Source organism: Chiroxiphia lanceolata, chromosome 7 (genome assembly GCF_009829145.1).
Source record: "Chiroxiphia lanceolata isolate bChiLan1 chromosome 7, bChiLan1.pri, whole genome shotgun sequence".
Lineage (NCBI taxonomy): Eukaryota > Metazoa > Chordata > Aves > Passeriformes > Pipridae > Chiroxiphia > Chiroxiphia lanceolata.
The window spans coordinates 34,529,392-35,620,580 of NC_045643.1; the positions used below are offsets into that span (position 1 = coordinate 34,529,392).

At 38.0% G+C, this 1,091,189-nt stretch overlaps 2 protein-coding genes and 1 long non-coding RNA gene across 21 annotated transcripts; 1 reads left to right on the plus strand and 2 right to left on the minus strand.

The window, feature by feature from the left end:
• Positions 1-1,414: 1,414 nt before the first annotated feature.
• Positions 1,415-7,425, minus strand: LOC116789820. Of its 2 annotated transcripts, XR_004358165.1 has the most exons (3): positions 7,274-7,425; positions 3,806-5,427; positions 1,415-1,841 (listed from the first exon to the last, which is right to left on the minus strand). It is a non-coding gene; the product is annotated as an uncharacterized LOC116789820 (long non-coding RNA). The 2 variants fall into 2 exon arrangements; XR_004358164.1 differs by lacking the exon at positions 1,415-1,841 and having other exon boundaries at positions 4,749-5,410; positions 7,274-7,422.
• Positions 7,426-121,626: 114,201 nt separating this feature from the next.
• LRP1B (LDL receptor related protein 1B) lies at positions 121,627-793,727 on the minus strand. Of its 10 annotated transcripts, XM_032693193.1 has the most exons (92): positions 793,557-793,727; positions 520,017-520,154; positions 438,776-438,895; positions 436,392-436,520; positions 429,691-429,948; positions 408,524-408,686; positions 372,642-372,864; positions 369,765-369,936; positions 367,566-367,709; positions 365,861-366,097; positions 358,432-358,612; positions 355,546-355,765; positions 353,799-353,988; positions 348,747-348,869; positions 347,088-347,225; positions 344,517-344,642; positions 342,525-342,641; positions 339,278-339,358; positions 337,828-337,995; positions 335,942-336,124; positions 328,891-329,091; positions 327,308-327,553; positions 320,784-320,981; positions 319,015-319,219; positions 316,552-316,716; positions 315,783-316,027; positions 308,724-308,855; positions 307,311-307,538; positions 304,407-304,581; positions 304,005-304,099; positions 299,537-299,686; positions 289,763-289,903; positions 287,731-287,856; positions 286,463-286,594; positions 282,799-282,933; positions 282,326-282,455; positions 278,754-278,880; positions 278,447-278,598; positions 278,030-278,154; positions 274,595-274,990; positions 263,271-263,460; positions 261,663-261,867; positions 251,830-252,022; positions 251,233-251,358; positions 248,957-249,085; positions 246,096-246,215; positions 244,977-245,090; positions 244,629-244,778; positions 241,460-241,582; positions 239,537-239,656; positions 238,101-238,229; positions 237,051-237,173; positions 234,673-234,813; positions 233,337-233,524; positions 232,428-232,611; positions 230,396-230,481; positions 226,774-226,896; positions 222,820-223,001; positions 220,835-221,034; positions 208,753-208,941; positions 207,811-207,959; positions 205,626-205,719; positions 204,218-204,334; positions 203,927-204,046; positions 201,105-201,224; positions 194,974-195,090; positions 191,420-191,526; positions 190,660-190,789; positions 189,558-189,664; positions 188,537-188,669; positions 185,299-185,421; positions 184,648-184,770; positions 184,247-184,384; positions 183,612-183,746; positions 182,480-182,599; positions 180,090-180,331; positions 174,068-174,291; positions 173,677-173,783; positions 170,273-170,389; positions 168,255-168,428; positions 167,593-167,718; positions 159,932-160,096; positions 150,167-150,328; positions 144,976-145,150; positions 144,282-144,386; positions 142,128-142,241; positions 131,862-131,938; positions 129,650-129,740; positions 127,136-127,280; positions 126,029-126,127; positions 124,211-124,260; positions 123,670-123,778 (listed from the first exon to the last, which is right to left on the minus strand). In XM_032693193.1, the coding sequence occupies exons 1-91, from the start codon at positions 793,636-793,638 to the stop codon at positions 124,216-124,218; spliced, it is 13,713 nt and encodes a 4,570-aa protein (XP_032549084.1). In that variant the 5' UTR covers positions 793,639-793,727; the 3' UTR covers positions 123,670-123,778; positions 124,211-124,215. The 10 variants fall into 10 exon arrangements, 9 of the variants coding, with proteins under 9 accessions (XP_032549082.1, XP_032549083.1, XP_032549081.1 ...); XM_032693191.1 differs by lacking the exon at positions 124,211-124,260 and having other exon boundaries at positions 121,627-123,778; positions 274,595-274,966; XM_032693192.1 differs by lacking the exon at positions 124,211-124,260 and having other exon boundaries at positions 121,627-123,778; positions 127,199-127,280.
• Positions 793,728-1,016,541: 222,814 nt separating this feature from the next.
• Positions 1,016,542-1,078,176, plus strand: KYNU (kynureninase). Of its 9 annotated transcripts, none has more exons than XM_032694007.1 (15): positions 1,016,542-1,016,652; positions 1,023,456-1,023,645; positions 1,027,046-1,027,081; positions 1,028,875-1,028,995; positions 1,035,720-1,035,802; positions 1,041,500-1,041,561; positions 1,042,926-1,042,997; positions 1,044,539-1,044,613; positions 1,045,953-1,046,099; positions 1,052,235-1,052,333; positions 1,053,107-1,053,180; positions 1,071,435-1,071,487; positions 1,072,972-1,073,057; positions 1,076,680-1,076,910; positions 1,077,851-1,078,176. In XM_032694007.1, the coding sequence occupies exons 2-15, from the start codon at positions 1,023,477-1,023,479 to the stop codon at positions 1,078,001-1,078,003; spliced, it is 1,461 nt and encodes a 486-aa protein (XP_032549898.1). In that variant the 5' UTR covers positions 1,016,542-1,016,652; positions 1,023,456-1,023,476; the 3' UTR covers positions 1,078,004-1,078,176. The 9 variants fall into 9 exon arrangements, with proteins under 9 accessions (XP_032549898.1, XP_032549900.1, XP_032549901.1 ...); XM_032694009.1 differs by lacking the exon at positions 1,016,542-1,016,652 and adding an exon at positions 1,018,164-1,018,222; XM_032694001.1 differs by lacking the exon at positions 1,016,542-1,016,652 and adding an exon at positions 1,018,230-1,018,306.
• Positions 1,078,177-1,091,189: the final 13,013 nt, after the last annotated feature.

Consider the following 1,091,189-nt stretch of genomic DNA (forward strand, 5'->3'; position numbering starts at 1 on the left):
CGTGAAAGCCATTTCTCTACTGAACCAACTGTTAGCAGGTCTTTGGTCATTTGGCAGGGCAGGGGAAATGCTTCATGCAATACCAGCCACATCATCCTTGTTTGTGCCTCAGGCTATAGAAGATGATGTGCCTCACCCACGTCAGCTGAGCTGGTAGGCTTGTGGCTTTCCAGCTCTTTTTTTGCAGAATACCACCTGTGTGTCACAGATACCTCTAATCATCACTGGAAAACATTTGTACCAGAAATAGGCTCGGATGGAGGCTACAGTAAGTCTAACACATCCAACAGCAAGAAATTCTGCAGCATTTATACTTGCTGCAAGAATCATTTCTGGGTCTTTGTGACATGCTGCTCTTCACATCTGGCCATGGCATGCACCTCAACCTGTCCATGGATGTTGTTATTTCTAGGTTTCTGCTTTTCAGACTTGATGGGTGCAGCTGCATGAGACCTAGCAACAGATCTGTAAGAGCAAATAATATCAATCCTAATGGGACTTAAATTAATATATCTTTTACAGGCCACAGCTGCTCTACTGGTGCTGCTCCCCACACAGAAATACTGTGAAAAATGTTCCCCATTTCCTTTCTTATGACATGCAAGACAAACATTTTTTATTCTTTATTATGTATCTATTTAGCTATGTCTTACACAGAAAGCAGCCTGGAAAAGCATCAGTCAGAAATAATAATAGAAATAATGAAGAATTACATGACGAGGGCTTACCAAGCATATTCTAGTGTGTACCAGAGAAGCAGTGGCTGGGAGTCACACACACTTTCATCTCTGAACGAGCTCTCCATTCCCTGAATTCACCAGGTGCCCAGCAGATGGTGGTGTTATTTCAACTACTTTGCTCTGCACTCCCTGGGAAGCAGCCAGGCTGCATGGAACAACTATGGGAAAGTTGTTTCAGGATTTCACAGCTCACAGAACTGCACTTACAGGTTATTTTCTGCAGCATCCTGATATTCCTTCGTGTAGAAATAAATGTTACTGATAGATATCAGCCTTCCAGTACCTAAAGGGGACTTACAAGGAGGTTGGAGAGGGACTTTTTTCAAGGGCGTGTAGCAATAGGACAAGGGGGACTGGCTTAAAAATGACAGAGGGCAGGGTTAGATCAGATATTAGGAAAAAACTCTTTATTGTGAAGAGTGGTGAAGGACCTGGCACAGGTTGCCCAGAGAAGCTGTGGCTGCCCCATCCCTGGAAGTGTTCAAGGCTAGGTCAGATGTGGTTTTGAGCAACCTGGTGCAGTGGAAGGTGTCCCTGCCCATGGTAGGGGCATTGGAATGAGATGAGCTTTAAGGTCCTTTCCAACCCAAACAATTCTATGAGATATTAAATTAAACATTCTTACAATTGTCTTGATGAAAATCCTGGTGAGAGGAGGAAGATCCTCTTCTCATAAGCAGGAAGAAATATTTCTTTGAAAGATCTCTTTTCCAGAAATTTCAATTTCCTACAAGCTGCATTCCAGCCATGATCTGGTAGTGTCATTATCTCCTTCTGGAATTTCCAGTCTTCTCCACAGATTATGTAGGATAACCTAATTACTCATGCTCTTTACCAGCAAAAAGCTGTCCCTTTCTTTTTCAGCTCTTGTAACATTTAATTTTTCTTTGTTTCTGCCCCTTCTAAGCAGATATTTCATTATATTTGCTGAATCTCTTCCATCTCTTTTCTGCAACCTATATTGTGTCCTTTTCTTTCTTCTGGCCATACCTGCAAACACCATCTCATCTCCTGGCTCTTGGGCTGTCATGAAGTAGGATCCCACAAAGGAGTAGTAAACCACATCAAAAGTTTGGTGGTGTTTCTGCCTTTGGATGGGAGCTGGAGAGTGGAAAGAGAATAGAAAGAGCATTTTTAGGAGTCTCTCTAGACATCAAGTTGTACTTGATCTTTTTGCTTACTTTAGAAACTGTTACAGCCATTGCAACATGACATAGTCAGCCACCAGCTGGAAATGATCATCCAAAGGCAGTTTGAGAAATTTGGCTGCTCAGTTAATAATATTCAATTAATTGCGGCCTGACACAATACCTGGAAACTTTCCAGACATTTGAGGAAAGACATGTTTCAGTGCAGAATTTCTGAGCTGCTCCCATGTACTGAGTTAGCTGGCATGTATCTTCATGAATACTTTATATGAACTCAAAGTCCGAAACATGATGCCAGTAATTTTTCTGATGTCAGCAGGAGCAGAAATTTGTCACACTTGCTTAAGTCTCAGTGATTCCATATTACAGTGCTAAGAAAGCAATAACTTACTATGAATATTTCATATTATCTACAAAAGTTTAGGACCAAACCTGTTTCTTGGATATTGAAACACCTTTAGCCAGATCTTGGAGTCCAAGCAACTTCTGACATGGGTGCCCTTAATGACTTAGAGTGAAACAGAGTCCAACACAGGCATGTATCTATGCCAAAATACTTTTGAGAAGACTATTTCTTCCACTGTTCCATCATGAACTGAGCTGCTGCCCTTTTCATGTCTGTGGTGGCCTCATCCCAGCCAGACTTGGTGTGGGTGGAAGGCAAGGCCAGGTTGACCACCCTCTGGGCAGTCAGTCTCTGCTGTTGCATCCTTCTTCTCCTGGCACTGCAGAGACATGAGGCACACCAGACAGGCAGTTCCCTGGTGTCACAGGCTGCAAACAGCAGCTGATCTCTCCCAGAGAGCGTGGCTGCTGCCATATGGCTGCAAACCTGCTCACCACCGAGCTGCTCCAGAGACAGGAGCCAGCATCCTCTCATCACCCTTTAGGGTCTGACAGCTTCCAGGGATGAGTGCTCCTCAAGTTGCACTGCCTCACAGAGGTCCCACAAGCTGTTATTCCTATTCCCTGCCTCTTCCCAGGGAGGACAGAGATGGCTCCATGTCAGCAGTGTTTTTCCTGAGCTCCGTGACTCCACCTCCAGCCAGGTTGCTCAAAGCTGGCAGTGCATTGCAGCCTCTGGCAGTTCTGGCCTTAGTGGGAGCTCTCCGAAATCTCAGAATTTTGGGCCACCCACTGTGCAGATACAGCTGAAATTTGTGGTCAGAACTCAAAACTCTGTTACATGTGTTTTTCCTCAAACACCACACCCCATGCCCAAGCAAGGGGGAATTACTACTGCAGAGCTGTAGCCTGGGTTGCAGTTCTCCCAAGCAGACAACACTCACATCCACTTAGCCACGCAGAGTAAGGTATCAAAATGTAAGAGACATGAGAATGAGACTGCTCAAGAAGTACAGAGTATATCTTTTGTAATATAAGGCAATTTATATGTAAAACATCTGTAATCGAAAAAAAGAGCACCTTAAATACAATATTCAAAATTCAGCAATAAAAATCCTGTATCTGGCAATGATAAATCAGCACATTAAAAACATGTCATGCAGAAAGCAGATGCTCTTTGCGGGGGAAACAAGGTTTGTAATGTGGAGGTAAAAGTGGTGACACAAACAGGATCAGTCACGCACAGTTTGTCCGTGTCCCAGCAGTGCCAGGATGGGAGCTGAGAAGGTGCACGAATACTTCACACTGCAGTGTGTTGCTATGGACACCATGACCTCTTCACTGGGGCTGCCAGGACTGTGGGTTTACAGGGTTGGACCCCATACTGTCCCTAAAATAATGGGAGCTTCTTGCTGGTCAAGTTGCAAATTCTGCCAAGTTGGCTCTAATAAGAATAGCCCAGTAATTTCTTTCTTCTTTGTGTTCCAGGACCCAAATCACTTCATTTTCAAGTGGTTGAAAATAATTCATAAACTAATCAAGCTTTACCATACACACCAGTATGAAAATTACCTTTGAATCTTACATGTCCTTGGTCTTTTGGATGACCTTTTCCTGCACTTGATCTCTACACAGGTGATCAGAAGCAGCTTTTTCTGTAACCCAAGGATAGGTAAACTAAGAAGATCTCTCAAAATAGAAAATATAAGCAGTTCTTTTAGAGAAAAAGCACCCAAATAATGCACAAAAGAGAGTGGAATAATGCACATTATACAGCCACGAGATCAGCCTGAAATGAACTTTAGGCAGCTGTGCAGGAACTGAGACATTTCAGTCATACAGTGCAAAGAACAGGGTCACAAGCAAACTTTCATGGGAATTAGACCTTCATATATCTTATCGTGTCTGTGCTTGATTAGAGCAATGGGCTGAAGCACAAGAGCTTTCCTGGTATTTTCTTCTCTCTCCTTTTGTTTGGTTTTTTTTTGTAGCTAAATCTATTTCCAGAGATTTAAGATGGAAGGTTTAGATGCTGGAAACCACCTATGCCATCAAACAGTCTCAGTCACAGAAGACTCAAACATGTAATAAATACAGTGTGCAATTTAACAGGATTATCAGAAACTAATAGTTAAGCTTTTGTTTTGCTAAATGTTCACCCATCCTTTGTTAAGTATTTCTAATTACCAGGATTTTAATGGTAATGTTTAACAGCCCCAGAACTCCAGGGTCTTTTAATATCTGCCACAACAGAGTTTTCAATTATCGTAATTCTGTCCTTAATTTCTGTCATCATAATTATCCTTCGTTACAGCAACATTCTTAGATCTGACTCATCAAAGTGAAATTTTTCGTTGTATCACTTGACTTGTAACTCAAACTGGGATTTAACCTCTCAGTCATTTCACCCTATATCTTCAATGAACAGAAAAAATTCACTTTTCTGGTTTGCCACATGTTCCAGTTGCTGTATCAGTGGAGGGGACACACCATCAAAACTAAGTGAAAGGTTGAGTATGCATTACAATTTATTACAGTTTATAGAATTCTTATAATAATAGCAGGAACAGTACAGGTTAGAAATCTCTAATATTTTCAACAGTCACTCACATCACAGCATGGCTGACCTTCATAAACCTAGCTCATAACAAAAAAAGTATTTGTAGTAGATAACAGCCATCTCTCTGATAATTCACCTATCTTAGAAGAGCAATCCATTTGATATGCTATCAATTACATTAAAAAATAGTGAGATACCAGTAAGCTACAGATCTTAATTTATTTAAATTGCTTATATGCAATTCATTTTCGAAGTGCCTCAATGTTTGCACTTGAAAAATGTGATCAGCCTACAAAAAAATTTAGATGTTCTCAGTGTCTGATCCTGTAGCCTGCATAGGCTCTGTGTGACCTCAGTTTGATGGCAAAGCAGGATGGAGTCTGTCTTCCTCGAAAATTGGCTTTCAAGCCCACTGAAACAGGTCACTGCAACCAGCGGGGTGCCACTGCATCGAGTCATTCCCCACCTCACCTTGTGCTTATTGAAGTCAGTTTTATTGCTGATTTTGTGGGAACAGACTCCAGCTCTCCATCTCTTTGTCAGAGTGCTTTCAAAGTCCCTTCTGCAGTGCTTCATCCAAGTCAAGAACTCAATTTCACAAATTCAGATCAGGAAGACTGCAAAACAAATATTGCTGTGACAAGAAAATAATGATAAAGTGTAAGGTGCTGTCTATTACTTCAAGTACTTCTGTGATATTTGCTTTCTTAAGTCTGTGTAGCAGCCTCAGCCTAGAAGGTTTCTGAATTAAAACTAGAATATAAGAAACACTACGTATAAGGTTTTGATAGAGCAAAATAACTGGCAATCTCACTATTTTTAATAGAGAAAAATGACTGGCAATCTCATTATCCTCTTCTATAATTTCCCTGTAGGATGCTGTGTGGTGTAAGGGATTAAGCAAGTCCTAGTAGCCAAATGAGCATTGGAGTAGCTGTGGAACTTTGGACCAGTCACTTGACCTTCTTCTGCTTCATTCAAGCGAGCTGGAAAATTAGAGGCAGCACAGAGCCAGAATGAAAACTGGACATTGCTTATAGCAGTATTTTCTGGAAAGGTAAATTGCAAACCATAATTTTGTAGCAGGCAGTTTTGTTCAGCGCTGTAATGTTTGTGGTACATGCAAGCAGCAGTTCTATATATACACAGAGTGCAATATAAATTTATGAAATTTATAGATGCATGCCTTCAGTTTTGGCTGTGTGCTATGCACTAAAGAGATCTTCTTGCAACTGCCTAATATCTACAGATCATAAAAGTGTAGTCCATACTCAATTGCTAATTAATCTAAGACCTTCTCTTTACACTTTTATTAATTTTAATGCAGCTGGTTGGTGGGTGAAAGATGTGATTTATATGAAGTCTGCACTTAGCTCATTGCAAGAGGCTTAAGCTCTCAGCTGCAACATAACAGGGGAGGAGGCTGGGAAACTTATTTTTTTTCTCTTGTCTGCATGCTTGCTCTTGGTAATCTCTGCACAGTCTCACCAGGAGGGGATAGAATCATCCCTGTTCTTGGTCGTTACTGGTCTTGATGATCATCCTGGTCATTTTTGTCATTTCTGCTTCTGGTCATCACCCTGTTTCAAGCAAGCTGGAGTAGATGATCTTCAGATGTTCCTTCAACTGACATTTCTAGACTCTCCTGGTCCTGCCTGCTCAGGGGTATAAAATCAGCTTAGGTGTGATGGCATCATCCCTGACCATAGGAAACAGCTGGTCCTCAGGTGCCTTATTAAAACTATTTAAAAGGTTGTCTTGGGGACCTGGAGTTCACTTCAGTTTACGTTTGCCTGGGAACTCTTTTGGGGGTTCAAGTCTGGATTTACATCTCACTCACCACCTCTCTAATTGCCTTTGATCCAAAACCTGCAACCGATGTAAGTGGGAGATGGCGAAACATATTTATACCAAAAAAATAAACTGTGGATACTATAAAATATATTTTCAATCTAAGATGATAGTTGACTTCTTAATAAAATTTTCTGTCTCAGATAACTGTTCCTGAGCTACTGACAATGCAAGAGTAGAAGTTTGAAAGCAGTTTTTTTCTTCATTTCTGATGAAACTCTTCCAGTTGTCACAAAGGCAGTAGTGGGATAATATTGGCACTGAGATCTACCTTTATCAGATCAAAAAGATTTGATTTAAAGTCTATGTGTAACTACCTCATAACTATATAAATATATATTTTAAAAAGTCAAGTACACCAAATAAATATGTCAGAGTGGGAATAACTAAGTTAGTGTATGAAAATATCAATAACACCACCTGTATGTACCCACTGTAGTGGGAAAGCAGGGCCCTTATGTTATACTGCAATCTACAGCAAGGATGAGGATCTCCATTTCCTGATGGCATTTTGAGAGCCTGTCCCTGTACAAGCTGGTGATCCTTAACTTAATCCTTTTAAGAACTGTCTAGATTAAAGTAAATTGATGTCCATGAAAAGGTAAGTAAATGTACATGCTTTAACTTACTTGCTTGTTTTCATGCAGTCCCAATGTAACTGCTCCTTACCTCCATAAGCTTAAGAAAGATCATGACTCGACTGTTGCCCATCTAAAATCTCCAGGAAATTATTAGCTAGCTTAGATAATGAAATGAGAAAATGTCATTTGCATCTAGCTGGTCTTTGGACCAGCTTTGTGCTGGAACTCTTGCAATGTAGAGGAATGTGTAATTAAAAATTATCTTACTATGCTTTAAGAATATTTACTGAAAATGCTTTTACTCACACAATGTTACCTATTCCTCTCCAGCTTGGGTTTCTAGTGAAAACATGTTGAAATCCAGGGATGATCAAAAGAAGCAGCATAAAGTAATGTCCAAACCTAAAGTAAATTTGTAAGCAAGTTATATCTGTCCTGGATGCCTTAACTCATGCTAAGCATTGCAACACAATCCTCTGGTTATAAGTCATCTTCCCAACACCTTCTGTATGATGGAAGCAAAAAACCATCATTCTTTTCTTTACCTCTACTTGAAGCAGAATCAGTGGCTTGTAAAAGCTCGAGCCCTGTATGGGGAAAGTGTCTAAGCTCGTGCTCAGAGTCAGCTGCGTTGGGAAACTGTTGAATTGCAGGAGTCCTTCACAGCTGGAATTTCTGTTTCATCTGGTGGAACCGAATCAGTGCACTTTATCCAAGCAGTAATCTAAGCCCCTAGAGGCAGGCAAATTCTACCAGAGAATCAAAATTTGGCTCTGTGTGGAGAGTTGACTCTGGCTTGAGTTACCTTTATGAACACAAGTGCATATTTCAATCTCTGCAAGCACATATGGTATTGGTCGGCAATTAGGCATCCCTTGACAAGGTTATTTGTCTTCAGAGTCAACAAATACAGCATGATCAACCTTTGGGTAGGTAAAGAACAAATATATTAAAGTTCCTTATCTAAAATTATTTACTTTTACACTCATAGAAATGTAATCACACTATAATTTAATAAAATAATATTGAAAGACCCAACCAAATATCAACAAGGCATTTTTTCCATCTTTTGACTGCAATAACTTACAGACCAAGCATAAAACCACTAAAGACAATGGAAAACATTAATCCATTTCCCTTTTTTATTACCACAAAATTGTTTTGCCTTTTGTTACCTCAGTGTCTTGTCCAGTCTAGTCTCCAGTGTTCCTGACTATGAGACTTCTGAAATAACTTAGCAATAAAATAGATACTGCTGTTAAAATTTTCTATTTGCTATATATTGACATTTGTCAGACATTTCACTCTTCTTTTTTTAATAAGATGTGCATAACTGTAAACCTTAACCAATTTCTTCTTTGCAGGGCTTTTTTATTAAATACAGTGAAAACAAAGATTTTTTTCAATGTCATACTACAATTAACATTTGGTTATGATCAAGATTGATAAAATTTAACTAGTTGCATTTACAGTCTTTGAACTAATGTCCTGTCTAATAAATCATATTTTTTGTGTCCTTTTTCTCACATTTCTGTCATTGATAAGAAGTAGCTACTCTGTAGTACTAGCAATTGAATCTGTTATTCATAGGCATGTTTTCAAATGGAGCTGTAATAAATATTTTCAAAGGAGCTTTCCTTAAAAAATATTAAATGTATTTTTGCAAATTAAACCATATATTAAGAAAATCATGATAAAGGCAAATATGCCAACAGTCACAGGCTAGCCAGTCCTGCCCTTGACTGATTGAGGGAAAGTTTTGCTGCTTTGGTAAATATTAAGAGTAGAGTTTGAAAAACACTAATTAGTGTGCACAGCCCCTATTGATGCTCAGAAAGACATGACTTTCAAGGTCACTCAGCCATTTTTAATTATTTCACCCTTAGTCTTTACCAGGATACTCATATCACTATGGTATTCAGAGGAAAAAATGATGTGTCATGTATTAAGAACTACTCTAATGACTGAAAAATCCTGATCCATCTTATTTAACTATTTTAAACCTTTCATTAGAAGAGATTTGCCTAACATTTGAACAAGGGGATCCAAATATTCCTTGGATGATGCTCCCTGCATAGATGGGGAGAAAAAACTGCGTGGTTTGCTCTGATAATTAATGCAAAACAGCTAATCTTCCTCTGTCTCCAAAACACCTTTGCCTGGGCACAAAGTGAACTGTCACTAGAAAAAAATATCATAAATAAAATATGGTTTAAGTATATGTAGCAAATAACATATATAATGCTTTAGTAGCAAGAACAGAGTGAATGACTGCTCATAGAAGAGAAGTGCTGTTGTTATGATCAAAATCAGAGTAAAAATGAGTGTCCCAGAATGGATTCCTTATTGGATGTAAAAAACACTACCTGTCCTTCCCCAGGGAACAGTAGATTACTTGTTTGTTTTTAAGGGAAAAAGCCAAAAGGCAATAAAGAGGAATCATACAAACTACCAGCAGTGCAAACAGTGAGAACTGGGCATGTACATCACATAATGCCTTGTAAGCTGACAACTGAAACTGATAAACACCATCAGACCATACCTCTGTCCTCCCACTGCTCATCCTAGTACTGCCTAAGAAAAAACAGAGTCTAGTTATAAGAACACAGAAATTACTGTGCTGAAGCAGTGGATAGTCAGTGATTGAGGGAAACACTGAGCTAAAAGTAGGATTTCACAAAGAAGAATTATTTTACTGTAATTATCGTAAGAAGAAAAATGAGCTATGTGAGTGGCAGGAGGCATGTTGTATCTGGAGATAATGAAATTTCAATTCACCTGTGTGATGGAGGCTTATAAAATCCTGAGGTGGAAGCATCTGTTGAAAAAACCTGCCCCATGTCTTGCCTTATAATCTAGACTAAAGGTCTATTTCCAGCTCTGCCACTTGCACCACCATGGCACAGGATGAGCCACCCACCTCTCCTTCACCTCTGTTTCCAGCTCTGAAAAATGGTTTAATAACACCTATCTCACAGAGAAGTTGTGAGCTTGCATTTTTCAGCCAGATTGGGGACGGCAAGAAAACACGTTGAGGTAATTGACTGATAGTTGCAAAGTGCTTTGAATGCAAATATCAATAGACCCGCTTTATTCAAGATTTCTTATCTGTAATTTCCCATTTACAAACATGTGGCGAGTTTCTTGCTTGCAGAAGACGTTTTTAAAGGAGGTTTACAAGCAGTAGCATATCAGAATGTCTGAACAGGGTGGATTTGTTTGGCTTCTTTCAGAGTAACTGTTTACAGCTTTTACCACTGAAGTCTCAAAAATGCAAGAAAACAAATATAAATGCCCAGTCAGCTTTAAAAGCATTTGGAAGACTATTGCATGATTGTCTTCTCCTCGCATTGAAGAGCCTTGTTGTCTTTGGTGATTTTTCTTCTTCCCATTTCTGTGCTTTTATCGGTTTTAGCTTTTTAACCTTATTTTTGATTTCTTCCCCTCTAAGTGCACGCACTTACCTTCTCTCAGTTCCCCACCCCCTCCCAGGGTATGAAGTGCACTGCGGATGTCCAGCACAATGGCTCGTGTATCGATCAAGGTCAAAGTCTTGCAAGTCCTGTGATTTGCCAAATGTTTTAGAATTCCTCTTCTGTCCCTGAAATGCTGCTACTGCACTGGGAGGCCTGTGGGTGTGAAAGGTTCTGATGGCAGCAGAAGTCTCCCAGGCACTCCCACGAAGAGGGCGAAAGGTGGGACACAGCAAATCCGCCGGCACCAACAGTGACTCCTACTCTGCAGAAATGTTCCCAGGGAACATCTGCTCCTTCTCATGGATTTGCAGAGATGGGTTCCTCCCTTTCCAAACAGAAAACCAAGTGACCTGGCAAATCTGGCCTTTGGAGGGTGTAAATGCACTGAGGATCTGGTGTGAACCCCATTAGCAGTAGGGTGCAGCCAGCGCTGCCCGGAGGGGTCCTGAAGTTCACCATGACTTTTGTTGCAATTGGTTTTCTAATCTGCTGAGCAATTTTCAACATGACCTGGCTGGTGCTCCTGAATGCTCACAGCCATGGTTGTCACTAAAACAAGTAGAGGCATTGTTCTCATTAGTCAAATACTGACCCACATGTTATTTCTCCTGGATAGGCTCACATAGTCATGATTATATTTACACAAAAAAAACCAAGATGTGGATCAAGTCCATTTCCTTTCTACAGGCTGTTGTGTCTTCTGAAGGATGTAACATTCCCTTTGGATAATCTAGGACAAACCTTTAGGGGTTTAAACAAAAGGCCATTATGGCTTTAGTAGGGTAAAAGACCATTTTAAATACCACACTCCTTTGTGACCCTGATTCAAACACTTAAGTAAAGACTGGTCAGCTGTAATAGAATCATAGAATCAGCTGGGTTGGAAGGGACCTCTGAGATCATCAAGTCTAACCTTTGATCCACTATCACCATGATCAGTGCTTTGTCACACTGAAGTACATTGAGTCTTCATCAAAGCTCCTGTTTTACAGTGTATTTTCAAGGTCCCAAAATCTGAAGGTCTATCAACAGGTGGCACAAGTATTTAGCCTTTGATTTCAAATTGTGATGTTGCTTCTGCTAAATGGAGGTACTTTTGAGATGACTGTGTTCCTGCTCCAATAATCTCTGCTGTTGCTTGTTTCTATCAAACCCTTTCCCTGTGATGGAGTGATTGCAGTTTCTTCCAGTCCAGGAGCATTGTTACAGAGACTGGTTAAAACTAGTTTTGACGTGCATGAATTTCTGACTCTTGTTTCCACATGTCACTAATCATCTTATTTGATCTTTGAAATGAAGGGTCATTGTGCAATGTTGTTCCAGAAGGCTTCAAAGTCATTGATCAAGAGATATGAATCCATCACTGTGTGTAATTGGGTGTGAACTGTCATCATCCCACAACTGGCACTTTGGCAACATCAGAAAGGATGCCCTTTTACTTAAATAGACATCGCAGCAGGATCTTGTGTCTTGGTAATGCACCTTTTGCTAAGTGAGAACGTAGAAGATGATCTGACAGAGCTGCTCAAAGCAGCAAGAAGCAAACTTTGGGCGTGTTGCACAGACTCTCACTCATGGTACTGCAAGTCTTCTCCATCACTAAAAAAAACTAATTTATGGTCATAGTGTTGAGCAACCAAGTACTCCCCAAATCAAAATTGCTGCACAGCAGTATCCAGAGCTGTCAACCTGAGGTTTTTCAGAAGGGTCTCAGTGAAGGCCCAGCTGTTTTGAGTTCCATCACAGCGTGTGGACAAATATTTGAACCAACCAGCTGCTGGGAGGAAGGGGGGCTGCTGCAACAGGAATATTAGGTAGGAATTTGAACTGGCTTCTTGAGCTGGAAACCATCCTGGTTTTCTGAGAAGTCCTGATACAGTGTTCCCTCTGCTATGCAGATTTTAATCCATAGTTTGACCTTCTTAAGCACACACTAGAAGTTCAGGTGCTTATCTTGCATTTAACTCCCTCTTATGTGCTCTATTCTGCTTTGCTGTCTGTAGAGAATGAAGGCAACTGGTGTGTAAACTCATATTGTTCCCTCTCTTTATTCCCTTTCTTCATCCCTCTTTGCCTGTGAGATTTGCAGAGGAGGAATTGTATTTCTGAAGTGTGAAGAAATCATAACACTTTTAGATAGTGCTACCAAAATATTAAAGAGAGTAAAAATGGAACAGAGAGTGTTTTCGAAACACCTCATTATACTTTATTGGCTCCCATTAGTCAATAGGACATGCACAAAGAAATCATGCACACAGATGACATCAGAAACAGGAACATACATTTGCCTTCTAACCCAAGAGCACTTCTCAATATTTGACATTACATTCAGCTGGCCTGTGTCAGTTTAAATGTACCTTTAGTTCTTTTGTAATGTGAATCCAGTCAAACAAGGGTAGAGACTGCTCCTTTCTCTGTATTTCTCATTATTTTTTTGGACAAAATATTTCCAAAAAGCAGTGCATGGCAGGCTTCATATAATAGAGGTTTACAATGGACTTGCTGACGGGCTCTTAGTGCAGCACTAGCCAACAGAGCTTTGATAAAGAGCTTTATCTGGGATTAAAGCTGCTGGAATTACTCATTAATTGGATTAATGAACTGTAATTCATCATGTGTGTCAATCCTACTTTAGTCTAGCTGCTTCTTCCACCCTCCTTGTAACATTCATCCAAGGAAGACCTCTGTTCTGGGAAAGTTCAAGAACAATGTTAAGACTTCCATGATTCATTTTAAATCCCCAATGTGATCAAAATTCTCTTTATTCCTTCCCTGAAAACCTTTGTAACTTTTCATTATATAATACTTAGAGTATTTCTTTTAAAACCCCTAATTTCAGAGCTCAGGTCTGAAATTAGGTGCTTTTTAGCTTTCAAGAATGTAGAAGTGTCTTCATTGTTTATTTTTTTCTTATTTTAGAAAATGAAAAGTACTTCAAGTATAGATTTTTGGTGTTGTTGTTCTTGAAATGCAATACATTTTATTAAAATATTTATTTAAATAGAGTCAGAAAGAGACAGAGCTTAAAGCTTACAGTAGACTATGGTTAAAAAATCTTCTTTGGAAAATATAGTCTAGCTTTTATTTACTTACATTCTTTCCCTATGTGCTGATAAATTATCTAAAATATTAGCGTGAGTTTTTTTAGCTCTTTGCCTCAGATAAGCTGTTTCATTTGCACCTTTAAAGGACACTTCATTGAATAAACTGAATATACCTTACACCAGAGATGACACTCTGAAACAGTAACATTAGCCCGGCTCAGCTGTCAAAAGCTGAAAAACAGATTCTGCAGATATCACTCCTCCAGAGTTGTTAATAAATTGCCTCGGAGTCTGCTTACAGAAGAATATGTGGCATGGCAGGAAGTCAGAATTTGAAATGAAAATGTTTCTGAAGTTTGGAAGTTACTCAATCACACATCTTCCCATTTGTGTGTGTCGAAGCCCCTTGGCCTGGAACTCGGAAGGGTAAGGAGATCTCTGCTTTCATATCTTGGTGGGGAGAAAGAGATGTTTCATCTGCATATCCCAGCGACTCTCAATTTTCAGCAGACAGCTGCTCCTGAGGGAAAGGAGCTATCTGCTCCCATTTATTTGCAGAGTGGAAGTCAAACATGCTCACAGAAATGGTTTAATGTACATGGACTTTCTGCACAGAGCATTTGCAGTGAAGTGGCAGGACTTGTCCTGCCTGAAAGAAGTCAGAATAGACTGAGGAGCAGAGTAAAATGGAACTGTGCTATCTCATATCAAGGAGATTTTTCTCTGCCCTTGACCCCTCTGTGTTGCTGGGAGGATGCTTTGATGGGAATGGTGAAAGCCTGCATCTTACTGAGGGGCAGTGTAAAGCCTTTCTGTAGGAGGGGAGAGTGGAGAGGAACCAACGCCTGCAAGATCTCACCAGCTCTGAATGGGACTCGCTTCATTAGAGCTGGATTAGAGCACTTCAGGAGAGGGCCAGACTTGGCAAATGGACCAGAAAACAGGTCAAGCTGGTTGCACCAAACTCTGACAAATATAGTACTCCCTGGCATCAAAGCAGGGACATAGCTTAGCCAGGGAAGAAGTAGAGAGGGGAGCAGTGATATCCAAATGACATTTTCCCATGTGCCCTTCACTTAGTCTGGGGGAATAGAGTTAATGAAATACCAACAATATCTCCCTGAGTGAGTACACTGCTTAACATTAAGAGAAATATCTTTTATAAGGAAAGGTAATATCCCTTATTAAATCAACTAATATAATTAGAAAACAGATAGACTTTCAAACCAGAGCCTCTTTGTCAGTCTGACAAGAAGAACAAAATTCAACCTAATGTAGGTCAGATCCAAGAGCTCATAATTCAACTTAATTGTGTTAATCACTTTGTGGCAGAGAAGGGAGATGGCACATTGGTGTAGGGAGGGCTGTTAACAGGGGACAAGGGACCATCACCTTACTTTGGGTAAAATATGAAGGTCTTCAGCATTGCAGAGTGGGTGACAGGAAGATTGTAATGTACTGTAAACCAGAGATTTTACAGGTTTGTATTAACCAGTTGCCTTCTAAGCTTTTAATTCCTTACTTGTCTTTTGAAGGTGTTTTCCTGTGAGGATCAATTCTCAGAAATTAAAGATGGAGAACCTGCTTGTTGAAAATGCTCTTCCACGGGAAAAATAGGATTTGTGATCCATATGGCATCTCTGTCTTCCTAACAATAGTTTTCACTCTCTTTTACCCCTAAAAGTTTCCTTTGTTTTGTAAACAGACTCAGAGTGGGATTTACATCACTGAAATTTAGCTGTCTCATATGAGATAGCCATCACCCAATCTGTTAAGGAAAAATCACTCCTCCGGAGAAAAATTCATGTTACTTGCCTTAAGGAGAGGCTGATATTGTATTAACATAACACATTTGACAGAAAACATTGACAGCTGTCACATCATCTACAGCATCCTACAAAGGGGCAATGACTCAGGGAAACCCCAGCTGGGGATGAAAACCACCAGGGTTATCCAGGCTAAGCTATTCCTGAAGTTTCAGATATACTTTTAAGACAGGTTGGATCAGTCTTTACAGTTAGTGAAAGAGAGAGCACCAAGGTAAGAAGCTTTACCCAGCTGTCTTACCTATCTAACTATCCCATGTTTAGTGCAATTATTTCACTGTCTGAAAATAGAGTTAAACAAAATATTATTAATCCCAGGAATTCACATAGGCTGCTCAAGCCAGAGATCACCTTGGTTTTTGAATCTGGCTCTTGCTTTTAACACTGTTAACAGTAAGATTTGAATGATGAAATATAAAGGCAAGTAAGCATGGAAGATGTTTGCAATAAAAGTGATGTACTTTTTTTAATTAGAACTATAAAAGCGAATTGGGTTGAGTGGCCAGCTGATCTTTCTGCTTTTAGGAAACCCTGGTTTGTTCTGATTTCTCCAAAATGTTGGGTGTTAGAAATACAGGTTTATGTCATCAGTTATGCCAACATCTTCGTGGCAAGGACCAACAGTGATTTCCTGCTAAGGGTCAGCATTGTGTGGGCTGCAGCCAGGATGTTCATGTCCAAGCTACAGGAGGCCTACAGAGATTAAAAGCAGTCTACAGCTACCAATAACAAAATCAGACATCCTCATTCACCTTTTGGAGTCTGCAGGCTCCAGGGTCTGTCTCTAACATCATCCATGCCAACAGTGACTTGGTGTATATCACTGAAGCAGCTGACTCAAAGCTTTGGTCTCTCAAGGTGAAACCATCCACCTTGACCTCAAAACTGGAGCAATTTGTATGAAGTTTAACACACAGAGTTCAGGTCATGGAACACAACAACGAGCAAGCACTGAGTAGAGATGACACTGCATAGGTTAACACACCAGAAGAGCATTATGCTGAGTGGAAATTGCATTTCTGGCTGTAATTTCCTTAGGTGAGAATCAGGGTTGCACACCTCATGGCTTGAACCACAGTGCTGGTACATCTCCATCCCACTTGCAAAACCCTCACACAGCCTAAGTACCACCCTTTCTATACTGCAATAAATCTCTATAGCTTGTCTTTTTCTTTATTCAAAGCAAACTTTGGCATCTTTTTTATACCACAATATACAAGCAATATATTGCATCTATTGCAATCAGTCCAAGCGGTTTTGCTCTCCAAACAAGTTAAGCATTGATCTCACCCTGCTCCTGGATCACCTCTACTCTGAGCTTTGCTCTGTGCTTCACAGAGCCATGATTCCCATTCCTAGGCATTGCTCCAAGCAAATGATAACACTTTATTTTAAAGATATAGATGAAGGGAAAAGATTGCTTTCCTGAAAATCCCATGTCTTCCACTCTTGTGGAGCTTTTCTTTGACAAAGCTGACACCACTTCAAATCGAACGTTTTTAGATGGCTGCCACAAAAAATATCAGACTCTTCTGTTGAGTGTAACAGTTGATACCTGAACCTCAGGAAACACTGCTCAAATTATCATTTAAAATGTCAGTACTGGCAATAATGAAAACTGAATTTTCAACCGCTCCGAGAAGCACACTTACAAAGGGATTTTTCTAGAGTTTTGATAATTCTGTGGTGTATAAGGAAGAAAACAACATTATATGTATATAAATTAATTTCCAGAAGGACAGATTATGTCGCATTATTATTTTATTAACACTTAATGACTGGGTCACGCTACAAGGAAGATGACAGTTTCTGCAAAATTGCAAAAAATATGTGAGCCTAGTAAGTAAAATCTAATACAGTACAAAATAAATTATGAAATGTAGTTTAAAAAAAAACATGAATGCCACAATATTAAAGAAAAAGTTTATTACAGATAATTGCTTGCTCTGTTTATGCTGTTTCTGTAGAACTTGGATAAGCAATTTAAGTTACAGAGATTTATAACCGTTTCCATGAAGATGTATGAAACTAAAAAAATTGCAAGCCTTTTTAATCCCCCTATAAATCATTTTATACATTTAATTTCTTCCTTATAAATTTTATGGGTTCATATACAAAATACAACAGAAAATTGCTACATGCTTTCAGATGAACCAGGTTTTGCATTTCTTTTCACCTTTTTATCATTACTTTACGTATTATATTCATGTAGAATACATTAAAATTCCCACAGGTTACTTAATATTAAATATTTAATGGCTGTTATAATTCCACATCTAAAAATATTTTGGTAGGGATGTCCGTGGTGAGTACTGCGTATGTTTCGTCTTGATAAGACTAACAATGTGTTCATTGGTTTGGAAACCAGAATAATGGTTAGTGAGCCCCAGACAGAGGCTAAGCAAGGCTGGCTATGAGGGAATTGCCAAAGTCTGGAGAAGGCTCTGGACAGAATTTAGAGACACTTTCAGTACCTAAAGGGCTACAAGAGAGCTGGAGAGGGACTTTGGACAAGGGGTGACAGGGGGAATGGCCTTAAACTGAAGAGAGGTAGGTTTAGATTAGATATTAGGAAGAAGTTCTTTACTATAGACGTGGTGAGGCTCTGGTACAGGTTGCCCAGAGAAGCTGCAGCTGCCTCATCTCTGGAAGTGCTCAAGGCCTGATTGGATGGGCGTCGGAAAAAGCTGGTCTAGTGGAAGGTGTCCCTGCCCATGGCAGGGGGCTGGAACTGGATGATCTTTAAGGTCCCTTCCAACTCAAACCATTCAGTGATTCTGTGGTTCAAGGGGAAACTCCAGCAGTGCTGGGACCCAACACTCTTGGGTCGAGTCAAAGTCTTCTACATCATCCCACATCTGATCCCAGCCTTCAAGGCAAGGCCTGTGAAGCTGGGGATGTTGAATCCTCTATTCAAAGACTCTCCTCTTCCAATCCATTATCTCTTTGTGCAGCAAAATCCCTCATTTGCTAACAAAAATCAATGGATTTAATTGAAATCAAGTGGCAGGAACCAAAGGCTCTGTCTATTCCTGCCCTTGCTAGCTCCTGCCATGATGTTTCCTCCCCTCTCCTTGTCATACCCACTCAGCATCTGGCAGAGGGCCAGACCTGTTTCTGCAAAGTTAATGCAGGTTTTGCTATAATTTCAGTGGAAAGAGAGCCTTAAACCGTGAAATCCCCTGAAGAGTTTTCTGAAACCTGTTAGTCTGCAGCACGACTGTTTCACTTCTGTGGCAACCACATGACATTGTTCACTCCTAATAGTTTTGACTGCTTATTCGTCCGAGTGGATTATTATGCACATTTGTGCCTTGTGAGAACTGACTTCTGAAAAAAAAAAAATACTGCTAAGGAAAATAGATTTAAAGTGTCCTTTAAGCATTACATTCTGCAGATAGGCTGAATACAGGTGGAAAAAAATTAGGAGGTCTATTTTATTTGCATTTTATCTAATAATAGCAGAAGAATTCTGACTTCAGAAATGTGGACATCTGATCATCAAGGCTCCTTAAGCATAATTAGAATTAAAAAGAATTACAGAGAGAGTGGAGGTGAAGTGTACATTTTCCTTAAATGTTCTGCAGAGAAAATCCAAAGAGAAAATAACAGGTAGGGCAAACTTAGAACAACTTCTACATGTGAAAACAGGTGGAGACATAGTTTTCATTATTTACTATGAGCTCATGTTTTCACTCAGCTAGGGAAAATTTAATCTTACTGTGAAAAGGTCTGGTTCTTTGACTACAGGCATGGCACTGAGGAAAAGAGCATGGGTTGTCCCTTGCCACTTGACTTTCAGTTCAAGTTCCATAAAGTGTCTGAGCACCTCCTTCATATTGTACCTTCTCTCACAGTTGTCTTGCTCCTTTTGTGGTTTTCCTTCTTTATCAACTGCATGTGTGCATCAGGTTTGGGTGGTGGTGGGGTGCATGCAGTGTACAAACCAATAATGCAAGATATTCCTTGTTTCTGTGAAAGAGCCCTCCAATTCCCCACAATTTGCCCCAGGACATCATATTCCAAACGGTCCACCAAGATTTCCATATTCTTCTACCCTCCAGTGAACTCAGAGTCCTCCTAGGCTATTTAATGATTTTTCAAAAGGCTAAACAAGGTTATTGCCACTAAAGTGTTTATATATCACAGGACTGAGAAAAAAGAATATGCAGTTTAAGCCACAGAACTTTACAAAATGATTTTGGAGAACAATCCTCCAAACTTTGTATTTAGGTATCTGGGACATATATTTTCATGATATGAAACAATCATCAGTGTGTTGCTACATATATTTTAAATACAACAGGCCTTCAGTTAGAGATTACTTACTGGTTTCTGCATCATTTTAAATGGTAGTTAAGAAATTCAAAGCCATTTCATTAATACTGAGCAATTTATCTGTGGGGACATTAGAATAAAAAGTACTTGTCTGCTTTGTGACTGAAATTGCACCACTGTGGGGTATCACTTCACATTTTAAAGCTGTAAATTCACAAAATTGCATTATGTTTATAGTTGTCATCAAAATATGAAAAGGAACATTAATCTTTTCAAATTTAGTTTTGCCTGGATTTTAATTTCATTGTTTATTACCAGAGGGATCTATAGATTTTTTTTTTCTTAATATCTCTGACTTCACAAAGTTTATGTTTGAACAAAAGAATATGCTACAGTATTAAGGCGATTTCCTAGTTGATAGCTTTAGTATTACCCTCTTATTCACTAATAATTTACATACAGGTATTACTGTACTCCATTTTTGTCCCAGTTCAATAGAAATTTTATGTCTGCAATATTTCAGCCCTCAGCTGAAACACAGTGCTGGGAATGAGGTTGGAGTTTCCAGGTTCCCTAACAACTTCTCACAGCTCTGCTCAGTTTAGAGGTGGAACCAGATGTCCTAATAAGAAAAGATGTTCTGAGACTTTCAGCTACCAAGTAGGTGTTTGTGTTTTTTTAGTATCATATTCAAGTTCCTTTTTCCAGCAGACTTTACCTTTCCATCTTTTCCTATTGCTAAATCTCTGGAGTATGAGTTGGGTGCTGGCTCAGGCTTCGTGCATCCCTCCATGATCATCCCTGTCAGCCACAGGAACTGAGTGAAGGAAGAGGATGACCTTGAACTCTTTTGGGCAAACATCTCCTGTATTATTTATTCAGAATGAACATTAACCTGCTGGTACCACTTTAATGCTTATCCTCCATGAAGAGAAATTGGAGATTATTTTTCCATTTCCTTTCATAGGCAAATATGTTATTGAGCAGATGGGACTCATACTCCAGTATCAGAGAACATATGCAAAATATAATATCCCTGGCTGCCTTGTTCACACTGGTATGAGAGGGGCCTATTTTGACCTACAGTTTTGAAGTCTTAACTGACATGCAAGATGAGAAATGGGTGTAACGTGGCATATGTACATTTATTTGTCTCATGTGGGAAGACCAGCTGAATCAAGAAGATGAGACAAGGAAATGAACTCTTGGCTGGATCTCAAAATTCTTCTATTTAATAGTTTAGGTTTGTTCTGTTTCTTAACAAAATTAAGAGAATAAACTGAGAAATAGTGAAAAATTACTTGCACTGCTTGTTGCTTGCTTTGTGCCACTGGAGAAGCCCCCATGAGATTCACTGCCTATTTAGGGTGAATTTCTCGTGGTGGAAATTACCACCAACAGCCAAGTTCAGGGAGAACTCTCTCTTTTATCTGTAAATCAGGCACTTTTCATTACTGCCTAAGCCACTCTTTGTTGTCTGAATTTTTATGGGCTGTATTTTAGCTCCGTTGAGACAACTCCTACATCGTGAAACATTTCACATACAGAGCAGCTTAGCCCTTCAGTAATTCCTTATGGATTTTGCTTCTTTCCATTTTGTTCCACAAAAGTGTGCAGCAGACCCAGTCTCCAAACAGAACAGTTCACAGTGTTTGGCAATCTGACTTGAGAGAGGGAAATAGTTAATTTGGACACACTCATTCAGATGATCTTTTTACCAGCCCTTGTGGGAAGACAGTGAGTTACTTGCAGATATTAAAATCTCAAAAGTGTGACTGAGATGCTAGTTTAATAGAAACCAGACCTTATAAATATTCCATGTGCCTGGGATTGTATATTACATTTCTGCAATTTCCATTCTGCTATTATCTATTTTTATTACAAACTTTATTCTACCACCAGCTCTGATGACTTCAGTAGAAAGTTTATTTTGGAAAACAAATCCAAAAAGGTTTTCATTGTAGACTAAGTTAGTGTACTTTTGGACTGTCAGTCATTCTTATTTCTAGTTGGGATTTATTGCCTGTTTGTCACTTGTAGTCTACAGATTATACTTATCAGTAAACAAAGACCTGCTTTATTTATTAGAGTTTATGCATGCCAAGGATGAATTTTACCTGCCTGCAATATCAGACAAGCTAATTTTTGAATATCCAGCACCTCTAGTTTGTCAGCGCATGACACCCCTGTTAACATTCTTGAGGGTTTTGCTATACTAAGTATAATGTTCTTGTCTCATTCATGGATCTGTGACTGAAGGTACAAAAGTGAAGAAACTGTGATGGGTTAGTCAGTTCTCAATATGTTCCTTAGGATTAACATGGTTTGGGATCCAATTTAAAATCAAAATGAAAAAAAAATGTGCTTGATTTCAGAGTCTCAAGAGTTCTTTTTCTATGATCAGTCTGCTAAACCCTGTGCCAGGGAGGGAAACTAAATAGAGATATAATTTACCTCCCTTATAAAAGCTGATCCAGGACCTCTCTGCTTACCTGCCTGCATAGGTTAGAGCAGTTACACAGTTGGGACGAGGCATTTGCATGGGGCCACATCCTCCATATGTGTTCCAGACATCCTAAATAAATAATACACCCGTTACTAATGTCTCAGCAGGATGATCTTCCACCCTTTTGCTCCAGTCTCCGGGAAGCCATTGTAGTTCCAGTTACAGTCATGCTCTTCTAATTTTTGAAAAGGTTAACACAGTTTTATCTTTAATAGCTGCTTGATCATTGCAGAAGCTAACAAGTCATGTTGGAAACATTAGTCAGGGAGACAGGGGAATATATCTGGATGTCTCGCACAATTATAAGGAGAGTTATTCTCCTGCTGTTATCACTGCATTACCATGGCTGGTATTGAAGTGACATATTTATTAGGGAAGAGTACATGAGGTTCAAGAAGCTTTGGGTGCTTGCCAGTAGTGGAGTGTTTGTCTCTCCTCTCCTCCATCTGGTCATCTGCTTGTCCAAACCATCTTGTGAAAACAGTCAGACTATTGTTGCTCCTCTTATGTTCAAGGATTTCACGTTGACACTTTCATTGAAGGGCATCACCACGTTCTCTGCCATAGTGATTTGATTAAATGGCAGAGTGCTGTTAAGTAGATAGTAAAATAAAAGTTTCCTTTTTAAAATGTACTCAATTAAACATAAGCAACTCTGTGTCAATTGTCTGTGAAAAATGAATTATAATACAACTTTTTTTTTCATTTAAAAAAGCAGTCTTGCTATTTTCCCCGTATCTTCTCTCTGACCAAATCCAGCAGAGCTCTCTCTTTGCCAAGGATAAGTAAAATCCCCCCATCCCTCCTGCTCTGGATGGTCTGGTCAGTCAGGACCCATGCAATGACTTGGCAAATCAGAACCTGTCACTTTTTCCCCACTTCCCCAACTCAGTGTTCAAGTGCAGGCTCCAAAACTGCACACTGATGGTGCAAGGCCAGCTTTGCTTTCTTCTCACCTCCTTCCCAATGCAGAGGAGAACACTCACCACAGTGGAGGCAATGCTTGGGCACATCTGCGTGTAGAGGCTCCCAACAGAGAATGCTTTACTGACCCTGACTATCTCCTGCGTTCAGCACCTGCTTATGCTTAAAAAAAAAGCCTGAGTTATCTCTATAAATAGAGATAAACTGAAAAATAAACCCCCAAACTGCTGTGATCAAATCTGCTCCTTACAGCCTTGTGCCTTGTTTACTGTACGTCTCTTGGTGTTACACTTCCTGATCCCACCTGCGCTGGAGCTGCCACACACATCTGGGGAAACTTGCCAAAATCAAACTCAGCAGGAAATGCTGGTACATTTTTTTGACTTGGATGTTGCATCATTTAATGGCCACACACAACTAGAAGAGCCTTTTTTTGTTTTATAAGGTTTTATATAGAAAATCAACATAATACAACTGTGAAAGTGGATTGCATTTCCAATATATTTGCACATCGAACTCCACATAGGCAGCAGGAAAGCTGGAGGACGAGCTGGGAGAAGCAGCACAGCCAATGTTGTTTTAGCTGCCCTCAGATGGATTAGGAATACATTTTTCATGGCACAGATTAGGTATCAGGAGCTGGAGTGACGTGAAAACTGGAGTTGTAGGACAGGTCAAGCAACATAAGCAAAATCAGTGGCCTCTCATGTTTTCAGGCACAAATTCACCTCTTTTCAACAATCCAGACAAAGAAATGTTATAACTCTTCCCATGGTGTATGTAACTATGTGCTCTGGGAAGGGGGTAGGTGGATGCAAATACATTTAAGTTTCTTTCCACTGGAAAATAAAAACTGTATTAACTTGGGGATCAGCACACAGATGTAATGTTATTTGACAGTAGTCCATGACTGTGGCTTATTTCTAGCATTGTGAAGTATATCTTTGTTTGCTTTGGTTCATAAAATAATTTGTAAAGAAAGACTACAAACAAAAAAATATTCATTTTTATTGCAAAATATCATATTATATACTTTTTATATATTGGATATAAATCCATATATTAAAATATCTAGTTAATATTATATATCAATATCTATATTGGTGGGCATAAATAGATATCAACATTGATATCATCATAGATATATATATCTCCATATGGAAATTCTTAAAAACATTTTGTGTTTAAGAAATTAGAAATCAAAGTTAAATATAACTAGCAGCATCTGCAGATGTTAACAAGGTTGCTCAGATAATTCTTGATATGGAAGTAACAAAAAGAGTTTCTTGTATGTAAAACTCAGCAGTTTAGTGAGAGCACATATTGCAAGTAGGGCACAAAGAAATTATTCTCAGTTCAAGAAGATCAATATTTACCCACACCGTACTACGTTTTATCTGAATACTCTTTATATTGCAAAATCTTATGTAATTTTCACTAAAAGTGGTATTTTAGTGGCAATATTTGTAGCTAATTGCACATTGAACTACTATCAGGTTGCATTTAAGTTATTTTAAATTTTAAATTTGTGGCTGCCCCATCCCTGGAAGTGTCCGAGGCCAAGCTGGATGAAGCTCTGAGCAACCTGGTCTAGTGGAAGGTGTCCCTGCCCACAGCAGGGGGATTGGAACTAGATGACCTTTAAGTTTCCTTCAACCTCAAACCATTCTATGATTCCATGATTTTAGAGGCTTAATGTTACTACCGAATGCTAATTGTATGCTGTAATTGCCTAAAGATTCCATATTACATTTAAATGAAAAAAGAAAAACTAATGAAGTTAGTCAATTAGAGTAATCATAGCTGATAGTTAAATAAGGCTCTGAATCTCAGCTTTGGAGCTTTTCTGTTTTCTTTGATGTCCTGGGTTTAAGGACAGTTAACTGAATCCTAAGAGTAGAAGCTTAAGAGATATTAAATGCTCCCCTTCTAGAGCTGATGATCAGAGATTGTGCAACAACCTAAAATAGATTAAAATTCTAGCTGAAAGCTCAGCCTACATTCATTATAATGCAGTTGGTGCAATAACATTTTGATTTTTATTGCATCATCTGAAAACATTTTACAATTAGAAATAAATTCTATAGAAGTAAAAGAGGCAGAAATACAGTCCTTTTGCTTGTACAGTTCCAGGAGAGGTTTCTCACCTGAGCTGTGGCATTTGGGGCAAACCCTGAGATCCTTCTTGTGGCCACCCTCTGGTACTCAAGATGAGAACCTGGAGTTCCTGAGAGGGTGTTTGGGACCTGGAGAGCAGCTTGAAGAGGGAAGAAATGTCCTCAACACTTGTTAGTTTAAATACCACAACTGGGAGGGAAATACTTTGGTCTGAGATTACTGAGGGCAATTCTGTAATGATTCTGGGCACTCTTTGCAGAATACTAGTCTAGCCACACCAGAGATCAGAGAAAAGAAGGTATAAATAATTTTTTTCTTTTTTTTTTTTACATTTTAAGTGAGCTCAAAATAGGAAATCTCCATCTAAAGCATAATTTTATAGTTTTTTTGGTTTTTTTTTAGCAAAAGCGCTCTCTGTTTTCTTTATTTAGGGTGTTTGCACACACATATTTTCTAGTGTTGGATTTCTCTGCTGCTTAATGTAAACACTGGGCAACATCTCAGTTATTTTATCAAGAGTGTCGTACTAAAAATGAACGTGTCAAAATGAGTAAACCTAGAAAAATTCAAAATAATTGGACAAGTAGCTTCTACTGCAGCCTCCAGTTGACTAAACTAATACTAAATGAGAATGCAGTGATGGAAATATTGAGACATACAGTGCAGAAAACACATAAAATACTAAGTGATGACTAGTTTGGGTTTTTTGTTAATTATGGAAACTGAAGGAGGTTTAGTAAGCATTACTTCTCACACAGGCCAGGGGATCTTCTTAGCTGACCAGTAACAGCTGCAGTTTTAGCTTTGAGCAGGGCTCATGGGGAGCTCCATTCCTGAGGTGGATTTGTGTCCCATGTACTTCCCTGTCACAGAAGGCTCAGCTGGTATCCAGTACCTTCAGCCTCTTTTTTTCAAGGAAAACACAGTTTCTAACAGTTTTTTTTTTCTATTTTCTTTGGGATTTTTGCCCATCACTGTAATGTTCAAAGTAAAAAATTCAAGCACATTTTTATGCTTTCTAATGTTTATAACAACACCACATCCTTACAAAAATATTATGTACAAAATTAAATTTATAACTTTAATAAACCTTTAACTACAATATCTGCAACATCTGTGGGACCATGGCTCATGATTCTGTGACTACCTGTGAAGAATCAAGGAAAATCCAACATCAAATTACAACAGTGAAGCAAAACCTGGCTCCAGGAAAATGGAACAATGCTGACTGAAACTGCTGACTGAAACTGCTATAACTTGTGACAGGCTTTGGCCATAATCCACCACCTAAACCCATGTGCATGTCCACTGAGTTAAACCTCAGTGTGACAAAATACAAACCCAGCCTGCAGAATACAGAACAACTAAGCTAAGTTAAATAAGTGCCTGCTCCTGCCTTTCCCCCCAGGGGCTGCTGGTACAAAAGCACCGGAATCACCTGGAGCTTCTACCGAAGACCAGAACCAGTGAGGAGCAGGTCACAGGTTGGGAAGAGAAACTCAAAAACTGTCTGCAACTACCAAAGCTGTCATTAAAAAAACTCCTTCAGCCTGTCAAGTTTTAAAAAAAAAACAAAAACAAACCCAAGAAGATAGGAACAAACTTCAACAGATGTAGCTGTCATTTGAGATTAAAGCAAAGAGCCGGTGGTACAAAGCCTTACGATCTGTGCAACCGTGCTTGTCTCTAGCAAAGCAAAAGTAGCAACGTCTCCTAAAATACTTCAGTTAAAAATAAAAGAACAAAGTGCACCAACAGTAAATAAATCAAGATGCTGAGTAGAAGAGCTCCACAATCTGCCCACGCACGCATCCCATAAGCACCTCAAAGCCCTGTCCTCAAGGACCAATAATCCCTCCAAGAAATCATTTGCTTCCCTTTCCACAAAGCATGCTGAAACATGAAGTCATAAATTCTCCTTCTGACAGGAGGAAAACATACCTGTTCTAAAAGTGAGAGAAATAGGGAAGAGGAATGGTTAACAAAACCCACAGCATTGTGCCCTGTCGAGCCTGGGCAGGGAAGAGCCGCCTCAGTCCTTGGCTTGGGATCAAGTGGTTGGAAAGGAAGCAGGGAAGATAGTTATTTTAGGAAAATAGCCACATTTCAAACCAAGCAGCATCCCATCTAACACAAATTAGTAGTGCTTCCAGAAACAAGCCTCCTGCTAACCTGGAAATAAAGTAATCTTCCCATATTAATCTGTGCCGTGTCCGAACACCACACGTGTCCCCTGAGCCGAGGGAGTAAATGGGACAGATAACTCCTCGTGTCGCCCTTTCCAGCTTCTCGATCAGAGAGGATTGAGGGAACAGACTATTGTGAACATAAAGTGGGGATAATTGCTTTCAAATGAAAGAAGCTTACAGTCATAGCCAAAATCCACTTTTACTCAAGCAGCAGCAAGCTGTCTACATATATAGGTAAAAACTCAAATAAACAAATAAACAAATAAAAGGGCTTCACAGAAATGACTCTTGCCTATTTTGCCTAACTAATAAATTAAAAAAATCATAACATTTTGGTTGCATTTATATTTCAGAAGTTCTCTCTTTTCTTTTTCTACATATATAGCTTTAAGCCATCCTTTTTTGTTGTTTCATCTAGTACCTTAACACTTCCATACAAAGGAATGTCATTTTCAAATTGCTGCTTCTGCCACACACATTAGAATTCCTTCCCAAGTGAGTGAAATCCTAATTTTTAAGAGCCAATCCAATCATTTGCATTTTAAAAATCATCTTGACTAATCACTGACAAGTTGCACAGTACAAGAAATCAGTCAGGTGAATATTTTTTAAAAGTACTATATAATCAAACCATTTAACCGAGCATTTTATATGTCTCAGGACAAAACAAACCTCTGTCAATAAAATTACAAGGTATATCACAATCTACAACAGATGTTTTATTGAATTATTTAAATATATTACTCTATTAGCATCGGTTCATGTCAGTGTGGCACTCCAGGTGAAACCTTCTTAAATGAACACCATATAAAGGATGGACCTGTTGCAGCAATAGATTTACTGTTATGGATTTAAGAGGTCTCCACTGTATTCACATTACTTTGTTACCATTTAGCACATTCTAATTAAAAATAAAAAGACTTCTTCCCTTTGACTTCTTCCCCTGTGCATTGAGAAGTGATTTAATTCTAAGGAGAAAGAGCAAACGACAGATCAAAAGAAAATGTTAGACTATAAATTACCTGCTTCTCTGGACATATGGACTATTCATTAAGTACAAGGTTGAATGCTAGTTACATTCCTTGCCTGTCAGATATGCTAATTCACCCAAGCCATTTTACACATCGTGTAAGACATTCCCATGCTGTGATTTAGGAAATTGCTTCTCAAATGGAAGCTCTGGTTCCCAGAGACTCCCCAGCCACCTCTGTGCTGGTACAGCAAAGACTGGCACTGCTCACTGGGACAGGGTCACATATTTTAGCTTCTAATGATGGGAAAAAGGACTTTGTGGAGGCGTCCTGCGCCCAGGTACAGGCCCAGGTATGCCAGCCTTGGTGTGGCTGTACCACCCAGCCTTTCCAGTATAGACCCACAGAGCTGCCAGCCCCAGCCCCAGCCTTGGCTGCACCAAAAAGTGAAACTAACTTTATTAACATTGGATCACGTCCTAAGAAGGTAAGCAATCTCAGTGGGAGAGGTAGCAAAAAAAAAAAAAAAAGCTAGGAATAGAAACGAGAGATGTACAGACCTGTCTTTCTCTTGGAAAGACTCAAGTCCACCTTGATGGAAGTGGCACCAATTAGATGTTGGGCTCCCATATCTTTAAAGACAGCCTGTGCACAGCAGTGCTTGTCTGTTATGTGGCAAGGCAGGGAAAGTGCACTCAAAACAGAAATGGAGTTGCAGAAAAAAACTGCTCTGCTGACAGCCTAAAAGTGTGTTAATGGGAGAGTGGGTAGCTCATGTCTTTTTCTATGTTAGGAGGGGTTTGTGCTTAAAAATAAGCACAGAACTTCCTTGGACATCAAAGCTGTAAAGTACCTGCACTAGCACTACATTTTATTATTTCGTTAAAAAAAGGCCACATAGGATTTGGGGTATTTATGAAAAATTTTCGATGCAGTAAAATTATTGTTATTAAGGATAAATGCTAATTGTTGGATTTTTTTTTTTTTTTTTAATGTTGATGATTCTTAACATTCATAAAACTAAGAAGACAATTTGCACTGGATAGGTCCTAGCAAAACCCTGTAAGAATCAGCTTAGGCTTCTCAGCACAGCTGAGTGAATGCAATTTAGTATTCTCCAACAACCCTTCACACTTCCCAGGCTTCTTTTCATCAGAGACTTGCCAAGTGTTTTGAACTGCTTGGCTATTTCTGACTTAGATAAACATCCTGTAGGAAATTAGATTAATACTAGTTCACAATGGGAAACCTTTATAACCCTGTTTCATTATTACTACTCATACCATCATTCACATCATGAATAAAGATGTGGGGTATTGCTCCTGGAAATGCATTGTGCTGCTAAAAGGCTGTGTCGTTTGAAGCTACTTTTGCCTTGATGGAAGGGAGGACATGGTGTCAAGACAGGATGCCTGGAAGAGCTTCATATTTGCCAAAGTGAGCTGCTACAGGGAACCTCCAAAAAGCAAACAACCCCTCTGAAAGGTGCACAAGCTGGTACTGGTGATGGATCAGGTCTGGTCCAAGGATGTCCTGGGCTTTGCCAGTGTGGAATTCTCTTCAGCAAGGCATGCTTCAATCCCCAGAGAGTACAGGATGAACGGACATAATTAAGGATATAAGTTCAGGGCCAAAGGCAGTGTCACTCCTTACCCTCCCTCCTGGATTGGCAGCATGGGATGGCATAGGTCAAGAAATAGCCCATATTGCCTTAGACTAGAAATATCTTTTCTTTAGGGTCATTTATAGCATACCTGTCTCAGGCTAAAAATTTTCCCAGCCATTTGTTAGGGACAGATTAAGGAAGCTGAAGTTTAATCACAGGCTGACATTGCACTTCAACATGGTTTTTGCTGGATAGGTTTCCAAAGTGAAGAACACAAGGTTAAAATTTATTTGGGACATTTCCCTACACAGTAAATTTACCAAAAGGAAATTCACTTCCATCAGAAGAGAGAAACCTTCTGCTTATGTCAAACTGTTTCAGTCATTTGGGCTATAATGAAGAACAGGTTATCCAGCTTTAACTGGATATGCACATCAGGGAGTAGATTTTAACTGCTTAGTAGGAATTTGGTTACAGAAATCAGGGTTCTCACTGTCATTTCTGAGAAAAGCATTACTGATTAATCCTGTTGCAGCAGGAGTCACCAGGCAGTTTTGTTAACGACAGCCTTGAAGTTATTTTTTTTTGAGAGAAGGCAAAGTAGAGGTTTCGTCTGGAAAAAACACAGTATTGTTCTTTGTTCTCCTAAAGAGTGGTCCTTTGAGAAAAGTTGTCAGATAGTTGAGAACTTGTTCTTTCATTTTATTCTCCATCTCTCAAGGCAGTTCCCAGGATAGAGTAGCTTTCTGGGAAGTGAACCGTGGCACATAGGCTAAAGTTTTCAGAAGTCTGGGTTATGGCTTGCCTGCATGTGACCTTTTCCTCTTACGAGATTGGTGTGGATACGTACAAAATAAGTTAAACTCAGACTATACCCAGACTCTGCTTCACTGATTTCTCCTCCCTGAGAGTTACTCTCAGAGCCTCTAAGGGCAATTCCAAGCACTTAAATGTACATAACTTATTAGAATGACATTGAAAGTCTGGCCAATTAGTAAGACCATAAATCTGAACTAAAATGTCCTATTCTGAAGATTTTTTTTGTACAAACAATGGTTGCAAATGCTCTTGCTTTATCACACTCCAAGAAGGAAATTGTGCAGCAGGTTTGCACAGGTTTATCTGTACATAATTGATATTGTGTCTCATTGGCAAAGGTACAGAAGATTTACATTGGTTGGAAAGATTTGGGGAGAAGGCAGCAGTTCCCACTTCTGTAGTCAGAGCTGCTAAACTTAAAATTCAAGCTATATTCCCATAAACATGAAATATGAGGATGAGGAAGTGATTTAAATTTATGAATAGGGAATAATGTTCACCTGCTCTAAAACTCTCTTAGCGTGTGCTGTAGCTAATGAGGGAATGGTTTGTGAATTTACTTTGTGACTAAAATATAGATTTAACCAATTCTGAGCTTTCAGAACATCAGAATGTTGACATACAGTAGTATGTAATTGTCAATTATAGCAATATATCCATAAAGAAAAAGTCATTAAACAGCAGTGAAATTTCAGATGATTTGAAAGTTATCTAAAAGTTTCTAAATTTAGCCCAATTAAAATAATAGAACAGTGTAAAAAGTAGTGCTTTAAGGAGTCGGGGGGGAGGAAATTACACTAGTGATCTAGTAGCCTATGCTCTGTATAGATAAAGTTCTAAAGATTTAGAGACAAGAGAATTTAATTGAAGTCCATTAAAATCAATAGAGGAATAAAACCCAGACAGAAATAGCGCAGGAAGGAAAACATGCCAAGGGAGTTTGAGGGTACTGATTGTGCCAGGGGAGTTTCAAAATATCGAGTGCTCACCTGCAATTTCCACAGAATTAATGAAAGCTGTTGATGATCAAGAACTGAGGAAGTCTTGGAAATCTGTCTGCTGCTAAATTTTGGCATGAAGCTCTAAGAACGTTATTCGGCTGACCTCCCTTAGCCTGTGATTTCACCCCTGTCCCTCTGTTTTTCCTTCCTACAAGGTGGAGACTATAAATAAGTCATAATGCTGAATCACACTCTTTCTGCAGTGCAAGATTCTCTGACCTGCTGCATTTGCTTCATCTGAAAGGGCAAAGACAAGTGTTTATGCCTATCCTTAGGCTTGCAGCTAAGTCCCCTGTGAGCACCCAATATCTCTAAAAATATATTTGTCATCCAGAGAATACCTGTTTCCACCCTGTCTATGAGGATCCTGAGGAGCCTCACCAAGGTATAGGAACTATATACCAGCCATGCTAACCTTCATTTCCCGAGTCCATGAGCCAGGCTTCAGCAGCAAAAGATTTTACTCCTATTTGTGTTTTCCATCTGCTTTTTCAGCTTCAAGTGTCATTTTCAAGATTCTCTTCCTATCTATGAAAAACGTCATTTTTCCCATTCAGGGAAATACAGTTTTGAAGAACGTTATTCTAAGTGTTGACACTTTAAGAAAACATTAACTAGCATGAGATTTATAAGGTATAATTAAATGAGATTTTATTGGTTTACCTTAGAGGAAATTTTCCCTTATTTTTCTGACTCCTATTTATTAAAATAACACAAAAGGAAGAAAAAATTTACAGCATCCCCACATAGTCATCATTTGAATTTACAGTACTCTGGTACCCAGTTGACCCATTAGTGATTATCACCACAAGTGCTTATTTCAGGAAGAGCATCATATTTGATTATAAACTGTGGAATACTTATGAATTTAATATGCTATATTGGCCAGATTAAGCAGTCCTTCCTCTTACACGGTAAGTAGTCTCATTTATTTCAGTATAGCACAAAATTAAGTTAAGGAACAAATAAAAGAGACAATGGGCCAGTTTAATAGTCAGGAGGTTGCACAGGCTGCACTACTCTTTCTGCTTCACTCAAGACAGGCTGCTGTGATCATTTTATCTCTGACTGGTTGATGATAATGCAAAATGCAGGCCAAATATTGTACACCTCACTCATGCCAGCAATCCCACTGAACCCTGGTGTTTATAGCAGTTTCTGCACTCCATCAACCAGATGCCATGAAATGAAGTAGGATAGTCATTTAATTTCTTTTAGTGCAGGACTGGCAAACCGATGAGTGCACCAGTTGATATGCTGAATAGGGGGCTGGGAGGTTAGAAATGTACCTGATACTGAACCTTTACATGCAGTTTAAGTAAAAATGATAATTAATCAATAGACAGCAAAATGTGTTTTTCAGAGGAATTTTTTCCAGTAAGAAATCAGCCGCTAAAATGGCTGTCACAGGGAACAAAAATAAGTTTTCCCATTTCATGTGAGATATTTGTATAAATTGGCCAATAAACAAAAGAAACAAGGTTATTTGGCAGACACCCTTTAAAGAAGTTTTAGGCCCATCAGGCAAAGAGATGATGTGTTACTGTGACCATGAGTGCATCCTTGCCTTAGAATTTCCTTTGCTTTCATTTGATACACTAATTAATCCCTGTTTATGTTTAAGTAAAGGATTCTTCTCAGCATTCACTGACTAAGTTCTTATTGGATAAACATAAACAAAATTTAGGGATAACTCTAAGCCCAAGTCCTTGAACTGCTGAGAGGACCATCTTGAGATTTCAGCTTTCAATTCCTGACTTCTTAAAAAGTAACGGTGCTCAGTATATCAGCCTCTGCACATTAACATTGGTTAGATGATGTCCATAACTCTTGAAATGCTGAAACCCACACTAAAACCAAGTACTATCATGAGGCTTTTCTCCCTCAGTAAAAATGTTTCATTAAGTGGAGACCTATAAGCCTGTATCAAAAGAACTTGCCTAACTAAATAGCCATTTGCTCAATGCATTTTGGGGAGCAGAAGGGAAAAGAAAAGTACAAGTTGCAGTGCTCTAAACTGCTCATCTGACTTTATTGCCTCTGCCATCTTACAAAACACAAGCTCAAAGGTGAGTGACATTGGACAAATTGACACAGGAACTGGTACCTATGTTTTAGTATTACTATTATTTTCTCATCCTGGAGAAGAGAATGCTGTGGGAAGAACTTATTGTGGCTTTTTAGTACTTACAGGGGGCTTATAAAAAAGGAGAAGGACTTTTTACTTGGGCAGATAGCGATAGGACAACAGGCAACAATTTTAAATTAGAAGAGAGATTTAGAATAGGTATTAGGAAGAATTATTTCCTGTGAGGGTGGTGAGGCTTTGGCACAGGTTTCCCAGAGAAGTGCTGGCTGCCTCATCCTTGGAAGTGTTCAAGTCCAGGTTGGATGGGGCTTGGAGTGGAAGGTGTCCCTGCCCATGGCAGGAGGGTTGGAGGGAGATGAACATTAAGGTTCCTTCCAACCCAAAACATTCTGTGATTCTCTGATTACCAGATTAAGTAATTCTGGCATTTCAAAGTTATCAACAGGAGTGCAGTTTACTAACATATTTGTAAGTGCTCATTTTTAGATCTTTAGGTAAGGGTACAAAAACTAATATTTATAAAATAAAAATAATGAATATTTATGTTTTCATCTGTAGTATCTGCTAATCACAGATTACCAATGCTTTTGGACAAATTTGGGCAAGAAACAGGAGTGTGGACCTGACTCATGGGCACCATGCTAGTGTAAGAAAGCTGTTTAAGAAACAAAACAAACATGTATTTAAAAGAATCAAGCAGACAAACAACACTATGTTTTCACTTAGAAAAGGAACTTTAGAAAGGCAATAGGATACAGGCACTGTAAGAATATTTGCTCTTAGCAGATAGGCAGGCATTTTTAGAGAATATCCAGACTACAATGGCATTAAAATAAAAATGGAGCAATTAAATGAAAAGAACAAAGCATTCCAAGAGCACTGGAGTACATGTTTTACATAATGAAGAATTCAAAGAAAAGGAGGAAAATAATGAATTTTAAATAGTGTTTTCAGTAGTACCTATCCTTTAAGATACAGTGCCTGTTTCTTACTCCTTTTATAAAAGCTTCATTTTAGGATTCTTTATAAAGAGCACAGCAATTACAGTTATCAAACATACTGTGTAACTTTATTTCTTTGTTTTTTCTTTCTTCCTTTTTCTTTCTTTTGTTTTTTTCTCTGTTACTTCATTCTTTCTTTTTATCTCTTCCTGTCTTTCTTCTCCCTCACATGTGCACTCTACCCCTTTTTTATAACTTTTTTCAGTGCTTCTTTTTTTTAATTTTCATTATTTCTGGAAAACTTTAACAAATATTTGAAGTGAATGACGACATCCTGAAAACACATGCAAAAAGAACTCTTGTTGATTTCTGTAATTTAACCAATTTTTAAAAGTGTGTTTGACTGTGAATAATTATATTTAAGGCCCAATTAGGTAACATGAGCCCAATGGAACAATATAGCTTCTTACCTGTTGAACTATGTTTTTTAGACTCAAGGATGTGTCACAGGGGAATCAGTTATCAACGTTCTTTAGCATCAGTATTCTGGCAACAAGATAAAATAGGAAATTATGCAGGTGAAAATCAGTTATTTGTAGCTGAGCTCCATTTGCTGACACTGCAGACTCTGAAACAGAGTTTATGTTGGTGTCACCATCAACACCACTGGCATTACACAGGAGATGTACAATAATACAAACAAGCCACACTCAACCCCTTGCCAGCAATGATCATAATAATCATTTCAACATCACACCCCAGAGCATATGGCCCTACAGCAAAAAGTCTGGGTAACTTTAAATCATTTTTCTTTAGAGTGTTTTAGTTTGTTGCTCTTTTTCTCTCTTTATAGCTCTCTTTTTTTTTATTTTTTTTTTTAGGTAATTTTTGACAGTTGGGAATGAAATTGCCCAATTTAAAAAAAAAAAAAAAGCAAATAAAGCAGAAATTGTTGGTTTATTTTATCCGCAAACTTACCAAAACTATAAAATGGAAAAGAACTTTAAAATATCTATCACTGCCCAGTTTGGTTAAGCTAAACACAAGAAAACTGTGGATGGAAGAACTAAAACTGCTGTTGAATAATTTACAGTGTAAAGAAACACATGCACATCTCGCCTTTCGTGCTTTTCCACCCAATACCATGCTTTGTGAAACAACACATCTTTCCAGACATATCTGAATGTCATCACTCCCATAACATTTTCTATAGAAGACAACCTAAAATGCTGCAGCATTTGTACATAAAGCAGTTTCTGTTTCTCCCATTATCAGGGCAGAGGAGTTTTTGATATACACACACACTAGTTCCTAACAACATTGCTGCTTTTGTTAACTTAATAAATACCTGTGAGGCAATATGACACCTCCAAATTTATTAATGCCCATTGACAAAATTTCCACTTAAGCGAAAACTTAAAGATATTTTAAGAGGCTGATACACAGAGCTTTTAAAAGGCATTGCTGATGATTAATTATCCTCTATCACGGATTGCAGCTTCAAAGTCTTCCAAGCTGTTCATTTTCATGGAGATATATATTAGAGAGAAAATTAAAGAGTATAGATTGAGCATGAAGATTGTTGGATTGCAAATAATAAACCAAATGTGAGTGCCTAAATAGACTAAATTATAGAGATTTTCAGGCTCACCTGCAAGACTGTTTCTTTTATTACTAGTTCTAGCACTTCTAATAATTCAAGATTTAACTGGAAGGAAAATAAATCCTTTCCTTGAAAACAAACTTATTGAAGAATTAACATAAAATCGAGCTTAAATGTTTGTTTTTCAGCAAGATGCTTGGTATAATATATTTTAACTTGAAAAGCATTACTCTATCTTACTCCACTGGGAAAAGACTTAAGAAAAAAGTAAAATTTTATTGCTTTAGGGGCCCTCTGGTGGTCTAGTGGTTAGGATGCGGCGCTTTCACCGCCGCGGCCCAGGTTCGGGTCCCGGTCAGAGGAGTCCCCCGGGCAGATGGAGCTCGTTAGCCCTGTAAGGCCATCCATCTAAGAGAAGGTCACTCTAAACAAACCTACGTCCTGAGGACCTCACTGCCACCGTCCAAGCTTGCTCGGCCCCGGCAGATGAATCTTAGGATTAAAGGGTGGGCTCAGCTCAGCGCAAGCTGTGTCTCACCTAAAAAATCCACTGCGCAGGCTTGAAGGGCAAAGACCCTTCCCAAATCTTCGTTCGCGAAGACTGGCCATACATAGTGATTCCTTGGGAGGCCTCCTCTTTTCTGTTTCTTTTATGATATCCAAAGTCCCCAAAAGAGAATCACTTAGAAGACAAGAAAAAAATAGAAGCCATTTTCTTCCAGGTTCTGTGGACTACAATTTCATTAGGAGTTGCCTCTCCTTTTCACCCAGGCATCATTTTCACTCGGTTATCAATACTGACAATTTTACTTATTTAGGAAAGACATGATTGTTTTTGACAGGTCGAAGCTAAGGGTGCACTGAGTTGTGTGCAGCTCTCAGGTTCTCTGCTCTGATTCCTGTCCCAGAACATTAAATCTCCGTTTTCCAGTGGGTCAGATGCTGTCGTCTTCTCCTGAGGAGATCAATTTCCTCAGCGCTGGTAAATGAACGAATGGAGACACTGCTGTGTCAAAAATCGTTGTTGGATACTCGTAGTTCACACTAACAAGAGGAAAGAAGCCAGTGAGTGATTCCCACAGTTAACCTTCACACGCACACAGATGGGCCTGAGCAAAAGAAAATGCCATGTAGAGCAAAGCCGTAAAGACGTATCAGAAAGACAAATGTTCCTGATGGAAAACGATCTTTCACCACCAGGTCATTGGTTCAAACACATTCAAAAACTGTGAGGATAAGAAAGGTTAAAGTACTGAAGCTACTGAGAGCCCAAGGCTTTAAAAGAGTTTCCTTGTCCTCTCTGTGTTCTTGAAAGGAAAAGATAAATACGTAGCAATACCTAAGAGTACCTGGTAAAAATTTCAATGAAATGCGAATGTCCTTTTAAAACTACAGCAAAATAGAGCTAATACATTTCTTGTATGCTCAAGTAACTTACTTCTAATGGTAAATACAGCCACATTGTCACAGAAATTAAGGGAGATAAAAGTTGAGTGGGGATATGAACATTGCTTGTAATAACAATAAAATGTAGAAAGTGGCGATAATGATAAATAAAAATAATATGTGATATTGATGCATGTTTCAGAAGCTCATCTGAGAAGTGAAGCAGCAGTAGATGTACATCAAATAAACATTAGTGGTATAAACATAGTGTATTTGGCAAGGTCACCCAGCCAGCACATCAATTGCACCTCACACTTGGGCACAGACTCTCCAAAACCTTCAAACCCCACCGGCACTTAGAGTGGAGCAGGGGTGGTTACTAGAGATTGTCTATCAAAAATGCTAGCCTAAGAAATATTAGACTCTTTCAGATATGCCACTGAGCATACAGATGAAAAAACCCTGCACAGGTACCCATTTAAAATGCTTTCTTTATAGGAAATCCTAGGGAATTAAAATATGGAGGTTTTTTCAGGCTCTTTCTCTTCTACCCATTCAAAGCTTACACTATCTGCAACTTTCAAAATAGCTTTAGTTGTGGAGTAGGTTATAATATTGTCTTTTCAGAAGACTGGCATTGTTTCATTTTATCTACTGCTATGACTAACTTTTAGTGAAATTATTACTGAAGCACGTTTGTTATCTCAGAGAAGTTTTCAGTGTGTCCTTGACTTGTGGGCTCCTTCCAACTCAGAATATTTTGTGATTCTGTGATTCTCACAACCTGGGCAATGCCTGTAAACTGCATTAGTGTGGGCGGTGCAGGTCATGGCACATATCTTAAAAAGGAAATAAGATGCCAGATTATAGTTAAATATCTGAGCCTACATGACTGAGAAACAAGGATCATATTGACTTTTGTTTTCCTACTTTTGGAAATTCTGCCTTTTATGGCATTTATAATTGTTGCCACTTAACTGTTTGGGAGAGGAATGAGAAAGAATAATCCTCACATACCAGGTGTTAATAAATTGATTCATGTTCTTCTGGAAGACATACAGTTGATAGAAAATTAAACTGATATAGAGACCTGTGCATAAAATACTTCTTAAGCTCTTTTCTATTCCTAAAGTTAAACAATATGTGCTCTCAACATGCAACAATTGATTCCATGTTGAAAAATTATTAATTAGTACCTCTTTTTTTTTCCATTATCATGAGGTTTACATGTTGAATCTTGAGTTTTGATGCATGGTTTATTGGATAGCTGACAAAACCCAGCATGGCAATTAGCATAGACAAGTGTGAGGGAGCAGAATCAAGCTTTCTTGGCAGCACAGTGATTGTTACACCCCAACTGATCCATTTTCTTGTTTGCTTGCAAAAACAACTGCACCATTTCCTCATGCTGAGTCTCAGTCAGAATTCAGGAGCAAATGAGGAGAAGCCATTGACAAGTTCTTTCCAGCACAGAAAGTTAACTTAATTTGCTAGTAGATTGTTTTTTGTGCAACAGCACCATGACATGGTGAGCTTTCTTCTGTGACCTAAATTGTTTTCACCAAGTCTTACACTCCCATTTGCTTCACTTTCCTTAATGGTTCAGTTACCAAATGAGATAGAGGAAAATACTCTCATATCTCTTTAAAATTCCAGGAATAATTAACCTCTAAAATAAACTTTTGCTCTACTTTTGGAGGAATCATTAAGCAATAATGGAAACAATAGACTTTTTAATTAAACTTCACTGGGAAGGCAATTCTGGTATTTTGCTGAGGTTGTCAGATGCTTTGATAGCATTCCTTAGTTTTGCTGGCATTTTACTATTTTTTCTCCCTGACCCTCACTGAACTCTAGCTTTATTTTGGGAGCCTCAACATTGATAAAGATGTTCCCAGCATACTAAATTTTCATCTCTCTTGCAGATGTTTTCTGGCTGCCAGTGTCACCTCATGCACTCCAAGCGTGTGTTGCTCACTGCCTTTCTCACCTCAAAGGATGAGGTTGCAGAGAAGGAAAGACCCATCCTTTAAATTTGGTCATTTGTTCTCTGGTTGTATTTTCTCATGAACCACCTAAAGCTCTGACTTCTCCAGGAGCAAGCCAGATTTTTGAAGGTATTTCCATTCTGTTACAAAGGGATGGCCCCTTGACATTTGAACCACCATTACTGACCACTTTAACCTCTCTCAAGGGACTGGCAGGTAAAAAATAGTGCTTTGAGGGAATCAACCTATGGAGGAGCTGCTGGAGTAAACCAGGAGAAGAAACACCAATATCAAGAAGTCTAGATTTTATCTCCTTTTGAATAGTCTGTATAAGAGCAAAGAAAAAGCAAAGAGTGAAAAATAGATGAAAGAGGTGAAGCGGTAAATTAAGATGTCAGAAGCAATGGAGCACAATGAGCTTGGGAAGTCTGTGCTAAACAAGTGTAATGCTGGAAATGCGTGAAAGAAATTTGCAAGGAGAGGACACACACACAGAAGAGTGGCCAGAGATGGGCCTATATTTAGAGGTTAGTGGGGGTGTTAAGACATCAGCGGGTTTTCAAAGTCTCAGCGAAAAATGGGTATTGGGAGCTGAAACAAGAGCAGCTCATACATACTCCCCAAAGGGAAAATAAAGAGAATTTACCTTCCATAGTGCATTTGAGTGCAGCAGAAAGAAAATCTGCTGCCAAACCATGTCATGTTCCAGCCATCTGCAAAGAAACAACGATGAAGGCACTAATATAAGCCTCTGTTGCTGGCAGAGCTCTCCTGAAAGTGCTACTGATGATTTTTTGAAGTCTTGGGTAGGCAAGTCCAGAGGCAAAGTCAGAAACAAAGGAGACAGCCCAGATACAATGCAAAAATTCGACCCTCACCCCCAGTCTGGTAAAAGAGTGTAAGAAAAAGCCTTATAAACTCCATGTGGAGAAGCTAAAACCTAGGTTATCCAGGTATATCAAAATATTATCCAAAAAGGACCTTAAGAAACTACTAAAAATTTTATTAGGAGATTATTTTGAAAAGGGAGTTATATGTAATCAGTAAATGTCTGGATGTGAAGAAAGCTTCAGCAGAGAAAAATCCAAAGGAAAAGGTTATTTACTGTATTATGAAGACTAGTCCTTTAAGATCAATGTCTATTTTGGTTGTCATATCTTTTGTGTGCAGTTATCCAAAAATTTCAGTTGCAGCTTGTCCTTTGCACCCATGATAAAAATTAAAAATAAACTTTTTTTATCCTCTTCTACCAGCTGTTTGCAGAATGGCATTCAATTCTGATATAATAAATGAAAAATACATAAATAATACGGTTGTTTTTTTTTTTTTAATTTCACTTAATTAAAAATAATTTGTTACTTGAAGATTACAGTTCTCAAGCACCAGGAGCTTAAATGTCTGACCAGGTGATTTTAATGGGAGCCACATTGGACCACTGCCAGGCATTGCATGAAAAATATCCTCCTAAGTGTCTTCATTAAAATTATGAAAACAGTGCAGTTCATCTAAATCTAAAAAACTTATCCCTAAGTAATCTTACCGTGACTTTTCATTATGGCGCATTAGTTTAAAGCACACACTGAACCTAGGCCAAATCAATAATTGATTTAAAAAGGAAGAATGGTAAGTTTTGTGAAAGTCTAGAGCTGTCAGCATCTGTACATGTCTTTTTTTCCAATAACATGCATTGCAATAATAGAATTTCTACCCTCAGCTGTGTCTCTGAGAAAACAGTTGGCATTTTTTATAGGCACAAAAACAAGCCTGATAAAGTCTGTAAATCCAGCTGAGGGCCACAACTGTATGAGGGTCATTTGAATAACATAATAAATAGGTGACCATTTTCTGACTGACCAGCTAATTTCTCAAGTCATGTCATTTGAGAAGTGCCGAGTTTTCCCTTCTAAATCTTCCATCATCAAGAGCATAACTAGCAGATCTAATCCTCCTAGGAGTTAATTACCTTTGAGTTCAGCAAAATGTTCAAGATTTCCTATTTTAATCTTTTGTCTATTATATGAGCTTTTAGAGTGGGTTTGAGGGGGTATAACAGAAGATTTTACATTGTGTGTTTTTACCTTATTTTAATATTTTATTTTTATGCCTTTTCCAGTAATAATAATAAATATCAACATTGTGTTAATGCTTAATTAAATTATTAACATTAAATACATATTAAATATCTAGAAGAGTTCTAGTCTGCACTACACCTGAAGCCTTCAGGACTATTGCTGTTTAACAGTCATTTATACTGGGGAATTCTTGAAAGAGAATTCAATTTTTCTTCCTAATTTCTCACTCTCACATTTTCTGCTTTCAAACTCACTCTGTGGCCTTTGGGGGGAATATTCTCTTTTCTGGACATACGTGTTACAGTGCTGTGGCCATGGAAACTGGAGTCCCAAAGAGGCTAGAAAAACAAAACAGGAGGTTTTGCCTCCTCCAAGACTCAGCACTTAATCCCAAATCATCTTTTGCACTTTCCTTCTCTTCCAGATAATTGTTTGTTTCAAACTATTTATTTTTCTCTTGAAATGGTTTAGGTTTCATCTTAGTTTTCAACTATTTTTAAAGGTATAAAGATTGATTACATTCTCCCCCTTTCTCTTTAGCTGCCATTTGTCACTGTTGTGAAAAACATCAGAATGAAGGCTACTTCTATTAAATGGGAAACACTATAATTCCCATGCAATTTGTCCTTGTACAAGGAATAGAAAAAAAAGCTAAAAAAAAAAACAAAAACAAGCAATAGCCTTTCCTCCATGGCTAGATTTGATTTCCCCACATAAATCCACACCTTCACACATCCCACCCACACATCATTTCATACATTTGCCAAGTTAGTGAAATGCCACAGACTGCAAACAAATATTTTAGAAACTATTGCATTTATCTTGTGAATGGCACCCTCTGATTAGCTTCCTTATAATCAATCACACTGATATCTGATTCACAAAAGCTCAGTTACGACTCTGTAGAAGCAATTAAATAGAGACCTTAAAAGAACAGATTAAAAGGTTTGAATACTTGGAGAGAGTAATTTAAAAATATTAAAAGGAAATTACTTTTTAATTTTATGTATTCATCTATTTGTAAGTTAATGAAATTAATGAGGCAAGAAATGAAATGGAAATTCCACAACTTTGCATTTCTATAGTTTGTTTGCCAGGAGCAAGCACAGAAAAGCCATATTTACTACCATTCTGCAGCTAAAAATAATAAATGGTCTAATTGCAAGAGTAATTCTATTACATATTTTGCCTCTTTTCTCTCATATAATCTACAAATATCCTAAACATCTCCCTGAAGAGGGATGAGGCTGAAACCCTACTGTAGATGTGTACAGAATGACCCTGGAAAAATCAAACCTTTCTATTAAGATTGGTTTTTTCCCTTCTGCAAACAATATCTGCTCAGGTTTCTGTGTCAACATAACTTTGAAATGAATCATTTGAGGAACTGAAAGCTGTGGCCTAAGAACTGTGAAAAAAGCAGTTTTCAGAAGATATGTGTGTACTTGAAATGTTTTCTTCCTGCTACAGATGGGGAAAGATTTGCTCGTTTCTCTCATCTTAGCTTGGAAAAATCAGCACAATCAAAATAAATATAAGAAATGGGCTGAAACTCAACCTATTCCTTTGCAATCATTGAACATCCATAAATTTTGATCAAGCACCCAAGCTAAGGATGAATTCCAGCGACTGATTAGCCCAGGTACTCTAGTGAAGTACCTGGGTAGCATCTCCTGCTGTTGACACCTTCTATGGTTTGTTCTTGGTGGGCTGCCACCCTCAGTCCTTTTCCTTAAAAAAAAAAAAAAAAATCTTAATTCCATAATTCCCTATCACAGCTCTGGGACATACTAATATATTCAAGGAATTAATATTTAGGGTCTTGGAGGTACAGATTGGGTTATGTTGCATGTAGCTGGTTTTGCTGTGGGCAGGATCACACTTGTGGGTTAGGGTGGGCTATGCTAGGAGACAGGAGGCTGCAAACAGGTAGTGGTTGAAATCTTTTGTTTGTTTAGGCCCTAAAAACCACAGGCAGAGTGAACAAAAAAAATTGACAATTCTGAGATGGAGTAAAAATGGGGACCACTGCTCGAAAATTCTCCTCACAAATTTTAGAAGGTCATTAAATAAAGTCTTACTCACATGGGTACTAATATTTGATAAAGATCTGAACCTCAAGATCTCATTTGAGGTGAAAGGTATGTAAATAAGAAATTAAAATAAGGTTTTGATAAGCAAACTATGAACATTCCTGTGAGAGCTCACCTGTATCAGAGAACTACAGAGGCTGGGCCGAAATGTTGGACTTTTTGCCTATGTCCTTAACCTCTAAGCAAGTCAATAATCCAGTCAGAGCCCTGGTGTCTGTTAGTCTCTTTAAGATCAAACATCACAGAATCACAGAATTTTTAGGATTGGAAGGGACCTCTGGAGATCATCCAGTCTAACCCTCCTGCCAAGGCAGGGTCACCTGGAGTTGGTGACACAGGAGCACCCCAGTTGTGTTTGGAATGTCTCCAGAGAGGGAGACTCCACCACTTTCCCTGCCACCCTCCCTCAATGGAAAGAAGTTCTTCCTTCATGTTGAGGTTAAACTTCTTGTGTTGTAATTTATGGCCATTGCTCCTCGTCCTGATTTTTCAAAATTCTTCAAGCTTTCAAGCTCATTTCCTGAAGAATTTGGATGGAAAGCAAGTCTGACATGATTGCTCGTGAAATCAGTGGGAGCTACTTGGAGCTACTTTGGGAACATCCTTAATCAGATCAAGAAGTGGAACAGGTAAACCATCAAAATCTGAATGATTACATCTAAAGTACAAGGGAGTCAACACAACTATTGAAGAAAGTGACACCAGCAGCCTTTAGGTCTCACAAGCAGCAAAATGGTAACTTTTCAGAAAAGTAGGAAAAAAATAGGTCATCAGGGCTGGTATCCAAACCTAATATAGCGCCAACTTAGAACATATTTTACTTTTACTGGAAGCTATGAAATACTTAATTAAAAAGATCATGTTGGCAAGAGGTCTTTTTATTAGTTATATCTAATTACAAACAATTGCTGTAATATTAAACAGGTAATATACCAAAAGTGTCATTTATTGTTATAAGATTCTATGTGGTTTAAAGCTCTGTTTAATAATAGCAACAGCGGTGATAATAACATTAATAGACAAAGCACTAGCAGGAAGCTTATGAGGTCATTCCCCCTCTTATCCTGTAAAGAAGAAGTCCTGGCAATTGTGGATCTCTGCACATATAGCACTTGGACAAATAGACAGTCACTAAGTTGCAGCATTTGGGTCTCACCCCATCAAATGTGAATGTTTTCAAGCTTCTCTGTATCTCTTGTTCTTGATCCTCATCCTTGGAAACCAGGGTGCAGTACGGGCTGCTGCAGGACTTGCATTCAAAGCACCTTTCCTAAATCCAAACCTGGGAACACTCTTTACATTGATATCTTTCTTCAAGATGATTGCTTAAACCAGTTTTTTTTGGAAGTAAAGCAACTCCTCGAAAATGAATGGCTGGACATACAGCACTTCAAAAGAAGCAGACATCTGTTTTCAGATGATCATTTGTCATTCTTTGCTTTGGCTGGAGCAACAAAGACATCAATCTGGATTTGATAATAAAATCCTGTAGGTATTTCTTTTCCTAATTTCCCCTGTTACCATTACGCATAGACCTTGACCTTAACAGTCCTTCTTGCATCCTGTTCCTCTTCTGCCAAGCAAGGATCCACTATCTCACCTCACCTATGATTTTCCTTCTTTTGCTGGTCTCATTGTTGAACAGGAGCCATCTATTATTAAAGTAGATTAAAATAAGAATTTTTTTTTTCTCTCCTATCTGAAGTTTTGGGGTTTTTTGAAAGGCCTCACATAGAGAACTGTCTATGTCTCAAATCTGATGGTGGTCCACGGGCCTGAATGGCCACCAAACTTTAACAACTTCCTATCATTGCTAGACAAAATTATGCTCATGGCAAACTTCACAGGACTCAGATATATCAAAGCACGAAATTAAGGAACAATTTTAGACCTCTACTCAGAATTCATAAATTCTGTATAAACAGATTCCTGGCACCATCCCTGTCAAGTCATCTGTGAATATATGTGGGTAGGTATAATTGCTTATGTAAGTAAAACAAACAAATAAAGTAGCAGATGACATCATATCTTTAGTACCACTAAAATAACTCCTCAAATTAAAAATTGGGTTCAGTACATATTTGTGTGAAGAGGTTGGCACAAGATGTTCGAAAACCTTCAAGCATATTGACAATGCCCAACAGTGTAATACTTCGTTTCTCTGTTTGCAGCAGCCCACTGGCCACAGTCAAAATTTCAGGCCCTGCTCTGCAATTAACTTGACTTTGAGAGGCTTTGGACCAAAATAAGTCAGTTGCAAGTCACAAAAAAAATTATTCTTGTGTATTTTATTTTAGATTTGAAGGCCATACCCTTTGGAAGTTTAAATCTCACCAAAAATTTTACTTTATGATCTTCGTATTATTTTTACAGGGAGCAATTTTGATTTCAGTGCCTGTAAACGAATACAGCACATTGATATTCTCACCTACCCAAATTGTTATACATAAAGTCATGCTGCCTTCTTTGATGCTTTCTCATTGAAATTGGCATCATTGATATTAAATATATTGTCATTTACATGATTTTAGGTGCATTAGTGCATACTTAGGTAATTTTTATTTTTGTATTTCTCATTGCCATCTTGTGTTTTTCTTGGCAGCAACTTTCTCACCTCTGCTCACAGTAGTGTCTGATACAATTAATCAGCAGGAAGTGCTGGTCTATACAGTCACTGACTCATAAATATTATAAAAGCTCTGTCATTGCACCCTGACAATATAAAAATGACGAGATCAAAGTAAGTGTATTTGTATTAGTCATGCAGTTACTTCCATGGAATCACAAATACATCTTTTTTTCCATGGGAAAAAAAAAAGGATCTTTTTTGGCAGAGTTCGATTTCCAGAGAAAGGATTCGCTGTATCTCTCCAATTTTGCTTGTTCTTCATTTGCTTCATGGATGATTATACATAGAATATGGATATTGTAATGACTGAATCTTTATTTAAATGACAGTTTGAGATGGAACTATCTGAATTTACTCAACAGAAAATAAGTTCACAGTAAATAACAAAGTACATTTGTCTTACAAAATAAAGTAAATAATGGATTCAAACTTTATTGAGAGGAAATGTGGAATGTTTTCAAAATGTTAATTTAGAAAATTGGATGTTCACATTTGTTTCATGCATTTCAGGCTGATCTGCAATTAGAATCACTTGTTAACCAAAGCAGAAAAGTAATAAATTTTTCAAAAATATTTATAGTAAGCCCAAGCAAAAATATTTATTTTTTCATAATAAAAAAAAGTATTTAATAATAGTGAGATAAACCCATATCGATTTCTGCTTTTCTGTTTCCCACTACATTATCAACTTTTGCAGTGTGATCTTAGCTCCACTGAAGTCCATAGTAAAAAATAAAAATCCCTCACTGGGTAAATTCGAGCACATTGTGAAAAATGTGGTACTCTGAAAACGAAGACCTTGAAAACAGAACACACTTTTTCTTTTGTCCTGCTTTTTATTACCTCCTATGATATTGTCCTCCATATCATTACCTCTGCGACCCCTCAGAAACCTTCAGCTTATTTTTCACAGAAATTATGAACACATTTCTGTCTCTGTTCTCTTAACCATCCACCAATGCAGAAGACAACTCTTATTTTCTTATTTGCAAAACAGAGCTTTAGAGCTATTATTTCCCCCCAAAAAAACCCCCAACATAATATAGGCATCAGCAGCCAACAACCTTTGTCACGATCTCCACATTTTGCTCTAAAATATTGCAATCTTTGGAATAAAAACATCATTGGAACTGGAAAAGTCCTACACTCACAATCCCCTCCATAAGACTACGATCTTTTTGAGGGTCCCTGCCAATAAGACAGGACATTTATTTTGGCCAGGATTCACATGTGTTGACAAGGGAATGAGAAAACTCCTAACCTACTTTACACAGGCCATGAAATATTCCTATCAAAGGGTTTCACTGCTAAACCAAGACTTGGGCTGATTTTAGGAGGTGAAGAATGCTGCATAAGCATCATTCCTTGGAGCAATTATATCCTTCAAAAGGCAACCATATAACAGGATTTAATCTAGAATAAGAAGTAAAAGACCTACATTCTTGGGTCACACATGAGATAAAGCTCAAATTCTGCATTTTTAATTTTTCTCCCAAGAAAAGATTTGAAGAATATCCACTTTATTCAACTGCCAGACCTAAAGCTTTCCAAGATAATATACTGCTTCCTTTGATCCTACTTTGGCGCAGGCACAATACGCCTCATTGTAATCTGAATCCTCTCCTTTGTTTTCTGTTTAACATCAGACACTTTGAGAGAAGAATAAAAGTCCCTGTTCCATCCAGGGCTCAAAAACCTCTTCTCTGCATCTTTTTGCTCTATTTCTGAAGCTGGCAGATCTCCCAAGCATAAGATTCCATCTACAATTTTCCTGTGATTCCTGAAAGTTTCCCTGTCCCACATCTCCTGTGTTCACAAACCTGCAGTTTGCGCCCATAAAACAGTCTTTGTCCTTACCTGGTGGAAAACACCAAATATATACAAGTATTAAATATGTTCAGTACTCCATCACATCAAGATGCTCCAGTTGAGGTTGCTGTCTTGAACTCAGGCCCTAAGGTTATTTACCCTGACAACCCAGAAGTCAGGCTTTAAATCTGGGTTCACTATCAGTGACTACAGACGGGATTTGTGGCTGAGCTTCTCTTAAATTGCTCTTCTGAGACAAGCTGCCCTTTGCAAAATCATCTGGGTGCCCTGGACTGCCACATTTTCAAAAACTTTCTGGATTTCCTTCATATAGTCATTAAATATTGCCCAGGCTCTTGCTCCAGCTGTGACACAGCAGAGTCCAGCACTGCACACAAAGCAGTGTTATGGTGCCCTGTAAGGGGTGTTCTCTGAAAACAATTTCCATAACAAACAAATCCACCACTACAACTGACCACTTCAGACAGTACAAGAAGTGTTTTGTGATTATGGATCCTTGGTGCCATCTGTCTCTTGTTGGAAGGTCTAATAAAGGGTTATATAGACTTCTAAACACCTTCATATTTTTTCTTTTATTCTCAAATATTTTTCATATTAGCCTTCATTTGTATTAGGTATAACTATATCCAAACACTTCACTTTTCCCTTGAAAAGTGGTGATTTAGTTAATTATTGTCCTAGGCTCCTTCTGGAGTTTATTCTTGTTTCTTTCTCCCAAGAAATTTGTTTCCAACCTACATGGGATAAACAGCTACAGAAGAATCATAGAATCACAGAATAGTTTGGGTTAGAAAGGACCTTAAAGATCATCTATTTCCAACCCCCCACCATGGGCAGGGTCACCTTCCACAAGACCAGGTTGCTCAAAGAGTCATTACATCTTTCATTGCATCTCATCAGAAAATCTGCTTAGGTCTCCTCAATAAGTTTTAATTACTCCTTTAGATATTATGGGCTCATGTTTTCCTGACTACCTTGAAAAAAAAGTCTCCAATTTTAAAGTTGTTTTTGTTTACATTTCGTTTTGACAGAGTTTCAGGGAAGATGGACACATTTGGATTGTAGAAGAGCCCTTGCATGATTGAGAGTTTAACAATTTGACTGTGTATAAACCAAATATTTTCTGAGTGCAAAAGCACTGCACATTCTCGCCTCACTTGTTCAGAGGAATATAAATGAGTGGGTCAGAAGGGAATCTTTATTCTTTCTTTTTAAATATCTACTAATGAAGCAATTGTCAGAAGGCTGAGTCATAATGTAAATGTGTTTCTGACCAAAGGTCTGACTATTCCAGCACACTTCAGAGTATCCAGAGTACATCTAATCTGCATCCACTCTAGTTATTCATCAGACTCATGCAATTATCTTGAGAGTGTTGGAAGGAAACAAGCAGACATGGGGAAATTGTTGGAGTAAATGTTGATCTAACTGAACTGAAGCTACTACTCCTACTTTAAGAAGAAAGATTCTTTACAGAAGCCTAAAACAACTACAGTAAAATATATTATAATTCACCTTTGGCATCACGAAAGTGTCTAATGAATATTTATTTTCAGCATAAAGACTGTCACAGAATCATAGAATAGTTTGGGTTGGAAGGAACCCTTAAAGGTCATCTAGTCCTACCCCCTGTAATGAGCAGGGACATATTCAACTACCCCAGGGTGCTCAGAGCCCTGTCTTCCTAGAGGATACTTAAGTGCATCACTTTGGATGCACAGGAGAGGGAAAAGAAACAACAAAGAAGAGGGGGAAAAAAATGAAGGAGAGAACAATGGTATGAATATAAAAAAGAACTAGGGCATTTAGTTCAAATATTTTAATATGAAGTAAACTAACACAAACCAAGCTGGAAATTATATTTGGAATTATTGATACAAAGTAAATCACAATATATGGTGAGAAGATTTAGCATTACTCACATAAGAATATACTGTCACTTCCCCTTGAGAGTATGCATAATTCATAATTACTCAAATTTAAAGACTCCTGTACACTTTTCTAACACCTTCTCTAGACGTGGATGGAAGATCAGAGGTTTAATAAGGATACAGGAAAAGAAGGAACAGAAAGCAAACAAAAGGAGCAGACAGTGAGGAAGAGATGCTAAACTAGTAAAAAGAAGGAGACTGGGATATTTGGTAGCTTCTCCTGCAAGTAGAGGAATTGTTTGTAAAGAAGTTAAAGACCTTCCATTAAAGGCTTCTTCAGAGCAAAGATATATTTGCAATTTGGTAAAATCCTGAAATCAACCTGTGTTTTCTTGTAGATCTACACATCTTCACTTCTTCCTTCCACAATTTCAAAAGATGTTACTAAAAAATGTGACCCCAGTATCTATTTTCTTAATGTTAATTGTTGTCAAAGCCCATGATCTGTTTTGACAGTCAGGGTACATTTCTATGCAGCCTCTCAGCTGGAAAGGAACTGAAGCAGAAGGAAGGATTTTTCTGAACTAGACTACTAGGACACAAGTTTTTGGCTGTACAAACAGGCTCTGACTCTCAAGTAGGTATGTGCATGTGCTTGCACAGTGTTTCAAATATTTTTAGCTTTGGATTGTAACCAACTTGTAAACTTTCTGTGTGCCTGTGCACATTAATTCTTTTCCTCACTGTAAACTTCTTCAGCTTTGGGGGGAAAAATGGCTTGAGATTATGTTAGGAGAGTAAACACACTTGGCCCTAGGTCTAGGTCAAACATTGACTCAAAGAAACAATAACTGTGTCAGTAAATTATTTCTGGCACAATATCTGTCACCTGTTTCAAAAGAGTTGAAGGCAAACATGCCCATTCCTCAGCTTAAACAAATCTGGCCTCCATGCTGCTGAGCTGGCAGGAGATGGTTACATCCCTTTTCTCCCCTTTTTTTGTTTTTAATCAAGTTTTACAAGGTCCTTGTTGCCAGGTTTCAAAAACAGCCATTTTAAGCCGACTTCTGGTTTCTTCTTTGTTTTCTGAGAGGGAATCTGAGGGCTTACTCTGCCAGAGTCAGAAAGTCACTTCGGTGTTCTCATGCCTCCCCTTCTGGAGGGTCAATATCTGGGAAGGACTTAAGACTTAGGGAGTCATTAGTGACTAGCAGTGAAAGTACAAAATTCAAGTATTTGTGTAAACATTAGGACATTAAAATCCTTTGTAATGTTAAAACTATTGCCTGGGAGAATAATAATATTGAATAGATGTATCCCCACACCTGCTCTGGAGAGCTCATTTTAAATTGATTGTTCAGGATTCACCAAATGCAGCAACTTCTGCTGATGCTTGTACTAGTTTGAAGCTTAAGTGCTATGTTATTATTAGTTGCTTCTCACTTTACCCATTTCTGAAGGCTTTTAGGCCAATCTTGTTATTTTTCATCCTAAGTGAGTAAAACCAGATGGACAAGATGGATCATAGACAGCCTTGAAATTATGCTGTGTTCTCCAAGGAAGGGATGAAATCCTGCATTTTATCATTTATGAATTGCTGTTTACTTTTACTGCCTCAAACTAGACCTTAAGATTCATTAATGACTAGAAATCAAAGACCCTGTAGCAAGCATTTATGCAAATTTTGGTGAGTAAAAAGTCATATATATCTTTCATGTTATGGTATAGGAGAATAACAATATGAAAAAACCTAAAATATGTTGCAATGTAAATGAATCAGCTGTGGGTCTGCATAAAAAAAAAAGAAGACACATAAAACTTTATAGTCAATGTCTTTTTAATATTCTAAATTAACAGATAAGTATAAAAAACTACTTTGCCTATGTCCTGTTAGCCAAAGAGGGCAGAGGTCTAATGTTTTATCTTACAAATTTCTTTTAGGAAATAAAAAAACCCTGTCTTTGAGAAGTATGTCGATGCAAAAATAATTATTACATGCAAACCCCTTAGCATAAAATGAAATTAGACAAGAAATAAGGGAAATGGACCAATACCATTTGAATGATTAAATCAATTTAGGCTGGGGTCATGCTGCATTAAGGGAAGACATTATATAAGCAGGACTATATTTTCCCTTACCTTTCAAAGAGGACTGCAGTTTCTTTCTACACCTCAGCAATACAGATGACACAGAGGAATGTTATCTTTCACTGCCATTTTAGTGGGAAATGAAAGCTGTTCCTCTTGAATGCAAACCTTGTCACTGTGACCCAGGCGTTGAGTTTGGATTATTTGAACAGGCTATGCCAGTAGTGAGCTCAGCAAAGTAAATTATCAAGGGCAATCATATCTCCCCCACTCAATATTTTAGCAGAAACAAGTCTGATTTTGTAAACAAGCCCTCCTCATCTATTGACCCATTATCCCTTCTCAGTACCTATTTTGGTCTGGATTCACCTTATCTGAAGATGGACAACAGGTAAGGCATGCAGCAGCACACTTCAGAGTCTTATTCATTAGGACACCTGAATATTTCATTATCTTCACTGGAAGGAGTCTGCAATTGCAGCCCTACAGAGCAGTTTGTATGCAGCATGCAGCTGAATACTGTATGTTATATTTTTTCATGTGTCAAACTGATGATTTCATCACCCACTTCTCTACCTGAACTAACAATTTTCCACCTCGTAACATGTCAGATGTGCTGCTAAAAGCCAAAACCCAAGATATTAATTTATTTTTAATTTTCTTTTTTTTCCAGAAACATGTCTAAAAAATCATAATGATTTAGATATAGTAAATTTATGTAGTGTTTTACTCTATTTCCTCATATGCATTTTCTTCATTCCCAGTGCAGATGGAAGTGAGCCTCACAGATGTACAGCAGGGGTTTCACATCTTGCCTCAAACCTTCTTTTCTTAATACCTCCTTCTAGAGTTATAAAGGCTACATCAAAATACCTAGACAGTGTTTGTGTGAAGTCATGTGTCAATAGATTATTTAAGATTCTGAAGACTTTAAGTTATGATTTAGTTACATGGTTGGCATCACTTTGAGCATGAAAAACACAAACTAAAATTAGGCTAATGAAAGGACTGGGGTTTAGGCCATGCATTTGCAATTTGTTGAACTCATTGTTCTCAGATATTACACAGGCAAGGAGTTCAGAAGGATTCAAATGAATGATTAGCCATTGGTATGGATGGACTGAATGTTGACTGAACATCAAATAAGGACATAATGAAGGGCTGTGAGCCCTTTGCTTCAGGCTGTAACAGCAAACTGCAGTGCTGAGGAGGAAAACACTGTTATGACTGAGTCCCTCCATCACCATCAGGATTACTGTATTTTCCTATGAAACATCAAGTAATGCCTAAAGAGTAAATGATGGGCCATAGGACAGTTGTGATATTCCAAGGAACAAACTCAGAAAATCAACACTCATCAGTTTAAACCTCCTAATCTGTTCTATCATTTATTCTGCCAATTCTGTTTGTAAACTCCATTAAAGTGCATTAACAAACTATAATACTGAAGGCAGACAAGAAATCTAATTATCTTTTGTCGCAGAGCACCATATGCTTCTTTTAACTTCAAATAATAGGATGAGGAACATTAGTATTTTAAATGAATCTTTGATGAAGTTGAACAAGAGAGAGGAAAAATAATAAGTTTACCAATATATTCCAAATGCATTGTTTTTTTACTGGATGGGTTTACCTTTTCACATGCTTATTTTGCAGCATAGCAAAGGGCAAATGAAAACAGGTGACGTGGTAAGTCACTTTTATGTCAGACATCATTTTGCTTCCAGCTGTGGCCCTGAGGAAGTTTTTGTTCATGGGTTTTTATTACTACTGTATTTTTGGCATGCTCATCTAGTTGCAAAAGCACCAGATGTCTCCATTGACTTTTTTGAATAAACAAGCAAACTAGAAAATTATAATAATTTTAAATCCCTTCATATGTTGTACACATAAAGGAGGGTCCTGTTCTTTGGGATTTATTTTTTAGTCCAAAATGTTATACTGCAAAAAATAAAAAGCAAGTAACACCCCAACCCACCAAAGCAAAACAACCCCCTGAAGCAAAACATCCTTGTAGCTGATGACAAGTGTGGATCCCCTGAACTGAAGAACACTTATTCGAAACAGTGAAACCACGTTCCTTCTCCATCCTGCTGAGTGCCTGTGTGTGCTGAAGAAAGAGAGGTTGTGTGGGTGCATAACTGGGGCCATCAGGCCACCCCAAGGCATGATCTTCATCCAGGTATATCATGTGTTCAATGCAGTGTCCATTTCTCCAGGGGTGTCTGTAAGGAGGTGAACCCTGTTGTCAAGTGGCAACCCTCCTGGTGACTAGTATGGAAAAATACTTAAAAATATTTCTATAGCTCATCTCTGAAATTGTCTTTTTCCTCTTCCTTCCTTTGTCACGGGTTTTACATGAGAGTTTCTGGGGTGGCTATACAGCTCTTTCTATCATCAGCAGCTACAGAAATTTTTAAAAATGCATTATTAGTCTTTTATAGAATAATCCACAAATTAAATAAATAATCCATAAATAAACTTAGAAGATAAAAAAATAACTGTTTATAATACCAAATAGAGAATCAAAAAAAAAATCTAGATATCAATTTAAATACTTGGCAATATTCCCTTTTGCTTTTTCTCCAGCTAGGAAAAAACAGGATGGTATGTCTGCCATGCTAATGAAGACATACACATGGACTATCACTGGAACTGCTTCATGAAGACACTGTCTGCTCTTCCAGGTGATTAATATAAGGCATTATGGTTGAGATTTAGGGAAAAGAAGAAAATTACTTTCATACATTTGCTCTGGTTTTCTTTAAAGGAGCAGTCACATCCCTTCCCAAAGAAGTTGGCAATACTTTTTCTCGGAAAGGAAATTAATTATAACAACTTCTGGTTTCCTTAAATATATTAGTACTTTAATATTTCATACTGGGTTAAGATCTGAAAAGAGAAATAAAAGTGGTTAAATCTTAAGCACATCACTTCAATTTCCTCAGAAAGTCTGGGGAAGCAATTCCATCTCTTCTATTCATTACATAAAGGAAAAGAGGATTATTTCAACTGTGTTCAGAGACCTTAACTATGCAATATCCTTGTGGAATTCTCATGTAATGAAGATTTTAGACCAAATTCTTCTTTCAGATAAAGCCACAGTAATATCCTTGATTTCAGCACTGGTCTGACTAAAATTATATCTTCATCACATTCAACTGTGCCATTTTTCGGGCAATGTCCCCTTCCTTGCTCAAAGAACTGTTCATATGGGTCAATGCTGCTCCGAATGGAGTCTCAGAAACCATCAGTATTTGCAATATGCCCTCATTCTGAGTGCAAAGTGAAGGAATTTGGAAACTACATAAAGAAATGTAATTTTGGTCAGCTAAAGAATTTTACTCAAAGTAAAAATAAAATATTTTTAACTGGTCCTAAGAATGCCCTTTTTCAGTTTCACCCACAGAAGGGGAGGCACAACTGAATACTATAAATTCCAGACTACAAAGCAATATTTTCCTAGCTAAGCATTTCATTTGGATCCTGACAGTTCTTTCATGATCCTTTGGGTTTTCATCTCTCCACTTCAAGTGCATTATTCCAGATAATAGTTACATTATTTAACTTTTTTTTCTCCTCCTCTCAGTAGTTCCATGAAAATGCTTTTTGCACGTATTGGTCTAGAATCTTTCTTGTAGAGCTCCTGAGTGGACTGAGGGGCACTCCAGCCCCTTTCAGTTGGCTAGTAGTGGGTGATTAAGACAATTCTGACCTGTTTTTTTACCCTATTATCAACTACACTTTTGTGTACTCACTCTACAATTAGTCCACCCATACCAGTCTTAATTATGTTTCTTTATAAAGTCTCTGTGCTGCATCTTCTTTGAGGTGATTTCTTTGTACCTGGCCTTGCTTTTTGGGCTGCATGCCTAATTCTCCTGGAATAACAAAGCTTATTTTACTTAGGAAGTGTGGGATACAGTCAAAGGGAGGGTTACTGGCTGCATCCTCACCTAAAACTGCTGAGTAAGAGACATAAAATTCATCTCACCCCCGACTGAGGAGGTCTTTCAGTCCCATCCCAAGACTACTAGACTAACCTCAATCTACTAACAAAAGGTGCCAAACTACCTCTCCTTTAAGAATTCTACTCCCTATTTATCCAGGGATGCTGTTCTTAAGTGAGCCTTCAACAGTTCTCCTAAAGAAAGCATGTCCATACCTCTCTTCTTTCAGTACTTTCAAGTGAGATGCTCGTGGGTGATGGCATGTCTTTGAAGTACCAAGTGACAAACCTGAGCTGCAATGGGGACAGCACGTGAGGGACTTTCCTGTTTTAAATCTTACATCCACTTCTTTTAAGTGGATGTACATCCACTTCTTTTAAGTGGATGTACATCCACTTCTTTTAAGTGGATGTGTCCTAAATTGCACAGTTGAAGACCCTAATGGTTGAGAATGTCTCATCATTGTGCAGTTTCAGGATCTCAGACCGTAGATACTCAGGAGAAAGACTAGAACACAAATAACTGAAGACTATCTTTTTAAAATTGGTTGGGTTTTTTTCTTTTTTTCAGCTGGACTACATGATTATTGTAGGTCTCTTCTAAGAGAAAATACTCTATTCTCTTCCTTTTAACGGGCTCACTCTTAAGCAATATTTGCACTAGTAGCTCCCCATCTTGTCTTTGGGAAAAAGCTTTTTTTTATGCTTCCTGTCTTCACTGCTGAGTGATACTCTGATCAGGAGGAAAGAAGAAAGAAATAGACAGTTTCCCCTAAGCCATCATAAATTTTTCCTGCCAAGACCCCCCTGGTAAGACAGAGCTGGTGATTTCTTATTGCAGCTGCATCACAGAATGGCAAAAAGGAATCATATGATGTTACTGCTTAGGGAGCTCATAAAGCCCTAGCAAAATCTCTGTCCCCACATGCCCACACTAAAGAATGGATATGATAAAGCTTGGATATCATCCAAACCCTGCTTTCTGTCTCCAGTTTTCTGTTTTCAGCAGCCGAGCTTTTCAAATTTGTACTAGAATAATGTGACCTCGGGAGATCTTTATTTAAACAAATAGAATTAGGTTGTATAGCTGTGTGGTTAATGACAGTTCCTGAAACACATTCAGCAGCAATTTGATGTTATTATTATAGCTAAGTAGTTTTCATAAGGTCTCAGTTAAATATTTCTCCACTAACTCATCAAGACAGAGAGTTGACCTCAGCTTTCTTTCAGAGTCCATCAATACAGCTCCTTGTGAAGCAGAGGGGCTGTTTAAAACAAAAACAAACCCAAGAACTTCCACCTCCTCCTGTTCCATATTAGCTAAACATACTGAGTCTGCAGGGCTGCCCATCCCCTGGTGGGTCATAATACCTGTTTTCATTCTATTTTTAAGGGTAAACTTCTTCATAAAAGTGGGCTGCCTGCTGGGATCCTGATGGATTTAAGATCTTGATATTCAGATTACGGTAGAAGGAGCTAAAGAGGAAGGAAAATATGTTCTAGTCTTGCTGTTGTGTTCAATGAAAGTTTAATCACATCAGGCTTTTCCTTTTTTCAAATTAGCATTATTTGTATTTAGCCTTCATTAGCGCAGTTTAGATTAAGCAGTTGTTTACAGTGAACCCTACAGAAATTGGGATGTGCTTAAGCTTCTCTGTAAAGAGGCCTAAGGGTTGTATATTTATAGTGATCCATGAACGGGATTTGAAAGGAAAAAACACACATGGTTTTGTGTGAATTTAATTTATATAAATAAGATCAAGTTATTTATGGGAAGAAAAAAATTCTGCCAATAAAGGAGTATCGCTGCATTTGTCAGCACGATGGAAATGTTCTGTAACTGAGTATTTTCTTCAGAATATGCATATTGTAAAGCTCACTGCACCTCAGCTCTGGGGTCAGTGTCTGTCACATTCAGGGACACATATCGTAGAATGGTTTGGGTTGGAAGGAACCTTAAAGACCACCTCATTCCAACCCCCTGCCATGGGCAGGGGCACATTCCATTCCCAGGTTGCTCCAAGCCCCATCCAACCTGGCCTTGAACACTTCCAGGGATGGGGCAGCCACAGCTTCTCTGGGCAACTTCTGCCAGGGCCTCACCACCCTCCCAGTAAAGAACTGGGAATACAGACAAATATTTCCCTCAAAGCACAGCTACATGAGGTCTGCATGAATTTTGAGGGTGGCATACTGCATATTTGCTGCTTGACCCCTCTGGTCTTGGAAAACTCTCCTGGACCCAGAGAATGGTGTGGGCTGCCAGGTAGACCTGGTGGCCCAGAGGTGCCCAGCACTCACTTAGAAGGGTTTCCGAGTTACCTGTGGTTTCTCTACTGCCTGGAAAAGTCCTTCTACACTGTGTCCTGCTGGCAACAGCTCTGACATTCATGTCAGTTTGTGAAGATGTCCTGTTCTCCTACATGTCCTTGTCCATACCTTCTACTTGTCCTCTATACTTCTGAGCCCGAACTAATGTAAATCTACAATCTCCAAAACGTCAAGGCCCATTTCCTTCAATCTTCCTTTCATGAGCATTAACTCCTAAACAGTGTGGGATACATACAGTTTCCTGATTGGCTCAGAGCTCTCTCTTCCAATTCCAGATAAATTAACAGTGTGAGCTGCTCTTTCCTTTATTCAAGGTTGTATTTTTGTACCAAGCTCTTGAAGCCTGGGGACTAAAAAAGTCATCAGACACCTCTGGATGCAGGGCCTGGATGCTGGAGGTCCAGGGACCTTGTCAGAGTCTGCCACAGCCCTGTCAGAACACAGCAAGCAGAGGTGATGCCACTGCAGGGGGAGTTAACTCAGCACTGAAGAAGCAGGACACCTCTGTGGGGTTGCTTTCCCATGATTTAAAAAAGCAACTTCAGAAAAAAACCCAACATTTTGCTTACAAATGTAAGGAGATATGATTGAAGCTCCTCTATGGAGAGTTTTAAAGCAACCAAGGCACCCTACCCTGAGTTTATAATCAGGCCACGATGCACTGCCGGAGACTGAGTCCCTTCAGCATCTGCTGCAACGACGTGCATGTGAAAGTGAAAAGGCAACTTTATGTTTTTCCCTGTGGGGGAAAAAACCACTGAAAGCCCTTTTTCCTTTTTAATATACTAAGAGGCGTAAAAGATTTCTTGCTATCTTCAGATGTCAGTGTTAGATTAGGATGTGATGACAGAGGACATAAGGTATTGCTGGACAGTAAAATGCCTCTGGCCACAAGCAAGCCTGTCCTCGTTAATTTTATCTCAACCCCATCTCCCTGATTTGTCACTGGTTCTGAATTCTTCAGTCCTTTCTCTCCATAAAAATGTCTATCTGTCTTTTAAATTCATTTATGTCATTGCCTTTTATGACCTTTCTTGATAACTTACTCTTTGTATTTTCTATCCTGAGTAAAAAGCTCTGCCTTAATGAATTCTCTCATTGGTCTTAATTCCCCAAATTTGAGAGTTTGCGGCTGTCTGTCCTGGTTATTCACTTCCTCACCAATATGAGCATTATATTTATGGATATATATACATTTTTTCACTAGGTAAAAAGCTTGTTACTTTGTTTTTGTTTGGGAGGGGTTTTTTGGTTGTTGTTTGTTTGTTTGTGGTTGGTTTTTTTCTTTGTTTTGCTTTTTTGAATGGAAGTTCATTTACTAAAACACATGTGGGCAGCCTTTTCCACATTTTATGACAGCTCTAAGTTTGGAAAAAGTTTTAAGACTATATATATATGTACCATACCTGTAGTAGGGACTCTTTACCAGGGCTGAGCATGAGCCAGATAAACACAGCTCTGAGTCTAGTTGTTTGCTTTGGCAAGTTTTTTCCAAACATATTGTTCTTCTCCCTATTCTGTGGATTGCATATTTTAAACCATCATGCTCTACTATGTCAAACATGAACTCAGTTTCTACAAAAATATTCCTCTTGGCTGTCTTGATAATTTTTGCAATGCTTAGAATATTATTAAACCTTAAGGAACAGTAATAAGAATATAGTGTTCACATGTATAGCTCTATTCTTCACACCTCAGCTTGGGTTACCTGCAAAACTCTCTCAGATGCATTTTCTATTCCAAGCCTTTGTGCTTCAGACCAGCTCAAAAAGCTTTATTATAAAACTTTATCCATTTCATTTCTGTGCAGATTTCATTGTCCGTCATGGTCAATATATCTTCCCTTAATTTTCACAGAGTCCAGCCAGGCAGGTCATGACCAGATTCTTCTATAATCTTTTTATATATTTAGACACTATAATGAGATCACCATCTAGGTCTGCTTTTTCTTTCAGGCTATATATGCTACACTTCTTGAGTCCTTTCCTTATCTATGGCATAAATTTAACTCCTTACCTTTACCTTATCACTCTGCAAACTGACTGAAGTGTCAAAGCTGTAGGTGGCTTTGCAGTCTTTTGAGTTAATATGTGATTTTAAAATTTGGTGGGTCCAGCTTTGGTACAGTCCTTACCCTTTTTTTCTCAAGCAGAAACATCTGCCTCCATGACATTGCTGAGTGTTACAGAAGCTGCCATTTTGGAGCACTGGTCAAAAAAAACCCAAGAAAAAGCTCCACACCACCACCACCAAAAATAACAAAAGAGAACAAACAAACCAACCAACCAACCCCTCCAAAAGGTGCCTGCTAATCTCTACATGTTGGCTTTTCGATCTGGGACCTGCTGGTTATTCCTTTGAGCATCCAGCCCATGGCTTAGAAAGAAGGATAAAGGCTCAAAATTTCCTTGCTCCTGTATTATAAACCACATAGGTCACACAGGGTTGAGTAAATCCTTTCAGCAAAACAACTCAAGGTCTGCTCTGGAAAATGCATAACGCTCTCTTATGAAGGCATTTTTTTGGTTTAGACTGATTAGTGAGAAGAAACTGTGAAACACTGAACCCCTGGATTGTGCTGCAGCATTAAATAATTATAGCCAGTTCTTCCAGTTCTGTCTGTGGGCTAGTAATGAAGTGGCTATGTCCTTCCTGTCAGTGTTTAGCAATATTAATTCCTATGTCCCTGAGTTATGTGGCAAACATGAGTAGAGAATCCTGGGGAAATGCTGCATTTATTTTTAGTACTGTCTACAGTCTCATGGAGCTGGCATACTCTGCACCAAGAAAAGACAATAATTTGTTCTACTTGCAAGGGAAGAAAAAAGTAATTGGGGTGGGGTGTGTTATTTACCATGGTTGTATAAATAAGAAGATTTCTATGTTGATTTTCAGAGGTAGATGTGACAGGAATTGTCAGACACAGAGTGCTAGAGCTGGTGCTCAGTATCATGATCAGGAGCAGCCACAGCAGGGACAAGGTCACACAAGTGCAAGAAAGATAGTGGGCTAATGCCTGTATTGCCATCATTTGCTGCAAGGTCAGCACCTAGAACATGCACTGTGTATCACTTAAAAGGGTTTGTTTCCAGCTGTAATTCCATGTATGTCTGAGCTGCAGCTGCTTTGCTTGGCTGCTGTACGTCCTATCTGGGTGTTTATATAAAGATGGGAAAATTTTCTCTGCAGAAAAGAATCATGCAACATATAAAATACCACAAGGAATTTTTTTTTTTTAACATTGGCGGACTGGAACTAGCAAAAAATGATAGTTATCAGGAAAAAAAAAAGCCATCATTGGCTTGATTTGCTCAAGTCTGGCTGATCCTATGAGAACAGAGCTACACTTTCTCACATCCTCCAAAGCATGTCTAAGATCTATTCCTGAAACTGCATCCAAGTGATATTCATTAACAGTTCTACCATGCATATTTATTTTGCACTGCAAATGATAATGTGTGAACAACAAAAGGGATAATGTCATTATGGAGGCACAAGTAGCAGCTCTGTACTTGTGAGCGGGTTTATGTTCTCATTCAAAGCATTTTCTGCTCCAAAGATCTGTCTGCATGATGTGTTTGGTTAAAGTAGCAGACAAACAAATATTTGTTCCAGGAAATTTAAATCCAGATTAAACACATTCCTATGCTAATTTATAAAACATCATTTAAGTATCATCTGGTGCTGTGCTTTTCATACAGATTCCCGACATCCAAGAAAATAACCAGGGCAGAAATGGACTTAAAGCCTGTCTTTGCTTCAGGAGCGAAACCGAGATGTAGTTTAGGCAACCCACCCTGGAGATGGCAGCACTGGCCAGATTTCCCGAGGTTATGTATGTTTTGTCTTCTCATGCTTTACTTGAGCAAAACTTTGGCACAAACCCCGATGCCAGGATTTATATCACGAAGTATGGAAAGCCTGCAGAGCTCCACACACATGCCTTTTGCAGCACCTGCAATAGCACCGTCCTATCCATGAGCTCCGTGGTTTTAGTGTCTCACAACTGCATGAAGAAAGATGTGGTTTTTTGAAGGAAATAAAAATCACACTCAGGAAAAGAATGTTTAAAAGGTGCTGAGAATAACGTGAGAATATGAAGAGACAGGAAAACGTTTGTATCTCACCTTAAGATGGCTCTGAAATCTATATCAAAGAAAAAAAGGTAAGCATAGAAAGTTACAGTGCAGCTTTATAAAGCTATTTTTGTGAAAAAAGCAGGCTGCTCATGTGTGTGTCTCACAATAGAAGGCTTTAGGTGACTGGTGCATGCACAGACTCAGGAGTCGCACAGCCAGAGCTGTGCTGTCCCGCCTCGAGCAGAGCCACTGCCATCACCCCACCCTGAGCACTGACTGCACAAACAAACAAGGGGCTGTGCCAGGACCTGCCACATCTGGGAATGTTTTTGACAAACTGAATTGCCGTCAGTGAAGAATCGTTCATCACAGCTGAACCACTTCTGGTAGAAAACGCTGGCTGAGCAAGGCCTTTTGGCAGGAAATACTTTTTTTGCTGCAGTTTCTGATCAGGGCGAAAAATGCCTTCCCTGAAGTAACCAGCAGACTGATAGCCTGGACAGGAAACAGGGATGCATGAGGAAAGGTCCCTTTTCCCAGGAGTACACTGTAAGGTGCAAAGAATAGAATCTAAAAGTCTCTTTTCTGCACAGTGGTCAATAATCCCATGGTGCAGGATGCTCCTAGAAGATGGAGGAATGGCAGTACAAGGACATGAACGTAGATCCTATGCTTCCAAACAAAAGGTATCAGCTCTGCCTAGGAGAGTTATATAATTCTCAGTATTTCCTAGGAAGAGAAAATTCTTCTCATGAGAGAAACGTTTCTTTTTTAGGAAGGAAGTGATCATTCTCCTAGAACAAAAGCCATCCAACATTGTATTTCCAGCTTTCAGAAGAACTCCTCAGGAGCCATTGAACCTAATTACTTATTTCTTGTGTTATGCTGTTTGCAGACTTTCCTCACTAAAGTTAGTCTGGGGTATTCTAGAAAACCTGGACACCAAGAAAAAAATGCCAATTCGGTTTTTGTTTTGAGATTTAGGAAATATTACCATCTTCCTTAATGATATAATAAACAAAGCACCTATTGAAACAAATGGGCAGCTTTCATTTTTGTCTCTTCTCTCCAGTAAATTACAGCCTATTTGTATGAAGCAGAAATTAGCTGAAAATAAATGAAACAATCATCCATGATCACCTTGACCTTTGTGACAACCGGGCAGGAAGTAGATTTCTGGTCTCACCACAGTTTTTTCAGTCTGGTACATTTGTAGCTACCAGGTGTGGGTGAGGGCTGAGATCTCACCCCATATTACAAGAGGGCTGTGAGACTGAGAGAGTTCTCACAGATCCGTCAAAATTTTCATTTTTCTCTGGTTTCATTTCAGTTTTGATTTTCTTATGTTTACACTGCAGTAAGGGATAACAAAGTACAAAAACAAAACTCATTTCCTTCCTTCAGAAAACACATAAATGGGTTTAGAAAAGGTTGCAATGAAATACTTCAACAACATGTAAGCCTTCCTCTCTGAAGAGTTTCACATCAATATCTTCATGGAAACAAACTTTTTCCTCATTTCAACAGGCCGAGTGTTTCTCTTTAAGATACATTTCAAGGCTGTTGTCTAATTCATACTATTGTACAGACCCAACTCACAGAAACCTTATGACTTTCTCTAGGTTTTTTTGAATTTTCCTAAGGTAAAGGTACCATTTTCTATTCCATTTCCTGGAACAGAAAGACCTATGGAAATTTGTAGTTGTTTAACATCCACTAGACTTTTGCAGCAGAGGCTGGAACATAAGAATTTTTTCTCAGGTTTTCCAAACCCTTCCACTTTACAGTTGGGAGTCCAGAAGAGAGCCTGAGACATTTCCTCAGTGTCCTCACCTGGCACTGGTGATAGGCACTGGCAAAAAGCTCCATGGAATTGGAATCATGCTCTTAAATCCATGAACTTTTTGCAAATCTAAACATATGTTGTTCAAGCCCCACCAGTAGAAGGAGGGCAACCTGTCTGTGAGCCAGCTGCCTCCTCATTTCCCTCCCAGTGCTCTCCTAAGAAGCCCAGAGGGTAATAGAAATCTTGCTTTATTACAGTCCCTCTATGTCTGGATTAATGCACTCACTGCAGCCTTCCAGCAAGATGCCAAGCACTCCACGGCTCAAGTAATAGACTGTAATATCCCTGACATTCAGGATGAAAAAAACAGAATACAATTAAAAACAGAATACATAATATTCACTGAAATAAAACAGATTTCCAATCAATTAAAGCAGACTCTCCTTCCAATAGCACCAGACAAATAATACATTTACAAAACTAATCGGTTCTACACAAGCTGAGCTAATGAGTGTCATTTGGGTCACATCCTCAAATTGCAAATAAATGTTATCATTTATCAACCTAACACATTACTCAATAAATCTTCTGCACCACTGTTCATACTTATCAGCTGTGTCATTTAATATTCCTTTCTGGTTTAGAAAACTATTTCCTCTGGTGCCTGACCCCTTGTAATGGAAAACTACTGAAAACAGACAGTAGCTAATTCAAGAATCATATAATTTGGAGCTAAACAGAGATGTGAACAGTGTTGAAATGCTCTAATATTAATTTTTCAATAGGTCTCCTCCCTGGTTGGAAATATTACAAGGTGTTGAGAAGAAATTTTCATTTAAGGAAAGTCAGACTGTGGTTAATGCCATAAGAGATTTTATGGTATGTAAAATCATGAAAATTATTTCCTTCTGTCCAGTTAAGGAGACCTGTTTTCTCATTTATGCAACAGAAACTTGGACACTCCTAATTCCAGGCATAAGACCTCCCTATCTCAGCCATCTGATGCATAGCACATTATTTTGTTTGCAAACTGGTGATTTTGGTGATTTCAGCATTTCCCAATCACTCCTTAGATGGGAATTAAAAATGAGGGAGCTTCCAAAAACTACCCATTTAACCAACACTCCTCTTCCCCCTGGTGACAACCAGAAGGGAAACAAGTCTTGTTACCCTCTGGGGGATACCTGATGAGTCTTTTCCTTCATCCCAGCCTGCTTTCTGAGCCAAGGCTCACTCCAGGCTCCACTGCATAGCACAGAGAGAGACCTTTTCCCAACACATCCATTCCAGAACTGAATTACTCAGATTCATCTTCTTCACTGCAGACACATAAAAGCAAAGGCATAGAGCCACTGGGACACATCTGAGAGGGACATCTTGTGACCGACCTTCTCCAGAAGTGTGCTTTCATGTCTCAAGAGCACGTTTAGAGTGACTGCCAAACACTAAAGGAGTTATGAACTGTGGTGTCCTCTTTGTGCACTTGCTTTACAACCCACTGCATAGCTGTACACAATATATAGGCACAGGACCACATATTACCAGAAGGGCTCTCACCAGCAGTGCACTGGACAGTAAATGATCTATTCAGCAAACACGGCTGAGCCAGGTGCATTGGTGGTCAGCTGGTTTATGAGGATCTAACTCACTTCTCAATTTCAATTCCCTTTCCCCTTACTCCTTCTGTTTGCTGCTGTTTTTTCTTATGTCCTGCCCCACTGCTTCTCTGACTAGAGCCCCTGCACTGATTCAAGTCCTCTCTTTAGCATCATCATCATCACTCCTGTCCCTTATTCTTATGGCTCCTAATATTCTCATTATCTCTCTTACTTTTACTTTCAGCTCATATCCCATCCATTTCCTATCATCTCATTTGATCCCACTCCTTCACTTCCCTTATTTTCACCCTTCTCAGTCCTTACCCTTTATCATTTGAGTCCAATATGTTTTCTTATCCCCTCCCTGCCTCTGGCAACAGCACAGCCAAAAGCAAGGATGAGACAGAATTTTGTTAGCAGCTTGGGCCTTGTTGTGGCAGAAACTCCACAGTGCAAGGAGATATGACTTCTCCAGCAGCTGGAAACCCAACACAGAATCACAGAATGGTTTGGGATGAAAGGGACCTTAAAGATCATCTCACTCCAACATCCCTGCAAGGGGCAGGGACACCTTCCACTAGAAACATGAGCAGGCTGAGTCCCTCTCAGTGGGAGCAGTGAGAGTAAGGACTGTGCACACCAAATGCAAAGCTCGGCAACTGTGCCAAACTGGGGACACACACTGAGGTTTGCAAAGAGTTCCCCATTAGGGAAGTTTTTATTACCAAGTCAGCAAAAAGCACCCCTGGTACAAGAGGGTCTGCTGTCAAATAACATGTTCTCATAGATATAGCAGGAGAATAAATCCAAAATAATGTGGCTTAAATTATGTAGCCAAAAGCAAACATAAGTGTGGAGAGTTATAAGCAACCGAACATTAAAGGTTGATTATGGGAACTGTCAGACAACCTTGACTTAAACATACAATTTTCACTATAGATATGGTTCCCATATTGCCTATAAACAAGTCTAGATCTAATGAAATACCTCAGCATAAGCTGTTTGGCAACCTTCAAGAGCTGGCCTTTAATACATTTAAGTTCTACTTTATCTTACTTCACTGAGAATGTATGGTAATAAGGCAAATATGCCATTCTGGATTTTTGTATCAACAGAACTCAGACAAACATGCCAACACCTCAGCTGCTCCTTTGAACTGTAGTTTTGATCTTACTGATTTCAGTGAGAGCCCTGAAAACTTAACAGCATTGGAATATCCAAACTGGTATCTGCTGTGCAGATCTGAGAGGGAACTTTACACTTGACTGTTACATTTATTTTAATGTTTGTTTATATAATTTAATAAATGCAAGAGTACTAAAGATGGAATGTAGCAATGTGTAAATACCTCAAAAATGCATGCAAAACATTTATGGCACAGCATAGTCATAACACATCAACCACTATTAAAAACCCATTTACTTGAATTTTAGGTTTGCACTTCACACTGCTAAATGTCTTAGATATGTTTATCCAGCCATTTCTAATGTAACATGCAACATTAAAGTAAATGCATTTGCAGTGCCTGTTGACCACTTTAACCAGTTTAATAAACCATGAATAATAAGGTACATACATAGAAATGTTGAATAAGTATTGGGTAGATCATCATTATTAAAATACTCATTCCTCCAACTTAAAGAAACGCCTTTTTTTTTGAATGCTAATATGCTGAACTCAGATGAGTTATAAAGTCTCTTTGTGCTTTCAGTAAATATTTTTCTTTGTGAGCCCAGTCTGTGTGAATTGTGTGTGTGGAAGTACTTCAGGTGAGTGTTTTCTGGCAGTATTTACATTTGTATATGCATGTCACCTGCAACAACAATGAACAATTGTCAAACATCTTGTAGAGCTTTGCCTTTGCTCCAAATTACTTCTTTCCTCTTGTACATAAACTGCTGTTTCCTTAACTAACTGTGTTTCAGCATTTAGAGGAAAGTTCAGCTTTATAATCTGGAAATATCTTTATTCAGTCACATTATGTACTTCAGGTAACTGTTAGGTATCCCACGTGAGGTGGACATGCAGACTGTTCCACGAGAGCATCTGTTTTCAAAAACATAGAGATGAGACTTGAGAGCATTCACAAACCACATTCTACTATTTGTTGTTTCACTCTAGTGCATGTTTTTGCACAGAAGTAGCGAGTAGATGTCCATGGGGATGTGATCTTTATGGAAATGTCTTGCTTGTTTATTTTGTGAAGATACATTCTATACCTTTATTCCTTTGCTAAACTGTTCTTTTAATTACATCTTTGTGCCACGCATTCATTACAGCCATGCACAACCAATTTCCTCTCTGCTTTGTTTTCCTTCCCCCATTCAACAGTGTGCAGAGCCCCAGCCATTCCCTGCATTTATCACTCCTCTTCCTATCACAGCTGCTGCAGAGCTTGGGCTTGCACACTGAGGAACAGCCAGGAAAAAAGCCTCCCAACCATTTAACAAGGCTTTGAACACCAGTCACCTGGATTTACTCTGTGGGTCTTGAAGCTGGTATTGATCACAAGGAATAACTCTGAAATAGTAGGTTCTGGGTAAATAAATAGGAACAGCGACAAGGTTTGGGTTTTTTTAGCCATGCTTCCAAGTATTGAATGCTCCATTAGGAAAGCCATTCTGGTCATAATTCTTCCCTTATCCTAACTTCTTTCTGCTGGTTGCTATTTTCAGTAAAACCTAATAAATAGTTTCTCTAGGGTTTTGTTTTCAAGGATACAGAATAACAGTAGTAACTTGCCTCAGGTGTCTGTTCACCATGGTTACCACATCGAGTTTCAGAGCTGCCCGTTGACCAAGCTTTGGACCTCAAGGATTTGGGCTGAAGGAATGAGCCCTGAGCAGGACAGGGAAGCAGCTTGGGGTCTCCTAAAGTAGCAGAATAAATTACAGAGTAATTGCCACTGTCTAAGCAGTGACAATCATAATTTATTTTTCAGCAAGATATAACACCAGAAGCCTTAAAAAAAAAATCCCACCCTTTTAAAAACAGGCAAATTAACACAGATTTGTAATATGTTGCATCCTGCAGTTATTTGTTATTGCAAAACCCTCTTGACCTTCCCCTCAAATTTCAAAATTTTCACTCTGAGCTCTGCCATTTCTTAGTTTTGCCCTTCTTCAACAATATGCTTGGATTTTAAAAAGATCTGTCCATAGCACTAAGCAGAAATTAGAGGACAATGAATTTTAGACTTTGATTGCATGCAAATTAGAGACATAAGGATGCATCAACATGCTGCTGTTCTGAGAAATGACTGAAGCCTATTTTCTCACCAGTTTTACGGTTGTAGAAGTCTGACTTGTATGAAGGTACTTTAGATTTATTTAGTTACGTCACAAAGCAGGTTGTGCTCTGTCTGGAGCAATGTCTGCTGACTGAGTTTTCAAGATTAGTAATTATTTTCTAACGACGAGATTCTGGAAAACATCAAAACATCACCTAACCAGTGTGTTCCCTTGCCACGGATTTTATTGCACACGTTAGTTGACATTAGCAGTCGGTTTTACTTCAGTTCTGCAGCACTTTGGACATCTTTTTGCAACTGCTTCAATAAAGTTTTGGTAGAGAGCTCAGAGTGTTAAGCACATGTTCACCATTAACAATAATGGCAGTCATGCACATACTGCTATCACAACTTCATTTACTAATTGCCTCCAAGGCTTTATATTCTAAACCAAATACGTTAACTGCAGCATTTGCCAGAATGCACTTGAGTTTCTTTCATTCATACTTCTGTTCCAGGCTCCAGACAGACCAAATATTCTGATCATGTCACTCTTTGATGCTAAATTGGATACAAATGTACTCAGATAATTAATCACACTTGGTGCTTATTGTGCATCTTTCTTATTATTATGCTAGCAGATTTCTCACAGCTTGTAGTTCGTTATCAGAGTGCATGGAAACAGCTGATTACCTCTCTTCTCATATAATCACATTAACAAAAAGGTCAACTTGCTTTCTCCTTATATCTTTGAACACACAAAATATTTTGAGAAAGACTCATTGTCAAAAAAAAAGGACGCTATTCCACATTATCCAGGTTTCCATCATCACTGTCAAACACTGTATGCTCAGAAACACCCAGTATTCCCATCTCCATGGGAAGAAGCAAAGCAGAAGTAAAAGAAAGAAATGCCTTCTGCTGTCCCTCAAGTCCAGTGCAGATAAATTCTGCTTTGAGCTGGACTCTTCTGCCTCTGCCTGGACAGGGTCATGCCCAAGGAAAGACTCTGCCATACATGAAGCATCTTTTTCTGTTACAGCTACTAGAATTCAACTTTCCTCCATTTAAAAATAATCGATAGTCTATGTTCTCTGGGTGAACTTTTTAATAAGCTCATGCTCTCATTTTTAAACAGAACTTCACTGAAAGCAGGTTTAATGTGGTTTGGGATTCACATGAGGGCCCAGGGAAAAAATATTGTAATGATATGAACAGAGAAACACACCTTGACTGACCCATTTATCCTTTACGCTGATGTCAATAAGTTTGCACATCGCCGTCTTTTCCAGGAAGAGTCATACTCTGGAAATGCCACTAGACCATCCTCTTTCCATGGCAGAATCACTCATGAAGCAAATAAGGGCTAAATATTAACAGGGTACCCTAAGAGTTACAGAACACACAAAAAAATAAGAGTAATAAGCTTACATTTAGATTGATTTGGCTGCAGAAACATGTTTTCCACAGATCTGTATTTTCATTGTTAAATTATTCAAAAAAAATCCAAAATTAACATGACCCAAGTTGCAACAAGTCACTGACTTTTCCTCATCATCACTCTGGGTCATTGGAGCTCAGATTTTTTACCTTACCCAGGTATTGCTGTACTCCATGTCTGTAGTCCCAGGAAAGATGTTTTGGGACCCTTCTTTGGAAACGGGTGCTCATCTTCCAGCCAACCCACAGCTCCCTCTGTCATTTTGGCATTCCCACCTTGGGGACTTGCCCAGACCCTTGTGCATTCCCCTTAGCCAGCTGCCTGTGTGCTCTGCACAACATGTGGACAGTTATATCTGGGGCAGTTAAAAGTGAGGTGGGTCCCATTTGAAATTATATGCTTGAGATACAGACACAGTTCAGCCCTTTAATGATGGGTAGAGCCTAAATAGCTTTATACAAATTATTTTTAAAACAAAGTAGAAATGTTAGTCGGTGAACATTATTTTTATTTCATCTTGACAGCACGTGTAATTTTTTTGGTTTCATTACATTGCAAGAAAGTGCATATATAAGATTTTAGCTTCCTTTTTGAGTTCCCATAGTAGATATTTTGCTTTGTATTGAATCTGCATTGTATTATATATTATTAATAACTACCACTTTTTATCCGACAAATTGTAGGAAAATGATGAGTGGCTTAAATTCTATAAGGAAATTAAAAAATTTGCTGGCAAAAGATTAACACTATATCGACTCACTTCAGTGTTCTTTGCAAGACTAATATTAAAGGAGAATTCATCAACTAAGCTTCCCCTAAATATCGAGCATTAGCCCATCTCTGACACAGAAGAACATTACTCTTATGAAAAGTCGTGGTAAACATAAACCAGAGAAAGCTTTGTCCAAGATGCTCTAATTGGCTCAATCCACTGAAAATAAACATAGAACTGCTGTGTCCCAGAGCAGCAGATAAAATCATCCTTGTTCTCCCTGTGCAGCTTCTGCTGAGTTGTACACACAGCTGAGCAGATAGATTTTCCTCACTCAATATTTCGATAGGAAGGGCTGCCAATCAAGCATTCATTTCCAGGAGATGGATGAATCTGTGCTAGAATGGGTTGCTTAACAGCCGCGGTTTCTTGTGTTTGTAAGAAGACTCTTCAATTCAATTCTGTCCCACAGTGCAATTACAAATCCTTGTTTCTCACCATACATCTTCTTTTGTTTGAAGAAGAGAATGCTTGAACAGTTACTGCGCTTATTTGCATCTGGGCATTTTACAACACATACCATCAACCTTATTCCCTTATATAATTATATCAGTTCTGCTTTTTCTTGGGGCTTTCTTCTCCTCATTATGCCTTCACCAGCCCTAAACTTCTCTGTGTATGCCTCTAAATTATCTTCTGGACCCAATCAATGTTTGGAGCTTTAATCAAACTGAATTCAAACTCCACATCCTTTCTCGTTAGTTTCTTTACACTTAAAAAAGTGTACAGACAAATAACATTCATTTCTATTATGCTTTGGAATCACTTCTGGAATCAAATTATCTTTCACATCTGGATGAAGCTGTTGACTTTGGGATTTTATGTGCAGATATGGAAATAAAATACAACGAGACCAATGGATGCTTAATAAATTAATGCTTTCAGAAAATCAGCTGTCCTCTTTGATGGGATAAAGCAGTGGCACAAAATGAACCATAAACATATATTTACAACACAGAGTCCTCAATTATTTTCCCAAAGGTTAGTTTTATTTGCTTGTAAATTTACTAGGAGGGTAATTCCCTCTGGTAGACCTTATGAAATTTCATAAACCTTTTATCTTTTTATTAATGACTTTCCTCTAGAATTTAAAAAAAAGAAAAAAAAATGGAAGGTACCTCATGCACTTTGTACTACTCTGGTGTGTCATATGCATGTTTAAATATTTACTGCTTACACATAAATATCCCACCACAACAGCAAGTAGGGAAGAGAAACTTTCAATTGGCTTCCACACCCCCAGGTTTTCTCTCATCACTGCTTTTAGACTTCTATGCTAGAGGGACAAAAAATGGGCTTCACTGTTGATTTCACATATTAATCACAGTAGCTTTTGAAACTCCTGTGTGATCCTTGTACCTACTTTCTATGAACATGAACTATATTTTCACTGCTAAAATACTGGAACATTTTTGGATGGCAAATTTTCCACGGGGTTTATATCCTTGCAAACAAGAGCATCGTTATTCTCTTTTTTCATTTCTTTTCAAAAATTAGTATACGAAAAAAGAGAAATGTCTGCCCTTAGATAATTATCCAAGTAAACTAGTTTCACCTTATATCAAAAACAAGCCAGTAACTACGATATAACAAAAGATATAATCTAGCATAAATAAAAGGGGGCTTAATTAGTTCTATGATTATATGAGATGAAGGTAAAACCACAGCTTCAGGTCTCTGATGGGTAGAAGGTATATCTTATCTCCTTGTTTTTGGAAATCCAGGAAATTTCTAGTTATGCGGTTTTGTTTTAGATTTCAGTCTTTTCCTTCCTTTGCCTCCTCCCATTTTTATTTCTATTTTACTGAGAGCTGGAATTTAATTTATTCCAAAGGCCAGCTTAAAGCACTCACTCCACATATGTGTTTGAGTTAATATACTCTGGGCCACTTTGAAAACATGAGATGAAATACTACTGTTCTCTTCTGATATTCCCTGGGACACAACATGCTCTGAAAAATACCTTCTCAAACCCAAATTATACTATTTGGATTAGCAGAGTTTGCTGCATCCCAGGAGGAACACTCAGTCTGGAGGCAGCACAGACCTGTCCTCCTCTTCTTGCTGCGTCAGAACTAAAGTCTGGATCAAAACCATCACCCTTGCGGAAGAAGAACAGATGGACAACCAAAATTTAGAATCTCCCTGGAATTCCACTGGAATACTTAGCAGTTTGTATTGTGTTGTTGTTGCTGCTGCTGTTTTATTAAACAGAGAAATATTAAAACGTATCATCTCACTGAAGAAACTGAAAATTGTAATGAGTTTTTTGGTCAGCTGTGATTATATTATCTTTCCCTAAAACCGGGTACATTCAAATTCTCATCTAATTACATTTTCAAAATGAAGCAGAGGAGAGAAAGGTCATAGCATTATAGCCAGCATATTTTGTTTTCCTCTGAAAAGAGTACAAGAATAGTTTCAATGGAAGTAGTTTGAGATTATGCTTGATAATTTGTAATTAACTCTCCAGGGTGCTGTGAGGCCTAATTAATTACTTATTGGAAAGCATTTGGAGATCTTTGGATGAATGTTGCTATAATAATGCCAAGAATTGTTGTTATTGTTATCATTAGGTATTTTCCATCCCCAAATGCAGTTAGGTGGAAAATGTACATTTATTACCTTATGATGTCTTACAGGCAGGACTAATCTGCTGAAAAGCAGTATTTAAAAGCAGAGAATAATTCTCTCTGCAGCAGAAAGTTGGAGATACTTCTTCTAAACCTGTGAATATAATTTATGAGTAAGCCAAATACATAAATTGCATTCAGAAGTTTCACAGTAATAACACACTTTATATTCTCCATCTGCAGATAAGCAGGTGCATCTATTTGTAGAATTTGTCTTAAGTTATGAAACTGTCTTCAGTGCTGTGAAACTAGTGCATCATGAATGCCTCTGTGGTTTTTGGCGTCCAGCATTCATTCCCAGGTCTGTCAATAGGAACATGCCACCTGTGCAATTAACTCAAATTAATATAAAAATGGAGGGTCATGTAGATATTAGGATTTCTATTCAAACCAGGATGATACCTTGCTGCATAACATCGAGAAACCAGTCCATCCAATATTGATTTTTCAAAGCACTCGGGTTTGCAGAGGAACAGACTCACATGTAAAAAAGACAACAGATGTTATCTCTTTTCCCAAAAGCCAGAGAAGAAAAGAACAGCTTAAAAAACCCACCAACTTGCAGGAGACTCCAGGAGCTGGAGGAAGGAACTGGCTTTTGCAGTACAGTGTCTGCTGTTCAGACGAGCTCTGAGTTGTGGAAGAGGGAAACTGTGAGCAATGGAATAAAAGCCATGTTCAAGGACTCAGGAGCCTTTCAGTCTCTCCAGACAGAACTCAAAAAATTGTTCAGACTTGGTACAGAAACTGAGAAATCTGTAGAGAATTTTCTCAGAATTGTAGACATTTTTCTTCCCCACACCCTGATCTTTCTGCAATTGGTTAAATTATGCTCTGTAGCCCCTAATCATATCTACTTGTTTATCTTCAGTATCAAAACCCCTTGAAAATGCCTGCAGTTGTGAAAAAGGATATGATCATGTTACACTGAAGAGTCCAAGGGATAAGAAAAATTTCTGAGGAGTCCTCACCGTGAAGAGCTAACAACCTGAGAGTCTAAAGCAGGATGCTTTGCTATACACTGTTTACACAAAGAAATGCTGAAGTTTGAAGATAGTGTGTGTCTTTCAAGTGCAGATCGACCCTGGAGGAACCCTGCCAGTGCTGTAAAAGTGTGGGTGAAAACAGACACGAATATGCATGTGATCTATGGTACTCATAACAATTATCTAGAGAAATATGGTTTACTCATAACATGTATTCGTACTTTCTTCTTCAGAAGAAAGAGCTCAAAATGTATTGCTTTCAATATTTTTTCCCATGTAGCAATGCATTTATGGATAAATCTCGAGATAACTGTATAAAACTCTTTTTCATGGTGTTGAGTGTGTAGTTCCCTCAAGCATTAGCTGTCTCTAACAAGCAGGTTGTGGTGGCTCTCTGTTTACCTTGTCAACAGTACTCATTTCTGTTATCACTCTTCTGGAAGAACAAAGTTTCTAGATATGCCTCAAAGGTGAACATAATTACGCTGTTTACATTGTTATTCCTACAGGGATCATAAAATAGTGCTTAGAATGATGTTTACAGTCATCAGCAAGGCAGAAATCACTGTGTACATACGAGGAAGGCAGAAAACAATACCCCTTCACTGACTAATTACAAATGGGACTGCGCTGTGCAAAGATCCCCCCGTCTCACATGTGATCTGGGTGCTGGGTACATCAGTAGCCTGAGGCATCCAGCAATTTCTCTGTCCATCAAAACAACATTTCTCTGAAGTGTTCTCTTTTCATTGGGGCCCTGCAGACAGCTTGACTTACCAGTTTCTTACTTGATATTCAAAACAACAAAATAAATAACCCAAATATAATGATGCATGCTTTAATGCACCGACTGAAACACACCCTTCCACAGCACCAAACTTTTCTGTGACAGTTGGCAACAAAGTGAAGCCCATAGAAAAATTTCCTTTAACTTCAGCGTGGTTTGGGTCAGAAGTTTGCAGTGGGGCTCACAAAAAAAACAGGAGTGAAATGGGAATTGTACTGCAGGGGAGTTCACACAAAGGGAGAACAGCTGCTCCTCCTGCTGTGTACCTCCTGTGTACCTAGAGAGTATTTCGGATCTCTCTGTGGTTTTGTTTGTGTCACTCATGTTGGCCTCACAGCTGCTTTTCCACGTCAGTAGTGTGTAATTTTTCTTTTTCTGATAATACCAAGCACGTTTCCCTGAAGAGCTGAATACAATAATCGATTGTTTGCAAATGTGGAAAACATGACACTGTGTGCAACAATAGTATTGAAAAACCTCCTGCAGTTATTTATTCTGTGTTACATTGTGTGACAGGACCCTGAGTTGACCTGAATTTAGAAGTGGAATTCTCAGCATGTCTTACTGTGCAGTGAGAGCACAGATACAGCAGCAATTTTAAAGTTACTTCTCTAAAATATACAAGAAATACTGATTTAAGACAGTTTAGCAAGGATAGTTTGTGTTTTGCTTTAGATGATGACTTAGAGGCAGGTGGATTTTAGCACAAAACCTGGTATTTTCCTTATTTCCTTACTGCTAATCACCAGTAAGCTAAAGTAACTCTGATGTGATCTTATATTCACAGTCTTCCTGTTGTAATATTAAGTTTTTCCTGGCTGACACTTTACATTCATCATTTGGTAACTTGGTAGTCAAATATCCTTGCTGTTTGCTGAGGAAGAGTGCAGGGGAGGCATCAGCTCCACTGCACGTCCATGGCAACGTCAGCCACAGAAGTTCAAACTAATCAGCTAACATCATCAAATATGTATCATAAAAACCCAAAAGCTATCATTTTGGAGAGAAGAAACATAATAAAAGAACTACAGCATATGAAATGCATCAAGGATACAGCAAAACCAATTTTTGTGAGAATCCTTGGACCTTGTCGACACAGCACTGTTGTTTATGGAGGTAATTATGCTGCTGTAAACATACTGCTGATATAAAAGTGCAACTTTAGGTGCTAAACAGATGGAGGATATACCTTTACCCTGGTTAACTGGGACAGTACAGGGGCCTGGGGAGCCCTGTGGGACAGTCATGCTGTACTGCTGGCTCAAAGTGGTCACCTGTGTGTCCCACTGAAACCTCAGGACTGTACTGGGGTGCCAGTACAAGAAGGACATTGGGGCACTATAGCTACACCAGAAGTACATAAACCATAAACAATGGAATGGTTTGGGTTGGAAGTGACCTTGTAAAGATCATCTAGTCCAACCCCCTACCATGCAGGGACACCTTCCACTGGACCAGACTGCTCCCATCCAGCCTGGCCTTAAATCCAATAACACATTGGAAATTACTGCCCAGAGACCTAAAAGAGTTTTGAGGGGTTCTTAGTCATTTGCTTTTTTTTTTTTTTTTTAAAAAAAAATCTAAGAGTGAGAGCTGGTAAAGTCACTGAACACATAACTATGGATGACAGTGAGGTCAGGGTTTCCACCGAGCTGTGAAGCTTGTTTGTAACACAGCACTTCCAGCTGCAAAACACAGGCCAAATTCAGGACTACTGCTGTCACTTATATTTAAGAGGTGACAATCATGAAAGGAAGGGCATAGAGTCTACCAGAGGTACAGTTCATGTTATATCAATTTCACAACCCATCTGTTAAATCCTGATCTCTTTAGACTTATTTCCAGCTTCACAAAATAAAGCTCTAAGACAGAAGAATCTTCTAATCACTCAGAAGACTGAAATAAAACATTTCCATCTCATGGTTTGCTGTATCTTTTTTCTCATTTGTACAGCATATTACAGTCTCACTACTCATTGAGACAGTATTAAACTATTTAAACTGAAACTGGAGACAATGTTGGCTGTTTTTCCCTTACAGACTTTTAAAGTAAAGAACTTATCAGGTCTCAAATACTTCAGTGTTGAATCTGTGCTCGTATTATTACAAAAAAGCAGTTTTGGTGTCCTCGTCTTTCCAGAATACTATTCATACTATACTCTGCAACTGGTTAAATATTTAGAATACTGCACTACCTCTAAAGCATTGAAAACATTTCTGAAGTGGCTAACGTATTTTTTTTTCTTAATTGTTTCTTATTTCATCATAGACAAACTCGCCAGGTTCAACAGCCATTCACATATAAAGAGTCTCATTGATATTGGTGAAATTCTTTCTTGCATCTCAGTAATAATGGATAAATGTTTCAAATTAATTATATAAAGAACTATCCTCAATACCATTATATAACTGCAATTTTTAACTCTCTACATTAACATGATTTAGGAATAAGATACTAATAATGAATACAAATATAAATATTTAAAATATTTATTAAAAAATGAGATGACCTGCTCATAAGCTTTCAGATACATGAATAAGGTATGGCTGGAAGCACAGACAGAAGTCTTCACTGTGGTGTTTTCACAACTTGCATCCCTCCTCTGGACACCTGTTCTGTTTGGAGCAACCCCTTTGTTATGGCCTCAACCATATGTTAAAATTGAATTTGCTATTTCCATTGCTGGTTTAAATTTTACCTATCTTACTTTTCTGAGTAACACCTCAAATTTCTTTATTATGAGAATCTTTTAATTTGTAGATGGATAAATTAATGCAAAGTTTCTTAGGTGGACCAGAAGGGTGAGAATACATTCAAGAAATCTGTTTCTAGGAAGCTCTAAATTACATTAGCAATATATTTTAGTAATAAAAATCAAGCCTGGCTCATTTCCTTGGGATTAATGACTAGCTGGGAGAGCTGATGGCCCCAAGTAGTAGTCATTATTTTATTAGAAATCTTTTTATTTTGTTTTGTTTTTAATTAGGGAACAATTAGGAAAAAATCTGCCTTCTCTGTGTGTAAGAGGAATGAAAGTATCACAGGAGAAAAAAATACAGTCACTCAGAGTAGGGAAAAGACCACTTTAAAACGTTTGATAACCTTTGGTAAGATAACCAGGTTAATACTGCAACACACCAGTATTTTCTGTGGGTTTTATTTGTTCTCTCAGATGCTTGTGTTTCTCTGCTCCCAGAGGGAGTTTTGTTGATTTTTGAAAAACGAAGCATGTAGATTCTGAGAAACATTTGTAAATATATTGTGCATGTTTGGAAAAGGTTTTACAACAAAATCTTTTATAATGGGTCTGTCTGTCTGACTTCAAGTCTGTCAGCTAAAATACATTGCAAATGGGTGAGGAAAAGGAACACTGGTAAATGTCAAAGATCTTTAAAACACACAAACCCAAAAACCCTCGGGGAATAAAAAACAAAACAAAACACAAAAGAAGAGCCAGAGTTTACAAACCAGTCAATTTAACCTCTCTTACCAGAAAAATATTCTAACAAATATTGAATTAGCTCATTGCAAGATATTAGGGAAATGGGTAACAACCAGAACAAGTTTATCAAGAACTGTGACACCATGGTGACAAGTTTCTTCATTGTGAGTTGTGTCAACTATTTTCCTGCATCACAATAAAAGAGACTGGTGCTATTCCATGCAGTTTTCTTACACCAACATGACAGATGAGCTTGCTAAGGTGGACAGTGAAAAACTGGCAGCAAACCCATGCTGAGAAGGAAGGCAGTAGGGGTCAGACTGTTGGAAGGTGAGGACCTGGCAAGCAGCTCCTGAGAGAGTTGCTGCTTCCTTGGATTCCTGCAAATCCTTGTTTTATTAGTGACCGGTGAAGGTCAGAGCACAGAATTATAAAATCTGCACCTAGCATGAAGCAAAAGGGAACTGCAAACATACTGGAATATGAAAATGGGTTTTAAAAAAAATAAAAATGATCTTGAACTGTGGAGCTGATCTGAAAAGAAAAATAAAGGTGCTATTCAGCAGGAACAAATGTCATGGTTAAACAGGAACAATCAGCTGCTCAAATACAGGATGATGAAAAGTGCCTAGTTATCAGTGCTGTAAATCAGAAAAAGTTGTGGAGCTCAATCAAAAGTGGCTGAGGAGAAAAAAATATGACCAGAGGTTTACAGAATGTGCATCTCACACAGGCACATACATACAGCTACCCCCTCTGATTTTGGGGAAAGAAGAGGCATGGTACTATACAACGAGGTGATACAGACATTTCATAGATAAAGACAGGGCAAAAATCTTTGAGATCAGACTGATTCTGAGGACAAGTTTTCTAACTGTACCTGACTAGGTTGCTCTTGGGTTTCTTGGCAGCTTTTGCACTTCTCAGGAAATGCTGTCAAACAAAGGAGAGGGAAGAAGCCTTCTCCATGTATCTGTGAAGCAGAATCACACCTCTTGAATAAGAAAAACTTGACCCACTGCAGAAAAATTGTTGTGCAAAGTTCAGATCGGTTTGATCTTCATTTTCCAAACAACTTATAAATTACCATCATCTTGCAGGTTTTCTCTCTCCTTAAATGTATTATTTGTAACTTTAAGCATTGTAGCTAAAGCGAACTAGTGCCCGTGATAGTGCTGTTTTCAGTTCAAGCACACTCTTGATGACTTTGTCTTTGTGAACTTATTTGTCTTTGCTTTGTGAAATTATCTGCCATTTGCTCATCATGTTCTGTAAATCCTCTGCAGTAATAGCTACATGCAACAGCCCTTCTGTCTAGTCAGTCGAGATTTGACAGCCTCTGTTTGTTAAACGAATCACTTCACTGAGACTTTGGAACACACTTTTCATCTCTCTCCATTCTCATTATCCAGCTAAGGTCCTTATAACATATGGTCCTATTTTCCTAATTGCATTCACCGTTACACGTCAAACCAAGCTAATCTTTCAACACGTCAGGCTAATCAGTACAAAATGTATGGCCACTGTTTGCACACATGCTGGTAACAAGAGGGGAACAGGACCTACACAAATCAGAAAATGCCACCGAGTCCCAGCTGGCTTGTTTATCCCTACTTCATTTTATAAGGTTGTCTGAAATGCATCTTCTCTCGCATCTATATTTTTGGAGTAATTTTGTCAGCAGAGAACTATTTGCACTGGTGACTGATGTCCTGCCAAGCCAGACTTTCACCATAAAGTACAACTTTCACCAGTGATTCCCGTGAGACAGATCTTTAGGTGAAGGAATAATATTGTATAGTATGTTCTTATTATTCACAAGAAAATATAATATATTATTTAATCACACTTAATTTAGCAAAAATGTAGAGTTAGTGTGGTAATTACCACTCAGTTTTAGGTTTCTCATTTGATTAAAAAAAAAGAAAAAAAGTAACATGTAGCTTGTAATTTACTTATCATAACTTTGACACAATCATATCAAGCCTGATCATTGCCCTAAGTCAAGTTATCTGGGAACATACAGAGAAAGGCTAGGGGAGATGTTAGTTTGTACATTTAAGTGTGCAGCTGTAGAGTAAAAGAAACAAAGCCAAACAAAAACTCTGTCCTTGCATTTTAAATATATTTTGTGTCTGGACCAACTAATATATCATAGACAATTCCATAAAAGCTATACAAATTCAGTAGACCTGACTTCTAATGCATCTTCAGTAAATGACTGAACTTTATTCTTGAGTAAATGTACCAGAAAACTGAAGTGTGAGCCATCACTACTCTATTGAAGAACCTGCATTAGCTTGATGCTTTGATGCCAAGCAAATTCCAACAGCTAAAAGCAGAATGCACACACAGAAAAAAGGAATATTCACTGGGTCAATTAGCAGTTTTCTGTCTAAAAGATCTTTTTCTTAATTCACCTTTAAAAATCTTACAATTTTCCCAATTCAGTAATCTGGTGGAGGTGAGAGGCTGCTGCAACTCCACGCACTGAGACACCACCAGCAGTGGCGCTGAGCATGTCCCACAGCCACACCACAAACACACATGTACAACACACACATGGAAAGAATCACACAGATGGTACCCTGTAGCCATTGTGAACCCCTGTCCCTTCAGCAGCCATCCCACAGATCTCCTGGTCTCCAGAGCCGGCCCTGAGTTAGGATTTTCCTCAACTTTGGTTCCATCCCTCAATATCCTACAATACACCTTGCACTGTGGAGCCCTGAGCTCCACATGTGTGTGTGGGGCCGAGCCTTTAACCACACACATGAACAAAACCCACCCATTTTCTGGGTTTGGCCTGAAAACACAGCACTTGTGCTTGTGGGCAGCATTTCTCACAACGTTGCTCCACAAACGTACCAGAGGAACAGCCTGAGAGCTTCTTCTCAGTGGGAAGTACAGGAGGTATAAACCCTCATCTAATTAAAATCTGGGTTCCAAGAGATAATTGGTTTACACGTCCAGATTCTGAACTATTTTTAGGTGTAAGTAAATGTTTCAAACATAATTAGTGCAAATCCTCAGAAGCCTACCTCAAAAATTAGTTTCCGTGAAAGCAATTTAGGCTTCATTCCCTATTCCTGCTCCATGGATATTCCTATAAGTTGCTCCTAGTTACACAGATCCAGAGTTTCCTGATCTTGTCTGTGCCTAATCCATGATAACGAGCAGTGAATGAGGGAAAAGCCTGTATTTTCTCGTATAAAGGGAAAAGATACAGAATTCAAGGGTCCTGCTCTCATTTCACTTGCACCTTGTGTGTCTTGGATTTATCTGAAACAGGAATTGTGGGACTGTCTTCTGTAAAAGAGACCTAAGTACTGCTCCATGGAAATGTATGTATTCACACTGGGGCCCTATTTAGTGCTTTGGTTTGATCTCTAGTCTAAAGTTATCTCTGAAGTAACATCAAAGCATGATTTTAGAACAGTTTTTCTTACATGTATTACACAGAGTTGACTTTACACAATTGAACTGATACGACTCACACTAGAAACCAAGTAGGTAGTTATTTAATGTGAGATACATATAAGTGCCAGGAGAGGTGTACAGGAGAGGTAAAGACTGCTGGTTATAGGGAGCAGCCTCGAGTGGGGACAGATTAAATGGGCTGGTGAGTAATATGTTTGGGAAAGAGATGGCTGAGGTGTGATGCCACAGAGGAAAGTCATGAACAACATAGAAAAATTTAATGGGGAGCAATTATTTGCTATTTCTAACCACAGAAGAGTTTGGGATGGTGCAATAAATTAATTAATGCAATTTAAGAAGAGGCAAAGGGCAGTATGTTTTTCATGCATTCAGAATTAATCTGTGGAAATGATTATTATAAGGTGCTAAAATCATAAAAAGGTTCAAAAGCAATTAAACTAATACAGGGAAGAAACACACTTCTGGGGCCAATCTACAGAGATGCAGATGTTGTGCAGGTAAGAGCAGAAGTGCCAGGCTGCAGGTGTGCTCTCATTCCTCAGGCATTTGCTGACAGCCACTGCCAGTGAGAAAACCCTGAACTGGATGACTCCACAGCCTAGTCCACCACAGCCAGTTTTCTGGTTTATATTCTGAGTTTTCCCTGGACACAGAGGCCTCTCAGCAGGTAATTTTGACCCTGGACACTCCAGAACCCTTGGCAGGAGAGGGCAGTCACATCTCACAGCGAAAACTCCAGGCTACAGTGCTGGGCAGGCAGCAAAATAATTAATACCAATCATGTAAATATAAAATGATTTTATTTTAAACACGTTATTAAAGTTCACCTAATGGCCAAAAGAAAACAACTTGCAATTAAGAAAATTATGCACTTCTCTGTATTTTTCAAGCTGTCTGAAGAAGAGGAGGAAAAGCATGCTTAGCAACATGGATTTTCAGATTCAGATAATTAAGTTCTGCATTAGAGGCTTATTAAAATATATTGCCCAAGAGACCAGACAGAATGTGAAACGGCTGGGTAAAAAACTTTCAGAGATAAAGAGAACAAAGCTGCAAGGCCTAAATGACCTTTTATTATTCCTGAATACCTTATGATGTTGGGAAATGAAGACTGTGAAACAGATGGAGCTGTTAACAAGTTTACACAACAACAAGACACAGGCTCAGAAAAGCTTGCTTAGGAAAAAGTTTGCATTTCGTATGAAGTACTCTGGGTCAGTTTAGATCAGTCAAAAGTAGAAGGGAAAAAGATAGGAAAGAGTCATAATGTTTTTATTTTTATTAAAAGCCAGAAGATATAAAGGCTTTGCTCCAAATGAGCTGCAACTTTTGTTGAGGCAGATGATACCCCAGCTGGCTCTAGTGGGCAGAATAGGCTGTGTATGTCTCAGGGACAGGGAGCTGAAGCTGGCAGGTCTATACCAGAGCTGCCTGCTGTGGTTTATGCCTAGACAAGTGAATTCAATCAAATTCAGCAAAAATCTATGGACATTGCATCTGCAGTCAATTGTTGCTTAAGAAAACAGCACTGAAAATCTAGACTTTTTCAAAAACTAAGGGCCTAGTAGGAGCTGAGGTGAGGTAGTTTAGGGTCCTAGGAAAGCCTGGGTCAATTCTACTCACATGTGTCTTAGCTACTGAACTTTGTTTTTATCTTGCTAAACCACACCTGACAGAAAGGTTAGATAAACTTTCTGTTACATTTCATACCCACCACACACAATATATAAATGTTAATGATTTATTAACATTTGTCATTAATATTGCAAAGTCAAGCATTCGTAAGCCAGGTTGTCTGGGCAACCTTCTTTTTTGCTCTTCTTTGCACTGTATTGATGCAATCTGTAATTACACTGAGACTTGCTATTATTTCTGTAGCACCCTTGACTCGTTTGGTGAACGGATCAACCTGGACTCCTTTAATGAGTACAGCCAGTCAATATTTTATATCAGCCCCACTGTTAACTGTATGGCTGTATCACATTCACCAGCACTGTTTAAACCTCGTGCTGAGGACTGACCTGCTAAACTCCTCGCCGACTTTCAAATCACATTCATTATTTCCCCAGTTTTGTGCAGAGCAACCATTTGATCTCCCCATCGACACCACAAGGACAGGGTGTAACGTGAGAATTGTACTGTGGGAAACCGCAGTACAAACAGAGGAAGGTCAAAATGGTTTGCTGATTTTGGATGTCCAGGCTAGGACCTCTGAGAAGGTGAATTTTTGAGAGTGCTCAGCATTATGTGACATGAGGTATGTGCAGTGCACCCCTCCTATTGCCGTCAGTGGATCTGCAAGCGCTTGGCATTCCTGCACATCACACATGAGGGTGTTGAGCTGCAAACCCAGCCACCAACTACTATGACTTAAAAATATTTATGGGTCATCTTCTGCTTTCGTCTGGCAAAAAGACAGAAGAGCTGCCTGAATTATTTTCTCCACTTTCTTTGCTTTAAAGCAATAAAGACCAAACGGTATAGGAAAAACACCAGGGTTACGCAGTGTCCCCACAGTTACAAATATGGAATGCCTCTAAAGAAAGCATGGGTGTAAAGAGAAGAAAAGAAACAAAAGTAGGTTTTTGTACATGTGGATTTTGGAGATTTTGAGACACAGTCACAGAGGTTAGGGTAGAAAAGTCCTCTGTGTTTCTTACTCAAATTTAATTAGCTAGGGTTTTTTTTGCTTTGCTTTGCTTTGGTTTTTGAACAAGTTTTGTTTTGTACAACATCCCATTTTTTTTTCTAATCAAAACCAATGACCGACGGGTAAAAATATCCTAACTTGAAACTGCTACAAGGCTTACCACATTAAGTTCAATTAAACAGTTTTTATTGTTCAAAGTAGGTTGTGTTTCCATCTTGTTACTAAAATATGTTGTTTAGACTTTCCTTCTCTTGCTCCCACACGGTCCTGCGCAGTTGTGTCCTGATACTGATTTCATGGAAGTACATAGCAAACCTTTCAAAGGTTTTAACAGAGCCGGCCTTGGACCACAATGAACAATATCTAATGCTCTGTTCAATGTGGTGAATAATCTTTCCTCATGATACTGCAAACAGGGGTGAACCGACCCACACTGGGACCTGTGTCCTTCTCTCATTCCCCTGCCTTCCACCATGCAGCTAAACAAATTAATACAACTTCAAGGCAACCAAGTTCAGAAATAACAGTAAACGGTGTGTTCTCTTCCAAACCCCCAAATAATCCACATTTGTTTTGGAACACGACCATGAATCACTTTAATCTTTCCTTTCTTGAAGATGTTTTTTATTTCTTTCCATATATTCCATCCTTCCTCAGCTGAACGTGTCCATTCCAGTTGCATTTGAAAACCCCTCAGATGAGGGTTTTAGTCATTTGCTTTTTGGTGAGTAATTGTACTCATTTTCAGCCAGAAGGCGGTTAACCTTTTGAGACAGTCAATTGCCCTCTCTATGTACCTATCGCTGCTCTTACGGGTAGTGTAAGACAAAAACTTAATAACCTAGAAAAGATGAGGCATTAACTTTACTCTGAGAAAAACTCATTCGAAGTTTTAAGGCCAGAAATTTTCAAGGGAACCTGAAAAATTTGGTTCTCAGAGAACTATAGTTTAGTAGAACTGGAAACCTGAATAACTTAGTACTCATTCAATAACAGTGTGCATCTATGGTACTTTTTCTATATTTGATTGTAATAACTACTTGAGTTTGAAGACTCAAAGATAATGTAAAATACAGGGAATGCATGGATGTATATATTCTTTTTATCAATTAGAAAATCTTGTTTTGCTTCAGAAAAAGAACCCTATGCACTTAAATTAAATGATAGCAATCTTTAACGAACACGCCAGGAGATTGTGATTATCTATAAGCATATTTAACTGCTACATATCTTTGTAAAAATTCCATTAAAGGAAGCATTAGATGCATTACATATGCAAAACAAATATTGGAATTCTACATGTGATAGTAACTAAATAAACTCCAAGTTATAAAAGACTGTGCAAACACAGCAAAGACATAACTCTTTTAACATTTTATATGCAAAATTCTACCCGACTTTCTGGAAAGGTTCACAGTTATTCAGGCAAAGCTCCAGGTGGCCTTTAAAGATGAGAATGAGGGGGGAGGCTCTGTGTCACTGTACTGAGAGTTGGGCTTTAAGCACCTACATTTCCTTCTTATTTCTCCCTCTTTACCCTGGAGGGCCACTAGAATTGTCCTGACCTGGGACAACTGTGACCGAAAGAGATTGGAGGACATCAGGGGGTGATTAGACCCATCGAGCATTACTGTTGGAATGAGGGAAATGAGAGGGCAATAAAAAAAGGAGAACAAATCCTGACCTGGGTAGTTACCCTCTGTCAGCCTGAGAGCTCTAACACAGCATGGGCATTGTCAGAAATCCTGGGAGGTGGTTTTGAGGGGGAGGAGGTGGGAGAAGATGAAGATGTCTCTGAGAGCTGGCAGGAGACACACAGGTAGAGCTCTCCATCTGAAAGTCAAAGACAGAAAAATAACTAGTTATGGCTTTGGGGACTGGTTTTTGTTTCGCTTTTATTTCTACTTGCTAGATGAAGAGGAAACTTGGCATTTCCATTGGGTTTGGATGTAAAATGGATCTATAAAATCATTCTTCACTTGACAGACTCGGTCTCCTGCGTGGGAAACTTTGAGAAGATGGTTTGCAAGAAAAAAAAAAACCAAAACACAAAAAACTAACAACAAAATACAAATCCAAAGCAAAACCTGCTTAATGTTCTCATGAGTATAAAATCTAAATAGCGCTGTGTGAGATATGCTGAGCTCCTACCCCTGGCTGAGTATGTTAATGATGATGTTGCTGTCTCCGAGAAGAGCAGATGTAAAGTTGCATAGTGGGGGCAGTCTCTGATTCACATCCTTCATTATTTCACTGTGCTTCATGAAAAATCAGACTCTGGGAGTCTCATCCATGCCATACAAAGCAGATGTTCTTTTGCAGCTCCTCATCTACCCCGGTCTTATCTCAGTGTCTTCTCACCCCCACAGCATGGCCACCAGGTACCCTTTTTGCTCCAACAGCAGGAGAGCAGCACATCCACAGCTTTCCTCATCCACATTTGCAGCAAAATATCTCGTTTCTAGAAGCCTTTGTGGGGGCTTGAACAATTTAAATAAAATTAATTCTTTTTATAAGCATTCTAAACTCTTAATTCCTCAAATGCTAAGAACATTTACTGCTGAGAAACGTTTTGTAGAAAGTTTCTTACTGCAAATCCATCTGCCTGCTTAAAGGTGAAAACTTCCATACATTTCTTAACAGACCTCAAATGATATGTTCTTCTGATGTGTTTGTTTTCACGTGTTTTGTGTTTTGCTGCTATCAAAATTACAGAAATTTTTTAAATGATAGCTCTGAAAATTGTATTTGTATGTCTTTCTGATCTTCCTTTAACTGACTGCAGAGTCAAAAAGCTAAAAACCAATAATATTCTTTAGGCAGTCATTATCTGGCTGTTCTTAAGCAATTTCCTTGCCAAAGCTAGAAAGAAATATCCCTACAAAGATACTTTAAAAGAGACAATACCTGCTTTGGTGATCACTCCATGCAAAGCCTTTGTGAGAACTGAATTTAAGAAGACATGCTTAGAGCTGGAAGTCTGTCTTTGTTCAAATAAGAATGAACTGACCTGAAACAGCATTTTGTCTCCTTTTCAAACCCTCAGAAACTTAAAGGTGTAGCTCAAGAAATGTCCTGCACGAAAGAATAAAATGGAATCTCTAACAATGCTCAGTAATTTCTGCCCAGACAAAGAAGGTGCAGCCATCAAGCTCCGGAAAATATCTAACCCAACTCTGCACGTGTTGCAGCATATTAACTAGGGATAACCTGATCCTGCTGGCATGGTAATTCCATGGAAACACTGTGCAAATGACATAAATGAAAGGAATGAGGATTTTTATCAGCCAGTGCCTGGTAGAAGTGGTGTCTTGTGGTGCGTGATACGTGGAGGTGCCAGGTGAGCACAAACCCCTGCGGACAAGGGAGGGGTTTGGGTCCTTCCCCAAACCCTCCTGCTGTTCCAGCTGTTTTCTTCCACTGGTTTTGAAAAAGGTTGAGTGGACCAAAGTTCTTCCAAAGAGTTAGATTCAAATGTGTATTGTAATGCTTCCATGGAATAATTAGAGGATAATGCCAGATGAAATATCATCAGCTTCTCCACCATACACTTCTCCTGTCCACTTGAAGTAGGATTACACAGTCAGAAAGGAGGTGACAATTAAGCTTGATAAATGTTAAGAAACAATGTTGTGTCATTTACAATTTAAAATTTTGAATTTTAACCTTTTTGGCAGTTCCAGAATGCTTCCTCCAAGAACTCTTGAGCAATTGTTTTCATTATTTTCATTGATCTGGCAAAATTTAATTCAAAATTCAGACCAATTCTAAAACTATTTACTTAAAATGGTTTGCTATATCAAGCTATACTATATAGTTCCTGTATCTTTGCATGAAATTATTTTATAACTTTAAAACCAAGTTCAGTTTTCTCTGTAATATCAGGATAAGACACTCTGGAACATAAGACATTTTGGCCTTATGTCTCTAAGGACAAACTCCTGGTCCAGCGCAGATCCAGGAGGAAATTTGCAATCTTTGTCAAAAGCTGTGCACTGAGATTCTTACAAAAGAGGTGGCAACTGATGTAATGTCTGCTCTGCTTCTTTAATATTTCCCATTGAAAGAAAACACTGACATGAATGAATGGTTCATGCAAAGGAACTTGAGTGACCGAGGAACATTCTCGAATTTGTGATGAAGTGAGCATCAGGATGGGATCTACCACACCACTTGTACCTTGCTCCAATGCAGTGGTGTGACCCCTCCCATGAGTTGACCAAGGTAATGAAAAGACCATGGGTATACTTTCATAATTCATATGGAAACCACTGGGAACTTCTCATGCTGTGGCCTGCTGAGCTTTCACAGCCTAGACATGGATTTCTTCTTAATGCCTTCATGTTCCAGGTGGCAAATTTAGTTGCTAATTGGCACCTCACCAGCCTTTGAAAACCAGTAAAAACACTTGTGTGATTTCTTTATAAACACTTGCTCTCTGCCTTCTTAGCTACTGTGCCAAACAATGGCCTCCTATACTGTTATTTTATTGGGAGTCTTCAGTGATGTCACATTTTTTAACATTTTTTATGTTGGGTTTTTCCAGCTACTCCTCCTAACCCAATGCCTGGAAATTCAAAACCTATGAAATATGCTGGATTCTCCCAAGAAGCTTCAAATACATCTCCAAATTTCCAGCAAATCAGGTAAGGATTATTATACAGTTTTCACAAATCATAAAATACTCCAGGAAAAGCTCCCTTTCTTAATATATTCATGATTTAAGAGAAGCAATTATCACTGCCAAGCCTTATTTTAGGGGCTGCAGCTTTAACAGACTGAGAACACTGTGATTTCATTAATAATCAATAAAAGTGGTAATAGAAGCCTTCCCTTTAAGCATCCTATTCATCATCAAGGAATCTTCCAGTTTAAAGCAAAAATGTAATGCAGATGGATGATGACAACATCACTGGAAAGATCTTAAGGCATTTACATATTTTTCTGATTCCAAAACCCATTAGAGAAGTCAGGTACATTTTGCACTCACTTTTGAGCACTGTGAACACCATGAATTTAATAATAAAAAGGTTCCAAGTCACTGCTAGAGTAGTGCTAAATGCAGCCTGTATTTCTCACGGGTTTTTTCCTAAGTGACAATCTCGACAAGTCTAGACAGGCTTTTTCTCTCACATATTCAATGAATTCCTCCCATTTTGCCACTGAAAATTTCCAGCGGGCTCTGCAGTGAAACAGTGCAGCCAAAACTAAACATAAAAAGGGTGTTACAAACCCTTGGTGGAAAGTGGTGGGGAAATTACTTTTTCTACAAAAACAGCATTCATAACGTGAGCATCTTGTTTTTATATATCCAAGTAAAAAAATCATAGTCCCTGATGGCATCAGGGAATGGTTTGCAGATTAATAGATGCCACTAACACTTTTCTGCTCATGTTATGATAGTAGTATTGGAACACCTGGGATGGTCTTACAATGTAAGACTTTTTCAGGATGGAGGGTAATACCTTCTATTAAACTATTTAACATAGCTGGAAGAATGCTAGTAAAAGTTTTGTGTCTGAAAATATCTGTTGGGAGTTGGTGATTTTTCTCCTCTACTGAGAACAATTGTTCTTCCTACAACGACTTATAATTCATTCACACTACCTGTGCTGGGGAATCCTCCAACCTTCATGGTCTCTGACACTGCCACACACAGACAGCACAAATACTACTCTAAAGAGACATTCAGAGCTTCTCCACAGCCTTTGGGGTGAAAACTGTCCAAAATGCACAGGCAGGAAAACGGGACTGCAGTTCTCTGTCCTGGCTTACCTATCTCTGGAGGTGGGTGACACATGAAGAGGAATAAACACAGAATCATAGAATATTCTGTTTTAGAAAGGACCCACAAGCATCACTGAGTCCAGCTCCTGGCCCTGCACAGGACAACCTCAAGAATCACACCATGTGCCTGCATGGTGTGGTTAGCATATGATTAGCACATGAGAGGGCTAAAATCCCCCCAGAGAGACAATGCCCTGTGCAATTTCTGTGTCAATGTGCAGACCCAGCTGAGCTGAATGCAGTCAGGTCTTTGCACAGAGGAGCCATCAACATTTCCTGGCCCCTTGCACCAGCAAGCCTGGCATGAAGCCAGTCATCCTCAGCTCAGTTCCTGCAAAAACAGTTAGAACAAGGAGGAGGTAACACCACTCAAACCAACAAAGCCTTCCCTAACAGAGAGGTCAATACAGAAAAAGACTAAGGGATTGTTTTAGTTGTCAAAAGTGCCATCTTTTAATGAAAATGGCAAGCACAAAGTCACTTTTCATGTATTACATGGCAACACTTGTCTTGCAGTCAGGTATCACAGGCAAGCTTTCAGTGCTGGGCTCTTAGTGAGGTGCTTGATCCTTACGTAAAATCAGCACCATAGCCCTCATCCAGCAGGAACTAACAAGGAACTATAAATGGCCCAATTACCAGACTGAAATGTCATTCACACATTTATCTCCCACACCAACAAGGAAAAATAACACAGAGATGCAGTAGCTGAAGGCAAACTGAAATTACTGTCGATTGAACTAGAACTTGTGAAGCTCTTCATGTAATTCAAAGCTTTAAAATTTAATGTGAACTATATTTAGTTTCAAACATCAGTTGGGTTCATTGACAGTTTGGTTTAGGCTGGCCAAAAGTCACAATATCCTTATTAATAAAATTAACAGCTCCAAGTGTTGCCTACATAATGATGCACTAAGTTCTTAACAGAAGTTTCTTCAGAGAAGTGACTTTGGGAGCAGCAGCCCTCAGGATGGAAGATTTCTGGGACGTATGGTCCTGGAGGTCATGCTCTTTCCTCACGTCACCACCACTTCAGAGTAAGGCCTGATACATGAAGAAGGGAATTTTCATGCTTGGCTTTTAACTGAATTTTTCATCTTAAATCTTAGTCCTTCTGTTCCTAAATCATATGCTGGTTAACTCTGAAAACCAGATGCCAATCCCATGTAATTTAGATCTTTATATACATTGACAGGACTGTAATACTGTCAATAAATCATATAATTACAGAATGGTTTGGGTTGGAAGGGACCTTAAAGATCATCACATTCCAGTGTTCCAGTGCCACATCAGCCTCACATTAAATAATAAATAAATAGACAAATAAATACATAAATAAATAAGTATAACCATCTTCCCTGAAAGGAAAAGAGACATATTTATAAAATCATAGTCTTTAATGTTATAATATCATAATAATGTGAGCTATGTCAGACAGTGGGTCATGGCACTGTAGCACTCAGCTCCTCCCAACTTCCCCCATTTCACAGACACATCATCTAATCCAAGAAGAGCTCTGAAATAAAGATTTCCCACTCAGAGCTAACACAGGCAGCTCCCAGCAAGTAGACACAATCTAAATCCCTCACTGCTTTCAGAAAAATAAAGTTGTTTTTCCTCTTTCCTTCCCTGTGATCTGTGTTATCACTGTTGCATACCCAGATCCATGCCAATAGGGGATGCCGAGATCCCCTACACAGCACTTTGGATGTAAAGATGAAACAAAGCTTTGCATGGAATGTCTCGTTTCTGAGGCGCTCGGGGAAGGAAGAGGACATGTTTGGATACCAGCACTGACAAGCTTAAAAAGACTGCTAAGAGAAAGAGAAGAGTGTTATATTCCCCCTCTTACCTCGAGCTGCCAGTAAATTTGCTAATTGGGGCTGTGAAATTGCTCATTGCTGGTGTTATCTGAACGGCAAACAAGGGATGGGGGTAAGGAGAGGAGCGGATCGGGAAATGGAGGATGCTGGTTTGAGATTCACTTGATTCCAGACAGATCTTTCACAGGTGTATATCAAATCTTTGCAATAGATTTCTGTTCCCAGTCGAGAAATTTCAAGCAGATTTTAATACATGTGTTTAAATTTGCTTGCAGGCGCACGCTTATATTGCACTTTATATAAAACAAATTATGGTGATGCGTGTTGCTGAATGCAGAGAGCTATAAGCACTGCAAAGAATAAACATGTCTTATCTTCTCACCTTTGCAATTGATCATAATTCAGGCTTTTAGTAGTGAAATAGCATTTTTAACCTTTGGTATAGCTTTTTCATTCATTAGATTCCACTGAATTTTGGTGCCGAGAAGGGAGGCAGCCTAATTTTCAGTAATTTCTGGTAACTTTCACTTAACCACACATCTTACAGAAACTACTGAAGTCTTATAGACACACCATATTAAGGACTGATTTGACTCCAAAGTGCATTTTTTCCAAATGAATTAAAGAAAAAAAATAGGAAAAAAAAAAAAGAAAGTCTGATTTTCATCAAGATTTTTCATGAGAATGTTGCTATAAAATATCAACAACACTTAAACAAAATAAAAAAAATGAACCTGAAATTTTTCTATTTTTGTTATTAACATTTCAAACACAAGGAGCAACTTACTGCCATTTAGTAGGTCTTTCCTTTTCCTCCTATGTTTTTACTTCTGTTTTGTTCTGATGGTTGGTTTTTTGGAGGATTTTCAGGTGGTTGGAGGGTGGTGTTGGTTTTGTTTTTTTTTCTCATTCCAACTATTAGGATGGGAGATCAAGATAAATTACTTTTTCTACCCATCATTTTTCTCCTGGAGTATCCTTTGCATCAGCATTTCCCTCAAGCTAAACTCATGTTTCACCAGTTTTTTAAACACAACAAACAGTCTCGAGGTTGCCATCTCATAGCAGAGTCAAACCAGCTTGCAGGAGAGGATATTACATTCTGCTCTCTACCCTGCACACATCACTGCCTTGGAAGTATATGCTCCTTTCTGCTGTTCAAGCTTTGGCCTTTGGATCAAATGTCACTCGTAATACCCGTTGGAACTGTGGTGCATGCTGTGGATTTGCTGCAAAATACTATGTATTATGGAAATTTTCCTTAGGAACACAGTGGGCAGTGGTTCTAAAAAAAAAAACAAACCAAAACAACACAACACAGACAGACACACACAAAACCACGGGAGTCGACAAAGCTACTTCACCATCTTGTTCTAACCCTCTGCCATGGGCAGGGACATCTTCCACTAGACCAGGTTGGTCCAAGCCCTGTCCAATCTGGCCTTGAACACTTCCAGGGATGGGGTATTTATAAATGTTGTCAGAAGTTTTGTCCATCTGTCTAGGTTGCATAATCTTACAGAGAATTTTAGTTATAAGGAAACAGGCAAGAGTCTTTAAAGCACATCCCTTCTTGAAGTCAAACTTAATCCCTGCACAGGAGCTGTCCCTACATTATAGCCTTACTTGTAGATTAAATTTGCCACAGAACAAGAAGTTTCAAAGGGAGTAGATAATCCTGTGGACACCCAAGGTATCCAGAGACATAATCAGTAACTTCCAAAGAAGCTGGAAGGAAATTCAAACATTCATATTTCAGATATTAGTGGACTGGATTGCATTTTGTGTCTTTGCATCCCGAGTTTAGGGAAAGAGATTCATTATTTTTTTTCAGGCATCTCACTACTGACAGAGACAGATTACTGAAAGTTATGGTCTTTAGGTCTCATTCAGTTCCTAATCACTGGATCCTGAGATGCAGTCAGCTAGTATTTTTCTCTCCAAGTACTTTACAATTTGTAGGCGAACTCAGTAACACTTTCTAAGCTTGTTTAATATTTCTAGTGTGGTTGTCAACTGGCTTATGAAATGTTTACCTTTACAGTGGTTTTCGTGTTCCTCTCAGTGAGCTCCTTTTTGGGAAATTAAAGCTATCCATGATCTTGTGCAAAGACATTGCCAGTGCTGCTGACCAGAAAGAGCTCTGATTTTCCCAAGGCCACTCTGTAATTGCATTTTGGAATACAAATGAGTTTACTCTCTGAAGAAGATATTTCATTTGAATTCTTTCTGACTTCATTTCTTTTATAAGCTCCATCATCCACTGTTCATGCAGTCTATCCACAAATTAAACAGTGTTTTGTGACTGTGCAAAGTAGCTCCTGTGTGGGATTCTGACACACAATTTTGGTCCTCGTTTATAACCAGCTCTCTGTGAGGATATAGGACAGATGAAGCAAAATGGGTTCGACCCAACGCCTGTGTGACATGTATCACTCTGCAGTGACACTGAAATTGCAAATTCGGAATCTCTGACTTGCACAGCTGTGAGTCAAATCAAAATAAAATAGGCAACAAATTGCAAGTGAATACTATCTGAGACCACCCAGAGTCTCTGTGATGGAGTAATGCTGGAGCAGTGCTGTCAGGTGGTGGCAGTTACTATTGGAGCTGCCCCACTGTGGGAATTTGGGTCAAAAGCCTCTGGAAATGCCAGATTGTTCCCCATTTCATATTACTATTTTGTGATTTCGAAAGCCCTATGTGCTAAACCTCCCAGCAGTTCGGAAGGGAGACCCCCACAGCTCAATATATGTCCTACCAGAAAAAATGCTGCCATAAATAAGTGGTGATTCTGTCCTTCTTTTATCTATTCTGTTTCCTAGTTCTTGGTGGCATTTTTGCCTGTGTAACTATTAAAACACACCCTTGTGTACTGGGCAAGAGCTCCTGAGATCCTTTGGTCTGTCTCCCAGCACTGTGGTGTCCCTACCAACCCCAGCTGGCCACCATAAATCTCTAAAGAGGGATTTTCTACTTTGTCCCCACATAACTCGTGTCAGTCCTTCATTATAGTTTTAACACACTGGATTATTCCACTCTCCATGTTCATATCCTTTAAGAGATTATAATCATGATTTTTCACCCAGTCTAGACATTGATAGCTCATTTTGTCTTTCCACACAGTGCTCACTTTGCCAACGCGCTAACCATTTTTATAGCTTTTCTCTAAACTCCCTCCAAATTAGTCAACATCTTCCTGCTAATGATGCAGAGTTAACATGAAGGTGAAAAAGCATCACTAAATGAGCTCCTTTCTGTGTTGACAGTGGCTTAAATGAAAGCAAGTTCAAGTGAAACAGCTGATTTTAATGGTAGCGGTGGCTGAGCAGAAGTCTGCTTAGATGTGGAACCACCAGGCAGATGAATGGCTGCATGAATTTCAGCAGAACAATATGCTAATGTGGGAATGCCAATAAACAGAACCATTTGGATGAATATTTGATGGATTCAGGAGAACTTCATAAGGATTTCAATTTTACTAAAAAGGTCTTGGAAATCAGAGTTACAGAAACGCATTCTCTTCCTGCTGCTTAAAGGGAATCGTGGTAGTTTTTTTTCAATCTGACAATATCAAATTTTTTAAGACAAGGAATACTGAGAGTCTCTATAGCTATAGACATGTCAGTCTTCAGGAAAGGCCTAAAAATTGGATTCTGACTGTAGCAGAAGCAGTAGAAGGAATGTCTGGGGCAGGGGGCTTGACGTAGAGAAGGAAGTTTTCCAAAATACCAGTAGGGAAAGCAATGAGTTGTGATGAATAGTAACTACACAGTGTTCCTCTGTATTCACAGGGTACCAGACAGTTTTTTTGGTGTTACAAGCAAGGAGTATGAATGGATTTGTGTGGAATTGTTCAGGTTATAAAATATTTTGGTTGTATAGAGAGGGGTTTTTTAAAGCTAAAATTGTACGTAGTTTGTACATGCCTTGCATGAATCCCTGTGCAGAAAGATAAGAAATTAAGTATCCTTAAAAAAGTTTTCTGACAGAAAACAAAAAAGAGAATGCTAAAAGTTAGAAAACATTTAAAATCAGCGTCTAGATCTACAAATGCTAAAACAAATACTAAATCTTTTGTACCTTAATTACATGAGTACTAATTCCATGACGAAGTGTCTCTGGCTGGGTTGAAAGAAAAATACAAATAAAGCAACTTAGGTTCAACATCAAATAATGAGAAAACTTCTGATGCTTCCCACAGTTAAGCTTGATTAGGTTCTAAACATTTATGGAAATTCATAAGAAAATGTAACTTCTAACAAAAAGGAAAATGGTTCTTGTAAATTTTTAATATGAACCATGCAGACAATTACATTAATAAGATTTAATTATGCCATGAAATATTTAGTGTTTTTCTCTACGCTAAATATTCTTTTGAACATAGTTCTAGAAAGATTTGAAAGCTTGAAAGATACCAACAAACAAAACATTAAGAAGTATTAAAAAAATAATTTTGACAATGTATTATTTTTGTAGACCAGTGTTTCTGCCTTTAATTAAAGAAAAGGGAACATTTTGGTCAGCTATTGCATTTTATTCTCTTTATAAACAGACATATAGCATAAGAAATAATTTGTGCGCTATGTTTAATTAATAGAAAAAAATGGCTCGTGTATTATAGGTCTCATTTCAACAAGTATCACATAATCTACAATTAACATCAAAGTTTTGGCAGAAATGCATAACTATTTATTAGTGTCTACATTTACTTTTTGTTATGCCAAAACTAACCAGGCATATATTTACTATCATCCACAATGTGACTCACTAATTAATCGACTTGTGAAATATATTTCCCAAACTGTGTGCTGTTGCTATTTTTGTTATATGGCTCTTTGGTCTAATACTGCTTCATAATTAATGGATGCCAAGTTTCCTGCAGGAAGTAGATTCTGTTCATCCTCAGCACTGAGCCTTCTTCAGTGTAGGCTACATCCATACTGACCCACGGGCTGGGCTCTCACTCCCACCCAAACACTTGGCCCAGTTGCCCACACACCTGCCTGTGTGTGCTGGGACTTCAAACTCTGACTTAAGCACATTACCAAAAGCAGCAGGATACCCCTAGGACAGCTAGAATTGGATAAACAAGTTGTTATTCCTTAAAATGCACATTTCTAATGCCAGGGCAGTCTCCCCCGTAGTACCTGAAGCACTCTACAACACATCTGTGCCTCAGACCCACTGATATCACTGAGATTCATAAGAATTAGGTGCCACAACAGCATCCAGTGAGGTTTTTTGCCCTAAGCATGAACAAAATGCTTTATGCATCTGGTAAGGCCAATGTTCAATACCCAGAAAGGGACTCCAAGTGTTTACTGGCTTCCAGGTGAGCATAGGGCAGGTAGGGCAGGTAGAGCAGCCAGTGCAGAGTGCTGGAAACCACTGGGGAGCCCATAAAAACATGCAGGATAAGTCCTTCCTGGGGTTGCAGTCTCCTCCTAAATGGGAATGAGTGCTGTGGAGGTGGCCCTGAAAATATAGGCATAACTTTTTGTAAATGGGATATTTGTTTTTACATTTCATAGAATCACAGAATGGTTTGGGTTGGAAGGGATCTTGAAGATCACCTAGTTCCAACCCCCATGCCATGGGCAAGGAGACTATTTTATGCAGTTAATCCATGTGCTGACTGAAATCTATACACTTTTTTAACATGTATAACATATTTTTCATATGGACACACACCTATCTATATGTGCATGCACACACAAACAATCTGTACAGAAGAAGAGCCCCCAGTCTCTGCTCTTCCATTCTCTCCAATGTCAGAAATACAGATTATTCTTATTTCTGCAGGACAGGATCACAATTTGTGGAAGAAAGAGGTGAGGACTCTGCACTGCTGCTTGGCACAGAGGGTGTCCCTGCCAGGACTATCTCTGCTTTCCACAGGTATCTCCATACTGAGGGCACTCTGTGATCTAAGGGATGGCGTTTGGAGCCTGGTCCCTGCTCTGATGGGGTTTGACATATGGAAGTGGGAAGTGGTACTCTGCATATACAGCCCCTGCACCTCTTAATGTTTTATTTAATAATTTGTCACAGGAGGAGGTGCTATGATTAATTTTTAATACAAACCCCACATGCTGTTTCACTGTGAGCTCTTTAAAAGATGTGCCTGCAGAGGACACAAATTGTGGTTTCCTGTCTACCTGGTGTCACAGCAGCTGGGGCACCACAACTGCTTCTGAACTTGTCCTTAGTAGGTGGCAACTCTGCCCATGGCAAGGGGTTAGAACTAGATGAACTTTAAGGTCCCTTCCAATCCAAACCATTCCGTGATTCTATGATATCATTCCATTCTGTTTTACGGGTTTTCTCTGCCATTTTCCACCACTTTCTCCTACATTTTGTTTGTTTGTTTTAATTCTCTCGTTTTTATCTCTTTTTCCTTTTAGCTAAAGCTTTAATACACTATTTCCTTCCACCTACTCTGACAGGCTGCAGTTTTGATTTGTCTCTCTTCCCTTTTATTTGGAGGCCCATAAAGGAGAGAGAGGAGCAAGTACCCAGAAGCAGGGAGGCAGCACAAGGGCTAGCACGGGGGAGCCACCTGCCCCACATCCTGCATGATGTAGGGGCATGAAGGAGAAAAATTACAGAGGGAGAGCATGTAGCTCGAGGAGAGAGGCTGCAGTAAAGCATGAGGAGCCAAGAGCTTGGCCTCAGAGGAGACGAGCAAATAAACCTGCCCAGAGATGAGTGCACAGTTTGCTGCAGATCAGAACTGAAACAGCAAATCCCACAAGCAGCGTGGCAGGGGAGGGGGGAGGAGGTGCTCAGAAACCCTTTTTTTCTGTTGTTCTGTCTCAGTTCAGCTCATTTCTTTCAAGACTTTTGTTTGCTTGTTTTAGATGGCAAATACTAGGCAGATTTGAACTTTAGGTTAAAAAAACATATTTTATGGTTTGTGTTTTTTTTGTTTGTGTTTTTGGGGTTTTTTTTGTTTGTTTTGTTTTTTTATTTAAAACATCCAGTTCTTCTTGAAATCTCACAATCAGGAAAAGGCAAGTGCAGAACATCTCTGACTGGGCTGGTTTGGGTCCCATCACATCTGTCCTGGGAGACCGAGAGAGGTATGGGCAGAGCTGGCTCCCCAGTTAGTGTACCGGGCAGTGGAAGACATTAAATTTTGTCAGATTGGAAAATAATTTTACATTTGTCTGGTTTTTTGGTTTGGTTTTGGTTGGTTGGTTGGGTTTTTTGTTTGTTTTGGTTTGGGGTTTTTTGGTGGGTTTTTTTTGGTTTTTTTTTTTTTTTTTAGTGCCACCGTAAGGGTTAGGAATATAAATCCCTTAAACTTTCTGCTGGGTCACTGTGTCACACCTAATGAAAGCCACTGCTTAGCTATAAAATACACTTTACGTTCCTATTTCCGCTCTTCCAAGCAGCAAACTGGGCACAATACACCTCATCTTTTCTTTACAACTTGCAGGACAATCACCCTGCATCTCTCTCTGCTGGCATATAGGAAAGTTGCCCCCTTTGGACAAACAGCCTGTGGGTAGAAAACTTTGCTTTTATCAAAGTCTCCATCAGGCTTTGCAATAAATATCACAATATTTGGCACCCCCAAATCTTGGACTTTCTCACCTTAAACACATTGCTATGCACATGGGCAGGAGGAGAGAGGGAGAAGAAATCACTGGGGCCAGTGCATTGTGGTATTCATAGAAAGCACTAGGTTAAAAATCATACTGATTTATATTGATGTGAAAATAAATATCAATTTATCTTGCCACCTTACAAGCTTTTTCTAGGACACTAGTTCATGATATAAATAAATCAATTAAATATGTTTGTGTGTTAGCTTTGCTGTTCCTTAAAGGAATTTTCCCAGCAGACAAGATCTATACCATTTTGGGAGGTTATTCTCAATGCAAATAGACCTTATCCTTAAAATATGAACTGTTCTCTCTCAGTGCCTGGAGAGTCATTATAGAGGTGACCTCAGCATTCAAGTGCTGCTTCTAAATACTAATACACATAGTTGTAGTTTTATTTATTTCACATTCTATCCTTCCAAGCCATCACTGCATCACAAGCTGGTGCCCCTCCACCTCAGCAAGTGAAGGTAATCCCACAGACAGACCTCAGCCTCCTCTTCCCCTGATATTCTTTGTCTTAATTTAAATCTTTTTAGATGTAAAAAAAAAAAAAATTAACCAAAACAAGGAAACAGCAAAGAAAAGCAAAGAGAAAATGTACCAAGTAACCTGCTGACAGCTTGGAGTGTATCCACCTAGAAAGCCACACTGGTCTGTGCTTCTGCTGTGTTTAATCAGCAGTTAGATAATTTTTGTCATCAATAGAAGCACTTGTAGCCACACCATGGCAGCAAAGGTAATAAAGGCAACGCAATCCCATGCTCCAGGCAGTTCAAAGAGCTATGGATACGTCCAAGCACCCCATGGACCTTTGTCAGGGAGGATGCCTGGAAGTGGCGGGAGGCTCTCTGGGTTAGGTGCAGGGTCATCTTTGGTGGGCCCAGGATCTAAATAAGGATAACACATCTTATGCTCTGAAAAGGGAGGAAAATAGAAGTCAGTCAAGTGCAAGGAGAAGAGTTAAAATCAGGACAATTTTGCAGCTCGCAGAAGAGAAATGAAAATAATATTTGGCTAGAGCTCAGTTTAAACTCAGAGGCAGGCCCAACAGGCACTGGTGATAGCATTTAGCTATTATCTCTACAGTGACAGAAAAAACCATCAAAATAGAGCATTTCCTTTGGATCTGAAATGAGTCTTTGTCCTCACTCCACAAACACACAGCCTGGGCTGGATAGCACCTCCAGCCTTATCACGACACCAGTCCTCTGACATGAGCCCTGTGAGTAAAGCAAGGGAAGGTTTATCCTCACAGATCTAGTTATCAGTCCCAAGAATACTTTCCATTTCAGTTAGGTCATTAAGACGGATTCACTCTTGCCTTAGTATACCGGGCTAAAAATAATCTTTCCCTTTGCCCACACCATTTCTGGTCTTCACATACACTTTTCAATACCATACAAAATAGTCTGACACACACATATATTGATATACAAAATAGCATTTTCGCACACAAAAAAAATTTAAAAATCATAGAAAGCTCAGTTCTTTACACTTATATCTGAAAAGCCTGAGATCAGACACACTGGTTGAATTTAACATTATTTCTGCTATAACAAAAAAAATATTTTCCAGATTCTCAGATAAATCTGCACAGCTTCTCTGAAGTGAACTGAGCCATTACCAGCTACAGATTTTGTCCATAGCAGACTCATCCTGATGGACACAAAGTCAGCCATCAAATCCCACGTATTTTCAGTAGGGCAGGATTGGTCCCAGTGTATAAATATAATACTTGAATTGCTGAAAAGATGAAGGAAGAAAAAGACATTGTAAAGTTCCTGGTTTGGTAAGCAGATGGGACAAAGAAGGCCAATTATAGTGTAAAGCATCATTTCACTAAGAGAAGTGTGAGTGTTGGAAGAGCTCTGAACAGAGGGGATTTTGCTTTGCCATGTGTAGTCTCTGGGAAACAAAAGGAAGGGTGTGACTGAAATGAAGACAGACAGAATGTAATATTTTCCTTTGATGTGTAAACAGATTTAATGCAACAAAAATCAATGAGGAAACTCTCCGAAGGAGAGTGTTTTAATGTGTTATCATATTTCACATAGATTTCATAAAAATTCAATTTCAATTATAACCCAGTTTACAAACAGAGGAAAGCGCTGTGCCTCCCTGGAAAACATATGGCCATCAAAACTTCAAACAAAATACTGCCAAAGTCGCTCATAAAAAATAAATAGCCATAAGCCAGTGTGTTATTGTCCTTTTAATGTTTGTTGAATGCCTATAATTCTTCTCGTGTCCGCCTCGGCTGTCAGCTCTCTGACACTCTGGTCTCCCATTCCCACACCTCCCCTTGATGATGTCTTGGAGCAGGAGCTGTGTTGTGAGCAGGGCTTAATTATTTTGGATATTATCTTACGTCTCCAGCTGTGCTGCTGCAGAAAAAGGAATCAAATAAATAACCACATGCACCCCCAAAATAGCAGTGAAGCAGCAGCAGGAAGGGGATGAGCCCAGGTACAGTTTGTGGAGGAGGAGAAACGAGCTCTACCCCAGACAGCAGCAAATGGTTTCCTGAGAGCTCTGGGCTCCATTCACCAGCTCCTGCTTTGCCAAATTAATAACCCACTCCACGGCTTGGTTTGCCCAATTCAGGCAATGAGGCTTGGCTTGGGCTACATTTGTGTGATAAACCCCTTCTCATGCAACTGGGATACCAGTGTAATTTGATGGAAAAGCTTGAATGATTTTTCCTCACTTTTAACTACAAGGGTCCCTATGCCTCTGTGCACTTTCCAAACAATGAAGAGTTGAGCTTCTTCCAATAACAACCAAACTCTGCCTTTTTTTCCATGGAGATATTTCTACTTTGACCTTTAATGGTTCCCTACTTTTGGATAAAGAGCAGCATGTACAAGTGAAAGGATGCCTGGCTGGGGGACAGCAGGGTGAAGGAAGACAGCACTGAGGGAAGAGCCACCCTCCAGGACAACACCCCCTAGCCTCCTCACATCCCAGGTGCATTTGGGAGTATGGCTATACAGGTTATACAGGTTTTGCACTGTGTTTAGGCTGGAGAAGGAAGCTGCAGGTAGAGGGAGGTGAATAAGGAGCAAGCGTTGATAAAATACCAGGAATGAAGCAGAAGAAATGAAAAATAGAAATATATGGAAGAAGGAGGACATTATTGATAGCATTAGTGAAGTGTAAGCAGGGGGGAAGAAAACATGATGTATGCTGGCAAGGGAGGACAAGCCCACAAAACCGATGTATTTTAGCTGTGAGAGAGAACAGGGTTCAGAGCTATTTCTTTTACTCAGTACACACCTGTCTAGCACAGACTGTGTGATGTGGTGGCAGTAGCAGTGCCAGCTGCACCTCCATGAGGGTGTTACAGCTGGTACCTGCAAATTTTGCTCCTCTTTCACTGGAACACAGGACAGACTCCCTACATAAATATAAAGAAGAAGAAAAATAATGTCTCCTTTCTTATGAGTAGCCTGCACCTAGGCTAGAGAATTTTTTTTCCAGAAAGGATATAAAATGTATCATCCCTGCCCTCCCATTGGCATTAATGTGTTGTCTCAAAATATACCCGATCTCGACCTTAGGATGTGTGTCCCTTGGAGTAAGGCCAAACATCCACACATCTGCTGTTAGGATTTTACAGGAAACCATTTAGTGGCAAGGTTTTCCCACAAGTAGTTCGTCTCCTCACTAAATGAGCCATTTTGACAGATTCTCGACCATCTTTCTCAGAGAGCTCTTAGGGGCAGTTTGGTATTAAGGCTCCTGAGCATAAGCAGCTGCCAGCTGTGTAGGTTTGGTCACTTCTAGAATAACAAAGATAAAAAGGAATGACTGATTTTTTTGTTGTTGTTGTTTTTCCTATTACAAGCAATAGTAACCAAGTTCACAGTAGGCATCATAGGAATATTAAAATAGATCATTCCCCATGATCATTCCCCATTTCAGATCATGCCTGAAAAAATAGCAATAATTAAATGTTAAATATAAATGCATGACCCTTTCATGGTAGTTCAAGACAGCATCATCAATAAATAACATTATGCAGAAAGATGGGTCTCACAGCATCTCCTAAAAGAAACTAAAAATTATGGGAAAACTCCAGGCACAATCACAACAGCAACAGTATCAGGGTGCATAGAAATGTGCATTCTACACACTAAATATTCTCCTTACAGCCTTCCATCTGGGTCTCTCCTGTGGGGGCAAATTTATTCCAATAATTTCCAATCCTCTATTTAGAGCTCTGTAATGTCAAGGCAGCTTGAAGCATGAATTCACACTGAGACAAAAGCCCTGGAGGACATTCATAGGTGTGTACCTTGACTCAGCCTCACAACTAAACACAAAAACCAAGAATCTGCAGCAGTTTTGGGTTAATATAATGTACTTTTTTGGCTGGTTTTGATTTTGGTTTCCTCATAACCTGTTGGCTGGGTGCCCTCCTACCTGAGAGCTGACAGTGGTGGGGTGGGATGCTCAGGAGTCAGGAAGGGAGAGGTTTGGTTCTGTGTGCTACACAAGAGAACATATATTTGGGAGTGATCTAGTGCATGTATAGGAAAGCACTGGGCTGGGATCCAAGTGCTCTTAAATATTTAACAAAGAGTCATGAAAAGGAAATTGGCCACCTTGCTTAAGCCAGGGCAGAATTAGCTGGCAAACAACAGCGAGTGTCTAAAATGCCAACAAGTAGGGAAAAAAAATTAAAAACAAGAAGGTAATGGAGGCATAAGAGCACCTTTGTTAGTGGATAAATCAGCAGCTTTGTTCTGTGTGGGAGGTGGGATTGGAACCTCCAGGGATCTCAGTGTGGGTGGGATGTTTAGGGGGCTCCTCAGAGAACAACCACTGCCTGTCCTCTGGACAAGGCTGGAGGGGAGTAGAGCAGTTCAGATATGTCACCTCCAGATTTCTAGCTGCTTCTGGTTAAAGCTATAGAGAAATATATCCTTTTCCCTTGAAAAACTCTCCAAGGATCCACAACAGTAGAATTAGAAAGCTCTAACCTAACATTTATAAAGAGGAATATAAAAAAGGAATATTAAATATTGCGCTGGTGGGTAAGCAGTTGGTTAAATCAGGCTGGAAAGCCAGGAAAATGACATCCCATGTGATGAAGTGCAGCCAGGAGGACACACCAGTGGGAGGGAGGAGTGTGGAGCTCTGAAGTAGCTGGGAGGGAAGACGGGCTGCTTGCCTGGGATGCCTCAGCAGCCTGCATGCTTGGGCAATGCATCCATACCTTGGGCATGAACAGAGGAAAGAAAGAAAGGAGTAAAGGACATGGCTATGGACCTCTAGGCAGGGAAAGGAGGAAAAACTGGCTTTGCAAGACCAAGACAGACGGAGCAATTTTCAGCCTCTCAGGCTCACCCAGGGCTGACGCTGCGTTACTACCACGGGAATCACTGCAGCGGCTACCCAGTATGAGGGAACTTTTAGGGAGCTGCAGTAACCCCAAAAGAGGGTTAGGTTGGTGCAAATCAGCCCCAGAAGTGCTCTCCAGGAGAGGAGCAAACAAGTTTGAGGCAGAGCTTCCCCACCCTGGCCGAGGAGGTGGGAGGTGTCCCTGTGTAAGAAAGTTGTGCTGGACTTTAATGAGGTGCCCATGGGCAAATGTGAAACGAATAAAAGACAGCTGATGGAAACTAATTACTACTTAAAGGAGTTCAGTACAGATGCGTTTAAGACACAGTTATGAAAGATGGGATTTAACATCTATTCCAATAAAAGCTGTGTCGAATGACAGCCAAGGCTGACGCAGTTAATTAAAGCTCATCGTTGAGACACTCATGTATAGAAAGCAATAAACAGCTTTTTGCAGTTGATTAAACAGTGAAGACTGGGGGTTTTAAACTGGCACAGGAGATATTTGCTGTAAGCACACCTCAGAGTCACAGGTATTATTACTCCAAAAAAAGAAAGTTTTGTTCATTTTACCTTTCCCAGCCCAGGAGAAGCAAGTGCATGGACACAGGCAAATGAATTGTCATCTCAGCGAGGGTGGCCGTGGTCATGAGCAATGCTGGGAAGAGTCTGGTGTGTGGAGCACAAATGAGCTGAGCCTCCGAAAGTGGGGAAAATGTTTGAAACCAGGCACTCGTTTTGTTACAGTTTATCTTTCAACAAATGCCCCTGTTGGTTTTTAGACGGACAAAAACTGTGCAAGAGCTGAAAATGACTTTCACTCTTAGAGCACCTTAGAAGCACTCCATATCTTGGAGCTTTCAGCCACCCCCCAGCAGCAGCAGCCAGCCAGGATACACACATACAGTAGCAAAGTGCCTCACCCCAACTTATTTTTGTAGACAAAGAAAGAACAATAGCAAAGCCAAGGGAGCATTATATGAGTTTCACAAAGCCCTGCCATTACCAGCAGCCTCCTGCAGCCTTTATCCCTCAGCAAACAGTTTCACTGAACAGTTTACCAGGGCCATGGAGAGGCTAAAGCTGGCAGTGGGTGAATTTTTGCTTTCTACTTCATTGGTTCATTAAGCACAATTAACCCTCTGTGTGAGAGTGCCACCAGCTGTGCCTTCCCACTGCTCTATCCTCTGCTGTGCCACAACCAGCATAGCCCAGAATTTATGAGCATGGTTCGTATTAGTCATTGAGAGTCCCAGGCTTACAGAATATTTGCATGAATAGGACATATGCAGCCCAGATGAAAAAAGGTAAAGTGGTGAGGCAAAGTATTTGTTATGCAATTTCTATCTCTGTTAAGTGACAACACCATGTTTACCAGCTGTATCTACATGATAAACAGTGTAGGAAATGAGATCATAGGAATTCTACTAAAAATATCAGTTAAGAATTGTAAATAATATAATTAATATAATATAATAATATAGTGCAATGCAATGCAAGGTGCATACTGGTGTACAGGTGTCAGAGGGTTGACAGCAAAGACAAGAGAAGATGCTGGCTAAAGGGGCTAATTGACAATGCTAATTATCCCCCATGAATGGATAACGTATATAAAACATTATTATTTGTATAGGAACGTGAATGCTGAAGGAAGATAAAACCATCTGGTTATGCCAGGAGAAGTGAAGGGACAGGATGGGTGCAAAGGGGGGGGGCACAGATTAAATGACCTTGTGCGGCTTTCAGCCCAAGCTCTCTGGGCTCAGGAATCAAGCAGGGCTCCCTGTTCAATCTGTACTGAACTTTAACGGGGCAGAGGAAAGCAGCAACTCAAAATGACTTTCCTTAGTGAAGCTGCACTTTAGTCTTCACAACAATGGGTTTTTTAAAATCTATGTCAAAGAGAATTGAAATTGGGTCCGTAATACAGCAGTAAGTGAGGTAACTCAAGTTAATTAAATTCTCTCTGTCTCCCAAGAACTACATTTTTCCTTCTTCCATTAGATATGCTCTATATATTGTAGTCTTGGTTAAAATCTAAGCATTCACTTTAGATCAGCATGTTTTCGTAGTGAAATATTCTGAATACACTTTAAATTTTAAAATAGTCTCAGAAGCAAAAACTATTGAGAATGAAGATGGGAAAGTAGAGGCCCTGTAAACAGTTTCAAACTCTTTTCTGTGAAATTTTGGTGTATGTATAGGAGTACTCCTCGCCAAGACCAGCCTCTGCTCCAGGGGGTAGGGTATTTCCAGTCTCTTCCCTTTGGGCAATACTTCATATGGGACAGGAAAAAGCTCCATCAATGCACAAAAGAGCTCATGGGATCAGCAAATGGCCAAACTGTTATTTAGAGAATTCAATCATGGAATGTCCTGAGGCGTACATTGGAAAAACAAGGTTTTCTCCAGGCTTTATGGAGAAGATGATGCTGCTCTGACAGAGTGAAGACCTAATTTCTTTTTTGACCTTTGGCCTGTGACTATCATTTCACATCCAGATGCCCATCAGCAGTGTCCAAACAACGTTCATTGCAGTGACATTATTGTTGTTGTTGAAAAATAAAAGTAAACAGGGAGCCTGTATGTATCAGCAAACCAAAGGGCAACAGGGTTTTACAAACACTTTAAAATATATAATTTTTCAAATTTTTCACTTGAGTACTCTCAATAGCAATACTGTGTGTTCTTACAAGGGTTTCAGCCTGCAGATTTATGCTTTAGTGGGAACTACATTGCTACCTTCAGCAGTAAACTTGGTTCAGAAAAAAAACCCACCAAACTCATGTGCCTTGACTGCACAGTGAACCTAAAAAAAATTTCTGTCATTGAGAAGCAGGTTTGCTACACAGAATTTTGAGCAGTCTTTAATTTCTGCTGTACATTCCCACACACACTGGATGAACTGCAAGCTCACGCATGAAACATCCAGAGACAGGATTTTAAATCCTAGAGCACAAAGAAGCTGATTTAATCATCTTAAGGCATGTTGATAATATAGTTAAATAGATTAGATTAAAATTCCACACTTGCAATGCTTTATGAGTAAAGCTGTTTAGTCCTTATGGGTGGCATTTTTCTTTGCCATAGTCTAAGGAAAACCTCACAAACAGCTGTGTAATGGGCACTGAATACATTTTACTTATATAAAAATAATGCTCAGTTCCTGGCAAACTTGGAATTCAGAGCACTCATAAGGAGCAGGTTATGTAAACATCCATTTCCTATTAGAAACTTAATTATGTGAGACCAGGCTGTGAAAATCAGATTTGTTTTTCCTGCCCATGTACCTGAACTTTAGAAGACATCCACTTGCTTCTGTAGCAGGATAATCCCCAATATTCTGAAATTCCTAAAACCAAGTGTCACCGTATCTCTTGTGACACAAGAAATACTTAAAAAAGTGATTTTGATATTCAAATACAAAGCTAAGCAGCACCACGAGCAGTATCGAGTAAAGCAATTCCATCTCTGCCAGGTTTCCCCCAGTTTAGAAAGCAGAACAGGTACTGAGAACTCTTAAAAGCTTTCAAAACTGAAATTACAGGGGAAAAAAGTAAGATAATGGAGTGCTTTGCTTTGTAAGGCTGCTCTAGGTTAGGTCAGGAAGAGTTTTCAATGAAAACAAACCATTTCTATGCAGTGACAGCAATGAAAACTGAATTACAAGATGCCCTTATTATCATAAATGTCCATTTCCCTATGTATCCTTTATAAATATAACTTTTCAGGAACTTTACTACTTTGTAAGATTGCCATGATCCCTGAGGGAAGCAAACCAGACCAGCCAGCCAAGCTGTGCGTCCTCTGGAGCTCGTGAGTGACACCCAGAGGAGGTCAGCACAAAGAGGAGGTGAGACTGAATGCAAGAACCATCAGGAGGAGAGATGCAATTTCAATTCCTGGGGGCCAGGAAACAGTGAGGGTGGTGGCAAGGGTGAAGAGTGAAAGTGAAGGGCTGCAGAAACCAGCTGGACAGAAAATGGGTGTGACCACTGCAGTTACACAGAACAGACCTAATGGCCTTATGCAGCTACAGCATTTGCACAGAAGCATTTTTCTTCTTTTCATGAAAGAAAGGTGGGATCAAGGCCTTCCTGGGCTTGCTCTGTATTCACTTCTTTGGTTGCCTTTTCTGTTTTCTGAAACCCTCTTTTTAACAGGTAGTAAGGGTGCATTACTGCTGGAGGGAAACCCAAACAACAAAAAAACCCACCTCACTAGAAGATGTGGGAACACAACAAGACACCAGCTATTTGAACCATTATCTCAGAGAAAGCCTTTTCTTTTTTTTTCTTTCTTTTTCTTTCTTTCTTTCTTTCTTTCTTTCTTTCTGTGTTTCTTTCTTTCTTTGTTTCTTTCTTTCTTTTTCTTTTTTCCCTTTCTTTCTTTCTTTCTTTCTTTTTCTTTCTTTCGTTCTTTCTTTTTTCCCTTCCTTCCTTCCTTCCTTCCTTCCTTCCTTTCTTTCTTTCTTTCTTTCTTTTTCTTTCTTTCTTTCTTTTTTCCCTTCCTTCCTTCCTTCCTTCCTTTCTTTCTTTCTTTTTCTTTCTTTCTTTCTTTCTTTTTTTCCCTTCCTTCCTTCCTTCCTTCCTTCCTTTCTTTCTTTCTTTCTTTTTTCCCTTTCTTTCCTTTCTTTCTGAAGGTTAACATTATTTGACTAATTCCTGAATTCCAGCACCAGCTACTCAGTAAATACCATGGCTTGTTCTTCCTCAGCCTTCTGAGTAAGAGGACTTGTACTTCTTAGTTAGTGCTAAACTGTTACTGGACTCACTCATCTTGGGAACTGCAAATGGAGCACATCAATGCTCTCTTGCTGATGCTATGAGTATCATCAGGCAAGTTAATCACACACGTACCTGTGGCTCTGCATTTAGAATACAGTTGTGCCCATTAAGCAAAGCTTGTTATGTGAGTAAAATAAGTGACTTGCAGCTTATCACCATAATTTTTATCCTAGAAGATGAAATGGTACTGTTCTGAAATAAAACATGAAAAAGAACATTACTGGTGTTTGGTGAGTGGGTTTTGTGGTGAATGTTGCCCCCTCTTCAGGAGGTTTTTGACCACTTCTGAACTGCTTTTGCAATAGAATCATAGTCTCTTTGACCTGAACAGTGTGAACTTTTGTATAGACCTGTTGTATAATGTAAGAACTACTTGAATTAAATCTTGGCTGAATTATAGCATTATCTGCTTAGCAAAACATTTAGTTTTAATTTAAAGATTTCCAGTGATGGAGATTGCAATAGTAAACCTTGGTAATTTGATTGTGGGGTAAATATCCTCACTGATAAAAAACAAAACCTCACAACTAAACAAAACCACATTTCTATCCTGAACATCATCAAATTTCACTCACCTGGTTCTAAATAATCCCGTAGATTCCAGAATGATCTATCCTCTATCCTGTCTCGAGGAGGGCTCTGCAGAGTCTGATCAAATGACCCCTTAAGCTGTCCTTTGTGGTAAGAAGTTTACAAAGCAATAGGTGTCATTTTATCAATGACCCGTTCCAGTCCTGCAGATTAGCTATGGCCTTCTGTCAGCAACCCTGTTCAAGATGGTCCTAAATTCCACAGAGTTAGTATTTCAATTGATTATACTTATGAGATTTGTTGTGCTATCAGCACTCCTGATCTGTGTTACTGACCTTATACTCCAATAGATCCAGCAGCAGCTGCGAAATGAGCGCGGGCAGGGGAGGCAGCACAGACCTTCTTAACTGGTAAAGTTCAGAAGTTTCTCCAGCAGAAATGATTCAGAAGGTTTTGTAGGACCAAGTCTTTTCCTTATAGGCATAGATATAACAAAATTAGATACACTGTCTATGTTGTCATAGAATCATAGAATCATCCTGAGTTTGAAGTAACTCACCAGAGTTTAACTTATTAGGTACATTATTGTCTCCATGACTCTCTGATGTCCAGAGCTTTGCAGAGGTATGGATATAGCCTTGTTTATTTGAGGGTTTTTTCTGCTGAAATATGAAGATACCTGCTCACAGTGCCAATTCAATTTGAGGGTTAGTTTCTTACAGATTGTGGCCAGAATCAGCGAGGGATCCATGCATGTCTTCACTTACAGAGCAAGGTTTACAAGCAATGAAGTGGCAGTTTAGAGCTCCGCGATCCCTTGGACTGCAGTAGGAAGGAGATAGAAAGGAAAGTCCCTCCATGAGTCCTGTGTCATCTACAGACAACACACACAAACCAGAGCTGCAGTGAAAGAGGACAACATGACACCTGTGGTCTTCAACCCACAGTCTGGTTGGAGATGACATTCCAGCAGGCTCCTCTGTGCTCGTGAGACCTGGAATAGGACCAAGATGTGCACACTCCAGTGGGGTCATCTCTGCTTTGTTTTAACTCTTCACTTTCTCAAAGGCCGTAGAAAGAAGTATGGTTTGTCCATGATGGATAAGACAAGCAGCTTTAAACTTCAGCAGTGGAAACTGAGACATAGGCATGATCAAAAAAAAAAAAAAGAAAGGACAGCAAGTGCTGAAATTGGCTGTTTAAGGACACTGCTGTCACTCTTCAAAAATTCTGGAGAAATGCCTATAGGGGCTGGCTGAGCTATAGCTGATGCTATTTGGGAAACACAAAGAGGGCAATAAGACTGCCTGAGGTACTGTCAAGCCCTGTGATTCTGTATTTGTTATTGTTAATTAAATAGTTCCCTCCCTCAGTGCTGTCCACAGGGTTTCTGTCATCTGTAATGAATATGACTCCATTTTTCTGTCATTCAAGTCTTCCAAAACATCACAAGATTTTAAACTGTAATTCTAACTCTAAAATTACAGTAAATAGAAATAACACCAACAGCTCCATACAAAGAACTCTATTTCATAATATCTGTGTCCATGGAAATCCAGTTAATTTCCCTGACTTTTTTCAATCTGCCAGGGAACCACTTCATAGATAATAGGAAGTAAAAAACCCCTAAGAACACATTTAAGAAATAGAAATGCATTTGAGTATTTGGAATATGAATAAAGAAGTGTTGAAAATAATTCAAGAAATAAGATGCTGCTGTAACAGAGTCCTACAGACTTTGGATGCTCATAGATACTCTTGAAAATCATTGAAAATGGGAATTAAAATAATCTCATCTCATATATAATGTGATTTACTGGCTAGACTCCTTTCCACGTTTAAATATTCCAAGCAACTTGAAACAGAATACCCAGATGGCCAAAACTGGTTAATTAATTGAGAAGTACTGTGTTATAAGTGTTTCCACTTTGCACTGGAATGCTGTTAGTATTTTTCATCTGCAAGCAGCAGAATCTGGGACACTGAATCCTGGACTCAGCCCTGCTTGCGTACCATGCCACTATTATTTCTGATTTTGACTCTTGCACAGAAAGCGACACATCACAAAATCATTGTAACAAGAGTCCCTGGAGATATTTAGGGTTCATGTGAGGTCCACAGTATCATTCAGCCTGCTGGTGGAACCTTCTGGATCTCCAACAGAGGGGAGAAGACTTCATCCTGTCCTGATGTGTGTGTGGAATCCCTCAACAGGGCTCGTGCATCATCAGTGGAGGTTTTTCCAGATGCCCTGTGGAGCCTCTCAAGGATGCTCTGAGAAGCCAAGGAAACTGTTAAGAGGTACTAATCATGTGATTTAGAATTTTACTACACCTTCATGTGTGAAGTGCCTGGTTGTTATCTTGTACTTTGACCTCCCTCAAAGCTTCAGCCAGCTAAGGGAAAATCTAAGCACAAGTATTTCTTCATAATATCAACATTCAAAAGAGTTGCAAATGAATAAACCCCCCAAATCATGTTTCATTTTTTTCTCCTCTTTTTTTGAATTTTTGGTAAGTTGCACGTGGTTTTCCATGCACCTTCTGGAGCCTCCATCCTTTTGCTGCACACCTCTGAAGTGGCACCTTTGGACACAGTCCCTTCTTGGTGCATAACACTTGTTCATGGAGCCAAGCAAATTTTTTGAGTTCCCCAAAGGCTCGGCCGAGATTTAATCTTGCTCTCTGAAACTTGCTGTTATAAGACTGTGTAGGTGGTTTTTCTTAATTAAGAAGCTCCTCGTTTCACTTCCTCTGAGACGCAACTGTTGCTTTATTAGGTCGAGAGGCATCTTTTTTCCTCATGGACTAATTAACTGCTCCTTGTCCCAGTGAAGGGTAACGTTTCCTACCTCCTCCCCTTTGGAGAGTCACCAAGCTCCTCTCAGGGTGAAATGTCCTTTAATATTTTACATCATGCTGTACAAATAAGCACACTTGAGACAGCATTGAAATGGAGTTTCAATGTTCACAGGTTATTGCTTGTTCCTGGCTGACATGGTAGCAATTAACACCCCAGAGTGACAACGAGCGTCGGGTGACTGACCTCAGCATTTTTCTCTTTGGTGGACTGTAACAATTGTTCTCATAATAATGATGTCCACAAAAATAGGATGTGACCTAGTAATATGTGACAGAATTTAGGCTGTCAAACCGCATTTATGGGATATGACTATTTAAAAAGACAATACAATTGCTGTTTTTTGATTACATTGCCATTATGGTAAATAACTTGCTCTTTCTTTTAGAGTTAACGCACTTGTTAACCTAAATTATTTTATTACTTCATTAAAACATTCATTTTCCCCAAAAATTTATATTTTTAAAGTCTACTTTTAAAATATATGAGAACAAAATACTATTATTTTCAAATATTAAAATATGTTATTTTAATTTTAAAATATTTATAGCAGTAGACACAAATGGTAATGGATGTATGGACTTAGTATGAAAAAAAGGGGGTTGCCCTGCTGATCATAGTCCCTTAAAAGTAATGTAATATTGTTTCTTTCAATTTTGATATTCCTTAAGGAAGGGCATTGATGTCCAGTCAGATGTGCCTAATTAGGAGTTTTCAGTGACAAGAGATGTTGCTCAGTCCTGTAAGACTTTTCCATTTGATAGTAAAATGCATGAGAGCAGTCACATAGTTTGACAGATACTCTTAAAACTGGGTAGGCAATATTTTGCTGAGGCCTATGGACAACTGTAACTGTCCAGAGTGATTCCGTTTTGGAAATAACAACTTAAGAATTTTGCTGATCCAAAGAATTTTGACAATCAAAAGAAGTGGGGTCAAAACATTGGTGGAGATTTTCTCCATCAGTCCTTCACCCAGCACAGTGGGACACGACGACATGTAGTCCATATTTCTCCAAGTCCTTCAGTGCCTGACATTACTTTCCAACTGCTGCCACCGTACTAGGGGATTACTTTCAGCTCTTCCACTTGCTGTGTCCCCGTGACCTTGCATATTTAATCATAATTGGAAGTCAAGTGACTTTTACGAGACATGAATGTTAATTACCTCTCAAATTGCTGGAGAGGATACTTTGTCTGGAGTTCCTCTGATTGTGGTAATTAATTAGCTGTGTGAGGTCAGCCTCCTGTCTTGCACAGTTCATTGAACAGCGTCTTTTCAAATATTTATAAAGATGTTTTAGCACCTATCACTGAAAGCTACATTAATGTTTTAATTTTAAGGAGAAAAAAGGACAACTTAATCCTGTCAGACACAACTGTGGTAGTATATATATAATATCAATCTCAAATTAGACATTATATTTTATTATATTCATGTTCATTAAGAACAGGAGAAAAATATATCTGACTCTGCAATGTAGGAAACAAACTAAAAAAAAAATTGAACTAAAGCTACAATTGTAGAATAATTTACTTTAAAATACAGTTCAGGGCAATGAACTACCTGGACTTCAGGAATTTCAAGATTATTAAAATAGCTAAATATATGCAGAAAATCATCACACTTATTCACAAAGGCTTAACATCTTCTGAAAAGTGTCAGATAAGACACATCAGAGCAGAACAATGTCTGAACCCAATCACGCACATGCAGACAAATCCCAAGAAGGTATTTCTCTCTTTATGACAGACCTATTTTCAGGCTGTCTATTGAACTACAAAGCCCTACAGGGTAGATGGGGTTTTTTTTGTACCTCCTTAGCTCACCACAGCCAGTGGAAAGGGCACCAAAGGTCCGTGGGATCTCCAGCCTGGGGAAGCAGGGGCTGCACACCAGCCTTGGGGAGCTCACACGCAGCACAGCCTTTACTGCCCAGTGACTGATTCTATTGTACAGAGAGACCTGGTAGAGTCTTACTGCCTAAAAGAAGTTCAAATGACTAGCAAGGATGTGTAATTAGAGTAGTATGACACCTGCAGTAAGGACAGACCTGCAGCATTGCATAATTTCATGGCTTAGAGTAGTTCAATGAATGGGCTCTGATCACTGGAGGATGCAGTGGGTACCTTAAAACTACCTGGATCCTACAATCCTCTTACCATGAAAAGCAGCAGGTAAGATCAGACTTTTAAAGTTGAGCATTTATGAGCATACACACCTGCAGGATATGCACATCATATTTTTGGATGGGATAGAAGAGAGATATTCAGATCTACAGACATGTCTGGAGAAGGGCAACCTTAACCTAACACATAAGACAGACCACTCATCACATCTCATTTTATTCTTCCTGAATAACATCTTTTCTGACATACAAAATGTGGCAGACCCCTCTCCCAGTATGTGGGAACATCAGCTAAACATTGCTTCCTTTTCCATTTAAAAAGAAAATTGGTTATGGACATCTATCACCTTAAAATAAAAACATGACTCTACCTGCTATACTGACACTTCTGTAAGTTTGAGGTTCCTGATTTATATCATGTTTCTGTGCAGAATTTCTGTTGGGCATTTCCCAAACTGATATTGAGCATCTCCCTCCAAACTTTTTCAAGGCTTCCAGAGCATCAGATTTCTGTAGGCTATGGAAGCCAGCTCCCACAGGAGAGGGTTTGCTAATTATGAGACAGCAAGTTCCGGACAAGGATGTCAGCTGTGGAAATAACACCAAAGCTCTCGACAAGATCTGGGCTTTAGAATCAACAGATAAAAGATGTGGTCCTTTTGTTTTGTTTTGGTTTTGGATTTTTTGGTGGTTTTTCATTTTTTTGTTTGTTTTGGGGGTTCGATTGAGTTTTTTGTTTTGGTGTGGGTTTTTTTGTTTGGTTGGGTTTTTTTTGTTTTGTTTTTGTTTGTTTGTGTTTTGTTTTGGTTTTTTTGGGGGGCTCACAGTGACAGTGTATCATTATCCAGGAGTGTATAATTCCAAAGGGCTATTTGCTGTGCTTCATACATGTCAACATTGGGAGGCACTGCTTGAAATTTGGGAGTCATGTGAGTCACCAAGGACAAACCCCAGTAAAAAGGGCCACCTACAACCTGTTCAATGCCATTTGCCAACCTCAGAGGACACCCAGACTGAGATATCAGCATGCTGCTGTCAGACACTGCACAACAGTGAGCACTGTGGTGTCTCAGGAAAAACTCTCTCCATTAAATTATCAAGGTCCCCTCAGACACACAGGCAGAAAACCAGTTCAGAGACTTGCAAAACCCAGTGCAGGACACACTCATTGCATCTGAACAACAGCATCATTCCCCTCTGGAAAGAAATGTCACTTACCTGGCACTGCTTCTCTTTAGGTTTGGCCTGTTTGTGCCCTCACACTGGAAGCATGTCTACAGGCAAACACTGTAGGCACAGCATCCATAAGGATATGTCTAAGTTTTCACTGTATCTTTTGAGATTTCATGAAAGGAAAGGGGGAGTAAACCTTCTTTTTCGCTCTCAAATGAAGTCACAATGTTTTCCATGCCCTATTTCTTGGCAGGGAAACACAGAAAGATGTGGCTGGGAGTTGCATACAGGCAGCACACCCCAGAGGAAAACCAGGGAGTTTATCCAATCTGTATCCATTTCTCTGGGGCAGGTGCAGGCTGCTCACCTGAGTGACGGGGACAAGCAGTCTCCTGGTGGGAGTAAGACCTGTTAGTGGTGTGAATGGAACCCCAAACAGCTGCTCTAACCACCATGGGAGCTGACGTGGTTTGCTCAAGTCTGACACACAAGCCCAGACACAGCCAATTATGCAGGGAAACCACCTCTGAGGTGACAGTGAACCCCATAACCTCAGAGGAATGGGCACCTGGCCACGCTTCCTGCACCCATGAAAGAAAAGCTTCATTCCTGCTTTTCTAATAGACCAGGGCTCCACCACCTAGGATACACCTTATTAGCCATGCAGGGGGTGTCCAAACCTTAGTCATCAATGGAATTAAAACTGTGTGTTGTCATTGTCTGCTGCTCTTTGGACAGAGCAAGACCACTGAGGCTCCTGTCCTGATTTAGGCACTGGTTACAGAGCTCGCTGTGCAGCACACACAGGTCACCAGATTTAAACATCAGCACACCCAGGTGTGTCAATGAGGTGGAAACCCCTCCCCAAAGGCTCAAGTGCAATCTAACCTCCTGAGCTATTGAGGTGCCCTAACACTCACCTATTGAGCAGGTCATCTCTTCAGTTATTGCTTTTGTGAATCTACACATGCTTATCTTCTTCTGTTTATCACTAATGAATCATCAAACACCTACTTATGTGACAAGAGATTGCTGTTTGTGCATTACCAACGTGAAACACGAGTGAGAAAGTGTTGGATGAGAAACTGTTGGACTACACAGCTTGTTTTCTGAAATCTTTAGTGGTGCCAGCTCTTGTAACACTCAAAATTGTTTATTTAAGAAATATTTTAAGAAAAATTCAGTGACCAGCTTGCATAACCCTTTTTTTCCCCCTCCAGGTTGAACACACATTTTAAAAAAGCTTTTACAGTAGTCCTAAATTAATATTTCCCTTGAGTTTCCATGTTAGTTTCAGACCTTCTTTTCTACTCACCTGTGAAAATGCGTTTTTACTTAGAGTAAAAACTTACTTACACATCAGTTCTGATACTATACACATTGTGTATAGGTACATATCTTGATATTTTCAAAACATACTTTTTTTGGAAGGGGAGTTGTTTCATTTGTTTGGTGGAGGTTTCTTTCTTTGGGTTTTTTCTTTCCTGAAAACGCATGATTATTAGGTTTCGTAGCAGGTGGGGAGGATAGTAGTATCATCTTCTTTCCAGGAAAAACTCATTTAACATCCTTTTGAGGCCAGCAGACAGTTCCCTCTACACAAGCACTTCTTTGAAGGCCACTGTCAGAGGTCATGAGAGGCACAACATGTACTAAATGATGTGCAGCTGGCATAGGGAAGCCAAAAGGTGTTTTATGCTTTTTTCCTCCTTTTTGTCACCTTACAATATGGGCATTAAATTAGAAACCATTACTTTCATGAGATCTGTATTTCATATGAGGAGATGGTAAGCACAATAAATTATTGAACCAGGTTGATAAATTATCATTTTCTCCATCAGCCATCCTTCTGCCCATCTAAGACTTGAAAAATTCCAAATGCCTCAACACTTTTGCAGAGATGCCCAGGACTAGACAGACAAGATTCACTGTTGGTCTGCTTGTTCTACATGAAAAGTGTCTTTACTCTTAAGGCCAACTACCTTGAGGACGGACCTTTTATCATCACTGACATTGCTTTCCTATATCATCTTTTCATCCTCCAAAAAGAGGGGATGCATGAGAAGGTAATTGGTTCTATTCATGCACTTTCATGTGAAACAAATGTTCTGAAATGTGTTTACACAAAATTCCATTAATACATGTGACTACACTGATCTGGTCACTAAGAGTTGATAAAAATAAAATAATTGCTGTTATATTAGGACATTCTGCACAATCTAACTGCTAGAAAGTAAACTTAGGTAGAAGTTTTAAAGGCATTCCACTACAGAGCTTTCCTTCTGCAAACATCAAACACCATGACTGTCTTGGAAATGAAAAATAAACAATTAAAAAATGCACAGCAAAATAAATATTCTCATATGAGTTTCCCAGGACTGCATTCATGATACTAATCTCAGTTGTGCAGAATGAATAATCAGAGTACCAAGAGCATCATCCATCTCGATTTGTCATTTTGAACTTTGGTTGTCATAATTTAGTGTTTATGCAAACACTTGCATAGACCAAGAGGCCTATCACAAGGCAGAGACTCCAGAGTGCTGGTATGTAAATAACTAGTATAACCTCTGTGGGAAAACAAAAAGATCCATTAGACAGAATTAATAAAAGTTTAGCTCAAAAGCTCTTTGCGTTTTTTTATAGGTTTGCATAGAGATCCTCCATTCAGCAAAGAACTTTAGAACCTGGTTTGTGATGGAGCACATCATGTCACCCTTCAAGGTTACATGTATTTTTGTTTTCTGTTCAATGAAAGTGTGGCTATTGCTTAGCCTAAGAGTAAAAGGTCAATGAACAGTGTAATTCAGGTTTAGATTTATCAGAAGTTTCATTTCTCTGAACCCACAAACTGCTTCACGCTGCTAAGAAAATCATCAGTACTGTGGAAGAAAAATTTTACCCCGATGAATACTGTGACACAGAACAGTACTAGCATTTCACATGACTGTTAGTGCTCAATGCTTTCACAGGAAAGCAACCAGAAAAACTCTTGCAACTACATCCTGAAGAGACGGATGCCTTAATCAGTGATGCAGGCATGTTTAGCCAGGTTTTTTTCCTTCTAATTTTGTGTTAAGTTAAAACACAAATAATGTGGCATTAATAACATCAAGAAGGCTGTGGAAATGTGGAAAGTTAAAAATATTGTTCTTGTTACTTGTAAAATTTTATAGAATTTCATGCTCAAAAATATTTTACTGAACTTAGGAGGATGCACATATAGGTTATTGATCAGGTCTCAGTCTTTCACCCTTCAGCTCCTTGTGTGTTCTGCACAGCACCAGAGCCTGTGGATTCTAGGACTGTTAAAGGATTGTGGAAATAATTCCCATGGAGAACCTTGTTAAAGCAAAAAAAAAAAAAACAAACAAAAAATCCATTGGGGATTATTACACTGATGTGTAAAGATCTTCAAGCACGGCAGTGGTAGAGCTCAGTATCTCCATCAAAATTCTGCTACATAGTTACAACTGTATTCTGATCTAATAACTAATATCTAATAGCTCCACTGACATCAACTGTGTATTTCTCAGGAAATTAATTTTTTTAAAATAATTTAGTCTCAAGCAAGGGTAAAGTAAATAAAAATGTCTCACTGAAAGGAAACACAAGACATCACAGAAAGTAAATTTCATCAGGCCCGTATGAGTTCATGATTTCAACCTCATGTTACTTGTACACCCACTAGTTAAAATTTAGTTCTACCTGAGTACTGAAGATAAGAGATTCTCTGCCAGAAAATAAACAGTAATAATGTTTCTGAAATGTCCAACTACTTACACCAAATAACAACTTTAATTATAGAAAAAAATGAGGGCCTAATCCATCTCTGATGATGTCAGCAGAACAAAGGCAGAACCTGTGGAATCATGGCTGTGTGGTATGAAACTATTTAATACAGTATTTTTATAGAAAAAATAATAGTTTTAAAATTCTATTGACATAATGTACAGCTATACACCTAAGTTATCCAAAGACGTGCAGAGCTGCAAAAACATTCAAACAGAATTTGTATAAAAAGCAAAAACTGTCATTAGGAAAAGGGATTTAGCCATTTGTACAAAGTAATGTTCTTCGCTTCAATTTTGCTCTTTCTTTAGCTTTCATTTTATAAGTTAAATTTAAAAATTAGTCAACACACTGAATTAAGTATGTAGATTTTCATTTAAATAAATCAGTCAACAATTTTTTTATAAAGTATTAACACTTCATTGTAGAAACATAGGCAAAATGACTATTATAACCAAAATGAAAAATACTGTTCAATTTAAAAAAATGTACTTAAACAAGAACCTGAAAAAGTTTATGATATGCATAACATTGTTCAAGCAAAATTGCACTAGTATTACATAAATCAAGAGTTTTATAAAGGCCCCAATATGGCAAAGTTTAGAAATAGGTAGTATGCATGCACAATAGTACAACAAAAATTTTTTATAAAACAGCAGTTATTTTTGTAATGCTTGTACAAAGGGAATAAAGAGCAACCACAAACATATTTAATCTGTTAGGTTAATATATTATGATAGCTAAAAGTCAGTCATGTCTAGCAGAGGAAGGAAGAATCCTCCACAGTATATGTGTGAATATGTCTTTTGTGCCTTTAAAGTTATGTATAAAATATTTCGATTCAGTTCAAACCTGAAAGCAATTGTATTCTTTATTTCCATCAAAATTAAAAAAGGTGAGTCAGATTTTGCCTCTTAGCAACAACAGAAAGCAGACCAGGTCAGAGAAGTGCTGGAAACTGATACTGATGCTTTTCACTTTTGATAATTGGATTTTGACATTTAACCCAGGCTACTGAAACTTGGGCTTTGGTAAGGTTTCACTAATATGCAGTTTGGTTCGTTTTACCTCCACAATACCAGAGTTTATCTTAATTTAAAGAAACTGCTGTGTTTTGAATTCTTTAATATCATAAACAGGCGTGAGGGGCTTTTTTTTGCGATTGTCAAAACCAAATGCTGTGATCATCTGAGTGTGCTTAAGGTTTGGGGTTTGGCTTTTTCCCTACTGCTCGGTACGTGTTGGGGAATTATTAATCCGTAAGTAATGCGTGTGATTAAGTGAAAAAACATAACACATGTGTAGGCAATGCCCTCTTGTGCTCTAGGGTGGCTACTGTCCTACAGGACTGTTGGAGTTCAGATGCTTTGTCCCACAGCAAGTAAGGTTTCAGCTTCCAAGATATATCTTTACTATGTTCTATAAGGTTTTAATAAATACAAAGCTTGTTTACATGGTATATATGTTTAGTATATCATGTACAGTCACTGAATTTCTGAAACATAATCATTGTGTTCATGCAGATCATTAGATGTCTCATTTCTATAGTCTTGTTTACTTCTTGGCAACCTAAAGCTAATTTAAAAGCAAGTTATGTATGTTTGTGAAAAGTTATCTAGCTTCATCAGGATCTGAAGAGAAATTCTAATGGGCACAAAGAAGAGAGTAGACCATTCAATCATTCTTTCACCATTTAAAATAAACAAAGTTACACACTGTACTACAGCTTCCAGACTACATAATGAAAAAGTGCAGATACCATCTTCATTGATTAAGTAGAACCAAAAAAGTTCATAGAAAATAGATTGCTCATTTTCACGCTACAAACGAATACTTTTTTTGCCATTTTAACAAATTTAAAGGTGTGTTATTTCAGCAGCATTGTTGTAAATTGTACCGTAGTGCAGTTTCTTTTTCATAAAAATACCTTACAAATGGTCAGTCAAAAGTCATCAGCAAAAGAAAAACCCAGAAAACAATCAACCAAACAAAAAACAGAGGTAATGCTGATGCCAAAACAATTATAATACTGTTGGTACATAGAAAAGTAATCCTTATATTTTATACATTTATACAGAGTATAAAAGGTAACAGCAGATTATGCCACAGTCTCCCTTATCCCAATATCTATTTTCTTTGGAAGAAGTTCTCTTCTTTCATCAACACTTGCTAAGGAGTTTCGACAGTTTTGTCCATCCACGTATAACTTTGCATATACTGGATTGGCGTAATTTGTTGGCTGCAGAGAAATTAATAAAACATTAGATCAGCCAGATTAAACCAAAATTAACATTTATGGAAATGGAAATGGTTTTGTTAAAGCAACAACAAGTACACATAAAATACAACAGGACATATTTAATAGATACCTGGACATCTGAAAACCTGATAATGAGTTAATTATTTAGTTAAAAATTAAATTCATGATGAGACATGCTATTAAAATAACAAATGACATGACATGCAGCATATTATGATATTAAAACCATAAAACAATGACAAAAACTAAACAAAAACCTTGAAAAAAAATGTCTCTGAGGTTGACTTGTCCACCTTATTACACTGGAAGATTTCAGAATAGATATGAAGGAGTTTATAGAGAAGGTGCACTGTGAGACCATGTGACAAGTTTAACAGTAGAAAACTGCAGCCAACAGTTTCCATATATTACCTGTTCTAAGACATCAGCATCCCATCAATAGCTGACCATGTTTTCGAATTCTGTGGCCCAAATACACAACATGATTTGACCAAAAAAATTCAATACTTGCGTAATGTAAATTAAACTTTAATAATAAATCATCGTAAGTGTTAATATATCATAGTAGTTACAGATTGAGAAATCTTTTCTCAACAATTTTGGTAGTTTGGACTGTAATGAAAAACATCTATTGAAATGAATGGTACTTCAGTATAGGACAAGTCCATTTTTAATGCTGCAAAACACTTCAGTGTGTGAGAAATCTCCTGAGCCTGACAGCACAGAAGGATGTAATAACATGGAGGAAAACTTTCTCTCCTGTCACTCATGCTAAGGAGAGAACATTATCCAAGGTCTGTCATGTCTCTACTACTTCCTTCACACTTTGTGCCTTTATTGTCCCTAGAAAACCTTTGCTATCCAAGTCGATGTTCAGCTTTTTGCTATAATAACTGGAAAGTGTGTCTTGTGGTCAAAATCTTCCTCTTCCTTATAACTAGTGGGACAGCACAGCTGTGCTTTCACAAATGCTCAGTCGTACTCCAGCAAGCTCCAAAACAGGGAAATTAATTTGTTTGGTGTACATAAGAAATGGCTAAACTTCAAATTACCCAAAGCAAAAATGGGTAGGTTTGCTTGACTTGCAAATAGCCTGAGTACACCCTGGGAAACAAGGAATGAAAGATGTCTAGAGTCTTAGTTCTTCTTTTCCCTGTTGATCAACACTATTTCTGAGCCCAGGATTACAGTCAGAAATTTAGGAGAACAGAAATTTAGTTCTATTTCAATCATCAGGACTTTTTATCTCATTGACAACCATTATTAAGGATGAAAAGCACAACAGAACAGACATCTGGCATCTATATAGTGCCTTATGGAGTTATTAAAGTTATATATAATACTAATCTTTGCCTCATGATACCTCTTTGAGTGGCTACTGATAGCATAATGCAGTACAGTGAGGTACAGAAAGAAACTGGAGTGACTAGAATTTACAAGAAAGAATTAACGTTACAGATGGGCAAATATTCCAGCTTTCATCATCCATGGTTCTGTGCTCCATCAGAAAAATCACACCCTATAAAAATTGTTAAGCTACCAAATACAACATATTACAATCATGCAAGAACGTAAATGGCACAAAAGATGAATATATTTTGAGGCACATGAAAATGAATGTTGACGTCTCTTTTGTAGTTTGAATTTCAGTGTTTGCAAACATAATGCTAAAATGTAGTAAAAAAATCTGATGTTTCAGAAGGAACTGGTTTATGATACAAATCCATTGAAAACTGAACAATCAAAAAAACCCCTGCAAATAATAAAGGAAATTGTTAATTTTGGTGTGCGTCAAAGTCCTCTTAAATAAAAGCACTTGTTTCCATTCTTTGGGATCATATTTCAGTTTGATAAACTTGATGAATGCCTGTAATTACATAAGAACTGCAAATACATCAAGATACATGGTTGTGAATGACATTCTAAACTTATATGATGTTACGGAAAAGCATCACAGTGTTTACTGGTTTTTCATTCCTTTGCAAAGACAGACTTGCAGTTTTAGATCATGTTACAATGATGGGTACAGGTGAAATTTTGTATGCAGGGAGGGACCCTTTATTTCAAACAGAAAAATGTATTATTTACTGTTGTTGTTCTTTCCATTAAAAGAAAAAAAAAACAAAATTAAAAACAAACATAAAATGCCTTTAATCAAAAATGACAGACAAACTTTCTTTAGAAAGGGGCTGATGTGGAATGAAATGGATTTGAATCATCATTTCTCACCCCTGTTGATAGTGGTCCTTTCAAGTCAGAGTTTAGGTAGATTGATGGAGCTGTGTGGGGAAGCTTGAATGCAGTGGGCCCTCCCCCTATGTATCTGGCCTGTATAAACAGAAAATTTTAGTTTCTGTGCTAGCAGAGCATTTTCCGTGTGTAATTATCGACACTGTTAAGTAAACAGTGCAGCAATTAAAGACAATATTTTAGACTGATCTACATTTAAGAAAAATCTTCTTGTAGGTATCCCTCAGCACGAAAAATAAAATTCAGCATTTTGCAGTTATTTTCCACTAAGGATTAGAGCCAGACTTCACAATAAGCACTGGCTCAGTCATTCTGCCTCCAGTGAGTAACTCCATTTTCAGCTTACCTCTTGTATTCAGCACCCTGACTCTGTGATTCAGCAATGACATTCCTAGAGCTACCAGTAATCCTGTTATTGCTTTGTCAGAAATGCCACAGAGGGATGGCTGCCCTTTGGTGTATGTCTGATTATGGAGCTCAAGGAAAGATATGGCAGCATTACCCCATTCATCCCGGGTCACATCACTCAGGGAGCTCAATCACTAGAGAGTGGTGCTGCAGAAGTGACAGCATCTTATACAAGGAAATGATAATACTTACTAGCTTTGTGTAAACATTTAATCTAGCTATCCTGCCAGGAATTCCAATTCTTTATGCCTTTGGAAGTTTTCAGGTGTGAAATAAGTTAGTCTCATATGTATGCATACACTCTTTGATGCTTCAAACATAGGCTGTAAAATAATGTATTTCCATTCAATATTTGCCACTAGGCTAAAAAGATAGATTGTGGTTTGGCAACTTAAGGCAGATGTGTCTATGACAAAAAACTCACTTTGTAGTTCAGTTCTAACATTATTTTGGTAAAATACAGGTACTAGGAAAAATGATCATCAGCAAGAATCAGACTACAAAACAGCTGTTAATATATACATGACATTTACTCTAATGAAATCCAACTTGCTTTAATATTCATTAACTAAATCTAAATGTCATTGTTCTGTGCTTCTATTCATTACATTTAAAGTCAAAGCCTTTGTAAGACATAAAATAAGTTGTGGTTTTGCCACTAGAAAAAGAAAAAATTACCTTTTCTGCATTTACAGTAAAATCTGAAGCTAAAAGACCACCTTCACTGTGGTCATGGCCCACCTCATACATATTATAGGATGGATTGCCGATTTCTACATTGATTCCTCCATTTATCATGGGTTGTCTTCTGATAGTTTTTGTCCTACAATGCATAAACACAGAAAAAGAGAAGCTAGAGAGTTTTCCAGTATTTTTTTTTGGACATTATGTTTAATATCTAAAAGCAACAGGATGAAAAAGTGTTTCCTGCAGAGACAATCAGCAAATCCTTCCATTTTCCAAGCAAAGTAACAATCTGAGTCTATGTACAGTCTACCTACCTCCCAGAAGCCAGAGGTAGAATGTTACTGTTTCTCTCAGTTTGACTGTAGTGGTGTGAAATCATACAAAGTGCTAACTAGTTGTCTAATAACCCTGACTTCCTCTGATTATCTATCTCCAGATTTCCTTCACTATCTCCTGACTTCCTCTGATTATCTATCTCCAGCCTTTCCTTCTAAAGGCTTTTCCAAGGAAAGCCTTTAGAACTCATTGCAGATTCCCTGCAGGAATGAAGATGGAGCGAACCTGAGTCATGTTCCCTCCCTCATCCACTTCACTTCTATCTCAAATTGGTTGCCCAAAGTCAGCTGTAAACTGAGGACAAGCAAATGGTTTCATTACAATGCATTAAAAATGTATGAACTTCTCACAGCTCCAGTTTGTATTCCCTGCCAGTGGTTATTGGAAAGCTGAAGTTCAACTTCATTTTTTTTCAAGCTTTGGTAAAATACAGTCTTATTTTTAACCTTGAACTAGGTATCAGTAAAGATAAGTGATTGAGTTTAATTGTTTCAGTTGCTGAATTCATTTCTTTTAGCTAAGGAGGTGATTTCAGTCTGAGTAATAGAAATAAACTCAAGAGGGTAATTTTTTCCAAATGCAATATGTTCTCTAGAATTACAAGGGAATAATAGGGAGGTCACAGTCAGGATGACAACAGTAGAGTCCTCTTGTTGGTTGAAAAAGCTGCAGCCAGTGTTTGAAATCCAATATACTAAATGGTCTGTATTTTTAAGAAATAGCATAGAACAAAATATTTTCTAAAATAAGCACTTTACTGTAGCTTACAAGTGCTGAACAACTACACCTACTTTAGCACTTAACAGTCTTCTTTGAGGAGATAAAATAACCCTAAAATATATTTTCAAAGATAATTTTAAGAAGAAAATTGTTTATTGAGGTTAGTTCTATTTCTCTACTGAAAATCTATTATTTAACAAGTGATTCTCAATAACTTAAATAATTTACAGGCCAGCAACTGGTTTTCAGGATTTAGCTATCACTAAAGTTTGTGTTTTAGGTACAGCAGCACATAATGACATCCATAGAGCCTGGCAGGGTCAGCATTAATACCAGTATGGACAGGGAATGTATTTATCTTGTTGGCTTTATAAAAAGGTTTTAAAAATTAATGCTTACTAGTTTACACCAGAGTTTGCAGGGGAGATGCCAGACCATAGCAACTTAAAAGATTCTTTTAGCCTGAAGGACTGAAACAGCCACGTAAATGGTCACATTTGCAGAAACGGCAGATTCATCACATATTTCTAAAGGACTTAACAACAAGACATTATCTTGGTTTCAAAGGCGGGGTAACAAGCCCCAGGAGAAAGGAAGACAGCTGCTCAAGGTCAATGAGCAGGACAGCTACAGGCCTGAAATAAATGGTTTGCTGTCTGATTCCTGCTCAGGACTTCCCTAGCGGGCCATGTCCTTATTACTAGGAATCTTTCCTTGTTAAATCTGCATCACCATCAACATCAGATTCTTGTTTCTCTGAACACGAGAAAATTAGCAGCTCTCTCAGGTGTGTTTATGCAGCAGAAACACTCCCTGCCTCCCTGGCCACCCAACATGGCCTTTGAAGAAATGGCCAAAGTCAAAAAGTCTAATTCAACTGCCCAAGTTCATCATCAGCTCTAAGGCAGCTAAATTCAAGGGAACAAAATCAATCCTGGAATTTGGCTTCCCATGCAAGATACTAAAGGAACACAGTAATGACAACAAGGTTTGGAACTCTACAGTAAACACTTTCATCATTGTTTCCATCTTCACTATAACTTGAACAATATTAATTATTGTTTCAATGAAATACATTAATTCTATTTATTAAGCTCTCTAATTCTCTGGATAAAGTTATTAACACTTGTTATTAACAGCCTTGGCAGGATGGAGCAAGGTGGATAAGAACTGCAATTTCTTTTTTCTAGTGTATGTGGAATATAAGTATAAATAACAGACGTGGTTGTTCCAGCAAGAACCAAAATATAACTAATACAATTCACTGCATCGAGAAACAGGTTTTGGATCATTTGGTGTGTGGCTTTTTTTGTGGTTTTTTGTTTGTTTCCTTGGTTCAGTTTTGTATTTTTAATATCTACTCAACACATATAAAGTGATTTTTTGTATATCAAAAGATGCATTTTTAGATTTATTTTTTACCTCATATATCAATATAAAATTACTCACCTTCGTTTTCTTTTGCAAAGAAATAGTCCAATTACCAGAGTAGTGATCAAAGTCACCAGTAAAACAAGAGGAACAATGATTGCTATGCTTCCTAAAATAGAAGGGAAATATAATTGCATACTCATGGCTTCACAGCTGTAAAACAGTTAAATTAATCAAAAAAGAATAATTTCCCGCACCAACAAATGCAATTTCATGTTATAAGCTTCACTGATTTGAGATTTTAATGCTGATCAATTAAAAAAAGCAACCTTATTACAGATAATAGTGTACACACAAGTACTCTTATAAACAAATCAGGAATTTCCTCTTTCTGGATACCAATATACTTTGAACTAATTCCCTGCTCTCATTTGCAGCAATACCCTGTGAAAATATGTGGAATTGCTGAACAGTTTGGACTGGAGTGGCCTCTGACTGCCACCATCATCTTCAGCAGTTTATGTCATAGAGCTATTAATTTAAAATATTCAGTAGACTTAGCTTTGACTGAAGAATTCATTAGCATTTATATGTATTTACTACTTTTATTTGTGGAAAACCAAAAAGTAGTGAACAATATTAATTTCTAAATGGTTGCTGCATTCCTGCAGCAATTTTACTGCATTGCACTTGAGAGCCAACAATTTTGTTATGTTGATACAGGCAATGACAAAAACTATGTGCTTATAACAATAATGTTTAATGCAGCAGAAAAACAGTGCCCAGATCAGACAGGGATGTTAAAGGCGAGGAGGGAACAGGGAAGAAGTAAATGGGCTTAACATTATTTTGGCAGATAATTTCACTGAAATGAGACTACCTGCAAAATTAGAGTCAGCAATTGTGCCCTTTAAAGAATTTCTCAGCCTTACTGTAAGTACCTGGTAGTAAAGAAATACATGCAACAAATAATTTTATGTTATAAATACTCTGGCCCTTATAAACTACAGGACTCCAGCATAAAGCCAGTGTGGAATGGCATGTTTAATATCACAACCCTTAGCTGGTGGAAAACAAAAATATTGCTGGTTGTTTCATTGGCTCCATTTACTGGTTTATTAAAAAAATAAGCTCTTGGCAGTCTCTGCTCAACATTAAACACAGTCTAAATAAAGAATTGAAAAATGCCTTGAATTCTGCCTGAAGGCTTACTGAAAGCCAAGTCACACAAAATGAAGTACTACTGAATAAAAAACTTGAAGCATCCTGAATTCACTTCAGCTTACGAAGATTCAGCATGTAAAGGACATTACAACAAGGGCATTTTAAGAAAACATTTGATAAATAGCTGGATTAAGTTCTACTTAGGAACACCCCAAAATAAAAAAACCAAACCAAACCAAAAGAAAAATAGGTTAATTTTGTCTTGGCATGTAAACTTCCAAGAAAAAAACCTCTTAAAAACAGCCCACCAGGCATGAATTGCTGTTTGGTAACCATGGTGCAGGCTGGGGTCTAAGAGAAGTCATTTCCCAAATTAGAGCAAGTATTCCCTCAGCATGAAATACTGATCTAGGTTCTGGCAGCTTTTTTGCCTATTTCCAGTTTTAAGTGTTCTTTCACTTGTCTGGATCACTGGAAAGATTTCATCTAAGCATCAAGCTGACCTGAATACTGGGTAACTCATTTTACTGCTCCACTTGGGCTAAAAGTGATGGAAGCACATACAGCAGGGTACTATCAGCATACTCAGCACTCTGCAGGGAGCTTTGTCCAGTTTAAACTGCCAATAGTGTAGCAATACCTTCCTTTTATGCTCACAGATGTGTTTAAAAAAAATACGACAGGAGCTATTCTTACTTCCAGGATGATTTTCACAGTAGGTAAAATTCAAACCTCTGCAGACAGCCAGTACAAAAGTTATGCACCACTTACAACTCTATTTTTTATGCTTTCAGTAGGACTTAAATGGTCAGAGGTCTCACACTAGTTCTCTGCACTGTGTTGATATCGCCAAATGCTTGTCACTTGATACATTTTCTTTAAGAAAAGTGCAGTTAGCCCTTGGAGCAGTGAATGTACAGCATGGCCTGCATCCAAACCACCTCATGTGACACTCAGTGGCGATAAAAAGTCAAGAAATACCTACATTTGGGGTTTTTTTAAAAGAAAAAGATGCAGGTAACCAGCACATTTCACAACACGAAATCACATTCTATAATATCACCAGCTTTAGATTTCTAAACAGAGGCAAATTTGACAAGTAATAGCAGTTAACTGAAGGACTTACTTGTACTGATATTGTCAGACTTGCTGCTTTTGGGAGCTGGCCTCTCACACTGTGTGCCTGACCAGTTGGCTGAACATCTAAAAGGATCCAATTAAGATGGTATAAAGTTAGTAGATGTCATCTATTAACACAGTAACCTTAACACAGTAACCTTTTAAAGTGACCACCAGCATCTTCTCAAGAGCTACACGAATGACAACAGTGATTCTACAAAATCAACAAGAAGCCTCATGGAAGGAGCCAGCACAACTCTGCCATGGCTCTTACAACATTCTGAGTGCATTTTTAGTTTAAAACTAGAGCTTTGTGTCTTCAGTTCCTGTTTTTACCACTGTAATCTTCATTCCAGAGTCCTTTTCAAAAATGCTTGAATAATAAAACAAAAGGCTTAATCAAAAGAATATAACATCCTATAATTTTAAATTTTGAACTTTATAACTAGATATGTATTTGCAGAAATATAAATACGTGTGTGTCTGTGTGTGTGTGTAAGCAGGCATGGGAGTGAAAGCATCAAGAGTTGTCCTAAAGGGACAGGAGCCCTAAATACTGTTTATATTCAGAATATGTGCACCAGGAGGCAGGTGCCTGGATAAGCACACAGCTTATTCTGCTATAATTTCCTTGTGTGAATATCAATAGGCAAATATTTCTTCCATTAGGATTCAGAACACTCTGTGCATACAAGCAAACACAAGGAGTCCATGGATGCAGACTCAGCAAATCCATCAAAACCAGAAACAAATACCTGAATGAAATTCGATTGCTTATTCATCCTGCTGTAAATATGATTAAGTTTACTACAGAACCTCAAATTCTCTGTGTGGAAACGGCAGCAAGTAGTCACTTTTCATCTGCCTCTGTTGCATATTGTGCAATGAATCATGTTTTTTCTAAGTATTTTTGAATTATTTATGAATTTCAATGTAAGTTATCTTTAGGGAGGTACAATAGAGTGTTACCCTCACACAGTTCTAAGAACTCCTGCTACCTGATGCCTTTCTAAGGATTCAACAAATTGCAAAGTTTAGAGAGCAAGTTTAGAGTTTAGGATGCTTAGTGACTGACACTGTTCTATACTAAAAGAAAGTCTGGAAAGATACAAAATATTCCAGACAAAACCAGTGCTGTTCTTACAGGAGACACCCAGTCAGCTTTGCTGGGGATGCTTTTGATTCTTTTACCTTTGCAGGTCACTGCAAAAGAATGGTTTTTTTCTCTCTTTGCTCCTAGGTCTATTCCAGCACAACCCAACACTCAGATAAATCTCTTTACTGGGTTTCATATTAAGCTTGAACTTTTTTCTGGACACTAATTTCGTTTTTGGTATGATGGGTTACGAAGGTGCTTAACTCAAACTCTACAGAAGGGAAGGCACAGAGAGTCTTTAAAAACATTACGATTTATTTGTATATATTGATTATTATTGCTAGTTAATTCAAAAACTGTCACACAATAGCTAAATTGCATTATAACTTAGAATTTTGCATGTTTATTGAAATAAGTTTGCTTTCTTAAATAAATATGGCAAATACACAGTTAAGTTTCCTCACTGCAAAGGAACCCCCAATTACCAATTAATTATACACGTTATAGTTCACAACAACATACTTTATAGCGGAACTCAACTGACTTTTCCACCTGCTTACCACCACTTGAGCACATTCTAAGTCACAGGGAACACATGACTTTAATCTTTCAAAAGATATATCTGTTACTTTTTTTTTTCAGATCTCTTTTTAGCAATTATATAAGATAAAAATACTTGCACTGACAGCCTACCTTACTAAGATACTACTTCGGGAATTTGTTTTTTTAAAATATCAGTTTTCAACCTACAGCTGCAAAATAAGTATATCCACTCTTGTAGAGAAACACTATATATCTTTATATTTAGAATATTCTACTGGACTCCAAGCTGATGGCATATGACAACCATGAATTTTGCATCATTGTTGCTTGGGATTCAGCCCATGTGATTAAAACTTGTTATGAGAGGCAATATGCATTTAATGCTACACTTTTGAAAGGGAAAGATTTATTTGAGACTTGGACAAATCTGAACTCTGTACTTAAATCCTTATATTCAAGATTTCAAATGCTTCCACTGTATATAAGAATCATGATAAATCTGTCTTAAAACAGTTTAAAAAATATAAGATAGTGAGACTAGAAAAAGAATCACCATAAGCTCATGAGAAAATTGTGTATAATGTGCAATTATGTTCTCCAAAATCTTATAGCAGGTATGACATCACAAGAGCTGGTAAAGAAACAAATCCTACAGGTTTATATGCAATAACCAGAGGGAATAAACTAAGGCAAAAATATTGCAGTTCTTTCCCTATCTTGGCATTTTAATTGTAAAAATCAGCAATACTGAAATACATTTGAGGCATTTGATAGAAGTCTCATAAAAACATCATTGGTTGCCACTTCATTTTGATATTTTCCAAATGCTTGCTGTCTCCAATAAACTTCAAAGAGGCTGAAGCTGGCAGGATGGCTGTCATTTCCTTCTAAACTTTGAGGTAAAACAATTGCCCAGCAAACTACTACAGACTTGTCTTGGGCAGACAGAATAAGAAAAGAAATAAAGCCCAGGGGAAAGTTATGTTTTCTGCACAGAAGTTTGACATACAAAATTGGCCATGAGCAGGCACATGAATAATGATGGGGTTGGGACATGGACAACAGTTCATGTAGGAACATGGGAAATGAGCAGGTCTTAACCAGTTTCAATTGTCTTCACACAGAAATTGTTCTTAATAACATAATATGTTATTATATAACATAATATTAAAGAACATAAAATGTTCTTAATAAGCATTTTCTGGTATTAGGACACTGAAAATCAGACTGCTCAGTACCTGGCATGGGAACTGACTCCTGGTTCAACTTGATGCACAGTAGTTTGTACCTTTACAAATAATTTGGTACCAGGAGCTTTTGTTCTGTACCACTGCCAATAGCTGTATGGTCAGACAGGGCATTTGCAGTATGGCCAAAGGCACTGACAAAGCTAAACTACATAAAGCCACTGGTTTCACATTTATATTATCACAAACTGGGAATAAATAACACTGAAAATGCCTAATCTGAGCTACCCAAACAAATACAGATGGAAACAGATGGGGAACTTGACAGTGAAGGACAGGTTGGAGTCAGTTGAGTGCTACAAGGTGCTACAGTGAACATCTTAAGGTGCAAATCCCCAGTTCCCAACAGAATCAGTGAAGGATCAAAGAGCAGCAATATCACAGAGAATGAGAGTGTGAAAACTGAATGTGAAATGGGATAAATAAAGGCTGTACACAGGCTGTTGCCAAGGTCATTAATAAAACTATGCTACAGTTCTCTCTGTTACAATTGAGTTCTGTGTTCAGAAAGAGATGCCTGCTTGGGAAATGCCTTCTGAGATACAGGATGCCTATGCAACTGGAATTATTTATGTTGAGGAAATAAAATAATATTACAAAGAGAGATGTTTTAAAAACTTTAAATCGAGATGATAAAGGTGTCCCACTTGTAGTGAGGAATATTTAGAGTGAAGATATTTACATTTCAGAGATTGATCATGCTGTTGTTACAGAATCTATTCATGAGAGAAAATGCCTCTCTCTGTTTCTGTATAATCATTATAGGTCAGTGTGCTCAAACACTCTAAACTCAATTATATGGGCACTTGACCAAAAGAAACCACTTGACTATGAAATGTCTGAATAAATAGAAAAAAACTAGTAAAAAGGGTAATTTGGTGGCAGTGTGTGGGGTGTTTTTAATTTTGTTTCTCTTTTTTCCTCCCTTTTTTTGTGCTGTGGGCACTGTCATAAAAATATAATACAGCAGGCATAATATGCAGTTAAAAGTGCTTTTGTAGACAAGTGCTTTCCAACTCAATATACCAGTGTGTATCCAAAAAATGACAGAAAGCAGTACTGAAAGATTATTCTAGAAGTATAGCAGAATCTGTGAGACATTTCTTACAAAATAGAGGTGGAAAGGGAATTGAAAATATTTCTTATTTAAAAATGATATTTCTTCATTATACAAAATAATTTTCTAACTTTTCTTCTTAGACAAAGATAGTAATATACAGCAAAACATCCTAATAAAAGTGTCCAGCCTCATTATTTTAAGAACACTTCATTAAAATTTCACTGGAATATGTCTTATCATTAATATCAAAAGTATTTGTAAGATAAGAGAACATCTGGTTTACAGTTATTACTATCTGTATTAAATTACATTGAAAGACAGAAATCAAAATAATCCCTTTTTTCACCCAAGCTATAGCATGACATAGGATGAGAGAAGCCTTAAACAAAACCAAACCACTGAACTATTATAATGAATTTAGCAACATTTTGTTGGTATGCTGTGCTCATGGAGGGAGCTGATATTATAGAGTTAAACCCACAGATAAACCCTCAAAGGTACAAAGAACTTTCATAACAATGAAAGACCAAACAACCCAAGACTGATCAATAATGGCACATTCTGTACCTTCTGCTATATTGTAAAGTATCATAATTTTCAAAAAATAACTTTTCCATAATTATTTTATAAATTAAGAGACCACATATTAATAGTCTAATTAGTTTTGTCTAATGAGCATCACTTAGCATCTTTATAAGGAAAACACTGTAGAAGCTAAGGGGTAGATACTTTAAACATTACCTGAAATAAATACAGATTACCTCACAACCCAATAAACTGAGAATAGGAAAATTGCATCATCCAGAAGCAAGTAAAACAATAAAACCTTCACTTTTGAGGAACTCAAAAACATCTTAAATTTAGTCACAATATACATGAAAAAATCAAATGGGACCTTAAACATGACTTTTAATTTGTGTATGACGTTAGTATGTACAAATCATCATTCACAGTTGTTGCATGGTGATCACTGCAAAGGAACAAGCATTCAAGTACAACTCAGCCTCCTTCATCCCAAGGTAAGAAAAAGAAGTTATTAAACACCATGCTATTAGCAATGTGCACAGTACAGATGCTATAAAAGTAGTAATAATGAAATAAATATATAAAAAGTATGCATGTCTAGATGACTACTACTGAAGCTGAAATTACAATAAGCAACAAAGAAATGCAAAAGAAGAGACTGAAATGGCAAAATAAGAAAGGAATGAGAAATGACTGGATCAATATGAGACAAACCATGTTTTTCTCTCCTCACAGAGGCAAAGGAAGCAGTAATGTACAGCAGCAAATACTATATAAATTTTATCTGAATCATGGGCAAAGGATATCTGCATTACAGCCTAGTTAGTAAATGTTCAATGAAAAATATACAAACTCCTCTTTTCCAAGATCATCTCATTTCTTCCTTTGACAACCACTCTTCAAATATCTTTTTGCTTTTAATACTTGAACTAATACTAGTTTGTTATACAAAGTGAATGAAAGATCTTCTATAATACAAAGTTATAACCTGCTGATTATGTTCAAATCCAAGACATTTTTAACAAAGATACTTTCAGCTGAAAAAGAAAGCTCTCAAAGAATAATCCTGTGAAATTCCTGTTGCAATTGTAATTGGGGAGCTCATTAAATATACCCCAGGAAATCACATGGAAAACATTTATTGCAAGAGACTCCATAAAATTTTCTGTTCTGAGTTGTACTGCCTCTCAGGGTTACCACTGCCTTTCCCTCTTAGGCAGCCTGCTCAATCCTGACATTGTTCTACACCACAGTGGTTTTTTCTACTCAGCCTTCAGAAAGTACCAGTCAGGAGATTGCATAGTATGGGTCCTTTCTTGTCCACAACTGGATTATGTATGTACCTGAACCTCTTTTTGAACAGAGGTTTGCCATGATGATGAGTTACATTTAGTTACAAACTTGGGTGTAATTGCAGCACTCGTAAAAGTTGCACATGTACTTACATAGAAACTGTTCATATTTGAAGATTTTTCAACATGAAAGGAACGTCAGGAGGAAGATACAGCATCACAGGTACGCAAGATGGGGAGGAATTCCTCTGTCAAGAGGAATGCACTCTTTTCCTTCCGACTTCTGTCACCTAAACACATGCACATGCACACTGCCCCCCTACACCCACATTACCCCCAAACACAGTGTCCCTCCAACCCACTGGATGTAAAGCTGGCCAGAACAAGTTGGAACACTGGACCAGGTTGCCCAGAAAAGCTGTGAATGCCCAATCCCTGGAAGTGTTCAAGGACAGGCTCGATGGGGCTCTGAGCAACCTGTTCTAGTGGAAGGTGTCCCTGCTCATGGCACGGGGTGGAACAAGATGAGATTTAAGATTCCCTCCAACCCAAGCCACTCCATTATTCTATAAGAACATCTCTCTTGCTTATTTCACTCCAGCAGGAGTTATTTTTTCTAATTTAGCCATATACACTTCCAAATTCAAGCCTTATCACTTTTAAGCAATCCCACAACTTGTTCTCTCCCCATTTGATCACTATTCTCTTTAATCTATTACTCCACCAAAATTCTTTATTTAGAAATGAAGTAGTTTATCTCTACAGTTTTCAATTTCCTCAGTTTTCTTTCAACCTCCTGTATGGTATGTACCTTCTCATTACCTGTCCAGGATGACTCACTCTTCATTACAGAAGAACTGATGTTTGTTCTAATACTGAAATACAGCACACACAACCTGAAGCCCTCTGAAAAGCCAACACATCTATCCACAGGCAACTATGGTAATGCTGTTTTTTGTCCTCTGATTTTCTCTCTCTGATTCTGATGACACCTAGGAAACAGACTCCACATTCTAGACACACAGAACAGAACACTCCTCTACACAGAGAGTAACCTAAGTAGGAATAAGTCACTATCCTATTAATTAGCCACTCAGTATAATCTTACTTGTTTCACCTAAAAGTCCTCAGTCACAGTCATGTAGCATTGCTCAAAAGTTCATTAGAGTGTTTAAAATCTCTTTTTTAAATTTAGTTGGGTTTAGGTAAGGATCAGCGTTATTTATATTGTCTAGGAGTTTTGATTGTAAGCTTAGAAAATACCCTTTGTTATATTTCTATAATGTCCAGTGTTAGGAGTTATGATTTAATCCCATTTATGTGCAGATAATAATAATAATAGACCACATCTATGTGAAGATGCAAATAATATTAGTAATACAAATAAAAAGATGAGATTAGAGCAACCTATAGTTATGGCAAAGGTATAAAAGAAACAAAGGTGAGAGAGGGTAATATTTTGTACTGAAGAAATTTATACAGCATTGTCTATGTAACAACCAGTGATGATTGTGTGTACTTGGAAGTTTTATTTTTTTCCAGCTCTTTCATTGGTATCACACTGGGTATAATCTCTCTCTAAACCTCGTTTTTCTTGCAGGAATGTATATACAGCTAGATAATTACTGAGAAGGAAACAGAGAGGTAAATAAAGGTAATTATTAAAAGACAGACTGTCTGATATAACAGATGGAACTGACAGTTTGTGAAATACATAGAAAAAACATTTCTTGCTTATTTCCCATCTGAATCTCATCTCCTGTTCATTCTTTTTGTCAATTCATTTGTGAACTTACTGGACCAAATCAGACATATCTCTATGCTTTTAGTGTTATTCACATCACACTCCCCCAACGCATTAGTGAGTAGCTCTAAAGAGATCCTTAAAAAATGTGCAACTGATATTGAGAGAGGAAGATAAAATAAAAATGTACGCTAACAGCACAGGTTGGTGAAAAGAGAGTCTGTTCTTACAGGTTTGTGGTTACTCTGAATAATTAAGGCTTTAGGACTGCCCTTTAGAACAGATAAATCTTATTATCTATTGTCTTTACTGAATGATAATAAGGGTTTGATTATGTATAAAGGTTGCAATCTCAACTGATGCTGGCTGTTCCTGCGGAATGACAATAAACCCAGGCATGTCCTTTTTCTTCTAAAAATCACCCACCCATGAATTAGACACTGGTTAAGGAAAATGTTAACCATTAGATAAGTGTCTCTCAGATCAGAGCCAGACGCCATACATCATACACACCCACATGGCCACAGGTGAAGGTTGGAGGGATAAATAATTTTCCTTGCAATGGAGCAGAATTTAACGGGAATAATCTTTGAGATTCCTGTTCCCTGACACAATGATTCTTGGGAAGCCTGGGATTCCTTCCCTCCTTCCATATGCCTTCTACTCGCCAGTGTCAGGTTGATAAAATTATAAAAGAGTTCCAGGTAAGAAGCAATTTGGGACCAGAAAAAAAGCAAAGGCGCTAGGAACAATGGGAGCTTGAACTGAGTTTGGCAAGGAGAACTGAGGCACGTGGAGGTACATTTCTTTCTCTATCATGGTTAACTCTCTTCAACTCCATCAAACTACTATTTGCTTCACTCTGTTCTCTAAGGCACCTTGGCTTTGTAAAGAAAGCAACAACTTAGAAGTGGTGGTCGTACTAACCCAACAATGAGCCTATAGAGACAACAGGAATGTGATCTCTATCTAAGCTTGCATTCAGAATGTGAATTATCTAATAAAGTTTCAATTAAACTTAAACTTCTGATTACCAGTTCACCTGAAACTATTCCTCACACTGAAAAGAAACTTGAATTAAACCTTTTCCACTTTTTTTTATTCCATGTTTCTTCTTTCCCATCTTAACAATAACTTTAATTAAAAACAAAAAAATCCAAAACTATGTCAAATAATCGTGAGAAGATGAAAGTGAAAGGACTGCTCAGTCCTTTCATCATATTACTGATGTGCTTTACTGCTTTTCTTTTTACTTGAGCTTAGATTATTCAGTCTATTATACAAGTATCTAATAAAAACAGCCTTGGGAATATCGTCACAGTCAGAATATATAATAAGTAAACCAAATAAGTTAATCACTATGTTCAAAATGTTGCAATTCCTTCCTGATATTTTCTGTGGAAGAGTACATTCTCAAAGGGAGAAATGACAGCTTTCATCAATAAAACAGTCCTTTGGGTACCAACATTACACTTTTTGAAAGAAAGAAAACCAAGACTAACACCACTTTTGTACAAGTCCAGGTTGCCTTTTTGTTTTGTTTGTTTGTTCTGTGTTCTTTAAGCATTTTTTTCCATTTTCCCACAAGTTTATATTATATGTGCAATATAAAACTTTAAAGTCAGCAACATGTTCTTCTTAGGGCTGCATGATTCTGAAAACCCAAGTATGATGCACAGATACAAACAATTCCAAGCACCCGTGTCCCATACAATGCTGATCAACAGACCCACTCCATATCTTCCAAGTGTCAAAAGTAGTAATCAAGACATTATCTCATTGCCAGTGGATTTATGATACCTCAAATCAGAGAATTTCATTGCATGAGAACATTGACAAAGGAATTGTGACCGTATTTTTTTTTAAAAAAATAGATCATTCACCCTACCTAGTCACTGTCATTGTTACCCACCAGACACCCACATCACATCCCTGCAGCATTTTATGTTTTCATAAGCCATGCATTTAGATGAGAAGTTTAAAGCTGTTTGAGCTTCATATTCTAATACAAGTCTAGGTCTTTGGTTCATGGTTTCACTTCTGACTTCTGCTTCACAGCTGTTGAGCAAAGCAAAGACAGGTATTTCATATCTCTCTGTACTACTGCCTTACAGGATTTTCAAAGACTAAGGTGGTTTCTTTCCCTGATGAAGACTGAAATTTTCTCTTTAAGAAACAGACCTAACATCTCTTAGAGAAATAGAGAATACAAATGTGAGAACTTTTTTTTAAATCAGAGAACTCAAAGTTATGATGCAGCACACATATTTTTGTTCAACAGTTTCTATTTTACAGCATTATTTCTATAAATTTAACAACAAGACTTATGAATACAAGCTTAACTCCTGAAGTGGTACCTAAATAGCTCTTCTGCTACTTTCCCTGTACGGATAAGAAATAGGAAATCAGGTTTGAACTATAGAACACATGCAATGTCACTGCTAAACTTTATGCTATGTAGGATTAACTTGGTAAAATATCTCAAAATATGAGCAATAAAAGCCAAGCGGCATTTTTAGTGTTTTCAATTCACTTAGTAAAAATAAAGCTTTTTATTTCTTCCTCTAATGATACAGACACTCCAGATGTATGTTTAAATATACTCATCAGTGCAACTATCAAAGGGTAAGTGTGTATTATAGAAATGGGCCCCCAGATTAAGTATATATTGTGAAATGTATGTGAATGTGCATGACTTGAACCAATGAACTGTGGCCTGGAATGATGTCACAGAATGTGCAGCATTAAGTGGAAGGTTAAACCTACTTGCATCTCGGTTCATTAAACGTGGTTAAAGTGCAAATTCCCTCATTCTGACAGTAGTAATCACAAGGGTTCACTTTCTGGTCACAGCGCTGACTTTTAAACCCCACAGAGCATCTGCAGAATTTCAGTAAAATAGACCTATATAAATATTCTACCTTTGCTGAACATATTTTAAACGCATTATATATAGTGATGGCAAGACACGCACATATACACACACACAGATTCACAGAAAACAAAATTAATACTCCTCTTTTCATGGAAGGTCCACCTGACAATACTGAAGAGTTTGCTCATCAGTGCTGATCAAACAGTTTTAAAACAATGGGCCTATACTAATTGATGGGTTCTCAAAGTATTATTGTCAGATATACTATACATTTCTATTGATTGATCCAGACTACAAGGACCTTAAACATTTTCATTACCATTTTTTTAACATTGTTTATGGTGTTGGTATATGCTACAGCACTTATGTATTGTAAACTCACACACAAATTAAGGTATGAAACCTTTTTCCCTTGAGATGCTATGGTGTTCCACATGAATTAGAAAAATACTAGGTCAGTCTTACAAGGGAAAAGAAAGGAAAAATCACAAGCTTCCAAAATAGCCATTCTAGGTGTTTAAGTAAATGAATCACCAGCGTTAGTGATCATATTTGAGTCTTACATATTACAGCTGTGATATTCTCCTTTTGCTATCATTTATCAGTCTCTAGTCTTCAACTGAAGACATTTAAGGAGGTACAAATAACAGGTAAAATGATCTCAATGAAAATAATAATTAAAAGACAAATAGGTACTTAAAGTATTTTCAACTGAATAAGGGCTACCATGCAGAACTAAATTACATTGTCTTTAGCCCCACACCTACAAACATCTATTGATAACTTTTCAGTGGTACTGAAACTACAGTTGTGTCCCTTTGCACATGTGAGTGCTTCAGCTCTCACAGGGAGGAACCACTGACCCATCTCTTACCCTTATCAGGTTACAAAATCTAGGCATTCCTCTATGAAACTTCCTTGAGAGTCTGAACAAAACAGGTAATCTCTTTTAAGGTCACCTACTACACACACATCAACAAAATGAAGGATTGGCTGTAGCTGTATTTACAAATTTGTAATGCCAGATCTCTTTGGGCAACAACTTACTTATGTCACCCAGGAAATGAGACACTCGAGTTCGATTTTCCCTTCCAACAACTCTCTCTTCCAACCTGGAGGATGCTCTGACCTTCAGGTTGTTTGGAGAAGTGGAAGACCATTCCATGCTGAAGCTTTTCAGCAGTGCAAAAGAAATTGGATCATTTAGTAGTCAAAAGCAAAAAAAACCCCAAGGAGTATGACTACATAGCTCAGTGTAACTGAGAGCAGGAAAGAAATTAATTTCTTGCTACAGTGACTACTTCAGCATTTTTATATTGAGCAGCTGAAAAAGAAGATACACCACAGCTCTCAAGAAAGGACTAGAATGTAGGCTTTTCTACCTGTTACAACAGTACTTTACCAGACTACAGAATCACATTTTCTTTGGTATTTTATGTCTGGGCTTAAGAAAACATCCTGAATTATTCTCTCAACCATGGTGCAGGAGGGAGAGCACAACCTCACCTCAGAACAGCCACACTACTGTGGGCAGGGTGAAGGTTAGGGCACAAATCAGAGACACACGAGTATTTCCTCAGACCCATAAGGGAAATTAACACTGGCATTATTTTTTATACTCTCCAGCCATCAGGAGGAGTGTTTTGCCCTCAGATCTGACAATCTTTACAGGAGAAAAGACTTTAATCCACCTTTGAGAAACAGGGCAGGCAATCATCCTATGCTTCCAGACTCCATTCCAGAACAAATGCCTAAACAGGCTTTAGATCTGACCTGAAACTATTAGAAGTCTCAAAAGACATATCTTTCTACCTTATATGCATTCACAATATATTCCTTAGTTATGTCTTTCAATACACATTTTGCAGAAAGGTAGGCAAAGTCTCAGGTTACAGAAAAAGCTAGAAAACTGTACTGTAAGTTACAACTGCAACCAGCACATTGTACATCCTAGAGGGACCAAAAACAGAGACACGTGCACAATAACTTTATTATTTGTTGGAACACAGGTATTATTATTTATCCACACAATGCAGGATACTCACAGACAGACAGGAATGTTTGTCTCTGGGTCCAGCTGACATGTACCACCATTGTAACAGTAGCCATCACACAGTTGGCAGGTAGAGGCAATCTTTCCATTAGTGCAACTGGTATGGTTAAAAAAAAAAAATACAAAAAAGCAATCAGTATTTAGTAAATCTGTGAATTCCCTTACAGTTGTCTACCTATTATGTGATATGTATGACATCTACTGATTGCAAGAATTCTTGGTTCCCACTTTGAAAAGCTAGCACAGGCAGAGAGTTTATTGCACAAAATATCTTTAATCTTTCCCTTTATGAAAATAAGCTATTATTACACAAAATAATTCCTCAAGAATAAACCAGCACATGTGACTACATATGCCTCCAATAGTATGCAGTGTGTCACAGATAATGCAGAATGAACAGCTTTCAACAGTATGGTAAAACTCAATTGTTAACTTGATTAATTTTTTTTCAAGTGAAAACCTAATTAGTCTGGTCTTATGCTTCCCCCAGTGAAGAGTGCTCCAAAAGACGGTTTAAAAAAACAGGGGCCAGTGGGTTTTGTATGAGCAGGAACCACACAAAGGAGTTGATCTGATGTGACCAGATCAGGGACTGTGTAAGAGATTCAAAGGATATAATTGCAATTCATCATAATTGCAATTAAATATATGATTTTGAACACAATCACGCCCCTCTACACACTTACTTGCATACTATGTCACTGCTGCCCTTGTTTATTATGCAGTGTCCCCCGTGGCACCTGATGCACTTGTCCACTTCACATTTTGGACCTTCAAACCGTACTGGACAGACACATTCTACACTTCCATCATCAGAAATAGTACAGGATTCAGAATTCACACAGTAATGATGGCAAACATCTGAAAGTAACAGGAAAGCTAGTTACTGAAAGACATTAGGGACTATTATAGAAAACAATAATGCATTACTTTTATGTTTTAAAAGTTACTATAATAGAAACAAGATGACAACTGAAGCTGGTGACTCACTGGCAACTGCAAGAATCAAGAATACCCCATAAACGGATATATAATATATTAACGATGTAATCTTGAGAAGTGAAATAGAAAGATAAATTCATAAGAGATTTTTTTTTTCCCCTTCTAGTTGTCTAACATTTATGGCATCATCCCACAGAATATAAAGACTACTGATGAGAAAAGGAGTAATGTTAATGTATTTAATGGGACATTGACTAAATAAAAATCTTCCGATACATTCACATTCCCATTAAGAGCATTATGCTAAACTGAAATTGAAACAATATTTTGAAATAATTAAGTTTTATTTTCATTTATCTGCATATTAAAATTTCATGAAGTTCTAATAATTATATATAAAGACATAATCCATAAGTTCCACGAAATGCCACATACTTGCTTATCTTTATAGACCGTGCAAGACCCCATTATATTATTTAACTGCTTAAATACCAGCAGGACTGAGATTTCAAGCAGTAAATTCTTTAACTCTTCAGAAGCACCAGTAACAGTCTCATTTTCCATACCTCTACAAAAACCAAATTGCCTAACTGAAGAAACTTCCAGAGCTACAAAATACTGGTGTCCACATTTTGGTTCAATTTTATTTGTGTGGTAGTGAATTTTTTTATTCCCCTGTTTTTTAGGGGGGGGGGTGTTGTTGTTTTGTTTGTTTATTTGTTTTTTCTTTGTGTGTGCTTTGATTTTGTTGGGGGGGGTTTTTTGTTGTTTTTTTGGTTTTTGGTTTATTTAAGTCATCATTTAAGCTCCTTAGTGGGGCCTGTATTGAGCTTTCAGTGGTGTTAGTGATGGAGAAATGAAGTAATTGATATTTAAGATTTAGCAACTTTGAACTAAGCATCTGTATTACCTTAGAATTAAGCTCCATATTAGAGCTTAATATGCACAAATTAATATGGACCTTAGAATTAAGGTCCATATTAATAAAATATGACTTTTCTGACAAAACCAAAAAATTCAAGCCCTTTGAGCTCAGTACCTGTCTAAGAGTGAGTCAGTAGCTGCTACAAGTAGAGAATGAAACCTTTGCACTGGCACAGGCTGCCCAGAGAAGCTGTAGCTGCCCCATCCCTGGAAGTGTTCAAGGCCAGGTTGGATGGAGCTTGAAGCAACCTGTCCCTTCCAACCCAGGCCATTCTATGATTTTGATTCTGTGAAACAGCAACCTCAGCCTTGAGTATGGAAGTCTAAATTCTCCAGCTGCCGTTTGACCAGGGCTGTGTTTTAAGCCCTAAATTAGAGACTACTAAAATTTATACATTTTACTGCATATGTTCAGGATGGATGATCATAGAATCACAGAATGGTTTAAATTGGAAGGGACCTTAGAGATTATCCAGCTCCAACCCTCCTGCCATGGGCAGGGACACCTTCACACTAAACCAGGCTGCTCAAATCCCCACTCAATCTGGCCCTGAACACTTCCCAGGGATGGGGCAGCCACGGCTTCTCTGGGCATCATTTGTGACAGTATCTTATTAAAACATATTTTGCTTATGCTACTCCGTGCTCAGTTTTTCCCCCTCTCCAAGGAGTACGTACTGCTGGAAGAGTTCTGCTAAAGGACTGACCGTGACTGTTGGAGGAATTACTTCTCTTTGATTACTCAATATATAACTCCACTGATCTGCAGAGGCTGTAGGTCCATCTGGTTAAGGAATCACTACTCAGCAACCAGAGAGGCTTAAAAGACACTAAATGAAGTTGTTCATTGTTTGTCATTCCCTGATTCAAGGTATAGAATGGCAATTTGCAGCAGGGGGGCTGTTTTTGGAACAAAATTTATTGTAGTTTGAAAGCTAATATTGAGAGTCAATAAAGAAAGAGCAGTGCAAGGGGGAAATGTTTGCATGTACATTAGGACAAAAAAACCAAAAACCCAACCCAAAACCTAGAAATAGGAAGGTCATACTCTAAAACAATTATTAGGTTTAGTATTGATTGCAGTCACAAACACCTTTAATCTTCTGCTGTTTCTAAAATGTTTATGCTGTATTTGGGCTGAAATGACACAAATTTAATTTTTTTTTCCCCTAAAGAAAAGAATTTCAATTTCAGGGCAAGTCACAGCTTGCAAGATCCCTATATCCACTTTGAATGATTGTAACTGCATGAAAACGTTTTCTATTTTTTAGGTTGTTTGGGCCTTAAATGATACAAGAAATGAACTTTAACTACTCTGTATGTCTTATTTCTGGAATTTGAAACAGGGAGTTATATTCAAATACATCAAATTCATGTGTATTTAACAACATGCACAGTGTTAGTAGAATTCTATGTAAATTCATTCACTTGAATTTATTTCAGCAGTGCCAGTGTCTTGACACGGAGCACACATTTTGGTTATTAGCCCTTATGTGAACTAATCACAGGCGAAACTCTGCACTGGGTAATTGGAGACGATAAGTGTGAGGAAAATAAGGTCTTTGCAAGCTGGTAATACTGTAAGCAAATGTCTTCTCCCTGCTATAAAAAACACTAATAATATTTTCAGCTTGGGAGCAGGAATAAAATACCTATGCACATTCATGTATCGTCTTTTGCATATGAACTAGTTTCAATCACAGCAAAGAAAGACTGGAAAAGATATCTTGGAGGCAACCAATCTTTGCAATAATGCTACATTAATGTATTCCAACATGCATACAAAGTGAATGTGATTAATAAAGCAAAAAATCATCTATATGCACGAATAAAGCAAAAAAATAAGACGTGACTTTATATACACCTTATTAACTGCAAACCTGTAAAACTTCACAAAACTGTTATTGGCCACCAAAAAATACTCTAAAAGACTTTTTTTCCCTAAAAGTATTAAGTTTTAAACAAACAAAAGCTTGATTTTATTTTGTATTTTATGAAGTGTTTGAGTCTTTGTATTGTGTCAGTTTCCCAAAGTGTCAGTAGACAATCCAAACCTGATAATAAGCACTGCTTAAAAAATACCCATAAATTTACATTTAAATCAATTCTTAAAAAAAAAAAAAATGTTTGCAGAAGCATTCAACTAGAAACAATTTGTTTGGTTTTGGGTAAGCCTCAAGTAAATATTTTTTCTTAATCTGTGTGTCTGTCTGTGCATGATTTATGTACTATAGTATTTTCAAATACCCAATTGTGTTTGCAGATAGTTGTTTATGGATCCATGCAGTTTGTTTAATACCAAGGGGGAGAGAATCACAATTACTGCTGGTTTTCCATTCAAAGGTTTCAATTTATTTCATAGTCCCCCACCTGGAAATACATTCAGTTTTTTTCAGTACAAATCCTATTTAAGATAAAAACTAACACTTTCCTTGTTTGACAGACCTTTGTCTAAAACTAAATACTTTTTGTATATTGTAGATAATTCTGAACCAGACCTTTATAAAAGCTAATTTCCTTTTCCTTTTGTTTAAATCTAGCCTTCTTTAGCAAATTCACTGAATGTACAAAAGAGATGATGGCTTTCACATTTAATGTTCTATGACAAACACTATGACAGTCTAGTAAGACTATGACAGTCCTCTCTTTAGACTGCTACAGTCAAAGCAAAGCAGGAGTAGAAAAAAAAGCAGATGACTAAAAAAACATCATTCTGATCTCAGAAAAATAATCTGGTTTTAGCAGCTTAGGGTTACTTGTGAGTCATCATGTTGAAGAGACATGAGGAAGACAAACTAATTTTTAAATGAGTGACCAAAAGAAGAAATTCAATATTCTGTTCAAATGTCTTGAGTTACTGAAAAGAAATAACGGTGAAAGAAAGAGAAAGCACTGGGAGAAAAGAAATACATATGGGCTAAGAGCAGAATCCCTATTGATTGATAATCTTCTCTCCCCTCTCCCCTGTAAAAGAAGTGAAAAATTAGAGAAATATGTAGAAAGTGAGAAGAGCCTTTCTAAAGGCATGGAAAACTTTGGAAAACAGTAACTCAATGAGAAGAGACTGATGGGTCAGTGGAATGAAAAACTGGGGAGAACTTCTGATGCAAAGGGTAAAATCTAAAACCTGAGAATTAAACAAGAGTAATACTTAGAAATCCTTTAGAATTTCAATACAAGCATGGGGCAGAAACCACACTCAAGGTGATCTTAGACTGAGCAAGATGAAGGAATATTGCAGTGTGAAGCTTAAAGCCATTGTCAGTACACTACTTTCTGGGGTTAGAAATGAAAACCAAAGGTAAAGGAGCAGTTTGAGAATTGTACTGGTCTGCAAAGATAAGGGACACCAGAAAGTTCTTTAACCAACGAAGTCAACATTATGTTTAGGTATTATATCAGCATAAGATAACAAATTTTAACACACTTGTCTCATGTCTACTGGCCAAGTCATCTGTCTTGTAAAGCTCCACTCTATGGATTCATTCATGAAAATAATAAATAAATCACAAAATCAACGAGGTTGAAAAAGGCCTCTGAGATCATCAAGTCCAACCTTCGACCTAACATCACCTTGTCTACTAGACTATGGCACGAAGTGCTATATCCAGTCTCTTCTTAAATACCTCCAGGGATGAGATAATTAGAGGAGTCACCTCCAGTGACTCCACCACCTCCCTAGACAGCCCATTGCAATGTCTGATCACTCTCCCTGTAAAGAACTTCTTCCTAATCTCTGACCTAAATCTCCCCTGGGGCAGTTTAAGACTGTGCCCTCTTGTCCTAAATAATCATTCCTAATAAAGCTCTTTCTTCACCTATTTCAGAAATATGTTCCAAGATCACCTGAATACATCAGATTCCATTCCCTCAGCAGTACAAGTTACTTGGGGCTGAATTTACCAATGCAGTAAAAAAAAAAAAAAAAAAATCACTCAAGCGGGTTTTAAACTTCCATTCTGTCAAACTTTTATTATACACCCGGATTGAAATTTCGTGGAGATTACTTACAATACTGGCACCTGTCTCCTGTATACTCAGGCAAGCAGGTGCAGAAGGGCTGGTTCCCAGTGGTGACACTGCAGGTCCCCCCGTTTTGGCAGAAGCGCTCACAGACCGTCTGGTTGCAGTTTGGCCCCGTAAAACCCAGCGCGCAGTTGCAGGTCGGCCGACCTATTCAAAACAAAGAAAACTATTTTATGATAAAAATATATAAAAATCAAAACAGCAGTCGGCACTTTAAAGACAGATTTATCATAAAGTAGCAAGTTTTAAGGTTCGAGCCCAACTGCGTTTCTCTAGACGCTAACGGAACGCGGCTTTACAGACATCGCTCGAATGCAGAACTTTTAAAAAAAATAAAGTGAGATACGGACTCCTCAAAAGCTGCATTTTTACACTTGTGCATGTATCATCATTGACTGTTTTATGAGAAGAAATAAGCTATTTTAAAATAATTGAAATTATTTTAAATGACGGTCTTAAGTACGAATTTCAGATGTGAATAAACTCTCCAAATCATCCTGCCATGCTGGGTTCCTCCAGTTGCAAGGATAAATGTTTGTATAAAGCATCATTGGTGTCTCTTTAGAATGCACTCCATTATTCCCAAATCTACAAACCTTTATATATAATCAAATGAATATACAAATATTTACTAATGCACTAATAGCTACAATTTTTACTAGAACACAAGTATCTGTGCCTGTTTTGTTATCCCACCCCTCTCAGATAATGAATACTGTTACATAAAAGTGCTGTCTGGCATCAGACCAAAGATGCCTGTAACATCAATATTCAATGTCTGAAAAGCAGTGAACACTTTGGGACGAATGTTTGCACACAATGAACTTTGAATCTACAGCTTCTTTTCAAAGGGTTTTAAAATAATGTTTAAAACCCAGTGCATTTGCCTCCTATGATTACTCCCTATTGTAATTTTCCCACTTTTTTCCTTATCTAAATCTCATGTCTAAAGGATTTATAGCTTTGTTACAATTCCACTGTTTTATTAAACCCTTCCACTTTTCCCTGACTTATTTTCTTAAAGCTTATCTTCTTTAAAACAAACTTCTAGATCCCACTAATGTTTTTCCATCTCCTGACTTTGCTTTCATATCTGATTTGTAATCTCCTCTTCAAGTAAATGACCTGATGTGTCCAACTAACCCTTCTCAAATCCTAATAATCTATTCTCATTCTTGATTATCTCTTACAAGACATTATTTTTCCCCCATCCTCCTTCTCTTTGCTTTCATTCAGCCTTAAGGGTTTTCTTAAATTTAGGGAGAACAGATCAAGTGTAACACTTCTAGTTTTCCTGGTTTCCCAGGAAGGAAAGAGATGGAGATTAATCGTGACCTGAGGACACTTCTGAAATGAAATGGCAGACAGGATAGTCTTCATTTGAATTATGAAGAACCCAATCTGCTGGCAAGCACAACCAAGTGCTTAACAGGGTCACTGCAGAGGAAAGGATATCTGACAGGTAAAGACTCATCCCTTTGAGTGAAGCTGTGGATACACTGTATGTCCAAGTAAAGGATCATTTGTAGGCCAGTGATAGTCAAATAGTAATTAGTATCAGGCAGAACACAAGGAATGGAGAGTAACAAGACTATGGAAAACCAAACCAGTCACACTTGTGCTTTACAGAAGTGGCAAAAGTCTAAGAACCAAACTTGAGTCCTGAATGGGAACAGCAATATCGTATCATTAGCTAAAGCAAATTTGGAAAGTGAAGGTGCCTGTTGTAGAACTGATACACAATTCTTTGATATCTAGTCTTTGCCAGTGACAGAATAGGATGACATAAGAGCTAAAGTCAATCAGATTATCTACAAGAGCATGTTGTAGGACAAGGGGGAACGGATTCAAACTGAGAGTAGGTTTACATCAGATATTTGAAAAACATTCTTGACTATGAGGATGGGGAAGCACTGGCACAGGTTGCAGATCTGTGGATTCCTCATCCCTGGCAGTAATCAAGACCAGGTTGGACGGAGTTCTGACAACATTGTCTTGAGAAAGGTGTCCCTGCACACAGCAGGAAGTTGGAATGAGATGATCTTTATGGTCCCATCTAACCCAAAACCTTTTATGATCCCATGATTATCAAGGTAACTACATAATGTACTGCATGTGTGAGGCAGAATCCTTTGGATTGAAATTGCAGGCATAAATAGGAAAAATAACCTATCAAATTTTATTATTGACAGCCCAATAAGAGTAGCGATGTGACTGCAGAATCTAAAAGAGATCAGAGAAAGTCAGGGAATGTGCTATATATGAGAGATCCCAGCTATCCTTGGATTTACATTTGAAAAACTTCATGCCAAGCCATAAGGCAGGAATGAGCTTCTTACATATACACAATCCTACTGCATGGAGGGGTTGGTGAGCACACGAGAGAAGCTCTGCTTGGCTTGGGCCTGGCTTGGTTTAAAAAGCATAGAAGAGTCAAAATCCAAAGTAGTCAAATGAAATAACATTAAGGGTTACTTTTCCATAATAATTCTCTCTGATTTTCTTGCTGATCTAATAGTAATTCCTTACTGCTGCTTGATTTTTAAAAATGCTTCATTATGAATAGGTCAGTTCTTTTTTGTCTCATTAATCATTTCCTCAGCTTAACATGATGTTTGCTGTAGGTATCCACAAATACTTTCCCATTTGCCTCCTGAGGCTGTTCACCACAGCTGTATCCAAAACTCTGAAATGTGCAACCCTGCAACAATAAGCTTGTTGTTTTTTCTTCTCCATTTAGTTGTCTGGGTTGTTGAAGTAATTAAGATTAAACTGAATATTCCACAAACCCCACAATTCAAACTTTCTTCTGGTCTGCCTTTGTTTTAATACTATGCAATCATTTAATATCATATTCATTAGAGAATTTCTCAACACAAGTGAAGCACCCTAATTTTGTCTACTCTCTCTGATTCATGCAGAATAATTTATTTATTCCTTTTCCTTCACTTACTTCTTACCCTTCTTATGTGACACACTTCATGTAATTCTTTTCTACATTTTCTATTTTAAGTTATGCTAATTTAAAGTGTTTTGCAAATCATCTTAAAGGCCATGAGATCAGTTACTCTCTTCCTCTAATGAGTACAGCAGGAACAAAACCATTGACCTAAAAATAGCTCCAGCTAGTTTAATATGCATCAGCCTGGTTATTCATATCTGTCCCCTGTGATCTAAACATTAAATCAAAGATGTTGAACTCAGATGTTAGCACAGATTCTTCTGGTTTTTCTCCCTGTACACACTTGTATTTAAATTTCTGCCCCCAAGCCAGGGCATTTCACATAATCCTTCATCTGAATCATTGTTTCAATAAAAAAGATAAAATAGTAATAGAACATAGATCTGCAGGTCTGAAACCAGTTTTTATTATTAATACTCCTCTATTTGTTAAAATGATGGGACAATGATATTTTCCTAGGTTGTGGAAAAGATTATTCTATTCTTTGCTAATGTAGGCTTATAAATATGCCAAACTACTGACAGTTATATGAAAATTTAATACAGTATAGCCTAAACCCCCTTTTTGTCACTCAATTTAACATGACTTTAGTAATGTTAATAGTTCATTGCCTATTTATACACAGACTGTTGACATCAAAAATAATACTAATACTGACATTTTCATCTGCCTTATTCTCATAAATTATTTCTGATACAAAATGGTTCCTGGAAGAGTTTAACAAAACTGCAGCACTGAACAATGACAAACAGTGCCATCAGGTTTTGTATCACAGAATCAGAGTATAGATTTACAGTTGCAAAGATTTACGTTTGCAAAGAAACAGTCATGTTAACCAAGATGTCACATATTCCCCCCTAGCAACAGAATTCCAAGATGAGCTCATGCACAGAGAGCTTCAGCATCTTCACTCGTCATGAACTCTCAGGATTGGAGCTCTACAGACACAGAGTTAAAACTCCCTCTCAATTCTTATCCTCACCACCACAGAAATGTGCACGACTCATTAGAATATAGAAGAATAATAATATGGGAAGTGGTTTATGGAATGCTAAACTGCTTCAAATTCAGAAGAGAAATTAATAAATTAAAGGAGAATATGTTATGGTGACCCTAAGACATATGAAGTTATTTTTGGCAGGAGGGCATGAAATGATATGCAAAATTTTTGACATGAAAATGAAACCTAGTTTCCCCCTTTCTTACAAAAATAAAAGATACCAGGGATCTAAATCACACAATGTTCAATTAGGCTTTGATTACAGATGCTGTAGTTACTCCTGGTTTGTCAGTTTAGTTTGCTATATAATAACAATTGCCTATATAGTAACTTCTTAAATAATCTTCAAAAATTGCCAATAAATACCTTGGTTCACTGTTCCTGTAGTATCTGGGTGATTTCTTTTGGGAATCCACTCAGATATCTTAAAGCCATATTTATATTTATTTTGAAAGGATTATAATTCTAGGGAGATCAACTTTCATTTGTGCTATTGCCTAAACAACATATAAAGATTATGTATTTTGTATAATCACATAAAGGTGCTTTGCAATTAAAAAATAATTAAAAACTAGGCCAATAGCACTACTTTTGTAGCTTTCTACAACTTTTGAAAAAATAGATAATTCAGATTAATATCTGTATCAAAATTTACATTATTTATTTCTTCCATTCAATGGTAAATTCACTACATGCAATTTGTGTTTTTAAGTTTTTATAGGTGAATATGCACATTTAGTTTCAATATTTAACTTGCTGTCAGTGTTAAAGAAAATAAGGTGGCACTACATGAGCTTTCTGCAAGCAATATCTTTTCTTTTGGAGTCCTTATCAGAAGTCTGTGGGAATCAGAAAAATTCATTTCTGTGTGGCTGATGAACTGTAATTAACTTTACTGAGACAATAGTAGTGGAGAGAAGCTGTATTATTAAATGTAATTAGTAGGTGAGCTGATTGGGATCTATCCCAACAGATATACAGTCTCTCTGTGTTGTGGGAAAAAAAAAAAAAGGGAGAAAAAACCAATTTCTAAATAGATTAAGAGTACTTTCAAAGGCTTTTTTTTCCAAGGCTGGTGGTGGTGGTTCTGTTGAGACCCTGTGCCAGAATAGAGAGCCTCAACATCCAGTGAAATACCATTTCATCCCTCCCCACAGTCCCTGTCCTGCTGACAACATGATGTAGGAACACCCTTGGAGACTGGCAAGGATGTTACATTAGCAAAGTAAACAGGTTCTTCACTGACTGTTTTCAGTGTGCACCAAATCACCTTGTTTTGCTTATAAAATATAATACAAAATAATACTACCTACTTTATATTTAATAATTTTTTGAGAATATTTCTGTTTAGAGGAAGCACATTTTTTCAGTCATTTTTATACAAAAATAATGATCTTATATGATTAGACACTCTTTGTACTGTAAGTATAATACAAATGGATTTATCTGGTTTTGTAAACGAGCTAACCTAGTTAATGTGTTTGAGACATTCAGTGAACTGTTCTGTCAATATTTTTACTTTAAACTATAAGGAGAAAGAAATTGCATTTTTATGGTAAGATTTCCATTTTTTTTCCAAATTCACATTAATTTGGCTTACTGGAAAGTGTTCATTATTATGCCCAAACTTTTAATTACATGTCTCAGATGTGTACTTTTAATTAACTGATGACATTTTCTTTGTTCAATTATTGTAGTTCAATACAACTGTTGTAAACTTATAAATTTTAATTAAAGCTGCTCCAATCTCCAGCTATATAACGTTCACATAGGAATTTGCCAAAAGGCTTAGCAGTAAGTAAGCCAACAATGAATAATCCCTGAATTGCCAGTGGGATTTGTTTAACAAATTAACATTTGTGTGCAGATAATGAGGTTCTACAACTTAACACATCCAGCAAAGATTTAGCACAATCATGTTTTAAAAAATTAGTAATACTCTGCAATTTACTTAATTAGTTATCACATTACTATTCTGTATTAGGTGGTGAAAGAGAAGAGGATTTACACATTCACTAGAACACACACATTCACCAGAAGAGTATTTCATATGCTGCACAAATTTATTTGTATCAGAGTATGATGCAAAGTTTGTTCTCAGGTTCTTTCTTCCTTCCTCAGTTTTTGAGCCAGAATCCAAAGGAAATTCCCTGACTCCTAGGGAAGCCTCCAGCTGTGGGGACCCTGCAGAAGGATCTCCACTGAAGCTGAAATGACTGACAGTCCCTAAGCTTTCCAAAGGGAATGTGTGTAAAATGACACTTGTGAGATTGATTCAAAGCTGCTTGAGTTGTATAATATGCAAAAATTGACAAGGGCAATCAAAGCCTCTAAGAAAAAAATGATCACTAGTCATTTATATTTTGCAGATGAGTTTGGATTGGCACTCACCTATGGCTTCTGCAACTTTCAGAGGAAAAGGCTTTATAGTTTTGAACAAAAAAAAAAAAGCATAAAAAATATAAAATTAGGAAAATATATGAAACTTGATTTTAGCAGGTCAGTTTGATGAGTCAGTTGTATAATGGATCAGAAGTATAAGTGCTACTTTTTGAGGAACTGTTTGTGAGCACCATTGTACAGGAGGAAGAATGCACAGGCAGCAATAGCACAGCAGAACGAGGTAAAATGATATTGAGCTGACTTTATTTTAAAATAGTAATTTTATACTTCACAGAAATGTGAGGGAATTCTTTAACAAAATCAGTTTGCAATGTACCTATTGGAACATGGGGATTTAAAAGACGTGTAGATGTGTCGCCTGGGGACATGGTTTTGTTGTGGACCTGGCACTGCTGGGTTAAGGGTTGGACATGATCTTAGAGGTCTTTTGCAAACTTAATGATTCTATTATTCCTTTGCTAGATGACAGGTCAGCCTGGTACAACAAAATATTTCAAATCTAGACACAATATAATGTTGAAGCTCTAAAACCATTACGGAAAAATTGAGCAATTCCTGGTAATAAAGAATGTTTTTATTTCTACATGTAGGAATATGCAAGAATAAAGCAACATATAGGCGAATTACTCTCATATGAACTTGACATAGCAGATCAACTCTGCCTTGAAGGTTGAGACAAGGAGAAGAAACATTGTTCTGGTCTGGATTTCACACTCAGTCCACCTGCAAATGTCTTGTGCAGCTACACGTGTGCTCACTGAACACATGGACTGAAGGACTGAAGAGTGTATTCGACTGGAAAGAGGAAATGGTTCTTGCAAAAACACTTGAGGAATTAAGCTTTGTTGACTTAATTACAGTTTCTAATGCTTTTGGGGAGTCCAGTTTAGCCTCCCTCTGTGAGATACATAATGGCCTTAGTATATTATGGATTAGATTACACTAGGATAAAGGGACATCTCCCTGGCATGCTAGTTTGTTTCTGTAACACACGATTTATGGTCTGATGTATATAAGAAATACAGTCTGATAAGAAATAGAGATTTCTTCTTAATAGAATATTTACAGCGAACAGGGGCTAGGCATGCAAGGAAGATGAGATGCAGAGCAACTTGAAAATTTCTTGGAAATTATCAGGAATACTAGATGGTGGCAGTGTCATTTGGAAAGATATATGGTCTCTTTTCCACATTTCCAGCACGGGAAAGTTATGGTGTGGGCTTCAAGGCATGGCTACCCTCATGAATTGGAAATGGCAGATAAGACATCTGGTTAACTTGAAATATGATTCTTAAAAATTTGATGAAACTGTTAAGGGGACAGAGCACTGCAGAAGAAAACTCCTATCAACAGGCATGCCTAGAGTCATTAGAACCAGCTCTGTGTTGGTCTCAGCTCACAAAGGCACTCTTTGGTCATGTGTGGTTCAATAAACATTAGCTGCTGTTAGATGTTCAGATTTCCCCAAATCAGGCAATTGAACAATGAAATGTGGACTGTGGTGATGTCCATGCTGATGCATTTTAGTGCAGGCACATCATTCCATCTGGGACACAAAGCACCAGGTTGATGCTGCATCCCCAGGCCTGCTGCAGCAGCTGGGCCATGGTGAAAAATTTAGCAGAAGTATATTGTGGAACCTGCTCATATCCCACCTTTACCCACTGGTGACAAAACCTACTGCAATAATTATTTCAGCAAGGCTGGGAGATTTCAGAAGCTGGATTTAACAGGAAAATATAAATTTAAAATACCCATGCAATGGCATAGCTGTGTGAGCACAGCAAATGTTGCTGCCTGGGAAAGGGAAAACAAACTGCTGGAGGTGAGCAAGCCCTATAGTTACTGCCAAAAGAAAAGGATTAAATAAAGCCCTGGGAGCTCTGCAGGACTCAAAATGGAGCTGAGTTCCAGGAGCCAAGTTATTAATTTTATTAAGCCTTTTAACCCCACAAAAGAATCAATTAAATGGCAGACATGTAAAGATGTGGGAATAAACATCCTCTCTTCAGATGAGGAGAAAGTTCTGCATGTCATTTAAATCACCCATAAGTTACTTCCATTCACCTGTGTGTCCTCACTTAGCACGTATTGATCTCACTACATTGATAAAAATCACCACTTATCATTTGTGCCAGTTCCATCAGCTGTTAGAAGCAGTTTAAAGTATAATTAATCAACTTCCAGCACAAGTAATTCTCATTTTCTAATATTTAGTCATTATTATGGATATAACTATGAACAACATTATTAACCCTCAACTACTCATAACTGAAAGAAAAGATTACTAGATTTGCATTCACCTGGAATTTTGCCACCACACCTCAGTCAATAAGAGGAGGCTCCACAGAAGCCACCAAGTGAGGCTAAATTACTAAACTACATATGCTAGAGTTAATTAGTAAGAAGTGCTGAGGAAAACATTATGATCTAAGTCCCTGCCACAGAGACTCAGATACACAATTTTGCATTTCAGAGAGCCCTCTCTGCGCTGAACAGTCACGAACGTCTCAGGATCAGGTGCTTGTACTTTTCTTTCAGAGATCAGGGTGTTGGTCTTTTCATCACAGGAGAAAATGATTCACATCTTCAGCAGCTAATAGCTTCTGAGGAGAAGAAGGGACTAGACAACAAACTCTTCTCCAGCTGTTCTACTTTGAATCAAATATTTAATTATTCCTTGAAGCAGAAAATAGAATTCGACTTCTCTCTTCTTACAGAATTGCTAAGAGTACTTTTTATCACACTTTCCCTCTCTAGCCCAAACACTAATTGCAAGTTACAAAAGCTTATGTGTTAGGGACAGAGATCAACTGTCAAATCATCACTTTTTAACAGGATTATATCCCTGAAGATAAGAGAGATAATTTCAAATTCCTTCAGGAAAATGAAGGATCTGAGTTCTCATCAACCAAGTCTTCCTGAGAATTAGATGACTAAAATTCCTGTTTGGTGAACTCCAGGAAGACAAAGACAAAAGACTGAGGTCACCAAATTTAAGCAAATTCTGTGTATGTACATAAAAATTTAGAGGGAGAACTGAGACAAAGAGAGAACAAGTTGTATAGGCTTGTTCCAGGTGTACTTTGACTGGACCTTATGCTTTACAATTCCATTTGTCCACCTCAACACCTGAGTCTTTATACTGAACACTTATTTACACGCTCCCTTTTCTGGGATGCAGTTTAATTCACTGAGACATGTAAGTGAAAAGCACTATTGATTATAAAGCATAAATATGTATGACATGTTCTGATGTTTTGCACACCATTTAAGTACAAACAAAGCAAATAAGTTACAAAGAGAAAAATATCACAAGAAGGGAATAAATCCAAACATTTAAGGCAGGTATAATAGTAATATAGAGCTGTTCAGAAATATTTACCAAGGAGAGAGGCTCCACAGGTTCCTCCATTCTGGCAGTAGTTGTAGCAATGGTTTGTTTCACACCTTTCACCAGAGTAACTTGGCCAGCAGTGACATCGGGGATCCCCCTTCTCGTTTATAATGCACTTTCCTCCATTCTCACAGGTTAATTTACAGGTGCCATCTGCAGCAAGAGCACACACAGAGTGGTTCCACAACCCCATTTCATGGAACTGGCAAAACAGAACCCTGTCTCTCAAACAGAGCTAGAGATCTCTGTCAGTGGTGGTGGTGGGAAATATTACTTTACAAAACTGAGAAAAAGTAAACTATCAGTTCTGTTTCCACAGTGCTGAAAAAAACCCAACACACTTAGGAGATCTTAAGTTCCATAAAGGCTGCCAGGAGCTGCAGAGTTGGTGGGAGCTTGCACCCTAATGAGTTGGGGGCCTGTGCATGGCACACCCAAATGATGTCACAGGGAAGTTGACCACTCTAGGACCTAAATTACTAATGATAGTATGAGTTCTTGTTTGAAACTATACTTCCTAGTTAGTTTAAGAACCAGAAAATTGAATGATGGTTTCATCTGGGAGACCTCAGGAAACTTCCCAGTCATTTTCTGGTGACCTCAGCCTTTTTCTATTAGTTGTTTTTGGATCTCTCGTCCACTCTCTCTATTAACTAACAGCCTTCTTAACTAAGCTTTATCCAAAATATTTAAAAAAGAAATTACTCAGCTTTTAAAATCATCCTCAAAAATTGATGTTTGCATATGAACTTGTTGCTCCTAAATCATATTTCCTGATAAATTCTTTTTCTCGTCTGCTCAGACTGTAAAATCCCTGAGAAGTGGTACTGCCTGCTGCTCTGCATTCACTGACTGCTGATGGCACATCTTAGAGGTGACACAAATTCTGATTAGGCCAGATTCAATCTTCCTATAAAGCTGTTTTGTAATTAGAGTTGTGCCTCTCTTGGAAACATGTTGAAAAGTAAACCTCTATTCACTTCAGTGAACAGGATATAAAGTTATTCAATGATACCAACAAGAAATTAATTATAGACTAGCATATAATGCTCAAACATCCAAATACCTGTAATTCTAAAGAAAGAGACAAGCACCTTTCCAGCCCAAACATGTTTGCAGCAATTAAACCTGTAATTTCTCAAATAGCAAAACAAATCCTGTGCAGCCAGACTACTTTCTAACTAATCCAGTATTTTAGCTTACACGGCTTTAAACAAGAGGGATATCACAAGCACTGAAAACTCTCCAGTAGCAGATCCACCAGCTGCTGGTGTTTTGCTGAGTTCATCTGGTTTACTCAAACAACTGATGAGGAGGAGTCAAGGTTCCCATTTGTTCCATACCTGTTGAGGTCTAACACTGACTGATGTGACACAGGCACAGCAACTCCTTTGATGTTCAAACACATTGTGTTGCAAAAGTGCAGAATTTAGAAATGTCACACATCCTCTACCTGAACAGTTCTCTCCAGCACAGATTCTGCAGAGCCCAGTAATATACCTGTGCTTGTGCACAGCCCTTTCTTTGAATGCACCCAACTCTCTCTTTCCTGCCTGTGTCCACCCCTCCTCTGCAGGGTCTGCTGCCTCCTTTCACAACCAGTGCTGAGATGGTGCAGACATGTAACCTGGGATCAAATCTATTTAAACAGAACTTCTGGAAACTCTCACCTTTCAGGTAATTGTACACCTTTCTCAAACTAAGCTGAAAGTAGATAGCAAATCTAAAAGTTTCTGTGGTGGACTGACTGGCACATCGTTACTTCATGGCATGTGTTTACAATAAAAATATGAAATCCTGTTTGCACTTAAGTTTTTGGTATCCGCTCTGGATACACCTGCTGTAACAAAGCTACTTTGTATTTGGGAGTTTGAGGATGCTTCAGTGTTTTATTTATTTGGGTGGTTCGTTAAATCCTTTGATGTTCCATGAACCAGTTACTCATTATACAAGTTGTTTGAATGGATAATGTAGCATATCTTATCAGAGAGGTCTATTTTTGTTTTGCTTATCTTATCTGTTTTGCTTATCATTAGTCATGAGTTTATGGAGCAGAACTTGGTAAAACAGAATAAATAACACTGAAGTACAGACAACTGCTCATTTTTATGAACCTTTCTGATAGTGCATTACAAACATGCTCTTCTAGAGCAATTCCACAGAATTGAGACATGACATCTGAAAAAAAAAAATTACAATTACTACTGATTTTGTTCTCTATGAAACATTTTAAATTCAAGAGTTCCAACACATATCTAATATGAAACAGAGAAAAGTTACTTCAACAATTTTGGACTTTAAATAAACCAAGAAATAGGATTGAAAGATGCAATGGATAAGCCAGTTGTAAAATACTACATTAGGCTTTAACAATATAGGGGTTTTAATGCTGCTGCTTTGTTGTCTGAAAGTAAATACAAGAAACAAATTACGCTTGCAGATTCACATCAACTGAATACAAAAGGAGATCAGATGCTTTTTTGTGGGAGACAAGAGCAGAATGGTCCCACAGGAGAAGACGGAAAGAAAAAGAATACAGGAGAGAAACAGAAGAATTTGTCTATAAAGCTGAATACGGTTATTTTGAATTACTGAATAAAGACCTCTGAAAGATGAGCTAAGAACAGCTCTAGCATGTACTTGGAACAAGATTTAAAAAAAAAAAAAAAAAAAAAAAAGTTAAAATCAGAGAAGCTTCTGTCTGGAGTCAATTCTGTGCTGCTCTGTGCTTGCTGGAACTTGGACTCAAAGACCTCCCAGCTGCTCTTTTCACTTCTGAACTGTCAGAAGTAAATCATTTCACTTGTTACACAACCCCTAGTTTAAGTTACTGGACCTCTAACATGAAAGAAAGGAAAGGATTATGGGTCATCTAATTTTATATATTCTCTCCTAATCCAGTTATTTAGTCTCCTGCCGCCTTGATTTGCCCATTTCAATCTTAATATACTGCTAATAAAGAATCAAATAATTTTAATTTGCAGGTTTTCTTATGTTTTTTAATGGACTTTGGCTTATCTGCTCCATCTCTGACTCTTTTCTTTTCCTGAAAGTAAAAGGAAAATCTTACACAGAAGAAATACTGATACAATAGCAAATCAAAGCCTCATGAACTCTACCGGTATTTTCACTCATTCAATTTTTTGATATTCCATCCCTCTCCCCCAAATATATAGACACACACATTTTTTTTGACATTTCTATAACAACCCTCTCTTTTCTGAGAAAAATGCATCTTACTTTTTGCTATTTTCTCCCTTTTGAAATATCCACCAATTTCTGGATTAGAAAAGTTCAATGGAGAGATGATGCTACAGAGCACAAGGTTCATGACCTACATGCTTTGGGACAAGAACAGTTTCCCTCCCTACAAAGGAAAATACTCATCTCATGGGGCAGAAAATTTGGTCTTGCCTACCCTTTGGTCAAAGGTGTAGCTCATCCTTTATAGAGATGAATGTACCTACTAAAGACAGAGTGCAGAGTTCTAATATTATGGTAAGGTTTTACAAATATTCCTGTCCTTACAGAAAGTCGTAGTACCCGCCAGTTTTCCACATGTTTAAATGTATCAGAACATTGTTATCCCCGAACTTTGTCTGAATGCTGTAAGAGAGATGCTACTCTCTGTTTTCTCTTCACATTTTTTTTTCCTTTTAAAAATATTTGCTTTACAATTTTAGAAGGAAGAGAAGGTTTAAGAAAAGGATGCAGAGTAAGAAAAAAATAACTGATGCCCATTTTCTTCTGTTCTGGGAAACACCAATCCCAACACTAACCCCTTTGTAAACACAGGAGATGTGCTGTAAAGAGTTTTTTTTTTCCAAATCAGGAGCAGACTTCTGTGTGACCCTGGTTCTATTTGATACCTAGGAAGGCTGAAAGCAGGACAAACCCCAGAAAGATAGCATGGATTGAACTGCCATAGCTTTTGCTCCCTGAGGCAGACATTGGGTGAAAAAGAAGGTCCATGGGGATTAATCCCTCCATCCCCAGCCAAAGCACTTGCTCTGCCTGAAATCCACATGTGCAGTTGGCAAGTCCCCACAGAAGTGCGCAGAAGGAAACAATGTGATGAATTAAACGTTTCATCCCTGTTCAGAAGCAACACCAGATATGAGTTTCTGTAATTTTTCCTCAGGCTTTTCATTCAGCGAAGACAGCAGAAATATTCCCCTCTTAACAGGAAAGTGATAAACGTGAAGCTCCAGATCAGGGAACTCTTGGAAGTGTTCATTACTCTTGCTCACTCAGCTGTACTACACACTGTCTTCCTCCAGTGCAACTCTCTCTGTTTTCATCCTCTTGGTACATTTTTAGCTTCATTGTGCTACAGACAATTAGATAGAAGAAACCTAATGGATGCAAATCCAGGGGTCTCTTTTAGGAAAATGAAGTTGTATTCCGCCCACTGGAAAACTAAAGGGTAGTTTTCAGTTCTAAACTGAAAGTCAGGCCTGCTATAGTCAATAACCCTCAAAAAACACTGTACTCTGTCAGTCATTATCATCTAGGGAGAAATGAGATGGAAGCTTATCTAAGAACGCACCGGAACTTGTTTTGATTTTGTTATTAAAACATTCTGAATGATGCAACTCCAACTTGAAAACCCCAAATCAAACCCAAAAGCTGTTTCTCATGCGTTGCGTGAGACGCTGGTGAAACAGCTGTGTGAGGCAATCTGGATTCAGTCTTAAAGACAGCCACTGAGTATTCAGTATTTAGTATTCCTCACATAGGCCTTATGAAGAAAAATGAGCTCAATGGGTCAAGCTAGTAGTAATATCATGCAGAATTTTAGGACAGCTAATTTTCTTCTATTAAAAAACAAACAAACAAACAAACAAACAACAACCCAGTTTTTGGGATATAGCCGTAAGAAACAGATCAAGACTGAGATTACCTTGCAGTCACCAACCTTTACAGTAGGCAGACTGAGAAGAAACTGTACAAATGCATCTGTACAATAATAATGCTAAAACCTACCAAAAAGAAGAATGACATAAAAATGTTGACAATGATCATTATTTGCTGGAAGGCATTTTCCACAAGGATAGTGAAATATGTATTGTCAAAACAGAATCTTCAGCCACAAGCTCTCCTGGGGTCACTATTTAAGACGGATGGGAAGCGGAGATGGCTGTGACATTTTGACGCTGTCAGTTATGTATTATTCAGAAAGTACAATTTAGTCACATTAGTTCTTGATATCCACAACTAGTACTAATATTTGAAAGTAAGAAACTTCTTACATAACATGAAATAGCCACTATTCAAGTACAAAACAATCAGAACCTTTCCCTTCTATTGCTGTATGAATGACATCCACTACAGGAAATCAAAAACCTGAGTTTTCAGATCTGTAAATGAGTGGTAGTTTATTGCTGAACAGATAAGACATGATGTATATAAATCACTGTAAGCTATCTACTACACATCTATTGCAATGTGATCAAACTAGTAGCAAAACCAAAAGAATACATCAGCGAAAAAGTGTTTTACAGATACATCTCAAATTAAAATCCTTTGGGATTTTGTTCTTTTAGGGACAAACCAGAAGACTACCAAAATCAATGGAAATATTTGGACTGACTTGCAACAAGAAAATATGATTATACAACCTCCCTTTGGATTTCTAGGTCACTCTTCTGCAATATACAGCCAAGTAAAGAAGGAATTTCTGATTTGAGTTACTGACATCCATAACTGTGCCAAAAATGCTCTGAGACAACAAAGACAATATAATGGTAGATTTAAATAAGGCAAATGTTTGTGGAATATTTAATATATGTTTTCTATATCTTCATCAGAAACTGAACAAAATACTACAGCTCATAATTTTTTATTCCATACTGGATAAGTACCTAAAGTAAAAGAACCTGGTTTATAAATTGACTTGTCTTTTGCTTGCAGGCTATTAGCGACCTATTAATGGCAAGTGGACTGTAAATCAGCCTTTAATTATAAACCTGCATTAATTCAAGATGCTGATCTTGAGGTCAGCTCTGATCTTTCCAGGAATCTCTGCTGACCCTTGGAAGCCTAAGTGGAGTGTCAGCATTATACAGCTGTTTAACATCCACTGAATACTCTCAAAAAAAAATTTACATAGTGCAAAAACATACACTTGTTAGATTGCTATGATACAGAGGTTTTTTCAATTCATAATTTATAATCTGTGAGGCTACAAAACCTGCAATCTATATTACATAAATAACATGCTGGAAAAAAATGTACAAAAAAGCCTATGGTACACATTACCTGAAATATAATTGTAAACAAAAAAACCTAAGAAACACTTATTCAGCAGCCCTTTAAAAAGTCATAACAGATATTGAAGCTGTGGGAAGGTACTGAAAATTATCAATATATTAAAAATGCTTCTCTAGGCATTTTCTGCCTATCCATAAAAATTTATAACCAGTAGTGAAGTAATTTAAAAGCCTCTTCACTTCTTTCTCAAATAAAAACACACCTTCCTAAAAACATTACCATGGCTTAATCCTTTGCCTCATTAGTAAAACTGTAGCATTGCTGAAATTATGGGCTCAAATTACTGCAATTTAGCAGTGAAAAACAATATTCTTTTATTTGCCCATTCTTCAACACCTGAATAGTAACTATAGGTAATTTGAAATAATTTTTTTGGTGGTGCTGTATCAGCATAAAATCTTGACAAGACACGTGGAGAGGCAGGGAGGGTGTTTAGAGTTGGGAGCTTTACTAACACCACATTATAAACTACTAAAACACAGTTTTGTTAATTCAATATTTGAAGAGTAGGTAGTATACATCGGTGAGATTTTCTCCACACCATTATGACATTTCAGGTAAATTAATTTAATTGCTAAATTAAGCACTTTAAGTACTGAGGATCTCGCCCAAATATCTACCACTTACACTTCTGAGCCTGAAATTAGGCATCAGAAAAACATCCTAATATGTGTGATACACATAAGAAATACTATCCTGTGACTTCTAGAACATTTTAAAATTCAAGCTGGCTAAGAATTCATTCCAGTAGTCTGACCACCTTAGGTTCAGCCTAAATTAGGGTGAAAACAGTTTTAAAGTACTTAATACTCTTCTATAAGAATATTTTCTCCACAGCAAGATCTTAGAAGCTCTTTTCCCATGAAGTCTGGTTTCCTGTGACTTGATATTAGTCATTACAGATGTTACCAAAAGATGTAATTTTAGATAAAAATATTTCAGTTTTTTTCTTTCTTTGTCTGTTACTTCACAGTCATTTATGTCCTATGCTGCTCTCACTGCCCTTTGACTGTTGCTGCAGTGTAAGCAGAGGTGTTTCTTGATGGTCTTTAAGGTTATTTTTCTGCTCCTAAATGGCTAATGTTTAATTTGGGATCCAAAACACTTCAGAGCCTTGCAAGCTTCTTTTGGTCAATATGTATATACACTCACTTTTAAATATCATCTTGTATCACTTCAGTTGAAAGCTCAATTTTTTTGTGTGTTTTTTTTGAATCTGGGATTTTGCTTCTCCATATTTTCTTTCCATTTCAGCTCAGTAACATGTATATTGAACAATATTACAAAGCTGGACTCTCAGACAACTCAGCCTTTTGCAATGACAAAAAGTGACCAGCTGTTTATGTTCTAGTTCTCATGCAGTTTTCAGTACATACCTAAGAGGCTTTGATCAATGCATGTTCCATTCATCAATGATTTTCCTTCTGGACAAGCACATGTTGCACCAGAAGGGTTGAGTAAACAAATGAATTCACAAGTCAGGTCCAAGCATGGATTAGGCACTGTTTAAAAAGACAAAATAATAAAGATATTGATTTTATTTATTTATTTATTTTTAGAACTTACAATTTTGTTCTAAAGCTGGAACGAGATAAATAATCAGATACAAAAATTCTGATACACTTCCAGTTTCCAGGATGTCAACAGCCTAAAGTTCATTAACACCTTCACTCAAACAGCAGTGCAAGACTCACTGAAGGACAGAATTTACTCCAGTAACAAAAAACATATTGGTAATATGGAGCAAAAAACTTCATCTGCTTTTAGTTAGAGCTATTTGTATTCAGCCCTCTTCTAATTCTTTTATATCTCATTTACATTGCAGGTACAAAAGGCATTTGTGTACACATTTGCCCAATGTCCTTTCAAATGAGTGAAAATGATCAAACGATCTAAATCAAACTTATATAAAAATATATATAACTAAATCTATTTTCAGTCTGGGCAATCAGCTTCTGGTTTATATTTGTACAACTTGGTTACTTCCCCCCACGTGAATGTGCTCAATATTGAGTTTACAGTAATTATGCTTACTCACAGTCCATCTGTTTGTAGCGGTGAAAAATCAAGGCACTTTTTGCTTTATCAACATCCACACTTAGATATTCCACAAGGCTCCTGCCAAATTTGTGTACTCTAAATGCACCATTTTTAGGACCTGCTCCATATATGTAATCCTCAAAAATGTCAATTCTATGTGGATGCAGCAAACCTTGAATAAAAATGGATAATAAATAAAAAATCAGATTCAAATAATAAATAACTTTGTCTTCATAATAACTTCAATTGCATTTCTACAGTTACCACCTAAAGACATTACTACTATTCAGACTACTGGTTTTGCACCCACAAAGGCTGTCTAGAAAAAGCCAATCTGCTTAAAAGGAATTCTTCCACACTGCAAGCAACTAAAATCTCAAGCTTTCTATTAGTTTTCCACACAATTCAGCCTCAGAAACTGGGTGATTATTGAAAAGTGGGGAAACTCTACAGTAGCAGCTTGTTAATTAGAACATACTCAGGTACAACACTTTAACTAGAAGTATGAGACAAGGAAGAAACAGATAATTTTGCTTTAAATCAAAGAAACTACTTCAGCTCCTTCTTCACATATTTTAAATGCTAGTTCTTCTACTACATGTATTTTAATTCATAATTATAGCAAATTAATGTAAAATAAATTGTTAACTTTACTAATTCCTCATTTTTAAGAGCTATGAGGGCCTATTAGACCCCATGGCTTTATTTCCTATGCACAGCTGGCTGTGGAATTTCACACATTTACCCAGGTAACAAGGCAATGGCTTCTGATTAAAACTTCTTTGCCAGAGATCCATCTCTTCTTGGAGCCATAAAGACCCAGAATCTATCATTCCTTGTGATACTTTGTCCCTGCTATTATCTCCATTTACACTAAAACTGGTTTTGTATTTCAGTTGCATTTATCTAATTTCAACTATCAGCCTTTATTTCTTCCTACTGTTCTTTCATGCTATCGATACTTTGTACTCAGTATTTTATTTCAATAAAAAAAAAATCTCTAAATTCCAATTCATTATTTTATGTTTATTTAATTAAATTGGTTGAAGTTTTTAGTCTCATGGCAAAGCAATTTCTAAACTCCTTCAAATTTCCTTTGGTTCAATGTTAGAGGAGGCTGCTGTCAGATTCCTACACTCAAAGGATCTTTATTCAGATGACTACCTTCGAGTTATGGAAGAATATGCTTTAAAACCAAAATAGGATGAGTTAAATCTGGTCCTGCCCAATCTGGATTTTGGGAGTATTCTCCCAGTATATTCCAGAACACCCTGGCGAATTCTGGACAATTAGTGAAAAAATTCAAGAGCACTAGATGTGACATCACCCCGATGAAACCCCAGCACCAACTGCCCACTAAGCAATTCTCCCCAAAAGCCTGCTATCAAATGTTCTTTTTTTTAAATGTGTTCTCTCTCTTTTCTACTCATAAATTGTCGCCTAACAAATTGTTAAAAAACCAACATGCAGTTCCATAGAAACAAAGTTTGCTTAACCAGAATCTCTTTTCTTACCAAGGGAACTTTCCTCATTCACATTCAGTTAGGAGAATTCTGTGATTACTTGCTGACCTGAAAGCCAAGCCCATTATTTCTCCCAGAACTGATTCAGATCAACTGTTCTACAAACTCCACAGCTCCTGTTCAATGCAGACAGTTCTAATTTCTTAGTCAAGGTTCTCCTGTTGCTACATAAGTCCAAGCGAGACCAAGCCTAAATATCAACCACAATGTTATTCCATACTACCTAAGCTAATGATTAGATTAAAAACTTGGAGTTTGGCATATACCATTGAATCATTGTTCCCTGAAAGTAATTTTATTAGATTATCTTAAAGCTAAAATTATCTTATTTTAAACATCTATTTTTTTCAGATAATATCTGAAGTATTGTCTAATAAAACCAATAAATATCACTTAATAATAACTGCTTTTTGTTTACACACTTTGTCTGAATAGTGGAACTTCAGCCAAACAAAAGAAAATAGGAATCAGGTTACAGAAAAGCTCTCCATACCTTGTTTAGTGCTCACAGACACAACTGAGTCAGAACCATCAAAAAGGACACTCCCAATAACAGATAATTCAAAATCAGCCCAGAACAGGCGCTGACTGAACTGATCAACTACGAGGCCTATAAAGAAGATAAAGTTCAAATAGGTATATAAAACCTAGAAAGAAAATGTTATTTTTACATAATGGTACATTTTTATATCACGCATATGTTTGTGTACAAAAAATACGGTGACAATGGAAAAAACTCGCCTGAAAACCAAGGACAATAAAATGTAACACCTTCTACTGAAACCTTCCTCTTGGGGCAACTGTGGTTTTTTACTTTCTTTAACTTACTGTGCCAAGGTCAGTACCTTTCCTAACCCATTATCCTCAGCAGGTAGGGATATATACCAGATGGGAATTAAACATGGAATCTAATCCTCTAACTTGCTTTACCAACAGAAATCTGTTATTCCAATAGATTTCTAAGCAGCAGCACTGGTGTCACTGAATGTCAAAAACAAGGCAATAAAAATTCACAGAATTTTCCTAACTTACCCGGTTTCCACAGGTATATAACTGTGTTCTTGTTCTTATCAGCCATACTTCACACGCAATAATTATTATAGAATTAAAAATCAGATTATTTTAACTACATTAGTGCTGCAGGACTTACCCAGCAATATTGACAAATGTGTATATATCAAAAGAAAGCACAAGTTATATATGAAAAGAAAGCACAAGAGTGAGTGACTGAGAGCACAAATGAGAATAAAAGGCAGATAACATTGTGACTACCCAGCCTTTAGGCAATAGCTAAATAGTTAAATCAAGTAGCCCGTGTTTCATAGGGGATGATTAAATGATTAATATGCCATTTTAGGTCATGTCAAAAGCTTCAGCCGGAAAAAATATTTGAACCATAAAATAATTTCACTCTGAGCTTTTGAAGTTGTAGTGTGTTTTTAATAAGAATAGGAGAAAAAGTATTTTTCTTCCTGTTTATGTATGTAGGTAAGTCAGAAAAAATACATCAAAAGAAATTATACATAACAGCAAAAATACTCCCTTTTAAGGTCATAAATTAATCAGCGAGAGATAGATGAGAGGAAGCGGAGAAAGTGACTCATAAACTAGTGAAATATGTTTACACTTGAAATTCCATTAAAAAAAAAAAAAAGCCCCTGTAAAAGAAACACTGGTCTTCAGGGATACAGCTAAAGAGAATAATTTCTGGTAAAAGGCAATCACCATGTGTCCGTTCTCTGTGATACATGGTACCTGTAAGGGAAAATGTTTTAGGAGCAGTCCCCATGCTCCAGCTTTAAATTATTCTTTGCATTTTAATAAGAATATACAAATACTATAATAATAAATAAATAATATTCTCAATGTATCTTTCACAGTATTGGAGATAAGACACTGCAAAAAAAGTGTTTATTTTTGTTTTATACATATAGAACTCTTGTGTAAGTAATTTCTATGGAAATCCTATGAAGTTGAGCCCAAATGCTCAAATTTTCCCTTCCTTTTACATGAAATAGGAAAGGCATATGCAGTAATAAATTTATGAGCAGTAAATTTATGAGTAGTAAAGTCTTATTTGGGAGAAAACATTAAAGGTTTGGATTCTTTCTTTGCATTCCCTCTACAAAGACATGGATCTGTGTGAAATATCTGACAAAAAATTAAAAGACTCCATAAACATCTACTTTCCACCACAAAGTAAAGGAAGAAAAAAGCACAGAAGGATGTCATAGAAATGTTTTCGGGCAGTAAGCACAGGAAAATGCAATACTCTGGCAAGCCACTTGTGAAATTCCCTCTTTGCAAAGACTGCTCATATTTTTGTAATTCTGCTGATTTTCTTAATTTTCATTTTATTCACCTTTGTAAGGAGACAGAGGTCTGGTTAAATATTTGCAGGAATCTTTCCTATATAGAATATACCATGGGAAACTTAAGAAGAGAAGTTCTTGTAGTTCTGCTTCTGGTCAGGGAATAAGTCATTGCTTGCATTTTCAGGTAAGTTTGATATTGTTACTACCTACAAAATTTAGTAAATTCACTAATCCAAAAGGGATGGCCAAAAAAAGGGGTTAAATGCCCTTTTGACCAAGGAAGTGGTGACTTGTTCTGTAGGACATTGCCTTGGTGATTAACCCTGATAACAAGAGATAAAAAAAGCACAGTTACAGCAATTAGGTCTAAATCTAATGAATTGTGTATCTGATATGCTCACAATATGTTATAAAAGTTTTGTAAAGAATATGTAACAACTTTGATAAATATAAAATTCTGTTGTACTTCAGTCTGAATAATCAGGAGCTTTTTACTGAATTTATTTTTTTACTACATATGGTATTACCATTACCATTGTGCTTCCTTCTCCACAAAGCTTTCCTTATCACATACGTAATTTTTTAAGTGGCTATATTATAATCTAATCATGTCAACAGAGTGTTTCCTTTAAGGGCTGAGCATAATTTGCATAAACAACACCATAAACCCATCTTAGCACATGATTTAACAAGAGGTTAAAATATTATTATTTGTTACTGTGATAGTGGCAGCTCCTGAAGTGCTTAGATATTCAGATGGCTCTCCTTGAAAGAAGCATGTTTCAATAGAAATGCTTACTAAGGTTGGACAACCCCTAATTTGCAATGCAATAACAACAAATTATCATTGTAAGCCTGGAGAAACAACAAATATTGCATGAGAAAATGGGTTATGAAAAAAATCATCTGTAGATTCAAGACAGGATTCTGCTATTTAAGAGACACATTTCATTCTGGATTTATGATTTCCTTTGTTGTAAAAATCACTTTTATGCTGCCAATGGAGTCTTTAATGCAATTCACAAGATCTCAACAAGTACTGTCAAACTTCACAACAGTTCTATAAAATACGGAAATAATTAAGTTGTTGCTTCTTTGAGCACCTAGATCTTGTTTTGTACTATTTTGCAGCGTATTCAGGAAAGTAACTAGAACAGGCTGTGAGAGTGCAAATGTATTCTTAAAAAAAACGTGTTTCACCACTAACTGGTGTTCCCTTAATTGCTTTTGCTTGTTCAGTGTTATTGAAGAACTAACATTTTAACTGGTTATATACAGTACTTTGTACTGATTTGTTAAACCATGTTAAGCTTTGTTACAAAAGTTAGTCTTTTCAAGATGCATCATTTGAAAACAGAACTAAGAGTCTGAATAGTAACTGCGTATGAATAACCAGAACACATGTTTTCAAAAGTTTTGGTCTTTTTGGTTTGGCTTTTTGTTTTATTTTAAGGGGAGGGGTGGTGTTTGTTTGTTGGTTTTGGTTTGGTTTTTTCTTTTTGCTTGTTTGTTTGTTTTTAATCTGAGAAACTGAAATCTGTGAATTACCAAGTGTATTTAGGAAAAATGATAAGCCATATACCTGTAGGTCTTTGTAAGTTCTTTTGAACCAATATCCTTCTCAGAGTGCCATCCATAGATGATTCCTCTATGTGAGAGCGATCCCCAATAACTGTCCAGTACATCATCCTAAAAGTATGAAGCAAAAATTAAGCTTGATGCCAACACAGAACCCCAAAACACTTCACTAAATTATAAACTATTATGAGCCATACTAAATTATTATGAGCCTTTCAACCTTCCTGACAGATGGGAGGTAACTGAGCCTGGCTTACATACAGGTAAACTGAGCAGGAAAATGAAGTAAATTACTTGGAAAAGATTAGACATTTGAAGCATCGTAACTTTCTCTTATTCTACTTTGCAATTTTTGTCTGAATCACCGAAACAGAGCAATGTTGCAACACACATACCCCCTTTTAGGATTTACAGCAATTGCATATGGTTCTCCTGCCATGCTGGTGAGGAGCCTGGTGCAGTTGGGCCCGTTCAGTTGACCCACATTGATGGAGTATCTCAGGCTGGTCCAGTGAGTGGTGTAGTAGCTGAACCAATGCATCCGGGAGTGATCAGTCCAGTAAATATTTCCAGTCACCCAGTCAACAGCAATGCCCCTGGGCCTTTTGAATTCTGGGCACTAAAAGGAACAGATGTTACTGTCATAATTATGGAAATGATCTTTCTCAGCAGCTGCACAGTCAAAGATCCATGTAACATTTTACAGTTAAGTAACTTTTACCTTTAATATAATGAAATATTTAAAAATACAGAAATGGAAAGACCTAAACTCCACCTGCAGGAGATCAGCTCTAAAGGATCTGCTGACAGTTCTAGTCAATGCAGAAGAACAAGTCAATGGTTCAAAATTGTTTTTTCAAGGCTACCTACACTAAGGAAAACACACTTTGGCAGCAACTACTTGAACTATTGATACTGAAGCAAAGAAATATTACAGACTGCAATCCAAAATGAAAGGAAAAGGAAGTACTAAGATTATACAGCTATTATACTCCATGCAGAGCTATGGTATGATTCTCATCCCAAAGCCCTCAGTGAAAAACACTGTGGAAGCCCATCCCAAGGTGTGGCTGCTCAGCAGTGTGCCAAGGGTAAAGAAAATCACTGCATTTAGAGGTCCCTCTGTATTCAGCAATATTCAGCTTCACATGTAAAAGAGGCTTGACTGATTATAACATTAAATTTATAAACTATAGTACCTCTGTCACAATTTCACAGTTATCATTAAGACCTAGATCTAAAAAAAGGTCCTTAGGATAGAAGTTCATATTGTAAATAGGAGATTTATATGAACAAGTTACTGGAATTCCTGCAGAAAGGAGTAAAACCTGTAAAACAGAATTACTCAATTATTTCTAACATGAATGCAGCATATCATAAAAAATTCAAGACCAGCATGAGCTAAATACATATAAAATTGTTTGCCCATTTACCTATTTAACATCAAGTTAAATTATGAACAAAAAACATCTATTCCTTGACAAATGAAGCAATGGAAGGCTATTAAGCTACATAACTGAAAACCAGGAAAGAAAATCCTAAAATAAGTTGTTTTCCTCAGGTGTCAGAGTTCCTAACACCACAAGACATTTGTAGACTATTTTCATCATAAAATAAAGGTCATTTCATTCTCTAGGTGAAATAGGACTGCAAGGGTGAATTTAGATAGTTCATTGTTCATAAACTTTTAATTCTGCAAAGATGTAATAGAATGCATGCTCCATAGATATATAGAACCTTGATTTTCTATTTAGATGAATATTAAATCAGTAAAATCAATCACTGCATGTACAAAACAGTATCTCTTTAAAACCAGGGTCACTATTGGTTTTTCAAGTTAAAAAAAATACTGTATCACAATTCTTTGGTAAGAAACCATGATACTGGCAGCAGATGCTTCCAGAAATACTACAAAATTTTTTCCAAGAAATGAAGCATTTGCATGCAACAACCATTGTTTTTTCTTTGTTACTATCCAGGTAACATTCATATAAAGGACAAGATATCCAGAAATGTGAGTATTTTCAGGTAAGGGTAATTGTATTTCCAATCCAAACTCCTTTTAATTCTGGATAATATTCAGGCACCTATGTCAAGAAGCCTCTCATACCTGGACCTCTCCAGTTACTAATTTGGCTACTGCAAGGGTCAATGGCACTGGTTTACAAGGCTGGAACCAAAAACCCTTTTAAAAAGAAGAGCAGCTATCATGGCCAGCACAGTTCCTTGCCTTTTTCTAGACTGTTCAAGACCCACAGTTTACAGTAAGACTGGCTCTTTTTGGAACCTGGTAAAGCAGATGACGAGAGTTAGCAAGCAGAGTAAGAAACAGTTCCCAAATTGCTGGTAGTAGAAGCAGAGGAGACAAGGGGACATCCTAAAAAGATCCTGGAACAAGGATAGGGTTGCTTAGTAACACTGACCCTTTCTCCTCAGCTACACAGGAGAAGTAAAATCCCAGGAATGCTGGGGTGCATCAAACAAACAAAGAGATAACCAGAAGAAATGAAAAGGGGGCATCTGATGTGAGGGATTTAAAAAAGATAACAAAAACTACTAGTTGATGCTATGGCTGTGTAATTCTCAGTTGTGTTCATTAAGTTTCAGCCTCACCATATCACATTCCTGAGGTCTTGTGCATCTTCTCATACTGTCTAGGAAAATTACTTACTGTAAATGAGCTCTTACCTAATAGCTTATTTGGATTATGCTAATTTTTGAAGAATGATTTTGCATACAGAACAAGGAGGAAAATACAGGAAGAAAATCACATTAATATTTTCCACAGTGATTTTAGCCCACTTTGATGCTAAATATAATGTACTCCAACTTATTAGAGAAATTGGAGTTTGAAGCCTAATCACCTTTTATAGTTTGCACATGTTGTCTGAAGAACTACAGACTATGTCAGCTTGATAACTTTTGATCAGAACTGCTGTCTGTTGTAAAATCTGCTTTCAAGGCAAAGAATTAATAACAAAAAATCACCCCAAAACCAACCACAACAGCAACAAAAAACCAAACAAAAACCCAAGAAACCCCACAACCTCCCCCCAAACAAACAAACAAACAAAAAAGAAAAATAGAAGCTACTGTAACAGCTTGGATCTGGAAACCACTTGGATATAATACTGGATTACAGAAAAATTTTCAGTCCCTAAAGCTGAGTTTGACTGGAGAAAATATGCTACACATGCAGCAGGAATCCATCACTTTGCAATGCTTAACAGGAAGACAAACTGATAAATGTAATTTCCAACATAAAACATATGTGAAGCAATATTTTATCTTATTTCCTTTACAGATCTTCTTAGTATGGAATTGCTATGGAACAATGTATATAAATGTTTTATTTTTGCTTAAAATAACTTCAAAAAAATAGTAGAACAGTAAAAAAAAAAAATTAAAAAAAAGAAAAACAATAATACTAGAAAACTTTTAGAGTTCTTCTCACCCAAACATAAAGTTTTCTTTGCCAGATGATCACCCCAGTAGGTGCAGTGGTTTAGCAAATCACCATTTGTATTATGTAAGTAGGATTATTTAAAAATCCCAACCAGCTGATTCCAGATAGAAGAGGTCTCCTAAGTACACAACCATCATCCACATCCTTAGAGTTATAGCTCTAAGTAAAACTATAAATTAGTGCTGTTTAGAGAGAACAGTTTAGGAATAGTTTGCATTCCCAGGGATGCCCTGCATTCCACTGGGCCCAGGGGTAGCCCTTGGGAGAATATATGTGGATTAATCTGAAGAGTGGTTAAGGGTCCTTGTTAAATTCCCAGAGCTCTGGGACTGGAGCAAGCTGCTATATACTGACTGAACACACTACAAAACTTGTTTCCTTCCCTGTTATATGGTGCAATTATTTTAATGTTCAGCTTTCTGTCCTCTTCCATAAGAAACAGCACTTGAGTTAAGGTGTGAGGTGTTGAGTATTCACCTCAGATAACTTGTACATCTCTCTCCAAGGATTATGCCAGTAAACAGCTGCACCAGTTATCACCAATTCACTTAGACTGTCTGAACTCCATTGGAATTAAATCCTCTTCTCCATCTGTCAATAAACTCTGAAGAGTTGATATTTACTATTTCCTTTAATGCTTCAATTTGTACCAAGTTTAAACCCCTTTTCACAGGAAAACAGGAGAGCTACTTAAAGCTATTCTCTGAGGAAGGCTCTTGATATGCTAATTCCATGGAGCAATTTTGGTTGAGATGGATTTTTGCATTAATGTAATTACCTGAAAATGCAGGTGACTTTGTTCAAGTTTACTGTCCTGATTTACACATCAAAGTCTAGATATAAAAGTTATAATGTAACCTTTGAAAACTTATCCATTAAAAAACTTGGGTTAAAATTAAGAAATGCTCAAGCTTTTTAAAACTGAATTTCAGTGACAATTTTAAAGCAACACTATAAAACCAATTAACCTACTGATCAGTTGTATATAAGGCAAAAATATTTGAGTATTTATGAGATAATGCTAGGAAAATAACTGAAAAGTTTAGTACAATGAGAAGTGAATGTTTCACAAATATAAATGACAAGTTTCCAAGATATATTCAGATACAATCTGTGCATTTTCCACAAACAGATTTGTGAACGGCTTTGTAAGGTTTGGATCAACATCATCACGAGGATCTACCCACACTGAAGAGACAGAAGAAGGTGGTATATAAAGAAATATATCATTTTTTCAATAATTTTGAATTGAAAAGGAAGTGACTGACTAAAAAGTATTCTCATGTAATGGTGAAACAGAGATACAAAAAGGAAAAGCTATTTCAGTACATTAGAAAAATAGTAATTCTAAGAATACTTTATTTTTATTAGTTTAAACAGGGAGACAGTGACAAATCAGCTCTGAAAATTTCAAACCCCTGACTACAAAGAAGTGTCAAGGAAGCTTATGTTAAATTTTAAAGACCCTTAAGAAAATGTAAATCCATTAGAAAGGTGGTGGGTCAGCAGGCTACTCTTATAATTGCAGAATGCACCTGCATATTACCAAAAAAAAACCAAAACAGAAAAATAAAATAAATAAATAACAATAACACCCCCTCAACACTAATTTCACAAGACTTTACAAGTTCATTACTTTTTCATCATGAACTCAATACAGAGATCTGTCTGTCAAGATTTCTGCCACATTTAAATAAGACAAACACCACAGTAGAATTATTCCACATCTTCAATACAAGTATCCTTCTGCAAAACTCCAATGACAGAGCTGACCTACTGGAAATGCTAGGAATTATTTTCCACTTCAGATCTACTTTACATACACTTTCCATCAACAAAATATAGACTCCTCTGCTGGGCAGGTGGAAATGTTGGTTTTAAACCACTCTTCTCATATAGGTGTTATCACAGACACAAACTACCTTCAGTGTCTATTGGTGTTTACATCCTCAGGCTTTTTGCTCTGCTGGTATCAAAGGTCAGGAATGTCATTCATTTGGAAAGGAAATATCCTTGGATGGAATGTACTTAGAAGTGGTTACAGATGTGTATGAATTATAGATGAAAGATTAGCCTACTCTTGCTACTACTGTTTATTCAGCTGGGTATATAAAAGTATTCATGTGATGGAAGGTCATCGCTGTCACCTCTCCTAAGCTTAAGGAAACATGCCAGACAGGTGTTACTTTTAACTGGATTTATTACTGGCCAAGAAAAAACTAAAAACTCTATTGTACTCTATCAATTTAAGAGCAAAAAACCCAACATCTAAATTTACAGCATTATAGAAACATCAAAGCAAAGATAGCATTGTTATCTTCAGTTCAATGCTATCATATATTGTAGAAATATATTTGGCAAAATGAGTATCAATCTGCATTTATTTTACTTTCAGGTAAAGCTCATTTGAAATCACCCTAGCTTAGAAAAATTCACATTTCTGCTGTAAAATGCAAACTTACATTTATGGTTATTCAAAAGAAGATGCTATGCAGTTCAACATACAAAGGACTAAATACTCACTGTTCTCATTTCTAAATGTATGTCATAGCTTTGCCTATTATTGTTTGCATGGTCACTATAGAAATCAAGGTTGTCTTTAACCTATCTACATTTTCTGTCTTCCAAGGATTTGAAATTCATGCCTTTCTTCTTAAATAACTCTATTACATTTTCTCTTTTCTCTGTTAAAATAAAAGATTTCTAAGCTTCTAATATACTGGTTATTTCTCTGTAGAAAAGCTTTTCAAATACTACAGTTGTGTTCTCCTAGAGACTCTACCAAGTCTGTCAGAGTCTTGCATGGAAAGGCATTAGTACCCATAAATACAGTTGAAATAAAATCATTCTCAGGTAGGCATTTTAATTTACTAAATTAGCACATATTATTAAAATGGAAAAATAAATCAAAAAAAATTTGTGTCATTTAATCTTTGATTTTGATCACTTACTATCAAGCCACTGTTACTTTGCCTTCTCTCCCTGTCGTGAAGTTTTCTGTAGAAAATCCCTCCTGGATTAAACTGAGTACTCCAAACAATCATATCCCCTCGAAAATATGCATCCATTCCAGTTATCCTTGAATTATGTTCAATATGTGATATTTGCTGATGAGCATCACTGTAGTTGAATGGATATGCAAAACCCAGGATGTCAGTGTCATTAGCAACATAGAGAACTTGATCTTCAGAGCCTAGGGATTATTATAATGAAACAAAAATAAGGTAAATGTCAACTAATGCAAAAATCAGTGGGTTTCACTCAAGTAGCTTTCTGGTGTTTATCTGATATAATTTCTTGCATTAAAATTATTTTCTGGTTTTTGAAGACTGCAAAAACACTCACAGTCTGATATGCAACTCTTGATACTCTGATATCAATATACATCACTTCAGAGCTCTCCAAACTCATAGTGTGACACCTAAGACTATATTTTAAGGAGTATTCGCTACAAGAATTTGAACACTTTCAAGCAGTATACAAAAATAAAGGATATTATGCATTAAGCCCATACGAAACCCATATTTTTATATGCATGCTCTCTTTAGGGGGTCCTAAATGTATATACTAAAGGAACACAGAGTTGTCAATAAACATTATTTCGCATTGCTTAACTGGAAATTAGAAATGGAATGATTTTATCTTTAGGGAAGGCAGTGAAGTTTTGAAATCAACTGCAACAGAACCTGTGCAGTTTTGTCTTACCCCTCCTCATTTCAGAAAGTAAACACAGATACCTCTGAAAGGGTGATACTAATGGATACCCAGTTACCATCTTGATTCAGATCTTGTAAAGTTTATTATTCATAAAGAAATGCTATTTAGTATCCATTTATTAAGTTTTGAGAAAGTTTAAAATCTGCTGGATACATTAGAATGCATTTGTATTGTTCTTTTTATTTCCCAGTTCATACCACATTTATCCATAGAGAATCAAATTATAATAATGTCTGTCCAACACGCTTCCTCCTTGTGAGAATGAAATACCAAATATCATTTGTTCCCTTCCTCTTGATAAATGCAACAACAAAGAGGAGTTTTATTAAAGCAAGTATCAATGAGGGAAAGAGAGAAAAATTAACTTTATTACAATGGAAATTAAGCTTGTGAAAAATTCAGATTTAGGATAACGATTCCCAGATTTTAAAATAACGAATTTATGAATTATATCACAGAATTAAGTCTGTGTTCCTATAATAACAAACCATTATCCTCAGTTAGTAACCTTGTTTTTTCCCATGTCATAATCTGACTTCTTCAGCAATAGGCAATGATGATAAACCCTGATAGAGTCCATGTTGTATAGGAATTACTAATGATTCATTAATATGATCTTCCCATGGTAAATTTGCATCAAAAAATGTGGATAATGCATGTAAGAAAGCTGACTATCACCACCTAACTGTGGGTGTACCTATGTTACTGACTGGTGTGCTGCAAAGAAGGAAGAACTGGAATTACCATGATACAGCCTGCCATGGTTCTAGGATGTATGGACACAAGATGTGCTCCCTGGCCATAAAGTTCAGACCAGGTGCTGCTCAGGTTTGTGCACAAGGGTGTAGAAGGAGCCACACCTTGTAACTTCAACACTCATTCTGCACTAAAGACTCCAAGTCACAGCAAAATCTCACTAAATTGCAGGTGAGATGCTGTGATCACACTTTGAATTATCCAGATACAGACCCATAAAGATCATGTGAGCTGTATTATTGCTTGTTTCATGATTTATAAGTTAAATAACAGCCAGACTTCACAATTACCTCCATTTTGTGCAATACCTCTGCCTTATGAACAACAGAAATAACATCTCTGTGTACTTATTTCTTTTCCTTCATTGGACCATGATCTAGGCAGCTGATTTATATAAGGAGTACATAATTAGCTCATTATACTTAGAAAAATTCCACTTAAACAATTTCTGTAGAATTTCTCAACACAAAGCAAAAAATATTAACTCCAAATGCCACTTAATTCACTCCTAAAATTCTAAAATACATTTCTATCATGGAGTTGATTCTTCCCTCAAGTTTCTAAAGCTTCACATGCTTACGTGCTTGCTAATGTTTTTCTTATTTGTGTATATATTGTTGTAAATAGAGAAAGCTGGAGTTGGAAATGGGCTTTCAAATTAAGTAAGTTCATTTACATAGAAGTTATAAGAATTTATTGCATACTGAAATGAAAAGTAAGGCTGGGTGGTTTTGAGAGTTATTTCTGTGAACTATTCAAGAAATATTTATCTAAAAATAAATAGTATCTGCAACACATTAGTGTTACCAACGAGGTACATAACCAGTGATTTAGTACTGTTTCTCTAGTTTGATTTTTATAGCCTTACCTTTTGCTATGCAACTGTTATTCCTCTCCTTATAATTTTTCTCACATGCACATCTGTATGACCCCTTAATATTATTGCAGTGTTGGGAGCAGGCACCAAATACCATACACTCATTGATATCTATGGAGAAAAGAATTGTCATTTATATACCTATAGTTTAAAACACTATTATTCAACATGTTCAGAAGAGCATGGAACAAAGCAGGTGAACAAAAGGAACTTGTAAGCACTGGTATATCTTGCAAAAGTAAAAGGAAAACCTTTGCAATTATCACTAATGTTATTTCCACTGCAATCAACATATCTCAGAAAGATTTCTTTTTTTAATATTATTTCTCCATCCTTCATATATCAATCTTTTCATTATTAGAACTTGAAATCAACTTTGACAATAAAAACACCTGCTACAATTATGTCCAGCATACCTACCTCTGGTACAGTCAAAACTACATGATCCTCCTCTACTGGAAAAGCTCCTCTTAATACTGTTTCCTTAAGAGTCAAACAATGAATTATATATTCACTTTGATAGTTCCACTGGAGTGATCTGAAATTCTGTAAATTACTGCTCACCAGTAAGAAAATGAATTCACAACCTATTCTCTGGGAAGGCAGATTTATCTTATCTTTCCAATCAACCCTGCCATTATAACAACTATGTCTTCTTGCTGACCAGTATGGCATCATATATATCAAGACAACATTTTCTAAGGGATTTTACTTACTATCTGTTTATTTTAATTTCAATTTTTTTTAATGCATCTTCATTATTTTAAGCCCCTTAATTATTTTCATATGTCAATTTAAACGCTAATCCCAAATGCTCAGTTAAATAATCTACTAGACCTCAAATCACGCATTTACCCTTTGAATTATTTAATTGTCTGATTTGAACCTTTTGACATTCATAATGAATGTTAACCTTTGATAACCTCTCCAGGTAAAGAGTGTGAATCTACATCCTATAAATCTTTTTTTTTTTTTTTTTTATTTCTTAATCCCATAGCTATGGAACAACTTTTACTCTGTGGAAAAAAGTATGTGATATGTATCTCCTTCTCTGGCACAGAAAATTGACTACACAGTTGACTTTTAATATTTTAAAGCAAGGGATGATGGAATATATCTGTACCTTCACATTGTCTATTCCTCCTGTTTCTCTGAAAGCCAGGTTTACACTGACACAAAAGGGATGTTTTTGTCTGATTACAGTATGCATCATCTCCACAAGGATTCACATTATCTTCACATGTATATTCAGCAACACCTAAACATAAACAAAGTGTCTAAATAATCCCTGATAGATTTGTTTTAGCTCTTAAAAATGAAACCTAAAGTAATAACAACAAATAAAAAATTTGACTTTCTGTTAAGAGTATCAGGTAAATTTTTAACAAATAAATGTCATCACAGTTTTTATCTAAATATGCATACAAATTGACAATATGTAATTGAAATTCTACATTTCATATCAAGAATTTAATATTAAAATTTTTCATGTTGCAAATATGAAGCAAAATACAATCAACTTATACTCAAATTTCATCAAGAACTTTTAACTACTCTAAAAACTACTACAGCTTGAATTGCTATAAAACTTGCCTTTCTCTTGTGGCACAGAACTACCTCCTTTTTTTAACTAAAAGAAACAACTTTACATTAAACCAACTTCTGCATTGTTGAGTAGGATTTGCACAGATGAATGTCTCGGTTAATTGTCTCTTTTCTGCTACAATCACAAAAACAGATCTTGTCAGCCAAACTCACTTATTTTGCAGTCTTGCTCATCTGAACCATCTCCACAGTCATCAAACCAGTCGCACTGCAGCTCCATCGGAATACATTTCTTATCATTACAAGCAAACTCATCTTTTTTACATGGTCTTGGTTTGTATGTGATTTTATCTATATAATTACAAATTAATAAGAGAAAAATAAATCAGTATTTAAGAGTCTTAGATTTTTTTTTTTTAGACACACACAAATGGGAACGACCACAAAGCATTAAGCAACTGGAAATAACTTCAAGCTTAATTTCTTTCAGTTTCAAATTCTGATCTACTAACCTCCAGTTAAGCTTTACTGAAGGACAAGCAGATCTCTGTAACAAAGTTTGCCTTCAAGTTGTTTTCTCTGATCTGAATGCCTTGAAAGGTAATATCACCTACCACAGTGATCTTCATCCGAGTTATCACCACAGTCATCGACCTCATTGCAAATCTGCTCAGGTCGCAGACAAACCCTGTTGTTTCTACATCTGAACGGTCTTGTTGGAGGGCATGGAAACTTTACTGCATATTAAAGAAAAGAATCAGCTATTACCCAGCTGGCATTCACAAACCTTCTTTTAATGTCTCCTTATCAAAAGCAATAAGCAGGCACAGGAACACAGTTGTACTTGACATACGAATTGCGCTTGATTTTAACTTCTGGTACCTCACGGGAGAGCACTTCAACAGTGTTGACAGTGTAAGTTCTTCATTTAGGGAATGAAATTATTTTTTGTGATAAGGGTAATTTATACCTTTTTTGAGGATCAATAAAGACAGAAGAATTAAAACAAGTGTACTCATGATCAAATATCACACTGTAGATGTAACTTTTACCCTTCTGTGGACTTCCTACAAAAAAAGATTAATTTTTCACAAATATCATATCTAAAATTACATGGAAAGCAATAACAGAAAACTATATCCTACATTTCAAGCTAATCTTCTAAAAGCAAAATAAACAAAACTTAGACAAGTGTCCCTATATATTTATGTATATGTTATTATTGCTTTGTTACATGGAAAGTACTGAAAAATGTAATGTCATACCACACATTTCAGCAACTTCATCAGAGTTATCTCCACAGTCATCCTCACCATCACAAACCCAAAAATGTAGTTTGCAGAGGGAATTATTGCACAAAAACTCATCAGCTCTACATATATTTCCCCCTGGGAAGATGAAAAGAGGACAGAAAAAAAAATTCAGGAAAACAGAAAGACAAAAGAAAATGTCAGCTTTTGAGCAAACCGGTACAACCACTTATCACACACCATTTGCAGAGAATGACACATGTAGCATAGCTAAATTTACAGATCCCAAATGAATGAGTTAGAGAGGCAGAGAGAAACACGCATTTAAAAAATCTCTTCCTTGACCATTCCTTCTCAGGACTGTTGGCTAGGAATTACCTGTTTGGCCTGAGTAGAAAGGGCAGTTATCAAAGACACCAACAACTCACCAGCTAGACATGTTCCCCTTGCATTCAGCCAGATGTCTAAACTACCTGTCTGTAACTCCCCTTGGTGGTGCTGCCTCTCAGCAAGGGCACATCAGTAATTTGTGCCATCAGAGAATGGTATAAAACAGAAGACAGAAATTCGGTCAAATGTGTCAAAGGCCACTTAAGTCCAGGTTTGTTTCATGTGAATGTCTGATCCTCCATCTATTGTTACTCCCACACTCTGAGCTACACACAGAGAACAAAGTGATTGCAGTCCATTAGCTGTGAGGTAGCACCTTTTTCTTCTGAGGAGCAAAAGGCTTGGCCAGGCTTGTAATATCCCCATCACCTAAAAATGCTGTAATTAGGAAAGATCTAGCCAAGGAGGCACTGAGCAGACAAGACTAGGTGACCTCTAACAGTATCTTCATTTTTGTAACTCTGAAATTTCTCATTAGGATATTTACTGAACACAGAAAGCAGCAAGAATAAATTCTTCCACGTAACTTCAGTATTGAGTGAACTATGAATCATCTAACAAAAGGGAACACAGGGTGAGGGAAAGTCTTTTAAAGTGGAGTGCTCAAACTTTCAAGTTGGATTCAGTTTTAATATATGGAGCAGTAAGAAGGAATTTGTTTCACAATTATGACTAAATTTTATCACCACCAATCAACAAAGTTATGAAAAGTTCTTGCAATTAATTTCCCATATAACACATTTTTATGGTAACTGTTTCTCAGTTTCCTGAGAGTGTAAAAGAAATAAAGCTGTGTACCTGCAGAAGAGGAAACAATGACATTTTATATGATAATGCCAAAACTCTCGCTGTGGCTTTGCTCAACACATTACACCCACTCTAAGAGCTAGATCAGGCTCCAGTGTCTTTTTACTTATTCATTCAGTGCCCTGTTCACACCCCATTAACACCAACAGAAGGCTTTCTTTTGCTATAAAGGTTCAGAATGGTTTAATTTTTTTTTTTCCCCAGAAAATTAATTTCCATGAAACACCTGTAGTGCAAGAGGATGTTGGGAACTCTCACACTATGTTACCAATCACTCCCATTGCAAATATAACTTATGAACATAAACAGAAATATCCTGTATTATTATCCAAGGAAAATATATAAAATTAAAGTACTTTTCAGGATGAAAGAGATGAATATAAATAATTCTGTGTGTAATCTCAGTATAACCATCATTCTAGTTGTATAATAAGACTGAAGTGAGTTATTTTTATAAATATGCACAGTGGGCTACAGATAAATATTACGGATATTATTTTAGAATGTTGTAGAATAAAACTCCATTTGTGTTTGCTGTATTTCCAAAGATGAAAAAATTAGTTATCAGTAAGATAAACTGGCATTTGTTTCATGTGATTGCTCGGGCTGTCATAATTCCTTTATAAAATAGATTTCTGCAACAGAATCATAATTGTGACATAAATACAAAGTATTATAGCAATAACCAACCAGGCAAGAGGGTTCTTATTGCATTATAAGCAATATGCAGTTCACAGAAGCTCTATTATACTACCCAAAGAATAATGTGGCTTCAGAGAAAATAAGAATATTACTGTTTACCTACACTTCATTGGTTTTTAAAGAGATACAGTCCAGATATTTTAAAAGCAGCTTTAAAATGCACTAGAAGGGTTTTTTAAACTTTGTTATCTGTCTTCTTGCACCTAAACATCTCTGGAACATTCTTCCCATTTACTGAATTTTCTGGTCTCTCTTTCAAGCTCAATCACACCCATAAGATATCTTCCCCCCCTCCAGTGGAAAGTATTGCTCAATAGACTTAGAACAAAATAAGGAAAGGATATCTTACTCTGTTTGCTTCCTATATGGTTATTATCACTTATGCTTTTAAATTTACACACATAACATGCGACTAACACACAGAACTACTCAACTGCAAGAAAAGGAAAGAAGAAAAATCTGGAAAAAAAAACAACAGGAAAGAAAAATGCTGAGTAAAATTGAGTAAAAATAGTGAGTCCAGCTCACTGCTCTGGACTTCAGTAGAGAAGACTTTGTCCACTTCAGGAATCAGCTTGGTAGAGTGTCATGGGATAAAGCCCTGGACGAAAGAGGGGCCCAAGAAAGCTGGTTGATATCAAGGATCACCTTCTCCAAACTCAGGAGTGATGAATCCCAAAAAAGAAGAAGTCAGTCAAAAATGCCAGGAGGACTGAGTGCATGAAAAAGAAGCTCCTGGACAAACACAAACAGGAAGGTGAAGCACTGGCACAGGTTGCCCAGAGAAGCTGTGACTGCCCCATCCCTGGAAGTGTCCAAGGCCAGGTTGGATAGAGCTTGGAGCAACCTGGGCTAGTGGAAGGTGTCCCTGCCCATGGCAGGGGGTTGGAGCAAGATGAACTTTAAGGTCTCTTCCAATTCAAAGCATTCTATGATTCTATGAAATAAATAGAAACCCAGGGTCTTAAGATTACTTATTTAGCAACTGTTCATTATATTGCATGGCTTTGTAATTTATTGTGCATGGCTTTGTAATTTATTGTTGCCTATATAACTGTAACTTAACTTGATTTATTACTAATTTCCCTGATGAAAATGAATATGTTTCCAGTAACAACCCAACCTTTTGATCACTGGGCAAGGAAACACAAAGGAGGAACATGATGTGAGTCATAAACAACCTAAGTTTTGCTTCTTCCTGCAAATCACTTGTGAAGCTGCTGTACTGTCCTTGTTGAAAGAGGTCACAGAGCTTTCCTTTGATCACTCGGAACGGTCAGGGTACCACTAACTTGCAATATGTGTTAATAAAAAGTCCAATAAGCTAAGCCTTTTAAAGAGAAGTGTCTCTTGCCTTGGTCACAGTTTTCTTCATCACTGCCATCCACACAGTCATGGATCCCATCACAAAGCCATCTGACAGGGATACAGTAGGCCTTATTTTTACATCGAAACTGATCTTCTTTACATTCTGTTACACAATCCATCTGTGTGAAAACAGGTGTGAACTACGTATTAATGAATGAGAACAACACACTTAAGGCAAACCCAACAAAATTTCCCAACTTTCATTGCCTGGCATATTTAGTACAAGGAAGTTGTCCCTGACAATACAATGTGCAATTTAAATAGCTACTGAAGTTCAAGTGAAATGGTATCCACGTTTCACATGTTGTGATATTTCTTCTTTATGTTGCTTGTATGAGCAATGGAAATAATTTACATCTCTGAAGTCAACTGCCCTACAAGAAACAACCCTGGGTGTGAGGTCAATTAGCGTGAACTGGCTCATAGCCCCATTGACCAGGACTAGGAACCTCCAGAGTGGACTGTCTTCACCTGCACTGTGCAGCACTTGGCTCAAGCATCCTTCATATTATATTCTTATATTCATATTAAATTATACTTAACTGGTACCTTTATGGTTATGAGAAATAACTACTATTTCTGGTTGGTTTTTTTTTAGCTTGAAGTTGTTTATGAAGGTGATGATTTCTTAAACAGATAACAACAGTGCATGATGTAGGAAGAGCAAGGCCTGAAGGTCCCTGGAGTTTGAGATGCCTGTTAGGGTTGTATTAGAAGAATCTAGAGGACAGAGGGAGCCAAATTTGTCACAAATTTGTCCACGTTGCCAGTACAGAGTAGTCCCTGACACAAACTCTTGCAGAACCATGCTCAAGTTTTGACTTAGGAAGAACAAATTTGTCTACTCCAAGAGGTGGCCACAGAGCAAACAAACATAACGCAGCGTAAAGTCATGAGGTTAAGTTATCTGACAGTGTTTAATGGATGCAATAAAACAATATTTGCCCTTTCAATTAACTTGAGACTTAAAACTGTTAAAAAAAATCAACAGAAATTTGTTCAAGTACCTCATCAGATTCATCAGCACAGTCGTACTCTCCATTGCACTTCAAAGATGCTGAAACGCAGCCTCCACTTGCACACACATACTCACTTGAAGAGCAGGTTGGAGATGCTGGTTACAAACACATATTTTAGCATTAAGAAAAAGACAATTTATAAATAATTTGGTTTATAAATAATTTAAAGTTTTCCTCTGGCTAATACAGTGAGCAAACCCGTGTCTGTAGCTGAGCAGAGCTTTTCCAACCTTTTTTTTTAAACTACAGTGAAGGATTTGACAAAACTGAACTGTATAACGATAATGAAAGGATATTTTGTGTTTTATCACTGAGAAGTTTCTTTTTATGTTTTCCTTACACTTGGTAATAAAAGTAACTACACACACAGACATATTCATAGAATGTCTATAGTTTTTTAAAAAGGGCTTTAGCTAAAATTATATGAGTGTTTATAATTAAATAAGCCAAAATTTACAATAAAACATGGGTTTAGCAAGTATACATTATTCCAGTTAAAATTAATAAATAGTAATCAATTTTATTTAAAATATAGGTGGATATTCTTGTCACATTTTAAACCAGGGGAGTTTTGTCAGAGACTTCTATTTTGTTGTACCCATCTAGATGCAGATTACAACAAATTTAGGAAAAATCTTGCAAAAATAAAGAGCTATATTTTCCAAGAGAGTAAAAAGGAAATAAAATAATAACAACAAAAATAATAATTTGGTAGAGAAAATAATTTTTCATAAGGACTAGTAATCTTTGAATGAACACCAGAAAGTGAAAAACATCCCACAGACACTTCAGTAACATGCCAAGACTTACTAGTGTTTACAGAGCAGAATTTTACATGCTGAGTATATATTATCAAATTACTTTTCAACATAGTTAAATACCATTCCCCCAAAAAGATACATATTGCATAGCTGTACACAAGTAGGAAGACGCAGTGATACACACTCAAATGGTAAAGTATTTCAGATTTCTTTGCACTTCTCTTTACTTCTAGTGCCCAAGAAATATTTATTTGCCGATTTATTTTCTTCTTTTACTCTTGATTTATTCCCTCCTTCATTTTGTTTCTCAGCATTACTTAAATCAATACCTGGTACACAATTTTTCTCGTCATCCCCAAGTTTGCAGTCTTCGTGACCATCACATTTCCACTTCGCTGATATGCACTGACCATTGGAGCACTGGAACTGATCCCTTGAACAGCCTGTTTCACAATACCTCTGGTACAAAAGAAACAACCAATATACAAGATCAAGAGTTTAATATAAACATTGAGGAATACACAGCTGGTCACAGAAGTTACAGCCTATATTCCTACACACTATGAAATACAATAATGTCTTGTGAAATTCAATATATTTGTGGATATGATTCATGAAAGGTGGCTTGCACCCTCTAAGTAGCTGGGAAGCAACTGAGTTCCAGTACTGGCAAGAAAGAAGAGAAAAGAAAGAACAGAAAACCAGTCAAGTATTATCCAGTGAGCTTCTGCTACAAACCATCAACTTTGTTGTCACAAAAAAACCCCACAAACCAAACCACTCCTGAGTGTAGGAAGTATGGTTTGCCAACCAGGACACAAAGTATTTCCAGGATGGGAAGAGGTCCAGATCATTGTTGGGACAAAAAGTTGTAGACTACTCTTAAACTTGATTTTACTTGTATGTTCACTCTTTAAAATAACTACTTCAAAAGGTTTGGTTTTAATTTAGTAATGATATTTGTATATATAGATTCATGTGTGGACTTCCCATTGCTGCTTTTTAAAATATTTGCGTGCAGGAATTCATTCTCCAACAATATAAAACTACTAATTTTCCAAGAAAATACGTTTCCTGGAAGATGCCTACCTCATCTGAGCCATCTGCACAGTCATAGTCTCCATCACACCAGAATCTCGCTGAAACACAGTCTCCATTCGCACACAGAAAGTCTTTCAAAGTGCATGTTTGAGGCTCTGAATAAAGAAAAGAAACAACCCTATGTTTATTAGCGTTTCCATAAAATATACATAAACCCCCCAGCAATTAATGAACAAATAACAAAGGTAAACCCCCTAACTTGCAAAATTTAAGAATTTTTTTTTTCCTGTGGGATTTTCCTCCATAACATTTTTAGGCTAAATTTCATTTACATATAGTAAGAGAGAACTGCAAATACTTTCTGATCTACTAAAATTCTTTGGAGAATTATTGTGATACTGAGAAAAAACTAAACATCATTAAAAACCCGCTAAAGCACTAACATGTAGCATACTGCAGAATGAATGCTTCTAAACACAAGATAATTGAAGTGGTATTAGGGGGAGTTTTCTCATATATATATTATGGCATTAAATGCAGATTTTCTTTACTTATCCTTTTAATAACTTAGCATCATCTAAAACAAAGACAAGACTTGTTCTTTGTTAATCTAAACCTGAGACTGGTAGGTGCCTGCAAAACAAAAAACCTTTGGTACACATCACCTTATCATACTAAACTAGCACATGTGCCTGTGGCATTGACACCCAGCTGCTTTTAGAGAATTCACACAAGCCATCATCTCTTGTATCAAGTCAGCTGAGCCCTAAGCAATGTGAAGAACCTGAATTTACAGCACTATCCATTCAAAATGTACTCAATATGATGAGATGCTCCAGCTTATCTTACTTCAATGTGCTCATTTAAGACATTTTCAGTAAAGATTAAATAATTGCTACTTCTCATTGCATTTTGGATACAAACCCATCCCAGGACAAAATTAACTAATTTGTTTTCCTGACAACTTGTAGAAGCAACAAAACAGCATTAGGGAGATTTTCTAGCAACAGTAATATTTTTACACTGATTGAATTAATATCTTTCTACAGCATTATTATCTTTGCTTTGCTTCAATGTTTACAGTATATTATATTTTCTTTAATTACATTAAATAAAAAATTACTGGTGCTGCCTTAGCAGGAATGATAGTCATTACTGCGGAATTTTCCTTTTGAAGCTTCCTGAAAGACAAAACACTGTTTTTGCTCTAATTTGCTTATTTTGATTTTTAAAAACCTCTAAAAGAACCCCCCCCAAAAAGATATTACCTCAGAAGAATTAATAGTGTATGCTACTTTTCCTATTGCAAACTCATTATGGACCTATATCCTTCCTAATAACTCTTATTTATTTCAGAAGGTTCAAATATAGTTAAAGAACAATAGACTGTAAGAGAAGTGAAGTTATATAACAAAGTCATAGTGGGCACAATGATTTGCATGATATCACTAATAACTTTTCAAACCCATATATGACATTTTTTAATATGCATTCTGTTACACCTCTGATAACTTCACCAGGATAATGAATTTCTTGCATGTGAACAAACTACACAGAAAAATGTAAATACTTGAGCTGAGCTTCTATAATTCAGTGAATTCTTTCTGCATTCTTGAGAAACAACTCATTTTCTGATATAATTGCCTGACAGCCCTTTGTATATTCATGTATGCTATGAACAATTTATCGCAATGTGTAATGTAATATATTCTGCCAAATGCTTTTGAAGTTCTAATTTCATATATATTTGTTTCATTACACTTTATTCTATAAGTGACTTGATAGTCTATAAAAATTTCATACATCTATTTGAAACAACTGAACAGTATTATGTACTTTTCCAATGCTTCCAAGATTTTGAATTTTAAAACTGTGTCAGCCTACTGTTCTTAATTTAAACAGTAGAATATGGAATTCAATAGTTAGAATTTAAGTATGCATTTGACAATCAAACCCATCATTTATTTTGATGCCCTGCCTGTGTCTGGGTACTCTCAACTCACTAATTCCATACATTATAACTAATTACAGATTTCTTTATCAGCAAACAGCCAAGAACTGAACATAGAACTTGGTTATTGATATGAAGACAAAGTTGGAAAACCTAATAAATATTAAAAAAATCCAAATAGATGACTGCTCCCTCATTACTTGAACTTCTTTTAATCACTTTGTACTATGATGATCTGATCTTCAAGGAAGAAGATCATTACTACTGGGCGATACACATGGTAAATTCCAAATAAGATCCTCAACACTTATTTTGCAAACAGCAATAATATTTTGTAGAAGTTTCCGCTTTTCTTTTTTCTTTTTTTTTTTTTAATTTTCAAAAGATTGTTCAGTCACGCAGATTAACACCACGATAGCAAAACTATGACTCTTTATTTGATTTTTACGTGAGAAAAAAAGAACATAAAATAATTTCTTGCTATTTATAGTATAGGAAACTGACACTAATAATCAATTCCTAAGTAAAATCTCCCACAGAGCTAAGAAAGCTTTTGTGCATCAACCCCTCCCAGGGTATAACAACAAAAGGCTCTGAGTGATTACTGAGCTACATGACACTTTCATTTTTATATGAAACACTTGTATATGGAAACTACAGCACTACTGCTTGCAGTAACTCACAGCATTTTCAAATGCAGGGAGTAATTACAAGGAAGACAAATCCACTGTAATATCTTGAGCAGAATGAGACACTCCACGTCTCACACTGGAGAAAGGGGCAGACAGCAGGTACTCAGCACTACAATGCCTAATTTACTAAGCTTTCTAAATCATTACCTTGAAGGTACTAAATATACATTCATGATAGGTCATCAGGAATGTGAGTTCAAGATTATCTACAAACCAAGATATTAATTTCTTGGATTTCTAAGTAAATGAACAAAAAGAGCAGAAACTATCAACTGAAGGCATTTCATAACTATTTTTGGAATTTCTCTTCTGAAATATTTCATAAAGGCAATGATTATGATCTAGAACCAGTAAGGATTTGACATTTCTTCCTGAGAACTAAATCTAAATTAATTCACTAAGAGTGAGAGATTTATTAGGCCTTCAAGTTCCTTGTAGGTAGGGGAGAACTGGGCTAACTGCGCTACTTTGAATAACCACATCTACTTCTTCATGTGATTAAATAGACAGAAACAGACTTCTCATGATAGAAAACAAAGGAATCATCTCAGGAATATGATGTGCAGGTAGTGTTTGATCCAACTTCATCGTTAACAAAGTTTATCATTTGATCACTGAGCAGCTTTTCTGATTCTTATCTACAGCTAAGAAATGTGATATGCAATTAAATGCCAAAGGTAAAGCAATTGAAATATTTATTTTGAATTAATGAGTTTATTAAGAAGCCATAGATCGGGCATTTTTGCATAGGTGGCACAGAATTACAGCTCTTTATAAGAATACAATTGGAGAATTTCACCAAGGGACATTTTCAATTGTGGTCAACAGATTTTCAACAGCTCAGAAAGTGTTGAGTAAAAACATACACGTGTATTTTATCAAAATTCAAAAGTTTCCTCTTACATGTTGCTAAACTAACTCTATTTCTCATAACATGGACTAAGGTAAAAGTTACTTACTACAGTTTTCTTCATCAGAATTATCTCCACAATCATTCTGGCTGTCACATCTCCAATGGTCTGGAATGCAGTTGTTGTTTTTGCACTGGAACTCATGAGGTCCACAAGTTTTTTTATCTGTAATTATGGTGAATAACATTTACAGCATTGTAAACAAAGAGTCAAAATGGGAAAGCCTTCTATCAAAGGCATGACAATATTGCTGGATACATTTAAGAAGGAGTGACCATAACATTTGAAAAGTTACTTTCAGGAATAATTTATTTCTCATGACACATTCTTTAAGCTTCTATTTATTTATACCAGAATACATATACTCTTAAATTTGATAAAATTAAAACATGTACTGTATAAACTGTTATTTAAAGTTAAAAATACAAACTTCAGAAGGGATGACAAATTAGTTCGAAGAGAGGTCACTATTGCACTGAATCTCAAAAATTCCATTAACTTTTCCTTGAATTTCTCTGTAAGATTGCTTTACAAAAGATCAGATCACAGTAAACCACAAGAATATTGATTTGAAAAAAAACATACAAAACATGTATTCCTCAAAAGTTAATTCTTGCATACAATAATTTAAGACTAATCATATCTGATAGAAGACTTTCCACTTTGCTTTATACATTCACCCTGCTGATGTATTGGATTGAAAGTCTACTTGTACAAGGTAAAACATTACAAAGCCTATAGTGCTAAACTGAGCATAATTTTCTTCATGATGTAAATTTTCAATGAGCTTTTCTATTTACAGCATTGGAGGCAAAGCCTCTTGAAGATACAGGAACATCCTGAACTCCTCCAGCAGGAAGGAGTTGCCTCTGTTCTTTCTGTGAGTAATTCTTGAATAATTCTTTCAGCTTCTAAGGACTGAGATGAAATGAAGCAAATTAAAAAGTTATCAGTGACATTTTTGTTGGAAAAAACCCCCACAGTTTGCTTTGTAAAAGCCTCAATGACATATTTAAAATTACATGTCACTGCAATATTTCAATAGGAATTTTTTAAATTTCCGTTAGGCTGTGTCACAGCACGTCAGTTCAGCTCCATACTGCTCTCATGGCAACTCAGTGAGTTTCAAAAACTGACAGAATTAAAGGGGACTGAAACAGCAGCTTAAATCAACCTGCTTTTTCTGCTTGTGAAATGGAAAGGATGACAAACTAGAAGGATTAGACTTGATGCCATGGTCCAAACTGCTGTTTTTATTCTGTTCTTCTAGGTGTGATTCTGGAATTACAGTGATAAATCAAAACTTCATTTGAATATCAAGAAGGTGGAGGTAAATGGTGCTGCAGCTCAGTTGAGTACAGTCAAAAATCTGGTAATTACAATACTGCCTTTTGTGTTTGTTCCTTATTCTCTGCCAATATGACAATTGTAAGACTTTTTCTCCCAAAATATTTTTTCCTATGATGTTTCTCAAGATTACAGCCTATAATATTTTGATCACAGTATTTCAAAAACACTTGTGTTGGCAAGCAATTAAAATATTTAACATCACAAAACAAAAATATTGCCCCCAAACATATGACAGACTTGTATTTTGTCTCTGTAGCTTTGCAAAAGGTAACGTTTCAAACCCACAATCCATCCAGTATTTATTAAAGTACTTCTAGTAAAGCCTACAATCTCCCAATAACATATTTGCCCACAAAATGTGTTCTAAATACTAATGACAGGTATCATCACAGTGACATATAAATATTCTATTTATCCTTCCACATTCAATAGAAATACCAAGATCTAATCAGTAATACACAGAATAGAGAGATGACATCCCTTCATTTCAGTTACCTGCTAGAATGAAGAGAACATGCAATATATATTTTCTTACTCTTCAAAAAGAATCATCTAGTTCTCAGGGATGCTAAACCCAGTTTCTGGCATTGCCTCTTTACACATGTGAAGAATGGATGGAATTTTTTTTTAAATTTATCCAACTGTAGCTTAACCCTACGATTAGTATTTGAATGTTAATCTTTCTCTTCTTATTCTATTTCTACCAAACACAAAGGAATATTTAATTATATTTTTAATACAAAATATTTTTCATGTCTATAAGGCTCTCTCCTCTTCACAAATCTGAAAGCTTTATTCTTTCTCTGATCTCTCATAGCAGCTTACAATTGACAATGTATTACAAATCAGATTTCCTCCACATTAATGAGAACTGAAGAAAATAATGGGATAGCAGAGATAGTATATAATTAAAAGAAAGAGAAAGATTTGGGAAAGTTGTGTAACAATTACCTGATCTTTGAGAATGATGGATTTACTTAACTCAGGGGAAACATTGCAAGACTTTGTTTTTTTTTAATTGTGGAACAATTCAAAGCACACGTGGGCCCACATACATTTTGTCACTGCTGTCTTCAACTCTAAATCACTTTCTCATTTTTCATAAAATGTGAAAGTTCAGACAGGAATGGTACAAAGACAAAGAATTAAGTACTGATTACTCAATTTTCATATTTCTCTCTTCAAATTATTATTAAGAGATTCACTGATGTACTGTAACAGGCAAAGGCCCTTTTTCAGAAATTTGTGTGATCACCTGACGTAGCTGCTGGTTGGTTGGGGTTCATCTTTTGTGCACACTGAACTAGGATTTTACTTTAGAAATACTTCTAAATAAGTATGAAGAAAACGGGATGAAGGTTTAAATAGGAAAAACAAAGTAAGTCTGAAAGAAAACCTTGAAAGCATTTTGATTCAAATATCAATCCCTACAAATGAAATCCCTACTCTTTTGCCACTAATTGCACTACACTGCCATTTGGGGATTTTAATTCCACATATTTTCATGTTTGTGCATTTGTGCATGTGTGCCTGAGAGGGATAAAATCCAAAATGAAAATTCACTTTGGATCAAGGCTCTAGAGCATGGTGGGCTGTCACCGGTGCTGGATACAGGAAATTATAAGCCTGTCAAAGGAAGTTTAAGTTTATATAATGCATCCTTCAAATTTCTCAAGGAACACATTCTTTATCAGCAGGAAAAAAGCCTGACTCCTAAGGCTAAAAATAAAATTAATATAAAATTAATATTAAAAAAGTGAGGAAGTAGAAAGCAGTCATATTAATGTTGACACATCATGCTAATAAAGACCTGAAATACACATAACCTTTAAAGCAAATCATAATCACTTTTCAAGACCACACACAGCTTTTTTCAGATTCTACCTCAAATGGCCCATATTTGATGCAAAATATTAAAGTTGAGAGCAAGGATTAGCACAATTAAATGGCTTTCTCTAATTGCCTGGACAGTAAGCACAAATTAACTCTATCTACTCTTTACCAAAAAACACAATACACTCATTAATAAACATATATTTCCTAATTCTATTTCAACTATCTCAGTTAGAAAGTAACCACAGAAGACTAAATACCTTTACACCACTTCTAGTAAATTTACTCAGCATAATATCTCCAATAACACACAGCAGCAGATGTTGACTAAGCAAAATACACATGGCTATGCAGCACTTTAGCAAAAAAAAACTACCCTTTATACAAGCTGTGCACTGTAAGCATTTTAAAAGTGAACTCAAAACAATAACAAGTTAGCATTACATCAACATATGGAGATCTTTTTTTATACTCAGCTTGCAGCTTTAGAATTTAATTCTATCAAATTTTGTTCACAGAAATAATAATCTTTAACTCGAAAAAAAAAATGCGGAAGACCAAACTGTTGAAACTACTGCCATAATAAGGTCACTTAAGCATATTTCAAATACTAAAAATATGGAAAACTTAAAAATGTGATTAAACCACCCTATTCTTCTTAAGGTTTAGCTGTTCTATGTGTACACAACTGTGTGTGGCACAAAAATTGTGAATATAAATAAATTCTTCTGTCTCCTTCAAGACAAAAACTAAGAGCAGTATACGCAGTTGGGAGATTAAAAATAAAAATGTAGGTGTTTTTTTCAGGGAGGTGTGGGATTAAGCTGTGGAACACTTTGCTACAGTATGTTGTGAAAGCTTTACAAAGGTAAAAAGATAATTAAATCCATGAAGGGTTATTGCATACAGAGACATATTTGACTCACAATATCTCTGATTCTCAAATTATTAGAGCCCGGAAGAGTATCCCAGGGAAGCTGCACTACTGGCCTGCTTTACTCACACATTCTTCCCTAGATAATCATTTTCAGTCACTGCCAGAGATGGGATAACAGGCAAGATGAGTCTTAGATTTGAACCAACACATCCAGTTATATGTTATCACTGGAAAAACCTATTGAACTTGGGATTGCACACAATGCTCCTCTATATTATTTAATTGTTTCAGTAATTTGGAAATTTGGACATTGTTCATTTGATTGTAAAATGATGACTGTGAAACACCTATTATAAATACAAATTTTCCTGTTCAGTATTAGTTTTATTTTTTTCTCCTTGCTTTTAAGTTTCGTGTCTTAAGGATATTATTAGATGAATTATTTTGAAACTGTGTTGTACGAGCTGGTCTTGTATGGGTAAGTCAGAATATGAATCCACAGTCTGGAAGCTTGGAAAGTTGCCAATAGTGGAAAAAACCAGCTTGTTGGAGATCAAGGTGATGTGGAACAGTGCAGGAAAAAGCAGTTGTGAAGTGGCTCAGAAACTGAACAGTGCAGGCTTGGTTCTATGATATCCCAGAAGAGGATATAAAGCGTCTCTGTGGCAAAGGTTCATCTCCTTTGCATTCACTGTTTCTTCAAGCCCTATTTGATAGGATTTAGTTTCCCCAGGCTTGACAATTCAAATGATGGTCTTGGATTTTCAGCGTTGAGGAAGAGTTCCATTTCCCAGGCATATTGGTCACCTCCAACATTTTGATACGTGTGCTGGTGTCAATTGCTTGAAAGATATCCATGGAAAATCGGATGATCCTCAGTGCTTTGTCCTTGACTACGGCCTGTAGTTTTGTTACTCTGTTTTTCCAGAGACAGCATAAACCTGTCCAGATTCATGGGTTTCATCAAACCATTTACTGATGCATGGATGAATAACGAGGAGAGATTTGTATGATCCACACTATTTGTCTTGTTCTGTTCTATCTCAGAAAATTTTTCTATATTTTCCTTTGTAGAACTGTCTTGAAAATTTCATAAGTTTTTCTGTTCATGATTAGTGTGTGTTTTGCGTGGACATCCACATTCAGTGATTTTCTGACAATACTGATCCACTCATTCTGCCTCTGATTATCTGTAATCCATTTCCCAGGTAGAGTATTAAAATTTATTATTTTCTCTCATTTACAACAAAAAGAGCTGACTCAGTACTTTCAAACAATGCAAGCAACGAGTGAGAACAACTACTACTACTGTGAATATAAAGTGTGATCTTTTTTTTTCCCAAGTGATAGTTAATTGTTACTGGGTCTAAAATAACCCACCTCAGTGGGTTAGAACACTGTGGTTCTGGATGCTGTGTAAAATCTGACATAAATTGGGGCCTGGTTTGGTTATGGTGCAATCCTATCCTCAATCTTCTCTGTAGAGGATCTGCTTCCTCAAACTATCACATTTAAGTACAGAAGTTCCATAAGTTTCACAGGTTCTTGGAGAAGTCCTATGGGAATTCAAAGTTTGTGGAGTGGTTTGTTAGGGCACCTAATGCCCTGGAGCTCCCACAACAAAGCAAAAGTTGGTCATGTCAAGTTGGATTCTGTTCCGGACCCTTCTATACTGCCAGTCTTAACTAACAGGATTTTCAAATTATATTCAAATTATATTTTCACTACCTATGATATTCAGCATCAACAAAGTATGCAGACTGAACTGACAGAAACTGGATAACACTGTGAGAAATAAAAAGAATGTCATTATATCCTATGAAAGTCACAATATTCTATGCCATTATGCTTCAAAATTCCAAATGAGATACTCGTTTGCAGCTCCTGCCAATAAAACAGTAGCACAATGTGAATTTTATAAACTACTTATATAAACTTTATAAACTACTAGCATTCAGCAAGAACTGGATGATCCAGGTACACCTACAATATCAAACAGGTATAATCATACACTGAAAGAGGACAAAAACAGTGGAATAATTTTAATAATTATTGCCTTTTGCTACCTTTTAAAAAAATTTCAAGCTAGAGTAACATTCAAAACCACTGGTATACTCACCACAGTTGGCTTCATCTGATCCATCAGCACAATCTGGGTCTTCATCACATACCCACAGTTTGGAAATGCAGTGCTTTGTTGTTTTACACTGGAAATGGTCTGGAGAACAACTGTTTTCAGCTTTAAATGAAAGAATTCCAAATCAAAACTAGAAATATCCACTAATATTCAAGATACTTGTTTTAAAGAAAAAATATTAAGGATTTAAAATTCAGAAATTAGATACCTCTGGCATAATTTATTCAACATCTATAAGAAAACAGCATTCAGGTTCATACTGTTTATCATTTTGTCATTTTTTATGTATTATTTTATCTATAAGAGTAAAGTAAGGATAATATAATAAAGGATCTCTTGTGATATTCTTTAAACAACAAATATACTTAACATTGATGCAATCAAACCACTTCAGTAAAAATCAGATAAGATTTTTTTTTTCAACTTCATAAAAGACCAGCTATCAATTCTGAAAGTCAATTTGAAAGGCTCAGGCAGCTCTCAAAGCCTTGATCGAAAAAGGAATCAAAATTATGTACAATTTTGGTGAAATTATGTGCTCTCTGTTAAATTGGGTAAATGGTGAGAAAAGTGTGACAAATATTTCACTTAGTTTAGTAGAACGATTTTTTGAATGAATCCTATAGCAAGATAAAGATGCAAAGACGCAGCTGACTTTTCAGCTGGTTTTTAAGGATGCTCTAAGTTAAAGGTGCATTAACCTTAGAACAGATATTTGACAACAGAAAAGATCCTGGGTGCAGTCAGGGACTGTAGATGGACTCTTTCACAAGCACATACATCAGATCTTACTATTTCTCAAACTTTTATAACTGAGAGGAGAGAGGCAAGATGAATAAAGGACCTCTAGCCAGACTGGACTGTGAGTAAGTTATTTGTGACCAGATGCATAAGGACTTCTTTAGAAACAAGCATAAGTACACGAATCCCTAAATCATTTTAAACTGAACAGAATGTAGATAGAAAGCAGTAGGATCTAAATCTTGATAATGTCTTCCCACATAAATGTTTGTCCCATTTTAACCTAAGGAACTCTGTAAGTTCTTTAACAAACATTCCTATTCCTGTTGAAAAGCAATTTGCTCCCTGATGATATTCTTTTTTTCTTGGGTTTGGCAAGATAAAAAATTTTAAGGTATGCTAAAAGTTGGTGTATTATTTCCTCCAGTGTAACATTTCCACAAACCTGGATAAGTTCCTAACTATACTTTCAACAAATAATTCTAATTCTCATCTAGTACACCTTAGCAGGGCATTTCAAATTGCTTTACAAGGAAGACCAGTATAATTACCTCTGTTTTATATATGGGAAGCCTTCAGTATGAAATGACTCCTTCAAAGTCAACTGATAAATAAAACAAAACAGTGGCAGAGCTGAAAAAAGGTGCGCATTTTATGGATCCTAGTCTGGTGAAATCAGAACAAACAAGATAATCTCATCTGTTACTTGTTTTCTGACAGGAGCCCAAGTAATATGAACCCTGTGGTAAACCTGCTTAAAATCTCCCTTTTTGTAATCTCCCCAAAGTCAGTAGGAGAATCTTCAGAAGCCACAAGCAGGGTTTTATTAAAAGAAAATGAGTACACTTAACTTTCTTAAAAGAGAAGATAAAGTCAAGGTAAGACACAATGAAAATAGAAAAATGTATATGATTAACCTCTCCTGCTCCCCACTGGGTCTTGGTAGGTGGGTTGATGGCTGAGTTTCAGACACTCAAAAGTGTCACAGCAGACTGTTCTGTTCTTACTAATCCCCAGGATGCTGCCAACTCCATCACTGCTGATTCTGGCCCTGACCATCCCACAGTTCCTGAGCACTGCTGTGCTGCAGACTCTGCTGCTCTGATTTAACTTGTGCCAGCTACACCTCGAGGTTCTGGGAACCTTCCATATACCACGTGCTGTTCTTTCCAAGATAAAAAGCAATCTCTCCAACGTTTCACAGGAGTTTACCTGACACCACTTAATCAGTTTTTAAAGAAACCTAAAATGCAAACCAACATATAATATTATCTGTCAGAGGCTACACCTCTCCTGAGCTGTTTGGAAGACAGACGTTAAATGCAACCATCAACAAAGCCTTTGTATCCTCAGCAACCTGTCCCTTGGATAAGGGGATGTTCTTTGCAGAAATGCAGCCCATGTAAACCTTGAGAAAGCTAATTCAGAATAAGCAGCTTAGATCAGCAGTAGATCTGAGTAATGAACTGAGTGAAAGAAGGAGCTATATTTCAAGACAGCCCCATCATCTTAATTACCAAATGATCAAAGACACAAGCTATTCAATAGATTCCATTTTAAATCTGAAAGTATTTTCTCTACCTATATGCAAAAAATACGGAGTGAAAATGAACTTATGAAAAGTAAGTTGCATTAAAAGCTGAGCAAGTGCAAATCCAGTTACGTAGCCAAATTAATGAAGAGGTTCCCAGGGGATAGGGAATAGAAAAGGTAAAAAAACTTAATTAAAGAAAAAGGATGTAGAAGGAGTTTTGGATATAGAGTTTTTCCAACAAAAGATGCCGAAAATTATCTTCTTCCACGGAAATGCATTGCTGCAAGGCACAGCAGATGAAAGGTTCAAAAGGATGAGTCATTTGTGAGGTGGTTAAGAGTAAAACAGATGTTTCAGCCTAAGTCAAAACCCCAATTAAATGCCTGAAATTGTTTATACCTCCCTCCTCTTTGCAATGACTTTAAAAAACTGAGGTTTGTTTGCATGTTCTAAAATTATTTTCTATAGAGGATATTTACAGGATTTTATATCTTTTACTCCAGTTCCTTGTTTAAAACTAGATACTTACGACAGTCTCTTTCATCTTCTTCATCACCACAGTCATCCTGTCCATTGCATCTCAGGTTTATTGGAATGCACTTCTGAGTTTTTGTGCACTTGAACTGACCTGACAGACACACATGTGTGTCTGTAAATTAAAAGAATAACAAGTTAAAAAAATTAAAAGTTAAAGATTAAAAGGTTCAAAACTTAAAAGGTAAATGAAAAAAAAACAACCAGTTTCTTGACAGAGTGGAAAGCATGGCATTTAAACCAGTTTAGCATGTTTCTGAAATCTACAATCTATATAATCACCTACCACAGTTCAGTTCATCAGAATTGTCCCCACAATCATTCTCTCCATCACAGATAAAGGCTGGAAGAGCACAAAGTCCAGTTCCACACTGAAAACGTCCTGGTTGACATCTGAATTCAGCTGAGAAAAAAAAAACACCTGCTTATGAATACTATCAGAGGGATGGGTAAAGTATCAATAGTGCTGTTCTTCCTCTATGAACTAATCAAAAGAACCTATAAACTTTCATATGTGCCCATATAATCTCAATCTGAGTATATATTAGTAACTCAAACGTACACATATTATTGCAAAACTAATTTCAAAGCCTGACATTTTAAATTTGCCTAACTGTAGTTACAGTATTAATGGTACAGAGTGAAAGCTCCTGCAGGTCGCTGCTTACTGCAAAGCTCAACAGAGACTTGCAATTTAGGATCTAAACACTTGACTTCAAGTCTGTGTGTAAGAAACTCGCTATCCCTACTGTAATTCTATTTCCCAAGAAAGGTTTAACACTGTTCCTTCTCCTGGCCACTGTCATTTGAGTCAATGAGCAATTATGTACCTCTGTAGCAATATTTTATATGCACAAAGTGTAGTTTAAAATGGAATCTTATGTAGAATGTTAGTATGTTGAAGTTTGCTTCAGAGGCCTCTGTAGCAGGAAAAGAGAACTAATTATAAAACTGTAAAAACAGAGGTGAGGGATTTCAGTACAAAAAAACCCAAATTAACTGTTAATTAACTGGAAGATTGTAGAATACATAGTAGAGCATGTTTATATATAAGCTTAAGGGAACAAGGGAAAATGTTGTTGCTCAGAAAACTGCAGTAAATAATAATAACAATGTGCATCTAAACTTCTACAATTGCAGTGAAACACAAGCAAATGAGGTTAGAATTCCACATTTTTATTACATGCAAAAATAAACCCGGCAGAATTTTGTACTTATATAAAAAATTCTGCAACCTCAGAACAGAGCTAGGAAATAAAAATCTTTAGCAAAACCATAACTGAGAGTAGCTCAGTTGGTTAGAACATGGTGATAATGCCAAGGTTGTGGGTTTGATCCCAGTATAGGTCATTAACTTTCAAGTTGGACTTGATGCTTCTTGTGAGTCCCTTCCCACTCAGAATATTCTGTCACTTGCTTTTAACTGGGATGAAGTAAAGGTTTAGAAGATGAAAAACAATGCATGATTTTTCAAAGAACTTAGACCTTGAATAGACACGAGTCAATGATAATCTTTTACAGGCTGACAAAGAAGAGCCTGCACCCTTTTTATATTTGACAGAAACCAAGGAACATAAAACACTGCTGGCAAACAGAAGCATTCAAAAACAATCCTCTTCCTAACATCTGTAATGCATTATATTTGATTCGGACTCTACTGATACAACTGGGCTCCAAATTCAGGATGCACTTACGGCATTCTGGAGGCTCATCAGAGCCATCCCCACAGTCATCCACAGTGTCACACTTCCACCAGAACGGGATACACTTGTCAGTTTTGCAACGGAACTGTAAGAGGAAGGAGAGAAGGAGAAAAGGCTTTCGTATGAATATTTATTCATTCACTTATAAATAGAAATAGTAGTTTATGAAAATTAGATTCATTGCTTAAGTCACCATTCCAGTAATGAATTCTGGCTGTTAACTTTACAAAACTTGTATTTTAAATATTGGTTTTTCCGGAGATGTTTTGCGCTGAGGTTTTCACTGATAAAAGTAACTGTAGTTTCAGTGATATTTCCACACTGCTTTACAGTGCCCCAATACAAACCCCTCACTGCATTTTATGTTTTCATCCTTTAAGATCTTATTCAAAACAAGCACTTCAATTCTCAGTTGTTGTAGATTGCTGAAGCAGACAGTATAATTTTTCCTGATAAACCCAAACACCCACAGTTACAAAAAAAGGCCTTAACGTGCAGTGTAGTGTATGATATTGCTTATATTGTTTGAATTAAATGAGCAAACCAGATATCAGGCCTTCCAGCCTTTCAAAAGGATAGAATACCTGTAGAAAAAAAAAAAAAAAAGAAAAATCCTTTGTAAGACTCTGGCAGTGCCTTTACTCTGTACTCAGGTGACAATGTACCTTTGTTGTGACTGAAATAGGAATGCAAACAAAACAAAGTAGAAATTACTTGATGAAACTTCTAAGGCTAAACCTAAAATCTGAGTAAATGTGGCTAATGCTTGGGAGAAAAACCTGAACAGATTATCAGAAAATCAGAATTATCAAACAGTAAAAAGATTTCAAAAGAGGAAGAAAACGACAAATAATGTACAATGTAAACTGTCTGTCTGCAGCTGCTTCTTCTCTCTAACTCTACTCTCCATCACGTGGAATCCACAAGTGATAAAATATTGCTCCTGAAGGATCCAAGATGTGATGCAATCCTTCAATTTAGATGATCAATGAATTATCTAGACTGGAATAGAGCCATTCAATCAAATGTTAGCATATAAATTCACTGTGGAATAAGCTTCCAGTGTCATTTAAAGAAAACATTAAAAAAAAAAAAAGGAAAAGAGTGACTTTACTTTTAACCAAACAAATTTGGGAAGCTAAATACAAGGGAAAAATAGGTAAGAAATTCCTCATTTTACAAATGTTTTACACCTTTCCCCCCCCCCTCATTTCTTAATAGGAAGTAACAACAAGCCAATAAAAACACGAAAGATAAAATGAACATCATAAAATCACACCACCTTAAGGCAACAGAGGAAGACAGCGGGAAGGTTTCTTAAATAACAATATTACTTGAATTAAACATTGTATCATTCAAGATGAACACTGTTTCCTAAAAAATACAAGTAAAACCTTTTCCTTAGTGATGGAAATCATTATCATACATCATGATATAGAATCGTGTAAGAGGTCATTAGCTTACATCTAAGAAAAGTGAACTGCTAGAAAAGCAGATTACTAAAAATATTTTAAAGGCCATATGTACTATAACAGTCAACCAATTAATTGTCTGGGTAGAACAGTCCAAAGACTTTTATGAAAGTGGTTCTTTTATAAGAAATCAGTATGTTTTACTTATCTACTTTATATTTTAAGAAAAAAGGCATAAATGTTTATTTCAAGTACTAGGGAATACACTGCATGCAGTTGATGCATTTGTTAATTAATTACATATTACACCATTTCCATTTTAACTACTAGATTGTTTTAAATGCAAATCTATAATTTACCTGTGTAGCTATGTTACCCATTTAACTGGACTGAGCTTGTTATCTTTTATTAATGTAAAGTTCACTCATGCATGAATCCTCCCAAATCATTGTTATATACACTTTGTATTATTTTTATATTTCATACAGGGCTTTTTCAAGGCAATTTTTATGGGTTTAGCAGCTGTATTTGTTCTAGTGACTGGCAGAAACATCGATGTTTGAAAGCGAACAAGTTCTGCCTTCTCCGGAAAAAAAGGCATTTGTTAAGTCTATTTTCCACTAACAGCCTTGAAGACAAAACTCTTTAAGTGCACCCAGCCTTCAGCTGCTTTGAGTGATACTTCCACATTTCATGGGCACCAGCATTGATTATTTAAAAGCAGGGGTAATGACATTAAAATATAATCCCTGCCCCCCACCCACCTGACTGGCCGTGCAGTTCGACAGACACGTCTTGTTATCAGCAGCCAGGTAGAAGTTGGTGGGACAGGCACACGTGTACATCTTGTCAGGGGCCAGAAGGCACAAGTGACTGCAACCACCATTGTTTAGTGTACACACGTGTTTAGACACTGTGGACAGAGTAGGAAAATAACATCAGAGCCCATTATTTCAGTGCACCCCAGGGTATCTGCTTTACAGAGGAAGAAAGATGTGTTACATGTGCTATCTTTACAATGGAATGTCTGAAATCAAAAACCTGCAGAGGGAAACTTTTCCTTTTGCCTTTAAGCTATTCTCTGTTGTATGCAAAAATTATTACTATGGGTGTAGGTTCAATACTGAAAGAATGAGAGGAAGAACAAAACACCATTCTTTTTTTTTTAATAATGAGAGAAAAAATTAGCTTATCTGGGTAAAGTGCCAAATTGTATTCAGTTACAATTCAAATACAGGAACATCAGGAGGTCAGACATACCACTCACATTGTCTGACATTCCCTCAGTCCAACAAGTTTCTAAATAGCAGTATTCTTCAGCATTATTAACATGAAGAATCTTGCTTTTCAAAGAATAAGGTTAAAAGTTCTTATCACACATTCTTCCCCTCTTAAAATCTGGTAACTTGTACTATAATGCAACTAAACAGTTCTGTACTTCCAGTCAGTATCTGGGTCAACTTTTAAGCACCCAAATTGCTATCTCACCACTGAACAAGATATATCACTTGTATTTAATATCAGATATGCTTACAACATTAATCACAGATTTAATTTTAAAAATGCTAATTTGAGAACTTCCACAAATTGAAACAAAAGAGAAATAAAACAATCACTGCATGTAAACAAGCTTCCATTACTCAGCACCTGGCTCCTGAGTTAAATACATCAATGTGCTGTTTGGAAAGCAAGGACAGAATAATTACCATCAGGTTGCCTGTAAGAATGATACACCTGGATGTCTGTTATGGTGTGCCATGAGTTAATCAGTGACAGTCTGTCTGATCCAGAGGTTTTGTGGGCACGGCTGAGCGATTTGGTTTTCCCGTCTGTCCAGTAGATGTAGTCTTCAAACAACGTTAGTGCAATCACCCCTGGAATGTCCTGATTAGGGACTGGAAGAAGAGATGCTAAAATTAATGTTCACTCTTGGAAGGCTGCCAGTTAAAACATTCCATACTGCACGGGCTGACAGATACAACTGCTGTATAATGTCCTGAGAATAACTGTCATGACAATACACCAAGCCCAGAGGGTTCTTTATTGCCAGTTACAATAAAGATGGATGGAGCACAAACTCTGCTTGCTTAGAATTCCTTGGCCCAATCAGCGTTAAGGAAATGAAAGAATTTCAGGTAACAAAAATCACCTCCAGATCTGAAACTAAAGACATGTTAAAGTAATATACAACATAATCTTTGCATAAGCCAATATCAATTTGCACTTCTAGTGGAGTAAAAGTTACTAGAAAACATCCAAAATGTAACATATACATCTCCTGATGCTCTAACACTCCTTAAGACAATTCACAGTGTTTTATTTCATCAAAATATACTGACAAGATTGACAGGAAAAATAAGGTTTCCATTAAAATAAACATAGTAGTAAGAGGGCTTAAAAAATTACGGAAGGACAAAAGGTAGGAACAGCTTTGGAGCATCCTTTATCCTGTTGTATAATCTTGAACTATTTATTCTTGGTAAACAGCAACTGAGTTCTACTTTTTTTTTTCTTTTAACATACATAGCTGTAATCATAAATGCCACAGAAGAATACCTGATCACAACAATTAATTTTTAAATTCTAATCTTTTGTTGCTGAGTCACTCTAATTACTGATAGACATGAAAAGAGCAGCTGACTGTTACTTTTAAGCAGCATATGCTTTACACCTTTACCTTGTTTTCTTCATCTTTTTGTCTGGAAAGTGATTAAATAGAGTTGGCCAATCTCAAATTACAGTTAAAATATTTCATAACTCACTGAGACCTAATGACTGATACTGAGGATATGGAATGACAACTAAGCAAATTCAATCTCATATCCAATAATGCTCCCAGTACTGAACTCCAGCGCAGGGCATGTTGCCTTCTGGCCAAGCAGACCTTGCCTCTTAGACCTGAAATTATCTTCCCTTCTTGATTGTCTCCATGTACCACAGCTATCACACTGAAATTACAATATGATATTCTTTGAAAGAGCTTCACAACATTTCTGAGGAATCAGTCAAAGAGCAATGAAATTATTTTTGGCACTCAATACATAGCTAACTTTGCTGTGGTTCCTTACACATCACGGTACCCTCCAAAAAAGCTCTTATAATTTGTTATCTGTAGAATCCCATTGTGAAAAGTTTTCAATGAGAAATACAAACCAGGTTGATAGGGAGGCAGGAAAGAACAGCCGAAAGAGAAACTGTTACTCTGAGTGAAACCCTGAACTAATTATTTTATTTTTGCTTGAGTTCTGGAAAAACATTTGTTTTGATAAATTATGAGCCTTGCTTCTACTTCTGACATCAAATTAAAGATGTTGAAGGTACCGCTCCAGTTTCTCTAAGTGTAACAAATGTGCTTTTTTTCTTTGCCTGTTTTCTCTTATTCTGATCAAAGTTAAGATTAAAATCAGAATAAAAGTGCATGTAAAAGCCTTAAAGCACATGAACAGGATTTACCTAGAAAGATTATTTGGATTTCATCGTCTTTATTATTCCTTTTCAATGAAAAATACATCCTTGCTTTGGCCATCCTGGAATCACAAGTAACCACCATGTCCTGAGCACAGACAGTATAAGTAAATGTTTACTTTTGTTTCTGTATGTTCTGTATTTTTGTGGGTTCCTATGCAGTTTATCCTGGCTTCAATGGATATGCATTCATCAGAATCCAGATGAAACTTTATATTCATGAACTAGAGAAGATTCAGAAGAGTAACATGTACTGCCTGAATTGCCTCATCACACCTTGCTAATAGAGAAGCTAAGTTAAGTGTGTGGCATAAAATATTAAATACTGCAGTTAGAGTACTGCATTAAAAACAATTGTTCATTGAATCAAGTACATTTTTCTTTCTTTTTTTTTTTTAGAAAAGCCAATGCTGTAAAAACCAGGTTTAAAAGCTCAAATCTTTTAGTTATCTTAAAAACAAAACTACCATATCAGAAACAATGCAAGAAATATTATACTCTATGCTTTTTAAGTATGTTGAAAGAAGTATAGCAGAGTATATTTGTTTCTAAAAACTGCATTTCCCATTACTACCAGATAGAGGCAAAAAGCTGAAACCATCAATGGTTTAAACGCAGATTCAGGTTGCAGTTTGTCCTGTCACTATTTCTTAGTTCTGAGAAACTTTGAAAGTTTAATGGGTTTCTGCATTAACTCTTCATTAGGTCACCATCAGCACAAACTTGATCAAAATTCTTTCAGAAGCTTGCACCATTTAAAGCTGTAAAAGCTCTTTATATCCTCTTGTGACTATGAAACTTAGAGAAAGTTATTAAAAAAAAATCAATTAAGAAAGCAATGAATAGACTAGGTTAAAAACACAGTACAAATAAATAAATGCAAATAAAATCTACTTGAAGTAAAAGACACAGAAAATAATCCAGTATAACTGGACATAAATATATCTTATAAAAATTCAAAGATGACCATAAAAATAAATTTTTATAAAATAAGAATTAATAATAACTACATATTATGAAAACTTAAAAAATTTCTTCTAAGCTGACCATAAAACTCGATGCATTTTCTTGCAGTAGATACACCTGTAAATATTGAGAGGAATTTCTGAAAACAGCCATTCAATGGCAGCCAATTCGGATTTATTACACTGTTTAAGGAATAGTTTTGTCATAGCTGAATATGATTTTTCTTTTACTTTTAGTACATTATAACCAAGGGAATATAAGAACCATTGACATGTAATAGGTTACAGAATCTACAGTTCCCGTCAACTCTGAATGACCAAAAAAAAAACCAAAAACACAAAACAGAGGTAATTTTACATCTTATTTTCTGATGGAACAGTAAAATAGTCTCATGCCTTTGAGGATCTGAGTGTCTCAAGCTTTCCAATTTTTCATAAATGTATGTAGCAGGAAAAAAACCCAATCACCCAATTTCTTCCTTCAGTCTTTCCTTTAACTTCAAGAGAGCCTCAACTGCATTACTGATCTACCTCTTCATATATAACATACAGTGGTTATATGTTGCAGTACTAATTACTAACCCTACATCACACTTTATGGTGTGAATCACAGTTTTAAACAGAAAAGCAAGACTAATTGCTCCTCTTTCTTTGGCAAGCACTGTGAAAACAGACTGCTCTGTGCAAATTTAAAGTAAAGACAGGTTAGCCATAACTGCTAAGTACCTCTGCTTCCCCTGCATCACCTATTTGAAAACATTTAATCAAGATGTCTGCTTGAAAATCCATTAGTAAGAAAGCAATATATTCTGTTAAAGACAAAAATTACATTACACCAACATAAGGGTCAGATCTCCACCAGCAAATTCATAAAGAACTGAAATAGTCATATTATAACCAGAGCCATGAGAATGGCACTCACTTCATATTAATTAATTTCTAGAATTACCTAAGGATTCAATAGTTTATTTTTTTCTTTTAGTGTTCTCATGACAATGTCACTCTATGGGCCTCTATGAAAGTGATACAAAATAGTGCATCTCAGAACACAGTTTTCATACACTGCAACACACATTATGTATCATGTGTGCGGAAAAAAAATGCTATATTTTGTGCCACCAATGCAACCTTATTAACTGAAACTGATACTTAAATTTTCAAGACCCTGTATTACTTATTTGTTTAAAAAAAATCACCAAACAATCACAATATTCAGCAACTTAGTCAACAATTATGAAGGACAAAAAACATGGAATGCAAGATCAGCATCCTACGTAATTTATGACAAAAAAATTGCACCTGAAGTTTACTTTTGTGATTCCCTTCCACACCACAGACTCCTCCTACCAGACATGAGCAAGTCCTTTGCAATCCCTTCTTTTCTAACAGACCTTCTTTTGCCATCTAAGTCTCTAATGGTGTTTCATTTTATCCATAAATCATGGATTCTCTTACACTGAATGTTAATCCCAAACAGTGCTTGACCAAACAAGTAGGTGAAAAATGGGATAAGAAAGAGGAGGTAAAAAGAGGAAGGAATGCACAGGCCTTTCAGAAAGCTGTAAAAAATAAGAGGGAGGAATGCAGGCAGGAAATAAAAGGGAAAAAAAAATACAAGGCTTGAACAGATCAGAAGCAGTGGGAAATAAAAATTATTAGATACTTGAAGAGAAATAAAAATGACAATAGATAACATAATAAAGGAAGATAAAGTGCTGCGTGAACTTAAGAGAAAAGCAGCCCCAAGAGGCAACATGATTGTGTAGACACATGAGAAACATGACAGACTTAAAATATGTTTGTCTCTCTCTCCTGCATTTTGTATGAATTTTGATCCAAGAATATAAATTCATAGGCTGTAAGTCATATTTGTGATACAAATGTTTACTTTTCTCTTGTGTGAACTCTGTTTCCCTTATATTTTCTGAGCATAAGCATAATCTTCACTTAACATAAAAAAATGTTACTTTGATTTCAGGAGTGAAAATCATTCCAGCTGTGATTTCTTAGCAACAAAATATGCTTACTGAAGAAGCCATACAGAAGTGAAGCCCAGCTTTCCTCAGCTCTTACTGAAACACAAGTATTTCCAAAAGTAAAAATAAATACCCTAACATGGATAATAAGAAAAAAAGGGTCTCGTTGTCAGGTGGTAAAACCAACGTACCAAGAAAAATGGCCTTAGAAAGGACAAAGGTTGACTTCTTCTAAAAAAAAAAAAAACCAACCAAAAAAACAACCAAACAACAACAACAAAAACCCCACAAAAAAAATCTGAGCTCTGCCAAGTCCATCAAGGTTGGATTTTCTTTGGGTGGTCAGCTCCTGCCCAAGCTGAAGATGGCTGATCACTTCCAAGCTAGAAAGAGATGTGTCCCTTCCCCTTCCAACAAAACAAGGGACTGCAACCTTGCTATACCCTCTTGCCAAATCCACAAGAACAGAAGGGGTGAAAGATTCCTGGTATGATCCTCCCCAAATTGCATTCACCCAGCTAGAGTTCCAGGGCTGGTAAGCAATTGCTAAAGGCAATTAATTGTTGTTAAACAGCATTTTAAATGAGCTTCTACCTTCCTGTGGCATTAGAGAAGTTTCTCTTTAAGAATTCTGGCACCCAAAGGCAGAAAATTCAACCTGATTAAACCTGAAAAACCAGGTTATATTGTTTTGAATTCCACTCTCTGAAACTTGATTTTCTGAACGCCAACAAAACAGAGATTAAAAAGCCTACTGACATCTTGATCTAAATGGAACCAGTGGTAAAGTCTTAGGAAGCATTAAGACGAAATGCATGAAGGAAGAACAACACTTAATAAGAAAATAGCAATTAAATCTACAAAACCAAATGAACTTGGAAGTGGCTGATCTTCTCTGCTGCAATCACTGGTCCCTGCAGTCCTCTTTGCCTGTGAACTCCCCTGTTAACTTTTTGTCTCATTTTATATTCAACTTGTAACCTCTCTGAGACACAGTCAATACTTTTTTATTTTCCTTTTAGTACTTTCTCCTGATGCTTGTTCCTTCTGATAAAGAATTTGAAGTGCTTAGTCCATAAAATTAATAATGAAGAATGACAATAAGATTATCTCTATTAAGCTTGTGACAAAGTACATAATTTTGATGGATGTAATTAAATTTAAGTATGTTACATTAAAACACTAATTTTTGAAGATGAAGTATTTTATAATCACTATTACTTTTATGAAATTGATACTTTTTAAAAAAAAAACACAAACCTGTCAAACTCAATGAGCAGGATAAAAATATTCATAGAACATACAGATGAAGTCCAGTAATTAAAGCTATGTTTCACATTAAAAAATAAATTAAAAATACACTTTTAGGATGGTATTACTCATATCTTCAATAACAAGATGTGCATTTATTTCTGTAAATTTCAATTTACATTTATGTCTGCCAATTTAATATATACGTATCACATATCCATATTGGGTAAACTATGGTAGATACAAGTCCTAGGATTAAATGGTAGGACATTTTGCCAGTCAAAAATGTAACTGGAGCAGTGAAAACAGAATATTTCAGTACAATAAACTCATACAAAAAATTGTTGTAAGTCCCAAAACTATCACAAAAGAAACAGGAAATTTAGGCTTAAATCTAAACATCTTAAGGCACTAATGTATCTGAGGTATTAAACTTGACTACTACATATAGTGACACCACGAGAAGAGATACATAAATTTTCCAAAATCTGCATATAAAACCAGTTGATCAAAGCTAGGACTGAAATATTTTATTGTCCCACTTTAACACGTTTTATTACCTTTTTAAATTCACTGTGAGCAGTTGTTTATATTCCAGTAACTCCATGGCAGTACAGAGCAGTGATTAAATTATTCTCAAACATATACAAGTCACAATTCGAGTAAAACAACTCAGTGTGTTAATGAGATTCAAAGGTTCTTTAATTATTTTTCAGATTTATAGAGAACATTTACATGCCTCCCAGTCCCTCACTTTAGACTTGTGTCTTGCTGCTGGTTTCAATATTCATCCTCACTCACATCCAAGCTCTTCCTTCCTTTATTTTTCCCTCTCCTGCCATCATCCAACTATGATATGTAAACTGCTAAGCCCCTTTGGTTTATCTCATTTATCTGTAACTACAGGAGCTGTTCAACACTGCAACCTCCTTCATCAAAACCCTCTCATTTTTGATTGTGTTGATATTAACAGAGAGAAAACAGGAAATCTGTGGTTTATGTTCTCTGTTCCCCTTTGACAGGAACAACTGCATGGAAACTAATGCCCATCCTTTAAAATTTGTGATGGCACATGGGGAAAATCATATGGAAATTTAAAGTGACCTCTGCTAGGTTTCTAAAGAGCATGTAGAAAACCTGTTTTCAGAAGTTTATCATCTAATCCAATTTGGGCATATTGGCACAAGAACAGTGGAACATAGAGAAACCAAGCTGGTTGCAATCTTCATAAACTGGGCTGCAGAAACTGGAGACTGTGGAACCTTAGAGTAATGTAACTATGTGAACTGCCCTTAATATAGGTGAATCTGAGTATTTTTTCCTGCATATTATCCTTTAAAGGAGAAGGAACACAATAAAACAAAATAATCAGATGTAGGAATACATATGGATTGGAGAATTTTATTGGAACAATTATGAAAACTGAATCTAGGAAGCAATAGTGGAGGTGTAGCAATTATCAGTTTGTGCTGTCACATGTGGCTACAATGACTAATTTCCATACATTCCTCAAAGGTTGGGAAAAAATTGTTGCCATATCAGAACTAGTTCTTATCTGCTATGAGAAACCCTCTTTTCAAACTGGACTTCTTCCAGTATAAATGTAGAAGGAATTGGTTTCTATAATCTTTTAGATTACTTCACCATTAGGACAATTTATAAATAACTGGATTTATTCTTTTATAAAACTGTGGTGGCAGAGTTCAGAATTAAACACTTTTTACTTACAAAGTCCTTACAATTAGCACTTTTTCAAATTACAGGTGCTAAAACTGAAAGAGGTTTTAATCTCCAAAACCCTCGTAACTTGATTCTTCAAAACTTGCATATATACCTACTAATTCTAAAATTTGCAAATACTCAGGCAGAATGTAATTTTGAAGAAATTTTTTTTTTTAAAATTGAGATACTGTAGGAAAGTTGCTCTCTTAACTACATCACAGTTAAAGAAGTAATTTATGAATATTTGATTTATTTAAAGTTCAACATTTTTTCATTACTTCATTTTCATGCCCCTGTCAGATGAAGCAATGAAGTGCTCAACTTTTGTTTTTACAGTATAAAGCAGTAAAGAAGTTGACACAGTTCAAGGACTAATCTCAGCTCAGAGAAGCTTCTGTACTTCTTAAACCGGACTATCAGATTTCCCTTCTGCAGTTTCATTATACTGAAATTCTCATCTTCAAAGTGAAATGTGGAAATGGTAGGCAGCTCTGAGGTTTAAGAGCTCTGAAGGATAGGAAAACCTGCACGAACCATCCAGATACCTGGGGAATTGTGAAGCCTGCATCTCCTCTGGGCAGTGAGAACCAAAAGCAGCTAAGTCTGACAAATTCTTAAATGTAGTTTTTTTAAAGAAAAAAAGCCCACATAAGTAAACCAGCTTAGTGCTTAACCAGATTAGTGCTTCAATACCTGCTTAATCATTTACAGTGCATAACATTTGTGAATGCTGCAGTGCTGAATTGGCTAAGCTCTAAAGACAGTTTACATAACCAAGCATTAAACTTCAAATAGCCAAGCAAGGTCATTGCTGCCCCCAGCACCAAGAAGAGCTCCCAAGTACTGTAAGATTTCTGGCCTAGTTAGCATGTTTTCAAAGTTCTTACCAGGACTCTCTTGGTAATTATAAAAGCCCATTTCTCTATTGAAATGCAGAGGAACTTTAGAGGAGAAAAGCAGCAGATGTTCTTTTCTCCTGAACAAGCTTTAAGGTTTGTAAGAAAAAAAAATTAAAAAACTAGTGGAAAAAAAGTGTTAACACTAAGATCTAAATACATATAAACTCCCACTGTATGGAATAAACACTCCTTGGTTTAATACACAGCATGTCAGTAATTAGCCTAAAATTGTTGGGTCTGTCCTCAAGTATCTAATGTGGAGCAAAGAACACTGCGCTCTATCTCATACCATAACATCTCTTAATAATACAAAATCCAACCATCCTACATAAGTAGGGTCATGAGACCCTACTTATTTGCTGTGGCAGTTTCTAATACATTTTGCAGCAGGTAATTTAAGATGCAGAAATCATATTCTCAGAAAAAAACCCCACCACCTTATAGCAAGCTAGCCTTATCCTCAAAGGTCACAGAAAAAGGGGAAAAAAATACTTAGTTTGCCATCAATAGCAGTTCAGATTACATCATTCACAGGAGTCTCATTCAGACTTTTTTCTCTGATCCATGAGCATGTTTTTTATGGTCCCAATATCTGTGCCTTTACACTTTTCTACTTGAAAACACAAAGGTTAGAATAAACTCAACCATGCTTTATTAACTTTGATAATGCAAAGAGTCTCAAAATGACGAAGAAAAATAGACCATGAAATCCATGTTAACCATATATCTTCAAGAAACACAGTTATCATAAGATATAAACCTAATCTCTCTCATTTAAGTGCTTATCAACATGGATTACAGCAATCAGAAAGCTAGAGGGGATCACAGTTTTACTTCCTCTATATACCCACCACTGAACTTCCCTGAGTTTCCCTTATTAAGAGAATTAATTTATAATGGTTAAATTTCATCTTCCAAAATATTTCTAGTCTTGTGCTGAAACATGAAGACATTAAACATCTATTTGGTTATTGGTCCAGGAGAAGAAAGAAAGAAGGGACAAGAATCTGATTAAAGACAAATTGATCATTACATAGGAGCTTTGCAAATTTCCCAAAGCTCCATTTGGACAACCCACAGGAATGCTGTTCAGACACCAAGAATTCTATCACTTATTTGTTAAATCCACAGAAACTTTTGTACAACTTGATTTTGGTTTGTTAATCACATTTTGAGTGAAACTCCTGACAACAGAAATTAAAAAATGGCATTAGATGTAGGCAGGATGGAAAGGATCCAGAGAAAGGCCACAGAAATGATCCAAGCCCTGGGAAGCTGCCATGTGATGAAAGGCTGAGAGAACTTGGTTTGTTCATCCTTGAGAACAGAAGGCTGAGAGGAGACCTCATCACCATATTCCTGCATTTAAAAAGTGGCTACAAAAAGAGGAAACTCCCTTTCTACAAGGAGTCACATGGAAAAGGCAAAGGGTGATAGGAATAAGTTACACCTGGGGCACAATGGGAAAATTTTTCACAGTGAGAACGATCAGACATTGGAATAGTCTCTCCAGGGAAATGATGGATTACCCAACACTGGACACTTTTAAGATGCAGCTGGACAGGGTGCTGGGCCATCTTATCTGGACTGTGCTTTTGCCAAAAAGACGTTGGATCAAATGATCCAAATGGTCCCTTCCAACCTCATAGTGATTAGCTAAGGAGAATATCTTGCTCCTACATCATTTAAATACCTCAGGATGTTTTTCCCAAAGTGTGTTTCTTATTGCTTGAATATTTATATACCATCTGGACTTAAAACAGACATGTCCTCAAAAGTAGTGTGATACCAGGTTTCCACAAAGTCACTATCACTTTTGGAACTTGCCTCACATATTTCACTGATACCAAACTTGGATAAATTTGCTGTGGCATTGTGACAAATTTCCTTCTTCTCTAGGGTCACATATCCTCAGGGTAAGACATTAACTCTGGGAATATAAAGCAGTTGAAACTGATTTTTACCACCTGGGCAAGAGAAACCCACAGGTTGGAGAGTGAGGCAATGGACACCAAAGACAGCATGACTAGAATTTTCCAGATAATCTGAATTTAGTGATAGGATGTCATTTTCTGAGAAAGGAAAATTCTGAAGGAATTGAAAAGGTTGAAAAGGAAGATTGAGAAAAGTTTGACCACTGCAGTCAGTTTAGGGCTGAGAGACACAGTGGTTATTATTTACTTCTTTCCTTTGAAAGATCCAGGAGTAAGACTAAGGATAATTGTATGAGGAAAAAAATAGCAGGATAGCAGCACAGGGAATAACATCAAGAGGAGTATGGAGCTTTGCTTCATCTGTCAGGAAAAGACAGTCAGCAGGAATCCAACTGGCATCTGGGGATATGTCTGAGCCAGTGCTGCTCAGGTGAGCAGGTTATGACTGACCAGTGTTTGCCACAAAAAACACAGAAGTTAATGGTGAGATTAACGGGAATGTTTACAGCTCTCATAGCTACTGCTATAGTCTCTCCAATCTACCATCTCAAATAACTCATTGAATTATTCATGATGTATTTATCACTTACTATTCACGAGTATTAGGGCTATAAAACTGGTTGGTTTGCTTTTTTCATTTCACAGCTAAGCATCAATCTGAAAATAAAGTAGTTATTTCATATACTCTGGTTTGGAGAAAACCTGGAGGCACCCAGTAGGAGATAAAAGCCTAAAAAAGCGCAAATCCACGAAATTTTACCAGCATAGCAGCAGTTCTGAGGTTTGGGCAAACCTTGTGGAAGGGAGCTCAGGTAACAGTTTCTTCTCAAAAAGAAACCCCAAGAAAAACTCAGTAGGTCGATATTATTTCATATATTTGAATTAAAAGGAAAGATCTTTAATTATACAATTTGGAATATGAGAACTATTCATCACAGTGTAAAACTTTTTATTTTTTTTTTAGAATACTTCATAGATAAATGACAAGAGCTTTTTAATTATCTGTCAGGTGAGAGACAAAACATAAGGATAGAGATTACTTAATTACATAAGTATTTCAAAAGTTATTATTTCACCCATCTACCAGGAAAGCCCCAAATTAGATTTGCAATACTGGTCTCATGCTGAACAGAATAATGGACATGTCCAGCCTTTCTGAGGCTGGAGAAAAGGCTGATTTTAGCCATATTCTGACATTTGGCACACAGGATATATCCCTTCCAGTCTTAACAGCCAAGTTTCACTCTGTATCTTGATAGAGAACACGTGATTATTTATACCAGGGTATAATATTGACAGGGTTGCCTCAGATTGCTGAGTCTGTTCCTAGAGTTTCCGTTCGACATTTTTTCCACAGGCATGTTATTACTGCATGTTTAAAAACTATTCATATTTATAACAGAGAGGAAAAATAAACAGAGACTTTTAAAATACTGATAAAAGGAACATAATGTCCCCAAAAATGTTGCAAAAATATTTTAAAGGACAGTTTTTATGTAATTACGCACAACACAGAAAGCACCTTCGATTTGAAAATTATCAAAAATAAAAAAAAATCCAATGAACTGTGACCAACCTTTATGCCTGTGAGATCCATCCATGTCAGAAAACTCAATGTGATTTTCATCAGCCCAATACAGCCTGTGGTTGACATAGTCTATTGTAAGAGCCATAGGTCTGGATATCTGTGTCTCTATGATAACGGTTTGTCTGGATCCATCCATCCCAACACGGCCAATGTGAGGGTACTCACAGCAATCAATCCAGTATAAGTATCTGCAAAACAAAGCAAAACAGCTGAATAATAACAATAAATATTTGACCAGAGAGGCTGTGGATGCCCCACCCCTGAAAGTGTTCAGTGGGTTGAATGGGGGGCCTGAGCAACTTGACCTAGTGAATGGCATCCCTGCCCATGGCAGAGGGCTTGGAACCAGATGATCTCTAAGGTCCCTTCCAACCCAAACCACTCTGTGATTCCATGATTAATATATTTATTCAATCTCAGGAATAAATCGGTAATTATTCAATCATATTTTGACTTTCCAGATATTTTTTTTTATTTTTCTAGATCTGCCCGTAAATAAGTGTGTTAAATGTAAAGGGTTTGAATAGGAGAGTCCTCATGTTAGGTGTGAGGACTAATTATGGACTAATAAAAGGTGCATTTAAATTGCTCAGTCTTGATACCTTAGAATTTTAAATACTACTCAAATTGGACTTTGTGAATCTCAAATCTTGCATAAATGGCATCACTACTAAATTTATCACAAATATGGCGTTACACTTTCTTTTTTTGGACACATATTACAAAAGGTTATTTGTTATATAATAAAATTATACTGCTTTAAGAAGTACTAGTGCCAGAACATTAGAACAGTTTCTCACACAGAGGGTTTAAAAATGGGTGAAACACGGAGAGAGGCTGTTGGAATGCTGAGGAGCAATTTTTTCCTCAATATGCCATTTAACCACAATGCAGAGCACAATTGTCATAAAGAAAGAAAAAAGTCCTATTATTCAGTACATGGATGCATGTTGCTACTGTTGTGTGCCATTACTCAGCACCTCAGGACAGATCTTTCCAGCTGGGAAGCTGATACGATTCTACTCTACAGGCTTTGGACAGGCTTTCCAAAACCCAGATGCAGCTCATACTCTTAATAACCACCTGGAATTGTATTTGTGTGCAGGAGGAAATAGTGGTCCTCAGAGCAGCTACAGGTGCAATATGTTGGCACCATACTCCACATAAACAGCAGAGAAAGGGATCTTTCTCCACTGACTCCAACAGGACACATTTTGTTTGGAAATATATCATTACTCTTGCACAGCATCAGTAATGTAATTGATTATGCATTTCTCCTTTGTTAGAAAAAAATAAGATAAAATTAATATTTTTTCAAATAATAACTCTGAATTTGAAATAAAAACAAATATTTTTCAGCAGTTTGCCATATAATAAACAAATACATAAATTTATTTATTTTAAGAAAGATATTAAAACAGCTTGGCCTCAGATCTAAATCTGTACACACTGAAAAGGAGCCAAGTAAGTTTATTATGCCTATATATATATATACACATATATATACATATAAACTTTCCTGAAAAACTGTGAGTCTCTGTACAAACTTTGTAGGTTGATTTCTGCATACACAGGGAACATATCCTGGATGCCCAGACAACCAAAGGGAGAACCCATGTTTTGGTATATTGAGTATATTTAACAAAGATCTGTATGCTCCCTGCCAAATTTGACAGGAAAAAAAGGGTACAGTTACAAGAAAATTAAATTCTAGTTCTAAGAATCAGTAGAAAATGCCTTTTATCTTAAAAATAGTAAAGTAGATAGTTTATACCAGTTATTATCACACCAATTTTATAAGTAGTGATGATATAGTAAGCATTGGTAATACACATTCAGGCTACTGATATCCAATGTAGCTGAAAATTAGATAATAAATATTAATTAGTATTTTCTGCCTACTTTTTACAAAGAAATATTTTAACATCAAGTTAGGATTAAATTTAAATTACTGCAAATTGGCTTCTTCATACCCAGCTTGAGGATCTAAGGAGAGATCTCTGGGAAACTTCACCCTCTTGCTCACAAGGACAGTTGGGTATAAACCATTGAGTTTAGACACCTCAATAATTCTCTTTTCAGTGTCAGACCAATAGAGATTCTTCCCAATCCAATCGACAGCCAGTGCATTGGGAACAGCTGTATTGTGGATTACCTAGAAAAGCAAAAATTACATAAATTATTCATCTAAATACTGGGGAAAGGAACAACAACTCAAGAGTTACTGATACCAGAATATTGAGAGGCTGGATATTCAATACAGCTGCATACATACCCTGTGAAAAATGGGTATTACTCACTGTTAAATATTGACACTTCCCAAGTAATGACACTTCCTAAGGAACTAAGACAGTGTGATACTTTCCTTATAGTAAGGGAGAAGGGAGAATACCTCGATGAATTAAATAGCAAATTCCCAGCTTCTCTGCATTATGCACTAACTTCTACAAATTTTGGACCTTTCGTTTTTCATCTTAGGCTTCTAGTTTTCTCTTCATGTAAAAACAAACAAACAAACAAACAAACAAGCAAACAAACAACTTTTTTCCCTGTTACTAGTTTACTTTTTCTTTCCAGAGAGCAGAACGGAGATGAGGCTTCTCTCCCCACAGTGTGCCCTCAAACACATCTGCTTCTCAGCTCCCCACTTCTCTCACTGGTCTACATCAGCATATCTTCCATTTTAATATCACAGTGGTACCATATGTCATTGTGACAGACAGACCATAAGAGCACTCAGCTGAGTTCCAGGAAGAGGTTACTAGTTGGAAAGTAAACAGTGTGCTCTTATTTCCAACACTCATGTGGCAGAAGAAAGAGGAGCTTTCCAAGAATTAGTTAAATTTCAAAAGGACGACATGATTCAGGAGACAGGAGCAATTTAGTTACCTACTGGAAAGCCCACGCTCTGCCGACAGGGATATGTTATTCTTGAGGTTTTGGAAGACTTGAACAATTCTGAGACTTGAACAATTCTGAGACTTGAACAATTCTGAGACTTGAACAATTCTGAGACTTGAACAATTCTGAGACTTGAACAATTCTGAGACTTGAACAAATTCCTCTGGATATATGTGATCATGAATCTCATCATGATTGTCTGACTCCGTCTTGCTTGGCTGGGAGTATTTCATGTCAAGTGTTGAGTAATATTTGGAAATTCATAAACATTTGAGGCCAGCTTATTCTAGGCTTGAAAATTCTATTCCTGAGAAGGTCTATTCTGACTTATTCTGTTCCTGGTTAGGGCTTGATTGGGTCTGTGCAACTAGAACTTCAGAAAACCACAAAACAGAAAGCAGTTCTTGAAAATATTTGAGATTTCTTAAGTACTAATAATGGGTTTACTACTGTGCTGTACATTATTTATTGTCATCTTCAGCACTAAAAGCATGTGCTTTTAGTCTATCAGCCATAAACCTGATTATGTACAATTGAATGTGTTAGCTTTAATTTTATTTACCATCTGAAGATACTGAAAAGTCTTCAAGATAAGAATGGATATGGTGAGATACTTTAAATCCATTTTATAGTTATGAATATTCAAACCCACCTTTTCAGGTTGTTACATTATTTATCATGTTATCAAATCTAGTTTAAAAATTAAATTCAGGCATGCACAGATTTTTTTTTATATTAATAAAATATTTTGTTTTCTAATACCTTCCCGGTACCAGCTTCACTGGTTTATAAATGTGTAATTGCAGCAACTGCTGCACTGTAACATGGGACATTTCCTGTAGAAATGGATAACTGCAAATTCAGTGGTTTATCTACAACACCTAAACACTGCACAACACCATCAACCAGAGTAATTAGTCTGTTTTCTGATGACTTTTCCTTCGGAGAGTCACTTCAAGCTTATTCCAGTCGCTGAGATCACCAGTATGACATTTAATGTGCACAATCCAGCTTCCTGCAGCATTTTCCAATAACATTTGCATCTACAACACTATACATAAAATACTGTTTTAATGTCTGAACACATCTATGTGAAAACATTGTCATTTCAATTCTATAAATATCTCCTCCACGATCAGATGAAGAAGAAAAATGAGGTGCCATCAGGTTGCCCAGGGCAAGAAAGCCAGAGTTGGTGTGCTGAAAAGATGTCATCTCCTAAAAGGGAAATCCTAGACAATATATCAAACAGGATCATTTACACTGATACTAGATCTATTTATAGTAAAGAGTAACACAGGAAGTATGAAGGTAGTAAAATAAGAAATTCATACTTCAAGGAAAAAGTCTATCAACCATAAAAACTCTCATGACAAAAAAAAAATAAAATATGTAAACAGGTTTTCTGGATAACAAACCCCATAAATCTTTAAATAATTAAGCAAATAATTATAATAATTTAATTTGAAATAATTTAATTTTAATAACATCAATTACTAAATATATCCTTTGGTGAGCTATTAGAAAGTCAGAGAGATATAAAATTATCATTTTGGATAAAAGATGACTGATAGAATATTAGACAGCTACAACATATAATTCTTCATAATTTCTTGCATGTATTTTTTTGCTTTCAGAGGTCAAATCTGGTACAGGTTTTACAGAGAAAAAACCAAATTTTTGTATAAAATTAACTGCATTTATTTTCATAATTTTTGCTTTTACATTAGCATATTTGAGCAAAATCTCCATCAATATGACACTTGTCCTGTAAACTGAAAAATTATAATGAAGGAAAAAAGAAATATCCTATATGTTCCCATCCTAATTGTTTCTTATACTGTTCAAATTTCTGAAATCTTTCCTTAAAAAATAAAACAGTTATTAAATCATAGCAATAGCAGGTTTGGTCCATTGTTGTTTTTTTTTTTCTCCCTCCTGGTTATTACAACTTCTTGACTGGGAAAAATTCTTACTGGAATAGTTAAGATTAGAAATAAAAAAATCTGAGGTCATCCCCAGTCCTAAAACAGCATAACACAATTTCATCCAGAATGGAGAGATGCTTTGTAAATTGTTTAAAGGCATTAAATATGATTCAAGAATTTAATGGATTTTGAACCCTACACTCACTTGCCTGACCCTATTTTTTTCAGCAAACCTCTTTGCAGGGACTCACTAGAACTTCTGAGTAGATGCAGGATTTTAGTTTTACCCCCAGGGCATCAGAGTGCCATAAATTATGTTCTTAAGCTTCACTGGTACCTGTGAGCTTCAAACCTAACCTTCAAAAAATGTGCTCTGAGGATGTTCCAGCCCATGCACTAAGCTGCAAATGAAAAACAGAAGAAATCTTTTCTATCTGCATATTTATTGGTGCACAATGAGGGAGCAAAATTTACAAGGTATGTTACTGCTCATCTACTCCATGTTTCAGAAGGTCAGACATAATAGAATAAATGAAGGATTCCTTACTGCTTATCACCAATACTGGAAAAAACGTTCACATAAGTCAACAAATGTGCTTAATAGTGGATTTGTGAACTTAATCCACTACAGAGGCAGAACAGACAGGATGTGCAGAAAGGGGGGTGCAGTTTTAGCCCAGATTATTCACAGCAAAGACATGGAGTTGTTTTCACTGTCAGGGTAGTGGAGGTGAGACAAAGAAACCCTGAAGACCATGAAAACATTTAGAAGTAATACACCAATGTATTTCCACAGCTTAACACCCATTTATAGCTCTTTTTAATTTGGCATCCAGTAAACCACATGGAACTGCCAATTCAGTCAACTGTCAAATAAGTTATAAGGAATTTAGTTCCTAAATACACTTCTCTTAGCCCCTATCGCTACTTCAAATAAGATATAAATGCAATTAAATTTTACTAGGACTTGCTAACTCCTGCTGTGTTTGTATTCATATACCAAAGCCTCACAATCTGGGTTAAAAACATGCAGGAGCATTTCCCAAAATACTCAAAAAAAATTTAATTCTAGTAGTGACATTATTAATCCCCAATTACCTTGATGTCACTTCCATCTAAAGACATTCTGTTTATGCGACTGCCATTTGGTCTGCTGGAATCAATCCAATAGATGAACTCTTCTCTATAGTCAAAGTCTACTGCAATCACATTGTTCAGCCCCTAAAAATAGAAAAAAAAAAGCCTATTTATTCAAATGTTTGAATATAAACCGCTGGATAACATTCAGAATAAAATATACGTTGCATTTAATATTCAAAAAGCATTATTTTACTGACTGTATATTTGTGAAGCAATTACCTCATTTTTCTATATATTACTTGTGAAAAATCAGCATAAAATAAAGATTGTAACATAAATAAATGGTGACAAAGAACTGTCTCACTTCAAAAATGCAGATGATGTATGAGGCTAAGGGAAGCTTCTGTTTTTTTCTTTACTATGATTAAAATGAAGTTTAGCACTAAACACTTTGACTTTTGCTCAATTTCTCTGTTCATTACTACCTTTGGCATTTCTTTGGCAAATTAGATGAGAGAAACAGAAATAGTATAATATCTATGATATTTAAGTAGCAAAAAAAAATCCTTAGAAATATAAATTAATCAGGAATTCAAAATAGCGGTGTTCAAGAAGTTTTGATTTTAATTCCTGAATAAAGAGATTTTGACTATTTACACATTATGTTATAGGTACTGTGTATATATACCCACAGACACAGAGGTAATATATACATGAAGTGTGAAAGCCAGAGATCCAGCAGGTATCTGGGAGTCTCCTATGGCTCCAATTACAACACCAATACATTTTAAGAAAGAGTAGTGATCATATCTGAGCTACTCCTTACTCCACTAGGTTGGAAAGAGCAATCATATAATAATGGCTTTTCATCCCAAATGGCAGATAAGAAGGAAGGGGGTTGCATTCAGACGAGGGCTCTTATTTCCTTATCTGCCCCATAACCTGCTTAACGTCCTGAGATGTAGTGAAATTACAATTATTCTTAATACACCAAGATGTTGTTATCAATGAAACATGGAGCAGCAGTGGTAAAAAGAACGGAAGTTGTTTGTACTCCTTTTAAAACTGCAATATCAGTTAATCAATCCCCTTATCAGCCCCCTGACATTCTACTCTCAGGTGGATCAGCAACCTCCCTCGTGGATGTAATTCATCCCTGTAAAGGGGATGTGCTGGACCAGCCAGCTCTAAAATAAACAACTAAGAACAACAATATTTAATTGCACAGAAACTTGATACAGGGCTTATCTGCCATCTACCACAGTGTAATTACTGTAAATCTATCTCTTGATCAAAATGTAGAGAAAAAGAGCAATTAGGCTGCACAAATCATCATTAGAGTAAGCCTGAAACAATACAGGGTTGGAGGACCGCTCATTTTCAAAAATCCCATACCTATGTATGCAGTGTTTTATCAAAACCAGCTGCAGCTCTGTCAGTCATAAGTGTGCTGCAAAACACTTGTCCTGTCTCTTTTACTATTAGTATAATTGTATCTATAGAGAAATCCCAACCCCAAATTCTTAAACAAGGAGACAACAGGTGAATGAATACAAAATACCATTGAATACAAAATACTATTTAATACAATTCTATGACATTCTAGGAATTGAAGTCAGCAATTTTTGAAAAACTGGCCTTATATCTATATGTTCTATGACACTGTAAAAGTTTCCTAAAGATCCAGACTAATAAAAAGAATTGACTGCTGGCATGTCTTTGGTTTCAAGTGTTTTATTTTGGGTCAGTTAGTTTCAGTATTTATCAGAACATCAAATGCAGGTAAAATATTTCTGTACATTTGTAATAGAGTTCTCTGTCCAGACATCATTTCCTCTTTCTGAGATGTCATTTAAGTCCTTCTAACATAATTCTTCGTCACGTCATGTGCAATCTGCTTTTTAGAAGGAATAGGGAAGATTTCAAAGGGCATCAGCTGCATTAGTCTCTCATCTTAAACCTGTGTATTTGTTTCTTTTACATATAGCACAGGCTGTGATTTGTGTTCCCTTGGTGCCCCAATTAAAAAAACAGATAAAAATCCCAAATAATGAGGAAGATTATCTACTCTGCTTATGGAAACCCTAATGATTTTGATGACTAGGAGTGAAGGAAATGGAAAGCAAAGAACATACATGAGACACAATTCAAACAGTTGTACTGTTTATGTATACTTGAAAAAAAAAAAAAGAAAATAGAGGGAAAAAGCTGGCACATAACTCAGAGAAGACTGAATGAGCTCCTGCTTTCAGCTTCTTTACTCTGAGTTTATATGAACAACTGTTAGAATGGCAAAGCACAGACCAAATACACGAAAAGAAGGGTGGGTTTGCTCCTCTGCCAGAGCCACTCTGGTATTTGCCATTGTCTGGTAGATGTCCAGGAAAGAGCCAATCCATCCTAACATCAAAAGGACACAAAGATGTCCTGCTGAGGGAGACAACTCCATGTGTGGTTCTGTTGGTATAGCTCCTCTTCGGCTTTCAAATCAAATGCTGTATTTGTAGGAGCAAAGGCCAGTAGGTTCAATAGCAGAGGTATTTATCAGACCAGTGAATTAATGGGATATGGAAAACATAGATTTTCTTCAGTGGCTGGAGCTATGTGGTCTCTAATGCACTGAAGAGGAGTCCATTAAATTGAAGACTGATGATGCCCTGAGACAATCTGTCAGCACCGGCCATCAAGAAAATTTACTGTTTGTTCCCCTCTTTCCACAGGCTTCCATTAACAGATACATCAGCAAAAGAGGGGAGAGGCAGTGAGATGGAAATGAGAGGGAGTCAGAAGGATTTCAAAAGAACAGACTTTAACATAACATTTTCTATGCTTAAATAAAGCCAATGTTTAATGCAAGATGGTAATTTTGTAATTACTGTTATGAAGACCTAAGCATGCCTCTTGTGACATTAGGGTGCTCAGCTTACTGACATAAGAAGTCACAAAGAGCCTAATTATATTAACAGGTACTAAATAATTTCCTAGTCTTACTACAATGACTGAATATTATTCAAGGAAATAGACATTTTTATTAAAAATATTTTGGAAATCTAATCTGTGGTAAGTAACTACACTTAGGTGAAGCACAGAAGAAGAGCAGAAACTGCTAAAAATGTCAGCTCTGTATTTACTGGGTGAGATTCTATTTTTGCCTTTTTTTTTCCACATTTTTTTGCCTGTTATAATAATTTAGAGTAAATTCTTAAAAAATAGATTTAGCTAAAGATATAAGTTCATGTATTGCTATAACATAAATCTTGGGATTGTCTGTCTAAAAAATAGATTTAGATTGTGACAGTAAGCAGCCCAAATAACACATGGCCAAATGGTTTTTTGTTGTTTTGCTTGGGTTTTTTACTGGAATTTACAAATTGAGCAAAACATATTGGGATGAAAGAGGATCACAAATAACATAATTTTTTAGTACATCAGAATGACTGACGAAACAACTGCCTGAGCTTTAATGTTGTCAAATTCAGACAAAATAGTCAATTTAAAGGATTACAACAACTCTGAAGATACTGCAGTTGTTCTGTGGTGCTCACAACGCCAATTGTAGGATGATGTTTCTGTCAGTTGCACACTTTAGAAAAGAATAAAAGTATTGAGTTAAACTTAGAGCATGGTACTATGATTATACCTGTTTCAACAAAGTGTAGTTGGATCCATCAGTGCTAATTTTTCTTATTTCATGATGATCAGCCAGAATTAAGAAAGGTTCCTCATCTAAACCCCGGGAGAAAGAATATATTAGACTAGCTTTACGTTAATTTATGGAAAATCAGGAATACAATGCTGAAATACAGATGGTTTGAAAAATAAATGTTACATGCTCTGATCAATGTTATGGATGAAAGAAATATTTAAAACATTCAAATGTTCCAAGAAAGATCAATGATGCAGTATAAAAATGAACAAAGCAATCAATTAGTATATCTTTCAATGTAATTTAATTCTTTTGCCTTTGCAATGTGGGAACCATACTGTATTTTATCCTAATTTAATGTCAGAGATTAAATTTGAAATATATTTCATTCCATATGTTTTAATTTCAACATTTACTTTTAAATTATCACTGAGACTATTAATTGTTATGGTTGCAAACTGAGCATGTTTTGACCATTGTTTTTTGAGATTTCAATACTCTGAACAGTCTGGTGATAAAGAAACAGTTCTTTGTAAAAACCGTGATTCTCTAATTCTGAACTGAAGCAAGATTTGACTTTTTTAACCCCGGATTTCTAATTTATAAAAAAAATTATCTTCAGATACTCATTCCTGCCGTCACTTACTTTGACATATCTCTCACACTGGCATACATAATAGTAAAAATAATTTTTTTTTTTTAAAGCTGTCTTTATTTTAGCTCTATTAAGAGAGACCTCAACTAAAATGAAAAAAAAAATATTACCAATGATATTTTAAAATGTATTAATAATTTAAATATTACCAATGATAATTTAAAATGTATTACTGCTCATACATTCTAGAATGTAATGTGCTGCCCAGCCTACTCCGCTCTTGTACTGAACATATTTGCATTTTATGCTCAACTTTTAAGACATAAATGACCTGATGCATCATCCTCAGCCCTGACTGCTGGTGGTATGTGGAGAATGGCTGCAATGCTCTGCTCTGGTGTAAAGGCTTCAAGGCAATTTATGCAAAAAAATCAGCATTAGGCCAAACGTGCCCATGTTGGCATCTCCTCGCAGCAGAGCCATCCTTGCACAGCACTCACAGCTTTGTCATGGCCACTTCTCAAGTTTGATGTATTAACCACTCCAAAAAACCACTTCTATGATGTGCCATAGCTTCCCTTCTCATCTGAGTGATCTATAGCTTCTAAATGTACAGGTGGCTTGCAAGGTGGGAGACAGGAATAGAACAAAAAAAAACAGCTGTGGAATTTCTGCCCTCTCTTGTGTTTCCTCTGCTTACTCAGGGAAGCACCTGAAACTGGATTATGAGGCAGACAGAGGTTCCAGCCTTCTTGTCATTTAGAAAGAAAACTGGAAGATTGCCTGGGCTGTGAAGGAAACCCAGCAGAATCCAGCAATGGGTTTCTGTTCCTTTCCTGTTGATATTTTGCTTTTCCTTTCACTGATCCAGCCAATCCCACTCACTGAGGTACATAAAAATAACATCAGAGGGGTGAGGAAATAACCAATGCTCTTACATATCTTGAGTTTCTCTGTGTAACACATATAAGACTGAAGGATTTCATATGCTATAAGAATAATTGAGCTTGCATTTTCTATTACTTTTCCTGTTCCTTCTTTTCACATGAAGTTTGATGTACATTCTAATATTCTTAAGAAACCAGAAATCTTTTAAACACTTATCATAATCATACTGTTATCATGTGACTAAGAAGTAGAACTAAGTGATGCATTTTAACTTTCTTAATACTTTTTCTAATAAAGTTATTAATTCAAACTTTCATGATCCACTGTATCTACCACAAATGATCTGAGAACAATACATACTAAAAATATAACTTATTACATTCAGATATTGAATCATGTTCCTATTTTATATTGAAGAGGTAGGAGAGTCAAAGTAGCTTTGTTTATCTTCCATAGAAAGGTAACACAGACCTTGGGGCTAAGGTTTTTCACAAATTATTTTGGATAAAGCTGTGGATTATAAAAAAAATTAAATAGTAATACCTGAAAGGGATTTGCAGCCATTGAGGTTATCAGGTTGTATTTCATACCCTTCTGCACACAAGCATTTGTAGGTTCCATATGTATTGATGCATTGCTGGCTACAGGGAAATCCAGATGAACACTCATCAATATCTACACATGTTTTGCCATCATCCTTCAGGAGGAATCCAGGCCAGCATTTGCACTGGGAAAGAAAACCAAACACATTCAAGTTTAATTTCTCATTGATTCTGTGTACTTTCTACTGAATATCTTAGCATCACAAACTTTTTATGGATCTCATTTTTTCAAGTAACATTTTAATTCCATTGTTGTTTATGTGGTTTACAGGGAATTTACATGTTCCCTCCTGTAATCTCTGTATCTCCAGCTCTCTAGCCTATGGCCTCCTGCCTAGGACACAGTTTCAGAGGTTTAAATATTTTTAGAGTTAAGCCATGCTGGACAGATTTTATTTAGTTTTCAGTGGGCAAAGATCCCAGAAAACACCCTCACACACAGACAACTAACAAGTTTATTCTGTTTCTAAGGTGATTTTACTTTGTTTAAATATTTAACTACCTGTAAAAAAGTGGAGAAAACCACTATTCCTGCTATTCACTGCTATGTATTTTCCTTTTTTAAAAATGATTTTCAGTGCTTTGTATATATATCAGTATGAATTGTTGTATTTAAAGCATTGTATGATCTTTTCCAAAGGTTTAAATTATATATTCCACCATTTCTTAAATATCATTGACAATTGTTTCCTTACAGGAAATAAAAATCTGAATGTTCTTATTATGATAGGTAAGCTACTTTATTACAAGGAATTACCACATAGTGGAGTTTTATTATAATCACACAGTAGTTAAACATTTAAGAACTAAAAACTTGCATTATATTACACCACATTTTGTAATTATTCACCTTGTATCCAACAGGAAGATCCTGACAATCCTGTGAACAGCCACTAACTTTCTTACTGAGGCATTCATTAGTGTGGCAGCTTTTCTCATCAGACCCATCACTACAATCCTCTTTGTTATCACAAACATCACTTTGAGGAATGCACTTGCCATTTTTGCACATAAAAAAAGAGCTGTTACATGACTGCTCTGGAAAACAAACAAAAAAAAAAGAGAGCAACAACTTGGTGTCATCTATTAGTATTTGGAATTAATTTTCTCATGGATCCGCTGCTGTGTGCACATGTGAGATGAAATAATTGTGTAAAAATTGAATATTTATTCCGTATTGATAGCATATAAAATCTTTTCATTTTCCATTGTCTATAAAGGTTATTCCTCTTCTGGAAAATGTGTGAAGACTTTAACTTACTACTCCCTCCTACATATTTGTTTTCACATAATGGAGAATCCTCTACATTATCTTGGTACAAAATACAGTTCTACAGTTTACAAAAGTTAAAAGGCATGGTTGCTCTCCCCCGTGGATGCTGAGGTGTTTAGTAACATGACTGACTGAATTCTGATTCATCTCTTGTCTAATGATACGTACATATGTTTTTCCCTCTTTGGTAAAACTTGAATTCATCATTTCAGCTACATTCAGACCCATCGAATCACAATAAGAATGCTTGCATATAAGGCAGGTATGTTGCCTCACCTCAAACCAAATTAGTGTTTTCCATCAAAATTGATGTAAAGGACCTGGCTAAAGTGCAATAAAATCCTAAGGCATAGACAGAAGAATTGGTCTTTGAAAAAGCCACCAAATAGAATAACATGTGCAGACCAGGACTAATTTCCCTCTCAAAAACCAGTCAGACCTCGGCCAACTTATTAATGTGAGTAGAAAATATCTATAAAACCAATTGCATTTGGTCAATAATTTGCTGATAAAATTGAACCAGTGTTTATTATTTATAGTGAGAGAAACTTACATCCCCTTTCATATGATCTGCTTCTGTGCGATAAATATCTTAAACACAGTAAACATTTTCAGAGCAAGAGAGAAAATCTGGCAATTATTACATTAGGATAACCTTATTTTAGTATTAGCAGGATTTATATATCAAGGAACTATCTGCCATCTTATGCCATAGGAAACTGTGGCTTGAATTTTGTTGACTGAGGTTTTGGATGCTCAGAACACGTTCTCCTTGCAAGATATAAGGAATATCACCACGAAAACACTGGAGATTTAAGCTACTAGGTCTTACATTTGCTGAACTACAACCCTTAAACCAGTGACTCTCCAAAAGGAAAGGTCGCACGTGTCATTCAAAAAATTAAATACAAACCTGAACTTTTGCATTTGATGTTGAGAGGTGCTTCATCAGAATGGTCTGGGCAGTCAAAATCCCCATCACATTGCCACTGGGAATTTAACAGGCATCTTCCATCAGCACAGGTGAACTCTCCAGGACGACAGTGACGATATCCTGGAAATACACCAACCACTGACTTCATATTTTCTTTCATAGCGTCAACATAAAGTTTTGCATATGTTGAGGCAAGGTAAATAAAAGTATCTTTCGCTCCATAAAGACATATAAAACGCTACAAGCTTATTCAAAAGTGCCTACCAACAAAGAGGGAAATCAAATGTCTCTCATGCACTGTATAGTCATGATACCACACACAGAGAAACATATGAATAGTAAGATTGAGTTATTGCTATTTTTTTGTTAGTCATTAAAAAGACAGGTTTATACAATGGAGTCAAAAGAAATTTTCAAGGATTAGAATGATTTTAAACTTAAAATAAATAAAAGAACTGATTGCTTCAATCACCAGTCCCATTTTTATATTATTTCTGAATAATACTCTAGAAAAGAAAAACAAGAAATATGCCTTTCAATGATACAAATGAGAAAAAACCCAACCAAACAGTAACAAAACTTAGATTTTTAAATATATGCCATTAATTCAGCTTTTAGGAATACCTTTCAAACTAAATTTCACGCTGACTAAGTAGACTGGCTGCTGCAGAGTACCTGGGTTGTTTAGCTATCAAGATGGAAAAGGTCTAGCTCTACAATCTAACAGAGCTGTGATCAGGCTACCTAGTTTGCAGTCAAATCAGAAATCACAAGTTTAAAATCTCGATGAATTAGGTGGTTCATTTTTATATCCGACAACAGGTTGAAAAGCGTGTTTGAGAATTTGACTCCCACTCTATACAGTAGTTCCCTTTCTCATAAAAGAATGGAACCCTTTCCTAAAATTAGAGTATAATGAGTTTACCACACTAGTCCCACACTAAAGTGTGTATTTGATTACCAGCTAACAGAAAATTGCATTGAAGCAGTGCAGTACGTAACAAACAGCGCTGGAGATTTCAGTTTGCCCAGTAGAAATTAAATAGAGCCAGTGCCTGAAGGCAGGTCCATACTACAATTAGATCAGGAATTTGTACATCTTCTGCTTCTGTTGCTGTTTTCTCCTTCTGTCTCTTTCCAAAGAGACAAAATAACACTATTTATTTGTCAGTATGTTAAGTGGTATGTATACTTTTCGTGCATGTATGTGATGCTATAGCAAATAAATTAAATACACCAGCAAGTGATTATTAAAAAAAAACCCAAAATGTAGGTTGGATATTAGAAAGAGATTCTTCCCCCAGAGGGTGGTTGGGCACTGAACAGGCTCCCCAGGGCAGTGGGCACAGCACCAAGGCTCACAGAGCTCAAGGAGTGTTTGGATGATACTCTCAGGCACAGGGTGTGACTCTTGGGGTTGTCCTGTGCAGGGTCAAGAGTTGGACTCAATGATCCCTGTGGGTCCCTTCCAACACAGCATATTCTGGAATTTTGTAATTTTTATATGACCAACAAATAAAACAGTATTTGCTACACTATATTTTGTTCCCAAAACTACATGTTCAACTCATGACAAATTTTACTAAATGCAAACATCGAGAATGCTTTTTCTTACAATCTTTGGTTGTCTACTCTCATCATTCATGCACACACACTCTACAGGTGGTGTGTACAACAGAAACATCTAAAACATGTACCCAACTATTTTCTGCTGTGGTTCTCATTCTTGGAGCACATCTAAGAGCAAATAATCAACACAGATTTTATGGCACAAAATCACTCATGATAAAAAAAAAAATCAATAATGTATCTTTTTTGAGGGAATATTGCTCTGTATTTTCCATAAATATTATTTCTATAGATTCATATTTCTGAGTATGGTGCAGATATACTGTATAGATAACTATATAGTATAAGAAACCCTAAATTCATGTGAATAATGAAAATTAAACATTCATCTATGGTTTTAGTTGATATCATTTAACTGCAGTGATAATCATGACAGAGATGTTTTATTATTTAATAGAAAAAACACACATAGAGACAAAGTTAAAAATATATATAAAAAAGATATACATACTAAGCAAGAAATTCTAGAAAGTATATTTTTAAATTCTGTTAAATGTTATTAACAATCAACTGTAAGACACTATAGGAAATAATTTGTCACTGTAGCTCCAGATCCAAGTAAATATTAACCTCTATTAATTAATGCACAACTTAAAAGTTAGAATTAAAATAATTAAAAAAAGAAGAGCTTTCTTTTTCAATAGTGACTTAAAACAACAGACCCTGAAAAATGCCTTACAGTTAAAAGTCTGAAATTTTCGTATTTACTCTAATTTTGTTATACTTGCCACATTCCAGAGATTCATCTGATCCATCTCCACAGTCATCATCATGGTCACAAACAAACTGTTTGGGAATGCAGACTTTGTTATGGCACATGAAAGCATTCTCGTCACAAGTGTTATTAGGAGCTAAGGAAAATACAGTACACAAAAATAAATGAAATTGAGAACAATAAGATATACAGCCAATTTTCTTACACAGAGATGAAATGAGAAGTAGTTAGTTTGAGTGGATTCAATGGAAATAACTGTAGCTGTTTAGTCATAAAAAAGCACCAAACAATTCAATAGCAGAAAAAGCTACTCATTACCACAGAGAGCTGGAATAATGATGGCTAAAATCTCCTGTAATCCAAAACAGAAAGGTTTCAGAAGCTGATGCTCTCTACAACTAGCCTAAGGTCTGCTTCTGAGGAAAAGAATATTTGGGAAGTAGAGATGTCCTTCCTATGTTACTCTGCTCCTGAACAAATGCTCTTTAAAGTCTGTAAACACTCAAAATATATAGAGCATATTTCTATACCTTTTTATAAGTTAATTTAAAAAAAAAAAAAAAAAAAAGCTCAATGAAACTATTACTGAACTCCTGACACTTTTAATAGACACATATCTCAGAAGACTGGAAGTAACAGTTTGTAGGGCAGGAGTTGTCAAGACCTGAACAATTAGCCAGAATAAATTGAAGACAGTACTGCATCTCCCTTCTTGATGCACAACCTCCCTGACAGGAGCAGCAGCACTTTCTTCAGGAAGAGCAACAAAACTGCATAGTCAATAATGTGCTAATTTTCATTAGGAAACATGCTGCATAATGTCTACGACGTGACACACATACTGATCTTCAGCTGGTGTGCCTCAGTGTATATTAAGAGAGCCTGAAGATGTCAGGCTGATTAAAACATTAAAGGATTCTGGTATGTGTGCTCACATGTGGGCCATCAATCTTTAGCAGCAATCTTGGCAGTAAAAGGGTACAAACAGAAACAAACAGCATCTGGATATTATAAAGGCAAAAGGACCAAGGAAATAAATACATCTTTTAACATGCAAACATACCACAGCCTGCTGTGGACAGCTCATCACTTCCATTGGGACAGTCTCTCTCACCATCACAAAGCCAGTGCCGAGGAACACAGGCATGGGAGCCCAAGCAGCTGAAGGTGTCTGCTGCACAGGTCACTGAGCCTGGAAAAACATGGTGTGGGAGTCTTAAACACAGACTCATGGAATATCCTAGGCTGGAATGTCCTAACCGAGGTTTTTATGGTGATGGGTAATGACTAAATACAGGGGTTTACTTTAAAGTAAAATTCAGAGATGATTTTGTTCTGCACATTATGACAAACATACTGACTAAGACAGCAACATTTTGACAACCTCCTATTTCTTCCATTCTTTCCATTTATTCAGTCTCTTAATAATCTGCAAGGAAATTTAATTTCCCACACTTTATGAAAACTATCGAGCAGAGTAACTTTTCAAACCAGTTTTGGTCTGTGTGTCTGACTGCATGTTTGGACTGACTGAACAAAGGAACTAACCTTGTAAACCACATAATCCTTGAATCACCAGACTATTCCAGGAGGCTAAATGCTTTCAAATTTTTCATGAGTCAGTCCCACATAGAAGAGTACAATGTGGACCAAGCACAAAAGTAGTGGGAGTAAAAAATATCTGACAGTTCTAATTCAAATAACTCTACATATTTTTTCCTTGACTTTTTTTTTTAATGGGCTATTCTCCTGATAATATTATATCCTAGGATTAATTTTACTGTGTTTGGAAGTAAATTTTTGCACAATCACTTAATGTATTCTCTCAGATAAGCTAAATATGTTTCATTAAAAAATCTGAAAAGGAACAAATATTTAAAAGTTAAATCTTAAAATACAGCGTAGCTGACAATGGAACCAATGTATAAATATTATTAAATTGTGACAGTATGATGATACAATGTGATTTTCTTTTGAGAAGAATTCACTAACACTTTTCCAGTCCATCGAGCCCCAGAATGAAAACAAAATTTTCAAATCCTTATGCACCTTGAAGGCTTTGGGAATTTGAGAGGAATATTATGCAATAATGCTTACGACTGCATATAGAAAAATTTAAAGGGAATAGGAGAAAGAGCTGGAGGAAAAAATACACACATTTTTAGTCTTTAAGCACCTACCACTGAAATGTGAAACTCAAACAGGGGTTTTACCTCAAGGGTGGGAATTGGAGAAAAGTTTTATTGTCCTTTTGCCCACACTGGTCTGCTATTCATATCTTTACTGACAGAGCACACACAGATCATACAGTCCCCATAAAAAGGACTCTCTCAGCTAATTGGAGGGGGCTGAGGGAGGAGATCATCTCATACTCTATCCTTAAAGCAAACACTCTCTGGAGATGCTGTTCTTGTCCTCTTTCCACCATCTTCTTGAAACACATCATCTCTTTCATTATGCATGACCTGACACAATGCAGAACTAAAATTATCTACTTACCACAAATAGCATCACTCTCATCTAAACCATCTCCACAGTCATCCTCACCATCACAAATCCACTGCTTAGAGATGCATTTGTTTGCAGAGCAAGCAAATTGATTCCATGAGCAGGACGAATCTAGGAATGACACAACATCACTGCATTCCCTGCATTTTCTAGCACAGTTTAGGAATTTTCACACTGCTCCTTTCTGTCCCCCTAGTTTCCCAGGTATTAAAACACTCAAACACAGTACAATCCTAATCTTGCTATTCAGCGTGTTACCAGTTTGTCTCAGAGTTTCCATCACCAAAACATTTATAAAAATAAATAAACACTGAAACATTCCAAACACATTCTAATATTTTCAAACATTTTGCTAGTGGCATGATGGTAAATACTTTAAAAGCTAAGTCTAGTTTGTGCATTTAACATAAATACTAGGACTACAGTGAACTGCTTTATTTGGGTAGTAGGGCAGAGAGGGCGCTGCTCAAATTTTTCGACACAGACTTCATCCTGCTATTTCAGTATCTATCTCCATCTTTAAGAGATTTCATGTTATTTTCTCTCACAAGAAAACTGCTGTGTGTTTGCATTCTGTTGTCTCATTTACACTTTTCTATACATTTAAAATAACAACATTTTTCTGCCTTTAGAATCAGACTGCACAACTCTTATAAATCAATGCTGTTCTTGTGACATTTTCTGAAAAATTTGGATCTTGCACATTTCCCAGACTTCTTTAAGAATTTTTTTTTTTTAACTGATGAGAAAAAATTTTAATGCTAACAATGAAAAGGATTTTAGGTAATGCAATCAGAATTTACAATAAAAAAATAAGTAACGCAATCTGAATTTACAAGTAGACTATTGTAACAAGTACCTCAAAATGGGTAAGAGTGATCAGTAGAGAAAGCAGAATTGACTTAATCCCCTTCTCTCTCACCCACAAAAAATCAGCTAATACATTTTACAATATGTATGTGTAATAAAACCTGGAAACGTAAACAGCGAGTTACACTTGATAAATGTGATCAACACAAAACTTTCTGATTGTCACAGTGCACAGTAGATCCTAATTTTGAAGTTATAAAATGTATATATATACAATGTAAACTGCAAACCAAATATGGAAGCATGTTAATGGGAACTGGGTCATGAGGAGAATAAAGTATAATGTTTGGTCATGTCAAGAAGTAAAGTAAAAAGTAAAAAAAATAATAAAAAAAAATTTGGGTTTTATTTAAATAGGGAATAGGAAAATTTCATACTGCTTTTTGCTGTTCTGCTACAATTTCATTACAGAAATACTCTGTTAAGTTAATCCATACAAATTGAAGATAAAAGATCAGCTCTTACTGTCAGTGAAACCAACCTGCATTGCTCCTCAATTAGGCAGAATTTAAGAATCTGAAAAATCTGAGATACAACAGACCCTTAACCCAGTTCACAGTTCATGCTTTATTTTATTCACATTACTTTTATTATTTTAAACAATTATACCTGTATGGCCCCTGATGCAAAGGCATGTCCACTTTTATGTTTGGCTGTTTTCTGTTGGGGTCTAGATACTGATTCAAACTGATTATATCTAAAACTGTTCCAAAAGGAGAACTTGTCCAAAACAGAAAAGAAGGAAATTTTTTGAAGTAAAACTCCTTCAAAACTAGGAGTTTTGAAGAATTAGTGGAATTGTTAAATATTAAATAGAAAAATCTGTATATAAACATATCCTTAAGAAAAAGAAATTAAAAGGCTTTCATTCTGGTATGAGATGGAATTTAAGGTATCGACAACATAAAGTATTAGAGTTGAAACTAAAAATATATAGATATTCTTATATAGGTCTATAATCAATGTCTGAGATAAAAACGCACACTTGTTTGTTTTCAAAGTGCATTAATGATTACAGAAACACAAGAAAGATAAAATGCTCACCACAGTGCAATTCATCTACTCCGTCCTCACAGTCTTTCTGCCCATCACAAAGCCAGGTGGTCAGAATACATCTTCCACTAGGACAACCAAAATAATTTTCTTCACATGTGGGTTTGTTTTGAACTGTGATAAAATAAAGAATGTAATGTAAAATGGTCTCTACTTGTATGATTAGGAGCCTAATACATTTCTGCTAAATTTCTGAATACTAATGGACAAAGTGTTTATGTCTAAAAATGAAAAAAATACTCTTTATATAATTTGTGTTCATACAAATTAAAAAAAAATATAGTGACAGCTAAGTAGTTTAGGGAGCTGAAATACTTCATTTTTTTTCTAGAGAAGAATCAGAGCACAGCTTCAAACTAAATCAAAAGGCCTATAGAGGCAAGTAGTTCAGTTTACAGGTTTTGAGGTCAGACAGGTCAACATTGTTTCATGTTTTACACCAGCTGACAGAATTACCTTTCTGATCTAGCTACCATAATTTACAAGATAACCTAATGGGGGTAGTATTTTTATCACTGGGTAAGCTACAAATCTGATTCATGTGCTGACTAACAGGAGCTATACCAGTGACATTGGAGTCAGAGATTTAGACTTTGTCAGAAATTCCAAAGTTGTTGTCTTTGTTGTTCGTAGAGTGTGGAGGTAATTTAAAATTTTATTTTTACGAATGCTTAGAAAACAGATGTGAGGAAAGGAAACATGCTATATATTTATTTCCGTTATTTAAGCACAAATATTAGTCTAACAACAGGTTATTTTTAAAATCTTAGGCAAGGTCCTGGGAAAACCCAGGAGATAGAGTTCCGAGCACTGGAGACCACTGAAACTCTGCCGTGGTTTATATTATTCCCTCAGTGTACTGAGGCAATCAACACTGGGTTGGTTTTCAGCCTCCTTTCTTTTAAAAAGAAAGATAAAGTTATCATATTTATGGCTTCTACAGCTCTATGAGTAGCAAGAAAAGAACAAAGAAAGAAGTGGGACGTCTATGATGGTTTGGTAGATATTAAAGATTGTCTAAGTATAGCTACTCCTAAATGAGTATTTTTGCTGTAATTTTCTGTAAGAACAATGACACTGAACAAAACTGCTAATGGGAGTTATAATATTCATAACAGAAACAACACTCAAAAATTTAATGTGCCAAAGTCAGTCAAAGTTTTGAATGAAATGTCAAGGGAAATCACATGTAGGTTGAATGTGAATGGTGTTGCTCCCAAGTAAAGGGAGGAATGATGCAGGCAATCAGTCACACATTAAAATGATGGAACATTCTGGCACACGTTTGAAAGACAGAAAAAAAGTGATACAAATAAATGGAGGATGGAATAAAATGCACATTAGTGTACTTATGCAACATTAGTTTACTGGAGCTGCAGCACACTGCCCTCAAAATCCTCTTTGGTATGGAAAAAAAGCTTTCTTTTTGTGGAAATACAGTAAATATAAGCTATTCTGAGCTCAATGAAGTGTTATATACATTAATTCTATGGAACTAAGAGAATGTAGAGAATATGAAGATTAGAATGGAAACTATAATTTTAATATGAATCTCTTTTATAGAAAGGAGGAATGTTTTTAACATCAGGTTGACTGACAGTAGTGCTAAAGTTCTAGATTTCTCTGGATCCTGGTAACATTTTCATCATTAAATTTGGCACAACATATGGGAATTCTAATAGAAACTTCAGGTGGCACAGTGTGATTATCACACAGAAAACTAGAATATTAAATGGAAATAATCAGATTATGTTCATTACTAGGCAAAAACTGGAGAGTATTTACCAACATAAAATTAAAAGTTGTATTTCTACAAATTAATAAAATTTATTATTTAGTAAATATTATTAATAAATACTAATTCTTGGAAGAAAGAGAGTTACAGGTCACAGGAGGACAATTATACTGTAGCATAAGCCAATTATGAAAACCAATAGAAACAAAAAATTACATTGTATTTGCACTGATACAAGGTAAAAGTAAGATTTCATTTGCTATACAGGATACCGGTCTAGTATAACCAAGAGAGATGCAGGTTGAGATGACCAAAATATTCTTATGTTGAAAGCAGGAATTTTAAAATATCCTGGCTTATTTGCCATGGCAAGTAAAGAGTAAGGATATTACTGAAGGACTACAAGATCAGGTGTAAAGTGGAATACAGGTAGATTAGAGATTAAAAGACTGAATGTGGCTCTGGAAGACAAAAGTAACAGGAATACTATAAGCAAAAAGCACTATCAATTTTTTGGTTTTATATATATATATATATATATATATATATGTATAAGCTTGAGGTACAGGAGAGGAGATACAGGTTTGATGTTCCCAGAGTTTCTTTATTAATGCACTCTATTCAATTTGATGAGAATTTCCTAGGATGGGCCTAATCCTACAAACAGGATACAATAAATCTCTATTGATTAAAGTATTCTCATTCTAAATATAGTTTATCACTTCTTTATTTATAGGTATGTTTAGACTTTGGACTTAATATTTTCAAACTCAAATGAGGGGTTCTGGATAAAAACAGAGCAAACACATAAATGCCATCCTTCATTAGGTAAGAATTTAATATTGTGAATAATTCATTGGATAACATTAAATAAACAGCAATAAACCCAGTCCTGTGTCTGGGACTCAAGTGTGTCATGATCCCTCTTTACTGGCTGAGGACCAGAACAATCACAAAAGCAACAACCATGGATTCTACCCTGGCAGCCTATCCCAGGGACCTCAACCAAATAAAAGGGAAAGTAAAAAATAGCCAGGAAGAAAAGAAATGCCACTCACTAAAGCAGTAGCTAATAAAAGTTCCTGAGTAATTATGCTGATGCTAGATGAGCATGACATTTTAATGACTCATGTTTTACTTAAATAAAAAATGATAAATGACAGACCTAACCTGGAGGAAATAGAAAGCTAGACATTGCAGTTTTCTTCAGAAAACTGTAGTATTAATTTGTAATAATTTGCATAATTTGATGAAGCACAAAATAAAGGTGAATAAACTGCATTCAGTATTATATTATTCTCCATATTAAATAAATCAGTATTGACTGAATAAACATTTTGCGACACAATTAGAAACACTGCCCCCCCCCCAAAAAAATAAGATTAAAAAAATAAAATTAATGTTCTTTTTTTTTTTTGCAGTTACCTGGGCATTTTAGTTCATCTGTATAATCTCCACAGTCATTAGATCCATCACATATCCACTCTGGCAGTATACAAAGGGAAGTTGAATTACAGCTAATAAATCCTGAAGATTTTATTCCAAGTTTATAGAAGTAAGCACAGTTTGTATTATCTGGAAAGAGACATCAAATTAGTGCATCACACCTATCACAGACTGAGAGCCTTATAGTTTAATTTTCGGGTTTATCTTGAGCTTGCACAGACCATGCAGGTGTTGGTCTCCCAACCAGTAATGACTATGAATTAACTGCCACATAACAAGGAATAATCATGGAGCAGATGCTCCAGCGAAGCACAAACACAAACTTACTGCAGTTCTTTTCATCTGAAGCATCTGCACAATCAATGATCTGGTTGCACTGCGCTGATTTTCCAATGCAAGTCCCATCTGCACAACGGAATTCTGTCGAAGCACACGTTGAATCTATAACACATGGTCATAAAAGATGTAAATTTGTGTACTAAGCAGACTCTTAAGATGCACATCATATGTATTATGTTTAAACATTTTCTACCTCTTAGAATGAGGCAGTCAGAACATGCTGTACCTTCCATAGCTAAAAATTCAGCAGACATATGCTTTTGAGTTTATAGGACCTCGTAAGTTTCTAATTTTTCAATTTATGTTTTAGCCTAAAAGTATCTCTGTATAATTCAACTCAATTTGAGATAATCACCGCGTAAGGAAGGAAGAAGCATTTTCAGGACCATCTGTGAATCTCTCAGGTTTCTTTTTTGTAACACCAGGTTCATTTTTTCCCCTGTATGCTTTTCTCCCTACTCATATTTAACTAAACGATTAAAAACCATTCAGTGTTTTCAAAAAAATGCTAGTTACTACAGCTATATAGCTTTTTACCTATATAGTGTGGGATAATATCCCCTCCAGTCTTCCTGAATTGTAACTAAGGATTTGTGTTGTCTGTTAGCTAGTCTTTATTCACTGGTTGGTACACAAACATAAATATTCATGTTTTAAGACACTAAGCAAAAAAAAAAAATTCTGATATAAAAGAGAGAACAATTCTAGTAAGCTTTGCAAAGGACACAGATGTTGCCATGCATCTGACAAGCAAAGAAACAGAACACTTGCTACTTCAAAGAAAAAGCAGACTCAGAGAAGAAAACACCCATCTTTCAACCCTTCTGTCTGTAGTAAAGATACTCTCATTTATTATATTATAGAAGTAGCACCTGTATTCTATATTTTATATATCTATAATAAAAAATGTTATATATAATATATATTCATATTTATATTTTATTTTATAGCATAGTCCTAGAGGACTGTAGGTGTAAACCAAAATCAGTCTTTATATCAATCCCAAAATATGATTAAATTACACATATTTTCTAGCAACTTCTATTTACATGCTGAATATTTATAAAGCAATATTCCAAAATCACCTTGGAAATAACTGCCATTTACCTTTACAGTCAAATTCATCAGAGTTGTCACCACAGTCATTTACACCATCACACACTTTATTACTTGAAATGCAGCGACGATTAGAACATGGTTTGAAACCCTTCCGACAGCCTCTATTTTCTGGAAAGTTAAGCACATATTTTCATTTAGACACTTTGTGTCTAATACAAACAGGTTTACATGAAAACCAAACAAACATTCCAGAAAAAAAAAAATCAACTGATAAAGCATTTGAAGCTACAGGAAAAACTTCAGAAACTATTCGTTTGTTGTCCAGCAGAAAAACTTGGACTGATAAACAAATAAAGAATAATGAATGAAAGCATGATAAGAAAGAATGAATGACCCAAAAAAAATTAAAAAGGAAAGCCTAATTTCCTCCTTTTCACTATCTTGTGGTATAAAAAAAAACACGTGCCTGAAATGCATTTGTTTTGACACAGTTTTTTGTGATAATGTTTGCATGTGGCATCAGTAATTCCATCAGGTAGAATGAGCTACACACCAAATTTGCCCTGAACCAAATTAGGAATAAATGGAGAGTAAAATAACAACAAATATTAGCAGTGAAGTTTCTGGATTTCTGAACCCAAATACTTCCAGCATTCTGCTCAAGAACCCTATTGAAGAATGTACAAACTTTACACATATTGATATGTTTGAAAATTCAGGGCTGATTTACTAAAGCCCTAATCATTGCAGAAGTCATGCCACAATAATAAATAATGTTCGCTTCATTAGTTAATCAACAATAATGATTCCAATATCCCGTACTTTATCAGATTCAGAAAGCAATGACCTAGTTCATGACAGAACCCCAGTTCTTCCTTCTCTTTTTCCAAGATGTAGCAAAATAAGTCAAGAGGTACACTGTCACACCACAAACTAACATAATGTCCTTCATAAAATTATGTTGTAAATCCATGGACAGACAAATTGTTGGATGTTAGAATCATGGAATGTGTTGGGTGGGAAGGGACCTTAAAGGTCATCTTGTTTCACTCCCCTGCCTTGGGCAGGGACACCTTCCACTACACCAGGTTGCTCCAAGCCCTGACCAACCTGGCCTTGAACACTTCCAGGGATGGACCATACATAAATTCTCTGGGCAAAAAATATTTCATTTATAAATCTATTTCTAAATTTTTAATCTTGAATTTATATATTTTTAAGTATTGTAGAATAAAGTATAGAACAGTTTTTTGCAGCTCAGAAAATCTCAAAAAGACTACTGACATATAAGACAGCTTCTCTGGAATGACAAGAAAGAGTGTTTTGAAGATTCCTCAGCAGCTACAACTTTCTTATTTGTTCCCAAATGACTGTTTCTCTAGTCCTTCAACCTACTCTCCTCTCCTAACAAAGAAAAAGAAACTATATGAAAACTTAATCTTTTTTCCATGAACTGTGAACAAAACAAATGACTGAAAATAATACTAGAGACAAAGAGGATTAATCTGTTTAAAAATAGACCTACCTGGTTTTTTTTGGAGGTGGTGTCAGGTTTTGTGGTTTGCCTTTGTTTGTCATTTGTTTTAAATTAATTCTTATCTCTAAGCATTATGCTTACATAAATACAAATAATGCTTACATAAATACAAATAATGCTTACATAAATACAAATATATCAACACATACAATACTTTGAAGCTGTCACTTGTAATTCAAGGGCCTTTTCCCCTGGTAACTAACACTGTTTTGCATATTCCTGATTCTTATTTCCTCATCTGATGTCTTATCTTTTTCAGATTCAAATAACTAAACCTTCTAAGTTATCTACATGTAGATGTTCTGATGAAACACCACTGTTAGCTTTACATGACATGATCAAAGCAGTTACACAGAAGTCTGAATGCTAAAGAGACACAAATTGAAGATGAAAGAAGAAAAAAAAAATCAGTTAATTTTTTCAAGGGGAAAAAAAAAGGAAAAAAAGAAACTGTTCTGTTTATTATTAAAATGGCTGAGGTGAACTGCAGGAATTAAATGAGACATTTTCATAAAACTACAGAGGTGACTGGTGTAAACACAAACAGTGGGTTTGAAATGACATGAAATTGTTCATATGGGAAACAAGAGATTCCAAGTCTGTGATATGGACACACAGAACTGAAAAAGGTCAAGAGTTACAGGCACACAAGTAACAAGGAGGTTTAATTTCATGTGCAGGACACGTGAATTCACTAACATGACTCAGTGCTGAAGGAAAATTATTTGAACAGTAGTGTTTTAGACACTACAGCAGGCAAACTCAGTTGGCCACAAAAAACCCTGGAAATTATTCAGTTAGTGGTTATTAGGGGAAAAAAATACATGTAAGGATAGAAGCCTTTGGGGAAAATATGGAAGTTGACATCCATGCATCTCAATTGTTGCAGGATGTAGATGGGCTGTTGTGAAGAATAACAACATTATAAACTTAAATAGAAAACTGTGAGGAAAGATATCTATTACACAGCCATTTCTGTTTAGGAATTTTCTATTCACAATCAGAAAAAATCTTATTAACTATTAAAAACTAAATCAAAATCGCTAAATTAAATCTGAGAGTACTCAATTTTTCATCTTTAAAAAAGCAGCTAGCTGTGCTTTTCCTTATTTTTCTTTACAGATAGAAATATCAGAACATCTGAGATGCTTTTTATTAAAGACAAGTCAGTTAATACATGAAGTTTGCAAGGAAAAACATTTTCAAATATTAAGTAATTCTATCCATATAATGTCAGGGCTTTCTTAATGTGAGTTGGCATTTTCTCAGCAAGCAGCTGGTATGAGTAAGTAGAAAAAAGTCACAGAAGAAAGAATCTAAGTACATATAACCAAAATAACAATGTGAAGGTGAAAGACCTAGAAATACTCACCACAGTAGAAAAGTTTCTCATCGGACTTGTCCTTACACTGAGCAATGCCATCACAAGTCAGCTGATAATCAATGCATTCACCATTTCCACATTCAAACTCTGAATAGATGTTGCAAGTAGAATTTTTAGCTGAAAATAAAACACATTAACACATAATTTTTTAAAAGCTTTCACAATTAGTGAGAATGAGAAAAATGTTGGCTGCATTTGAAGTATGTGTTATGTGGTTTCTGAAAACCTCAGTGCAAAATATAAATAAATAAACAAATAAACCTACTGTGGCATCAGAACTTAAAAGCTTCTACAGAAGGAATCCAGAAAGAAAAATAGAGAGTCAAATATCCAAGAAGGAACAGGCAGTGAAGTGACTTCAAGGCACAACTTCTGATAAGAACAACTTCGGAACTACTGTGCTCAGAGACCCTCTACTCACACACACCTCTCCACAACTCCCAGTTTGCATGCAACCATTTCTTAACAGATGTTTTAAAATCATTCCTTCAACACAGCCCATCCAAAAGGAAGAATTAAACATTTACCATTGCCAAGTAGTTAATCTGAACTCTCAACTCTGTCTCGTGGCACTGTAATACACAGCTACCAGCATCAGTGCACTACATCAAATGGTGAAGATACAGCCAATTACGAAAACCTCCTGTATCTACTTTACCTATTCCTTTTTATTCATAAAAAACTCCCAGTGATATACATTTAAAAGCTATCACAAAGTTGACACAGAACAATTTGTTCATGAACTTCGTGATAGGTCATACATCTGCTTCATGTGCACGGTTCTAAACAAAATATCCAAATTGAGAGAAACAAGAAGTATCCAGAATAGACCCAGAAGAATAATTATGTTTCCTTCTTGTAGTCACTATAATTACTTCAGCACAAACTCAGGAAGAACCAGTGTCTGATATATTAAAAAGTCAAGCCAATATAAATTAAAATAATTTCTTGATTTGATTCAAACATGAAGAAAAATATAAAAGAAGTGCTGAAAATACAGATTTTGGACAAGGTGAGATATGATCTTAAATATAATTTATACAGTCGTCTACATCTTAATCAAATTCATCACAGTAATTACTTTTCTCTCTTTTCCTCCCATGTTTTAGAATAGTAAGAACTTAGATCTAAGAAATTATAGTTCATCTAGTTCAGCACCTTAAACTGCAGTTTTTATGAAAATATGAAAAAAAAAAAAGTATGTATGGCATAATCTGCAATCAATTAAAGTCTAACTGGACACCCTTGCAGAGATTGCTTCAAACTCCATCTTGCAGAAACAAAGCATTTTAATGTCTTTCAAAGTGTTGCTTTGATGAGAAGTGAGTAGTCAGGGTAGTCATTACCCATATAAGCATCCAATCCCTCTTTGAATTTTACTGAAGCTTTGTCTCAAGAATCTTGACTGGCAGTAAACTATATAGATTAATTGCACTATGGAAGGACAGGTAATTTCTTCTATCAGCTGGAATTGTTAACTTTCAATTTTATTGAGTATCCATTTCAACTGTGTTACGAAGAAAGCAACTTTTCATCTGACAGCTAAACTGTAGTCTGTTTTATTTCCATCCTTCCTGGGCTACTCAACCCCAATGTTTAATGTCTAAGTCTTTCTTCTACTTTTTGTTTTTTCTTTTACTAATAGCTCAGAGGAACATTTCCTGCAAACATTCCAAAAAAACTAATTTAGAAGACAGAATCTTGCATCATGGTCTAGATGAAGATTTAAACATGGCTTTACCTAAGAGCAATTTTTAGAGTTGCAATGCTTTTGGAAAATATAAATGCAATATAATAATTTTATAACACATCATCCAATGTATGAATTTATCTGCTGAACCTCTTTCACGCCCATTGCTGACCACAGCCTTGACCTTAAATAAGTGAGAAAAAGGGCCTCAATTAAGGTTCAGCTTCAATAATTCATCTGATATAGTCCTAGAGAGATCCAACAGATGCACACAGACACTTCTATCTCAGCAGTAATCATGACAGAGATGCAAAAATCCTAACTATGAATAAGAAAGCAGTATCTCACCAGTATCTCACTACCATAATAAGGATTTAAGGGGAATATTAATGCTTTTTAACCCTCAAAAAGCCTTATCAGACAAAATAGTTTAAAAAGCCAGATACGTGCTGAATTGCCAGACCAATTTTTACAGTTTATAAAAGAAATAAAATTAATGGCTTGAGCCAACTGTCTTATGATAGGCAACTGCATCACAGCATAGAAAAGCATCGTGTCAGCCAGTATTACTTACTCACACATCTGTTATCATCTATCAGAATTCTGTCCCCTCTACACGAGCAGTTCACTCGCCCGTCAGGTGTCAGAAGGCACAAATCATGACAACCTCCATTCATTTGTGCACAAGGAGATAACTCACCTGAAAAAAACAAATGATAAAAGAGGAATTCTGTTTTATTAAATTTGCTTCAACGGCCAATGTCTTTGAGAGAGCAAAGATCACCATATCTCAGATTCACGGGCAATTGATTCAGGTTTTATCAGTCAGATGAAAATGTCAGCATGCCTCAGATGCTGGCACACTAAAGATAAACAAACACAGTTACCTTGAAAATAATAATTTAAAAAACCTAAAACATTCAAACCTGCCAAAATCTGACAGGAAAATATTTAACTGCACCCACTGAGCATAACATCCACAGTAGAAAATGGTCATTCAATAATATTTATTTGCTTGGAAAGAGGTTACATCCCATCCTAAGTTAACAGCTACTACAACAAGAATTTCTGAAACACCATGAAATGTTTTAACTCCGTTAAAACTAAATAAAATATCTGAAATGAATGATTCTGGAATTCAGAAAACAGGGTATCTTGCTTTGCAACTTACAACTGTTGGTGTCATTGGCAACAGCAATAATACCCATTGGCTGATGTGGGATATCAGAACGAAGAACTTTTGTGTCTCCTCCTGTGTATTTACTGGAACGCAGGATAGCTCTCCTCACCCCATCTGACCAGAAGATGTATTCATCATACACAGCCAGGCTGAGAAACGTGCCTGGTCCAGACTTCACAATTACCTAAAATACAGAAGTACAGAAGAGAAACACGAGAAGAATTGTTGTCACTGAATAAGTTTTTAAAGTGCAAACTGGGACTCACATCACTTGATAGTTTTAGACAAAACACTTAATACTTCTATACTTACAGAACCTGGAAAAATGGGATAACAGCACTTAAAGTGTGTTAGAAGGATGCTGCAAGCAGAAAACCAGGCATCTGTTCCTTAATTAAAAAAATCACAGTTTATCTAAAGGTGCCTGTAAAGATACCTACTCAACACACTACCTGCTTAATAGTTTGAAGAGAAAAGAGAACAAGAGGTTCTTTCAACATGGCTGAAAGTCTAAAAATTGGGAGTTTTTATGAATCAAAGTGAGAAGCATGTTTCAGATCTGAAGAGTAGTCACTGTATGATCACATCAGAAACTTGAACCCAAGACAATAAATGTTTTGTGTTTTCCACTTAAAAAAAAAATATAAAAATCTCACCATGGAATTAATCAGTTTAAAACCTTGACAGAAAACATGAATTGTACTTCACTGTATAGTAACATTTGAAAGAAAACTGTAGAAATGCAATGAATTTGATCTCAGTCTAAATCACAACTCTTATAAAATATTTTCATATATTTTCTTTCTTTTCATGTATCAGAATTAAAAATTTCACATGTACAATTTCTGTTCTGAAGAATATTACACATTTTTAATCAGTTTTCTAGTTGAAAATTTAATTTTGGCTGAAAAGAGTTATTTAGAAGGGGGGTTAATACTTCTCCATTAGCTAATGGAGATAAATAATACTCTTAAAATTTTTATCAAATTGTATTCTTCCAGGTTTCTCTGGGAAAAAATAGTAACTCATGTACATTCATAAAGTAGCATCAGTTCTGACCCAGGTTAGCAAAAAAAAAAAAAAAAAAAAAATTCCCATGTCTATGTATGACTTAACATAGCGAAACTGGGATAAAACCAGAAAAATAACATCTTTTAACAACACAGTAGAAATCACTCTTTTTTAAGCATAAATTCTCAACCCAGATCTCTACTTAGATCACCGCGGTTTTCCATCTGCTTTGTGTCCTTTATCCTCCTTCCAAAGGGCTTTATAAAAACAATGAGATTTCATGGAAATCTCCATGAGCCAGCACACTGTGATGAATCTGAGCTATTCCTGCTGACTGCACACCTGCCCAGGGGGCTGGTGCTCTGCTCACTGCTCAGCCTACTTGAAAGTGGGTGCTATTTTAAAAATGCTGTAATGAGGCAGAAGTAACAATGGTCAATCCCATACTCAATAATTAAATAAGTAATTGCAAGGGGAGGAAGTCTTACTCTTCAGATAAAAAAAATACACCTAATAAACAGGACCAGGACCAAAATTTAATTCTGTGAAATAAAAGCCTCCATTTTTGCTGCTACAGCTATGCCCTGGAGATTAAGAAGGTGCCCTAACTCTGCAGAATTCAATACCAAGGAATGCTCCAGGGACATTTTGTTCACACCTATGCCAAGTTCGCTGCCCAGAGCATTACAACAATTTGCCAACATAGATATTTCTAGTCCAGTGCACAGGAGCATTCCTGGTCATGCTTGAACTCACTTATACAGACAGAATATCAAAATTACTTATATTAATCAGATAATTATAACAAATTCTACATTACTATGCACATCATATATTTCTGCATATTTTAAAGAACGTTTGACTAGAAAACCCTTTTTTCCAGGAAAGATTTTTCTTACTGATAAATATCCCAAGACGATAACTTTTCTCTAACCAACCTTTTTCCAAAATTAAAAGCATTAAAAGATAAATGGGAATGTATTAATGGCAAAAGATTTCTTCTGTAATTGTGCACATTTACTGTAAGACACTTTTCATAATACACTCTTAAAATCCTATGCTATTCATATTCAGACATTCCATGAAAAAAAAAATAAAAATCATGTGTTTCTGAAAGATCTGTATGAAACCCGGCCAGGAAGAGTTTGCAACCCCATATTTTTTCTCCACGAAAATGTGAAACTTTCCCAGTTGGAAGAATTTTGTTGTCACAATCACTGCTAAAGAAGGCACTACCCTGTTCAGCTTTCTATGCTCAGCAGCACTGTCATAATTTTTCTCAGATCGTAATAACAACACAATGTAAATTCATTACAGACTGATCACTGCTGTTCAACCTTGGGAGAGCTGAGATCCAAATGAAGTGTCACAAAAACAAACATCCAAAACATTTGTTCACTAGTGCTCATAGCATTTCCTCTCCTCCATTATGACACATCTCTATCCAAGGACACTGGTTTTATTCCAGCATCCAAAATAAGGAGTTCATATTTCTATGAGGTCTTGGCCAAAACTTTACAGCCCTTTTAAAATCCTTAACTTTCTAGTTTATAGAATAACACTGAAAATTGTAACAATTTTTATTTTTATTTTTTTAAGTCTAAGTACAATTTTAAAAAATTACGAAAACTTGAACAAGACCTCCCTACCACCCCTTCCACCTGAATTAGACATGTCCAGTAGTACATCACATGTTTTAATTCTAAATGATACCAACATTCAGGTGGAATACTTCAAGTTCTGAGTAACAGATGTAAAGTTTTCTCTGGTTCCTCTAAAGAGATGAGGAGACAGGAGGGGTGGGATGGATGAGGGGAATTCAGAAGTTGGAGGACAATTTAATTTTAACTGTAATTCTTTATTTTTTAAGTTGTCCAGAGAGCTTTTGTTTTAACATATAGCTGCTCTAATTTGAGATATGTGTGGTAGTTTCTCAAGAAAAATTGAAAAAGGGGAGGAGCCAGCCAGGTAGACATGTCAGGTAGACAAGAATTTCTGCCAGAATATTGTAATTTGGATGATTTATATAGAACTCTTATTAGATTGTCAGTAAGAACTAGACTCATGATGATTCTTCTCATGACTACACTCAACTTTTAGAGAAACATTGTTGGGGTTTTTTTTAAAGAGGAGTGCATAAAGTTAATACACCAGCTTGAAATATGAGTTGCTTTTAAGTATTTTAACTCTAGTGAATGGCTTATTGATAATATTTCTCTTTCAAAATGCTTAATAAATGGGCAGTACTATCTAATAAAGCTTTTAAATGGTTCTTAAGGGCTCTTCACTTTTCAAAAGATACCCAAACCTCTGTAGAGGTCTATAACAAAGTAATTCTAGTACAGAGAATGGCACTTAAAAATGTTAAAATATTATGACAGTTTAAAGTCAATTACATTATAAAATTATTTTACAAGAATAAAGCAATACCATTAATTAAAAAATAAATAACATTTTACATCAATATCAGAAAGCTCACTTTAACAGAACTGACTTATACATAACACTACATTAGTCAAAATTATCTAATGTATTTTATTGTTTAAAATTAAAGCTGTAAACTAGTATTGCATATTTATTATTAAGCTATGAATACTGTTCTTAAAAGATTATAGAAAGAGAATCTACGAAAAAAATTATGAGACTGTAATACAAGGAAATCAGTTGCACAGCCAGGGTAAAACATAAAATAATCTAATTCATAATTTTTATGTATTTGATTAAGACACCAAAAAAAAGATATACATTTAGATCAGACTCCTTGTTTTGCTTGCTATTGATGTGATTGCTTCAGTAAAAAGCAAAAATGCTATATCTTGCTGGATAAACAAATCTAAAAGCCTTGATCTGGAGGGTCCAAATTCTGCCCTTTCAACACTGTGATGTTATTGGACAAAAACGTTAACCAGAAGTGGAAGTGGATGTTAAAGACAAAAGAAAGAAATTTGGTACTGAAGATTCTTGTTACCACAAAAGAAATTAGAAGAATTTTTTAGTGTAGGTTTATGTTGGGCTTTGTGGAAGAACAGTGCAAATCACTGCCACAAACTACTAAAAATAATCATGCTTTTTGTGGATTGGTCTGAATGAAGACTCTATTTGCATCATTGCCATATCTTTAATGCACAGATTTTGGTTTCAATTATTTTACCTTTCAAAAATGCCTTCTAAATAACTTGAATAATAGTCACACAGCAAAAGATACAAAAGACAGACTAGAACACCACATTTACCAAGAACAACAAGATCCTCTTTCCGTAGAATCACCCAAGAAAAATGAAACAAAATCAGAAGTGCTTCCTCTTCAGCAATTAATTTCTGTTCCTCCATGCTGGCAATGAACATCTAAGGCACTGAAGACCAGACTGCAGTGCTAAATTTGCAGTGTTCCAGCTGCTCCTTGATTTGCAGTTCAGCTGAATGACAGATTAAGCAACTGTAACAGGTCTGTACTTTTCTGTTCCTTTGGAATGGCAAGTACATAGCTCTGGAAATTACATGGTATTAACCATGTTCTTTGAAACTACACACATTATTGTCACAATACTTATTTTCAACCTCATAAATTACAAACTTCATCTAATATTACATTTAGTTCAATCTCCTAGAATTTTTTGGGAGCCTGAGGTATTATAAATAATCTTATTCTCCATAGCTTTAGAGATTACTTTTATCTTTTCACTAATTCCTCTTTAAGTTAATTTTACTGGGCTATCAACACTGGACATTCAAGGTATTTCAGCAAACAGTCCCAAACTAAAAGTGCTGGATCTCTGTCAACCAGCTCTCTACCTCTCAGGGATTAGAGGATTTTATTGCCTTTGGCTAGAGAATAACTTTCATTAGGTTTGAGCTTAGCAATACTTTACAGAACTACTGAAAAGAAAGCAACTCATCAATGTCAATGGAGTGAACTCCCTAGAAAAACAACTCACTAAACAGGGGTGGGTATTTCACTCACTGTATTGGTTTGGGGTTTCTTCAGATGAATGTTAAAGGCAAATGTGGACATTTAAAAAGCTGAGAAACAATATATTTGTATTCATATTTGCAAGAGAAAGGGATCAAGAACAGAACATTCCCACTAGAACTTCTGTATTTGTATTACTGGATAGAGAACATTAAAATAATCCACTTCACTTCTAGTACCGTTAACTGCCAAGAATATCTATACTAGTCCAGAAACAGGAATTGATTTAAAAGCCCAGAACATAACTCTCGCTCCCCTAACTATTATAATAGTTGGAAATAGGAAAGGCAAGCCACAGTGAACTTAAATGTCTAGGTTGTAAATTGTGCATGTGCTAACAACATCAATTTTTATTGGCATTTCTTGTTTCTCTGCTATTACTGCTTCTAATGCCATGTAAAAAAATCACAGGGAAGCAGAAGAAACTGAGTGATTTCCACATGGAAAGCAGGCTCAATTTTACTTTTCTTTTCCAGGCAACCATCCAAGTTTATTAAAATATCTGCCTTCTAGTTGACATGATTTTCCTTCAGGTTAGTTTTCACATCTGACTGTTTATTAGCACACAGAGAATACAGCAATGTGATTCTTCAACCCAGAATCACATTCAGGACCTGAATCTTTCTGTAATCCTCATGTTTAGACCTTAGTGAAAATCTTTTTTAAGACTTTTAGCATATTCTGATTTTAATGGAGTTGGACATTTTGCATTTAAAATTGCTAGCAGTTTCCATGATTTCTCTTGTTCTAGCTACCTTGGCTGATGTCACTTTTATCCTGCCTTAGCGAGTTACTCAGCCACTTCTCAAGGTAACATTGATGTTATCATGAAGACCTTTCCAGAACTGATCAAAATTACTTGAATTTCCCCAATAATATTTCTACCACAAAGAAATATAATGCTTGAAAAGTCATTTTAGCTGTCAATTATAAATTCAAGTATTTCAGAAATGCACAGCCAAACTTACAGCTTCCATTTCTGCATTTAGTATTTTGAAGAGCAGATCTGGTAAAATGTTTCTGAACATAACAGAAATTGAACACCACTATGGAAATTGTTTAATTGCTTTAATACAGAAATACAACCAAAGAAAAACATATATTCTAGAAACAGAAAGTTACAGCTCCTGGTAGGTTGCAATTACATGAAGGTTATAATTACCAGAAACTCCTCTAAACCCTTACTGATTCTAACAATCACACTTGTAGGCCTACAAAACTATAACTGAGATCAAAACATTCCAACCTGAATGTTAGAAAACAACCAGGCAGGTTGTTACAGGAGTTTAACTATCTTTCTAGTTTTTCCACATGTAAAATGTTAGAGAACACTAAACAGGGAAGAAGAAAAAAAAAAAATCGAAGTAGCTCACAATTTATTGGAAAAATAACTCTAAAACATGAAATCAGCTTTATTTGCTGTTGGCTCAGTCTCTGTGTTCAGGAACAAAATGATAATTAAAGCACTAAGCAGCTAAAAACAGCTGTGGCCACAATATTAAATCCAATGAGGGCAGGAGCAAAAATGGAAGAAAATGGGGGAGGGAGAAATCCAACTGAGGGCAGGAGCAAAAATGGAAGAAAATGGGGGAGTGATTGTGAAAAAAAATAATTGCCACTTTTGCTTTTCAATCAGGAAGATCTGACAGAGCAGAATGAGAAATGTTTCAAAAAACCCACAACAACCTTTATTTATTTTAAGTAATAAAAAGGAAAAAAAAAGTAACAAAGAAATTTCCAAAATTGAAAGAGTATTCCAGCAACCACTACTAGTTTTTTAATACTAGTATTAACATATCAGCTCAACACAAAATCAATAAACTCTTACAATCCACTTAAAAGAGTCAATTCAATACTGCTAAATGATTTTCTACTCATTCATTGTACTACATTATTGTGGTGAGTGGAATGAAGAGAGAAGTTGTTGTCTGGAAGAAAATTCATTACATTACCATTAGCCTTTCATGTTCTACTATCCAATTTCTACCTTTGTTAACCTAACTGAAACTGGAGAGCAATGAAGCAGAGATAGTGAGGACAAGGGTAATCTGTTTAAACTATTTTTGACAGGTGGTTGATGGCAGGACCACGCTGAAACACCCTAAAGAAGCTCAGATCACCAGAACAGTGAAATGGTCATTACTTGTATTCTCCTAATGTCACAGACACCAGAGATCTTGTCAGGCTGGACAGTGTGTGAAAGAAGTAAAACAACTGCCCTGGAAATATTATTTCATGAAATCAATAATGCAATTACCAGCTTGGGTTCTGGTATTACTTGTATCAGTAAGAATTCATCTAAAGGGTGATCAGCAACATTGCTGAAGCGCTGCTGGTGAGACAAGCACTACCAGCCTGCTGGGTGTTTTTTGGTATGACAATCCTCAATGCAGGAAAAGTGAGTACCCAGATCAGTGTTTTTGGCAATAGAATTGGCTGATTCTCCCAAAACAAGTATCAGTGTAGGACAATTAACAGTAGCATATCCTTGTACAGGTAACACAATAGATCTCCCAAGAAGCCCTCAGAAGATCATGATGGACTCAGCTTTTTGCTGTCAGGAACTTTCCTGTTTATGTAATTGGGAAGAAGACTTAAAATGACAGAAAGCCAAACCAAAAGGTCATATAGTAGGAAAATTGAGCGTTTCAATGTCCAGTGGCTGAGAAAACAGTTTGTCTTGCTGATGCAAATTGAAAGCCAGAGACCTCATTAAAAAGTGGATTTTAGTAATGGTTCCTGCAGCTAAGTTGCATCATGTCCCATCTCCTGTTTTGTTATACCCTGTGCAAAGATGAAGTAAACTATTTAAATATCTACTAATTACCTTGTACTTAACTAATAAAAACCTTAAGTAAAACAGGATCAGTAAAGTAAAACTAAAAGCGATTGCAAAATGAAAAAAAGAACCAGCAGTACAAGACAGAGGTATACATCAAAAAGCAGAAATACAGCCAAAACAAATGGGAAAAAATAATTCTAACTGAAAAAAAGCATAAGAAAATACTTTAGGAATTCCTCTCAAGCTGTAAGAGGAAGAAGAGAATATCCAATCTAGGAAGAGTTATTTTCAGAGAAAATTACTGAAGAAAGCATAGAAGATGAAATTACTTTAAAAATTACTTACTATTTGTGATCTAAATGAGATACTTTTCTCTTTTCCCTCATAAACGTGACAAAAATAGTAGTGATGTAGACAAATAACTTCATACATAGAGATGACAATGTACTTAAGCAAAGCAAATCCCCAGAACAAAATGTATATAACTACTTCAGTACATCCTTAAGCTCCAGGAACTTAAGAATAAATGCCTGAATTAGAAATAAGCTTGCAGGCACACACGAAGAAGTATTAGCAAAACTTCCTACTTGTCAAAGAGATAAAAGTGGCTTGTGTCTTCTAAATACACATTTTTAATTGACCAATGAACCTGACTTCAAGACAGTTTGCCGTTTACAATTATAATAATGTGGATTAATACATGTGATGGAGTAACATCCAAAAAATCCTCTAATTTACTGTCAGTCTTCAAATCTGATAACAAAATAGAAATAAAGGACAGGAAGTCAAGGGAAGGATAATGTAATATATTACAACTTTCAAATTGTGATCCAAGTCCTACAAAGGAAATAGTTGACAAAGCTGACAAGTATCAGAAAAAATGGGTAATTTCCTCTCCCTATACTCATTCCTATATGTACTCCTTATATCTGTATTTTAAGATGGTGACAAGTCCCTCAAGACACCATTTGAAAATTACTTTTATGTGGTAGACAGAAAACTGAGGGACTTTCCAAATACATAATTATTCAAAATGGTCAGGAATAAGAACAGAGAAGACTGGATATATTTGAGCAGAACTGTTGAATGGAAGCAGAATTTAAGAAAAACATCCTGTTTTTATCTCCCAAATGAAAATGCAGAACAAAATTCTGAAGAAAACCCCCAATCTGCCTTCTGTCTGTTAACCAAGAAAGTTAATCAATTTTCACACTAGATATATAAACAAAGACTTTAAAATTTAGGATCCTTCTAGCTTTGGTTTGTCCAGTTTCTGATATATTTACTGCTTCTGAAAACATTAGTGAGCTGTGGTTAATTTATACAAATGAGAGCAAAAGGAAAAAGGAAATTATGCAAAACTACATGCTGTTAACAAGCTTGGTTCTCTTATTTTGTTCTGATAAGAAAATTTTGTCTAAACAAAGTGTGTGGAACTTCTGGATAAGATTGCAGAAAAACATAGAATTTTCATTTAGGATGCAAAAATATTTCTTAAGCTTTTATACTGCATATGAAGGACATTTTTAAAGTTAACAGAGATCAAAGTGAGATGATGTACACTAACTTTTATGTCTAGAAATGGAATACAAGCCAGAACATGTCCTTCATTCATTTTATCCTGAACTTTGGGAGGTACAAAATCCCTGAAAGGAAGATTTCATGAAATATGAGAAGTGTAATACTAAACATGCAACAGAATCTCAAGCACAGACAAACTACCTTCAGCATCTTCCTGGTAAAAGGTCTACTTGAGCTGAAACTAATAGGGCACTCAAGGACCAAAAGTATTATGATGAAAAAGTAAAGGAAAATGTACAGTTAGAAAAGAAAAAAGAAATGTCCAGTAACACTCAAGCATTACAGAAAAAAAATTCTGAGCAAACAGAGCATTATTCGTAGCTCAATAAAGTTTTAAGTTTTAAATCTAATACACAACTAATACTGGGAGAAACATTAGGCAACTAATGATGTTTCTGTAACGTTTTCACTTTAAAGATGCTAAAAAATGCAAACAAACAGATTTACAATGAGTATATTCAGGATTTTTGTTTTACTTACATATCTTTGTGATCCATCATATTCACACCTCTCAATTTTTCCCAAGCTGCCATCTGAAAAGTAAAGTTTCTCCGCCCTGTGATCAATGGTCAGTCCATTTGGTGTCAGAATATCTGTACTAATGATAACCTGTGCATTTTTGCCTGAGAGGGTAGATCTCATGATGCTTGGGAGCTGCTCATTCCAGTTAGTCCAAAACATTAAGCTGTATTAAAATCAAAATAACAAATAAAACCATAAGATACATTTTATAATTTAGTTCTCTATGAAATGAGCAACAGAAAAAAACCACATATGCTTTCACAGACAATTCTGAATGTCATCTAGGAGTAATTGTGATAATCAGTGGTGAATAAGAAAATCTAATAGCCAATATCCTATAAATTACAGCAGTTTCCTAGTTCATTAATTTGTATACAAGTACAGGTTTTTTTCCTCTTACAGATCTGTTCAATTCTGATCATGTCTGCATGCTAATAAACCATCACAGAGAGACAGAAGCTGTGGAGTGATATAAACTTAATTCTGCTAATGTGTATATTTGTAATTTCTAACAGTGAAATTAACCTGTAGCTTTTCCCATTTTAGAAATGTGATACAGACCAAAGGGATGGGATGCAGAAGGTTGATTGTGGGAAGAAAGTCACATTAATGTGCTCTACAGGAGGCTCATTCAGCTCCTTGTTGTGGTTAAAAATGGCGGACAAATGTTATGGAATTAGCTGTGGATGTAATTCACAGACTGATCAGAACCTGCCCATTCTCTTATTACAATCTCCGTCAGTATTTAGCTGGTTTATTTCTGATATCTGGGAAAACATATTTTACAATTTAATTTGTATAAACAGGACATGAAGTCACACATGGAAATAACCTTGAGTACTCATGCAAGCTTGTAAATTCAGCTACCAACTTAAAAATGGGATTTAATACAAAATTAATGGAGCGTCTCCTCGTCAAAGGGAGGACAGTTACAAGAAGCAGAAAAGGTTGGTTGCCTTTTTTCCAGAATTAACAGAGAAGATTAAAGTACCTCAAATTTTTAAGAATTTATTAACAGGAGTAGAAATATAAACTTTCCTACTATTTTACTAAGAAATACAGCCTTGCTTAGAGTGGCCAAAAGGGAACTAAGACTTCTTTGCAGGATGTTGTCCTTAAGTACTGTAAACGTTCATCTCTTGTTATATACTTTTATACTACACTGGTTTCTGAGATAAACATGTGGGCCCGTAAGTTGCACACAAGAAACTCAGATTCCTTTCTGTAAATACTTTTTTTTTTTTTTTAAATTTAAGCAATAAGAGTAACGCGTCTGATGAAATCACTAAAACAACCACTCATTAATTTGCATTTAGCTCACTTTTAAGAAAAGCAGCTTGAACTTTTCAACATTCCATGAAAACGTAATGACTATTTGAAACACGAAAACATACAAAACGTTGTACCTTAATTCTGCAATATATTTATAAAATATATTAACAATTTTTTTCCTAAACGAAGAAAGCTACTTAACCTTCGTAGGTATCAGTATTTCACAGCATTATCTGACTGTGAAGTAAAGGAGTGCCAGAAATTAAACTCTGGTAAGAAAGATGTAATACATACTTTTGGCATTCATCCAGAGCCAGCACGTGTGGATGATCATCCTCTGACATGGTTATTACGGCTTCCCGGTTGAAAGCCCCTCGACGCCTCTGGTCAACGGTGTGTCTCGTGATGGAGGATGTGGTGGAACTGGTCCAATACAGGGTGTCCCAAGCTCTGTGATAAGCAAGTCCCTCCACTGACCCAACATCTGGAAGAAGACGGTTACAGACAGAGCAAATCAAACACCTGCTAAGAAGATGCTTGTTTTTATTTTTCTTCTCAGAGCTGATCCTGCAGACTTGCAGAGTTCAGCTGTTTCAGCCCGAGTCTGTCAATTCTTTTATCATTTCTGCTGATTATTTTTTTTGTTGGAATCAAAATCTTAATTTTTTTTCGTAAATTTAAATAAAAAAAGAAAGCTAGAGAGCAAGACCACCTGTTAACAACCCTGTAATATACTGGCCCATTCTAACAATCATTAAATTAAATTTTTAGTACAGTGTCCCCAGACGATATATTAGAAATAACAAGCATTTATTCAAGACAGCAATAATTAAGTCACATCTTCAAATATTATTTAAACCAAGTCTTGGGATGTTTTCACTAGTTACTTTTATTGTTTAGCATGATCTTTCAATGTATTTTCTGACACTGATACACATTACATTAATAGGGATCAAAGTGTCCCGTTGTTATTAACTGTGTGAGCTTTTGTTAAACACCTGAAAAGTGCTGAAGAAATACCAACTCTGAAGGTCTCAACATCAATATATTATTTTAATAAGCCACAATACCACACTCTTTCATTCAACATAAAAAACTGTGAGCTAGAAAGAAAAGAAAACATTAATAAGAAACTAGACCATACATTTAATGTCCAGAAAAGATAAACTCTATCTGGTCCCAATATACAAAAATGACAGACTGTGAGGAATAGGAGCAATTATTTCCTACCATTATCTTATAATTACTACAGAAATGTATGCTGATAACTTCACTTATTATCTTGTTAGAAACAAATATTTTTAGACCAGAAGGTTCACGCAGCTTATTAATGAGCTACAGAAGACAAAAATCTAGAAGTATAATTAGGATTACATTATGCTGGTTATTACAATTTATTCAGCTTGCTGAAAGATGTAATATTTACTGTGTAATTCATACAGACAGAACAGAAAGTCCCAAAATAAGTTTATCACACTGAAACAGCAAACACTAAATCAAAACTTTGAGGCAAATAACTCAAAACCATGAGGCAAATAATTAGGTATCAGGTTTCTGTATTTCTCTTTCTATAGCACCTGGAGATGACCTGACTACATTTGTGACATAGCTGGGGAGAAGTTTCAGTGACCTGTCTTAAAAGAAGACATTCTTGAGGAGGTGAATACGTGTAAAAATAGGTTATCTACTTATGAAATAGAATTCAGGAAAACAAAGATATCTTCAGCTCACTTACAAGTAATTCAAAATTAGACAGAGTTTACCTGGCATTGAAAGCAACTTGAAAATTACAAAAACCTCTCTAGAAGAGGTTATACAAAATGACCCTTTTGATATTAATTCTGATTTTCAAAAAGATGAGTGGGTTACACACATTCTTTATCTGCCTTAGAAATTTTATTTTTAATTTAAGCATTAAAACATATTGAAATATAGTGAAGGTTTTAGAAATCAAGAACTGAAAAATATTCAGTTCTCTTCAAATACATGACAGAGATGGCAAACACCTACTGAAGTATTCTACGCCAACTGGTACAGGTCTGCATGCATGGTCATTATTAACTGTGGTTTAGGCAGGTTCTAGAGGGGTTTGTTCCTGCTATGAATTGAACCCAGTTGTTTGATTCTTCAGTCTTCCACCCCTGAGCACCCACACCACGTGCATTTATTTTTCCCAGGGCAATCTTCCTGAATGAACAACTAATTCCTTCTGAGATGTAACTCATGCACTCTGCCAGCAAAAATTTGTTACTTTTTCTGAAAAAACAAACACAAAAAAAAAAAAACCCAAGAGCCCAAAACCCAAACCCAAGTCTCTTTGGGGAGTGTAAACAAGACCACATCAGGTTTTGGGTCCTTTTGCCTACAGAGACCTCCCAACCCCGAAATCTCCACACCTCAAACACAGCTTAGAACTTGCCCAAACCAAGTTTGTAACATACAAAAAATACCTTTGACATCATAGCATCAAAATATCAGCCTTAGGAGCCAAAAAACCAACACAGACACACAATTGTTGGTAGCCTGAGTCAGAAGAAATCCTGAAAGTAATGACAATTTCTCAGAGCCAGAGAACACACACAGGATTCAAAGGACACTTGGACTTGCCCAAATTATCCCAGAGCCACAGGCCAAGCACTGCACATATGAACCACTCTGCTCCCGGATCTGGGAACATGGATCACTCCCAGGGCAGAGGTCTGTACCACCTATGGGTTCTGATAAACTTCTTGGCCACTTCCTGCAAATCTCCACTAACTCTGAAATTAAAAGAAGCTTAGTAAGTCTGATAACTGTTAAAATAAAGGGTCAGGAATACAATTTTAACTTAATCTACTAATTTCCATTAAAATTATATGCTGAACCCCATTTGCAACTACATAAAATTCTCTAAACTAACCCAATGCTCTTAGATATCAACTCACTATCTATTAGATTTCCCTGTGTGGAATCACAAGTTGGTCTCAATGGTCCCCTGGGTCCCTTCCAACTTTCTGCAATTCGTATTAAAAAATGACAAAGGTATTGACATTTTCTGACCAGTTCTTTACTTTATCTGTAATGAACAAAACATGAGAGCATTTAATGTCTTCATTGTAAGATGTCTATCAAAAAAAAAAAAAAAAAAGAAATTCCATCATGTAACCTCTTGAATTTCTAACAACTTTCAGTTGTGTTTCTTGTCTGAATCTGTCAAGAAATTTGAGAGCAAACTGGTTACATAACATGCTTCAGTAGAGTTTTAGGCTGACAAAAGATAATGATGTTGCTCCTGCCACAGCTAGATGTGATGAATACAACTAGATGATGAAGTGCTCTTCAATACCAGATGTGCTGGTTTACTTTAATTTCTATACTAAAGAGAAGAGTCAATTTTTCCACAGGTACTACTAGAAAGTACAGCTTCACATTCTGACACGGCCGGACACATCATTCTGTAATTACATGTTAAGGTCGGTAAATCATGACAGAAGAATGTTCATTCCATGTTACTATTTATAAAATGGTAATAACTAATTTTTAGAAAACAGATACATGGAAGGTTATGGCATATTTAGCAAACATTTAGCATGCAGATGAAAAATGTTTAGAAAATAACTAAAGTATGCAGTTTACAAAAAAACTTTGCCATATATACATATGTTCTCAGTGGAGCAGAACTAAAACAAAACAATCTATAAAACACTTTATTTCAAAGAGAACAACTTATTAAAAGAAAATAAAGAAGCTAATATTCAAAGACTCGAGAAATCTACATCTTACAGGAATGCCAATGATTAATACTTGACTGAAAAGGAAAAAAACACTCAACACTTTAAAATAGCCTGACAACAGAATCAGGCTGTGAAAAACTGTCTCTAATCAAATATCCAGTATCCAATTAAGGATTAAAAAGCCTTTAATCAGAGGGTGGTGAGGCACTGGCCCAGAGAATCTGTGGCTGCCCCATCCCTGGAAGTGTCCAAGGCCGGTTTGAGGGGGTTGGAGCAACCTGGGATAGTGGAAGGTTGTCCCTGCCCATGGCAGGGGGTTGGAACTGGATGAATCTTTGAAGTCCCTTCCAACCCAAACCAGTCTGTGTTTCTATGCAATAAAATTCAGAAACTTCCTGATGTATATATAACGAAGAGAGGGTTGCTTTATTAGATGATCACGTCTTCAAGTAAATTAAATCTGAAACTATCAAAAGGTTCAGGAGACAAACCGTGGTTCATAAATACCCTCAACAGAAAAATTCAGACTAAAAAAAAAAAAAAACGTTCCTCATAAAAATAATCAGGGGAATTAAATTGCTTTGATGTAAGACAAGAAAAACACATTAAATTGAAAACTATGCTGCAAACACATACTAAGTGCATTTGCTCAGCTCCACCAAAAGATTAATTCTGAAGGATTTACACCAAGCACATCTTTATTTGCCATTAAACTTTTAGTATTATCATGTTCTGTGTACTTATGGAAGTGAGAACTCCACCAATACAGAAGAGAAGCATTTAATACTTTTAGAAATCTATAAATAAGGTAGCTTTCAAGTCAATGACATAAGACTTGGAGAGTAGGTGCTAAAACAATACAAGATTTAAATCAATTCTTACAATGGATAATACAACTTTGTTCCTGTTAACATGTAATGTGAGCTGGATGAAGTGTCATCAGTACACTGGTCAGGCAAATCTCAGTATAGTTATGTTATCACTGATAATACAATTTTTTGTTAGTTTATATGTTTCTAGGTTAAAATAATTTTTTTAAAGAGGTTATTGATGAATCTCCAAATTCCTGTAAATCTTTTTAACAATGACAAACTAAGGACCAACTGAGGACAGAAGGGATCCTACAAATGCAACTTACAGAACAGTAGAGAAGATGCCAAAGCACATGCATTTCGGTATTATATCTATACAAACCAGCAATGATATTATTTTATATTTACTTATATAAGTACTTCATTAAAGCATATTCTAGAACACTTTTTAAAATATATTTTTATATAAATTATATATATATATTTATATTTAAGATATATATATATTAAAATATATTTATGTTAGAAGTATGGCCTTATCCTCTCTGGTGCTACAATTGAAGGACTTAGTCCCAAAACCTATAACAGGATGAAAATTAGCAATTTGTTTACTCTCAGCTTCATATTTTTGTAGCATCATATAATATTCTGAATTGGTAAAGCATAAAGGAACTGGAAATGAAAAGAAACACATTTGTTTTACTGACATATTGAATTAAAACACTGATGGCATTAGATGCCTACAGCACTGATTAGATTTATTCTAGCCATGAAGCAACAGTTTATGATTTTCACATGAATTGCATACTTAAATGAAAGGAACATTAATACAATACGATATTAATATACAAATACTCACATTATTCACCTGCCACTGACATTCTGAATTAAATCAGTAATGGGGTGTGTAACTGATTAAATATCTACACAAGAGAATGCAACAGCTTATGATTTACAAAGGCAATGGTAGAGTGATCACATCATTACGTTGCCAAACACTATCTATCACTTTTACTGAACTTAACGAAGACAGATTGCGTCCCACAGATGAGATGCAGCCTATAAATATTGTCATGCTGATCTTCATCTGACTTTCTCAGGGAACAGACAAGCAACAAATCAATAACTGAAGAACTCAGAATAAGCTCCCTTATTATTGCAACCAGGAAATAAAAATACTAAAGGACATGAAGTTTAAATTAACCAATAGTTGTTGCCACTGGTTTTTGGTAATATATATATTAGTTCTCAATTTCCTAGATTTTTATCTCTTATCCTATACTTTTAAAATTATCTAGGAAGTTTACAGTAAAAACCTTTCCAGTTGTACCACTTCAATTACCTTTTCCTTTTAATTTCATATTTTTACCTGCTCCTTTTCTTTAGCAATGCTGTAAAGCAAGAACAACTCTCAACATCATATTTTTTTTTAATACTCAAAAGCCACCTAAGTAATGAAATTGATCATGAGCAGCACTTTGATATCAGAACTTTGGAGAAGGCTTTCATGATCAGTACTGAAAAACCTGCTTGATCTTATTCATTCTGTGACTTGGCTTTGGTAATTTACCTTTCAGGATTCAGCCTGGCGATTGTTACACCAGACTGGTCACAGGAGGGGACCCTGCTTTCTGTCACTCTTTTGTGTAAGATTATGGGGATGGGTTACAGGTGGTCACTGTTTTGATCTGGGGTGAAAGAAATGTCTCAGAAGCACTAAAGCACCTGAAGAGAAGGGTTTAGATTCACATTTCTCACTGGCTGCACAACTAGAACGTTAAATAATTCTCTGCCTTCTACATTGCTCTTCAAGTATCAGAAAGCAAGAAGCCTTTTGCTAAACAAAAATTCTATGACATTAATAAGTTTATAATAAACTGTAATACCCAATTGTGTCCTTGCTCTATTTACCCTAAGAAAATAGTTTTCTCTCAAAGCAGATATAAAGTTTGCTGAAATTATCCATAATCAGCCAACAACCTCTATTAATTTTTCTGCATCTTCAAAATATAAACCCATGCTATAATCTATTCCACATTAAAGATTATTAAATGATAAGATAGTATAAACAAAAGGCTTTGGGTTCTTCAAAGCAACAACTACCCTAGGTTCAAGGCACTACAAACATCTCCATGGATGTAACCTTATTATTCCTTCTAACTTACTGAGGCAATACAAGTTAACAAGTGTTATATATCATAACTTCAATATAGTTAAGTATCCATGTAACTATAGAGTCTTTAAAAGCAGGAGGACTTCCAGAATGGAGACCTAACCTATGGAGATGGAAATGTTTTATTAGATTATTTAAAATCTCAACCATTGTCATGGAAGAAATGTTTTGCTAATTACAAGAGCCCATATTATCTTTTCGTGCATTACATGTGGACTCTAAAAAGAAACAACCTACTATTCACCCTTAGCACCTTTAAATCAATACTATTAGACTAACAAGCCTTCTAATAAATATATATAACACACATTTTATTCTTAAATGTTGAAGTAAAACCAAACACTAGAGAGATATTGAGGTGTTAATGGTAGAATAGCCTAATAACCTAATAATAGTTGCTGGATCACATTACTCTTAGAATAAAACAATGAATTCAGATATGTTCTTCTGTGTAGCTTTTCCTGAAAATTCACCAAACAGTTTTATACATTTAAGGCACTAAATCAGAGTTGCTAAGGTAAAAATTTAGTAATATTTGCATCAATAAAAAAATCTAAGGGCAATTTTTTTACAGTTGAATTCAGCCACAAATAGTATTTATTCCTCATGAATAATCTCAAGTCAATAGGCAAAAAACACCTTTCTCAATACTGAGGTTGGGAATGCTCACACACACCATACTAAAAGATCAGTGTAAGTCAGCTCCTGTCATAAATACATTTAGAGTTCACAACCAGGGACACCTAACAACACATGAAATGGCAGGACTACATCACTCTAAAATAACAATGCTTGGATATAAAATCAGGTTACTTTATTCACCTATAGCAACAACTCATAGATTTTACCCACTAATCATTGTCTAGTGGAAGGTGTCCCTGCCACAGGCTTGGAAGGATGGTGATTTTAAGGTCCCTTCCAACCCAAATATTCTGTGATTCTCTAATATGCAGCCACAATACAGAACCAAAAAGATAGTGTTAACTAGACAACTTGTTTTCCACATGGAATAATAAATTTTTACTATTTAAGTATCTAGACTTAACAACAGCCTCTCACTTTCCCTCCTTAAGACTGAAAATCACTGGACCTATAGGCATTTATAATGAATATAAAAAATACAAATAGCATATACAGGTAATATACCATATACAGCTATAATGACTCCATTTATGAAATGCAAAGCAACAATATTCAGTATTTATTTTTAAACAGATTAAAATTCCTCTCCTGGAGAAGAAAGCTCCAAAACTAAGGGATCTCACAATGCACCAAAAGTAAGCTCTGTAAGAGAAATGGGAACATAAATGCCTTTTTGACAGTTAAATTGGACCCATTTAGTTAGGAAGAATAGTAGCACAACATTGGAACACCTTTAAAAGATTCAGACTGTAAAAAGCCTACAATACATCACAGGATCTGGCACTTATGTTAGCAGTGAAAAGATTTTTGTGCTCTACAGACACGAGTGCCTCAGGTTCAAAACAGGAGCGTTTTCTCACATAACACTTCCTTTTGTGCTGTGAGAGACATTACACTGGCAAAATATCTCAGTGCCTTTGTTTACACAGTTAGGAGAAAAATCAGCTCATTGAGTGCATCTCATCTTATTACTTTTTCCTGTTTCTCATTTACTTTTTTTTTTTTGCCTTGCCTCCACCTTTTTTCTTTAGTTTAACTTCATTGGTCTTCTGTCTACTGTGCACTGCTGTATTAAAGTTATTTTAATATTGCACTGTCTTTCTACAGATAAACTGAAGCAGGCTTTGGTTAATTCGTGTATTGCTTCAAGCTTCTACCTATGACAAATAATAATTAAAAAAAAAAGAACTATTAGCTTAGAAACTGAAACTTAGCTTTTTAAAAAAAAGGCTTCTTTGTATAAACATACGCTCTGAACAACTTAGGTCAGCCAAAAGAATATTTGTGCGAAATCACAGGCAAGAACAAGGTAAAATTTTAAAAACTGGCAATAAGAAAGATTAACCTGATAAAGTTACTTAGGAAACAAGAAAGAACAAGTCCCTGCTGAGCGACCAAATGAAATATTGCTCCTTTCATCAGCAGAGTTCAGAGCTAAGAAAAAAAATCCCCTCCAAAACCTAATTCTGTACAAAACCCAAAGGTGCATGGCGTGGCATACTATGCACATGCTGGGCTGGTTTTTTGTTGTTGTTATTGTTTCTTGCTGCTGAAGACAGAACCCTATCAGGTACAGGGTTCTTGGTGAGTTTTGAATCTGTTTTTAGTGAACTGGAACAAGTTAGATAAAGTGGTTTATATGCCGTAAATCTACTTTCCATGAGCCGAAAATGTGTTAGCTAATGGTTGTTTATGAGTTGCAAATCTGTTCAGTGAGGTGAAAATTTGTCAGATAATGGGTTGTTTATGAATTCTAAATCAATTTTCAGTGAGTCGGAACTATGTTAGATAATGGCTCGCGTATGGGTTGTAAATCTGTTTTCAGTGAACTGGAAACATGTTAGATAATGGGTTGTTTCTGGGTAGTAATCTGTTCTCAGTGAGCTAAAAACATGTTAGATAATGGGTTGCTCGTGAGTTGTAAATCTGGTTTTAGTGAACTGGAAACCTGTTTAACAAAGAGCTCTATATGTCTTAACTGTTTTTAGCAGGAAAGTTCACTAATCTATTAGATTTGAGCAGCATGTCTGATTTCAGGGAGGTAGAAATCCATGAGGTAGGAGATTCCTTACGAGCAGATTTACATTCAGTGAACTAAAAATCTGGGACAACAGTATGTCCTATGTAACATATCCTAATTTCTCTACTGAAGTCAAATACTGAATAAAGGTTTATGCGATTTTTAGACTTCAACTTAATGAGGTAGAACAATGTTGTAGAACTGATAGAACCACACTAGATATTTCCATTGCGGTTTTATATCTCTCCCTAATAAAGTAAAACTTGCTACAGATATGTACTAATAATTCTGGAGGAAAAAGAAAGCAAAATTAATGTAACAGGTGTTATTTTTTCAATCCTGAAATGAAACATTATTACTAACATCTCTCGGCTGGATTCCATTTAATAAATTCTATGTGACCACAGATTCTTAATGCAGAAATCAGAAAAATTTTAGAATTTGCTGTCTTCCAGTGAATGGAATAACTGGTGTCAACCAATCCTATCACTGCTTTTTTCCTTCATAGGTGTGGTTGGTTAAATACTTCCACTACATCAAGCAGCCCCATGAACTGTCTCTTGTTTACAGTGAGAGAAAAATCACATGCAGACTGTGGAATGGAGAGCTATACAATACAAAAATACCAGCTGAAAATGAATGACTCAACATAAACTAAAGGGCTCTTGAAGAAGAGCAATAAACTGACATATACTGGGATGTTATAACCCTTCTCATTTACAAAGTATTTCTACAGAATAATACAGAAGCCTTTCTACAAAATGCCATAGTTTACATATACATCCCAAGCATGTACAGTAAATTTCTTTGCAAGGATACAAAACTTCATCTGACATTCAATTATTCAGAGTGCTGACTCTGCTAATGAAAAATGAAATTGGGCATATTAAGTTAGAAGTAGAAACACTTCCTAATAATTTCTTAAAACTATAATTCTCAACTATGCTTTACGGAATGTCTTTTGCTCTTGTAGAACAGCCTATTATAAAGTAATGAGGAACACTTTATTGTTCTTTTAAAACCCAATTTCTATCTGCATTGGTGCTTCACAAGTATTTATTTTTCCTCTTTGTTTTAAATGCTGAAAATTCCAGTGGCTTTTCATGCAATACTTTTAATGTCTTCCTATAACACCAGGGTTAAAATAGTGCTTGTGTGTCACCACCGCACATTTCTGTGAGCTGTCTGTGTCTCTCATACAGCTAAAGTCAACTCCAAATGCCAACATTTAATGCTTTCCTGGGAGTAATGAGAACATCCCGACAACATTGTTTAGTTTATCTTTACCATATTTGAATACAGATGCCATTGATTGCTCTAGAATATGCACACATAAAAACTCAAAGGAAAAAAAAAAAAGAAAGGTCTTGTATCACACAGAATCACGGAACGATTTGGGTCGGAAGAAACCTTAAAGATCATCTCATTCCACCCCCTGCCACGGGCAGGGACACCTTCCACTAGCCCAGGTTTCTCCAAGCCTCGTCCAATTTGACCTTGAACACTTCCAGGGATGGGGCAGCCACAGCTTCTCTGGGCAATCTGTGCCAGGGCCTCACCAGCCTCACAGGGAAGAATTTCTTCCTTACATTTCATCTAAATCTACACTTTTTCAGTTTAAAAATATTTTAAAAATGCTTTTCCATTCACTAGTGCCAACAGTTTTCATAAGCACAAATGGCTTCCCAGAACCACTGTGCAGAGGTAATAATGCAACAATTATCCAATATAAGTTGTAAAATAATACTTATGTCAGTTTGCAGCTGTTTAAGTTTTTTTCTTTACTAGAAGTATCCCCATTAACATGCAACAGCAAAAGATGATACACCAAACATACTTCCATTTTTCCTCACGCTTTCTTTGGTCTTGTTATTAAACCCACCCAAACAAATAGATAAATGTAGAAATGCCACAGGCAACATAAAATAAAACAGTAGAAATTCATATGAGGTTTTGTTTCAACAGTAAAGCCCCTTAAAATCACAGTCATATAAATTAAGTATTGCCATTATCACTTCTGTTTTCAAGTAATATGCTTCACACATCATAAACCTGTTATAAAATAAATTATTTTGAAGTTATTCATGTTTAAATGCATCTTATAGGGATAAAATACAATAATTAAATATGATAAAACTTCATTGATATTTTTTACTCTGTAAAGCCAAGTGATCATCAGTGTTTCACTTAACAAAGTTTATTGAAATAAAATACACATTTTGGGAATTTTTTTTTATTTTTTTTTTTTTTTTACTTACTTTCAATTAGCACTTTTCTGCCAGCCCAGTTGTCTTTAATCACTTGAATATTTCCATAGTGTGCATCACTGAAGAATATGCGGTTTGTGCCCCTTCCCTTCAGGCTGTAGTCAAAAGCCAGAGCTATGACGTTTTTGAAGTACTCTGGATTTTCATATGGCCTTATTGGTGAATTCAAGTTGGTCTCATCAGAAAGGTGAATGCTTTTTAATATGGTCCTTCCTGAGTACAACAGGTAGCCTTCATGTCTCAGGCAACTAATTCCATCTTCTGCAAGATATCCATGTGCACAAGCACATGTTCTCCGTGCGTTTCCACGATAAAGGCAAAGCTGATGACACCCACCGTTATTCTTGGCACACACATTGGTGCCTGTAAAAGAAAAAAAAATAAAATCTACCTTTTATAAACATAAATATAATTAGCTAACTTAAATAAAAATGAAACCTTATGCACTCTTAAGAATTCCTCCCTTACAAATCGTTTGTGCAATATTCACAAGTAAACCAAAGCCTAACACAGTAAAGAATGTGACTTTAACCACAACCTGAAAATAATTTTAGACAATACAATTAATGAGCAAATATAATTAATGTCCTTTTCAAATCACAACAGTACATATTTTATTAAGAGAAAAAAGATAAAATGGGTTATTCCTCCATAATAATCCTAAGTCTTCTTCCAGCTGAAGACTTAGAAACTGTTTCAAGTGCTTTGAAAGATTTTCAAAATTTTTTTTAAAACACCTGTTACTGGTAAAAAGTCAAATTTAGGTACCATCAGAATACAGTACTGCTTTTAGACAATTTCTATCAAAATGAATAATATGTATTGACAGGTACAAAACTGTGTCAATCCAGTTCTCTGTTTCTGATGAAGAAAATTCCTAACATTTTGTTCTAATTTCCTTTAAAACCTGACTTTAAAAATTTACTCCCTGACAATTGCACACCATTAAGAAATCATTGTCAAATTAGTAACTACACTTGTGGTAAGTAATATTTAAAATTACAGTAATAGTCAATAATTAGGAGCTATTTTTCTTTGTCTTTTCCTTTCTGGTTTTTTTTTTTTTTTTCTTTACTAGATATGAATTACTCTTATAGTTAGTTCGGATAATTTAGTTTCTGTTTCTGACAGCACTTTCCATGTAACAACTCAGCTCTTTCGGTAGAGTCATTTTCCCATTTCTGAAAGTTTTCCACATAATGAAGGAGAATAAAACATTTTAAATAGACTCTTTTCAGGTACAAAACCATAATAATTGTTGGGGAATACGTAGTGTCTGAAAGTGCTGTTGATTGTATTTTTTAACTGCTACATTTCAACCTGAAAATACTTTTAAGAAACAATAATGGGGAATGAGAGCTAGCTTGCTCTTAAAACTACAAAGATTGAATTTTGTGTTCCTATGCAAAATTCCATGAGACATAGTCCTCTGGAGTCATGTAAAACACATGGAGATTTAGCTGTATACATTTTCTCATTCAGTTTGCTTTAAAGATGCTTTAAAAGTTTTATTAGGCTAGAAAGGTTAATATCTGTTTGGAAGGATGAAAGGTTGAGAAGAGAAAGGAAAATATATCGACAAGATCCTCAAGCTTCTGAAGTCTCTCTGAAAACTTCAATGCTTCCACTGTTCACCAGCTGTAAATATCTTTAAAAATGGCCAGTTCTGGAACCAGTGTAATTAAGGCATGTCCTTGCACACATGTAAAATAGCACTGAGGGATAGGAATCACTTTTCAAGTAGCACTTCAGGACTGGCTCATCAGAAAGGGTAAAACAGGTGTTTGAAAAAAAAAAGCATTAATCACAATCAGCACAGGTGGTTGGGGTTTTTGTTTGGGCTCCTTCTCTGTTTGTTTGTGTCTTTGTTTTAATAACAGAAGGTCAGGAAGCTCACTTATCCCATTTTTTTAAACAGTCTTAACTACTAGTTCAATAAACTTAAAAACTATATGTAATAGTGTGATACAGAGAAACATTCCAAAAATATTTTTCACCTGTTTTTTTCCCTTTTGTCCTTCTGGCTCACTGACATTCCCTCCCAATGACATTAACCATTTGTACCCTAGTAAAATTTGAAAAATGTATTAAAAATCATTCAGTTATGTTTTTCAAACTAACAGCAGTAGATTTTTAGCCTCAATAACTGTTTTTCCCATCCAAGTGATCACGTCTATAAAGCTATCAATAAAAATCAATCAACATTATCCCACTGTTCTATTTTCCTAATTCTATATATAGAATATATAGAGAATATATTCTATAATATAAAGCCCTTCCAAGCAAGCAGACATTAACTATTTCTAGCCTAGTTAAAAGAAATGGGGACTTTTTGTGTGTATTTTATTTTTATCCATAAAATATGATGCCCAGTACATACAGAAATTCTTAGTAAAATTATTATGCATATGTTTGCAAATTAATTTTTCTCAAAGAAAAATTAAAAAAATATAGTTTTTCTTATTGTTAAATCTGTTTTCTTTCAAAATGTACATTTATTTTACATGCCATATTTGATGCCATTATTTAGGAAAGACTTACGTAAAAGAAACAGAATCTTTGGGTATATAATGCTGTGACTGAAGCAAATTTTGAACACTACCAACACCAGAGATACATTTGTATTAAAAAAATTATTTTGTATTGCAGTAACCCTTTTTCTCTCTTTTTAAAAATATATTTATAGAAAATTTTGTCTGGGTGGCCTTGTAGCAGTTTGTTCTGAGTAAATAATCATCTAACCACCTTTTCTCAATGAGACAAGTTTTTCAAGGTCTCATCAAAACCAGAATTTTAGAAGTAAAAAGACATTTAAAGCAAGATGATTCTTAGTGAGGTAGTGGAAAATAAAATTTAACCATAGGTTTCATAAATCATAGAAAATATATAGTAACTTTTGTCACTTGAGTTCGCTAAACTAATTGAATATAAAGGAAATCTGATTATTTACAAGGTCTCTTCCTACAGGAAGAAAAAAAAAAAAAAAAAAAGACTTAAGCCCAAGAAACTTTAGCAAATAAACACTGGAGACAGAGAGGCTGGGAATTTCTAGCAAGAAAAAATTTTGATTTGCTTTCCAACAGAAATCTGAAACTGCCTGAAATTACTGCTCTGTAAAGCACAGTTCAAGGTCCCTCATTTCCAAGACTGTCTTTTGCTATTTAAAAAAACAAAACAAAAATCATCAAACCTGGAATGGTAGGAAGTGTTTTGGTTTTAGATTTTCTCTTTAAAACACTCGGAAGAATTTTAGTAGAATTTGTACTCTATATTTTCTTTAGTACAATAATTTTAGTTAAAAAAACACTTCAAGGGGAAAAAGTGGAGATAAAATAATTGATTACTTTTTTTTTTGTATGCTTCAATATACATAAAAAGTAGCAGGTGATATCAAAACAATTAATAGCATCCTTAAGAACAGCCAACCTTTCTCTCGTGCTCTATTAAAGACTTTCACTTCCTTCAGGTTTATTCCAAGGCCAGTCCTCATGGTCACAGCATCCGTGGCCTCATTCTTGTGGCCTCTTCTAATAGAGCCATTTGCATGTGCTCTGCCAAAAAAGTTGAAGATGTCTCATCAACAATCCTCAACTAATTCACACCGAACAAATGACTGAAGAGCAGTGGAGAGTTCACCTAACAGGAGGTGTAGAAACCTGTTTTCAACTCTGACGCTCATGAGCTTGAGCTTTCAGCATCACAACAGTCCTTCCTTTGGAAATTTCACAGGTTTCTGGGATCTGTTCTGTGACCTTGTTAAGGAATGGCTAATCCTACAAAGGTGAAGCACCTGGCACCGAAATAACATTTTGAGACTTAAAATACTTATGAAAAATAAATTACCTGTCAGACCAGTAGATGTAAGCTCCAAACACCGCAACTGAAAACATATCCACATTGCTCCCTGACAGCACAATCTCCCGATTCCCTCCACTCTCAAGGTCAATTCTTTCTATCTTGTCGGTACGAGCATCACACCAATATAATTTATTTTCCTGAAGATTAATTTTAAAGGAAACATCAACAGTCTTGTCCAAGTACTTAATTAAGAGTTATTTAGATTACATCAAAAGTGGAACACCAGCTGGCTTTAATGAAATGTAACAAATACTGTACATTTTAACACGCACTGGAAGAGAGAGGAACTGACCTCGTAGTCGATGGAAATCCCATTAGGCCACGCAATCCCCAGGCTCACAAGGACAACCTTCTCAGACCCATCTAAGCGTGCCCTGCCTATGCAAGGAGTCTGTCCCCACTCTGTCCAAAACAAATACCTAAAACGTGGCAGAAATCACCAGTTAACATTTAGCATCAAAACAGGAACCGCAAATATGTAATACCGTACTTCAGTTGCAAGCTAAATACACTATTACCATTAAATGGGTACTTAGAAACATGGTAAGTACTTAAAAAACATGATAAGGCTCATGTCTCTAAATAATATTAAGAAATTAAATGCATCGTAATACTTGTTTAATAGAACATTTAGGGTTTTTTGCAAATGATGTATATGAAGAAAATCTTAAAATTACTCGATCAATCAATATGAACTTCTATTCCTTAAAGAATTTAGCTGTGTGCTTGGAAAAATAAAGGCAAAGTAAAAAAAAAAAATAAAATACTGGAACAGAAGCTCTTGCATTTAATTATCACTAACAAATGTGATAACACAAGAGATGTATGTTTAACTTTAAAACGTTTTAAATATGAAGCAGTGAGCAGCACTGTGGGAAATGGCAGAGTAAAGGGACTTTACTTGAGAAGAAAATATTTTTCAAATTCTGCCAAATGCTCATGGGAAGAATTTTCATCTTGCTTACCTAATTTTGTGTTTCCATACACTTACTGGCACACTAACATCACTAGTTTGGAATAGGGTGCTGGCTCAAACTTCTGCTTTGACCCCCTACTTCTCATTCAGGTATAACAAAATGAGGCCAGTTAATCTACACAGAACACTTTCTTTACTGAACAGTAATCTATCGAATAGTTTTACTGGAATATCTATGTGTCTACAAATACACACGTACGTATATCTGTGTTAAAATATATTATAAACACAAAAAAATAACAGTTTTCTGAGGAAGAAATCTCTTTCTAAGACAATATAATTGAGGCCTTGCATAATATTAATTGCATAAAGAGAAGGATTTTCATAGCAAATATTCACAGAACCCACTAAAACTTTGTTTAGTAATATGCTGTAAACAAAGTGAACAGAACATACAAAACCATTCTCCATTGCTTTCCTCTGTGTATGCATTACTTGGTTTTTAAAGATTACAAAAATCTTCTGGACACTACTAAACAGTTCTCTCCCTGTGTCTGGTGTCATCATTATGCCAACCTCTTGTTAAGTAGGTGTATTTGACTGGATGACTGTAGATATGTGAAATAATCAGGAATAAAAATGTGATAAGGGAGAAATAATATGGATCCCATAATTTCCTTATCAAATTTAGCTTCTGAAACATTGTTCATTTTACTTTAGCTCTCACTGTAGGGCTTTCTGGCTCTAAGAAAAATGAATCTGCTCTCATACTTCTTGACAGAACAAACAATAATATTTATACTAACTACAAAACATACTACTTTAGGAAATTGAACTGCAACTTTAGCTAAATTAAAAATATGTTTGAGAAATGGTAAAATAGACAGTACTAACCAGCTAGATATCAACAATCGCTGCTTAAGTTATTAATATAACTTTAACTAGATTAGTAACAGGACCTCTAAATAGAATTGAACTTGATTTCAGGCATCTAATTAGAGGAACTTTCTAAACACATGGGCACGAAATAAATGCTGAATACAGAAAGGCAGACATTCAACATACTTGAATTAAACTTTCCATACTCTTTCCTTAAACTAGTTACTCTAAGGAGGAAAAAAAATGATACCCCATAATTAGTGGGTTAAATCTAAAATCCTCCGAAGAAAATCCTGAATAGCTGCCAAAAATATAAGGCAAGTTATTAATTACTCCCTTACAGCATTAATGATTATAAATATATTAATATTTCGACTTACACAAACCATTAACTAATATTGAAAAACTTTCCACATCTTCCCAAAAGTTCTGGGAAGTACCAACTAAAATACTTGTTTCATAGACCTATGTAGGCAGCAATATGCTATGGATATAATTGATGTATATACTGTGATTATAGAATAACTATGACTCTATTTCAGAACTGTCCCTCATATAAATTACACAGCTGACATGAAGATGCAAGGGGTGGAAATTTGATGCTGGAATAGAATCTTCGAAAATTCTTCTTTGGAAAAAATGCAATCAGTTTAAGCTCCTCCCACCCCCAACCTCAAGCCCTAAACACAAATTAATATCCCTAAATGTTTGTTAAAGGAGGCAGCTTAAAAGTTTCCACTATGAGCTTAATTTCCTATTTCAATCTCAATTCTGAGCTTGATCAGAAAACCATTATTAAATTAGGAAAAAGTCAGGCATGTGCATGTTATATGAATAAATAAACCTGATGAGGGACAAAGACACCCTTTTGTAGGGCTACACCTTCTTCACTTCTTTCTCAGTGACAATAAATAATGTCACCAACCAGCTGAACGCTGCCTGCTTCATATCTTGGTATAACTGGCAGATTCAACGAGATTTAATAACTGCTATTTTCCTCTCTATTCTTATAGCTGTCAACTCTAACTTCAAGAGAAATGCAGAATGTGAAGTCAGGGCAAGGGGAGGGAAGAATACCTTTGAAAGTTTTGCCTCATAAAGGGAAAGAGACATGACAATAACACGAAGAGTAAAAAGGCCTTAATCTTCCCACAGAAAGGGGAAGATTCCCTAGAAAACATTGCTATCCTTCTCCTGAAGAAACTTTGACTGGAGATATCTCTAGTTATTGTTTTGTGGAACAATATTATAAAATAGATGAAGCTTACCCTCTTTCACAGAAGATATACAGATTTGTAAAACAGTTATTAATCTGTGGTCCTTTTCTCCTCCTGAAGTATTATAAACAACCCCCCTGCCGTGGGCAGGGACACCTTCCACTAGACCAGGTTATTTAGTCCCCCATCCAGCCCGGCCTTTAACAATTACAGGGACAGGGAGTTTTGGCAGTTTTGGAGCTGGAAGGGAACAGTACATCCCCTACTTCTGTCAGAGCTGCAGTGCAGTCCCTGCCCTCAACAATCAGCTGGATGAGTTTTTGCCTAGCACTTCAGTTTTGCCAATTCTTACTCTCCTACCCACATGCTTCATCTCACATGACTTTCAACTACCCTGGGCAATCTCTCTGTTGCTATAATGGGATGTTACATGATACTGGAGTTTAGAGATACCAAGGATTACACTGTTCTGCTATTTCATCATGACACTGAGGTCCTTCACAAGCTCATGTGGCTTCCTTGGATTTCCTGAAAACTTCAGAACAGATTTAAGCATGCTTCCAAGCAACATCCAGACTTCAGGTGAAATGATTTCCTTGGAAAATCAAAACTATTTTGCAAAGAAATTGCAGTATGTCATGAATACAGAGAGCAACGAAAAAAGTCTTCGTGTGTCAAGAGTAACACTTCCTTCCACCTGTGCTTATTTACAATACAATAGTTTCCAATATAATCCTTTGGGTTTTAATAAATATTTATCTATTAGATCAAAGGACTCCATTTGCTTGTCTAAAAGGTTTGGTGCTGGCATGCAAACTTTAAAGGAGATGCAAGTAGCCATGGTCATGTTACCCTTTTTCTGGGTGTACTGCGATGGATCTTGGCTGGTCCAAGCCCTGGGATATAATCACATATCGGAACGAGCCGTTGAGCCTGGCAACTTCAATTAAGTTGAAGCCATGATCCGTCCAATATATGTTACCTGGGAAAAGCACAAGGAAGTTACTGCAGGAAGAAAAGACTATATGAAAAGTGTAATTGAGGACCAGAAACTAACTCCTGTATTTTCATTTACATGTATCTTATACTTGTAATTTATAGTCCTATTCAGCCTTCCACTGAAGAGTATAAACTCGTATTTGTGGTTGTCACCGTTGAAACTGTCCATCTAAGAAGTGTCATCCAAGATACATAAATAATGTCCAGACATGTGCAATACTAGAAATTAGGACTAAAAGCAAAACTAATTTAAGTAGTCTTGAGCTGAAGATGCAAGGGCATATTGTCGGAAATAATGACATGTCCTGAAGCAGGTTCAGACCTACCTGCTATCCAGTCCACTGCAATGCCTTCAACTCTTCCCAAACCATTTGTAATAATGTCTTCTTTCCATGTTTGGTCTCGCTTAGATCTGCTAATTTTGTTGAAACCCATGTCTGTCCAATAGATTGTATCATTTCCTATAAAATATGTGGCAATGATTCTTAGGTTAATTCAGGTACTTTAGTCCAAATATCAACATCAGTTACTGTGAGAACTGCTAATTATAACTTTATTAATATGATTCAGAGTAAGCAGAAAAATGGTATCAAAACTATCAGCTTTAATTTCTCATTCCTTTTCTTAAATTTTTTTTTTTAAAATTCTGTCAAAATTACAGGTTTTCTACTGTTTGTTTAGTATTACTCTTATAGCACAATTAGGGCCATGAAAACAGATGGAAGCTACTACCTCTGCTAAAAATCACAATAAATATGCTGTATTTATTTTTTTTCCTAATGGAATAGATGTTAAAAAAACCCATAGTATTCCATGTATTAATCATCATTCCAAAATATTTAGGGGTCTGAAAAACTACAGTGTAAATCTGCCTATACAGTTTTCCCCTTCAGTAATCATACAGGTTAAATGACCAGGAAAATAAAGTGATATTTCAGAGTGATAAACTGTTAAAAGAATAAAACATTTGATCTACAATTCAGCTTTTATTTTAAATGTCCTGGAAAGGTTTCATTAGTATTCTTTTTTTTTTTTTTTCTTTTTTCTGTGTTTCAGGGCATCTCATGTGTCTTCCCTGCCATTCTGCTGCAATGGTTGTCCATAAGGTAGAAGAGAGAGACCACTACGGCCATTTAAACTCATCAGAAAGACTGAGAATCTGGAGTGGCCCAAGCACAGACAGGCACTCCTCTCTGTTGCACACAGTACCCTCAATAAAGAGATGGGGCAAACAAAGTGAGAAGCACAACTGTCTCTATTTCCACTGACAAAGCTCTGAGTTCACAATGTAAATATGCTGCAACCCACATTCTGCTTTCAAAGTCATCAGCTTGGGACCTCCTGAGTGAGCTACTTTGTCTGGGAAAGACATTCTCCAGAGATATCAAATAATACTTATTCCTTCTTTATTTTTTCATACTTCATATATCTGCTTTTAATTCCATAACAGAATGTGAGTGTATTTATAGAAGTATTACTTATATCAACACATATAAATATTTTATATCTACTAATAAATAAATATAAAATATTTTATGTCTACTAACCCTACATATACATCCATGTACATATGTGTATGTATGTGTAAATATGCATATACATACAGATATAGATAGAGAGATAGATAGACAGACAGAGTTAGAGAAGAGAAAAACAAAACTTACTCAAATAACTAGATTTATTTGACACCAAACCAGACTGGTATCCTCAAGAATTTTAGCCACACTACCAATAAAACAAACGACAAATTCTGACTTCAAGCAGCCCAAACAAATATGGGAGTCATGTATTTTGCTGCTTATTTCAAGTGAGTATGAAAATTACATACATCTTAATACTAGCTGCATATATATTCAACAATAAGATAGAGATCTACTGTTGCATGCAAGTGTATGCAAAGTTCCCTGCAGTGCAATACAAGATACAAAATTACAACAGCGTCTTATCTGACAACACATAGTTAATTTAAAAAAAAAATGCCCAAAACTATTATGTTTATCAACTAGATAAGACACCGTGCAAACTAATTTTATGTATTTCTTATTCCAGTTTAATTCATCTCCATAAAAATAAACCCCTTTGTATTCAGACCATGACTACTGAAGTCAGTCATGCGAGCAAGGATCCACATAACAGCTTTGAAACTGTTACAAGAACACAGATCTCTGTGGTTTCACTTCCATGACTAAATCTTAACAAATATAGCACAACATTGTAGTGTATTTTTCTCAATAAACGCTTTTCAGCAAACACTGAAAATTAATTTCATTTAATGCATTGGTATTTTGCCAATAAAATCGTGTAACCCAAAATTCAACATACAAACTATTGTTGAATATTGCTGAACATTCAGCAATATTTCAGCAATATTTCTCCTCCAACCAACCAAGTACAGAGTACCCTCCCAGTATGTGAAATAATTATTTCAACAAATGCACATCTATTAGTGAAGTATTTTTATGTTGAGCTTCCTGGAACAACATCAACAGGAAGAAACAATGAGCATTTGCCGGACATACTATGGAAAAGTCTTCAGTAGCAGGGAAGAATCAGTGCCATGATCTTTAACAACACAGAAATGAAAGGCTACTAGGATCACACTCAGTTTTACAAACCTGTGTCTTAAAAAACACTGGCAACCTTACTCCTCAATAGCCTCTAAAAAAGTCCAAAGGTCAAAACTACTCTTAGTTCTTTAATTAGAATTTAGAAGTATCAAAACACAGGGAGAAAAAAGGTGCATGTATCTTCTTGCTCATTCATGTCTGCAAAAAACGTTGCCATAAGTCTTTTAATTCTGATATGTTATACTACTTGCACATGTTAATCTATTTTAGCCACTTTGCATATCTAAACATTACTGAGAGTAGATCAAAATTTGGGAATGCTTCCTGAGTAAGAAAGAAATGAAGAAACATTCACTAAGTGGAAAAAAAAACCCCCAACCTCAAGATGAAATCTGAAAGTACCTCCACTTGCCTTCCGAATCATATTTGAGGTTTTAGGAATGAATTTACAAAATTCAAGGTAATATATCAAAATGAGAAAAACAATTGGGTTTAAGCTGAAATGCAGTTGAAAGCTGTATTGTAACTTTTTATAACACACTATCCCCTTGTGATTTCACTGCTGCACACTATTTACATCCATGTTTCCCAATGCATTTGTCACTGTGAATTGTGCTCATGTTCCCTGTGCTGTAACTGATTATCAGGCTGGTTGGAGAACCTCACTCAACTTCATCCTTCCTCAAATCTCGTTTTTCTCAAAAGCCAAAATGCCTATTCTTGCAAAATATTAGTTTGATATTGATTAGTGAAGCTCAAATAAAACTCTTTAAAGTAGGATAGCATATCCTATAAGCAGACTATGCTAAAAGAAAATCCCAACCCAAAAAAGTACGAGATGTAAAATCCCCAATAAAATCCTCATGTGGGTGGAATGGCAGAAATGCCTGTTCCTCAGGCTGTCAGAGCACCTGCTTCTAGAATGAAGAAACAGATACAGAGTTGGCTTGTACCCTGCAGGGAAGTGGTTGAGCTGTGCTGGACAGGAAGGAAACTATTCCAACTCAGCCGTCAAAGCCACCTGCTGGGTACAACACATAGGACAAAGAAAATACCAAGGAAAAAGAGTCATAACAGGAACAAGCCTTTCCCTGTGAAAAAAAGAACTAATGAAACGTGCTTTCCTACAGACTGATGATCACTTTGTGCAAAAACACCAGTCTCCTACTCGAGTTCTCAGTGATGACTCCACTGAAAAACAGCATCTAGTGCTGCCAGAACAAGCTACATATGCATAATACATGATTTTGTATTTAGTGCAAAATGTAAAATCTCTTTGGTTAACACTATAACGTAATCAACTTCCAATTCCTTTAAATGCAGTTGCAATTACTTGGAAGGTTTGAAAACAAAGGGTTATTTAATTCATGAGAACAATATACAATTTTTACCATCCATACAACAAATTGCACATCATATTTACCTGCATGGAAGTCTATGCCCACAGCAAATGAAGTCCCAGATATAGGCATTAAAGCATCCATTTTATCATTTGGATCAAGAGGAATTCCTCTTATTCCTTCATGAACAGAATACATGAGAAATGATTCGATACCTATGGGAAAGATAAAGTAGCCAGTGAGAGCAAAGTCAAGACTTTCCCAACCAGCAAGATTTGAGGAGCTAACATGCACTAGACATAGTTTTCCAATACTGCTCCATTGTTTTCCAAATAGATAACTCCATCTCTTTGAAAGAAACATCCATGAGTTATTATGGTGCATTTCTAATTAAATGATAAATGTTGTCTCATAAAGAGAAAGGAATCACTGTCCATTTCAAATACCACCTTATAATCAGGTAATTAGCAGTAATGAAAACTAAAACTTTAAAAATGTTTTCTAATTATAAGACATTAAAGAATATTTTCAGTGCACATCTATACTTTCTATACATATTCAGCAAGAGACAATTTAAAAAACTTGTGGAAAGCAGGACTGTAAATTATTTTTGAGGCATGCAATTCACCTCCCCTCCTTCAGTAATGCACATTTCCTTTACAGACGAGAGAAAAACATCATTTTAGTGACTAGGGCAGTTGATGTCTTTTAAATGTCTACTTTCATGTTAGATTAATCACACTCCATATGCACCTATTTCTATTAGGCAGGAATAAATGCTACTGTGTAGAGTTCTTGTTATGTAGCAATTCTCAGAAATTATTTAGCCCTACCAAATAGGAGCAAATAATATTCTGTTTTTAAAACTATAAGGCATCTTGACCATGAGGCTGTTTTGTATTATTCAGGAACAAAGTAAGGCTTTGTCTGTAAGCTATGTTCTGATTTTTTGCCAGTTCAAGTGGACCAAAGTTCGATTAAAAAAAAACTTTAAAAAAATCAAGCTTTACTTTATATTAAGAGCAATACAATGAGACACCCAACAATTCAGATACTGTAGCCTGTAATTTAGTTTAAAGATAAGGTATATGACCTTGAACAAATATTTACTGCCATTAATAAAGGCTCAAATGATCTGAGTATCCACAAAAATCTATGCAGTACTGAATAATGAAACTAAAAGCTAAATTTAATTCTGTCCTCACCACAAGAGACATTCCTCTGTTACTGCTTCAATCAGGCATATTAAGTATAGTTATTTAACTTGAAATGAATAAATTAAGTATATTTACTCATGACAATGTTCCCATAAAACTTAAGTTAGTTAAAAGAAATACTGAAGGCATTTCACCTTTGCAAGCCATGCGGTTTTTTTGAAGGTTGTAGCCCACTGTACACACACAAGTCCTGGTGGTTTCTGATGTTGGTAGGCAAAGCTGGGAACATCCACCGTTGTTTAACTGACAGGAATTACTGCCTACAATGTGATGGGAGAAGAGACAAGAGGAAGCCAAACTTGAACAGTGCAGTCCTGACTAAAAATGAGTGTTGTCATCGATATATTAAGATTACCAAACCCAAATTTTGTTCAGCTAACTTCTTCAAAAAATTGAGATATGCATAAAATATTTCATATATTCATATACTTTCCATGCTTCCTTCTGAAGTATTTCATCCACACGTTTTCCTTCAGATCATAAATAACTCAGTTTTCTAAAAAACCTGCCTATTTTAAAGTAAAAGCCTATGAGAAATCTGAAAATACTACATTAAGTTTGGACTGGCAATGATGAAATCTCACTGACATTAGTCTAGAAAGTGTATCTTATTTTAGATCATGAGCAAATCATCGATCATATGCCAACTATAACATTTGATTATATGCAAACTATAACATTTGATTCATTCATCAAATGTTATATTAACCTTGTTATCTTCATGAACCAGCATTTTTTTAGTATATTTAAGATACATTATGAAGTGATCTCACAAATCCATGCTCCTACTAAATACAACATTTACTTTTCAGTAATAGATGAACATTTTCAAAAAAGATTTAATAAGATTTATAACAAACATAATACAGAACACACTAAACACAGCTCAGAAATTTGAAGAGTCATGAAGAAACATTGAAATCCACTAAGACATTCAAGTTGATTACAAGTTACCAAGTCCACAAAAATCAGAGAGCTATACTTGTTACATTTATTTTTGCATTCCTGATTTTGAAGTAAAAGCATTTCTTCACCTAAAACCTTAGAAGTTTTCTTCTATGCAGCAGATATCCAGCACTGGTAACGTCTGGGCGCTCATGAGCTGTCTGTGTGTCTCCACAGTTGGGATTTAAAGCATTTTTAAATGACAGAAACATTACTGAATGCCTAAATTTGTATTTCTTATTGTTCCACCACACTTAAAACTAAGGGTCAGGCTGGCAAAGCACTTTTGGTGTTTCCCAGATTAGGTAAAAGAGCAAATGTTCCCAGAAGTGCTCAGTATGGAACTGAATGTGTTCCATTTATAGACTACTTATTGCGGAAACTATCCTGTGTTATTCTGGAAGCTTCTCCACAAAATCATAGAATCCCAGAATGGTTTGGGTCTGAATGGTCCTAAAGCTCATCTCCTCCCAGCTCTCCTGACATGGATCTGGACACCTTCCACTAGACCAGGTTGCTCAGAGCCCTGTCCAACCTGTCCTTGAACACCTCCATGGATGGGGAGCCCACAACAAAATGAAATAATTTGTTTCACAGATTCCACCCTCATCACTTTTAGTAACTGGAATCAGAAATAACCTCCTTCTAAAGTAACTTCCAAATGTTTTCATCACCAATCTCCAAGTTCATAAAACTGTGTGCATAACCCCAAATTACACTGTTTTATATTATCCTAGCTTCCATTTTGCCAATTAAGTTTCAGCAATATCCCCCCATTTTTATGCTGCCTCACTTTTGATTTATATTACTGCCACTTCTGTCAACTTAGATGAATTAAACCACGTTTCAAAACAGATAATGAAGAATATTAATTAATTCTCTTATAATACTTCACTAAAAATTTCAATAATTTGAGATGAGGTACACATGCTATGCCTTTTTTCTGACTAAAAATTTAAAACTCTCTAAAAGAACTTCAAACTTCACTATAGTGTGAACATCTGATAAGTTAAAATACATCAGGCAGATATGTTAATTCAATTATCCTATTATATTCAATAATTTATTTTAAAACAAAGTATTTTTATCAATACACTATATTTTATCACTGAATTATAATGAAATAAGCATTATTTTCTTCTAGATAGATCTGGAGAATAACATGAGAAAAGATACTATGCACTCTAAAGGTTGGTTAAACATATTTCAAATGTAACTTACCTTGTTGTGCTGCTTTATCATACACTTTCATATGTACAACACCTGAAGTTTTGTTTCTCAGGACAGTTGGGTTTCTTCCATCCTTTTTATTGCAGGTTCCGATCTGAGCTAAGTTCTGGTCTGCCCACCAAAGCTTTTTATCTGTAAAATTTTCAAGTTTTAGAAAGGATCACTTTCAAATTACATATGGTTGAAATCTAAGGTGAGAAAAAGCTTTTCAGGTTGATTATCAGATCAATTTTAAGGAAAATTGGTTAAAGAGGTTATAGAGAGAATCTGAAGGTTGTGTGTTACTAAGATTCTGCAAACATGAAAACAGTCCTCACCAGTTCCACTTTTGCTGTGACAACTGCTGATTTAAGTCTACTGATATAGAAAATCCTAAATTAAAATGCCTCATTTTCCATATATATATATGGAAATTCTAGAAAACTTTAGAGAAGAAATTCATTTTCACAAGTGAACAAAATTGCTTGTAATGCTAAAACACATTTTTCATTAAAAACAAATTACAATCAGTAACTAAGAAATCATGAAAAAAATTATATCAGTCTCTGCCTCTCAATGATTCAGAATTAAAGTTTTCAGAGCTTTGATATCAAACTCAAACTTCAGCAAAACTCTGATTGTTCTTGTCACATGAGTCCTCACTTCTAGAGTCCACACAGGCGTATGATGAGATGATCTTGGCCTTCCAGCTTGACAAGGAGATGTGGTGCCTGGGGCCAGGGTTTAGTGGTGGACTTGGCAGTGCTGGGTTAATAGTCTAACTCGATGACCTTAAAGGTCTTTTCCAACATTAATGATTCTATGTCATATCCCATAACAAGTTTCACAGTGTCTGTTTCTCATTTTCTTTGAATGCCAGAAACCCCTACCCGAGTCCTTACACTCTTCACAAGACTTAAACACTACGATGACCTCCTTCCAACTCATTGTGGGTTATCAGCTTCTCTTGGCTTAGTCAAGTCTCCTCAGGGACTGGATAACACTCTACAGCTTCCCATTTCAGAAAAAAAGTAATCAATTTTTACGTCATGAATTTAAAATAATACTTCTGAGGATCCACTACTGATATTTTTCCATATTCTCATATTAAAGAAAATTAAGCTATTTTGCTAAATATAATCAGTCAAATAAAACATTACTCTAGCACTACCTTTCTAGGAAATCTCAGTGAAGAAACAAGGTTTCACTGGCCCATCTCTATTATATTCTCTGAGTTAATATAGTGGTATAAAACTGAGTGCAAGCAGCTCCCCTCTGCTCTCAGCCTTTTGGAAAAGTAACTATTTTAAATAAACTGAACTAGGTAACGTTTTACCACCATATTACCTCGGACCAGTTTGACCAATAGTCTTAAGGGCAACACGACATAATTCTTGTGTGTATATTCAATTTAACTACATTTAGGAAAACAGAAAAAGGAAAAGAAATTATAGTAGCAATTTGATTTCAACTCTATCTTGGGTTTGTTACACGTATTTTTAAACTGGAACGATGTGATGGCAGTACATGAGCAGGACACTTGCTTGGGTTACTAACAAAATACTGCTCTGCAGTAAATTAACGTTTTATTCTTGATTACATTATAAACATTAACTACTGTGAGATACAATCTCAGAGCTATGTCCTGTACAAAAAGTATGAATATTATTTTTTTTCCTTAAAATAGCTACATATCTTTAAAACATCTAAATGAAATAATTAAATGTGGCAAGTCTGTATAATTGCAAGTTAAACATCATCAGCATTTTCATTTCAGACAGAAAAAGTTATTACAGAAGATGAACCAAAAGTAAAACCCTAGACTGAAAACTTTTAAGTTCCAGGAACACTGTGTTCCCATCAAATATTGTTCATTAATTTCACTTTTAGTTCATTTTATTTTCAGTTAAATGAATTATTTGCCTATGCTGCAGTTTTAATATTTCAGTAACTAATTTATAGGGCCACACAGCTGAGTGTTTCATGACAGAAACTGCAGGTCTAAAAAATAATTTCCACTGCAGTAACTGTAAAAAGTTACAGCAGAAAAGAAAAACTCTTGAAAATATCAAGGAAAAAGAAAAGCAAACTCTTCACAGGTATATGACAAGACCACAATCTACAGAATTAAAATATTAAGATTTGGAGACACAAACGGAACTCTCGATTTAAATTTGGGTAAAATTTAAAGAAAATCTATCACCCTGTCCATGAAAAGGTACTAGAATTGACTGAGTCAAAACATCAACCTTGTGATATCAATCAATTAATAGTAGATTGCATCTGATGATTGCTTTATCAGAAACTCCTTAGAACAAAAAGTTCCTGTGCTCAATTTTGATGGTGTCAATTATAAAAAAAGGCACAGGCAAGATAAGATTAGAAAAATGACTATTTGCTATAACCCATACATGAAATAATGACAATTGGACTTTTTCCTTTTTTTTTTCTTTTCTGTGACATGATAACCTACAATCCTAAAAGTTTACACTTTTTAAATTAAATATTTGTATGTGAAGAAGAGTTTTCATTCTTCACAACCTCTGTTTGACCATGAATCAGAACAGCCCATTAAATAATTTTGGTAATGGCTGCAGTCTTGTGCACAGTAACTAGAGTCTATTATTTTACATATCCATACGTATTCTTTTGCAAGACTTTAGTACAGAAAGGAAGCAAATCAGAATTTTGGTGCTTTCATCATTTATTTCGAAGAAGGGATTAAACTCTTTCGGGCACTTGAAAGAAGTCATTAAACTCTTTTGGGCACTTCTTTAATATTTTGTGTAAAACCTCAACTTTGGTCATGGTTTAAACAGCCTCTCAAAACCTGACATTGGCTGACTTGCCTGTCTCCTTTGAGAAAGGAAAGAAACAAAACCCCCCAAATAACCAATTCGGTGTATTATTTTACCAAGAGATGAAAGCATGGCATGTGCTTAATCAAGAAGTTCAATAACCAATACTTATGTACACCACAAATAGTTTAATTTCTTCCTTTTGGTGTTAGTACAGAGCCAAAACCACTTCTGCATGAGAAGTTGAATGTTCCACCAGGTTCCTCTGTTGTTTACTGAGCTACTCAATGAGAACACATCTGCTTTCATGTACAGTTAATAGAATCTAAAGAATTTCCATCAATGTTGTCAGACATTTCACATCATAGAGTTATTCTTTCATGACAGAAGAAACAGCACTGGATAAACTCTTTACTAATCCTTGAGGTACTTAACTGTGCCTACAGAGGTGGAGTAGTCTCCTACATCACCTACACCCTTAAAAAGGACAAATCACAACAATTCATAAGTGAATACACCTCAAAATTATTCTTTCATCCTCCTCTTCCATCCTTGGCAATACCACACCTGGATAAAGATTTAAATAAAAATGTGGCTTACAAAATCTTACTGAACTAATTGTTTATTCTTCTTTTGCACAGCGGTGGTATATGGTGCACTATGAGTTTTAGGAGACAAGGGTAGAGGAGGGGAGTTAAATGAGAAAGCTCGTGCAAATCCTGACATTTTAGGTACACTAAAAAAAAAAAAAAAAGGAGCACAAAACCCCCTCAAAAAACCCCAAACAAAAAACCCCACAAAAACAAATCCAAAAAGTAAAAAAACTATCACAAAACCAAAGAAAATACTAAACTAAAAAAACCAAATCAACCAAAAAAAACTCCAAAACCACAAAAAACAATGCGCAAATTCTGACGTACAGACATTGAGGTCAATTCTCTTCCAACTATCTGCCAAAAGACTGGTCAGTTATGCCTAAAGCCTAAAAAAATACATTTCCTAGTTTTTCAGAAACTGCTGAGTGGTCAACATACACAACAGTCTCACACCAAAAAGACCCCAACACGTTACACTGAGATTTTTGACAATAATTCTAAGCAAAATTTGGCTTTCTCTCTCCATTATTGATATATTCTGTCAGTTGATAACTCATCTATGATTTCTGGTATGAATTTCTACATTTCTACATTAATTTTAAAATATCGTAGATGATTAAAAAAAACCATTTGGCTTTAGCATAAAGACAACTTGCTTTACAAACTAGGGAAGAAACAACACTATTTTGAACCTTTAAATATCAAACATTTATTTGCTTGATTATGCTAATAAGAGTGTTGTTTGATCACTAATTACAATCCTGTTGCTGAAACTGGGTTATAATATATATTAAAATCATTGTATTTATCCGTTCTGTTGGTTAATTAGCATTAAGCACAGCAACATATTGGGAAACAGCAATTTCAAATGCCAAAAACTGCTACACCAGCATTGTGGACAGTCCTTTGGAGATTTCAAGCACTACTCTGAATGCAAAGTTTGATGGGCCATTAGTTTTCATTAATGGTGGTTTGAGTATTTATGGAAGACAACTATGTACTGCACTTAAAACTGGGCAAATTGCCTAGATATATTTCACATATTAATGGTAATGTAATGAATGGTGTTATGGCAATTAGATGACTGATGACTTGGAAAATTAAGGTGTGTGTATTTGAAGTTTCCTGATCTAAGTAGCCCCTTTCACTTTGCAATTACATCCAGCAAAGTCACAGCTCCCACCCTTTGAGTTACTAGAAAAGCTTTCTGGTATTATTTTTGAGACATTATTTAAGATAAAACAGAAGTCAAACAACCAGTGTATCAGCTAACTACACGACAAAAGTAAATGTCAGCATGAATATATTTTGGTAATATGAACCCACATTTTCTGTCTAAAATGAAATACTGTAATTGTTACTTTCTATTTTGATTGCTTGATAATACACCTTGATGGTTATATTATATACAGTTTGTGTTCAAAAGGCATTGTTCTAATACCTGAACACCCATTGAAAAGCTATTATGTACATCTGATTTTGTTGTATTGCTGATGGAATTGTTTATACATGAATTTTAACAGAAATAGCACTTACACATAAAATCATTCACTACGTGAAGTTATTCTAGTTCGTACTAAAAACCTCAACCAATTCACAACAAATTATATCCTCATTATACAGTCTACACAATCTACATCATATTCCTATTTTGTTGAGATATGATCTGAATTTTGTGGGTTTATGTAAATTGAACTTCTGTGAGGACCTGATACAAAATCCAATCAAATGCCTTCACCAAAACTGCTGACAGAAGTCTTCAACATCCACTTCTTCTCAGCTAAAAACTTACAGTACCTAATCAATATTTTTCTAGCAATGCTCAGCTTATGATTCAGAGCCATATATCATTCAAGAAAGAACACACCAGTTTGGAAACACATCAGATATTGCTGCGAGTTCCTTTGCAATTCAAATCCTGTAATATAATGACACTGCTCACCAATCCAGAAACACAGTTCTCATCACAAAGGTAAATTTCCAACCAGTTTCAGTTACAGTCCAGGAACCATTTTCATTGAGTAACTTGGAGGGCAGGAGAAGAGACTCCATGTAGAATGCCAAATACATCTTTATAATTTGATCACGCTCAAGACGTTTGCTACCAGGAAAATTGCTAAAACCATTTCCTGAATGATATATTAAACTCAAACCTTAAGACAAGTTTAGGAAGCATTTTTGTATTGTCGAAAAGAGCTTTGCTCTACTGTATAAGAAAATCAGAGGATCTCTCACATGGAACATCTTGAATTTCAAAGTAGTAGATATATTTAATATCAATTTGTAAATGGTGTCAGCAGCAGGTGTTGAAAACGATGCAGGGCACAGGGTGCTGTGAATCAGACAAGCTTCTAAAAGACCAGAATAAACTTCAGAGGTTTTTGAAGAAAATAAAATGGAAAGCTAACATAGTAGCAGAAGAAAATTACCATTGACCAAATGCAAGACATTAAACAGTGGGAGGTACTAGACAAAGCATTCACATGTGTTTTTTTAATGATAGATTGACTAAAAATGCCTGATGTGGCATGCATTGACACCTCACACAGTGAATGCGTATTTGAAGAAAAAGTGGGAAGAGCAGGAAAGCAAATATGGCTTCATGGATTTACAGCAACTGCTTTGTAATACAAAATGGCAACAGCAAAAGCATTTTTTTGTATGACTGAGTGCATGGAAGAATGGTAATTTTGTATATATTCAAATGCCTTACTTTCAAGTAGAATATAATTTTCATCCCATCTATATCATGCTCTAAACAATGTAGCAAAAGCAGGCACCAAAAAACTAGAAATTTTGCTCAGCATATGGAAAAAGAAAGATGACTGACACTACTGAGTAGAAAACCAATAAAAGAAAGAACCAAAATACATAAGGATGTGAATTATATATCTTGTTTCCATTTCCCTTAAGGATAAACCTGACAGTTACTTTGGTACCAGCTTGTTTGCTAACATTATTTTTTCATGTCTTACCATTACTTCTATAAGCTCCCACCAAAGAATATAATAGTAGGAAAATGTTAAACAGAGTCTGGAAAGGACTAAACAGCAGCAAACATCTGAAAAAGTAGTGGTAACTTCCAAATGGTTTACAACAGCTAAACTGCAACACTAAACCAGAGGAATTGAAAACAATAAAAACGATGAGGAGATTGAGGGGTAGAACTAAAGGAGAATCATTGTTGCCTGTTGAAGCTCTGAACTTCTCCATAAGTTATATTAAAAAGCAAACCAAAACTGTACAGACTCAGCTGCAGTATCTATTGAGTTCATGCCACAGAACACAACCACAAAGTGCCTGCTTCTCCCTTCCTTTCCCATTTTAAAATTAACAGAATCTAAGATCAAGAAACTCAAGATATCAGAACAGCACAGAAATTACCAAGGCAAACAAGAAAATCTTGGCCCAAGTCTCATCACTTTTTTTATAGTTCTGAAAAATCTTCTGGAACGTAAATTATAAGATACAGCAAAACCTACTGGAGACTGGCAGAAGATCTGTTAGTTTTTTGTGCAAAAGTCTGTCCAGACAATGAACAGAAGGCACCAGTTTTTGACACAGACTGTAGGATTCTCCTTGGGTGTCTCTGGGAGCTCGTGCTTTCTGACAAGGACACTGATGGTTGGGGAAGATGCTTCACAAACACTTAAAAAGTTTGCAGAAGTAATAATTGAGGTCCTTGAAGAGATCACTGGTATAGTAAATTTATTAGAAATTCAACAGTTTTTCTAACAATTCTTCTGACAAATTTCAGATCACACTATCCATCCCCTAAAACCACCGAGGTTTGCTCCATCATTTCCTTGATTTAACTCTTTAGTCCAACAAAGATTCTGATGATCAACAACTGACCTGGTGACAAACTGAACTCTACCTTCTCTTTCTGCCCCCATGGAAACATAACCCAAGATTATGACAAGATCATACAACAAAATAAAGAAACAAAAAATATAAGCTGTCCAAAATATTGCTTTTAGCTGGGGAGACAACAAATGCAAAAGACAGAAAAATGGAAAAGACAGGAGAAGACTACAGAACTCTCTGGCAATGAGTGGAACCTAAATTCTACAAAATTTGGGCACAGGCATTATATCTGTTTTCAGTCACTGATGAATTCAAATAGTAAAAAAAAAGTTAGCTTAGTATATTCACAGAGAAGAAATATTCATTCCATTCATGTTGTTTAGTTGTGTTTACTGTATTTGTAGACAAAAGCAGTCAAGAAAATTTAGGAAATGGAGCAAAAATGATGCAATAAACATTGCAATTACTGTGATTTACCTGCTGCAGCCTCCTATTAAACTTGTAAGCAAAGAGATCAGCAGGGGTACTAAATTTTCACACACTATCATGTTAAATCTTACATTAGAACAAATTAGTCATTCTTCTTTATTTATACATTATTAGTTATGACCATTTATCCATTACAGATCTGTTAACTTGCTTCATATAGCAATGAATTTTCTGTTCTGATCCATTTTACATGCACAGAAGCTGCCTATGAGAAATATATGTAAAGCCACCAGCACTTCAGGAAAATAAATGGCATTTACGTTGCCACAGTGTTTTCCACAACATAAAAACATGTGGGACAGATGAATACAGAAACTTTTCATGTTTTTCAATCAGCACATAGAGTACTGTTGATGAAACTGTATTTCTTTGCACTTTTTTCCAGCAGATTTATGTATGGAATCATATTGCAATGTCATACTGCAGTTTGGCACACCTATGGCTCCAAAACAAAGTCAAAACTCAAAAGCAAAAGTTTTGTTTGCCATTTTTGAGTAGGAAGAATTGTCATTACCCATAAAAACAAACTATGAATAGTAGAGGTACAGATATGCAAAAACTACACAGCAGAAATTTTTCCACCTCCACACCCGCAAAAGTTCAACTACTTCTGTGCAAACAATCATGAAACACTCTTATTTACATGATTGCTATAATCTCTTTGTTCCATATCCCAAATGGATCATCACTGTTATAGGTTCTGTGAATCAGAGATGAAGACTTGATAACCACAGACATCTCAGTGACAGGATGAACAAACACTCTTTACATCTCCTATTAAAGACTTCCAACAGCTCCCCAGAGTAAAGGTCATTCATTCAATCCATTTCCAGTCACAATCCAATCAATGAAAGACAATCTGTGTATAGTAACATTCGTGACTCCTTCTGACACCAACCTTGCTTGTGTTTATGAATGCAGGTATAAAAATACCCCCTCTCCAAGAGACACTGACAGCAGTTGAAGTTCAATACTGGTCAAATGTGTGTATAATAAATCTAATTCAGCAATTACCACTTTACACTATGATGTAATTTACACCATGTGCATAAAAGTCTTTGGATTTTATTTAGCATAAATTTCACTAACACACCATCTATAAGTACATAATTATTATGTAATTAATCAATCAAATAAAACACTTCATAAAAAGATTCTGGCAGTTGATGAGACACCTATCCCAACTTACACATTTGCTTATCAACTGAACTTTTTTTTTTTTTGGAACATCCAAGAGAAATATAAATAATTTTTGAACCAGAAAACAGGGGTCAACAAAGCATTTGGGGGAAATATAGAAAGCTCTAAAGTTATCTCCAGAATAACAGAAATATGAATTCTGAGTCAGACTGGAATTTCCTACCACACTTTGTCCCAGCTACAGCAAGGGCCAAGAGCTGAAGACATGTATGAGAACTAGTCAACATGAAGCAATATTTTTATAATATTCGGCAACCTGTAACTAGTTAATTTTTTAGGAATTTTTCCTTATGCTACTGTTCTTTTGATTTTTTTTTGATAGGTGTTTTTGAACATTCTAAACCCTTCTAATGTGCAAATGGAGGATTAATAACAAACGGAATATTTTATTCAACATATTTAATACATGGAATATTAGCAGATATCTGAAAATCCAAATCATCAATCATTAATTCAGAACCCAAAGAAGTCTTCACAAAGTGCCAGCTAATTCAACAAACTAGGGCTGTTCTGAACTAGGTAGGAAGATTTGAGCAGCAGAGGAAACGAGTCATGGATAATTCTGAGTAACAAAGATCACAAAAGAGCTCCCTCTCCTTCCAACATACTTCATAAGTGACTATGGCAAATATAAGCCATCAATCTGTTACCTTCATACTGTGTGTGTATACATATATATGCAAGACTATATTTAGAAACACATACTTGCAATACAGATTGCAAACTGTCTGTTCAATCAAATATAAAGAACTTTTTCACAGACAATACGGTCTCGCTAGTGAATGCACTGTATGTATTATTTACATGAAACCAACACAATCTTCTCTAAGCTTTTTATATTTCATTATTAAATGGTTTTGAATAATTAAAAAAAAAGTGATTATCACTAGACTTACCCATAATGGTTAAAGCTGTGGCTTTTGTTAAGTCTTCTTTCATTGATTCTATTATTTCAAGATTACCACCATCCAAATTGCATCTATTTATGGTTCCATTTCCTGAACTGATCCAGTAAAGCTTGTTCTCCCCATAATCTATTGACAGACCTGTAATTAATGAATACAACTTTAACTATGGCTTGAATAGATAACACACATTTAGCATTGAGTTGTTTTCATAATAAAAGTGTATTTACAAAATATATACATATACACAACATACAGTTATTTTCTACTCATACTTTAAAAAACAAAAATGAGAAAACAAAACTTGGCCATTTATAGCAAAAAACCCCACACTTTTAGAAAGATTTGTGCTTTGTATTTCTCCCAGCATCTACATAAATCAGTAACTGACTGATGAAAGAGAATTATTTGGTAATGAATACTTGAATAAGCTGACGTCCAAAGCGAGGTCATTAAAAACTAGTAAATGTAAAACAGGAACCATCATTTATATTTGAAAATCACGAATACACAAAGACTTAGAAAACAATCTACTTTTTGTGATACTGAACTAAAAAAAAAAAAGAAAAATCTTTTCTCGCCCTGCATGCACAGCCCTCTGCTTAGAATGCTGAAATACCAAATTCTAACCCAAATTTTTAATAAATGTACAGTACTAATTTTCATTTTGCTTCATAGTGAAGCATAATCAGTTCTTTTGACTTAGAAGCAAGAGAACTGTAGAAATAAAAATACTTGCAAAATAACCTGCTAAATGAACAAACATAATTTTCTGGAAGTAAGAGCAAAGAACTAAGATGATGTATTTCAGACTTCTATAATAATTTTAAAATGTTTTTAAAATGTTCAAGAACTGGTAGCAGGAGATTTCCTGTAGTGAAATACTGTTGGCATGGTGACAATATATGCCATAATAATTTGCTTTGGTACCAGACCTTTCCCAGAATTCATGTTATGTATCCAGCAGCGAGTTGCCAAAAAATACTGTAATTCACTGCATAGGTCAACCTTTAGACATTGTACTGTAGTCTTCTTCTACCCTGTAAAGGGGAAAGCTATTTTGAAAACCCTGACAGGAGGGAAGCAGTGCCCTGTGCTGCAGCACTTACAGCTGCCATCATGTCGCTACGTCTTTACGCAGATTTGACATGACAGGCCAAAAGGTTTCAGCTTTCTGAGCCTCTGAAAAACAGCTTTCCAGTTCCTTTACAGTTACTGACGTTCTTCTCCCCCCCCTGCAATTTTATCACCCAGAAGAAAACAAAACACACTCAAGAGAGGATAAGGATTCGGAGTTGTGCCTTCAGGAGAGACTGATCTCGCAGCGTCTCTGCGCACACGTTTTCATACTTGTACAACAAGCATCGCTCAAAGCAGAAATACAGTGCCACGGATCCTGGAGACAAGCAGGACGTGCAGTACATAGGCCTAGCACAGGGAATTTTCCTGGGAATATCTATCAACTTCCCTATGGGTTAAAAGGGAATACACGCGGATGAAGTTTTCCTTACTCCCAGAGGGACAGCTTTGTTATTCGCTGCAACTCCCGACTGCTCCCAGTCCGCTGCTCACTGATGTCACCCAGATGACATCTCTTTATGGAGTTGCTGTCAATACAAGCTACACAGAATCACAGAATATGCTGAGTTGGAAGGGACCCACAAGGACCATCGAGTCCAACTCTTATCCCTGCAAAGGACCAGCCCCAACAATCACATCATGTGCCTGAGAGCATTGTCCAAATGCTTCTGGAACTCTGTCAGGCTTGCTGCTTACTCAGGATTATGTGCAGAGTATCTCCAGGAAAGGAGACTCCATCACCTCTCTGGGCAGCCTGTTCCAATGCTCATTCACCCACATAGTAAAGTCCTTCCTCATTATTAGTGGAATGTTCAGTGTCCATTTTCTGCCCATCCTGTTGCACCCCAGGAATTACCATCCAATCTTGTCTGGTTTTACTTCAGATATTAAACTGGTGTGTCTCCACATGGGTATTGCAATTACACAGAAGTAAATGACAAAACAAGAACATTCCTAACTCCTTCTTATCAAGTCTATCACATTATTCTTCCCAAAATGCTTTCCATCTATTACTAACCCTTGTTATTTCTAATGCAGGCAAAGCATGTTTAGATTTTTTTCAGGAATTGCCCTGGTTTTGCTACTGAAAACAGGTGACTTTTTAGCCATAAGCATCACAGATACTCAAGATGAATTCTACTGTGGGTGACTGGCTTAAACCTTATGACCCAGTTGCTAAAGTCCACCTAAACATAAGGTCTGTGCAATATTGGTCTCAGGGAATTCCAGTGACCAAATGACCTGCCCAAGAAAGTATGAAATTAGCATTAATTCTGAATTCCTAAGAATACAGTTTAATAGAACTCCAGTTGTTTTGTCAACCAATACATGTGTGTTGTTAGCATTTGAGCCTTTTAGAGCTGCAGAATGGACCAGCAAGTCATATCTAGTATGTACTAGTTAAGATAAAAATAAAAGACACCATCTGTCATCCTAAGAGTAACAGTTCCAAAATTTTCCAAACTATACACACTCTTGGTGATAACACAAAATGCTGTAATTGAAAAATTGTCTCCTCTTTTGATAGAACTCAAACAGAAAAAATTAATCAGCTTACTTCATGTCACAGACAGGAAAACTCTTCCTCATTCTCCAAATTCCAAATTATGTATCAAGACAACAAAATCCCCAACTCTAATAAGCCAGATATTTGTCTCTTTCATCTACCTTGTGAGCTCCCCAAACATTCAAAATTAGCACTTCATGAACTAGAATTTCACTTATGGAGAAAGACAGTTTGTCATCTAAAAATTAAATATTAAATTAAGGATTTAACACTGCTGCTTTCTGGTTCTTTAGCAGTGTTTTCTTGTTCTTAGCATGGGAATGTCTTATACTAATGGTAAGGATAATTTAAACCACTGAAACAGGTATTTTACACATATTCAAATATAGAGTTTGATACTGGACACTTAATACTTATTTGATCTATAGTATAACTGATCATTTTTCATCAGACATGCAACTGCATGTATTTTCATGTCCATCCTAACTGACAAAAAACTGAGCCAAGATGGTACCAATTAAAAAGTTTTCCAGCAAGAGACAGGTACAAGCTTTGTTTTCCCTTTACACACATATATACACATACACCCTTTACAAACTACATATTCTACACTTCACATATACATCATATCTCATGTCAATGCAATAAGAAGCTTCAACTTAGAATATGATCTATTTAAAATATTTATCATCAGATCTCAAAAGTGTTAAAAATTAATCCAATGCTACAGAAAGAAAACAAGTTTTTTCCCTTGTCCAGATACGGATTTGAACAAGTATTCTTTGTATTTGGTTCAGTCACTTCACTGCCATTCAACAAACCCAATGAGAGAAACCATAAGGATTGCAAATTTAGGACCTTGTGACCTGTGATCACAGAATATTCAGTGCAAAATGCTGCATATTCCCCATACTTCTTAATATTGTCCCAATATTATTTAATGTGCTTATGCTTCACCCTAAAATTTGTGAGTTTACCACTCTTTTTTCTCCAGATAAAAAGGTAAATGTCTCTTCAAGTGGATAGACAGCAAATCAAAATAACAGTAAAACAGTCATCAAGTAATTTCTACAAAATTCATAGAATTTAGGGTCTTAAAAGCATGTTGTGTTGCTCTTATGTCAAATTTATTGAATTCTTTAAAACATTTTCTCTTCTGCTTGCTTTATGTATTCAGTTATGAAAAAAAATGCTTTAAAATATAATCACTTTATTGATGGGTCATTAATAAGTCATCAACAATTGACATAACCACTTTAGCTCTCTAAAAAATGAAATTATCTAAAGTAAGAGATCTGAACAAAAAAAAAAGTACACAGAGAGAGAGTTTGGTTTTTTTCCAAACAATGTCATCATTTATCATCAACTGTATGAATTATCAAATACTAAAATCGTGGTTAAGTTGTTATAGGAAATGTTTGCTTTAACCACTGCTTTTTTCTTTATGTGAAAAGTTAAGAGCCAATTTATCTTTTGATCATGCAACTGAGATTCTGGTGAGGAAGGATCTACATTTGCAGTCAAAGCACCCTCTCACATATATCCACAACTTATTAAAAACTTGATCTCTACTTTTTTTTTTGACCATGATATAAAGATTGAGAAATACAGATGGGTTCTCCTTCAGCCCACTGTAATCCTGGAAGTTAATAATAATCCACTACTAGTACAGTAGATTTCAGTTAGAATGGGGCAAAAATATCTGAAATTGTGAAACACAAAATCACATGAGTGTTCTTCATGGCTTTATGCCTGCTCTTGTGACTGTTATACATTAAATTAAAAACATCACGGTACACTTAAATAGCAGTTCAAGATAATGCCCATAATAAATCACTCAAATAAAAAAGAAACAGGAAAACAGGTATTTACCAACAGGATCTTTTTGATTCTGGAAGAGTATTTTGCTGTTGCTGCCATCCATGTTTGCCATGTTAATTGTGTTACCGTCGGTCCAGTAGAGTTTACTGAAGAAGAAAATTAACATATTTAAAATGTTGCTTTGTGTACACAGCATTTTTAATGCATCATTAGAGAAAACATTCATCAGTTTAGGAGGCGGCAAAATGTACAACCAGTGATTACATGATTTAATCAACAGCTTTGGTAAGGAACCAGCATTCAGGTAAGAAATTTTCAGCAAAAATCTTTCAAATGCATGCTTTTACTTTAAGTTTGAAAGAAAACAGAATGGGCAAACTCAAAATATGAATGAAGAAGAATCTTCTGACTAGCTTTACTGTAGTTTATTTACTAAAACCGCAGATCCCTTACCCTTTCACTGGGTGAACTGCAAGACACTGAGGTTTATCGATTCCATGGATGATTGAGGTTTTCAAGGAACCATCTAAATGTGCCACGTTAATTTGTGTTTCATCAAATTCCGAGCTAATCCAATATAAATTACGTGATATCCAATCCACTGCAAGACCTCTGATACTCTGAATATCTGCAAAAAGGGAAAGCAGTTGTTATTTTGATTTTCTTTTGGGATTATTTTCAGTCTTATTTTTCAGGGGAAAAAGAAAGAATATTTTCTTCTAGAGTTTGTTAACAATACTGTGCAATATTCTCTTCAGATGTATTTATTCACTAGTTGCCAAGAATTAACAACCTTTATTTTTCTTCTTGGGCCTGATAACGCTTGAAATAAAAGCATGAACATGAAAATCACACTGAATATTCATAGCATAAAATCTATTGTCCAAATATAATAATCAGACAGATGCTGAACTTTTGCATTGTATTTTTCTACTTAAGAAAGCATTTATTACTTGGTGGTTTTCTAAAAAAATGTTATGTTGAAGTTTAAAAATCTAATTCCTTCATCAGCACCAGGAAGGCTCAGTACAGAAGATCTGAACTAAAACCACTGGCCTAGAGAACAGTTCTATGGCACAGAAGTAGCTACATCACCGAAGTAGTTTTCTGGGTTTATTTCTGAAGTCCCTGAAGGTTCCAAGTTACTCCTCTGCTTTCCTGACTACAGTTAAACATCTGTCAGGCAATGGGAAGACGAGTGAATTCTTTATTTTGCTTTGCTTGTGCTCATATCTTTTATTTTTCCTATTAAATTGCTTTTATCTCAACCCATGAGTTCTCTCACTTTTACCTTTCTGATTCATCCCACTTTGGGCTTTGATTGAGCAGCTGAGGCAGCAAAACATAAGATGATCAATTTGGTTGCTTCACAGTGTCTTTGTATGTGATGGTCTTCATTAGCCAGGTATTAAAAGAAATGTTAATATATGTTAGTATCTGCCTTAAATACTGAGTATGAAGTCTCTGTTCAAGCTCTAGATATCAATGTCTCTGCCTTGAGACAGAGTTGGTTCATACTGATTCTCATCTTTGTAGGCAAGGAGCAGGCCAAGGGTGATTTAAAGATTTCATTATAGTTCATTGTTTATACACATCTTTTGTCAACTTAGTGTGGTAATTTCCACTGACAGAATTATTATAGTTGACAAACTAACATGGATGTGGCTGTGGACTGGTTGAATGGACATAAGGTTGAGCTGTGATTGGGCATTAGGAAGTTTGCCAACTCCAGAGAACACCAAATACATAGTCCTTGACCCACTTAAAACTGACACCCTGCCCTTCTGGGTTTTTTGGTTGGAGAAACTAGAAAATAAGCATTTCATACTCTTAAAAAGATTAAAGTATGACTTTGGCATCTTTGTGACATTGGCATAAGACTCCATCCAGTGAGAATCCCACTTGTATGTGCTTATAAAGCTTCTTATGTTCTTATAAGAAGTATAAAAATATAACTGTAAGCAAATGAGATTGTTTACACATAATAAATAGTATTTACAATATTTTGACGTGCCACAAAATTGTAATTTTGCAAACTTTTATATAATAAGTTACATCTGGAACAAAAAAACCCACAAAAACTCCACCACAGAAGCTACCATAATAAAAGGAATATGAAAGAATGCTGATAAACAAACACACATAGTATGTTTCATTAAGTTCCTTGATGAGTTTTGTGACTTTTTACTATATATTTTCTATAATAAACAATGTTTTTATTTTACTACAATTTAAAATGCAAGTAACAAGTCTCTCTGTTTGGTATTGGAATACCTGATGTAAAGAGCTCTAGAAGGCACTGTAAACCTTGTTCTCATTATTGGGACTGAAAACATGTCTAATTGTTAATAAAGTTGTCTCTGAGACAGCAGGGTAAAAAAAAAAGTTAGCCACACAAAATAAATGAATTCATCAATCTGCATAGCCAAATGGGGATATTACCATATTGGTCCAATCATTTCCCAAAATGTGCTAATACAGAACTAATTTCTTCTAAAGTGACACAAGGGGCAGAGCTTTAATTAACTTTCTGAAGTCCCCCAGATAATAATCTATTTGATTTATTTGTTCACAAAATCAGAAAAGGTCTGATCTTGCACAATTGAGTTATTTCTTTTCTCCTCTTCCCCTTCAAACATACATTTAACAACTGGGGAACCAGAGTGAGTAAAATTTCCCTTCAGATAGAATGAACAATCAAACACTACCAAGGACAGTGAATTGTATCAATTTAATACCAGAGCTATTGACATAGGGTTGAAGCAATCAGGTGTAGACTTTATATTTCATTAAATTTCTGCACTTCTGAACACATTCTGTACAGAAAAAAAAAATCTGTATCACCAGTATCACCAAAATTACAATGCTACCATATTGTGTGTTTCCCCAATGGTGCCAAAGCTGAAAGATCTACATGGACTGGAAAGGAAAAACAGCTCTGACAGAGATAATTTCTTTGCTAGGTCAGCACAGGTAGCCAAAGGACATAGAAAATCCATAGGACATAGGAAATACTTCAGTGAAAAGCTATGACAGGACATTATGCTTCTCCTGCTTTTTATCTCTATTCTACCTTCTCCTGAAAATATTACTTCCCCTTTTTACTACACATTTCAATCTTGTATAAAATCAATGTTAAAATTACATCCCAATTTGTTTACATAAAATTGAATTATGAATCAATAAAATGAACTAGAATCCTAAAGAAAATAATTCTGCTGGTTTATTGTTTAGATCAATTATCCAATACCAGTGCAAGGTACACCGATTGAGAACTTGCATGCCCGTATTTTAGCATGCTCACAACTCACATTTACCTAGAATTAATTATTTTTACTTCAATGCTATGCCATTTACCTCTTGAAATAATGGTTTCTAAGCCAGTCCCATTGATGAAGGCACGTTTGATGGTCTGTGTTTTCACATCAGTCCAGTATAAGCGTTCCTCAACAGCATCGAAATCTATGACTGTCACATCATCAATGTCAGGAACAGTGAAGGCTGTGATGAAGTTGAAATATGGGTTTTCTATGTCCACCCCTCTTATTTCTGAACGTCTTGCATAGAGAAGAAATTTCTTTCTTTCTGTTGGAAAAAAAGGAAAACATTATTCCTCATCCTCTTTACATCTCTAACAGGAATCCAAGTCATTAGTTTGAGATCACTTTACAAATGTGTAAATAGTGTTTATATGAGTGATTAAACATCTCCAGAAAATCTGCCTAGTGACACTTGAGAAATAACGTGTAAAGAGCACAAAAATCACAGGAAAAATACAATAATTCTGGAAGCTGGACGTGGTGTTACCAACTCTGCTAAATGAATCTTATGAATGTGTAAGAAAAAAACGCTGAAATGTTTTTTATAGAAAGTTTGCCCTGCCTAGTCCACTCAAAAAAATAGTTTTACCTACACATCAGATCAGACACTAACATTTGGTATCTCAGGGGAACAGGGATTCAGTGTAACAGGGAAGTTTTGCAAACGACGAATGTGTGTGGAAGCAGTGGAAGGCAAACACGTGGAACAAAAAGAGCAAATTGATTCTTCTAATTTTCACCCTCACTGAAGAAAAAGGATGAAACATTAAAGGCAAAACAAAGCTCTCTTTTTAATCTCAAAAGTCTAAATTATTGGAGCAAATGCCTGTGAAGGAACAGTAAAAGTAACTTTTTTTTCCCCCTGCAATATCCTTGAAACAACAACATATTATTTTTTTATTTCCTAAACATTATTAATCAACACTGAAAAGAGTAATTTAGTATAAGGTTTTACAGATAATACACACAATTATTTGACATTTTGAGGGCTTTTATAGCTTAAAAGTGTTTATTGTAATTGTTTTTTTTTAACTCCCCTGCAAGGCTGCACATCTAACATTTACTCTTTGTTTTTTAATCCCTGAAAATGAAACCAAGGCAACTCTAGAACAGGTAGAGATTTAAGCTATTAAGCATCTTTTTGTTATTCAGCTTACCTGACTCATAATTTTCGGATGACGCACATGAGAGTACAAAGCTTTCTGGTTTGCAGAGATAAGTTTTACCAACATATCACACACATAAGCAGCACAAAGAAATGGCTGCGGTAACAAATATCAAAGCACCACAGACCTCAATTATGAGAGCAAGTTATTGATTCTCAAAAAAGTAGATGCCCCTTTGAAACATACCATTAAAAAGCACTGCAGAGATTGTGTTTAAGATTAATTTGTCCAGTCCAAAATTCTAAAAATCCATACAATTGTCAGGCTTTGGGGGGAAAACTTACCGTAACATGTTTTCTTGTCTAAAGACAGTTTCATCAGGTGTGGACAGGCACAGGCAGCACTTCTGTTGTGATTGATCAAACACATGTGAGAACATGGACCTCTGCCCTCATTAGCAGCACATGGATTGGAAGCTAAAATTGAATAATGAAACACAAAAAGTAAAAACACCTTTTTGAATTAAGGTTTGTCACACTGGCATAAACTACACTGGTGAAAAATTGGTAAATATTCTATTGAAAGACAAACCCAACCTCAGTGATAAACTGGGCTTGTGCTCTAATCACTTTTTCTGGTTAATATTCAACTCTTGTCCAAGAGTTTTATATTTTAATTTTTTTGCTGTTGTCGTTGTTAATATAGCCACAAAATTTATCATTGTAACTTCATGAAGACACTGGATAAAATTTTCCAAGGGAGATATTAATTTTGCAGCCTATTCATACGATTTAAATGTATAGAATTTTACAATCCTAACAAGGACATATGGGATTAAAAAAAATTTTAACATGATAGGGACCTGAAAAATGATTTAATTTTGTGAAAGCTTAGTCAAAGCTTAGATATGAACTTTGGCAAACCCAATGTTTCCTCTCAATTTGATCTCTCTGCCAGAATATTAGATGGAAATCTAACATGCAAAGATAACTTGAAAAAAAGACATAGCAAAGTATTTCTACTTTTCTTAAAGAAAAACCTTTCCTAAGTGTAGCTTTCCACAAGTAGTTTACTATAGTTCACTGACTGAATGAAGTGTGCTAAAATTGCTTTAAAGAGGAGAAAGAAAGTTGACTGGAGAAGACCTGTTAGTCTTACAAAACCTGGAAATCATTCTTATTATCTTTATTAATTACTATAAACACACAGTTGCAGAGCACTGCTGAAGAGACATTTCAGGCATAAACAGAAAGCAATGTTGATTTTTCCTTTTACTAAAAAAAAAGCTTTGAAAATTAACATTGATGGAAAGTCGGAATGACTGACTCATAAAGACAAATTTAAAATTATCAAAACCAATTAGTTTAGAATATAGTCCTCCAGCACCGTGCTGGCCTGAAATACAAGTAATTAGACAACTAGAGAAATCTGATGTATGAATTTCTTTGCAAAAATAATTTAGTTCAAGCACTAAAATTTGAAGACAAAAATCAAAGTTTGCTTCATGGAACCATTTTTTTCCCCTCAGTGCTTCCTTAAATTTATTCAGCAACTCCTGGAGCCTTTAACTACTTACTTCTCTAACCAGTACTACAGGAAGGATGAAACTTTCAAAACCCTTGTTAAACAGGTTAATGAAATTCTTTCCATCATGATTCTATCAAAAAAAAAATAAAAATCACAGGGCTTCACTGTTTTTTGTAAAGTCACCCCATTTGCCCCTTTTAAGCACTGGCAGCACAGGAGACCACTCAGCACTCTCCCAGCCTTTAGTTTACCCTGCTATTCCAAAAGTTTATTGAAAGCAGCATTCCATATCCTCTCTGTCAGGTCTCCTAAACCTCTGACAAAACATCATCTGGGCCAACAAGCCTAAAACTATTTATTGCTGCTTAATGATTTAATATCTTCTTTGACAGCTAATAGACTGTAAATACCTCATCATCCTCATGGGATGACTGTACTTGATTCTGCCTTTCTCAAAAACTACAATACAAGAGATGTTTATTTAATATCACTTTTCTTGTATCTATAGTATCAATTTTGAGAAAATCGGGGGTGATCTCTTTTAATAAGTTCACAAGTTTGTGTGGAAGACAAAAAACACGAAGTTAAGGAAATAACACTGAAGAAGGTTCAAAGAGCCTTCACAGATAATAATTATTAATGCACTATTAGTAAATATAAGTCATCTATCTCTATGAATTATACATCAGAAAGGAAACATAACTCAGACTTCTGACAATATTGTGAAGGAGATCATAGAATCATTTAAGTTGTAAGGGACCTAAGAAAACCACCTAGTGATTCAACGTCCTGCAATTTTTTGACATTTTTAACATTGCTACTGCAAGATTTAAAATTTAGTTGATGTTTTGTAAAACAGAATTTCCTTTAATTTATTTGCCAACACCACAAAACAGTGTTTCCTGTGGAACCTCAACTTCTCTATATGCATATAAACATCCGGGACAATGATTTATTTAGGGCCTAAAAATAATAAATACAACTTGTCTTTCAGTGCAAGTAGTGCATTTTGTTCTTCTCCACTGAAGTTGTGGTTCCAGTCTGCTCCAAGTACCCACAAAGAGGAGTCAGTACAGTTCATGTACTGTCTGTTCACATCACAATTCCCATCACAATTCCCTTCATATAGCATGGAATACAAAACTAGTGGAAAAAGAAGTGTTCTAAAGCAGATGTGTTTGTTTCCACACGAGTGAGCAACTCTGGGAGCAAACTATCATAACCTAAAAATTACTTCTAGCAGCACATATTTACATATTCCTTTCATATTCATACTGCTTTCACTGAATAACAGCTAAGCCCATTCTCTATTTTCTAATAAAAACTAATTCTCCCGAAGGCACATAGATATGTTATTGTTTTGACTCTCAAAAATTTGGCTTTTATTTCCTTGTGCTGATTCTAATATTTTCTTCTATTTCTATTGTGAATAACCACATAACCATTCCTTATTCACCTTTTCCATGCCATTTATGATTTCACAGACTGCCATCATACTGAAGCCTGTCTATAAGTTGTATTTCAAGCAGTATCAGCCTACCTGTCCTCAGACCAAAACCTTTCCCATACTCTTGATCAGCCCGTCAAGCTTTCTCAACAGTTTTTGTACCATCTGTATACAGTATTCAAGATGTGGGAGTAATATGGATTTATACAGTACCACAGTTTGCTGTCTATACTTCTTTATTCCTTTCCTAATAATTTCCAGCAATATATTCCTTTTGATCATAGTAACCCACAGAACTGGTATTTTTACCAATATGCCAGCCTTTTGCATTATTTAATTGATTTCCACTGCTGATTGCTTGTCAATCTATGTCTCTTACAGTGCTGAGCACAGACACGCATACATCACTCTGTCATCATGTTACTTCTTGACTGCTCTCCAATTTTATTTAAACAAAACATTTATTTTTCTTGACCAGTAACCCTTAAAAAACCCCTCAGACATCCCATCACCAGCTGACAAATGAACAGTTACTCTGACAACCTCTCAATATGCTCATTCACTGTGGACCAACTTACCCTCCTCATTAACTTCATATTGAACCTGTCCCTTCATGGCATCAGATTAGCGAGACATAGTTTGATCTTATACTTTAATGGTGCACAACATGATTAAATTCTGCCCACACCTTCAAATATATCCACTACAGTTACATCAAAAGGGTCCTTTTAAATTGCTGACAATCAATTCCCACTCATATTTAAAACCAGCTATAGATCTAATCCTCTGCTCACTTTCAATAATTTTAGCATTGCTTTTCATAAGGCCAAACATCCTCCTGCTGCAGTCAGCCAAGTTAAAATCTTTATACCACCTGATTACATCTGATTATTTTAGCACTGATCTTGGGAATTCACAGGTTAGGACAGATCAGATAATGCGGGTTCATAAATAAATATTTCCTCCAATCACTATTTCTATTCCAGTTTGTAATCATTCACTTCAAGAATTAGTTAACATACTACCTAATAAAAAATCTAAGTATCACCATGAAGCTAAATAAACAAGAACACTATTAGGGCAAAGTTAGCACAATTCTTCATGATATGCCATAATATTGAGGATGATAACTTTATGGTAATTCTGAAGCTCTTGTTATCAACTATTGGGGTCAAAACAAGCAAGATGAGCTCCTCCATCACATAGTGAACAGTTACACACTTGAACCACCTGCCCCAAAAGTTGCAGACAATATGTCAACTAGAAGAATTCATACAAGAAGAATAAGTCAAAGTCTTTAAAGAACAAAAAGATCGTTTTAGGTTGAAAAATCACTGAGTTACAGGCTAGTGGAAGCCTGTATGAGAGGAGAATGGTTGCTGTCTTTCCCCAGGTCCACACCTGCCTTTAGGCCCTGATCAGCCACTGTCAAAGACAGGATGCTGAGTTAAGACAATGGGAGGAGAGGTTGCATTTATAACTCCAAAAACAAAAATGGAACTTTCACAAGGCACTAAGGAACCCAGTTTAAAGCTCAGAAAAATTGTATGTATTTTGCATGATTTATAATATATATAGTACTTTGTTCAGGTTTTGACATAAAAAAGGATGTACACAAGGCTGAGATAAAATCTTAAACTAATATTTTTTTTTTAAAGCTACCCATCTTAAGCTACATTTCTGTAAAAAGTTATTTCAAACAGCTGGCAATCTGGGCCTCAACAGAATATTGTAACAAAGGAGCACTATGGAGTTCAATGTTTTTCATTTTTTAATTACAGAAGAGTCCAGTGGTACCAATATACTTTATATTCAACAGTTGTTATACTGTTTGTTATGATTTTTAAATAAAAATTTCATTTGCAGAAAGGAAACTAATTCCACATCCATGTTTGGTTTTTTGTTTTTCCCTTTATTCCAAAGTAATACCCTTGAGAAATGGAGAAAAAAAAAAAAGGGGGGGGGAATGTGTGAGAAATTCACAGCTTTCTGTTTTCAAGTTATGATCCTTCCAATGCATTATATTTACCCCTCTTATCACTATCCTTAGTACATCTCCTGGTACAACTTCTTGTGACTAAAATAGAAGACCTTGTTCTTGGCAGCAAGTGGATTTCTAATATAATGGAGCAAGTTGAAAGAAAATGTTCTTCTTAGAAACCCTGTGTTTGCTTCGTTAACAGCATTCCTGACACACAGCTTCGGTTCTGTGAAGATGAGTGGCTCTCAAGCTCATATTCCTGAGAACATTCTGCATTAGGTAAGAAGGCTTCCATAATCCCCTGTGTTTTCCTGACAGATGAACTCATCATCCATACAAATATCTCACTGCAACTTCACTACCTTAAATTAGCATCTGTCCTAGATTGACTGTTGCTTGAGGCTACAGGAATTTATTTAGCTCTGCTCTACTTTATTTCAATCAAAATAACTTGCATGATATATATTGAAAGCTAATAAACTTTCACCTACATAGGTGACCCAGATGTAGATCTGTGGAGATTAAACTAAAAAATGTTCATCCTTCAGTACCATATTTATACTGACGGTTTGGAATGTAAATCTACTGTTAATTTTATTTTGAGATTCTAACCTACATGATATCTTGTTCATTTATTGAAAAATAGCTACAAATTCAAAAGAAAAATAAGTTACAGCATAGTATCACCGCTTTTCTCTAGCTCCAATAAAGCGAGGTACTGGAGATTCAGGAAAAAACAAATTTCTTCCACTGAAAGAGAACAATTTAGAGCAAACCCAAAAGGTCAATCATAAAATCAGAATCCAGTGTTTTCTACATCATAAAAAAAAAATAAATAAAAAAGCTGCAATTACACAACTTGATATTTGAACTGGAAAATAACAGCTGAAAACTCTTCTACAGCTTTTACTTGCCTTGAGGCCAAGATATCTGTGACTGTGGAATACTGACTGATGTCTCCCTAGGCTATAGACTCTCTCCAAAGACGCTGCCTGGCCCCAGTCCAAACAGAAAATAGTTGTTCTTTTTCTGACAGCAAGAAAAGGCTAATGGGAACTCCACTGTTACTCTGAAAACACCAAATATGGAACAGAGATCCTCAAATCCCAAAACTCGGGAAGTGACTAATTACAAAGAAAAAACCTAAATCCCCTCCCCGCTAAAAAAACCCCAAAAAACAAACAAAAAAACCCACAAAAACCAACCAACCAACTAAGACCCCAAAACACCAAACCAAACAAAATCACAAAACCCCCTCAAACCTGAAAAAACAAGCCCAAAAGACACATTATTTGAAAGGGGTGTGCAGAGGTGCATATTTACGCCACCCGTTATTTTCACATTCTGGGTAAACATCTTCTTCTGTCTAGAAGTCAGACAGCTTTGTTAGAGCAGTATACTGCCCTAAAAAGTAAACTCTTAAAAATTAGAGAAATAAGAGGCTTATTTCAAAAAGTAATAAAGTCCAAGGAACTTGGCATCCACTGTAAACCAGTAACACTCTTCTTTAATATACATTCATTATTATTTTAAAATAAAGCCATCAGAAAAATGCATCCTGACATTCTATGTCACCTGCTGTGAGGTAGATGAGGAGGTCACTGTGAGTCTTTATCACAGTTACCACAAGGCTTTACGAACTAGCAAATGAGTTGTATCATTGCTCTCCTTTTTTCCACATGTGCTATTAGAGAACATCCTTCATATCTTTTGACTACTAGTGTGCAGGGAGAATTTTACTTGCTGGTACTCATTTACATTAGAGCTTTATCCATAGTTTTCTATGTATAACTCATGCAGAACTAGATTTTAAGACATTCACAAAGCCATACAAAATTGTCAGGATTTAATGCTTTCAAATCAAGAGTGCTCAGAACCTACTAACATAAAAGTCTAAGTGGCTTACTGAGCGCTACAAACCCTGGGTGAGAAGAAAAACAAAATATCATTTCTCAATATTAAAAAAAAAAAAGGTGTATATGAGATGAATTTTAAAGTATTTTCTATTAACATCAAATTTTTGACAGAAGAGTTGAAATTTATCCAGTGAACCTGGGAAATTCTATAACTGATTGGTGGTCATCCTTCAGTGGTATTTTTTATTTCCTACATTTATGGACAAAATAGTGACTCTTTTTGTTATATCTCACAATAAAAATATATATTCAATTCTTTTTTCAGCATTGGTATTTCTCAGGGTACATATATATATATATATATGAACTCCATACAACCTTCTGCCACATGTGTTGCATGCACCTGCCTTCATCTAGTGCTGAATACAAGGCAAATTCACATACAGATAATTATACATAAAAAACATCTATTTTCCCCCCTTATAGGAACAATAATAAATTATTCTACAAACAATACAGATATTTATATATAAAAAGAATATTTATTCCCCCTCTCATAGGAGCAATAATTAATTATGTCATAAAGAGTCACCTTGTGGTTGACGACTTGGATGGTAGATCTGAAGATCAAATGGTTGAGCACTTGTTTTTTGTATTACACTGACATTCTGGCCAGTCCACTTATTGGCTTTTGCCAGTGTATTGGTTCTCCAATCTGTCCAATAAACTTCACTCCCATACAAAGAAACAGCAAAAGGGTGAGAAAGATATTCGTGACCCCGTATGATCTCTATCATGCCAGTTCCATCATACAGTGCAGAATAAATGGCATCCGACCTACAAGATACCCCCAAATTTAAGATTACATAAAAATAAAATAAACATCACACAACCATGATGAAATTGGGCAAAATATATAAAAACTTAACTCTTACATACTGGTAAGACCAAAGGATGTTCACAGTGCAACAATTAATTTCAGAGATTCTTTAGTTCATATTAATAATTTAACTGGAGATACGAAACACTGGTTTGCTTGTATAATGTTTACATTTACCTCTCTGCTGTGAAAAATACAATAGGAAAATCTGTTTCAGATGAACTTACAGGAAAAAAAATAGTTAACTATCTTGGGCCTTCCATGGATAAGTGTCAGGGAGGACATGTGGGAACCGTTCTCTGGGAACAGGGAGCCAGGAGTCATGGATGATACCAGAGCTGTCAGGGCAGAAGCTTCACCCCTGCCCCTGATTTATCTCCATGATGTAAATAACTACATTCCACTTACAATGCATTTCACATTTCTTCATGCAAGAATAAGAGTTTATAAACGGATAATAAGAAAGCTGTTATCACTTTACCTGGCATCTGTCCACACTATTCTTTTTTCAAAGTGATCTACAGTAAGGCCATTAGGCCAGGCTCCAGTATCCATATCTTTATATATGATTTTTCTTTCTGCTCCGCTCATGGAAGCAGATTCAATGCGAGGAAAATTTGCATCCCAGTCTGTCCAAAACAGAATCCTTGTAAGACGAAGGGGAAAAGAAAAGAGATAGAAGAAAATATTAAAGCACCGAGAATAATCTGAAATGGTTTAATAAGACAATTGTTGGAAAAAAGGTTCAAATGTTTACATGCTTTACCCTAAAGGAAAAAACATAGATCAATTTGGGTAACTATATAAATTCCTTGAAGTAAAAGGGTAATATTTCATCATTAGTTTTAGAGCAATCATGAAATTAAGAAAGTTTTTTAAAAGCTAGGAGTTTAATTCTCTTTTTCATTTCCATTTATACAAGTAACAGCTTGTCTTTCTTCCCTCTATAATTAGAAACCCAGTCCATTAACTGAAATTATAATGAAAGCCTCTGAAAGCAATTCACAAATGAGAAGGATGGGGAGGGGAGAATGGGAAGAAAGGTGATTTGAGGTAGAAAGGACGAAGGAACAGGCTAAACCGGAGATTTTTTTATCCATTATTAAGAGTGTTCCAATGAAGACCCCTAGATTTTGGTATGTAATCAAAACATTGTATACAGATCAGTCCCAAGAAAACTGAAAAACTGTGTTGTATGGTTGGCTCCCTCAGTTATGTGCTATCTCCAGTGTTTTTCCAATAAGGAGAGCTTTCACCTGTATTACCAAAGTAGTATCTTGTTAAAGATGAGAAGCAGTGTCACCAAAAGGCCCAAAATACACTCTAACTGTTCTTAGCTTATTGACTTTTAAACACCACACAAACTTTTTTACTTGTCAAAGGAAAATAATACCTTTGACAGGAAAATTTCTCATTAGCTGTAAAGAGCTAATGGCAGAGAGTGAGACTGTAACCAAACTTGTGACAAGTTTTCATATTTCCCACTAAAAGACCTTCAGCCTTAACAGAGAGGTTAAACAGGATAAGACCACATGATTCTGCTTGTCTCAGTGCTGAGTTTCTGCCTGTGTAGACCCATGTGGACACACATGTTTATGTGTAAAAGTTTATTTTAAATAGATCTGTGCATGTGCAGACTGAGAATACATGCTCGGCCTCACCGCAGGTTGGAATGGAGCTATGGAGTCACACCTTTGCTGGGACACAGGATTTGTGCAGTCCTAACACAACCCTTTGCTTTGAATCATCAGTGTTTGTTTATTCACATTTATTTGTGAAAAGATTGCGGAGCTATTCCTATCTGTGTTCAAAGATTTTATTCTTTCCTTACTTTTAACATAATGTAGCATCAATTGCTTCCAGTTTTTCAAGAGGCAGATTAAGCCTTCAGTTTCAGCAAGAGTGGTGATTTTATTTTTTTTTTTGCCTTCCAACCACTTAATTTGAACAACTTCTCTGCCAATTTTTCTGCCAACAAGATGGCTCTTTTTAAAGACCTGTATAGATAAGCAATGCACTCTGTAAATAAGCTTTCTACCACCTCAGTTGAGAGGGCAATATCCTTACTCATTTAAAGCACGTACATCCTAATTCACAATTTAGGTCCCAGAGAGACCTCAGGTGTCAGAATATGGGACCTTTATCTATTTTTATGTTCACAGCTCTGATTCTGAAAGAAATATTCAGTGAAGACATGACAGACCCCAGCAAATCCTAAAATTAAATATTCCCAAAATTAAATATCATGACTGCAAACTCACAATTTGTATTATTTTTTGCCACATTTAATTTGTGCTTGGTGATTTGTTGCTTTTGTTGTTTAGTTGTTTATTTCTTTTTCTTCTCTGAAAGAATAATAATTATAAGAAGAGGATGTAGCTATTGACTATCACCTAATATTCTGGTTTTTAGGATATTCCTAATAAACAGGTAGAAAAAATACTGACAGAAGCTGTCAAAAATTATCTCTAAAGATGGAGAACCAAATACAAAAGGTGGGATTTACCTCACTCAACTGTTAGTCTTCCAGTAACATCTAAACTACATTTTTATAGCCATGCCAAAAAAAATCAGACTCTAAGTGAGATGAATCACCTGGACAACACTTAAATCTGTCCATTAACCACACAGGAAGGTTAGACCAAAGGCTCCAGTTACTATCATTCACATAAAAAAAAAAATAAATGAAACAACCATGTGGCAAGGAAGTAATTTGCCAACAAACAGATATCTGTATCTCCTGATGTATGTTTTTTTTAACCCTATTTTAACTGGGACAAGACCCACCAATAATGGATTGTTTATCAGTCAAAATATACTTTCAGGAACTACTAAAGATAAGTTAGAAACTATAACTCACAGCACAAAAGGAAATCAATCTCACATTTAAACCTCTAACTTTGAAATACTTTGCAACAAGAAAAAGCAATGTTTTTATAATTACCCATATCTGGGATCCAAAGCAATAGCCCTTGGATGTTCCATAGCTCCAGCTATTAATGTTGTTCTCAGAGTGCCATCTAGTTTTGCTACTTCAATCTGGTCCAAATTGCTGTCTATCCAGTATATGTTTCCTGCAATCCAATCTACAGTGAGACCTTCAGGTGTGGCCAGGCCATGTTGTACCACAACCTCAATGGCACTAACACCTTAAAAAAAAAAAAAAAGGGGGGGGGAAGAAAAAAAAAGAGAAAACAAAAAAGAGTCTTAAAGAACTAATACAGAATCTGAATATATAATATAGTGAACATGGACATACAAGTCTATCATATGTTCTTGGAGTGAATTCTTGATTAATCTGTATCTGATGGATGGTAACATTTTGTTCCACGTGACATTTTTTCTTTACAAATGCAACAGGATGCTGAAAATAAGTTCAGTTTTGGAAGTCACACAAATAATATTCATTCCACAGTAATAAAAAATTTTAGGTCTCTGATGTTGTAGTCAGTAAAGCCCTGAAACTTTCCATAAAGGTCAGAGACTACATGCAGAGTAACACAGGAGAGGTACCGGACTCATGCAGCTCTACTTCCCTTGTTTCTCAGTCAGAAAAAGAGAAAACTGGGATTGTGACAAAGTCAGAAATGGCAGGGAGAACTCTGTTTGGAATACATATTTTGAGAAGCTCCACAATAAGTAGCCTTACTTTATTCCTTTGAATTCACATGCACAATTCACACTGTTGCTGTCAACTAACAGCTCTTCTCTACCAAATACGTCTTCCAGAGAATCACAAAGTGTTTCACACAAATTGCAACAAGAGAACCACTCCCTTAGTCCTCAGGACTTCCAGGAAGGCACAGTGCTCTTGCAGGTGCAAGTCAGTTCTTGACAGCTGCAAGACTGAAGGATTAAATTAACTTTTTTTTTAATTGTTATGCCACAGAAGTCACTTGGTTTCTGGTATAGTGGGATTAAAACACAGTGTGACAACAGCCTTTTATTGGTGTCATACAAGCACCAAAACCATGACTGGAAAGTAGCAACTCTTTTGGTGTTTTTACGTACTTAACAGTGTAGGACACTTCTTTCCTCATCTGGATCTGTGGATACAAAATACCCACAAATACAGCCTACTAATGAGCAGAAAAAACCCCCAGGAAACTAAAATCAAGCATTTCAGAGAACATATGTGTGAATGCATAAGTGAACTTTGATAGAAGCAAGTCAGATATTCTTATGCCTCTTAGCTCATGCAGGAATGAAAGCACTGGAACATACACTGCAACAAAGAACATTTTGTAGAAACCCTTTCGTATATGTTATGAGATTATATTGAGTTACAGGCCATCATTAAGTCACCAGGGCAAAGAACAAGTCTTTCTGGATGCTATAAAATTTTGAAGTAGGATCTGTCACCTAGTGAGAGGAGGCATTTTATCAGACATCTGACAAATTCTTATACTTTGTTAATAAGATTAAAAAAAAAATGAAAGAAATCAATATTGCACTCATTGGACCAGAAAGAGATATCAGCCTTTTGCATTTGCCATTTTCTTCCCCCTATAGCCTCTTGCAAAAAGAAGCTTTGATAATAGAAGTCTTGTCTAGCTCGACATCAAGTACAATCTAGATAAACACCTTTTCAAAGGCAGAATAGCATCATAAATTCTGTTTCTGTGAATGGCAGCTCAGTTATGACTGAACAGGTTCAACATTCTGTAACTGCAGTTGTTCTTACTGTTAAGAAAATAAAAATTAAATCCATACCTCCAGTGTCAGAGAGCTTGCCTCTGTAAATTTTGTCCTCTACCACATCTGTCCAGTACAGTAAACTCTGACTGAAATGGAAGTCAAGGGCTATTGTATTTCTTAGCCCAGGAACTAAGAGGCTGTAGTCACGCTTGTGAAGATCAATTTTTCTGATCTCATGTCGAATGGAAAAAATTATGAAAGCTTCAAATGGATCTGGAAGCAGAACATTATACATTTCAAAAGGATAATAAAGAAGATATTGTTACATATTGGTATAAATGACAAGTAGAGGGTGAACGGCAGAACACTTAATCAGGAGGAAAAGATGATTAAAACAATTCATCTTCTGATAAGGAGTCTTTCAAATACTTTTTCAGTCCCACAAACTTTTCACTTCTCCCTTTGAACACTACCTTTGATCCCAATGATAGATATTAAACATTAAATTTGGAAATATCAAACTCAGCTATTGAACTGTGTTTTGTAGCCTATAATTTGAGCTATAATCAAAAGCTGATTTCTCCAAAGTTTCAGAAAATATTAATCTATTAAATTATATATTGTTTCAAATACCAGTCAGTTGAAACATTTTACTAAAATATAGATAATGTACCTTTTCAATATAATATGTACCCTGGTTTTCAACTGAAGTGCTTAAAAAACCCCTCACCCCAAACTAACAAGCCAGAAAATTAACATTTGTACATGCTTATTGATACACTTCATCACAAATCCAGTTACCATTACAGTTCTCCTTTTTTATTCAATTAGTGTTACAAGATTTGTGCCAATGAGTTTAAATCAAATTGCATCAAACTGCATATAAATATCTGTAAACACACTCTGCATAGGTCAACCATACTATGAAATTGATTTTTTTTTTTATTATAGTTCTTACATATTTTAAATTAGGAAAGGTTTTGCAAACAAGTAGCTACGTTAATAAAACAAAAAAGGAAGACAAAAATTGGATTCTGTAAATTGTTGAATCAACTTGGCATATCCACTTTACTAAAGATTTCACAGCAACTCTTTCCTGTGGGGAAGCAATTGGGTTTCTTTCCCCCCAGTTCTTTCTCCTGGGGTAAAATACAAATTATACTGTGGATCTTGTTTCCCATACAATTAAACCCCCATTTATATAAAATATTATTGGCTGTTTATGGCAATAGGCAGTATTGTATTGTTCTTCTAAAATATTCAAAGAAAAAGTCGCACAAATTTTACTCTCTACTTTCAAGAAGAGACATGTGTTAATACTACTTTTTGAAAACATCAACTTCATTATGTTCTTCTCTTGATACCCATTGCACACAGAATAAATCATGATGTTTTAAGCTAATCAGGTACCTCAGCAGAGCTGTTTCTGCTCTTGCATTACTTGTTCAAATCTGGCTTGAACTTTCCAAATGATCCTCCTGTTTGTGAAAGCAATGAATGACTTCCTGCAAAGTCATTTTCAAAGCTCTGCAGTAGTTAAATAATTTAATAAAGAGCAGAATCACTGACATTAGCAGCTATTTCACAAGTACCAGTTATTTGAACTTGAGAAATACTTTAGTGGCACTTCCCAATTTCTCATCAATTCACAGCTATTATGCAGATTTTTTTGCAATTCCCATGCATAAGATCACACATCATGATCATGAACAGTGGTTTCTTTTATATTTCTCATTAATTGACACCACAATGGAAAAAAAAAAAAAAGAAACCTAATAAACATGTGCTATGTTGGATGGTTTTTTTTCATTCAAAGCAGAGGAAGTATAGCTTAAGATAAATAACCTATAGTGAAAATTATCAAGAACACTGATGAAAAGGATTAAAGTTCAATGGGATCTTGACCCTTGAAATAAATATGACATAACCCTTCCACTCCCTTCACCAAAGCTTTGTTGACAACAGCCAAGATACTGTACCCTCTCCTGAACATATCTCTTAAAAAAAAAAGAATGTCAATCAACTACATAAGTGCAAGGAGAAAAGAGTAAGTGTTGTAAGAGGTCTAGAAAGCACAGCCTGTAAGGAAAAAATGAACAATCTGGAACTCCTTATTCTAAAAAAAAAAAAAAAAAAACAAAACCAAAAAAACAGAATAACATGATGACAGGAAGCACATAAAATTCTCCAAAGACATAAAAAGCCTATGAATTGAAAATGGGAAAAATCCTGTTTTCTGTATAAATAACAAGTAGGTCAAGGATTAAAGGCTTAAACTGGACCAGGAAGACACAGAAAGACTAGAAAAACAAAAATCTTAGGAGAGTGAGGCACTGAAACATTTCACCCCAGGGAAACTTGGAGTTTACCACTGAGGGTGTCTTGAAGGTCTTGGAAAGCAGATAAACAAGAGCAGTATTAAAATTAGCCTTTGATCTTCCTTCCAACCTTATCATTCAATGGTTCTATAAAATGAGCTGTATTTTAGTGAATTAGAATTTTCGGGCTCAATCAAATCAATGTTATTTGAAGTTATACTGCCATCACTCTCTAAAACCAAAATCTGATGTTATTTTCCCATTTGATTCCTCTTCTAGAAATTGAAAGCAAATACTTTTTATTCTACAAGTTGACTAAGAGCTTTTTTGCAAAATCTCAAATCAATGTAATGGTTATTGATTACATTCTTTAAAACTTTAATGAAAATCAACTGGTAACAATTTATTAGAGAAAAACCATACATTTCTGTACCTTCTTATTTCATAACTGCACCAAAGTTTTTATTACCATACATATAAGTGTATAAAATATATGATAAAAACATAAAGCATAAACTACATTTACAGCTGTAAGAAAAAATTCTGATAGAACTGCCTATACAGTACAATCAAAAAAGACTGTATATAAAGAATAATGTTTTGCTTTTTCCAATGGTTTAAATTTAAAATTCTGTCTTGAGAAAAATTCTAACTGAAGATAACTGTTTCACTGAAGCTTATTGTAACAGTGGCAGCACAGCAAGCGATCTACACTATGATTTTATGGCAATCACCTCAAAGGAAAACATTTCATAAGGATTCTGCAAAAACCACTTCATTAAAAGTTGGATATTGCTCAGAGAGGATTGGACTACTCTCTCTCTCACCCTCCCTCCATTTTAGTATTGAAAGCAATCTGGAAACTACAAGAAATTTGAATTTCAAACCTGCTAAAACAGACAAAACAGAGATATATCATACAAATATATCTGTATATACAGTGATATAACAGAGTTTCCCCAAAGCTTAGAAAACCCAATTCTAAAAGGTTGAAAGTAAACACGAAATTTAAGTATCTTTCAAGAACAGTGTTTTTTTTCTGTATGCTTATTATCAACTAAAAGAGCAAGTACAATATAACAGCACAACTTATTTTGAAATGTATTCCAAGAGGAACTAGGGACAAGAGTATGAACACATGTAATTTGTACTGACTTTCTATCTGAATAATGGAGCTCTGCAACACACTCTTATATCAATACAAATTTAAATATAAGCAAAACAATTAGGCTTTGGGAAGTCAGTAATGTAACAATGCCAGAACAGCAAACTAGACAGAAATGAGATGAAAAGTAAAGAAACCCTGAAGGAGAAGAAAACAACATTTAAAACGCTCAAGAAACAAAGACAACCTAAGCAGAAATAGGAGAAAATGGGAAACTAAGAAAAAGTCTGAAAGAGGAACTTCCATAGAAAAGAACTGCTCAATTTTAAGCATTTTAGTTCCTATATACTTATTATCCTATAACTCATTATATTTCTCTGGCAATTCATTAGATTCCTCTTACAAATACAGTATTTGATTCTGGTATGCAATCAGGAAAAAAAAGTTCAAATCACATACATTACTGCATTTTCAGCGTTCATATTCCCATTAAATTTGTGACAGACTCACAAAAAATGTTTTTACAATATTCTGAAAATGTGCTGCACACTGGCTTTACATGTTATTGCTGTGGACTACTATGATGTTTGCCTGTATATAAGGAAAGGGTTATTTTAGAGAGAAAAAAAAGAAAGTAGCCAAGGGCAATGTAATAATTTTCCTCTGAGTAATTTTTTTCTCCTGGAAAACAGTGCTCTAATATAATACACCTACTCCTGGTTCAAGGCATTTTAAATCACTATGGCTATTCTAAGAATTACTTCATACCAACTGGAACTATTGAAATAGTAGTTTGGCATTTGGGGGACCGCTTATCTTTGCAAGATCATGATGAACTTTACTTATAATAGTACTATATAAAAGTTTTTTTGCTATTTTAAGTTCATTCGAGATTTCTTGCCTAGAGACATAAATGGTATGGGCATTGTGAGGCTCACAGATTCACAAATGGGACCAAAATTGTTCTCACTTTACTAAAATGTCATTCGCACAGTAAAAAATTGAAGTATCAGAGGATCTTTCCTTCAGAGTATTTCTTGCGCCTCTTGAATTAAATAAACTGAAATTTATATTATCAGTGACTATAAAAGCATATGCCATATTCAGTATGGAATAATTTTGTTGCAGCTTTGATGCCATTAGCACAAGTCTTTCCAGTTTGTAAAGAAAGGTATAATTTTTCTTTATATCAGCTGACATCTCAGCTCTCAGATCATATATTTAGTATTAAACTCTTTGAGAAAATCTGGAAAAATCTATCTGTAACTTCAGATTCTCACCAATATCAGTAAACTTTAAGCAGAAGCATCTCACGGGCTTAAGGAAAACTGAGAAACTTGTAGCCTTACTTTAGCACAAATGAGCTCATTTCACCTTGGGGTTTTTTTTTCCTCTTAGTTTCCAAATACTGGTCATTTCTACCTGCTTTAATTTAAAGTTTGTTTGAAGTTTTCCTCAAGTGAGTTACTAACTCTCCCTGAAATGCTTTTATCCCTTTCACGTCTGTAATCCAGTAAGAATGGACTTTTTTGAATTACTGGAAATATCCATAAAAAACCAAATCAGCCTGATCAAAAAAAAAAAAAGTGAGAATAAGACTAAGATACTGTCATAAAATAACAACTTTGACATGAATAAAACAAATTTCCGATACACAGAACCACATTAATATACCAGTGAAGCCTGATTTGAGGGTCTACTATCAGCACAGCTCAGTAAAGTCTGAACATGCAAACCCGATCCCATACCATGGTAGCAACTATTTTAGAGTTACAAACACTGAACTTGGAGATCATTCTAGAAATTATAACAGCTATTCCAGCCTGATGAATGTAAACCACATTCTTAACAAATTAAAAATAAAGCTCAAAGGTAAGACGTGCAATTCATGAGCGTTTGCTAAAAGCTCCTCAAGAGAATATCGATGATATAAAACTAAATTTTAACTATTCATTGTTTTGAAAAGAGAAACATTATTTTTATTACACCCAATAAATATTTTGGCCCTAAGTTGTTTGCTTTGTTACTACTGTAACAGTTTTAAAATGTTGTGTAAATTATCTAAAATGTTGTCAAAGTAGAAAGATCAGAATTTGCCTTTCCTAAAATACAAACCATTACATTGGTTGCTAATTACTAAATAATTTCAGATGACCTGCAATAAGGAAATTAGGCTTTTATTTCTAACTTGCTGACTCTGAAGTTTTTCACGTCAATCACCTGAGGAAATGAAGGGTATGTGGAATAAGAATTTCTTAATCATGATATCAACTGAATTCTGAAATATCCAAATAAGCAATAGACAGTCTGGGAGTTATTTCTATTCTGAATTGATACGACACTATCAAAGAAGAAAATAATACAGAATAAAAATATCAAAAAGAACCCCAACTGAAATTTTGAAAATCTAGACAGCAAAATCAATACTGTTTTAACTCCCTACAGGGCAGGTAAAGATGTGATGACAGTTTATATTGCACATACCTGTTCGTATTTTACACACAGCACTACACTTGGAAAAAGACACCCCTAACAGAGTTTCTAAATCCTGCTTCAATACCCATCAGTAGTGAACAACCAGGGGAATGCACTCCCCCCCTCCTCTCTTTTGACTCATGTTGGTTTTCATCTCGATTACTGAGCTGAAAAGTGTCTAACTGATGTCAAAAAACAAGTACTAGAATATCTTAGGGGAGAAAAATTACTGAAATCATGAATGCTAACAGGCAGCACATAACTGCACATTCCAAATTAACCTTCAGAACCCTCAGCTAATACTGGTCAATATCATGATGTCACAGAGGGATCTGTTTCTTAAAAATATATAGTAAATTCTCCATATTCCATATATATATATATATATATATACACAAACACATATTTATCTCCCACGCATACTAAATATACATGAAAAAGGTATCAAACTTCCAACAATTTAGGAATTATTTGTTATTAACATCCTCAGAAAATCTTACAAGCAACAACCTAGTATTTCAATACCCCTTTGTCCATCAAGAATAGGGACAGCTTTAAGGAGTCCTTAGACTGCCATCAGCCCCACATGTGGATAATCCAAGGCTATATTTTCATACAGAAAAATGAAATAACGTCTCAGTAAATATCCACATCAACTATTAACATCCTGAATATTGAAAACACACTGAATTTCAACTTACCAGTACTAACACAATTTTCTCCATCCTTACTGAGCTTCCAGCCTTCATAACATGAGCACTTGACAGTGTTTTTATGCTGTTCACACACTTGGCTGCACTTCAGGTGCTTGGTACAGTAATCCATAACCTCACAAGTTTTGTTGTCTATACCAAGACTGAATCCTGCAGGGCAGGAGCACACAATTCTTCCTCCAGGAACCACAGAACATTGATGGCTACATCCACCATTGTTAAGTGAACATTCATCTGAAATAACGTGGAGAAAAAATAAAAATGAAGGGCTACAAGGGCTCTCAGTTATATTGTATATTCTTAAAGTCACCAGGGCAACTAAAACACATAAAAGGCCTCTAAGCAAACCAAATCTTACATTTCTAAACCAGATTTCTATATTTATTTTTAACATTATCTAGTGTGTAAATATTCATCATGGAAAGGATGCCATCCAGAAGGACCCTGACAAGGTTGAGAGGCTGGCCTGTGAAAAACACATGAAGTTCAACAGGGCCAAGTGCAACAACCTGGGTCAGGGCAGCCCCAAGCACAAACACAGGTTGGGTGGAGGATGGGTTGAGAGCAGCTCTGAGAGGCACATGGGGCTGTTGGTAGATGAGAAGCTTGACATGACCTGGAAATGTTCTCTTGCAGCCCAGAAAGCCAACTGTGCCCTGGGCTGCATCAAATAAAGGGTGACGTCAAGGGAAGGAGATTTTTCCTCTGAATTCTTGTGAGACCCCACCTGAAGCACTACAAACAGCTCTGGGGCCCCCAACATAAGGAGAACATGGACCTGTTGGAACAAGTCCAGAGGAAGCCATGAAGATGCTCAGAGAGGTGGAGCACCTCTGCTATGGCAATAGGTTGAGAGTTGGGATTGTTCAGCCCGGAGCAGAGAAGGCTCCAGGGAGACCTTAGAGCACCTTTCAGTACCTAAAGGGGTTCCAAGAGAGCTAAAGATGGACTTTGGCCAAGGGCCTGGAGTGACAGGACAAGGGGGAATGGCTTCAAAGGGAGGGTTATGGCTTCAGAGGGCAGGGTTAGATTAGATATTGAGAATAAATTTTTGACCGTGAGGGCAGTGAGGCCCTGGCACAGTTGCCAGAAAAGCTGTGACTGCCCCATCCCTGGAAGTGTTTAAGCCCAGGCTGGATGTGGCTTTGGGCAACCTGGCCTAGTGGAAGGTGCCCCTGCTCATGGCAAGGGAGTTAGAACTGGATGATTTTTAAAGTGCCTTCTAACCCAAACCATTCTCTGATATGAACTCAAGATCTTGTACTTGGAGAGAACTGTAAATGAGCTTAAGTCCTTTCCTATATACCAATGCCTTTTAAATTGTTTACCTCCAAGAGTATTTTAAGGGGGTTGAAAATGAAAGACTGAACTAAGGAACTAGGTTTTCTCTTATTTGAAGAAAACGGATATGTCAAGCATAAACTCGGTATGATTTTAATGAAACAAAAATCCTCACATAGGCTATGGTGATAAAATTTCAGTAAGATTAACATGACAACATTTTTTCCAACAGGAAGCATTGAGACAGACAATACCAAGAGTAATCAGAAAAATGTGTCTAAAAGAAGTACCACAAAGATCGCCTTCATCAGATCCATCAGGACAATCTCTTCTCCCATTGCAGAGCTTCTCAGGCTGTAGGCAGATGGAGGTATCATTAGCACAAGGGTATTTTGGTGGTCCACACATATAGCCCTCGCAATTATCCTCATCAGACTGATCCTCACAATCAATATCGCCATCACAAAGCCACGCTTTGCTAATGCATCTCCCTTGGAGAAAAGAGACAATAAACACAGGAAATCAGACTGGAGGCAAACTTTGGTGAAAAAAGCTTCAGTAACAACATATAGATTTTTTTTTTTAATTATGCTTTTCTATTAATAGCACTTTCCTCTAATGAACAGAAAGAAACAAACTTATATTCTGAAGCACCATCCGCGACACTGTTGACAGACTAATTTTCCAGACACCACCAATCTTAGTTATTTCTATGTTGAACAGAACTGCATACAGGCAGGACACATACTCATATTCTGTTAAATATATCAAGTTATAGTGATATGTTTAATTTTTTTTTTTAATTTCTGCTTTTCTTCATGTTTTTTCAAACAGCCCTCCATGTGAGCAATGTTTCAGTTTAAGAGTTTCTACGACCACGGGTTTGAGAAGCAAAAATCCTTCTAGGAAGTATACACAATACATTCCCAGATGATGTCAGATAAATGATCAGCTTTTAGACAAAATAACTACAGCAGAGGAAATTTCTTACATGATTTCTGTTTTGTCAAACCAGTGCTCAGATCAGTGCCTTCACTTCTCAAAAGGGGAAAAAGATTTCCACCTTTGTGCTGACCATCAACGTTTAGAGATGAAATACAGTTTCTTGATTAAAAAAGGGGTTTTAATCTTTAAAAAAATGAATACAGGTATTAAATTAGAATCAACAAAGCCAGGGATTTTAATAGGTGAAAAAGAGCCAAGATTGGAAATGCTGCCACTTACAGGTGTGTGTGTGTGTGCTCCTGTACCAAGCTGTTTTTCAGCTCTGAGGAATAACTTGTTACTTGCTAAATACAACCAGGAGAGACTAATTGTAAATTTTGGTAATACCTACGCTGAACAAAAATGCCACATACTTTATTTTCCACTTAATAAAGAGAGAACAGATAGAACCATCAGTTATGATGATCTCGAACCATTTTTTAATTTTATTTTTTTTTTCTCCTATAAGCCACTCAGACAAAATCAAGTTGTAATGGGAAAGAAGGCCCTGGAAACATTTGGATCCACTGAGAGCAATGCTGGTGGATGCCCAGGGGCTCACTGGCAATGCCTGAGACTGATAACTTCAAACCTGCACAGCGTGAACCCACATGACTTTCTGCCCAGCCTTCCCAGTTTAGCAGCATTCCTCCCAGTAGGAAACTGAGATTGATTATGAGTTGGAGGGGGTAAGCAAGTGAGTGAGCGTGTAAAAAAATCAGCCAGGGTAAAACTAACATTGTTCCTCCTTTAATACACCTCGGTGATAACTCTGCTATGGGTTGTCTTTTGCACTGCAACTACTGTGACAGTTCAATATCAAATCACCTCAAAAGAGATTCTGTGCTCTCTCCACACAACGTAGCAACTGTCCCCAGCTCCACTGTCTGCTAGGATACAGAATCAGATTTCAATTTCTTTGGAAGGAAACATTTGCTTAAGATTAATGCAATGATTTTCCCTTGATTGTGTAGGGTGTTGATGTTCTCACAATGTCAATGGGATAAAAGACAGGGACAGAAGAATGAAAAAATAAGTTTCTGCAGCACTCACAAGGCAAATGTGAGACTCTTTGCACTTTTGGTGAAGAAAAGCAAGAAAAACTTCAGGACCATACTACACTCAGTAGTACATACATACAGGACCATACTACACTGAGTGTGGTTTCAAACAACAGAACATTGTTTTACCAGTGCAAAATCACCTGGAAAATGTAAACAGGGAGGGGTGTCAATTAGAATGAAAAGCTTCCACTATTTCTATAGTGGCCAAAGTCCCAAATATGCTATACTGAACAGACAGAATTGCACAAACACAAGGAATCAAAATTGCATGCATGTTATGTATGCAGTTTATCATTACCTGCAATCACAAATGTTTCAAAAAATTATCCCTATTTTTTATCTTGAATGATCATTGATTTTTATATAAGATTATAAAACAGCAGTAGAATGAAAGCTAATGGAAAATACCAACATCAACTAAACTAACCAGAACCCAAAATAAATCAAAGTTGCTTCCAGTAGAGCTCCTAATCTGTTATTTTAATCTTTTATACATTCAAATATTTACAGGGCAAAACAGTTTTCCTGCCTCTCTCATACCTTAGTGAAGATACGTTTTATAATGAAAGATTCATCTTTCATCATGATATATATGACAGGTTCTTAAGTAGAATATACTTTCAAAGAATTAATCTTTGCCAAAATCCTAAAGAGATGGACTTAACGAAATATTATGACTGTCTTGAAATCATTACTTAAAATTCACTGAAGTATTTTTGCTTTATTGCTCCTTAGGGAAACTCATATTTCTGGTTTCTAGGAACCTTTTTAGTTAAATTCCATCATAAATTAGTTGCCTCAATGGATATATCTGGTTTTTTTCCATTGCTCTTTTGTGTAACACTGAAGAAATACATGTAACACAGTGAAACAGAAGGTCTGAAGCAACAAGTATGTGGGAAAGCCTGATCCAAATGCTTCTCCAACTTTTTTTACTTCCTACAAATATTAGCAAATACAACAGAATTAACTGTTTTTGTACCATTCAGTGTGTGTTGGGATACCGAGCCCATGAGGTTTTTGGATTGATTACATTTTCAACCTTACGAAAACTACTTTGATGGAGCATTAATTGCATTCCTCTTATAGCTAAGTCTTGCTGCCTAAAGCTGTAGATACCTTCCTAACCTGTAGAATGAAAGAATGTTCCAATGTGACATATTAAATAAAATGTTGTGATGGTCAATGATCTTGCTCATAGAACACTTCTGAGACTTAGACTGAACCACATTATTTCAAGAACATGAACATTTCTTGTGTTTAAAGCTTTTAGCAGAACTTAGATCTTTACAAATGCCTCCTGTATGAGACAGAACAAAAAAAAAAAAAAAAGAGGACCTAAAGAAGATATTTGTTACCACAGAAAACAATGAACTGAGGATAAAAATACAGGATTGGAACAGCATACATAATTTTCTAGTTTACTTGCTGTAGTTGTTTCTTTTTATTCACATTTATAATGTCAACTGAATCCACCCCTTCAGTCAGAAATTTAATTATTCTGAAAGATCATTATGTCAAAGAGGTTATCAAAGTAGTTGTACAAGAGGTAAAGCTCTCAAGATCTGAAAGTATGAGAGGAGACAGGGAAGGCAGGAAACAACTGGAAGGAACACTGGCAAACCCACCTTATGACTGATATCCTTTCCACCCACCCTTTGAGTTCCTCCATGTGTCCCACTGTTACATTCTTATTAAATCTTCACCTCTTCCAAAATTCCTCCCATTCTATAACTCCACAGTAGCTCTTTCCTCCTCATAAACCCTCAGAGAATCTGTAGGGCAGCCCTACCAATTTCTTCATCATATTTCTGGACAACCTTTCCTTCCCAGGCTTCCTCAGTACCAGCTTCTCTCCACTCTCCTCTACTTGTCACATACCCACACCTGGATTCTCACACTGCCCCATCCAGAGGGTACCAGTGCTGCTGGTCTCTTCTTCCAGTATCCCTGTGATGATCACCTATTGACTTTATTTCCTCTATGTACATTCCTTAATTTCCATTCCAAAGGAATCCTACTTCTTCCCTCATCTTTATTTCACCCTCTGATATATTATTAAAATGTGAGGGAAAAAAGTATAAAATAATAGCCCACAGGGTAGCATTAAAATGGTAAGATACAAAATTAACTGCTGCTTGAAAAATTGTAAAGAACTGTATGACAAATACACATTAAAGTTCAGATCTACTGCTTACTAAACTGAAGTATTCATGGCTCTTTTGCATTTGCCTTCATAGAAGTACTTTATTATGATCATCAGAGTAATTAGATGACTTTTTAAGTAAGATTGCAGAGATTCAGCTCTTGCTCCAGTACTACTAACTGAAAAGTAGGGAGATGGAATAAAAAGGACAGATTTATGTAGTACATAAAACTGAGCTGAAGTACATGCCTGCAATAATTTTTGGAATCAGAATTTAAAATAGAAAGTTGAGTCTTATTCTAATTTAAATTAATCTAGTCTAATTTAAAAGAAGTCTAATCTAATTTAAAACCAGAAAATAATTGGCTAGAAGCAGCCCAACAGTAGTCAATCTTAATCAGGTAGTTATTGCATTTCATATCCTACTGCTACACAACCTTTAGTATAGTTTTCATCACACATCACCACAAACAACCATGTGATGCTCTTGAAAAAATTAGAAAAGCAATTCTGAAATCTGGAAACTCAAGTACCCTGAAGCATTTTGGCTGACTTTGGATACCACAGCTCAAGAACTGTCCAGGCTGAAAGTTCCAGCAGGACCAACAAAAATACTAAAGGTTTAAAAATATAAAACAAAAATAGAAGACACGCAAGGGGAAAGAGAAAAGTGTCTGTTTATTCAACAAATAATGTGGCTAAAGAAAAATATGACATAAGTCTTTTGATATTCAAACAGCCAGATAACTTATTGGGAAAAAAAGTTGAGACCACCACTACCCTAAGCAGAAAAAAAAAAAATCACATTTTTCACTCAATGCTGACAAATGGTGTATTTGTAACGTGGCACTCACACCTGTGGCACTGTGACAGAATAACCAGAGCCAACAAAAACTACAGTAAGGGAAGACCCTGCGCCTCTTATGTATGGAAAAGAATAAAATGAAAAAGAAATAACCAAAAGCGGGCAGTAACAGCTCACTGTTATTGTTCTCACCAACTGTCATTTCTCTTCAGAAGTATTGGGTGTTTCAGCTCCACACACACACATGTTCCTACCCAGACCCATCACATGCTGTGTTAGGAATCCTGATGCCACCACCTAACAATCTATAAGGGGAAAATTAGCCAATACCACCTCATCTGTACAATTCTCATAAATGTGGAAGCCAGGCAGCGTTATTTCTTTAGAATAATCCACAGAAAAAATTGCATTTCTCCTGAAACATGACTATTTCTCATAAACCCATTATTGCTCCTTTGTCCTACCACAAGGAATTAAACTGAAAAGTAGCTAAACAAAAAACTGCCTTTGCTGTTTTCTGTTCCAGTGCACTGCCAACAAGCTTCCTCCAGAGCAGCAGTTTTGCTCCTTCCAGGACTGATGGAAGGAAAATTGTGAAAGAAAAAAATAATGGATGAAACTGTCACAGCCGATACCTAAAGTGGTGTGTTTCCCCACAACTAACAGGCATAACTCCATTTTCTTCTAAATCAAAGCCATAAACTCTTGAATTTAACCCAAATGTTTGATGAAAATTTTTTTTTTTTTTTTTTGCTGTATTTCTATGTGGCAACCAGAGATGTCATCCTTCATCCTGTGAAAAAAGATGTTGCCCTCCTTACACACGACTGCAAACTTAGAGGAGTGTATAATGAGGTAATGCAGTTTGGAAGTGAAACTGTGGACTTTAAAAAGCTGCTCTAGTTCTTTGCTGCAAAGACAACTCATTCAAAGGGTTATGCTGAAATTAAATATTTGTTATTTCCTTTTGTTACTGTAGCTGTACTTGGGAAAATTTCAGCTTACCACCAGAATGGGTTTTTCACTCTCCGTATCTAAAATCATTCAGGTTAAGCAAGAAAAAGTTCAGCCTAGGAAGCAAGTTTTTCCAAAACATAGTCAAGACTAATAACTAAAATCTACACTTCATCTTGTATTCCACACTGCCTCTAACCTTGTTCTTTGCTTTCTATTAACTACAGTAGTAACATCTCATTAGTTTTCCAAATGCAACTGCTGAAAATAAACCTCATCTAATGAGATTTCACCTTTCTTCTCTCTCATAATTCAGCTTTAGTCACTTGGGTTGGTATTACCTTTTCCCCATCTAAGCACTAGGAAAAAGCATCAGCAAGGAGTGGATTTCCTGGGTCAGGGTTTCCATCAGTCTATTTCAGGAAACAGGCCATTCTATTAGAAGGCAATAATCCATTTTTAGTTATGGAAACTATTTAATTTAACAACTGCTTAATCTACAGATCTTTATGGAACTGGTAAGAACACAAAAGGAAACGTTTGATTTAGAAAAAATTCAGTATTCCATGTTTTTTAATCTGGACATTATGATTTCTATAACTTTAAAATTCAAACAGCAGCAAACTACTTTCAGACAGCTCACTTAACTAGTCTGCCACTTTTATCATGCTTAGCTGTAACAGAGGCATTAGAATGGGTTCTCCTTTCCTGTAATAATTACAGCTGCCTAATAAAAATAATATTAGTACTTATTATAATCTGAATTAAATTTGGTTTTGAAAGTTATATTAGCCTTAATATCCCATTAAGCTTTGAAAGAAATTACAAAAATATTAATACAATGTTGACATATATTAATTTCTTATTTAAACGAACTTTTCCTTAAAAAAATATTCCATCTAAACATCATGTAATGATTGTCACATTCTTTTTACATCTTTTAATGAAGTATACTTAGGGAAAAATTATTTTAAACATTCTCAAAGAATATATTTTTCTTCCAGTGTTGCAGTTCTAATTCTTTGAAGTCTTCTAGCTAATTACATGGTATCACTTTACTCAACTTAATTCTAAGGCCAAAGACAAAAAATAGAAGAAAATATCTGGACTTTGGAGTACTATTAAATGCTATATTTAAACATTTGGTTTGATGTACTATCATAGAGAATAATTTCAGCTTTAAGTAAGCTCAGAACCCATCCATTTCATATTGTAAATCAGAAAACAGGTTAGGGGATGTATTTTCCTGGTATGAGCACAATAAGCAACCTCACCTCAAGAGTATTAATCATTAAAAGCAGTAGTCAAACAGGAGGTATGTGATCAAACAACACACACACATACACACACTGAGCAAATGAGAGCAGAACATATCTGCAAGCACATACCTGTACTCTGGCAGGAGAACTTTGTTTTTTCATCACACAGTCGGATAGTTCCATTACAGCCCTTTTCATCACTCCCATCTTCACAGTCCTTTTCTCCGTCACAGCGCCACAACTCAGGCACACAGTTCCCATCAGGACTGCACTGAAATTCCCTCCCATTGCACCTTCCAGGAGAGGGAGTTTCTTAGAAAAATAAGAATTACATTGAAGAATTTTGCTCATGTGATTTTTATTTTTTTCCATTCCAAGTCTACATTGACTTAGAATCCAGCTTCCTAACAAAAGCCAAAATCAGAGTCCCCAGGTATAACACTCAAAACTCACTATTCCATCCTAACTCATCACTCCAACACAAGCTTCAGAAAAGCTCTTTCTTATCCTGCTCACGCCCTTCACTCCTCTCCTCTACTACAGGTTTAAGGAAAATACCAATTTTTAGTTCTTTTTTTCACAGAGGTCAGACAGGAATGAGTTTGGAGACGCAAAGATGACCAAGGCCGAGCAAGCTTTCCTGGTGCTTCACACGCTCTGCCTTTCATTCTCAAGCTACATTCCCTCCTCCTCCCTCAGTCTCTTTTATCTAACAGAGTCCATCTCCTAGTTCACAAAACATGAAAGGTCACACCTGTGCTCTAACAAGGCCCCAACACCTGCCTGGTTTGTGTTATTACAGCACTGGCAAAGCAGCTGCAGCCACTCCAAATTCCACAGCAAGGAACTTGAGTTCAGCGCAGCTATGGAATCACTGTTGACTGCTTCAAAGCATAATTACCATGTGAGTTTAATTATTCACCACATACATAATTCTCTAAGTATTTTCTAGATTATGGCCTTTTCAATCTTATCCTTGCTTTCCTTTTCCCAAACTATTACCACTGTATTTCTATTATTAAATAACATACTAACAACAATAACGTGCACTTTACAGTAATGACATACTTATACATTCCTGTTTGTACCAATAAACACTATTTGAATAAATTCTTGTAGCACTGTTTGTAAATATACATTTTATAGTATTTAAGGTTGCCTTGGACTTTTTTTCTAACTAATTTACAATCTTGCATTCTATTGCAACGGAGTGAAGCTTTAAGCTTCAAGATGGACATGAACAAGGGTATAAGTGGGTTGCTCAGTTCCAGATGAATTACAATAAAAATAATTTTTGTAAGTGTATAAAAATTAAGGACCTCAGTTATGATGCATTCTGCTAATTCATCTATTTGTATGAGGTTTGCAACTAGATTTAGAATATAAACTCATAAAAAGAGACCAATAATATTGTGTACAATTACTTTGTTGTGGAAAAATCATTATGAGAAATATATGAAAGATATTCCTTCATTCTGGTCTGATTATTATTTATTCTCTGTTACAAACGTCCTTCCCTTCTCTGCCCACCCAAATAAATACGTGTGGCATTTAAATACACTGTAGTTTGTTAAAATGCTTTGATTAAAAAAAAAAAAAAAAATCCTTACAAACTCAGAAACTTGGATCACACAAAAATGAGAGTACTACTGTTCCACTGCATGAAAAAATACACGGAAAATATCAATAACTACTTAAGGAATGCTTCTTACTGTCTCTTTACCTAGACAGCATGCACCTCTGTAATAAGACAAACCTCACAAATAGCATAATTCAGTAAACTATAAAATTTATCTCACTGTAATATCCATTTTACTTTCAAATGCATTCTTCTTCTATTATACACTTCTGTGTTATCATATTGCACTTGACATGTTTCCCATCCCAACTTTTACTAAAGTTAAAAGCACCATCTCTTTTTCCATTGACTGAAGACAAGTCCTCGGTATTTCTAACAAAGTATTCTCTGTGTTTATAAGTATTAAAATGTGGGAAGAAAAAAAAATAAATCTGACCTTCCTTGCTGCAGTTTGCTTTGGTTTCATCACTGAAATCTCCACAGTCATTGTCACCATCACAAGCCCAGTGACTCGGGATACATCGACCATTATGACACCTGAACTGGTCAGCAGAACAGGAGTGAATGCAGCCCAGCTCATCACTTCCATCACCACAGTCATCATCTGCAAATATTAATATTTTAAAATACAAAAAAAATCTGAATAAAAGATGTGAGGAGGGAAAAATATTTCCAAAAAGGAGGGGGAAAAAAAAGTGTAGCATAAATACAGTAAATACCGTAGTATGCTTACTGCCCATAGGCACATAGTGAAATTATTTCTAATACCAATAACACCTTAAATCTTATTTACCAACAGCACTCAACTCTGTCACTTTGGATCATCTTACCCTTTACAACTGTTCAGTCACAGGCACCAGCAAGCATAAGAAGGTTGTAGATTTTCTTAATTTCTTTCATTGTGTGTAAGTACCCAGACTTGCAGATACAGTTGGTTTACTTTACTCTCTGTGATAACTTAAGACAGTTAATCACAGACACAAAGGGCTTTATATAAACCAAGTGAAACCTTGATGGCAGAATTTCCTTTTAATAGTATTAAACCTGTTTTTGCCGTGTATTTGCAACAGTGCAAGGTTGCATGAAATAATAACAAGCGTGGAATGAAGTTTCTTTTTACTCTAATGTTGTAGTCATTACAACAACCTAAAGGCAATTTCTGTAATTTGATTGTGGTCATGAAGGGAGCAAAAAGATAAATATGTTAGATAAACTCTAAAGGGTCTCCTTGCACAGAATTTCAGTCAGCACAGAGTGATAATTTGGGGAATTTGTCCATTTACAGCTACGAATTCCTGCTGGACTCATAAAATTATAGTAACATTAAATGCTTTGATGGATGAAGAACCAAGCCAATGTTATTAGGACTGGCATGACATCACTGCCACACCAACAGTTCTAAGATTCATTTGAACAGCTGCCATTCAAATATGTACTTCTTTTAGACAAAAAAACCCAAATACATTGTAAAGTCTTCCTGTCCTTCATTCTTGTGGGATGCTATTTCTTTAATTGAACTTGTCCACAAACAATAAAAAAAATCAGATATATTGGTCACTGGAACTATTTTGTTTTCTAAAAGCAGAAGATACTTTCATAAGCAATAGCTTGACATGTTTTTTTTTTAATAATGAAGTAACATACTTGATTCTACATAATATACTGTTTGTAACTATTACTACATCCAGTGCCTCATTCCTTATATGAAGCTTCAATACTGCTGCTGTCTAGGTCAGGTCAGTAATTTAAAAATGGTTTATTTATTCTCTGACCACTTAACAAGTCAAACTGGCAATATCAGACTCAGAAAAGAAGCGTGTGCATCAAAGCAATATTTATGTAATATCCATCATATTCATTTCACATATGGAGCACTTGATACTTGCCTGAATCACAGAGCCATTTGCTGCTAATGCATCTTCCATTTCTGCATATAAACTGAGTTAGTGGCTCACATGTTGGGAATTCTGTGAAAGTGTTCAAAAAGAAATAAAAACTATTTAATGTATATCCTCTTCAGTAATGTTCTTCCACCCTCCTATGCGCCATCTGCACCTGCCAGCTACTTAATCTGGAGAAGAAAAAAGGGTGAGACACCAAAAAGGGAGGGTGAAAAAAGCTTTAGAACTGTAAATACTAGTCCAAACCCCATCCTTCCTCCACAGAGGAATTATTTTGTGCCATTATTTTGTGCCATATAACATGATCCTACATTCCCATCAGACCAGGGCTGGTTTTGCCACTAAGCATGATAATATTTATGAATAATAATAGCTTGATATGAATAACTGATATGAACCATATTCTATGTGTTTATTTATATAAAAGAGTTCTCCAATTGCAATAGCACTGCCAGTAAAAAACAGGAAATGGAAGACTATAAAATGAGAAGGTTAACCAAAAGAAAAGAAATAAAGTTACCCTACATTGGCATAATAAAATCCAAAATTAAAACGTCAGTGTTTACAAGCAGTTCCTCCAAGCATTGCAGTAAAGTAGCAGAAATCTGAAACAATGTATTTAATAAAGAATCATCTATATTACACAGATATTTGTTTTTATAATTGTCTAATATGCCTCTGCATAGAATTACTCAAATATAGTCTGAATTTTTTCCAGAGTTCTTTTTCTTCTAAAACCCATGACGTAGCCAGATATGTGCATTCATACCATTAATCTGTTCAACAGTTTGGAAAATACAAGATCTAGTTTACAAAACCTGGCAATTCATAGAAAACAATCTGAAAGTCTCACTTCAGTCTTCACTGCTACTTATGTGGCCTAATTCTCAAAAAAACCCAAAGTACGGATGAGATTTTCTAAATCTTTAAAACATGTCATTAAATGTAAAAGTTCCTGAGGACAAGAAATGAAATTGCTTGTCTTAAAAAGACTTGGCTTAAAAAGAGTCACACAAGAGAGCACTAAGCCAAAGCAGCTGCATCAAACAGCAAATTTAGAGATCCCCAAGAACTTCACTGGACCTGATTATCCTGCTTCAAAACAGAAAAGGGTGGGGGAAAAAAGCTAATATTGATGACAACACTCCTAGAAAACTGGGAAGTTTTGGAGTTTGCCTTGGGGATTTTTATGATTTTTTTGTTCATTTTGTTTTGCTTCATTGGTTGTTTGGTTTTTTGTTATATAAAAAAACTCCACCTTTTTTCTTTCTTGGGGAAGACATTACAGTGACAACAAAAATCTCTTCTGAGACAAATAATGGAAATTATGGAAATGTTTAACTGCAATAGTACTTAGCTACAGTACTTGCCTTATGTGCTTCAAGCAAAGCTGAAAGCAATTTTTAATTTTGATTTTTAGCTGTTCAATATTTTTTCCAGAAATTTAACTAATATATTAAATGTATTTTTTCCCTTTCCACATCAATGCCTCCATGACTTCATTTTCACGTTCATCTGTCTACCCAAGACCTGTAAAAAGGGACAGAAGCTAACTAAAATGACTTATGCTTATCCTCACCAACACCATCTCATGATTTCCAGCCCCCCCCAGCCTTTCCAAGGATGTTTTACAGCCCTTCCAGTGTTTGCTTCTCATGGACCCAGCCTCCACCATCATCCACAGCTCCTCCTCGAATCCTGGAGGACAGACACAACACTCCCCCTCATTGTCCCTGTGGTCTCTCTACTCCTTTCCTTTCCTATTTCCCAGCAAAGAGATGCACATCCTGTAGCTGATTCATATCCAGCCCTGTCCTGGCTGTCCTGAAGAGAGAGAAAGCAAAAATGGTGCTTCTTGAGCTTACAGTGAAGTCTCTCCACAGCGGAGACACCGATCTCATTTCTCTCTGCTATCTTTATGCATGCAAGAATTTTAAAATGTTTCAAAGAAGAAAATATATGACACTAAACAGAATAGCTAAATAAATGCTATTAGTGATCAAAATATAAGGCAGAACGAAAAATATTTGACATATTTGCACAACCACAGTGCTCGAGGATAAAGAAACAAGATTCTAAACCATGAAACATATGTAAAGTTTGGCTAAACAGAGAAACAGCTGGTAAAATAAATCCCGATTAAATGATCTGAAGAAATATTCCAGATCAGGTGAGAGGACACTAAACAAAACACATGGGAAGGAATTACAAAGATGACATTAAACTCTGCATGTTCCTAATGTGTTTGAGAACAAGGCACAGCCAATCAGATAAACTGTTCTAGCAGTGACTGCCAATGCTGTACCATTACCCAGAGTGTTATAATTTAGAGATTGCAAAATGCAACGGGATGACTTATTCTACCTCTGTACACAAGTGAACTTATTTGATTTGAAGCATGGCATTAGAAATCTACCTTAATAATATTATAGTTTTTACTCATATAATGACTTTATGCTCCATCCTGAAAGTGTTCAAGGCCAGGCTGGACGGGGCTCTGAGCAACCTGGTCTAGCAGAAGGTGTTCCTGCCCATGGCAGGGGAGTTGGAACAAAATGGTCTTTAAGGTCCTTTCCAACTCGAACCATTCCATGATTCTGTATTTGCAGACAGCTCATTGACCCTTGTGCTCTTAGACTCACAGCAGTTACCTGTGCCCTGCCAAACAGATGACTATTAAAAACCTTAATTGTTTGGGAGCAGCTGATTAGAGAGAGCACACCTCCCTGCAATATCTCTGCAAAGCAGCAATCAGCACAGCTGCTGAAATTCTCATAATATAATCAAGAAATGCTATTTTTTTTCTGCAAAATACAACATCAAAGTATCCTTCTGTTCAGACTTGAAACAGGCTGATTATATTGACATCTAGATTATGCTGAGGGAGCCCATGTGAAGAGGTATGTGGCAGAGATAAAGAATAATTTTTGAGGGTGAGAGTATTTGATAATGGGCTGTAAATTAGAAAAAGTGTTAAGTTGATTGATCTGCATATTTGGTATTGTAGTTAAGAGCTCCTTAATAGAAAATTCTGCCTCTGTTTTGGGTTTATTTATCAATCAAATTCTATCTGCCATTTCAGAAATACCATCATCAGTTCATATAAGAACAAGATGGCCCCTCATACTTATTCTACCCATCAGTTTCACATGAACAGAAATCCTTATACGTTCTACTGTTTTACAGTATAATTTTACTTTTTTTTTTTCTTCCTGAGAGAGAATTCACTTACCACAGGATGTCATTTCATCTGTCCCATCCCCGCAGTCATCCTCCCTGTCACACAGCCATGATGTCGGAATGCAGCGTCCGTTCCCACAGGAAAATTGGTCAACCTGACACGTTCTTGCTGTCAAGACAAAACACTCCAAAAATGCGAGGAAATGGACTAAATCCATCAGGTCTCCCGGTGCACGTCTGTGTGTAGAAGTGGTAAGTCTGGAGGGCACCTCCTTGGCCTGCTGAACATTTCACCCGATCCAACTAAACATCATTCACCTCCTCTGGCGTCAGAGAAAACTGAGGTCACCTGTTCTACCTCTGTTATGGGGAATTCTTAGTGGTTTCTTCACCATATAAGACCATGAGGTTTTACATGTAATGATACAAAACTAGATGGTAGAAGAGCATTAGTGCCAGATGAAATAACGCTTATGCCAGAGGTGAAGCAAGCAAAAATCAGGGCATGAAAATGTCTACTGATCAGAATATTAACAAATTGCATTCCATAACGTAAATAATGATATTGTGAAATTCATATTTACAGCGAAAAATGGCACAGCATGTGTGCAATGTGCCTGGCCTCGCTGTTCTTAGAATCATAGCCTTTGCAAATACATAATTGTAATCATCCATTAAAGAAATCAATGCATGTCTTCTTCCTGAAGAAATAAAGATCACTAAAAGAAACCATGCTATGTAACTACATAAATTACTTCGAAAGCTGATGAATAAGACATCACTAACAAAATCTAACATGTAAACCTGTCATTACTTAGAATTTTGTTTATTCAAATGTGAACCCATAACAATGCCAGTGATAGTGACACAGATTTTGATTCCAAATTTAAGGTTTTTTCAATAGAGTTCTGTATGTCATTCTACACTTTAAAAAAATGGCTGATATGTCAAACCCCTCAATAATCAAAATAATATTTCTTCATTTGGTATTCTCAACTACCATTTTACTTTTTCTTCATAGAAATAGCCCGAAATACAAGAGAAGAATATAAGTTTAAAGTATTTCAAAGAAGTAATATTTTAAACATTAATAGTGTTTGTCACTGCAGGAATAAATGGAAAAACAAGAATAGAAAATTCAATCCATATCCAACTGACACAGGGATACAAAACATGGTCTTCAAATAAGGCTCTCATCCTACAAGCAAACAGTTGAATATCAAAGGATATCAAGATGTATTACAATCCACAATAACACAGTAGAGGTGATATGGACACTGCATTTGTGCTACAGTGCTTTTAGCCAAACCACAAAAGTAACAATCAAAACTGGTTATTATACATAAGAAAATTCAGATCAAGTAAAATGAGTTCAGGGAATATCTTAACACACAGTGTGTGCTGTCTTTCACTGCATTTCAGTTTAAAATAATCATCAGCTTATTGATGCCTGATATTTTGTATTCTGATATTTAATGCTTATTTACTGTACTCTGACAACAAGCACTAAACATCATTTCCACAAAGGCAAAAGTCAGATTGGGAACTCCATGATTTACTGCAGTGGAATCAGTAAACAATCTTCATCTGGGTATTTCCTTAAAAATCCACTGTAGAGTTAATAACTTACAAATGAAAACAATTTCAAGGCACTGAGTGGAAACTGAATAACTAATTATGCATAAAGTAAATCAACATAAAATTTACTAGTGACATGGTTCTTATCATGGTATGTTGACAAACAAAATTCTAACTGCCAAAAAGAATTTGTACCTGAAGTTTGTACCTAAGCACTGCATTGACAGTCAACCCACATGGATAGATTAAGTGCTGAAGTACTTTGGAAAGCATAGCTGAGCATATGGATTAAGTAAAAGATAATTTTTATTCCAGCCTTAATGGCATCAAAATCTGAATTAATTTTAAATGCCAATAATCAGATTATACTAGTAGCAGACTGGTTCAGTTCAGTTCATATTAGTCCTGAACTATTGATGGAACTGATGTTAGACAACTCGTATGCATAATCAAGTGTAATTTTTACCTGCACAAGTTTTATTTGATTCATCTTCATTATTACCACAATCATTGGCTCCATCACAAAGCCACCTCTTGGGAATGCAGCGATTATTTTGGCACTTAAACTGATCATCAGGACAACTATGATTGACTGTGGAGGAAAAAAAAAAAAGAGAGGTTTTTCCTAAGAAAATAATCTGAAAAAAGCAGCTGAAAAGAGCACATTAAGTGGTATTTCCTGGTAATGCAGTTAGTGGAGTTATCCTGTATATATAACTACCACAACATAAAAATTGTTTGACAAACCAGTCAATTAAAAAATATTGCAGTGCTCCAATCATAAATTAAACAATACATAGTAAAGATTCTTCTGTCATACTACTGTCAATAGGGAGATCCTCTTCTATTAAGTGATAAAAGATAGCAGCATTTTATACTGTTGCTATCTCCTTAAAGAAACACATCCTTGGTCACATTTTAGCAGTGTGATGAGGTTTGCTAACTGAAATGCATATAAACAAAGGAAAACACCAAAGGGAACAGATGCAAACTGCTAAGTGTATATCCAAAATACTATACCACAGTGAGGAGGGATTTGGGCAGGCCATAAAATGCTTCTAAAATGATGCACATTACTGTCAATGGCCACATATAGATCTGCTGTTTACTTACCATGAAATTGTAGGTGTCAAAAAGTGAAATATGCAACAAAGTGTAAAACTAACAAAAAACCCCTCGGTATTCAAGAGTGCACAAGGTATCTCTCAAACATTTTTTTGCTGGCTCTACCAAGTATCATGGAAAGGATGAAGACTGAACACACAGAAATTATGTCAAAACTACTGGCCTGTTGTTGCACCTGTAGCAAGTGTATACGTTGTGTTTCTTTTATGCTAATAACATCTGTTATTACCACATCTTGTTAATCTTCATCTAGACAAGAGCAGTAAATACACACAGTTTCAAACACTGGGTTAAAAATAATCTCGAGCTATTTTTCACCTACTCAGCCAACCACAGTCTTTTCTGAAGTTTAACATACATCTGGAAACAAACGGTGTTTAAAATGAAAGGATGTCTTGCAGGCTTATCCTTGACATTTCAGGAGCTTTTATCTTTGACCTTTCTACCTATTCTTCCTATTTAAGACGACACAGAGCGAGGGTGATATCAATAGCACATGACCCTCATGAGTGTTTTGGGTGCAGGGTACAGAAACACTGCAAGTAGAGAATAATTAATAACATGAGCAGAAAGGTGTTCCAAATCTAATACTCCTGAAGAAATCTAGTTTGCAATGTGACTGGAGAAAAAAAACTCTTAGCATCCACCTAATAAAATTACAAACTGAAGACTTTTTTTTTTTTAATTTGACTTTATTACTGGATACAGATACTGTTTTAAGTGGTAGTTAAGCTTTTGCACACAGATATTTAGTAATATATGTGTGTATTCTATTCATAATTGTAAATATTTCAAACTCATAAAGAACTATTAAAGTTACTATAGCAACTGCTGAAGAGAGATCAATGTTATCATACTGGCCACATGAGCTATAGATCATGTATGGATTTAAGATCAGATTATGATTTCATTTGTATCTGCATAAATCCTCAGAGAATTACAAGCTTTGATCCATGAATTGGTCTCATTAGACTGATATAATACAGAATCAAGTCCAATCTACCAAAAGATTTTCCTTCTCTCTGTCTTTATTAGTTGAGCTCCCTAATTTAAGTGCAAGAAACCCAGTATTAAAAATGCTAGCAAGCACTACAATTCAAAACCCGAAAAATATTTTGAAAATAACTAGGATAGAATCAGTAATGACTTCTAGACAGAACTATCAAAATACATAAATGCTTTGAGAAAACCCCAAAACTGACTATTTAAAGACATATTGTTGTTGGTTGGTTTGTTTGTTGGTTTGAGTATTCTTTTGGTGGTTTTTTTTTGTTATTGTTTTTGTTTGTTTTGGTTTGTTTTTTTTTTTAAATAAATGCATTACAGTATCACAAAAATGTTCATGCTTGAAAGGGAACTGCTGAGATCACTTAGTCTAATCTCCTGCTCAAGCAGAGCAGGTTTCCCAGGACCACGTGCATATAAGTGTAGAGCATCTCCACAGACAGAAACTCCACAACCTTTCCAGACAATCTTTTCCAGTGTTTGACTACACTCACAGAAGTGTTTTCTTTCAGATGTTCAGATCTGTGCTCAGATAAAATTCATGCTTTTCAGTTTCTGTCCATTACCTCTTGTCCTGCAAGTGGGCACTAAGGAGAAAAGCCTGGCCTCCTGTTCCCTGTCATTGGGTATTATACTGTGACACATATAAAAAATAGGCAATAGTGGGAAACAAAGCAAAAAATACCAACATTTAAAAAATCAGATATGATGACGTCGAAACCAAAAGATGATTGGCCTTCTATGCTACGAAATGAGTACGAGTGTCATTTGAAAAAAAAGAATATGAAAGATTTACATGAGTGACTTAAGGATTAGCTCTTTTGATTCCCTTCAGACTTACACTATTTTGTGTCCAATTTTTAAAAGAAACTATGGATTGTGGGTTAAAATGTAAATGCATACATACAGCAGATTTCAGAGTGTTCATCACTGCCATCCAGACAGTCGTCGTCCCCGTCGCAGCGCCAGCGATCCTGGATACACCGTTTATTGCTGCACTGGAACTGCTCAGCTTTGCACAACTGGGGTGGCACTTCATCTTTAACTAGGAAAAATATCAAAGAAGCACATCTACTTTATCTGCTTGATACATACACAGTGCAATACTACCTCTATATAATTCTTGTTCTTGGTCTTCAGAACATTTCTAAGTAAACTTGGCATATTTGAGGTAATTCCACCTGAAGCTTGTAGCATCTCACATATCTGAGTGCATGGTTGAAGTAATATATTTTTAATAAATGGAAAGAACTCAGAATAGAATGGCACTCAAACTGTTTTTTAAATTGGTGCTTAGAAGATAACGTAAAAATACCAGTTTAAAATATTACAATACCTCATCAACAGCAGAAAGAATATATTCTTACAGACACTGACCAAATTCTGGTGCATATTTGGGGCTAGAAAATGATTACTGAAAAGCTGAATCTTGTATCCAAGCAACAACTCAAACACCTGCATTATGCACTGGTACAGGCTCAGAAAAGAAGAAAGGATAAAATTCTGCTGGGGTAGAATTAAGTAGCAAGCTACAGGCTTATTGATAAATCTAGGCAGTTATATTTCTCAACATCAGGTTCAGAATGCTTAATGTGCAAATACCACATATCAGTCTATGACCCTGTGAGGAACACCAAAGTCCTTGGAAAGAGCCAGGCAGTGAAGTGTATTGGGGAAAAAACAGGAAACCTGAGTCATTCTCATTTCAAAGTCTCTCTTCCTAAAGCTTACATTCCATCTTAACAGTGAGAAGTCTAACTTCCAGTATTTTCTGCTAAAAAGAAAAGTAGTTTTCTTTAGCAACAGTGATGGCTCTGCCAGCCATGAATTTGGGTCAAATTCAAGGTCACTGCCAGCTCAATAATGCTCATCATGGTATGAAATAATCCTTATGCTTTATTCATCTCTACTGCACTTCTTGCTGGAGACTTATGTAAGACTTTACACACTACACTTCAAGAAATAGATCAGTGTGATTTAGGGAAAAAAAAAAGAGAGTATCAGGTCTAAACATTAAGAAAAACCACCTGTAGTACCTGACAAGTTATTTTTTTTACTTAAAAAAATCCAACCTTTTATTATAACACTTTTTTTAATGTTTGTTTCAATGAATATATCCAAGGAAGAGATGAAAAAAGACACCAATATTTGCACATGTTTTATGAACAGTTTCAGCATGAACATTGTAATGCCAGACTTCTGTTTAAGAAACTTAGTTCATAGAATAATCTGAAAACTTTATATAGATTCAATATAATAATTATATGGATTAATTTTGGACATTTTTAAAACCAGTTCAGTGAAATATTTAAGTGCTTTATCATATTAGACATTCCGAAACATATTCCAGTGCATTTTATCCTCACATATTGTGTACTTAATATTCTGTCTTCTTTGAAAAATCTTTATTATATTTAATAAACTGTCTTCAACTAGAATCTTTATCCAAGGAATATTTCTTTATCTTACAGAACCTCTAGGAGGCCACACTTCCTTGTTTTACTTTTTAGGTCTGACTTGATCCCTTAACATCAGCATCAACTCAGATGTTCTTTAGGAATCTTACTCATGCAGGTTGTACTGTTTTCCTCCAAAAGCTGATTATCAGCACAGGCACAAACTCTGCCTCCAGGAATGGCCAAACACAGAGTGCTGCAGCCTCCATTATTAACACGACATGCATTGTCACCTGGGAGAAGAAAAAAAAAAGGCAACTTTAAAACCAACAGCCATGCTAGAACTAGATGATTTTTTATTATTTTTTTTTTAACAACAAAAGCACAGGAAGAATTTTTTACAATTATTTTCTTCTCATTTTAGGGACATATTATTCTCATAGTTTGGTTACTGCAGGTTATAATACTTAAACATATTTTGTTACAGGTTGTAATACTCTGTAATAATAAAAACCACATTAAAAAAGCCCTGTACCATTAGCCCATAACATTCTATCACCGTTTTTTAGGAGGGGAAAAAATACTGCAAAATATTTGATACAGCTACATGCACATAAGTGCTTTCAAGAAATCAAACTATGTAAAGGAATGTTCTGAAGTTAACTGGCACGTGCACATGTTACTGTGACTGCAAGAACAGACCAAGTGAAAAATGAAAAAAAGAAAGGAAGCAAATGAAAAGCTTAAAATGAGATCTAGAGCAGAGAGAACACAGGCAAAACCGCCACTACTCTTTTCTGAGCACACCTGCTATTTCTTTGCTTTCTTTTTCCCTGTTAATGTTTCTTCCCAAGAGCTGTGCACTGTTCACACGAAGATGCTGACAGCTGTCAGGTGTTTTAACCATCTACCAGGGGCTGCTGCATTCCCACCACCTCACTCCTTAGGCGGGCAGACTCAAAACCACTGAAAGCCCACTGAAGCAAATGTTACAATTTCTGTTTGTGTCACTTTGGTCATGACCTAATTGCTTAGATATGCACTGCTGAGGACATCCAACTTGTCACCATCAAAGCTCTGCTGGTGATAAGTGACTGTGATCAAGTAAGTTATAAAATTTCATGTCTGCTGAACCTTTAAATTAAAACAACTTTTTTTCATCTTTCTGTTCTGGTAAAAAGGAGGTGCTCCTCTCCCTGCTCCTCCTCTTCTGGTGCACAAAACACTCATCAGCTTCCTGAGTTAAAACAGACTCCACACAATTCCCTCTCCTCAGAGCGCCATCACTTCACTTTTCATGGAAAATATAATATTACGTTCACATAGATGTAGCTGTGAACATGAATATTAAACTGTCCTGTCAGAGCCATAGCTGTATGTGCAGGGAAATCTTTTCAAATTACCAAACGAACATCAGATAACCAGCAAATATTTTAAGAATTTGAAAATTTTCAAATTTTAAAATGAACCCTAGTATGTCTTACCATACAGTAATACTTACTAACCTTTTCTTATACCTTTTTCTGACCCCTCATACATCCTTTCTTAGATGAAAATGTGTCTACGGCCTATTAAAAACCCACTGAACTTCCAAATAAATCTGTGCAAAATGATTAATAGAGAACACTGTGAAAAGCCACTGTGGCCATTGGGAGAGAGGGAGAAGGCAAGAACACAGTTGTATAAACAGGAAAAATGGGAATTCTCTATGAAGTGTGAGGGCTGGATCACAGTTTTAGATAGAGCAGTTCCAAATTAGACTGGGTATTTTATATACATTATTGGATCTTGACTTCATGTCTTAGACTATGGCCTAAATCACTACAAAAATCAACTCCTTCATTACATATGTGCTCACCAAAGCCTAAATAATTGAAAATACATCAGAAGAGTAAGAGATGTATTTGATTCTGAATTTTGGAAAAGCTCAGGTAAAACACAGTCTCAGAAAAAGTAGCCTTGAAACTCTCTACATCTTTACAGAGCCACCCACTGTACAAATCAAATGACGTCAGTAACACAAAGATTTAAAAAGTTATCAGAAGTTGCCAAAAGAAACAACTCAAAATATAATCTTCAGAAGTTAATCCAAAATTATATAGCACAAATCAAGGAAATTTGAAGTGATTTAATTAAAGAATGCACATGTGTTTGTCATTTCACTCAAAAAGAATAAGCCTAAAGAATAAAAGACTAAATCAGACAAATACAGAAAATGCATTGAATAGTCATGATGATTCTGAAGCCCAATGAAAGCTTAAAATAAATAACATAAAAATTAAAACACCTGATCAAAGTCAGTTGCTCCTTTTTGAAGATAAAAGTTCCTACTTAACCTCATAATTGGGATGACAAACTCCAGCTCAGTAGGTTACTTGCAAAGTAAGTGATAAAAGAGAGGATGATGACAAGGAAAATGGAACTACCAAAAGTTAAAGCAAAGAGATCCTAGATAAAAAGGTTTATAAAGTGAAGTCTTCAACCTGAAGGTGCAATGAGATCTTCAGTCCAATCAGTCTTGCTGAAGAGACTCCTAGGCTAAAACGCCTCCCAAAATGCAGTTCAAATAGGTTAAGCCTCCTTATTGAACAAGCTGTGGAACTTTTAAAGCTACCAAGTGCTTAGGAAATTAAATTTCCTCAACTACTGTTCATAACAGCTACTTTATATGGGTGTTCTTAAAATAGTCCCAAAAATTTTAAAATACTTTCAAAGCTATTATCACGTTTTTCATATTTTGACAGCTTTTAAAACAGCTGTTGCCCTGACATTTACATGTGACTAAAATTAGGCTGATTTCATTTTAATTAGCTAAAAATTAGGCCAGAGCTAAAAAAAAAAACCAATGTAATTGTATCTCAGTCATCGTTCTCAGAAAAAAAAAAAAAAAGTATGGCAACCGTACACATTTGTTTAATCTTCTCATTTAAAAGATACACTGAAGTATTTATTGCATTTGTACCTGCCTATAAAAATAAGCTCAAGTGCCGTTGAAGTTGTGTAAGCACACTTAGGATCATACCAGAAACGTGAAGAGCAGCAGACTGGGGCTCAAGCAGCTCTTTGCAATCTGAGGAGTTAAAATATGAACTGATTTCAAAAGAGGCTATTTTAACTGCTGTGAATGCACTTACACAAGAATTATTTACATATAAGTAGCAATCTCCCCTTTCACTGCAGTGGAAATATCCACAGGCTTGGCAGACTCATATGCTGACTGTAAATCTAACTCCTATGACCCTTTGGGTCTCTCATAGAGACCCAAAGACTAAGCCTAAGAAAGCAAGATGAATTCTAATCTCCAAAAGCAAGGAAAAAAAAAAACATTCCTCCACAAGAGGATCACGTCTCAAGAGATACAGAGACAGTGAAAAACAACTCTCCTCAAGGATGTACCAAAAGCTTTATCTCACCATACAAAGTGCAAAGCAAAACAGGATTGGCACAGTCAAGTATCCTGTAAAAGACCCCCTAATAAAAATGCCAGTCTCAATTCAACTATGCCAAAATAAATTGACATGGTTTTTGCTTGTGTAGACAGTGACAATACCAGCAACATCAAAACAGTAACCTCAAAACATGAGAGTTAAATATTTCTAAGGTACGTGCATGTAAGCTATAAAATATAATTCACAACATAAAATTTACTATGGTTTTCTCTGTACCACGTGATCCAGCCTTGATCTTGCTCTTTCAGAAGAAACACACAAACAACAACAAAAAAAAAAGGGGGAGGGGCAAGTCTTGACTTTTTTTAAAATAAATGTTTATGCTCCTTTGGGAATAATTCAATATCAGCCTCACTGAATATGACAAAAAAGGAAGATCCTAAAGGCTGCTGTTAGCTAACGAAATTCCAATTGCAATTTCAAATAAAGAATGTATTAATGGGCCAAATTCTCTCCCCTAAGACTTAAGTTCATTCAGCAAAAATGTCTAAGAGGTAGTACTTTCTCTCCCTGGTGCCAGCTTATTTGGAAGCTAATAGCAATTGTATTAATTTTTAAATGTCCCTTTTTTCTAAAAAGAAAGGGATCTTCCTGAGTATTGGCTAAAGCAGCAGAAATACCAAGTATTTAAAGCAAATAGTGCATCTTCTATTAGCAGATACAATTCAAGGCATTCTGAAATTTGGTCAACTTGAGGGTAGATTTCAGGGCAGATTTTGCACAAAAAACCCAAACCCCAAAACCAACCAACCAAACAGACACCAAAAAACCAAACCAAACCAAAAAAGACGAGGAAAAAACCCCCACAACAAATCCAACAACACCCCTAAATAAACTATACTTCTATATGGCTTTGAAAGTAAGAGAGAGTCCCTGAAAAGCATTTGTGATAAGGGGAATGCTGTTATGATGACCTTGACATAGTCCATAACAGGACTACACATACTAGTTTGGTTTAGGTATCCAAAATTTAGATATTATGGTATTAAAAAGGAGAAACTTTTAAGCACTAAATAAATAATGATCTTTTAAACAGTATTTTATTTGTACTGATTGCTGATGTTCATTTTTATGCTTGGTAGCAGACTAGAAATATTAACTAGAAATATACTTTAACTAAAGACAGCAAATATTCAGCAACTCTTCTGAACCCTGTATGCAGTATATTGATTTCAAAGTTTTCTTCTATAAAATATGTTAGCAAGTTTACATGTATAGTAGTAATTTCATTTTCTAAGTTCCATCCATGCAAACTTATGGACTTTACCTCATTTTTCCACTGATACAAGTAGCTACAACTATGGATTTTTCTCCTACTCTCGAAGAACTACTTACTCTTATTCTGTGCAACACACAGTGTTGCTGTAGACAGGATGTGGGAGAAAATTTAAAAAGGAAAAGACAGATGAGATCACAGATCCTGTCTAAGAAAAGGTAAATCCAATCAATATTTTATGCCTATGAGCCAATGTACATATGCTACCCATTTTATTTGATACTTTCACAGTATCTCTTGGACATACAAGAAAAATGGCAATAAAAGCAATGTAAATACCTAGAAGAAACTCAGCTATAATGTTATGATTCACTTTCCAGTAATTATGAGATGATCAGCTTCAACATCAGTGGATTGAAACATTGGAAAGTATCTTTGTCATGCCACAAGTCATATTTGGTTTTCTATTCTTGTTCACCTAGTCACCTCAAAATACTAAGAGATTGTAAGGAAGAAGATCCTTTTATAACAGACCTTCAGAGAAATTGTGTAAGTACCTTGCTGTTTACGTGGATCATAAATCTGGAGCCCAAACAAAGGTGGTCTTTCACTTCTCAACAATGTCACATTCCTGGTAAGCAGATCCAACTGGAAAATTGACCCATTCATATAATCTGTCCAGTAAATATAATTTCCATGGTGTGATAGCCCAAAAGGATGATTCAAATCTTTTCCACTGTAGACTACCTGCAAGTAATTAGTGGTAGGTGAGCATCATTAATTATTAATTTTTCAGACAACTTAAACCGGGAAATAGGAAAGCTGAGGTAAGTACTGTGCCCAAACATAACTTAATGCAATAAAATCAAGTAAAGAGTGCAAAGCCCTTCTGTTCACCAGCATCAACATCTAACTTCAAAAAATTTTGTAAAAAATGGCCACTGTCAGATAACACAGGAAGAGGCTGCCCAGGGAAGTGGTGGAGTCCCCTGAAGGGATTTAAAAGACATGTAGATGTGGTGAACTTGGCAGCTGCAGTTTGGAATGATGAGTTTCCTTCTGGCTGGGATCCTTGCTTGAACTAATTCCCAAAAGTCTATTTCTATCTTGCCTCTAGAGAGAAGAAAGCAGTTCATCAGATGCCCTACCTTGTCTCTATTTATAGACACAAACCCAAGGGAACAGGGAGATAAAGCCAACTAAAAATACAACTACTTTGAGGTGACAAACATAGTTCCCTTTAGTCCTTCAAATTTTCTTTTTGGGCTTGGAATCCTTTTGGTCAGAACTCCCCATCTCAGTGAAATGCTTTTGATTAAAATGCATCAATCAGTCAAAAATCCACCAGCTATTGGTGGAATTAAGGACCTCCCATCCCCCCAGATCTTCACTATACTGACAGAGAATAAAAGATGTGGTTGATCCAGTTAATTGTAGGATATTTTGGTTAAAATTTAACAATTAATGATTCAGCATCAAAAGCAAGTATCTTCCAGTTATTCTAGCTACATAGATTTTATTCAAGTAGTTATGCATTTTTTATTTATATCCCAGAATTACAGAAAAACACTTTTCAAAAGAAACCAGAATCATTCTGTGACACACTTAAAAATAAAACCTGTAAAGACAGGTGCTTCTTATTATTCACCAGTCATCAGTTTCATGAAGCAGATGGTAAACCTTTCTTAAATTATCAGACTCCAGTCTAAGCTTTAACCATTTTTGAGATGTTTTGTTCTGTGCTTGTTACTTCCACAGAGCAACACAGAACCTCTACACAGACTTGTATCTAGCTAGAATAGGCAAAAAAATAGGCAAAATAGGCAAAAACTAAAGCAATCTCTTTCCCTCTTACCTCCATTTGTTGACTGCTGCCATTCTGCATATTACCACAAATGCTCAAACAGGGTATTAAGATTCATCAAAACCAGCTTATTAAGTTAAATAAAAGCCTCTCTCTGACAGAGCCAAAAAAAGGGGTTTTTTCCTACTAAAAAGCTCTTTGTACCTTGGTTTGAGTTCCTTACGGCCTAATCAAAACACAAATCATTGTCACACAAGAAAAATAGATTTTTAAAAAAATAATAATCAAGTTTAGCACCACTTACTAGAGATGAAAATTTTAAACTGCATTACAGCCTCTCACAGGAGAATGCCAACATCACCTGCTTCAGCAGAGATGATGCTGGACGTGCCTCAGGGTTATGGAGACTTTAAAAACCTTGAGAAGTATTTTTAACATAGCACAATAAAATCCGGGGAAAGAGCCTGCCTGTGGCAAAAACAGCAGTATTTTTCTTTTACCTTCCTGTCAGTTCCATTCAAAAATATCCTTTCAATGTGATCATAATAGGCATCACACCAGTACAACACATTGGCACGGTAGTCCAGAGTTAAACCATTTGGCCACAACATCTTTGATGTTACAAAAATCTGCCGACTGTAGCCGTCCATCCAGGCCTTCTCAATCCTTCCCACACTGGCATCTATTTCATCTTCTTCCCAGTCTGTCCAATACATCCACCTATTAAGTTATGAAAACACGAACACTCAGATACCATTTTAATCATGTGAATTACATTGTAGACTTTTAGCAACAGTTCATCCCCCAGCCAGAGTGATTTTGACTTTGGCATGTTTCTCTCCATTGCTGTTTCTACAACTGTATTTACTCTCCCTGTGTAGTGGATGTTGCTGAAGTGACACTTGTGTAGTTTGCTTATATTGTGATGAATTACACAAATATCAAATGGGCCAACAGCCAAAAAAGTGAAAGAATTCCTGAAGACCTTATTCAATCCCACCAGGATTATGATTTTTTTTTCCTTAAACAAAAACTTGTATTGACTTTCCCACAAAGTTCAGCCTTTTGCAGGGAGGGTTTTTTTGGCCTAGTCTAACTTGCTTTTATGATGCAAATCTGATTTTTATTATGCTTCATACCATGAAAAAAGTTGCAATACATTAATTAATTGCACTCTAGTTTAAGAGCTACCTGGCAAGGGATAACCTTGACATTCTGTGAACTTCAGATCCCACATGAAAGCAGCCAAATTGCTCAGAAAACTATTATGAGCACTCTGTCCATCACAAAAGTGTTTAGAAATATTTGCTGTAAAAAGTAGTTGGAAAATAGCTAGTAGGCAATTTTAACATAGTTTCATGGTTTATAGTGCAGCAATGTAGATTAAAAAAAAAAACCTCTGACAAATAGGCACCTTTCCTACTTTGGAGAAGTTAAGCAAGATTCTATTAAGGAATCTACAATATTGGCTCAGATGAGTTCTATGAGCTATTCTCTACTGGACACTACAGAATACATCCTAAATATTTTTTCATTATTGAATTAATCTGAATATTATATTTTATTACAGAATTTGCTGGTGAAAACTGTGATTTCAACAATTTAAAATACACAACTTGAACTTTTAAAAGGATTGTACAGGATTTCAGTTATTAAGTATTAAACAGAGGAAAGACATCACACCAATCCTAAATGGATCCTATTTGTTCAAGTTGAATTATTTAATTGGGATTGATGTGCCTCACCTTTTATTTTCCCAGGTTTATGTTTCTGAAATAACTTCTGTGATCCTAACACACTTAATGGCTCTGTACTTTGAAGAATGGAATTTAAATTCTGAATTTACAAAGGAATGAACCACTGAAGTGAAAAATTATTTTGTTATCACATCTGTGTATATGATATCAACTGGTAAAAAATTTTAATCAAATACTCTTCTGTATAATCATAATTTGATTTTTATTTTACATAAGGAACCGGGAAAAATAAAGAAAAATCACACCATCGTTACACAGGTTTGCAGATATGCAAATGTAGTTTTTGGTTGTTCTTTTTTCCCCCTCATCTTTTTCGAGTCATCCACCGGAAGGTTATTTTGGGTTCCTTTAATGTTTTGGTAAATATATGCTAAGAACATCAGTCAATTTTTGATCCATGAGCCTCATAAACTTTGTTGCATATTTGACTGAAACAACTAGGTTTAATCACAGAATTATAAAACCTGCATATGTCCTGAAGCTCAGGTAGATGCAGGTCAATATGGTACTTATTTTACTGGAAGACAAAACACGTTTTACAAATATTTACATGAATGCTCAACAGCAATTACTGAGCTTTTCTCCATTAACTTTTTGTCTGTACTTATTCTAGTTATCTTGTCATAAGCTAAGACACGCTTACAGTAACAGACATTTACATCAATGTGCTTTAATTGTATCTGAAAATGCAGTTAATGCTTCTACACTGGTTGAATCAAGACTAAAATAGTTGAAACGTAATTAAAATGCCGTAATAAATGCTATCCCTCAGGAAGAGCTTCCACGAGAAATATAATCATGAAGGACATGCTATTTTATTAGGAAAGTGTTTTATATAATAGCTCTTTTCAGACAATATATCTTCATACACTATTTCATGTGCCATGTAGCTACTGAGCTGGAAAATTTAACAAAGTAATTGTAGGTGTGGTTATGGTTAGTGGTCTGATTTTATACCCTTACTATCTGACCTTAATGAATTGTAGCCTTTCCACAGTCACTTCCACTCAAAGACATGCTCAAAACAGAAAACCTGGTAGTGTAAATATTTTCTAGTAATAGGAAAGCAGCAATGAATCCAGCCACGCAAAAACTACCCACCTACATTGTTCTCTAGTAACAATTCCCTGAATAAATCTAACAGTGAATTCCTAAGTAAACCACAACTATACCACATTAATTTAATGTTCTTTTTATTATGCAGCCTATCAAAACTAATTATGCTAATAAGTAATGAAAAGTACCTGTCTCATTTAGTTTTGTAAAACAACGTGTACAAGGATATGGGCATAATTATCTTCAGAAGCTGAGACTTACAAGGAGAGAAATAAAGAAGAGCCTCATAAAGTTCACTTAATATTAAAAATTCATACAGGTCTTACACACTCAATTTGTTTGAGAAAAAGGTGAATCACACTGAGCTTAACAGGACAGACATTTAGTGGTGACTGAGCAGATATGTTCTTCTGATGGCTTCGGGCAAGAATACTGGACAGGAATTACAGATATTATAGAGTCCTGGAGAGGTCCAGATTATGACACCACTCTACAAACCTCATCCTAAGCAAATTCACTTCTGTATTTATACTATAAAGACAATCATTAAACAAAAAGCAGTTTGCTTCATACCCATTGACAGGATCAACAACAATTCCTCTAGGGTGGGACATGTCTCCCTCCAACAAAGTTTTTCTACTCTGAGCAGCTTTTTCTAGTCTGGCGACAGCAATTGTTTTCCTGTGGCCATCATTTGTCCAATAAAGATTATTTCCAATCCAGTCCACTGCTATGCCTTCTACATTATCAAGATCTGTTGAGAAAGAGAAGACAGCAGTAAGAGATTAATATTATTTATGTTCTAACGTTATTCATTAATATAAACAATGGACATGATACAGTCCACACAGGTAAATTAGATTATTGCTTTGAATCTGAATCACATCTGATGTGTCTGTCAATATTAGTCTCTGCTAAAGGTACTCCACAAAAAAGACTAGTCATACAACTTGTGTATTAAACTGTAAGTCTTCATATGTTAACCACAGGTAGCCCTGGGAAAATCACTATTTAATAAAATCCTACTTAATTTTAACCTTAAATAGAATTAACACTCAAATCAAGCACAGCTTCCAGGATCAGCTCTAGTACTCTAAATTACCTTGCTTTTACCTAAATCACAAGTTTCATTCTTATTTAAAAAAAAAAAACAGGCAAAATGGGCATTCAATGAGCATTTGTTCCATTGTCTCTTGACCGTACACAACACCACAGCCCGAGTTGCTCCCCACAGCTTCGTGCATGAGCAAACTGCTCCCAGGCTGAGCGATACACGAGTAAAGAGCAAGTGGATGTACTGATGGGCTCAGGAGTTTGACAGTGGCAGGGCTCCATCCACAACAAAAATGAGTTAACAGCACTCCTTGTAGACCCGTGGAGGTTCCCCCATTTGAGAAGTAGTAAAACAGTGCCCCGAGGAACAAGATTTCTCTCAGACTTACCCAAGGCTTTGCCGCTTCCCACGTTATCCCAAATTCCTTAACTGACAGCATAGGGTCTCTAAAAAGTTTTCCAGCTCTATTCTGTCATGCCTTTTGCCTTTTCTTTCAGGAAGATCTCAAAGTCCAGGTGTGTGGGGTGAGATATGGAGAATTTTAGTCATTCTCTCCTGTCCTTGGCAGTGCTGTGAAGGCTGAGGCACAGCCCAGCTTTAGGCAGCACCTCTGCCAGGCAGCTGATCCCTAACCAGCCCTCTGGACACTGCACAAGGCTGTTGCAGTAAAAATAACTGATAACAACTTGAAGTGTCCAAAACCAGCTCCTTCTGGTGTGGTCACTCCCCTTCCACAGGTTGATCCTGCCGTTTTCCAGGAACTATCAGAGGCACAGTGACACTGGGGGGAGTGACAGAGCTCAAGCACCACACCAGTGACACCACATGTCCCAGCCCCTCTCTCTAACCTGTACACAAGCTCCAACAACCCAGCACAGGCTGGGGACACTCATTTAACTATTATCATCTGGGTTAAACAGGATAATGGGGTAACAGCCAACAGCTGTGGCTGAAGGGCTGCCCCCAAGCCTGAGAGCTCACAGCACCCAACTGGTGCCTCCCTTTGTGGTGATAAAAAAGGAGGTCAGTAGGACTGAAAAGGTAAAAAAACTCCACCAACCAACCACACACTAAAACTCCTACTCCCTACTACGCTGTTTCTCAACAATGCACACTGTATTACTTTTTTGTCATCCTCAGATGCACAATCCTACAGCACAATTTCAGTGACAGGAATCATCAAGACTTAAAAAAAAAAAAGAATGTAAACTGCTTTCTCTGTTCATGTCTACACCAGTAAGGACATCTAGATGCAAACTTTCATCAGACTGGTTCTTTCTCACGGGTGCTGGTGTCGCTTTCTGATCAACACTATAATCTTTTTGAAAGATTTCTCAGAACAAATGTGCTGCGGAGAGATTTTCTTCCCAATGCACATAAAAAATCATTATATTACTACTTTTCAGGAAATTTTTATATGACCAAATCACTGATCCTACTTGAACCTCATTTACACCAGATGCACCTGTGAAAATTTGTTAAACTGAACACACCTGTTAACAATCTGAGCTGAGCTGCCAGACATATAATTTAGCTGTCAGCTTTCCAGACAAGAACTTCATATAACGTCCTAGAGTGCTAGTTTGGGACATTTCAAGTTTTTATCAGTTATTTTTACTGTAGAAGCATTATGCTGTCACCCTCAGCTTTCTCCACCAAAATTCTTCCCCACAATGCAGTCAGTAAGTACTAACAGAAAGGTCTTGCTAACATTAGCAACTTCAGCACACCTACAAATTTTCCTTTGTGAGATCTCAGATGTATTTTCCTCGAGACAAACTCCTCACCCAGAATATTTTTTAGACCCCAAACACCTTTACTGACCATGTCTCCAATAAACTATCTCATTCCTTACAATAAATTGGTAAAATTATTTCTGATGCACTGGAATGCAAAGCTCTTTGACCAAGTCATAGTCTACTTAGTATAGCACAGAAAACCTTTGGCTTACTACAGCCCACAGATAACCTATGGTATGTCAGCAACACACTAAGATAAAATATGACAGTTTTACTCATACAATGAAATATTGTGCTTTTTATGCACTTGGATGCATTAACAGCGTCTATAAAAGGTGCTGTTTCAATCTCAATAGCACTGCAACATGATAAATTACTTTGGTGTTTTTGTTGAACAATGTTTTTTAGTGATTGTAATACCATCATATTATAGCCCCTCTTAGGTTAGGAGAGCTGTAATGTTTTCAAATACCTTGTCATTGCAAAACTTTTCATTTTTTATTTTTATAACAATTTCCCTTTAAAAAGAAGCGAAACGCATTTCAGCGTAATGTTGAAGTCTATTAAAATTATGATATAACTCGCACTGTATACTAAAATTTAAAAATAACAAGCATAACCCTTATTGAGAGAGATAAAAATAACCATTATGAAGAGAGATAATTCAGACAGCATGCTTTCAATTTTTTAAGACAGAAAACTAAAGAAGCTGAGGGCTACTGGAATTCATAGGGTGATAGCCGTGTCATATTTTTAAAATTGCCTTTTTCCCTCAGTGGTACACTCTGTCTGGGCACATGGCAGTGAAAAACAGCAGAGATGAATAAAGACAAATATGAAGATTATATATATATATATTTTGTACATTAAATGAAGGAAATTCTTGACAACAACATAGAAAATAACTAAAAAATCAGTTTAGTTGTACTGAAAAGTCAACAAGGCCTAGAATAGTTCAGGATTCTTTCGAGCTTTAATGATGTCTGTAACTCCAAATGTGCAATCATCCTACTCCAGGCATATTGCTTATGTTAAATTAAACATCATGGAGATGTATGTATATATGTATATTTATAAAACTGTGATGTATTTTACAATTGCTAGGTTTTGTTTGCTGCTTTCTTTACTTTACTCCAAAGTACAATCTACCACCTGCAGGATTTTAATTGTAATTGGACCTCCCTTTCTTTATATCAAATTAACCTGAAATCATTGTGAAAGTCCAAAAAATATTACAGATATTTGGTACCCAGCAAAGTTATCAACTAAACCTTGTTCACTTAAGAAACTGTTTTACTAAATTTAGTAAATCAGTCGTGGGTGTAGAGATGACAGTACATCCTGTGAGACACAATGTAAGAAAGTTATGGGGGAAAAAAGGAGAGGTTTTCAAAACGTGTTTTAACATTATTATCCATATTTCTGATACACCTAAACATCACTGTACTTTTGAGGAACTATTTTAGCTTGTGATCTAAGGAGCTTGAGGGAAGCAACAGTGTCAAAATGCACCCTGCAGGATATGAAACAACAGTATGATGACATAATCTAACCCAGCAACCACCCAGTCTGACAAGAATCACCCCAAGTTCAGAACAGCCGAGGGTCAGTCCGTGTCCGAGATCAGTGCCAGCAGCTCAGCCACGTTTCCCAGGCTGATGGACACTGCCAGTTTTATTTTCAGTCTCTCAGTGTCTTTGCTACATTCTTTTGAAAAGAAAATGTCAGAGCCAGCTGGAACTTTCTGGGAGTGGAGAGTGGCCTTTGGTCTTGGAGTGAACAAGTATGTTGAGAAAAGTGCAAAACAGGAAAGGGAAAAGAACAGAGTGTTTCACCAAGGACCTGGAGCCCAAGGCTCATGGAGAAAATCTGAGCAGACCAGGCAGCAGAGACAAACCTCAGCTGTGAAAGAGGGGTCTCAGCAGGTTTTTTCCAACTCAAGAAAACACCAACATGACTAAAATCAAACTTGAGGACAAGGAGTTCAAAACTCATTTTATTTTTATTCTGTCTCACCCTGTCATTTTGGGCTAAATACAGTTTTTATACTAATAAGATCAGCTTTTTAATGCAAGTGTTTTGCTTTCTTTCCTTCTTTGGGAGACAAAACAGTACAAACATGGACTCCACTGATATCAACAGCAAAACTAAGTTTAGATTAGAATGTTAGATACCTCCTAAAATTTACAAGCCTATTGCTCCAAACCTATTCAGTTTCACACAGTAGCTACTGCATTTGAGCTACCACGCCTTCTGTGGGATTTATGGAGCATATGTGTTTCTAAACTAAATACAATCCAAGTCAAAAAAACTCACGTTAACTAGATTCTAAATATATCAGGAAGTTTAAAAATAAAGGAGATTTTTACAGCACAATCTTATAGAGGTAAATTTCATTATTTTTGTGAAGCTGTTGTTTAAAGTTCACTTTTATTTCACTATCTAAAAGCTTTAAATGCATTCCTTACTTTTTAGATGGGTTTCACAACAAGTAGTAAACAGGAACAAAACAATGGCCATTGTGGTTAAACAAAATTGATTTGACTACAGTAAACCAGTGAAGCCCTTTCAACATAAAAAGAATGAGAGAGTAAAATACCATTGTGATCATTCTCCACTTGCTAATTGAAAAGTTAACATTTGTAATTCTGGAAATACTACCAGAATTTCACTATCAACAGTAGTATGTGGGCTACAAATACGCTGAATATAGGTACAAGATTTTTAAAAACTCATAGTTCTAGCAGCAACAATTTGCCACACTGCTTTTAAATGTGAAACACATTATAAGCACAGCATGTAATTTGGTATAGAATAGCTCAGCTCATCAATGTCAGTTAGATCATGTACCTTAATAGTGCCTAAAATACTAGATAAACATAAAAACTGAGGAAAAAATAATTCTGCTCTATACCAACCAGCTAAACAGCATCCAAAGATCTCTACAGGCTTACTTTGGCCTTGTTTAAGCAACAGGCACCCCCTGACCATCTTTATTAGCATTTACAGTAAATAACATGTGAAGGCTCACACCAACCCCAAAAAAACCAAAGGGGGACAAAGACAAGTAGAAAACCCAAGATTTTGTATTTATGTTACATCAACTAAACAATATTTAGATCCCTTTAAAAATGTCTGGTTTGTTCCCTTTTTTAATGTGAAAAACTGATTTTATATGCAAGTTTGAAAGCTTAATTACAACCATTTCTGTTGCTGGTGGAAGTACACGGCTCTGGTAGTTGTGCTGCCAACTCTGGCCTAGGCTGTGCTTTGGGCTGTCAAACAGTTATCAATACTACCCAGCAGTTTGTTTTCCAAAGTGAAGAATATGAAATCACAGCTGAAACTATATGGGAAATCAAATTCCAGCAGTGTTAGGTGCTCAGTGATCGCAATTCCCAGTCAACAGGTGGTAGGATCAGGCTCTTGTGTAGGCAAACTGTAATTATCTGAGTTACAGTGTTGTTTGAGTGAGCGTATCTGTTCTTGAAAAACCTGATAGCCACAAAAAATGAGAACTTCTACTCTGAGAAGTGGCACCTACCACAGGTAGAAGACCTTAGCAACATGCTGTTCAGAGCAACTATTAAACCACCTCCTGACACACCTGATTTTCTGTAGTAACCTTCCACCAAGGAATGATTTAATCTGTCCCTGCTGAGTTCTTCAGACTTGACAAGAATAAAAGCTGAGGTGTTACAGCTGGAGGCCATATTAATTTTTTAAGTCATGAAAAATAAAGTAACAAATGTTCCTTAAACATACTTTAAAGTTATGAAACTACACCAAGTTCAAACTAACAATGTAAGCTCCTGGGGCAGGAGGGGGGGGGAGGAGGGAATGACAGTGACATTTTTTCAGCCTTTGCAAATAGCACCACCAATAATATATCATCAGAAAATCCATAACTGTTTTGGTATGGCATTAGTGATTTTGCTATGTTCTGTGTATGTTCCTTGCTGCTATTCCAATGTTTAAATTTACATATTGCCTGCTCCTTCCTCTACTCCACATTTGAATTACTTTGTTGTAAAGTGAAATATGTGTTCAGTAAGAGAAAGTGAGCAGTGGAAGTTCTGTGATGTACATTATCCATTCCCATACTCGCAGTGAAATGAAGAATTACCAAACTGACAGCTGAGTATTCCTTATTTACCCAGACAGCTGCCTTTTATTAAGCAATCACGTATGCAGGGTAAAGAGCCTGTCACTGTTCCTTGCAACTGCTGCTGAAGGATCTTTGTGAAGACTCCGAGGAGAGACCTTACACCAAAAGAGCACCATATCACTGCACAGGGCAGATAACTTCTGGGAGACTGATGGATTAACACACGGGTTAAGAATGACAGGGAATGAAAAATCCCTGTGCTAAAACAATGGTCTTTTAGTTACTCTCCCTGTCTTGAGCTTCAATATACAAGCAAAGATATTAAGGTCTCTGAAGGCTAAGATGAATATTCATACAGTTTATTTTCTTGAGGACCAGAAAATAATTACTTTAGATTTCAGCTGAGGCAGTTGCTACCTTCTGCTGAAGCAGTCCTTCAGAAAAAGGTCCATAAAGGAAGGAGAAGTACAGATTGACAAACTGGAGGTTTTACCACTGCAACAGCACTTAGTACGACAAGATATGATTCCAGACCAGTGTAGTGGGAGAGGTGGAAACTGGAGAACTGCCAGTGTTTTCTCTCATTGCTATAATAAATGGTATAAATATCTTAATTAAGGTTCTATAAGATATTTAGGTGTTCCTGTCGCTTCCACATATACAATAGAAAATGCATCAGGAAAGTCAATGTTTTTTCTTCCCTAGTGACTTTTCAAGAACTATGGACTGTCTCACTCTGCCAAATTACTTGAATAAGCTCCAGAATCAACACTGTGATACAGGTTGGAGTGAAGAAGTCTTATAAAGTCCACAAGGATGTGGCATGGCTCAATAAATATCTATCTATGACACAGGAATTACTCACTGGTGGGTACAAGCTTAACTGGACAAAGTAAGAATTCACGGCAGAGTGACTTCATCAAACTTCACATTTCTGCCCACAGGAAGCTGTAAAAAGAGTATCTCCAACTCTGCTCAAGGCCTACTTTGGGTCTGTTTTCCATGGGAGATTTAAATAAAACTTTAAATTATCTGTAAACATCAGTTCAGCTTCTCCTGAGTGGGAATCTCTGAATGTCACTATCACTTAGCATTGCCTACCATCTTTGAGGATCGTTTCTCGCTCCGTGCCATCAATTTTCTGTCGTCCAATTAGGAAACTGGTGGTATCAGCAAAGTAAATGTAATTGGTTTCGGCGTGGAAGTCCAGAGCACGAGGATTGACCAAGTTCTCTATAGGAATCATGTACTCATCAGATACTTTGGTATTCAGGTCCATTCCCCGGATTATTCCTGGGCGTCCCTTCCCATAAAAAAGAAACAATTCATTCTTTGGTCCTGCAAAAGAAAGATTACAAACATAAACAACTGATGCTGCCTAATCTTCTTTACAGTGCATAAAGTCCCTGTTTAATTAACTGGCACAATTAGTGGGGAGCAGGAACATTATTCGATACTAAAAATTAAACTTTCATATATTCTGGAGGTATCTAAACTCAAAAAATCCAGATAATTACATTACCTTATTTAAAATACAAATTACTTCAGTGAGCTGCTTACATCTATTTTTTTTTTTTTGTGTAAAAGTTTGCACTGAAAAACAGTGCTAGATCACAGAATAACTCTGCATCTGCTGTGAAGTGGACATATATAGCTCCGTAGACATTTAATTTTACAATTAATTAGGATTTATCAGGGTAATGTAGACCATGACTGAAAAATCGTTAAATCCAACAATACAACTCCAGCAAATACAAAATACCATTTTTTTCACCTGAAGTTTTTAAACAACACCACCACTAAATAACACAAAAAACCAAACAACACAAAAGATTACAGTAAATTTCTTTCAAATTGAAAGGAATACAATAAACCAACACAGATTGTTCTTCCATACTGAGACACAAAACATGGATACCAATATTTCCTATTTCTCAGGAGATTGCTTACAATTTAATGAATTAAGTTAATTACAAAAACTGAAGCCTAGTAAAGTTACTTTCTTTCTTTAAATATACTTATAAATATCCTTAGAGGCTTAATGCTACCAATATACCTCTTAAAATTCTCTGCTTTCTCTCAGGTTTGTTTTTCTGGTTTTTGTTTGTTTTGGTTTTTTTTTTTATGAAATTGCTAATGAAAACTGTATCAGGTTTGACTGAGGGCAAGTATATCCATCTACCAGCATCCATTAGAGTACCTAACTGCATGCATGTCTTTCACCTGAACTAAATCAATACCATTTGATTGAGAAATGAGATAAAAACCAGTCGTTCCCCAAAATTTTCAGTGCCCTCCTATTGGCTGTAGGTGACCAAGAGGTTGTGTATATGTAATGTTAGGTATAATCACAGTTGCACAAATCAGATTTGCTTTTCAAAGGATTATGTGAAAAACCTTGCTTGACTTATTGACATGAACAGTTTGCTTCTGCCTTACCAGTTGATTGCACGGGTGGAAATTGGATGTGACAAACTATTTAACAGCATTCCAGTACCTGTGAGCTGTGAAAATGGATGACATATAAATAAAGACTAAGATTAATTTAAAACTTGTGATAATTTTTAGTGTTCTTTCAGCAGCATCCCGGGTTTAATCTGTCACTTCTGTGAACTAAGCCAAATCAAATCATTTTAAGGGAATGAAAGGAGTATGTGAACAAAGTGTCAGGTACATGTTGAAAATAAATTTTACCCCAAAGTAGCCCATGTGATTTCTGTTGTTATTGATAAGCACGCTAAGGAACACCCAGAACTACACCCTGGAATATTCACGGCTGGCAGACTCTTTGATTTAAATAACATACTTTTGCATGACCTGCCATCACTCCCCAGGATGAAGCCAGTCCTGCAGCGACAAGTCCGTGCTTTGTAGCTGCTGCTGAGCAGACAGATGTGTGAACATCCCCCCGGCATTCCATATGGGTCCACTTCACATGCGTGGCTTTTGACTATGGTAAGGGAAAAACAGCATTATTCACATCCATTTAAAGCAAGATAATTATATGCATCAGCACGTAGAAAGTTTAGAAAGAAAGAGAAAGGGAATTTGTGTCACAATACATCTTTCCCCAGAATATAACTACAAAGGAAGGTGTTTTTTTAAGATGGTACCCAAGTCAGACAAGTATTCCCCAGGGCCATCTCGTGGCTATCTAACCAGACCCAATGTTGTGTGTTATCACCCCTCCCTGAATAAGCTACTGCACAGCATTTTCTGGGCAGGGCTTCCCTGGGGGAGCTGACATTTCTCCCCTTTTTTATGTGTTGCTTTGCTTCATTTGGTTGGTTAGGGTTTTTTGAGGACAGAATGCACCCCATGCCAACACAGTTTGCTATTCACTCAGTTCCATTAAACAGCACTTTTCTGGGGCAATTACCTGGCCAAAACTCAAGAACAGAACAAGCCTTGTAGTGTTTCCCCATATATACAGAATCATAGAATTGCTTGGGTTGGAAGGGACCTTAAACACCATCTCATTCCAACCCCCTGTCAAGGGCAGGGACATGTTTCACTAGGTCAGGTTGCTCAGAGCCCCATCCAATCCGGCCTTGAACACTTCTAGGGATGAGGTGCAGATGTGCACACTTGGGACACAAATCCAGCTGAAGAAGCCAAATAATTGCTTTCTCTTGATTTCATATTTTCAAATGCACGGTTCTAAATTAGCAGACTAATATATCAAAATTAATTTTAAAAACTCTTTAAGGCAAATCTGACAAGAAATCAAAATCTACCTTGCTATCCTACTAAGCTGGCCTAAAACAGGCCAAGACTATTTTATCTCAATTTTTTTTTTCTGTTCTTTCTCCTTTCCCTCAAGCTTTTGAATTGTTTTTTTAAAAGAAGCAATCGAGTGATTTAAGGTCGATATGGTTAAAGGTAGACAGAAACTCCACCAAGCTGAGCCAGCCTTTACAGCGAATCTTGACAAGCAACAAACATGTCCATTCAAAACAAAAGAAGTAGCAGAGTGAACAAAGGGCAAGAGGAGCCGAGTAATCACAGGATGTAATAAAAGATTACACTGCGCTCGCATCTCTCCTCTACTCAACCTCTCTGACTCCCTCAGGAGCACAAGAGATGGGCCTACAGCAAGGAAAGAGTCTTTGCAGCCTCCTTCAGACACTGACATCTGCAAATCAATGCCCTCAGCAACAGGGTGAAAATTAGTTCACCCACTCTAAAGCAATTTAGAGTTTGTTCCCACTTCAAAAACTTCTCTAAAAGCAGTCATTCTGTTTAGTAACATTGATGTTGAGCACCAGAATTGATGTGTTGGCTTTTCTGTCTAAGCAGCCATGGCAACGATTTATTGCTATCAGTCACATCAAAAAAATTCTCATAAAGCATTGCTGTAAACAGCTTGGATCTTGCTATCTCTGCACAAAGTTCCCCCAAATCACACTGCTGTTTTGCTTGCAGAACAGAGCCATGATTACAGTCATACAGGACTGTGGCCCTCAAAAATTCTGAGATTATAAAAAGGTTTTAATTCTAGATGAAACTGAAGATTTCTTTCACAGATGGAAAAGCTGATATTTATCCAAACCAAGGAAACCTTGACAGCATTTTCCTGGGCTGGATGTCAGGCAGTCTAATTGACCACATCTCCATGCTTTTTTGTCAACCCCAAAGACAGGAGCTCACTGGAGGTTTGTAGTCTGTCTGAAAAGGAGGCCCAGATTTACCAAGAATCTCTCAGATCTGAGACCCAAGTCTGTGGACAGCTTTGGATATCTAACAATTCTGAAGGTGTTCAATTCTTAAGGTGTTGTGAGTGTGGAGCCACACAACATGCAAACCATGGCAGTTCTCTGTGTTGAGAGACAGGTAAACTGGCAGCAAGTACATAAAAAACTGGGCAGATGAAGTAAGAGAGAGTTTTGCCACAATGACAAATTTTCACTCCATCTTTTAAAACATTTTTCTGGGAGAACTTCAACCACACAACCCCTTAATATCTGGTCTTATGTTGTTCTAGAAAGAGTAATTCTGAGCTTACCTGCAGTTTGAGTTCTTTTCTGGTACACACGGATCTCTTTAGCATTGTCAAGTCTAGCAAGAGCCTGAACATCACTGCCATTGTATCTGTTTATTCGTAAAATGCTGAGGTTATCTGAATTAACTGTATATAAATAGTTTTCAAATACTGCCAAACCACACAAATGCCTAATCTGGAAAAGAAAAAAAAAACAGTTTCGTTATTTTAGCTCAGTATTTTAGGCATATCTAAGATTTATAAACATCAAACATTACTGTGGATTGCACAGGATAAACTGTACAAAAGGTTTTCTGAATATGTCAGGAAATATTTGTAGATTATAAACACAAACTACACTACAAGTACAATTCACATTCATGTAGATTGAAGTTTATAATTAGAAAATCTTTGTACAAGAAAGGCAGAAATTTCAAATTATTTAGCAATCCCAAATAATTTACTCTTACAATTCCCCAGTTTCTGTCTTCTAAATTAAAAACTCCTGTATCTTTTAAGTTCAACAGTTTCTTTTAGTATTGACTAAGTTCATTAACTAACTAAGGTAAATTATCTACTATTAACTAGCATTAACTAATAAATATTATAAAGTTAGATATTTTTAAAACACAGTTTATAGGCGTAATTGATCCATTTTTGAAATTATAATCAAATCAAGGCAAATAATGCAAGATATACCTGCTGAATATTTTCTTAAGTGAATACATAAGAAATTAACAAATTCCCTCAGCTATTTTTCTGTTCCTTTTGTGTTGGTATCTTTGAATAAGCTTGTTCCTCAAAAAGTGAATTCTAAAATTGTATTTATCTGTGATGTGTCTGGGCACATTGATTAAAAATTAGCTAATATTAGTTAGGTAGACAATCACAGCTCAGACATGAGTTGTTCAATAATCTAGAGGTTGTGCTTGATTTATAGATTTAGAAAAAGTAAAATGTCTCACTGGCAATTTTGAAAGCTGAACAAATTAAAGAGAATTTGTTGGCAGATGTTCAGATATTCATAGGCTGAATATATTATTAATTAATAAATTGCTCACCATAAAGTATTCACTTAGCTCATTCACTCACAGAGATACATCACCAAAAAACAACTCAAACCCCCCCTCCCCATCGTGCACCAAGTATTTCAATCCATTCTAGAGATTACCACTCCAGTTGGTCAAATCTTGCCATTGTTTTCTGTCCTTACCCAGAAAAAGAAATAATAATTGAGATCAATGAAAGTGTTTGATTAAGATCCAACAGAAATTCAACCCAATTACAGTTAGATGGAAAACAGCCTTGAAAATAACGACACATCTGTACCAAATTGTAGAATTCTCCTCTGAATTATAATCCTTTCTTCCCTATTTCCATTTGTACTCAGTTTAAGTCTTTCTAATTTAACTCCCATGGGAGCTTCTATATATTAATACTATTAAAACTATGTGACTCTTCTTCCAATGCATTTTATAATGACCTAATTATTTGTATTTGATTTATGCATTTGTTGTTTTTTACATCTCAGGAAGCTTTCCAGATATCTCCAGCATGAGTAGAAATGCTGCTTGTTACAAAGAATCATCCTTTGAAAGCCACCCAGGCTATCATAGAAGCCAGTATCATTTGGAAAGCACATCTTTTGGTGTACAATTGCTTGTACTTGTGCAATAAACTTTATTCCCTGAAATTTCTTGCAAGTAGTTTTCTCGTCTGCTGTTTCCTTGGACTAATGAGGAGTAACTTGGAGAAAGAGTCATTCTAAATCATGTATAAGCAGCACAAAATCTCATCAAATCACCAATGTTTCATTGGAGTAGAAAGTCAACCCATACCTTTTGTGACAGCAGTGACCAACTGAGAGGCCAAGCTTTTTAACACCAGCCTTATTAAAAGACACAGATCTCATTCTCTTAGCTAGCTTAGCGGAGAAACAATCCCTCTGAACTTAATAAAGTGTCCTTATTTGAAAAAAAACCACCTGTTATTCCAGAACTGTCTAAGGACTGGGAGTAAGTTGGTAAAAAGTAAGAAAGTGTTTGGTGTTTAGTCAGGTGACCTAGACTGCTTTTTGTCTCATTTTCTGCCTATTTTTAGAGGACAGCTATTCTAATCAGTTGTCACTTGGCAAACAGTGATTACTTGGAAGCAAAGAATGACAGTAGAAAAGGCAAAGTGTTTATTCTGTTTGCATGTTTTTACATACCCTGATTAACCTCAGGAAGAAGCAGATGTAAACATGATGCCCACTCCAGCTCTGGGAGTCCAAGCAGGAACTAGAACAGTTTGGTCTTTGTTAATTTTCCCTGGATTTACATAAATCTCACAACTGCCAGGGAATTCTTCCTTTCTTTGCGACCTTGCTTGCTACCCCACTCCAAACTGAAATACTCCCGCTCAAAAACTCATACAGTCTCAGCAATTGTGTATATGACTCTGAACATCTGGATCAGCTGGAAAAAACCACCATTGTCATCAACAAAATAAGATTTAAGGGCATTCAGATTAGTCTGAATGGGTGAGTGGCTTTTGCTATTCTATTTCTTTTATGTTATTGTGCCTGTTAATCTCTCCTTCCTGAAGAGGTAAGGACATCTTGTCATTAATGATTTATTTCCCAGCACCTTTCCATCACCCCATATTTTCCCTCCTGAAGTCTTTTACAATGGCAAGTGTGACCTATATTGTGCATAGTTAATGAGACACTGCATGGAAGCAAGTCCACAGGTTGCAAAATGGGCTACAGTGCAAATAAAACAAAATATGGAGATGGATCTTTTGACACCTAACATATCTGAACTAAAGGGAAAAAAAATCTGAAATTCCTGTAGCTGTTAGCATTACATATGTTTATTTATTGATATTGTTACTTTTACTAATTTGCAAATTAATACCTACTTGTCTGCCTTTAATTATCGTGTGCCTCCTTCTCCCTTGATAGTCAACAACTTCCACGCTATCCAGATATATGTCAACCCAGTACACATATTTATTGATGAGGTCTAGTGCAAGAGCAGTAGGCTGTTCAATTTTAGAGTCTACTATCCACGTCCTGTTCATTCCATCCATGTCACATCTCTCCACCTTGGCAGCATTCCCGTAGTCTGTAAAGAAAAGCTTTCTGTTGAAAGAAAATAAGATGTTGTAAGTTTTAAAGAGTGTGAGCAGAGTGCAAAGCTCCTCGTGGCTCTGGAAAAAGAAAGTTTTTCTTCTTTGTCATTTCAATGTCCCATATACCCCATACTGATAATCATAAAATTACTAAAAAAATTCACCGTGTCTTCCAACAAATTCATAATTACACAGAATTTCCTTTCAAATGGAATGTACAGAGGTTCTAAATGCATTTTCTTACACCACAGATACACCATGTAATACTTTCAATTACAATCTGAAATATATTTTTAACCATTATTTGTAAAAAATGGCAAAGAAGTTACAAATAACAGAGTGGCAAAACCACAAAGCACTTACATGGTTTGGAAAACAATTCATTGCATATGAGGTATAACAAATACAGTGATCCACACTCTCAGGTTTTTGAAAACGTATTTCTAAAGGAGATGCTTTAGTCTGTGGTGCATTTGTATCCAGCCTTGGAATGGTGTTCAGGCTTTAAAATGTTTCCACAAATCCAGTGAGTCATTCCATGCAAGAAGAATGGGAAACTATCAAAGACTTAAAATTGCTACTAAAGCTTCCTAACCCGATACTTGATTAGCATTCAGTGGGTTTAGTACACGCAAATCAATTTTGATTAACCTGACAATATTTTAACAAGATTACCTATTTGTGAGAACAAATTACACTTGCAAGCTGAGGACCACCTTGCCATGACTTTAACATGCTGTAAAGAATAATCTGATTCCAGGCTGAATGTCACTAAAACTACTTCAAGAATCAGGATTTCATTTTCTGAATGAAGTGAATTATCTCCCAGTTATTAACACTAATGGGAATAACATTGGATCAACTGCATATAAACCTTGAGATATCTTTATGGTAAAGAGCATTAACTTATAGCCTTGTAACCTCTCATAAAAATTCAGCATTGTAACACGTTTTAGGCTGGAAAGAATACCTTTCTAAACAGCCAAATGAAACCCACATCCTTTATTTTTGTCATCTTAAAATAAGTAAGAATACATTTTATATGCAACTAAAATGTCTCAAGTGTAAAATCTGTGAATTAAAAAAACCTATTAAAAATATTAAAGGCAGGGAATCATCTATAGTCTATGTACAGCAGCTGTCAAATGCCAAAATGAATTGATCTCGAATCATAAAATAGGGCTGGAGGAGAATCTGAAAGGTCATGCAGTCCATCACCAGGCCATAAGGCAGAATAAATTTTACCTATAAGATGCCTGAGGGATAACTCCCTTCCTGACAGGGGTTTCTATTTATCAAAATAATCCCAAATTCCTGTCTTGTCCTTCATTGTCATTCTGCATCCCAGCTGTACTTTAAGAATACTTTTAAAAACACACACTTAACATTCAGGTCTATATAAATCAAAATGTGCATAGTACAGAATATGTGCAAAGTAAAAATCATTCCTGCAAAGTAAATGCTTAATTTGGAATGAAAATAGCCAAAAACCCTGTGTGTATACAGAAGCATACACACTTATTTATGTATATATGCATTTCATCAGCAGGGACAAGGCCAACACCAAATACATTGAAAATAAGTTGCTAAAATATTGGATGCACTCTAGTCTACAATCTGTACTTCTGGGGATTTAATTTAGGTTATTTAATGTAACTTTGTATCTCAAGGTTCAATAATTCAAATAAAGCTTATTTTGCAGTGATAGAACCAAATGGGTTTGCTCTGATCAGGCACAGACACACACAGACACACACAGACACACACACACAGACACACAGACACACACACAGACACACAGACACACGGATATATAAATACACACACACATGGACATACAAATACACATCCATAAACACAGCAGTTACAAAGGCCTGAGGTCTGACTTGAGACTGACTCATTGCTTAGTGCTCAGAGTTTCTTATTAAAGACTTAACATTTCTACAGACTAAAATACACATTAGAATTAATAATCATCTGCCTTTTACAACAAGATTATCTTTTCAGGTCAGACAAGAAATAAAAATAGATCCAGTTAAGAATATCTAATTTAAGAGACTCCTCCACCTTTCTGGGATGGGGACCATGTCTTTGTTTTCTAAATACCTGTTTTATATTAGCATCATTTGTGCTTAGGAAGTAGCATGACTTCATGTGTGAATGACATTCCTTTTATTCTAAAAATCGTTACTCTTTTCCTGGAGAGTGACAACAATAAAACTTTTTAATTAAACAAAGAGGTAAAAGACAGAACAAGAAAGTAGTTGCCTCTCCGCTGCTGTACGATCAAAGAGTTCTGAAAATTAAATTAAGAAAATTAAAAGCTTTACTGTGTAATCTTGAAAAGTAATTCTGCGTTTAAAGACTAATGCAGATTTTTAGAATGAGGTTTAAATCAGAAATGTATTTCTAACACATGAAGAGGACCCACAATTACACTGTATTTCCTTTGCCTCGGGAGCTCTCAAGGATGCACTGTACCAGTATTTATGTCAGCTCAAGGCTAATTGTTCTGCTCACAAATGATGCTGGATTTTCCTCTCCATTTTCAGCAGAGGGCAATGAAATCTTTCATCCATTCACAGAGGAATTTCAGCAGGAACTGACCATGTGCATGTCCCTGTACAGCCCAAGTACCATGCACTAATATTGACCTTGAGGGATGGGCTTTGACAGGGTCAGGGAGAGCTGTGTTCATTACACCCTTAATTTTCTGATACTGCCAGTGAGGATGCTAATTGAGGCTGCTATAACAGTAAAAATTTTGGCTATAAATTGAATTTTATTAAGGTATGTTATCTTTTGAAAGCTATAGGCTCCGTCATGCGTGGAAACTCTGAATATTCTCCAAGCTCTTTGACACTGCACAGACCCCATATTCTGCCTGGAGTTAATCAACATCTTTTTCACCAAGTCCTGGTGTTTTCCAGGCATCTTATGCTACTCCTTTTTCAAACTTTTTAAATTCATAAAAGCATTTAGCTGTTTGGACTCTTCCAGAATGGTTTCATTGTTGTTCCAACAGTTAGGAATCTAAATTTATTAACTAATGATGATACCTTCTAGGCTAAATTACACCTACTGGTTTCTGCAGCACACTTATTTGGCTTAAACAGTTATTTTCACCTGTCTTCCCCTCCAGAGATATTTCTAGATGGCAATCAAATTCTTTCACTCTCTACCTTGCAGCTGGAGAAAAGCAAGGAAAGGCAGCCTTTCTCATCTCGTAAGATGTTCTCTTTACGTTGCCCTTCTGTGCAGTTATCCCAATTTTAGGTCAGTTATTGAACAAGAGTGGTAAGCACTGGGTGCACTGTTCCAGATCTGACTTCACCTGTGTCTGCACAATGGAACAGCAACTTCCCTGCCTCAGCTGGAGATTCAGCCATCACTGGATGATATTTGCTATTTTCACAGCTCTATTACACTGCTGATTTATCCTCTCACCAGCTATTACACACACCCTCCTCCTTCTGCTGATTTCCCAGAGTCCAGTTGACTTTCTCCAGTCTGTGAAATACAACCTATTTCATATCTTAACAACTCAGTCATAAAAAGTCATGGATGGAGGTTTTCCAAAAATTTTGGTTTCAACTAGGAATATGCAGGGACTATTCCTCCACGTCTGAGCAATGATAATTCTCTAACATTTTAAAATATCTTCACTGACAAACCCACTGACAAAAAATAGCAATAAAATCATGTTGCCAAATAAAACTAATTCCAGAGGAGAAGAATGTTTTCATGAGACAAAAGTGACTCTGAACTTCCCATTCCTGCTCTCATACCACTGGTCACAGATTCATCTTTTCTTCATTATCAAGCCCCAAAAACATGTAAGGAGACCCTCAAAAGGCCTGCTGCACTTTCCTGACAGAGAAATCCGTCCTTAATAGAAAATTCCTTTCAGACCCAACAGTTACTGTCTTAGTTCAGCTGCCAACCCCCTTACCACCACTGGCTTTGTTCAGAAATGTCTCTCTTGTCACTCCCTTTTGTTTTCCAAACTTTCAGTCACCACATTCATAACCCACCTATTTCATTAGCTGAGAAAGAAATATTTTCACTGTAAAGGTACATTTGGGCACTTGCATGAATGAAAACTCTTAATTTCTAATGCACTCTAGATGCCAAACACTGCATAGCACAATCAGAGTTTAGGGGGAAAAAAATCCCAATTCTCCAGCTCTTTGCCAAAAAAAAATCCATCACCCTTGTATGGAACAAAAAGGTATCATGAGGTAGTTTTTGATTTCTTCCTGACACACAACTGTGCTTCACAGTTGAGTGTATTTGTGTGCCATTATTACTATTTTTATGCTTATTTCCCTCCTCAGTCTCTCATAACTCTTTATAAGAGGGAAGAGACACACAGGCTGGGAGTTGCTGGGGCAGATTTTGAAGGGAAGAATGACAGAGAGCTTGGTAGTTCACAGGGCAGAGTGAACAGTAGGGCAATATTACAGGAGGTAAATTAGTAAAGTACTTATAGAAAAAAGGATCTTTATTAGGCAAAGTTACTGCTGTGGAGCAGACCTATCTAGAATAAAGTAAAATAATTGCTACCATACCAAAACAGGAGCTGAGAGTAGAAAAGGACAATATTTAAATTTCAAAAATTACACTGAAAGGATAATTTTCAAGACAGAAGGCTGCTAGAGGTAATTTGCTGATCTTGCAAATGAGTAAGTGACAAAAAGTAAGAAGCTTTTTTCTAATTTAGGAGGGGGATTATGTTGTGGGAAAAAACTCTGAATTGGAATTAAGATAAATAATGTGCAATTTTATCTGTTTAAAACATCATTGGCATTGAGTGGCACCAGACAGATATACTGTAGGACAAATAGGATAACTAAACTTAGGGGCACTGTGGTGAACAAGGAGACTTCTTCAGAGGAGGTGATCAAAACACCTGATTAAAAGGACTGTGTGAAAACATCTGTGGGGCTCTCTGCTTGTAAATTCCAACTTGTGGTATCAGGTGATCTACCTAACTGGATTCTCAGAAGGGAACTGCCTGTATCTGATTTCTACCGCATTTAATCAAAATAAATGTGATTTGATTTGATTTACATCAAATTCAATTAATAATATGCTCTATAGCAGGGTCCAGGAACATTTTACCCTCTGTTGATATTTAGGTTGACTTCTGGGTTCAGTAATTTTCTTTTTCATCCACATCTAAAGCAGAAGATATCAGCTGCTCTCAGACTTAGTCCATTTTTGGTAGTAAATGAGCCCTGCTCTTTAGTGTCCCAGACAGATCTTAGGTACTTGAAGAGTACTACTTGCTAACACACACACATTGAAAGCAATTCTCAGATTTGAGGCAAAGGATATTTTTTCCTCAGGGCAGGAACACAAATACCATTGGATCTGGGCATTTGGGTTACTCCTTCCCCCAGCCTCTTTCCAACAAAAGGAAGCATCCGTCCATCACCTTGAGGGTATTTTCCCCTGGTAAACCCACACTATATTAGGGGGGTTAGAAACCAGAAGGCTCTCCAGCAACGTGCATTAATTTTTTGTAACTGAAATTGGAAACAAACATTGGGTGGATGTTTTTGTGCTCCATAGGAGTGAACTTCTACTAAAGTAGTGATTTCTGCAGAGTAAAGCAGGACATATGTTCCAAATGTTCCTGGCATTTTGGAAATCTAGCAGTGAGTAAAATAATAACGGTTTCTTCTCATAGAGAGTTGCAGATGTAGTGCCACGCTGGAAGCAGCAGAGGGTTGAGCTGCAGACAGAAGTAAAACCCAGTCAGACAAGTCATTCTTACCACACAGAGCCAAGCTCCACTCACTGCTTGTGGCACAACAGGCACAATCAGCAAAAGCTCAACCCCAAGTGCCTTAGGGGGGACATTTGTACTGAAATACCCTTCTCTTTACAGGGAAATCACCAGTTCAAACAAAGGTTTTCTTATTTGCAGCAAAGGGGATGGCAGTGTGAGCAGAAAATGGGGAAAGCAGTTGTGAATTTGGGGACGGATTGTAAAAAGAGCCAATCTGGTTCACTGCTAAAGTAGCTACAAATTGTCATAATGTTGTTTTTCCTCCAAACACTGTCCATCTATAGAAGTATGCCTTGTATATAAGGCTAAATCGGTTTCCCATCAATAGGACCCCCACAATACAATTTCCTTACCAACACAGTAATATGAATTTTCAGAGATGTTATAAAGTGACTGTAATTTGATAATTCAGGACTGTGATTTATTACAGTGTTATGACTACACCCTGTTGTTTTTTACTTTCAAAAAAACCCCAAATAACAAAACCCCTGCCTATTATTTTTCAAGTTTGATTCTTTCCACTATTGAGGGAATAAAAGCCTTCACTTTCTTTTGTCTTAGAGATGTCAATCAAATATACATAAAGTTTTAAATTTCACAGTAATCTTAAAAGATTTTGCCTCCTCCCTTTTCCACCCACAAATGGTTTCTCTGCAGGGAGAGAACTGCAGATGCCTCCCCAGTGCACCCATCTACCACCTCTGGATGCTGCAGAAATAATGTAGGATGGTAAGATATATGGCAATTTTCTTACACAAGCTATACTTCTTCATGAGTAAACATTTGGTAAACCGATATCAACCCTACCACATTCTCTTTCTTGTTCCTCTTATAAATAGGTGTGACTGTCTGGACATGCTGAAAAAATGCACACCTGGAATATAACAGCAATAAATCAAACACACAGAGAAATGAAAATTCAATTCATAGGTTTTGCTGGAGGACAGAAACGTAAAAAAAATTTTGTCTTACACTTGTTCTCATCACAGTAGTTGCCTCTGTTTTTCTCTCATCAACAGCAAGACTAAAGTAACTTGTAAAACTTCCTCCCTTAGCATGTATCAAATTTGTACTTGCTTAACCTGCTTTCTGTCTAAATACAATTCAATTTCTTTTCATTAAAATCATGCAATTATCTTGAGTAATTTTGTGCACAAAGTAATTTTCTCAAAAAAAGGATGTTGCCTGAATTTTGCAAATTTATTCCCAATATAAAATTTTAGTAAGTAAATCAAATATTAACTTTTCAGTCACTTTTTTTTTTGTTTCCATAACTATAGGCAAAGTTTTAATAACTGTCAGTTTGAAATGAAAGACACATTGCAGATGTATTCCTGGATTCATTAAGGGCCCTGAGCATTAGTATTTCATTTGTCAGATTATTGCTATTCATCTGAAAATGTAAGGATTCAGATTTGAATCAGATGCAGAAATCTGGAAGTAGATTCCTTTCAGACTGCAACTGTATTTCCCTATTTGTTACTGCAAGCTCATCAGTTAGAATAAGAATGAAGAAACATTGATTATTCCCATTTTATCACAAACCAGCTGTGCCAAATTGATGTGTTGATCCACTGGGAAAACTCATTTTTAAAAACAAAGTGCCATGTAACATGGTTTTATATCACCATTTAGGCAGACTTTTAGTGTGACATCCAAATAGTACCCATAAGTCTCTAAAATATTTCAAAGATAGTAGATACGAACCCAAAATTATTTAAGAGACTTTTAGATAGTTATAAAATGTGTGTTTCCATCCAAACCATGTTGGCTATACTTAAATCTGTAATTCTGAGTCTGGAGTCATCAGTCATGATGATGAATATAGCTCTTGGATTATCTTGAATATTTATTTCTGAGAATTTGATGGTTAATTTCAACTGCTATGTATTTAATCAGATATACAAAATGCATTAAAATAATTTTGCTCCAGAGAACTAAAATTCTGTTTCTTCCTTGGTAACTCAGGGTCTGACATATACATTATCCTCCAAACTCAACTAGAGATATGTGTTTCTAATGTCATTTTTTTTTTTTATTATTCTGCTTTGAATGATTTCTGGAGCAGTAAAATGGTTCCACTTGACCTCTTATAATTTTTATATGAACCCAAGTACATAGCAGAGTACACATACTCTTAGACTTATTTTCAAAGACTTCCTTAGTATTGTACCAAAGCCCTTTCACAGAAAAAAATAAATGCATCACTTTTCCTGAAGCTATTTAATTTTCACAAGACATTATATGCAGTCAGACTCTATTGCTTCTTCCACTTAATAAATTACCTTTTCCTGTAGTTGAAAAGCAACAATATTAAAAATTACTTTTTAAAATAGGATTTTTTTTTTTTTTTCAGGGGAGGAAGAGGGAAGTTTTCATTAATTGTTCAGTTATTGTAGGTGTGTGACTTGCAGCCTGAGGAAGCTCAGGCTAACAGGAAAGCAGTCTGGAGCTTTAGTAGGTTTAACTTTAGTCCTAGAGCTAAGTTCAGCCATGGAGCAAATCAGGACAGCAGTAGTGATAACTCGTCGTTTAAAAATGACTGTCTAGACACAGGAGGCCATTATTTCCCAAACACAATCCCCACTTCTCCAGAGGCTTTTCTTTCCCAGAGTTTGAGATACGGCCCTTTCAACCCAGTTTGAGAAATGACTGTTATATGGACCGTTTGGCACCATGAAATGTGAAAAATGTACCCACTCAGTTTATCACAGATTTAAAATCACGTTTTCTACATCGCCAGCATCGATCACAACACAGAATGCTTTGTCTTCAACTATGTGATTTCTGTCAACCAACTTTTTCTATTAGTGATGGGGAATGAAAAAAGACAGCATTTTTGCAACATTCATCTATTTTAAATTTATTATTAATGTGAAAAATAAATTAAAACAGTTCTTGCACCTTGGTATTTGATGACCTATATCAGATTAAATGTCAGTAAGAGCTGGCATTTGAGAACCTGTCTCATCCATCTTATACAGAAAATGCTACAATAATCATCATTATATAAGATTACATTAAATTAAGCAAAAATCCACACTTTGAACGTTTCAGGAATCTCAGGGCTCCTTCACAGGCAGGCCTGCAGAAAGGCTAGGATTACATTTAGACTTTAGATCTCAAAGGCTTCAAACCCTCAAAACTGAAGACTTGAATTCATGATGAGTTAGCAGTCAACAGCAAGGATGCAGATTTTTTCTTTCCAGCAAATTCACAGAAGAATATATCAGTGGTTATTAAATGCAATGATGGTTCAAACTCTAGAAATCACAACACTGTACACTGATGGAAGCTGACAGGTTTGCTGTGGGAACCACTACTGTATGCTGGTTTATTCTTGCTTTCTCATCTGAGCATTTCTTTTTGCTGCAGTTAAGAAAAGTCACATTGAGGATTCTGTGAGAAGGGACTGTGCTGGTATGTTCCTCAATGTTCCTGCTCTCAAAGCTCTTGGATTAGATTTAAGTCATTAATTATAATCAATGACATCAAAGATGAAGATGATGTTTGATGTTTGACAAAATATTACACTTGAATTTTATATTTAAATATATATTTATTCTAATTTATATAAAAATATACTTTAAAGCAAATCTATATGTGCTAATAATCTCACCTTAACCCAAAAGGGAGTAAAACTATTTAATATTTGATCTACACCAGCAAACACTACTAAATCAATAAATCTTTAAGCTGATTTAAATGGTGCAAATGGCTTTTTATCACAGTGCAGAACAGAAAATAGGCAGCCTGTACTTGACAGCAACAGACAGAGCTGATCCGTACCTCAGCTTCTTTTTGGGATGAAGCAGTAAACTTTGTAGGTTAAGGAATTATTCCAATCTAATTGATGATTCCAGTTGTGAACAGCAACAAGAAGGTATTCAGGGCTCACCTAGAAAAATGTATCTACCCAAACTCTAACAACCACACAAAATGAAATAAATACAATATTCGCATCCAGCACTGCCACAGTCCTGTTTAGAAACCTTCGTTCTTTAATGTTTTTGGGTTTGCTTTTTGGTTTTTATGTTGGGGTTTTTTGGTTGTTGTTGGTTTTTTTTTTTTTTTGGTAAGGTAATAAATTCTGAAGTGAATATTAGAACTTGTCCTACATCTTGAGTTTCTGATTAAACATTTTCTGCTAGAGAGATTGGTTTGGATGCTGCCAGTCCATGCCAGGCTCAGTAATGGCCCACCTTTATGCAGGACTGAGAGCCTCTAATCTCCCTGCTACAAATTCCTAAATGGAGCATTATTTCACGTCAGCAACAAGTGAATTTTGTGATGCCATGACTCACCTTGGCATTTGACAGTAAGTGAGCAAAAACAGGCAGTTCTGCTTTCCCATTCTGACAACTTAACAAGTAATTTTCTCCCCAAAATCATACTTACAAATTAAATAAAATAAAAAAACAAAACTGAAACAAAAGTCTTGTCTGAAACAAAGATCATAAAAAACAAATTACCAAGTTAATAGAAAGAAAAAGCAAAGCATGATTTATACAGAATTGTAATATTTGAAATTGGTTTGGAAGTATTGTATTTGCATTAGTATATCTCTTCTGAGATCAGACTCTTTAAATCTTCACGATATTTTTTCTTAAGGCCTTACAAAAAAGAACTCAATTTCAGTTAAGTGACAACAAAATTGGTTGCATTCCACCACAGAGAAAGCTCTTGTGTTTTTGCTGTCGTTACTCTATTCTTGATCTCTTAACCTTTAATTTGCAGCAGCTAGTCCTAGTGGGAAGGCAGAATAATTCATAATACCACTACTAATTAGTAAATAATCACTAGAACTAATATGGAGCTGCTAGAAAATTGTATATATGCAGGATTTAAACTCAATGAATGATGATCTGAAGCACAATTACATAAACAACAGAAGGATTTAAATTTGACTTCCGAAGGTTCCACAGCTGAGAGCCCATCAATGACCTGCCACATGACTTAATATATTTCTACTGTGGCAGAGAAGTTATACAAATAATTGTCAAAAAAAAAAATCCTGCTTTCTGCTCTAGTTAGCAACTGTTTTCATAAACTTTTCCTCAAAGTTTTACTGAATGCCATGAAGAATACAAAGACAACAGCTTCCATATACATGGCAGTATATAATAATAAGCAGACACTGACAGGAGTGTAACAGTAAATTATTGGGGGTTTTGTATTTCGATGCTCAGAGTGATAAATATGCATCTATTTATTTATGTCAGTTATTGGTTTGAAATTTCCCATTTCATTTGAGTGGATCATTCCAATAATCCTTATTTACTGGATTATCTGCTGCTGCTTTCCTTATGAAGTTTGTGTCATTTTAAGAACAGTGAAAACCTGGCATGACAAAGTACTTTATAGAAAAGCCATAATACACTCGCCGTTACAGAACTGTGAACGTAAGCAATGAATTAAATAAGAGACTGCAGGAAGCAACCTGGGAACTGTGGGATTAAAGAGGCTGCCAGCTGATCCAGAGACACAGCATCCACTTCTGCTTCAAACACACTGTTTATGTAATTTTTTTAAAGTAGCTGTAAAATGCACGAGCACAAAATTATGCAATGTCTTTGTTTACAGAAATAATGAAAGGATTAGCTGAAAGAAAACAATCAAAAAAATAAAATAAAAACTGGACCTCCCTGTCTCCCCCAAACAACCCCATAAAACAACCAGTCATGGTTATGCAATAACAAAATAAATAATATTTCGGGGGGGAGGGATAGTGGGCAAGATTCTATCTATCTATCTATCTATCTATCTATCTATCTATCTATCTATCTATCTATCTATCTATCTATCTAATCTATCTATCTAATCTGTCAGACACTTTCAGAGCTATGAGACTGTGACTCCTGCTCCACTCCTGTTTGTTCTCTGGGGATAAAAGCATGGTGTTGACAGCACGTTCAGCATGGAAAGAACTCCAGAAAGTCACAAACCATTAATGACTTAGTAAAACAAAAAATAAAAAGCAACTTCAGTACTTCCCTTCTCCTCCTGCCCCACTCACAGGCCTGCACTGGGCTGTGCATGTTGCTGAGAAATGGAGACAACCGGTACCACCTCACCCCTTTGCAGTCTGAAAGGATCCCATTCCTGGTTTATCAACAGTAAAAACCCCACTATTAACGCTGGGTACATTATATCTGATGTGCTGAGTGACAGCAGAACAGGAGGTAAACCTCAGCAGGATATGGAGCTGTACGTACCAGCCCGAGACATATCGATGGAGATAGGTTTTATTAAAGCAGCTGATACAGTTCGAGGAGAAGAATCCCTTTCCTAAAGTCAACCCTTCAAGTCTGAAAGTATATCATGGTGTATCTACCTGTCAGGAAGGTTTAACTTCTTCATTTTAAAACAAAATTGATACATACTGACATGAGCAGAGAGTGGATCAGCAAACAGCCTTGTGGGATTTGGAGGGGGCTGACTGTTAGCTTGCTGGCTTGCTTTACAGAATGAAAGCAATAGTCCACAGGCATAATTAGCAAAACACATTTCAGGACTATTTTTGTTATACATTATTTTATTTGACGTCAGAAAAATAATTAATATCTACTTTGCATATCACTTTCGATAGCAGTTAATTTACGCTAATCAGCCTGAGGTGAAGGCAGAACAGATTAACTTGTGGCTTTCTTCCCCTCACTTTGTTCCAGCATAATTGTCCTCCTCTGACATAACCCCAGTGAATAATCTTACAATCTTCAGCACTATTTTAATCACTCCCATTCCTCGCTGCTCCCTGTGATGAGGTAGAAGACAACCAGGGTTGAGGTGCACAAAACACCACCTGCTGCAGAACAGTTATTTCCTTTCTTACCTCATTAAAAGATCTGTTCCTGGGCTTTTCACTTTTTATTCCAAAAGAGGGAAAATTGAAGAGCGGTAAAGACATTACTTTATATTCTTTAAAGCTGTTCCTGTGTTCAGCAACCAATAATTGCTTGACATAACCTGCTTCTTGATGGTACCTGGCAAGGGATGTGCTTACTTGTCAAAGCATAATGGAGAGACAGCAGTGGTGACAATCAGCACAGCAGATCAGATGGTGCCCAAATCCCAGCGAAACCCACAGTAATATAAAGGATAAACCCCAGGGAATCAGTTGTGCAGACGCTTTTGAAAATCCTGATTGCTTGCTTCCCAAGTCTCAACATCTCTGAGATCTAGTCCTCACCCCTGGAAAGTCAGATTCAAACAAGATCTCGCCACACAAGTTGCATCCCACCAAGCCCCTACACAGCAGCCAGAGGGAATGAAGCACTGTGAACTAGGACTCACAGCAGCACTACTCAATTATAATGCAAAACTCCATCCTTTCTGCTATTATTTGGTTTATTTTTTTTCTTTTTAATTAAACTAGTAATTGAGGCAGGCCTATGTGATGAACTCAATTAAATAAGTCAGGCTATGTTCAAAACATGCTCACAAAACTCTGCCACTCAAAGTCCAGGCTGGAACATCTAATCTGCAAGTATCAGACAGCTGTAAACATGAAATAAATTACCATCTGAGCATCATGCTATCAAACATGTCTTGGAAAAGGCAGCACTCATTGCAGTATCTACATAACAACTGAAAATCTGGACAGTTCCCAAGGTGAGGAAAACTTCAATCAAAAGGAAGTGTGGACTGGGGAGAGCAGAGCATTTATTTTCTTTATTAGTTACATTACTCTGCATTAGGAATTTTGGTTCAACGTTTTATCAAGCAGTGATTTTGGCAACACATGAAATTTTGTGGTAAGAGGGCAGCAGAGTGGAACAGATGAGTTTAACCCAATGGCCGGGTTAAATTTGTTGCAGACTAGATGAGTTCTTCAAATCTGCATGTACCTATCTCAACATCAGAGAACCTGCCCAAGCATTTCCTTTGGAAGATTTTTAGCTTTCTATTACTAATTAAACAGAAGAGAGAACAAAAGAAATAAAAGCAGTTACGAGAGAGACAAAAAATCTCCCATTTCTGCTTGATGAAAATTATTTATTTATACATTGATAAAAAGCTTCAATAAGGTAATATTTGATGGCTAAACACTTATCTGGTGTGTCAGAGGAGTGGTGATACTTGAACCTGGAAATATCAAACAATGTATGAGGATCTCCTGGGGCCATAGCTTCCCCAAGATGTTTCTTCTTCCATGGGAACTGTGCAAGTTCCCAGGTCCACCTCAAAATAGAACAGAAAATCTTTTGAAGGACAGAAAAAGTTCTCCCCCCTTGAGTCACACTTAGGTATGGCCCAGACTCAAAGAAGCAGCTTGGAAGGGCACTAGGTGTGCTGTTTTACTTGTGTGTTTCCCTAATTTGTTAGGGATATCCAGCTATTCTCATATTCATAGAAAGAGAAGATGTTTCAAATCAATGCTCAGTAATTTTTAAACTGCACACTGCCATCACACATTTATGAAAACACTAGCTATTTATAGAAATAAATAATTGGGCATAAAGCTGTTTGTTGCTCATAACAGATCACTGGACATCAGTAAGATGTTCATTATCTTTGTTTCAATTTGAATGGGAACACATTCTGTTTGAAGTACAGAAATGGAAACAATAAGAGCTGAATCCACGTGTGTTTCATTAGCAGTTGTTTTTCAAATGTCTTCTCTAATGTCACATAACAAGGTCAGTGATCCAAGAAAGCTAAGAAAATCACAGGGTAAAAGGAATGAAAAGGATGATATTTATTAAGCCTCTTTTCAAATTTTCATAATAAAAATCCCATCACCAATCAGTCATTCGTAACAAATACTCACTAATTGTCATCCTTCTCAAAGCACTCAGCAGCAGCAGGGTATTTTTAGAGGTGGGGAGGTTGAAGTGTAGAGCAATGAGCTCAGAAAACTGACAAGTATAAAAACAGGAAAAAAAGTCAGGTTTTTTTGTAGCTCTTACATCTGTGCTTTATCCATCTGTTTATAGTTGGGTCTGTAGTAAACACCGAGCAGGCAGCCTGCCTAGAGATTAAACACATCATCAAGTGACAGAGATGTATTGGCATTACCTTGTGTGCTAGGTACAGCAAATATTTGCTTTCATTTCCCAAGCCATGCATTGACATCAAATAATTTATAACTCTATTGAGTATAAAACCTCAAAATGGCATTACTTGGCTCACGTAAAATTAATCTGACGTGTTACAGAAGAAGAGGAGGACTCTGCTAGGCCGTGACACACACCAAAAATTTACAAACACAAAATAAATACTCAGTTCTGCCTTCTGAAAACACAACTACAAAACTTGGTAACAAATCAGTTTTGGTAACATTTCATTGAGACTTTCTCTCCCTTTCTGGTAGAGGTATTAGGCCTCTGCCACAGGCAGTACTGCAGAGCCACAATGGGAGCTGCTGTAATTAAGGCAAGATGCTTCATTTTATCAACACAGTGATGCGTGTTCTTTGATTTCCTCTGTTTCTATGACAAATTTCCCAGACCTATTTCTGTACAAAGAGTTATCTTCAAGGGATTTAGATTTTGCTGCTAAACAGCCTTATACTCATAGGTCCTTATGTTCATTTTTGCTGAGATCCCATTGCTTTTTGCATGCAGGACACACAGTTCAGTTGTCAGTGATGAAAAAACAGAAAGATGTACTTGCTAAAAGAAAAAGATGCACATACTCTGTAGGTTCTCCTACCAAATCACTTTCACATCACTGGCTACAATATTCCAGTCAAAATACTCAAGTCTCCCATGAACACTGAACACTTGTAGGATTAAATCAAAGACTGAGACTGTTCTACCTACACAAGGATTCTTTTTGAAACACTGAAACTTCTTTATATTCTTTCTTTATATCTACGATCAGGGTAAAACAAGAACCATTCTATTTTTAGTTTGGCCTAAATTCCTGCCTTTTTCCAAGTCTGTCTGTCTATCCATCCAGTTTTCACTCTAATACTAAGTTCCTTAACCAGATGTTTATCCTCACCTCACTGTTTTTAAGCTCTGCCCCTTGACTGGAAGCCATGAAGGTTGAGCAGTCTCAGCTGTCTCCATTTCAGATGTAAAAGACTTAATTGATTCAGCTTGTTTTTGAGATCTTGAGTTTGGCATTCAACATAGAGTAACTGCCTATTCTTTAAAAGAGCTCTTGTTGCACATAGATAAATTCACTGTATTTTAAACACAAAATGAATTTTAAAATGCATATAATGATTTGAAATATTTCTTCATTGCTGTCACAAAGCAGTTTAATTTTTTTTTCTTTCATCTATCATGACTGTAGCTATAAATCCAGCAATGGAAATAAGCATTTTCATGTGATTAAGCATTTTGAAGCAGCGCTGAGCTTGAAGCACAAAATGAGAAATAAAATGACACAATGAAAGGTAAATGTCACCAATCTTATGATTTAAAATACAATTAGAGAAGACTTAAATCTTATAACAAATTCCATGTATGATTTTTTTTTTAATTTAAACTGTACCACATATGCAAATATCCTACAGCTTCACCTACAGAGGCCAGGGCATGGTCAGCCAGAGCCCTGCAAAACTGTCCTGGTGCCAACAGAGCTGCAGTCTGACCTTTACTTTGTATACTATTTGGGAGAATGGTGCTAGAAACAGAAAATGGGAGTCACAGAAACCAGAACTGGATCAACATTCTTAGCCATGTCTAATGAAGTAATTTACAGATGCTTAAATTTTCATGAGACCTTCTAATCTGGAAAATAATTCATAGCCACTGACAAGACAATATATGTGTCTACAGGTAATCAGAATGGTTCATAAGATCTCAGAACTTCAGCACCTTTCCTTTTCTTCCCTGCTTTTATAGCATAATTCCCATCAAAGTAGCCTCCAAGAACACCTGATTCTACAGAGAACCTGAAATTTGAAGTGAAGTTTGCCTGTCAATTAGATTAGGGAAATGGAGGAGGCAGAAAATACGGGCCATCGATATCCCTCAAAGCACCAGGGTTAGCTCTGACACACACATGTGAGCCTGTTCAGCACTTCAAGAGATTGGACTTGATGGTACTGGGTTTAAAATGATCCTATTTGCTTTCACAGAGAGGTGAACAAAATATGGAAGCTCTCAGGCTGAGTTCAGTGATGCACACATAACACCATTAGAGCTCGACTAAGTGCCAGTACTACCCAGGCTAAAGGGGCTGCTGAATGCTGAAAGAGCCAATTTCCCTTCCCTTCTCTTCCATAACTCACAGTGGCTGATGTTATCCTGCATGCAGCTTCCCAGAAAAATATCTGTTCCATGATGGTACCAGTTTCAGGAGTCAGGTAAAGTGTTTCATTGATGTAAAAAAGGGTTGAAGCAGCTCTCATTTTATTCATTTTGGTTGCAAACAAGCAGTGACTGAGAAGTGCTAAGTACACTTTCTTTTCTCCCCGGTCTTTCCCAGACTAAATCGAAACATCTTTCCCCAGAGATCTGGCACTGACAGTGACAGTTATTACTCCTAATACTCAAAAAACCAGTATCATCTGTAAAACCTGTAAGATCTCTACTTAGAAAAGGAGGCCTCTGCAATCGTCATCTCAGGTTTTTCTTACAATTTGTAGAAATCCATACTACACTGCAGTGGCAAAAGCTTCCTCTCAACACCTGTGGATTTCAAATTGCAAATTAGGAGCTCTATTTCTCTGCAGTATCACAACAGTAAAATAAAATACCAGCAGGACACCAGATGTGAAAAGGTAGGATTTGGCTCACCACAAAAAGTTTGGGTACCATCCAAGAGTAAGGGAAAATTGAAGCTTCTACAATTTGTTTAACTCTGTTTTACATGAAGTGGCCCATTCATTGCTCCTATTTTCTCTTTACCTAAACAGAAGTAGGTTACTTAAATTGAAATGTAGTTCAATCACAGACAATTAACAACTGGAGATTTGTGTCACAGCACTCGAGAAGTTATTTTCCCACCACAGAAACATACTCCTTTCATATTCAGATAGACAGGCACTTAGGAACATTTAAACTGTCTGTGTGACTGCACCTAGGAAGACATTGAGTAAAAATGTGATTTACATAGGATCAGAATTGCTTTCTAGCTGCTTGGAATACTGAAAATATTACCTAGGATTATACAATACATGCACATCTTCTAACTACACATAATTACTTACATGACAGTAAGACAGAACCTACGACTTCATAAACATAAGAAAGCTACTGTCACAGCTCTACTATCTACACTACTGCTCTATCAGTAGATAGAAAATAGCTAAATTACCTTTCTCATCCATGGCAAACCTAATACAAGCTCTCAAACCCACCACATGCTGAGGAGAAAATACAGCCCAGGTGTCCCTGGTTATTACTTGCTGTCATATTTTTTATTCTAAGAGGCCTGTAAAACTTCATTATCTGATTTTACAGTGGTGTAACGAGTAAAATCCAAGTAAAAAAGCACAAGGAAATGAAACTGTGCTCCGGGAGGTGGCTGGCTGGCCATCCCTAGTGAGGATTCTCCCCAGCAGACAGCCTGGGTTTGAACTGTGGCCAACTTACCTTAACACCTGTAAATCAAAACTAAACCTGTGCCCTGGGAACAATCCACAAATTGCATGAATTTTTATGAATGTGCAGGATCACGTCTTTCTTTTTTCCTAACAGACACCTCCCCGTGTCTGTAACAACCCAGTATGGGCCTTCATCCTGAAGTTTTCTTTACTTTCTGCCTTCTTTCTTTTTCCTGTTCTCATTTTTTCCCCAAAGAAGTTTGTTCACTCTTCATATACTTGTGTCCCACCTCACCCAATTTGCTCCTTTTGCATTTCCACTTGTATCTGCTTGTCTGATCTGAGCTTAATTTTACTGCCCTGACTACAACCTGGCATTTCATATTGTCTTTTCCGTATCTGTCCATACTCACTTTAAGCACTAAATTGCACTTTCTTTTCTACAGCTTCCCAATGTGATGTTTCAAAATTGAAGAAAGAAGCAATGGCCTCAAGACACTAAACCCGATCCATTTAAACTTGATCATAGAGAAGACTGTAATTGTGAGTCTATCTACTTGTCTTTTCCCCTGAAACACCTATGCAAAGAAATATCATGGTAGAATAAATTACACATACCCCTGTATGTGTGAATATGGAGGCAGGCCAGAACAGAAACAGATAGTTTATTTGGCTTTTGGCAAGATAGTATTTGGCATTTAACATATCAAATGGTAATCTTCATTGTATTTATTCAGTTGAGCATTTAGGGTGCATTTAAATGTGAGAATGATAAACACAAAAGAGTTATACGAACTGCAATCAAAATAAATGCCATTCTAGGCCTAGGAAGTATTCAAATGAAAATACAAAGAGAATTGGGGGTTGTTTTTTATGAAGGATACCAACTAATACCTCTAGAGGTTTATTTGTAGATGCAATTTTTTTTTCCTCCCAGGGGAAAACTGGACCTCTAAGGCAATTGTCTTATGAAGTCTCATCTGTGTGTGGTATGATAGTCTATGTATGGGCTTGATTTTCTCATTCACCTTTTATTAATTCTCAGATGCAATCAAAGAATTTCTGCAGATGGCTGATCAAAAGCCACTGCAAAAACCAAGAAACTCACAGATCAGGCACTGACTCAGGAAAAATTCTTGTGACTGTACCACATTTATAGTTTTGGAGTCATTTTTTGAGTGTATACTGTCACATATCTGTGGTCCAGCTGCAGTAACTGCAGGGTTTGTATTTCTGCCTGGGATTTCAATCCTTATCTTTCTGCAATATAGCATTTGCCATTTAATATATTAGAGGATAATCCATGTTGTATTTGTTTAGTTGTGCTACACAGAACACTAAATCCAGGAACATTTTTTCTGCAATCTCCTCAATCACTTGCAGGGGCTGATAGCAGAATTTTATGGATATTTTTTACTGTAGCTGTTTCCCTGTTTTGCTTTCTGTAGCTTATTATGCATTATAGTCAGTCTCCTACACCCCCTTTATCCATATGTTTACTCGAATGCAAATACCCAAACTTGTTTGTGTGCAATTCTTTTTAACCAGCAGCGGCTAAAGCCAACTGAGGCAAACAGAAAAGAAGTGTCACTATACACATCAGTATTGTATTTCTCTAATGAGAAAGAAGGGAACCTGTCAGCTAACCGAAATCCCAGTTTGTCCTTGTTTGTGCTAAGGGTACCTAGATTTCAGGAGTTCAGAGCTTTACTTTGCAGGAGCCTAAAGGTCAGACCTGTTGATGCAGAAATGAAGCAGACTGCTCACTGAGGTGTGATATATGTACAAATTCAGGCAGCCAAACCACAACACTGTTTGTCCACAGGACATGTCCGTGGTCTCCATGACAATGTTTGGCCCCCAAGACCACTGCCCTGACGTCAGTGACTTGAATACAGCTGTGGCACTTTAGGCCCTGACTTCTTACATCCTCCCGCAACCCTATTAACTAATGAGTTTGGGCTAAACAATGTCTGAAAGGGAACATCACAACATGTATCCAGTCCATATTTAAAGTGATGTTAAGAACTGTGCATAGTTTTACAGTTAAATGAAGAAAAGACCCCATTTAAGAGCAGTACACTGTGAGAAATGACTGGAGCTTGCCTGTGAGTGCCTGCAGTAAGGACACCGGCACTTTGCTGTTGCCATTTTTAACTGTATTCTTGCTATCCTAGAATGCAATAAAAACTTTACAGTACAATATTAACATCACATATGCAGTATCACCTTCTGATGCCTCCAAGGTGATATAGCTCTTTGGTCTTTGGGCAATATGAAACCCCAAAACATTTAGTAAGAACGATCTCACAGAAAGCAAAAGTACCATCTGACAGAGCACAGAAAGCACCGTGGGGCACAGGAGGTACCGAGGGCCCCATCTGGTGTAAGCTGCACTGTCAGCAAGCACAGAACACTCACTGGTGGATGTGTTACTGCTTATGCCTTGTAACTGGTCAATGATGTTAATTACAATTAAATGTTCACCGCAGAACTTTATGACTTGTATGGACAGATGAACACAGACTTGATTAACAAGCTGCAGGCTAAATGGAAGTATTTCTGAAGCTAATGTTTCTGAAAACTATTAACAGAATTTAGTCAAGTAATATTTCCTGTTCCTAACTGGCGACAGGGAAACAGATCATACAACCATATCTCCAAGGAGTACAGGAGATGAAAGAGATGAATATCCTTATCCAGTCCTCTGGTCTGTGTGTGGTTATTCACAGTAATAAATCTCTTGTCAGAAAGCTTTTGCATTCTATCTCTCAGCATCTGTACTCCTACTAAAACAGTCTTATCCTGTATATGTTTTGTTTGGTTGGGTTTTTTTTCCTTTTTTGCAGAAGGGTTAAAGGCCAGTTCACACATTATCGTGCTGATAGGCAATTGCTGCCAGCTTCACTCTCCTGAAAGCTGTGTAACAATAAGGTGATGACAGGCACTCCCAACACTCTGGCAGCTGTGCCTCTCTGAACTTCCCAGTCCCACTTTAAAAAATGGAAGTGGAAAGACTGTAGAAACAATTTTCTGAAGTTCTGCCAGACTTCAGAAAACCATTATTAAGAATAATGAACAACATAGAAGACATTTTGCTTGAAAAACAGCACCAAAAAGTAAGGGATGGCAATTATGGAGAAGAGAATTAGACATCCCACTGTTCCAGCTGAAATAGGATGCAGCTGAGTAAGGATGTATAGGAAAAAAGCTGTTGGTATAGTTAATTTTAACACAAACTGAACCAACCCAATGGCTCTGCCCTGACTCTCAAGGGTAGGTGTGTATCACCTGTGTATCACCTACACAGGTACAAGTTAGGGGGCACCTGGATGAGCAAGAGGACTTCAGGAAAGGATATAAAAGGTGAGAGGTTATCTCAAAGCAAATACAAAGGTTCCAGTCCTGTTAGTCCTGACAGCAGCATAAGTACCTTGACTTGGTCTTACTATCACACAGTCCATGACATCTTCTCTGGAAGGTGCTCAGTCACTTCCTGCCATGACCATGTTCAAGCACTGTTTAAAAACTGCTTTCTGTTTGCCTTGGATTCTTGTATAGGTCTGGTTTAGTGAGTGGTAACACAAACTGTTCTCTGTTGACTTCCCTCCGTTGAGGGAGTGAAGCGGGAAGGGCTCAGAAAGAGCAGGTGCAGAAAAAGGGAGGAGAAAATCAAAATTCCTAAATCACTTTTACCAAGGTAACACCTAACCCACAATCTAGACCCAAATTAGTTATATCAAAGCACTAAGGAAAAGCTGCAGAAAAATAGTAAATACTATATTGAAGTTTTTAAAACAGGAAACAGACAAACAAACTTTCCTACTTCCCTTAACTTCCCAGGAAAATGGAGACCAAATTGAGACTATAAAAAGCACAGCCATTAAATAATCAGAAGTTTGAGGTGTTGGTGGTGGGGAATATATGAAAAGAGGTGTTGGTGGTGGGGAATATATGAAAAAAAGTTGCAATGAGTGAGTTTTCCTTGTCTAGATTAAAGGAAGTCTCTTAGTCGTCCTGAAGTAGCTAAAAAGTCACTACAAGAAGGAAATAAACTCATTTTTGTATCAGCTCACAGTATGATTAAAGGCAATAATCTTATTTTGTAAGAGGTGAGGAATATACAGGTCCATGTAATCTCCTCTCTGAATATTATGAATTAAATTGTTAGACAAAACCTCCGTGAGGAAGGCTCAAGGCAGTTTGTTCTGCCTTCAAATAATGTGATAAAATAGGTGACCCCTCAACCTCTAACTCTAATCCCTATTCTTCTTCAACATAAAGAGGAAAAGGTAGAGCCGGTGTGGATTTATGTAACTTATCTTTATGCTTTAAGTAAGAACAAAATAAAATGTGCATCAAAAACGTTACATGCACAAATTCAAGCATTCAAATGTTGGCAAATATTATAATTCCTGCGTTGTCTTAAATTATCCCAGGATATGAGCAATCAAAATTATTTGATTACATCCACGCTTATTCTTATTTCCAAACACCCTGCCTTGTGCCCTGAAGAGTGATCACTGCTTTTTTACATAATGTGATGCCCTTTGACAGAGATGTATTTTGTTCAAATCCTGCTCTGAATGCAAAACTGCTCATTTCTGAACAGGCACTTACCAGTGTTCACACCTCTGTCTCCCACCACTTCCCAGATATTAATGAATTCTTCCTCACAAAATCCTCTCAAGCTTAAATGAAGGGATCTCCCACAGAATTTAAACCCAGAATTTCAAGCCTACCCAGTAATTATGATTGCTCAACTTAAGCCTGATACTGCACAGCCTCATTCTGCCTTTGACAGAGATATTACTTTTTAAAAGCCTCATTCCAAGTCATAGATAGTTGAACACAAACAAAACTTCTGTGTGAGGCCACAGGTGGCTCATGCTGGCTATTCAAATATTATAAAACACATTAGCAGCAGTGTCTTGCAGAACATTTGGCTAAAACAATTCACCAGCAATGAACAGGAATCCTCTCCAAAAATCTTGGACAAAATAATAAGTAGAATTCAGTTTTCTTTCCCAGAAAAAAAATCCTCATTCACGTCCTTCCTAACAAAGGGAGGTAAGCAAAATTAGGAAAGAGTCATTAAGCCTGAGAGTCACTGTGGTGACGTGACAACGTGCCAGCCAGCTGTGATAAGAGAAGTGAATGTCTGTGCATGTGTATTCAATGTGTACATCACACACAGACACACACATGGACTATATAAGTAGCCTCACTTGAACAACTGACCAATCTCAGCTGTTACCTGAATTGAATATGACCTGTGGGCACTCAAAACTTTTGAAATAAATCTGCCATGCATTTAAATCCCAGTAGTAGAATATATGTGTATATATATATATATATAAATTTTTAAAATGAGAGCTTCATAGGCTAAAGTATTATGATCTACTAAAATACTACATTCAGAAAATTCTACATGACAAAAAACCAGTAATTTAACAGGGAGATTTATATATAAAAAACAAACAAACAAACTAATCCTTGAATTTTCAGAAGATGTAAGACTTTCACATCAGTAAACTATGTCAAACACTCAGGAATCCAAACAAGAGCTTGGCTTGGTGTAGTCAACCAGTTTTTGTTCCAATTTAAATATTTTGGTTAGAGGTCTGATTTTCTGTTGAAGTCAGTGTAATCCCTGTTGGGAATGTAGTTTGCTTATTCTCCTCTCCTTATGCTCAGCCAGAGGAGCTGTGCCAGCAGAAAGTACCCAGTGTTTCCATTCTGCTGGATGAGATCAGCCAAGAGGTGGTGCTGTGCAATTCCTGTGCCTGGAGAAGTCTGTGAGAAAAACTGTTATGTTTGTAAAACGTACAAAGCTGAAAGACTGTGAGTGGTTATTTCTCAGAGGGTAAAAAAGGCAGTGAGTTTCAAATATCCTACTATTAATACAGTGTTCTCATTTGAAATCTGTTATATACAAATCCCTGAGTATTTTGGTTTGGGGTTTGTAGATTTGCTGTCAAATCCTAATGAATAAAAATTATCTAAACCAAGCTGAAGCAGAGTCAACGAGGCCATTTTTTTCCTTCATGACCTTTTTTTAGACTTCTCTATGCTAAAAGTTTGCATCTTCAGTGAGCTAATTGCCCATTAATTGAAGGTAAACATGTTTTCAAGTGCCAGTCTGGACACTGTCCAAACTCCTAAATTCTGTTCCTTAGAAACATTAAGACTGAGGCCAACTGCAATCTTGGACCAAGTTTTTTTTGTGTGTGTGTATGTGCATGTGTTTGTGTGTGTTATCTCTGAAAATTAATCAACCAGTTCCAGTTAATTGGTAATGAGCAAACTTAAAGTTTAAAAGTTTCTAGCATAGAACATATTATTTCAAAAACTAAAGAAAGTCAGTGCTCCCCCATTTTGAGTACTTTTGCTACAGTTTTCAATGTGGTAAAGCAGAAATTGATTCTCCTTCCACTGTGGGTTGACATAGTTATGTATTTCAGTAGATAACTTCAGACAGCTTATTTAACAGCTACATGACTGAGCAAACAGAAGAAAGAAATGTTGTCACTTGTCTTTAAAGAAAGGCTGCTCATCACTCCCAATGTCCACAGCCTTCTACCCAAGGCAGTAATTTGCCTTCTCAGCCACCACATGAGAGAGCTGCTCTTGCTGCTTTATGGGTGCAAAACTAAATACGACTTGTAAACTTACAATTCAATCACAATCTCTGTAAAAATGGAGGCAATTCCTCAAAGGCAAGGATGCAGCCCCTGGAACTTTTGAAGATGTTCCACTGTAATTTTTTTTTTTTTTTTTAATCAAAATCCCTTTAAAACTCGGTTTTCAGTTTCATTTGCAGCAAATTCTATCATCTCTAAAAGAAAGAAAATAAACCCCTAAAATTTATTTTTTGGCCCATTTTCCTTAAAATCCTTCAAATTCCGTCAAGTGCAAAACCCAAATTGTTACTCTGGCAATGTTTCAGCCACACTTTTTAAAGAGCAACGCTGAAATTTTACTGAATAGATTTATTCATATTTATTCTTCTAGTATCCCATTCTTTGACATTATTAACTTATAGGCCCATACACATACCCAGCTTCCCTTACTGAGGATGTGTAACACAAGGCTAGAACATCCCTGCCAGACAGACATTGTCCTAAGTGTCCCTAATGACAGAGAAGCCAACTTTTAAATGATTTATCTTCTAATATCTCCTCAGCCTTGTACATTTTTCCTGTACTCATCAGTCTCTGCTAATGCAAATTATTTTTTCCTGTTTTTTCTTTAAATAATAAGGATAATGGACCACCTTTCTATTTTTATCAGTCTTTTAGAGAAAACAGTGTGAGTTTTCTCAACCTGCTCTCTTCTCTGTCCTGCAAGTTTTGCACAGGCCATGGGGCAGTTTTTTAGATCTTTCATTTTCAGATCTTTCATTTAATCTTAACTCCAGATTTCCTCCAAATTTTATCTGTCTTCCACCAAAAGGGTTCACATTGCAGCTGAACTCCAGCAAGGCATGTTTACACTACTGAGCATAGCAACAAGGGCACTGATGTGCAAGAAACCTCAGAAAAACAAAATTTTTCTGGAAAATCAATATTAAAAACGAACTATCCATGTAACCAGCCCAGAGAGAACAGCAGTTTCCATCAGGATGATATCATCATCCTGATGAGGTAACTGAATGGTTCTCATCATTTTTGTTAGTCTGCATGGTTCTGGTTAATCCAGAACAAGAGTAGTGGACTCAGTGATCCTTGTGGGTCCCTTCCAAATCAGGATATGCCACGATTTTATGATTCAATGCTTTTATACTTCAAACATGGAATATACATGGGTGATGATTTATTTTCAGAGAAGAAGAAAATTATAAAGAAAGAGAAGAATGGTATGAAAACAGCTTATTAGAAAATCTGTGGTTTAAACAATTTTGTACTGCTACAGTACAAAGACACAAGAAATATGTGGGCATCACCAAAAAAAAAAGATTTGGGAAACTTAATAACATCAAAATACTCTATCTGTGTTAAACTTTTAGTTACTATTTGCATTTTGTTCATTTTAGAGAAAATTAAAAGTTTCTCTCATTATCTATATATACATACACATACTTTTAGTGCAGAATAATACAAGTACATCTTAAAAAAAGATGGGTCCAAAACAGCTATAATTTCAGTTCTAGTCTTCCACTCATGCAGTGCTCTAATTCATATCAGAATGGGAATGACCTTACAGAAGCTTGTTAGATAATAAGACCATCAGGTAATAAAAGGAAAAAAAAAAAGGAGACTTCAAATGGACATGAACATAATGTCCCTGCATTATGGAGCCTTAAACTCCCATTTATATTCTCATTCAGAACCAAAGCGGCCTCAATTCTCTCTAGCTTAATTGCTTTCAACTTGAAGAAAATCACTGGTAGGGTGATTTAAATCATGTAGCTTTTGCCTGGACATCTCAGTTATTTTTTAAAAAAAGCAAATAAAGAGAAGTACTTCAAGACTTCCATACCAGGCAGAATAACATGCCCATCTCCTTCACAAATAAGAATTTCTAATTCATAGATTCACAGTAATTTCTGTAAAAGATGAGCATTTTGATCAGAAGTTTAATTAGCTAAGGACTTAAGGAGAGGGATCTGAGGACAGGCAGAAGAGTAACTACACCAATTACACAGAGAGAGAGTAAAACTCAAGTGGGAGGACATGTTGCATCAGCTGTGAATTGCCCCAGGCAATCCAGCTCATGGAGCTTTATTAGTGTCCTTGCTGCTCATGTGTTCAGCCTGGTTTGTTGAGACAGTTCAGATGATCAGGGACCAAAAGCACCAGGGACACCCCATTAAAAGCTGCTTTGGGTAATGAAGATGCTGTTAGATGACAGCTGAGTTCTGGTGTGTTCAGAACCCGAGCTCATGAGAGAGGCACAACACTGGTCCTCCGGATCAAACTTTCAAAAAGTGAAAAAAAGTTTTACTGGCTTACAAGTTGGTTTAATTTTATTTTTTTTTTACAAGCTACAGCTATTTTGTGATTTCATTGATGTTTTTGTATTCTCACTGATTTTTTTTCCCATACTTATTGACACCACTCAAATGCTGTTCCTACAAGTAGCAGCACATGAAATCCATTTCTGGGCACATGCTGCATCAGAAAAACAGCTTACTTAAGTTCATGCTTCATTACTTTAGTTAGTTTTTTTTTTCTCCACACAGTAGCACTGATTATGAGGTAATACCATCACTCAGAACATCAGTAAACTCTTTTAATGGTAGTGTTCAGTTTGCCAACTCTTTCCAAAAGGCTTATGATCACTGGAAAGACACATCCTTTCTCATTCACAGTTTGTCGTTGCTTAGTTGGATGCAGCTTGTTTTGGGCACCAAATACAGTCCACCTTCACACATACACAGAAGATTGGATGTTAATTTTAGTCACCAATTATTAATTTCAGTGATATTTGATTAATAAAAAGGCATGCACGATAGCAAATGCACTCACATAGTTACTTGGGAACATGCACGTACCAAACCTGTTCAAGTTTATTCTATTTTTATTGTTTTGATTATAATTGTCACTTTGATCCAAACCAATAACCTGACCTAGTTAATGAGTTCCCTTTTAATGCAATTATGTCACGTGCTTGATATTTTGATTCTTGCAGTTTTATCAGTGACTCTGAATACTTTTCAGATGAATTAACTGACTTTTTCATACAAGCTCCTATCTTTCCATGTTCATAAATCAAAATTTATTTATTTATTTTTCAGTTCACTGAAGAAAAGGACCATTATTTCGTCTATTTTCTGTTTGCACATAAATGCAAAGTCATACCATCTTATTTTGGGAGAGAGTAGATGACATTACCCTTGTTCCTTTTTCTTATCTTGAGCAGCAGCCACAAGGTTTCCTAGTGAGCAAACCTGTGCTGCTGCACTAGAAGTTCCAAAGGAGATAAAATCCAGGGGGAAATGTAAAGGTGACAGAGTTTTATGCCTCAGCTTAGTTACAACAATTAAAATTAAAAGCTGGAACAGCACAGAACTGGAAGCAGCTTTCTAAAACTTGAGATCAGTCAAAACATCTTTTTCCATAAATGTTTCTCAAGCATTTGACCTAAAAGGGATAATAACAAAGGGAAATGTAATTTTAATTTTTTCTTTTTTTTTGGTCTGATTGAGTATTTTTTCTTCTCTCATCTCATTTTGGCTCCACTGTTATACCATCTCCAACTGTTCACAACCTGAAAGAGGTTGTGGAGGGGAAGGATGAGCAAGTAAATCTGAATTCTTAATGAAAACTTTCATATTATGATTAGTTACTACAAAGTTTTTAGGGGTTTTTTGGTGGTTTTTTCTTTGTGTGGTTTTTTTTTTTTTTAATGAAGAAGATTCTTTTTCAGGTCATTTTTAAAACTTTCTAGAAGCGAGTGGGTCTTATATGTATCTTAGAGCTCTTTGAAAATCTTTGTGACAAGAAAAGGAGCTGAGTTCTTTTAATAATGGCATGTTATTAAAATACTAATGATTTTGCTGTTTAAAAGTGAGCTTTAATGATTATAACTCTCCTCTTTGATCAGCAGAAAATGGTGACTAATCTAAGAGGGAAAAAAAAAAAAAGAAGAACTTTTAAGACTCAGAGATCTCTCCCAAGCCTGGTGGCTGCTATAAAAGCTCAGAGACAAGAGAGTAAAAAGAGAATAAAACAGGTAGCAGACAATAAGTGCACATGTTTTATTTTTATCCTGAAAGACTCCCCTGTCCAAATAACAATGAAGTAAATAAAGAAAAATATATACTGGTTTGACCTCACCTGCTTTTTGAATTTCTACTCTTCCTCCCCTGTAAGAACTTCATCTCCTCATTGATATCAAGTTCTTTGACTTTTTCTCCCTTTTCCTTGTCCAAGAAATCACTCAAAATCCAATTGCCAGTTATCACACTGTCAGGCCATTCTGTCAGGTCAGGCTAAAGACTTTTTTCTTTCTCTCTGCCTACCAGAGCAAACCCTGGGGCATCATGAGCCCTCTCCAGTTCCTGTCTCAGAAAAGGAATGAAGCAAAAGGCCACGTCCTTCCAAAGCCCAGACATGGGGACCCCTTCATTAATCAGGCTAAATCAGACACTGGGAGACCCTGCTTTACTCTGCAAGTGTGTTTTCTTACCCCCCCATTCAACTTATAGCATGCTTAACTCAAGGCAAATAAGGTGAATGCAAACTCTACTCAGGGTGTCTAAAATACAGTGCATTTATGATTTGATTTTTTGAAAGACACAGATACAGAAAACAAGAAAAATACGATTATTTTCAACGACGCTGATTTGGAAAGGTCTCTCTCCACTCTCTCACCAGCTGACTTGCCCTTTCCTGGCTATTGTGGGATTTGTAATACAGGTTTTCAGGTTTGGCCGTGGGTTCTGCCCCATCAAACATTCCATCAGAGACTTCACTCATGCATTTGTCTAAAAGCCCACCAAGTAGGATAGCTCTTACTGGCTCACATGTCTTCTCATGATACCAAACATGGAATTGTCAGCCCAGAACTCCTATTTATACCTTCCATCTTTTTGACCTGTTAAGGACTGTTTTCCAACCTCTGGGAGGGCTTTTCATGTCCTGGGCACTACCATACATGGCTCTCTGGTAAGGAAAACTTTTCATTCAACAAAATATAAAACTTTTCCCATTCCCTTGGACTTTTAGTGCAAACTGCTCAGTGGACCTTACATTGCATTTTGATCTGTCCAATAAATGCAAACATCCCATGAGGGCAATCACACACAGCTTGAGTGTGAACATTTGCAATAGCAGCTAATTGCTCTGGATGACACAACCAACCCCCAACTTCTTCCTTTTACCTCTACCAGAATTGTTTCAGAAGTAGAATTAATTTAAAGCTAAAAAGAAGATCTTTAAAGGCCAGAAACAACTGGTTTTTATAATTTTTTTTTTCCTAGATCTCTGCTGTATGATATTTTAAAGCTGCTGCTCTGTTGTTATAGGAAAGGTTGCACTTCAAAACATTGTCTTACCCCTTCCTTCCTCCTATTTTCTGAAATTTTAGACTGAGGCAAATTTCCCCACTGCGTTTCAAAAATATAGTTATGTATTTTTAATTATCATTATTATTTTCATACTGTGGCTTTCATTCGAGCCACAGAACAATCTATGCTTAGAATCCTTAGAATCCATGAGGAGTTAACGGCATAATACTTTCATATTTTTTCCTCAGAACAAATTCTTGAGATGATGAAGTGGAAAACTTAAGCTGTTAATTCTCCTCCCATTTCCCTTGTTCCTCTTTGTGAATCACAAAGGTATCAACTGATTGCTATTACAGACTTAAAATGCAACAGAATAAATTTTTTCACTGTTGTGTAGTTGTTTTTTTCTTCCTGACTTATTAACATTACCAAGAAATGCTACATAACACCATGACACATTAATAGCTGTTGTTCTTCAAACATCATCATATCACAGTCTCTTCTTGTGTGCATTTACAAATGTTTTGTGAAAGAAATAAGTAGAGCTTGTGGGTTTTTTTTTTATTTCTACACCACAGCAGAAGGAAAAGCCGATTAAAAGATTTATTCAAATATTTACATGACACACACTGTTGCAGTATTAAAATGTGAGCTTGCTCCTTTTACACATCTCCTTTGTAAAGCAGCAAATCTCTTCTCCCTTTTGTTACTAATGTAACTTTTAAATGGTAGTTACAAGTTTCAATGACTTCAGGCTCTAATTAGACATCCCCTCCAATTCTTCTCTTCCTCATCCTCTTCTCCCCCCCCACCGGATACACCTTGTTTTTATACTGACCTGGCAACGTGTGCTGACAGCCCAGAAAGAAAAATGTGTCCTGGGCTGAGTTAAAAGGAGCATGGCCAGAAGGTCAAGGGAGGTGATTCTGCCCCACTGCTCTGCTCTGGTGAGACCCCACCTGCAGTGCTGTGTCCAGCTCTGGGGTCCTCAGCACAAGACAGACATGGAGCTGCTGGATATAAGAAACAAATTCTTCCCTGTGAAGGTGGAGAGGCCCTGGCAGAGAAACTGTGGCTGCCCCATCCCTGAAAGTGTTCAAGGCCAGGTTGGACAGGGCTTGGAGCAACCTGGGATAGTGGAAGGTGTCCCTGCCCATGGCAGGGGGGTGGAATGAGATGATCTTTAAAGTCTCTTCCAACCCAAACCATTCTGGGATTCTCTGATGATTCTACAGAGGTTCATGTAGGAGGTGTATAACCCGTTTCCTGTACTGTTTCCAGTACTGCTCCACACTGCTCCACATATCTTTCCACATGCTAGCTTTGATCTGCACATCCTCATAATCTCACCCTATGTGCCCTTTATCCACACATCTCCTTGTGTTTGGAAAGTTTTGTAAGTGGGCGACAGATCAATACCCTCTGCATTTCAAACATTATCCTTAAAGTTCATCTCTTTCCATAAGCCTGTGAAAATATAGTAAAAATTATGATCAGCATCCCAAATAGCATCAGAGCCATCAGTAAAGTTGCTGGTTTCTGGAACCAGCAGTAGCCCTGAGGTTGCAGCCCTATCCTCTATTCCTGCCTTTTCCCATTTTCTGGCATTCCTAAAGAAAAGAGAAAATGGATATGAGGAGAAATTAAGAGACTCTGGTATTTATATTACTACATGTATGTTGAATGTCTAAGGAGTTCAATCAGGACTCAACATTTCAAGTGCTCCTGTTGGGAAGGGACTAAAGTATTGCCTTACTCCAAGGCATTTTTCCCTTGTAAAATGTTGCTATACATTCTACATTGCCATTGTAGTCCAGTGGAAGGCAACAATTTACCTTGAGCAGTGAAGGTAATTAAGTAGACATATTTACAGCATAAATATGTAGATGTATACAGTTAGAACTGCATTCTACAATATTAATTCCTAATGTTCCTGAATGCATTCAAATATCAGATAGCTTGAGCTGTTTTATGCTTCCTATTAAATACAAGGAGATGCAGAGTCATAAAAAAAATAAAATGCTTTGTGTATAGACATTTAGCTGGTTGTGGCAGAGCTGGGAGAGAACCTAAATCTGATCTATCCTCTTGTGAGTTTTAAATGTGTTACCTTCCCTATCATCGATGTGCGGTGATCAAAGTCTCATGAATATGCACACCGGTTGCCAAACTAGCTGGAATCCTTTAAAAAGCCTTTCCCCACGAGTACAGCAGACCTACTGAAGACCTTAGCTAGAGATAAACTCATTCTAACTCAGCTCATATTTGTTTCATGTGACAGTCATAAGCACCGTCATCAATTTTACACCGATTTCAAGGACCAGCAAAAGTAATCGCTTCTGTTTCTTGACCACTGAAGAAAAGAAGTCCCATATTAAAACTTATCAAAACTATCAACTGCAGACATATGGAGCCAAACATCTTACTTCAAAGGCATTTGATAGATAAAATATTATTGCAAAACTATTTATTCTCCCTCTCTGTTTCTGGTTGCCACTTTATTTCCTACTAACCTTGTCCTAGCTTTTTCTTCCATCCATGTTTCACTGCCAAGTCTGGGCTCTGAAGAACTCACAGTAATCAGTGGAAACACATACTTGGTCCCTGCTTATGGTCTCCTTAACACAGGTCTGATGTGCTACTCTGAACTTAAAATTAGATGATGTAACAGATAATCAGTACTGCAAAACCTCTAACTGGGTAAGTTCATTGGTAGAGGGGGGGATTTTTCTGGAATAGTCAAAACATCAAACACAGTTCAGACTGATAAAAGTGCTGAAATCCTACCAAAGTAACATACTCAGATTAGACACATAACAAACTTGCTTCTGCAAGAGCTGTGTGAATAGCAGAATGTTTCTTTTCTCAATTTCAAGTTCGGTTTTGGAAGAATAGCAAAAGTTCTTTCATTCACTGTAGTGAATGAAGTGAATGTAAGCTTAGTAGCTCGAGTTCCATTGTAAGCTCATAGAAGAATATATAAAACCATCAGCACCAAACATCTATCAAAACTTGAAGGCACAGAGATGTAAAATTAACCACATTCAAAAAATATATTCCTGAGTGCTGCAAGGGGAACTATTTGGAATGAAGACATTTTCCACCAGTGCTTTAGTTGTTTTATGAATAAAATCAGAATTTCTGATTCATAAAACAATTAAACACAGCACAGACATGAGCGTGCAAGAATAGCAGAGCTTGACCCTGTGCTACTACAGGAAGTTTATCATAGACATAAGGGCTTGTGATAACATTCTGAATTTCTTAATATAGGAAATGGTCTTCTCTGTGCGAGCACACCTTCAGTTTGTAGAAGAACATCAGGGACACTGAACATACTAGGACAGCATTACATGTGACAGGAGCAAATACCTTACATTTAATACCTTAATATTTAATTCTTGCAGGAGATAAAACCTCCCAGAACAACCTGGGCTTCATATTTAAACACAACCACCCTTCCAAAAAAATGGGTATATAATCATATGCTTACAGTGTATAAACACAACTTCCTTAAGAAGCTGCTGCACACACATTTTCATGCAACTCATTCAGTGCTCAGCTTGCAATATTTTTTTAGTATGGATGCTTTTGTGATTTTTTTAAATGAAATAAAACCAGTGAGTTACCCAAACAGCAATGCCACACTAATACTTTATTATGCCACACTTTTAGTTAAGACACCAAAATTAGTCTTAACTGCTATCAATGTGAAATAATAACAAGACCAAAGACCAAAAGAAGAAAAAAAAAACAAAGTAGGAAAAAAAAAAGCAAGAAGACAAAGAACAAAAAAAAGGGATCAAAACATTTTTAAATAGCCAGAATGTTTTTTGATTTTCTGTCTGCATTCTGTATCAAAATCCAGACAAAAACCAGCAGAACTAATATATAAGTTGGAACTTATCAGTACGTTAGATATTCGATTAAAAGAACAACACATCAGATAATTAATAAAACTACCAATAAAAACAGTAATGAAATAACTGCTGCAATACATGTAAACCATGTATTCTGAGAAAATTTTCCACCAAGTGTTTCCACCATGAAATAAATGGATATTCCTTCTGAATCATCCCACTGTAAAATAACATAATCACTCCTGGCCTTTCCTAGAGGCCAGCACTTACATCTACCTAAAATAGCCACTATTCCTCTCACATATGGCAATGAAAAAGGCAACTCTCTGAGTAAGAATGGTTTGTAGCCAGCAGGTAACAATTGAAGGAAAACAGTCTCTCATTTTCTGTTCCATCCCTCCTCACCAAAGGCTTGGATATAATTCGTCCATCCCTGACAGATAAGATTAGATAACGACAAGCTTTGGATTCATGTAGTAAATCCAGCCAAGAATGTACAAGCAAACGTATAGAAAAAAGGCTGCTGTCGGCAAATTTGAAAGCTTCAAGTTCTTTAAGACCAGAACTTGCAGAAAATCAATTTCTACGTGAATTTTTATTTTTCTTTTAAAACAACTCTGCAGTCAGATCGAGTCAAACTTACCATCTGCTGCAGAGAGAAATACAGCTCTACTCAGGAACTGCATTACCAAACTTCTTTGTAAACTTTACAGGCAAGCTGTTCCTGTCAGAATTTAAGTCATTGTGATAATACATCTTAATATTCGGTCAGGCTTTAAATAAAGAGTGACAAAAGTCCACATATGGATGACAAGCTGTTCTACAGTAAATATTTTTGTATTTATTGAGAAGGGACTTATGGCAGCTTAGGACATATTCCACCAGGCATTTCAGTCTAAAGTACTTACTGACTAATAAAACCAAGATAAAAATCCCAGTTTGAAAATCCTCACAAAAATTTAGTTTTTAAATTAGCTTGATCCTATTCTTATTACTATTCCTATTTAGTTATGCTTTCACTTGAAAACCTTTCCCAGCTGGTGGATGTTATAGAATAGAGAACTTTTAGTACCCTGAATTTTAAGCAAAGTTTTATTCCTAAGTGATGTGGAATGTTTCTATGGAAGAGAAACAGCAAATACAATGTAATTTTACCATTATAGCTGACCTCTAAAAAGGAGTAAAAATTCTTCCACTTTTTTTTGCAAATAAACTTGTTAAACCCATTTTCAATATTCATGCAACTGAGGGAATACAGCATAAAAATCCTTTTAAAGTTCCTTTTCCACACACTCTAGTTAGAAATACACTTTACTGAAAAGCAAAGGCAAAACAAATCTTATGATAAGTAGGGAGAAAATTGTTTTTTTCAGTTTCAATTCCATTTTGTTTAGTTACAAGGCACATATTGCAATTAATATTGCAACTATAGTAGTTAACTATTTGCTCCAAGTTCACTACACGTTACTGTTTTATTATAGCAACTATGCAAGTAACTCAATACAGCAGAAAAAAAATAGGTTTTTAAACACCTGAACGAAACAGAAAGTATATTCAGTCACAGGCAAGCATGCAGCACGTAAAATAAATGCTAATGCAGGTAAGTAACCTTACCCTGCTGATGGATCAACAGCTATGGCCTTGGGGTTATTGAGATCCAGCTCGATGAGGGTGACACACACTGACCCGTTCTGGCTGCAAACAAAGATCCTGTCACTGACGTGATCCACAAAGTAAAAATTCCCCGTGATCCAGTCGATTGCTATTTGCTGTACATCTGCCAAAAAAAAAAAAAAACAAAAAAAGGAAAGAAAGAAAAAAGAAGCTCAGGAGTGCAATTGCAATACAAATAACTGGCTGCCAGCTGCTTCACTGAGCAGATGCTCTACTCACTTAAAGAGCTCCAGCTGTTTTACATGCATTAGATGGCATATTATAAGGAATCCAATCCTTAATACACAAATAGTGGTTGGAGAGAATTCTTCCTTTTTAAGCACAGAAGTCTGATTTCAACTTCGGTGGTGCGATACACATTTGTTTGGAGTTCTCTTAAATATTTTAAAGTTTGCCATTGTGATTTTTTTTTTTTTAGGGCATATTTAGAAGCAACATCACTGAACGATGGCGCACCCGTGAAACAGGAGTCTGAAATGGTGATGGTAGAAGATTGCAGGGGGGAGGCAGCTCTGAAGCCACACGAGTTCTGAAGCTGGTGTTCTAGGATGCCTGTTACACCATGGGGATGCTACATTGCTAAAGCCTGTGAGAGTTTATTGGTTATATTTTAAGGGGACTAAAAGCAGATCATAAATACTTCACAGAAATAAAAAAAAAAAATCTGTACGTAGATATGCATGCCTAAAACCACTGTATGTACTAGCAGATGCATGTGTATTCATTCATTTTCATTTAAGTCACTATTTTTTTGTAGTTCTGAGGTATCTGGATGCCACCAGAGTACTGATTTAACCACCACAATAAGTAGCATTGAGGTAAATGTCTGCAGGATACTTATATAGAGATATTTATTAACAGCTATGCAATCTTTCCTTCCCTGGCTGCTGTGGCAGCTTCTCAGCCACCAAAACAGCTGTTTCAAACAGTTAGTTCTTTGCCTTGTGGGATCCTGGAGACACTTTTTGTAAATGCCTTAAAAATTCCATGTTTTTCTTATAAGTCAACTGACCTGTCCGTACACAGCTGTACTGTTACAGTAAGCAAAAGCATAAAGAAGTGCAAAGAACATAACTTTACCAATTTCATTTAACTAAGATTCCTTTTCTTCCTATTCTTGTTGACAGGATTCTTGTTTCAAGATTCTATCACGATGAGAGAAGCCAGATGTGATAAACTATCATTTCACACAGTAGGGTTTTTTTTTTTACTTTCAGTTTCTGTATTTCTATCAGCCCTCAGATGTGGAATTTTTACGTTTGTTTTCCACAATCCAACACAAAACTGTTGCTCCTATCACGTCAATGCTGCACTGGAAAATATAAAGTAAATTCGACTGAACAATAATGTAATCATTAAGTTTTTGACAATAACTAAGGGCTTATGAGTCATGTACCTGCTAAATACTTAAAGCAGACATGGAGACTCATCCTGTCCTTCAAAGTGCAGGTAAACAAGATTTACTCAATGAAATACCAGGAATACCAGGTGTATTCCACCACAGCCACCCCATTACACAGGTCACTGGTGCCCCTTCTCTCTTCGATTCCTGCCCTTCCACTATTCATTTCCTTTTCAATTCAAAGTGAATATTGTGCCTTTTCCCTTTCTGATAGCTCTTATTACAAAGATCTGCTGAGCCAGAATAAAGAAATGCTCCATTTATTCCAGTATCCAACCTCAAGAAGGAGGCCAATGTCAGGTGCACTGAGAGACGTGTGAGCACTGATAGATTTTGGACAATAGTGAGGAAAACCTGGATTTTTTTCCTTGTCCAAGCAAAACATAGGATGTGCTTTTAAAAATATCGTGAAAAATACCCCAAAACTCTGCATCTCTAGAAATCAATAACAGTTTAAGAATTTTCAATGTGTCTTCTTACCATTTTCTGAAGTTTTAGTCATGGAACGAAAAGTTTATGGCTCACTGATTCAGTGAGGCTTTTGAAAATTGCAGATAAGCTTCCATGTAATAGAAACATTTCCGAAAACATCACTTATAAAGAATGAAAGGTGCAAAAGGGATTCAATTTTAAACATTTGTAGAAATAAAACTAGTAATTAAATTTCTGCAAAGAGAGCTCTAGAAGATTGCTGTACATTGGGAAGTGGATGAAAAGGAGCAAGGTTAAGTAGCAGCCTGCTGGAGGAGGATGCTGTTTTCTTCTTACTGTGCAGGAAAAGTACCTATTTTTAGATAAATGTGATAGAGACATGAAAGGCATATCACACACAGATTGTTGTATCTGTTAACAATATTCACAGTTATAAGATGTTTGCTCTATCCTTTCCTTAGTTATTCATTAACATATCGCAAGAAATTGCACTAAACAGGGGGTTTTTTTATGGAAAACAAGAATAATTAGGTGGTTTTTTTAATGGAAAACGAGAATGATTAATTCAAGATCATATTAGGAATTTGCATCCAATAGTCAAAACTGAGCTTGCTCAGCAGTCCAGGAAAAGTGAGACATTCTAAAGCAATACCACACCACAACCTTTGTGTCAAAAAGCATTGGTAGCTCTTAACACTTATTTACCCAATTTCCCTTCCCCAGCAAGATGTCTTTGGGAAGGGCACAGAGGTCCCAGCAGCACAGGTTATTTAAGACACTTGGGGTTATTACAACTCCATTCCTTGTAAAGCTGCTCATTCCAAAGCATGCCATGTTTCAAGACTTAAGCACAGAGCTTCCAGAAAAAAACCAATACATTAATTCACATTACTTTTCTTCAGAGGAAGAATAGACCTATTCAGAGAGATGTCCTACCATGCAAAGAACACTTCTCTAAAAAATAGACCTTCTGGGGCAGTACATCACTGTCATCTAGTAATTAACCTGGACACTGAACACACAGTACCATTTGTGTGTTGTAGATACCATTGATCTGGTTTGGGTTTTGTCTTCTTCGTACCATGCCCTCTGCAGTGCATTGGGCACATCCACTTTATCACAGGGGAAGTTCATAAAGAATTGTCCAAGTCCACTCCCCCATCAAATTATATTCTGCATGAAAAATCCACTCAGCAGATAACAAGTGCTATGAATCACATTCTAATCTCCATGGGTTTGCTGGCAGCTGTGCCTTAAGCTGCTGTGAATGGCTCCCCAGTTATCACACAAGTTGCATGTGCTGTATACCATGGAGATAAGGGTTTGGTTGCACTGGGGACTTTTAATATATATATATATATATATATATATAAAAAACTTCTTGCACTCAAGAAGTTACTGAATTAATTTCATGCCTATTTCTGAATTCATATATAAATCCCACTATGTGCAGATGTCTAGTCTACTCATATCTTTGAAGTAATTAATCTTTTTTCCTTTCATTCACATGGTTTCAGAAGTTCCTAAAAAGAAATGTTTCCCCACACATATTTATTCTGAGCAATCTTCTATAAATTTTTGAGGGTTCTTTCCTATATTAATAACAGTTTCCTTGGAGCATTTCTGTCAAATGTGATCATCCTTCCTTTATTACTTTCTAAAAACTAGGATTTCCTCTAAAGGACTTCATAAAGAATAGTTAAGACATCATATAGTTTAAATTCTACTCCAGTTAATGACATTATGTAGACCGTGGGCAGTAGCAAAATTATGGCTGGAAGTAAACTTTTCCTATTTCTTTTATACACACAAATATTACTAGACCTTTAGAGAAAAGAGTAATTTCATATGAGGATGGCTAAATCTTCAAAGGGTACTGGAAATATATGTCTTATGGCCAAACCATATTTTATACAAACCAGAGCCATGGAGAATGACTGTCTTCTTTCACTTTGATTTTCCAACATACATCTTGTACTGTAGGAATTGCTACATTTATTTCCATTTCAAATCAAGACTTGCATAAGACTTCAGAGAGCAGAGGAGAGGGAAAAGCAGTGACATGTTCTTGTATTATATTAGTGTTGTAACTGAGGATTCTGCACATGTACCATCTATTAAAATCAGTCTTATGTTAACAGATTTCATTTTTCCCAAATGTTGAAGAAAGACTAGAAACAAAAATTAATAGGTTTTTTCCAGTTATACACTTCAGTATAAACATTCCTTGTTTTTTAACTGATCTAAGCAAACTACTCAGTGGAGTTCATAGGAGTTGTTGAAGTCTTTTTGAGAAACTTCTGAGTGAACTGGGAAATGATTTTGGATTAAATACAATCAGAATTAAAAATGCTCATTGCACTCTCCATACGCTTCTTGTTAATAATGAAAGAGATAGACAATATCTCACTATTTGAAAGGAAAGAACTTAACTTCTACTGCCTTATACATTAAAACTGTCCTTGTTCTGAACATGACTGAAATGGAAATTTACTCAAGACTCAAGGTGTGTGTGACCATTTCTTTGCAAGTTAGTATAGAAGATCAGAACCATGTATCATCCTTTCTCTTTCAGCACAGTTTTGGACCTTTCTTTATATTATACTGATTATATAATATCTGTATTATATTATATTACATTATATTATATTATAATATTTATTATCATAGAATCACAGAGTGGTTTGGGTTGGAAAGGACCTTAAAAATCACCTTGTTCCATCCTCCTGCCAAGGGCAGGGACACCTTCCACTATCCCAGGTTGCTCCAAGCCCGGTCCAACCTGGCCTTGGACACTTCCAGGGATGGGGAGTCCACAACCTTTCTGGGCAACCTGTCCCAGGGCCTCACCACCCTCACAGGGTATAATTTCTTCCTGAAATCTAATCTAAACCTAATCTAAGGCCATTCGCCCTTGTCCTATCAATACATGTCTTTTATTTATACATTTTTTTTTTTGCTTGCATTTTCCCGAAATAACTGTATATTTGTAACATATATTAGAAAATGCTTACAAATAATATTTATTTTTTCACAAAAAATGCTTGCTTTTTTTTTCTTTTGAAAAAATTTATCTTAAAGGAAGAATTATTTTTATTATTTTGATTGACTGCTTTTTCTCCAATAACCCTTACATATCTCTTCTGAATCAATGTAACATTCCAAATTTCCACAGACAAATTTCATTCTGGGCTTGCTTAAGAGAAGTGAGAGAAGGGGCAGTGCTTTAAAAAGTGGCAGGTGTATCTTTCCACTTTGCAAAGAGCAGCTCAGTGCTGTCACAGATAGTTCTACAAAGAGCCACTTGTTAATTTATTTTCTAGAAAGTGGGTGGTTTTGAGGAGGGTGAAACAGTTGTTTGGAATGCTGACCGTATGCTTGGGGAATAAATGCTTTGGAGAAGTTGTAAGAAAACTTTCAGGAGCTTAACATTTCTGCAATGAGCATCCTCACACATGGAAGGTCAGCACAGGCCCCAGTGGGGGTGCAATACAGAGGAGTGCTGTTCAAGTGCTTCCTAATGAGTCAAAAGAGGTGAGACTGAAACAAAGGTTAAAATATATATATATATGTATATATATATATATGTGTGTGTAGATATGTAGAGATTTATGTCTGGAAGCCAAAACGATAAAAAATGAGATAAAAAAAATAGGCCAAGATATTCAAGACATCTTTCCTTTCCCTGTATTTTCTCAGTCTTCAGGGTTTCTCTTTTTTTTCCACATATATCCATTTTACCTCTCCATGACTAGGAAGCTGCTTTAATTTTTTGACTGAAAGCTGGGATTTTGGCAGATGAGTCTTTGTGACCTGTATAGGGTAGATAAGTAAAATTAGTGCCAGGCATAACCAGACTTAGTTTAATTTACCACTTATTTAGAAAAAAAAAGGAGATAAAACTATGTATTTATAAAGGAATAATCAAATTTTATTACAAAGAACAACAGCAAAGGAAATAGACTTTTTGCCTCCACATGAGCAAAAAGCCAAGTTATGAACAAGACCAGTAGCAGCAAGCCTTTCTTTTTCTCCAGTATCCAATGAGACCAGGTAAATAGTAGTTAAAACACACAAAAATGACAGGCTGTGAAATCTTCTTGCAGCACTGCCTTTGCTGCGCCTCTTCTGAGAGTAATGCTCCTAATTAGCAGCCCAGACAACCTTATACTGACACTGTGGCTTGGGAAACTTAAGCTGGCATAGATTTCTCTGTGTCCCTTCTGCTGACAGCAATTTGCCATAATTATGTCTGCAACGCCATTTACAAACTATGATTTTTATTAAAGATGTCACCATTCAATAAGTTAGATACACTGGTGTCTAAACTTTTAACAGCCATGTCCAGAGTGATTATTGCACGTGTTGAAAAATGAAAAATCAAATGAAAAATATCCATCCATCTTTTTTCAAGTGACTCATCCTCGAATATCTGATTCCTCTGAATTAAATTAGCCTTCTCAGATACGGTTTCTTAAAAGTATAGTGCAGAACCTAAAACATACTAAATTTAAAGAAGCAATTTAAAGCATCCAGACTTCATGTTCCTCAAAAGAAAAGAAAGCTTTTCCTCTTTTTTGCTGAGTAACATAATTTAAATTTCAACAAACTGGGTTACTGACAAAAATATCGTTGGCTTTCTTCCAACCCTACAGCACATTAGGAGATACCGTGCTAAAAAACTATGAATGTGAACACAGTAGTCTCCCCAAGCTGAAGAATCTTCAAAAATATGAACCTAATCTAAACATTATGAACACTCAACAAAAGCATCCTGATAGCTCTAAAAGACACCGAGTCTCTCAGAGACCCAGAGTCTATTCCATCACTCAGAGACCCAGGACTTTTGACTTCCAACCCGGTACAGAAGAGAACAGCTTTGGGTTATGGTGAGACCCTGGCACAGGTTGCCCAGAGAAGCTGTGGCTGCCCCTGGATCCCTGGAAGTGTCCAAGGCCAGGTTGGACGGGGCTTGGAGCAACCTGGGACAGTGGAAGGTGTCCCTGCCCATGGCAGGGGGCTGGAATGAGATGAGCTTTAAGGTCCCTTCCAACCCAAATCATTCTGTGATTCTCTGATTTATTCTATACGAACACTTCTCACTCTGTTTAAAATCAGACTTTTATCCTTCCACTGGGTGCAGCCCCACTCATCGAGAAGATCCAAGGCCTGAAGCTTCCCACAACTGAGGAGTTTTTAAAATTAGCAGTTCTGCATCTTTCAAAGGCCACCATGCAGACCATGACACTGTCTGTCCTACAAACTCCCTGTCAGTCCTCAGAGCTGTGAACTATTATCTGAGCACTAATCAAAAGGTAAGGCCACAGACATCAGTTTTGGGGCCTCTTTAGCAGTGCAGTAGATCACTATGAAAATTTACTGCTCAGGTCAAAATATAGATATAAGTAATAAGTTTTTTAAAATGAGGGTGGCAAAACACAGGCATAGGTTGCCCAGAGGACCTGTGGATACCCCATCCCTGGAAGTGTTCAAGGCTGGGTTGGATGAAGCTCTGAGGAACCTGGTCTAGTAGAAGGTGTCCCTGTCCATAGCAGGAGGTTGGAATGAGATGGACTTTAAGGTCTCTTTCTACCCAAACCATTCTGTGATTCTACGAGTCTGCACTGGCTAATGTTCAATATGAGTCTGCATATTGAGCAGATAATGAGAGAGAAATGTGGATTTAACGATAAACTTCCTCCTCCCATTGGGAATCCTGGGATTTATAGAACAACAAAAATGACAGAAAACCCCTCACATTTTCCTCTTCTAACAAACCCCTCTGCTTACAGAGCACTCAGAGGAAATGTGACAATGGTGGACCTTAGGTCTGCTTGTGTCTTTCCCTGGAATTTTACAGCAGGGTGGCAAATTCTGCTCCTAGATCCTTTTTCATATTTCTTGTTTTACTTGTGTTATAGAATGATTCTATCACAAAACTCATCAAGTTTCTGGAATGAGTAAGATGAATGAAGTTTTCTGTTACCGGGTCTTGTGTCACAGAGCTGGTTGTGATGCCAACAGTTTAAATGAGCAAGGAAAAAGTCTGACATAATGAAATAAGGTCCTTATGAATGGCCTTATCTTTCAATCCTGACTGTTAAGAGTTTTATAGAGAGTGAATTTTCTTACATCACTCTCATGTCAAAAACAAGTAAGAAGAGTTGAAAACCATAACACCCCTAATTTCTGCATTACTGAGCTTCAAGCACATTGCCCAGTGATTGTAAACTCATAATGGGGTCCCAGTAGCCATGCACATGCTGAACAATAAAGACAGATTTATAGAGGTACATAGCTATAACACTACTATTTTTTTTTTTAGCTGCACATTCAAAAGCTTCTTATAAATCTGCAGAGACTGTAAATCAAACCCAGTTATTTACTTCAAAGCAGTTAAGTCACCCACTGTTAAAATTAAAGCATAATTCAGGTACAATAGGCATCCCATCAAGCACGTGGCCTAAGAGAGCTGCACGTGGCAGCATTAGGCTGTGACACTTGCCTCATTTAACCACCTTCCACAGCAAATCCAAAAGTGTGCAACCTCCCACCTCTCTAGGACTGCCCCCTGCATGGATTAGAACTCCACAAACCATCATCTCACAAAAATAAGGTTGCTTAAATGCCTTCCTGTCAAGATGCTAAGCAGTAGATTATTACAGTTTTAAAGATATGTCAATAAATAGAGTTACCTTCACAATATAAAGTACTTAAGGAAAATGACTTCCAGAGAAAGTTTGAACAGTGTAATGGCAGAGCTAAGCAATGGTGCTTTAATGGTGCTTTTGGGGGGATAATGTAGATGTGAATTATCTTTGACAACTCCTAAAGAATGGGTTGGGGAACAAAGGAAACTCATACTGCACATCTTTTGTAGAAGGTAACATTTGTCATTCATGGGATCCAGAGTATGCTGTAGCTTCTTGCGGGTAAAATGCAGGTAATAATGTTGTAGGATAATTTCATTTGGAGCCCACTGTAGTTGCTATTAGGAATATATGGTCTAGACAATAGGAATATGCAGGACATGACAGGATCTAGTGCTATAAATCAATCTGTTTCTTTTCCCCAGAGGGCATTATTACATTCAGTTTTAATCAGAAGATAATACTGGCCACAGAGTATTTCATTCTATTATAGAGACATATTCATATTGGGCACAAAAGTGTTTGTCTTCATCTCAAACATATTAGGGGAAAAGGAGAAGACATTAACGAACAAACTACCCTCCCAAAAAACAACCCACACTGCTAAATAAATTGAACTTGCTTACAATGTAATTAAAATCTGCATAAGAAGTCCAATTTAAATACAGCTTGAGAATGACAATTTAGAGAATACTAGAAAAGTTAAAAATATCTTCAATAATAAAAAACACAACCTGCACAGTTAGCAAACATATACTTCATTGTTCCACATAATATCTCAGAAACAAAACCACATCATGTACCTTACTAGATGAGATAGCCTCTTTTTTAGTGTTGCTAAGGAGAGAAAAAGAAATTGCTTCTTATATTAGAGACATTAAGCTGTTTTCTTGATTTTTTTCCCTTCCCTCTAACAGAGGAATCATTGCCTCCACCTGATGCCATCAGCATGCTGCAACTTCTGCAAGGCACTTAAACAACTGTACAGCCCCTACAAAAGTCATTTGCTTCATATTATAGTTTGAGCAAAACAAACAAATAAACTCCTCCCCTTCTACAAACATTGCCAAGTGACTACAACAAGTACACACCATGTAATCACTGCCTCATCTGACCTTTCATCCTCTCTGTCCTTTTCTTTTTTTTCATCCATTTATTACATCTTTTCAATATCAAAATAGTAAACTTTGAGGAGAAGGCTGTTATTTTTTTTATGTGACCCAACAAACAAAGCAGACAACTGCCCAGATTTTAAATATTGGCACTGTTGATGCACTTAAAAAAAAAAAAAATATTTTTTCTTTCCTTTTTTCCAATAATGAAAGAAATAAAAATAAAACATGGCTTTAGATTTATGTATAAATTATTTTTCTATCCATTTTCAACCAGACATCTGAACACTGCTTTTTTTTGTCGTTGTTTATTTTTTTCTATCATCACCACTATGCTGCTGCCATTGGTCTACCCAAGCACTACCTTAAAACAGAATAGCATCATAGATTCCATTACAAGCCTCATAAATCACTCAAATAGCTCTTGCTTCCAGAAATATGGCTCACACTCAATGAGCTTATATTTGCAGAACCTGACCTTTGCTTTCAGAAACCTTCCAGCCCTTTCCAAAACTGACCACTTCAGGAAGATATGAGGCCATAATCCCACCTCTTCTCAACCACAGAATACCTGGGTACCTTGTGCTGGCCACTCTTACATTGTGTACCCCCCATCATTTTAGCATTTCAGGTTTTAAACCTCACAGCATCCCTATGCCATGTGGAAATACTGCTATTCTTTTCTACATTTAGAAGGGAAAAGACAAGATTACTTCCTAAAATGACATCCTGTAAATCTCAGGGAAACCTGACTACGACCATATTACCTTTATTCCTAAATGACTGCTCCTTTCATGTAAATGGTAAAAATTCCCAACACTTTCAAAGAAGTTCAGAGGAAATACATGAATATGCATTGCACCCTCCTCCAGGTCCCCTCTGCAAAACTTGCTCTTGTCTTCCTTACACCAATAATTTCTGCCTATATTTTTTTTTCCTTATGAAAAACTAATTGTCTCTCCAAGTATATGTTTCCAAAAGGAAAAAAAAAAAAAAAACCAAACAACCAAAAACTCATCTGTGCATATTTTTTTAGGACACAGAAGATGGATTACAGTGCTTTCACAGACTGTTATAAAATGTTTTCTCATTGCTTCATCTTTTGAGTTTCCTTTTCCCAATGGGTTTGTTTCCGAAGCTAATGCAGTGGTTATGACTGTTTAAAACAAACCTGAATTGTGCAACCAGTTGTACAGACTCAATGACTAGCAATATATTCTCCAAGAGTCATAAAAGGAAAATAAGTATTTTCAGTATATTCATAACTAGAAGAGAAATGGTAGTAGTATCTTAAAACACGTTATACTTATCTCCTTATATATAAATATAAAAATAATATAAATAAAAAAATGGAATCGTGTACTTAAGCAAAATAGCAACAACGTGCAAACAAATCCAAAAGTGCCAAAAAGAGCAAAAGTCCCTGGAACTGCAAACTGTGGCACGCATCCCCACACACTCCTCAGTCAGCTCATTATTTTTGCTCACACAGTGTGACAGAAATGTTATGTGATTACACATGCAAAGACCATCCAAACTTTACCATCAGCTCCGAATTGCCACGGTGAATGTCAAAGCCAGCACATCAAATGGGAGCTGTTTGGTCACGTGCTGGTAAAACACAGGGTGTCAGCTTTGCACAGCAGATAAACCCTTCTGCATATCCTGTCCTTCTCATTTAGTTACTTACAATGATTCAAACACTTTTTTTCCACAACGAAGAAATTTATATAGCTTAAGTCTGGCTTTAACAAAAGTTATTCTCCCAGGTTAAAACATTGGTTACCTGCAATTTTTCAGTTTTTGAGTAAGTGCTTCACTCAAATCAAACTTAAAAATTTGAAAGCAAACCTAAGGTTTTCTTTTTTTCAACTCAACTGACAAATACTGAAAAGGATTTTATTTATTTCTTAATTCTGACATGATCCATAAGGTTTCCAGCATTTCAAGTTCTACTCCAAAGCTTCAATTAAAAGAACATTCTAAATCAAATTTGCTTCATTCTAAGTAGAAATCCACAATTATGTAGACTGAGAACACAATAATATTGCCATGAACTAAGAGATAATTCTTGTTGAGCCAGTCATTGCTTCTGTCAATCAAAGAAGTTAAAAACTGAAGAAATTGATCCTATATTAAACCCCCCAAATCAGATGGTAGTTTTAATTTGTCATATCCACCACAGTGTAAATAATAATCACAGTTTTATCAACTTTTGCAAAACATGCAATTCATCTTTTTGTAGGGGCTCTCGATAAAGTACCAAGTTAAGAACAAGCCCTTTGTTTTATTCTGACACACACAAAGTTTTTGGTGTGTCTCTGTCACAGACTCCAGTCCAGCACAGGAATACCCAGGCTATGGTGAGTGCAGGAAGCAAATCAGCCAAGAGCTTCAGGTTTTCACTTTATCAGAGACACAGTGTCTGATTTCAGAGTCACTCTGATAAGAGCAATTACTTACTCATTTCTGAAAAGCATGATATTTATTTACCCTTTTCCCTGCAGTAGTACAAAGCACTAGATCAAAATATGAGTTGCAAAACACAGCAATTAGTAGAGAGCACAAGTCTGATCACAACTCGCAATATCTGTGTTTATACTCTATTACTCTTTTCGTTGCATAAGATATGTTAAGCAGATTTTTTTTTCTTCCTGCTGCTTCCCCCAAAACATACAGCAGCCAGAATGTGTGATTCAGTCCCTGCAAATACTGCAAATTCCCGATGGGTCACTTCACAGATGCCCTGGAGACTCAGATGTGGAGCAGAGACAGCTCAGTGCATCCCTAAGACAGTTCAGGCTCATTGCTGAAAACACACTGTTCCCTTATGGCTTTAGCCACTGACAAATCTCTGTCTGGGATGGACTTTGGTCTGTAATTGCTCAAGTGCTTCATTTTTTATATCTGAACATGGCACCAGTTATGATGCTGGGTGTAAACAAACCGTATTTTGGATTTTATAGTTTTTATGTCCCCTTCATTCCAAAAGTAATTTCAAAGAAGACACAGACTTTTTAAAGTTTTCTGCAATGTTGACCTGTGTCTCAGGGAAAGTCTTTAGGAGGCAGAACACACAATCCAAAGTACATTATGTAAAAAACAAACAAACAAACAAAAAAAGTTTTCTTCTTCATAGTGTTTTAGTGGAAGGTTTTTTATGAAGTCTGAATGAAATATTTGCATTAATAAATTAATAATTGGAAGCATGTGGCAAATTGTCTGTCAATTAGTCTAAATGAAGCAAACTTGGTTAACATCCTATGTGCCATGCATTTACAGAGATATATCTCCACTTAAGAAGATAACCACTACCTAAACCATAAAAAGTGTGAAATTTATAAAGACAATAATTTATTACCATTGAAGACAGTTTCTAAGAGTGTTCACCTGAAGCCTCAAGTTTATAAACAACTTTACTGACAGGGGCAGATTACTATCATATATCTTCTATATACCTCTTATATACCTCTTTCTTGGAAGAAAGGCAGAAAACAAGCTCCTGTGATTACTGAGGACCTCTCAGGAGCCCAAAAACTTCAGCAAACCCATTAGAGGACTGTTAATAATTGCTGTAGCTCAACAGTTGGTTAGATCCTGCATGGGATCAGAAAGGGGCAGAAGTTTTGGTTGTAAAAGGCAACACGATTCTGTTGTTGTTTCACTTGCAGCATGCTACAAAGAAAAGAACTTTCTGGTTTCAGCAGCCAACAAAAAAACTACTCAACCAGTGCTGGAATCAGAGGATTGAGGGAGCATCTCTCCTGATCTCCGAGAAGGCTGTGCTATGCAAATGTTTGTGTCTCCCTGGACATTTGCCTCTTACTGAAGTCCACAGTGGATTTACAGAAGCAGAACAAGTTCAGTTTTTGTGAAAATCCTATTACAAAGAATAGTTGCAGTGACTGCCAAGCAAAAACCAAAATGAAGCCAACACAGTGCATATGGATGTCAAAGGTTTATGGGAAAATGTGTGTCTAATCCCATAAAATATGCAATACTTAAGTCCACACTTCATTAAAAAAATTACTTGTGCAGTTTTTTTGTTTGGTTTGGTTTGGCTTCATTTTTACTGCTATTTCATTATTGTTGTATCCAGGGATAAAAATACTTTTGTAAAATATTCACTACAAAACTGTGTGGTTTGTATTTGCAGCAACCTAGTTATCTATACATTACATCTTTATAGCCCCCACGATTATTTCATTCTATCTTCAAAACCTTGTTAATAAAATACAAATGCTACTGCTTTACAAGCAGCATAATAATTCAATTTGACAGAGAGGAAGAGTCCCTCAGCATTCCGCCTGATAAAGATAAATTTACATGGCTACTGACACCATGACAGAAAGTCCTGCTCTTATTTGCAAAACCCTTCTGCTTCTGTGGGAGTTTTCTTCCTTGCTCTTGGATTTCCTCCCTGGTGCACGAGCTTTTCTACCAAGGAGGGGTTGGGATGTGAGGGAGACATAAAAAGATACAGTCATGTCCCACTTTAGGACAATAACGAAGCTAATTAAAAAGGAAGTCCAAAAATGGTCAGTTAGGAAGTCGACAAACCAGGGAAAAGGGAATATGACAATTCAGCACTGAGAATTTTTGTCTCTTTGCAGATACAACATTCAGGAGACTGTCCCAGGCAGAGCTTAGGAGTTCAGAGAAGGGGGGAAAAACACCTTCCCCCTCCCAAAAAAAAAAACAACAAAAAAACCCCAAAAAGCCACAAACAAACAAACGAACAAACAAAACCGAACCAAATCAACCAACCAACCAACCAACTAGAAAAAATAAAGAATTTGCTCTGAGAAATACCATTGAGATAAGGCTTTTTATTTTCTGTACTCAGTCTGAGAATTAGCTATCCAGGGCACAACCACTGAAAAGCAGATATAAAGAAAACAGACAGCTTTGCTAAGAACAGAAGACAGAGGCAGGGCTTTGACCAATGTCAATGCAAGATCAATTGTGGAAGCTGGAAGAGTAACAAAGCTTGAAAAATAGTGGTATTACATCTTTGAACGACTGAAAAAAATCCATTTGTGGCAATTAGCAAGCAGTTAATAAATAGCTCTTGTGTCAAAAGGGATTAAATGCAGGCAACCTAACTTTGGAGGGAAATGCCACAAATTCAGAGTATCTGTCGTGGCAGCTTGTGTCTCACAGTGACATAATGAAATGTTACAGCAACGCTATTAAGCCAGTAGCACAAATCCTCAAGTCAAATGGAACAGTCTGTACCCAAAAGGTGCACCAAGAGCAGACAGATACTTCCCAACTAATATTTAGAACGAACTAGTAGATGGAAGGTCCTCTTAGGATTTCTGATATACAGATTATATCTTAACTTTTGTGCAAACACCATCAAGCATTGAGATACAGACCTGATTATATGAATTTTATTCAATAAAAAAAGATAATAGGTTTGCAATATGCACCATGGTCAAAGAATGAGATCCAACTGATCGTGCTTGTTGGAACAGGAAGGTTGAATGAAGAGATGTGAGCTACCCTTGCCCTTCTAGTAAACCTGATAATCATCAAAAAGGTTGTGTATAGCCAATAATCAGAATAAACTAGCCAGGAGCTAAAGAGAGAAGCACCTGATAAAAGGAAGCTTCTGTGCAGCCTGGGACTCCAAAGGAGTTTTGTCATTACAGGGGGAAGAAAGACTGTACCTAAAGGGACAATTATCAGACAATGCTATTTCCTGCACTAAATAAAAGCCCATACTGCACTAGGAAAGCACCTCATCGAGTCTGTGTCAAATACTGGATCAAAAGTTCTGTAAATTCAGGTACACCAGAATGAAGAATAAAAGTATGGACAGATGCAAGGAAAGCATTTCCCATATCATAGAGTATGAACATCCAACTAAAGATTTGGACTTGTGGATAAAATACACAAAAGCACATGAAAATTAAAATAAAATATAAACAGTACATGTGCAAATCCCAACAGACACTGAGGCAGACATGAGGGAGGACTCAGGAAAGATGTAGCCTGGCATATATGACAGGGATGGACCCCTGGAACTACCTAAGACGTGGGTCAAACCTGGTTCCCTGTTAAGCATCACCAAGTTCTACAACAGTGGTCTGTGCTGGGATCTGCGTGAGATCACATTCACAAGTCACCTGGAAGATGACATGAATAACAGGGTGACAAGGTCGACTAATAAAAAAAAGAATAGCAATGAGAAGGGTCACTTTTGAAGAACTTCAGGACCTCAGGAGACTGAGTGACTAGACAGTAAAAGAGGATGGGAAATTCAAGCTGAATAAATTAATGAGAAAAGTATCCTAGTTTTGTATATTTTGTATATCTCACTTAAGAGTGAGATATTGATACCCAAAAAAAACACCGAAAAGCAAAAAAAACCAGACAAGCAAATAACCCCCCCAAAAAAGCCCCCAAAAATCCAAAAAGCCCACCTTTTGACAAAGAAAGAACGGTCACTATTCCAAAAACAGCACTTGTGCAGTCTTCCTAGAAGTTCAAGAACATCAATATGAGATCATCCATGGCTAATTAGCCAAGTGGATGCCACATACAGGACAAGTATGATGTGATATTTCCTTATGATACTCTTCCCACCTCCTGTTTGCCCCCCTTACTGTATGAGATGCTCTGAACACTACTAAAGTGCCTTGTTAGGTGTAAATGACCTTTGACACAAAGCCTTCTCATTCCTGTGCATCCTCCGGGCTCATTGGTGCCTCTTACTGAAGAAAAAAGCAAAATCACATCCTACAACTGTATGACAGCTTTTAGTGCCTGTCTGGAGACAAGCTGGGGCAGACTGTATGTAGGAATAAACACTTTCCCCCAGATCTTCACAGTTTTTCTCCTCCTGAATAAGCCAAGCTTTGCTTTGATTGCCATGAATATTCATGGCAATTCACAGGAATGCTGAAAGGAGCACCAGGTCCAGGGAATAGTGTTTCCTTCAATGACTGAGCCTCATCAATGCCAAGGGAAATGGGTGCAGCTATTCTGAACACAGCACTAGTAGTTGTGGATAACCATTACTAAGAAGTGGCTTAGGTCAGGGGGTGAAGGAGCAATCAGTGGGACCAAAACCAGAGAAAAAACCCAATAATGTAACCAAACAGACACTGTGGGATACTGGTCAAATCCTCTGGGCTCCCTGTCTTCACAGCAATCATATCCAAAAAGTGGGAGAGCCAAAAAGCCAGCTTTGGATTGTGACCAGGAGGTCAAGTAGAAGGTGTTGGGTTCCACAAGCAGAGAGGCAAATAGCTCTAACATTGGAATCTGCCACCTTTCCATGTCCATCACCTGTTCCCAGCTTTGGCAGGTTAAAACTGAATTACTACAGAAGAAGCAAAATGTTTCTTTTCATCCAGATCAGTCCTGTCTAAACACACCTGCCAAGAGAAAAGCCTGTGTGCCTTCCCAGGTGAGGTATGACTGTCTGTGGGTAGAAAACACAGGTGGCAAAACTAAACACAAGCCCTGCAGGATTGGTACTGGTGCACTGAGATAACTGAGTGCCAAGGGAATCTGAAACTAATACCAGTCAAGCAGAAAATATCATGCTCTGAAGCATCATCCCAGAAGAGATTTTGTTATATTCTGTAGAAGAACAGCAGCTAAAACCCAGGCTGTGCTACCCAGTGCTTGTTTGGAGAGAGCATGTGAGGTGCTTGGTACTTGGAATGATGAAGACACAAAATGCCTTTTAAAATGAGGGAAAAGAAGATTCTGTCATCCAGAAGATGCTGTTCTTGCCAGTCCTCAGCTCCAACACACGGAAGTGTTAATATAAAATTTCATATCATGGCTTTGGCAGGGCAGAAAATTGAGAGAGATTTTCCACATTCATGCCACTAAAAAGATTTTTTGCTAGTCTGGATGAAGAGATATTCCTTTAAATAAATGATTGTTCCTGAAAGTCTCTCTGTACTAACTGGAAATGGACTGTGAGCTAGCTGTGAAGTGTCAAGGAGCATGTCCCTTACTATGGGCAGTGGTTGCACCAGCCCCCTTATAGGAGAAACTTCCCTGAAAGCCTATTTGGCTCTGACATTGTCTGCATAAATCCTTCCAAGAGGAAGTTTTCCCGCTTCTCTTCCAAAAACTTCTAGGTCTTAAAAAGACAACGATGAAACAACATGCCAATGCCTGGTCTTGGCTAAGACACAAATGCCTGTGCTGATACTACTGTGCCTACAGAAACTTACCCTTATTTAAAAGAGTAAACCTATCAAACAAACCCTATGCATGGGAGAATAAATCTTATAAGCCTGAAACTAGCTTAATAAAAGAACACAAGGAATGCCATCACCGGAGTTGCACCCCATTTTCCCACAGGAAGCACCACACGAGCGCAGGATCAGCCTCTCCACAGCCTCTGCAGAATAACATCCAGACACAGAGCAAGTTACATCGTGCTTCAAAGGAATCTGATTCTACCCATCCGGGACACACACACCCCCACAAAAATGAAGTCAGATTGGACTGTCTTTTGAGGGAGAATGCGATAAACTAAAGGACTGTAACTCCCTTTCTTCTGTAGATCCAAAGCTTACACTCACTACCTGGAGCTAGTGCTGTATGACCTGGCATAAAAATGAAGTCATTTTCATAGTCCCCGCTTTCCTAAATGTAGTCTTTCATCTTAAAAGATGATCTATATTCTTTGTTCCTAACTACAAGTCTTACTTGCCTTCACTGAAGAAAACACTTCGAATAAACCCACTTCAAGCAGTTCCAATCACTTTGTATAACTGACTTTTCTACCATTTTTTCTGTCATATGTAGATAAAATGGGGATTTTTTCACACTAACAGATTAGAACAGATTAGAAAAGTAGGATAAAAAAATAGTGAAAATTCCACAAACCCTGCTAAGAAAACTATTTCTATTATTTTCCCCCTAATAGTTTTAGGAATATCCTTTTTCTGGTCACACAAACACAAACACAAAAAAGCTTCCTATTAAGAACAGAATGTACAATTTTATGTGAATAACCCCACGGCACGACCATTTATTTGGCTTGAGCTGTGGGGGAGTGCAATTACACTTGAAAACACTCAGGCATTGAAATCCTTGACAAAGAGTTAAAGTGAATTAATTTGCCTCACCAGAGGTAGTGCTATATGTTGAAGAGAAATGGCAGAAATGACCTGATGGGTAATAGAAGGTGGAGGGAAGAAAAGGAAGAATTTAAAATTAAAACTCAGTTGTGCAGTAGCCACAAAAGGACCTATAAAACACGTGCAGGCAAATAGAACAGATGCAGCAACACAAGGCTCCTGCCATGTCCTGGCAGGCATAACTCCAGGTGTAGGTCTGCAAGGGAAGGCATCAATCAGGTGGATAATTTCTGCAGCGAGTACTGGGGATGGAAACAAGCAACAGCTCTGCACCAGATGAGTTCTGATTGAACTTTCAGAAGGTATTATTCCCATAAGGAGCAGCCTGTTGTCCCTGCTGTCTCCTGTGCCCCACCAACCCTGCAGAGACCATGCAGTGCAGAGCTGTGGGTCAGAGCAGGCCAAAGGCAGGTTTCATGCTGCCTTTCCCTCTGAGCAGACATGCCCAGACCATGGGAGTTGATGTTACTCCGCTGCAGCAACACAAGAAAAGTGTCTGGGGATGTGTGTGTTTGGGAAATACACCCCCACAGCTAAATCTGCTGGATTTTGTCAGTCAGAGCTCAAAACCTGTCTCCAAGTAGAGTTTTTTAAGTCTCCAAACACTATTTCCCAAATCAAAATCAAAGAAGAAATCAGACCAAGTCTCTGCAGTTGGTTCACGTCCCTGGGAATTATTATTCTTTATCTAAATAAGACTGAACTATTACCATGAAGTTTCAGAAAAAAATATTAGAGACCACAGGCTGGTGTGTGCTAGCACTATGAAAAATGAGCAGCTCATTAATTCCAGGCACTGTATTAATTTCAAACCCATCATACAGCCCCGATTTTACAAACAGGTGCACTAATGCAGATCTGAACAGCACAGAGATTATCAATTCTCTTCATACACAGAGAACAGAAAGACAGGAACAGAAGACACAACTGGTGAAGGACTGCAAAACATAGTGCTCAGGTCCACTCTGATGATGAAGACAAGTGACAGAACAAACACAAATTCAGTTCAATACAAAACACATTTTGCCAAGGACTGCACTTAATTTGATTGTTCTGACTAAAAGGAAAACAAAATATCAATAGCAGAGCGAATTGAAAAAGCGTAATCAAATACTACTACCATGATCTTTAAGGTACTTAGATATCTAAAGTATGAAAAGCCCTCTAAAATACAACATTAAAAAAGAAACCTCAATAACATAGGAAGAATGAAAAAAAAACCAAACAAAACCTCAAACAAACATACTTTATGCCTCGGATGAGAGTGTTCTCTAAAAGCAGAACGGTCACAATGAGTGGTGAATGAAAAAAAAAACAACCAAAACCCAAACACTATTTTTGGAGAGCTTTTTAAATTTAATTTCTTGTTCTAGTAAATATAAAAATAGGAAACTATAAAAAACCCTTACTCTGCAGAAATTACCATATTTTAAAAAAGCTATCCTGATAGTCCAAAGCACAACCTCTATGAAGAACTTATTGCTTTGAAATGCACTTCTAAGAGTTGTAATCAAATCTGGGATTTGAATATTCCTGAACTGGGTGGTCAGAGGGTTTGAGATCCGTTGAGAGGTATTCTTTGATGCACGTCTCTCCTTAAAAGGATTTTTCAAAAGCTTAGGTCCAATCTTAGGCTCTGGTCTTGAGTTTTTAGGAGTCTGTTACTAGCACCACCATTAAACTCCTCAGTGCTGTGGTTTCTAAGCTGATCTAGGGACATCTCTTCTGTGAAAGATGAAGAAAATTGCAATTTTTTTGACTGCACACTGTTTAGCAGTCTGTTCACACTAATGTGTCTATGGATGAACACCTCCTTCAGAAGATAACAACATTCCACAAATTGAAAAGCTGACTGAGGAATAACGTTGTAATGCAAAGTCTAATTCAGTGTGATGGGTTAATGCATTTTTAAATGTATTTTCTTAACTAAAAAAAAAAAAAGGGCAGAAATTGTTTCCACTAAGTCAGGAAATATTTTGATATTTTCAGGAACTAACATATCCGTGGTAGTTGTGCTAAAGATGTGCCTATTTCATTGTTAATATTGTCCCAGTGGCAAAGAATCACTCCCAAGTGTTGTGCAGCACTATTTTGCCAGACAAAAGGAAGCATTTCACATTTCTTCTTCCACTGCACTGCTGGTTTTGTAACTTCCACACGTTTTAGCCAGTCTACAAAAATGAACATCTTAAAAACCTTTTGCATAGGTATAAATGCTGCAACCCATACTGAATATATGAGTGAGGAACATAAAAGTGCTTTGCTGTGAGTTGCAATATTTAATGTGTTAAGATTGTTTTCAACAGCAAACCCCAAAATTCTTCTGAAGGTTCCTGCAGCAGTTTGCCAAGACAGACACAACTGTTTTGCTAAAATATTGTCAAATACTTACTGTGAAGGTACTGAGCAATGTTTATTATCCACTCCTCTGTTAACTTCCCAGCTTTGGTTATCTTGGAACACTTCAGCTGACTTGAGAGATCCCTTGATTCAATCCAACAAACTGTGTCCTCTCTGTAGCTGTAGTCCAATGTCAGTACTGCAGATCCTTTTACAGGGGTTCGTGCAGACAATTTGCTTCCATTAAGATATAAAACCTCAATTGTTTCAGAGCTTGCAACCAGAAGAAGAGGAGGTCTATCAGCAGGCTCTAAAAACAAAGTGAAGAGAGCTGAAAGGATTAACAGGCTGTCTGCACCATATTCATCTTTTGAGTTTTAATGTAGTTTTTAATGTTCTTACCTGCTTGTTGTAAGACATGCAATAAATTGGTTTTGTTTTTATTTTCATAACTATCATATATTCTAAATTACTAGTCCATTTTATCCTGCTGTTCTAATGGTTCACATCATTAAATAAAATTAATTACCCTAGGCCCACAGCTTCTGTTTAATTCCAAGTATCATTATTGCAACATTTTTCATGCCTAAATCATAAAATGAAATACAATTTATGCAAATTATTTCTATCCAGATTACTGAAATTTTTAAAAGAATGAAGACCAGGAAAACCTGCAGAACTCAAGAGTACACAGGAAATTGTAAGGTGCTTTTCATATTAGAGTCTGTAAAATAAGACATAAACTGAGGAGTGGATGCTGCTAAAAGATCTTAAAACCACCACCAACAAAAAAAATACTAATGCAGTGAAACCTGGCTACAGCATAGAGATGATGGGCCTACAACCATCCTTTATAAAGGAGAAAAAATTACGCAGTGGAGATTCCTGACAGGGAAAAGAGAGTGTCTCATTTCCACTGGGTTACCATTACTGTTGTGATAAACAAAGACAAAATATGAAGCAGCGATTCAAATTAGGATATTGCATGCAACTGAAAGTGCTGTCACAATCATCTGAATCATTCTGCCTAGAAACCATGCCAGTAATTTATCAAAATACTTGAGCTATGTGTGAAAAATGAAGGAAATAATAATACTCTAATAGTGAAGATTATATATCTTAAATACACAATGTTCCAGTTCAAGTTAAAACTTTAAAAAGTTACGTTATCCACAGAGAGGAACAAATAACTCTCATTGAGATACACCATATTTAGCATTATCTTGAGTGCTACTGGGCACAAAACCAGTTGTTCTTGCTTTATTCCATTGATTATTCAGGGCTGGTTTTAAAATTTTCATCTGATTTACTCAACTGCAAATAAATATAAGTCTCTGAACGATGGGGAGTCTGCTACACGTGGTGCCACTGCTGATATGCAATAACATCTTGTTCTAGACTTGAACTAGTACTTTAAACTGAAACAAAGTCCCAGTTAATCCAGAACTGTCAGGGGGGCATCTATGTCAAAAACCTGTCCCAGCAGTTTCCCTTTTTTTTTTTTTTCCCCTGGGAAGAATCCCTTTGTTTACAATAGTGGGGTAACATTGCTTTGCTTTAATTTATAATGAAGAACTGCTGTTGACCATGTGAATTGGCTGGAAAAAACTCCATCCAACAGATGTATATATTTAAGATAGAGGAGAGGGAAACTGCTTTCTAAAAAATCCCGTTCCTATGAGATGTTGCTCAGCGTCCAGAGTCCTTCTCCAACTGAGATTGAGCTGACGCAGGACATTATGAGAATATTCTCTGAGAGAGGAAGATACAACAATCCTAAAAATCATCTTAGGTTTACTTGGAATAACAGTGATATCTAATTTTGCAATGATTTACGTTCATGAGAATTGCTTAATTGTCCTTTGCAACGTGTGCAACACCACAACAATGTGTCTATTAACCCCGTTCTTCTGCCACAGTAAATAATGTCGTCAAGTGGGCAAACTTTTGGATGCTGGATTTAAAAACAACTACCTTAAAACAGATATTCTCACTGCAGTTTCAAGCACATTTGAAAAATATTGGTGTTGCCAAGTCAAGAGCTCTCACCCCAGTGTAATCTGCTTGTATTCAGAGGGACGTTTGAACACTGCATTGACGTGGAGCACTTTCAATCAACATTCTGCCTAAATCAAAATTTCAGTATGCCATTCCAGCTGTCTAAATGATGAAAAAAAATGTATAAATAAAAGGTTTCAACAAATAATACTTCATCAGGAGGTCTGATTAAAGAGAAAAAATGCTTCAGTGAATGCAGTGCTCAGTGGTCTCGCTCAAACCCACAGCAGTAGGTGTTAAATTCTGTTCTTTGGTACTATCAGCTTTTATTTAAAAATCTTGCTTGCTCATAATATTTTCTTTTTATTTTTTTCACATAAAAAAACTTCTTTTGTATAAGGGATCAACATGTATTCTTTCTAAAGTTAATTACATTTGGTCTTTTCTTATTCCTTCCCATTTCATAGTGCATATTCTAACTTGTAACACATTTAGTCCCCCTCCAGTAAATCCCACACTGACACCTGCAAAACCACACTTCTGTGTCATTCCTTTTGGGACTTTCTAGATGTCCTCATCATCCTCACAGTCACCCAACAACCCATGAGTCAGATCCACACGAGACTGATTTTTTTTTTTTTTTTTAAATTTCAGAAGATATCAAACAACATCAAGGATTGAACTGCTTTGTGAAACAATCCCTTGTGGTCTAAGCCAGGAGTGAAGCCCCCTAGTCTTGTTTTTTTTTGTTTGTTTTTTTGTTTGTTTCCAAAAGAGAAGGCAGTGTGCTTTTGTTAAGCAATTTTCTTTGAAATCTGCCAGATAGGTACATTTGCAGTCAGTCCAAATCTCTCTTCCCCCCTTTTCTTATCAACTTTTGCTACCCATCAGAAGAGAGCCAGACTTAAGAGCTTCTGTTCCTGTCACCCACACACCCCAACTTTCCAGACTGATACAAAAGGTGTTTTTCCATCTACATCCTGCTGAGTTAGGGGCTTTATTTTTACATCTGACAGCTCTGTGCTCAGCTTCTCTCTTCTCACAAAATAATACCATTGCTTAATTCTGGATTGAATCACTCTTTTCCCAAATACCAACAGTGTGAAAAAACCTTTATTATTATTTTTGCTCTTATATTTTGTGCTAAGTCGGATATTTCCACTCTGCAATCTATAAAAGCCTCAAAGAAAAGGCAGCTCAGGGGATGTTTGCAGTTCCAAAGCCACCACAGTGGTTTGAGGCTGAAGGAGAGAACCATATCTTTTCTTGCACTGTTTTGAACTGACCTGTTGAAAACTGTTAACGAGGATTTAATACCTTACTAAACTCCAGAGAAAGGTTGTATTTTAATATTAATGTCTAAGACATAAGAGAATTCTTAATAAGAATTAGCTTCAAATCTCTCAAGCAACTATTGTAATCAAACCTGGCTGCAAACAAAGGCATGGTAAGGACTCGTGGCACTGCCAAGAGGTTCTGCTTAGCAGGCACTATTACACATTAAAAATCCAGAAACTAGGTTACTGAGTTTGAAATCATAATTTTAAAGCAGAACTACATGAAATAATTCAGTGGATTTTATCAGATAATTATGGTTTTTCACAGTAGAGTAAGTAATCTGCTTCTTTCAGTGTTGCTCAGGTAAGGGTTGATTTCATAGTTATTTTTATATATATACACAAAAAAATATTTAAAGTTCCTGCAGAAATTTTTAAATTAATTTACTGCATAGCATAGTGCTGATGAAAAACAAAAAAGGAGATAATAAAGAAATCATGTATTCTCCCTCACAAAAGCTGCTTGTTTGTTCCTCAAGAACAGAAGCTGAAAAGTTGAATGGACAGATCTAGGGTGAGTTACAGTGAGCTGGCAGCAGCTTTTCAAATAAGTGGACTTCATGTGTGTTATTTTTTCACAAGTTTTTTCTTTTTTTTTTTTTTTTTTTCATTTTATGGGAAAGATAAGAAGTGAGTGGCTCTTTAATCCAGGGAAGTTTTATGATTCATCCTTCTTGATTAAAATGAAAGCATTTTCCTTTGAATTATGTTTAAGATAGAGTAGTGGAAAAGATGAAAGACTTGCATTTCCCTCCTCCCTGATCTTGTCTAAAATACAGATCAATAAGTGATGCCACAACAAATCAGAAATGAAGGTGTTTTGCACTGCCAACAGACCTACTTCTCTGGAAGAAAAGCCTCAGAAATGCCAGCAAGTTGGGTTTTTTTCACACCACAATGATAGGAAAAGGATAAAATCCAGAATTCAGTGTTGACAAGCAGCTTAAACGCCCTTCTGCTGGGGTGTGCACTGTAAATCGTAAGTACTTTGCTCCCACCAACACATGTATGGTATTAAAATCTGAAATGATATTGAGCAGTGTTGAATTAAATGCAGGTCAATTTTGTTTTGACATTATTTTTGATGTTTAGCCATAATGTGCCCCACAAATGGACTGTTCTATTTCTAAAGCTTCAAGACTTAATTCTGTGAGATCATACAAGAAAACTGTGTTGTCAAATCAGTTTAAAAGCACTGAATTTTTTCTAAATACCCTGAAAAAAAGTTTCATTTAGTCATTTTCAGTTCATCCTGCTGTATCTCCATGACAAACATTTCTCACCACATGGCATTTTTCTCTACATAGGTTTTGGAGACATAAAGCATACCACGAACTTTTGGAAAACAGATGAATTTTATTTCCTCAGCTAAAGCTTCCCAATTCTGTCATTTGCTTTCCTTAAATACTCTTCTCATCACATGCAGACCTTGCAATATAGGCATAAAAACTTGGTAAACACAGAAGTTCTAAAACTCTGTTCAGCAAAGCTGCATTTTGTTTCATTTACACCTTAGAAGAAGTCATTAACTGCTTCTTTATTCATAAAAGAAAACATGGTTAAAAAGTCTGTAAAAAACCACAGTGTGCTCCCAGCTGTTTTGATACCTATTTTACATCCTTCCCCAAAGGGACTGTGCAGCTAAAAGCTTCTGGCTCCAAAGGTATTTAATTGTGCTGAGGAAAAAAATGCAGAATTTAATGAGGGAGAAACCTCACCACCCTCAGAGGCGAGCGTGTGTCTGCCTGAAGGGCAGGAAAAAGCAGTTTTTGAGAACTTTGCTAATTGTACCGTAGCACATGTGGAGAGCTGGTTGGGTGGGGATGGGCTCTGAGGCCATGCAAGGGCTGATGGAGACCTACAGGGTCACCACACTATCCCCTGACCCAGAACAGGGCTCCTCCAGACCCAAACAAGTGTCACCTGCTCAGCACCTTCTCTGACTGGGGCCTCCAGCACCTCCTCCACCTCACTGCTCATAAATATTCTCCATCTGCAGAGGCAAAGGGTTGATGGTTTGGTGTTTGGGATTCTGTCGTGTGTAGGATCTCCATGAGGATGGCAATTTTCATTCTTAGCAGATCTGCTGTCATTAACAGTGAAAATTTTCCACACCTACACCTCTAGTGCTGCTTCTTGTCTTTCACAGCTTTTACACACAGTGGAATATTCCTTGGCTCATTTTCTTCATTTGTTTGACAACTACTTTTGCCAAAAGTAGACAAAGCAGGGAACTTGCTCTTTCCATCCTTATTTTCTTTAGGCTGTTTAAGGAAAAAAGTTGATAATTTTTCTAAGTGCTGGGTTGTTGGTTTTTTTTCCTTAGACACCTTTTTTTTCCTGGATTCTGTTCCATTGATCCAAAGTCGCCCAGCTTTATGGGTCTAAGAAGGGAAACTCCATGGCTCATCTCAAGCATCATGAGGTTTTCCTGATCTAAAATTACATTATGAATATTCATGTAGTGGAGAAAGACGAATATTAAAGTATTTTTACATTGTAAAAGTACTTTGTAAGAGGACTTTCTTATCTCGCTTATCCACTTCACTGTGGACTTTTTGTAAAAAATGCTCAGCTATATTGTGTGGATCAAAACAGTACAAACAGTAAAATACTCTGTAACTCTCAGTGGAACTCAGCCCAAACATATTTAGTAATGCTTTTTAGGTGAGCGAGCCTTAAAAAATCCCAGTAGTCCTTCCTGTTTTCTGGTGACAAAATAACCACAAAAATGAAGACTCAAAAATGTATAAAAAACATGGCTTAAACTTGGGGCCTGAAGCATTGTGGATGTTGAATAATTCCTTAAGGAACTTTTTGGGGTTTTTAATATAAAAGCATTGTTAATTCAATATGCTGAATAAGAAAACACTGTGTAAAATATTGCCTCATTAAACACAATTGACTAATTTCCTCGGATTCCCAATTCGCTATAACTAATGAAAACATGCACTAAGCAACAAAAAGCCTTGTGTGAATATGTATATCATGAAATTCACCTCTTGGGATAATGCAAGGACAAAGCAATCTCATGTCTTTTTTTTTATCCTAAGGGTACAATTACCTCATGATCATTTCCCCTGTCTCCATTGTCTTCCCAGAGTAAACAACCTTTATTGTTTGTGTGAGGAAAATCTTTGATTTATTTATGAACAGGGAAACTGGGAACTCTTCTAATCTTGGCTGAATTGAGTATTTCACTTTAATTAATAATAAACAGATAATAACTTCTAATATTGCCCTTGGAGTATTGTCTTAATAGGCGAAAAGTTTTTCCAAGGTTGTTGTGTGGCTCTTTTGTAGCAGAGTGAAGGAAAGTCCATCTCACCTGTGTTCATTTTGTCTTTTCACATGAATCCTCCAGACTGGATCAAACCACAAAATATCTTCAGTAAGGTAAAAAGATGTTAAAACTTACTATTTTTGGCCTTGCAGGACTTGTTATCAGGCTGAAGCACATAACCCTCCACACAGCTGCAAGTGTATGATCCTTCAGTATTTACACACGTCTGGCTACAGCTTCCATACGTGTTACATTCATTCATATCTAAAAGGACATTAACAACATCTTGTTAAGGGATTAGGAAAAAAAGGAAATTCAATAAAATTCAGAATTCTAAGAGAGACATTTAAGTCATCAAGTAATTATGGTGTGATGCTTCATGTTTTCCCGTTTTCAAAATATGATTTTATCATGGATGTTGGCTGTTGAAATTACTCCAGTAACCAAACAAAAGGGTAGGAGTTTTCCAGTTTAATAGCTCTTAATTTTGAAAGATAAAACCTTCATTATTTCAAATAGTATCCAAAGTCTCCATCACGTTAGGGAGACATTTGGGTCCTTGTTAGTACTAGAGACCACTGCTTATCAGGGTTGATGAATGAAGCAACATTTCAAGAGAGGAAATAATTGATTATCATTTTCAATCTGTTTTTGCTGGCAATGTCTTATAGTTCCCTAAATGAACTGTCACCACTTCTACATTACGTTATCAACCAATACATCAAAAACCATATATTTCTCTCATAAATATAAAGAACAATTTTCTCAACTAGGGTATACAGGCATAATACCATAAAATCAAGATATGCTATTTAACAGTGGTTGAGAATTTAAGTAATAAATTGACATTCTAAAAAAACTGCAGCTGAAATTATTTCCCGAGATATATTTTTAATCACAAAACATGACAACCATAGAGTGCAAGAACTTATAATAAATTACATTTATGAAGAATCTGGCTTAGTACTGTTAGTTGGAGAGAGGTGTGATTGGTAGTGAGCACATACATAAGGCAATAGAACTTTTAATAATATGATTATTAAAAGAGAAAAAAATAAAACAGGAAACAAATACCTGGATGGAGAATTAACAAGCCATATAGTCCAAAAATCGAAAAGAACACCAGTTTCAGTCTACAATTAATTACACCAAAGTAACGTTCCCAGCTAAGTTGTGTGACCTTGGGAGTGTTCATTTATCAAATTCTAATCTAGGTGTGACTTTATGGGCGTGCGGTGAAACATGTTTTACAAGTTTTACAGACTCTCCTGGTAGTGAGGTCTGGAGAGAGAGCGGCTCACACTGAGGAGCTGTAGCTTGTCAGCCAGGGGAATTCTCCCCACCTCCTGCAGCCTGGCTGGGGATGCTTCCTTACAGTAACTTCAGAAGAGCTGGGGCACAGAAGCATCAAAGAGCCAGGAGGGAGGCTCTGACTCCCGTTTTGGGGGCACTCTTTCCCAATCCCTGCCCCACAAGCCCACACTCATTCATGACGAACACCTCTGAAGAAGAGTGAGGAAGCAGCTGTGCTGCCCTTGGGCAGAGCTTTGTGGCAGGAGGGCCTACCCCAATAAGACCTAAAATCTGATCAGGGAATGCAACCAGTGCAAGCCATCACACAGATCAGGGAATGCAACCAGTGCAAGCCATCACACAGGCTCTCCGTGCTGAGTTACCACTGGCGCCACGGTGCTGGTTTTGATGTTGAATTATGCTAAAAACAGCCTGGTTCATCAAACTTCAAACACACATCCTGCTTTTTGAAGATGGATGTGACAGATAAGGTGGTAGCTGGGCTGTAAATCTGTGACTAGCAGTCAATCACTTTTTACTACAGAAGTCCAGTCCCCACTCATACAGGCAGGTTCTTCTGACATAACCCTGTTAGGGCTGTATGTGTGGAGACTCCTGCCTTGGGTGGGGATGCCCTCCAGGGACACTCCCCAAGGCTGAGAGAAAGAGAGATCCCCACAAGCATTGGCATGAGTGACTTACATCAAATCTCTGCTTAATAATTATTCCTTTTTTGCTAGCTTTAATATAATTGCTTCAATAATTGCTTCAATATAGTGCAGTGTCCTATCTTATACTATACTACTAGCAGTTTTAGCTTTCATATTGTGTAAATAATTTTGATTAAGATCTTTTGTCTGATCATTTGTAATAATAAATGATTCATTTTATATAAATATTCTCATTTTTTCAATCATTAAAACCTGCAGTACAAAAGTGGTTGAATCACACGTCTGCAATTCCTTAAATTTAAACTGTTGACATAATCCAAGGTTAAGATTGGATTCAGCCACACCTGGACTCCTCTCTGAGAAGGAGTTTAGAAAGCAAGAGTCCTTTCTGCACCTTGTGACTCAGTGGCAGGACTTTTTTAATAAATTTTGTCTAAGCCTGCCATTCCCTCCTGTAACAAGCTGGCAGCCCACCACCAGCTCCCTGCCCCTGACAGCCATCAGGGAACCATCAGGATACCTGGGTGTTAACGTTATAGGGAATTTCTTGTTTACCTGTGCAGCTTCTTCCATCACTGCTTGTTTCATATCCCTCCCCACAGTAACACCTGGTGCCGTTCCTGGTAATGGCACATTTGTATTGGCAATTCATCTGTTGGCATCTGGGGAGCAGTTCTGTAAACAATAACAGAGCGAAATGTTACTAAATATTTTGATTATTCCTACATTGCAAACTTCAGAAACTTTTATATATATATATAAGTGCACCACCACTATTTACATTAGATGGAAATATAACACACACATACTGTAAAATGCTCGTTATGAAAATTGCATTTCAGCAAGTTAATAAATAAAAATCAGCATTTTATTTCTATCAAAAAGTTGCTCACAAGCTTATTATCGAGGTGTAGTGCTGCTCTGCTTAAACATCCATATTTGCACATTAGTCATTTTCAGACAAAGCAATGATTTGGAATTAAAAAAACCCCAAACATACCAATGCTGAAATGGTCAGATTTTAATTATAAAAAACCGCCAAGGTTATGAGAAAGGTTTCAACATCTCTGTATTTCCTATTCCTCATATCAACTGATTTTCTAACTTTTTAAAGCTTGTTTTGATTTACTGATATACACATAACCTTCACAGTGATCAGTGGGAATACATTCTGCCTCAATAACGTAACGTTGGACATGTAATGCTGGATAAACTGTGGACATTATATATGTCATTACTGCTGATGTCCCTCATAGAACCTATTGCTTAAACACACATCATCAGCACAAGGCATGATGCTAACAAACTGAAGAAATATTGTAGAACTATAGATTGTAATGTTTTCCAGCATGAAAGAGCACAAACCAAACAAAATCCCCTCCAACACTTCTCAGCCCCAAGCTTTCTCACCCATTTCAATAATTTTGCTGATAAAAAAGCCAGTATTTTAATGAAAATTATTTTCCCTCCAAGAAAATGAGAAAAGGATTGAGAAAAACAGCTCAAGGAGTTGCTCTGAGGATATTTTTCAAACCTGTATGCAGATGGATCAGAAAATAACCTGCAAATGGACAGAGAAAGTTTCTGCTACAGGGTTGGCTTTAAGTAACTGGGTATGACCTAAGGAAAAAGAGGAATCTGTATTTTAACATGTGGGCAGTTTTAATCTGTCTGATCATTATTCATCAAGTTCTGCTTGGAAGTGGAATGAACATGAATATGAAGAAGAGCTTTTATAAGCGTCTGAGCCCTGGAGCTTCCATTCTGGAACAACTGCTGTCAAAATAAAGCTGAAACTTCAGGAGAAAAGTGGATGTGGCTGGCACCCAAAGTTACTACTTACTATAATGTAAATATTCTAAAAAGAATGTGGTTTCATACAATATCTCAGGGTATTTCTCAGGATTCCATGCACCACACAACCTACAGACTGCCTAGAGGTTGATAAACCACACACTGTCTAAACATTCCCATTTTCCCAGTGGTTTGTGGTATATTTCTGAGCCTTTTTGCCCCTGTGCACAGAAAGATAATGTATTTTCTGGCTGTAGCTGCCTTTGTTATTTTCCTGCCCCTAGTCCAGTCCTTAGATCTGCTATGCCTTTCCAAGAACAAGTCCCACACAGAAAGTAAACCAAGGAACTTCCCTAAAGGCACCCTGAAATGGGGCTGCATGCTGAGATGCGGAGCTGGAGCCAGATGAGGTTTACTTTATTTTATTTTATCTGTTTATTTAATGTCTATCTGAACAAAATCAACATGTATGTTTCATTTTAAAAGCAAATGTGGATCAACAATCCTTTACAACCTATAATTTTCTTCCTCAAATATTTGTCTGATGCTGTACAGCCAGGAGCTCTTACTGGGTGAGAACTGTTTGACTCACAAACAGGACTTGGCTTGTTTGCACTCTTTCCATAATGGATGCAGACAGCCCACAGCTTAAACCAGGATAGTAGGACCTGCACACAGCCAGTAAAGCTGGAGGACAGCAACAATAAATTGGCAAGTGAGATCCACTGAGGGAAAATTAATAAATAACAGTTATTTGCTCATATTTTTCACAAAAACTATTGCATTTCATTGATTTAAAATTATTGCAGCATCATGTGAGTGGCTTTTAACAACAAAGTGGTTTCATTTTCCTTACGGTAAGTATTAAAAAATACTTTGACAAGGGCATTTAGTGATGGGACAAGGGGAATGGCTTTAAACTGAAAGAAGACAGGTTTAGATTAGATGTTGGGAAGAAATTCTTCCCTGTGAGGGTGGTGAGGCCCTGGCACAGGTTGCCCAGAGAAGCTGTGGCTGCCCCATCCCTGCAAGTGTTCAAACCAGGTTGGACAGGGCTTGGAGCAACTTGGGGTGGTAGAAGGTGTCCCTGCCCATGGCAGGGAGTGGAATGAGATAATCTTTAAGGTCATTTCCAACCCAAAACATTCTAGGACTCTATGACAGCTGAAGTGCTGTGGATAGAACAGGGCTTGTCTGAGGAGGTCTATTATTCATACTTCCTTTTCTTACACAAGTCCTTAAATTCAGTTTTTTGTGAATACTGTCTGATCCTGTTGATTAATTAATGAAATCATTACAAATTTGTTATCTCAAAAGATGTTTCATGGCCCACTATCAAGAACAGAGAGAAAACCAAAATATCTTCTCTCATTTTAGCCATCTGAGAAAAGAATCAAGCTATCACTTGCCTGTAACATTGATTCTAACTGGAGGTTAACAGCAGCCAGCCAGGAATTCTTCAAATCCACCAGACATACCCACAAAACCATTTAAGAAGCCCTGTTGGCTGCCATATGCTTCTGACTTCAAAATAACAACTACCCCCCGCCCCCTGCATTTTTCATCAGATTATTTCAACTGTATTTTGCTTTTTAATTGCCTGTGTGACAGTCACCTTCGGGCCCCAGAATATTTTTGATCTTTTACTAATCTGCAGGGGAATCCTCAAGTGGAAAATCAAAAAATACAATGTAGAGGGTAAAAAAATAGAATAGAGTAGAATAGAATAGGACTATTTCATTTGGAAGGGACCTACAATGATCATCTAGTCCAACTGCCTGACACTTCAGGGCTGACCAAAATTTAGAGCATGTTATTAAGCAGCCGCCAAGTGCCTTTAATAAATAGAAAATTAAATAGTAAAATAGCAAATCTATTTTCTATTTTACTAGCTGTAATACAGATCCTGAAAACCTTTGGAAGAAAACAGGAGTTTGCTTGCCTCTGGCAATGTTTGAAATATTGAAGGACACGCTGTGGAAGAACAGTGTGTACGTTTGTGGATTGGTTAGATTTGTAACAGGTTTCTTGGGAAGTAAGGAGGCAAAGAAAAATCATCAAGCAGAACACTGATATTTTTAAACCTCCAGATAGGACATTTAAAGAGATAAAAGACAGGGACTGTCATTTCTTGTCCTTTCTAAAATTCCACACCCACTTTGGTCTCCCTTTCTCGACGACAAATGGTTTACAAAGTACACAGGCAGTGAGGAATGAGCATCACTGAGCTTTTATCACAGCCACAGAAACCTCTGAATTTGTCAAAGCAAGGTATTTCTGCTGCAAGATTTAAAGGAAGAAGCTGCACTGAAGGAAACAACAGGAGGGAGCTTTATAGCTCTCAAGCAGCCCCACAGTTCAAGACAAGGAGCTGCAGAACAAGCCGTGAGGTTTGCAGAAATACAGGGTACCAGAAGTAGCTGTGAGTGCCTTTAGAATGATCTATTTTCTCCAAGCCCAGGGCGTAGTGACAATTCATCCAGCTCTGATTTAGGTCAGTTTGTTCTGTGTTTTCTTTCTTCCACAGGAGACATGAAGGGCAGCATTTTTTACTTCCCCATGAATGAGCCTCTCTAAAGTTGTGCTCCACATCTACCACAAAAGCCACCCGGCTTTCTCAAAGGTACCCATGTCAATCTTATATTTCCTGACTTTCATATTCCTCTAATTCCCAAGCATCCAGTCCCATGGGAGAGTAGTCAGTCAGGCAAAGATGCTGCTGATCTCATCCCCCTAAAGTGATGCACCTTTGACAATGACTCAGAGGAGCTGTAAGCTTCCTGGACAAACTGCTCCCACAGGAATTCACAGCAATAAAATCCTGGTTTCGTTATTCCTTCTGTGTGCAATGAAATACACTGCTTATCATAGTTCATTCAAGATGAATGATGTAAGGAACTACCTTCTCTTGAATGGTTTTTTAATGAAAGGTTTTAAGCAATTGATCTCACTGTCCTTTTTGTCAGTTCCTCCTGAGCTGACATGAGGTTCACAATAGGTTCACACCAGGTTCCCATGCTCAGATGTTTTGGCTGTTTCTATTAAGAGGGAAAGCAGTTCAGCTCGCAGTTTCTTAATACTGAAATTTTTTTTTTTTTTGGCTCTTGGGCACTGTCGAACAATAGAACAGATTTACCAATATACCTGAGAGGAAAGACAACCAAGGCCAGGTTGTCTGGGGGCCCTCCTGCTCAGGGTTCCTGAGCAAACTCATCTAGTGGAAGGTGTCCCTGCCCATGGAGGGGTGGGGTGGGTTGGAACAACGTGATCTTTAAGGTTTCTTCCAACCCAAACCCTTCTGAGACTCTATGATTCTGTATGATTATATGAAAGCACATGCAGCAAAATGTCATTATTTCTGAGCCACTTGCATGATAATAAAAACTTTTGGCTGTAGTGGGTTCCCAATTATGTTTCCTAAGTACATCTGTAATGTATAAGTCCCTCCTACTCTTTTTGTAATGACAACATATACTGGAGGGAGACTACCAACAATATTTACTCTGAATTAAAATTTACTGATTAGGTAATGTTCATAACCTGACATAACACAGAGCTGTTGTAAATAAAAGAAATTGGCTGAAGTTTACTAGTTGGAAGTGCAAGATAATATACCACGGGAATAACGTCAGAGCTTCTGTTGTCACTTCAGGGCTTTACAATTTGAAACAACAAAGGATCCTTGTCAAATAGTTCATCAGAGAGTGACTGTGAGCTACCAGTGCAGTGTTGTCTGGGAAAAAGGGAAACGCATCACTGAGAGCACTGGGGTAAGTATTTCCCATAGAGAAAGTGTGGATGTCAAGGCTCACAGGATGCTGGTGAGTGCTTCCCTTCCAGGAGGCAGCTGCTTGGAGCTCTGCACACCCTGATGGATATCTGGGGGATAAACTCAGATTTGAGCAGACTCAGAGAACAGCCTCAGGGATTAGCAGGGGAATGGAGAGCTGCAATCTGAGAGGAGACTGCAAGTTTTTGTGTTGATTAGTGCCAGGAGACGAAAATGAAGAGGAATTATGAGTGCTGTCTATGAATATATCAGAGGATCAACAGCGGGGAAAGAGACAATTTAAGCTAAAGGGCTATTGGCAGAAGTACAAATGAGTATAAATTGCCCATTAATAAATTCTGGCTGAAAATGAGAAGGTTCTTAGCTATTACTGTAATCAGGTTCTGGAACTCCTCTTTGAATGGGAACAACAGGGACAGAAAATAAGTGCATGCTTTTGACACGGATCATGATAGTTCTACAAAAAAAGGCCTCTGGAATACCAGAAATCATTTTCATGACCCAGGAGGTTCCTTCTACTGTATTTCTCAAGCAACATACTACTTTGTGCTAAAACATGGTTTTTGATTATGGAACTAAGATTAATCTTTTTTTTTCCTTGTCTCTGAAACACTCCCAAAAGATAACTTAGGGGAGCTTGTTACTGAACTAATCTTCTAATTTTACTCTATGCATACTCTTTTTTTTTTCCTCTTAAATATTCGTATTCTTTCTGGCAGCTTTGTGTTTCATAAATTTGCTTGATCTTATCACTGTGTTATTCAGTTTTTGCAATTCAATATTCATACACTGATGTCTAGACTATTCTTATCACACATATGCTGTAAGCCTTCTTTTTCTTTTCTGGTTCATGTTCTGAGTTTTTGAAGCGCAATCCTTTTACAGATTAGACTCTTTAATGTAATCTACACTTAGTTTTTTTGTTTGTTGTTATTGTTGATGTTACACACAATATAAAGCTCTGTGGTTTGCTTCTCTGGCAGAAAAGGGTGGCTTGATTGATAGAATTCAATTGCTGTGTTGAAATAACGCAGCACGGCTTTATCTTACATTTGATGGTCATTTTATTAGTTTTGACTATCATACCATAAAAAAAGAAAGACAAAACTGAAATGAACTTTGTCAGACACCTCAGCTCACAACTTTGTCATGGTAGATACACCCCTGAAAAAGAGAAATGGAAATCAGAGTGTTCATGACATTATAGTTCTGCTATGGGTCACCTCAGTCCAATTCAGCAGAGAAGCAGTAGGAGTCAAATTTTAAAAAAAAACTATGCAATATATGGCAGATGTTCACCATTTTACTTAAATCAGTGAGAAAGGAGGGAAACAATACCAAGGCAAGAAAAATAGATTGCTTTTTGCCCTTAGACAAGTGCTTAGATGAATGTCCTCCACCTATTTTGTGTTTGCCATGGCTGGCCCAGGTCAAGCTGCCGCCTCTGCCTCCTCACACCATCCAAGTCACTGCTGCTTCCCAACTTATGGCCAAGAGTCCTTAGAAAACACATGCCAAATGTTTTTTACTAGCTCCTAAAATAAACCATCCACTCAGAAAAATAAGCTAAAACTGAGATATGTTAAAGACTCAGACATTTACAGATAGGGTCTGCACCCCAACTGCCCAGCCCCAGGATCTGACAGCCAGTACAGGATTTCTGTATAATTCAGAGACTGGCTAACCAGAACCCAGAATGACAACTTAAAACTCTGCATCCTGAACTCCCACAGCAAGCCAAAGCACATTTTAAGTCCTGGGTATAACCACAATTGTCCTAAGCAATTGCTATGAGAACAACACTGTCAGGTAAAAGCTGAGCACCAGCTTTTTGTCATATTATAATTTATAAAGAAAAAGTGGCCTTAACCATACAGTGTCAGAGCTCATCCCCATCAGTAGGTGTTTCCACAGTGGGAAACCTTGGTCCACAGCTCCAAGCCATGGAGAAGGTTTTATTTGGAATAGAACAGGTGCCTGCATGAGGGGAACACTTCTGAGCATGCTGGCATGTGGACTGTACTTCACAAATTCTGTCTGATGTATCCCAACCCTTTATTGCATCTTTCTACCCATCACTGTCTATGTGTTGGCAATTAGCTGCTGAACAACTTAATTTATTATTTTAAATAGACATTACAATGTATTTGTCCATTTTATGAATACAAGAAAATTACATATCTTGTTTAATCTGCCTGTCAGTCTACTCAAAACCAGAAATGTCTTACTGTGATTACTGTTCAGGGAAAATGGGCACACCTTGCTGAGTAAAGTTCAGGCTGCTTGTGAATAACAAGATATTATTTTGAAAAGAGATTTTTTTTTTCTATTATTTCTAACCTTATGAAGTAAGAGAGAAGAAGGAATGTTGCAGGAAAAAAAAAGCGTAAATAAGCAAATAGAATCTTCCAAAACCATACCCCATTCAGCTCTTCCTTTCAGATGTGAGCATATCTATCTTCAAAATATTACCTAACAGTATCTCCCTACCCAGTTCATGGATAAATTTATTTTTCAAGGATGTACTACTGAAATTTCTTCCTGCCTAAATCTTGACCTACAATATTTGGCTGAGCTTCAAAACAGTTTGTGTTATGTGGTGTTCTTCAACCATAGCATCACAAAACACTTTAAAAGATGAGATCAGCAGGTAGGAGTCATGTAGTGAAATATTAGCTTCACCTGTGGAAATGGCTCATTATTCTGACCTTTTGCTGTTTCAGTTACACCTTGGCTGCCATACAGAAGCATAAGCTAAAGAAAAGCTCACATGGGAAAATACAAACTGGATAAGTGATTTTATGACTGAAGAGAGTAATTTATCTAGGGTTTAACCTGGATACAAGATACATATCTAAAAGAATAGTTATCCTTCATATGAGAAGAATACACATTTATTTTATACAAAGCAGTTTATAGTTTTAGGTATTTTCACGGTATTGAACATCTGCTTACTGAGGTACAGAGAATAATCACTAAATTAAGTGTGTCTAATGAGATACAAAACCTGATAATATTGCACATGTCTGTTAATAACCCAGAAATGAAAGCAGGGGCAAATAAAGTGTGTGAATGGTGATAATAACTGGCAGAATGGATAAACTACAGAGAAGTCCAGAAGTCAACCAGAGCAGATCACCTGGGCTTCTCAGTAGTCTGGACCTTGTTGTATAAAATGTATTTCCAGAATTAGCTCACAATTTCTAAGCCTTATAAGTAAATGTGCCTGAGGAATGCCTGGAGAACAAAGCAGTAATTTGGTGGCAGGAGCAGAGCAAAGTCTGGGGTGAAAAAGGTTCAGTAATGTTTTGTGCAGGTAAAGGATGTGAGGAAGCCTCTCAAGGGAAGCTCTGAAAATCTAAATGTTTGAGAAGTCTGTCCCTGATGAGACAGGTCCCCTCTCCTACGTTATCCCCTCACTAAGACTTGCACTTTATTAGAGCTATGAACCCCAACTCCCTCACATCAACAAATCTTTCTGGGATTCCCATCTGAGCTTAAGAAAACACTTGTTCACTGAGGGGGTGCCTGAACACTGGAACAGGTTGCCCAGACAGGTTGTCTATCCTTGGAGATACTCAAAACGTGACTGGACATGGCTCTGGGAAACTTGTTAAGGTGACCCTCATTTCAGCAGAGTGTTCTTCACTTAGATGGTCTTCAGAGGTCCCTGCCAACCTCAGGGACTTTTTGGACCCTACAGGCTGTCCCTTTCTTGCCAAGATCTGCTACCCATCTCTCCATCCTGAAAGGTACAGCAGGGAAGAGGCAGAACTAAATATCATCTCCAGAGGGCAGGTGGCAATGGAAGGAGAGTAAGGTCAAATGGAGAGCTGGGGTAGAGCTGTCCCTTCCTCTCCTTTCCCCTGGGAAGGGAGATTGGGCAGTGACTGCCCCCAGTAAAAGCTATCACTGCCTCCCTCTCCCACCTCTCTTCTAACTCCTAACTTCCCTTCAGCAGTCACACAGCAGGCAGGACACAGGGTGCTGTTTACCCTTGTACAGTAAATCTCCACTTCTTCAGGCAAAGCATTCAGCATGTCACCTTCGAGACTATTGCACTAGTCAGCTATATACCTAGGCCATAAATACAGCCAGCTCTTGTATCTTAATTCAACAAAAAGCAAAGTCACGCACCAGGGATGGGAAATGAAGGAAACCAAATGTTCACCAAATGAAGGAAAAAAAGGGACTGAAATTTCATAATCAACAGGCACGCAAATGTAAACTCCCATATGGTGACGTTCTGTGCTATCCTGCACATGCTGTTGTTAGACTGTACAGTTAACTTTTGGATGTGAAAAGCAGCAAGAGGAGGAGAAATAGCACACAGACAGGACTGACATGCCACACTCATCTAGTTCTTGCACTGGTTATTGCTTAAAACTGAAAGCAACGGGAAGGTCTGGACATTGTAATGGGCTGTACAAGTGCTCCTCATGAGCTTTGGTGTGAGGTCAAGCAAATTAAGTAACAGAGACTTCTGTCTGAAAGAGTAATTTTAGAAGAGGGAATACATAAACCTTCTCTCTGATGAAACAATATCTTCCACTTCAACTTCTTAAATATCACTTTGACCATCAAGTAGTTCAATGATCTTGTTGATTCTCTTATTTATATACTCAGCCTTATTTCACATTGTGCTTATGTTATTTTTTAATATGCTCAAACACATTGCTGTTGAATCTTTGCAACATTATTTTTTTTAATAATGCTTTGTACTCTTTTTGTAAAAACGTACATGTATGTGCACACATACCTAATTGTCAGTCTTTAAACACTTACTGAAGGCATTTTAAGTAGTCATCACAGAAGTAATAATTTTAATCATTTTTTTAAAATACAACAACCTCTAACTAAAAACTACTGAGGGAGTCTCAGAGTGCTCTGGAAACATTAATTAATAATTGACGTCCTGCAGTGTTCTGTTGTAATAGTTACCCGCTCTGTAAGTAGTGTAAGTTCACCAGTGACGCACATTTATACACACGATTCACTCAGTTCACCTGGTCACTGGATAACAAGGACTTCTAAGTGGAAAAATTCGTACTTACTGTAGTATTATACACGTTTTCCAGTTCTACTTATGGGAAGCCAGCTCATAGTATGGCATCATCACTGTTCACAGTCTCTCTTAAAACAGTCTCTTGTCAAGGACACGTAATTTCCTCCTGAAGATCATCTCATTCAAAACCAACTGTTTTAAAGTCTGTCTACATTAGGCAATACAAAGTTCATATGAATTTACTGTATAGAATCATGTAACCTATGAACTCAGAAAAAACCCATCCAGCCCCCCAGACTTGTGTATGTCCAACTGGATTTCCCCGTGGATTATGGGGGGTTCATTCTGCAACCCAGCCCTGTCTGTCAGCTGAGGGGGATGGACACCCCAAGGACAACTGTTCTTCTTATTAAAGACAGAGGCAAAGAAAGAACTAAGTACCTCACCCTTTTCCTCATCCCTTGTCACTGTTTTTCCCAGCATGGCCACAAGTGCTCTGTGGAGTTTCAGAGCTGACATGTGTAGAAGCCCCTGGACAATCAGACAATGTAAAGCAAGGAATTTGTGTGTTTTCACACATGGATTTACACCAAGTGTCCAGTCCAATGGCCTAGTAATTGTGCCTTAATTGGATATAGCCTGGCAGTGGGAATGCCATGTTTCCTGTATGTGGCACACCAAGATGTCTTAGTCCTCTTCTGGAATGACAGTTTGCAGAGATAAATGACAAGTGTAGACTCTCTCTTCATTCTGTTACCTCAACTAGTGCTGTAGACATAATGGTGCAATAGAGCCAGGAAGGGTGTGGAAGTTTTAAAACATTCCAGAGAGGCCAAAAGATTATTAATTTTCTTTTCCTGATGCCAGGGGGAAAAAAAAAAAAAGGAAAAAAAAAAAAGGAAAATTAAAGAAAAAAATAAAAAAGCTGGCATCTTTATTTACTTTGCTCACTTCTCAGTTATGTGGAAAAACATAATTAAATCATTCTGAAATCACAAAAGACACCTATAATAGCTTTTCCCAAGGCCCAATTTCATGCTTCTTCATGGAAGTAGTACCTCAGAAATTGCTTCTCTTCATGATTACAACTTCACTTGACAGATAAAATCCTCAAAAAATTGCCAAGCAGAAACCTCCAGCTCATGAGGCAGTGCCTTCCTGGAAACTCAGCCAAGGACTTGGAATCAATTACATAAAGGGATTGAATAACAACAGATCCCAGAGAACCTAACTTGCAATTCAGTAACTGAACTTTGTTCATGTGCAAACTAAACCCAGTGAAGGATAAGAGAGAAGACTTAAGGCTAGAAATGAAATAAAAACTGGTAGCAAGGGAAAATTATACTGGAAAAATAAAATTCTTATTCAATTCTTGATTCTTTTTTCCTGAGAGACAAACATACATACTTCTGAAGCATGGCAGGGGCTAGAATAAGTGATACGCTTCCTCACAAACAAATGTTCAGTCAGCTAAAGAGGCTGAACATTTAATTTTTTCTCTGCAGCAAGCAGGGTTAGATTGCAAATTGGTTTCTGGAGTGTGTTGGCCCCATTGGAAGTGCACAATTCTTGACAAATTCCAGTTGGAGTTGTACTTTGCTGCTGGTGTTTGGAAAGACTCACAACTGCCAACTCTCAAAGTAGTGTTGAAGTGGTTTCCTTAACAGCTCATCCATCAGGGTGTTACAGAGAAGCCACGAAATAAGAACCCTTGAATCCTAAACTGTGATTCAGACCTACTCCCCCGATGTCTGGGATGACACACATTATTTTATGCTTGGGGATTTGATGCCATCTCACCTTGCATCCAGCCAGGATTGCTCAGCAGCAGCTTTTCTGGAAGAACCAAATACACTTGGAGCACCAGCTGAAAACACAGACAGCAAGAACACTGCAAACTATGGGAACATTTGCTGCCATTTTGCCATGACTCATCTTTCCTCTTTGCTTTTCTTATCTTTTACCCAACTAAGGAGACTTTAGCCTTTGGCAACGTATAATTGATTCAGTGGCTGAGTTTGAAAACAACAGAAGCCCAAGAATTGCTTTTCATTCATTGCTTCATTTAGCTCAAAGTCAGTGATCTACACAGTGCAGCAGCTCAAAGCTGTGCATCCTTATTGCTAGTATCATAAGCACACAAAATATATTTAGGAAAGCTGAATTTTACTGAATATTTTACATAGGATGATGTAATTAGTTATTTTTTTTTAATTGTAAATTCCACAACTGTGGTTTCAGGACTTTTTTGCAAAGCCCTTGAAGCCTCTAGAGCCCAAAATAAAACCCTTCCCTTTAGCCCATCCTGTACATTGAACAACTGGTGAGCAAAAAACTCCAGTGATGAATCTTGGAGTTTATATGGTCAGGTAACAGTTACTTATATTTTTGTGTAGCTGTGGGTACCTTTGCACGTATGGGAAAAGAGAAATGCATTTTTTTTTTACAGGAGATGTCACTGACACATTTTACTAGAGGGAATAACATAAATAAATGTCATTCTCATATCCTGCCCCTTTACCTTCATTGTGCAGGGCACAAGAAGAAAAGCTTGATAAATAAATTAATAAAACATGATGTAAAAATTCTCAATGCCAATTCCAGCATTCCAGAGCCTGAGATTGTTAGAGGCACAGCTGCAAGGGTAACACCAAAATGAGTGACTCAGGTGATGTGCTTCAGAGGTTAAACTGTACCAAAAAGATCAGCCCTATTTCTAGCTTCTGTGAATAAATAAAGAATTATCATGGTATTTACACAAAGGCTTCAGGTATTGCTTCAACATTTGGCTACTACATTCTGGCACTCTAAAAGTTAACCTGGCTCTTCCCTCGTTTCTCAAGGGAGAAAAAAGGAAAAGGAGAGGGATAAAAAAAAAAAAAAGCATCTGTTTCCTTTTTCTCCAGTATCCTGTTCTAAAGCTTCTGATTATTTCAGAGAACAGTCCAACTGTGCTGAGGGCTTGGCTTAAGACAATGAATACTGCACAGATTTGGTAAGGATCACTGCTTCTCTCAAACTCTGCTTTGATATATTCTCTCCACAAAGTATGGCAAATTTCTAGTATCTCTCAGTGTAGTTTTTCACAACTTCTTCAAGTAGAAACTCAGGAGATGGATGTAACTCTAGCTGTTCTTGGCTCATTCCAAGTTTGGCAGAGAACCTCATTGTTTTCTTCTTAAGGAACTATTATGCTCCACCTTTGTAAGACTTAGGAAGCAGAGCCACCTACATTCAACTTATGAAGGTAATAAAGAAATGCATCACCTTACTTTATATTTGTAGGTATTTTTTACATCTCAGAATGGATTTTTGTGAGATTAAGATTACTTGGAAATAACATTATTCAGTATAACAGTGTAGCATTGACATTATTGCAGTACTGTTATCTCTGTGTCCTATATAAGTAAAATTTATAGTTAACAGCTCTAAATAACTATTTGTAACATTTTTTTCATTCAAAAATATTGTTAAAATGCCTTTAATTATGTATATATCCTTATTATATTCTATGTATGAAATACAGAATAAATACTGTAGAAAATAAAGTATTTTCAAAAGATCTAAGTTACAGGTTTCTCATCAGAATATCAGAAGTTACTCATCAGAAGATAAAACATTCATCAGGAAAAATTAAGAACAGGTTCATTTACTTCTCTGTAAAGGCTTCTTACAAGAGACTGCTGTCAGCATGCTGTAAGTTTTGTGTGTCATTTGAAGACTTTCATAAAGAGTTGTGTTTTTCCCTCATAAAAAATGGTTTTGAAATTGGACAAATGTCTCACTATCATTTTCTCTTGTGTAGTCTTGACCAGATCAAAGAACAAGAAGCAAACCTTCCTCCTGAATCACATTTGTTTGTTGGTAGGTTACTGGTTATGAAGTCAAAGAAATCTATAGCAGCTTTTATCACTGAGTAACAGAAATCTTTCAGTGGAAGAGCTCTGAAGGCAGGAAGCCTTTTAGAACTGTGGAACACCTTTAGTTGGGATTAGATGTTCTTTTTGCTTGACTTAGTAGCAGAACTTCTTAGAGGATGCTCAGACTTCAAAGAGACTCTTTCTCCATAGAGATAAGTACTCCCACCATTTCTAGAAAATTCATTCAGGAGTCTGAAGAGCAATTACAAGAAATACACTGTTATAGAATTAGCTTTTTTTCCTTGAAAATTAATATAAAAATAAAAAGAGGATACAAGCATCTTTCCTACAGTATATTTGTTTTATTACTACTGGACTTGTGCCTGGAAAATGATAGTGTTTACACAGAGGTGATAGCTACTCTTTATGGACTCATGGGAAGAGACACATTCAAATGTGTTTATAAAACATCACTGAAACAAACTTAGGTCTTAATTATCTTCTTGTTACTCCCTGTTACTAAGCCTAGTAAAAGCTTATGTATACCCAAAGTTAAAGATGAGACTGGAGGAGCCAAGAAAAAGAAAATAAAAAGGAAAGAAAAAAGGCTTTTTTTTTTTTCATTTATTTAGTGACTTTTAATAAAGGCCATTAAGTACATGAATATCAGAATGATCTGTAAAGAAAAAAATCTGAACAGATGATTACTTTGAAAATAAAAAGGCAATTAAAGAGGGAATGATTTAGAATAGTTGCAGTATAATTAAATTCTCCATGAAGAAAAGAGAAGTTGAAAATTAAATTGGGAAAGCATTTGCAGCAACAGCTCAATTTAAATATGTATACTTCACTTCCTAATTCTACTTAAATTTAGAAAATTTGGCTTTGATTTACAAAGTCTATCAGCACAGACTAATTCCCCCTCCCTTTTCCAAAGTACTGGACTGCCTTGAGACTACACAGAAGGCGCCAGAATTGATCAGTCCATCACAGCTGCCAGGTAAATGAAGGCGACTGTCCATGTCAACAGCAAAGAAGCCCAAAAACCACAATTTTGGAGGGATTAAGTGATGTTTATTATTTCTAGGCAACTTAACTCTCAGATACTGCTTCTGAGCACAAGATTGAGTCTTAAGCAGTTTGAGTTTCAACTCTGCGCCTTGAACTAATTGCTGCTGCTGCACCTTTGTATCTCCTGCTTTCTTTTGCTCACAGTTTCTTTTGGCTGAGGGTCATATTTTTCTTCAGCTACCCATGGCAGCTGCTGAAGCCAGACTAGTAAGTGAATTATTTTGGGTTGGTTATATTTATATAAAGTCACAGAACATTCTGAGTTGGAAGGGACCAACAAGGAGCATCAGAGCCCAACTCCTGCCCCTGCACAAGACAACCCTGAGAATCATACCATGGGTCTGAGAGCATTTTTCAAACTCCCTAATTATATATATATATATATACACACACACATACTTATAATGTATATATTTTCATTACAGAACACAGTAATACAATATTATAAGATCATTATAATATTATAAATAACATATAACACTATATGTAATATGTTACATGTTGCACATTATACATTATATGTCTATATTGGTCCTCAAGGACATTACCTGGACCTCTGTTTTCTGCATGTGTGTCAATAGACAGGCCTTGATTTCAGCCCAGGATTGGTGTCTAAAAACTTATAAATTCAACTTCTGATACAGAGTCAGCTACTACTTGTTTTCAGCAACAATCTGTTAGTTGCCAAACCAGATATAAAACAATACTGACAGACCTGAGGGGGTTGAGTTTTTTTTTTAAGGAAATAGTTTGTTTCTAATGAAATATTTCATGTGACCTAGTTCCTAAATTAAGTAGTTGAATTTCAGGAGCACTGACCATTTTTCAGGTCCAGCTGCTGGAAGGAATTGACTCAAGGGGAGTTATAGCTGTTCACCATAGCTCATGAAAAATTTCATTTTTGCATCTAAATCTGAATTTAAGTGATTAATTTAGCTACTACATCCACGAACAAAAAATTATGGCCTGCTGAAACAAGCAAAGTTCATGTTTATTCAGGGTTCTTTTGCAGCCCCATCAACCTTCAATTGTGTTTAGGCTGAAGAAATTCTAATATCCCTGTCTAGGGGAGGTTCTTACTTTTCCTTTTAACTTCCTGGGTCTTGTCCTTGCAGTAAGAAAGTTTTTTCCTCTTCTTGATATCTCCAAGTTTTTAATTTTGCTGGATGCTCCTCATTTTCTCTCCATTCTGAATATGCTCAATTATTCTTCAAAAAGCACCATATTCTACTTCTTCCAAACTTTTTCACTACTCTCAGCCCAACATACAGAATAAAGGATATTAGAAACAAAGGGCTTTTCTTTCAACTGCCTCTAACAGATATGGTTTCTTCAACTAAAAAAAATAATACCCTTACTTGCATAACTGTGAAAAACAATTCCACTATAACATTTAAAAGAAGAGAAGTTTCAGAAGGCATAAAAATATTATTTTGCAGCATTTTTCCTTTCTCATTTTTGTTGATGACATTGCAGGGCAAGTCAAAATAGAAAATTCATTATTGAAAACTCCTCACTGTTACCTGACTACACCTGTACAGTTAATTGAAGCAATTCAATATACATTAAGTCTATAATGTATTTTTTTGTTCCATGCTTTATTGACTACTATGATTGAACTCCAGCCATACCTGCTGCTGGCCTCCCTTGAGCAGCTGTGGGACCTCATCCCTTCAAGACAAATGGAACCACCAAATAGTTCCATCCTGCCCTCATCTGAGGCTTTGCAAATGCCAGAGTTTTCTCAGAATGTGACAGTGACATTTCAGAGCAATGAGGAGGTATTAACTACCATCTCCTGCAGCAGCTCTTTCACAGTCCTTCCACACATCTCTCCCCAGCTCCCACCAAACTCAGGAGGAGAAGGCAAATCCAGCAGCCTGCAGGGGGTTAAACTTCAGTTCACAAGCAGCTTTGGTTGTTTCTTTGGTGTAGCATTACTACTTGTTGTATGTATCTTTCTTTTAACATGAGAAAATTTATTCTATGAATGGCAAGAAAAAATTGCTGGTTTCCTACTCCAATTCAGGTGCTAACTTGCTTTTTCATCTCTGTCATGTTTCACTTTCCTGAACTGATCCCTCCATCCTGTTGTTTTGTGTTTGGTTTTTTTCCCCCACAGTTAGTTATATATTCTATCCATCCATCTATGTATCTATCTATCTATCTATCTACCTATCTATCTATCTAAATATAGATATATATATGTAGTATCCTATAATCCAGGCATGCACCATATTCAGGAATAGGTGACAGGAATCACCCAAATTTTAAGTGAATACAGTAGATCACAGGATTAATCCACATGAGGAAGACAGAAACAGGGTTGTTTGGGTTTTGCTTTTGGAGAGTTGGGTTTTTGTTTGTTTGTTTGTTGTTTTCCTGAATTAACTTGTGGCATAAAATATCTGGAGGAAATCCTCATCTCTGTATACCACAAAGCTATACTCTAATGACCTCAATTACAAAGGAATGTCATTTGCATAGTCCTACACTACACAGTGTAACTTCAGACCTATGATACAACATATGGTGTGGTTGTACTGTGTGAAAGCAGCAGTTTCAACACAGTTTAATTAGATGAACATTTGAATATACATAAATTCACCCATACATATTTAACACACAGCTGCAGAACTCCTTCCCAAGCTTTACTTGCAACCTGCAACATCCAAGGAATCCTAAGCCAGAACACAACCCAGCAAATAGTGTGCATCCTAACAGTCACATCCAGTTTCAAGTGATGTCCTTTAAGTAGCTGATGAATGGACATTATTATAAAGATGTCTATAAGACAAGTCTATAGGAGAAGCCTGAATAACATAAAGACTTCAAATACCATTAAAATTAATGAATTAGGTCAAGTCAGGTAATTTATCACCTGTCTGAATTGGAATCCAATCTGCAGCATCCTTTAAAAAAAGACACATTCAGATGAGGCAGTGTGTGAACAGGGAAGTTCATAGTGAAGATAATAATAATTTAAATGAGAAAATGTCTGCATAGTTTTAGCAAAGTCTGACAAGTGACTCTGTGCAAAAGCAGCATGGTAAGCAAAAGCAAATTTCCACAAATTAATTTGACCTTGATGAAAGGCACATATTTTTATCAATCAGACTTAACAAATATTGACTTTAGGCATTAACCAAAGACATACATAAACATTCAGGTTGTTGAAACAGTTGTCAAGTTCATTTTCCTTCTGAAATCACAGTTTGCTGATAAAGATCAAGCTGAACTTAACCTCTTTAAAAAAAACAACCCTATGTTGCTTTATAAAGCAAGAGTCGGCTGGATTAGTCTTCTCTGCCTATCAGCTGCTAAAAAAAGATGTGTCACACAGACAGACTGAAATCTAGAGCCAGAGTGCTGACTAGGATGCACATATAAATGAAACTTGGTATAACTATAACCACAATTGGCCCTGTGCCCATGGCCCATCCTCCTACAGCAGCACCAGCCGGAGGCTGGGGGGGACTGGGAAGGGCACTTTTGCTTGTAACTGCCCTTTATCATGGAGGTTTTACTTCAACAGGAAGGCCAGAAGGTATCGTGCTTCAAGGGCCGTGTTATGGGGCACCAAGTAGAGACTTGCTTAGGAAAAGAGTAATACATAGTAACTGTTTAATTTTCCAAAATGAGAGCTGAGAAGATTCTTTAATGGTACTTTCTACTTCCATTCTTTGTGGAGGAGGGAGGGAAGGAGATGAGCTGCTCTACAATTGTGCTGCCTTCTTTCAAGTCACTCCACTAGCAGCTGAATGAAGAATCAACCCTCACTCTGAGAAAAACAAGATTCCCAATACATTTCCCAAGCAAAGCTTGCCCACAGAACTCGCTGAGGAGATACAAGACTTGTAGTGCCAAGTGGGGCAGGAGCTCCAGGCTAACGCTGGGTGTCCCTGCAGGAAACACTCCGTGCTTGACAGCACCAAGAGCTGTTGAACTTCTCTCTCCTCTGAGCCCAAAACCTTCTCTGAACTGTCAGATTCCCTGAGAGAAGGGAAGCAGGGACCAGCCAAGCATTTGTAAACATTCCGTAAGGTGAGCATGAGATTAGATTTGAGTGCACAAAGGATTCTCTGTACCAAAGGATTCAGGCATCTATTCTCTGTCATATCAAGCCTTCACCAAAGAAACACCTTGAGGCACTTCATGACTATGCTGACATTTCAGTTATGCTGCATTTAAATAGATTTGGTTGTGCTGAGTCTTACTCCTTCCTAAAATACTTCCCCTTCTAAATATAGATTTACAAAGTTATTTACTGAATCAAATTCTGACAGGGAATGTACCAAGAAAGCAGCAAACCAGAAAGTCACAGTATCTGCCTCCCCTATTTAAAAATTCTTTCTGTCTCTCCATCCTTTTTCATCTGCTCCATGACTGTAGTCTGTGCAGAGAGAGCACTGCAAAGACTGAAGCAGAGCTCTCTAAGGAATCTTCAGAATGGATTTGGCATGAGGAATGGCAAAAGATTTCTTTTCTCTGCAGCCTCCTAGAACTGGCTGTAAAACAAGCTGGAGATCAGCCTACCTGCTGGAGTGGCCAAAAGGGTCCTAGCCAACATAAGAAATCCTTGAACAGCCTAGGAGTGAAGGGCTGTAAGTAACTCAGGGAGCCACTCAGCCAACCAAGTGCATCAATATTTTTTCCTCAAATATTCTCAAAGCTTACAGGAAGCAATAGAAGCAAAGAACTGGCAGATAAAAATTGCCTCCATAATTTAGCAGCCTGTCTGTAATGACTGACTTCTCCACAATCCTGGGAAACGTCAAAGCCTCTGCCAGCAGAGTTTGCAGAGCTCCCTTAAACAGCTCGTGCACAGCCAGCCCTCAGGAACCTGCAGGTTCCTAAAACATGTAACAGCTTCATTCTCTTTGAAAGAAGAAATGAAACTAAGAGTCACTTAAGTTTTATAAATGTCTCCATCCCACCTATTCCTGCTTAAAGAAAGTGACAGTTGGCTAATTCCTGACTCTCTGGGTATAAAGGTTTTTCCTAGCACAGTCTATGCCTCTCTGCTGCTTTAGCTGTTCTGCAAGTGACAAATGTTACAGAGCCTGAATACTTCCCTACTTGTATATTTAAGATTTGTACTAACTGCTGTTTATCCAAAGAAAGTAATGGCTTTGAATCCTGATGGAAATTATACCATGATTCTGGCCAAGTTTTTACTGAATCTGGTTTTATGAGGAAGAATAAAACAAGTGTGCAGAGCCATTCAGCAACTTATACTGCTCACTTTTTAATACACCTGGAAATATTTGAGGGACTGTGAAGGCGATCTCTTGAGAATATATCCAATACTCACTGTTACCCTTAAAATCCCATGCTGAAACATCATTGCCAAAAATAGCCTCCTAAAGGTGACACTTCCATAAAACATGTCACAAGTTGCAGCAAGAGCTGCAGGAGTATATAAGCCATCTTTACAGTGCTACTGCAAATTCATTTCATGTATTCCTTTTCCTACTTGGTACTCCTTTTCCTATTTTACAGGAAGTTTTTCTATTTGGAGAATATTTTTTAACATATGGTTATGCATGGAGCTTGCTTGAAAAACCTCATTATTACATGAATGTGAAAGATATCTACAAAACAGTCAGTTTGGTCCTAAAAAGGAATCTGGAAATCAAAGAGAGGGAGACCAGTATTGTACACCATGATGTTATCTCATAAGAAAAAAAGTGTCCAAGTCCAAGAAAGCAAATATTCCAACCAAAAATATCGTTTAATAAAAGAAGCAAAAATGTCACCATTTCCCACACAGCTTCACATGAAGCAGGTAATAAACACATGTTAGCACAACTACTCATGAAAGAGCTTTCATCTGTGTGTTTATTTTTAGAGGTCAACAATATCTAAAGCTATTTACATACAACCTTATGCCCACATGTCTTTGGGTGGTCAGTATTGAAGTGCTTCCTCACCAGCTGCCTTTCCCAAAACCATTCCTACACTGACGGAAAGAGGAGAGACAATGAAAGCAAACTCAGAGAAATCCTGTGTAAAACTCCCTGGAGGCAGGCTGTGCCCAGCCTGGGCTGGTTATTTCTAAACAGGCAATATTCATCTCTCACCTGCTCGTCCAGAGTGCGGCAGCTCCTCACAGCACCGAAACCTGCTCAAAATACTCAGGAGTGACAGGCCCCATCTTCTGAGACCTTCTCCCAGCACAGGTACAAAGATATCAGCATGTTAGCGAGCTAACCTGAAGCCACCTTAGGCCCATTTTCAAACTCTCAACACCATCAGCAGATTATATTGCAGCATCTCTTGAAAACCAGCTTTTCAGGACAGTGATCATACCGTGCTGCACTGAATTGTGCTTCTTCACAAAGCTGAGGCTCCAGACCTCACTCACATTTTGAGAAATACCTGGCTATCAGTAAAAAAGTAAAATCCTATGGAATATTTACATGAAAATTATTAATAATAATATTATTATTATTCAGGTGACATAAAAGTTGTTGTGGGACCTAGAAGTGATGCTAATTTTAGGTCATACTGTCAACTGCAGTGAAAAGCTTCTTTCATTTTATATTTTATTTGACTTCCACTTGCTCTACGTGTCACTGCAGTAGTTGATTCAGCTACAGGATGCAGATGAGCTGCAGGGTGTTAGCTATTGGTATAAGAAATATTTCCACGCTTTTACTACAATGCTTCGGATTCCTTTCACATACACGACCATTATGATAAAACATGAGTAAAAAAAACCCCTCTGCGTTGTTAAATTAATAAGAAAGGAGTTGTGTAAATTAAGTAGTATCAGCATATCCCACCGCCTACCATTTTTGCAGGGAGAGAAATAGCATTTTTTAATAGCTTTTAGTGCAACTAAGGAAAATTTACATTTTAAAAAGCAGCTTGAAAAAATACTCAGGAAACAGAAGCTCTGGCTTTCCTTCAAAAACAGTCTTCTGTATTAACAAAACAGAACCATGATCCTACTACAAGTCTCCCCCAATACAAAGTTGCAATGTTCTTCTGAGATAATGGCAATGCTTATTAAAATGTCAAACCTACCAGTTTTTTTGTTTCTCACTGATTTAAGATTAGGGCAGTTAGTAATGGTTTTCTTTGGGGGGTGGGGTGGAAATCTTCACAATCTATGACTGAAGCAGGAATCACACATATCCTCCTGACTCTGATGTTAAAGATGATTACAATTACAGATGACCAAGTTCTTTGATTCTGACATGCTGGTATAAAACCAAAATGTACAGATTGTTCTGAGGGGATCCAAACACCACAGTGATGAAGGGAAAACATCCCACTGATTGTGCAAATGAATATATCTTTATGTTCTGCTGATACAATATGGTATTAAAATTATGTGTGTTCACTCTGAGGTCAGATTGCAACAGCTTATGTGTTTTATAGACCTGGGAATATGATATTTTTAGTGAAAAAACACATATTCCTACATAATAAAGGTTCTTATCTCTTGGTAGAGCAATTCTTGTCTCTGATAAGCATAGCAAGTTTCATGATAGCTACACATGCATGGAAAAGGATTGTAAAGAATTACATCTACTTTACTACTACATCAACTACTAATAATGCATCTACATTACATTGCTACTACCATCTGTGCCTGCACTATTCTGATCCACTCAGTTGTAAGGAAGGAGACCTTGGTTGGCCTCTAGGATTCATCATAATACATTTAAACAAATTTTTAATAATTATAATAATATTAGCTCCTTGGAGTAAGGATAAAATGGAAAGTAAAGCTAATTTCCTTGTGAGAATAAGGCACAGTATCAAGCAGCGATGTGCCAAAATTCTGACTTTATATTTTAAAAGCAAAATCAGATCTCTATTTCAATACAAATGAGAACAAAACTGCGATTATACTTGGATGTAAGGACTAGTAACAAGACTCCCAATTAAAATTATGCCAGCAAAATCCAGCAATGTGTCAACCAGTAAGAAGTCCAATTGTTCTGCAGACCCAGGCTGCCTACCAGGCTTAACTATCAAAAAAATACAACTACATCCAAAACTATTTCCAAAAATTCGTATGGAGAACTTCTAAGGCACCAGTATTATTGTTACTAACTTTTTGCAATGTATAATGTCCTCTGAAGTGTCTTTATTGGTTCATTCAGGGTTTTAATAAATTGAGAGACCATCCAAGATCAGAGATTTACGTTCTTTCAAGCAGCACCTCCAAAAACCCTTCCACCGTTCTGAAGTTCAAACCAAATGCTGACTATCACAGTGTGCTCTCCCTGACCTGAATATTTCAAATTCAGCTTCCTAATGAAAATCTCCCATCAAACACTTTTTTTATTGACAATGGTCCGCTCTTCAGAACAAAGGGAACGACACCTTGAGAATAAGAAATGTGTATCTGCAACCCTCCATATTTCATTGGCGACAAAAGTTCTCTGACTTCATGCTTTCTCCATACAAAAAAAATGACAGGGAAAGCTGTGCCATTAAAATCATAGGAGAATCAAGAGTGCACTAAGAGCCCATTATTGCTGCTAATGAGGCTGATACCGCTGCGTCGAGTTGCTCTTTGGCGACTGCTGCTCCACAATTGAGGCAGCCTGATGAACTCAGATCTGCATTGTCAAACATCAAGAAGGCAGTGCTGGAAGGTCATGAGTCTGTGTAGAATTAGGTACACCAGTAAATTCAGAAGAAGAAAGAGTGTTTGGAAAATAGCGAGTATGCAAATGCCCTGTCTTTATAGTTAGTGTCTAACATAGGAAAGCTCTGCTATTAAAACCCAGGAATGCTCCTGTGCTCCACCCAGGAAGCTGCAGCATATTCCAACCTCCCTCAGCCACTGCAGTGTAGCAGGAGGATGATGTAAAGGAGCTTTCAGAGCAAAGTGTCACCACTTTCCATGGACAACCTGAGGTACGGCGCACACACCCATCCACATCCACCCAATTTGTGCAGCTCCCAACTCAGCACAAAATCGTGCAGTTTAAAATACGACAATCATAACTTCCCATTTTCAAATGGCACCGTCTCTTACAGGATGGGTGTCTGCTGTGTATTTTATCTTCTACAGATGAAAAATTTATAGTCGCTCTTGAAAACGTTTCTGAAAAATTCAAGGGACTCGCTATCAACTTTCAGCATAAAACAGCTCACATAAAAAATTTCTTCCCAGTGACACTAACACATTAGTGCTCGATGTGGGAAAGCGGGGCTCTCAGAAACACCAAATCACTGACTTAACTCATAAACAGCATGCACAAAGTAAATTAAGCAACAGAGGAATAATCATAAGGGAAAGGCTGCCCCGAACTCAGTATTCCTGTTTTCCCTGAGGAGGAACAACAGTCCAAGTACTGCTGTGTCAGGTAGGTCAATTAATATAATATAATACATTGGATTATTGAACAATAGAGACTATAAAAATATGGCTATTTATACCCAAAACATAATTCAAGCTGGAAAAAAATGATCCAGAAATGCCTAGTTCCATATTAAAGATACTGATGTCTCTCAGAGTTCCAGCAATCATTTCCCCATTGTTTGTATTTTCCACAATTAATGGACACGTACTGTGTACACTGATAAGCAAGTACTTATTAGCTACATTTAACCTTTAATTCCATATTTAACTGACTTAAGTTTAGATTAAATTATTTAATTTCATTCTTCAAAGATGGAGATAGCAAATATAAGAGGTGGGTATTGTTAAAAATCTGTGGAAAAACAACTGAAAACTGGGAAAAAAACAACTAGCAGAACAGGAAAAATCCCAAGTTAAGAGACATGATAAGATGACAATTACAGCTGAAAAATCAAAAGCTAATGTATTTTCATGATCTCCCATCTCTGGTAAGAATGACTATATCCGCAGATACAATCCCTTTTTGATTTCTTTAATGAAATGACATTCAAAAGCCCTTCAAGAAGAACAACTTGGTACCGGCTGCAATATTCTTTAGATTTTTAAAAAGGGATGAGATGACCTGATTGAAAAATGCTGGTCACCAAGAATAGCTTTGTCCCATCTCCTTTTTTTTTCCAAAGGAAAGAAGTGCTCCCTGACTGAGAAAAGAGTGGGCACAAAACATATTCTCCTAATCACTCTCAGGTAACAGGTCCCAGCTGAGCTCTACCAGGCAACAAGCTTTCCATTTTCCTTCACAGAAAGGGAGGTAGACCTCGTTTAGAGAATTTAGAAGTTGGATGCTTTTTTATTTCCCCTTGTGAATAGGAAAGGCTGCAAAATAGGCTGACTAATGCTGCAGAAGCTTTTCATAGTCATATTGGGTTTATTGTGCAGAAGAAGAACTCAGTATCTTTTCTGCAGGAAACAAATACGTGTGGTTGTCCATGGGCTCTTCTCAAACTGGCCAGTTCTCCTAATTCTACTGTATTAATAAACCTGTATTTTTATCTGTTTAAAGTTGTTTCTAATGAGCCATCAAAGTATTTCAGAATAGATGAGATATACAGTTCAATATCTGTTCCAAATACTATAATCTTCAAGAAAAACAACAAAAAAAAAAGTGGATAATTTGGACTCATTTCCCTTGACTCTGACAAGGAATGGCACAGAACACAGAGCCTGGGGTTAATTTGGGTTTTGTAATTTAATGACTGGAGCCTGTCAGTCAGAAAGGAAATGTGTTAATAAAATCAACTCAGGTGCAAGGGGGGGATTAATATTCCTTTTTCTGTGTGGGACTGCGGTGGCCAAGGGCTATCATTCAGAACATTAAAAGATGCTGATAAAACAGCTTAGCATGTTTAGTAGCTGCTGCACAAACACAATAATCATTTCCACACTGAGCACAGAATCAATACAGTGAATTACTTCCAAATGCCTCCCAGAGTGTTCTCAATGTCACCAAGGAAAGTTCTGTCTTGAGTCTGTATCTCCTGCCAGAACAGCCCCCACTTACTTCCCTCAGGGACAACTTTTTCTAGCTCTGAGCATCTCCTGCCTTGTCTTTTGACATCCTGCTCTTCTTCAGCTGCCCTTCTTCATCTGCACTGTTCTATCCTCTCCATCCAATACTTTGAATACAAGAAGGATCAGCAGAATTATTTAGTTCTTAGGCTGCTCCATTAAAAACAAAAAAAAACCAAAAAAAAAAACAACCAAAAAAACCAAAACCCACCAAAACAAACAAACAAAAACAACAACAACAAAAAAATTAAAAAAAAAAAATAAAAAAAGAGACAAATTTCATCCAGAAGACTATATAATTACAATTAGTCAAACATCTTGGAGGTTTTTATTTTCCCACCTCCAACTTTATTAAAAAAAAAAAAATCTTTGACCAATTTCTCTCTCCTCTCTCCCCAGCTTTGCAAATCAGTAATTTTTTCTTAGTTTTATTTTTCTTCTTAGTTTTATTTTTTTGTTCACTTTTTAAGCTTCAGTGCTTCATAGTTACTACATAATTTCTAGGTCCTCTCATTATTTTGACTTTCTATGAGTATTTTATTACCATATCTTCTGAGTTTTGAAAATAAATCTATTATGCATTTTTATAAAACTTTTTTAAAGTGAATATGTCGCACTCAAAAAATCTACAGGTCAGTGTTCTCTGCATCCCAAAGCACAACAATAAAAGTCAACATGTCAAGCAAATAAGAACTGTAATAATTACAGAATTAATCTACTTTTACTTTGGACTTGAACTAAACTAAAGAACAATTAATGTTGTAAAGAATTTCACAAAAGTGTTGCATGAGCAAAATCCACATAAGAAAGAACAAGAAAAGAAAATGAGCTATTAAAGCAGAAGGAGTGACTGAGTGGAAAACTACTGCATATCTACAAAAAGAAAAGCAAATTAAGATAATTATAGTACCTGGGCACGGATAAGGTGTAGACACCTGTTACTCAGTTCTAACACTGGCAGCAGAACTACTATGATCCATATTTCATCCTTATAGGAAAAAAACCCATATCCCTCACCCTTTCTAGGCTATGATACAATATTTATTTGTCAACTCTAAACTGTTTGTAACAACTTATTCCTTAAGTACAGGAGGAAAAAATGCCCCCTCCCAAAACAAAAAAAACCAAAACCCAAAAAACCCAGCAAACCAAAACCCCCATATACTATAAGGTTTCAGGATAAAAATTTATTTTTAGAAATTAGTTATTATCTCCGGTAAGAATCTTTAAGACTGCTGAATAACTTTAAGCAGGTCTCTTCATATAATCATATCTTTTTGCTTTTAATGATTTTTGCTCTCTTACGTCTGAATCACGCTGCAAACAACACACATACAATTTTCTGTGAGCAGAAAAGAAAATCAGGAAATATTACACAGAAAACCAAAGTGAAGAACAAAAGTAGTTGCAGAAATAATGTAAGTTCTGATAGCTATGTTTCAAAGGTTCTATACTTTATAGATGGAGAATATGTCTGCATCTGGTAAAAAGCTTCTAAATCAGAGAAAACTTCTAAGCAAATTGAATATATTTGTCAAGCTCAGTTATCAAAGTCAGACTAGGACCAATAATGGCCAAGTGTCCTTCAGCTAACATGTAAGGCTCTGCAGAAGGAGAACTCTGAAGCCTTTGGAGTGTAAAGGCACATTAACCCAGCAAATAAGTAGCAGAGAAAATTCTAGATGGCTATTATTACTTCATTTATTTGTTACTGATCTCTGTGGGGTCAATCAAATGCTCATCTGCTGGTAGAGAGTGACAGCATCTTACCCCACCAGAGCTGTTTCACCTCTGTGTACCTTCCTGTGACTGTGTATTCGAAAACCGTTTGCTGCCAAAATTAAAATCACTCCCCACATATAACAACCCCTGTGTGTATCCTGCTTCATGTGCTCACCACCCTTCACACCCTTCAGTCTTCCACATGCACCTTCAGATTGTCCCTCACTTGCTTAAACATCATTTCTTGAACTCCAAGACCACATTAGAAGTGCTATCAACTACCACAGAATAGTAATTATTGTTGAAGATACAGTAGAGGCCTTGGAAGAGGAATAGAAATAAGGAAAGAAAGAGACTGGTCTCTGGGAAGATCTAACACATAATTTGAGTTCTAGGGGGAACATTACTGTTTTGGTGACTCTTCAGCCCCTTCCCATGCAAACTTATTGTTAAAGCAGTGTTTATTGTTGGTGTAAATCTGCTTTTTTACACCTCTGTACAATTGAGTTTCTAAATCAGAGGAATAAAAAGTACAATTTCACAGCCAGCAGCTTCCCTCTGTTAGGAGGTGTGTTGGCTCCTGAGCTTTTCCTGTAACAGAGACTTTGAAGACTGCATTGCACTCATTGTCATGAGCCAAGACATGTGATTTCAGTATTACATTATAAGATTAAGATTAAGACTGGAATGTGGGTTTTGATCTCTAACAGAACACCCTGTCCTTTGTGGATGGAATGGCAAAATGGTGTCAGCTGGAATATTGTTAAAATCCTAAAAAAAGCTGGACAAACCTTTGGAGAATACATGGATGTAAGAGGTTGAGATAGAGGTGGATTAGGACTAAGAAGGAAAGAGTTTTGGATGATAGAATGGACAGCCTGAATAGTCAGACAAAATGCATCTGGCAAAGGACTCAGTTTATATATATACATGGAATATCTGTGTACTCTACAGTGCCTCTGGATAACACAAAAACATCATCAAGACTCCTCATAGGACTCTCCATTCTTAGGATTTTCAGGTTTGGGACAGTAGCAATGTTGTGTATGAGAGCTTTGATCCTCTGGGAGCTGTGCAAAAGGCAAACCCTTGGCAGGGACAGGAGGTTGCTGGGCCCACCTGCAAAGCCACACAGGCTCCATAAGGCAAATTACACTCAAAACCACCTTCCTGCAGAGTGGATCTTTTCTGTATCTCTGTGATGATTGTCACTCATCTTGATGAGAACTATTATGCTCCTCATTCCAAGCTGTTATTGTTTTTTCCCTGTGTATTTCGGGCATTCTGAATGCCAAGTCTTTCCCTGTCTTGCTGCTGTTCTAGGGATTGCATCCTAATATTACATCTTTCTGCACATTTCATTGTTTCTTCATTTGGCTCCTGTTGCATTTGGCTCCAGCCTGGACCCAGGCCCTGTTTTCTAAGAACTTCCTTAGTTCTGATTTCTTCTATGCAGGGTAAGATTTCTTTAAATAGGAACATTTACATTTCATGCTTGACATGTGAAATCCTGGAACAAACAAACACACCTGCCCTGTAAAGAAGCAGCAGATAGCCATGTAATCTGTAATTTAAGATGTTCTAAACGTATGTTTTGATTCAGGAAAGTAGGAAAACAGTTTCTTACAAGTCTAATTTTGAAACACTATAGAAAATTAAAGATGAATAAAGCTAGGAAATATATTCCCTGATTATTTAATTTTGTTTCTACAATTTGAAGGATCGAGAAATTAGGTTGTAGTATTTAAGAGCATTAAATCAAAACGTTGTGTGCAGCAAAGTTGGGCCTATATTAGTTCTATCAGCAATCCTGGAGGGAGTGGATCGGGATGTGCTGCCGACTTGTCCACAGGAATGAGACTATGAGAGTTTGCAAGGTCACGCTCAAAGTCATGTTCTGAGCAAAAAGGACCAGACCATACGCATGGAAAAAAAGAATTTGTTGTTAGTTCAATTCTTGTTTATAGAATAAAAGTCCACTAGTTCAAATTAAGTAATTAACACAGAAAAGCCAAGGTTAAGCCAGGTCAAGCATTATTTGCTCACTCACTGTGCAAAAAGGGGCACAACCAGCTCAAGCACAGGCAAGCTGAGATGGGTGCTGAGACTCAGCTTTTACCAGGAAAAGCTGCTGCCTCTACAGGTGGCTCTTTGTCAGTAGATTCCAAACCCAGAAGCCTAAATCACTAAATGCCATTAATAATAATTTTACTTTTTATTTAAAATTTGCTTTTGATTTATTTATTATAAAGCTCTGTCTTTAACTGGTATTTAAGCTTAAAAACTACACAGAAATATTCTTGGACTCGATAGTCTTGGAGTTCTTTTCCAACCTTAGTTTTTTCATGATTCTACACTACATCATGTTAGAATTCTTTTTACAGTATAATATTCTGCTTATATTTTTCCTTCTGGTAAAATATTTTCCCTGCTGGTGTCACTAGAATAATTATCTTCTAATTAGACGACTGTCCTTTGTTATGAGATGGTATTTTGTCTTGAGATTCAATAATTAATGAACTGTGAATATGCAGGTTACATAGTTTAAGGACCTTGCATTAAGGACTCAGGTACTGTGGTGGTTAGTGCAGGAACCTCACCAGCACAAAATACATTTTCCTGTATAAGAATATTATATCCCATTATCTACACTTCTCTAAATTTTAGCTTCTACTTCAGCAATGAACACTTTGAAAAAAAAATTAATTCCATAGAGTAAATATTTTAAAGTATTTAATGTGTGTTACCCTGTGGCTACTCAATATAGATATAAGCTTATTATACAAATTATTTTTTTTTTTGCCAGTAACTCAGGGCAGAATTCCCTACAACTGTAATTTATCCATTTTCTTGGTGATGCATGAATAACTCCATTTCTCTTACTGACTCATACCTAAAAAATAGTAGAGATGCACCTCTATTAAAAAAGCAGCAGGTATTTTTTTCTTGACTGTATTGAATGTAGGTAGGGGGCAGATTTAACATATAAACTGAATCCTCTTTTACAGACTTCACTTCTAGAAGAAATTCTCTTTTTAAGTTGGTACTCTCTGACGATGCATATTGGATGCACCAAAAATGGAAGTGCAAAGTGTTAATTAATAGAGGTGATGTTAATAAAATATAAATATTCTAGCAGCTTAATGATAAAGAAATTACTTTCAGCAAGTTTTTTGATCATGCTTGACAATATTACATAAATTTTTGCTATACTTTAAAATTGCACTTCTGCTTGCCTGAATATCTGAGACCAGCTTAATTCGTACCTTATATCAAGTGAGAAAACACCATTTCTTATCCTTTTCTTACCTTTTTTTTTTTTTTTAATGTGATTTAAATTAGAAGTTCCTTTCTAGTTTGGTGTTTGCACCCTGGAAACTGAGAAGCTTGGCCAAAGCTCAAAATGGTTGGGACTAAAGATGAACAAGTAAAACAGGAAGAAGCACAACCAGAGGAAATCCTACCAGAAAGGACACAAGGTGCACATTTTCCCTCTTCTTTCCTCCCATTCACAAAATCCCATTGTGACATAAAAAGAAATCATTACAATAAAGGGTCCTTGTTACTTCTGAGGAATGAGACTGTCTAAATTTGGGACAAATGAGCAAATGTAAAGCATTTCAGTTTCATTTCATTGTACTAGAAGAGGACTGTCTGAGGACACTCTTTAGAAAGGTCTTGTATTATACCTGAGAAAGTCCCCAAACTTTGCTAAAGATTGTAGAGATTCATGTATCATCTTGATTTTTATTTGGTCCATAAGAAGCAGTGGAAAGTGAAACCACTTCAGCAAGCTCCCTTTTCCATCTGCTAAAATTTCTGCCCGTATCTTTACAATCCAAAGGAAATTTTTAACATACCATTAATGGTTATTTCATTTTCAAATGGAAATTGTGAAAGGCTCATCAAAATTATACTCCCGGGAGCAATCCTGAACTAAAACAGGGATGACCAGAAGATATAACATAAATATTTCATCTCTAATTTCTTAGATTAATTGATAAGTGTGTCCATGAGTTGATCATAGTAATTGTTAAAAGTGTGCTTTAAAAATGAGAAATAGGAGGTTCAGCACCACTGTGACCATGATATCCTAGTAAAAAATTCTCTACCTTTAGATCAAGACCCAGAAATTAAGCTTTATGCTTAATAGTAATTAGTGGGGAACTACAGGATCCTACCCTCTTTGTTCAAAAATGGTCACTATCATTTTGAGCAAATAAATGTTTACCTCTGTACTGGTTCCAGTAGATTACTGGATGAAAAAAAATTAATATTTGATCAATTTCAGTTTTTAATTGAATATTCATTTTGCATTTTGTCCAACTCTTTGGCAGATATATTAAATCAAAATTCCTACTGGAGTTCTACTGAGTGTGCCTAATTGATAACACCAGCTAATTAAATTTACAACTTCTATGCATATTAATTCTCCATTTTTATTTTGGCACTCTGAAATTCCATCAAGCTCCTACTAACAAAGGATGTAAACATGAATATATAGCCAGTTCTGTTGCTCAGTACACATCTGGAGGTTCAAAGCACAAGGCCTACAACTTCTAATAAAGACACTTTTTGAACTCACTAGGAATATGAAAGACAAGCTCAAAAAGCCAGACTTTTCTGAACCTAAAACAATCAAAGTTGTGGTTTACTTAGGAAAGGCAGTTTGAATTTTTTTAGATCAAGATACATATTATCATAAATTAAAAGCCATAAAAATAATTTTTAATATACAAAATCAGCTTACAGTTTCCTTCCACCACATAATTCACAAGAGAATATAAAGCCCAGTTTTCACTATCAGTGAATGATGGATGCTCTTTGGACTGACCTATCAAAAACCAAACCAGTTTTTAAATTAGCCCTCCAAAGTTTGTCCCCATGTGGTTTTTTTTTATCTAACTTTGCATATGATGCAATGTGGAAAAACCTCCCAAACTGTGGATTTGTCCTTAGAACGCATTCACAGGTGGTAGAATTAAATTTTTCCTTATTGATAAGAGGCTCCTTATGCATAGAAGAATTCAGTGAAGAGGGCCACATCTGTATTGCTATAATTGCCACAATCACTCTCATTTTGCAGCCACTTTCACAGCTTTGATTGCACAGATTTCTATTGGATAAAAATAAAACATTTATTCTTTCAATAGCTCATGTTCATTCGATATCAGCATCATCTCACACCATTTTGAAGGAAAGTGAAATAACAGAAAACAGAAGAGAAAATGAACTCTTGGGCTCAGAGCAGTAGCAGGACTCTCTCCCACTGGTGCTGTGCACAAGGCCACCCATCAGCATATTGCAAATCTGGGATTATATTACTCATACCAGTGTGTGACATATCTGACAGCAGTTGGGGGGGGGGGGGGAAAGGCAAACCAAAGCCGCAGGGTGAGTGGGAGACTGAATTTTAGACTGAATTTTCCTTAGAATATATTGTTCTTTGATTTATCATCCTATTTGAAAAGATATTTTCTGTGTATTTTGAAATATAAAGAAAGAAAATATAAGTACTACAGCACTGCAAAGCAAAGAGATATTTTCAAGATTGACTTAGACCATTTAATTCAATAAACTACTTTATCTGAAGTCAGAGAAAAGTGGCTTTGACAACCAATAACAAAACTTGGATCTTTTAGAACGTTGTGTTAATAAGACTTGAATTTGATGGATGATTTTCGCTGACCTCACCGTAAACCTTTTCATTACAGAGATGCCATAAACAGCAATCAGCAAATGTGCTTGCTGAGGAAAGGAACAAATGTGGATACATTGGCATTAAATGGCACATCATTGCTTTGTTAGATTTCACTTTTATGTTTGAAATCCTAATAGAATTCAGGTCACTGATAATAACCACCAGTCATTCCTAAAGGGTTTTTTACAGTGTAACCCCAGGGAACTTGTGCTGCTCTCTCTTATACGCTCTAGAGGTGTGACACTAAATAAGCTCAAATTTACAGCCTTCAGGAGTAATTAGTAAATAAACTATATTTTTCTATATGATAAACTATAGCTAATTGTAGACTTACTGCTAGAAATCTCAAAGAATACGGCAAAATATATGGCTGTTTGTCAAAACAGTTTGTTTCCCTTATTGGAAAGAGTCAAACACACCCTGTGTCAGCCCCTGAATTAGGCAGCAATAATAAGCTTTGGAACCCTTCTAAGGGCTGCTAAAATCCACTCCTTCACAGGGGACACCAAGTAAGGACAATGCAAATGGAGGAGGAGGAGGATTTTCCCTCTGGCTCAGAGTGAGCTACTGCCATCTCCTCTGGGACCTTCCATAAATCCTCCCTGACCTAAGGGATGACACCAGGGCAGAGCATGAGGCTTGATCTCACTCATCAAACTCCTTCTGTCAGGTTGAACAGTCTCATGTCATGAAACACAAAGTCTGATGGAGGTTTTAGATGCCCCAGCTGTGAAATAAGACATTTAGTGTGGATCCCTTCTGTGCCTGTTCTGGTTGTAATCACAGATTGTATTAGTAGGAGCTAAAAGACAAGATCATGGCCACACTGTTATGGAGGAAAAAGCATAAAATGTTTCAAAATGGATGAATCAAGTTCATAAAAATTAGGCAGAAAAGAGAGATCCAGGTGCAACACTGTGAGAGATGCTAATCTCCCCAAAATAAAGGGCACACGCTCCTAATCCCCCCACCAGCCCTATTTCTAATCTTTTTCCCAAGCACTGGTGCCTGGCTCCTGGCAGACACAGAATCCTTGGCCAGATGGACCAGAGAAGTTCTTTTGGGGTCAGAATGAGAAGAAAAAGTTTCTCCAGTTGCCTTATAATCCCCCTTACATTTACCTTTCTTGGTTACAGTACATAAAGCTATTGAATTAGCCAATAAAGGACAAGTATTAAAGCTACTATTTCTGCACTTCTGGAGTTACACTTGAGAATAGAAGGCTTGGAAGAAGTTCTGCTTGATCCTTAGGGGGGGAAAAGGCTTATTTATAAAAAGTAACAGATGTAGCTAGATGAAAAGAAGCCAACCATACCAGCTTAAAAAAAAAAAGAGTAATCCTTCATTCAGCAAAAAACGGATACTTGCAATATATGAACATGCTATTAAAACTCTTCCGAAATTTTCTTAATTTATTTAACTTAAAAAATGCTTTACTCATAAGGAAATTGAACTATTTGAAAAAAAAAAGTCCTAAAATCACTGAATCATTTGTGCAGGATTTCTCAAGGAATCACAAACATGGAAGACTTCGCTAGTTTTATTGATGAATGTGTCTTTCTCTTTTTTTTTTCTATTATAGTTCTTCTACTCATTAAAGGAGCTACAGTTGTCACAATTTATATGTGAAAATGGTTATTCTGCGCCAGATAATTTACACTAGCAGGCCAAGTTAGGGTATGAAATTCCCTAATGTGCCCCTACGATATATGCACAAGAAGAATTTAGGCTGAATTCAAACGATGGGGGAGACAACAGAATGACACACAGATGACAAATGGTTGCTACTCCTGTTCTCTGAGCAAGTTTACAGCCTGATTTGGAAACACAGCTCTTTTTGCACAGGGTTGTACAACCACCATTGCATGGCAGTATGTTTTCTGACAAGAGCCCTGTGGCTTATAAATGCTAACATATGAGGTTATCTTAATTCTTTCATCTAAAAACAATTCTCCTAGGTGTCTTATAAAGACCAAGATAACTTATATTTCTGTGACAGAGAAGCAGAGGGAAAGTGCAGTATTTTATTGATGATTTGCAAAAGTCATCAGCAAGCTGCAATTTGTATTCTAACAATCATGATATCCTAACTGTGCTGCTGCCACTCCTTAAAATAATTATCAACCAGCCAAAATTATCCTAACTTTGGTTTCTTGAATTCTACCACACATTCATACTGTGTAGAGCCCAATGGGCCTAATCTAACACTATTTTTGCTGGCAATTTGGTGAGTAATACAGACTTAATTCACAGCAGTATCACTACAGACTGTGCTGGGGGAAATTCATGGTATTAAGGATTAAAACTGAATGACAATGATTACCATAGGTATGTGGCTTGTATCTGTAAATGTTTTTTTATGTTTATCTCCTTATAGGAATAATTAAGCTTGTTCTTAGAAGGACTGAATAAGAGCCAAAAGGGACATAAGCATAAACACATAAATAGCTGTGGGTTGAAATTAGTAGGAACATAACAGCTATGTCACTTGATTTTTAATAAACAAAGTATGTTGTATAGCAATAGAAGAAAGTAGAAGAAAATAGAACAGCAGGACCAAAGGGTTGAGAAAAAAGCCTCTTCTATTACTTATTCCAAGATGCTCAACTGCAGCAAATGCTACCTGTGTTGTCTTCAGTTAAAATCCATTTCCCTACATTTAACACCAATATGACTTTCAGTAGTTGGGTGGTATTTTTTGGTAATGTAACAGAAGAACATCCAGGACACTTGAAAAACAAAGATCCTTAAAACTTCACAGAATAGCAATGTCACTGTAAGTCTCCAGTTTCCTGCTCTTTGTCCTATGTGAGCTTTGGTCCTACGTGAGCACTAATGATAATGCTCTTCAAAAGTAAAGAAACAACCTAAACTTGAGCTGAAGCCATTACCACTCTGAACCTTTTTGATCAGATGGCTCCCAAGGATATCCTTAGCACAGACTTGCATGTTTTTGTACAACAGTTATTCAGAATTCAATATTTTCCTTCTGCATATTTACAATTTAGAATTGATCTGGGTGCTGGAGGTTATTTTATTTTCATACAAACAAGTACAGTATCAACAGCTACACCCAAGGGAATAATACCTTCAGGAGGGAACCCCAGGCCCATCCATTTTCTGTAAGAGCTGAATGAGAATGACTGCTTAAAGTAATAGGTTTTAAAATGTTTTCTGAGATAAAGCAGCAGTACTCCAACTTTTTTTTTTTCATTGTGATTCTGTTAGGAAACAGGTAGGCAGCAATAATTCAAGATGTAATTCCATTTACACATAGATCTGAATATAGACTTGAGACTCCTTTGTACAGTTCAGGGCTTTGGAATTGTTACATTCTGTGGATCTCACTAAAGTCTTATTATGGATTGCAAATGCAGAACAGTTGTTAAGTTTCCCATCCCTGGGGAAAGTGCAGGCACTGCAGATTTGGAGTGCTCTGTCTGCAGGCGAGAGGGAGCCAGCCAGGGGCTCCGTGCATCAGCTTTTCTCCTGGCCAAGGGAAAAGTGACCTTGTTCCTGTCCTTCCTAGCAGGTTTGAAAGACATGGAAGAAACTGCATGAGAAGAAAGCAGCACTGGAGGAGAGGAAGTGGATACATTATCTTTTTGAGTCACAATGCAAATAAGCTCCATAGGCTGTAAATATATGTGTGGCTATCTTTTTCTGTGATTTTTTTTTCCCATATTTCTTTCATATTCACCTTCTCTCTTCTGCCTTTCCTCCTAGGCAGGCTGTTACTGTCTATCACCCTGCCATGGGACCAGGTGGCACTGACACGTAGGAGAAAGCAGGAGCAGCAGCACTGATAAAGGATGCGGGAGCCACATGGATAATTATGTGGAGCTTAAGAGGAGGAGCAGCAAAACAACTGGCATCCAGCTCCTCTGTGCCCCTTAGCAGGTGCAGTGAGTATCCATGAAACTAAACAGCACTCTGGGAATACAGGAGGTGGGTTAAAAATAATCTGTCAATAGGCAGAATGTCTATGCAGACTTCAATTTGCTTATCTGCTCTGGTTGTGCTGTTCTGCTGGGCAGGCTTTTATGTGGGATTGAGCTAATACATATTCATACATACATAAAAATACCCATAGGTGTATGTATAAGGTTATGCCATATATCTTGCACCAATCTCTATTGGATGGAAAGTCAGCTTTGTCTGCAGCCACGTGTTCAGGTCAACCTCCTGTTCCTGAGTCCTGCAGAGATGCTCTTGTCCTCTCTAATAATACAGCAAATTTTGTGTGTCTCATGAGCTCCAAAATCAGGAGGCACGGAGAAAAATATGCAAGGGAAATGCTAGGACTTGACATGATAATCTCTGCATGGCAAAGCCACTGGACATTCATTTTTGGTCACGTATAATTCAGAGTGGGAACTTGTCTGTGCAGTTAGGCACTCACAATAATGAAGAATTTAGGAATAATGTTTAAAAAAAAAAAAAAAAGGAAGAGCATTCCTCTGAAAAACATAGCCACATTTTTCAAGTGTGTTTTTCCACTTGAACAGACAGTTTACAATCCTCGAAGTTGTTGGACTATTTCAATCTAACTGAAGGCTGGAAGTTTTTAAAGATATGAAATCCAGACAAGATTTGTGCAAATCAAGAGCTTGGTATGTGAGAAACATTTCCTGCCTCATTACAGGGAAACTGTGAGAAACTTTTCTCCCTGCCACTGAAGCTCGGGGCAGCACTGTTAGGGTGCCCCACACAGGGGTGAACAGCAGAGGGACAAGGAGGGGTTTGGGGAGCACTGCAGGGAGGCAGGTAGGGAGCTGGAGGGCAAGGATGGGAAAAGGAAGACTGTGGAGAGAAGGATGGTGGCAGAGTCAGGTCTGAAAGGAAGGCCTGGATTAGCACAGGAAAGGGAAAGGGAGACTTGTGGGTTTCAAGGAAGATTACAGTAACCTGTTTTCTTGGGGGGGATGAAAGAAGACAAAATATACTATTACATTATTTAATATAATTTATGCTTACGAAACAAGTCCTTTTTTCTCTTGGTCTTTGGTGAATAAGGATTTTTTCACTTTCTGACTCACTACTTCCTTGGTCTTTGCACTGTTTCCAGTAGCTGAATCTCTAATTTTCCCCTTTCCAGGAGGCTTCTGCATTCTTGCCTTGTATTGAGAATTCAACAGCAGCAGTTCTTGCTGACTCCTGCCTTTAATCCCTTCAATCCTCCTACAGTGCTTTGATTCACATCCTGCATTCCCCTCTCGGTTTCCAAAGTCCTAGCCCCACATCCTCCTCCAATTCCTATCCAAGGTGTCTTCCTACCTTCTCAAAACACCAGGCATACAGTTTTTCTGCCTCTTCCACTCTGTCTTATTCCTATTTCTGTCCTTCTGCTCTGCAGCATGAAAGGAGAGATGGGACCAATGGTGCCCAGTTCTCTTTGTCTAACTGCAGTTTAGAGCCACCTCTAGGACTCTGCCTGTCATCAAACTTCTTGAATAGCCTGCAGCAGTTTTTCGACTGATTTTACAAACGTCTTGAGGTGTTAAAGAGAATACAATTCCCTTCAGCCTGAATGGCTTGGAATCAGATATTTCTCTGCTATACCAAAAGGCAAATGGGTATTTGATGTCTCTGACAGCTGTCTGTGTTCAGGGATCTATATGTCTCTGCTTGTAGACTGTTGTGGTATGATAAAAACCTGAGAAGCACTAAAAATATTAGCCGTGTTTCAACTGACAGCACATATATATCTCAGTATTAACTATGAGTATATAAAGAATATCAGCTTGCTTTATGAACAGGCTCTGCTGCAATAGCAGTAATAGACCTGGTGCTATTAAGGAGTGACAGTTTGTTGTGTTTGCATTACAACTGTCAGGTTCCAGAATTGTACAGACCTTACTCGATTGCCTCTGGTACGATGAGCATGAGAAGCAGAGCGGAAAGATTAACTGCAAATCAAACTGAAGGAACTGCACAGGTGAGGCAAAGTTTGTAGAAGGGTAATGGCTCTGTGCTTCTCAGGAAGAGACAAGCTGTGAAGGGGTAAGTCTGATTTCCAAGTCCAAGATGAGATCAGGAACGTCAGAGATTTAACACGCAAGCTATTAACTTGCAGATACTCCAGCAGGATGTTGTGAAGCTCAGCTGATATTTGTAAAGTGTCTGAAAATGAAATACTAAGAATCAACCTATCTATCATAAAAATCAGTGGGAATAATGGTAAAATCCTGGTTTTCAGCTATTGATAATTTCTCCCATATATTCTCTTTTGAAAAAGAGTTATAATCATGTCTTGTTTGTGATAGCCTATTATCCAGCTACCAGCTTCCTTATAACAAAATCTTCTTAGTAAACTATTCTGGTTTTCCCTATTTAAAACTGTTAATTCTTATATCTCTCTTATGTCGTATTGCAAAAATCCAAACCTCAATTAAAAGAAGCAAAAAAAAAAAAAGTGTTGACATATTATTATCAATATTTTCAAGGAAAAAAGACTTAGAAATTACTACAAAGCACAAATATTCCTTACAATTAAGATGCAAATTAATTGCATCTTAAACTGATGCTGAAACTTTAAGCTGAAACTCAGAACATTAATTCTGTGCAACATAAGCTGGTCAAAAAGATATTACATTTTGTTTATCACTTTACATAAACAGACAAGAAGAAATCTGGTAGTCAAGTCTTTCTCTCTCAGATGTATGAAGCATTCTGCCGAGATCTGACACCCATCAGGACGCCCCATGAAAACTTATTGTACTGCTAAGAATGATTTATAGTGTGCTGTGAACATTGTTGTTTCGTGCGGTGAGATCTTGTTAGAATGCTGATTTATTAACAAAAGGTATCATCACCTCCTAAACTTGGCTGTGATAATATATCAAACCTGTCTCTCTGACCATCCAGATTCAGCACTGCCATCTGTAAGAACCTGGATCTTTCATCTCCGAGGAGCTTTGCAAAATGCAGCACCTTCCCTCAGAGGTGACAGTTTCTGATCAATCCTGAGCATCCAAAACCACATAAGGAAAGACACCTCATACTTTCCTTGCCAAACAGAATCATCCTCTTGCCCCACCACTAAAACAGTTACTGTTAGTCCCATTCTTATTTAAACACTTCTGCTTTTACGGTTGATGGTATTCCAGGGGCTTAAGCAATGAAGAACACATAGTTTTAGTGTTGTGGCTCTGCAGCAGTTTCTGACTTGATAATTAATCTTTCATTGACTCACACAGCCTTAAATGTAGGAAATTCCTAGCTCTTATGACAGCTAAAACTGAACAATATAGCATTTTGTTGGCCAAACTGTCCTTCTGCATTGTATTTCCATGATGATTTAAACACCATCCAGCAAGATGATGTAACAGAGCAACAAACTCTAACATATATTACAGACATACTGCCCAGCCAAATTTCCCTTCCCCAATTACACGCATCTCTGATATTTCATAAACAACTACAAACCAACATAAATCTCTCTCTGATGCACACAGGACAATTACAGATTTCAGCCTCATTGCATGAGAATGTAGATCAGCAGAAACCCACTGAACTGAAACAAGTAAGTTTTATCCCCAGGAGAGTTGTTATATAGATGCTGAGTGTAGGCCTGAATCTGTGTCTAGCTGATGCACAGGCTTAAATCCTAGTCATGGAAACTGTCTGAAAAAGCCTGTAGGAAAGAGAGAAACAGGGAAACAGTCAAGGTGCTGCTTACTCCCATTAGTATGTTAATCAAGGAATGGGATAAAAAGCTTTTTGGTTTGTTTGAATTTAGCAATCAGACTGCTGCAGCTTATGTAGGAGTATATATTTAGCAAAATTAGCAAACAAAGTCAGCAATCAAGTAGCTGAAAGAGATCCTCCCATGCATCCAAGGAGGCACAGAGATCAACCTGAACGAGATCAAGGCAGAGCCTGTGGGTTTCCCTGCATTGCAGTGGAAAAGCTGCTGCAGGGAGAGGTGCCCCATGTCTGCAGTGGCCAGCTGATCAAAAGAGTGGCTAATTGATGGGGAAGGAGTTTAGGTAATTATGATTTGGTTGCTCAGATCTCACACATTTTTAGTTAAATAAGCCTCTGCCTTGACAGATGGACAGCAGCCTGGTATCTCTTGAAGCTGAAAGAGTTGTATCTGAACTTCTAATGGGGGTTATAGGAGTGAGGAGATAATGTTCCCATCTGTAGTCCCCAGTTACAGAAGGCAAGCATTAAGTATCCAGTACCTGATACAGAGCAGGGTTAAGCTTCATTTTTCATAAGGATGAACTATTATTGGATGCACTACTGAGCAGTATTTCCAAAATCCCATAATTTGATGAAAATTAGTTTGACTCTACTATTAAAGTAGCTGATGAAAATGCCTTGCTGCCAAAGTAAAGGAGGGAATAAAGATATCCATATAGGATTGGCTGGAACAAAGAAGAAAAAGTTACAGGCAGTGGATCTTGCAGTCACAGGATAAAATCAGACATAGCTGAATATTTTTACTACTACTTTAAAAACTGGTGTCTTGCATACTGATTATTAAAACTGTACAGTCATCTGGGGGGAAAAAAAGCCATTAGCACAGTTAGGTGAAGTTTTACAGAAATAAAAGGAAGTTCTGACTAACAGGGATCTTCCATCTGATTTTTTACTAGATTGTCAGCAGTTAAAGATGGAAAGACTGGAGTGATATTTTTTCTGCACTGGTTGGTAGAATGAAGGGATTTCTCTTGAATATAGGGGAAAAAAGTGTACCTTTCACTGGCTTTCCCAGAAGAGAATGAGCTATGTTGGAACTATTTCCCTTTCTTTTTAAAGATCACCTCACCAAGGCAGCTTTAGTCTATCAGAGTTCCTCTGAAAGGCCTTGGCAGCAGCACATCCACAAAATTCACCAAAGTACCCTTTGCCCTTCCAGTTACTTTCAGTGGAAATTACAACTCCTGTTGTGCAGGATTTGACCCACTCTGACATGCAGTACTTGGGGAAGTCACCATACATTCCTTTGAGGTTTTGAAGCCTAAATTTCCATCACTTTTGATGCTACAATAAATAATGCAATAACAGGCAACATCAGGAAAGGATGCTATGAAACAGGAAGTTGCAATGGGATTTCAATCCACAAGTATTCAGATTTTAATTGAAGGTGTTAAAAAACTCCGAGGTACAATTGATTTTCCAGCCAAAAGCAAAGTCATCCGAACTGCACAAAACTGAAGGAACTGTTTAATTTTTGTGTTCAACAAACAGGTAAGAAAACAGGTAAGAAAAAGGCCTTGTTCTAGGAAAAGCTACAGTGGGGAACATGATTATTTGCTCTCTCTATTCTTACCTTGAGTAGACAACTGTTTGTATTAAAGAATAAAATTTAATGACAAGTGCTCCACACATACATATCCAAGTATATCATTCTCTGAGGTCTGTTGTTTACAAATGTGTTAAAAGAAATGTGTGAGGTGAACTGATCTTTCTCAGATGCAGCAGGTCTGATTGCTGTGTTTCTACAAGGCCACGTACCTAACACAGCTTTAATTTAAGGCCACAGAAAACTAAATAAATCTCATTATTATCAGTCAACTCTAATCTTTTATTTATTTGGATTTGACAGTAATTAAAGTAGAGCTTTCATAGTGAGAAACATCTTCAGATACATTTATCAAGGACAAAATAACAAATACTGTAATAAGACAGTGACTTGAGGTCAAATTCTATTAATTTAGATTGTTATAAATCAAGATTATTTCTTTCGATTTATACCATAATATAGAAAACATTGTTTTTCTGCTTTATATTTTGATGTTGTGCTTCCAAAATGAAGTTAATTTAGACTCCATTGTACATGTCAAAGTCTTCTATGTGTCATTTGTATTTTTCAATAAGTACTAAGCATTTCCACATACACCTAAAAAAACCCCTGACCAAAACATTTCCGTGGTACAATAAAGAAATCAAGGTCCTCATTGTTTGTTCTCAATGCTTCAAAATGCCTTTTGAAAATGCAATTAAGTTAACCACAGCTTATAGATGTGCAACAAAAATACCTTATGCAATTGTATGTAACACTCAGATTTTTAGCTGAATGTGCTCATAACAACCTGGCTTGGCCCAACCCTCTGCCAGAGCTCTCCTCATCACATGTCCACCAGCTCTGTTGAGATACAGCATTTGGGGCAGATGCCTTCCATAGTGAACAGTCTGACTCTTGACTGTGGCATAAGAGGTCTCTTAATTTCTTACATCTGGCAGTTCCCAACACAAACAACATCTAAACCACTGTAGTGACATTTGAAGGCACCCTTGAAACACTTGGTCTGGATTTTTGGACTCAGGAATTCGAAGTAGGACAGCCTGTTTGCACTAAAATCTAAATAATCACGTTAAAAATACAGAGATTTTATTATTATTGCCATCAGTATTTTCAAGGTTTGCTGATGACAGCTATAAAGGGGGAAAGAAGAGATGTGCTGTTCCCACTGAGGCTGTACTTTCAACGCAGCTCAAGGGGAAGGAAGTCACTATTCCCTGCTCCAAAACCAGGACTTTTAAAAAGGTGGTTGTGTCTGAACCACCTTGGAGGTGCATTCCCAGCAGGTGCAAAGGATGGGTGGGAGCAGGCAGGCAGCAGATGGGCAGGTCAGTGGGAAGGTAACCCCAGGCTATCAGCAGACAGCCAGGGCATGGAGGCAGCACACAATAATCAGCAAAGGGATCAAACAGCAGAAAGACCTCTCCTCTTGGTTCCCCACAAGCCATTAATCACACCTCTTGGGTTTTGTGAGTCTGTCTCTAAGATGTTTTGAGGGCATGGGCAGCCCTTCCTCCTCACTTCTGTCTGTGGTATTAAACCGACATAGCACAAGCCAAATATGTACATTTCAGCAATGCCTTTTCGGAATTATATATCTGATTTTAATCCCTGTTTTGAAATGAAGATGTGTTCATTGTCAAACTTGAAACTGGAAAGTATTGCTAAAGACTATGTATTCACTGTGGTTGTAATGACCACTGAATAATGAGCTGTAAAAGCTAAAGACAAGGAAAGTAATGAAAGAAGGTAAAGAAAACACGTGGGTAACACTCCCCTATCAACTATCACTTGTGAGGCATACAGAGCAAAATCTTAAGGACATGAGATCCCTAAAGTTTAGGTTTTTAAAATTCATTAAAACAGCACTGTTTTTTTACAATGAAAATCGTAGTAATGCGATAGAAAAGTAAGTTTATCTGAGGCACTTCAAATCCTAATTGCTGGTTGGTTTTGTTTTTGGTTTTTTCCTATAGCACAGCACGCAGAGAACTGGCACTGGCTCAAAGCACAGTGACACAAGGAAAAGGATGCCTCAATATAACCCTGAATTCGTATATGTGGCTTTTTTTTGTATTCACTATTTCCCAGATTATTTAATCTAGTTTTATTTCAGTTTCCTTTCTTAGTGATCCTTCAGAAAACTGGATAGCACAAGTCACTGGCACTTTGTCTGTTTGGAGAGGAGACATTAATTCACATGGTAAGTGGCCAATTTGCATTTCTATCAAGAGGAAAAGACAAGAACACTGACACCAATTTAGCACCTCCTCTTGCTCCCATCTTTCTTTTCCTCTCCCTTACAGACCTTTCCCCAGCACTGCTGGAATTAGCCTGTCTGCACACACACCACTGACAGACATACTACGACGTTCTCCTAATTTGATTTTTATCAACTCAACAGGAAAAATGTGAGTCTTCACCACATCTCGTTAGGGACCAACCAATTATACTCACTTGAACTCCCAAGCAGAGACAGATAAATAATTAACAATTTACTAGATGATTTAAGGTCTAATTTTTACTCATAGCAAGATTTTTTTTCCAAATATTTTTATTATTGCCTTTGGAAACACCCTGTGAATTATTTCTGTAAATAATTCTTGGTCTGTAGTTTCTAGTTGTGTTAGAGATTCTCTGGAGGATTTGTTACTCAGCACTTACAGGCTGAGATAATTGTCTGAAACCACAGATCCCATATTATGTTTCTGTCATGTATTTGGATGGCTGAAGTAACTATAATTATTTCCTGATGTGAATATTAAATTGGTGCATCTAAAGCAAAATTTTCTATGTTTCCATAAGCCTTTTTGTCACTAAAAACACCAGATGGTTTGACTGAAACCCACGATCACTTGAACGACTAAAATTACGTGTGTGACAGTGGTTTGCAATCTTTCTGCAATGTCATTGGAGAGTAAGATATGAAACAGATACATCATTGCATTTGCTGAGGGCTTCTTCTATTCTGGTACTCTTCCAGCCTCAGGGGCAAGAGAGTCAAAGACCAGGCTCAGATCTGGAGTCTGAATGAAAGAAAAAAGGAAAAAATCTCAATAGGCAGGTAACCAGAGCTGGGATCGGTAGGGAGGAACAAGGAACTATGTTAAGAACAGAAAAAGATATGGAACAGACAAGGAATGAAAGCAAACATCCTCTGATAACAATGTATAGAATATTTAATGGTTTGGTTCCAGGACCTAAACAGCTCTCTCTATGAATAAAACATTCCCCTCTCTTTTTCAGACATTATTCTTCTTGTTTCTCATATTTTCCACAAGTCTTTAGTCTGTTCAGAAGCCGAGGAAAACAAGAGAGAAATAAAGATATGGGTATTCAAGCATATATAGCTTTAGGAAAAAAATGTACATATAAAAATTCAGAGAGCTTTCAACTTGTAAAGTGTGAACCACCAATGAATGGATTTAACCCATATTTAATTTACTCTATATTTAATTATTAAATCAACACAACTATAACAGTATAAAAAAACAGCTGCCTGGAGACCATCCTTCTTTCGAAACTGTATAATTATGAATTCCACAACACTGAACTCATGCTAATACTACTGAAAAATAGTATATTTATCTACTAACAGAACACGGAGTGAATATTGCTAAATGACTGAAATTGTGCAAAAATATTCACTCATCAAAAGAATTAGGAAAATATTCACGTTCCTGTTAAAGAAATGTGGAGGCATACTTTTTTTTTTTCATGGGGAAAAATACCAAGAAATAAAAAGACATACTAACACATCAAAGAAAAAAACAGTGGAATCTTTCTGGAGAATAAACAGTGTTAAGAAAGGAAACCTCAGCAAGACTGAAACCTCAGTCTTTTTTTTAAGACAAACGTTTTTTTAAGAAAAATTTTTTTTTCCCTAGAGCTAAAATTAGAAGAGAAAAAAATCTGTTGTAAATATACATCAAGAATGAAACTCATTCCAACATTCCAAAATAACAATCTCTTTTTTTTTTTAAATTTTTTCTCTAATGTCTTTGAAGAATTCTTTTGTCTGTAGCCTATTTATAATAGAGTTAAATGCCCAACAATCCAAAAGTGAGCTGCTTTGGTTAAAAACTTGCCATGTTCTGCTCCTTGAGTGCACGACAGTTCTTAGAATTAGCTGTCTGTGAATTCATTGCAGTTACTGGTAAGAAGCTCCTTTGTGGAACCAGGTAGCTGAAACAACTTGAGACTTCCTTAAAACTCTGGCAACCATCACTATTCAGCCTGTTAGGACATGCACAGGACATTTGGGAACAGGAGTTTCACCGAGTATTATTTTGTGACCATTTTTCTTCAGAAGAGAAAGAAGTAGAAAGAGCGTTGGAGCAGAGGAAAAAAGCTTCAAGTATGCCTGGGGCACAGCCAAGGAGGTTCTGGAAGCTCTGTCCTTAAAAAGCAAAAACAAAGCTAAGCAGGAAAGCTGTTGGGCTGAATGCTGGAGAGGGAGAGACATCATCTCTGTTACAATTCCTGGCTGAGGGAAAAGAGCTTTGGATGTTCTCTGTGACTAAGCAGGATTGTGTGAAAACAAAAAAAAAAATACTTACAGCATCATATTTGTCTTCCTACCTCAAACAAACTTCAAGAGCTTGAATCCAGTAAACAGCTTCAAAGAAAAAGGTGTAACATGTAAATGTTACATTTGGAATTCAGATTCCTAGGGAAGTAGCTAGGAATTGGTCCTGATGATGATCCATGATGGAACAAACAGTGTAGGTACTTTCATAGCTCACAGATGTCTCAGAAAAATGAAAAATATGATTTAAAACAAAGGCTGGACACATAAAAATGAATTAAAGCTGTGTCTGAAAGGTTTCTATAAAACAGCTGAGGGAATGTCTTGCCTTTGGAGATCAAACATCTGTTAAAGTAACAACCAGACTGTCTAGACAGATTATGAAGTCCATTTGTCTCTCAATGATAAGACAAATCAGAACAAAGTGACTAGTAATGCAATTACTACTGACAAAAATATTTTTCATTGTAAAAAAAGGTAGAGAAGTTAAAAGATACTCGCAATTTCTTAATAGAAAAGAACTGCAGCAAAGAGTTCAGCACCTGAGAGGGGGCTGGAAAGGCTGCAGAGTGATTATTTGGTGATATTTGGAATACTGACAGAAAGAAAAAGCCCAATGCTAATTCCAGCAAAGAACAAAAACTGCTAAAGAACTTAGAACTTCTACCAGTAATGTGACTCAGTTATCCCAGTTTACTGTCTGATCTTTTCACAAGGGTTCATTCCAGTCATTTGCTAGGGAGAGGTAAGGCACTGTTGAAAGCTGAAAAAAGATATAAAGAAGAAACTCTATGCAGGCTGATGGAGGATCTTGGGAGAGTTGGCATAACAGATTAATTGCTTCTAGGATAAACCAGAAATGACCTGTTTTATACATCTTATGAAATTTGTCGTGGAATTTGTAGTGATAACCAGGAGAGGAAGACATCTTCAAGGGCAGGGAAAGAAAGCTGTTTGCAATAGTTCCTCATACATCCTGATGTCCAAGATGTCCATGGGACAGGGCGTTCTCATCTGCTCCGTGACATTCCTGAACAAATATCAACAGTTCATGAAATAAGAAAAACAAAAAGTAGTGAAAAAATGGAGGAAAGTAGCTCAGGGAGATGTATGTAATACCATATTGGCACAGGCACAAAATCCATCAGTGCAGTGTCCTTTTCCTGAAAATTGCCAGGAGCAAATGCTTAGGAAAATATACTACCAGCAAGACATGTGCAGAGTCATCTTTCCTCTGGTTTATCTTCCCAGGAACTGACAGCCAGGGGCCAGTGAACATCTCAAACTGATGGCTGGATCGGGTGTAATAGCTACTGATCAATAGCACTACCAGGAACATGACCTAATCCCTCTCCTGAACCTACTTGTATTTTTTTTTTTTTTTGGTGAATTGGAGGGATAATTTAACTACATCCTGAATAAAAAAGTATTAAGAGAATGGCCACAAAACCCAATGTACCAGAGCTATTCCGAATAGCTACACTGCAGATCGAGAACCAAACATAAAACAAACATTAGTTGAAAGTCACTTTCCTGTTGTGAGGAAAAGAGGCAACACAACTTGGAGGCAGGCACCAGCCTGTAAGTGCTGTTTACCTCTGCACCTCTGTTTTCTTTGCTTACTGCAAAGTAATAATAATGTTAGTAATGCAATTATGTACAGGAATGGTAGATATTTGCTGAAACATAATAGTTATCAGATCCGACATGCTGAGACAGCCCAGGGGAGTATTAGCTGCTAAAGTTCCTGTGGATCTGGGGGAGAAATGTTGTACCTACCTATCAGTGCCTGCTGAACCTTTTAACTGTCAGAAAATGGTACGGAAGGAAACGGCGCAAATCTGAAGCAGAAATCTTAGAAGTTTTAAGATAGAAGAAATCACGAGAATTTTTCACTTCCCTATAAATCAGCAAGTCTATTTTTAAGACACTTTCCAGTTTGGGACAGTACTTACAGTATATCTTTACTGGTCCAGCCAGAAACTGAAATTGGAAAAAAAACCAAAAAAAATATTTCTATGAGAATCTACAGAGTTTAGCAAAGAAGGAAGAAATTTTCCAGGCTGTATCCTAAACTAGCAAAGGTGTAACTAAGCCTTGGGCTTTGTAAGTTTTCCCCAGCTCCAAAAGAAAACCCAAACTTCACTCAGGATTCACTCCAAAGGAGCAGGAATTGCATGTTGATCTCAGTAATTTTATGTAGCCAATACTTCTTGCCTATCCTTGCTGATATATAATTGTGTCTGACTTTTATTTGGTATATGGGTGGTTCATTTCTATATAGGCTACTCACTGTCAGTGCCTCTCGCATTACCAACTTGCATAATTTCTTACACTTGTTTTATTTCCTGATCAACAATTTAAATAACCTTTCTGGCTTATAACAGTATCTTGTTTATATCAGCATTCCCACAGTTCGATCCACTTAGGTCAGGCAGGAAAAACTTCTAATTAACTGCGTTTCTCAAGCATCTAAATTGCTCTGCTTGAATTTCTGCAAAGTTAAAAATCTCAATAGGGTCAGCAGCCTTTTAAAGGATTCTTATTCGCCAACATCCTGGATGCAATAGCAAGTTCAATCGTCTATTCCACACCACATTAAAGGATAGTATTGGCAACTGGAAATGGATTTGAAGGAGAGGGAGGGATTGCTTGCAGAGCAAGCCAAGGCCTGTTGTAATTTAAAGTCGTGCCTTTTGAACCTGGCCACACTTAACAGGTTAATGGTGGTGACAGTGCGTGACCTGCCTCATCAGTTTGTTTGTTATATTAGCCAATAGATTATTTCCTTTTGCATGCTAAAACCTTGGAAATGTCTGAAAGATAAGTGAGTAATTTGGCAAAACCCTAACCTACACTGTGAACCCAAGCTGTGGGTGAGAATTTCCTCTAAATAAATGAAAATGCAGACAGTGTAGAACTGTGGCCAGAGATCAGCTGTAGAGTGTTGACTCCACTCTTAACAACAACAACGAGAGCTGCTAATTTATAGCTTTCTTAGTTAAGATAAAATATATATTATATAAATTGAAAATAACTGTATTTTGAAGTATGCAAAGTTTTGGCATTATGACAAATTTTGACATAAAAATTTAAAATCTATTTTTGAAACCAGAATTCCCCATGGAGCAAAGCACAACAGTAAATGCAACTTTTTAAAACTGCACATGTTAAGACAGATTCTCTAGATGTGCTTAAGTGAAACGTGAAGTCATCTGAACTCACTCTGTTGTCTGAGACCTGGTTGTCATCTAAATCTCATGCACTTGAATATATACAGCAGACTTGCATTGGGAAGCTCTGCTGCTGTCTGATCTGGTCAGGAGGCTCTTCCCTCTGATGTGGTGGCTCCTGTACAGGTCAGGAAACACTGCTGAGACCCTGGGTCACTTCAAAACACTTCATGTGGGAACAGCTGACAACATCAGCAGAGAAGCTGGAGGAGCTGTATAGATTCCGATTTCTAGGAAAGCACAGCCTTACAAATTTCGCATGTCTTTAAGTAATACACAACATTTATAACAATTATTTTCATGAGTTACTCAGCAAAGTTATAAATTCCCAACTTTTTCTTCCAAAAAGACCATATCTGACAATTTTAAGAACTATACAGCAATGGTTGAATGCCCTGAAATTCCCAGTACTGCTAGAAGGATGAGTGGTGAAAGCCTGCCAAATCCAAACACGGTGAAAAGGTCAATTAAGAAAGGCTGGGATCTTAAAAATAAGTAGGCAAAGGTGTTATATATTTGAAATGCAAATAAAAGAGACAAGAAAAATTGATACAAAATAATGCTGGAATTTTTTTACTGGTAAACACAGTAATTTTTTTCTCCTGGAGGACACAGTGGACCCTGTTAGAATTAGAAATCAGTGAGCACTTGCAATGCATATATAATTCAGGAGGTAAAGTGCTAACTGTTGAAAGCCTTCAAATCAGATGTGTAAGTTCCATTGGAATAAAGGAAACAAAATTCTTAACCACATACACACATTCACTCCCAGAGTTTAACTGTATTTGCCCTATAATATGTATTTAATATAGCAAAGCTCTCAAGAGAGTTCTGGTGACTAAATACTATTTCGTAAAGAAGGTCACATTTCATTTGTATTGTGCACTCATGAAAAATTATGGGCTTCTCTTACACAACATAAAGGTCAAATCATTAGCCTGGAAAATTTCTGCATTCAGAGTTAGAGAGAAGAGCTGTCTGAGAGTTTCTTATTCACTGTTCAAAGGTTTGGCTGGGTACTTCACCGGATACCTCAGATATCTTCAGACTGCCAATATGTACTGCTCAACTTCATAATACAGGGCTCTCTAGAATACAACACATTTCATTCTCATTTTGTTTGCCCTGAGAAGTTTCAGGTTTAGCACAGTTCCTCTGTTCCAGCACTATGAACAGGTCTTTTCGTATTGCTTCTACTGCCAGATTATGTCATGCAATGATTTTAATGTCAAGATCAATAACCTGCATTAATGACTTGCACCTTTTTCTTCTCTTAAGAAACATAAAATTTTGACCTACCAACAATCTTTACACTCTCATTTTCACTGAGTCACCTCAGCAACATAAAAGAAAAAGAAACAATTCTGGATGAACTGGTTCTGTCAATTCTTTAAAATATTATATCACTATCTGAAGTGATTTATGTGGCACAGCAGATGGATGGGACCAGATATCAACTGGATGATCTATGATGCATGTGAGTCATGCATTGTGACAAAAAGAAATGATGGAACAATAAAATGTAATAAGGGTGGCCACAACAGACTAGTATTTTTGTTAAATATTTTAAGGAATACCACAGAGCAAAATATTTACTCTTCATTCTTTTATCTGCCAAAATCAGAAGCCAGCCAAGGCACATATGTTCAAGTCATTCAAATAGCTTGTGCCAGCACCTGGTATTCAATTTTTTCAGGATCATTCCCTTTTAGGAAAAGAAATAGCAAGTATATATTTAAATGGGGATGTTTAACCCGGGATAAATCATGCAATATCACAAATATTCATCAGCACATCATTATCTCACGTCATACACATCAGTATCTCATAGAGACTGGCTACAGAGATAAAGCACTTCAGGTCCTTACAGTAAATTATTACTGTAATAACAACATATCACCTGACACAGGATCTGTGGGAGACTTATACCTATGTGGAAGAAGAGCTCAAGAGTGGGTATCCTCCTGCAGTCAAAGCTATCAGACACTTCTCCTTAGTCCTTGTACCTCTTTCTTAATGGTGTGTATGTTCTCTGTCAGCCTACACAATGTGTACAGTGTAGACACATAAATTAGACAGTTTTGTGTTTAATAAAGTGGTCTAAAACTCTACGCTTGCATAACTTAATAGAGGTAGCCCCATATATACAAATCTACGTTGCAAAAATAGTAATTATTTTTTCACTGCAATTTAGACAAATCCACAGGCACATTATTTTAGAGGTATTTGTTTTAACGTGATAACTGAATTCCAGTAAAATAAAAAAAGAAATATATCTGACTTAAGAATTATGAACGATCAAAAGGAAAGTAAATAAAAGGGAACAAAACTACCTTAGCAGAGCTCTCATCAATTCTCTGTGTACTATAGACTGTGCATTCCTTGCCACTTTTTTTAATGCTTTAAAAATCTTATTCTAGAATTCTCACAGTCATCCATAGGGATAAAAAAATAGGTTATACAAAAAAAATGGTCTGTGATCTCCATTCCTCCCTAGCTTGTGCTTTAACATGGAGTTTTTACTTTTATTTAGCTTCCTTAGCACTGATGACTCAGCTCCTATATTATCATTTCCAGTTGATACCTGGGGTTGATACTCAATCTGGGCTGATATTCAAGCTGAGGCTGAAACACTGCAGCAGTAGCTTAAAAGAGTGAAGGCAACACTCTTGGATCAAAGGAACACTTTTAGACCAAATCTTTCAGAGATGCAGCGGTGGCAAGGTGCCAGTCTTTGGTCTCTCTCAGTATTTTAAATATCTAGGATTTTTCAGTTTCAGAAGGAGCATGGGGAAGAAGAAAGAAGACAAATGATCACTCAGGCTCACCAATCTGATGCTGCAGAATGCAGATATCTACAGGATGACTTTACACCCTCGCTATAGCTCGACCCTTCTTTTATTTTCAGAATTAAGTTATCCCGTATCTTGATTACAGCTCTGTGTATTCCCTTAATCTTGCTGTGTAATTTGGAGCATTGTAATTTCCTTTGAACTGGCTTCTCCCAACAGCCTAACATCATTAGCAAACTTCAGCATCTCGCTGCATTGTTCTCTTTAGAAATAAAATGCAGAAAAGAAAACTGCATTGTCTGAAGACACCCCTTCAGTCAGTGTCTCACTTCAGAAGACCCATCTGTCATCAATGACTTTATCCACTGAAGTCCCTCCTGGTTCTACCCTTGATACATTCACCAATTAGTGTTTTGCATTACATTTTATCAAAGGTTTCCAAAGCTTTTTTAGCATTTACATAAATGTTACTGCCTGGAAAAGACACTTCATGATGACCAGCCCATCAACCTTTTTCATATGTTCTGTTTTCTAATTTATTAACAAGGAGACCCATGTAACCTACTACACACTCAGCAGAGATGGACTCCTCCTTTACTAAATAAGAAAGTAGAATATATAATTCTTAAAATCACAGTCCCAGGGCTCTAGGTTGGGATAACAATATTATAACAAGAAAATTTGAAACAACTTTCAAGTTCAGCACTAATTTTGCAAATACCACTGCAATTGCAAAAAATACAGAAAAAGAGAGGCATAAATTGCTGTACAAAACTACTACTGTGTATCATGTCTTGATACAGGTCTAAGAGCTTCCCTAATGGAGATCAGAATGATGGCACAAGCAGTGGGAGCTGAGCAACTGCATAGGTGGGAGTGGACAAATCCATGGAGACATGAGCCCACCACGGCTGGTTCTAAACCACATCTCCTGAGCATGTTGAGGAGATCACATGTCTGTGTGCAAATAAATCCATCCTCACCATGGGAGCAGAGTGACCCTTGAAAGGTACACGTGGAGGATCCTGCTCTTTGCCCTCTCTTTCCCACCCTTGCAGAGCAACTCTGTAGGTAAATAATGTGCAGTTTCCACTGCTACTCCTCCCTGGCTTAAATCGAACTGACTGAATTCCCAGGTTTGCTTTTATGTTTGAATGCCACTTACTACACAATATAAAGCAGTGTCACCATTTAAAATCATTGATCTGGTGGCCCAGCACATTCAAAATTTGTCATTATCCCATTTAAAGGAAAGCTTGACCAACATGAAGTATTTTATTGTAATAGATTTTTATTTTTTTTATTTTTTCTTTTTTAATAAGCTAGCAAACACTAGTGTTTTATCTACTAGAATTTTTAACAGCTCAGATTTTAAATGCCAAGGCTTGTATTTGTAATAGAAATATTCACACACATTTAATTGTTGTCTTGTTAGTTGTGCTGATATGATAAAAGCAACTTCATATATCCTGTGATTTTGACCTGATTGTTTGTGTCAGCAAGTCTTGTAAGAGCAAGGGGGGGGCACAGCATGCTCTCCTGGTCTCTAAATGGCAACATGAATTGTGGTCATTAGTGCATTCATGACCTGTGTACAAAACAAGGCATCAGTGTGAGCACAGAGTGAAGGATCCTCTGGGACACACATAATTGCTCCTACCGGTCTGTATCAAACTCTGCCTCTGCTGCATCGGTTTATGGGCTGCAAACATGAGAGATCTCTTTGCTGTGAGGTTTAGGAATGATATATGGCAGAGTCGAGTCTATTTTCTTCCTAGAAATGTGATTTATTGCTAATCCAAGGATAAAATAAGGATGATACTAAAAATGAAAAAAAAAACCAACAAAAAACAACAGCAAACAGAATTACAGTGGCTGGGATGAGGCCTAAATCTGACCACTCTTAAAAAGAAACACATCTCAAATTAGGTCTCTTTCTTGTGATCAATATGCCTTATTTATTCATGAATACACATCTGCATGTGAAACCAATATGCTTGTGGATACATTTAAATGAAGCAACTGTGACTACATCACATTAATTCTATTTCCCTCACCAAATACCTGAAGCAAACTGGGGGAAAAAAAGAAAAAATTACAAAAAATGTCTGGCTCAGCCAAAAATGTGTATTCTCAAGTATTGATTTATTTATATTTGTCAGTACCGCATTTTCTCCAGCTCTTTTCTAATTCTGAATTAATAAGGCATTTGTTGAGTGGTGGATCCAGCCTGGCTGCTGACAATGACTGTCTGACGTCCACAGGAGATCAAGGACAGAGAATGCACACGACACTTCCCCCTTAGCAGTCTCTCGGACTCTAAATATGTTCATGTCAGTGATTTTTCTAAGAAAGTTATAATTTCTATATAGCTCTATATTTTCTATATTCCATAACCCCCAGAGGATCCTTCTCCCATACACTTATCCAGTTTGCCCTTGCTGTTTAAACTCCTGCATTTACAACACTCTTTGGTGAGAAATTTCCGAGGCTTCCTATCCAGTGTGTTACATATATATTTTCACTAATTGTTCTGGAATATCTCACCTATCAGTTTTGTCTGATGCCCTGTAATTTTTGTTATAGAAGAGATACAGGACAACAATCCCTATCCCTATCACTCATGCTTTTATAGACTTCTAAAATATTCCAACACGGACAATCATTTGCTCCACTATTCCTAAAAACATGTAACTTCATCATCCTTGTTCAATAAAACTTGTCGTCCTTCCTTAATTTCTCCTCAGTTTTACAAAGTGTTTTATTTGCACCATAGGCATTTTTAACGAGGTTATTTAATTATTTCAAGGACAAATTTAGACACTTATTATCAAAACAGACAGGGAGAAGCCATCTTTCATTCCCCAACTAGTGTCATTGATACTTGCTTTGTGGGAGATGAAAACAGAGATCCCACTGGCCTGACTTGAAATTAAGTCTCACCAGGAGAGGTCCTGGTTAGGCTTTTCTAATTTAACAAGTGAAATACAAGTTTTACCAAAAATATAAAAAGGTAATTACTTTAACACTCGATACTCATCCTCCAGAGATATAAACCTAGGCTCCAATTTTTCACTAAAGGATATTTCAGTAGTGTAATGAGAAATCAGTGTCAACAGAGGTTGAGAGCTGCCCACCCAAAATACTCCCATCTAGTAAACTGTGTTAAGTGAGGCAGGGAGAAGTTCACGTTGACCCAAGCAGACAGAGTTTGAAACAGTGTCTCGTGCTTCCTGATGAAATTATTTAAACACTGACATTTTAGTTAAATCAAGGGTCCTTCTCCTAAAATTCTGTGCATCTCGGGATAACAAGTTCTGAAAATGTGAATAAAATTCACCATCACTTTCATACTGTTCAGTAAAATCTGAAATTTCAATTAAAAACCACCAAAGGCATTGAGTCCTACTTGGTTATCAACCTCTGTTTTCCAGAAAAGAAAGTACTATTTTTAAAAATTCTAATCTACACAGTAAGTGTATTCCCTACAACTTTAGGACTTGGCTTAGCATTCTTCCCAACATGCAGGAACATACTGTTTTCACACCCGGCACTTTGCAAGGCAGAAGCCAAGTGCAGTAAACAAACAAATCCACTCCCACAATCTCTACACCCGAACAACACATTACATCTGAAATTCAGAAAAGGAATAACTTGTCAAAGTTGAGTTTGGAATAATGTGGGACAAAGAACTGAGTGAGCAGGACATGCAATCATTACTTAGTGACGAGTCCACTGTGATAAGAAAATGAAGAAATACTATCACCAGAAGAGATGTGATAAAATGGGTTTGCATGGAGACAAACACTCCCCTTGCATGGGGCTGGTTGCTGGTTTTTCACTTTTCCCCTAGTTAGGTTGAAAGCACACCAACAGGTGCATCTTTGTGAGGCAGAAGACACGTGCCTGAGTTTTAAGCTGTTTGTGGGTGTTCTATTTCTGTTCTATTTACCTGTGTCTATTCCACATGCCAAAGCAGGCTGTGTGCAAATGAGTGCCGAGCGTCTCAGAGCTCAGCAGGTGTTCCATATATGTCTGAGAAAGGTATTCCCACCATCCCTGTAGTCGAGGAACAGCTTCCTCACATCACATGTACAAGATGCTTGAGGACAAACCCCTGAACTGCATAAAGTACTTAATTTTCTTCTTCCCTGTTACGCAGGGTTGAGTATTCTTACGCTAATTTTGTCGCCATGAAGGAAAAATAACACTCAATAACATTTTAAATTACTGCTCTTCCTGAAACTTTTTCAAAATTCAAAATCAAATGCAAATTTATTTAAAAAATTATATATAGTTCTAACAGCTTGTCCTACTGCTAATCTTTAATCTCCAGAGATCAATAGTGAGATTTCCACAACTCATACTCAGAGAATCCCTGCTCTGCAATGTTTCAAATATCAATGCACAAAAAAGGGAAGGATTAAGAACGTACATTGTGTCTGTCTTGTCACTGAGGGGAAATGGCATTAAAATTTTAGGAGTTATACAACAAATAATAATACCAAACATGAATTTGGATGAGAAAAGAAGGGAAACTGTCATAGTTAAGGTCCATCACTGGATATGGGCTCCTTATCAGTGATTTAAGGGATTTGTCTTTAGATTCTGACTGCAAGTTCAATGGAATCTTTCAGTAAGGGATTATTAATTGTGTCAATGTCTGGTTACCCAGAAATAATCACATGTGCCTTTCTACAGGTCGATTTATAACCATAAAATATCACATAGTTATTATTCAATCATGTTATTATTAAGAAGAAAATATGAGTGGATGAATCAGCTAAGTTCAGTTTTGGAAGCTGCAGAGTAAAGGAAGACAAGTAGAAATACTAATGTCCCATGTTTTCCCTAAGCAGAGTTTGGGAATGCACAGTTGCTTGTGCAGTCCTCTCAGATCCTCAAAAGCAAGACGCTCTGAATGAACGACACCGCTGCCGTTATGGCAAAGGTCACCAGATGGCACTGTTAAACATTCCAAGATTTCACTGATAAAAATTTACCTTTTTTTTTTTTTTTTTTTTTAAAAGAGCAAGGTTTTAGTCTTAAAACAAAAAGCTATTGTGCTGCTTCTTGTGTAGAGAATCTTCGAGGCAGATCTCTGACAATTAATTAGGAAGTTTTCTTCACCGTCCTGATGTCTCTAACTGGAATCAATAGCAGAGGAGTGATCTCCTGAGACCTCCTGCTCTAACTTCTCCAGTGAGAAGTGACTGCCCATCTGCCATGCTTCTGGCTTCTTTGTTTCCAAGACCAAGATATGTAGTGTAAAATATACTAATTACACAAAGAGTATAAAGCTCTGTTTATGTAGCACTCCTTTTCTTTTTTTCTCGTTTGGAAACAAGCCACAAAGTTTTGATATTTGGTAGGACTTGTCAAGGCAGGGACAATTATTATTTACCTTGGAAAGTTCTCCTATTTTCCTTACTGAAGATTTCCTTCTATTTTTGTCCATACTCATAAGTCCACATAATTTTTCTGGACTGTTCATGGAATCTTTTGCAATAAGAGGAGAACACACTTTGACAGAAACTTCTTGGCAATGCTTTATACTAATTGACTCTTTATCCTCCAGGAAAAAAAAAACACCATACTGATAATCTCCAAATATTACTCTATTCTCTTGGGAAATTCACAATCTACCCAACAATGAAGATTTCTTTCGAAAGTTCGATGGAGTTCCATCAATTTGTTAACCTGAAATCTTTATTTTCAAGCCTGGGAAGATATATTGATCAGAACTCTTTCACAGGATACATCGATCATACTTGTCTACTTAGATCTAATAATAGTGGGAAGGAGTGGGAATGTGTACAAACTTGCTCATGAAATGATAAACAGCATAGTCGTGTTTGACATGAATTTTATCACCTGGCTGGATGTTGAAGAGATTTATGAAGACAAGTTGTCTACCTGGACCTGAAACAACACATACAATCTCACAAGCTCGTCACTTAGGCTGGGAAAGCTCTGAGGAATTTTAGACCACGCTTTTATATTTAGTGAATTTTCTTGTCACTTAACACATTAGTATAAATAATACCTCATTTTTAAAACTTCAACCTCAGGAGTATAAAACTGTCAGCATGTATAAATTGTTGTAATAATATATGACAGCATGGTTTGGGCGAGTCAGCAAAACTGTATTTAGAATTAACCCAGTGATTAATTCCATTGGCACCAATTGAAAAGAAAGTCAGCAAATACACTGCTTTTACAGTGCTATAATAATACAGAGAGGACCTATAACTACATGCTTTAGGTGCTTTGAAATTTCAGTTTATTTCCTGGTGAGGCAGCAGACTTCAAAATAAATCATGTAAACGTTTTTGGTTTTCCCCCTTCTCTGTAAGATGGAAATAACAATATTGTCTGACACCTTGTCAGATGTCTTTTGAAACTGTGGTGTGACTGTCACCTCATTCTACCCAAGGATGACACCAATGAGAATGATTAATTCAGCATTTGGGTATTTTAAGGTATCACTACTTTTTGTTGTTTTGTTGAGAGGAAAAACTCTAACACAAAGCAGAAACCTTTCTGAAATCTCCAAAAGCATCATCAGAACTTTAACATGACCTTTTGCACTGTCGATGTCTCCAGACTATACAATTAGTAAATAAATAACATTATCTTAATACCTTCCGTATTGTGGAAGCTGCTGTCTCCTTTTATATTAAATACAGACGTGCTTTAGGAAAAAAAAAGTGTATTTCCTTAATCATAAACTTAAATCTACTGCAACAATTACTCTAATTACATTTGGAATTCTATCAAGAATCTAAAGAAAAATGGCAAATACAATCAACTGAATATTACAGTAATAAATAGAGACCAGGTAATGAAACTGCAACTCTAATAATCTCACTGAAATCTATTAAATTACACTGATTTCCAAAAATTTTAATTTAAGTTCTGATAAAATTTAGGAATAATTGAGATAATTACAGATTTAATTTTATCCCATGGAGTCTTCCTGTGTATAATGTTTTTTAATCAATATATGTCTAAACTATAAAACTTAAGGAAAGAAGGAAGACAAAATGCTATTTTAATCTATTAATTCAAAGGAGATGTTTATATTATTTTTCCTTGCATCCTTAATAAGATAAATGACATTAAAATAACTACAATGTACAGAATTTTGGCTGGGGTTACTTATCAAAAGTGTAACATCTGTTAAAGCTGGGAAAACAAACTAAATTTAGTTTATATACCTGTAAATAGCATTTAGGGAAGAATAAAAACCAAAAAACCCCACCAAAGAAAACCCCAAAAATTACACACCCCCTAATCCATAAACTGAGGGGCTAAAATAGAGAATTTTTATTCAGGATATTTTTTGTTGTTGTTGTTGTTACTCTTTTGTCCTGTGTGGTATTTATTTCTTCCACACTAACAGGAATGAAAATAGAATTTAAGTGGAGATTTTTGAAGGTGTCTCAGCTTTGTTCTACAACCAAAGTGTACAAACTCAATCTGATTTTTAACATTAAATCTGTTTTTGCTGGCTCCCTTAAAGGAATTTACTGCTATTGCTGGGTCTTATCAGCTTCCGTTGTCAGAAAGTGATTGGCATGGACAAGAAAAAATCTGGAACACGAAGGAAAGTTGGTCAAACCAAAATTGTAAATATATAAGGGAAAAGAGAAAAAAGAACTAAATGGCATTGGAATGGAAGGGGAAAGGCAAATCTGCAAGCAAAATTCTTAAAAGGCACTATCCCAGAATGAGTTCGATTTGGAGTAACAGTAGAAAAAGTCTCCCGAGTGGCAGTTACGAATCAAGGCATCATTACACAGACATTTATATACATAAACATAAAACCACCAGCAAAAATAACTTCTGCTTTTAAAATTTTGTGCCAAATTTGAAATTGTAACTTAACCCACGTGGAAAATTAAGCCCCACGTCTGCCCCCTGCCCCTCAAGTGAAGGCAGCACAGTTCAGCAATAGCTCAGCAGCTTTTTCAGACTATTTTGCTGTGACACACCATGGCCCCAGAGACTTTTTACTCAGGTCCATTGGATCCACCCAACAGAAAGACTGGAAATTGTTTGGATTCACTGCACAAGAAGCTATAGAAACTGGTGGTGGTGACATAAGCCAGCAGATCTATCTCGCTGACTGGGACAGTCTGCAGGGAAGATAAAATAGGAGAAGATTCCTACTGCTGTCTTTACACCATCACTCAGCAAGTCCTGAGTATGGCTGAAAATCTGTTCATCATTACTGGCAACTTTAGGCAATGGAGCAGAACAGACAAAGGCAAAAGACTTAGAAACTGCCTTGAAGTGAAAGGGCAGTTTATAAGAAGAATTTTGCTGTTATCAGTAGTAGTTAATGAGAGACTACTGGGAATGATCTAAGAAGTGGTGAGACTGAGAAGATGATTAAATGAAGAGAGATGCATATAAATGAGCCTTTGATGGACTACAATGTGGAAGCTTCTGAGCCATGAAACATTAGAGTTCACCAGGAAACAGAAAGGACAACTCCAAATGTGGTAAGAGAAGAGGATGAGCCGCTTAAAAGAGGAGAACGTACACGAAACAGGTTTGAATATATTTAAGTTGGGCACTTCTCTAGAAAACATGACAACTCATGCAATTCCAGTGCTAGCTTGAGCAAACTGCTAGGATATACTTCCTTTTTAAAATATATAGCAAAGAATTCCACTACAAACAACGGGGAGAGGTGAAGTAGTTGTGATGGGACTGAGTAAAGAAGCTGTAATTGTGTGGGTGATGCGCTGGATAAATGAACTGACTCATCTATGTAGGCTTTTGGAAAAGGTCAAAGAAACATTCAGGGTGTTAGGACATTGCAGGGGGGGTGAAAATAAAAAAGAGGGGGGAGGGAGGAGAAAATGAAAGAAAAACTTAGAAACTGGAACTCTCCCAGGAGGTAAAGCAGATATCAAAGGAAATGCAGTAATAAGATAAAAAAAGCAGTTCCATGCATAGATTCCCATATATACTTCTGACCAGGCATATATACTACCTGGCTAAAACAAGTCACTTCTGAACATGACAAGACACACAGATCAAATGCATGGTCAGGAGACAGGCTGGCACTTGCTTGTGATTTAAAGAAGACAAATCTGCTTTGCAAGCAACTGGAAAATCCAGAAACTATAATGTATTATGAGGTATTTTTCCTTGTGAAGAAACATTTTATTCACCATGGTTTGGCAGGATGGCCAAGCAACTTCAAATCAGAGTGACTGGACAGTTGGTACCCAGTAGGAACAGCCTGGAAGTGTGAAAGCAACACCTGGAGCATGTCCAGCTCAAGACTAGAGGTCATGGACTGGAAAAATCTCCTCTTTTTGGAAAATGAACCCAGCATATATACTCTAGTAACAGAACAGTTCTATCTTCAAGACGACAGGCATCTTCCAACGAGTCCTTTTGACAGTGTACTTCATCCTGTGCCCTTGCTCCCATGAGTTTCCCTTAGCATGAGTAGCAGATTGCAAATTTTCCCATGTAGGAGGAAAATCAGTAGTGAAACTGTTTTGATTTTCCTTCTAGAGTCCCAGCTTTGTAGGAAAAAAAAAAAAGCCACAAAACTGTTAGAATTTGTAACAGAAAAAAGACCCTGCAGCTCAGCCTTGAAGAAAGTACATCTGATATGAGTAAGCGTTGGGGTGGACATGAGAAAAATGGAACATCGTTAAAATAGATTCTAATTTTGTGCTGTATGGAATATTAGAGCAGCACAGGCCCCATTTGTTCTCTCCCTCGTGCTGGAGGGGTCACCCCCAAGGTTAACACTCCTGAGCAGGACAGACGGTGGCTCCCTGCTGGTTTCACTGAGCTGGAGTGAACGGCACAATTATGTTGGTCACTCAGGGGCAAAGAGGGGAAATACATCGGTGTGAAATACTCAGTTGTGAAGCCCTTCTTGGAAGCAGACAGTAAGGATGACTGACAAAATCAGCATCGAGATTCTCAGTTGTTTAACTGCTTTTCTTATGTGTCTCTGGGAGACTGAAATGCTTTTACGGGTTGTCATGTTGCCTTAAATTTTGGTGACTCAAGCATCCTAAATGACTTCCCTGAAGTATATAAAAAAACCCAGTAGGAACAGTAGAAGTAGCTAGTGAATATCTCTGGATATTCAGCACAATTTAAACGCCGTGAAATATAGATTTTTCAGTACAACTTATCCACGACAATAATACGCTGATATTTACAACAGTACATTTGATTATTTCTGAGTATTGCCATAAAAAAAGAAATAAAAAAGTCCGGAATTTGACAGCAGAGCGGATGGTGGCTGCTTTTGATGGCTTGGCTGCTCTCCACTACCTTTATTATGCAGCTTAACAGGTTGCAAGACCAAGAAAATCTGCTTCCACTTCAAGGCCAGGGTGACATGACTCTAGAAGGGCAAAGTGCTCTTAAGGAAGCATGTGAACTGTAATCACTAACTACAAACCCCTCTTCTGTAGAATATTATTATTATTATTCCCCAAATCAATACCAAGGAGGAGGTGGAGAATGCAGAAGAAGGGACAAAAGCACAGACAGTGTAGTAATAAATAGCAATTTTGTTCAAAAACTGTGTAAAAATGGCCTACTTTCATTTATCGTCTTCTTAATATGCACAGCTGGGCTTCTCTCAAATTTATAAACTTCTGCTGATATCAGCTTCTTTCCATTGAAACTGTACATACCTTTGCTGTGCTGCTTCTAATGTGTAATTTACTTTGGCTAGAATAATCCTGCGCATTAGACTAAGTCAGAAAACAAACAAAACCAGCATAATGAAAGTAATTTATTTTCTACTTGATTTCTATGCAGAAGATTTAAATATGTTTTGGGAAAAAGTGAGAGGACTGTTGAGAAATCAGCAAAGGAAAGGTGCAGCAACCTGAGAGTCCTGTGTGCTGAGCCTTCCTCCCTCCTATGGCTGGGCACAGAAGCAATGTGCAAGTCTCCCAAAACCCAAAAGTTATGAGCAGGACATTATGATTTCACAGCAGTTTCTTATAACCTCTTCATACTACAGCTCTTTGGTGTGGCAGGTTATGCTTTTATTCCTCAATTTTGCTTCAAAGTGCAAAGCAGTTGTACTAACACACAAGAAAAATATTCATGTCAGTGCTGAACAGTAATAGTCTTCCACGCAAAAGCATCATAAAGTAATTGTGAGCTATCCAAGAGTCATCCTCAAACTGAAATGCATCCATGTCCTGAATGAAGGGCAGGGAATTTGTTACAGCAGCCCCTAGTGCTGTAACAAATAGTTAACAATAGTGGTAACTCAAGATAAAATAATATAGAGCATCTAATGAAAGTTAAATCTTAATAGACCTCACAGAACAACTACAGTCAAGATAACAAATGCAGCAAGCCTGGATTTTGGAATAAAACATCGCAGGAACCGAGTGTTTTCCTAACCTGAGACACAGAGGTCTAGTTCTCTTATGACACATCCAGAGTCCTTGTGAAGAAGAGGCCAGTCACTTGGTTACTCCTGAGGCCTTTGGCATGACCATTCCTCTCCATTTTCACTCACCCACCTGGCATCTCACATGCTTCCCTTTAGCCCAATTGCCATTTAGGAACAGGCACATTTTGGTGCCCTTTCAACAACCAAGGACATTGATAAAAGCGACCCAAGGCTAAAACTGGAAAAATCGTGATCCTGCTCAAACCAAACTGCTCTCTGTGCTACACAGAACACCCTGTAGACAGCTTTTAGGAAATAAATGCTGTAAAATGAACTGATTCAGACTCAAGCTTCCACTGTATGAATAAGTAAAGGGTTCCTAGACTACATACTTCAGGATCTGCACTGGCTCATCAACATTCATACTTCTGCCATAACATGAAGGAGACAAAGCACAAACAAGCTCTGAAAGGAAGATAAAAGAAGAACTGTTAAAAGCAAATATTCAGTGCTGTTAATTTTCTCTTTAACAGATCACATTCCCAATGCTCCCTGAGCCAGGCACTGGTCTCAGTGGTGGTGTATTCCACAGATCACTCAGCAGTAGCACACATAAAGCCCTACCTATATAGGACACAGCTGCTTGAAATTCCCGGGCAGCCGCCAGATTTGTTTTCGTCTGGGAGGATATCCCAGCAGTTGATGCACAGATGGAGAAGGCAGTTAACTAACCACAATAATAATCATCCTCCAAGGCAGGGTTAGAGCTGAATCCAGATATAAGGCGAGGAGCTGCAGATTTAAGGCATAGAGTGGGTGCCCTGGCCATTAGTGAGAACACAGCACACAGTGTAAGGGAGGCACAAACTCGCTGTTTGAGCTGGGGATGGACTCTCTGTTTAAGCCTTTAAGCCCAGATAGAGCCATCAGACAGAACCACTTATTAACAGGCCTGCTGCAGTACAGGATACACACCAAAGAAAAGCCACTGTTTCAAACCACTATTAACCTTGGTGAACAGGTGAGTTCTGTAATCATAAAAATGTGTCACCTTGGAGGCTATCAGAGTACAGAGGGACAGAGTTTCTCATCTCCTCATCTCCCATGTGATTCCAATTTAAATGATACAAAATCCCTCGGAGGTGAAAGGTTTTGTTCTTTATTTCTTTCTTTTTTTTTTCTACACAGTCCCGTTATCCCAAAGAAAAGTTTATCGCACTAGTGTTAGATCCTTTATCTTACTAATTATCATTATTGTCATATTACTTACAGGTAGAAAGATTGATCAGCTTGGTCTGGGTTTAGATACACATGCGGATATAGGAATGCTCAGGATATTTAATTTGCAGCTGAAGTTGAAGCCCTCCAAGGTAGACTTTTCAGTACATCTGGCTCCATGCTACCATAAAATATAAACTGTGGGTGAAAATTATATCCATGCACCAGAGTAACCTTGAACTATGGGGAAGATTGGAATTCAAACATTTTGAAGTTCACTAAATTCTTGTTTTCAAAACGTTACATCAGTTTTTCCCTGTGTACTGGAAACTAGGGCATAAAAAGTGCCCTCTACCCCCATGAATAACTATTCTATTAGTTTTAAAGTGTATGGAATATTCTAAAATTAAAGTAAGCTTGAACTTTCAATCTACAGCACTAAATTAGAAGAGGAAAGGTGTTGCAGATGTTTTGCAGTCAAACAAAAGCCAATTCATTTTGCTGTGAATAACTTCTGAAGCAGTAATAGAAATATAAAAATATGCATATATACAACATATCTGGCTCATTAGTTTTAAAACAATTCAAACTACTATTTCAATAGCCCCCAAACTGCAGTTTAAGCAAATTTATGACAAAGGAGATGTCTGGCTCACCATGCTCCTTGCCTACCCAGGTACCCTCCAGGCTGGACTGTCTCATTGTGTTTGGTCCCTTGCCAGCACTCATGGCTGCAACCACAGCAGAAAATCAGCTCAACCTAACTAAGATTTATGCTCCATACAGTTACAATGGAAAACAAAAGTTTGGATTGTTCTTTATTTTATCCAAATGGCATCAACCACCCTTACATGGCAACTGCATGAGCAAAGGACGAAGAAGGTCAGAGCATAATGAAATCATAATTCAGTGACAAAATAACAAGCAACAAATGAATGCATTGGCAAATCAAGCCCAACAATAGAACATAAGTCAAACAACAACAAAATGATTAATAGATTTAAGCATTCCTGTCAATGACTGAAATACCTAATCCTGTACTTATGAACTTGATCATTTCCTTGCTGTGAGGAACAAGAGCCATGTGGTAATTGCTGCCTTCTTTAAGTCACCAAAGCAGATTTAATGTGCTCAAAGTGAAGCTCTCGCTGCTTTAAAGCCATGCAAAATGACTGCAACCTTTTTTGGTACCTATCAATAAAAAAATGGGGGTTTGTGATATTAAAAGATGAAAATCACTTTCTTTTACTTACTGACATCTCGTTTTTGAAGTTAACTTTATGATTAAAAAGAGAACAGCAACTTTTTGTCACTTTTGAAAGATGGATGGATTAAAAGCACATATCACTGCTGCAAACAGGCTGCAGATCTTCATCAATATAAATCCACAAAGCATTTGACTGTGTCAGGGAAACACATTCTCAAATTTTCATTCCATGAAGAGATTATGGGAACTTAAAAGGTAAATAGCCATTGATTGTTATTACACAAACTGCTAAGGGAAGGAGAAAAAGCAGACACTTAAACTATTCCTTTAAAAACCTCTTCCTTAACTTGTGATCCTTCTTACTGAAATTCTGAGCACTGTTAAAAATTTTATGGAGTCTGTGCTATGTTTTCCCCCTTGAACTTTCTTTTATTTTGCAGATCAATCAAACTTCATAGAAACTATTTTGTTTTTCATTCAGCACAGCAAGCAGCATTTTCTGTACTCTTTGCTGGCATATTTTGTCACTGAAGGGCCTGTTGAGTGTACTGAATACAGCAGGTACATTGTTTGTATTCCATACTACAGTACCCTACGGGCTCATTGATCCACCCCTTGTAATAACCAACAGGTTTTCCCTTACATACATACTTAAGTCTGTGATAACTGTCTCTGGAGTGAGTAGCTACAATTATTATAAGGTAATCATTATTACCTCGGTACCCAGGAATTCAAGTCACAGACCAGATCCCCTCTATCAAGTCAGAGCTTTCTCTGTCACAGAAAACTTCCAATCCTTGAGCAACCAACTATGCAGGGAAACAGGAAGGAAAAAAATGAAATTTCAGCTAATACCATGGCCATTATGAGAGGCAATTGCCTCATGTGCCAAGGACTCCATTTCACACAGACTAACTAGACCTTTTCATGCCTTTCAGAACATCAATAAATCTCCTGATTTTTTTAAAAGTATCAAGCACCCACAATTTTTAACATAAACTTATTTTCAAAACGGTTTTTTTACAAGAAATATGAATGAATACTATGAATTCTAATTAACTTCAAAACAGTAATAAAAGCTTTATCCTGCAGTGTTTTGGAATGAGTATCTTTTTTTCCATGAAAACATCTGTCTTTAGATGACTCTCTCAGGAGATAAGAGAAGTCTTAGCATGATATTCTAACAGTAAATTGTACTGCAGCTGCTGACACACATCTCTTTTAAATAAAAGCTTAAGAGGTAAAAAGAATTAGTAAGCTTCTTTACCATGCCATGGCTATTTATTCCAGGTAACATTAGATGTGCTTTCAAAGGTTGTGACCAGTCATACTCATGTATCAGCACCAGGGGTTATTTCCTGCCCACTGGACAGTCTGTCCAGAGCAAAGGATGGGACAACACCTCAGGAAGAATAACGAGGATCTCTGAAGAAGATTCCCCATTTGAACTCCGTGATTTCAGGAAGCACAGCGCTCTCCTTCTCCCTTGGGCATTTTCCTGCCTGGACCCACAGGTCTCCTGCATCTCAGCACCACCTTCCCCCCCTCCACAGTCAGAAGGTACTTGATCAACTGTTGTTTTTTCCCGGGTTCATCAACCATCTGTGCTTTGCAGGTAGCACAGGATGGTTACCATGAGAATATCATGGTATGATATTCTCATGATACCATCAGATACCTCTCATCCAAATGCAGGGATTCTTCAAATTTTATTTTATTTTTTTTTAAAATCATGTTTTGTTTGCTCTTAATTTCCGCTGATTATTTTAAATCTATATCACAATAAAATCAATTTTTTCAAAATCCTCTGCTCAAATTCTATAACATTGTCTGACCTTTCTCTCCACACAGCATGGATTTAGTAGAGGTTTCTGCAACTCTCTTCTTAAAATACATGAGCACTGGAAAAACAGCAAAGCCTACATTCATACTTAAAAAGCAGAATCTCTGTGATGTCTTGCTAAAGGGCTAATATCAAATTGTTTTTAAAATTTCAACTTTTTAATTTACAAATATTCTAGTCTTCTGTATACAGCAAAATTTAAAACCATTAAGATTAGTCTTTATTAAAAACTCCCCAAGTTGTTGGCTAATGCCTATTAAGAAAGAACAAAATCCATCATCATGTTATAGTTTTCCCACACACTTTTTCCCCCCAGGAATGTAATTTTTAACATCCAGATGCAAGTACCTTCCTTACCAAATTTAAGTAGAAAATTCCACTAATAAAAAAATATCTCTATTGGCTTTGCTCAAGAAAACCACTAATTGTGCCAAAAATACCTGTGTAATAGTCTTGCTCACTGGTAGCTCACCTGAGAAAAACCAAAGTACAAACTGAGTAAGTACTCAGGCTGTGCTGCAGACTGACAGCTGAACCCCAGCATCTACTTGCACTAAGGTCTTTAGAAATACATACGTATAACTGCAGTAGAATCTATAAAATCCTAATTATCAGCTTGTTACTAATGCTAAACTTTGTTCTGATTATAGTTTTCCCCCATACTGGAATTAAAGATATGCAAGCCTCAGTTATGGTCACACTTCCAGGTATGATGGGACTGCCCAAAGAGAGGCAATGAGTAGTGGCTTTTTAAAATTAAAACTACATTTTTTCTAGCACAGGTCAGCTTAACACAACAAACAGTCCCTGTTACACCTAAGGCACAAAACGCATCTTTGATGTATGTTTAACACTACAATCAACATTTCCAAGCTACTTGCCAGCAGAACTCACAGTGCTGAACATCAGCACTGTCAGCTCCTTGGAAACCTCTGACATGTTTTACATAGTCCAAACAGATTATTGTCTCCATTAATAACCCTTTCATGCAGGGAGACAAGCTCTTGAGCAGAAATTCAGGACAGAACATGTATTACAGCTGAAGGAGATCAGTGCACAGCGGGTTCTTGCACAGTCAGCATGGGATGGCTGAGCTGAGTCCACCTCTCCTTGAGGCAGCACCACCACCAGCGACGAGACGAGAAATGACAAAACAACTCCAACCAAACCTGAAGAACCCCCCCGGAATTTCTATTTGAATTAAATGGTTTTAGATATTATGGAGTCTGTGACTTGCTCATCCAGACCTCAAAATCACATGAAACACCAAATAAATTCTGGATAATGCAACGATTTACTAAACTGCTACTAATCTTTTCTGTGCTTCTACCACCAAAAATGCCCTCTACAAGAGACAATAATGAATCTCACCAAGAATTAGTTGCTAACAACAACTCTTTTTGAAGGCAGATAAATTATTTTGGAAGTCTAGAATTCCTAATCACACTCTTTGTCAAGCCCCTAAATGCACAGCTGTGTCTTCATTAGGGAAAAAGAGTGATGTGAGCAGCACTTTCACAGCTGAAGTCAGAAGCAAAGGCCTGCAGATGCACCAGTTAACAAGAATTGTATTTCACACACATTACTTTTGGTTGGGAGATGATTGTAACTCGTGCTAATGTGAGCCAACAGTAATTTTTACTTTAATTTCCAGCCCATATATTGAAGAGAGCTTCCTGGGTTCTTTGGTGAACACCGACAGCGGCTCTATAAGATGAACAGGCTGACTTTCCACATGCAAGTACTGGAGAGACAAATACTTTGAAAGCATTTATGGCTTCTTTTATTTCAGGATGGACACAGATGTCTACAGAGCTGGTGTTCAAAACCACCCAGCTGCTGGGCAGCTCTGTGTGACTTTACTTCAGACCCAGCTTCTCTCTCTGGCTGCCTTCTGGGAACTGGTATATGATTTTATGTCCATCCTTAGGGAGGTATCACATGTACAATGTATATCCTTTGATGCACAGCAAGGGTTCTTTCTGACTTTGTGATGAGTCTTGGAAAACCTGAGGCATTTTCCAAATGGTTCCTCCCAGCTGTCAACCATTTTGGCACCAGAAAGGAAAAACTTCCCAGAGCGGCAGAACAATTTTTTTATTACAAGTAATGTATGGACTTTTCAAGGGATGTAAATCACGAGATTGTAAATTTCTGCATTTGATATGAAATCTGTATCCCAGAAATTTAATAGTCTTAGCACTGGAATGATTCATGTCTTTGCTATAGTTTTAAGACATCAAGATATCTGGCACACATTGGTGGACTTCAAAAAGTTTTCAAGCAGTAGAAAGGCTGATTCTTTGTGGGGATCATGTAAGGGCATTTTTTTTGTCTTCCATCTAGTTCTCCTTTGTAAAACCAGACAAGACACATGTGTAGGAGCCAGTAACCTTTTCAGTGTGAGAGGAAGCATCCAATATCCTCTTTACCTCATCTGAACAGTAACTCACATCATGTCACTAAAAGCCATGTTGCTATTTAAAGTTTGTTTTTTTTTTTCATTAAGCTCAAGAGGGGGAAATTACAGTTTAAAGAGCACAGTGTTTTAACAGACATTGTGACTAACATCAGATTTAGGGTTTGGAGTTTTTTCTCTTCACTAAAAATCAAAACATCCAGCTCCCACGTGAAGGGCAGGAAGTCAACCCAGGCTTTCCTGAAGGTCTAGTATAGCACTTTACTTTTTTTTTTTTTTTTTTGCCATCACAGCACATCCAAGTTTACCAAAAAGCAGAAGTATGGGCCCCAAACTGTGTCCACCTAAATTTATGAGCAATTCACTGATTTATTTTTAACATAAATTATAAGTGTCAGCTCATGGCAGAAAGCAGAACAGTTGTGCTTCACAGAAGTATTTTTAGTTACCACACACCTTAAATGCGAGTCCTCAGGATGTCTGAACAATTTTGTTTTAATGTAACTGTGCTCATTTTATGCAACAATTTGCAGAACAGAACTTACTCCCATCCTTTCTTATCCTCTTGGTGTCAGTGCATGCCATTAGTTTGAGAATTTAAAACTATATTCATGTCTTTCTTGTAGAAACCTAAAAATTACCTGCACATAAATGTTTCATGAAATTCTGCTTCATTGTCTTCAATGGATTAAAAAAGCTCAATTTGCTAAAAGACAACTAAATGTTCTGCTACTTCAGAATTGTGAACTATTCTCTTTTTTTTTTTTTATCTGTAAGCCTGTGTTGCTTTCTACAATACCTTGAATCCAAGTGGAACTTTTCTACATAAATATTGTAAAGTGGAACAAAAAATGTGACTTCATATTGGTTTTGTTCAAGAAATTACTTTAGCAAGTAAATAAGATCTGAATGCTCATTAAATGGAGATGTTTATTTTTAAGAAATAAATTATAAGTCAATAACAAAGACTGTAACTAAACAAATTATTATAAAAATGATGACACAACCAGTTCAGGGCACAAGGTATTATTTTGGGATAGTTTCTTTTAGTTTGAAACCATCCCCCCTTGTCCTATCACTATCTGCCTGTGTAAAATACCACTAAAAGCAGGAGAAAAAAATATGCAAGGAGCATTTCTGAATAGGCAGTGTGTGTTCCAGATTCCCAGAAAAATGGGGCAGAGCAACTAACAGCTCCTGTCCTTCAGCAAAAGGCAGTTCATCTCTTACATGTCCACTTTTCTCAGAGTCAATAGGTCACAGCTCCTGTGTCCCTACTCCAAAAAGATCCCCTGGGGGTCAGCAGGCTTTGGCTGGGACCACATTGCCTTTGTAGTTGTGTGAGAAGTGCACAGAACTGATATAAAGAGTTGCAGCTGGACTCACCTCTGCTAAAATTCTAGGAGATGCACGTCATTAAGAGAGGGAAAAAGTCAATTAACCAAGCAGCATGTCTTCAATCTGATGCATGATTTTGAAAGAGGCTATCAAATATGCAAGACCATTAGAAAATATAAAGTACCTTAGACAGCAACAAATTGTGCTGGATTGCCTGCTGGTAATTAAACAGGACATTTGTTTAAAAGACCACATTTAGTTCTTAATGAGTGAGGATTTTTGACCTTCCGTGATTCAGATAGGCCCAGTCCAGAAACCTAAAATCAAGAAAATGTTGCCTAACATTCCAGTAGGATTCAGGTCTCATTGTAACCAATTTATTTTTTTCTCAACTTGCACACTGCTTACAGGTTGTTGCTCGTGCACAGCAACGATGCTTTCAATACATCCATTTTTACAAAAGACAAAATATTCTCAGGTTATGGGATCTACTGGCAAATTCTTTCCTTATATGAGTCAGTGCAGTGGGAACGCATTCCTACTCTTTCATGCACTTACTCCCAGAGAATACTGACTTAAAACAGGTCTGCTTTACTATCCCTCATATAAAGGCTTATTCTGAACCTTGTTACTGACTGGTCTCTTTGTTTTCCCAGTTTCTCTTCTTACTTGATTGCTTCCAGTGATTCTTTTTACTTGCCATTTACTGTCTGTACTTTCCCATGGTACAACTTCTTCTTATTTCTTTTCCCCTCTCTCCCACAATTTTTAACTCTTTCCATTTCATCTCATAGTATTTTAATCTGTACATTCAACAGGTAAATTATAGGCATTGCTCCTGTGAGTTAAAGATTAAGTCACACTTTCTCAGCACAGATTTTTGTGGAGAACTGAACTGACTGAAATCTGAGAGGATATAATGAATTCTGAAAACCAGTTTTTGTACTGTAACATGCTCTGTGCATGTTCTTGCTTCTGAGAGGAAGAGCAAGAGTTATTTCTCAATGTGTCAAAGCAAACTTCTTCACACCACTGAATAGTATCAATCTCACTTAAAATTGCTGGTGACATCTTGACTTGTTCATCATAGTCTCAGAAATGATGGCAACTTTTAATTTTTAAACTATGTTACGTAATTTGAAAATGACTTAGACTTTTTGATTATACAGCTTCATGAGTTTAAAACTGAAAAATGCAAGAAGTGGGAAGTGGTAAGAAATTGAAGTCCTTGCCTAGAAGAAAAAAAATATGATTTTCTTCTTTTCAGCTATAAATTCCATTTTGTGAAAAGTCAGAATATGCTATATTCCCTATACAGGTGATCAGGCAGGTGGATGTTGTGTAGAGGCATTACATATTCCAGGTGGGAATACATCTACTCCAGCTCCCAGGATTTACCACTTCGGTTACCAACACACAACTAATTGCTGAGATGGGAACAAGCAAGAGACTGGAATTGACTCTTTGCCACAAGAATGCAAATGAAAAATCTCCTGGAGCTTCAAGTGTTTGCTACAATAAATGTTTAACTGTTTAGTGCACGGGGGGGGGGGAAAAGTCCCCCAGGAGCAAACGAACCCCCCCACGAAGAACAGCTTGTAGTTTGCTCATTTGTTTATTCACCTTGGGAAGATAAGGAGCTGGGAAGTCAAATCCCCTCAGGCAAGGAGTGTAAGAACTTGAAACCAAGTCTTCTAACCTAAGCTTGGCTGAGGGCTCCCGAGGCAGAAAACTGACAACTGCACTTCTGACAAATTATGTGATGTTAGCCCCAGAATTTGCTCTTTTCTTGCTTCTTTTCTGTCTTCAATTTGATACCATTCGGCAAATTTAAATTGACATTATAAATTGCTCTAGGAGGACCCAAATCACGTTTTTCAGCACATGTGCCTGTCAATTTTTTATTCCTCACTTCAAACACCAGGTTGCCCAATTATTTTAAAACTGTTGTTTGAAGCAATGAATAGGCAAATAATGTCACTGGAAAAAGAGGCCATGGAAATTTAATGACATGTTTTATTGATGGACAGACACCTCAGATGTGGTTTTATTCAGCAGATATAATTTTACTATTAGTTAATGTAAGAAATATTAATTAAATTATTTTGCTATAGGTCTAAATTTAATAGTTTCTGTATATCTCAAAAAAGAAAAAAAATGCCCAAAAGGAAACTGAAAAAAGCATCATTCCTTCTAAATAAGAATTCAGTATGTCTAAGCTATCTCTGCTCCCTGAATATTGGAGGTGATAGTGAAGACAGACCTAGTGCTTCCTTCTCCCTATGCCACAAGGTTACCAGTGTCTTGCAAGCATTTGGTGCCTGGCCTCAAGTCTCTCCTCAGTGAAAAGCTGACTCTGATGCCTAAATATTGAAAGTGCAGTTAAGATTTACCCTGTGATGAGAACTAATGGGAGCCAGGCAGCAGTTGCAATTCCTGCTCACAGGCTGAGTTTGTGAGTGTCGGGGGTTTCGCCGTGTGAATATATCTGGAACTCCTGATACAGAGATTATGGCCAGAGTATTTATCTTCACAGAAGTATTTTGAGATTTATTCTTACAAAAAGTATCTCACAATTCTTACATAAGATAATTCCTTAAAGAGTTTTATTAGTTAATTGGTTTATTAACAGGGAAAAACAATCAGGTAACTCTACACAGTTAATCGACAGAAAGATAAAAAAAAGTGTGGAATAAAACTGAAAAGGGGATGCTTACAGTAAGAGTTTCAATGTTTGTTTACTCAACAGAGGGCAGCCTCAAAACAGTAACAGCAGGCAACAATAAATACCATTCAACCTAAATCCCTGGAAAGTAGAACAAAGCTTTCTCTGATCATTCCATCACATCCCCTATGTCACTCTGTAGCTGTTTTCATCACATTTGTGCAGCCCTGAAGATGAGCCCGACTACCATCATGACTAACTGGACCTCTTAACTACCATCATCTTGTCTCAAACATGACAGAGAAACGTCTGCTACATCTGTGCATTTTATTAGGCAACAGGGTCATAGAAAAACTGAAATATTTGAGTTAAAATTTTTACTCCTCTCTCTCATAACAAAGAACTCCATGGTGCAACCATCCAACACTGCATTTCCTTTTCTAAGTGTGGTTTCTGTGACCTGAAGAAATTTTATGTATTTAAATATGTGTTCAAAATAGGAAAACTAACCAGTGTTTGTATTCAGGGAGGCCATGACTGACCAACACTTGATTTTGCCAGTAAGGAACAGTATTCAACATTTTCTCACAGGAAAATGGATACTGCAACTGAAATGGAAATATTGGTTGGGAGCAAACAAGATATACATTTTGCCCTCAATGGACAGGATCACAACACTCTCCACAAACCAGGCACTACATAATGATCTGCTATCATATATTATTATCATATATGGCCAGACATTTAAATCCTACACCTAATTTGCCACATAGTCAATGCTGGTACCTTAACAAGAGTGTTCATTTGTGAATTCTAGCCTAAAAAACCTCTTTAGCAACAGCCCATAAAGGTAGGATGAAATCACATCACTCAAATATCTTCCACTGCTCTATCCCCCCACCAGCCTCCTTTAATTTGCTTTTCTGCAATAGGATTTTGTGATGGAAAGTTATTAAATCACCAAGCCCGTCACTTCTTTGTCTTGACAGCAGAATAGACTAAATGACCTTGGCTAATTTCAACGAGCCACATCATGCTCTATTAAGGCAAAAGGATGGGAAAGACAGTAATGTACAAGAAATTGGATATTTGGATGGTGAAATGAGGAGATACCAAAGAACACAAAATAAGCTTTCACCCAGATAAATACAGCTCCTTAGTAGCAGCCCTGGTGCAAAGCAAAAACACCTATGATTGTTTTATTTTAGTGCCTACACTTTCTTCTCTTTTCTGTCTCAGCCACAAGTAAAAATCTTGATGCTGAAAACAGAGCAGTTGCAGTGGGAATCATTCCCGACGTTACCTGATGGTTTTAGCAGCCCCACTGGTACATCAGGAGCACTGGGAGATTTCCTGGGGCCCCAAGGATTCAGTAACCTCATGTGACACTTTGTACATCACATTCTTAAAGGATGAGTGATTTAAAGCTTGTCAGAGTAAACCAAAAGAGTTCACAGGGAATTATTTTGCCGGTGTGCATTCCTTCCAGAAACAGTCACATGAGAAAATGGAGCAACATTTACAATTCTTGACTATTTTACGTTTTCTTCGTTTCCTTGTTACACAATTTCATGAGAAACAAACAAACAAAAAAAAAAGCTTTTTTTTTTTTTTTTTTTTTTTAAAGTAAGACTAGGATCTAAATAAAGGTCCCTAACTTTCAGTTCTAGAATTTTTCCTTATTCTTGAAAGGCCTGAAGTCTCCATGAAATTCTGAAATTTGTATTTTCCCCTCTGGTAAATCCTACTTAAAATTTCCCAGTGTTCCAGCTGTAGAAGACCAGAACAAAAACATGATTCAGTAATAGCAGCATTTATCTTCATCTTATGATAACAATTCATTCAAAAAGCCTAAACAGGTAAGTAATACTCTGATTATAGGCTGCTACAAACAGAATAATTTTCGGCCAAATCTTCTCTATGCGTTCCGCAGGTTTTTAACACTAAATGATGCAGAGTTTGTTTTTTAATATTTTATTGATTATAGATTTTAGAGATTATGGTTCAGATCACAAATAAAGATCCAAATAATCTGAGGACTTGGACTTGGAAGGATTCTATTTGTGCTGGTATTTTTTTCAGTATTCTTTTAGCATTTTCTGGCTGGAATATCTACAATTTTAGCACAGCTATTCCAGTAGCTATTAATAATAATAACAACTTTTTCCATAATTTAGTTAATTAAAAAAGGACATCTCCACGTTCTGTAAAAGTTTAAATTTCCTACAGCTCTGAGACAGATCAAACCCCAATTTTGGCATACCACTTTCAAATATTTTGCCATATACATATATATCAAAAGCACTGATTTTTAAAACTGTACAGATCACCTCTGCAGCCCTGTAAAACACCTTTCCTAAGATTCATGGGAATGTGATTGTAGTTCTCTAGAAATTATCTTAAGGATGTATCTAACCCTTTACCTACTCAAGGCCAGGTTACCACAACTAATCCATGACGGATATTTGCCTAAGCTCTTCCTAAAACTTTAAAAAAAAAAAAGAAAAAAAGGAAGAAGAAGAGGTATTTTAACCTTCAAAAAGACCTCAGAATGAGAGACTGGCACGAGCTGCAGCCACATGACATGACCCCAGCCAGCCCCAGCCTCCTGCAGGGATGCCCCTGGTGAGCTCATCCAGGGTTTACAGAGGCAGGACTGGGATGAACCACGGGAAGGAAAGACTCTGAGCTAAACAGTTACGTTTGCAACAATTTGGCAGCTCCCCCGTGGAAGAAGAGTTCTCAGCTCATTGCATGGCTGAGCTTTAAAAGTGGCTGCAAATGCAACTGAAATAAAGGCCTGGCTCTCAAAAGAAAAACAAACAAACAAACAAACAAACAAAACAAACCTGGAGAATTGTGCCAAAGAAAGAAGCTTAATTGTCAAGAGTAACTCTGGATCTGTCTTCTACTAGAACTACTCGAGCTTGGCTTTAGTTTTGGCATGGGTAAATTTTACCTGAGCCTTATCAACCCTCCAAAGAGCTGATGGGAAGAACTCCCCCATTGAGCAGGACTGGATCTGATAACTCACAGAAAGATTAACAGTCCCATCCCAGCCTAAGCTTTATAGAAAGGGTTAGTAGATACTTTGATCCCTTGTTTATTCAGCCTCTTGAAAGGATTTTTAATGAGTCAAAAAATAACAAGGAATCCAAATACAGATGTCTTATCACTATGATATGCTCTGAGTTTCAAATTCAGTGAACTACTCGCCCCCTTCTCCTCAGAAGGACACTGAATCACATAATCTGAAACAACCATACATAATAAAACATTTTTTATTTCACGTTGCCACAACCCCTCCTGAATTTATGCATTACATTCACCAGCAAAAACATATATGTGTCTGAAATAAGAGATGATGAGACAGGAATGTCATTGTATTTACTACTATTTCCTTGAAATTTCCCATACATTACCATTTCACACTGCAGATATGACCATATTTTCGCTTGCCAGGGAAAGGTGCATGCCTCAGTATATCCCTAAAATTTGCAATGTAACGAATTAACATAAGAATGTTAAATTTAGAGAAAGAAATTAGGATAGTTCCAGCTACTGAATGCTTAATCTCCATTAGTTCTTAAGCATTACTAGAAGCTTTCACCCCTTTAGAGTGACCTGTGCACTGAAATGGTCTTTACCCTGGTCACAGCCCCCATATTTCACCATAACTTATTTTCCTGGTGCTTGGAGTGTGACTTTACAGAGCACTATCAGTGTCACCAGCAATAGATTATTTTAAAATCGTCAGCTCTGTGACCAGCTGAGTTGTTTGCAATTGAATATTGAAAATTGCTATCTTCTTCAATATCAAATTTCACATGAAAGATGTTAATTAAAGTGGAACATATTGAGGATGTCACTTCTGTGATTAATATAAGGAAAAAGCTATTTGGCTGGATATCTGAAGTCACTTTGCAGCTTTTGGCCACACAGATGAGCTAAATATATGATTCGTGTGTTCAAAGACTCAGAAGGTACAGCAGAATGACTCAATGGTTATCCAAGCATTGTTCTGATATATGTAGAGAGAACAATTACAACTACAAAGTATTCATACCAAATATTTAAAATACATAGGAATGTAATGACACATTAGTAGCAGTTGTTTGTATCAAACCACGTGATCAAACCATGTAAAATTACTGTTCTCTGTATTTATTTTCTGTGTTGACAGAAACGTTTCCACTGATAATTTCCAGTACTGCCTCTAATAAGCAAATCAAAATATGTAATTTCCACAAAAACCAGTATTAATGAGTTGTTAACCATTTCCTAGATGAGGTACTGTGAGACTTCATTACCTACGTGCTCTGAGTGGCAGAGACTAAATGTTTGTTTAGAATGTTTAACTAAACTCTGTGGTGATTTATTAGAGCAGACATTAATTTTTCCATTGGGCGGTTTTCATATTCATGTATGATAATAAAGAAAGGAATGGGAATCAACATCAACCTTACAAGGTGCATGAGAGCTTAAATTAAAAGGACATGAATAAAGATATCCCATTCCAAAGTACAGGCTACATGTACAAAATGTTACAATGAAAAGTAAACATATTTCATTTCCACTAACACAGGATTTTATTTTTAGCCTATTTATATCTAATTACTTCAATGTCCTGATTTAAAGAGTTAAAACACAATAAAAATACAAGACAGTTATAATGCAATAATTTTTCAGCACTGGAAGTTTTTAATCCTCTGCCATTTAACCCAGAGTAATTTATACAAATACATGAATTTTTGAAGACTATACATTTAAACAGTGCTTAATGGATTAATACTGTCCTCTGAAAAACACTCACCTGCATCATCAGAAGGTTTCAGTATGGGCCAAACACTGCTTTGGCCAGTTTAATTTCTGGGGTTTTTTTGGATTCTGGGACCAGTGCTAAAACCAATATGCTGACACAAATTTTAATTTTGTATAATGCCCATTGAAGAAGGACTAATCAAAAGCTGAGCCTTCAAGAAGAGAAATGATTCCTATCACTGTGAATAAGAACTGTCATATATCTTATGACAGCCTGTATCCTTACCTGGTTATATAAAAATAACCATTTGTAGTTTTGTGAAGTCAGCAGTATTACACTGATTAATTCCAGATGGCATTTGGTTTTTCTTCTTATTTTAATTTGTTTTTTCCACGTGGTTTATTTTTGGTGCCGACTTATACTCTGACAGCTCCAAAAATACGCCCACATAAAATCTTAAATTCTAATTTAACTTTCTGAACTATACCATTAATTGTATCTTTTACTGTATATTGTCATGTTGGATTGTGGCAAAAGTCCCAGGACCTGTCTCTGAGTTTCTGGTTTTGAACATGAGATCTGTTGAGGATCATCAACAATCATTCATCTAGAAATCTACTGATGGAAAAGAACTGACTCATGGTATCCAAGATTTGGACTTATAACTATCCCCAAGGCAGACCTCACTAAGTCACCTGAGTAGTAGAGCTATTAAAAGAGTTGACCTCCACCAACTTCTGCTCAAGATTTGTCATTGTCAGAATTTGGTAACTGCACTCTTAAACAGTAGATTATCAGAGTAAAATCTTCCCAAAAGCAGGTCTTCAACCCAAAATAATGCTCTTAGTAAATTTAATGTATTTTTCAGGGGTTTTCTTTTGCTTTTTTGTTTAAAAAAAAGTTATAAGGAAAAAAAATATCCTGGCAAACAGTGTGCTGCTCAAATGCTGCTCACTACAAAAGAGCTTCCTCATCCTTCTTTTGATATAACTATCTCCATCACACAAGCTTAGTAACCCATGAAGTCTGAAAACTTGTGCTTTTACTTGCATTTTCTTCACGCAAAATATTTATAAAATTTAAAAAAAAATTAAAATAATAATATTAAAATATGTCTCTGTGAGTTTTGCTTTTGGTTGTTACGTGCATACTCACACACACACACACATCTATATATACGTATATGTGTTTCAAAGAAGTAAGTTCTGGTTCTCTTTGAATTCAAAATTAAAACACAATAGAAGATTCCAGCTTAAAGGAATTTTTCCTGAGCACATTTACTCACCCCTGCAATGAACTCCCTCGTCATACCCATCAGAGCAGTCATAGACACCATTGCAGAGCTGGGACAAGTGAATGCATTTGTTGGTACCAATGCAGCTGACAAAATTCGGGGTGCACTTGAAATCTGCTTCCTCAGGACCTAAAAAAAACAGAGAGAGAACTTCTTATACATGTTTTTACATCCACAACAAGACAAAGAAGGTTCTACACTTCATTCCCTTTTTAAAGCTAAGGGCATCACTCCATGTATTAGTTAATTTTGCAGATTTTACTGCATTGTCATGAGTGTATTTAGGAGAATTAAAGTCATCAAGAAATGACTCCTGTAATTAAAAGGAAATCAGTGGGTCAGAGGATTATTTCCCAAAATACAGGTGTTTTACATTTGCTGAAATAAGCTTTGCAGACACTAAAACGTATCTTAAGATTTTTCAATTGTCCTGTGAACAGCCTATCAAGAATCACATCAAGAGTAATAGGTACCAGTATTTACCTTCACTGTCGTGCTACGCAGATAATTGTAGATATTTATGAAATTACATATAAATGTCACATATTTATGGCTGCATTAGATCAAGAGAAACTGTTGCTCCATCCCAGGAGTCTGCCTCTGGAACTGCACAGCCCGGGATGGCAGGGAGAGAATAAGGATGCTGTGATTGCTCCCTTCGGGAAACCTCCCCCGCTGCAATCACTTATCTCTGTCCCCTTAACACTTAACACTCTGAAGTGTTAAGTATAGGGATTTTTGAGGGAGTTCAGGGATCTCCTTCGTTTATCTCTTAGAAAGGGTTCTGACTGATTTAAAAAAAAAATAAAAAACAAACAAACAAACAAAAAAACCCCAAACACCCCCTCCCCCCCAAACATTTAACAAAACCAAAATAATTTTCTGATTTGCCAGTACTAACTTGCTTATTTATCATGTTAGAGTAACTGTGATAGGGGGTCAGGAGTGGAAAAAATCTTTTTTCTTCTAAAATTGAGAACGTACTTTAAAAAAAATTAGGTCTGTGATCATGTCAACCATGGTACTTGCATTACTTACATATAAACCCAAGACTGCTGAAGGGCTATCAAACAGAAAGCTTGAGATCTGTGACCAAAACTATATAAATAAATATATATATATCTTCTAAATTTTATGAGTGAAAAGAATGAATCTCTTAATTAGCATTTAAAATCTTAATAGCCTAGTCTGATATGCTCCTGTCTATCAAGATTTTGGGATTTAATTTTAATTTGATGCTTCTTGCTTTTAAAATACAATATTCCTTCAGGACACAAACATCCTGCAATTTTAAATATATTCTCTAACTCAAAGTACTAGTAGGGGAGCTTCCTAATTAGATTTCTTTGATTGGAAACATAGGAGGGGAAACTGAAATATGCTTCAGGAAGTATTACTCATAATGTTTTTTTTCCAAGAGAAATTTTGTGCACCACTTGTGAAAGCAGAAGATTAGAAGCCATTAACTTATTCATATGATTAAGATAAATTCATATGTACTTTGTGTTTGTTTACAAGCACGATGCTCTGGAAGTCAATTTGACTTAAAAATGAAGATGAACTTCAGACCCAAAAAGCCTAGTTTTATAGAAGTTTTGTGACTTATTTTGTTCTCAAAATGATTCTAAAAGTTAACAGGTCTCAATCATCAATGTCAGTGGAAGAAGACAGAAGGTTCCAAGCGCACTCTGCTCACAATTCCTACCACCCTCACTGAATAAAAAAAAAAAAATAAGCCAAAGCAAGCTGCATGTTGTGATACTTTGAAGCAGCACTTGCTTTTCCCACTGAATCCTTCCCAGCTGCTGCACTTTTTGAAATGTCTAATGCAAATAAAGATGAGTAGCTTTTTATCTTGTTTATTCCTCTTCCCTCTCCCTTTAACAGACATCCACTTCTGGCAGTGTTATCAAGTGAACTTCAGGAAAAGGAATTTAAAAGTGTTCTTCTTCAAAATAATCTCAGTGTATTTTACATCAGTGCAAGAATACAAAGAATATAAAAGACGGATGGTGTCTTTTCTTCCCTTCAAGAGACATAATAATTCCTAGCCTTGCCAGTTGGTGGAAAAATAGTCAAAACTACTGGCTGCAATTATGGTAATACACCATCTCGATGCTTCAAACACTCCTACTGGGATGCTGCTTGGAGGACAAAGAGGATGGAAGCAGCGTTGCTCACGCAGGGCTGCACAGCTCAGAGACTGGGTCAGGCAGCAGAAAATCCAGCTGTCTCCTTGAGTCATTGTCTCTCTACAGATGGTTGAGAAATGGGAAAAGAGTAGAGTGGCAGGAGCTGAGCCAGGGACACAGGGTTTTTTACCCCTGGGCTGCAGGCCCAGCCCAAGTGGAGGGTGACTGGAGCACTGGGCACCTCCCCAGAGACGAGGCACTGTGTTCACCCATGGGTGGGGGTCAGGATTGCGCCCAGTGAGGGTACCAAGGTTAGGCAGAGCCCTGGAATAGCCAGAAAGCAGCCTGTGCCCAGGGGTAGATAGGCTAAACAAAGGAAGGAGATTCATTCTGGATCTGGGTTTCTTTGGCTGTTGAATCAGCCAGGACACCATTTCTGGTCTAGTCACACCATGACACACTCACTGTTTGTTCACAGCATGTGAGAAAGCACAGAAGAAAATTGCATCATGTTTTGGCAATACCTGTGCAGTTCACAGGCTGAAGTCCCTTCAGAGAAGGTGCTCTTACGTCAGGAAAGATGGAAAGAGAGTCCTTGTGAATCCTCCAGCAGGAGACAATGGGATTAACCAAACATGAGCTCTTGTTTCACGCTAAAGAACCATCACCAGAACTATCATTTTATCATTCACTTCTGACATGGTATCTGTCTTCAGCTTATGTTTAATGAAAACCAAAATTCCCTCACTTCAGGCAGTGTTATACTAAATCTCAAACTAGAGAATACAGCCAAGAATCTACAAGCTGATTACTTCCACTAACTTTTTTTATGATAAACAATATACAAGTGTTTATTAGCAAAAATTATGGAGGAACACTATTTCATGATGTATGTTTCCTTCTTCTAGAAACACACTAATTCAATGCAAGTAAAGGTACAACTTTTTATGTTAAGTTTACTAAGGGGTTACAAATATGAAAAAAAAAAGATATTTGCAAAAGGAGACATACTAAGGAGCCCAGCACAAATTCAAAGTCCACAAAATGTTATTACAGTAAAACACATTCCCCACTTCTTGCCAACTCATTTAGAGATGTTCCTATTTGACAACTGTGACCAAAAAAAGCATAAAATCTGCTACTTCTCTGTTTATTTTTTCACCTTTGTCTTTCTCAGCTGAGCTTTTAGGAAGTGTTTTTTCCTTCAACATCTTAGGCCACTAGTTAGAATTTTAACTAAAAGACAAGGCAGCCAAATGTGGTACATCCCTTTTACATCACTGCATCCAATTTACTTCAAGACCAGCATCTTCTGAGCAGCTCTAATCCTGAGCTGTCCTCAGCCATAAGAACTAATTATACCAAACTGTGTGATGTCTTCAAATTTCCCATTTCTGCTGTACATCAGTGACTTACAGATCCTTCCTGCTCTCCTAAGTGTCTTTATGGAGTGAATCTTCTCCACAGTGAGCAGTTATCCTGAACAAAACCTTATTCCACAGCCCTTGAATTCAATTCTATTCTTAAGAAGAAGAATAATCCACACAAATTTTGGGATCTCTCTGGGTAAATATGGGCTTAAATAAAAGCACTATGGTACAATACAGTATGTGGCTTGTCAAACATATATGTAAGATTGTGAGGATTTTTCTCTCTGTTAACTAAGTTATGGCCATCAGAAGTTACTTTGTGGGAAAATTAGAGATTAATGGGAAAAAGAGACTATACTTCCATGATTTTTTTTTTTTTAGTGAAATGTTTGAAATCTTCCTACTTCTCTTTTGAAATCTTCCAAAAGGCTGAATACTACATGTTAATGTCTATAGATACACACATAGTCTCATAACTGCTTTAAAAAAGTAATTTTTCACACAGACGAGATGCACACTTTCAATATCTTTGAAACACTGGGATAAATGTATGGAAATTACTTAAAATCTTTACTCTTTGGTATCATATATATGCAAAGAAAGGATTTAATATTTAACAAGGATTTAGATATCATAAGTAACCCCTTATTCATTGCTACTTTCATCCATGAGCTTTATTCAACCATGTAGACTGATAATTAATATAAATTTGAAGTCACCTTCAATTAATTAATTCAGGTATTCAGCAGTCCATGAAAGAAGGAGAATATTAAACATAGTAAGATGTGGACAATTGAAGAGGAAAGTAGGAGAAGTATTGTGTTGTTTGCAGCCTCTGACCTCGCAGACAGAGCATACTGACTCCAAAATAATACTTCACAGGAAAGAATAAAACCAGTGACAAATGAATTAATATATCTATAGCACACCCTCACAACTTATGGCCAAAGGAGAGGAAATAAGGCTGTAGAAAGCACTACTGAAACAAACAGAAACAAAGAGGAAACTAAGAACTCCAGAAATCAAAAGATGGCTTTGAGTTGCCACAGTTTGAAAACCAGTCATCTGTGCTGACTCACAGCCCTGATATGCCCAGCAACAAGTGTCTCATCTCTGCCCTCTCTTTATAAAAGCAGGAGTGTCAACAGGCCTTGACTCATTGTGCTTTATACAGGGACAGCAAAACCAGCTATCCAAGGCAAAGTTTCCCAAATCCAATCAAAGATTTGCATTGGTCGTGCCTGGTGAGGCCACATCTTGAATCCTGTGCTCAGTTTTGGGCCCTTCATTACAAGAAAGACTTTGGGGGGCTGGAGCAGGTCCAGAGAAGGGCAACAGAGCCGGGGAAGGAGTTCTGGGGTACCCAGCTCTGAGGGAGCTGGGGGGGCTCTGCCTGGAGAAAAAGAGGTTCAAGGGGGAACCTTATCACTCTCTACAATTCTCTTGACAGGAGGTTGTAGTGAGATGGGGGTCAGTCTCTTCTCCTGAGTAACAAGGGACAGGGCAATAGGAAATGGCCTAAGTTGCACCAGGAGAGGTTTAGATTGGATATTGGGAAAAATTTCTTTCGCAAAAGGTTGATCAGGCATTGGAACAAGTTGCCCAAGGAAGTGGTGGAGTCATTGTCCCTGGAGATATCTAAAGGGTGTGTGGATGTGGTACTTGGGGACATGGTTCAGCAGTGAACTCAGTGGTAGTGGGTTAACAGTTACACTCGATGATCTTAGAGGAGTTTTCCAACCTAAAGGATTCTGTGATTCTATGATATAAAATTTGGTCAGTCAAAAACTCGTAATTAAAAAAAAGAAAAAAAGAAAAAGAAAACCACATTAGAATCCCGTTCCAAAGGATGGTTTCCAATTTTGTGTGTTACGGTAGACAAAATAGTTCAAAAGGTTATCTAATTATAAAGCTTAACAAGCCTCATATGGCACACAAAACTCCAATTTCTATACTCCTGTGACAGGCTTTTAGCACCAGTATTATGTACAAATGTACTCAGAGGTGCAAAACACAGCATATGGATGGGTGTATGATGCTCTACACTTGCTTGCCTCTACCTCTTCCTCTCAGTGGTTACACAAAATCAAACAGCAGACAGTCAAGATCTAAGATTATGCAACTTTAATTGTTTAAATCCTTCTTTTGGTTTCAAACCATGAACATTGTTTGCATACTGCCACAATAACAGCTCTGTCAGGAGCTCTGTTTAAGTTGGCCCTCAGCAAACACCTTCCCTCTGGCCATCTTTTTCCTGATCACTGCTTTCTGTGTGTCAGATGCTTGCTCATCTTCACTACACAGATGTAAATAATTAAGAGAGCCACAGGACTCATCCTTTCTACTGTAATGGAGCTGATAGTCACCAGAGAGAGGAGAAAAGCTACGCTGAAGGTTGCACAAAGGCTGATGAAGAGGAAAAAAGAGGTAGAGGAAATCCTTCTGAAACAACTCAGTTTTGGATCATTATCCCAAAATCCCTTGGGCACACAGGCTGGGATGGAGCTGGAGCCAGAATAATGCTCTCTGGGTGGTCAGGCCAAGAGCAGCCACCAAAATCAGGACCTGAATTAAAAGTGGTTTTCACCTAACATTAATGTTCCTAATAAAGCTATAAAAGCCATGGAGGTATTCAGACTGATAACAGTAAAATCAGCTCATAGAAGCAAGTCCACCTGTATTTCTAAATTAAGTTGGACATTTTGCATCCCAAAATTATCTAAAATGGAAAATTCACCTGGAAAAGGGAGGAAAAAAACACCTCCTCAGCCAAAAAACATCTAATATAACAATTCTACAAGACTGGAGTAATTTTCCACTGAACAGTGCTAAGTTTAACCATTTCTGGATTGAATACTATGGCAGTGTGATTTTTTTGTTTGTTTTATTATTTTTTTTAAACAAGTTTAAGGCTGATCAGTGAAATCCATGTCCACAAAGGCAACATCAAACCTTACTTCTCTCTGACTGTTCTGCAGCCTCTTTAGTTACAGAAACACCAAAGAACAAATGATGGCAAAAAGAAGTGGAGAGGAAATGAGATTTAAGTAGCCTGGGGAGTTCCAATATTCTTTCCCTCTGTGTCAGAAGATTAATATAATAAATCAATTAATAAATATATAGTGCTTTAACACTGCCACACTGTACCAGAATGAAAATTAGGTTTAGAAGAAAGGGTAATGCAAACACCTAACTTTACTTTACAGAGGAACAGACAAGGACCAAAAGTTACATATTTTTATGATTTAAATACCCGGCCTTTACTAAAGTTAAGGTAAATATCTTAATTTTTGCCCTTTTGCTTAAATCAAAACATTCTATTCTCTCTGCTGGTTCATATACACATATGACCTACTAGCATGCTAATACCATACATCACTTTCTCCATTCCCCATCCTATAATACCCTGGAATTGTGAATTTAAATATTAGAAATGGGTCTCATACAATTTTTAAACCTCTGGTATTTCTTAAATGTTCCTAAATTTCACCCTTCACCTTAAAATTTTCATTTAAAATTGTCATAAGTGCAATAATATAACCATTATATAGTATGGAAGATAAAGTATTATCTCACACAAGCTATCAAAAAACACCAAGCTCTTTGCAGTCAGAAAATACTAATAAAAATATCAGGTTGTTGTTTGGAAGCAAGAAGAATGAAGAACCCACAAGAGGACACATCTAGCATGAATTTTTCTTAAAAACCAAGTCTCTATCTTGCCTGCCAAGGCTCAGCATGGCAGTGATTTTTGATTAAAAACAAAAAACAATTCTCACTATGATAATCTTACATCACAACTGCCCAACATAATACAGTTACAGATCAATGAGTTTTAGTATTTTTATATACTCTCTCAATGACCACATCTTCAAGTTGAGCAGTAAAACTTACTATATAGGTGAGAGAATTTATGCTCTTTGCTACAGTCTCTAAAAATTAAAAACCCAAACCACACTTTTATTAAGCTCTTGCATATAGGATGTATCAGAATACAAAGGAATGTCCTCATATGTACCTACATAAGTAAAGCCATTGCAAATTTATAATCCCTGGTTATTTCTGGAGAATTGCTTTGCAAACATTTGTCAATGAAGACTGAAGGAAGAGGAAGAAAAAAAAGTGTGTTTTCAGGCAGCAAAAATAATTAATATTCTTTGTACTTGCAGGGACAGAAAAGCTTTGCTAATGGATTTTTTAGGTGATTTACTACAACCCACTAAAAATAATTTATGATCAATGAAGTAAAAAATGAATATTGTCTCATGTAGATGGTCACTCCTCATTAGTTATAAGGAACCTATTTTTAATTTGGAGATTTTGATTTAATTAGTGTCACACATCTCAAGGCTTTCTTGTGTCAACTGTTGTAATGACTTGATGTCTGCACACAATACAGAACAGGCTAATGGAGTCTCAGTTTGAGAAAAATTATATGAGGTGAACAAAAGAAGTGTTAATTACTTAAACAATTAATGTACCTCATACTAGCAATATTGTAGCACTTCAACACTTATGTTATATTTACATAGCCCAAGTGTATAAATGTCCGCGGAAAAATGCATGTAGATGTTCTTTATAAAACAAGATAATTGTGCAGTGGAAGGGCTGGATACAACAACAACATGGGACCTGAACCTCTGCAGCACAGCAGCTCTTTTAGACATAAAAATCTATTTGACTATATTTACATCATTCATCTCTCTTTATATTCCATTCCGTCATGTTCCAGCTTGACTCTTCATTAGAATGCAGAAATTCTATTAAAATAGAGGGATAGAAGGAGACTTTTCCTGGATCACATCTGTAACAAGCTCTCGAAATTCTGATGGAAATCCATGGCCTACATCTTATGAACATTTATGCACCCCCACACAACCTCAGAAAAGTCTATGGATTGAGAAAGAATTTACCAAGCTCATGTTTGCATCAGCAGAGATGGAATTCAAACCCAGAAATAGTTCTCAAGTCCCAAATAATGTGAAATTTCACAGGGTTTGATGAGATTTATAACATAAGATACTGTTTTAAAAACAAGAAAGGACTAGAACATACACTGATACCTTAACTTCTTACTTTAGGCAGCAAAACATGAAGTTTTCATCTCGTTTGCAATGCATTAAGACTTTTCAGCAGATGATGTTAGTATCAACATGCATGTTTTATTTATGATTTTGGGATAGAAATTTACCATTAAAATGCATAACTGTTTTCTGTAACCATATGAAAATTTAGCTTAGAGGGCCAACATTTTCCAGGTATTTGAGGGTGGTTTTTTTTTTAAGAAAAAAGTTATTAAATCTGTATTACTTATTCATTTTAAAGATTATCTTATATGTTTAATTCAGCTTGAATGCAGAAACTTAGGAATAGATCTCATGCATTTTTAAACTGAGCTAGGCAGTTTGCAATCACAAATTTATTCGTTTTTATTTTGTACACAGACGTATAAATTACATCTAATTAAAATAAATTGTATAACTTGTTTCTTTTTATGCAGTCATGCACTGAAATGATGAGAACCAATTTTAATTGCTCTAAGTACAAAATATAACACTATAAAAGATTGAATCGGGTTTGTTGGAGTTTAGACTGTGTCAAAAAGATAAAAATTACAGGGCTTCATGTTGTGTAGACACTGGGGGTCCTATTTGACTGGGTATTAGCCTATAAATGTAAAATTACCTGGAATGTCTTTAATTTCGAACAAAAAATAACATATCTTGTAGTGTATATCACAGCACAGTTTCCATCTCTCACAACGTATCCATGTAATGAAAAGAGGTGAACAAAACCTCAGATGGGCAAAACATTAGAACAACTGGTAAAAAACTCCTGTATTACTTTCAGGAAGTGTTAAATTAGTAGTTCTTAGAGACTTCTAAAGTTCTTTGCAGTGTTATAAGTACTACAATTGGGAGAGAAAATTAGTTTCACATGTTTACCAGCTACAAAATAAAATAGCCTTCCCTCCACATTTTGGTACTCTTAGAATAATTCTGAAGAGGCATTATTTAACATGATTCAGCCTTGCTTGTATCTGTTTCCCAACACAAAACCCAAAATGCCTCCTGCTAACAGTGGGGTGGAGGCTGACAAAGAGCCCACGTCAGACACCCCCCCAGTAAATCTTAGCCCTTTCAAGCAGGATCATCCCCCATTATTGGACATGTACTAATGAAATTAATGGGAGGCTTCCAGCTCATTCAGCTCCAGTCTCTTTGAAAGAAGATTTTACTGAACTCAAGGCCAGGCCGCCTCCGCTGTGATTCGATACAAATACCTGGAGATGTGATCCTTATCCACCCGCTCAGCAGCTCCTGGAGGTTTCTGCAGGGGCAGCCTGCAAAGAGCTGAAGTGTTCATGGTGTATCTGAAGCAATGCTTTAAAATGTCGTTTTCAGTGTAATTCTGTGTGATAATGTTGTTCGAAGCAAAAACTGGTATTTCACCACTAATATAATAGTCCAGCAGAGTGGAATTTCCAGGAAACTGTGCCTGCCTTGTAACAGAATCCTCGCCAAGTGAAGGGGATGGGGGCATTAAAGTCTGGCCAGTCTGAAGAAGCAAGAACAATTTCATGTGAAATACAGAGGACATACAGTGGGGTTAAAAGTATTATTTGCCTGCTGAATTCTGCTCACTCAGCAGAACTATGGAGATGTTTTCTCCCACATCAGCACAGCTTCTCAGAGCTGAGTATTTAGACTTTCAGTGCTTATAGCGTATTTTAAGTCTTCCACCATGCCCTAGAACAGCTGAACACTTCAGAGGATTCAAGAGAAAAGGGAGTCCAGAAGCACAGAGACTTTGGCTGAGACACAGGCTAACACCTCAGTGCTGGTATCTACTGGAGGCTGAAGACAATATCCCAAAATACATTCAACTTTTCATCTTTTACCATATCTGGCAGCATTTCTTCTAAAAGGAACAGTGCTATAAACCTGAGAAAAAGATACAGTTGAGATGTAAAAACTCTGACCAACACCTGCTATGCTCAAGCGTGATTCATCACTACGATGTAAGAGCAATTTGTGCAAATCTCAGGTGTGACTCAAGGTATGTTGTGAGGAGGTACTGGAGAGAGACAAGAAAGCCACTAGTCTCGAGAAAGAGCTTAAATGAGAAAAGAGAAGCAGTTGTTTTTTTATTTCATGTCATGCTTCATAATGGTAGATATGCCATTTTTGGAAACATTCAAATTCAGGAGGGACAGAGCTCTGACCAACCTGATCTAGTTGAAAATGTCCCTGCTCGCTGCAGGGGGTTGAACTTAGATGAGCTTTAAAGGTCCCTTCAAACACAAACTATTCTGTGATCTCAATCTGCCTTGTCTCCTCTCTTCAATACAGTAGTGCTGTTAAGCCACAAGATTCATGGAATGACTTCCATCATGGGGAGCTTGAGATAGTGCTTACTAAGTAATCCAGCCTTTATTGGTGCTCATCAAGGTCTGGCAAAGAGGTGTGTTATGTCATAGAACAGTCTTTAAAAACCATACTCCAAAATGAGAAAAAAACCAAACCCTTTTGTTTTATATAACAATATTTAAAGGGATCCAAGCCATTATTAAAATCTTAGGTATGTAACCTAATCAGAATGACAAAAAAACCCCAAAAATTAACTTATTGTTATGAAATATGAACTAAAATTAAACCTCTTCCACGTAAGTCTATATGAAAAGATAAAACATTATAAATTAAAATGGACATAGAACACAACTTGTCTTGACACATGTACACACCATTTTTAGAAAGATTTTATGCATCCATACTAGAATTTTATGGTGATAAACTAATTAGGCAAAATTAGCATGTTGATGATAGAAATGGAGATATGCTTGTATTTTTAACAGTCAGAAAAAAACAGTTTATTGAAAGTATTTCATCTCTTTCACAATAGGTGGTGAAGAGATTTCCAGATAATCACAACAGAGTGTGCTGAGCTGGACTGATGATTGCTATCAAGACTATTTGCTCCAATATTGGGCTTTAACTGTCAAGAATCAAGATTTAAAACTGTATTCAGGTGAATAGTTGTAATGTTTTCAAACATCAAACCCAAGAAAGTGTCAAAATGGTTTATAAAGAAGATGTATTGTATGCTGGTTTTATATATAATATTCTAAACTTTAGAACATGGTACTCTGTCAAAATAAAAGTGGAGTTTCTGTCTGGAACTTTTTCTACTGTCTTGTGCTAACATTGTGACTCAACATTTATAGGAAATTTCAACACGGAAAAAACACTTTTTAACCCTGGACTTGGATTTATAAAAACAATCTAAAGCTCTTATACAGATCTGTAACAAAAATAGTTTCAGATTTAGGCAGGAAAAACATACAGTCGTCCTTGCAATTTCTGGATGATTAAAAAAAATATAAACCTTTATCATGTGATGGAGAAATAGTGTCCTCCCCACTGATTTACCTGTAGAAATGGAGACCTCGGACATGTTGATATGGAAGAATTTTCTGGTATGAGCTTGGTATCTTCAACTCCAATTCTATAATCCTACCCTTCCAGAACAGGGATGGTACAAATTACATCAAACTGATTATTTTTCTATTATGTTTGTATTAAAAAAAAAAAACAAAAAACAACAAAACAAAACAAAAAAAAAATCCTACAAAATTTTTTAAGATGTCATTCCTAAATACTGCTGAACACTTACAGTGTTAAGGAATTCTTGCTGAGAATGAGCAGTACCTAAAGAAGGGGTAGGCTTACTGAAGCTCAGAGTAAGTGCTGAAATTTAAGTATCTTCAGAGTAGGGACATTTATGGTTCACTTTAAACAGAAAGCAGAAATTTTCCAGGAAAGTGACAGACACTGGTGATTTTTTCTAAAGAAAGTCTACAATGGTCGACTAAATAACGACACAAAGTATATATCTGATATCTCAGAAAGATGCATGGGTGAGTTTGAATGCTGTCAGAATTATTTACACCCTTTACAGTCAGCTTATAGGAGGAGTAGTTCATCTATTTAAATATAATTTCAAGAAATTCCTTTTGTGGTTAGTGAACCTATCTGCTGTGCTCTGGCATTTAGTGAAGCACAAAAGTCACTTTATTCTGATGAAAGCAGCTCAGAAAGAAAAGATTGTAATATTCATATTTTACCTGAATACATTCCTAAGGACTTTTAGGACATATATATTAAAGGATTCCATTTAGAGACTGCTGCATTGACAATGTTATCTTATTAATCTCCATAGTTTGCCTTTGTGCCATATATTTCTGGGTTAGAGCGTAAAAGGTAACATAATTGTGTTCTCTTTCTTAGCAGGGCTTAGCTCAACTCCTATTAACCTTTAGCAAATCCACAAGAGCAGGATGTGATTTTAGTTATCAAAGGTTCACATATTTTTAACATTCAGCTTCTTAGAGCTAAACATCTCTTATTTCCTTCCTATGTAAAGTAACCAATGGTGTTGTAGATATTTTCCTTTAAAAACATTTTGCAAATACTTAATTTTGTTTCTGTTTACTACCTCCCACACCTTCAAAAAGTCCTGGGTCTAGATCCAGAGCATGAAAGGCATGTGGAGTGAAATTAGATGAAATTTGGACAAACAAAATTCAATAATAGGATTTAAAAGGTCTTCTAAACTCAGTGAGAGACATTCATTTTCATTTCCAAACACTGCTATGTAGAAACACCTGAGTTAGCTCAAAAGAGAGGTGATTGAATAGCATGAGGAATCATTATGGTAACTGCCACAAACCATCAGTTGCCACAAACAAACTTTAAAATAATTTAAATTCATTTATCTTGACCATTGACTCCAGCTGGGATCAACCTTGGCTTTGAGGGCTGTAACTACAGAAATGCTGGCTCTTACTGCTCTAAGGCAAAGAGGAAACTGAATATTGCTTCTTATTTCCTGGCCAATAAACTGAATTGCAGGTTAAGAAGTTTGGAATAGACTGAAGAATTTGTATTGTATTTTTGTGTTTTACTGGAAAAAGACAGAGGTAGGTACATTATCACAGCTTTCTTTTTGAGAGCTGTTCATGTGCTGCAAAAACACTCCACAGTGGTTTGCTCTTTGAAAATGCATAATATTTAAGAACAAAGCCTGTAGGGATCCAATGTTGTGCCCAAGTATCCATTTTTACTTTGTTACTCTTGCTTAAAAAAAGGAAAAAAATTGTCAGAACCTCTCCATGGAGAAACTTGCATTTGTCCTCTGACTAAAAACAGAGACCAAAATCAATTGTGTTGGTTTTACTGCTCATTTGTGGCGTCGATTCTCCTGTTTTGTGTGACAATTTTTTTTATGCCCAAGTCCAAGAAGATCAGTTAAGAAGATCAGTAGCTGAGATGATTTTTTAATCCCCGTTTTGCTGGTTCAAAAATGATGTTTCATTCCTGCGCTATTGAAATTTGTTTCCATTTTAGAAGGATGTAAGAAATTTCTTTTTTTTCTGATCTTTGACCTGTACATCTCAATTTTAAAGAATAAAAGTAAACAATGGAGTTGAAGGGAAGTATTTTAAATGTTACTGTTATTCATGTTCTTTCTCACAGAAGCTTCTTCCTTTTTCACATGCTAAAAATGATTAAAAAGGAGAAGTCCACACCATGAAGAATGGCCTCAGCCTCTGGACCTCTTAACTACAACAAGTATTTCAAGGTGGTTTCCTTTTCTCTCTGTTATTATCCCATGGATGCTTTAATGGGAAAAAAAAATGCTGTTCGGAGGACCTTCCTCCCATCTTCTGTTATCTCTGCCTCCTGGTGGTCTATGTTTTTGAGGTTTTATTCAAAAAAATACCACTTTTCAGTGCTTCTTTACTCCTGACTCATTTTCTGCTATCCACATGCCTTTCTCTTATCATCACTAGTTTTACCCTGGTGCATTTATTGTACACATTAAAAGAAAGGTATTGAAGCTGAGATCACAGCATGAAAGTATTGGCCCCATTTTTCCTTGCAAACACATCTCCTGATTTTCAGAACCGTTCCTTGGAATGTTATTCCTCAATTTTGCTTGTACTAGGTTTGATCCAAAGTATTCTCTTAGAGCAGAACAGTAACCAGTAAACCTCTCAGTCTATGAACCAGTACCCAAATACATTTCAAGGACTTTAATTTTTTGTTAAAAGGAAGTGTTTTTCCCATTTACTTTCATAAAACAACAGTTGTGAGGCTCCTTGCTCCAGGAAGTGGCTCATGTGAATATCAGATTAAAAAGTTTCTCCCCCTCACACTGTCTGCAGTGTAGCTACAGAATCCACCAGTGAGTATAGATATCAGGGATTATTAAAAAAAAAATAAATTAATAATAACAATAAAGAAATTTATTAGTACAAACATATCTGCATAGTCAAAGTATTACCAGAATGTATATGGAAGTATAACCCAGAATGAGAGACAAAACATAGAATGGTCTGGAAGTTCCAACCCTCCTGCCCTGGGTAGGGATGCCACCAGGAGAGAAATTAGGCAACAGACAAATGCAGCAAATGGAGGAAGGAAAACAAAGGGGGGGGGGGGAGGAAGCCAAACCCCTCAAGATCTACATCTGCTACAACATTTTTGTGCACTTCTTTTCTCTAAGACGTACAAAGCTTGCTGAAAGGCTTTGACTGATGAGTAAGAAAATAGCTTCTTTCTTAATTTGATTGAAAAAATAAGGCCTGGCATATCTATATATTCAATGAATGTATTTGTATGTCTACAAATAGATAAATGGATCCTTTATTCACTTCCATGAAGGCACCTTTATATGTTGAAAGATAAACAAGAGGAAGATTTGTAGAGCTCCATAAAAGTTCCAAAACCTTTTCAGTGCTCTCATTGTTTTGCTGGTGTATTTACTGGTGTGCAGACACAAACAGCTATTACCTGAAAGATTTTCAATCTGAGGTCTAATTTAACTTCTTTAGCTCCCAGATGAGGTTTTAAAGAACCTGCCATGGCTTCTGAGAAAGGAAGTCCTAGACTTAAGTGCCTCAAAGCAGAACCCTATTTTTTAGCTACTTGAAGTCTGAGACACTCCGAGTTTCCAAAAATCCTCTGTTCTCAACAAATTATTCAAAGTTCAAGTTTTACATGTTTGAATTCAGTTTATCACACTATTGAAATTCTGCACGTCCACTGCCTGGATTTTAACTGGTGTAACAAGTGGATTTCAAGACAGGTAGAGCGTTTTATTCATCATTCAGGGGCGTCTCATTATTGGGTGACTAATTGCCGTACTGAACATCCTCTTCCCTGTTCCACAGCTTGACTTTTCCCCAGTTTTGGGCAGTGTACAGAGAGCTTTGCTTTCTGAGAGGCCGTGCCACGGGGGTAATGGAATTCATGCTTGGCCTATTGTGCTGAACTGCCGGTTTCGCTCCTGCCCGGCCGCTTCATAGCATGACTTTTAGTTCACAGCAAATCTCTTCCCTTTCTGAACACGAACTGTGAATTATACAATTAGTGTCCTTTTATATCTGAAGAAAGAAATCTAAATGTTAACTAAATACAATTTTCCTCTTGATGTGTGTTCACAATGGTGCCTCAGTCTTCTTAGCCCACCAACCACGCACTATTAATAGTTCTTTTTCTTCCTTCAGACCTACTATTTTATCTCACTTCTAAAACTCTGTTTACCACCAAGATTTCATGTTTCTGAACATTTTTGCAGCTTTGTTTTCATCAGCTGCAGTTAGTCCCTGTGCCACAGCAATTCCAGGGAGACTGTGCATCTTAACATCTTTCCCTCACTTTCTAGAAAAGTAGATTTCCCAGCCAATCTCAAGAAAAGCAAAGATTTTTGTAACAAAATGCAAGCAGACTTTTTAGTGACCCCTTCTTCCAATTTATAGAGCTTTATGGCTTTTTAATTTGTCCTTTTTTAACTGAGAATTTCCCTAGGTTTTCTATTGCTAATATTCATTAGCTGTTTCGCTACAGCTTACTTTTTTATTTCCAAATAGAAATGCAACAGAAAGAAGAAAATTGTTTTTTGTTTTTTTGAAAATGGTCCCCAGAATGCTGCTGTAAATGAGAGTTGAGATTTCTTAACCGAGCAGAAGAAACATGTGAACTTGAATTTTCTACATCTTTGATGACTAGCCACTGGATTATTCTGTGCTTTCTGATATCATAATTTTCTCAATAGCATTTAATTAAAACTAACACTGTCCATGCACTGTGTCTATTGCAACATCCAGCATCTCCGAAGTCCATATATTCCAACATACAGCTCCTAACATAGCAACTTAACTCTCTGTCTTGTACCAGTTCATCTTTGTGAGACTATACCCAAAGTATCTGCACTGCCCATTACTGCAGCTCTTGGACAGCATTGGTAAGATCAGTAAGTAAAATAATTTTGTTTTGCTTTGTTTTTAATGAGCAAGCTGAGACTTCTTCCTCCTGTAGCTTAAACTGTTCACCATTTCAGATACCATCTGGTTTGTGCTGGACAAATGCCACAGACAGATAAATACTCTCAGAAAGCGTCTTGGTGGTTATTACCCAATTCATCCTTTAGCTCTGGTTTATTTACACTGAGAGTCTTTCCTGCTTTATAACCATATTTTCTGCCACTTGCAGGAAATCATCCTCTTTTATTAAACTATTCTCCTTTTTATTTATTTATTTATTTTGTTTAATACAGCATCTAGGGAACTTAAGAAAACAAATAAGCAATTACCATAAAGTCTTGGAACCTTCTGCTCCCTCTCATAATTTCTGATATGAACAGTGGGTAGTGTCATCAGGCAGGCAACTTTTAGAGCAAGAACAAGTGATGCAACAAGAGTTATTTCAGCCTTGACAGACAACTCCACCTCCTGGCCCCCCATGGACACGTTACTGAAAAGCGGTTTTCAATGGGGAGAAATTGATTTTACGCCTGCAGTGAACTTGGCAAAACTGCCTTGCAAAGAAAAGAGTATTGTTTTTTCTTCCAAGTTTTGAAAATGACTTAAAAGAAATTTTTCTGCTCTCTCTCTCTCTCTGGTTTTTATGGAAGGATAGTTCTCCCAATCAAAGCCTGTTTGAAAGTCAAAGCACAGTCACATGCACTCACAGTGCTGGCAGTCAAGTACCTTAATGCTTGTTATGTCTTCTAAGAGCTTCCCAGTAAAAGCTATAAGTAATTAACACCCTTCTCCCTGCCATACCCAATTTTGCAGGTACCATGCCTACTGTTTTTTGCAGGATATGACTGAAATCCAGTGGTGTGGTGATGCCGGGAAGTCAGTGCAATCTCAGACATCCCTCGATGTCTGAGTTGCATGGCAAGGTTTGATCACATTCATCCTGGAACACAGCAGTGCCCCACATGTCATAGAAATGGATTATCACTTTTCATTCATGCAAGTGTCCCCTATTCAGGCAAGCATCCTTCAAACCCATAGCATTTGTGGTGGCAATGCTGTAACCTCTAGTTCCATCCCTTAGATGAAAACTTCTAAAGCCAGACTACTTGTTTGAAGGCTGCATTGTCGCAAGCAGCTGCATTAATTACAGTAGAAAATCCAAATTCCATTATACTTATTGATGCTGTGAAGGAACTGAATCCTTTACAATCTGCTTTTCCAGCTGTTATCTCACTTTTTCACCTATCTCTCCTTGTGTGTTTTTTTTTTTTTTTCCCCTTGACCTGAAGTGATTTATAACTTACCTGTGTTCAACAACTGGGAAGACTGCTTGAGTGGCTTGACATCTGTTTCTGTACAGGTAGAGATCTCCCTGTCACCCTTGATCTGAGGACAGGTGTTGACATGCACAGAGATCCAAGTGATTGTCAGATCTGACCATAATCGGTCTATTGTAGAGCTTCAGTGAGCTGCTGAACACAGTCTCAGGAGAACAAGTCCCTCAGTGCACAGGAGCTCATATTAATTCTTTAGGCCAGCATAACAACTGGGCTTTGACCCTGTTTTGGGGCTTGATACAAAAAGAATCTTGGGAAAAAAAAAAAAGTCAAGACACCTTATCCTTCTCTGATCTAAAACCTACACCTTCACCAATAAACAAACAAAATATAGATAAAAGTAAACTAAAAACAAAAACCCAAAAGAAACAAATAAACTCTATAGATACATTGCATTTGATCAAAGTGTGTAGTAAGTAAAAATTATCCCAAATTATCGCAGAACTTTGAGATTTGATTCTTATTGAGTTCATTAACCTATTTTTTTTAAAACCCCTCTCCATCTCATACAAAACAAGCAAGCCATATGTTAGTCCTTGCAAACTACAAGGTGTAAGTGAAAGCCAGGATATCACAGTAGTCTTCAGGACACGGAATGAATCCTGTCCATTCTGGGATGTAGGAAGGCAAACAGGTGGGCAGATTGGTGGGCAGGTAGGTAGACAGGTGGGATATTTTATTTATTTGTTCCATTAGCTGAGTTTATGTCAAAAGAAATGACATTATGAAAGGAAGGGAGAGCACAGAGTGGGTAGAGAAGCATTTCCATCATTGATTATTCTCTTTCTGTATTAGATGAGGCATGAAGACAGCATGTGAAAACACCATTTTACAGTGACAGAGACTTCAAAAAGAAAAAAGGCAAATGTCAGCAAAAACGTACAAAATAATGTATGTGAAATCATTTAAAGAAGATGATGAACAGAAAGAAGAGGAAGGATGAAGAACAGTAATTACATTTAGAACAGAAAAAAAGCTTTGAGAGCACTGGGTTTGTTAAGTCTTTCAGTGGGCACATATTCAAGAGCAACAGCTGCTTTTATGTTGCTGACCCTTTAATGAAAGGCCAACAACTTTTGGCCAGAGAAATCTTTTCTGAAAACTGTTACGAAGTCACTCAGCAGAAGCTGCTCCTCGTGTATTTGTAAGTGAAATCTTGTCATCCTTCTATATGGACACTTGGTACTAGGCAAAACTCTTAATCTGAGCAAGGAGACAATGTAATCAAAGGACAAGAGTCACCAGATTGGAATAACAACGACTAAAACAAAATCAGATGTCCAAAAAAAGCCAGAGTGAAGTAGCAAGTAGAAGACGCTGCAAGAAATTAGAGAAAAAACACCTGCACTGACTCTGATGCAGGTCTGATGGCAGCACCAAGGGTTTTACAAACTGGGTGATGATGTGCTTGGCAAAAACACCATTTCTGAAACAGATAATTATTCTCTAAAATTTAAAAGCACGAAACCTCACATGCAGTTTTCAGCAATAATATTATGCTAAGAAGAGCACACAGCTTAGGTATGACACTGATTGCACACTCCAGCTTTCCCATCCGAGCTCAGGTGTAATAAAGGGAGACAGCCCGGATGGCCATCAGAAAGAAAAGTCCAGGCTGGGAATCCTGCACACACCACCTCTGTGGTGGCCTGATTAATTATTCTATCCATTCAGAACTATTTAAAAGAAGTTTAAAACGACAAATTTCCAGTTTGAAACAACATACACAATTACCAAATAGTTCACCTACATGTGGAACACACAGACTAGAACTGAAAACCTGCAGAATCACAGCACCCTTGCCTTTAAATTAAATGTTGCTACTAAATATATAGTATGTAAGGTGCAACTAACAGGTACTGTGTTGTAATCTTTATGCAACAGATCCCCTCTACATTAACCTCACACATGAAGTAAGAACAATGTGGCTTCATACATTTATGATCTTCACAGTCACCATCTGCTTCAAATAAAGAGTTTACTGTACTGTGGCACCCTGTAATTCTCCCCAGAAATGCATATACTTATACAAATCATTAAGAAATAGTAATAGAGAAAACATAAAAGTTCGATTTAGAAATAAAATCTTCCAGCGAGGTGCAGATCAAGATTTCAACGTGATTTTGACTCCAGTCCCTGAATTCCAGGAAGAGATGTCAATATTGGTATGTCCTTCTCATTTCTCTGAAACACATATTTAGCTGCGTTTAACATAACCAATGAAGCTTTATATTGGAAAACATCAGATGAGGGTTCTCAAGGGTATGTTGATGGAGAGTACGTAAATTATTAAATTCAAGTAATTGAATGTACAGGAAAACCAACAAATGCCTGCTAGAACATGCATAATTGACTACATACTAAGGGCATGCACAACACATTTTTGAGTAATTTGTTTATTACACTGATAATTGAAATTTTTCTTCTATTTGGAGCTATTAATATTCTCTAACCTCTCTGTAAAGCTCTTGATGTTCTTTATTCCAAACTCCCAAGCCTGATGCTGAGAGGCTAATTCAGCTAACATCTATATAATTACATGGAGATTGTGTGGCTCTATTAGTTAATATTTGTTCTTTATTTATTTATAGCAACATAAATCAAGAGTAAGTTCACAGAAATCAAGGCAATTACAGGGCTATAAAGTAGATTCAGGTAAAGATGACCTACACCATTAGAATAAAGGCTCATTATGGCTGCCTTTCAAGTAGGAAAAAATGATTGATGATGGGGGGAGTATTTCCCAGGAGCAAAGTATCCAAGAAATATAGAACTTTTTCCCTGACAGGAATGATTATATTTAGTCATTATTCAAAATCAAACTAATCATTAATGCAATGCACTTGCCAGCATAAGTTTCTTACAAGCCATTTGACTATTTATGTATCCCATGGTGCTACACAATTAGTTCCTGCATTCCAGTGACATTCCTTCCCCGCTTTGATCTCTCCTCAATCAAACCAGCTGTGAACATCAGGTAATAAACGTATACATAACATTTCCTTTGCACAATTCTGTGAATAAAAGTAAGTTTTTATTATGCTGGCAGGGAGAAAATAAAAGGCCCCATGAATTAAAAAAAAAACAACAAAATAATTCCTTGATTTTCTTGCAACTTGGGCTGGAAAATAACTTTTTGCAATATTTGCTTTGCTCTAATTGCTGATATATAATGACTTTTTAACTTTTAACTAAAGAGCAAATCAAGGTTACTTGCAGTTCTAATTAAAGCTGCAGCCTCTCAGAACTGACTGGGTGAAAGAAGGATTGTACTGCTGTAGGAACTGCCTTTTAAACTTTCATATTGCTCTTTGCTATTTATTCTGTAGTTCCATAACAGGATTAAGCAGCCCAACATCAACCTCATGTTTGAGACATTCTGTATGCTGTTATTCAGATTAACAAGACGAGAGGAGAGAAACAAAATTCTCTATCTTTCTTGAACCTCTGCTTCCATTCCTTCATCCCAAATGTTGCAAAATCTATTACATATGATAATCACAAAATAACAGTAACAAGGACCTAAGAAAATATGCACCACTTCCACATAGTCTCTATTTAAACAGATGCATGCTATAAGACAGAATAGACAGAAGTAATTTTGAAAAAAAAAAAAGCTAGTATTTAATCAATGATCTTCCAGAACACTGAAAGGTTCCTTTATTTACTTTAGAAGTGCACATAGAATCACAGAATTGTTAAGGTTGGGAAGACCTTTAAATCATCAAGTCCAGCTGTCAAATCCAGCACCACCACCATGCTCACCATTAAACCATGTCCTCAGGTGCCATATCCACATGTTTTCTGGACACTTCCAGGGATGGTGACCAAGCCACTTTGCTGTTCTAACACCTTACAACCCTTTCCACAATTTTTCCTAATATCTAACCTAAACCTCCCCTAGAATACTTGACTTGAACTAAATTAATGTAGACACAGCCTGGCAGTGAGGCAGAATCATTGCTGTCCCTGTGTGAGCTCCCAGAGAGGGCAGGTGGGAGCACAAGGATGGAGACAGTGGGGCACTGGAGGGGAATCCCTTTGGTACCATATTGGATAAACCAAAATCTTAATTGAACTTATTCATGTGACACATCCCACTGTTCCTCACAATTTCAATGGCAGAACAGTTTGCAGTCAGAGCAACCCCTGCAGAATACTTTAGGACTGTGAAAATTGAAAGCTTGGGAGAAGAAACTCTGGGATTCAGTTGGATGGTTTTTGGGGGCAATTTGGTGAACGCTTTCAAATTGAGGTACCAATGAATTATGTAGAAATCAAATATAAACCATTTTATTTTCATTTAGTAAAATTTTAAGCACAGTTGTTTAATGTGACACTAAGTAAAAGTAGCGAGGTGAGGTTTCTTAATGATATGTTCAGATTCATGTTGATTTTAAATCTGTACTCACATATTTAATTTTTTTAACCACCTTTAGTTTAAATAAAATTCATACCACTGAAATCTAAGTAACTGCTCTGTAGATTATTCACAAATAATAGATAATTCAAATCTATATCCATGTACACACTGACACAAAGTTCATCAAAGTCTTACAACTCGCTTATTTTTGTTAATCCAAATTACAGACTCTAAGGTAGGAAGCTTTTTCTGGCATTGGTAGCTGTCAAAAAAACTTACCTAAAAAAAGAACCTGCGAGACAGTGCTGCATTTTAATTTCCATGTGATTTCAAAACAAGATATTTTTCTGTCCTACGGGCAAATTACTTCAGAACATGATGGTGTGATTGTGGCATTGTTTCAGTCTGATAAATGCATTGCTTTCAGCTACTTTTTCCACTCCTTCACTCTGGCTTTAGTCTTTACTTCCTGCTGCTTTTGCTAATACTCCTTCACCCACTATCTTATTTATTTTTCAGATACTCCTGGTTTGGTTATCTACTCTTAGATTCAATGGGGGTTTTTTCTCACCCACATTATTAGCTATCTGCTTTTTTTCTTTAATATACAAGCACACAGGTTTTCTCCCCATATATCTCTTTGATTCTTAATTTCTTTCTCTTAGTTTCCACAATAGAATTTTTAATCCAAGTCATTGCTGTAGCTTGACAACTCAAATGTCAGGAAGGAATATATTTCAAGTATGAGACTATTACTGCCCAATTACAAAGTCCTTTTTGAAGATGTTCCATCTCAAAGATCCTCAATTTCTGCTTTCTTCTGAGCTGGCAAAGCAGTGAGTTGGTGGCATGAACACAGACTGTTAATCTAATATTGACATAAACTGTTTGATTATTTGTTATGCAGGCACAGAAGAAATGTGCTGTCTATAGTATTTGATTATTGAATAATATTTCATTTAGCTAAAACATAGCAAGAGTTAAATGGAAAATTCTTCACAGAGCAGGTAGGCCCTTAAATGTCTTGACTTCTACAGTTAATCTTTCACTATATGATTCTGTGTGAATAAATTCAAAAAAGATTCAAAAACCTTGTCTGAACAAACTCTAAAAATTTGATATGTCAGTATTCATCTCTCATTTTATAGCTTTTTTCCCTCAAGCATCAATCTGAATAGCATTAGGTTTCCATAAGTGTTTGCAGAAACTTTTCAGTGTTTTCAAAAGAAGTTATTTTTTCAACAACTTTAAGATGCCTTTTATCTTCCCTCCATTCGTAAAAATGTGGGATTTCACAGGAATTAAAACTCTATTCACAGTTCATTACTCTGCAGACTAACAGCGTTAATTGGTCAAATAATTATTTGCTAAGAACATTTCAGCCAATTATCTTGAAGTATGCTGCTGGGGGAGAGGGAGGGTTATTTGTCAAGAGGATGCAGCTGCAGAACACATTTCATGTTATCAGAAAATAATCTGACTGTGTCTGGATAGGATGAGGAACATTTTTTTAATTACCTTTTTTTTCTCAAAAAGACACGGAAGAATCCCTATGCCAGCTGTTCCTTTTATTCAAACTCCTCCATAACTTTTAATCTTAAAAAAAATGATAAGCCAAAAAGTTCCCTGTGTGGGAATCTGTCCCTTTTTGCAAAAAAGCATCAGAAATTCCATTAGGGCACTTGTAGCTCTGGGTGAGAGGCAGCTGCCCATCATGGTAAGAGAAAGGTAAGAGAAAAAATCTGTTTGATCCCTGTGTCCTGCAGCACCAACACAGTAATTACAGCACAGCTCTGGTCACTGTACACAAGGCAACAAAGAAATTCTCAGCAGTTGGTTACAAGCAGAATTTAATTTCTTTAGAACAGTATTTCTCTATAGCTGAGAACACAACCTTATCTCTGCAGCTTTGTTTACTTCACCCATTGATTTAGATCCAGAAGATAGAATTTATTTCAGTGATAAACTCCTGAACAATGTAGATGCAGCATTTATCCTCTTTTGTGCCATCTTTTTAAAAAACTCATAAAGCTTTTTTATTACAAGCACACCGTCCAAATATTACTGATTTCCTGAGATGTGCCCCTCACAGTGAATGTGCCTCATTTCATGAGACACACAGAATAGAAAAGTTCAGTTTGAAAGAAAGATACTCAAGCCTCTCAACTCTGAAAATATTAAGATCTTGTCAAGGAATAATGGGGGAAAACCAACCAGAACAGTATATACCAATTTCAAAAGACAATTTGCCAATCACTCGCTCTACTCTGAGCTTCTGTGGGGAAGTTCTCCTAAATAACAACAATTTGACTGGCAAATTGTAGAGCTGCAAAAGCTCATCTTTGGCATCTCCATTAAAAGGCTTTCAGCTACTCCTTAGCTTGCTGAATGTAGTTTTATTTTGTTTACTTGTTTGGCTGTAATTGCATGCAATTTGTAATTGTGCCTTCCCCTATAATTACATATACCACTTTTCCTAGTGAAAAAATGATGCAGCAACCACCAAAGCATGGCAGCATAAAGATATAGGTTGTGAAAACTGATAGGTTTTCACTAATACATATGTTTTTAATGTGTATAGATACAGAAAATAATGAGGACCTGGCTGTGCATGCTGTTCAAAGCTGCACAGTTTGGCAATGGAAATCTAAACATGTATTAAAATTCTTTTCATCTTAATGATCACAGTGCAATAAATAATTTGCTAAAGTAAAATACTTCCATTGTTTCAAATCTTTTTTCAGATAACTATGTAGACTCGCAACACTGTAATTAACTGAGAGATATTTTACAAACTTTTGTATGGTATCCAGTGATTCATGAGTCTTATATAATGCAGATTTTCATATGCTGTATTTCATTAATTTCTAAAAATAGGTCTAAAACATCTAAGTCTTTCAGACACCAAATGGATGCTTTTGATAATCCCTTCAGATATGAACTGAAGAAAACTTTGTTTATACAGAAATGGGGACAAGTTATGTTGCAGAATTGTACAGTAATGGAAACAGATGTTAATACAGCTCACTGAAATGAAAACATAATCCAGAGTTTAATTCAGAATCCAACCATGAACTGAGGAAGATTACTGCAACTGTAGATGAGAAATTATGAGAAACTAGAGAGGAAATTCTCATTGTCCTTCCCCCCATTCATGAGGAGACAACAGACACCCTGAGAACCCAGCTCACATTAGCTGTTTTTCTCTTATTAAAGCTGTTCTCAACCATTGATTTAGTTTTTTTCCCCACTTAGCTTCCTTTTTCTTCTAGGAAATCATAGATCTAACAGCAGTGTAGAATCCACAATCAAGAATTAAACCCTGTAGTCTCTCCATCATGCAAAATGTGACACTCCCAAAGGACCTTCTGAGCACATGGAACAAAGGGGCACAGAGAAACATTGGCTACATATTAGTTTCCAGTTTAAAGACGTCTAAGACTGAAACAAAACTGAGTCCACTAGTCCTTTGGGGTAAGCATGGACATGAATCCTTCAAAAAGAAAAGGAACTGAGTGCTAAGCCATCATAGCTAAGTGGGATGGCAGGAACACCACAAGTCCTTATACCTCAACACCAAGCTAATAAAAGCATCCCTGAAGTTTTGATTATCACTACATCTAACTTGTGGACTAGATCTGCCAAGCTTAGATAAGTGTTTATCCCTAATTTCTCTAGCTAAGGTGGGTTTTGGATGCACAGAAAAGCAAAGCCTGGTACATCTGCCCATCAAAAAGAGTTCTCCAAAAGTTTGGAGAACCTGAGGTCATCCACCCAGAGTTAAGCTACTGATGGAATGAGGAACTTTGCCTTAGTTTGGAGAAAGGCAACTTTTCTCCTAGTGCTTCGAATGCATGCTACTCAAACTTCTGCCCCACGGATATGAATTTACTCTCCAAAAGTATGGAAAAGCACATTGCACCAGTTAACCGAAATATTTCTGTAGTATTGACAAAACGCTACCAAAATATTTGGATTCCTTTAGGATCACGGTTAACAAAAGCAAAGTGAAGAAATAAAACAGCTCAAGCAACTGGCCACAAGGAAAACATTTCAGTCATTTAGATAAAATAGCTGCAATTTTAACAACAGCATTACTAACACTGCATAAAAAAGCACGTGCATAAAACCTGCTAACTACCAACAGCGTATGTGCACTGGAGCCTAAATGTTCTCCTCTGGCATAAGAATATCCACATATGGTGTGTGTCTGGATATTTAGAAAACATGAATTACAAAGCTGGCTCTGCATCCAAATCACCGGTCACGTTCACGTGGTGACAGTTAAATTATAGTTTATCTGTCAAGTCACAGTCATTAACTCTGTGTGTGTGGATGTCTGTGTGGATGTGAAATACCCCTCATTTCCCAAGGATAACACACATGGGTTAAGCTCTCACATTTTACTTTCCAACATGATGGAATATCCATACAGTTTTTGCTGCTCGTTTGACAAGAAGTAAATTCCTGAACTATTGCAATTTGTGTACGTGGCCATATTGTGACCGTGCCACCCAAGAGACATCCTACTGTCCTCATTTTACAGATAAAGTAAGCGAGATAGTACACTAAAATGGTGACAGATAAACTTCTGATTCTTCATTTCAAATCTGCTTTTGCTGTTTTCACACTGCCTCCAAGTTATAGCCAGTACTCGATAGTCTTCCATACTTTGCCTTTCTCAAGCTGGTTTTATGATCTTTTTAGTACTTGTAATATATTTATGTGTGGATCCTTTGTAGGAAATAAAATTATTAAGAAATTTTACTAAAATAAAGCATGACAGCTACTAGTGAAGCTTCACTGATGTGACTTTTAGTGTTTTCCAGTTTTATTTATACATTTTACCTCTCCCAACCCCAACTTACTCAGAGCAGATTTCTGTAATGATATGCACAACCTTTTACTATCTTCATGACTAGCTGGAAACACTCAGAATGGGTAAATATAAAAATACAGATGAATTTTTAGGTGGTGCAAGTCTAGCAGTTTCTCTACAATTTCCAACAGCCAGTTATTTCTGGCAACTACAGAAGTGGAGGGAAAGAATGAAAAAATAAAGACACATTCAAATGCCTTATCATATTTCCTCCAAAACACAACCTCAGTTTATTTCTCCATTAGCATTACAACTGACCTCATGGAACAGTCCTGTTTCTTATTCCTCCCTCATCAAATGGGAATGAAAACAATAGATGTGATACCCTTTTCACTGGATCTGGCTCAAGCTCCCCAACAGTAGGTACCACTCCTGGTGCTGCTACTGCCAAGTGGAGAGTCTTTGATGAGGTGCTGTGGTGGGGTTGGGATAAGGGACTACACCTTTGTGCACATATATTACTTATGGCTGCTCTCTGTACAAACTTTTGCTTCCCACTAATTAAAATCAAAAAAACAGAAAATAAGGAGTAGGGAATAGTTATGAAAGGGGGGAAAGAGCAGGGAAATTCTCACCCCAGCAGCAGCTGCTTCCCGTGAGAAGCTTCCCATTTTGGCTCCACAGAGGCCTCTTCACCAGGGTACATACACAGTAGAAATCCTCCACCAGCCCCTTTAAGTTTGTATTTTCTCACCTTAAATCCTTTTAAGTCACACTTGTGCTTACACTTCATTGTATCCTTCTTCCTCTAACTGAATAACTACTCACCTACATTCTAAAAACTGACATTATAACAAAAAGGTCAAATATGAAGCTACTGTTGCAATACAGCCAAGATTTTATGCCATGCACTAGAAGATAATCTAGTGAATCTATAAGCAAAACCTTTTCTACATCAAATAATAGGTATTTGGCATTCTAACCTCAACCACATTGACTGTGGTGTCGTTCTCAAGACCATTCCTTGGTAACTGTGGGTTTGCAGCTGTCAGATTCTGCAGATCAGCAGAGAATGATCATCTTATAATGCTTTGGTTTGGAAGGGAACTTAAAGATCATCTCATTCCAACCCTCTGCCATGGGAAGGACACCTTCCACCAGCCCAGGTTGCTCCAAGCCCCATCCAACCTGTCCTTGGACACTTCCAGGGATGGAGCAGCCACAGCTTCTCTGGGCAACCTGTGCCAGGGTCTCACCATTCTCACAGGGATGAATTTCTTCCTGATATCTAATCTGGAAACTGGATAATCAAGAAAAGATTTATGTGTCACTTATCTTCCACACCAACTAACCCACTCTGGGATGAGCTAGCACTTCTCCAAGATGTTCTACTCTTGCAGATTCCGATAATCTATTAAAGATACCTAATAAAAAAGTAATTTTGCAAGAACAGTAGCTCATAGTTTAATCCGTGAGTTTCCTCCAAGTACAGATATATGCAATAGATGCAAGTGTAACAGTGGAAAGCAGAAGTTGCTGGTACTGTATGTATTTTTCATTTAAACTCAGTAATTCTTTAGAAGGCTTATTATGTCAAAATAAAAGTGTTAGTATCATTTATATCCTTCTGAGAAATATATTACCTTATATATCAAGAAAACTAATTAGAGCCAAGAACATTGTTTTCTGGTCCTTTCTAAATTGTGCACAACCTTTTTATTGGCACAGTGAATTGTCCCTGGTTGAAAATGATGATTTCTTCAGAGCCAAACACTTAAATCTTTATTTAATAGTGGAGCAAGCCCTGAAGAAACAATATTCCCATGTGTCAAAGTAGTGTGTTTTTGAAAATACAGCCTTCTGCAAAAACAGGTTTCAATTACACTTCTTTAATGCTTAAAACACAGTGACCTCATAGACTAATTTTCCAACTACTACATACCTATAGAATATATAACAATTTCAATATAAATGCAGCTGGCCATAACAAAAAAACCCCAATATTTACTTGAGAAAACAAACACTACATTGCAAATCATTGCTTAATTGACTCACAAGTGTCACTAGCTCCAACCATGTCACAGCAATAACAAGTTACTATGGAAACTAATGCATAAATTATGTTTTAGAATAAAGTGTGCATTTACTTCAGCATTTATTAGAGCTATGTAGAAAACAAAACAACCTTGCACAGAGGCATCCACCATCCCAGAAGTGACTCCTGAACCCCATGGAATTGAAAAAGAATACATTTTTTTGTCAATGAATACTTGAGATTTGAGCTGGCTACACTCGTCCTCTGTGAGAGAAGCCATCATCTGTGTTTTGTATCTCATCAGGCGCTAAACTAAATGTAGAACTCACAAGCTGTGTACTCAGTAATTATTTCTCAGGAAGACAAGGGCAGAGCAGACTGGAAGAAGAGACAATCACGTTGGATGCTCTGAACAGTAGTGATGGAAAACAATTCTGCAGTGGATGTAGATCTAGAAACATCCTCCTGACCTATGTCTCCACAAACTGCAGCAATGTAACTAATCATATTCCCTCATGTGTTAACACAGTGATAAGCAAACAAACAAACAAAAAAAAACAACCTCCCTAAAAAAAACCCCAAAAACCCCCCAATAATAATAATAATAATAATTAAAAAAACCTAAACAAAACACAGCAGCATCTTTTCCCCAAAGATCAAATCCTTTGTTCTGCAGAGCATGTCAGTGTATCTGCAGAGGGATCTGTGAAAGGGAGGGAGTTAATTGCCTTGTGAGTCCCATGCACTGTTAATAGAAATTTCTTCTGAATAAATAATGTCGAAATAGAAGTATTAAATATTTCATGATTTTCTAATTTACCTTAATTTGCACTCATTTGGAATTGCCAGAGCTCAATGTGTTCTGCTTCTCATCTAAGGAGTGTAGGAAACCTTCCCTCCCCCTGGAGACACAAGGGAGGTGAGGGCCAGAAGAGGTGAGTTCCCAGAATCCCATCAGAATTACACCCTGACGTGGCTCTGTGTGTGTGTGTGAGTGCCACATCCCTTGGTGTTCCACAGCCTGGGATACACCTGAGATCAAGTATTCATGCAGATGTGAGCAAGAGGTTCTCACAGCTCAGAGGTGTAAAACCCTCCAAGCCTGATGGATTCCAAGATCCCTGTCATGGGACTAAGAGGGAACTGGCTGACTTCTCACCTCACACCTTGGTCTGGGAGAAAAACAGTAAAATGCAAACTTTTGTCTCATTGACTTTCATAAAAACACCTTTAATTGAATGGTTTGAGGTGAAGGGGACTTTAAAGACCATCTCATTCCAACCCTCTGCCATGGGCAGGGACACATTCCACTATTCCAGGTTGCTCCACGACCCATCCAATCTGGCCTTGGACACTTCCAGGGATCCAGGGGCAGCCACAGCTTTTCTGGGCAACATGTGGCAGTGTTTTACCACCTTCACAGTAAAGAGCTTCTTCTTATTATATAAGCTAAACCTATCCTCCATCAGCCTAAAGAACCCATCACTGCATGCCCTTGTAAAAAGTTTCTCTCCTTTTGCGGGACTTGATTCTCCATTATTTTGAACAGTTCCATATCTCTTCTTCAAAAAGACAAATTTCTTTCATGCCTGTTCCTCCTTCTCTCCATGTCTACTAAAAGAAGTAATTACAAATATTGTATAATTCATATTTATTTTTGCTTTTGGGAAGGACCATGCAGGTTGTGACATGTACATCTCTATTTTTTCCTGTTTTAGTAACTAAAATCCTATTCACCAACAAAGCTTTTAAGAAATCAGAATAAAATAAAATAATGATATTTGAGTGGTACCTTCACCTTCTGCTGGCACTTAAATGTGTTTTGCTGCTTACTCTCCTTGTGTCCATCATCCACACCTCGATACAGTACTGAAGGGATATTCTGACAGAAGTATCTGCCTCCCCCAAAGTTTTACTCACATTTACTCACTTCTCCAACCCCCCCATTTAGCTAATTGAAGTTAGCTAAAGAAGAGAAATTTCAGTATAGAGTTACCAATTTTTCATTTTTAATGTGGTATGGTTTGGTTTTAATATAGCATTTGTGCTCAGTGATTCAGACAGGGCCTGAAACTTAGACTGGTTGGTTCTGCCCCATCTCCATCTTCCCAGCTCACAGTGTGAAAAAAATTGAGAACATTTCCTTTTCCTTAATATTATTTATATGCTTGTAATAGTTATCTTCTACATCACAATTAATTATGAGTATATAACATTTGAACTCCCCCACTGAAAAGTGCAATAAAAGTGTTATTTAACCTTGAGTTCATTATTGTTATTAAGTCCTATAATCAGAAGAACCGAATAATCTTGTACTAAGTCATCATCTAAATTTTGATAATTCAGAAGGTTAGAAATACTATTAATACCAAATCTCTCTTTTTTTTTCTTTTTTTTTTTTTTACTTTTTCATGGAACTTACAATGGAAAAAAATTAGGAAGGGAAAAGAAAAAAGAGAAAAAATAGACCTTTTTGAAGAGCAGTGTAGGTTATTAATTCTTACACGTGCCCAGAAACAACTCAAGAAAACAGTCTTTGAGGCAGTACATAATACCACTCCAGACAGCTTTGTGTTGGGAGAGCTGCTGGTTTAGAACATATTTCATTGACAGAGAATCATCATTTGACACTAATCTGTAATTTCTCACTGCTGGGAATTTATTTCAGAAAGACAATGTATCAAAACATCTTTTTTTTAGCTTAAACTGAGCAAGTTTTGTAGTAGTAATAAAAAAAATCCATCAAATTTTGCCATTCAAAAACAGTGCTACTCCACTGGCGAAAATGAACTTGGAAAATTGGCTTCTAGAAAGAAATGGGAAATGGTCTTTAAAGGGAAGCCTAGCAGGACTTTGTTCTTCTTAGTGTCTTGGGGTCTGCACAGTGTCACATTTGAACCGTTAAATATTGAATTTTCTTAATTTTCTTTTCCTCCATATAAGTTGATTATGGAAACTTCATTAAGAGATGGATTGAGATTTTCTAAATGAGTTAAAATTCTGTTTCACCATGTTGCTAAATTTAATCACGAAGGCCAAATCTGTATAGAACAATTCTTCAGAGGCAAGTCATTTTCATAATGTGAGCTCAATAAAAATCCAGATTTAAAAAAAAAATTGCTAAGGGAACTTTTTTTCCTCTCCATGCAAATAAACAATCACAGTCATCAAATATTCCAAACATCCCCCAAAGTAAAACCAATGCAGTGCACCACAGTAAAGTATTTCTCTCCATTTCTTTTGGTTTTGAGGACTGATGAACAATCTACATGTGACAGATCATACTCACATCCCTTGAAGTACTATTAGTAGGTAGAGTATCACAGCAATTAGTATCTTATTAGCACCTACAGGAAACAGAAGTTGGTATGGAGACAAAATGAGACTTCTAATCTTAGAAAACAGATGGAAATTGTATTAAAAAAAAAAGAACTAACAGACAGATAATTAATAGGATACATTGAGAAGTGTCTCTCAAGTTTATAAAAGCCTATTAGGAAGGCGAGAAGCTTTTGGAATAGAATAATTAATGTAAGTTATGTCTATATTATAACCTTTTTTACTAGTGTCCCTTACCTAAACATCTTAAAATAACTGTATCATCGTAAGATAAGAGAGAGGGTCATTTTGTGAATTAAATAGTCCCTAAAAGACTAAAGGGATGTGGCAGAATTACTTTTGTTTTTTTTTCCATAATAGATGTCGGTTATTTCAAGGATCAGAGCCCTGATATTCAACATTTAAGTAAATCATGTGGCAAGTCTGAAAGTTTGTACATAAGTTTGATTGAAAGGGCACAGACAACACAGACTGTCTGGTGATAAAATGGTAGATACAGCTCAATGGCAGCACACAAGCAAAAATAACCCTACCTACTGCAATAATAAGCCCCAGATAATACATTGCCGTGCACACAAGACATCTGGTGTCATGTCAGACAGTTCTTTAAAAGTGTCAGCTTAATGCTCAGTAGCTCTGAAAAAGGCAAATAGAAAACTATTAAGAATATCTCAAATCCATCATTATGCCATTGTATAAATTCATGATGCACGTCTGGAATTTTCCGTGCAATCCCAGGCATCTTAACCTCAAGAAAGACTTAGAGTAGAACTATGGAAAAATAAAAAATGAAAAAAAAAATATACACTGCACGGTTTCTAAATAGGAAAAAAATATATATAATAAAAAAATAAAAAACAAACAAACAAACAAACAAAAAAAACCCAAACAAACCACAAGTAGAGCAAAATTTTTCAGACCAGTAAAGAAACAGGAATAAAAGCAGACTACATAAAATAATGAAATGTATGATGACATCGGAAAAACATAATTATTTCACATGTTTCATGCAAACAAAGGAGGATAAATTTAAACAGAGTATTGTAAAACTAGCATTTAAAATCATAGTTTTGCAACACTGTGGTAGGATTAGATGAAAGTCAAAAGGTTTAAAAACAGGTCAAGGGCAAAGTTTGTCATTGCCTACCAGTTATGATGTTGCAAATATGAATTCCAGTAAGTAGTGCTTTTTATTTTGTCCTTAGGTTATCAATTAAAACCTCTGAAGTATCCCAAGGCTGGATAAGTCCCCATGTATCCTGGATCTTTCATGTTCCTCTACTGGCCACTTTCCAAAAGAATTTATTAAATTAGTTGGACTCTTGGTATCACCATCACAGAGGTTTTTATGCTTCTGGTCTATGCTTCCAAATCCTATTTCTTACTAATGTGTACCTGATCCAACTGATCATTGATTTAGCTACTATTTTATTTTATTTATTATTGGATAAGTTATCTAGTCGAAATAGTTAGAAGGCAAGAGTTCATTACAAAGCTATTTCCTAATATCATTTTTCCCCCCTTTCTCATTTTCCCATTTATTTTTTTTATTTTGCATTCTCACACCTTTCCAAAAAAAAGTTATTTAAACTCCTTTTTCCATGATGTGACAGACAGAAGCAATGTATTCCTTGCTTCTCTCAAAAATTTGTATCTGTGCAAAGGGGGTGTTGAGAGCACCCTGCCCACAGGTCAGCAGTGAGGTAACATTTAATTCAGTGTGAATCTCCTCAGGCAGCACAATTACCTAGCCCAGAGCTGCAAATTGGTTGGAAATTTGCTGTACTGCAGAAAGTGAGAGACAACTTCATGGCAAAGGTCAAGGACTGAAATCAACAGGCAGAGTTTCTGAGTCACTGGACAGTATTATCCAGTATATTCCTCTAAAACAACAACTTACCAAGCAAATGGCTAAATCACTCCCATTCAAGACACACTGCACTCAGACAATGCACTGGGATTTCAGTTTAAAATACCTGCTCCTGATCTTTCTCTGCAAGCCAGGCTTGGCTGTGCTCCTCCTGGGTGCCAACACTGGCACTTGTACAATCCCAGACTGCACAGAAAGCTTGAACGTGCCAAAACCAACTCTACTGATGGAAAAACACAGTCTGCAGACAGATCAGCTCCCAGCACAGCTCACTGTGCACACAGAGAGATTTTAAGTGACAGCAAGGAAGGAAACAACAGCAACTGCTGCTGGAGGAACCATATGCAAATAGTCTGATTCACTCTATTCTTATCATCATCATTATTTAGGATAAAACAAGAGCCTATACTTCCATATCATCTTATTGCCACTAAGAAGTCCTTAGTAAAGAGGAAAAAGTGGGAGTTTTCCTCACCTTTTCACAGGACTAGTCACGTCTGTCTAGAATGATATTTTTCCTGAAGAGATTTAAAATGCTTTCAGTCCCATGGATAAATAAAGACCTGCCAGCAGTACAAGAAGATCCTAATGGATTAGCATTAGCAACATGTCCAACTACATAAAAATAACTGAATTAGTCAGTGAGCAGTTGTCTCTGCCACTTGTGATGGCATTAAGAGGGTGCAGGAGAACCAAAAGAACACGCTGTTGTCAGGTTTTGTACTCTTTTATTACCAGACTAGATCCTGTAAAGGCACATCCCCATTGTTTGGCAACTAAATATGATGTAACACTGGTGGTCACCATGCATAGCATGTTTGGAATGGTTTTGTGTGGGGTGGGATGCAGACTCAGCAATTTGAGCTCCATCCTGACATGGGATAAATGACTCCTCCACCAAAACTCATGACAAGCCGTGGGATACCACAGTTAACAATAACATCCTAAATCCATTTGTTAATAGTTTCTGTTAGACAGAAACCACAAACACAGGCAGGCAATTAAACCCTTGCAAGGCTTTAGCAATACTCTATCACAGCATTTTAGTATTTCAAAACCTATGATTGTTCTAAACTGAGAAACACTAAGCGTCCTGAGCTGTTACCCAGTACTGGCAGTTTGAACTGTCTTGTTTCAAAGTTATTCTTGCACTCCTTGGTTTTAGCAACTGTCATGTGTTTAACAAGGTATTTGGGAGGAATATAAAGCACATCAGAGCCCACATCCAAGGTTCTGCTCTCCATCTCTCCCAGCACCTGATTCAGGACACTCAAACACAGCTGGTTTAGATTATTTCAGCGCAGTTCTTACACAGTATTTTGGAAAGTCCTTTTTCCTCTTCCCCTCTTCACCCAAAATATCAAACTGACAGATCCCTGCAAAATATTTTGGCTTTACAAAGCCAACAATCCCTACACATAATATTTGCTGTTCACCAGCACCTTGTCATGTCAGAGAAACAGATGTTTCCCTGCTTCTCTTCTGACAAGTTTGTACACTGTGCAGCACCGAGGCAGCAAACCTACATGCTCCCCTCTTTCACACCAACTAGACTGTCAGCCATAAGAACAATGTATTTAATCAAATCCAAACAAACCTCCCTGACACAAGCTAGGTCGAGAAAAAACAAGAATGCCTCAAAAGGGGACACAATTCTTTCAAAAATAATCATCTCTCAGCCCATCACATTTCAATAGCTTAGATTTGGGATTTCTCTGCCAGTTCACCAGGCTTCCAGATTTCCTTTCACATCTGCTCAGAGCTGGAAATCCTACATGTAGTGAATTTTATTCAGCCTCTCCAAAGGGAATTTATGTAATCATTTAATTAAGGCTTCCTTTTGTTCAGCTAGCCAGCCTGGGGCAGGGGACTGCTGGGATCCCAGGCCCAGGCAGGATGAATATGTGTTCATGTTTAAGTCACGCTGATGAATTACACCAGATTTTTAATTCACTTTAAGTAAGAGTGTAAAAAAAAAAAAGAAAAATACTTTTGTTTTCAGTTAAATATTTGTTCAATACCAGTAAGAAATGCAGTTATTTGAGCCTGAGGCTCATTTATGGGAAGGTCTTTGGTGCTTCAGGCATTCAGAAGAATCTTCCATTAAGAGAAAAAATTTGGAAACTCTGAAGGCTGCTTCCAAGGAAAGATTTAAAGCCTTCCTCATACTTCTAAGCATAGAACAAGCCTTAGATTATTTTCAACCATTTCCCCCTTATCCCAAAAATCCAAAAGTATATAATTCTGTAAAAACAAAATATATTATCACTATGTCAAGCATACAGGTATTTAGGAACCTTGAACCATATTTGCTTCAAGTTTACCTGAAACTGTAGTCTAGGGTTTACTAATGTTCTTGTTTTATTATCCTGACTACCCTCAAGACAATCAGAATTTATCTAGCTTGATAATGTACACTAAACAATAAGATAATTAAAAAAATATATAACAGCACGACTACCTTGAGGATGAGCTCTACACACAGGGACACACACCTGAGCACTGATTTATAACACTTATTATTTAACCACATGAACACTGAGTGAACTCTATTCATTTTTATGTGCTCACAAAGCAGTAGAAAAGAAAAGCAATTTTAGGTGTGCTGAAAATCTAGACTGAGATTATTGTCTAGGATCCTGTTTCAGAGGCATATCTTAGTAAATTTAGCCCTTAAAACAAAAATGAATTTGGCATAGAAATTCTAAGTCAACTCTATATTCAAAACTAGCACTTACTTTCCTAACGCCAGTTTCTCCACTCTTCCTGACAGGATCATCTGCTGCTTTCTTTCCCCTTTCCCAAAAAGCACTTCTTTTAACTCTACACCAGAACTTAACACAAGATAATAGCAATTAAAAACCAAAACAAGAATCAATCTCAAATTCATCTCTTCTAGTTGTAGAACTCTAAATGTAGTTATATCAGGATACTTACAAAAACTGATGTAGAAAATTCAAACATTTTACTGAAGCATTAAATCTCTTTTTTTTGATTTAAGAAATGAATATATGTAGACCACTTCCTCAAAGAAGATCAACTGTAATGTCTTTTTTCATTTGCATTATGGAATGCTGACACAATTTCAGCCTCCTCTGTCCTATTTCATTATCCTTAGTTTTTAACAACATATGCTTTGTCAGCACTCTTCATTTATAGCATATTGCTCTGTTCTCTACGACTGCTCTATCTTGCTAAAAATAAAATTGGGAATTTGTCTTGCTTAACTCGGCTATGGGGCTTGTTCTGTCTATCTCCCTTTCTTTCTCACCTTCTAAAAATCCACTTACTGTCATTTCTGTCTTGAAGCTTCACAAATAATACATACACCAGTAAGGTATATATTGCTTTTCTTGACAGCTGCTGATTCCTCAGCTTGATAGAGATTTTCCCTGATCTTACAGACAATACTAGCACAGTCAAAATTTATCCACCCTTCTGTTTGTGCATGGAATTTTATAAGACGTCTTTAGCTATCAGAAATTCCCACTTCATTACCATTAAGACAGAAATGTGATGAGAGAGAGTTGCATATTTACCCAAAGTGCACCCTGTGGAAACTTTTGCTGGAATAAACTTTGATTTCCTCACCAGCAAAGCTCTGGAAGTTCAAGCTAAAAAACATCTTGAATTTTCCACTATTTAGAAATTCAGCCAAACATACATCCATGGTTTTAGCCTTTAGCTATTTTCTATCAAATAACTGCTCCCCATGAAAAAAGCAAAGTCAAGCTGTGACTTTCACTTCTATAATTTGGACAAATGATGATCTTTCAGTTTGTTCCAGTTTTCCATTAAAGAGAAGTCACACAGACTTTTCATCTTTCATGGAAAGAAGTATTTTATGAATATTGTTTCAATTGTCAAGACATGCTCTGGCCTGTGGACAGAGTTGGGAGACTTTCTGACAGTATTTATACATGAACAAAATTCAGAGGTATTATTTTTCCATTCCTACCTGACACATCTTGTGTACACATACAAGGGGATAGCACTAAGAACTCATATTTAATTCATTTCCATCAAAATAACAGCCTGAAAGATTCATAAATTCCTAGGTAGGATCTTCCTTTCTGAAAGTGTGACTTTATTCAAGGCAGGGGCTTTTTTCCATGCTGCTTCCTTCCACACAAGAAATTCTCGCTGCTCTGAATCTGATCCATCATTATCATCATTCACCACATCCCCAAACCCTGTGACATCTGAAAATTTCATGAATACTTACTTTATATTTATTATGTCTGATAAAAATTGTTATTAAATAGCACAGAAAAAAGAACCTCAAAACATAACTACTCTGTGGTGCCAAAATTGTTTTACAGAATTGTTTTAAAATATTACCAGCTGGTTTTTTGTAAATCTACTGCACTGTGTTGTTTTGCTGCTGTTCTTGAGGCATCACATGCTACAGATACTTTTTCCAAGGCATATGACTAATGTCAGCATCTTTGTTTTATCAATCAAACTCGTAATCTCATAAAAAACAATATCAAGGTAGCTTGGTAGGATCTATTTTCCCTCAGCCAATGTTGTTAGGCATTAATTACATTACATTCCTTAAATTTTTATTAAGTAAGCCTTGCATCAACCACTGCATTATTTTGCTCTGGATCAATACCAGGCTAACAGGCCAGCAATCACCAGGACCAGCACTTACTCTTTTTAAATATCATCACAATGTTGTCCCTCTGTCTGGCATCTGTACCTTCCCCAGATGAATTATTTTAGTTATTACAAAGAAGAGTCCTATACAAACAACAAAAATACCATTGCTGGAGTAACTTTCATATAAAAACTCTAGAATATGTTTTCAAGAAGCCTCAGGCACCAAAATCCATAAAAATGGATACACCCAATATCCATACATTATGGGTACCCAGAGCTCTTCTTACAGAGCAGGCACAAAAATGAGGTCCAAAAATGTTCAGGCTATGGCCAAGACCCACCAGGGCAAGATGACATTCAGCTCTTTCACTTGTCAGGCTCTTTGTGTAGATGAGCTCTGATTATTTCAGGAAAAAGAGGAAAAAAGGTGTCCCCCTGCCCTCTACTGTCTACCTTGCTGACAAAACATTCCCGTGGGACATCCCAGTCCCAGTCCATACCCTCCTCCAGCTGAGGAGACTTTAATCTCTATTTTACACTTCCTTGGAGGGTTCTCAGCTGTTCTGTTGTTGGGTATCGTGCAACTCCACCTGTTTTTGTCATCACATTTTCTGTGGATTACGTAGGTAGAAACTATTGATTAAACACAGTACATAGAAGTTTATTGATTTAAAACATCCAGAAGGAAATTCTCCTTAAATTTCTTCAACTATGTTTGCATAGCTACACTGATATATATTTTTTTCATGTATTTTTATATTTGTACACAAACACACATATATTTATATATTTAAAAATAAAGACCACAGTAAAATAAAAATTGACATCTCCATAGAACACGAGGTGCATTGGAAGATCTGAAACAAATGAAATGACACTTCACTTTCCTTTTGTTTCTTCTGGATGTTATACTGCACTGCGCCATGTAGAATAAGCACCCATTTATCATCTTAAAATACAGATTTAGTATGACAGCATAGATTTAGCTTAGTTTATACTTCTAGATAAAAGAATCAAAATTATGAAGCAAAAATGAAATGTTGTGGATGTCAAGATGAAAAGTTTTGACACTATCAAAAAAAAAATGAGGAGCTTATGTAAACTGACTGTAAGTGAAGACAGCACTGATGCAGCTGGGAGCTAACAAAAAGTCTAGACCTTGTAAAAGTTCATATTCTGGTCAAAAATGGATAGAAAATTAGTGTAAGTGTATTAGTATATCTTCTAATTTTTTAAATCCCAAAATACTAATTTCTGAGAAGTAAACTGTCTTCCAGAAACTACAGAGTATTTTGAATCAGTGTAAATTATTTACCCGGTTTTCCCTAAAATGTTCATATCAGAGACATAACTACAATAGTTATTAGCCAATTTTTCAAAATATGGAATATTTTGCTTAAGACATTCAACTTTATAGTGCCCAGCAGATTTCCTTTCTTTTTACAAAGCTTTTGAAGCAGCAATACTAGAAAACCAAAGTACACAATACTCAGAGGGGCAGTTTCTCTTCGCTGCCTTTCACCACTGAAAGCAACCATTTTCTTAGGCACTGCTAATCTGTGCCTAAATTTTTTATTATTTCTTTTATTCACTGAAAACAGCAGCAAAATTGCATAATAACTCTCAACCACATCAAATAATGTTCTGCCCTGACACAAAGAACGCAGCATCTTTGAAACTTGTACTTGTTTTCCAACTCTGCCTCAGAAAAATCTCAAAGAAACATCAGATGAGGTGGCAGTCTCTCTGACGTGTCCCAAAGTAAGAGAACTCTGTTCATTTCCTAAGAAATGCTCTGTAGTCTATCAAAAGGGAAAAATCTGTATTGTTTCCAAACCTTTTAATCCATCACAATACAACAAAGACAACGAGCTGTTTGCGTTTAAGTGAATATGTGGCACAGGAGTAATTTCAACAGGTGTCAAATCTCTCCTACCTTAGTGTGCTCAACGCAGTGTTAAAAAGCTAAATGCTTCTCCATTTCACTCACCACCATAACAAATATAAATAAATAATGCAGAACAAAAGATCACAACATCAGGATTCTCCACGGAAACCCAATGTTTAATAGTTTTTTCTATTAATTCTTAATGCATAATAAAATGGTTCCAGTACTTTGCTGGAGCACAGCAGCTCACCTAAATAAACTTAAAGTCATGTGCAGTATGGAATCATAGAATGGTTTAGGTTGGAAGGGACCTTAAAACTCATCTCTTTCAAAACCCCTGCCATGGGCAGGAACACCTCCCACTAGCCCAGGTTGCTCCAAGACCCGTCCAACTTGGCCTTGGACTTCCAGGGATCCAGGGGCAGTCACAGCTTCTCTGGGGAACCTGTGCCAGGGCCTCCCCACCCTCACTATGAAGAAATAGAACAATGTTCAAAAACCACATAAGGATGACTGGTTATTTTTGACTTATATCAAGCCACAGACAATGGTTACTAAATATTCAAGAAACTCCATCCTTCCTTCAAACCAACATACCAGTTGAAGCACTGTCTAGACCATATCACTCTAATATATTTTTTTTTGAAAGTAGATAATTAGAATATTAGAAAGTAGGGCTGTGGAACACAGAAGAAAACCCCAAAACCAAAAAAATAAAAGAAGTCTTCTAGTCAAGTTGTCTTTAGCCACAAAGAAATCCAGACTAGGAAAAGGGGAGAAAAAAAAAGAAAACTACTTATTCCAGAAATCCTTGGGAATCTCTTATCATAGCCACATAAAGCCAAAAGAGGTAAAAACAATTCTTCCAAAACATTGGTGTAGCTAAAGTTAGTCAAGCCTACTTGTCCTATATATCATTTAAATACAAAGTCTTGTAGCTTCTAAAAGGAAACTACTCCATTACTACAACAATAGCTTAAAAGCTTGCTGCTAATTACCAGTTACAACTTTAACAAGCTTAAGGAATCGATATGGCTTAAGAAAAACAGCTCAAACACAGATTAGATATGCTGCAAAACCCTCAGACTGGTTGTGTTCTGATACAACCGTTTTGTACCCTGTTCATATCAGGTGGGTAGTTCCCCCTGCCAACCCTCGATATTCTACTGTGTTTCTAATATCCATGTTTGAACATTTTCATCAGGTGGAGCCTGGTCAGGAAATTGCTGTATTCTGTTATGCCTCAAAGCAAACAGCTACTTGTGGATTCATTATTGCCTGGCTTTAACCAATCTAACGAGTTTTTAACAGATTTTCAGAGCGCAGGCTATTAAAAGGCAAGCAGTGCCAGACATGAGGTTTGAAGTTCCTGCTGTGAACACCAGATCTCTTTGAGTCCTCATCTTCATTTTTAAAGGCTGGCTCATACCCTCACATTCTGAAAGCAAGATGCTTCCCTATCCCACAGCAGATAATGTGCAGGAACAGCTAATTGCTGCCTCTGCCTGACCAACCCCTTAACCTTTGTAAAAAGTGTGGTCTGCCTTGGTCAAATTCCTCTTGGGTAAGTAAAATAACCTCTTTAAATGCTTCTTCACTGTCAGTTAGCAAAAATAAATATCTTCTTTGTATTGCAACAACCCTCATGGCCTGTCCCAGGTAGGTTCTGCACCTTGGGAAGAGCCACACTTGGGTCCTTTTCCCTTTTCTGGTGACCTGTTGTCATTGTCTATACAACTTCCTCATGAGGGGAAGAGGAGGGGCAGGCACTGATCTCTGCTCTGTGGGGACCAGGGAAAGAACCCAAGGGAATAGGCTGAAGTTGTGTCAGGACAGGGTTAGGTCTTTTATAAGAAACAGGTCCTTCCCCCAGAGGGTGGCTGGGCACTGAACAGGCTCCCCAGGGCAGTGGGCACAGCACCAAGGGTGACAGAGGTCAAGGAGCGTTTGGATGATCCTCTCAGGCACAGGGTGTGACTCTTGGGGTGGTCCTGTGCAGGGCTAAGGGCTGGACTCGATGAGCCTTGTGGGTCCCTTCCAACTCAGCACAGTCTGGGATTCTGTGATTGTAAACAGAGCAGGGCAAAACCGAACCCAGGGATGGTTAATCTGAAAGATTAACTTTTCTTAGTTGCTGCAAATTTTGGAAACAGAGTGTAGAATTTAAGAAAAGTTTTTCTTTTACCTCCCATGTGAGAAAGTGCTCTGGGAAATATATTCCCACTGCAAACAAGGCAAGTCTCCAAGGATTGCTGTAATTTCCTACCTCCAAGGTGACCCTGTCCCCTCAAGCACTTCCCCTGTCAACCAGTTGCCTTTGTAAGCGTATGTTCTCACCATATTCTGATTATTTGAAAGTTTGGTTTTGTGAAACTGTTCAATAAAAGAATGTTATAATTTTGACTATGCTGACTAGCCTTCCTTGAACAGGCTGAGAGGAGGCAGAGATTTAAAGAAAATCTCTGCAGGGTCTGCCATTGGAGATCTGCAGAGGCAAACCTTATCTTTGTGCTTGACAGAAACACATCAGTGGTGACAATATCTCAACCGGGCATTCTGTTTTCTCAGTCTGTCCATTAAAGCCTCTATTTATTTAAAAATATTTCTATTTGCTTCCTGTCAAATAAATTGCTGCTGAGCTACGGGAATTCCAGATATTTGTAGCTACTCAGACTGATTCATTAGTTCTCAGAATAGTTTGGTGGAGAGCTCTAAAAATCACGTTTTCATCACACTGAGGACATCTGAGCTGTCTGAAGTAAACTATGTTCTGAGGAACAGTTCCTGAAACTACAGCAGAGAACTAGTTGAAAATTGCTGAAAACTACAAATTAAATAGCTCTTTTGGTAACATGATTTTAGAAATCAGATCGCATTATAGGAAACATTTCACAGCTTGATTTTGTGTGGTTTTGATAACTCCAAAAAAAAGTTTTTAGAAGATTACATTTCTTAAATACTGCTTTGCAAATCAGAAAGTGGAGGGGCTTACATCCATCTATCTACCTATCTATAAAACTCATGTGAACTTTGATACAGGTTCTGGATTTTGCAGCATTCCAAGCTGGAGGAGAGAGGGCAAAGAGTAGACAGAGAGGACAAAAAATCCCCAAATAATATTAAACACTAAGTATACTTCAGTGAAAGAAAACCACAGAAAATTAATATGCCATTTTTTTTCTAAATAAGCTCTGTATAGAGGAAAAGGCTGTAATTTAAACTCCTTGCCTACTAATTATGAACAATTATAACCAGAAACATGACTGAGATCAAGTTTTCTGCTTCCTTGTCTCAGTCACTTTTTCCTTCAGTGAAAAATTTGGAGAGTCCCACTTGCAGGCTTAGTGGCAGCTCCATGTGCTGCCATTTCACCTACAATGGAGCACCAAACAACCCAAAAGAAAGTACATGCAAATTTTTGCCAGCAATTAGCGGGGTTTATGAGCTCACTCAGAATGTTATTCTGTGAATTGATGGGAAAAAAACCTGTTATTTCTTTCACGAGCAGTTGACATTTGTGAACAACAAGGCACCAGACCATCAGGTGGCTAATTTAAGCATTAACAGTCCTTGGCAGGAAAGTAAGCCAGACTGCATGCAGGCATTTATGACAGCATTTCTAAATGTAGGTTTTGGTCTGTAATCCTAAAAATGAACATTCTTTTGTGCAATATTTTGACAAATCAAAGGAAAAAATGCCAGGAAAAATCCAGCAGATAGCATGAGTCACACCTTTCCTAAGCCATTTCAGGCATCTGTTACTATGGGACCATATGGATAAAACAGAAGATGCAGGTACCTTTTCCAGTCACAAGTATTCTAAAGATAAACATATGGGTAAAAAAATGGTAAAAAAACCCCCAGAACCAAAATGAGACCCTGATTTCATTGTCTCTTAATACTACGTACTGTGCTTACAACAGCTTTTCTCTTATCACTCTTACAGTTAATTGTGATTCACTGTTGCTCTTGACACTGTGACATGCAAGTGCCAAAAACAAAAGTAAAACACTTCACTTCTAAAGTTGTGGGATTTGCTTTTGGGGGTTTTTGAGGTTGTTTTTTTGGGTTTTGCTTGTTTGTTTGGAGTTTTTTGTTTTTTTGTGGTTTGGGGTTTTTTTTGTTGTTGGTGGTTGGTTGGTTTGCTTTTTAATTGGGGGTGTTGTGCGTCCAACACTAAGCTGCTCATTCCTCACCCATCATTTAAAATTTGATTATTCTACCACAAGCTAATTATTAAACTGTTAGAAAATGGACTAGTTGGATAAATAGGCCAGAATAGTATTTATTTTGCCCATATCAGAAGGTCACCGAATGATGAATTTGCAAACACCTCTGACACCATGGGTTAATGGATCATTACCTACATTTGCATAAAAAAGATGTAATCATCTCTGTTCTTTGGTTTTACAGCAGAAGATGATTTTAAGAGTTATAACCACCAAAAAAGTAATAAAAAAACCTCACACATATTAAAAGTTATAAATAACATTTGCTTACCTCATGTGTTTCTATATATGGGTTCCAAAGTGTTGGCAGACATCTAAAGAATCAAAACCCTGGAGGCAGAATAGCCCCTGCTGGTACTACATATGTCCAGCTGCACTTAGGAGACAGATTCCACAACCAAAATCCCAATTTTTCAGACAGATATGTGAATCAAGGCACAAATCTTGTGAGGGTTGTTTATCTTCCTCATACTGATCATATCATTAAAATTAAAAAAAATACAGTGCAGGAACTGCTTAATATTATGATTTTTTGCACTTAATTCATAGCATGATGCATCAGCCTAAGATTTGTAAAAGTACAGGCTAGTTTTATTGTGTTTTCCCATTTCAGGTACCAGAAACATTTCAGGAACAGACTGGTAGGTATTTTTCAAGCTGTTCTCAAGGTGTGAATGAACTTGATCAATTTACAAAACCATGAAAATTAAAAAAATGGAGACAGGTGCAATTTTCAGGCACCTGCAGAGCTACCAAAACTAAAAAGCAAAGCCACCAAAACTAGAAAGCATAAAATAATCTGTCTTTTCAAATGAAAAATCACATACAAATACATATATATACATATATATGTGTATATATACATGTATATACACACTCCCCATAGAATCAGAATGATTTAGGTTGGAAGGGACCTTGAAGACCATCTCATTCCAACCTCAGTGCCATGGACAGAGACACCTTCCACTAGACCAGACTGCTCAGAGCTCCACAGATACAGATATTATGGATATAGGTAAAAATCTGTAGGTCAGAATTTCAGTGCAATTCAGCTGGGCTAAACTGACTGCAGGAGGTAAACTGGAATACAACAGCAGAAGATTTTATCACAAAATTTAGAGGAACATTCAAGTTCAAGATATTATTTTTTTCTTTAAAAAGTGCTGCTGTTTCGAAAACTTCTTTTTTCTTTGTTGTGGCTTCCAGCTCTTTGTCTTCTATGCGTTTTTTTGGCAGAAATTCTGTGCTGGTTTGGATCCAGCAGAAACATTAACAGTGTCAGAGCCTTTACCTTCCCTCTCTCTTCTCTTCCTTCCCTCCTGAAGGTTTTTAAATACAGTATTTCCTCTCCAACTTCCTTATCAGCAAACCATATGCAGTGCTAATCATGAAAGCTGTGTTATCACCTCCACTCTTCCAATGACAGCTATAACAGAAATCAGCTTTAAATCAATTACAGCATCAATCAACCTCCCTGCACTCCAAATTCAACAGGACCTTGTGTTTGAAAATATCCACTGGAAAGAAGGGCTGACAATATGCAGAGCTGACTATCTTCTTTCTCTCAGTGGCAATGTCTTTTTATCATAATGATAAGCCATGACACTTGAAATAAAAGTGTTGGAAATCTGAATATCACAGCCTGAACAATGTTAGTGTCTCAGGACATTTAAAATGAAAAAAACCTCAAATCAAAGCCTAATGCTGCCTGTTTTATCTTCTGTGCTTCTTCCTGTCAGGTGAAATAAAAGCACAAATCCATAGGAATACACAAGGAGTACGAAATGCTCTTGCTTTCCCTGGGCACCTCTCGCTGCCCTGCACTGAAGGTAATTGCTGTTGAGTCAGAAATTGCTGAGAAATAAGAGAAGCAGCTCCAAAAACTAAGTGCAATTGTAGGCATAACACAGAGGTGACAGGGTCTGTCTGAATGTGCCCTACTGCAAGCCAGCGTCCTCTCACTTGTCCTTTCAAATCTGGCTACAAAAAGGGGTTATTTTCCGTTAGAATTTTTTTTTTTCTATTTCCAGTACATAAATAACACTTTCTACATTGAAGTGTATATTTACTATTTGCCTCTTAAGTTCATATTTCACTGAAATTCTGGCTCTGTATTTTTTCATTAGTAAGATGTATGTATCAGCAAAGAATTTTGACTTGCACACCCCCTACGTGTGCCACCACACCAGCGCTAGCACCATGCTGGCTGCACTTGCAATCCAGGGAGTGCTAAGCAAGTTATTAGGGTTGATCATACTTCACATGACCAGAGGAATCTTTCAGTCAACCTTCAAAAATAGATTTAATGATCTACTACCTAGAGATTTTCATGTATGCAGCCCAATGCTAAATTTTAAGCACATGTGAAAACAAATACAGTATTTAAAAATACCCTGACATATGCAGAGAGGACTACTGTCAGCTACTTTGGTTAAGGTAGACCCAAGATGTACGTGAATATAAATGCAAATGAGTTGGCTTTTTGATCAAAATAAATCAAGAAAGATTATGCTTCTTCCTCTTTTTGTTTACTCCAGAAGAAGTAACCAAGTTTTGGTTTGAAAAATAAAGGATATTACAGAAAAATTATTTTACTACGTACAATTAAAAAATAGCCTTATTTCCAATTGTCAGTGAGAAATATGTGTTCTCACTAAAACAATAATTACAGATAATTTAATTATTACTTAGAATTAGTAGGGGGTTTGCCTTTGTTTCTATTTAAGGCAGTGCATGAACCTATTCTTACGGTGGTTAGAAACACTCTTTTTAGAAATAAGAATTAAAATAGTATTAGAAGAGAATTCAATGTGACCAAATCTAATTCCCAAACTGAACTGAAGGTTTTGTAAATGTTCTCCAACATTTCATTAGAGCTATTTACACATCTTTGATCTTTTTTCTTTCTGGGCTGAGTTTTAAGTGTGAAAGTAGAAAGAATAGAATAGTCGAATTAGGCAAATAGTTCAGCTGAAAGGAGTCTACAACGATCATCAAGTCCAACTGCCCGACAAATTGAGGGGTGACCAAAAATTCAAGCCTATTAGGACATTGTCTGAATGCCTCAAACACTGTCAGGCATGGGGAAAACCCTCAGCAAATACTCCAGTGATGCTTCCAAAGAAGGATAACCCTCCTTCCCATAGGAATATCCAATCACGTGAATTTTCTGCTTTTGAGGAAATAATAAGAAATGGTTACTTTTCTTGTTAAAGCTCATAATCTGATGGTTAGTGTGAGATTTTTCACATGGGATAAGAAATCATATTTTGTTATATGAAATAACTTTTTTTTTCTTACTTTATATATTACTTTATAAGAGTCCACAAACTTGACCAGTCATTTTTTTATTCATTTAACAATCCACACTATTTCTTGAGAAGACTTTCTCTGTTATTTTACCTCTGTGTACCTGCACTGCATCTTTAGGCACAAGTTCCATTTAAGTCAGAGGCAAAGGTAAATGTCCTGTAATAAGCAGAAAGTTAATGTACCTCTAAAGAGATGCACTAGAAGATCTTATAAGGGGCATTATACCCTTGGGAAAGACATCATTTATGGTTTGTTATCCTGCCAATCTTTCCTTAGGAATAAGTAATATTTATCAATGTAGTGAATTTAGGGCAAATCAGCAAAGCACATATCTGTGTGCTTACATTTAAGGATGTGCCCAAGTCCTTTTCTACTCAGCACCAGCCACTGACCCTCATCCAGCAAAGCACTCAGATATCTCTGCATAAACCTGAAAGCACACACACATTTGAGGAACTGCATCACATATTACCACCAGTTTTGCTTAAAAGCAAGTAAATTGCCTACAAAATACTTAAATCACTGCCATGCTCGTAAAAGACTCCTCTGGCTGTTCAATGTGATAAACTCTTCTCTCAGGAGTTAAGAGTTTTGCTATATTTATTCAGAGCTCTAAAGATAGGGAAGTGCACAGAAGAAAGTACAGTATGAGTTATTCTGTACTGATAGCAAATGTTGCAATTTCCCTCAATTTCTACAGTCCATTCCACAATGCAATCCTCACTGGAATATGGTTAAACATTTAGCAGTTCAATGCATTTGTCACTCACTCTCTTGGCTCTGCAAAACCTGTAGAGAAACAGATAGGCTACGTGTAGGATTCATTCAATTTTGTGTGTGTGTCTGTTAGAGAGACAGTTAGTTTGGACTAGGAAAGAAGACGTGCTGCCCTCCACCAAAGTCACTGACATTGATTTGGTGTTATCCTATTAGTCTTAATCCTCCCAATAAGTACCAAGCTTTAAGAGAAAATACACAGAGGGGAGGAAAATAGGCACAACATGACCAGGTTGGATGAGGGGCTGAGCAACTTGGTCTACTGGAAGATGCCTCTGCCCATGGCAGGGTGGCTGGAATGAGATAATCTTTAAGGTCCCTTCCAACCCAAAGCATTCCAGCTCATAGTTCTGAATGACAGCACAAAAATATCAGAATGACAGTTTTATAGAAAGAAATATTCAAACATTAATTGTATACACATAAATTAGATTATGCTTGTCTCAAAGATCCTTAGTTTGCAAGTGTTGCTGTTAATTCAAAGTACATTTACTTCCAAAGACGTTTTCTTCCATCCCTACCTAGTTTTTAATACTTGAGACCATGTTTGATTTCTTTTTCTGAAGTTGTTTTTTGGTAAACCAATGAATCCTGAAAATTAAAACGGTCTAAGGAATTTGCTTTGAAAAATTACATCAGTAGGTTAAATAAAACAAATAAAACTGACTGCAACCACAGAATTTCCCACAGACACGATTGGGAATACAAAACTGTATTTAGTATCTGAGGTTATTGTATAGAAAGCCCTGGAGAATTCCACATTTGCAGATCAGACAGCATTTGAATGCCACTTTCTGAAAGGCAGTTGTCACCCAGAGGTTCTCTGATATTAACAGCAAATCTCTCCTGATAGTGTGTTTTGAATCAGAAGCAAGAACATGGTTATAGCATTTTGATCTTATGTTAAATATTCATGTATAGCCACAGGGGTGAATAGTAACTATTCTCCAATGAAATTCCTTTTTGTATATAGGTGTCAATGCGACAGGAGCCAAAGATTAATCCCTCCCTTTGGTTGCTACAGAAGCACATGGACAGGAGAGATGAGTTCTTAAAGCTCCCAAAACAGACAGTTCAGGTTGATGGTTTCTGTTGTGCTGCCATGAACCAGAGCTAAGGTCTCAGTGCTACTGGGTGTTAAAATGCTGCATTGCTATTCCACTCCTGTCTGTTTCAGCAACTACAGTGATCTAACACCATCTACTTTTGGAACCCTTTATTGGTTTTTTTTGAGTATTGAATTAACATGATGTTAGGTAGCTCCTTAAATCTCTGCCTCCTAAGTCAAATAATTCAATCATGAAATAGTTTTTTTTCCTCCCCTTCACTGTTTCATGTTATGTTTACACCAAATAGACCAGACTTTGCTGATCAACCACTAGAACCAAACTGTCTTCACCCTGTTTATCTTGTATAAACTTGATGAGTTAAAGGTTGATACTATGGAAAATATTATACTATGTTTATTCTAATCCTGCATAGAGATATCTTTGCAATGAGATTATCACAAAGTATAACAATCTGAATTCTAATTAAACCCAATATTTAAGGGGTTGTTCAATAGTGACTTGCTAATCATGGCTCTGCTACCACTAGAGAGAAAGCACACTGTAACCTAAAATTCTTTATCTCTCTGTAATTAGAATATATCCTCTCCTTTGATGCCCTGGAAGAGGTGTAGCCATTATGACTGTGGTTTGAGTCAAAACCCTGTAAAAAGACTAAGGAGAAGAGCTGATCTATAGAGCCTGTTCTCATAATCTCTTTGCACTGTTTATTCTCCTCAATAAGCATTTTGGCCACAACCAGTGTCACTGCAACACTCAACATACCTAGAGCTCAGAAAAGAAAAAAGGTGAATGACAGTGGGCTGGTGTATGGATTAAACTTAATTTTACCCTGAGCCTTTTGGCAGGCCCTGTCACCATGTAGTGGTGAGCAGAGATCAGACACCACTGGCCAAACCACGGAGCAGGGCTGGAGATGCACAGTGTGTGCAGGAGAAAAGGGATGTCCCCAGGATGGCTGATCTTGGAGCTGTCACCTAACAACTTCTGAAGAGAACAACAACCAAAGTCCCTAAAAATACCTGAGCAAGACTAAAAGGAATCTTTAAATATCTTCTGAGGTGATTTTAAACAGAATTAAATACGAGATTCTGTTCTTGGAACAGCTCATGCCTCAAAGCCAACTCACTTCTATTTCATGCCAAATAAAAGCTGTATGAATCACATAATAAAATGTTATGGCTGCTGGCACAATTAATTAGAGATGGAGGACAGCACAACTTTCACCTCAAGCAGAAGTGTCATTTTACAAGAAAAAAGCTGTTAAAACACTGTGCCCATTTCTAACTGATTCAGTACAAAAATTAGGAGATGCTAAGAAAATATTAATTTACAGGAAATTAGGAGAGAATGTATCACTGTAATATTCCCACTACCTGGTAATGTTGGTAAAACACCTGGAGATCATACTGTGATGAAGGTGGGTCAGCACTTAGATGGCAAATCTCTTAATTTCTCTGCTGCTACTTATGGCAACAAAAAAAGTGTAGCAGCATCTTCATGGACCAATTAATTCCATATACACATTTGGGGAAAAGAAACTTCCACACTTAATGCAGCAAGGACTGAAGTCCACCTTCATACTCTTAATTCTGAATGTTCCTTTTACACTTAGAAAATTATACTCCTCCTAACATTTCAGGAATAAAAATGAATTCAAGAGTTATTCAGGACTGCTCAAAACTGATAACCCAACTGAAAAAGGACACGAGTGCTTCTGCAATGGAAACCTCACTGTGTATTTTATTTGTGGCTGTGTTCATGAAGGACAGTCTTGAGGTAACTTGAGCACATGAAGTCCATACAGTACATTCTACACTGACCTGCACTGCACAAAAAAAGCCAGGAACCCCCCTGATAATACAGCAAAGCAACAGTTTTGAAGCAGTGAGAATAAATGTAACACTTTTCAGAGAATATTTCTAGCACAGGTAGTACCATGACTGTCTATTGAGTACACCTACACTTCCATTTACACTGAGAGTATGACTGCATAACCTGAATGGGAATCTTGCAGTTCTTGCCCTAAGTTCTGTTTCTCTGAAGTCCTATGGATGGTTGGTTTAGGAGAAATGTGTGAATAAGGGTACTCAGTCACAAAAAAAACCAGTTAACAGTGGTCAAAACATCCCTCCTGTTCACCAAATATGATCAGTCACTGCCATCAGAGGAGGCATGGATTTAGGATCCAAGTTTTGGTAAGTGAGGATTACCCTAATCACATCCCACCCACTCTAAACAAAATGAACAGTCACTCCAAGCAATAAATCATTGTGTGACTGCCTGGGTGACAGCCAAGATGTCAGTTCTAACCTCTGATGCCTGATTATGTCAATTAACACAAATACTCTTTTAGAAATACTTACACACACAATGCAGTTCAGCAGTTTGGGGATCCAGTTTTGACAAAAGCAGACAATGATGACACAAGGGTTCATTTATAATCTCTCTGCACGTGCCAGTTCTAATTTCCAAAAATGTCCATTTAGAAAACCTAGAGGTTATAAATATCTATTTCAATTATATTTAATTACTAAACATGCCCTCAAAGTTTGTTTTGGTTTGGTCCTTTTAAGGTTTCTCTAAAGACGAGCAAACCATGGAATCCAGGAAACTTTCTGCAAAACAAGCTGTTAGTAAATAAGACTTGTCCTAGTCTTATTTTTTTTTGTTGTTGTTGTTATTATGGTTTGTATGGTTTGTTAGGCGAGAGTTACGCTCCACTGACTCGATGCAAATTGCAACAGTCGGCAGATACAGAGTGACACACTTCTGTCTCCACCAAACCTTATTAACAACTGCAATCGACAAGGAGCTCTGTGTCTTAGAAATGAACCTTAACTAGCTTTCCTTCTGTGATGTTTACCCACAGGGAACGAGGAAAAATTTGTATTCCTGGCTAGAATTTTTCCTCCTTGCGTGCAAGAGGAACCAAAGTTTCCCCTAGGTATACATCCCTCTACTTTTATGAACAGATGTAGGAAGGAAGCATGGTTTATGGTATACTAGTTTTAAATTGACTCATTTGTGATTTCATTAAAATGCAGAATAAATTTCATATCCCCAGGCAATATTTTCCACAGAATTCTTTAGGTTAAGATTTTCTATTTCTCAGAAAAGCAAAAGAGATTTTCTGAAGGCTTGCTGATTTTATATACTATTAAAACTGCTGTTCAAAGAGAAAAGGAGAAAAGAACAGATTTTATTCTTCAATATTCTTCATTATTTCTTAAAACAGCATACATTTCATGAACCTGAGAAACCTAATCAGAAAGTCAGAGAGCCTCCCCTTGCTGAGCACCTATGCAAAATTCACACAGAGTAAATGTCTTTGCTTATGTTCCACTTTGGACTTCTCTGCCTTTTTCTCTCTTTTTGTTAAAAGTATTTATTCTGGATTAGATTAACCTGATTTTTATGCAATAAAAACTGACAGACAGAGCCGTTGCTATGAAGGTATACAGAGCAAAAAACTACAACATTGCCTCCTTCATCTCAGGAGTCTGTAAAATAATACGAAAATGAGTAACAGTCCTTGAAAAGGTGATTTCATTAAGATGATGGAAATTATGTTATCAGTGGCCACCATGGAACTATCACTTTATTTTTAAAAATATGGAACACCAACATCTTCTCATTACCATTACCTTTAATTAGGCAAATACCTGCATTCTGGATAGTGGTAGGAACTTGTAGGGAAACACTGCTCTGAACTGATCACCACTTTCATACCTAAGAAGGTGCCACAGGACATTTTGGTTGCACACAGGTGCAGGATCACTGACCAACAGCCACACCTTGTTTCTGAAGGAAGCAGCTTCTCCTGAAATCAAACCCATGCCTTGCTTTACTTTCCTCCATGACCTTAAAATCCTGAGTGGCAGGCTGAGGGCACACATCAATGATGTTTAGCTAAGGCAGTATGGAAATGAAGAAAAGTAGCGTATGAGATGATAAACCCTTTCCCTTACACTCAAAACCTAGAAATTCAGGTCAAAAGTGACTGTAAATAATTATAAAGCACAGCAAATCTCCTACAGAGGAACCTGTGAACATCTCCTAAATTCTATGATTGACCAAAAAAAAGGCTCTATAGTTTAGCATTCTACATTCTATATAAAATTTAATCTTACAAACTACTTTGATGATCAGCAATAAACTTTGATGAATGATAAAAAGTATCAATATGCTTCTGGTTAAATATTCATTAGGGACAGATAATTTTTATCTTTAATGACATTTCTAACAATGCCATTCAGGTACATTAGTGACCCTATATGCCATCCTCAGACAATTTTAGAACTGAGGCTTGAGAATCTGGCATGGTCTGCATCTGAGATGCCAAGATGAAAAATCATTTCAAAATTTTGTCATGGGAGATTTAGTCACAACCAATTATAGTGAGGTTTTTACACAGGCAGTAAAAGATAACCCCAGACCTGTACTGCAGGTGATCAAGGGATATTATTATTTGAAAAAATTTCCTTTTCTACAGTTGCAACCAGAGTAATTAACTGAGGTAGTGACAGGCAGATATTCTTGATGGAGCAACCAAGTCTCACAGCAGAGGGTTTGGATTCCTTCAGCTGCCAGCTTATATTGGACTCCTGGTATTAACTATTTCTGTCTTAACTCTTCCTGACTGTAGTATTCCTTTATAAACTACAAAGTACCAAACTGTTGAATATATGGGAAATGTGAACTCAGTCTAATTCAAACATCTTATTAATAGCTGGACTTTTAGTTCAGGAATTGCTCACCAAGTGTATAAATTGTCTCTCAGGCAGGAGACTTTGTATAAAAGTTACCTGAATTTTCTTCTGGTCATTAAAGCCATAGGGCAAAAATGCAATACAGTATTTATTCTACTACACTTACAGTGAAGATGTAATAGAAACGTAGGAGAAAAACAATTAAGAGAAAAGTTCCTTTATTTTTCCATAGAGTTTCCACCTTACAGATCCATCATTACAGCTATTATTCTGTGAACAAAGAATGAAATCTAGTTTTGAAAGCTTAATTGAAGTTTTTTTGGCTTTGTGACAGAACCAGTTCAGATCTGTTTGCTTCAAATAATCTTACTGTTCCTTCAGCAGCCCTTGTATTTGAACAACAGCCATGTAAATGATGTAACAGATTCTACCACTAAAACTTACTCAGAGATTAAAGGTTTTAACACGAATGACACACTTCTTGGACTCACATACTCTTACAAAAAGTGAAGTAATTTCTGTGTAGCATTTTTCAGTAGCACAGGGTGTTTATTTATAAACTGGCTATTCGAAAATCCTGACACTTAGATTGCTGCAAACTATTCAGTAAGGACAAGAGAAACAAAGACTAAAGGATTAGGTAGGTCATGAAACTGGTTCAGAGTTCTCTCTCCAATTAATGTGATCTGCTGGGAGTCTTGAACTTCTCTAAAAATTGGAATTCAGGAAGAAACATGTAGCATGACCTAAGTACCTGTGACTGGCCTGATTTAAACTGCAAGAGCTATGGGGACAGCCAGACAAATACTTTTCTCTCCTGCATAATACAGAAAAGAAGTAATGTAAAAGAAGGCAGCATTTCCCAAGTGGCCACCAGAAGGTAAGTGCTGCAACTGAGGTTTTTATTAATTCTGTCTTAACTGCTTATCCTCTGAAAAGCCATTTCTCTCAGAAAGAGATGAACACCTCATTGCAAAGTTAGCCAGAGAGGCAAATGTAGGGACCCACTGGGAACCTGAGGCTGGAAATAGAAAGCAATGTCACTAAGCAGTAAGTCCTATTTACTACATTAGGAGATTTTCTATCATTTTGGTTTTGTGCTGAAAAACTGTAAGTGCAGGAAAAAGCCAGTCTCCAAAAACCTTAATTTACAAATAGCAGGGGTGGGGGGAAATAGATGTGTTCCACTTGATTAGGTTAGAACTGCTCTGAGAACAATATAAATGGAGTAGGAAACAACTATGGGGTACAGAGAGATGCAGGGAGGGCAATATCACTCCTTGGATATCAGCTTCCAGTTTCAGCTCAAGTCCATATATTTCTTCTCGTGAATAAGTACATATCTCTACTAATTTGTCTCCTTAACAAATTCAGAATGGATGTTATACCAGGTATTTCAAGAGTATATAAGACTAAATTTGGCCAAAGACATCCTCTGGAGCACATTCAGGGATCTCAGTTTCTCTCTGTTCTTGTAAACATGGAAATTCTTGTGCAATTAATTTTTATGTATTAGCACACTGTTCACTTACAGATCGCAAAGGGCTGATTAAAGATTTGTTGCTTGCACCAGGTTTCAGCTCTGATTAGTTACACTGAAAGTATGTGAAGACTAAATATCTATAGGCAGAATCTGCCTGTCTAATAAGGAGATTAATGCACATCGACTTTGATGAAGGACCTTCCCTGGGATGAGACCTCAGACTGTTCTTTATATAAATGCTTTAGAGGAGGGCAGATATGGGAGAATCTGTTTGGCCTCAATCAACCTCAACTTTTGTGCTGCACTTGCATGCAAGACAAGAAAGAGCTGGCTCAGTCTTTTCAGTCCAGAGACATCTGTCTGGTGCTGGTGGAAGAATGGGGAACAAAAAGCAAAGAGGGGGGAAAATAACACTGCATCATTTGCATGGGTGTATGGAAAATGCTGTGTGGAAAAAGCAAAGGACCTTTAAAGAAAGTAAGGTCTAAAGTATAGCAAAATATTTAGTAAATATGTGTGAATTTTTGGATGTCTAAACCTTGGCCAAATATGGATAGGAAGAATGAACATATTACTGTGTATCATGGGCAGTAGCAAGAATAGAATATGTGTACTCTCAAAAAATTTTTTTAATATTTGAATTAAGAAGGTCATGGGTCACTTCTTAAAGAGATGGAGGCATAAAGGAACTTGGGAAATGCTTCTTTGATTCACTGAAGCCTTTAGAGCACATCCCATGAAAGGCTGTATCATTTATATGAAATAATGAGGCTAAAAGTATATTTTTTCTTAATCTCTCTTTCTCCTAAATATTGGACACACTTCATAGACTGAATATCCTAGTATGTGGTTTAGCTCACATAACTGACACAAAAATTCCTGCAATATATTTAAATCTTAGCAGAAAGAGAAACAACTGAAAGCACGATTTGGTCTGGGAAGGTAGTAAAAACAATCTCAACAGTAACTGCTGCTGAGTCCTTCCAGTAACAGATATGAGGCAGAGTTTTTCCCATAACTCTCCAAAGATATTATGTTAGAATCTTTTCAACTCAAATCAATACAAGTAGTAATCTCCCACCAAATTATGAAGCTGCCTGTGACTGAACTTATCTGCCACTTGCTACATCTTACGCAGTAGAGCAGACATCTCTCCAGGAGCTGTGACTTCTGACATCTTTTGCTTAGAAGAGTAACAGGAAAATTGGTCTGTCTGCACAGTATTCAATCCAAAAAGCAATTTACATAACAACAACGTAAATCACTGAATGTACTTTTAAAACAGAAAGGGCACTTCCAAACAAAGTATTCAGCAGCATTTCTATTTCAGTTATAAACAAAAAAAAATATAATAGACATGGAAATGGATGGCAATTCTCTGTCGTTCTCCATCCTCGGCCTATTTTGAAACATTAGATAAGATATCAGGAAACCATTTTGAGTGATGGTGAACATTTCCACCTCAGGACTTATATAATACTATTTTCTTAAATATTTCATCTGCCTTGTCTTATGCCATCTTAGTTGGAATGTTCTTTATTAGCCTTCACATAACAAGACTGAGTGCCAAAAATACAAGCACTCTAAATGCTCAGGATATTTCTCTTTTGAAAATGGTAAGTATAATTGAATACTACTTGCCTGAGGAGATTAGAGTTGCAATATGTCTTATATATCCTAGTTGATTGGATAATATACTTAATGGAACATACCTGGGAAGATGAACTGCTTATCTGGTCGTAGCATATGTCTGCAGGAAAATTAAGACACTTGACATTTTTTCCTCCCCAACTGATAGTTCTTGATAATTCACTTGTTTGTTCTTTTGCATATAGTAACTGTTTTATGGAGCCTTTTACACCCACTCGTCAAGAGGAAAACGTGGAAAGTAGTTGCGAGCAAGCAGTAGCTCCCTGACATCTCTGAGCTCCCCCAACCCCTTCACCAGGAGATTTTCATGGATAAAGTAGCAAATCAGACCCTGTTCTGCACAGGCCATGCTCTGTGAAAGGGCTGTGTCACAAAAAGCCAGAGGCCAGTGAGAGCAGTCAGCTTTGCAAGGGGTCTGGCCTGAAATTTTAGCTCTTAACAAAACAATCAAGCACCCTGGGATGAATTAAAATCAGATACCTCCTTCACCCCACAGCCCTCTTCTGTTTGTCAGTCATTGCCAGAGAGACACCTCATACATACTCCAACTAAGACTTCTTAATCCACCAACAATACCTGAGTTCATGGTTACAGGAACGTGCTTCACAGGGAGAAACAGAAAGCTAGACATTTTCCCAACCCTGGACTCAGACTGGTGTTTATAATCTCTCTCTCCTCGTTTCAACTGGGTATAAGGACATTCAAGTGGGAAATTCACTCATTTCTGCCACACTTGTGCTCTAGCAAACAACTGTGTCCATAACTGAAAATCTCAGCTACAGATCAGAACATATCCTACCAAAAATATCTTCTCTGTACAGAAAGCCTCGCAATTTATTCATCACTGTGCCACTTGAGAAGTGCTATCCAGGTACCATGGCAGTATTTTTATTTGGTGGCATATCCCAAACATGTCACAGATCAGGTGATGAAGGGACCATGGCCATGTGGCCCTTTAATGAGTGACTATCCACACATTCATTTCCACCTTAGCTGATTTCAGCAGCACCCACAAATCACCAACTGGAGGCTGGTCCTCAGCACCATTTAATCAAGGAAAGTGGGATAACTCTACCTAACACATCAAATCAGAATCACACAGCAGTGGGGCTGGTCACATGGGCAAGGGAAGCCTCTGATGGGGATAAGAGAAGGGGAAGACATTCCCTCACAGGAGGCCATAAAACACCCAACAAACCAGCCTCCTTCTGCCTATGGCCAGCAGACAAAGTGCAGGTAAAAACCATTGAGATAGCCACCATTTTCTTTTCCCTTGCAGGCTCTCCTTTGCTGATCTTTGCCTGTCTCAGCAAGAACATTGGCAAAGAGTTCCAGGCACTGAAACATTTTATTTTGTGATCCTTCTTTTCAGCAAATGCTTTACTGTTCCATGAAGGGGTGTAATCAACCTCTGCATCTACTTTGAGTCATTACATACCAGAGCTTTACTGAAAAACTAGGAACAAATTCAGCCATTGGGAATGGCCCAGAAGGTGGAAATGGTCCTGGGTAGGCCAATATTTGCTTTGAGAAGGGATTTTAGTCCCAAGTAATCAGAGTGGGGTCCAGCTTGGAATTAAAGCTTCAGTCTGGTGGATTTATGTGGAAGCTCATGGAGCTGCAGAGTAAAGGCTGTCCCCTGTTTGGCTCTGAAAAGTCAGCAGGTGGGTACTCATTAATAGCATGGCTCTCTCCCAGGCTATAAAGGCAGCACTTGTCCTGAACTGAGGTAAGAAACTTGCAGGCACAATAAACATCATTTTTGAAGCCATTTGGCTCAGTCATGGCCAAAGTCAAGAAAATGGTAATGTGAAAAGAGGGTCTACAAATCTTCGAAAATCCTGAACATTCTTTGGTGCATTTTGCTGTACCACACGTAAATCCTAAACTGCCTATGCCTCTAAGGGTCAGAGAGGAAGGCAGAATTCCAGTCTCTCACTTTCAGTACTCTACAGAAAGATTTCCTTTGGGAAGGCAAAAAGGCTCCAGAGAAAATGGTTGTCAAAGGATGGAGAAAGAAAATGGTTTTTGGCAAACTCCTTTTTACTTACATTACTAAAGCAAGGGAATAGACACTTTTTACTGCCAACAACCTTGCTAGCCAGTAGCCCACAAAGAAATGACTTAATAGATGTAATAGGTGAATCATTTCCTATATTAAGTTACCAATAACTATAAATACAGTTATGACTGCTGAAGTTCCATAGTCTCGGAAGCAGGTCACCCCAGGGCCACATTCTCTTATACAAGCTGGTTCCTGATTTAAAGGTCAGTTTTAAGAACTCAACTTGAAAAATGCACTGAGTCACCACTAGCAAGGCAGGAACAAGCAGTTCATGGATACTGCATTACCTAAAATTTCTCATACTGCTTACAACTGAAAACCAGCCAACCAAATAAGCAAATCCAGACTGAAAAGAAGTGGCATAAGCTTACCTGCAGCACTTTATTTAGTCAGTGTACATGTAACCAAAATATTGGTGTAAATCACCATAATCCCACATTAAATCCAATTATATTCCTTTTAGGTTTGGTGTAGGAATTGGATTTATACCACATAAAAACATTCACATACTGAAAACATTCACAGAATCATTGAATGATTTGGGGTGGAAAGGACCTTAAAGATCTAGTTTCAAATCCCCTGCCATAGACCAGGCTACTCAAAGTTCCCTATGTGATCAGGAAATGCCCTCCTGATACTTAAAATGCTCTCACTTTTAAACGTATTTTCTTTCTATTTGTTGCAAGCTATCCAATGTTGTGAAAAAATAGTTGTGGTAAGCAGAGTACAAGATCTAAAATGTCTTTCTACTTTTAATACAGGTCAGTCTTTTAGAACAGGACAGAGCTGATGAAAAAAACCTCTCTGCTCCTTTTCTTACTGTCTGCCGTTGCTTTCCTTTTCTTTGTTATGGTTTTCTATATCAATATCTAACAAAAGAATTGTTAAGTTTTACTATCTACATCTAAAAATGCCTTTCAATAAAATGAACCCGCAGGTGCAGTGCTTTGAAGGGAGGAACTATTCCAGCTTGGACAAAATAATACAATTTTATTGACAATAAACAACAAAACCAAGGAGAATGGTGAAAAGAAATAAAAACACATATATGGCCATACCTTAAATCAGATAATTGTGGCAGTAAAGATGGGACAATAAAAGGCAGCAAAACCAGTATTTGATAAAACTATGATGTTTGGGCTGTTATTTGAGAAATTATTCCAGGCATTCTGCAAATGGACAATTTGACTGGACTTCTTTCCTGGAAGACTGCTCTTAAAGACATGTAATACATTTTTATTTATTTTTTTAGTGTCTAATAACAGTATAAAAAATGGAAACACTGATTCACTAAATCATATAAACATATTTCTCAGAGTCCAGGTAATAAGTAGTCTAACATTAATTGCATTTGTGAACAGAAAATGAAAATGCTTCAAAACCAGTCAAATTGACACGCAACCCTGTTATTCTTGAACAATTAATGCATAAAATGGACACCACCACACAAATCCATTTTAAAACCTACAACGAAATTTCACCGTGCCAGTGTGGCCCCTTCTCCATCTAAATATAAAGCCTAATTGAAACATAAATTTTAAATGAAACATCCATGTGACACTATAAATAATAAAATAATTATAAAGTGGTTTAAAGTAATTTTGATCTGTGTGTTTATATAGAATGGTCAGCTGCATAAGAAACACAAGTCAGTGCCTGCCAATAAAACAGTCAGACTATTAAGTGCAATACCAGTGAATGCCTTCAGCCTTGATGTATATATTTCCCTGGGACTAAACTGCATAACTGATTTATACTTTCATTCCTTTGTTTTCCGCAATAAATCCTCAAAAATGTCTAAAGGATAAAAGTTCAAGGTCCAGCTGCTCTCACAATCAACTTTATCTTTCAAAACAGTTGAAACAAATTAGGGTAAATTGATTATCTTGAGTTTTTACTGTCGTTGGGGAACATGCTGTTTCCAAGCATTCAGATTAATTATATCCCTTTGAACTTTCCTAGGCCATGCTGTGGTACAAGGAAACCATAAGTTCTAAGTTTATTTTTATAAGGCAAAATATGTCAAGATGGGGGAATAAAATTACAATAGAAGGGTGAAAGGAAAATAAGTATAAATAAGCAAAAAGCTTCTGTTCCTTTGACTGTGAAGCATGTTACCTGTTTGGCTTCACATCCTTCAGTGACCACAGGGAGAAATGTAAGTTTCTGTTCTGATCTTTAAGAGAAGGATTAACCAGACTTAGGAGCTGTAGTTTTTATTTTCATCTAGACTCCCTGTTCCTGGTTAAAAACAGTGAGATCACGTGGATTTATTGTCTTGACAGAGCTTCTCAAGTAAATTAAACTAATTTGGATGAGCTTAGTTGATTAATAAAATCCTAAAGCCTCAGAATGTTTCACTTTGATCGACAGAAAAGATAACACATAAAGCTATGCAAGAGAAAAAATGTGAGCATGTTATTGAGCTGGCAAAAAGCTTTCCATTACCTCTCTTTTTTGATAAATGTGCTCAGGATGTAACCTCTGTGTTTGCCTGTATGGGAATTAGTATATCTTGCCTCTCCCTAACTCAGTGGCATGTAATAGAAATAAAACACTTTCCAAAGAGTTGCCATCAATTAATTTTTCGAGGTCTACTTTTAGTTACACAGTAAAATCTAAGGATTTTTTATCAACTCTCACTATTGGCCTGAGCTCAACAAGAACATTTATTAACAAGTTCAGATGAAAGAGCAGTAGGCCAGACTTTGAAATCCCATATGAGGATGCTCTATTAGGGTATGGTACATGACAGCTCCCATATACTGACAGTGAATAAAAACATAACTTATCTTAATAACAATATTTTTAAATTGGTTTTGAAGTATTGATGCAAGTTATTACCTAATCTGAAACTCAAAAAAATGAGAACTGAGTAATGTTATATGCGAACACGTTGCATATTTCAGGATCTTCCATCAGTTTAGCATGCACATTCATACATCACTGACATTCATATATAATTCATGAAACATTCCTCCACATCATCAGATTCAAAAACGTGTTTCTGCTTTTGTTTTGAAAACACTACAATGGGAAACATGGAAGAATTTGAGAAGCTGCAAAGGTGGAAATCACAGAGCAGAATTTGCTACAGTAACCAAATCCTCCCTGCAAAATCAGTCTGACTGAGCAGAGTATTTGTTCTTTTGCTGCTCCCTTGACAAGATAAACCACACAGTAATAGATCACAACTCCAGAAACCTTCTCATCACTTGTCAGCTTGTGCAGCGATCAAAGCTGCACAGCAACACACAGATTTGAGGGAAATGATAAGGGGCTATCTGAAGTTACAGCAGCTTATACAGCAATGCCCACAGGAGCACCAGAATGATTTAGGTGCCTGCACCTTGGCTCTTTAATGATGCAAGTGGTTAAGTCTTCAGTGCTGAGGTGCTCTGGGAACACCTTCCCCATAACGGTGCACTCACAGTCTTGCAGCAGTGCTATAATCATCATGTGGTTTAAATTTGCTTACCAGACTTTAAATAATTCGCACATCTTTCTCACTTACAGCCTGATTCAAAACCTGTTTTGGCACATGACAAACTTCTAAGCACATCTGCATTCCCTAAATAACCTCCAAGGGATTCACTCTTATGGTAAGTATCAACCATCATTTGTAGTAACAGAGATGTAAAGGGGCAGGTAAAAACTAGGTATCCTCACACTGTCCATAGGAAAGCTTTCTGCATTTTGAGAACAGAAAATTAGAAGTTTTGGCTTTTGAAGGAAACGTAGTATATTTGTTGTAATTTTAGCTGTTGGAGTTACTAAGGTTGCACTTGGTCTTGTTTGTAAATAAAGCACAAGAACGAGAATAAACAGAATGAGAATATTTACAGAAGTGTGCTCATTAGAATAAAGTCACTGTGCCTTGCAAAATTTTACCCTTCTGTGTGATAATTATGACTCACACCCCAAGGTTAACCTGATTATACACAGTACAACAAACACAACATTCTAAGGATCAGCAAGACATTGCTCCCAGTGAGCAGCTCCACACAGAGTATGGAAAAGGTCTAGACCATTCCCTGTCAAAGAAAGGAAGAAATGTAAATAAAAACAAGGAATGAACTAAACCTACAGTGAAAGACTGGGGTGGCCCTGATATGGGACTTAATCCGAAAGACCTACCACTGCTTTGCTTTTGTGTGACTGTGCAGAAAGGTACAGTCTGTGCTTGTTCTAACATGTGCAACACTGGTTTGTGTTCACTCTTCTTTGCTTTTGAAGACAATTAAATGAGGATTGCTCCCTCATTTCACCACAGCACCTCTAAATACGTCATAAAATCATAAAATAACATAATGTTTTGGGCTGAAAGGGACCTTCAAGGTCGTCTCATTCCAACACCCTTCCACTAGACCAGTTTGCTCAAAGCCCCCACTCACCCTGGTCTTCATATCAACCTGCTGGACAGACAGACCACATACCCCTTGGGAACAACTCCTACCAAACCATTTTTCACACAAGCCTTTTGGATTATGGGCAATTTTGGGACATCTATTTCTTGCAAAGTGTCTATCTGACCTCTCATTGCTGTAAGAGACACCTGCACAGGAACCTCATCAATAAACAGTCACACACCGCTGTTATTTCTGTTTTGAATTTTACACAGCAAATTACTCCTGTAAGATGTAAACTGTTTTCACAGTAATGTGATTTTAACCTGCCTTTTGAGGTTTTTTTTTTCCTTGATTAATGGTAAATTACTGTGAATATTCAATGTCTTTCAGTAGTCTACTTCTACATATTAACAACAAGATAATTGTAGGTAATTCATTTTAACAAAATTAAAAGCTTTCACATGTGCAACTTGCAGCCCAAAGATGATTTGCACTTATTCCAATAAGACTACAGAACATGGAAAAGTGCCAGTACTTTTCTAATTAGCAGTTTAGTCCTGGAGTTTTACAGGGATTTTACTTCTTAATTCTGAAGTCCTGTTATTCAACTTCCACACCAGAACAACTCAAGTTTTTGAAGTGAAGCCCAAAATCATCAAAATCAACCCAAATAATTTCTGTTCCATAGAGGCAGTCTGCGCCTAGCCTTTAGCAAATACCCTGGGTAGGCTCAGGAGGGGGTGGAGGGGCTTATAAATTGTTCCAACCTGCCCTGCTGACTTGCACCTGAGCTGGCACCGACGTCAGTGACTACTCGGCCTCCTGTAAGACCTTCTGCAGTAAGATGTCCTCTGCAGTAAAGCCATACTCTGCTTTTCCACCTCTATAAAGTTCTTTTTCACACTCACCGCTCAGTGTGAAGACCGAACCTCGCCATTAATTTTTTGCACAGCACTTCCCTGTTGATTCCAGGCGGATCAATAAAGCAGGATGCTGATCAGAAACAGGGCTGAAGGCTGAGCAGAGGACAGGGAAGCATCTGCCCCCCTGGGAAGCGGCCAACAATTTCAGGGTACACAAAGAGTCCCCCCTATTTCCAACAACATTTTAATTGGCTTGCCAAGAGTCTCCACCACCCTCAATTTCTCTCTCTGTGAAAGAAATACATCGCAGAAGTCGCTCATATAAATCATGTGCTGAATAAAAGTTGTTTCTACGGATACTTGGCAGAAAAACAATCCTTTAAGGCCCACAGCTATTTTTATTTTTACTGTGTCATCAAGACTCACATATTCCTGTCCTGGATTACCTAAACAGAAACACGTACCCACCTGCAGACCTCAATCAGTGTCTCTGACTTGTTTGGGCTTACTGTGGAGCACAAGTGCTGATCTGTTGACCTGCTGGGGCTCAAGAGCAGACCTGGATTTTTCCAGTCTAACCAAAGCACTGGCTATGGTAACACTACAGGATGTCTGGTCTGAAGTTTTCCAGTTCAGCCAGAAAAGCCATTCATCAAGAAGGTAAACACATCCAGGAAATACATACATACAGCAGTCCTATTTACCCAGTTCTGCTAAACTAGAATGCAGAAAAAATAATAAAAAAATCTGCCTTCAGATGTATTTCTATGGAGTAATGTCAAATTGTACTATAAAGTTTTCAGGAAGAAAGCTAAATAATTAAGACCAAAACTAAAAAATAAAAAAAAGCTGAGGAGTATGAACTGGAAGAGATTCAAATCCAAGCAATGGAAAAAAATTATATATGAAATAATTCTCTGCCATAAAATATAATTGAGACAGGCTGCTCAGTAACATACAGTGCAAGTTTTGGCATCTGTGAATCTCTAAAAGATTTCAAAGTTGTCATCCCTAAGGATGGTAAATTTGACATAATTATACAAAAAAACCCCACCTATAAACAGTAAATGATTTAATTATTTGTACATATTGTTAGCAATAAAATAGTTGAGACTTCATTTCAATGCTCCTCAAGTATCAATTAGAAAATTATTTATTTCATCAACGAACAGTTGTCAAGAGACGACATTTTCTTAGAAGTTTCCAATTCAGATGCACTGAATCCCAGGTCACTTACTGGCTTTTCCACGCATTTTCTGTGTGATGTGTATTTTAGTTGTCTCCAGATGCAGTGATTATTTTTAATTCTCATAGAATCAAAAAGGTTGGAAAAGACCTTTAAGATCACAACCTTTAAGATCACCGAGTCCAACTGCTAACCCTGCACTGCCAAGGCCACCACTGACCTATGCTTCCAAGAATCTACACATCTTTTAAATCCCTCCAGGGATGGTGACTCCACTGCTGCCCTGGGCAGCCTGTGCCAGGGCTTGACAAGCTTTTTGGTGAAGATTTTTTTTTCTCTAATATGCAGTATAAACCTCCTGTGGTATACCTTGAAGCCATTTCCTCCTGTCCTGTCACTTGTCACCTGGGAGCAGAGCCTGACCCCCATCAGGCTCCAAATTCCTGTCAGGGATTTGCAGGGAATGAGAAGGTCCCCCCATAGCCTCCTTTTCTCCAGACTGAGCTCCCTCAGCTGCTTCTCATCAGGTTTGTGCTCCAGACCCATCCCCAGCTCCCTTCCCTTCTCTGGACATGCTCCAACCCCTTAATTTCTCTGTTCTCGTGAGGGTCCCAAAACTGAACCCAGGATTTGAGGTGTGGCCTCACCAGTGCCAAATACAGAGGGACAGCCCTGTTCCTGCTGGACACACTATTCCTGACACAATCCATGCTTCAGTACAACAGCCTAAGGAGTCAATACCATCCTCTCATACCATGACCACCTCTGATTACACATCTTTCCGTTGCAACACCAAGTTTGACCTTGCTAATCAATCCTAATTGATGCTATTGATTCATTCGGGAAGAAAGGACACAAGGAAAGTCTAAACCTTGCTAAATAGGCCATTTGTGAAAGAATATCCTGAGGAAAAAAAAAAAAAAGGTGAAAACCCATTGTTTGGAAGCATTAAAACACAATGTGACAAAATCCATTGTAAGTATATCACCTGGAACATTATTGCCCTGGAGGGAAGATTAACTTCTCTGTCTTCCCTCCGCTGAGCCTGAGCTGATTTGCCGTGTATTGAGCTTTGCGTCATCTGTTATTCAGAGCAACTTTGAGGTAAATCACTTATCACTAATTGCTATCTGTTCACCGTGGTGGTACCAAAATGTACACATCAGTTTTTAGGGCGCTTTCTCTGTATTTCATTTGTAATTTAAATTGCCTCTTAAGTCAATAGGAAACATCCCTCTTTAGTTCCGTGAAACGCTCTTAATTATTTTTGTAGTTATAAGAGCTATAAAAATCAATGTCATTATAAAGACAAATACATTTTATGTAAGCCACACAAAATACTGTTGCAGGCTAGTTCCCTTTTCAACATCTATTTTATTTTCTTTGTAATAAAAAAAATCCCTGAAATTAAAAGCACAATTCAGTCTATTCATAAATCACAAGCTCCCTAGAAAGTTTTCTAAGTGAAACAACTAGACCTTGCAAAACTCCACAGATTTAGGCAGTGGAAAAGCTGATTTTTCAAGTGGACAAAGGCCATGCTTTTATGCTAAAGCAAAATTTGACTGTACAAGTTTGACTAACACACGAGTTGTTTAAAGAATCAAGAGAAGACTCATCCTCACAAAGCACTTCTGAGTCAAATCCCTGCTCATCGAGGAACTGTCTAAGCAAAAGTTAATTCAAAACAAACCTCCACTGATACTTCTGAATACTTACTCTATGTCACAGAGATGGGCTGGAGAAAATCACTGTCACTCCATTCACTCTTAGTTGAGTTAATCCACTGTGGGTCTATGGACCAGAAGAAAAGACAGAAATATTCTGCCCCTTATTCTCAAGAACCAGTTGTTTACATGCCACTTATGCAATAATGCACCCACAATCTCAAGGAGCCAGGCTACAATGAGATTATTCATAAAATCTGAAAAAAATAATATTCTGGGAGAGAGAACAATAAAGAGAAATTGTGTGAAGGCCATAGATGAAAAAAAAAAATTCAGTAAAGGGAGAGAGGAAAAACTATACAACCACAGACTAAAAATAAAAATTAACAATTTTCAATTTAATAATAGGAAACTTCAAAAATTGAAGAATCTGAACCATGTGGAGAGAGAGACAAGAGAAGAGCTTCAGGAGACAGGGGCTGCTGCTGCAGTGAGCCACCAGGATCTGTCCTAACCCCTCACCCTGGTCTCTGCTATCATTGAAGAGGGTTTCTCCCTGAGGCTGAAGAGCTTCAGAGGAACAATTTAAGGTATTTATTTCTCGTCAAGATGCGACTCAAAATTCAAAAGTTCCTAACTTCTCAACGAACTGGAGACTGAAATAAGGAGCTGACATATATTGCGATTTGCTTTCTCATTCTGTTGCCTCATTGTGAGGCATTATCTTCCACGTTCTGTTACAATTTAAATGTAAATCTATTTGGTGTGTTTTATACTAGTGACTCTACAATTTAGTATTGTAATACAGAGAGTCCATTTAAAGCACTAAGTGCTCCCAAAAGGTATCTGTCACACTGCCACTTTTTATTATTCTCAAACATCAGCGAGAGAAGGGAGACAAGGAAATGTTCACAAATTATGATGCTTTTCACTGAGGTTTTTCCCCTGGTTCTGCAGGGAACTGCAGAGCTGTGCACTTCTGGATATGCTCTCAATTATATTGATATAAATGCTCATAAAAAAAGAAGTAATTTTACTTTTAGGGTCATTAATACTGAAATGTAAGGAATTTGATCCAAGCTACTTCCTATTAAAGGAACTCAAGTTATTTAAATAGTTTTCTTTAAGTATCACTTTCATCTCACAAAAATCTTCACAACAACAGACACAGCATCATTCTACAGAGAGCTGGTACACAGAGGCAGTGGCTCCCCTAAAAGGGTCAGGTAAATCCCCATCAGCCAAGAACCCCTATCATCACAACCAGCCTTTTGTTAGTGATTTTAAAATATCCTCAGCCATCAGGGTCAGCAGATAATGTTCAGAGAATCCATTTCAACGACAGGATGTACAGGGTGATTTTAACATCTCCTTTGACTAAGGTCCAAGGGTTCTTTGGGTAGAGATGACTTCCCTCTTCCACACAGCCTCACTGCAATAGCTGGCTAATCTAAAATAACAGTAATAATTACATGATCAGCCACACCATTGTGACAGAATTTGTAAGATGCAGCTTTTCTGATTTAACACCAAGTATCACATAAATATTAACATGCAAATAGCAGAGCATTTATCCTGCTTGATACAAACACAATCTTGGGAATAAAAGAGTCAGGGTAGAAATTTATAGTTAACAGAAAGCAGAGTTCTGAAATTTCTCCCCGTGACTGAGAACTCAAGAGCTATTCCCTTTGCTCCACATTAAACATGCATTGTTGAAAAAATGTTTCTGTAATCGATACACGATCACAAAGCAAGTTTTCGAGAAAAGCTTTTGAGAACACTGAATATAAACCACAAACTGGTAGACAGTAGGAAATCTTGGGACATTAATGCATCTCCTTTACAAAGAGAAAAAAGAAAGTAAATTAAGAGTAGGAAAACAGTTCAGTGTATGGTCCTTATACAGTGTGTTAGTCCTATATATAAGTTATAAACCCTTGAAGCCAAGTTAATTTCGTAATATAAAATGCCTGTGATCACACAATGCTCTGAATTGTCTGGGATAACCAAAACCTGAAGCACTACTAATACAAATCAGTTCAGTTTGCATGTTTTTTATCATCTAGAGGATGGCAGATCAACTGATATTTTTCTCCTGTACAAATATTGTCTGAGAGATTATTATTAAAATAAATTTGGCATTCTGAATTCTTCCTCTCCAGCCCAGAGCTTTGTGATTTCAATAAATGCTCAACAAAACATACACAGATTTTGCAGCCCCCAAGTCCATGTCTCAAAGGCTGGGTTGAGTTTTCAGCTCACTCTTGTTTAAGCTGGATTTAGGTGTTTCAGTGCTCATGCAGCTCTAAGCAATATCTTCTCATTTGTATGTGTCTGACCTAATTTGATTCCATTTTTTTCTAAACCTCAGAGGTAAGATATAAATGTCAATACAAATTAAACTCTGGCCAACGCAAATCTCTTTAGTCTTTTATTTCTTTTTAAAAGCAAACAATAAGAAAGAAAAGAAAGAAACAAAGAGAGAAGCAGGCTGAAATCTCCCATGACTTCAGTTTGAAAATAACCATTCAACCTAAAATAAGTATTATCCTGAGTTTAAACAGCCATATTGCCTTCCACTAATTGGTAAATGTGAAAATTATCACTAATGGTCTAATGTGCACAACTGAAATTTCCCTTTTCTATGAAAATTCCACCTATGTCTTATAAACACTCAGCCCAGCTTCTCATTTAATGTCTACTGCAATATCTTTAAATTCCATGAATCTGTGGAAGAGATTTGTAAAATGGAAAGTTTACAATAACAGTAGATTCAGATTCTTTAATTTTATTGACAGTTACTTAAAATAAAGCAACTAGATTTTCTATGCTGCTAAGAGAGCAATTTATGGCATTTTCTGAAGTGCCTGTGTAGCATTTCAGCCTTCTCATGATTTAATGAAATCAGAACAATTAGGTATAAACAGAGTAGCAGACAGAGTTTATGACCTCCTAATTTTGAGCAACAAAAAGCCTGTCCATGTCTTTTTTACCACAGCAGTCCACAGCTCCAGTTCATAAATATGTGGGATGTATTTCATGCACACTGAAGACAGAGAGGTTTTCACACCACTTCTTCAAATTTTTGTCCAACTTCCAAAAAACCCTTGCAAAACAGCCAGACCATGACAGTGAGAAATTTGAGACTAGCTTTATTTTCTTCTTCCATCCTCCCTCTTCCTCTCAGATCTGCTGCACCACCTCCCACCTCACTCTCCTTCCCACAACATAAACCAGACACATCCAGTCTCCACCATTTATTTCTAATGCTTTTCAGCAGCTCCTTGAAGGAACTTGTCTTTCTTTTCCCAAGAATTTAATCCCACTTCAGCAGACATTCAGCAAGTGTCAGCTGCCGTACTACAAGTGAAGGATATATTATGGGGGTTTTATCTTTATAAAGTCCTATAAAAGCTACATGCAAGATTGCTGCCTGCCTTTTCGATCAGTGCTGATAAATGAAGAGGTAAAAAGCAACTGCTTTCTGCTGTAGAGTTTACAGTTTGAATTCCTTAATGAATGAAAATGAAATGGCTGCTCTGGCAAAGGGCAAGACCTTCATTCCTGGCTCCCCTTGGTTTCAACTACGAGCTGAAACCTCTTTAAACTCAGCCCAGGGGTGCACACCCTGCTCTGAGCTACAGAAATCCCCGCTCCTGAAAACTCCTAATCCTCCTACTCCCCCTCTCCTCACAGCTACCTCCCTACCTGGTGTTATTTTCAGAAATAGTTGTATTTTAACAATACCCACTACTGCACATCCAGAATCCCACATAGTTAAATATCAGGGCTGTTCTTAGTCCTGGATTAAGTCATTACTTTAATTTTTTTTTTTTTTTTTGGCATTGGGGAAAGAGGAAAGAAAGGAAGGGGATGAAAATACACTCTTAGCAGCAGATTTTTCAAAAATACATAAATAACATTCACTGCTCAGAAAACATTAAAGAAATTACATTCTACAGCAAACTGCTAGTAGGAGCTTGAAACAAATTCTGCTAATTGTACTTTTCAGAAAAAACCCTGCGGTTAAGATAACTAATCAGCTGGGAATATTGTAATCTGGCAAAGAAAGCTGTCAATTGAAGGAGGAATTTTTAGCATGGCTTATGAGCCAGAATTAGGACAGCTACAAATGTTTCACAGCATTTGGCAATATCTGAGGAAAGTCTAAGTTTTAAGTAGGTTAAAAAAAAAAAAAAAAAAAAAGAAAACAAATCAACTTAAACCTATGACCAGCAAAACAGGACAGTTGGGGAAAATAATATATATAACATATATTTTTAGTGCTACACACATATATATAAGCACTATATATATATATAGATGCATACATACACTATACATATATTTAGTGCTAAAATCCAGGATTCTAATATCCCATTATTCTCATTTTCACTGGAGAAACTACATTACCCCTTTGTGCCTCAGTGTATCGCTTGGAAAAGCAAGGATAATAACTGCTTATAAAACTTAGAAGTCTGCTTGTAGATTTCAGCACCCAGAAATTCTCAGAAAACTAAAGAAAAAGCAACTGGTTGACAGGTAGAATGAACAGGTCAAAAAATAGCACTGACGTGACCTCACACTCAAACCTTTTCATAAAATCCCTACTGCTATTTTCTTGTCACAGGTCCCAGCTCCTCCATTCTGTCCTACATTCCATTAGAAGCAAACTGGTCATAGGTTTAGTGATTTTTCTGCTCTGTTATAGAGCAATAAAAACCCGAAAACAACGTTTACCCTGACGATGAAAACTTGGAATAACCTTGCCTATGACTGGAATACCTGTCACTGTACTTAGTTATGTTCAAGTCAACCTTACCTTTACTTGTGAACTAGAACACCAGGGTCTCTAATTGGGCTGGGGGGACCCAGAAGAAAACCCAAACCTATCAAACAAAACCACCTCAAAACCCACAAACCAAAACCAAACCAAAAAAAATACTAACATACTATCATGAATGGTTTGGGTTGGAAAGGACCTTAAAGACCATCTCATTCAAACTCCCCCTGCCATGTGCAGGGACACCTTCCACTAGACCAGGTTGCTCCAAACCCTGTCCAGCCTGGCCTCGAACACTTCTAGGATTGAGGAATACAGAGATTTTCTGGGTGCCAGGGCCTCATCACCCTCACAAGGAAGACTTTCCTTCTAATCTCTAACTTAAATCTCTCCTCTTTTCTTTTTAAGCCATTCCCCCTTGTTCTATCACTCCATACACTTGTGCAAAATCCCTCTCCAGCTCTCTTGGGGCCGCTCCAGGCACTGGAAGTTGCTCTAAGTTCTCCCTGATGCCTTCTGTTCTCCAAGCTCAACAACCCAGCTCTCCCAACCTGTCCCCATAGCAGGGGTGTTCCAGCCCTCTGAGCATCTTCATGGCCTCCTCTGGACTTGCTCCAAAAGGTCCATGTCTTCCTTACATTGGGGGCCCCAGGGCTGGATGCAGCACTGAAGGTGGGGGTCTCACAAATCTCCATCATCAGCAACACGAAACCAAAGCCAGAAAAGCATTCAGTCTGTACAGGCTGGCACAAGCAGTCAGGGTCAGGAGCTGTTCTTGAGTTTATAAACACCTGAAAATGAAATCCTAATTCCAGAAAAGAAAAAAAAAAAAAAAAAGGCCAAAGAAATTTCAACTTTCCTCTTAAACTCAAAGGAAAGGAAATGTTTGTAATTACCATCATGATACTAGTGATTCACTAGTCTGCCTGCAAACACAGTCTAGGATAACAGGATTAAAAACCTGCAAGGAAACATCACTGAGGAGGATGAAGTCATTGTCAAACACAGATTACACAAGACAGAACCAAGTGATGAATATGTGAGAACAAAAAGAAAAACATAGAAAGGTGCTATCAAAGCTTCAGCTATTCACCTCGGTTTTCAAGTGACAGTCTCAAGTATGACCACCAAAATAATCCCTGTACATTCTAATTTATTGTTTTTATATCTTATGTAGTTATGTATTACTATATGACATCACAGATCGATAAAGAAAAAGTGCCCTTGGGTTACACTCATCCCTTGCTGAAAACACGCTGAACAAAGTACAGTACACATTACAGTCTAAAGAATTCAGAAATGAAAGTTGTAGAGAAATGAGGGGTTTTTTTTACTGGAGGAAACCCCTCCAACAAACAGAAGATGTGGAGTTTTTTCAGATGTTTGTACAAGCCTTACTTGTATTTTCCACCTATATTAATCAAACCATAGGCATTGCCCATCCCTACAAAATATGAGAGTCTTCAGCCTTATCACAGTAGAAGTAGTGAAGATGATGTTATACAGTGACAGTGTCACTTCATTTTACTTCCTGTGGAAAAAAGAAAAAAAGACTGAGGTATCTTTGGATATCCATGCAAATTTAAGGAGTTCCACAGAATTTTAATTCTTCAGTGGGAGAGATGAAGTATTTGTACTCCAGGCTAATAAGCTCATCAGGGGAATAACCACTAATGACTAAAAGTCAGAAAACAAAATTTACAACACTGACTGGCACTCAGGCTGAAGTGATCCAGCCCATTTAGGAAAGATCACATCCCAATTAACTAGCATATTTAAGGTGTCCATGGAAATGTGCAGTTCTGTTTCTCAAGAGGTAATAAATAAATTTCATGTGATTAACAACTGGTGTATTTGCCTGTGTACATTTTATATTACATCTTTCATTTTAAAAAAAAGAATTATTAAAGGATCTATACATAAACTGAAAGACTATTGAAGCAAATCTAGAGCCTCTAAATTAAAGTAATAAAATAATGGATAATAGACGAGAGAGTAATAAGACTAATGGGTTGCATTACGTAAAAGATGTGCATTGGTACAGGCATAAAGCAAAGGAAGAAATTCAGTTGACTTTACTTCAATCTAAAAGAAGTAAAGCAGCTCACAGAAACAAATATCTCTCAGACTGGAGCTAGGACAGAGCCAAGCAGCACTCACGTAACAGGGAAATGCTGATTAGAGAAAGAGTATGAAGGTCATGTTCTAATTGAAGACTAATTGATCCCATTCCACTGGAATCAACGAACCCTTTACCACCAACTTCAGTGACAGCAAACTACCAAACAAATCCACGGCAGCCTCAGCTCTAAGGGCACACACCCAACCTGGCCAGCCAGCAGTGGGTGCTCCTGAAGCTCAGGCATCAAGTGATGGTACAAAGCCAAGAATAAAGAACTCACTCATCAGGTATCACACCAGGTGGTCCTTTGTGCTTGGTAATTTGACTTAGTCAAAGATCATAAAATTGTGAGCTGCAAACTTCCCGTAAAACCTGGGATATGGCATTCATGCTGGAGTTTTAAATGAAGAATCTACAGAATATAAAAGGAAAATATCTTTATGTGCTACAGTAAACAAAAAGAAAATGAAGTGATACAGTAAATAAGGAACAATTCATTGGTCTTATGCACTCGATGATTCACAAGTTGCCTTTGATGAAAGATGGGCTCTTACAAGAAGTATTTTTAAAATGGTATATTTTTGTTCTGGATATTCCATATATTGGACAGCTCATAAAAAAAATTAGTCACTTCTACTCTTATTACCAGAACTGTTACTCCCTTTTCCGGAGTGTAATTACCATATTATCCATCTCCCGCTTCTCCAGTTATTAGTTGATTTAACTGTGACTCAAAGTCAGGTATTTTCTGACCACACAATTGCCAGTGAAATGAAGTCCCATTGTAGGGATGAGTTTGTTGCTTTTGTTGCCTCTCTCAGTGAGGCCACTTTATTCTCTTACTGGTGATCATTTGTGGTGCAGCTGGAGGTGTATTGAGCCATCACTGCAGGACTATCAGGTACTACACTTTCTAAAGAACACCTCCAGCTTCCAGACTCCCAAGGGAGACAGACTTTAGGAACTGCCGACTGACAATGAAGTTAAGTTAACACTGCACTGGATGAGAACTGTTATTTCATGTTGCACACAGTGACACAGGGAGTATTTTGGTAGTTAAAGGAATATTCTATGTCCATTAATGCTCCATCTATGGATGGGGATTATTTTTACTGCATCAGTTGTGCAGGGCTTCAACTTCAGTTGTGTTGGATTCAATGACCCTTGTGGGTCCTTTCCAACTCAGCATATTCTGTGATTCTCTGATTGTGTTTTATCTGTTTCTGATTTTCTGTCACTGCAAAAAGAAGCTGCAATAAAGGCTACTTCACATGCAAACTCAGGATAGGGAAAAGTGCAATATCAGAAGGAAAACCAAACAATAAAGCCCCAGCCCTGCACAGCAGCCCAAGAACAACCATTCTCACCCATACAGTGTCTTCAGCCTCTTTCCAAAAGTGCAAACCTCTGCAAGGAATTCTAAGCTACCCAAAATTCTTCTGGTAAAGCCAGAGCAAGTGGACCACCATGCAGAGACCTGTCAACTCAAACCATGCACATACCAGAAGAGCTGTGTCCACAGTGCTGTGCCCCCATGGCAGACTGTGCACACTGCGGGAGCTGACTCCCCTGCAGAAAGCACAAACCTTTCCCCAGTCACACTCCCATCCCTTTCCCAACCATGATAAAGGAGATTAAATCAGTTTGTGGTCAGTTTGTGGCAGCCTCACACCACTCACCTCCTCCTCCCTCTGCTGCTCTGGCCTCAGGGTTCTACCTCCTCCCTGCCTCCCCCACTTGCCAGACCTTCCACTGAATCAGTTAACTTGCAGATCTCATAGGGAAATAAATATTCATTGAAAAAAAAAAATTCTGTTTCACCAAGTTAAATTTGCTCATTGTGCAGTTTTTGGGAACTGGGATGAGCTCAAAATAACTGGTGGGTGCACAGCCATGTCCTGATAACAGAGGAGGGACAGGATGGGACAGCAGGGGAGGTACACAGTCACAGGCTCTGATATCTTGTCCTACATTCCTACACAAGCCAAACAAAACTTTGGCACAAAGAGGAGTATTTCCCTGCATTTCGTTAGGTATCAGCAATAAGATTCAGTTTTCCCATGGAAACATTGAATCCACATCTCAGAACCACAGCTGGAAGTTAAAGGGAGTCCATAAAAAAGCATTTTTTTGGCAAGTGTAAACATATCCCAAACCAACTGCTGAATACAGATCCTGCATGTCTTACTTATTTAACCACTTCATCAAATTAAAAAAAAAAAAAAAATTTAAAAATATTGTTAAATATTTTGAAATAAAATACTACATGCACATGTGCTACATATAAATTTCAGTGATTCCATTCAGTGCATTCAATAATGTTGTTTAAGCTCCAAAGAATGAGATTTTTTCTGTATTTACTTCTTTTTTCTGTCTCTGTTGGACAATTACAATTGTTTCTACTCCCATCTTCCAGTTACTATCCTTAATGGTGACACTGACATAATGAAATCACCTCCAAAATGTATTCATATTTTACTACTATTCAACATGAAAATGAGAATGTAAATTCTAAGTCTTTTTGACAGAAACATCTCAATTCCATCAGAATTAGTAGCTTTGGAGCTCAGTATATAGAAGATGAAAACTTCCATGTTTCAGGACAGCTCCATATAGCACAGTCCTTGGTATCTTGGGTTTGCATGGAAAAGGTCCCAGTACCCCATGTTCTGAGGAAACAGAACTTTGAAAAAACAATAAGAAATTTATGAAGGGATTGGAAAACAGCAAAATCAAAATAACCAAAGTCAGGGACAATTAAATAGAAAAATTTTTAGCAAACTTAAAATTAACATGCTCCTAAATGATTTCAAAGTATCTTTTTTTCTGGGCTGTTGAGAAGCAATTGAAAGATGTGCTACTATGAACCATGGATGTAGTGTTTATACAGAGGCCACTGTTCACCCTCCAAGAGTGTAATCATTTCTGGAGGGACCAGGGCATGCAAATGTATGAGCTCTGAGTCCAAAACCACAGCCAGATGTTGTAGGCTTATCATTAAAATCACATGAAGAGGCACTGTTTGCAAAACAGTTTCACTCCAGAATCTCTTGACTGATGCTTGAACACCAGCCCGGTTTGCCAACTGGCACCAGGCTGGGGAGGCTCCTGAGCAAATTGTCCTGTTGCTAACAATTGCAGCACACTCCATTTTCCATTCCCCAACCCCAGCGAAATGGGACAAACATTCCAAGTTTTTCTGGAAACAACAAAATCACTTAAAATTTCACCCCCAGCTTCATATTTCCACCGTCTCCAAGGTCACCCTGCCCAGTGAATCACAAGTTCCAAATATTTTACAACATGAGGAAGACTGTTCCTAACGTGCAATTTACCAAATCTCTGTGCTTGAAAGCAGCCTCAGCCTTCCTCCTGCTATTCCACAGCTTCCCCTGGTTTACTCTGCCTTTTAGCAGCCAGGATTTTCAAGCAGCATTAAAGCTTTCCCAGGCCTCTGTGGACAGCGGCTAAGAAGGATCAGGGAGTGGAACCTGCTTTACTTTATTTCCATCCTATTCACCTTTGGAGGATAAGCTTTTATGATTCCATACACCAGATGGACTGCTGAGACTTGTTTCTGCAGGAGTTCATAATTTATTTTACACAACAGTGTCTATGTTCAAGTCCCATAGGTGAAAGGAAATTACTGTGTGCCCTTTCTAGTGTAGTGGGTAACTTTATTTCTGGTTTTTTTCCACAACCTTCAAGCATTAGTAATACATAAGTAGAAGCAGTTTGTTTCAGAAAAATTACTGTCTTGGATAAAGTCACTAGACTTTACTCCTTTGGGACAAACTATGGGATCTAGTCCCACCCAGGAATTTCTTTTTTTAAATCAATGTCCTTTCCCTTTTACTAAATAACAGCTGTGACATGAGTATGGCAAATCCACTAGGAGTATAGTTATCCCACAGATAAAACATTCAAACTACGACTTGAAACATGAAAGATATTAGTTGCATTGGAATAGTAAGTTTTCTCTGAATCTAATACAATTCCCACTGAAACAGATTTCCTGAACTGAAAAATACGCAGTCGAGTACTATTCCACTTGAAAAATTTTTGAAAGCAATTCTATAAAAGGAATTCCTCCATAAACCCCATTCCTGCTCCATTAAGCTTCATATAGTTACAAAAAATTAGAATGTAATTATTAACTTGAGCAAAGATTAAAGGGTCTCTACAGAGATCCTATGGTATTAAGAAGTGTAGTACAATTCTTAATATTTTTTTCATTTATTAATTTCAATTCCTTTTCAAAGATTTAATCTCTGTGACACATCCCATATTACAGGAAACAAATACACTAAAGGGACATATGAAGGGAAAATCCAGAAGCTGAAAATACTACAGTTAACCTTGCAGTTTACAAGCAAATTTTTCTTGTTCCCACATTACATCGATAAAAGTTGTTTTTTACTGAATCAACAAGGATCCTTCTTTTTCTGCCCACACACTCCACAGGCAGATTGAATCACCCACAGTCATTAGAGGAGTGGGAATTGGGCTTTCAGTCTCAAGAGGCTGCAGGCACAGCAGCCCCTGGGAAGTGGTGCCCATCAGTACCAGTCCCAGCAGAGATGCTCTCTGGGTCTGCAGAAACACAGCAGCCCCACTGGCACAAGGAGAGGCTTGGCTGCCCAAGGTATTCTGCAGAAACTGAATTCCAAACCTCCCTTTGGCCTGCTCCCATCCTCTCACCCTGGCAGGGTAGGATGAAGGGGAAGGTAGGATGAAGAGATACCATAGTTTAAGTTAAAAGAGGTTAAATCTGTCGTAGCCTAAAAGAAGAATAGTAGAAAGTGAACTGGAATGTTGAAGCAGGTGAAAGGCCATTTATGATTAATAAGATCTTTTATTTTTCATCTTTCCATAACTTTAATTAAAATACAAAAAAGCAGGTATGAAATCCCCTTCCTTTGTGGGATTAACATGAAAGCGTGCTACTGCTTTCCTTCACAATTCAGTCCCCCAACCCCACACCTCTGCGATAAACTTGTCTTTCAAAAACTGTCCCAGACCACATCAGAAGGGTCTAAAGAGTGCTTCTCCTGTTCCTCCTACTCCACAGGCTGCCCCACAGTGTCTCTGAGCAAGACTGGAACTGCCCCATGTTACGTTGATAATATTCACTGGGTCAGCATCAAAAGGGCATTTTGAGTCAAAATTCACATTCAAGAACCAGTCAGTCAGGGCAGTCAGCTGATGACAACTGCCTCACTTCTGGTCCAGCTCCAGTCAATGCCAAACACTTAATCTACAGCTGCCACCAGTATTTCCTACACAACCCAATCCGTCACGCACACTCTGCATAGCAGAGCACGATTCCTGGGAAAGTGTAAGTGGTTGGTGGAAGCTGCCAGTTTGAGTGGCAGCTGAGCTGCCTGTTGAAGATCTAAAGCCTGGACTTACACTTCTGAAGTGACAGGCATCTGTCTTAGCCCTGTGGGTGTCGCCTTTAATTGTTCTGGTGTCTGGCAGCTCCAGCGGACAAGAAGATGTCCATGTAAATGTCCTGCTCCCATCACGGCACGTTCCCCCCGAACATGGAGCTGTACATGAGGAGTCTGTGCTCAGGATGGTGTGGGGAAGCACAGCATGCCAAGCATGAAACAAGTCAGGGAATTTCACTGCCAGTTTGAATGGACGACCTGGACACAACACGGAAAGTGAATCCTGGGCAAGTGCCTCCACCTGAAGCAGAGGAAAGGCTCCAGTTGTAATTCCGTAGGGAGAAAAAGCAAACAAGTATTCTCTGGAGGTAGGGCTCTCCCCACTGCTCCCCTTTTGTAACTAGAGGGATAAGGGGCTTACTAATATAGAATAAGAGATGTGCTAAAAACAGGAAGGTAAAGTTCCAGAATGCAAATTTGTAAAACCCCTCGGATCCTGTGACCCATTAGGGCCTGGTGCTGCAAGTTAAACTTCAGTTTTCCCAGTGCTATCTGCTGTTACTTCTGGAGCCACCAGTTTGTGAAAGAAAGCAGTTTTTGCACTAACTTTCTTTTCAATTAGATTAGCCTTTGCATTTCTTCAGCATAAAAACAATGAGCACCTTGCTGATACAGGAGGATTCCTTTTGAGAACCTGAGGTTCCTGCATTGTGCTTTGAACAAGGACACCTGGGAGATCTGCATGGAAAGGGTAGGAAAAACACAGTCCCTCAAGGGAATTTGGATTGCAAATTACTGATGTGCTAATAAGATTCTTTATGTACAAACAGGAATAAAGAAAGAAGGAATTCAGGCAATTTCAGTAGGATACATACAGACAAAATTAAATAACGCTGTGGGAGTAATCCTCTGTAAAAGACGTACTTCAGGGCATTTTATTTCCCTCTGCTTAGTTAAATAAATGAATTGACTAATAGAAAATCAGAATTATGGCCTTTTTTTTTAATTTAACGAATACTTCATTTTTTTAATTGCTTAAAGAGACTACTTATTCCAGTAGTACCTATGCAACCACATAAGCTAGAGCCACAAAAATTCATAAGATAAATTTGAAAGCTAAAAATATGATAAATAAGGGAGGTTTTAATTCCACTGAAACATCCTTTATGTGTAGAGTTATTAAATGTACCTAAACCAGAAAAAAAGCCCCAAAAGCACATTCCTGCCCTTTTTTTTCACTCTGGTTTCTCTGCTCCATTTTTTCATTTTAGCATATTGAACCTGCTTATAGTAAGTTTTGGCTTTATGTTAAGAATAACCACTCCTGTAAGAGCACATGGGCTCAGGATATGGAACACACAAACTCATTTTTAATTTTTGTGGCACAGGGCAGGAACCTATTTTTGATCTCCAGCAGCACAAACCCTGCAAAAACTTAGTCTTTTGAAGAGTATATTACTCCTACAGAAATAATGAAAAAGAAACTGAGAGAAGTTTCAGACAAAAAAAAAATTGTACTTGGAAAAAAGGATAAAGAAAAATCACAGCCTTGGGTTAGTTAACAGCAGATAGAATCTGATGCACAAGTTCAAGTTCACCCAAGATTCTAAAAACCTGAGATGTTTCATCTTGCTCTGTCCCAAGTGTTGTGTCTTTCTAATTTTAAGTAACATTAAGCATTTTCCTGCATTAAATGTTAAAAAAAAGGAAGAAAAACAGAAGTCTGACAATGTTTGGTTTTTTTTTAATCAACACAAGTGATTTAGGTCATCCGTTTGCATCAGAGAGATAAATAAAAATAAAATTATTTACAGTGCCCTTCTTGTGATATTTTTTTCTTTTAATTTCTTTCTGGAAACACAAGAGCATTAAACCAGAAGTGATGGGGAAGTTTATGACACATTTCAAAACTACAGAGGAGTTTTAATTTCTGAACTGATGTTTCAGTCATTGGCTGTTACATAAAATCCGTCTTGTCAATTCTAAGAGCAGTAAGAAGCCTCTCTTTTAAAAAAGGCTTTCTTCTTTTTCCACATGATTTCAATTTTTTCCTCCTTGGAACAGAGTAACAATGAGTGAGAATCTCTTATTTAATTGGAAGTTTAAAAAGAATGGATACATTTTATATGTTACATAAATCATAGTGTGAGATTAAAGTTCTTCTCTACAAGATTTTTTTCCAATTTCCAAAGGCTTGAAAAGATGGAGTTTTCTAATATATAAAGTTCTGAGAAACCATCTCACTTTGACAAAAGATTTTTTTTTTTAATCCTAGGATATTTTAGAAGACAAATAACTTTTAATATTGTAAGAAATTCAGTATAACAGGGCACACTAAACCATGGGCAGATGGTTTTTCATAGCATGAAGAAAATGATCAAAAACCCAACCTTCCAACGCTTAGAATTTGTAAATATTGGGACTGTAAGTACCACTGCAATTCCAGTGCATAGAGTTAAATGTACATTTACATTTTTGTGGTTTATTTATGTATCTTAATCTATCAGGTATTATGATTACAACAAAATTACAACCAAGTGGTAAATGTTCCCAACCAGTCACAGCAACATGAAGGCTCAGCCACAGCAACCACAAAGAAAGAGTTCATAGCATATACGGAATATATTCCCATGTATTTTGTTAAATTCTTCTAACAGGACTACTGAAAGTGCACTGTGATCAAAGGAATAGACCTCAAAATCCAAATTTTCTGATGACAACCTCTCTCCTTTCCCAGCCCTCCCTTTTCACATACTGGATTAATTTTGGTGCTTTACATGAAGATGCTCTACCAGACTCTGTTCTCACAAGCATGCTGCACAATGCTGGTGTCTATATACTTAGGGCTGATGTCTGAGCACCTTCCTCCAATTTATTGCCAAAAAAAAAAAAAAGTTTTACGCCTTCCTTTTTAAATCAAAACACAATATTAGAAAAACTCCTGCTACTTACAGTTCAGTACCTGGTATTATTTTCCTCATTATTATCCAAAAGTCTTCAGCAATTTTTAGCTTCATATCATTGCTATTAATGAGTCTTAATATAGTTTTTAAGTTGGTATTGTAAGTTTTTTTCTTTAGATATCAGAGCTTCTGTCCATGTGGATGGTTATTTGGTTATTCCATGTGGATAACCAAATCCACAGCATTTCCTGCAAAACTATATTTTTAGTCCCTCAACCAACTACTGCAAATCCTGCTTGTGCTTTTTCTCTCTAATAAAGAGCAATTATCTTGGCAGAAAAAAGGCATCTTTGGCAGGAAAGAGACTTAAAAGGCTTGGAAATATCAGTTTTCTGAATTCACAGCCCTGACTTAATGCTGGACTGAAGATTTTTTTCTTTCAACTCCTTCCCATAGCCAGGTTCCTTTTTTCTCTTTTCTAGTCTCAGGAGTATCCTCTCATTCCAGCATCCTGTTCCCTTTACATCTCCCTTTTATTCTTTTTGAGAAAAAATAAAAGAAATAAAAGAAAGTAGCTAAGCAGCAGTGGAATTTCAACAGCCACCAAGTACATGAAAGTAAAGAAACAGCAAGGAAGCAACAAGCCAAAAGTGAAAGAGGTTTAGTATCTGGCTCCCCAGATGCTCAGAACCAGCTGTTGTCACCTTCAGTTGGAAGAGCAAGAATTTCCTGGGATGGTCAGGGGAGGCAGGGAGCAGGAGCTGCCCATTCCCTTCGGGATGCTCAGCAGCCACAGGGAGCTCGTTGACATGAAATCTTGGCAGAAGCTGCAGAGGCAGCTCAGGAGTCCCATACAAGAGACACAATTGCTCATTTGCCTCCCTTGTCTGAGCTCAATATCCCTCTCCCAGTGCAGCATCACTCCTCTCCACGGGAATGCTGAGAACTGCCACATTTCAAAGGCAGTGATCAACACCAGGGTCAGCTGCCTCTCTAACACTCCCTTGTTCTTACAATGAAACTTCGTGTTCACTTTCCTCGGGATGGACAGGGACTTTATACATTATTTATTAGAATGAAGCAGTAACTCCCCAAGGCTCTTCCAAAAAGTACAGGAGATTAAGGAAACAGGAGACTAAAGCTGGAGGTGCTAAAAGTGCCTTTCAGGAAAACCAGCAGGATTTATATCTGTCTGCACAGTTGTTCAGAGGAACAAAACTCCTGATGCATTTTTCCCTTCTATTACATAGCTTTAGGATGCAATTCGCTACATAATTAAGAGATCCAACAGCACCATGCCATTGTTTCTTATAGAATTTGGTTTAAAACCATTCTTGGATAAAACACCCATTGTACCAACTAACAATGCTCTGCCTCCTATGCTACAACACAGTGTAAGCAGTGAGTACCTGTAACAAGCAGCAGAATGTCTAGACACGAGTTTAAATCATTGTTTGGTTAACATGGCACTGTAGCTGTAGGTGATGTATTATAGAGACTATTGTTACAAAAATTCTGTACCGATCAATTTAAAATAACCTTGTAAAGTTTAATTGCTATCCTACAAGAGTAATGAATTGAGCAAATGTCAGAGCCTAGTAAATGTGTCTTTTGTCATAAATCAGTATTTCACATGCAATAATTATCCCATTAATGCTGAATGAAATGCTTACTGCATTTGTCTAGCATGCACTGTAAGTGGTTGAAATGACCAGGTATATGCAATAATTTCCTGACAGACATATTTAGGAAAAAAAAAAAAATCACTTTGAAAGGGAAATTAGAATCATTAAAAAGGTACTATACTGAAGATAATTTTAAATAGAAGCAAAAGTATAGTGCCCTAAATTCTCTTTAAGAGTTTCTGAGCTAAATAAATAAAAAATATAGTACCCTGCAGCATCTTCCTAAAGCAAGAAGGCTCTATGCTTCATTTTGGTTTAGTTCTGTCTTACGAGATGAAAAATGGAGCAGTTGCCAATTTATCTAACTTAACAAGTCCCAGACTTGCCAAGTATGCTGTGATAAATAGCTTTAACTACCTTCTGCTCATATGTTATTATAGGACATGACAAAGGGATTTGTAGATTAAGTCTTAAACTTTATTTGTGACACTTTACAGAAGAAAGATGAAAAGGGCACTTAAGAGGTTTAGCGTGAAGAAATACAGCTAAAAAGGTAAACAAACAGCAAAACTGTATTTTACATTGAAAATACCTAAGGTTTTAGAGAAGTCTTTAAAGAAGGCTCAATGTTGTTGAGACCATGGAGCAACGCCATAAATAACCATGATCTTCTTGCTTGCTCTCTGAAATACATTTTTACAGATTCTGTCTACCTGAGAAGCCCCTGTGCACTACTGTCTCAGTCTGGGACACTGAGGGATGATATCCTTTGCTATCACATGTAAAAGGAAACTAAGATAAATACACAAGTGTACCAATAATCCAATTCAATACGCTCTGCTCAACACTGCTGTAACAATCCTAAGGCTCAGACACAAAGACTCCCACAGACAGATTAAAGGGACACCATCAAAGCTGAGCTCTCCTCTTCTCTTTCCGTTCCCAAGCTCAACTCCACCACGTACTTTTCTTGTGCAGGTTTCAAAGTCAGAACTCCCTTTTCACATTTTTCTCTTTTTGTAGATCACTGTGGCATGAGTCTTGCATCTTTTTGAACCAGTTTGCCTGCAGGCCACCACAAACACTGCAACAGCCTCTTTTCATAATTTCACGCTGCTGTGATCATTGAAAAAAATCCACGCATCTCTATTTGCTACCTTGTAAATTAATGACTTTCTAAAAAGCTTAGGAAAGCTTACAAGTGTGCCTGCTGGTTTGCTAGCAATTTATGTGCACCAGTGATAACCATTACCATTAAATCATTAACATAAATCATTACCATTAAATGATCTTTACCCTCATCCTCTACAGCATGTTAACTGATGGTGCATCATGACAAGAAAGTTTTTTAACTATTTCAGTATATTTTGCATACTATATCACATTGTTCACATCATGCTGTGAAGAACCTTTTGCCTGACACAAAGAGTATGGATTTGTCCAAGTTTTCCAGATTAATCTACTCCTTGCCTGTTACAAACTGCAACTGTTTTCCCACCATGTCGAGCAGTGGTTCTTACCTGCCAGTTTTATCAACCCTGCATCCCAAAATGATGAGTCTTGAAGGACATAATGATTGCAAGACAGGGAGAACGATCAATAGTTTAATTATCATATTATTCTGTCATCAACATGACAGAAACCTGGCAGTTGTTACAAAACCATCATCTAACAACCTGCTGTTCCAGAATTAACCCAGATTTGAAATCCGGTGGGAAAAAAACCTCAACAGGTTTTATGTAAAGCTAAAAGGAAACAGAGATGGGACAGATACCTGCCAAATATGAAGTTCAACTTCTGCCCACTATTTCTGATATTCATTGCCTTGCTCTTCTTCTGTATATGTTTAGATCACTTTGAATACTGTTTTACTTTACAAGGTAAGTATCACTGTAGTCTTATAATACAAAGTATGAAATAAAAATTCTTACTGGCTGTTTTCCTGATTCAGTTCATTCATTTTTGAGGAAAACAAACAGAGAAATGCCTTAAGGAGTAGTACTGCTTACAGCAACAGTATAGGAGAAAGATCTGTTTGTACAAGGGCCTTGTGCAGGGGATGGAAACAGCACAAACACCCTGTTTGTCTCACCAGCACACATTTTCATTGCTGCTTTTCCCTGTCTTGGTTCATAGACTTCAGTGCTCTCTTGATAGTTCTGCTGCTGACTCAGGTTATGGGTACGGGCAATCAAATATTGTCTTTTCAAAATCCCCAAATAGTGATTTTATTCAAACAATTAAGTGATTGTGACCTACTTGCAAAATAACTGGTCACCAAGAGATACAGCCATTCTCAAAGCTGATTCAAGCTCAGAAACTGCTCTAACCTCAGTGGTAGCTCAGCTTCTCTAACTCCCTCGTGCAGCCAAATAAAGCAAACTTCACATTTCTTATTTCCTACTCATGTTACATTTCTTGTTTTTTACTCATGTTTCTTATTTTCTAATTCATGGTTTTTATTTTCTGCTCATGTTACCACATACTTCACAGACTGAAGCTGAAAATCCTTATTAAATGTGGGGCTAAAATATTTTTTATTCTGCCACAATTCCTGAAACTTCTCAGAGCAGCCTTAGTTTGTGGGAATCTGTGTAAAAAGTCTCTGGGAAGAGTGTGAAAGTGCTGATTATTTTACCCCAAAGCTAATATTGCAATATTCTGGCCACATTTGTATGGTCACACCTAACCAACCTTTCTTCAGGCCATTCCCGGCTGAGTGATTAAAGAATAACATTTGTAACTGTATAACCTTTTTTTAATGACATGGTTGAAATTGAGCCCATTATAGGCCATGCTGTTTCTCAAAATATGGGGTGAAAATTCTATTAAAACAGCAAAGATTTTCCAGTTGACTCACATTAGAAAAACAAACTATGAAACTCAAGGACCACAGAACCAATTAGGTTGGAAAAGACTTCTGAGATCATCGAGTCCAACCTATGACCAAACACCACCTTGTCAACCAGACCATGGCACTGAGTGCCACATCCTGTCTTTCCTTGATGTTCAAGGAAACATCTCCAGGGACAGCAACTCCACCACCTCCCTGAGCAGCCCATTCCAACATCTATTCTCCCTTTCTGTGAAGAAATTCTTCCGAAAGTCCAACCTAAACCTTCCCACAGCAATCTACTTAAAATAGAAATAAACAGTGACCTATACTTCTCCTGTGTTACAGGTTATACAAAAGAAAACAGAAACATAGAAGAGATCCAAGGTAATGCAAGACTGAAATGAAAAGGTGCACTACTCATGAATTAATTAGCCCTGAAAGCTAATAGAAAAATAAATATGAACAAAAAAGCATCAAACTTAAGGACCACAGTTCACATGGATAGACAAAGCTGATCAACATGTTGGAGGTAATGTAACCTTAAATGAAGCTATGCTGAGTGTAAGACGAAGGCTGTGGACCCCCAGATATATCCTAAGGATACAGTCACCCTGCACCTCAAGACAACCTCCACTTGAGCGGGGTCCAGGAAGAACCAGCACCATCTCCTCCAGAGCCAGAGTCAGCTTTTATCACGTTTCCACCACTCAAAGCACAGCCCAGGGGTAAGTGGTTGCCCTGGCATGCAAAGGCACTCTGGGGCCAATAGGCCAAACCCACAGAAAGACCAGAGACTGTGTCTGGAATTTGCCAAAAAAGCAATGAAAGAACCAACACAACTTTGCAAGAGTTTACACGGCATAGCAAACCACCTCCTGAGAAAACAAATACTTCACAGAAGTAACTGGTGATATTACAGCATGAAATGAATTGACTATTAGCCTTCAGCAAATGGGGTATTTATTGTTTTTAAATTGTACATTAGTGCTCAAGCAACAATGATATTTATACTGTACATCAAACCACAAGAATAAGGAAGTAGTGAGCTAAAACTGAGGACTTAGATTAGTGATCTTGTATGCCCTGGGGGAGCATGAGATGTAAATAGATGCACACATAAAGTAAATAAGACACAATGATACTGGGGGAATAGTGACAACTGAGTCAGCAATATGAAAAAGCTACTGTTCTGAAACGTCCAATGGATATCAGACTCCAATCTGAAAAGACACTTTGGAAACTGAAGAGATTTTATTAAAAGAGGGAACAATCTTGAAACAAGAGTAAGCACATAGCTAAGAACACCTCCAGGAAAAGCTTGGCCTTGATATTTTACACTACCATGGGTAGAAAGCAGCATATAAACCTCCATACAGAGCACTCAAAATGAGCTGGCACACACCATAATGCTATACCATCATGTTATATTTTTGTCTTTAGAAGTTTTCCTCAGAGAGCAAGCTGCAACATCAACATATCACCATTAAAAATTCCTGTTATCCTCCTACAGCTTTTAAGTTGTAGATATTAACAAAGATGAAATGCTTATCTATTCAAATAGAAAGGCAATTTTGACCTTAGTGCATTAGTATAAAAACAAAATGTGTTGTTTTGATATTTACAAGATGCCAGAATTAGCCGCACTTCACAATCAGCCTCATGGCATCCATACTAAAACAGCCTTCCAAAAGTCCCTCTGGAGGAGGAGAGAAGGCAAAAAGTAAGAAAAAAAACCCCTCAGTTACCAGCAGAGGATTTACAAACCAAACTTTAAAAAGACTGAACTGAGCACTTGAGCTCTGTAGACATAAGATTCATGAAGCTCAAACTAAGAGCAGGCTCTGCATTTACATCAAATCTTTTCCAAGACCAGGTAAAAGCCCATTATTGCCAGAGCTGGTGCAGAGGATGAATTCTGCTATCCAGGGGGCACTGGAGGTGCCATGTAGTTAGTCTGCACAAGCCACATTCCTCTGATTTATCTGTACACCCTCATGTTTCTCTGGCAAAATATGAGACAGAGGACTATTATTTGGAGATATTTTGGCCACATGCCACTGCTGCTGTACAGTTTGTGAGTGAGCTACACCAAGCACTCGGAGCTTAGGCACTGAGCAAAGCAGGCATGCAGACAAGACCAGTTTTAACTAATGTCTGAGTAGCAATAATAACAACTAGCAGCAACACAGCGAGTACTGCAATGGCATCAGTGACAGACTGTGCTGTGAGTGGCTGGAGGAGGCCCTAAAACCTACCAGGACCATCCAAACCACTCCCAAGCTTTTTATTGAACGTCTCTCAGCAATACATCAGCATAAGGTCCTGTAGAGCTTTCAGAGATTTCTAATTTTTATTTTATTCACTTCTTATTTCAACAGCAAAGATCCTGCACGCCTTTAGAGGAATATTAATGATGCAGAAGACCCAACCCTCAACCCTGTGAAAGCCACTAGTGTTCTCTCAGAGTAACTGGTCCGGTGCCAGCTCAGTTTATTATATTGCCTTTGTTTGTTTCCCTGAAAACACAATGCTACAGTGAACCAGGGGATGTTAATGCACTTCCATGCCATGCTGCATTTGTTTTTATTGCCAGAACTCTGTACTTAATATAGCTGATACCTTCTTCGAGGCTGAGACATCTTAATGAGCTCAGCACCACCATGTGCAGGGGCTCCACCAAAGATCAGTGAGTGCCTCATGAGCAGTTTGCTGGGGCGGGCATGGATCACTGTCCAAATGCCACTGCTGGCTGCAGACTAACTAATGCAGCTTTAACAAGCTAAAAACACCCTCCTAAAACAAATCTGTCATTACAAATAAGTAACAATAAAGTGGGCACACGGGGTAACAGGTTTACCAAGGGCATCGTGTGGTGATAAGAATTATCTTTTGTACTTGCTGTCTGTGCTGATAATGGGGGGGGGGGGGTGTTGCATATACTTTTTATTCTGGAAATTGCAGTTGCTAAAATGAGATCTTACTGTCAACTTGATGCATAAATTTGACAAAATCCCTCCAGCATCCCAGGTTTGTTAAATCATACCACTAATAAGGCTGTGCCTGAGAAGGAGTCCTGCTTACCCCCGTGCACTGAAACAGCAGTACCCCGGGCAAACCCTCTGATCTCAGCCTTTCAAAGAAAAAAGAGTACCATCTGAGAGTAATACCAGGTCAGCACTGCTCTCCTGACCTGCAGGGCTACAAATAGCTTTTATCAAGACAGAAAGATGCTCTTCCCAAGAAATGGGGTCCAGTCTCAGTCCACAATTGCACCAGAGCATTGCAAGATCTGCTTTCAGGCTTAAACTAAACCCGTGCACTTACCTCTGCAGTTACAAGAGTGGAGCTCCCCATGTGCCATACAGGTAAAAGTAGGATTGTTATAGAAACATGAGAAAGTTCTCTTGCATTGCTCTAAGAGCAGAAAGAAATCTTTACACTCAAACATAAATAAAAGTACCTCTGATGGAGGTCTCCCCTGAACAGCCACAAAAATATAAAGACGGCTCAAAATTGAAACAGAGCTCCCCAGTAGGCCCCCTTATTAAATCCATCTTAAATCCAACACCTTCTGCTCTGAGTAACTTTTCACATTGATTTTCCAAGCACTAGGAATTTTTTAGGTTACCAACCCCTTCCAATGAGGGTCATACATGCAAGGAGTCCAAATCTGCTGGTGTTCAAGACCAGGTTGGAAGGGGCTTCCAGCAAGCTGGTCTAATGGAAGGTGCCCCTGCCCATGGCAAGGGGTTGGAACGAGATGATCTTTAAGGTCCCTTCCAGCACAAACCATTCTAGGACTCTTTATTTAAAATAAATGAAAGTTTTAAGGTAATTAGGAGCCCTGCATCACTGCTTTTTCCTCACAATGCACTCCTCAGTTGCATTTTACGTCTCAGCTTTCCACAATGGAAAAGGAACATTTCCCTTCATTGTGCACAAAGTTTGTCAGCTATTTACAGTCACACAAAAATCAAACCGGAAAAAAGGTAAAATCTTCTTAAAGCATCTCACAGTATTTTTTTTTGTACATTCAAAATTGTAAGCCTGTTGGCAGCTAAAATATGGCCAAGAATACAGCTGAGTCACAGAAAAACAGAATAAACATACCATGATTTATGGCTTTATGATTTACCACAGAAAAGCCACTGAGCTGTCTGGATGACTGTAATTTTCTCTTCCTTCCTAGACTTGGACTGCTCCCAATTAGAGCAAAGTATTTCAATCCCTTTGAAAACTAATTCCTTTTTTAAAAAAAAAAACAACAAAAAACACACACTGCAGACAGAACCACAAGATAAAGCTGTTTGACTGTAAGAAAAGGAGCTGTAAAGAGCTCAGCAACACTCAGTGAGTGTCTGGCAGCTCAGGTAGGGGCAGTGACTCACGGGGGCCAGGGTGGATGTGTCACTTTTTGGCAGCAGCCGTTTGTAATCTGGGCTGAAGTGCAGAGGTTGCGCAGTTTGCATTGACCTGTGGAGGCTGTGAGAAGACTTAGGGACTGATTAGATCCTGCTGCTCCTTCATCTACAGCTTCTCCTCCATGAGGCCAAGGGCTCTTCCTCAGCCATTTGTCCCACACAGCCTTCCAAGGGTTTTCCCACTGGCAGCTGCAGCATCAGCTGTGCTTCCTTCACTGCCAGCCCGTGGCTGCATTATGGATGCTGGCTGTGGAACTACTGCCTGCTCTCATCTTTCTGGGTACTCCTTCCGACAGCAGCAAGCCAAAACCAGAGAGACCAGGTCTTAAAGGTCAAGGGATATTATATGCATCATTACAGCTTATCATCAGCTCAAATAAAGAAAAAAAAAAAAGCCAACCACCAAGCCTCTTTTTCTTTAAGCTTGGCTTAGTCAAGGTTGACTTTCTAGCTTATTAAGAAACATTTATCTATTTCACACTTCCAGTTCTTGTAGGGAAATACAAAAGAATGTTAAATAAAACATTTTAATCCATATACATACTTGAACCAAGTATCACCATGCTTCATAAAAAGAGTAAATTAGACAAGTCCTTCTTGCAGTATCCTTTGCTGTGGCAGACTAAAGAACAGTGCTTATAAAGTGGCTTATTTTAATGTTCTTGATCATCTGTAGCATTACTGTGTGCAACACTCATAAACAACAGAAGAGGTACTTGGAAGGCAGTCCAAGAAGCCCAGCACCAGAATTGTGCTCTCTCCTTCACAAGCCAAATGGATGGTACCAATGGCCTTGCTTTGGTGACTTGACCCTGATAATCCAAGCTGAAAACTGGAGGATGAATTCTCATTCATGTTAAAAAAAAAAAAAAAAAAAAAAAAAGTGTCACTGGCAGCTTTCCGATTTAGGGCTCAATGTTCAGCAGTGTAGAAAGTGCACTGCATAATCCTTCCTGTCAACAATACCAGATGTGTTTCTAATGGAAATAATTTGTTGGATATTTATTTATTGACATTTCAGATGAGCATCGTTACATCTTGATCTTAATCATCATTTGTGCAATACACTATCTGAGCAAAGATTAAGGACTGTATCTGACTCCTTTATAGAGATGTCAGCAGCATTTCCTCATAAGTTAGAATCCTAAGGTGAAATATGAAACTTGAGATAAAATAATATGGCACAACTACAACTAAACAGTAGCAAAAGACTCTGGTTTAGGTCAGTATAAAACGACTGCAGAAAGGAAAAAAGCACATAGCTAAATTTATACCAAATTAGCAATTTCTGATAACTCAAACCCTAAATACATCAATTAATCATGAAGACTGTCTTCCTAAATTTCAGTTCCAGTCTCTAACAAATGCTTCCAGTGAATGCAGAATTTTTCTCTGTCGTACAACCTTGGGCCAGTTTTGGACAGGTAATTCACAACCACCTGTTCCTCTGGCCCGGACAAAGCAAGCACGGATGAATGGCCAGAGAAAACAACTTCAAGGACCAAAATTTAATGCACATGGACAGAGAAGCAACCCTTCATCACCTAAATTGTTTCAAAGCCAATCCTGTTTCTTAGGCTGGAGACAGTGTCTTGCCCACAGAGAGCAAATTTAAAGATCAGAGTTCTTGACATGGTAGATTAGGCTCTCCTTCCACGCATTTTGCTTGCTGTGTAATTTGATCATTAACAATCTTTGTGCCAGTTCCAGATAAAAATGCCCTTAATGTCTTTTAAAGGCAGCACTTTTTTTGTCCTGAAATAAAAACCTTTTAAGGTTATTTTTTAAGCACAAAAAATTTTCTTGCTGCCAGTATTAGTAATATATTAATTATTTAACTGAAATAAATGCATCTGTTAATGTGTTTAATTAAGCATACAAAGCTTTTCATTTGATGTTATTTGTATTTAAGATTTCCTGTTTTCCCTGAAGTATTTATTATCCAAGGCATGATTCTTCTAATCTTAGACATACTCTGGGACTGAAGTACTATTTTATATCAGCATTTCTCAGCTGCTTTTATCATGAACAGATATATTACAAACCATGTTAATGAGCTGTTTAGTATTCATATATTAGACTTTTCCTCATTTTATATGGAAATACTACTATAAAAATTCTAAGAATACTAGTTTTATGTGCATGATAATGATGAGATTCAAAGCAAATAAGAAGTAGAAAATCTGTGGTGGCAGTGAATATGAAATGGATTAGTACATCGTCAATGTGCTTTACATTGGTATAAAATTATTAGGCATGTAATTAAGTAGGATCAATGGCACTGTTTGTTTTGGAGGTAATGTTTGAGCTATTTTAGATGTGTCATCTTTAAGAATTTAATTTCACACTTTAATGATCTTCTTGTAATTTCCTCCTCCTGCTACGAAGTCACATAGTCATGATACATGTGAATCCACTACAGATCAAGAAGTGACGAGGGTGGAAGGCCAGGCCAAAGTCACCGTGAAGGAAGATGAGAACAAGGCGAATTAAATAATTCTGTCAATACAAAATTAGTTCATTTCAACTGACCTTTTTCATCAGGCACATTCAAATCCCTAGAACTGTTAGCAGGAAAGAAATTATACAGTTACTTACAGCGACGGCAGCTTTGACCTGGCTGACCTCGGAGACATCTCCAGTGCAGCCAAAGTGAAATGAGATTTGGCTTTATAGGAGCCTAATGAGTAAAAGTCAGCCTTCAGTACGCTAACATCTGCATGCAGGTCACAAAAACAAATAAAAATTTAAAAACTCAGCTTTGGGTAAAAAGGAGAGAAAGGGAGAGAAGACTCTTCTCTGTCTTGGATAGAGAACTTACTACTGGTTACTGAATAAAACCCCAGCTGTGAAAAGTCAGTCTGCTACTAAATTGTCTCATTTTGAACTGGGAATTACAAATCAATGAAACAAAGAATTTGTTATTATGGGAAACCCAATGTCTGAGGAAGTTCCCTTATTAATTTTACATTCTGGACACAGCACATGCTTCCCCTGCAGTCCCAGTTCACTGCATGTTCTCCCAGTGACTGAAAGCAGAGCCATGGACACCAGCAACATTCAGCATTCAAAGGGGTGAGGAGGCTCGAGACACACTGATTGAAAAACAAGACAACAACAGGTATTTTTTTCTACTGAAAAAGACAGAGAAGACAGATTTTTGTAAGAATAATGTACCTTTACCTTGCTATTGAAGCAAACAGGTGTTACAGTATATAACTGCTCTCTTAATGGTAGATCAGATATCCTCTACTTATACTATTCATTATTTGTATCTGGTTTTTTACACTTGAACTCATTGGCTTTAGGTTATGCAGCAGGACACTTGTAAACAAAGTTACTTCTTGCTCAGAGTCGTTTGGCACTTTAGAGATCTACTCCAGGTAACTTTAGATTAAATAGTTTAAAAATTTGCCTCAAAGATCAACAGCCTGGTACAGAAGTAGAGGAGAAAAAACTTCAAAATGAGGTAGAAAATACCATCTCAGTATTCTCCACAGCCAGAGCAAAAAGACAGCAAGAGACAGTGTTTGTAGCCTTGGCATATTTATGAATGTTTAACAAGTGAAGCAAAGAGAAGAAACACTTCAGTATAATCCCATTATACTATGAAAAAATAGGTTTCTTTCCCCACATAGATTTTGTTTCAGCACTTAAATAGTGAAAAATAAGTTTACCACATCTTTACTCTAAAGTGACTTGTGCTATTGCAAATCCACCATTAACAGCTATACCTGTGCACTTAATGAGTTTACAAATGGCAGATGGTAAAAATTAATTTAGCATTCTCTGTGAGGAAATATATACACAAACTTGGGTCCAATCCTATAAATGTCTGCTCTCATGAGTAGAACTAACTTGAAATTACTTCATATCCCAAGTTTTACACACAATTTAAGACCTGTTTGTGAGGGCACAGCTCACAGTTCTCCTAAGTGGTTGTACATGGATGTTAATGCATCTTTGAGTAATGGAAGAGGAAGGTGTTTAGCACTGCAGACTTTAAAAAGTTTCATTCAGAAGTACTGGGGCATGAGTAAGAGCTGCTAAAACATGGACTTTCTGGATTACATCTGTAAGTTAACATAAGGAATTAAATTCTTATTAAATTTCAGTTCATGTGAAATTATTTTTTCCTATTTTTCCTTTTCTGCTTTATTAAGTTCCATTCCTTTGTCGTAGTTATGCATTTCTCTTTGTGAGCAGAGGATTTTGTCTTGCATTACCTATTTCTTCATCCACAGCAAAATGCCCTCTGCTGACTAAAACTACTGTGCATTTTATAGCTAATAACACATCTAAATTCTTATTTTAAATCACAGTCCTATTTCCAAAAAGAGCAATTTTACCTTTCTTCCAGTTCATCTGCTTGCTAATAAGAGTTGTTTTCACCCATAATTTTGAGAAGAAAAATGGTTATTACACTTTGGCAATTTTAAGTGACAAATAAAGAATTCCATCCAGCCCTCTATTTAAATACAGGACATTTCTCCTGGTACAGGATCTACAGGCCAGATGTATCATTATAATTATAAACATTTGTAATGAGCCTCAGTGCAATTGGGGCCCACAGTGAAGTAGCCTCACCTCAGATAAAAAATCTTCCAACAAGCAGTTTCATACCTAAGATTGCCATAATTTATAAATCCCTGCATTATCAAATATTATCTTTTGATACCAGCAGAGCCAAGAAAGCTTTTGATGATGCTATAGTTACGTTTTTTTTCCTAAATATGTTTCCAGTTTTTATCAGTGCCTAATCAATAGACAATGCTGTGATACAGTAATTTCTCTACCTCTCTCATACCAAAGCTATTCCTGGCAGAGAAACCAATGACAGCCTAAAAATCAACGCCCTCACAATCAGCTTTGGGATTTGGCTGAATTATCCTGCAACAGGTGCATTCCTCATTTCTCCTCTCTTTTCCTGATGCTGACTATTGAACAGCACAAGGCAGCAAGACACAAAGGGCTGCTAATGGGAAGATAAAAGCTGAGACAGAAAATGGGGGAGTAAAGAGTTAGGGTATCAGTGAAAAGGATGAGACCTATGAGAGGGGCAAGGGAATTTGTTAAGGATGATGAGAGGGGGGAAAAAAAAAAAAGGAACACGGAAGGTGAAATATAGTTTTCATAGCAGTTTTAGTAGTTTGTCAGCAGAATTAAGAAAAGTGTGAAAATAATGAATAAAGTAACAGCAAGGATTATGGAGAAACAAAATAGTATGTGAAAATGCAGCGCTGGAGTGAAAGGGCTCAACTGATGCACAGAGGCCCTGAGAGAGTCACAAGGACATAAGTATGAAAGGAAAGAGGAGAAAATAAGTAATAAAGCTGTTGCTAAAGAGAATATAAATTAAATAGATAAACATGCATGGAAATAGGGACAAAAACATCATAAAGAGCTTCTAATAAAACCCCAAACAAACCCCCCATGCTGCAAACACACATTCCCCCCCTTCCCTCACTTGCCCAGTGACCATTCCTGTCCCCTTTTTGGGCAGACAGGCATTTTCTGCCCCAGTGTATCTCAGAGATTCGCTGGTGCAGTTTCCTTCATCCACTGGGCTACTGTTTAATTCCTCACTGAGATCTCCTGCCTTGCCAGGGCAGGAGACACATCCTGCCTGTGAAACCAAGGAACACTACATCTGCACCTGAAAGACAGCCCACGCTCAAACTGTGATTAACACTGAAACGTGTGTCTTATTTGTGGCCAAATACTGTCAAGAAGGTCAATGCTGAAAAAGAAAAAAGCCATTAGGCTTGGCTTAACAGTCAACCCAACCTCACGAAAGAGAAACTGTGCCAAGACTTTCCATCTCTTCTTGCCACATGTGCACTCCTTTTTTGGGAGGTGTGATTTATAGCTTAGCTAGGAAACTGTTTTAGGTTACAAACTTAAAAACAAAGTCTTTGTCAAAGTATGAATTACTTGTATAGGTTTTTCAGAAGATTGGTCTTTTCATTTTCTTGTCTTATGAGTGTATATCCCATTAGATCTGCTCCTGTGTAGGAATTGCAATTTTAGCAAGCAATTAATCCATAAATGAGCTGTTTCAGAGTTTTAGGTATTGGGCATCATCCTTCAAAGGCTCTGTCCTGGCCTCGTATTACATCTCCATGTTTCCACAGACCTTAAAAGAGGCTCATTTTGTCGGCAATCATTTAATTGAATTCCCTGTGAATCACTTTTGGAAAATCGTGCTCAGGATAATCAGGCATAGACAAAAAAAAAAAAAAAAAAAAAGGTAGTATTTCTAATGACCGTGTCACTGAGAGATACAATGACCTTTATGTTCTTCAACACTGAACTTCTTGTTGCATACTTTATTCCAATGGAAAATATGCAGCCAGAGAGTCATTGAAATTATATCTATTTTATCCTGGACCTTCTGCCAGGGATGCTGAGTTTCTGTGCAATAACAATACCATGACTTCCCATGTAGTTCTCATCTTTCCCATACACCAGAAAGTTTGTGGTTTTGAAACCACCACCACAATCTCCAAGTTCACAAATAAAAATTTTGAAAAATTTTCCCCATGTGTAAAGGCAAAATGAAATCCAGTTTAATGCATTATGCTGCACTTCATGTACTCAGATGACAAACTCTAGCACTTTACTGAGTACAAGGCAAACTCTTGTTTAAAGATATTCTTATATTATGAGCTCAAAGCAATTAGAAAATGAAGGAATTCTTCTTTCTTAAACATTTTGTGCACATTTGCAGGGTGTGAATCATTACTAATGCACCAAAAACCTGTTTGCCTACAATAAAAGTGAATGTAACTGTTTATACTGGTAAGTTGTAAATAAATGTTTAAACATCTGCATATGTTTCACTAAACAATAACTTCAAAATGATAATAAAAACCTATTGCAAAGTCTTCAACTACCTTTTAAGGCAATTATGTTTGGCTGGAACAGGACTGGGTGCATGGACTATATAATGGACAATGTTCAAGAACATTCAGACAGCAAACCAGAGTGGAAATCAATACACAGAATAGAAAATAAAGCAGAAATAAATAAGTAAATAAATAAAGATAATTGAATATTTTTAGTCTTGAAAACACTTTAAAGAAAACTAGCAGAAGCGAGTAATTCTATTCTCTGCCAAATTCTGACATTTACCTGAGTGTAGCATGGCACTTTCAAAACCATTATCTAAGAAAAAATACTTTTTATTCACAAAGCTGAAACTGCAGCCCCCTACTAAATGAATCTGCTGGAGGCCAAACTCCTGTTGCCAACCCTTTACAGCTCAGGCAGCAGTTCCTGAGAGGTCACCAGGAACAAGACTCACTGCACTTCTGATACCAGTCCGATAGACTTACACCTTGCTCTTGCAAGATCCTTGCGTTCAGTGCAGTGTAAATTTTAGTTCCCATAGTGTCACCTGGTTGACAGGGCATCTTATACATACAAGTGTTCAGTGTACCATGGCTTTCCTTGAGTGCTTTGTTATCTATCCTCTCAAACATTCCCTGTTGTGTATCTGATCTTCCCAACCTATTCCCATAGTTATCATGGACACATAGAGCCGCAGTTTATTATTTAAAAAACAATACATATATTAAAGAAAAATTAAAAGCAGGCCCAAGCTTAGCCATTCCATCCTTCAGCTGGCAGAATGCAGCTCCAGCCAAAAGCCACACAGTCTCCTTCTGGTGGGACTCACCAGCCCGTGTTCAGCACTGCACCAGGACTCAGCGTCACACCAGCACATCTGCCTGGCTTTCACCTGCTGCGAGTTTAGATCTGCACAAGGGCTGTATGGGCTGTGTCTATACAGCCCATACAATACTGGGATCACACAGAGAGTCCTGTGGTGGACTGGCTGTGCCCATTTTCCCCGAGGTGTTGCTGTGGAACCGCTGGGAACTGCCTGTGTCCATCACGGGTCAGCCCTGGCCTCCCCTCACAGAGCACTCACGGCCCCGTCTGCCAACACCCAGACACACACTCCCAGCACAAGTACAAACAATGATGATCAGAATGAGAATAATCATTTTTTGTTATTATTATTATTCCCAAACTAGGGCAGCAGCTGTCTGTTTAATCCCACAAAGTATTCAAAGTCGCTCCCCTTTGCACAGAATGGACACACTAGTTTTATGCAGAGAAGGAAAGTGTGTGTATCCCTGTAATGTAACAGTGTGCTTATGCCTCAGAAGTAGTACATTCATCTGTAGGGAAATCATAAAAAGGAATTGCCTCTAGAAGTTCTCTGGGCCTCAATACCACAGCCTATATGCTGGCTGTGACAGAGTGTAAATGCAGGAGCATCGGATTTATTGCCTGGCCATGGACAAGTGCTCCCCAGCACCCACAGATTGGGCAGCCCAGAGGGAAAAGGAGCAAAATTAGTGGAACGAAATGCAGGAACATCCTGAAGTCCAACTCCCCTCAGGAAGACAGCTGAGCATCATCAAACCAACAGCAGCCCCAAACACCACAGTGGAACAAGCTGAGCTCCTCCACACTGTTGGAGGAGATTTGTCTCAATGGGGTGCTTCTCTGTAACCTTTCCAAAAGGCTTAGAGAGTACAAGCACCATCAACATTCATCCTTCCCAGACTGTTTGCTCTAATATTCTGTTAACTATTGGAGCATCAGTAATCCCATCACACCAGAAAAATGACCTTTTCTGGAGGGGCTGAGCACTTCCCAAAAAATGGAGTAAGGAGAAAACACAGGTCAGAAACTGAAGCCCAGGTCACAATCACCCAGATATTTTCCCGCAGGAAAAGCTGGCAGACAACAGTAAACTACCTGAATGGGATCAAGCACTGATAGGCTACATAACAGAAAGTAGGATGGCAAAAGCACCAGCCATAACAATCTTTTATGTCTTTTCTTTACCAATGGGTACTAATCACAGTAGCTTTGCCAGTGCAAAACTGCAAGGAGAACTTCACTGGGAAATGCAATTTCTTCCAGGTCTGCAAAAATAGTATCAGGAAAGTTAATTCTCCTTCAAAACATTAATCTTTCTCTGTCAGAAGCACTTCTTCTTACCAGTTAACATAAAAGCATGGCAATATTTTATTGCTGCATTAAGCATTTAACTTAATTTTATGTAAACTAGCAGCAGTTTCATAAAATTTGTTGACATTTGTCATTTTGTTTTTCATTTCCTACAAGTTTTACACTACTGATATGATCCTGACTCAGAGGGAAAAAGTGAGTATACATTCATCATCTCAAAGCAGATTAAATTAATATCTGGTCAGTAACGAGGTCAAGTATCTTGCTGAAGAATAGGTATAAGCAGCTATTTTATGTAGCAGGTTCTTTGTTCAATATCACTACATACAGAATAATTACAAAGAGTGAAAACAAAGACTACATTTTCCCCCTCATGTCCAGCATTTTCTTCATTTACCTTCAACAGCTTCATGGCAGTTTGTCTTCAATATATGCACATTATTTATTGATCTGGGATTTTCCAAAGCTACTAAAGAGTGGTTTGGGATCCCAGCTTCTATTGAATTTCAATGAATCTACTCATAAAAGAATTAGGAGCTTTCAGAAATTTTATCTTTTTTTATTGCATACCACAAGAGCAACATTGCATCCAATTATCTTATCCTTTGCTGGTAAAAGAACTACAACAGAGGTACCCAATTAACAATTTTTAAGCTTGTAAAACTAGTCTCACATAATTAGCATCCAGAGAATGAAAGACACTATTTTAGCAAACGAAGTGAGACTCAAGCTTTTAAACAAGGTACTTCTGGTTGCTGCCTTTCTTTTGCTCCTCCAAGTTCAGTTTAATCATGATTATAAAAGATTGTATTCCCTCAAAATCCCAGAGAAAGATTATTATCAGAAATAATTTCAACATCTTATGATTAAGCTGCATCTACTCAAACTTCTAGAGGCAAGGGCCATTCAAATTTGATGATGTATTAATGGAACTAGGCTTGTTTCGACTCAGGAGCAGTCAGCCACAAATAAATTGTGTGGGTAGCAGCTCTGCAAACAGTCACTTGCATAACATTTAAGAAAGCTCAATTACCAGAACAACAGCACCAGGATCACAAACAAAGGGCAGTTGAGGACACTAAGAGAGACAAGAGTTGCAGTCTGGTGGTCCAGAGTGAATTGCTTTCAGGATTTTCTTGCTGCTAAAATAACTAAGTGTCAAGGACCTTCGTGTCTTGGCAGTAGGAGATCTCATATTGTAGGTTTGGGGGTTTTTTCCCTCTCATAAGTTATTCATGATACTCAAGCAATACTTGGTTGTAATGGGTAGTCGTGCTGTTGCAAAGCTCTGCTGCCTGCAAGGTGTCACAGAAGGGAATGAGACGAGCTCAGGGTAACCTTGTGCCAGACTCGAGTCTCTCTTCATAGAGCAAGTTATCAGGCAATGTTATAGCACCTTCCTCTGCCTCGTGGCTAAGAGACAACAGAGCAGCCTTTGCTGGAACTGCTGCTGCACCCAGCATTACGAAATCCAAACACAATCAATGGGTACAGTTCCAGAAAGAAGCTACAGAAAACAAGCAATTTCTCTTCCTGCTACTCTGTTTCACCTTGCCCTGGTACAATGCATTCTGATACAGAGGAGCTGGTGAACTGAGATTTGAAAACAACATGCAAGCCAGACCAACTCTAAAGCTGCAAACACACAGAAGAATCCCTCAGCACTAAATAGAAAGAGTAGTTTGCCAATGTACCTTTTAGATCTCAACTCTGTTAATAGGAAGCTGAGGAAAAAAAGAGGTAATAGTACATCAAATCAAATATTTGACTAGATTTCAGAAACCATTGATATTCCTTGGGCATGGCTTACTTACAGATGTGTTATTCATAGGTACAAGTGTGGAATGCTACAAACAAGGATGCCCCAAAATAGCAATGTTGTAAACTTTTTTTTTTTTTAAGATGCAACCAATTATTGAACTTCTCTACTTATGCCACTATAAAAATTGCTGAGATAGGCAAATGCTTACAGCTTAAGACCAGCACTAGTAGCAAGAATGGTAAAATAAGAAAAAAAAAATCCAATCCTAACACCAAAAACCAACCAACCCACCAACAATTGAAAAAACAACAAATCAAACAAAACAAAGGGAAAAAAAAAACACTAAAACCACCCACAAGAAAACCAGCATGACACTGATGTTTCAAACTAATGAGTGCCTACAACAGGCAGCAGTGAACAGACAGTAGGGGATATATTTGAGTTTTGTAATTGTCTCACCAAAAATGTCTGTCAGGTGAGTCTGCAGGCAGAAATTTTTTTTATTCTTTTTACTTTAAGGAAGTCCTCTAAACATTTGCATGAACCTCCAGACCAGCAGCTATCTTTAAAAAAGTCAAACTGTCTGGCCAGATTCTGGGCTGTCTGATCTAGTTATATTGATTTCAAGTGAGCTTGCTGATTTAGCCTACTGAAGAACCCAGCATCATCTGATTAGGTTAAGTAAATTGATTTTTGAATCCTGACTATTTGCAAAAATCTTGTGAACAACCTAGAGACCACCCAGGAAAGGGTAAAAATTACTCGGTCAAGAGTTTTATTAATACATTTTATTTCTAAAAATCATTTTTTTTCCACCAACAACTCAGGAACAGAAAAGCAACAAAATTTGTTCACTAAATTATTCATTATGAGTTACTGAACTGGGTTCCTATACTATAAAAAGCAGCAGCTCCACGGAGAGCAGAAAGAATTACAGCTGCTAAGAAACAGTGGAGAACATAAGTGTAGGTGCTGTAAGAATTCACTTCTGGTGCTACAAAGCTATTTGAAAGATCATTAAGTGGAAGATGGGCAGTAGAAGGGGAACAGACTGGTGCTGGAAGCTGCCTATTGACTCAAAAGAACACAAGGATCGCCAGGAAACCCCCCAACACAGTTGTAGAAACTCAAGGAAGCTGTGCCTGCATAAAGCCCTGCCCCAGCCTTTGCAAAAACACAGGGGATGAATTCAATAATAAATAAGTATGCCACCTTTTTTGTCCTTTCTGTCCCATCCTAGATCTCTTGACAACACTAATAAAGGGACTAGATTTGGGGATTTCAGGTGGATTCCTTAGGAAATTATCTGATAGAGTCATATCATATATGTTTGTACAGCCTAATAACTTTCGAGTTCTATTGCAAAATTTGGTTTAAATGCTGCCAGAAGAGAGGCCACAAAGGTATTTAGTTCCTAGAAGTTTTCTGCAAATAGATGGTTGAGTGATGAGGCTAATAAAACTTTTCATATGCTTACCATGGGAAAAGCTACAGCTTGAGAATTTCTCTCCTTTCCTACACTTTGAAATCCCCACAGGAGAGAAGTTAAGAACTTCCACTTGCAGGAAAAGCTTTGATCAATGCTTGCACATTATAAGAACCCAGAAAACCCTATTACTAGGCACAAATCCACTCAAAATCAATCAAACTCCATTTGTTTATGGCTATAGGAACAACTAGCAATATCTGTCAGGACACACCACATAACTCATCGTACATAAGTCAGAAAAGAGCTGACAAATAGAGACTGAATTCATCTATAAACAAACAGATACATGACCTGGTGCACGAAATCTGGAAGGTGCTGTGTCCCTGGCATTAGCAGCACAGAGTCCTCAAATATAAAATAAGAATATTTTAACGCAATTTTGAAATCCCTACAGATACCCTGATGCAAAGCATCAGCAGGAAGATTCAGGACTGTTATATTCATCTTTACTGAGAAACAAGTTCCCTGATGCAACCACAGTATGCACACATATTTCAATACTTTGACAGCAAATTATGCTGACTAAAAAAAAAATACAGAATCTTCAAGAGCAAAACATAATTGTGAGCAATTATGTTTTTACATATCTTTACATATTTTTCTTATGTTTCACCCAGAGTCCCAGTGCTGTCACTTGGCTCTCACACAGAGTCCTGGGCTGACTGCACCTTTGACTTAGGACAGCCCAAGTAATATAACCTACAGAAATTGTTCACATTTGCAAAGGGGAAGGTGTTTCCAAGAGGACCAGGCTGGCTGATGTCAGGAAAAGTGTAGACTTGCTTTTCTACCCGTCCCCCTTTCTTCAAGGCATCAATAAACTTCTAACGCTGTGTTTTTAATATGCCATGACTTTAAATGGCATTGCTGAACACAGATCTTATGGACCAGTACAATAACCATGCAAAGCTCTCGAGAAGAAACTATCTGGGGATCCAGCAAGTTGCTGGATTTGGAACTACAGGAATATCAGGAGGCAAATTAAAAACTGTGTATGTGATCATTTTTGTGCTAGTATCACAATATTCATTAGTGGGCAGAAAAAAATACCAATCCTATGCTTGAAAATATATCAGGGAAGATGGTAATCAATCAACAGTGCAGTGATAAAATCTTAACTGTACCTTCTGCTTCCCACTACAGGATGTTATTTTTGAGAATCCCAAAGTGCTCCAAAGGTGGTTAATCAGAGCACCCTCACCACAGCCCCGGAGGCAATTTTCTGATCTGTTCCAGAGAATGAGCAGTGGAGCAGGAAGGCTGCAATCAACAGGGCAAGGTTTGCCCAGACAGAAACGGCTCCCAGATATCTTGAGTTTCTGTCCCTCACTTTAAAGATTACACTCCTGAATATCATCTGATGTCTGATATTTTCTTGTCTTTCAGCAGCAAACCACGTTTCTAGCCTTCCTGATTGTCAGTGTTGCTTTGATACAAAATACATGGTTCTTCTCTTATATTAAGTGATTATCCTGGGGATAAAATCAGGAAATTCCCTCATTTTCCTCAGAACGCAGGAAACAAGGGAACATTAAGATTTAATAACACCCCATCAGTCGTCTACAAAGCTGATAAGAAGAAAGGTTGCTACTCCGGTGTTCAGAAGCTCTTAGCCACATTAAAAAAAAAAAAAAAAAAAAGGTCTTCACTGTAATTAAACATGTTTTATTAAAGCTTTCCCTCATTTTCCTTTCTTTGCTTCTTTCCCCTTCATAGCTCTTACATGTTCTTTCATTCTTCCCTTTGATGTTTGTATGCTTTTCATACTTGTATTGAAAATATTTTGCACTACTCATTTCCACCCCACCTCCCCTTTAAATGTATTGAGAGGAACACATTTTCACTGAGTTTGACTTGGACTCTGTCCTCTCAGTTCATCCACAGCTCAGTGAGAGCATAGAGAACACACTCTCTAGTGACAGAGTTCATTACAAAGTGGCACAAGAACAAAACACCTTCCATCTCTTCCATTTCTTTTGTCTCTCACCTACAAAGTGAATGTAACCTGCTCACCTTGACCGGAAGACTCGCACAGGATTTATAAGACACAACTGAATAGCTATAAATGCTACAGTTAAAAGGAAAATAAAATAAGAGTGGTTCCTTCTTTACTTACATGTGTCTAAAGACTCATCTGAATCATCAGGACAGTCAGGCTCTCCATCACACAGCCAGTGCTGGGAGACACAAGTCGCGCGATCGTGACACAGGAACTCTCCTACGTCACACAAGTGATGCTCTTCTGAAAACGAGAATGGGTTAGGATGAAACGGTTAAAGATGAAGGAAAAAAAAAAAAAGGCAAAATGAAAGTGAAAAAATGGAAATAAAATGATTCTGCAACCGAAGATCAAAGCAAGCAATAGAAATAATAGGAAGTAATAATTTAATGGTATGTAATGCCCTTGCTTAGGCTGTAGAGCCCTGACATTCAGCTGCAGGAGTTCACTGGGAGCTGCTCATAACCCTTCTGATCAGACATCAACAGCATTAGCATAAAATACTTTTATGAAGTACAATTATAAGAAATTCTGGGGTTTTTTCTAAATATTTCACAATTAAGTAAATCAACAAGCTTTTAAGCTGTCATATTACCAGCAGGGAGGTACCTCATTTGCCTCTCCTGTCACAGAACATATTTTTTAATTGTTTCAAGTTATCAAATTTTCAAGGATACATTTTTGTGACTAAAGGTGTGCTTAAATAAACATATATATAAACTATTTTTAAGTATGCATTTAATGACCAAATCCTTCCTTGGTTTTATATAAAGACTACTTTATATTTCCTGCAACAAATTCGCAAACAGAGGATTTAGTTATTTAAAGTCAACACTGTGACACCTTGAAAACAATGGCTTTTAAAAGAGGGCAGTTCTGGAAGTCTGGCACACCCACACTATCTGCTGCATTCAACCACCAAAGTCTGATGTCCTTGAGATCTAGAGTTAATTAACTCAAGACTATTCCATTATTATTTAATGTAAAACTATTCTAACATTAATTAGAGCTCACAAAACCTCTGTGTGATATATTATATTTATTTTATCAATATATAAATTACAGGGCCTTCCACAAGGTTACACTGCAGATTACTGGGAAAAGGTTTCTTGATTATTCTTACACTGACACAAGAGAGAAATAACTTCACTGGAGTCAATACTGTCACAAAGATATAAAGCCAGGTATAAAGAAGGAGACAATTAATACCAAATACACTTGTAGATCTATCCATTGGTTTAGCTCACTCCAAAAGCCAATGGGTGTATTATTGCTATGGGAAACAACAACAGGAACTTTTTGTTAAAGTTACCATTGGATCATTTCATATGTGCAAACCTCATTTCCCAGGTCAGGCTCTGAACTGTTGATGGCAATCAGTTTCAAATAAGCCAAATTTGCAACTACTATGTAAACATGTATAATATTGTTTAAACTAACTACATCACAGCTTCTAGAACCCTGTAAGAATTAAGGCATTTTTGTTATATCTTAATTTCTTCCCTTTACTTAAACAGCAAACAGTGCTCAGGCATTTAAGTTGTTTATTTTCTCTGAGAAAAATGAGCGACTGTATAATTAAGAGTGTAAGTTTACATGAACATGGAAGTGGTTTTGCTTAAAGCTTTCAGGGAGATGATTAAAGGTCCTGCTTTGATAGCATGTCTTGGCAAATTTTAGCATTTCAAAGATACACAGTAGTATGGGCAACACATGCGTGAATAACTCTTTAATATTTGTTTTTATAGTATTCTTGAAATCCACAATAAATTTCTGTTTCTTTATAGAAACCTTGTACTACAGTGTATTACATGTCTCTGAAAATGCTGTTTTGAACTATTTTCTTTTGCATAATGATAGCATTATCTTCGTTTTCAGCTGCTATCTTTAAAGAATGAATTGGACCAGTTAATCACAAACATGCACTAATTAGTGGTGTTTTAAAAAAAAGGAGAAACTATTCCTAAAAAAGTCATCCAGGATGGCCTTAGAAGCGAGGAAAACAGTTCTTTTCAGCGACACCTCTCCTCACACTTTTTCCTTCTGTATTACATGAACTGCACAGGCAGGTTCCCAGTGGATAAGAAAAATCACGTTTTTAACATCCCAGTTCTTTGAGATACGGAGCAGATGGTTAGAAATCATTCCTCTATGGGTAAATGAAAGCTTTGCCTCCCTAAGGATAGTAATCCTATACTTCTATCCTGTGCTGCGAACACCTGGCAGTGCCTCTTAGAAGGAAAGTTTGGGGGGGGGGGGGGAAAAAAAAAAAAAAGGTTGGTGCCTTTGTTTTAAAGTCAACATTTCCAGAGTCAAAACTGTGTTTGTGGTGGTTTTGTTTTTTAAAGATGAACATATTTTTAAGAGGACAAAGCTCAAAACCTCCATTAGAAAAGCAATTACAAATATAATTCATGCAATTACACCAGTGTTGGAAAACCAAAATTCCATTATGCTGATAAGAGAAAAGGGGAAAAAATAAGGCACACAAGGCAGTGACCAATGTCTGCCTACACCAGGAATGCTCCTGGCTTAACAAGGCAGTTGCCTCTGCAAACATACATTCAGTTCCTAAATAACAAGGGATAAAGAACACTGTCTGTGAGCACATGGACTGGTAGAGGTCAAAGGGATCTGAATCCTTCTTATTTGAGGGAATGCAATAATGAAAAGCAGGTCAACAGGGCTCTTGAACTATACAGGAGATAACATTTATATAATTGAGTGCTTCCTCAGTCTACCATGAGAGTCTCAATGATTCGCCGTGAATCTAATTAATGACTGCCTTTGTCAAGGAACCAGGCATGCAGAGAAGCTGCCCATTTCCAGAACTGTGCTTCCCTGCAGGGCTCAGCACTGTCCCTTCCCACTTTCTTTCAGCAGCCCCTTGCTTGGGTGCTCTGTGGATCTGCCAGGCTTCTGCTCTAGGTGACCCCACCACCACCCTCCGATGGCAGTTCTTGGCGTGCTGTCTTCAGAGCACTTCCATCCCCATCTGCTGAGAGCACCTGAGAGCCTGAAAAAACAACCCTCCCATATGGCAGCACTCTTCAAAGTGAACAAAACTCAGCCTGCTAAAGTCTTGATCCGTTACAACAGGGAGTCTGCTCATTAGGCTTCCTCTAAACGTTCGGAAAAACCACATGTGCAAACTAAGCACAAACAGAAGCTTTTGAGTGATATGATATAGCACAATGTGAATGAGTGTTTAGGGATGAGTTCATCATAACATAATTTTTTAAAGCTTTTATAACAGTAGCTTAAGATAAACACGTTTCGTGAATTCAATTTCGTTAAATTTTGCGCTTAAAGAACGATATTTTCACCACATTTCAAGGGAAACAAAAAACTTGGAAATTTTCAATTCCCTCTCCTTTTACAAAAAAGGAAAAGGGCAAGAAAAAGTGCACATAAACTAAGGGTTGTGTCTGTAAGTGTGCTCTCCTTTTCCATTTGAGAACGGCAAGATCAAGGAAAGAGTCGTGAAATCCATGAAACAAAAGATAAACACATACAAGTTATCAGCTGGTTTATCCCCAGCTGTGGACTCAGACAAAACTTCCAGGAGAGAAGAGGAATTGGTTGCCAAAATAGCAATTTTTTTTTTTTTCCAGAAGCAAAAGATCAGGATGACTAAGAAAGAGCAGAAAGACCAACAGGAGTAGTCAGAGAAGTACAATCTGTACATTTTCATTTGGATCCACTGGTGACTGCATCACCTGTCTGCATGACTAGGAACTTCTCCCAGTGATAGTAAACCCATTCTGCCATGTTTTCAGCTATTATGCAACTAAAAACTTGCACTTTTAAGTTCTTAATTAGTTTTGCTTTGATTTTAATTAAGTTATCTTCATTACAAGAGCTTAAGAACTCAGAACTCTTTTTTTTCCCCCTCTCAAAAGCATGTTTTCCATTTGGGATTTTCTTTGATCTCTCACTGAAACATGGGAGAATTTGCAGATTAATTCCAGCAAAATTTACTCCAAAGCTGAAAAGTATATTCCAGTAGCAATTTATGACAGAATTCATCATATACTAAAACCTAAATTACTGTAACTGAAAGGGAGATGGGAAGAAAGAGTGTGCACAGCACTTCCTACGTATGACTTTCAGACTTTATATAATACTTTTCAAATCTTTTATACCTTTTGAGTTAAATCTACATTTTTAGAGTCCAGCACACAGTAAAACATTTACATTTTGGCTGCACTAAACTACAGACAAAATCCTTGGAATGCGTCTTGCAAAGCAGTAAATAGTTTTATATTCGTGGTCTAAAAATTTGAGATCAGCTATTTCTGTCCTACCCAAGTTCAGTACAATGTTGTGTTCAAAGTCAAAGTTTTATTCACAGAACCCAAAAATCTCCCTCAAGATCTACCAGACCCTGATTTTTGCTTCCACAGTGCAAACAGGCTTAAAGAGCTCTGGTTATGTTAATATATATATATATATATATATATATAACTTCTAAACAAGAATATGGATGTTTTATGTGTATTTATTCAGTTCCTGACATATTAGTTATCACTTACTCAGCATTTACTAATCAACTAATTGCTTTATCCATAGGCAAAGCACACGCACAGGTACCAGTCAGTAAAAGCACCATATGTTCAGTTTAAGCCACATACGTTTAAATTCCATGTGTCAGCTTCCCTCAGTCTGCACATCTTCCTCCCAACAAGGTCACAGGCATCTTGTTTGGAGTCTGGTCCGTCTTTTGATTGACATCAGACATCCTAATTCTGAGCCCATAACATAATCTGTAATGTTCATGCTCAAATTCCTTATTTACATCTCACACATCTACAAGAATTCCTCATATTTTTCAGATTTGCTCTGTGCTAGTATGGATCAGACTAAGCAAATATTGATAGAGATCAGTATTAACAAGAAGACTAGAAATATCCACTATTTCATGCAAATCCTGAAGTATTTTTGGAAGTAGGCAGGTGATAAGTCTAGGGGCAACCTTGTTCCTTGTTCATTTTTGTTCTGCCTTTGCCAGAAACCTATTTCCATTAAGGAGGCTGACCCTGAGTCCCCTCCTGTGGATTTGAACCAGAGAAGGTGATTATTCAGACTTAATTTGGCACACTTTATGGACAGAGAAATCTAAGAACTACTCAGATAATGACAAACACCCAAATATACCTGAGCCAATTTTTACCTAATTAGCAAAGAGTCACACAATAATACATATCTCAGCAAACTACAAAATTACATGACAGTGATGGTCTGTAATGGCACAAAAATACTACAGAATAGCCAGGTGCCTCCTTTAATACAACAGAGACACTAATAGAAAAATATTACCTGTAATCCTGTCATTTGCCAATCCCTGCCCCAAGGAGCCCAATGTAGAAAGGAGGCTGAAGGCCCAACAAGGTCCCTATGAACCAGCTCTTCACAATTATCTTTGACCTCCTTTAAATCTGGAGGAAACACACAAACACATTCCCCAGGGTGAAGTTGTCCTTCTTTCCAAACAGCCAGAATTAGACTGAATGTTAATGTCAGGTTGGAGGGTCAAAGTGACCATCACTTATCCCTCCATGTATAAAGAATGACAAGCCCCATAACAGAGTCAACAACGTGCCCTTTCAGCTGCTGACAGCCAGTGCCGGGTGAACATGAGGGAAAACGCTCTCAACTTCTGCAAAGTCCTCAAAGGCTTCCACTGAAACAAATCTTTCATGTGGTACAGGACAAAATGCCTTTGAAAAAAACACTCATATGGAATGTGAAAACATCTGAGCTCCTCTACCTTGGTCTGTATTATCATACAGAGTTCATAATATTATCATTTCATTTCCTCCTTGATAGGAGGAAATGGCTGTAACAGACTTAAAAAAAATTAATAAATTTAGAGAAAAAAAAAAAGTCTTTATAAGGAACTGTGAGCATCTTGACAAGAACCTTCACAGGACAACCAAGAGCTCATATATAAGGATGCTGTGCACTTCCTAGTCCAACTGGATAAGCAACAGAAACTTTTTACATGCAAAAGAAATTGTAGGAGAGATGAGTTGAATAATACATTTCTTGTACACAGACACGCTCACTGCTTCCTAAGGAAACTCAATGGAGAACAGACTCAGGCTTTCAGCTACTCCCAGGATCAAATCTCCAAAAGGTCTGACAGACAAACTCCTGAAGAGCAGAAGAAATGAGCAGACGGATGGGGACTGAGAACAAGTCACCCGGAGCCGATTTCAAACCCGGCCCGACGCAGAGCGCCACTCACTGTGCCTCCAAGCAGGACTTCAAATGAATCTTTTTCATCTCCTATCCGTGTTAGCTGCTGTAACTTAGATATTTCCAAGTTAGGCTTTTAACTTCGCTGGTTGTAAAGCTTCCAAATTTAATTGTAATGTTTTCACGGCAAAATTGCTTCTCTTTCTTAAAGTGGGGTGGAAATCCTGACCTGAGACAAATTATTTAAATAAATGCCACACACAATATTTTCTCTTTTGAAAGCCAAAACATTCATTACATAGCTTATTACAATACCTTTGATAAGGCCTCTGCTGAGCAGATGTTCTATCATTGTGAATTTTCACATATGAACATTTTTAGCAAATAATGAAAGATAATTAATTTAGATAAATTTCATCTAGCAAAGGGTAATCAATGATGTCATTGTTTTAATTTGGTAGTTTTATAACCATGTAAAACATAAAGCCATTTCATTTGAATATTTCAAGCTCTAATAGGATGACATCTGTCCACACAGGGAAGGAAAAGCACATACTGAACTCTTGCAATATTTTAAGATACTGGGAACATTGTGAGAATAACAAGACAAAAATACCCTGTTTATCATCACTTTGAAGAAAAGTAAAATTTTAAGTTTTCTTTCAGAGAGCAGGTAACTTCATGAAGGAAAGATACAGTTAGGTAAGATGTAGGTAACTCAGACAATTGTATAATGGGAATAATTCACAACAGCCTATTCCTCTGGCCTGGACAAAGCAATCACGGCTGAAAGGCCGGAGACAACAACTTCAAGGACCAAAATTTAATGCACATGGACAGAGAAGCAACCCTTCATCACTTAAATTGTTTCAAAGCCAATCCTGTTTCTTAGGCTGAGACAGAGGTTTGCCCATAGAGACCAAATCTAAAGATGAAGGTTCTTGACATGGTAGATTAGGTTCTCCTTCCACACACTTTGCTTGCTGTGTAATTTGATCATTAACAATCTTTGTGCCAGTTCCACATAAAAACGTCCTTAATGTCTTTTAAAAGCAGCATTTTTTCTCCTGAAATAAAAACCTTTTCAGATTAAAAAAACCAGAAAAAATAAGTATAAGCAAGAATTTGTCATAATGGATGAAAAAACCCAAAGCACTATGGAAGGAACTATGAAGTATCTGGACTGAATTGAACCATCTTCTTTGCTTTCTCTTTTATTTCCCTGGAGGAGGATGTTAAGGCCGTGTTAGCATTGGTACTTGGTTTGCTTCTTTGCTTCACTTTAGGACTCAGGGACAAATTTTATTCCTTTTGCCAATGGAATATGATACCAAACAGTTCTTTGCTTCACTTTAGGACTCAGGGACAAATTTTATTCCTTTTGCCAATGGAATATGATACCAAACAGTTAAATCCTGAAATCATAGAGTCTTCCAGCAGCTAAATGGTTTGTTCAAGAAAAATCCCAAGATACTCTATTACTTCTTTTGTGTTCGGTGGGAGTTTCTCCCTTCCCTCTCATCTTCAGGAGCAACTGGGAGCCAACAACAACTTCAAAGAACCTCAAAACATGCAGGGCCAGCAGTGACCTCATGAGGTTTCCCAATCCAGCTCCTTCAAAGGTTGCCAATGCGGTTCTTAAGCCCAGCAGTGAAATTCCTGCCTTCCTTGGCTCACCTATTCCAGCAGAGCCCACACTGGCCCCAGCAGGCACGGAGCTGTCAGCAATCAACTCCTGTTTACCCAGCTCCGAGCGGCCGTTCACGGTTCACACTTCGCACACGGCAACTCGGGGCCATCCATCTTCCCTGCCCACTCCTCTGTCGCTCCGTTGCCAATCATTTAACACTAACTGCTCTGCTAACCACCATCAGCATCACCCAGATAGTGGCCAGGTTTGATGGATAGCAAGGCTGGATTTATCCCACGGCGATTATCGGAACAGGCTGGGCAGGAGGGAAGCGCGGGGAGGAATTTGCGAATTGCACACAGTTTAAGTGCACTACCAAAATACATAATTCTGCAGGAGATGGCCAGGCAGGAGAAGTGGAGAAGTGAGAATCGAACTCTTGGAGAAAAGCTCATCAGAAGACAACAAACATATTTTTGCAGCTCGGAAAGAAGCCCCGTCCTACCATACCCTCGTAGCTGGGAGAGCCAAGCCTGCTGTCACTAAGCATATCTCAGAATGATCCCACTTAAAATGACACGAAATAATGATGAACAGGTTTCAATAGCAGATGGAAGCCTATTTCATAATTCAGTTTTAATGACCAGAGAAATCTTGTTTTGTGCAACAAGAGATTTATATTAAATGAAACAGCCAAATCTGCTTCTGTAAGCAACTACATATGTTTAATACACATTTGTTTTACATTGGGATAATTAATCTACAGGGAAATGGGGTTAAACACTAAGATATCCTTAAATTCAGTTATCAGAAGGATGAGAGAATTAGGAGAAAACCAAGCTAAAATTCTTTTCTTAATACTGTCTGTATAAACAGCTAAAAGGAGAATCTTATTACCAGAGTTGACTATTTGATTCAAATTAGATACCACATAACTTAAATAACAAAAAAATCTCAGCACAAATAGTAAAAATGTGGTAGTAACATTAGAAATTTGCAACAGCAACAACAACAAAAAAATCCATCAATTTTTCATATAAAACTGACTGTAATCCTACAAACGGCTCCATATTTATGCTGAGCCCTACTGAAGTAACATCCAGTATTTTAAATAACTTCAGTCAACAGTTCTAAGTTAAATTGTAAGAATTAAGTCAATCGCACACCAAAGGGTTGCCTAGTACAGGTTTAATTGCAATTTAACAGTTGGGAAAGTAGTTAAAATTGTGATCTTCTAGCAGTTTCAGGTCTGACTTTTCTGATGGCATGATCCAAGACTGATAATTTAAGGTGTAATTTAGAAATTTATTCAGCGAATAATAATTTTAACACCACTAGAGAGCAATGTATTGTGATTTTAGCTGCTGCTGTCAGTATGTCTTCAATGTGATTTTCTGAGTAGGCAAACATATTATTCACATGTAGCAAGATGCAATATTTAGCCAAAAAGTTGCTGCTGGAAAATTTTAAATGGTATTTAAGGAGGGCAGGTTGCATTCTGCTTAAAAAGGGTATGTTAAAAATAAGGATCCCATCAAAGTAATGGATGGATTTCATATCAGCACAGTGTCACCTAGCTACCTACAAACAAGTTTTGGAACTACCCCTGCTTGGATTTATTATCCCCCCAGGACAGTGGGAATGGCACTGGGTGAGCTATGTGAGCCCTGAGTACTACAGGCAGGATTAATGAGCCCATGTGCTCCTTGGAAACAAGAAGGAAATGGTCAAAGCTTTGACACTAAGGAGAAGAGTTGGACTGATAAAAGGATGAGATCATCATCTCAGGCTTCAAGTTCAGACTGATAACAGAACCCTTTATTTTTAAAGGAAGGTAAGAGTCATCCTTTCCTGATAAGAGCTTTCTTGCAGGAATGAGCTCTTGTCTTAGGTTGCATTCTAGGATCACCATTGGTTCATCATGCAAGGAAAACCAAGTGCTATCACTCTGAATTATTTAATTCTATTATAAAAAAAATTACTGATGCTTTGAAACATTAACATATTTTTTTAAAAACAATCATATATATACATTAAGTACTGAACTATTCAAAGGCAAACCAAACTCAAAGAACTACTGGCTTAGATAATTATTCCTTTGGCTTATTAAGGTGACATTTTAATATCGTTCATAAACGTTAATCGGCATTTTTAAAAAATACTGTGAAAGATCAGGTATCAGAACAGATATAAGGAAAAATAAAAACAATTTTGGATACAATATTATCAAGCAACTTTGTAGAAATACTTCTAAAAGTTTATTGCTAAGACATTTGGACACTTGACAAACCAGAAAAGCCCCACATCCTTATGGAGGAAACATTTAATTCAAAGGCAGCATTCCTGTGGGAAGCTCGCCTCAGCTATTGCTTTTTCAAATCCCTGCTGTCCCTGAGGCTATTTGTGTCACACAGGATGGTCAAGAGAAACAGGCAATTAGGAAACTAAAGACAGCATCAGGAAAAGAATCGATAGGATGGTATGCAGGAGTCCACACACACACTGAAGGTTTTAGTCGTACAAAAGGAAGGAAGAAATAATTTAATTTTTAACATAATTGCTTTCTCCAAACTGTCCTGGTGTCTGATGACTGAAGGGTGGCCAATACAATCCTAACTTTTAAGAAGTTCCACTGCAGTCATGGAAATCAGGCTTGTAAGCCTGATGTGCTGAACAAGGAGTGGACACCTGTATAAATATGACACCCCAGGTTTCACAGGGGAAGGTCTCACCACAGAAGAGGCTGGAGGAAATCCATCACAAATATAAACTCAGGCTCCTCTTTGTCCCCTCTCTCCTCTGTCCAAAAATCTTTAAGTTATTTTTGAGACTTTTCACATGTGGGGAAAAGGTAATTACAATTCAATTGGTGGCTGAGGAGGCAGCAGAGGAAATCAAGAGATTCATATCCAGGAAAAATTGGCAATCTGTAAATAGAAACCAAAAGACACCATGAGGTAGTAAGCTCAGGATCAAACCTGCAGATATAATCCTTTTAGCAGGCCAAAAGGATGATGAATATTTAACCTTTGTCAGCAATAGCAGACCTCACTTCTTCAGGAGGGGTGCTGAGGATTTTACTCCCAGCTTTGCAAGCTGCTGAGATTGTGCAAACAAAATTATGCCTCGGCTTTACCACACATTAAGGGAACAAAGACTCTCTTTGCATTGAGCTACTTTGCCTCTAAATGCTTATTACTGTTCACCTTTAAGCGATTTCATGTGTATCAAAGGTGAGCCACGTTTTATACTGTAAAATATGTAAAACCTTGTCAACTGTCACTTCCCTGACAGTGTTGCCAGTCATTCCCAGCTACATCCAGGTGAAGCAAAAACATATGCTCAAACTATCTCTGCTAGGATTATTAAACAAACAGTATGTTCTGCAGATTAAACCATAATTAGGTAAGATGTCAGTATTGTAAAAGCACAGTAATTATGGCCCCGTTTGTTCTACTAATTTCCTTAGCACTAAAAATGTAAATTCACACAGGGTAGCAGGAAACTGGTAGTTCACAGTTCAGAAGTCTCTCTTCTGATGGGTAAAAATACCTCTGGAAAACTAAGAAAGTCAGCAGGTTCCTCTGAATATAAATATATATATAATTTTAAGGCTTCATGGGACTTTGGATCAGGCCAGAAATAAGCAGTTTTCATATCCCTATGCAGTATGGACCACTTAACAGAGTTAAGTGACATTCATCTTTATACCATCTCCTCCCATGAGAACTCAGGAACAGCAGACGCCTACACAGAAAAAAACAATATTAGAAAGCATGTATTTTTAGCAACTTTAATTATATTCTAGCAGCAGGAAAGAAAGAGATGCAGAACTGTACGACCAGGCAATTCTCCCCAGAAGACAGACACAGCTTCGGAGCTCTACAGCAGAGTGATTTCAGTTGTGAGGGGTTTAGAGTCAGAGAATTACCAAGAAGGCTGTTTTGTTGGTGCTGCGCTAGTTATTCCTTGCAGCTGCTCTGCACAGTCTCAGCAACTGAGCTAAATCACTGAAGCAGACGCAATCCTTAACAATTCCTGGGAAACATATGGATACGTACGTGAGAAAGAGGTGTTTTGGCCAGATCTATGACCACAGTAATAACAACACTTCTAAGGTGTTTGTTTTTTTGGTTTTTGTTTTGTTTTGTTTTTTTTTAAATGGCATCATAGTTCTAAGTTTCCCCCAGCTGGGGATTCATTAAGAACAGTCCACTGTACTTTAAGACACAGGAAAAAGCAGTTTTACCTCTCCAATCCACTGCTGTTGAAAAGCTGCAGATCTGAATGCCAGCCTAGACCATGTAATACTTTTAATATTTAATATTTTTAATACAAATCCTAAGTAACTGATATTCCAGCCACATAATGGTCTAAATAACAAATGGAGATCCAGACAAATGGGGTTCTGAACTAACTCAGTTATTGAGCTCAAGTAACTACTTTCAATACACTAAAGAAGTAGTTTTTTTCTGGGCAGTAGGTTGAGGAAAGATACAGGACAAAACATTCAAATCACTGCTACCGCTAATTAAACACAATCAGTCTTTTGTTATACCTGCTTTTGCTGTGTGCAGGGTATGATGGGTGATTTAGATTTCATTTAAGATGCAAGTGGAAAAAAAAGCTTCATCCCATTCATAAACAACATATTTTCCTGCTGCAAAATCCGTGTCTGTCACAACCACAAATAACTGCAGGATTTGATAGAAATTCAGGTTAGGAAATATTTACATTACAAAGGTAAATGTTTAGTTTGGTGGTTTAGTGCCATATTAGTTTAGGGGAAATAAAGGCTCATCTCTTGACTATGAAGGAGGTTTGTGGAGCTGCTGGAGGGTACGTGCTTTGCTCAGCCCCAGCCTCTGCACCCAGCCCAACCTGAGGCAGCTCCCTGCTTTCAGGACATCACTGATTTAAAACCTGCAATAGGAAATTACTGTTGTAGCAAGCAACAGAGCATCCCATGCACGTTAGATTTTCAAGGAGGGTGTTACCAGCACAGACAAAACGATACCTATTTTGTATTGTAGCAGTAAATAACTGGTGGGAGAAAAACCCTTGCTCAGAACGCCATCGCTTTATAGAACCACATTTAAATGCAGGAGTTTTACAAGCACTGTTAAAATAAGTGTTAATAAAAACCACACACTTAAAGCATATGAATATACCTTCTTGTGGGTGGATCTATTACAGCTTCAAGAACCAGGACCAGAAGTAAATAATCCCCAGGTGCTCAGCCCACTCACAACTTCGAAAGGGGACGTACCCATGAACATTCCTTCCCACTCCGAGCAATGTTTTAAGGAAAATGTAAAGAATTTAAAGCCTGGCAATCAATAAACCAAGCAAAGGCTTCTTACACAATGGGTCTTACCTTACAGAGCCATTAATACTCCCTTGAGCACTGCAAGACTGAATCTAGACATATTCTTTAATAATTCAGGAGTATTATAATCTAAATTCTTAACAAATGAAGTTGTGCTCACTTGAAAATACTTTTTGTCTAGAACTCTGGCAGGAACACATGCTCTGTTATATTTAATATGATACCACTTGCCCATTACCACTGGAGACAGGTCAAGTGCCAGTTCCTATAAACCAATTTTTAAAAAAGAAATTACAAAAAAAAAAATCAAATTATTACTTATTTAATCTCAGAAAATCATATGCAGCATTAATTGTTTAAGTCATCAGTGGAAGGCTTGTGTAATAACTATTTAAAGTACTTTATTTCTCAAAAATAATTGCAATAGCTCAAATCATGGTGTGACAGTCAAAAAAATATTAACTTTAGTTTCACTTGCTGTATTTGCAGAACAAATACAAGCCTGAATTAGGGCTCAGGGAATGGAATATTTAGTTTGTACAATCTAAATATATCTCCCAGGGAAAAACAATTAATTATCTTTGTTACTGCCACTACTGCTGAGAACAGCTGCAATTTCTGGCTTGCCAAGTTCACGTCATTGAGGGTTATTCCTATTAATATCAATTAAGATCTAAACCATTTGAGTCTCTTCAATAATGACACTCAAGTAGATTTAAAGTGTCATTTCACAGAAAGTACACCTGTAGCAGAATGGTGACACTATTATCTTTTACCTTAAAAAAAAAAAATAAATAAAAAATGTAGATATGACTCACTGAAATGTGTTTGAGCAGCAGTAACTGAGGTACATGAACTCCTAAGGTAGCTCCAAAGACCTGTGTATTTACTTCCAATTAAGAAGTGTGGTAAAAATTTAATTCCTGAATTGAATGGGAAGTACCATTACACCACATAACTAAATCACACTGGAATTAAACACCTTGCGTGACTTCACTGCTGAGAGCACTTAGAGACAACCACAGCTGGAGGAAACTCCTCCCTGCCCACCTCAGCCTTGCCTTGTATCCACCTAAACTCTGAGATCAGCAGTGAAACTTATCTTCTCATCTTAAGACAAGTCCATTCTCTCCCTCACAGCTTTTGACTTTTGCTCTGATGACTATTTTAAGTCATTCAAATCTATTTCTCATTAAGCCATTGTGGGCTGATTAGTATAAAGAGCAATTATCACATTCCAGCAAATTTCTTTAAACTACAAGCAAACAAGTTCATACACCAGAAGATTAACGTTGATTGAACCAAGTCTAACTAAACTCATGTTTAGGAATTAATAAATTAACAACTTTTATCATTTACCTCCTCCTTGACTGATAACAATACAGGATGTTTTTTCCCCACACAATCCTACTCAACACTTCAAGGACACATTTTTAAACAACTTTTTCTTAGATTCATTTTCCAGAAATGGCATTAAAGGAAGGAAAAAAAAACTTTAAAAAAACCCCAAACAAACAACAACAAAAAAACCACAGTAACGGTTTTGAAGATATTTCCAAAGATCCCATTGTGAGACTAAATTTATGATAGGTGAGGAGGAAATGTTAGGTAACATCCAGCAACGTACCAAGGATGTTTGAAAGCTGCTTTGTGTATCTGCACAAATAAAATATTTTTTTTCCTGTTATTTGCTACCTAGTAACGTTTACTAACGTAAATATTTAGAAAGTTTAAGCAAAAATAAGTCTTCAAATCCTGGCAGATACAATGACCAGAAAAAAAAAAAACCCAAGAGATTTTAAGGGCAATTTGACGAGAAGAATAAACCATATGCTTCATTTTGAAGAAAATCACATGTTATCACAGAGGACAAAACCAGTATTCCAGGTAGAAGACATGAATATTGAAGATGACCTAAGGTGATGAATGCAGCTGGATACACAGGGGAAGACTCTTTTTAACTCACACCACCTGTTTAAAGATATTTCTATGATCCCTTGAGACATGCATTGAAATGGCTGGATATTTGAAAGCATTCTGGAAATGTGGGAACAGAAAGATGACATTGTAATATTGTAAACAGGCTTCAGAAATGTGAAAGTTTCAGTCAATGAAAATTGGAATAAAAATAAGATAAGATGCTCCAGTCAAACAGTATTTTATTAATTGCTTTGCTAAATGGGCTGAGGACAGTTTTTATCATAATTATTAGAATTTGACAGAGATGGTGGTAAGTCAAATATAGGTGACCATGACTTTCCCAGAATCTCCAGCTGGGAACACTGATGTGTTTTAAGCAGCCACTGGAGGGGCAGAGTGAGGTCTCCCGAGGACACTCCAGGTGAGCTCTGTCTCATGGCCCCAGCAGGATCCAGGGCTCTGTCGAGATCTCTGCACACCATTTCCACCATCCCCATGGACTGAGGCACAAACAAAGAAACTTCCCATTCTGTGCTTCACAAAAATAAATAATTTGTGAACTGTCTTGGCCGCTGGTTTACATTTGGCAGTCAGATCACTTTTTCCTCTTTCCATCTCCCACCGTGTTGATGGAGATCCACGTGGGAAAAGTGTTTTACCCCAGCCCAGACCTGGAGCAGCACTTTCCTTTGCTTTTGTTCAATCAGAAATATCCCACTGGGAATGATTTTAGCTTAAAAGGGGCATGACAGAAAGCAGTCTGAAGGGCCAGGAGGTAGAGCTGGGTCCATAATTTTGCTCTTTTGCTGCACATGTGACTAGTTTAACTTCCCACAGAGATTAATCTGCTGTGCCAAATAAACTTTACCTTCTGCAGAAGAAAGATTTGTGGATTTTTGAGCACTAAGGAGGAACAGTACAAGCTCTGACACTTGACAAATATGAATGAGTTACAAATCCATGTTTCCAGAGCTCTTACAAACTCCACTGATTTTAACTCTGAAAAATGAGGTCTTTAAGGCCTTTCATTGGACACCTGCACGAAAACCACTTTTGATGGTTTCATTGGACACCTGCATGAAAACCACTTTTGATGGTTTCACCCCTACAGTACCTGACCTCAGCAAGAATGGTTTTTGGTCCTCATGGATTTCTATGTTGATTCAGATGCCGCTGGACACCATCTCCCTTATTTCTACCAAGTGACATTATTTGTGGTCCATAAGTGGTCCAGAGGAGGCCAAAAAAGATGATCAATGACTGAAGCATCTCTCCTAGGCAGAAAGACTTGAGAGAGTCGGGGTTGTTCAGCCTGGAGAAGAGAAGGCTCTGGGGAGACCTAAATAGGCTACAGGAGAGCTGGAAAAGGACTTTTAACAGAGGCATGGAGTGACAGAACAAGGTAGAATGGCTTCACAGTGACAGAAGGCAAGGTTAGATAAGATATTAGGAAGAAAATCCTAACTGTAAGGGTAGTGAGGCACGGACCCAGGTTGTCCAGAGAAGCTGTGGATGCCCCATCCCTGGAAACTTTCAAGGCCAGGTTGGACAGGGCTCTGAGCAACCTGACGTAGTTGAAGATGTCCCTGCCCATGGCAGCAGGGTTGGACTAGATGGCCTTTAAAAATCCCTTCCCCAAGCTATTCTGTGCTTCAATGATGCCCCAGAAAAACTGATGGGGGAAAAAAGAGGTCTCTCTCATTTGAAAAGGGAAAAGGCCAACAGTACCAGGGGCTGCTGTTAAGGAAGTAAAAATGAGATGAAATGATGTTAATACAGACAAGAAAGAGATGAAAATAGAGACAACTACAAATATTAAAAATTATCAGGATGAAGGCAAAACAAAAAGCAGCCTGAGGAGTTACCAGCTTTTATACACTTAGAAACTGGACCTCTGCACATCCAAATCCATAGAGGAACCAGGTGAGTCAGGAGGAACCTTTTATCAGTGCTACACTGAGTTTACATCAAGTAGACAGAGAAAACAACCTTTGAAACTTAAACCCTATTCATCATTCAAAACCAAATGCAGTATCGCTCCTGTTTAACTCAATGCTGCTCCTAATAAAGTGGGGTAGACTCACTTTACTGGTTTACAAGTTCATTTTTATTCTGATCAGATTCCCTGACAGACACTGTTGTGCTTCCTCGTCCTGTCAAAAGAACACAGGACCACGACAATCTCAAGGCTGACATTTCAGGACACGATGCTACATTTATCATTCAAAAGCAAACACTTCATTTTAAAAAATATCCCAACCAGCTTCCTGTGGTAGGTAAAAATTGTTCTAAGTTTTTCTAGTCATGGTAAGGTCAACATAAAAGAGACCAATTCACGAAAAATTAGGATTTTTTCCCCAGCCCTCAAGGTAACAGCTTTAAGCAGTGCATAAATTACAATTCAGCAAATTTAACCTAGATAGTTACCTTACATAACTTACAAGTGATAAATAACAAATCTGCAGAACTACACAAATTACAGGAAAATCATTTTATGAGCCACTTAGAAATAACAACCTCTTTGAAGAGCTGCATTTTTTCCCCCTTACCAAACCCAAGCCAACATTTCCCACTGTCTCCCTTTTCTGTCCTTTTTCCAATATCCCATGAGAAATTCTGTTGTCATTTTCTGTAAATTTCTGGTCGGGCTTTTCCTCCTCTAGACATGCAAATATATCATTAATCCAGGCAGGACAACTTCCCTGAATTTTCTGGTGTGCTTCCCACAGAAGGGCACAAGAGCACTCACCTCTATTTTTACTTGCAGCAATGCTACATTGGTATCACACAACTATATTTGTACACACAAAACTAATTCATGCAGCAACACGAAGTATAACTTCTTCCTTGAGTATTAGTACACCCACATAAATAATTTAGAATTCCAGCTTGCTGAAACAGTATCTGGGGAGTAAAGATCACCAAGAGAAGAGATCAAGTGAAATTTATTTATTTAGCAAAATGAAACAAAGCCTGACGGGGATATCTTCACTATCTCTGAAGATGTTGGAAGAGACACAGGAAAAAGCAATGTTTATACAGGTGTCCTTGTGCATTAGTATCTAGACTGGCCATGACTTAATGTAAAGAAGGTTAGAAAACCTGAATTTTGAGAGATTTTCCCTAGTGAGCAGAAAAGACATACAGTTATAATAATTAAAAAAAAAAATACAGTTGAGCTTAAAGAAAATGATGATTGGGATATAAAGCTATTGTGTGTAATACATTCCCAACATTCTTGAATCACAGACAGTACAACCAAAAAACTTTCCTAACGATCACATTTGTATTTTATTTTCACATGTTTACTCAAAGCTATTACCAAAGCACTTTTTCACTGTGATGCCAAGACCAGAAGCTGGCATCTGCCAACTTGAACTTAAACCAGCAGCCAAAATGAAAAGTGTAAATGGTACCATGCTGCACCCCCTGAAAAATCTCTGTCCTCCACTTAATTGCAATGACCCCAAAGTAATGAGCATTTCCTGGAACATACAAAGTATTCTTTTTTGACGAGGACAGAATATATTTGTTTCCCAAATTAGGTGGAACCCTACAGATGTTGGCATTAAGTGTACTGATGGGAATCATGATCATCTGTCAGAAAAATGCATAAATCCTCTGGGCTCTATAACAAGTTGACGGCATTCCTGTGAAATATTAACTAGGCACAATGCAGGCATTGACATTTAACTCTGTATTTCCACCGGATTTTTTTCCAACTCATCATTGCTCTCTCCAGTTTTCTCAGGCTCTGCATTTTATAGAAATGACCATATGTTTAGATTTGTGTTTGATGACATAATTGCAGAACTGCAGTGAGAGAGCAGCTCGAGCCCTGCATGGGAGCTCTGCTGTGGCCGCAGAGCTCAAGAAACTTCTGCAATGCAGTGAAAGACACATTAACAACTTCCAAACCTCGGCAATGAAATGGATATTTATGTTGCCAGTTATAGCAGAAGCAGGAAAACAGGCAGCCTGTAACGTAAGCCAGGTTACTTTTACAAAAGTAGCAGAGAAAACAGTAAAGTTGAATCTAAGTTATTGGTTTCTGTTCAGAAGAGGAGTTGGCCTTTCTGTAGAGCCATCATCGTTTACAAGACAGCAATATGGTAAGACAGAGTCCTAATGAATGTTTTATGAAGTCGTAGGTGGCAGAAAACAGCTTCTTGCTCAAAAGAGCAAAATTAGAGTTACGCTTTTTCTCATCAAGAATTCCTTCATGAACCCAAGGACCTTCTCCTTCATTAAGAGTTTCACCGGAAGGGATTTGCTTTCCACATACGGGCACAACATGATTCACTTCTTGACAGGCTTTTTTCTGATTCATCTGCCTAATGAAAAGATTTTCAACCAGCAACTTCTGAAACTCCCAAAAGAGAACACGCTCCAGGGACAGCAGCATGAGGTGGGCAGGGGGTAATTAACAACAGCTGCAAGTATCTCTTGTGTTCTCTCAATCTTGCCTGTGAGGGTGGTGAGGCCGTGGCACAGGTTGCCCAGAGAAGCTGTGGCTGCCCCATCCCTGGATGTGTTCAAGGACAGGTTGGATGGGGCTTGGAGCAACCTGGTCTAGTGGAAGGGGTCCCTGCCCATGGCAGGGGGTGGAATGAGATGAGCTTTAAGGTTCCTTCCAACCCAAACGACTCTAGGATTCTATGACTATGCACAACATACAGGGTCACTCCTTCAGAAAGGCTCCATATAATACCACGTCATCAGACACAAGACAGTGTTTCACTCACAAATCACACACAGCTTTTTAAGGCCTTCCAGTTTTGACAGTCTCAGCTGTGGGGGTAAATGGAATATTTTAAAGTCACTGAAGAAGCCCTGAGCACTGTTGCTCTTTTCAGCTCGTTCTCCAAGCTACAAAAGCAGAAGAAAGTAACTGGAACTGAGGCATTAACTGAAACACTGATGTGCAGCTGCACGTTGCCATCCTGCCAGCCCTTTGGAGTTGGGAACCCTTGAGCATCTCCAAGCTGTGCTGGACACAGTGTTGTGCACACCGAGTTCCCCCATACAGGAGATCGTTCCATGCAGTGCTCAAAGCACTCGCAAACTTTCGCTTGAATTGCTTCTCTTCTTTCTGTACTTTTAATTTCTAAAATTGTTAATAGACTTTACGATTACAGCTAAACCAAAGTAAGCATTTAACCTTATATGGTTATAAAATATCTTTAAACACTATGCCAGGAAATGCCTGATTTTCTTCCAATGCTACAGAAAGCCAAACTCCCAAAATCTGACCTGGAACAAAACTTTTGTCCTCTGCGTTCTTCTAATCAGAATATTAAAGTAAATAAAATTCATCCAATGGAGCTAATTACCATTTCAACAGAAATAGAGACAAGATTCAAGAAGGGAAGAGGTATTAAAAAACCCAAATACACAATCAACAAAATCTTGTACTCTCTAGCAAAACATAATTGGTCTAACTTGATACAGACATACATTAGTTCTTGGATTCAAAAAGCAAAGCTTGATTACAGCAGTAGAGAAAGCTACCATGATTATCCTAATTAAAAATTTGCCAAGTTATTTATAGTATAATACAAGGAAATGACATTCATTATCCTATAAACTATTCAACAAACCATTAAGCACTGTAATAAAATCAATTGGCAAAAAGAGGTGCAATTATATTTATACTCATGTAAACTCCTTAGCCAACTAAAACCAAATCATCCTTCAGTCTCAGCATTCCTTATAAAAGCAGTGCAAAGGTGTTTGAGAGATTTAGAAATACAAAAGTAGCTCTTGATTAGCATGTGAACAGTTGTTTAACTTCTAATTCAGTAGCCAATTGCAATTACACTACAGGTTTGCAGAGCACAGATTTCAGAAGAAAAAAATTTCAAAAGGCAGGTACAACTCAAGAAAATAGGAATAAAAGTCTAAAACTATTTTACCACCCTTTAGAATGTGTTGATTTAATTATCTGATGAAGCAGCATTCTGAAGTCTTTCTATCACTACACACACAATTAACTCATAAGCAATCAAGGAAATTAGAGGAAAATTAGAAACAGGATTGTCATAAAGCACTGATCACCTACACGTGCAATACACATCTGCTGGAATTTAACTTCCATCTTGAAACAACTGGACCCCTTTATTCATGTTAAATTTTTCAATATACTTTAAGTACAACATTTTCCATAACCTGGACTGTTTAGGATAATGAAAATAATTGCCCTTTCTGATTCATGGTAACAGCAAGAACCAACTGCAGGGAACATTTCACAAAGGTAGAAGTGAACATGCCATAGGTTGCCAACACCTTTTCAGTGCCAATCCCATTTAAGCCCATTTAGAAAGGCATTACACTACATTTCTATCAGTTCTGCTGCCCTATCAATTTCTCAAGCTAGAAAATAAAAGTTCATCACCCTTATCTCCATCAGCATGTCCTACATCAGACCCAACACCCAGCCCACGACTGACCTTTGGCAACACTCACAAAGAGCTTCTACCTGCCAGGGTTTGCTTTCACATCAGCTGAGCTGCAGAGTAATCCCCTCATGGATTCATTTGGCATAAAGTGCAATAGAATAAATCATGTATTTTTTCAAGCTCAAAGGTTGGTTAAACACCTGCAATAACAAAACGAAGCTCTGTGGCTTTGCCAACATATATATTTTTTGGAGAAGCAATTAATGTCTTTGAGGTAGCACGTTAGTGGAAGGGGAACTCTGTGCTTTGATCTCATTAGTGAGAATGAATCACGACTGCAATTCACCCAGCATGAATAAAACCAGGAGACTGAGCTCACGTCCATCTCTCCTGCTGTGGAAAAACAGGAGACTAACTAGAACTTCCTTACAATAATGTAGATTATACTGCAGAGTCATCCCTTCATCTCTTAAAATTACAAATAAGATACAAACTTAGTTATATTTTATTATATTTAAGTAGCCTATCTTTTCTTCCTTATATCTAAGAAACCTTTGACAACTTCCACATATAGGAAATGTTTGCACCATGTGTTTAGTCCTCTGAATAAGAGAAGCAAATTAGTTGCACATTTTATTAATCTCTCCCCAACACATATATATTGGAAACTTTGAAATCATCATTACCTCCAGTGTAACTTCAATTCATAAAACCCATTATTTACACAAATACATCCAATACTCTGCACTGAGGGTATAAGGTCCCCTCAAAAACCAGCTCTCTCCACCCTCTGCACAAACTGCTGGTGTTTGCTGGCAGCAAGACATTTCAATGCAGTGCTAAGCAGAAACATGACTGGAAGTCTGGAGCTGGAGCTCACAGAAACAGCTGTTTTCTCTCTGGTAATGTAGAAACTACGTTTCACATCACTCGCTCTCTCATGAGAAATATGAGCAGTGAAAAATCCAGTTTTTCCCCTCTGCTGTTGGACTCCAGTTGAGAACAGGAACATCTGTTTGGGCTGAGCACCCCCCACCAGCTGACAACCTGAACTGAAAAACACTCCAATGACCTAACACCAAATAGCAATTTCTGATGCTTTCTTTCTCTGTCATTAATATTTCTTCCCTTACATAAGGCTTTTGTTTGTTTTATACTCAGTATAAGCGAGTCAACATGAAGAATATTGGAGGGCAAAAAAAAAACCCCAAAATCTAAGAGCAACATATCTTCCAACTTAGTTGTGATGTCCTTCAAGTTTATAACAAAAGCAGTGATGCATAGCCATGCTAGCAGAGCAATAATTAGAGGGGGGAACCATTCAGCATACGAAATTGAGGCACCAGATTCAGAAACAGGGCTACACGTAAATCCAGGAGAGAGCTTCAAACCCCCTGGCACCCCCTCAGTGAAGTACCTGCTACTCAGCTCCAACAGCAGTCCCCCCCTTCCCCTGTGCCCTGGTAGATGACTTGGGCACAGAGACCCAATTATAAATGTTTTCTGTCCGCAAAAGTTATGGATTTTCCACTAGGAATTACTGAGCAAGTCCTTATATTTATGTGCGTACACATATTTATATTGCAGTCAGGGCAGGTGACACAGAAGAGTTCAGCTGGAAGGGACCTACAGTGCTCATCTAGTCCATCTGCAGCAAACACAGCCACGACCACCTGGCCTTAAATCCCCACAGTGCACAGCCAGGGATGGACCTGGAGGAGCAGGATTCAGCCCCTCAGAGTGATCAGTGAGGTTTATATTTCTTGTCATGCATTTTCCTGCGGCATTTCAGCTTCATGCCATTTCCTGCACTGACAGTACTATTAATTTCAGCTGGAGAAATACAAGGCAATTAAAATATTACCTTCTTCCCTAAGCCTTCTGAAAATTCTGAGCAGATGCCATTTCAGAAAGGAGAGGAGAAAAGATCAACCTCACTTGCTTTTCCTCTCACCAGCTTCAAAACTTACGTGTTTAATATCCACAGTGAAATTATAAGCGAATTTAATGGCTTTATTGGACTACATTTACAGGGCAGATACTGTGCAAGGCAACGTGGGAAAATAACAAGGACACAAATGAAACTCAAACAAACATAATTAAATCTGTTTATGATGCCTCTTTTCTGAATTTACACAGCTTGGGACTTGCAGAATCATTTGACCAGTTCCATGGCTGGAGAGCAGCCAGGGTTCAGCAGGGATGGATGCCATCAACACAAAGCTGGGAGCAGCTAAGAAGATGAATTTGGGGGAAAGAGCCATGAGAAGTCATACTGCCTTTTTATTTAAGTCTACTTAATTTTTATTAGTTTTTTGGTAATGGAGGAAAATTTCAGGAGCCATATGCAAGGAAACAAGTCCTCTAGCTAAGAAAAATAAACCCTTTTCTAGTTTAAGTAAAGTGCCAGAGTGGCAGCAAACATTTTTGTTTGCTGAAATGTTGATGCTGTTTATTTGGTATCATTGAGAGAAAAGATGAAGGAGAGGATGAAGAGGAGGAAGTTGGCATGTGATAAATTCAGTGTGAGAACACATGTGGAGTGAAAAACCTCACTTTCCTCCAAATTCAACTTTCACAGTCCTGCAGACACCCACTATTTTTGCCCCACACAAACTTCACATCCTGTGTTTAAACAACTGATGACCTGTTTGTGATTGCATCTATTTGTCATGACCAAAGGGATCACGTAATATTTTCCTCAAACTAGACTCAGGAAAGAAATGAACTCTCAAAATAGGATTAAGCTGCCCCTTCCCCCAGTGCTGCTAGCACATATTCCTCCTGCTTCCAAACCCAAGCCTGCCACCTCTTATTAATTGCTCATGTAGACAAGCACAAAGCCAGGCAAAAACATGTTTTCCTTTCTCTTTTATAATCCTACCAGAGGGGCTACTTCTTTTTTCATTTATATTTTGCTTTTCCTCTTTTTAGTGATTTCAGTTTTTATTTAAATAGAAACTAAAGATGAACAGCTGCCTTTTTTTTTTTTCCCCCCTTCAAAGAAACCAGCTCTTGTCAGACATGTTATGAAGTGACCACGTTTTTCTGAGGGCTTGGTTTGGTAATGGGAACAGCTAGGGGGCTGAAGCTCTTCAAAAATTTGGGCCTCAAATTACCTGCTGCTGTCCCTAAGCCTTCTAAAGAGATAAAGAAAATGAAGACAGGGAAAATATTTGATCTTTCATAGTATCTCCTGGTAGAAATTCCTTCCTATCTTTTAAACACATTTAAGGCAAGTCCTGGAAGTAAAAGCATATACGCAGGTGAAAGTAATTGTATGATACTGCAGAAGATCTGGCTTTGAAGAAAATTGGAATTCTTCAATGTATAAATAGTACATGTGCTGCATTCTGCCTGGTTTTAATGTTCTGCAAAACTTGCGCGTGTGTACTGAGGTTTTGTCAAAGTCACAGAAAAAGTTTATTTACTTCCACTGTCAGGTTGATACACAGAAGATTTAAAGGCTGAAACAGTCAATGGCATTTTGCCACCAACTTCAAACGGGTTGGGATCTTCCCTTTAGCAAAATTACACACACGAGACACAGAGTTGCTACTTTTATAAAACTTTCACAAGATTAGCATTAAATAAGCAAAGAGCTTTGCTCAAAATGACATGAAAATTTGCCAGCTTTCAGTGCAAGAGAAACAGTGCCCTGTTTCTAGAGGAAGAAAAGAGATCTGGCCACTCAGACTACTTGGTACAAGCTTTATGAAACCAAGGATGTGAGTAGGGCACACACATTCATGTTCAGTCAAGTGTAGTAGCTTCTGATTCACACTGCCAGCTCTGCTCATGCTCTTGAAGAGAAACAAAACCATGCTGAACTGGTAAAAACACTGTGCCTTGAACCAGAGGATGCTGCATCATGCTCAGTGCTAGTGATATCAGGGTGTCACAAGAAGGGTCCAGGCAGTGGAGACTGAAATCCCCAGCTAAGGGAGCAAGTCTCTGTTCAGGGACACTTGAACAACCTCAACACTGGTGCCCCAAAGGGGATACACTGTAGGAAGACTGTCCTCGGATTAAAGTTTGGGAAAAATGATGCCCATGTGGGTTTGAAGCCTTGCTCCTTCTGGAGGTCCCTCTGATTTAATACATTGGTCTTTATCTCCATCCACAAAACAGTCACAGACTGGAGCCTTCTCCTCGAGGTCGGTATCGCCATCCATTAGATAAATAACAAGAAATGTCTCACTGTTTCCCTTTCAAACCATGCTGAAGGGTGATTTTGTTAGTAGCCTAATGGTCAAGAGCATGTATGTCAAAGCAGCTGACCCACTGCTCAAACTCCTCAGCTACGGCAGACATTTCACCCAAACTTCCCACTAACAAACTGGCTTTTGCCTATGGACTCCACACTCCCCCCCCAAAACCACATCACCAGACAGCCACTAACATCTGCCTCCCCAAATATGAGGCTGCATTTGCACCAAGGAGCCCATGAGACCGTGTGCCAGGACTGGCTCCAGTCTCTGCTTCTAGGAGGCCTCAGACAATTTTGCATTGAACAATTACTGAACAGCAGTAAAACCAATTCAACAGTCACCTTGAAAAGTCTAACTTGTTTTCCAGTTACACCTCTTTATCATCTCTCCAGGAGGATGCTCAAACCTCCCTGAAAAAAGTTAATGGAAAAGTTTAATAAACCTGTGAAATCTATCCTGAGAAATCAACCAGAATTAATTGCCAACAAAAATCATCTTCTGTTCAAGATGGAAGGGAACAAACCACTTGGGCATGGCATTTATGGACTGTTTGCAAAAAAAAAGATACCTGATTAATCCTTTCAGAAATTAAAATGAGTAATACACTAGCAATAGCTGATGGTAAGGAAGTAAAAGTCAACAAATACAGCACACTCGTGGTTGGGGGTTTTTTGTTTGTTTTGTCATTAAATCTTTCACTCATATCATAAACTTAGGTTTTCTTTATAAGTTTTCTTCTTAAATTTATAATACAAACAAGCTACCTAGGCTTAAAAATAGCTGGTGCTAAGACACCACCAAGTCCATGACTCTATGAAGTTACTCTGTGCCTTACTAAAACTCACTTTCTTTCATAACTAAGCCCTCAGAAAACAAAGTTTGTAAGCAAGTGATCTCTCACACATTATAGCAGCACACAGCTGTCCTGTCTTTTACAGCTCATGATGATGGAGAACCAAGAACAACACGTGGCACTTCAGAACAACATCCAGATGATGCAGGAACATCAGGACTGCTGCAATCAGCAAACAGAAACATGGTCCCTCACACTACTCTGTGTTCCCAAAGGACTAGATGATGAGAAATGCTGGCAGCTGCTGAAAGGAGTAAAGCTCAGTGAATTATATGAGCTGCATTAAAGCAGCTCTCACATTAGCTCTGCAACCAAGGGACAAAGGTTTGAGGTGGGGACGAGAATCTTAAAACACAGGAGGTCTGGACTATTCTCCATGGCCAGTCTCTTGTTACATTAACCTTCAGCTGAAGACTCAGCATTTAAAACCTTGATATTACTCACTTGCCAGTTGGTTCTTACCCAACTCAAATGTGAGTTGTGCACAAGGAAAACACAGCTCCAAGAGAAGCAGAGACCAAGGAAAAACTGCTACATTGCCACATTGACCTGAAGCCATTTCATCCATTCAGTTTTTTTAAAACACATCTCACCTGCCCTTTTCATACCTATCTCCCAGAAAAGAGAAAAATTTAAATTGTTTTAGCAGTTTAACTGTGTGGCAACGCGGAAATCTAGTTAAAGGGTTCTAGAATAACTGAACTACTCTAAGGGACCACATTATCATCTTGTTTGGAATTGCCACTGCATACAGGCCAGATAGTAGGATTTTAATTAACAGCTAATTAGAGACACAGGCCTTATCTTGGAGACTCCCAATAATCTCTAGATCTCTCAGTGGTGGTTATCACATCTTTTACAACTGTTTTGCACAAATTGGAGGGATCCTTCTTCACATATAATGTCCCACCTTGGCATTTGTAAGCACACCACTGGCATTAGTTCCAACAGGTAAGTAAGGTCAGAAACGGAAAAAAAAAAAAAATAAAATCAAGTTTCTTCAAATTAAAATCTCTTGAAAAGTCTTGGTGTTTTTTTCATAAAAATTAAGTAATAGTTATGCTTTCATTTACTGAAAAATGGGGTTTGAAAATTTGATAAACTTCCATTTTTTAAATAAACACAGATATTTCATTTGAAGGATGTTCCTTTGTGAACAGTGTGCAAAACAGGAACTTCTCACAGATTTCAGATATTTTGGTGAAGGGATTCCTCCATTGCTATATATCTAAAAAATTTAAACAGAATCAATCAGTTGAACCTCTTTAAAAAGAAGGAAGTGCTTGATAGAAAACTCACCATCTCCCTCGGGCAAACACATTTCCCATGAGCCCCAGCCTACAAACCTCAGTTCTGAATGGCCCAGGTAGAAAGAGAGAAGAGCAATTTAGATTGTTCTGGGAGTTGAGGGAACACTACAACATCCTAAGATGTAACTCTGGCATTTTAAATTGCACAGCAGCACTGCTGCTGCCAGTCAGCCTCCAGCACCAGATAGTGCTTCTCAATTCATATTAAGAAGGGATCCACTGTGTGATGCTGATTAGACAGATACATTTTGCTGACATTGCCAGAAACATTTATTTTAATACAATAGAGTAAGTAGCTGAGGCAAATTTAAGTTTGACCTTGAAAATAAGATATTATGCAACAGATAGAATACAGAGTCTATGATACATAGAGAAGTACAGAAAAACTAAACCAGTTTAGTGGCAAATCAAAAAATTCAGGTATGGGAGTCAACATGATTTAGCTTATCTAACTAAATTCAGGATCAGGCTCCATTGTTTGTTCCAGATTGACTAAATGATGCCATTTCAGCATCCTCTTTGCCTCTTCTCTAAAATAAAAGGAAATACAAGGGAGATCTTTGCTGAACATTGCATAAATTGCAGAATATCCTGAGCTGGAACATTTGTACAGTTTTTATCCAGGCCTGTGGATACAGCCTCCTATGACTGAAGCAAAGAAATACGCTCTCTTTGCTTTCCAAAGTGGCTGCATCAAGCTTCAGGAAACAGAACTGATAAAACCCAGACACACAAATCACTTTCAAACAGACAGTCAAACCCATTTCTCTATCCATTTATATCCAAGAAGCTAAATGATTCTCCTCTGCTTTCACCAGTGATACAGTCTGGCTTGGGAAAAGCACTCTGACACAGCAGAACAATGTATGAGGATATTTTTCAATCCAAGCTGCTCTAAGAGATATGCATGTTTGATATGGTTTATTCCAAATGATATAGACAAAGCACTGTTTTCCATAAGGAGATTTGTCAATACACAAGTAAACTTCCGAGCCAGCTCATGCTGTACAAAACCCACCACGCTTTCACAGGCAACTTCAGAGAAACTATGAAGAAGCATTTCTGAGGTTACAAACCTCAGCTCTGCCAGGGTCAACACCAACTCCAGTCCAGGTTTCCCCAGTGGTACCTGTGTAGGTTTTTTTCTTTTTCCTTTTGCACACCCATGTGTCTTAGCTGTTACAGCCCATGTCTGTGCAGCAATAAGCAGTCCCACATCAACTATGGCTAAAAATGGACCACTTGGATGTTTCTCTGCCTTGTATTAGAACTTACTTGCACAGGTCTTCCATAAAAATAAATCATCTCCTTTTACCCCCATCCTCACACACATTCTCTCTTGCACAGACCCTGAGTGAGCAAACAGCAAATTTCTCCTACCAACAGACCTTAACAACAAATTACTGTTCCTGAACACTGAAAACAATCTTTGCTCTTCCCCCAAGTGCAACCTGAGACCTAGTTTCAAGAATAATTTATAATACAGGCAGTATCAGTGCATTAAATTCTCAGCAGAACAGCTCTCACACCTGAGATCTCCGAAGCCCACACGGTCTTCGGGCAGGAATGCTGGAGACCCACCCCAGAGACAACATCCCCTGCCTTGCCTTTCTTATCCTCACACAGTTTGCTATTCTTGCAAAGGTTTCTGCCTCAAGGTTTCTGTAAGGAAGTGTCCTTTCCCATTTCACTTCCTAGCCCCTCACCAGCCTCACCCACACTAATAAAAAACCCCAATTTTTCCAGACCCGAAAACCATCTTAGTTAAGATGACTCTCTCCTTTCACCCCCAAACTGTATATTTTTTATAAATATCATTATCACTCACCTTGTTCATTCTGCATAGCTCCATATTCCTGATTATTCACTCTTCCCACATTAAATTACAGAATCTGCTTTCTCTCACAGAACCATGAAGCTGCTGCTTTCCTTTGTCCATCTCTGCCTCCTGAAACCTTACTGGGTCCAGGTGCTTTCCACCAAGTCTAATGAGGAGGCAAGTGATTAACCACAGCTGACCTCAATTCTTCTCTTTACTCACACCTGACCTGAACTTTTACCATCTTAAAGTAATCTGAAATCCTGCAGGATGTTCTGTAGCTTTATTTAAGGTCTTGTAAAAGCTGTATGATAGAACATAAATACACATGAAATAAAAAATATGTAACGAGCTTGCTCTATTGCAGTGATGTGTGTTTCAAGAATATGGGGCTGTTAGAGGAAATCACTACTTTTTGTAGTGTTTTGCTCAGAATAGGCAGTGTCCCCTCACTCCAGCACCACAGCCAGGTTTTGGGGCTTTCTGGCAGGACAATAAACCAGTTGCTGGCATGGTCCCAGTACCCACGTGTTTTATAATGGTGTGGTGCCAGTACCTGCATGCTCTGTAATGCTGGGAAGGCTTATATCCCCTTTTATATACCTCCTGCAAGAATAACAAGGGGTTTAGAATTTAGATGTCTGGGTAACCTTTAGTCAAAAACTCAGCAGCTGAAGGGTGGTTGTTGGATCTCAGTTGTAGAGCAAGTACTCAAGTACTTCATAAATCTCACATTAGTGTCTGGGTCTCGCAGGGAGGACCCAGTGATGGAATTTATAAAGTTATAATCACTGCCATCAGATGAAGCTTGGAAGGAAATGACAGATATGTTCAGGCTCACCTGCCAGTGGGGCTATTAAAGAACAAAACAAACAGGATTGGAAATTATAATAATATATGGTGATAGAAAAAAATTCATTCTAAGTTCACCCAATTTTCCAGTAGCATTACCTAATGCACTGCCTTTCTTGCTTTGTTTTTCTTACCCCAAGAAAAGCCCTCTCAAGTAACATGTCACACATCATCAGAATGGGGTATTGTGGGCCTGAACATTTAAAGAGCAGCAGGTTGCCAGAACCTTGGTTAATGGCTGGTTTCGCACTATATTTTTTGACATCACTTTTTATAACTGCCTATTGATATTTCCAACAAATTACTTTTACACCACAGCCTGTGGATTCACAGAGACCAAGGATGGACAACTCAAATTAGCAGTTGGAAACACTGTTTTCTTCTTTTCATGTTTTTCTGGGGTTTTTTTTACACACGTTAATTCTGTGCCATCTGCACTCATTCTGTGCACACCCTGTACAGTTGGCTTGAAGTTTCTTTTCACTGATTAAAGATGGATACTAAATGAGAATTTATCTGAATACCTTAAAGGTTTCATGCATATCAAGAAGTTAAAGGTTAAAAATAAATACAAATAACGTATCAGTCTGTTTATGTGCTACTGCTTCAGCCAAACAGGGGTATTATTTTAAAAACAATTTTATTTAAATATATTGCAAAATAGTCCAGCAAATGAGGCAAAATGTCTCAGACCAAATGAGACAAAATCACAAATCTGAGGGTCAATATGATCTTCTGATTCAACTAATAGAAAACTAATATATAATAAACTGTTGCTTTCCAGGGACATCACTGATACATTTTGGTTGTCTAAAAAGGATATCTGCCAGTAGCTGACCCAAAAGACTAATTCTTTTTTCCAATATTCATTTTTCCATTTCTCCTTGTTTTTTGTCATTGTTTTGGTGAATGACTACTAGGATCATTATTATTACTTTTTTTAATATATTTTGCATTTTTCTAGAATAACAGCAAATATAACTCACAAAGTACAATATACTGATTAGGTCTATAATATGACATCATAATTTTGCATGGTATTTGCATATTAATGTACTGATGGGAAGAACAAATTGAAAGCAGTTATTAGAACATGTAAGCTGAATTTTCTTGCATAAGCCATTTTCATATCATGTCGCCATAAAAAAAAAAATTGTGATGAATGTTCCCCCTGAAGCTGACAAGTTACAAGGGCTCATACTGAGGGAATAATAACTCCAAGATTCATAAAAACGGTAATTACTTTATCAACCTTCTAGTCACATTGCAGACACACATACTGAATCACTCCAAAATAACACTGACATAAAAATTAGACTTTGTGTTAATATTACAACTCTTACCTGAGGTTTCCTTTAAAAACCATATAGGTCTAATATATTACTAAATTACCCCAAAACCAAAAAAAATCAGGTTTATGTCATATATCTTTAATTACTGAGGTAAGGCTGGATGGGACAGGGAGAAAAAGGAGCAGATATCAGGAAGCAAGAAGTATTCAAGTTCAAGGATGACATTGCCAAGGTGTAAGTTACCATATATTTTGTCGAGGAATAGCAAAGCTTAAGCTGACAGCTCCTTATAAGACACCCTCTTCTTGGACAGTGTCCCAGGAAGGACACAGAGATAAAAGTACTCCATAAACCCAATCAGCTTAAAATGGAGTTCGATTAATTAATAAAAGAGATTATGTGGTCATGTCACTACCAAGGAAGATCCACATCCCTCTTGCCTTCATCCACTACCACACCAGCAGTGAACAAGATCCACAAACAGGTCCAACAAACTCATAAAAACCTTTTAGTTCTCCTATGAAACTGCCCAAAATATCAACAGTGCAGGCACAGCAACAATCAGAAACAGCTACATGCACTAAAAACCACTTATTTTTGTGTCCAGAGGCACACCTGACACGCCTTTTCATAGCACAGCTGGGTCCTACAGAACAGCTGAGAGAAGTGGTGCTATCTGCAATAAAGAAGACAAAATGCTAATTGTGGTCATGGAGTTCGTTACTGAGCAAGGTGGGGATCCCTGTGAAGGGTTTGTCTGTATATAACACCTGCAAAGTGGCAGGTCCTGCTGTCACCTTTGCCTCCAATTTACTCCTGGGCCAGGAGAGCATTGCGGTCCCTGCCAGGGCAGGAGTGCTGCCACTCCATTCCAGCACTTAACTCCCCTCAGGCAATCAATCAGGAAAGTGAGCATTTCCCTGGGTCTGTGGATACTAAAGGATGATGGGGTGCTTTGCTACTCCCATGCTGAGCTGAGCAGCACTCAGGTCCTTCCCAAAGACCTAATAGTTAATCCTTTGCAGCGTTCAATATCTTTATCGGCATCCCTGTGAGATAAATAACATTACCATCGAGGTTTGGAGGTAAAAGCATTTAATTTGCTTGCTCAGAGTTGAGTGGATAAGAAGCACTTGTTCTGTGTTCCAGTAAGAGGGTGCAACTCGAAAAAGAAAGCTCATTACTTCATACTTACTCTTTACTCACTTTGTGCCCTTGGAACAACCTGGAGGGCTGATACCATCATTAGGATGGAAATTAAAAGGATGGTGCTCCCTACATTTTTTTTTATTTCAAAATTTTAAAACAAAACTTGTCTCATCCAGCCAACCAGGGTTTACCTTTTCCTACATTATTAGGTTTGTGTTCCATTAAAACACAGCTGTAGAGACTGGAAGATCCATGGTGGTTCTCACTTTAAAAAGTGTAGTCCAGTTCTTCATCAGGGAATCACTGGTCCCTAAAGGAGAGATTCTGTTTGAGGAGGAGAGAATGGGATTAAATGTGTTTCAGTGCATAATGTCCACAGAAATGCATGGGATTAGAAATGGATGGAATTCAAAATGTATAAAATTAGAAATGTAAATACTATTATGATTTTTAAAGGCTACTTACAAGGCTGAGGCAGAGAACCATCCTCAAAATAATGCTACAATTTTTTTTTTTTAGGTATAAATTTGCATTGCTTATTCTCTCTTTAAGAGCCTGAACTATTGATTTTCAAACTATTAATCACATTCTTTTAATTTCTAATGAATTCTTATGTATAGTTAAACATTTGAGCCCTTTAAGAAGAGTCTCTTGTAGATGGACTGTATCCTCCCTGTGAGCTCCCAGGCTCTGTGTAGCCTGAAAGGAGGCAATAGCTCAGTCTTTGTTCCAGCTGGGTCCTTGACCTCATTGTTTACAGTGCTAATGGGGACAGCAGTTACTCAGAGTCAAGATGGCATTGCTGAGATGTGAATAATCACACAAGAAAACAGACTGAAACAGTCACTACATTCACATCACTACCCTAACCCAGCCACTGGCTCCTTGTGATGTTCAGCCACCACTACTGATCTGTGCAGGAACAGAGACAGTGACCTATAGGAAATATAATCTATATCCTATTACCAACTCCATGAGACATTTTTTCCTTCTAAAGCCCAAGATTCTCAAAGCCATCCTTCTCAAAAGACCCTCTTTCATGTCGCTTTTATCATCCTGACCTTGTTCTAGTGGGAATTTCCATTCTGTCCTCTGAGACACGCAAATGATGCAAAATTTCACTCTTGTCTTGCTGCACAAAGATCCAAAGAGTAAAACCCCAGTTTGGGATGGGGACTGTCACCCCCAGCCTGTGTGACCAGCACACAATGTGTGCTCCTGGTCGTGATGCACAGCCTGCCCATTCCCATCACAGAGGCACAGCTGGCCTGGCCCTGAAGCACCAGTTGTGCTGCCAAGACAGTGCTGTATAGGGAGATTCGACATATTAAATAGTTATTATTTACAAACTTCTTTTACAGAACTTGTTTTTGCACAAGAGTGAATTATCCTGTTTGACAATAGTCTTTACAAGTGGAACAATGTGACATTCAAGACATCAAATAACTGTCTCAGTGTTTTGCTTGGCAATCAAAGTCCCAGATTACAATCCTTGAGAATTTAATATACCTCTTCAACAGTCCCCTGTAATGCTACTTGAGTGAGCATAAAACACTCTACATTAAACCACTGTGGCCTGGATTTCCTTAATTCTAACGGAATAAGATGAAGATTTCCCCAAAGCACAGCTGTGACTCAAATGCACTCAGGTCTGCCCAGCTAATGGGGTCAAAGCCTGTGCAGACATCAGGTTCATAGGTACCATGGCTCAAGGGCTGTGGCCTTAAGCTCAATATACTCAGCAGAGTTGTAATTATAACACTAAAAACTATTCTGAAGGCTAAACCCACACATCATGTAAAAATGTCAAGTATTGGCAAGTATAAAATACTGTATGGAGAGTATTGTTTGCAAGAGCTCATGGTTTTAAGCTTCCCAATTCATAACATCCAGCCTTATCACTTTGCATGTGACTTTTATAAAGAAAACTGTGCTATTCTGTATCTTGGTGCCAATAATACACAGGAAAAGACAGAAGGGTGTCTGTGGAGATGACCAAGGCTGTGCTAATCTGAATTTCTGATGTCACAAAACTATTCTGCCATGTCTTTGAGGAGAGAAGCATCCAGGGAGATTTTAAAGCCCCTTCCAGTACCTAAAAGGGTTCCAAGAACTGGACAAGGACTTTGGACAAGGGCCTGCAGTGACAGGACAAGAGGGAATGGCTGCAAAGGTACAGAGGGCGGGGTTAGATGGGATATTGGGAAGGAATTCTTGGCTGTGAGGGTGAGGAGGCCCTGGCACAGGTTGCCCAGAGAAGCTGTGGCTGCCCCATCCCTGAAAGTGTTCAAGGCTAGACTGGATGAGGCTCAGAGCAACATGGTCTAGTGGAAGATGTCCCTGCCCATGGCAGGGGGTGGAACAAGATGACCTTAAGGTCTCTCCCAAACCATGGTATGATTCTGGGATCTTTGATGAGTGAAGGATCTTCACCACCAGTGTTGGGGACCAACACAATGACAAGAATAACAATTGTGGAATAAAGAGTCCCGATCCTTGCTTTGATCAATAAGTACTAATCTTTGCCAGAAACCTCAGAAACCACTTCCCTGTATGTTGGTGGAATCACAGCCCCTTCTGACTTGATTCATAGCCTTAATAAGTCCTGTCATCTGTTCTTCTGAGTCTCTAGTGTGAAAAAGAGCCTTATTTTGATTTATCAATGTAGGAAATACCGGAGTGGTAACTTCTACAGCACATACACCAATCACTTCCTTACAGCAACACCAAGATTACACAAATAGGAGCTACCATTTCCCGAATTTCACAGATGAAGAGAGGAACACCATTCTGTCTTTCAATTTGTGAGATGTATATAAAAATCTAAAATCATTCCTACAAGAAAAAAGAGCTCTTGCTTCACCCTCACTTTTCCTGTGATTTCAGTGCATTCAATTTTTAGATTAGGTTGATATAAAGAAAAGGGACATGAGTGAAGTGCTATTACCCATCTGCCTTTCTAAGCAGAGCTACAGCCGTGAAAGATTACTGGAAATTATGTGGTTAAAGCACTGCAGTACGTGTAGAAAATGTAGCAAGTGTAGCAAGTAAGGTCAAACTTGCAAGCAAATTCACATGATAAGAAAGAATTGCTTTGATGATTTTTAAAACATCATAGTCATACTATATTGGGTCATCCACACTAGCTTGAATCTTTTTTAAAGTTATAATAAATTGAAAAAATCCAATTTCTTGGATGAAATATTTTTATTTTTCAGTCAAATTCAAGCTTGATTGAAATGTATTTGCAGGATTTGCAAAGTAAGCCAAGTCTGTAAAGCAATCAAGAAATTTTGATGTAGGTAGTTGGAATAGTGTCATCCGTGATCTCCGAGTTCCCAGCACAAAGTTTCCCAGCGATGTACAAGGGAGGGGAGCTCAAGGGTTCAGCATATCTGGTAGGTATATTCTCTTCTGGTGGAACTAATGTATTTAGTTGCTAAAACTTAATGGGAAAGACTTAAAGGTGTATTTGAAAATGCATTAACAAATCCCCTACAAGCTCTGTTTCTACTCAGGTGATGCAAATAATATTACAAATTTTCAAGTAATTTTTGGTGTTTCACCTATTTCTCCTATCAATTAATAATGTTATGTTAGATGCTATGGCAACTCTCATTTAAGCAGAGAACAGTGATTACACCAGTAATTTGGATGGGTCTGATCAAACAAATTCTTGCATCTGTTTTGCTGAGCCAGCTCCAGAAGTGGATCTGCATCCATGATCTCACACCTCGTACTGTTCTCTGTATTAAAAGATAATACACACAAAGTATTTCCTGCAGAATATACTTTGGGAAGCCTGTCAGTACATTGCACTGTGCATATAATTTCATATCACTATTTGTTTTAAATCCAGCTATCTGTAAACTAAATGGGCTATCCAACATTTTGCCCTCTAGTGTCTGTTGGCTGTTCCTTGAGGATTTCTGGATGTCAGCATATAACCAGCACAGTCAGACTTTTATTTTTTTTTTTTCCCTGGGAAATAAAAGTATTTTTCCTCTGTTGCCTTCTGGTTGCAACGTGATTATCAGGTCAGGGATTCAGTGTTATTTTATTGTCTGACAGCTTTAAAATACAACTGAGATATTACATATCTGTTTCCTTGAAAGCCTTTGCAAGACTTTGTCATTGAGAGTGTACGAAGCTGCATTTCCCCTGGATCTTCTGCCACAGAGTGCTCTGACCTCTCTCTGCAGCAGCCTCTGTGCCCTGTGCCTTGAAGGGAGGCCGTGGCACAGCATCCTTCAACCCAGCTCGCAGGGTGCTCCAGGCCAGGCCTGCAGGAAAAAACACCTGGCAGGTTCAGGATCCTCCCCACAGAATTGGGGTGGGACATTAAAATAGAGAGCAGAGAGCTGGGTTGGGAGGGTATTTAGACAGCAGGTTATTTCTGGGGGAAGTGAGCTGGAAAGAGCTTTTGTTTCCGTAGCAGTTGGCAGAGTCACAGCTCGCTGGCACAGAAACCCCAGGGCAGGGGATGAGATTTCGGACACAGGCAAAGCTCATGCAGAATTCCTGTTTTCCACAACCTCCTTGTAGAGAGAGAGGTAAAGGAAATCATCCTCCAAAGCAACCCTAGGGCACTCCCTCTTGCATGTCTGCCATGTGCTGCTACTCTTAAATTATATTGTCCAGTTTTCTGTATTATTTTAGGAGGGTGTAAAGAATAGTTGAGAAGTTGGAGTACTTACTCCTGGACTACACCCTGGTTGCCATCATCTCTTCTGCCTTTAATGTTGCTGAGGCCCAGCACATACATCACATCACAGCACTGTGGCTTCACTCACACACTCTGCAATGGCACTTTAGGAGGTAAAAATCCCCAGCTTCAAATTCAACACACAGATGCCAGTATTGTCACTTTAGGAGGCAAAAAAGCCCCAGCTTCAAACGCAATATACAGTTACCAGTATTGTTTCTTTAGATTGGCAACCAAAGGGTAAAGCAATATTAAATAAATCTTTCATGGCATCAAAGAAATCCTCACATCATAACTCATTTGCTGGGACAAAAATTTCTACATATTGCTTGAGGGGAGCTTTTCTGCTCTTTCACTGTGCCTGTAATAACAATTACTTCCAGAAGTTCAGAGAAATGAAAACGTGGAAGAGCTGATGGTAGGTACGACATACACGCATTTTACAACAGGACCAACCCAGGCTCTTCACTGCTTTTTACTCTTAAAATTATTTCAAATTGTCTTGTTGGGACTAAACTGATTTTCCCCACACTATGTCTCCAGTTCTGCTGTAGCTTTGGAATTGAGATAGTTGGGAAACACCAGAAAATACCTGCGGTGCCCAAGGCTTTCCAGAAGGCTGGGAGCCAACTCCAGTGGCGGAATCCCAGCTCACAAAGGCTTCCTTAGGGACCACATTTGGATTAGTGCAGAATCACTCCTGTGCTGTGCACATGCTCAGCACAGGCAATTGCTGGTGCATTGAGGGGCACGGGGGGGAACAGAAAGGTCATTACAACTCCCTACACCTCCCTGTGCCTGATTGCTGCCAAGGGGGAGAGTCCTTCAGGGAAGAGGCTGGGATATTTTTCACATCTCCATCACTCCCCGAGGTACCAAGGCAGGGAAGCTCACATTCAAAGGCCATCTATGTGGGCTTAGCTTTTAATTGCCTGTCACTCCATGCTGGTAGTGGTGCAATTACTGGCATCTCTCAACCCTAAACTCTGTTGTGTGCTGATGCACAACACTGCAAAAAGACTTCCTCAAGTTTTCCCTAAGGCAGAATATTATACTTTCCCTTTAAACACCCTGATTCTAGATGCCTCATGCAAGCACTATTATTATTTTATTTTTTTTTAAAAATCCATCTACAGCCTCTCTTTTCAATCATACAACCACTCCCAACCTCTGTCATCTTTTGCACTGGGACACTTGCACCAATAATAAGTGCAGAATGAGCTCTGCACTGGTCCAAAACTGCTATGAACCCACAAAAGCATATTTTCATACTGAACAGCAGCTTATTTCAGGACCTGGAGGTTACAGCAGCACCCAACTAAATTTCCTACAGCCACACCTTCTAGCACACAGGGAAAGGGTGATTGCTCTCCTCCCGGAAAACTCACTGAGAGTCAGGAAAGAGAAGTACAAGGAATTGTGTCAGATGGAAATTAAACTACTGGCTGCCTCATCCCTGGAAGTGTCCAAGGACAGGGCTTGGAGCAACCTGATCTAGTGGAAGGCGTCCCTGCCCATGGGAGGGAGGTGGAATGAGATGATCTTCAAGGTCCCTTCCAACTCAAACCATTGTATGATAGCTAAGGAGCTACGGAATCAAGACGTATGAGATCGCTCAGCGTAGAAAAAGTAGATAACATGACTTTTTTGTTGCTGTAAAACAACAAAAAAGAGTTAAGTATTGAATAGCCTACTAAAGACATCACAGTAAATAAATGTAAGATTCCAGTGAGCATTTATGTTGCCCTTAGATATTCCACATAAGAAAGAAAAGTCTACTGAAAGAGGTGACTGATGTCTGTAACCCTTGAAAAGCCAACTTAGAAACAAGTGGAAGTAATAAGTAATACTTTAAAAAGAAATCAAGTCCTGGATAAGTCTTCTAAGCTTTGACTTAGAGTGAAAATAATTAACTCTCATATATATAATTAAACAGAAGGGTGGAACTTTTTTAAAATACAGGGTTTTAAAGACGTGACTTCGATACAGTTTTATTATACTGCCAGTAACTAATTACAAATACAAGACTCTCTAAACACAAATCCCCATCACTAATATGGGCAATGCTTAAGGAGAATTTATGATCTGGATGTTCTGTTTGTTTAATATTTCCAAGTAAGACCATGGGAACATGTAAGAAATGGACCCTTGCTGGAAGCACAGGGCACCTGAACAGATCCTCCCTATTTAGGGGTGGCTCCTGAAAAAAGTAAGTACTTATATTTTTTTAATTATTGCAACTTTCTACCATGATCCCACCTGGTATTGAGATTATCTTGTAACGAAGGACTACAAAGCTTCTACACTAAACAGGAGGTAACACATTTAGATACTTCTTGTAAAAATTCGTCAAAATGAAAGCTCCATCATCACCTGTAGTGAAAAACTCTATTCTGTGATTACATGTTCTCTGTCTAGGTAAAGAATAAGAGAGATATGATTCACCAGGGCAGTAAAAAGACACTCCAGCTGTTGATCCCTCAAGGAAACTCTATAAAAATGGTCTTGAGACATTTCAAGCAGAGGGACTTAATCTGAGAATGCTGCTCTTGAATTTTGCTGGAAACAAACATGTCTGGGAGGCAGGGTAGGTACATTTGTTCTGACAGCCTTTTAATTGAATCTCTTCTCTGGCAGAGAGGTAGTTCTTGTGTGTGACAGTAATGTAGATTTATGGAAAATAATAAGGTGATCAGCTGCCCTGCAGAGTTATTATTTTGTTTCATTCAAAAAAATAAGACACTAAGACTAAAGTGATGCGTTGATGTATGCAGTGACATGCAGTGCCTGTTTCATAGTTCAGTGGAGTTAATGGAAAAACTCCCATTGCCTTCACTTAGGAATCAACCAGCAAGTGTATAAACAAGACAAAACAAAAACTGAGAAAGAAGAACGCCTAATATTAGGTAACTGCCAGAACAGGAACTGTTTTATACATACCCAGATCATTAAAAGAATTTCTTTCGACTTCATTCTTGTCCCTTTGTGTTCCCCCAGTTTCATATTCTGGCAGATTTGTTTAAGGCAAGATTAATCACCAAAGCAGTGAACTTAAAATTAATATCCCAGAATATGAACAGAATATCATTAGGAAATTAATTTTAATTTATAACCATGTTTATGCATAAATAATTATTAATTCTTTCACTCATCTACCTCCTGATAATAATCTCATCCTAATAATAAACTCTGTCAGATCAATGGAAGTTCTTTCTTGGGCATGGGAGCAGACACCTAACCAGAGATAAAACATCCCCCATGATCCAATGCATCTGAGGAAAGCTGTTTGTGTTTCAAATATCAATCTACAAAACTCCTCTGCAAAAAAAAATCGCTGGGAAAAGACATTAGAGCAATGCATACTAATGAGGAAATGCACAGGGCATAAATTAGAGACAATGCAGTTACATATATATATTCTCATCTTTTCTGCTAAAATCACAACTAGACACAGCACTTTTTGTCCTTTCTCTTTTTGGGTTATCAGGCCAGAGACATTTTCAAGAAAGCCAGCATTTTCCATTTTTTAATTTTTAGTTCCAAAACTTCCTTTCACGGACACAAAATTATGCTGAAACAGCTGGAAGAACCAGAAGAATCCATCTGGCTTCACAAATATAAAAGTGTGGTTTTCACCACAAAGAGTATCAGCTAAAAAATACCCTTTGTTTAACCACAAGCAAAATATCACGGTCACAGGCAGGTCAAGTTGAAAAGAATATACTTTTCCACCAAGATACAGACTAACCAGAAAAAAAAAGATGCATCCCAGAGTGTAACTATCACCACCAAGCAAGCCCCCTCAGCTGAGCCCATCTCCAACCAGAGGAAGCATTTCCATCACTCCTTTTCAAATGCAGTAGCTGAATCCTGAACCTTTGCAACAACTGCAAAAGAATTACTCTCTGGTAAAGTAAATGCTACAGTAGCTGCTTTTCCTACTGAACCTCTTTTTTTTTTTTTTTCCTGTGCTGAATGGTGACGTCAAGTTCTTTTAAACCAAAAAGTCTAAACTGGGTAAGAAAGTTTCTAACTCAGAGCAATCTTAGCAGTTATCCATCTGTTCCTTTAGCTTGCTTGCATAGTTTTTTGTGTTTTTTTGCCTTCAGAAAACACATACAGCACAGTTACTGTGAGTTCCAACGTGGGTTTTGCCAAGACATTGGTTAATCTTTGTATACCTTGTTAGGGTAGATAAAACAAAGCAAAGATAAGCAAATGAGACAGAAGGGCACTGGGATGGCTAATGGTGCTCATGATCTGGTAGAGTTGTACCAATTTGTGTCCTGAGATTTTGTCCCAGGTCTCATCCAACAGCCCTATTTGATGATCAGTGAGGGGAACAGTGAGACAGCACTGGGGTTGAAGAGCTGTCCTTTTTTTATTCACCCTTCCCCTCAACATCAGCGCGTACCTGCGGAAAAATCCGCTTGAAAACGTGTAAAATTGCTCCCTGCTCCTTTTAACTGATTGTGCAGCTGGAATTTCTTAAGGGGCTGCAGGAACTGCTGATGGAGAAAGCCAGGGATGAGCAGTTCCTTTGAGAGCACTGTGACATGAGATATTTTCCTCCTTTTCTTTTCCTGTGTACATGGCAGTAAATATTTGTGACTGACATAAGCCACCTTAACTTTTTCTCTGTAGCTTTCCCACAGTCTTCAGCACCAGCAAAGATTGGAGGATGACACTTAAACACTTTGTGCAGGAAGTCATACCCCACAAGCATAAAGTTTCTCGTATTCCTCGTGGTAGTGTTACTTGTAGCAGAGGAATAATTTTTCTCCCTCTTCATTAGGCTTTTGAGTCCAACCCTGCCATTGATCAGCTCACCAAACTCCAAGTGACTTCAACAGGAGTTCATATACAGCTCACTGGAAAAGTGGGATTTATTAACACTCTGCTGGAGCTCACAGACCGCTGCTGCCGTCTTATTGATCGGATCCTGTGAAATGGCACGTCCACCCAGGGAGATTATGGATATAATCAAGTAAGGGGCATCAGCCTGACTGAGATTTTTACAAATTTTATATTGCTTGTTACTTTCCTGGTGTTGCGTGTGGGGAAACAGAGGTACTAACAATGCAGGAGGGAAATAATCTCTAAAAAGGGAATATCAAATGGACTTAGAAAACGAAGTGGCATTTACTGTAGGCAAGAAAAGATTTTATCTGGGTCTTATCAACTTTTCAAGGTATGAAGTCCTCACAGTAGATCTACTGTGGTTTGAGTTCTTTTTTTTCCCCTCACTCAGCTTTAACCTTTCGAGCCAATCGAGCCCTAAATTTTTTTTTTTTTTCTAATAAAAAAATCCCAGCTGACACTTGCCCAGGGTCTACCTAACCATTTTGGGATTTAGAAACCAGGTCTTTTTTTCCCATTCAGTAGTCCTGGGCTCAAGACTTCGGGTGGACTTTAATCAAATGCACGTTGCCCTTTGCTTGATCCGAACAATCAGCTCAGAAAATTTCTCATTATGGCTTTTGTAAGAAGAAATAATAGCCTGTCTTCTCGCGAGCAAACACAATTTGAATGAACAAAATTAATGGCTGTTTCTCTTAATTTTTTCCTCCTACTGATGTGATAGGTTATATATGAGGTGTAATTACAATAATGTCAAAGTCGCTGCTGAAAGAGTTAATGCACAAGGAAAAATTCCCACCAGGAAAAAATAAAATAATCTCCGGTATGCAGATGAACTGTTTACTATGTAGCTCTTCTGTGATCAAAATCAAACTAAGCCGAACCGCTGAAACAATAAAAGTAAATTGTTACTTGGGGTTTGCAAACCTCAATTAAATAAATATTGTGCAGTAAACAACATTCTGGATTTTAATTAGGATAAAACAACTGAAAAAGGAGTTACCAACCAGTTGTGTTTATCTCACAGTAACCTTCAAATACTTCTTACAGGAGAGTCTATAATAAGGAGGTTTAGCTTAAAAAAAAAACCACACAAAAACACACACAAAAACCCAAACCAGCTTTACTTTTATCAACATCAAAACATCATCTTAATATATATTTTCCCACCTAAAAAAGTTTCTGTAAAACTTTAAATTAGATAAATATGGGTATTGATGGTGGTTTTCTGGCCCCAGCTTTTCAATTACTTTTAAGAAAGCAAAGCATTTTGAAAATACTGTGATCAATTTGTTGTACTTACTCTAACAAGATGAAATCACCATCTAATTATCCAGTCAAACAAAAAACGAGTGCTAACCGGGGGGTAACTAATTTTAAATGGCAGGTACCAGAATGGAAAATCATGCCTCATTTTGCATTTTTTCTGGTAGGTAGAATGCAATGCAATGCAGTATTTTTATTACTCATTTGTTGGTTTTTTTTTTGTAATGTGGTGCAGCCCGTAACAGCCGAATTCCATGCTGAGTTACCAGATCCTAGGATTACTCTGGCAATGGAGTTAAGGCACATTTGTACAGGACCTGAAGGCACAATTCACACTCTTACTGCTCACCAGTCTGTCCCAGCTCTGAAACTGGGTTCCTACAGCAACCTGTGAATTTTTCATCCTAGAGCACGGTATGGAGCAGAGAGGCGCAAACCATAACACACGCATCACTATGGCTTAAAGGGGAATAAAATGTGTTGCTAATTCCTCAAGTGGTGCAGCCAGCACACCCACAGACGTGCCCTTTGGGTGATCTAATTGTTCCCATGGAGCAGCAGAACAGTGGCACATTCATCACACACATCCACAGGCCCCGTGAGCACCGCTGGACGGGCAGCGCGGGGCACTGACAGCGCCGAGCGCCACATCACTCACGGGTGCCACAACATCTGTGCTCCTGCAGCCCCACTGTTAACGGTTAAGGGGCTGTCAGAGGACAGCTAAAGGGAAAATCATATTGCCAGTGTGTAACAAATGGGTGGGCCCTTGTCACCTCGGGGAACACGCTGTGTTTGAGAGCCCTGAACAAAGCCTGCACGCTGCTGCTCTTGATGCAGCCCCAGCCGTGGCTGGTGGCCACAAGGTCTCTCCACAAGGTGCCAGATCCCAAGGAGGGCTGAAGCATCAAAGCCTCCAGGATCTTCTGTTTCATCTGTGGCAGTAAAGGATAGAACACAAAACTCTCCCCTGCCTCCAGCTGAAGAACATCACCTTTGCAAAAAAAAAATGCATTTATGCACATGGACTGTTCAAGTGTCAAGTAATGTCACTAAGCTGACTTCCAAACACTGGAATTTCAGCCTTCTTATAAATATTGTTCTGTTGTTCAGCAGCAAAACAGCACTTTCTCAGTGGAGACAAAATTACTGGTTTAAAAATGAAAAGTTAAGCTTGTGAAGAAATAGCAATGACATTTGTAGGGGCTGACATTTCTGCACAATGTGGTGAGCTATTAATTTGCTAATTACTAATGTAACACTATTTCAGTGCATACTTTAAGCAACAACCTAAATTGAACCTGAAGATTAAAAAACTTACCCTAAAGGCTTGGATTTCTCTCTTCGTTTTACACTACGATCTCTGAAGTAAATTAACAGGCTCCATTTTTGTGTGGCTTGCTCAGGAGGGAGAGTGAGAACCTCGAGGGTCAGTCCCTGCACTGCCCTGGGGCAACAGTCACTGCTGACATGTCTCCCCTATACCAGCAGATTTTGTATATTTGTTTAACCTTTGTGTTTCCAAGTATACCAGCTGTGTCCAGAAATACAACTGGGTTTTCCCATTTCTCTCTCTCTCTCCTTTTCACCGCGCAGTTGGAACACTTGTATTCATACCTGCAGCCAGGCAACTGCTCAGGTGCTCTCAGATCTCCTCTGTAAGCAGGAGCCTGGGGAGGGATCACATGTGTAGGTGTCAATACCTTCTGCTGCTTCTTCCTAAGGTGATGATTCCCTTAATCAGCTCCTAATTCCACTTTATTAAAGAGCCAATGCCTTACAAAATGTCATTACCCCAGACCTTTGCTGCCAGGAAATTTTCACCAACCCAACATCTTGATAGGTAGGGTTTGTGTAGAAGAAAACTTGTTTATTTTTCCACTAGCAATCTGGAAGTGAAGGAATTTTTTTTCCCAAGAAAATCACAGAATGACCTGTGCACAGCAGGCCAAAGCATCAAGTCAGATTTCCAATGCCATCTTCACATCTTCAGCCAAAAATCACAGCCCAGCTGAGTCAACCTTCATCTGACAACAATCCTCTTGGCTCTCCTTTCCTTCTCTACCTCTTATCTGCTCCCCTTAACCTCCCAGTTTCCTTGCCAGCTTTTTGCCCCTGCTAAGGGAAACACAGGTACCCAAAACAGGGTTCTGCTCCCTATTTTAGAGATCCCAGCAGAGACTTTGGTCACTCCCAAGACCTCAGCAATTTTTTTCTGTGTTACTCAAAGGACAACCGCCGAAGGTCAGAAAGAAAAATTTCCACCACTCTTATTTATAAGGCCTTCACTTCCATGTGATCGACAGCTTCCAGGTTCACAAAAGGAAGATTGGCAGTTCTGTGATGTGGAACATCAAACTAAATACAACCTAATTATTTTAAAAGAAAATTCATCTTTTAACACTTCAGTTGGTTGATTGTTTTATCAACAGAATACAAAACTCGGAGAGTAGCCAAATTCACAAGTGACACTGAGCCTGTTTCTCTCCTCATTCCCAGTTTCTCAATATCCAAACAGGGATAATATGTGTAAAAAAGAATTGAAAAAACATTAAGGGGAAATTAGGCAACTCCAAGTTACCTGGCAGTGCACTACATTCCCTGATGATACTCAGCATTAGAAGAAGAAAATCCATATTTGGATGATTCAGAGTGCTTCAATTATTACTTTTTTATTCCTGTCTCTCTCTTGAGGAATGCTGTTTCCTGTGAAAATTATTTTCTCCACCAGCAGCCACCTCCCATGCCTCAGGCAGCTCCAGCCCTGTGTTCAGGCAGCCACAGGATCCTCCAAGTCTCCATGAGAGAATGGGATGAGCATGACCAAAACCTCCTCTATCCAAGCTATATTCACCTGATCTAGGGGACCTCCACAGCTGTAAATTCCAGTCTAAAGAGAATTCTTACCAGAAATCCAGGATGTAGCAAGTTGAGACTGGATGGCTGATGTCTTTTCCCCAGACTTCTTTGTTGTAGCCAAGCAAAAGCTCACAAAAAGACATGTCAGCCAAAATCTCCTTGTTGAGAGGCCTGGAAGGCTGAGAGTAACAGCCTCTGCAGAGCAGGGGGCACAAACCTTGTTTATGGAGATGAATAGGAAAGTAGGTGGGTTTCACATCCAATAAACCACTTGGTAGACAAAACAAGGTATTTACAAAACCTAACCTATGAAAAATTAATGTTTAAGACAAATACTGTGACTTTGTATGTGAAACAGGAAGGTTGCGTGCCTATGGATCTGGAGAACCAGGAAAGATGAGGAGGTGAATTTAGAAGAGGTTCAGTACCAATTTATAGGGAATCACTGGAAGCTCACAAGGCTGCACTTAAAAATTGACTTTCCTCCTCAGTCTCTCAGTAGATCTTGCAGTGACATGTTATTGCTGCTAAGTGAACAAAGAAGCCCTAATATATGGTTGAAACACACACAACAGCAAACATTAATTAATTGATATTTGAATAGCGTGCAGAGAGCATAACAGTTGTACAAGTGGGATACGGGGAGCATTCACTCAAATTTGACATCTCTGGTATTCTCAGTTCTCTTTGCAGCTCCCTGGTGTGGTGAGAGCTGTGATTTTAGTGATGCACAATGCCTGATGGACTCGTTCCCTGGCTGGGAGGTTACAGTGATGCTTGTGGTGGCTTTGCTTTCCATGTCACTGCTAAAGGTACTTCTGCCCTCTGTGCACAATTAGAGGATGCAGGTGATCTTTCAGTTCTGAAAGTCCCAAGGCATGTATATTTTCATTCAATTTTTCTGAAAGGTCAGTGTCCTACAGATCACTTATCAATGATCCGTCCTTGCCTAGGTATCATTTGTACACTGTAGCATCAGTTTTCCTGGTTCAACAGTCAGCTCCTAATAAAAGAGGATGACATGTATTAGAAGTAAAGAAAAATAGCTGTAATAATAGCACTCCAGTCCTACTTACTTGTCTCTTAACCTCTTTCTTTCAAAGGCTCCCACGCTGCAGCGCTCAGAAGAAAGTTACCATTGAATTATCCACCGGAAATCTATTGGCATCTATTGCTGCTCTGGTGCAGCAGCGTACAGGGCAACAATAACTGATAACTCTTCTCACATCCCTGCCCCTCCCCTGTCTCAAAAGTACGGCTCTAGAAATAAAACCTGATGCAGACATCAAATATTTCTTAAATTAAGCTCCGAGCTGCAGACAGATCTCAGCTCCGACTGACAGCTCGGCCCCGCAGGACCGCAGCGCTCGCCCACTGCCCCCCTGCTCCTCACAGGCATTGTTCTGGGGAAGCAGCTCTACAAAATTCTCACTGATCATGAAAGGCAAATAAACTAAATCCCAGAAGCAAAGGCAAAAAGCATCAATACAGTTTTCTCTAGCAGCCTCCTGCTATTTATACAGGTGACTGTGAACATTCGCACATCAAAAAAAGTGGTATTTTGGCATATCTTCCAGGAGCGATCGTCTCCCTGATGGATAGCACAGTAAATATGCTGTCCCTGATGAGGAAAAGATGCTTGAATCATTACAGCAGCAGTCTGTAATGAAAAGGATGCAGATTCAGTTCCCTGTCAGATTTCCTGATATGAGATTTTTTAGAAATCTCACAGGTACCTTTGGATTTCAGTACAAGGATCTAGGTGGCTTTTAATGCCACAATTAAAATTTCTGTGCTTTTCCTAACTTCACAGAGGAATTATCAAGATTGATACATTAAAGAACAAGGGATTCATTAGGGAGCTGGCAGCACACAGCTTTGGTATCTAAAGTGTATGGAAATTGGGACTGGGTGAGCAAAGTCTCCAACCTAAAACTGAGCTGTTTTCACAAATGATTGGTTCAAGGGGGCAGAGGAACAGCTGTGGTCTGCTCCCTTGGTAGGGCACAGCAGCCATATAATTGCTGAACTTCCAGGGATGGGGGATCCTTGCTGCCTTCACAGCAGAAGTGGAACAAATACATTCATCCAGTGTTTTTCATGGGCTGGCAAGACAATTTCACATATATATTTTTTAAAAGCACCTCTTGTGCTGATCTTGCAGCCCAGGCATTCACAGTGCAATCTGTGCTATCTCATTTCTAAGATTAAGCAGTAAAATACTCTTGGCCTGGATCTTCTTAATCACACTAACACCATTTTTACAATTATCTGGGCTGAAAGGTTTAGTATGAAGGACAATCACCCTCTTCCTTTATTACCAGCCAATGCTGAGCCAGTGCATTTAATAGAAAAGTCATTGTGGGCTTCAGAAAAAGATCAGGGTTAGACTCCTGTTGACATGGAAATACTCTGAAAAGTCTGTTAAGAAGTGTCCCAGGCACTGAAGTTCTCTGTATTCCTCATTCATGTCTTAATAAAGTTGCTGCTACAAGTCTGAATTTGGAGCTTTTCTTCCTGTTGAATGTTAGTGAAAAGAATAAATAAGATCGATTAGAGTCATTCTGGCACTAAAAAAAGCCAGTGTACTCCATGTCCTTGCCAGTGGTCCCCAGTGTATCTGACAGGAATAGCTGTAAGGAGTGGAGAAGCAGTAACTTCTGGAAAAGGACTATATCTGCTACAGAAGCACCACATTAAGTAGACCATTTCCAATGAATCCCAAATGCTCATGTTCATTAGCTTTTTGTGAAAGCAGAATACCATGTAAAATGTACATTGCACAGTGTGACTTGTACTAGTGCCCTAAATGGTGAAAGGAGTCAAATCACATCCTCTGATTAAACATTCACAGGGAAAAGAATTATCTGTGCAGAAGAAACATTGCTCTGTAGAACAGAGCAACCAAATAGAACTGGGAAGACTATGATTTCCTTACACCAGAGCATAAAGTACACGTATTTTAAGATCAGCTGATATCTGCTTTCTAGACCTTTAAACCTGAAAAAAATGTATTTTGCTACTTAGATAAACAGCACAATATCTCTTTGGGCACTTTGTTCGGCATGAAATGAGATATTAAACAGCAATTCAGTCAGTTATATTATTAAATCAAAATCACATCATTTATATTTCTTTTTTTTTTTAACTTGAGATACAGTGCTTTATATAAACAATGTTCTCCATAAATAAGGGACTATGGGAGCTTATGGGAGCTGATGCAGAAGGAAGCAGGAATAATCTCTAAGGCTTTGTTTAGATGTGGGTACTTGGTAGCAGTTCCCAGTTCCTGAGATGGATGTGGCAGGGTGAGGCTTCCCCTATCGCCCTCCATGCATCCTCTGGGTTGCAGCTGAAGAAACTCTCACCATGAGACCCAGAAGGACCTGTGGCTTGGACACCCGCTGGGAAACTTTGTTCTGTGGTAACTGTTAGGTATTTCTGCTTTTTGCACAGACAAATCAATGTGTCAGACATCAAGGATTTCACAAGCAACACTTTGAACAAGTAAAGAGATTGAGTTCACTAAATGGGATATGACAAATGTCATCGTTGACTGGAACAATTACTGGGTTTCCTCATATCTTTATAAAAGGTGACATCTATCTCATAGCTAGAAGAAATATTGTTTGCCATGTAGGTGAGCCGGATCAAAGTATAGAGTGGATTTAAACTGGAATACTCCCTTGTTTTTACTACTGCAATCACTGTATAAATTTCACACGTGATGAGCATCAGGATGCTCTTGCCTGCCATGTGCTTATTGCCAGTTCTTTTTTGTTCATTTATATAAAAGTAAAAAATGAACAAAAACATTATCTAACCCACCGGGGAGTTATGAACTGTCACCGTTATTGATAACAACAGGAAATGAGATCTGCGCCCGTTCCCCTTGCTCAGCATCGACGTGGTAAAATCATAAAGCAACTGGAAAATGCAGTGCCTGTGTTTCCAAGCACAAGGATCTGTTTCAGCACCGTGTCACCCCAGTGTGACATCTCTTTGGCCCCAGTCATTTCAGCTGATTCACAGTGGAACAGTGAATCAGACCCCTGAGGCAACTCCTGCTTCTTCTTCATTTTCCAGCTCTCCAAAGAGCTTTGTCTACAGCAGTTCAGCAATACATTTTTACGTGTCTCTGACTCTTACAAAACACTTCAGTGTCTGCTGAGCTGGTGTCCAGATGTATCACTGTATAGTAAAGAAGATGTAAGCAACCTACTTAATCAAATCTGAGGCCACAGCCAGGATGCTCCACTGGATGGACCACGGCCAAGGACAAATGCTTCAATAGAAGGCAGACTTTGCAAAAGCACATTTAGATGTGATTTTAGATAAAAAGTCATGCTTTTAGTGTGGAAATCGGTGGCAAATTTACCCACAAAAATATTTTTTGCTAGTGCTTTTGAAAGAGTTATGGATCTTTCCTAGCAGAAGTGCTAGCAGTGGGATTCTCTGTGGAGGGAGACAGTGCTGACTACCAACATGGCCCATTGGCTTCTCCCATCTGGACATCTCACCTGTCCTCCCAACAGCCACCAGCATGGCAGATCTGGAGCACATCCTGCACATTCCTGCTGTGATCCTCCAGGCATTTGTTGGCAACATCTCCTCGGCCCCTGGAGAGCCCTGCAGGCCCATCCTGAACTCCAGAGGGTACACATCAGGGACACAGCAAGAGGAGAAACACAGGGAAAGGACAGTGGGAAGGAGCAGTATGATTTTGGGAACAGAAGGAAGCCAGCACAGCTGAAGAGAGAAAGTCCCTGTTGAGTCATCAGGTGGCACAACACGCCAACAAGAAGAGCAAAAGTCAATGGCTGCTGCCCAGGACTAAACACTCCACCCACACAGAGTACCGGTCAAAGGAAGTCCTCAAAACAGCCTTTAAAATCAGCAATTTCAGGGTCTTGATGACCTCTTGTTCTCCAGAAGTTACAGAGAGAAAAGACCTGAAGTAACTCTAACTTGCCTGGACTACTGAAAATACCTGACAACAAGAGATATATAACCTTAAGAGAGAATTTAATATTTTGTCCCTTTAAGTCTCCCATGATCTTGCAGCAAATCCTCTTGCCCTTAAAAACATCAGAGAAAGGCACTTTCCCTTGATTCTTCGGGGCTGATCACCTAAACAATATTTAAGTCAGGCCAGGAAGTCAGACTGATAGAATTGTCCTGTTCTGGAAGGAAGTGCTGCCAGGACAATCTGCTGACCAGGGCAAAGGTCTAAAGAGGTGCACAAAATCTTCCCTAAAATGCTAGTCCTTTCCCTCATATCCTTGATTCATTTGCCTTATGACCCTCCCTCAAGCTGAAAGCCCAGCAAAAGAGGACACTTTGCTTCCAGGTAGAGTTACAACTGTTCCTATCGAGCTTACATCTTGATCATGGAAAAAAAATTACATTCATCCTGAATCCTGCCAGAGAACTCCAGCCTTCAGCTTCCACTTGAGAAGGTTCCTCATGGATCTCTCAAACTGTCCTGACACCCACTGCCTGGATACCTCTACAAGGATGATACAGCACTGGCACGAGCCCAGGTGTATGTGGATGCTGCCACTCTGCTACAGAGGCACCAGTTCTGCACGGCAGGAAAGGAATCACTTTGCTTCAAGTAACATTAAAAAAAAAACAAACCAAGCTTGGAAAGCTGTGCTGCCAGACAGCTCTACGAACTCAGCTTTTACCCTAATGTTAGTACAGCTGAAGAAATGAATCAAGAAACATGGATAAAATGAAACAATCACAAGAGGCTGAAGATGTTCTCAAGTGCCGCCTGGTTCTCAAGCACAGCCACTCCAGCAGGCGCACAGGTACTGAGCTGGGTTGGCTTCAATTAGCAGCGTCCTCACACCACAATTACCAGTGTCATCTTGAACTAATTGCTAAAAATGCTGTAACATGGACTAAGTGCAGTGGTCCCACCCTCCTGTAAACATTCGGGACTCGCAAATCACTTTGGATCTGTGTGAGTGAGGGCAGAGCTGCAGGTGCAGCACGTGCTGGTGCTGCCCCGATGCCAGAGTTGCAGCTCATCCTCTGCCACATCCCTGACAGCCTCAGCCTCACATGAGAGGGTTTCGGGCTGTGCTGCTGTGTCCTCTGACAACTCCGGCAGCAGGAGGCTCTTGGAGGACGATGTGCTGTTGCTTAACAATTTGCTGTTCCACAGACTGTTCGGTTTCGTTGTTGGCATGGAAGAAAATCACTGCTGTTGCTTCTATCTGTACTTCAGCTTTTGAAATCCAATATTGCCTTTTTTCTTTCAAATCCAAGTCCCCTCAACGAGCCCTCAGCTTTACATTTCCCATCAAACCCACAATATGCCCAGTGATTCACGCATAAAAGTTTGGGAGCAAACTCATGCAGTGTTTGTGTAGGTACACCTGATGAATGAGGCTAGAGATTTCCAATTTGTAAACTTATTATTCCATAAGCACAGCTTGCCAGGTAGTAACTGTAAAATTCAGAAATATTTATTCAGATAAGATCTGATACTGATCTTCATCACATTTCCATTCCAGTAGAGATTTTTAAGGACCCTACCAGTTATCCTCCCCCAGTGACAGCACCAGGGCTCCACCTACAACAGAGCAAATCCCTACCATCTTTGCAAAAGCACAAGTGAATCTGATTTCCACAATAATCCTTGAAAAATGGATACAGTCTATGCAGTGTTAATAAGGCAATTATCACGCAAGAGACACATTTTTTTGTGATTTCCTAATTAACGTGATATCAACTGCTCATTAATAAAGCAGTTTCCTATCCTTTGACTTGCAGCATATTGTAAACAAATTTAAGATGCCATTTCCTGCTCTGTCATTTACATCACACTGTTAATTCACACTTGTATTTGCTTTTCCTATTTATTAGTGCATTTTGGAGAAAACTGTACATTGTGATAGGGGAGAAAAACATTATTAGAAACAAAGCCACAAAAAGCAGATTGGTGCATTATTTCCTAATAAATTATGCACCCAGGGAATTCTTTCATGTATGTGAAACTACCTCTCAGTAATCTGGACAAACTACCTCCTTCTGCATCAGTATTTTATCTGCGTTTCTCCAACAGATGCTACTGACAGTTTACTAAATGGTGCACTGCTTAATAAAATTTAGTGGAGGAAATAGAACATTTCTTTTCACACAAATCCTGCACAAACCTAAGTTAACTGCAGTATTTGGGGAAAAAAGACTTTGGTTCAGTAAATGAGTGGGAAAAGAGAATTCCTACTCTTCCTGAAGTTAACACCAAGCAATTTCCAACACAACACATTCTTCTGGTTTGCTGTTTCCTGTAAATGCCATCCCGTGGCTAAATTTTCCAGAACCAGCAATTTAAATATCCAGCTTTTTGAAATTACATCTCCGTGGTGGTGCAGCTGTCTGCGACCGAGCACAGTGTGACTTTGATATACGCAATGTTCTACTAAGTGGTGTCTTTTAAAGAAAAACAACACACCTTTGCACATTCCTTTCTGACTGTTCAATGTGAGAAAGCATTTCTGACTGAACTTGTGTTGAAGGTTGTGTGAGCATTTTAAAGGCCGGGAAATCGTTTCCTGTAGTATATAACCTGCACCACCACAGGCTGACTAATGAGTCAGAGAGTGCTGAAACCCTCAGGTCCCATAAACATCCACTAATGAGATGAAACAAGATCTAAAGTGCTCAAATGTTGATAAGTACAGAATGTAGCTCACGATGTACTCTTCACAAATTAGTGAGGGGTTGCTATGACTCCTTAATGAAATGTTATTATGTTTTAAAACTGAAACCAGACATCTGGGGAGGGGGGAGGAAATGGGAGCGAGTGTTTGAACACCGTTGTCTAGGCTTCCTTTCATCAGCCAGCTGAATTTGCTTACTTGTCCTGAATGAGTGGATCCAATTCTTCAGCTGGTGCAGTGCCTTGCAATAAAGCCGAGCAGTGTGTGCTGTCTTCCGCTCCCTGGGAAGTAGGAATCACTGGTATGGGAGAGGAGGCTTCTGTAGGAAAGGCTATACGAGCTGCTCTTTCCCGGCTGTAAAAGTTTCTTGCCATCCTGCAGCATCCAAAGGATTTGACGAATGCAAACATGCCAATATACTCAGCACGTTCTCAAAACAACCAGTAAAAAAATTCAGGCACTAAAGTGGTGAGAATTGCTTGTTTTGTGGTAAACTCAGATGGGAAAACACTTATTTTAAAGTTCTCTATATGAGACCATATCAATTCCTTTCCTTACTAACCTTGACATACATGTCGAAGTAGATAGATAGATAGATGGACAGAGAGATGGACAGATATACTAGAATACATATATACACACACATGAACACAAACATATATATACAAAATTTGAGTGACAGACAAGGATGAATATGGCTCCAGCTGCAGCAATCCCTATAGGATGGATATCCTACCTCCTGGTAAACACCGACTTTTTAAACAGTGCCCAGCACGCACACACAGCTATCTCCCTCCTGAGTTACAGAGCAATCACTGTATTACCAGCTTCAGTAAGAACTAAATGATCCAGCTCTGGCAGTGGAGGTGACTGTGAAATCACCTGCCTGGAGAGTCACGGGTTAAACTAAAGCCAGGAGATACCCAGGAGCACAGTTCCTCCAGTGAATCTTGAAAACATTTCTCTAAATGCATCCTTTTAAACTTTCTTTTCAGAGGATGAAGTGAGGGAGGACCATGCTGACAAAGATTAAACGAGCTGACATTCACTCCCCAGCACTCTGGGATGCAGGAGCCTGCTGCTGGCACTGCATATCAACACCACACGTGGGCGGCTGGCGCAGCCCCCACGGGGGGCTTTGGGAACTGATTCCATCTCTCCTAACAAAAAAGCACAAAAAATATATATCCATTTCAAATTGGATTCAACCTAAATCGGTTCCATTGAATCAGTTTAACTCTCCTGCTCGTCTTGTCTGCCTCACCTGTGGCAACACCTCCAGCCTGCGCTCCCCCCCCTCCATGCCTCTCCACAGGGATGTGACTTGAGATCCTGCATCTCTATTGCCTCCCCAGGGTCCCTATTTTCCAAACTAAGGATAGCTTTAATATTTCACAATACCTTCTGCTGGCAATTCTGGTAATAGCTCTCAAGGGGAAAATTTTAAAAATGGAGAATAGAGATGTGCAGTTCAGACGCTCGACAGCTACTCCCGGGCCCTGGCAGACCTACAAATGGCACGGGGGCACATGCCACAGCCAGCAGTGACAGCCCAATCTGCAGGGAGGGGTTCAAACACCTCTGTGTCAATCACTCCAGCTGCTGGATCAATTGAACCAATACATCAGAGCAAAGGCCTGACCTGCTTCTTATTAGAGATATTTCTTACATTAATTACTGAACACAGAACCACAGAAGCTTTCAGGTTGGAAAAGCCATCTAAGACCATCAAGTCCAACCATTCCCCCAGCACTGCCAAGCCCACCACTAAACCATGTCCCCATGTGCCACATCTACATGTCTTTTACATACCTCCAGGGACACCAGTTCCCTGGGAAGCCCATTCCAGCACTTGAAAGCCTTTCAGTGAAGAAATTTTCCCTAATATCCAATCTGAACCTCCCCTGGCACAACTTGAGGACATTTCCTCCCATCCTATCACTTGTTACCTGGTAGAAGAGACCAACCCCAGCTGCCTCCAATCTCCTTTCAGGTATTTGTAAAGAGAAGGTCCCTCCTGAGCCTCCTCTGCTCCAGGCTGAGCCCCCCCAGCTTCCCTCAGCTGCTCCTCATCAGACTTGTGCTCCAGACCCTTTTCCCCAGCTCTGTTGCTCTTCTCTGGACATGCTCAGCTTCTCAATGTCTTTTGTGTAGCGAGGGGCCCAGAACTCAACAAAGGATTCCAGCTGTGACCTCACCAGTGCCCAATACAGAGGGACAATCCCTTCCCTGGTCCTGCTGGCCACACTATTGCTGATACAGGCCAGGACACCATCGGCCCTCTTGGCCACCTGGGCACACACTCAGGCTCATGTCCAGCTGCTGTCAACCACAACTTACCCCACAAGCACTTGAGCTGGACATAAAACAAGCAGATGACTTTCGGTGGACCTTGAAAACTTGAGTATGTCTTCGTCATTTAAATATACATTTAAAATTGTAGACCACCATTCAACCTACTCAACAGGCCCCAGCTTTCAATTCCTGGGCAGGTGCCCATCACCCCCAGCATCTGTGAGAACACATTTGCAGGATGAATAACACATCAACATCGCACCGACAGTGCAACTGATGAGACTTGAACACAGAGCTTCCTGGGGGAAAAGCTCTGCATGAAGACAAGCACTTCAGTATGCAGAGGGACAAATAAATCTTCCCACTTAAAACTCATGGTAAAAATAATAGATTGAATTAAAATCAGCTTTACTGTTTACTAATTATACTATTTCCTCCCCTAATTGCAGTGTTCACATCATATAGTGCCATGCATGCATTTTCAGCATTTTAAAAGAAGGATAAAGAAAAATGAAGGAGAATTTATGTATGTGCACACAGACACACACACACACACATATATATATACATTTATGTATGGTCTAATTATCTTTACATCATTCAAACACTATTCTCAACAATTTAGTATTGGAAAACCCAGGGTGATACTACAGTTCTGTAATCAATAGTCCCAGAGTAAGTACTTTACATTTCTACAAGAAAAAAAAAAATTAAAAGACTCAGAGTGATTTCAAGGAAGTGATTCAGATGATATATTATGTGATTTCTGTTTATTACTACCTACTCTTTCTGATTTTTAATACCAACGTAGAGGTCTCAGGACAAGATTTCCAACCAATTTGGTCTTCTTCCATTTGGCAAACACTGTGTCTAATGGAGCTTGAAATTAAACCAGCTTTTTTTTGGTACTTCCTGCTCTGCAAAATCCCAGCAGTGATGAGGGATGAACTCTCCTGTTCATGGGCTGCAGCAGAGGATGCCCAAAAGAAAGTGCATATTATGGTCACTCTCACACAAACAGCTGAGCTATTTTGTAAGGTTCAAGTCCATGAATGAGGTCAATAGGAGCTACCACCTTAAAAATGGATAAAATGTGATAGTACACAGTACTGTGAGTTCTGCTGTAAGTAGAAATGATTGTGAATTATGTGTGCGACTGCCTACGCTGGAAAAAATGTGAGTGATAAACAGCCACTATAAATGACAAAGTAGTGGATTTTGTTACTACCTCACCTGGAATCTGACAATATCATCTTGGAAATCCCTGTCTCACTAGATTAGGAGTGCATGCAACTTAATGAAGGAGACTTCTTCAACTCTCTTTGAACATCTCAATGAGTCAAATATATGCACTCACAGGTCTGTTTAAGTTTGCCTTTTTCTTGTTAAGGGTACTTGATCTTTTCCTGAATCTCAGAATCCATTTGGACAAGCTTTGAAATGTCTAAGAAACACCTGACAGCCACAACTTGGACTTTTCCTTGTCCATTTGGGAAATGATATGTGTTTAAGCTGGAAGTTCCTCATGCTTATCCCTTAATAGATTAGTCTTCATCCAGTCTCTTACTTTCCACCTCAAAAGTAACAGTAATATCTCCATATCTGCACCAGCAACAGCTACACAGGATATTTCAATTTGATTTACAGTCTGGCACTAGGAAAAGTATTTTGCTAATTTTTCCATTTGTTTACTCTGTGCCATCTGTTAATTCTGCATGAATACTTCATTCCACTGCTTCCAACATTGCAAATGTCTCCCCTTTTCCAGTATATCCAGTGCTTCAGGGTTCAGAAAGGGCTGGGTTTTGCCGGAGCCATCCCTCATAGAAAACAATCAGTGTCACCAAACTGACCAGCTGTGTTCTTTCAAACCATACAAATCTGCTGTAGGGCAATGACAGATTGACATTGTCCAAGATTTATGCTCTATTTTCCAAATATTTCCTGGGAGATCATGACCTTGTTAGGATTTCCTTGGAGGAAAAACTTAGGATTATTACCCTCGCATGATATGTAAATATATGGATCAATGCTCCTCTCAGCAGATGATTGCCAGACTATTCAATGACTGCTTTTTTTGGTACAAAAGACACCATCAACTCTCTCCTTCCCTGAAAACCTCCTCGTAAATGTCTCTGATGGCAGATCGTTAAATGCTGAGCTGTGGCATTTCCCTGAAGATATAATTATAAAGCTGTGGGAGGAAAAGAGACAACTCTTTAGACCACAGTCTTCTCTTTTTTTTATGGCTGTGTAGTTCAGTGGCTAATGTGTATACTGAATTTAATTTAATCACTTCTGTTATTTCTACTAGTTAGATAGCAGCCATTTCATTCAGACATATTATTAAATTATTTATACAGGACTTTCTACCAGCTCAACTTCATTAAGATGGAGTTAAAAGTTTATAAGCTCCAGAATAGCTTGGCTGGCTGAGGTCATGGCGAGAGAGCTGCAGTACAAGAACATTCCATTTCCATGTCAGTATGCATATGCCTGCAGATGAGCCAGATGCCTAAAATCCACCTCCACTGGAGATCCAGTGTGTGGAGGCAGAGGAATTTGCAGAGTAACACGATGGGAGCAAGACCCAGCCACTCCCCAGAGCTCCTTGGCTTCATCGATCACATCTCCATGGGCACAGCAGACGAGACACATGGGCTGCATGTAGATACTGACATTTAGGTTACTCTTATATTGAGTCCTACTGAAACAGCCTGGACTTGAAACATTACTTAAGAAGTTTTGAAAAGTTTGGGGTTTATGTTGTTTTTTGGTTTTGGGTTTTTTGTTTTTTTTTTCCCCTGGAAAAGAGTCACATTTTTCACTATTTTTTCCTGAAATTCTTTTTCCTCAGTATTTATTTGAATAGTGTTTGAATCCAGGAGGAAAGTCGGGGTACTACTAGTGTAATCATTTTTGCCAGGGGAATCACAGTCTGGTTTTAGAAGCTTAAAAAGAATACAGGGCTGCTAATCCAAGGATGCTGATCACTGATACCACACAATTAATGTAAGGCAGGATTCCCAGTCTTACCTATACAGACTTCCATGACAAGTTTCTCCCACTTTCCCTACATAATCCATGCTATTGCCTACTTTCACTCACCCATACCCACATACTGTACAGCCCCTCTCATCTCAAACCCATGAAGCACCTCTCAGGTATCTCCTGTAATGAGAGCCCAGCTGAAGGCAGAGCCCATCCTTGGCACTTCTGGCTGAACGAAATGAAAGCCTCTTTTCTCAGCACTTTTGAATTTAAAGATGCCCTTTATCTATCCTGTGAGGCCACTTTTGGCCTTCTGCTCCACCCTGGCCTCCAGAGGTGGGAAAGCAGCATGATTAAAGGCCAAGCCAGGCCAAAGAAGCAGGACTTGCACAGAATGGAATGGAAGCTGGTGCACTCAGCTCTCTTCAGCACTGACATCACTATATGCAACTATTTCTTCCAAAATTACCTCTTTTTAATCTGTTTCACTAGAAATTGGCCAAGTTTGATAGACAACGATTTCATATCCCTCAGTTTATTTTCACAATAGGAGGAATTCAATAATTTTCTGCCCCACAGCCACATTCTTCCCATCACACATGCACCAGCCAGATAAACTATATGTGCAAATATCCCCAGAAGTGTGAACTTTGTATATCAAGTTTCCATCCGCAGATCATGGGAGTCTTGCGGAAATATTATTATAGAGCCAACCTATTTTCCTTCCCAAATGCTGTATTACTGAAGTCAGTCAGGCTTCTGCCAGGTACCAAAATACAAACAAAAATTAAATCACTGTGTTTTGGATTTCAAAGACTGAGACATTTCCCAGCCATTTAGCTGACTGGGCATGTGGTTAGTTTCCATGAGCTTTAGGTACTATAATAAGCACTATTTTTACAACAGTGAGCTGTAACTATCTTCTTTCAAAAACCTGGCCATCTCCTGCAGCTGCAGGGGAAAGAGCTCAGAAGTTCTTGTTGCTAAATTATACTAAAATATGTCCTGCAATATACATAGTCATAAGAGATTATAAGAACAAGGGACATGTGAAAGAGAAAGATAGGGAAAGAATAACACCAAGTTGTTATTTGACTTAGCATGATTTTAAATTAATCAGGCTAAACTAGTGGAAAGACTTTGTAAACTCATAAATCATTTTTACTGTGATTTAAATCCATTTTTTAAAAAACAGATTAAAAACGTGGACACAGGAACTTGCTACCATTAGTAACAGATTTGTGCACTACAAGCAATCTGTGTAAGGTGGAATATGCCATATAAACTGAAATAACTCTGTCTGTAGAGATGCTTATTTTATCTGAATCACCTAAGCCTGTATGAAATGGAGACCACCTGTTAAAAAAAAAAAAAAAAAAAAACAAAGACCCTGAGAGGCAAAGCAAAGGACGTGCAAGAAATGAGCATGGATAGTGTTTCAAATTATACACTACATGCATAGAGGTCTGGAGATAAACATTCGTGTGACACTAATGTAAAGCTCTGCTGAGGGCTCTTCATAACATCATAACACCAAAGAACAAAGCTAGACTGTTTTCTTGCCAGAATAGGATTTTCTAGCACTTTACTGATTGCTTGTTTTTACAGAACAATCGGTTTATTTGACTTGTTTCAGTGTTTCTGCATTGCACCTTCTGAACCCAACCTGCAGGAACAGCAGCGTGTGAAGACTTAGTTAAATATTGCCAAGCACATCAAAGATCACTGTAGTCAGCTGAAAAATCACTATTAACCTCTGTGATCTTTGGTGTATGTGCTTACCATGCTGTAGTGTCTGACATGGAAAGATGCTGCTTTACAAAACACTTTGGAAGCCTGGAAAAAAGAGGCATGAAAATTGAGTTTCTCTCCATCCCAAGGAGAGCGTCGTCACATATAAGATAATCGTATTTACCACCAGACATGTACAAAAGTAATCAAAGGGAGTTGCTTATTTAAGAATCAAAAGTCTTCTGTAATTCCGTGTCACTAAGAATGTATTAAAATCATACTACTAATAGTCTTAAGAACCGAGCAATTCAGTTCAGAAGAAACTCCACATGCACAAATACGACTGCTGGATGTTTGCCATTCATTTCCTCTGCAATTTACACTCTTAATTTATAAATAATATTGATTTACAAAATATTTTATCCCAGGTGTCTGGTTTTCTTCCTGCTTTCCAATTGCACAATGAGTTGGAAGAATTAGAAACAATTTCTATGACAGTGCAGGGCAGTGTCAACACGCGCCACTCCAAGTTTTTCTGAACAACTTCTTTCTCCCTGTTGACATAAAACGGCTTTGAAAAAAATAATCACCAGGAATGCCATCAGAGCAGGTTATGTCATTAAAAAAAAATAATTTTTGCATACATTTTTTTCTAACATCCCCCAAACTACACCTCCAGCCTGACTCCAACTCTCCAGGGAGTTCAACTGGACTCCTCTGAAAAAAGCATTGAACATAATTTTTCTAAAAGCAAGTGAAATGTTAAGGTCTGGCTCCCTGCCACAAAAGCAGGGACATTCAAAATTAAAAATGACATTCCTGGCTTTTATTCACACTACAAGTTTCTTTCTCGATCTTATGCAGCAGACTTGTTTTGCCAGTGACCTTTGTGGTGCTGCAAGAAGAAAGAAAAGGTTTGACACAATAAATCATAATGTCACTTTTGCTGTAATTGTATAATACCTGACTTTTTTTTCTTTAATCAAGGTGAAATATAGGGCTACCCTCTCCTTAGTGGGTTCAAATCAACTCTAAATCCCAGTAACAATTAATTTTCTTGTCCTAATCAAATCCCCAGTTGATCTGGGCCTGTTCATGGCCAAATTTAGTTTGGCATGATAGTACATGGAAAATTGGGTGCTGGGTACATCAGAAAACAAGCTAAATTCATGCACTGCTCAAGCCAAGCAGTTATTTTTATGTAAACTCCTTATTTAGAGGTTTAGCCCTGGGGGCTAAACTACAAACAACACTTTTGAAACTAATTACCTTATTTCTGACTCACAACTCCATGGCAGAATTCCAGCAGAATTCCACCCTTGCAGGGTTAAATGAAACTGGACAGGTTGGGACCAGGACTAAATGCTCTATGTCCTTTAACATCTTTGTAAGTGTTTTTATTCCATGAATATTTCATATTGAAGAAAAGCCTTGTTTGTGCATGCCAGAAAAGAAAGGTTTCAAAGATCTGCCATCTAGCCTAGAAAATAAGAAAATCCATCAGAAATCCTTGCTAGGGAGAAACGAGGAAAACGCAGCTCCAGGAAAAAGAATCAGAGACTTAAAAATGTTTCATCCTCCCAGATTTACATCCTACCCAGCAGAATAATGTGCTGCTGCTCTGCTGCACCATCACTGAAGCCTGAGAAGATCAATAGTAAGTGGGTAATTAAAAACCTAGTTGTGTTTAAGGGACTTTTGTTGCTTGTTTGGTAAGTTCAAAATTGTGCCTCTGTGTTTAAATCTCCTGTGTTTATTTAATTATGAAAAGATGAGCTGTAGGAGGCAAACTTCCCCTATCAGCTGCCCAGGGAACTCCTGTAGATACTGGGATCAAAGCCTTAGAAAAAAAGGGTAAGAAGGCAAACCCAAAAAACCCCCCCAAAAAACAGGAGCAGCTAGAGAAGAGGAGCAGGACTAACAGCTGACCTGCACCACAGGCACAGGGGGGTTTTCACAAAGTCAATCCAAGGGGTCAGATTATAACCTCTTTTGCACAGATTATTTTTGCCTTTACTTTCTCAAATTTATTGCAGTGGCTTGGTTTATTTTCCAACCTGTGAACAGACTGGAGGTTGTGTGAAATCCAGACTGGCTTGTGTGGTGAAGTAATTAATAGTGAAAAGATAGAGATGCCAGATTGCCTTGATCCTAGGTTAGAAATTATATTTTAATGTATCTTTTTACACACAGGACTGAATTCAACTGTGTGCATGGGGAAGGCTTGTTTAGTACTGAGCAGTGATTCCAGGTCTCATTAATTTGATCCTGCTGCAATACGTGAATACTACTGCAGTATTCTCACATCCCCTTCCTAATAAACATAAAATAAATATATTTGTACTTATTAGAAAGGGGAGGTGAACATTTATGACATGTTTTTGAAAAGCTATTTATATATTTGCAAAACCAACAACCCCCATCATTTTTTAATTAATAATGTGTGTCACGGCCTTGATATTTATAGGTACAGGTTTTTTGCAAGAAAATGTTAATTATGTTCACCAGCCATGAGCAGAATACATAAGAAGCAATTTATAAATTAAACACAGTAGTTTGTGGTTTGAGGAAATCAGAGCTAAACTGAAATTATGTTTAGATTCAAGGATCAAAAATAGGTACTGATTCACTACAGCTCAGCAAAACATAATCAACAGATGGCAGAACCGTACTGGGGTTTAGGATTTTTTTTAATGTGGTTTTTTTTTATCTTAGCACACAATTATCTGCATTATAAGACAACAGTTGTAAGACAACAGTTTCAGTGCTGAATAAGGATTTCAGAATAAATGTGTGCATTTTAAATGTGGTAACTAGAACACCTAAGAAAGAAGAGGGTAACCCATGCAACTGGTGATTGGAAAAAGAAAGTTCTAACTTAGATATCGGGTAACTCAGTCCTAGAAGGCAGAGGGATCCAGAAAAGGGTAAGATGCCATATGAGATTGACTTTTAAATTAAAACCACTGGCACGTGAGCAGAGAAAAAAACATGGGCAGGGACAGCTTTCACTAGACCAGGTTGCTCAAAGCCCCATCCAACCTTTCCTTGAACTCTTCCAAGCATGGAAGAGTCAGGTGCTGTTTGCTCCAGCGGCTGTTTGCTCCAGGTCACTTCAGCTTTCTATCCACCTCCTGGGGTGGGTGACAGTGACCCTGCTGTACTCCAAAGTATTCTGGAGCAAGACCTCAGGGGCAGAAGGTTTCCCTCGTCTTGAGGAGTTGCTGTAGGTCCTAGGGTTTGCAAAGTAGATGTCCTGATGTTTAGCAAGATGGCAATTGCCATACTTGAAGTTCAGAAAGCGTCTGTATGAGGCTAAAAAGAATTGAAGTAAACCTGAAGTCCTGAACTCCAAAAGTTGTTTCAAAGCATCATGAGCTCAGGGAAAACAAACAATGGTGCCTGAGAAAGCATCAGCAGAGCTAAATCCCTCATCTGATAATAGTCATTGTGGGGGAAAAAAAACCCTAAAAAATTAAACAAATGAAAAAACAAAACAAAACAAACAAACAAACAAAAAAAAACCCAAAACAAAACAAAAACCCAAACAAAACCACCACAACTGCAAAAAAATAAATACACCCACCTGTGTTGAATAAACTCACTACCATAGAAGGTACTGCAGGCAAACTGACCTTCTCAGTAGGAACAAACCAGGTTAATGAAGAAAAACACTTTTTGTCTCCATCTATTGGTGAAAAGTCAATTTAGCTGCTGTTTGGGCATGTATTTTGCAATACTATTGCAGAAAGGACATCTGTGTAGCGAATACCCCAATACCCCCATCTTTTCTACCTCGTGATGAGCCTTTTTGATGCCCTGGAGTATATTCCCCATCTGCCTGATAAAAGCCTTTTTGTACAGAATGCAGGTGTCCAACTTCATTATTTGCTTGTAAGGCTGCAGTAATGCAGCAGCCTCTGTCAAACTGCTTTCCTCCCAGAGAAATAAAGTATGTGCCTTTACAAAAGGAGAATATTACAGGCAGGATCATAAACCGAAGAGGTAATTCGGGTTTCTAACTAAGCACAGGAGTGAGAATAGCATATTGACAGTTATCATCTTGATTTCTGGTGACCTGGAAACCAGAATGGTTTTTTTGGTATAATAAATATAAGTGTAAAAGCCTGAACCAAAAAGAATTAATGTTTTAGGAATTCTACAGTCAGGAAAGTGCATTAGCACTTCAGGAGATAAGGTGCAAAGGGAATGAGTAGCTATTTAAATGGGAGCAGCATCCCTTTCTTCTTTTCCCTTATTTTTTAGCATTAGCATCCACAACAGAACAACCTGTATGTAAGTTAATATTGGCATACTGTCCCTGCTCAGAGAGCATTCCTGCTGCATTACAGAAGGCAGCTGGGTGGCACAGTAAATGTGTCATTTGCTATTTAACATCTCTGTGACCTGGATTTAAATTGAGAGTTGCACAAAATGAGACTTCAGTTCCCTCGGAAGGCTATTAAGGCACACACAGAAAGACTTGTGAGGCATCCAAAGCCAGCGGGAACGCGCTCCCCGCACTCGGCCCTGCGGACACACACCCTCAGAGCCCACGGGGAAAGGGGGAACTGGATAATTTTTATTAAAAGGATGCCTTCAGTTTGGAAGAAAGGCACCCAACTACTCTGAATAAATCTTCTGTTTATTTAAAAGTTTACCCACCAGGCTTTAACCTCCCCGTGAGAAAAGGCATTTGATATGTCACTTCATCCCAGAGCCTCATCGCAGAGCTTTGCAGGTCTAATTGTTTTCCTGTCCACAAAGAACAAAAAGGAGAGCTGTGAAAAATTCAAGAATGTTATATTTGCTCCCTTAAAGCATCATTACCCACCATCTACTGCATAATACTCCCAGCCTTGCTGGTGCATCTGCGTATGAGAATGAATCACCTGCCTTATCTTTACAAGGCAGGACAAGTGCTTATGATGAGGCTTGTCTTTAAATTAAGCTAAAAACTCATATTTTTTATTAGTTTTACATCCAGCAACTCAAAAAGATTAAAACTTCAGCTTTAACATGAGTCAGTTTTTATTCTTTCCTTTTCTAGGCCCAGATATTGTCTTTCTGAGAGCTGGCTCAGCAAGACCTGGGCACCAACACACAGTTGAGATGGCATCTCTGTACCATCACATGTCACAGGTGATGTGAACCTAGAACCTCTCAGCACACTCCTGTGTCCTCCATCCCATTCCCAGCTGATGACACAGTTTAAATGTGATCCCACACCAATCCAGATCCTTGTAGCCATCCTGCTCTGCCCCTGCCTTCAGCTCCAGACTCCCATTCTCTGCAACCAGCCAGATCCAGCAGCTCTCCAAGCTGAAATATTTTTTAATTATTTTTCTTTTTTTTTTGATAGATTGGATTTGGATAGATAAACATATCAATTCTTGGTTCCCTGACTGTTACGCAGAAGCCCATGGTGGTGCTGGCACAGAAACTGAGGTGCAAAGGTATCTTCTACATACAGACTTAGATTAAACCTGACCAAACCATAGACATGAACCCCTAAAACTCATGAAAGCACAGCTATTTGTAAAGTTTCCAGGTACAGAAAACTTCCATAGACTTTGATTTTTGCCATTGTTTCCTTAAAACATGTAAACAAATAATTTTGAGACAGCTGACATTTAACTGAAGCATCTCAAATTGTCACTCTAAATCAAATCATTCAATACTAATGTACACCTGTCTGAACCACAACAGGGTCCTTTCACTCTCCTTTAAAAACAAAATATTGTGAAGCATTTCTGAATATAATGAAGAGGATGAACTGAGTCATAAGTAATGCTGAGAGGTTCTTGAGAAGGGAGCAATCAAAAACACAGCTATATCTTTCAGCACACTTTTATCAGTCCTTTTACTCTTCTATGTGGACGATAAGCCTCAAAGAGAAATTTAAGTGGTATTTGGATACCTGTCTGACACGTGACAAGACAAAATTAAGTCTTTAAAATCCCCTTGGACCCCCTGATGTCTCTATCTCACAAAGTATCAAAGGAGCCTGCCAGCCTTTGCTCTCTGCCTCATTGCTGCCCTGCCCTGCTGCAGGGCAAGGACATTGTCCATTTTTAGCATGAACCGCTTTCCCAAAAACATATTATTATTATTTTTCGTATTATATGAAGCATCTCCTACAGCTCAGGCAGGTCCCAGAGCAATTTAAGGCCTGAGAGCACCAGCCCAGGCTGTATCCCAGCTGTCCTTGTTCCCCACTTCCAGATATGAAGGTGCTACTTGCACCATCCATCTCACTCCTGCTCTACCACATTCCTTTCCTATTTTATTTTACTAACTATTTCACCAGGAGACCCTGTCTTCAACCCTTGGCCATGCCAGGTATTTTCTACTGGCAGCAAAGATCCCACAGACTTCATGTGAACCCAACAGAGGCATCTCTCCACAGTTTTTCACACACCAAAAAGTCAAACCCGAATACTTTTCTATTTACATCCTCAGTTTTATCTGTATTTTGCCACTGTCACCAAGAGTTACATGTGTTATAACACCTACGATCCCCAGGTTTCATTAAGCATCTCTTTTTTTGGCAGAGTTTCCTTTATTTATTTTAGTTCCCTGTAGAAAACTCTAATTGGGATGTTATCCGCCGCTTTATTCAATTCCAACAGGACTCTTCGGGGCTGGGGGAAATTATAAATCGAATGCTTCAGAATAAATCAAACCATAAAATTACATTGTCTCTGGCAAGAAAAAGATTTGATTACCTGCATTTCCATACAAAGAAATTACAGGAGAAGTTGCACTGGAGTTTAAAGCCCTGACTTTGTTCTCAGTTGAAATGTAGCGAGCAAACAGGCTTGTCCCTCCAATCTTATCCTGACAGGAATCAGTTTGAGCTGATTTGTCCCCTCCCTGGTGACAGGGGGGAATGCAGAGCATTTGCCATTGCAGATGTAGGCTATTTCGGTCCGCCGAGCAAATCGGCGGGGATTTTGTGTACAGCAGGAATTGAATTGTGCATCTCTCCCAAACGATGGGAAAATCACTCCCCATGAAGGTGAGGCTGTGGAAGGAATCAAAGAACAGCACAAAGCACACCATAAATAAAGGTCAGCCTCTCGCTGTATTTCCTCCAGAGAAAGACTAAACTTGGAGACATGTTGAAAACAGGTAATTGCATTGTCTGATGCATCGTTGTGGTCTATAAAATCTTGCATTTCAAAAATATCTTCAGAGCTAAAAATGGGCTATATAAGGATTAGCTATAAAAGCCAGTAGTTAATGATTCACCATAATACATGATTTTGCTGTAAGCTAGAAAAAACCCATAAAAATAGCTCAAGAAACTAATTTCTTATGCTGTTTCAGGCATACAGATGATTTAAACTCAGGCATTTCCATATTTTTCAGATCCCTGAGCAATGGCATTTGATGAGAAACCGATCTGTTCAGACATTCTCTTTCTAGGGTAAATAACGGCACTTTATGGCATCCTGGAAAAGATTGTGTAGTTCCATAATTGGTAATTTTGTACAGCTTGCATGAGGTCTGTGTCATCTCACAAATTTCCCAAAGCAACTGCTCTGACTGGGGTGCTATAATTGATTACATGGAATTGCCGGGAGAGGGAAGCGGGCACACGATCAATTACATTGATAGAAAATTGGTGGGGCCGAGGAGCGATTTATAGGAAGCACAAGTGAACTCCTAATGGCAGGGACAGGTGTAATGCTCATGTTTTGGGCTCACTGTTAAATTGCAGAGCACCTAAGAAGTGACTCGGGATAGGCTGTGCCAGTGGACCAGCCTGGAGTAATTTCCAGCGGGACGGCACAGCTTTCCAGCGCGGATCACACGGGAAAGCCAGAGTTCAGCACTTAAACATGCTTGTTTCCTTCCATGAAGCTGAATCCCAAGTTGTCTCCCTGGCTCTCCACAGGTGATGCTGGCCTGATTCCAGCTTAGCTACTGGTGTCTTTACTCTCCTGTTCCGCTTGTCCAGGGTTGCAGCCCTCAGTCACCAGAAAAACTTCTGCAAACACAAGATCTGCTTTTACATTCCCTAACATTTCTCTTTGAGGGTGAAGAGATTTTCAGCCTTTGAGTTCTGCTCGTGTCAGATTTATCTCGGAGTGAGCAGAGTGTTGTGATTTCATGGGCTCAGGTGATGAGGCTCAAATGAGCTCAAATGATTTTCCATATGCTACCGTGAAAGGTTCTATCTTGGCCTCGCTTCACCACAGCAGCTCAAATCCTGTAAGGAGTCATTCTGCTTCCCAGCTACAGCAAAGAGAAGACTGGACAGATGATGTAACAACAAACTTTCAGTCTTTCTCATGTATTTTGGATGAAATCTACATCTAGATCCAGTATTTTCCTGGCTTTTTTCATGGTTTCTGAAATTTCACCACTTATTACCATTAGTGGTACAAAAATGAAAAATTTCCTACACAAATAATAATGTACAGCTGAATTCATGTCTGGTCCTTCAGGCAGAGACACAACTACGTGTGCCAGAGCACAGCCCCAGACTCCTTCCCTTGACATTGCTGGGAGCCCCATGTATTAATTGAAGCCCTGCTATTGCAGAAGCCATAAGACAATTAACGAGCAAAACTAATGAAGAAAAATCCTAATGAAGAAAATCTTACATTTTTTTAACATAGAAAGTGCATATATATATATATATATATATATATATACACACATACAGAGTTCACATGTATATATTTGTATACTTTATACTGGTGCGCCTCAGATTGATTCAGTAGTAGATGTGCCAGTTCTTGAACTCAGACCCCAGTGTTTTTTGTAAACACCACAAAAAATCTGAAAGTGCTTGTAATATCAAATTCCTTACACCAAAACCTTTTATGTCACTTCAGAGCTTCCCATAAAGACATTAAGTACAGTTATAAAAAACAACAGTATTCCAGGAACTACACTACAATGACTCTTTTCTGACACCAGTCATCAGAAAAACTCTTTAAGATGTTCAATGTGGTAAAATATGTAAATGGCATACAGTTTCTAGGAGATAAAAAACTATGTGATCTTGTGAAAACATTGCAATCTGCTGCCTTTGAATCTGCAAGGTCAGCTGTATTTTTCATGATGATAACTTATTTATATTGTCTTGTTGCTAAAAAAATGAGTCTCTATGCAGATTACCTTTTCACTTAATACCAGCTGACCTACTATACCTATAAATTGGTATTTATTACGAGGCTGGTTAACTTTCTCATAGAGTTTACAGCCCTTTAATTACATTTTGCCAGACTAATTAATAAATACACTGTACACTTCTCCTTTCCGCTGAAACAAGCAAAGGGTCTATATTCAACACTTCTGTACCCATTTATTTAAGCATTTCATTAAATGTTAGATATGTCTCTTTTTAATGAAAAATGCTGGAGCAGGAGAATGGAAGTGTGGTTTATTGTCCAATTAACAAATCTAGTAGCTTACTCTGTCACTCAATGAATGATAATGCCTGGCTCATAAATCAGGAAGAGAACTACTTAGGCATAGACCTCGTAATCAATGCTACAAGTATTGGCTGCTCTCCACATAATCCAGCCCTAAATGTGCAGCACGATTTTATTCCAGTAACACATTAACAGAATGTACAACCATTCCGACTCTTGAAAATGGGCTAACGGTGTTGAAGCAAAAAGCATTTGTCCATTTTTTAAAATAAATGTGTCCAGATGATGAATGTGTTTAGTAATTTTAGTGATGGACCAGCAACATGAACTAACTGTGGCCTCATAGTGCTTTTTCATCCCTAATTTTCAGATGGGATCTCCACCAACCAAGGTGTGCTGGCCGGGAATCAATTTTCCTATGGACCTTAATGGTTCTGTGTTTCCATGTATGTTCTTGGGATTCCTTTACTTCTGTATCTGCAGAGGAAGACTCTGCTTCTGTGGGCAGCATCAATTACTCTGTTTGAACATACCAGTGCCAAAGCACTGCAGGTTATTGGGGCAGTGGCCAGAGGCTTTATAATATCATTGTGCCAGAAAGCTTGGAATAAAAGCGGCAGTTTTCCCGCTTCCATCCCCACTAATGACTTCCAGGCATTGTCCTGCTCCAAGGATTTGCCACTCTGCTGTGGAAAGATGGCAACGTTTCACTACTTGTACTTAGCTATAAACCTTTTCTGATGTGAAGCTGCCGTCTTTTGAATGCTCAGAGGGTATTAAACTGGGTAAGTGCTGAAAGCGTCTCGCGGGAGAGAAAACAGAAACACGCTAAAAGACTTTACAAACACATGGATGGAAAGCAAAGGGCAGGATCCTTGGCTTATGTCACTTTTTGGTTGACAACCCATTTTTGCTGACGCAGATGCTGCGAGGAAGTGGAGGAACTGGAGACCCCAGCAAAATGACGGGTGGTGCTGATATGTCAAACACGAAAGCCTGGTGAATCCAGCAATTCTTTATTTCTAAAGTGAGCTCACTTATTTGTTAAGCAGCTTTGCCTGAGCTTTCACAGCTAGAGCTGTGGAGGAACAGTAACTGAATTATGAAAGATCCCCCTGGGATGTTTGAAAGGGTGAGAAGGTTCCAGAGTAGTTGGAGAATAAATCCTAATTCTCATCCAAAAGAGAGAGAATGGGATAATCATGAAAATATTAGCAGAATAAGCGTGTTGAATAACAGCCAGAGGATCTTTTACCAAAGTCATCCTAAGCAGGATTGAGAAAACACTTAAATTAATAATATGTGGATTAGTACAGTTTCAGGATGAAATGGTGTTTATGTACCAAATCTTTCTGATCACACAAAATGGAGAAATAGAAGGATTCTGGGTGACGTTTTCTGCAGAAGTTTCTTCACTTATAGAAATGATCAAGATGCACAGTAATGGAAAATCTCTAAAACAAGAGAAAACAGGTTTGACTCTGTTCTGCTGTATTGTCTGCACATGTACTGAAGCAGATAATTTAGATTGTTTTAGAAATATAATGGAAATATAATATTTTTTTTTCCTATTTTCTTCTCTTCCTGGAAGAAGTAATGTATTTCCTAAGGGAAACAGTTGATCTACTGCCAGGGTGATCTTGGCACTACCAGAACAGAACAATCAATGCATGTTATTGTGAGAACTAATGGGAAATAGGAGGGCACAGGAAAAGAGATGGATCTGAAATGTATCTGAAAAAAATACTGACAAATAAGGTAGATATTCTGTTAAAAAAAATCAGATTATTTTTTGGGACCATGTGAAAACGAATCAGAGAAAATTCTCAACAGACAAAGGCTCTACCACTGATGAAGGACAGAATCTTCCTTCTGCAGCAGAGGAGCTGACACACAGAAGTAGAACTATTACTTATCATCAGTGGCCAAACACATATAGATGAAATACAACCTTTCCAACAGCTCCAAAATTGTTTGACTGTTGAGGAATGATCTTATGCATGTGTTTGACCTCATCTAATCTCAGACCCCATTATAAACTCTGGTTCAGAGAGTAATGCCATGGATTGCAGTGGAACAGCCCAACCACTGCATTATTTCAAAGAACTAAAGAGTACTCAGGAATGAGATGAGATTTTTCTTCTCCAGACTGTCTTTACCACCCTCCCTTCTCTTAGCCCTATGAAGGTATCACCTCACTGCCTTTTAAAGTATCTTTACTCTCCAGGTGTCACATTTGATGGACATGGCTATAGGATGAAAGTATGGCATTACCTTTCTTGTTCAGACTGTTTTCTTATTAATCAAGGTATGGAAACAATATAACCCAAGGGTAGATGGTTTATTCAGGCACTGGTGTTAATCACCTGCAGTTCTCAGACTGCATCCCTGTGAGAGGATTATGCTGGAGCTGCACATGTTTGGAACTAGTCTGCTTGTTTTAATGGGATAGCCAAGATAAGACAGAACTCGGCAGAATGGTAAAACCGGAGCAAACAAAATCTGCCAAATCCATTTTAATGCTTCCCATTGAGAATATCACAAACATCAAAACCAGTGGTCCTGCACGGGTAACATCTGTGCCAATGGCTTTCAGCAAGTTCTAACTGGGAACGTCTTTTCCAGCACACAATCACAGGACTCCAACTCACAAACGCCACAGTTCGCAACGCTCACAACTGATCACACCGAGGGCATGGACGCAAATTAAAATGATAAACAAGAAAGACTCCTTAGACTTTCTGACCTTATCTACCTCAGTGATCACTAAAATGACTGTAAGTTTCAGGACCTCACCCAATTTCACAAAACCATCTTCGTCTTCGTCTGCAACAGTCTGCAAAATATAAAGATGTCGCTTTTGTTTGCCCCCATTTTTTCCGTTTAATAATTTAACTTTTGAGATTGAAATAGTATGTTTAGAACTACAAAGCCTTGCAAAGTTTTATGTAATTACTGTACTTCTCTAATCAGGTCATTCACACCAGTGAAGTTGTTTCCTTACTGCACTTACCCTGTAGAGCAGGTTTGTTTTTCTTTTTCCTATTTTTAAACAAAAGGTAGATTTAATACTTTACCTAAACAGATTAATTAGTTGGTTAGATATTTGTAGGCTGACTGACTGCTGAAGGAATAAGTAGATTGCATTTCATTAATCAAAATCAGCTCTAAAATCCTATTGCTCATAAAACATTTACATTTTACAAATCAGCTGATACATTCACAGACGACCCATTAGAGATTTGCTTCTGCTTATCTAGGATCCAGCTTCTTACTAAGGTTGCTGTGTTTCTAGTAAGTGTGATGTTTTCCAGTGACCTCCAGGATGTAAAAATGCTCCCCTTGTTTAGACACAAATCATTTCCCTCTATTTTACTTCGTGAACATGAAAGTGGTTAACACAGCATCATGCCATGTATAATTTAATACTATATTTATTATTCTTCTGTTTTGCTTATGTGGACTTGGGGTTGAGAACTTCAATATTTATGTACTGAACTCAAAGATAAAACTAGAATAAAAACCATAATACAGGCATTTTAAGTAAGAGAAGGTTGTCTTTGAACAGAGGTTATGGGCTAATATATATGGAACTTTGCAAACATGAGAAAAAAGTTGTCAAAGGACTTAAACAGCTTTTCATTAACTGAACTGTAACACCAAATACTTCCAAAAAAGCTAAGGTAGAAAAGGCATGACAAAATAGTTCAAATGCTGTCAACAAAGCATCAACAACATTTCCTCTTTTCTTACTAACAGCAGTGCAGTGATCTCCCTTCGACTGCCCGGGAGCCATTTCCCAAATTGCTCCATCTCTCTAAATCTCTAAAATGAGAATAATAACAATTCTTATCTCCTGCTCTAAAATGCTGTGAAGGTCTCTTGTCAGGTCTTTGTGCAGAGACTTCCACAGTGGCTCTGAGCTCAATTGAAGTCTCTGGACACTGCTGAAATTTAAATAAAATTATTACTAGCGACTATTACCAGTGATCACCATCTCGCAAAACTTAACCATCAGCTGCCATTTGAATGGTAGGTTTGAACATGGCAACTGTAATTCACTTTATTCCAGAAGTGATTTCTATCTATAATTTATATGGCTATAAAATTTAAATGGCTCAGCCTCTCCTCCTCTGAGTTTGCGATTCACCTGATCGAAAAGATGTGGTGAAAGGATGCTGTTTCACCAACATAATGGACTTCTGTCCTTCTTTCCTTTCTTCCAGGGCACAGTCTTACAAGGAAGGATTTGATCCTACTCTCAAGGAGCTGTGCTGCTGCTTTCAAAGAGTGAAGGAGGAAGCAGCAGAGGCTTAATCCACAATAGCAGAGGCCAGAATAAGCAGTTGAATATTATATCCAATTGCTACCTGATATATGCACAATTTCTCCTTCAAAGCCAAGTAAACCCTGAATTCATTACGATATCATGAGCTTTAAATAAATTAACACCCAGCTTGTGTCAGGACTCTGTGTGCTGAGCAATTTGTATTTCCATGGATGTTTTGTCTACTTTGTAACTCTCCTGTTGGCAAAAATCAAATCAGGACACGAAAGATTGCACCTAATTCTAATTCTTTACATCTTTTCCTTGAACTTTGCTTAAAGCTGGTATGAAAATTGTAAATTAAAGTTTTGGTAAAAGTTTATATTAAGGGAGAAATTAAATTAAGCAAGTGTGACAGAACACCCATCATGCTTGGCCGTCCTAATGGCCTGGGTTAATGATCAGTCCCCCTCTCCCCAGGCAGGCTGGATCATGCTCTGAGAATCACAAAGAGTTTGTGACTCGCCAACAGCATGGAAATCACAAAAACTCAGTGTGGTGCTGAATGCTGGAGCATCAACACCACTTTGGACTCTCAAGCATTCCTGCAGCACATCTTGGTGCAGCCTCAGTACATCATCCTCTTTCAACCAGCACTGTTTTCTCACAAAGTAGCCCTGGAATACTCCAGATGTGACTTAGAGCTGAGCATGTCCTGCTGCAGAATTTTTATATTTATTACACTTGGATTTTGCCCACTTCAAATGCTTTTTACTTGCTGCACTAACTCAGTGCAGTGTTGCAGAGAGGAAGGAAAAATGCATGAAAGGTTTTTACCTCAGGTACCTGGATGTATCCCACACGTTGCAGACGTGCACAAACATATTGATCCTGCCTGTCTTCCATTTCTTAACTTGACACACCTCTTGTGAACTTCCTGAATTATGTTACTAAATAATTTTTTCCTAAATATGAAGAAAGAAAAATAACAAGGAAACAAGTAAAATAAAGTAATGGTTATTCTTTCTGTTAAATTAGGGCCTAGCCTGCATGTAACAAAATCTCAAAATAAATAAAATAATTCTTCATTTTAAAAACAAATACAGCTCTCCTAGCAGACAACCAAATGACCAAAGTACAAAATCATGCAGGTCAGTCTCAATTTTCTTCTGATAACTTACTGTGGATATCATACCCAGCACTTTCGTGATGAAAGAACCACAACTTTCCAAGAAGAAACAGTTATTACTAATTTCTGGGATAAAAATTTTAAGAGCACAAATCTTCCTTGCACATTAAAATAACAAAGGTATTTAGTGTGAAGACTTGTTTCACAGCTAGCCCTAAGTCTCCTATTGCATCATGATCCCTGTGTGCTGCATGCTTCTCCTGCCCCTCCAGCTTCCACCTGTCAGTGGTAAATTTGGGAAGGAAGGTGCATTTTTATGCCCCCACTCTTCCCTCCCACCTCCAAAAAAAACCAAAACCAAAACCAAAAATAAACAAAAAAAAAGGCGGAAAAAAAAAAGGCAAAAAAAATCCAAACAAAAACCCCCACACCATCCCATAATAGTTACAGAACCATAGAATATCCTGCTTTGGAAGGGATCCACAAGGATCATTAAGTCCAACTCCTGAATAGTCACTGAATAGAAGAACTGCCAACTTTTGTAAAATGCTGCTACTATCAACAAGGTTTTCCCATGGCACTAAGATGCCTCCTTGATCATTAAGTCTTGAGGTTTTGGAGACATATTTTCTGATTTATCTCAGTTTGAATTTAATTGAATTCAGTTATTTATAAACTCTGTTACCCTCCACCCTACTCACACTACTGTACCACAGGTCTGTTGATTAAACATCCATCTATTCCATAGCAAGGTCATCTCACCCATGAAAGCTGTTTATGTATGGGATGCAAGCTCAGGGCATATTGATCCATAGGATGGAAAGAGATCATAGGGCAAAATGCCCTGACTATTTTTAGTTGGGTTAATTTTTTTAACCCTATCAGATAAAAGGAAATGTCTGCTTTAAGACATTGTGCTGGCTCCCTTACTTTTCAAAGGAAAAGCCATATATGTTTGTATGTGCTGCAGTTTTACTGTCAGTTTTATTCTACTACAGGCTTTACATTAGTGACATCAGAGAGGATCGGAATGCTGGCCAGCAGGTCAGACTGATGGTCCCTGCTCAGGAGCTCTGAAATCTCCAGGGTGCCAACACGATCTCCGGACACTTAACACCAATACGCAAAATACCTGACCCATCCAGCACCACTCTTCTTCACAGACTCATAGAATGGCCTGGCTTGGAAGGGAACTTAAAGATCATCTCTTTGAAACATCCCTGCCATGGACAGAAACACCTTCCATTAGACCAAGTTGCTCCAAGCCCCATCCAGCCTGCCTTTAAACACTTCCAGGGATGGGGCAGCCAAAACTTCTCTGGGCAACCTGTGCCAGGGCCTCACCACCCTTACAGTCAATAATTTTTCCCCAATACCTAATCTAAACCTGCACTCTTTCAATTTGAAGTCATTCCGCCTCGTTCTGTCACTACGTGCTCTTGTAAAAAGTCCCTTTCCATCTTTCCTGTAGGCTCCCTTCCTGTGAAGCCCTGGAAATGGGGTTTTGTGGCTTCAAAGTCCAGTTCTGCAGTAAAACAACAGAGAGCATTTCTAGCCCCTAACACTTTCAGTCCTGGACATTCAGCGATTGGCTCCTGATGTTTAAATGGATGTTTAAAAACTATTTGCAAAAGCTACTCAACCGTAGGCTGATGTCATCTAATAGAAAAAGTATATTTAGAAAAAAAGCTTCAGTTCTCCCATTTACCGTCTGTTTGCAAATAAAACCCACTTCAATTTATTTGCTGAAGTATTTCCATAAAATATTAAAAGAACCACTGGCATCAATTTTTCTCCTATTGCATAAAATATTGCAACTCTATACAGCTCCAGTTAGAAAGCTTTTATTGCATTTATTTCCATAAGATAAAATCAGAATCTGCTCTCTTTTACAAATCTGATTGCTTTTGCCTTCTGGTCTGCTTTATCTCTTTAATGTTTATTCTTCCAGTCAGCACTTTGAAGCACTGATTGCTTCAGCTTTTTTTCTCCATTAGACAAAAGTTTTTCACAAGTCACAAGCTCTGAGCTGGGCTTGGTGCTAATACCAGCTCTTACCTGCATCTGCAGGGCTGCACCGCATTCTGCTCACAAGTAATCTATTTCTTAAATATCTCAGCATTCATGCTGATAACGGTATTCCCACTTCTCTCTCTCATGTGCCTGAATATCACTTAGCTTTCATGGGAAACAGAGAGACCAATTCCACATCCAGCCAGATCAGGGGCAGGAGCAAGTCCCACATGCCAGGACACAAAGTGCAGGGTTCGGGATGGGGTGGACTGTCAGACAAGGTGAGACTGAAGGCTTTGTCATTGTCTCCTGTTTTTCTAACTCTGGTTACCTGCCTGCTTGGGGTTACAGTCTTTGCTCCCTCAAGGCCTGTCGTTCTTCTTATGAAGCCGCCAGCTGACATGAGCCAAAAAATAGCCTGAAAAAACAATCCTTGGGAGCAGGTCTGCCACGGATCACTCAGGGGAAGAGATGCAGAGAAACTTCCAGGCGTGAGGAATGCAGAGAGATTGCCTTGTTAGCCCTGGGGTCGACTTGTTTCCAGGCTTTCACGCAGGTAACACTGAAGAAGTTTGTTGCAGATATTGTTTTATGCTCTGAAGAAAGCACAGCAAAGGTTTAGATTTCCTACAAGCACCTCGGTTTAGAAAAGCAGTAAATACCGTTTGAACCAGAACAAAGAAAGAAGGAAAAAGAGATATGACTTATCAACAACTCTGCAGCTCAGTGTTTCAGTCTGGGCAGGGGTGATACAGAGCTGAAGATGATATAGCCTTCCTACTAGAGGCTGCTTGCAGATGCTCTATGCCTTGGAAAAAGGAAAACCCCACCACTTTCCCACAACCTACGTCCACCTAGAGGCCTGAGGACATGAAAACACACTCAAATTGTGTTCAGCAGAAACATGCACATTTTTTTGGCTGGAAATAGGTGAAGCAGAACTCTTCTTCCTATTTGCCCTAAACTTTATCTGCAGTGCAGCCATTTAGGGAAACCTTTTCCATGATGAAAAGTTGTCTTTTCTGTTACTAGCCCAAATGAAATTATAAAGTAAAAGTTCTCAGGATGTTAAGAACTAAACCGTCTGTGATCTTCATGGCAAACCACTGTTCTCCCTGCTCAGGGGGGGGATATGGGAGCTGCTGTGTGATTTTCCATAAAGTTTGTAGGAAAAAGGATGTTGATGGATGGAGTGGCTGTGGTGTCCATTTACCAGACACAGAGGGGACTGGTGGTACTCAAAGGAAATCAGAGAGGTCCCCAAGTTGTTGTAACTGCTCTAGGAAGGGGCTAAGACAAAAGTAAGAAATAAGAAACCTTCTGTCAAGCTGCAAGTCTCTGAAACACCAAAATAAGAGGCACTACAGAAGAGCTTGCTTTTTTTTGTGAATACAAAAATACCTGACATTAAGCAGCTGATGATCCACAAAGGGAAAACCAAAGAGCATTTCAAATGCTCTGCTAAGTTATGCATGGCAGAGCCTTCTACATTCATTACAGGGCACCTTTGCATCCATTTTACTTAGTAATAATCCCTAATTTATTAAAAAAACCCACAGAACAATGCAATGGCTTCCTTTGCACTTACAGTGTTAAAATCACATAGCCCGTGTACATTTGGTATCAAAGCTCTTGCTGTTCTCTGTGAATATCTCAGAAATCACCCCTTGCATCACACAGCCAGTGATCCTGATGCAGAAGAAACGCTGTCTCTGAAGGATGTTTTCATTTGTTTCCATTTTCCCCTTTGTGTGTGCAAGAGCTGCTGCTTCCACATGGAACTCAACGAGTCATGTTTGACTTTCTGTACGCTTGACTTTGAAGCTCCCATTCATACAGCCTTACAGAGGGAAAAAAAAAATCACTTTGACAAGATTATACATAAGCAAATTGAAACAAATACAGGAACGTGGCGAATTGCACCTGACAGCCCTCAACCCTTTGCCAGGATCAAACTTACGTATATCCTCTTGTTTAGAAAAGCTTCATTACCATTATTCGCTGTATTTATGCCTTCCAGCCCAATTTTGAGCCACAAGGGATGAAATGATTGCATAAGTCCTGCTGCACAGTGTTTCAGTCTGCAGCTGGATTAGGCTGCAGCACGTGTAGGAGGCAGGTGAATTCAGTGGCAGAGGTAGAGAGGGGTCCAGGACTTGTGAAGGAACTTTGAGTGAGCCACATAAATTCTCTGAGCTACACTTTGCTGGTCCTTCTTGGTGGGAAGGACTGTCATGGTGAATCTGGATGAGGCTGCTCACTGAACAAAGGGCTGTCACTGCTCAATGTGTGTATATGCACGTGATTCATAAAACACTCAGGGATAAGCTTCTGAGCAACTTAGCCAAATTCCCTCAGTAAAATCTACAAAAATAGGAGCCTCTGATCTCTCTGATAATTGCAAAATGAAAAATAGATATGTTTTCTGCTACAACTTGTGCCAGAACTCACAATCTGCTCATAGGCATCATAAAGTCATAGGATGGAAAGTTCTTCTGTTATTGTCTCTGCATTGCCCTCTTTCTGTCATAACATTTCCGAACCACTATGAATTTACTAAACTAAATTCTTACTCTTCTATTACTAGTCACAAAGAGCTTAGCTTCATTATGCAACTGTAATTTCGCCTAATTTTTGGAGACTTCAACATAATTTTCTTCATGCAAAATAAGAAGAGTTATTGAAAACGAAAACATTTTAGTTGGGTTGACTGAGCTTATGTCCATTGCTCTGCTAGAGTTATGATTTTTGTTGCCTAGAGTGGAAACCTACCTGGGTTCTGTCTAAATATAAAAGGAAGGAATATTTACTCTTGGTTTCACATACATATGAAACATCCCAGATATGCTCAAATCCTTTCGAAGTTAATTTGTGTATGAGCTTACGTGCTGAATAGTATATAAAAATAACCTTTCCGACATCTTCCAGCAAATTTTAGGAAACCCTAAGTGTTTTTTGGAAATAAACCCAAATCTTCACTGTTAAAAAAAAAAAAAAATTGTAATCAGATTCTGTTCTTCATGGGGACACTTACATTTTACATGAGCCTAGCCCAGCTTGGGGCAATGATCTGAGTAAATAGAAAAGAACAAGACTCTCTTGATCCATCTTTTGGCCAGTTCTGCAGGAGCCACAATTCACTCTGCCTTGGTCTGCAGGATATTTTTAAGGTTTTTTATGAATGCTGCATGCCACAAGCAGAGACAGCTCCTCTGTCACAGCACAGGGGTGCAGACTGGCCACAAAAATGACTGTGGTGTATGTTCTGACAGAAGCCTTGCCTGGAATCCTGAGCCTGCTGTTATGTCAAGCATTGGTCACAAAGATGAGCACGAGCCGATTAACACGGACACCTCTCAGTGCCACTGGAGTGATGTTTATGGAGAGTTCCTGCCATGAGCAATCCTGCACAAGCTCCCTGCAAGCCTGTACATCATCCCAAAATCTCGGTGCAGTGTTATTAAACAGCCTCATTCCCCAGAGCAATTCGGCAGCAGAGGACATTTATCAAAAGGGGATCGGCTTCAGCCAAACAAGTTGCCTCTCAAACTGGAAAACTTTCTCTGAGCAGTGCTGGGCACACCACAGTTAATCTCCCAAAAAGTCACAGTGGTGACGCTTCAAGTCCCACAGCTGGCACCCAAAACCACAGCAAGCCTATTTAGTGACTAACCCATCCAGTTATGGGGGGCTGAGCCCTAAGAGAGAAGCAAGACTTTAATGTCATGTGGTGTAGGATAAATTCCTCCTTTATTATCCATTGCTAACAGGTTAAGGAAAACGGAGTTCCTTTTCTTAAAACCTCACTGTTCCTTGTACTTTCCCCCACTTCTTTTAATTAGAAGCTACCACTGCTCATTCATTAGCATCCTCACAGCACAGGATTACAAGTAAATATCAACTTCTTGGAACACATACTTGTGCAATGTCCTAAGGATTCCCAGTGAATAAAGGGAAATGCTGATAACATGTTTTATAAACAGAACACTCCTCAAAGTCTTAATGGTTGCTGTTTTAGTTTTAACTTGTTCATTAGCAGCTCTTAAAAACTCCTAAGGCTTCATATGCAAAACCCCTGCAAACATGGCTCTACAGACAAAATGTTAAAACATTTTGAGCTGGGAAGTCAGGAAGGCAAAGGAGGTACAAGATAAAGTGCCACCCTTTCCCTTTCTGCCTATTCACTTTGTTTATAGGAGAACATGAATATCAGGCTAAAAGGAAAGAGCCAGAAAGGCTAAAAGTAGGCTGTGATGTACAAAGCAAGATAAACCACCTCAGTCTAATGAAGCCTGTTGAAAACTTGGAAACTGTCTCACAAAAAGAAGGCAAGTGAAGCCAAACTGTTGGTCTCAGAATCCCTGTACTTGGCATGCCCTTCCGTGCCTTGTCTCCCAATGGTTTTACATCTATAAGACTAGATAAGCAGTGCGTCCCAATCTTTAATATATCTTTATTTTTTCTCCTGAAAAAGACAGACAATATATTTTGAGTAAGTGAAGTCTAGAATTTTAACTCCATTCATCTGCTCTGGTTTTTAAACTAATGTATTTTGTCTGAGTATCATCTATGACTACGCTGCTAAATTGAGACAAATGACTCTAAGAGCCAACAGAAGGGATGGAATATTGGACCTTCTTTTTCTGTAACTTTCATCTCTGCAGAGTTCATCTGAAAATGTGGTTAAGAGCTAATTTAAGTGTATGCGACATACTAGGTTATGTACAATTTATACAATTTTAGTTGCAATTATCTTATTATTATTACATCAAAAGCATTTGTTGGGTTTTTTTGGGTTTAGATCTGATAATGTATCATTTGTGTGATCTTGTGTTTGTACAAATGTTACACAGGTTTTAATTTTAATGGAATAAAAGTGTTCATAATATGAACCCTCTAAACCTCCCAAAAATGTAAAACATGGACTGTATTTGTTTTACCCACTAGAATTATTTTGTCATATGAAAATAAGGATGAATGTTCACTTTTAAGTCTCAAAATAATAAGTCAATACCCTAACAGCTGGATCTGCCCTTTCTTAGTTCATCAGTCTGGCAAAAACCACCTTTTTCTCCTTCACCTGAACTTTGGCAGCTTGGGATTTCAAATACTAAAACCTTCCCAAGAATTTAATGCTCTTTCACCCTCCCCTATGCTGACATGGGAATTCACACTTTCCAAACCTGCAGGGGTAGATGTGAATGACCCCAAGGACCGGGTGCCTGATGTGGTGGGGTTTTGTGTCTGAAAAACACCCACTGCAACGTGAAGACTGCAGGTAAACGAAGCCTCTGACCTTGTGCACAACCAGTCCTTTCTCCAGTAGCCTGTTGCTGGTTTTCCAGACCACCCAAGGACACCTGCAGCTCCTCCCCTGCTCTTCCTCTCTCGCTTGGGCATGAAGGCTGCTCTCCTGCAGACCTCCCAAACTACGGCAGGTGGGCAGAGATGCTTCAAAGTCCTCTGCAGTTACTGTGACTGCATTATACAAAACTGCTACACTGCAGGAAAGCAAGTTTGGCCTCTCAAGTCCATTATGCTTTGACTGTGGAAGAGCTGCCAGCAGTCAGCATTTGCAAGCAATTAATATAAAGCACTGCGAGGTTCGAGATACCATTACTCTTCCTTCATTAGCCTTTATACTTGCCTCTGACAAGTCTGTGGTTGGCAAAATCTGACTTTTAAGAACTTCTACGGTCTGCAATTTTACCTTCTAGTATGTTGAAATCTCCAAAGTGCATATTGAAAAGACAGTACATCAATAACAAGGAGCATGCTAGGATCCTGAAAGGATTACTGAGTGAGCATGGAGGGGCTCAGAGGCTGCATGGCAAAACCTGACACATGCAATTAGGACAGTCCTGCAATATATGCTGATAGGACACACAAAAATGCCATCCCTCAGAGAGATGGATCGTTCTGAAGAGAGCAGATGAAACCTTTAAAGGTAAAAACTCAAATAAAGATGCATTGGTAATATTTCCCATATATATTTTATATATATATATATATTCCTATAGAGAGAGTAGAAATTCACTTACATGATTCCATCATTAGTGACATAGAAAAATGTCTTTGCAAGGAAAAGCAGGAAAGCACAGAGAATAAACATTATTCATCCCCATCCCAAGCAGTGGCTGCAACAGATAAAACCAGCAAAAGATGCCAACATTTCATGACATGTTCACCCAAAGCTTGTAACTATGGGAGTATTATACTTGCTGTGTTCTTGTTAACCTCCTAGAACTAGTATGTCATGATTAATTATTAATGAAAATTGGTTGAAATATGTCCTTTGGGGAGTTCATATACTATAAAAACTATATTCCAATCAGCACATTCCTTCTTTGAAGTACATGGTTATTTATGATAAGAATTTATGGTACAATTTATAGGTCACCTTGCAAATGGATATAGTAGATTTCATTAGTTTATTTTTATTAACTAACGAAGGCATAGGTTCCAGCAGATAACACAAGTGGCACTGTAGCAGTGGTCAGTCATTATTCATCAAGTCTCAGGTCTCACAAGGTGCTGCAGAGCCACAAGGAAAACAAACATAAAACAGCTAGTTTAGGAATTGCATTTATTCCCCAGTCTTTAACTTAAAGGAAGTTCTCTCTCAAAAGGAAAGCACAATACTCAAAGATTTGCAAATCAGAAGAATTCGAAGTCCTACTTATTCTTTGAACCACCAAGTAAAAGGCACCAAGGCTGCAAAGGCTGACTCTGTGCACAGGGATGCAGAATGGAGTATGAGGCAGAAAGAGTGAGGAGGAGTGAGAGAGATGCTGCTTATTTGACTGACATCAAGGGTGACAGTGATGTGTGACCTTGAAATAATGTCCAGAAAGCTCAAATTGCTGAAAGAGCAAAGCAGAGCCTCTGAATGTTACAGTGAGTCTCTGTGCTGCTTCAGAAAACAGTTATTGACAGACAACAGCATTTTTACATGCAAAATTACTCCCTCCTGGTCTTCCTCAAAGACTTGATGAGAATCTGTGCTACTCCTCGAAATTTTCCTACATCCACCCTGCTACTTTCTGACTCCATAGCCAATTACGTCCCATGTTTTTCTCTGCAACAAGCTTTTCCCTGTATACCTGGCTTTATTTGCTTTTTTTAAATTAACCCAGAGATGGTCCAGCGGTGTTTATCATTACCAAGTGACAGCTTATCATAATTCTTCATTACCTTTTTGAAAGGTGCTTAAGTGCTTTACAAGTTTTGCAAACAGGGATCACATCTCTGGAATACGGCGCCCACCGTGAGCTGCTTGGCAGCCTCTTAACTGGCACAGCAACACCACGCAAGGCTGACAACAACAACAACAACAACTGCCTGAGCACATTCCTGATGGCTTTATGCAGTCAGAACAACAGTAGGAGTTATTTTTGGATTACCTCTGCAAATATATTTGTGTTATTATGTTCTCCTTTGAGGCACAGATAGATTATGATCAAAGACAGTCTTGGATGATTTCTGCCTTTATCCAGGTTTCCATTTCATCACTTATAATAGAGATGTCCATTTGTCCACAGTTGAACAGGGTTTTGTTGAATCACACTAAGGCTGATCAAACCTAGTCTGAAGAGAAGCATTATGGATAATAGATCACTGCCTCCTTCCCCATCCCCGAAGAACTTGATGTTTAAGATAAGAGATTCTCCTCATCTTGTCTTAATAATACTTAGCACTTTACAAGCTCTGCTTCAAAGCATTATACAGGCATGAATTGCCACAAAGCCCCAGTGAGATGGTAAGGTATTATCTTCATGTAAAAGATTTAAAAAAAAAATAAAATAACCCAGACCCAGTGAGCTTTAGTGGCATCTCACGATGGACAGAAACTCTGGGTCAGAGCTAGAATTAGATCGCAGTGGTTCTTTGCTTTATCTTTAATCTCTAAATATATTTTACCCCATCTGCCTCCTCTGGATATTAAGTATTTATAGAAGTATTGTCTCCTCCTCCTTCTACCCAGATTCTTCATTTTCAACGTTACTAGCATGATAATTACACAAAATTGAACTATTAGCACCAATTTCTATACAAATCTATAAACTGTGAAGCATATCCTCAGTGTCACATTGTCTAGAAGAGAAAAAGGGCATGATTTAATTGAATATGACTTTTCTTCTTTATCTAATTCATTTTGTAACAACCTCGTGGCACTGGCAATATTTCTTCTCTCTAAAAGGTGGATAAAGTGCTGATTCCTCTGATCCCATCCCTGTTGTGCTCTCCTCTTACAGCGGCAACTTCGTGTACTATTGAGATTACCAGTCAAAGCAGAAAGGCATTTCCCAGGGACCAGCAGCAGCCCAGAGGAGCTCCAGGCTCTCACTCCCACACCTGGCCCAGTCGGCAGCATCTTGCATCTGGTGCCCTGCCTTGGCCACCAAATTTATTGGCAGTAGGGAAGACAACAACAGGATGGCACAATTCCCCAGCCATCTGCCTCTGGTGCTGATTTTCTTAACTTTGTATATGCAAAATAGTGCGATAAATTCTGAAATAAGACTTCGAGAAGGCTCAGGGGATCCTTTGTGATGACAGGATGATTTTGTTATGAACAAACACGACCAGCCATGTCTCACATATCTTTGTGTACCTGCACCCTGTTATTTTAACTTTAGGTTTATTATGTAAGTATCTTCCTGTAAACTTTTGTTGTTGTTGTTGTTGTTGTTGTGTAACCCTGCTCTGTGCACTCAGAGCTGCAGCTGTAAAATAAACACATCAGTTTGGGAGCTGTAACCACATCATATACAGAGAGCAGCCTTCTTGGGGAGTCAGGAAACTTGAAAGTAATTTTTGCTTTCCCCACTGATCTGACCCTATTACTTCAGCAGATGAGAAAACAAGTGAAGTGAATTCTCCTGCACAGTGAGACTCTTGTTTCAAGCCAAGGTAAGGGGGGAGACCCTGCCCCGAATGCCTCCAACTCATCAGTGCCAGAGTCTGCTCACCACAGGCTCTGCAGCATCCCTGGAGGTGTCACAGCACCACTGTACTCCTGGCCATGCATTTTCAAGCCACCAGGTAGGTGCTTTCAGGTGAACCACCAGCTTAGACATTGAGATCATGGCAGGCAAGAGGCAGAGGGAGATGAGAGGGAAGGAACAGCACACCAATACAGAGGGAGAGGGTTCTGGGTTTTTTTCTTAACTCTGCCACTGATTTTGGTCTTGAAAAAAATCACTTAATCTTCCACTTAACTCCATTCTGTATCTCATACACTGGTGACTGGTCTGGGCTAGAAACTGACTCCTAAAATTTGCCCACAACAGTTCGAGTTGGAGCTTCTTGGCACTACCTCAATGCTCACAAACAAGAGTCTCTTCAGAGCATTGAACTGGAAAAGAGAAGAAGATGGAAGAAGTGGTCCCACTCCCTCCCAGTGACTATCCCAGCTCTGTGTCTGTACTCCACGACACACATCCTTCTGGGAGACTGCCCAAACCAGACAGCTCATTTTCTGAGAAGATTCTTCTAGGGTAACTGAAGGCAAAAAAAGAGCCTTCCATTCTTTTTACTATTGATTCAATATCTACTTTAGTCTAAAGAGAAAAGACCATAAATCAGGGGCCAATCTCATTTACAGTCACCCTCTTTTTGTGAAGTGCATGGGTACAGTCTTGCTCACTGTGTCCTTTATAGAATTGCTGGTCTCAACTCTCCTAATGAAAACATTTTGTTCTTTCCACCACACCGCACAGCCCCTAAATTAATTCTTGGCTGTAATTATATTTGTAAATTGTCTGAGTTACGTTTGCAAACTGAACCTACCAAGAAGGGAGGAAAAAAACCACATCTGCAAGCCCAGGATTGTTCCATATGGGTTTTTCCTTGTTTCTTTCTTTCTGTCTTCCTTTTTCTTCTTTTTAGGTTTTCATTATCAAATTCAAAGCTACTGTTCAATGCTGCAGTGCTTCACAGTTAATTGCAATTAATTAACCTTTGAGAAAACCTGTAAGTTGCTGTTATACGCTCCTTTTTTTACTGGTCTGCTTTTCTCATAAGGCTGTTTTGGGGAGATGTTAGGCTAAGGAAGGATTAAGAAATCATGGATACTAAGGCTGAATACTAATTCATTTGATGTTTCATCTGAATTTCCCAGCTCTTTCTGAAAGCATTTTACCTCCAGAAAGCACAATCACGAAGAAAAATAAGGGAAATAATTTCTTTTTGTTGCTTTCTTTATCTTTCCATAACTCACAGACCTTATGGGTTCACAGTATTTCTGTAACTGCTCTTTTCTAGTGAAAGAGCCTAATCAACAAATACAGACTTGATGGAAACCTAGCCAGGAGCAGAGATTGGAGAGAATTGGTGCCATTTACAGATAACAGAGTCCATGGGGAGAAATCCTGCTCAACGCAGAGCCCAAGAGCCCCTCCGAAAGTGGGACACGATGACCTTTCACCGCATCTGTGCTGGTACCTACCAGGCTGCTCTTCAGCAGAGCTGCTGCAGATCCCCAAAACCAACACTCTTCTAAAAATCTACTGTCCTGATGATCTCCCCCAGGCTCACCTGTGTGCACAGCCCTATTACAGGGCTCCCACCCCAGGCACACTCGGAGTGAAAACACATCAAGTGTGAGGCAGGCAGAGCCTCTCACGGCACGGAGGAGAAGCGTGATTAATCCCATAACGGGTGCTCTCCTACAAACCCTAATCATGATTGGCATTAGCTGGCATCATTACTTACTTCTGCTGCCTGTGATATTCCCCCAGGGAAAAGAGTTTCTCATTCTTTTCTCTAAAGGCTCAAACCTGCATGTGAGGTCCCTGCCAGCGACCACACATGTCAAAAGGTGCACAGGACTTTCCATGGTACTGCGGGGAACTATACAGTATTCCAAGACTCCAGTATTCCCAAGCATCCTCTGCATTGGTCTGTCAACAGACTAAGCTTAGGAAAACAATTTCATCAGAACAGAGGACATAGGAAAATGATCAGTTTTTTAAGATTGCAAATGGAGACACTTCTCGTTTGTCTCTCTGAAAGAGATCCTGGCTTACTGCAGGACATTGAGAGCCTAAGTGCTCCCAGACATGTTTTTATGTAAATCAGACTTCATGTTCTTTGTGAAGACACATTTTGGAATGTAATTTATTAGTGGGTCATCTTTTCCTTAAAGTTGAGATTCTATTTCATGGAAGACTGGCTTTTGTCAAAGCCTTTCTGTGTATCTCAACTTCCACTACTGTTTTACCTCCCTAATATGAACGGAAGGAGATGAAGGCTCATTAACAAGCACAAAGAAATTACAGGAGACAATGCTATCAGTTTTAAATTCACCAGCCATTTCACCTAACCTTTTCAATTATGGTAGCCTGCAAAGGATGCTTCAAAACCCAGGGGAAAACAGTTGCTAGGCACTTACAGATGCACGAAGGGGAAGGAATCCTTTACCCGTGATTGCTGGCATGAGGATTATCCATCATCACAGCTCTGCCTGTCCATGGCATCTCCATGGGGCTTGCCAAAGGTTTTGAAGTGACAGGACAAGGACCATAAATGGTACCCAAACGACCTCCCAAGCCATGAGGGAAGCACCCCACACCTCAGCTGTGCTCCCCGGCCTGGAGCCATCATTGGGTAGGGTACCAGAAATAAACTACAGAAATAACCTAACTGGGAAAGAAGTTGCTAAAAGCTCACAGAGCTGAAGCACTGGAGATAAAAAGAATCACAAAATGGTTTGGATTGTAAGGGACCATAAAGATCATTTCATTCCAACTTCCTACCACGGGCAGTGACACCTTTCATTAGACCAGGTTGCTCCAAGCCCTGTCCAACCTGGCCTTGCCTTAAACACTTCCAAGGGTGGGACATCCCCAGCTTCTCTGGCAAACCTGTGCTGGTGCCTCACCACCCTCACAGTGAAGAACTTTTTCCAGCTGAGGGCACATAAACAGCATTCCTCTCTGTAGTGAAGGGCACTGGCATAGAGAAAGACAGAAAAAAGGTGGCTGTAATTTTTATAACAGCTGGCCTGACCTTGTCAATGTATTTGCACTGCAGCAACAATTAAAAGCTCTGGTTTGGGATTAGGATTGGAGTAGGCTAAGTGCTGCACTAACAGTGATCTCAGACACATGATCCCCCACAACAACAATTTCATAACCAAAGCATAAGGTGAGGCAGAGACAACAGATGGGTAAAACAAAAGGTTAAAGATGCACACCAGGACAGTGAAATGATGATGATCAGTGCCACAGTCAGCACCTACAGCATGCAAATGCATGGCTGTTATTCAGGATGCTGTAAATGCCCCACCAGAGACAAGTGGGAGGAAAGGACCTGAGTGTGAATCTCTAATTGTGGCAGGAGCCGTACAGAGCGGCTGAGAAAAAAGTGGAGAATTGCTTTAAGAAAAATTGAGCCTTGAGGACAATGATATATAACTAAAGACATAGGAGGTGGCAAAAGGGAGACAATAACAGCACATGGGTAGTAGGAGAACCCCTTAAAGATGAATAGTTGGTATTTTGTGACCCCATTTTCCTCTGCTGTCAGTGTGTCTTCTTCCAGGCACACCAGCCCCTGCTATCTGATGTCTTTTATCCAGGAGTTTTTCAGTGGAAAATGCACCCTTCTTTCAATATTCAGGACAAAGTTATCACTAATAATAGAAAAGAAAATCTAACTGCTCTAGTATATTGGTTGTCATTCTTTGAGACTCACATAACACCTGACTAAAAATCCATCTAATAGCAGTGTACTTTAGTCCAAAGGAGACTATAGTGCCATATAATCAGTGTAACTGTGCTTAGAACTCAGTCTGTCAATATGGGCTTTCAAAAAAGTGTTTCCAAGGGCTGCTTTCAGCCTGAAGGCTTTGGCACTTAACGCACAGATGCTTTTCTGCAGAATTTTTCCAATTGTAGCTCCACAAAGCAGCGTTCAGATGTACAAAGCACAAGATCATCCACATGGATCTGTGGGGAGCTGCTTCCAGCTTACCTTTTGCAAGGGACTGCAGTCATGACCTGGGGGGGAAATCCACATTTTACTGTTTTTTAAATAAATGACATCATCTTTACCTACAATAGCCATTCTTTTATCCTGTACACATCAAAATGTCACAAATAAAGCAAAAAACAGAACCAAGTGAATCGTGCTGGGTAGCCTTTGGGGCTAGTTTGGAAGAAGGTGGTTTCCATGTCTCACATCCCACCCTCAGATATGTGTTTACAGGGGACTTTGCAACTGCCTTTGCTCAACCAACACCTAATCCCCTGCATGTTTCTCTAACACCCTTCTACCCTGCATTTATAACAAATGGGATGACATCTGATGTCTTCAAAGGTCCAATTTTCTGCATATTACACTAAAGCAGGTACCCCTGTACAGGTAACTTCTCACAAACCCCGGGGAAGTGCAATATGTGGTGTGATAAAAGGTAGGAAAACCATACTGGCATCCACAGATATCCACAGCCCCTCCAGCAGCACGTCCTTAGGAGCACAAGGCACATCCCAGAGCAGAACTGCTCCATCAACACCTGGGTGATGGCAGAGCAAACACTATTTCCTTTCTTAAAAATCCACCAGCTCTTTTCAGGTGTGATTCCACCGAGGTGTGCATTCCCAAGTTAGTTTGACTATCCTATGTCAAATTCACACTCCTGAAATGTCTGGTTTGGGGATTTTTAAGGCATGTACTGCATGATTAACTTTATCAAAACAGAAATCTGCTGTTGTAGAAAGCACCTTCCCTTGTACCTTCTAGTCAGCTAATGAATTGTGAATAAGGGGTGGATTTCATAATCAAGGGTGGTTTCAATTTCTTCAGAACACCTACGACAAACAAATTACAGTCAAGTGGCTGCATTCAGATCATTTAAGACAAGAGCTGAAGCCTACTGAAATTAGTGAGCATCCTTCCACCGACTCTGGGCACAGCAGAGATGATAGGGGAAGGCACAGAAGTAGCCTCCTACTGTAATCATAGAATCATAGAATCATAGAATCAGCTGGGTTGGAAGGGACCTCCGAGATCATCAAGTCCAACCCTTGATCCAACACTGCTGTGGTTGCTAGACCATGGCACTGATGCCACATCCAGTCTCATCTTAAAAACCTCCAGGGACGGAGAATCCACCACTTCCCTGGGCAGCCCATTCCAATGCCTGATTACTCCCTCTGTAAAAAATTGTTCCTAATATCCAACCTAAACCTCCCCTGGCAGAACTTAAGACCATGCCCCCTTGTCTTACTGACAGCTGCTGGGAAAAGAGACCAACCCCCACCTGGCTCCCCCCTCCTGTCAGGGAGTTGCAGAGAGTGATGAGGTCTCCCCTGAGCCTCCTCTTCTCCAGGTTGAACAGCCCCAGCTTTCTCAGCCTCTCCTCACAGCACTTGTGCTCAAGTCCCTTCCCCAGCCTTGTTGCTCTCCTCTGGACCTGCTCCAGCCCCTCCATGTCCTTCCTGAACTGAGGGGCCCAGAACTGGACACAGCACTCGATGTGTGGCCTCACCAGCGCTGAGTACAGGGGAAGAGTCACTTCCCTGGACTCGCTGCCACACTGTTCCTGATCCAGGCCAGGATGCCATTGGCCTTCTTGGCCACCTGGGCACACTGCTGGCTCATGTTCAGCTTCCTGTCAATCCAAACTCCAGGTCCCTTTCTGCGTGGTTGCTCTCCAGCCACTCTGTCCCCAGCCCGTGGGGCTGCAGGGGGTTGTTGTGGCCAAAGTGCAGGACCCGGCACTTGGCCTTGTTGAACCTCATCCCGCTGGAACCAGCCCAACTCTCCAGCCTGTCCAGGTCCCTCTGCAGAGCCCTCCTGTCTTCCAGCAGATTGACACTCTCCCCAAGCTTGGTGTCATCTGCAAATTTGCTAATGGTGGACTCAATCCCCTCATCAGTAATGGTGGCATCCAAGCCAAGCAGAGGCAATCCTGTCTTGATGTTGAAAATGTCTCTGCTCTCAGCAGCTGACAGTCCAGGAGTAAAATCTGTAGCCTCTCACTGGTACAGTGCTGTATTGATACTAATTGGTCCAATATGAAATGTTAAGGGCTTGGAGTTTATTTCTGGCAAAGCAGTATTTTAGCTTTTGAAAACACAGATATAATTTCATGCATCCTTTCTATCTGTCAGAGCGAGAATACAAAGGAGAGCTTCATTTAGTGCCCACCTCTAACAGAGAAAAAGCAGAAGAATCTGATTCAGCTCATTCCTCATTCAGCTCATTCCTCATTCAGCAGGAAAATGCCATGTTTCTGAACCCCCTACTCATCCTGTATCTGTACCTTTCTGTACCTGTACTCAGCCACTCACTATCACCACCAGCCTGTGGGTGGCCTTCTGGTTGTCCACAGCCAGGTTCCCTTCCATCCCATGCTCCAACATGCCCCCAGCCCAATGCACAGGGGCAGAAATTCCATCACACCTCCCTGCCCCAGGGAAGGATCCAACACACTCTCTTCATCCCAAAGGTCACTCCTCCAATCCCTCCCCTTAGCCAGAAGGGAGCCCTGAGAAGATGAACAGCCAGAGGTTAAAGCACAGGGCTGGGAGTTTGAAAACACTTATACAGAGACCTGCCATGTGTCTTGGGAGAGTGTCATGAGTTTTGCACCTCTGCAGTGTGCTGCTGCAAAAACTGATAAAATGCCCCACATTTGCTGCAAGAGCCACTCGCCACAACATGCTTGACTCCAGCACAAAGAGGTCCAGGTGAAGAGACCAAAAGTTATCACCTCAGCTCTCCCACTGACTGCACCTGTAGCATTTCTCTGCTCTTTCTAATTCTTAATAACCAAGGTCCCCAGCCCCTGCCAGGGCAGAGATAACTGTAATTTACCAAATGTGCAGCTGCAGTGATGGAAGGTCAGGCAGGTCATGGAAGGCAGACCTGGGAACAGAGCCCATACTGCTGCTGGACAGACTCACCCCTTACCCACTTGGTCTTTAAGGAGCAGGCAGAAAATGATAAGATCACTGACTGGCCATAGAGCTGCCTGGCAGGTCACCTAATCACCACCAAATGAGGTCACAGAAGGAGATTCATGAGTGCCTTTCTTTACCTTTCTGACATTACGTACTGTACTCGACATATGAGATTTTAAGACTCATTCATGAGTATTTATGCAATCTGGAACAACACAAACGATGTTTCCTTGCACTGGGTGAAAATCCCAGAGGACAAAAGAAGGACCAGAGCGAATGCTGTCTAATTTGATTTAAATTAATTTGATGAACGAAGCGAGGTGTCAAAGGGAGAAATAAGCTGCAAAACGAGCAACACGTAGGTGAAACTGGAAGTTTATGGATCTTAGCACACGCTGAAGAACTTGTCTTATGCCACAGTTGATGAAATTAAGGAGGACAGCACAGGAGTTGTTATTCTGTTTATAGCAAGTCTAAGCCTGTTTAGGGTGGCTTTAGTGCAGCCACAATTCGACATAAAAATTGCACCTCTACAGTGAAGACACCACTTTTTTGAACAGCCAGCAATAAAACTAGTTAGAGAAGTCAGGGTTCTCAGAAGCTTTTGCATATTTGAATGCAAAGACTCGAGTCCAACCCAAGCAATTAGGCAATAACAGGCATTGCAATCAAACGGATAATTCCTGAATCTTATAAGAATTAAGTTTTTAAAATTAACTTGTGAGTACCTTCTCTTATTTGCAGAATTTGGCAACAGAAAACTCATGAAGGTAAACTTAAAGCCGAGACAAGACCTCCACACAAAGCATTAGCAGGATGCAATGCAGAAAACTGTGAACCATTTTACATACCTTGGTTTGCAAAAATACAGCCAAGTCCTGGTAGGATGATTAAGGAGGAGGAAATTAAAAAGAGCTTGGTCTGTTTAGCCTAGCAAAATGAAGTCTGTGAGGGGATACAATTATTCTTTATAGGTACATTTGGAAGTAAACAGCAGGGAGGGAGAAGAATTATTTAACTTTGAAGGCTGATACTCGTATAAGACTGAGGGGCTATAAATTGTTCATGAATAAATTTAGACTGGAATTTAGGAGATTTCTGACAATTTGCAGACCGCCCAAAGAAACTGGTATAGGCAAATTGATTTGAAAGGAAGCTTGATACATCCCTGGAAAAAATAAAATATAGCAGAGATGATCTTGGAGGCAGAAATTAGAGTTTTTGATAGCGGATTCAGGAGTTTGATTTGCTGCCATTGTTCAAACTTAACTAGAGCAGACTGGAAAGCTTTGTGTGACCCTTTACATGGAAGTCCCTGAGAGTTTGATCTTCTTGACCACACAAGACAGCTGGACTGAGCATCAAATGCTCAAGATGGCAAAACAGTTTTCAAGGTGAAATGCTGCTTCTGGGACAAAAGTGGCAGGTTAGTTTTGGAAGTGGTGTTTGCAGGGATTTAGTAACTGTATCTCCTATCTTTGCAAAGACATGTTTTCCTCTACTGTGTAAGAAATTTTCCTGATTTTAGTGATAAATAAAAGCAAACTGGACAGTTGTGTACTGGCCCTTTGTGGACCAAGAGTAGATTTTTATTTCTTTTTTTATGGTTACATGCACATTTTCCATAAACTTGTTAATTAACATATAGAGCCAAATAATAGTGGTGAATGCTACACTTGTCCCCAACATACTGTATGACCTAAAAGCTCATTTACTTTGATCCTGTGCTTTGTTCCTCTCTCATTTATAGATAAAAATGATATATGAAAACTAATTTTTCTTCTACAAAAACGTGTGCACATAGGATGATCACTGTAAGTACTTCTAAGCAACCCCATGTTTTACATTTACTGACAAGCCCTTTAAAGGCTTGTGTGTAGAGGCTTTTGTGTGTCAGACAACCACTAAGGTTCTTCTAAAGACTGTCCACAACACAGTACGTTTTTTATTACAAAATATAAAAATTACATTAAGAAGGGATACATTTGCAAAAATGCAAATTTTTTTGCAAGCCCAGTATGGATTTTGATGTCATGATTTACACATTTGTTCAAACATATCCTTTTTCCTAATGTTCCCTTATCCCTTCTAAACTCAGCACATTTCACCAAAACATCTTTAAATATTCTTGCAACCCCCTGCACTAAATCTGTTTTCTTTTCCAACATGTCTCAAAATGGGCCATTGCCACAGTGAGGATTTTAGTGCAATCCATCAATCTCACTACATTATCAACATCAGTAATGACAGAAAGACCTTCCTGGAATTTTTCTTGCTTATTTGTAGAGGGGAATTGATGAATATCATGATATGTTTGAGCACAGTGTTCAGGAATTGATTAAGGCAACTAGACAAGGCTGACTCAGGTATGTGATACCCCCTGCCAACCTCCGGAAGGGCTCAAGGACTGATCCTCAGCTGGTGGAAATTCTGGTACCGATGCTGAAATTGATGGGTTTCTAATTTATATGACACCAGATCCTTCCATGATTAACTCTGAATGGAGAAAAAAAAAGTCAAGACAAAGCTTAGGAAGAGAGGGAGTGACACTGACTTTGTGCTGTTGTCTCCTCCAGCAAGAATGTGGGTCACATTGGCCTGAAGGAGTCTCCTACGCGAGCGTGTGCACTGGATGTAACACCCATCCGTCTTCCCAGGTTTACACAACCACCCTCCAGAAACCTTGTTCTTGCATTTCTCCCCTCTTTCATTCCTTCAGCTTATTTAGAAAGCACGGAGGCACATAATGATGGAGATAACTCCCCTGAACCCTCGGCAGCACGTTCGGCAGATATCAATGTCAGCCCGTGCATGTTCAAGGACTGCAGCACAGAGACTGAGTAATGTGTCTGGTGGCAGGATCTAAATATAAAATTATCTATCCATCTAAAAAGTGTTCACACCTCGATAGCAGAATCTGACTTCTGCACCTATTAGTATATGATAAGATTATATGATGCGACTTAGAAATGTAGGCATGGCTGCAAGTTTTATTTACAGGAGACTGGTAAATACACAGATTTCTATTATTTTTAGCACTGTAGCCTAGAAATTTAGAATAGAGTAGAAAAAAAAGGGGAAAAAAAAGCATGGTTCTAACTTTTGTTTCAAATGAGGTATAAATGGATGTTGGTCTCTCATTTGGGATACAGAAGAAAATAAATTCAACATCATTTACTACCCACTGTAGAAGGAGAAGCAAACTAAAGGCAGCAGCAGCACCATTAAAACTGCAACATTTTGCAAGACCTTATCATTAGAGAAAGTGCATCTCTTTCAAGTGTCAGCCCTCCAGCACTCCAGGTCCTTACATCACGTTGTTATTACTAACCTCTGATCCTCCTGGATTCAGCAGCACAATAAAGAAAGCCAATTAAGTAACGACGGATCCATAGATTTTTTTTCCTGCCATCATGGTAAAGGCGTGACATCACACCATCACTGTCTAAATATGTACGATGAGGAGCCTCATCTCCACGGCTCTGTGTGCTTAATGGAGAGCAGAGATGCACCTCCAAAGGGCAGTCACCCCAAATTCTCTAGAGAGGATGACAAGGCATAAAAACAAGCGGGTTTTGTGCCTCCCTAAATAGGAGTAGAAACAGCAGGTTTTATATTTTTTACTCAATTCTACTGCATCTTTTTAGTTCCATAAATATTAAAGACCTTATAAGCCAAAAGGTAGGAGTTGAGACTCATTTACTTTAAAAGCAGCCACTTAAATAGTTTTTCTCATTCTACATAGCTATTAATTACTCTGTTGTGATTATCAAGTTTACAGAAAGCCCTAGGTATAGAACATAGAATCATAGACTGGTTTGAGTTGGGAGGGACCTTAAACATTATCTCATTCCAACCCCTCTGTCATGGGCAGGGACACCTTCCACTAGGCTGGGTTGCTCCAAGCCCCATCCAACCCGGACTTGAACATTTCCAGGGATGGGGCAGCCACAGCTTTTCTGGGCAACCTGTGCCAGTGCCTCGCTGAATTTCTTCTTAATAACTAATCTAAATCTTCTCTTTCAGTTTAAAACCATTCCCCCTTGTCCTGTCACTACATGTTCTTGTAAATGCAGCAGGATGCGTGGCCTTTCCACAGCCCTTAAGTTCAAGATCTCCCTGCTAATGGGAGGCAGATAAACCCACACAGCTCTGGCCAGGACAGTCACTGCCAGGGCACAGCTGCTCACTGAGGAGAGGACATTCCTATAGAGGAAGAAGGAGAATCAGAAAACAGGTGCAGAAAAAAAGTAAAGTACCAACATTGATTTTCTAAATTGTCATCCTTTATTTACAAGTAACACCCTGGAAGGAAACTCAGCCATATTTTCCAGAGCTGGGAAATGAACCTCTGGCATCGGAATGCAAGGCCCTCATTGTGCTTTTATCCTTAAAGCACATCCCCACACATCATGCAGGGATCATGTCTATGTCACTAGCTGTGAAAACACCTACTCAGAGCAAGCACATTTCTCTGCATTTTGAGAGAGGAACAGGTAGAAAACAGCAGCTAAATTCTTAAAGCAGGATCAGGATTCCTCGACAAGACACAGTTCATGTTAATGAGAGTTCCACAGCTAACGGCTGCAAACCGCTGATGGCATTTAATACAGGGTGTTCAGAGAATAACTGGAAAAAAACCTAATTGAACTGAACAGGAAAATGACTGGTTAAATGTACAGTTACTGTACAGAAAAAATATCCACCTGTGTAATGGGTTCTCTTTTTTGTAGATGTAAGAGCAGGTCTCTAAATGACGCCTCCTCCACAAAACTGAGAATTCATGATCTGATTTATTCAATGACGAAGAAAGCATATCTCAGCATTTCTTTGCTGTGGCATGTACAGAAAGTCCTGGCTCTGGTCAGAAGAGAATGGCTCCATACTGGAGAGGGTACAGAAGCAAAACACAAGGGCCCTCTGCAGCCACCCCAACCCCCCCACATCCCATAACCCACCATCACCCACCCATCAGGTACAGGCCAGATGCCATTGTGCTGGTGTTGAATTTGCTGTGACCTGTCCCTAAATTCAAGAAGGAGAGGAAAAACAGACTGTACAATAACTGAACTGAACAGTGAAACATCGTGTGCTGATTCCTACTGGATTGCTATTTAAAGAAGCCCTTTTGGGGTATAAAATCTGAGGGAGGTTTGATCAGAATCACAGAATGGTTTGGGTTGGAAGGGACCTTAAAGATCATCTCATTCTGACCCCTTGACATGGGCAGGAACACCTTCCACTAGACTAGGTGGCTCAAATCTGGCCTTGAACAATTGCAGAGATGGGGTAGCCACAGCTTCTCTGACAACCTGGGCCAGGGCCTCAACACCCTCAAAGGCGAGAATTTTTTCCTAATATCCAATCTAACCCTGCCCTCTGTCAGTTTAAATCCATTTCCCCTTGTCCTGTCACTCCAGGACCTTGTCCAAATTCCCTCTCCAGCTCTCTTGAAGCCCCTTTAGGCACTGAAAGGGGCTCTAAGGTTTCCCCAGATCCTTCTCCTCTCCAGGGTGAAGAACCTCACCTCCCTGAGCCTGTCTCCATAGCAGTGGAGCTCCAGCCCTTTGAGCATCTCCACAGCCTCCTCTGGACCCACTCCCAACAGCTCCACATCCTTCTTATATTGATGGCCCCAGAGCTGGAGACAGAAGTGTAAGCGGGGTCCCATGAGAGCAGAATAATCATCCAAACAAAACTACTCAGCAGCAGGTAATTCATGCTCAGAATTTGGATCCTCTCACAGGGAACTAGCTCTCAGGAGACAGTCTCTTGGAAAAAATGCTGGCTATTCAAATCCCAGCAATTAATCAGTGATTTCAATACTACAAACTCCCTTCCATCACTAATATGTTTCTGTGACACACTGACAGAAACTGCATGCTTTTCAGCTGAGTATTAATATCATATCACAGACAAAAAAGCATTAATCTAGAAATGGTTTCAAATGGGTAGGACTATAGGATCTGAACTAATGATTCATAAAATCATTTGCAGCTATTAGTCTACAAGGATAAGTGCTGCTAGTGCTTTTATTTCAGTGCTTGGTGTGGTACCATCAATTTAAAATCTATCTTGTATGCTGTGATGGATTTATGTATGCAGTGGAACCCAGAGCAGCCTTGTCAGGATTTTAAAATCTAGATTGCTATATACAATTACAGGTGTCACAATACGAAATAACAATCGAAGACACTTAAGAGGAAAGCTCCAAAAATTCCCATGCATGCCATGCGGGAAGGCAGTTGTTTAATATTCCTGTATCATCCTGAAATTATTTCACTTGATGGAAGTGATGTATTTTTACATAACTTGATCTAAGGTTACGTCTCTCATGAAAATGATTTGCAGTCCTGAAATCCCCGAGGATGAGGAAAAGTAAGAGGGATATTTTTAATGGGCAGGTGTCATTCCTGTGAGCGTTCTACCAGCTGTCAACACAAAATCTGTCGGCTGGACTCTATCTTGCAAAAAACGTTTGAAAAGACCTTAGTTGGCAGATACTTTCATTCTTAACCTTTTTACTGAGTAGCAGAAAGGCAGAAATATGCAGTGCTAGGCACAACTAGGAGCGAGCGTATTATGTAGGTGAAAACAGTCACCGAGCGGAAAGGAATGAGCTGGTTTAAGGACAAACCTCTCCTAGGATGTGCAGTGGTCCCTCTGGGCAGAGGTTTGGTCTCCAAGACATCTCAGCACACAGGAGCTCATTTGCCCCCTCTCCCCAGTGCAACCTGACAGCAGCACTTCATTTCTATAAGCATAATAAATTAGATTAAATGGTTGAAGTGTTGGGAGACTCGTGAGCCCAAGGGACTGCCAACTTGATGAAGACCTTATTTTTAAGTCACTAAATGACATCCAATCGAATAATGAAGAAATCATAGTTGTCTGGAGACCATACGGGGCTGACAGACACGTTCAATCCATTTTCTGTAGGACAGATGTGTGAAACACAAGGCAACAACGCAATACACAGTTATTCGGGTCAAGGGCAACCTGCCCAGGAGAAGACTGAAGGGGCAGAAAAGGACACAAATCATTTTAGCCTTTTCAAAGCCATGGCCATCCAACAGCTAAGGGAATCATTTGTCTTACAGGAAGAGCACTCAACTCCCTTCTTAAAAGTGCAAAGGGCTTTCACCAGGGTTCAGGGTTTTTTGGGCTGTTTCTATTCCCTGGAGCTTCTTTGCACTGAGTGTGCTGAAAAAAATAACCTCCAGAGAAGACAGGGAGCGTATGTCTGGCCATATGAAAACAGTAAATATGCTTTCTGAGGACTTTAATTCAGCAATGTTTAAACTTAATTAAATTATTTTTATTGTACAATTAATTATGCTAAACTGCCTAAGCCTTGAATGAATGTACTTTGCCTTTTAATCTAAATAAAACACGTTCATAGAAAACCAGCAACAGCAGAGCAGTCTGCAGCTGCTGCCAAGACCAGCAGAATTTGAGACTCATGTGACCTTTCAGGAGCAATGCTGAAGAAAACAAACCAACCAGGAGGAAAAAAAACCCCAAACTGCTAAGAAAGGAGAAAGTGCATATGACATTTTCTCAGGATGTAAATACCTTGTTATTCAGTCACCAGGAGAAGTAAATCATCTCTACCAGATCTTTTCCACTGTCAGTGAAAGAAGTAGTAAGAAAACCAAAACTCCTTTTGAGGTTCATCATCTTTGTCCCTTACAACTTGGAAATCCTAAAGGTCAGAGCCACTGAGCTGCCTCCTTTAAGCTGGTTTGCTGGGAAGGACCCATCAGTGATTTAGAGTTTGTCTGGATTATAAAGAAAGACTCAGTGCTTACTTTGGGGCGCACAAAAGATTTGGAAAGTCTCCTCTTTTTCTGAGTGGGAGAAATGAATCAGTATGTCCAGGTCTTCATCTGATTTGAAATTACAGAAGAGCTCATTAGCCCTTTACAAGAGCAACTGTCATTTTTATTCTAATATTATGACTAATGCTGTGGCTGGTTACCGCTTCTGATATTTAATCAGAGAGTACAAACCATAATTGTTCTATTTCTAATGTGTCTATGACCTCTGTCCTCCAAATGATAAACTAGGCAACTGGTTTTCAAAATACATAAATGTGTGTAGATTTTCACATACACTTACTTGCCAAAAATATCTTAAAATATTTTAAGAACTTGCATTAAGCATTTCTATCAAGACAAAAATATTGCAAGATTCTGAGCTATACATGAAGACATTCTTTCAAAAGTTTTAAGCCTATTGGTAAAGCAATAGAAATGACATTTGCATAGTGAACTGGCCATTTCTATATAGGCAGTTAAGGAATTATATTAAAATGCCCTCTGGTTGCTCTAAAAGAGACACCAGTAGGTTTAATCCACAATATTAAGGTCCAGTCAAGTCTTTCACTTTCTTAGGCACACTTGGATCTTGCAACCAGTACTGAATCAATGTTTGTGTAAAAAGCCTCTCTAACATCTCATTCACTTGATAGGTCCTTTGGGGCGTAATATTGTTCCTTCTACTATTATGGACCATTGCCTTCAAATACTGTAACATCTGGGGTACATGATTACCAGCTTCTTGGGCCAAATTACCCCCTGGTGTAACTTCACCAAATCTGATCGAATTATTTCAGGGTGAGTCTGACTCTTTGCTTTTCCACATTTCTTCTCAAAAGTTATAGTGCAAATGGTACAATCCTTTACCTAATCTTTTTTTTTTTTTTCTCTAAATAAATAAGCCAAGAAAATTTAAGAGGCCTGGAAAGAATTGTTCAAGTAAAACCCAAACTACTGTTGTTTTTGTCCTTATAATTATTTCGTATTTAATTGCCAGTTTTTTATATGGAAGCAATCATTATTCATTTTCTCTATCTCAGAACCTAAAGCAGAAAAAATGAAGTTTCAGAGTAATTGGAACATGATATTTCTTTAACTCTTTTGGAAAGAAGCCTAATACCCCAGCTGTGCTTTCAAGTGTGGATTCTTTGGGAGACAAAATGAAGCACAGAAATCCAGATGGGAAAGAAGAGGACGAGCTTCATGCATCCTTAGGGAGTCTTACACGTCTCTTCAAAGAATACTTCGTGAAAAAAAAAAAAGGTTATATTTGAAACCATATAAGAATTTGGGTTGTAGGTCCTCAGGATGTCCAACCCCCTGCCCCTACAAGGGCCGACTTCACGTTAGATCAGGTTGTAAACCTTTGTTCCCATCGTTCCACCCCACCCTGGGGTCAGCACTGCAGAGAGCCAACATGCAGGAGGGATCCTAAATGGGGCTGCAGTTGTCATTAATTGCAACAGCTGGCTCATCAAGAGGGGTATTTTCCACAGCTGGAAAAGTGGCAGAAAATGGGATTTATCGCAGAGCTGTGCCACAGCTGCAATGGGAACAGACCACAGTGAAGAGCAGGATAAAAGAAATACTGCCCGGGGTCGAGCACAGCCTTGAGCACTACACAACCAGAGAAAATATGAGAGGCTGAAGAAGGCAGCATTTATCCAGAGGAGGAAGAAAATATGAGAGAAATAAAGCATGGTAGAGTGGAGAAATTTGTCAGAAATGGCAAAGAAGGATCACAGAGGAAGAAGAAAAACCTGGATGTAATGGTGGGTGACAGATTCTCTGTCACAAAGCATGTGCTGATGGCAAGTGTCTCATCAGTTCTGTTTTCCACCTATTTACAACATCAAAGAAGAACAGAGGAAGAGGAAAACCCAGAACATAATTAATATGATTAATCTAAATATACATAAGTGTAGAGCAGAATATGCCAGACTTAAGTGACAGCACAGGCAATCATAAATCTACCCAACTCAAAGAGATCCAGCTGAATCTTCTGAAATTCTCATTAGTGTGGACATGTACCACCAAACAGATATCCTAGCTTCTGGATAGGAAGAGTGTGAAGGTGAGTAAATAGCAAGTAGGGAACCAGGCTGAGATGGGCCAGGACTTTGCACAGAAGTCACTGAGCTGCTGCCACCAGAACACTGTGAGTCAGAGAGGAGATTTCTGTCTGGAGATAAATGGTCTCGATTGCCACAGGCACTGAGAAACTGTCCCTTCTCCTGCTACCAAATGATTTTGAATGGAATTACAAATGAGCAGCACTGATGAAAAAATCAGACTGATAATCGATAAGGCTCTTCTGTAGTGGGCACATGAGAAAGGCTTAAAAAATTCACCCATACCGCAGTTTATTGCACCATAAATTGCCATAATGATTTTTTCCCAAATAAATACATACTAAACGTTTTAAAACACGCCATATTTGAGAACTACATTTTCCCAGAAAATATCTCCCACCTTATTTCCAGTAGATACAATTTGTAGTCCCTATTGTTGTTGTAAGATTCAGGGGTCTCTCTTCCGGCTACCGTGATATTTTAAGTGTTACTAACATAAATGATGGTTTCTCACAATCACTGACAAGACACCATCTCCTTGTTGTTTCATAAGACTGTCATACTATTCTGTAAATTATTTGATGCTGTCAGATACTTTCAAAGAGGACTAATAATTATTGCACCCTTGTAATGATGGATAAAAGTGAACTATGATTGATTAGGAATTACAGAGTTATTGATTAAATCAGGCTACTGAAATCTCATGATTCTTTTCTTTTTTTCATGGTATGCAGAAAATAATTTATCAGTCACACAATCCTGTCTTTTTAATACCTGCAGCGTAATTTAACTTTCATTGTTAGCAGGAATCTTCAAGAGCAGTTTATGACCTTGGCTAGCTATAGCTAGAAATAAAACCACTTAATAAATTCTTAGAATTTACATACTTTTTCTAAAAATAGAATACATGCTTTATAATATGCAGATAATATATGCTGAAAAAGATTAAGTAACTTCGGGAGAATAAAGGGGAATAAATGAGAAGAGACTTTCTTTTTTTATTGAAAAAATGGAGAAATTAGCTTCTTAAAGATATGGGACGTAGAACAGAGATTCATAACTTCCTCGTGGCTTTTTTTAACTGATGCTTCCATTAATAAGGCATATGGAAAGGCACAAGGACATGGAGGAAATGAGACAGAACTGGTCTGCTGAAAATTCAAAATTCTTCTAAACGGCAACATCACTTCCACTTGCGTCTGTGGATGCTCCTGATTTTTCTTGACTACTCTGAAATGATCATACCTTTAATAACATTTTTTTAAATGTGATTTCTTTGGCAGCAAGTAAGACTTAACAAAATAATTTTTTATAAAAACATTATACACTTCCTTAAAATACAAAACCTTTTCACGACAAGCAGTTCGTTGTACTCTTGGCAAGGTTATCCATGATTGCCTTTTTAGTTTTGGCTATTACAGAGGCTAATGGCATACTAAAAAATCTTCTTTCATGTACAAATTAATTGTGTCCTTTTGCAATTCATATTAGCCTGCCTTACTTTTCATTCCGAGGCTTTTAAAAGGTTTATATGGAACCAATGGATGTTCTCCTTTATTGTGCACACCACTTCAATTACCCACTTTCCACAAGTTGAAAGCAAAAAGATTCTAAATGCTGGATACAGCCCATTGTCAACATGTGGTAATTTGGCAGAAACATTAAAAAAAAAATTCTCTTCAAAAATAATAAAAAAAAAAAATTTAAACTCTCAGAAGGCTTTGGAGACTGCTGGCAAATTATTTTTATATTTAGCAACTACAAAGAAGCGTGTGCTCCTCCTTCATGAGGGAACAAGGTGCTAGCAATTTGCCAAGGTCTGAGTTTCACTCTTGTTTCTGAGGAAAAATATCCGCTCTTCCCTCGCCATCAGTGGAACTTCAGCTTTCTCCTTTCTGCACAACAGCTCTTTGCAAAAGGGAAAGAGGTTTTCTTTCACATGTTAAAAAGCCTTCTCAGCACACCGTTGGGTGCAAGCACTGTGTTGGGTGCACCACGAGGAGCCGGGGGAGTTGACAGACACGCTGAGCTCCTATCACCCCATCTGGGCTTGGGGTACAGAGACATTTCCTATGAGCTTGAGATTCCTGGAAGGGCTGATGGTATTCCAGCAAGCAGGCAGCAAACATGGGGGATGTATGAAAGAGGACAAGGAACGAGTTTGCCACCACAAGCCATTGTGAAATTTTGATGATACACCTCAACTTAGCCCGTCTAAAACACCTGCAGACACACGGAATCTTAAACCCCATCCTCAGGCTTGGTGTCTTTGCAGGTTCATCTCTGTCACTGCCAGGCATTAACTTGTTATCAGAGTGAAATCATCCTTTAATTTATGCTGGTCACTGAAATACTGCATTCTTGTAAACACTGCCAGAAAAGCTAATGAGAAAAAAAATACACTTAAAAGGCATTTATTCTCCTTGGATGCAAAACACAAATTCCTCAGGCATATACTAACTACAGGCTATGCAGTAAAAAGAAAATAAAATACAGTAAAACACAGTAAAAGAAAACTCAGTCTTTTTTTTTCCTTTCCTTTATTCCTAAATACTACTCTCTAAGCTACAAAGGATATTATTAATTTTTCAGCAATTGGTTAAAACTTTTTCCCATGTTCCATAACACCAGGCAGATGAAGTTACAGAGATGGAGAGAGCTGCCTTCCATGCAGCCACTATTGCTACAGATGCATCAGCAGGAAATTTGGGAAATTAGATTCATATGGGTAGAAGGAGGCATTGCCTATCAACTCTGGCAATTATGTGTCAGGGTATGAGATCCTGAGTAATAGATATGTGTGACTCAAGTACTGCTACGTTATTATCAGCTAGCACTGGGCTGCCTCATTTTCTATACCCTGGAAATTAAAAAGAAAAAAAAAAGTAATCAAAATGTGCATACATACACATTACCTGTTTCTTATTTTCATCTTCACCAAAAAAAAATGTAGAGTTTCGTATAAAAATGTTGACATTTTTAAGGAAGGAAAAAAAATAATTTTCTGTTTCTTTCCCTCTTAGGATTTCATGCTTTGTGTCATTTGATAATATACATGACTAGGTTTAATACTCAATCGTTTCCCAAATCCAATTTGACTACCTAACAGGGTTTAATTTACATGATGATACAATTTCTCACACCAGAAAGCATAGTAACCCTTCTTCTTTGGAGGTTAATGGTGATCTAGCTTAAAGCCCAAAAGATAATTACAAGGAATGTGCTTCAGGTGACAAAGTACTTTTGACAATCCCAGACTGTTGATAGCTTTTTAATTATTCTTCTTCCCACCATAGGAAGCACTATGCTTACTCCTAAATAGTTTGCAGGCATCTAGGGTTTATTTATTTATTTTCCAGTAAACTGCTATGCACTGTAATCAATATTTTAACTGACTGCTACCACAGGCTCTGCTCTCTTTCTTTCTTCTATTCAAAGGAGGGATTAAACTTTGGGTTAATATTTTTTCCATATAAAATTAAATATAAAAGAGCATCACAAGAAGAATACAAACATTTATTGACTCAATTCTTATCTTCTGCACTCATTTGATATTTTGTGACATTTAGAAATTGAAACTTTGCAGGATTTTTAGGTGCGAGCTTTGCTAACAGAGAAGGTCAGGCTCTTAAGCAACAAGGAAGTTTATGATTATTAAATATGACCAACCAAGAAGGAAAAAAAAAAAAAGGAAAACCCCGTGGCTGTTTTTGCTTATTCCGAATATTTTCTGCCCTTGCAGTACACTGTGGGTAATAAAAAAAAAGGCTGGTTTGGTCAAGAGCAGAAAGTAATTGTTGTAAATGGATGCGGTGCTCGGCAGGAGCAATAACGTGCAGGGGCACCCGTTTTCCATTTACTTTATATGCAAGTGTTGATTGTTTTTTATGCCACTGAAATTAGTTTCCCACTAGTATTTATGTGTTTTACAACAAATTGTTTGTCACTTTCCCTGATTAAATGTGCTCTTAATAACACCCAACTTTAAAAGTCTTTCCAATTTGTAGCCCACAGTTCAATCATGATGCCTGCCCCTCCCAGCACCTCTCACTTGTCCTTAAATAAACACGTCTATTACTTAAAGAGAATGGCAGAAAAAAAATGAGACCTGGATGTAAGTGCTTCTAGAAAAAAAAAAAAAAAAGGTCTTGGAATAGAACCAAAAATGCAGGAAAACAATAATTGCTGTAGAAATTAATTAAAAGAGTAATACTACCTGTTCCCCCCAAACATTCCCTGCATATTATTAGTCTCCCTGCAGGTTGTTATAAACAGGCACAGAGAAAACAAATTTCTCTGTTGGGGCACATAGGAAATGAAAGAAATCCAGCACAAAGTAAATCTTTGAACGTCCAAGGATTTTCTTAGTTTGGTTTATACTTTTCTTAGTTCCATCTCTTGTTTAGCTCAGGCTCAGAACACCTTCTGAGCCTTTGAGGAGGCCAGGTTGGATGGAGCTCTGAGCAACCAAGTGGAAGGTGTCCCTGCTCATGGCAGGGGGGTTGGAATGAGATGAGTTCTAAGATCCCTTCCAACCCAAACCGTTCTGTGATGCTGTGAAATACATCATTTTAAGGTAATGCCCAGGAATTCTGAAAGCTGGAATAGTACAGCTCAGTCTAGTTTTATCCTATTAGTTGTCAGTCCATGTAATTAATCCCAGGGGCACCTGAGCACCTGAGACCAGCAGGGAGGTACCTTTAGGCTGAGTTTTGGGGCTTTCCAGGGAAGCTGTGCAGTTTGAGTGCCCTCATTCCCGTGCTGGACCAGCTTTACACTGCCCAGTCTTGTCAGCAGCAATTATGGCAGTGCAACCTCCAAACATCAATTTAAGTTACCCTTGCTCTTCTGTTCTACTTCCCCCCCCCCCCATATAGCTCATATTGGCTCCTGAAAAAAAGTTAAAAAAAAAAAAAAATTAAAAACCTCAACTTCCCCCAAGAAACCCAATATCCATCTGGGCCAGCTCCCCCGATGCTAAGGATTGCACAGGATCAGCTTGAAGCAGCCACAGACAGCTTGTGTCTCTGCAGACAAACAAACAGGGAAGAAAGACTAAAGCATAGTAGGAAATTTATGAAGAGTAACATTTGTTGACAAACAAGTCGCATAAGCTACTCTACCCTTACAATAGCTAGACTGGAATGAACTTCCCCAACTAACTCCAAGGCATATCTTTGCTATGGATTTACCATATATATACATTCTTGTCATAAATGACCTTTTATTTTATTGTGTGATGTTTGCTCTTATTAAAGCCTAGTAACGGTGGAGGGTAGATTTTAAAAGCGTGTCATAGAGAATATTCAGCATTTCTATTTCTAAAAAAAAAAAGGAACTTTATATGCAGCATTGATCATACTTCAAAAGATGTGTTATTGCCTAGAGTGTGGATACAAGGGAGTGCATTATCACCAATGCTACATTTTAATCTGAAAATAATAAAAAAACCCTTTTTGTTAATACATTGCAGCTACACTGAGTTACTGCAGTGAGAATCCTGCTACTTATACCCTGTGAAACCCAGCTGTGTGTGGTGCTGGTGGAAATCAGATTGGTCTTATTCTGTCTGATTTATTTGAAGTTTCAAGGACAGACTGAAATAGCAAATGGCATCTTAGATTTGCACTCTTTTCCCCAGTATAGACGTATGTAGGTTAATAGATAGATAGAGCAATTGGGACTGAGACACATTATGTAAGTTAAAAAAGCACTGAGTGTGGGGGGTTTTCAGGGCCACAACAAAAAGCTCTGAAAATAATACTGGCTGATAACGGGAGTTCACGTTTCCCTCCTGACTCTGTAGATCAGAGCAGCACCTCTGCAGTAAGGAAGACTTAAATTAGTCACCACTAAATTGCAATACGTAGAGTAAATGAGATCCAGCTTAGGCCAGGACACTGAATCACATTTTTTCACTTCTCATGTGGTCCTTGACTCCTCCAGCAAGTTTTTTAATCACCAGTGAATCCCAAATGGACTAAATGCCTTATCAGCATTGCAGGAGTCAGGAGTTTGGATTTGGTTTTGCTTTTTTCCCTAATCAGTCTAATAAAAAAGTGGGAAGTCAGAATTATATGTATTTTCTAAAATACTTCCAGTTCTTCTTTTTCTCTGCCCTTCCTCTAGTTATCCTTTCCTCTTCATATATCACATTGTAAACACTTTCATGTGGTCATCAGAAGAATAACATCTGATTTACTTTCCTTCAACAGCTGATTTTCTATACAGGCCAACATTTTCACATTTATTTTTTCTGTCACATTATCATCATGTTTTCAAATAACTTAATGACAGTATACTCCATGTATGATTTTGCTGCAACAAACCCCCGTGCTAAAACAGACTTCAAATAGCTTTCAATGTCACTTCTGCTGACACCAGGCAGCTGTGAAATCTGCACGGGATGTTTTTGCTCTCTCTAGACAGCTGTACAGTTACAGAGCTACATAAATCAAAGGAGTGCATAGTGAATTGAAAGAATAATACAGATTTCTAAACCACATCAGGAATTTTAATATCAGGTATGTGTGTAGCTCTTTTGTATCATTTACACACACAAAAAAATTGCATTATCTGAGCTGTGCTTATTAAGAGATTCTTATGATTCAGCCGTTCACTCAAGGTCCTGCTGCAAGCTCTGCATTCAGCTCCAGCACAGCCTTCCCCTTTGAGACCAAGTGTTCCTCTGACCATCACTAACTTAGAGATTTACTTCCCAAAGGTTCAGACAGGCAACAAGCTCCTCAGTAAATTCCTTACTAGGTATTCTCTCTCCTTTCGTTCGTGTAAGTTAGCACTAGGAGATGTATCGATTATTACAAACACTGTAAGACACAGCTGTGGTCTTTTTAAAAATAAATAAGTTTGTTTTATGTGTGACCAAACAGTAAATGGCATCAGCAGCACGTGTTCCACATGCAGGAAAGCTGCAGAAAATGAACCCCTTGCACCCAACACAAGTCATACAAGGCAGCTGGGCAAACTTCAATAACGTCTGAGTCCTATTTTCATCCCTATTTAAACGTAAGGATCACACCTGTTGAGTCACGATCCTTATGTCTGCACAAGTCCAGGTTTCAATCAAATCTCATCTTTTTTGGTGTGGTTTTTTTTTTTTTTCCCTCTCTGCCATATGCATAATGATGGGGTGACAGCTGAGAAGAGGCTGACATGTTCATTGCTATGAAGGATGGCCTCCTGTCACCTCAGCTGTGACAGAACGGTCACTGCCTGAAAGGGCCTAATGAATAAGGAAGGCTGGATTTTGTCCTTCCTCAGTGAAAAGATGCAATAATGCCTTTTTTCCACCTAATGTAGCAAGGCAATATTACAGATCTGTTGCTTGGATCTGTTTCTGCAAGACATTCAGTCTCTATTTTTTATGAAATTGAGGAGTTTAGTTAAACAAAAGCAGTAAATTTCAGGCTGTCCCTTAGCAGAAGAGGAATGTCCAGCATACATATGTTAAAAGGCAGTTTTCACTCACACTACCCAAAGAGGCCAGAAAAAATGTACAGTGCTCCCCCACTCAAATGGCAACTGTAAACACCCACTCACTTCCAAGGATACCCCTCCTGGAGCTATTAAAGCCTGGAAAAGGTCATTTGTCAGGGTACCACCCAGTAGTACATCTTGTCCTTCTAATAAGAAGGATTTCTTTCCTCCCCTGACAGTGAAAGAGAAACAGGAGAACCGAGCTAAAATGTCTCAAATTGGCAGTAACTGTGACTTTTATGGGTGCTCTAAGAACATGATCCTAACACACAAGTAGTTAGGAAAGATTTTTTAATTCAGTTGGTACTGTAGAAGGTCATCCTTTTGCAGATGGAGTATTTCCTTATGTACATAGGATTATAACAGTGCATTTGTATGCATATGTATGAACTCTGGTTTATGTGTTTTGTATGTACATATTATCCATTCCTGGGTACACTGACACTGTTAGTGACTCATCATGATTAATTTGTGGCAGTAGGATGGTAGGACTGAAACCCTACATTGCCTGATAAAGCAGACAACTGATTCTCTCTTTAAATATATGAAAGTTCTGAAATATTGTTAGAGGTGAAATCTCTTATACTTTTGCTTTTTTAATTAAGTAGCAATTCCGTCTCAATGCTACAATGAGTCTAGATGCAAGTCAGACACGACCAATCAGTTTTCTTCTTCCTGTTCTGAAATTTCAATTTACAAATACAGCACATTCAGTAAAATGTTACAAATATATAAAGCTCAGAGTGTTTTATTAACTTACTTGGTTGGCGGGGAGTCATCTGGACTCAGCACAGTATAACTTATTGAAATCAGATATGAAGCACAGAACTAATACCCCATATAACACAGATACTTGAACTCTCTTTTTTTTCCCAATTTTGGACCAACCCTAAATCTTCAAGATGTGGATAAATGAATATTCTAAAAAAAAAAAAAATAAAAACATTAAGTGGTTCCAAATAAGTTATTTTAAATCAAGCCTCTCCTTGTTGTGTTATATCCTCTTTTAAGTGCAAAATAAACCACTTAATGAGAAAAACTTTGAACTGAAAATGAGAAACAGATTTTTAAAAAACTATCAAATGGGATGTTTCAGCACTGCCTCACTGGAAAAACTTTCCTATGAAATAGTGTCCCAGCATGGGATAAATCCACACAGCCCAACTGAGCAAGCAGAGATGGGGGGAACTGGAGGCAGCATCACAAAGTCCTGGTGGGTTGGGACGTGGAGGTGCCCTTGGCATTTCTGTTTTCCCTGTGCAGTCTGACACCTCCTGACCTGGAGCCCTCCAATCCTCCTTTTTGGAGCTGTAGCCCCAGGTCTCAGCAGAGAAGTTTGGTTTATTTTTCCTTGGGCATCACAAACCCAGTTCAAGCACAGCTCGTCCTACCTGCTGCCACCCCATGATCTCCAGCTGTTATTTCTAAAAGAAGGATGCGTTAGCTTTTTATGTGGAACACAGGACAACTCCTCCGGGCTGCAAAACAGCCTCTCTGTGGCAACCAGCCTGTTAAGGATGTACAAGCATCCTTCCTAAAGCCTTGAGAGGCCACCCAAGAGGACTGAGTTGAGCTCCGCGAGAATCCGCAAATCCAGCTCGTAACCCCTCGCACGGCGTCTGCCAAACACACCAACGCTAACAGGCTCTTATTCAAAATCAACTGAGGAAAAAAACTGCAGCTGGGGAACTGAACTCCCAGTCTTTGCTTGTGAAATTGTGAAAGTCTGCAGGTGTCCAGGTTGAGAAGGGATATATTGAACTTAAAGGCAGAGGAGCCAGGACTGAGTGCAACTTGCAAGTCTCCAAAACGTGAGCCCTCAGCTGCTTCAGTGCATGATGCAATGGGCATTCTGGAAATAATTTCAGTGATTCCACTCTTAGCATCTATAAAACCTGCTTTGATGTAGCTTTCAGCACTGGCTTGTAGTTAAATACAGATAATTATACCAATTATTTGGGATACAATGAGTTGAATATTTTTACAGTTCTTATGTTCGCTAGTTTTCCTTATTTCACATATTGCGGTGCATTCAGTGTGAAGGGCAAGTTCCTTACCACGCAAACAGTACTATAAATATACATCATGCTTTAAAACACAACTTTCATGAGATTATTAATAATACTTTAATAATTTTACTAATATTAGATAGCATAAGAGTCTGGTATGTACCAGAATGAAGTTCTGGGATTTTTAAAGTCACAGGTTTAACACTCAGAACTGGTGGTGTTCCACACAGCTTTGTGGGTGGCAAGGCAGGTGAGACAGGGGCTTTTTGAAAACTGGATTAAGAGCAAAAAGTGCTGAAGCCAAGAACAGATATACTGGAGACAGTGGTACAAAAGCAGCAGTAGCCATTCCTGTTAAGGGCTTGGTAGGAACAATATGGAATCATCTCCCCACACGCCAAACACAGCCTTGCAAAGAACCTTTGGCACAGCACAGCAAATTAAGCCTGCTAACAAGTATGTATCTTAGCTTTTCTGTCTAATTAAATGGAAAAAGATTTCCTCAGGAAGCAAAGAGCACAGAAATGCAAATGGAAAGAACAGACAAATAAAGCTAATGTGCTGTTTCCACAAACATCAAAGAGTTTCCTAAGTGACATTTTGTACACTATGGAGATTTTGTGCCAGTTATAGCAGAGTTTTACTACTATTTTTTGGTCTGTTTTAGGTACAAATCTGACACTACCGATAATGAAGAGCAGAAAGTCAACAGACCTAATTTGTAACCAACAGGCCTCAGCCATTTATCAGAACTCAGATAAAGCAAGTACAAGTTTTCAAATAGTAAAATAATCTTATACTTGGGCTTTTCTACAGAGCAAATCATCCCCTATTTACAGTAAGGCTTGTTCTTACAGGTATTTAATTGTTATTTTTTCACCACTGGAAAAACAATTCTGTCCATTTCAGGTTTAAACTCTTTAATTTTCCAACTTCTGATTTGTATCTGAAAGAACAAACTCTTAAAATTGTGTGTCCCCATCTCTGGAAGTGTTCAGGTTGGAAAGGGCTTGGAGCAAACTGGTCTAGTGGAAGGTGTCCCTGCCCATGACCTGGGGTTGGAATGAGCTTTAAGGTCCCTTCCAACCCAAACCATTGTGTGATTCTATGAAAAGCTGATGACATCATGTCAGTGTTACCTAGTCTTTAAAGAGTACTTTATGGTTAAAACATTAAATAATGGATTTTTAAAACTCCAGCTACAAAGTTCTGTTTAAAAGACATTGAGAGCTTTGAGAAATTCTTCATCAGCTTAACAGCCACTGTCATATTTGATCTCCACCCTGTACACAGCACAATGGACTAAACCATTTCAGCCTTCACTGAATTCTGCATATCACAACTCCTGCATACCAATAATCAGCTCTGATTGAGAGTTCTTTAAGTTAATGGCATTTGCACAACAGTAGTGAAGATGATCAAGTTAAAAAACAACATAAAAATTAACTGCCAGGAAGCTCAGCCTGCTGTAAAAGCCTCTAAGTGCCCCATAATGGTCAATACAGGCGTCTTTGCTTCTGCTGGTGTTTGAGTTAACTCACATGTTATTTTACAGCCCATTTTGCAGTGGCATTTTGGTCAAGATCTCTCTCTTTATGGCTTTCCTTCCGCAGCATCTCTTATTTACCATCTAACAAAGCGTCTGTAATGTTTGACAATCGGAGGCCACTGGGAACTTTGCTGCTGCCACCAAAAATTTCCGCAGGAGCATCACCTTTGACACAAAGGTAGAGAAGAAAGAGTAGAGTGAGACCTTTCTCAGCACAGCTGACCACCCCCAGCGGAGACAAGACAACAACCCCATTACTACTAACAGTGTAGAGTCTGCAATATGTGGGAGAGCAGGTGTTTAACATCACCTCGGCTCTGCTGGGAGAGCCCAGTGTGCAGGATGTGGCATTCAGCATCCCCTCTTTTATCTACATTTGAATTCTATACAGAAAACACCTCAATGGCAGCACCTCTCCAGTGCTCAACTGTAGCCGTAAAACTTCTTTTATATAAGTTTTAGTAAAGCTTGGTAGTACCTTTAGCTTGTTACAAAATTCCTAAAAGGCAGTATTATCATTCTTTATTAAGAGCTTCAACAGAAGGAGGTAAGGCATTTTCTATATGCAAAAATGTACAGAGAAAGAGACATAACCCTTGATATAAGTAGTCAAAGCTACTCAGGAGCCTTGAAACCATTCTAGAAGGCGTAATACTGTGCCAAAGGAGATGAGGAAGAGGAAGAGAAGAGGAAGAGATGGTCTTTTGGGGACCTCCAACTCAAATTCGGGAGGCGTGTCAGGGGTGTGGCGAGGACAGTATTATGGGAGGGACAGTTTTACAAGTCAGTGTAACAGATGAGGTAATGCCCAAATATTGTAATTAGAACCTGAATATTGTAATTAGATGATAGCATAAAGCTGTAAAAGCCTATGCATTTCAAGGTGCACAAAATATCCCTGTGTACCCTCGCTGCCGTAATAAAGCAGCGCTTTTTGCCTTTTGACACTCAAAGATAGCCCAGAGAATTATTTCTCCGATTTTAAAGTATCAAAACAGGAGGGATTCTGTAACTCAGTTTCCACCTGTGGTTCTCAAGGAATGCTTCTATTGTGCAAGAGCCATTTGTCATCCATCCCTCCCCACCGCGGTCCGTCCCGCCGGCAGCATCGATCGCCGTCGCTGGAGATCCTCGTTCCATGACTCCAAGCTGAGCTGCCGTGAGAGTCGTTTGCTAAAGCTGCTGGGGTCTGATCACAAATACGATAAGAACTAAACTAGAACAAAACAGCACACACAGACAGTTCAGTCAGGAGTCAGGCTTTCCTTCCAGCCCTTTGGACAGATGCAGAAGAAAAGCTTGCACTTTTTTTTTTTTTTTTAAACTTATTTTTCATCTAGTTCATCACTCTCCCTAACTAATTCAGCCTTCAGAATTTTATAAGCAATTTAAGCTCTGCAAGGTCACTGCTTCCTAAAGGGATTTTAATTTTTAAAATTTGCAGATGGTTATTCAGTTCAGACCTGTGAGTTCATAAACAATTTTCGAACTAAGTGGTTTACAGTTGTATTTTAATTATAGAAAGATGAAAAAGGTCTGACTTCTTTTTTTTCCTAGCCTCAGGCAGAACATTCTTCCTTTCAGCAATACATTTCAGCCTTTCTAAAAGCACCTGAGAGGTAAGAGAAGCAATATAAAGAAGATTTTCCTCCTACAACTCAAGTAGCAAGTCTTTCTGCCTGCTGCGAAAAGTGTCATGTTAGAGTTTATAGATATTTTGAAAATATAACATCTTTTTCTCTGTTCCCTGACACCAGCAGGCACCTGGATTCATGGTTTAATTGCAAGTGCTTTCAGTTAAAGTGTCAGTGTGTAGGTGTGAGTGGGGATCAAGAGCATTAACATTAGAAGAAGTTCACAGCCATCCTTATTCCAGTTACACTCCCCATCACTTCCATTTTTAGTGTATTTAAAAGAAATGCTGACCAGGAGACAAATGATCAAAGAATGAATCCATTAAAACATGCTAATTGTATCTATATTAATTCAGTCTTTTAAATGTTTTTATTATTTTTGCTGAACTGGTAATATCTTAATTAACTGGGAACATTTACAAAATTCTCCTTGGGTTCAATTTGTCCTAACAGGAATGCCATTACTCAGTTACTGTTCACCAGGGGTGACATCTAACCAACTGAGGCACTATTCCCCTCTAAAAAGATCCAACCACAGTGATTTACGGGCTGTAATGATAAATAATTTTTACTTCTACTTTTCTTGGCCAAGTGCACCCAGGTTTTTACATGTGACACCATTTAATTTCCATTAAATGGAAATGTGTGATCCTTTTGCCAGCAGGCCTCACAGGTCTATCTCCTCTTTGGCATGGGGGCTGATAACACAGAATTGAGTATTTTCATTGCAAAATGTACTCATTTATGAGCATAACTTCTCTTTTCTGTCATAAACTCCACAAAGAATGTATCTTCTAACAGAACACTTGAAATAAGGCTTCCCATAAAATGATTTTCCCTTATCCCAACTTCCCTTGATCTTGTACTCAAAATGACCAATCTGTTCTGATTCTAAGCACTGATTAAAATCTCTCCCTTTAAATCACCTCCAAAATTTCTCACCTTTTCACCTTTTTGCAGACATTTCAACCCCAGAATCTCCACAGTTTGAACAAAAATTAGGGATGCAACCTATTTAATTTATCTTCTGAGACTTCTAAGAACTAGAATTTTTCCTAAAGAAATTTTGTGCTCTGTAATTATGGCACTTTCTTTTTTTTCAATGGTAATTCGATACTCTTTATTTTTAACTGTATTGTATATATGTATTACTGTGTATGTTAAAAATACATGCAGAGCAGGATACTGTCAGCACTTTTTGCAGTGAGTCATCAGCTTCACAGCTGCTGTTCTGAAATAATATATTTAATCCCCAGTTTTTCCAGCTGTGTCCTAACAGACCACTGTTCCTATGCTGAAATCCCTTCACTTTAATGGGTACTATGCACGTATTCCCAACAGAGGCAGACTGCAAAATTTAGTCTCAGTCTGGCTGCCTTTCGTACGTGTCAGGCTCTTGTGTAGCTGTAGAAGTGAAAATTGAGAAAAGCTGAAAAAATGACACTGTTAACACCCAGGGCACAGTTATAACACCTGAAAGTATGTGTGGTGTTCTGGAAAAATATAATTAATTAATTAATTGGATTTCAGGCTGATGATGTCTCCTGAAATAGTCAGAGCATAGTATCGTAGAATGGTTTGGGTTGGAAGGGGCATTAAAGATCATCTCCTTCCATCCCTTGCCATCAGCCCAGACCAGGTTGCTCAGAGCTCCATCCAGCCTGGCCTTGAACACTTCCAGGGACAGGGCAGTCACAGATTCTCTGGGCAACCTGTGCCAGGACCTCACTGCCCTCACAGTCTAAAATCTCCTCCTAATATCGAATCTAAACGCACCCTCTGTCACTTTGAATCCATTCCCCCTTGTCCTGTCACTACATGCTCTTGCAAAAAGTCTCTGTTCATCTCCTCCTCAGCCAAGAGCAAGTGGGTCTCTTGATTTCCTCTCCAACAAACTCAATCTCTTGAAACTAAGAACGAGCTGCATGCAAAGACTGAGTTTGCCTCACTGTTTCCTTCCTGCAGAGGATGAAATACAACACACAATTAAAGTCAATGAGCCTGAGCTATACAAGGTCAGTTCTGGCACTGTCTCGGGGGGTTATGATTGACAGAGGCAATCCAAGACACTGATGGTACAAGCTTATACAGCCCACTAGGAATATTTACTCTCCATTTCATATCTGCCACAAAAGCCTTAAAACCTGTTTGCTGAATGTCACTGTTTCAGTTCATCAACACCAAACACAATGATCAAACTGTCTTCACTGAATATTTCCTCAGCCTTTCCTCTGCTGAGCAGCACAGGTTACTAAACTGTGAAACAATTCATGACATCCTTTCTATGAAAAAAATCTCTTTGCCTTTTAAAAATTTAAGTTTCAAAACTGAGCATAATTATTTAAATAAATCAATATTCACTTGGAGGAGTAGTGAAATATTGCTTATTTCTCAGTTTCCTTCTAAGTCATCAGACTTCTTAGAAACTATCTAAAGGAGACTGTTTTAATAGTTGCAGCCCTAAAAATAGGCATTCTCTATTTCTAAGATAAAAAAAAATATATATATTGACTCTAAATAATATCTCTTGGTCTTCAGGATGTTCTAAGATACTATTGATTAAAAATAAAAAGAATTTAGAAGATCAGGTATTGCTGGTTTTTACAGTTTCCCTTCTTATTTACAGTGATTGCTTAGGGAAATGTGGAATTAAAAATCAAGTATTCTTGAATGCCTACTGAAAATAAGATTGACGTGGCCAAGAAGGCTGGGTTTTATTCCCCCCAGCCTCGGTGTCAGTCCCTTATGTGCTGTATCAAAACAATGTTATTAATAGCACGTCTCACTTGTGCTGTCACTGCTATTTGTTTTTAATTTGGGATTCAGCAGCTACAAGCACGTGTTGCTGCCAACAGCCCCAAGCTCCAATAGGATCCTGGTGCCTCCCGGTGCTGATTCCACATATGAATGCCAGAAGAAAATGTGGGTTTCACTGCCCATCACCACTTTGTGCTCCTCTGGACTAGAAGGGTTCCTGTCAATAAGCATATGCAGCCAGATAAATGGGAATGCCATTGACTTTCCATGAAAGAAACAAGATTTATCTCAGTGTGACAAGCGTATACAGATCACTTTGTGAATCTGGGCCAATCCAGGCATAGCCACCAGTGCAAAAAATGCTGAAGGCTTCAACAAAGACTCCTGAGAGGATATGTGGCTGCTTCAGGGCAGGGACAGAATGGTCCAGCAAACAGCTTGGAGGCACTGGCACTGGACTCTCCTGCTCCATACCTGGAACCACCACAGCCCAGAACCAGCTGAACTGGTAGTAAATGAGAGTTTGCCTCCATCCCCCCATGTATACGGTGCTATTCCAGCACACTCCTCCCCAGGACACACACGACTTTGTGTCCTTAAGAAAAGCCACTTCTTAAAAAAAGGAGGAAAAAGTGGAAGGAAAAAAACCCTTATAAAACCAGTTGCAGGTGCTCATACAGAGCAGGCTGGAACTAAGCCTTTTGGAGCCACTAATTATTCAAATGAAACAAGGATGCTTTCCTTCCCATTAACATGATCTTCCCCATCAATACCCAAGGCTGGTATTTATCAATGCTGGCCTTAAGATCAAGTTTAAAGGCTTTGAAGTCTCACTCCCCAGTTCCTACCCTGCTCTGATGCATTGACTTGGCAGATCCCTGCACCACAGGAGCCCCCTGTGAACTGTGGAACTTGGTGGATGCCAAAAGCACACTGTGCCAGTGCTGCTCCTGGGGAGAATCCTTGAAGAGAAAAGGTTAGGAAACCCCAGGAGCTGCACTAATTGATTTTCCATATAAACAAATAAGTCATTAAATATGAAACTCAATGGCTTTACTTGCATGAAGTTAACAGCTAAATGCTCAAAAGGAATTACACTTAAGTCCTGGTTAACTCTTAAATCTATATATGTTGCCTATGCTTCAAACTTAACATATGCTAGTCAGGAATAACCACATTAAATAAAAATATTTATTTCCTGTATTTATGTAAACAAAAGCAAACTGAGCTATTTGTCCTAACAAAACTATGTTTCAGAATAAACAAAGCCAACTGCTTATATTTTAGATTTATTGAGGGAGTCATTTCAATAAAAGACACTCTTCTTTTACATACACTACAAGTGAAAAAATTTATAAATTAACGTAAATGTTGTCTAACAGAAAGAAGCCCAGTGGCAGCCTGAGCCAGGGGTCCCTGATGCCCATGAGATCTCTGGAGTACAGAGATATTCTGCATTTACTCCCCCAGGCAAACCTCAAGCACAGGGGAGTCTTCACCAATGCACTGGCTTGATCAATTTACTGCAAGCACAGCCACAATAAAATTCTTTTCCTCCTAACCCCTCTTTCCAGTCTTTTTCATCCCCATAACTTTCTAGACTTGCAGTATCCATAATTCTGATTTTCTATTCTCTAAGATTCTCTTGGACAAACCACAAACTTCCAAGCTACCAATCACACTGCTCAGCACAGTGTTTTCCCACTAAATGCTGTTCTTCTCCAATTCTTTGGTTACCTTCCAGTTGCCAATCTCCATTTGCAATGCCATCTATTTTAGTTTGCAATGGCCCTTTCTATCCCCCAACTAGTCCCTTCCTGCAGCTACAGTTCCTGCTCTCATCACTATGGGCCTCAGCATACATGACCAACTTTCCCACATGACTTCCCCCTAAGTATTTTCTTTAACTCCACAACATCCCAGCATTTTGCCTCTGCCAAGATCTCAGTAATGACTCTTTGGAACGAGCAACAGATTATTGCAGATTTTGGTAGCCAATATTCTACCGAATTTTCGGATTCAGTCTTGTAACTCTTACCAACAAGGAGGCAAACCACAAAAGCACAGAAGCTCACAAACATACCTATTTAATACACATGTAATTTTAAGGAATCAGAAACTCACAAACATATATATGTAATTAATACACATGTAATTTTAAGGCATAGCTCCGACCTCCTGATATGTGTTATAGTTTCAAGCTCAGTCTGTGCTGCCACTGGGAAATAGCGGGATGCCACAGACCTGAACTAAAACCTACCACAGGCACAGCCCAAATGAGGGCCAGCCCTGTCCTGAAACACTGGAAAAATCCTACCTTTTCCATTTTAGAAGCAATAAAGGAACAAGCAGAAGTCAAATATGGGAATGCTAATAATTCACATAAGTAACGCTTGGCTGAGATTCCATAATTCATCACCACTAAACTTCCCAACTATTGTTCCTGCATTGTCACAGTTTGTAAGACCAACATATTTCAAAACTGCAAAAGACATGCACAAAAAATGACTAGGGAAAGCAAAATGTTTCTTCATTTCAATACTAATAATGTTTCTAATAACTGTTTTCACTCTAAGTATGTTGAGATAGTAACTTTGATACAAAACTCATTAATTTTATGAATTGTAAATTAATGCAATAGCTTCCAAACATCTACCTTTGCTAATTTCTACTGTATTAACAGTTCTGCATTACTTGAACATATTTTTTTCATTGACTGCAACAGGCTAAGGTTATAAATTTTTTTAAATACTGGGGTATTGGATTTTGAAGAATTAAAACCAAATGAAGCATCTTGGGAATGCTGATGAGATTTGTTTCTTGGGCACTTTCTACAGATATTCTGTTTGCATAGCAGGCAGATGGAGAATGCTGTTCAATCCATTCAAGTTCAGTAAAGTGCAAGGTGGAATTAGACTACAACGTGTCTGTCTTCAAAATTCAACATAAATTCCTGCAGCTCCAAAGACCGAGTAAAGCATGAGAACTCCAACTCCTTGTAGCTTGGGCTGCGTTATCTTGATGCTCAAACCTAACTCAGGATCTAACAGATGACAAAAAATAATGGCAGTAGTCAAAAGCCATAAGGTAATAGATACAGAAGATATTAAAAATAAATGGTATTGAAGCCCTAGAGGACTTCCCTTTGCTGTAAAGTTCTTCCAGGACTGGCTTGGCAGCAGAGCACCAACCATTCCCAGCTGGGAACAGCACAGAATCCCAACAACCTGTACTCACTGCTGCTCACAGAAGTGACCCTCAAGGGCACTTGGTTGATCCAATCTCAGAAGACAGCTGGTTATTGCAGGATTTCTTAGAGGTTCTTTACCCTGCAGAAATTTTCACTGGACCCAATGCATTCATTTAAGAACACTTATTTAAGCAGAATGTGAATTTAAGGTACCTACAGAGGTTTACCCACCATTGCTCTCCACACTTTTCAAGGATGATGCTATTAAGCAATCACTCTAATTTGACAGGTATGGTCTTTCTTGTATTTTCTAGTAAACACTGTAATTTACAGGTCTTCACATCCCTGGCAAAGAAATGTTGCACAAACCTTGAGTAGACCTTTCCCCTTTTCAGTCCTTAGTGCAAAAATGGGGAGAAATACATATTTTCTATTTGAAAACTTGTATTACAGAACCAGCACTAAAGCAAAAATGGTGATAATATGTCAACTTTAGTATGTCAACAATAAAATCCAAGTTCTGTTCTCCTTTGAAATTCTGCAGTGCCTAATTGAGTGGAATGGAAGAATAAGATCCATGAAGAGAAGCATAAAAAATAGGGGTTCAAATTACAGTTTAATTTATTACAAATTCTGTTTTATTTAACAGTCTATAAACTCCGGCAAAAATTCCAGAACTTTGGTTTTATACATTTTTTTGAATTAGTTTCTAGAACGATTGTGTTACATAGAAATTCTAATGAATTATTTTTTGGTTGAGCTCCTCCTCTGTTGCCTACCTCAGATTTTCTGATCATTAGGTATTTCTCATGCATGTCGGACCTTTCATTTTTAATGCTCAGAACGATCAAGGAGCCTGATGTTTTGTCATTTATTTTAAAATTAGGATGACCCTGAAAACTAGCTCGGTTAGTCATTTCTGTACAGCAGTCCCTTATCATTAAAGCAGCAACATTTTCCCAACCTCCATAATTAACCTTTTTGTACAAGCGAAAGCAATAGCAATCTATCCTTTGAAAGCCCTTCTGGGTCTACTTAGCACACTTCTCTCACAACTGAACAGAAATAAGCCAGTAAAGATGAAAAAAAAAAAAACACCAACAAACCCTGAACCACTCTGCTTAGAATAAAATTAGATACTCTGCTCTATATCGGTCATAAAAATATCACAAATCAGAATTAAAACCTCATTTAACTTCTTTTTTTTCCCCCAGGTCATAAATGTCCTGTTTTATTTTTCATCTCTACGCTCTCATCAGTTGCTGGTAAAATGTATATTATCCAATTGCTCTCAGCATAAGATTATTTCCGCTTTTATGCAATTGTTTGCTTCTACTCTCTATTCAAAAATCAATTTTTATTGATCCAGTCAGTGGCTGGCACATTGTTTCCCACAAAAAGGAAAACTATGTCATGCAAATTCATACAAGTTCCAGGGCCAAATCTGCCTTTCTTTTTCAAAAAGGATATCTTGGATTTTTCTGCATCAAACAGGGAGGGGAGATGATGATAAACACAGGCTTATTTCCTAGAACTGGATGCAATACTAAAGGAAAAATTGCAGCAACAGAACTTCGGGTTATGTCGACAGGCATTAAAGCAGCAGGGCTGATTTACCCCCAGGGTTTGCCTCTCATGTACAGAGTACAGGACAATAATGCTGGCAAAGTTTTATTTATCACTTTAGAGCTACTTGGTGTCTGGGATTGCAGAGCTGCTCATAAATGACAGAGCTGAGATGGACGCGGGGCCGCCCAGTGCACGTTGATAATGTGCTCCAGTTCCACCACAAACGCTATGGAAAACCTCTTTCCAGAGACTGCAATCCTGTTCAAATTACCAGGATAATATTAAACTTTCCTCTTGGAAAACAAGCCATAAATACAGGAAATTATATCTGTTACATAAAAATACCACTATTTTAAAGTTAGTATTCAAAGCCCTATTTCTCATAGTTTGGCTGTGAGCCTCTATTTCTGTTGCTACAGAGAATGGAAACATCCAATGTATAAATTTGCCACAGTGGCAGAGATGAAACCCATATTTGTAGGAGGAAAAGGAATCAAGGTCTTGGCAGAAGGTTATTTGTTTGTTTGTTGTTTTCATTTTTCTGGCAACCACCTGAAGCAGTTGAGGAGTTTTGAACGCTGGAATAAATCTCAGAAGAGATACAGTGAGGAAAAGCAGGTGAAGTGAACAAAGCTGAAGTTTAATCACATTTCTATTATAATCAAATATGCATTCACAGTTGTGTGCAACATATTATAAAACCACACAACGAGCTTAACTGCAATTTCAGTAGTGTAAATAGCAGAGAAAATGCACTGATCTCAGGAGAGTAGTTCTGGCTTCTCACTGGTATAACCACGAAGAATTCTGAACAACGAATGATAATTATACACAATATAATCTGGCAATCTGTACAGCCAGCACTGAAACTCAGCCCTGGTCATCCTGCCAGAAGACTCACTGGTCTGAAACTTTGCTGCAGAAAGAAATATAACTGCCTGATTTTTGTCAGGCAGCAAGTCAAACTTTGAGTCACATTAAAATACAAAACATCAATACACATACAACAAAATATCTACATACTAGTTTGCTTTCCCAACTCAGTTTGTGGATAAAGTATGATTTGGTAACATAATGACTCACCAGAACTGCAAATAAAAATATCCTGCAAATTTATTTTTCCATCCTCAAATTTACATAATTTGCTGTTCGATTAGTAGAAGCACGTAATTAGAAACAAAGCCCAGGTAATTAAATTAGGAACTGATTTATTTCTAAATTGCATTCCTCATGGTTAGAAAATTAGCAACAAAACTCAGCTCACATTTAGAGATAATACCCATAAGAAAAAACACCCATAAGAACATCCATTTTTAAAAAAGAAAAAAAAAGGTAAGAAAAAGCAGGTCAGCAAAGGCAGGCAATACCTCCAGCTTTTGGGGATTTTTACTTTTCCTGTACAATTTGTAGGGTTTATCTGAGCTATAATATGCCTTTAGTCACAGCGTTCTTGTTATCAAGTGCTTTTGTTTAACAGGCACAAATAGCCCAAAAGATTAAGACTGTACCAGTCATCCTTATCACCTCAGTCCCCAACTGGGTTTTATCAAATTCAGTAAAAATTAGTATCCTGCCTCGTTTTCTCTAACTGGAATCACTGTGGTTTCACTGATACATGAAGTACTTTATAACCTAATTCCTCTTACGCCCAGTAAGGAGAAGAGATGCTCCAGCCTTGGTGTGGGGACTGCTGCTCAAGTCCATGGAAAGCCTCTCCCTGCTCCACAGGTACGTAGCTGGTGCCTGGCTAAGGGCCCAGCAAACATGGAAAAGTGCTTTTTAAGCACACTGGACTGGGGTTTTCAGGTTTAACTGAAACCTGATAATTAGCTCTAGTTTGCATATTCCCAGATGTTCTCCAAGACGAGCGTGGAAAACCATCCTGCAAACATTTTGATTCAACACCTGCTGACTCTGATGAGCATCAGTACCTCCCCTACAGTTGCTATGCAAAAGAATAACTCCTTCCCTCAAAGCATTTTAACATCTACCCAATGAACTCTTCCTCAAAATCATCTGGTTTGAACCTGAGGTTACAAGTAAACCACAGTACATGTGATCATTTGTTGCTCCTGACACCTTCCCTTTTTTCCTCACTTGAAAAATTGATCATCTTAATACCAAAGAAAGTTTGTATTAACATAAATCTATTCCACTTAGGCACTGGCTTGGACAACGAATTATTAAATCTTGACAAAAAGAATATTTATGAGATACAGAAGAGCCTTTTGACATAGAGAAATCAATATTTTTTTTCCTCAGAATTCTCGGAATCATCAAAAAGATGATATTTATAGAGAAAAAAGACCCAAAGGCAATGACAAGCATGGTATTGTATATTTCTTAAGTCAGGGCAATAAAACAAACAACAGAAGAAATTAAATCTAATGAAAATGCCTATAATATGTCACAAGGCCATATTATTTCATACACTAGGAAAAAAAGGGAAGAGTTCACACAGTTGCAGAGGAAATGCTTGTACAGGCATGTGGAGTTACACCCACATCCACAATTTCAAAAAACACATTGCAATGGGGCACACAAAGCTTCTCTCACAAGATTTGTATCACCATGTTTCCCACTGGACACCCCACAAATCCATACTGTTAACATATACACAAAATGACCTAAAACCTCTCTCATTACCAGCAAAACTTTCTGTAAAACCACTGGAGTTGCCGTGTTGGGTGAGGGTGGGGAAGCTGGATGCCTTTAGAGATTACTTAGTTCTCTAGGATGTCTGACACACAAAACTGCACCTCAAGGATTGGAGGACTTGCCCTTCCTTCATCTCCGACGGGACCCTTGCAATTTTTGAAATATCCAGACGAGCTCATCCTCCCACATTCCAGTTACAACAAGCTCTGCAACAGGAACAGTATTACTTTCTTCATACTTATTTTTAAAGGTTAATTAATGTTCATACACTACCTCGCAACATCCTTTGATGACTAAATTCCATTATTATTGATTTGCTCATAGATCAGTGCACAAGACAGCAGATTGGCATTTTTTGCTTCAAACTGATGCACTACAGGAATCACAGGGCATTGATGGTCATGGTTGAGATGCTGCAGAAGACCATGCTGAGAACTGCATATATTACCTTCCTAAAGTAAAGTTGACCCTTGCCAGCACTATTGATCTTCTATTAAATTCACCCCTTAAAAATCAGAGGTGAAAAAACCACCTAGTTTCCTCACTTCTAATTCATTTTGCTCTTATTTCCTTTTGCCTATTATATGGTTTAATGATTTTAAAAGGTAGCAGGTACCCACATTACGGCCGTTTTTCAAACTTTATATATTGATTTATATATACTCAGGTGAATTTATGCACAACTTCTCTTTGGGAGATTTTGGTTTCTGTGAAATTCAGAGCCCTCCCAGGCAGGAAAGGGCAGAAGAGCAGCCCACTACAAGCACTCGCCCACCAGGAAGGGAAACAGTCCTTTTGGGAGATGACAAGATAAATCTTAGATCAGACAGCCTGTGACATTTGTAGTGTTTGAACTTGAAGGGAAAGAAAATTAATTTCTCTTGTTTTCACATACCGGAGTGACTGGAGACACCTTGACTTTATTCCTAGATTTACCATTTGCCATATTTCTAACGTGGGATAAATAAGGGAAAAAAAAAAGGCAAACACTTATAAAAGGGCATAATCAAGTCACTCTTAATGGGATATTAAAATTAATTATAATGCATAATTATTATTTAAAGAAAAACAGTTGGAGATCTTCCAGTGGAAGGCATTAAATACTAGAAAGCATTATTACTTTTACAGAATCTGAGTGCATTCATCTCCCATTGCCTTTCCTTTAGCCAAGAAAAGCTCACAGGAACTCAGCTGACCCAAGTGTTCCCTATTTTTCTCTTATGTTCCATGATTCTGTTCAGGTCCATTATGTAATTTAAATGCTAGTTTTCATTGTTCAAAAGAAACTGTACTTCTGAGATGCTTCTGATAGGAGATTATTTTCATTTCATTTTGTGGTAGTTTGAATTCTGGTCAATCTTTTGTGTCCTTTCTGTTCAGTGCCAGCTGCTTTGTACCTTAGCTGGCAGTGAGTTTTACATTCCAGTGTTATGGGAAGGGACTGTAGGAAAAAGATCATCGTCCTTTTGTACTGCAAAATGAACAGTATTGCATTTGAGACAAAAAGAGCACACTTCAAAGCCAAATATCAGTTAATAGTGTAGCAGAAGATCCAATCTTTTTAGACATATAAAACCCAAGCCTCTGGGAACATGCAGTACTTTGCATAAGAGGGCAGTAAATAATTTGGCATTGATTTATCCTAGGCCAACTTAATGCCACACTATTAATATAAAAAATATTGCTAATACATTCACCAAGAGATTGAAGAAGTAACAGAAGTATACATGGTCTAAAAGCTATTATAAAAAATTAATAATAAAATATAAGGAAATGGTTAAAATAGATTCCTTTTAACTCGATGTGGAGCTGGATGAAGAACAGCACCATGACATTGCACCTGTAAGGGATGTCAGAGCAAAGAAGGGTTGGGTTTTTTTAACTGTCCCTTTGGAGAAGGTGGATTTTCCTTTCTCTCACAAGATTAAATGTTTACAGTGATCATATGCCTGTAATTTCAAACATGCTCAAAGCAGAGTGTCACTAACTTCAAAGGCATTATTCTGGCCATGATACTGAAGAACACTTTAGGTGACAGCCAGGCCCCTGCCCAGGGCAGCAGGTCACCTGGGCAGAGTTGTTCCCATTCAGTAATGAACTTTCCCAAAGTTGCTAAAGGGTACAGCTGCTCTCTGCCCATTTGGGCCTTTAAAAACCTTCCCCTTCAGTTCACAGTCGCAAGGTACTAAACTGTTTTCAAACTCCAGCCATCATTCTTTGAATCAAAAAACCCATATACACAGAAGGGGTCCATGGAGAGAACAGTCTGCAAAATCTTGACCTTCTGATTTCATCTTCAAACAAGGACTTGGATCATAGCAACGACTCCAAAATAAGCATTTGATTGATAATATCATGAAAGCCAACTTTACGTTCTTTAAACACTTTGATGGAGCCACAAAATAATCCCCTTTGCCTCCTTTTGCAGAATTTCATACAATACCTTGTAAAGAAATCCTGGTTTATCACAACTGTATGCAAAGAGGGAATTAAAAAAACACATAAACACATTTGGGTCTGTGATTTTGAGTCTAGGATTAAACAGTAAGATGTATCTTCTCGAGGTTGTAAAATGCTGTCTTTCATACATCACCACCTTTACTCTTTACATGTCAATACTTTCAAATATTATTCACACAGAGCTTGACAGTGAAGCAAACACAGTTCTGAGGAAGAGGTAAAAGAGTCTCTGTAGTCCTGGCAAATCCAAAGATGCTTCGTGTCATCTGAACCAGCCATGACCCCTTTCTCTGCCCACTGCCCCATGGGTGAGAGGAGAATCAGCTTCATTGGAAAGACAATTTTGATTTGTTTGCCAAATTCCAAAAGCATAAGGTTTAAAAAAAACTATTTAGAAATTGCCTTTTCCCATCTAATTTGCTTTGCCTTAAGCCACTGTTGTTTTGGTAATGGGATTTAACCGTGTTGGCCTCTAAATTCCATTTAGAACAGCATTAGTATGTTGGGATGTTTTTATTGTCAAGCATTTTTTGCTTGGGCCACAGATGCTGTAGGTGAAGCAAATATCCAAAGAATAAAACCCCACCATTCACCTGCATATGCTAAATCAGACTTGTCTTATTTAGGCTAAAAGCAAGATGCAAGGACAAAAGGAGAAAGCTGTGCAACTTTTTTTTCTGAGTTTGCTTTACTTTGCATGACAAATCACGGAAATCATGCCTGTCCAGCACAGGTTCTGCCTGGCAGGGTGGAGATCTGCACACTGCAGATACAGAAGCCTCCCAGATGTTCAGAGGGTGCAGCTACTCTTGCTATCACCCAGCACCCCTTCTTGGATCCATCTGATATCAAACAATATCCAAGATTACACAGTACAGGCACTTGAAAGAATTCAGTTTTCTTGAAAGGCTGTCTAAAAATGGTAAGAAAAAATGGTTTTTTTCTCTTCTCTCCTGAAATGCATCCTTCCCATGGTGATTAACATAACCACTCTGAGCACAGAGCAGAGCTGGTCTGAGGGCACCAGCCTGTGATCATTTCTATTTCTGGAATCTGAAGAGGAGTGCAGACATGAAAAATTTTACTAAAGTTGTGAACTCTGAAGGTTTCAGGGAAAGAAGCACTTGGTTTGCATCAGTGAAACCCTGTAGCTTCCTTGAGCTACCCCTAATTTACACACAGGGAACTGAAGGAAGAAGCAGGATTCAATCTGTGGAAACTGCCCTGAAACGCAAGAACATTCGAGAGTTACGTTACCCCAGCACTAACACTCCACCCCACAGAAAGGCACAGGTCAAACCCTGCCCCCTCTGTTTTCCAGATTAAGTTAGAGCTCACATCTTTATTCAGGGCCTGGAAATAACAGCTAAAGGAGAATTTTTATAAAGATCAACCCCCCACAATTGCCCTAAAGCAAATCCTCTTATGCTGGTCACAAACTACTGATGGATTTTGCATCCAAATATGACCCTCACTGTTAAATAGAATCATCACATTTCTATATGTCATTTTGTAAGTTATATGCTAATAGGCAGATGTACACGTAAGTGTGTCTGTTTTGATGGTAAAACAATAAACATTTCAATAATGTGAAATAAACATCCTATATTCACACAAAATGGACTGCAGAAAAGCTGTAAGGCTTCCTAATACTAAGCAACCCTTCTTCAGGAATGTTTTTAAAAGACTGGCATAATGATAATGAAATAAGAAATAAAAATATTCCTCATTCATCCCACAACAAGCCTGCAGATGTTGTAGCTTCTGGTCTTCCTAGTTATGACACATCACACAAATCCTCTTTCTTTAGTTATTACAATCCGAGTACAGTTGCCACACTACGGGATCCCATTTTCTCCCATTCTCTTCCAAATGCTGATGGCAAGGCTGTATTTTATAAACACTTCCCAATTATTTCCCTTGGGCTGGATGAGACACACACTGGTGAGCACTTAGAAGTTGTGTTTTCTCCGCGATCTGCAGCAAGCGCCTACATGAATGCTCTCTCTGCAGGGTACAGGGTATTTGAAACATAGATTTCCTTGGCTCCCTGCAGGATCTCACAAATACATCTGGCCAAGGAACTCGGCTCTCCACAAACTGAGAAGGTTTCCATGTGCCTACGAGGTCCCCCAGGTGCCCCAGTGCTGGTGGTAGGTCACATAAAGAAGAAACCTTCAACTACCTAATTACAGCACTGAAGTGTTTGTGTGCCTAAAGGCTCTATATTCCTTGAATATTTTAATAGCATCATCATCTGGTGCAATGAATAATAATATCATGTTATGCTTAAATAGTCCTTTTGCTCCACACATATTAGAGGAGGAAATTATAAGCCCACCCCAGGTATTTCAGCAATGCCACTCCAACTGAGCTTGGCACGCCTAAAAGAAAATTTGGATCTGGAACGACACTGAATACCGGAAGAAAAAAAAATTGCTGACACCAGTTTCATTTTGCACCAGTAATTCACATTCTGGTTTTGCACCGCAAGGTGATTTAATGAGCCAAAATAAAGTATTTTAATAAGTCCTCTTGTGAAAGCTAAAGCTGGTGGAATCATTTCTTTCTTTCACAACTCAAGAACTACAAGAGCAGCCACAGACCAAACTGAGAGCTAAGTGTCCTTGATGCTTTATTCAGACATCTCTGATTAACTGAAGTAAGTGCTAAAACTCATATATCATCAAACTTAAAATGAAAATGTCTGTGAATCTAAGGAAATGCTTACATACACCCAGTCCCATACTCCCACTGTTTTGAAAGGTAACATACATCTTGTGAAAAGAAGTGATCTGCAACAAAACAAAATTGTTTTCAGAAAAAAAAAAAGACAAATCCTTGAAAAATACCAGCAGATTGTAATGTGTATCCTTATCTCTAGAAAAATCATGTGCCAGATGGAAAAGGGTTTCTAAATGTGGAGATCTCTGTTAGAGCACCTGAGCTTGCTACAACAAAGAGACCAGAAGTATTACTAAATCTCATTTTGAGATTCATTTTTTGGGCTTGCTAATTATCCTGGAGCATTCAGTAGCCAGAGTTCAGACCTTGCCTTTGATTCTCGTGGAAATGAGTAGCAATTGTACATTCAGAACAAGTACAGCATATGCACAAATTTATCTTCATTATCAGTCTCTTTTCAATGACTAGAACAGTTGAAACATGCCAGCTTTTGGTCTTATTTATGATACTCATGAGAGTGCAGATATGCAACTAAATATTCACATCCGTATCACTGAGACATCGCTAAATGCATTTCTTCAATTGTGAAATGGGAATAATAATGCTTAGCAGTCCACATTGCTCATTTAATGAAATAATTAACTAGGGACAATTTATGTTCCAATTTAGATACTCCTTATAACTACAGCAGAAATAAGAGACATAAGTCATGGCACGGTGTCTCTGAGGCTATTAAGTGCCACCAGCACCTGCTGAGGCACAAGTGCCACGACAGAGGGGCCACTGCTCAGGTTGTGACTTTGAATCTGAGCAGAAAAAAATCAAAAAAGGCAAGGCCACTTGAGCTAGCACAGAAAGCTCTTTCATCAATGTGAGCATTTTAATGTGTTAAATCAGCAGAGGCTAAAGTTATTGACTGGTCGACCTTTATGCAGATTAGAAAGTTTCATGCAGACTGGACTCATTAGGCTACAAAGCTCAGCCTGAACAGCCAAGTTATCGGACACTGGAATGTTTCACATCAATCAAAAAGTTAACTGTAATCAGTTATATTCCAAAAGTTTTCATGGAGTTAATTACACACCTCTACAGAGCTGTGGCTGCCCCATCCCTGGCATAGTCCAAGGCCAGGCTGCACGGGGCTTGGAGCAACCCGGTCTAGTGGAAGAAGTCCCTGCCCATGGTAGGGGTTGGAACAGGTTGATCTTTAAGGTCCCTTCCAATCCAAACCATTCTATGGTTCTATGAAATGTAGCTTTTTCCTTGAGAGACTTTGTTTTTAATGTTTAGTTTGTAAGGAGAGGAGTGTCAGCTTTAGGAGAGGCTGCAGAGCCCACAGAGGTGGGCTACCACAAAACCAGAGTCAGGGCTCACTGACCCTCATGGCAACATATGAAAACAGAGCACTTACTGGATAAAGGTTACTGTCCCTTCAGCTTTGGCTTCCAAATTCTCCCTGACACACTTTAAAGAACATGTCCACACACATTTTCTTTGTGCTAACCATCAGTAAAGCACTTTGCTGATGGTAACAGGGAACTCAGTCATTTAACGATTTCGGCTTCAGATTCTTTGTGAGCCATTTACAGCTATGAACTTTAACACAGGGATTTAGCGATATTTCTGGAGCCATTAGCATAACATCCCTGTTAGGATCCTCAAATGCTACAATTCTCAAATGGCCTTTTTCAATTGTAAGGTCAGAACAAACATGTAATCAAACTGCTAAATCTGCCATGCACAGGAGCCACACATCTGTGTTCCTATGGAAACTGCTTTGATTATGATGGGGTTGACATTTACTCATTTTTCTAGAGTTTTACCAGCTCTCAAAACTTACCTGTTCATCCACAACTTTCAGATTCCAAGGGGTGATCTCAGTACTGGGAACACTTTTTTTGAAGCAGACTCAAGAAAAAAAATTGCTTTTCACTCATGAGCATTGAACACACAGTGGGGTTTGGTTGGGATTTGTGTGTGTCAGAATCTGAGAAGGAACCAAATGCCCGAAGTTTGTGATTTATAAAGTCTCACCTGAATCACTCTTGTCCTTCACACTTCTCCTCTGCACCTTCAAAAAGGACACTGTGCTACTAAAGCAATTAATTTACACAGCCTTTACTTTTTGTATTTTTATTGCAAGCTAACTGCTTAGCCAGGATTTTCCCCCTTACTGGACCCTACTCGCCTGATTTTCTTTGCTACAGTTACAGAAAAGTCTGTGGACATGTTATGCTTCACAAGCTTTTTCATACATGCAGCAATTTGTATTAGTGTAGCTTGGGAAGACGGATCCAATTTACCTAAATCCAGGAATTGACCCAAAGTGCCGTCAAAAACCTAAAACTTGAACTACTTTAATCTTCTAGATGAACAAATTCAGTGACAAGTGGCATTCTTCTGAACTTCCATACTGCCCAAAAGAAAACAAAACCTCTTCATAGGAGATTACAGGGCCAAAATGAGGAAATCACAGAACAGTCGTTTCCATATGGGTGGGATAAGGCCATCACTCATTAAACAGCACCATTTTATACAATTGTTTTTGATTTCCAATATTTGGATTCATAAAATATTTTAATATTTTCCCATGACTATTAGAATAATAATTATGATAGGGATGTCTAAACAAGGGAACAAACACTATCAAACAGATGAATTCTGTAATTAGACTTATTAATTATGAGATAAATTATTTTCCAGTTTTTTCACTTAAAATAGGAAGAAAACAAGAAATCAAAACAAGGTCTCTGCTATTCCAGGCTATATGTACTATATACAGACTATGCCAGAAGAACTCAAAGCCACTATTTCTTAGCCTCTACTGGCTTTCAGAGAAACATTTATTAAAATTTGCCCCTCTCACTAGCTCTCTTGCCCTGAGAGGATTGTTATCATTCATAGACGTTTTCCCACATTCTGTCTGTTCCCAGAGAAGCATTTCCTCTGTCTATACATTGTGGTCCCTAAAGCAGCCCCTGCAACTGAACAAAATTGTCATCCATCACCTTTTGAGTACCTTACAGCCATTTGCTGACCCTGCCAAGCACTGTTTCAGAACTGTTTGTTTCTATTCTCCAATTTCGCTTTTTATTTCTCCCTCCCCGACCCCCCTCCATTAAACTTCAAGTTAATTACTACCACTGGGCCAATTAGAAAGTTCTTGTTGTCCAAGTGCAACAGGATAAACATTTCTATAGTCTTTAACAAACAGCCAGCACACCTTGCCCTCTGCTTCACATTCAGAGCCTTGACAAGTGAAAGTCAAGGCTTCCTATACCTGAGGATCAACACCACTTCAGGCTAACCCAGGTTGAAAATACCTTTTTGAAGCTGAAGTTTTCCTGCCAGTCGTTTTTTTTTTCCCAGCTGTTTTTGTGTTGGCAAGGTTCAGATGTTTTTGTAAAATTTCCTAGAAGGATCAGTGTCACTGTGCAAAGTAAACGCTGTCTTTCTCCACCTCATTGAGCCACTTATCCATCTTAACCAGTTTTGCAATCCAAAAGTTTTGGGTTTCAGTGAAAACCCACCTCTGAGGTTGACATTACAGTGTCATCACTGCATTATCACCTACCCTACATGTGTCTTGTAGAAATTACTGCACTGGTTAGAAACACTTTAACAGACAAAACAGCTTTTCTAAAGAAAAGCCTTTTGTATTCTGAAAATTTCCTTTGCAAATTTACACAGTGGCTCTTTCTTGAACTTTTGATATTTTGTGCTATGTAACAATAATGGCTTGCTCAGACACCATAGCTTTCACAAATCTTTCCCAAATAAACCACGAGTTAGGATAACTGCATATATGTGTATATCTGGCCTTAGCTATGAGACTGCCTCTTCAAGGAGCCCACTATTTTGGTGCAATTTTAGGCAAGTTTTAAAGGCTTCTTTCACAGCTCCTGCATTTCTCAGTAGCTGACAATCATTCTTGCTTTTATTTTTTAAGTACTTCACAGGGAAGGCAGTTCAAAATCTTCTAAGACTGTAATACTGTTTGGACCCTCCTGTTTTGGAAATTATACACTACTGTAAGTTGGGATAGACCACCAAAGGTCCTGGTCCAACTCCCTTACTCAAAGTGGAATTAAATTCAGAGTTAGAGCTGTTTGCACCAGAGCTCGTCAAGGGTACTGCTGAATATCGCTCAGGATGGAGGTATCACAGCCCCTCCGGGCACCAATACAACCACTGAGCATTCTCTCATGGTAAAATTTTGTTTTTCTAGTTGAAATTTCCATGTCACCAAAAGCAGACCAAGTCTTCTCCCAAACACAGGAAACACAGGAAACGCTACTTCTCTCTATCCAACCCCTCACTGCCCAGGGGCAGCGTTCCAACAACTGAACTTCATTTTTCATTTAAACATGCACATTCCATATGGGAGGATTAACACAGTTCTACTGCCTTTTGCTGGGTATTTATTTGTTTGTTTGATTTTTTTTTAATGAGACCAGGTACATGTTACCAACCACACCATGGTGATACCAGCTTTGGGATGAACCATCTCTGCTCTGCTGCGAGTTCAATTAAATTATTTTTTAATGGGCATTTGCTAATTATTACACTGATGATTCAGAACTTTCAAGAAAATTTCAGAAGTGTTGACAGGCAGTGGTAGAATGACTGTTAATACTGCTAAAATAGAGCAAGAACAGATTCTGCAGGATTTTTAGGACATAGTGCCAGCAGTTGGTTCCACGATACACTGAATATTTGTCACCAAACACTGTAACATCATCTGATACTGAAGGTACCTTTTGAGACAGACAGGCAGACTGCCTAAGTCTACTGGTCTCCAAAAGTGAGAACCTGGAAAACTAGAACCCACCCACCCTACCTTCCAACCCTAAATAATGCACAGCTCTTGCCTGACATTGTGGGAACTGCAGAGAACTTTGCAATACTGATGATCAAATTACTTATTGTGTTAGCTATGCATGAATTTATACGCTAGGCTTTCGAGTAGATTTCTAAAAATCCAGGCTCCAGATCAAGTGAATCTGGTAGTAAATCAAGTGATCGAGGTTAATGCAGCAAAAGTCAACTGGTTTGGGGTGTAAAGACAGAGCACTCTAATGCCTAGGGGCGAAAAAGAGAAGAAGAAAGGAACAGGTTGAGATGTAAAACTCCATGAGCCGTGCTGTAGAACAGCAAAGGGGTGACTTTGCAAACAGCATAAAGGATAACAATGGCTCTGGAAGCCGCTTGACATGAAAACAGAAGCACAAACAACATTAAAAATATGTGTTGATACGCTCAAAGCAACATAACAAATTTCCGGAGTAACATACATATGGATATGTGTTTCCTTAGGATTTAAAATTAACTGCTTGATAGATGGAGGGGAATAACAATCTGTCGTAAAGAGATCTTTTAAACAAGGCACATATGCACTGTAATACTTTAATTGTACATCTCTGTATTTTAGAAAAACATCTGACCTTCTGCACACTAAAAATTCATTGATTTTCAATAATTCTTAGTGCTCAGCAGGATCCTTGATTCTCAGAGCAAGCCAACAGCAAGTATTTGTAAATCTGTCTTTTAAATTATAAGTGCCTTAACAAAAGGTGTCTCAGCTCTCTTTTAGTAAATTTATCTTTTGAAAATTTAACAAAATTACGTGTACATCTGTCACTGTCACTCTCAATCCTTGTGACTACAGCTTTACGAAAATAGCAGCCAGGCAGTCACCCAATCTCTTCCTTAAGTATGGTGGCAGGGGAGTGGTGGTGCATGCAATGGAGGGGCTGGAATGTACAGAGCTGGCAATGGCACAGTTGACAATCTCTGGGTAAGGATTAAGGGACAAACAAATAATGTGGATGTCATTGTGGAAGTCCACTACAGATCACTTAGTCCAGGATGATGACACTGATGATTTATGACACCTCCAAACCAAATGCCCTTGTCCTTATGGGAGGCTTCAACTTGCCAGATGTTAACTGGGAATATCACACAGCTGGTACTAATAGGTCCAGGAGATGCTTAAAAAATCTGGATGATAAATTCATGGTACAGGTACTGAGGGAGCTGACTAGGAAAGATGCCCTCCTTGATTTGTCACTTGCTAGAAGGGAGGGACTCGTGAGTGAAGTGTAGAGTGGTGGCCACTGTGCCCACTGTGACCATGAAGCAATCGAGTTTAAAATCTGGTGACAGGAGGAAAACTGCCAGCAAAACTTGGACATGAGGAGAGCAGACTTCAGGCTGCTCAGGGAATTAGTTGGTAAGGACCCCTGGGAAAACACTTTTGATGGGGTCCATGAGTACTGGCCACTTTTTAAGCAACACATCCCTAAGGGCACCGGCAATTCCAAAATCTCAGAAGACAAGCAGACAAGGCAGAAGGCCAAAATTGGTTGAGCAGGGATCTTCTCTAATAATAAGGCAAAAAAGGGAAGTGTATAGCCACTGAAAGCAAGGTCAGGTGACCCAGGAGGAATAGAGAGATGCTGCTTGCCCTGGTAGGGAGAAAATTCATGTGGCCAAAGCTCAACTAGAGTTGAAGCTGGCTGGGACTGTGGGGAGCAATAAAATGAGATTATTTAAATACATTAATAGCAAAAGAAATAACATTGGCTGTAAGAATGATAAACTCCCAGTCAACCCTGAACTTGTGCTGGGAAGTCACCAACAGCATGAAGTTTAACAGTGACAAGTGCTGGATTCTGCACCTGGGACAGGGCAACCCTGGATGTAAAAAACAGGGAACAAGAGGCTGGGGAGAAGCACTGAGGAGAAGGACCCGGGGGACCTGGTCAGAGGCAAATGAAATGCAAGTCCACAGTGTGACCTGGCAGCCAAAAGGGTCAACTGTGTCATGGCCAGCCAGTCAAAGGAAGTGATTCTTAACAAAGCAATCATGGAGTCAATAAACTAAATAAATTCAGCCACACGCATGGGTTTCTTGAATTACACTGAAATACTGCTCTGTCTTTGGGCTGGGCATCACGTTACCGTGCACATGGCAAAGAAAAATGACACCTCAAAAAGTTCTCCTTTTTGTCCTTGACAGCAATGATCTGGCAAGTGGACAAGTGTATCAGCAGGATCAGCTCTTGCCTTTAAGTTCAAGACAACAGGATGACTAGGAAGAGATTTCCCTAAGATCAAGATGTCAAAATACTCCCCTTACTTTTCTTATTTTGCTTACTGTTCCTTTGATTGCTTTTGTCAATCTATTGTTTGTCTTCCCCAGGGTTTGATTCACCTCCCATCATGAATCTCCTTAGATTTTAGTCTTCTAAAGAAGGTATTTTGCACCAGAGGGAACATCCTTTCAGAAAAATTTTGTTGGATTTAAAGACTGCCTATTTTGATTTTTGAATGATGCTCAGCTCATGCTTTACCTATTCTCTTTGAAGTGCTACATCGTTTTGTTCATTTTTTTTTTCTTATTTTCATTTTAATCTGCAGGTTTTTTAAAGGTACCCAGCAATCTTCTTCTGTAATCATACATTCAGCGTCCTGGAGCAAACACTCTGCAGTGAACATCACAGTATACATTCCCAAGCAAAATGAAAAGAAATGAGATAAAAATTGCCAGGACTGGGTTGAAAGCTAAAGGACAGCTACATGCTTTAACATATAATTTTCCAGTGGGCCACAGCACATGCTGCCATCTCATCAGTAAACACATCCTGGCAGTCAACTTTACTTCATTAGTAAAATATCACATTTTTCCACCAATTAAGGAAATTGTTACACATTTCTTTTTTAAACACTCTTTACCTACTAGGACAAAGCATGAACATTCTGACACTGAAAAAAAACATAATATTAAAAAAACGGTAACAACACTACTGAAATTGTCTTTTTTTTTCCTCATTCTCCGCTTAACATCAGCATGAATTATTCTTCAGCAGACAGCAAATAACATCAATTAGCAACAGAAGTAAGATGTGCTACTATAAAAGGATGTTATCTCCCCTTGGCTAAAATGACCTTTCTAAAACCAAGGTAAAACTTTTAATTAAAATCTGAGTTGCTTCTAGGACTGCCTTAAAACTAGGAATTTTTCATTAAATTGAGGTAATTATGAAGTACCAAACACATCAGATTTAAAAATAAATTCTGTATATCACATATTGACTCATGTAGGCTACATAAATTTGTATAAGAAGAAGACTGATGCAAACATATTTTATTTAAGAAGTAAGACATTAAATCTATGTCCATTTGCTTTGCTGCATATCGGTTTATGAATAAAATATGTTGTGGCCTGTCTGTTTTATTTGCTTGTATACAAAATAGGGGTTCATTTATGACAAATTGATTAATGTATATAATAAATTGACTTGCAGTTGCAGAATATTAAATGTGGCAGAATTGCTTTTGGTTTGTAAGTCATTAATTTGTTGATAGCTGCCCTAGTTGGATTTAAACACGTAAAAGTCTATTTGCCTTTCTTTACTTCAAGTAACAACCATTAGAGTTGACAGGACTTCCATATGTAGCTAGATTCTTAAAAAATATTCTTAGACTTATATGAATTAAAGGGAGAATAAACAGGATTTGAATATTAACCTACTACTTGCATGAGATTTAAGGGCAGCTGAACAGTGAAATGTGGAAAAAATAGTTACATTCATAAGACAGACACACATACACAATACAACATTTCCATAACAGGTATGTGTTGCACATCTTCTCCAGGTATTCCATCTTAATATTAGGCACATTCCTTCCTAAAAATGTTGTGGTTGGCTTAATGATGCACATTTTAATCTATCTTTGAATCTCATGTCATTCTCCTCACGCTCTGGGCACAGATTTATCAGGGGGAAGGGTATTTGGCAGGAGGAAGGGAACAAGAGGAGGGCTCCTCCGCCCTCCCCAACACGGCCAAACAGCAGAGACCGCAGCAGTTTACAGCCACCTCACAGGTACAGTTCTATTGCAGAAGCACTGGCTTTATAAGCTGTTTCCACCATATCCTGCTTGCTCCATCTGTGCTAGAGCTGGTCACATCCACTGTGGAACAGGAACAACACGAAAAACACAAATAATGCATTTTATTTATGAGCCCAGGGCCAGACTGCCAGACATCGAGCAGCAGCCGCGCTGCCTCGCCAGGGAGGCAATTTCAGTGCTGGCAATGGAGCCAGGGTCCATCAGAGCTCCATCTGCTGACATGGACAACAAACCCAGCCAGAGCCCATCCAGCATTATCACATCCATAATTTCCACAGGTCTTTCATCTCTGTCAAAACTCTGAGGTAGGGAGCAGTCATAAGGAAGGGAGTAAGACCGACTTTTCCGATGGGAGATGACTAGTGGAGAACTAAAAGGAAGAAAAACAAGTAGGGAAGAGGCATTCCCCACAAAACAACTGCAGATGATCTCTGTCACAGGCTTTTCCATGGATTTAACATGGGAAAATATCAGTCTATGTATGTTTTTAATATATAGATATATTTGCTAAGGATCATAGCAAAGAGTCTGAATAATTGTACACAAGGAGGAGTAGCTGTTGGGAAAAAAATATCATTGGTTTCAGCTTCACTACTGGAGCTTGATGCTGGTTCAAAGCTGGTTGTTTCTTATGTAAGTGTTATAGGTTGCAAGTAATGGAACCAGTGAAATTCAGTATGTAATAGTAACATTTCAGACTCAAAGTGCCAGAAGGCTCTAGAACTTCAGAATGCTTTTAACACATTACTACTTATTCTTCATCATCCAAGGTAAAATGGGAATACTTTCATAAATGCAGAAAACAAGGCAGAGAAAACAATAACTTTAGAGCAGCAGAATCTTTGGAGGCATTACAGAACCCATGGTAGGAGTGATGGAAGCCTGTGCCAAATCAATAGGTGCAACTAAATACCTGCTACCCCATATGCTGTTGATAGCACTGCTTCTGAGCAGAAATTTGAAGGCTCTTGTTTGATGGTAAGTTAAAGACCTTGTATTCACATCTCACTTCAATCACATCACAGAGGTAAGAGACATTAAACAGGCATTAGTCAGTCAAACTTATTATCTCTGAGTTAAGACAGAATTCACTAATATAAACACGTATTTCAGTAAGGCAAACACCACATTACACAGCAGATTTGCAATTACATACATTAAAAATATGATTAACAGAGTAAGACTAGAGAGGATTCTTTACATGTCAAAACATTTCACATGTTAGAAAGAACGGTAGGTTTGAAAATATGCTGCCTGACCAATTAATATCCATTTAATCTTTTCAAATGTTACATTTGCTTTTAAATAGAAATGCATTTGCTGAAACACAAGAGCTCTACTGACTCCAGTGCACTCCTAACCAGAACAAATCTATCTACCCCAAAGCCCAAATATTTCAGGCAAAAAAATCAATGCGTTTTAACACAAGCCAATAAAATTACATCTGAGACAAAATATTCTTATTATAACCAATACATTTCCCCTGGAATGTATGTAACATTACTGAAACCAGCCTGGAGTCATTGAAAGTGAGTTAAAATTGGTTAAAAGACTAAAGAGGAGGAAAAAAACCCCAAAAACAGGCAATAAAAATCTTATCAGTGCTCCAATCCTTACTATGTATCAGAAAACATGGAATATTTCTATTTTCTTCATAATCACTCTTAACATCATTCATCTTCTACAATTTAATGCAGTGTCAACAACTCCATGTCCCTAAAAGATATTTTAGATTGTAGCAATTTCATTTTAATCAGGCAACACACATCCTTAAAAATACAGCAAGCAGGATGACACATAGAGGGCACTGCACTACTATTACTTTTTTTTTTTAATTTCTCTTTTTATTTGCCTGTGGATTTTAGAAATTTCATGAAAAATAATCTTCCAATTCATATTTCTATTGCCTGGGTGCCACGGTTTGTGTGTGGTTTTCCGTGTTGGGGCAAGGAAAACACTGAGCCCAGTGGAAAACAAAACCTCAGCAGCAGAGCAGGCAGATCTCCCTCTCCTATCCAACCTCACAGCAATATTGACTAAAACCAGCATAAGTCTGAGGTCTGCCTACACTGCCTGGCCACTTTGTGCCTGATTTGTATTTTAAGCTATGCTGGAGAACACAAGGTGCCACTCTTGCAGTCTAGAAAATATGAAATATATCTTAGTTCATTATTTTAGAGGGTTTTTTAAAAAAACACTGTCATTTATCTTTTTCATATTTTTCCCTTGATAACTGACCTGAGGTATACAAACTTGACTACTAATATCATAAATACACACCCACAAACACATACACACACACACACACACACATATATATACACACAGACATACACATATATATATATATATATATGCACACACACTGCCTGATTAGATCATCCTGGTTTCACCGGACTAAAGCTTCCAAGTTCCTAAAGCAATATGTACTCCCTCTAGTGTCCACAAAAATCCTCTCCAAATGGTGACTAAAATGCATGGAATCAGAGCTAAGCCAAATCCAGTGTTAAAATAAAGGCAGACAAAAAACGATTGATGGCTTGAGAATTAATAGATGCTGAATTAAATCTCATCCATTTACAATTCAAACAGGAGCTAAAAATTGATGAAGACTTAAGGTTGAATACAGAGCTGGTCTGGAAAAGACCCATGTAACTGGGAAGAGTGTTTCACTGTTTGGCCAAAAATGTATCTAAATTTCTCTTTGGTCACAATTCAGTACATTTAGCTTGATACACCAGTCAAGCAATTTGCCTCTGAGAAAACCACTTACACTATAAATTCACAATTAGATTAAAATCAATTATTTAAATCAAAGTTTTCTGCTTGTTGGTTTAAACCGGAGCTAAATCACTTTGATTTATGTCAATTCACCTTTACTGAACCCTTTAATCTTTAAGTCGATGACAAAGCTGCCACCGACTTGGAGTAGATGGTTTAGGAGGATTCCCTTGGGCTGCACAAACCAAACTCTCGCCTGGTTCACCAGAATCACTTTCAAACAATTATTAGCCACGATTGATGAATTTGTTTTAGAGACTGACACAGAACCACATCAAGAATTACACACCCTCACGCTGTAAGACTGAAGCAGCAAGCGCTCAAAAAGCTCTCCCCGTGTCACCCCCTGAGTGTTTGTCTTTTCATCAGCCCCGGGTTCAAAGCTAACTTTGTTTTTTTTTCTTGGCATGAAAATTACAGATCCAGCCCCCATGTTCATCGTGCTGGTGGAACCAGTGCAAAACTCTGTTCACATCAGATCAGGCCCCATCTGTCCGCTCGCCCCGAACACGCTGCTGGGTCAGGGCCTAAGAGTTTTCTGAACTTGAACTGTTCTTTTCCAAGGCGTAATTACAAATGCAGCATTTTTAATAAAATGCTGGAAAATGTTTTACTGCCATTGCAGTGAAAGAGAAAGATCCTGCATTCATTATTCACAACTCTCTCTGAAGTCATGGCTGGATTTTGCCAACATATTAATTCTCACTATTTTTTTTTTTTTTTTCCGAGGGAAAAGAAAAGATCTTTGGAAGAGACTCAAAGTAGTGAGCATACACAACAAGCACACATGCAAACCCAAGTCAGAAAATGTTTTCAGCTAAAAAATGGTTGCAAATAAAAACAGAAAGGCAATTTAAACAATCAAATTAAATAATCCAATTAAAACAAGCTAATTCATATATTCCCATGGGTGTCTTGATGAGCTCTAAATGGAGGCCTGAATTAACTGAAATAGAACCATTAATTTAACAAAACATAATGATTCCTGCGCCCCCACCTCTCCAAAATAGCTGTTTTGCTAGATATCTTGTCTTTATATATTTGAACTATTCAATTTTTAATAGCCACTTCTGAGCATCCAAAGGGCTTTTGTGACCGGTTACATCTTTCTGGGAACTGCATACAGTTCTGATTAACACTGATATAATAAAATCAGAATCTACCACCCATAATGAGGCAATTATCTTGCAAGCTAAAAATAAAAATGAAAAATCCAATTAAATTACTTCATTCTCACTAATACTGACCAGTTGTTTTCTCCTGGAAACTTTGACTCAGAAAACACGCACAAGTTATCATGTAATTTGCACACAGAAATGTTGTTATGCTGCAGTATGTATATAAATATATATATATTTGGAATCTAATGTCATACTTTATGGATAGACCTTTAAGAAAAATGAAGCTCTACTTCAATAGACGTAATTTTTTTTTTATTTTCTCCACCTCTTCTGGGAAGCATCAACAACAACAGCATTACCATATCACCAAGGTGGTCAGGAAATCAGTAGCTTATTACCTATGATCATACCAAGCTGCAGATGAATTATATAATTTGTCTTTAGAGGTCACATTATGGTGACTATGCTGGCATTGTCCCCATGGTTACACCTTGATTAATTCCCAAATTATGGGTAGATCTTTAGCACAAGCAGCTGCTGGGCAGAAACCCAATGTAAACACAGTACCCTGCTTAACTGAGATATCCTATTGAATTATCCCTTATTGTACCACCAGAAGGCCATTAATAGTGACACTTCCAACAAGCTGCATTTTTGAAAGTGAACTAGAAATCACCACAGTGGTAAAGCACTTAGAAGTTATTGCTATACCACTGAAGAAATACAAACACAGTTATTAGATGTATTTTTAAAGGAAGAATTTTTTCCTATATGTTTTTTTTTCACAACTGCACTCACAGTTTTAAGCCTTTAGGCCTGAACCAAAAGAAGGCTGTGCTTACTTGGTAAGGACATTCTCAGTTGTTGATGCCAATCATAGCATACTAAAGAGAAAGCTCTTAGGATTTTAAAGACTATAGTGGGAAATAAACAGTTAAGCATAAAGACAACAACATAGGATAGAAGAAGTGCATCAACCCAGGCTGATGGCACACTGGTCCACGAGCAACTGCACACCAGTAAATAAGGAATGGGGTTTTGTTAACACAGGGCATTCCATCATAAAATGATGGGTGCCATATTAAAAAGGGATCCTTTTTAAAGCTAGTTTAAAATATATGCCAAGAAGATGTGAGGATAAGGTTCACACAGACACGCCAATACCGCCTCAGAAACTTCTGCTGCACCAAAAGCATAAAAAGCAGGGGGGAAATACCGGCAGAGAGAGATAAAAGAAGAAAAGAAAACAAAGACTAAGTTCATCTGGTGGATGCCCTCCTAGTTTTCCAGCAGGTTTTGCCCTGCATCTATGCAGAATCAGATACATGGATTGGGGCCAAGACATACACAGTTATGATTTTATTGAACAATCTTTATTGGTGGAGAGGGGTTGTTAAACTTTCACTTACAGCTTTTTTTTAAAGGTAGTTTAGTAAAAGAGGTTGAAGCTCCAGGGATGGTTATTCCAGGATGAATGTGAGAGCTTTCCAGAGTCAGAGTGACGCTGCTTATGTAGAACAAGAAAGGAAAAAGAAAACATTCTCGAGAACTTAAGGCCACCTCCCACCTTTCATTTGTCCTTTTCTTCCCTAAAACTACCTGTTTCACCCTAATACTTTTCAGATTCTAAACTTAAGGACTCTTCTGGTCACTTTAGCCACTAAGAGCTGAGTCAGACCTCCCACTCTTTCCTGTTATCATGCTAACAGAAGCCTGCCTTTTTTTGTTTTCTTTTTTTTTAAACACCTACTCAAACTGTTTTCCAATCCATTCACCTTTGTATCCCCCTTCATCACCAGTTAAGAGGCGGCATTTGAAGTCTGGCAGTTCCTCGTGTTCAGAGTGGGTGTCCTGATCTCATCTGAGGAGAAACTTTGACTTCTCTGCATGCTTTCTTCCTAAAAGCACCCTTTCTTCCTACACCACATAACCCCTGACTCAACACACATCCAATATGGATTTCATAATTTTTTGGTAACTGATCCTCTACGTAGGAAGGAATTCAATTTTGCAGGTTCAAGAAAAATCAGCTCGCAAAGGCAAATTAAGTGAAAAACGTATTATTCTTGAGAATGTAACCGTTAAGTAACCCCCTCGTTTTTAAGATTATTCACTGAATAATGACTTTGGGAGTATCTTGGGAAGATGAGTTTTATGTGTCTATTAGTCACTGATCCTGAACCTTATCACTCACTCTGCTCCCCCATAGATGAGAGCTGTAGTAGTAGATTTATCGTTAGCTTTTGTTAGTCCTAGCCTACAATGTGAGATTCTTAATCCACTCTGTCTAAGGACAAAAGGAAATAATACAATTGAGGCACAAGTGAGCTTGGTTTGGAGCCCCAGATACCCGCCCACACTCAGCAGACCAGACACCAGAAGACCACGGGGAAGAAAATCCATTTCCAAGCAGGTTGCAGAAATAAGGATACTAGGTGGTAGGATGGCACATATTCACCATATTTGTTCTCACATTTGTTACTAAACGTGGTTTAAGCACTTGGCATAGGAAAGACGAGAGCTCCCCCAGGAGCCTGGCTTTGGGCTCACCTCGATGGGTCAGCCGGCATAGGGTATTTTGGAGACAGTTCTGCCTGGCCAAGTAACAGCTCAAAAACACCACCTCACCTTGAGAAGGGGTGGAGCTTGGACTTTTTTTAGCAAGGAACGTAATTTCCATGCAGGCAGACTGCTTCTCCTGGTGGCCAGGGCCAGTTTCCTTGCCTGAAAACAAGTTATAAATAGCAGGATTATTCATGCATCGATAGCAGATATTCAAACGCATCTCAAAGACAGAGTGACTGCAAACCAAGCCAAAGTGATACATACAAATCCATACCATTCCTAAAATAACCTCTCTTTTGTAGCTCTTGGCCGAGGAGCGGCTGCGTCCTCCCGGTACAGCAGAAATGTCAAAGGCATCTTCCTCTTTATCCGTCTGGATGAACTTGCTAAGAGAAGCCGTGCTGCTGGAGCAAATCAGGTACAGTTTCAAACAGAGATTAAGTGACTTTCACAAGACGGAAAGAACACTGGAATAAGGGGAATGAAAGGGAGGAAAGATTAAAAGAAAGGTGAAGAGGTGACCTCCTTTGATGAAAAAATGAACAGGTTAAAAGATATGAAGAAAGCACATCCTAAACCCAAAAGCTCAAGCCTTTCCAATAGCATTCAGACAAATCCCAAATAAGAACAGATTGTCAGGGCTTCTGGAAATCAAGAGACGTGATTTTTCTTAAATACTATTTAGCGATAGTTAATATTTCACATGTATTTCAGGGAATGTTTTTCCTCTCAGATTTTAGGGGGAAAAAACCAAGAATATTTTTAAAAGCCTAGTTATTAGTATACATGTTGTATAAGAGAGACAGATTTATGAAAATTATTTTCTAATTAAATAAAAATCAACAGATGGCACTCTATAGGCAAGTTTTTATTTTCCTCATTTAATATATGGTTTTGACTGAAAACTCTTCTGGGATTTAAAGAGCTTGTGATCTGAACAGGACTCTGAAAAAGTTGCATGAAATGTGTAAATTGGATTGTCCCTAACAATACCATAAATGACAAATGAAAAATTCACGTACAAGGCAAAAAAACCAAATGAACTGTGTTTTCTAATTCTTACATGTATAACAATTTTTTCAGCCCCTGAGATTTTTATTATCTTCTGTTAACAAGATCTTTTGATTCACACACACCTCCCCAAGATCTACCGGTCACAGTCACATGTGCGGCTTCGCACGGGGAATCACAGGATTATTATTTGGCACATGAGAAATGCTTTAACTCTCCATATGGAGTATTATAAATAAAAATATAATCAGTAAACTCGGCTGCACACAGGCTGGATCTCGGAAAGGAAAAGCAAGAGCGAGTCTTCCTCACCACAGCCCTCCAGAGCAAGCTAACAGCACAACTTCCATCTAGCTAACTTTACCTTCTGTAACCCTTGGCTGATGGCAGGGGCCTGACTTCTGAAATACAAAATACACTGCTCAGACACAGAGGGAGTTTTGTTCTGGGCTACATAGGAGACATGATTTCAGCAGCGCTTTCTATCCGAGGAGCTGTCAGAGGCAACTTTGGCCACAGCAGCACTGGCAGAACCCATTCTGGGGAAAAAAAAAAAAATAAATCCCTTAATAGGGTATTTCAGGCCCTACTTTGACCCAGTTGGGAATTTTTAACAAGCACTAAAGTAACTCCACACTCTCCCTCCCCCTACATCATATCTGGGAGTAAACAATTAGTACAATAACTCAACAATATGCTTTTAGTTCGTTTTCACAGATGAAAGATGTCTACACTGCAACTCCAAAGAGCAGATTGCCATGTAATTGCACGGGTTTTGTCCTTGTGCAAATAAGGCACAGTTTACTGTAGGCTGATTTTTCTATGTGTAATATCTGGATTAGCAATTAACATTTTAATTAAAGATGGATTAACAAATATTAGGAAAATTATGTCTGGAACTGTTCAATTTAAAATCCACCATATATACACAGATAAACATATCATTAAGTGCAAGTCATTTTCTGGTCTGTGTAAAAATGATACGATTTACGACTTTGAGCGACAGCATAATAATTTGATATTATTATACATGGAGATAACTACTGAACAAATATAATACATGGGGAAATTTTTTCTTTTTTTTTTTTTTTGAGAAGCTGTATAATTACCATTAAGTGTTAGATGTTCATTTAGTGAAACTTCTGACTGCAGTTCAGGCAGCTCTGCCTATAGACTAGTTGCATTTAGCTGTGTTTAAAGAGAGCATAATGGTGAAGGAGGACACGCTGTTCTAAATGTAAATTGTATTAGCAACAACATATTGAGATTTCTGTACTTCTTGTTCCATTTGCAGGGTTTTTTTGCCATGAGAATAAATCACAGTGTGTTTTCTGTTCTTGTAGCAATCTTTGTAGGGGTAAGCCAGAACCAGTACCATGTGCCTTTCACTCTGCATCTGGTCTCCTTTTGTCGATGCTTCCTGGGTGCTGGCACTACTTTTTCTGTTGTGTTTGTCTGTGGGGGTGAAACCTGTGAATCTCCATCTCACCTTCTTGCCAAAGAGGAAAAAATTGTGATTAGAGAGTAAGCGGCACTAATGGCCAAGCAAGCCAAACAGAGAATAGGAAAAATAATAAAATGTGTGGAATATCTGAACCTATTTACCAGTCATTAAAATTACAGAGAAATTGCACTTTCATTTCAGTCATAGGAAGAAAATGGGACAAGCACACTTATGGTAAACAGTATTATCAGAACCTGCAAAAAACTTAAATGTCCTCATCAGCATCTTTTGAACCAACTTGGATACAGCTGAATGATTTTGCACTTATAAAAATTTAGTATACTTGGATGAGTAGTAAATAGCATAATAAATACAATGAAACATTGATTTATATAGCCAGCCTTTTTACTCTTTAGTACCAAGGTGTTTTAGCTTTCAATAAAACACTTAAAAAATAAATCCAGATCTTTATAGTGCACTGTTTCTAAAGCAGCAGCAAACAAAAAAAAAATAAATCTTTTAAACCAAATAACTTCAAAAAGGCAATGCTTTCTAGCGTTGAATACATAGTTGCTGAGCATCTACTTGGGTTTAATTTTACCAACATGAGTAGTGATAAAGAAGTTTGTTTCCAACAGGTAGTGAGGTGGCAGAGCACCCACTGGTGGATACAGACACACGTCAGATGAGAAGCAACTTCAACAATTCACAGTTAAGTAAACAAGAAAAGCACCTACAGGAAGGAAATAAGTCTCTTCCCTCAGGCCAATGTTTAAGACAATATTTATATAGGTCATGTCAGATTTGACTATGATTCCTTTCTGTATGTCAAAGTCATACATTTAAAAACTCACATTCAAAGCCTGGAAGGAAGAGAAGACTCAGCAATGAAGTCACAAAGCAACCAGCAGAAGTGTCTACACTTCATAGAAGTGTCTACAGAGCAACTAGAAAACACTGAGGCAGCCGAAATGCATTTTAGAGCTGCTCATTTGAGTTCAAACATGACACTTTGCTATTTCGTAGGCGAGCAACAACAGAGCAACATTCACAATGCTGAGAAGCTTACTCTGACACCATCCTTCCTAAAGACTGTCCCAACATTTTCATGGAATAGCATTGTTAAGAAGTGGTTAGGACTTTTGCTACTCCTTTTTTAAAAGATACTAGTATCAATGTCAGCCTAGACCATACTGATGTTCAAAGCCTGGGGCTTGGAACTATTTTACCCATATTTAATGGTGCAAAAGTTGATATTGGACAAGAGCAAAGTCAGAGGAGAAAGGTAGGCATGAGATTAATTCATTTCTGAGAGGAAAGGCTTCTTTCTCTCCTGTCCAGGGACCCCCCTGACTCGGGTAGGCAGCAGTGGTAAAGCAAATACAACCTCAGAGCTTGTCCAGGCACCCCAAGAGCTGACACCTTTTGCATAGTGGGCAGCAGAAGCAGCCCCTTACTGCTGGGTTCTACACTCACATTTGCCTCTCCAGTAACCTCTGAGGCTCACACTGAGAGTCTTTCTGAAAAATATAACTGCATGATTTAACACCTTTGAGGTATTGAGAGCCATTACACAAAGCAGGGACATAGATCACAGCCAGCTCCTCCGCAGAGGCAAATCCTTGCACCCACCTACAAGGTTGCCTCTCAAGGGGAATGCCTGCTGTATTCCTACCAGCTGCCATAGTATATAATAAACAATTTCTATCCATTGAGGAGGATGTGAATTAAGAAGTGTAAACCCCATACATTTCCACTGTAAACATTGTAGTGCTTGCACCTGTTCTTTCTCTAAATCTTTTGACTCAGTCCTCAGAGCATCCTTTGAAATTGCCAAAGAACCAACACCTCATCGTTTCTTTAACTTGTCAAGTCATGCACTGCTATTAGCATTGCTGGAACAAAAGCAGAAATAAACAGTACACACTGTCAAAACCTCAGCTGCATTACTGGGAGAATCGAAATACAAACTGCTGACCATTAGTTCCACTGAAAGGGAAGTTTTAAAACGCACTCACAGAAGTTGCTGTAACGTTTGAGGGGAGGGAGGGAGGGTATATGGAAGTGGCATGTGTGCTGCCTGAAGCTGAGCTGTCATAGAAACAACCTCATTAAGGCCCCCTTCTCAGGAGCACTAACCTGTATTCCGACTGTTGGAAAGATGTCATCTATAATGCAATCTAATTCAGTTAAGAGTCAAAGTACAGTAGACTTCCAGAAAAGTGAAACTGCTAATTTAAGGAATCCATAAAAGAACACGAAAACCATATCAAACAGCTGCGAAAAAATTTGGCTTTTGCCCTCATCATCTTCCATTCCCTGAAACCACTGCCAGTATTTCAGTGTTTAAGCCTATGATTTGCAAGTTACTGTCAATTCCTCTTTCCCCCCCATAACCCACCTAACCCCAGCTCAGGATGTGGCTCCTCTTTTCTTATCTTTTATTAGTCCTACATAGAAGGCATCACCATCTCAACTGTTCACCCTAATTGTCTCCAGCTCTCACACTGAGCTCTTGCCCCAGCACCTCACAACTCACAGCCAACCCTAGAGCAGGATCTGCTCTGCTCCTCTACTCCACCATCCTTCAGTGTCCATCTTTCCCCCAGAATCCCCATAAAATGAGAATCAAATGAACATTATGGTCCTTAAAAAGAAACATCTGCTGATATCCAGAGTTGCCTTGATTGGACACTCATCACTTCTCTGACAGAGCGGCTGTGCAGCAACAGGATGAATTCAGTCCTATGTGGAGCTCACTTTTAAAGATCTACGATTTAATAACTTTAATTGACAGCAGCAGCGCATCAGTACAATGCGTTTTGGAAGGGTCTTTCAGCTTTTTAAAGGAGTAGAGATAATTGTAAATGAAAAATGAAAGAAAACTGCACTGCTTAGTAAATGAGTCGTTAACCTTTCAACCCAAGAGCTCCCACTGGAAGCCTGACCAGAGGGACTGAGCAAGAGCTCTGACAGCTGCAAGAGAGAGAATAAAGTTAATTCAGCAGCTTTAGATTTCTTTAAGTTGTCTTTTAAACACTTCCAAACTTGGTCTCCATGTCCCCAAAACAGTTGTTTGCCACGGCATTTTATGTGTCACCAGGCAGGTTTAGATGTTTTTCCCCTTTGGTAGATCTTACAGAAAAGGTGAGCTTTACATATTCCATGCCCATAATATGCTGTCTGCAGCATTTTAAGCTAAAACACGAACTAGTCATTTGATCTCAGTGCTTTGACCTTGAGTGACAAAATCACAATTTTCCCTTTATACCAGCAGCTCTCCAAATAGCAGGCACAATCTCCACAAGGTCAGGGAGCTGCAGAAGCCTGGGAGCACTTCATGGCAGTACTTCCATGTTTAAACTTCTATGGATTTCAGAAAGAGTCAGAACTCACAATCCATAGTGCTCTCTCTCTCTCAAGATTGCTTGGACAAATTATATGAAAGTTTAAATAAATCGGTTCTCCAAAAATACCTTTTTTTTTCCCCCTTTTTTTTTCCATTAAATCTTGTAAAGTATTAATCCACAAACCTGATTCAAACTTTTGTAGAAATATTAAGACTTGTATTTTGATCACAGCTTACAGTGTCACTTAGAACAACAACATAATACAGAGACTAAGCAATAAAAGTAAGTTAAAGTAAATAGGTTATTTACATCAGGCTACTGGTATGATTTCAGTTAAAAAGAAAGCACTGCTCATATTTACAGTAATCTCAGTTAACCTGCACAGCCACACTTACCCAGAGATATACAAACTGCAAATATTATATTCTGGTTTGCTTGTTTGTTATAACAAACCATCTCTGCAGCTCAAGGTATGATTTTATCCAATACACATGGAGCTGTACAAGGCTTTCCATATTTTAATGTGTTTATTTGCTAACTTTGGCAGAGTTGTACAAGAGTGCATTTGAAGCCAGTTGCAACTTACAGATTTTTCAATAAAAATGCAGAAATATTGGCTAGATAGTTAATTAAATGGCATCGAAACATTTTTTTTCCCCTTTCACAAATTCCAGTTAGTATTCCAAACCTGTATTAGGTGCCCCAACGACACAAAAACCAATAAATCTTCATTTATGGTCAGTAGATTTCTAACCTGGCTGTTTTAAACAGCACGATGAACACATTTTAGCAGAATATATTAGTTGTGCCAATTTAATAAGAGGAAGATTGATGGAGCCTTTCCTTTCTTCCTCTGTACAGAGCGCAGCACTCAGGGAAGAAAAGATTCACCTTCTTCAGCAACACCTTTGCCTTTCCTGGGACACCATTTCTCCTCCCTGGACTATTTACTAGCCAGTCTTCTCCAAATCTCTGCCACAGAAACCTCAGAGGGATGTCAAGGTTTAGCATCACCCACCCTGTTAGACTGTGGGAAGAGCAGCAGCCTCAGCTTCAAGGGCTATATTGCCATGCCCAAGCTCGGCACAGGTTTCCCCTCCCCGTTTTCCTCCTTGTTGGGTTCCAAGACAACACAAACTGAATGTGGTCACCAGGCCCTGACAGGGAAAGAGGTCAGAGGAGTGGGCCAGACTGAGGAAGAGCCAGGACACAACCCAGGCAGTCAAGTCACGGAGCTCCATCCCTGACCCCTTACTCCAGATACAGCACCACCAGCGCCTCCAGCACAGGAGGCATTTCTGTCTCTCAAATTAGATTCTCTGGCAATCAAACGGTTACTAAGGCCAAAGAGGGAAGAAAAAAGGAGAGTTTCTTCCCCACTCCATAACCCTTAGGATTACTCATAAAAATACAAATGCTCCCTTTTTTTTTTTTTTTAAAAGGAGAATGAATTTAATACATAACTCACGTTTAAATGCATACATACCTTTGCTCCAAGTATTAAGCCTATTCCTGATGCCTGAAGAACACACCATGAGCAACTCTGCTCCACCACCAGCATGGGAAAAGCAGGAGCACAATTCAACCCTTCCTGAGGTGCTTTACCTAGTCCCAACTGTTCAGGTATTTTCCTTTCAAAATTAAATATAATTTACCAGTTATGCAAAACCTTGCCCCAGCCACTTCCATAGAAATGCCTGTAAAGAGATGTAGAAGGTCTGACCTTTGCCAAGTATATGAGCCCCAGTGGTCTGGCAAAAAGCAAGTGTTTAAAGTGGTGTTTCTCCCCCAGGTATGGGCATGCATATTGTTACTGGCTAGTGAAATTCATACATATACATCCTACTCACTCCTTCTGAAGGATATCCTCTTGGATGTTTTGTGGTCCAATAGTCTTTGACATCTAAAACCCTATTAGTCTGCTTTTTATTCCTCTTGTAACCAGAACAAATGTTCAGGTTATTGAGAGAATTAAGAAGATCAATATTAATGAGCTTTTGGACTATGTTATTAGACAGTTTCAGCCCACAACTGCAAAGTACTCTGGCTTACTTTGCCAGGGTTTGTGTTCCGTCTGTTGGTTTTAAACACTAACAGATTTCTCAGAAATAATATGGTAAGTCTATCTATACATCTGAACTGGCCAATTTCGAAAACTCAGTTTGTACCAATAATTATACACTCCTGCTTCTAAAACCAAAGGAGCTCTAAAGATCAGACCACTCCACCAAATACAGTTTTGAGGTATCTACTTATGTTAAATACAACCAATTGCTTTAAAGGGCAACGATTTCCACAGCACAAAGTTCACATAAATTTTCCCACAAGTCCCAAATGCAAACACTGTCTGCAAAGTCCACAAGCTTTGTATTCCACCAAAGCTTTGCAAGAATACATTTAACATAAGAGAAAACAGAGTTAGATTTTACTTTTCACTTCATCTTTTTTGACAGAAAGGTGTCAATAGGAAGGTGCCAACAGGAAAGCTGACTGCAGCCCACATAGCTTTATTATTGAAGTATGGGGGGATTACTTTGTGTTATTAAAACATCACTGCACTACTGCTGACTTCCTTTTTTTTCCTCCTTACAGTGGCAGCGATTTCTGTTGGGATGAGTTACTTTAAACCTTCACTTATTTATCAGTGGAGGAAAAGCAAAAAAGAATTCTTTAAGTCTAGAGTAAGGGAGGTGAATATAAAACACCCATGCAGACCTGAACTCCCACTGTGGGCTACCATTCATTTCTATAAAAATTAGGTCCGGATCATCCATGAACTCTTCCCTAATGCACTGATTCCCAAAAGCAAGTGCTTCAAGAAGGCTCCTGTATTTTCAGGAAAGAAAGAAAGAAGAGTTGTTGATTTCCCCATGGCTTATAAAAGACAATACTTGCACATAGCAAATGTTGCTGCTTATCTATTCACATGTTCAGAAATAGAAACTCTTTTTGGTTCAGCATCACTTTGGAAGCTGTCAGGGTTTTTTGGTACTGGACACGGCCTTTCTTGCTCCCTATCAAATGAAATAATCCTGTCATTTAACAAGTAACCCTTCCCCATTCACTCCTAGTTTGTTTGTTTCCCTGCAGCTGCATTTCCCTCCATTCAACAGGCACCTGTATCATCAAAAGCTCTGTGATGAGCTCTGCAGCACCCGGTCACCTGAAGCAGTAAAGGATTTTCCCAGGCATGAGATTTTGTAGATTTGACACAGAAATAAAAAAAAAAAAAAAAAAAAAAAGTAAAAATTGAGAGAGACATCCTACTTGAGGCAAAATAAGAATTCACAATGAGAAATCAGATGCAAACCAGCAGAGTTACTACTCTGCCTGTCCATGAACACAAAGCCCATGACCAGCTTACACTTCTGAGGTTGTCCCGTGACATACAAGCATTCAAAGATTTCCACTCTGCTGGGGCAACTTTTCCACTCAACATAGAACAGGATAGCAAATGGAATGAAACACAGAGATTTTTTTTAAACTAGTAGTATGCATTCACAACCGGGCAGTGGTAACCATTTAGAGATGATCACACTCAGCAAACAGGTATTTCCTCCCCAAAATCAGCAGTAGAGTCATCAGAGCAAGCACTGTGCTATGTTAATTTACTCCTAGGACCACACCAAGGACATGCTGTGCTATCTTTAGAAAAAACTGGCTACCGTGGGGTGAAGCAGACTGTTGATGTATTGCGCTCTGACATTTCTCATTAAGATATATAAACTTGTGGAAGACACACTCTTAAATCTGCATATTTGCATCACGCTTTTCATAGACACATAAACAGCCTTTAATGCACTTAAATTACTTTGAGTTGCTGGATTAGCAGAAGCAGGATCCGAGTTGTGCCCCACCTACCAGCTCCTCAGCGCTCATTTTATGCAAATGCTTTTAGTTACGCTCCCAAGACTCACAGCCACTTATTAAGTTCTCCTGAATTTTGAAGCTTTTTACTGATAGTCTTTGGAGCACCAGTTAACAGCAGAATGGCAATCACTGTGAGTTTAGTTATCTTACATCTTTCCGTGAGGCACTTTTGACACAGTGTGACACCACCGGGAGAAGACAGGCCACCAATTAATGTAAATCAGCGTGGTTTCATCGAGGAGCATTTAACAATTCTGACATAAAATCATAACATGGTTCATATACTCATTACTGAACACCACTAATTGGTATACGGAGTTCTGCTGTTTTCAAAAAAAAAAAAAAAAAAAAGAAAAGAAACATATGAATTGTTCCAAAAATGTAAAAATATTCCACAGCTAAGGTAGTAATGGTATTAGAAATACAAGCAGGTTTTATACACTTGAATGTGCTTTAAATACTGAGCCTCACAGTTTGTATCAGAGCAGTATTTCAGAATTTTGTCATCATCTGTTGACAACCATCTGCTTCAAACTTCTTACCACCCTAAGAGTCACCAAAATTGGATACTGTCAGAGAGAATTTCTGCACAGAAAGGAAACTATTCACAGGACAAAGTATGTGGCAAAGGCTAGAGACCTGGACATGCATGCCTGGAAATCTGAGGGAAATAAATAAGAAAATTATAGAAACCTCGGTCTGGCACTCTCCTGCGATATTACTGGAGATGTAGTTCACAGGTCTCTGAAAACGTAGAAGTGGCAGATTAGCTGACACCAATTCTCCAGAGGAGTATAATCTACGGAGTAAATAGGTAATATTGTATACTGTCAACTCTGTTCAAGTCACAGCCATGGGAAACTCAGAGAAAGAAATGTAACACAGCAAGTGCAAGCCAAGGAATTCATTCAGAAGGGTCTGTACATACACGCTGACCTGAACAGCTTGCTCCAATTTGCAGAAGTGTGATAATGGGCCACTTGGGTCAGGGCATAAGATTTTGTCTGCTCAAAAAAGCCCTGGTACTCGTGGCTTTGCTGTGCTTAGCAATATACCTTTCATGGCTCTCCCTGTATACCCAAGGTTTTATATAGATATGTATACACACACAACATATTCCCACAGAAGTGGCTTACAGCAGCCCTAGAGCATCACCTGCTGCAGCTCTGGTAAGGCTCCAAGACACTGCCTGCAAAACTCCTTTCTTGGTCCCACACAGCCTTGCTTTGTTTCTGCCAAAGGTATAACAGCAATTCAACCCAACAAGCTGCAGGCCTGGGACGGTGGTGCTTTGGTTTTCATGCTTCCACAGTCTCGACTTGCTTCATCTCCCTTGCACGTGATTTAATGCTACAGTCTCAAGTGCTCTGCCTAAGACTACTTACTATAAGACACTACTACGAAGGAACCATTCTGTCTGTAATCTAAATGTAAAAATAAAACACTTGGCTTAGAATGTGGCCCCCAGAGGAACAAATTCCATTTTGCAGCCTTCCTCCACTGCTTCCAGTCCTTAACTCCCACTGCCTGCAAACATTCCTCAAAAAAACCAACTTCAATACAGTCACACAAAATAAGCCTTGGTTTTAAATTGAGCGTTCCTGATGATCCTGGAGGTCAGGACAGTTTCCCTCCAGGAGGTACATGAGTACCAGCAATGGAGAACACACAGGCTTGACCCACCCCTAAGTTATACTTTATTATATACTGCTGGAAAACCAGCTATTTTAAGATAGGTTTCAAAAGAAAGTCAAGCCTGCCCATCCCTGAATAAGTCTGCAAACATTCATAGAGAACCAATGTGCTGCATGAAAAGGTACCACCTTTATAATCCTTCCACATCTCCAAAACCAAGATACATTTTTCATCATGAAAAGTGTAGCGCTTTATCCAGAAGACCTGCAGTGTATTACTTCATCTGTATTACACAGAACCAGGTTTAACTAACCTAATGACTTCCAGGCAATAAAACATACACATCTTGCCATATTGAGCTGTCTGGAATTTCCTCTGGTTCTCTGACTTCATGGGAAGGTGGTCTCTTTGCAAAAACCAAAATTTTACATGAGAAATTATCAATTTAACTTCACTAGAAATAACTTACGTAATAACTCCTCTTCTAGAAGATTACTACAAACTCAGAAGGGAGAAGTAATCCCGCATTTGATCCACATGTTTTAAAATTAGACATGAGAAATACAAAAGTGGGTTCAGTTTAAGAAACCCAGGCAAAATTGAATGAAATATTGACATAAAAACATTGCAAGAAATAGATATTTCTTGCACAAAAGTCATGGGACAATACAGAAAATATAATTTAATTAACGGTCCTCTAATTAAGAGTTACCGTTGACATTTTAATAAAATGGTCTAAAGTTCTCTTACATTTACATGCAACCTGATTCTATAACCAGCAAGGACAAAACAAAGAATCCATTGAGTTCAGCGGTCTACATTCAGACCTGAAGTCTATTTGTTTATCACAGCAAAACATAAATAAAAACTGTTCTCCTCCAGAGAAGAAAGAGTCTCATTGGCAAATGACACACCTTCATTTCATAAGCACACAATTTTACACAAATATCAATATACTTTGAGCAAATCAGTGTGTGTTTGCAGATGCAAAAGAGCATCCAACTGGCAATGAACTTACTTTGCTCTCTCCTCTTTTATCTTCACAGTATTTGCAAGCAAAAAGAGGCAGGTGTTTTGTGGAAACCTAACTATCACCTAGAAAATTACTGCTTTACTGCTATTTTTCATTATATTCTTGTATTACTGTAACTTTTTTACACTTGTATTTTTATGATTAAACAACACTACAGCATTTCTCAAAAAAAAAAAAAAAAATACACTGAAAATGGACATATCAGAAATGGTAGGTTTTTGGTACTTCCAGTGCCTTAGAATTATTCAGAAGAACCGTGTTTGACCAAAAAGACCTTCTTGAACATTAAGGGAGGTGGAAACCCAAGTGTTCTACACCATATCACAGCCTCTGAGAACCTCATAAGCAGCCCAAACTATTTGACAATATCAGAATTGTATTTTAAAAATGGCTGACAAGATATTTTCACTAGTTTGCAGGTAAGTAAATTAAAATCATAAAGCATTATATGAAAGCCACATGGGTATTTCTGTGGGGTGTGTGTACGTGTTCACAGAACAGCCTCCTAGACAGAACACCTCACATAAAAATACTGCCTTTGCAGAGCATTGCATCAGCATTTGTCTTGTACATGGGTCTATTCCCATTCCAATATATCCCTGGAAAAATCCCAACTGCACCTTTTCGTTCTCTTTGCTCATCCGAGGGAAGACAGTAGTGAATCTTATTAACTGCTATTAAAAACAGAGCTCTGTGGTAGTGAAAACTTTGAGGAATTACAGATATTATTCTGAAAGCTTAACTTTTATCTTCTAGCACTTATCCTACTGCACTGGAAGCACATTTGTTCAATAGTGCCATGCCCAAAAGTTAGCAAGGGACGTCCTACCGACAATCAGGCAATAGATAGTCCAAAACACACTAATATTACCAAGGAAAGGAAATAGGTACATTCTTGTTCCTGAAGCGAAGCTGAGTTCCAACAGTTTGGCTCCTCTGGAAGGCCCCATCACTCAGCAGGAAGCAGCAGGAGAGGTGTTTAGGGACATCCGGCGCGCTTGGAAAGCGCATTTCGGGATTCAACGTACCATGCCTAGAACTCGTAACACTCTCATCTGTTTTTCCGCCTCAGAGAATGAGACTGTATTTCTGACATGAATGGAAATAAAAATCTCCAGGTGTGCCTCACTTCCACACTGGCATTACATCATCTTTAAAAAGCCCTATTACTTAGCAGCACACTCTACATATTTCAGTGTTTTGTTATTAATACACCACTGCAATTTATTGCAAAATGGTCAATAAAAACGTGGTTGCTAAAGAGACATACAGCCTTCTCCCCAGCATCCAGCTCCACCCTCGGATCGGCAGGGTTCATAAACACCACACACAGAGCCCAATTTCAATTCTATACTTACATACTGCTTGGGAAGCAATGACATAGATAATAACAAAATAGAATAGTCCCATATAACACTTTCCAGGTACAGAGAAAAATCTGATTCCTGCTACGAGGATCTTGCAAATTAAATCAGATTAATAATATAGTGAACATATTACTGGTAAAACCATGTGTTTGTCTCTAATGATCCTTCCCAGTTCCCATTAAATCTAATTAAAAGGCACTGACTGAATTTTATTGGAATTCCATTAGTGAGGTCCAATCCTGCTCTCACACAGCCTGGCACCCACGGGAAACAGCCCTTCCTCAGCCTGCAGAGGCTCTGGAGCATCCTCTCACACACGAGGGGAAGGTGCCCTGTCAGCAGGACCAGGGCTGGGCTGGGCAGCTGACTTTACAGGGACGAGTCCTGGCTATTTCACTTCACCAACTGCCTAAAAAGGAAGTTTTTTACCATTTTACAGCACTATGTTTTGATACATCTTGGGAAGTTTTCCCATTATGGTCAAGAACTGACTAGTTAGCCGGAATAAATTTACAAATATTTTCATCTCTTCAATAGATATAATTTAAGAGGGGAAAAAAATCAACTTGTTCAATTAAAAAACAAACTAGTGGGTTGGACAGAAGGTGCAAAGTCATTATTTGAGTAATTATATTTAAAAAAAACACCAATTAGCTCCTAATTGCACTTACAAATATAAGACCTAGTTCTGCAATGTCTACACTTAGCCCAAACTGACATTAAATACAGACTCAATAGTCTGGATGACTTGCATAAAAGTAGCCAAGTTATGCTATTTTCATCTTCACTGTTCATCATTAAGAATGTTTTGAGTAAGTGCAATTAAAATGAGTTCTCTAAGCAAAAATTTTTAATTGCATTTGAAGAACAAGACTATTAAACAACAGATTAATACATAAAAACTAGGAAGAAGCAACAACATGCTGGGATTCCAAATATGCTACTGTAACAAAAACAATGTTCTATTATCTAAACTACCAGCATTTCTAGAGAAAGTCATAATTCTAAATTTATGAGCTAAAATGACATACGTCCTTAGAGCCAATGCAGTGAAGAGAAGCCTGTTTTCTTCAACTGCAAATAAAAAGACCTGTAAGAAGGTGCTAGAGGAACACACGTGTTTCCAATCTGCAGACTGAAGTCAATGTGAGTTTTGCCACTTCAAATGCAGAAAGATCGGGGTCCATATGAACCTCAAAGGTACGGCATATGCTCAGATTTACATAGCAGCAGTCACGGAACACTTCAAAAGCAGCACTGTGTGAAGTAAGAGCTGCTCTCCCAGTCTTTGGAGGACAGCTACTTCAACATGCCAGAGCATCAGCAGAAGCTCTATGATAAATTAGTAAAAGGCTTGCTTCAGAACAAGTTTACATATAGTCTTTTCACATCAAACACCTACTTTTGAACTTTGAAACGCATCTTACCCTTTAAATACTTTGTGTGTCTCTACCGCTTTCTTTTTTATTAAACTACAGCTCTTCAATACCTCTGAACTTGAGAGAACAACCCAGGTAAGAGAAAACATGCATGTCTGTTCACAGAAACCCACACAAAGAGTTTCCTAAGGCTCCAGAAGTGTCAGGGGTTTGTGTGAGGACATAGACACACCACTGAGTGCCTACAAAACCAACCAGCCACTGAAACTGCACTTGTGGACATCTCCCACAATTTCTGTCTCTCATTAACTCTTATCACACATCCTTCCATGTAGTGTCTCAAATCCCTCTACATATATTTTCACCCACCTCTGTAATTTTACCTGTCCAATGACAGGCAAGTTCTTACGTAATATTGTTCTTTAGGGTAAATAAATAAACAGCAAAGTCACTGTGACCCTGGAGGCATCTCTTCTGCATGTAAGACACTAATACTTATTATCCTGGGTTCAGGACATAACCAGCTTAGCTATGGGAACACACACCTCTGTTGTACAGCAGAGAAACAGCTTTTTTAGGGTTTTTAAGAATACTTTCCAACAGATGGCCAAGCTAGATCTCAGTCTGGTGAAGTACAGCAGTGCTGGTACACCCGGGTTCCAGAATAAAGCTACTAATAACAAGGTAGTTGTAAAGCCTCCTGATGTAGTCAAGTGTCACCTGCTGTGACACCTCACCAGGGAATGAAGGCCATCAGCAGTTATCCCAAGGAGACAAATTTATTTTACCTGTTTTGTGTTTCTGCTACAGGGGTGAGTAAGCCAAACTCACGTCAGCCTAACCTTAAGCCTGAAAATTCCACTTCAAAGAAATTTGCTTCCAGCTTTCACTTAAATATGGTCAAAGGACACTGCAAAGACAGTAAATTCCCTGCTAAGTGGAATGAAGACAGAAGTTTTGGAAGCGTTTGTGACTCTGAAGAGGAGTAGCATTCACAAAGATTTGTCTTTCCTTCTTTAAAACAGCTTTTAAATTATAAAAAAACCCAGTTATATCACCCAGGGAACTTCAGTTTTAAGTTATACGGCAACATTTTCCCATCCTGTGTAAAGTCTCCCTTTGCAGGAGCATCTCTTGCAAGACTTTGCTGACGAGCTGTTTCACCACACCAGCACCTGCAGGGCTTTTTAGCTCCAAAACACTAAAACCTCACGTGAAAGACTCCACAGCGAGAGGGCAGCTCAGTGCTGCTGACAGGGATGATGTGACACCAAAACCAGACACAAACAAGGCAGCAGTCCCACCACAGACAGTAAGTCGATTCATAACGAGCAATGCCACCCATTAATACTGGTGTGGATACACATCTCACTGACAACACCACCCGCTGGTGGAGATTATCCAATCAAGCTCCTATTAGCTGGGACATCTATGTAATTTGGATCTCCTCTAGGTAATCATGCCAATTAGTACAGTGGATCCACGTAAGGCTGTTCACAGCAGCAGAGACACAGAAACCAAACAAGGATGAGAGAAAAGGGGTGCAGGAGCCTAGGCACGGAGCCAGGGTGAAGCTCCAAGGCTGGGGAGAGCTGTGGGAGGGAAACACGCCCACCACAACCACAGAGCACCGCCGGGACCTGTGAAGTTTCCCTGCACGTCTGTTGGGAGAGCAGGTAACAAATGTGTTCTCAGCTTCCTGAGCTGTTAGCAAGGTTTCTCCCAGACTTCTGAAATCCATTTTTTGCAGTTATCCTGTGATGGAGTTGCAACTGTTGCAAGGAATCTGGGTCCATCAGTCTCCTCAGGAAAAGAAGGACTGAAGCACAAGGAGAGGAAATCATATCTCTTTATGGCTTAAAGTGGCACAACCTCAGCTGCAGGACTTATCCCTTATCCTATCACACTCCTCACTTCCTTTTCCCATCTCATTTCCAGCTCCCTATCTCCATGTCATTTTCTCTTCACAATGTTTTGTATACATAAAATTAGAGGAGCTGTAACCTGGCTGAGGACAGACCTGATAAGACTGGAAGAATTTAATTGTATTTCAAATGCAGAGAAAAGGTTTAGATAATTCAAACTTCGGTGGGGTTCCCCCCCCATCTCTTCTTTTCCCCCCTGATGTTATCCATTGGTCTAACAGAAGGTGTTACCTCTCCCTACAGCACCTCACTAGTATTTTATATTACCATGGCTACCACAACACTGCTATTAACACAACCCATGACATTTTCCCAATTCTCTTATTACCAATGGCGAGCCTCAGTGCATTCCAAATTTCAATGCCTTTCACATATATTAAGCTGAGCATGCTCCAGTGACTCAGAATTTCCTCCTGTAAAGGAAAATCAGCTTGGTATGGTCAATAATTTTTGCACTGTATCATAAAGTTTATCTGATGTGCAAATGTAATTCCCTTTCTGGATGCTTCATCTTGAATCCCTTTTAGGTTGAGACCACTTGACATTTTTTTTAAACAAAATGCCTTTTAAGTCTTAATTTGTGCTGCACTCGGTTTTGATAAGACATGACATTATGATATGATGAGTTAGTTGATTCTAAGTAAATTTGATTTATCCCACTTTTTGGGCTGGTATGATTTACAAGGATGCTGCCTTTTAAGACAGGATTGATTTTAATATAGGCTGACAGCACTTTTTTTTTTTTTTTTCTTGTGAAACACTAAATCAGAGCAAGGTAACTATGGGGAAAAAAAAAAAAAGGACACCAAAGGGAAAATTAAGCAAAATTTAAATACCAGAAATTAATATTCATGTATAATTGGCACTTACTTATCTCTATCAAGGAAGACAGAGCAACAAATCAGTTTCCAGAACAATTCCACAAAATGTTTGGAAGTTTGATTTTTATTCATAAGATCAGATGCACACTAGAGCTGCTGAAATCTAATCTGACCATTTTGCAAATACCATGGAAAGTTCTTGAAATATTTTCCATCAAACAAGCACCACCACGACCACGAATCTTTGTGAACCAAAGCAAAAGCGTATGTACCCTTCAGAAAACTGAAAAGATTTCCTAAGAGCCTTTCCATGGAATACTATCCTCATTTCCTTGCAGTATCCTTGCACCTTGCAGCGTTTTAAACAGACAAGTTTGTGATGCAGCAGCAAGACTTTTCTCTTTGATAGGTAGTTATTTCTCATTTTTACAGCATGAATCACCTGTGTAATTCTGACAGATACACGAGAAAGGGACCGGAGAGGTTTGGTATTTCGGCTGAAGCAGAAATCTATACCCCAGACCGACTATCCAGACACACCCGAACGAGTTGTAAGCAGTTAGTAAACAATTTAGGAGGTAGCGTGTACGTGATGGAGAGGAGCTGAATGTCTAACAGTGAGAATTCAAGGCTTTACAGAGTTACATTTCTACTGAAATCCAGCTAAATCCTCAAAGACGGGGTACAACACCACCCAGGGCATCTCATTCATGAGAACATGCAGTTTTGAAGCTGAAGGGCTACAGTAAGCCGACAGACAGTTTTCTGACAGGCAGTGTTTTCTACAGCGGTAAGAAAACCTGAGTCAGAGCAGCACGCTGCTGTTCCCGCACCTGAGCCGCACAGAAGGAGGACTTGGGCTGTACTTAGAAAATACCCAATTCAAACATCTCCCAGGAAAATAAGAGAGGTCTGGTGACTGTATAATAAGCGACACGAACCCCCGAGCCCCGCTCCGGCGGGAGGACCACCACCCTCCTGGATCAGAGACTTCTGAGGAGCAGAGCAGAGCTGGAAGTTCTGCGATCGCCCATCCCGCGGCTGCGGGACCCCCGAGCCCCCGCGCCGGCTCCCCTGAGCCCCGCTGCCCAAATCCAAGTTCAGGGACCGAGCGAGCGGCAACTCGGGGAAAACTGAGGAGGGAACTTTTGGAAGGCTCGGGGAAGCGCAGGGCGCTCGCCGCTCCTGCGGCACCATCGCCGCCTGGCCACGGGACCGGCTCGGGGAGCCCCGACCGGGACCGGGACGCTCCGCAGCAGCGGCGGCGGTTCCCAGGAACGCACCCCGCGGGAAGTGCGTGGTGAGGCAACCCGGATCACTGCGGGACATCATCCCGCTCCTCGCCTCCAAACACTCGTCGCCGCCGAGAGCTCGCCCCGCAGCCCAGTCGTGCGGGAGCGCGGAGAGGGAGCACGAACAGGGACCGCGGCAAGGGGAGCGCGGTGAGGGCAGCGCGGAAAGAGGGGATGGGAAAAGGGGAGCGCTCCGCAGCCGCGGCCGCCCCGCGCAAGGCTCCGAGGAGCAAAACTTATTCCCCGGGAGAAGCCGGCACCGCGGGACTCCGCGGACGCGCCCTTACCTCCGCGGGCTGCCGCTGTCAGCGCCTCCGCGACGGGCGGTAATCCCCAGAGCATCGCCAGCGCCAGGAGCAGCGCGGACATCGCGGCGGGAGCAAGGCAGGAGAGGCAGGAGCCGAGCCTGTCGGCCGCGGGTGCGGAGCGGCGGAGCCTGTGCGGGAGGAGCCGCGGGCACCGCCGGCACTTTGGAGCGCGGAGCGCGGCTGGGCTCGCCGCACGCAGCGAGCGGGCAGCGCGGGGCGCCGGCGGCCGGCAGAGCCGCGCTCCGCCCCGCGCACCGCCCCGCACCGCCCCGCGCACCGCCCCGCACGGCCCTGCGTACCGCCCTGCACTGCCCCCGGGCAGCCACGCACCGCCCCGCGCACTGCCCCGCACAGTCACGCACCGCCCTGCACTGCCCCGCATAGCCACGCACCGCGCCGCTCACCGCCCTGCACTGCCCAGCACTGTCCCGCACAGCTGCGCACACCGCCCCCTGTACCGCCCCGCACACTGTCTTGCACTGCCCCGCACAGCCACGCACTGCTCCGCACAACCACGCACTACCCTGCACAGCCCCGCATCGCCTCGCACCGCCCCGCGCATCTCCCTGCACCGCCCCGCACAGCCCCGCACGCTGTCCCGCACTGCCCTGACCGCCCCGCAGCCCCGCACCGCCCAGTGTGCTGAGCGCCAGGCGCGAAGCCACCTCACGGGATGCGCCCATCAACCCCTGTCCCTGTCCCCTCTGCCTCGCTTGGGGCTGTGGGTTTTCTCTTAAAAATCTGAGGTGATTCTTTTGGTTTTGAGTTCGCAAAGGCCAACTCGCGGGCGGCTGGGGTGGGTGAGTCAGCAAAAAGAAAAAAAAAAAGATTAAAAAAAAGGCCATGTGCCATGTAAAGCTGCAGGAATGGTGGTGCTGGGGGAAGGGGATACATGTCTTTGGGCTGTGGATGAAGAGCTAATGTCCAAAGCTGCTCTGCCAAACTTGACTTTAACCAAAGTCAACCAGTGATGCTTCATAGAATCATGGAAAGGTTTGATTTGGAAGGGACCTTAAAGACCATTTCGTTCCACTTCTCTGCCATGGGCAGGGACACTTTCCACTAGACCAGGCTGCTCCAAGACCCATCCAACCTGGCCTTGAATGGGGCTTTTTTTTACTGATTCACAGTATTCATACTACTTTAATAACATAGTGCCATCTCACACCACCAACGATTACTCAATGTACTATAAGTGCTTTTAGTTGTCTTGAGGTAGGTCTGAGCTCCCAGCCAATACTTGTTCACTGCTTTGGCTTTTGTGACTTTACATAAGAGTATTAGCTTGAAATCATCTCATAACATAAATACAGTTTGCTTATCACATCTTCCCACATTTATTTTTTTTTTAAACCAGGCCCTTTAACAGGAGAAAGGTGCTAAAGCTTTTGCATCGTCCTGAGATATTAGTTTTCTCCAAAGACAACCAGGCACTAAAATTGACTGCTGAGACCTTCACATTCCGAGGGTAAAGCCTCAGCTCTTTCACCCCCATGTTTATACCCACAGCACAGAACCTAAATATCTTTTATATGAAGCAGCACAGCCAAGAGGCTTCCAGGGCCAGAAAGATGAAGTGATGCTAAAGGACAGAACAATACACAACCTAGGATAAATGTCAAATATTTCATTAATTCTGTTGAGCTGCGGGAAGGGCCCTGTTTGCCCAAGAACCAAAGAGCCCAGCCTGGGTCTCAGGGTCACCTCTGAGGTCGGGGACTGGTGGGACTCATAGAAGGGTGCAGGTCACTTTATTACTGCAAACAATTTACAGCCGAAGGGAAAAAATCCAGTTGGATCAAATTCTGCATTTAGCTACTGCCTTTAAAGCCTGTGTAATTCCCCTTCAGTCAATCAGTATTTATACAGTCATAACTGAGCAAAATTATGGATCCCAGAGTAGAAAACCTTTGCTAATACAGAAACAGATCTGAATTAAGGCTAAAAAATCTGGCAGTGTCTTGGAAATCAGTTGTTTTTATAACCAAAATGAAGTCATGCTGAATGTCACATTGGAACATCATTCCACCATTGTTTATGGATGAGGTTGCTCTGTGTCCTCCCGCAACCCCTTCAAGCTACCTACACGGCTCTTAAGCATTAACTGTGATTTTATTTGAGCAACCTTTTGCATTTCAAGTGGGAAAATATGTAGATGGTAGAGCCAAGTGAGAAAATGTGTGAAGGAAAACAAGGGAATTCCAAGTTTTAAGGAACTCCTGCTTAAATCAGTGACATTTCCCACATGCCAGGACTGTCACATGGTATAAAGGCACATATTCACAGCGAACATGCTGTCCCAGAATTCTCGGGATGCAGAACTGACTTTACAGAGCAGCCTTCTTTCATCTTGACTTCTTCCATCTTCTGCAAAAGTCTCAAAGTCTGCAAGGTTACAAGTGGTCATGCTTTTCCCCCAAACATTATCTGTTAATTGGCGTGCTGCCCTTTCGTGCCTCCTCACAAAAGCTCCTCAACTAAAATCTTGCTTTTCAACCATCTAATTTGCTCCTTTTCATTCTTATTCCATACTTATTTAACCACAGTCCTCACTACTCTCCTTGAATAATTTCCTTTAATGATACAGTGCCATTTAGTGCCCATTTTAAACATGAACATTTATGGGAGGCTTTGAAGAATTGATTGGTCTTGCTTTCAATACTGCTGATCACATATGCACATAAACTCATTAAAATATTTAAATAATATTCATAATAAAAGTCAATGGCCTCCTTGTTTACAGGACATAAAGTGTCGATACAGAGTATGCAGCCAGAATTATGACTAAAATCCCAATTACCTGTAAGTAATCATTTGTCAAATTGCTGCCTAAAAATGTAGCTGGCTTTAAGATAATGCCATGAAGTGATAATTCTCATAGAAGCCTGGTTTTCAAATACAGGCTGCTGAACAAATAAAAGTTGACCTTTGATAAATCATTCCCCTCAGCATCATTTCCTTTAAACATTGCTCGCTATGAAGTGATGGAAGGATGGGACATCTCTATATGATGGGATGGGACAACCTCAAAAATACGGTGAAAATACATGGAAGTAACTGGCACTCTCATATCTCCTTTCCACATCAAAAAAAGGCTGCACCAAGACCTGTATGTAAGTTTCAATGTATAGCTTCTATGAATAAACCTAAAAACATTTACTGAAGTGACTGGAGTCCAAGCAGCGTCTATATCCGTATTATAATTCAGATGCCTTAAGCAACCACCTGCTGTATGACATGCTTTTCCTAAACCTCAGACTTGAGAAAAAAAAAAAGGAATGGCGATTTTTGCTGGTAGCAGTTTCTTCATTTCCAGCCTCCCTGCTGTTGTTTGCAGGCACACAACTGTGTTCAGGTTTCTGCGTGGTGGCCGAACGCTGAGAAACGCAGGACGTGTGGCAGATACACAGAGCAGGAACCAGAGTAGTTTGTCAAATGTTTATTGAAGTCTCCAGTCAGTCCCATTTGACAGAACCAAACCAGAAGCACTGGGGAGTTGAACAGAGAGCAGACAGAGAGGAGAGAGACAGAAAGGAATTGAGGGAATCTCTTTTCCTTGTTACAGCTAGAAAAAAAACTTAATTATATAGGAGACTGGAGTGAAGTTCTTGTTGGAAGTAAATTCAAAATTAAAACTGCTGCTAGAGATCTGTTTGCACCTACAGTACTTTATAACTTCTTCCTTCCAATCAGTTATTAACTCTGACAAGTTAAATAAATTAATTCATCAAGCTATAGAATATTATGAAATCTCTTATTGAGATAAATTAAACAAAGTAGAACCAATCATTTGTACTCGCTGGTATAACACAACACAGGAATATTAATTATCAGCAAAAGGTGATTCTAGCATTAGTCACTATGAAACTACCTTGATTGCATCACTAAAAATTGGGTTGTGCTGTTATTTATTGTGTATCAGCCATGGCCTTCAAGTAGGTGTGTGGGTAGGGATGGTCACCTTGATGATTCCCCCACTGCCTGATGTGACAGGGGCAGTAGGTGTGAAGGTTGCTGGCGATGTGTGCGGCCCTTTGGGGAGCATCACGAGTGCCCCACTGGGTTGCTAGGGAATGGTGTTGGCAGCCAGTCCAAAGGCAGTCGGGTGCCCTGCCCTGTCCCACCAGACAGAGAAAAGTTGCCAGGCAGCAGCTGACACAGGAGCAGAAAGAAGGGAGAAAGTGTTTGAGAGAATCGAGAAGGGAAGAAAGACCAAAGATTAAAAAAAGAACAAAAACACCCACCCTTTCTGAATGCAGGGGTTTGCATTACACTCTGTCCCTGCCGGGGAAAACATCCCTGAAGGAATTTTTCATTACTGCAGTGCAACAGTGGTTTCGTTATTAAACACTTTCTGAATGTGCATCTTCAACAGCTGCAGGAAAAGTTCTCCATGACTTGTAATGTGTATATTTGCATACCAAGTGTCACGGGTGGAAATTGCTGCCTGGCATTCGAGGTGGTTTGGCGAGGCTTTAATACATAAATTGGGAGGTATTAAAAACCACATAAAAACAGGTCAGTGTGAAGACCTGCCTCACAAGTGCAACAATAAATGGGACAAGAAACCCCCGAAATCCTAAACCTGGAATCCTTAACCTTGATCTGTTCTAATCTCCCTCTTCCTAAAGAAATTCTGTTATATTACTTTTCTTGCGAAATGCTTGAGGGGTGGTGCTGGACCATACTCTGGTTCAGGTGAAATGCAGTGAACTGATGCAAGTCTGCTAAAGGGCAGCTCAACACCAGCTTGTGATACCCAAACATCTGCTCAGGACAAGTGACATTTTGTAGTTATCTGAATATGCTTTAGCGAAGGCATAAATGGGAAATCTTAATGCTGATTGCAAGGTTTGTTTCTCATAAAAATAGGCTCATAAAAGTTATTAGAACAGAAAAGAAAAAAACTCATCACCTTCTGAAGTCTGTTTAAAGGACAGTTTTGAGGGGGGAAAAAAAAAGGCATCTCTTTCAAAAGAAATTTCCAAATTATTTTATTACTTCATAAATTAAGGTACTTTTATAAGATAGGCCAACTTATTTACCTGCCATCCTGTTGTACTCAGTCATGCTACACCCACATGCAAGGAGAGATCAAATTCATTTCCAATGAGTGGCCAGTGCTCAGAAAAAGTATGAAAAGTAGAAAAAAGAGAGAAAAATATTGGATTCAATCTATTTCAAACTCCCATGGTAAAATTTTTGTCCAGACCATGGTGCATATCAGTCAGTTCAAAGTACTTCTTTCTCCAGTTTATTCCAAAATGAATATACCCCATAATTTCAAGAACCATAAGAAAATTACCTTTGCTTAATAAATCTGATTTTCCAAGACAGTGGACACCTTGAGTTCATCTGACAAATACCCATGAGCACATCCTTATAGGTAATTATGAATTTATTCTACATCATTAGTCCTGAAAGTCCAGTTACTGAAATGATTGAGATTTGGATGCCTAAGTGCCTGTACAGTACTACCAAGGGGTGGCAGAGGGAACCAGTCCTACCATTAGTAGCTTTGGATTAATTCCATAGTTTATAGCATTCACACAGCACCTATTCAGAAACCTACATGAAAATTGCCTAAGGAGAGAACTCGTCTCTTTTTTTTATTAGATCTCAATGCAATCTATTTATGAAATTTTCAATTTCATCTTGTAAGTGTTGTGAAGTAAAGTGTACAGCTTTAGCTGCCTCTTTTATTTCCTAAACACGGTATCAGGAATAACCTAGTGGGATCTTTCTCAGTGATAGCAAATGATTAAAATAATAATAATGCATAATGCATAATGTCATTCCACAGAAGTCATTATCCATTTCCACAATCTCCTATTAGGTTTCCATATTTTACTGCTCTCGAGGAGCATATATTTGCCATTTGCCAGAAGCACAGAGGTAATATCTAAAAAACAAAGGTTTTTTAAGACTTACACCTGGTGGTGCTGAAATCAGAGATCCTTAATAAGTATTGCAAATGGATCCTGTTATGATATTTATCAATGGTGTATTCACAGTTGTGCAGCAGATCATGAAGAAAAGATGGTATGCCATGCAAATAGGTGTGCCTGCACTGACAAACCTGGGAAGCTGGTGGTTATTTGACATGCCCTGGAAATACATAAATCATTTGTCCTTACAACAATAAAATCAATTGTAATAGATCCATTTATTATTAATAAAGTGCTGTTGCCACCCTCTGTTGTATTTCAGCTCCACCTGCCAAAAATATCTTGATTTGGAGCAAAGCGGTGATACCACTTCACATTTATATTTTAGTTGCTTTTCCCAAGGGAAGTGCTTCCTTTCCATCCCAAACATACCTCCACATTGCTTGACTCATCAGTCTTATAAAAGCCTAAAATTTCCCCCTCTTGATAAACTTTAGACACATACCTGTACAAACATTTTCCTTCTGGCACATTTTGATTCTACAGAGAAATGGAATTTTATTACTTGGATGGGGTTTAGCTGGGATTACTGGGATGGTGGTGCATCATCCCAGACTCCATCCCAGCCCTATTGGAGTGGCATCAGTGCCTCCTGGCCAGGTGTGAGAGCTTGTGTGCAGAACTGTTTACTATCCAAACTTCCTTTAGCAGTTCCTTTAGGAGAAATTAGTAGTATTTACCAGTTTGAGATGTTTGGAAAATTATCCTGCCAACAGCTATTATATTCACTTTTACAGTCCCTTCCTCCAAAATATATCAGAATGAAAACTTATGGGTCTGCACCACAGCATTTCAAAGACTAAATGAGCCTTCCCCTCCACTTCAAAGCAGATTGTTATGCGGTGGCAGCCAGGTGCCATAGCGGGATTTTCATTCTGGTTTTGAGCTAAATCTGATTAATCATAAAACAGATCAAATAAAGGAACATCTGGTACAAGATTTTTGCCATCAGATAAAGGCTTTACGGTAGCTGTCCAAATGACTGCTGTGGCAAACAGCCACCACTACAACAGTAGGCAAAATTTTCCTTTGAGGCAGGAAAAAGAAAAAAAAAAATCGTAACAAATTGCATAAATAATTGTTTCGCTCCATAAAGCCAAGAACACGTGAATGTCATTAAAGTTTAAAACAATCCCAAAAACTCAATAGGTGAATAATAACTGTCTCTACCATTGAAACATCGTGGACAAGGTACCTTGTTTAGAATTTAAAAATGCAGACAAGCCCCACAGTCTGCGAGGTGCTTTTACACTTTTAGCATAATCAGCCTCTGAATGTCATTTAAATGCACCTTTTACTATCACTTTGTCTTTCGTTGGGGAATAGTGAAACTGCCACCAAAAAAAAAAAAAAAAAAAAAAAGGAAGATTTAGTTTGTTTTACTCGCTTTTGTTCTTTATATAAAAGGTAATGTGAAAATGTGCCCCAGGGTCTGCCCCATCCCAGCGCAGCACAGTCTGACAACTTCGGGAGGAGAGGGATCTTTTTGCAGTCCTTGAGTGCCCCCCATAGGCTACTGCTCAAATCATCGTTTGAAACTAGGCATAAACCCAAAAATCTTTCAGTCTTAGGGAAAAGGAGCCTAAAACCTTAAAAAACAAACAATGTTCCCCTCCTCCAAATCAAGGTATATATCACAAAGGTACATTACAGGGGTTGACATAACTGTAATACCAGTCGGTATTTAAATTAAATTTTATTTTTTGAAAGCTGTCTGTGTTTAGTAGGGTTAAGGCTGCAGTTAATTCTAAATGTAACTTATTTAAATGTGGCTACTTAAATTGACAATTTTTTTTCTCTCATAGATAAAGCATATTTAAAAAAGCAGAATACTTACCTTTCCAACAGAATTAGCAAAGTATTCAAATTTTTATAAGAATAGAAACTGAAAAAAGCATATTGTAACTTGAAATTACGTAATTCTCAAAATAAAAGAATTTATATTAATTCATAAATTCTGTTATAAATAAAAAATCAGCAAGTTAATTATGAGGCATACTTAAAAAGTAAGAATTTTAAACTTCTGATAATATCCCTTTTTATAACTGCCTTCCACTCCTCTTTGTGAGGGCGCTAAAATATGGTTCTTTTATCTGCTGGTTGATGTTAGAGTAAACATTGTGCTTTGTAGGTAATGAAACTTCCCACATGTGACCTTAGGAGGGGTCAAATACCTCCTCGTCATGTACCCACCTACCTTTGGAGCATCTTATGTTGCATGAAGAAGGAAGGTGACAAAAAGAGCAAAGTACTGAGAAAAAATATCAACTGTGATGTAAATAAAAAGTCCAAGAGGCGCAGTCATCAAGAAATATGTTAGATCTGCTTCAATATGGAACAGAAACCCTCTGAGGGGTTAATTCTCCCAGGATTATTTGGCTAATGCTGTTAGGGAATCACAGCATTTACTCTTCCATGTAAGTAGATGGAATAACAATGAAACTCAGAAATTGCTACATGGAGGAGAAGGAGAGCTGGAAATGAGAAAATGCAGTGAATGATGCTGTGGGAAAAGCCAAAATCAACCTCAAAACAAAGCTCACATTCATCTTTATATGTCTTCCTTATAGCAGAAGTAGACAGGTCTGCTATCAGTGCAAGTACACCAATGAGAATAACATGGCTTTGTACATTAAATTTAGTCCCTGATCTAAGACTGAAAAGTGACTATTCCCACAGAATGACTTCGACTCTCCTTGGTTTGAAGTCCAGCTCATTTGCTCTTTGCCTTCCCTCACAGGAAAGACTTTTGCTCACTTGGAGGTGGCTGAGCTAGTGGGACACTCAGAAGACTATTTCTCTTCCCAAGCTCTGAGTAGATCTAGGAGAAGTTTCCTTGAGCAAGTTGCTCCGTAAGTCTTCGGTGATAATAGTTTTAGAATCACTGCTTGGGGCTTTAGATTATTCTTCTTGAAAAATGTGATTCTGATTTGAAACATTGATTTGATCCTCTTCCCTTCTTTCTCCCTGCTCTAAAGGGTGGGTATCCTCCTCCTCTGAGCAGTACAGATTCTGCCATGTTCTTTACCTGGAATGAAAATACAGATAGTGCTGGTGGGGGAAAAGAAGAGTAGAGAGACAAAAGGCCTTTATGTTAAACCAATCCCTTGTTCTGGTGTTCCTGGTTCAGCTGGGTACTCACTTCAATAACCTTAGCAGCTCATCTAAAGAGAGAGCAGCAGCAAGCTGTGCACTCACACAGAAATCAAAGGGCACTTGATATTAGGTAATATCCAATGCCAGTTACGTGTGCAAAATAGCTTCAAGGGTTTCAAAATTTTTATTCAATACCAGAACAGCAGCAAAGGAGACCAGATGATGTCAAAACATACGTGTGTGTCTGTGCCTGTGAGGGGCTGAGGTACTGGAACTTCACTTTCAGCTCTAATCACGAGAATGTGAATATGAACCTGTTGTTTTCCAGTCCTTTTCCTTGATGACAACATGACAGATTTTCTCTGCTCATGTAGAAAAATGGAGCTCAGCTCCTCTTCTCCATGCAAGAGGGACACAGTTCAACATCTGCTCGTTCCTTTTCCAAATGGCTTTCAAGGATTCTGTCTTAGAAGTCTTAAAAGAAAATTGAAGCAGTATGAGGGAGGAAATTCTTTTGTGGATAAATAACTAAGTGATTAGAAACAAAGGGTAGCAGTAAATTATTATTATTTTCTCAGCAGAGGAAGTGGAAGTCACTACAGGAGTCCCCAAGGAGTAGTTCTGCAGTATCACACGTGAGCCAAGAAGACATCGCTTGCATTGCAGTTTACACCTTGTCTATCTTAAAACATGCAGAAGCCTTATGTAAACCAGTAACCTGGTGCCCTTCCTCTGAATGAGAATGCAGGGGATTGAAGAGAGAGTAAATGAAACAGAGAGCAAGGAAAGACAGAAATGGAAAACGAAGAAATGAACAGAAGGGGAAGTCACTGCTGGCTGGACTGGTTGGGAATGCTGGTCCTGGAGGAAGCCTTCTCCAGCTGATCTTAAAAGCTTATTCAAATTAACAAAAAAAGGAAAGGAGAGGCAGGAGTGGGAGTGGAAATTACTTTTCTGATGGAAAGAGGCATTAAATAGCCCTTGGCCCACCAGAAGATTATTGAATGAAAGGCTCCTACAACTTTTGAAATCAGACCTTATTTACTTCTTTATCAGTCAGGCTTTGTCTTGGTAGCAGTGTACATCCTTAAACTGGCACTTGGCCAATACTTTTAGACTACGAAAATAAACTAACAGATTCTCACCATTAACTTGTGCTGAGCACTATTTCTTAGGGGTACAAGTGTATGCAAAACTAAATAAAAAAAAATTAAAAGACAAAAGCTAAGAATGTAATTTATGTAATTTCTCAAAGTAAACAAACATATCTCTGCAAACCCATAAACTAGGAAGGAGAAAAAACCCTTTAACAAACACTCATATTAAATACATTTTGATAGAAAGCTTAATTCCTTTCTTTTGAAAAGAAAAATCTACAAGGATGACACTATAGCAGGACAATTGTCCCAAATAATAATATCCCAAATAAGCAGGCTGGGTTTATTTGAAATGAAGGCAGGAAGATCTTGTAGTACCCTATGACAATCCATCTGGGGAAGATTTCAAAAATATCCAACACTTACTTTAATATAGTCTGTCCCAAAGGCAAAACTATTTGCTTTTCACAGGCATTTTTATGAGATATATCTTAAAAGTAATCACTGGCAGAGATAATTTATTGTTAGCCAGAGAGGATATTGAAAGGCAGGGGAGCTATTAATCATCTATGCAGATATGGGTGAGATGCTGGCCCTATGGAAGTCAATAGTAAAATTCCCATTGACATCTGTGGAGCTGGGCTATTACTCTCTGTGCTGGAGGTTTAAGTGTTTGCTCTATCTATTAGGTCAAGTTTCTCGTTCGCATAATTTCCTGGTTTACACAGAGTTACATCACGGTTTGACCGAGGGAATATCTTGAGTTTGCTGGAATTAATGTTTTTCTGCAGGAGTTAGTACTTGAACATAAATAATAGGAATTGTTACTGTATTACAAGATGCAGGTATGCTGTAAAAGTCCAGGTGTAGAGGAATGGTCACTCTTTGTTTGTGGAGAATTGCGAGGAGGCTACGGTTGAGATCTTGCTGAGTGAGACAATGTCACGCTCTCTTCCTGGCAAGTCTGTCTGTATTAAACTTTTCTTTCCCTGGTAGAAGTTCAGAATAGAGCTCTCAACTGCAGCAAAGCAGCATCAAGTCTAATAAACAATTCCAGAAATACCCACACTTGAAAAGCTTTCACACAATTACCTGTGTCCTTCAGGATAATCCATGCCTTTCATAGAGAAAGTGGGGACATGAGCACCAAGAGTTAACTCCGCAGCAGAAAAAGGAAACCAGAAAAAATATACAGCTTTAAGCAACGCTATTCCCTTTTCTGTTGGAGAGGGTGATATGTTTCATAGCAGATCACTTATGCCACTTAGATGTCATGATCAACACACTCTCACTTCTGCTCAATATTTAGGTTCTTTGTGAAACATGTTACTGATACTTCATACGGCTCCATCTCCGCTGCAGCCATAAAGGATGTGATCAAATTATTTCTACCTGCTCATAGACAGGAGGCATCATTTTTAGTCTCAGCCCAGGGGAACAGAAGTGATTAAACAATTGCTGCTTAGCATCACACATCACCAACAGTCCATCGCAGAGTCAGCTGCAAACTAGCAGCAGCAAAGATGTTTGTTTTTACACTCTTCTGGGCTGCCATGGCAGCCCAAATATTCCCTTTCTCTGAATTGATTTGTCCTGAAAGCCCAAGTATATTTGTTTTCCTGAGGAAATCCTTATGATTAATAATAACAGGTGAGAGTTATTTTGTGTGCTTTATTTTAATGAATAAAACCCAGAGCATGGGGAAGTTTGTGTTCAAACAAGGCTTGAAAAAAATTTAGCGGGAGATTTTTTGCTTTTCATGTATCTTTTGTTTGGTGTTCAGGATTCAAACCTGTAACACTGCGCTCTAAATCCCTATATGGGAAAAGAAGGGTCAGGCCCCAGTGATGGATTAAATCACTCTATCTAGAATATTTGAAATTGCTGTTTTGTTCAGAAGCACAGGGTTGATAAAAGGAATGATAGCCTTATCTATATATTTGTTTTCATGTATATTCAAAACAGGCTGAGAAGTCTGGTCTCTCTTAATTAAATCATGAATAAATATGAGATTTCCTCCCTTTAAAGCCCAGCCTGTTGCCTGAGCTCAGACTTTACATACGAGGCAGAGTTTGATCCTGCAGGTTCAGCTCGCTGAACCCTGTTGTCAGCAGCTTGAGTGATACGTTCAAAGTGCGCGATCTGGTCTGGCGCATAGAGAATGAGATCTATTTAACAAAATCCTGGCACCCTAGAGCCTGAAATTCAGATTCAAAAGACACACTGACCTCCTTCCCAGGGTTATGGGATGTCAGCCCTGGCATTCGGCACCACGATCCCACTTCCCGGGACCTGCGTTCCTCATTACCACCTCAGGAAGAGGCGGGTGCTCCTCTCCAAGGACTTGGGCAAAACAAGGTGAAACCCCCAGGTTCAGGGCTCATCTAAGCTTCCTAAAGATGCAGTCCCATCATATTATTCTCTGGGGGAATGAGTGCATGGAGCAGCCAAGAAGCTGGGGCAGCAGTTCTGGCCCGGCAACAAAACCCACTAGGAGCACACCCGGATCCAGGAGGTTTTGGCATGTGTTGTTCTCCCCACCCTCACGTCCCACACATGAGCTGCATTTCTGTCTGCAATCTTCTGAACTGCAGCTGGCCACCCAAACATCCTGAATTTTGGAGGGGAGATGCTTCTGATTATGAAGCATATGCTGCCCTTCCCTGCTCAGTGCAGAAGGCAGCCAGCGTGGGCAGAGGTGCGTGGTGTGTGGCAGGGGAAGGAGCAGGAGGATGATCCAGGACACGTGATCCGTGTTCGGCACACAGAGAGGCATCAGATGCAAAGAGCATCTTAATTATGGCAATTCAAGGCAGAAGTAAAATTGCCTTCCTAATTTTTGGAAACACCCACCCCGCTAAGGCTGGAGTACAGATGGAGCCAAGCTGCCAGGGATAAGGTCATTCAAGGGAGAATGTGGAAATGGCAATACCTTTGGGGCAAGGTCCTGATCTTCTCCTGGATGCTGCTTTTGTGCTTAAACTCTCAGGTAACTGCCTTTGGTTGCCCCACTCATTTACCAGTTCCTCCAGGAGAGGAGCTAGTGAACAGCATGCATTGCTGTTCATCAAATATTCCCCATTTGTCCAAGGTTTTTCCAAAGAGCAGCTGATTTCAGTGCCTGCATAGCTCTGTAAAATAGCTGTGGAGGGAAAGGGCTGTGACAGTTTGTTCCTCTGTCTTTTCCATGCAATGCACAAAAGCCTTTCCCACTTAAGCCAAATATCTATATCCCCAGAAGGGCATTATAAACCAATACTCATGGACACTTCCAGAGCACAGCAATTTCCTTGGAGGGGAGTGAGGTCTCCCAAGTGAAATGACTAATCCTGATTTTTTAATCAAACAGCAGAGAGTTGTAATGCCAACAGGGAATCAGATGCCAGCTTCACATCCCAATCCTTGGTGTGTTAACCCTCAGTAACACCTGATGTGTCCACAGGCTGCAGAAAGAAGGGCTGTGCTGTTCCCTGCCTGCCGTGCCTTCAGCTGTTGAAGACAATGCTTATCCTGCTGAGTGGCATGGAAAGGATCTGTGAGCCTGCCAGGAGCCCATAAGTGCCAGCACCTGAGCGAGAGCACCAGGACAGACTGAAGGAGACATGATAACACAGGAAGAAAAGGACTGAATCAGCGTAGGAGCTCCCGTTTTGGAGCAGGGAAATCACAAAATGCATGAAGAATAGTTATAATTCTAAAGCCAGACCATAAAAGCCATGCTCTGCCACTTGCTATACCAATTTCAAGTACCTTAAAAGACACTGGGGAATCGGTGGTGAAGTGTGAGAGTCCATCTGTACAAATGCAATGTTTGGTAGAAATGGAGGCAGGGAGTGGAGAACCAGCTGAACACAGTTTTATGCTACAGTGAAATACTCAACATGAGAAAATCAGGATCATATTATTTTGTGTGCATTTGTCAAGTCCAAGCCGGCTTTAATGGCTGAATTTTGAGTTATTTTCTCCCTTGCTGTTCCATTGTTAGAAATCTCACAAACATGTTATAACTGATTATGCAATGGCTTTATTTTCATGTGGACAAAACCACTTTGAACCCACTCCAACCCCCCCATCTCACTATCAGGTGAATCTACACGCTCTCATCGTGTTTTCTACATTAAGTTGTGTCTCTTGGGCCAATTCAGGACACTCACTGTCAGCAGCACAGCACACAAATTTCAAATTAGCTTTCAAAGTAATCAACAACTTATCATTTATTTTTGTGTCTTTTTTGTATCTAGCTTAACATTTAAGCATTAAGATAAAAGAAATTCTTTGGGTTTACTATTGCATTTCACTCTGCATAATTAAGAGCATGAATCTTTTTTTGTTTGATATATAAAACTCTTGTGATGGGGTGTAATTCAGCTAACATTTCTGCTTTTAATACATTTTTCTTCCCATATTTCACTAAAGGGAGTGAGGAAAAAAGTAGATGTGTGTCATACAGGGCTTCTTACATTTTGGAATCCATAACCCTGACAGGACAATAACATAAATGATGCATTATCAAGTTCTGCACAGTCTGAGGCACGTACCTGACACTGGTACTTGTCAGCTACAGCAGAAACCAGGACCTGTTCAACTTCACAAGAGAGCAAAAGTGAAACAAGAGTGGGTTATTGTGTATCTTGGTGGCTGTTGCTTGACAGTGGAGGAATTATATTAAATTCAGAAACTTTGAAGTTAGAAGGTGTCTGGAGAGAAAATAAAACCTTGACCCTTTTACAGGATAAAAAAAAAAAAAGGAAGAAGAAAGAGATCATGGAGAACAATATCTAAAACAAACACCTTGGAATACTGGGTATTAGGGGCTTATTTTGTGATGGAGAAGAAAACTTATTAGATATGAGTTCCAGTAATAGCTTTCTATAGCAGCCACAGAAATATGAGATCTGAGCAAAGGGAGAAAGAGAAAAAGATTTCTTTTGCCTCTGTTGATGAAGACAACAATTTTTCCTTGAATATGGCTGGAGAAATATATCAAAAGCTGTTATTCACAACATGCTCAACAGGGGAATATGAGAATATCTTACAATGTAACATGCAGGTGTCTTATTCTTGCCCAGTATTCTTACATCTCTCATACAATAATGGTGAGAAAAAAAAAATGTGGTTTAATTACTGGTTTTACTTCTTTGAATAAAAATTGGCTTACTGAGGGGGATTTGCATTTTGGATCTTGTTAGGCATCCAGTGCACACCTGTACAATCATATCCTGAAGGCCTCAGATGAGAAGATTAAAATATTCAATAATTTCAAGATAGAATTTACGTATTTTGATCCTTAAATTGCAAAGATATAGACAGACCTATGGAACTTATATGCCTTTTATTTTCCAAACTAATACATTAAGGATGTAAAAAAGTGGATCTGGAGGAACAAAAATTGATCTCCAACCTCACCCAAATTAAATAGGAAAAGTGTTTTGGCTTTAAGTCAAAAATTGTTTAAATTATAACTCTGGTTTGAAATTTCTTTTATATTCAGAGATGAACTTGGTTTATTTTTGTGCTCCTTACAGACAAAACCAATTTAGTTTGGGCCTAATGATTGTTAGTTAATTTATGATTCCCTTCAACCAAATGTTAAATTTCAGTGAAATTACTGTAAGTTATGAACTGAAAGACGAGAAAAGGAAATCCTGAGTTCCAAACTTGAGCCTGACACTTGCTAAATGCTTTGCATTGATTAGTTATAACTCAGACAAACAAAATTTCTGTTGATCTTCTCCTGCCGTGTAAGGATCCTGCCAGATTCTGTCAGTCTCTTCACCTTAGCACCTATTTTCATACTTTCCTACTGCTTAGAGCAACCCTTACTCAAGACTAGAGGAAGAAATATTTGCAGCCCTTACAGATTTGCTGCCACCTCACTCAGCCCTGTCTGCCACAACCCTGTGTAAGTCTTGTACTTCATATTTATGCCACGGTTCCCGTCTTGCTCAGGTCTTGAGATGCCACTAAGAATAGATATGGATCTCAACAGCAATAACAAACAACAGGAAAGAATAAGACTTTCTCTTCCCCCCCCCCCCATTTGAATCTCTGCTGTAGCCAGAAGCACTAAAGACTTTGGTTTCCCATTGCAAATGTACCTGTCTTGGCTGAAAGGCAGTGTTAGGTAAGATTTATATGTTGTAGGTGTAAAGTGTTATTTTTAGACATTTCTCCAGCATTACAACTTTTCAGCCAAAATCTGGAGTTGCGTGAAAGAGCACTCAAAGTGTAAACCTTGAAATGCAGTTTTAATAGTGTCCTGAGCTTGGCAGCAACCCAGCAGAGCGTTGCTCCACTTCCATACCAGTAAAAACAACAAGCTGTGTAAAGACTCTGGGTGGGGAACACAGTCAGGAAGCACCTACACATTAATACTAGTCTCTGTTCTTTCCATCAGAAATGCCAAGAATATTCCATTCACAGCTTCTACAGCCAAAGCTCTGATCCTGCAAATAAGGCTTTAATCCACACTCCAGTACTGGGGTGCATCTGGATATATGTCCAAACTGGATTGATAGGTTTCTTTGGACCTGATGAGCCAAGAATTACTAGATCTAAATCTGGGTTGTGATCAAGATAAACATAATTAATTAGGAACATATTGGTAAAAGCAGCTTTATTTGAAGAAAACTAGTAACCTCGGTGCAGGAGTTCTCATTAATTCCCAGCACCTGCCTCTCACCTGAGGAATTCTAGGAGAAAAACTGGAGTTACCATAGCCCTATATCACTTTTTCCCTAAACACACCCTGTTCCTACAAAAAAGTCATTGAGAAAGAGGAGGGAGAAAAAAATCACTGTAAGTTCAAACCTGAATTCCTAAGACTTCCATCCAGTTTATTTTGTGCTGCAGAATGTGCTCAGGTATCAGTTATCCCATTCGTGCAGAAGTAACAGACTTACCTTGTGGTACCCATCTCTTTGTGAAGAAAACAAGCCTCTTAGACATCTCAAAATGCTCTTTTTTTCTTTTTTCTCTCATGATTATGTCCTTCCCTGTTATGTCTGATAATGCTCTGTTAATCAGAGTTATCTTCATGTGTCTTATAACTATTTATAAAGATGTATGGGAGCAACAAATGGAGCCAGAGCTCTTTTATGCTAACCAAGAGCCCTAAATGTTAAACTCAGAAAATCCTGTTCCTCCCCACTTCTGGTGCTCTGGGAAGTTGAAACAGGACACATGGAGGGTGTTCCTCCAACCAGGCATCCCTCGGCACAGGAGGACAGGAGCTCACATCTCCTTAGGGTGAGTCTAGAAATAGATCTTTTCTACAGAAAAGGTGTTGTGTTTGGGTCAGTAGTACCTGTTCATCCACCTGGGTTTTGAAAGGAGAAAGCCCTACCTGGAAGAGCAGTGATGGGTTGCTACTTTTGCAAGATGCTTCTGGGCTTTCTTGCTGGCAATATAAGTACTGTGCTGTCCCCTCAGCTCAGGCAGCTGAGCCCAGGACACTTCTATCATCAGGACTTCTGGTTTCACATCAGAGCACATCCCCCTCAGTGCATTGGGTTTTTTGGTTCATACTTCTGAGGCACTCAACTTTTAGTCCAAGATCCTAATACCTACACCTTTAGGTCTTGCTATTTCTGACCATTTTTAGTTCTAGACTGACATGGTTTGTGGCTGTTTGGAGACATGTATTTGTATTTCTGCAGATTGTAGTGTCCTATTGCTGAGTCACCTTCCCTCCCCATCTCAGGCAGACAGGCCTTGGCATTGTAGCAGCACTTGAGCATTTACAGGTCTTGTGTATTTGCATGTGAAACTAGTTTCTCTGAATTTCACTCTGCCACTACATAATGGCTGCTCTGCCCACTGCAGTATAAAATTAACTCCAAGGTGAGAGATTAAACTGTGTGCATCAGCACAGAAAGAACCCACCCTAAAGTTATCAGCAAGAATGTATTGTGAGAGATCATGCTGCAGAAAAATAGCTGCTGCTGCTCCTTCCATCCCATTTCTGATCCAATCTCAACTTGACTCCTGTAGTTCAAATTTGTTTAAAGGAATAAGATGAGATTGTATTGCAATAGTGATATGCTGTCATGGTTCAGCTTTGATTCATCTTTGTCTTCTGCTTGTTAAGAGAACCTGAAAATGCTAGCAAATTATTACTTCATTAGCATGGATTCAATTTTATTGACATATTTCAAATTTATGTAAGGTCTTGCTACTATGGACCTTATAGATGTCATTCATTCATAGTAACATGAAATTCATGTCATTCATTTCAGGGGCAGGACCAAAACTATAGGATCCTATTGATAGAACAATGCTAAATTTAGAAGTAGGAAAACGGGACCCACAATCATTGCACATATTTTTGGTACTTTTCTGAACAGGATGAGTATATGCAAATAGAGAAAATAGGTTTGGTACTGGAGATTTTGAAAAAACTCCACAACTTTAGATTTATAGAATTATCAAAGTCTATACTGAGTGATATCAAATATAGCTCCCTACAGAAAATGTTGCTAGTTTGTCTTGTCAGTCAGGTGATGCATGTACACTACTCCCTTTGGCGTGGAGGGAAGCTGTGGGTGTCTTGCTGGAGTCATAGAGCCACAAGTGAATCTGTTTGCAGTTTTAAAATGATAATTTTTATTCCCTTTCTCCTCAAAGCTCTCAGTAGAAAGACTTTATGTTTCTTTGAACTTTTTCAAAGTTGACTGTTAGGACAATAGGGGTTTTTAATCTACCATCGACTCCATCCTTTTCTCTCCCCCATTTCCTCTCTTGTTTATCCTGCCTGTTGAGCAGAGATTTCAAGATATTTTCTTCTACCTCTCCTTCTGTTTGTAGTGATTTTAGAAGAAACTCCAAATCTGAATAATCTTATTAGATAAGCTAACAACTTGCTAGTAATTAATAACTAATTTAATCCACACTGCAATGGATATTTAGAATTACATCAAATTTATTCATGATAACTAGTGATCTCCTGTAAAACTCACCAGATTTGAAATGGAATACTGGGTTATTTTACGTATTTTATGTCAAGATTTTAACAGTAATGAAACCCAAGCCATAATTTGATTTAACAGTGATTATGAATATACAGAGATGGTTGCCTTAGTTTTGAATTTAAAAGTCTTTCTATTTTTACCCAAAAATACAACTCACATAATTTCAGAGTTATTATAAAATCAGTGCTTAAGAGATTTTTATTTTCCCTTCATTTAGTATGAGATAGAGAGCTGTGGGCTAAGTCCATTAAGCCATGATACGTGAAAACTACAAATATTCCGAAGTTTCTAAAACAAACATTCCCAAAATTAAAAATTAACTTCAAAACTCAGAAACCAGCCTGAGGGAAGCTCAAGGAAATGAATAAAAATATCCAGAAAGAATTAGAATCCACACTGCAGAGACAGTAATTGGGTTGACTTTAGGCTGACTAATTCACACACTGAAAGTCGATGATTTGGGGGATTGGATTTTTTTTTTTCAGTGTGCTTAGACTTGTCTTCAGTCTCGTTCTTGACCTTACTAGAAGAACCCACTTATGTGTGTATCCACTTGTGTATTTTCTACCTGCTTTTTCTCATTGCCAGAATATATACGCATGCATCTATGTATGTATATGTAATATATATATCCAAATTTATGTGGAAAAGACCTTCTTTTAAATGAAACACACCACAAGGAACCTATTGCAAGTCAGAAAAGCAATTACTGCCCAAGGTAGGCAGGCTGCAGTCCTGTGCTCATATGTGCTATTTCCCTGGCAATTGTGTGACATGGGAGCTCAAGCTTCCATTCAAATATGCCTCCTTCTTCACCATAAAAAGTGTGATATTCTGCCATTTTAGCAGGGAAAAATGCACAGTGGTGTAATGTGACTGAATTCTGAACATTTAGCCCAAGGTAACACAAAAATAAATTGCTTACTTCCATAAAGTGACTTCAAATCTACATGGGAGTAACTGAAAATAGGCATTTTTCATTTGAACTCAAAATTCCTTCCTAACTGCATTGTTCAAGGAGATCCCATATTTTCATCCAGCACCACACAGAGAGAGCTTTTTTTTTTTCCCCTTTGAAAAAATAAAACCTTCCCTTGTTGTATTAACCACCTAGATATTCATCCAGTCAGCACAAATGACAGGGATGACTCTGCCAAAGAGAGATATATTTGCAGTCAGCAATCTCTGCTCCTCAGATGTCAGTGGTCATATCAAGAAAGTAAACAAAATTAGGAATTAGACTGAGAAGAAAAATAACAGAAAATACCTCTAGTTTGGTACTTTCAGTAAACTAAAAACTCACCTTCCTTAAAAACTTTCTGGGCTATTTGTGTGCTTCATGACCAGAGGAGCTGACACTATATATATAGATAGATATAAATATACACACCTATGTACAGCTTATGGGTCCTCAGGCAGTCAGTGCTTTGCAGGAAAACATATTGACACAGCCTTAAATAAGACACAAGATCAAAATTTGGATCGACTTGGACAAAGTAATGCGAGAATTTGGAGGCAGAAACAGGATTTGTATCTTGATTTTGTTAGTGTTGCACTGCACTTCCAGAAAGAAATGAGGGGGCACTGGAACATCTGGACATCAGGACAGCTGGAAACCTGTAAGGAGGGAAGGAAAAGGCAGTGTTAAGAAAACTGAGCTGGAATTTATTCTTTGCAATTAAAGAGGATATTTCTTTCTCGGACAGGCTCATGGAGTCACGACTTACAGTTTGCACTCCTGGATTTTCTGGATGAAATAGATTCAGTGGAAGCCTCCGTGTGAACTCCCATCCATTCAAATTACTACAGTCCTTCAGGTTCTCCCGTGAAGCAATATTGTACCAATGCAAGGTAATATAGTTTGGCCTCTGGATTGCTCCAGGCACTCCCAGAATGATTACAAACCAGTGTTTCTAATCCTAGGTTCTGTGAGAGCCAGGATGCTTATCAGCTTAGGTGATGCTCTGATTGCAAAAGAACAAAAAGAACCACCCTATCTGCACCTTTTAACCAGAAAGCACCTCTTAAAAGCATTACAGCTGCTGGTAAAAGTAAACATATCTATTTTAATTCACTCTCACAGATTTTTTTGAGTTCTGAAGTGGAATATACAATACTATCTCTTGCCATTATGGTAGAATGAAAGGCAAACAAAATACTTGAATACTTTTCTGCTACATTTTTTACTACTGCAGAGGTTATGGTATCAGCAAATCATCTCAGTGTTATGGCCTCAACTGTAATTATGTCTTTAATTTTGTTTATTTCATAGAATGCATAACACTAATAAAGGGATGTACTGAGCAAAAATGTAAACTTTAGAAAGAAGAGAAACCTTGAGATAATTTTGGTTTTATATTTCAGGCAATAATAAGGGTGTTTAACTTGCGCAGAAATGATAAAAAATAAAGTAGTAAATAAAATACTAAGTGGTGTATATTACTTACCAGGAGGTAAACTCTGAGATCATATAACCTTTCCTAATGTAAGAGGGATAAAACATTCCATAAAACTGAAAGCTCTCTCCTTTCAAACATGTAAGAAAACATAAAATTATACATCTTCTCTCTCACCTTCTTCTCACACCATTAAACTCTGGAACTCAAGGTTTAAGTCACTGTTTGTAAGGATAGTAAGAGCATCCACCATCAAATGTATAGTGATGACTTCCTAAGGTGCTCATGCTTCATGGAATTAGCCAGGAACATACTGGAGTGAGGAAAACACACTCTATGCAACTTTGTTGTCCTTTCTAAGGTGTCCTTGTGTCTCTCTTGCAAATGCTAGAGAGAAAAAAATTCCTGGGTTTTGACTGTGCCAAGGTCCATAATAATATTACAACATCTCCTGAAACATAACAAAAATGATTTTGACTGTTTGTTTTTGCATTCAAATGAATTAGCAACATTGCAGAGGGTCCCTGAACCCCTATGAATATGAATAGTTTCGTATATCATGGAATTCAGGTCTTCTGCTCCAAAAATATTTCCTCCCAACTTTTTCCTCTAGCACTATTTCTCCCTGGAGGTAGCCAGGACGTTATCTTTGGAGATGGGAGGAAAACCATAAATAAAGAGGTGATGAGATGTAGTTTTTGTTTGAGTGAGGTCTTGGCCCTGCACTGATACAAACTCTTTGGCTTCCATGTGGATGGTTGGATCACTCACTACTCTTCAAAATACATCCTGCTCTATTCCCTGCAAATAATCCCATGTGAAAACATCCCCAGGTGAAATTATTGGCCATCTACCTGCTGGCTTTGCTGTCAAGCCTAATATGTGTTGTGAGCAGGGGTCTGGGGAATGAAAATCCTACAAATGCATCTGAGAGGCAGTGCAGGGAGGAGGAGGACAGTTTGTTTTGTAGTTAAACAGAACTTGCTGTTGAACCATTTAAAGATTTCCCAGTTTTCCAAAGCTGTAATTTGCTGTGGTTCAATGAGATGTGATCTAGACACTGACACACACCAGGTCACCTCACCCTCAGAAATGTCATCTCAGTACTTGCAACATCTGAACGGAGAATAATTTGCTGATGTCATGTAATGAGTTCTTGGGTCACTGGTGCATCCTGGGGAGGCTGGTGTTATGGTGATATCAGCACTGCCTTTTCCTGACAGAGAGGGAAGAAGAACAGTAGAGGGAAGAAGAACAATGGCAGCAACTGGGTTGCAGGTTTCCCCTCCATCCTCCTGCCAGCCCTGTGTGGCTCCTGCCCAACAGGAGCAGCTGCTGGAGTTCTTGGAGCAGCTGCCTGCTGTGCACCAGGGAGGGGGCAGATGCAGGAATGTCTGCAGGAATGCATAAATCTCCCAGAGTGAGCACCCAGGGGCAGTCCTCTTCACTGGAGAGGGCTGCACATAATTTATTTTCATTCATGGTCTTTTACTTTTGTGCTAGCAGATAAGTAATCTTCCTCTCCTCAACTGTGTCCTTAATTATAGTAGATGGAAGATTATTTACCACATTGCAACTTCTTTCAGATCCATTAGTTTGCTCAACGTGCAGCTAACCAGGGCATTCCTTTCCTTTGACAGTGCTATTGCAAAAGGGTTTGCTAATACACAAAAGCATCAGTCTAATAATGTTCAAAGCATGGCATCTTTGCTGGCCATGTTTTAAAGGGTTGGGGAGGCACTGTAACAACATTTCTTGAATTTGCACAGTCCACCCCCCAGGATCATCTGAAGACTTTAATAAGAGTAATTGATACAATAATCTTGGAAAGCACTCTTGAAATGGGAGTATATTAGGTTTATTAGCATAGAACAGAACTATATAATAGATCAAGTCATTAACTGGAATATTGTTATAGACTGAAGAGAGAATATGATTTAAATTTAAAAAAAAAATCCATTATTTTTTACTCTTACTATTATTTCGGTAGTCAAATGTCTGTTATAAAATGTGCCTTGAAATATTTGAAGATGGATTTAATAATCCATCCAAAGCAGACACCTTCAGCACCAATTATCTGGTTTTATGTATTCCTTGCTCTTATCCAAGCCTTGATGGTTACCAAAAAAATATTTAATTCCCTTTTTCCATTTTAAAAGAAATGCTTTTCACATCATTCCCCAACATGGAGCTTTTAAGTCAGTGACTATTGGAGTTCACATCACTCTGTATGAAGCAACAAAAGATGGATATAGTGGACAAGGAGTACCCAGGCAGTGCACAGAGGCAAATGGACTATTTCAAAGGGCTGGGGCAGAGTGGAGGGAGAGGAAGAGAAGCGTGAGAGGAGTGTCGAGCACTTGGCCTTTTCAGGGTCAGGTCATGAGGTGAATAAAGGAGTGAGAAGGATGGTGGTTCCTTGGCTTCTGATTGTGCTGTGCCACGCTGAAAACAGCAATTCCCAGCCAAACTTGGCAATCAGATTGTTGAAGGGTTTTATCCCATTTATATTTTCAAGACAACCTCTTCAGAGGTGACCTTGTTGCTCTCTACAACCACATAAAAGGAGGTTGCAGTGAGATGGGGGTCGGGATCCTCTGCCCTGTCTCAAGTGAAAGGATGAGAGAAAATGGCCTTAAGATGTAGCAGGGGAGGTTCAATATATAAAAATTTCAGTGAAAGAGTGGTCAGGCCTTGGAATAAGTTGCCCAGGAAGGTGGTGGAGCCACCATCTCTGTAAGTGGTTGAGAGGCATCTGGATGTGGCACTTCGGGATATTGTTTAGGGGTAATTATGATTGTGCTGGGCTCATGTGGGACTGGATTATCTTGAAGGTCTCTTCTAAACTTGATGACTCTGTGATTCTGTGTGTGTTAAAAAATGAAAACTGTTAAAAAAATTTAAAAAAATCCTATGAAAAATTAAAAAAAAATCCTGTTACAAACTCAAAAAATCCTGTTACAAACTCAAAAAATCCCTGGACACAGCAAAAAGACCCACTCAGGTTATACCCTTTAAATTGAGAAAAAGAAAGCTGAAACAATTTTTGCAGTCCTGGGAGCCTGTTCTCTGAGCAAGACTCCTTTCCGGTGCCCCCAGACATCTCATAAGATTATTCAAGAGATCACCCAGTTCCTTCCACAAAACCGCTCATGAGGGCTTAGTTCTTCCCTCAGGAGAAGCTGTACAAGAGGTTTATCTGTTTCCCTTCCCAGTTGAGCTGCAGGAGCACTCCCTTGCGTTCCTCCACCCCACAGCAAACCCCTCCATCCCATATCCTTACTGTCAGCAGAGGTCTTGCTGCCTGGGAAAGGAGGTTGAGTCTCTCTGGGAAGCTCACACACGGGCATCCTTAGAAGGAGAGCACATCCCTGCCGGCGTGTGACAGTGTGCTGCAATGCAAGGCACATCCTCAGGCTTTTCCCAATATCAGCACTGACTGTCCCTCATTACTTGTTGGCATTTTTTCCCTTTGCAATGCTGCATTTGCCTGAATAAATTAGAATATATTTTTTCTTTTTAAACCTGGTAATAAGCACCTATTTTTCAACACCGCTTTTGATCTCATATGTGGCAGTAGTTCAGGTTACAGATTAGTTACTAGGGCAGTGAAATTAATAAAGTCTCTGCTTTTTAGTCTCATAATAACAGGAATATGGCCAAAGGGAAAGTGGAGTTTGAATGGAAAAACAGAACAGCATTCAGTTACAGGAACAGTTGTGTTATATATTCTTATATTGATTTGGAATTCACTGTTTCTTTAGTTCCCCCCACACAGAATTGTCTGCCTGCTGTTACTCCAGGGTCTGGGATTTAACAAGCCTTTCAGATGAATGCTGCATTCCTACTTCTCACAAACACTATTTCAGACTTTGAAAACTCAGGGATATGTTATTGCAGTGTCTTACCTTCAGCTACATTTTTCAAGCTCTTCTTTGTAACCATCACAACTGGTGGCAGAGCATTTAAAAACCACAACCTGAGACTCCAGAAGATGATTTCAGAGTGAGGAACAGTTTTCCGTGCAAATTCTGGTGCATGGCATAGTCAGGCTGTGCATTATTCTATTTAATATTTTTGTTTGCAGCTTGCTGAAGTCAATAAGGAGGCTTAGGTGACTTCTGCAGACTGTGTTTCAGGCCTGTATATATTAGCTGTCTGTATGAATGGCAAAACTCATGTTCATCCTAGATACCCTGATCATCTGCAGTGTTTTATAGTTATTGACTCATTGGTAAAGATAAATCTAAGTCTATACTTAGTTCTTTTAACATCTTAATTGAAGAATTAAAAAAAAAAATCTATTTGAAGCAACAGCTTCTGTTAAAGCTCAAGGATAATTTTCAGCCACAAAAAAAATACCCTTGTGTTTTATTTGACTTCTGATTTTTTTTCTTTTTTAAAATATAGCTTCCTTTTCAAACACTCCTCCCCTTGATAATCCTCAGAGCACTACTGTTAGCTGACATCCTGAATCAACATATCTGTCACTGATTTTTTTTTTTTTTTTTTCCCACATGAAGCAAATAAATTAAAGATCAAAACGAGTACTGGAATAATACAACACACTTCTTCACATGAGGGAGTGACCTCGTTTGCCACTGTGCTTTACAGGAGCGATGTGCCGGCAATGCTAATAAAGTGCTATCAATTCATGTGCTTTCTCGGTTAAATACTGTTGACTTTGAGAAGTGACATGTCCTAAATTGTGTAGTTCTGTGTGATGCACGACACACAGACACACAAAACCCCGTGTGATGTAGTGCCTTGCCTGCTCAATACAGCATTGACCCGGGAGCGGGGTGGAGCTGTGACTCTCTGCTGAGTGATGCTTCAGCTTCCTCCAGGACTCGGTTCCTACTGCAGAAATGCAAGGATCGAAAATACTCTATTGTGGTTCATGAAAAGAAAGCTCCTGCCCATCATCACTCAGGCAAAATAACATGTGCCTGCAAAATGTACAGGAACATGAGTTTGACATTGCAGGGGAGCAGAGGCAGATGACAGGGTGGGTTTTAGTGGGAGCTGGAAGATTTGGGCTCCTGGATACTAATCCACACTAGATTGATTGCCTTTGCTCATGCCAGTGACTGCTGAATTAGAGTTAACCTGGACACCTCTTCTTTCCTGAAGTTCTAATTTAGCTTTTCTGCCTAAATGCCCATTTAGTATCAGTATCTTGCTCCCACCTTTGTAAAGTAAAATAATAATATTCTCCTGCCTGAGATGGTGTAATAAAGTTTAATACATTAAAGACAGTGAGGCACTAGTTGCTATAGTAATGTACTATTTAAATAACTAAGAAAAAAAACCTCAGAAGGGTTTCAACAAACACAGTTTATCGAGGGCTACTTGTTCTGCATGAAACATCCTTGGGATGGTGAACACTGGTGGAAAGTCTCCGCTAGTGTGTTCAGGAAAGGAGCTGGTAAGGGCAATGTGGAGAGTGATGGTAACCAGTGCTGAGCATGGACAGGGCTCTTTCCCATCCTGCCCATATCCAGGCTTAACTGTCTGCTGGAAAAATGATGGCTGAGATGGGTGAATTGTCCACCTGATACCCTCAGCCCGAGAGAGGTTCCTCTGATCACCCTTCACAGACCCACAGGGGTTCATGGTTTGTTTAAGGAAGGGCCAGCAGCCAGTTCAAGCTCCTGTGAAGCAGCCAACTGTTTGCTCATTTGCACAGACACAGAAGCCTGGAGTGCAGCTCCCTTCCCGGTTGGAAGCAATTAAACTCTCTGCTGCTACGTTAAACTGTCTTTGGAAAATACCTCTTGTCCTGGGATCAGAAACCACCAGCAGCTTGCAGTGCACTGGTTAAGGAAATACACTGAGGGGCTGGAAATGTGGCCTTGAACTTTCCCTGGCAGAAGGTGAAATTAAATATATATTCTCCATTTCTTGGGCAAACACAGTAAGAAATAGCAAGTGTATATAACACATAAGCACCACTACCAATCATGCTCTCAAGGGCCAAGTTTTAAAAATAAAGTGACTTCATCTGTATTCTTCACATGTTTGTTGGCTGTGATCTCCGAACAGCTATTAGAGCAAATTCCTCAAGAGATTTAGGGGGGAAAAAAAGGCTGATTTCTGAATCCTGATCAGCCTGATGGGTGAAGGAGGCATGACCTTGCTGAGAGAGGGGAAGCTGTGGACAGCAGAGGAGGTCAAACCTGACGTGTCCAGGGGGGTACCTCACAGCCAGAAGGACATTTTGAGAAACATGTTTGACTTAGATGCTTCAGTTTCATCTAAGTCACCCTTTAGGCACCTGCATCGTTTTCCACAATCACATTGAATAATTTCCTAAGTCAGGAAGACAAAAATTAGAAGCCTACCCCATTCTGTAAAGATGCTCCTCGGTTAGAAAAGCAAAGATAATTATTTTCATTCTGTTTCTGATCATGATACAGAAACTATGAATATAATAAACAAAATTATGGGTCTTCATGAACATTTTAAAAGTTGCATATTTTCTGGCTTGACTTTGAAAAAGAAAGATTGTTTTTTAAATTTTATATAATTAGGTGCTCTATTCCTTTATAAAAATTTGTTTGGATTAAAAGACATGGATAGAAATGGAAAATATGGGTAATAGGTCAAATGCAAAATGTACAACTTGCAAATCAAACCTTAAAGCAAGTGAATCTCTAGTGAAATCAATAGCAGCTGAGATGGCTGACTGAGCAGAAGGTGGGAAAAATAATAGTTTGTTGCTTCTCTGCAGCAAATATAAGTCAAGTCAGCCCACCATGACCTCAGTGTATAGCAGATTTTATGTTTAAATGGCTTATTTTACATATGGGCAATGGTCTTCTTACCTTGGGACACCAACATGCATCCAATTCATAACAGCTTTACTGGTGGAAGAAAAAAAAATTTAGTGTAATCAGATGGGACATTTTTATTTTTTAAACAGAATGTTCAACTGGAAAATTCTGACTCACTGTAATTAAACAGGGGTTTCATGGGAAAGTACCGGTTTTGAGAAGACTTTTGCCTCAAATGTTTTACAAATTGAGAGTGAAGATTCTGATTCTGGTAATATAAAGAGAAATCTACATCTAGAAATAAGTGTCTGTTTTAGCCTGATCAAATTAGCTGAACACAGGCTTCCCCAAGTATCATATGTGCATGTATCCCCACTGAGGTGTAGAATCATGGAGTCATTAAGGTTGGAAAAGATCTCCAAGATTCCCTTTCCAAAACAGCAAGGAGGAACCACTCTCTGAGCAAATCGTCATGGTCCCTACCTGGGAATAGGATCATGCCACTGTTTTGAGTCAAGAAGTTAATCAACCTCTTTTCCTCACCCTGACACCTCTACTTGTTCAAAAACTATTTATTTATCTGTGGAAAGTGGCCTTGGCTAGGAGAACATCAGCAGAGGAACATATCATAGGCTGACAGGAGGACCCCCAGCCTAAAGTCCCTGAAGCAGGCATGGGGAGAGCTGAGCTTGGCTCAGGCACAGCTTAGGTGAACACCTCCAAGAGTGAGTTTTCATAATTGTGCTTTATGGTGAAAATTTCTGAAACCTCTTGGTTCTCCCTCACCTCCGAATAGGACTTTTGTAATCTGAAAATGTTTTATGGGATGAGGAAATTGCTTCCTGTCTTGGGCTACTTTTCAAATTGGACCCAGAATACCATTATTGAATAGTTTTCAGGTTGTCCTGGCTGGTAAGTGCAGTGACTCCATCATGATGAAGCTTTTAGACCTTTTAAAAAAAAATGTTTGGCAGTAATTACCTGAATTAACTGAATGGAACTTCAGGCCTTGTATACTCCTATATTCAGTGAACTGTAGGACCTTTTTCTCTGCATTCTGCAGGTATTAATTAGTTAAGAAAAAAACATTAGCACTTTATTCACATTCTCAAATATCTGCTCATGCAAACCAATATCTACTCACACAAATCAACATATTGATCTCCTTTTAGCATTTCAAATCAGCAGTTAACAAAACATCTTTAATTATTTTACGGTCCCTCATGTCAAGCAAGTGTTCTCCTTGTCTCAGAGGAAAGCGTTTGAAACGTCGTGGGGTAAAATTAAATTATTTGACCGAAACCACAGAGAGGCACTTTGAAAGCCCAAATCATAAAGCAGTAGACCTTACTTAAATCACCTCCACAGAGGTTTAAGCTAAAGTGTTGTGCTTGTCGTTGTAAAAAAAGGCCCAAACTATGTACAAAGTCAGCTGCAGTCACTCGGCTAATAAGTGTAATCTGTTAAACTGCTCTACCTCAGCCTGGTCTGATTATGTGCCCAGCAGTGGTGACTCTAATGCTTTTTAGCTGGGGGTGGGGGTGGTTCTCAGCAAAATAACCTCCAGTGAACGTGTGTGAGGAGGAGAAGTTTGAGAGAACAGAATTGTACTAACAAAACCACGGTAAATGAATAATTTTCAAGACATTTTGAGCAAGAGAAGAAAATCTTAGTTATATCTGGGAAAATAGAAGACATTTACCAGTAAATACCCTTGCAACATCCTCTTCTGCAGCAGTTTTTGGGGGATAGCTGGAGTTGGCACAAGCCCATCTCTGCAAGGTTGGGGCAGCCCATGAAACCCCTCCGAGAGTGGTGCCTGGTGCATGAAGGACCCAGAACCCACTAATGCACTCACAGGTCTTGTTTTGCAACAACACTTCATCATAAAAATGCAAGTTCAGAATTGCACAATTATTTCGTAAAAGTGACCACACAATTAAAAGCAGGATGTGGAGGGGAGGATCCAGCTCTCTCCCAGGTAAGAGCTCAGGTGGGTTCAACACCCACCTCACTAATTCCTACTCTCAGAAATCCCATCAAGCTCTGGTTTTTCATGAAAAAAGGAACAAGGAGGGAGACGGGGGGGAGAGCAGGAGACATAAGAATGTTTGTGTCTGCCCCACTTTTGTCAGGAGTGAAGTGACTCATTGCTGATAGTCTCAGAAAATTAAGGTGTGAAAGGTCGTATTTTTCCGAATTTCAGAAATGTCTGAGACCTCATTTTAGGTGCAATTGGTAACTTTGAGCCATAGAAATCACTATATATAGAAAAAAGATGGATTTTTTTTTTTTTTAAATTGGCCCTTATAGGTCCACGTGTCAAAGGCAGGAATTTGCAACTACTGATTCTTGGGCTTGGTGGGCAGCTCTGTGAATGGGTGTTGGTCTGGCTATAAACTGAGAAAACCCCTAAAGATCTTCAGGATTTAATTATATATCGTTCTTATGCAAAATGTGTGAGTATTGAGAATATATGAAATTCCTTATTATTTTGGGTGGTGCATGTCTGTTTTTGAAAGGTACTCAGAAAGACATGGGAAATACACATCTACTGTCATCCCTCAAGCCTCCCACCTACAAGGAGAGGAAGAAAAGAGCTGGCATGATAACACAAAAGAGAGTAGTTTGGGTACTTTTATGATATAAATGCAAACTTCTTCCTTCTGGGATATTGTGGATCAATTTTATGCTGAATTTAAATATGTGCAAAATCATAGGTTTAATCTAGATAATGTATTTTGTAAGTTTTCCTGATTTAATTTCCTGGCATTCTTTCTCTGTTGTGCACTATAGGCTTTGTTACATCCAGCCTCTAGATAATAGATAAAAATAATTTTATAATGAAATGTGAATTAACACTAATTCAATTTGGTGGGGTTTGGAGATGACAACTATTGATATATGGATTTCCTTGTTCCACAGAAATATACAGTCAATAGCACTGAAATTGGGATTGATCAAATGAATTGTCTTATTCGTGTATGTATCTCCTTTTACAATTCCTAATTTTCCAAAAGATTCATAAATTTTAAGGATAACAGTTGTCACCATAACTTTGACTCAGTCTACATGTTGCCCAGAGAAATTGTGGCTGCCCTACCCCTGGAAGTGTTCAAGGCCAGGTTGGACAGGGCTCAGAACAACCTGGTCGAGTGGAAGGTGTCCCTGCCCGTGGAAGGGGGGTTGGAACAAGATGATCTTTTAGTTCCATTCCAACCCAAACCATTGTGTGATTCTATGATTCCATAATTATACATGATTGTGGTTGCAATTATAGTCAGCAAGTTAGTTCAGGACTTATCATGGTTTCCTGTTAACACCGGGAGACATCTGAGGAAACACAAGGTAAATAGGGAACTGCAACTTTTGGTAGGTGATTTTGTGAATAGCTTTATCAGTTTTGGTGTCATTAACACTGGAAAAGAAATGTTATTTTTAGGATAGTGGGCACATGAAAGCAAAATTTGCAAAAGAAGAAAAAAGAATTCAGGTTTAATTAACCAGTTGTCATAATGAATTGTATGGTACATTCAGACTTTAAAAGGGTTCAAAGCCATTTAAAGAATGCATTTATCTACGAAGAAAAAACAGAGTTAAATCAAACTGCATCAGCTGCAACAGTAGATTATGAATAAAAGATCATATATGCCGTTTATGGTATCTTCAAACAGGAGTACCAAAATGTGTTTCTATAATGGCGGAATGTTATATTTCAAATTCAGGATCCTTTCCAAGGTCCTCTAAAGTCAGATTTAAAATAATTACTCTAGAATCTGACTCTCCCTTTAGTCACTGAGGTAAAAAGCAATAAAGAAAAGAAAAATATATTAGCACTTAATGCCCTAGTTAAGAACAACAACATGCAAAACAAGAGAAGTATGTTATGATCAAGGGAACTGAAACATAAGAAAACTCTGCCTCCAACATCTCCTGGTACGGCGAATGCAGGAGGTAGAGGAAGAAGAGAAAACCCCACCTGGTTTATTTGATTTTTTTTTCAATGGAACCCAAATAACTTTTGCAGCACAGTGCTGCAACAAAAATCTTTCATTTTCAGAGCTCCATATGGTGAGAGACTCCAGAAAAGGAGAAGCTTTCCACCCCCATCAGCAATCTATGTGCATAGTGTTATTTACCTGAACCTTCACCCTCAGATAACTTTGGCAATTACTTGGAAGTCGCTAAAAATGTAAGTAAACTCCAAATTGATTGAACGATGACATTAAAGGCATCTGAGAAATGATTGATTGTGTCCAATCAATGCTCCGTGTCGTGTTCCGCTCCTGAGGTGCAGTGATGTGCTGTCAGCAGCGGTGCTGTCCTGGCTCAGGGATTTCTGGCTGGATGTCCCTCTTGGCTTGCCCTTTTTGACTGATGAGAGTTGGGGAATGGCTACTGGGAAAAGGATGGACGATGAGCTGAACTCAGCTCCCCATACCTGCTGTGGCTCGTCACTCAGCGGTGAGCTGCAGATGTTCCAACATCTGGCCCGGGAGTGGGGGTGTCCAGCAGACCTGACTCTGGGCAGAAAGTCTGTGCAAGTGATATTCTCCACATAGCCCTTGATATTCTCCACTTAGCCCTTCTCTTCCTCTCTCCCAAAGGATGGGGCCAGAGAGCTCAGTGGCTTTTGAATAGGAGGCAGTTCTGCTGCCGGATTCCCAGCATAAAGTTGGAAAAGAGGAGGAACGTGGGGCTCACATACCCTTTTTCTCCCTAAAGATACACTTTTTTGTGCCTCTCGTCATCCAAATAATTTCCAGTTTTTGGATGATTTCCCAAAGTTGTCACGACAGAGGAAAAGCTTGAAGGGGGTTTAAATTAGGAGATTTTTTAATTGCCAGATCAATACAGGGTTGTCATTCAGTGTGTAAGGGGGAAAATGCAAGTATGAGACATTCATGAAGGCACTGGGCAGGCTGATAATAGTTGAGAGGATAGGTAACAGGATTAGAAGGATTTAATCTTGTAACAGATGTGCCCATCTTTTTATTTACAATGGACTATAACCCAAAATGTAAGAAATCTGCCAAATTTACAACTAAGAATAAGGCTTTAGGTAATTTCACCTTAAATGGCAAGGAGAAAGGTAAAGTGGTTATTCCAACGCTTGTGGGGTTTTTTTTCTTGTTTTTTTTTTTTTCCCTTCATGTAAATTAATAACAGCCCAGGATGGATATCCATGTTCAATCCTGTATAGGGACGATTCACTTGAGGTCTTGCTGCAATCTGGTCACCTCAGCTGCTGAGAGGAGGCTGTTATTACCCCATCACAGATGATCCTCCATGCTCCTGATGTTCACAGCCTGTGTTATGATGGAGAGGTGTTTACACCATATAATCACTGGTGGCCAGCCTTGCAGAAAGGGAAAAGGCAAGAATTTCATAGCTAAAATTACTTTCCCTCTCTCTTTGAAATGGATCCCATCAAATCAATGTTGTGAGAGGTAGAAGAGTGTGGGTGGCCTTTCAGTGTCACTGAGCAAATTATTGCTATTCTTTGTGGCAAAATGACAATGCCATTTCCAGAGATCTCAGTCAAGGCAGCATTGTTCCCAGACACTGAATCCTAATTGTTAGATTTCTTTATTTTATTTTGAGGCAATGTGATGACAGTGAATAGATGAGAGACAAAATATGGTAATTTCATTAGTTAAAAATGTACATTAGAACTGTAACATTTCCGTAAGCAGGGAAAAAAATATATTAGGCATTTGTCAGACTACCACGATCTCTTACGAGCTGGCTACAGGAAAAGACCATCTACTTCATCCTACTCTCAGTGGATGAAAAGGAACAGCCTGCAGAGCTGGTGCTGGGCACAGCATCCCAGCTGTAAATACAACCCCCCTGGATTTATGCACACACAGTGGCTGTATCTGCACCAGCCTGCAGTGATGGCCAGGAACAGATCCCTGTAGTGGAGTAAATTGACCTCTGTTGAGGGAGAGGGTTTGATGCACAATGAGGCTGGACCAGAGTCGGTTGACTCTTCCTGCTGCCAGAGCCTCCATGTCCAGCCCTGGCCGGGCAGCGCATCCAGAGTCCCAAGGCTGCTCACTCATTTTGGGTCCTGCTTGAACATGCTGCTGGAGACACTCTTGAGACCAATTTTTAGATTAGCTGAATACTTACTCACTGAAGCTGATTTTGAGTAGAGGCTGATTATAGTAATTTTGACATCTCTGAACAAGTTTTGGATGCCTCTGATGAGCGAATACCCCTTCGTCCCCAAAATGGAGGCACTAGAAATCAGTAAGCACTCAGCAGTGTTGAAGATCTTCTCTTCTGTAGTCTGTTTTTTGACAAAGGCTTTAATGCATTTTTATGTCACACAGATACTGAAAGGATTAAACACCAGTAAGACCCAGACCAAAGCAATACACTACATGAGGCTGCAGAGATATCACCCTGATATCACCCTATAGCATATTTTCTTCTTGTGTGGGTCAAAATCACGTACAGCCACTGAGATTTTAGGAGGACATTTACGATTCTGAAGGCCTTCAGCTTCATAAATAGCTGTATTCTGTGTCTCCCAGGAAATATTTCTTCCTAAGTATAGACATTTTGTTATACCAAAAGAAATATTTGACAACAAAAAAAGCAAACAACACAAACAAACAAAAAACCCCAACAAAACATCTTTCAAAGCATTGATCCAGTTCCATCACAATCCTGAATCTACCAAAATAATAATATGCCATTAGAAAACTAATTGACATTGTTTCCTTGTAGATTTTTATGTCCACTAGACTTCGATAAGGCCGACAAATCGCAGTATCCTTTACACTGTGCAAAAGTATTCTGTCGGGAAATAAATAATGTATTCTTACCCCTAAAACATCTATACAAGTTACTATAACTCAAAAACTAGTTTTCAGTTAAACTCACCTCTTAGCTCCTCATAGGCACAGAAGCTTCTCCAAAGCCTTCCTGTCTGCAATTGGTTATGGCAAGTTGGGGAAAAAGTATAAACAGTTGTTCAGCTGAGGATAAGGCATGAATCCACTACTTAAATCAAAGGTTTACTAAGTAAATTTAGGAAATCAGGGAGAAGTTCAAGATTTAGAATCACTTTAAAATTTTGAACTGGTTCAATTTTTTGTGCTGGATTATTGGAGCAAGTTACGGCACAGGATGACAGGTTTCAGAAAGAGACAACCTGCTTATTCATCTAGGCCTCCCTAAGTCCAAATATTGACTACTGGTTTGCCTTGCTCCCTGGAAAGATCTCTGGAGACTGAAAATATAAAGATGTACTACAACGTTTTTAATCATGTTGGACTGGACATACCCCTGATTAATGAGAAGATGACATGATGACTCCTAAGCGCAAGAAATCAATGTTCTCTGTTTCCCATCTCCTCTGCTCCAAAAGGAAGGAAAAGTTATGGAGATGACAATACTTAACTCTAACAGGTTTTGGAGACATATAATATATGAACAATGGAAGTAAATATCCAGAGATTCCAAATATATCCACCTGTAAACTTGGCCAACTGCACCAAACAAACAGAAAGAGGGTTTTCATGCACAGGTTTCTATAGTTTCTTTTATTTTGTTTTTGTCTGTATATCTTTTGGCAAAAATTCTTAAGGCTTTCTATTATGTACTTCTTTCACTTGTATTTAGACCAGGTATAATATTTGACATATCATATATGGTGATTAAATTCACTCTTTTAATATTTTGGGTATAACAAGTGAACATTAATTTCAGAAATACAAAACTAACCTTTTTTTCCTTTAGGTTGCTGTGTTTCTTTTAGGTAATTTCATTACATCTACAGTATTAACAAAAACAAGCTCTTTACCTTTCCTTTTTCCATAAAATCTGCTCATATGGAATTGTGAACCACATTTCACAGAAATGATCACAACATTTCAAATACCTGGGTTTGCTTCTTTCACTTTAATTAAATTTTTAAGGTTTTTTTTTTTGGTTTTTTGGGGTTTTTTGGGGTTTTTTTTGTTTTTTGGTTTTTTTTTACTATTCTTGTACTATGTTCTGCTCTGGAGATTATTATAGTTTATCTTGCTTATCAAAAGCTCACTGACATTTATTGAGCTGGAAATATTGTTTGCAATTCGCTGTCAATCAAAATCTTGACTCCTACGTGTAGCTATCCATTCTGCTTTATGTTCTAATTGATATTGGGAAAAAATCATTACTGGATGTAACTTAACACAGAAGTAACTGGTGGGCATGGTGGTGTGTTGAAGAGGCAGCATATGTAGTAACTACTGTCAGAGATTGGAAAAGTCACCGAAAAGGAAATTGGCTGTGTTACTTAAACTCAGCTGCTTTCAATTAAAATAACTTAATGAAAACTTAGTGCTGGGAGAGAGTCAGTACAAAAAAAATCTACATATAATTGGCCCCCTTACAGCTGATTTTTATGGTGTCAGTGAGGCATCCTTTGGCTTCAGTATGAAGAGCATCAAACCTTCTGTTTGTTAACATTTCAGATATGAGAATGACAGGATAGATAAGGAATAGTTCAAAAGTGTTGTAAAGAGACAACAGTGGGTGAGAAGGCACAGTCCTTCTTCCCAAAATTAGAAAAACTGGATGGAATGAGTAGCCTATACCATTGATATCCTGTAGGTCTAATAGGGGATATCATATGAATGCTCCATCCTTGACAACATGGGCAGTTCCTCAGGGATGATAGATTTAACCATATGAAAATGTTTTAATGCTCTAAGGTGGCCAAGGAATGCACTGAGCGAAGCAACTTTGGAGAGTAAAGGTATTGCAGACCTGCTGGAGAGAGGGCTGAGAGTGCCCACACCTCCAGGGAAACAGGAATCACAATTCCAGCTCCCCATTCCTTGCTTGGGAACTTTGAATTCTCTCCTGTTACTAAAGGATTGTCCCATGGAGACTCACTAAGTGCTTGAGCTGAGTATTTTCTCACTCCTATGCCTTGTGATCTTACACAGGGAACGACACAGATGATGCCTCAATATTATTGCCTGAGAGGCAGAATTGAAAAGGAGCTGTGACACTTCCCTGCCAAAAATACACCCACCTTACCAAGACCATCGTTCTGCATAAACCTTATGCCCAGAACCGCTGAGTGACTTTTTACCTGGGCAAATAATGATTGGACAAGGGGGAAGGGTTTTAAAGTAAAGAGGAGAAATTAGATTAGATGTTGGGACCAAATTCTTTACTCAGAGGGTGGTGAGGCCCTGGCACAGGTTGTCCAGACAAGCTGTCCAAGGCCAGGTTGGACAGGGCTTGGAGCAACCTGGGCTAGTGGGAGGTGTCCCTGCCCATGGCAGGGGATTGGAATGAGATGATCTTTAATGTCCCTTCAAACCCAAACCATTCTATGATTCTATGATTATGTATATAAAAATCAATTAATATTCCTTACAGCTGTTGGCAGATTGAAATCCTCCTAACGCCTCCTTTAAGGCTCATGGACAGGGGGAATAGGAGCAGCCCTGACTTGGCTGGCTGGGAGGATGAGGGGGAGTGGTGAAGTTAGAAAGCAGATATTAAGTTAACTAAACATGGTAGATCAAGACATATTTCTCTCTTCTGTACCCACTAATCAAGAAAACAGTAGTGCTTTTTGTGATAAAGGCATATATTCAGCTGGAGATGGTCAATTTAAAACAAACTGTCAGTCTGTGAAGGGCTCCTTACCTATGAAAAACTTGGACCTTAATTTTTTTTTCAAATCAGACAGCTTTTTTTTTATGCAGCTCGATTTCATTACTACTGAGGTGACTTTCAGGGTCACTCAGAGAAAAAACTCTAGCAATTATATTAAATAGGAGAAGAAAATAAGAAAACCCTGCCTGTTCTGTTTACTTGAATCCTGCCATTCTGTCATTCCAACATGAAAACTGTCCTTGAAGTAGTGTACAACCTACAAAGGCAAACAGTGGAGGGAGTTTATATAAATCAAATTGGTGTCATATGATCCCCAAGCCCTGATGTGTTTCTATAAAGTTAGAAGCAAACTCTATTTCAAGCACCAAAGGACTGTGTGGCACCTCTTCCTTTTGTTTTGTCACTTGCCAGGGGCATGTCTCTAAATAAAAAGAATATCTTTATCAATAAAGGCGAGGTACAGCCCAGGCTAAACTGTAATAAATGACCTGCTCTTATGGAGTGAGTGCAAAGCCTGAGTTGTTCAGTTGTATCACCTGCCTCTTACACTGAGAGGAAAGCAATTCGTGCATAGTCTTACAAAATGCAAATCCTGAGAGGCAAAACTCACAGTGTTATCACTGGAAATGGGCTTCTACCACTTCTTCTATCATTCCTGCTTGTATGCAAAAAAAACCTTAACAAGCAACCAGAAATGGGTACTTTTTTTAATTACTTTTTTTATCCAGAGGGAAAGCACTCAATGAGAACGGGGCAGCAGCAGGTTCCTTTGGAAGGGAGAGACATCTATTCTGAGGTGAATATTTCTTCCAGTATTTCAGGGGGCTAAGTTTCCTGTGGGAGAATTAATAATATGGTGAGCTCTGGTTTTCTCTCGTTCTCTCTTGTGCTCTCTTTCACTCTTCCCACTTCCCTTTAGACCTTCTTTTTAGACAGAAAAATATATATTTTTTTTTTTAAAGTGAAATTAAAATAAAAAGAAAATCACTAAGAAGCCTAAGTCCCTATTGTTTCTGAATCAAGTTATATCCTTAGATATGGATTGGGAAGAAAGCCTTCCTATGGAAAAAAAAAAAAAGAAAACAGAAAAAAGTGCCTTTTTCTGTCAAAATTTTTCAAATGAAACAACCAGTTTCCTGGCAAGAGAAGTGGAACCACCATACTTGAATTTTTTATGAAAAACAAACATTTTGAGCCCAGCAGCCCATTATCTTCCTGGCACTGGTTTCATTATCTATAAAATTATGTGACCTTGGCTATAAACCCCCTGTAAGCTGGACTGCATATAAACCCCCCCCCCCTTAAACTGGTTTTGGGTATTGTTCTTGTACCTTGTGCATTTGTACTTTCTGCTTCAGCATCGCTCCTCTCCCTTGTATGTTGAGTGCACAGCCTAATATTCACATTTATTTCAGGAGTACTTAGAATTAAAATACACAAATAAATTCTTTTTTTTTAATTTTATTTTTTTTTTACCTGCCGGTAGCATCAGATTCATTCTCAGCTTCAGTATAAATAGTCTTTGCTGGTAACCTTTCAGTTACAAAGAATTCAGCATTCAGACCTATCAATCTTTTACAGCAGAACTGCCAAATCTTGTAACAAAGGAGTGTTTTGTTTGAAGGGCAAACTAAATTGACTTGTGTTTCCAATAACTGTAATGTCCGGCTTCTTATCAGTATTAATAAGAAAATGCAAATTGCATTCCTGTCAAAAAAGCTGAAAAAGGAAAAAAAAAGAGTTGAAATGAGCAGTACAAGCAGTAAATTGCTTGCAATATGCTATTATATTCAGATTCTCATTTTCAGCTATACAGTAGTTTAGTTGAGGTGAGCAAAAAGAGCAATCAATGCAAAAAAGGAAGAAATGTTCCAAGCCTGACTTTTAAGTATAAGCAAACAGAAGAGCATAATGGATAATTGTACCAGAAATAATAGCACAGACCAATATGCAAATCATAAGCAGGTTAACTGTTAATCTCTTTTTTGAGATTTTTATTTAAAATAAAAACAAAATTCCTATTAAATATGCAGGAGTTAAGAAATTCTGAACTACCCTTGGACAATGATCACCATTTAATGAATCAATTTTCTGTCTGCTTTGTGAAAACAACTTCTGCTTTATTGCTTTTTGGAAACAAAATTAAAGTGGAGCTTTATAAAAACCATTATACAAGAGAACTTGTGGCTTACAAAGCGTTGCCCCCTCTGACTAAATTATATAATTTCTGTTTCTTGTTTGATTGCCTAATATCAGTCAGACAGCAATGGGTTTACTAATTTTTTTTTTTTGCTTGTTCACATTCAATATCTGGTAGATTAAAATTCAGCTTTTTATCTCACGTGTTTGAAATTACACGAAATCTGAGTGCATCAGTATTGGACATAGGGGTCACATACAGTCCAAATGTAGACGTGTGACAGGAACCTGGAGCTGTGTAATAGAGGGACAGGTCAGAGGTTAGTTTTAAAAACTCATAGAATAGGTGATGTTAAATAAAATGTTAATTGTATTAGCTGTTTACCTCCTTTTCAGGGTAACTTGAAATTTAATTTGCGTTACGCACGACGATCCTGGTTTGCACAGTAAGTGTGGAGTGAAACATCACTGAAATATCTCTCTCGTATCAACATTACTTACTTTGGCAAATATTAACTCACCCAGGGTATCACTGTCAGACCATGTTTTCTGTTTCCTGTGAGGAATAATATCTGGGTACATTAAATGTTCACAAACATGGAAATTATCAGATAAAATGGCATTTGAAGGGGTTACTAACCTCTGAAAGATGCTGCTCAGGAGGACCTACAGCCCTTACTAGAGGACAGATCATGTGGCATTCAGGAATTACTGGATGACAAAACTCCATCTCAGATCCAAGTCAGAAGCCATTAGGAAAACCTGTACAAGACTCATTTCATTTAGGAGCACGTGTGCCTTCTGCCATCAAGTTTCCAAGGAGACTGAAGGTCCATTTTCATGGGCAACGCTTTGTGGGAATCTAATCTCAGAGAAGCTGGAAACCCACATCTTCCTCTTTACTAGTGAGATGCAGGTGTGGAAAAAAACATAAATTCAAACCACAGAGGCCACCTGATAATGTAAAGGCTCTTTAAATCATGACTCAGACAAACTGGCTGTTTAAATTCTGCTCCAGCTGTGGCACAAACTATTCAAAATTCCCTTTTTTCACCCCTGATTTATATGTTACCAGTGTTTTGCCATCACAAAATGTCAACACTCCAAATGAGACTGGCCACTTGTTGTCAGCCTTTGTCATGAGTAGGAGAATAGAATAAAAGGAATTTTTGGGCAGACTACAGGTAGTACTCCATTTTGTTGATCTTCATAAAAAAGCCATCCTATCTTTTAATCTCTAGTAATCTTCTTCAGACTCTTCTATTCTGAGATGCCTTTCCTGTCTTTGTTCAGGATGTGAGTGTTCTGTGGGTTTGTGCAGTGGCATAACTCTGCATGACTTTGTTTTTTTTACTTTCTGTGCCTTTCTTATCACATCCTGGGATTTTGTTGGCTTTCCTGACTCTGAGTGAGTGTTGACTTTCCATACCACTTCTACACCTGTCATTTCTTTAGCTATTTTATTGTTTTGTTACTCAGCACTGTGAAATCCTTTCCCTGCTCCTTGTAGAAGGTTTTCATATTGCATAGGTCTGTCTGACCATGCTTTCACATTTAAATTGATGGAGCTTATACTGTTTTCTATTATTTCTTTTACTTGGATTTGACTTTTTTTTAAGGATGTCTTATTGTTTCTAATTATCTCCTGTTAAGGTAGTGTTCTTTAACTAAGCCTCATGATTATGTTTTTTCTTGACCTTTCCGAAGATGTTTTTCCTGAGAGTTTGCTTAAAGTTAAAAACAAGTTTTGTTTTTTAAAAAAATTAAAAACATTCTCAGCCTACTGCAAATTTTTCTCCCTTTTGCCTTGCCCTTGTAGCAACTTTTTAAAAGATTTTCTCAACTTTCTATACTTTTACTTATATATTAATTTGAGAACTACTATATAAAATGTAGGATTAATTATTAATTCAAAAAGGTTGTTACTACATTAGTACAGCTAGACATCCTATTACACAGTGGGCTTTAGAACAGTCAGGAGTTGCTTCTTCTTAACTATTTAATGTATTAAATTTTATTTTTGTGCTTGTTTTGTAGAGATCTGTTCATTGCTTTTTATTCTTTACTTCTCAGTTGATATATTTAGTGTCTTTTTTGCTTTTTTTGTCTCAGGAAGAAAGAGGACTGATTCCTCCATCTGAAACATCTGACATATGTTTGAACTCATGAGGCCAAAAGTACCTTGACTGTGTATGAACAGATTATGTGTTAGTAACAAATCTGCATTTTCCTTCCTTGAATAAAATGCTATGTGTTGTCAAAAACACAGCTTTGAAATGTGGCTCTCCTAACTTGTTTGAATTACACTCTAGATAAAGTTGTTTTTACTATTTGGTTGGTTGGTTTTTTTCTGAAATACATTAATGAGGATTAAACCAGAAATTAACATTGACTCAAAACCAAAAAACTTAATTCTTACCTTAATTTTATCTGTAAGTACAGGTGAAAAACACTGTCAGAATTTTGTAAACATATGAGCCCCAATCCTTACTTCACTCAGCCACTGGACAATTTTTAGGTGTGTCTAATTTACTGAAGTTAGAGACCTCAGAAATCCATCCTGACAGAGACAAGTAAAATGAAAATTGATTTAATCTCAGAAAATGAACCCAGATGGAAAGCTTGTGAAACTGAAACCAAATGATTATTTGTGTAATTGAATAGCTGAACCTGAATTGATTATTTTATCCTTCACTCAATTTTTATTCCTTGAAAATATCAGAGCATAATTGAAAACTTGATGCTTTTAAAGTCAGTGAATTTAAATATTTTGAGGGTTTTATTTCATGTCTTTGTCAAAATAGCCTAATGTTAACTAAAGTGATTGAAAGAGTATCAGGTAGGTATAAATAGTTTAGCTAGATTGGCTTTTTAATTCCCTATGTCCTGTGCCTTAAAGCCTATTTTAATGAAGAAGATATTGTCACATTTCCTCATCTCCTGTATATTCATGACTCTAAAATGTTCAGATAATTCATTTCTCAGTAATCAGAAAGGCCATGAAAATATCAATGGAACTATTCAAATCTCCTGCAAAATTTCAAAAGTATTTCCATAGTAAATGCCAAAATTAACGGCAGCCCTTCTCAAGAAGAGGTTAATCACAGCTCGTTGCTTTGCTGTTCACTGACACGACAACACTCATTATGAATTCATTTGGTATCCATGTAGATTTAATATGCAATTTTCAGGTATTACAGCAAGACGTGTGCAATTCTTGCTGTTGACTTCTGTTTGCAGAGGAACCAGGTAGAAACCATAGCTACAGCTCCAATGGATCCCTGCACCCACAGAAATAATTTCTGAAGGCTAAATCCTGCCAAGCCAGGCAGGCTGGAGAGTTAAGCATGACTCAGAAAGGGACACAGCCTCTCAATTCTGTTTGAAAATTGAACTTCCTACCTTGGAGAAGTGGTGATAGCCTTTGAGAACTACACGGACCATTGTGGGGTCTTTAATTTGTGAACTTGTCAACGGACTGAGTGCTTGGATGCTTGAACTTATCTGCATGTCTGGCATTAAGGGGGAATTTATCTTGTTCTTTAAAGGTAAAATTCTCTCTATTATGGCCCACACAAAATATTTGCATTAATTTACATCATTTACCATGTGAGTAATAAGCCCTGTGCTTCTTTCAACATTGTGAAAAAAGTTCTCCCTAGCAAACCTAAAAGAAATAATTCTCTCTAAACTCATAAAATGCACCAAAATCCTCACCCCATGATGATTAACTCTGCCCATAACACATTGCAGAGCCCAGTCCACTGGGACTATTTACTGTGCTTGTTCACACATCAAAAAATCTGGTTCTCTGCAAGCTGAATTTTAATTGAATTTTAATTTCAGTTTTGATGTCTGGTCCCCTAATTCTTGTTTTTGGTGAATCTGGATTATACGGGTCAAAATATTTTCTGCATCCCATTAATTCCATTGATGAGACCTCATAATATATACTGCAGTCACTGCTTCCAGAAAGAAAAGATGAAAATATTTGTTGTCTTACAAGAAGCTAATGCACAATCATGTGAAATTTTCTAGTAGGACCTATTTTCACAGGGTGTATAAACTTAGCCCAAGCTGGTGAGTCAGGCTGTGTGACATTACTGCACATCACAGGTGCAAAATGATTCTTCTATAAAATCTTTCTTATAAAAATCTCATAAAAATACTACAGCTAAGCACTGCTTTGACCATTGGGGATGTTTGCAAAGGAGACCCAATGTCTTACAGGGAAACGGCACAGATGTTAAGAAAAACCTAAATACTTCCAGTGGAGCTCTCCACAACTTCCATTCTGCTCATGTGCTGTGCTAAAGGACATCTCACCTTCTTCAGTGTCTTTCCCACTTCTGCCAAAATGCCCCTGTCAGCACAAATGGCAGCGGGCAACCTGCCCTGACTATCCTGGTGACCAAGGGGAAGTCATTGATTACCCAGAGAGAGCACAACATTTGGCATTGGCCACAAATATTTGTGTCCCTGCACACCGAGTGGCACGGGAGAGAGAAGGTGCTTTTGCCAGGAGGGAGCTTCTCAAAAAAAAAAAAAAAAAAAAAAACCCAAAAAACAAAAACCAAACGACAAAAAACCAGAAGGAATAATGCTCCTTGGTACTGCTAAATTTTTTATGCAGTTGTCTTCCAGAATAAGTCTCACATGTCCTCAAATATTAATGCTTGTAATGAAATGCCCAGATTAGCAATTGTGTAAATCCTTTCCCTCAGACGGAAGTTTCAGCCCGTGGGCTCGCAGCCGATAAAAAAGATTGTTCCAGCCACAGTCACCTTTACTTAAGCTCGTGCCAGGTGCCAAGTTAGAAGTCAACACTGTAAGTGAAATATGCTTCTCTGGGGGGCAAAATCTGACTCATATCATTCTCAGTGTACCAGCGAGGTGGATGTGAATGAGACACTGCGGGACGGGGAGAACGAGGGCAGATTGCGGCGGGGCGGAAAAAACTGCTCCGTGAAACCTTTTGATACATTTTAACTGAGAGACTTGGGGCTGTGTCTTGTTCTCGATTTTGTATTGACCTTTATAGGGTTTTAAAAGAGAGCGGATTTTCCCTGTTCTTAATTTATGCCACTTGCCGAAGATCCCTGGAGTCAAATCTGTGCTAATTTACGCAATGTGCAAATCCTCTCAAGGCAACGTGTTGCAGTGTAAATTAGAGCATAAATCAGGTCAGAATTTGGCCCCTGATGAAGAGCCAATGAAAAGAAGTTGTCTTAAATGATTCAAAAGAAGTAGCTAAGCCTATTGATTTTTATTTAAGTGAATCACGCTTGGAATAGATCTCAAAATGTTATTAAAAATTGAAAGAGAATAGTCTTTATTCTACAAGATGGAAATATTTAGCATATCTACTCTCTTGTGACCTGAAGGGAGAAACCATAACTGATAGCAAGAACCAATTCCTAAACAGCCCCGAAAATTAATATATTCCATGAATAACAGAATCAAAATTTGGTGCTAAATACGTAGATAACTTGGAAATAGCTAAGCTTAGGAGGGATAAAGAGCACCTGTATTTTCTTTTTTTAGTGCTAGGATCTTCATGATTTACTGCAGTATTTGTTCCAAGGCCTTGGATATCTTTGCTATCTCCACATATTCATAATATATCATTTTGGATCAAATTCATGGCTAGTTTTCACAGGTGCAGTCACATCAATTTCACACCTCTGAATTTAGCTCTTTGTTGTGTATCTGGAGACCATTCATCAATATTCTCTGGAAACTGGCTTTCTCCCTTCTCAACAAATAACCATATCAGCCTTTGATATTTTCAGCCAGAACAAATTCCACTTGGTGGCTTTCATTTTTATGTGTATATTATTCTAAATATAGGAATTATTCTAGCAGATGGAAGGCAGGGTGTATAGGAGCTTCTATGGCAAACTTTAAATAAATTGGTTTTGTGAGGAGACCTTCTCAGCTGGTTATTACATCCATAAATCAAGAAGTATCAAAGGTGGATACATTAATCAGATTTTGATAACGTCTTCTGGAGTCATTCAGAACAGCTGACATAAAATAGCTATAATTACATATTGTGGTATTGTATCATGTGTTTCATATTTCATAACATTTATTCTTAGGGAATGTCTCAACAGTCTCCTATTAGTGAAAGACCATTATCCTTTGACAATGGCCTATTTTTCTATTCTACTGACATTAACTCTTAATTATCTTTTTTTTTTCTTTTTAACAATAATAAATTAAAGTCAATGAGGATTATGGAAATCTCTCTGACTAATACCCTGTGACTGTTACCTTAAATGCTTAGGGCTACAGAATGAAATTTAGTGTGTATGAGCTCAAAGACGCTATTTACTACTTTAACATTTTACAAGTCATACATTAACATTTAGCAAGTCATAAAAAATTTACATCTTTAAGCGATTTGTACTTAATAGGTTAGTGATATGCATTTCATTCAGGATGCCTGGGAAAGAACCTATAAAATAAAGGTATTTTGCATTGTCTGCAAATAGTTTATACTGCTGGTGGCTGTACCATCAAACCCATAGGAAGAGTCTGGCATGTTGCTCCTGTTTAGTTGGAAGATATTCTCCATGGGAATAACAACACTCCCCTGGTAGCAGACTGGTACAAACTCTCATAAAGTTATTCAGCTTTTATTAAATCAGTTGCAATTTAAAGAAAAAGGCTTAAAATAATACTGTGACCAGTATAACAAAGTGATGGACGTGGGTTATTGTGATGCCATTGGAATAAATATTGCTACATAAGACTGTGAATATCTGCCCTATTTCTTTTCAGTAGATTCCTGCAGTTATTTTTGATCACATTTGATATCCACCGATATCCACAGTAACCAAACTGTGTAAATTAGTTACATCCATCATTAACCAAGTTGGTGCCACTAGGTGGTACCCAAGAATATGAAGCATAAACAGTCACTTTCCCAGGATTTCCCTAGTTTTGAAAGGAAAGGAGCTTCCTTTGGGTTTCAGAAAAAGACTGTGATAGTCTCATCATCTCTCAGGTGGATATTAGAGGCACAGAGAAATTAAGGCCAAATCCCTGCCAGATGTGATCCTGTTCACTCAGTTCCCAGGCAGCAGCACCGAGTGCTGTGACAGCACGTGAACTATTAAAACCTACTAAAGAGGTACTCTAAATGAGACTGCAAGCTGAAAAGTCTCCATACAAAACCAGAATGTGAATTAATTCATGTAAATTCTGAACTTCTTTCAGATGTACTCTTGATTAGAAAAACATAAAGGTAGGTATTACAGATACATAGTTCCTATTAAATTATTTACTCTGCTCTAGTCATGATTATATAAGCTAATTTAGACATGCTGCTGTTTTACTCTCTGAATGTCTTTGGCACTGACAATTGAAAAATGAACATGATGACAATACAGAATAGGGTCTTTAGACAGCAAAACACTGCAACAATAACTGGTAAAATGTTTCATTAAAATATCCTTATTAAATATTGTAATTTATTTTAAAAGAATAAATTTCAGACATGACTCTTGCTTCAGTAAAGTTTCTCTTTTTTATGATACAACTGTGTATTACTTATCCTTTAAATAAAACAAATCCTAAACTCATGGAAAGCCCAAAAATTTGGGCTCTGAAGGATAGCTTCACTTTTCCATTGGGAGATCTCCTGGGAAGCAGGCTGGTGTTGCAAAAGCTCTATACCATTTACCCTATGGAGTTTCTGTCACATTGCACTGTTGTGGAGGGATCTGCACAGCATACGTGGCATGGGAGGGAACAGGCAAAAGTGTAAAATTACTGTGAAATCAGGGAATATGTGCTCCAATCCCAATGTTGTCCCTGAGGGAGGCATTAAAATAAGGGGTTCATGAAATAAATATAAACATCTTCATGTCATAGACTTTAAGAAATGTTTTGCTGTTTGCTTAGTAATATTAGTGCCTTTGAAAACTAATTTTTTCAGTCAATCTTTGGAACAAAAGTATCGGTTAGCTCATCTCGCATCTCCTCCGAAATAAGACACTTTTTGAGGCAATTTGGTCAAATCTGATCTTGTCCCTCAGAACTTATTATTTTTCATATATGTAGCTCTCTTCTGTCCTGTTCATCTTCAGAGAGGAAAGGAAAAAGATTTTATAAACACTGTCAAATTTTTCTGGTATCTCTGTCTCCTTCTAGATTAAAAAGTGTTCCATGAATAGACAAACACAGAGGAGTTTCTAAGATTTTGAATGCAAAGAATTCTGTGGATGCTTCTGTATCAATTTGACAAAGTATTGGGTGCCTCCTGTGTCCTCTCCAATTTTCTCCATCTTTGATGGAATAGAATCGTGGAATCACTTGGCTTGGAAATGATCTTTAAGTTCATTGAGCTCAGCCATTAACCCAGCACTGCCAAGGCCACCAGTAATCATGTCCCCAGTGCCACATCCACATGTCTTTTAAATCCCTCCGGGGATGGGGACTCCACCACTGTCCTGGACAGCATGTGTCGGGGCTTGACAACCCTTTTGATGAAGAAATTTTCCCTAACATCCAACCTAAACCTGCTCTGGCACAACTTGAGGCTGTTTCCTCTCATCCTGTCACTTGTTCTGTGGGAGCAGAGCCCGACCCCCCCGGCTCCACCCTCCTGTCAGGGAGTTGGAAAGAGTGAGAAGGTCCCCCCTGAGCCTCCTTTTCTCCAGGCTGAGCCCCCCCAGCTCCCTCAGCTGCTCCTGGTGCTCCATATCCTTCCCCAGCTCTGTTTCCCTTTGTTGGACATGTTTGCCAGGGAGCAGGAATTCCAGCCTTTTTAAAACTTTTCCTTTTATTATAGGGGTAGTACTGCTATTTCACTGCTTATAAACACTGAAACAAATACTGTTCTAAAATGGTTTTAAACAACTTTGCCCATCCCCCCAACAGTCAGACAGTAAATAAACATTCTGCTGTTTTGATCCTGTTTTGAGCTAGCTTTCCAACTGCTGAGTTAATATAGATATATATATATATATATATGCATAAAAAGTTGCGATTCCCTTTGGGATTTGAAAAACTGTTTGCTCAGCTCATCCTTTGGAGCACAGTCCTGAGCACAGACAAAACCCAGGACAAAAAACCCTGGAACATCCCGTTGTGAACAGCAGACGGTGACATCTGCAGTGCCTCTGCTGCTCCAGGTTGCTCTTTTCCCGGGGGTGCCGTGCTCTGCCTCCCGAGCGGATCACAGAGTTCAGACCCATCGCTCTTTCATCCCACGTGGGCAATTCAGCACCTATAACTCCCAGTTTAAAAGACCGTGGGGATTTTGAGCAGCCCACAGAGGAGGGAGAAGTACCACAGTTAATGTTCCTGCTGATATCAAAGCTCGGGAGGTTAAACCTGCTCATTTGAAATATCGGAATAGTTCCTCTGGTTCTGGGTGCTAGCGAAGTTTTTTTATGCCTTTGTGCAAAATAATGGGGGAAAAGACAGCACAGGAATATTATATTTTGCTTATTTTTATCAGGATATCCTGATTGTTTAGCCTGAGAAGTTCTTACCTGGCGGGAGTTTCTGTAAAAATCAGGCCTGAGGAAATAGATGTAACTACCCTGCATATCTGTTTCAATTTACTGACTGTGGTGTTGGAGACAGGAAAGAAACAGAATTATTTTCAATAAATTTTACACATAACTTGACATCCAATCAAGCGCATCAACATTAGCAATCAATTAGTAGCTCGGTGCATGGTTCTGGGTAGCTGTAAATTACTGCTGCACTAATGGCTCTTAAGCAAACCTCTAGAGCAGGTTCAGGCTTTTTCACCAATAAAGCAGCGAACATCATAAAGCCACAGCAGGGGAAAATGTTCGAATTAACGTAATCTATTTTAATTTTTGAATACACAAATCTTACTTAGAGTGCAAATAGCTGCAACAAAAGCAAACAATACTTTCTGAAATATCTCTGGACAATTTATAATATTTTTCATTCATATTATTGCACAGGAAATACTTTTCTCCCTCTCTTTCTCTTTAATCTGAAAAGTCTGCCACTCCAGCTGTGCTTGGTGACCTCTGTGGATTTTTTTCTGTTTGATTCTGTTTTCCCTTTGCACTAAAACTATACTATATTTAGTGATAGCAACTCTTTTACTTCCCCATCCCCATAAGCTTGTCTCGTCTTCACTGAAGTCCCTAAGAAAATATATAATGAAAAAATAGTATCAAGCTTTTCCTTTTATTATTACCTTTCAGCAGCTCTGAGGCACATATGTTTTGGAGTCAAACATATATCTGACAGACTCCCAGTAATGATCAGGATCAGATCTGCTAAGTAAGAGAATGCCACTTTTTAGCCTTTTCTCTTAGCTTTATCATCATTAATGGTACATACTTCACTGGAAGTTTCTTTAGAAGCATTATGTCAAATGCTGACTTCACTGCACATATGTCACACACTGATATAATTATTATTACTCAAGTCTTACTGGAAAGAAGTTGGGGCCAAAGTACTTAATTTAGTTAATTAATTGTTAACTGTTTGACCAAGTATGTCTTCCATAGAGAAGATTGGAGTACAATGAAGTGAGTAAAATTTCACAGGGCTTTAGATCAGGCATTAAGTACAGGAGTTATATCTTTTGGAAAAATGAATGTCAGCTAATACAGAACTTCTTTCCTTTATTCAGAAGATTCATTAATATTCTTGCTTATGCTGTAATATGAGCAAAAGTCCTTCACATAGACATTCAGTCTTCCTTTTCCCTGAAATTCCAGTATGCATAATTCACCTTTAAAATCAGATCTTTCAGAAAAGCGTCATGATATTGATAAAAAGTCTCCTGTCTTTTGCACTGGGATAGTGAAATTTGAATGAGTGTCCCATGTGCTGGTCCTGAAGAGATATATCAGGTGGCTGATAACTCTATTCTGCAGGTATTTACAGAGAAAGGAATTCTATTTAGAAGAGGAGTCCCATGGAATGTTTGCATGTACTCAGACAGTTTTACTGACATATAGTGAACTGTGATTGTGAATGGGACCTTAAAACATTTACATGCTTGTATCTATTTCTCTCTCATGTTTCTCTAAACAGCCATTAATCCATCTGTCTATGAGAGTCAATATTAGTTTATTCATATCTTCTTTAGTTAAATTAGGAGGTGGAAGAGGACATGAGTCTTCATTATTTTAACTTACAATGCTTAAAAAACTGTAGAAAGACAAAACCATAGAATAAGAGAATGCTTTGGGTTGGAAGGGACCTTAAAGACCATCTCACTCAAACTCCCCCTGCCATGGACAGGGACACCTCCCACTATCCCAGGTTGCTCCAAGTCCTGTCCAACCTGGCCTTGGACACTTCCAGGGATGGGGCAGCCACAGCTTCTCTGGGCAAACTGTGCCAGGGCCTCACCACCCTCACACTCAAGAATTTCTTTCTAATACCGAAATCTAACCCTGCTCTCTGGCAGTGTGAAGCCATTCCCCCTTGTCCTGTCATGTGTCCAAAGTCCCTCTCCAGCTCTCTTGGAGTCCCTTTAGGCACTGAAAGGGGCTCTAAGGTCTCCCCAGAGCCTTCTCTTCTCCAGGCTGAACACCCCTAACTCTTTCAGCCTGTCTCCATAGCAGAGGTGCTTCAGCCCTTGGAGCACCTTTGTGGCCTCCTCTGGAATTGGTCCATAGTCCATGGAATAGGTCCATGTCCTTCCTATGTTGGGGGCCCCAGAGCTGGAGGCAGCACTGCAGGTGAGGTCTCACAAGTGCAGAATAGAGGGGCAGAATCACTTCCCTCTGCCTGCTGGCATTCAGAACATCATAGAAAGACAAGAAAATAACAAAATGCTCCTTTCCCCCCTTTTGCTAAATACACATTTTACAGATAAGGAGCACAGTGATATGTACAATGATAGATAGACTTAATTCCAAAAATGCAACTGCTGAGACACATCACTTTGCTTGCTTAGAACCTGCAAAGGATCGAGTGGGGACAACGGGGCTTTATGTAGGTAGTGTACACAACATTTAAAATGCATTGGGAGACAGTTCTGCCTCTCAAGGCAGCCACTTTATGCTGCCTTGAGAAGTATGTGTGCCCTTTAGTATGCAAAAATATGGAGATGAGCCGTTGAATGAGTTTATCCTGGGAGTTTCTTTCGGCTTCTCCTGTGGCTGCTTCTCTCCGTGCTGCCTGGGAAGCCTGAGGCACCGGTGCTGTGGGGTGCTCCTCGACTGCCTGCCAGTGTCTCCTCAGCATTTCCTGCCTCTTCCTTCCAGTTATTCTGCCAGAGATAAAGCTGTGTGAAAGCTAACTTCACTAAAATCTCCCGTGGCTTTGCAGTTAAAGGATAGGAAGTTCACTTACATTGTGCGGCTTCATTCAAGTCCTCTAATCTGAACTGTGAAGAGGAAATCGAATTAAAAGCTGAGTCAGTCAGAATCACAAATTAGGTTCGCAAAAAATAAAACATTCAAAATCTCTCTATTACACTAAAAAAATACATTAAAAGAAGGTTAAGTTACGAAAATCAAACACTTAGAAGCATGAAAATTCCATAAAAAGCATTGCTACTTCATACCACTTCAGACTAAGCCTCCTTCTGCATATAAAATATAATACTGTCTTTAACAGCAGCTTTTCATGCCTTTGTCACAAAACTTCTCCTTTACTCCTTCACGGTATTAGTCTCCCTTTGCCTTATCTCACATCTCCTTAAATCTACCGAGATTAGCTCAGTTGGTTAGAGCACAGTGGAAATACTTCATCATTTACCCCTGATTTTCTCTCTTTATTTCTTCCACATCCCTGAAATAATTGAAATCTCCTCCTCCAGCACTGGTCAGTGCTTGGAAGAATTAATTCTTGGTAAGTACCAGAAGATGTGGAGTTGCTGATGAAGGGCAGGGTTCAAGCCACAGGGACCCAGAGGGGATGTGGTGTCCCACAAGGGGTTCAATATTGAAGTGAAAACTTCATCTTTTTCTCGTCTTTTAAGATGACACTATTGGAAGTTTGCTTTATAGTTTATCCTGTATTTGAACTAAGAGTATCACCTGGCCAGGCAGTCACTTAGGTAAAAAAAAAAATAAATCTAATTAAAGCAAGAGCAATTACACTTCAACCTGAGACCCTGTGGGGACATCAGAGCATGTCATTGGCCCAGGCAAGTTGGGAAGAAAACCAGTGAAAGGGATGATACCCAAAATACCCAAAGGAGTTATTTTCTCCTTAATGCTTTTCAAGTATCCAACCCCAGTGCTCACTCGTGACAACAGAAGGTAAGAGATTTTTAAACAGACGTGCAGTTTTAAAATTGACAGTGTCCCTTTAACAACTTCAACAGTTGGAGGGTTTTATGTAGGTGGGTGAATCTGATGCTAAATAGTTAAACCTGTTTTAACTAAGAACTTGTGACTTCCAAAATAAAATCTTGTCTGTAGGAGAAAGTAACAGCAATTGGGAACAAAGCACAAAGGAACGAGCCAGCTCTAATTTATGCGGGTTCAAGGAGGCTCATCTATGTGCTTGATTTTATTTTTTTTTAATATGAATAATTTAGTCAAGTTTCTGATAACTGTCTCTGACGGAACAAAATGCTCCCACTACTGTTACACAGTGAGTTCAGTCTCTCACAGGTCAGAAATGTTGGGGAACATCTACTGAGAACCATCTGGGCCCTCAAGCACTGGGTACCTGCCACGTTCTGCATTGACCAGTGTGTCCTGTGCTGCCCCAGCACATCTGTGTGCACCGTGGAAAACCACTGTAGGCTGTTTCTTGGCTTGCAAAAGCTGCTAGATCTGCAAATGCAAATGTATTCCTATTAATTAGAATAAATGACCACGTGGTCGCATGGTTAACTAAGTTCCCAAACTCCCAGGGAAGGCAGTTTCTGCACTGTCAAACACTGCAGAATTTGCATCTAAGGGAAGAATTTTAGGTTTCTGTATTTTACCAGTGATTAAAGAACTGAGCTGGCTCTTTCCTTGCACATTTGCAATTTAAATCTAAAATTTTGGGCCCCCACAACAACATGTTTTAGTTCCCATCTTGTCAGTTGATTCACAGGGATGGAGAGAGTGACCTTGTGTGTGATGATGATGGAATTTAGAACAAGAATTGTTTGGCTAGCAAGGATAATTTTTTGGGCAGCCTCTGCCACTGTACAGCATAAGGAGATATTAGATGTATCTCTGTGTGTAACAAAACATAGATGGGAGAGCAGCAAAGGAGCCAGGCCAGCAAAACCGGGTGAGGAAGCCATAAGGCTTGGATTAAACAGTCTGCAATCATCTCCTCCAAAGGAGACTGCAATTAAAACCTGGCCTGCATTTTCATGTATCACCCTGCAACTGATCAGCCAAGGAGGGCTGGTAACACAAACAGCCCTCTCTGCAGGGCAGTACTGCCAGAGAGATGCTGATCCTTCTGGGTTGAAAGCGAACCACAGTATAAAATTTCAAAAATATTTTCAGCAATCATCATAATCCAAAATTACAACAGTCAATTCTACATCTTGTGTCCAAAAAAAGACCCCCAGTTACTGTTCATCCTTGCAGTGTGTACTTGGGTAATTACCACTGGCCATGGGGGAAAGCCAAGAGAATAATCAGCCACTGAGTTCAGTCACCTTCATAAAACAGAAGAATGATCATCCCCAGAAAGGGATTTGGAATAACCTTCTCTAAATGATTCTCTCCTTATGCTCTCCTTAGAGGCCAGTGTGCTGCAGGAGGGTTGGTTCCCTGTGTACATACTGCCATGTGCTCATGGGATACTCTCATATGAAGCATTTAGCTCTTTGAAATGAACTGTGTTTCATATATTTAGCAGTTTATATGAACTTTATGTTTATATTCAATTTTTTAATTTGTTTCACCTCTGTGAAAGTGCTCTCACTTCCATGCTATCATCACTATACCTGTAGTACTCTCCTTACTGCATAATTTAAAAACTTTTGACTAGACTACATACAATAATACATATTAGAAATAGTTTGCACTTGAGAACATTAAAGATAGTAATGATTTCTGTGTTTTGATCAAGATTATAGGTTGTATAAACTTTTGCTATGTCTTGGTAGAGCCCATGAACAGTATGAGGCAGATCTGTGGAAATACCTAACTAAAAATACGAAGGAAATAAATTGTGTGAATTGAAATATTATGGGTTTCTGCTTGAAAGCTGCAACATACCGGTGGTTTTAATGTAGCTGAAATGATATGATTTTTGACTTTCCTCTCTGACTAAATTTACTTTCTGTATTTCTCAAGTTTCTTTCAGATTAAATTGGCTACCAAATGCTCCCCCTTTCTTGGAAGTCTCTGAACAACAAAAGTCATTGCTACACTTTAAAAAAGCAGATATGTAGAATTATAGACTTATTGGAAGGTGTGGTAAAAGTTACATTTCTTGTTAGTAACATTTTGGAATACCGAATTACTCTTTCAACGTAATGAAATCATTTTAACTTGCTGAGTATAGTTTGCTACTTAAAATTTTGGTGAGAAATAATAGGAGATATCTGTCTGAAGAAGGGAAATGCTGCTGTTGGTTTAGCTTTGTTGCTATTAGAATAATTTAATAAAAATACTAGGATATACACCCGGTTGTGGGGATTCTTGTGGGTAGATATCAGAATGACAGATGTAATTCTTGCAGCCTGTTGGTTCAGAGGGACAGGACCTGTGCTGTACCATTTCCACGGACATATTCCACTCCAGCCCAGGACAAATCCGCACAGAGCAGCTTGGCAGGATCAGGCTTAAAGTTTTAAACACACAGATGCATGACAGTTAATAGAAAACTCAATTATAAATCACATCACATTAAAAAAACATGACAGGAAAAGAAAACAACTCATGAGACACCTATTATCCAAAGATGTTTCCAATTACAAATCGCAGCACAGCTTGAGAACTGGGCTATTCATGTACAGGGTCCTGAAAGCTGATTACAACATCATGATATGAGTGATACAATGACTAATACAATATCAGCGCCACCATCTCCCACTCTATTCTTTCAGTATCATGTCAGTGGAAAGTGTTTAATTAGAAAGCTTTCAGCATTCATTTTCTGACTTAATAGGCTTTTCTGGTTGATAACAACCTTATTATGGGTTGGCAATAGATGTTTAGCCAACCCAAAAATATCTTTCCCTCTCCCCTCCTTGTATTTTAAGAAAAACAAGCAGGTACCTTTCCTGTCCATTGAAATGCTGTTATTAGATTTTACTCATTTTAATAGAGATGTGCTAGTTCAATTAGTGTGAGGGCAAGAAATGTTAAATTATATTCTAGTTTTGTGAGTGAAATATCATGGGTAAACAGGGTTATTTCAGGCCATAGATACAATTTTGGTGGTGCTTTATGGTAATTCTGGGCAAATATACAAGCCAGGAAATCTATCTTTAAAATTCCATCTTGTCTACAAAGATGCTTGACCAAACTATTAACATTTCATCTAAATTAAATATTATCTATATTTCTGTTCAATATTGTACTCATTTCTTCGAGTTCCAGCAAAGTCACTGGTTGCCAACCAGGTACCTTTTGAATAAGTTACAAGTGTTACAGTGAATTACTGGAGGATTTTATGCCAGAATTCCTCATTTTTGTTGTTTGACAATGAGAGTTAAAACAAATTACACCACATAGAATCAAAGATTCTCATGCTCATTAAACATAAGCTTTTCATTTTCCTTCCAAGGAAACTTGTAGTGTAAGTGATAGGGTTTGTATCCTTTACATTCTAAAAGCTTCCTACCCTTCTTAATAGCTACTGGAAAGAAAGTGAATTTACCTAAAAGGGAATCCTTTTCTTTTTAAGTATTAATTAACGTTTTCTTTTTCTTTTTAACTATTAATTAACATTTTACTTAGAGTTTCCATTCAAGACATGGGCTTATTTTCGAAAGCAAAAATCTGGGACTTGCTTAAGGTTATCCTTGTAAGTAGACAGACAAAAAATATTATCCCCTTTGTTTTAAAATAAAATTTACATAGTACATTTTCTAGTATTTTAGCAGAGGTTTACAGAATTTTAGGAGGGGTTTTGGCATAATACCTGAATCAGTTTTGTTAGATTTAGTTTTATATGGTTCTAGCAAGCTCTGGAATGTGTAACTTCAAGTGGAAATCTGATCCCTGCCAAGTATCATCACTGCTATGTTGAACATCTATTGTGTAAAATACTTTAGAGTGGCCACTCATCAACTGTGATCCCACAGTTGACTCCTGGGAGTTTATCTTAAACCTGAAAACAAAAGAACAGATTTGAGTTTCGCCTCTACTTTACGTGAGGATAATTATCCTCAAATTTTGCACTGAAATAGTAAAAATGGAAAAAAAACCCATCATAACAAAACCAAAAAATAAGAAGAAACAATAAAAACCTTTCATTTTGTCAAAGCAACAAAGAGTCTTAAAAGTGTGGGGAACAGATGGGTGCAGGCACAACTCTGGCTATTACAGTTGGAAGCAGTGGAGTTGTGGGACAAGTGAGGCAGATTGATTCCTGACACCAGAAGTAGGGAAAAAGTGCCTTTTTAAGGATGAGATTGATATTCAGTTAATGACTGAGATGTAGCAGAGACATTGTTTTGTTGGTTATAACTCCATAGTTTCAAATTTCATGTTTTTCTCCAAGTTTAGTCATGATTCTGACTTTTTTTTAATTGGGAAGCTCAGTCGTGCTCAGTTTCACTGGGATCTCAAACAGATTGTCGTAATTTTTCTATGTGGATTTTAGGTGCAATTTTCTTGTATTGAACCAAAATTATTATCCTTTTGTCCATATGGTCCTGGAGGAGCATAGTTATTGGAGGAGGGTTGTTTTTTGTCTGCTCTCCTGCATCGCCTCCTCCTCCCTCATCCTCAGCCTTTCCTCCCTCTCCAGTTTTTCCTGCCACTGTGAGTGACACCCACACCTTTGCAACTCCTCTTTCAGAGCTGCTAGTGCACAAAATATAGAATTATCCTCATTATTATCTACCACTCTGTGTTTTCCAGGGAAGCTTTGTGCTGTGTCTAAAATATTAAACCATGACTTTATGCTGTGGTGGGGTATGTTCAGTCATAACTCTGCAAGGTAAAAAAAATCCCTGACAAAATCTGAGAGTGTTCCCAGTGCAGTGGGAGCAAGTTACAGTCACTGGGTTTCTGTGGGCAGTTTAACTCATAGCAGTGCTTTGCTTATAAGAAATCAAGGACAGTGATGAAATGCTCAATACCTAATCTCCAGTAGAACTAGAATGCATAAGGATATTTCTTAGAGTTTTTTGCTGGAACTGTTTTCAAGTCCTGTTTTCATCATCATTATGGAGAAGGTAAAAACATAAATAACATCCAGTGCTTTTATGTTGCTGATAGCTGACATGAGGAAAACTACTCTTTGAATGTTTGGAGGGCTGTTTGATCCTTTATTTTCAATATAAACTGCCAGCAGGTCAAAGTCCTAATGCCTTTCCTAATAAACATATTTATATTTTTATATCCTCTGAAGCAGGCAGCAGTAGATGTAATTAACTGTGATTTAAGGTGTTCTGTTTGTGATGCACACTGAGATACTGAGTACATGCAAGGACTGAAATCATCTCAATTCTGCTGGTTTGCTTGTCAAGTAAATTTTCTTTGTGAGCAGGACATAATGTAACCGTATGGATATGACTTACTGAGGTTTAAGTTCAATTTGTACTATTATGAAAAGATATAATATTGTTATTTGTGCAGTACTGAACAGTTTGTGTCTCCTTAAGACAGTACTCAGTAAATGAAGATACCTCTTGCAAACACCATGTTGCAGATTCTTGTCTCTTTATGTCTTGTCTCACTTGATATTCTTCTTAAATCTCCCTTATGATCTATCAAAACCGAGCTTATCAAAAAGAAAAAAAAAATGAGAAAGGAAAAGGGGAAAAAAAATAACCCAAATTTTAAGTTTAGGTGGAGAAAAGCCTGAGAAAATTGATTCCAAGGTTTAACATCAGACGTCAGTTATGAGAACTCACATTTTTAAGTCACTGTTTTCAAGCTAATGTAATGATCAGACCTGGCTTAGCATTTTAACAGCTGCATCTTTCCTGACACCCATGGAATTATTCATGAGGCTGACATCAGACTATGCCAAGGTAAGGAACATCAGTGGGATTAGGCCATTATGAGCCAATCTTATGCCTACTGGAAGCATAATTTTGCTATTAGTACAAAAGTGTACAGACAGGCCTTTAGATTGCATGGAAAACATTCTGGTTTATGTTTAAATTTGGTGTGTGTATGTTCTACTTTGTGTAAATCAGATCGTTTTGTAGTGTCTCCCTGTGACTATGACATGTGCCTTTATAAATGAAACATAATATGTTGTTTTGAGTGTGTAGTGGCAGTTTGCATATTGCTCTATAAGTTTTAGGGTTTTGCAAGTCAACATTGACTTTTCTTGTGAATTCTTTTGAATACGTTTAACACATTATTTTGTATAAGAATCCTACTTTTTTTTATTTTTTTTTTTTTTGTTCTTTTTTTTTTTATTTTAATCCGTTACTTTCATTTCCCACATACTTTTAAATTTTTTTTTCTTATTTTCATCTGCGTTGCTCCCCATTTCTCTCTGCTGTTTGCCTGTTATCTGCATGCAGGCTCCCTCTGAAGGCAAACAGCCCTGGCACCCAACACCAGAAGGTTTCAGAGGTATACCAAGAGACATATATAAGGCATAGGTAGCATTACAATAGAGAAAAAAACTGTGATGCATTATTATTGCCTGCATGACCTCCCTCTGAAGCAATGCTCAGCCCCAACTTTGATATAATTATTCCTGAATGTGCCAAAGCAGTACTTTCTGAAATAGCCCCGGTGTCAAAGATGATGAATGACCAATTCTGTAATGTCAGTCCCAGTGGCAATTCCAACAATGGCACAGCCCACCAAGCCCTGGGTTGTCTGCAAACCTGGATGGGGGGACTGGGAGGGACTGTGGGCATCAGCTCGTCCTGTCTGCACGGCACAGGATGCTGGAGTTCCTCAGCTCCAGTCCTGCTCCACTCCAAAGCTGGAGCAAATAATCCCTGTGGAGTGGCTTACACCTGCTGTCAAGGGATCCTTGTGTTTGTCAGACTCATCAGAAGGCAAAATAAGTAACCAGTGAAGTAGCTAATATATATATACACAAACTATAAGCACCAAAATATGAACAGACCAAATTTCCAAATTGCCAAAATTCCATTTCTGTTGCTTATATCTTTTCATCGTATTTTTAAAAGAGGCCTATGAGGATTTTAAAAGAGGTTCATTTTTCATGAAGAAGTTTACATAAAGTTAAAAATCCTGCATGTCTGAGGGCAGTGCTCAGTAGTTTGTCAGGGCTATAAAGGAACACTTTACTTATCCAGTGACAGCTTCCTCTCCTGCTGCTGAACACCTGCTTCTGCAGGGTCCCACCACCAGACTTGCTGCTTCCCAGGAGCAAAATCCCACAACATCACATCAGTTCTGCAGTGGAAATTTCTGACAGAGCGAATCAGTGCAAAGCAGAACTTTGCCTGTCAAAATGCACCTACTTGCAGTGACTCTGCTGCTGCTCATCAAAGAGGAGTCCCATAGGGCTTAAAAAATAAGGAGTTTATCTCGTGTTGATGACTCACCTTCATCTTTTTAAGTGTATATGTTGCCACGAAATTTCTTTTTTTTTAATCTACTCTGAGCTCCTGTTTACACTACTTTGCATTCCAGCAATACCACATTTCCTTTCACTTCCAAATAAACTTTGTGCTTCCAGAAAAGCACATAAGACATGTCAAATGTATGGTGCCTAGCAGGCTTTTTTTAAAACAAAACTACTCTCTCGGTCCTGTCTTACTGTTTACTTTGAAAATCGTTCTCTTTTTGTTGTGCTTTTTTTAAAGAAATCAAGCCCAGTCATAGAAATCATGCATCTTTATATGCTGAATTCTTTTAGCTTCAGATTTCACATGAATTGCCACATAAAGCATACAATCAATAATAAATTAGGTGATTTATACAGACACATTTTTGGAAAGTTATTTTTCTTTCACTAATTAACTCTTCCAAAGCCCCAACTTAAGATATTTACAGAAAGGCATTCACATCGGAGGACAGTTTGTATAATAAAGCTTTATTTGCGTTTTAGAAGCTAAAACCTTTCTGCTCCTTGGGTCCTAGTTAAAAGTTATTTCTTTTCTTTTGCTTGCATTGGTTCCTGTTTATAAATCTCAGCCTGAAAAGTGGCTGTTTCTTCTGCTCTTCTCCTCCCACTCATAACCAATGTTTGAGGACCGTTTTAAAACTTGTACATTCTTATTTAAAGGTTTTATTTGAAGAGTGAAAACCTTTCCAGGATTACTTTTTCCGTAACCAGTGGTAAATACCACATTTGAAGCCTGCCAGTCAGATACAAGTTTTAATATAATATTTCAATCTTAAGCCGTCATTGTTTCAAAGAATAATGTAATTTATTAGAGTAACAAACTGGGCTATAATGGACTCAAATCAATATAATACAATTAAAGCACATGAAATATGCAGAGCACAGTGGCATTTTGGCTCTTCTAACTACTTTATTCTCATGCTCATGTGCACTGCTGTCTCAAAGTGTGGGCCCATGGGGACCATCTCATGGTCCCCTAATTTGAAAGGGATCCTGCAAGCAGAGCACAATGTCTAATGTACATGCATCAGTGTCCATCTCACTTCTCCTGGTATTCAATAAGATGTGGAGTCTCTACAAAAACTCAAGATGCTTAAGAGAGCCACACTTGCTCACACAAACAGATGATGATAACACTACATTGTTCTTTAGACTAAACAGATTAAAAGTGGTTTGGTAGGTGGATGGGAGGAGAAACAATGGGAAAAAAAAGACAAAACCCATTTGCAAATGGTACAAAAGCAGTTTTAAAAGCTTTAACAAGTTAAAGTTAATTATTTAAAATAATGCATAACACTTCCCACTATCAAAATCATGCATAAAGCAAATGGTTCATGCACAATAGTGAAATACGAAATACTCTTCTCTGATCACAAAAAGCATTTCTGGCATCTAATGCTTTCAGCCTCTGGTCTGGAAAGGTGCATAGGACCCACATTTGCTCATAACACACCAACACTGAGGATCAGTCCTTTAATGAGTTTTTCCTCAACCTTTTTTCTTTAATTCCCTTCTGATCATAAGACTTCTTTCATTATGCATATTATTCCTGGAGTCTGATAACTACACTGTGGGATTTTCCAGTGTGAATAGCTTTAATTCTGTCAGTTTAGCTTTATACATATGAGATGCTAAAGCCAAAGATATGATGTTCTCTTATAAACCTACTTAAAATATCTGACAGATTTCAACTCTTGGAAATCCTTTAAAGTTTCTGGATATAAAAGAGCCTTACACCAACTTAATTTTGCTGCAGATGTTTGTAATTAGTGGTAAGTGCTTCACAAATATATTTCTTTGTTTTGATACGATGCACACTAAATACAAAGCACACAAAGAACATTTTTTTCTGGGAGTCAAGATTGGCATGTAGATTGTTCATGGCAGCTTCTAGTGGTGATCCGAAGGTCAGAGAGCAGTATTATGTGTAACGACAGCCACACAATGGAAGTATTAAGGCCATTAAATATGAAGGGCCAGAAAGTACACCCTACCTAAATAACTTTTGCAGATTTGAAAAGCCAGAGCTGTTTCTCCAGAGCAGTGTCTCAATCCAAGGATCATGTTCTCACAAGTTTCTAAAGGAATACATAAACCTCTCTTGAACTGAGCCTTCTCTTCAGCTGGCCTGAAGGCTCACTCCTGTGGTACAGCAGGGTTGAGTCACTGTGCCTGAACCTGCAGTCATGAATACAATTTCCAATGTACCCAGTGCCACAATGGAGGAGGGGACAAGGGCCCCAGAGCATTACATTTATTTTTTTTCACTATGTTTGAAATGCTTTTTGAAAGCTGTACTCTTTTCTAAAATAGATGGTTCTCAGAAACGTTAAGAATGCCTTCAGCTTGCTTTGCTTCTGTTTGTGTGTTTGGTTTGCTTACAACAGAGTTTTCTTACTTAGTTTACTTGAGATAGAACTTTCTCATTTCACCTTTTCCGTTAATTGGAGGCAGGAGATGTGGTCTGGCTTTGGTTCAGGGCTGTCTGACAGGTTCAGACAGTGGAAAAATTAGGAAATAGGCTACTGATGAGAAATCTTTAAAACCAAATTAAAAATTGAAAAATCATGAACTGAAATGAATACCTATCATTTTCCTAGCTATGCAATATATTAGTTCCTTGCTGTGAAAACCCCAACCTGATGGTTCAGACATTCAAAATAGGCTTTTACCTGAAACTCTGACACTTTCTCTCAGCACTTGATGGGGATTTGGTGCTTAGCAGTTCAGAGCCTTCTGCCAGCACACCTTATTTTAATATTTGCTGCTGTATTAGGTTTGCTGGAAGGCAGCTTTGAAAAGAATGTGTCTACATTGCATAAAGCCCAATGCTACAATGCTTGGGCCAGAGAATGGAGTCCACGAGATCACATTAAACTCAGATCTCATTAATCTCAGACTTGATATGATCCAATGCATCAAGGATCTGACTGACACCCATGTAAAGCCACACTGGTGCATCATTTGATAGATTCATCAAAGCCCAGTAGCAGCATGAAAGATGACAATGTTTTTGCAGCCACAGGTTGCTTCAGAACTTCTGCAGATCTGAGGGTCTTTTGCGGTGTTTATGTGTTATTTGTTTATTCATTGGATTTCCTGTCCCATATTTATGCAAAGTCTCTTTTACTGCAGGCTCAAATATTTGTTCCCTTACGGTGACTGTTTTTGTGGGATCCCTCAGCACTCTGAGACCTCTGGCTGAAGTGTCTTTACCTTGGATGGAGGTAGCTAAGCCTTCCCTGATACCTTCCTTTTGTTGCTGAACTGAATCACGGAATGTGTGCTTTGTACCAACTATGTAAGATAAATTTCAATCCCTGAAGTAATTTTTTTATTTTCATTTGTTCTATTTGGTTTGTGAGGTTTTTTTGTTTGTGCATAGGTCCCTTTTCAGCTTTTCCAAGAGTGGAGAGAACAAACATAGGGACTAGGGAAAGAGAAAAGGATTTAGGGAGTTTTCCAGATATTTGAAAAGTAAGACCTTTCCATGAAGTTATACATTTTCAGAAGTCTCATTTTTTGTGCCACTAAGTGTAGGGATGCATGATTTTTAATCTTCTCACATATTTAATTGTGGGGTTATTGCATCTGTTTATCATTGTATTACCTGTTGTCTTGCTAGCACTTTTCTGACTTAATCCATACTGCATCTGACACCCCAGGGTGGGGAAAATCCCAACAGTTGATTAGCCAATTGTTCATGATCCCATTAACATGACTGGAACTACTTGATTTCACTTTGTGCCTTATGTTCTAAGGAAAAAAATAAAAACCAACACAAAAAAACCCCTAATCAAACAAAGCCCACATAAACATATCCTACTTTAATAAGTTTGCAATTTGTATGACATTCTGCTTATGCTACAATGGTAACATCTGTTGGCTAAAATGTGAAAATTAACATCTTCATAGCTGGGGTCTGGTTGTCAGACGTCTTTTAAATAGCAGAGGGTTTTCACACCCGATGGTGTTGCTGCCATTGCCCACCAGAAGTGGTCACCTGCTGCTCCCTGTATGAAGCTCACACTGCCTTGCAGATCAGCTTCTGAGCAGACTTGCTCAACAGCTCCACTGGATGTGATTCCCATGGAAATGAGAACAAAATTCAATATTAATGGACAAAAGAATATCAACTCTGCAGAGAAATACTCTGCGTGCTAACAGTGCTCATCTCTGTGTACCCTGAGTATTCAGTGAAAATGAATCAGACTGGACACACATACGAGGAAGCTAAAGCAAATTATGCCTAGTTTATGGATCTGAAAGTTGAGACAAAGTAAAAACTAAGGAATGTGCACCATGGCACAACAATAAATCTGGGAAATGAGAGTGAAGAAAATGTGGCCCTGGCCTTTTGCTTTACCCATATTAAGTTATTTCTTTCCAGCACTTAAGTTATGCTTGAGCCACACCAGATGCTGCCTGAGCCAGCCCTCCCCTTTATTTTGCTAAGAAAGGTTGATTTTCAGAAACAAAGTCCTGGTGAACTGTGTTGGCTTTGCTTTAAGCAGTGCTGTAAACACAGTTTACTTCAAGGTGACAAGACAATAATTTTTCTCGCTTCTCTTAAATAAAATAATGAAAAATATTATTGACAAAACTTTATAAAATAATTATTTCTATTTTTCTTCTTCTAGTTTGCCGTATTGTAGGGCATAGAATTTCAAATCTCACTTCTCTTTCCACAGAGAAAACTAAAGGCAGCAGTATTGAGGTAAACATCATGGTTTCATGTTGTGCTGCAGCCAGGTAGCACTCAGACTTCATTAAACAGTCTCTCCCAGGTTTAACTTATAACTTTTGGGCAATACAGGAACCTGCCTGATCTGTCCCACCATAATTATCAGATTTGGAGTTATGACATGCTCAAAAAGATTCCTCTTCTTTCTTTCTTTTTTCCCTATATTGGAATGGCTTTGTGAAATATGGGATCCACTGGACTTGGGCCAAAAGCACTTTGAGGCCATATATTTATAATGGTTTTGTTACGAGGAGTGACATTTGGCTAATGGACCCACACAACTGCTAGAAAAATATTGATATACATTCAAATCACAGATCATATACAAGGGAATAAAGCAGTGAAGAATCTTGCAGAGGTTAGTTCATTGTGTTTGAGTGTCTTCTTGCCATTTGTCTGTTTATTCTATTTGCTTTTTTAAACTCTGTTTGGTAACAGAGCAGGTAGGTACTGTATTTTTTTGGCATCTTTTCCGTTCCCTCTTTTGGTGCAGGATAAACTTCTTACAGCTCTGTCATCCAATTCAGGCTTTCATTAAAATGTTTTAAACCTTCTTGCTGAATTCACTTCTTCTGCCAAGGATGCTTCTGTGAAGTACATTTTTCACACTCCTTCCACTATGGCTCTTTGCAAAGATTAGGTCATTTGTGTCAACTTGTAAACAGTCTTTTGGCTTATGATTTTTTTTTCTGTTATTATTATGGATTAAAGTGGGCTTGGTAGCACAGTAGTGTAATGTTGAAAGATAATTAGAATGTCCCAGTTTCAGGAGCAGAGAAATACTTATTGAGCCAAAGCAATGCTCAAAGTAGAGTTTTGACAATAACCCACACCAGATGCTTCAGAGGAAAACCCTATACAGCACAACAATATAACACAAAATGGGAAGTTCCTCATTATACCTATTGGCCAGAAGCTTGAATGCCTTCAAGCAGAATACATGAAATGTTTGAATCCTTATTTTACCTGCAGTTGTTCTTATATATATTTAAAAACATGCATTAATCTTTATCTTGCCTGTGCATTACAGTATACCAGCTTTTCCTGAGGGGCTCTTAGTGCTTTCCCTGAGTTAGAAACAACTGAAATACTAAGGAGGCACAAATCTCCTTTGACTATTTAGGAGATTCTTCCTTCTCTGCGATTAGGAAAAATTACCTGCTTTTGGTTTGTACACAGAGAGGATATAGGACATCCCACTAATGCATGTTTTGGAAAAGTGTCCTACAAGGTAGGTTTAGTGTTGTTGGAGATGAAACTTTAATGTTATATTCTAAATTTCCCAATGTGTGTCATGGCTCTGCTTGCAAAATCACCTTGTTTGTGTACATGAAAGTGCTGCTCATCATTAGTACATAAGAAATACCACATAACTCATTGCACTTGCCGATAAAAATTGTTACCTGAAGGAACTAATTCAAAATCTCCCTGCTTTATCTGCTTTATTAGGGCTTGTTCTCTGCCTGGGAACATAACTTAAGCCCCAACAGACTGATACGAATGTCTCCAAACACAGATTTTTTTCCTTCAACTGCATTTGCTCCTGATAGATTTTCACTTCTTTCTAATTTTTCGTGAGCGGTACTCCAGGAAAAAAGCAGAAAGAGTCTGTTTAGAAAATAACAAGCTGGTTTTGTGCTCATGGCCAGAATATCTGTTGAAGAGCCAGACACTCTGACAGACCTCATGTTAATATACATTCCATAAAGTAATATGAGAAGCAAAAAGTATGTAATGACAGACAAAACCAATTTAATAAGTGATACAAGTAATAAGTAAAATGCAGGAAAAAAGTTGGCCAGACATTTGGAGACATTGTTTGCAACTATTTTTTCTCAAATCATATAATTCCAGTTGTGCTGGACATCAAGAAACAATAATCCCAGAAGTAACATGAAGAAATATGGCCAAGTAGTCCTGAGTTATAGTAAAAAATTCTGAGACCAGCGAGAAAATTGAGGCTACCTGAGAAAATCCAACAAGTGTAATATATACTGCTTATCTGAATGTGTGCTGGACTGAAGGAGGTGCAGAAGAGAAGAATCTACTCAAGGATATGGCAATGGGGCAATCTAAGGAGTCGGGTTTATTGACTACACCTGCAGTTCTCCGTGTGAGAGAGCAGCAAACAACCCTCCACTGAAAACGTGAGTCTACCTCAGGGATTCCTGGTGAGCAAGCAAGACTTGGAAACAGCAAACTTCCCTCCCCAGTGACTCAAAAGAGCAACTCAAAATGCAACTGAAATATAGACTTCTACCAATTCTACTAAAATCCAACAGAAGGGGAGCTGGAAATCTACAAGGAAAGGGAAAATATGTCTACTGAAGGTATGAAAAGCAGATAGATTTGTGAGTAGGCTGGTTGTGAATTTATCCAGTCTCACCGAACAAAGACCAAACAAAAACCAGCTATTTGTTTTTAGTTTTGGTGGACAGACTGTTTGATCTATGCAGAAGAAAATTACAAAACAAAGTCCTTTGATTCCTAGAGAGGTCTCCTAAGCAGGACATCTCCTGGCTTCTCAAGGGCTGTACCAAGAGCCGAGAAAATACACAGGAAAGCATGAAAAGAGTCCTGTTCCTTCCCACTCTCCAGATGGATTTGGTACAAATACAATTGTACACACATAATGATGTAACCTGAAAAGGGTTCAAGATTCAGAAATGAATTTTCAAGAGTGAGGAAACCAATAATTTTAGGCACAAGTGTCCCTTCTGTCCCCTAGGAGGTCAGTGGCTTTAGAAAATGAATCTTGATTGAGTTACACAGCTTTTGTCCCTGGCAGACATTTGTGTCAAATACAATCAGCAATCATTAAAAAGCATTTTGTATCAGCCAACAAGGAGCTTAAACAAGAGCATAGGTTAGAAAAGAAAGGAGGTTCAGGGGAATGAGAACATCAGTGTATTGTATGTGGAGTGCACAACTTCTCTGCAAATAGTTATCAAAATACAAAAAACTGTTTAGTTTTAGAAACATGGAGTCCTTTCAGGTTGTTATTCAATGTGTAGCATGTGAAAGAGAATTTTCAGAGGGAATTACAGCATAATGTTTGAGTTTGGTTTTGAAATACCATTCATATGGAGATATTCTTGCTTTCGAAACTCCATGAATCTGTATAAACTCATCTAAATGTAACATCTTCTTATTCTTTTTAAGATTATGGAAGCATGATAAAAAAAGGAATAAAGATTTTTTTATTTTATTATTTCTATATGGCTTTCACAAGAAAACAAACTATAAATAATAAAAAAAAATCCCTCTGCAGTGGTATAAATCTGGGTTTACTGTGAGACTTAGGCTAAAAATTCACTGGGAGAGCTTAGAATGATTTCTAAATATGAAGGATCATGGTTATATAATTTCCAGCAAGTTTCTGATTCATAATCCTTTCTTTTTGATTCTGCTTCTTTTTCTCAAAGCTTTAAGAACGTAAGAAAATCTATTGGTAGTTTAATTTGTAATTGTCAAGTCCCTCGACTAATTAGGCATGCAATATAAATGAGTGCAACACAAAAGTAAATGTGTAGGAGGCTGATGAGATCATAGTTCTACCACAGTTAGTTTATTTAATTCTCGGAGAGTCTGAAGTTTGTGGAGCTGTCAAATACATTTTTTTTAATCAGGTCAAGTAGAAAAAATAAATAGTTGGGATTCACACAGAAGAAAGCACATAACTGAAGTCTATCAGTGAAACTTTATACTTCCCTTATACACTATTAATAATAACCAAGTTGATATTAAAGCTGTAGGGAATTGTAGGCTTATATTTCAGAGAAGAAATGGATTGTGGCCACTGGATGTGAGAACTCGCTTCAGCTTCCAGGCTGTCTCCAGCTGGGAAGGAAACAAAATGACTATTATGGACACACAGCACTCCCACATCCAACCTGTCTGATATCTCTATAGACTAAACATCGGTGTCCTGGGATAAGGGATGGAGCCCATCAGCAAGATGGAAGTACCCTGAGAAGGAAACATCCTGGCCATCTTTCAGCTCTAAGATGAAACTCTGCTCAGTTGTTTACTTGGGTGGCACCCAATGCAAACCTCAACAGTAATCTCAACAAAATCAATAGACTAATTGCAGACAAAGTGTTACCCGATGGGAATAATGATTGGCAGAATTTTGCCCTTAGAATTCAATTAAAGTTATTTACCAGATTGCTGTTTTCAGCATCTTTCTTATGAACTAATTTCGAGAAACAATAGCAATTACAAGTCTGTCAAAAAGTGTGATTTTCAGAGTGGTAAATAGCAACAGTTCATGTGCACTCCTTTACACGCCTGTAGGAATTAATTCAGTGATTTACATGGGGAGGATGGGATACAAAAAACTGCCCTGCCATGACTGCTAGAGGTGTGTTACTCTCACCTGTGTGCTCCCTAATACTTTGGAAGATTTTGATAATTTGCGACCTACCTTATAAGAGCTGTTTCTACTTGCTTCAGCTGAATAACACCTACCTTTGCAGCAAAGACCTCTCCTAGCTAATTAAACTGGTTTCTCCAAAAGAATTTCCTGGCCATTTGATCACATCAATTTAATACAACACACAAGTGTAAAACTCATTTAAGCAAGCTGTGATCAGGGAATCTGGGTGAAATTTTTTAAATGAACATGTGTTTAAAGAAGTGATTAAATAATGAAATTATTCAATGAAAATTCCATATACCAAATGGTGAGATATGAGCTATGTGATCTGTTAAAAGGAAAAACCTTTTAAACTAATCGATCTTCCATGCAACAATTTATGTCAGTGCCTTTTAAGATGATCCCTTCTTAAATGGGTAGCTGACAAAGAAATATGTCTGATATAACTGCTAAATGAATAGATTTGCAATGGGCTGAGGCAATACATTTAAGAGGTCTTTCATGTATTTTGAGAAGAGGTTAAAAATCCTGGCAGCTCTTAAAACCAAAGTTCTTAAGTAGCGTATTTTTTGTGCTGTAATAATATGGCTGAAGAGCACAACACCATTACAGCAGAACGTGGTTTCTCTCATTCTTCTCCTCAATACTTTGTTTTCGAATGAGCCAAGTAAAAAATGTCGGGCTTTGTTTTCACTCTGGAAAAAAAAAAAATTAAGCACATTTTAAAAAGGGACAGACTGCATACAGCCATTTTACAATTCCTCATTCCCACTCCTTCATCCGGCCCATCCTGGCCTTGTCCAAATCATCTAGTCTCTGGGCTGGCCTCCAGGGCTGACTGATGAAGGTTTTGTTTGCAGGATTTTTCTGGCATTCCACTACCTTTACATGTAAAGAAATATCAAAAAATATTGGAGCATACCACTTTTTGTCCTTAAGAGGTAAAAAAAGAGTGGTATCATCACGAATTTAACAAGAGCATTTTAGTCAATAACATAGTGTGGAGTTTTGTCTCTAAAATGTATTACAGTGATGCATCCCCTGCCTCCTGCCATACCTATCCTGTCTTAGTTATTATGCAGAGCAGTGTAAGATGGGAAAACATCTATAATTTTTCATCCTAATGGTTGCAGACAGTGACTGGTAAAAGGTGGGGAGCCTTGTATTACTTACTCTTCCGTATTCAAGTACATATGCTGCATTATATGCAGTATTCAACCAGGAAACATTTGTCCTGAAGAAGAAGAAAAGCATTTTTGTAATTTGCTTCCTTGTCTACTTCCAAAAATAAATTCTAAAGTATGATCCCCTGTTGGGCAAAATTTTGGGCTCACAGGGACAGGAATATTTACCTGGAGATGAATCCTGTCGAGGATCTATACTCTTCTCCTGTAAAACATGAGTCAAGTCATGACCATAACTCAAAGTATATCTCTGTACTTAATGAAAAACCACATGCTGCTCACCAGTACATCTCCATTCCAGTCTAGGTATACCATCTTTCTAAAATCAAAGAATAGTTGAGATTTAATGTTCACCAGTAAATTTCCACTCTACTCCCTTTAGGAGAGTGCTTCCAGTTCGCAGACGTCTTTACATCCCTATAACTCTTTATTTTTAGTGTCACTATATTGCCTATGAGACCTCATCATAGGGGTGGGCAACTGCCTAAATAAGGTGAACATGCAGGACGTAAAGATGATTTTCTAATCTCAGAGTAAGACAGGCAACGATGTAGAAATAAATAAAAAAGAATGGGGAATATGAGGAAGCAATGAGATGATATTGATTAACACGATGTGTAGTACATCTCAGCGTGGCCATAGCCAATGAAAAACAGTCACTTCACCAAAAGAGAGGTTTGAGGGACATTCTGGAGGAGGAGTAGTTATTTTTTCTTATGTTTATGGGAAACTCCTGCAAAGAGGGAGTGATAGTATGGGAGAAAGCATCAAAGTGCCAACTTGAAAAATGAATCCTTTAAAAATGGAGTTCAGCAGTATGATCTTGTTGGAGGTGGGGATGCAACATGGCTTTGGAGGACACAAGAAGTTTATGTTTGACATAGCAGAGAAAGTAGGAGGTAATATGAGCAATATAGCAGATTAAACAGCATTCTACTTGAGGCAGGCATGTACTGATAATGCCAAGGAGAATAGGACTGAAGAAGGTGAAATTCATGATGAAAAAGGTCTAGGTTAACTTCTATCTGTTTTGATATTTATAAACCTGTGAACTGGATGTGCTGGGATGAAAATATCTGCAAGATTTTATCAGAAGTGCTAGAAACTGATGAAATGATGGTGTTGTCCGCAGTGCTCCTGGACAAGAAAGCTTTTAACTGAAATGAAATGTGTATCCAGGTTAGGTCATCTGAGGCCAGAAGGTGTTATGAGTTAATAGAGAATTAGTGATGGAACATAATGTGTGGCTAATGCGGTTAATGCCAAAGGAAATTGCCAGCAGCCAAACTGAGAAGAGCCTGTTTTTCCCCAGGTACAACTTAATGACGTTGTATTTGTCAGATGCCGAGTGGGTTAGCATGTAAAGTGGTATTTAGAAACCCAGCTTTTGCTGCTCATCAGCTGGTTTGTTGTAAGATCACTGCAGAGGTTAATGCTTTTCCCAAGCTGGTCCCACTGGCACGGGATAGAGGAGGAGGCACCAACTCTGTGGAAGCAGTCAGAGAGGCTGAAGCTGAGGGGCAGGGGCTCATCGCTGTCCTCAGCCTGGCTGTGGTCCCCAGGAATCTGGGTGTGACCTTGGCCCAGCATCACTGTCCTTATGCCTCATCCTCAGTGCTGGTCTTGGCCAAGAATAGCAATGCAGATGGCTTTATTAAAATCCGCAGATAGGACAGATGATGCAGCACTTTCAAGTCCTAGAAACACCTTACCAAGGTTGTGGGGACTTACAGGCTGAGGGACAAGTGTGTAGATATCCAACATAGTATGGATCATGCATGAAATTCAGATACTCTGATAGACAGAGTTGTGAGTGTGCAGAGGACACTACTGAGGAGCAAATTAATAGAGAGCTTAAAGATGGCAACCCTGGTTACTGTATATTTCCAACATGCTAGAGAGAGGCATTATAGAAATTGTCATGGAAGACAGACTGTCCTCAAGTGAAGAGGACAGAAAAAAATAAATAAAGGGTGATAAAATTTCTCACTTTCCATTATGCATCCCATTTTTAAAATAAACTAGTGTGCACAGGTTACCTGTGCAAAGGATTTTCCAAGTAAAGAACATGAAATAGGATACTTCCTTAGAAGGAAACCAAGATTTAATTAGCCATTTGCATTTTTCACCTTTTTTTTTTTTTTTTTTTAAATGTATATGAAGTGTTCCAAGACCTTGATCAGGACTTAAGGCCCAGCTTTGACAGATATAGAAGAAAGCTACTTAAGGGCTCCCCAGGGCAGTGGTCACAGCCTGCCAGAGCTCAAAAAGCATCTGGACAATGCTTTCAGGCACATGGTGGAAGTCAGGGAGTTTTCTTGTGCAGGGCAAGGAGTTGGACTTGATTATCCTTGTGGGTCCCTTCCAGCATGAGATATTCCATGATTCTGTGGTTCAGTGATCTGCCATCTAGTTTAACCTTTCACACTGTGATAAGTCATGTAATCTACAGGATGAAGTAATTTCATTGGTGTAACTTTTATTATGTAATTGGCATCTTCCTGCACTGATTAGGAGGTGAGGTGACACCCTAAGTAGCTCCACATGTGTTACATGAATGAGTTGGATATGAAAAGACCCTACTGGGTCAGATCCTGAAAAGAGTGACACACACACAGAGCTAAAAGGCTGAGCTAAAAAAAAGGCAGGGACAACTCTGTTCATGCAAACCTTTGAAAAGCAAGAGATCTGTGCAGAGCACGTGAATTACACCTTGGATGATCAAAAGGGATATTGAATGGAGGACAGTAATAGATATGCATGAATAGTCACCTCTGTGTGTGTGAGTGTGTCCACCTAATGAACCACATTTCTCACAAAGATCACTTCAAGATTATATGGCATGTCACTTATTTCTTTGCTTTAAAGAATTCAGCTCGTACTAGCTAACAAATGGCAATGCTCTGCAGTGAGGTTATGAGACAGAGGCAAAGCAATACATATTTCTAGTGGTCTAACCTTGATATTTGTCTTGAATGGAAAAGGGAACACATTGAAAGCTCAGTAGTTTCTGATTTACGTAGAGTGGCTTCATAGAATGACTTGGATTGGAAAGGACCTTAAAGAGTCACCTAATTCCAATCCCCAATGCCAAGTAGAGAGGTAGGACATCCTGGTTCTGAAATTTTTGTTTTTCATTTTTAAATACCTCATCACACTAGACAGATCAAATATGGAAACCAAGTATCGTCTAGGTTGTATCTTTTACCTTCTACCAAATTCTATTGTAGATGTGTGTCTTCACTAAATATAGCCTTTTCTACCGACAGAACGTCTGATACCGTGTTTAACATATTATTACACAGGCAGGCTCATTATGTAAGCTAATAGTTGTATTCATGCCAATAAAAATTGATGAAAAGCCACACTTGTTTCTATGGGAGCGTTTCCATCTTGCCTCCACATGGAGATGTTATTTTTGTGTTGCACTGGGCAAGGGAAGGTCTCTATCCCTGACCCCACAACATGCCACTGCTGCAACCAGTCCTCTGCTGCTATCTTTGGAAGCTGAAATGCAGAAATGTGGTTACTGAATATGGGAAGGGGATCGTTCCCAATATTTGGTCTGCAAATTTTAGTATGGGCCAACCTCCTAAATAGCCTGTTGGTAAATATATGTGTAGATGTGGTGCAGGTGGGTATGTTCAAATGAGAGGAGTACCAGGATGCCAAGGGAAGGAAGAGAGCACATCCACCTGTGCCTGTCACCCCGTGGATCACATCTCGGAGCTGCTCCAGCAGGAGGTCCCAGGCTCTGTCTCTCTTCGCAGGAGTCAGACTCAGAAGCCCACATATGAATATTTAAACAAAAGGCATTAACAAACCTGCCTGGGAAATGTAATAAGAATGTCTTTCTGACGAAAATGTTACCAAAATGACAGATAGCCGCATTTTTCACCCCTTCCGTTCTAAGTGCTCTTAGTGTTAATTTGTGAGTTATGATTCCTAATGAAAATAGTACTTTATGCAGTAAGGGTGGTATTATATTTTCTTAATCTATTTTACAGAAGCCTTTTTTTGTTCAGGTTGTTCTTATTTGAAAGCTAAGGCTTGTTTTGTATTTCACTGCCTGTCGCCAGCTTGCTGACAAAACTAAAGGCTATGAATTTGTTAGACCCTACTTTATAATATATTCTGTTTATCATCATTTCTTTTCATTATGGTGGTGTTGTTTTCACTGCTGTACTGAAGGTGCTGTCAAAATTTCCATTATAAATGCTGTTTCTGAGGGGTTTGTGAGTCTAAATTCTTGTATTAAAATTCTCCCTGGCTGAAATTTGGCATGCAAGTCTTGGTAAAGGACTGTTTTCTTTACATTCAGTTTAAATTGGCTAAGTCATCTTTTTAAAAGAAATTTGTGTGTAAGTATCAGGAGCCACACATTTAGTACAGTCTCATTTATTTAAATAACAGCAAGATAAACATATATTTATAGAAAATGTTTCTGAATTTCAATAAGTATCAGTCTACTGCCACTAAAAGACCTGGAAGAAAAACCCTGATAAAATACACCTACTCCATAAATGCACATTGACAATTTCATGACTTGTAGGTTACTACAGCAGATTTATACAGTAATGAGGGAAGATGCTGTGTTCAATGTTCGGCAGAGATGCAAAGCAAAAATGTGGAAGTTAAATGGAAGAATAGATATATCATCACACCAGCACGAGGCAGGTGTTTGGTTTTGAAAGGATTCTATTGACACCAGCAAGAACAATCTTTTAGTGACCTCTTATTTCACGAGACATTCTAGATGCTTAGTCGAGTTTTTCTATATTTTAATTTATAGATCCTAATTTGGTCTGTCATTTCTCTGCTTTCACTGACTTCTCAGGGATGATACACCTGTCTGATGCTTATCCCCACTGTAATACCCTGTTACAGGGGTTTTTGTGGTTTAACTTCATCCACTCACCTCAAAATTTCATTGTTACTGCTTTTTCCTCTAAATTTCAGTAACCTTACAATGCAGGAAAAGTAAACAGCATTTGAAAATGACAGAAGAAATATTTTTAATTAAAAAGGTGCAAAATATGAAAAAAATAAGCGTGGGATGTGCATCAGACGGTACTCAAAGGATAACTGTTCTATAAAAACGAGAAAACACAGATGTTTCTCATGCTTTGATTTCTGGCAGTGTGTAGTTTTCTTAAAATAAAATAAAGGCATGGTAAGAGGATTGAAAAGGGGCATTTTTTTTTTCCTGGTTTGTTCTATGCCTCCCCTGTTCCCCCACTGAGTCCCAAAATGCAGCACCGTGGGCACCTGTAAAGCTCTGCCTTCTTTCACTCTCAGATACTAAATGCAGCTAGAGAGGATCCACCTGGAGCTTTGCTGTGCTAAAACCTTCTGAGAAAATACTGCAGGAAAGATTCCTAAACATATGTTCACAGCCTTTGTTTTAAAGCAAAAAAAGTAGCTGAAATTCCATGGAATATTGGTTTATGAGCGTGGTGAAGGGTAACCTGCTTGGTGGAGCACTGTGGGTTTCCTCTGAGGAACACGCTGAGGAAACGATGCTCCCCATTTTCTTCCAGAGACCTCCAGAAATCTTCATAAAACTCTTTCTGAAGGTTTGACAGTTTGAGGTCCTTGTTTTCTTTTTTCTTTCTTTCTTTAATAATGATCACAACTTCTGTAACTGCCTTTGGAGACTAAGAAGTTTCCATGGCTCGGAGCATATGCAATATCTTGCCTGATTAATATCAGTATATATCTCTGTGTACGTGTGTGAGTCCAATTTCTTTAAAAAAATATGGTTCATTAAAGAAAAAGTCTCCAGTGATTAAAGCATGTAAGAGATATTAGGTTTGTTGTCAGAGGCAGAGAAGAATATTATGGCAACATATGTGAGGGCTGAGACTACTGCCCATCTCTGTGGTCCATCCCCTTGAGTTCCTCTGACCCCCAGAGATGCCCGAAGGAGGACAGCCCTAAGGAATTCAACAGCACCCAGTGGGGTGGCAGATCCTGTTTTTGGCTTGTGTGCTCACTGAAACAGTTCCAGAAAGCAGTGACAAGACACCAGCCTCCTTTTCATATTCCCAGCTGAAACACCTACACAAGCTCCCAGGTCCTTCAGTCAAGTGATAATTCACTGGGTATGAAGGAGAATAATTAAGATAATACCTCAAGGGAAAAAATAACCAAACAAACAAACCCAAAAACGAAAACAAAAAAACAAAACCCAAAAAAACCCAAAAACCAAAAAAACCAAACCAAAACCCAAAAAGCTCAGAACAGCAAAGGTGTAAAAATGCCCATTTGCTGAGTATTTATTTAGTGGAAAACAGTTCTATATAATGATCCAGGATTATAAAGGTGCATTTTGCTCCATGTATATACACAAATGTCTGTGCTTCAGGGAAATTCATAGGTGAAGCTTAATCTTTCTCCAGAACCATTTTGTGAAATGACTGATCGTGTAATTCATTTTTCCCTATATGTCCTAAAGTTAAAAAAAAAAAAAAGTAGTCACATGCACTGTCAGCAAGGTATGTGCTGCTGTGGTACTCTTTTTATGAACTAGGTAATAATAGAGCATTACAGAGTCTTTCAAGTTTCTTCTCCTTCAAAAGCCTTTCTGTATTAACATATTGTATAAAAAAAAAAAGCAAATTCTTTCACTTTCAGAAACTACATTGTAGTATTGAGTTTTGGTGAAGAACCTGGGAGTATAAATAGATTTGTAGTGTTGCCTTTTGAATAGCAATTTGTTTAATCTTTGAAAGGTATTGCATGCAGAAATTTAAGTAAAGGAAATAAAAAAAAAGAAAGACAGAGCAAGTGTGAAAATCTAAGAGTAAAATCGAGGTGGATAACTGTGGAGATGTAGTTATTTCTCAGCAGAGTACAGCAGGTTTGTGGGACTGACACCACATCAACAGAGCATTTCTGAGTAATTTTTTCATTTTAAAGAAAGGAATGAAAGAACTCAGATAAATACTGTGGGGCTACCTCTAGGAATGAGATTCTGCTGAGAGGTGGACCTAAACCTAAAGATGTTTCCATAACTTTACTCCTGCTATAGTTAAAACCCTTCCAATTTCCAGTGCCATTTATTAATGAACATTTATTCTTTTTGGTTTACTCTGGTGCCAATATTGTGATTAAGTGAAGCAGCTCTTCTTCCTTCCCAGTGTTAAGCTCTGTGCTGTATCTGGGGATAAGATCACGTCCCCTCTCAGCCTGTCAGCAGAGGTAAATTGTTCCCCTCTATTACCCATGGTCACTCTTTGAACAGGACTACAATGAGCTCGTCCCTTCTTTCCAAACACAGGCTTAAAAGTTGGCTTCCTGCCACTTGTCACTCAGAACAGCAAAGGCAGGAGTGGTTGAAATTGCACAAATGTCTCTATTATTTTTCAGCTTGTTTTGCCTATCCCTCTGGTGACCAGAGCTGAGCACTAACTCCTGATACAGCTGACAAAACTCTGCAGCACACAGGAAAACATTGACCAAAGTTAACATTCGGGTACACTTGTACCAACCTTAGCAACCCTCTGGACTATTATAAAAAAATATTTTCACTATTTCTACTATTAATCATAGTAGAATGGTACCCAAAGACTGATCCTTTTTTTATTACCTATAGTTTCTTGTAGCAGGCCAAGGTTTCCATTTGGATGTTCCTCCAAGGAAATAACTCAGTGATGTGCAACAGTTCTGGAGGACCCAGTGGAGGGTGTAGTGAGTATTATTTTATCTTACTGCTGGACAGACATCAATAACACTGTTGCTCTGTCCAGATTGCTGTTTCCTTCATGTGACACCTGGTGGAGGTTGCATTACTCATCCCCACAAAGACACAGGTGCAGTGGGTTCAGTGCCAGTGAGTTTAATAAGGAGCTATAAAGTCAAGGCAAAGCAACTAATCAATTTTGGATGAAAGACATGAGATCCTCCAAGAAAAATAAACCCCAGAGTTCATTTACTCAGCCATCTTCACTATCAATTATATATACAGAATGTTTAATATTAATTGCTGCTGTGAAAATATTAGACTTCTCTTTCTTTACAAATCATGGAATGGCCTGGATTGGAAGGGACCTTAAAGAGAATCTCATTCCAAGCCCCCTGTTATGGACAGGGACACCTTCCACTAGACCAGGCTGCTCAGAGACCCATCCAACCTGGCCTTGAAATCCAAGATAAACACAAGAATAAAACAATCTGTGCTCCCCCACATACCAAAAAAGGTGCAAACCAAAATTATTCTCCCGTGTACAGATACTGTACATCTTTAGTGGACCAAAAATCAAGGATCCAGATCTTTCAGCTGGAAGTTTGAAATTCAAACCCAAACAGAAATATTTCCATGTTCCACTGCCCTTGCCCGTCAGAAGGATGCTTTGATAGCGCAAACCTGGATCCAAAGCTTGAGTTCACATCCAGGCATTTGGCTTGAGACCATATACTAAAAGTAAAAATGAAGCAACTCCAAAATATACAACCTCTGTTTCTGCCACGTGAGTTACAGCAGGAGAGAATCCTTCCCTAATGACCCTGACCCAGAATAAGTGCGAGCCTGCTTAAACACCACTTTCCAATTTAGGAAAATTTATGGCACCGTAAGTACTGAACATTTGGTCACAGCACTTTCACTACAGGTTGGCCTAATGAGTCTGTAATCATCATCTTTTTGTTGAGGTTTTTCATCCTGGCAGGGCTGGTCTGACATTCACCAAGGTGCTCACATTTGTTAGGAGGAGAAACCCCGCAGCAAAGAGGTGCTGGGGGCAGGAATTCGGCAATGACAGCAGGAGCAGTGGTGGGTGGGATAGAGGATGCACCTGAGAGTCAGCCCAGCACTGGGACCCCCTGAAAGGGACAGGTGGGCTGGTGTGAAGTGTCCTTACACCCCTACCTACTGCTCACACTGTAATGTGAAACTGGGCCTAATGTCTAATTGTGAAGAACACCAAAACTTAGCGGAAAATATATCCCATTTAAAGCGCACCTACATACACATTTGGGTAGGAAAAAGGATATTTAAACTCTGGTGTTCAAATATGATATGGGTGTCTTGTTTGCTTTTTCATAGTCCTGAAACCCCTGAAATATATCCCAAATATTTGGAAAACAGTAGAGAGTTGTTGAAAGTACATTTCGTAGGAAGGTGACCTCAAAACTAAACCACAGGCAAAAGCACATTGCTGGGAACTCCTCAGTGATAGGAATTCTTTCCTTCCTTAGGCTGCTTTCACACCAAAACATCTTTGTGTTTCCTACTGGAGTTGTGATTTGCACCAGTGCAGGATGGTAGAGACAGTATCCCTCAAAAAAAGGTATTTATAAAATAGGAAATGGCACTGAGTGTCATTTTGAGCAGTGAGCAAAAAACACAGACAGGGAAAGGACATGTTTGTCAAATAGGAAGAAAAGATCCACTGATGTCCCTTCTCTCACTAATTTTTAAAGACAAATGATTGTCTTCAATCTGAACTGTAGTTCATTCTAGTCCTTGATGGTGGAGAGTATTTCAAAATTAAAATTTGGTTATGAAATCATTCTTCTTTGAGTGATGAAGGAGACAAAGTTTGGGATTTTTTAAAATTTAGGTTTAGTGTCTTTAAAACATTTTTTATTAAACATCTTTTAACCACATGCACTTCCATTACACAATAGAGGTGCTCACTAAGATGTCGTGATATTATTTTTAAGTTACAAAGTCAACACAAATCTAACTGCTTCTTATAAAATTTGTTCAGCACCAGCTTCTCAGACAGACCGAAGCAAATTTGTTAAATGTTTCACGTCACCAAATTTGATTCCTCTCCCCTGAAAAAAAAAACCTTCCTGTCAAAGAATTCTCACCCAGCTGTCAACAGATGCGTATTTCATGTAGGAAAGGAAGAACACATCCTGAAAAGAAAAAAAAAATAAATCCAAATTCACATCAGCTTGAAGGAAGTAGAAGAAAAAGAAAAAAAAAAATCTGTTTCAAATAACTTCCGTAAAGTTGCGCAGAGAGTGGCCATGTTATGAATTCAGTATGCAGAGAGCACCACATGTAGGGCATAGGCTGGGTGTGGGTCCTTCAGCTGAAGGAAGGCAGTTTGCACTCCTTGGACAGCCCTGGGTATTACCTAACAGCACCCAAAGGCTGCACAAGATCATAATCACAGAGTTATGATTTTTTATGAATTTTAGACCATATTACTACAAAAAGTCCTTCAGTGATCATCCAACACATATGATATTTTGCTGGGTTCTTCTGAAGTCTGTATCAGAGTAAAACTTAGGATCTACAGGGTTGGAGACTAGAAGTTTGGAAGATAAACAGGAGCTTTAAGCACCAATTTTAAAAGAAATCAAGGCACCTAAAGGAGCTGCTGAGGATCAGCTCCTGTGTGAACACACAGGGAAACACGAGTGCTGAGGAAGCCACATGGAGAGAAAGAAGATGCCTCAGAGAGTGTCAAACCCTTAACTGAGATGAACAACACCCCTGTGAAGATGACATTATTATCCCCATTTTTGCAGATGGGTAATTATTTTAGGTGTGACTTTTTTTCATTTGCTCACAACGTTAACTTGAAGAAGAAGAAAAGCAGAATGAGCTTCTCTGGCTGCCCTTCCAGAAAGGAAAACAAATAAATACCTCTGAGAAAACAACTTGAAAGAAGAACACAGAACTTGCCATTTCTCCATTTCGGGTTTGGAGGTGACTTCCTCAATGGCAGCAATATATCCTGAGAGCCCCAGTGGTGAAGGTAAAGAAGGTAGTCAGCATGTTAGGAATTTACAGCTTCTTCTTTCTATTTGTGTCCTGTAATATCCTGCCCCAGTCCAGCCTGTGCCCCTAATGGTTTGTCTTCTGGGGGCATTTTGTCATATGGTGTTGAAGGATTTTAAAAAAACAAGCAAACCAACAAACCAAACCAAAAAACAATTAAAAATCCAGAGCCTATATGAAGAGCAATCCAGGAGTGTACTGGGCTGATGTAAGCTGAAAATTAAAGTAATCCCGTTTCTATAAAAAGTATAGGGTTTGGATTAGCTGTTAATAAACAACTAAGCTGATAGTTATGAGCTTTTGAGACAACCCCATGTAATGAGAATTTGCCACCAGGGTGTGTCCTGACCCCCTGCCAGGACCAGAACAGACTTCAAGATTAAAATGTGAAATCCCATAATAGTATGAGATTTGGGTCAAAAACCTTCCACCTAGATTTTCTCAGCGGTCCATCCCATTTCAAAGGATCACCACCCAAAACATCCTCAAAGGGAGGCATCCACATCAGCTACAGGCTGCCTCATGGTTTGTGCAGAAAAGGAAATCTAGTGCTTTTCTACACCTTATCAGATTTTCTTTATTTTATATATTTGCTTATTCTTTTACTTGTCATCAAAAATGCTTCCTGATGGTACCAGTCTTTCTAAGGAGAATCATTTGTTCACAATTCTTTGAGGCTCTGTTATTTAAGATCATACCAGACAACTCAACTTTTATTTGTTTGTTATTCCAATTTTCTCTCTTTCCCGATATCGAACAGAAAGATGCTGTGATTGTCGATACGTGTTGGTGTTTTCAATCTTTGCTTTTTTTTTTTTTCCCTTCAATACAATTATCTGTGTCAACTTCCCTTTGTTTCAGAACTTTGACTGCAAGATTGACACAATTACCACTTTTGTGCTCTCATAGTGAGTGGAGCAAAATATTTCTGGATAGCCAGGGAATTATCATATGATGAATTGCTCTGTGTCCTTTCCCTTGAAATCTAATTGCGTCCTACCAGCAAGATCCTCCTTCCTCATTGATTATCTCCCTCCCTTTATTTCTCACTGATCTGTTTCTTGCATTCTCAACTTTAATTAGCAGGGATTACTCTTCTTTTCACAGACATCCAGAAACTCCTCAACCAGCAATGAGACAAGTACAACACATTCCTGGTCATGTGAAGACATCACAGCTCTGCTGGTATAATTTCTTGCAACTGAACTTTTTTAGCTTCCTCTTAGCCTTGCGGGGGTGTGTGTGTGTGTATACGTATTTTTAAAACGCTTCTAAAGAAAGTCCTTTATCTTTTCAAACCAACAACAGGTCAATGAAATTCTTTTGCATTCTGCAGCTGCAATCTTATCTCTCATGGAGTGGCAATCATTTGCTCTCATGATCGACTCTTCTTCTTTAGTTTGTTGGAAAAAAAATACATACAGCTTTGCCCTTTTTCTTTTGTTTTGGCTCTTGGCAGTCAGATGGTGCCAAGTGATGTGCTCTGTCTGGGTGAATTTACAGACACAGGAGCATGTGGAGTGTAAAGATGCTGCAAGGAGAATGACATTACCCAGCTCTCACAGATTATATAAAGGTTACTGTAGACATAACTTGGAAAAAAAATAAATCTAATTAAAGACTTAGATCTGAAAAGAGTTTTGATTGTATCAGCTAAACCTGAAAGCAAGTACTTGTGCTTGACACAGGCTTAAATCTTCCTGAATGCATACCTAAACCTATTGACTGTAGCCAGTATTTCTTTTCATATTGGTGTGAGGTCTGGAAATATCAAGGCTGGATAAGTTGACTTTGAGGCTGATGACTTGACTCTGTTATTTAGGCACCTTGAGGATGTCAAAGAAAAGTTAAAAGGTTCTTTTAAAAGCAAAACTTCCTTTCTTGGGGTGTGTGGGAGAAGGTCATGGTGATCTGTATCACACAAAGCCACAAGAAGCAGAGTCAGAGACACATGATGCCTACAGAAATTGTTTTTGCTGTATTTCTGGATAGAGCCCCAACTCTTACTTTGCTGGGTTTACAAGCTTTTCTTTAAATGCATGAGAACTACATGGGAGCTAAATGAAATTCACAGTGTGCAGACAGCAAACACTAGAGACACTTACATTCTCCTTCAGACCTACTCGAAATTAGGAGGAATAGAAATAAACCTTTTTACGGTGCTGGTAACAGCATTGCCCATCTTGATTGTCAGCTCCTACAAGATCCCTGTGTTTTGTGCCGTAGCCTCTGGATTCTATCATCTCCCAGTTTCAAGTAACTTGCAGTAATTTATGCCCAATTATTCACCTTTCTCGTTCATCCTCTCATTCTCTGTTTACCCACCAGCCATACACCACCAGGGTAGCAGTCTGGAACAAAGGCTGAGTGTGCTAGAAAACATCTCACCACCATGCAGACAATCTGAAAGCAGATTTAGAAAGCCCATTCAAATATATCATACGAGCAATGCTGTTGCATGGATACTAATATTTGGATAATAATTAGGTACATTTCTTTCTGACTACATTGGCATTGAAATTCTGTGTCTTCATTAGCAACCTTATCTGTGGAGGGCTGCCAAGCCTGTGAGAGAAAAGCCGAACAAGGTAAGTAAGCGGTTCAGGGAATGGCAAATCCATCTTAAAATGGGGCCCATAACAGTGAGAGAAGGAACAGGAAGGGCATTTCAGCAGACTCAGGAGTGAATAGTCATGACAAAGAGCTTGTGGAGTTTGCATTCTGCACAGGATGCACAGGCAGACAGCTGGGTTAGTCTGCATTTGTTTCCAAGCTCAAGCATAATTTCCCAATGTAACCACACCGTGCAGATCATTGAACAAAAACTGCAGAGCATCATTTAGTCTCTAACTTTGCAAGCCCTTACTGGGCTAATTAACCACACCAAAAGCAAACTCTTGGACTGTTCCTATGTAACAAATGTGTTGCTATGTTCAGGTGCACTGTTCCTGGATTATTCAGGTGATGTATATATGACAATTTTTTGTTCCTGTGTGAAGGACCTCCTGGGGGAACAGTTTCCCCAGTCAGTCACCATCCCATTAACTCCTCATAAGATCAAAACCTTGGTTTCAAACACATCCTTGCTATTTAGGTAATGGCATCAAAGTAGAAAAAATAGAATATGTTTTCACCCTTAGTTCTCCCAAATGTTTTCCAGAGGTATCTTTACTAGCTAAACTAGTGTTTAGCTGCCCTTTTGTTCTCTGGGCAATGCTTACTCCTTTGATCTTTCAGGACTGTGGGCACTATATACCTTATTGGACAACACTGAGAATGTCAAGGAGCTTTGAGTTTTGTCCCCTCACTGTGCATTCAGATCTGAAACAACACCCAGCTGTCACATGTGTACAGTCAGAAAGGAAAGGGCCTATTTCATGATGTATAAATACTCACTAAGAAGTAAAACAGAAAAGTGAAGACTGAGCTCAGTCTCCCAGTGTAGTGGTCAGAGGAAGCCTGAGAGAAAAAATGCCCTTCCATTTTTAAAATGCCTGATTTTAGAAAATAGCCTTAAGTTGATAAAAATCTTATCAATATACATCTTCCTTTCAATTTGGAGAAGTCAGGCAGGCAAAATCCTTTCCTGTTGATAAACCTTTCTCTTTGTCTGCTTTCCAAGACAATGAGTACGTACATTATCTACAATTTGACAGCTTTACAGGTGTGAGATTCCCAATATTGCTGCCAATCTTTTTATGATCTGCACTGTGGGCTCTCAAATGTTGTCCATGACAACAGTCCATACAGCTGATCTACCTACACTAAATTAACTGTGCAATACCAGCAGTCAGAAGTGATGGACTTTAATTAAAGGTCTGGTAATGATGTGGGGATTTGCCACAGGCTTCTCCAAGGTTTGGCCAGGTAGGTAGATTGTCTATAAAACAACTGAGTAATCCTCTGTTGAGCTCTTCCCCTGCCTGCTCTGCTGCTGCCATGGCAGAGCAGCACAGCAGCACACGCCACCCTCAGCTCTGCTCTGCCATTGTGAGTCCTGACTGCAATCCAAATATTTCCTCTTTGCAGTAGAGGAAGCTGCTGTAAGCCACGTGTTCCAGGTGCTCGGCGCAGTGTGCACGAGGCGTTTGGCAGGGGAGGCTGATGAGCTGAGATTTTCATTCAGTGAGCAGAGCAATGCTCTGATACTTCTGACTAAAGACATTTTAATTACGAGACAAAAGTTGGGATAATAGGCAACCTGGCACTGTCAGACTGTGGAAAAAAAACCACAGCCAGCCTACAGGGCAACCGAAGTTCCCACAGTTTTACACATCTGATATCAAATCCATCTTCTCTTTCTCATCACTATCTTTCCCCTGCTAAAGAAAAGGAGGAAGAGAAGTGCAGCGTTTTTACAATTCTGCCTCTTTGTGCCTCCGTGTATGACAGGAAATGGATTCTAAAAAGCTGCCAATAAAACTGTAAAAATGACATTCAGAAGTACTTCTGAAAAATTCTGATTACACTTTACATCTGGTGAAAAGACATGAAGGATTCACTGATATCAGAACAATCCATCAGCTTCACTCTGCATAAGTATTCCTTGCCAAAGTGGTGCTCAGGGAAGAGTCTGGAAAATGCCCTTAAGTTCTCATGACCTCCAGCTGTGGCAAGTGTTACTATAACATAATATTGCCAGCAACTATTTGCATGAAATCCTAGTTAAAATGAGATTAATTGAGAGAACTAATGGACTTAATTAAGGAAAAGAATATATATTTGTTTTTAAATGAGATTATTTAGATTAGGCTTTCTTCTACTCTTACAATGTGCTGTTTGCTAACAATGAAGTCAGGCACCAACAGTGAATTTTCGTATGTAATTCTTCAATGTTCACATCCATGTTCCAGTTCACCATTATTTGTTAAGATACACTGTCAGAGAGGGAAAATGAGATCTTTCCAGAAACTGGACGTTCAGAATGAGCCAAATGCTCAGCTGGTTACCAGCAGCTCATATTCTGGACAGGTCAGTGGCTGCTGAAGTGTGAAAAGCTGTACCCTCAATGTCAGCTAACAGCTCTGCTGCAGAAGGAGAGAGAAGCTCTGTTAAAACACCACCACGGTGCTCCACGGTCATTGTCAGAGAGTGGTTGGTGCCATGGCACCAGCTCCCTCTGCTTTTTGGCACTCCCCTGGCAAGGGTACCTCAGCTCAAATCAAAGTGCGGGGTTATGAAGTGCATTTCAGCTCAGCACCAAGGCAAGGACAGTTCCCATCTCTTTGGGGTGGGAGCAGAGCCTGGTGTCATCTTGGAGCTGTGACCCACTTGGACATGCATGGCCATTTGTGTACTGAGTGCACCTGAATGCAAGGATGCTCATTCTAAATTTCAGGTCACTCAAGTGAACTGCAGGAGGGATTTTTGTTTTTTATTAACATTCTTCAGTGTTTTCAGACCAGCATGCTCTTCATTTCATGTTCTAGAAGGCGTGATTTTATCTCAGTGTGATCAAGAGACATTTAATGCATCATCCCACTGAGGGGCCTATTCCACTGTGTAGCATTGCTCTGATTGTGAGTTTCTACTAGGAAGGAAAACTCCCTGCAGTCATAATTTTGGAGCCTACTTGCATATTATAGACAGAGGTGGGTGAGAAAGAAGTTTCCTTTCAGAGTATAGTTTCCATATTCAAGCTGTATTCACCCACACATTTATACACACACACAGAGATAAGTGTTTATATACACTTAAGTGTAGCTACAGCACTTGGCACTGACCATCAGCTAACACTGAGCAACTTTACACTGCTCCACAAACTAAAGATAGAGCATTATAGCATCCCTTACCAAACTACAGGTAATGACAAAACACCAAACCCTTAGCAAGTTAAACCTAAACATTTACTTATTTTGATATGCAACCGTACAAGTATACTTAAAATCCTGTTATGGTGTTTATTTGATGTGATGAAATTTTCTTCTTATATAAGCTCCTGCACACGAACCATCACATCCCAGGCTCTGGTACTTCTTGCAGTGCTCCCTGAACTCAATCAGAGTGTTCACACCCTGCTGGTAACACAAACTTGTACAATGAGTATATATTGAAAGCTTTTTTGAAGCTCAGTTCATTGCATAAGAAATCACACATTCCTAAGGCAATAGATCTTTCTTCATTTAACATTTCTACTCTAATTATTGCTATCTGGTTATTTGACCATGAACATGTTACTATTGAGTATTCAGAAAAAAAACAGAGTATCTTGCCCTTATTATAAGGATCTTTTCTCTTCCAAGACATCTCAGATGCTTTGTAGGGATTTCAAGCAGAATCCATTCACACTGTTATATTATTATTCTCTTTTTTTGTTGTGGGAGTATAGACAGCTATCAGCAAATGCCATACCTACACATTATGCAATGTATAGAATGGGGAAGGGAGCCATGGCAGTTTTAGACCAAACTACAATGTTTTTGATGATTCTAAATCTGCACAGTTTGCTGAAACTGTTGCTATGCTACACGAAGGACATTTTGGTGGCGCCAGAAATATTGAAGACATTGAAGAGCTGTGCCAGATTAAACACAATGCGTTGTAATTCTAATACATCCTTTCCTGTTCCTTCAAAATTTTGAAAGGTTACTACAGAAGTTTCCTAGAAAGTAGAGAAAAATCCCTTGCTTGGAGCTTAATTGTGAGAAATGTAAGTGCCAGGATACTCTCTGAGGGTTATTTTCAGGTTGTTTGCTTGTTTGTTGTTTTTTTTTTTTTAAACCCTGACATGTTCTTCTTTTAAATGCTTCTCTTTAAGAGCCATGCTAACACAGTTTGTTGTATACTTAAGAATCCTCTAAAGCTCACAGAAATGATGCTACTTACAGAGATTTTCCAGTTTCCCATTTCGTATGTTATGTATGTAAAAGTGTAAAAGGCAGATTCCTGCTTTGTTCCTCAAGTTGGGATGTCTCAGAAAGCAGATGATGCTATTAAATTCAGGCTGTTTTTTATCAGGGAATAAAAATCTCAAAGACTCGAAAGGTAAATTTCCATAGCAGAAATAGCTATATCAACTCAAAACCCATACAAAAATAGCAGTGACACTGCATCCCTTCTGTCTGCTAATGGAGCTGAGCTTGCAAAGTCCATTTGAACACGGTGTTGTCTTCAGGGTAAATGGAAGAACAAACACTGTTTCCTTCTCAGTTGCAGAGACTGAATGAAAGTTCCTCTTCTGCAAGGTCCCTCAGAAGTGATAGAAATAGCTAAATGATAATTCCTTTACTGTTGGTTGTTGGGTTTGGCTTCTGTGAAAACCAGAAAAGAACAAAGTTGCTCTTGTCCAGAGGACAAGAAGTAAAGTTTTTCTGTCTAGTAATAGTGAAATTATTGTCCAAAAATCCTCATAATGAGAACAGCAATGCAGAGTTATTTCCCTATAGATTTACCAAAGTGGCTCCAGTGAGCCTGTCAAAAATCCTTTGTATAGTTACTTTCATGTTTTCAATGAGACTGAAGCTTTGCTGGTATAACAGATTTATCAAATAATTTTAGTAATTATTTGGATTAGGCTGTTATTTGTAAACCATGCTAAGTAAAGAGTGCTCTCAAAACAGACTAGATATCATAACAGAAAATAGGAAATCACAGTTCCTGCTTCATTCTCTTTGGAGGTACCAGTGTATGAGTTTGTGCTGTCTCACAGGGCACCATGATGACTGCCTGGTCTTGGAAATCATTCTGACCAGTTACCTTGAGCCTTCTACCCTCATCCTCCTCCTGCAACATTGCTCTCTCCTTCTTTCCCCTGCCTCACTCTTCCTACCTAAGCACAGTCTCCTAAACATAAATGAGAGCTGTGACAGTGCCTTGCAGAGAACACTCAGTGATTAAAAGGAAAAGGATGTACATCACAGGACCTGATTTAAAGCAGTTATCACAGTATTAATAATTTGGTGCATGCCAGTCACCAAATGCTGCAGGCACCAGACACATTGAGCTTCTCCCTGTTTTGCCAGTGAAATGGCTGCTGCACTCCCCTGTAGCAAATTGGCCTCAGGTAAATACAAGAGGGGGTTAAAATGCTAAACACAAGGAAACTCTGTTCTTGCCAGACTCCCAGGAGAAATTTGAAACCATCTAGCAGTGCATTTCAATTTTCACATGAATTTCAAATTACACGAGGAAGGGATGAAATTTGAACAATGCAAATTGTCAAATAATTGGGACAGATCTACATAAAATGTTCTCGTCTCCAGAAGATATCCACAAATTATATGTCTTGATTTAGAAGGAACATGTGAGTGTCCCAGCAGTACTGATGAAAGGCTCTGAGCCTCATAATGATGTCAGTAAGTTTTGGAGGTGCCCATGAAACCACAGTATTTAGCCATGGCTTTGTGGATTTAAGGGATTGGCAGAGTACCAAATAGAGCAATCCAATTGTGGGGTCTTGTAAGAGGGCTCCAAGAGAGCTGGAGAAGGACTTTGGACAAGGGCTTGGAGTGACAGGACAAGAGGGAATGGCTTCACACTAATAGAGGGCAGAGTTAGATGGGATATTGGGAAGGAAGTCTTGGCTATGAGGGTGGTAAGGCCCTTGCAGAGGTTGCCCAGAGAAGCTGTGGCTGCCCCATCCCTGGAAGTGTCCAAGGCCAGGTTGGGCAGGGTTTGGAGCAATCTGGGCTAGTGAAGGTGTCCTTGCCCATGGCAGGGGGTTAGACTAGATATTTTTAGGGTCATTTCCATCCAAACCATTCTACAATTCTATGATTCAATGGACTGTGAGCAAAGAAAACATTTTCTCCTCTATTGCCATCACCAACGATTGACCGTTTCCAAATATAGAATAAGCATCCTTTTCTTTTTCTCCTTTGCAGCGTCATAGGAACATAAAGAATTCACTTCAGTTTCCTGTGTTAGTGGTAATAAAGGCTTTTCCCTCACAGAAAACAAATAACTGCAATTCACAGGCAACAGAGATAGGGTGAGGAGAAGAGTGATGTTGGCCTGTATAGATTCCTATATAACCACTCCATGGAGAAAGTGTAAAACAAAAGTTGTATATATGTATTAAAAAACCCTTTGCGGACCAGAAATTCTGGTTTTGATGTAGTTTAGATTTACAGTGCTTTTGTGAGTTTTGTTTGTTGTGTTGTATTTCTTAATGATCGACTTGCTGCAGTAAATAATTCAGGAAATCATCCTGTACTCTATTGTTCTTTTGGGCATATGGATTTTTTGTTTCTCTTCAAAGCTCAAGTTTCTACTGTATGTTGAAATTTCAAAGCTCTCTGAGGAACTGAATACAGGTTTTGTAATTATAACAATTTCTAGCCTAGCACCTGTACATCTGCTGTGCCCTTTGGGGAATGGAGCAGAACAAAATGTATCAATTCCCTCTGGAGAAAATGTGACAGCATTTCTATTTTCTAGCTTTCCAGACCACCTAGGCTTATTATTTTAGAACATTATGGATTGTTATTAAGCAGTAGTGGATTGTTGTGAAAACACAGACAGACAAGATGCATAGCAAAGCCCTTCTGAGGGAAACTACAAGTACAACTCCTCCTTCTGCAGCGCTGCTACTACATTTTCATAGTCTATAACAGAACCAGATATAAGGGCTTTACAGCCTCAGTCTTTTATAGGAAGATAGCTGGAGGTCTTCAGCAAGAAACTACTATTAACAGCTTTTGGTCACATAGAAACATCTTTCAACAGAAACCGTTTAAAGGTGTTCAAGTCTGATAAGTGTAACAAATACTGCAAATTTCCACTTCTTTTTTTTTTTTTTTCCCCCTGAAATAAGCCTTACCTTGTGCATGCACATGTGCATAGGCAATATAAGCCATTATGTGCAATTGAACTTTGGGAAACGTTTTTTATCACACTGTTCTGTATCACCTCACTGCATACATATTATTTCATGTAAAAGGAAAGGCTGAAATAATATGTTGAGCTATCAAATAAATATTATGCTCTGAAATGGAAATATTATTTTTCTAGCAGACAACTTTATTGCAGGTTTTTGAAAGTATCACACGATGACAATGATCTACTTGATTTTACCTGTAGAACTGCTAAGAAAGCCAAAAATTAGGACACCTGGCAAGGTGTTAGATTAGTAGGGCAGTCCCAGCTTTAGTTAAGTTAATGGCAAAAATCCCATTTCACTTGGTGCTTTCTCAAATAATCTTTGAAGACTGGTTACCTTTTTGCCTCTGTTATCATTTTAATTATGCTTCTTCTTTTTTAGCTATATCACACACCGGGTTGTGTCTCTTCTGCTGTGTCTGCATATTTCTCCATTAAGGATTTGGAAGGTAGAGAGAAACATCTGACTAAAAAAGATATCTGAGTGTTGCCTTCACTGATCCCACTCTGGTTTCTTGAACATTTCAGTGTGAGGGTGCAATGGGAGCATCAAGTCTTGCTCTAATCTGAGCTGTGCTGTTGCTTAAGCAAGAATAGCAGGACCATGGGCATCACACTGGCCCTTCTATACCTGTGCCAAACATGTCCTCTTTGACCCAAGACAGCCCAAGATAAGACCAGATCAAACTTGATATATTCATTATATTGTTTGGGGACAAAATTATGTGGGTTTTTTTTTTTTGTTGTTTGTTTTGTTTTGTTGGGGTTTTTTGTTTGTTTGTTGGGTTTTTTTTGTTTGTTTGTTTTGTTTGGTTTTTTTTTAATTACATGTTATTATTTCAGAGTTAATGGAGAGGTCATGGAGGTGGTGAAGTGTATGCAGGTATGGGGTGTGACCAGCACAACAGTGAGCACCAGCCTGACCCACTGACAGGAGCACACTCCAAATCTAAAAATACAAATCTAAATTTGAGGCCGAACGTATGCAAAATATTATTAATTCTGTTTCAGATAGACCCACGATGTTGTAGTTTTTTCTTAAAGATGACTGTGTGATGTTTAATTTGTATAAAAATGAGTGGACAGCCAAAAGGTAGAAGGACAAATGTCAATCTAATTCTTATAATCATTACCAAGAGCTGCTAGTAATTTTCACCATAACACCATACTACTCACAGCTGCTGTCCCTCTCCAGGAGCTCCTCTGTCTGCCTTTGACCAAACAGATGGCATTTTTCAACCCTGCCAGGCTCAGACCTCACCTGCCCATGTGGAGGCCCAGGAGGAAGAAGAGCAGCTGCAGTTACATCCAGCTGTACCACCGCTCTTTCAAGGTCCTGCTCCTCCCTTGCTGCCAAGTCCCCTGGTCCTACCTTCAGATATTCTCTGTTCTTTAGGCATCATATTTTTTCCTTGAAAAAAACCAAGGGAAACAGCCTGAGTTGTTCCTGAGCAAGATGCAGCTTGGATGGTGGATTGAATGACAGAGTCATAAAGAAACAAGGAGATAAGAATAAATAAAAGCTAAGAGGTGTCAAGGACAGCTTTTTAAAGCTTTCCTCATCTGTAGCTGGTATGACTGTAAACTGGTATAACCTAATTCACTCAGGTTTGGTTTAAATGACTGCTGAAGGGCGGTTAAACTGCTCTGCTCACCTTTGCACTGAGCTGGACTCATATCACTTGCACAGTCAATCATTGCCTTGCAGCCAGCAGTGCCAGGGGTTCAGGGCACAGCCCAAACTGAGACAACTCTCAGAGCTGCCTTTAGTGTCTTTATGGAAGAACATACGGTGCAGCTGCATTACCTGTCTCCTGATAATCCAGTTCAAAGTCCTCATTTTCACCCAAGTTACAGCTCAGAAATGGTTTGCTCTAGGATGATGTTTGGATACGATGATCTAGAGGTGTTTTTCAACCTTAATGGTTCTGTGATTCTAACCCACTGCAAAGCCCTGGGATTCCCTTGATTGCCCACCCTGCACATATGCTTCTCTGCTCCCAGGATCTCTTCTGGAGCTTAGTTATTTTTGAACTGTGTAGACATGCACACAGTGAGCTCAGGTGTGACTAGAACACAATAAAGCCTGGTAGCAACGTTTGTATGGATATGCCTTGGCTAAATTTGCCATCTGAATGCAACCTTTCTGGTTATTTTAGTCATTCCCTGCAGTGAACAAGCATCAAAGATGCCAAGTCCTCCTGGAACACATGACATAACTTCCTTTTAAGGTCAGTGAAAGCTATTTGTAACAAAATTTGGCAAGCAACACCTCTAAAAGGGAAGAAATCAATATCATTTGGTGTTCCCAAGCGAGCTGATAAGTTTGCTGCAAAATCTAGTTCTGAGACAGTGAAAAACTGCTTGGTTGTTTTATATGTATTTAAAATACGTCATATAACTATGCAAAGTATAATTTTTAATGTTTTCTCAAAAAAGTCCCACCAATTTGTAGAAGCTTTTTTTTTTCATTCCAAAGTAGCATAAAATTTTGCAGCTCAAGAGCCAAGCACCCATTTCTTTGCACAAATAATGATCCCATATACCACCAGAACCTGTTTAACACTGGCCCATGGTGTAAAGGTGGGTTTGGCAATCTGGAAGACTTATGGAAATACTAATTTACCCTCCTCCCAAAAGCATCCAAGTCTACACTGGATTGTTTCCCATTTTACTCCAGAGCCCTACTCTCTCATTACTCCATGCTGTGTGCATCCTAGTTTCTTCCAATGATCCCTCCTTGGCCACAGCAGTCATATGCAACCCATGGGAATGCAAACCAAATGTTCTACCATTTAGACCTTGTCAGTTGGCTCCAAGGAGCAACAGGTCTGCAAACTATGGGAGTGAGGTTATCCACCTCCATCGACCTGAAGGTCAAGGGTCTCTTCTTGACATGGTTTACCAAGACAGACAGAAGCAATTTTCCCTTTTCTCCATTGAGACAACTCCAGGAACTAGCACAGTTGGTGTAGTACAGGCAGCAATTGCTGATTAGCACAAGCAGGGTAGAGAGATCCTCTATTTTATCAGTGCTGTTGTAGTCAGCTGGTTTCCAATCTGGAGAATAAAAGGACTACCATGTTCCCTCTGTCCAAGGCTTCATAAAGAAACTCTCCTCTCTACCTCAGAGGACATTGCACTCGAGCAATTGCTTTCTAATCTGTGTTTTTCATATCATTCCTATCCCACTGACATTTGGAATAAAAACCCAGGACAGTGTAAACAAACCTTTTAGCTAAAAGAAGATGGCTAAAAGGGATTGATAGTATCAAAAATGAGTCTTGCAGCTCTTTATCATTTCCCTTCCTATGGCTTGTAGTCCTTTATCTCTTCCCTACTTAGAGCACAGAACTTCTCAGTTCCTGCTATCTAAAATTACAGGTCTTTCAGCAGTTTGTTACATGTGATCAAACATGGATCTTTTGTGTGGTGCAGTAAAGCTGTAGTTCTGTTAGTTACCAAGTCAGCACTCATGATACCCTGTGATTTACGGTTTTTTCTTGGTATCTCAATGTCTGAAGGCACAGAAACCACAGCACCGCTGTCAGAATGAAAAACACAACTTCAGTCAGTCAGCTGGGGAAAGGAGAGGCTTGAGAATGTGCAGAATGTTTGTATTCAAACTCAGAGGAGATGTTTTTAACCTTATCACTCATTTTGAAATGTTTGTCATAGATGTGTGGTCCCTGACAACAGACAGAAAGGTAGTGCTTTGGAGAAATGCATCAGATCAAGAGTACGGCTAATTGCGTTGACAAGTTAGTGATGAAAGCTTGTGTTCTTTTCAGAAATGAAAGATGCCTTAGACACCCTTTGCCGTGTTCTACTAATTGAAAGTATTTCAGAAATTGAATGCTTTCTGAAAATCAAAGTGAAAAACAATACTGTTATCTTCTGTCTGAATATGTTCAGCCTGAATAATTTGCTTGGAAGAACAAAGGGGGGAGATGGACCTTTAACTCAAGGTTAGAGAGAGACAGCAGAAGTGTAATTTAATAGAAGATACAAGGGGTTAGGTAATAGCACTCCAGCCAGAAATGATGCGCAGATTAAATGTTGACATAATTTTAAGGTTTTCTTAATTTGTATTCCTCTTCCTGTTTTGTCAGTGGGCACAAAATAAACAGTTACAGGTAACAGAGGAAAACTGTGTTCAGCTCCAAGGACCCTGGACAGAAGGACATGGACCTGCTCGAGTGAGTCCAGAGGAGGCCACAAAGCTGCTGGAACACCTCTGCTATGGAGACAGTCTGAGAGAGTTGGGATTGTTCAGCCTGGAAAAGGCTCTTGGGGGACCTTAGAGACCATCTAGGGACTCTAAGAGAGCTGTAGAGGAACTTTAGACAAGGACCTGGAGTGATAGGACAAGGAAGAATGGCCTCAAACTGAAAGTGAGTAGGGTTAGTTTAGAGATTTTCAAGAAATTCTTGGCTATGAGAGTCCTGAGGCCCTGGCACAGGTTGCCCAGAGAAGCTGTGGCTACCCCATCCCTAGAAGTGTTACAGGCCAGGTTGGATGGGGTTTGGAGCAGCCTGGGATAGTGGAAGGTGTCCCTGCTCATGGCAGGGGGTCGGAACAAGATGATTTTTATGGTCCCTTCCACCTCAAACCATTCTATGATTTGGTGAAAACAGCCTTAGGTTCTTCAACAGGAAACAATTTGCTTTTCAATGCCATTTTTCTGTATATAAAGAAAAAAGTGCAAATAATTTCTTTCCTGGATTGTATTGGCAGCAAGTGGATGGCAATTGCTCTACCTTTCTGTAAAGGATGATGGAATTTAATCTGCAGTTCAAAAGTTCTTGGATAGTTTTAAACTGATTATCTCATTCTGAATGCACACAATGCTCTGAGTATAAAGCACATCTCACACAGACTGGCTTAGTGGTTGAACATATACACTAATGTTCAATCAGTGCCAGTGTTCCATTTTTTATTAATAATTTTCGCTGTATTTTTTCAAAATGGTACCCTTTTTAAAAAATAGAAAAGTCTATAATTTTCCTATTGGAGTTTTAAAGTGAAAAGGACTGCATTGATAGTGTTTTTAAAAGGTAATAGAGAAAGAAAAAGCACAGTATTATGCTGAACTCCTATTTCTTTGGGTTTAAGAGTTTAGGATAAAAAAAATATTACGACCTGGAAAGAACAGGAAAAGTCTCTGTTTTAACTCTACCTAAACCAGAAAAGAAAAGTGTCTCCAGTTTAACAATCTCATTTAGTTTTAGTTTGATCATGGTAAATGTGATTCCAATTAATTTTACTTGGCAAGTGCAGATGGAGCCAAAATCACATTGATACATCTAAAGATAAAACTCAAATTTTATACTAGGAGAAATAATAGTGAAATTGCTTTGGCATGTTTGATAAAGTAATAGTGAATAATTTAGAGTACAAAGAATAACTTCAGACTGTTTGGATTTAGGTGATCAACAGATACATCTGGTGCCATTAAACATTGTTTTTCTTACACACCAGATTATGAAGATGAGCTCTTCATGAATAAATTCTCTGCATTTACAATTCCTTTTCAAAGCTCAGTGGAATAGATTAATTGAAAATTTTAACAGAAGTCAAGTAACTGAATTAGTTAGGAATTATGTAGGTCCCATTAGTACTTATGTATATATTTTAGGCTGTTGAATAACTCTACAAACCTGACCCTAGGTCATTTCAAAAATTTGTGTTGGGGCCAAGGGTATGTGGAAATATCCATGTGCTTTTAGAAATCCACTTTGATCCTTTTGTGCACGTTTAGTCACTTGAAAAAATTCATAGATTTGATTCATAGATTTGGTCACCAGGTCCTTTTGAAGAATTTAGACTGGTTTGTTTTTTCCCTGTGTATGAAATCATCTGTCTCAAACCCACTAATGCCTCCAAATTGAGTTACAAACCCATTTAATCATACCTGAGTTTAAGATTGTTAGACTCCTTTCTTGAGATCGCCCTCAAAATTTGTTGTGCTGTTTTCCTCTGTTGCTCATTGGCTGTTTGCTGAACTGTGCTAATGTATCTTTTCTAGTAATGGATACTTATTTTTCACTGCCTTCTTAGAGCAAATAGTCCCATGTGTTTGTTATCCTTTTTTCCGCTCCCTGATCTAAAGATTTTTTTCTTACTTAAACAACCTGTATTGCTCTGAACCTTTTGACCGGGAGATAAAAACTCCCATACCAATGACTCTCCTGATTTCCCTTCTGGTTTTTAGGGGCACACTTCTCTCCTCACTCATAGAAGTTGTTAAGGATTTTTTTTTCCCTTCTGTAGCTCCTGTCTCTATGAACGAGAACTTTACAGGCAGCAGCAGGGCTTAATTCTTGTCTGTAAAGGACCTGCCAAGTCTCACTCACTTGGAATGAGAGATGTCCTCACTTTGATTTTTAAATTGCCTTAAAATTAAATCACTCCACTTTTGTGGCAGATGATTGTGTAGTGTGTTTCAATAAGACATTCAGAATAATGTTCCTAATCCTCTGAAATTTCATATATTTAAATTGTCATATTTTGAGTCATGTGTCAGGCTCCTAAGATTTGGAGCTCTCGCCAGTAATAAACCATCATCCTCTCATTTCTCCATCTTCCTCTGTGTTTGCTGTTGTTTGTGAAGAAGAGCTGTGAGCAAAACTGTGCTGGCACTGACTCCTTTTTGCTGCAGCATGGAGAATTCTTGGTATTCCATGCCTCATCCTTCATGGTTTCAGGTGTACTCGGAATTACACAGTAAAATCTGAAGTGAAAACCATGGACTTTTCATTATCTTTTCCTAATATGAAGAAAAAAAAAGAAAACCCCCACCTTGGAGTAGAAGTTTGCTATATTTTTTTTATCTTTTTTATATAGCACTTACTATGTTGCAATAATCTACCAAATTAATATTTTTTTCAGTGAAGTCCTAACACTGTAATTGAATTAAGAGCTGGTATGTTACTGCTAAAATATCCTCTGCTCCTCCCATACTCTACTGTATCCCCTGAAGATGGAGCTCCACTGTTCTGCCAAGATCTGAAAAAGATTAAGCAGAATCCAGAAAAATTTAAACCTCATGTGTTGATTCCAAAAAATGTTGTCATTACAAGAGCTCCCTTCTGCCTACCTTGCCAATGTCTTTTAAAGACAAGAGTCTTTCAAACTTCAGCTGACTCCCAGGCTTTCATCATTATATTAACAAATCTCGGTGAAACAAAATGCAGATTTGCACTAAAAGGCAGTAGACCTAAAAATAAAGGAAATTGATGGCACAGAAGGCAGAAGATCACCAGAATGCTTCAGATTTCTTGACTTCCTTTTGGCAGAACAATGATGATAATCACCACAGTCAACTTTTGATGTTACCAGCCTCTTTCTTTCCTTCTTCAAAGTTCAAACTATGAAAAACTTCCATAAGACTCCAGGAAGACATAAGACAGCTGTGAGATTCCTGTCCTTTTTTTAAAAAAAATTAAATTACTATAATTATTTTGAGATAGTTTGAATCAGGAGAGACTGAGTTCTAATTTGGGTGGCAAAGCTGATAACTTTGACTATCTCATGCTACCAGGATAAGCCACTGCAATGCTAATTACAGGATTAAAAACTAGACATCATAAACCCAGAGATAGTGCTCTCCTTTTTATATTTTCTTTTTTCCCCAAGGAAACTAATTAGATTAGGTGCTAACTTCTCTAGAATATTGCTGCTGTGGACAACTAGACAGTGATCTGCAGAGTTCCTGCTGGTTATCTATGGGCTTAAATTATTCCAGCCTTTGGATCACATTAAAAGTCCAAATGGTCAGTAGCTTCCTTAGATAGTTGTTATATGAATGAGATTAGTGCTCATATTGGTGATAACAGTTCTCATATAACAAAAAACCCCAAGTATATTATCATAAAGTGACATTCTGAAAAGCTTTTTATTAGTTTTAAAAGTAACTTTTCAATGGAAGTCTAAATAAAAAAAAAAACCAACAGGTATAAGAGTAGAACAGCAGCAAATATAGAGACATATGGATCTTGGATGAGTTTTGTTCATGTCTGAAAGATCACGAAGGATACAAAAGAGAATTGTGACATATGGAGGAAGCAGATTAATTAATTTGAAAACAACCTTTGTACAAGGAACAGTTTCAGCTCAAGTAATTAAATGTAAAATGTTGTATAGTTGTCAAGGTTTGTGTAACGAGAGGGAGTCGGAGCTGTTATCAGGTTCTGAGAGAGCGCTGTAAAACCTTGTAATCTAATAAGGTAAGAAACACTGATGTGAGATACTTAACAGCCCATTTTACCTGCAGAATTATTCCACGTAGCCAAGAACAAACACATCATCCTGCCTGTAACATATGCACTGATTACTATTTACTGTTCCCTCTCTCTGCCCTGCTCTAAGTTCAGCTTTGGGGAAACTTTCATCACATTCTCCTTCACTGTAATAATTTTCTCTCTTCGTGTCTGACAGCACATTTAAAATCTTGTTTTCCTTTGCTGATAGACTCAAACTATATTCTTCCTACTCACTGGCACATCTGTCACAGCTGGGGATGTACTTGCCCAGCTAAGTCCTGTCAGACACTTTGCTGGACACTGACAATGTTATAATCACCTCCTTACATAGTCTGCAGTTTCATGACTTAATCACGGGACTGTAAATAACTGCAGAACAGAAAGCCATTATTTTAGATCTTCTTGACCGTTATTTATTTTGAGGAAAGCATCCACAAGCTGCCTAGTGAGGAGATAGCCCAATAAAATATTAAGAACAATTTTGTCAATGTAAACTCTGAAATATTGAAAGGGTTATGGTGCAGGGTTATTTTTTCCCTTTATAAATCTCGGATGCCAAGTAACCCTGGACTCCAGCTAAGAAAAATTGTTGTCTGAGCAGAATGGTAGCTTGGGCATGGCTCTCACTGTATTAATGGTGTTTTAACTCCATCTCACTCCTCTTCGGTAAAGTAAGATTTGGATTTTTTCCTAGGATTTCAGAGAAAACCAAGCAACTCATTATGGAAATACTGATAGATCCTCCTTGAACACATCTTGGAAAGAAATGAGTCTGCCTGTGAGAGAAGGTAAAGGGAGAACAATTTGCAACACCTACATTGCTCAGCAAAAGCAATGTTTAAGACATAAGGCTTACAAACCTCTTGGGTTTTGTTTAGCATGTATTTGGGACTTCTTGAAACTAGTTAACCAATCCAAATGAAAAAAGAAAAATTCCAAAACTCAAGTATCTGAATACATAAGTTGTATTTCCTCTGAATTCCCTGTCAAAGTCGCTTCAGTCATCAAACTGACAAAAAAAGGATGTACATGCATTCTTACAAGCAATTGCTTCTTCCTTTCAAATATTTCTGAAGAAAAAAGTTTAATTATGAAGAGATAACCAGAGGTGTTACCTCAGAATTTAATTATTATTTGATTAAATTTTAAAAAAACCCCCACAAGTAATGTATGACAGGGGCAGAAAGTACAGTAAAATGGTAATTATGAAATAAGAGATATGAATTAAGATAAGTTAGAAAACATATTTTAAAGTGTATGCTTGTGGGAAGGGGAATAAAATAAGTGAATGTTTTCTCAGTCTCATAAAATATTAACATTTTGAGTTAGAAGATGGATTAATTGATGCCATCTGGTGAAAGGACATGGAAACCACACTACTCTTCTGAAACACCTCTCGATGAGATAAGTGGGGTGTTGCTGTTGTAGGGCGGGCTGTGTGTTGGAACCACGCAAAGTTTGAGAATAAAAATCTAGCATGTATGGTGGGATGTATGGTGGGATGCTCCAGTACTGAACCCATGATAAAGGATGGAGAAGACAAAACTCAGCCCTGCAGAAGCAGCAGATGTATAAATCAACGTGGCTCCCACCATTTACTCTCAGAGCCCTGCAGTTGCAGCCGCCGCTGACACATTTGGAGCAGCTGGAATCTTACTCAGCTGGTTTCCCGAAGACAGCAAAATTAAACATGCTTTCAAGTGTTCATATTAATGATGGATGGTCTTATGCACTCCTTTAAATTGTCAAGCTGTTCCTCAGCACAGAGAGCTGCCTGCTTGCAGCACCAGGAGTGGAGAGCTCAGAAGTGGAAATAGGGGAGCTGAGGGTTTGTACTTATGCGGGCGTCTGCCCTGGGAGGCAGAAAAGTGGAGGATGAGCTGAGTTGGATGTCTTGCTGAGCTCTGGGTGCAGGATGGAGCAGCAGGAACCACAGCCCTCACTATCTTCTCCCCTCTCCCCAGCACAGGGGAACCCAAACCTTCCTCTCATCCCATCTGCCCATCTCTCCCTCTGACTTGTGCAAATACTCACCGTGGGGTCTTCAGAAATGACAGCAGCTCAATACTTAACTTTCAAGACTTGGTTTAAAGGTAATGACCCGGCAATGTGTGCTGAGAGCTCAGTCTTGCAAATCTTTACCCAAGCGATAATCCACACACACAGAATATTCACTCTAAAGGTGAGATTAATTTCACACAAAGTCCTGCTTCCCTAGTTATAATTCTTAGGAAAACAAACCCCTTTTGTTAGATTTCAATGCCTAAAGAGGACTAAGCACTTTCCTTATTTCTCAGTTCTTTAGTGTTCAACTCCTTTTTCACTTCAGAACCTACATTCTTGCTGTTGTGTTGATTCTACTCCCAGATCATGGAGACACATCTGAGGAAAGCATCTAATCCTGAAGTCAATTAATAAATCCATCTAAACACCAATTTTATTAAAACTGAGGAGAGGACAAATGCCTTGCATGTGTGTCTGCTGAGATACCTTTGTACTGTCCTTTAATTAGGGATTTAACAGCTTACAATTATCCAGCTGTATTTTCCCTGGGTTAACTAGTTGTTTTACTACCCTTAGAAAAATACCAGCTTTTTCCTCCTAGCACTCCCACTGGGACGTTTTCTTGAGTGCAAAGACAAACTTGGCATGGAGGCTCCACCTTTATTTTTGCAGAAGGATGCACAAGTCCTGCAGTCTTCTGGTATGATTTTAATTCCAATCACAGATGAGTTCTACTGATACTTTGTGTTGCAGTGGAAACATGCAGCTTTTTTGCTAATGACACTTTTTTTTGTAGGCACTGTGCCTAATTTTTAAAAGAATAGGCTTTTATGAGCTGGAAGGTAGGAAGAAATGATAGAAATGGCGCATTTATTCTATTTCATCTTATTTCAGTTTCACATATAAAAAATGTATAAGGGCCACATTGTAATGTCAGATTTTCTGGTCATATCAGACTGGATCTCAAATATATATTTACATATAGTTTCTGTAACGGTGGAAATTAATTGCAAATGCAACTGTTCTGCATGTAGAAATATAAAAAAAGGTCTAGTCTTATTTTTCTCACTCTTTTCCTCTGATTTACCTAGAAGGTCACAGAACATCTCCTAAAAACCACTAAAATTCTACCTGTCATTCTTTAAGAAATATTTTAACCAAGTAGTTACTGTGAATTTCAAATCCAGTTGCTGAAATTTTAAGAAATTATTTACTTTCCTTATTTCCATCATGCCCACAGAAGCTTCCCTAGCCCAGTTATGTATCTCAGGAATGTATATGCAGAGAAGTGACTGTATACCAGGGACCTCTGTGCACACTTATAAATGGAAAAGTAAAAATCCTACTACTTGACGCCACACGAAAATACAAAGAAGTTTCTCCTATGGCAAAGTACTTTTGGTCTCCTTTCGTCTGTTGCTAGGAAACCTGTTTAAGAATTAATCAGGGAAACATCACAAATGCTGCTAAATCATGCACCACACTACAGATTGAGCTGCTCCAAAGAGATGAGAAAACTTGCTTTTTCTGTTAACCCGGCACAGGCTGGTATGCAGCACCATTTCCTATAGTGAGTGCACTGCTGTACAAGTGCAAAATATTTACACTGTGTCTCCAGCAAAGTTGACAGTCATGTCTAGCCAAGAACAACTTGTACAACCAGGACAAACACAGGCATATTAGAAACTGGGGATGAAACAAGATGCTCAGTCAGCTTCAGGGTTCAAGGCTGGACTAGAGATTTAATTTCTTTTAAAGAAACTTATACAGATTATAATAGAGGATGGATGGGCTCTGTCCACCCTAGAGTGGGGATGGGAGATGCTAAAGATGACAAAAGCAGAGGTTGAGCTGTCATGGCAAGGAGTGATGCTGCAAAGTGGAGAAAAGCACTGCAAGCAATAGCAGGTTGCACCACTTTGCCTGTGTTGGCATAGATCCAGCTATTACAGTGTAAATGTGCTTTTTAAGAGCACAGCTCCTGTATGAAAAGGCAAATAAGCCATTCCTGTATCAGACACTCAAATAAGTCTGGCATGTTCCTGTAAAGGAATCGTGGAGAAAAAGCATTCTGGTTAAAACACACACAGGCTTCAACCAAATGCTTAAACCATTGCCAAACCCATATTTAGAACAGAGATGTGATTGGGGCTGGCACAGAAAGGAGGGAAAAACTGGCTCTCTCTGCACAGATTGGGACCTGAGGGCTCAGAAAAGGATGCCGGGGAGCAGGAGGCTGGGAAGTGCTGGAGTGGAGGGTCAGAAACTCTGTTCTGCATTTCACAACATATGCTCCATAGCTGCTCAGCCTCAAATTGCAGAGATTAGATCTGAGATCCTGCCATCAAAAGCCAAAGTCTTACAAAAATGGCGCTTTTTTTGTGTAAATGCAACTGAGGAATACACCCATTGTGTGTTTGGACTCAAAGGTGGGTGTGTGTTCTGATCCAAGGGATTTACACTACAGCCCTGGGTTCCAGTTTCAGGAATAATTAGCTGGGATTTAATTTTATTCAGATAAATGTTAATTTCAGTTTTACTCAGGCTGTGACTTTGACAAGGGCTGAAATCTGTCCCACTCTCTTTTGGAAAACGAGAATGAGGCCTTGGAGAGAAGCCTGTGCATAGACTCCATGGCAAGAAGCGCAGGCTATTTTGCTTTTAAAGCTTTGTGCTGCATTCTGGGGCATTTCTTATGCCAAGTGCAAAATAAAGAGCATTTTTTAGAAACAGACGGGGAATTTCAGAACAGTGGTAACAGAACTGAGAAATTCTCCACTTCTCATTTTGATCCATGGAGGTTCCCAGCTTGATGTCAGCACGTGGGACTGCGACTGCTCCTCTGCCGTCGGTCTTGGTCAAGCTGCCGTCGGACAGATGTCTCTCCTGGAAACCCACCACAGTACCTGGCAACCTGGTCGGAGATTGTTTGCTGCTATTCATAAAGCTGGTTTTCTTTTGCTAGTTGGAGACGCCATTAAATACAAAGGAGGGGAATTAATCTCAGTGAAGGAGTCAAAAAAATGAATCAGTGTGGAAAGGGAATTACTTTCACTTCTCAGTATGTGGCCTGTCCTCGTCAGGACGGGGACACATCGGCAGAATGAACAAGCAGAGCCTGCTGCTGCTGTTCATACTCTCGACCTGCAGACAGAATTGTTTTCTGGGTCTTGCAGCCTGATCTCTGAAAGCACTAAATACATTTTCAACTGAACAGAAAAAAAGCCATTCTAGACCAATCTTCCTCTCAGCCCCCAAGTGCACCACTCTGTATGTTAGCAGGTACCTTCTGTCAGATCGCTCTTTTGAGGGTGTTGGGTGAATGTAATGGAATGAAATGGAATAGAATAGAAAGAATATAATATTTTCAGTTGGAACGGACCTCCAGTGATAGTCTAGTTCATTTTCATTAAAATTTACCCTGACTTCATGACACAGATAAAATCACCAGAGAACAAGAAAACGAAGTTCCCTTTTCCCTCCATGTGCTTCGGAGGCTTCCTTCTGTGGACTGAGCAGGGCGTCTCACTTCTCCTTAGCCAGCAGGTCAGTGGGAAGATGAGCATGTCACAAGCAGGTAGGAGAAGCAACTGGTTCTTTAAAGGGTATTTGGAGCTGCTGCAAACCCTCTCCTCATCTGTGCCCACCGTGCGTCAGCTCCGTGTCTCAGGGAGGCTGCAGCAGGCGCTCAGATCTCGCTCGCAGGCGCCGCACACACCTCAGACTACACGGCTTTGATCACGACTTCATTGCACCCAGCACAGAGCTGTAAAAACCCACACCTGCAGGATGTCCTCCTCTTCCCACGTACAACACCGGCAGAAGCCTCCCTGATGTCAATGGGACCGGGACCAGATGTCTGTGCTCCGGATTTTTGGAGTGGGGTGTCTCTGGCTTTACAAGCATCTTTCTTAATGCACCCCTTTAAGTAAACACATTGAGCTGCACTGGCACCAGCTCAGCCTTATAGCTTGTGATAGGGAAGCGCAATGAGGTTCAAAGGTTATCAGAAAATACCTTTGAAAATAAAAGAAAAATACCCCAATAAAATATCTGCAGTTACACGGAGAGAATATAAACATATGAGAGTTGTAAATCCCTGAACATCAGGAGAGAAGTTATCTGGCTGCTCAGGGTCAGGGTGAGCAGTTGTTATAGACACATACAAGAAGTATTTGACAGTATCAGACATCAGTATTGACCACCATTGACACACAGGTCCTGGGTTGGATTAATCTGATCCAGCAAGGTGAATCCTATGTTCCTAATACCTAAAACGAACAATAGCTGTTCATGTAAAAACCCTTTAAAAATAAAGTTAACTGTCCTGGGCTTCGGTATGAAATCCATTCATTTACATTGGTTACACCTTAAATCACTATTGAAAACAGAGTGCTAAAACTGGAAAAAAATGGCTCTGGCCATATGTAGAGGAGGAAATCCTCATCCTTCTATCAGGAAATCCAGTCACTCTGCTCCCCCAGCATCCCATCCCTCTCCATCACATTGTTTTCTGCAGTGGGTTTTGCTATGTGCCTATGAGCAGGATTACCTGATAATTTTGGGGTTTTTTTTAATTTTTCTCTTGCACGCTGATCCAGGCAAACAGCTGTCTTGAACACCTTGGAGTGCCTGTTCTCACTCCTGATCCTCCTTCTTTCCAAGCAGTAATTGTCCCAGCATCCAAAGAAATAAAAAGGCATTAAAGGTAATGACCCTTTTTCTGATTTCACATACGGCTGGGCCTTATCCAACAAAATCCTAATCCCTGTTTTACAGATAATTATGTATCAAAAGTGATAAATGTTCTGTGACAATATATTACCCGGAGAGCACTAAAAGGCTGCTGCTGCTGGGAGTCACCAGACGTGTGTTCTGAATGTGGTGCTGTGACAAACACACATCTAAAGCAATGTTTTTCTCTTTTTGGAAACTGGATAATAATTTTGTGTAAGCCTCAGCTGAAATTTTGAGGCAATTCTGTGTGTATTCAGCACTCTTGCATTTCCACAGTTAAATTTTATAATGGCACGTTACCCTTGGATATCTATTTAAAAGAATTTTTAATTGGTTTGACAATAGATGCCCACAAAGAGGGTGCAATGCTGCTTCAAAATTATTGATTATATCAGTAAAAAGACATTAAAATAAGCATGAATAGTGAGCTTATTAAAAGATATTGCCACGTCTCCTTCAGCACTAGCTCCTGAAGTAACTTTTAAGCACTGTAAAGCATATTATCACAATACTAATTTAAAAGAGGAGAACAGAGCACAATTACAATTCAGAATGAAAGCTGATCAAAATTAAAAAGGTTCTGGGGGTCAGAAACCAAGGGATTTTAAATGTGAAAGCAGAGAAAAACAAGAAAAATAATGGCAGTCACTTCATTATTTTAGCCTTTAAAGCCCTTTAACAAAGCATAGTTCAATCTGAGAAATTATTATTGTTCCAGAAAAATAATTGACAGCTATAACTTCAGCATATTTAAAACAGTTTGAAACCAATTAGCTTCTCACCTAGACTTGAAGGAAGGCCAGTGTTACTTCTGTAACATAATGTAATCAAAATCACATTGAAGTATAACAGGAACTATCCTGATACAAGTTGGGGTTTTTTTCCACATTTAGGAACAAAATTAATTGGACAACTGTAGAGAGAGAGTCACCATCTTCTAGGTTCATCAGTGGAAAAATCCTTTGTACAGCAATTCAAACTCAGCCACACAAAGCAACTTTTTAATAGATTTAACTTATTATTCAATAATGCACTGGTGTGGGAACAGAGTGACAAGTATCCAAAGAAACCCTAAGGGCTGAATTAAAACACATTGAAAGTTACTAAGATTTTATGTGCAATTCTATATCTGGGCATGTGACTTTTGAGCTTTGGGAAAAGTTTTGCTCTTAAATTCTCTGGTTGGGTTTGCAGACAATGGTTTCACCTCCATGACAGACACACCCTTGTGTCATTATGCTTTGGTCTTCAGAGGATTTGTGCTTCTGAAAATCATGTCAGCTCTTATTCTTGGCTTTTGGACATTTGATCTCCCTTGTGAGCTTGCAAGGTCCAGGGTGAGTATTGCCCCAGTGCATTCAATTTGGGCAAGAACAGGGGTGAGGTTGCAGTCTAGGAAAAGGCTGAGCCATGGATACAGCAGATTACAGGCTACCCAAGATCCCCACTCACCCATCATCTGTTGGGGCTTCTGCTACCCAGTTAGAGCTGCTGTGACTCCATGATACAGAACTCTAACCTGGTCTGAACCCATGCACCTGATTCAGAGCTTTTCAGGAGTTTTTAGATGGGTTAAATCTACATGAGAGGATGTTGTGCTCATCATAATCATTGGATGATGAAACTTCCTGTATTTGTCTTCCTTCAGTGTCTTAACACAGATAAAAAATCCGTGCTGTGTGCCCTGGTGACTTGGAGTAATCATGTCCAATCTGGGGCAAAGATCTGGCATTAACAGTGATGGTCTGTGCCTGGCAGGACTCAGAGTCCTTCACCATTTGAGGTATGTATGTGTCCCTTGCCACCCAGTGCCAAACCTTTGGGACCGTCTCAGGTTATGGAATTCTCCTGGGCACTGCACAGGCTGCAGTATTTAATATTAATTTCTTTTCTGGAACATTTGCAACTCTTTTCCATGCAGTACAATCTTAGCTCGTTACATCTGCGTCTTCACTCTGCTCAGACTACCTTTCCCTGCACAATGACATCTGTGATATGTCTTGAGACCGTTGATGGGACTGGAAGGGAGCACCTGCTTCCTACAGGCCAGGCCCCCACTTCTACAAGTGTATCGTGTCTTCCACACAGCGACGAAAACCATGTTAAAGAAAGTTACTCGTCTGAAAAATTAACTTTTTCTGCCGAGTCCATCGAAGAGCAGTTCTTTGCATAGAGCTCACATTGCAGCTCCCAACACACTTATGAAAAGCACTAAAATTTATGCAAAAATAGTAAAGACATGGTGGATTTGGGACTGCTGGTGCAGACAGGCAGGTACTTTCTGTCCACACCACAGCAGCTTTAACCAGTGTTACCCCAGATTTTGTGCCAGCGGGTGTGAGGACATGAGATGCTTCCACTGGGCTGTGAAACATTGTTCCAGCTGGAGCTGGAAACTTGTATCCTTACAGTCATTTGGGCAGACAGGGAAGTGAGGTAGAGCTAGATCTGGTCCAAAAACAATCCAGAAAAAACCAATATATAGAAAAAGAACAGCTGCAATTCTTCCTAGGTGGTGGGGATGCACACAAGGGCTGCAGGGGCAATTCCAACATAGGGCTGGCATTTCCTACTCCCTGGAACAGAAAGAATTTACCAGCAGGGATAAGGATGATGGGAACGGACCTCACTATCCCAAGGAAAAATCTGTCTCTGCTACAGATCATATTTAATTTAAATGCTGTTAGTAATGTGTATATTACATTCGTATACTATGTCATAACTTGGTGCTATGAATAAATATGAAGACATAAACAAGGTCATTTATGTGAAGCCAACAGCAATATTCCTGCTGGAGAAAGACATGCAAAAACAGAAAGCAGAACTTTTAAGTGGCTAGAGGATGTTGCTAATGAAGAAATAAAACATATTTTCTTTTCCAGTATTGTCAGTGATGCTCTAACTTCTGATATCTTAAACATATCTTCCTTTGAATAATATTTTCGCTTCCTGAAAACAATTTTTTATCCAGAGAACATTAAACACCAGCAAAACCAGGCTGTGCTGACTTTGATGCATTATCTACAGAGTTACAAGAAGCATGGATACTCAAAGACGTCAGTAAACAAAAAGCTGAACCTTCATATCAAAGAAAAAAGCTATTTTTTAAAAAAAATAAATGTGACATTGGATTGATAAAAATAGAAAAACAAAGAAGACCAACCAGAATGAGACATGGAGCTTCCTGCTAGGAGTTGTGTGCCAGTTTGACAATTAATTGATTCAGACTGATTGGTGACTTGGCAGGTACCATCAACACAGTTTCCTGCAATCTGCCAGTCCAACCATCCAAAGGATGTTACTGGATTCTGCCCCACTCTGTTCTCTCTCCCATCTGCTGTGTTATACAAGATGAGATACAGCAGTCCTAGAGAACTCAGAAACTATTGCAGAGAAGAGAAAAAGCGTCTTCCACCTTACACTCAACACAACATTGTAGGATCACTATACACTGAAAATGAAGACACTCTAAGGGAAACTCCTGATGATATTTTGAAAACTTGAGGAGCTTTTACTGCATAGAAATTGGAGGGGAACAGCTGCACTTTTTCAATGCAATAATCAGACAGAAATGAAGTAATCAATTTTATCAGATTCCCTACAAATTAATTGTGGCTTCTTAGTAGAAACTGCTTTTCATTTTTAAAGTACATTAAAACACTGTTTTTTCCTAAGGAGAATAAGTATTCTGTCCTAAACAACCACAGATTTTTTAACACACTTAAGATGAGGTGTATATGTAGGTCACAAGCTCTTCGTGGTTCCAAGAGGTCCTGTGCAGCAGAAAGGCAGAAGGGTCTAAAAGAGCCTGTCCCAATCTGTTGCATCATCCTGCAGCATCATGCACTGTCTCAGTGCAGTGCAAAGAGAGACAGGACACCAGAAATGCCCTCAGCCCCTGATGTATGGGGGTGTTTGATACTGCAGCCTGTCCTGCTGGATGATGGATAGCACTTGGGGGTGCCATTAAGGAGCAGAGTCATCTTAGCCAGGAAGATTTTCCATCACATTTTATAGATTGGTACTATTCAAATATTTTTAATATTTACATTGGAAGATTTCCTAAGAGTCTAGAAAAGACACTGCAACCATCAGCTGCAGACTGATATTCCAGTGCTACAGATAATGGAGCTGAGGAAGAAAGAAATGAATCTGGCATTTGATTTTGGCTAAAGTTTCATTCAGCATAGAACAAAGATCCATTTAGAGAAAAATGCAACCTCCTGATCTTTATTATTTCTTTTCTGTCCTTGTTGATACTTTTCTGGAAAGTATTTTGCTTGGACAACGTGTGAAACACTAGTGTATAAAACTCTCTATGAAACAGCTGAAAATGGAAAAAGGGAAAAAAATTTTTTCTTGGTGCAAAGGACGGCTTGACTGAAAACAAAAACCCCTACAGACACTTGCAGGAGATGTGTGGATGGGCAGCACTTGAATCACTGGTGGAGGACAGCACAAAGATCTGAGATCATGTCCACTGAAGGGAGAAGAGACGGCTCCTCTTAGAAGTCCTTCTCTTATCCACTCATTCCTTGTTTTCAGTAGATTTTTTATCATCTTCAAGAAGTTTACTGAAGCAGAACGGAAGCCCTGTGGCTACCTGGGTGCCACTATCCCAGCCCTCTCAGCCTCACAAGAGGTGCAACTGTCGAGACACACATTTACTTAGCAGGACATGCTGAAGATCTGGGCAACTCTTACCATTGTTGCCCTCCTGATGAGCAGTTCCCTCACTCAGAAGGTTGCTGTGTCTGCACGATCAAGGATCAGGATGCCCCATCCCAGGAAAACCAGATTGGATGAGCAACCTGGGCTGGTGGAAGGCGTCCCTGCCCATGGCAGGGGGTTGGAATGAGATGGTCTTTAAGGTCCCTTCCAACCCAAACCATTGCAGGATTCTATGATCACAGGCTAACTTTAGAGAGCTACTTATTCCGATTTCTAGCTTGTAATTCTGTACTTCTGCCTCCTCCTGCACAGTTTCACACGTGGGTGATCCTTGTTAGTTATTCAGTTCCTTAACTTGTTTGCTGATTTTGCTAAGTACATAATGAGCATAAAAAGATGCAGCAATCTTCCTGCTGAAAAAAATGGGACACACAAAAATATGTGTTGTTCTACATTGTACATCCCAGTGAACAAACACAGCATTTAAGGGCCTGCTTGTTTTACAATACTTGTAAATTTTGTACAGAATTTTCAATGTCCCCAGGGAAAAGAGACAAACATTTCAGCCTCTTCAGTCATGTAGGCCCAAAGCTTAATTCAATATTTTACTAGATAACTGAGCAACTTTTTAGCTCATCCATTTATCCAAAGAGCTTCTGGGCCAATAGCAAAGATGAAAAGTAAGTATCTCTTCAGCTACAAAACTTTATACACATGGGATAACATTAAAGGTTCAACCTAATTGAAAGTTTTCCAAATGTTCCTTCGCTAGTCTGGGCATGAGGTTGTCTGGTGATGTTAATATTTTTTCCATAAAGTATTTTATTTCCCAGTGAAAGTTAACACCAGACTTAAATGCCATTGAATCATTATTTTTTAAAAAATTATTATCTTTGTGGTGTTCATTCATTCTAATTGGAATTAGATTAAATCACCAGTTTGCTTCATTGAGGAAGATTTTCTCACATAGATCAAATCCATAATCTTTCTACTCCTTGAGCAGCTGAAAAACTACCAAGGGAAGGGAAATCATCATGCCAGAAATTAAATCAAGCAACACATTGCATAAAAAAATTCAATGTCAATTCCAAAAAGCCAAGAGAATTGTTCCTGAAGAAGTAATTCACCCTATTCAAAGACAGGTGCTTTTTTTATCCCCTTACCTAACAAGATCAGAGATTGATTCAACAGGACGTATGGAAAATGCAACTATATTTTCATTATTTTTCACTTTTTGCGGCATTAGAAAATTAGTTTTAAAATTTTCTTTCCAAATGAGGGTCTAGTGCTGTACCATCCACGTTCATTGCACTGAAATCAGTGCCTTGGACTTGTGTAGCTCCAAGAGCTGTCACAAGAATTGCAACACACAATAGAGCTACATTTTCTGCTGGAAAAATCTGCGTCATTGATAACAGAAATTACCTGAAGAATAGTTGTTCTCTCACAATTTTATATAGTTGTTCTCTCGTAATTTTAACGTGCTACCACCAGAAATTTACCTTAAAATGGTCTGAATTTTAGGCTTTACCTAAGGAATTCAAGGAAAAAAAAATGACTTACATTCATATCCAATAAAAATCCCAGTTCTTCAAAGATGTTTTTATCCCCAGACTGTCACTCAAGAGGAAACAAATAAAATTGTTATGAATACATGAAATTGAACCTCAGTAAAAATTTCGAAGGACAGTTGAAAACAAGCTTCCAGCCAAACCTTCAGTTTTTGTGACAAATCTTCAAAGCTCCACAGCTGAGTTCTGAAACTCTTCCCTTTCAAAAGAGATAGCAAGTGCCACATAGTTAAATAAGACATACTAAAGTTAAATTAAAAAAGAGGGAAAAGGAAAAAAAAAAAAGTGAAAAAACCCACAAAACCTTCATGCTTTTATATAATATATAGATCAAAATACCTCACACATCCCTGTATTTTTTTTCCTTGTAGAATGAAGTGCAACATAAAAGGTTTGCTTGTGCCAAGGAATACATTTTGTTCATCAGGAAAGGACTGTGATCCCAGGTGAGCCACTCAAGACTCCTTTGAGCTGGGTTACTGTGACCTGCTGACTGCAGCTCACCTGGGTACAATCCCTTCCTCAGCTGTAACACATCCCAGAAGACAAAATTCACATCTCAAACATGTCTTATGTCTGCAAGTCCAACCTGGAAAGGAATCTATAGGCTGATCTGGGTTAAAGCACCCTCTTGCTCCAAGTCCAGGTTCCCACAGCTGGAAACATGATGCACGGCCTGAAAGGATGTTCAGAGGCTGAAAGGCTCAGTGGAAATGATGAGTCCTGTCCTCCAAACCCCACCATTATTTTATTTCTACATCCAATTATCATAATGAAGAGCGATGCACAAAGTGCTAAGCATGCAGTTGAACCCAGGATTTCTGCTTCTTGATGGGTAGACTATCTGCTACAGCTTGAGTTTTATATCCCACCTCACTAATTCTGTCTGACTCCTGAACTCCTGCATCCTGTTCCGTACTGCGACCCCACAGCTGTGCAAGCACTGCCCATCTGTGATGTTTTCTGATGGGAAAAATGCGTCTTTTATCATCTTACCCAGAGCAGGTTGTTTTGATGGGCTTTGCCACTGAAGTTGGGAGTTTTGCAGAGTTAAACTTTTTAAACTTTTGATTTAAACTCTCGGGAATATACTGCAGACTGGGGAGCCTGGAGGGAATGGGAATACCTTTTTTCCAACCTGATTCAGCCTGGCATTTAATCTCCAGAGAGGACTGAGGGTTCCAATACAGTTATGTGTTTAGCATTTCCTAATAGCTCGTTGCTAGTAATGCCCCCACAATGTGAAAGGCTCTACATTACTCTGAGGGGATTTAGTACCTGAACTCCTAGTTTTGATTCTGAGTTTTAAATTCTGTTCTCAGGCTACACTTTTTTTTTCCTTTCTTTTTTACTTAGATGTTATGGTATCTAATTTAGATCTGAATGTTTACTTGGAAACAGAACCTGGCCTGTTCTAATAAGAAAACAACTCTCAAACTGAAATAATGCGTTTTCAGAGAGGTTAACCTATGGCTTAGTCCAGGCCAGTCTTATTGACTGATGGATTACTCTTCCTACTTGTATATGTGTACAAAACCAGCCTTTTTTAACATTTCTGGGCAAAATCAGTGATCCAATTCAGCTAACTTCCACTGATACTGCTTGTGTGTTTAGAAAAAAAAGTATCTAAGTAAAAGCTGTTGGATTTCAGGCTACCGGGTTTTTTATAAACACACTATTCCCAGTTTGCACCTCTGGAATTCTGAGTCTAATGTCTGCTAAAAAAAAAATCATCTCCTTCCCTGCAATCTCCACAGAGACAGTTAAAGAGATGTTATGTGGTGTAAGAAAGATACTCTTCCCACGTCTCAGAGGATCAGATATCACTGAGAGCAATATACTCTTAATTCCTTAACGATCACTTCATTTTTAGAGGCTTAAACAGTGATTTACGGCTTCAAATTACTGAGCAGAAAACATATCAAGCAACCAAAGCTGGAGTTGTTAATAAAGCATCTGAACACAATTGCTTTAACACAACAGCTTTCCAGAAACTGCTGTAGCCATTTCAGCGAGATATCTGCCCCTGAACACCACGTGGGAATGTGCAGCCTTTACAGCCTTTTCCCTTTCTCCTTTTGCACCAGGACTGGCTGCAGAAAGTGGGACTCGATGACCTTAGAGGTCTTTTCCAACCTGAATGATTCTATGACTCTTTAATCTCAGTTGAGCTGTAATGCCATTCCATGCCCATTGTGACCTCACATTGCCGGCAATGATCCCCGGCAAAGTGAGCTTCATACAAAATATGACTACATTCTCTGTTTTCTTTCAGAACAGGTGGTATCATATCCCTTCTTATTCATAGCTTATGGAGAACACTTGCCTGAAGAGAAAGCAACATGCTGAATTCTCAACTTTGCCTGGCACAAAACAGGCTGAAGGCACCCTCTCCTTTTCTCCTCACTTGGCATCAAATACTCAAAATATACTGGGAGAAGGATAAAAAATGTGAAAGAAGCTTTTGTAAGCTTATGGCTGGGATGTAAGGAGCAATGGACCTTGGACTGCAGTCCTTGCCTCAAAGACCAGCTATTTATGCAGTTGAGTTTTCATGTAAACTGTATAATCATCCCCCTGAAGCAGAGATTCACATTCAGGACTAAAACAGGATGCAGAGCTGTACCAGCCAAGGGGAGGCCAGGCTATCTGCTGCCATGCAGGTGATTAAAGTGATGGAACAGCATCAGGACTGGGATGTGCTTTCTGGATTTTGGGGAAGAGCTGCGGCCACATCTCTCAGCAGGAAGATGTGTCATTCTAGTCTCAGTCTGTGATTTTAATGAAAATAATAATAATAATGTGAGCCTTTGCTGCGTTCCCCAGGGAACCCAGCTGAGGTACCAGCAGAGGAGTGTGTGACGTTAATGACACCAGACTGAGGAGCTCTGGTTGGATGCAGCTCTGAGCAGCTCCGTTTGGGATGTGCTGCGTCTCCCGCTTGGCACCTTTAGACTAAGCACATCAATTTTAGGCCGCTCTCTTGTGCAGGTTGTTTCCAATCCTAACAAAACACTGCTTTAGAGAGGAGTAGACTGAAAGATATCACAGCACCCATTCAATGCCTGTGGGTGCATTTCCAAGAGGCAGTGAGCTGACAGAAGAGCTTATTGCTGCTGGAAAGGGGAGACCCTCGCCTTCCCATTCTCTACCCCCTGTTACATCCCCCTGTGCTTTTTACTTCAGCTTTGTTGCCCATCAGACACCTTTGTGGGATACTGGTGTGATTCTAATTCAACTGCATAAAGTGGTGGAAAATACACTCAGCAAAAAGAGTTGTTCCTGCAAGGTGATACAGAGGAAGCTCACAGAGAATTCCAGAGAGCAGAACTGGCAGGAGGGATGAGGGATCACAGAGGTGGGAAAGGCAGAGACCAGACAACCCACCTGGGAGCAGCAAAGTATCACAGTACATTACCCTGTATGCAGCCACAGCCCTTAACTACTTTTTAAAGTAACTCACGATCTCATAAACAGAGATTCAAAGCATTGGGCTAAAACTCTGCTAAGCAGGAGAGAGCAAAACCTTAGATCCCAGCACCAGCCTGGCACACAACTGCTTAAAGCAAGCAACAGAAAGGGGAGGGGAGTGATAAAGCAATTGCCAGGAATCAAACAGCCACTGGAACTCCTTTTGTTGGGGATCTGATTGGGATTCACTGAAACACTTATGGTTTGGGAGGGATCAGCTCGGGTTTGGGCAGGCTGGACTTGCTTGTCTGTATGAAAGCAGCACTTCAGAGCTTACAGGAATGTGAGTATTAGAAGGGATTTTGTTCAGAAAGTGAATACCAAAAACATTATCCTCTTTGGATGTTCAGGAGACTCCTTTTAAAAGGCCTAGGTTTTTTCCCTTTTCTTTCAAAGGTTATTTAGCTTCATCAGTTGTCCTGAAGCTGCCTGGTTTATCTCATATTGCAATTCGATACCCTATATTTGTAAACTAAAAGTTCTTTCTGTGGAAAAAGCAAAGCTTGAGCAAATAGTACAAAATTAGACCAGTACAAAATTCTTGACAGATTGTATTTAAGGATGATCTTATCCTATAGGAATCTCTAAAGGCAAGCCATCAGCTCAGTTTTAGCTCATTTCTTCTTTTAACAGCAACCCAGTGTATGATTTCTCTCATACCACTTTCAGACCCTTATTAAACATTTTCTAAAGTCTGTTGTAGTGAATAGGAAGATGGACACAAGCAGTTGCTGGATCAGACCTTACAATGAAACAGTTGTGGCTTTCCAAACTAATCCAAGGAGCTAAACCCTGGTTTGGCAATTCGTTAACTATCCTATTGCTAAAGAAGCATCAGGCCAAATCCAGGTCCTTTCAGGACATCAGGTTGACTGGAATGTGACTGAAAAATTTGACCCCATAAGTTGTAATTCCTTCTTCAAATGTACCTCTAAGTATAATCCAGAGACAGGTGACTTGCAAGCAACTCCACGGTTTAGTGCAAAAAGAAAAGGTAAACTTAGGTTGATCACAACTGTTTTGTCATTGCATTGTGTTAAAATATACTCATTTTCATACTTAAACTGTAAAATTCCTATTTCCTCTGCACTTGAGCTCAGTTCTGGGTTTTCATGTGGTATTTGTGGAGTGGCAAAATAAGAAGTGCTGATTTCTGTAAAATTGCCCACAGAAGCTGAATCTCCTAGATGTGAGTCACACCAACACAGTAGGGCGCAGGTAGCATTAAATTTACAGATACACACTTTTTTTTCTTCCAAAGACAATCCAAAGATTGAAGACGCCAGAGAGTCCTTCTCAGAAACTCTGCTGTCCCACTATTTTTATTCCTTCTTTTCTGGAAGTAGTGTTAAAAGGCAGATTAGACAGGATACTATTTGGAACTGAAATTACTGATAAGGCTTGGATACTGGATGTACCGACACACGGTCGGCACTGAGGTGGAGTATTTTATTTGCTGATTGCATGGATGTTATTAATGCTTTAGTGTGTACTGACAATTGCCAACAGCAAAGATAACAAAACCTTATTTGTGAATTCATGTTAATATAAAGCTCATCTGAGTAAGTACCTCAACAGAAATGCTGTTCTTAGAGATACCAGGGGCATATCAGCATATGCTGTAATCACAGAATTTGATAATATTTCTACAGTATTTTTGGAGGAGAGGAGGGGATAAAAAGACTCTTAATGAACATCTATAAAACCACTCTCATAAATCACCTACATAATGTTTTAAATAGCTCCTTTGGAGTTTGATCCTCTACCACTAAAGTCAACGGAATCTTTTCCTGCTCATTTAGGTAAGATCAAATTCAAAGTCTTAATGTCCCACTGTGTCACTTTGGGGAAAATCTCTCCTTATTATAAGAGAGCCTTGTAATTTTGTTTCCAGCTGTAGAAGATTACTTCTTTCCTTTTGCCTTTGTATGAACTTTATGACAGAAATAAAACACTTCACAATCACAGTGCAAAACAGAAGCCCCAAGGGCATCTTACAGACACCAGTGGCTCCTTAAGAAATCTTTAAAATCTCCAAAACCACTGTGACTGCTTTGTACTACTTACTAAAGAACACTTTCCCACAACTGGTAAATAATGTGAAACTTTGAATTGTATTGAAAATGCTTACAGAAGGTCAGCTACATGCACTCGCTCAGAGTCAGCTGTTATACTGCGACTGAGATATAGTGGAAATATTACATATTTAATAGCCAATACTTCAAGGAGGGATGAGAAGTGCACGTGCTGTCTGGCTCAAAGAGCAGTTTTTAGATTGTATTTTCCTTGGTTTACTTGGAAATCTTTAGTAGAAGCTCATCTGGAGAAAAAAGGGAGATGGGGAGGAAAAAAAAAAAGGTCTTCAAATATTCAGAGCCATACAGAAAAGCTCAAGAAAAAAAAGCTTAAAACAAAGCAGATCAAAATCCTGGAGGCCCTATACTCCCTATTCCGGGGCAGCAGAGGGCTGAATGGATGCTCTGTGCAGCCCTGGCAGTGCCATGGCTGCGGGCACCACGGCTTTCCAACCTGGGAGTTGGCAGTGCAGGAGCAAGAGCTGCATCAAGCCAGGTAAATCATGCATAAAACTGGCATCTGCAGGAACAGATTGGCTAAATCCTATGGATCTCACAGAGCCTGCACAGAGCCACTACATCCTGACAATGGTTCCTCCCTCCTCTTAGCACTGGCACCAGGGCTGCCGTGTATTTCCCAAGCCTGCCACGCAGGTCAACAAAAAAAAGGACAAACCCAACATTGTATAGAAAAACCTGGCAGTCTCTACTCCTCCCTTTCCCTCAGACCCTTCTTGTTACCCGTGTTTAGTCCTGATAACAGAATAGACTCTGTAGTACTTCCATTTTTCCTCTTATAGATGGAGATTTCACATGCAAAACTCATTTTCGGCACATTCCAGCCTTTAAAGTTGGAATGTTTGTTGAACATTGTTCTAACAAGCAGTGTACATACAGCATATGCATTTGACAGGAAAAATAATCTCTTCTTTCCAATCAGAGACAATTTGCATATCTTATGTTACATGACATCTCAGAAAAAAAGCATTCTGCTCTTTTACTGCATTCGCTCTGGCGAGATGGAAGGCTTGGATTCCATATGGTATTAGCAAGTCAAGATGAGCCCATAATGATGTATATGTATATGCTGAACTTTGTAATGTGTATAAAAAGCAAATTCTGGGACAAAGAGAAAATAAAAGAGAAATTAAAAAAAAAATAAAGAGGAAGAGAGATGATGCAAGGAATTAATTTCTCGTTGAGAGAGTTCTGGGGATAATCCTCATCTTGTGGGATAAAAATGCAGAACCAAGGGGTTCAAGCTGCTTCCAGTAAGGACACAATTCAAGTTCAGTCTCTAAACTTTGTACAAATTTTATTGGGAGCGGTAAAACATACTCAAGTGGAACTGTGAATATTGTGTCCCTGGATAACACCTGCAATAACTTGGGAGTTTTACTGAAGGAAGGAGAATAAAAAAGAGGATTAACTGATCAGTCAGTGGCCAAGAAATACATTCTTGGAAGGAAATAGGTTATATTGATATTTAGGTACAATCTCTCTGGTGTTCACACTCAGCTTAGCCACATAAACTCTTTCCCTTTCTGCTCTTGCTACTGCTTTTTGTCAAACCTAAGTTGTGCCGTTCTGCTCTGCAGAGCCAGGTGTCCAGAAATTGGGTGATGGGGTGCCTGAGCCCCCTGCAGAGGTTTGGGCTCCCTGTCTCTGGAAACAGTGGCCAGAAGTGGGGACTTCCCATGCCTGTGATCTGCAAGATGCTCTCATAGGTGACTACTGGCAAAACCCGAACTCCTATTTCACCTCCAGGAGCACACTGGATGTCCCAGAGTCACCCAGGACTCTTACCAGGTTTTGATGATGTAAAATAGCATTGATGACTTGCAACTGACTTTAAAATTGTCCTGGATGAGCATGGAGGTGATGCCCTGAGGACCTTCATTGTTAGAAGCCCAAATTTCTTGTAGCACTGAGATTTCCCTTACTATGTGGATCTTGTTTTCAAAGCTACACAAACTGAGGCATTACACTGGGAAGCAGCAGGGAACTATGTTGTTTGGGTGAATACTCAGTGTGTTGGATGGACATCACAATGTGACTGCTGGGATAAATCCAGTTAATCCAGATAATCCAGTTGCTCTCTGGTAACCAGGTCCCATGTATAAATGGAGTTTTTATACCTACCGCGGCTCTAGAAATGTCCGAGGTAGAAAGCTCATCTTCACCTGGATGGATTTACAGAGCTTCTGTAACACAGTTAAGAAATTTCCAGTATTTGGTTTCTTTTCCCATGAATCTTATTCTTAGAAGAGATCCAAGGCTCTACTGATTACTTGATACTCATGACAGAATATATCTGATCTGTCTCACCTTTCCGGCCCATACTCGGTGTGCAGGCAGTGGCAGCCTGAGACAGATTCCATGCTGCTGCAACACACCATATATTAAAGTCTTGGGCCTCTGGAGACAAGGGTGGGACAGGCTACCCTGTGGGACAGGCGAGAGGAATCACATATCTGATGGCAACAAACCACATTTAAAAGCAAAGGAGAAGAGCTGGGGTAGGTTACTGGGAAGAGGGATAACAGCAAACCTGGGGCTGGCAGGGAGGCAGGTATGTGGTTGGTGTGGGTTGGGGGTGGTTTGGCTCCTTTGGAAGAGCTGTGTGTTTTTTGTTTTAACTGAGGAGAACCGGCAGGACAGATCTCCTGATGGCTTTTGCCCTCCTCCAAACTGTGATTGCCCAAGGGCACAACAGCCAAGGTTGTGTTCACCTTCATCCTCTCCTTGGCTCCTGGGGGTGCAACAGGGGCTCAGTGGGCACAAAGGCATCAGTTGCATGTACATCCTGAGTTACTTGGCTCTGCTGTGCCTTCATCCTCTGCTTTTTGCCAGAGGTGCTTTTAAGAAAGAGACTTATGAAAAAACTGCATCAACTAAGTATGTTTAAATCAAAAACTCCAAAGGACAAAAATTTTCCTGAGGAAAGTGCACAGTTTGCCAAGTGATAATGAATTCACCAAAGCAAACCTCTGCAGACACTGCTTTGCTGGTGCTCTGTGTTGCCTCCCACTGATCTTGACACTACCATTAAAGATGCTTAAAAAAACCCCCAAAAAACAAACAGTTTTCAAAATGTACACCTATATGTTCTATTTTGGTTTTATTTAGGAGAGAAACTGGTTATGGCTGCTTGTTTGTTTTAAAACTCAGTTTAGTTAGATTAATGTAATAAGGGCATGTAATAATTGCTCCGACGTTAAAAATTACTTAGTTGCTCTGTATATCTCAGTTAATTCTCCCCAGATGAGTGCCTACACCTTTCTTAACATTACTAGAAATCTACAGCCACCTGCAGCCTGGCCAGCTGAGTTTGGCTCACAATGATGAGGATAAGTTTTGTGGAGGTAGGTTTATGGAACTTACTTCATTATTCTCCAGTGCTCAAAACTACAGGTTGGCCGAGAAAAGCTAATTATTGGTTTCCCTGTGGTGCTGGAAGAATTCTTAAACCCTTTAATAGCCCTTTGAAATTCCCAGCCAATCCTTAAAAAAAAAGGCATTTTTGTCCTTTAAATAGTTTCAAATTTATTAATGTACGGACAAGAACCTGCCAAGTGAAACGTGAACATTTCTAGTTCTCTTCTTTGCTGGTCCACTTAGTCACAGATCCCTCACTTAGAAAGACCTGCTGCATCTTAGAGCATTTGGCACAGGATTTCTTCCCAGTTCTCTGCCTGGTTCTTGTAAGCTGTGACTCTCCAGATGGGGCAGGGGGAAGAAGAAATGGAAAGTCTCCAGGACAAGTGTGAGCTCCCCGGTCTTACTGGCAGGTCTTCTGCAGGTGTTGGTGGCCTGGCTGCTCACATTATTTGCATTAGTTTCTTTTTAGATGCAATAATGGTTAAATCATGAGTCTGAGGAGACTGTATCTTCAGAGATGCTAGCTAATAACTTCATCAAGTGAAGCTGTGATGTATTAGCTGCTTTTAAAGATCTGTTCCCTTCAGGTAGACACCTGGCTCAGACAAAGGAGGCTGAGCAACATAGGAAATATGCAACAGAACAGGCATAATTACTAAGTGATGTTTTCCAAGGACACACTATTAAAAAAAAAAAAAGACAAATATTATAAGCTTTCCCTATTTTTCAGAAAGTTGTATTTTACTGTGGCTGTTGCTGGCAGAACCAATGTCTCATCACTTAAAAAAAAAATCAGTTAAAAGCACAGAAGTTTTATGCTGGGAATTTAAAAATGGTATTCAAAATGCTTTGGTGTCTTTTTAGGATTGGTGCCACTGTTTTTCATACTCTCCCTGGGATGTTATTCTTGATTTATTTTTTTTTTTAGTGTTAAATATAATGATGAGTGATAATTTGCTTTGCCAAACACTATTGGCAGATTTGGAGTCTTGTTGTATACTTTATTTATAGCCACAGAATGGTTGCTAGGTCTGGGACGTGTGTGAGGGGAGTCAGCTCCCCTAGAAGCACAAGGGGGAACAGAGGCTGCTCCAGATCATACAGATTTTTGGGACAGAGCCAGAATTACAAGCCACCTTTTCCCAGTCCAACATGTTCATATTCTCCTCATCACTTGTCAGATGAGTTAGAACTGAGTCTTTCTTTTCCTTTTTATAAAAGAGAAAACCTTGAATAAGACAAAGGTGAAATAATCTAATTTAAGAGTGAGGAGAACTTCCTTTATGCAATTCTGCTTCTATTATCACAATTCAGTGTCAGCTATCGACAGTCAAACTGCAACCTTGACACCTGGTGAACTGTTTATGAAGAGGTAGAAGCTCTTTCCTCCAACGTTTGTGGCCTAGGACCATGAAAATCTCCCCCTGTAAATGCACACATAGATACAGCATAACCTAAACAAGTGGGAAAACAGGCTGGTTAGGCTTGGGAAGAGTACATGTAATTTCCTCCAGCGTGAGGAGAAAATTCTCCAGCTCTGATTAAGTGAGTCGGGTCATATGTCTTTCTCTTGTAGCATCATTGCAATGGCTGCTTTAGAATTAAATTAATTAATTCCAGCTCTTCTGGCTCTTCAATACCTTGCCAGACACTGGTCACCATAAAGGGGATAAAACCAGCTGCTGAAATTGTACCTTTCTTTATCCAGCCGATATTTCCATAACAGTAACTACTTGCATTTTTTAAAATCCACATTGATTCCCCCCCCCATAATTTCATTTCTTTACCTTGACATGCTTAAAGTACAGTTTCCCCCCCTCCATCTGCTTGAATTGCTTTCACCACTGCCAAGGTTCTTGTGCTTGTGCCCCCACTTGCTGTGTTTCTGAGGTCATAGCACAGCATGACAGTGCATTACTTGTTTTTATTATATTTATTGGAGCCACTGTAAACACAGCATAGTATTAGAGATGCCCGACAGCAACTTGATATTAAAGGTAAGTAGTTTTACCTGGTGTGAACATCTTTTGTATGAGAAGTAATCAACTCCAGGCTTAAACAGAACATCCGAGGTCTCCTCCCATGGCAGAGTGAGCTTGGTGTGTTTTGTGAAGTAGTTTCTCTGTTTCTTTAGGTTTGCTTTCAAGACATCTATTAAAAGGCAGTGCAGACTCTTTTACATGGAGGAATTGTAAACCTAAGGAATTTTAAGTGAGATGTTAATCTATTTCTTCAGGAATGCACAGAAGGGGTGGGGTGGTGTATCATGAGTGAGGTTCCTGCTAATGTGATGACAGGAACAATTGCTGATATAAGGTCAATTTTGCCAAGTGTCAGAACATGTATTATTTAGCGTTGGTTTCAAAATATCATCGTGTGAACTTGCAGGCTGCAAGAGGTGATTCTTCCTGTCTTGGTTTTCAGTGGGCTGACAACAACAACAACAACAAAAAAAATCTTTGTTCATTTCCACTTTGCACAATAGTTTTGCCAGTTTTTACCAGGATGTGGCCTCTTGAGGAACTGGGGTTAACTTTTAAGGGTTAAATCCCCTGAAAGGATCAAGAATTCTCTGCAGGCCCCCTCTCCACTTTTTCCATTTTCTTCTCTTGTACCTGCTCTAGGCTAGTTTGGGTCACTGATACAAAGAAATATTACTTGGCTTTTGTGGGATTGGTTTTTGGCTTATTTATCTAGTCTGCCTTGCTGTGTAGCAACCCAGAATCAGGAAAGCACAGAATGTATCTGGTGGGAAGGGTTGGATGAGCATGCACAGCCATGAAATGGAATGGTCAGAAATTAATTTTTTGCCGTGTGTCTGAGTTTCTCGGACTTAATTACTCTAATTATTGGCATTGGTCTAAACTTCAAAGATTCATAAGCTACTCTTGCTGAAAAACCCAAATCTGAGATAGAATTCAACTCCTTGATGTGTTTTGTTTCTTTTATTGGGGCATTTGGAGTAGTTATCAAGTTTTCTGCTTCTCTTAGACTTAATGAAGGATCCCTTTCTTAAAAGCAAAAGAAAAAAAATCCATAAAGTAGAATTCTGCTTCAGAGATATGTTATACGGACAACTCCTAATGTCATCAGAAAAGAGAATTGATTGCAGCTTTAATTTTTTAAAGTGTAAGAAAAAAGAAAAAATATTATAAAGGGTTAAGAATTGCTCCTTATATTTTAATAGTGTGGTGAGATGGTTTGAAAGCAGTGTTTGGCAGGGACATTCTCATATCCCATAACACTTCATGGTAAATGTGAGTGAAGAGCTTGGTCCTGAACCTTTACAGGTAGTTCTAGTTTCTTCATGTTTTTTTATATTTAAGGAGCTCATATTGAGCCAAAAACTATGCAATATCTGTTGAAATATTGCACAGTCCTTGTGCATAAAAGCAGGTAAAACCATGGAGAGGGAAGGGGTGACAAAACACAGGAGAGTTCCTATTCAGTATCAATAAATCCTCCAAAAAAATGTTTTCCTGGAAATATCCACAAGAAGAGAGGTGAGACCTCTGAAGGGTCAGACAGGAACATCAGGAATGGTGTTATCTAGTTTGATTCTAAGAAAATACAATAAGGATTAATTGGCAGAAGAAACCACAGAGAAAACCATTCCTTGACTTCGTAATCAGCCTCTGACTAACTAAAGCACCACCTTTTCAGAAGGGCAAAGCTCTCTGAGCATGCTGGTAACATAAGCTGATGGGTAAGGATTTATTTGCCTCTTCTTGGCATAATTTCAGGGGCAATGAGCCCTTGTATAAATGTTTGCAGCACAGCAACTGGAAAAGAAAGCATAGACCTGACTTGGTGACACAGATGTTTATTTCCAATACTCTACTTGTTCTTTGTGGAGAATAGTTTATTGATTATGTCAAGATAGGCTTGAAAGGCCCCTGCAAGGCTGGGATTATGTGGCACTAGAGTGCTCAGTCAACCAAGCCTGGATGTTTGACTGGTAGCTTGGATATGAGCATTAAGTGTTTGTCTTGAGAAAGTTTTGATAGACAAACCAACTTTCTGTGGTTCAGAAAATGCTGACTTAAAACAAGTCTGTTTGCACACCCAATTACTGAGTTGTGACAACTACAGGACCTGAGCAGAAAGAGCAAGTTAATTAGACCAGCCAGTTGATAAACCAACTTTTCCAGCAGAAACTTGTGTGTCTGGAAAAGCAGTGTGGACCTGTATAGCTCACAATAACTATCAGCCAATGGAAATGCACACACCTCCCTGGAATTAATAAAACATGTTTAATGTTAGAGCTGTGAGATGAAATGGCTTGTTTAAAATCTGAGCCACCTATTGTTCTGCTTTTGATAACTCGAGTCTTTGGAAATGAGCTCAATTTCCTACATAAATCCATTCTGTATCAAGAATGATATCTTTTATGCAGCCTGAAAGCTGTGTTAGTGCACATACATCTAGGACATTAATATCCAAATGCATGAAGACAGGGGGTTTTGGTTTGTATAAAACAGCCAAGTTACACTTCAGAGTTTGCTTAAGGATTTCTTGTTCTTCTCCCCCGTAATTTTATTCTTGATGTGTTTACTACAGTTACTAGATTATGATCCACATATATATATGTTTATCTGGAATTCCATTTTGGTTTACTCTAAGTCCTATTAGAATAAAAAGATCCCCAGAGCTTGCTAGTGTAGCTCATGGCATGTAAATTAGCAAACATTTCCATTCTGTCAAAACTCCTAATGTCTTGCCACTATGAACTTTATTGCACATGTTTGGTTTCTTACGGCATTTAAATTCTTTGCCTTGGTTACATCCAAGACAAGGGTTATGCATCAGCCATTTTTCCCAAAGTGATTAATCAAGGATCATTAACTATATAAATGGGTTTAAAGTTTATAGATTTCCAAAGTATGATTGTCTGTTTGCATATAAAAATGTTCTGTGTCCCTGGCTGACTGGAACCATTCAGCACTTCGGTTTGTTCGTGGCTTTAACAGGTGAGAAAGAGCATTTTCTGGCTCAAATGGTTTCCAGTTTTCCAGCCACTTAAATGTAACAAACAATGGGCTGCCGAAGTGAAATTTATATTTTCCAATAAGTGAAATTTTGAAGGAAAAATACCTTTCTGAACAAATCCAAGAGTAGAATAGATGAGATGAGTCCCCAAGCAAATGGCAAATCTGTCTTGAGGATGATACCCCCCCCAACACAAAATTCTTGCCTCTGAAAACAATCCAGGGGATAAGGATGTGGATTAAAACTAGGTTTCTGCCTACTTTATACTAAATAAAGTCTTGGCTGCTAGGTTCAGATCAAAAAAGAATATTTTTTTTTATACTTACATTGGACTAAGTATATTAAATAACTCTGGTTTTATCTCCCATTTACATCCTTCTAAGCTTTTGCTTTTGTTTGGACTCTGAAGTGTGTCTTCATTTAACCAAGCCCTCATTAAGGTAGAAAAAAATAAATTTTAAAGTGTTCAGGTATTCTGATATTAAGGAACAAAATATTTGAGGCTATGGGACTTGTGAAGAATCCTCCTTGATGTGTTGATGTTTCAGGAGCTGGTATCACAAACATGGAAGGGGAAGAAGCTCTTTCCAGTGTGTGGTGTGTAACCATCTACACCCAACAGCATCAGGGTGGTAGGGAAGATGATTGAGCTCTGAGATTCCCTAGAGGCTTCAGAAAACCTTCAATTCCTGAACTAATTGCTGGCAAACTTTCCCCACAGCCACAAATAATTTACATAATCTACTTAGAGGAAGTGTTTTGAGTTATTGGGGCTGGCTGTAGAGCTTTGTTTTCAGCCATAGCATTCTCAGTTGCTGCAGGCATTTCTTATTGCTGCAAAGAAACTTAGGGTGAAATGATTTTCATGTCTGTTCTGGCTCAGGTAACACAGCCAAGGTGCACCTCTAAGGCTGGACTAGTCATCTCCTGAGCTGCTCAAGATGCTTATGCTGGAACCTATCAATATATTTAATTATTGTAAAATACAGTGTGTTGACTAGTGTTACCTCAGTTTTCAGCATCTCAGAGATAAGAGTAGGAACAGAGAATGCTTGGGAGAGAAGAATTCTTGTAATATTAGTAATAAAATATATTGGGAAATTGAAGGTAAAGCATAGATAACTTGAGCTTGAACCCTGCAATAGCAGCTTTCACTACATGACTATAACTTGTGGAGGAAGCACGTGACTCTCACTATTCAGTCTGAAATTATCTTATTTCTTAGTGTTTTGTTGCTCAACACTCAAAATTGAGTTGGTGTAACAGCAAGCAATATCTATGTATTTTATATATTGCGTTTCATGCAAGAGCAGAGGAAAACAACACTGGACAGGGTATGAAGCAGGCAAATGGAACTGAAGAAATATGAAATAGCTTTGATAGCTGCTCTCCTAACAGATGTAAACTGAGGGCTGGTATCTGAACAATCATATGATTTATGCATCGTGGAATACCTTATGAGTTAAAGTTTTCACAAGCCTGTCCTAAAATCTTTTCTATCTTTCTCTCCCTTGGTGTAGCTTGAAGAAAACATCCTGACAGCACATGATATACCTTTTGACATATGACCAGGTAAACAATCCAGCCATCAAAGAAAAAGATGGTAAATGAACGATGCGAAGAATGATCCTGGAGCCTTGCAATATGTTGGTATAAATTGGGTCAGCCCATCATGACTTGTAAATTCAAAGCAACCCACAAGTTTTGACTTTTTAGGAAACAAAAACTTGAACTGAAATAAATTATTCAGGATGCATCCTATGCTTATCTCTATGTACATAATTTTCCCTGTCCAAATAATTTAACAATTTAAAGGCCACGCTAGTATTGCTGTTTTTAGGACTTCATCAGATTTTTTCCCTTGATGCACCAGTTAACCTGCTGTGCTTTTGATGAGTTTATCCCAATAATTTATATACATGTCTATAAAAATAGATTTAGCCCTGTTTACTGCTGTGTGTTTCCCACTCAGGTTGCTGTCATAACATTGGAGGCAGTTCAATATTTTTGTGAACCTACCAAATATTTCCATTATTATCAAGTTGTTTGTATTTTCTGTGACCTTATAGCACACATTATACAAATACAGGGCAAACTCCCTCCAAAATCTAGTTACTGTTCCAAAGTGCTTCACAGCAGAAGAATTTTGATGATTTTTGAAGGGGAATGATGAAGTACTTTGACAGGAGTTTCTAAAGTGTTACTCCCAAGAGAAATGGAGGGTATGAATGTACTTACTTGAACAACTGATGGAAGCCAGTGTTGAGGGGTGGATGGGGAAAGTCTGAGCTCTTGATATGGCAAGGGGGGATGCTGGAGTTGATGTTATTTTCCTAAGGGCTGTGAAAATAGATAAACAACTTGTTTGATGCTTTTAGGAAGGAATACATAAAGGGGAGCAGTGTAGTGAGCATGATGGGTTAGTAAAATGCCTTTACATCAGCACTGTGGCTGTAGATCAGTGGAGCAGGGAGGCTCTGGGGGCTCCAGGAGGGTGGTGCTGTACCTGGGAGCGTGGCCCTAAGGCAGGAGGAAGAGTCACATCCCCAAAATATCCTGTGGGTTATTTCTGCATAACTTAAATTTAAGGTTGTTTGTAGCTGTCTTGCTTTCTCATCCTGAACATCTCTGGAGAATTAAACTCTTTTCAGAGTCCTTCCAATATGTGGAGTGGTCCCTCAGCCTCGGTGTAAGTCACCTACAATGCTGTTGCTCAGCAGTTCCCATTTCTGCCAGGCATCCCTGCCACTTGCAATGGGCAGGAAAACATTTCATAAATTGCCCTTTTTATATTTTAAAACTGTTTTTTAACCATTTGTCTGATACTGTTAGTGAGCAAAAACTACAGTCAGCAGAGTAAATCAAATGCAAAGTGGTACCTTGACACACTCTCTACTTTCTGTTGAGAATGCTATGAAGTCACCTCTTATTATGCAAGATAAATAGGAACTGAGATATTCAGATTTATCATCTATCTTATGTGTTTACAATAACTATACCATTATTAATAGGTAATGGCTTGTACTGCGTGTACTCAGGATTTCTTAAAAATTAGAAAACTGCTGCAAGTAAGAGATGTGCTTAAAATGAGGAGTTGGAAATAGCACTGGCAGCTGGGATAAGAGAAAGGGCTGTGGCTACAGGCCAATTTGGGTAAAACTCACTGTTTTTCAAAAGGACTTAGAAGATCAAGATAAAAATATCTTAGACCAAGGGGAGAGTTGTTGGGGTAATTCAATACTAATTTAGTTTAACAGCTGACAGAAACTCCAGAAAATATTCAGTGCTGGTTCTATATGGGAAGAATCACTATAGCACAACACAATTTTTTCCTTGTGTTTTCTAAATATGGTATCACTACAGAAATAATGTGGGTGTAGCAATCAAAGGATGACTCTTTCCTTGTGCAAATAGGATGGCTTGATATCTTAGCTAATTCTAGATGTTTTCAAACAGTATTTAACATTTAGTTTTCTAAACCTACTGCAATAGATCAAAGGAAACACTTAACATGTAAAAAAAATGCTTACAAAACAACAACAATAATAATTCCAGCAGTAAATGAATCCAAGGCACTGTCTTTCTGCTTTAGAGAGAAATTAGGGAAATATCAGTTTAATGAAATACCACAACTAGAGTGCTCAAAAGTACCCTCACTTAGAATCAATGTTGTCTGTCTGTAACCCCCACTGACACTTCCTCAGCTGCAAACATTTTCCAGGGTGGGTAAGGAGCTGATTAACAGTGCAGGTTTATAGAGACAAGATCTTGTCAATTAAGCCCCAGGAGGGACCATCAATTAGTGTCAGTCAGGAAACCCTTTTACCACTTAAATTAACATAATGAAAAATGGTGCTCAGTCATTCAAGGTTCAAGAAACTTTTGCCATCTAAAAAGACATTCTTTTTCAGTAAAATCTTGCAGGCACAAAACTACCTATAATTGCAAAATAGTCATATGAAGAGTTGGCTTTATTTTTTCTTGAATTATTGTTTTCCTATGTTATTTTTCTTTTTTTTTTTGTGACTTAAAATGGTGTTCAAGAAACCTTGGAGGTGTTCTTTTAGTTTTTAATTTGGTTCTACAAGGTAATGAGGTGGTGGAAGTCACTGGGGTGACAGGACTAAAGCAAATAACCTGGCAAGATGAAAAAGCAATTAGACCAAGGCCTTAGCACCTGCATTTAACTAAACTAAAATTCAGTGTTTCATAAACAAAAATTAAACAGCAAAAAACCCCCAGTGCTTTCTTAATTCATCATCCTCCTGTTTTCTGGCTCTTATCAATTGGCTGGAATAATGATGATCGGTTTGGGGTAGGAAAACACTTGATAAGGAGTTGGCTGGACTTGTTGCATCAGAACAGAGTAAGTGTTTCAATATTTTGTTTAGGAAGTCCACAATACATTTTTAATTTATGTGCAATATTGAGAGACGGGCTGTCAAATTTGGATCCTCCCCTACAAATCACAGGCACCGGGGGCATTGCTTTAAAAATCAGATGATCCTCAAACAGACAGTGAGGATTGATTTGTGTTTCCTTTCCTTGGATAAAACCTTGGCAATGTTGTATGAAATTAGTCCCAAGGTGCCAGTGAAGAGAGGTGAGAAGTGCAGGAGGAACGAGGCCCTTTGAAAGTTCTTGGAAGTGGAAATTCTACTTTTTAAAGTGTTAATTTTGGCTTTACACTCGCACTGTTTACTCTTGGAAGATCCTGTGCTCTGAGGAGGACACTGTTCCACTTTGAAAGCTCCTTGTCACAGTGCAGGAGCCCGAAGGGCTCTGTTCAGATCTCTCCTCTCCTCTCCTCTCCAGGATGGCTGTGGGAGGTTATGGAACACTTTGGCTCACACAGCCCTGGATGCAGCCCCTCTTCAAAAGTCCATCTCCATGTAAGAACCGCTGATCACCACCCTCTTGTGAGCACCTCTAGGGTGCCTGGGCTTTCTGCAGGACTGCAATATGAGAAATTTTACTCTTTTTTTTCTTTTTTTCAAAAGGCTTTTTTTGTTCCAAAGTTCGCCTTCAAGGCATATATTATTGTATACTCATTGCTGAGGCTACATGGATTTTCTCTTTTTTTTTCTGGGGCAGATATTATGTTTTCTATTTCTTTGGGACACTTTATTTTTAGAATATCTATCATTTTATTGAACTGTGTTGCATTGAAGATGTTTAACTTATGTATATTGCATCCCATGCTGCAGCCTGTGGCTCAGGCACATATTAGTAAGCATATTGCTATTGATTTTTCTTTGTCCCCTTTTTCCTATGTGCATACGAAGTTGAAATATTTGTTTGCAATCTGTCCCTTACGGTGATCTGTTTGTGACTTCTGTGGTTTGTGAAAACTGGTTGTGCTGCTGAGGCTTGGAAAAAGAGTGATTTTTTTTTTTTTTTTATTATGAGACCATTCATGGCTTCAGTGAGGTACAGGGTCCCAGGAACTGTTGGTGGTGAGGATTTAGTGTAAAAGAAAATGTCTAAATCTGGGATATGGGAGCAAGTTCAGAAATGGTCCCTATATATAGTGCTATATCCTCGGACTCTTAGTTCATGGAATTATAGTGGCCTGCAATGGAAGGGACCTTAAAGACCATCTAGTTCCAACCCCTTGCAACCTTTCACTAAACCAGGTTGCTCAGAGCTCCTGCCATCAGAATGGGATCCAAACATCCTTAATTTGTGTTGGGATTCCCTACAGAGCAAAAGGGAGAGAGACTCTGTGTGTGTATACATTTAAAATAGTACCTGTGCTTACATTAGGCAGTGATGCAGAGTAAGGTTCCCCTGGGGACAAGTAAGGTGATTTCCAGCCCCTCTGAATAGCCCAAAAACCATCCAAGCTAATGCCTGTCTCCACTGCCTCTTAATGCCTGCAGTCATGTAAACATGGTATTCGTGTAACACTCTGAAAAATGCTGACAAATTTAGCATTTTCTGCACAGCTGTTCCACCACGAAGGTTATTAAGTATTACACAGCCACCATCAAAACATTTTTTTTAATTAGTTTCTTCAGCACTGTGTTTAATTACAAGCACTTAGCCGCAGGGAATGTATGTGCCTCATAACCTCTGATTGAGGGAATACACGAGCTATGACAGGACATGGAAATCTGCATATGTGAAGTCCCAGGGAAGGCTAAAAGTTCTTCCACACTGCAAGTTTCTGTTGATGTTTTATATCACAGGGCAAGACCTGAAAAAACACCCCTGAAGAACTTCTAATGCGAGGTGCCCGAGTTCTGTATGTAATTGATTTGCAGTGTATATTTGTCTCAGATTATTTTCAGGAAATCCTAGGCAAGAGCAAACCATAACATTCCTATTCATTGCTTGGTAAAACTTGTTTTAATGTTAAAGTGCAAAATTAATGTCTTTCATTTCATTAAACACTTTTTTGTCCCAGTACTGTGGGGTGGATGATGAGCCTTTAACTTGAGTGGTACAAAACCCAAACAGTTCTTTGACAGCCTGTTGAGGCTTCAATGGAAAGTCAATATTAAAATCTGGCAGGTATTATCTCAATAAAAGAGAGATGGATAATGTTCACTGTATGGTGCTAGCCATACAACAGAAAGGAAATTTTTTTCCTTCCAAGGAAAAAAAAGTGGGAGAATCTATTGTCTTTTAGATGATGTGAATGACTCTCCCTGCTCCAGTGTGGCTTTGAGATCTGTAAGAGACAGAACTGAGTATATAGATACGTGTTCCAATGATTGAGGTATATAATACTTTTCCCCTCTTATATGAGGAAGAATGTAGAAATGACTTCTTACCTCTTATACTTCTTAACTCTTATCCTTTTGCTAAGTGTTTCTCTCCTTGACTTTTGCAAGACTCCTGAAAGCTTAAGAGCAATGTTGCCCATAATTTGAGTCTATTTTTACCGAGATATTATCTGTTTAATGGCAGGAGGTAAATATGCTTTTTTAAAAAAAAAAAAATCATAAAACCCACACCGACAATTTCTCAGCTCGAAACTTCCCTTTTTAACTGGTGGTTGTGTAGGAGATTTGGGAAATGTATGGCCTTTCTGAGAGGGCTCCTGGGCAACAGCCAGGTACAGCAGTGATTATACACGAGTCTGAAATACATTGGCTAAGCAAGTAGAGTGAGGGTTTTCTCATTTTGTTCATGGCTTAAGATCTGCAGCGTTGGGTTGGAGTCATTAGTCACAATTTAGTGAGCTCAGGTAAAAAAAAAAAGTGAATGTGGAAAGTGCTCACTCCAGGGTGTGTTTCCCAAAGCCAGCATTCAGGAGGCTGCAGGTCTTCCATGGAGGTGGCAGGAGGAGGAAAAGCACTTAAACAAAGTGATTTCTCATGCCCAGAAGGCATTTTCACCTTCACTGACAACCAACAGGCAGAGTGTCTCTGAAGTTGCAGAAACAAGTAATATTCTCACTAGTCCTATTTGTCTGTGAAAAACTGTGAGGTGTCTGCTTCTCCAGAGCACCACGTCTGGAAGCTGTGTTGTGGTGGACGTGATATCCATGTTCTTCTAGACCCAATGAGGTTTGTTTTTTTTTTCCCCTGATGTGTTTTTTTTTGTTTGTTTTTTGGTTTTATTTTGGGTTTTTTGGTTGCTTTTTTGTGGGTTTTTTTTGTGGTTTTGTTGAGGGTTTTGTTGGTTTTTTTTTTGTTTTGTTTTGTTTCTTTTTTTTTGGTTTCGTTTTTTTTTTTGGTTTTGTTCTGGTTTTTTTTTGTTTTGTTTCTTTGTTTTGGGGTTTTTTTGTGGTTTTTTTTTGGTTTTTTTTTTTTTTTTGTTTTTTTTTTTTGTTTTTTTTTGTTTTTTTTTTTTTGATTTTTTTGTTTTTTTGTTTTTTTTTTTATTGTTTTGTTTTTTTGTTTGTTTGTTTTGGGTTTTTTTGTGTTTTTTTTGGTTTTTTTTTGTTTGTTTTGATTTTTGTTTTGTGGGTTTTTTTGTTTGTTTCTTTTTTTGGTTTTATTTTTTTAGTTTTTTTTTTAATTTTTGTTTTTTTTTTGTCTTGTTTTTATTGCTTTTTTGTGTGGTTTTTTTATTTGTTTTGTTTTTTGTTTTGGTTTTTTTGGTTTTTGTTTTGGTTTTGGTTTGGTTTTGTTTTGTTTATTTTTTTTTGTTTAGTTTTTTGTTTTGTTTGTTTTGGGGTTTTTGTGGTTTTTTGGGGTTTTTTTTGTGAGAGATCTGTAGTTTTGGACGTGAGAAAGGCCACCACAAAAAGCTCTCAAGCACAGCCCTGAGTCTATGAAAAGCTACTAGTGAGAGCTATCTGCCTCCTGGGCAGGTGGAGGGGAGGAATAAGTAGCTGTTATCTGATTTTCTAATTTCCTGTTTTCCAAAGTATGATTCATTATGACTATTTATAATGGAAAGCAAGAAAACAAATGACAAATACCAAAATAGCCTGGAAACCTGCTGAATGTCTCTGGTGCTTGAATAAATGAATGTCTACATGGCTTTTCTGTGGGAAGATATCAGAGTACTGAGACAGATTCTCAGCCAAATAAACAGATACAGATGGAGAGGGAGATGCAGAAAGGGCTGATTTGGAAATGGATTTTAAATATTAGCAATTCTTAACTTTGACCATAAGAAGTATATCTGCATCGTGATGGCAGCAGAGGTGAGCACGGCACATGGTACTGTAACACTGCTGGAGTGAGAGGAGGAGCAGATGCATCTCCATTAGAAATATAGATTTTCAAGGTTTTCTTTTAGGTGTTAGACCTCTGTAGCTGCTCTTAGTTTGTAATTCAAGGCTATGCTCAGGAGGGAAGTATATTCATCTCTTTCTTAATGGGTTCGCACAGCTCCCCATGTGTTGGTGGGAATTATAAACGGACTTTGAAGGAAAAATATACCTTTTAATGCTGTATTGTAGTTTGAAGTCTCGGTGCACAGTGGGATCTCTGCATGTGGCTGTGTGTACAATGCCTGGGGGACATGGCTTTGAAACACTTTATTACTTGGACAAAAAGGAATGGTGACCTGTCTTGATGCTTTGTATTAGAGTTGCAATATTTGTGCAGAAGTGGGGGAGAACTCTGCTCCTGTCTTACATTAGAAGTCTGATCTCCATTAAAGCTGAACTATCCTGTAGTGACTGAATTGTTGGTGAAGGGAGTAACACTGATGACAAAACCAGAGCATTTTAGGTAATAACTTAATGGTTTTTCTGTGGAGTCATAGGTTCAATGAGTTTGTAGAAAATACATCTTGCTAAAGTGCAACCTCTCAACCTGCCAATCTTTTTAAGGCCAGAGCATTCCTGCTAAATATCCTTATCAGTCAGACAAACTTGGGAAGAATAATCTTAAATCCACATCAAAAGAACTTGCAGAAAACATTTCAGAGAAGGAAAAAGAAGAACAAGCCTCTTTTCTCCCTTGCTGTTTTCTTTCCAGATGTCATGTGCTTGTACCCACAATGGCTTGCTGAGATATCTGCAGAGGGAAAAGCAATAGCCTAAATCTTATCCATTTTTCTTTTTTTTTTGGTTGGTTGTGCTGCTGTTTTACTCTTGGTCCTCAGGCTTAGAGCCAAAGCATGAGGAAGAGCTTTGGTGAGGAAGAACTCCTTTCACACTGTTCTTTGTGTCCCTCCCTCTGTATGAATCTAATTTAGCTCAATATGCAAGACCTCAGCAACTCTTTATTTTGATGAATATGCAACTATCATATCAACAATTTAAATTTACTGTATTGTGCTTAGTTTATCTTCAGTTCTGCTGTCAAGGCATATATTCCTTGAATTAATATTCTTTTGGATCAAGCCATATTAAATATAAAAATATCTGTGAGCCCCTTGGAAGGGGGAAGAGTTGTACAGTTTGTTTTTAACACTAGAGGTACAAGAAAAACTTTCTTTAGATCACATCAGGAACTATATTGATAGGACAAGGAGCAATGGGTACCAATTGAGAGAGAGGAAATTTAGGTTAGATATTTGGAAGAAATTCTTTCCTGTGGGGATGCTGGGACACAGGAACAGGTTGCCCAGGGAGGCTGTGGATGCCTCAACCCTGGCAGTGTTCAAGGACAGGTTGGATAAGGCTTTGAACAACCTGACCTAGTGGAAGGTGTCCCTGACTGAGGCAGGAGGTTGGGATTGGTGATTTTTAAGGTCCATTCCAACCCCTTAACATTTTGTGATTCTACGATATCTAATACTGGGCTCTTCAAGGTTAATTGATGAGTTTTATTTCCTTTTACAAAAGGGCCAATCTCATAGAGGTTTTTTCCCCCAAGAAAAGATAGTTGTAGAGCTTATCTGCTGTGCTTTATTCTGTTACTGTGACTGGTTGGTCCTTTGTGACTTCTTGTGACTTTCAAACTTGTTTAAGATTTTGAAGAGGCACCCTGAAGATGTATTTTGATTTTGTGAGGGAAAGCATGTTCCTTACCTGTTTCTACAGGAGGTGGTGAAGAAAATCTAACACAAAGGATAAAATATTTTCTGATTCAGCAGGCTTGAGCAAAATGTGCTTTGAGTACCAAGAGCAATACTGCTGCATTAGACAAGCACATCCCCTACATAAAATTGCCTGCTTCTCACCTGGGCTACCTTGTCCTCATGATTGGTTGATTTTCAAGAAAAATATTCCTGTATGATAGTGTTACACTGATTTTTCAATGATGGTGGGGACTATAAGCTTCTTGCATTCCCAAAGTCTGAAACAGGACTTGATCAAACTGCCTCAAAATGGCTCTTCCTCTGTTATGGCTATTAATTCTATTTTTCCCCCCATTCAAATGTGTTATAAATACAACTGCATTGCAATTGCTCACATTGGGAGTGAATTGGAGCTGATGATAAATGCAGCATTCCCAGCAATTTGTAGTTAGCCTTGTCCCCCCTGGTGTGGAGGAGGAGGCGGCTGTGCAGTTGCTCAACCACAGTGACTGCAACTAATGAGGAAACCAAAGCCCCTTGTCTCAGCTGGTAAATCCTCATCTCCTTACATCTGTCTTCAGCACTGTCACAAGTGCTGGGCTCTGCTGCAGGATTCCTTTCAGAAGCAGGAGGTAACCTTAGGTTTGCTGAGCACAGTAACTCCACACAGCATTTCATGGAAGACAACCTTTGCTGAAATGTCTCCAACCTAAAATAACTGTTCCCAATCCTCTAGCAAAATACTACTCTATTATTTGTTTACTACTTTGGGACCACACAAACAGCTGTATTTGTCAAAACATGCATCTCCTGCTAAAGAACTGTTGTGGTTTAAACCCCAGCTGGCAGCTGAGCCCTGCACAGCCACTTGCTCACTCTCCCCACAGTGGGATGGGCAGAGAATTGGAAAAGTGAGAAACTTGTGGGTTGAGTTAAAGAAAGTTTAACAGGAAAAGCAAAAGCTGTTCATGCAAGCAAAGCAAACCAAGGAATTCATTCATCACTTCTCATGGACAGGCTGGTGTTCAACCATTCCCAGGAAAGCAGGTCTCCATCACATGTTGTGGCAGCTTGGGAAGACACTCACCATCACTCTGAATGTTCTCCAATTCCTTCTTCCCCTTAGTTTATATGCTGAGCATGGCACCATATGCTATGGAATAACCCTTGGGTCAGTCAGGGTTTGCTGTACCAGCTGTGTCCCTTTCCAGCTTCTAGTGCACTTCCAGCCTCCTTGCTGGTGGGGTGAGGAGCAGAAAAGCCCATGACTCGGTGTAATCACTGCTCAGCAACAGCAGAAACATCCCTGGGTCACCCACACTCTTCCTAACAGTCTCATACCAGCTACTGTGAAGAAAATCAACTCTACCCCAGCCAAAACCAGCACAAGAATGCATTATCTCTTGGACCTATGAGAAAGTGCAGGCAATTCCACGCCACCCCCTTCCCCAGGTGAAAATACGAAGCAGAACAAAGTCCAGGAAAGGCCTCCTCTGGAAGCATCTTTCCATTTCAGTGGATGGGCAAAGGTAGCTGTATAAACACTTCTTAGTAGGTTTTCAGACCTTTTCTGGGTTTACTTATGAACCCAATGAGAGTTAATCCTGATATCAAAAGCCTTACTGGATTGGGTTTGCAGCTTTCCATGTGTTCATCAGTGTCAGAAATAAGACTTTTTGGTGACAGGATAAATTTACTCTCAGGACATTCACCTCCTAAATGTTCACATTTTTTTTCCTGTCCCTTTAAGCACAGTTCTAATACACTCCCAAGTATAAAAGCAAGGTTGAATGATCCTTAAGTCTTTGGACCTTCCCTCTGTCTTCTCTTTGAAGAGTCGTGCTGTCTTTGCCCTTCCCAGTCCTCCAGGATTTTCCTGCCTTCTGAATTCTCAAAGATAATAGCTAATGGTTCTTAGGTGGCTCAAGTTCATTCCTTGAGTACTTGAAAGTGCATTTCATTTGTCCCTAAAACTTGTATTTGTCTAACTTAAATGTTCTTCAACCTGCCCTTTTCATATTCCTGTCCTGTGCTTTTAGTTCCCAGTTAAAATTAATTGTTTAAATATCTGTCTGTAATTACTGAAAACTGAAGAAAGGCAGGGTTTGGATACCTGAGGTTTCCTGCATTTGCCATTATTTGTTTGATTAAAACAAGGGATCTTGATGTTTCTTTGTCTTCTGTTATGAATGCTGCATTTCTAAAACTGCTTTCCTGATTTCATTTATATTAATAGCTGGTTATAACTTGTTTTGTGCCTCTGTTTTCAATTCTATGCCTACATTCTTGTGCTATTAATTTATACTTGTCTTTAATTATATTTCCACTTTCAGCACAATTTGACTTAAAATACAATTTGTTTTTTATTACCTGGGTTGTGAAAGAGGTTCTGGGTCTCTATTTCTTCCATTTTCCCTGTATCAGGATTACTTGATATTGTGCCCTTAATAAGTTGTCCTTTAGCACCAGCTTTCCTGAACTTTCAGAGGTTTTTTGCTTTGTTTTAACCCCAGGTACTATCTTGACAATTTTTCCATATTTCCTGATGTTTCCTTTTAATGTACATCTTCGTTTTTCTGTTCCTTTGGAATTATGAACATAATTATTCTGTGAATGTTTACATCTGCCTTCAGGTTTGAAGCCAACAATTCTTATTCTCATTTCTTTGTTTTCCTGTTCCTGTGAAAAAAATAAAACCAAAAGAGCATAGGGTTGCCAATTTAAATTGTATAAACTGAGAGTTCTAATGGTGTCCTTCAAGGTCTGTTTTGATGGGCAAGTCCATCTACAGGTTGATAGAAGCATTGAAGCATCATTAATACAATCAAAGAAGCATCATTCTAGATATTTAAACTGTCTGTATGAGAAACACAACCGATGTGTGGGTCAGCAAACACCAAGTATGAAAAGCTGTCCTAGGAGTTCAGCAAGGATGACACCTTTTCAGTGTCATAAAACTATAAGATATCTTAATTGATTAAAGTATGAAACAGGAACACAACGAAATAAAGTCTGTGCTGATCACCCTGACTTCTCTTGGATGCTCCTCCTGACGCCTCCTTGTCCCCCCCTGCCTGTCCTGTGTCTGTCCCCAACCAGCTCCTCTATGATGCAGCTGTTCCTCTCCCATTCCTTCTCCAGCCTCACAGCCCTCTGCCAGCACAGCCAGAGCTATTTCAATAACTGCACCTGTGCCACTACATTGCAACTTTCAGATTTTTATTAGAAAACTAAACTGAGATATGCCCAACAACCCCAGGAGAAGGATTGCCCAATACAGCATAACCTACCAGAAACTTAGGCTGGCATTCTGGTGGAGTCAGCAAAGGAAGCAGTGCTGGGAATGCACAGCCACAACAACAGCTCAGGTTTAAAACATTTCTGGCTTCCTGTACCTGCATTTCTCACAGCTATCAGTATTGGCTTGTTCTGTAAGCTTAGCTGTCTCTTCTTAATCTTTTAAATCCCTCCTGGAAGCTCCTTGTTGCAGCCCTGTTTCCCAGTTAGCCTCGTGTTCCTGTTTTGTGCGGTGACATCATTTTAGGAAAAGTCAACACTTTTTGTTCCGTCTCTGTGAATGAGCTGCCCTGCTTGTCATGCCCAAGCAGGGTCTATACCTGCCAGCACCACAGTTCTGCTGCCTCCCATCCATATCTGCACTGTGGGCAGCCTGGCACAGGCAAAGCAGTCGTTTCATCATCGGCCATTCAGTCTTTCCTTTTATCCCACCAAAACAGGACTCTCTGCCCCTGAGGATCTGGGAGAGACCTGGAGGCACAGCTGCATCCAGATGTGGATGATCAGACCCTTGTGGATCCATCAGAGCCTTGGCTGAGTGTGTCTCTGCTCCACTAAAGCCATGATGCTGCCTCATTCCTTTCTCTCCCTCCAGAAAAAACAATGCCAGCAAAACATTGTCAGGACCCAGCTGTGGACCCAGAAGTTGGGCTGAGTCACACATTTCCCTTTGGTCATTTTGGGCTATAACCATTTCTGAGGGCTTGCAGAAGAGAAGGTGCTGCAGATGAAACTTCCCCAAGTGATTTTTTTCACAAAAGCTTTCTGCAAGGCCACCTTCATGTGTGTAGGTGAGACAGTATGGTCCAAGCAATACAAAATCAATACCATTGGTGTGCAGGGAGAAAATCACTGTGCACAAGTTGGATTGGTTCTTGCAGACAAAATAAATGCACTTGTATCTCTCCACAGCTTTATGGTGTCACCAGCAGGAAAGAGTTGGACCAGATGGATGGGAAGAGGGAACATTGTAAATAAAAACGTTTCATTTCTATAGACTTGGCATAGAAATAAGAAAAAAGGCACTTTTTAATCCTCTAGAAGGTGAAAAATCTTGTCCATTCCCAAATTATAGTAAACTGTAGAGCTAACCAGATATTTTCCTATATTATGCATTCTTCTTTACTTCTCTTTCAAATTCTTCAATCCAGTGTCCATTAGATCACCTTCCCAGCTGGGTTTACTGATAGGTAAATTTGTAGTTGCAATCACTTGATGTTAAAATTATCTTTTTTGCTTGCACCTGCATGGCATACAGCCACATTTTTGAGTGGGCTGCTACCAGTAGGCCTGCATCTATAATTTCCATATTGAAAGATGAAATAGCAATATGTTTAATGTGCCCTGTTATTTTTTTTAATTAAGAAATAAATATGACAAGCTAAGGTTCGAATACGGTGTCTGTGCTAAATACAGACACAACTTTTGTGTTAACTGTGAGCTCCATCTCCTTCCCATTGCTGTCAAACAGGCAGTCCTGGAAACACTAGTGCACCTGCATGATTTTACTTAGGTGAGTGGGTTAGATGGGTTGGGATTGACACTGAATTAATTTAGTGAGTCTGGACGACCCAGGCAGGACTTCTTAGAACAAATTTTAGGTTCTATTTGGTTTGTGCTTTGGCAAACTGATGTTTGCCAGAGGGGAGATGCCTTCCTTACCACCTTTCTGAAACTAAGTGTTAATTTTTATTTGTTTGTTTTCTTGTGGGTTATGGGGGTTTTTTGTTATTTTTTTCCTCCCAGTCACGGTCAATACTTTTAAATTATAAGGCAATATGATTTAGTATTCTTTGCATCTTTTGTAGGTTTTTATCATATTTACACTGCAAGGTCTATTTTTAAAATCTAAATTTATTAAATTTTTCTTCTGTTATCTCTGTGTGGATGTAAAAATGTGGGAAAGGAGAAACTTCTGAAATTTTACTTAGTTTCATTGGGAGGTCAACTGGCCTGGGCTATACTGAGTCAAGGTAAATCTATTCAACCTTCTTCCAATTATCTGGTTTATGATAGAAATCAAGCTGCATGTATTCACTACACTTGAGAAACAAAACTGTTGGTCTTGGTGTCTGCAGGTGGGACTATATGACACAGATTTTAGAGTATGAGCACATAGATGGGAGAACTCTGTGCATGTGCTGTGACTGAGTTTTCTAAGGAGAGTTTCTAACATAGGTGGCAATTGTCATTATAGGTGACAAATAGAACCACTTAAGCCCAGAAGTTGGTATTTTTAGCATATTTAAATTATTCAAATCTAGTTACTTCTAACTTTAACCTGCTACCATGGCAATAGTGCTATGTATTAATAGACTTAAGTGTATGGCTGACTAATCAGCTCCAAACTCTGCCTACAGAGTGAAGGGGTTTTGTTCAACCACCTCCTTCCACATGGAAAGAAAGAAGTGATGTGGAGACATCCAGGTCAGTTTAACAAACCACATGGTCACTTCAGCCATCACACAAGTCTCTGTTTCCCAATATTTGCAGGGAACAATTTCCAAATATAGATGACACAACTCTGAAGATTTAAAAACAGATAAAAGTTCCTCAGCTATGTACTTGAAGTCATTATTAATGCTTTTCATCTAAATGGGAATTACTTTTACATGTTCATGAGCAAAGGGTATCTGATAGAAAATCAGACCTCTTCCTGGAAAAGTCTATTTTTCATAGGCTTTATATCTTAGAATGTAGTATTTTTGATTACTACATGGAAATACTGTCTTTGTGCTTAGATATTGCACATTTGACACCATGCTGTAAAGTTCTGCAGTCCATGTTTGTACGACTGTTGATAAAGAACTATGTGGGAATTAAAAAAGGCTTAGAGATGAAATCCCTGCCCATGGCAGTGGGGTGGATCTCAGGATTCTATGAAGTTGAGTTGCCCTTTGCAGTGCTTTAGAGAAGGAATTAGGTACCCAAAAGACTTTTTCTGGGGGAACCTCTTGCAGATTTGATGTTCACCCCCATCCTGGGTCAGGACTTTGAGAAGTCACTTGGTACTGCTTGTTTTATTTGAGTGATGACTTGTATCATGGGTAACATATATGATTGTGTGCTTCATTGCTGGCTTGCAGGATCCTCAATTTCAGCTCTTAGTACCTGGAAATTCAGTACTGTGTACCTCATCCCATAACCTTGGAGAAAATTCCAATGGGTCGTGATTTTTTTTTCATTCAGGTGATAAACAGTCCTCTTCCATTTTCTGCTTATGTCTCTTCTCTTCCTATTTTATTGTGGTCATAAAATATTTAAATAATCACTGAGACTATAATCTGTATTGAAGAAATTAATCACATCCCTGACTTGCTTAGTTTTGGAGCAAAGACCTGGAAATCCATGTTGCAATTCTGCCTCTTTTCTGCCAATTTACTTTCATGGATTTCTGATATATTAATTATTACAAGCACTGTTATATTTAATGGATCTGTCCACTAAGTAAGTGTCAGTCCTCTTGGCTATCTCTCTTTCTATTCTAGTAATACCTGTAAGAATAATCCCTGGTGTAGAGCCAATTAGTGTTAACATCCTGTCACCAACTAAATAGCTCTCAATTTCTTCTTCATCAGAAACATGCCATACATTCAGGAAAATCATAATCAAGGCACTCATCAATGAAAACCTGAGAAAATAGCTAAAACTAACAATGTTTTTCTAAAATGAAAAAAACCTCCTTATTTTCTTTAAAAACAATTCCCAAAAATGAAACCACAAGTCAGTTGGAGTCAAGAGATTAATAATAAACCCATGAAAGAGTTGACCCTGAAGTCTTAGGTCATTAGTTGAAAATTATTTATGCCGTACGCTCCTCTGACCTTTCTTCCCTCTTGTCAAAAGTAACAGATCTAAAGGAGTGAACTGCAGTCCTTAAAACAAAAATCTTCCAACAATTTACCTCGTCCTATAAAAGCTTCTTATTCACAATACTCAATAAAATCATTTGTCAAGTAGGTGAAATCAAGAACTTTTCTTTCCAAAATATATGAATAAAAATTAATTAGCCCCCCCAAAAAGTGTCAGTTTAAAAGGTCTTTGGAACATTTCCAGTTGTGATCAATATTTATGTGCTCCTTACCAAAACTAAGGCACCAAGCAATCTCATTAGTTCAGGTCGTCCAGGGTAGGTAAAACAGGGACAATCTGTATGAAGCAAAAAAGTAAAGGGCTGTTTTCCAAGCAACATCCCTGCCCTTTTCCCCAAGGAGCTTTCAAACAACCTGCTTGACTTCTTACCTGCTCTAGTCCTTCAGTTTGAGACTGAGACTCTCACCCTATTTACTTTAATAGGACATTCATAGCAGCACGGATAAAAGTTTATGAATCAAGGCATTAGCTGATATTTGTGGCTTCTCTGTGGATTGATTTCTTGCAGACCTCAGCCAGATCCAGTTATGCTGGGAAATGTCAAGCCAGCTCTGATATTAAGACATTTCCCCTCTCTTGTTTGTTCCAGTGAACAGCTGCATGATTTTTTTGACAGCCTCTGACTCCTGACTGCATATTCATATGTTCAAACAGCCAACTCCACACCTCAGATGGAAACCTGAAGGCAGTGATGAGGATGTTCCCCTCTGCCCAGCTGAGGGACGAGGGGATCTAGGCATTCACAAGCACCAGGTTAAGCAAACCTGAAGGTGTTTCAGCAATGAAAATACAAGTTCTGCCACTTGATGAGAAGGATCCCTTTGAGTACATGATAGCAGCAGACTGTGTGTCAGAAGAGACAATCATGATGCTGAGTCACAGTCATAAGTGACTGTGTTGTTTTTCCACCAGTCTGCCTTCACAGCCAGCACTTCCCATAGCTGCTCCAGGGCCACACTAGTGCCACATGTTCCAAGGCTTATGCAAAACAAATCCGGTCTTTCTAACATTTATCTCAGTTTTCAGATGAAAATGTTGATGTTTCTCTTCCACCTGTCTCTGAATCTTCTATAACATGTAGATTTATTGATGATAATATTCACCAGAATAAACCCCCTGTCATTATTTAGCAATATATGTATGAGCTGCTCTGTGGGATTTCCATTCGGTATTTAGTATAGGAACCCTAACTCTGAACATCATTCAAACAAAGCAAGGGAACAGACACCTTTCATGCTTTCTGCCTAAAGAAAAGGGCAGAACTCTGCCAAGTGAGTCAAGAACTCTAAAATTTACTGTATGAAAAATAATTTAAGGAATTCTTTAAGGCTCTTTACTGTACAATATCAGCAATGTTTTGTCTGTGTGGGTGGGAGCAGTAGCCCTTGATTAAAAGCTGTGTAGCCTTCGGATATACGCAGCCCAGAGAAATTGGCTGTTCTCTTTGCTGGCAAACACAGACCCATGGCTTGTGTTCCTCAGTGAGCATTTGCTCTGCTGTTCTGCAAGACTGTACACCAATACACTGGCCTTTATTTTTGTCTCTTCTGCTGTCTTGTTTCTGTGGAGTTTGTTTTTTTTTCTTTGACCTTCATCTTAAGGCACTGATGCTGAATGCAGATGAACCATTGCTTTGCTCCTCTCAATGGTTATTTTCAGATAATTAGCTGAAATCCCAAATAAGCATTCTGGAATTTTGTGAAATTTTTCTGCAATGGGTCTATCTCTGAATCAGTTCCTGACCACGAGGAAATATTAAGAAGCTTCCATGCAGTTGATTCAGAATCAGTATCTTAGCTGCTTTTGACTAGAAAAAAAAAATATCCCCAGCTAAGGACTTTGGATTCATATTATTCAAGCATGTGAAGTTTGGTGCAGTACAAGGGTTTGGTGTAATTATTACTTGTGAAGTGTTAGTAGCAAGTATAGGAGCAGAAGCAAATTCTGCTGAGGGATGTTTGACTCCCTATACAAAACACAGGTGAAAAAATGTTGCTAATTAATGCCTGTGAAGTGTTTACTTATAATTATATCTGTCTTCAAAGACTGTATTTTCATTGTGCTTTGCAGCTCTGGCTCTGACTCTAGAAAGGAAGGGAAAATGTGCTCTTTATGGCTAAAAGTGCTTTTCTAAAGTGGATATTTAGTGCTGCTCTTGACAGGAAGTTATTCATTCAGAGAAAGTCAATAGGACAACTGCAACAGACCCAGCAGGATCCTTACACTCAATGCTAATGGCAATGAGACTTGGTTTGGAAAAGCAAAAACACAGAGAAGGCTCTACAATATTAGAAGTAGTTTGCTCTTTAGCTCTGAATTTTACCTTTTGTCTCTTCTACATCCCATTGTCCAAAGGTGAATGCGATAAACATTAAAAACCGTGTGGGAGGAAGAGTAATGAGTGTAAAAAAAGGGGAAATGTGTCAAAATTCCCATCACTGACAATCACAGTGGATAGTCAAAGGGGCCCTTCCATTACAGAGTTGTGTGAACAAATTTCCTTTTCCCTAAAAAAATCTACGAAATAAAAGTTGAAATGTCATTCAAATGCCATTTTATCAATTCTCCTAGAAGAAAGTACTCTAATTTTGTTCACTTCCTTTCCTTACTGTGCCTTTTTCAGTTAACATCTTGGCTTCTAGTTCTACCTTCTGGTTCTGGGCATACAGCAGGGATGTGGCAAAAGCTGAATTCTCCATTCTTTATTATTTGCTTGCATTTGTGGTGATGGAACTATGCTCTGCATGCACCACTCACAGCTCCAAGAACATAACCCTAAACACGAGCTGCTCCTGTGGTCTGCATGATTTAAACATCAGGAGCCTGGAAGGAAGCAAAGGGTCAGAAATCAATTCTGCAGTCAAATGTCTCAGGGGACTTTATTTCTCTGAAAGAGGTAAACAAGTCTTCCTGTAGTGGGGCTGGCATGGTGAGAGGGCTCTGTGGAGGAGAGTAAATGGGTCTGGAACTTTATTCCTTGGGAAAAAAAAACTCAAGAACTTCCATATCCAGTCCCTGTATTCTGTTCCATATATTTCTTCCGTCTCCTGCAAGAAGAGCCCAGAGCTGAGTTTTTGCCTTTTTTTCCACAGTGGGTTAGAGCTTCTCCTCACTGTCTCAGCCCACTGGGATCAGCTTATCTCTTGCTCCACAGGGACTAATTAAACATAATGGGCCTGTGCAGGGATGGTCATACTTTAAATACCACAAATTCTGGTTGCAGTGACTTCTCATGTCCTTCAAGTGAGTTTTCACCCCGAGGGAAGAAGGGGTAAATGGCTCAGTGCTCATAACATGGTGCCAGAGTTGTCCCTTGGAGCCAAGGAAAAAATGGGAGAAGGAAAGTGAGGAGAGAGGGAGGGAAGGAGGCAGTGGAGCCGAGTGTGAGGATAACGGGAAGTGGTTTCCTTAGCAACAACAGCACTCTGGATGGTTTCAGACAAGAGTACAACAGGGCACAAAGTATCTGATTAAAATTTATTGCAGGGGATAGAAACAGTGCAAGCCATAGCAGATCCAATGTGTGTGTGGGAGAGTGTGTGCTGGAGATGTGATTTGAATGATTTCTGTATTGTCTGGACCATCTCCTCTGTGCAGGAGGAGAAGGAAAGAGGTTTGGGAAGTGGCATGTGGGTGAAGGTGGTATGACCAACTTTGAAGGCACAAAAAAATCAAAATTAAATGCATGCCCTGGGCTTACAGTTTAGGGAAAACATAAAGCTGCCTCATATCTAAAAAATTATTGAAGAATGTCCTGCTAGAAAAAATTACAAAAACTGCATTTAGCTATTTTTCGTCTATTGAGATGGACCAACTTTTGGCAATAGCAGTTGCTAGTTGTCCTACTGTGCTTCTATTTATGAATTGATTTTTTTTTCAGTAACTAGGTGATAAATAAACTTCCCAACCAAACACTCTTTAAGCCAAAAATAATTGCTTCTCTTTATACTAATAGTAGGTCCAGTGGCAAAACCCCTGCTATTAATATTTAGACCTCTGCTTTCCCCTGAGGGTTCCTGTTTGGAAAGCTACCAGGTAGAAGTTATAAGTCTTTTAATTAACTTAAGATGTTAACTAGGTTATTTTTAGCGGTTTATGTATTTTTATATTTGACAACTCCTACTTGAATTGGGGAAAAATGCTCATTTATGAATGTGAATGCTTAAGCCATCATTTAGATGCCTGAGAGTCTATTTTAGATTGAAAGTAAATGTCAATTTGTTAGTCATTTACTTTTCTCTGTGCTTAAGTTTCCTCATCTGTAAAACGCCTGTATTAAGTTTCTATCTCACAGGGATATTTCAAGATTTATTTCTATTAAAAACATAAAAACTTATGAGTTGCTTGTGTGGCTGGGTAAATATAAATTACTAACTACAAGGAGGACTTCAAAACTTTGGGGTTTTGTCTGAAGTCTTGAGACTTCAATACTGGTCTCAAAATCTGATGACAACACCCTTTAATGCAGTATTCCCATCAGATTTGCCTTTTGTGAGTGTGCTGTGGTTCACAGAAAATGTCTGCAGTGAAATGCAACTCAGTCAAAGACTTAGCTCATTTTTGGGTTTAGATCTCTCAAACGTTGCAGCTCAGGGCATACATGATGGGTAGATAAAGAACTCAGTTGACCTGTGAAGCACAGACTATAAAATAAAGATCTTCTGAGTATTCGTTGGACCAAACTCCCCAGGATTTGCAGAACTGTAGAAAAATTCATTTGGTCTTTTCAAGCTCTCAACATTCGGCATGAAGGGAAGGGAGGGTTGCAATGATGCCATTGTCTTAATGCAAAACTGTGTGTGTTAGATAAATATAAACTGTTGGGAAGCCCCCACGAGCTACTGCAGGTCAGTGGTGTGTAAAGGCCCAAGAGACCTCAATCCTGATGAGCACACGCTGGAAGTTCCACCCAGAGGCATGAGGGGAAGGTTGCACAGCCTGAGGCACTTGGACAGGGCCATCCATGTAGCCCCTCATACTGTCCCACTTCAGGCACTTCCTTGGATGCTTTATTCATCTTTCCTTTGTGTTAGTGAAATAGAGAAACAGCCCAAAGTAATAAAGACCCAGCTTAGCAGATTAAAGCCAACACCACATTTTACCAGCTGATGGTGGAATAAGCACCTGAATCCAGAAGTACCAGTAAGAAATGTATAATCATAATAAAATGGCAGGTTTTAAGCTGGACAAAAAATATATCTGAATGTTTTTTGTGGTATATTTCTTGGATTAGAATAGCTTTGTTTAAAAATAAGTAAAGAAATAATGTCTCTTAGAGTTACCACTTCCTCCTTTTGCAAATTCCAAGAGTTTTGAAAAAAGCCATTACTTTGTTTTTTCGTCATTTAAAAAATATCCGTTAGCATTCTCCAAGAAGACTTGACTATTGCCATTTTCTAAATTAATATGATAATCACAAGCGAGCAGAGTTCAAAATAACTCCCATGTCAGCAGCAGACTAATGGGTTTCTGTGCTTCTCAGTCTTGTTAATAACAATACCATAGGGATGGCTAACAGCTGTAAATATTCCCTGCATTTGAGGAAGTATCCTGTTCCTTGTGTTCCTCGAAGTAACCAGAATGGACCGGTCTTTTCTATGACACTGTCAACCTTTGTGAGTGTCACTTTTCCCAGCAGAATTCCAGCACTGGGTCCTTCCCCCTTGTACAGTTGTGACCCAACATTCCTGTGTCCTCTGCTGTAACTCCTCTCCCACCCCCAGCCACCGCTGAGCTCTGAGTGAAGACGACTTTCATAACGCTTTTAGTGCTGCTGCTCGTCGCGTTGCAGTGCCACCTATGATAGATTGATACAGCAGGATTAAGAAATAATTTATTGTAATCTTCATCAATTTAAAGTCGCCATTTGATTTAATGGATTGAGACCTTATCGGAAAAGCTTTTACCCGCTGTCATCGTCCCGCATTCCCTTGGCCTGGCTGCTGAAGGAGATACACTCCGGTGACTGGTTTGAGATCAGAAGTGGTACAAGTCAGTTCTTGTTTGCCTTTCTAACGAGGCAGGGCTGCTGTCTCACATGTCTGTTTATCTCCTGGGAATCCTTTTTAACTGATATGATATAGGAGATAAGATCTGTTGGGAAGGCACTGGTGTTGGAAGAGCTGGAAGATGCATATTCAATCTCTTTATCTCTGAGTTCCTAGATAACCATCTAGATAATCTCAGGCAGTTGAATTTCCTGTTAACCTATTTCCCATCTGTACAATGATAAAGAGAAATAAAAGAGCATTTTGAAGTAATTTCCTTGTCAAGGGTAAACTGATTTTTGAGGGCATGTCAGTAAAATCGACCTGGTACAGGAGACACACATCGGAAGACGCTTCGTCTATATGTTTTATAGGTCATCTTAAATTACAACATCTATTATACTGAAGGTCTATTTTAAATAAGACCGGCTCTAAAATTCAATATAAGTGAAGCTTTTAAATTAAAATTTAATAGCTTTAAATTTTATAGAGTGGCATAAAGTATCTGAGAAAAAAATTAAAGTTAAAATGCAAAATGAATGTTTTATGTTTTAGTCTTCTATATATGTAAATGCTTTAATTTTGGGCAGCCACACAAGCAAAATAGAAAAAAATGAGCAGCAGAAATTGAGAAATATTAAGATGTACCATATAAGTTGATTTACTGTGTGTGTCTATATAAGTACAGAAAAAATAGAGAGTTAGAAGAAAGTAAAAGTTACTCAGTATGAGTGTTGCTTGCATGCTACATTGTTTAAGTTTCATTTTGGATATAAGACCCAAGATACTGCAAAAATAACAATGGAGGTTTTTTAAAATACACTTCAGTCTTTACAATAACTCTTTAATAAATTCGATTAAGTGAGATCTGAGGTGTATTATACAGTTAAAATGTAAACTAACTCCACGAGTTCAGCACCTTAAAAATTGTGGAGGTATTCCTGCTACATAGGGAATGTCACACAAATGTAATCAACTATTAGAACCAATCTTTCACTTTTTTTTTTTTTTCATTACTGAACTTTTTTGTTTGGGTTAGCAGCACTCTCCATTCCAAAGGTGTACCATGGAACTCCCTTTTCCTGCCTTTGCAGTCCAAGGAGATTAGATGAGAGAAACGTATTTTCCCTCCATCAAAGCAGGAGTAAACACACATCCTCCAGTTTGCACCACCAGTCTGTGTTGCATATTTTATACATCTCTCTAACAAAACCCAGTAGAGAACAGCAGAAGTGTGGAACATGCAGTGGAGTTCTAAACTACACCTGAATGCGGATGAGAAGGAAGATTTATCCTTGTCTGAGGCACTGTTAGTGATGCCAAATTTAACAATGATTTCAGGATGGGTGAGGCTGATGCCTCCCTCTCTCTAAGTAAAAATGGTATTGAGTATTAGCATTCTTTACCACTTCTGATTATTGCTATTTAACGTATGAAGCAAATTTGAACAGGTTTTTTTTTGCTTTGTTTTTTTTTTTTTTTAATGTGTAGGAGGGAGAGTCTTAAATTTGAACAAGGTCTCTCATTCTTTAATAGGTCGAGTGAAAATGTTTAACACAGACTGGTTTGTGTCATGGAAAAACAATTTAAAGCTAAAACATAACATGCCTGAGGGTGTAGCAGAGAGGGGTTCTGGGGACCGGGGTTTTTTTGGATGGCTCACACAGGAATTGCTCTATGTGAGCATTATGAGAGTGAAATGGAGAAAAAGTGATTCAAGGAAGGTGTGTTTTGGCAGGAGAGGAGGGGGATGAGGGTGAGAAGGGATAGGTAGGGGGAAATGGAACCTGCCAAAGTAGCAAAAGAAAAAGTTTTTCAACCAAGCAGAAGAAATGCCTCGTTAGCAGAGGAAGAGCAGAGCACCTGGCAGCACAAACAGTGATTGGGGCTGGCAGCCACAGGAAAAATCCCTGAGCCAGAGAGCAGGAGGTGCCCAGAGCGCAGGAGGAGGGTGATCTGGCAGGGAAAGCCAGAGGGCAGCTTGGGTTGCTTAAGTCCTGCACACTCCATGTGCCTGGAGAGACTGGTTATGCTGAGGCTCCTATTTGAATTTTTATCTTTGCTTTCATTAATGCAATACAATCTCTCCTCTCAAATAACATTTTCATATGTCTGTGTGATTATGCATTAGATATATGCATATATATTGCCTCCTTACTAATTTCCAAAGGGGAAAAAAAAGTATTTTCTCAATTTACAGGGAGGATTTATAATATTTAAGTGAGAACTTGCAAAATAAGTTTGAAACCAAAGCATCTTCAGGCCCTCTGCCTTCTGAATAAAATAGAGGAGATCCTCCCTGTACAGCTCCTGATCTTGTGCAATACTGTAAAGTTACTGTGCAGAGAGGGAATTCAACTTTCAGGGTGTCACTTACCACCATCAATAGTCCTAAATATTGAGTGGTTTATTTATAATTCCAACATTAATCCTGATATGAAGGCAACAGGGCACTGTACGTCAAAATCCTAAGGGATGGAAATCAAAGAAATTTTTCATGGAACTACGAAGCATTTGATATGACAAATACTTCATAAAATTAGAGAAGCCTTATCATTTAAAAGATGAATGGCACTGAGTTGTAACTACCCTGCTGTGCTTTGCATTCTGGCTGCTGCTATCTACTATTGCAAGTGTATATATCACCGACCTCCTTATCTGTACTTCGCAATTTTTTTTTTTTTGGTGTTACAAAATTTTTGCTGATCCCTCATCTTTAAATTTAGTTTTGGAAGTGTTCAGTGGTTAATTTAAAGTATGCTTAAGGTAACATTTAAGCTCAAACTGCTGTACTGGGATTTCTGGGGAGGGGGGAGAAAACTTTATTTTATATACTGTCTCTTCCTCCAAGAACACCAGGGAAAACAGAACTCTGGTACAAGCCACACACAACAAGAAAAGATACTGTGGTTTTTCTCAGTAATTTATCACTTTCTCTATGATGGAAAGCCTAGTTTTCCAAAAGAAATATCATGGAGAAAAAAAAGCACCCTGAAACAAACTCATATTCAATACAGGTGAGAAACTCAATGACTCAAAAACGAGCTCGTTTCCTGTATTTCTGATGGACCTTGGTCTACTAGTTACAAATTCTAATGGGGATGCTAAGGTATGATCCTGCTGTGTAATTACTGCCTAGTTTGTGGTGGGTTTGGGGAAAAAGTTGTTATTCCATGAAAAATCTGTTTAGACATTTCATAACACATCTCAAATGAACACCATTTTATAGCGTGTTTTCAACCAAGCAAAATGTGATATGTCATCGTGACTGTAACAGAGAACCATATTTTTAAACAGATGTCATTTTTCTTATGATTACTGTATTCCATTATGAATCACCTCTGTTGGAGGGGGAAAGAAAAATTCACCTCTAAATGTACAAAACCTTATACCTGAAATACATTGTGTTCTGGAAACAGTAATAATATAGGATATGGGAGTTCTCCTCCTGTGTCAGCCTCAAATGCCAGGAGCTCTTCAAGGAAGAAAAGCTGAGGTCTTAGAAGATATCACGAGGTATTATAGATATGAATTTTTATATGAAAACCAGCATATTACAATGCCAACAAAGCTTCTCAGTATAAACAAACATCAAAACAAGCATATTACAATACCAACAAAGCCTTTCAGTATAAACAAACATAATTGATAACACTGGGTATCAAATGATCTAGAAAGTATTTTATTTCATATAAGATGGCTGTGGAGGTTTAATATCCAGGAGAAAGTTGCTATAAAATGCCATAATGTTGCACATAAGAGGGCTGCTAATTAGAATTGTCAATCAGAGATTGATCACTGCCTCATAAACTGCATAAGATGTTGCGCATCCAAGCAATTGTGTTATCTTAAGGGGACAAGAAACTGCAGCTTTCAGCTCTGAGCTGTCAGCAGGATTTCATGGAGTGAAGGTCTGTTCTATCCCTGCACTGTTGAGCAGCCTTGCAAAGAACACCTAGAGCATCCTGAGCTTCACAGCCTGCTGGTAGAAAGGAATGCTGTGCTCTAATGCAATATATATATATATATATATATATATATATATATATATATATATATATATATATATATATATGATCTCATACTTTTTTTAATATAGAAAAATAAAGTGTAGTGTCATGTTCACTCACCCATTTTCTTCTTTTGTATATCAACACATAAAAGGAAGACATTAATGGACAGGTTCTTCCCTAAAGTGAGACTCCCACCTGGAGTGCTGCATCCAGCTCTGGGCCCCCCAACACAAGATGTGGACCTGCTAAAGTGGGTCCAAAGAACCAGGAAGATACTCCAAGGGCTGGAGTCCCTCTGCCCTGGAGTCAGGCAGAGAGAGATGGTTGTGTTCAGCCTGGAGAAGAGAAGGCTCTGGGGAGTCCTTAGAGCCCTTTCCGATACTTAAAGGGGCTCCAAGAGAGCCGGAGAGGGCCTTTGGACAAGGGCCTGGAGTAACAGGACAAGGGGGAAACGGCTTCAAACTGACAGAGAGCAGGGCTAGATAAGATGTTGGGAAGAAATTGTTTGCTGTGAGGGTGGTGAGACACTGGCCCAGGTTGCCCAGAGAAGCTGTGGCTGCTCCGTACCTGGAAATATCTAAGACCAGGTTGGACGAGGCTTGGAGCAACCTGGTCTAATGGAAGGTGTCCCTGCCCGTGGCAGGGGCTGGAATGAGATGATCTTTAAGGTTCCTTCTAACCAAAGCATTTCTAGGATTCTGTGATATTGCTTTCTCTTAGAATTGTTTTGGCCTTCACATATTTTTGGTGCTGTGTGTTGGGAAAGAATTGATCCTTCTGCAGCTGCACACCAAGAGGTGACTGTAGAGCATTCCAAAATCACGAAGAATAAAAAGAATATGTTGGAGAGGCTATATATGTATGAACATTTTTGATAAAGATCTATAGGAAATACAGTGTAAAGAAAGTTGGTAGATGCTACTGTCAGGATAAACTGAAGACCAACCTCTTTGCAGATTAACAAAAGCCTGATATTAAAATGCTCTTTCTTCTTGAATTCTCAGTGTTATCTGGTTATAGCTATATAAATTGTGTCATTAGAATAGGAAAGTGTCTTGTCAAGACAGACAATTCAGATTCCAAAAACAGACTGGTTACAGTTTGCTATGAGAATTTTGGGATGACAATGACATGTAGTTAGTCAAGAGCAAAAAATTTTCAAAATAACCATGTCCAAAATATTTGTATTTCTTCCCATGATAATCTGTTATCAATCAAAATATCTTTAGAGCATCTGAAAGGAAAAATTCTAGGACAATAAAATTTTATCTCTTGGGAAAAGCCTGGTGTGGTTAAGTCAGTGTCAGCTCTGCTAAAGGGGGCAAAACAGAGATCAGTTGTGGAGTTTGGTGCGAAATAAATCAATATAATGACTCTACTTTGTGAAGGATCAGCATTGGTGTATCTAAGGCAAGGCAGAAGCAGCCTCATGTCTATGAATTGTAATGGTGGTACACAGGGTATTTTGGAATCTGAGGGTTGTAGAGTAATTTAGTTGGGAAGGGGCCCCAGGAGGTCTTCCTGTTCCAGGAACGTCTGACCCACTTGCCCTGGGCTTGGTACACTTGGATCCTTCAAGCCTATGAGGTTGGAGGTGAGCAAGCTGCTTTCCTGCTTGACTGCTATCATGGGGGAAAAGGTTTTCTTAATAACTGCTCTGAATCACTCTTCCTTAGTTTTGAAAGATTAGGGTGGTAAATGAAAAGATGATGGTGATAGTGAGTCATTCATGGCTAAAAATAAAGTTACCTTAGAATACTGTTTTGCAGAAAGACAACAAAGCTCATCCAGTTTCCAGATTTATTTTATGGCTGTTGTGAATAGCCATGGGAAATGATGTCTTGTACTTAAGGTTCATATGCAACGTTTTCCAAAGCAATTCTCAAACTGTAAATGCTAGGAAGGTTAATTTAATACAGAATTAACGAAGAGACTCTATAACTCATCCTCCCTAATGTTAATCATTCAAAACATCTTTGCTTGTTAACTGACTACTGTCAATTATCATTTCTTAGAGATGCTGAATAGGTAATTTCTTGTATACTGATTCTTGTCAGTATTTTATAAAACAGTCAGCATCTCATTCAGAAAGCTCAAGTTTGGAAAGAACAAAAAGCCCTGTTAGAACAGATGGTTTCTGTGATTGACGCCCTAATGCACAGTTTCAACTCTGTCTAGTCACTTTAACAGGAAAGTGTTTTAAGGATTCACCAGTTGGCTTGTCAAATTAGCATCAGAGACCAGTTTGGCTGTAAAATCAAAAGCATAAATCATTTGGTGACCTGAGGGTGGATGAAGTATTAACTAAAAGGAAACTTTTAACTTGCAGAAAAGCCTTTTCTGTGTTCTGATAACATCATTGAGTGGAGAGGTTGAATAGTTGGAGCTGATCTCCTCTGTGGGGTCTTTGTCCTCCTAAGCTGAAGCTGTGGTGGTGCCTCCTGATTTACCCTGAAATAGTGGCAGGGCCAGGAAAGGGTATTTGTGAGTCCTTAATGTCACAGTCTGATGCCCCCATGATTTAACTACTGCTGAGATTTTGAGTCCAGACCATCCTTAATGGAGGGAGGTTCAGAAAACCAAGTTTACAGGAATTGACAGTGGTGGGGTAACATCTTATAGACAAGTATGCATAGTTCATTAAATCTAACAATCTTTTGTGCTGCCTCCATCACTTTGTTCTCAGGAAATTTGACTTCCATGTAATTTGTACTTAGTTTAGGTCAAATTCTATTTGTGTCTTTCTGTTGTTTAGAAAGTCTTTAGCTGGGGGGAGGCAGGGTGGGAAGATATGGCAACCCAACTCCTCCAGTTCACTGAAAAAAGTATTTAGGTATTTACTCAATGCAACTCTGCATTATGAATAGGGCCAGAAGATTTCTCTGAATAGAATAAGGTCTGTAAGACATCCTGCCTCTTGGGCAATGTGACTTTCCAGTTCCTCCTTAATTTTGCAGACGATATTTTTATGCCAATAATACATGCCTGAAATGAGAAAGGGAGCACTAGAAACTGGAGAGAAAAATAAATGCAGGGGAGAAGAACAGGGAAATTAGGGTAGAGTGAAAAAGTAAATAGCAAGAGAAGGGGAGAAGGGCAAAACAAAAAGTATTTCAACTGATGGAAGATCGAGGGGTGAGTAGGAGGTGGCAAGTTCAAAACAAACAAGCTATGAAGTGTTGGGGTAAGCTCTGAAACTCCTACCACAGAATGCTGGGAAAATTTGTACTCTCTCCATTGCTTTTTCACAGTCAGTATTACTTCCATATGCTGTACATGTTCAGCTTAGATGTCTTTAGCAGAGAGGAGAAAATAAAAAGGCATAGTAAAGAGACTTTAAGTTCAGGTAGAAGCTTGACACTTTCATTGAAAACAAACCCCCCGTGGGTAACTTACTACTTGGAAAGCACATTTGGTGGGGGTTGGGTCTTCAGGGTGGGCTGGGCAGGGACTTTGGCTTTTCCCTGCTGTTGGAGTAGGGATGTGGGATCTGGCACTTCTGTTCTGTGGCTGCTCCTATTTCAGGAAAGAAAACCAGGCTGGCAGAAAAACGTGCTCAGCGCATGTTGCAAAGGAAACATAGACCCTGAAAAGCAGGATGCAAGCAGAGCCAGATTTCCAAAGGTTTAATGTCCATTTCCCTTTGCCCTTCTTGTGGCAGTTGACTTCCCTGGCTGTCAGCCCTTCCCCTTCATCCCCATAAGGTGGTTTCCACTCGCTGGCTTCTTTATGACGTTTCTGAAACCCATCACTCTCTGTAAGCCTGTCCTTATGGCTCCCCAGGCAGGTATTATCCCTCACCACTCACTATTTAGGATTATTCTGTGCTCAAGTACAGGTTTTGCTAATCTCCTTCACCCTGAGGAATTCCTAGTATTTATCTAGAGCATATGCAAGGATTTCTTTGGAAACATGAGCATGAGGTGTGTCTCTGAATCACATGTTTTTCAAATGTGCTGTTTCAAATGGTCATTTGACATGAGAGGAACTCGTAAAATTGCTGTTTGCTTGATGCCATAAGGTTGTGCTGGTGGGATTTGCCAGCAGCACCTCAGTACAGGAAACTGCATCCTTCATCATTCCCTTACAAATTGTGTTTGATTGACCCACAGAGGTGTGAGATGGTACAGGGGAGTGGGTGGCACAGCCCTGGTTTAGGGTGAGAAGAACTCAGTCTGTGACTTTCTGAAGCATGATTTTGTTTTTTCCCCTGTAAGTAGACCACTTTCCTTTTTATGTATCCTTTATTAAGGAAAACACTGTGATCTTAGAGCTTTTTTTTTGTCCCTTTTTAGGCTTTCACAGGTGTGCAAGGTGTTGCTTTGCAAGTGATGGCCAAGCCTTCTTTTGATCTGATTTTTTGTTTGGTGAACTACTGAATATTAATAAACATATTACATATAATTTTTAAAAGTACTCTTGCTTTACAAAACATTATCTTTACTTAGACTGACAATAATTTTGCATTTGTGTTAGAATTACAGTGCTCCAAATACAATGAAATGTATTCCAAAGTTCCGTATCTAAAATGCAATCAAGATGGAGAGATTATATATACCTATAAAACAGAAATACTTTAATCTACTTCTCAAAGATAATTTTTCATAATTTAATATATATGGAATATAATGATTAACTGGATGTTTAATTTCAAATCCAAAGTGATAAAATCCCACACAGTTTTAAATTGAATAATTTGTGTAAGTTTGCAGTTTGTAATCCTTTCTAACCATTTCTTGGAACCAGCATTGCATCACAGACACAGCTTTATCACCCATTGCATAAGGGAATTAAGTCTGTTTTATTGAGAGTATAGGGGACTATTTACATCTGACAAAATTACCAGGTAATAAATACAAGTAATGTCAAAGTTTAACTACCCAAACCATTGTTAATTACCCATTTCTGGATGATTATTAGGAAAAAAAAGGAAATAAAAAGAAATTACTGTTTCCCTGCATAAAATGCTTCTAAGAAACTTCAAGTCAGAATAGTATAAGAGTGCCTCCAAGTGGCATCTATCTAAATTACACTTCAAAAAAAGAGTTGAAAGAGGCTTTAGGAATTAGTTCACAAAACCAAGCTAAACAATTCCTGCACTTTTTTTCTTTTTTTTCCCCCTCTTAGTTAATTTCATTCTTTTCAGCCTTACGGATGTTTATGTGTAATAGTTAGTGGGATTAGTATGTGTACTTAAGAAACCACATGAGAAGGGTATTTATTCTAAATCAGCATCCTTAGAGACACATCTTTACAACCTACGTTTGCAAAGGTCATTCTTAGATTAATTTTAATGGTTAAATTAAGTTTGTTTACACAGCATGTCACAGCATTGGTGTTTCCTGGGAGCTGTTGCTTAGCAAAAATTTTGTTTTCCTTTGGTTTTGTGGTGCTTGCTGCTAAGGAGTCCCCAGGATCCACACCCTGCCTGGCTTTGTGGAGCTCTGCTGCATGTTCAGGTTTCCTCACTGTCCACGAAGGGAACAAGGGCAGGTTATGCACTGAGGAGGCTTTTTGCTTTACAGCTTAAGGCAAATGAAGCGGAGTGACTCACAGAAAAACAAGATGTATGGATTCAACAAGCTGTGATCTGATAGTGCTGAAAAGCCTGGAAGAGCCCATGTACTCCCTCAAACAGGATGGTGAATTTTGCAGGCAGAGTCATGTGCCAGAAAACCACAGGAACAGAGGCAAGTGCCTCATCCTGTGTCCTAAGAGTTCTGGGCTTTGGAAGGACCAAAGGAGCATTATAATACAAACCCCTCTTGGTTCTGAAGCTCAGTAGAATTAGAAGAAAATCTGTTCAAAACATACAGAAGGAAAGTACTTTTTTTTCTTGCGCTGTGCAAGAGGTCTGGAACTGACTGTCTCGGGAGGAAGTGGAGACAGAGAGAATCAGACTGCTCTGAAAACAATTAGAAAAATCCATGGATAGCAAGTCCATAAAAACATACTGATGGAGGGGAACAGGCAGAGATGTCTACACTAATTCCCTAATCCAGGAAATGTGGATGTTGGCAAAGACTGTGAACCACGGCAAGTCATGCAGCCTCTCCCAGCTCGATCAGATGGATCAAGGGTCTCACCTAGTAGGGATATTTTTTGCCATTAGAAGAGGTTAAACCCCACATGTTGAAGGGAATTGATTACAGAGTGGTTCACTATTTTTTTCCCTCTGTACTAGCAAATTTGTAACTGTAGTCCTCAAGTTTTAATTACCAAAGATGAAAATAACTCATATAAAGGAGACTTTACATGGAATTTAAGAATAACACCAAATTATACATTGGAACAAATCTACAAGTTTCATGAGCTTCATGTGTTTTTTTTCATACAGGTGTCTGAAGTTATTGTATCCTTTTTAAGAAGGAGATAACTTGATATCTGGGAGAAAATCACTGTCTAAGAAACCTGCTAATTTAAATAATCCTGCATGATTGACAGGGTATAACACCCACAACTAATATGGAGCTATTTGATGGCAGACTTCACAGTTTACAGATAGAGAAAAAGGAAGCAGAATTCTGCTTCTTACTTTGCAGTGAGACAGTATAGAATATATCCATCCTTCCTTTGAATAAGCAATCTGTTTTTTAGGAGAGAAAAGCAGCTGATACATGTTTAGGAAAAATAGAAAATAAAAGTCTATGTTGCACTCATTTGTTTGAGGTTTTGTAGAGGTCTTTATAAAGACTGTAGCGTTTAGCAATATCTATTTTTACAACTGTGTCTAGACAATAAAGAGTTGGGACTTGAGTTTAGACATGAAATTAATGACACCAGCAATCCAGCCTGGGAAAACACAAGAGCAAATATCTAGTGTTTCCAACCTGCATTGAGATTTCCCTTTGCTCTAAATGAATGCTTACACTTTTTTTTTTGCTGAATATTTTCTGTGTCAGTCTGAAGACTGTTGTTGTTTTGCTTTTTAAAGATAAATCATGTTCAGCTCACTTCAAGGTTTAAGAGTGAGATACTTTCAATCGTGATTTGCAGTTTAGCAATCCTTGGAATGGCTTTGTTGGAGGAAAAAGCTTTGTCAGAGATCACTCTGCAGGAAATAGAGATTTAAGAGACTAGCTAAAATAGTGGCAAGTTTGGGAAAGCATATCTGAGCAACCAATCTGAGAAGAAAATGGTAAATGAGAAAAACTACTGACAGAATTTTCTCAGATTATAATAGGTAGTTTATGCAGCTGGCACATAATTAGGGAATGGTTTGGGTTGGAAGGGACCTTAAATAGCATCTAGTTCCAATCCTGTTGCACGGGCAGGGACACCTTCCACTAGAATAATACTCCAGACTTTGAGCCACGGGGAGAACAAAGCAAGTTAAAAATACGTAGGCAGAACTGAGCTAGCAGGAGCTGAAGTGTGTTGGAAAGAATGTGTATTATTTACAACTGACATGGAGGGCATTGCCCCAAATGACAAGCATTTTAAAATTATTTTCACAGAAAAATTGTTGGTAGCCTCCGATTTTTGCCCATTTCTCTGGGTATTGAACTGCTCTCGGTTCTTTTAAAGACTCAGAAGTAGTTTTCCTGTCTTTAGACTTCCCTATTAGTTGGTTTTTTCCTGCTTTGTCTAATGAGGGCCCTTTTAATTCTCCCTGACTAGTGGAATAAGAATAAATTATATCATCTTATCAATAGGTAATGTATTCTGCAAGAGAATTTAAGTACATGTAAGTGGTATACTGACTGCTTTATCTTCAAGGAAGTGCTCAGTTTAACAAAAAAAAAGGAAAGAATAAGCTCCATACCTGGTGAGCTAAATCGGCTTTCCAAAATTCACCCACTGGAAGCACAGCCACGTATCAACAAATGGGTGCATAGAGGAGAACTCAAATTATGTGCAGGCACAAGCAGACATGCAGGGAAGCAGATATGAAACATCTGCAGCTCAGGTGTGATGCAGTAGATGTTTTGCAAGGACAGCACTATTTCTCTTGCAAATTGTGAAATAATTTTTTCACTTTACTGCTTCTTCCTCTCAAGTCCTCTTCAAGAAGGGTCTGGTGATGGCATCCTGTGCTCGCCATGCAGTGACAAGGTAGGGGATACACCAGAGCCAGGATGGTGACATAGCTGATGGCAGTGGCAGCAATGGTTTGACATTTTAGTTAAAAACATTTAAGAACAATGAATCATAAGAGCTTTGGGCCAGATCCAGCACAGCTGATTTAAGATGATAGGATTTATGGCCCTCTCAGCTCTTGTCTCAGTACGCCTTGGAGGATAAGAGTCTTCTGCTGGATTACTGTCTAATTAAAATTACTGCAGAAAGTGAGAGAATCTGTTTCCCAGTGGTTAGAACACAGAGGGAAGGCAGGCCACCCATGCTCAAGCATCTGGTTTGAAGCTATCAGATTGTGCCCTCCAACCAGGTCTCGTGGAAGAGGGAAGCTCCTGCTGCTTTGCTGCCCATCAGTCCTGGAGCTGTGAAGTAGCCACAGCCCCCTTATTCTGCTCCCTCCCAGCATCTCTGCATTGCATCAATTTCATCCAGAGTTTGCTTATTTTTATCATCTCTCAAAGAACAAAAAGCAAAGAGATTTTTGTGGTGGTTGCACTCCATCTCCAGGCACTGAGAAGATTACTCCTCTGACTTTTAAATCTCCTTATTTCAAAGGATTATCTGCTAACTACCCGTATCTCTATAATCTTATAAAAAAGTAATTGTTCAGAAATGCTTTAGAAGGTAATAATTCAGAATTAGGTAACTCTTTAGAGGACATGTCGAATTCAGAAGTATATAATGAATTTAATTTTATTTTGTAGAAAATCTTAGGTCATGGTTTTATGAAGGTGTTGCTTGTGGCTTTTCTGCTAGAAAATTATGAAATAGCATTGCCAGCATGATTCAGCATTAGTCAGGAATGTCACCATTGCCAAAAAAAGTGACTCAGGCTCTACCATGCATTACAGGGTTCTGGAATACCATTTATAAGTACAATAACTGAACAAGTCATTGCAGAGAGAAATGCGTTTTTTCCCCCTAGGTAAATAGAAATTTAAAAATTATTTAAAAGTATAAAGATATAGTTAAAAGTATCCTTATAAAAATAGTGGTCCCCTAATATTTGATGTTTTAAGACATTGTTTTCACAGCCAGGATAAAGACAAATCTCTAAGTGCAGGAAATAACTGCAGGAGATTGCCCTTCCTCCTGATTTTCTTTGGTTAGCTGTTCTCTCAGACAAAGGGAGAATTCCCTTTTTTTCTCCCAAAGAAATCAGTCCAGTGACTTGGGTCTGTCCCTCTCTGGATTTTCCCTGCTTTTCAGGGAGAGTGAAAGTCTCAGGTATGAGGTTTCTCTCCAGCAGTATCTTCGATAAAGCTTGACTTTGTCGTTCCTTTTCTGTTCAGCCCTTCTGTATGTTTTACTCTCAGAAACATCACAGGTTGGATATTTCCCCTGCAATGGCAGAACTAGGGCTCTGGCAAGGTCGGCTGCAGCTTGTGTGACGTTTTGGAGGCAGCACTGAGAGCCAGACTAATCAGTCACTTTCTTTTTAATAGGAATTACTGATATTTTAAGGAGTGCCCAAACCACCTTTCCAGGTTTTGTCTCAGGTTTCCAGGTCTGTAGAAGGTGAAAGATTCATAGAGTAGAATCACAGAATTACTTTTGTACGCCTTTTGAACACTTCCAGGGATGATGATTTCATTGCTTCCTTGGCTAGCTTATTCTTATTCAGCCTGCTCAGAAGACATCTTCCCAAAGGGAAGTCCACTCTTGCAGTTCAGTTAGAGAGTCCCACTCATTCCATGCCTTCCCATATTATCTCTGGTCTACTAGTTTGTGGCCATCTGCTCGTGCTATTTGTGTCTATATTTATATGTGTGTGTGTATACTGATGAATATATCTCACAGAGGCACCTTCTCGTCAAGTGGCGTCCACAAAACACAGCAGCAGGAGCTTCAGTTGTTGAGATAATTCTCACCCACCGGTGTGGAGGAAGAACCGGTCCTAGCTTGTTGCTACAGCAATTTTTAGAGGTGTGAATGCGGCTTAATAGTGTCATCCTGGAGCACTATAAATCTAAAGTAATGCCTGCCAAACTATTACATTCTGAAAATTCCATACTAAGGGAGTTAATAAAATTGATATGTGTGCAAATGGCATTTATAAGTTGCACATTACCAATAGTGTGCTCGGTCCCATTCCAATAAAAATCAGTGGCAAAACTCTGTTGACTTTGCGGTGTTAAAGATGAGGCCCAACATGCAGATGTGATTAGGTATGCAGTCTTGACAATTCAAAGAAGAAAAGATAAAAAGCAGTGTTCCTATGGAAAACAAAGCTCCTTGTCTGTTTACCAACATGCATGTTCAAAATATTCCGTCGTTAAATTATACATCAATAATATTATAAAACGGAAAGGAAGAAAGCAAGCATCAAACTGAAACCTTTGATGCAAAAACTTGTGCAAGATGATGAAAAGCAAAGCCCAATATAGCTGTCTAATAAAATCTGCTAGGTGTATAAAACATAGGTACCTCTTCTCTACTATATGACTTTGTAATTAATGCTAAATCATTTATTGTTATAATTAGCAGTGGTTAAATAATGGTCTTCAGCAAAATTGTGAAATACACGCTGACAACAGTTCTGCAGTTTTTATATATTAGCGTAGTGAGATCAAAAGGTCAGGAAGGGATTTAAAAACATGTTCAGCCCATGTCAGTTTTAAGGTTAAAGCAAATCACTTCTATTGTTTAGAAATTATGGGCTATTGTTGTGGAAGAGGGACAATACTAAGGGCACAATGCATTAGACTGCCATGTCTCCAGGGTCTGTTTATAAATAGAGAGCCCAACCAAGCAGAAAATATGGGATGGGAATGACTTGTTTTTCTCCTTTTTTTTGTGCATAGTTTTTAAGTAGAAGAGAACTCTGTTGTATTTTTTTCATAGCTAAGGATTACTCCTCGTTATTCTCTTTAGAGTAACAACTTTATGTGTGTGGGACTCAGAAGTTAACACTCTGTAACTAAGACGCTCCAATGTCGGTTTTCCTTCTTTGTGAAGTTTCTGGCACTCACCAATCTGCTCCCAGCAGCGGTGGGAAGGTGCACCAGGCTATGCCAAGGCACTGTAGGTACATGGGGATGGGGATTAGCTTGAATTAATGACTAATTTCTAAACTGTAGCTTTACTGGTAGAAAAAGTTATTTGTGTTCTTGCACGACACACTCAGTCACATGTTTCCGTGCAGCAAATTTTGGTATGTCCCCAGCCAAATTTTGCAGATCATAGAACCCTCAAATGATTTGGGTTGGAAGAGACCTTAAAAATCATCTAGTTCTAATCCTCTGCCATGGGTAGGGGCATCGTCAGCTCGAAAATGCAAGATTAGTTATTTAATTTCAAGAATCCAACCAAAACCAATTTTATCCCTTTCTGTAAATCAGTCTATCCCACACTGCAACTTTATGTTAAACTATCAGAAAACCAACATATTTATTATGTATCAAGGTCATTCTTTATTACAGCAATCAAAGACTTTAAATAAAAAGGGAAATTGAAAGACTGAAATATTCTGAACTGATACTTTTTAATTATAGGAACTTGATCCTGTCTTTTAAAATTATATATCAATGCGTCATGGTTACTTTGCAGTGTTTACTTTTCAGGGGATAGAAATTGAGGACATGATTCTTGTTGCAGTGGAAAATGAATTCAGAAAAGAACAGAACAAGGGAAGGGACAGAAATACTGTGACCACCAGTCCTTCACCAGGGAGGTCCAGGGTCACTCAATGGTTTCTGCAGCAGGGAGGGAGTAACTTTGTCTCAGAAAACCTTGAAAGACTTTGCAGCAATTTCAGGAGGAATTACCTGCCAGGTTGTATGGTTTAGTTCACTCTCTGAAGTTCATATAAATAATGAAGATTTGCTTTCACTTTGTTTTCATCCCTTCTCATCCTCTTTCTTCCCTGCTAAGCCTCCCTTTGTTTCTCCAGAAAGGGTTTGAGCTGGTTTCCAGCAATTATTCAGAAGCAAAGCAGTTCAACATAGCAAAGTTAAAGCTATAAAAATAACAGTACAGACAGGAAAAATATTGCATGATGGATTCTGATCTCCTGTGTTTTAGCATTAATCACAGTATTGATTTTAACAAGGATGACTTCTCAGCATAGTGACTGGTTTTTTCCTCTTTGTTTTACTGTGGCTGATGAGTTTCTGTCTGATGTCCAGTGTAGAACCATCCTCTGGAGAGAGCACTTTCAGAAATACTTTTATTTTTTGTCTTAGTAAAATAATTACTTGAAGAGATTAGACCTAATTACTGCAGTTGAGTTTTTTCGTGTTCTTATTGGATTATTATGCAAAGTTAAAAGATAACAAATTCAGGATATATATATCTAAGAGGCCTGTTGCAATGCATACCTGTAAACTGTAGATGATTTCACTTCAAATAATTTTGGAGAAAGTCTTGAAGGAAAATATCAGGTTGTGGAGTAGGTCCTCCACAAAATTAAGAAAGCTGCACAAGAAAAGCAATGTACCAACAGGGCTGAAGGTGGAACTGGTATCTGGGGTCAATGGCCTGAATAAATAATTCTTTGTGATTAACAGTCACAAATTTGGTTGGGGGTTTTTTTGTTCAATTGGGTTTTTTGGTGGAATGAATTAAATCTTGTCTTCCTAACACATGTAAATATGTAAATGTACAATCACAACATTTCTCCTCTTTGGTGTCTTTTCCATCTGCCCCTCTAAAGTACATGTTTGCCCAGGCCATTTCCCATGAAGTAAAAACACTTTTCTCCCTCTCAATAGCAAAGTCACTTTTCTGTTTATTCACGATCCTTGTTAAAAATCTCTCTTTTTCAAATTTTCTTTGGAAACTCTTTCTAGGAAATGTCACAGTCTCAATTACTATTGACTTCAGTGGTGCTGCTCAGAAATTAGATTGCTCAGATTCTTTATACTTGAGCCGGAGTTGAATAATCAAGATACTGCTGTCTGATGGTTTAGTTGCATCTTCACCTCTAGCCCTTGATATTTCTTCATTCCCTGCACCCTGTTGTTTTAGGATAATACAGATATTTTGCTGTTCAGTAAATCCCTTGTGGATGGGTGTCACAAATCTGATGCCAAAGGCTGGGAGATGCAGGACACAGTCCTTTCAATGGCAGTGCCATTTTAAACTGGGTGCAAGGTATGGTGTTGCAGGCATGAGAGGTTTCTGTGAAAGTGTGATTAGCTGAAGTGCTTCAGGGTAAGTTTGGGCCAAAAAACTCTTAAACCCCCCAAAAAATAACAGGGAACAGGCCGGGAACTGGGAGAGCTGGGAGGGTACACACAGCCATGCTGTGTCTAACAGTGAGTTCTGGGACAGCTGCCTCATATTTAAATGTTTACATCTCTGTGTTTACAATGGAAGATAACTATGAAAGTGATGATTCTTCATATATAAACTACTAAACTTTCAAGTCCTTTACTGTAAGAGCGACTCCAACTGACTTCAGCGTGATGTATTTTATCATTATTAAGGCTGCCCATCTTTGTTAGTTCTTCTGCTGCCTAATCACCATTCTAAATATTTCTGCAAATGTGTCTTGGCTTCCCTGAACTGGCACTTTAACCTCTGGAAAACTATTTTTCTTGAACTAATGTGCAATTCTCATTCAATCAGGGGTGGCTGGGCTTGACTTTGTAACCTCTTGAATGCAGTAAAATTGTTAGAGTAATGCTTAATGACACACAGGGCTGAAAATATATTTTAAGATTTGCAGGGCTGTTACTTTCTCAATTTCAAATTTATCAGACAATTAAAATAATTAAATATTCGGTCTCCATTTAACTTAACAGAGAGGTTGGGCCTACTTAACAGACTTTATTAGGCTCATGGGTCAAAATTAATTTGTTAAAACTACTTAATGCAAGAGATATTGCCCTGTAATACATCTATTTAATGCTGGTCTACAAAGAAGCCACATACCGGATTTCTAATTCAATGCCTACCAGTCTTTAGAACATTGTTTCAATCCATTTTACTGAGTAAATTTGACTGTGGCAAAATCAAATAACAAAGACAAATTAGTTGCATCTTCTGTTAATCATCGATTATAAATTAGACATGCTAGCTCAACTGAAATGTCTCCGAGGATGTGAATATTAGAGTTAATTGTTTAATTTGGAAAAGAGCTAGAAAGTTTGTTTCCATTTGCACTGGTTGTAATCCTTTGAGATTAACGTGTTTGGACTGTCTCTTTACTCCTTAAGTGACACTGTCTTCCAGATACTCACTGATTTGGATGGACCACTGTTTAGAGAGGAACTGGTACCTGAACAGCCAACAGATTAGTTTCACTCTCATGTTGACTCTCATTTATTGGTGTTTTCCATGCTCACACTTCTTGCATAGAAAGATTACACAGTTTATCAATATCTGTAGAGCTACTTAATAGGCCCTGATTCAAGTGATTAAGTGCAAGCTTGAGTCCAATCAAGTCAAACATATTAAAATTAAGCTTTTGCTTAAGTAGTTTCCTAAGAAAGCAGAATGAGTAACAAACCATCAACCCACAGAAAAATGCTTAATCTTTAAATACTGCTTCAAGATATTCCAGTCGTTTATTTCAACCATCTTAAAAGTTCTGCATAGGAAAATGATCTTTTAATTTTTTGTCAGTATACTGCTGAGCACAATGGAAATCAGGTTCTTGGCTGATAGCTCTGGGTGCTCCTGTGTTATAAATTTAAACATATACTTTATATATAGATGAGACTCCATATATAATATAGAATTTATTTATAATTTATATAAATGTTGTAATTAATAATTCTTGTCATAAGGTATAAACAAACTTATAATTTTATAATTGCTTATAATATTTAACTTTTATAGTATATTATTTGTATGTAATATATATAATTTATATTTTTTATAATTGTTATAACAATTTTAAACATTTAGGTATGATTTGCTATAGTTGCTCCTTCAAAGAATTAGTCAGTCTTCCTCCAATCTGTTCATTAAAAATGTAAGGCAATAGGGTGTTTAGAAACACTACTGGATGATGCTGAGCATTCATCCATAATATTTTAATGACAGGAGTGATAGCTGTGGGAAAAAAAAAAACCTGAATAAGTTTTAATGCAAAGATCTGTTGGTGACTTTGTTGACTCAAGAGCTCAGTCGGGGAAAGCAGAGAGAGACGTGCATTAAAATGAGGGCCATCACCAATTCAGTGGTGAACTCATGGGACAGACCTTTTCCTTAGCACTTTATAGGAGAAAACTCTCTGAGGGATTTTGTGAAGAGCAGTTTGCTCTGTGAATCCCAGAGGAACAGTGAAAAAATGAAAAGAATAATGGTAGAGCTCAGAAAGGGGAACAGGCAGCAGTGAGAATCAAGAATATTATCTAAATGAACTTTGCCCTTTGGTAAATAGCAAAGTTTTCCTCTTTCCCTCTGCTATTTATGGCAGTGTTTAGTTGAGTGTGTGCTGTAGGTTGACATGTCATCTGAGTGTGTCCTCCTTTTGACAAGGCTCATCTCTATAAATGCCACACATTCTCTAAACCACTGTACAATTAGGACAAAGAACATTTGGAGCACCATTTATTCCAATGAATAGCTGGAGGCAACATGCCACCCTTTAGACCTGGGGAAGGGGCTTTGTTCCTTTTGTGAAATGCAACAAACGAGCAGATTTCACTAAAACAACAAATTTTGTTTATTTGATTGACATAACATTTAAGGTTTTTCCAATGATTTTTCTGTTCTGCAAAATGCAGCTTCAGTTTTACAAGTGCATCTTACACTCAGCCTGTAATATCAAGAAAATTGTTGAAGTTAATGTATTTTTGATGAGTTATCCATGTTTTCACAATGCAAGGGGGAACACAACACCAGTGAGGGCAGACTGTGGCTGGAGCAGGTGAGCCAGAGAACCAGGAGCTGCAGGTGACACCAGGGCCAGCTGCAATCAATAGCCTTCTCCAAAAATTGCTGATATTGAGGTTTCCTTGCAGAAGGCATTTAAAGGAATTATTTAAATGCTTTACTGCTTTCAGTAGATGCTTAAACTCAAGAGTAAAGTGAGTACACGTTTAACTCTGTGCACAGATGCTTTCCTGGGCCAGTGCCTAAACCTGAGGGGAAAAGAAATGAAACAATGCTTCAAATGGCAAGAAATACTGTCTTAGTGAAATCAATATAAGCTTTGGAATAATCTCTCCAGGGAATTAGTGGATTCCCCAAAGCTGGACACTTTTAAGACTTGTCTGGACAGGATGCTGGGCCATGTCTAGACCACGTCTTTGCCAGGAAAGGTTGCACCAGATGATCCTTGAGGTCCCTTCCAACCTGGTATTCTATGATTTATCTTGCCATTTCAAATTAGTATAATGATCAGAATGAACAAGCAAGTTTAGAAAGTGTAACCTATCAATGCAATGATAAATTGGACAGGCTTCAGAATATCTGGTCAGCCTTCCTGGTGATTTATGAATGTCAGAGGCCTAATAACTGAAAGAAATTGGTTGAGTCTTTCTATCTCACTGATTATGTTTGCTGTGCTTTGTGGTTTCAAAAAACCCGTGTGAGTATTTGTATCAGTATTATAAAACGTTGAACTAAACACAGAGATAAGTTTATGATGATGTAATTTGCCTCTATCTCTGGCTACTTTCCACGTGAGCTCCTCCAACTCAAAATCCCATAAGACTTTCTACTAGAATAAATATATATGTTTTCTTCTGTATCACATTAGTTTTTTCTTAATTTTGTCCTTCTTGAAGTGTACATTTCCCTTTGATACTCCAATCCCCTCTAACAGCAGCGGAAATATATCCATAAAACAAATATATATGATATTGAAAAAAAAAAATAATGTAAAGGAGGAATGACAGTGCAGTTACCTGCATCTCCTCCGGTGTATGTGTTACCAACCTAAAACACAAAATTGGATAAGCTGGATTTTACCGAACCTATGAATGATACAGAATGAGTGAAAGATTTTGCTGCATTTCTGATACTGAATATCATGATTCCTGATAATTAGACAAGATTTAGCCAAAGGACCCAAAGCTTTGATACTGCTGTTTCTTCGCACACTGTTCTCCTGACTTCTGGAGGAATCTTTTACTAGTATTCAATCTTAATATTTTTTGCATATAAATTTTAATACGATGTTAAGCAACATGTAAATTATATTAAACCTACCATGCTATATACTGTGATGGAGTGTAAAATATATGATCCAGCACTTAAACTAAATTATCTCTTTTTAAACCTTGAGAAGGTAGGAAACTTTTTTTTTTTTAAATTTAAATTTGCCATCAAGAAGGATTAGTTGGGGTCACTTTGCCAACTGGACTGGTTAACAGTCCTCTGTCTAGATTGGAGAATGTCACTACAGTAATGCTGAACTCTGGAATGAAGATGACAATTGCAGCTGTGAGATGTTTTAGACTTTGTAATATAAATGTTGCAAAATCAAACCAAAATGGGAGTTGAATCTGATGGCATTGTGTCTTCCTTCTCACTTCTTAAATTTTGAGGATTTTACATAGTTTGTACTCATTTTTAAATATTTCTAATAATATTATATGCTCTGTCACATTGGTACTTACCATGAACTGAGATTATTTCTATGGCCTCATTAAAAAACCGGCCTCATATAATTGTGCCACATCATGACAGGTCTCCATAAGATATGTTATTTTCATTTTTCTGCACAAAGTTTGGGCTGATCTCCTCCCTCCTCAGTAAATTAGACACAAAGCCTTCAGGAAATCAAACTGAATAATCAAACACTTAATAAAAAATGCATCGTGGTACGTCAGCCTGTGTTATCAACTTGGAAGAAAAAGCAGCATAAAAATGCTCAGACAATAATGATTTTCATGAATATAAACACAAATGCTAACTTCAACCTCATTGTACTTTTGAGATGTTTAAACCCTTTTACCAGATTAAGTTTTCTTCAAACCTTTTTGACAAACAGTACTTTGTAAAAAAAACACACGAGTTGATGAACGATTATGAACGAGCAGATTATGAATATGGAGTGAAATTAGATCATGCCAAAGATATCTGTTCCATGCACACTTGTAAATATTTATCACAAGGTGACTCAAGATATTCCTGCCCCCACTTCTAATTCTTTGTTTTAAAACAGATGAAAGAGCAAGACATAATCTTGCAAAAGGTTTTTTACTTTACTTTTCGGTAAAGTCTTTCTGTATTTCTTCCAAAAAGGAAGGACAAAGCATTTAGAGTTTTATGTGGTGATTTATGAAAAAAAAAAAACAAACAAGAAAACCACTACCATAACAAATGTAAAACAAATAAACAAACAAGCAAAAATCCAAACAAACAAAAAGCAAAACCAAACCCAACCCCCTCAAAACATTCAAATTACTTTGGCAATGAAACAGAGAACATGAATCATTGAAGAAGTCATTGCTGTATTCAATCATAGGAATTTCACATGAGATTGTTATATATATGTGTGTATGTACATAGATATATATGTATAAAAAGTCTTGTTAAGTATCTCTCTTTAGTATTAGTTTATTTAAAGATTTTGACTTTAATTCCCATTATTTTTGACTCTTTCTGAAAGGACTGCAACCTTATCCAACACACGGCACATATTTTTATGTATAATTTAGATATACATTTATAGCAATACATTTACAAAACAGAGTCACATAAGCAACAAAAAATTTATCTTTATATTTGCAAAGAAAATATTGTGGTTTTATAATATTTGCCTTCTATGTAATAATTTATTGATGCACAAACTGTTTACTGTTCTTATCAGAAAATGTCTAAAAATGATTCTAACACGAGAAACTGTGATGATGCTTTGGGACAGTGTGAGAAATCGTTACGGAATTACTACATTTTTATATTCTGTGCATGACATTTACATCCAGCCCATCCCATGGTGGCCCTTAGCCTTTGCTGACCAGTGGATAACAACTGTAACAAGGAACAAGGCATTTTAATTTGACTTTTCATTTCTGATATTGAATGATCATGGTCAGCCTTAAAACAAAAAAAAAATATGTATGACCCATGTGCTAGAAGGTCATTTTCCTCCTTAATATAAGCTTTAATTTTCCCATGTTTAGTCAAGCCAATTTCTCATGGAAGCTTGCTCCTAGTGAGGATCTAAGTTGCAGTGAATATGCCCATGTATAATATTCAGTCTTGCATTAACTTTAATGCAGTGTTTTATGGCAGTTTTTTTACAGGATATAGTTTAGTTAATGTGATAAAACATTAAGTTAATGCTCTGCTCCTCAGAATTTATTTTACAACTGTTTTTTGTTAAAAAAAAAAAAAAGTCACTTTAGTGGGACAAAGTCATGTGAAACTTGAAGCGCCTGGCTTGGCAAATACATTTAAGATGGCCATATATCAGTGGCCATCAAATGAGGGTGGTAAATGTTGCTTGGAAAATACTTGTTCTACAAGGAAAAAAGAACAGTACAACCATAAAAGTTGCTTTCTAATAAGTTGTTTGTTGTACCTGGCAGCACTTTGATGTCTGTCAAGCATCCCATTATAACAATAACAGCAAAGAAAACGTTGAAGCGAACAGGTTCATGTTAAAGCACTAATAAAGTTCCACTATATTCATTAATGTACCTTGTAATAGACCAGTTAGAAGACAATTTGTTCTTTCTTTCATGCAAATAGTTCTATTAATGGAGCAAAGAGAATGGTGACAATTTAAAAGGTACACTAAAACACTCTGATGAATATATGGGCTGAGTGGTGTTCCTTTGGCTGGAATATTGAGGAAAATAGAACACTAATGGAACACTAATGTTCTTGCTATTGTCATTGCCGTTCAGCTCTTGATCTGGATTGGTCTTACTGTACAGGTAAACAAATAATTTTAGGATTAATACAGAATCAAATACATAGTGCAAATGTGCCTTAATTCCATTTGGTTCAATAAATTTGTACTGATATGGAAGAGGAGGGTTCGGCACATCTTTCGTTGTTGGCTGAGGATGGGTTCACCACATATTTCATATTCTCCAGGCATTTAACTTGGATATTTTAGCTATCCCAAAGCCAGGAGGCTGAATAGGCTGTATAGGAGAGACAGGTGTCTGCAGACAGTGATCAAAACACCTCCACGAGATACCAGAAGTTAAACAGAGTGAGAAAGAGCCCGTGGTTACAGGTTTCAGAAGTACTAAAATTGACAGGGAATATTCCAGTCTCCAACCCAGCAGATCATTGAAGCTTTTACTTATCTTTGAATATAATTTTGAAATAGTCATTCTGAGTCTCCCCATTGTGAATTTATTAGTTGTGAAAAGGAAGCTTATTGGAGAAGTTCTATCTGTGTTTTACAGATTAACATATACCCTAATCTGGAAAGGGATTTGTATGCATAATGTTAAACTCATCAGATTTAATAGAACTATTTGTACACTTAAAATTCAGCACTGGCTTTATTATCTAGCTAAATCAGGATTAAATAAATCAAAGTCTAAGTTCTCACTGACTGTAGGTAAGTTTGGATCAGGACCTACATTGTCTTTGCCTCTCAAACTTCTTGAAAGGTTTTAAGAATATCACTGAACACAGAAATTAAATGAGAATAACTTTGTGGTGCTCTCAGTGTTACTCTTAGATCTTTTATGAGTCATCGGCTCATAAGAATAGGCCATTACAGGAAGGAACCTTTCACAGCTAAAGCTCTCAGACTGTGATAGAGTGTGCAGGCTGCTAACAAAAACTTACAAAAAGAGTTGTGCAAAAACCTAAAGCACTTTCCTCTGGGATTTCCTTCCAAGGGATAAGTAGAGAAGCACTGGTGGCTCTGTGGAGGAGCTGATTCACCTTTTTGTTCTCTGAATGGCCTTGATGCAGCCCAGTATCTCAGGAATTGCTTTGGAAATTTATCACCCAGTGATCTCAAACTGCCTGGAGAAATAAACCCCTCAACATTCCAGTATCTCCCACCATTTTTATATCATTTTCCCTTTCAAAACACAGTGGACATTCTGGAAGAATCTTCTTCTATGAGTCCTTTGGGAAGCAAGTCCTCCATTGAGGGCTGAGCTTTTCCTCTGCATTTACCCTTCAGGGATATGTTCAGAGTTACAGTCATACCTTTCCTTCCTCAGCCCATGTTGGAATATGAGACAACGTACTAAATAAAAGAAAACAAGCTTTTTACCTTTTTTATAATTATTAGCCTCTTTGTCCTAGAAAGAAAAGCCCTATGGAGATATTATCGCTTTCTATTATATTTGATGGTTCTTAGAGTGATTTTTGTAGACTCCTATTACAATTTCATAGTGTCCTATTGATTTTGTTTCTCTTAAGGGCTTTCCCACCAAAAGATTGTGTATAATATAAAGGACAATAAAAGAAATTGCTAAGCAGTAAGGATGTTATTCTCTATGTTTACTGCTGTACCAACCAAATGAAAAAAAAATGAAAAAAAAAAAACACCAGAAAAAAAGGCTGAGGCAGTGCACTTACAACTACTGGGATTTGTAGGATTTCCTGTGTAAATGTGTGATGACCTCCAACTGCCTGAGATGGTAAAATCAATAATAAGAAATCCACCCACCACTTTTCAGCAGTGAAATTGTTATACAGGATATATATTAAGAGAATGTTTCATCTGCAGTGTACTGCATCATGTTACATATCTGGACTTTTTTGAAAGCACCTATCATATCTGTGTGGATATTATATTACTCTGGCATAATAGCATTGCACTGGCAATCCAAATTCAGTATTTTTTCTTCTTACAGGCTATATTTATGGCCAAAATAGCCACAATTTTCTTCACATAAAATATGAAGTGTAATCTAATCTTTCTCTTCCTGACAGAAGGGTATTGTAATTCTGATCTTTCTCTTCCTGACAGAAGGGCATCATAATTCTACTCAGGCTTCAGCCATTCTTTAAAAAGATTAACAATGGAATTTTGGAAACAAGACAATAATTTCTTTTTAAAATAAAACTGATAAATGTTTTCTCAGTTATGAAAGTAATTGCACCATTGTAACAACTATTACTGCCACTCCTTCAAACTTTTTTTAATTGAATGAGTAATTCTTACGCCAGTAAAGTATCTCATTGGATGTGGATTAGCACCAGTCTTGGATGTAATGAAGATGATTTTGTGTTTCTTTTACAACAAATTCTTGTTGGATAAGAAATCCTTGAAAACTCTTTGTTATTCATCAGTTCATGATTGATGACATTGATGAAACTTAAACTTGTCAATGCCACCTGAATTTATAGACTTGGACATGGTTCCATTGACTCAACAATAGAACTCAAGTTGACATTGGGGAAAAAAGGAATTTGGATTCTGAAAACTGATGAACACCTACAATTTTAAATAAGACCAGTGAATGTCTTCCACAGATCCAACATCCATAGTAAACATGCAGTGATCAAATAAACAAAAAAATAAGTACATACTTCTGAAAATATTGTTCCTAGTTTGACAATATTCCCTTCAGTATCATATGAAAAAAAATCATATTTTTTTAATGATTTATAGGGCTTTTCAACTTTTACACAGACAAGAAATGGAATGCACAATGCAATTAAATAACACAGTGAAATGCTAGAGAAAGAATAATCTATTCTTTTAACTAAAAGAAAACGCTGCATTTACCTACAAGCTACAAGATTTGAAACCTCTGTGGTTGTTAAAAATTATGATGTATACAAAATTTACCTTTTTAGTTCCTCAGAAAATGAAGTAGGGATAATTTAGTTTCAGGCTTTAGTATCCAGGGAAAGAAAGAATAAAGTAGAGTGGAGAAATAACAAAATGACCTCATTTACTGAGATAGAAATGTGCTGTTTACTCTTTGATGTAAGGAATCTCCTCCTCCTTTCAAATAAGGATGTATTTTTTTATTTCCAGGTTTCTGAAGACAAGAAAGTAAGAAGTGGGCAGAAAACCCAGGTATTATATAACAGGAAAAATGTGACAGGTTCATAAAAAGAGCTGTTGATCAAAAAACTTTAAATCAATTTAGAATATTTTCTCAAAAAATATTATGGTCCTTGAATTTTTAGCTTTTGAGGCCCTCATTTTAGCCTGTTAGTAAGGCATAACTCAGTTCAAGAATCAGAGGCATCAAGATGATATTGCTGTGGATTATATGTGTTTTCTTCATCTCTCTATCTCTTTCTTCTTTTAATTGGGTAGCTGAATACACACTATAACCAAACTGATATAAAAGGTCAGAGCATGAGTTAGTCCCCTCTTGGGACACTTTACTGTGTGTCCTTGCAGCATTTAAGAACATTTCCACTATGTTTAAAGAAATACATCACTAACCTGGGCATTGACCATTTATTTTCATTGGATCTGCCTCCTTGGTTTGTCCTCCACAACACAACAGGAAACCCAGGCAGTTGTTTGCCTACAAAGGAACTCTGATAAATAATGTTTGCTGAATTTGCTTGCTGTAAGAAGGCAATGCCTAATGAATAAACTGTGCAAAAAGGGAAACCTTTAGAAATGAAGATTAAAATATGGCCTAAGGTTAATGATATATGATCTAAAGTTTCTTTTCTTCCACTAAGACATATCTTAGCTTGCATGAGCTGTAGTTATTGAAATTATAATAGAAGAAAATATTTCGGTGGTGGACTTATTACCAATATTCAAATTTGGAGAGAATGTGAAGTATAACATGCAATTTAAAACTCATTAAAATTATCTTGCTAGTTATTTCTTTTACAAAAGGATTTGGACTCGATTAATTATGTCATGACCAAATATGGAAAGACAAATGCAATGTTTTGCTGATGTTGTCCTTTATAGTTACATTGTAAGTCTTGACTTCCTAATGCTCTGTATCCATCCTCTTTTGAAATTTTTACTTTGAATTATTGTTTTAGTTTGCGTATGTAAAAATGTCTGTAAGGAAGAACATGTTCATCATTTCTGTGCTTCTTTGTGGGAAGGAGTTCTCAGAAAGACAATACATTTTTATTTATTAATGCGTTGCTCATGACAGGAGTCCTTCTTCCCATATAATGACCTGCAAGGCTTGATGAAATTTGGCCTATGACCGGCATCTGAGTCCCTTCCTGTGGATTGGGGTAACATGGGGAATTTTGTGAGTATCACGAGGACTTCATATCCTTGTTAATAGGTTTTATTGTATCACCTCAGTTAAACAGAGACATGAAAGAGAAGGAAAACATGCAGTCTGTGGTGTTGCTGTAAACGTTGGTTCTTTGGTGAAAGGAATACAAATATGGGTTCAGCTTGATGCCAGCACAAAATTTTGGAGCAGCTGAGGGGGAGGGTGAAGCCAATAAGTCAGTTGGGTTCGTCTGCCTGCTCTTGGTACAGAAACTTAGAGCTGAAGAGCTTAAAAATTTTAACATGTCAAAATCTTGTCACATTGTGATCCATCTTGTTATTCAAAAAGTATCCAAATCTTCAGCCTAAGAATAAATCAGATTAGAAGCAAGTGGCAAAAAGTTGAGCTGTGTGTTTGCTTTCACGTCCAACCCAACCAGCAAAGATGAGTCACTATGGAAGTCTTGTAATTTTCTGCTAAGCAATAAATTATTACCTTTACCTTCATTGGAAATGGGGGAAAAGTTAGCTAAAAGTGTTTGAGAAAAGCAAAACCTCCTACTTTTTGCTGTATAATAATAGACATGGTTCTCTTCCACGAGTCATGTTATGGGAGGTCATGGTGGGAACTGCAGAGGCAGCATCAATTTGGCATTAAGTTTAAAATAAAACAATTTGAATTGTTCCAAATAAATATGCCTTTTTTTTTTTTTCCACATTTGGGAATATTTTCAGACATTCTTTTAAAAGTAAGTGTTTTACAGGAGATTCGAACTGCACGAATAAGTAATACATCATAATAAAATGTCATTACCTTTATAGTTGAAATCTGAATAAAAAAGAGAAAATAACACTGTTATTATTCAAATTTACATTTAGAAAAATAGACTAAGTAAGTGAAATAATCTACCACTAGAAGTGATAATGTGTGATTGGTTCAGAAACCTATGAAAAAAAAAATACATAGTAGTTTTAAATATTAAGAAATTACTTATTTGCTATAAAAAGAAATATTTTTATATTATTATATTATTATGACCATTGCTGTCATTTAGAGTTTAAAAAAAAAATTGGCAAAGTTTTACCACGATGGCTGAAATTTTTTGATCAAATTCTCCTTTCCTTAGTTTGGTTTAGTTTGGTTTCTTTCCTCTTTACATATATATATATTAAAAAAAAATCAACAGAAAATGGAAGAACCAATATCTCAAACTTCTAACTTTCTAAAAGTAGTAATCTGAGTTTTCTGTTAAATTTAAAAGTAATTCAACTCTTTTTGGAATACCAGTTTCCCTGCAAAGTATCATTTTGCCAGCTCAAATCATGGTACATTTAATAGATATACATCTTCATCACCAATCTCAAGCTCTCAAACTGGGCAGACACCTTTTACAGGAGCAGTTATTCTGGAATTCTTATTTGCTTCTTTGTTTTTCCAAGTGGATGGACCATTCATTTCCCATTTCTTCCCACCTGCATTCCTTGGCACCTGGTACTGATCTGTGCCTGGGACTAAGGCAGCCTGATGTCTCTGCACTTGCAGACCCAGGCACAGGAAGAGGTGAATCACTGATGTAATTAAATTAAAAAGCCAATGCCTTGCAAGACAAAAATCCATTTCTTCAGGTGTTCATGAACTTCTTGCATTCCAAGAGATGTCCCAGAGGTATCAGAAACTTTGAGAGGCCTGTGTTGCAGAGGGGCTCTGTGGTACAGATGGATGGACAGAGAGGAAAGGATTGTCTGGTTCTGAAAGTATCCTCATCCAGTTTGCAAAAAGTTAAGCAAAAAAAAAAAAAAAAAGAGTATTTTCTTAACAGAGCTGAAATCATCAACAATAAAAGTGATATGAGAAAAAGAAGGGAAAGAAGAAAAAACAATTGCTGTAATGATGGAAAAATTAATCCCTTGATCTTAACTTTCATAGTCCTGAATGGCTGAAGAAAATCCAGTGTCAGATGCAGACAGTGCCCCATCCCAACACTGAAACCTGTTGAGAGTCTGGACTTCTGAGCATAACTAAAGGAAAAGGCATTGGACTGTGACACTGAAAAAGTTTAAAGGTGTTTAAAGAAGTTGTCAAAGTGTTTACTGCAGACTTTAAATAACTTTTAATGTTGTTGGGTACATTCAATTGAACAACAAAAAGTATCGAAGCTCAAAAATATCTTGGTTTGTAGTTTTGTGCAAGTGTATCAGAAAAGCAATATATGTGCTGTCCTCTATTATTAGGAAAATTGATGATTACAAGGTAACTTCTATGTGATACAAAAATTGTGTAAAGAGGGAGTTCAATTATTATTCACCACATTGACCAAGCATTAAAAAAAAAAATGCTAAGCAAACCGTATTGAACATCTGTCTCAAAAATGTTTAAATCAATAGGAAAGGCAAACTTTATTTGACTTGTAGTCACAGTCTAATTCCATTCCCAAATTTTCCACAGGCTAAGTAATTACAATTAACTAATGATTAATGTTTTTAACTAGTAAGAATTTTGTTGAGGAGCTGAATATATCATACTTTCAAAAAATCATGGGAAAAAGCAGTTTAAGGGGGTATTCCAATGACAAATCCATAGCAGAAAATGGGTTGTTATTTGATCATTTCTGAAATTGGTTTTATATTTGATTTATGACTTTATAGTTTACACTTTAAGTTTATCAGTTTTGTTATGCTCATAGACAAAATTATTTTCTCATTTTCTGGGAGTAAAACCAGTAAAACCAATTCTATCTTGAGCTGATGGGAGAAGAAAATTTATTTTTCTTCACAAGTATTTCTTGTATTACTAATATCCCCTAAATTTTGATTATGCAATTTTATTTCACTTTGTACAGTGTTTGTTCTATAAAGCTACAGTTTCTTGAGGTTTTTTTCCTAAAAGTGACCTGATGAAACATTTGTATCATCTGAATAACACAATATTTCATTTAAAATGAGGCCAAGAGCCTCTCATCTGATTCAGATAAAAGCAGAATATAAAATATTTCTAATTTTTTACTTCTTGGCCATCCAATTTGTAATGTTATCATAAAACCAGAAAAAGTAATTTAAAATACTGAACAGAGATATGCCAGTGCATTTGACCTTATGAAAATCGTTGGGGTTTGATTATTTTCTTTCTATTTTATTTGTACCGTTTCATCAGAGTCAGGGCATTCTGACAGAACGTATCAGTTCCCAGAATTTAATATTTTTTCCCAATGGAAAGCATTTCCATCAAAAATCTCAAATGATTTTCCTGCCTTCTTGGAGGATATCTGCTGTAGTAACTGGCTTTATTGTGTTCCCCCTATAGAGAATGCTTTGGATGTTAAATAAATGTCCAGCTTGGACTTTAATTATTTGGGGAATCCAGACATGATGAACATCCAGAGGATGAGGGACTTGCTCACCCGTTACCTGGGGAATTAGGACTTTAGATCTGTGGCCATGCCTTGTTTGGATATGATCAGCTCCAAAACACTTTACAGTCACAGCTCTGTGCTGAAGGACTTTGGTCCTGCTGACCTCTTCCCTGATTATTTTCCCTGCCAGACATTCCCTGCCAGGCTTGCAAGCGACCAAGAAGATCCATCACATGCACAGACTCAGGGAGACGTGTGGAAAGAGCAATGGAGGTGAGATATTCTGACACTGGTGACTGAAGTCTGCCTTCTACAATCCTTAGGAAATTTCCCTGTAAAACTCGTGGATTTAATACGACTTGGTCCAGTCCACCGTCTCTGGGACTCCTCAAGATAACCTGGAAGTTCATCAGGCACATATAACAGAGCTAAAAGGAAAAATATATGGATTAAAAGTTCTGTGGCCTTTGTTACACAGGATGTCAGACAAAATTAGACCCCGCCTATGGTACATTGTACATTTGGACAGGTATTTTATGTGGTAACAAAATAACAGCAATTTCCAGTGGAAAGTTTTCCCTCTACACATACCAAACCTGTTGGGATGTTATTAATTTAGAGCCTACTGCTAATTCTGAAACAGTTAAAATATTTTACCTTTTTAACTTCAGTAACTGCTTAATATTTACAATAATTTTTATTACTTTTTTTTTTTTGTTTAATTCTGTGCATGCTTTGAAAGCTTAATCAGTTTTCTAACGAGCTTCCAGGTTGCTGATTCCTCTGTTGCAGAATAACTTGCACTGGAGAACTTAAAAGGCATCTCTAATTTCTGTCGCTGTCAGAGACTGGGTAGGTCCAACATTTTACTTTGAAATTATGTTCTTCTTATGAACTGCTTATTAGGCAATTAAATGTGCTGTTTAAGCTAGAACCAGCTAGAAATTGAAATAAAATTATTTTTAAAAGACTCAGTGGTAGCTGTTGTTGAAAGACAGTTATGACTGTGCTGCAGTCAGATAGGGTTTAGAATAATGAGACACACAGGTAATCAGCATGAACTGGCAGGAACAGTTTTTCCATGATTTCTTTCCAAGGGGACCTGATTAGAAAAAATATTGCTCTTATTACTCCTGAGCGAGCATTTTAAGTAGGCTTGCCTAGAAAGAGAATTACATATGGCATTACTATTTCAGGCATCTAAAAACTGTAAAACATGCGTAAAAAGAGGAAAATTACTATTTCAAGGATTAGCATTTTAGCAGGCCAGGTAGCCAAGTGTTTTCAGTAGTTACAACTTTAAAGTGCTCCCCTCCAGTTGTGGAAAAGATTCCAGTCGTGACAGGCTCCAATATCTGTGAAACAAGAATCATACAAATTAAATATGGGAATTAATATAATGTTGTGATTTCCATCTTTCCTGTGCAGGCTGGTGTTTTCTTGTGTATTCTAAAATCTTCATCTACTCTTTCGTTATAATTTCTCATTTATAAGACTCCCTTTTTTTTAAGTGGCCCCCAAAACACTCCACAACCTTCTTTGTGCAATGAGCTCTGATTCTCTGATGTATTAAAAAGTTCTTGTTAACTTTGAGAATACATAAAACAGATTAACATAATATATAGAATTAGGTAACAGCAGATACATCTGTTTTTGCTATACTTTAGTACAGAATAGGGAAGATGGAGTAATGCCTCTGCAAAGTTTTTTTCCTCTCCCCACTTGAGTTGCCGCAGAGTTCAGAAGTCCTAAAAGAAATGTGCAGTATAAACAGAGGGTGAGACAGAACTACCACAAAAATACACAATGATTTCAGCAAGAGAAAACAGAAGATCATTAGCAGAACTGGAGGAATAGCTGGAATCTCTTGATTCAGCATCCCTTGCCCTGAACACTGTGTCAGGCCCCTTTGGTCATGGATATTATGATGACTCAACTTGTGCTGCTGCAGGAATGCAGAGCTATTGCTCTTTTGATACTGAATGCTTCAGAACTTGCTTTCACTGTCTTTTTATGTGAGTGAAAGCGAAACGAAAAGGTAAACAAGAATGAAATATTACGGTTAATTCTTAAGCCAATGGTTAAGACTGTCTTAGAAGATGAAATTTTTACACCTTTATAAAACTCATTTTAGACTCTTCACCCATTTTACATTACTGAAACCTGATGAAGCTTTTACAAGTAGCTACCAGATAGTGCTTTATCACCACAGTAGGTCCAGTTCTCAGGCAAAGATAATTCGCACTGATGTAGGTAAGAATAAAGTCTGAACACTCCCTTTTGAGTTTTCAAAGAAAAAAAAGTATGATGTAAGGAACCATCAGAGCTCCCACAGATTCTCTTGGAGGAGTCTGTGACATGCTTGGAAACATAAAGCTGAACTACAAAGCCCTATCCTTCTTAAAATCTATCGATGTGACTCAACAATGCTTTTAAAACTGAAATTGCAATTATAAGCTAAATAAACTGCTCACAAAGGGGAAAAAATGGGTGGCTCAAAATTAGCTGGTTACCTGGAGTTATGGAAAGGAATTCCATCATTCATTTTAAGACATAATGAGATGCCAAATTTGAAGGCACAATGAGATGTTGATGTTGAAGAATTTTTATTTCATAGTCATCTCCTATCTACTTCCCTATTAGTTTAAGCTGAATAAACTTAACAGACCAGCATCAGTAATAAGCCAGCAGAGCTCTAGTTGCCTGGAGCATCATATGGGTAGTGGATTATAAAATTCATCTCAATAGGTAAATCTGTTGCCATTCCACATTTTATCTGAGAAACTTGGTAATGTTGTTGTTAAGACAGAGCTGTTCTTTAAAAGAAAATTAAAAAATATCAAGAATTGGTCAGGCTTTGGAATAGGCTGCTCAGGACAGTGATGAAGTCACCATACCTGGATATGGTGCTTGGGGACATGGGTTAGTGATGAGCTTGGCAGTGCTGGGTTAACAGTTGGACTCGGTGATCTTAGAGTGGTTTTCCAACCTCAATGATTCTTCAACTGCAAAATTGCTGGAGCAGAGCACTGGGGAAGGAAGGACTGACCTCTCCACAGTATCAGCGACATGTTTTACCCAGTGGATTATATGTAAGAACATTTTCAAACCCCAGCTCCCCGACACACCAACTGAACTGCTTGCCCTCTGCTTGTGTGAATGAACAAGACTGAAATCAAACACAAGAAGAAACCCTGTGGCAGCTGGAGACACAAATCCCACAAAACGGGAGCTGTGTCCCCAGACAGGAGCAGATGGATTAGCTAAACCCCGTGTTCTTGAGCGGGGAGTGCCCTTCACAGAGTGAGGAGAGCTGCTGACATCTAGTGTTTCCTACTCAAACAAATCTCCTGCTTGTGCTCTCCGGCGGCAGAAGTGCCTGTGTGTGGTCGCAGCCCCTGGGCTGCTCGGGGAGCACAAGATGTGAGGCTCCATGACATCAGTTTCATGAGGGGCTCGCAGAGGATGCTGTTATGAAATTCCCTGTCCTTGGTGCCTGTCCCTATTCCCTGTGTTTCCAGTATCCTGATCCATTTGGACACTGAGACAGAGGGACTGTAGTGGGAGCTCCTTTTGAAGATTTACTTTCTTTTACCCTCCTAATCTTATTTTCTGGAACCAAGAAGTAATTTCTAAAATCAAGATCATCAGTTAATTCAAACAAAAGCCAGGAAAGGAAACTAAGAAGAGGAATTTTTCCTGCCTCACTTCCTAAACCAAACAACAATCAACTTTTACGCTGTTTGCTTTACATACAAAGCAAAACAAACAAAAAAGCTGAAAAATAAGGCTCTCACAGATATCGTAGATGCAGTCAGAGCACATAAATATTGCATGTCCTCACTGTGATTGTCACTGTGCTTCCTTTTAACCAAACATAATTCTTCTATAATAGTTTCATTGGAGAATATGTTTTTCCTCCCTACACAAGTTCATTCTCTTTACTCTGTCTATTTACAGTTTGTGCACACTGTCTGATTATGTTAGGACTGTCATTCTGTGCTGTCATTATTATCTGGATTGTTTTGTTAGCTCTGTTGCTGTTAGACTCATTATTTTCAGCCTGCTAAGTGTCCTGACCTAGATTTGATTGCCTACCAGGTGACTCATTATTTAAATTAACTGGTAGATCTACATCAGGCATTACAATCTAATTCCTTGAATTAGATTGCCTGCTGATTCTTCCTCTCCAGATGATTGATAGTTGGAATGATTGCCATTTATGGGGGAAAAAAACCCACAAACTAACCTTTTATATATGAATCTGTATTTAAGTATTCCTTTTCTTTTATGCTTTAGCCTCGAACTTGTCCTTGAGGCCTCAAATAGAATGGTTTAGGTTGGAAAAGAGCTCTAAGATCATTCAGATGTAGGAATGTAGATTACAATGATTTTACAGGGGGAAATATTAAGAATTTAGTATTTTGCATGTAATAGCCTTTACTTAAATATTCTAAAAAGATTTTTTTGGCTACAGTTGCAACTGTCTTTACTTACACTGCATATCCTTTGACACACCAGCTGCAGGGAGACCTTTGTGCTAAATGCAGGAGGAGATAGTAACTTCCCTGCACATCTCATTCAATCTAAAGGTTACATTGAGAATGGCTTTTTTGCAGTGATGGATGACTGCCTGCACGAGCTGTATCATTATTTTGGATGGGACAACCAGTGTAAGTGCTACTCATCAATGAGAATAACTGGTTCACAATCTGTCTCTCAAAGATAAGACACGAAAAGGACACAGACCTCAAGAATGACTCCCAATCTGTTACCTCAACCACAGGATCATTCTGATGAGGATATCAGTTTTTCTTAATGTGTTTGTCTAGAGAGGGCACTTTGCATAAAGAAATGAACTATTTAAAAAACTTTGTAAGCATTATCCTCTGTAAAATGAATTTTAAATGCATCATTTTGTACCATTATAATTAATATTGTTTCCAGCTGACGGTGGTTTTTGACTCTGCAAGGTCACTGTTAAATTGCTGCAGTCACACTAAGCTCTAAGCCTGTTAGTGTTGAACAGGACAGGAGTTTCTTCCCTTGAGTTTCTGCTTTTACAGTGGAAGGGGTGAGATCTTATTGCTCTGCTAAAAGTTGCTCTTACCTCTTCTTTTTCCCTAGAGCATTTATTCACTTGTTTTTAGTTTGACAGTTTTGACTGAGGTTAGAAGAGTTCATCTTGTTTACAGCTTCCCTGGATGAAGGCAATGCATGTGTATATTCATGTACCAAAGATGTAAAAGGTTTGTGTTTCGGGGATGGTTTGCTAACCCTCTCACTGGGAGGGCTCTGTCTCTGTAAGTGGTCACAAGGCACTGAGAAAAGGGCTAATGGTATTTTTATTTTCAAATCCATCATTACCACATGGCAAATAGAAACCCCTCAGCACTGCCAGTGTAGCAACTTCTGTTAGTCAAAATGAGAGGAGGTGGGGAGTAGGACAGCACTCAGGCTCAGTGCTGAATGGTCTCAGCTCAGTGAACATGCAATCACAGGCCTAATTGTAGTCAAATAAGTAATCCAGCCACCAATCCATAAACCACATAAGGGTGTAATTAACATTAAACAGGTGCCGAGTCCTGTTAGGTTTAATGGAAGATAAGCATGGTAATGTTAAGCATACACTGACCTACCCAATCACCATGTGCTTCAGAGTAGCAACCTTAAAACAGGCTCAAAACCCCTTCAAAGGGGGGTGCTCTGGTGTGGATTCTAGCAGATAGCAAAACCTGGGGTGTATAAGAAATGCAGATGCTTAAATGTACAAATGGAGACAGAAAATATGAAAAATTAAGAGAAGTAGTGCACTTAAGCCAGCCTAAATTCCCCTGGGGAGTGTGTGTCAGAGCATAAGGCACCCCATGAGTTATATTGTCCTTTATAAAGTGTGAGAGAGGGTTAATGCATTGTTTCTGCTTGCTAAAGAAAGAATAATCCTGAAGATCTTGTTCCTATAAATTGATCCTATCCTGGGATAGGTTCTATTTACACAGCACCCTGAAGCCCAGGGTGGCAAATGGATGACCCAAGGCCAAGCTGGATGGCCTTTGGAGCAACCTGGTCTAGTGGAATGTGTTCCTGCCCATGGCAAGATGCTGAAAGTGGATAATCTTAAAGTTCCCTTCAAACCCAAACTATTGTAGGATTCTGTGACCCACAGAAGTAAATCAGTCTACGGGTGCTCAGACAATCTGATTCAAAAACATCTTGTGAACTGCAGCATCCAAAGAGGGCCAAAGAGCCCATGTCTTTCAGAATTTTAATTGTTGGCTTTCAAAATTACCTGTTATTGAAAAATCATGTGTCTCAAACCGGGTAGAAATTACAGGGGAAAAACCACAGGGAAAATAGAGTGGGAGAGAATGGCGACTTACTATCACTACAGTCAAGAACACAGGAAATTTTTTAGGTACTGATTGCAAAAGACGTGAACTATCAAACTGTTCTGCACAGCCAGGGTAAAGACTGCAGAATTAAACATTAATGCTAAGCTGCTTAAGATGAATGCTGTGACTCCAGATTGTGTACATTAGAAAGGTTGACAGAAGACTAATTTCTAAAGGAGAAAATGTTTTAAAAATTAAGCACAGCCATCAATAAATCAGCCAAGCTTAAAATAAAAATAGGGGTTTGGATATATTCTGACATTTGAATATAATATAGCTGTAAGAATAAAGGTTTTAGAGAACTATGTTCTAAAGTAGTCAACTATTTCTTACACTTAATATCTTTATGCTGGAGATTGTGTTTAAAGAATTGTAACCAATGGTATAGCTCATGGATTTGTATCAAACTTCATATGGTACTAACGCTACAATAATGATTTCTCTTGGAATATATATACCAGTGCAAGATCTTCAGAGTGCTTTACCAGCATTATTTAATGACAGGCACAATGGCCCTTTGAGGAACGTATTGTAGAGGTGGAAAAGCTGAGGCATGGCAAGATATTTGTTAAAGCTATTTTGTGAATAAGCAGAAGGGTAAGAATTAGAATTTAAGAGGACTTAGTTCCTCAAAATGACTGGGGATCGTCTCTGCACAATGCTTTTCAAAAGTGATTAAATTATTAAAATGTTCTCGTTCCAAATGCAAATAACACATGTGGGCTCTAGCCCAGTCTGATGTCTTTGGCCTAAACTGCTTCTTTTCACTGCTGAGGGCTAGATCCTCAAAGAGGCTTTGTAATCTGGGCCCTTTTAACGATGTGCTTACATCTATAAGACTCCACACGCACAAAGTTTAAGTACTTGCATTAATGTCTCCGGGGATTAAAGCCACGCAGTTCAGCACCTTAAAAGAGTGAGCTGTAAATTTAAGTTTTAATGTCATATACTAAGACAATTAATTTTTAATAGCAAAGGCATTGTTTTTTACACACTTCCTCCTGCATAAAAGTAAAGATTTCAGTGGCCCAATCCTTTTGCTCGTGGGCCCACTCAGTACCACCAAGCCTGTTCTGTGTGGGGCTGCCAGTTAACAGGTTGGGTAATTCACAGGTATTTTGGGGCATCACACAAACAAAAACCACCCGAAGGTCTTTTTCCAGCTGGACTGAGCCATATTCCAGGGAGCTGGGGAAATTCCTGAAGGCTCCTTTTGTTGGGCAGTTACACCCAAGCTGATGCAATTATTCACGCAAAGCTTTAAGGTGAGTGTTGGGGCTCTTTTCCTCACAGAGAGCAGCAAAAGAGCAGCAAGGGTGGGGTGATGGGTTTTCAGACACAACACAACTTGCCATTTATCTTATTTAATTTAGGGACCTTGACTCCAGGTCACACTTCATTGTAATAATGAAAATTGTGTACATCTATACATATACATATAAGCAAAAATTTCATCAACTTATCTGTTTTCTCAAGTAAAGGTTTTTGTTGCTATTTTACAGTTAGTCCACCAGTATTTCAACTGAATATGTCTGTCAGCATTTCTTGAACAGTTATCAACACAGTACCTAAGCAAACATATGGGTTCTAGCAGACAATGAGAGCTGCCTCAAAGGCCCTCAGTCCTGTGCCTTAAGTTTTAATTAAAGGAAGCAGACATTATTTGTGATGTTTTGATCCAATTGTGGTTTTAATCATGAACTGTTGCATTTGATTATGATTTTTCTGCTTGTTTTTCTTCTCTCTGAAAATGAGACAGCAAAGAAGTGTGCCTTTTTATCTGACTTGTAACTTGGGGAATTAATTTCTTATTTTCTCTCTTGGTGAGATTTTTTCAGAGTTCATCTTGCATTTGAGAAGACTGTACTTAAAAACTCAATACTCTTAGGGTCCCAATGCGAGATGTCCCAAGTGTGACAGACCTGGCATACAAGATGACAGTCGCTGTTTTCAGCTCTCTGTGGAAATAAAACTCAGATAACACAGAGTCATTCTGCTCTTCAAAATCAGAGATGAAAAATGTGATTCAACAGTACACGAATCAGAACACTTCAGGGATGATTTTATTCATCTAGGGAATGATCAGCTGTGTTGGAATTTGCAAGTTTCTTGTTTAATATTCAGCAATCTTAATATTCAGTAAACTCTAGTCTAATTTAGGGTTATTAGCATGGCTGCTTAGGTCCTCAGTTCAGTGGGCTCCTCCAGCCCTCATGCAGCTGGTATTTACAGTGATGCTTACAATAATCACTAATATTTGATTTTTGAAAAACAATGAAATTTCTCTTTTGATCAGGGATTCGTGCTGTTCTGAGGAGCTGTGTTTCCATGTTAGATGCAAAGTGTTTTATTTTGACCGATGAGCAACTATTTTTTTTTTTCCTGTTCTGTGGTAAATTCTTTGTACTTGAAATAAGTCCAAAATCAAAGAGAGAAAACAAAATGCAGAAGTTGAAGAGAAACAACACAAGAATATTCAATTGGAGACCATCAAACAGTATTACTGCTGTATTTCAAGATCCATTGATAATATTATTCCAATGTATTCTATTTTATTCATGTTTCAATATTGTACTGAATTTCCTACATGCAGAACATGTTAGTTCTTTTCTAGACCTCTGGCTAAGCCTGATGGGGCCCTCTGCATTTTGCCTGTTGCAGTCTGGAGGACAGTGATTAGCAGTAATATTCTGAAGGTGGAAACTCCTCTCCTGGGAGCTTCACCTGGCACGTACGACCTGCCATATGGTCATGTGTCCAGATGATCACTGTGCTGTTCTTGGGCACAGCCAGGATTTCAGGATACCAGTTTCTCAGTACAAAGAGCCTCTCCCATGTCTTTTCCAGTGCAGGAATGTCAGAAGACAAAGTGACCGGCAAGGCTCCCACTTTTCCTGTCCATTACACTCATTTATAGTAAGCTGTGGACCACATCTGCTTGTGGAGCTGGAGCTCTCTTGAATGATTCTCTGCGAGTTTCCCAGGTGCAGTCCCTAATTAGGTTAGGTATAGCTATAGCTGAACCTTCCTCTAGTTACATATAAATTACTGGAAATATTTCCAAGGTTTCCATGCCCTACTTGTGTACTGCAAATGACAGGAGAAGGTTGAGACACTTCTGCAGTTTTCCTTCTCCTGACCTGGTTTCCATGAGGGGAAACCTGCACACACACACTTTGGAGTGGAGTAAAAGGGTATCCCGTTTTCTAGTTTAAATGATGAGGAAAGCCAGATCCTTGTGCCTGGGCACAGCAGCACTATCAGCTTGTTAGTGACCTTCTGTTAGATCTGGCTTCCCACGAGGCAATCCTAAAGTTCTCTGTGCTCCATTATGGGGTGATCTGCTGGGACCATCCTCCTAAAGCAGCGTGGTGAGCTTTGTCCTAGGTCAGATCCAAAACAGAGGCTTATTGGTGTGCTAAGAATTCAAGGAAACCCAGAGGTTAGCCCTTATCTTGGCTATATCTGGTCAATTCCTGCTATGCTAATCTGCTCGGGAATGATGGTGCAGTGCCAGACCTGAATCCAGCAAGTGAGATGTTGTCCCAGTATGTAGCATTTTCTTTACAAGCCTCAGCCACCACAAAGCAGAAGCAGTTTCACAACACATGTAGAACACAGAAGGATTTAGAAGGAGGGCAAATAGGAATATTTCAAAGGAATTTTCATAATTTTTTTTCATGTCTAAATCTTTCTGTAGGATCCTCACCTGGCAGTGTAATTAGCCAAAGTCTGCAGCAGTAGCCACTTAAGCTACAGGGTTTCAGAGGACTGAATATTTCTCAGCCTCCTCAATCCATTTTTGCAAATGTGCAAAAATGGGATTACTGGGAGGTTTTGTATGACTTGCTTTAGCTATAATTCCCGAAGAGTTTTTAGAGCTGCTAATCTAAGAGCTCATCTCCGGAGGCTGATGACTCTTAAATCTATCTTGCAGATTTAAATACCTCACCCTTAATATCCAGCGTTGGGGTTAGAAATGCCACTTACCCTTTCCATCCCCTCTCTGCTCTCTGAGAAGGATGATAAAATTACCAGGAGAGACAGATAAAGACGAGTAGAAGCGTTAGGAAGAAGGAGAGAGCCATTTTTCCTGGCTCAGCCCAGCTTGCACTCTAACAGGTATTTACAGTCTCTGGCTCGTGGTGCTTGTACTCAACTGTGTCAATCTGCTTCTATCCACAGGCTGACTGTAGCTAGGAGCAAGATAATTTATCTTTCTTGCTCTTACCCTTGTCTGTGTCCCCGCACATTAAGGATGTTTCTCAGGCAGCACAAATATGTGTGAAATCTCTTGATTGCCTTTGCCCCTTGTGAAAAGACATTGTATGCTCTGTCCTTGACCAGCTATTGTTATGCCATCAGAGCTGGCTGATGGATTCGCAGAGCACAAGCACAAATTCTGATGGTCTGGAAAAAAAAAAGTATATAAATATATATAAAAATATATATGCTCTGTGGTGGAAGGGCATAGCTCTTGTGACATTGCCTGCCAGAGAGCTGCCCCGCACTCCGTGAGCTGGATTTTCATATTCATGGGCTACTTTCTCAGCAAATAGTTCCAGGTGTTTAATGGACTCTGTGCATCCCTCCTCTGTCTTTCCACATTAGTGTTTTTGGGTAGGGAAGAAGGGTGCTGTGTGCCGCTGATCTTCGTAAAGGTCATTGTTCCCAAAAGGATCAGCACCATTACCCTTGCACAAGGTATTCCCAATTCTGCAAAACGTAATGGCTCACAGTAATTTCTTCCTTGTCAGCTGCAAGGATAAAAATCCGTGATTTTTTTTCCTTTTCCTTTTAATGTGCAGAACTTCTGTGAGCATTTTTCACAATAGCTGAATATTTCTTAGGAAAGGACTAAGACTAAGTGGAAGCTGGGAGGGAGACACAAATTATTTTCAAGTGGTCATGTTCCTCATTCTCTATTTAATGCCTGATACAAATGGAGCCTTCCAAAGATATTTATCAGGCTAAAGAGGGAATTTTTGGTGCTGGTAGACTTCTCACAAAGCCTAATCATTCAGCTTGCAGTTTTATATTCAACATCTCTCAAGCGATAAAATATAACATCATCAGTTTTAGAGAACAGTATCAGAACAATATCTAGAGATTATAGAGGAATAATCCGTAAATGAAACTGTGACTGTAAACCACCTCTGGGAGACCAATACATCATTCTGGAATTGCCTCAATATATTTAGTTTTAAGATCACTGGGATAGTTTGTGCAGTGGAGACTCCCTTTCTTCTGGCCCACATGCATAACAAATAGATTTGGCAAAAAAATGTCAGGCGCCTGATTCATCTGAAGAGCATACTGAAAATCAGCTTCAATTTACTATTATTTTAGCTCTTGAAAGTAGTTATTTAAACCAAAATGGGTCAAGTACAACCAAGGATTACTGATTCAAAATCCAAGGTTTGACTAAATTAATAATTTCATTTTGGGAAAAACGTCTGTGAAGTATCACATAACACAGACATTAGTATGCTTTATGTCTCTGAATTCCTCACTTCGGTCTTTTTCAAGTGTATTGAGAAGAGCTTTATAGATTTAGTCCTAACACTGTCTTCAAGAGAATTGTGAGCCAATCTGTATTTTACAACTATAATCAACAGATATATAGAAATACTGGAGAAATATTGGGAAACAGCAAAGAAATACCTTTGCAGATTGACAAAATGTACAGGAAAATAATATTCTGAGCCTGCATAAATTCACCTCATATTTCAAATGCTTAATACAAATATTAACGTTTCAATAAGGAGAAAGTCTTATAAGTTCTGTGCAGCTTTTCTGAACTTTACAGATTTTTTTTCTGGCATAGGGGTTTCTTCAGGAGGCAAGTTTGGAGAGCAGATGCTGACAAATGATGCTACAATGCATTCCCAGGAAAGTATTTTTGCAAATGTACAGCCATAATCCAAGTTAAAGATGAAAACTGGGCATAATTAATTCCAAAGTGAAATCAGAGGCAACATGAATATTTGGAGTGCCTTTTTCAGTTAAGTAGGGAGAAAATCAAACATGTGGCAGCTGAAGCCAAAGAAAAAAAACTGGGATAAGATCCTAATGTGTATATAGCAACATAGCAAAGAGCTAACAGGTGTGGGGTAAGGTCAAAGAGAAGTAGCCGAAGAGCTCAGGTCAGCTCTGAGACCTCTGTATCAAGAAAATCAAAGCTCACAGCATGAAGAAATTCTGTGAAATCTTGTTTTTGACTCTATCTACTGCTATGATGTTACAAGCACAAACATGGCCCCACCAGACTGACTGTTTTCCTCTAAATCTCTGAGGAGCTGCTATAAGCCCCATGGTGCCTGTGACACATCACTGTGCTGGGTTCATTACAGATAAATGGATAATCAAGGCCTTCAGAGACCATCAAGACTTGATCTGGCATTTGCTCACATGCCATAAGATGATGTCAAGGCAGCAAAAATGGACCTACAACACTGGCTGGATTTGCAAACAGCTGGAAGGTGATCATTGTGTGTCTGCCAGTGTGTGCCTGAGGTGTGCATTCCAGCAACCCCTTTAGCCAGGTTATGACGTGAATTCTCTCATTTCTCTGTGGCATGAAAGCCCTTTACAGACCTCATTTATTGGTCTGAGGGGTGTCAAAACTCTTGAAAAAGTATTATTATCTTGATGTAGGAGCAGTTTTCTTACTCTTTGTATATGAGTGAAGTTAAGGACCCAAAGGACACTGAATTTGAATCCAAATTCTTTATGAGTGAGTATATGTAAACACATATATATCTTTTCCTCACCACAAGTGGTAGAAGGCAAAGGACTACAACTCCCTCATCTGGTGAAACATCCCAGTGCTTTGTTTTTCCCCAGACCAGACCTGAGGGAAGGGAGACTTGGTCTCTTTATGAAGCAGCATCAAAGGGAGTGAGTCAAAAATTTCCACCCAAGCTTTCCATTACTTTGGGGAAAGTTTGTCCATGCTAAAAATATTTTAGCCTCAATTTGTTTTCAATTTAGTTTTTTTTTTCATTTATTTATTTTTTATCATAAACTAGAGGTCTTTTTCCCCTGTTGCTCAGAAATGTTCTGCTCCCCCATCGTGTTGGCTTCAGATGTATGTGCAGCTCCTATTGAATTCAATGGCACTTCTTAACCACAAGTATTCAATTATCTGCTGTTAATGGCCCATCCATTTTGAAAACACCTATTGCTTTCTCTAAATATTCTCTTAACTCATGCTGGTATTGACCAGGTTTGGCTGGAAAAGACATCTGCTAAGCGTGCTGTCAGAACACCACTTACCAGTGCAGCCTTTTCTTCATGGGATGCTCTCTCAGTCCTATTTTAGCAAAATTCTTTTCTTTTCTACAGTGCTGTTTCCGTTTGTGCATGAATCTTAGAAGAACGTGCAAAACATGAACTTCAATGACAACCCATAGAAAACAGTGTCAGAATTTGAAGTAACATCTCTGTAAGAAGCCAGGTAGACTGGTAAACTCCAGCTTGTGACCAAAGTGCCACCAGCTCTTAAATACCCAGGTAGAACAGATATGGTTCCCTTTTTTAACACTTCATTTCAAAGGATGTCATCACCTATAGTACACAGCATTAAAGGAATTTCTGCTGCAGAAAGATTAAAAATAGGCAGTGCTCCTGGGATTGGAATCTTTTGGTTCAGGTGGTCCGACGTGGGTACCTGAGCCTCAGCTAAAGAAAACCTGCAGGGTATGAAAAATCCTGGCTTTTCCTCCAACCCTACGAAGCAAGCCATGATTTTTTCCCATGTCTTGCCTTACCAGCAGCCCCTCCCTGTGGGTGCCTGATGGCTGCATCCTCACACTGCACAGAAAGTTGTGTAAGTTATGCATTCAGACCCCGGTGAGCGTTGCTGAAAGCTTCACAACTCCCTGACGGCAGCAGCTTAGCACGGACAGCACAGACTTTTCCTCCTCCAGCCAGCCTACGGAAAATTGAAGTCTTTCACATGTTCACCTTGACAGATCTGGGTTAGCAGCATCCCTGACAGCCCAGCTGTCTTGTGTCCCGGCGTCTCTATTTGGACACAGACAGTATATTTTAGGAGGGGCAGAAAGAAGAACAAGAACAGCTAATTTGCCCTTCTGAAGGAGCTGTGGTTTGATGAAATCCTGCCAGCTGAGCTGTGCCAGCCTTTCCGCTGTGCCTTGTCACTGTCACACAGGTGCTCACTCCTGATCCGTGGCTGACAGTCTGAGACACAGAACAGAAGATGACACTTTTTCTCTGTTTACGTGTTTCATGTACTTTCTAATTACTTCAGAGGATGGTTAAATTTTACTTTGAAAACACTATTATGCAAGGTATTGTTTTTGTCTTTGTTCCTGGCCAATGTAGTGTGTTGTTTCTTTGGCACATCACATCAACAGTATTCTCAGTGCTAGTTAATATTATTTATTTATCAGTTCAGTGACTCCACTGTGCTAAGGCAAATACAAGGTATTGTCTTTGGCCATGGAGGACAACATTGCATTTGAATGCTTTTATTTACTGATTGATCCTTATTAATATAAATTTCTAGGTTTTAGTCAGGACATTTTCACGTTCATTAAAAATGAATGGTTAAAAAAAACCAACCCGATTGCACATGGTACTTCAAATCAGAGTCTTTCCAGATACAGGACAGCCAAAAGTTTTCATGGAATATTGGATCATTTTGTGGATGGGTCATGTTGGAGGTCTAAGAAGGCTTAGACCTTAGGTCACAGTACTCCTGTGTGACACATGGAGCCTCCTTCTGGGCATGTACTGGACATGCAGACATGCAAATTGCTGTTTCAGTGGTTTATCAGGTCAAGCAATGGAAGCAGGACACTCTCCATCCCACTTCAGTGTTATCCACCTGCACACTCTGTGAGCAGTGGACAATGTTAACTAAATCTAATTTTGGCCTGCACAAAGTTTTCATAGCCAGATTAACCAGGGATGTGAAAATCTCCTTCCTTGGTACTGCTGGTGTGATCCCACGGCATTACCCTTGTATGGATATAAAAGTCCCTCAGTGACTGTAGTGCTTCCCACACAGGAATAAGCTCTTCCAGAACACATATGTGGCATATTCTCTTTGTTTGCTCTTCCTCCACAGTTGTTTTACATTCCTTTGAGAAGGTGTGACAGAGCCAAGTGAAACCTTCTGGAGAGAGAAGAGATTCACTTGTGCCTGCAGGGATGGAGCAGGGAGGGCACTGGGGGCTTGGCATGGCAGGGCCCCCACTGGGAAGGTCTAGGAAGTGCTGAGGGTGAATTTTGGGCTGAAACCACAGACACTAAGGATTTATATAGATGTATCTTTAGCTTAACCTCCACAAAAATATTATACAGTCTTTCCTCTTTTTTTCTGTCTCTAATTGCTGTAATATATGGAACTGAGTAAGTCTCCTTTGTTATTCTAGCATGAAGTATCTTTCCCATTAATCATCGTTTCCCTGTGGCCCACTAAAGTCCCTATGCTAATTTGAATTAATCACTCTCTTCTGGGCAGGTATCTCACGGTATAGTCTTTCATTATCCCTATAATTTGTTTTGGTTTGTTGTTTGGGTGTTTTTTTCTTCAAATGGATGGGAGATGCCAAACAGAAGCTGGGGGTAAACAGGCAGCCATAGAGCAGACAGGCATTAGTTTCCCAGCTATGTTTATAAATTGCCAAATGATGCAGAAGATGCAGCGGTTGCACCAGGAGCTCAGTGATCATCATGCAAGTGAGATGGTGCACAGGTGTTTGGGCTCAAACAAGGAGATGAATTTCTGTCTGCTATTCCAGCAGGATGCTCGAGCTCTGTATCCATTGGAGGAGGAGGAGGAATGGCAATGGGTTGAAATAAAGATGTTATTTATATTCTTGACAGTGCTGATCTGAAGCACCTTACTGGGTGAGGCGAAATGGCTGAGCTCACAGGCATTGACTGGTGAGAAAGAATGATGGTACAAACTGTTCACTGGTGGATGAAATGAGGTCCAAGAAGGTCTGTTTTTTTAAAGACCTTTGCTGAGCTCATCTGTGTTTTGCAGCAGCAAAATGCTGACCTAAGGCTTCACCTCAGCATAAAGCAGGGAGATGCTCTTGTCATCGGAAAATGGGTTCCTGGTTGTGGTAGTAGGAAAACTCTTTTGTTTAGAGATCCCAAATGGGCATAAATAGGTGGAGAACCAGGTGGTATGCATTGCAAAGTAAGAGAGCCTGGTGGGAACATCAACTCAGCTCTTCAAGGAGGTCTTGTGATTGCATCCATCCTCTGGAGTGAAGCCACATGGAAATACAGACAGGCTCTGTTTGCAAGGCAAACCACTCTTTGCCCAGGTAGCATTCCCCAGGTGGAGCAGGAGGATGGATAGGTGTCTGTCATCCAGAGCTCTGCCAAGCATCTTCCAAGCCCTGAGGGAAGCAGCCACCACTTTGTACACCCTGACTCTCCAGAAGTATTCAGTGGGTTAGAAAACTACCAGACTTTTACAGCCAAATTGCAAAGCATTCTCCTTGAGATGAACCTTAATGTCTGTTCTGAAAAGCCTTCTTAGCACAATCTGAGCTATTTGCCTTGTAAATTTTTAAGCATTATGCTGAGTAAATTATAAGCATTTCCCAGTGCTTCTTTTCTACCTCTTTATTCTCTTCACCTAAGGAAAGGTGTCTCTCCCATGATGTGTTTTATTTGTAGATTGCTGTAGCTGACAACTTGCATGAAGCCTTAGGGCACCACGCTGAGGATAGGAATTGGAGCAGGAGCAGCTGGGGAAAGGGGAGGTAGCCCCATATCTGTGAGGGAACAAGGTAACCACATGGCAAATAAGGGTATTTCATGGATGTATTTAATTAATACTCTGGAAAAGGAGGAAATCAGATGTCACATGTCTGCAAATGAGTGTCCACATGGATATTTTTGTCTAGCATTTAAATTTGGTGAATCACACAGTTAATGACTGTGTAGGATGTTTCTGGTTGGTGTGGGTTTTGAAGGCCCATGATTCTACAAAATCTTACAGGAACAAACTCTTCAGGTGAATTAACTCCTGCTATTTATGGCATGGGAGGAAGCAGTCTGTCAGGAAGCATCCAGACAAGGGGATTTTCATACATTTGCTCACCTCTCCTTGTAGAGGTGGAACTTGACTGGGACTGAGGATACTTTCCATGCCCTTCAGTGAAACATAATGGGAAATGCAGAAATCATGGCTGAATAAAGCTGGTTTTGAGGATTTGAACCTTGACTTGTTGAGCTCAGCCCCCTGTACACAAAACCAGTGAGAGGGTCTTTGGTGAACTGGATGCAAGAACACTTTTACACCTGTATGTTCTAAACCTTGCCCAGAAAAAAGGTCTGGTAGCTGTGATTAGGAAGACCACTTTGTAAAGACTTTCAAGTGACAAACTCCACACTTTCCATCAGGAACTCTTTAAAAAGGTTTGTTAAATAGGGCATTGCACTTGCAAAGTCTTTGTTGTTCTGACACTTCTGAGTAACTCAGATTGAATTTCAGTCTACTGGACTTACTGATTTGCACTTCAAAGACCCAGAAAGTGAGCTGCAGAGCCAAACATTTCTTGAGTTTGGGGCTTAAAAAAAAAATAAAAATTTTGGCAATTGTTAGCTGAAATGCTGACTCATCAGTGACTTTTTTAACCTGCCTCAGTGGCTAATTAAGGATTTCTAAAATGAAACATGGTGCAAAATGGAGAAGAGCAAAGAGTATTTGGCTGACAGGAGATTAGCAAAGGACAAGGTTTGATCTAACGGGAACATTATTCTCTGCACATCCCTGAATTGAGCTGCAGGAGTGTACCTGCTTGCTGGGACCACTGATGAGTGCACAGGATTTATAATAAACTGCCAGGTCTACTGTATCTTTCATTAGCTGACTGAATGTTTTTTTGGTCTCAAGTGAAGACGACACAGAGCTAATACCCTGCTAACCCGTATCCTGCCTCAGAGCTGGAGATAAGCTGCCAAGACTTGAAGGGCTACAAAAAAAAACCTCTATAAGCCTATGTTCCAGTAACAACAAAGGAAAATGAGGGCAAAAGACTGAAAAAACCCTGTTAATTTGCTTCTTTCTTCTTTTAATTTGCGAAACTGAACACAACCCATCTCTGAGGGTGGGTCCATTTAGGTCTCTGGTTCCCTGTCTGACCCTTGGATTGTACCAGCTTTATAGGAATTCACATAACTGTAGTGAAATAAGTCACCTTCAGATATTCTGAATGATGGAATGGTAAACACACTCTTATTTATGCATTTTATTATTTCAGATTATTATTCCACTGGCAAAGGAAATCAACCATACTTGAATTTGCCTGTTTGGAAATCTGACTATTGGATTTCAGTGCAGTGTTGAGGAGCACTCATCCATTTGTCCAGGGTATCAGTTGCTATAGGGTGATGGTGGATTGTTTTAGTTAAACCCTCAATTTTGGTCTCATTAAAGAAGTACATTGAGCCTGTAACCAAAGGCTAGGGAATATGATTACCTAGATGTTCCTGTGCACTCTGTTTAAATATTGACAAAGTGGGTTTTTTTCAGGTATCTTCTGATAATTTGGAATATCCCTGGATTATTCTAATACTGTATCATACTAATATAATAATGAATACTTACCAATATAAACTATATTAATGGTTATGATAGCTGCTTTGCCAGAGATTTAGAAATTCCTCTGTGGAACTAATAACCCCCTCCTTTTCCTAATTATCTTGATTGCTACAGGAATTAAATAGTTGATAAATAATTGTCAGAAAATCAAAAGACATCTTAATCTTAACAGTAGTAGACAAAATTATAGCACTCAAAAAAAGCTCTTCTAATACTTTACAGAAAATGGGATGATTAATTTTGGAAAAACAATGTTTACTAAAATTCACATTATACAACATGACTATCAATGAAAGTTGTTCTTTCTTGCTGAACTATACTTTTTTTATACTTTTGTTAGGAATGTAAATTAAAAATAATGAATGTCCCAAGAACACTTACTTTATATTAAACTAAACTTCTTACTTCCATGTTTTCAGTATAGCTGTTTGGAGTTTTTTGTTTTCTTTTGTTCTTCTTGTTTGCTTTTCACTTTTAGTCTCCTTTGTTACAACATAAATTTTGAAAAGGTATTTTGAAAGAGAAAGCTGATAAAAAAGTAAAAAATATATCTTTTACCTTATTTCAAGTTTAAAACCAATGTTATGTTATTAATAAAAAAAGGCTCCTTTCAAAAGAAGTTTACATTTTTGATAGCAGAGAACAATTTAAAATATTTTAAAATTCCAATGATCTGTGAAGAAAAACTCGACGAACATTTATGTATGAATTATCCTAAGTCATATTCTATATCTTCTTCCTTTTTGATCGTTTTGTTTTGAGTTTTTTTTTGTTTGTTTGTGGGTTTTTTGTTTGTTTTGCCACCTCCATGGCATCTGCTAATGAGTGTGCAGGCCCAGCACTGCGGCAGGACAACTGGGAACTGGTTGAGATATCCCGAGAGGAGACAGGCACAAAACTGCTGGGGGACTCTTTAAAGTTTAATTAAAGAAGAAAACTGGAACCAGTGCTAAAATTTTAAAGCAGTTTTTAGAGTTCACTAATTCAGGAAGTTTAACTAAATACTTGCAAAAAGCAAAATAACCCAGTAATCAGTAAAAACACCTCTCTTCTTGAAAATTAGAACAACTGAGATAGAGACTCAGATAATCAAAACTTCACTATTCTAGTGTAAAAATGTCTTTATAAGAGTAAAAAGTATTCCTTTATGGCTCTGAACATTATACATTTGTTATTTCACAGTCTCATGTCCTTTATTATTTCACAGTCTCTTGTGACTCTCTAAGCAGGAGCAGGAGGAAACTGAACAGGAATCAAAGACAAAATCATTAATATTTAAGATTTGAGAGGTCTGACTAGGAAGTTTATCCTAACTAAGAGAAGACTCCATGCAACTAAACTCTGTGATTGTTTCCAACTCTCCAGTTCTGGAGCTGGACCATACAGGCTGTGCCAACTCCTCTAGGCTCCCCCAAGAGCCATCTCTCTGTATTGTCACATTACTTTCTGTCTGGTTCCTTAGAATTGTGGCAGTTAATAAGATATTTTAGGAGTCCAGCTTTATTATTATTAAAAATTATTGTTTTCTCTCTCTGTTTTGTTTCCTGAAACAACAGTAAAATGTATTTCCAGTTCCACTGATGTCTTCCATTTCCCCTGAACTACCTGGAGAAACCCAGCTTAATTATTTCTGTCTGCACATTTCTGATCTAAACCATGCAAAATTTCATGGAAGGTCTCACTAGTTTAGAAGATACTTACCAGGGGACACCAACTTGCAGAATACAGCTGATTTTATACAGCTACTTCTATTTGGCTGTTTAACTTCTGAAATACTTTAAAAAACCTTTTTTCGAGTACAAACGTATTATTAATATTAAAGGAAAAAAACATCATCATTATGTTGACATAGGAAAGATGAGTATTATGAGGAAAGTATTCATGAATTTGCTTAATGGTCTTGCTGCTCCGGCTTTTGGATTAGGTTGTTCTCATGGTGGGATTAAGAGGCACACACTGAAACAAAGGGCAGGAGCACCTGATGAATATTAACAAAACTCAGACAGCTCCAGGTGTAAGCAATGATTAACCTGCTTGCTTTACCTATGCCAAAGCCCAAGAAAGCTGAGCTTACTGCTTCTGCCACCCGGGTGTCAAGGTTTATGCAGTATAAATTACCAATGAATTCATAGCCAGACTGCATAAAATACACCAACAAACGAAACACATTAAGAGCCCCTGAAGCAAAATATGTAGGATGATAGAAATGTTCTATTTATAAGTCTCAATTATTAACCAAGTTTTTTTTTTTAACTATAGGTTAAATAAAAATTTGGAGAACAGCACCATTGGTTCATCTGTATGTAAGTTCTTTCAAAGGAACTCTCACCTTGGTCAAGGCTATCTTTTTCCACCAATTTATCTTTCATAATTTATTTGAGACACTTTTTTTTGGCTAATAAAATTAATTTCTTAGTGTCCCATAAACACAGGTCTTTCTGCATGGGACAACTGGCTTCTCTGTTTTATGCACTGCGTTAAAAATTCAGCATAATTTTTTTTTACAATGGTTCTCTGAGAAAAATTAGAATTTTGCCCATTTTCTCAAAGAAGCAAAGAGCTGAAAAAGGACTATTTTCTGAAATTGTCTGAAAATATCCCCAGTGCCACTGACAACTTGGCTTTGATCTTTTGAGATATTTAGAATGAAGCTCTGACTTGCCCAAGGGAGTTTTACCATGGAATTTGAGTCTCCCCATACACCCCTGCAAAAGGATGAAAGAGCTGGGAGTGTTCAGCCTGCAGAAGAGAAGGCTCCAGGGAGACCTTAGAGACTCTTCCAGTGCCTGAAGGAGCTCCAAAAGAGCTGGAGAGAGACTTTGGACAAGGGCTTGGAGTGACAGGACAAGGGGGAATGGCTTCCTACTACCAGTGGGCGGGGTTAGATGGGATTTTGGGAAGTGATTCTTGGCTGTCAGGGTGGTGAGGCCCTGGCAGGGGTTGTCCAGAGAAGCTGTGGCTGCCCCATCCCTGGAAGTGTCCAAGGGCAGGTTGAATGGGGCTTGGAGTAATCTGGGCTAGTGGAAAGTGTCCCTGCAGGGGATTGGAACAAGATGATCAGGTCCCTTCTAACCCAAACCACTCTGTGATTCTGTGATACATGTACTAAGATATAATAAACAATAAACTCTTAGGCCACCCTTGTAGGGTGCTGAACTGGCCCATCCCCCCTGCAGAGCAGCTGAGAAGGGGTGAAATGATGCAAAACAGCCACATCCCTGGCTATACCTTCCAGAAGTACCTGCTTGACTTTTGCTTTGTGCCTTTACCTCAGTTTGGTTAAGACACAGGGATCAGAGGGGGCCTTCCTGCCCTGAGCCCCTTAATGCACCTCATCCATCCACGTAACCATGGAAAAGCAGCCCTTGCTCCTGCACGGGGAGTCAGGCAAAGTTTCAACTGTACTTGAAATTCATAACAGAGCTTGTTCTGTGCTGACCTCCCCGTGTAGACAAGTCCTTTATGAGATCATCTGCAGTTTTGATGATAATGGTGGCTTTATTTTCTTCTATTAGGCCTTGGGGTGCAAGAGCTATTGTAAATCCTCTTGCACTTGTGCCTGCTATTGCTCCTTATTTCTCTCCTAATTCACAATTCCTATCCCCTAGACCAAAATACTGATGTAAATAAGCTTTTTATTTTCATTTTTCAAAGTTATAGCTCCACACAGTATGACACAAAAAAATCCACACACTTTCTTTTTTTTCAAGAAAAGTGTTTCTTTCGAAGAGGAGAGTTTTACATAAGAAAGGTCAAATGCTCTCTCTCACATTTGATTCATTTAATAGCAGGATGCTCTTTCTGGCCATCTGCTTATTGTTGAATTAATTGTCAATTAATTGTCTCTTAATTGAAGCATTTGTTTCCAATTTTCAAAGATTAGCAGGGTATTAAACAAGAGAGGTCAACACAATTTAGGAGAATGTTTTAAATTTTGCATCTAGAAGCTGGGAATTGTAGCTTTCATTAAACATCACTCTGGTATAATTTGTGTCATTAAAAGTGGCAATTTCAGCCGATTACCACAGCTGTTTTCAGTTTACTTGCTTGAATGATTCCTGATTCCAGGAGTTAAGAAGTGCTGAACTCTCACTATTCTTGCTGCTGCTATGTCTGTTAAAAAATAGAATTAGTCCTATGAAGAAACATGAAAAAAGTTATTATTGTTTTTCTGGAAAAAAAATGTAACTCTTTATTAATTAAAAACTGTCATATAAAAATACCTGTTAATAAAGGAAGACACTAAACCTTAATTAAATGGGTTTTATACTAAGCCAGACTGTAAAAGTGAAAGGCTGATGATGGTAGAAGCAGGACCAAGGCCCTGACTCTGCAGGAGGACTGGTAAAATGGTCCCACATGCTTTAGGGCGATGTGTGGAGGGCAGGAGAGAGCACAGGGAGCACGGAGACAGCCTGAGTTATATCAAATGTAATTACACCGGGCAGATTATAAAAACATACAGGAACTGAGCCCTGAAGTCTGAGTGGGACCATTAGACCTGGAGCTCGGCACTGCACCAGCCATTGACTTTACCATCAGCTATTCAGGTGTGGAGCCCTGCAAGGCGGCTTTGACTGATGAATGTTGTCCAGAAAGGAGTCGATTAAGCCCGTGGCAGCTCAGGACTGCCGATAGCCATCACTTTAAAGTTTTGCTTCTGTTTTACATTCCATTAAGTAATTTAAATGCTTAGATTGAATAAGGCCTTGGTCCCTTAATGCGTCTGCTTTATTAAATGGAAATACGAGCCTAGGAAGATATATTTTTGAAAAAAAACTATTGTGTTTTATTCCCTAGAAAGTTACATACTGAGGAAAAAAAGTCATGCTTTAGTTTAATTCAGTCTATAACTTTATTAATCAGTGATTCAGCAGGTTCTGGGGAGAACCTTTTCTTTCACGTCTGGGATTTGATATTGTATATCTTTTTGTACTGAGTAATTTTAGGTAAACTTCAGTAAATTTAGAGCTGGGAAAACAAAGTCTGTCCCCCCTAACTTGATGTTACTTTATTTAACAGACCACTACCTTCTCCCCAGATTTTGGGCTGCAGACTTGGAGGGGTCTTGTTTTCCCGGTATCAATGCCTAGGCAGTTGTGTATGTGCACCGATACAACCATTCCTTTGACCACATTATACCCACTATCTAGTCATAGAGAAAGATCTTCTAAAGGCCAAGCTAACAGAGTTTAGGAGATCAAATATATCAGTGCTTGAGTAGATAACACTGATTACTTGAAGAATACAGCATGCTCTGTCTTATTTGATAGAGAAGGAAATAAATTTGATTTTGATGTTTGCATGCACTCAGGCTGTACAAAGTTGGGTGTACATTCATCTGTCACTGTGTGGGGAGACTCTATAAACTCTAAGCTTACCCAGCCCAGTCTTGTTTACCTTTTCTCAGAAGTAGAAAATCTTTAGAATCGCCACAAAAATATATATATATTAGATAAATAAGACATCAAGAAATGTAAAGTGTTTTTTGATGCTGCCCTTCAACCCTGTGGCACGATGTCTTGTGGCTCTTCTCCAAGCTCTGCCAATTCCTGAGACAGCCTGCAAGTCAGTTCTGAGACAGATGGTAGGACAACTGCAGTGGAAAAAAGGACCAGGTATCTGAAGCTGCTCGGGGTTGGGAATTTCAGCTTAAACCCGGAGGAAATGAATCCAAAAGAATGGTAAGATGAGGATACATTATTTCTCTCCCTGGCTCTGCAGTTTGTCAGTAAATTGCCACTATTGTGTGTGATAAGGGTAAAGAAGAGGATGCTCAGGTAACAGCAGGATACCAGGGAGAACCGAGGTCTGAATTTGAATGGGATCACAACTCCTACTTACTTACAGTAATTAGCTCACTTAGTACATTCAGGGAAGAACAAAGTGATAAAGCCTGTTACAAAGCCCCAAATTCCAGGCGTTTTCTATAAACCAGGAGCGAAGATAAATCTGCTCTTTACTTGCATTTAGCGTAAACCACAGAATCCAACAAATCTTTCCTGACTAAGCCCGTGCTTAACAGCTGGGAACCTGTTCTCGCTGGGTCACGCCTGCTGGCTGCAAATGATTTATTTGTGATTTACATAAGCATGAGTGGAAAATATGGCCTGATTGCTCCTACTGAAGAGTGTTGTAGAGGTGCACACAGTAAAGATAATTTAGTAGTTCTACACCAAAGTCTTTCCGAAAAAAAAAAAAAAAAAGGCATATTTTTAAAAGTACTTCCACAAATTCACCAGGACAAAAGCACTGAACCGGAGGATATTTATTTATTTTTAAACAATGTGCATTGTGGATGCCCTCACCAAATGCTGTGCAGAATAATCTTGTAGAGAAAGAGGAATATTTAAAGGAAAATTTTAAAGGAATTGGACTATGCAGCTGAAAAATAAGTATTATTTAAACTGGAAAAGTATATATACTTTTTATTTGGTTCAATAGTCCTAACAGTCTGTGTTCATTTATATATTTATTTAACACAAAACCAATTTAATATAATATGCTTCAAGGTTCAGGATAAAATTTCCACTGCAGAAAATTTGGTTAATTCAATTCTTCAATAACTTAATTACCAATGTTGTGTATTTTCCTCTGGAATTTTTTCTCCTTGAATCCTTTTATAGCTCAGAATGGCCTTTTTTTTTTAAAACACTAAGTAATATTTTGGTACATTTAAGAATTAAAGTAGATTTAATCTTTAACCACAAAACCTGACATTGTCCCCAAAATATTGGGTTCACTGTCAAGATTAGTTCAGATGAGATAGACAGGCTTAACTGCGTGAATTTCATCGACTAATTACAAAAAATAATAGGTTTACTATGAAAAAATCTGAAGAATTGGTTTGAAACCCATGTACTGAAACTACAGAGTTGTCTATGGCAAGCCATTGAAGGTAGCAAACAATACCAATTTCACCTCTTCTATTTTTTTTTTTTAACTTTTATATCGTTTTAATGTGGTCTGGTACATTGAGATGCTGTTGAGTCACTACACAACCCAGGAAAGCTCCGAATAACTACTCTCAGATACCTTCACTAACTATGCATTCTTGCAAGCACGTCCTTGCCCAAATTACTCTTATATTTTCCTCAATCTGATATCAGCAATTTTCATCTTATTAGTGGAGTTTTAGTCTGAACATAGTTTCTAACAAAGGCAATTCCTGCAGGTACTCTAAATGCTCTAAATGTTTTAAAATGTCATTGTTTTCCTTTATAACTATCAGGCAAGGTTATTAATAAAGTCCTTGTAGACTTTGATTAATGAATCTCCACCACTCATTCCCTTATGTCAAGCAAATTTCTGAAGCCTAAATTTTTCTTCTTGCATTTTTGTAATACTTAATCTTTCATAAAATCAATGCACAGCACTGCTAGTTTAATGTTGCTTCTTCCTGATATGGCAAACTGTTCAGCAAGACACAGAGTCACATGGGGTGCATTTACTTTAAATGTTTAGGACCTCATTTCATTTCTTGGTAAATTGAACACAAAAAAATTTGTGAGTTTTACCCTGGCTGATATTAAATAGGTGTCTTGTTCCTGCTGTGAGTAAAACTCTTGCAGAGGAGAAAAATGTGGGATGTGCGATGTGCTGCCACGGTGTAAAAATTGTCTGGCTTGTGCTACAAATGGCTTTATCTGTTTCAAAGCCACTGAAGAGAGAAATCATTTTAAATTATTGTGGAGTAATGTTCTAGCATATAAAATCAGAAAAGTGTCAGCTACCGACCATTGAATGTAACAGGTGACTCGCTCTTGAGACATCTGTCAGTAATACTGGGGGGAAATGCTGGGTTGTCAGAAAGGGCTTCAGCTTGAGTGACATAATACTGGCGGCCTCATGCTGACAAGCCTGAAATGCCCTTGAAATTTATAAATATTATCAATGGCAAATTCCTATTAAAAAAAATGTTACACTTGGAGGCATTCTATGAGAAATCTCATCTCGAAAAAGAAATCGATATTCATCACAGAAATAAAAGTAGTTCTCGAGTTGCTGAAAATAATCCTAATTTAATTGCCTTGGATACATGCAAAAAACTTCAAATCCTTATTAATGTTAATATTCTCAAACACATAGAGTCAGTCCATCTCATCACAGGCACTTTGCAAAGGAGGGTCTTCATGATTTGGAATCAGTCATGAAACTGATCAAAGCAGGACAAAGAAATAAAAAATAACCAAGGGGGATCATTAAAATGAGATTAATAGCTATACGCATAGATATTAGCAGATCAACTGGCTTCATTTAATAAAAAGAAGGAAAGAAAAGTGTTTTTGAGATATTTTCATTGATTTTAGTACCTCAGCTCCATATATATTCCTTAAGCATATGTTACATACAGAATAAGTCCATTGGCAAAGCAGTATTTTAATGGTGAAGGTAAACACTTCAGAATTAAGAAATGCTAACTGTGTAATTCTCTGTAATTTTATTTTTGTCCTTTTGCATACCTGTCCTATAGTAGCTCCCCTGGGTGTTGCTGTGGGGCAGCAGCAGCGGTCAGAGTGTTTAAATTTCAAATTTGAAACTTTTCCTTTATTCAAACGTCTCAAGTGTTGGTGATAATTGTTCTTTAGAAGAAGTTCTTTAGAAGTTCTTTAAACCCTTAGGTCTGATTTTTCAGCTTTCTGCATTTGTGTTCCTCCTGTTCAGGATATGCTCAGCCTGGGAAGGAGGTGGTGATGTGATGCTGAGATCTACAGCTCTTCTGTGGATGCTCAGGTTCTGCTCTGTGAAGAACACTAACCTAGACAAAGTTACCAGGGTTTTTATCTTTTTTACCACAGTTTCTTGAAGAGTTGTACACCCAGTAAAGCTACTGTGAGCCAGCTGCTCTTCTCACTCAGTGTGTTAGAACCATAGAATCACAGAATTGTTTAGGTTGGATAAGACCTCTAAGACTGTGAAGTCCAACCATTAACCCAACACTGCCAAGGTCACCATAAACCATGTTCCCAAGTGCCATATCCACACATCTATTAAATCCTTCCAGGGAAGGGGACTCCACCACTGTCCTGGGCAGCTTTTTCCAGTGCTTGAAAACCCTTTTGGTGAAGAAATTTTTCCTAATATCCAATCTAAAGCTCCCCTGGTGCAACTTAGGGTTTAGGTGGATATGTTTAGGAGCATATGAGATTTAGATTGAAGTCGTTTTATAATTCCTCACATCAGCTCATCTTGGAAAGGGAAGAGTGTTACTGCTGGTTTAAGAAAGGGAGCAGAAGCGTGTGAGATGTCAGCTCACAGCACTTTAAATCCTCGTGACACTCTGATGGAGCAGTGCTGTCACTGTGACTTGTAGATGTGATTCAGCTGTAGGCTATGTTATATGTGGTGGCCAGGGACAAGGAAAACATGCTCAACATAACATGTACTGTATAGAAATTATATTTTTTCAGAGAAAAAGGTGCTATCGGAAGCCTCCAACCACTTCCCAATGGAGTTCTGACTTTATGATGGGGTTTTCAACAAAGATTTCAAAAATATATGTTTCTGATGTTTTATTTAATTAATTAGAAATGTTACTGTAATTAAGAGTGTAACAGCAATAAAAGAACTGCATTGTAAAAAAACTCACCATCAGGAAATACCAGCTATGAAATAAAGGCCACATTAACAGTACAGATCCTGCCCTGTGTCCTACGTTGTACCACTCAAATTATGTAGAAGGTTCAGATTTAAATGTATGGATATGTGTTTCTTTAGTCTCATTATAAAATTTAAGAAAGAATACTGTCAAATTCTTTTGGGTAGAGCCAGAGAAGGCCAAATCTGAGAAGTGGATTCCTTTGTAGCTCTTGTGATTGATCTCAAATTATGCTGAAGGAAGCACCTCTGTTTCCTCTGTTCAGAAGTAAAGGCCCACGTTTCCATCACAGACTCACCCCTGTGCTACAGCACCAACCTCATTTTTAAAGTCCACAGCCAGAGAAGGTAACAGGGAAGAGGAGGCATGAGATTTTTAGTCAAAATCCTTTTTATCTCTACTGAGTACCAGGCAAAGCAATTTTTTGGAAAGATCCAGAGACTCTGAGAGGAGTGTAGTTGTTAGACGTGTTCAATAGCTGCTTTTGAAACCCTACAAAAAGTTTCCACCGAGAAGAGTGTGAGTCTCTCAGACTCACCATCCAAACTGAGAAGAAGTGGAGGTGGGTGGAGAGTTACAGTAAGTGCAGTAAAGCTGTTGCACGTGTACAAGCCCTTCCTTTTTCAGTTATCCACCCTAAAAATGTCTGTGGGAAGGCTGCATCTGAATATGTGCATCTCTTTGGTTATGAATAACAGTGACCTGGGTGAGCATGAATTTCAGCAATTCTCCTCTCAGGAACCAAGGGCACAGCTGAGAATGAAGGATCTGACAGCAGCATCTTTTGAATACTACTTTGCCAATGAATTTCTGACTGAGAGAAAAAAAGGAAGAGCTTCTGGCCTTTGGATAATCCAGTTAACAAACACAGGATCTTTTAAGGTCATGTTGAAGCTCAATTCTATGGGATGGTCTTAATATACAACTATGAATATACTCCATGTAAATTGTGTATAATGCTTTGGAAAATAACAATATAGTCCTGTCAGCCAAGGGTTTTTAAATATAGAACAGCAAAGGTTTACAACCTCACAGCCTTATTTAACAAATTTTAAAAAATGAATCCTAAAACATTTGAAAGTATTTAAAGATAAAATAAACTGTTTCTCCCTGCAGTAAATAATGAGGCATTTTCCCTGAGGCTGCCTGGCAGCTGGTACTATTGTTTTCTATATTTTTGGTTAATGTTAAGTCCAGTGAGTTCCCTTGTGTCAGTAAGATGGAGAGCAGGGAAACGTGGCTAGAGGCTCCATCCCACAATCTGTGTTATCCCTTGCCCAGCTGTCTGGTGCTTTGGAATTCTTTCTGCCTGTTTCGGGTGATTAAACCCAGATTTCTTGGTGCCAGTCAACATTCACTTAATTTCACGCACGGAGAGCAACATAAAACACAGAAAATGCTTCAAGAAACAACAGAGGACTGACATGCAGAAGTAGCATTAAATATTTTGGATATTTGAACCTTGTCTCCTGCAGGTTTGGCAGACCAAGAGTCTCAGAATATGTTTGGTGAGACTCAACCCGTTTTACTGGCCTTGTGAATTTAGAAATCTGAGTTGTTTTCTCTGAGCTCAGTGAATCCCAGTGGTGAGCTGGAGCTGTGGGTTGTCCTCTGCATCATGGTTTTGCATGGTTTTGAGGGTATGGTTTGGTGGTTTAGTGGTGAACATGGTGGTGGTACTGGGTGTGATGGTTGGACTTGATGATTTTAAAGGTATTTTCCAACCTCAACAGTTCTATGATTCTATTTCTTCTCTGCCTCCTGTCAGCAGCTGATGAAATTTCTTGGATGCTGGACCTACTCAGTGTTTTTTCTTCTTTTTCAATCATTGTATCATGACAGAAATCCTCAGTGTCCTTGTGTGAGGTATTTTATACTCACTAACAAAGAGCTTTGGGCTTCTCTAAGAGTCCTTGGTGTCTTTCTCTGTGCTGTTGTGTCCTGTCTTTGGGCTGGGAAGCATCACCCCGGTGAACCCCAGCGACTGTGGTATTAATAAAGCAGGACTGACCTGGTCCTGCAATTTGGTAAAAAATGCATTGGTTAAAAGAAGTTTTTATGTATAAAAAGTGATATAAAAAGTAATTGATCTCATAAGTTAGTAAGGAAAGGACATAGTTACTGTGATCTGCATCTCACTTTTCTCCCACTTGTTGGAGGTTTTCTGTTGTATCCTCATAATGCCAGAGTAGCCTCTATACTCCTCATTTTATACTTTTGTAACTAATGTCTTTTGTTCAATAAAATCACTTCAGCAGAATATGTTACTTCTGAGAAAAATTAAATAACATTTTTGATGCATCTTGAAAAAACTCTCAGCATGTGTCTCTTTTAAATCTATTTCATTTACCTCTTCAACAACAAACCTAAAAGAAACGTGTGACTAAACTATGTTGCAGATATATTCCTATTGTTCCTGCAGGGTAGGTGATTGTAATCTTTTATGGTAAATTCAAAAAAAATGAACTGCTACAATAAATTTTGTGTTTCACAATGAACACACTCAACATGTTAATCTTTTATATGGTCATTGTCTAAAAGAAATATCTGTAGTGGATAGTTAAGACACCCCTGCAAGGCACTAGAGCAATGTGCTTTCTATTTCAAATTAGGATAGCCAAGCAGTTTTATTCTTTAAGGCTGCTGTAAAACCTAAAAAAAAAAAAAAAAAAAGATCTAAATGAAAGGTATTAGATGGTGAAGTTGCATAAAGGTGTGCTTCATTAAAATCTTACTGGAAGGTGATTCTGTTTTTTAACTCTTGCTGTATTTCTGAAGGTACAGTATAAAGCTGAGGAATCTATACTGGCACTGAACAAGCCTTGCACATTTATTGCTTAATTGTAGATAATTGGCCTGGCCACAGAAGTGTAGGCCCTGCCATTCCAAGATCATGACATATAAAGGTTAAGTATCACTTCCAGGAAAATCTTCTCAGGAAATTTAAAAGTTGCAATGCAGTTTGGTAAGATATCTAATTTTCTTGCTGACTGTGATTTTTCTGGTTTTTAATTTCAGGTGAATACAGCATTTGAATTTATTTATAACATGTGTGCCCTGACCAAAAATGATTAAAGCACTTAATGTTACTTTAATAACTGCATACATTTGGGGCATTTTTTAAAAACTGCTAGAGAAAAGTTAAAGTTATCTCGCTATAGGATAATTACTTGAAATGGAGTAGGACAACAAGGATATTCTCCTATGAAACAGAAATACTAGGAAAAAATTTAATATTTCTGTCTGCAAATTAATCTCATTATTGGACAAAACAAATTGTGAAATAACCGCCATTCAAGATCACTGTACTAAGAAATTAATAAACATTTATTTAACATTGCCACTTCAAAACTATAAACCGTAATTTAATGGCAATATTGGCATGATATAATTTATTTTGAGGGCTGCTGTAATAAACACTGTGAGTTAACTCTCAGCTGGGGCTGGATTGAGTTTGATTCCTGAGTAGGTAAAACTGTATCAAAACCCAAACATTTCATCTTACAGTTGTAGGTTTGCCAGGGGGACACATTGGATATGCTACTGCTCCACATGTCACCTAGAAATGAAATATATTAACTTGTATCACAGTTCTATTAGAAAACAAGATTTTTAGGTATTTATGACTAAGCTGTAAAGCTTGTTTCTGAGTGAAATGCAGAGACTTTCATCTTCTCTAACAAGTTTTTCTCTCCCAATTTCAGACAGAGCCAATTTGTTTTATTATATTGTGTGGTTTTGCACTGCAGTTAACAGGTACAAACACACCATGAAAGATTGCATGGGGCTTTGTGTAATATGGACATCTATGTTTCCTCAGATGAGGATAAATCAGACTGCAAGTTTGCAACTGGTTTGAAAGGTCCAAGTTAACACTGAGTATATCATTCCTTCATCCTTCTTCTATCTGTGCAAACATCCAGATGCCTCCCACATAAGCCATCAGTCCTTCTTTTGAGTGACCTTACAGTGAGCTGGGTAATAATCTGAAAATTAATGTAGATTAAAGAAGAAAAAAAGGGAGAAATTAGTTTCTAAACTTGATTATTGGTACTGGCACAAGAAAGGTGCTGGAAGTATGTGGCCAAGACAAGAGAGGATCTTAAAGCTTTGTAAAACTTGTGTGTTTAATTTTATTTCTTTTCCATAGCAAGGCCAAAAATTTAATTTCAAGGGAAATGGGGAAGGATTTGCTCCCTTTTCCCAATGGCACGTACAGTTCATCTTCAGTTTTCATCGTGTTATGAGCTGCCAGACATCATTTATAGCCACATGAATAATTAGGAAATGTTCTTATGCAGGTGTATGTGTTCTCTGCTAATCACATTTGTCCTTCTACAGTCAGGAGAAACAGTGGGTTAGAGAATATGATTTTGACAGCACACTGTTAATTACTCCAGCATCTGATATCAGAAAAAAACAACCCCTTGCTTGTTACTGACATGGCATTAAAACACCGATTTTTAAAAAAAAGCCTTCCATTTTTTTGCACATATATGTTACTGTTGTCATCATGACTACTCTCCCGGAATTCTTTCATTTCCTTACTTATTACTAGGATTCTAATTCAGGACTCATTTTCCCACGTACCCCGTGACGCAAGTGGTTTGTGGATGGTGTCACTGCTGATTCCTGAGGGGAACCTGCTCCTCTGCAGGGCAATGTCTCCCACAGCAGCAGGAAACCTGGTTTTGTACCTCTGCTGTGCTCTGTGATGAGCAGCCACTTCACCCCCAGCACAATCATGAACGGTGTCACTGCAGCTCTCAGTAGTGTCTGACTGATTTCATGAGTAGTGCTTGCTGTGGCACCGAGGTTTTTTAGCTGAATACACATATATATATATATATTTATTTTTTTTTCTCATAAAAAAAACCTTCTGGAGGAGGCAGGGTATTACTCCAGCAGCGAAATCCCCAAGACTTATACTTGGAAGACATGTAAGAGGTGTTATTGGTGGTATTTATAGATCTTTTGCACTAGAAGAACTGCAGAAAAAGCCTGTGGTGAAGATGAGAGCTTGGCTGGGAGGCCTGGCCCTTACCTGGTGGATGCTGAATCTTATCTATGCTCTGAGAGGCTTGAAAATAGTAATACTTATGTGTGATACAGAACAAAATTAGGTATTGGCTAATAACAGTTCGGGATAACCTGCAGTGAGGTGTTTTTCTGATCACTCCTGAGACATCAAAATTATGGTGCTGCTTTTAGTAAAACTGTAATAAACTCTGTTTTCAGGCTTTTGTAATGGAGTGCGGAGGAATATCTGAGGACATTTTTGGGTTAAGCCTGGCATACTGTAGAAATACATTGTCATGTATGCAACCAATTTTGAAGTAGTTTTACTGGTTTGTTTTGTTGTTTTGGTGGTTGTTTTGTTCTGTTTTTTGTTTTTGTTGTTTTTTTTTTTGTTTTGTTTTTTGTCTTTGTGTGTTTTTTGTCTTTGTGTGTTTTTTGGTTTTGGTTTTGGTTTTTTTTTTAATGGGAAATTCATTGAGAATTGCACCAGGCAGGTATTTTATTTTCAAAGGCAGGTTAGTAGATTTACCAGACTAGAGCAATTTGAAATGCTGACAGAGCTCCAGTACCTGTATTAATGCAATCATTACCTCCTTATCTTTTACTTTTTGGCAAAGCTCAAGGTGGGATCCTTTTACAGCAGGCTCTGAATTTTTATAATGAAAAGATGCAGCACCCTGCTGCAAAAAGTTTATCTTAAACCTAGTTTTGCAACTGATTATGATTATGATTATGATATTTAAAAGACATATAGATGTGGCTCTTGGGGACATGGTTTAGTGATGGACTTGGCAGTGCTGGGTCAACTGTTGGACTCAATGATTTTAAGTCTTTTTCAACCTAAATGATTCAGTGAATCTGAAATTCTAGTTTAAATGAGTTTGATCCTGACCTAGCCAACAAAGATGGGACCTTGCAAGGAGAGAAGGTATTCTAGGAGAAGGAGAAAGTCTATATCCACTCTCAGGATACACCTTGCAGAGGAATGAAGACATAAAATAGATGTATTGTGGCTTGAGTATCGGGTTGGCCAGGAGGAAAAACATATTCATATAAGGAAAGCATCTCATAAATAGACAGCTTGGTTCTCCAGACTGCCTCTGTATTTGTGTCTGGCTGTCACTGAAGAATAACTGCCCAGGCATTTTGCTGGGACACGCTTCCTAAGAAGATCCATGAGGAGGTATCAGGTGGCCACAGCCCCATGGACAGCATGTTGTTGTCACCGAGCATTTATCTCCCTCCAGGAGATAAATGGTGAGTGTGCCAAGCACAGGTTGAACACTTTACATCATGAACAGCCAGTGGATGGCATTCCCACAGGGTGTGGGAACTGAGCTCTGGGATGGCTGAGGATGTGCTCCTTGGAGATGGGAGCTTTTAGGGCTGCTTTAAAGGGGAACTGCTCTGCTCCATCTCATACAACGATGAGGAGCAGTTATTGTGCCTCCTGAGCCACGTACTTTGCTCCTACCTAAACTGCAACCTGAGCTCAGCAAAGCTCTCTTTCCCCTGTGTGAGTCCAAATTCCTTGTTTGAAAAAGGCCTTTCTTGCACTCCAGGTGTATCTCCTCCCACCTCTCATCTGAACTGTCAGAATATACAAATCCACGTGGTGATTTGGTCAGTGGTGGCTCCTGGCCCAGAGAAAGCAACGCTGAGCAAACCTCCAGCACGTTTTGCAGCTCCCATTTGGAGCACTGCCTCCCACATGGAGCCCAGAATTTTCTATCCACCAGCTGGTCTAATTACCCTTTCTGTGCCTGTTCATGTTACCTCTCTCTCTAAATTTTGGATATGCTCACTTTGGGAATCTAAAACTCAGATGCCTATAGGTTTGATCTAAGTTTAATATCAGGACCCTGCCCCAGGTCATTACATTGCATAGGAAGCTCACATCTTTTCCTTTCTTACTTTTGGTATTAAAACATTTTTTCCATGTATACTTTTGGTATTAAAACATTTTTTCCATGTATCTGGGCATTCAAGTAGTTAACAATACCTACCAGATTTAGCATACTAAAAATCAGCAGTTTTGCATCTTCAATGTAATTTTCTGAGTTATGCTGCTTTAACACTGTTACATATTCTTTAAAATATTTCATATTTCAGCTTTAAAACCATGTTAAAATGAAATGTTGAGAACCAAGCAGCTTTCAAAAAGCCCCTGGCTTTTTTTTTTTTTTTTTTTAGTGCTGATGAATATATAAACCGTGGCAAATAATTAAACATTCTAATTTGAGATAATCTTTGATTAATGAAGAAGCTGCTTTTGAATGCTCTTCTTTGGCTCTAATAATTGATCTTTAATTGTCCCATCTAAAGGTTGTATATTGCCTTTCCTCCTGATTGTGTCCTCCTAATGCCTTGTAACTCGGATCCAGCTATTAGCAATGTTCATTAATTCCTCTGGAAAATGCTGTGAACTTTCCAAATTGAAATAGTGCTTTATGAAACCAAGATCGGTTTTGTACCAGTTTGGAGTCTCTTGAGAAAACCACACCAAGAGTTGTTACAAATGCAATGTTTAATTATTCAGACTGAAATTATTTTAGAATTTACATTTAAACTGTTTGAGGACGTTGGACAGAGGAGGTGTAGGAGGGTAACCTAATTAAAAATAATGGCACAGATGCTTTTTATTCTTTTACTGCAAGTAAACAGGTGATGGATTTGCAATCAAGTGAAGTCTAAGTGGTAAGTGCATTTATGCAAAAATTGGACAACAATGGAATTTAGGATCTGCTGAAATGTTTGTGATGGTAGAAAAACTCTGGGTTGTTACAAAGGAATTTTACTTGGATCTCTAGGGACAGCTAAACATATTTCATTGTACCTGAGAGATGAGTCTTCTTCATAAGTTGTTCAATTCTGAAATAAGCTGCGTTTTAATCTTATTCTACTTTAGTTAGACAAACTGTTTTAACCTGTTGCTCAGCAGGCTTCTTTTTGTAAGCTCAAGGAAAAATGGCTAAACTGCTTTGTTTTTCCTACTAGATGCTAAATTATGTGCCCCAAATGTTGGTGTGTGCCTGGTGCTTGACCACAGCACGACAGCACCAAAGGCTTGTGATTACACAGCACATTTTCTTCATAGTTTGATATTAAAATATGCATAAGGTACTTGCATGAGCACAGGTTTTTACAAATATGTCTAATTAATACAATTTGAAAATGTTTTTGCTTCCTTTGCTCCTGAATTTTTCAGTCTAATTTCATTAAAAGTGAAATATTTATTCATGTGCTGCTTTCCCCAATTTTGGCTTAATTGTTTCCAGTCTGTACAGCCCGGCTGTCTGGAGATGTTTATTACAGAGCAAATGTATTCTGAAAGGAGAGAGCCTGGCTAAATTGCTGGAAAGAAAAATTCTACAGTCTGACCTTATCAAGACAGGTTCCAGAAGGTTCTTGTTTTTCATTTTGACTGTGGGACCGTTAGCAAGGCAAAAAACAATCCAAAGAAGTTAACTAAAGTCTGTCACAACAGTCAGTGGTGCTGGGGAAAGGAAAAAAAAAAGAAGAAGCAAAAAACCCAGCGCTGTCAAACTTATAATCCATTCTGCAGAATTGCAGAAAAAGCATTACATATCCTGGAATTATACAAAGCTATTTTCTCCTGGCTTTGGAAAACACAATTCTCTTCCACGTAAATGCTCTTGGTATTTAGGGAATCTTTTAATACACTTTAAATATGTGATAACACAGAATGAGAGTACAGCATCAAAGTATTCAATAATCTATTTTGAGTGATCTTTAGCAACTCTCCTGAGCACTTATGGCTTGCTGGAGGGAAATGCACTTTTCAAAGATCATGAGCAGTCCCTATGGAGACCTGTAACCTTCCTCAGAGCAATTCACCACAACCTGATGGGTCTGATCACTGCACAAGGGAGACAGTCAGTGGAAGATGCTCAGGAAACACTCTGGGAATACTAAACAGAACCCTGCAACTGCTGAGTCACCTCCTGCAATCAGGGAGGGGGCAAACAAAGGGTTATTTGGGGATTATAAATGTCATTAGGAAGTTAAGTATTGGCAAAAGCTTCATTTAGACCTTGGCCACTGTGTGGTCTGATTTGCTGCATAATCAGTTTATCAGTAAATCAAACAAAGATAAAATCTGTGGTTAGGAAGGTCTGAGAGGTTCAACTCTGCGGCTGAGGAAGGCAGGAGTGACTGTGTGGATAGCAGAAGCCTCCTCTGAGCGGCACAAAACCTGTATTTGTTCTTCTGGACAGAGTTTGGAACTGATGTGTCATTCTCGTGTAACCTGCTGGGGTTGTGAGTAAAGGACAAGGTTTTCCCCTCACCTCTGTCCCCTTGCAAGAGCCATGCTTTGCCCTGGTGGCCCTAATGCACTTTCTGATTTTCCTATGGGTTTTGGCGTTTAAGTGTTTCCCAAGAATTTCATCTTTGCCGAGAGTCTACCACTGTTTGTGAGTATGTGTACTGTTAAACCCCCTTGGATGGAAAGGTGCAGAATGAGTTTCTTATCATGGGACCTGTATGACTATATCCTCTTCCTAAGCCACTGCTGGCCTCCCTCAGGTGTCACATGCCATTTTCTGCCTGTCACCATCCTTATGTACTATTGCTTTCTCTGTTGATTCAAGGCCACCCAGAACAGTAGCACACGATTTAAATCAGGCAGAGCCCATCCCTGCAATTTCAGCTTTTAGAGGGTCCAGATCTACGTGATTCTTCGTTAATCTGTAATGTGCTTTGTGTGGCATTTGTTTGGGGTTTTTTTATTATTTTTTTTTTTAATGCAGCACACGTAGTACGAGCTCAGTTTGTTATTTTCTGACCCGTCTTTTCTTTCCTGCCTGAGTCTTGCTCCATATGGTAACTGCTGTAAGAGCTTAAAAATAACAGGGAAAGTGTGAAGTGCATTCACTTTTATGGACCTGCAAACAAGGGGCAGGGGAAGGAGGGAGAAGGCACCGTGATCGTTTGTCTACCTCAGTTCAGTTCATGCCCTCAGCTATTAGTCAGCCTGCAATGGTGTGAAGGGCATCATAAAAGACATGGTACGAAATATTTAAGACAAAAAGAAAGCTCTGGTGTTGTGGGGAGCCTCTCAGTGAGGTCTTATTGTTATTATCCCATTGTATCTGGCCTGTTACTGGCTTCTGATTTCCCCTTTCCCAGAAGCTCTTTGACCACAGGCAGGAAATGTGCTGCAAGTAGATGAAGAGGTTGGCAGTTGTGTTGTACTCTCAGTCTGGACACGCAGCTGGTCATTTGGAGGGTGAAGAAACAGTGGCTAGATAGAGGCTATATCTGAAACACAAACACTTTACCTGTCTTTGAGAGGACCTGGGAGAAAGAGGTTTGCTGTAAATCCATCCCCAAAGAACTCATGTTGATTTTTTAGAAGATTTTGTAAAATATAATAAGCAGCTGCCATGAGAAAAAGGAGTGCCATGTTCCCCATTTTCCTTTCAGTCCCCAAAATGCCCCCTTGGCCATCACGCTGCTGCTCCACCAGGAAAAGACAGATACATCCCCTCTCCTGTCCCTACATTGGGAAAGAACTGCTTCAAATGTCCTTGCAGTCCAAAGCAAACATTGAGGCCAAATATTTGACCAGAGGCAGGGGAAATCTCTTTTTCTTTGCAAAACATTAAGATAAACAACAGTGATCACCCATTCCCTATAGCAAGAGACTTTAAAAACACATGTGTGTGTGCATCCAGCCTGGAAGTGTGGGTAAGGGCATCAGAGGTACAGTTGTCTTTTATTAGCAGCAGCTCACTCAGAGGGATACAAGGAAATTTCATCTATTCAAAATATGTTCTCCTGCTGTTGCAGCTACCACGGAGTTATCAAAGCCAGGGGGAGTTACTGCTCTTGTTTTCTTTACATGGAAACCCCTTGACTCTGATTCCCTCATTGTCCCTCTCTGGGTATTACGATTATTAGTGCAGCGGTGCAATATTTCTCTCTAAATGTTACTGCAGAAAAGTAAATAATTTCTTATTTCTGTGATTATTTTTTTTCATAGAGACACTATTTTAGGAATAAATTTAAAGGACAAATACTGTGTTTATTGACTCAGAAAGTGAAAATGATAACTGATACAGAGGCTGGAGAAAAACAATATTAGGAGCAGGTCACATTACAGAAAAATCCATATGTATTTAGGGAGGTGTGCCTAACACTCTGACTGAAAAGAAAATAGGGAAAATTGATTCAGACAAGCAATAAGATTTGATGACCTCACTTTGGCCACCCAAAGGGTAATTATTTAACAGCAGCTACTAATAACTGCTTTATAAGTAAATAAAAAAAATAAACTCTGGATTGTTATTATAGTGAGTTAACTCCCTATGTGGTAAAGCTAAATGGACTGAGTGAGGGTTTTTCAGTCTTAACCAGAAGAACAGTAGAATCATACAATCAGAGCAATCCACTGCTGCAAATAGGCCAAATATGCACAATTCCCTTCAAATCACTTTAGAAGGAATAGGCGACTCCCTGGAATCTGGGAGAGAGGGAAGACAACAAGGTAAGTGAGGGCAGGTGTAGGGCAGCCTCATCACAGAGGGTTTAAATGTGACCTGAGATAACAGAGGAGCTTTTCAGGCAGAGTAGATCTGTTGATGGGGTAGAGAGAAAACAAAAGTGATAAGAAAGTTGTTGTAGCAAGCTCAGCAGGAAGGAGACCAAAGGTTCTACGCTGTTGTTTATTGAGTGATTGCTGCGAGGCCCGAGGTGAGTTGCATCCTGCCATCATAAGGTGCAGATGGTGTGCTTTAAAAATAGCTGTGGGGCTTGCCTTGTAAATACAGACAGTCTTGGTTTTTCTAAGCATCTGTGTGCTGAGCAGAGCTCTATGCTGCAGGTGCACTGTGTGCTGCTTGGACACATCACTGCTTTGCTACTCCTTTTCTGGCCGTAAGAACCACAGGGTTTTCCTGCCTGAGGGTCTTCCAGGCCACCTCATTCTGGGTAAGACCTGCCTATTCCTGTTAAAGAGAATCTTTTTTTGCTAGATCATTTTACTCTCTTGATAGCAGGAAGGCTCTGGGCTAGCACTGCCAAGGCAAGCTTTCATGACCTGATAGACCCAGTGTCCTGGCATCCCATCTGGCAAGGGTTGAGTTTGCTTCAGGGTGCCCTTGGTTGTTTGTTGTTGTCACATGTCTTGAGAAGAAGGCTCTTCTGCTTTGTCAAATTAATTAATTACAACTTTTATTGGCATTCCTGTGGAAAAAACTCACATAGTTTCTTTCAGTCAAGGGACAAGACTCCCATGACAGGGGCTTGAACAGGCTCTGGTGAGTCTGGGGCTGGTGGTGACGGATGGGTACAGGATGAAGGATGAGATGAAACGGTGTCAGCACATTGGTGGGTGTGGCTGGCAGTGTGTGACTTAGTGTGGTTAAGCTCCTCCAAACAAGGCAGGAAAGCTGTTGGTATGAGAAATGTGTTTTTCTGCCCACCCCTTAATCCCTTCTCCGCCCTGTGTACCCCACACAGACCTCAGTTACAGACATGCAGAGCTCCTTTTTTTTTCTTCTCTAAACTGTCTGTCAAATGTCACTACCTTCCCATCACTCTCCTAACAGCTCCTTTGAGAGGATGATAGCAGGGTTGCCCTCCATTACATTTGCTGCCCGCTCTCTGTCCCTTGTGCTTGCTGGGACTTTGCCCATCTCGTGTGGCCTCACTCCCCTGTACATTGGTCTTGCTGTAACGTGCAGCAGCTCCTTCTTCTCTTCCTGTCCTCTGGCTACTTCACAGCAACACAGGAAAAAAACCTCAACAGATTATTATACTAGTTCTGCAGCTAAAATAAGGTATCTAGGCTACATGTTTGCTGATTGTTTTGTTTTTGTTTTTTTTTTTTTTTTGGTTTTGAGTCTGAAATTGAAGGGCATAGGTTTTTGTCTCTCTTTTTCTTTCATTCCATCAGAAGAGTTGAGAAGAATAGCTGGGAAGAAGGGGTCAATATTCATATTCTCATGAAACTCTACAAACATATGGCCTTTGCCAGCACAGCTGCTTTCCTGCCACCACTGACAATCAAGGTTAAAACACATGATGCTTATTCAAAAGGAAATGCAGTGGGAAAAATTTTCACTCCACTGTTTGTGTAGTTTTATTTCCAAGGGCAAATTGAAAAGTTGCAGTGTATTTAAGCTTGGTTTGACCTAAATGGTCAACCAAACAAGAAACAAATACCCTTTTGGGTTGAGTTTGACATTGGATCCCTCTTACTTTGGTAGCCAAAGTGCCTCAATGTACTTCTTCCTTGGACAAGATTCCTGGTGGGACCAAGTTTCTCTAGGAGCAGTCTCATTATCTGGCTGGTGGAGTAAAGAGCAAGTTAGTGGGAAGTCCAAAAAATCATTTGGCAGTGCAGAACAGGGCAATGATACTGCAGGAACTGATGGATAGAGGTCAGCTCTATTTTGGGTCAATATTAAATGCTCTGTGTGGTTGTTTTGTTGGTTTTTTTCCTAGCAAAGAAGATGAAATGTTACAGTTCAAGAGTGTCAAGAGTGGTGCTTACTGAAAATGGAAATCCAGATAATAAACAAGCATTACTGCAGGGGTCTGGGCAGGCAGAACACCAGGATGGAGATGTGTCTCTGAATTACATTGTTAGTCCAAAACTCTGACCCATTTGCCCCTATATCTCTCCACAATGTTTCAGTTTGTTGTTGTGTGTTGGTTTGGGGCTTTTTTGTGTGTGTTTATGTGTTTGGGGTTTGGGGTTTTTTTCCCCTTCTCAGAGGCTTCAGGGACTGAATAGGGAGAAAGTATTTTTCTTTTTCCAGATGACTGTGTTCTAGCTATGTGTGGGAAGGGTGTCATTCAAGCTTGAATGGAGGGAATTGGGCTTGCATGTGGCTGGTTTGAGATAATGTTTAGAGAGAGAAAGGAGAGATATCAACTCTGTTCTTCCCTAATTTCACCCCTAATTCTTCTGTTTTCCACCCTGGCAAATCTATATTCCATGTCCCACGACTTCCTCTGCCACCTGGTTGCAAACGCTGCTGACTTCTTGCTATTATACTATCAATTGCCTCCATCATGAAAGGGAAAGAATTTGGTTTAAAACTATTTTCATAATAACTGTGTGTGTATTCTTTTGCCTGTGTTGGAAAAAAAAAGTGCCTTCTTAATTTAATTAGAGCTTCAAAATGGTGACAAAGGGAAAGAAAACAACAATAAAGGACATAATTACATATAAGCACACCTGGTTTTTAGTTAACTCTCTGAGGTCACGTGCCTGGTTGGTGTGGGGTCAGAGCCTGGAGAACCAGGCACGTGATTGTGGTTGTTTCTTCACGTAGTGACAAGTATTTGCACACGAGTTTCATCATCCTCCATCCTCCCTCAGGAGCGGCTGCCGACCGCAGGGTAACATGGTTTCACTGTGGAGGGGAAAAGATGAGTTTTCTATGTAAAATTACTTCTAACACCATAACGCTTCTTGACATGAAGGTCAATAAGTGCCTAAATTACTCTAAGTAACTGAGTTTATTATAATTCCTCTCTGTCACATTCCCTTGCTGCAGCTGTGACACTGTGCATGTAACTTATTTAATTATACAGTGGTGGCTGCCGCTGTGTGTCTGTTGTTGGGAAAGTTATGAATATTTAGATTTTTCTCCAGTTCTGTAATTTAAACATATTCACTGAAGTGTATTTAACCTGAAGTAATCTACATTGCGTGCTGCTTTGGGCTGTGCTTTTTTAGAAACTTCCTTCTGTGAAATCATATTCACCAAAGCAATTTTTTTTTGGTGTAAAGACGGGAAGAGAAACAGTCCTTAGACACTGTGCAGTTCTGTAATTTCTCTTTTGTTTGTTTTGTAAAACAACTTCAATTACAGTGCTATTGGTGCTTTCAGTGGGTGTGTTTTGACAGCCTGGACCTATACTGCAAACTTTCACACTCACACATGTGCACACCCCCAGTTTTCCTTCCCAAGAATTCATTTGGACTCCAGCCTCAAAATATCAAAGGTCTGTGGGCTGAGCTGTGTTTGGCAACCTGGTGAACAGCTATTGGAGGGCAGAAAGTGCAGGACAGGCTATTTCCATGACAAACGCTTTTCCTCTGAGGATATTGGTACAGCTTAAAGTAGAGATTCATTGTATATCTGTCAGCACTGTACAGGGTAGACTGTGAGTAACATCTTGCAATATTTAAAGAAAATGTTTAAGGGGGGGCAAGGGAACTTTACTTTTTTGTTTTTAATAAATATCTCAAGACAGAGGGTAGGTCCATAAAAATATAAGAGGATCTAAAAAGAGAACAAATTATCATTTTATAATTAAGCCTAATGGACCTTCCTGAGTAAATTTAGTAAGATGACTTGCTAATATTCACACTTTTTTTTCTATTTAGCAGCAAATTATGCATAAAGGACAAAACAGAAATAATCACCCAGACATTCACGTCACTTGTGTCTGACTAATTCTCATCCATTGTCTTTTATAGTTTTAAAATGGGAGATGGGCAATGTCTGTGCTGATAAAGTATGGAATAATGACTGTTTTCTTAATTTAAATTGCCTATGCTCTTTTTGAATATGAAAGTTTGCCTACAGTCATTGCTGAGTTCTTTGCTCTAAATCAGGATGTAGTACAGGCAAGTCCCATGGAAGAGTCCAAAGAGCAAAGAACTAGGAAAAAAATAAAAATGTACTGACTTCTTGTCATCTGTTGAGTCAAAAAATGTTGTAAAAGTTTCAAGGAAAAGACGTAAACCTTTTCTAGTGAAAGATCTCCCTGCCCATGGCAGGAGGGTTGGAATGAGATGGTCTTTAAGGTCTCTTCAAACCCAAACCATTCTGGGATTCTATGAAAACACCTGAATGCTTTTTTTTCAGAGTAGGTGGTGGAGGAAAATGGTTTCTTTTAATATACTGATTATTTTTACTCTAAGGTGTCTGGAAAAAAAAAAATCCTGGTAAAGAACCATGTTTATCAAGGTGGGAAATGCATTTTGCACTAATGGGTCTGAATTTTAATTTGAAGAGGTTACAGAATATTGTTTAAAGTTAAATGAAGATAATTGGAATAAAGCTGCACTGTTCTTATAAAAATGTGTTTGCTCTACCTGTAGAAAACAACAAATGACTCATGAATGATTGTAAAATAATTACACAGACCTCTATTCTGTGATTAAAAAAAATGAAATTATGCCAGTTAGAGTAAAGGATAAAAAAACCCCCAAAACCTAAATAAATTCTGCTATTCTGCTCTATGAAGCCTAATTCCCATTCAAAGGACAAATGTACTTTCTTATTCTGGTTTTAGAACTGGATCTCTGGAATTTCTTTCCTCAATAGGATTTTGATTGATTTTATTTCAGTAGTTTTACCTCATTTCATAAGGTTTGTATTAAATCAGATACCACTGAGCACTTAATAATTTTTAACTTCTAGGCCTTGGTATTTATATTATATTTGCTGTCAAAATTAAATATCAATGAGAATAAAAATAAATGTAAGTCATTGATCAGATGCAACAAACTACAGCAATGACAGGGAACAAAAAGCCTGATCCAGAAATCATCTATAATATTGACTTCAGTGAGTTTTGGATCGGGCCTCAAATGGAAACCAAACCCATCTATGCTTGCCAGACAGGTCAGAGGATGGCCTGGAATATGATAGTCATTAATCCACTGCAATAACTGGGTGTCCTTACATGGAAATGATGACTAGTAATTTAAAGTGTAGGACGCTGGGCTGTGTTTCACGTGGTGTAAAGCAGAGCATCTACAGGCCAGATAATACCAAACTGTCCTTCAAGCACCCTTATCATCTATCTCCTGGCCATAAACTACAGGGGAATTAGCTGGCAGTGCCTCAGTGGGCCCGGGAGATAAATGCTGGCGACTCCCAAACCTCCTTCGTTGGCTGTATTCAGGAGAGGACGTAGGTGATGGCAATGTTAGTACTTCGTGGTCTCCCCTGTGTGGGACTGTGGGAGCTGAGCATCACTGAGCAAATCTCCTTAACTCAAATGAGTGATGTGTTTAGAAAGCTCAAAAGGCTCCTTCCCTTACTTCAGGAGCTACGACACTGAGGAGCAAAAAAATCCAGGCATCAACTTGAGATTGCATAGAAAATACTACACAGGCTACTGTGTGGTTATTTACCTAGAAGGAGACAGACAGGGAAGCATGGTTTCAAGCTTGTTCTACAAGGATCTTTTTATATAATTTGCATTGAATACCCATTATTAAAAATAGAGGGCTATATCTTGCTTATTTGTGTATGTGCTGGACATGCCTTGATAATGGGATCAGGACGTTCATGCTCGTGGGGTAAATCAAATACATAAACCTTTGGAAACAAAAACTAGTCTTGCTTTCCAAGTGCTGATCCAAATATTGCTTGCCCTCATTTATTGATTAATACTGTGGGTTCTTAAAACTTATAAGTTGGAGAAGTGAAAATGAAGTTACCTTACAGTGCCTGTAGGTTATAATGAGGTGCCTGTATTAGTGATGGCCACAGTGTTCATGAATCAAGCTTGCTTTTCTCATTTCACATCTCCCGGAGGAAATAAAGATCCCTAAGTATCCTCCCTGATGTCTGCCAAGTGAGGTCCAGAAGGTCAGTGTTCTTCTGACCTTCAGAAAAGCACACATGTTACTGAGATCTCAGCAGAGAAGCTGTTGGAAGCAAGGTCTTGAATCTGCTGCTCAGCTGTGGAGGAACTGAGGAGCAGTTCCCTGCTGAATAGGGAGCCTGGTCACATCTCTTTCAAGGTTTTCAGTAGGGTGGCAGCTCTCTGGGGGGTGGCTAGTGGGGTGTATTGGTCCAAACCAGCTTGGCCTCTTGAGCATCACACCCAGTGACTAGTCTAGGTGCAGCCCTCTGCCTCCTAGAAACCTTAAAAGGCACTCCAAGAACCAGGATGCTGAAATACCTTTTTTTTTTTTTTTTAATGCAACCACTTTTGTTATTTTATTTTTCTTTTTACCACCTAGGAGATGATTAGGACAAACGAGTGGGAATGATAAATTTGGCAACAATGAGGAGGTGTGAAAAACCTGTATGGAGACAGCACAAAAATAGGATATCTCCAGTAACTCCCAGGAGTTTTCATTTCATTAGCTAAGGGAAAACTGCTGTCTTAAAGAACTCTGCTGATTTTTTATTTTTTTTAACTCTGCATGCTGGCAGGAGGGGAAAAATTGTTACTGTGTAAGATATTAAGGCTGGAGGGGGGAAAAGAATATGTTTGCATCATAAACCAAATGATAGCAGATTAAAGCAGGTAAGCAGCATCATGCTGGCCATTTGGCTACACAGGTTTGGATCAATTGGCACTACTGAGTCTGTGCTGTTTAGGGGTTTATATTTAAATACCAACCGTTGTCCTTCCCATATGTGTTGACAAAGCTCTTCTCAATAGTCATCTGCTGTTCTATCCACAGCTTGTTTCTGGATAACTATCCACAGAATACTTTTAGCTTTAAGAAATGAAAGCTGGTTCTTATGGAAGATAAGTGCTTAAAGGGCTTTCTTTCTTAAACAGAGAGAAAAAAGTCATATTCTCCAGTGGCTTGTGCTGCATGTTATGTGCTAATCTGCCCTATTTCAGCCTATCCCCTTGAGTGCTCCTTTGCACCAAGACTCTTGGGGATGTTAAAAAGGCAGAAAATATTTTGTGGTGTATATTTTGTGGTGTAACTATACAGTTCCCTAGACTGGGGCAACCACCAAACACCTCAATGAGCCTCTTGACTGCCTACTGCCACAGAACACAGCAGGCTGCGCTATTGAAGCCTTGCCCTAAAGTGCAGGGTATGTGTCATAAATTTTCTTTGCCACAGATCTGTAAAGCCAAGTGCACAAGTGCTATCTTGAACACAATGGTGTCTCTGAGCAGTGCAGTTACAGGACTGTTTTTCTTATCAAGATCAATGGGCTTGTAAATTTTGCAGTTAGCTTTGGATGTTCTCAGAATCTATGGTCTGTCACGTTTGCGGTTTGACTCGGGCTTCTTGCTTTTCCCAGGACAAACAGAGCTAAACCCACCAGGATATTCGGTGCAGCTGAAAGGAAATAATAATTCAAGGTCCTGGTCTTGAAAGTGACGTTTCTAACAATGCCTTTGCCTGTATCCTGCCTGCTCTGCCCTTGAACATGAGCACGACTGCACAAACTCACCCTCCCATTTTTGAGGCCGAAAAGCTGAAAGAGGCTGAACGTTGCACAGCCTGGAATCAACTCCAGTGTAGCTGTGCACCTGCTATTCTTAGGAGCTCAGACTGCAGAAACAACAATGCTGCCTCTGGCTTTGACATCTCAAAATTGTGAATGACACTTCAGCATTTGGAACTGCTGTCAGTCTGGTGGGAGAACTTAGAAGTGGCTGATACAACTTAAAAAGGGAAGAGCATTGTATCTATAGAAGGGAAAGAAAAAAGCCTTTGGGGGGGTTGCAGAAATATGTTGCCTTGGAAATATTTGATCGGTTTTACCATTCTATTCAGACACTTCACTTTTTAAAACCTTTAAATCAAGTAAGTTTGGGTCTTGAATGATGCAGCTTTAGTGGCTGCTTATCAGCCACTCATGAATATGCAAACTGCAGGAGCTAAACTGGCATTTTTGATTTTTAGGTGAAATTGAATGACCTGAAAATGGATCCTTCTTCTCCTGTGGTACCAGCAACCATTTTGGAACAAACTGCCTCGCGGCTCGGATGCAGTCCCACAGACAAAAAACTCGCTGTTCACTTAGATGAGAAGGATGAGTTAAAACACCTTCGTGAATGTTTCTGTATCCCCAAAGTCAAGGATCTGCCTCCAAGTGAGAATTATAATAGCTCTGAGGGAGCAGGGAGGGGGGAAAGGGCTGGGCTTCATATCTTGTGCATGTGTTTATCACGAATCTTTGGAAATCATCATCATCACTTATGAGATAATTGAGCAATTGTAGTCATATCTGAGCACAGAATGTCCCTGCTGTTGCTAAATCAATCCGTCAGCTTATTCTAGCACCAGAAGCTTTATGCTCTCATTCCCATCCTGAATAAAATGTGAGGATGCAGTACTTACATGGTGCTTATGCTGTCAGTCAGCAGCTTTGAACAATATAGTGACTGATTGAAAATTATAGGCAGAAGCATTTCTGTCTAATGGTTCGAAACGGCAAAGTCGCTTGTGATAGTTCAGAGCAGTTGCTTCCTTGGTGTAATACACTTTGGTATTATCTATCTGGTTACAATTATTTTAGTTAATGAAAGAGACAGCACATGTATTATATTAACATTCATGTCTTATTGCTGGTAGTAGAGATATTTTCTTCCCGAGGCCAAATGGAGCACTGTACCTTAGAACAAATAATTGATCTGAGCAAATAATTCATAGTGAAACCTTTTATCAGAGGATGTTTCCCGCTTTCCTTATGAATTGCCTGCAAATAGATAACTGCACATGGCTTCAATGTAGATGTGCAAAATGGTTCTGGAAGTTTTTCTACTTCTTTTCTGGTCTGTAGATTGTTTTGAGGAGCCTGTGGCATGCCCTGAGCGTGGAGGGGGCCTGGTGTGGAGGCAGGAGGGTTGTGCAGGAGGGCTGGCAAGTTGAAAGCCTTTGCTTCAGGTTATCACTCCAAGCCCACCAAAAAGCAAAAAAAAAAATCTCTATGGGAGTGTTTCGTACCCACAATTTCTGCTGTGTTCAGCCAAAATCACGCAGGGAAACCTGGTAGAAGCACCCACCTTGTGGAGGCAGCAGGGTCCAGGGCTTCTCTCCTGCTTTCCAAGATCTGTCTGGGTTTATTTTCAGCTCAGATACATGGGAAGCAAAAGTTGTGTTGCTTCTGCAGCCCCTGTTCATTGCACACTGGAAACTGAAGAAATGGCATATTGTTTCCTTAGATGGTAAACAAGTATAGGCATAGTCACTCTCTTCCTTTCCTGCTGTGGCAAAATACACCCGTTGAAAATTGAAGGAAAAAAATATGACAGAACTTTCTTGCAATTTTTTTTTTTCATTTTCCAGTAAATGCAGATGTAATTTTCTGCAGATTTTCTTTTTCTGAAAAGAACAGTTCTGATGTTAAATGAGAAACTACCAGTGCATTCCCCAAATTGTGTACAGTAAGGAACTGTGATAGAGAAAGGTACCCATAGTTTCAAAAGATGTCCAGGAATTCAGACTATCTCTGTCTTCAGTATCTTCCCGCTAAACAGTGATGAGCGTTGAGAATGCTGTCTGCTCCTTCCCTTAGGACACAGGGATGATAAATCCCAGTTCTTTATTATTCAGAACAGAACTGGGCACTTTACAAATATCTAAACTAGGTGCTTCTTCCACATGGAGGAGATTTTCTCAGCTGGTCTTCCAAGAATTAATTTTTTTTTTTTTTTTTTTTTTTTTTACCCTGGTTGCTTAAAAGAGTTTCCTAAACCCCATCTGTTTGTTTGAGTATGACTATTCTGTGCTCAAAGCTCCTTCAGCTGCCACAGTGATGTTGCAAAATGTGCCTCTAAAGCTGGAAAGGTGCTGGCAGACAGCTCCCATGGCCGTGGTGCTGCTGCCCTTCACTGGGCTGTGCTGTTGAAATCCAGCTCCAGTAGGACACCTGAACAGCAGCCTGATCTTCAACTGCAGCATGTAAAATGTCCCTCCAGAATATCAAAGGTCACTTTTCAGTGTAGTGTTGTAGCAGCTTCATGTTAAAGAATCTTCTGAGAAATATGTGGAGGATTTGATACCCCTGTGACAATTTTGATTTCTTCCCTTCCAACCTTTATTATTGTTTATTTTTCAACCACCATCATATTTAAACCCAAAGACTGCTGATGTGGATGCTTTCCCCTGCAGTTATGATAATATTTAGTCCTGAGACTGTGGAGATATATATGTTTTATTGAAGATAAGCAATGTACAAAGTAGTACTAGTTGTACAGCACAGAGAACTCATCATTCCTGTGTTCCCAAATTAAGGGATTTTTTTCCCTTTCTCTTTTTCCCCTGTCCCTCTTTTCTGTACTTCAGCTGTCATCAGGAACAGCTTCCCTGCTGAAAAACAGCAGGGGTGTAAATATATATATATTTACATTGTGTGTCTATACCACAGAGACAGATCTCCCTTGACATTTATCTGTGCCCAGGAGCGGATCCTAGATAACATATTCCTAAAGATAAATGTCATTACAGATATTAGCCATCAAATATTCTTTATATATTTACATAAAACATTACAATGAGGTTTTAAAATTAAACCTTACAAGAAGCAGATGAGAACATCCATAGGAGACAACCGTAAGATGATGTGCAGAAAAAATATTTAGGAAGTCATTAGAATAGTTTAATTTAGTTATCAAGTTATGAACTGTCACAGCTGTTTGTTTGTTATATCAATCAAGGGGAAACCAACAGCAGCCCAACTCCCTGCATATCTCTGAGGTTTTATGTGCAAGCATGAGGGACGGGGCTCAGGTGAGCAAATAGGGAAAGACGACAGGGGGAGATTTAGAGAAATGTTTGGATCTCCCCGCTCTTCCCCGAGTGACAACCAAGTCCCTGAACGCTTTTCCGTGCACCACAGGGAGGAGGCAGGAATGCCTGGATTGCAGTTGGCAGTCGGGCACCAAATCACCCGTCTGATTAAGGCTGTGGCTTGTGCTTTGTCATCTTGTAAAGGAATAGAGCATCATTTGGGTTTCTTGGGAATAAAAAGATGCCCAAGAGTGAAAGTGTTGAGCTGTATTTCCCAGAAGAAATTGTTAAAGGCAGTGGTTAATCATATAAATGTGGTTCTTTTTTTGGAGGGTTTGTGAGGGGGGTCCAGGCAGGTGTGAAGGGGTAATCTTTTATCCTTCAACAAGGGACAGATCTCAGATATGTATATGCAGGTTTAGTCCTTCCTCTCTAGTTGATAAAGACATTGAAATTTTCCCTTTTGCTTGGACTGAATTTTTCTGACAATAAACTTGCTTTTTCTTTTAGGTTTAAAAGGTATAGAATTGCATTTTTAACGTGGACAAATGGGTATAATTACCATGCAAAATAATTTTTGCACGAATCTGAGTAGGTGTGCAAGTATGTATTTAATTAATTTTAATGTAAGTGTGTTTTTTGATTCAGGCTTCTCTAAGAACACACTTTAATAATTATTTCTTGTTTGCTTTGCCTTTATTTCCTCAACTGTGTTTATATGCTGTTTGAATATTTCAATCTATATTGCATATCAACTGCAGCTCTTCCAGAAATAAAAAGGGTGAATACTTTGAGAAGTAAGGGTAGAGTAATTTGGGAAAAGTCAAGTGCTAATTTTAAGAAAACAAATGTATTATTGTAAAGAATATTACTGTGACTGTGGAAGTGTACAAGTGTGTGCTGGTCAGAAGAGGGGGAAATAAACAGCTTTTTGTCAAAAGGAAAGAAGTATAGCCAGATAAAGTATTGATAAAATGCCAAAAAAACTATATCCAAAGTAACAGGTAGAAAAATACTTTTTTTCCCCTGAAAGTAGAGAAAATAAACTTTATGAAAAAGGTAATGTCATCTCTCTTCAACAGTGAACAAGAGATGTTTTTATTTAAAAAGGACTGTGGTGCAAGGAAAGCTGGTTTGCTTGTAATCCCTTACCTGTTTTACTGCTTGGTCAGAGCATAAGGAGCATTGGTGAGACTGAGCTCCAAATTCTTGAGCAAAAATCCTCCTCTCTAATCCCGATGGGACAGTGTTACTGTGTTTCTTGATAGGAAAAGAACTGTTAATAGAATCAATTTGGGAGCATGGATAATGTTTGTGCCTCTCTGTTTTCATTCATATTAGAATGGAGATGAAAAACAGACATAGTATCTGTAAAACAGATTAGGATGAAACTGCTCTCTGACTTATGCTGTTTAAAAGCTTCTAAAGCTTTAATTAAGAAATTACCTAAGTTGTCTATACTCCTGAAAAATGTGTTTCTGGTGAAGTTCAATGAAGTTGGGAACTGTTAGTGCAAAAGGTAGTGAGAGACCTTTTCCAGACTATTTTTCTACAGCCCTTTGAAAATTTTCCATGACTAAATTGCAATTTTATGCTCATTTTTAGCATGTATCTTAATAAATTCATATCTTTATTCTGAGATCTAATATAATCTATTTTGGTAAATATCATTCTAATTATTATATTTGCCAAAATTACATGTAATATTAGCTTTTGGGGAATTGTAAGTATAGGTATAGACAAATGTAAATTACTACTAGAAGGTCACCATCACTTGTCCCTCCAAGAATCTCTACCATGAGAAATAATAGAAAAAGGCTTGTGTTTGGATTGATAGATGATGACACAGGGTAATTAGATTGTTCAGAACCTCACTACAGCTGTTATTTATAAATTTCTACCGCCTTGCTTTTCTCCTAATCATTGAAAGGATTTGTCAACATAGATTTCCTCCTCCTCCTCAGACGATGACATGAAGTGCAGCCCACAGTATATGCTGACAAGACAAGAACTTTTGAGAGGGCCTTAAAATATTCTGTGCAATGACTACATTTTTCTAAATAGAGATTTCATCGTACAGGGAGAACTTACATGAAAGACACAGATTTACCTACTCTTAACTGTTATTAAATGCATGATTCAAGTAGCTTCATGACTCAGAGAAGGCATATACTGATGGTGGAAGAAAAGTGGATAGCCTGGCTGGGAAAATGCTCCCTCTTTGCTCACCTGTGGTTACAGACTTGATAAAATTAGTGCCAGTGGTTGCTTCTAGAGAAGCCCTCTTCAGAGAGCTGGGGATTTAGCGATGCTTGAACTCACATTAGCTCCAAGAATTGTAGAAGGACAAGGTGAATAACTGCTTGCAAATTGCCCACTGTCCCCCTCCTTGGAGGCTTTGCAGGGTCACCTGAGCGATGCTCTGGGAGGGAGGTCAGGAGGTGGCACCTCTATCTGAGTGTGGGGACCAGGATGTCCCAGGGAGACAAAGAAGGGACAGAGCTCTGGGTTGTGGCACATGTGTGCTTGGGGGTGTTTGTACACGTGCTGACCCCCATGTACCTGTTGTTTCTGTGGTTTCCCTCCACAGCTGATCTGAGCCTGGTGAATGGAGAAGAGAGCTGCGTGTACTTTGCTGGGAATTCTCTTGGGCTCCAGCCGAGAAAGGTTAAAACTTACTTGGATGAAGAACTGGACAAGTGGGCTCGAACGTGAGTACACTGTGGGATATGTGAGTTGCTAACCTGTGCTCCAGGTGAGCAATTTATTTTGGGATCTTCCCTGGAAATGCTTGAATTGCAGAATAGTGCGTTAAAAGCACTACAGTCCAGGAGTAAAACACGCTCAGTGTTTCCCTGGCACTATTTACGTCTCTTTTAAAGGTATGAGCAGTAAAACAGGCCAAGAGACCCTTCCAGCTGTGATGACCCATGCTGTGCATTGTAGTTCTGATTTGGCTCATCCAACAGCTTTTATAAAGTGTTTATACACAAGGCACACAAACTCATTTGGTTTTTGTTCCTTGCTGGTGAATGTGGTTGGGTTCCAGGCCCTGTGATTTTCTAATTAGTGTTTTTAACTGTGTGTGATTCACCCTGTAGGCCTTGCAATGGGCAGTTCCCCTTGAAATAGCACTGAACACAGGTGATACTGCTGCCAGTGCTGGCAGGTTTTTGGCTCTTCTTAAACCAGGTCTCTACTTGACAAGTTCATTTTATTTAGAAGGAAACATTCCTGTCTTCTCAACAGCATCTCAGCAAGGAGCTGAGAGTGGATTGCCACAAGCTCTGCTGAATGAACCTGATGTAAGAGAGGCAGGAGGACAAAAGAAGGACACATTGCAGGAAAGGAATATTATCATCATAAAAAATGGGAAAATTTTAATATATATAGGGGAAAGAAAAAGGGTTTTTATTATTATTTATTTTACTTTTATTAATATTATGCTCTGTTTCCACTGAGACACTGTGCTTTGAGGTATCCGGCTCCTGCCTGAGCAGCTGGACCAGGGATAAGTAAGGAAAAAGATAAGTAAAAACCAGGGAACTGAAGGTGGGAAAGGAAAATAACATCCAGACGAGTAAGTGAGCTGGGAGAGACATGAACTCTTTTATAGGGTGCAGGATATCAGTGGAACAGATGTGATTTCATGGTGAGAGAGCAGAGGAAGTATGGAGAGGCAGAAGAGGAAAAATGAATGCTGCTAATTGGGCAGCCCTGTTTCAGTAGGAACGGTCTAGATGGAGGCTTCACAATGGAAATGGGAAAACTCTGTAGCTGCTCTTTCACTTGCTAATATATGAATGCTGTGAGTTCATACATATGGTTTACTGTTTCCTATTTATCACTTGTATTCTTATAAGTAAGAAGCTGAGAATGAATGGGAATGACTGTGAACTTTGGGAAGTGTTTGTTCCTGCTGGTTATTCAGTCAGCACAGTGATGCAGTTTCTCCAGTGGTTTAGAAAAATTGCAAACCTGTCCATTTCTGTAGTGTTCATCCTACTTTATCAGGGAAACAGCTGAGCTCCTTCAAAAGGTAGAAGTCAGATAGCACTCTTATCTGTTAGAGTGATGCACTGGGAGTGCAAACACATTTCAGCTCCTCCACTGTATCTTTTCACTGGCTCACTTCTATTCTTATGTTTGTCTTTGCTGCAGTGAAGGATGGGTTTTTCCTCAATAACTATAAAAAAAACACAAGAAAAAGGTAGGCAGCATGTTCAGATCAAAAGTGCCTTCAGTAACTGTATCCAAGGGGGAAATATGGCTGAACATGATTTTGAGCCATTGGAAGTGAGTGAGCAAAACTAGAAAGACTTTTTACCAAAAATACAGCTTGGCTACAAAAAACCTTACCCAGAATAAATCAGAAAGTTTAAAACCAAATAAATAAACCCCTAAAGAATAAAACAAAACCAACAAAAATAAAAAACAAACCCAAACTAAGATCAGTCAAAAAAACCCTAGAATAAAATCCTGCTGGTTGCAGATGCACCTAAAGCAACTGAGAAAGTCAGAGTAGAGGTTAAGATAACTTTGAAGAGAGCAATGTATTCTTAAAGAAGCTGGTGGGTAGGATGGTGTTCTGGGGGCTGCAAAGGAACAGGTGGTTGGAGGTACAGAAATGGGTAGTTTTATTCCAGCCACCAAGGACAGCTTAGCAAAATCCAGTCTAAGGTGGAAGCTGTTTCCATCTGGATCCTGTTCTATGGCTGGTGTGCTGGTAGTGTGGAATTTAGTGGCTGTGGCTTGGATAAATAAGTAGAGAGAATCTAAGCAATGGCATGCAAATTAGGCACATCCATCAAGTCAGCAATGGTATAGATTCTGGCTTTCTTATAAATTGTTTTATTGCATTTTCTGTTTGTTGTGTCTTGGGACCCATCTCAAATAGCTACGAGTCTATTTAAATGGTTTTCACTGCTTATAGGTAATGGCAAGAGTGAAAGGGAAGATTTACCCAGCAGTGGTGGTCAAGGGCAGGGAAACTCAGAGCTTTATCTCCTTGTGGTGATGGTAACTCTTTAGAGCAAAGCTGGGGGAGAAAGAGGCTCTTTCATGCTTTTCTTGTTGTGTTCCCTCTCAGTGCTGAGTCCCTTTCATGCACCTCCAAGTTAAGTGGTGAGTTATGGATTTTTTCCCTTAGACTGCCTCCCACACACCTTCTCTGGTTTTGTGTTCTTCCTCTCTGTGTTCCTCAGTCCTTTTTTCTTTTTAATGCTAACATGTAAACACTACAAATCCAAGCCACTGGCATTCTTAGTATGCATTTAAAAAGAGCCTTTTAGACTTCATCTTTCTGTTATGATTTCAGCTAAATCCAAGACTTATTGAATAAGGGGCAAAAAGGGATGAGGAGTTAATGTGCTTAGCCTAGAGTAGCCAATAACCCAATATTTTGAAATCTAAAAGTCCAAACTTAAAGGGACTTGTTTGGTTACAGAAAGACCAAGGGGTGCTTTTCAGTATTTTCCCTTTGCCCTACCAGAACTGGTTAAGTAACTAACATATTCTATAGAATCATTATTGCACGTGAATATACTCAGTGCAGCGGGAAATGTCTCTCACGTCTGAGTAACTCATTACAGTTGAACTATTAAAAGAGAAGGGAGCTTGCTGTAGCCAGTTGTTATGCTCTTGTGAAGGGCTGGCAGGACAACTGGGGAGTGGAGAACCTGCTGTATGGAAGCCTCGAGGATTAGAGTTGTTAAGTTGAGCAAAATTAAGACTGAAAGGAAAAAATTATTGTTCTCCATGGGTGTATCAATGGGCAACTGTAGGGGCAAAATGGAGCCACTTATGTGAAATAGCATTCTGGCACAGCAAATGTAAGCTAGGAATTAATAAATTGAGGCTAGAAATAAAACATGTTTATATACACACACTTCTAAGCACTGAAACAGGCTGGCAACAGGCTTCTGACTTGAATATAGTAGATTAACAGCCTCCTAGTCTGTGGAAGGTTTTGTAATATAACACCTGCAGTAGCAAAGATTATTTTCAGTGAGTCAAAAGGTATCTTTGGTTCTATGTGGTGAACTAATCCTGCAAGAGGCAACAGCCCTGCAAAGAGCAGTGCAGCTCGGAGAGGCTTGGCCATGTCCTGTGTGACAGACCCACCTCTCCTGCCATTCTCAGGAGTCATCCCAGCCCTGTGCCTTTCAGCAGGTTGTTTGTTAGACCTGCCTGTTATAATGCCCTGGGTTTTTAGCTTTGCCTTTTATTTACTGATCAATACAGTTCTTTTTCTTTTTGTCTATTTCTTTGCTTGAAACCATGGTCCAACTTCTGAGTCTGTACTGGCTCATTAAATACCTTGCATCACTTTTGGCAAAGAAGCAAGAAAGAAATTTGCACTTGAACAAGATTTGGATGAGCACAGAAGATTCCTGAAGCTGGCAATTAATTTAAATCCCTTTTCTCACTGCCTTTGAAACCCTGGGATCATCTCGGAAAATGTGTTTCCAACTCCCCTAGTGAGCTTTAAATCAACCAGACCTCAGCGAATAAAACGTGGCATTGTGATTTCCTGCCAAATTGAAAATAAAATAGTAACCAACTAAAAATTAATTTGGACTACGAGAAACTCTCACAGCAGTTGAAGAAATAGGCTGTTTGTGTGATGCTTTATGAATTGATGGGCAACATTTTTTATTCATTAATTTGGGTACCTTGATTTAAATCTCTCTTCCAACCAAGGGTGCAGTGGGAAAAAGAAAAGGGATAAAGGCTCTCCATGTCTGAGGGGAATGCCAGAAACACAGCACTTGTGTCCTTAAAGATTATTACCCCCAGTGCCTACCAGAGCTGAGAGAGGGGTGGCATAATATACAGAGATATAAATTCTCTGAGGCAGAGCATAGAATTTTACAACCTAGGTGTAATAGGATGTATTGTGCCATCAGCAAAGTCTACAGAGTTTCATGTGATTAAAATAAAAAAAGGGTCCAAGAATATGCCTTTAACTACCATTTTAATGGCAATAATTTTTATCTCTTGTCATTTATATTGGCCATCAAGAGGGAGGCAAGCTGTAAGCTATGCAGTAATAATAATAATAATATGAATAATAATAAATGCTACCTCTCCCCTCTTTCAATATAGTTAAATGTCCATGTTTTCCTCTCAAAATAAAATATTCTCATGCCCAAAATCTCATATCTGTTCTCATGATCACTTGGAAATTTATTCTGAAGTTTTGTTAGTCCTGTGTGCTGATGGAGAGAACTTTCATCAGTAAATTCCCATTAGGAGGACACTAATGGCTATAAAATCAGAGAAAGCTAATGAAAGAGAATCCCATAGGTAGTTAGGACTTATTTTTCCCGTCTTATTAAGTTCACTATCCTCTTTCAAAAATACAGATTCCCCTTGGGCTAGGAGCCACTGAAAATCTTTGGGGGTTTTACTTTAACAGTCTCTATTATCCTAAAGTCCCTTGATCACTATATTACGGTGAAGAATAAGAAGGGAAATTACCAATAAATGTCTTGCTGTTTGTGAAACACATAACACTGTCTTCAGGGAAGGCAGCTGCATTATGGTCTGATAGAAGGGAGGGAATTTTAGCACTGGTCCTGCCCCTTACAGCATTTTCTCCTCTACCCACCCACTGCCTTTATTCCTCATCTATGAAATGTTCTTGTAAATGAGAGCTGTTTCACACTGCCCGCTCTCTGCTGTCAAGGTCTCATCAGAGAGCAATTCTAAAATGGAGAAAAGCAGTGAGCTGGTGTACCATGACGTTATCCAAATTGGGGATCAGGGTGCTCCTTGGCATCTGTGGAGGACTAGTCTTGTCAAACCTAGGGATGTTATTTTATCTCTAAGAGGTCTTCCATTGTACCTGTGCCCTTTTTCATCTGTTGACCTAATCTAGTCTGAAAGTAGATGGTAGTTTGCAAGGATGACAGTCTTGAAATGGTTAATACAACTGTGCTTTTGCAGCAGTTCTATTCTTTAGGATTGTAGGGTTTTTTTGAAATATCCCTAGGAGGTGTGAATTAGACCCAAGTCAATCAGAAGGGGTCTCTGACTGTAAAACGCCCAGGTAATTTGTGTGGGAGACAGAATTAAATTCTCCCTGAGAAGGGACAGTATGAGGTGGATAGCAAAAAGCAATCTTTTAAATAGCCTTGAGGGTGGGGTAGTGTCTCATGTCTTTCTCATGTCTTAATCTTCCAGCTGTCCTCTCATGATTTTATGTGAACATTGTGGGCCTGTTCTTCTTTAAAAGGTTCATTTTTTTTTTTCTTTTTTTTCCCCACATCAAAGCTTTTAGGGCCTTTTTTTCCTCTCTACCCAGCTTCCTACTGGCTTTGTCCCTATTTTGAAACAGCTTTATAGTCAGCCTCATGCAGCCTGGTGTTTCTGACTCCACAAGTACCCCGTGGTGCTCAGCAAATATGAAAATCATCCAGTGTGAGATGGGAGCCCAGAGCAATGTTCCCCTGGATTAGCACCATTATTACTTTCCTCAATCTGCCTCCATTTGCATTTAAATCTCTACTCTACACCCTGTTTAAGAAACTTGGCAACTTTTTATTTATATATGCATGGTAGCTACCTTAGAAGTTTTCTTCTCTGTCATAATTGAGGGAAAAATTAGTTCAGAGCACATAATCCAGGACTGAATGTACATATCTGTCACTCCAGGGTAGTGGGGCACTTGGGTTTAAGGTGACCATGTGATCCACTGTAGACAACAGCAGTTTGCAATACAAAATTTTTAAATACACTTTGTCAACCCAAAAAGCTTTATGCCCTCTCAGATCTAGAACAATTTGTCAGGGAGAAGAGAAGCAGTAAAAATTAGCAAGCAGCTCAGCTGGGACAGGTGCTGCCCTGCACAAACACGAAGTACCTGCTGGTTTATGCAGGAGGGTGAGCTCAGACAGGAGACGCAGGAGGATGGAAATTGTTTCTGACAAGAAATATTTCTGTCTGGGAGCAAGGCAGTATTCAAGTCTATCATCCTCTGCACCATACAATGTTCAGCTAGAAATGCAGGTGGGGTAACTCTGTGGGTGATCTCTTCTCCCTGTGCAGTTGATGTGAGCCTGGGTTAACAGGTGCCATCCCACACTGAGATGCCCTTTCCCAGCGTGCCTGCTTCCAGAGGCTTCTGGTACCCATGCAGCCACTTCCAGAGGGCTTGTGAAAAAGCTACCGTCTTTAATGCTGGGGAATTTTTAAAGGAACTTCTTGGGTCAAAATAAATAGTTGTGAAGCAACTGAGAACCTGTCAGAAATCAACAAATGAATTGCATTTGCTACAAACTTTTACGGCATGAGAAAAGTTATCAGATTAGGCAAGTCTCCTCCTTCTCCTCTTCCATCCTCCAAGTGTGGGGTCTCCAAGTTAGATATGTTTCTCAGGGCTGATCCAAAGGGAACAGCTCCTGTTTTCATCATTTCTCTCTTCCTTTTCAGAGGTGTTCATGGCCATTTCAATGGCCGGCGCCCGTGGGCTTTGGCAGACGACTGCATCGTGGACCTGATGGCTCAGCTGGTTGGTAGGTGTGAACTGCAGGGGAAAGTCTTTCTCCAGAAATAATAATTAAAAAAAAAAAATGGTTTCTTTGGGGACTGAAAATCCTGAAACTCTGTAAGCAGAATTGAGTTCCTTTAATTCTTTTGTTTTAAAGTAGTTTTTCTGAGTATGGACTAGGACTTTCTTAAGGCTGGAGTGATTTAATAGATGAATGTATGTGATAATATATGAGCATATGCATATCATGAAACTAATTGCAGCAAAGGGTTTCTTGGAGCATCATAAACCACTTGGACTAACACGTGAAGCCCTTTTAAAGGGCACTTGATTCTCAGTCACTCTCCTAAAAGTAAAATGATGAACTTTCCCCTTTGAAAAATTATTTCTATCTGACATTTTCTGCTTTTTTCTCCTCTTCCCACCACTAAGTCCAGCCTCATATTTGAGAGCTGCTTATGTCAATGAAGCAGATAATTGAGGCAGGACCTGTATTGATGAGTTCCCATTACCCTGCTGTACCCCTGGATGGGCCTGCAGTGCTGTAGGGCCTTGGCAGTGAGTGCTTCTGGTTATTGAGAGGTTGAGAAGGAGCTCTGGAGACTTCTCCTGGTGAATTTGCCAGCCATGAAAGCAGTTGGCTGAGTCTGAATGCAAATTTCCTCTATTGTGTCAAACTCTGTGTACTCAAAATGATTTTTCATTGGGATTTCCTTCAGAGTTGTTGCTGTCACAAGGGGAAAGAGAAATTATCTTGGTATGGTCTTTTTCTCCCCCACTCTCACAGCTGTTGTCAAGGCCAGGTTAGTAGATTTCAGAGAGATTTGGCCCGTATTTCAGTTTAGGTGTTGAAGGCAACTGTCAATAGTGACTGTCAGAACTGAATTGTCAGGCATTCATTTGTGCCATCACTAAGGAAAAATATTACAATTAAGTTGACCTACTCTGTGCTGGATATTGTATCGTAATTTCTCCTTGTAGACAAGTGTTCAATGAGGAAATTATGGTTTTTCTCCTTCAAGAAAAGCAAATGGAGTCGGAACAACTGAAAACAGAGACATTAAAGAATGTTTCATGACAAGTTTATTTCTATATTCATAAATAAAATCACTTTCTGAATTCTTTATGAAGTTTCCAAATAGCTAAAATACTGGGTATTATTACTGGAGCAGAACAAATGCAATAAATTATTGTTGTAGTCAGTCTATCCATGATGTAAGCACTAAGATAACATAAATATGAGTGTGTTTACACTGGCCATCACTGGGCTATGCAGAAAAATCCCTTTTGTAGAATGAAATAAAAAAACCCAAAATGCAGATTGGGGTCTGATTTTGTGGGTTGCTACTGTTGTACCTGGTATTGCTCAGGAGGTTAATAAATTACTTTTCTTCCTTTCATTACATTAAGGACAAGCTCTGCACCTTCATCCATTAAGTATCATAGAACAGAAATATGTGAGGATATAAAGGGGTGGAGTACATTGAAATGTGGGGATTTCTCTAGTATGACCCATTCCCCTTGGTCCCTGGATATTCTTGTTCTGGTATGGTGTAACTGGGAAGTTGTGGGCAGGTGGGGAAATGTGACTTGGAATTTGTAATTGGAAACCTTGAATTTCTGAAGCTGAAGGGTGGAGAATTTCTCTTATGTCCTGTGAAAGTGGCAGAGTAGTCACACTGCATACTTCCATGCACCTAAATTAGTAAAGCAACAAGGTAAGACCATTGATACTCTTCAGATAACCACGGGAGAGACAGATAAGATCCCCTAAAGGGCAGCTGGAGACACCTGAATTATTGTCTCTCTCTGCATCACCTTCTGTGAACGTTTTCCACTGCTTTGTTTGCAAAACTTGGACCCCTGTGTGGTCCCAGCAGGGTATTGGGGCAGACTGAGCCCTGACCTCCTGCCACTGCTGGTGCCAGGGTCCATTTGGCCTCAGCTTTAGGTTAAGAGTCACTGCAGAAAGCAGAGAGTCAGGCTGAGACCCTTTTTCCCTCAACCATCTGTCTTGCAGAGGCTGCCAGCTGTGTTTCTATTTTAATATTTGTTTAACTAAAAGATGTGTTCTAGGTCTAAGGAGAGGAAAATGAGAGCTTTACTTAAATTTCCTCTAATTGCTTGTCCATCTCCTTACTTTCCTTTTCTTTTCCAAGCTCCATATGACATTGATGTTTTATTTCACGGTGGCCAAACCACACTGAACTTATTACAATTTTCTTCATTGTAAACGAATATTTTAAAATTTTCTATAAAAATTTTGACTGAGGTCACACAACCACTAACCTACTTTTTGTTTTTAAATTTCTTTCCTAGGAAGTGTTTCGTTGTTTTGTTGTTTTCCTCAGAAGTACATGGAATGTTAACATTATCAGCTTGGATTTTGTTCTCCAGGATTTTTGGGGCTTTGTTAAATTGAACTATAAAATATGTTTTGGGCTTAAATCTGGCCCTCAAATTTATGTTCAGGGTTTTATTTAGATAATATCCTCACAACTTTTTTAAAGATTTAGGCGAGTGATTCTTGGAATGCAAATGAATTAATAATTCCCGAATAATGGATGCATTGTAATAAATTCTGATATTTAAAATTGTAGGTAATAGTGAAGTGGCTGAGACAATAAATGTAGGAAAAAATGTTAAGGTAAAATACTCTCTTCCAACATGGTATTTTGTAGAATCACAGAACAGTTTGGGTTGGAGGGGATCTTAATGATCATCTAGTTCCAATCCCCCAATTTTTGTTTAAGTGCTCTTTTCCTACAAGGTGTAATCTTGATTATGTATGAGTTGAGTGAACTCTGAATTTCTTTTTTTAGTGAATTTAATTTAAGAATAATAACAGAATTTTACCGTGTTTTTTACTCAGTATTGAATGTATTATGGAGGAGGGGGAAGAATTGTCATTTCTCACTCTAAGCAGCAGTAAGAAGTAAAACCATTTGGTGAGATTTATTCAGGAATGGACCAAAGACTGTAAAACACCTTTGCCTGTTTAATGGTTTATAGTGCTCGAACACCTTGCTTATTAAATGCAGTCACATTTTCTTGTTCAATGAAAGTTACAGTAGTAAATACATTGTGAAATGAAGAGTCAAGGTCAATGGAGGCCAAAGCTCTTTTTCTGTGCTCACACCGAGTGGCACAACGCAGTGAAGGCAATCTCTGCTTCTCCTACTAGACTTTATTAAAACATTACAACCTTGGCAGGATCACCTTCTGATGGAACAAGATTAACTGTATGGCTGCTGCTGCACGATGTGCTCGGGCAGGTCTCTGTTGAGGGAAGACTGAATGCTGAGCAGATTTGCAGTGACTTTGAGTGATAAGAATTATTCGAAATAACCAAAATGTTTTCTAAATTGGGGCCCTTAGCCTTTTTCCAATCATTTTACAAAATGCTTTCTACTTACTCCATTGAGGATCAGCCTTCCACAGCAGTCAGAGAGGAGAAGGATGGCAGTGTCTTCCTAACACAATCATAATTGTCTCTGAAGCTGTACTTTGCAAATGCTGCTTCCTTTTATTAAAGAGGAGATTTATCATGCAGAACATACAGGTTTTAGCCTGTCTTGGAGATATGGTATAAAGTTAGGAAATAAGGAAAGCAAACATAATTTTGTCTCCCGTGTGCCGGGTCTTTGAATATTCTAATAGGTTAATTGGATCATAGGAAGGTTGTTTTCTGAAATGCAGTACAGGTTATAAAGGATAACAGTTTTCCAATGACACGGATGAGGTTTGTTTTGTGGGCATGAAATTCAATAATGGAAAGCTTTTAATAAATATATAATTTACGGAAGACCAAGACTTACATGACAAATGTAGTGTCATATTTAATTTGGGATGGTAGCATGCAGCTAAAAGGGATCTACACATTAACCATTTGTTTTATAGGGAAGCAGTACAGCAGGCAGAGGATTGCTCGTGCAGAATTTGCTGGGAAAGCCACAGATTTCATGGAAGGAGCAGAGGGAGAAATAAGAACAGTACAATTTCCTGATGCTGTCCCTTTTTTCAGCCTCAAGAGTTCCATAGAAATATTAAGACTGCAAATAATACTGTTTTGAGCTGCAATCACTCTGTCTAGCTGTCTTCTATATCTGCAAGAGAAGAGCCACAAGGTGACCTCTTCCAGCAGCATGGGTCCTGCAGATGCAGTGCTATCAGAGGGAAAAAAAGAAAGCAAAGGAGAGGAGTTTAAGTGAGGAAAAGAGCTTATTTTTGCCTATGAAGAACTAGTCCTTTATATATTTCTTTACACAAATTTGATGATGTTTGTGGTGTCTGAAGGAGGGAACTTATTCACGACATCTCTTTTTCCTCGTGGCTCATCCCTGGACAGGTCTTCCAGAGTCCCTGCCAGCTATTGCCAAAGCTTTCTGTCCAAAACTTGGAGATTTTAGCAACACATAGAAAGGCCCTTGAACACCTCAATGAGGATGGTTCTTGGCTGCTCCTGTGCTGGCAGAAGCTGAGGCCTGCTTGGGAAGGATTTATTAACACTTCTTAACTATAGATTTCCATGTTCTTTGACTGTATTTGCTTGTATCGAGGTCAGCCCATGGTTATGCCTTTTTGCTATATTGGCAAAGTGTGAACCTAAACGCTGTGGGATATGGTGAGAGTGTCCCTCTGCTTCTGCTGCCTTTTCCCTGTGTTATTTGGGACCTTGCGTACCCTCAACAGCAGGGACAGGAGAAACCCAGGACTCACCTCTCCATTTTTTGTGGAGCTCTCCTTACCCTTTTAACCCCAATATCATGTTTTATCTCCCCTTCATTGATCTCCAGTGTGGCTGCTGCCCTTCCTGCCTGCTTACACTTGTCTTCATCCCTCTCTGCCCACAACCTCTCCCCACCTCTGGTGAACTCCACATCTGGGTGATGTTTAGAGCAAGGTGCAAGGAACCTGTCCCAGCTGAAGCAAATTCAAAACGCAGATTTGTCTCAAGGGTGAATTACTTCTTTTCAACAAAAGACATGAGGTGAACCAGAAAGAAACAGGAATTAATTTTCTCCATATCTGAGTGGCTCCCTAACCAACATACAGTCTCTTGACTCGCCTGAAGTTTTTCACCAGGGCTTGATAAGCACTGGAGAACTTTTTACTAAATACTTTGTAATAACAATTAGTTGTTACTCTATTAGTTCTGGCTGTTATTAGTCTCCTGGGAGTGATGTAGATATGGCTTGTAGTGAAGCTGTTACATTAATAATGGTCTGTTATATTCAATGGGTCAATTTTGCTTGGTTTTTTTTATTGGGAATGAGATTTAGCTTGACATTACAGTAACCACTTACCATAGGTGATTATCTCAATATGTTTTCTCACTTGTGTTACGTATGAACTTCTGACAAAAATAAACCTTCAAGTCTTGCTTTACGTACAGACTTCTGACCTGATTTGTCTGAGGTATTCATGATAATAAATCCAGCAGTGGTTTGCTGGGAAATGGAAATACTTCATTGTTTGTTGTTTTCTGTGGCTGACCTGAAAAAATAAATATTTTCCTGCCAGTGTAGTGTAGTGAGTCAGACAAGAAATCTTTTTACTTCACTCCGATGACACCTCAAACATTCATTTCCTTTCTAGTCTTTAGAGAGACTTCGACTGAACACATACTTTTGCTTTCTCACCACCTGTACTAGATTTTTCTGAAATTTTCAAGAAAACCTCCAAGCAGTATTTTTTATGTTTTATCTTCTTATTATTTCAGGGGCCGAAAGACACGAAGTAGCCTTAATGAATGGGCTGACTGTTAACTTGCACCTCCTGATGGTATGTCTTTATGATGTATATTTGATGGTGTGTTGACAAGTACTTTTCTCCTTTCTTTGTGTATGTAAGCAAAGTGCTTTCTGAAGACCTCACAGAGACAGACCTGGGTGACAGACTAACTTCTTTTAAGCCTTAGGAGTTGTATCTTGAATAATGTATGTGCAAGACCTGGCCTCACTCAATACGAAGCAGAAAAGCTGGACAGAGAAATATTTTCAAGGACTTAGGATGGGAAGTTTGAGCTGTTCTCGCATGTGTTGTATGTCAGTCACCAAATGAGACCTTATTATTTAAGGAACATTTACAAGTAATTTTTCAGATTTCAATTTCACACCAAATTTCAAAGTTCAGGAAACAGGAGCTCAACTTTGAGCAAGACAAAGCTGTAATTTCAGTCAAACTTTTAAACAAAAGATAGTAGAGTTAAGCTGTTTTATATATACCTAAATTGTGGTAGAGTATTTTGATTTGTATTACATAGTAGCCATAAGTGTGTCTTATTTATGCTCAGGTGCCTCTGTGGCTACAAAAAGCCTGTCTCTGGTTCTCTAGTATTTCCAAAGATTTGGTTCAACTGAGTGTGGATGTGAAGCTTTGTTTTGAGTGATTCACACAAAAAGGTTCATTCCTTGAATCTGCTCCTCTGTGAAATGCCTCTGACTTTTGTTAAGTTAAGATGGCAGGATGGGGGTAAGTACAAACCAACTCACTTGGCTACTCTGCCCTGAATCAGGTGCAGCGAAGTCAGACCTGTCCGAAATTTCTTGAGTACACAGTCCATGCAGAGCTTTGTGTAACCCAAACTTGAGCTGGAGGACTTGTAAGTCTCCTACTAGTCCTCTTGGCATGGTGGCCAGCCCAGCTTGCCTTCACATGAGGAAGGAAGAAGGAAAGACCATGATGAAGGTGCCTTGGAGAAGGTAAAGGTCTTTGCAGAAGGCTTAGTCCTTTGGTCAGAGTTGTTTCAGAGTAAAGGATGATTCAGTGATTAATATTTTAGTGCAGGAATGAAAATCCAGTTCTTTTTCACTGTTTGCTATCGGCTGCTGCTTTTGCTTCCTGGATGGAGCTGGATAAAATCCCAGCTTCCCTGGCTGTAGTCAAAGCTTTACTGTTGATTCCTGTTAAGTGCAAGTTTTCACTGCTGGATTTTTGTGGCCTTTGCTATGGATACATGAAATACAGTATTATAACACTTTCCTACTTTGATAAATGTTATATGGACAAAGAAATATTTGTAATTTCTGGGGGATTCTCTGTAGTCTACATGAAAGTAAAGCAGTCTTTATTAAGTCGTATGCTGAGAGCATCTCTCTTATCTCTGCTTAGATACATTTCAACATAATTTTTTTCTTCCTTAACAGCTATCTTTCTTTAAGCCTACTCCAAGACGCTATAAAATTCTTCTAGAAGCAAGAGCTTTTCCCTCTGACCATGTAAGAAATTAATAATTTACCATATTTGTATTATTAATCATATTTTTCCAAAGAATATCAGTAGTATGATTTGAATATTTATTAGCTCATCTTGTCCAAGTAACATTACAATAAAAAAATCTGTCAGAAGCCTTTGAGCTCAGCATATTTTACAGATCGTAGCTTTATTCCTTTTGTTCAAATAAAAAGTGCTACAAGAGGAAAAGATTGAATGGGTGCATTGATTTATTAGTCTTTTTAAAGACATTGAGCAAACTACTGGCCTAAATCAACTAAAGTTGTAAATGTTTTATTAATTCTTGTTGCTGTTTTACTTTATGAAACCAAATCAATACAAACTCACAACATTAACACTTATATATCCCCAGACAGAGATGGAAATGTTTGTTCTTAGCACTTTAGATTACTAGTTCAAACATCATTTGTCTGCTATAAAATAGGAGACAATAGCCCATGCATGAGAGCTTGCAGCAAATTAATCTTTGGGTTTGTGGCCCACTGCTACTTTATCATCAACACCATCAACTCGTGGAAATTGATAACGAATTTGATCTCTAAGGTGTGATAAAAATGGCTCAAGCTACTAATGGGTTTATTTGTAGCAAACATGGTGGCACAGATGTATAAACCTCAAATTGCTTCTATTCTAAGTAATGTTTATATTAATCCCACATTTGTTCCAGGCACACTTGTGTGCTTGGACTCCATCTTCCTAAATTTCTACAGCAGTTCAGTAATAATCTCTGCAACTGCCACTGCTTCAGCTCCTGTTGTGAAATTTTAAACTACTTCATACCGTTATTTGATGATTGTTATTTGATCACCAGAATCGTTATTGATAAAATTGGCAGATAGGATTTTCAAAATATTATGAGAGTTTAAAACTCTTATTTCCTACCATCTGTGCAGCAAATAGAAGAGGTGAGAATAGCACAGGACCATATGTATGTGCTGGCCAAACCTCATTTGTGTTGGCAGCAGGGCATTGTGACTGCCTGGAATTGAGTGTGTGTGACCAAGAAAAGTGGGTACCCAGGGCTCTGCAGAAGTGATGCTCAGTCTTCTCCTTGGCTGTTATCCATGCAGACTTGGCTTTCTGGCAAAGAAAAAGGTAAAGCACATCCTCCATCACATTATCGAACCACAGAATGGTTTAGGTCGGAAGAGACCTTAAAGATCACCTTGTTCCAACCCTCCAACCATGGGCAGGGATGACACCCACTAGATCAGGCTGCTCAGGGCCCCATCTCCACCCTCATTCTACTCCATGAACTTATCCTGTAGGATTTAGGCTTTGACTTCTCACTCAAAAGTCCTTGCAGTCTTATATGAATTAAATTTGTGTCTTTTTTAATCCAAAGGAAATCTGCAAACTTTTCAGTGAGGTTGGATTATGCTTTCAAAGCATTACTTTCAGTGAAAGGCAAGGCATCTGAATTCCTGTTTGAAGTTCTGATGTGTTTGTCCTTTTTTTTTTTTTTTTATTTTAGTTGTATATCATGTATTTGTGTTAATGTCGTCTGTATGGAATTCTCTTCCAGTATGCTGTTGAGTCCCAGCTTCGACTGCACGGGCTGGACGTGGAGAAAAGCATGATCCTGCTGCAGCCACGGCAGGTTGGTGAGGAATATGTCAGTTCTGCTTGCTGTCACTAAGGGCAGAAACATATTTCATGTGAAAGTAGGGCATATATTGTCAAATATTGTAGTGTCTGCTTGCAGAAGTTATAATTTGTATTAAAACTCTTTAGGTAAAATTTATGAATTGTGTGGTCTGTTTCAGGGTATATTTTTTGACATTAAACCCCGTTTTATAATTGCTGATTCAATAGTTAATTTTCCTGGAACAACAACAAGAAAAAGGTTATTTTCCCTATTTTTCCTGTTTGCAAAAACCGACAGCACACTGAGTCACCTGCAAAATATAGTAACTCATTGAGAAAGCCCATTGTCCTCTGAATGTCCTAAGGTAAGAGATTGCCATAACACGAGCAACACTGTCTGTATCAGCACAGACTGAGAGAAAGGTCTGCTCTGAGTAATATGCAATTCAGATTAATTTGAAAGGCTGCCTCGCTTCACTTCTGCAGCATTAAGAACTTTGTCACCTAACTATAAACCGAGGGTGACCTTTTGCTTCTGAGATCTGAGTCATCTTGTGAGTAAAGAGCCCACTCCTGAATGCTTGATAGATTTGCAGAGATTGTTGAGATAATAACAGTCCCTTGCAATTCAACCATCTTGCCCAAGCTCTTTTCAGTAACAAGTCTAATTTAATTCTAGGTTTTCACTGCCTAATTGTTCCCTAGGTGGTGGTATGTTTTACAAGATCCCTTGCTAGGAAGACAGGAGGAGGATGGGGCAGTAACTTTCCTATAAAGAATCAAAAATGAGTTGTTTTTTTTTTTCCTTTTGGTTGAAATTTTTCTATATTTAATGACCATAGGTTTGGGGATTTTTTCTGCTTTTGATGATGTGAGACATTGTTTTTGAAACATAAATATGGCAGGTTTATAATAGCTTCCTGTGGGATACCAAGTTTATTAAAAAAGTACAGAGTGAAAGTGATAGACAACTTTCAAGTCTTGTGGGTGTCACAAATTTCAGATGCCACTTAAAAATCATTAGATACTCTGTTTGCACCACAAATTTTTTGTTGTAAATTAAAACTGTCAGAAACATTAGAAAGTATAAAGCATGTTAGAGTATGAATTGAATAGACTTTTTATAACTGGTACCTTCAAGACTCATTTGCTAATGATTTTTTTTTGAGGTTACTTGCTCATAGGCTACTTCATAGCACTACCTTTGTACATCATTACCATGCTAAGGATTTGCTTTTGATCTCCTTATGCAAGCAGCGTGGCTCATGCTAAAATATAGATTATGAAATAAGGACTGACAGTTTCATTACTGCCAGAGTTGATGTAAAATGTGTACTTTAACTTTGTTTTAGGGGGAGGAGACCTTGAGGACTGAAGATATCCTTGCTGTAATTGAGAAGGAAGGGGACTCTATTGCTGTCATTATGTTCAGTGGGGTTCAGTACTACACAGGACAGTTGTTTGAAATCCCTAGAATAACAAAGGCTGGCCAAAAAAAGGTAGGACTGCTCCAGATTCATCCTCTTAACACCACTTTTAGATCAATTTTCTGTGTGATATATTTTTAATTTCTACTATTTTTTGGTAACAAAACATGGAATTTTGTGTGACTGGTAAAATGTAAAAGCATTCTGTGCCCTTATCCTTTGGGGGCTGTGTGCTGCATGAAGAAACAGCAGTTAGAGCAATCTTGCAGGTGAGTCTTAACCTATATGGAAAGATAATTTATGACTATTAACTTATACTTGGCTTTTCTTGAAGGATAGAGTATCAAGAGTTTCAGTGTAGAAGGAGGAGGAGGTAACCACAGCTGTAATCTCTCTATAAAAGTTAGTTTGTGTTAGATTTCTGCTTTCTTTGGCAGACTTTCATGATTTTCCTCCTTTCCTGCTGCCATGTTATGGCAATTTCTGCCCCCAGTGGGTAGGGAGGTGAGTTTCCCACAGAGCCAGTACTGCTCAGACTGGGCTGATGAGTTTTCAGGAGACAGCTACAATGTGGAGCACATCAACATCACAAGATGACTGTTTTTTAGTGAGGACTCAGCCTTTGGAGCTTGCAGGCTCTGTGGACATAGCTGTAAAACTCTTTAACCATCTCAATTGCCTTAGGAATCCAGGAAAAAATAGTTTTTAATTAAGTCACGTTATCAACAGGAGGTCACCAGACTTTCCATAGTGGCAGCCTTTTACTGAATGCACCTTATCTCACACAAGATTAAATCACTCAAGGGTAAACTTATTCAGTATCCCTGGATTTTTGGCAAACCAGCTAACCCTTTATATTTGATGGTTTAACTCTCTGGAGAGGTTCCTGGCTCACAACAGGCTATACATCTTCTGCTGCTGTAGGTTTGGCAGTGGAAATTTTTCTGGAGGTCGGGGCATAAGGTATGCTGCTGGAAAGTGATGGTAAGGTCCCCCCTGGGAGAGCAGAGTAGGTGTGAGAGCTAGTGCATGGCCCATGGGATATAAAAAGGGAATGTTCTCACAGAGCAGCACCTGGCGACAAAATTGGTGCTAAAAACAGTACAAAACAAAACCAACTTCTGAAGTGGATGTAGAAAACCAAGGAAAAAAAGAAATGGGGGGAGTCAGCTGCAGGGGGAAATGGTGTTGTGTATTAGCTCTAAAAGCAACACCGTTATCATGCTTTCTTGGGGGGTCTTCCAGCACTTTGCTGACCACAAATAATCATAAGACTATGCTGAAATGTCAGAAAGGGAAGTCAGGTTATTAACAGGATGATGCCACCCACTGCTCTGCTCTCTCACACTCCTGGTGGCAGAAAAGCTTTCATTCAGTCACCAACACCTACGTGCCTTCAGTGCTGCTTCCCTGAAATCTGCTCCGTGATGTGTCTGAAAGGTGTCTGACAGAGAGAAATCTTTCTTCTCTTCTATAAACATGAACGACCTGGGAATAGCCTATCATTTCACCACCTCCCTAAAAATGCTCTCTGGACTGTGGGATGCGGGCTTGGATGAGTGGAAGTGATGTGGTTTCACTGAAAGCTATAAACTACCCTGAAGTGGTTGAGAACCCGTGTCCTGGGGAAGAGTGGTCACTGATAGTTTATTACATAGAGTAAAAATGGATTTGATTTTTATGATATCTGAGGAGATAACCAGAAATTTGTGGAGAGAGATTAAAATTTCTATAAGGCAGTGCAAATAAAAATATTAACTCAGGGGTATGTGCTTCCACACGGATACACACAAAACCACTGCACACTTTATACAGAGACTGTATCATGTTACTGAAGAGGAGAACAATTTCCGACAGCTGTTCATCATTCCAGCAGGCACAGGTAAATGTCAAAGGCCTGTTTCCACCTGCATGCCTGTTAGGGGTGCTATAAGTAGACCTGAATCTCCTCCTCCAAGATTTTTCAAAAGTGGGGGGACCCTAACAGATTTAATTACCAGTCTCTTTGTGGTTCGAGTGTGTAGGACTGGGATATCCAGGTAGATACATGGTTTAAAATGTCGTTAGTATATTGAAAAATCAAAACTAATTCAACCTGAAGAACTGTTTGAGTACCCTTAAGGCTTGGAAAACGTGAACCAGCCCTGTTTTTAATTCCCTCCTATCAGATACGCTCAGCTCATTGTCCTTATGGATTCTGCCCTGGGGTTAAGTAATTGTTAATATGTTTATACAAACCTACTATGTAACAGACTCTTATACCACACTTAAACGTCTGCATATGGTAAATATTTACTTGAATAACCACAGAGTCAGCAATTCATGAAGAGTTTCTCTCTTAATATTGGTGAGAGCTATTCCTGCACCCTGCTGCTTTTCTTAATCTCAGAACTTCTGGTTATCAAAAAGCCCCAAATGGGGGATCTTCAAAAACGATTGGCTCCTCTCCCCTTTTCCCAGGTCAGAGCTGATGTTTGGAGCTGCTGTTGGGTTAGAGAAAAATGAAACCAACTTCTACAGCAGAGTAATTAGCATCTATGTATCTATAAATTTAATTGGACTTAAAGACTATATGTCCTTCAAGAGCTTCTGGATCTGATGAAAACAGTATTGTCTTATATATATTAGCACAGAAAGACTGGAAGTCCTTTTAAAATACATTTTGAAAGAAGATAAGACTGAAAAGCCATGTTTAGAGCAAAAAATGCAAGGTTCTCCTTCCCAGTGGTGAAGGGTGGTGAATGACCCTGCGCTCCCGAACAGAAAATAGGCTGGGGAGAGCTGACAAGCAAACGACTCAGAAGGCGAAAATACAAGGTGAAAATGTCATTCAAGAAAAAGAGAGGGAAAAAAAAAAATCACTTGTCAGACAGTATATTAGAGAGAAAAGTCCTACACAGATGGTCTTAATAATTCTTTTAATGTACAGCTGAAATAAAATCTCGCAGTGTTGTGCCCTATCAGGTCTTGGAGAGAGATTTGAGCTGCGAGTTCTGGAGGTCTGGAAAATGTCCTAGGATTCTTGAGGTCAATCATTTATGAATTAAGTTACTGATTTCCTTTTACATTTTTTAAGCCAATTTCCTAAGTTCTCTACGTACATTAAGATTCCTCCCAGAGTGAAAGCTCTGCACATAGACAGCTTCATTAAGTCATTAAATATTAAATGAACTAAATTAAGCTTGAAAAATTACCTCAGGCTATTTTTCCATCTAAGGTCTCTCAGATAAATCAAAATTACTACATATTGTGCAAGAGACTCATCAGCAGGCTGAGGAGGATGTAACAGTTTTCCTTGTTTCATACTTTTGAGCTTGCTTTAGAGGATGGAGGAGGCTGAGTCGTTTTCTTCTTCTGCAAGTTAAGAAATGGCTGACTTTTAGGAGACTCTACCTTTCAAGTACAATTTTAATTTATTAAGTTATGTTGTACTTTCCACTGACTCTGTACCGTTATGAAAAATATTTTAATCTCTTGAGTTCCCAGTAGGAAGAGCTTTAAGATCCTTCATCTTCATTTCTTTTCCTGTCTCTCTTTCTAAATGTCCCAGCTTTGCCGGTGTGAAGCTGTCATTTCTCTCCCTCTCTCCAAATGTCATTGTCCATGCTGAGTTGTTACCTGCTGGTTATCAGCAGCTACCCAGACACTTTGCAGAAATGACTTTTAGATGTTGGAACGGAGTGGAAGAGGCAGGGGAGAGCACACGTCCTCTCCCTCGCCCAGAGCAGATGGAGAGCTCTGTTTTTCCCCCAGTCTGGGGAAGCGCTGTTCCCACGCAGTCCTGGTTCTGTGTGGCTTCTGCAGGGAGAGCTGTTTCAGTTTGTTTTACTTTTTCCCTGCGATCTGTGTGGCTAAACATTTGCTGTTTGTGTGACTCAAGTGCCAGACACCTCCCTGGGAGAAACAAACCAGCACAACCCATCTTGCAGATGACGACTCGAACAAACTGGTGCGAGTGGGTGTTTCTGAGACGACGCAGGAAACCTGCCAGCTCCGAACCCAGATTTTCAGGCTGTGCCTCAATACTGAGTTAGAAAGTGCCCAGTAGGATTTGCCAGCTGATTTCAAAGCACTGGGAAGCAGTTAGAGGAGTTCAGGAGGATGACCCATGGGTGGTATGTCTGTGGTCCTCCTGTTTGAGGGCTACGAGCCCATGGTGTGGGTTCAAGCTGATCTATTCCAGCCAGTGTCAGTGCCCAAGGAATTTTGAACATATCATTGTTACAGAGATAGATATGGCTATGGAGCATCTTTATACTGCCATGACTGCAAGGGCATCCAAACTGCCACTGTCCTAAAGCATCTTGTCTTGCCTCCTGTTTTGTCATCTTGTGCTTGGACATATTTTCTGTGGATTTTATGACTTACTGACAGGGAAAAGACAACTGATTTTGGCACATGACTTATAGGATCAAATTTCTTATGGGTTTTTTATTTGTGAGCAACTTCCATTGTTTTGTTAGTTTTGATTTTGTTATTGTACTGCCAGACACACACATTCTGAAAGACTCTCATCCTATTGTGTTATTCCTGGTTTCTACCAATGAATCTGTCATAGAATTGCTTCCAAAAGTTTGTGTGGGATGCATGTACAAAGGGACACTTGTAAAGGTCTAAATCCAGTCAGCTGAAGTTCTGAAGTTAATGCCTTAAAACCCTGTGAAAACCTTCTCCTTCACTGGCAATTGGCTTTAGTTTGCTGTAGCTTATTTCTCTGAAGCCATTTTATCCCTGAATGAGAGCATTCCCATGGGAATTCAATGTGCTTCAGGCTCTCTACCTTAGCTTCACCATTTCAGTTGATCTGTTTTAACTCAGTTCTGCATGTCCCTATGAAGTCAAGCCACCAAAGTTATTTATTGGGACTCTTATTCTGATGTTTAGATCATGCAAGTACTATAGCAGTGAGTTTTCTTTCCATTGCTTTGCAGCAACTTCTTAAGCTGATAACTCCACCAAAGCCTCCATTAGAATTAACGTGTCACACCTTTTTAAAATGCTACTTCATTCAAATTGTTATCTAGTTTATACAGAAGATTAAATATACCAAAGTACTGTTTAAATAATTTAGCTAAGGCTCTCTCCATGCAAGAAACAGCAGGAGATTCTTAAAAAAACCCCTTTTGTTTTATTATTGGATGCTGATTTTTCTGAAGCCTGTGCTCTCACTCCTATTCCTACCCCGCTGCTTGCAAGCAAGCTGTTTGTGTTTTAAAAGCAAAATGCAAAATAGCATTTAATTCTTAGTCCAGGAACAAAAAAAACAGTTTTATTTCTCTGCACCTAAACAAATAGCAAAGCTTGGAAGAACTTTTTAGTTTAAAAATGCTGCCATCCAGTGGTTATTTCGTGTGTAAAACCTGCTTTTTTGGTCTAGGCGTCTCTGATCCTTAGATGCTTTTTTTCCCTTTCTTTCCCTGTGCAAATTGTGGTGATGGGAAATACACCACTTTTCACAGAGGAATGTCAGAATTCTTCTTCTGAGGGACAAGTAAAAACGTCTTTAAAGATCGGTGTGTTGCATAAGATGCTATCTCACCCATTTGGATTCCCAAAGAGCAAAATCCTTCTAGTTTAAATATCAGTGAGACCTTCAGTAAAAGTATGTGGTGGAAAGTAATTGTTCGTGAGTATCTGGCATCATTATGTGCTTTACTACTTTGTTTCTGCATGTTGTGCCATAAAACAGGTTGTATTTATGCATTTGTTCTGAATACTAATTTCAAATGATTCCACTTTATTGCATGATCAACATCTTAGGAATCTAAACCATATCTAGTAATAACTCAAAGCAGATGGGTCTTGATAGATTCATCATAGAAGGGTTTGGGTTTGAAGGGACCTTAAAAATCATCCATCTCCAACCTCTCTGCTGCGGCCAGGGACACCTTCCACTAGCCCAGATTGCTCCAAGCTCTGTCCAACCTGTCCTTAGACACTTCCAGGGATGGGGCAGCCACAGCTTCTCTGGGTAACCTGTGCCAGGGCCTCCCCACCCTCACAACCAAGAATTTCTAATGTCTAAGTCTCTCCTTTTTTAGTTTAAGTCCATTTCTACTTGTCCTATCCCTACCTTACTTTTTACAAAGTCACTAGGTATCATGCCTATGGAGAGAGCGAGTAAAGCTCTACAGGTGTTTTTTTCAAAATAACTTCATGGTGAGGATTATCTTAGCAAGTAGTGTAATAATTATCTCTTTCCTGCAGGGATGCCTTGTTGGATTTGACCTGGCTCACAGTGTTGGGAATGTAGAGCTTCATTTGCATGACTGGGGAGTAGATTTTGCCTGCTGGTGCTCCTACAAGGTAAAATAGATTCATTGTTGGAGACTATTTTCCATAATGTCACTTATACCATGGGTCAGCAAACAGGTCAGATGAATAAGAACTGCACCTGAACTGTTGATCAAGACTTGGCTGAACCTTTGAACCAGCCACGGTGAGGAGATGGACACTGATTTTAGTGGTGGCTTTGTTATGAGAGGTTCCAAAATCTAACAGTGGCAATGACCTACATGGTCTTGTGAATGTGAGGTGGATGCTGGTGGTGGTTAAACATCTGCTCTGAGGCACATTCTACCCTGTGGTCACAGGATCAGAGGCTCTTCTCTTATTTCCCACACTGAGAAAGTCTCACAGCTACAGGGTTTTATGAAGTGGTCCCTAGATAAGATACTATTCTTGTCCAAATTTAAATAATTTTGGTCACAGAACAAGATATCTTTAATTCCTTTGACTTCTGTTGAGATTAAGAATTGACAGATATAGTCAGAGAGATTGTTTGATGACTTTGCTATATGTATTATGAAATGGAATTGTTTCAGCTGTACTTCAATTTTCTAGCCTGTTAGACTTCAATTATTGTACCTAAGCCAAGAAAGATATTTTAAAATCTAACCTGGAAAAAAAATATATCTGCTTTTATCTACATCAGCACTTTGTGACAAACGCTAAGATCTCCAGTTAGAAACCTCTAGAAAAGTTAAAATTGGTCTGTTTTGTAGAGCTGGGTGAGGGAAGAAAGGTGATATTTTACAGATAATGAGCACGACATCTACATGTTGATTTATTCTTTACAGTATTTAAATTCTGGAGCAGGAGGCCTCGCTGGTGCCTACATTCATGAAAAGCATTCCAAGAGTGTTAAACCAACGTGAGTATTTTTCTACACCCAAATAAAAGTCCTGTGAAGTTCAAAGGGGAAAATGTCTTCCCTTTGAATTGAGATCTGAAAGTGAAATTGTGTAGATAACTAGTCTTAGAATATGGGCATGTGCATCTGTGTATATATTTATAGAAACAGAAAAAAAATTCCTGTTGCAAAAAAAAAAAAATATCATTGGGCTAACATTTGTTACTGATTTATTGTATCAGTGAAAAGGGTAGTACAAATTTAGTCAAATTGTTTATAGGACTTTGTTACTTCAGGTGGGTTATTGTATGTTAATTTTAGTAAATTTTGAAATTGGTAATGCACATGCTCACATCTTAAGTGCCTTTCCTTCTTGAAGTCTGCTATCGGTTCTAAACTAAGTAGAATCATAAAAGAGAGTGTTGATAATGTTAAAAACAAGTAACCTAAATCATGTCTATGAGGCTGTTTAATGTAAAGAGAATATTTAACATCTGCCTTTAAAAATGGATTTTTAAAAAATCCTCGAAGTCTCTGGGTGGTGAACAAAATCAAAGACAATTTCGACTCTGTGCCTAATAACTCTTTAGTACTGGCATGTTTTCATTAAAATTATATCCACTGGCAAAGCTAGGAAGTATTACATGGAGATCTGTGTTCTCAAAGACTCTATAATCCATGGAAAGCTGAGCTATCAACTGAGGTTAGTTGCATTTAAAAAATACCTGTTATTTAAACCAGTATATTACTATATTCTATGTATCTATATTAAGAACAGTAGGATTAATACTTTCAGTGCACTGACAAATGTAAACATTTCTGGCTGTAATGCTTGGAGAAGTTGCTTGCACTTCCTTTTATTTTAGCTTGAAGAAGGCAAACTAAATCAGGTTTCAGAGACAAATAATATTATAATAAGCAGCTTCGCTGCACTGTGCTCGTTTCAGACTGTCTAGACTCTCAGGAGATAACAAAATAACACTGATAAGTTTTTCTCAGTCACCCATAGCAGAAAACTCATTAGGATGACATACGACCTGTTCTGAACTGATTTGATCCTTATACGTGAACGCTGGCAAAATATTCCGGATATCTGGATATTTCTTCTGGAAAGTTTTATGCTTCCCTGTTAGTTGGGTGCACACATTGTTCCCATGGCCCCACCTGGTTCTGTGGTTCTCGTTTTGGGGAACTGGGAAGATGATGAATAGTTGAAAAAAATGTGAAAAATCGCAGAATAGCAAAAGGGCAAATGAATAAAATATCAAGGACTTTGAGTCTTTTTTCCTCCTTGATGAAATTTTGAAACTTCTGTGAGGGCACTGGCTTCGTATTGTAGGTAAGAGTTTAAATTAGTTTTTCCTGAACTGGCTCCTTCATACATAGTCATTAATTTGTGTACCAAATCTGGCTACTGAATATCTTAAACACAATTACCTATATGAAATAGGCTTTTTCAGCCTGGGGCCCAATTAAGGATATAATTCCAACCTTCCTGCGTAGTCCCTCTGCATTATTTAATCATAATTATTTCATATTTCCTGAGATTTGATAATCACTCATCAAATTTGTTTGTAGTTCCTATGCCCTGGTTGCATTACTTCTCTTTCTTTCCCGCATCAACCAGTCATTTCAGGTCTCCAAATAAGGCACTGAGACAAAGGAGAATTTGTCTATGTCAAAGTATTCAATTTTATAGCTGATTTAAATGCAGAGCAATTTTGTGTATGTTGTACAATCAAATAGAGTGGAATTTAACTGCTTGGGAAGTTGCAGCCCGTCTGCTGGAGCTACAAAGTCTTTGGCTGTCATCTGAATCAAGGATGACACCCAGTGGCCACACAACTTCAGTCAAAAACCAGAAGTACCAGACACTTATTTCTTTGCATCTCAGCCCCCACAAATGCAGGGAATTAAATTCCAATCCAGCTGACACCCTTTTGTCATTTAAAATGTCTGAAATATTGTTTTTAACTCACAGTCAATATTCTGCAAGTCACTTTACCCACCTATATAGATTTCCTTAATTTGTCTCATCCTTCATATTTTCTGCAAGCTATCGACTAGGTAGTTATTTTTATAAGGAAATAATGTATTGGGCCTTAATAGAAAAATGTATGTTCTGACCATAATTCAGAGAGGCAGTTCCAGGGTGTTTGCCTGTTACTGACTGAGGCTGGAGCAAACAGGCCTTAGGTACTTATTGAAAATTAAACAGCTTGATCCAAAATTTTCATTTTAAATCCCTCAAACCCAGCTACTGCCAATCACCAATTTTGATCTAAATTCCCTTAATTTTGTGAGTATGCTTCTATCCTATGCCCAGTTTAAGAAACTGGGTTCCCCTCCAGCAGCTCCCTTCAGACCCTTCTCCCCCAATAACAAAACACTTATTTGCTGCTTTCTTTTAAAATGTAACTCAAGAAAGAGTTACTAAAGTATTTAATAGCCATCAGTACCTGAGGCCATCCCAGAACTGATTTCTGCCTTGGGGCTGCCATTGAGGTCGTGGCCAAGACCTCCACAACCCAAACCTGGCACAAATCAGTAATAGCATGGCATGTCCCAGCAGACAAAAGGCAAACCAGTCCCACTCTTCTTCTTCATGGATATGCAAGCTTCCTACAGGAGTTATAAAGCTGGTAATTCACTAACTTGGGAAAGAATTTATATCTAAGGGCAAGGTTTTGTCCTTAGATCTGATGTCTGGCAGATGGTGACACAGTCTTATGCGTCCCCTTCTTGTTTTGCATCTTTGCAGATACCATCCTTGTGTCCTGCAAACACCTTGGCTTAGCTGGGGATAGTTCTCTAATTCACTGCAAAGGCCATGGGTCTAAAAGTGACATGTTGTAACCATCCCAATTAACATCACCCAAGTATGTTGGGTAGTCCTTTGCTAGTCCCCCCATCTTTCTCCTTAGAGCAGTAAAACTGAATCAATCTGACATATATGGGTTCGATATATCCCCATTCTCTCATGATCTCACCTCTTTTGAATTCTCTCTTAATACTTAAATAGCTTTTTTAATACCTGGTCTATATATCACAATGCAACATATTCCTGGCTAATTGTGTGAGAGTGATTTCTTTATGGAAAGGTTTCAAACAAAAAAAAAAATGACCTGGAGAGAGCAGAGCTATGAAATGCTACTGAAACTGTTGGGTCAGTGCAGGCTGAGCCTATGCCACCAAGTTTTCATAGAGTGTTGCAGAGGGGAAGTTTCCAAGGCACAGAGAGCACTGAAGTGACCTACTAATATTGAAATTTTGCTTGTCTAGCTGTTTGGGCTCCAGAAAAGTTTCCTTTTTGATTTTTTAATATTTTATTTTTTTCTCTCTCTATTTCTCCATTTATAAAAAGAAGGATAATTAGAATTACCGAGCAATTAACTATAATGAAACGTGAATATTTGTGAGCAGCTGGGGAAGAAGGTGCAAGAGAAGTCAAGTGTTCACAGCAGAGTAGTTGCAGCTGTAGATGTGCAGGGGGTTCAGCTCTGCTGTCAGCTGGCATAAGGGATGGGAGGGGGAAAACTCACAGAGCCCTGAGACAGTAAAGGAAGGAAAAGTAAGGCACAATTTAAAGAGATGAAAGGGAAATAAATGTATGTAAAGCAGTCAGAAGAATAATAGATAAGCCTTGGCAGAGGATTAAATGAAAACTGTACACAGTTTAGTGTTTAAAATGAAAGGATTTATCAAACTTAGCTTTAGCCCACTCTAGCAGCAGGTAGAGTTTAAAAATGAAAAGTTTGTGTGATGTGAAGAAATGCTGCATGTGCAGGAAGCAGTTGATGTCCAAAGAATGTGTTGGCTTTTACTTTTTTCTATGATTAAAAAAAAAAAAGTTTCAAAGAGCAAGAAGCAAAAAGGTAGCTATTTCATACTGGCTTTGAGAAACACAAGGCACCTTCAGCCAATTTCTTCATAGACAGAGGTGAGATATCAACCCTCTCTCTTAGATCACTTCCCTGTTTGTTGTCTTGATGCCAATGAAAATGCCAGAGCATAAACAGCTTCCTGCTACTTCTTTATAGAGACTTGCACAGCCTTTTTGGTATGTGAACTTTAACCCTGTAATGAGATAAACAAAAATACACTACTTCATAGACCTTCCCCTTCCCATTTTTCCCAGGTGATCTGGGTCCCCATCCTGCTCTAGTGCAGATCCTGTCTGCCCAGTAACTCTGTTTTGCAAGAGGTTACTCCACACCTTCCAGGGCTGGCAGTTCCAGCTGAGTTTTTCTTTAATGATTTTCTTGATTTTGAGGAGATACCACATTACTCTCTTTTGAATTAGAGTCAAATAATCCCCAAAATAAATAGCTGAAGCTTCTGTGAAACTGCTGCAAATAATGTATCTTTGGTGGAATGTGAGTTGGGAGCAAATGACAGTCGTAAAAAGATTTGGAAGGCTGTTTTATATCTACTGTACTGGAAAGAACTAAAGCTGCCCTTGTTTAAAATGCTTCCAGGAATCATGGAATTACAGAATGGTTTGGGTTGAAAGGGACCTTAAAGCTCATCTCACTCCAAACCCCCTGCCATGGGTAGGGACACCTTCCACTATTCCAGGTTGCTCCAAGCCCCGTCCAACCTGGCCTTGGACACTTCCAGGGATGGGGCAGCCACAGCCTTTCTGGGCAACCTGTGCCAGGGCCTCATCACCCTCACAGACAAGAATTTCTTTACTCAGACTGAGTCTTCTACTCAGACTTTATTGAGATAACACACTAAAGTGGTCCTTTTCTCACTGACCCTGGAGTCTGTCACCTCTGGATATGTCAGCAATGCTGAAAGCTTTAGCAGAACAGAGCTCCTCGTCCTGGTCAGGGAGAGGATCTGGAGAAGCAATGTTGAGACTCCTAAATGCAGCCAGGTGGGAAAGTCAGTGGTGACAGATGGAAGTGTACAGGCTGCTGTTTCCAGAAGGGTTTGTCACTGGTCCTAGTGGACTCAAACTGTGGGCTAATACAGGGATAAACTACCCGTGCAGTGCAACACGTGTCCCCCGAGCACAGGAAGTATCCTGTGCTAAGGTAGAGAAACAATCTGTTGCTTTGCCAAGAAGATGAGAGTAATTTAGCTCCTTGAGCTAATTTAGAAACCAAAAGTTAAAACCTCCCTTGGGAAGAGACTGTTTAGGAATAAAGCTATTGGCTAATTAGGCTTAATTGCATTGTCTTGGGACAAGTGATTTATTGGGCCAATCTAGACCCATGATGGGCCTGCAGGGGTGTGTTCTCGGATTCACCAACTGCGTGGCAAATATCCAAGAGCATTTTTTAACTTTGGAGTGAGTCTCTGTGAGGAAAAAAAAGAGAGAGGTTAATGTGCACTCACATCATCTATTCCCATTCTTATTCCTTCAGCTCTGCACATCCTTTTATGTGGCTCCCATGATTGTCTCCTTGTTCTCTGTCAAGCATTTTCTGTCTTTCTCCCTTCAAATCCTCCCTTGTAATTAAGCTGTATCTTCAAGCAATCTTGCTTCTTTTCTCATTATAAATAACCTTCTCATGCTTTCCTCCCTGAAGGTCTTCCCCTTTGTTTTGTCATCTTTGCCCTGGTTAGACTTTAAGGTGTTTTAGAGAGGAGCTGTAGGCCTCCTTGTTAACTCCTGGGACTGTGTAAAGGTGCTGTATGTGAACTCTGCATCGCCTGTAGGACAGCTGGAGTGGGGGTGAAAGAAATGTGCTGTTTTCATTCCCTGAGTGTGTGCTCCCATGCATCTCTCCTGGACCACACTGATGGGACATACACCACTTTGTGTGCTCTGCCATGACCCTTTCGCACTCCCAGCCCTGGAAATGGCAAGGAGGTGCCTGTGTTCCTTGTGGATGTGCTTTCCCATCTGCTGCCTCCAGCTTTTCTCATCAGATGGTGTAAGACACAATTGCTCAAACACTTGAAAGCAACCAACAGGCTTAGCCTGATGGAAAGGTGAATGTAGCCTGGGGGCAACTCTTACATCCCCTTAACTAGCAAGGAAGAGATCCTGGGGCTCTCCTTGGAGTCTGGATGGCTGCTGTGATTTTTCCCCCCACTTCAAAGGCCGTGTGTTGTTAGCTGCCTGCTCTTTGTGCCTCAGTTCTCTGCTTTGAGACAGGTAGTATTGAAAGCACTTTGCCGTGTCTTGATTTTTCCCAATAAGACAAAGCAGCGAGTTAATTTCCTTCCCGCTGAAGGAAGTTCCAGAAATTCAACACTCGTGCTGGTGTCACACAGCTTTAAGAAAATGGGAAAAAACCCTTCTGTGCCTGCTTTTTTAATAAGTCACAAAAAGAGGCATTATCTCTCCTCTTGTTCTTATCTATTCATCTGTACATTTCTGTGTCCACCTCACAGAACCTCTCCTTTTTATGGAGGGAAAAATTTATTTTCAACGAAGTACCTCAAGGAAATCTTCTGCTGTTTCCATAAGAGTTCGCTTACCTCTGTGCAGAAATGTGCTGGAACTAATGCAATTTTACATGTGGTATTTCCTACTAGGTATTGACTTGCTTTCAGCATTTTTCATTTTTTCTACTTCAGAAAATTTTGGAACTTTCTAAGACGCTTTCCTCCTAGGATTCTCAGACAGAGCTGTAGTCTGCATGTGTCTGTTAAAAATGAGATGCTCACTCTTTTGTATTAGTTCATTAGACCAGAGTGGGGAATTGTTTCTGATTTTTCCTTATAGACTGTGCTTCGAGATCACTATGTGCCTTGAAATTGCTCTGAGCTGAAAGCATCAGCAATAGCCATTATGCTTTTGTGCCATTAATACTTGCCTTTTTTCCTCCCCATTCCTGTCCCCTGGAGAATATTCCTGTAATTGTCAGGTACAGTTTCAGATGGGGTTTCCTGCCCAGCATGTCTCCCAGAGCTATTCGTGTCCCTGTCCTGGCTGGATACCTCTCTGGCTTTAGTTGCAGCTCTGGGATCACACATCCAGCTAATATTGTGATTCCTAGCACCAGCCAGCACCTGATTCAAGCCATAAGCATTTTTAAAGGTAATTGCAAGGTCATTGCCCAGGTTAAAGAAATAATTGTCTCATTATTTCTTGCAAAGTTGGTATCCTGGGTGTGTGCACTGGAGGATTATGTGTGTGGGTGGGTGTTTCATTTTTTTCCTTGGTTTACAACTTGTGCTTATTTGTTTCCACTTGTTCATGGAGTTTCTGGTCCTCTCTTTCTCCTGGCTGAACCTTCATCTCTCCACTCCTCAGCCACAATAAGGTCTCACCAAGGCAGACATCTTCACATTCGCTTAAGAGTTGGACTTGATGATCTTTGTGGGTCCCTTTCAACTCGGTATATTCTGTGATATTCTTTTTTTCCTTTGTCTCCCTCAATCTATTTTATCTCCCAAATCTATTTTATCTTCACCATTGCTTGGGCAAACCAGATGAATTTCTTTTTGCCCCCATGCCATCTTCCTTCTTGTAAAGTCCAGCAAAGTACATCCACAGCCTGCTGTCCTTTACTTCTTGCCCATCTCCACACATCTTTGAATCAGGAGCTTCCCAGAGGCCTTCATGACATATATTTTTATTCTTGCCCATTTTCTTTAAGCCATCCTTCCTCTCACTTTTCATTTGTGAAATGCTTACTTTCACACCTCTTTGTTGCTGCTGGTAAATTTTTAGTCACAGTGACTACTCCTTATTTTTCACTGAAGTCATTTTAGTGCTTGCTGGAAGTTGCTTCTTCCTGCCTTCCACTGTGTGGAAACTACAGGGCAGCTACAGCCACATAGTGCTCATCAAGTGATTGAAGGGCAGTTTCCAGTGAAATGCTGGGAACGACATGTATCCTTCTCTTCCCTTTCCTTCTCCTAGTTTCTCAGTCAGCATGACATCAATTTGGTGATCTAATCCACCAGTGCAATTGTTTTGGGAAAATTTTAGGTTCTTTCTCTCCCGTGGTATGAAAAGTAGCAGCTCAAAGTGAAGAATTACGTATTAATCTCTTTAGCTACGTACAGATTATTGAGCAAAAAGGTAATAATTCTCCACTGTAATCTAGTTTTTCAGCATCCCTTTGTTTTCATTGACAGTTTTCTGAGTTGACTTTCTAGCAACCCATTGTGAGCAAATGCAGAGAGGTTTAGTCAGTGTGGGTTCAAGGTCAGTTATTTTGCAGGTATAGTTATTTTGTTTTTGTGGCAATCTTTTTTAGCATGATGCTCCAAAGGGCCACAGCAGACCTCGATGATCAGGACGGTATCTACATTCGATATCGTACTGATGGAAGCCTGTTCAATCTAAGGCGTCTGAAGGCCCACACCAAGACCCTAAACCATCTTGTCCGGGAGCTGCTATATGCTGATGACGCCGCCCTTGTTGCCCACACAGAAGCAGCTCTGCAACGTTTAACATCCTGCTTTGCAGATGCTGCTGAGCTCTTTGGGCTGGAAGTCAGCCTAAAGAAGACAGAAGTTCTCCATCAACCTGCACCTCAGGAAGTCTTCCATCATCCCCATATCACCATTGGCGAATCAGAGCTCAAATCAGTCCAGCAGTTTAATTACCTAGGTAGCCTCATCTCCTCGGATGGTAAGATTGACGGGGAGATAGACAACAGGTTGGCAAAGGCATACAGTGCTTTCGGAAAACTCCACAAAAGAGTATGGCGTAATAAACACTTGAAGAAAAGCACAAAGATCAGTGTTTACAAAGCCATAGTGTTGTCTACTCTCTTGTATGGTTCCGAATCATGGGTCATCTACCGCCACCACCTGCGTCTCCTAGAACGCTTCCATCAGCGCTGCCTCCGTACAATCTTAAACATCCACTGGTCAGATTTTGTGACCAATACATCTGTTCTTGAGCAAGCAGCAGTCACAAGTGTAGAGGCCATGCTGATGAGAACACAGCTGCGATGGGCAGGGCACGTCTCCAGGATGAAGGACCACCGCCTCCCTAAGATCTTGCTCTATGGTGAACTTGCCACTGGCTGCCGCAAGAGAGGAGCCCCGAAGAAAAGATTCAAGGACTCCCTGAAACAACATCTCAGCCTTGGCCTTATTGATCACCATAATTGGTCCACTCTGGCCTCAAATCGGGAGGCCTGGAGACACAGCATCTATAACGCTGCGGAAGCCTTTGAGAACACACGCAGGATCACTCTCGAGGAGAAAAGGCAACGCAGGAAGAACCGTGTCTTGCGGAATACACCATCTAAGGAGTCTTTCTGTTGTGCCTTTTGCAACCGGATATGTCTGTCACGTATTGGCCTCATAAGTCACCAACGTGCCTGTAACAAATGTGGATAAAGCCTTCCCAAATCTTCGTTCGCGAAGCTCAGCCATGATGATGATGATATTTTGTGGCAGGAGAATAAGTCCATATAAATATCCTTATTTAATGTTTTTTTCACCTGCTTCTGCAGTGAGAGGAGGTTGGGGGCTCCTGAAACCAGTGTTGGACTTCATGTCAAATGTGACATACATTGTACCTCAAACATTTGGCTTCGTGTCAAATCTATTTTGGGGCCAAAAATAATGATGGTTTAGGTACTACTGAAAATTAGGGCCACTACAACCCTGTAAAGAAAGGTTCCTATGTCACATTTTTCTTATGGTTTTTGGCAATGGAAGAAATTTTATCTTTTTGGGGAGAGGCTCTTCAAAATAACTCTGAAAGATTATTTCTGTTCTCCCTTAATTATATCATGTCTTAGACTTCAACTGGAAAAACTCCATTTGAGTTCTTTTCTCCTCAGGTATCACTTAGTGTTAGTAAATGTTTTGTAGCACAACTAGTGGATCCTGTGGCAAATCTGCTGGCACTTGAAACTTTGAATTCAATTAGTTCCAGCCACTGAGATAAAAAAACCCCTAAAATCTAGTCTAATGCTGATTGTTTCTTGTTTCAGGCAAAGAGCAGAGGTGATAACTTACATTTTAGCTAATAAGGATTCTAGTATGATAAAGGTCTTGCATTAATATTGTGATTACTCTATTCAAAAACAACAAAGACCTGAGGAAGCTCAACTTCCCAGAACTTAAAATTTTTATATTATAGTTCAGTCAGATGCATTTATTATTTAGAGATATATCTAGATATCTTCCCTTGAAAGGTTCATTCAAGGGACTATGTAGACTGTATAGTTCAGTAAATGCATCATAGTAATCAAAACTATCCAAGTCTCCTTTAAGTCAGAATTCACATTTAAAGTAGCTCTAGGAGGGATTGTTGCTTTCACTTATTTAATGTATTTGAAACAGCCTAGAAAAAAATTACAGAATTCTTAAAGAATGTGTAATATGAGCTTTTTTTAATCACCATAATATAATTGAGAACTATTCAGTACTTTATAAAAATCACTGAGAACTTTATTAATATCTCTATGAGTAAATTGGCTCTCTGCTTGATTTTTAATTTCTGGTGTTAGGTAGAATATTCAATTTCCCCTTACTAAATGTGTGAACATACTGTTGGCTGAATTCCCCCTTTTCATATATCTGATATTTGGCCAGTGAAAGTGTTATATGAGCACTTTGTGATAATAGTTGTTCGTAAGCTGATTTAACAGTTTTTAATTCAACTTCATTAGCCCGAGGGGGTTTGTTTTTTTGTGAGATCTTTTCCTGGGATTTAATTTAGGCTCCCACTTTGTCTGCTGCTTGATCATACCTTTCTTTTGCCTGATCGTGGCGAATGAAATTATCATCCCTCATCCCAAGCGCCTTGGAGGTTTGGTGGAGAGCTCTGTGCGGCTCTGAGGGGCCCTGATTGGATTGGCAGCATTGCAGCCATTCCTCTTCCCCATGCCCTGATCACAGCAACTTGTTTCCCTCTACAAAAGTGAACTCAATCTCCTTTTGTTTTGACCTGGAGGGGTAATACGGAGGGACGTGTTGAAAGTGGTGTATTCCCACTTGTGTCGAGCCTAAAAGACTAACAAGGTAAAAATCAATCCAAGAGGAGCTTGTGTACCCTCCATCTTCAAGTACCTGTCAGCTGTAAATCACCTTGCACTAGACTGACCAAAATGCCCAGGTTTTTCACCCAAGAGTCTCTCTAATTATGGTAAAAGTTGTGTTAAATCCCCCACTTCAACGAGTGACACTCTGGGAGCTCAAAGCTGCCCAGCTACTCTTGGAAAAAGGAGGATTACTCAAATCTAGAGATTTCTTAATTTCATCCATTGCAGTCACATAGTTAAGTGCCATTGTTTAAATTATGAGACTGTTTTTCAGGATCTGGGTCTTTGCTGCTAAAACTTGCTGCTAGGCAGAAAGTGAATTTAGCTATTTTTTAACAAAGACAAGTCTCAAAATAGAGGAGAAAAAATTTTCTCCCTTTAGATGGCACTGAAAATGCAAGCCTCTTAACAGAAGAAGAATGTCATGCTATTAGCCTCTAATACAGTCATATTACTTTGGTCCTTTGACAAAGTAAAGCCTCATTGATATTAAATATGAAAAGTTACTACTTTCACAGTAGCAACTTTTCATAAGGAGTTTTGATTTTTTCCACTGAGTTCTAAGAGACTGGCCCATTAATAATGTATGGCGCCTCTCACAAGTCACATATGCTTAATAATTAGGAAACATTTGTAATGAGTTGAAAAGGGTAAGGAAGGCAGCAGAGTGTGTGCAAGTCCAAAACTACAGAAGTCTGAGGCTAATAATTACCTGGGCTTCAAAAGCTTTTCAAATTCTAACAACAGATCCTACTTAAAATTAACAACAGGCACTGCACAGAAGAGAATAATGAAACAAGTCCAAGCTTACCATTTGGGATAAAGGATATCTAAATAGATATAAGGAAGGAGGGGAAAAAGGCTTTAAATATAGCTTCTGGCAGTCTTGGAAAGGTTTTCTGAAGGAGACAGTGAGAGTTAGGTTTGAAATATTGCTAAAGTCTAACAGGGGTAGCTGCTAACTCCCTTAATCCTCCATGCAAATCCTAGCCCATATAGATATACACTATGGCATATATACATATATACATATATATATATATATATATATATATATACACACTCCATAACTGACAGCTCCACAGTATATGAATAATTTCCCCTACAGAGCAGGGGTTAGAATCTTTGAATTAGGGATTTTGGTGATGAAACTGGGAATTTCTTTCCAATTATTCTTTTTTTTTTTTTGATTGCTAAACCCCCTCATCACAACGCCAGACCTGGTTTGAGATGGTTTTTCTCCCTTCCAGTGAACTGTCAGAAGGGGAGCACTGGGTCAGAGCAGGACCCTACTTAGGTGCTCCACCTGTGGAGAGGATGGAGTTGGAACAGAATAACATTGTCCATCCACTTGGGACTCAGTTTTGCTTCAGCACAGCTGTAAAATACCATGTGGAATTATATAATAAAAATATAGATTTTTTTAAATTTTTTTTTCCTTATTGGAAATGCCAGTTAAGTGACATAGAACAAGAAAAATATTAAATTCTGAACCAATCAGAAACCTAACACTGGAAACGACTTTTGACATTTGGAGGATAATTTGGTGAAAGGCTGACAGGAAAGAAAAAAATCAAGTGGCATCAGCCTTTACCTCCAAATCCCCTTTCCTTATTCATATATCAAAAAATCCTGTATAAGGTGCTCCAAATAAATCTTTTTCTTACATGGCCCTCATCACTAAATATGTGCAAACATTTTAATAAATTTATTCTTACCCCTCACAGCAGAGTTAGGGCAGTCCTGAATTTCTAGAGATTAGGGCTTGAGGCACAGAAAGACTAAATATTTCATCAATGATCAGACAAGTCTGTGATAGCAAAGAAAATTAAAACTTCTCCTCAAACTCCAGTCAGTGAGCCAAAAATATGCCACACGAAGCAACGAGCAGGTTTTTCTGTTTTCTTGGTTGTTGTGTGTATGTGTCGTTCTTACTATTTATTCTGAATTTTGGCATTGAATCCAAAGGAACACAGTCATGCTCATGTGCTTGCAAGAAAATTAATGCAATAAAAGTTAAATTGAAACATATAAAAAATGCAATTAGAAAAAACTGCAATAAAATTAATGCAGAGCTGAATGCAAGGACTGTGCCCCAGCTGTTGAGCCTGGGGATCAGGTCTCTGCTCAGAGTTTGCGGAGAGGTGTTTGAAAATCTGGGTGAGAGTAAGGTGGTTTTGAGAGGGTGTTAAACTGTTTTCATGAGGTTGGTTTCTGGGACTGACCTTTGTCTGAGTGCAGCAGCATTAAGAGATGTTCCTGCTCAGGACCTGAGTCTCGGATATTTTTTCTATCCATATTTCACTGTGTGGAGCCCAGGACACTGGAGGAACGTACCTCAAGATCTGGAATTAAACTGTCAGTTGAGCTGAAGATCCACATGTGGATGTAAGGCATGTTAAGGAATATTTTTGGTCTTTGGGAGCTGACTGTACCAACTTTTTGTATTTTTTTGTTTCTTTTTATTGTTTTTATCCTGGATTTTGAAACATGAAAGCTGGGCTTTGGATGTGGCACCAGTGATGTGGTACCACCATGTTCTCCTAGGCAGCAGGACGATGATCAAACGTGGTCAAATTGCCATGACTGAGGTCAGATTTAGTTTGCTCCGAGCTCCAGGCTGGCTCCAACCTCCAATCTTTCTGTGTTCTTTTGTAGTTTAATTTCTAAGACCTCCTGGGTGTTTATTTAACACATTTCCTGCTAATAGAGAGATATTTGAGTCACTATTAACCTCTATCTTCTAAATTTGTGTCACACTTCACAGTGACTCTTGGTTGTTTGTTGTAGCTGTTAAGGGTGTCAGGAGAAAAGGCTGCTCTCTTCAACCAGTCAGTTGTGCCATAGACATATAGAACTGCAAGAAACTGAACTTAATGATTGTTTTTGGCCCTTTCATTCCTTTTCCTGCACGAGGCTGCTTTTTCAGACATAGCATAATATCGGCTTAGTTCTGTGTAATAAACTTTCCTAGTTCTGTGTAAATAAACTTTGGGAGCAGTGACAAATCTCATTAACTCCTCGAAGCTGATTCTTACTCACAGATAGAACAGTAGCATGAAAAAACAAACAAATCTTTGCCAATACATGGACGCTTTTGCAAAAGGAAAGAGATGTGTGAACGAAGAGCTTAGCAGCCACCCAGCAGTTACATCAGCTGCTTTGTGGACACAGTCTGCCCCAAAACTGCCTGGTTATGATTTTGCTTAATCCATGGTTTCATAAACATAACATGCTTTGCTGGTATATGCTACTAATATAATCTAAATAATGACTATGAAATTTCTAGCTCACGTTGTGACCTGATAACGGAGAGGAGACAAACTGTTCCATGCCCAGTGAAGCTGGCAAATGTAATATCAAGTATTACTAATTTCACACTGCATTCCTGTAGCTTTTCAATGTGCCTTCTCATGGACATGAAATTATTATCTCACACAATATAATGACAGGATACTTCCAGCACATTGCCCTGGATTGCAAAAGCTGGGCCACATTAATGGTATTTCCCTGTTTTCTGTATCACTACTCAAGAGTTTCTTTATTTTTTTTCTTGCTGAGAAGGGAAATGAGACCCATGTTGCTTCAGGCTGTAAATTATAAATGAGTAGCATGATCATCTGTAACGTTGAAGCAAAGGTCAAAAGAATTTTTTTTGTATTTTTCCTGTGTTCTTTAACTGGATCTCCTTTGATGTTTACACTGCACATACATCACGATCATTATATTCTGCACTCCTGCATCATTAATGCAGCTACAAACGAGATGACTCAAGCTATGAACAACCAATGCTTCAGTCTAATGCAGACAGATATGAAGGAGGAAAATGGGCTAAATAAAAATACTTATTGAAGGGATTGTTCCCTGGTGTAAATGGCCTTAAAGAGGGTATGAGTGAATGAAAGGATACTGTTCCTTTTTGCAGTCATTTTCCAACCTGGCAAATCTTTGTTCACTGATTTGTAAAATAAGAGAACATTTTGATGTAAAAATAGGGAATTCGAAAACCTTTCAGCAACATTTCATTATATTCTTACCTTTTTCATGAAACTGAGCTGGTAACAGTTTGCTTTAAATTTTATGTGGCAAGTGTAAAAATTAGTTCCGTGCAAAGACCGGAAAGCTGCAGAATTCTCTGGGAAAGTCTCAGTGTTATCAAACCATGAGGACGTAGGCAAGGTTGGATGGGTCCCTGAGCAACCTGATCATGTGGAAGGTGTCCCTGCCCATAGCAGGGGAATTGGTAAGATCTGATCTTTAAGGTCCCTTCCAACCCAAACTGTTCTATGACCATGGGTTTAATTTCAGGCATAAATTAAAACAAGGAGTTATCTATTTAAAAGTTATTTTCTTACAGAAGGGCACACACACCTTGCCGAAAAACCCACAGCTAATTCAGCATTAGTTTACTCTCCTTTTTGGCATGATTGCAAAGTATTTAATGTATGTTTTTGCTCTTGGATGGTTCACTGTGAAGGTGTTCCAGGACATCTCTGCTGAGCAGCTTTGGGAGGCTACTGGAGGTATCTGGGACTGGCAGGAGGATGCTGCAACCACAAGTCATTCATCACTGGGATAGCAATTTTGATTAGTGCTGTGTTAAAACAAGGGTTCAGTTTGGATAAATTTGCATTTTTAAAATTATAGTGGAACATTTGAAAAATGAAACCCTTTTCTCCTTAAACACTGATTTTTAACAGATTTTCCGAAATGGGTTTTGTCTGCAGTGAAAAGCACGTGACTCTAGAGACTCATCACTAACATGTTTAAGGTGGTTTTAAACACAAGCACATCATATAAAGCTTTTCAGAGCTTTCCACACTATGATTTTTGCAAAAAAAAATCTTTTGGAATTCAAAATCAATTTAGATCTTGTTGCTTTTGTTTTTTGAAAGAGGGATTGTTGAAATGGTGACTGCAGTTCACTTTGCATGCAGAATAACAACTCTTTAATAAGAAATTTTACTGCAGTAACTTAATGTGCAGTTTTATTGCCTATTATTTTTAGTGAGCATTTATAAAGCGTTATGTTTGGGGTTTAACACCTTAGCTCTTTCCCATCATAACAGGTTGAAATTTGGCATAGCGGTGGCAACCTTCATTTCAAAATTTTCACAGAAAATTGTAAACAGCAAATTGCTATAATTTGTGAAGATTTTGTTAATTTCCACACTTTGAAGCCTGTCAGCTTAAATGTCAAATAACGTGACATCCATATGGACCACTAGATCAACGAGAGTGTAGGACCAGAGCTGCCTCAAAGTGCACATCCTGTAGTGACACCTCTGAAGTTCTAGAACAGCCAAAAAAAGAAAAAAAAATAAGAAGAGAAAAAGCAAATTGTCAAATTATGGTAGGAAAGGGCAAGACAGCTAAAACTGTCTTAAAAAAAAATCCTTCATTCTGTCAGTTTGGAAAAGTTCTGAAATTTCAGTTTCCAAGTTGCAAACGTGGTGCTGCAGCAGAGACCTGGGTTTAAGCCAATTTCAGAATTAGCGAGTCTTGAGCATTCACGATGCAACCAGAGTGCTTTTCATCAGGCTCGACCTGGGTCACAGTCTGATTGATATTTATTTTGTCTTTCACTTTAGGATGTGGTCCACAAAAAACTTAGAATTGTTTTCTCCTTGCTGCAGAGTAATAGAGTAAATGTTATGTTTCCCGTGGATTTTTTCTCTTTAAATCTTTTGGAATTCATGGAATGTGTGTGCCACTGACTTTAGTAGTATGTTGTAGTAACACAGAATATTCAATGTTTTCTCTACAATGTTGTCTATATATTATAGAGTTCATATAAAATATCTGAAATATCTTTTATGATTCAAAGCATCAGTAACTGAGTCACTTGGGCAGAGGCTGCATTACACTTTATTTGGGGTGTATTCATTTTGGCAATATAATATCTCACGTGAAATGAATGTATATTGCACTATTAATTTTCATGGGTCTTAGAATAATAAAAACATCATGCAGCAATAAAGAAAAAAACGTGCTTTTTCTGTGCACACTCTGTTTGGATGCAGCTCAGAACCTTTCATAGAAGTAAACATAAAACCTGTGTTGTTATACAGAAATACGAAGTACTTTATTTTACACTCTGCAGTGTTCATATAACAAGTTTCTAACTTGAAAGTGGTCTTAATTCTGCAGAGCTAAGCTCTTTTAGGCAAACTGCAAAGTGTTCCTGCTTTACTGAGGGGCCATGACTTTCTTTTCCCTCTTTACTTCTAGGAATGCTGATCTACTGTGAGTTTTACTTGTGGATTTTTTTACTATTACAACTTTTGAACACTTACCAGGCTTAATGCCTAACAACTCTGCTGGCATAGGGAAAACTGAGCAAAACCTTGGAAGAAATGGTGTCCAATACGTCCAGTCCTGTAGAGCTTGGAAGTTCAGGAAGGAGTCTGCAATAGTGACTCCTTGATATTGTAATAGCATTGATACATGGGGAATCTCAAGTAGAACTGACAATATTAGTCACTGGTATTACTGTGGGCTGAGTTAAGAAGTAGAGAACCCAAGGGAGATGGAGAGAGGCTCCTTGATTTTGCAATATTGATTTTGTCTGCCGTGCCTTGGGCACTAGGTGATCCAGTGCATCCAGCTGCTTTGGAAAACTGTTAACAGCTATATCCTTGAGTATATTTTTCAGTAAATGTGAGTTAATAATGTAGCGTCATCTTAATGTACAAGCTCAGGGAAATTATTTTCAAAAAAGTTGTCTGGGTTTTTTTCTGGGCATAACCTTAAAAAAAGGAATATTGGATTAAATTGGATTGGTTTTTATTTAAAAGAAATTTTTTTAATAAGGTCAATTCAGGAGAAGAAAAGTGTGTGCAGAATTCACATTGAAGTCTCACAGTAAAGATGAGGCAATGCCCACACAATCCTCATTCTGAGGTCCTGTTGTCTGCCTGCTGTTCATTACAAAGTCCTTTTCTTGGTGAAACTAAGTCAGATTTCAAAACACCTTTTAGGTTTCAATATTCATTAAAATAAATTTAAGGGTGAGGGTTGAATTTAATGCCTTGGGAGAAAACAGTGGAAATATTTCTGTTCTATTTTTTGTTTTGTGAAATGATTTCAGAGAAAATGGGTATTGTTAAAAATCAATAGCTAATTGAAAGATGTGGTGTATTTTATTAGTAGTAGTAAAAGAGAAATTTCCAAATAGTAAATTTTTAGTACTATTTCTTTATAGAATTTATTGCATTTTAATGTCATTATTAGAAATAAAATGTATTATTGGAAATGTATATATTTCTTAATTCTATACTGCTCTTAGCTCTCAAATTAAATTAAAAGATATTATGCCCAGATTTCTATTAACTTACTTTCTTTGTAAAATCTTAGGCTAATCGGCTGGTGGGGTCACGACTTCAAAACAAGATTCCTCATGGAAAACAGTATGTACTTACACTCCCAATTTTACCTTATTTGGTGTATTTATATCTAACCAGCTCTACTTTTGTAGTAGCTTGAGGAGAAAGGACAGAGCTTTGCATTTCCTCACTTATGTTAAAGACATTAAGCTAAACTCACCCAAAACATGTAATGCAATGGAGTTAACAAAATAAATGTTGGAATAAATTTATGTGTGGGCATATGGGTCTGACTGTCTGCTTCTAGACATTTTGCTGAAATACCTTCAAAATGCAGATATAGAATATGGATGAAACTTTCAAAGTATCTCAGTGAATTAAATTCATAAGTCCCTGAGGAGCGAGGATCTGCTATCATTCACTTGGGTAATATCTTACTTCAGGATTAGTTCCACTGGAATTAACGAGAAATCACATAAATAAAGGTAAGGCAACCTGACATAAGTCACGAAATACCACTAAGGTGTCAGCATCTCCAAATTTCTTGCACTAGAGGAGAGTGGGTTATAAGGCAAAACCTGCTCTGAAATAGTCAAGTATTTATTGTCCCAATACAAAATGAGGACTCCTTTCCAAATCTGACAGCTAGACTGCTCAGCTCCAGTTTAAAGTATGGCAGAGAGAATATCCTGGGGGTTCAGGATGAGAAAGGAGCTTTTTGGTTTGATTGGTTGTTTCGTTTTTAATATATTTTTAATTTTCTGTGGCAGCGCCTGTTGATGTGGCTTTGGCTGGAGAACACCTCCCTAATAGCCTCAGTCTGCTCTTTGTTTTCTGACCAAATGCAAGAGAGTGGCACTATGGAAAGCCAGCAGGAGACACAAATTGCCTTGAAACACTGTTAGAAGGAAGAAAACGTTGTTTATTCATTTCCATGAGCAGTTTGTAGGGGAGAAGTTGGGCATTATAAAATTAGCCAGTCTGCTGTGTGTGAAGAGCATCTCTTCTGCCGCATCCTCTTGCTCTGGTGCTGGAGCATGAAATATAGACGGTGACACGGAACTTACAGCGAGGCTTTGTAGATTTATTAAACAGATTTCGTGAAAATTTCACAGCCCAAAGTCTGGGCAACCTCCCTACGTGGCCTGAAGCTACACTTAGCTGCATATGCAGCCTCCCATGTGTCTCGTCAGTTTAATAAAGTTAAGGAACGTGATTCCCGGCTCCGCGTGAGCGGCGCCGCTGCTGACTTGGAATTTCTCTGCTTTGTGCCAGCATTAAAAGAGATTCAAGTGTAAAGGTGGTTTTAACACACACCATTTAAACAAATTAATTGCAGTCCTCTGGTTCCCATGAAGCTGCTAATGAGGTCTTCTGCTGGATAAAATTGGGCTTTTCTCGAAGTTAAAAGTATTAGCTGGGAATAGATTACTATTTGCTTTTAATGACGGATTCCTACAGGCCACATTAGGGAAATATTTTATTGCGTGAGGACAGACTTCAAGATAAGGTCCAATCCATTAAAAGGAAGAAATCAAAAACACTAATATAAGTTATTCATTTTCCAGAATTAGAACTAAGTGAAGGAATTAATGGATTTCGGTTATCAAATCCTCCAATTTTACTGGTCTGTGCTCTGCACGCCAGTTTAGAGGTAAGTAATTGCTTTACTTTGAGCTTCAATTTAAGAGTATAAAAATGTTTAATGAATGTTACATGTATTATTGCTGTCTGCCTCAAAGAAATCTTCAGCATAGTTAAAATTGAAGGGGAGAGGTAATGAAAAGCAAACAAAATAACCCCACAACCCTGAGAAACCAAGGCCTGTAATGAATATACTCATCCCTTCACTGTTCTCACAGACTTTGCTGTTGGCCCCAGTGACTACACTGGGCTTTTCCCACTTAAATTTAGGGGCTCAGTACGAACAGCAGAGCTGTCCCATGGAGATATTCGGGTTTGCTTCAGTGGAACTCACACAAAGGATGTTGTCCGAGATCTTCCTAAAAAGGAATCACATAACTCTGAAAAGTTGCATCCAGAGTTGCTTTTACATATGCCTCCTGAGCAAAGCATGCTTAATTCCTTTATGAAAGAAGTGGGTGTCCTGGAGTCTACACTGAACCAGTGGCTTAGGGAACCTGTCCTCTGCTGTTGTCCCTTTGGTTACAAACAGAAAAGAAGCTGTCTGTGAATGCTTCCTAAAAGGGGAGTTTATGTGTGGACTAGCTCCAGAATGTTTTTTCTTTCATCTCTTCATTTGTTTTCTGGTGGCCAAAGGAGCAGAGCCCCATCTCTTGTCTTACCTCTGTATGAATTGTGGAGACCGTGGCATTGGGAAGGGCAGTTCTGCCACACAAAGATAATCCCTCCTTTCTGTAAAGGTGTGATCCTTATGCTGAAAGTCTGTGGTCCACTTTGGAGTGCACAATTCATCCCTTTTTGAAGGCATGGAGTTGTACTCCCAACACCTTACGTGGTGGTGTGTTTCATATCGAGATGTACCAGCATTTCCCTTACAGATGGTTCACCCCTGAAATCAGGACTCTGGTTCTTTGTGGCTGAAAAAGATGGTTTTACTCGGATTAACCAACTATATGCTAAATATTCTACTGTATTAAATTATCCCTAAGCTGCTTTTCAAGCCAGCCTTTGGTGAGCAAGTTTTTGCCACCAGCAGAAACGGGTGAAATATATTTCTACTTAGCATTCCATTAATACTAGTGGAACAGCAAAGCTGACGCTGGAACAAAGAACAGTGTCCATGCACTGTATGTCTCTCTTCTTTATTTACCGAAAAAACAGTATCTTAAGCAAACAAAGTCAGAAAATTGCCAGTTATGCTCTCTTCATCTTACATGCAACGCTGAAGGACTGCAAAGGGCACAGCAATGCTTCTTGTTCCGCCTGACAATTTGTTTTGTTAGTCCTTAAACATCCAATATATTGTTTTAAACTTTATGTGACCTTTGAGATAAGCTGAAAGCTATTCTGCTATGACCCAGATTGTCAGTGTTCTGGTTTGTGTGGGCTGGTGTCATTTAGCCCACTGCAGGGAGCCTCGAACAATGAGGGCTGAGCAGTTTCCATCGCCTCCCCTTTCCATGCCCACATTACCTTTTGGCACAGCCAGGATTTCCCAGTGCTAATTGCTCTAATACAGTGGGAAACAAAATAGTTTTCATGTCTGGCAAGAGATGGCTAGTGAAATTGCATGCCACCTTCACTGGGACACATTAAACAGAAGGCAGTGTTTCCAATGGAAACAATGAAAACTGCAAGTGTTAATGGATGTTATTCCTCAATAATGCTTAAAGTGACTGTTATGGCAGTAGCTGCTCCCTGTTACGGAAAAAAGGGGAGCGCTCTACAGCCACATTTAAAAGACCTTTTTCGAAAAATTTCACCCAGGAGACCAAATATTCCTTGCTCAAAGCCTGTGGAAACAGATTTTTGCATGCAGCCTGAGGAGATCCATCCTTCACACTGCTGCAAATCCTGGAGGAATAGGAGGCAGGTCTCTGTTTTCCCTCCGTTATGTGCTGAACAGTGCTGTGTGCTTTCTGTCTGCCTGGGTGGTGAGGGAAGCACCTCTAGGTTTTTGTTGACCTGTGCAAGTGCTGAATGCTGGTGGCTCTGGTCCCTGCCACGTTCATTACCTTGCATATTCTGTCTTACAGCATCCATATTCCATTTCACAGAAAACACACGCAGGGGCTTTTGGTTTTGTGCAGCATCTAGTGGTTGTGAAAGCATCAGGGAGCGAGACTTGGGATATTCTACAAAAGAATGATTTCCAGAGGCTGTTGAAAATCATAGTTTGTTGTATTTGAGTGGGATTTCTCAGGTACCTCTCTACGCGTTCTTCCAGGTTATGATATAAGTAATCTTAAAATTATTACTCCTCCAGTCTGGTACAGTGACTTCTGGAGAGTGAAGATCATGGATTTTCATCCAGGATATCTGCCTTGCCTCTGATTTTCCAGCTGCAGTTGGTGGAGGGATAACTGTCCATGAGAAGCAATATTGCATTGATGTGCCAGGATGTGATTTGAAGTGGCTGTTGGGCACTTGCATATCTATGTCTTGTCATTTTTCCCTGAAGTTATTTCCATGGGAAGAAGAAAAGAGAGGGTTTGAGGAAGGTGTGGGTAGATTGTTTCTGTAGTCACCTATTTCATTATTCCCTGTAACTGACCCTTTCCAGAGCAAAAGCAAAAGCTGTTTCATCTTTTGCTCCCAAACTCCTCTGTCACATTGTTCTTGTTTGTGTGGCAAAATAGCACTGCCATTTTCAAGCAGTCATTTTTGCAGGTCTCATGATATTTTGAGTTTCTGAAACTCACCAGTTCTTGCAGCTGTGTCAGAGCACAGTTATTAAACAAGAATTTAGTGAATATTTTTTCTTCATGTGGGCTAGAGGGAGAGCCTCTACAGGACTTAAAGCAGTAAAGCCAGTATGTTAGTAGAAATTTTGAGCTTTCAAAGGAAAGAATTTGCAGACCAGTCATGATGTTTCAGTCTCAGCCCCTGGATTTTGTTAGTAGAATCATAGAATCATTTACTTTAGAAAAGACCTCTGAGATCATCGAGTCCAGCCTTTAACTCAGCACTGTCAGGCCCACCACTAAACCAAATCCTCAAGTGCCACATCTATGTGCCTTTTGAACAATTCCAGGGACAGTAATTCCACCACTTCCCTGGACAGCCTGTTCCAACGCTCAAGAACACTTTAAGAAAGTTTTCATAATATCCAGATTAAATCTCCCCTGGTGCACCTTGAGGCCATTTCCTCTTTTCCTATCACTTATCTGGGAGAAGAGACTGACCCACACCTGGCTACACCCTCCTGTCAGGCAGTTGTGGAGAGCGAGAAGGTTTGTACTAGAGGTACATACACGGAGAAACCTTCATGTGATTTTGAGTTTTGTGCAGCAGTGTAGCATCTATAGGGAATTTATGGATCCTCTTCAGATATGCAGATGAACGCTTTTTTTAGCAAACTGGTTTTGTGTGCAAGTTCAGTTATGCAGGGATAGATGTGTACGAAAACTTTTAACAGTAGACACAAATGTCTTTCATTATCTAAAGCATAACATTACCTTGTGTTTTCAAAAGCCCAGCTCTGCCATGTTTATGTATAATATCTATCTGATATCACTACTGAATTCCAGTGATAATGTATGGAGAAATGTGCCACCCTTTTAGTCTTCTTTATTTCCTTTCCTTTTTCTGTAGCAACACATTCTCATTCCAGTGATTTCAAATCATTATAGGTTTTTAGTCAAACTACGATGAAGGCATTGAGAAGGAAATCCGTTCTACTCACCGGTTACTTGGAATACCTGATAAAACATTACTACAGAGAGGATAAAACAAACCCAGAGAAGCCTTTTGTAAAAATTATCACACCATCTCGGGTTGAGGAAAGAGGATGTCAACTCACTCTGTCGTTTTCCCTTCCAATCAAATCTGTGTTTAAAGAGCTGGAGAAGAGAGGAGTAGCAGTGAGTAAATCAAACTTCATATTCTTATGCACTGTTTTGTGAGCCTATACCGTAACAAAATGATAACTTTATTTTATTTAAATATAGTCTCATATAAGAGAAAAAAAACCCACTAGGACTGATGAAAATTTCTTACATTTTCAATCTTTAATTGTGCACTTAGAAAAAGAAACCACTGAATGGCACTGCCATGTAATGGAATGATTACCACAGAGCACTTCTCCAAAAGAATATAAGTTAAATTTAAGGCCATACTTTGGGTGATTTAGATGTGCTGGAAGGTGAGGCTGATAGTGTAATGCCATATTTATTTCTGCTGGTGACTTGTCTCCCCAAAGGGCAGCTCTTCTAGGCTGTGTGTGCTACTGTTTTGGTGCTGCCAGGGAATTCCAGGAACTGCTGCTTTTAAGAGGGCACGAGGCCTCACATTATTGGCTTGTCTTTGCAATGCAGTAATATGTTTCAAATATGAGGGATTATTATATTCAGGAAAATGTTCAACTTCACACAGAGAGAGCAAAAAAGTACTGCAAGCTTTGTGATATTAGTTGTACTTGTAGTACAACACTCTCTATCCTATTGGAATGTGGGGTTTTTGTGGTTTTTTTTTGTCACCCTTGTACCTCTTCAACTGTAGGTTGTTAGAGGCACTAAGGTGAATTTTGGGCATACACAGCTGGTTTGGAGCCCTAAATAGCACTTCTAAAGTCCTACCCATCTTGAGCTTTGCATCCTTTTTTGGGCAATGCATTACTCTTTTCGCTATGTTTTTCACAATGATCCTCACCGTAGTTCTTTGAGGATCCAAAGGTATTTACATGTGTCCCCTTGTCAGTCCAGTCATCTTTCCTTGAAGACAAGTATGGTATTTGAAAATATAGTCTGACAGATAAACATGAAGTGACCTGAATTTACTGAATGTTCCCCCTCTGTTTTGCAGTGTGACATGCGAGAACCAAATGCTCTCCGCGTTGCCCCAGTTCCTCTCTACAATTCTTTCCGTGATGTGCACAGATTTATTGAAATCCTGGGATCTGCAATTGCATCTTCAAAACAAACAGCAAATAATACTGCACTATCTGCTTCTTATTGATGGCTCAGCTGTATCTTTTAATCTCTTTCTGACCAAGATGCATTTATTCTGCTGAGCGATTCTTAGCTTCGAGTAGACTGAGCTATATTCCATGCAATTTGCAAAAAAATGACTGTGCTTGAATAGTTATTTACAACAGACATAGTTTTATTAAAGCTCATATTTCCACTCTGCTTTGACTTTGACTCCATGAATTAGTATGCTTTGTATATTTTAATGGGGCTTTTCTTGAACATTTTATGTAGTTTTATTGCATTAGCTTTGAGAAGCATGGCAGAATTGCTATCAAGTAGAACAGGAATGAAAAAAAAATCCCTTCTTTATTATAAAAATGATACATAATAAAATGTGGAAAATAGACAAATCACCAACTGCTAAAAAGATACAGTCCAATTTACATTTTTAATTTAGTAATTCTATTTAAAGCACAGGGTATACTTGAAAAGTAAAAGTTGAAGAATTAGTTGTTTCAAAACTTTTAACTGCTGCACACCAGATCTTTCAAAGGGCCCAGTATTTTGAAATTCTGGTTTTATTAATTGTTTAATTGTAAAATAAATTTACACTGCAGATACATTTTTTGGTGTGATACAGTTGGCTGAACCAAAGCAGTTGATATTTCTAGGTAGTCATCTTGGGGACAATGGGCTTGAGAAAGCTGAGAGCAGTTGTAAATTCGTGTAAAGCAGCGTGAAGAGCTCTATGAACACTCCCTGCAGCTTTAACAAGATTTAATTTGGATTAGGCAAAATGGACTCTGAACCCTTTTAGCAGCAGCAAAATGTCTCATTGTTAACTTACTGTGTGGCATGAATTTTTGCAGAGATTTGCACCAGGCAGCTAAAAGCAATGTAGAAAAACTGCTTATATTTCACCAACACATTATCCAAGTTGTTTCAAGACATAAATAACATCTTGGCATAACTGGCAACTAAGCCCCTATAGCCCTGTGCTATTCACAGACCCTTTTTCAAGAATGAACTAGAACTTTCTCTCTGATGATATTCAATGTGTCTGATTTTTGGTATGACGCACTTAGAAAATTACTTCTAATTGTACTTTCACTACCTGAAGAGGGCCTACAAGAAAGTTGGGAACAAACTTTTCATCAGGGCCTGATGTGACGGGACAAGAGGTGATGGTTTTAAACTGAAGGAGAGTTGATTTGGGTTAGACATAAGAAAACATTATTTTACAATGAGGATGTTAAAACACTGGAACAGGTTGCCCAGAGCTGGTGGATGCCACATCCCTGGGTACACTTAAGGCCAGGTTGGTTGGGGCTCTGAGCAACCTGATCTAGGTGAAGATATTCCTGCCCATGGCAGGGAGGTTGGAATAGATGACCTTTAAAAGGTCCCTTCCAAGCCAAACTTCTCTAGGATTCTATTATATTTCTTTTTATTCTACTTCAAGGGTGAGAAGGGATTTGGGGGGGGGGGGGGGGGGTAGTGAAGACTACTCCATTTTGGCTTATGATATTTTTGTTCCTTGAATTGTCACATTCTTAAAGCATCTCCAGCATCTCCTGGGTTTCCTGCAAGCAAACTGTGAAAATAATGTCTTGTGTCTCTGGTTGAGGAAAGTGAACCAAATAGGACAGATAAAGTACCGAAGATACTTTAGATTTCAAAGACTAAGAGATTATTAATAAATGTTTAATAGTATTTTGTCTTTTAGTATCATTTCAGGCTACAAGTAAAAATGCTGACTTTAAAAAAAAGTCTTTGTCTTTCATTTGATGGATTTACTTAAATATTGTGCAAAAACTCACTTATTTCAACTTTTCTGAGTTACTCTCTCTTTTTTACCTCTGAGCTGTAAAGACAAACCTGAAAGCTCCTGGCTTTTATAGGGACATGTGTAAATTCAGAGTATTATTTCCAAAAAGTGAGAAAAGGCTACATTGCATTTTACTGAAACAAAATTGCAGCTTAAGCACCAGTTTCACGTGGGCTTTCCCTACTTGGATGTAAAAGTTTTGCAAAATGAATAATACTGAAAGTTAACATTAGGTGTCAGTATTTTACATATTATTTAGCAAAAGAATATCAAGTGAAAGAGCTTCTGCAGAAAAAAAAAAAAAGAATATTACAGTCTGCTTTTTCAAATGCTTTGAGTTATCATATTTAGAGTAATATCATATATAATTATGTGTGAAATAATTAATTGTATATACCCCAAATGCTTCTTGCTAGTTACATCTCTTATTTAAAATTCAATATTAAGTACCACTGCTTTTTAATTGTGATAACATTTTGTTCCTGGATTGTCTAAAGAAATTACATTTTTCAAATTGAACTGCAAGACATGAGTGTCTGTAGATGACAGAAAATTGATACTCAGGTAGAGTGATAAAATGCCTACAAAGTGAAGGAAGATACATGTGAATATGTAGATGCCTTGTTTCATTTGTGATCTTTGTGTGATCTTTTTACAGCATGACAGAATTTAAAACTGTACAGAGCTCTTAAGCAACTGTGGAAAATGAGGGGAATATACTATTTGTGCATTTTTAACCCTGTTTTGCCACAGGAAGGCAAAAGAGAAGGCATAGTCCTCTTTCATAAGCAGAGAAGGATGGGTTTGTTTTCCAGAAGAACAATATGAGCAACGACAAAGGCATGACATGCAGTGCTTTTCTCATCTGAGTTTGTGACATGATTGAAAATGGGAAGGATGAGGCCCATTTGTAGAACTTAAAACCCAAAACGTTAGGAGTTCTTGGTTTGACTGTTATAGAATTCACCTTTTACCAGGAAATTAACAAACATGGGTAGATCAAGCAAGGAAGATGAAAGGAGAAAGCAAGGTTGAAAGATACTAAAAAAAAAAAAAACATTTAACTTTTTATCTGTGTTACATATTCCCAAATACAACTGGGTACAGGTGGGAATTCCCTGTGGAATTCTGGGGTAGGGATGGGCCTCAGTTGGGTTCACAAAGGTGAAAACAAGCAATTAGGGCTAAATCCATATCAAGGCCTGACAGGATGTGTAGACATCAAAGCAGTGACAGCAATATTTTATTTTAATGCCTTTCCCTGAGTCATAGAATCGTTGAGGTTATAGAAGATCATTGAGTCCAACCATCAACCCGGCACTGCCATGTTCAGGACTATAATGAAGACATGGCTGAGGTAGGTGTGTTATTTCATGTACTCACCTACAAAACCCCCTCTTTTCAGATGCAATTAGCATGTTGTGATCTGACACCTTTCAAATGGAGCTGACCTGCTCAGAGACCCTTAAAAACCTCTGCAGGTTCCCATCTGAACCTTGGGGTACACAAACTAGTGCAAATACATTTCTGAAAAGCCACTCACTCTCCACAACCAGCTGAGAGAGAGTTTTGCTTCGTAAGCTTAAACTTTTGTCAATATTTGTGAAATATATTTAGACAGCTTATTCAGAAATGAGTAAGTTATAGATCAGTAATTCATACTTTTTATATGCTGAGTTTTTATTACCTAAACTTACTCTTCTAAGCATCGTTTTATGTTTCTAGTTAAATATAACTGAGAATTGATTGGGGTATTTCTCAATGGAATTCTATCTTTATTTCATCATAATTGCTTCATATTTGAATAATGACAGATGAACTACTTCATTCAATTGCAGTTTTAAGGCTTTGAAGTCACAATAGCAGCAAAGGATTTAAATTCTGAAGCCATTATTAGGGTAGAGAAGGCATCAGGGGAAAGGAAAACTTATGGTCATGTAATTTTCTAGACAGGAAAATTTTTCTGTGGTTGCAATTTTTTTTTTTTCATTATTATTTTTTTTCTGGACATTTTTTAATGTTAAAAGGATCCACTAAACTTCAACAAAATGAAGTAGCTGCAGCTTCTAGCAAAATAAATGGCTTCCATCTACCCTAGAAGAAGATATTGGAAATGCTGAATGAGAGTCCATGCTGTAAGTAAACTTCTGTAGTTACTTTGCTTTGGAGCTGACTAGAAGCCATTTAAAATTCTAGGCAGCTGCAATACTGTATTTCACCAATAAAGAGTTCATTAGATCTTTTTCTCTCTGACATTTACATCTAGTCCTGAGTACATGTTAATACTCCAAGGTATGAATTTCAAAGTTCCCTTTATCTTTGTGTACAGTTTTAAGCAATTAATCAAATGATAAAAAAATAGCTTTAAAAACAGGAAACGAATCGTGCATTTAAAGTATATGTTCAAAAAGTTGCTACATTATAATTTGTGGGGGGACAGGGCCTCTTATCAACTGAGCTAAGTGCTGGAGCTTTTTTTTTTTTTAACTTACATTTTATTGGAGAATTTTGAAGCAAACCTCAAATTGTTAAAATATGACCAAGTGGTATATCCAGGATAGTTCTTTCTCCTAGGAGGCTACATCAAAGTGGGAGAAACATAGAAAAATCATTATTTAATACGTTCAAAATGATTCCCATGTGGGGGAAGATTTATACAGGCTTCTGAAGTGAGCGTGGGGGCAAAGAGCACTGAAACCCCTTCATCTGAAATAAAAGTGAATGACAGTTGTATCTTCCTTGTACAAGGCACAAATATGAAGTTATGTATGATGGGGGTTGCCATATAGTTTTGGCAATAGAGGCTGAATTGAGCTTCATGAATTCAACTTGCAACTTTGCTACTTCAGGTATTTTCCTAGTGCCTCAGTTTACCATCCAGGACAAGGCCTGGTGTGAGGTGGATGTTGCAAGGGTAGTTGGGAGTGGACATCTGCAAAGTTAACATTGGCACAAGGCATTAAGGACTAGGAACTTTTAAATGTCATCAATGAATCTCAATAGAAACATGCCCTTAATTTTCTTGCCTGTGTTTTCTATCTCAGAAATAAGGTAGGCTAGGCATGCCAACACCAGCTTTCTTTCAAATGATTTTATTTTCTACCTTGGAGGTGAAAGGAAATATTCAGAAATATTCATCCTTCAGTGAGGACATAGAAGGAGTTTTAATGTCTCAGTTGAAAGTTTGTATAAAATGCTCAGAATGCTCTTCTATGCGATATTTAATTTAAACCATGGTGGTCAAGAAACAACAGATTCTGCCAATTCTTACCTTCTTAAGTAGAAAACACCTTGCAACTTGGTATCTTCTGAATATGTGGACCTTCCTTTTTAAGGATGCTTCTAGTTTCTTATATTGCTGCTACTTAGAGAAAAACAGAGTGGTCGTCTCATTAGAGAAATGGTGACTGAAAGTCCATATTCATCTGCTTCTGGGTTCTCTTAATTGCCCCTGAAAGTGCCTTTTTTTTTTTTCCTGATTCCACAGGTGTGTTTCTGTATCACTGAGGCAGCAAACACAGTTTTGATGTGACAGCTATGAAAGGTAGAATCTCTGAGTGCAAGGCTCTTTGGTTATGTGTAAAGAAAGAGAGGGGAAAACTTTGGCTTAAGAATGGAAAGGCTTCTATCAACTGATTTTTCAGGTACAATACAGTACCTGTGGTGGTATTCTTCCAGGTTTCCAGAAAAATAGTTTTACATCTTTACTCTTAAACTGATGTGAGAACACCATTTGTTATAGAATCATAGAATCATTTAGGTTGGAAAAGACCTTTAAGGTCATCGAGTTCAGTGATAAACCTCATGCTGCCAAGTCCACCACTAAACTATTTCCCTAATTGTTGTTTATGACTTCTGGTTTCAATACAGTTCAGGGGCAGACTAATTTAAAGAATTTATAAACCTCATTATAATATTTAAGTTTCATTTGTTGTTGAAAGAACTTGAATTAGAGAAGGTAAATTTCTTCTGCATCAAAGCAGCAGTGATAACTACAACAAATTCCGAAAATGAAATTCCTCTCAACTTTTCAAATTTAATTAACAAATTAAAAAGATTCTGTATTGCTCTGTATCAGATATGGATGAAGGATAATGCCATGTGTCAATTTTTGGATTATCCTAAATTCTGTGGACGTATGATGCAACATATGAATGCTTGATTTTCATTAGTATTCTTATTTTAGTCAAATTTCCTTGCTTAATTGGACATTAAAACTGAAGTGATAAAATACCAGAAAAAAGTATGAATCACCAAAATTCCATGCTAAAGTCTGTTATCCTGACATTTTTCTGAATGAATATTGAAATGCTTCATTAAAAAAGATCTTGAAGTTGCTCCATCAGTAATCAGATCCAGACTTTACTTGAAAAAAGTTCTTTTTGTATTTAATTATGAAAAGCATGCTCTTAATTATAACGATGTTCATTAAAACAAATGCCTTGTAAGACTACTATTTTCAATTCAAAGTTTCTTCAAAAACATATGAAACCCCTCATAATATATATTTCTGTCCTGAAAAAATGTTAGACAGAAAAACATACCAATTTAATGAATATAATATAGATGTACATCTATATGTATGTATATGTGTGCTCTTCTCCAGAGAATCAAGAGGTTTGGTTCTGTCTTTAATTTTTTTTTTCTTATGACATTTATAGAAAGTGTAAGAAGTGGTTTAATTTGATGAAATCAAACATTCAATGAAAACAAAGGCGTTAGCTCTGAAATAAGACATCAGCTTTGCAGGGCTATAGATCCTTTGAACTTGGATGACATTGTCTCTGAGGACAAGATGTTTGATGAATTTTAGACTTTAAAGCCTTTAGTAGGAAAAATTAGTCCAGAATCTGTTCCTGTAGGATGGGAAGAAAAAAAAATCATTCTTCAAAAGATCAGGGAAAAAATGATGTCATTTTCTATTTCCCTTAAGTACCTTTTCTTCAGATGCTTATATTAGAAGAGGCTCAACAGCCACGAATTTAGGGGCTTATGCTCCAAGTGATCAGGGCATTTATGTCCTCTTTGCACAGAATATTGAGGAGAAAAAAAAAACCCCTCTTAGAATATAAAGATAAAGGGCTCTATGGATAAGATGGTCTTACAAAACATCGTTGACTAATTCTAATCTATTAATTCAATATAACGAACATAATGATTTCTGTAAAATTGCTTTACCCCTGTTATATGCCAAATCTGTCAGGAACAGCTGCTTTGCATTCAATATCATAATGACATATACTGTGGAGTTATAATATTTAATTTTTTTTCATTGAGGTCCTATTTTAGATTTGCAAGCTCGTGCACAAGGGGAGAGGGGCTGTTGCCTCCATCGCACTGTCATTAAAGGTTATCAAAAAGAACTCTTGGCTCTGTGAAGAAATAATGAGTGCAAGTTGGTTTTGCAGACCCTGTTACAAGGGAAGAATAAACCAGGATTAAAAAGCCTCATGGAGAGTATTTTTCCCAACAGGCCTAATGTTTAATGCTTTTTTTGCTCTGAAGAATTAGAAGGGTCACGATAACTGGAGCTTGAAATAAAGGTGAATTGATAACACAGGTGGGGAGATGGACTGAAGGGTTTATAATTAATTGAGCCCTTATAAACACACAGAGGCTGCACTAGAGAATCCCTGTCTTACTCTTTCCTAAATATTAAACACTCCTAAATGTATTCCCTGACTCTAAATACCATTTTCCTTTCTAACTGCTGAGGATACACTTTGTCCTGCTGCAGAGCTTCTTCGGACTTATACAAATAAGGGACCTAAAAGAACATTTGTCACAGCTCAGAAGGTCTAATTCTGGCTGAGAAGGAATTAACATTGTAATAATTTTGCTAAACAACCCCCTCCCCATCATTCAAGAGTGGAAATGCTGTAAAGCAAAGCTCTAGGCACCTCTATTGTAGCCTAAAGGGGATTCTTCCCTGGTAACCTCCGTGGGTAACTGCAGCATCAGTGTAGGACAGGGCTGTGCACCTGACTTAGGTCTCTATTAATTTAGAGTCTCTATTAATTTTGGCAGATATAAAATAAAACAGGGCTCAAAAAAAAAGGAAGATTACCAACATGAACCAGAGCAAAGAGGAGGACGGAGTGGTGTTGAGAAAAAAGGGAGAAGGAAGTCTACGAGACCACAGACTATAGAGATTAAAAGGAACCGAAAAACTGGAACAAGCTCAAAAGCTATAGAATGAGGGTTATCAGTTTTCTATTTTCTGCTTGGAGTAAGCTGAAATTAAACATATTTGTACAGATATGTTGAAGTGCTCTTAGCAAAGACATCCTTATTTTCTGTAGGTGGCTGATGTGAATTTGTCTTCCAAGAAGTGCAAACAGCCAACACATCTAATATTTAGCCTTGTGGCTACTAGTTGCACTGGAGGTACATTTCTTTCTTCTTCTTTTTTTTTTTTCCTTCCCCCAGATCTGGATATCCCCATTCACCAATAACCTGTAAGATTTCCTGACATCTCCCACATCATATGAGAATATAAAATAGCAATTGCCTGTCAGAAGGAGGGAGCTGTACAAAAGGGCAGCAGAGTAAACTCATGTACATAAACTGAAGTATTTGTGTATTACATGAGCACATACAATCGTAGGAAGCGACTGGAACTGACATACTGAACTAATTAATTGAACTAACTGCTTCAAGTCTTTGATAAACTGACTTATTTCGTTGTTTCCCAGTCCATTTTAGGCAGTGCAGTTTCCCCTGAAAGCTTCTGGACACAAGAGAGGACCCTCGTCCGTCTGCAGAAGAGTTTTACATCCTGCATCTGACTTTCTCTTGCATTTATTGACTTCTTTTGCCTGGCACCTCTGCCCAGACAGTTCTGACACTCTCTGTGATGGCAGCGTGGGAGTGAACAGGGCAAGAGCAGAGCCTGTCACACAGATAAAACTTCTATCAAGAAGAGACAAGAAACTACTTCAGCAATTTTTATTTCCATTAGATTTGATGGGGCCACATTGTTTTTGTGAGCACCTTGTGTGGCTGCATGCTTGCATTTACCTTTTTTGGGGGGGAATGGGGAGTGTGGTACTGCAGAAATGAAACTCTTCCTCAAAGGCTGAAGCGAAAAGAGAAAATATTCCAGAACATCTTACCTTTCTTCTTTTAATCTTACCTTTATTCATCCTCAGCGTGGGATTTTACAGGGCTTGGGACTTTCTCCACTAAAAAATTATTCACCACGGACCTAAAACTCTTTTAACAGAGGTAGAAACAACACTGGCTGGATCATCATTTTTATACTAAGGACAGAAAATTCAGTCTTCCTTTGCTGTGAAAACACTGGCTGTTTTTGTAACTGCCTTGATTATGGGCACATAGATCAAGACACCGTCTCCCAACATGCACAACTCTCTTATCTTTTTAAGGTCCCTTATTGTGTGATGTAAAACCACCTTTTTGGCAGTTTGGTATTGTAGTACTTTTAGCACTCCAAAAAATACATTTACACTGCATTTCAAGCTTGCATGTATCTAAATCCTGTCAAGGAAAGTCTTTACATAATGCATCAACATATGCTGGGGGGTTGTCTCTTTTTTTTAGTACAGTATGGCCACACAATGGGTTGGAGTGACTTTTCTAAGTTATTAAAAATAGCCCTAGGAAAGGCTGGCCTTTAAAATAAGTGTCAAGATCCCTAAAAACAGCTGAGAAAGAGAGAAGAATGGACCAATTTGGATTCATGTAGAACTTTCTTACCTAGTAGTACCTTCAGTGTCCTATTTTTTTTTTTGTTTAAACTGTGAAATATTGTATTAAATAAGCCTGAAAAATAATGAGGGTAAAACAAAAAATATTTATGTTATTTTCTTAGATATGAATATTCCTAAATACAAAAATCATTTTGAGGCAAAATGAACTAAATGAAGTAAATGTTCAGAGACTTCTGTCCTAAAATTCTCTGCTGCTTTGTAAAGTATATCTATTATCAAAACTTTAGCAGCTCAGCTGGTAAGTGATTTAATGTAAGATCATTTTTTCTCCTGAAATGTGAGTGTTCTGGGCTTTAGACCCCAAGTCACAGTGCATATGTTCCTCCCATGTAGCCAACATTAAACTGCTGGAGAATCTCTAAAAATATCTATTTTCTACCACCTGTGACCATTTTGTTAAAAATGCCTTTTGCACTTTCAAGACTGCAGTAAGTAAAATGGATTGTTTAGGGGAAAAATCAGCTCAGAGTAAAAAAGGTTTTGGAAGATGATACCAGAATGTTTATAATGCACGTTATGGCTGAGAGGGCTGTGGGAATTTAGCCATTACTGTATATTTACATTGACATTTACATTCAGGCATGAGCATTTATAGCCCAAACAGGTAATATTAGAGGCTGCTGTTGGACTATAAGCTATTGGAGCTGTTATATGGCCACATGCATGGCCTTCTCAATACATAAGAATGCGCTTCGAGAAACATTTTTGCTGGGATTAAATATTCAAAGCCCTTGCAGCATAAAAATAACAGCTACTGAATGGACATCAGTTCTCTGAGCAAATGATTGCTCTGAGCAAGAATATGAATTACTGGCCATACAGAGAAAATTCTTTATTCTCCTTTTTAATTTAAATATTCTAAAACCTACTACAAATATGAAAAATACAATTTCTCTGGCGAAGAATGTGGGAAATAATTCATTATTTTTTCATTTTCCAAGGCCAGGTTGGACAGGGCTTGGAGCAACCTGGTCTAATGGAAGGTGACCCTGCCCGTGGCAGGGAGTTGGAATGAGATGATCTCTGAGGTCTCTTCCAATCCAAAAATCCAAACCATTTTATGATTCCATGATTATCCCACAGTCTTCTAATTTCCTAGGGTTTTTCCCAGTGAATTACAAAGTTTTGAAACTTTAGCTATTTTCATTAATAAAAAATTATTTTCTCCTGCACCCAGCTACTGGATGCTCAACTGTTCTTCCGGGCTTGTGCTGTTGGGTTTGTATTGTCTATTTTGGCTTGATTTAACCACTGAATTAGATTTGCTACTGGGTGTCTGCTATACAAGTCAGACTACAGGCTGCCTGCCAGTCATCATAGCAGAGAACTAGGCAAAAAGGAAAAAAAAAGAAGTTGAGTTTCTTTCCCCCTCAGGAGACTGCTGGTCTGGTCCAGAACAAGTCTGAGACTCACTGTTCAAGCACCTGAGGAGGCTTATGATACTTCTCGAATTTATTATAACAGAGTTGGTAGCAGTTGCTCAGCATTCAGCACCCTCAGTCAACAGTGATTATTTAAAACTGCTTTTCTAGCCTTGATTCTCTCTTCTCTGAGGTATGAGATGTGGAAATCTGGATGTTCACCAGCTTGATGACATGTCTCATAAGCAATGACGCCATGAGTCACTGAAATAGGGACAAGAATCAGAGCTTCAGAAATGATGCTCCATCTTTAACTTGCACAGCAAACACACAAGGTTCAACCTATTGAGCAGCAATCTGCTCCAGGTAGTGCCTATGCAGTTTCTGTTTCCTTCCTGTTTAGTTTTACTTAGGTTAAATCATCTCTTAGATTTTGTTAAACTGGCTTTTTTTTTTTTTTTTTTTACATCTAAAGTATTTTCAGCCTTTCAGAGATCACACAGGAAGCTTGTGCTGCATAAGTTTGAGCTGTATGCAAAGCTGCCATCCTTTTATAGAATTTTGTCACTGCTGACATACTGTCAAGTGGATGTGAAGGGAATCAGAAGCAGGATCCAACTTGACGTGAAATTTTAGGTGTGCAGTGAAAGACATTTTCATGAGAAATGTCATGTCCTCAGTAATCCAGGGTTTGGACAGAGTAACACAGGCAACTTCTGCTGCAGTATTTTACAGGTTTGATGATGGTTTCTTCACAATTTAGTGATGAAGTTCTGTTGTCCACACTGTTCCAAAATTTTTTTTATTGACTGTAAAAATGCTTTTGATGATTTTATTTGAGAAAAATCTTAAGATCCACGTGGCTACAATAGATTTTTCAATTTATATTTATTTCATATGACAAAAATAGTTGGAACATACACTGGTCTTAAAAGAACTAGCAGATAATTAGTGTTGTTGCAAGTTCTTGAAGCACTAGCAGTGGTTAGTTTACAGAAAAGCACCATTTTGCTTTCTCACCTCCCCAAGCCTGGGAGAAACAACTCATCACTCTTCTTAGACAACATTCACTTTTTTATTCCAAAAGTTCCTCTTTCAAATACATCATTAAAATGCAGTACCTAAAAAGAAATGATATTTTAGTGTAGAACAGTGAAGACCAGCTGTTGTGCTGTTCAACTCTCCTGCCTGTACCTGTGTGCTACCTCTTGGCACATGTAGTAAGTGTTTGGGAATAAGGACAGTCAGGGTTCTGGCTTTGAATGGCCTTTTGCAGAACTGGATTTTAGCCATGAAATGGATGTTGTAGAAGTCACTAAAAAATCAATAAAATGAGGGTGTAAGGTTCACTCTGTAACCCAATAGCTCTGCCATTCCTTTGATAGCTCTAAGAATTTCTTGATTCCCTGAAGGTCTTGCTTCCCCAGTGCTTCAGTGAGTGCATGATGTGCTAAAGCTCCTTTCTACAGGAACTTTGTTGCATCTTTTGTTTGCTGCAATAGGAAGTTATCTACCTGAAAATCAGTCCTTTCTTTGCAGCCCTGTAAAATTTGTCAAAATCCCATTCTAGGTGCTCCCGAGCTCCACTCCAGCCACAGCTCCACCCCTTGTTTCCTATCTCCATTAGGATACTTTCACTATCTCCACTATCTCTATTTCCATTCCTCCATGGATTGTTCTGCAGGATTATCCTTTAGGGCACTCAATGACTTTCTTGCTGGACATCTTCATGGATGGAACACATCTTCTTGAGGAACAACACTGGCATCCCTTGTCAAGAGGGTTCATTTTACCTCACTGCTGGGACAAACACTTAAATATCAGGTTGGCCATGATTTTCTCAGGTCACATGGCAGCTGTTTGGCTTTTTCTGTGGGAGACAAGCAAAAAAGATGCCCTTGTTCTACCAAAGCATCACCAGAGAACTCTTCAGCCTGACCAGCACCATGACTGTCCTCATACCCACAGCACCACCACCCTGCCCTGCATGGGAACCCCCACTGCTCCAGGAAGACAAGCCCTTGTCTCGTAAGTTGATCTAGAAATACTGGAAAGATATTATTGTTCCTTGCTGAAAAAAAAGAACAATAGGCATGTGCAAGGAAGGGGCTTTTCCAGAGCCCCGCAGGCGCAGAGCTGCCCCTAAATCCGCAGATTCTCTGGGTTCCTCCTGCCTGAGAGGGACCATTTTGGTGTGAGATGCTGCAGGAAGTGATGCAGGGCAGCTGTGTGTGCCTGTGCTTCTCCAAGGGCTGCTTCGTGGAGAAGTGTTAAAACAGAAAATCGAAGAAACAGAAGTGTTTGCCCGGG

Coding starts and splice junctions, on each gene's coding strand:
- LRP1B (XM_032693190.1), bottom strand. CDS start 793,638: ATGTCCGCGCTGCTCCTGGCGCTGGCGATGCTCTGGGGATTACCGCCC. Junction 232,612..233,336: donor ATCTTCCTGTTGGATACAAG/GTGAATAATTAC, acceptor TTTCTTTCCCAG/TGCAAATGCTGGCCTGGATT. Junction 168,429..170,272: donor GTCTGTGAGCACTAAACAAG/GTATGGAGAGCT, acceptor TTTTTATTCAAG/GTTTGCTGCATCCACATAGA.
- KYNU (XM_032694001.1), top strand. CDS start 1,018,253: ATGAGTTTTCTATGTAAAATTACTTCTAACACCATAACGCTTCTTGAC. Junction 1,071,488..1,072,971: donor AAGATTCCTCATGGAAAACA/GTATGTACTTAC, acceptor TTCATTTTCCAG/AATTAGAACTAAGTGAAGGA. Junction 1,076,911..1,077,850: donor TGGAGAAGAGAGGAGTAGCA/GTGAGTAAATCA, acceptor TCTGTTTTGCAG/TGTGACATGCGAGAACCAAA.